Source organism: Callithrix jacchus, chromosome 5 (assembly GCF_049354715.1).
Source record: "Callithrix jacchus isolate 240 chromosome 5, calJac240_pri, whole genome shotgun sequence".
Taxonomy (NCBI): Eukaryota; Metazoa; Chordata; class Mammalia; order Primates; family Cebidae; genus Callithrix; species Callithrix jacchus.
In genome coordinates this window covers 152,305,266-153,458,698 of record NC_133506.1, presented here as the reverse complement: position 1 = coordinate 153,458,698, position 1,153,433 = coordinate 152,305,266, and the positions used below count along the sequence as shown (strand labels likewise).

Genomic DNA, 1,153,433 nt, shown 5'->3' with positions numbered 1-1,153,433 from the left:
AAAGAGTTCCAAATTAAGCAGAACTGGGATTTAAAAAAATACTAAAGAAAAATACATTTAAATAAAATTGAGAAGAGAAATAGAGGTGTTTGAAATACTAGAAGAGCTCTAGACTATGATGTTAAAAAAAGTCCTGAACCAATCAGATTAGGAAAACTGATTTTATATAAAATTAAGTAGCAAAGAAGAATTGAAGTCACACTTCAGACAAAAACTATGAGGAAACTAACTGAAAAATTTAAAATGTCAGAAAAGCACAAAAGATTAAAATTAGAAACTAATACCCAAAAATAAGCTAAAAGATATTAAGAAAATTAAATATAGTATAAAAGAACAAAATAAAAATTCCTTTGAGTGTGGTGGTAAAAATCAGAAAAGAATTAGAAATAAAAGGAAAAAAGCATTTCATAAGTGAAGACTTAACTAACCAGAACATAAAAGCAAATACAAAAGACAATAATTTAAAAATAAAAGAAGAGAAAAAAGATTTTATTTTTGTATTTTTAATTGTATATTTTTATTTGTACATATTTATGGAGCAAATGTAAAATTTTGTTACATGCATAAAATGCAGAATAATCAAGTCAGAATATTGACGGTGTACATCACCCAATCAAAATGCATTTTTGTTAAGTATAGCCTCCGTCCTCTGCCATCAAACATTGAATTCATTCCTTCCATCTAACTATAGGTTTGTATTTTTTAATCTACTTCACTTCATCCTCCTTTCTTCCCTCACTCATTTTTCCCAGTCTCTGTAATCTATCTCCTCACTTTATCTCCATATAATTGAAATTGTTAAGGGCTCCCACAAAAAATTTAAATAAAATACTGAAAAGAATTTGCAAAATCATGGCAAATACAAAAGAAAAGCAAAGAAGATCCAAACACATATAATAGGGTACCACAAATTGTGGTTGGGTGAAATAAAAGTAAGATTACAGAACAAATGCTAAGACTATAACTGAAGAAAATTATTCTGAAATATAAAAACGATTTGAAATTACATACTGAAAGGGGATGCTACACAGTTTACAAAACTGAAACAAAATAAACAACCCCGAGACATTCCTAGAAAAAAAAATTAGCACAATTTAAAGATTTAAAAAACAAAAATCTTTGGCCCACTGTTTATAAGACCAAGTAATTTATAAGAGAAAGAAATTCTTATTGTTACCAGATTTTTTGACAAAAGAAGAATTGAGTAAGGGATAAAGTACTGAAGGAAAGAAAATGTAAGTTAGATACGTTTTATTTAGTAAAACCAACTTTTGAGTGTAAAGGGTGTAGACAAACTGTAATCAGCATGTAAGAACGTAGAATATTATTCTTATTAACCCTTCCCAAAAAAATTTATTATAGAACAAGCTTCAGGCAAAAATAGGTACGGAAGTATAAGGGCTAATAACAGCCATTCAATATGCATTTACTTGTGGAATGAAGACAAATGAGTGGAGAATGTAGTAATGTAGTCTATAAACCCTCTGACAATGAAGATACAATTAAGCTATAAAATAATGAAGAGGGCATATGCAAAAAATGTTTAAACCATATGCAGTCATTAGTATGGGTCCTAGTATTGGTATTGCTATTCTGAAAGTGCTGTATACCAAATGTGGGAAGAATCAGTAAACAATTCTGTGATATTTTTACTTTCTCATCCCCAGTGTCCTTGAGAGCTAGAATGCTTTATGTGAGAAAAGACAATACCGATTTAAGATAAAAGAGGTTGGCCAGGTGTGGTTGCTCACGCCTGTAATCCCAGCACTTTGGGAGGCTGAGGAAGGAGGATGGCTTGAGGTCAGCAGTTTGAGACCAGCCTGGCCAACATGGTGAAACCCCATTTCTACTAAAAATACAAAAATTAGCCAGGTGTGGTGGCACACACCTGTAATCCCGGCTACTTGGGAGGCTGAGGCAGGAGAATCACTTGAACCCAGGAGGTGGAGGCTGCAGTGACCCAAGACTGTGCCACTGCACTCCAGCCTGGGCAACAGAGCAAGACTCTGTTGCAAAAACAAGAGGTTAAGTAAAACCATTGCAGTCTGGAGTATGAATTGGAAGTTTCTTATTCCTCAGTGAGGTGTCCTGAAATGGCTTACAAACAATGGCCAAATACCAATGAATGTGTCTACCACACAGATTCTGTTCCTGAAATGTTATCTCCTAGATAGGAACATAACAAAAGAAAACAATATTTTCTGGAGAAATCAATTATTCCAGATTTGGTGGAAGAAATGTCCAAAATGAGCCTGGAACATGTTCCCATGACATACAACAATGAATGATCAAAAACACTGAGCTGTGCCTAAAAAGCTCAGAAGAAACCTGAAGGGGTTTGTGCTAGTCAAAGATCTGGCAATCTGAGCTTTCAAATGGATCTTAACTGCAGTAGATAGAAACACACCAAATATGTTTCATAGAACTACATCAAGTTATGTTTAATATACAAGTAGTTCCTAAGTCGTTTTAAAATCTACTTATTTTCTTTGCATCATTTCTTTTGTAGCTCATGGAATTTGTGTTCTAGGAGGGAGAAATATTATCTTCATACTTGTTATCTGAGGCTACCAAAAGATGTCTAGAGAGCACGCCTGAAGTTCTTCTGTGAATTTTAGTCTTTCTAGATAGCTCAACTGGAGAAAAATAAATTAATTAACCTAGGGGAGAAGTGAAGCCCTACAAGAACACACATAACTCTGGATAAAAAAGGAAGGGGATGTGGAGCTGCAGATATGTCCTTAAATAATATGATAGGGCAGCCAGGGGTGGAGGCTCATGCCTGTAATACCAGCACTTTGGAAGGATGAAGTGGGCAGATTGCCTGAGCTCAGGAGTTCGAGACCATCCTGGCCAACATGGCGAAACCTCATCTCTACTAGAAATACAAAAACATTAGCCAGGTGTGGCAGTGCAGGCCTGTAGTCCCAGCTACTCAGGAGGTTGAGGCATGAGAATTGTTTGAACCTCGGAGGTGGAGGGTGCAGTCAGCTGAGATTGTGCCACTGCATTCCAGCCTGGGCAACAGAGTGGTACTGGACTCTGAACTTGTGGGTGGGACCTGAAAGAGTATCAAATTTACTCCTCTTTTTGGAACATCATTAAAACTGGATTTTGAAATTTTGAAAATAATGCCTCTAACACTATTCCAAGTGGCTATGGTTCTGTGCTATGGAAGGACTCTTGTTCTGGGGACAGAAATGAGGTCAGAATCCAAGACTGCCCCACTCCTTTTACTCCTTATTCATTTTCCTCTACCTTCTATTTTTGCTTCCCTTCATCTTGATTCCCAAACTGTTTATCCCCCATTCTAAGACAGTTTCATGAAGAACCTCTGGACATACACTGAGGGCTCAATCCTGAGAATGGATAAAATCAAGATAATTAACATACATGATCTTTGGTGCCCTAATGCTTTCTCTGGTCAGTTTCTCTTTGATTCGAATTTTAATGCGGTTTATATCTCTATGAGCATATCTTAATGCATAAATAATTCAGATTCCTAAAATACCAAAATAATGGCATGAAATCAACCAATATGCCAATATTTTATTACTAAAATTAGCAGAAAACAAAAGATATTTAAAAACTTGTATAACAAACACAAGTAAGGAATGAAAACATTATATTTGATCTGCTTTCGTGCAAGGGATCTACCAAATTAGAGATGTTGTTTAGAAAAAAATAGAAATTGTCTGAGGAAAGAACCATTATTTGATGTATGGCTTTGGAAAAAATATTCCTTGAAGCTCAAGAAGAATTTGGAGGAAATAGTGACACAGAAATTAAAGTAAACGAAAAGCATAAGAAGAAATGAAAGTCAACGGAGTTATGCATTCAGAGAGTTGAAGGAGAAGGACTGGAACGAGAACTCTACATTGAATCCATCAAAGATGAAAGTGAAAGATGAATAAGAGATTTCAGTACAGGGTTAGAGAGCTTCCAAATAACAGAATTAAGGGGTGATTGAGTGGTACAAAAATTATAGTAATAACGATGGAACACTGATGATATCTGAGGGTAAAAGTCAAGAGGGAAATTGAATGATGTGTTGGTGAAAATAGTGATGAGATAATGTTTTTGATGTAGAGGAGAGATGAGCCCATCTAGATGAAGCAAGATAATCTTGCAAAGGATGAGAGTTTCAATATTTGAAAGGGATAGAACATTGATGGATCAGGTACCTGGAGAGACAGAAAGCGATGGATGGAAAGCAGAAATGAACAGTTGGTTAGAGATAAATGCTTCTGCTCCTAGCTAGAGTACTCCCTTAAAGATATCCTCTAAAATGTAAAAGTCTTTGATTTCATGTTCTCACTTGGTAGCAAAATAGTGGTAGTCCTGATGTAGTGGTGTCCTAATCAAAGCATATGTGACCCTGCCTTCTAGGTGCTTACAATCTAGATGGCAGAAAGGATAACAGACATAATACAATAATGATGGTGAGAGTTAACATTATTTGAGTGCCTACAATATGCCAGACATTTAAGTTATTAACATACAGTATTTCACTCAATGTGTACCCGACCTTATAAAGTAGTTATTGATCTGAGATACAAAGTTTGATAAATTCATTTAAGATCACAGACCAAATGGTACAAATATCATTCAAATCCAGTTGTGCTTGACTCCAAAGCCAGATGCTGTACTATTCTATACACTATAGAGTATACGGTTAAAGGCTAAGGTTGGTCCTGATATGTTGTATGTGTGCTAAAGGGTTGAGAAAATAAAGTTCATTATGGACAAGATGAACAGGATTTTCAACAAAAACCTGTAAAGCCATTGATTGCTGCTTTCTTATTTGACAGTCTTTGAGGACTAACGTGACAAGGACTGGAGTAGTGCCTTGGCCAAATCGTAACTGTGACCGTGGATATATGACACAAGTTTGCCTGAAGCCGTGCATGAAGTGCATTTATTAGTCAGATTTCCGTAGGTGAGTAACTCTGATTCTGGACAATGCTCTTGCTGAATATATTTCTAGCTTTCCTTCTCAAAAAGAACAATTATAGGTCATACAATCATGGGAACAGCTGGAGGAAAAGGAAAGAATCAAAATCAAGGTACCGAAAAGGATGGATAAAAATAGCTCTTCTCAAGACAACAAAACTGGGAAGACTGACTATGTGGCAGTGTTCCAGTGAGGGTGGACATCTGACTGCCCTGGTGTCATATACCACAGCTCTAAGGTGTCCATTGGCTGGGCCTCTCGGCAGTGACCATCAGAACTTCTTCACTGGTACCAAACATCTTGCCTCTCTGTCATTCTTTAAATGACAGGTATTTCTTCTGCTACCCACCATAACACAGGTCTGTTTTCATTGCCTAAGCATTAAATGTCTTTATTCAAATGGGATAGAGGATGGTTCTCCATCCATATGAGTCTTTACATCTCTTTTGTTAAACTTCACAAAACAAGGCCTGGCATTTCAACTTTTTTACAACTTCCAATTTCTTTTTAGCAGCTGGGAACATGATGTCTCAGAGTCAAAGCAGAGAATGTGAACTGAAGTCTCTTTCCTTTCACTCTTACCTGAAAGTTAACTTTCCTCCCCACTCATAATACTTCTGGAGGGTTGGGATCAGTCATTGTTCTCTCCTTAATTAAGTTTCTTAATCTTAGGAACGAAATTAGCAAGATAGTGGAATTGAAAATGGCGCCCTTCAGCCTCCACAAAAGGCCAGTTTAGCAACAATATATGAACAAAAATATCTTTATGAGTATCCCATAATTTGCAGTCGTCCAGATGGGCACAAAAGGAAGACAGCTCTATTAAAGTCTGTAAAAAGAGCAATTTTATTTCACATCAGCCCCTCCCCCAACCTGACATAGCTCAGTACCAAAAGAGATCACCTCTGCCTGTGAGTTCTCCCTCTAGGAGAAAAAGAGAATGGAACATGGATTTAATGGTCTGGGTTTCCAGAAAGGGCAGGGGCTTGCTGCAGCTGACACAGCTCTGTGAGACTGTGAGAAGGTGAGAACCTCAGGTTTCTTCCACAGGAAGGATGGAAAGGAGTGGAGCACCCGCAACGTCTATAACCTTACAGTGCACCCACTGTTCAGAGATCAGTTTCTACCCTGCCTCACATGAAGCATTGACAGAACTAGCAGACATCAAACAGCTGGGGCTAGTTAAAAACAAGGTAGTGGAGGTGGACATCTTACGGTGGCAAGCACAGCTCTTAGAGATTGATGAAATGCACAGAATCTGAGACTTCTTCCCCCAGAGAGGAGGGAGGAGGGGAGCATGTCTTTAACATCTCTGTCCTCTCCGTGCACTGCCCAAAGGTTGGCCTCTGTCTTACCTCATCCAGTGTGCCAACAGAATTCTCATAATTGGGTGGGGGCAGCTAACAACAAAGGGAAAAGGGGCAAGTGACCTGTAGCACCCACCACAGCTCAACAAGATTGGAAGAAGATACAGACTCAAGGCTTCCCCATAGGGAAGAAGGGAGAGAAATGGGATTATGCCACATCCAAGCCTGTGGTTCAGACACCAGAGGTAACAAGAGATTATAGGCTCTTGGGGAAAAAATGAAACCAGTAACTCCCTTCTAATTAGGAATCTACATGCACATATCCAAAGAAGACACATTCATAACAAATAATTAAAAGACTCCCAAAATCTCAGCTGGTTTGACTTTGAAGGTCATTCCCTGATGAAGCCAGACAGAGCAGAAAAGAAATGTGAAGAATGAGTAAAACCTGATACAATTAAATAAATAAAATAAATTTCCAGTAAACTACACTGAGGAAATAGAGATTTATGACTTGTCTGACAAATAATGCCTAATAATTGTCTTCAAGAATTTAAGTGACTTACAAAAGAAGACAGATAGACAATGATACAAAATCAGGAAAATGATACATGGACAAAATGTGAATATAAATGAAGAGTTAGAAACTAATAAATAAATAAAAACGGAAATTCAGACCTGAAGAAAAAATAAGTGAACTGAAAAAATTACTAGAAGTTTCAAAGCCAGACTTGATTAAGCAGAAGGGATAGTGAATTCAAAGATAGGTGATTTGAATTTCTCAGAGGACAGAAAGAAAAACATGATAAAAAATAAGTCTGGGCCAAAGTGGCTCCCGCCGGAGGTCATGGCGCTTGTGAAGGCGAGGTCATGAGTTCAAGGCTAACCTGAGCAACCTCATAAGCTCAAACTGATTGGCAAAAAATAAAAAAATAAAAAATAATAAGTTTATAAATCTTCAAGAGTGTATGAAAAACCATCAAGCAAACCAATATACAAATTTTGGAATTTGTAAAAGGAAAGAAGAAAGAGAAAGGAGCATAAAAGTCATTTAAAGAAATATGGATGAAAAACTTCACAAACTTAGAAAAAGAAATGGACATTCAGATGAATAAAGCCCAAGAACACCAAATAGGATAAATCCAGTGAAGTCTACATCAAGACACATTACGATGAAGTTGTCAAAAGTCAGAGACAAAGACAGCAGCTATATTGAGTTAACTGATCTTCAACAAGGGTGCTGGAAATACACAAGGGGGAAAGAATAGTATCTTCAACAAATGATGTCAGGGAAACCAGATACTCATGCAGAAGAAAGAAAGTGACCCCTTATCTTACACCATAAGCAAAAATAAGTAAACATGGATTAAAGATTCAAACAAAAGACCTGGATTTATAAAGCTCCTAAAAGAAAATGTAGGAGAAATGTTCAATGATGTTGGTCTAGACGAAGATTTTGTGGATATGACATGCAAGACATAAACAAAGCAAAAAATAAATAAGTGGGACTAACTCAAATGAAAAGGCTAATAATCAGCACAGTGAAAAGACAACCGATGGAATGGTGGAAATTATTTGCAAAGATGGCCAACAGATATATGGAAAGGTGCTCAACATCATTAAATATCAAGAAAAGTGATGATGTAAACCACAATTATACATGAAGAAAGCAAAAGTGTATTTAAAAAACCCCAAAGAATATCAAAAAACCAAGAGATATCTATAAAACAAAAGATAAGAGGTAATTGTGAGAATATCAAGGAACTGAAATCTTTGTACACTGTTGATGAGAATGTAAACTGAAGTTTTCTCAAAATTTTTAAATATAAAGTTACCATATGATACAGCAATCCTAAATCTGGGTTACATGAAAAGAACTGAAATCAGTGTCTCAAAGGGATATTAACACGTCATTGTAATAACCAAGCATTCTTCGCAATAACCAAGATATGGAAGCAACCTAAGTATCCACCAATGTATGAATGGATGTGAAAATATGGTAAATATATACAACGGGATATTATTCAGCCTTCAAGAAGAAGGAAACCCTGTCATATGAGACAACATGGATGAATCAGAGGACATTACACTAAGTGAAATTAGCCAGGCACAGAAAGGCAAACTCTGTATGAGTTCACTTATATAAGGTATCTAAAATAGTCAAACTTAGAAACAAAGAACAGAATGGTGTTATTAGGGACTGGGGAAGGGGAAAAATGAGAGTTGCCATTTCAGATGTAAAAAGTTTTAGTTACACAAGGTGAATTACCTCTAGAGATCTGCTGTAAAATGTGGTGTCTATAGTAAACAATACTACACTTCTACTTAAAAAGTTAAGACTGTAGATCTCATGTTAAATGTTCTTTTTTTTCATTTATTTTGTGTATTTAAAGTGGAGAGCTCTATAAATGTTTATTAAGTTTACTTGTTCCGGATCTGGGTTCAAGTCCTGGATATCTTTTTTAATTTTCTGTCTTATTGATCTATCTAATATTGATGTTGAAGTCTCCCACTATTTTTGCGTGGGAGTCTAGGGAGTCTAAGTCTCTTTATAGGTCTTATGCATCTGGGTGTTAGGATCGTTAACTCTTATTGTTGCATTGATCCATTTACACTATATCTTTGTTGCTTTAAAATCTATTTTATCAGATGTGAGAATTGCAACTCCTGCTTTTTATTTATTTATTTATTTATTTTTGCTCTCCATTTGGTTGGTAAATCTTCCTCCATCCCTTTGTTCTGAGTCTTTGTGTATCCTTGCATGTGAAACAGGTCTGGATGTAACATGCCATTAGGTTTTGGCTGTATCTTTTGATTGGGGGATTTAGTCGATTTAAATTTAGGATTACTGCCATTTGATGTTAACTGGCTGTTTTGTCCATTTTTTGATGTAAATTCTTCTTTATGTTGATGCTCTTTACTTTTTAGTATATTTTTAGAAAGGCTAATACTGGTTGTTCCTTTCTATGTGTAATGCTTCTTTCAGAAGCTCTTGTAAAGCAGGCCTGGTGGTAATAAAATCTCTGAGTACTTGCTTGTTCATAAAAGATTTTATTTTTCCTTCAGTTGTGAAGCTTAGTTTGGCTGGATATGAAATTCTGGGCTGAAAGTTCTGTTCCTGAAGGATGCTGAATATTGGCCCCCACTCTCTTCTGGCTTGTAGGGTTTCTGCTGAGAGATCTGCTGTGAGTCTGATAGGCTTCCCTTTGTGGGTAACCCGACCTTTCTCTCTGGCTGCGCTTAGTATTTTCTCCTTCATTTCAACCCTGGTGAATCTAATGATTATGTGCCTTGGGGTTGCTCTTCTTGAGGAATATCTTTGTGGTATTCTCTGTATTACCTGGGGTTGAATATTGTCCTGCTTTGCTAGGTTGGGAAAATTTTCCTGAATAATATCCTGAAGAGTATTTTCCAGCTTGGATTCATTCTCTTCGTCATATTCAGCTACACCTATCAAACGTAAATTAGGTCTTGTCACATAGTCCCATATTTCTTGGAGACTTTGCTCATTCCTTTTTATCCTTTTTTCTCTATTCTTGTCTTCTCGTTTTATTTCATTAAGTTGGTCTTCGACCTCTGATATCCTTTCTTCTGCTTGATCAATTTGGCTATTAAAACTTGTGCATGTTTTGCTAAGTTCTCATGTTGTGTTTTTCAACTCCATTAATTCATTTATATTCCTCTCTATATCGTCTATTCTTTTTAGCATTTCATCAAACCTTTTTTCAAAGTTCTTAGTTTCTTTACATTGTGTTAGAACAAGTTCTTTTAACTCCCAGAAGTTTCTTATCATTCACCTTCTGAAGCCTACTTCAGATAATGGCACACAGTCCTTTTCCATCAGGGCTTGTTCCGTTGCTGGTAAGGAACTGCAATCCCCTGTAGAGGGAGAGGCGTTCTGATTTTGGGTATTCTCAGCCTTTTTAGGCTGGTTTCTTCCCTTCATTATAAATTTATCCATCTATTGTCTTTACAATTACTGCCTTTCTAATTAGGTTTCTGAGTGGATGTCCAATTTATTGATTCCTAGATCCAGAATCTGAGCAACCCACTGCGCTGGCCAAAACAGCGGCATTAAGACTGATGGTGCTCTTCTGCCTGGGAATCTATGGTCTGGCTTCCCTCCTGAGTCCATAATAGGTGATTCTGCCTTCCCAGAGCTCCAAACATCGGTCAGAAGGGGAACCAGTCCCGTTTACTCTGCACCAAGAGCTGCCGCGCCAAGGCGCCGGCAAAACCGCTGCACTAACCAGAAAAGTCGCTCTGGTGACCCGTGGGGCTCCTCCACTGGGAATCTTCTGGTCTGTGAGTGACAAAAATTCGTCTGAAAGTGTGGTGTCCTCTCATTCTCTGCGCTTTCACTGGGAGCTACAATCTTTAGCTGTTAGCGATCAGCCATCTTGGATCTCTCTCAAAGCAGTCTTGTTATCTCATTTTCTCATTCATTCACTTGTTCTTCATTCATCTAGCAGGTATACCCACTAGATACTCCAAAACACTCTTTATTCAGCTCCTAAGAGCCTCAGCCAACACACACTAAATAAGCCTCCGCTGGAGAGACTGGTGCTTTGTGAAATGGTGGACACATCAGATTGTACGGAAGCACAGTCTTGGTTGCCCCGCTCTACTTTAGGTAAAAGCCCAGCATCAAGGTTTCTCCTGCTCCTGCTCTTTGCCTTGTCTTGGAACTTTAGCTGTTATTGACATAGAATACTGTTACTGCCATCTAGAAAATGCCTTTAATGTTTTCAATGCATTTTTAATCTATGTAATCTAGAAATAGTTAGAACTCTGTACCTCTGTCACTGACTTGCCCTTGGTATCCCTTATTCTGTTGTAAAATAGAACTAAAAATAATATCTGTCTGTTAGACAAAGCATGTAAAAAAACACTAGAGCCTACATTCTTTAAGCAATGCAAGTTGCTACAGGTCTAACTGTTAATAGATTGACCAGGCCCATAGACCCTGAACTGGACTAAATAAATGAAGTCACTGACCATGTCCCTTGTCTCAGCAGAACCTGGAGATAGCGTGTGTGTGTGTGTGTGTGTGTGTGTTTATGTGTGTGTGCGTGTGTGTGTGTGTGTGTGTGTGTGTGTGTCTGTGCAAGGATAATCAAATCAGAGCCTGGTGCAGGAAATGTGGAAAGTGTGCTCGATCGTGCCTCAGCAGGAAGAGCATTACTCATTGTGACAAACCTTCTCCCTGGGAGGTGATAATGCAGCTGTTATTACTTTGTATAATTTAGCCAAGAAGTGCTAACACAGAGACTTTTATTCAAGAATTTAAATAAATTCAAAATAATGAAGCAGTCTAACAGACCAAATTGTACATGCAGCCAGGACAGTCTTACTCAGAGAACTAGCATTATGTTTTTGACATTAGGTTATATATTGGGATAATGAAATTTTTAGTCCTTGGTTTTTCAATTTTAAGAATATTGCTATTATTTTGCATTCGTGGGACTCTGTACTGACTTTGAATCTGTGAGATTCACAAAAGAACTTGATGAATCCTGCTAGGCCCTTGGAGATATGCATTTGTATTTTAACTTCAATTAAAATGGGTAGTGGGGTTGTGGAAAACTTCTTTTCTATGTATATGTTGGGGTACAGGGCATACTTATGTATTTGTTTAAATTTTGTGTTGAAGAAGGAAAGTGGAAAATGCAATAAACAAAGATAGCCATGAGTACAGGTAGCTGGAATCAGGAACTTTTAATTTAGCACCGTCACTCCTAAGAACCAAATGAATGCACAAACACCGACAGCATTTAAATGTTTTTATTTTGGTTTATAATTAAAACCAAAATGTTAAACACTTTAAAAATGGAAATTGACATAATTCTTCTTCAAGAAACTTCAGATGTTATTAACATAAAATACTGGTACTGTGATTTAGAAAATGCCTTTAATGTTTTCAATGCATTTTTAACCTATGTAATCTTATTTTATTTCTATGACTCACAGGCAGATAGGTCAAATTATATTAGCCCACTTTTCCCTTCAGGAGACAGAGATATCTGAGAAGACAGCAAACTGGTACTTATTCAGGTACCACTGCTTTTTACTAGCTATATATTGCATCATTTTTAATTTTCAAAACTGGCCTATAAAGTGGATATTAAAAGAATCTGAGGCCCAGAAATATTAAATTATTTGCCCAATGTCACATAGATGGTAGGTGTTGCAAACAAGAGTTAAAATCCAAGTTGGCTTCAGGCATGGTGTCTTGCACCTGTAATCCCAGCACTTTAGAGGGTTGAGGTGGGAGGATCTCTTGAGCTCAGGAGTTTGAGACCAGCCTGGACAACATAGTGAGACCCAGTCTCTACAAATATTTAAAAATTAATTAGACATGGTGCTGTGTGCCTAAAGTCCCAGCTGCTTGAGGGGCCGAGATGGGAAATTTGCTTGAGCCCAGGAGTTCAAGTCTGCAGTGAGCCATGATCATACCACTGCATTCCAGCCCGGGCGACAGAGTGAGATTCAGCCTTAAAAAACAAAAGCCCATATCAGTGTGATTCCAAAATCTCCTATACCAGATTATTTATATAGAATGTTAAATTACATACCCCCAAAAGAACTAAACTACTTAGTTGAATAGCCTTAAAAGAATTCAGGTTTCCTGAATCTTAACACCATAAAGAGGTAGAGGAAATAAGAGTCTAAAATAATGAAATGCTCTGGCAAAGATTATATGCCTTAGATTTAAAGTATAATAACTGTCAAACAGCTAATAAATTCAGTTGTAATTATAAAAGGTTATGGAGTTTTGAGGAGTTTTATATTTGAGCCTTAAAGAAGGAGTGAGACTGATCAAAAGTTACAAAGCACCATTATAACTTCAATTTTATGTATGTCTAAAACAGTGTTTCCCAAACTTTGGTGCACATCAGAATCATTGAGGAGCTTGTTTAGCTATAAATCAACTTGGAGGAATTTAACCTAAATTAGCATTTCCTGAATTGTAATGTGAGAAGCTAAAATATGATCTGGGAAGGGAGGGCTTCATGGACAAACAGGGATGGGAAATAGTGTTTGTGTAAATCTTACGAGTTGGTTTTATATTCAAATAAGTTTCAAATTTGCGTATTGAACAGGAAGGACTAAGACAAAGGGTCCTAAAGGTAACACAACCCTGAGAGAGAAGGATCCTAGAGATTTAATATCTCTGAGCTGCAGAGAACAGAAACACCTGCAACTAGCAAGCTAAAATAAGATCAGAGGCTGAAAGAATCCGATTTCTGCATGAGACTGAAAGGACTTAGCCAGAGGCAAAAATGAAGCCTAGGTCACGAGATGGCGAGAAGTGAGGAGTGAGGTATAACGTGGCTGAAGCTCGCTGGTTCAGGCTTTTAATCCAGGAGTTGGATGTTTTGTGCATTAATGTGCATGCTTGCTGACTCTCTGTGTGCTGCACAGCCAAGTGGGGTCTGTTGATGTCTACCAGTCCACACACTGTGCTTACTTCAAAGTCAGTCTCAAGATTCTCCTCCTATAGGAGGCTTCCCCTGGATTTCTTCACCTCCCCAGGGACCTTCTGTTTTTCAAGTGTCTTTCCATTTCACTTTTCCAAATTTCCTTCTCTTACTTGATTTCAAAATTTCTGATACTTGTCCACAGAAAGATGACAGCAAAACTTTATAACTCACTGCAGCCTTGAACTCCTTGAGAAAAACTTTATGGTTATCAAGTGCCTTGTAATAAACAAACCCAACACTTAGTGGCTTAAAGCACCAACTGTTTTTGTATTTCTCATGGATCTAGGGGGTGATGGGGTGGTTTTTCTGCTGGGGCTCTGGGACAGTCATAGTATCAAAATGCCCTCATTCATACAGTTGTCATCTTGAAATTCTTGGTAATTTCATCTTTAAGTTTGTATTTGGTTGGTGAATAATGAGGTGATAATGAATCAGATGCTGGTATCTTGAAGCCTCCATTCCCTACTACCCCAAGATAGCTTCCTGGCTGCTCTCTCCTACTCTCTGACTCCTTGGGTCCCACACAGTTTTCCCCTCCCCACACCTGCCCCATGACCACTGCTGCTCTCTGCCCTGTTGCTGAGTCTGTTCCATACTCTGGCTGAGCAATGGATGAACGGAGTATGCAGACACAGGCTTGCCTGTCAGCATGGCTAGGGAACCCCTGCCAGAGTCAACAGCCATAATAAGCTGGTGACACTTGCATTTATTTAGTACAAATTTAATGACAAAGGCCTACAGCAAATACTGTTTGTGGGTAACAGTATTGTTGACCCCCCAAAGTAGAGAGCAGTCCTGCATGCAATGAGCAAAGGTCGGTTTTAGGGCAACATGAGTAAACAAGCTATTTAGATAAATTCCTCTATATTCCCTCATTATCTGCTCTTTGCTATTAGTTCAAGGTAAGAGGATTAGGCCACCTTTAGCCATAACTCTTTCCCAAAGCTTTTGAAAAATCTTCTAGCCTTCCAAGAAGGTTTACCTTTTTCCTATAATTTTTCCCACCACCTTGACCAGTCTCCTAAACCCTGTCACATCAGTAGGTGGAAGGCCAGGATTCTGCTACTGCCCATGGCCCTTGGCAAGAACCTGGGAGCAGATCAAGGTAAGAGGTACACAGCATATTGGAACATTCAGTATCTTGGAGTAGGGTAAGGAGGCTTCAGTCCTACCTGGGCTGGCAACATCATGGCATATTTGATAGATATCTTGTGACCACAGCTAGTCAGGTTCTGAGCCAGCCCAGGCACAGAAGCATTGGACCTAAGGAAAGTGAGGCTGAAACTTTTCTGCCCCCGGTTGGGTTCAAGTTTTTCTTTTGCACTAGACTTTGCAAATTATGTGGCTGGTACTGGGTGCTCAGCTGTGGCTGCTGGCTATAGCAGGGATGGGTAGGAGTGTCTTTGTTATTCTCTATATAGACTTTCTGATGTTATAGCAGCTGAGGTCCAGAAAGACTGTACCAAGAAGCCAAAGCAGATGCTAGAGATTTCTTAAGGATCATACTCAAAAGTTACACAGCATCAATTTTGCCATATTTTATTCATCAAAATAATCACAAGGACAGCTCAGAACTAAGAAGAGAGGAAACATATTCTACCTCTCAAAGGGATTGTGGCAAGAACACAGGTAGAAGAGCATTTAGGACCCTTTCAAGTACTATACAGCCAAAAGCATCCAAAGAGTGTGATGTTTAAGAACATGCCCTTCAGAGTGAGTCAGTCAGACATGGGCTCAGCTCTCTGCTCCACCACCACCTGGGAACTAAACTCTAGTTTCTCTGAGCTTTAGTTTCCTCATTTGTGAAATAAAGGTTGTTGTGATGGCTAAATCAGATATACACAGTGTTTGGCAAATATGCAATGTTCTGTGGGAGCTACTGTTACAGGTAGAGTCACCTGTCATGCTACAGGGGAGAGAAAAGCTTCTACTGTGAAAAACTCTAATAACTATAAATTCATTATTCATTCCTTTGGTTAATGTGTTTAATAGTGCATGAAAGTCAAGTTGGCTGTGGCTAAATATTTACTGAAGGGCGTGTTTGCTCTTGGGTGCCCAAGAAGTGCTCCTACTATTCAAAAATACAAATAATGGTACCCAAGAAATGCTCATACTATTCAAAAATACAAATAACTATGGTAAAAGCAACATTTTAACATGAAGCAATTTTTCAAAACTTGACCAATAGTCAATTTTGAAAGACGGAAAGAGAACATGAAGATGCCACGTATCCATCTCAGAAACCAGGGTCCCACTGAATAAACAAAAGGAAAAACTGGGCACTGAGGACCCATTTCTCTTCCTGAAGAAGGGTGGTGATGAAATAGGCATTGGGCAAGCCATCATTTGCTTAACTCAACATAGTGCAAGAGAAACTTCCTCAGTAAATGTTTTAGTTGATGTTTTATTATCTTCTATGTGCTCTCTGACATTATATGGAATATAAACAGTTGTTGCTAAATCTGAAAATATCTGACTTTCAGCCTCTGCACAACCACAGCTTGCTTAATAGTAAGAATTTATCTGTCCTCAGTGAACAACAAAAATACATTTTCCTCTAAGCATAAAATCAAATTCTGATTCTTACTTTCATTCGAGTAAAAATAGTTATTGCGATGATAACAAAATTAATAAAACATCCCAGGGAATCTGTCATTGTTATAGCTGGAAATGAACCAATGAGGAAAAGGTGAAGAGAGACCCTCCTGGCTAAATTGACTGAAACATTCTGCAACAATGGAGAACAATAAAATACAATTAAGACTGAAAGTGACCTGAGGCTTTAAATCAGAGTATTTAATGGAACATGAAGACCAGATAAAGGTCAGCAACTCAGAAGTGACCTCCTCGTTATAATAGATGGATTGGAAAAGATCCCAAACCTCTTTAAATGTGTGTAACTTATCACTTGTGAAATGTGAATTGTTGCTCAATTTGCATTGAAATAAAATCAAAATTTTCATTTATTAAACTGACAAAGATTTTTACAAGGTAACAGTCAGTACTGGCAAGGGCATAGTGAAGAAGGAAATGGTACTGGTGCGAGTTCACATTTCTGAAAAGCAGCCCAGAATTTATCAAGTAGCACATGAAAATTTCTATCTTCTTATCCAGTGATTATTATCCAGAGATGAGCCTTCTAAAAGATCATCTTTTAAAAAGTTAGAGCTACGAAAAAAGATATGTGCAAAAAATGTTAAAGACACAGGATTCTTTCTATCTTTCTATCAGTGAATGAATCAATGAATGAATAAATGAATGTTGAAAAGACGAGGCTGCTACAACAGTGAGACTTTCAGAGCAACGTAAATAGCCACAACAATAGGAGGATGGTTTGATTACGACACATCCCAGGAACAACATGGGCTGCCACTTAAAACCAGGTTTTAGAAGACCCTTAACAGCACAGGAAAAATTTTTCCCAAAATGATATTTGGTTAAAAAAAGGCAGCCATAAAATTACAGAGCATTACTCTTTTCATGAAGGGCCTTCGACATGAAACAAGTGAGAGGGAAAAATGGAAGTTGGCAAAGAGCATGTAGATCTATCCCGATACCTCCTTCATTCCAAGCACCTCCAGGTAATATAGCTCAGCTCCAATGAGGAAAGGTATAGACAGGACCAAGGCTGACTTCAGGAGAGGCAGTGGGGTACAGAGGCTCTGCCATTGCCGGTTGACTGAGATTGAAAACAAACTGTGGGATTAAGGGTCAGGGTCTTAAATAGCAATGTATCTAGAAGCCATGCTAGAAATCAAGGGAACTTTGTCTGTGCTTCTATAAAAAATACTGGAGACTGGGTAATTTATAACAAAGATAAATTTATATCTCTGAGTTCTGGAGGCTGGAAGTTCAAGACCAAGGTACTGGCAGGTTTGGTGTCTGGTAAGGGCTCTGCTTCTCAGATGGTGCCTTGTGGTGGGATTCTCTAGAGGCAATAAGCACTTTGTCCTCACATGACAGAAGGGATGGAAAAATAAAAAGGAGCCTTGCCAGGTGGAGAAGCTGTGATGCTTGGACATTTTAATCTGAACCAGGGATGTGATTTTTCTGTGTAAGGCGAGAGTCACATGTTTCAGAATTATCTAGCATGTAATAAACATGCTGTTTTCATTCACTGGACATTGGGAACTATGGAAGGATCATAATCTTCTTCATTAAGATTTAATATTCTCCCCCACCCCAGTGATTCTACTCTTGCTCCATTCCGCTCTTCATTCTATTTTCTCGTCTTCCCTTTCTTCAAAGCCACAGTTCTAGAATGTCAGGCTAAGAATCTCTCATTTAAAAAGACCATACCAGATGGTCACCTTCTGTTATGCTGACAAGCTGGTAGGCAGAAGGGAGAGAATATGGTGAGGAGAACATGAATAACAGAGTCCTAGCACTTTGCATATCTGCAGACTCAGCTGGACATGGATGGATCTAAGAGGATGCACAAGACAGAGCCTTTGGAGCCAAACTAGACCCATCTGATGTGTGTGGCACAAACCAAAGAATCAGACTCAACAGTAAGCACTGAAAACGGAATCCAGTCTGGTTCCCAAGAGTGTGATCCAGTCCTTGTTCTGGTTTTAACCTCAGTGCAACCTCAAGTTTAGAGCACCATAAGGCATCACCAGAACGTATGTCATTTCCAATATTCTAGAACCTGCCCTGGAATTCAGCTTCCAGACATCTCATTTACCTCAAACTCAACCACCAAGCGGCTGCACAAAGCTAATCATGTGAAAATTTCAGCTATATGTGAGACCTCTGGGTTCAGAGTCCCTCACACTCACAGTGAAACGCAGCAAGGATATTAAAAAGGAAATCTCTCTAAAATCCCAGTGTGGTGCTTAGGACCACATCAAGGTAGAGTCCAAACTGACTCTAGTTATGTCTTCATCATTTTTATAATCTTTGGTAGTTATTTTAGTTATTTGTTACTCGTGTTTGTCTGTCCTCCTCACTAGGAAGTAACCCAGAGGAAGTCAGGAACCACGTGTATCCTGTTCAGCATCAAATCCCCAGTACTTAGCACTTAACAGACACTCCATAGTTACTGACTATTGAATGAATCTATCATTCCCTCATTAACAGAATTGGGGCAAAAATAAGGACAAAATTGTAGATGTGTGGAAGATCACATGATATTATTTAACTATGGCATTATTCATTTAAGATTTACACCATTACTACATCCAAGAGGTCTTGAGCTCTCTCCTAGAGATGAAAACATAATTCTCATAACACGTTTATTTGCAAGATGTAATATAGCATGTAAAGATGAACATTTTAAGACATTATTTTATGAATATTTAACTAAGCAATGCTCTCATTTTTGCCAAAAATATGTGCAATTTGTATACATGATCCTGTAAGTCATTTTTCAGCCCATTCTGCTCAAGATTGATGCTGTTTATTTGAGTTGAAATGATCTCATCTTTTCAAGATAAAAGCCAGGTGACACGTTTATTAGAGTGTTATAATCTTTGTGGCAAAAATGCTGTATTCCAGAATTTTTATCTCCACGTATAATTCACATGTGGAATTGAGAACTGACAGCACGTTATCTTTTAAATCCAGCGTTTTCTAATCGCATTTGAGAAACATCAGATTTAACATGTTGGTTATAATGATGTTTGGTCTCTTGTGATCAATACTCAACACTTACTGAGTGTTCTGAATGCAGGAGAACAAAAATACACTATCAAGAAATCTAGTATTCTGCAGATAGTACTAACCCATTTGAAATGACAGAGACAGAAACTGGATTGCCAAATTTATATTTAGTTTAAAACCTATCAGTGGCCTTATCAAACAGAACTTCTGATAGAAATAGCTATTAATTATGGCATTCAGGTTTGGCCTTTGTCTGAGTCCCTTTTGTGTTACTATAACAGAATTCCACAGACTGGATAATTTATGAAGAACAGGAGGCTGAGGAGTCCAAGATCCAGGTTTGGTGTCTGGTGAGGGCCCAGCCTCTGCTTGCAAGATGGCATGTTGAAAACTGCATTCTCCAGAGAGACAAATGCTATTTCTCACATCACAGAAGAGTACAAGAGCAACAGGAGAGCAAAAGGTAAACAAATTTCTCCATTTATAATGGCAATAATCCCACCTGTGAAGGTGGAGCCCTCATTGCCTAATCATTTTTTAAAGGTCCCACCATACTGTTACAATGGCAATTAAATTTCAACATGAGTTTTGGAGGAGGCAAACATTCCAATCATGGCAGCCTTCTTTATAGAGTGTGGCACTTCAACCCTCTAGGGGTGGACGACTTGGCAACAATTGTTTCTAGAAGTCTGGTATGGTCTGAATGTTTGTGTCTTATCTAAAAATTATATATTAAAATTTAATAGTCATGTGATAGTATTAGGAAGTGGTGCCTTTAGGAGGTGATTAAGTCCTGAGGGTAGAGCTCTCATGAATGGGATTTGTGACCTTAGGAATAAAACTAGAGGAAACTATCTAGGTCTCTTTTTGTCTTTCTATCCTTTCCTCCATGTGAGGACATTGCATTTTTCCCCTCCAGAAGGTGCAGTAACAATGCACTGTCTTGGAATTAGAGACCAAGCCCTCATCAGACACCAAAACCACCAGCACCATATTTTGAACTTCCCAACTTCAGTACTGTGAGACATACATTTGTGTTCTTTATAAATTATCCAGTCTCAGGCATTTTGTTGTAGCAGCACAACTGGGCTAGGACAGAAATTAGTACAGAGAGTGGGGTGTTGTTATAACAAATACCTAAAACTGTAGAAGTGACTTTGAAACTGGGTAACCAGTAGAGGCTGAACCATAAAGATATGTGTTATTTTGTTATAGCAGCACAAATGGACTAAGACACTCCTGCTTTCATATTCCTTTTCCTTTTCTTGTAAAGCCCCCAACACTTTTTAACATTGACTTCAGTATTAGTACAAAAGTTACTTTCTACAATAACATTTCTGGTCCTTGCTTCCCACCCCCAGATTCCCTCAGATGCACTCTGTAGTGTATTTTTTCCTAACAAAGCACCTATTACACTTATTTTTATTCATATTTAACTGACTGTTTTGCGTTGTTGGACTGTTGGGTCATAAAAGCAGAGATCAAATCAATCCTGCACATTTTTGTCACTCTTACATCAAACATGAGGAAATTTAGACCATCTTTGTCAAATAGATTAAAAAATGATTGATTCAAAAAATTCCTTAATTAATAAAGAGTTTGCCTCCACCTCTAAGAAAAGCATGTAATACACAATGTCCTAGTACCCTTGCATGCTGTGCCGTGCTGTATTACTGATTACTGCAGTCTCTTTCGGGAGTCTACAACCTCTGTTACAAAGCATACGGTACAGGGTAGCAGAAGCCAGCTCTTGTCTTCATCCCTGTTGCTGGGAAATACCTCAGGAAATACTCCAGGCCTCAGAATGAGCCATTCATACATCATCCTCAATCCAACCCAAACACACTTTACCTCAGAGAAATGTCTCCAAGTGTTTTCAAATCACTGATCAGTTTGCTTAGTGACTAATGCTGTGTAACGTTAAGGCTTTCTATATGTTTTTATGGATATATCAAAGCAAAGTTAAAGATGGAACAGAAAATAAGGTGCTCTCTTTGGCCTTAGCTGGTCTGCTTTGAAATAGTCTCTTCCTTACAGGAGGAATAACATGTAATGCAGGAAATTCACCATCTCTCTTGTGAGAGCAATGTCTCTAACAATTGTACTTTTCTGTTTCTGTCTTTCCTTTCTTCTCTTTATAATTAGTTTTTGAATAGATTAATAAAGACTAAAGATTCAATGTGTCCCTCGCCTTTACCTGGGCAAGTCTTTCTGTCCGTTTTTCTCTCTCTCTTGCCTTCGTGTACTCTGTGTACTCTGTCTTTGTGCTGAAGTAATGGTGAGAATTATATGGGTCTCCCTGGCTTTTTGCCTAGAAGAGAACAATTTACAGATTGAATTTACTTGAAAAAAAATCTTATCTGCACAGAAGTTATTGACTATGCTGCCGTACTTCCTATGGTATGATCAAAAGGCTCCAGTGGCTGCAGAGGCCTTGGGCTTTGCGCTTAACCCTTTCATGCCCAGCGCATGTAGATTGTATATACTCCTTAATGCTGACTGTCCTTACACTTCGTTCTGATTAGCATTAAGGAAGGTTTTAAGGTTGTAAACTAAATGCAACTTACTCAAAATTTTTGCTTACTTGAAGTCCTTAATTTGTTTAAAATGTTTTTAGCTAAATAGTATGTGTCAGACCCTGAATCCTAGAATTACAAAAGACCAATAAGAAGGAAATTCCGGGCTAATGCAGAAGATGGAAAAGAACCAATGAAAATGCAAAAAAATTTTAAGGCTTGGGACACTTAACTCAGAATGGACATTTCCCTAAAGTGTATTGATGAGTTTTTTGTTCTTTGCTTTATTTTTTAATTATCTTAACCATTTTTAAGTGTACAGTTGAATGGCTCTCAGTATATTCAAATCAGAGTATTGTTCTGAGAAGAGAACAAGAGAAACTGATCTCGTGTTTGGACACGCTTAGGACACCAGGTTTGGTGGTGTGGGCATATTTGCTTTGAGCGATGTCCGCCTGACTCTTAGGCACTTATTCTTTTTGCCATTTTGTGCTATGAAAAATAACTTTTAAATGTAGTAAAAGAGATTTGTTTACTAATCTCCAAACAAGCTTCACAATTACAATCCCATACCTCTGATCGTACATTTTCCTTTATTCAAAATGCCTTTCCCTTTTTTCCCACACATCCACAGCTGTGTCAACCTTCCCCTCAAGGTGCAAAGCAAGCATCCACTGAAACCTGCTTTTTTATTTATTTATTTATTTATTTATTTATTTTTAATTGCATTTTAGGTTTTGGGGTACATGTGCAGAACATGCAAGATAGTTGCATAGGTACACACGTGGTAGTGTGATTTGCTGTCTTCCTCCCCTTCACCCACGTCTGGTATTTCCCCCCAGGCTATTCCTCCCCAGCTCCCCCCCCCACTGCCCCTCCCCTATTTCCCCCAATAGACCCCAGTGTGTAGTGCTCCCCCCGCCGTGTCCATGTGTTCTCATTGTTCATCACCCGCCTATGAGTGAGAATATGCGGTATTTCATTTTCTGTTCTTGCGTCAGTTTGCTGAGAATGATGTTCTCCATATTAATCCATGTTCCTACAAAGGACACGAACTCATCATTTTGATTGCTGCATAATATTTCATGGTGTTTATGTGCCACATTTTCCCAGTCCAAACCTGCTTTCTTAGATGCACAAACCACCTACTTCCAGAAATGCTTCGCATACCTGACACCCACACCACTTGTTTGGAACTTAGTATATGCTACCTTGGAATGTTATAGAATGGACCCATATAATTTTCACCATTACTTCAGCAAAAAGACAGAGTACACAGATGAGGGCAAGCAGAGAGAGAGAGAGAGAAACAAGCAGAAAGACCCAGGTAAAAGCAAGGGACCCATTATATTAATATTTTAAATATACATATTAATGTTTAATGTGTATATCTTATCTAACCACCTAAGCTACAAATCTCTCAAGGGATGGGATTTGTTTGCTACTAAAGCACATATGCTAAGAGCCTGAAGCGCACATTTAAAATTCATACAGATATACTTTTTCTAATTTTATGACAGAAATACTGAGATTGAAGAGACCAAGTGGTCTGCTAGAGGCAGAGCCAAGACCAGTGCAATCTCCAAGGAGGTGCCGCATGGCATAGTGGAGTGAATATGGGCTTCTACAGATATAGAACTTCCGATTCCAGCTCTGGTAACTGCCATCGGAGTGGTTTGGGCAAGTTATTTAACATCTCAGAGCTTCAGTTGTTTCATCCATGTCATCTGAAGATAATGCCTACTTTGTAGAGTTGTTGGAAAGGCTCCCTGAAATAAGTAGTGCTCAGTGCCTAATAGGGCCTCAATAAATCACAGCCATCACTACTCTTACTCCTCCTCCTCCTCCTACTATACTGCTATACTGATCTCCCTGGCTTCTATGTTTATTACATGTCCCTAGTACCCAACATAAGTAGCTAGCGCATGGTGGTTCTCAGTAATGGATGTTGCTTTTGGTATCTACACACTTACCTATAAGTCGGGCTGATATTCAGGCAGCGTATGTCAGCTATTTCGGCACAATTACTCATTCTTTATAGTTGATGCCTATTCTGACTGGGCCAGTGTCTGTTTTGATTGGTCAGTTCCTGCCATATGTGTTACAAAGTGTTTTGCACACCACCTCTGCCCATAAGTATTGTGGCAGCATTGTGTAAGTATTTTAGCTGGTGTGGGTAACTACCCAAGACCAGTGGCTCTGCCTTTCTCCATCATCCAACACTGGCCAGAGAAAAACCACCCACACAAATAATTATTAGGGTAACATGGTTTCAAAGGCTGTTCACAATCTGTATAATATTACCCATTTAGAGCCAACCTTGGGTTCTCTGCAAATACTATACCAGGAAGCTGGGTATCAAGAAGACAGCTTGAAGTTGGGTTTAATCAACCACCAGCTATGGAATTGATTTCCTTATCACTATGGTTCAGGAATTCCTATTTGGCTACATTTCTGACAGGTCAGACATTTTCTATATGTCATTTAATTTAATTTATGATCCTTTCTCAATTATTGTGATTCCAGGCTAATATATGCTTTGAGAAGAGGTGCAGTGTCACTAGTGGACTGCTCAGTCATCTCAGATGGAGCTGCTCTTCAGGTCTCAGGACATTTTGCATTGTACCCTTGATCTTAACACAACTAGGTAGGTTCTCTGAAGAAATGGGCATAAGCAAAACTCCACTAAACATCTGCAGGCTATGAAAACATAAAACCACTGAGCCAGATAAGACTGCTACCTGCATGATCATTACTCTTTTGAGTAAGGCTCTGTGCACCAGTGGAGCAAGTGTAAATGCATGCGGAGGCTTTTTTCAGTGCCTCTGCCTCTGGTGCCAGGGAACTGCTCCTGGCAGTAGCAGCCCCTTTCACCCTCTTCGTAGCATTCCTCTGACAAAGAAGGTACTGTCAAAATCCAAGCTGAAAGCATGTGCTGCTTGGAGGAGCAGTAACAGTGATTAAGGGGCATAAAACGCAAGCGTGCACTTGTAATGAAATTGCCCTGACTTACCGCCTGGTTAGTGTCTGTGATTGCCATGGTATGCCTCAGATAGAGCTGCTCTATCTGAGCAGCCTCAGCATAATGAAAAATAGCAACAAACCTTAGTTTTTCACATGGTTTATATTAGGTGTAGATAGAAGTGTTTTCAAGGCTAAGGTGGTAATGGAGAGGAATTCGTGATGCAGAGAATAGCAATTGATGCTTATTCATGGATAAAGGAGGGCTTCTCTGGGTGAAAGATATATCAGCTGGAAGACTCCCTACACACAGGTCTTAGTGATTTAATGTCTCTGCTCAAATGTAAAAGGTGTACTGTGTTTGTGACTATCCCATATTTCTGAGAGATTATAACATTTTCTTTGAGAAGTAATATAGCTTTACTGCAGGTGGGAGTCAAGAAAGGTTTAAGTTTTCTGGGATAGAATTAATCTACACACACACACACACACACACACACACACACACACACACACACACACACTGTGAAGTAGGAAGGCCACTTCTTGTTATTTATCCTAAGGAAATACTCACGGATACATGCAAAGGTTTATTGTAAGGCTGTTCATTGCTTACCACAGACCACCCAGATGTCTAACAGTAGGAAATTAGTTTTAAAAATCTTGGTACTTCCATATAATGGAATATCATGTAGCAACAGAAATACTTGTAAAAAAATCATCTTTGGTAAAAAGAAAAATGTTCCTAATATTTTAAAACATATGTATGTGTGTGTATGTGTATATATATATATATATATATATATATATATATATACAGATAAAGCTGGAATAATGTACATAAAACATGAACAATGATTTTGAGCAGTAGATTTGGTTGCTCATTTATTTTTTGTGTTTTTTTGCCTAATTATAAAAGAAAATGCATTATTGTTAAATAAGAAAACTTTCTTGTTCATTTATAGGAAAAAAGGAAATATAATAAGTATAAAAATAGGAGTGTGAATCAGTTGTGAACATACATAATTATACTCTTACAGCTCCATACTTGTCTCTATATATGACTATGATTTTATGTTAATATGTGGTATAGACTTAAAATTCAATTTTATCTGAGGTTTTTTTTTTTTAGGTTGTACACAGAAAAAAATATCAGAGCCATGTAAGAATGCTATTCATTTAGGTCTTTTATTTTTTTTTAGTCATTTGTGCTTCTACCATAATAGATAACTTACCATTTCCCAAACACATTCTGTGTATTCCCATCTTACAAGCTATTTTTTCTCCTTGGAATACCTTTTCTCATATATCCTTGCAAGGCCCAAGTCAAACCTTACTGTGAGGGTCGCTCTAATTCTCCTAACTCAGAAATCACTTTTAATTCTCATCTCTCTAGACTTCGATATTTTGCATCTTAAGTGTTATGTGTAGACCCTCTCTTCTCTAATAGAGTATAAGCTTATGGAAGGAAGTGTAGACCCTCTCTTCTCTAATAGAGTATAAGCTTATGGAAGGAAGTGTGGACCCTCTCTTCTCTAATAGAGTATAAGCTTATGGAAGGAAGTGTGGACCCTCTCTTCTCTAATAGAGTATAAGCTTATGGAAGGAAGGGTGGACCCTCTCTTCTCTAATAGAGTATAAGCTTATGGAAGGAAGGGTGGACCCTCTCTTCTCTAATAGAGTATAAGCTTATGGAAGGAAGGGTGGACCCTCTCTTCTCTAATAGAGTATAAGCTTATGGAAGGAAGGGTGGACCCTCTCTTCTCTAATAGAGTATAAGCTTATGGAAGGAAGGGTGGACCCTCTCTTCTCTAATAGAGTATAAGCTTATGGAAGGAAGGGTGGACCCTCTCTTCTCTAATAGAGTATAAGCTTATGGAAGGAAGGGTGGACCCTCTCTTCTCTAATAGAGTATAAGCTTATGGAAGGAAGGGTGGACCCTCTCTTCTCTAATAGAGTATAAGCTTATGGAAGGAAGGGTGGACCCTCTCTTCTCTAATAGAGTATAAGCTTATGGAAGGAAGGGTGGACCCTCTCTTCTCTAATAGAGTATAAGCTTATGGAAGGAAGGGTGGACCCTCTCTTCTCTAATAGAGTATAAGCTTATGGAAGGAAGGGTCGACCCTCTCTTCTCTAATAGAGTATAAGCTTATGGAAGGAAGGGTAGACCCTCTCTTCTCTAATAGAGTATAAGCTTATGGAAGGAAGTGTAGACCCTCTCTTCTCTAATAGAGTATAAACTTATGGAAGGAAGTGTATACCCTCTCTTCTCTAATAGAGTATAAGCTTATGGAAGGCAGAGCTTTTATGAATCTTTGCATTATCGAAAAGTAGGAGATGCTGACAAAATAGGTACTTTAATAGTTAATGTATAAATAAATTCACCTAATCTTCAGAATATACAGATAGGCACGTCTGACTGTTTGCTTGAAAATCTGACCAATTTTAGGACTGATCTGAATGTGAAACCAAAATGAGATACAAACTTCTATTTTGTGATTTAAAATAATTATTTCCAAGCTTATTTAGTACTCACTTTTTGAAACCAGTGCTGACGTAGTATATAACTCCGTGAGTATTTATGTAAAACAAGTATTGCAAGGGAGGTACTCTGAAGTCCTGTAACAACCACATTTTTACATTCCTTTCCAGGAGAATCTTATTCGTTGGAATTCGCAACAGCAAAGGCCAGGAGAACGGTGGCTGAAAATGGCAGTCTTGACACCTGCTCCTGAACAGCCTCTCCCTTTCCCTACTCCCACAAGGTCCACGCTGAGAACTTCTGAAATGACGTCTTGGGTTGGAAGCACTTTGCAAACCATAAAGGGCAAGGCAAATGTGAGTTATAATTATCACTATTCCGAGAACGCTTCTGCAAAATGCCTGTGGCATGAAATCTTCCAATTTGAGAAGGTGAGTTTGGTATGCCTGAGTTGGTGCGGCCCTCGTTGTTTTCTTTTTGTATTCAAGAACGGACTGCAGGGACCTGCCCTCAGTGGCAAATGACTTGTTTTGTAAATGTCAATGATTCAAAAATGTTTCTAAGAGAGATTCTCACCACATACAAATCAGAGGCTCGGCCAAAATACGACGAAACTTGAGGCCAACACTCAAGTGACTTTTACCGTAGAACTTTCACTCTGACCTAACATTTCAAAGAGGGCTTCCAAATGATGAACCGACACCTTTCCGGAGCTCTCAGCCGCTCCTCAGAATAAAGCAAACTCTCATTAGAGCTTGCAATTGGCAAACATTTTAGTAGCTGTGTTTACGTTTGTTCAAACTATTGTTCCATAGAGCTGATTCACATGTGGTTCTGTTTGCAGACAGTTCTTAAGTCGTTGGTTCTAAATTTAGCTTTAATCCCTTTGGGAATGAGTTCTGTTTATGGTTCACAATGTGACTTCCTAGTTTGAAAGGGGGGGAAGTAAGCAAATCCTCTAAGATTTATAGAAAAGCACTTTCTATCTTGTAAGCTTTCTTAAAAATTCCTAGAGCCTGATTAAGCTGCCTGCTTCTCAGCATGAAGCCATGTAGGGGAAGCCAGAGGTGATAGAATTTGAAAACCCCTCTAGGTATAAACCAAGAGATAGAGAGGGCAAAGAAGGAGATTTATGGCTTCTATAGCTGTCAGAGGCTGCGGAAATAAAGGAGTAGGTCAGTGTGTTTTAACAACAAACAAAATCGGAAGCAAATTCAGTCATTGAGTTACTCATTCAGCTTGTCTAGTTTTGAGAAACTGAATACAGACCACTACAGCCACAGGATGCTCGTCATCCTGTCCTTTTCTGCTCTAACTCCCTGATCAACGCATACTCACAAATATTATTGTGGGCTTTTGCTTTGGAGTATTACGAGAAGACAAAATGTCCAGCGTTTTAGAAAGTGGTGTTGTCCAAGCGTTGGGACCGTCCCCCACTATGAGAAGATCCAGTGACCTGTGGAATCAGAGACTGGCTAAATTCATACCGATGGATAGTTTAGGGTTCATGTTTACGAGACAGCCTAGAAAATAGCTATGGCTGTTCCCGCCTGTGCCTGTTTCAGAACTTACATGGTTGACTTGCTGCCATAGCCTTAATCGCTTCAATGAAAAGTGCTAATTATTAAATTGTTTTGAATGCTTGGCTCTATCTCTACTACATCCATCTTTTTGTTATATATTCTAAGGAGTTTTACGTAAATAATAATGAAATGTCAGTGAATCTCAAATAGGGTGACCATGCATCCTAACTTCCAACCGGGACATTTTTGAGAGAAAAGCACTTGCTATTAATTATTTCTCAAGGAAAACACACCAGCACTGTCCAGGAAATCTCGGTTTTATTTACTTTGTCTCTCTTCCTTTCTTCTTCCCTATGAAAGAAAAAAAAAAATTGTGAAAGGCTTTGAAATGAGACAGAAAGATTCCTGAGTATCTTCAGTGGAAAACCAGGTATTATATAAGCACATCTTTTTGGATTAGCTGATTCTATAGAGTTTCTGCAACTTCATTGTCTTTGAACAATTATATATCTCTGTTGTATATATAGAGATATGTATCTGTACATATACACAGATCTGTTGTGTGTATATATATATATATATATCTGTTGTATATTTCTGTGAAATAACTAATAGCAGTGGAGATGATTCTTGTCTATAGAGATACAAATAAATTGTATCTAGTGGAAATGTAATTGATTTTTTCCTCTCTCCAATAAGCCAATTTTGGGACTGTTTATTAATTCATTTCAGCATTCTTTATAAATTATGTATGTGCACTACTTTGAATTCATCTTTGAACAGGTTGTAACTTCTGACTGCGCCCCCGTTAATAAATGATCTAAAATCTTTGACATGTACTTGGCATGTGTTGACATTTATAGGACTTACCCTGTAAAAAATTTCTTAATATCCAAAATATATTTATAGTCTTCTTTTTTCCTTAGGACATCCAGGGGCCAACACTTTCTCCATTTCTCCATAAGAGAGGTCCTTCTGTGGCTAAAGAGATTGCACCTTCTGAAGTCACTCAAGCACACATTTTATACATACTGCATGATTCCTAGGTCCCAAGTGTTGACATGATACTATATAGGGAAAAGACTGTAAACAAGCAAGAGTGGAAGCAGGGAGACCATTCGGGAGTTCTATTGCCCCAGTGGCAGATGAGGTGGCGTGAACTGGAATTAACATACTCTGACTATAAATAGATGAAACCATGAAGGAAGAGCAGACAGGATTTTACCAGTGGAGTGGGTACTGGGTAAAGGAAAAGCAAGAAGCCAAGCCCCCACTTTAGGGTATGATTAACAGGGTAGTTGGTGGTACCAATTCCTAGAGATTGGAAAGGCGGGTTAAGGATTGATCTGAAACACTCAATCCCCCAGTTGCTGAGCATGGTGACAACTGGTAGCTTGCAGCTGAGTTCTTCCTGATGACTGACCTCAGCTGATGCTCTTCTTTACCTAAGGACTAGGTGATAAGGGGATGAAGTATCACCTCCTTGCCTCAATTTGATACAACTCTGCATGCCGTCCCAGCCCTGGGCAGCTCTCTGGAATAACCTGAAACTTTTGTAGTGATGGTAGCAGCAGCTTCTCCCTCTGCCTAATCCTGCTGCCTGCACCCAGAACAATCACCAATAAACTTCCTACCTGCAAATCCCAATTTCATAGGCTACTTTCTAGGAGCTCAAACTACACCAGGGAGCTGCAGTTAAAGAGTTGGGAGTCTTCCCACACATCTTTCACACTCGGGTGTCTAAAATAGATGCTTGACACCAGATCCTTACTGATGATTCTCCCTCCCACCACATCCCCACCCCACCTACCCCCGCAAAAAAGAAAAAGTAAATTAATGATTCTGTTGTCCATGGCGAGTCTCTATCAAGACATCTTGCATCGAGGCGTCTATATTTTCGGCCTCTTCTTTTACTACCTTACCATAACTTCCACCATAACTTACGTTTTTAATTATAGCGCCTATTCCCTGTTTTATGGAAACTGTACATTTTCATAGCTCTCTCCTTTAATGAAAGTTCCTGATAACTCTCCGTCTACCTAACCTTCTTCTCTTAGCGGTGAAACTACCTATTACCCCAAAGCCTAGTTCAAAACCGTACTCCACAATCTATCAATTTTTTGTGAAATCTTCCCCCAAGTTTTCCAAAAGGACATGCCTCCTGTCTCTGTCCTCATAGCATTCTCTGTTATTTTTTATTTTTATGTGTCTGTTTGCCCAATTATATCGTGAATTTCTTAGAGACGTAGAATGCCTAGCTAGCACAAAGCCAGGCACTTAGTGGGAAAAAGACCTACTTCCTGATCATCAGATGAGCCCTTGTTAAGCTATTCATTCTCTATCCTCATGTTTCTAACAAAAATAGAGTGACTGCCCTGTGTTCTAGATTTGGTCTTCGGCCCTCAGTTGGTTCATTTTTCCCAACTTCTGAACTGGGCAAAAGAATGAAGGAATGAATGTGGAGAATTATCTCCTCCCCTCTTCCCTGAACCTGAAAGCCTAGATAGAGCTAGCTCTGGGAAGCTGCAATAATTTTATTCCTTTTCCTGGTTTCACTCTGGTCTTTTTATTTCTCAAAAACCATACCGACTGCCAAACTTTCCCAGTTGAAATGGAGTTTTAAAGTCTAAATGTGTTGAAGAGACATACTTGAATCTTGACTTGCCCCACTCCTGCCCACCCTGCTACACCCCCAGGAGTATCTACCACTTCCGGTCTTGTAATTGTATGATCCTCTCACTACTAATTTGGTGACTCTTGTAACTAAGAACAGGGTATCATCTTCCTCCATGTGTTTCTTACCTCCTTTTCGCGTATAGAGGATCGTCTCTGCCTTGACCCTTTCGGGGACCTTGAGATACCGTCTTTGTATGTATCTTCCAAAGAAACCCAGAGTAAAAGTAGAAGAGCAAATATGTAGTCAACTCTGGGGTTCAAAAAATGCTTATTAACGGGAGGAAGAGAGAAAAGAAGAGAGGAATGAAGGAAGAAAGGGAGAGAGGGAGGGAGGGTGGGAGGAAAAGAAACGATTCGATCCAGAGTTCCATTCTTGCTGCCTCTCAGGCCTGTAGAAGGTGTAAAAAGCTTCCACTGCACAGAGAATACGCTTGTTAAATAGGGAGCAATTTCAAAACTCTGAGGAAAATGTAAAGTAATGAATATAAGAAGTTGGTCCTTCAGATACTCCTTCATACAGCTGTAATATCAAGCCATATATTTTTTAAATGACTCCAGGAAAAAAATGTATTTTTTTTCTCAGGAAGATTTATTTTCAGATAAGTTTACTTTAGACTTTCTTAAAAACTCTGAATCCATGAAAGGCTGATTTTTGTGGCAGAATTATGTACTTCCTTTGCAAGGATGTGAGCTTTTTGAACATAAGGGTAAATGGAGAATGAGACCTCAGAATTTTCTTGCCCTTTAAAAACACACAATGTTTTCATGCCCTTTTGATGAAAAGTGTCAGTGGCATAAAAATTAAGGGAACAAAATACCTAATACAAGCTCATTCAAATTTAAAATTTACTACTTTGGAACTTATGATAATTTTGACATTGGCTAGTTTGATTTTTTTTTCCATTGCCTATGATAAAGTATTTTGAAGCTATTAAAAAATACAAATAGATATTCCAGGAAAGTAGTTCACTCTTCAAAAGCAGAAACTTCTAGAGTATTTTGTCGGCTCCTCTTTACTGACAAACAGTGTTATCATTATTTTCAAACTCATTCAATGAACCAAGTTTGATGAGAACTTCCACACGGGTGTGTGTGGCTCATTGAGATGCTAAGTGGCCTGAGAGTGGAAAGACCCCTGTAGGTGCTATCTTTGCCTCTTACTTTGGGTACATTAAGTTCTCTGTCTGTTCTCCACGAGTTGCAGAAAAGCTGCTCTCTGAGAAGCTTGCTGTCTCCACCCTCGTGGGTCCCACCAGTTCTGGGAGGGCAGGAACTGGGCTTCTTGATCTTTTATTAGCAGGGTCCACCATACAGTGAGCACTAAACATGAGAGCCACTACTGTGTAATTATACATCATAGACATGCATTTTCTTTTGAAATATCAATTTCTATTTTCTGTTTTTCATTCCTGGGTCCTTCCCCTCTCCCCCAGTGTAGAGCACAGCTCTGTTGGCCAGAGCATGGATCAATTGCTTATTGTGGTCAAACAAACAACTTCATTCCTAGCAGGTGTGTGTCTATAAATAACCTCACGAATAACCTTAAGAAATTTTTTTTTCTCTCTCTCTCCAATGACATTTAAAGAAATGAGGCTTTCTAGACCACAGGCTCCACAGCCACGTGAGCACAGTGTCTACACAGGTGGCTACTGCCCAGCCCTCAGTGGTCTCCTTAGAAACCAGCTTCTCTGCATAGTGAGTCACAGGCGGCAGGAGGAGCTGGGCAGTGAGTCATGTCAGGAAACAGCACGCTCCGTGTGCAAGCAGATGCCGGTTTATTTCACTGATTCATTTCCACCTACTTCCTCCTACCTCTGTCTGCACTCCAAAGCGAACAGAAAGTTCATTCATCTCGCCTCTTGCCTGTGGTACTGCAGGCTCCCTCTATTTCCCCGAATGCTTACCATAGGCCCCACCATAATGCTGCACGCCAGACAGATCAAGCCACCCCTGTTCTCTGCGATGGGACACTCTAAGAAGGAGGTGTCGCCCACATTGTCCTCCTTGGTTTTCAAGTTAATTGCCATGATGGACTTGAGGCTCCGAGTCATTTTCTCACAAGCTCCCACCCTCCTCTGTCCTCTGAGCATTTTGTCAACAGTGGACAACTGCTGTGATTCTTAACACGTTAAAAAAAAAAATGTGATCGCATGTAGTCAAGTTTCCCTGCTTTGGAAGGGAAGGTGATCTGTTTTTCAACTTGAAATTAGAGGATGACCCTGTTAACAGGGAGAGGCTGAAAAGAGAAAAAATGGGGAGTTCAATTCAGCTCTGGATGCTATGGAGAATCAATAAATATCGACAGGCAAGAGAGTAGAAGGAAGGAGAGAGGTTTCGCCAACCTCAGCTGATACCTGTTAATGATACCAAACAGCAATTTGTCATCAGCTGGCCTTCCATCCCCGAGGAATATCCAGGGGCCTCTTCCAGCAGTTCCTGGAGAAAGAGCTTAGGGTTCTGAGTTCCGGGGAGAGGATACGCTGTAGGCAGGATCAGAGTACACGAGATCCTGACAATTAAACCTGCTTACACTTTTCCTAGGTGCAGACGTGGTGTTTGGAAACAGTAACCTCCGGTCATCTTGCTTGGCTCTTTGGGGCTGTGGTCATCCACACGTCTTTCCAAACTTCACAAGTCCGTGCAAGCACGCTGACCTGGCAGATGATCTCAATTCCTGTTCTGGTTTACAAGTCTTTCCAAGACATTTACACCAGAACTGGAAGAAAGAGACAGGATTTGGGAAATTGCTCACAGGTTTGAGAGAGGATTATTAGAACACAAAAGCCCGCAGAGGTCGTCTACTTTTTCTGCTAAATTGCCCAGTGGATCCTTTCACACCTTGAGGAAGAGATTAGAGAAAGATAAATCAGTTATAACCCTGTGCTGAGTCACAGCTCTGAGGTTCTTTCATATTGCTGGAGGGAGCTTTCAAAATCCCATGTTTGCGTGTGGCTAGAATAAGGATTTGTCCCTGAGTCTCAGGACACATAGCCCTTTAACCTATGATTCCAAATCAAATGAAATTTCTCTCCAGATATTGTGGAAAATACTCTCTATATTGTAAAGGTCCCCTCCGACTCTTTTTAAAACATTTCTGTACCTGGTATAACAGCAAGTCAAAGACACAAATATTAATTGTCCTTCTCCTGTTTGTGTGTGAGTCACAGGACTAAGCTCTGTGGGAAAAGAAATAAATTTTCCAAGACGCAGGTCTTACTTCCAGGTAGTTGGTCCCAAGCTAATAATAGGAACCATTTACAGCAGTCTGCTCTGCACCCACCATTTCACATTCATTATCTTATTTAATCATTTAAATAAATAAATCGTGTGTGTGGTTTATGCTATCTTATTGGATTGAAAAATCATATTCAATGCCTCTGGTTCTGTTGAAATATAGTCATGCAGGTAAACATATTTAATCCCATATTTAAAAATTAATGAATTAAAATAAATGCAAATTAAAATGTAAGAATGTGAGTAGCTTGCAATGTAACAGGGCCAGTTTCTTCTTCATTTTATAGCTGTAGAAACTAAAGTTCAGAAAACTTAAGTAAAAATGGCAGAATCCCAATTAGAACTGAGCCTTTGAGTCCAAATCTGAGTGTTTTCTAGTTTTAGATACAACATAAATTCTTGAGAAGTTAAATAAAAATACAAGATTTAATGTTATATCCAGTTAATTCAGGACATGCTACAAGACAGTAGAAAATAAATTGCCGTAAGATGATGCAGTTCCTACTGAGGGGAAGCCTGGCGAGTCTGAACCAGGCCTTGAAGGAAATGTAAGATATGGATACCGTGAATGCAGTGGTGGAGGTCAGTATTTTTCAAGTTTCCCTTTCTTTTTTTTTTTTTTTAATAGTATTTGATATCTTTTATGCAGTGCAAAGTCTCTATGGATGGAATGAGATGTCAGGAGTTTGCTTATACTATTCAAGCAAAAGTAAGTAAATCAGTACAATGGGGGATAGATTAAGCAATATTGGCAAAATGCTATTAGAGGTTTCTGATAACTTCAACTGTGTAAATTATTTGATACATGAGAGTTCAATGCTCTATCTTCTCTTCTTTTGAAAATGATTGAAAAGTTCCATACTCAAACCTTCTCAGAGAAAGTGTAATTGCTGCAGAAGTCTTTGTATAACTGAGGAAGCTCGTCTCTAAGAACCATGATGAGAAACCCACCCTCAGGTAAGTCCGCTTAAAGATGATCACGAACAGCAACGGGAAAAGAGGAATGTCCTCAAGAAATAGTCTAAAATTTAACGACGACATCGTGATTTAAATGAAGATAAATCTAAAAAGGAAGACAGATTTCAGATACCAAAAGCTGATTCCATGACTCAAAAGTATACTTAATAATCTGGAGGCAGAGGAAGGTGATATTGACTGAAACATCGTTCTCAATTACTTCTTGAGTGAGCTGGTTCTTCTCTGTTGCTCTACTCCTGTGCCAAGCAAGTAACTTTTCTTATTACATCACTGCATTTTGACTCTAATCTGAGCAAATAATCCTTATTTCAGTTTTAATAAAGCTATGTTTTTATTTCCATTCATAGCAAAGCATCGCACAGTGTCATAATTACTGTGAATTCCTTGCTGACTTTATTTCTCCTTAATCGGAAATTTCAGAGGATTTAACCTATTGTTCGTGTCTTGGTTATATCCACAGATAATCAAATACATATTTAACCTCTCCTGGAACATAGCTAACAAAGGGACTTGATTCAGAATTGGCCTGTGGAGGGAATTTTTCAATTAGGTCATTATCCCAACATTTTATAAGCAGAATCTGTGAAAATTCACGGGCCAGATTTTATCAGCTCATGTGCGTAATGAGAAAGGCACCAAAATATTTCAATTAATTGATAGATTAACATACACTTGGCTACAAAAAAATGCACCAGGGCATTTAGGATTTCACAATAGCTCATTATTTTGACAGGACACTCTGCGCCTATAAACTGCAAATGGGTTAGGACGATAACTCATTTTGTCTAATTTAGTCTCTGAATTAGGAGGTTTCTTGGGCTTACTTACCTGGAAAAAAAAAAAAAAAAACAGAATCTCTCCCAAGTCACCTTAAAGGACAGGGCTTACATACGGGGCTGTATGTTTTTTGAAAACTAAAATGGTGTCAGAATCTGGGCCTCGCCTTTTCCTCACTGCGTCAAAGTCCTCTCTATGAATCTTTTCCAAGTGCCTCTCTCTACCAAAGGCATTTTTCTAGCCATGTTGTCAGTATCAAGATACAAAACGAATACTGGCTATTTCTTTTTAAGCATATCCTGAATGCCCATCAATAGTCTCAGTATTTTACACAAATTAATTTATTTGATCCTTGCAACAACTGCTGCTTGCATGTAAATTGGTCTCATCTTGATCCAGACTAAACATATAACATAATTTTATCTTTGGTTTCACTAGTAACTCATCCAGCCTCTCCATTTCCACCTTCAAATTATAGAAAGCAACGATCTGATTGTACCAGCTTCTTTCTTGAGCCATGATACACAAAGTCATCCTGAAGTTTAGCTTCCCTTCTACCCGCTACAAAGCACTGCAGCATTCAGCTACGAACTGCAGGCCGTTTGCTTCTTTCAGAACATGGGAGCAAAGCCAGCGATCCCTGTGAGCGGGCTGGAATTCCTGATAAGGACTTGTAGGAGGGATAGGTACTGTTGACATCACTAGGGTCAGGGGAAGAAGCAGGATTTCACACACCTGCAAAATTGACCTATGATCTGGGAAGCCTTCTCCTGGCCATTCACATGTGAATGATGTGTGTTGGGACCTGCTCACATTCGGGCTAAGAAATGCATGAAAATACTTTGGGAGACCGAGGCGGGCGGGTCACAAGGTCAGGAGATCGAGACCATCCTGGCCAACATGGTGAAACCCCGTCTCTACTAAAAATACAAAAATTAGCTGGGCATGGTGGTGCATACCTGTAATCCCAGCTACTCAGGAGACTAAGGCAGGAGAACTGCTTGAACCCAGGAGGCGGAGGTTGCAGTGAGCCAAGATTGCGCCACTGCACTCCAGCCTGGTGCCTGGCAACAAAGTGAGACTCTGTCTCAAAAAAAAAAAAGAAAGAAAGGAAGGAAGGAAGGAAGGAAGGAAGGAAGGAAGGAAGGAAGGAAGGAAGGAGGGAAAAGAAATGCGTGAATATAGTAATGAGCAGCCCTCAGAATCTGTATTAGAGCCTCCTTATGATGTACGGAGATCAAGGACTTACTTACATAGTGGGTTTGAGGGACCTCAAAAGATTCATGTCTTCCCAAATTTGTCTCCCACTGGCTGTAACTATGTCTTACATCTACCATTAAAAGAGTTCCTCTGGGTTAAAGGAGATGATAAGGAGGTTCCCCGCTTGCCTCTGTGCTCACCATTCCACCCTTCATCCTGCTTTGCAGCTGCATCGCATCCTCCTAGCTCCTCCCACGTTCTGTTCCTTTTCATTTGGTCAAAATGGAGAGTGCTCCATTCTTAAAGCCCTCTGATACTTGACTAATTCATACCTGCTCTTGAGGTTTCAGAAGATATTAACTCCAAAATCTGGCTCCGCTAGTCGCATACTCTGGCCAATGTCCCTTATCAAAGCTCTTGTCTATCTACTGTGTACTTCTTGTTTCATGTGTAGCCTTGACTTCAGACTCTCCTCTGAGTCAGAACAATTGAAGATTAACCTGGTTACGGCTACGTAATCAAACCCAGCACGGCGCCTGTTACCTGTTAAGTCCTGATATATATTTGTCAAAATGAATGAAAATAAAACTGTTATTTGTAAGTGGAAATGCATTCATTGTTATTAAGCTGCAGACACAATTTACTTTGTAGATTCCCTAGAAGGGTGGCAGGGCATGGTCCATAAGTCAAATGCATTTGGGTATCACCTAGAAATACTAAAATCAGAGAACATAAGACCTGACGATAAACACTCTGGGTTTGCACGCTGTGGACAAAGGGCATCCCAAAAGGTGAATGTTGCATGTCAAACAATGCTGCCCACATCTAAATTAGTCCCAGCTCACACAGGCTTTATTCTGGACATGGTATGACTACCCCGTTGGCCTGTTGGTTCTGTTGGTGAAAGATCACATAAAGAAGTCTGGATGGGGGCCACAGAACCAGAAATGAGACCTATTCTACCTGCCACGTCTATAAAAGGGGTGAGTAAAAACTCTAAGTAAGTAGACTCCCATTTCCATATTTGAAGTAGGTGATTCGGCTCTAGAAATGGACACTAACTACTTGGGAGTCAGTTAGTTCTTATGAACCTCTTCTCTTTTTCTCTGGTGAGGAAGTTTATATTTATTAACCAAATAAACCAGAAAAGAATATTCTTCAGAGGAATAGCTGGGAATTACCTCAAGGAGATTCAGTTTTTCATAAGACGCAGTAGCTTTTGAAACACAGAGGATTGCTTCATGCTTGATAAGGACTCATTTGTCTTAAACTCAGTTTTACATTCATGTTTACAGGGCTTTTCTGAGTTAAAAGTAGTGGCCTAAATGCTTAAGGTCTGACCCATGTTGATGATTGAGCTTCTTTTCTATTTGTCTCAACAAGAGACTATTTTTGATTCACCCAGTCTTACAATGACATTCTGGAGTCATATTTGAGGGTGTATAATATCATAACACATTCACAGATTTGATGCTATATCTCAGTCCTTTTTTAAATGTTTTTATTAATAATGTTCTTGAAAAATATAATCAGGTGAAAAGAGAAGGGGAATAGATGTGGAAAAGAAACAAGACAGAGGAAAAAATGAAGGCGGGGGAAGAAAAAGCGGAGATAAATCTCTCCGCCTTGCCTCTCTCCTCCTTATAGGCCCTTTCTGGTTTTCAGCAGAGACTTTTACATATCTTGGAGAGAACATCTTCCACCCCGAATCCTACAAATGTAAGATTTGAAGAGTGAAATAAAAAGAATTTATCTAGACTAAAAATATAAATTCCCCAATTTAAAGTTAAAATGGGAAAAAATGTATTTCAAGTACCGCCTCACTAACTGACTTTTAAAATATAATTTTGTCATTTTTTTTAACCTCAGTTTATTGATGGACTAGAGAGGAAAGAACTATAATTTTAGAGAACAGAATTTTTTAAATCACATTTACATTTTAGAATGTTGGAGAAAACATTAGAAAAAAAAATTGTTGAGAGAGGGCCAGGCGTGGTGGCTTATGCCTGTAATCCCAGCACTTTGTAAGGCTGAGGCGAGTGAATTACCTGAGGTCAGGGGTTTGAGACTAGCCTGACCAACATGGAGAAACCTTGTTTCTACAAAATTGGCTGGGTGTGGTGGCACATGCCTGTAATCCCAGCTAGTTGGGAAGCTGAGGCAGGAGAATCTTGAACTCAGAAGGTAGAGGTTGCAGTGAGCTGAGATCACGCCATTGCACTGCAGCATGGGGGCAACAAGAACAAAAATCCATCTCAAAAAAAAAAAAGGCTGAGAGAAAGACAAATCAATAAAGAAAATTATTTAGCTAGGGAAAATGTCTTTATAAATAAAGAAGTTGAAATCCAGTTACTAGGAAATATCTCTACAGGTATTAGAAGATGCTGTCCTTTGAATCTACCTTTTGGCAGGCATGACTAGAGCACCTGAGAATTAGAATGTGTGTGCTGTTGTTCATGCTGTCTCTTGTAAAAGATATGTAGATAAGATGCTATAAGTATTCCCTGAACTTTGTTCACTGGGAAACAAGTAATTCAAGGGACTTACAGCCTTCCACCATCTCTTTAGAACTAACAGGCAGGCTCTGAATAGGAGGGAGGAAAGAGTTTGCCTTCAATAATGGATTCTGAGAATAGCTGAACAGCGTGGGTCTGCTGACAGCTCCCCCACTCCCTGGTAGACTGCCTCTGAAAAGGACAAGGAAAAAAAGAGTCAGAAACCGTTTTATAGGCCACCAAGAGGTGTGGAATTGGATACAGCTCATGAAGAACTGCCTTTCACTCCAAAGTATATTACTATGCAGCCTCTACTCCACTGGAGAAAGAAATTGCATATAAAGATGGATGCTAGTGATCAGACTTCAGGTGCTAAGTCACGCCGTGACTGTTGGATCACCTGGGAAACTAAGACCTGGAGAGGAGACTGGGCAGAGAAAATGAAAGGAAAAGAGTTGTTTCATTTTATCTGGAAGTTATCTTTTATCTACTGCTGTTACGTTTTACCTCCTTTGATGCCATTCTCCCTTTAGAAATTAAGAACATCTTTTATTGGAGTCAGATAAAGTTGGACAACTCTTCCCAATTACAGAGTATGTGACTATGCGTAAGTTACTTAGCCTCTCAGTGACTCGGTTGAAAATGGAAATCCCAATGTTATCTGCTTCTCGGGGCTGTTATAAAGATTAAATGAGATAATGCCCAAGACACGAATAACCTTGGATGTGGCTTTGTTTAAGTCCTGCAGAGACATTGGCACTACCGCTGTGGTGGCTGCTGCTCTGGATCCAAGGGCCCTTCATTTTGTGCTTAAGGATGGGGGAAAAGGAGTTGTCAGCCCCAGAAGCTTACACGTGACTAGGGTGCATCTGCAATAAAAAGAAAAACAAGCAGTGAATTAAATAAAGAAGATTAACATGAACACTGTTTACAAAGGCCATAAAACCAACAGAAATGAACAACAGCAGCAACAACAACAAGAAACTCTAGAAAATATTGATCAGGTTCTGCAAAGGTAATTAAAAACAGTGTCAGTCAGCTAGCCGCCAATTCTAACTGGTCACATCCCCCAGCACAGGACAGAAACAGTTCTGCATATCATTAAAACATAACAGGTCCATTTTGCTGGAAGTTTAATTTGATTACTTCACTAAAGTCTGTTATTAATACTCAGCCTTCTGCTGCTTGTGAGGCACGGCCACCTGTTCATGAATCTGAGAAATAAAAGGATGTATCTGCTCAATATACACCCAGTGGAAAGGGACATAATGTCTCCTACAGCTGGGACGAGAATGGGCCACGGTGGAGGGTGAAGGGGAGAAGGCACCGTGGGCGCTGGCCTGGGACAGAGATGCTAATGACAACGGAGCTGCTTCCCACCTATCTAAGGTGGGGAGTGATCCCCTCGTTTGCATTTCACAGGGTCCAGTCAGAAAACAAAATCTTCTCCAAATCCTTCAACAAACAGAATTGAATAAAAGAAATGGTTTACAAAGGTGATGAGGAGTTGAGATGGCAAACAGGAGACTGTAATAAAACTTGGAATAGCAGCATCCAGTCACCACTGTGAACCTAAGGGTGGGGTGGCAAGAGGATGGGGTAGCCTTCATTCCCAGAGTCCAAGAGCGGGAAACAGAACTGTGGGAGAGGTGGCACGTGGTAGGTGTTAGAACCTTAGAGGGAAGTATCACTGGCCAGTGTTAGAGCCATAAAGATGTAGCTGCTACCAGCTCTGCAGATGCCTCCAAAGCTGAGCAAGATGGACAAACCTCCCCTATTTCCCCCTTTTCCAGCCATCCAGCCTTCTGCCATTGACCAAAATAACTGGAAAGCCCGTCTTCAGGGAGCCTAGGAAAACTGGTTTCCTAGAATACAAGGCAAAACCAGGGAAAGGAACAGAATGGAGTTGATGAGAGCCAACAGGCCAGCACATCATGTTTGATTGAAACACTTGTGTGAAAACTGATGGGTGGACGGAGGTGAGTTAAGCTGAACACCCTTACCCAGGAAGGCCACCAGAGAGTGGAAACAGCCAAGTCACACCCCAGACGCCTCAGTCCAGGCAAGTCATCGAAGTTCGCACTTGTTGAACATAAGGAACTCTGGGTTAAGGAGACTTTCTCTCTCCGCTGACTGTCCTCTGTTGTCTCCTCTCTGAAAACAACCGTGTGTTAATTGATGGTTAGCAGAGTTGAAATAGATAATAACATATTAATACAATGCAATCTAATTTGCTTAAATCAGTGGCCCTCGGTTTCAGATGATCCATTCAAAGCTTTTCCTCATCATCCTGAATAATTGAAAGTTATAACTCATGGTTTTCAGAATAATTAACTTAGATTTCTGACTTTACGAATAATACAGCTTTGTAATAAGAACATGTTAGATTTGTATAGATCTTTACGGCTACGGCACACGGTCACGGGCATTATCCCATTTTGCTTTATATGCTGAGGGTCTGAAGTGAAGGAGAGAAAACTAGCATTTGTTGAATATTGATGATGTGCCAAGCACTGTGTCAAGAACTTTCCGAGGATTAATTAATTAATCCTCATCACAGCACCCCAATGAGACTGATATTATTATTCCCATCTTTACAGATGAGACAACTTACTTGGAGGGAACTATTCTGTTTAAGATCACACAGCCGAGTCTAGGAGCCTATCATAGAAAAAAAGTTAGACCCACACACACCCCTATCACACACACATAACCTGGTTATATATATGATATGTATTATGTTATAAATTATACTTTATACAATTTATATAATTTTATATAAATTATATATTTTGTGTGTATATATTTATATGCAAACTTTACTCCATAAGTTTTGTGATTTTTACAAAAGCCTATCTGTATAATTCAGTTATGTAGAAAACCTTAATATTTAAACCATTTTGTTGATGTTAGATGCACTGCTTAGGTATCAGAGATGAAAACAAAAAGGGCCTCAGGACGATTGAATGGCTCTGGTTTTGTATATACAAAGTTGATTCTCTTCAAGCTTCATTTACCTTCTGTAAAATGAGAATAATATATATTCAGTTGACACATACAGCACTAGTATATATAAAATACATAATGAAAGTGCCTACTCCATAGAAAGTTAGAGGATAAAAGCTGTCATTGTGCTTAGATAAAAGCTGTCAATGCACAATTACAAACAGTGCACCCATTCCTGCACTACGTGAGATTTTGCCTTGCACTTCGTTAGTGACATATGGTGAAGTGTGTGCCTCGGACGTGTGTTTCAGTGCTCAGAAACATCCTGCTCAGTGTTTCCATTTCTGTTTAGCGGAATGCAGTTCAGGAAAAAGTTCTTGTTGGGATCCTTTTCTGATGTCAGAGAGCGGGCACACTGTAACTGTGTAAACCCTGCCTAATTTAAGAGAACGCTGTTATATTTGGATAAAAATAATAATTATATGAGTAATAATAGTGAAAGCACAATAACAAGTCCGTTTGCAGAATACCAGCCCCAGCATTGCAAGGCAGAGCATCGCAGAATGGCCCATCGATAACACCTCCATCACTGGCACACACTGAATTATAATCTTACTTACTGTAAGACTGATAATACAGATTTATATTCTGGGTATATAGCCAAAAGAATCAAAGGCCAGGTCTTAAAGAGAGATTTGCACATTCGTGTTCCTAACAGCATTATTAACAATAGGCAATAGGTGGAAGCAACTCAAGTGGCTATCAGCAGATGAAAGAATAAGCAAAACATGGTTTATGCATGTGGTGAAATATTATTCACCCTTAAAAAACGAAGGAGACTGCGGCACATGCTATAACATAGATGAGCCTTAAGGACATTATGGTAAGTGAAATAAGCAATGCACGAAAGGGCAAATATTGTTTGATTTTATTTATCTGAGGTACCTAGAATAGCCAAATTCATAGAGAAAAAGGGAAAATGGGGGAGTTACTATTTAATAGGTACAGAGTTTCAGTTTTGCAAAATGAAAAACGTTCTGGAGATAGTGATGATGTTAGCACAACAATGTGAATGAACTTAATGCTACTGAAGTTTATACTTGAAAATGGTTAAGATCATCAATTTTACATTATGTATATTTTGCCACAACTTAAATTTTTGAAAAAGAAGACACATACATACAAGATAGTAAGACAATGTATTTTACCCAGCCTGTAATCTTTGGAAGGCCGAGGCGGGTGGATCACCTAAAGTTAGCAGTTCGAGACCAGCCTCACCAATATGGTGAAACCCTGTCTCTACTAAAAATACAAAAATCAGCTGCGTGTGGTGGCGTGCACCTGTAGTCCCAGCTACTCAGGAGGCTGAGACAGGGGAAGCTCTTGAACCCAGGAGGCAGAGGTTGCAGTGAGCAGAGACTGCACCGCTACACTCCAGCCTGGGTGACAGAGCAAGGCTCCATCTCAAAAAAAAAAAAAAAAACAAGTATTATTTTCTATAGTTACAAAATACCATATGAACCTCTGAAGGCATTTACAATCTGGTGATGGAAGGCACTATATAAATAAATGGATTACAAATTATATTATAATAAGCTATGCAATGTTTCATTCTATTTTCTTCCCTACGCTAAATGTTTGTTTTTCAACAGTTTACATATTCTGAGAGGTCAATTTCAAATGCTACCTCCTGCCCTGCTCCGCAGTCAGAAAGCTACTCCCTTCTAAGCCCAATTACAGGCTACGCTCACTTGAGATTTTCAGCATATTTGGCTGTATGTTATGCTTACTATATTTGAAGGCAGAAGGTAAGGTCTACGTTTTATCTCTCTGTGTCTCATGGTACCTAGCACAAGATAAGGACTCAAAAATATTTTTGATAAAAGCTGTGATATCATCAAAATACATAAATCCCAAATTTCAGAATTTGGGGTGCAAAGAGGGTGAAGAACTCTCAGGACCCCCTAGGGCTGAGGGTTTCCTGGGATGTCCAGGGATGCCCTGGGATGCAGGATGTCCACTGCAAAAAGGAGACATACTGGGCAAACCAAGACAAGCAGATATCCTGGGTGTAAATGCAGTATTCTAAAACAAAATGGGCACTTAGGCTTACAACTCCACTATATACCTCTGACAAAATACACTTCTCAAAAACAAAATAGACATGAACACCAGACTAAAATAACAAGAAACAATTATACATAAGTCTTAGTCCCTTTCAATGTAATTTTGAAATGAACAATTCTTTTTCCATTTTGGAGAGAAAGAAATAAATCCATAACAAAGATGCTAATTGAATATTCCTGCATCTCACATTAGAGTCATGGCAGGTATTAAGAGTACTGAATGTTCCAATTAAAACCAGGAAGCATTTGCCAAACAATATCCAGTTCCACTCCCTCGGGCATCAGCACAAAATTAAAACTGGATGCTGGGAGCCTGAGTGCTTTCCTCTAAGAGCATGTGCCATAAGACATCAAAACATGCTCATAACATGCTGATCTCATTTCATCCTCCAGCAAAGGGTTGTCAAGAGATGCTAATGACCACTTTATACTCCTCTTGGATTTACTCTGTGGTAAACTATCTGTGTCATCTCAGAAGACCAGCATGGCCACCACTCCACTGCTCTGTGACACCTAATAAGTCACGAGCAAAAACATCAGGGACTTATTCATCATTCACTCGTTCATTCAAATGCACATGTGTTGGGCACCTAACTAAGGACGTCCATGATTCTGCTAATGGCTGTGAGTCCAAAGAGGAAGAAGACTGTTTCCGAGGGTTTTACAAACCAATGGGGAAATGAAGTGCTGTCAGAGTAAAAGGGGGCAATTACTTTTTCTGGGAAGGTCAAGGGAAACATCACGAAGGAGGTGATGTTTGTGTTGGGTCCCGAGGAATCCAAAAGCGGCAAGTGGAAGAATAGAAATGAAGGAGAGGTGCCTCCTCTAGAAAAGGGTGTAGGATATTCCCTGTGTACAATTTCCTGGACCTGTTGTAACAAAGCACCTCCAGCCAGGAAGCTTGTACAACTCTTCATTGTCTCACAGTTCTGGAGGCTAGAGTCCGAGATCCACGTGTCATCAGGGTTGGCTCCTTCTCAGGGTTATGATTGAGAATCTGTTCCATGCTTCTCTCCTAGCTCTAGGAGTTTGCTGGCAATCTTTGGCATAGGCTTTGTAAAAGGAAAGTATCTTGGAAACTTTCAGGCTGGGAACCGCTCAGGGAAAATCTGGCTCCCATTCTATTCAAGTCATCCCTTGAACTCACAGAGATAGATGCATATTCTGATTGCCTTCTTTGAAAAGACTTATCCAAAATTCAAAAAAATCCAACCATCTGTCTGTCACCTGTATGTGACCTGGAAGTCCTTAGTGAGGCTCCTTGCTTTGAGCTGCCTCCTCCTTTCTGGAATTTTCGGGCTTCACAGATTTTAGATGCATCACTTCTGTATCTGCCTTCACCTCTACACGGCATTCTTCCCACGTGCACATCTATATCCTAATTTCCTCTTTTTCTAAGGACATCAGTCATATCCAATTAAGTACCCATCCTACTGAAATAAGACCTCATCTTAATATAACTGATTACATCTGAAATGACCCTGTTTTCAAATAAGGTCACATTCTGAAGTGCTGTGGAGTAGGACTTGAAACATATGAATTTGGAGGGGGAACATAGTTCAATCCATAAAACCCTGGATAGCAGTCAGACAAATTAGCACATGGGGAAGGGGACATTTTTAAGGCGGCAGCATATAATTTTTTTTAAATGGTAGGAAAGAAAGGTGAAGGCTAGGCTTTGAAGCCATTCTAGAACCATGCTCAGGGGTAAAGAAAGTTGAAATATATGCTCAGATCTTCTGGGAAACATTGGTAATTGGTGATAGGATGAAAAGATTTTTGACCATAAATTAAGGAAAATGCTGCATTAAACACAATTTAATAGGTTTCTTTATAATATACCTTCTCAGAGACTGTAATATGGCAATGTGCTTTATAAATCTAGAAAGGTGAGAGAGCGTATGCAATGCTTATGAAACTTACGTCACTACAGTTACTTCCCACTGAAAACTGATATGGACATAGTCTCTGCATACACTTTCCACCTGGCTTCTTTTACATCTCTGAATTCCAATTCCCTTATTGGTAGAGCTGGATACTCGTAGCTTTTCATAAGGTCAGTTCCTGTGAAGTGAAGAAAATGCATATGGAGGGGATTACTAAAAGGTAAATTACTATGCACACGGGAATCCTTGGATGCCTCTTGAGCAGCTAGTAGGAGTTTGTAAATTTATTTGAAATCAGGTAAGAAAGCAGAGTAATCATTTGGGGAAATAGAGGCCCCAGGGAAGTAGAAATTCATGTTGTCATCCAGTCAGCATCAAAAGCCTGATGGAAGTGTCCCTTGCTTGGTTTACTCATGCCTTTCCTGCCCATTCTCCCTATTGGTACTTCATTTCCTCGTTCAATTCATATTTACTAAGCCATTACTATGTCCTAGGGTCATTGCTCAGCATTTTTCAGGATGTGCTTTCTCCAGGTCCAGGTAGTCTCCATAAATTACTTGATTTCAGGTCGGGCGCAGTGGCTCAAGCCTGTAATCCCAGCACTTTGGGAGGCCAAGGCAGGTGGATCACAAGGTCAAGAGTTCGAGACCATCCTGGTCAACATGGTGAAACCCCGTCTCTACTAAAAATACAAAAAATTAGCTGGGCATGGTGGCGCGTGCCTGTAATCCCAGCTACTCAGGAGGCTGAGGCAGGAGAATTGCCTGAACTCAGGAGGCGGAGGTTGTGGTGAGCCGAGATAGCGGTATTGCACTCCAGCCTGGGTAACAAGAGCGAGACTCTGTCTCAAAAAAAAAAAAAAAAAATTACTTGATTTCAGTCTGTCCTCCCTTTCCTGTTATCAGCTTGGCACATATTGTCTGGATCACATGATTTGACATTTGCGTATGCATCGGCTCAAACCATTATCTCATTGCTTCCATTTGTATTGGATGTCCCTCCTAAATGAGACTAAATCTACCCTAAGCAGTTATTAATAATTCCCCATGGACCTCCAAGTGCACTGTACACAGTGTTAAATATACAGAGGATAGTAAGTATGCAATGCACGGGAGAAAATTTTGCATCTTGGAGAATAGAATCTTTGTAATATACTGACTTATCCTAATGCTACACAGACGACAACAAAACATAGAATGTGACAATATACAAATTACATAGTTTTTACTATTACTCATAATCATAATTGTTATATTATTCCTAAGTGCTCATGTTGGCAGGAAAGCCACTGCGTATAAGTCAAGCTTTGATTCAGAGGAGTTGCGTTTGCCTCTCACCAGCATGGAGCTATCACAGACAATAAGAAATGACAAATAGATAACATGAAATGGGAAGAAAGCATCTGTTTATGATGATTCACACATGGGGGAAATTAAGACCTGATTTATTTAAATAAATGACTCCCACTACATCATTTGGCCACTGGGCCCCTTTGAAAAAATTTTTAAAAATTATTTAAGGAAGTTCAGAAAAAAAGTTTATTTTTGTTTGAACTCTAAATTAAGGTCATTTGCAAATTACAGAATATACTGAATTGCTAAATTAAAAATCACCAAATTTGCTGTGAATATCTAATCAGTGCTTCTAAATCTCCAATTTTGTGCTATTTGATGTGTTTTGTTTATTTGTCAGGTTGATGCCTCAAGGTTGAAAGTCATGCATTTGGGAGAAAATTTTATTTTTATCAGCTTTAAAAAATAACTATAATTTGTTCAGATAATATTTTGTCAAGATTTTAGCTCATAAAATTACTGAATGTTAGCTTGGTGATCTAATAAGTCACTCCACACTTAATGGTTGAGGAAAGATACAATAATAATAAAACCAATATATGGAGCCAATAATAATTTCCTTTAAAAATCTTGCATAGCTACAGATGAATCAAAGGGAAAGAAAACAACCAGACACCAAGCAAGTCCCTGGAGAGTGCCTCGCTGTCTGACAGTCTGCATTTACTCATTCAAAGATGCCCTTCACGTATCCTGACCCTCTTTCCAGCTCTTCCACCACTCAACGCGCAAAGTTATGCTGACTAATGATTCGCTTCCAATCAAATTTAATAGTTGTTTTCAATCTCCCCAGTACAGAGAACTCCATATATCTGTTTCTTTTCAAACATATTTTTAATTCAGGAAATGCAAAAATGTACAAGAAAAATCATAAATCAATGCCTCTTGGGATTCTAGTAGCATCAATATGATAGAAAGAACACTGACCTCAGAACACTCTGGTTTGAAGTCAAGACCTTCTGAGCCTTGGTTTCTTACCCTAAGGATATTAACCTCTCAACATTTCCTAATTCATAAAAGATGTTCCGTTTTTATCTAATGACAGAGTGAATGAATCTCACAAGATTATCTCTCTCTGTCCTATTCCACTTTGTCATCCCTCTTCGCCTTTTCTTATTTAATACCATTCCTTCATACTGCCTCCTACCTCCTTCTTTTTGCACTCCCAGTTACGCAGTGATTTCCTTTGCTGTGACTTTTCACTTGCGGTCACTTCTCTTGGTTTCTTCATTTACTTTTGTTAGAAGTAAAATTTTAATGCTGCAAAAGAAGTAGCACTTGAAGATATGTCCTCTCAGCAAGGCAGCTTACTTCTATAGAAGGATACAGGGCACATAGAGGGAGCAATGATGGCTGTGCACACTTGGAAGGGGAAGGGGTACTTATGCCTGACTGGGGGTCGGCCCTACTGCTGTGTCGTCCCCTATTGGCTAGGGTTAGACTGCACAAGCCAGACTAATCCGGATTGGCTATTTTAAAACAAGAGTAGGGGTCGGAGCTGGAGTGGCAGGGTAGGTGTTTCAGCAGGAAGGACAGTTATTGGGTGTGTCAGAGCAGGTAGATCCAGTAGCCAGGGGTGACCAGGTGACCTGGATGAGTCAGAATGGGTAGTGGGGGAGAGGGAGCAGATGTGAACTACTGATTAGAACCTGTGGAGAGGGTTGTTTACTGGAATTACAAGGAAGATAAACTTTAAGATAGAGAATTAAAGACTAAGAGAGCTGAACTGACTGGCATACTGATTCTCTGAAGAGAAACTTGGGTTCACTGTACCACTTTGTACACACTGTCTCCTCGTCTCTTGTTCTACACCAACCTTATGCTTGGAAGAGCCTCCTGGTTTACATTTCCAAAGTCAACTACTTCCGCTCACACAAAACTTAACAAAAATCATTCCCTTTGCCTATTATATGCTCGCAGCAAATAATACATGATTAAAGTGCTGGTGGTAAACTCATCTGCAAAAAAATATATTCTGAGCGATGGATTTTAGCAAAGGAAAGATAGCGAGTAACTGCAACCCACTTAGAAACAGGTGTGATTTCTCTAACCAACCGTTAACACATTTGTGCTACCATAATTACTGCTCTGGCAAATACCACATTGCCATAGAAACATTGTTTCCCAAATACATATTTATAGATTTTATTGGTGGCATATGATAACCGTGAAGTAGTTTCCACAGTGCTGTTGTGAGCTTTGACAATGAAGAGTGATAAGGATCGTGGTTCGGCTTCCACAGCTGACCCGCTAAGTTGAAGGCTGTAAAATGAGAACTTTTCCCAGACCTTCTATATGTCAAGGTCTCATATAGAGACCTTGAGATACACTTCTTATCATTAGATGGCGATCCCCTGAGATACACTTCTTATCATTAGATTTATTGTCCAAAGGAAGAGAAGTAAATGAACCACCTAGAGGTAAGAAATTCACAAGGGAGTAAATGAAGATAGAACACAGGGAAGATCTCATTTGACCAACTGTGCAATGGAGGGAAGGATATCCTGAGTCTCAGGAAACTAACATCTCAATCTCTTTGGACTTGATTCTAGGAGTGACAGCAATCCTAAAGAAAAAGATAAGAAAGGAAAGGGAAGGAGAGAGGAGGGAAGGGGAAGGGAAGGTAATAAAAGGAAAGGAACAGAAAGAACAAAAGCCCAGAGAGTATAAAGGGGCAACAAAAGCAAAAGAGATCTGTTACCATTTCATATTTCAGAAGCGGCTAGCGGGCTGCGGTAGAGCTGACATGACAGCTAAGGCAGAATAAAGTGGTGGTGTGGCAGAGGGAAGGCGGGAGAGCACTTCTACATCCTCTTAGCACAAATGTGACAGGCCCACATGCCAGGGGCTATGGGGAGGTAGCTGACAGTTGAGGTCCAAACTGTTCCGCCAAAGAGCAACTGAGGCAAGGGGTAAGATGACCTCCTGGCAGAGACTTGGAGCTCACAAGCCTAGGCCGAGACTGGATAGAATATCCCACTAAGATTCCAAAGATCTACATGCCAAAAGAGCCAAGATGAAGCCAACTTTGCTGCAGGCTTGCATGAGAACCATGGGGGGATCCCCATCATATCAAGGGGATGTAAATTGTGAGGCACACAAGCCATGGATACCTCATCAGCAGTGGCAGAGAGGACAAAGCAATGCTCAGAGACATCCACTGTGCCTTAGCCAGAGGTCAGCAAAGAAGGAAAACAGGTAGTAGATTAGTTGCCTCCTACTAACGCTATACAAGCTGTGGAAAGAAAGACCAATGAAATGGTGCTATAGCAAGGGGGTCAGCCACCATCACTTTTGTTTTGGTGACACTCCAAGTCAGGCAGAGGTTTGAGAAAGCTTTGTAGAAAAAAAAGACTTCAGGTGTGCCTTGATTAAAGGCTGCTGGTGTGGGAAAGCTGTAGGCAGGCTAACCAGAGCCAGGCATGCTATGGCATTGATTAGGGGTTCATATCTTTGGCTTTCCCTGGGTTGGTCCTAAATTGGAAGTTGGTAGAAAAATTAGAAAAGCTGTCAGTTGTTAATCAAGTCCTGGTTATCTCTGGCCGATTGTAACAGTAGTTATTGTTAGCTTCTTGGATTGGCACTAAGGATAGTAGTCTGACTCCCTTTAATAGCTTAGATAGCAGGCTGACTACAGAACAGGCTGGCTTCCTGGGCTGTTTATTGTCGATAAGGGAGCTGGTTTCCTGGGCACGTTGCTGCAAATTGTTAGTTGAAGTTCTAATTTTTATATACAATCTGCCCCATGTCAGTTTGTATATTCAGTTTCCCAGAGTGCACAGTATCCCCTGCCACCTGTGTGGCATCTCGGAAAGCAGGATGAGAAGGAACAACTTGAGAGAAGAGGAACAGCTTTTCTGTAGAGTTCAACTTTTGAATTGATTGGATATTTATTTCTAGAAAAACCACTGTGTTAGCTGTCTATAGACTGTGAGGTACGCAAGTCGTGGATGCCTCATAAGCAGAGGCAGAGAGGACAAGCAGAAAGGCACTGCTTGCGGCCTGAAAGTGAAGAATTTACCACTGATGAGCAGTTTCGTTTTTGTTGTTTGTTGTTCTGCTAGGAACAGAACTGGAAGATCCAAAGCAAGATGAAATTGGATTAGGAAAAGAGAGATCTAACATCTACATTTTTTGCACACACAATCTGTAATGTGCAAATTTTGCCCCTGTTACTGGTATTATTACATATAGTTTACAAAGGGGGAATCTGACACTAATAAGTGTTCAAAATGATAACAATAATCAAAACCATATATTTCAAGGGGCCACTGTCTAGGACACTCAGGACTCCTGAACCAGAGAAAGTGGCAGTTATGCCACATGAGAGTCCAAACAATGAACACAGACCCAATAGACTACAGGTTGAGAATGTGGAGAAAACACCTGTTCCTAAGAAAACTGACTCAGAGATTTTCTAGTTTTGAGAAATTTCAGATCTTGCAGGCTATTGTTCTCATAAGCACATACACATGGCAATTCAAGAGTTCTCAAGTTTGACCTGAATAACATGGGCAGAATCAAGAGCAAAACCATAATAACAATTCGGGATCGAATCACCTAAGCAAGCCAGGGGCTCTTCCCTGGGAAGGAATTCTCAGTGAGAACTCAGTAAGAGAATAACATGGGCAGAATCAAGAGCAAAACCATAATAACAATTCGGGATCGAATCACCCAAGCAAGCTAGGGGCTCTTCCCTGGAAAGGAATTCTCAGTGAGAACTCAGTGAGAGGCTTTCCACAACAGCACCTCTGTAAACTAACTTGGTGCACTTGGAAACGCTACAGACAAGGTCAAAGGAGCAGAGGTTATTTAAGAAAGAGAATAAATAGCTCTGGGCTCACTGTGATTAATTACGAAATAAAATGAGATTTGATGAAGCACCTTTGTATTCCTTCCAGAACTCCAAATCACTTCTTACTATGAGTATAGGGTAATGTAAGTTGAATATCATATAATTAATGTTCATTTTGAGCACTCCTTGGAATTCTAATTTTTAAAAGCCTCTCTTCAGATGTCTTCCATCCTGACCGTCAGATTCTCGAATGTTCCAATGCCACCTAAATACATCGTGTTTCATAAATTCCGTATTGATGTTTTAATAAAGTAGCAGAATAATTTTAGGATTTTTTCCATTCGATGATTGCCCTATTGCTTTTGAAAATAATGACTCTCAATTATTCCAGTGCAAGATGCATTCACTTTATTATGTTATCTAAATTTGTCTAGATATTGCAAGGCTTTAGGCAGCTCCTAGTAAAGACATAGAATGTTCCTGATTATTCTTTTTAATATTAATTTCCACATCCACATACAATGGCATTTTCCCTGATTCTCTTATTTACTGCAAAGTCATTAGTGTGTTGCTCTTAAGCATGGTAGTTTGACATTTATATTTACAGCCCCATTTTTTCTTCTTATTCAATCAAGGATAGAGGTAAGTAATCAAATGAATATTTTACCACTTAATTATCTACTGTGGCTTTGCCACTCACTGTGCTGTCTTCATTTTGCAAGAGAAGCTCAGAAAAGTTAAATAACTTGCCTATGAAAACACAGTATTAACTGGTAAACAAGCCAAGTTTGTCTGAATCATTGCCTCTCACTGCCATTCTAGTGAGGGTGAGAGGACCTGGTTCTTCTCATATCACATTAAGTCAGTGCCCTCTCTCTCTCTTCGTTGTGCTGCTCTTTAAGAGTATAGGCAATGAAGCCAGGAGTTCTAGGTTCAAACTCTGCACCGTCTACAGGTATTAGCTATGTGATAGAAAGTGTACTACTCCCAATGCACCAAAATTAATGCTAGTTTGGGTTATAAATTACTCCCTAAATCTCAGGGGATTACCCAGTAAAAATGTATTTCTTGCTGCCATCACAGTACAACACAGGTAGGAAGGATATCCTCCACAGAGTGACTCAGGGATCCAGGATGTTTCCACATTCTTGTTGCAAAGATGTCCTCCCATGACCCAGCTGACAGATGAGCGGGAAAAGAGGGCATATGGATGGAAGGCACTTTGACATGTAACCATTGGCCAGAACTGGTCACTCTTCATCACTCAGCAGGTTTAAACTAAATACAAGGAAGACTGAGGAAATATCAATGAGTCCATGAATATCAGTAACAGTTTCTGCTACATTGGGCTAGTGTTTTTTTAAATTATTTTTTGTTTTCTTGATTTGTCTTGGTCTGTTTCTACTTCTATTAAGTAAAGATAAAACACTTAGCAGTATGCTTGGCACATAATGTGCATTTACTCCATGTTTTTAAGTTTAATACATTATATAAGTGTGTAAATGGGCCCTCAATAAAGACAAAAAACTACCTTCTTTGGATCAATGAGAAGAAAATTGAAAGAAGAAAGTGGATTTGCCAAACTAAACTTCAACGGAGATCCCCAGGTAAGTCGTATTTTAGAATTCTAAACACAAAATTCTCCTAATAACAATACATGTTGGAGAAAAAAAATAAGAATCTCAGTGGGAGAATAAGTTACTACTTTGAAGGAAGGAAAAAGTGCAAAAACTGTAGAGTGGGAGGGTTATGAGGCAGAAGAGAGAATTTGTTTTTGTTGTTGATAATATTTTTCTTCTCAAAATTAGGTCAGGGGATAATAAAGAAGTAGAGGAAAATCCACTAATAACTATGATGTCTCTGAAAATACTAATGAGAATCGTTTCTGTTTCTAGTTTTCTGAATTCCCTTTTACACAGAAACCAGTTGTTCATTTAATGAATTGAGATTTTTGTCCCAACTTTTCAAATCTCCTCACTGATCCATATCTTTCAGCTGCCTGTCTTATGTGTTCCAGTATTTTAGCATCATTTCATTATTATTTAATGCTTTTTTATATCTTAATCCATTTTTCCTCCCAAATCTCCTAAATTATCAAACATATTCTCAGGCTTTCTACCTCTGTAAAATGATCTTTCTGATGATAAGCACGATAGCGACTCTACTTTGATAGAGATGTAGGAAGTTTTCTGTATTCAAAAAATGTAATGCACATTCTTTGTAAGTGCAAGAGGAGCATAAAGTTCAGTGGAAAAAAATTTAGCCCACATTTTAGTGCCTCCTTTTTACCTTATTGCTATTAGACTTTTTGTTTTCTTGTTGTTTTGCTTTTAAGAATAATACCTTTATTATTTTTGTGTAGATATTTATTATAGACATTATTATTCTAAAAATATAAAACAGAAAGCTTTATTACTATAATATGTTTGACAAAATTAATTTAAATGTTTTTCTATTCACAGAGAAAATAGGATAAATTGATAAAAATACACAGATGGAAATAATCAAATTACCTTATTAATCTACTTATCACTTTTCAATTAAAAAGGATGGCTTCTCCCTCAAATCTAAGGCACACTTTTTTCACATTTTCGCATCTCTGACATCTGGACATTCTTATAATGGAAAGCATCATTGTGGCCAGAAAGCGGTCCTGAGGTGATGATCATTGCTTGGACCTGCACAAACTTGATTGCCATTCCTGGTGGACAGACAGACCAAATGCAGCCCTTCAACACTCGGGCAGAAAGGAAGTCTTGCTTGTTGTCTAAAAACCTTTCCTTGACAGCTAGTTTAAAAAAAAGACACACGTGCTTTCGAGTGAATAACACTGATTATCTCCAGATTATAAACACTTTCAATTTCTTCTTTGTATCAGGCATTCCTTTACAGCAACACAAAAACAGACTAATGCAGGACTAATAATACAAATCTATGAAGATTTGTTGGAGGACTCTGAGTTGATAGTAGCCTACCTTTTCACCTCCCAACTACTCTCTGAATTGTGAGAAGGTTTTCTATGAAAAAAGAAAATGGAGATGAGTCTGAGCACAGAGAAAGTGTGGAGTGCACTTTCTTACCCTGCAGTAGAGAGGAAGATGAGCCTCTACTGAAGCTGAGGGTAAAGACTTCTTGCTATGTGGAGGTCCTAGGTCATGAGAACTTATAGATGTCACTGTGAGGAGAAGGGTCTGCTTGCCTTCTAAGAAGTCTGAGAACAAAAACATATTCTTTAATGCCCACAATATAGAGTTAACAATTTTCCAGACTGAGCTTTAATAAATCCTATAGTATGCTGTCCACAAAAGAGGCACAAAAACTAAGGATGCAAGAATTATAAAAATAAAGTAACGAAAACAGATTGATAACTAAATATAAACCAAAAACTAAACTATGAAAAATGTCATGATCAAGTAGAGTTATCAGCTTGGTTAATCTGAGAAATATAAAGATTGTTTAAACTCAGGAAATTAATTGACATTTACCACAATAATGATATAAAAGAGAAAACACATACTATCTCAACAAATTTTGAAAAAGCATTTAATAGAATTTAATCTATTTGTTATTTTTTTAAAATCTCTAAAAGATAATAATAAAATGGAGCTTTCTTAAACTTGACAGGAGAATTTTCTTAAACTTACCAGTAAACATTGTACTTAAGGGAAGCACTTTTAATACATTCTTTTTAAAACTCAAGAGTTAGACAAGAATATGCTGTATCACAGAAACTGCTTATATTATGGTCAATGAAAAAGTCAAAAAGAAGAAATAAGTGTTCTAGTTCCGGTTCTGATGGAGTAGCTGGGATCCCATGTAAACAACCATAAGAGCTGGGTCAAAACTATTGCAACAATTCTTTCTAGACATAATTCTTGAGAGAAGCAGAGAACACACAAAAAAATGGAAGCTGGAAGGCACTAGGATGGCATCTTTATAACACTGAAATTTTTTTTAAAACCCACAAAAACAAAAAGCCTGTCAACCTCAATTCCTATTCTGAGTGAAAGTATCTTTCAAAACGAAAGCTAGAATAAAGATGTTTTTAGGACTACAGACCATCAAAGAACCTGTTGCCAGGAGGTGTGTACATGAGAAATAAAAGATTTTCAGGGTGAAGAAAAATGTTACCATCAGAAGCATACTGCAAGAAAGACTAAAATGCACCTGAAAGAATACACAGGTGAGCAAAAAGAAATAGATATTAACTGTTTAAAACAACAGAAATAATAATATCTTGTGGGCTTTATAACATATATGAAGGTTGAATATAACAAAAATAGCACAAGGGAGGGCAGGAGTAATAGAAGCTAAACTTTCTAGGCTTCTATGATTGTCTGGGAAGTGGTAAAACACTAATCTAACATAGGCTGTGGTGAATCAAACGTATGTATTATAATTTCAAATGCAACCAATAAAATCATAATAAATGATATAACTGAAGAGCTAACAGAGGAGAAAATGAAATAACAGAAAATACTTGTTAAATGAAAAAGCAACCAAGGAAAGAAGAAAGGGTACAAACAGATGAGAAAATAGAAAGCAAATACCAAGATAGTAGATATGAATCCAATTAAATCCATGATTAGAGTAAATGAAAATAGCAGGGAAAATGCAAGATGAGCCTGGCGCATCTTCTAACGCCAGAAAGTAAGGCATTAAAAAAAAAATACGGGCGGGGTGAGGTGGCTCATGCCTGCAATCCCAGCACTTTGGGAGGCCAAGGCAGGTGGATCACAAGGTCAGGAGTTCAAGACCAGACTGACCAACATGGTGAATCCCCATGGCTACTAACAAAAACACAAAAATTAGCATGATGGCTCATACCTGTAATCCCAGCTATTTGGGAGGCTGAGGTAAGAGAATTGCTTGAACTGGACCCACGAGGCAGAGGTTGCAGTGAGCCAAGATCATGCCACTGCACTCCAGCCTGGGATATGGAGCGAGACTCTGTCTCAAAAAAAATAAAATAAAATAAAATACGGGGCCGTGGCTAATTTCCAAATGCCAAAGCTGGAACAACCTGAGCAACGAAATAAAATAGCCATATTTTCTCTTTGTCCTAAAAGCACTCACATTGGCTAGCCATGGTCCTTTGCCTGATAATTGGCCCACACTTTTAATTTTAAAGGATCTGAGCTATTAATAGTCCTGCCTACACTGCATTGCTATAGTTTCCCTCTTGGTAACAGCTTTACTGAGATGTTCTTCACATATCATACACTTCGCCCATTCAAAGTGTAAAATGTACAGCTTTTGAGTAAATTTGCAAGGTTGAGCAACCCTAATCACAATGAGCTTTAGAACATTCTTATCCCTCCCCAATCCCCTGCCAAAAAAACCTGTGACTATTAGTAGTCACTTCACTTACCCCTAAGCCACTCAACTTGAAGTAACCACTAATATAATTTCTATGTCTGTAGATTTGCCTGTTCCAGGCATTTCATGTGGCTTAAGTCAGATGTAGTTAGAGTCATATCAGATGTGGCCTTTGACTGTCTTCACTTAACCCAGTATTTTTAAGGTTTATCCATGCCATACCATGTGTCAGTACCCCATTCTTTTCTTTTATGTCTAAATACTATTTTGTTTAGTATGAGATATATAAAATATACCACATTTTATTCATTCATTCATCAGTTACCGGACATATAGGTAGGTTGTTTCCACATTTTGGCTCCTATGAGTGATGCCGCTATGACCTTTGCCTGCAAACATTTGTGTGGATGCACTGATGCTATTACAGGACCTAGGAGGACTGGCAGGCAGGCCACAGGAGCTCCCGCACTGCAGACACACTCTTCATTATCTCCTTACATTGTATGGTAGCAACCAACCTTCTCCTTCATTAGAATCTATCACTCCAGCTACCACAGTAATTTTTGGCAATTTATTCTGTTTAGCAATTCAGAGCCCCCAATGATTAGGTGGTGGTCTCAGCTTTTAGTGTAATAGATCCATGACTGTATCTTTGTTGGAAGTTTTTCTTGCTTAGGAACTAAAACCTGTAGATCAACAATACCCAAAGTCACAGAGATAGGAAGCAAAAGTTTTTCTAGCCGATCACTAGAGGTAACAGAAAGAGAAGCCACTCCCAATTGCACCCCTTGATTCTCAGACCTGTTAGTCTTAAGCATAGAAGAACTGAACCATGGAATAGAGGATGATTCAAGAACATGTCGTGTGCTGGAAGACCTGCCAGATGTTGAAACCCAGCTACTGCCAAAACTGAATCTTTAGAACGCTATTCCACTTCCTATCAGTTCAGATATTTCAGAGTAATATTAATATGATATGTCAAAATCAGGATATTCCACAAGCATAAGCCCATTGCCATATTGAAAATGAGTTCTTTGGTCAAAAGCAATGTTGTCTGCATAGTGCCCTTGGTAGATGCATTGTGAATAGTGACAGCAGAGTCACTCATTTTTATCCTAGAGAGAAGAAAGTGGTGCCCCTTCTATGATGAAAACAGTTCAGTGTATCAACCTGCAAACACGATCCCCTTGAGGAATAATGCCCTATAAAGGACTTATCACTACTTTCTGCTGTTGGCAGGTGGGACATTCAGCAGCAGTTGAGCCGGATTCACCTTGATGGGTAGAAGCCTACGTTACAGAGTCTATGCACAATTTCTACCTCTGCTGCTATGACCACTTTGTTATGAGACTTTGGGGTAAGTTTAAGGTAAGATAAGAAGAAAAGCTGACTGATATCCTCAAAATATGTGATACTGTCCACCTTATTATTAAATCTTTCTCTGCCCTTGGTGAGCATTCACATGAGACATAAATATCTTCAAATTCTGTACCCACTAGGTGAGGTCAGTCCACATACCTCTGCCCTAGACTTTCCTTTACACCTGCGTTTTAGTTATTCTTCTAAGTCCCTAACCACCAAGCCAAAGCATTAACCACTGCCTATGAAATGACGTAGATCTGTGCCTTTGGCCGTATTTCTTTCCAGAAAACAACCACGTGCACTGCTAAAAGCTCTGCTGGGAGAATTTTTCTTTATCACTGTCCTTCAGGGCCACCTATACGGGGCTACGGTGCTGCAGACATCTACTTTCAGTAGTGACAGCCAATAATGCAGAACCATATGTAATGCAGATCTAAAGGTTTTCTTTACAGTCAAGTAGCCATAGAAAACTTCTCAAAGGCCAGGCACGGTGTCTCATGCCTATATTACTAGCACTTCAGGAAGTTGAGGTAGGAGGATCACTTGAGCTCAGAAGTTCAAAACCAGCCCGGACAACATAGTGACACCACATCTTTAATTTAAAAAGAAAAAAAAAAAAAAGAAGAAAAGAAAACTCCTCATAAGGACATGGATGTGAGTTGAAGGCAGGTGTAGAAGTTTTGGGCAACTGGATGCTTGTTCATTACTTTCAAGACCTTCCTAAACTCAGTATTATATTATGTTTGAGATAATAATAATAGTATATATTATATACTCATATAACTATATATATATAGTTAAAAGCAATCTTGTTAGCGTAGTGGCTTTGGTAGATGCATTGTGTTTAGGGAAAGCAAAGTAACGATTGCATTCTAGCAAGAAGAAAGTGCTGCCTCTTCCATGATGAAAATAGTTCAGTGTAACAACCTACCAGTAAGGGGTGTGTGTGTGTGTGTGTGTGTGTGTGTGTGTGAATGCTAGTAACAAGTCAGAAGCTGTTTCTCAAAAGAGTAGCTATCTGCACAGATTGGCATAACTTTTATCCCAAATCATAGAGATGCGCACTGTCATTCTCCTACTGAGACTTGCCAAAGGCTGCAAACAGCATCTCTACCCGGCACTGATGCTTCAAGCACCGTGAGGTCTGGTAGGTCATACGGAGTGAGAGAGCATTTGCCCAGCAGCAGGACCTGTTACAGAGACTGCTCTTGTCCTGAACCATGCTAAGAATCGGAAGTCTTCTGGATACTGAGTAAATGTATCAGAGTTGCATATTCAAATGAAGTATATACTGCTTTTAAGATATAAAGATGCCCACTAGGGTTAATGCCTCTCTCTTAGTAGCAGGAGAATTCAAATGCGTCAACTTCTTCTTTACCTTGGAAAAATATTTCAACATGTTCCATATGAGAAAACTTTTTCTAAACAGAACCTAATAGTAAATATTTTAGAGTTTTCAGGCCACATACAATTTCTGTTATGTAGTTGTCTTTTTTAAAAAAATACGTCTTTGGGAGGCCAAGGCGGGTGGATCACGAGGTCAAGAGATCAAGACCATCCTGGCCAACATGGTGAAACCCCGTCTCTACTAAAGATACAAAAAATTAGCTGGGCATGGTGGTGCGTGCCTGTAATCCCAGCTACTCAGGAGGCTGAGGCAGGAGAATTGCCTGAACCCAAGAGGCGGAGGTTGCAGTGAGCCGAGATTGTGCCATTGCACTCCAGCCTGGGTAACAAGAGCGAAACTCCGTCTAAAAAAAAAAACGTAAAAAACATTTTAGCCTACAGGCTATATAAAAACTGGGCTCTGACCAGTGCCACAGTTTGGCCTGTGAGTCTTAGAACACCAGAACTCAAATTATTTTTGTCAGGCGGCAAACTTCTGCATTTTTGTGGAATTTATTGTACACCTTCAGGCATGCAAGTATCTTACTTAGGCATCTATCATAGAATACTTGTTACTTTCCCGCTCACCAGGTCTAATCAACACAATCACCCCCACACAGTGGCCCAGTGTGATTTTCTGTGGGATAAGGAGATGATCAAGGCTGCTATAGATCAGGTTATGACAGGGCTAGAGAGTTGTGCACATTTTTAACAACAGCTGCAATTGAATTCATTGCTGGACAAGTTTTACAATAAGCCAGAGTCATTCTTCAATATCCGTTTGTCTTCTACATAAACCAAATAATGAGTTTAGTGGGGATGTGGGGAGAGTCACCACCCCCATATCCTTAAAGTCCATGACAGTGGTACTAATCTCCGCAGCCCCTCTAGGGATGTAGTATTGCTTTTGATTCACTATTTAAGAAGATGAATCGTTCCAGTGGCTTTCACTTTCCTATCATAATAGGCCTCTCTCCTAGAGTCATGGAAACAATGTGGAGACTCCGACTGTTGTTGCACATGTGAATTCTAATTATGCATTCAGAATTGGAGAATATCCATAGAATGTGTTCAGTGGGCCCCCTGTGAGACAAGCCCAGCCAAACTCCATTGATCGCTTGAACTTCAGAATTTCCTACTCTGCCTAGAGGATCAAAGTGACATCAGAATCTCTCAGAATTGGTATCAGTTCAGAGCTAGTCTATAGCAATCCCTAAATAGTCTGGTTATTTTCTTTTCCTCGACAAGTAACCACCCTAGCAAATGGCCACAGTTTCCCTTGGAGAAAACGACAAAATGATAGCATAAACTTTTATCTATGTTGCAGTGTCCCTCCACAGGGGACTTGGTCTCCTCTTCACTTAAGGGACTCTGGACCTCTCATCTGGCTTGATTCTTGTAATTGAGGGATCATGACTATCTTTGGTGATTCAAGTCAGGCTTCTAGAAAAATACATGCAGCTTTTTACTTATACAAATCAAGTAAGACCTTAACAAGCCGACTGTTTTGGATCTAAGGATACCATGAATAATTAGGCAATGCTGACAATCTCTGTGGGTAAAACCAATAAATTTATTGCTTTAGTTCTGCTATTCATTATGGTAAACAGCCCATCTTGTTATGGTGATGAAGTGCTGTGCTGTCCCTTGGTCCCTGCCACAACAGGATCCCATTATTTCTATTGAATTCAAGAATGAAAGTATTTCTTTTACCCTATGGAAATCATAAGCAAAGTTAAAAGGTATACAACAGACTGATAGATATCCAAAATCAACATAGAAGAATAACTTGTTCATACAAAGAACTTCTACAAATCAGCATGATAAAGAGAAGTAATCAAATAAAGACATAGAAAAAGATATTAATAAGCTGAGGAAAAATCGTAGTGACTAAACATGTAGAAATGTTCAATTTCACAACTGAACTCAACCTTTTAATTTGAAAAACAATGCAAATTAAAATAATGAGAGACCACTTTACATCCACGAGATTGGAACAATTTAGAATGTTACATGGTGCCAAGCGTTAGCAAGGGTGTGGGGCAATGGAAATTCTGATGGACTACTGTTAGGAGTGTAAGCAGGTTTCGTCATTCAGAGAACCATCCAGATATGTCCCATATCTCAGTATTTCCATCAGAGAAATTATTGCACAACTCATGAAGAGACATGTATAAGATTTTCAACATAGCATTACTAGCGGAAGTCAGGTGTTGGGAGCAACCTACATATTCATCATTAGAGAAATATGTTAATAAGTTTTGAAAAGTAGAATATGATTGTGAGTGCACAATATGCAACACGATGCAGAAAATCTTGCTGAATTTTCTTGCCAAGATAGTTTTTTCCTGAGCTTTCCATTCTATATCGCTGTTATCTCTTTGGTTCAAGTGAGCTTTATGTCCTGAGGGATGTCTGCAACAGCCCAAATCAGATCCCCATATTCTACTTTTGGAACACACTTAACATGACAGCAAAAATGACCTTAAAATATATGTGTAACATATGTATTGCCAAATAGGAATTATGGGCCATCTTCACATTGATTCCATTTTTGTATTATATTCTTAAATAAGATTTTTATAGTTTTCTTCACTTATTCAATCATAAATTAATCCAATAATAATTTATTGCTCACTTAGCATGTATTCACTCACTGTTCTAGACACAAGGGTACAATAGGGAATGAGATGGAGAAAGGCTTCTACCCTTAAGCAGAGTGCTTTCCAGCATTTTAGATACTAATTATGTAATCAAATACATATAAAACACAATGTTAAGGAGTCATATGTGCTCTGTAGAAATGGAATATTTGGCTACAGAGAATTTGGAGAATAGGTAGGGCAGATGCTATTTACAATTGTCTATTTCGGTTATTTTTACTCCCAGTTAATTTCTATTTGTTCACTATTCTTAATGAAGGAAACAGAGTATAAGGAGTAAAGTAATACTTCAAAAATTATTAGTATTGTTCTCCAAAGCACCGTTTAGGCAAACCCTTAAAATAAATAAACTAAAAAAGGAAAACTCAGAGAACAAAAATAAGCTCCTAGAACATTAAAGATATCATAGCAGAAATATAAAACCCAACACCATACTGGAATATAATTTCTAAGAAACTAGAACACAAAGACAGAGATGAAAAACAGAAGATAAAAATAAAATAGAGAATCAGTACAGTAAGGGTAACATAAAAATAAAAGATTCCTCAGAGAACATATAAGGGAATAATTATCAAATAACTTAATAATAATGGCAGCAACAAACTACTCAAAATGCAGGGTGTGATTTATTTCTGATTGAATGACCACCCCTGCAAGTGCTTAATACAATGGTTGAAAAATATCTCACACTAAGTCACATTAGTGGGAAATTTGAAAACATTGGAGACAAACAGAAATTTCTGGAAGTATCCATGGTGAAATCAGGGATGAGGTGGACACATTTTGCATTGTCTGTAAATGTGCTGAAGGCTTTTTCAACCTTGCAGAGGATTTGGGGATGAGTAAGCAGCAGCCTCACAGAAAACTCAGCAAAAGAAAGAAGAAATACAACAACTACAAAGAAAATGTTTAGATTACTTGAAATAAATATATTATAACATAAAACAGAGAGGAGCAGGTTGGAATCCATCGTAATGTTTTTCTTTTTCATCTTGCTTTCTGCTTTGCCTCCTCCCCACTATCAAAGAATCTGGTTTGAAGGTAAATGGCACGAAGTAACTGCTGCTATCACCCTAATTTTTGTTCCTCTTTCATTTTCTCTGGATTTTGAGAATAAGGAAACTCACTTTGTGTGTTCTGTATCCTCCTCATTCCTTTTGGTTTACCATTACTCTTACAATGGTGCCTCCTCTCTGAAAGGGAAATAAAAGCTTTCTCCAGTTATTTTTCCTGTATTTCTATGTCTGACAATTTCATGAAAAGCGTACACTGTCTCAATTTCTTATCTGCAAAATGGATATTATAATCTCTCTATTTCCAGATAGTTGACAGAAATCTTGGTTATGAGGATGTTAGAACACTGCCTGGCACATAAGAGTTACAGGAGGAGGAGGAGGAGGAGGAGGAGGAGGAGGAGGAGGAGGAGGAGGAGGAGGAGGAGGAGGAGGAGGAGGAGGAGGAGGAGGAGGAGGAGGAGGGGGAGGAGGGGGAGGAGGAGGAGGAGGAGGAGGACGACTAATAGCAGCAGCAGCTGCAAGCAGCAATGGCAGTTGTAGTATAAAGTACTAGTCCTTGTTTCACTTGCCCTGTTGCCAAAACTGAGTCATGTCACTGTGTACATAAAATGTAACTGATGGACAATATGCCTTGGACATCATATGCACTCAGTAAATATTTGTTAAGTGAATAAATCAATACATATGGGAATGAGTGCTAGGTGCTAGAGGCTTTTTTCTATTAAATTGACTGGCCTATTTACAGAGAAGTGATCTTTCTGGTTAGATTTCTCCCCAGAGAATTCTGTTTTTATTTTAATTGAAGAGTAGTTATAAAAGCTAATTGACTATATGCATTCGCAGGAAACTATTCCTACCTCCCACCAACCCCAAACCCCAAGCGGCAATCAATGTTTAGAGGTTCACACCTGTCCCCATGGCTTAAAGGAAGTAAAGCCCAAGATTAATGTATACAGCTTGTCAGATATGTACTTAGACTTTTTTTAATGAATCCAACTCAGGCAAGTCAGTCATTAATGCCATAAAATTCGGCTCAACAGAAACTCAATTGAAAAATGAGAACAGTGTAATAGAGTTTTATTGAAAGAATAGCTGTCCAAGGTTGCTATTTTTAAAAAGTAATTCAAGGCACTTTGTCACTTAAATGAAAGCAAAGATAGAGGCCCTTTGGATTCTATCTAAACATAAAACTACCCCCTCATGTCATTAAAACTGATTCATGTGGATGCATTAGATGCATATAATGGTTAACAAAATGCTAAAAGGTATTTTGAGGGTAAGATATCAAAATAAGATTACAAATGAAGAAAAATGCTTTTATGTATATAAGCATAGCAGAATTCCACATTCAAGGAATTAAATTATTTGACACATTCTAGTCAACCAATTATCCAAAAACATAGTTATCAGGAAAAAATGAGTAAATAATGTGGGAAAAGAACCTTGTACTAATTTCCAATTTGTTATTTTTTTAATGACACATAAATTCACTTATTTTTTCTACACTGAAAGAAAGAACTGGTAAAGGAATAAACAAATAATTGATAATTTAAAATTAGGTAATTCCATAGGCATATTTATTACAATAAATCATTTTTAGCTAAAAGTGTGATGTCAAATAGAATAAAAATATATAGGAGACAGAAATTTCAATCTATGAAGGAGGATTTCTTTAAAAATAATGTTGACAAATTGGTAAGCAAAGAAAATATTAATGTAAGTTGATATGGTTCACATACTAATATTTCAAAAATTAACCTACACTTCAATAGCATTCCACTGTCAGGTACTTGATCATGTGTGACTATCTGTGTACTATGGCATTTCTTTATGGATTGCTGAAATATTTTATAATAAATGGCACTATTTAGGGTATTGAGAATAAAATTTAGAAGTGAATATTGTCATATAAAAAAATCACAACTGGCTATAGTTGGATTGATGTTTATTGTATACAGTATTTTCCGGTACAAAAGGACGATTTGTTACCCTGCCACAGATTATCATTACACCTTCCAAGAAAAGATGATGGTGGACATGGAATGACTAAATGAATACCAAATAAAGCCTCAAACAGCTAAGTGCCTGAGAAGGAAAGAGGTGAAAAGATTAGCTCTGAAGAGGAAGAGAAGCAGCTATTCATTGATTTTTGGAGACAGAAATTAAGTAGACAGTGTACTTCCAAGATGGCAAACATCTGGGTCCTTGTTCTGTGGCTACTCAACAGAGTGTAGGAATGAAACCTTCTTTCTGAAATTGAATCAGATGTCAAGACTGATAATCTCACACACACACACACACACACACACACACACACACAGTGAAAAGGTTTAGTAGTCACACGTTTAGGCTTTTTGCTGAGAGAAGGACAGGGCTTTCTGTTCTTCAAAAAAATGTGGACATCTATCTAGGATGGTGACGTTACAGAATAAGATATGGGTGCAAGCCTGTAATTCTAGCTACTGAGAGGAATGAGAGAGGGAGTTGGATGAGGGAAAAATTGAAATATAGCTGAGCAGTGATCAGGAACTATAGAAATTGTCAAGAAGAAAGAATGGAAGGACAAAAATGAAGAAAAATGAGGGAACTGAAGAACAGAAATACAGAAGAGTGGAAGGAAAAAACAGAAGTCGGTTAGGCGGTTAAAATTAGAGAGTGGATATGGACTTAGCAATTACTACAGTGTAAATAAGGACAAGAAACAGAGCATGGTAACATCATCAGATGAATCAAACAGAATGGATATGCAGGCAAATGGAATTCAGACTCAGGAAAGAACAGAGTTTTTCTGTGACGATAACAGAATCTATGGTAAAGGAAAATATGATATTAATATAAGAAATGTTTTTGGTATTGCTTTGTAATAATAGCAAGTTACTATGTATGATGTGTCTATGATGTGCCAAGTCAGAGGGCTAGAAATATAAACTCAGTTCTTCCATTCTTGTCTTGTCTTTGTCCTAAAGACTTAATAAGTCTTATTGTTTTTTAGTTTTGCAGAGCTAAGTATTTTTTCCTACATCAGACTGTTAAGTAGGGGTAGGAGAGACTGCTGGTTATCCCTTAACATCTATTTTCTCTTTCTTGTATAGCTATAGAGTATTTGGTTTACCTACCCAAATAATGTACCCAGATAAAGAGCACATTTCTCAGTTCCCTGACAGTTGTCTGTGCTTCTAGGTTCTGGCCAATGGAACACAGCAGAAATAATGTGCTCAACTTACTGGACATGCTCTGAAAGAGAAATTGTGTGCACATCCCTTCTCTTCTCCTCTTTTCCGTTTTCTGGAATGTGAATGTGATGGCAGGAGCTGGAGCAGTCATCTTGGGTCATTCAATGTAAACTGCTTGTTGAAAATGGCAAAATTGCAAGATGGAAAACATCTGGGTCCTTGTTCTGTGGCTGCTCAACAGAGTGTAGGAATGAAACCTTCTCTCTAAGATTGAATCAGATGTCAAGACTGATAATCACACACACACAGACACACACACACACACACACACACACACACACAGTGAAAAGGTTTAGTATTCATACGTTGAGGCTTTTTGCTGAGAGCAGGACAGGACCCAAGCAGGTTCAAAATGGCTTGAGGAAAAGGCAGAGTGAGCGGCTTTGGTTTTCATTGTGATGAGGACATGGGGTGAGGTTTCTCAAGCTGGCCAGAGCTTGTGTGGATTGAACTTCCTGCAGATTTCAAAGGAGGGAGCACAGAGGCTTCCTCATTGGCTTGCAAAAGTGTATGGCAACAGGGAAAGAGCGAGGGGTGAGGTCAGCAGTCAGTCCCACATCTGAAATAAAGTCAGAACCTATTACATCCTCAAATCTATTAGGCCTCATGCTGGCTGTGGACCACCTGCTCAGGTATTTATATGACAGAAATGAACTCCAGACTTATTTAAGCCATGCCATTTGGGATTTTCTTTTTGACAGCAATCTAAGCTCTACCCTGCCTAATGCAGCAAGTAATGCTGTGGAAACCGTGAGAGGTAAAGTCCTCAGAATACATGAAACAGAGATGAAATACATGGCTGAGGAGGAGAGAGACAAAAAAGGAGAAGGCTATACATAGCTGCTATTCTCCTCAAAAAGAAAGAAAGAAGGTATTTTAGAAAAATGTGCAGGTCTGACAATAGGAATGAGAGAGAATGCTGAGCCCCCTCCTGCTGGCCTAACTCCTATCTGAGCTGTGGACCACATGGGTAAGGAAGAGGGAGCAGCCCCTGCTCAGGGAGATTGCAAGAAAGATGGGGCTTCAGAGAAAATGGTAGATTTCACTTAAGCAGAATAGTTGAAGGGAGAATTATGGGAAGATGTGTGAGTCGAAATGGTGGGTTTACAACAGAATAGAAAGACTTGTTGCAAAAGGCTGAACCAGGGAGGAAACATCAAGTTGGAAAATGAGGTTACAAGAGTGGATAAACAATTGAAGGCAGTGCATTTTATAGCTGCTGAGAGAAGGGAGCCGGTGGGCTCGGGACTAAATACGAATCACTGATGGAGACTGTGGTGTTAAATAACAATGGAGATTAATCTGTACGTGGTGGGAAAGTCATGGGCCATCTTTGATGAGAGGTCTGATCAAAATTGCATTTCAGAAAATCCATCCTAAGAGCAGAGGTGGGTAGAGGAGTCAGGAGGCAAGACGACGGAGTTTTCCTAGCCTGACGTGTTACATTTTCATAAGACCTATAAATTCAGTGGTGGGAAACGAATCTTTTCTTCCTCTGAGTTTTCAAAGCACTTGTTTCTACACTTAACCAACTCGTCTAAACACTTTTTCTGTTTTCTTGTTTGTTTTCCTCTTTCTGAGCATTGTGATCTTTCCATCATTATATCCCCAGGGTGCAGTCTAGGGATTTGAAGGCATTCAGCGAACTTTGTTCAATGAAGAAATGAATATGAAGCTGTCAGAATATTTAAGACATATGGTGCATAGGCCTCCCATCAAAGGAGTGACAGCAAGAATGGAGGGAAAGATGGATATCAGAGATATTTACAAAAAAATAATCATCAGGAAATGGTGGCTGGATGAAGAAGTGAGAAGACTCAGCAACAATTACAGTATCCAGGCAGAAAGGTCTGATGGCACATTGGTACAACTGAGGACACTAGGAAATGTAGAATGTGTAGGTAGATTCCCCAATCAGGAACCTCCCGCTCCCGCCTTTTTTTTTTTAAACGGAGTTTTGCTCTGCCACCCAGGCTGGCATGCAATGGTGCAATCTCAGCTCATTGCAACTGCTGCCTCCTGGGTTGAAGTGATTCTTCTGCCTCAGCCTCTCAAGTAGCTGGGATTACAGGCACGTGCCACCACGCCTGGCCAATTTTCGTATTTTAGTAGAAATGCAGTTTCACCATGTTGGCCAGGCTCGTCTCGAACTCCTGACCTCAGGTGATCCACCACCTCGGCCTCCTAAAGTGCTGGGATTACAGGCGTGAGCCACCACGTCTGACCTTTCCCACCCCCTCTTATTTCACCAGCTGATAGTTCTTGGTGCCCAGGGGTGGAGTGGAAGATAGGTGCAGTGGATGGGACGGGGAGAGCAAGGTATGATTGTCCTATTCTACAATATAAGAAGAATAATAATGCAAATCCAAAGGTAGCCAGTCAACCACATGCTGATACAGATAAATAATTAAAACTACACTAAGCTATTGATGCTCTGGCAAGACTTTTAAGGATGCTTCTAATTCCAAAGGCCTGTGATCTTTGACATAAAGCCTGTACGATATGCAAGAATTATATTTTCTCAGTATCAATCATCGCATTTAGAAGACCTTCAGAAAGCTTATGTGCAGAGTATCCTATATATAAGTGAATGAGAATTTTGTGAGTAAACTCTTAAGGGAATTAAGACAATACAATCAATTGTTCAAATCTCAAATAAAGCAGAGACAAAGGCAAAGATTATAACTATGGATGAGGTGAACTGAACATCAAAACATTCCAAGGAAACATAGAATTGATAAGATTTATTCAACGACCAATACCAGTATAATAAATATGCTGGCAATAGTAAAACTGATAATAAAGAGGAAAATATATTAAAATTGTATTCCAAGAAGACAAAAATATAAATACAGGAGATATTTTTTGCTAAAGTTATTTTGTTCTTTCAATTACTTTGAAGATCCGGTAAGCAGTTACGAATTGGATAAAATTAGCAAGGGTTACAACAGTGTTAGGCATGAACTAGTGATAATGCTGAGGCCATTTCAACTAGAGGTAGATGAATTTAGTTTTGCTCAGGGCCTGAGATCTATCTACACTATACAGTGACTCAACGGAAAGATGACTAGTCCCATCAGGCACTGACCTCAGTGAGCCATTTCTAAACAGAGGAAGCTCTAATTTCCCCATTTTGCCCAAAAATGCTGCATCCTGGGATGTCAAGCCCAGGTATTTCCAGTGTTCTCACTCCAGCTGTCTACTCAACCACAGCCTGAGCCACCTTTTGCTACCCAAAAACCTCCTCAACCAAGGAATACAGGGATCTAGGACCTTATCCTTTGCATTAGGTTTGGTGTCTAAGGAATGTTGAGACTGCTTAAGAGTAGGAATTTCACTCTTGCAATGGAGTTAAATGTGAAGGTCTGAGAAAGAATGATGCTATCTGCAGGGTGTTTGTTTGTTTGTTTTTTGAGATGGAGTCTCACTCTGTAGCCCAGGCTGGAATGCAGTGACGTGATCTTGGCTCTCTGCAACCTCTGCCTCCAGGATTCCAATTCAAGCAATTCTCTCCTACCCTAGCCTCCCAAGTAGCTGGGATTATAGGCACGGACCACCATGCCCAGGTAATTTTTAAATTTTTTTAGTAGAGATGGAGTTTCACCATGTTGGCCAGTCTGGTCTTGAACTCCTGACCTCATGATCTGCCCACCTCGGCCTCCCAAAGTGCTAGAATTACAGGTGTGAGCCACTGCGCCTGGCCTCTGCAGGCTTTTATGTTGTCCCACGGCTTGGTTCCAGACACCAACTCTTTATCTTTCAATCATCCTCGTGTGACGAATGTCTACCAGATGCGTGACTCTATCTTTATATTAAACCTAAATCTTCTTTAGGTTAACTCGTAGAGAATGGACAGAAATGACATGGGAAGAATAATAACATGGGACAGAAATGACAAGTGAGCATGCATAGAACCCAAAAGACCTGAACATGAAGGCCTTTTTGGAAATAAATCCCTCTTTTTCATTGTGTTGCTATAAACAGTTTCAAGCTTGCTTTCCAACCACTGTGTCACATAAATGCCAACTTATTTTCGTGTGCTTTCTGAAAGAGATAACAGAAACAGCAGAACGACAAATATGATTGTAAAAATGACTTTGAAATAATTAAATGTGTATCCATTTATTTTCCCTGTACCAATTAATGTAAATATGTAGAAAGAAAATTGTGTCATTGTTTATACATCACTTCTGGTAAGAATAGTGAGTCAAAAGTAATTGAGCCTCATTTCAATCATTTACTAGACCATACAGGAATTCATGGGCCTTACCAGCCACAGTTTGTCTATTCTAGTCAGGTTTGCTTCTGAAATTCTGGTTCCCTAAGGAGAGAAGGCCTGCTTAAGGCTGAGCTACTGCTCCCAGAGGGAGCAGCCAAAATGGAAAACTTCACATCAGCAGTCCAAATAGCAATTCAACCTCCCGTGAAGAATAATATTTTGATTTAACTGATTCGATCAAAGCAATAATCCCAAAATTCTTCATGCATTTCTAGGGCTTTTCAATAAAATAGAGGTTATAGTTAGGACATGAATTCAACTATGGAGGAGGAGAAACGACTATTAATTTTGCCTGCCAAAAAAAATCAATAACTAATATTTTAACCTTTGTCTTTCTTTCTCACTCACTCTTTGGCTTAAGAAATGAAGTCTGTGTATATTCTTTTCTCTGATTTATGGGTTGGTTTGAGACATTAGGAAAGTAGGTCAATAGCCCCCTTAGAAAATCTTGGTGGGAAAATTTTGTGATCCAGGAGTCGATCAGAACTCACACCTTCAGCAAGGACTTCTCTTGATTATCTCCAAATCCTATTTTCTGGTGACTGTTACCTACAATTACAAGGAAACTCATTGTAATTGGAAAATAAGTTCTCAAATTTCAAGACATTTACAGTATTCTGTTGGGACATCAGCTTCTCCAACAGAATGTATTTGCTGATGTATATTAAGAAGAGCTCAAGGCTCTATTGAAATGGAAGAGTTCCCGGACCCCCCCTTTCTGGATGTTCCCTAACCCCCCTTTCAGGATGGCTTGTCTGTTCAGCTACTGCTGCTGCTCAAATCCCTTACGGGAAGGGGAGCACACAGATGGGCAGGTGTGGGAACCAGGGCAAGCACTTTTGGCTCCTGCCCCACAGTAGCATCTAGGGGTGAGTGCCTGTGACTCCCAAAGCCCCAGGGCATGCTACAGTGCTTTTATCTCTGCCATCTATAGACAGCTTAAGTGTTAGCTCAGTGCCCTCTTGATACCTGGGTTCTTGTCTGGCATCTGGCATCCAGGAAGAATCAGGTCACACACGGAATTGAAAGATAGTGAATACAGAGGTTTTACTGAGTGATGGAGGTGGCTTTCAGTGGGATGGATGGGAAGCTGGAAATGGGACAGAGAGGGAAGATGACCTTCCCCTGGAGTTCAGCCATCCAGCAGCCGGTTTCCTCTCCAACCACCCCCAGCTGAACTCCTCTTGACATTTAGACTCTCCTTCTCCTCTCTCCATCTGTGTCTTGCTGTTCTGCTTCTCTTCTGCTCTTCTGTTCATCTAGTGATGGAGCCTGGAGTTTGGGGTTTATATGGGTACAGGATAGGGGGTGTGGTAGGCCGAAAGGCAACTTTTGGGTGTGAAAACAGAAATACTTGTTCCCATTTAGGGTCACAGGTTTCCAAGCCTGAGGGTGGGGTCGTTGTCAGGGAACCACCCTCTTCTATCCAGTATTTCCCTGTATCCCATTCGTATCACTATGTTTGTCATTTCTGATGACAGACAATAGGAAAGAACAACAGGAAAAGGCATGGATGGATCCAGAGAATACTTCCCACTGAGACTAGCAACCCTAGAACTGGGGATTGGAGAGTAGCAGCATCACACCCCCATTACCTTCACCTTGACATATTGCAGCAATGTCAACAGTAAGACCCTCCATTTATTTCTTTTCTCTAAAAGTCTTACAAGTGGTAATAAAATTGTTTTTATTTCAGTTAAGATTGGTCAAGTTTTTATTACATTTAGAAAAAGTGCCATCCAGCTGTTTGGGGACCAAAAACATATCAATGGTAATGACAGGCAAAATCAGATGGAGCCAGCTTAGGAGATTAGACCTTCGTATCCAATTCTTGGATGGATGCCAGTTCTATTTTTGTTCTAGAATCTCAATGTCAGAATGTTTTCTGCATCTTAATTTGTTTCTCGTTTAGGCTAAGGTCATAGAAAGCTCCTTCATTTCTATTTCTTCAAGCCAAGCTTCTTCTAAATGAAAAACTTTCCTCCCCCTCTTGCATATGTCTAGGGAGCTCATATGCTTGAGTTTTTGTTTGATCTTCAGTTTTCCTAACCCCACAGTCAGTATTTCTCTTTTAGAGCAGACAGACATGTGCCTCATATTTGCTTAAGAATAATTTGACCCAGCAATCCCATTACTGGTTATATATCCAAAGGATTATAAATTGGTCTACTATAAGGACACATGCATATGAATGTTCATTGCAGCACAGTTTACAATAACAAAGACCTGGAACCAATCCAAATGCTCATCGATGATAGACTGGACAGGGGCAATGTGGCACATATACACCATGGAATATTATGCAGCCATCAAAAATGATGAGTTCGTGTTCTTTGTAGAGACATGGATGAACCTGGAAGCCATCATTCTCGGCAAACTGACACAAGAACAGAAAATCCAACACCACATGTTCTCACTCATAGCGGCTGTTGAACAATGAGAACACATGGACACAGAGAGGGGAGCATCACACACTGGGGTCTGTCAGGGGGAAATAGGGGAGGGACAGCGGGGGGGTGGGGAGTTGGGGAGAGATAGCATGGGGAGAAATGCCAGATATAGGTGATGGGGAGGAAGACAGCAAATCACACTGCCATGTTTGTACCTATGTGACAATCTTGCATGTTCTTCACATGTGCCCCCAAACCTAAAATGCAATAAAAAATAAAATAAAATAAAAAAGAATAATGTGGCTCAAGCTGGATGGAAAATGAGTTTGATGAACTGACAGAAGGAGGCTTCAGAAGGTGGGTAATAACAAACTCCTCTGAGCTAAAGGAACGTGTTTTAACCCAGTGCAAAGAAACTAAGAACCTTGAAAAAAGGGAGCTTGGAGAGGATCCAAGATGGCTGATCACTAACAGCTTAGGATTGTAGCTCCCAGTGAAAGCTCAGAGAACAAGAGGACACCACACTTTCAGACAAATTTTCGTCACTCATGGACCAGCAGATTTCTAGTGGAGGAGCCCCACGGGTCGTCAGCGCGACTCCTGTGGCTGGTGCAGCGGTTTTGCCGGTGCCTTGGCCTGGCAGCTCTTCATGCAGAGTAAACGGGACTGGTTCACTTACTGACCAGTGTTTGGAGCTCCGGGAAGGCAGAGCCACTTGTTGCAGACTCAAGAAGGAAGCCAGACCAGAGATTCCCGGGCAGAAGAGCACCATCAGTCTTATCGCTGCTATTTTGGCCGGCGCAGTGGGTTGCTTGAATCCCAGCACTGGGAATCAATAAATTGGACGTCAACTCAGAAACCTAATTAGAAAGGCAGTAATTGTAAAGATGACAGATGGATAAATTTATAATAAAGGGAAAAAACCAGCCTAAGAAGGCCAAGCATACCCAAAATCAGAACCCCTCTCCCTCTACAGGGGATTGCAGTTCCTCATCAACAATGGAACAAGCCCTGATGGAAAAGGACTGTGTTCCATTATCTGAAGTAGGCTTCAGAAGGTGGATGATAAGAAACTTCTGGGAATTAAAAGAACTTGTTCTAGCCCAATGTAAAGAAACAAAGAACTTTGAAAAAAGGTTTGACGAAACGCTGAAAAGAATAGACAATATAGAGAGGAATATAAATGAACTAAAGGAGTTGAAAAATACAACACAAGAACTTAGTGAAATGTGCACAAGTTTAAATAGCAGAATGGATCAAGCCGAAGAAAGGATATCAGAGGTCGAAGACCAACTTAATGAAATAAAACGACAAGACAAGAACAGAGAAAAAAGCATGAAAAGGAATGAGCAAAGTCTCCAAGAAATATGGGACTATGTGAAAAGACCCAATCTACGTTTGATTGGTGTACCTGAATGTGATGGAGAGAATGAATCCAAGCTGGAAAATACTTTTCAGGATATTATCCAGGAAAATTTTCCCAATCTAGCAAAGCAGGACACTATTCAACTCCAGGTAATACAGAGAACACCACAAAGATATTCCTCAAGAAGAGCAACCCCAAGGCGCATAATCGTTAGATTCACCAGGATCGAAACGAACGAGAAAATACTAAGGGTAGCCAGAGAGAAAGGTCAGGTTACCCACAAAGGCAAGCCTATTAGACGTACAGCAGATCTCTCAGCGGAAACTCTACAAGCCAGAAAAGAGTGGGGGCCAATATTCAACATACTTAAAGAACAGAACTTTCAGCCTAGAATCTCATATCCTGCCAAACTAAGCTTCACAACTGAAGGAAAAATAAAATCCTTTATGAACAAGCGAGTACTCAGAGATTTTTATTACCACCAGGCCTGCTTTACAAGAACTTCTGAAAGAAGCATTATACATAGAAAGGAACAACCAGTGCTCGCTTCGGCAGCACATATACTAAAATTGGAACGATACAGAGAAGATTAGCATGGCCCCTGCGCAAGGATGACACACAAATTCGTGAAGCGTTCTATATTTTTAAAAGAAATAAAGGGTATTCAAATAGGAAAGGTGGAAGCCAAATTGTCTCTATTTGCAGACGACATGATAGTATACCTAGAAGACCCCATTGCCTCAGCCCAAAAACTCCTGAAACTGATAAGCAACTTCAGCAAAGTCTCAGGATATAAAATCAATGTGCAAAAATCACAAGCATTCGTCTACACCAATAACAGACTTAAAGAAAGCCAAATCAAGAACGAACTGCCATTTGCAATTGCTACAAAAAGAATAAAATACCTTGGAATACAACTCACAAGGAACGTAAGGGACCTCTTCAAGGAGAACTACAAACCACTGCTCAATGAAATCAGAAAGGACACAAACAGATGGAGAAACATTCCATGTTCATGGTTAGGAAGAATTAATATCGTGAAAATGGCTATACTGCCCAAAGTAATTTACAGAATCAACGCTATCCCCATCAAGCTACCATTGACTTTCTTCACAGAACTGGAAGAAACCACCTTGAACTTCATATGGAACCAAAAGAGAGCCCGCATAGCCAAGTCAATTCTAAGCAAAAAGAACACAGCGGGGGGAATCACACTACCGGATTTCAAACTATACTACAAGGCTACAGTAATCAAAACAGCATGGTACTGGTACCAAAACAGAGATATAGACCAATGGAACAAAACAGAGGCACCGGAGGCAACACAACTTACATACAACTATACAGTCTTTGATAAACCTGACAAAAACAAGCAATGGGGAAAGGATTCCATGTTTAACAAATGGTGTTGGGAAAATTGGCTAGCCATGTGCAGAAAGCAGAAACTGGACCCCTTCCTGACACCTTACACTAAAATTAACTCCAGATGGATTAAAGACTTAAACATAAGACCTGGCACGATAAAAACCCTAGAAGGAAATCTAGGCAAAACTATCCAGGACATAGGAGTAGGCAAGGACTTCATGAACAAAACACCAAAAGCATTGGCAACAAAAGCCAAAATAGACAAATGGGACCTAATCAAACTCCACAGCTTCTGCACAGCAAAAGAAACAGTCACTAGAGTGGATCGGCAACCAACAGAGTGGGAAAAAATTTTCGCAGTCTACCCATCTGACAAAGGGCTGATATCCAGAATTTACAAAGAACTCAAACAGATTTACAGGAAAAAAACAAACAAGCCCATTCAAAAGTGGGCAAAGGATATGAACAGACACTTTACGAAAGAAGACATATATGAGGCCAACAATCATATGAAAAAATGCTCATCGTCACTGGTCATCAGAGAGATGCAAATCAAAACCACATTGAGATACCATCTCACTCCAGTTAGAATGGCGATCATTAAAAAATCTGGAGACAACAGATGCTGGAGAGGATGTGGAGAAAAAGGAACACTTCTACACTGTTGGTGGGAGTGTAAATTAGTTCAACCATTGTGGAAGACAGTGTGGCGATTCCTCAAGGCCTTAGAAATAGAAATTCCATTTGACCCAGCAATCCCATTACTGGGTATATATCCAAAAGACTATAAATCGTTCTACTATAAGGACACATGTACACGAATGTTCATTGCAGCACTGTTTACAATAGCAAAGACCTGGAATCAACCCAAATGCCCATTGATAATAGACTGGATTGGAAAAATGTGGCACATATACACCATGGAATATTATGCAGCAATCAGAAATGATGAGTTCATGTCATTTGTAGGGACATGGATGAATCTGGAGAACGTCATCCTCAGCAAACTGACACAAGAACAGAAAATGAAACACCGCATATTCTCACTCATAAGTGGGTGATGAAAAATGAGAACACATGGACACAGAAAGGGGAGTACTAAACACTGGGGTCTATTGGGGGGAAAAGGGGAGGGCCCGTGGGAGGGGGAGGTGGGGAGGGATATCCTGGGGAGAAATGCCAAATGTGGGTGAAGGGGAGAAGAAAAGCAAAGCACACTGCCATGTGTGTACCTACGCAACTGTCTTGCATGCTCTGCTCATGTACCCCAAAACCTAAAATGCAATAAAAAATTAAAAAAAAAAAAAGAAAGGAACAACCAGTATGAGCCTTTCTAAAAATAGACAAAAAAGTAAAGAGCATCAACATAAAGAAGAATTTACATCAACGAATGGATAAAATAGCCAGTTAATATCAAATGGCAGTAACCCTAAATTTAAATCGACTAAATCCCCCAATCAAAAGATACAGCCAAAACCTAATGGTATATCCAAAGATACACAAAGACTCAAAACAAAGGGTTGGAGAAAAATTTACCAACCAAATGGAAAGCAAAAATAAATAAATAAACAAAAAGCAGGAGTTGCAATTCTCACATTTTATAAAATAGATTTCAAAGCAACAAAGATACAGTGGTAAAAGGATCAATGCAACAATAAGAGATCTTAATACCCAGATACATAAGACCCATAATGAGATTTAGACTCAACGAGACAGAAAATTAATAAGGATATCCAGGACTTCAACCCAGATCCAGAACAAGTAAACTCAATAAATATTTATAGAGTTCTCCATTTTAAAGACACAAAATATTGATCGGCCATTATTAATACCCATTTTTAGAATGAAGCAATATTCCTGTTCTCTCTCCCTCTTTTTCTTCCTCTTTCTTCCTCTCCTTCTCTCCCTTTTTTACTTTTCAGCATATTAGTTCCTCACCTCTACTCAATACATTCCTCTGAACACCTGATTCCTTGTGATTCTCCCATCCCAATAAAAAAAAAAGAACCTTGAAAAAAGGTTAGACGAAATGCTAACTAGAATAACCAGCTTAGAGAAGAACATAAACGATGTTGATGGAGCTGAAACAATGTTGATGGAGCTGAAAAACACAGCATGAGAACTTAGCAAAGCATATACAAGTTTCAATAGCTGAATCAATCAAGCAGAAGAAAGGAAAACAGAGATCGAAGATCAACTCAATGAAATAAAATGAGAAGGAAAGATTAGAGAAGAAAGAGTGAAAATAAATGAACAAAGCCTCAGGGAAATATGGGATTGTGTGAAAAGGCCTAATCTATGTTTGATCAGTGTACCTGAATGTGATGGGGAAAATGAATCCAAGCTGGAAAACACTCAAGGATATTATCCAGGAGAACTTCCCCAACCTAGCAAGGCAGTCCAACATTCAAATTCAGCAATACAGAGAACACCACAAAGATATTCCTCAAGAAGAGCAACCCCAAGACACATAATCATAAGATTCACCAGGGTTGAAATGAAGGCAAAAATGCTAAGGGAAGCCAGAGAGAAAGGCTGGGTCACCCACATAGGGAAGCCCATCAGACTCACAGAAGATCTCTCAGCAGAAACCCTGCAAGCCAAAAGAGACTGGGGCCTGATATGAAAAATCCTTAAAGAAAAGAACTTTCAACCCAGAATTTCATATCCAGCCAAACGAAGCTTCATAAGTGAAGAAGAAATAAAATCCCTTACGGACAAGCAAGTGCTGAGAGATTTCGTCACCACCAGGCCTGCCTTACAAGAGGTTCTGAAGGAAGCACTGAACATGGAAAGGAAAAACCAGTACCAGTCACTGAAGAAATGTACCAAACAGTAAAGATGGTTGAGACAACGAAGAAACTGCATCAACTAATGGGCAAAACAACCAGCTAGTATAAAAATGGAAGGGTCAGATTCACACATAACAATATTAACCTTAAATGTAAACAGGCTAACCTCCCCAATCAAGACACAGACTGGCAAATTGGATAGAAAATAAAGACCCATCAGTGTGCTGTATTCAGGAGACCTTCTCACATGCAAAGACATAAAGAGACTCAAAATTAAGAGATGGAGGAAGATTTACCAAGCAAATGGAGAGCAAATAAAAAGGAGGGGTTGCAATCCTAGTCTCTGATAAAACAAACTTTAAACCAACAAAGATCAAAAGAGATAAAGAAGGGCATTACATAATGGTAAAGGGGTCAATGCACCAAGAAGAGGTAACTATCCTAAATATATATGCACCCAATGCAGGAGCACCCAGATACATAAAGCAACTTCTTAATGACCTAAAAAAGACTTACACTCCCACACAATAATAGTGGGAGACTTTAATACTCCACTGTAAGTATTAGACAAATCAATGAGACAAAAAATTAACATGGATATCCAGGACTTGAACACAGATCTGGACCAAGTGGACCAATAGTCATCTACAGAACTCTCCACCCCAAATCCACAGAATATGCATTCTTCTCAGCACCACATTGCACCTACTCTAAAATCGACCACATAATTGGAAGTAAATCACTCCTCAGCAAAGGCAAAAGACTGGAAATTATAACAACCGGTCTCTCAGGCCATGATGCAGTCAAATTAGAATGCAGGATTAAGAAACTCACTAAAAACCACACAACTACATGGAAACTGAACTGCTTGCTTCTGATTAATTACTGGATAAATAACGAAATGAAGGCAGAAATAAAGATGTTCTTCAAAACCAATGAGAACGAAGACACAATGTACCAGAATCTCTGGAACACATTTAAAGCAGTGTCTAGAGGGAAATTTATATCACGAAATGCCCATGTGAGAAGAGAGGAAAGATCTAAAATTGACACCTTATCATTGCAGTTAACAAAACTAGAGGAGCAAGATCAAACAAATTCAAAAGGTAGCAGAAGACAAGAAATAACTAAGATCAGAGCACAACTGAAGGAGACAGAGACACAAAATCCCTTCAAAAAAATCAGTGAATTCAGGAACGGGTTATTTGAAAAGATCAACAAAATAGACCACTAGCCAGACTAATAAAAGAGATAAGAATTGAATAGATGCAATAAAAAATGATAAAGGGGATATCACCACCGATTCCACAGAAATACAAACTACCGTCAGAGATTACTACAAACACCTCTATGCACATAAACCAGTAAATCTAGAAGAAATGGATCAATTCCTGGACACTTACACCCACCCAAGACTAAACCAGGAAGAAGCTGAATCCCTGAATAGACCAATTACAAGGTCTGAAGTTGAGGCAGCAATAGCCTATCAACCAAGAAAAGCCCAGGTCCAGATGGGTTCACAGCTGAATTCTACCAAACATACAAGGAGGAGCTGGTACCATTTTTTTCTAAAATTACTCCAAATATTATAAAAAGAGGGAATACACCCTAACTCATTTTATGAGACCAACATCATCCTGATATCAAAACCTGGCAGAGACACAACTAAAAAAGAAAATTTCAGGCCAATATCCAGGATGAACATCGATGCAAAAAATCTTCAATAAAATACTGGCAAATCAAATGCAGCAGCACATCAAAAAGCCTATCCATCATGATCAAGTAGGCTTCACCCCAGGGATGCAAGACTGGTTCAACATATGCAAATCTATAAACATAATCCATCACATACACAGAATCAAAGACAAAAGCCACATGATTATCTCAATAGATGCGGAGAATACCTTTGACAAAATTCAACAGCCCTTTAGGCTAAAAACTCTCAATAAATTAGGTATCCATGGAATGTATCTCAAAATAATAAAAACTATTTATGACAAACCCACAGGCCAATATCATACTGAATTGGCAAAAACTGGAAGCATTCCCTTTGAAAACTGGCACTAGACAAGTGTCCCCTCTCTCACCATTCCCATTCAACATAGTATTGAAAGTTCTGGCCAGAGCAATCAGGAAAGAAAAAGAAATAAAGGGTATTCATTTAGGAAAAGAGGAAGTCAAATTGTCTCTACTAGCAGATGACATGATTGTATATTTAGAAGGCCCCATCGTCTTGGCTCAAAATCTCCTTAAGATGATAAGCAACTTCAGCAAAGTCTCAGGATACAAAATCATTGTGCAAAAATCACAAGCATTCCTATACACCAATAACAGACAAATAGCCAAATCATGAGCAAACTCCCATTCACAATTGCTACAAAGAGAATAAAATACCTAGGAATACAACTAACAATGGATGTGAAGGACCTCTTCAAGGAGAACTACAAACCACTGCTCAAGGAAATAAGAGGGGACACAAACAGATGGAAAAACATTCCATGATGAGGGTTAGGAACAATGAATATTGTGAAAATGGCCACACTGCCCAAAGTAATTTATAGATTCAATGCTATCCTCATCAAGCAACCATTGACCTTCTTCACAGAACTGGAAAAAAACAACTTAAACTTCATATGGAACCAAAGAAGAGCCTGCATAGCCAGGACAACCCTAAGCAAAAAGAACAAAGCTGGAGGCATCAAGCTACCTGACTTCAAACTATACTGCAAGGCTACAGTAATCAAAGCAGCATGGTACTGGTGTCAAAACAAAGATATAGACCAATGGAACAGAACAGAGGACTTGGAAGTAATGCCACACATCTACAACCATCTGATCGTTGACAAGCCTGTCAAAAACAAGAATGGAGAAAGGATTCCCTGTTTAATAAACTGTTGGGAAAACTGGCTAGCCATGTGTAAAATGCTGAAACTGGACCCCTCCTTCCACCTTATACAAAAATTAGCTCAAGATGGATTAAAGATTTAAACATAAGACCTAACAGTATACAAACCCTAGAAGAAAACAGAGGCAAAACCATTCAGGACATTGGCATAGGCAAGAACTTCATAACTAAAACACTGAAAGTGATGTCAACAAAAGCCAATATAGACAAACGGGATCTAATTAAACTTAAGAGCTTCTGCACAGCAAAAGAAACAATCGTTAGAGTGAACCGGCAACCAACAGAATGGAAAAAATATTTTTCAAGCTACCCATCTGACAAAGGGCTAATAATCAGAATCCACAAAGAACTACAACAAATTTACAAGAAAAAAACAAACAACCCCTTCAAAAAGTGGGTGAAGGATATAAAAAGACACTTTTCAAAGGAAAACATTTATGCAGCCAACAAACATATGAATAAATGCTCATCATCACTGGTCATTAGAGAAATGCAAATGAAAACCACATTGAGATACACACCAGTTAGAATGGTGATCATTAAAAAATCTGAAGACAACAGATGCTGGAGAGGATGTGGAGAAATAGGAACACTTTTACACTGTTGGTGGGAGTGTAAATTAGTTCAACCATTGTGAAAGACAGTGTGGCAATTCCTCAAGGATCTACAAATAGAAATACCATTTGACCCAGCAATCCCATTACTGGGTATATACCCAAAGGATTATAAATTGTTCTGTTATAAAGACACATGCACACATATATTCATTGTGGCACTGTTTACAATATCAAAGACCCAGAACCAACCCAAATGCCTATCAATGATAGACTGGATAAAGAAAATGTGGCAAATATGCACCATGGAATACTATGCAACCTTAAAAAAGGATGAGTTAATATCCTTTGCAGGGACATGGATGAATCTGGAAACCATCATTCTCAGCGAACTGACACAAAAACAGAAAACCAAATACCTCATGTTCTCACTCACAGGTGGGTGTTGAACAATGAGAACACGTGGACACAGAGAGGAGAAGATCACATACTGGGATCTGTTGAGGGGTGAGGATAGTAGGAGGTGGGGAGATTGGGGAGGGATAACATTAGGAGAAATACCTAATGTAGACGACACGGGGTGGAGGCAGCAAATCATCTTGGCATGTGTATACCTATGTAACGACCCTGCAAGATCTGCGCATGTACCCCAGAACTTAAAGTATATAATTTAAAAAAGAATAAATTGTCTCCTATCTATATGCTCGAAGTACTAAAGTGATTTTCACTATATAGCACCACAAAGGAAGACATAGATACATGCATCTCTATGCATCTATATGCATAGACCATCTCTAGAAGGATACACAAGAAATGAATCAAAAGGGGTTTTTCTGGGGAGAGTAACTGAGAGGTTCAGGGTAACTGGTTAGGAGAAAGACTTGCTTTACACTGTCTTCTCTTTTGTGATGTTTGAATCTTTTTATAATGTATTATTCAAATTAAAAAATGAATTGAATTGTTTAATGAAAAAGCTAATATAAAGAGAAAATTGCATGGTATAGAACAGTATATTAAGCATGGTTTCATTTGGGTAAACAGAAGGATCTGGGCATATAAATGGAAAATTTCTAGAAAGATACATAAGAGTTAATATTGGTTAACTCTAAGGAATGGGGCATGGATTCTGGAATAGGTAAAAGACACTTCTTATCCATAATATTTTTTAATTACAGAGGAAAATGTAAATATAACATGTGAAATGGGGGTGAACTAAGAAAAAAGGAGGCATGCTGTCTAATTTAATGCTTCTTTTTTTTTTTTTTTTTTTCGAGATGGAATTTGACTTTTGTTGCCCAGGCTGGAGTGCAATGGCACGATCTTGGCTCACCTCCTGAATTTAAGTGATTCTCCTGCCTCAGCCTCCCAAGTAGCTGGGATTATAGGTATGCACCACCACACTCAGCTAATTTTGTATTTTTAGTAAAGATGGGGTTTCTCCATGTTGGTCAGGCTGGTCTGGAACTCCTGACCTCAGGTGATCTGCTGGCCTCGGACTCCCAAAGTGCTAGGATTACAGGCATGAGCCACCGCGCCCAGCCTAATCTCACAATTTCTAAAAGATCACGTGTCCTTGAACTAGGTGAGATACTATCATTTCAATTACCAAAGCTGCCCTTAAACACACACACATGTGAACATACACACAGTCATACACAAAGATCACTGACTTTACTGAAGATGATTTTACATTTTATCCGTAGAAATGAGTTATCCAAGCAGCAAGCTTAGTTTATCACAAAACTAAGTCATTTTTCTAACTCTTGTGTCATTACTGACATGTCAAACACAATCTGTCGCCATTGTCAAGATTGCATGAGAGAAACATAACTGTAGTTTCCAATCCCTGTACTGATAGTTTATGCAACATCTTTCTTTTTAAGACACCCTGAAGTTTGGTTAAAACAGAGACACATCTATCTTCGGGCCTGAATTCAGTGAGTTACCTGGAGAAATTAGGTTTAAAAGAAAAAGAAATATATCCCCACCACTCTGCTCTTTCCTCATGGGAACTTGAGGATAGGAATGACTTTGGGACAGTCCTCTGCTCTGCTGCCCTGTTCCTATATTCTTCACAGCAGAATCACCCATGTCCCCAAGAGCATGCAAGTCTTCAGTAAAGAATGAATTCAGGGATACCAATGTTTGTGTGAGTGTGTATGTGGGAGTTGGGGGGATTCTTCATATCACATTTACTTAGTGTTTTATAAAAAATAACAGTAAGATAGGTAATGTTTATTGTCATGTAGCTATGAGTGACTCACATCAGAATAATCAATTACGTCGTTAAAATGGAGATTTATGCTATACCACCCTGCCCTCAAAACATACTAAGTCACTGCCCCAGAGGGAGAGCCTCGTATGTGTGTTTGAAACAAATTACTTAGGCAATACTCACATGTATAATTATTTGAGATTCGTGGATCTGAGAAGCAAAGGCAATGATAAAATTATGACTGACATTGATTGCATGTTTTCTGTGTCTCAGCGATTGTTACCACCATCCGGCACACAACCCTCATCACTCACCAGGACCATTGCCTCAGTCTGTCACTGGGTGCCCCTTATATTACTTCTATTTCCTCACCACCATCCCCACACCAGTCAGACCCTGTTCAGAGACAAATACACTCTGTGACTCCACTTCTTCAGGTCTTCTAATGACTTCTCACCTCATTCAAAATAAATTAAGAATCTCATCCAAATATTTTCCCATGACCTTCAAGACCTTCATGAATCAGCCTCTCAACTTCTTGAACTTCTTTTACCCTCTGTCTCCCCTTTGCTTCTGCAGCAACTCTGGTTTCCATCCTGACCTTTGGACACATCGAGGACACTCTCACTTCCAATTCTTTGCACTTACTCTTCCATGAGTTATACATAACTCTTACTCTTCCAATTAATGTAATATTCATATAAGAGAGAAATAAGTATCTTCTCTACAGGGAGGCCCTCTGTAGCAAGCAGCCTCTAGGATTGTGTCTACAGAGTCCCACTTCTTGGTATTTGTAATTCCCTCTCCTGTAATAATTTGCTTTTATCCAATAGCAGATAGCAACATTGGGGGATGTCACATAAATGATTAGGTTAAAAAGATTGTTACTTCTGCCTCGGTGGCAGGGTGTCTCTCTTGCAAGCTTTGATGAGACAAACTGCCATGTTGGGGAGGCCCGACTGGCAAGAAGCAGAGTGCAGCCTCCAGCCAACAGTCAGTGCAGGCCTAAGGCCCTAAGTCTAACAGGATTCAAATCTAGTCAAGGACCACATGAGGGAGTTTGTAAGTGGATCTTTCCCCAGTCAGGTCTTCAGATAAGACCTCAGCCCTTGCCAACTCCTTGATTGTCACCTTATGAGATATCCTGAAGCTAAACATTGCCCAGATTTTTGATCCATAGGAACTCTGAGATAATTAATATGGATTGCTTTAACCTTATAATTTTGGAGGTAATTTTTTATTCAGCCATTGATAGCTGACACAGCCTTTTTACCTGCCATTTATAAAATACTGCCTTGCCATTCATCCTGTCTCCTGGTCCTGCCTTATGCTTTTTTTCTCCCTAGTCCATATCACCACCTGACATTATGTATGTGTATACATACACACACACACACACACACACACACACACGCACACAATATTTTGTCTTCATTTCCTGGACATTGACACCTTTTGTTTCTTGTTATATGTCCACGGCCTAGATGCAGTCTTGGCACATTGTAAATTCTCAATAAGTATTTACTAAATTAGTGAATTTGTCATTGAATTTTTCCAACCAATGCATTTACTATCTATTTTTTATGAGGAAACAGAGATGTAGAGATTTTAAGAAAGTGTCAGGCTACAACTAACAAGTGGAAGAGACAGGATTTGAATCCTGTCTGTTTGACTCTTTTTCCATTTATAACAATGTTTCTTAACTTGGGTTTTCTTAAAGTGGAGGTTTAAGTCTCTAAGGATTTCAGGCCAACTCTTAGTAGTTTAAATTTGTTTAATTAAAAAAATTGACTTGTGCTGATAACCTGAAAGTATAAATATATTCTGAGCCACATGGATGTCAATTATTTTATATAATCTTGCCACATCAGTGCAGAGCCTTGTGTATGTGATCAAGTGAGCTCCATTTCAGTCATGGTATCCTTCCTGACTCCCAAGCCTGTAAGCTGCAACCTCCAGCATCTGATGTGAGGGCAACAGCCTCACAGAGACGGTTTAACCAGCTCCACAGTTGCATTAGATCACACCCTAGCAACAAAGCCCTTGATAAAGTGGTTTTCTTCTTCTGATTGATTGAACAATGGATGACACACTAGCTCAGTATGTATCAAAATAGGGTTGTAAAATGGGCAAATAGAACCAGTAAAATTTAGTGATGACTTGCCTAGAATTTCAAACAAACAATACCTTATCAAAGCAGTTCATTGCTAAGCAGTCATCAACATCTTCTCCAGATCTATCTCTTAGCCTCTGCTCTTCCCAGCCCTTGACTCCCTTCCTCCTATGCTCTCTATCCTGGTTTCTTCTATCTCAAGGACCAGAGTGAGTCTGTGAACAGTGTCTTCCCTAAATAGGATGCATGAAGAACTACAAAAGAAGTCAAAGCAGGGAGCTGATGACTAGGCACCCACTGTCTGCAGCATGGAGGAAAACCACAAACCAGCCTTCCTCTGTGTTCTGACCCACCTGGAGTGCAGGCTAGCACTGTGGGTCCTGGACTTACCACCTCTCCAAGTCTTACAAACCTGTCTGAGCACCAGTAAAGCAAAAACAGTGTTACCGTGTATGGAATCACTCTCCAGAAGCCTTGCACCATCATTTCAGAGATGTATAGTCCATAGAAAACGTTTTGGCCTTAACACGAAAGAAAAGCCACACCTATGAATCAGGGTGTTACATCAGGCATGCTCTGGACGCTCCTTTAAATCTCTATCACATCACTTTGAGAAGCAATGGACGGGAATGACCTTTTGAAAGAACAAATTCACATTTTTAAATGTCATCAAGCCAGGACATTCCTTATTCCTTTAGCTTTTTAATACACACCTAAGTAATACGGTATAGCTTTTGGGCAACTGGATCTCTGCTCCCGGACAAGAGCCGACGGGAAACACACACATTCTCTTATGCAGGTAAGATGTCCTGAGCGAGAACAGTTCAATTAATACATTACTTATTTGAAATCCAAAACTATTATTTGGACTATTTATTATCTATGTTATTATTATCTATTAGTATATGAATTGTATTTTAAAAACATATTCTATAATTAAAATGCAAAATTCTTTGCATTTTAACAATATAACCTTGACCCTTCAGGGCCAGGCAGGCTGAACATTTTTCTCCATTCAAATAACCATTTTCTTTGTTATTTTTATTTTTTACAGAGAAATAACAGTGACTACGTATGGAATACCCACTATATGCCTTGCTCCGTGCTAAGGGCTGAGCATCTTATTCTGTTTATCCCCATGTCAGCCTGCTGGAATAGGTATTGCTGTCTCTAACTAGCTCGAGGTCACAGGGCTGGTAAAAACTATGTGAAGCAAGGCCTTAAACTCAAGTTACCTGATTCCAAAGTCTATAACTTTGACCTCTTCTTTGAATCTACTAAAACTAGTTATTTATTTTATGTTGCGGAACTCCGAGGCTTTCATCAATATTTAAACAGAACTAAAATGACTGTACAATATTTGGGTTTGATCCTCCAAATATTCCCTGGTACTATAACCCATTTGGTATGGTCTTCCATGTGGGCAAAAATTCGATTTTGAAGATTTTTAAATTTTAAGATTTTTTTTTAAATAACAAAAATGTCACCTTCGTTTTCGGTTTTTTGTTTGTTTGTTTGTTTTTGGTTTTTTTTTTTTTTTTTTTGAGACAAAGTCTCACTCTGTTGACCAGGCTGGAGCACAGTGGTGTGATATTGGCTCACTGCCACCTCATCCTCCCAGGTTCAAGCAACTCTTGTGCCTCAGCTTCCTGATTAGCTGGAGGTAAAAGAATGCATCACCATGCCCAGCTAATTTTTGTATTTTTAGTAGAGACAGGGTTTTACCATGTTGTCCAGGCTGGTCTCGAACTCCTGACATCAAATGATCCACCCACCTCAGCCTCCCAAAGTGCTGGGGTTACGGTCACCCTTGATTCCTATGTGATTAGAATCTATCTCTTAGCCTCTGCTCTTCCCAGCCCTTGACACCCTTCCTCCTATGCTCTCTATCCTGGTTTCTTCTATCAGCCATAGAAGTTATATGGATCATTTTTCTGCTCAAAAACAGAGAAGAGCTATCTATACTTTAAGTATCACTTATAATTTCCGTCTTCAATTACTGATCATCCACGTCTTGAAAAAAAAACTCCTGAAGAAAATCAAGATTTCTGATGACTTTAGTAATAATGATTTCCCTATTTCTAAGCTCTGTCCTTATAATTAGTCAGAGTATCTAAAAACTTTAGCCTGGATTATATTACTTTGTGTCTCACAGAAATACTTTCCCAGAGGTACAGTTGACTATTAAGTCTTTAAATATGTGAGAAAACATGTTATTTATGTCTGATCATTATTATTGTGATTTATTCATTCACTTATTAATCAATAGCTCTTCTGGACACTACATTTATTATTAAGGATATGAAGACAAAAAGAAAGTAGACATAATTCTTGAGCTCCATGATTTAATAAAGCGACTGGGAATAAAAAGGAATACAATAAAATAATTGTAACAAGAAATTGTGAACTTAAAATTATGTCACAGGAAACAGTTGATCTTTCCTGATAAACTGATAGTCTTCCTTCTGTTAAATAATAAAAGCTTTAACAGGGTCATCCTGAACCCTTTCTGTCTTACCTCTTTGTCTGACAACCAGATTTTGTGCTCAGGTGCATCAACTTCTCTTTACTTGGATATTCTCATACAAGTATTTATGATTTCAACACATCTTTCTCTTTATTTTTATTTTTTCTTGAGATGAAGTCTCGTTCTGTCACCCAGGCTAGAGTGCAGTGGCGCGATACAGGCTGGTTGCAAACTAAGGCTGATTCTCCTGCCTCAGCCTCCCACATAGCTGGGATTACAGGTACCTGCTCATTTTTGCATTTTTAGTAGAGACAGGGTTTCTCCATGTTGGCCAGGCTGGTGTCAAACTCCTGACTTCCGGTGATCCACCAGCCTCGATCCCCAAAGTGCTGGGATTACAGGCGTGAGCCACCATGCCTGGCCACATCTTTCTCTTTAATATCGTGACTCTTGCTTTTTAACCCTTAATTCAAGTTTTCGGTGACTACTTTTTAAACAATTTTTCTCCCTGCCTACCTCCCAATACTCATAGACTTGGCTGAAGCCCCTATGTGTTCAGCCAAAGCTACAAAATGATTTTAGAACTAAGGTGGCCCCAGCACAGGAGCAGATAGAGCAGATCTCAGCCTGTCCTTGGCCACCAGTCTTTGCTGCGGGAACTGAGTGGCTGTGACCCTGTTCATGCATGGCAGGGTCTCACTGGACTTGAGGGGCCAAGTTCTTGCCGCATCACTGTTATTTTTAAAATATGGGGCCTTTCATCACCATTCTAAAGAGACTTACTCTAGAAACACCTGAAAAAGATAATATTACAAGAATAAAATGTTTCCTTGTAGAAATATTCTGCTTTCGAAATGCGCAATATATTTGTACCCAACTCCTCCATAAAACTGCTCCAAAATTGCTCCAATACTCATCAAAAATCCAATTAAAAAGTACTTAGATTTAGTTCCCTAGAGTTCATTCCCCTTCTCCTGGTGGTTTTACTTGTCCCATGGGATCTAAATGTTCAGGTTGTCGCCCTGGGTTTGCCATTACTTCCGCTGCATGAAAGACACATGTGGAGAGAGTTTTCACTTATAAAAGGAAAAACACCCCAGCTGGGTCCGAAATGGAATTTCAGGGTCTTGCTGTTCTCTGATCTTATGAGCTAGATGTCTGTTTTCACTACAGCATTAATTTTGGACTGAGGCAGTAAAGAGAAAGCATTTCTTCCAAGTTGCTTCTTTTTATAGGAAGGAGATGGGCAAGAATTAGAGGAAGATTAAGAGCCCTTTTAATGGAGAACTTTGGAGCCTGGTGCCTGAGGGAATAAGAATAGTTGTCTCAGGGGTCCTGCAGTCTGACTATGCGTCAGGCCAGTCAGGAGTAGAAAAGGCTGTGCTTGGATGAGGATGAGTGGGAGCAGCCCCAAGAACATCCCCTCCTGTAGCGGTGACCATGAGGAGAGACCTTCATCAAGAGGCCTCTGTGTCCTAGTCACAGAAAGCACAGGCTTTGCCACCAGAGAAACTCTACTGGTGAGTCCAGGTTCCGCTCCACTCTACTGCAGTGGAGGGGCTAGTTGCTCAACATCTCCAGACTTTCTGTTCTCCCATATATACACCAAGGACAATATGGCACCTGTGTCATAAGCTCCGTATGAAGATTAACCCCGACGGTGCCTGTCAAGCTTTGATCACAATATCTGGCGCAAAGCAAGTACTTAATAATTATTAACCATGAGAAACGGAAATGCAAAACAGAACACGAAGCACAACAGGAGATGCAGGAAGACTAGACTCTGCACAGCTAGGAGCAGCTTTTAGAGAAAGGGAAACTTCCCGGTGACCGAAGTGCTGAAGTCCCCCGACAGGGGACTTATGAATACTGATATCAACACTATTGTTACTTCACGTGTACTCTCATGGAACTTGTGGATATTTTGGTTGCTTGAGGTCAGTATGAAGAGTTACTTTTCTATGTTTAAAAGAATTTAATATGGCTGATTTTAATTCGATCAAATAATTGGTTGAATCCATTTACATATCCTCTAATTAGTATAAATTTTATGCCTCATCTTGACCATTGAGAGTCTCCTCAGACCTGTTGGTCCATTAACTGACCATTTTCTTATAGTCGCAAATTCCGGGACCCTCTGTACAACTGTCCCGATGCACTCTCATTTAGGAAACATGTATCTACCAGCCTGGATTGTGACTCAGAAGGTTCTCACCTTTCAACTCTCCCTGGAGGTTGCACGACAGCCTTATTTTTTACTTTCAGTATCCCACTGGCTATATCTTTGGGAAAATCAAACAAAATCTAAGAAAACGTTCAACTTTCTTACAGCAACAAGCCTCAGTCTACAGTTCCCAATTTTCTAAAATCTTAATAGCTTCATATTATGTTTATTTCTGAGGATGATTTCTTTTTGAACGTGGTATCCTCTTCAGGTTTCCAGCTTTCTCCATAGGGATCAGCTTACAAGTCAACTCCAATACCTTGTTAATAGATGCTACCGAAAGAAAGGTCCTGATCTGAGGTTTTGATCTGAGTTCAGAAGGAACAGAGTGTGGGGATAAGTGGAGGAACTAAAGTGGGAACACAGGAGTCCGGGATGAGGGCCCAGAGGCCACGTATCTGCTGGGTGCTGCCGTGTGCTACACTGATGGCAAAACCCTTACCTCCAGCCATGCCCCATAATGTAGTCAGAGCAGAGGAAGTAACATCAACCAGCATCAACACAGCTGGCTAGTTCTGTCATTGTTCATATTTCTAGCGAATTTCAATAGAAATACTTCCATCTCACTGGCTTTTAGACTCCTCCCAGAATGGTATTTTTGATGTATTTTCTATAATATAGCCAAATTTGAGTCTTTTAGACTTTCTGAAGTTAACCCACAGTGGTAAGTAACATAATGACTAACTGCATTATGTACCAGCCATGCCCATGATACTTTGTATCAAACATGATTAAAATCTTCTTAAACTCATAAAAACAACTGTACGATAAGAGGTTGTCATGATATATGAGTATTGAGACAAATTGTATGATACAAAAAAAAAAGCCTCTCCTTCTCTATCCTTGAAATTTTCCACACCCTGACCATAGTTTCGAGGTCTTTATGATTCTTCATGGTTGTCACTTGATGGGAAAATTACCTTTTTAAAAATAAATCTTGTCCATGGTATGGCTTTAATCTCTAACTTGATGCAAAATTATGTTACTTGGAGGCTTGAGACTCTCTCCACGTTGCTAGTCAAGAGAATTCCCCAATTCTTAGGGTTTTCAAGAAGTACACTGCTATTTCCAAATGTCAGGGCCTCTAGTTAAGCAAGATGATTGAACACACAGTCTTATCTCCACTGCCTTTTACATCACATTTACTATAAAAGACATAGGAAAGATAACCCAGGAAGATGAGGAGAATAGGAACAGAGACAGAAGATACAAGAGATAAAAACAAAATCTATACACTGGAAGATAGATTGTGAGCAGTAACTGACTTCCAATCTCAGAAGAAACTACAATCTAATTCTAAAATGGAGAAGGCTAACGAGAAGCAAATTGATGTTCACCTTGAAGCCCTCCAAAATGCTCTGGAAATGGCAGAAATAAGTTCTTCTAAAAGGGGAGGGAGAGTGGCTGAAAACAGGGTAAGTTGAAGGACGGGTTAAATTTTTAAAGGGAAAACTGAGTTTCACTGTTGCAATTATCCCTTTCCCAATATAGCTAAAGCCTGGAAGTTCACTCTGGAGAATTTAACCTGAAAGGATCTTAAGTTGCTCACAAGCGGTACAGCTGAGGGCGAAGATGAGGGGATACAGTACCAGTAGGGAAGTGATGTGAACTTTGACCTATGGAACCTTGAGACATTCAGCAATCTTCATCACTCAGCTTCCAGAAAATGAGCAACTGGATTTTTGTCTCTAAGGCAACGAACTAAGAAAACTGATCTGTTCATGGGAAAGGACCTATAGGAACACACAAACGAAGGACTGAAACTAAATGGCTGGGCCACCACCAATTGCCCTATATAGAAGCTCAGCAGTTAACAAGGCATACCCGTAAATATAATATTTTTATGTCTGTTTTAAATGTGATCACTAGAAAAGTCTGACATAAAAGAACAAACTGATTTGAAACAAAGAAAAAGGAGAACACCAAGATAGCAAATAAAGCAGAAAAAAGCCTTTTTAGAACTACAATATTCTCAGAGATATAAGAGAAGAAATGGCATGCAGGAAGGAATGCTATTTTAAAAGGATTATTCAGGCAATAGAAAGTCCTTGGAAGATAAAAATAGAATGCAAAAATTTAAACAACAAAACTCAATAGAAGAGTTGAAAGCCACGATTTAATAAATATTTCAGAGAGAAGAAAAACTCACAGAGATACAAAATACAAGAAAAAAAAGGAAAGTGGCTGGGCAAGGTGGCTCACACCTGTAATCCTAGCACTTTGGGAGGCCGAGGTGGGTGGATCACGAGGTCAAGACATTGAGACCATCCTGGTCAACATGGTGAAACCCCATCTCTACTAAAAATACAAAAAATTAGCTGGGCACAGTGGCGCATGCCTGTAATCCCAGCTACTCAGGAGGCTGAGGCAGGAGAATCGCCTGAACCCAGGAGGCGGAGGTTGCGGTGAGCCAAGATCATGCCATTGCACTCCAGCCTGGGTAACAAGAGCGAATCTCCATCTCAAAAAAAAGAAAAGAAAAAAAGGAAAGCAAAATACAAGGAATAAAGGATCAGGACTTCAAACAGTACACTAATTAAAAGTACCAGAAAGACAGAACAGTGAAAACAGAAGGGAGGGAATGATTAAATCAAAATCTCAAGAAAATCCTTCTGAGTGCAATAACAGAAATTTCCAAATTAAGTGCTCAGAATAATAAAATAAAAGTTCTTATTTTCCTGAAAGAGCATGTCTTCATGGAATTTCACAATATTAAGGCAAAGGAAAAGCAAAACGCTCCCAGAATGAAAAATAATGGGTAACCTATAAAGTCATGAATAAAATTGACTTTAGGAAGTATCCCCAAAACAACAGTAGAAATTAGAAAATAGTGATGGGAGGTCTTCAAAATTATGAGAAAAAAATTATCTCTAACGCACAGATCACTTCAAAGAGGGCTTGTGGAGCTCCAAAACCAAGAGCTCTTAATGTATGACCAAAGATTGAAGTTCTCTGTAGGATGCCATAGCCACTCAGTAGTGCTATATCTTCCTAAGCAGATATAAGACATAGCCACTAATAATCATGGCATACTAATCCATGATTGGTAATGTGGGAAATAAATGTCTCAAAGTTAAAAAAAATTATTTCCAATACGGAATGGTATACCTGGGAAAACTGCAATCGATGGTATGCGTAGGTAAACTTCAAATATCTTCAAACAATACTTCAAAAAGTTTACCTTTTAGGCACCCTAACTCACGGAGTTACTGGAGGATGTACTTAACGGAAATAAGGGAGGAGACCGAGAAAGTGAAAAATTGAGTTTTAGAACACAAGAAGTCTAACACAGCAGAAAGAAGGGTAATCTAGTGATGATGACTTGTAGTAAGCCAAAGAAACAGCCACTAGCAATTGGTACAAATGTACTGAAGGATCCAGGAGTTATATCTCTAAGAAAAAATAAAACAAATGCGCACACATGCACACACACACACACACACACACACACACGTGAAGGCTGCATTACCTGTTACATTGAATCTACTGAGGGGAGAGTTACATTTCTGGTGATGATAATCCCTAGGGCATAAAGAACAGAAGCAAAAATTAAACAGAGGCAATTATCAACTGCAGGGAATTCAAAAGCTTTACCAAGAAAAGGAAATGTAGTCATGGATGTCATGTGGCTGAGGAGTGACTAATGAAATAATTTTGTAGAATTTTTAACATAGCTATATCGGGAAGATAAGAGAATGCAATCATCTGCGAGAGGGGAAGAGAGTATATTTTTAAAAGCTAAATCCTTTCTAACCACATTCAGGACCAGGGTTACTGATATTTCTTTATATTACATTCTATAGTGCATTTGTCTTTAAAATTATGTACATGTATTCATTGGACAGAAATAAAACATATCTTTCAAATTGCTGTACAAGTTATCTTTTGCCATAACTAACCCTAGTAGTGAGCATTTTTACATTTCTAGTTATAATTTTCCTCCAATTTTATTTAAAAGTTCTGCCTGAGACCAATTGCCCATTGTTGAAATTAATTTGAAAACTGAGATAATTATCAAAGGGAAAAGACTGCTTTTTTTCCCCTGAAGCATAATTAAGTGCTCTGATTCTTTTATCCACTTTGCCTTTGCAAAATTCATCATAGAAAAAGTAACACCATATTATGGGGAAAAAAAACTTCTCTTGGGAAATCTTGACTATCGCAGAGCTGAGTTTCAAATTCTCTGGATAGTTGCCTATGTATTCCTCCCTAAGAGAAAGACCTGTCCCTTGACAAAGAACTTGTCACTTGAGTGATGAATAAAAGCCCTCTCTTCATTAAATCCACTCTAATATAGTAACTGAGAAGGTCAAGTAAACAAGACAGCAAGGAAAATAGGACAGACTCCTCTAAAATCATCAAGCAAGGTGGATCTTTTTAAGGATTTGTCCTCTAACTTATTCAGTCATTCTTGGATAAGTGTTTGCCCCAAAGAAGAAGCCAGCTACTAAGTGGGAAAGGAAGGCTGAAAAGTGATTGCAGAGTTATTTTTGTATGGGACATTATAACCTACGCAGGTAATCCATCTTATTCTTTACATTGACCTTGATTTTTGCTTAGCTCAAGAAATTTTTCAATAAAAGAGTTCATACAATGTAAATACTTGTAGAAATGAAAACAAATAAATGCTTGAACTTAATTTGAATATAAATGTGTTTTACTCTGTTTTCAAAATGCTAACCTGAGTCTGAAAATTATATTCTTTCTTTTTTATCTATAATGGTCAAATAATAATTTTCATCATTTTTAGATCAATTTTCAGAGGTCTCATTTCAAAGAGAAGTGTCTGATTTCTCAATTTGTTTTTTCATTAGAAAATCTCTCTAGTTACAAAAGAGTATTTAATACGAATTTCTGGTGGAGAGATGTTATCTTGGTCTTCTCCCAGATTCTCTTAATATTTTTATTTTTTCATACATCTGAAGAACTCATTAATGTAACACCCTATGGGCAATATTGAAGGCATCAAAATAATGCTTAAAGAGTCCCGGAATTTACTGTTTGTTCTGTGAATAGGCAATGCTAGTGATGTGCGCATGCACAATTTGGAAGACCAGTACAAAGGGTTTCTCCCCACACTTTGTCCACATAAAACCAGAGCTTTGATTTATAGCTGCAAACACTATTTGCCAAACCCACGTCTGAGAGTTGGCCACTTAGATTTAACTCAGCCAGAAGCCTTTGTTCAAAGGGAGCTCCTTCATCATCACAGATGCCTTATCCGTTTGCTGCTGCCGTTTCTCAGCAGTTCACAACTGTGCCAGATTGTTTAAAATTGAGCCTCAGAGCTCCCTTAAACTGTTTATTATTTCTTTCCTGATTGAGGTAGCCCCATTTGCTCACACCATCCAGAAGCTGGTGAAGTGTTCTGCTGTCACTCATCCTGTATCACCTCCAGAGGTGCCCAGTCAGGGCAACTGGCCATGTGCCACAACTGGGGCTTTCATTCCGAGTGATGTTGTGAAGCTGCATTGGTAAAATTATACAAGAGACCAGGTCGGCAGGCTTCTTCCAGTCTTTCAAGTAGTTGTTTGATTGTATCACCCCCTTGACCCACAGCCAATTCATAAGTTCAGTACCATGTTGACACCTCATCGTCATTCTTGGTGTGGGGTTTATGCTTTGTTTTTCTGGAAATCAAGGGAGTGTTGGATTTTGTGCTTCAAGAGCTGACTACTTTTAGTTTAGGTTTCCATTAAAAATCCTTACATTGTGGGTCTTCTGTGACCAACACTGCTACGTAATATTGGTCTTTTAAGGTTTATTGTAGATCCATTTGTAACTTAAGATATGAAATAGTACATGATCACACGAGAGGTGTGGCAGACTTAAATGAATTACTCAGGATGGCAGGAAACTTTCATTTGTTCGTGTTCATGGGTACTCCCAGGAAACTCAAGAGTTGTTCTCCTCCAGAATCTCATTCTGGCCCATGGGTGGTTTCTCCATTCTAGATTTTTTTGCATCGAACAATCCTATCTAGTGTGTGTGTGTGTGTGTGTGTGTGTGTGTGTGTTCCCATGTAACAGTTTTTCCTGAAAATAAGCAATTTCTAAGGTAAAAATTTTTGCCTTAATTACGTAAGAGTCTAAATATTTGACTACCAGTGATAAGACACTTTATCACAACTTAATAATGAGTGTATTCAACTAAAACTCACATCCACCATAACCTAAAAATTGCAAACCTCTTCATACATCCATCTTTTGAAAAGATCTATGTCATAATCAATGTACAATAATTTCAAAAAATATAGGTGAGCATCTCAAAGCTATGGCATTTTTAAAACCCGATAGACCAACTTTTACTTATACTGACTTACCTTGCCAGAAAGTATTATAAATCAAAATAAGACAAATAAAATTGTTTTTATAACAGCTTGGTTAAGATAGATACTGTAAAATAGACTCATTTAGGGTATTTTATGGCATCTAAATTATAATAGTATTTAGATGCCATAAAATGTACCCCATGTGAATCCATTTTATGGAATCTAAAATATCTCAATCAAGCTATCATAAAAATGTACTCATTTAGAGTTCATGTGTAAAATTCAATAGTTGTTGATACATTCACAGAACTGTACCATGAATTTTACACATGTACTCTAAATATACTCATGTACATGTGTAAATGAGTAAACTGTGCAGCCATCAACACAATCAATTTGAACATTTTCATCACCACTCCGCCACCAATAAAACCATGTCCCATGAATTGTTCTCCAATTCATCCATCTCTGCTCCCTCCCCTAGCATTACTCTACCACTAGGCAACCACTAATCTATGTTATGTCTCTATGGATTCGCCTTTTCTGAACACTTCATATAAATGGAATCGTATAGTATGTGGTCCTCTATGCCTGGCTTCTTTCACTTAGCATGATGTTGTCAAGATTCATTCATGGTATAGCATGCAACAGAATCTCCTTTCTTTTAATGCCTGAATAACATTCTATTCTATGCATATACCACGTTCACATTTTGTCTATCTGTTTGTCAGTTCATGAACATTTGGGTTGTTTCTACCTCTTGGCTATTAGAAACAATGCTGCTTTGAGCACTTGTGTACAAGTGTTTGTGTAGATATATGTTTTTGTTACTCAGGTATAGAGCTAGGAGTGGAATTGCTGGATCAAATAACAATTTTATGTTTAACTTTCTGACGAAGTGCCAGAATGTTTTCCAAAATAACTGCATCATTTTTCAAATCCCCATCAACAGTTTGTGAAGGTTCTGATTTCTCTATGTCTTGGCCAATATTACTTATTACATCTCTTTTTGATTATAGCCACCCCAAGGGGTATCAAGTGGTATCTCATTGTGGTTTTAATGTGTGTTTTCCTGAAGACAAATGATGTTGAACCTTTTTAATGGCATTATTGGTCATTTCTATATCTTTGAAGAAATGCCATTTGAATCTTTTGCCTATTTTTAAATTTGGTGGTCTTTTTATGAATGAGTTGTAGAAGTTCTTTATATATTCTAGACACAAGTCCCTAATTGGATAAATAACTTTCAAATATTTTATTTCACTCTGTGGGTTGTCTTTTTTTGTTTTGTTTTGTTTTGTTTCGTTTTGCTTTTTTTGGAAATGGAGTTTTGCTAGTGTTACCCAGGCTGGATTGCAATGGCGCGATCTCGGCTCACCACAACCTCCGCCTCCTGGGTTCAGGCAATTCTCCTGCCTCAGCCTCCTGAGTAGCTGGGATTACAGGCACGTGCACCATGCCCAGCTAATTTTTTGTACTTTTTAGTAGAGATGGGGTTTCACCATGTTGACCAGGATGGTCTCGATCTCTTGACCTCGTGATCCACCCGCCTCAGCCTCCCAAAGTGCTGGGATTACAGGCGTGAGCCACCGCACCCGGCTGTGGGTTGTCTTTTAACTTTCCTGATAGTGTCTTTGAAGCAGAAACATTTTTAATTTTGATAAAGATGAATTATGGTGGTTATTTTTATCTGTCAGCTTCAGTGGGATAAGGGATGCCCAGATAGCTGGCATTATTTCTGGGTGTGTCTGTGAGAATGTTTTCATAAAAGATTAACTTGAGTAAATAAGCTTTCCCTCACTAATATAGGTGGAGTCATCCAATCTATTGAGGGCCAGAATAGAACAAGAAGACAAAGGAAAGGAAAATTTGGTCTCCTTTCTTTCCTGCCCTTGAATATCAGTGCACTTAGTTCTCAGGCCTCTGGACTAGGACTGGGACTTACACTATTGACTGCCTGGTTGTCACGTATTTGGGCATGTACTGGAACTGCACCACCAGCTTTCCCAGGATTCCAGCTTATAAATGTCAGATCATGGAACTTTTCAGCCTCCAGCCTCCCTAACTGTGAGTCAATCCTTCATAGTCACTCTCTTTCTGCATGTACATCTATGTCTCCTATTAGTTCTTTTTCTGTAGAGAACTCAAATGCACCAATTTTTCTTTGTTTTATTATTCATTCTTTTACTGATACTGAGGAAACCGTTGACAAATTTAAAGTCATGAAGATTTACCCTTAAGTTTTCTTTTAAAAGTTTTAGCTTTTACATTTAAGTCTTTGTTCCTTTTTGAGTTAATTTTTGCATATAGTGTGAGGTAAGGCCCCAACATCATTCTTTTACATGTGAATATCAATTTTTCATAGCACCTTTTGTTGAAATTAAATAACATTAAAAATAGCATTTAATTTCCCCATAGAAACAATAATATAAAAGATTAAAATCCTGATAAAGATATGGTATTCAAATTCACTGAGTCATTATTAAAACACTGGTTTAATCACCAATTTCATATGTTACACAGACTCTTGCTATAATTAAGTACAGATGCTTCTTGACTTATGATGGGATTAGGTCCCAATAAACCTGTGAAAATACCATGTCAAAAATGCATTTAATATACTTAACCTACCAAACATTATAGTTTAACCTAGCCTACTTTTAACATGGCCCAAACACTTACATTAGCCCTCAGTTGGGAAAAATCATCTAACACAGAGCCTGTTTTATAATAAAGTATTGACTATCTTTTGTAATTTACTGAATATGGTACTAAAAGTGGAAAGCAGATGGTTATGTGGATACTCGAAGTACGGTTTCTATTGAGTGTGTATCATTGTTGCACCACTGATAAATTGTAAGTTGAAACATCCTAAGTCATGGATATCCATATTTTTTCAAGTAAACACTAGGCAACATACTTACAAAGCTCAAATGTCATAAACTTATATTTAACAGATATCATAATGTAGTGTATAAAAATGTCTTATGTCCTCTCTTTGTATTTACTGCAACAAATTGGTTAATTAAAAGATGTTTGTTGTCCAAAGTGTCCAGAACAGTTTGAGTATTAATTGAGGATAAATTTAATAAAAATCAATGTTCAAAATTCTACATGCACCCTCACCAACACTTGGAATGATCAAGCTTTTGAACTTCCATCATTCTCCTGGATGTGCAGTGGTGTCTCTTTCTGGTGCTCATTCGCATTTGTTAATGACTAATGATGTTGAGCATCTTTTAATGTGCTTCTTAATCATTTGCATATCTGTGATATTTCCACTAAAATCTTCCACCCATTTTTGTTGCATTCTTTCCTTCTTATTGAGTTATTAGAACTCTGTATGCATTTGGGATATGTGTCCTTTGTTACATGTGCATATCGTGAATATTTTCTTTCTGTTGGTGGCTTGCCTTTTCGTTTTTTTAATGTTGTCTTTGTCATTCAAACAGCAGATATTTTTAGTAGTGATGAAATAAGATTGAATATATATATATATATATATATATATATATATATATATATATATATATATATATTTGTATGTCAAGAAAACAAATTAAGTCCAGAAATAAACTCACATATTTATGATACCAGATTGTTTAAGTAACATAAGTTCTGCTTTTGCCAACATTTTATACTTTCAAACATGTAAAATGTTATTTCAAAATAAATGATACCACAGTAAAGCTGAATCAATTGGAAGCATTTGAAAATACTTGTAGTTCTAATAATGAGCACTGGAATTTGCCTTGCCCATGGTCAAGATTTTTAGCAATGGTGTCAAAGTAATTCCAAGGAGGAGGGAGAAATAGACTTCCAACAAATGATAATGGAATAAGTTAATATTCATTTGGGGAAAAAATCATGTTTTAATTTCACACCATACATAAAAGTTAATTAAGTACAGATTATAGGCCTCATCATAAAATCTAAAGCCATGAAATTCTGTAAGGAAATAGGAGAAAATCTTCATCACCTTTGGGTAGGCTAAGATTTCTTAGATAGGCAGCAAACAGCATAAAGCAGTACATTTTTAAAATGTTTCAATATTAGTCCAAAGTACGTCCATGAGGAGATGAGACCTTCCATACCTATAACATGTTATGTGTTCAAATGAACATTGCTCATAAGATTAGTCACCCCTTGCTGGCAGGGAAGTGGGGTGTCTACAGCACGAGGGATAGGCACCCACATGCAGAGCGAAAGGAGATCTCTCCTCTGCCTGGTACACCGAGGACTGTTGGGGTCCATGCTGGGATTTCTTCAGTTTTAGTCTGTTTTTGCAACTATGTTTACTTTGCCTCCTTCTTTCTCTAGGGTGAGGGTTTTCTTAGGGTTGGCCCAATTTCCATTAGGTTTTAAGGAAATTCTAATTACATTTCTCAGCTGTATTTACACTGAAATCATTTTCCAGTGTGACTTCTAAGGAATGCTGTTGTTGTGAGAGGAATGTTCTTGCTGAGAGTGAAGCAGTGCAGTACCGGCAAAGAGGTGACTACCAAGAAGATGCTCTACCCACAACTGAAGGTTGCTGTAGGGTTAACATCGTCATCAACGTTTTCTTTCTCTTTTCCCTATGCATTTTTAAAAGCCTTCTATTTTCATTATAAAATGTTGTGAGAATGCAGACGAGTCCTGCGAATAATCTCATAGTGTCTTTCTACCTACATCCTTCATTTACCAGATGTCTTTTAAATTCCAGTTGCTTTCTCCCATTCATGGGCTTTGGTAGCATTTTTCTTATTTGCTGTGCTCACAAGATTTCTTAATTTCCAAAACTGAATACGATTTGTTCTCCCAGCTTTCTTCTTGGGTGTTTTCATCGCTGAGGTCTGTGAACCCATTTCTTTCTGTGCTGAATTTGAATATCTCTTAGTCACTGACACTAAGCTCACCTATCATTTTTACACTTGAAATCAATTTCTCTTAGCAGTAAACAGCAGTCCTAGTATTTTTTTAAGTTGTAAAAAAATAAAAAAAGGTATGCTGAAGGAATCCAGCATGCAATACACAAAACTAGAGAATGAAAGAAAACCTTGGTGCAGCTTGATGCAACTAAAGGGAGCCACAGCATGATCAGTAAAGAACAGACAACAAACAACTTAATTTCCTTGTCTTCCACACCGATTTGTAAAATTGGAAATTAGATTCCACAACCCATTTCCAGAGGAAAGGAAAAAAGCACAACAAAAACTGTTTTGAAAGCTAACCCTAGTACTAGGCTCTGTCTGTTACTTTCATCTCTTTCTCTAAATATGATGCTCTTCACAGAAGCACTTTGTGTGTAAATCAAAGAACCAAAAGGAAAATCTCCCCTCTGAAGCTTCAGTGTGCCTTCTTACATTAGCTCTGTCACTATGCTAGTAGGGAATATGTCAGTTTCTCGCAGTACACATTTTACTCCTGGTGTTGTATCTGGGCAATTTTAGGAAGCATCTGAACTCTTTTAAGCCTAATACTAAAGCCAAGAATATAAGAGAAGATGAAATACCAAAGATAAGAAGTAATGTAAAAGTACAAAAGTAATATTGTCTTTTGAACATATTTTTAATAACTTTGTAATATAGATAAAATCTTTTGATAATAACTTTGGGTTTATCAAATACTTTCGATAAACTGGAATTATGGGATAATGAGTTTTATTTGAAATAAATGAGCTATCATTTGGAAATTAAAATATTTTATAATCCAAAGATACTTTTGAAATATTCTTTGGTCTACATTGAAAGTGTCTATGCCTCACACTCATTATTTGTGCTGTGAAATGATGTGCAAGACTGAGATTTTGTGAAGCAAAGGGAAGCATACTAAAATGTACCAATTATAAACAATACTGAAACTGGAGCTTCTAAGAGCTATGAATGGTTGACCCCATAATGGTTAATAACAAATGAAAAGAAATGATACAAAAACTAAGAAACGAAAATTTGCAAATTTACCAAAGCCAATGAAGACATGTTTAACCTCACTAGTAAGTCCAGAAAACCAAATTAAAGCAAGAGTGAGATGCCATTTTTCAACTATTATATTGAAATATATAGACAAAGGTTTGCGGGGGATGTACAGCAAATTGTTAATACTGGCTACCTCAGATGTATGGAATTAGAAAAGCAATAAGCAAATTAATTATGCATTAGGGATTTCTGATATTCCCTGTTTAAAAAAGCATGTATCAATTATATAACTTGAAAAATAGCAATATTCTAGGAAAGTAATAGGAAACACACATATACACACACATAATTCTCCACATTGGGTTTCTTTAGGCACTGCTGGCTAAACTGCAAATTTCTGGAGTGCAATTTGGTAAATCGAATAACTTAAAAATTCACATATTCTTTGATGCACAAAAATTTACTTTTAAGAATTTATCTGGCCAGGCACAGTGGCTTACCCTGTAATCTCAGCACTTTGGGAAGCTGAGGTGTGTGGATCACGAGGTCAAGAGATCGAGACCATCCTGGCCAACATGGTGAAACCCCATCTCTACTAAATACAAAAAATATTAGCTGGGCATGGTGGCACATGCCTGTAATCCCAGCTACTTCGGAGGCTGAGACAGGAGACTCATTTGAACCCAGGAGGCGGAGGTTGCGGTGAGCTGAGAATGTGCCATTGCACTCCAGCCTGGATAACAAGAGCGAAACTCCGTCTCAAAAAAAAAAAAAAAGAGTTTATCTGACCGAAAACAATTATGATTACAGGCAGAAATAACTGGTAGAGTTTACTACAGAGCTCTCACAATAGCAAAATATTTGAAATAATACAAATGTCCAACAATAGTAAATTAGTTAAATAAATTACATGTTACCTGTATGATACACTACTGTGCAGAAATTACAAATTATGCTAAAAAATTTTAATGGTATTGGAATGTTCATTATATATTATTAAAGTAAGAAGTAAATTGTAATATAGAATTGCAGTGAACCTGTTTTTGTTTAAAATGACACAGTTTCAATATACCATGCATGTGATGGCATTATGAATTTACATTGAAATATTAACAGTGGTGATATCTTATTGTGGGGGGATGTGGAGAGCTTTAACGTATCGATGCAATCTGGACATGACTTAAACAGCAGTTAAGATCTAAGCAAAAAACTGAGTGAGGAAGAAGCAGTTTGACAGATAAAAATATGGAAAATTTTTATGTCACCAATATCTACAGAGAAAAATGAATAGACTTAAAGGAGAAAAAGGAATTATGAGAGGCAGAATTCCAAAATAACCTTCAATGAATCATGTCTTTGTATAATTCCCTTCTCTTAAATGTGGGAAAAACCTGCAACTTGCTTCTAGCAAACAGAATATGGAACAGTCACCCCCATAATTACGTTACTTAATGTGAGATTTCATCTTGGTAGACTAGAGCAATGGCTTCTCTGGTTAGCTTTACAGAATCCAGCTGCCACACTGTAAGAGCTACGAATGGGCCATGTGAAAAATAAATGCAGAAGCCTCTAGAACCTGAGAGGTGGTACCCAGTTGATAGTCAGTGAGAAATTGGGTCTTGAGTCCTACGACCACAAGAAACTGAATTCTGCCGACTATTTAAGCTTGGAAGAGGACCTCAAATTCAGTAGGGAAACACAGCTAGTCTGACATCTTGATTGCAGTTTTGTGACACTCTGAACAGAGAACTGTGTTAAACTGTGCTTGACTTCTGACTCATAGAAACCAAGAGATAATAGATACATGTTTTTTAAAAATCACTAAATTTGTGGTTATTCTTTTCACTGCAAAAAAAAACAACTAATGAAGAAACACAATGTAAAAATTTGTTACAGAATCTTAATTAAACTCAATATTTATCACACTTTAATATTAACAAATATATGCTCAGTGTCTTAAAATGCTATGCTCCATGTTTGGTACTGATTATATAGTATCTACAATCAAGAAGATTATACTTGGAGAGAAAGATGGGCAAAGAATAATCAAACAGTGCATTATAAGTGTAATACACGAGTCATAAACAGAACACATAAATCGTATTATTATGAACTAGAATGGTGGATACAAGCACAGGCTTCAAATTTTGACTCACTTGGACTTGAATTCTAACCCAACAACTTACTAATTTTATGAACTTAGGACAACTGCTTAAATGAAAGACATGCTTTTTCCATAAATAATGGTTACATTAAGACCAACGTTGTAGAGTTATTGTGTAGACTAAATTAATACATAACTGGCTTGGTGTGGTGGCTCAAACCTATAATCCCAGAACTTTGGGAGGCTGAGGTGGACAGATCATGAGGTCAGGAATTCAAGACCAGCCTGACCAACATGGTGAAACCCTGTCTCTATTAAAAATAAATTAGCCGGGCATGGTGGTGCACACCTGTAATTCCACCTACCCAGAAGGCTGAGGCAGGTGAATAGTTTGAACCTGGGAGTCAGAGGTTTAGCTGAGCCAAACTTGCACCACTTCACTCCAGCCTAGGCAACAGAGCAAGACTGTGACTCAAAAAAAAAACAAAAAACACATGGTTGTTCAGAACATAATACATGGTTACTGAATGTGAGCTCTCATAATTATTTTGCTTCAAGGTGATAACACCTGAACTAAACTTTGAAAATGAGGTAATCTAGTAAATGCTAGTGGGGAGTTTGGAAAAGCTAAGAAAAGAAAGGTAAAGGAGTTAAAAGTAAAAAGCTAATTGTATTAGTCCATTTTTACACTGCTATAAAGAACTTCCCAAGACGAGGTGATTTATGAAGGAAAGAGGTTTCATTAACTCACAGTTCCTCATTGCTGGAGAGGCTTCAGCAAACTTATAATCATGGCAGAAGGGGAAGGAAGCAGGCACATCTTACTTGGCAGTGAGAGAGCTTGTGAGAGTACAGGAAAAACTACCATGTAAAAAACCATTCGATCTGGTGATAATTCACTCACTATCACAAGAACGGCATGGGGGAAACCCCTCCATAATCCAGTCACTTCTCTCTCTGATACATGGGGATTACAATTTGAGATGAGATTTGGATGGGGACACAGAGCCAAACCATATCATTTTGCCCTGACTCCTCTCAAACCTCATGTCCTTCATACATTTCAAAATGGATCATGCCTTCCTAACAATCCTCCAAAGTCTTAATTCATTCCAGCATTAACTTAAAAGTCCAGGTCCAAAGTCTCATCTAAGACAAGTCAAGTCCCTTCAGTTTATAAGCCTGTAAAACCAAAAGCAAGTTAGTTACTTCCAAGACACAACAGGGGTACAGGCATTGGGTAAATATTCCCATTGCAAATGGGAGAAATTTGCTAAAACAAAGGTGCTACAGGGCCCATGAAATTCCAAAGTCCAACAGGGAAGTCATTAAATCTTAAAGCTTCAAAAGGATCTCCCTAAACTCCATGTCTCACATCCAGGTCACGCTGATACAAGAGGTGGGCTCCCATGATCTTGGGCAACTCCACCCCTGTGGCTTTGCAGGGTACAGCCCCTCTCCCAGCTGCTTTCACAGGCTGCCGTTGAATGTCTATGGCTTTTCCAGGTGCACAGTGCAAGCTGTTGATTGATCTACACTTCTGGGATTTGGAGAATGCTAGCCTTCTTCTCACAGTTCCACTAGGCAGTGCCCCAGTGGGGACTCTGTGTGGGGACTCCCACCCCACATTTTCCTTCCACACTGCCCTAGCAGAGGTTCTCCATGAGGGCTCTGCCCCTGCAGCAAACTTCTGCCTAGACATTCTAGCATATCCATACATCCTCTGAAATCTAAGCAGAAGTTCCTAAACCTCAAATCTTGACTTCTGTCACCTGCAGGCTCAATGCCATGTGGAAGCCACCAAAGCTTGGGACTTGCATTCTCTGAAGCAATGGCCCAAGCTGTACCTTGACCCCTTTTAACCACAACTGGAGTTGAATGGAGTAGCTGAGATAGACACATCATGTCTCAAGGGTGCACAGAGCAGGGCAGGGCTGGGCCTGGACCATGAAACCATTTTTCCCTCCTAGACCTCCAGGCCTGTGATGGGAGTGGCTAGCACTCAATCTCAGGCATGGCCTGGAGACATTTCCTCCATTGTCTTGGCAATTAACACTTGACTCCTCATGACTTACTCAAATTTGACTTGAATTTCTCCCCAGAAAAGGGGTTTTCTTTTTTTACTACATGGTCAGGCTGCAAATTTTCCAAACGTTTATGCTCTGCTTCCCTTTTAAACATAAGTTCCAATTTCAGATCATCTTTCTCAAGTTCAAAGTTCCACAGATCTCTAGAGCAGGGGTAAAACACTGCCAGTCTCTCCACTAATGCATAGCAAAAGTAACATTTACTCTAGTTTCCAATAAGCTTCTCATCTCCAAGACGACCTGAGCCTGGACTTCGTTGTCCATATCACAATCAGCATTTTGGTCAAACCCATTCAACAAGTCTCTAGGAAGTTCCAAACTTTCCCACATCATCCTGTCTTCTTCTGAGCCCTCCACACTCTTCCAACCTCTGCCCATTACCCACCTGTGTTGGAGCCTTGTCCAGGTCTATAATTAATTTTGAGGGAACAATAAACTTATGCTGTGTTAAGCCACAGAGTTCTCTGTTTGTTTGATTTTTTTGTCTCAGCATAACATTGCCTGTCTGACTGATATGGATGTCATTACCATAAGTTGGGTAATTTCATAACAAAGAAAATTAGTTACATGTATTAGTTGAGGGACTGGATGAAAGTGGTGAGAAAAATGACACTGGAGGTTACAAAACTGGTAACCCATGTTATGCAATAGAGAACAGAAATATCTGGCCAAAATGAGCTTTTTAGTTAGATTACAAACACAATGTACATGTAGCAAGATGGAGAAGAGATTGAAAAACAGTCAATACTATATGTCAGTTGCAATTGTCTGTGCTAGAAATGGTTCTCTGAGAAAAAAATGAGCTCAAAAAAGTAGTGGCTCATTTGTAAGTACATGGAGAGGGCCCAGAATTTCAGAGAATTTGTCATTAAAAAGGCAGCTGCTTCTCAAACTCAAACAGAAGTAAATGAGAAGGATTTTAGGCAAAAATGGCCCATTAAAACTGAATGTTTCATCTAGGACCAAATTAAGAATTTGTCATGAGACCCATTTTTTAAATCTCTGAATAACTTTAGGTACCAAAGGTAAATATCAAATTAAGTTGTAGTGTCCAGTAAGTCTTTTAGGTTGGTTAAGATAGATCAGGGAAAAGAACGTAAAGGTGATTTTTCCACTCATGTCTGATAGGCTCAGGCAACAAAAATTAATTCAAGGAGAGGAAGGGGTGCTACCTCCTAAGAGCAAGAAAGTAAAAAATTATAGCTAATAGGAAAATTAACTCTTGAGTCTTGAGAACTTGAGAACTCAAGACTCAAGACTTTTGGTTATTGGCATATGAAACGGTAATTGAACAGATAAGAATCTCAGTGTTTGAGAGTCATACAGTGAAAGAATTATTAACCTGCACTAAAAGAGATTTTCTGAGTTTTGGGAACTGAAAATGACCCATAGGCCCTCAAACATCAATAGGCAAGAAGTAGACTGAGGAAATGTTACAGCACCTGCTGGAGGCAGATTCTATCAATAAGACCCAAGGAAGATAATGAAAGGAAGAAAACCTCACAGGAGGTGGAGCCAAGAGCTACAGAAAGCAACAGACTAAAGAGCCCTTTCGGGAGAACAGAATCTGAAATCTAATCATATACAGTCATCTCTCCACACCCACAGGTTCTGCATCTCAATTTCAACCAACCTCAGATGGACAATATTTGCGGAGAAAAGCGATAAACATTACGATACCACAAGGAAAAGTACGAACTTGTAAAACAATGCAGTATAACAATTATCTAGGCAGATGTACATAGGTTATATGCAAATACTACACCATTTATATAAGGGACTTAAGCATCCATGGATTTTGGTATTCACAGGGTATCTCAAAACTAATCTCCCACAGATATTGAGGGATGACTGTATAGCATGCCTTGTTCCAAGTGTAGAGAGAGAGCCCTTGCAACATATTTACCCTTGCTGCATACCAGTGATGAATGTATCTTGCATTTTCCTTCATCTGAGTGTCTACTGGGGCCATTCTGACCTTGGCATACTGTTATAAGGGGTGTAGGGAAAGACAACTTAATAGGTAAGTTGTATAGGTATAGGTCTCTGTAATAACAGGGTACATGTCAGGATGAAGGTAACTGAAGGCATCACTCAGAGATCCTGGACTTAAAGTGGGATCCAGGGCGTGAGTTAAACTTTTGGGCTATAAACCCTTAGAAAAGAGTCAAAAGGAACTAAATTAACTATGTGCTGTGTGATAGAACTGGGAAGTCGTTAGTGCTATTCACCAAATATTTCCAGCACTCCTCTAGGTACAGAGAAGGAGAACAATGCTCTGCCCTCTTGAAATCGGATGTGGCCGTAGGACCTGATTTAGCCAATGACACATTTTCAGAAGTGGCACAAGTGATTTCTAGGCAGAAGTTTTAAGAGCCAATATGCCATTCTGTCTTCTATCCTTCTGTCTATTTTGGCAACAGGCAATGTTTCAGATCAAATCTATTTCAGCAGCCTAGATTCCTGAGTGAGGATGGCAAAAAGCAGAAATCCCCAGCTTCCTTGTGGACAGTGTTGGTTGAAGCAACTTCTTACTGTATGAAGCCAATGAGTTTGTGCAGTTTTTTTTATATAGCATAACTATTCTACCAAGATTGATCCCTTAACATGGGTACGAGGTTCCTGTGATTTTATTCCTGTATACCTCCTGAGGCGCACCCCAAATCATTCTCTGATCTACTTGTACTCCAGCAATTCCAGTAAGCTACTTTAAAATAAAAGCACAATGGTGTGCAGAGCATGAATCGGAGGGAGGAAAACCAGAGAATGATATTCAAGTCGGAGGAACAGATGAGCCCAGGTAAATACACAAAGGAGTCCAAATATGAAAGGACAAAGCAAAGATATTTAAAAGCTGAATGGGAAAAGCCATGGAATGCAATGAGGGAGGACGGAGAGAACCTAAACCTATTAGGGAAGTTCTGGGGAAACCAAGGGAGAAACATTTCAAAACCAAAAGGCTCATAGTATCAAACTGGACAAAAATATTAAATAGGATGAGAATTAAGAAGAAATGATTAAATCTGACTATTAACAGGCCTTCGTTGTCTTCAAGAAGAGTTTCAGTGGAAGAAAAGATCAATAAAAGGACTGAAGAGGCCTGGAGATAGAATGAGAGGAGAGGAAGGGGGAGGTCAAGAAGAGCAAGGGAAAACTTGCTTCTGGCAGTCCCTGCCTCATTCTTTTCTACAAAGTAAGTTATCTTCTAAGGCTCCTCCACTTCCAAGTTCCGAGGACCCAACCCAGGAAGTGCGGTCTAGATTGACCCCAGACGTGTGCTGGGTGACCTCCACGCTAAATCTCTGCAAGAATCAATGTGGAGTTGGGATCTAAGCCACTCCAGGCTTGACAAGGGGCAAGTGCAAACTCCTGGATAAGTCTCCGCAAACTGCTGTGTCTCTGAGGGTGGTTTGGTGCTTGGAGAGGAGCCAACATTTGTTACACTTATTATATCAGGCATCTCATTTAATCCCCATTACAACCCTCTGAGGTGTATCTGCATTGGATAGATAAGAAAACCAAAGCTTATGGCCCAGCGTGGCGGCCTACGCCTGTAATTCTAACACTTTCGGAGGCTAAGGTGGGTGGATCACTTGAGCTCAGGAGTTCAAGACCAGCTGGACAACATGACAGAACCCCATTTCTATAAAAAAAAAAAAAAAAAAAAAAACACAAAAATTAGCTGGGCGTATTGGCACATGCCTATAGTTCCAGCTACTTGGTGGGAACGGGGAGCTTGAGCCAGGGAGATCAAAACTACAGTGAACTGAGATTGCACCACTGCACCATGGCACTCCAGCTTGGGTGACAAAGTGAGACACTGTCTCAAAATAAAAGGAAAGAAAAGAAAACCAAAACTCAGAGCGTTTACATTACAAACCCGAGGTCAACTTGTTAGCAAGGCCACTGTATCTTTCAGACTCCAAAGCCCAGGCCTGTGCCATACTTATCAACTGGGGGTATCGATCGCCATTAGGGTACATATGGTCCTATGCCATGACATCTAGTTATGCAACAGAATGTAAAATTTGCATAAAATTTTAAGATTAAATCTGAGACATTCCAAGATGTCCAGGCATCGGTCTGCATGCTCTTTTTCTAAGGTGAGTCCTTCTTTGGAGAAGTTTGAAACATACTGCATGTTTATGCCATCTAGGATGGACCTAGGCTGAAAGACAAATTGCTGAAGCCAGAATCACCTTGACTCTAGTGAGGGAAAGGCTAGAGACAGTACCAGAGCAAATTCCTCCCTGCATCACATCCTTCTTTGATGCCAGGCTCCTATGTGCACGCAAAGCAACTGGTCCCTTGTAAAGATTACCAGTGATGAGATGTGGCCTTCTCATTTTTCGGAATGGGGAAATGTCAAAAAGCAAGCCTTTCTCTGTGTTTCAAATGAAATTTTTAACCCTCTTCTCTCTCATCCCCCCAAAAAGATTTTAACCAATTAAAATATAAACCTTCTTAATACAAATAGGCAAATATCCCTCCCTTCCCACCATGGCCGCTGGAGGCCATCATCACCACCTCTGAGCAGATGATGGCTGTGCCACTCACACATCTGATCTTGTCAGATCTGCCAGGGATCCCCTCACCGCGGTTTTGGACTAGAAGTAAAAAAACTTTATTTAAAAACAAAATCTGGGAATGGATTGGAGCTTACAAGTTCGGGTTTAGCTAACACTGAGACCACCAAAGTGATAGGCAGCCTGGAAACCAAGTATATATGCACTGATTGTGCCCCGGCATTTATGGAGAAATGGAAAACTGACAACACGCGAGGCCCCAAGACTGCCATGGAAGATCAGCTCGCATGTGGACTGAAGCTGACCTTCCATTCATCCTTCTCACCTAACACGGGAAAAAACATGCTAAAATCCAAACAGGGTATGAGCGGGAGCCCATCAGCCTGGGTTGCAACATGGGTTTGGACATGACTGGGCCCTCAATCTAGGGCACTCTGGTGCTGGCTTAGGAAGGTCGGCTGGCTGGTTACCAAATGAATTTTGAGACTGCAAAGTCCTGAGTGACCCAGAGCAACTTTGCAGTTGGCTACAAGACTGATAAATTCCAGCTTCACACATGTGAATGACAGGACAAGGGTTCGGTGGCTCCATTTACTGGAAGGTGAACAAGAAACTGGAGAGCACTGTCAATCTCTCCTGGACAGCAGGAAATAGTAACACTCATTTCTGAATAGCAGCCAGGTATCAGATTGACTCCAAGCCTGCTTCACAGGTAAAGTGAACACATCCAACCTAATAGGTGTAGGATACACTCAGGACCCTAAAGCCTGGTATCCAACTGACACTGTCAGCTGTCCTGGATGGCCACAAGCTCCGTCTAGGACTGGAATTTGAAGCCTAAATGAATACTGTACTATCATCTAACTTTAAAGTATTTGGAACCATAGCTACCTTTAGAATTTAGTGTATCTTTTAGTGTTGCATGTCTGAGATGCAAATATTGCTAAATATCATATCAGACCTCCAGATTTTAAAGACTATTCAGTTTTAAGGTGTTACACTTTCAGAAGTACAGAAGAAACCCATTCCACAAAAGGTCCTTTCAGCTGTAGACTTGGGGGGAACTAGGTGGCCCCTCTGGAGATGACAGGTTTCTTTTTTAATCCAGAAACGACTGCAATTGGAAGCTGATAATATGTAGGCACTTTGTAAATGCATATTGAGTGAATGAATGAAACTGCGACTTCCTGAGAAATGAACTGTGATTTCCTAACACTAATTGATGAGCAGCTCCTTACTAGATGGTGTCTATGAACTCACCTGAAAGGGACTTTTTCTTTTTTTTCTTGAGACGGAGTTTCGCTCGTTACCCAGGCTGGAGTGCAATGGTGTAATCTCGGCTCACCGCAACCTCCACCTCCTGGGTTCAGGCAATTCTCCTGCCTCAGCCTCCCGAGTAGCTGGGATTACAGCACGCGCCACCATGCCCAGCTAATTTTCTGTATTTTTAGTAGAGACGGGGTTTCACCATGTTGACCAGGATGGTCTTGATCTCTTGACCTCGTGATCTACCCGCCTCAGCCTCCCAAAGTGCTGGGATTACAGGCTTGAGCCACTGTGCCTGGTCTGAAAGGGACTTTATAAAACAGATCTTTGCGACCTGTTTCCACTCCAGTTCCTCAACACCTCTTTTACACCAAAAGGTCTGCAGGGCATGGTAACTGTTTCTTCTGTGCCATTTTGAGGTGGAAGAGAGTAGATGGGATGAAGCCAATAAGTCAGGACTTAATTCCATTTTATATTGTGGTTTCTGTTCCTTGCACCAGAGAATGAAATAGCTTCCCGGAGCTCCAGCTATAAGCTTGGAAGAGGCTGTGTGATTGTAATCACATGGTGACAACACTCAGAATCTAAATTAGACTTCTGTTGTATTCTCACCACTCTAGTTTTTAGCACTTTAATGAATACATTTTAGGTTCTTCCATTTTGTGTGGAATTAGAACCTCCCCTTCAAATGCTGTAATTAACATCACTTAAAATTTGAATAGAATACTGAAACCTCATCTCCTATTGTCTTTATTAATTAAATGTAAATCAACAGGGAAAAAACAAATAGGCAAATATCTAACTACTACCTAATTTATTCATTTCGCTTCACATACAGACTTAGAAGAGCGAGTTGATATTAATTTTGCAACATTGACTCACTTTTCTCACAGGTTCTAGGGCCCATGTCTTTCTTACAGTCTAAATTGATTAAGAGATGGTTCTTTTCCATTGCGTGGGTGATGTCAATGAAAATCTCATATCAAGCCACAAGAACCCAAGTTGTGTATTTTGTGTTTTGGAAAATTGTTTTGTCTTATATTTATTTGCAAATTTCTACATTATCATTTACTGTATTCCTCCCAAAAGTAATCTTTGAAACTTTAAGCCTTCCTCACATTCAACATTTGAAATTACATGATCATTACACAGGGGTACAAGTGAAATGTTATAATTTAAATTGTGTTTAAAATGATTTAAACTGTGTTAAATTTTGGTCTTTAAAAACACAATTTTATCAGCTGATCTTAAAATTTTTTCAAAATTAACATTGCTTAAGGTATTTTCAGGCAAGTGCGTCTTTCCCAAATATATCTTTATTACTCAAAATTAAGTGTTAATAATAGAGTCATACCAAGTAATCTCAAAGTCCCTCTTCTCTAAGTGATAATCGTTTAAGGAAAAATGATAAACTCAGCTTATAGTCAGGCATATATGGCAACTATTTTACTGGCGCAAAATTTACCTCTAGAACCCAAGCGTTCAGAATGGATTCATATAGCTATTAACGATTCCAAATTCTGTTATACCTACCCAGCATAATGAAATTGGCCACAGCATAATAGTACGTTTCTCTTCCTCCTGTTTCCATCTTCCTCTCTCTCCTCACTTGCCTATCCTTGATTTATATTCATAATTCAATATAGAGCAATTTATATCACTTGCTGGGCCTACTGCAAGCCCCAAATTAATTATGACTTGGTAGTTTGGGGTCACATCATCACAGCCCTTCTTTAAGGGAGGGGTTCACCTATGAGGGAGAACCTAATTTCATCTGACTAAAAAAAGTAAACTTCGACAAATTCAAACCCTTTGAGCTTATCACTTACAATTTAATAAAAGTACATTCAGGGGGTCTTCATTAAATGCTGACATTCTTTGAGTGATATTTACCTAATAATATTGGCTGACATTCCCAGTGGTGCTGTTTCTCTGCTGTTTCTCTGAGCTCTTTCAATTCCTAATAAAAATGTCCTTCTATGCTGCTCATTTTCACATTCATATTTCCAGCCCTAAATCTCACCCAAGACCCACTCCAACCTGCTCCTTGGAGATGAAATCGAGGTTGTTCTACTATCACCTCAAACTCAACATTCACAATAATTGAATTTATTTTATTACTTATCTGAAGAATTTTCTAAAAGATGGTTTTGTGTCACTTACCCTGGGAAAGAAGGAATGAAACTTACACTTAATACAGGATGTATGGGTCTGTATAAATTAATTGACATAGTGGTCAGAACGTCTTGGCCATAAAATAGTTCACTTCCTTGTATTACTATATTTTGCACCCTCGAGCAAGATTTTATGCTTTGAGCTAATAATAAGTACATGTTTTTCTCTGCCTGGGTTTTGTGTATCAAGTGTGAAGTAAACACCTCCTGCTGCTTCTGCTGTTAATTCTGAGTCAGCACTGCTCTGTTGTATGTGTACATATGTGTGTTTGTGTATATGTGTGTGTCTATTTGTGTGTGTATGTGTGCGTTTGTGTGTGCTTATGTACCTGTGTTTTCATGAGTGTGTATTTATGTGTTTCTATGTGTACATATGTGTTTATATGTTAGCATGTGTGTATGTGCACATGCAAATTTGTGTGCTTGTGTTTGAATGTGTACATGTGTATTTGTATATGTGTGAATGTGTGTACAGTGCACACTACAAGAAGATTCAACCTGGGTCACAAAGTGTAAGGCTTACAGTTGGGCTGTCTCCTCTTTGCCCTTCAGCTGGAGCTCTGCTCTTGTAACTTTCAAGTCATTTTCAGGGAGGGTCATTCACATCATGTCCACCACCAGCCCCTTCAGTCCAGAGTAGGGAATGCCTTGATTGAGACAGTCTTGTCTTCACGTCAAAGGAACATGATAAGGCAAATAGGATGTTGGTTCCAATTTTTGTTTTCTTGCACACCACATCCAATAAAGAGATACCTTTTGTTTTAGTTTTATATAAACATGTCCTTTTTAAGGAGATCAATCTGCTCAAACAATATGGGTTGGAGAAGAGAAGCTGTTTTCATTTCTTCAAACAACTCAGAGACCGGGTACAACATTCTCCTGATAGACCTTCGTACACACACTCACACACACTCACGCACACACTCACATGCTCACAATACATTCAAGTCCACGCACACACATTCACAGTCGCACATTCCCACCCACCCACACACTCACATACACACCCTCATTCACACAATACTCATATTCATATCCACACACATTTACATACATATATACAAGTTCATGCCCATACACACTCACACATACATGCTCACATGCACATACATTCACACACACTCACATACATACACATATTCACACACATCCATGCCCACACACACTCTCACCTAGACACACTTATTTGCACATATACACGCATTCATGCACACACACACCCATTCACACCCACACCCACACGTGCACACTCCACACACAATCATACACACATCTGCACTCATGCACACACCGTGCACACACTCAGAAGCACAGGCACGCACACAGCCCTTTCCCCTTCTCACCAGTCATATTTTCCCTCGTCTCTCAAGGAACAGGGCACAATTACTCTCTCTGGTTCTTTCACAGTGTCTGGCCTGTCAGCTCGTCCTCTCTGTCCCCGCAGCTATCTCTTCATTTCAGTGCATCTCCTGACACCTGAGTGACTCAAGCTTCCTCCTAATGAGTCTTCCTGACCCCAGAATCTTTACTCTAGCCCACCTTGTCTTGGCACCAGGTCCATCTTCTTGATCACACCGTTTTCTTATTCCAGTGGGAGCCTCCTCATGGATGATCAACAAGTCGGGCAAATTTAAACATCATTGAATGGGAAAGGGGAGATTGAAAATGTTTCCGGTTGGCTTGGCTGCCTTTTCGTATGGGGATAGGGGAATTGATGTCTCAGCCTGTCTCTTAGACTCAATAGCCTTGTCAGCAATCTCCAGAAACATAACCATCTTGCACAGGCCCTCATGGTATATTTCTATTTTTGTGTATGTCCTACCTTCCTAAAAATATCATAAGCTTTCTGAGGATAGGGATGGTGCTGAAGCTGTGAGCTCATCCTCCACAGTAGCTGGCAGGTACCTTCCTATGTGAGTGACTCTCAGCACCACGTCCGTGACCGCTGTGATCTTGGGCAAATCATATAAGTTCTGTGAGCCTCACTTCTCTTTTATGTAAAGGAAACCAAGAATACCTGCCTCAAAATGGTTTTGAGAATCCTATTAGCCAATGCAGCTTAAAGGCTCACCACAGTACCTGGCACACAGTAGGTACTGAATGAACCGTAGCAATGGTGATTATTTGCTCAGTGGAATGCAGCTGCATCAGCTAAAACCCTTTGGAGAAATGTCATGCAAGCATTTGCTGCTCTGAAGCTCTGCCTAGGATACAAGGAGGCAGGTGCCACAAACAACCAAGTCTCCAAAACAAATTGCCACAGCCAGAGTTTTATCCAGGACTTGGATTTTGAATGACAACGCTTATAAACAAAGTAGCTGGATTGCAGGAAATCCCCAAACCCTCCCAGAGATCACCAGCACCATCCCTTCCCACAAGAGACAACCAAACAGAAAATGAGCTATGTGTGCCGTTGTGTGTGCCCCTATCTCAAGCACTGAAATCAGCTCATCTTGAAGTGCATCTCAATCTCTCTCAGCTGTCTTCTCTCTGAAAAGAACCCTGGTGTTGAGCTGCTCTCCAGCTCCCAGGGAGAAACCTGAAGCTCTACACCATCATGGTAAACCAAACCCTTCATGTCCCCAGAACGGAATGGATGGTTTCAGTCTCCCCTTTCCCCTCTTTAAAAAGGTCATTTTAAAAGTGATTGCTTCTTTGCTACCACTAGATGGTACTAGCCAGCTGCTTGTCATATTTTTTAATTTTGTGTTTTGTTTACTGCCTCTGAGCATTAATCCAAGAAGGCTGATTACAACAACACTCTTTGCAGAAATGGGGCTTAAAAAGACCCTGGCAGACATCAGAAAGTAACTTAGCTGCCATTTGTCAGCTGTGTTCCTGCTCCCCCTGGAACTTCATTTATATAAAGTCCCTCTTTGCCCCATCCTAGATAAAGGAAATATTTAGTGGCACGCAGATGATTCATATCGTAGTTGTCCATATTTGGGACCTTAGGAAGGCTCTAGAGAGATGTGGAAGGCAATAACTGAATTGGTGGCAGCCAGAATGAACACTGGATTTTCCACTCTCCTCAGGAGTCCTGTGTTGATGCCTCTTTATTGAGGGCACCTCAAATACCTCTGAGGGTATCTCAGTCCTCTTGCCTCAGACTCCCAGCAGACCCCCAATGCCTTAGGTTTTCCATATAGATGTCTGGATCATCTTTCTCTTTTCTAGAAGGGAAAGACAGCAGCGGGTATTAAAAAAAAACTCATGGGACATGCTCAGAGAGACTGGGGAGTATGGCCTGGCACCAGATCTCTTTCTTCACCACACTGGCGAAGGGCAGACCTCTCCTTGACCCCCCAAGCTCTCAAGCAGTTAGATGCCACTAAATCCAGAGTCACCAGAGATGAATGGATTGTCGGGAGTGGGGAAAGAGTACCTGACATTGCAATCTGTAGTCAGGCTGTGAGAATAAATGAGAGAGCAATGTAGCAATACTGTGCTAATCCAAGATTAGTCAAGAGTAGTTATTTGGAGATGATTATCACTGAAAGACTGAGATTCATGCACAATTTTAGTTAAACAGAAGTGATGTTTAGCTATGATCCAGGCCTAATTTTAATTACAATCCAACCTCTAGTTAACTATGGGCAGTTGGAACAATTGCTTAATCTTTCTGAGCCTCAGTTTTCTCATCTGGAAAAAATAATACTTTCTATGAAATTATTGAATGTGTAACTGGGGTGGGGCACAGGGGCTCAGCTCCCTCCCCATGCTTGCCAAAGATGTAACTGGGGACAGGAGCAGAGCTGCGGGGCATCCCAAAGCCGCTTCCAGTTCTCCTATCCGATGTTTTCCCTGATGGGTCCAGGTCCTTGGCCTCTCTTGCCCCAAGAATGGGGGAAGGGGGCCCGGAGGTGCAGTGAGCTTACTGTGGCCCCAAAGAGTTTAGCAGAGAGCGATTTATTATTAGGGGGAGAGGAGAGAGAGAGAGAGAGAGAGAGGAGGGGGGGGGGGGAGAGAGATCCCACGCTGCCATGGGCGGGGATCCAAGGGAGGAATCCGCACAGGTAAGGAGCAGTGGGTTTTTAACCTTGGAGTTATTCCCACCATTCATACTCTCATCCAATGAGAGGAGTTCCTTCAAACTTCCGCTGGAGTGATTGACCTTTGACTTCGATACTGGATTGGCTGCTAGATCTGCAACGGGGGCCTCTCCTCCCAGAGATTTTCAAGGGCTTTTTGAACAAAGGAGCACGCCTGAATTTCCACCTAGCCACACAAAAGTCAAAGAACTCTAGGTTCGCGGATGGGGGAGTGAATGGAGGCTTGGCACTGGGAAGCTCCTGCCCCCTACACCCCTTGTGGACTCCAGAAGAGAAGTTTTCTGTTCCTTAATAGGGTCGCTCAAAAAGACCCAAAACAATGTCTGTCAAGCTCCTAGAATTTAGTAGGAATTTGCCAAATGTTCCTCTCTCCTCCAAGTAGCTACAATGGAAAGTAGCCTCACCCCCACATCACCCGCTGGCATCTTCACCCATACCTTTTCCTAGACTAGAGGCTAAGTTCCCAGGAACTACTCCCCAACCACCGAAATTATTGTGAAATGCAGGAAAATCTGTAATGCCAAATCTTTGATTTTCCATGCCAGTCGCAATGGCTTCCACGCCTTCTATTTACATGCCCCAGTCACATTGAAAAGAGGATTTTTCTGATCCTGGGAGAGGTTACCAGCAGTGAGACAGGTGTATTTTTTCATCCATTATCATAAAGAAAATACCTCATTTCCTCAAATGGAATTTTTCCATTGAAAAGAGAAACAATTTTGCTTCATTGCTATTTTTCCCAAAAGTAGTTCCTAATGCGCAGTGTGACAAATCAAACAGACACTGTGAAATGATGGTGTAATCTTTTCTGCCCACATTGAAAAAAGTACAGTGAAATTACCAGGTAGTGGCATACAAATAATTGCTACAGAAACACAGCATGACATTAAGCTAACATATAGAAAAAGGATATTTCATCTCTAGGTATAGAGAACAACAGATTTAAAAAGCCATAATTTGAGTGAACTATTACACACTCTTAATATATAGGGATTCAGGAAAAGCTATTAAACAGAAACTTTACTACCATCTACCAAGCAAGCAGCTGGAGTGAGTAGATTCTCATGTTGGAGCAAGAAATTTAAAAATCTTCTGCTTATCATTAAAAATTATAGTCATCTCAGTGTTAGTAGCATCTACAGAAACACAAAGGTAAAAGAAAAAAGCTAAAGAGGGAAGTCTGCATGGGCAGGAAGTAGAAGGAATAAAATCTATTGTACTACAGTGTCTGCTTTCTGCTTTAGATGACTCAAACTTTTTGGAGTGTTCTATTTAGAAAATATCCGTTAGAATACAAACTTTGGTGGATTTGGTTATAGTCCTGTATTTTGTTGAAAAGAACTCCAAATCCATTGTGGGGTTCTAAGTCAAAGACAGCCAAAAATCAATTAATAATTTCTTCCATGTGTACTGTAGGCAGAATTGAATAATTTAGAATCTCCCCAGTGTACCTCGAGAACCAAATATATGGAGGAAATTAAAAGGCCACTACACATGCCCAGGAGAAGGTACGGGGTCACAGAAAACCTAGAAAACTGTAAGTGTACACCTGGACCTATCCTCAGTACAGAGACAGTCTATAGCAGTACACACACACACACACACACACACACACACCAAGAACGGTGGAGAAGGAGAATGTAACTTCCAGAATTACCAAACTATTGGATTCAAATGTCTAGTTTTCAACACCTCATGCAAAGAAACAGGAAAGTATGGTCCATGCGGAGAGAAAAACAAATCAACAGAAATTGTCCCTGAAAACAACCTGATAAAAGTTATACTAGTAAAAGAGTTTAAAACAATCATCTTAAAGGTATAGAGAAAGTCAAGAAAATAATGAATGAACAAATTGGAAGTACCAATACAGAGATAGAAAGTCTAAAAAGATAAAATATTCCTGGAGCTGAAAAGCGCAGTAGTGAAAATGAAAAATTTCTAGAGCGATTCCAGGGCAGATTTGAGTGGCCAACAGAAAGAATTGGTAAACTTAATGATAGGACAATGGAAATGATCAACTCTGAGAAATAGAAAAAACACTGAATAAAAATAAACAGAGCTTAAGGAACCCACGGGATACCATCAGCAGTCCAACACATAGATTTTGGAAGTCTCAGAAGAAGAAAGAGAAAAAGGTGGATAAATTGTTTGAAACAAATAATAGTCAAAACCTCAACTCAAGTTTGATGAAAGACATGATTAGAAACACTCAAGATGCTCAGTAAACTCCAAGTAGGATGAAAGCAAAGAAATCCACACTGAAACACATTTTAATCAAACCGTTGACAGCCAAAAACGAATCATCTTGAAAATAGCAAGGAAAGAAGTGATTCATCACATACATGGAATTTTCTGTAATATTATCAGCATATGCTCATCAGAAACTCTGTGGATGGGAGTGGGCTAATGTATTCAAGCAGCAAAGGAAAAAAGAAAACCGGTCAATATTTGGTGAATTATATTTGTCTCACAAGATATGCTAAAGGGAGTCTGGCAGACTAAAATAAAAGGACTCTAGACAGTAATTTAAAGCTATATGAAGACACAAACACCCAGTAAAGGTAAATACATAAAAAATTGTAAAAGCTAGTACTATTGTAACGATAATGTGTAACTCTTTTTGTTTTCTGTTTAATTTAAGATGCTAATAACGTTTTTAAAACCACAATTATTAGTCAAAGACAGTATTTATTGTGGCTTTGGTTTATAGCTTCACATTTTATTTTATATATAATTTAAAAGGCTAATGCATTAACAATTATTCATCTATATTTTGGGGCATGCAGCATGCAAAGATGTAATTTTGTAGCATCAACAACTGAAGAGGTGGGGACAGGGCTGTTGAAGAGCAGAATTTTTGTATGTTATTGAGGTTAAGCTGGTATAGTTCAAATTACAGTGTTATAATGTTTGGTTGTTAATTCCCTTGATAACCACAAAGAAAATGGCTAAAGAATATATACAGAAGGAAATAAGGAAGAAATTTAACTGTTTGACTACAAAAAAAAAGTCAACTACACACAAAATAACACAGCAATGTAGGAAATGAGGGACAAAAATCTATAAATCCCAAGGTAACAGAAGTAAATCCTTTATCAGTAGTTACTTTAATTGTAAATGCATTAAATTTTCCAGTCAAAACGTGGAGATGGGCGGTATGGATTTAAGACGCATAATCCAACTAGCTGCTGTCTAAAGGAGACTCACTTCAGATTCAAAGACAGAAAATCGGTTGAAATTCGAAGGATGAAAAAGAGTCCTCCATGCAAATAGTAACCAAAAAGAGCAAGGATAGATATAGTAATATCAGGAAAAAATACTTTAAATTTTTAAAGTTTACAGCAAGCAAATAAAGACATTATATACTAATAGACTTACTACAACCAGAAGGTATAACAACCGGTGCAGTATTTATCTGGGAGGTGATGCCAGGATACAGGATTGGAGGAAGTGAGACGAGTGGGACAGAGAAGACAAATCCCCCTTAATCTAAACTGCTTCTGTACGTTTGACTCTGCACACGTCTATTTTTATAAGGAATTGTTTCATGTCTTTAAACAGTATTGTATATAGAATGCCTCCCAGCACTGTTCACATAAAGAGAATTAGCATGTCATGTGGGCGTGGGGAAATGTGAAAGGGAATGCAAGAAAACTTTCTTCTCCCATTGGTTCAAAGTTTGTACAGGGCATTCTCTTGGCCCAAGTTTCTATGGCTTCGGAGAAGACACTGGAACAGAATAAGGAAATGTGTCTATAGCTTCAGAGGCAGGCGGCTGGCAGTTTGAGGGGAGTCTGAGCTTGGAGTGTATCTTACAAGTGGGCTGAAGTACTGGTATACTCACTGAATAGCTCAGTCTAATGATACACAGGTAGGTAATTATCAAATGGTGGTAAGTGCACCAATAGAACTTTGCATAAGGGATTAGGGAGTTCAGGGGAGGGCACTTAACTGAGCCTGGGAGTGGGAAGAGCAAGATGTCAGAGAAAGTTGAGATTTAAATAATGTGTAGGATTTGGCTAGAAAAAGAGAAGAAAAAGACATTTCAGCAAAGAAGTATATACAAAAGCAAAGGCATTAAGGCAAGAAATGGGAGGGGCAGGGCATGTGTGTGTGTGTGTGTGTGTGTGTGTGTGTTACAGGTAGCCACAGGCAGTTGCTGATGAAAGAATGTGCAAGCCAGGCAATGACAAAGGACAAGATTGGAGAAGTATGAAAGTGTCGCATGAGCTATGTGTCCCAGGTTAAGGAGCATTGTTCTTTATGCAGAGACAATTGGCAGCTAAAGAAGTATTAGGCAGAGAAGTGACCTGGTTACAGGACAAGAAGGATGATACTGCAGGAGACAGATCAGACTGGCAGGCTCTGCAGTTGTCCAAGCAGGAAATAGTAGAGACCTGAGCCACCTTGTTTTTTTTAGTAAAGTTGACTAATGTGTAATTTGAAATTCAGGTTTATTGAGGTATAATTTACCTTTTAAGTGTAAAGCTTGAAGATATTTGACAAATGTATGCAGCTGTGTAATTACTGCCTCTATCAATAGAGAACATTTCTGTTATAGGTTGAATCGTGTCACCCCAAAATTCATATTCTGAAGTCTGTAGGAGACCAGAATATGCCACTCCAAAATATGCCTTTTTGGCATAAAGATTATTTTGAGCTAATTATTTTGAGAAACAGCAGACACAAGAGAATCTCTAAAGACAGAGCATAAGTTTCCATTTATAAAGGAAATTTACATCTATAAAGGAAATCTCCATTTAAGGGTGTCTCCCTCTTTATACCAGGAAGAGGAAGACTGTTTATCCCAAGATACTCTTATAAATGGAGAAGGGACTGACTTAAGTCTGCATAACATTTAAATCATAACCTTGTTTATCATACTTTTCCTGGTCACCTTCCTATAACTTGCTTTTCTAGCCCCAAACCATCTTTCCTTTGTGTTAGCCCAAGTTGGTAAATCCAAGTTCAATTATCCCTTTAATTATTCATCCCTGTTTCTCCCATATATATAAAATATACATATAAATAAACTTAGGTGGTTATTTTTCTCTTGTTAATTTGTTTTGTTACAGAGTCCCAGCCAGAAACTTAGAAAGGTGAAAGAAAAAGTACATTTCACTCCTCTTCAAGTCCTAACTTCCAGTTCCTCCAAATATGACCTTATTTGGGAAGAGGTTAATTGAAGATGTAATTAGTTAAGATGTGGTCCTGCTAGCATTGGGTTGACCCCTCATCAAATATGCTCAATGTCCTTATAAAAAGGGAAGCATTGAACACACACACACAGAGGGAAAATGCCACATGAAGACAAAGGCTGTGATCAAGTTGGTGCATCATCTGCCATGCGGGGAACCCTAGAGATGGCTAGCAAACCACCGGAGTTAAGAGCAGATCATGGAACGCATTCCCCTCCCAGCTGTCAGAAGAAACCAACCCTATCAATACTTTGACCTTAGACTTCTAGCCTCCACAACTATGAGACAATACATTTCTCTGTGGTACCTTGTTATTGCGGCTCTAGCAAACTAACACAGCATCCAATTCCCAGAAGTCCCTCTGTCCCTTTGCAGTCAATCCCTATCCCATCCTTGGTCCCTGGCAACAAATCAACTGATTTCTGTCCATACAGTTTTTCCATTCCACAGTATCATATAAATAAGATAATAGAGCTTCCGACGTAATGTTAGGGCTTCGATTTTATTGCTGCATGTGTCAGCAGTCTGTTTTTTATTGCTGTGTTCTATTTCTTTGCATGGATATACCACAGATCATTTATTCATTTGCCAGTTGATAGACATTTGAATTGTTTCCATTTGGGGTTTTATGAATAAAGCTGATATTAATATATACATGTAGATCTTTTTGTATGAGCATTTTTGATGTTTTGAATTAATTTTTTTTTCTCTCTGATTATACGGTGTTCCAAGTGGTTGAGCATTAGTGGTCACATCAGCCACTGCGACTAGGAAGTCTCAAGAACTGAGAAGGGCCAGCCGAGTGGTTTTAACTGGATATGTCACTCCAAGGTCTCCCCTTCTGCTTTCACGTTGCATTCAGCTTCATACGCAGTTTTCTCATCTGACTCAACATCTTAATTCCAGGCACTTGTGAGAAATTACATTGATAAATGGCAGGAAGAAAAGATCAAATCTCTTTTGGATTAAAATTTGGAATAAAATGGGACTTTAATTTAGATTCAATAGAAGCGGTTAACAAAGGCATACAGATATTAAAGATGTTGCATTAAAATTACCCAGAATGCTACATTGAATGAATGATTCATGGTTTTGAGCATTTAAACGAGTCATATTCATCCAGTGCCTAAGGTAATTTCTACTGTAAATGAAGTGCTTAGAGAAATTGTGTTTACCAGCTAAGAACCATGTGAATTTTCCCCAGGTTAGGTTCTAACTGCTTCATGAAGACTTCCTTAAGGCTCCTACCTCAATATTTTACTCTCTAAATTCCTCTTGAAAATGACAATACTTTGGGGAGGCCGAGGCGTGTGGCTCACGAGGTCAAGAGATCGAGACCATCGTGGTCAACATGGTGAAACCCCGTCTCTACTAAAAATACAAAAAATTAGTTGGGCATGGTGGCGCGTGCCTGTAATCCCAGCTACTCGGGAGGCTGAGGCAGGAGAATTGCCTGAACCCAGGAGGCGGAGGTTGCGGTGAACTGAGATCGCACCATTGCACTCCAGCCTGGGTAACAAGAGCGAAACTCAGTCTCAAAAAAAAGAAAATGATAATGATAATACTACCCATACTACCCATTGATCTCTCATAACAAAATAACACATACATCTTTATTCAATAGATTTGTGTGTGTGTGTGTGTGTGTGTGTGTGTGTGTGTGTGTGTGTGTAATATATGTTATGAGATTTAATCTCCAAAATGTCAGAAAGCCCTCAAACAGAAAGAGCGAGGTAGAGATTTCTTGGTCTGTTTTGTGTTGCTATGACAGAATACTACAGACTGGCTAATTTAGAAACAAAAGGACGTTGTTTCTCATGGTTCTGGAAGCTGGGAAGCCCAATATCAAGGTGCCAGTGCCTTGCAAAGGCCTTTGTGCTGTGTCATTCCATGGCAGAAGGCAGAAGGGCAAGAGAACATGAGAGAACAAGACAGAATTCACTTTTATTAAAAACAAAAACAAAAGCACTCCTGTGATAACAGTGTTAATCCATGTACAAGGGCAGACCCTTCACGCACCAATAACCTCTTAAATGTCCCACCTCTGAACACTTTTGCACTGGGAATTCAGTTTCCAACACATGAACTTTGAGGGACACCCTCAAATCACAGGAAGAGATAATTTTACTATTCATGATTAAACAACTATAAAACTCCTGCCCTTTTTAAAGTCACTTCTGTGTGCTAGAACTATGCTGACCAATTATGTTTTCTCAATTATATTAATTTAATTTAATTCTTATCACAACCTTACAGCATATTAAGGTGGTAAATGTAGCAGTTAAGAGAGAAAGTTTGGAATCAAAGACAATTGGATTGTCATTTTGGCTCTGTCACTTTCTGACTGTGTGATCTTCGAGAAGCTGCTTGATGTCCTAAAGCGTTTTTGTTTGTTCAATGTTAACACAGGCATCACAATATCTCATGTTACAGAAAGGACAAATGAAGTAATGCATTTAAATAAACACTCAAAAATAAAAATTACACAGGTTAAGCAACCTGATCTGGAAATTCAAGATCTGAAATGCTGCAAGATCTGAAACGCTCCAAAATCTGAACCTTTTGATTACCATTATGACGTCACGAGTTAAAAATTGGTGAGGAATTTTTCTGAACACCTTCCTCTCAAAAGCTGAGGGTCTGCCATATCTTTCGTATGCTGACATTTGCCATTTCTTTCTGTCTCTGCAATTGGCACCTTGATCAAAGTCGCCGGCATCTCTCATCTGGATTACCGCCATAGTCTCATAACTGACCTCCTTGTTTCTACATAACAATTAGTGATCTTTTAAAAGCATAAGCCAAATGAGGTCACCCCCTTGCCTTTAGAATCCAAACTCCCAATTCTAGCCTTCAAATCTTCCTCTTCAGCCCCATTCCATACCATTATAACCCTTCTCATTGTTATCAGATAAAAGGTATTCTGTGCTATAAGCTGTGACCCGAGGTTTTTGAGAAAATAAGAGCTTTATATATTGCAAGTTGACTCACAAGGATATAGGAGTGTGGAGCTCAAATCTGTCTGCCCTACAGGCTTCAAAGCAGCCAGGGGGCAGATTTTGAGATTAGTAGGTGATCGGTGGGAGGAAAGGGGAGGTCTGTAAGGTAACCTTGGGCACAGGTAGTTATCTTGTCATGCTATCTCATGGGTCATATGTGCAAACTCAGGGGGAGTTATTATAAAATATGTGGTGGAAATTCAAGTTGTGACATCAGCAAGCTCATTCTATGTAGATACCAGTTAGCCATGTTGGTTCCAATCAATTTCAACCAGTTCTTTCATCTCATAAGCAGAGGGAGCTTCAGTGTTTCAGCAGGTCGTTTCTTTTTTATCTGCCATCCTCCAAACTGAAGAATTTCTGTTTCGTAATTGGTTTATTAACTGTTTAGTTAAGCACGTCTCACCATCACCTGCCCTGCCCAGCCCCTTGAACTCTTCCTCCTACACACCTAGAGCCTTAAGGTCTCTACATTGGTGGTTTCCTCTGCCAAGAATGCTGTTCCTCTAGATTACATGACTCCCTCCTTCTTGTCAGTCAAGTCCTAAATCTTATGTCACTCCCTCATAGAGGCCACCTAGCCCAGTCACCCTCCCTTTATACCCGGTTTTATTTTCTTCAAAGAACTTCTCTCTAGCTGAAAGAATCACGTCATTAATTTGGGTGATTATTTATTATTGTCTTTACCACTACAATCTATCAGGTAACTGGTTTTTTTATTCACTTTTGTATTCCTTGTACGTAAAACTTAGTGCTTAGTGCATAGAAGGTACTCAACAAATATCTGTTGAGCTGTAGCATAAATGGCCTCTCATCTTCATTTCTGCTGTCAGTGGTCTGTCACCAGCTTTCATCTGGGCTATTGTTCTTTTCTCCTTAGCAATAGATATCAGTTGTTCTATTTATTGTTATCAGTATTTGCTTCCCATACAGTAAGTCTACTTCTCTTACATCCTCTTCGAAGACTTCTACTCACTTTCTGTTGCCTGAAAAAAAATAAAAGAGAAAACTCTTCAGGTAGCATATAAAGGCCTTTGTGATCTGGGCCCTGCCTACATTTTGAGGCCCTCATTCAACCACTGTTCCCCAACATGACGCTGAGGGACCCTATGGTTGAGTGAAACTGAACAACTTTCCAGCCAATTAATAAACTAAAAGTCGTTAATATGCCCCCAAGTAACAGAGATTGCATTTTTCCACTAATATATAATAGCTTCCTAACTCTCTCTTTGGTGCTACTATTCAAGCCTGTCTTCACTCTTCACAAAACCCCAGACCTTCCACTGAACCTCAGCCTTTCTCAGAGTATGCCACTTCTTCCAACAATCTCCTCCCCAGTTTTTATCCTAATCTAGAATTTAAAGCCCTTAATTCAGAGCTTCTTACCATGCTAATCCAATCTGCTTCTTTGCGAGTTAATTTTAATTCAAAATCCAACCCACAAATTCATAAACCTGGTTCCTAATGGCACCGTCTTAGGCTGAAAGAGTCAATGTGACTTGCAAATTGACTACAGGTGAGCAGCCATGAGCTTGTGGTCCTGTTCACATGGACGATAGGCAAGTATTTGTAGCTACAAATAAATGAGTTTCCTGCTAAGTGAGCCATCTGGGATCGCCCCCAGGAAGCTTCTAAAACTCAAGAAAGTCTCTTGATAAAACAGCCTCTGCATCCCTAACAGCAGCTGCCAGGTTCCCGCCAGGTGATCTCCAAGGGCACCCCAAATAATACACACCACAAGCTGTCAAGCTTCAGCGTCAGAACAATCCACTTTCCCTAAAAAAAAAAACCTCCTTTTTCCTTGTCCAACACAGCCTCTAACTTCTTTCTAACACTGATATTTCCATGGCAACAAATCCTTCCTTGTTCCTTAGGTAATGCTTCTCCAAACTTGTTTCTTTAGCTGTGGCCTCTTATCCCTCCTACTCACACCTAAAATACTCAGAAAATGTATTAAGTAACATAACCCAAATACCTGATGATTCTTAATTGTTTCAATCACACCTTCCACCATTTCCTTTAAGATGTGGTTCTTCTGGTATAGTGAAATGAAAACCAAGTTCCTGGAAATTCTGAGAACTTGGTAGAACTGAAATCTTATCTTCTCTGCAGTTTCTACATAATGAATTTGGACCTTAGGTTGATCATCTACATTAAGAAAGACATTTGGATTTTTCTGGATTTCCACATATAGACCAAATTCCCACAATTAAAGGACTATGAAGAATCACTAGATCCATCCAGATAAGTGACACAGAATACTTATCTCATTCCTGAATTTCTCTGTATTTATGGAAACAGAATAATATTCTACTTATGCAATATTCCTTGAGGAAATAACATAACAGAACACTACCTTAGACCAAAACAACAACAATAACTTTTTTTAAGCCTGTACTGTGGGAGAATCCTGAACATTATTGGCAGATGATTCTTTAGTAAGATGCAAAGTATATGCACAGTAATGCTAGATGTTTTAGTTTCTGCAATTTCCACTGAGGAAAGAGATGTTAGCATTTCTCACTGCATCTGGTGGTGAATTTTGTATCAACTTGGCTAGGTTAAGGGATACCCAGATGACTGGTAAAGCATATCTGGGTATGTCTGTGAGGATGTTTCCAGAAGAGAAAAGCACTTGAGTTTGTACATTAAATGAAGAAGATCTCCCTAAAATATGTGGAAAGACATCATTTAATCTGTTGGGTGCCCAGATAAAACAAAAAGATGAAGAAGGGGTAAATTCACTCTCTCTCTCTCTGGAGCTGAACCATTCATCTTCTTCTGCCCTCAGACCTCAGAAATCAAGGTTCTTGGGTCATTGGACTCCGGGACCCACAGCAGAGCTTCTCCCAGGTCTCAGGCCTTTGGCCTTGGACTGAGAATTATATCATCAGTTCCCCTAGTTCCAGCACTTTGGACTCAGACTGAATCACATCAACTTCCGCGGTCCTCCAGTGTGTAGCCAGCATATCAGGGAACTTCCGGCCTCCATAATTATGCAAGCGAATTTCCGGTAGATCCCATTCTATATATTTCTCTTTATCTATATCTATCCTATTGGTTCTCTTCCTCTGGAGAACCCTTACCAATAAACACAGAATCTGATTGGTAGGTTTTGTGAAAATTGCCTATGCTATCAAACATCTTAGCAGAGGATGGTTCATAAAATGTGTCAGAGAAGGCCGGGCGCGATGGCTCAAGCCTGTAATCCCAGCATTTTGGGAGGCCGAGGCGGGTGGATCCCGAGGTCAAGAGATCAAGACCATCCTGGTCAACATGGTGAAACCCCATCTCTACTAAAAATACAAAAAATTAGCTGGGCATTTAGTTTCAGCTACTCAGGAGGCTGAGGCAGGAGAATTGCCTGAACCCAGGAGGCGGAGGCTGCGGTGAGCCGAGATCGCGCCATTGCCCTCCAGCCTGGGTAACAAGAGCGAAACTCCGTCTCAAAAAAAAAAAAAAAAATGTGTCAGAGAAACATTTTATTACAGATATATAGAATTTTAGTTTTGTGAAATTTTGAAGGCTTAATTTTCTAAGACTTCCAGGAATCCAAAATATCCAGCTGCTAAATAAGTCCTATCAAATCACGTATCTGGTATCTCAAAAATCTTTGCGTTTCTCGATACAGGATGTAAAATTTATATGACTTCTCAAATAAATAATGTGTTAAATTCATGGCTTCATGGGAGTTTCCAAATGACTGACAGGCCTTAAGGTTGCAGGCTGGCAGAATCTCACGCTGCTGAGGTTTTTCTTGAAGAGGCGAGGATTCCACAGGAGAATTCTAATCAGCAATCGAGTTTCAGCCCTTGAGCTTCTTAACAAGTGAGCCTAATGATTACAGGAGGTATGAGAATGCCAGCAGATCCATGCCTGACTTGATTCTATGCATCAAATGTCGGTACATTTATCCTTCCTCATTTGCGTGTGTGTGTATGCATGTACATACATGCACACACAAGAATAATGTACTTATATTAGGTAAAGACAGCAGCTGGGGGTGGAAGGGAGGTGTGCATAGTCAGAGAGGACATGTCTCTTCATATTTAAATTCAACGTAATATAATACTTTAAAAGGATAGTACTATATAGCAGCTAGATTAATGTATGCAAAGTGATTTCAACCTTTTAGATCAACTTTTCCCAGCTGAGATTCTGTGGCAGAATCAAGCCACATATGAAATTGAGTTACTGTTTTCTCAACTCTCCTGAGGATGGTACTGTCTAAACAGTATCATTTTAAGTGCACAGGAAAAATAAGTTCTTTACATACAAAGGATGGCATAGGGTATATGTGTATGTGTGTATATATGTGTATGTGTATATTATATATTTATAGATACACATATATTATATATTTATATATAACATACAATTCAACAAAATGTGAAAACAGTATATAATTATATATTTGCTATTTTTTTACATCTCTTCCATGTGAGTCTCACAAACACTTTGTAATCACAGCCCACTTCATAGAGGCAGGAACTGAGTCTTGGTGGCTGTGATAGCTAGTCCCCAAAGAGAGCCCTACTGTGATCCATGGCTCATGGTATTCCAGGCTGGCCCCGGGACTCTCTTTCCACCAATACAATGTGGCAGAAATGAAAGTGCATGTCTTGTAAGGCTCGGTAGTAAGAAGTCTTTCAGCTTCATCCTTGCTCTCTTGGAAACACTCCCTCTCACAGCCTGAGCCCCATGTTAGAAGTCTGACTGCCCTGGGAATGCTCTGCTTATGAGGAAGTCCAACCTACCCAGACACACAGCCCACTAGGTGGAAAGAGAGCAATGTCAGCTCTAAGAAAAAAAAACGTTTCCTCTACCCTCTAAGGTTCTACGTCAGAGTCTGAGAATTTAATTATATTATTTACGTTTATGAATAGTCACATTTGTCATTACATGTGTAAATTTTTATATAATTACATATTACATAAATATATACGTTGACAGAAGATTAATAGTAGAAAAGCATACAAATTGTAATATTTTTATATGCACACGAGATCCTCCATAGGAAATGAATACCTCCGAAAAGCTGTTAGAACTGAGAGCTTATATACCAACTATATCAAATAATAATAAATTTATGGGGAAATGACAAGACAGAGGAAATGGAGTTTAAACTTCTAAGGGCAGTATTGACAGAAAGTGACTCGGAAATAGATTAAGTAAACTAACGGAAGAGAAAGATTATTTTAGAAGGCTTGTTTGTACAGATCCATTTCAGCATCAACTCCCAGTCTCTCTCCCGGATGCAGGGGCAGCACCTTCCTAAGAGGAAGTTGTATGACCTGCTTTTAGATACAAAGAGAGCTAAGTTCCTTCGTGTATCTATTACTTCTGAAGTGCCGTCAGCTCAAAATAAGCAATATGTCGAAGTGGCAGGTTTTGTATCATATATTTTGATCCTTTTCACAGCCAGTCCATTGGTACCAAGTATGTGGGTCAAGCTGTCTCTGACCCCCTAGACCCGAGCAGCCACCAGCCAATACCACCAAGTGACCTCATGTGACTCCATGTGGAAGAGAATATCTCAGCAGTTCCATGCATGAATTTTTAACCCATAAAATTGTGAAATATGATAAAATGGTGCTTTTTTAACCTTTGGGTTTTGGCTAGCTTGGTACATGGCAGTAGATAACTGTGGCGTGGAAGTTAAATGGCTTGTTCTAGAGCCACGGTTTTAAAGTAGCTGTCATGAGTGGTACAAGGTTAGAGATAACCAAGTCCACACATATTTGTATCTTTCTACAATGCCAAGCTTTTATTAATGCTATTTCAATCACAAAAGCTCCAAGCTCCATGGAGTTCCCAACGAGACCATTCTCCTCAGTAGTTATTCACTCGGTAGTCAGGGCCATGGGCACACAGGCTGAAGCCACTCTACAAGTCAATATTCCAAACCATCCGTAATAGTATACTTAATCAATATATTGATATTGTAGGTTACACATTCCACAATAAACAAAGTGACATTTAACATCTAAAGGAAAAAGAGATATGAGAAAAGGTTAATGAACCAGTTCAGGGGGAGTTAAAAAGACAAAAGAAATCCCGGTGTGGGCTCAGTGTCAGTAGGTCTTGCAAGAAAGAACTTGAGGTGGCAGAGCCTTTTTGCATCAGCAGATGCCAAGTTCTTAACATGAGTGACTGCAAGACAATGTCAGTTAAGAAGGCCACTTTGAGCTGCTGAGGCCTAATCTTTTATAGTCATAGGGTCCTCCGGTAAAAACTGATAGTGGAAGAAGCATGCTTATATCCTTGTCTGGTTAGAGGCACTCTTTATTTTTTATTTGTTTATTAAGCACAACATCTTATCCTGGTCAACATGGTGAAACCCCGTCTCTACTAAAAATACAAAAAAAAACTTAGCCGGGCATGGTGGCACGTGCCTGTAATCCCAGCTACTCAGGAGGCTGAGGCAGGAGAATTGCCTGAACCCAGGAGGCGGAGGTTGCGGTGAGCCGAGATTGCGCCATTGCACTCCAGCCTGGGTAACAAGAGCGAAACTCCATCTCTAAATAAATAAATAAAAATAAATAAATAAATGAATGAATGAAAGAAAGCACATCTTATCCTTGTTGGCAAAGTACCCTATGAAATATAAATTTCAGCCTTTTTCTAAGATGGAGTTATTTATGTTAAGGGCACTCTATATAGTTGCCAAGTAAGAGGCAATGTAGGAGTCCTAACCTGCAGTTTCTGAGTGAGCATTACTGTGGAGGCCCAGAAGCTATCCTCACAGTAGGAGCTCAGAGGCAAGAAGTCACCTCTACCCCAGGCTCCTGAACGCCATCCTGTTGACCATTTACATTGTCCTATGTAACATTCTGCTTTCACTAAAGTGAAGATGACTCTGGTGACCATAATCTCTACCTATCTTTTTATTTCTTAGTTTGAATGACTTTACAATTCTTCCATTGGGAGTAAATTTGATAGAGAAGAAAGAAGAAAGTTAATATAATTTGAGGTTAAGGCAGATTTAGCAAATTAAAATAAAGAATGTCAAGTGAAATAATTCTAGATTAAAAAACACAAGCATTTCTGTAGTACAGTAATGCACCATTTAATATTTGGGATATACTAAGAAAAAGAACTTAGGCATTTGATATGGTTTGGATTTGTGTCACCACTCAAACCTCACGCTGAATAGTATTCCTGGTGTTGGAGGAGGGGCCTGGTGGGAGGTGGTTCTATCATGGGACAAACCTTTCCTTTGCTGTTCTCATGATGGTAAGTGAGTTCTCACGATTTCTGGTTGTTTGAAAGCGTGTAGCACCTCCTCCTTCTTTTCCTTCCTCCTGCTTTCGCCATGTGAAGATATGCTTGCTTCCCCTTCACCTTCTGCCCTGACTATAAGTTTCCTAAGGCCTCCCCAGCTATGCCTTCTATACAGCCTGTGGAACTGTGATCCCATTAAACCTCTTTTCTTTGTAAATTACCGAGTCTCAGGTATTTTTTTATAGTAGTGTAAGAATGAACGAATACAGCATTTATATAAATTTCTAATCTGAGAGTCTTATATTTAATCAGGCAATTATTGGTTAGAGGGAGGGTTTTGGAAAGAGGAGACTGGGGGTCTAGAGAAAAATATTTTTACACACCACAGGATTATCCAGGGCCTTCCCAGTCCTTTTTTTTTTTGTAGTCCACACCTTAATTCTAACAACAAGAAGATATGGCTGCATTAATGCTAAAACATTCCTGTGGTTAGAAAAGCACTCACAGCTTCCACTTCTCTGAAAGTAGGTTGGAAGCGTTTATTCCACATACAAAAAACAGTTTATGTCATTAAACATAATTTATTTTAGCAGTTGGAACACAGCTTGAAATTCAAAAATAAACAAAAAAAAGTCACAAAGCCCAAGCACTTGACTTCTAAAGAGACTTCAAAAAATTTCAAAACAACTTAGAACAGTGTGTAAATTAGATGAGCAATTTAAAAATTTGGTAGAAACCAACAATAGCAAAACGGGACAGTTTATCACAAAATTAGGTGACAGCAAAATTATAAAGACAAATATGGCAAGAATTCCAAAGTTAGTGGGAACATCCTCCCTACATCACCACCATCATACTCTATCCCTGCAGCTAAGTACAAACATCAGATGCATCATGGCGACCTTACATCAAGGGGAGATTATACAAATTGGTGTATTCTGTTAAGAATTAAAAGTAGTATATAGTCATTTTGAACAAAAATTTAAAATGTAACATTTCCATTTAAAAAAAGTGTGGGGAGGCAGTGTGGTGGCTCACACCTATAATCCCAGAAATTCAGGAGGCTGAAGTGAGAAGATTGCTTGAGGCCAGAATTTTGAGAACAAGCTGGTATAGCAAAACCCATCTGTACAAAAATAAAATAAAATCTCCAGGTATAGTAGTATGCTCTTGTAGTCCCAGCTGCTCTGGAGGCTAAGGCAAGAGGAGTTTGCTTGAGCCCAGGAGTTTGAAGCTACAATGTGCCATGATTGTGTCAATACACTCAAGCCTGGGCCACAGAGCAAGATCCTGTCTCTTTAAAAAATAAAAAATTAAATAAATAATTTTTTAAAAGAGGGGGCTGATGCTTGAAAGATAAACTTCACATATGTAAATTGCCAATAAATTTCACAGATGGTAACGTTTTAATTTGCTAGCTCTAAAATTATTGTGCGGGACAAAAAACAATCTTCCTTCTGCCCTTCTAAGTTCTCTGCTGGGTTCCATGCAACAGATTAACAGATTAACAAGAAAAAAATGTTTTAATTACAATTTTATTTTTTTTCAAATGAGGTATAGCCCTGTCACCCAGGCTGGAATGCCATGGTGCTATCATAGCTCAGTGCATCCTCACATTTCTTGGTTCAAGTGATCCTCCTACCTCAGCCTCCTGAGTAGCTGGGACTACAACATGCACCACCATACTTGATTATTTTTTAAATTTTTTTGTAGAGACAAGATCTTGCTATGTTTCTCAGGCTAAGCTCAAACTCCTGGCGTCAAGTGATCCTCCTCAGAAAGAGCTAGGATCATAGGCATGAGCCACCATGCCCAGACAAACAAGTTTATTAAGATGCGTAGTATGCACATAACACATGGGAATACCCAGAAATGAGTAATTCAAAGAGGTGGCTTAGAACTCTGGCTTACATAGCATCTTCAACACAGAACAATAAACTTAAAGAGAGATGACAAGATAAAGGAAAGGGACCCAAGTCTCTGGGGACAGTACACTATGGAAAGGCAAGTATAAGGGAAACTCATGGTAGCTAAAGGCTAAATAGTAAAGTTTGTTACGTGGGCTGCATTCTGTTATAGTCTCCAGGGTGATTAATTTTTTCCTTCCTGGTAGAGACAGGAGGGACAGCTTTGTAAATTTAAGTCCTGCTTTGAAGCAAATAAAGGGAGGGCAGGGACCTTTTCTTATATCTTCTCAATTGTCTTCAACTCAAAAAAATCTTTCTGTCACAGTGACATATTTCAGGCAGGGTGTCATATTCTGCCACCCTTCACTGAGTTTTTGAACTACGACACTAACACGCTTCTATGACAGTCTCTCACCAAATTCTCCTGGCATGTTTTCCAGTGGAGACCTTAAAATATGGGAAGAAAGAAAGTAAGGCAGGAGGAAGGGAAGAAAAAGCTCAGGAGAGTATCGGGAATGTCATCAGCAGCCCCAAGTTTGCCATCTAAACATGCCATTTTCAAAATGTCAATTGTATGATGGCCACTTCAGCAGGAGAAATACTGTGAAAATAGGGAGGAAATATTTGTGGATAAATGAGTTCCAGGAAATATTCTTCGGCTTCTTGCACATTACTTAAAGAACTCAGACCTACAAGATAATGATATTAGGAAGAGTTGCCTGGCTGGTTATTCAGGCTACGATTTTGCAGCATGGTGAGCATAGCCTTAGGTGATAATAAATGATAATGAATGAATGTGTGCTCACCAGCAGGCACACAGCGTTGTGCCTTGGCTCACAATGGAAGGATATGCAAGGGACAGTGGTACAAAGCTCGTTTTTACTTTTGGTGATTCATTACAGTACAGCCTACTAACAATGTATGTGCTCCAAAGAAGCTATGGACAGGTGTTAGGAATCTTTGTCTTAGCATATCAGTCAAATTCAATAAGCTACTGGTGACCTCATTGCTAATTTGAGTGCTGTTGGAAAGAAGCTGAATTGCGTATGGCAATTGGACATTTCCTGAAGTGATAAAGCCATGATTCTCAAAGTGTGTTTCCTGGATCATCATCAGGACCACCTGGGAACGTGTTTGAAATGAAAAATGCACGCACACACACATGCACACACACACATACACACACACACCCCTCCTGAACTAGAAACTCTTGGAATAAGTCCCTATGATCTGTGTTTTCTCAGGCCCTCCATACGCTTGCTAAGGTTTGAGAACTACTAATATAAAGAATTAAGAGTAATTTTGGGCATATTAGAAATTCCTCTAGATTTTCAACAATATGAATTATATTTGTGTTTGTTGAGATTCTTTTTACCTTTTTTACCCAAAACATCCTATCCTCTTTTTTTTCTTTAGGTATGTATAAGTATAATTGTTACTTTTTCTGAGAATTACAGCAGAATCCAAGGCACAAGAGTAGTCATATGATTAGCCCGTGTCCCAAGGCCATTTCCTACCATGTTACTTGTGATCAGTTTTTAGAATGCTCAGATTTCTCAACCATAAGAAAGGGAATCACCTCACAGGGCTTCTGTAGTCTCAAATAAAATATTTTTGAAAGCACTTAGTAAACCATGACATAGTAGAAAGTGCATGGGCTTTGGTATCAAGTAAACAACAGAATGAATCTCAGTTCAGAGACTTAGAAGCTGAGCAAGCTGTTTAAAATCTCGGAATGAGTTTCCTCATCTGTAAAGTAGGGATAACATCACCTACCTCCAACGCTGTTATCTGCAGAAATAATGTATAAGAAGTTCCAGGAAGTAACGAGGCACCACAGACAATATGGGCCTTGATATTATGGGTTGAAGTTTTGGAACTTCGGGTAGTATATAACTCAATCTCTTTTCTTGCTCCAGGTTATTAAGTGCCTATGATCTGATTTTAATAAGATTGGGGTCTGATTCTATTCTTTTAAAAGTAATTAAAGCCAGCATAGATTTCTTTTTTGAATTTGCCACTCAGACTGCAGGATCTGATGCCCTCATTAATGATTTCAAGAACTGCTTAGAATTTATTAGAGCAGGGTGACCAGTTTAAATAATTTACAATCTGCTTAGATTACTCTCTTACACCCAGGATGGAAGGTAACCCACATTCTCAGTTCTTGGAAGACTTGAGGCTCAGGGCATTTGATCTGAATAAATTAAACAAGAAAAAAAATCTAATTTGCAATGGAGTAATTTATTTAGTAATATCTGTTATTAATTTCCATGCAACTGGATTAACTATGTAAATATATACACGCCTTGCGGTGTGTTAGGATGACAGCACAGAATAGGGAAATGATTTCCGGTCCCGTCCACCTGTACAGATTTCTTGAGAATAATGGCCTTAACTATCAAGTTAACTACACAAAGCAATTACATTGAGTTACATTGAGTTACCATATTGTACAGACACATATTTAGCCATTAATTGGCTTATCATCCTGCATCCGTTCCTCCTGAGTAAAAGGAATTTTTGAAAAACAGACTAAGAATTTATGTGAGAGGTATATTCTTTCGGTTGAATCTACTATAAAATGCAATCCTACAGAAAATCACACCTGACTTGTGGCTAATGAATATTTTCTTTCTCGGGTTCCAATTTCAGACCGCTTTTACCCATTTTAGTTTCTTTCTTTAATGAGCTGGCTTTCACTCAACTAGGGGGAAAGGACTGAAAACGTAAACACAATGAGTTCTGAATGTTAGAATGTGAGAGAATTAAAAAACAGGCAGCCACACCACCAAACCTCAGTGAAACTCTACGGAGAGCCCCAGAGTACTCGTTAGTCCTTTATGCCGCTATCGGCGGTATATTTCCAAGTAATGCAGATTCCAGTCTCGGCAGTGCGACTATGTGACTTGAGTCACTTATTTTTCCTACTTTGAATTTTAGAGTCTTAATCTAGAAAGTGAGCAAAGTGGAGGATTTGGGGCCCATGTTAGTTTGCCGTTGCTGCCCAACCGAGTACCACTGACAGTGGCTTAAACAATGGAACTATGACTTCTCACCATTGCGGTGGCTACAAATCTGAGAGCAAAGTGTCAGTAGGGTTGGTGTCTCCTGAGGCCTCTCTTCTTAGCTTGCAGGTGGCTGCCTTTTCTTTCTGTCTTCACATGATCTTTTTCCTGTGTGTGTCTGTATTCTAATCTCTTCTTACAATGATGCCAGCCATATTGGACTAGGGCCCACCCATGAGACCTCATTTTATCTTAATTACCACTTGAAAGGCCCTATCTCCAAATACAGTCAAGTTTCTGAGGTACTGGGGGTTCGGATTTCAACATAGGAAAATGTTGCAGACATAATTCGACTCATAACAGGATCTGACTCACCCTTCTCTCCAATATCAACTAATCTTGTATTAGTCGCCTGTTGCTGATGTAAACAGATTACTAACACATCATTTTTACAGTCTTGTGGTCAGAAATCTGACATGGGTCTCAGTGGACAAGATCAAGTGTTGGCAGGACTGTGTTCTCTGTGAAGGCTCTAGGGGAGAATCTATTCCCTTGCCTTTTAGATGTCACATGCATTTGTTAGCTCATGGTCCCTTCTTCCACCTTCAAAGCCAATAACATGGAACTGAGTCCTTTTCACTCCGATTCTTTCTTTTGGTTCCTTCTTCTATTTATGGGGTCCCTTGTCCTTACAGTGGACTGCCTCGAAACTGTATTTGTCTCTAAGAGCAGCCGTAACAAATTACCACAGAGCAGCTTTAAAGCCCAGAAATGTAATCTTTCACTGTTTTAAGGCTAGAAGATTATTTATCTTCTTTTTTGAAGTTTATTTTGTAGAAGGATAGAGGTTTAAAATCAAGGTGTTGGCAGGCCCAGAAGCTCTCTGAACACCCTAGGGGAGGATTCTTCCATGCCTGTTTCCAAGTTCTAGTGGTTGCCAGCCATTTTTGGCATTCTTTGCTTGTAGACGCATCACTCTAATCTAGTCTCCATCTGCACACAGCACTCTCCGTTTGCTTGTGTCTATACATCCAAATTCCCCTCTTCTTATGAGAGTATCAGTCATATTGGATCCAGGACTCAGCCTAGTTCAACATGACCTCGTCTTGACATGTTTACATCTACAAAGGCCCTATTTTTAAATAAGCCCACATGCACAGGTTTCAGGTGGACATAAATCTGGAGGGAGATACAATTCAGCCCAGCACAGCAACCTCAATTCCATCTGCAGCCTTAATTCCCCTTAGTCACGTAATCTAACATATTCATAGGATCCAGGGATTAGGAGATAGGCATCTTGGGAGCTGGGGTGATAGAGGGATTCTCCTGCCACAAACGTGATAAATAGATCGGCACTAGCTGTATCTCCAAGAAACCTGTATATTTTGTCCAGCCTCCTAAAGACATTCCCACTAACTTCTGTTGTGCAGTTTTGAAATTAGAGATATAGCCATAATTAGCACCATGGGGAAATCACTTTTCTTAAGCAGACAATTATGCTACTGTTCTATGTATGAAATTGACTCCCAATCCATGATTCCTTAATGGTCTTTTTCAGTCCACCCAGACTGCTTCTCTCCTGCTGTGCTGTGACACTCTTCGCTCACCACCTCCATTTCCCCAATCTCCCCCTTCCCCCCGACGAGATAGAGTCTTGCTCTGTTGCCCAGGCTGGAGTGCAGTGGTGAAATCTCGGCTCACCACAACCTCCACCTCCCAGGTTCAAACGATTCTCATGCCTTGGCCTCCTGATTAGTTGAGACTACAGGTGCCCACACCAGGACCAGCCAATTTTTTTTTTTTTTCTTTTCTTTTCTTTTCTTTTTTTTTTTTTAATTTTTTATTGGATTATAGGTTTTGGGGTACATGAGCAGAGCATGCAAGACAGTTGCGTAGGTACACACATGGCAGTGTGCTTTGCTTTTCTTCTCCCCTTCACCCACATTTGGCATTTCTCCCCAGGCTATCCCTCCCCACCTCCCCCTCCCACTGGCCCTCCCCTTTTCCCCCCAATAGACCCCAGTGTTTAGTACTCCCCTTTCTGTGTCCATGTGTTCTCATTTTTCGTCACCCGCCTATGAGTGAGAATATTTATACTTTTAGTAGAGACAGGGTTTCACCATGTTGACCAGGCTGGTCTCGAACTCCTGACCTCAAGTGATCCACTCTTCTCGGCCTCCCAGAGTGCCGGGATTATAGGCCTGAGCCACCATGCCTGGCCTCCACCTCCATTTTTGACATGGCGGAAGCTTCACGTTAGTCAGTTCCCTGTGCACAGAATTTCTTGTTATTCCCATGTAAACTATGCTAGTCGATCAAGCAAAAGCCATATGTTTCAACTTTTTCTCCTTTAAACTTGTAGGCCCCTAATTCTGACATACAGTCCATATGTTCATTGTTCATAGTCGCTGTCAGAAAATTGCCGCAACTTGACAGTCTCCCCATTGAGAGGTGGAGTCTATATCCCTTCCCCCTGAATCTGCGTGGGCGTGTGATTGCTTAACAGAGTCATACGGAGGCGATCTGTGTGAGCCTCACAGGGCTCAGTCGTAAAAGGGTATGCCACTTCTGCCTGATTGAGCCAGAATGCTCATTCTCATGATGGTGTCTCTCAAAACATTCCCTCTTGGATCTGAGTTCTGTGCTTTGAGAAGCCCAGGCCACATATAGAGGCCACATGTAGCTGATTAAGAGTCTCAGAGTATCTGCTAAACTCATCTTCAGCCATCCCAGCGCAGGGGCCAGACATGTGAGTGAAAATGTCTTGGAAGTGGATCCTCCAGCCCCCAGTCAGGTGGGTCTTCTCAACTGAGGTTGTAAAGAAGATCTCCTTATTCAATATTTAATTCTTAAAAATGGCTTCCTTGGTCCCCTTTTGAGGAAGTCTCACTAACTTATATAACGATTCATTTCCTTTCTTTGTGGATAAATTTCAACTCATTATGCTGAGTAAGGCAAGCCAAACTCAAAAGGATACATATATACTTCATGCATGATTCCATCGATATGAAATTTTAGAGCTGGCGCATTAATGTATGAGAATAGAAATATGACCAGTGGTTGCTTGGAGAGGTGTTTGTGATTATCTGGGAAGGGTCACAAAGGTGATAAGGAGTTGGAAATAGCCTATAGCTTGATAAGGATGTGTTTTAGTTCATTTTCTGTTGCTTATAATAGGACACCTGAAATTGGATAATTTATAAAGAAAAGGAAATTATTTCTTACAGTTGTGAAAGTCGAGGAATCCAAGGTCAAGGAGCCACATCTAGTAAGAGCCTCCTTAGTAGTGTGGACTCTCTGAACTCTTGAGGTGGTGCAGGGCATGCTAACATCTATCTCAGGTCTCTCTTCTTCTTAGAAAGCCACCAGTCCCACTCCCATAATAACCCATTAATCCATTCATCCATGGATGGCTTAATCTACTCATGAGAGCAGAGCTCTCATAATTCAATCATCTCTTAAAGTCCCCACTTCTCACTACTGCCACATTAGGGGTTAAGTTTCCAACACATGAAATTTGGGGGATATATTCAAACTATAGCAGGCTGTGCATTACATGGGAGGTCTATATTCTTTAAATGGATCAAATTATATTCTTAAAATCAGCATATTTCACTGTAAGTAAATTATCCCTCGATTTTAAACATCAACAAGTATGCAGTAGCCTGAAGTATATAAAATATAAACAATTAGCTTTTATAAAAATACTGTTAGCTCATAAAGAGTTGGAAGTTCACATGGTTCCTTCTATTAGCACTGTGCCTCTTGGATTATCAATGGAAACTATGATTTACTGAGATAATTAATAGCTAAGAAATACAAATATTATCTTTTAAAATTTCAAAAATATATCACTTCGTTTTTCAATCATGAATATAATTCCTGTTCATTGTATACATTTTAAAAAACATAAAACAGCTTAAAAGCAAAAAACACATACGATCTCAGTTACAGCCTTTGGGATAAGCAAATGTCTGTGTTTTATCAATATAATCTGGAAAATTGCAGGTGCAAATATTACTGAAATGATACCATTTCTTGTTATGTGAGTAGGGGGAGTGTATAGACAAAGATGTGTACGTCAGCACATCTCTGCAGCCCTGAGAATGCTGTGTAGTCAGGAAACTAATTTCACTCCACTTCAAGGGCACTGACGTTCATTTTATTATTTGGAATCTAACCCAATGAGCCTTAACTGAACTTCACATTTTCCCAACAATTCCGGGTTGATAGGTTTTCTTGTCCTCAGTTCCTCTTCCACACAAGAAAAATAAAAACATTAGGCTATAATTTTAAGCGTCTGGGGGATGAGAGTAAGGGTGGGGAGTGACCTCATTGTATCTGGATGATTTCTCACACATTTCCTGTGAGTTCACCGCATCAGCTACTCAATGCAACACTACTGTGCCTTAGCTAAGTTAATGTTATGTTGATCTTGATATATATGTCCTAATGGTCATTTATGCAGATCGTTCAGAGAAGAAAAAAAATTAGAGAGCCCAGACACAAATATTTGATTTTCAAAATTTTATAATTTACCTTATTGTAAGCCAGTAGCGACACCCTGATTTAATGCCTGCTTGGTTTCTAAATAGACTCTCTGATATAAAGAACACTGAGTCTACGATGTTAATACAAAGTAGACGTGAATGAAAGGGATGCTGCTGTGAGAACACTAATGATGGAAATGAAAATCACCATTATGATAAGATGTCACCCGTGGTTAACAGGTTAATTTCAAATTGCAAAAAGGCAGAACTTACTTGGATTCTTCCTCAGCATATTAACAAACAGAGAGTGGGAAACAACATGCTGATTTTTCAAATCCTGAGTGTAATTAATTGTTCTGTATGTCTATAGAAAATAAAAACTTTAATAATTGTCCACTGATACTCAGTGGAGGAAAGTAAGACTTTTAAAAATGTTGGGAGAAGATCCAGTAACCATGTGCAATGAAATGTGAAAGAAAAGGAAGTTTGGGAATAGCAGATTCACCCTAAACTGCAGAAGAAGGCACTATCTGTTTCACTGATTGTCCTTTTTATGTGTAGTTCAACTTCCATAAAATCCCTCTAAAATGTACTAGATCTAACTGATCCGTCATCTCTGGTGGAAGGACCAATCATTTAAAGACCATTCAGATTTCTTATTTGTAAAGTGCACTAATAATATCTGCCCCATAGGATTGTGCTTAGAGCACATTAATGAATATAATTTATTCATGAAGTCTTTATTGAGCTCCTCTATACGCTTGTACTGTTCTCAGTCCTGAAGGTGTTGTAGTGAGCAAGGCAGGTAAGATGCCTTCTACATTCCAGAGACGGTGGATCAGTGAGGAATGTGTTTGTTTGTGAGCAAAAGGACCCTCCTCAAATAGTGGCTGCACTGCAGTGCTGGTCTAGAGTGCCTGTAGAGAGACCTGTAGAGGGCTGTTGAGGTGGTGGCTAAGACTGGGGTGATGGCAGTGGAGACGCACAGGGGATAGATCATGAATTAGAGTCAATGGGACTTGCTGATGGACTGGATGCTGGGGATAAAAGGTAAAGAGGATTCACAACTGACTTCTAGATATTTGTCTTGATAATTCATCAAAAAGGAGACAAGAAGAAGAAGGAAAAAGAAAAGAAGCAGAAAGAGAAGGGAAAGGATGGGAACAAGAAGAGGAGGAGGAAGAGAAGGAGAATGATTTTGTATTATTTCATGGTTTTATGATAATTTACCATTTCAAAAGCATTTTTATCCCATAATGACACTCAAAATAATTCTGTAGGCAAATGTAACTGGTATCAAGTTATGTTTGGTACCAGATAAACAGCGTGTCTCCCATGTTGATGTAATGTAGGTCTGTTTACACCAGGTCCCACAAATTGAATATTTGTAAGAAGCATCTAATTTAACTTCTACAACACCCTATGAAATGAAAATTAATAATCACATCATGAAGGTAAATAAACCGAGGCTCAGATAGGTTAATTCACTTGTTCAGACTTACGTAGTGAGTTGGCCACATCAGGGTTCTATTCTCTAGGTCTCCTCAATATTCTGCCTTCTTTCCAAAGACCAGCATGCAAACTCCTAAGAGCTTTATTAAATTCAGTGATGGCGTTACTTCCTTCTCTGAGTTAATAAAACACATCCTTGGAAGGTTACTGGCTGTGGGGGAAGGTTGACTGCTTAAAAAGGAGAGAGCAAGGCACCAAAAGAATGGGACATCATCAAATGGGTCCACCTGGACAGAAGTGTGGAGGGAGAAGGGAAAGGCAAGGACATCTAAGAAACACTGGACCTAAGGCAAATTGAGACAAAATGAAGATGCTGAGAACCTGAGGAAGGGTGGGGCGGGAGCCAAGGAGCTATGGCGTCCCCATAAGAAACCAGAGGAGCGTCAACCACTGCTTTTTCTATCTCAGCTCAGCTCTGTTTCCATATATAACTATACAAAAGACTTGGGGTCAAATATCTGAAATAGAGATTTTTAAAACATTCCTAATATGCTTCTGTTTAAAAAACATCCCCACCTAAACTTTACATTCAGATATACCGAGGACCACATGAAAGAAAGTATTTGTCTTGACTTTTCACTGCTCCTGTTGGGTAATGCTGCTTTGCAGTCTGTCCCTCCTAGGTCATTCTCAACCAAAGAATGCCTCCCTCCTTTGCAGCTCAGGTTAAATTTCTTATTTACTTAAGAAAAAAAAAAAGCAGAATCTTGGGAAATTTTAGCCTATTACAGACATTGAGGAAGAACAATCTATCTGCTTCTTATTTCTGTTAAAACACATAGGAACTGCAGTGTGGGCAGCCAACATTACCCTGGTGATTTCCTTCCCTCTGTTTTCAGCTAAAATTGTGCAAGGCTAATATGAGCACCTGAGTTCTACAAGAGAGGACACAATTTAGGGAGGGAAGCTATTAGAGAGCAGGGGAAGAAATGGGGATTTCCACAGGCTGAATGCTAACCAGATTAAAATGTGTGCAAGGAAATTGTACTTATGCATTTTAATCTAAGGCAACTGAGCTGATGCACATTTTCATAGCTGAAAGGAATGGTGGAAATGAGCTCATCTGAGCAGTGTGGAAACAGTGGCCTCACTCTTGCCTTCCTCACAGTCCCCTTACATTGCACGGTATCCTGCAGAGTGATCATTTTTCTCCATCGTGGAAATAAGGGTTGCTTGAAAGGGCCAGAAGGTACAGCTGATTCCAAGTGAAGCTGACTCAGACTGATGGAGGAAAATGAAAAGTAAATGCAATTTCATTTCAGGTTTCTGAAAGCTATTTACAAATGAGAGCAAAAAAAAAACCATAGAAATCATGAGGAATGCAGTGTGCAGTGTCCCCAAATAGATGATTAAGATGGAATAGAATCACTTAGTAACCACCAACTAAATATTCAGGGACTGTCAGGGAGCCAGCATGGAGGAGCTGAGATGCTGCCAAGCAGAGCAGGCCTGTGTGCCCTGGAAGAGGGGTCTCTCTGCCTCTCCTCTTGAGTAGTTAGTGGTCATGTTGGGGTCCCATATTTGAAGCTTGCTAATTCAGGCTTTGATTTGGAGGCTCTGCACTAACCCCTAAAGGCATGAGCCTCTGTATTCCAGAAATCTCATGTCACCCAGGCACAGTTGTGTAGGGGTTTTTCTCTTGTGGACCTTCTGTGAGCAATCTGGCTGCTATACCTGGAAGGCAGTGGGGCTTTTCTATGCCTGTTTTCTCTGTGATTACGTGAAAGCTCCTAATTCCAAAAGATTTCATCTACTCAGTAACAGTCACCAACTCACTTCCTTCTACTGTTACACTTATTCCTGTGTTGCCTTAACTCTGAGATGCACATTATTTTCCAGTTTAAAACTCTGAAATTGAGGAAGAACTGTCAATTGATATTGCCAACTGATACCTTGCAATCTATGTTGTGGTATTTCTTTCCCACTCTTTTTCTCTAAACAGGGGCGATTGAATAAATACAGTGTTCTGGTCAGGAAAAATGAAACTCTGCTCCAGCTTCTAAAGGCCACAAAGAATCAAAGCTAACAGAGGTGAGTAGCAGAGAGTTCCTAGGGCTGAACCCTGATGGCTGTGGGTCAAGCAGCCAAGGTAAGTGGAGATCAAGGGATGGGGCCCTCAGACCTCTAATGGACGATCCGTGCTGACTCTGCCAATCTGTGACCACCTGGTGATTCTCTTAGAATAAGGGAACCAACCTACATTTGTCCCTGTTCTTTTGTATTGGTTTGTTTTAGTTTTCGCCATCATAGCTATACTAAAAGAAAAAGGGCCTTTTTCTACACAAGAGTGGTGAGAGGAGCACTTTCCCTGTTTGCCTTTTAATGTCACTTTAAAATACATGCCCCCAGATATCTAATATGCACGTTTTTTCCTGCTGCATAAAGTGCCTGAAGCTCTGGGTTTACCACATGTCCCTCCAAAGGAGCCCGACAGCTACGCGCCCCCTCCACCACCCCATGGGCCCAGAAACGTCTGTGTCCTTCCAGGGCTCTGTTAAGTGATTAAGGCCACTGGAAAATACATTTAGGCAAAAAGGTCAATGCATTATGATATCCTCTTTACTTGGGAATTTGTATTTTAAAGGGTTCTTTGAGAAGCACAGTATCTTAATTCAAAATAAGTGACTTTGAATTGAAGGATTTTACATGATGCAAGGCAGGATGTTTAGGGCAAGAAGGACTTCAAGTACTCATTGAATCCCATCATGTGGGCACCCACATACTCTGAGCCCAAAGGGTTTGGGCATCGAGAAATGTAAAAAACTACTTCGTTGCCCTTGGCATTTTCTATACAGCTTTGGGGATCCTGACAAGAGAAGAGGGGGAATAAAACAGCTTTTCATTTGCAAATTGCTTACCAATTAGTTTTTAATGAACACTTTAGTCTTCTTTCATGATGACACAGGCGGAGGGTATTTACTTAATCTAATTTCTCCTCAGTTTAAGGGGAGTATTTGACTAGTCCCTGTAACACACTCATCAAAACAAACATTTGTTCTGCTACCATTTGAGAGACACTCTGCCAGCCACTGGGAGAGATTAAGGAATATATAGACTTGGCCACTGCTCTTCAGGGCCTTGCTATCTAACTGGAGAGAAAAATTCAAATGAGCCAGACAGACAGCTAAATGAGAGACTCAACACAATGACACATAGAAAACACAACGACACATAGACAACACAACGGAAATGAATCAGCAAAGGCAGGGTCGAGTACTTCAGGAGAAACATTTGGCATAAAAAGCCCTTGGATGAGCTGACTCGGAAGGGTGGTATTTGGGAGACCTGTTATCTTTATTCCCCTGGCACCCTCATCTCCTTTGGAGAATTTTCCTCTTTCTGTTCCATCTGGTTGTGCAGGCTCTGAGTCCCACACAGGTGTGATACCTGATTCGGCCTAGAGCAGTCAGGATGCTTCACCCCTCTGATATAAAGAACGGCTCCAGGTAAGCACATGACTCAACCTGGGCCAAGCGGAGCCCTTCTCTGCATTGAGGGATTCACACGCTGGGAGGAGCTGTCCATTTCTCTTGGGATCTCTAAACTGGGGGGGTGTGATGATGTGATTATTAAATGACATTCCTTACTCATGGAGAAAGCCATCCTACACAGTGAATCTAAAATTCAGGAGAAAACAGAAATGAGAGAAGAAACAGGGATGTTCCTGACATCTTTTAAGCACTTACATGTAGGTCCACCTTCTAGTTTTACAGGCCAATAAACCCCCTTCATATCTTATTCTTCAGAGACACTTCTCCCCACCCCACTTCGGGAACTCAATTGTCTTCAAGTTAGTCCACTTGATGTGGTCCCAAAGAATCACTAATGCTCAGTTCTTTTTTTTTTTCCAGACTTTTATCTCTGTGTTTAATTTTGGGTAGTTTCTATTGTTATGCATTCGAATTCACTAATCTTTTCTTTTGCAGTGTTTAATCTGCTATAATCCCATCAATTTTTTTTCAGATATTACTTTTTTGTATTTAGAAGTTCTATCTGAATCTTTAAAAAAGATACATACTCCATTTCTGCTCTCAACATGTTTGTGTTTTTCTCTATACCTTCAATATAGGGAGCATATTTATAATAGCTATTTTTAAATTCTTGTGTGCTAATAATATCATAGCAGGACATGCAGCAGACAAAACCTCTCGGACACCAGGTTTGTGAAGGAAGTGGCTTTTTATTCGGCCAGCAGACTCGCGTCTCAAGGACCGAGCTCTCCAACTAGAAAATCGTGGCCTCTTTTAAAGGCTCACAATCTTAGAGGGTACATGTGAGAGGGTCGTGATCGATGAGGTAAGCGAGGGGTATGTGACTTAGGTGGGGGTCTAATCTTGATTAAGCAAGAACAACGCCTTCTGGGGAAGATTCCTCCATCCCATGCCTGTGATCTATGGAGAGATAAGATAGGAATAGGCTGGGGTGTTTGATCTTCAACCTCCAGGTTCGGCTGGTGGCACCAGTTTTGTCTCCTCCACTGACCTTTTGCCTTCTATTTTCAACTTTTACTTCTGTTCTTGAAATGCAATATAGAAGGCTAAGGGGAATTGGTCTCAGAAGCTTAAGAGGAAGGGGTCTCCTTCCTCAATATAATCTCTGAAATATCCAGGTCTGTTTTTTTTTTGCAATGAACCTTTTCTTCTGATTATAGATCATATTTTCCTACTTCTTCACATTCCTGGTAATTTTTATTAAGTGATAAATATTGTAAATTTAATATTGTTGGACTTTGGCATATAGCTAATTTACTTGGCATCAAGTTTTATTCTTTCAAAACTTGCTTATAAGCCTTGGAAAGGCAGGTCTCGAGTAGCCTTTTATTTAGGGCTAATTTAGCCCAATTATTCAGGCAACATTTTCCTGAGTAGTCTACTGGATGCTCGGTACATTATGAATCCGACGTGAATTCTGGGAATTATTCTGTCTACTGCTTTCTCTCCCAGCTTCACAGAGTCTACCTGTACTTGTACTTTGCATGTCTCCTAAATTCTGAAAACAGAAGTAATAAGTACCATACAAGTACAGGTACAGACCGATAGTCAGCCTGATAAAGGAAAAACAGCCAAATTAAATTTAAAATAGTTTCACTGAGCAAAGAACAATTCATGAGTCAGGAAGCCTCCTGAGCCAGAGCAGGCTCAGAGACTCCAGCGCAGCCATGTGGTGGAAGATTTATGGACAGAAAAAGGAAAATGACATACAGAAAATGGAAGTGAGGGACAAAAACAGCCAGATTGGCTACAGCTACGCATTTGCCTTATTTGAGCACAATTTGAATAGTTAGCTGCATTTAATTGGCCAAAACTTGGTGATTGGCACAAGTGTAGGTTACAGTCTGTTTACACCTCCACTTGTGATAGTTCACGGTGCACAGAGAAACCTTTAGGCCCAATTAAAAATATGTAAGGAGGCAGCTTTAGGCTAAACTTGGTTTAACAAGCCAAAGATTCCTGAGAACTCTGAAGATTCCAGAGCATGTCCTCTCTCTTTCTCTGTGTATATGTGTGTGTGTAGCTTTCCCTGCTCTAGGATTCTGTAAATTCTGACAACTCTAACTGCCTGAATTCTGAAGTCTATCTCCTCTACTCAGTAAGACCACTGGGCTTTGTTTGGGTTCCCACCCTGTGCTATGCATCAAAACTGCCTTCGAAGCTGGGCAATTACAGGACTCAGTTCATTTGCTTCTCTGATCTTGGAGTCACAATCCTGTGCTGTCTCTTGTTCAATGTTTGAAAGTTGTTATGTTCTATATATGTACTTTTTTTTTTTTTTTCTTTTTTTTGAGACGGAGTTTCGCTCTTGTTACCCAGGCCGGAGTGCAATGGCGCGATCTGGGCTCACCGCTACCTCCGCCTCCTGGGTTCAGGCAATTCTCCTGCCTCAGCCTCCTGAGTAGCTGGGATTACAGGCACGCACCACCATGCCCAGCTAATGTTTTTGTATTTTTAGTAGAGACGAGGTTTCACCATGTTGACCAGGATGGTCTTGATCTCTTGACCTCGTGATCCACCGCCTCGGCCTCCCAAAGTGCTGGGATTACAGGCTTGAGCCACCACGCCCGGCCGTACTTAACTTTTTAAGTGCTTTTTATCAAAACGTTTTTCTTCAGAAATAATCTATAATTCTTACTCAGAAGAAAATAAGTATGCCCGAATATAACTGCCTTATGCTTCTCCCACCCAAGTCCTTATTAATATACCAATCTCTTCGCTTTCCTACTTGAACTGATCTCAGGAGCCTCAAGCTATGAAACTTGGTTCATCTGTCAAATGGGGATAATACAAGTCATCAGCTTGTGATAAAGAGCAAATGTGATAAGTTATATAACTATTAGTACTACTGAATGAATCACAGAAAGTGCAAATACTGTTTTAGTTGAGAGAGAAGGCAAGATTAATGGGTCCATTTCCCTGAAAATAAACACAGACAATAACACACAGATTTTCAGCATAGTTTTATTTGGTGACAACGTTCAATCCAACAGGCCTTGTTAACTTCTTTACAAAAGTTCCCCAAGAGTTGAAAAGTTCATTAAAGATGCACACCATTCAATATGTTATGTTCTCTAAAGCAGATATGTTCATAAAAGCATTAAAGCTAAATGTGAGTTACATAATTGTTATTGAAAAATAATGCCATAAAAGCCACCAGTCTGGTCCTCTGAGTCCTAGGGATGTCGGAGTCTCCGAAGAGAGGGCACGGGAGGAAGGAACGGTTAGCTTGGTCTTGAAATTGAATAATAAATAACAAAACTTGCACATCTCCTAAATTCTGAAGACAGGAGTAAGAAAACTTGGTGTCTGTCTTTCATAAATATTAAAATGCATTAATTATCTGTTGAACATTTTGTTCTGGATTTTGATTTTGAGATACCATTGCTCTCATTTTAAAATAGCATTCCCATCAGATATTTGTATTGCTGGATCACAATTACTCTTCTTCAGGAAATGACTGGTCTCTTACATGTTCAGGCCTTTTTTATTTCTTTACAGAGCAAAGATTTACTAAGTATCTGTATACTCCAGGTACTCTGCTCAGTTCCTTCACATACTAGATTATATTTTTTTCTTACAACATAAATAATTATTGCTATTTTATAGTTGAGGAAATTAGGGCCAAGGGAGGTGTCACACTTTACATAAAATCACACAACTATTATGTAAAATTTCTAGAGAAATAGGACTGAACTATATATCTTCAAGGAACCCTTTTCTTTAGCTTTAAAAATATCTCTTAAAAAATGAGGATGAGGGCAGGGCGCGGTGGCTCACGCCTGTAAGCCCAGCACTTTGGGAGGTTGAGGCATGTGGATCACGAGGTCAAAATATCAAGACCATCCTGGTCAACATGGTGAAACCCCGTCTCTACTAAAAATACAAAAACTTAGCTGGGCATGGTGGCGCGTGCCTGTAATCCCAACTACTCAGGAGGCTGAGGCAGGAGAATTGCCTGAACCCAGGAGGCGGAGGTTGCGGTGAGCTGAGATCATGCTATTGCACTCCAGCCTGGGTAACAAGAGTGAAACTCCGTCTCAAAAAAAAAAAAAAAATGAGGATGATGCCTCTGTCTCAAAAAGACCATGAAAACACTGGCTGTTGTGGCAGATGGACGCCTTTACCAACTATAAGAGAAATGAGAATGATGCTGCCAGCCCCCATTGGGCTGACGTCAGTGAATTCACCCAGCATCTGCCCCAGGAAGACGACCTCCAAGGGCACTATGTTGCTTCTTCAAGAAGACTTCTGAAATTTTGCCCAATGGCTAAGGAATTAAAATGTGCTTTTAAAAAAAGGGTACAATGGAATAATTTTATTTCCTATTTTGCTTCTGTCTATTTGCTCATGAGGTCTTCACAGAGGCTTGAACAAAGAATTTACTACAGGGTTTATATATTCATGCACATAACATTATTCCCCTAGAAGACTACACTCTTTGTTCTTCCGGATGCTGAGACACGTCAGTTTTCTCTTGTAGCTGGTTTCAAAGGATTTTGATGCAAATACATGGTGACAAATATTCTGTATTCTTCCCAAGCTCTTCCTTATATACTGAGTGAGGAAAAAAAAAAAAAAAACTGTGCTCCTGAACTTGGGTTCCCTGTTGCTTCCAGCAGGTGTAGGATTTGCCACTGCCTGAGATAAAACAGCTGTGCAGCATGAGTTCCTGCCGGAGAGATATACATTCTGCCTTCGGCCAAAGTGCTTTAAATTCACTGTGTGCTTTATGACCAGCTTTTCTGATTCTACAGTTGTAAATGTGATTTCATCAGCTTTTGTTTTCCCTTTTGATTTAGTTGAGGGGAAAACTCTTCTTTCCCCCTTGATACGGCTTGGCGTCATGGTTTTTGGTACACTGAGGGAGTTTGAAGTAATAACTGAAAAGATTTCAGGTGTCGATGCCATCAGGCTTCCTGAGAGGAACCCGTGTGAGAGCAGGGAGCCTGGAAACACCCCTGCCCTGAAGTCATCCTCCAGGACTGCCCGTTGGTTGCCTGAGCTGTGTTGGAGCATAAGACCCCATTATGTGATTCCAATTTACAGGGACAAGTGGCAGTCCCTGTCTCTGGAGGGACTCTCTGGAGGCAGATCCGTGACCAAAACCACTCAAAGTAAAAACACACAACCTTATGCCTTCTTTCTCTATTTGTCTCGGTCCATTTGTGCTGTTATAACAAAATACCAGAGACTGGGTAATTTATAAAGAACAGAAATTTATTTCTCACAGTTCTGGTGGCTGGGAAATCCAAGATCGAGGGGCCAGCAGGTTTTGTGTCTGGTGAGGGTCCAGTCTCTGCTTCCAAGATGACAGTTGAACACTGTGTCCTCTCCTGATGGAAGGTAAAAGAGCAAAGGCAGGAGAATGCTGTGTCCTCACATGAGGGAACAGCAGGAGAGCAAAGAAGGTCCTACCCCAGCTCCCTCCAGCCTTTTTATAATGCATTAATCCATTCATGAGGGCAGATGCCTCATGGCTTAATCACTTCCCAATTGGTTCGTAATACCACCACAGTGGGGGTTAAGCATGAATTTTGAAGAGGACACCTTCAAGCCACAGCACTATTGTAGGAGGTCAGCAAATACATTTTTATAAAATAAACACACATTTTTCCTTATCCTTTATAAATCCTGATTCTGCCTGTGCCATGATAAATGATGCCACTGATATCCCCATGGACTCATTTAGCCCACAGGCAGACATCCTCTTTTTTTCTTATGGGAGGCTATGGGGGCTGTGCTACATTAAGGAAATGGCTCATTGTTTTTCTCTAAGTAGAGTGCAAGTGCCTTTCCTGGATCACTATTGAATGAACATGAATGTTTCTCTTACCACTCTAGCCATTCCTTTTAAGTCTCCTTTGCTGGTTCAGCCCCATCTCTTTGACCTCTAAATACAGGAGCGGTCTTTGGCCCTGTTTTCTTCTCTGTCTACACTCATTGCATCCTCAAAGCTCTGAGGACCTCTTAAATAGTGACGCTTCACAGATTAGTATATTTAGGAGGAAGCTTTTTCGTGAACATTAGACTGATATATTCAATTACTTACTCACATCTCCACTTGGACATCTAATTAACATCCAAACCCTAACATGTACAAAGCTAAGTTCCTGATATTTTTCCCAACCTTTGCTCCTATAATCCTCTGTGTCTCAGTAAAAGTCACACATGTTCTTCTAGATGCTCAGGTCAAAAGTAGTTAGGACTGATACTATGTTTCTCACACACCCCACATATTATAAGCCTTCAGCAAATCCTGACAACTTGGTCTTCAAAATGTATCCACAGCCTGAACACTTCTTACCAGCTCTACTTCTTCCACCTTAGTCAAGCAACCATTGTCTCTATCTTAAATAAGCACACAGCCTCTTAGTTTATCTCCCTACTTTCATTTTTTCTATGTTGTTTGTTCAAAACACAGCAACCAGGACAATCTTATTAAAATGTCAACTAAATCACACCACTCCTCAGCTCAAGATCTTCTGATGGCTTCTGACCTTGTGCAGAGTAATATCCAAAGCCCTTTCCATGAGCTAGAGGGTCCTAGATGATCTGCATTCTTTTCTCTCCGTTGCACTTCTGACCTTTTCCCCCACTACTCTACTCCTGCTACTCTCTCTCTCTCTCCGCCCTGCTGTTCCAGTCCATTGGCCCATCCAGCTCACTATTTCCACCTCAGAGTTTTGCACTTTTCTTTCTCTCTGCCTGCAATGCTTTTCCCCAGATATCATAATGGCTCCAAATCCTCACCCCAAGACTTTATTCAAATGTCATCTCATGTAGAAATAAAGACCAAATTAGAAGAGGCCACAGCTGTTTATTCAGAGCTTGCTATAGCAATGGAGTCAGCCACCATCACTTGCATTTTGGCAAGAACTCAAAGGTAGGCAAAGGAGTGAAAAAGCTTAGTAGTGGGAAAAAGGGAAGGCTTTCCGCACACCCTTATTGGAAGCTCTTGGTGTGGAGAAGCTGTAGGCAGGCTAACTAGAAGTGGGTTTCCCTTTGGGATTGGTTAGAGGTGCATATTTGGCTTTCTCTGCTTGTTCCTACATGGGAAGGGGTGACAAAAATCAGGAAAACTGTCAGTCATTGTATTTATGTATTTATTTGAAATGGAGCCACACTCTGTCACCCAGGCTGGAGTGCAGTGGCACAATCTCAGCTCACTGCAACCTCCACCTCCTGGATTCCAGTGATTCTCCTGCCTCAGCCTCCCAAGTAGCTGGGACTACAGGCACACACCACTATGCCCAGGTAATTTTTTGTGTTTTTAGTAGAGACAGGGTTTCACCATGTTAGCCAGGATGGTCTTGATCTCCTGACCTCAGGATCTACCCGCCTCGACCTCCCAAAGTCCTGAGATTACAGGCATGAGCCACTGCACCCAGCCAAAACTGTCAGTTATTAATCAAGTCCTAGCTATTTAAAGATGATTATTACAGGTGATTTTGTTCAGCTTCCTGGATTGTTATTTAAGATAGTAGTCTGACTTCTTATAAGTCTGACTCAGAGATTGCAGGCTGGCTTCCTGAGCTGTTTATTGTCGTTGTAGATACTGGGGTTTTGTTTTGGCAGCTTGCTGTAGGTTGTGGCCCTGAGTTCTACTTTTTTATGTGGTCTGACCATTGTCCATCTGTGTATTCAGTCTCTTGCTTCTCAGGAGAGCATTCTTTGACAAGCTCACCTAAAATGCCAACTCTCCCCGACTCCCTTCCTTTGTGTTTCTCCTTCATATGTGTCATTATCAATATACCTCATATTTTTCTTATTTATCTTATTTTTTATGCCTCTCCTACAGGAATGTGAACTACTTGAGAAAGGGTTTGGGGATCTTTTAAAAATAACTATATTCTCTTACCTAGACCAGGTCTATCTGGCCTATTATAGAAAGTCTGAATAAAATAATGAAATATTTATTAAGAATCTGCTGAATAAAATAATGAAACATTTATTAAGAATCTACTATTAAGGAGGAACTACACTAGTTAATAACTTTACCATGGAGAAATCTGACAGTCACCACATTAATTAAGTGCTCAAGATTAATGTCACAAGGAATGAGTCACATTGATATTATGCACTCCCTGATGTTATGTGATGAGATCACCACATCATTTTTGTGGGTTTCTTCCTGAAAACCCACAGCTACAATCTAACTATAAGAAAAACATTAAACAAATCCAAATTGTGGAGCTTTCTATGAAATACCTAGCCAGTCCATCCAGTACTCTTCAGAAGTGTCAAAGTTATGAAAGACAAGGAAAGACAGAGAAAGTATCATATATTGGAGGAGACAGTTAAAGGCAATGTAGTGTCCTGGTTTGGATTTTGTAAAAGAAAAATGATAAAGGTTTTCCATAGAACGCTGATGAAGACCAAACAAAATCTATATGTTGGTTGATATATTGTGCTAATGTTAATATCTTACTGTTGATCACTGCATCGTGGCTATGTAAGATACGAACATCAGGAAAAGCTGAAAGAAGGGTATTTAGAAACTGTACTAATTTTGCAACATTCTGTAAATCTAAAATTATTTCAAAATGAAAGATTTTTTAAATTAAAAATAATGAGAGAAAAAGAAGTTACATTAGAAACTGGTAGGGGTATTTCTACTCCACAAAATCATTCCAAATGCACCGACTAAACATTACAGTGCACTGAGCATTGTTAAAAATGCTGGTGATGAAATGTCAAATAAAATCATATCCCTACACTTACGGGCCTGGCTTATGGTCAGGTAGAGTGATCTACACTCTATGCTGAAGCTGCTATGATTGGCAACTGGGCAAGAAAACGCAGAGGCAGACAGTTTAATTGTATGGAGACAATTGGGTACAAGTAGAGTCAGTATCAGGAAAGGCTTCCAAAAGAAGGTAACACTTGGGCTGATTCATAAGAAATGAGTGTTTACCTCATGGGAGGAGCTTGATTGGATGAAGGGTGGAGAAGAGCATGGAGGACAGTAAAGAAGCCCAGAGGTAGACAAGACAACTTCACCCAGGAAGCATATAAAAGTGAGTGCAGAATATCTCTGACACAATCTCCTCCACCAAGCTACACTGACGTCTCAAGTGATGTTTTCTCTGTTTGTTACACAACTTTAAAATCGATGCTTTAGCCTTTTTTTAATTTTATGAATTAAACCAATATGCTTGGATCTCATCTTTAAAGACAGACATGTGTCTAAAAGAATTCCAGTTACCTACCTTTATTTTTTGAAGTGTTTGTTCATAATTTAAAACTGTATTATGTTCAGATGGTATTTAATTTTTTGAATGACATTACTGAGAGGCTATTTAGGCTTTTCAATGCTGAGTGAAGTGATGTCTTTTCTTGAATGGCATTTTTTAATGTGTGCAGTGATTACAAATTTTGCTGGTTTGTGGTTCCCGGAGCTACTGAAATCTGGTCTGAAGTTTATTGTTCAGTATATATTTTAATAATATAATACTGTGACATCCTGAAAAACCTTTCTGTCTGAGGAGGGACTGCCCCTCTTGGAACTAACCAATTTTTAAAGATAACAAATAACTTAGCCAGGTGTAAGTCTTTGATATACAAACGAATCAGTCTAGAGCCGTACTTCCTCTGTCTGGTTTATCTGCCCAAGAAGGTAATATTCCTCTGACTTGCTCATCCCAGAGCCAGGTGCCAGTTAACCACAGATCACCCCTATAGCTCAAAGCCCACCAGAACCACCCGAATTATTTAAACGAACTTATCCTAAACTGTTTGCCCTGCCACGACTTGCATTTCTTTCAGAAACTAAAAACATGGCCTATATCTTCCCCTTGCTCCTATCTTCTGCATCCTGACCATCCTAGTGCATTTCCCACATGGCTGTGTCTGGTGCATGCTGTGCCTCCTGTTTAGAGGGGAACTGTATTAAAAACCTTCTTTCAATGGCATTGGGCTCATTATGCCATTACTCCGTCACCTTAATACACTAAAACCTGGGCCCAATAAGTAGAGCTCACTTATGAATCTCAATGAGATGAAGACAGCATTTCAACCAACTGAGTTTAATTCTGTTCATTGTTTTTGATTGTTACAGAATGCCAACTGATGCAATGAGAGTAGGCAATTATATCCCTAGTGATGAGAACTGTGAGAGGAATGAACATGGGGGTTGAGCTGACCCCAGCCTGGTTTGAGCCAGGTCAGGTGAGCCATCACCTAACAGGATAGTTAAAGGCTGGCTGCAAGCTATGTAGATCCTTTCTAGACCCGGGTAGGGGCAGTGAGGGGAAGGAGAAACACTTATACCAAGTGTCACAGAAGGCTTTCCTCTCCTGCTGCCTCGGTAATGGGAAATGTTCTGTTGGTTTGTCCACTGCTGATTTGTATACAAGGAGGTCCCCTAATAGTATCAGAACTTCCTGTTTCCTTTGGCTGGAGCATTTGGGGCAATAAAGAAAAATTCTGGTGACAAGAATGAAAGGCCACAGGAATTTCTGTCTATAGCCTGGTGATTTATTTGCTTTTTCTTTCCTTTGTATATATCTGAGTCATCTGATCTCTGAGGATTAAAAAGGGCATGGGGCTGGGCATGGTGGCTCAAACATATAATCCCAGAAATTTGGAAGGCCAAGCTGGGTGGATGCCTTGAGCCTAGCAGTTTGAGACCAGTCTGGGCAACAGAGTGCAACCCCATCTCTATTAAAAATACAAATAATCAGCTAGGTGTGATAGGGCACATCTGTAGTCACAGCTACTTGGGAAGCTGAGATGGGAGAATTAAGTAATTAGTTGCTATTTACCATCTATCAACTGCCATCCCCACTCAAAACAATTCCTCCTGACCCACAGGCACTCCAATGGACAATGTCTTTCTCTTGGACCAGATGAGTTCTGAAATCCAATCTAGTGCAGCCACTAATTCATTTGGTTATAGAAGACAGGATTGAGAAACAGGAGACCCAGTAAGTTAAAATTCGTGATTAGCGGAAAATTGTTTATAAACATATCAGTGCTTTATTTGTTTAACAGTGGCATACTTAGCATTTTTACAGATTTCTTGAAGTATAATCAACATAGAGTAGACTGAACACATTTAAAATATATAATTTGGTAACTTTGATATGTATATACACACACCTGTGAATGGCCAGAGTCAAGATTGTAACATATCCATCACCTCTAATGTTCCCTTATTCTTCTTTGTAATCCCCTTTCCCATCCCTTCCTACCTACTCCTAACCCCAGGCAACCGCTGACCTGTGTTCTGTTACTAGAGTTTAATTTACATTCTCTAGAATTTCATATGCATCAAATATATGCAACATCTGCTCTTTTCTGTTTTTGTTTGTTTGTCTGTTTGTTTGTTTGAGACGGAGTTTCGCTCTTGTTACCCAGGCTGGAATGCAATGGTGCGATCTCGGCTCACCGCAACCTCCGCCTCCTGGGTTCAGGCAATTCTCCTGCCTCAGCCTCCTGAGTAGCTGGGATTACAGGCACGTGCCACCATGCCCAGCTCATTTTTTGTATTTTTAGTAGAGATGGGGTTTCACCTTGTTGACCAGGATGGTCTTGATCTCTTGACCTCGTGATCCACCCGCCTCGGCCTCCCAAAGTGCTGGGATTACAGGCGTGAGCCACCGTGCCCCTCTCATCTGCTCTTTTCTAATGGCTTCTTTTAACATAATTATTTTGAAATTAATCCATATTGTTTTGTGTATCAGTGCTTCATTCCAGCATACAGATATATCACAATTTGTTTCTGTCCTGTTTCTATGGTATTGTTTGATTCATTGCTTTAGAAAAAGTGCCAGAATCGATGTAACTCCAGTTCTGTTTTTTTATTTGCATCTTCATAATCCCTATCCTATTATTATGTAGAACCCATGGTTTAAATGCAGGGACACTAATAAATTCAGGGGTGTACCAAAGAAAGTGTAAAAGATTCAGAGCAGTTATGGGTTAACATGTGTCACTGAGGCTGCAGGACAGAGACTCTCTGTGTAATAGAAGTTCTCCCAATTAACTTCCACATAGAATACAAGGTTTATTGAACACTAAAAAAATAAAATGGGCTAATTTGAAGTGTGTGTGTGTGTGTACACACATATATGTATCCACAAGTAACTATGGCAATTGTTTGGAACTTAAACCAACAACAGCAATTTGAAGGGGGAATATTTTATATCTGACATTATTTAGAATTGCCAACCCATGGTGGTAATAAAAAGGAGGCTGATTTTTAGTCAGTTTGTTTTTTCTTGTTTCTAAATTCTCTACAGAAAACATACCCCCTTATTACCTGCTTCCAAGGTGGACTACTTCCACAAATCTATTCTCAGTAATAAATAATAAATATACTATTTATTATTTGTCAATTATATTTCTTGTTTTTTAATATATATAAATATACTAATATCAGTAAGAATCATTTAAAATTGCCATATTCAACATTTTTTGCATATCAATTGGCAATATCTTGTTTAAGCCTAATCATACCATAATAGTGAATTATAATGGTACATTTTATTACTCTTATTCAGTAGGACTAAGAAAATTCATCTGTATGGGCTTATTATCTAAGCTGTAAATCAGAACACATAATTGCTTTCCTGCATGCCTCAGTGTCCAAGCCAAATGAGAAAAAAAGCCAAAAGAAAAAAGAGAGAGAGAGAGAAAGAGAGAGAGAGAGAACACAAGAATGGGGTAGATATAACATCCCCCATCAATTTGCATTGCTGTCATTACAATGAAAATTTGTTTGCCTTTCATTTATATTTTTGTTGAGTGTCTTATTCAAATGAAAAGACTTTTCAAATATGTGTAAACTGGAGTTTCTCACAAAAGTTGTTAAAATGTAGATTTTAATAGGCATGAAATAAGAAAAGCTTTCTAGCTTTGTTAATAGATGTAACTATAATTGCACATTGCCATTGGATTAACAGGCCAAATTAGCATCATTCTAACAAGACCAAGGAGCTGAAAAACTCCATAGAGAAAGACTATGTGACTTAGCCACAAACCAGACATCTAATTCGGCTAGTCAGTTAGTCTACTGGTGTGTGCTGCCTTGATAAATGTTTCCCATCCCAGTGTCTCTGAAAGCTGGATTAGATGCACTGCTACGTACTCACATACCATCCTCTGTTTCAAAACTCTGCTTACTTGTTTTCCTTCTCCAGTAAATATCAAGAACCATCTTCAGTCATCATTGTATGTCTGATGCAACACCTCACATGTAGCAAAGCTCAAAACATTCTTGTTGAAGAGAAAAATAAGTGTCGAACTGTTCACAAAAACAACCAAGCAGATGGCTTGGTATAACCCTTTTCCATGCAGGAAAGGATTTAAAGCGCTTGACTGACTAATGGTGGCTCAGAAACATCATCTTCAAGTCTAAAATAGCATACATCACCAATCAGGAGAGCTTGAATCACATCCTACCAAACACTGCCACCAATGAGAAATTTTTTTAAGGTCATATCTTTATTGACTATATCCAGTTTGCTGAAGAAAAAAAAAAACAATATCTGAGGAAAAACAGATAGAAGGGAAGCTTTCTTTTTTCTTTTATAATTAACCATGAAGAGAGAAATTTGTTTGCCCAAGCATTCTAAACATTGCCTACACGGTTTTTGGAATATTTTCTTTTTCCTCTGAAATCGTTTTTAAAAAGAAAAGCATTGCTTCTGAGCGTTATGAAATCTCAAGGGCAGATACAAATTCATTTATCACTTTAGTGCAGGAAGATAAACAACCGTATTGAGCAAAGACACTCCATTACGCTACAGCAGAGATATCTTAGCTTTCGCTTTGACTTTACCAGAGGATTCGGTGCTAAGGGAACGTTGATCTGATTTCCAACATTGCTTCCCAGCATTATCCTAAGATGCAAATGCCTCGTCAGCTTTTGTATTTGTCCCTAGGCGTGGAGAACTCAACCTACCCTGCGGTTACGCACAACCATCACAGCCTGTTGGATGCTTTTCTTGACCACCATGCTGATCACACTTCACAGCAGATAGCTGTATACTGATCCTCTAGGATCCCCAGATACCCACTCATAGCCAATCATAGCCCTCCTCAGAATGTGCTGTAACAGTTTGTATGTTTGAATAAGTAGACTGTAAGATCTGTGAGGTTTTCTTCAACTGACATAGAATTTTCATAAATCAGCTCACAAGAAAATGAATTCGAGTCCTAAAAGCAGGAAATAAATCCAATAGCCTAAAATAGTTTCTACGTATTTCTTCTACACTTTCAAAGAGAATTTAAGAGAATTCAATCTACCTCTTTTTCTTATTAGAGTCAATCTAATCTCTTTCGATTGAATTCAAGGTAATTCAACCTAACTCTCTCCATTTACTATTATAATTCTGATAGACAATTTTCCTCACTTATGTGTACTTTTAACAAATTTTACTAAAGTCTTTCTTTAACCCACTTAAAAAAGATACTAATACAAATATACCACAGCCCTATTATCAAGAAGGTTGAAGCACAGGGGAGAGGATATGCACAAAAACTGCAGTACAAACAGTATATACAAGTAGACACTTAGACACAGGGTGTTTCACAAGCCGGGAGGACAAGCACAGAAGTCTTGTAGATTGTGAGTTGGCTAGGCGTGCTAATCAGGGAAATCTTCCAAGAGGAGCTGATGCTTGAGCCACATCTGAAGGCTGAGTAGAGATTTTCTATCTGGGCAAGGTGGTAAGGGGAATACAGACAAAGATTACCACATAGGAGGTCTTGGAGAGCAGCGTGTGCTTTGAGAACAGGTGAAGTATATGTCAAGAAAAGTTTAGAAATGAGTTTGACATGTAACTGGGACAAAAGCACAAAAAGCCTTCTATCCCTGCTGGGTAGTTTTGAACTTGATCTTAAGGGGAATAGATAGTCAATACAATATTTAAGCGCAAATGAGACATACTCAATTTACATCTTAGAATGATCACTTTAACAAAAACATATAGGAATGTTTTGCAAAGAATATTTCTAGGGAACTTTGCATATTAAGAGTCATGACTCAAAATTACTTCTGGTCAAATAAACTTCAGAAAGGATAGGTTAAGCACACTTTATTTTTAAGACTTCTCAAAATGTTTACCTTTCGCATCTTTGCTTTGTTTCTCCAAGAAAAGGAATATGCAACTTTTCCCAAGCCCATTTCATGATGAAAACCTTTGAATTTTCCTCTCACCAAATATCTCATGGGATTAAGGCTCCAAGTAGACACCTTGGAAAATACAGGTGTATAGAATAAATTGGGGAGTTTCAATGAAATCAATGAGCTCATTTACAAGAATATTATGAGTTCTCTCAGGAGATTAACTGTAGCATAAGAGATTAGCTTATATTATGGTATGGGCCATATTATGATATGGGCATGGGAAAGACAAACCAAATGAAGTTCAGTTAGAGGAATGGCAAGAAAGGCCAGAATGGTACCAGTCTTGATCTGGTGAATCACTTTGACACCTGAGGGGTATTAAATTCTTAAAGTATCAGAACTTAACCTGCTGGAACTTTGTTAGAAGGGGCTCGTTTAATCCTAAATTTAACATCTTCCTCCTTTTTAACATAAGGAAATTGAGTTCCCAATAGATAAATGACCCGTCAGGATCAAGAATCATCAGCTCTCCATGCTTTTCATGTTTTCCCTGGAGAAGAGCCAGGATGTGAATATTTGTAAACACTGAACAATCGCCAAACAAGGTATGTTTGTCTTTGGATTATATTTCTTTGCTGTTATTTGAATAGAGTTCCATGTGGCATTTAGGGAATTGATGATGCTCTAACAAAACTAATGAAATCGCACTGTCAAGACTTTCTCTGAAGGAGCTGGAAAGCTGCCTGGCATTTTTATCCTGTCCAGCTGAGTTTCTGCCGACTTCCTGCTCTGCGTTGGGGAGAGAGCAGCACCTTCCAGACACGCCGGCCTGAGTTCCCATTGGGCACAATGCTTTTTCTCAGTTCAGTCTACATGGCACACAACTTCTTTTTGGAGGGGGATCGAGGGGCAGTTATGTATTTTGGCTTTGGTAGATTTGTGCCATAGCTATGCAATTATTCCTTCAAGTAGTCACTTTTAAGACTATTGGGTGCTAAATGATTGCTTATTGTTATAGTTTCCATTGTAAATATGTATATGAAAGGGCATTTAAAATCCAGTATCAAACCACTATTAAACTTCTGTGATTTTGGTTGAAATGATACACAATCTTTCTTTTTGAGCATAGTGGACACAGAACCAATAGTAAAGTTCTGTGATTTTGGTTGAAATGATACACAATCTTTCTTTTTTCGTGCTCTTTTTCCTGCTCCAAAGAGCCTCACGAACAGACCCACATCAGGGATTTTACTCACTGGCCGAATGGGACTTTGGTCTGCCACAGTTCAGATCAAAAGGTTGAGATGCCTTTGAAATGAGTCTGCTGTCATGTATTCCACATTTGAAATGTCTTAATGTCCTATTCTCCTGGCTGTTCTCTCTGTTCTGTGTTTTCTAGTACCTTTCAATTTTCCCTGACAAAAAGATTGTTTTGCGTAGTGTATCCTGGGCAAGATTCACCCTCAGCTAGATGTGCTACTCATTTATCGGTGGCAGTTTCTAAAGGGTGTTAATTGGAATACAAACCACTTTCCTTGGCTACCAAAAATTACTGAAGGTCAAAGGCAATCAACTTACTCCATTCTCATGAATTTTGCATTCTGGTAAAAATGTTTGTGACTTGCTTTTACTCAAGATTAATGAGAAGGCAAGGGAACTTTGATTGAGACACACCTGATTCACTTAGGGAGCCTCATCTTCATACTAAAGGACTTAATTTGGTTTCTCATTAGGAAGGAAGAAAGAGAACAAGGGAGAAAAGAAAGAACTATGTAAATATTGGGAAAGGAAAAATAAGAACTAAGAAGCAAAACTTAGGTTCCTTACATTTTAGCAAACAGCCCTTTTACACTAGGAAAGACATTTCACATTGTTGTTATTCCAGAAACCTTGAGTCAATTATTTTTAGTCACTACATTCTTAAAATGAATATCTTCCCTACTTAGGAAAAAAATGCTTTTTTTAATTAAAAAAAACTATCAATTTTTAATCAAGGAAGGTAGAATCTCTAATTATTTTGAAATGTTTTACTTCATTTTCTGGATGATCATGGTTATGTCTAAAGAAGAAACTGAAGCAAATAGGTGAAGATTTTCAAAATTTAGCTATTACTTACATAGTTACACTTAGGAATGCTTCTCAGCCTCCAAAGATTAAACTTATTCTGGAACCATTGACAAAAAATGTGTGTCTCATGACTGAGCATTATTCAATACTGGGGTCAAATACAGCTAGTCTATAAACATTTTCCAAATTTCTAATCTACATAGGCAAAATTGTGCATGACCTATTTTGAGTTTATAGTCTACCTGAGAGTATCTGTAGATAAATACACAGATAGATATAGAGATAGCATTAATTATACTTATTGCAAAATTGAAATGCATGTCTATATCTATAGGAAACTATCTCTAGATGTTCCGCAATGGCAGGAACGCATCATTCCTACTTTTATCCATTCCTAGTTTCCATGAGTATGGAAACATGTTAATGTTTACCATGTAACAGAGCCTAGTACATGGTAAACATTAAATATGATCGGTCATTTAATGTTTAAACATGTAGTGAGATAAATGATTAGCTATATTTAGTATCCAACTGTAAAGTTATCTTTTATCACCGTTAGCATGGAAAAACTGAATCATCTTTCATCTCCCCAAATACAACACTTACAAATGTCCTGAAGTATTTTGGACACTTAAAATAGATAAAAAAATTTTGAGCACAAAAAATGTTGGTTTATTTTCAAATCCAAGTTTTTAAACTTCAAAAGTGCTGAGCTTCTCTCTCATTTCTTGTTTGAAGTAGATTTTAAGAAGTTTTTGGAACAATTAGAAATATTTTTACAATGTCAAGGTATGATGTGAATTAAAATTGCTATGACAAAGAAGCTCCTGAACTTTTTTTCTCTTGTTTCATACAGAGAAGGTGAGAGTCATTTTCCAAAAGCAAAAGAAAATGATGATATCGGGAAAAGGTGTGAGAGATTAGGATACAGAGAACAGCTAGATGGATACAGTAAACACTTGGGAAAGATGCTATGAACTGTACTAAATAATACAGTAGCACCAGCCTCATGTGACACTGAGCACTTGAGTCATGGTTGTCCAAACAGTTAACAGCAAATATGAAAATACATATTGGATTTTGAAGACATAGTGCAAAACAATGTAAAATATTTTATTACTAATTATGTCACACTGAAACGGTAGTATTTTGGATATATTAGATTAAATGACATATATCCTTTAAAGAACCATAGAAACACTTTTCTAAATTAAAGGAAAGAAGATGTACTTACATTTAAAATATATATTTATTATTGCAATTAATTTTATCTATTTCTTTTTCTTCTTTTTAGTGTGGCAGCCAGAAAATTTAAAGCTACATGTATAGCTCACGCTGTATTTCTTTTAAACAGCACCATTATATAGAATAATTTTTTCTTTTCTAATTTTTATTTAGTTTAAATTGGCCTTTAATTAAATGGGCTTCAGCTTTTAAGCAGGACACAGGCTTAATCTATTTAAAAGCCTTTCTCTTATAATATCCTCTGGACACATTATAAGAAGCACATTTTAAAATGTATTGATGAGTTTGCAAGACAGTATATAAAACACCTACAAGGGAAAAAAAATAATAAGAAAAATGAGCTGAAAACAAACGAGTGAGTAATAACCTCCTAACCCAAATCTGTTTCTGTCCTCAGGGTAAGAGGAGAGCTTGGGAGATGAGCCATTTCAGGAGGGCTGGGATGAAACCAAGCTCTGGCACCATTCAAAATGGAGAAGCTAGAGGTGAGATGTGCACTGGGCTGAGATCCACGAAGCTGACTATGCTGCTGTGAAAATAATAGGCCAGAAAAAAATATCCACCTCCCAGAAAGAAAAACCCTTCAAGGAAATGTTATTCTCCGAATATGGTTCCAGCTGGAAAACAGACATGCAGTAAAGAGGGCTAATACACCAATATATGTATAATATTGACTAATACATGTACTAATGTCTTGACTAATAGATGTGTTAATATATTGACTAATATATCTATTAATATATGTAGTAATATTTTTAATGTAAAAATTATAAATTTATGACAAAAATCATCAAGAGTTGGTATAAAAAAGCCATACTGGGAATATTTTTTAAAAAGGATATAATTGCAGAGGTAGCAGAGATTATAAAATTCAGAAAGAATATTTTGAACAACTATGTGTCATTAAATTTTAAAGCTTGATTAAAAGATCAGAGGCCTAGAAGGAATAACTTACCAAATCAGACTCAAAATGAAGTAAAAAGCCTGAAGAGTCTTATAATAATTAGATAAATTAAGTCAGTAGTTTAAAACCTTCCCACAAGGAAAGTATCAAGCTGTGAGTCCTTCCTACCTTTTAAGGAATGAGGTATTCTAATATTTTACACATTCTTTTAGGGAGTTTTTATGAAAAAGGAATCCTTTGTAAATCATTTTATGAGATTATAGTAACCTTGGTCTCCAAACCTGGCAAAGACACTACGAGAAAGGAAAGTTATGATACAATCTCACTCATTAATCTGCATGTGAAAATTCTAAACAAACTGTTGGCAAATCAAGCAATCAGTTTTTCAAAACAAAATAGTCATCAAGTTAATTCCAAAACTACATATCCTATCATTTCATTTATATGAAACTCCAGGAAAAGGCAAAACTATAGTGACAGAAACAGATTAGAGGTCAGCAGGGGTCAATTATCAGGGAAAAGAATCAGTTGCACGGAACACAGAAACATTAAAGAATGAGAGGACTGTTCTAATCTTGATTGCTGTGATGGGTACCCTGTTTATGGGAGACTTTCCTTGTATACAAATAAATTCCTTAACAAAAAGAGACATAGAGGAAAGATGGAGAGTGCTGCTGCTTGTCGAATCTGGGGAAATATTAATAGTGGCAAATTGCAATCCATTGAATAAAATAAGAACCCATGAGATGATACTGATAATGAATGAATGAGAGAAGGAAAAGCTCTTTTTTGTAGCATAATTTTGACTAAAAAACATTGAAGGTCTTATTAAAGTTGAAACGTCGGTATCTTGCAAACACCATTGTTAAAAGTGATTGAGGCAGGAATCATCAGTGATGGTAAATCCAGGTGGAGAACACAATCTCAAGCATCTCCCCATGAATTACTTATTAATTACAAAAGGAAAATTGGTATGGAGCAATGGGATAGTACCTTAATCAAGAGATCAAAGTGAACATCGCCAATGAGGAGGAAGCACATCCTGTCTTCGGACATGAATCCCAAGATGGACGCAGTATCACTTATGTCACGTTCCAGCAAAAACCAAGAAAAATCATACAAACCCAAATCGAGAGACATTCTGTAAAACTTCTGGCATATAATCTTCTAAAGCATCAATGTCATTAAAAATAAACAAAGGCTGTGATTTTGTTTCAGAATAAAGGAGACTAAAAATACGTCACTAACTAAATGCAATTTTACATCCTAGACTGGATCTTGTATGTTATAAAGTACATTTGGAGACAGTTGCCAAATTGGAGTATTGACTCTAGAATAGATAACAATATGTCAACATTACATTTTCTGAATTTGACAGCTGAACACTGGTTATACAAATAGCTCTTTTCTTAGGAAATATATACTGAAGTATTAAAAGATAAACAGGCATGATCTATGTAACCTCTTCTTGAGTGGCCCAAAAATGATAATATAAATATTTGAGAGACAGAATGCTAAAGCAAATGGGACAAAATATTAAAAATTAGTGAGTTTGCTAGAGATTACAAGGAATTTCTTCACGCTCTTCTTGCAAGGTTCTGTTAAATTTATTTCAATGACACATTTCTCATGTTAATGTTTCTCGCTTTGACAAAACACTTCTTGGTCTTTTAATACTTTGTTAATATTTTATTTTGAATTTTTACCTGCACTTTTATAAATTAGAATGGCATAGAGGTTTCTTTCTTCTGTGGTGCTGAACAACCTAAAATATATGGCTATTGGGTTAAAATCTCCTTCAGATATACATATTTATACTAGTTGATTTCTCAACTATATGCACTTATAAATACAAACAGAGATTCACAGTTTATCAGGTAAACCCCATGGATGCAAACTCAAATCTGTACACGAACCAGGCAAATATACATACATGAAACCAGTTAGTGGGACTATGTACAGTGGAGCAGAGAAGTCCATGAGCCACCTAAAGAGAGCAGCCCCGACTCAGGTCCTGCCGATGACTGCTGGCGGAAATTTGACTATAGTGTTGCCAGATCTACCAGATATTTAATTAATTTCTAAGATTAGACCCAAGTAAAAAAAAAGTAAAGAAAAAGAAAAACCACTCTCTGGGCCTCATTTGTAACTTTTGAATTAGGCAATCAATTTTAGGCTTAACAAAGTCATGCACATAAAAAGAAAGTATCACTTATTTATTTAAACAATCAGAATAATAAGAAAAAAATTACGTCCTGTGAACCTTCCATCAATAAATAGACCAGCAAACATCTTTGAAGCATCCCCAAGAAAGACAGGGTCCTTTAAAAATTAAAGTGCAATTCAAAATATAAGAAAGCAGAGGTGCTTCTGAAAGACAGTAAGATCACTGAAGAGTACTTGTTAATCAGATTTTTATGTACAGTGATAAAAATGAACATCTCAAATTGCCTCCAGGTCTCATAACTATCCAAATAAACCTAGGCAGGACACTGAATCATTATTTTTTGCCTTAGATGAAAACTATAATTTTCTCTAGGTTAAAAGCACAAAGTTAGAAGACAGAAAACTTCAGACATTTTTGTAAAACAGAAGCATATCAGCTAAATAACTCTAGGTTGATATAAAGTTCACATCTTCCAAATCCAAAAAAAAAATTAATTACACATATTCCTTTGAGATCTATCTTCTGCTTTTACAGGATGTAATTAATATGCAACCCTTGCATCCCTCAGGCATGTCTACTTGGGGAAGGCCACCAAAGAGAATTAGTAACAAAGGCAGTGGTAAGAACAGGTAAGGAAAAGACTCTAAGGTTTTGAGTGCCCACATACACACACTGTCACACCGACCCATATACACACGGGGATGTCATTGGCACTAAGGACTCTCAAGTCCCCTTCCTTTTCCCTAGAAGAATCACAGATAGCTCACATATTCATCTGGGCCTCATATTACTTTTCTTGCTGAAGTCTAGAGTGTTGCTCTTCCATCCATTATTAGTAATTTGGCACAGAACCTTCCGCAGAGTCTACGGTCCACTCAGCTTCTGCTCTGGAGTTTTATGGAATGGCATATTGAGAAATGCTATGGCAAAGGTAAGGCCTGTAAAATCACATCAGTATTGTCTGTTCTGTTTCTGCGGATAATGTGCCTCCCAACTGAGAGTCCTATTTTACTCTTATTACTGAGAGTCCTATTCCAATGATCTCTTTGTTTTCAGCTACAAGTTGGATTTATTCTGATCCAATAGATGCACGGTGTAGTAGTTAGAAGACGTCAGGCTGCCGTAACAAATATACCCACACCTGTAATGATGCAAGATTGCAGGTACCTGCCACCACACTCAGCTAATTTTTTTTTTTTTTTTTTTTTTTTTTTGAGACGGAGTTTCGCTCTTGTTACCCAGGCTGGAGTGCAATGGCGCGATCTCGGCTCACCGCAACCTCCGCCTCCTGGGTTCAGGCAATTCTCCTGCCTCAGCCTCCCAAGTAGCTGGGATTACAGGCATGCGCCACCGTGCTAATTTTTTTTTTTTTTAGTAGAGACAGGGTTTCATCATGTTGGCCAGGCTGGTCTCAAACTCCTAACCTCAAGTGATCCACTGGCCTCGACCTCCCAAAGTGCTGGGATTACAGCAGTGAGCCACCACGGTCGGTCAGAACTTCTCATTTAGGTGACAACTCAGAGTACTCCTGGGTGGTCTAGCTCGCCAGGGCTCTCTGTTCCCCTCGGGGCATCAAGCTGGTAATGACGCTGCCTTCTCTGTTGCCTGTCTTCCGCAGCCAACCAAAACGGAAAAAGAGTACGGAAGAACGTGGGTGGAAGAGGTTTATGCCAGGCCTGGATACGACAAACATGACTTCTGCGCACATTCCAACAGCTGTAATTCAGTCACGTGACCACACCAACCTTATAAGAAACCGGGAAATGAGTTCTAGCTGAGAGCTAAGGAGAAGCGGGCAGCAGAAACAGAGGCAGCTGGCAGTCTCGACTACAGATGAGAAGAAACATTATCTAGACCAACAGCTTCTGGGTACCCCATATAGACCCTCTTCCTCTATAGATTTTTTTTTCTCACTTTCTGTTTTTGGTAATACTCATCTCACAGGTTAAAGGACCAAAAATCTGTCTTTGAATACGAGCCAGTATTTTATATATTATAGCATTTGGGCACTAAAAGCCTCTGCCTATCTCCCACCTCCCAAACTTGAGCTCCTTTCCTGCTACATTCAAAGCATGAAGACTACAGAAGAAACTTAATCCATGATCTCTGCCCTTCAGACGTGTGTAATTAAGTTTCCAGAAAAAAAGAGAGTCATTACACTCATAGACATGATAAAAAGTGATCTAAAAATACACTATTAAATCTCCTCTCATGACAGAAGAAGAGAAGCAATGTATTATCACTGGGAAGTTCCTGATTCATTGCCATATGCACAGAATGCATGAGTGGTTTAGGAATCAAGAGAAAGAATCATTGAGGATTGACCACATTTTTATCAGAAACCAATTCATTAATTGTATAACCAGTGATTTTAGATGCAAGAAATATCTCATGCCTAGAAAGCTTGACAGCATGCCATTTTCTTTCTTTCTTTTTTTTTTTTTTGTCCTCTTCTTTTGTGTGTGTGTGTGTGTCCTTGTGGCACACTCAATGAGTGAAGAACTTGTTAAATTGTATTTCACTTTTCTTCTGTCTTCCTTCATAAAATAACGAAATCAAAGTTGAGAATTACCGTGGTTAGAGAAGGGCCTGTGATGAGTGCAGGGAAATGGTTTGCTGTCTAATAACTATTTAATCAAAGTGTTACCAAGATCCATCTGTAGCTTTAAAAGAGATTTTCTTCCAAGTTTTGCTGTATTGAAATGCAGTGCAAAACTCTGCATTAAACCACAAATTCTCCAAATTCAATAAAAGGAAGTGTAAAAAGATATTTTCTTCAAATGCCTCCAGCTGGCCATCTGCCCTAATCACATACAGGCTTCAAAATTGTTTTCTACTGACAATAATAGGCTCCATAAAGAGTATTACTGTGGAGTGATTTCAGAGACTGTGGAGAGTATTGTGACCCCTCGCCTCGGTGGAGCGGCGAGCCTGGATGGGAACACAAAGTTAGAAACGAAGAGAAAGGCTGAGCTTTTGGTGTGTGGCTTCCTCTTTAGCTGCTATGGCAGGTTTCTCAAAGCTCTCCAAGGGGCAAGGGACAGCTGATTAGCTGCTGGTCTTCGCCCTCGGAGGGCAACCCCACACAGCATAGATGGTGGCACAATGATTGCAATAATTCAGCAAAGTGGGAATTTTAGAAATAGCTTACCTTGAGCTGCTGCTCTGAGTCATGGCATTCACTGTGCAGTCCCGTGTGGCCATGCTCAGGGCCGCGTGGGGGGTGAGCACTGTGAATCTGCACAGAGCTAGGGGAAACAGAGGCAGCAAGGAGCTGGAGAACACAGCAGGCCCCCATAGTAGTCAGCTGGTGTTTCTTAACTCCTGCCTTGCTAAAGAAACTGCCCTAGAGCAGCCCAGCCCCTTGCAGAGTCCAGACTGATGGCACAAAGTACCAGGAAACACAAGAGACGCCTGGGAATTGAAAAATCTGGTTTATAACACAGATATGCCTCCTCTTACAAGCTTGCTGCTGCCCCGCAGGGATGCTACATAAATTGCCTCCTTGAGCCCCAGTTCCCTCATCTGTGAAGGAAGAATTACAGCAACATATACCATTCGGGATTGCAGTGTGGAGTGATTGAGATGTCTTTGAAAAGGCTTTGAAAACAGTAAAATACATAAATATGATTGAGTGATATTAAAGAACACAAAAGAAATTCTACACAGAGACCCTAACATCAGGGTCTTGTTTCTTTAGGGAGAAATAGCATCTTCAAGCAATTTGAGATAAATGAGCAAGTAGACAAGAAATGTAAGATCATAGGATAATGATAGGAGTGGCTCTCATTTACCTAGCCACAGAGGCACACCTACATGTGCCTGTTAAGTTTTCAAAGTGCATCCTTTAAATAGATACTGGCAAGAACTATGGGACAGAGCAATCCCCCACACGCCCCACAATTGTGTCCACAGATCACACTGATTGTGCCATGCCCTGCTGCACAAGCCTTTATGTGTTGTGAGGGGCATGGCATTCTTGCAGGGACACAAAGAGGTAAGCACTAGTGTCGTTTTCCCTTTAGAGACACGGAAACTGAGACTCAGAGAGGCTAAGAAACATGTCTGAGGTCATACAGGTGTTTAGTGCTTCAAGGCAAGCTAAAAACCTATAGAAACGGCCTACACTACTGTCTCAGGTGCCAGAGCTAAGGTTCAGAGACCAAAAGGATTTCCAAGTCGACTCAACTCAGAAACAAAGGAATATTCCACAATAATACATGAGTTTTTTAACTGCTGGTCCAGTGATCAGAGACAAAATGTTGGAGTGAAGAAGGTAACAGACTTGCTCTATTTCTTCCTTCAATTATACATTTTTAGGTAAAAAGGATTGATTAGAAGAGTTAAACATTTACAGTGTTATCTGTATTGACTTGGCTAATTTAGGGCCTAAAATTGAAAATCATGGGAAGATCTGATTTGTATTAGAAAACTCAGCTGACTAATATTTATACTGCAGCCACTACCCTTTCTTGAACATTCCTCCTTGTTCTTGATTATTCTCTTGCTCTGGAATCTACTTGTTTTAGGCATTTGGGTCCCTTAGCAAATTTTGTCATGAGCCAAAATCCCTGCAGCTTTTCCCCCTTGGTTGCCTTTCCCCCTGGCTAGCCTGTCTCGTCCTCTTATCAAATTTCCAGACAAATGCACAGCTCAGCTCTTGTTTCACTGGGGATTTAGGAGAACTGTTTCTTTGACAAGAGAAAACTTTTAGCTAATTCCAGAAAAGGCCCTACCCCATCACAAATTAACTCCCCGAGTACTCAGAGTTGTCACATCTTTTTAAGGCAGAGAAGAGTGAACACGAGTGTCCACCTATCTCTCATTCACAGAGGACGAATGATCAACGCCAGCCTCTCTCTTGCCAAAATAAATCAGCCACTCCCCTCCTGAGCGTCGCTGAGTTGCCGTTTCTGCCTCCCATGAGAAAGGCTGCCGCATCAGTACCAGGAAGACTCAACTTGTGAGTTGAAAGACAGTGTGCCCTAGCAGAACAAGCACACAGGCTTGGAAATCTGTCAGTAATGGTGCCCACTCACAGAAGTGCTCAGAACAGAAGATGTGATCTACAGGAAGCCATCTTCACTGTTCTGGTCTCAACAGAAGGAGGCGGGGATTGGCTTGAATTCTGACCCACCATTTAATAACTTTGAGACCTGAGCATGTCACATTTCTCTGATCTTCAGTTTCTTTAGGTTATTCAGTTCAACAGTTAAACATCCACTGAAGCCAGAGTGAATTCAACAAATATTCGTGAAGTTCCTATGATAAGCAAGACCTATGTTTGCTCCCATCAATACAGCAGTGAATTAACTGCACCCTCTGGGCTCCGATGGAGATTATGATCCAGACAGGCATCTACAAAAAGGAGGGGGAAATGCTTGTCCATGGGGTTATTTTGAGAATTTGGTGAGAGAAGAAAAACAGTACATAGGCTCCTGATGTACATTGTCCCTGTGTTGAATCTTTCGACATTTGTATATAGAACAATCAGGTCAATTTCAATAGTTTCGGTAGGGTCTTGCCTGAAAGCTTAGTAAGCTCTCTTTACGAGGACACAGTCATTTAAGAGGATCAAGCACCCTCTTCATTAAATGTATAACATTAAAAACACATCTGTACTTCTGGACTGAGCATATCCAAGTTGATAAATATGGGAACACCTAATTTTCGCACGGTACTCTCCATTTTCTCTTTTGCATATCGAATCCTTTTGAAATTTGACAAGTAACTCTGGCAGTTCAGAGGAAAGAAGCTATCAAAGTTCAAAGCAGTAGTATCCTGGCAGCTGAAACAGGCTGCAGTGACTTCACAATGGCGTTTTAGCAAAGGTCCTGCAGGAGCCATTCAGCAATGGGCTAGCTGGGCTGGACCCTCTCAGCTAAAGGCTAGGCCTAGTCTAGCAAAAAATGAAAAAGGAAATGGAGGCAATTTTCCAAGTAGTTTAGGAGAAAAGCACTTTCATCTCGACTCTCATGGTACAGTAATTGGCACAATCCTTTGGGCCCTGGCAGTGGAGACCTGGCCACTGGAACCAGGGTGGAGTCAGTCACGGAGGAAACACGGAGTGTGGGCTGGGAGATCATGAGGAGGAAGGCACATTTCTCATAAGATCTGGATGGGGCTCCACCCACTGCATGGATTTGCTCCTCTTTCAGTAGCATATGACCAACTCAGTGCTCCAGTTTTGCTGATAGAACGTATGTAGTTATATTAATTCCTACGGCATTTTTTCGGTAGTTACCTTCTTCACTTTAAAGACGGCAATGGAGTTATTTCTGAATCTAGAGAGCAGTGAGCATGCAAAGTCAGAGAGGAGGGCAAACGACTCACAGCAGTCATAATAAAAACTCTACAGGAGAACAGCATCCTCCCTGGGCTGCCAACCAGAATGACATCAAACAATTTTAAAGGAACTGGGAATGTACTGTCATTAGTCTTCCCTCCCTTTGTGTTTCTGGCAGGATGTTTACTTATGGCTCAGCCTGAGTAATTGCACCAATTCATTAAAAATGAATAAATAAAACCCCTACTTGGTGACTGCTTTAACATTCTGAAGCCCAGCCTCCAGGAATAATTGTGCCAAGTTGAGCACTGGCAGAAAAGGGAGGCGCTGATACAGTGCCCACCTCTTGGCTCTGTCTTTTCTGGGATATACACAGTCAATCACTTCGGATAAATCACAACGGATTGTACTTTAACCAATGGGTAGCATGTTGTATGGGAGAAAGTAGGGATTTTGAACACAAAGAGAAGGATGCTAAAAAAATGACTTCAATTACTGTGTGATTCTTGATAAATCTCCCCACCTCTCTGAATTTGAGTTTCTTCACCCAAGCAATGACTGTTAATGAGTATTACTTAGTGAACGTAACGGAAGCACCTATCACAGGGCTAGGGAAAAAAATGGTTCTCAGTAAATGTACCTTCCTTCATATTAGTAAATGTACCTCTCTCGCTTTCCTCTTGTTTTCTAGGGCTTGCTATGTAGACCAGAACTACACCAGCACGCTTTGATGCTGAAGCAGATTTTGGAACAAGGTGGCTGTAAGTCAGATCTCCTGCTAATTGTGTGAAACTATTTACGTGGATTCCTCTAAGTAGCAGACGGAAGAACAAAGACAGAAGCTCCAGAAGCCGTGTTAGGTAGTTTCCCCTTGCTCCTACCCCCGCTTTCCTCCACTTCCATTACCTTAAAGCGTAAATGACACAGCTCTTACATTTTCAGCCTCTCAGTTTTACGACCCCAGTTAGTTTACTATTAAGTCATAAGGTTAACTCTGCAACCTGAGATGACTTATTTGTTTTGATATTTGTTTATTATAAATCAAGTGATGCATATAAAAAAATGAAAACATTACAGAAAAGTAGTGTGAGGGAGAAAGTAAAAGCCTCCTAAAGACCCACTCCCTTCCCCTTCTGCCAAAATGCTGACCACACACACACAGCAGATTTGGAGTCTGACTTCCAGACTGAAGGAGGTGACAGATTGAATTGCTCGAACTCCCCTTCTTTGGAAGCCGATTTCACCATTCAGAACCCTTGGGGCTGTGATGTTTGGTGGGAGATGGTTCTAATGGAAACTGAATTGTAATCTTTATATTGGCTGAGGCTGCCTTGCCGGCCTCGGTAGCTACTTCCGTCACTGTTGCACAAACCCATTCGAAGATGCCTTTTGGGTTCCATTGCAAACACATTTATACTCTGCAGAAATTACCAAAGAATTTTTATTGTCATATATTAACTATGGTTAATAAGATATTTCTAACTTTTAAATCCCTCGTTACTTTTGTTGCAAGTTACCAATGAGGATAATAGCTATGACTTTTTGAATCCACAGGATGTTCCTCAATTCACTGAAACAGTAAGTTAAACAGCCTTCCCGTCCCTTAAGGCTGCTCAGCAAATAACCAAGGAGTTAAAGAAACTGCTTAAATTCTGTATTTATTATTCACAGTTAATGCATATAAAGAAACTCCAGCAGTAGTTTTCCTATGAATTTTTCTTTCTCCCCTTTCCCTCTTGGCCACGCTCATCAACTTCATCCTACTCATGAGATTTCTCCCTAAAGCAAATTCATAAAGATGACAAAAAATTCTACCGAAAAAATCATCATTGATTCTCCACTACTCACAAAAGAAAGTCCAAATGCCTGCCCTCCGGGCCTCTTTAGCCTGGTCCCATATACTTCTCCAGAGTCTTCTTCCCTTAATTGCCTACACGGATGTAGCACAAGTTGGGCTTCTTCCACAACACTCTACAACTATGGTTGTAGGCCTCTGAGTATGGACTCCGATGACTTCCGATGCATATCCACTGAGAATGCTCTTCACTCGTCTGTCTGAGATAACTTATTTATCTGTCTCAGAAATAAAAATGTTTTCAAAAAACAAACTACAAAAGCAAAGATACTGAATCTACTCCTGCTTTGAACGATGGTGCGGGGATGACAAGATGTGAGAGGTAGCATTGGCAACATTCATATTGGAAGAAGAGAGTCCTATCGAAGCATTTGAGCCCAGATTAGGAAAAGACTGTCATTTCAAGGTTTTGTGCTGGTGAGGTATGCAGTCCTAAAACAGAAATCTCTTGGTTTATAGAGTCATAAATCACTTAATGACAAGAATATGTTCTGAGAAATACCTTGTTGGGTGATTTTATCATTGTGCAAATATCATAGTGTATTCTTACTCAGACCTAAAGTGGAGAGCCGACTACTCAGCTAGACTGCATGGCATAGCCCACTGCTCCTAGGCTAACACCTGCACCGCGGGATGTTGTACTGAATACTGTAGGCAACTGTAACACAATGGTAAGTACGGGTGCATCTAAACATAGAAAAGGTACAGTGCACATACAGCATAAAATATAAAAGTGATGAGTCAGCTTAGAATTGAATTTGGGGTAAGGTCTGGAGTGAATTGTTCTGTAAGGCCTGGGAGCCTTTTGTTGTTTTTTAAGAGGCAGCCAAGGTGCAGTGGAGAGGAGAGCTTTGTAAGATCAGCAGGGACTGAAATGGAGAGACTGTCTAGAGAGGCCCATTTGGGAATGTGGCTAAAAGACTGTTCATGACAGAGCTGTCTAATATTTCCCATCGCATTATCTGTAGTGCAGTACGTACAGTCAGCCCTCCACCTTCCCAACATGTTAGTAAATTTTACCCATCTCTCAGCCTACCTGTGTGTGTAACTTCAGAAGAGACAAGGAGGAGGCAGGGGCTGGCCAGCAAGACAACACGGTGTGGCAGGGAGAGCATGTCCTAGCAGAGCTGCTCAAGGGACAGCAAGAATGCAGCAGTGGTTGGGGCCTCCATGAGTCCCCAGAGTCAACAGAAATGATGGTGAGTTCCCTTTACATGTTTAAAGGGCATAAACCAGTTTGAGTTAAATCTTAAAAGGGCATAGTAGTCTCAGAAAACTAAAGGACATGGGTCACATGCAAGAAGGTCATGTGAGGGCAAGATAGCCACTCAAGAAACTCCAACTGAGAGGTCACATTTCCTACAAAGTAAATAAAAATTAAGGAATGATGGAAGGAAATAAGAGGAGCGCATGGAAGGAACTGCACAGCTGCAATGAGAAGAGGTGGCAGCTGACAGACACAGTATTTCATGCGATGACCCCATCAGTGTACTGATGAAGCAGTGGCGCATGGGCAGCAGAAGCTCCCCCCATGATCCCTGCACTAGGCTTCCTTCCCATCACTCCCCTATCTCCACCCATGTCAGAAAATCCCCAGGAGTAGCGGTCCTTGCTGTCAGGGAGAGGTTTTGGGCCTGGCACAGTGGCCCATGCCTTAATCCCAATGTTTTGGGAAGCTGAGGCAGGATAATTGCTTGAGCCCAGGAGTTAGAGACCAGCCTGGGCAACATAGTGAGATCCCACCTCTACAAATAATAAGATAATTAGCTAGGGGTGGTGGTGCCTGCCTGTAGTCCCAGCTACTCAGGAGGCTGAGGTGGGAGGATCATTTGAGCCCGGGAGTTTGAGGCTGCAGTGGGCTATGGTCAAGCCACACTGCACTCTGGGAAGCAGAGTGAGACAATGTCTCTAACATAATAACAATAATAAGGGAGGTTTGGGAAGAAGGGGGGTTCCAGAGCTATAAAAAGCTTCACGTTGAGATTGCACAAATGTATTTTCTCAATGTTCTGCTACTTCAAGTAATGCTCAAAAATTCTACAAATGTTTGCTAAAAGAGGACTTTTGAACTATTGGGCTTCACAATAATGATATTCCATCCATATTTTCCTTCATGCAAAGTTGATATTAAATATGCACTTAGGAATAGGTGACTCCAAAGTCTTAGTTGTGATTGCCCTGTGAAGAGTATAATTGGAATTCCTCCAAACTTTTATGTATAGTTTTTCTTTCTTTCTTTTTTTTTCTTCTTTTTTTAGGGGACAGAGTCTCTCTCTGTCACCAGACTGGAGTACGGTGGCTTGACATTGGCTCCCTGCAACCTCTGCCTCCTGGGTTCAAGAGTTTCTCCAGCCTCAGCCTCCTGAGTAGCTGGGACTACAGGCATGCTCCACCATGCTCAGCCAATTTTTGTAATTTTAGTAGAGACAGGGTTTCACCATGTTGGCCAAGATGGTCTTGATCGCTTGACCTTGTGATTCACCTGCCTCAGCCTCCCAAAATGTTGGGATTATAGGCGTGAGCCACTGTGCCTGGCCAGTATACAGTTTTTCTAAATATTTCTCCATTAAGTTGTTATAGACTATACATTCAATCGGAAATTTTTTGACCATGTCTGTACATTTATTATTTAAAGCAGTATAAGTCTAGAAGCCTAGGTTCATAGAGTTCAAAGGACCCAGAAGGATTACCTGGTCCACAGTTTTCATTTTATATATGAGGAAATTAAGGCCTCAGAGACAGCAAAGTAAATTTTACTCTTCTTATGGTATTATTATCTTTGGATTTAAATGAAAAGTAGCCTCTCAAATAGGACCTATAAATTCAGAACCACTCAGTACTTGATACAGTGGTAATTCATGATCATGACGATGATTTTATTTTTAGCCCCATTCTTCACCCCTCCTTATAGTTATGCCCTTTGACATGTGACTTTTCAGTTCCTCCCAGGAAAAGAATGGAGGATATTTCTCTGCTCCTTCAAGTTTAAGTTTAGCCAAGCGATTTATGTTGTTCAATAAACTGAGATAGAAGAGACAGTGAGGGAACCTTGGAAGGTCTGGGAGTTTCTGTTTGCTCTCTGGGACTATGCCCATCACAATGAGAAGAACATTTCTTGTCTAAATCACTGATCAAGGAAGATGGAAGGCACATGAAGCACAGCCATCCCATGCAGCCCACAAATATGCAGTGAGAAACAGAGCTGACCAGCAACCTGCGCTTAAAGTAAAACCACCCAGCCGAGCCCAGCCACCATGCTGATACATAAACGGTCATAAATGACGGTGCGTTTAAGTCAGTGAATTTAATGATACTTTGTTGTGGGCAATAGCACACCATACAATGATGAAGCATTCACAACCTCCCAATCTATTTTGAAATTATTAACAGCTTTTAATTACAACATGGCTTATTTTCATGGAATTATATGCATTATGGGCTGAATTTTACCCAAAATCAGTTAAAGTGCTGTACTGAGTCATTCCTGTGCTCAAAAACAAATGATTCAGATGCTTCTGAGTGCCTGAAAGACAAGTTTAAGTTCCTTAGTCTTGCTTTGAGCCTTTGCAGATTAGCTCTCACTGTCTCCTACAGGTTTTCTGCCTTCAGCTCGACCCCACTGGTGTGTACATGGATATAAAGTATGGATTTTGGAGTTATGAGTGTGAATTTAAATATTGGGTGTCCTCACTTACTTGTCATTTAATGTTGGGTAAATTCCTTCACTCCAGCTCCTAAGTGGTTCTTTTGCAGTTTCAAGGTAAAGAATCAGAGACTAACGCAGAACCAATTACACCTCATCATTCAGTTACTATGAAGATCCACCTAGGTGGCATATGAAAAAAACCTGCCTTAGAGCTTAGATTTAGGCAGGAATGAGGGTAGGGAGAGAAGAGAGATTGGCTACTCTTCTGTTCCTTTTTCCTGCCTCCACTCTTGGAGGGTAACACCCCACATCCCTGCTCTCTACCTAGGAAAGCATCAATAGTAAAGCTCACAACTTCTCTGATGCTCATACTCCTCACAGAGGAAATGACAGTGGTGAATGTTGTTAGCAATTGTCATCCACTGAACCATTTTATTGGTGGTCATGGTGATGGTGCCGAGAGCCAGAACAGGTGCACGTTTTCTTTTTCACTCTCAGTACTCTGTCACACACGAGCCTGTTATTGAGAGGTAACCTCTTCCTTTCCTGCCCCTAAATGACTATGTAAGGCATTTTGAGGTCCTCCTTCCTCCAGCTGAGTGGGCACGGAAGTTTTGAATCTGTTTTACAGGCCCAGTAAGATTCAGAGTAGAAGGTAAGAAGCTTATTTCAACCTTGACTCTAAGACATGATGTCCAGTTCAACTCCATTCCATTCAACTACTTTCTTTGTGTGTAAGATCCACTGGTGGGCACTCAGAGGAGAAGAGGGGTTCCTTTTCCCTCTTCTTTGCATCTCTCTAAATTCAGCCTGCTCAAAAGCTAGCCTGATTGTGGTCTCTGATTCTTCGCCTTGAAACTACAGTAAGCCTCACCTCTCTGAATAGTTAATGTGGCTTTTGTATAAATAGCTACATTTTCATGTTGACATATTATCTCATGTTGATTCAGTTGATTCTGTTTACCTTTATCAAGGCTAACATAGTGCTTTCCCAAGTACATGTCCAAAAAATATTTAACTTATTTATGAATAATCTATTTTTGCAAATTCATACCTTTTGTCCTATCCAAGAACAGACTATACAGATGACCCTTGCCTTTGGTCAACAATGTTGGATTGTTGTTTTAATTACTATTAGTACTAAAATCGCTCACCTATTGTTCAATGGCCTGTGTTTGCTGCTAGCTGTCTACCTTGCTTGGTTCTCTTCTCCACCCGTTGCCCTGCCTTCCCTACCTCCTACCACCACGATATAGAAAGTACATCTCCAGAACCTGAACTAACATATTCTCTGATGACACCTATTTTTTCCCATCTTTCTTAATCTGCCATGTCTTTAAGGCAATTTCCCTTAATTGTTTATTTATTTAATTTCTTGGGGCTTATGAACTGATTCTTCAAGCTGTTTATTTCTTCTGCTATACCTTCCTTAAGCAGAAAACAAGTAAACCTCTGATTTTTGTTTGTTTACAAAGCAACTAAAATGTTGTTAGCTAGTAAAATTTAGTAGCAACTTTTCAGTAGACAAAACAGTCTATAGATTTTTGTGTATGTCCATAGACAATCTCTGGAGGCTGGCTAAGTGCTGAATGTAATTCTAGGTGAATATTGACCAGTTTGAATTGCACAGGGTTAAAATAAGCAGTGATTCTTTTGCAAAGAAAGACGTGGAAATTGGAACACTAAACTTCAGCAGTTGTCAAATGAAAGGTCTCAGGAATCTCAAATGCCCTCTCCCTGACTCTGTCAAGAGGCTTATACTGATACAAGCATCAAATAATAAAAATTTCTGTCAAATGTGGTGTTTGATCTTGTAGACGAGCTTGTGCTTGACCTGCAGTGGTCAGTGGAGCATGACACCGTAAATGGAGAACAGCGAGAGTGACTGCCCAAAACCTGAAGCAAAGGCTGTGTTTGGAAAATACAGGATGGAAAAAATATATCACCATGGCAACAAATTACTTTTATATTCACATAAAGCAAAAATAGATCTCTCTCTCTCTCGTTCTTCCTCTTTGAGAAGCACATATTTTAAAGTGCATGGAAGATTAAAGGTGACATGCAGAAACAGCTGCATGAATATATTTTCATTTTTCTTCATTTAGTTTATACTAATGTCGGTATAAATCTGAAAGACAATTTTGATCTGAAAGTATCTCAGTTTCAGAGAGCAGGAGCAGCTTAGGGTAGAAATGTATAACTCAGTCAAAAGCTCTATTTTGACTTAATATAATGATGGTAGAATTGAACTTATCAAAACAAAATGTTCCTGGCATCAGTCACCAGGAGAAATAATATTCCTTCATGTATTTTTTTCTTTCTATTTGAAAAGCCCCAAAATGTTTTGCTCCTCCTTTTAGCTAACAAAGAAAAATTCTTCAGTTTAAATTACATGAAAGGTAAATGATATTTTGAGGAGTTATTAGATCAGGTGCTTCTTTTCCTTTAAACTTCCAGGAGTTGCTGCATAGTGTGGTGACTGCTTTGTTTCAGGAGAAATAAGGGTGATAGGATCCAGTTGCCCCAGCAGAGTTCTTGGGTGTCAAGTCCTGATAAATCCCTACTGCCTCCTGGGTCCAAGCTCTCTACTGGCTTAACCGGGTACCACTAACATGTACCAAGAGATCGGGGAGTGAGACCTGTAAGTCAGCTAACATAAGGTAGATGTTTTTGATGATACACTTTGTCACATTTTATTTCTCTTAAAATATTATTTTCAACACTTGACAATTATCCTTATTTCCTTTTTCTATCTAAGGAAGATACCTCATAAGTTTCTTCCCAAAGCCAGCAAACGATGTGATCAACCCTGTGAAACTGTCTTATAAAACAAAAATGGCCCAATATTAGCAATTTCATAAGGTTTTAACTTCGTAGGTATCATATGGACTATAATGGTCATGGGACTCCCCAGATCACTGAGGTTATTGATGAGTCACTTCAAATTTATCACCATCTTCGTTTTGCTTTGATAGATGAGAGGTGAAAAGAGTGATCAGCGTGTTTCCACACATCCGACTAGATACGGCCAAATCTAAACTCATCATCCCCACTCACAACCTAGCAAGCTTGCTTCTCCTGGAACGTCTGTTTCAGCAATTGGCACTCTCACAGAAAAATCTGGGGGCAACCCCCAGTCTCTCTCTCTCTCTCTCTCACTCCCTCAGCTCTCAGCCCCCATAGTCACTGAGTTTCAACAACTGGGACCTTCCTTTCTCAACCTCAACAATACTGATTGCCGCTATAATTCAGGACTTTATCACACCTGCATTAGTGCTCTAGTCACACAAATAGTCTCCATATTTGCATCTCCTCATACACAAATTCGAATCCCACTGCTGTCGGAGTAACTTTGCTAATATTACAAATCTAAATATCCCTCTCCTGGTAAGACACTTCATGTTTCCCAGTTGCCTAAGGATCAACTCTGATTACCTAAATTGTACCCACCTTGCACCACCATGTACTTTTATTGGCTTCATTTGCTTACCCTGGCTACTGTCCCTGGAATAGCTTACCTCACCCTATTTCATCTTGTTCAGCTAAGAGATCCCTAATCATCATTTAGGACCAAACCCAGGGGCCATGGAAACTTTTGGAGGGAGGAGAATGAGCTTATTTCATTTGTTTATAGTTTTATTTCTATTTCTTCTGCCTACTTATAACCTTCATTTATTTTATAATAAGTTTTTTGACACTTTCTCATTTATTTACAACAGCTCATTAGACATGTTTTATGAAGGTGTCTGTTTCTTTTCTTTTTTTTAACATTCACAGAATATATTTGTATACATACTATGGCTTAGGGATCAAACTTTTCTTTTCCCAAATAGTTACTTGTCCTGAAACCATCTTTTCTTTATTGTTCTGATATTTTAAAAAATACAATTTTATAGACATTCTCTGATATTTGTCATTAATTTTCTCGGTCTATGTAAATCAAACCATATCAATTATTAATGCTTTAAAATGTCTTTTAGTATTTGATAAAACAAATTCTTACCATTTGCTTTTAACTATCTGAATTTTCGTGACCATTTTCCTGCATCTTCTCTTCGAAGCAAACTTTAGAATCAGTTTACCAAATTTCGTTTGAGTTTTAATTAGAATTGCTTTCTATGTGTAGATTAATTTGTTGAAAGACAACCAATTATTTCCCCCACTCAATTTTTTTTAGAAAAATTAACACTCCATAAATGTGTCAGTTCATTTCTATAGACTGTTGTCACTCGCCCTTGATAACTGCAGCTTTATACCAAGTCTTGCAATCTAATAGCGTAAGAGCTGCAATTTCATACTTGTTTTTCGAGAACTCTGACTTTTCTAGCTCACTTGCATTTTCATATCAGTTTTAGAATCAGCTTTGCAATCATTTCTAAAAGCCTTATTAAATGTTGGTTGGGATTGTATTGAATTGTTCAACTAATTTGAAGAGAATTAATATTTTAACAAAACTGAGTCTTTCAACCCACAAGTATGTTTCCATTTATTCAGTCTTCTTAAATGATTCTTGGTAATGTCTTGTAGTTTTCAGTGTAGAAATCTTGCAGTTATTAAATTTAGTGATTTTTTTTCTCACAGCCCTAAATTTGTTATGCTGTTATACATACTGCTTTTAAATTTCATTTATATTTTTTTGTGAATTCAATTGAATTTTCATATGATAGAATTTGTCTCCTGTGATCTTGTTGTATTACTAGTCTTAATATTTATTTTGCAGATCTCTCAGGATTTTCTAGCAATACAACCATGTAATCTCTGAATAAAGAGAGTGTGTGTGTATGTATATGTGTGTGTATACTGCATATATATAACATATATACATATATGCTACATAATGAATTTATGCAATGATAAATAATGTAATACTATCATTTATTTTTCTATTTATTTACTCTATTTCTTACTTCATTATCAAGGACCTCAAAGGTAATTTTGAGTAGAATTGATGAGAAAGAAATCCTGTCTCATTTCTGATTTTAGGGTGAAAGTGTTGACTATTTCACCATTATGTATAGTTGTAGCTGTAGGATTTCTGTAGATACACTTTACGAAATCGAGGATCTTTCCGTCTATTACTGAATTGCTGGAAGTTATTTTTTCTTGTGTCATGAATGGGAATTGAATGTTTTTATGCTTTTTTCTATATCTCTTGAGAGAATAATATAAAGTTTTCCTTTATTAGTAGTTCAATGAATTACGCTTATTGGTTCTTGAATGTTAAACATATTCCTGAGAATATTCACTTACAATACTGTATTCCACATATTTAAAACTATGTTATGCATTATATTATTATTAAACATTTTAGATACATTATACATTTTAATACTCAATAGTTAAATACTCTAAATATGATTCAATTTGTTAAATTTAATATGCTGATTATCAAAATTTTAAATCAATTATACATTCAAATAGTATGAAATATTTATTAAACATTCTATTTGTATTTATATTTAAAATACTTTTTTTTTTTTTGAGATGGAGTTTCACTCTTGTTACCCAGGCTGGAGTGCAATGGCGCCATCTCAGCTCACCGCAACCTCTGCCTCCTGGGTTCAGGCAATTCTCCTGCCTCAGCCTCCTGAGTAGCTGGGATTACAGGCATGCGCCACCGTGCCCAGCTAATTTTTTTGTAATTTTTAGTAGAGACAGGGTTTCACCATGTTGACCAGGATGGTCTCGATCTGTTGACCTCATGATCCACTCGCCTCGGCCTCCCAACGTGCTGGGATTACAGGCTTGAGCCACCGCGCCCGGCCTAAAATACTTTTTTAAATATCTTCCTGGATATGATTCTTTATATTTCTTTTTTTGGGGGTGGGGGGAGGGAAGGAAGAAGGGAGGAAGGCAGGAAGGGAGGGAAGGAGGAAGGGAGGGAGGAAGGAAGGGATGAAAGAAGGAAGGGAGGAAGGGGGGGAGGGAGGGAGGGAAGGAGGGAGGAAGGGAGGGAAGGAAGGGAAGGAAGGAATTCAAGCAATGAGAGAGACATTGCCGAACTGGATCTAGAGATTTACAAGTTGATTTCTTTTTTTGAGAGACGGAAAGAAAAAAAAAATGAGTAAAGGAGAGAAAGAAAGAGGAAGAGAGAGAGGGAGGGTGAATGGAATTATTGTTTTATTCTGAAAAAAAAATGGGTATTAATAATGGCCAATCAATGTTTCATTTAAACCTATGAGTACGTGTGATGTGGTATTGACAAGAATGTATATTTTGTGTATTTGAAGTGGGGAGCTCTATAAATATTTATTAAGTTTACTTGTTCCGGATCTGAGTTCGAGTCCTTGATATCCTTATTAATTTTCTGTCTCATTGAGTCTAAGTCTCTATGTATCTGGGTGTGAGGATCATTAGCTCTTGTTGTTGTATTGATTCTTTTACCACTATATCTTTGTTGCTTTAAAATCTATTTTATCCACTATGAGAATTGCAACTCCTGCTTTTTATTTATTTATTTATTTATTTTTGCTCTCCATTTGGTTGGTAAATCTTTCTCTATTCCTTTGTTTTGAGTCTTTGTGTATCCTTGCATGTGAAACAGGTCTGGATGTAACATGCCATTGGGTTTTGGCTGTGTCTTTTGATTGGGGGATTTAGTCGATTTAAATTTAGGATTACTGCCATTTGATGTTAACTGGCTGTTTTATCCATTCATTGATGTAAATTCTCCTTTATATTGGTGCTCTTTACTTTTTGGTATAATTTTAGTAAGGCTTATACTGGTTGTTCCTTTCCGTGTGTAATGCCTCTTTCAGAAGCTCTTGTAAAGCAGGCCTGGTGGTAAGAAAATATCTGAGTACTTGCTTGTTCATAAAAGATTTTATTTTTCCTTCAGTTGTGAAGCTTAGTTTGGCTGGATATGAAATTCTGGGCTGAAGGTTCTGTTCTTTGAGGATGTTGAATATCGGCCCCCACTCTCTTCTGGCTTGTAGAGTTTCTGCTGAGAGATCTGCTGTAAGACTGATAGGCTTGCCTTTGTGGGTAACCTGACCTTTCTCTCTGGCTGCCCTTAGTATTTTCTCCTTCGTTTCAACCCCAGTGAATCTAACGATTATGCGCCTTGAGGTTGCTCTTCTTGAGGAATATCTTTGTGGTGTTCTCTGTATTACCTGGGGTTGAATATTGACCTGCTTTGCTAGTTCAGGAAAATTTTCCTGAATAATTTCCTGAAGGGTATTTTCCAGCTTGGATTCATTCTCTCCGTCGCATTCAGGTACACCTGTCAAACGTAAATTTGGTCTTTTCACATAGTCGCACATTTCTTGGAGACTTTGCTCATTCCTTTTTATCCTTTTATCTCTAATCTTGTCTTCTTGTTTCATTTCATTAAGTTGGACTTTGACCTCTGATATCCTTTCTTCTGCTTGAACAATTCGAGTGTTTAAACCTGTGCATACTTCTCGGAGTTCCTGTATTGTATTCTTCAGTTCCATTAATTCAGTTATATTCCTCTCTAAGTTGCCTATTCTCAATAGGATTTTGTCAAACCTTTTTTCAAAGTTCCTAGTTTCTTTACGTTGGGCTACAACATGTTCTTTTACCTCACAGGAGTTTCTTATTATCCATTCCTTGAAGAGTGATTCTGTCATTGGGATGTGCTCGTTCTCCATCAAGCCTTGTTCCATTGTTGATGTGGAACTGTGATCATCTTTAGAGGGAGAGGCGTTCTGATTTTGAGTATTCTCAGCCTTTTTACACTGGTTTCTTCCCATCATTGTAAATTTATCCTCCTGTCATCTTTGAAATTACCAACTTTCAGATTAGGTCTCTTGAGTGGACGTCCAAGTTGTTAGTTCCCAGGGCCAGAACAGCGGCGTTAAGACTGATGGTGCTTTTCTGCCCGGGATTCTCCTAACTGGCTTCCTTCTTGTGTCTGTAATGGGCGACTCTGCCTTCCCCGGCTCCAAACCTCGGTCAGAAGGGGAACCAGTCTCGTTTACTCTGCGCCGAGAGCTGCCGGCTGAGGTGCCGTCACAGCCGCTGCGCCGGTCTCAGGAGTCATACTGGGGACCCGTGTGGGTCCTCCAAACCTCAGTCAGAAGGGGAGCCGGCCCTGTTTACTCTGCTCCAAGTGCTGACGTGCCGAGGTGCCGGCAAAGCCGCTGCACCGGCCACAAGAGTCGCGCTGGCGGCCCATGTGTGTCCTCCAAGCCTCGGTCAGAAGGGAAGCCAGCCCTGTTTACTCTGCTCCGAGATCCCGGCAAAACCGCTGCGCTGGCCACAAGAGTCGCGCTGGCAACCCGTGAGGTTCCTCCACTGGGGATCTTCTGCTCCGTGAGCAACCAGAATTTGTCTGAAAGTGTGGCGTCCTCTAGTTCTCTGCGCTTTGACTGAGAGCTGCAATCCCGAGCTGTTATCGATCGGCCATCTTGGATCATTCCCCAATTCTTTATATTTCTTTAGAATATCTAAAGAAGATTTTTGCATCTCTATTCATGAGACATAGTGGTCTCTCTTTTAAAAATGTCTTTGGTAGTCTTCCAGACAAGTAAGAAAATGTTGTTCCTGCCTCTTAATTATCAGTAGAGTCTGCATAAGGTTGGCATTGTTTCTTTCTTGAATGTTCCTTAGAATTCACCATTAAAGCCATTCTTTGGAGACAATTTTAATTAAAATTTCAATGTCTTTAACAGATATGGGGATATACAGACTTTTCATTTATTTCTGTATCCATTTTGTGCGAGCTGGTAAATGGTTTTTAAAGAAACTTGTCAGTTTCATTTAAATTGTCTAATTTGTTGTCATAAAGTAGTTTATAATATTTTGTTATTATCATTTTAACATCTAGGGGATCCCTGGTGAAGTCTTCTATTTCATTTCTGATATTAGTCATTGTGTCTTCTCTCTTAGTTTTTTCCTCGATTAATCTTGCTAGGGGTTTATCATTGTTACTAAGGTTTCCAAAACCTATTTTTGTTCTTGTAGATTTTTACTTTCCTTTGATTGTCTTCTCCACTTTTAAAACGTATTAAATTTGGACCAATAGAGAATGATATATTTCTCTATTTATATATTCTTTATCTCAATAATGTTTCATAATTTTCTCTGTAGAGACCTTCTGGCCATTAAATTTATTTCTGAATTACTTTTTGCTACCATATATGGTATCCTGTTTATGATTCAAACTTATTCCTGATGAATCATAGAAATATAAATAATTTGATATTATCAGCATGTATAAAGTGATTTGGGAAACAACATTTACATTCTAATGGTTTATCTGTAGAATTTTTGGGTTTTCTGCTGGCACAATCTTGTGATTTGTGAGTAATAACTTTTATTTCTTTGTTGTCAATCCTTATAAATTTAACATATTTGCTTGCCTTATTGCCTGTATTAGAACTTCTAACACAATTCTGAAATAAATGATGTTAGTAGACATGTTTGTCTCATATCAATCTCAAAGGGAAAGTGTTTACTATTGCACTGTTACCTATGATGTTTACTAAAGGTTTTGAGCAGATACTCATTTTCAAATGGAAGAAATTCCCTTTCCTTTCTAAGTTGTCAGAGGAGTTATTTTTTAATAAAAACTTGAAGAAATTAAAAACTTGAATAAAATTTGAAGAGGGAGAAAAGCTTATGCAAGTGTGGAAAGAAGGTGTCAGTGGAGAGAAAAGAGTCCGTGCAGGCTCTGGGGTGGGAGCATTCCTGAACTGTTTAAGGAAGGGCGAGAAAACCAGGGTTGCTGGAGACAGGTGGAAATCAAGAAAGACCCGGAGGACATGAAGGAAAAAGAATGGGGATTGGGAAGGACAAAATACAACTTTTGTATTAATATGAGCATTGAGATTTCTCTGTTGCTTATAGGAGGAGAGAGGCAGAAAACCTGCTATCATTCAACACCCCTATTTAGGTATTCAGTACTAACAGAGTCAATATTCAGATATGTTAATTAATTGATTAATTAATCAGATATGTCTCCAATATTTAGATATGTCCCCAGATTCATTGTAATGCTAATAAATGTCCCAGCAAGATTTGAGGGTAGAAATATACATGAAATTTGAAAACTAGCCGAAATGATCATGAAGAAGACCATGTGGAAGCACCTCCATTGCCAGAAATCTTTAAAGCTATGGTAATTAAGACAGCACAGTGATGATGCAAGGATGAAAATATGAAACAATAAGCTGGAAGAGAATGCCTAGAAATAGACCCACACATACAGACATTTGGTTTATTACAAGAATGCCCCTGCAGGACTGTAGGAAAACAATGGTCTTTCCAATAAATGGTGCTGAGCCAGTTAAATATCTGTGTAGGAACCTACTTCATACCATTTGCAAAAGCAATTTTTGATGAATTGAAGTCAAATTAAGAAAGACGGCCGAGCGTGGTGGCTCACGCCTGTAATCCCAGCACTTTGGGAGGCCGAGGCAAGCGGATCACTTGAGATAGGGAGTTTGAGACCAGCCTGACCAACATGGAAAAATCCTGTCTCTACTAAAAATACAAAAAATTAGCCAGGTGTGGTAGGTAGTGCATGCTTGTAATCCCAGCTACTCAGGAGGCTGAAGCAGGAGAATCACTTGAACCTGGGAGGCCAAGGTTGCCATGAGCTGAAATCAGGCCATTACACTCCAGCCTGGGCAACAAAAGCAAAACTCTGGAGAGAGAGAGAGAGAGAGAGAGAGGGAGGGAGGGAGGGAGGGAGGGAAGGAGGGAGGGAGGGAGGGAGAGAGAGAGAGAGAGGAAGGGAGGGAGGGAGGAAGGAAGGGAGGGAGGAAGGAAGGAAAGAAAAGGCTTTTGCAAGGCTACATAAGCAAATGACCTTGGGATACACTAAGATTTTTAAAAACAGTACAAAAAGCATTAACTATAAAGGTAGAAATTGCCTTTAAATAAGTCATTAAAATAAGAACTTTTGTTCATCATAAGACAGCCTCAAAGACTGAAGCATATATTTAGATAGAGAGAAAAAAAATGCATATATATATAGCATGTGTATATATCTCCATACAAATCTGTATATATATATATATATATATATATATATATATAATATATACCTCCGTGTGTGTGTGTGTATATATATATATACATACTCTTTAGTCTTTGAAATTTTTATATTACACATAATATATATTTTATATATATACACATAATATATTATATATATACACAATATATATATTATATATATATATACACACACATATATATCCTAGTACCATTTATTCTTCTAAGTGTTTATAACTTAAGTGATTTGTATCTTTTCATGGATTACTTTTCTTCTTCATAGACTATAGTGTTCAAGGTAGCCTTTTATTTATAATAATAATTATAATAAATATGACACTTCTAGTGACATACAAAGCATTCTACTTCATATGCTTTTGGATATATTTTTGGATAAGTATACTAAATATGTTGTTTTTATAGTCCTTCATTTGTCAGTAAATTATTAACAATTATTAATACTAACCTATATTCAACCTCAATTGCTTAAATAGCTTAAAAACCAGTTTTAAGTGGCACCTTCAATTCTTTAAGTTTTCTTTAGCCAGATCACTCCCTCTCATAGTCTTCTTTGCTTCTGTCAATCACAAGCAGCACATAGTCTAGCAGAAAGACCACCGTGGTCTTGTCAGTAAAAAATGACCATTAAAATTAAAGGCTTCTGACTTTTTAAAAAATCATCTCTTTCTCTCTCAGCTTTTGACCTCTTCCTGTCCATCATTACTCCCAAATATCTGCTGCTTATTGGCTTCTTCTGAGAATAGCTTTGACATATGGGACAAAGTCATCTTTTTCTCTTGCCTCCACTTCCACAAGTTGATTCAAATTCAGAATACTGAGCAGGGAATTTTATTAATGACCATCTATCATATACAAGATCAACTTTTCTATTAGTAGCAGGGTGAATTCATTTATTTTTCTCTTTCTTATTATCGCTTGGCTAACTAAATAAAAGCTGTTTGGTTACAGATTGTTCCCTACAGAACAAAAAGAAAATCAGGACTCATTGAAGTAGATAAATTGAGGTGATAAATTGTACAGTGTGTGATGTGCTTCTTTTTAAAAAACAATAATGTGCCTATTTGTGTGATCCAGTCAGGAAAGATTTTTAAATGTTGGCTATGTGTCAGGCAACTGAACTCTGTGTTGGGAATGTAAAATAAATAAGACACCTTCCTGCCCTCAAAAAACTTACAGTCTAATGAAGAGTTAAAATAAGTACATGAGTGGTTAGGTTTTACTTTGGTAAAAGATATGTTAGAGAAAGAATAAATAAATAAATAAACAAGATGGGGCCACTTAGGAAAGGCTACATGACGAAAAAGGAGAGTAGAAAGAGATCTCAGACAGACGGAACATGTTTCAAATATATTATGTATTTTTAAATGGCTAGAAGAGAGGATATTGAATGTTCCCAAAACAAGAAAATAATAAATATTTCAGATGGTGGAGATACTGATTACCCTGGTCTTACACTCTGCATTGAATGTATCAAAACATCATATTACTATATAAATATGTACAATTATTATGTGTTGATTTTAAAATAGAAATAAAAAACTATTTTCTAAAAATGACAGAGGAGTGGTGGAGTCTTGGTACATGCCACATATAGCAATGGGATGATGATTTTATGTCTTAAGAAATGACTATTCTAAAATATCCTACTGCTGGATGTTATTAAGAAATGGCTTATGTTTTAGAAAAATTCCTTTGCTAACGGAGAAAGGTGGATTAAAGCGGAGGTCTGACTGGAAAGAGAGAAACTAATTGAAAGATCCAGGTGATATAAACAATGAAATGAAGGCAGAAATAAAGATGTCCTTCAAAACCAATGAGAATGAAGACACAATGTACCGGAATCTCTAGGACACATTTAAAGCAGTGTCTAGAGGAAAATTTATAGCAATAAATGCCCACATGAGAAGCAAGAAGAGATCTAAAATCAATACCCTATCATTAAAATTGAAAGAGCTAGAGAAGCAAGATCAAAAAATTCAAAAGCTAACAGAAGACAAGAAAGAACTAAGATCAGAGCAAAACTAAAGGAGATAGAGACACAAAAAACCCTTCAAAAAATCAATAACTCCAGGAGCTGGTCTTTTGAAAAGATCAACAAAATAGACAGACCACTAGCCAGATTAATAAAAATGAAAAGAGAGAAGAATCAAATAGACGCAATAAAAAACAGTAAATGGGATATCACCACCAATTCCACAGAAATATAAACTACCATCAGAGATTACTACAAACTCTATGCACATAAACCAGTAAACCTGGAAGAAATGGATAAATTTCTGGACACTTGCACCCTCCCAAGACTAAACCAGGAAGAAGTCAAAACCTTAAATAGACCAATAACAAGGGCTGAACTTGAGGCAGCAACTAACAGCCTACCAACCAAAAAAAGCCCCGATCCAGATGGGTTCACAGCCGAATTCTACCAGACGTGCAAAGAGGAACTGGTTCCACTCCTTCTGAAACTATTCCAAACAATACAAAAAGAGGGAATCCTTTCCAAATCATTTTATGAGACCAACGTCATCCTGATACCAAAACCCAGCAGAGACTCAACAAAAAAAGAAAACTTCAGGCCAATATCCATGATGAACATAGATGCAAAAATTGTCAATAAAATACTGGCAAACCAATTGCAACAGCACATCTAAAACCTTATCCATCACGATCAAGCAGGCTTCATACCAGGGATGCAAGGCTGGTTCAACATACACAAGTCTGTAAATATAATTCACCACATAAACAGAACCAAAGACAAAAACCACGTGATTTTCTCAATAGATACAGAGAAGGCCTCTGATAGAATTCAACAGCACTTTATGCTAAAAGCTCTCAATAAACTAGGTATCAATGGAACCTATCTCAAAATAATAAAAGCTATTTATGACAAACCCACAGCCAGTATCATACTGAATGGGCAAAAACTGGAAGTATTCCCTTTGAAATCTGGCACTAGACAAGGATGCCTTCTCTCACCATTCCTATTCAATATAGTACTGGAAGTTCTAGCCAGAGCAATCAGGCAAGAAAAAAAAAAATAAAGTGTATTCAATTAGGAAAGGAGAAAGTTATATTGTCTCTATGTGCAGATGACATGATTGTATATTTAGAAGACCCCATCATCTCAGCCCAAACTCTCCTGAAACTGATAAGAAACTTTAGCAAAGTCTCAGGATACAAAATCAATGTGCAGAAATCACAAGCATTCCTATACACCAATAACAGACTAACAGAGAGCCAAATCAAGGGCAAACTCCCATTCACAATTTCTACAAAGAGAATAAAATACCTAACTAACCACGGATGTAAAGGACCTCCTCAAGTAGAACTACAAACCATCTCTCAAGGAAATAAGAGAGGATGGAAACAGATGGAAAAACATTCCAGGCTCACGGTTAGGAAGAATCAATATTGTGGTATAGTTTGAAATCTGGTAGTGTGATGCCCCCCACTGTGTTCTTTTTGCTTAGAATTGATTTGGCTATGCGAAACTATACTACAAGGCTACAGTAATCAAAACAGCATGGTACTGGTACCAAAACAGAGATATAGACCAATGGAACAAAACAGAGGCACCGGAGGCAACACAACATATCTATAACTATACAATCTTTGATAAACCTGACAAAAACAAGCAAGGGGGAAAGGATTCCCTGTTTAACAAATGGTGTTGGGAAAGCTGGCTAGCCATGTGCAGAAAGCAGAAACTGGACCCCTTCCTGACACCTTACACTAAAATTAACTCCAGATGGATTAAAGACTTAAACATAAGACCTGGTACGATAAAAACCCTAGAAGGAAATCTAAGCAAAACTATCCAGGACATAGGAGTAGGCAAGGACTTCATGAACAAAACACCAAAAGCATTGGCAACGAAAGCCAAAATAGACAAATGGGACCTAATCAAACTCCACAGCTTCTGCACGGCAAAAGAAACAGTCACTAGAGTGAATCGGCAACCAACAGAATGGGAAAAAATTTTTGCAGTTTACCCATCTGACAAAGGGCTGATATCCAGAATTTACAAAGAACTCAAAACAGATTTACAAGAAAAAAACAAACAAGCCCATTCAAAATTGGGCAAAGGATATGAACCAACACTTTACAAAAGAAGACATATATAAGGCCAACAGTCATATGAAAAAATGCTCATCGTCACTGGTCATCAGAGAGATGCAAATCAAAACCACATTGAGATACCATCTCACGCCAGTTAGAATGGCGATCATTAAAAAATCTGGAGACAACAGATGCTGGAGAGGATGTGGAGAAAAAGGAACACTTTTACACTGTTGGTGGGAGTGTAAATTAGTCCAACCATTGTGGAAGACAGTGTGGCGATTCCTCAAGGCCTTAGAAATAGAAATTCCATTTGACCCAGCAATCCCATTACTGGGTATATACCCAAAGGACTATAAATCATTCTACTATAAGGACACATGCACACGAATGTTCATTGCAGCACTGTTTACAATAGCAAAGACCTGGAATCAACCCAAATGCCCATCGATGATAGACTGGATTGGGAAAATGTGGCACATATACACCATGGAATATTATGCAGCAATCAGAAATGATGAGTTCGTTTCATTTGTAGGGACATGGATGAATCTGGAGAACATCATCCTCAGCAAACTGACACAAGAACAGAAAATGAAACACCGCATATTCTCACTCATAGGTGGGTGATGAAAAATGAGAACACATGGACACAGAGAGGGGAGTACTAAACACTGAGGTCTATTGGGGGGAAAAGGGGGTGGCCAGTGGGAGGGGGAGGTGGGGAGGAATAGCCTGGGGAGAAACGCCAAATGTGGGTGAAGGGGTGAAAGAAAACAGAACACACTGCCATGTGTGTACCTATGCAACTGTATTGCATGCTCTGCACATGTACCCCATAACCTAAAATGCAATAAAAAAAAAGAAAAAAAAAAAAAAGAAGACACACACAAAAAAAAGGAAGAATCAATATTGTGAAGATGTCCATACTGCCCAAAGTAATTTATAGATTCAATGCTATCCCCATCAAGCTACCTATGACCCTCTTCACAGAACTGGAAAAAATCACCTTAAACTTCATATGGAACCAAAAGAGAACCTGCATAGCCAAGACAATTCTAAGCAAAAAGAGGCATCATGCTACCTGACTTCAAACTATACTACAAGGCTACAGTAATCAAAACAGCATGGTACTGGTACCAAAACAGAGATATAGACCAATGGAACAGAACAGAGGCCTTGGAGGCAATGCCACACACCTACTACCATCTGATCTTTGACAAACCTGACAAAAACAAGCAATGGAGAAAGGATTCCCTGTTTAATAAATGGTGTTGGGAAAACTGGCTAGCCATGTGCAGAAAGCAGAAACTGGACCCCTTTCTGACACCTTACACTAAAATTAACTCCAGATGGATTAAAGACTTAAACATAAGGCCTAACACCATAAAAACCCTAGAAGAAAACCTAGGCAAAACCATTCAGGACATAGGCATAGACAAGGACTTCATGACTAAAACACCAAAAGCAATGGCAACAAAAGCCAAAATAGACAAATGGGATCTAAGAGCTTCTGCACAGCAAAAGAAACAATCATTAGAGTGAACCAGCAACCAACAGAATGGGGAAAAATTTTTGCAATCTACCCTTCTTACAAAGGGCTAATATCAAGAATCTACAAAGAACTAAAACAGATTTACAAGAAAAAAACAAACAAACCCATTCACAAGTGGGTGAAGGACATGAACAGAAACTTTTCAATAGAAGACATTTTTGAGGCCAACAAACATATGAAAAAATACTCATCATCACTGGTCATTAGAGAAATGCAAATCAAAACCACATTGAGATACCATCTCATGCCTGTTAGACTGGTGATCATTAAAAATTCTGGAGACAACAGATGCTGGAGAGGATGTGGAGAAATAGGAACACTTTTACACTGTTGGTGGGAGTGTAAATTAGTTCAACCATTGTGGAAGACAGTGTGGCGATTCCTCAAGGACCTAGAAATAGAAATTCCATTTGAGCCAGCAATTCCATTACTGAGTATATATCTAAAGCATTATAGATCATTCTACTATAAAGACATATGCACATGTATGCTTCATTGCAGCACTGTTTACAATAGCAAAGACCTGGAACCAACCCAAATGTCCATCGATGATAGACTGGACAAGGAAAATGTGGCACATACACACCATGGAATATCATGCAGCCATAAAAAACGATGAGTGAGTGTTCTTTGTAGGGACATGGATGAATCTGGAAGCCATCATTCTCAGCAAACTGACGCAAGAACAGAAAAACAAACACCGCATGTTCTCACTCATAGGTGGGTGTTGAACAATGAGAACACATGGACACAGAGAGGGGAGCATCACACACTGGGCTCTGTTGAGGGTGGCTAAGGGAGGAACAGCAGTGGGTAGGGAGGTTGGTGAGGGATAACTTGGGGAGAAATGCCAGATATAGGTGATGGGGGGATGGAGGCAGCAAACCACCTTGCCATGTATGTACCTATGCAATGATCCTGCATGTTTTGCACATGTACCCCAGAACCTAAAGTGCAATAAAATATTTTAAAAAAAGAAAGAAAGATCAATCCAGGTGAGAATAATAAGAGTGTTAAACTATGGGTCTGGAAATGGAGATGCAGGAGCAGCAAAACAGATGTCATAGTAACTTTACACGGGATTGGGCTAATTTATTCTAAAATGCTCCTAGGCTTCAGGTTTGCTAGATGAGGGATATAATAATATGCTGGGAATTGAGTGTGGGTATGATGCGATCAGTTTCAGACATGAAGAATTTGAAATATCTGTGAGACAACTAAGTGGAAGAGTTGAGCAGACTTGAATAAAGACTTGGAATTCACTAGAGAAATCCTGACCAAAAATCTGGGCTTCTGGATTTATCTGCATGCTGCCTAATAGTTGAGCCCCTGGTACTGATTTTGTATGAAAAGTAAGGACAGTGTGAGAAGTAAGAAGAGTAGAAAATCAAAATGGGCCCTAGGGAGCTTCTGCTGTTAAAGCCCGAGTCAGAGAAAGAGGAACCCCAGGGAACAGCAAAGGAACAGTGAGAGATGTGGGAGAATCTAGGAGACAGCTATGCCATGGAGATAGGAGGGGAAATTAATTCTCAGATATTACACGGGCCAAAAATCACGTCTGACTTTCAAACGAAAATATGGACCAATAGAATTGGGGGATGCAACTCATTAGGATTGGGAGCATTCAGGATTGCTGAAAAGAGTAAAGGATGTAGAAAAAATACAATAGATGAGAAAATAGGAAACGGAAGAACTAAAACAACTTGCCAATTAGAATGGCATGAAACAAACACAATTCTTTATGCTTGATCATTAGGTAAACTGGATAAAAGCCAAAAACATTTTTGATCTTAGAACCATAAGAGAGTCTCAGGGCCTTTGGTGTCCCCGCCCTTTCTCTTTTAGGCAGGTCAGGTATTTTCATATCTACATATAGACAACACATTAACTGAGGCTCACAGAGTGGTTCATCTGATATTGTTAGGTATAAAAAACATTCACCAACACGTCACAATAGGCCTTTGCCCGTCCTTTTACCTCTCCTATCAGAAAACATATCCTACAGTAATTGGCTTGGGCGTCTGTGCTATCTTGCTTGTTAAGTTTCCATCTCTTTCTTTTTGTGTGCAAGCTTTAATTCTGAACTTGGAGAATTTTGAATGAAAACACTCATGTGACAACGGTCATAAATGAATTGTTTATTGTATCAATTCCTGACTTCAGTAGAGAATAGGTTTTGTTGTAGTAAAGTAGCTTTTAAGACTTTTATTTTTAAAAAAAAGAAATGTTTCTCATAGTTAAATAATACATAAAACCAGTATATAAATAGCATTACGGGATATTAACAATAATATTTATTAATATAAATGTACTTCATAACGTATTGAAATTATAGAACATATTTTACATTATATTTTTTAAAGTCACTTCATGAAGTTGTTTCAATAAACGCAAACAATTTAAAATTGAGATTATACCAGAAAGTTGATGATAAATGAATCTGCAGCCAATATCTGTCATGGCTTTTGCTTACATAGCTTGAAGAGAATCCATGCGGAGCTGAAAATGGTGACACTTGTTTTTTTTTGAGACGGAGTTTCGCTCTTGTTACCCAGGCTGGAGTGCAATGGCGCCATCTCGGCTCACCGCAACCTCCACCTCCTGGGTTCAGGCAATTCTCCTGCCTCAGCCTCCCGAGTAGCTGGGATTACAGGCATTCGCCACCACGCCCAGCTAATTTTTTGTATTTTTAGTAGAGACAGGGTTTCACCATGTTGACCAGGATGGTCTCGATCTGTTGACCTCGTAATCCACCCGCCTCGGCCTCCCAAAGTGCTGGGATTACAGGCGTGAGCCACCGCGCCCGGCCTGATGACTCTTTTTTAAGCAACTTACCTTGCATTATCACAATACCCTCTGCTTATATAGAGGTGGCTGAGGAAGCACTGCACAAAGACGAACCTATTTGATGGGGACAGGATAACACATTAGTTGATTCTAATTTTGCAATTTGCTATGTAATGCATTTTTAAAAGCACGTTGGTTTTATTTCCGATTTTAAACAGTGAGAATATGTTTAAACATACGTCATAGTAAATTTCTGTCAGACCCCTGGAGTGCATAATCTTTTGTGTAAAAAAGAATGTTATTACAAGGCCCACTAAGCCAGGGTGGAACGGCACTTTTTAAAGTAATAGAAATTGTATAAAACCCTTTTTGTTTTTAAATAAAACTTTTATTTCAGAATGGTTTTTTGATTTATGCTAAAGTTGGAAAGGTAATAGAGAGTTCCCATATATGCCGCATTCAATTTTCCTTATTATTAACATTTTCTATTGCTATGATAGATGGGCCACAATTAATGAACCGAGACTGTGCACTCTTATTAGTTGGTCAATATCTATTCATACATGATGCGTTAGTCACCATGATGCCTTAGGTTCCTCTTGCTTGTGACAGTTTCTCAGACTTTCCTTGTTTTTGGTGACCTTGACAGTTTTGAGGTCAGTACTGGTCAGGTATCTTGCAGAACGTTCCTCACTTGGGATTTGTGATGTTCTTCTCATGATTAGGTTGGTACTGTGAATTTTTGGAAGGAAGCCCACAGAAGTAAAGTGCCATTCTAATCACATCACAATCAACAGGACTCATCACTGTTGCTAACCTTGACCGCCTGGGTGAGGTCGTGTTTGTCAGGTTTCTCCTCTATTAAGTTGCAAGGTTTTTTCTCTTTTTTATACTGAACTCTTTGGAAGGAGGTCACCATGCACAGCCCACACTTAAAAAGTGGAGAGTTATGTTCCATCTTCCTATGGGCAGAATACATACAGTAATTATTTGGATTTAATCTGTATGGGGCATTTATTTCTTTTCCTCTTTTCATTTTTCTAACCTTGTTTTTATTGCTATACAATTGTATGTATTTTGGGGGTACATGTGATATTTTCATGCCTCTATACAATGTGTAATGATCAAATCAGGGTAATTGAAATATCCATCACTTCTAACACTTTGTGATGACAACATTACAAATCTTCTCTTCTAGCTATTTTAAAATACACAATACATTGTTTTTAACTACAATTATCTTACTCTACTAATACTCAAAATTATTTCTTCTATCTAAGTGTATTTTTGTACCTCTGAACCAACTTCTCCTCATCTCTGCTCTCCCCTGCTTCCCTTCCCACCTCTGATAACCCCCATTCTACCCTCTGCTTCCATGAGATCCACTTCCACATATGAATAAGAACACTCCATATTTGTTTTTCTGTCCCTGGCTTGTTTCACTTAACATAATGACTTCCAGTTCCGTTTATGTTGCTACAAATTGCAGGACTTCATTTTAATATTCCATTGTGTATATCTACCACATTTTCTTCATTCACCCATTGATGAATACTTAAGTTGATGCCGTACCCTGGCTACTGTGAATATTGCTGCACTAAACATGGGAGTGCCGATATCTCCTCAATATACTGATTTTGTTTCTTTTGGATGTATACCCGGCAGCGGTAGTTGTATTTTTTTTTTAAAGAGCTTCTATACTCTTTTCCATAATGGCTGTATTAATTTACATTCCAACCAACACTGTGGAAGAGTTTCCTTGTCTCCCCATCCTCACTAGGCTTTGTTCATTTTTTGTGGTTTTGATGATAGCCATTCTCACTGGGGTGAGATATCTCATTGTGGTTTTGATTTACATTTTCCTGATGTCTGGTGGTGTGGAGCATTTTTTCATCTACCTGTTGCTTATTTGTGGGTGTTCTTTTGAGAAATGCCTATTCAGGTCTTTTGCCCATCTTTAATTGAATTATTGTTGGGTTTTTGTTTTTGCCACCGAATTGAGTTCCTTATCTATTCTGGTTATTAACCTGTTACCAGATAGATAGTTTGTATTCCATAACCTTCTATATCAGTGTGACTTTGTGAATTTTTATTTTACATGTTCATAATCCAATACTTCTTTCGCTGGGAGCCATTTCAGATAGCTCCTATGTTCTTTGGTAAACCCCATCATCATGGAGGTTTTTAACTACTTTTTAGCACTTTCTTATTTTCCTGCAGTACAAATTAGTTCAAGTTCATCTTGAATATTTCCTGTCCTCATCCTACAATCGGCCACTTCTCCAAAGATCAGATCATTTTATTAGAGAATACTTATCAGAAACAGAAATCTGGGTGCTATGTAGGCTCACTGCTCCCAGAATATCATTGCTTCTAGGCCCTCTCTGCTGACAGAGCAAGGAAATATATTTGTGAGTTCTACATGCATAATTCATTAATTTAAATTAATTTAGTTTTTGTTCAATTCTAGTATACATGTATAGGGATTCTAGAATTGTTAATCCACATGCCTGCTGCGCAGTGACTTTATCAGCCACAGGGCAGTGCTTCTGTGTGCTTCTTTCAGCCTTTAGTCTCATAGATTCCACTCATTGTCAAAGTTACTTAGGTCAGCACCTTTACTCCTAGCTCCTCAGTGAGCTTGTTTTGTACAATTGTAACACAGTGAGATAATTTTGCCACATTCTATATTCAATCCTGTGATTTCCAGACCTCTTAAGATATGCTTAAATATTTGCATAAATTACTATTTTGCTGTAAAGTTCTATGGATTTTGACAAATACATTGTGGGAAGTATCTACCATTATAGTGTTATATGGCATAGTTTTTTTCCAGTCTAAAAAAATTGTTTATGCTCATGTTCTCAACCCTTTTCCTTTCCCCTATGAACTTCTAGCAACCACTGATTCGTTTACCATCTCCATAGTTCTGCCTCTTCTACTTGGTCATATAACTGGAATCATATAGCATTCATGTATCTCTTAGCAATATTCATTCAAGGTTCATCCATGTCTTGGCAGGTTTGATAGCTCAGTCTTTGCATTCTTGTATGGTTTCCACTATATGGGCATACTACAGATCTCAGTCTCCAGAATCACTATGCTGGAGAGACAATCAGAAGTGCCTTTGAGTCTTCTACTGGCATACAGCCTAAAAGCAAAAAGAGAGGTTGTGGGTCACCCGATTTCAGGAATTCCAGACCAGCCTGGCCAACATGATAAAACCCATCTACTAAAAATACAAAAATTAGCCAGGTGTGGTGGTACACACCTCTAATACCAGCTACTCGGGACGCTGAGGCAGGAGAATCACTTGAATTGGGGAGGCAGAGGTTGCAGTGAACCGAGATTGTGCCACTGCACTCCAGCCTGGGCAACAGAGTGAGACTCCATCACAAAAAAAAATGTTGAAAATGACTTTTATAGTCACCAGGTGTTATGTCCTATGAGATGCAGTCTTCACCTCTCCTTTTAGTATCTCCCACAAAACATGTTTCCAGGTCTCATTTGTATATAGGTATACTTTACTATCTCCCTTTCCAGATACGGCTGCAAAAGTAGAGAAGACTGGGCAATATTCAGCAGTTTCAGTGAAGCCAGAAATACATCACCTCCATGTCATTCTACTGTTTTTATCTGCTGAGTTTTAACCATGTACTATTATATTACCTCTGCCAGGAGCTCTCTCTGGTGAGCTTATCCAAATACTGTCATTCTGGGAAAATCTGACTGAATCTCTCCTCCTTTAAGATGTCTTTCCATAAGGATCTCTAAATTCCTGAAACTCTTATAGATCTTGCAGTTTAACGGTTACTATAGTCTATTACATATCTATACACACACACACACACACTCTCTCTCTCCCTCTCTCTCTCTGCAATGTTTCCTATGTGTTATCTTTGCACTTTTATGAGAAAGCAAGGGGTTTATGGCTTTTGCAGAGCAAAATTATTTGTGCTGTTTTCTATATCATCCCACAAAGCTGAGATGGATTTTACTCACAATAGGTAGTAAATGAACAATGTTAAGTAAATTTATTCTTAGTAGCCAGTCTAGAAAAAACTGTATTTATTCTTATGCCCTTCTGCAAGGTAGATGCCATAAAGCCTCTTGACATTTTTCTATTTCATGCACTCTTTCTGTATACATTTATCAAGTACCTATGATAATGTCATATTATTGTATTATATATGTGATATATTAGCAACTAATACACTGTAATAGATGCTAGAGATAAAATGATATATAATGTATTGTCCCTTCCCTCAAGAAGTTCACAATTTAGGCTTAATGGTCCGTAATGTGGTACTGGGTAGAGCTAAAATTGCCAGCTGCATTTCCAGGGTACCAATTTTATTATGCATCTTGCAGGTACAGAGTTTGGTGTCCCTTTGGAGAAGCACAATGTGAACAGATTGTGACAGGGACTTGCAAATATCTGGTAGACCCAAGCAGAAACGGAAATCTCCGGTTCTTACTCCAAAAGATAAAAATACTTGGTAAAATGCAACAAAAAACATATAGTCAAACGTACAAAGAAGAAAGAGGAATCCTCAGGTGCTAAATGTGAGAAAGGAACTCAAATCTTGGAGAAGTGGAGTTGTCTGTCTTTGAGGACTGAACATGCCCTGAGGACAGTTGGATATCAGCCCCTTCACAGGGCTGGAAGTGGAGGCTGTGGGCCCAGAGGTAAAGGAGGAACTGTCATTGGACTTTGTGAATAAACATAGACCCCAAGAAGGGACTATAATAAAGGTAAACTAAGATTTGAATATTTTATACTATCTTGAGGATTTTGAAAAAAATCTCAAAAACATAATTTATAGAACAAATTGAAAACGTTGGTTACATCTAAACCTAAAATGATTGTATGGTAAAAGACATCATTGCAAGCATACAAGATGAGTGGTAGACTGAAAAAGATACCGTATTTTCAATATATATACCAAGAATTAATATCCAAGATGAACAAAGAACTCTATGTATCAATAGGGAAATGAAAAACAATCTAATAGAAAACATGGGCAAAGCAAATAAACGCATTCACAGAAGGGAATCCAATGGCCAGTAAAAGTGCAGTGGGAGGAAGATCTTCCTCACTAATAATCAGAGAAATGCAAAATAAAATGGTAATACTAAGTCAGCCGTCAGACAGAATAGTACAGTATTAAAAATGAGGAATAAGAAGTTCTGCAAATAGTATGAAGAAACGGGAATTCCATACTTGGTTGGAATGTAAATTGATACAAGGGTAATTTGACAAAATCTGGAAACGTTGAAAATACACATCACCTATGACCTGTAATGCTATTTATTTAAGTAAACACCCAGGGAAATTCTTACATAGCTATTTAGGGAGACATATATAAGAACGTTTATTTGAATCATTATTTACAATTGCAAAATGTTGGAAATTATCTAAATGGCTGAGAAATAGATAAATACAACATGGAATGTTTTTGTGATGAAATCCCACGGGGCAGAACCACAGCCCACTGACTTTTTGTCATTAACCTTATAGCCTATGGCTGCTCTTGTGCCATAATGGCAGAGTTGAGTAGTGTGACAGGGATTATGTCGATCACAAAGTCTGAAATATTTATGATCTGGCCCTTTACAGAAGATGTTTGCTGACTCTTGCTGTAGAACAATTGAAGATAGATGTTTCCACATGAACAGATTTCAAAAATGATATTGAGTGTAAGTTACAAGTATGCAGAATGATGCACACACTTTATTATATGCCCATTAATTTGCAAAACAAACGGGACAGCAGTGTAAGTTAGTTATAGAAACTTTTTTGAGAAAACTTTTGTAAAAATTCAAAGGCAACAATTTTCATCCAATTCATGATAGCAATTTCAATTCTGAAGTGAGAAAACGAGAAGGGACTGGGAGGATCACAAAGGAGAGTTCAGCTGATCATGAAGGGTTTTTCTTTTTTTTTTTTTCCTTAAAATATATTTAAAAGAAACAACAAATATATCAACTTTGTTAATTTTGCATAATTTATATTTGTTGTATTTTCTCTGTTCTATTCTATATTGTATTTTTTAACTAAAAAAAAAGGGGGGGGGGGCGAATATCATCTTAGTAGGTTCCAGAAAGCCTGGATTCTATCTCAGAATGGTCAAGGCTTGGCTCATACCCACCTGGCTGTTGCCATTTAAGTGCATACCAAGCCCCTACCAACTCCCAGGACTGACACCTCTTTGGCTAACAGCTTCCTCTGACTTTGTCTGAACCCCGTCAGTCTCTGCATGTAGTAGGCTAAAGTGTCAAGTATTTACTTCCACTCACCCAGAACACCCTTCTCAATGGCTGAAGAGAGTTGGTGTGTCTGAGCTCAGCAGGACCAACAGTGAGAGAACCCCGGTATGTATCCTGTGCTGCTTCCTAGAGTTCCCACCCAGAGAAAGTCTGTTGCATACAGTGAGAATTTATTTGATATTATGCCCAGTACTGCCTCTTTTCCCTCTCCCCGAGTGGTGTTTCCTGGAATTATTTCCCAAGTGAACTATTGCACTCAAATTCTTGTCTCAGCATCTGTTTCCAGGGGAATTCAAACTAAGACAGTCATTTAGAGTTTATAAATATGATCACATAGTCAGTTCCTCAAAGGTCTAGACACAGAAACACCATTTGATCCAGCAATATTCCCTTGGTACACGCCCAAGGGAATATAAAACATTCTGTTATAAAGATACATGCACGTGTATGTTCACTGCAGCATTAGTGACAATAGCAAAGACATGGAATCAACCCAAATGCCCATCAGTGGTAGACTGGATAAAAAAAAAATATGGTACATATATACCATGAAATACTATGCAGCCATAAAAAGGAATAAGATCATGTCCTTTGCAAGGACATGGATGGAGCTGGAAGGCATTATCCTCAGCAGACTAACCCACGAACAAAACCAAACGCCACATGTTCTCACTTATAAGCGGTAGTGAATGGTGAGAACACATGGACATATGGGGGGAACAACACACACTGGGGCCTGTCAGAGGATGGAAGGCATCAGAAAGAAGAGCTAATGGATGCTGGGCTTAACAGCTAGGTGACGGGTTGATCTGTGCAGCAGACCACAATGGCACATGTTTACCTATGTAATAAACGTGCATATCCTGCACATGTACCCAAGAACTTTAAAGTTGAAGACAAAAAAAAAAAAAAAAAAAACACAACCTGAAAATAAATAGCTGTCAAATATCTTTGGAATAGCTTACATAAAAAGACTGATAATATAAAAAAAATGCTCGTATAATTTCCATAGTTGTTATATCTTTGTGAAGTAGGTCGGATGGGGCATATAATTTTCTATTTTACAGGAAGGGAAACCGAGGGCTGAAGACGTTAATCTTCCACCACCACCACCACCAACAAAAACCAGAACAACTAGAATTTGTTCTAAGATCCAAGTCTTCTGACTTTCAGGTTGAATCTTTCTATTGTGCTGTTCTACTTGAGGACATCATTCTCAGGCCTTCATTTCTACGGTTAAATGTAGGCTGTATTAAGAGACCTTGAATCTATAACAAATGGTGCCACTTTGATTTTATTGTAACTGCCTTGGAAATGGTCACACATATGTCCTAAGGGGGCTTTGTTCTGTATACTTCAGAGGACTCTGGGTTTTCCTGAATGCCAGCTGGTGAAAATGCTTATTTAGACTATTTTTTGGGGAGCAACAAACAAGGTGTAAAAGCTCTGAGGCCCTGTAGGAAAATGACAGGTGAAACAGAATTTCTTCTGGTCCCTTGTCTCTCAGTTTCCAGGGTTCACCTTCAAAGGGTGGCATGTCAAGCTTCGTGAACTAATTGCTTTAGCTTTGAGGTGCTGCAGCTTGTTAAAGCTTCTCATTCCTTATTGATTCCCTGTGGCTTTTCAAAAAGGAAGGACACTTTTAATCCAGCATGTGAAGATCCTGTGTTACGATACCATCAAGAGTCGAAGGCGATCAAAGTCCAGATCTCAAAACCCATCGCTGCAAAATGTTTGCTTGTCAGATCTCGTTTGTTGACAGTGTTCAAACGTGTGTAATTTCTTGCAAGGCAGACTTTTAAAATGTGAGGACATGGCAGTCATGAAGAAAATTTGTACGGTGGGTGAACTGTGAGCTGGAGTGTTTGAGCTTGACCTGGTAAAGTCAACACAATGCCGGCATTAGTATTCAGATGAAATCTCAGCTCCTGTGAACAAGCTGCCATGCAGTCAATTTGTCAAGATAAAACTTCAGAGCCTTGTTCTGTGTCTCTTCTCTCTAATAACCAGAACTTCCAAGACAAAGTAAGAGGCAATTTCAAGGATATTGACGACAATCGTGTTTCCGAAAGGGTTGCACTGAATATAGTGGCAGAGTGCTTAGTCAGGTACTTTGTAGTTTACGAAGTGTCCTCTCTTAATTTTGCTGGTTTGGTCCGCGTGGTCATTCCATGGAGTTGAGAACATTCTTCAACAATGTTGGATACTAATTCATCCATTGATTATTAAGTATAATGCTTGGAAGGCACATAGAAAAACTTTTGATTGTAACTAAAGACAAGGCAACCTAAGCTTTGGGAAAGTCTGGCCATCCTTCATTCTGTGAACCTACTCTATGATCATTTAGTTAAATTACCATCTAATCCTCATATTCTTAGCCACGTTTGTAAAGAGTAAATGCTGGGCTGGGCATGGTGGCACACCTGTAATCCCAGCACTGTGGGAGGACGAGGTGGGTGGATCACTTGAGGTCAGGAATTCGAGACCAGCCTGGTCAACATGGTGAAATCTCATCTCTACTAAAAATATAAAAATTAGTCAGACATGGTGGCATACACCTGTAATCCCAGCTACTCCGGAGACTGAGACAGGAGAAGTTGCTTGAACCCAGGAGGCAGAAATTACAGTGAGCCAAGATCGTGCCACTGCATTCCAGCCTGGGTGACAGAGCCAAACTCCATCTCAAAAAAAAAATGGAATAAATGCCTCTTGTAATAGAGCTGGCTTTATGTAGGCAAGATGTTGACACAAAGTAGTGGTTAAGGGGCACAATCAACTCAGGATAACCCTTCATAGGTGATAATAAAATCATTATACCTTTGTCCTTCTGTAATTTCACATTTTTACCTCAGTTGTCATTACTCTATTAGACAATTTCTCAAAGTGTATTCCAAAGAGCTTTAAGGATATCAATGGACATGACTTGTTTTTTTTAAATAAAATTAAGATATCAATAGGTATAATTAGTTTTTTTTTTTTAAATAAAGTAAGGTTAGTGGTCAAATAAGTTTGAGAACTGTTTGTTTAAACAAGTTTAGGAACTGCTGGTTAAACCAAGCTGAAAATTTCTCAGTGGTAGGATTCTGCAGAGTATTTAATGCACTCATATATATTGTACTTCCAGAAGAGATCATAGATAGTAGTGTTTCTTAAATACATTTGCTCATTAAGCTCCTTTTCCTGGATTATCTCAAGGACTCGCATTGCAGAACACAGAATGAAAAATACCAGTTAATATTCTTCTAATACCCAGTTAGGTATTAGAAGAAAATATAATTTCATTGGCTTCTCTTAATTAGGTCTTTATCCCCATGCAATAAATTTGATAACTTAGTTTATCCCTAATGTTTTCCCCTTTTTATTTTTTATTTTATTTTTTTTTAGACCGAGTTTCGCTCTTGTTACCCAGGCTGGAGTGCAATGGCGCCATCTCAGCTCACCACAACCTCCACCTCCTGGGTTCAGGCAATTCTCCTGCCTCAGCCTCCCGAGTAGCTGGGATTACAGGCACGCGCCACCATGCCCAGCTAATTTTTTGTATTTTTAGTAGAGACGGGGTTTCACCGTGTTGACCAGGATGGTCTCAATCTGTTGACCTCGTGATCCACCCGCCTCGGCCTCCCAAAGTGCTGGGATTACAGGCGTGAGCCACTGTGCCCAGCCCTTTAATTTTTTTTAAAGACAGAGTCTCACTCTCACCCAGCCTACAGTGCAGTGATGTGGTCTCAGCTCACTGCAACCTCCATCTTCTGGGCTCAAGTGATCCTTCCACCCCAGCCTCCTGAGTAGCTGGACCACAAGCTGCACCACCACATCTGGCTAATTTTTTGTATTTTTACTAGAGACAGAATTTAGTCATGTTGCCCAGGCTGGTTTGAACTCCTGAATTCAGGTGATACGCCTGCCTTGACCTCCCAAAGTGCTGGGATTCCAGGTGTGAGCCACTGTACCTGGCCATTTTCTCTTTTTCCCATGAAATTTTCCTGGAAAAAAAATATATAATTTACTTGCATATTGGTTTGTCCAGGAAATTAAGGTTTTGTATCCTTATTGCTATAGCAATTCATGTCACTCTTTAGGCTTACAAAGTATTGACGAGGAAAACTGAGAACCCAAGTGCTCATTTTTGAACGTAGTGTTTTTCATTGAGTCCATTAAATCCCTAGGCTATAATCTGAATTTAATAAAAGTATAATGTACATGTCAGACATTTTACTCCCTGACAAACCAATGTGCATAGAAAATAAAATAGTTGTGAGGAAATAACAGACTAAAGCTAAAGAAGAGAAAATGACAATATTATTTTATTGCAGGGTGGCACAGGCAGTTCCATTTACTAAATGCATGACAAATACATACCAGGAGATGAGCTAGATGCAGAAATACAAATGGAAATAAACTTCCCTGGTCCTCTGAGAAAGACCCAAGTTCAACTGATCATTACAGAGGAGATGAGTGTTTTGAAGGAGAAGCAGAGGGTTTTGTGGATGTGATTAGCAGGTGGACCTAACCAGCACAGTGGGTCAGGGAGGGATTTTCTCAGGAAATGACATTCAGGCTGGAGTCTGAATCTTGAGCTCTGAAGCAGGTGTTGGGACATTCGGAGCAAAGTGGACAGTATTTGCAAAACTACACATGCTAAAAGATAAGAGAGAAGTCCAGTCAGTAGCAAATCGTTCTCTGGAGGGCCTCCCCAGAACATGTCACAGCTTCTTGATTCCTCCTTACATGCCTGTGAGAGGGGTTGACTAAATCAGTTGTTTATCACAAACCTACTATGAACGAGATTCCATTGAAGACACAAAGGGTGTGTAATACACATCAGAGTGACTTAAGACTCAGGAACAAGCTACGAATGAGTGAAGAAAATAAGGCAAAGATAAATAAATATTCAATGTCATTAAAGAACATGTGGAATACAAGAGATGGGGGTGAAACTAGGTTAATCCACTCAATGGGTCCAGTTGTGGCCATATGTCAAGGACACCTGCAAAGCCTTGTCCAGGTGCTTATGGAAAACAGACTCTAGGGTATTTGAAAATGCACTAGGTACACACTAAAACAGAACCACTGTTTAAATGCTGAAGAGATAGTTTCTATCTGATAGGAGGTGATGATCCAATACACCTTTAGAGGACCCTCTTCCCTTATTCAGGCAAACCCCTTTCCTCAGGCTTTTCATTATATAAATGCAATAATAGTAATATATAGACATCTTATTTAAACTCACAATAGCCATATGAGGAACATACAGTCTTGCATTACTTAATGATACTTTCTGAAAAATGCACTGGAAGGTGATTTTGTCCTTGGTGAATATCCTTTTGTGTACTTACACAAAGCTACACAGTATAGCCTACTACACACCTATGCTATTTATTATAGCTCCTAGGCTACAAACCTGTACAGTGCGTCACTGTACTGGACATGGTATTTGTGTATATAGACATACAGTATTATAACGTCATAGGACCACTTTGTCATTGATTGAACAGCTCATGACTGTACCATTATTATCATCTCCACCTTACAGATGCAGCTATAGGGAGGTTTATCGACTTGCCCAAGGTCATATCGAGTTTGGAACTATAACCCTGGTTTGCTAACTCTAGAACCTGCTTCTCCGAGTTTCTTGAAGTAGCTTTGACAAACTATCCTAAACTAGACACCTTAAAACCAGAGAAATTGACTCATCATTCTAGAGACCAGAAGTTCAAATTCAAGGTGGCAGCAGGGCCAGCCTTCCCCCAGAGACTCTAGGGGAGATTGTTTCTTGTCTCTTCCAACTTCTGTGGCATCCCTTGGCTTGTGCCCACATCACTCCAATCTCTGCTCCAGGTTTACACTGCCTCCTCCTGTCTGTCTCTCCTCCCTGGGTCTCTTAAAATAACACGTCATTGGATATAGAGACCACCTGTATAAGCCAGGGTAATCTTATCTGAAAACCTTTAAATTAGTTACTTTTATTTGCAAATATCTTTTATTCCAAATAAAGCGACATTCAGAGTTTCTAGAGAAGTGGATATAGACCTATAGTTTTGGATATCACCATTCAAACCGCTACTATGCCCTTACCCAAAACATCATACTATTCAAATGGTGATGTGGTCCAGGCAGCTAAAACTACTTCAAGGTAAAAATGTAAAAGATTGCCTATGCTGAAGGCAGAGAGCCCAGTTAACATTTTGGGGAAAATGTGTTTCGTCTTGGGAGCAGATGGGGATGGTGGGGAAGATGCTATGATGTTTATTTTCCACTGTGATTTCCATAACCAGAGCTGGTAGGAACATTTTCAAAATCAACCTTGTGAAACTCCGGACAAAAACAGAATGGTTTAAAGATCCAAGGTGCAAGTTTGGGGACTGTGCACTGCTTCTGAATGGAATCCACACCCATCTGGTTCACAGAAGAACCAGTGTTGAGAACTTATTCTTTTCATATAACTTATTATTGATAATTGCTTTTAAAAAGTTTAGGCTTTGGAATACCAATTTTCTGTCTCTTCTGTTTTTCCTCCGTTCTCTAAACATACTGTCGTCTCCTCTGAAAACCATAGTGGTGTTGTCTCCTTTATAAATACCATTGGACTAGTTAATGTTTTGTGATTTGTCACTTTAGGTAAATTGTGAGCAGTACCTAGAGCAATGGCCATAGAGATGGGGATGATGAGCGTCAGAAGAAGAGTTGACTTGTGTGCAGCAAAGCCAGCAGCAGAGCAAACAACCCTAGAGTTACTGAAGCAATTTCATAATTTGAAGGATGACCGTGATGGTCAAGAGCAGCTTGAAGGCGGAGGGCAGGGGACAGAAGCTGGCTCTTTTCATCACCCCACACTTTAACATGTAGTCCATCATAAATAAAGTGGATTACCACATTTGTCACATTTCACAAACAAAATTGCCTTTTATTCTGGGGGAGGGCAGTATTTCCTCGTTGGTGAGGTTTAAGCTGCCGTGGCTTTCGTAGCTTCCCTCCTGCAATCTTAGAGTTAGCGGTGTTAACACATTCACTTTCTCTTCATGAGCTGTCATTCCACAGAGAGACATGAACAAGAATAGAGAGAAATCAGGGAAGCCAGAAGCCCATTCTAGAAACAGAGGATGGAGGAAATATCCACAAACAAAATCAAAATGCCCCTAAGTAGATGCCCACTGCTCTATAAAGCTTTTCAAGTTTTTTTTTTTTTTTTTTTTTTTTTGAGACGGAGTTTCGCTCTTGTTACCCAGGCTGGAGAGCAATGGCGCCATCTCGGCTCACTGCAACCTCCGCCTCCTGGGTTCAGGCAATTCTCCTGCCTCAGCCTCCTGAGTATCTGGGATTACGGGCACGCACCACCGTGCCCAGCTAATTTTTTGTATTTTTAGTAGAGACGGGGTTTCACCATGTTGACCAGGATGGTCCCGATCTGTTGACCTCGTGATCCACCCGCTTCGGCCTCCCAAAGTGCTGGGATTACAGGCTTGAGCCACCGCGCCCGGCCTGCTTTTCAAGTTTTTTAATCAGGTATGTGAGTAGGGAAAGGTGCATCTTGAGTCTCTAAGCATTGCTCTCACTAACGCAGCTTTTCATCAACAGTAATTAACCCGGTGTCCTTGCTGCAGAGCGCGATTCTCGGAAACTACAATATCTTCCCATTGGGGTAGTATTAATTTTTATAAATATAACACAAACACTTCCTACAGACCTGTTTTCTGAACTAAGCTTTTGCTTAAGTAGGCAAGAGCCATCCTGAGCCTTCATGTCTGCCAGGAAATGTTAGGTCACACGGTCTCCTGTTTGACCTGGGCATACTGTTGGCAATATCCCTAGATCTTATGATCTTGTCTCTAGCAGGAGAAGAAAATAAAGACAAAAACAATGAATATCTCAGCTGTTGCAAACTTTATGTCAATTTATTTAATGTATTTTATTTATACTTGTAAAAGTAATATATACTTATTATATGTAACTTAAAAATAAAGTAACATGGAGAATAAATTGAAAAACCTGTAATAACACTACTTAGCGGTAACCTGTGGTAATAATATTTTCATATATTTTTTGTGGTAATGTGTAACTTGTTTTGTTTTTTTGAGATAGAGTCTTGCTCTGTTGCAGGCTAGAGTGCAGTGGCATGATCTCGGCTCACTGCAACCTCTACCTGTTGGGTTCAGGCAATTCTCTTGCCTCAGCCTCCCGAGTAGCTGGGATTACAGGCACGCACCACCACACCCAGCTAATTTTTGTATTTTTAGTTGAGACAGGGTTTCACCATGTTGGCCTTGATCTCCTGACCTCATGATCCACCCATCTCAGCCTCCCAAAGTGCTGGGATTACAGACAGGAGCCACCATGCCCAGCCAATATTTTACATTTATATGTATAATGAATTTATATATATATATATATATATACACACACACACACACACTTTATATATATATATACTTTATATATATACACACACACTTTATATATATACACACACACACACATACACACACATATATACATATATACACATTTTTATATATATTGTAGTCCTGCTGTGAGTAGGACTAAAGTAGGCATTTGACAAAGGATCACTCATTTAAATCCACAAAAACACTCTATTAGACATATTCTGTTCCTCTGATTTTATAATGACATCCTGATGCCCAGTGAATTTTCAGAGAATCTCAACTGAAAAGTAGTAAAAGTGTCACTAAATGTGTCTAACTTCAAGCCTCATCCTTCTAACCTTAATGCTTCATTGTCTCTTGAATGTATATACTAAACATACATACATAGCACTACTGGGAACTTAGAAGTCTTTTATGTTGATTTTCATGATGGCGATCACAAGCCTCTCCCTCTGTTATTAAATATTCCCAGAACATATTATTCTAATGGTTGGATAGTGTTTTATTGCATGAGCAACTCAGATTGTAATATTGTAACGTGCTTCAGTGAACTTAAATATTTGACCTCTGATTGGTTCCTTGGGATAGGCCCTAGAAGTATATTGTAAAAGCTGTGACTATTTGTCAGACTCTCAACATTTATTCTGAAAGTGAAGGACAGTAGCTTATCTATTATTAAACATTCACTAAGCCAAAAACCATTCACATGGGGTATGGGGCTGGGGGTCAGGTTGATAAGAAGCAGCAGGAGAGAAAAGAACAGAAAAATGGGGGAAAGCTTCTGCTGAAGAAGTGAAGGAAACAGGATGAGCTGGGACCCTGAGGCGCTGACTTGTGTTGATGGCCTGTGTTTTTCATCTCCTTTCTTCCTTAGATCCATCAAATCTTCCTTTACATATCGCCCTCCTAGCTCTGGCTAGGAGAGATTAGGATCTGAAGTGGCACAAACAGTATAGTAAAAGGAGAGGGAGTTTGGGAAAAGCGTCTTACAGAGAAAACAGGAAAGTTACCACCTGCCTCTGCAAGCTCTTGCTGCCTGCACCGGCCAGAAGGGTTTGCCTTTGTACAGCCAGAAGAAGGGCGTGCCTGGTCCTCCCAAGCCACTGTTCATGACTCCTCCGGGGACCATTGCTGATGAGATCAGTTTTTTTAAGGCAGGTGTGGCCAGATGGTCCCATTCCTTCTCTTTTGCTAAAATTCTTACAGAGAAAATGATTTCACGAGATAGCCTTTGTTTAGCCAGGTCGTCAATCTTTACTGTCAAATTCACATTATACTAAGACTTATTCTTCCATGGGGTTACCTTGACGCTAGGCTTCCAAAGCACTATTTCCAGTCTCTGGTATCTGTGTTCTCAGTAACTGATACCTGGCCATGGGCTTTCCAACTGTGCTGTCTTGAGTGTTCCTCCTGTATCTGCAGCCTGCATCCTAACGGCAATTACTACTAATTGCCCAGTAAGTATGGCCATCCAGAAATGAGTTAGCAGCTTTGACGTCTGGTATCTTGTTCTCCCTTTCCCTGGAAACCTAGACCTCTGCCCATGTGTTTTTCTCTGTGTGTTTTCAAAAACTAGTCAATGACATCACATTTAATTCATCAACCAAACAATATTGAACAGTTATGATGTGCCAGCCGTTCCGTTATTCTATTTCCGTTTCTAGAAATAGATAGAAGAAGAGACCATGATTCTTGCCCTCAGGAAATGTGTAGTGAGTCAGGGAAAAATACAAATAAAATAATTGCGGTAGATTTGTATAAATAAATTATTAGACATAAGCCCAGGGTACCATAGAGAAGCATCCAAATTAGATTGGGAAGTAATGAAGGCTTTGCAGAGGAAATGGAAGGAGTTCTGAATGGCGCACAGATGCGCACAGGAGGAGGGGGAGAAAAATGTGTCTGTGGAAGAAATGACAGCAGGGGAGCAGGCAGGGGTCTTTGAGACCAAGTGTATAATAGGCGGGTGGCCAGATTTAGCAAACAAAAATCCAGGACACCCAGTAAAATTTGAGTTTCACGTAGACAACAAATAATGTTTTAATGTAAGTATAAATACATCCCATTTGATATTTAGAACATACTCATACTAAACCATTATTTGTGATGTATCTGTGATTCACACTTAATTGGGTGTTCTGGATTTCACTGGACCACCCTAAGTTGATAGAGAATGGCTAGTGATGTATGGACAGCAGTAAGAAGTGATAATGGAGCCGCCAGAGGACAACGGCAGGGATCGAATCACGAAGAGCCATTTAAACGTGGTCCCAAAAGCACTAGAGATCACTGACAGACTTCAGGTAGGCAATAATGATCATATTTGCATGTTCAGAGTCACCTAGGCCTCCATCTGGGGCTTGAGTGCAAGAGACCAGACTGCTGGCATGCCCCAGGTGAGGAGTAAGGTTGTGTGAATTGAGGCGGTGAGGGAAGGGGAGCCTGCACCTCCCAGGGCTGTCTACTTGTCACTCTCCTTCTGTGTACTGATTTTCCAGTGAGGTCCTGACAGTTTACCTATAAGAAGAACTGCTCAGAGCACCTTTCATATTGACCCAACATGGCGAGAAATCTTAGGCTAAGAATGCCCACTCCTTGTAGGTGAAGAATTCATTGACAGTGGAAGGAAGGTAGATTAACACTGGCTGTGTGTGTCGGATGAGACTAACAACGCAAATTTAAAAAGCAATTACAGTGCCTTTTTCTACATATAAGGTCGGGCATGGGCTCAAGTTGCTGCAGAGAAGCTGGACTTGGGCAGGACTCTTCATTCATTCTTTCAGGTGCCAGAGCCCCTGACCTTTGCGGTGTGCCCAAGGCCATATAGATACATGGTTCAGGCTCAGAGACTGGCCTGAAGACCAGATCTTCTGATTGAATGTCCTTTCAGTACTATCACTTGATCTTTGTTTTTGTTTTGTTTTTTTGTTTTGTGATATAAATTATATCACAAGGTGTGTGTGTCCATGGCATCCGGAGCAAGGCGGCTGTCCCATGTGGGCAGGCCTCGCCCGGGGAGTGAGGCCACCAACCAAAGTCAGTTCCTTCCCACCTGTGTTTCTGGTTTTGTTTTGTTTTGTTTGTTTGTTTTTTTCCTATATATATTTTTTGTTGAATTCTATTTTATTTTTAATTATCTCTTCTCCAGACACATGGCACTGCTTATCTCTGAAATGGTGTGATCGTCTCCTCATTGAGCGGCGGATGCCACCGCGCTGTGGGTGGTGTATATTTGGCCCCACCCAAACCTCACGTTGAAATGCAATCCCCAGTATTGGATGTGAGGCCTGGTGGGAGGTAACTGAATCAGAGGGGCGGATTTCTCATGAATGATTTAGAACCATCCCCTCGGTGATGTCCTTACAACAGTGAGTGGACATGAGAGCTCGTTGTTCAAAAGTGTGTGGCACCTCCCCTACCACTCTCTCTTGCTTCTTCTTTCGCTTTGTGACCTGCAAGCTCCCGCTTCACTTTCTGCCGTAAGTAAAACCTTCCTGAGCCTTCCCCAGAAGCTGAGTGATGCCGGTGCTATGCTTCCTGGAAAGCCTGAAGAACCATGAGCCAATGAAACCTCTTTTCTTTATAAATTACCCAGTCTCAGGTATTTCTTTATAGCAGTACAAGAATGGCATGACACAGTTAGTCTGGGCTGACAAAACAACAGCAAATGGGTGCAGTGTATAAATGGACATAGCTAACAATGGGTACAATTGGGCCTGAGATAAGTGTTCTAGATGTGAACAAATTTTCATGGGAGCTGAGGGCAAGTCATTGGGAGTGAGGAGACTGAGAACGATTTCATAGGATGAATGAATATATGCTGTGCTCTGCACGATCAGGAGTCTATGGCAAGGGAATAAGGGGGAAGCCAGGAGCCATGAAGTCTTTGCTATACTCAAAGTAGTGCTTTGTGTCTAGGTCACAGGGGCCTCAAGGAATGACACTGGGAATGACAGGCATTGACGTGTGGAGTGGTAGCCAAAGAGTCTTGGAAACCCTAGTAAGGAATTTGGCCTGCATTCTGCAGGCATGAGAAGTTATCCAGTTTGTAAGCAGGGAAATAACCCAATAATAGTTGTGTTTTAGAAGAAAAGCTGACACCACAGGGTAGAGGCGGCTTACATGGGGGAGAAATTTAACACAAAGAGACATTTCAATAAGGTCACTGAAGCAGATCAGGAGTGTCACCAAAATGTACTCTGTGGATCTCTGGGTCCCTAAGCAGCAACTTGGGGTGAAAGAGGCTCTCAAGCATGTCTGGAGACACAGAATCTAATGTCTTTCTTAAATCTCCAAACTATTTAAATGCAGAGTTTTTAAAAATAAGAGTTCTGTGGAACTAATATAAGTGACATTTAAAATATTTAAATACTACTAGTGAATGAACACCAACTAGTCAGAATGAATGCCAGCACGCCCTTGGAGGCCCTCTGCAATACCAGGCATGTCCCAGATCATGCAAGCAAATGGGAAGTGCCAGGTGAGGATGGGGGTAGGGCAGCCAGGATGCAGAGGGAACGCATGGTATCCATCGCTGCAAGTAAAGTCAAGTTCCTGATGTCAATATTATGGTAGATTCAAAACATACTTGACATTCATCTGCCCAGAAGCCATATCAAGCCTTATCTGAAACCAGACAGCATCCCATACTCTCTCTATATTAAATAAGACTATTTCTTGTTTCTGAAAAATGCCTTCTGTTTTCTGTCTCTATGCTGTTGCACAGAGTATGTTTCCAAAATACGTTCAGGAAAGTTCCAACTCTTGAGGCTAAGACTCATCCAGTTTGATCTAGTACAACCATGTCAGTTGTGAAAATACTGAAACACACCATCCCAGTTTGGAAAGCTCCACTTGCTTATAAGAACAGGAGCAAAGTGAAAATACAGCCAGAAACCCCCACCCACTTGCTTTCCTCATTGCTCCTGAGGCATGGATCTATGACAATTCAAAAGCCATAGCTGTACTCCCTTGAAGAGACCCTGCCATTACACTCCAAACGGCCTGGCCCGTTCCTGCCTCAGGGCCTTTGTACATGATGTTTCTTTTACTTGTGCTGTTCAATCACCCTCTTCCAGCAGAAACTTCTTCGTGCTCTGGCATTTAATCTGAGACCGACTTTGATGTCTTAACTTCAGTCTCACCTCCTCAGAGAGTCCCTCTCTGATCTCCCTATCTATGGAGACACCCCATTTTATCTGTTCTTTCAGGCTGTTAACTTCCTTCTTGGCATCTATAATAATTTGGAGTCTGATATTGTTAGCATGATTTTTTAAAACTCTCATCTCTGCTGGGATATAAGCCTTGTAAAGACAGGTGCAGCATCTGCCTGGTTCACCACTTTCCTACAGCACAACCTGCAGAAGAAATAGAAACAGCCAGGCCAGCTGCCACCTGGCCAGCCTGGGAGACTGGTAACCAGAGAGGGACTCCAGGTCTTGAGGGGTTGCCCTCCTCTCCCCACCATCTGCAGTGTGCAGAAGACCTTCACATTTAACTTCATTGAGTTCTGGGTCAATAGATGAAGTGAGCTTGGGCTTGGGCTAAAGTCCAGCCATCACAGTGACATGTTTCTCTAAGTAAGCTTAGCGCTTTCAGGACTCACAGTTACGTATTTAGCTTTCAAAAGAATTATTCATATGGTCATTGTGGCACTGTTTACAATAGCAAAGTCTTGGAACCAACCCAAATGCCCATCAATGATAGACTGGATAAAGAAAATGTGGAATATATACACCATGGAATACTATGCAGCCATAAAAATGGATGAGTTCATCTCTTTTGCAGAGACATGGATGAAGCTGGAAACCATCATTCTCAGCAAACCGACACGAAAAACCAAACACCACATGTTCTCACTCATAAGTAGGTGTTGAACAATGAGAACACATGGACATGGGGTGGGGAACATCACACATAGGGGCCTGTAGTGGGGTGGGGGAGCAGGGGGAGGGATATCAGGGGGTGGGGGGATTGGGGAGGGATAACATTAGGAGAAATACCCAATGTAGGTGACAGGGGGATAGATGCAGCAAACCACCATGGCATGTGTATGCCTATGTAAAAATCCTGCACGACCTGCACATGTACCCCAGAATTTAAAGTATAATAATAATAAGAAAGAATTACTCATCCTTGAGAGCAACAGAATTGGGCCTCATTCTTCCAGATTACTCCAAAATAAAGGTCGCCCATTTCTGTGCACATTTGTAAAATATTCATTAGTTATAAGTAGCACTGAACAGGGCAAAAGGCACACCAACCGCACTGCTTTACATCCTGGGCAACTTCATCCCCTGTTTTATTTTGCATTGCCATAGGGTACCTGTTATACTATAAAATTAGGTGACATCACAAAATATAGGTCCTAAATAATCCAATTATGTTTTTCTCCTCTCTGGCACAACTAATACTTTATATAATAAAGAAGAAAAGAAATGTAGGCTTGATCATCCAGTGAGGCTCTGGGAAAATTGATGCAAATGATTCTCTTCAGCTTTTCACCATAGTTTTTTGCCATAGTCTTGGGGACGCATCAGAATATTAAGAGAAAGAAATAAATAACCCACCCACACATCTATAGTCATCTTTGAAACTTGTAAAAAGGTCACCAATACAGTTGTATATATATATATATAAGCATAACAAAATGACATATTTAAATATAGATAAGTAGATAAATAGATGATAGTTGATGATGATGGATAGATAGATGATAAATAGATGATAGTAGACAGATAAATGTTAGATGATAAATGATGAGATGATGATGATGAAGATAGATAAAAGACAAATAGATTAGATCTCTGCATAGATCGAAACACATAGACAGAAGGAAAAGAAAAAACAGGGATATACAATGACACTATATCCTATTTGCGACTAACATACATATACAATTTACCAATTCTACATTTTCCCATTTGATTATCAGGACATATGTGTGGATACTTAAAGGTTATTTTTCTATTTTGCAAACAATCAGAAACAGCCTCAGTAGATATCTAGTGCTTTACCCAACTTCACACAGCTAAGAGTTGGAAGAGCCTCCTGGAACTCCACACTCTTCTTTATATGTTCTTGATACAGAAGTTCTAAGAAACAAAGCCCCTGAACTACATAACAGCCATGCATTTAAGGTTTGGGCATCTGGAAATACTTTTTGATATGAGATAATGTATTTTATTGGTGGGTTAGAACATCATCTGTAGCATATGTTTTCAGTTTAGCAGAGCTGAAGGACATTTCTTGGTTTGGGCTTCAGTATTCCTGAGATGGTGTACAATTTGCTGTTCATCTGTATTCACACGCTGCCATCGGGAAATATCTCATTACCAATGTGGGCCCAGAAATCACCGCTGTGATCACTTCTGAGATTAAGCGTAACACTTAGGACTTTAACCTACCCTTTCTAGAAATCCAACCACTAATTTCCAATCCAATGTTCTGATTTTTATGTTTCAATATTTCTGATGTATTTTTAATTAACCTCAGTGCAAGAAAGGAAAATACATTTTGATGTTTTCTCTTTTTTTATGTCCTCTGTGTGTCTTCCCAAGAGAAGGCAAGATGCAGAAGGATTTTTAACACATTGGTGGGAACTGGCAGAGAGGTCTGCATTTATTTAAAGAGTTGAAGGGTAAATATATAGATCAAAAGAAGAGGAGAAACAGTAGATATTTGGTGAATGATACAGTTGTTAAACTTCGTTTTTCTTTTCTATTAAGGAATGTTATCATTGTGGGGGTAAGGGAGGGATAGTGGCAGGGGGAGGGATAACGTGGGGAGCAATGTCAGATATAGGTGATGGGGGGATGGTGGCAGCAAACCACCTTGCCATGAATGTACCTATGCAACAATCTTGCATGATCTGTACATGTACCCCAGAATCTAAAGTACAGTAAAAAAAAAAAAGAAACGTTATTATTTACTTATTTGTTGAGAGATTAATTATTAACCAATACGTTATAGCTTAGGCTACTCATTAAACTTTTTGGAAAGTTGGGGTAGTGATAGAAAGTTTTTTGGGACACACGGCATTCTCCTGCATGTGGCCTGCACATGGGCCTCCTGAAGCCCCTGTGACATCTGGGTGGCGGGTGGGGCAAGTTTCACTGGGTTAGCCCAGCACCCTGAAGTCATCTGGCTGCGAAACCTATTTCTGGGGGAAAACCCCTGTTAGTCACAGAATATACTTAAGGCCACTGCTGGAAGTACATTCATGTTTAAGTTCAGTCACTTTCTTACATTTACATTAGCCAGCTAATTTGATATTTTTAAAACTTACTGGACTCTAATTATGTTGAGCAAAATCAACACTTTTTGGGAGGCAGGGTAAGGACTAGTCAGGAGAGATCGGGATTGAGTTTACCGTCAAGGTGAATAAAAGATTTCTTTCCCTCTCACACGCTTCCTTCAGGTAACCTACCTGTTTATGATGTGGATTCGCTCTTTCTACCTGACAACTAGTGGCATTTTAGCAAAATTCTTTTAGCTTTTTTCATTCTACTCTTTCCCTTGTGGCTTGAACTAGTAGAATAAGGGGAAAAATACCCACAAATATCCTTGTTAAGCAGAGTTAAACCATTTTTACAAGTCCTCTATCATTTATCTCTTGGAACTGCTTCCTTAAACTTGTTTAGTCTGTAGAATTTGACACACTAATCTTCCTTAACTTGCTTCTGAGAAGCCTTCGTTTCTCCCTCTTCTCTCTTGTTCGTGAACCCTGTACTTTTCCTGTCTTGGTAGCTCAGTGATGTAATCATTCCTTCCAACACCATTTCTGGACACCGGAGGGGAAATTAGCACCATAAGATTTATAGTCCCTGCCACACATGGGGCCATGTAGAGCGGTTGCAGGAGAAATCTCCAAACCAAGTTGCTGAGCCCCATTCGATTGATTTGAGTCTCAACTTCAGTAAACGTTCGCTAGAGAGACATCAATATTAAGCTTAGTGCTGAATTCTGAAAACAGATAACAGGAAGCAATGGGCTTTGTTGTGGACTAACGGTTTGTGTTCCCCTAAAATGCATATATTGAAGCCTTTATCCACAGTGTGATGGTATCTGGAGATGAAGTCTTTGGGAAGGAATTACGTTATGAGAGTGGAGCCCTTGTGAGGAGATTAGTGCCTTTATAAGGCGATTCAGAGACCTGAGCTCTCTCTCTAGTCTCTGACTTGTGAGGACACAACCCAAAGATGGATGTCTGCAAACCAGGAGGTGGGTCCTCAGCAGACACCTGATCTGCCAGTACCCTTGATCTTGGACTTCCAGCCTCCAGATTGTGAGAAATAAATGTTTGTTGTTTAAATGACGCAGACTACTGTATTCTGTCATAACTGCCTGAACAAACCAAGACAGGCTTCCTGAAAATGGAAGTAGATTGCGATAAATTGACCCTATCCTCAAATTTTGCACATAGTGGCCTGATTAACCTCAAATCATAGTCCGATTATCATAGTCCAAGCACTGTGAAGGCCTCTGGGTCCTGGAACACAAAGCTGATGGACATTTGATGAAATGACCATCTCTCAGAGGTCTTCTATATTCTTGAAATGACAAAATTTTTTATTTGTGAATTATGATATTTTTCCTTAGTTATACTTATGAAACTCTTACAGTTGTGGCCTCTATTGATGTCATATGAATATAGATATTCCAGTCTTTTCCCCCAAAATCTGTTTACTAAAATGTATATTTTGCTTGAGAAACAAAGTTAATGAGAGGTTATTCTTTTTTACCTTAACTCTTTACAAGGTTTCTATCAATTTTGGGGGTCAATTATTTTCTGGATTGGGAGCCAGGTGAAAGAAATTAAAAATTTTAAACCATTTTCTTAGTAGCACACTTGACATTCCTTTAAGATCATTGTTTTTAGAATATGCCTGAGGTCTTCCCATCATCCCAGATTTTCAGTTATGCAACACATACCTTTTAAATTTAAAAGGGAACAAGTAAAATTCTCCAATCAGTAAAACTCTGCTTAACACTGTATGTATTACCTAATATTCATAATTCTCCAAGTAGAGTTTTAGCCTTATGCTTCTTCAAAATTCCTTCCAAAATTTCAAGTCAAAATTCCATTCAATTTTTAAGCAGAAAGTGAATGAACTAAAGAGAAGTATGAAAAGTTAGGGAACTGGGCAAGCCAAAAATGTCTGGAAGTAGAACTGGTCTGTGGCATTTGTTCTCTGTGATTAGATTTCAGTTTCTTTGATTCCTGGGATTCTAGCTGACTTTGGGAACCATGTCATCATGAAAGCTACAACCTTAGAGGGATAACGTTGTAACATAGCAGTCATTTTTTCCCTCAGGAAATAAGCAAAGAAAACAAGATACTGTTTTCCCAACAGTTTTCTTAAGACTGTACTTATGACGTGTCTAAAATTTAAAAGATTTTTCTAGTCACTGTTGAGAAGATGGCTTGAACTTTTCTCATTATCTAGGAGCCACAATTTCAACCACACCATTGCCATTGAGTCACTATTAAAAGGCTTCCAAAAGAAATGACTGGGTTTTCCTTTTATTCGCTGGGATTATTTTTAAAGAGCAGCACAACACTCCTAAAGCAATTTTTTTCTTTTATTTCTCCAAATCCAGCCTCAAGATCTAGACAGTTAGGAATCCTAATAATTCAGACCAACAAAATATTCACCACCGCTTCCTACAGGTTAATAAGAAACATCCATCCATTCTAAAATAAATACCTTCCAAACAGTCAATTACATATAGGAACTGTAAATTACGAGCTCAAATTGTAGATAAATTGTCCCCCAAAATTATATATCTAATTTCTTCTAAACTATTTCTTCTTTCCAATGTGAGTTAATGACTTCAAGGAAAACTGTATGCATGTTTGTTCCATACAGTCAAAGCAGAGTTCATTTAGCCAATTTTTTATAGCAGCAGATTTATGGCTTCAAATATTTGAATGTCTCCCCACACAGAAGAATGAAATATTTTTTAGGTAGTTTCTGTGAACAGATCTGTGACCAAGGGCCCGAAATTAAAAAGATATTCTGGTGGAAATCACATTGTGATAGGACAAGAAAAGAATTTGCCTGGGAAGATACCTTAGGAGGAGTGAAATCCTGTCCCTCATGATTTTCCAGGAGAGGCCCAAGCAAGAAGGCTGCACGGGTTGTTCTTGACTTTTTATTGGAGGCTGGAGAAAAAGACCATCATCTCCCTTTCAACTAGGACCAAGACATTCATTTTTCATATCCAAGGCTGTGGTTGTTAAGAGGGTGATTTGAAGAGATCACCAGGGAAGGGAGTGGGATTTCTACATAGCACCAACTCTGTATGTGAACAATATACTTTTATTCCTTACTTAATCAGCTCAACATTCCTGTGAGACAGATATTATAGCATCTGCAGATGAAAACCTGAGACTCAGGCCTGGCTAAGATATAGTCTAATAAATTTGAACCTTATTCCACACTCCAAAAATTCCTATTTCAGATTCTAAAGTGTGTGTTCCTTCTATACATCCTATGGTTCTGGTATTCTTTCTCTGCAATTGCTTCCATCATCAATAGTCTTCAAGATCAATTTAGAAAGAGATTTAAAGAGTACTGTTTTCAGATGATTTTTCAATTAAAAAAATTAATCCTTAAGGCACATGTAATTCCCTTCTACTTCTCGGGAGCTAGTTACCACACTTTAATGAGGATTGTGCATTTATGTGTTCAGGTCTATTGACTGCTTGCTGAGAAAAACGTTCTCCAAACATAAACAGTCTAAACCATGAGCTCCTTTCTCATTTCAGAATCTCCTGTGGTACCAAGTACAATGCTTTACATTAGTAGGCACTCAACAAATGAATGTTCAGTTGAATCCAATGTTATTCTTGGGATCGTTTACAACATATGTAAGTGGAATAATTGCATGCCTTAAAGCCAATGACTTTGTGAATCTTGACTACCAATTGATAAGCTGTGACACCTTGGAATAGTTATTTAAGCTCTCCAAATCAAATTCCTCATCTATAAGATAATGATAATAATATCTCCCTTTCATGATAATTGTGGAGAGTAAAGATAATTTATGCAAAGAATCTAAGCTATGGCTTATCATATAGCTGTCACTTAGTAAATAGCAGCTATTATTACCTTTGATTTGTCAGCTCGTTATTATATTAAACATCTGTATGGGTTTGAGACCATAGAGATTTGCTAGTAGTTCTTCTAGATGATTTACTCTAAACCTTTCCTTTGTTCCAGAAGGCTGCCTGTGGATAGCTTTCTAAAGGTAATTTCTCCATTTAGTCAACTAAGAAAGGAATTTTTCTAAAAAATGTGAAAAAAAAAATCCCCTGGGTTAAAAAAATTATTTACGGCTGGGAGCGGTGGCTCACATCTGTAATCCCAGCACTTTGGGAGGACAAGGTGGGCAGATCATGAGGTCAGGAGATTGAGACCATCCTGGCTAACACAGTGAAACCCATCTCTACTAAAAATACAAAAATATCCCAGCACTTTGGGAGGCCGAGGCGGGTTGATCACGAGGTCAAGAGATCAAGACCATCCTGGTCAACATGGTGAAACCCCGTCTCTACTAAAAATACAAAAAATTAGCTGGGTATGGTGGCGCGTGCCTGTAATCCCAGCTACTCAGGAGGCTGAGGCAGGAGCATTGCTTGAACCCAGGAGGCCGAGATTGCGGTAAGCCAAGATCGCGCCATTGCACTCCAGCCTGGGTAACAAGAGCGAAACTCCGTCTCAAAAAAAAAAAAAAAAAATACAAAAAAATTAGCTGGGCATGGTGGTGTGCTCCTGTAGTCCCAGCTATTTGGGAGGCTGAGGCAGGAGAATGGCTTGAACCTGGGAGGTGGAGGTTGCAGTGAGCTGAGATCATGCCACTTCAACCAGCCTGGGCAACAGAGCAAGACTCCATTTAAAAAAGAATTGTTTACTTATAGTATACCCAGTGATATGCAAAGCGCGCTTAAATGTGACCTCTTCCATTAAGAAACTAACATTCTATTTTGAATGACAAGACCAAAACACATTACAAAAAAAAAAAAGAGAGTGATTTACTGCTAAAAACTTTTCTATTGACAGATTTCAATAAAAAAAGGACCATCAGAGTCGGCTGGAGACATCGGGGAGGTCTTCAAGAACTTTGGCAACTGCAAGTAGAAGTTTCATGGCATGGAGAGGAAGAACCGCATGAGGAAGATGTGAAGGAGTCAACATGTGGGTGGAAGCCTTGGAAGAGCTAATGGTGAATACTAACTTAGAGGAGGAAATTGGGTGAATGAGATGGGACCATCTTATGGAAATATTCTGGCTACATGGAAAAGAAACTAACTGTGGATTAGGTTGAGAGAGAGAGAGAAAGGGAGAGAGAGAGAGAATACATCGGTTCTGTTAAGCAGAAAGTCCAGATCTTGCTTCAGGCAGGGCTAAATACAAGACAGAAAAAGATGTTATCTGAGCTATCTCTTCTTCTCTCAGCTGCTTGACCTGTGTTCTGGCCTCATTCTTTCCTAACTGCAGATGGTTTCTTCCATGTTGCCAGGGAACGTGGCCGGGACAAGCCCAAATTATCAAGTTAGAAGTTTAGAAATTTTGATGAAAGGAGTATTTCTTTATTCAACTAGTTTTCTAAATGTGGTTTGCAGACCCCTAGAGAGTCTGAAACCCTTTTAGGGATCCACAGGCCAAAACTATTTTTATAATAATACAAAGGCTTTTTTTCCTTATTCATTATATCGATATTTTTACTGATAGTGCAAAATCAGTGTTAGCTAAAACTGCCAGTGCCTTAGCCAGAGGCACCAAAATTGTACTGTTAGTCATTTTATTCTTTACTACTACACAGTTACAGTAAAAATTTTAAAAACGACTTTTATTTTAGAACATCCCTGATGAAACAGTAAAAGTTATTAATTTTATCAAATCTAAACTCGAAGTACATGAATTTTTAATATTCTATGGAATCAAATGGGAAGTGCACTGTATGGTTTGGTTTCTCTGGAAACCAAATGGGGTGGGGGGGTGTGTGTGTGTGTGTGTGTGTGTGTGTGTGTGTGTGTGTAGAGAAAGAAAGAGAGAAAGAAATTGAGAGAGACAGCTTTATTATAACAAATTGGCTCACACAATTATAGAGGGAGGCAGGCAAGTCCCATAATCTGTAGTCAGAAGCTAGGGACCCAGGAAAGCTCCTGGTTTAGTTCCAATCCCCAGGACAGCAGGCCTGAGACCCAGGATTAGCCAATATTTTGGCTTGAGTTTAAAGGCAGGAAAAAAGGTGATGTCTCAATTCAGAGGCTGTCAGGCAGGAGAAACAATCTCTTACTCCTGGAAAGGTCAGTCTTTTTGTTCTATTCAATCCTTCAACTTATTGGATGAGGCCCACCCCATTAAGAAGGATAGTCTGCTTTACTCAGTCTACCTATTTAAATGTTAATCTCAACCAGAAACACCCTCACAGATACACTCAGAATAATATTTGACCAAATATCTGGCACTCTGTGGCCTAGTCAAGTTGACACATAAAATTAATCATGTGTACCTAAAAACTTCTGCTGCACGCCGCAGTACAACCATGTCATGAGGAAAATCCCTCAGCCAAATGTTTGAGTTGTCAGCTGAACTAACCACATTTGCATGTGATACTATTTTAATTTGAAAGAATAACCAATACATAAACTACAGTTATTCAGACTTGAGTACAGTGCTTAATGCAAATGATAAATTGTTAGCTTTCTAATTGCTGGCTTTGGAAAACATGTGTATTAGTCTGTTCTTAGGCTGCTAAAAAGAACTACCTGAGACTGAGTAATTTACAAAGAAAAGAGGTTTAATTGAGTTCTGCGTAGCTGAGGAGGCCTCAGGAAACTTATTATCATGGCTGATGGCACCTCTTCACAGGGCAGTAGGAAAATGAGTGCAAGCAGGGGAAAATGCCAGATGCTTATAAAACCATCAGATCTCACAAGACTCACTCATTATCATGAGAAGAGCATAGGAGAAATCACCTCCATGATCCAGTTACTTCTACCTGGTCCTATCCTTGACACATTGACATGGGAGGATTACTAGAATTCAAGAGGAGATTTGGGTGGGGACACAGAGCCAAACCGTATCAACATGTATGTTGCATTGTAAGCTTGATGGTATCCCAATTTTCAGATTAGGTCACTGGTGATGTTAATGAATGTGGTGTTCAGACATCATAAAATGAACATATCACTTTGTTTAGCAGATCTGCACATCTCAATGAACTTATACTTTCCAAATAATGCATTTCCAAATGAAATCATGAACATGTAAAAGATCCGTACCAAGTGCCAACAGATTTTCTTATAGCTGAGTACAAAAAGGTCGTTGATATGGGTTCAAATTTCACATTGCAACTAACCTTTAAGAAACTGCCACTTATCAAGTTTTAGTATAGTCTCAAAGAATAATATCCATAATATCTATCAAGACTATTAAAATGATTCTCCCTTTTCTTTCTTTTTTTTTTTTTTTTTTTGAGACAGAGTCTTGCTATGTCGTCAGGTGCCAGGCTGGAGTGCTGTGGCACAATCTCGGCTCACTGCAATCTCCACCTCCTGGGTTCAAGCAATTCTCCTGCCTCAGCCTCCTGAGTAGCTGGGACTACAGGCACGTGTCACCATGCCCAGCTAATTTTTGTATTTTTTAGTAGAGATGGAGTTTCACCATGTGGGCCAGGATGGTCTCTATCTCTTGACCTCATGATCCGCCCACCTCGGCCTCCTGAAGTGCTAGGATTACAGGTGTGAGCCACCGCGCCCAGCTGATTCTCTCTTTTCTAACTACACATCTATGAGGCCAGATTTTCTTCATATACTTCATCCATAGCAGCATATTTAATGAATCGAATGTGCAGTAGGTTTGTTGGGGTCATTATTAGAGATTTACCAAAATGTAAAACAATGTCATTTTTCTCACAAAATATTTTCTTTTTGGAAAAGTTATGTTCTTAAGAGTATGTTATTTTGTCAACATGTAACGGGTTTACTATTTTGTATTTAAATGAAATAATAAATGTATTTATTTTTAATTTATAATATGGGAATCTGTAGATATAAACCACATTAACAAAAGCTCTTTGGAGTCCTCAATACTTTTAAGTGTACAGAGTTTCTGAAAGAAAAAAGTCTGGAAACTACTCTATACCAGCGTTTCTCCAGTAATCCCAGGGCACATTCCAATTAGACTGCGTGAGTCATGTGTCTTGATGACAGCTGAGCCGGTTTGTATCACAGGAACACCTCTTTCACAATGATGGAAGCAAAGATCAGCGCTGTTACAAGTCTCTCCTTAAAATGCGGGTGTTATTAAAAGAGTAATGGGAAAGTGCTACTGGGAAAGCAAACACAGCAATTGCACCCTACAGACAGTGATCCTCCGATTGGCCGTTTTAGAAACATTCCCCAGGCAACATGAGGAAATTATCCAAGTGGAGAGAACCAGAGTCAGAGCCATTTCCTAGGCCATCGGAGCAGCGCTCCGGATGAGATACTGAAGGTTTGAACTCAAGTGATTGCAGTAAGATCAGAAAGCAAAAGGCATATCAAAAAGAAACCGTAAGATTCTCCATCTGGATATTTGGGAGATAAAGAGAAGAGGAAGGAAAGATGACTCCAAGATGTCCCACCTTACAAAGGGATACAAATAGGGACGGGCACGGTGGCTCACGCCTATAATCCCAGCACTTTGGGGGGCCGAGGAGGGTGGATTGCGAGGTCAAGAGATCGAGACCATCCTGGTCATCATGGTGAAACCCTGTCTCTACTAAAAATACAAAAATTAGCTGGGCATGGTGGCGCGCGCCTGTAATTCCAGCTACTCAGGAGGCTGAGGCAGGAGAATTGCTTGAACCCAGGAGGCGGAGGTCGCAGTGAGCCGAGATCGTGCCACTGCAGTCCAGCCTGGGTAACAAGAGCGAAACTCCGTCTCAAAAAAAAAAAAAAGAAAAGAAAGGGATACAAATGTGGTGTTTGCAGGTAGTAGGAAGATGCTGTTTAAAATAATCAAGAATATACTATCTAATTAGGAGTGTTTGCCCTTTCTAAATGCATGTCAGGTTCATCTGAGCATGAACTAGTTGAAACCACACTGGGATTATCAGGCAGCATATATGCCAAGGCGTGTAGTGGTATCATTTGTCAATCTCTCTGCTTCCAAGAGAACAGATGGGGTCCGTGGGTCTGTATTTTAGTAACACTTGAGAAATTAAGAACATCATAATGCCTCAAGGATTCAACTTTAGGGTGAAGAGAGATGCACAGAGCCTTGCCACCCAGGCAGGCCATTTTCAGTTCACTGGAGTTTCCTCGAGCTGTGGGCTCAGGCCAAGGACTCCACTTTGTGCTCCCAGAAGTTAATCCTCTCCTGTCAAGTTTGTTATTACTGTTTTTTTCTCTACATATTTATCTTCCTTAATTCACAAACTGAATCTAAGAATCCCTCCTAGGGATATTGTGAAGTCCCATAAGTTAACATGTATGAAGTGCTAAGTATATATGAATATGGAAAATCATAAGGATAAAACCCTAACCCTAGGGCTCTGTTTTCATATCTTTCTTGCCAATGGTTTTCCCAGTCACACTATAGAATTAGAATATAATGGTCAAGATGGAAATAATATTATAAAAGAATACGAAGCAAAGGCCATAGAGGTGAGCTGGGATCAGAAAGCAGGATGTTAATCAACAAGGCAGAGAAATGGGAGGATCCACAGGGCAAAGCTGAGAAGGCTAACAGGTGAGCTGGGATCTGAGGAGGAAAGCGGTCTCCGAAACTCCAGATAGGAGGAAGAATAACAAGAACAAAATATGTTATGCCTGGGAGCCCTCTGGCTACATGACAATGATTTTGATCTTTCTGAGATGCTGAGTTAAGTCTTCTCGTTGTTTGTAAGAGGTTCATCTGGATTTTTTTGTACCAGTCATGGACTGTTACTGTTGCATTTGCCCCACTGTTTTCTTGAATATCCAAGGCAGTATCTTATCATCTCCTGGCAAAAAAGGAAGGTGTGTGTGGGAATCTCAGGGTTTGTGTACGTGTGTGTACGTGTGTGTACATGTGTGTACGTGTGTGTATGTGTGTGTACATGTGTGTACGTGTGTGTACGTGTGTGTACATGTGGCTGGGGCAATGCAACTCCATTCTCAAGTACCAACTTTAGGGGCACAACTGAAGATTCCTGCGCCTTGAACTTAAACAAAATATATTTAAATGAATTTTTAAATGGCTGATTACTGGTGTTTTTCAATGGTCAGTCTTCGACTTCCCAAAATTCTTGTGCTGAAAGATTTTCATCCCATGTTTAAAACAATCAAAATAGAGGCTGGTGATGGCAAATGAACCTCGTAACCAACCGTTATAACCAGCAGGGCTTAAACATATCTGTGACTAAATGGGTTCCACATCCTTGCATTCCTTCCTTCACCAAAAATTAGGAACTGTTACTTAAATGGCACCACTGCTCACTTTGTTCAATACTACAAATGTAGGGATTTGCAAAGGATGTGTTTTGGATCGAAATAAATTTAGCACTTTCAGTTGCGCAAGAAAAAGGGCATCACTTGTCACAGAAGGTAGAAGAGTAGTTTATATATAAAGAGAGTTCATAACAACCGAATGAATAAGGGACACAAATGCAGAAAATATATGAGCTTGAATGTCTTCAAAGAAATTCCTGTCAATCCTCTCTGAGGCTGCAGCGTATGAGAATGGATAGCCCTGAGAACGTAAGCAGCAGAGGGCTTAGGCTCTAGTGCCAGGAAGCTTGGAATCAAGTCCTACCTCTACCAATACTGACTATAGGCAGGTTGATTAATTTTGGGGGGCTTTGTAAAAGACATACCCTAGATGGAGAGCCAATGATTCATAACCTTGTATATTTCCCTCCCTTGAATGCTTGTTTCTTCCCAATAGAACCTGTGAACTTGCTTCTAACCGATATATGGTAAAAATCAAGGGATCATGCAGATGTAATTAAAGTTCTAATCAGTTGACTTTCAGTTATTCAAAGTAAGAGAATTTCCTGGGTGGCCTCAAAAAGAAGCAAGCCCCCATGAGTTCTAGAGATGCAAGAGAATAAATTCTGCCGACAACCATGTGAACTTGGAAGAGGACTACAAGCCTCAGATGGAACTTCAACCCCAACCAACATCTTTTATATTTGACTGATATGTAATAATTGTACATATTTATAGGTGCATGTGATATTTGGACACATGCACACAATGCATAATGATCAAATCGTGCTAATTAGGATATTCATCCCCTCAAACATTCATCATATCTTTGTACTGGAAACATTCCTAATCTTTGCTTCTAAATAGCCTTGTGAAACCTTGCAAAAACATGTAGGCAGGCCATGCTCAGACTCCTGACCATGTAAATGTGAGATAGAAAATATGTATAATATTTTAAGTCAGTAAGTTTGTGGTAATCTATTAAGCAGCAACTGAAAACTAGTACAGGCTTCTATTTCCTCATCTGTAGGCTAGAAATAAAATTAGTACATACCTTATGCCATTGTTATGAAGTTAAAAGAAGTTAACATATGTAATATGCTTAAAAAAGAGATCCTAGGTCTATTTCTGAGGCAAGATGCCTCAGAAACTTGCAGAATCTGAGGCAGGGCTTATCCCTGCCCATCAATGAAAAATGAATGCTAAATTAAATTGGGAAATGTCATTAATAAACATACTAGCTGGAAGGGTATCTTTTGTTAAAGGCCTTGGCTAAAATCCTGGAATCTACCACATATTGATCCCAACAATCAAAATTATGAAATTCTCCAATAATTACTGCTGGGAGCCACTCCAAAAATGTTTCCTATGCCTCACTCCATTTGTCAAAGCAGAAACAGCTCTGCCTTATTGCACCGTAGCAGTCAAGGTTTCATATCATTGGAACAGGTCAACTGCTAGGGGTGGGCACCAGACTTCTCAAGATTTTCTCCAGGGAATTTAGAACCCTTGTCATTCCCATCCAATCTAGACACTACATCAATTGACTACAAGTATACAGCTAGTATGATCAAAAAACATTAAGACATGAATCACCCTATCATTCAAATAGCAGGGGGATCTATGAATTAGTAGCATGTACCCCAAAACAACAATAATGGTGCTGATATTAAATTCTGTTCCCATAGTGTTATAACCTTATTATGGTATAGAACTGTAAGAGTTTAATCAGATATCACAGAAAGTCAGCAAAAAAGGGTGAAACAATTAAAAAGGGTATGTCAAATATAGATTCAGGTCCACTGCCATTGATGTTGAAACTCTAAGTGCATAATGTACCTTGAAATTATTATATAAAAATTATTGTTATCAAGATCTAAAGTTTTAAGATAACACAATCAGAACATGTTGAAGGAAGAAAAAACCTAAGTGTTTCAATTCATCTCAGACTTAACAGAAATTCCATGAAACATAGTGGGAAATGTGGGAATGCTTCTTTGGAGGTTTTCTGCCAAATAGTAAAAGATGTGAAGCCACCTACCACAGAAGAAGTAGTTACCTTTCCTGAAACAGTAATCATAGCTCAAATAACATCCAGAATACACTATATCAACCTGAAATGCATGACTTAGCAGATATTACTATAAGAAACCCAGTAAATTTGCTGAAGAAACATGTATTAGAGCTAATCATGAACTGTAAGGAGTTTGCCACTGAACAGTTAAATAAATACATGGATTTTGTGTATGTTTCAGTTTATCGTACTGCTAGATTCTTTCAAAACTAAAATAAACGGAGAATTCTGGGTTTTGTAAACCTTTTCACGAAGCATTTACTCTTATAAGATGTATTACAAAAGATGTGCTCGATTATCTTTTTTAAAATAAAGTAATTTTTTAAAACAATAGTTATAAAACTTCCACGTGATAGTATCCACTAGTATATGGCAGCTTTAAATACGTTTTAAATAGGTTATGAATTAAGTTACATATACAGAACCACAAATGGCAATCATTTACTACATCCTCATTTATAAATTATATCAACAAACAAGTTGAAGGCAAAACACAAAATGCTAATGGACACCTCAACATGGCTAACGTCATTTAAAAGACTTCGACCATAACTTCTGGTTATGCCAACGGTAGCTTTCAGTAAAATAATACTCCTTCCAAGTACAACTAGAAAAATTGTGTACAGTTTTAAAAATTCAATTGCAAGTATCATACCAAAAAGCTAGAACTTGAGGTTCAAATGTTCCAGACAAAATGGAAGGGCCAAGAAGTAAAACTAAAACTGTTTTTTGCTTTTTCTCTTTGAGATATTTGCTGATTCATGATCACAGCAAGACTAGAAGCTAAAAAGACCTGAAGAATATGCAGGCCTACAGGCTGAGAAGCTAGGCAGAGCTATCAGCAGTCTCACTGTGTTAGGGAGACAAAAGTTTAATTTCAGAGCTCATCAAGGACATGAAGTCCCAGCAGATACCTTGGCTCTCAGAAACAACCTTTGAAGGACAACATCCTGGGAGTATACTAAGAACAGTCAAGGCCTTTAAAACACTACAGTCCAGTCTAGACTCAGTTCTATCCCTGATTGGATTAAGGTGACTTTCCCCTACTCTGACTGCCTACCATAACCTAAAATTAATTATTTCTATAAACATATTCTTATGGTCATAGAAAATGTGTAGCATTCAATTAAAAAGTATGGAATGTTCCTAACACAAAGAAATGATAAAGGCTTGAGGCAATGGATACCCCAATTAACGCTGATTTGATTATTATACATTGTACGCCTATATCAAAGCATCACATGTACCCCATAAATTTAGACAACCATTATGTACGCATAAGAATTAAAAATACAAATTAATAAAATAATACCTTCAGTCTTCAGGCCATGCAGTCATTATTGTTACTAATAAAATATTAGTTACTAAAAAATAAAAATACAAGGCAAAACAATTACAACACATACCAAGAAGCATTAAGAAAATAAAATAGGATATAGAAACAAGCCAACCATGATCTGGGCATTAGATTTATCAGACACACACTTTAAAACAGCTAATGTACAAAAAAGATAAGAGAATTTTAGAAAAAAGTAGACTATATTTTTAAAATCAATTAGAAATTATATCTAAACATGGTGAAACCCCATCTCTATTAAAAAACACAAAAATTAGCTGGGCATGGTGGCATGTGCCTGTAGTCCCAGCTACTTGGGAGGCTGAGGCAGGAAAATTGCTTGGGCCGAGGAGGCAGAGATTGCAGTGAGCTGAGATTGCGCCACTGCACTCCAGCCTGGCTCCTGGCGACAGAGCAAGATTCTGTCTCAAAAAAAAAAAAGAAATTGTATCTAAAATTGACAACTCAATAGATAAGTTTATTAGATTGGGCTCACCTGAATAAATGATATTACTGAACAGGAAGATAGAAAATACGTAAACTAAAGGATAAAAACATGTTAAAATATATAAAACAACATACGTAATATATGAGAGACATTTAAAAATTCTAAAATACACATGATTAGTGTGCTCAAATGATAATACAAAGAATGAGGGGGAATTGAGATGTTTGCCTAGAATCTTCAAAATTGGATGGAGGCTGTCAACGCACTTATTCAAGAAGGTCCATAAACATCAAGCAGACAAAAAAAAAAAAAAACGCCCCTTAAATCTACACAAACTACTCACATCATAGCAAAACTGTTAAACATCAGAGACAGAAGACTCTTGCAAATCGCCAGAGAAAACAGGCAGCTTCGAAGAAAGAAAGTAAGATTGGGCTGGTTTATCGACAGCAACGATGCAGGTAAAAGACGGTAAAAGTGTATATTTATGGTGCCAAAAACAAAGTGCCGAAGTAGAATAATGCAGCCCTTGAAAATACCCTTCAGAAACAGGTAAAACGAATATGCTGCGGACAAACAAAAATTAAGAAAATTCACCACCAGCAGACTTTCCTAAAATCATTACTAAAAGGGAATGCCTCCAGCTAAAGGAAAACACTTCTAAACAGAAGCACGAAATACAGGAAGGAATAAAGGGTGGCAGTGATGTAGAAAAAACCAGGTTCTTGTCATACGACCAGGAAAGATTAGGTGCGCAGACACATTGAAAGGTGATTAGAGAAATGTATTGAGCGAAAAGGGGGGAAAAAAACTCTCAGGAAATTGAGGTGGAGTCTGCTAACAGGCCCTGCTCCTCACAGACTGATTCCCTGGCCACCTCACAATGCTGAAAAGAACAGGCTCCTCCCCTGCTAAAGGCACGAATTCCCGATGGCTCCACTCACTTCCCTCAGTGTGCAGGTCGGGCTCCAGTCCACAGTGGGTATACCGTGACAAGCCCTGGGCAGGTTTCCTCATCTGTACAGAAGCAACTGATGTAAACACTGGTGGGATGGGTCGGACATTCCCTGGGACCCCTTCCTTTTTATCTGCTCAGGCACTCGGCTGTCTCAGTAGAAAGTTGTAAATATATAGATAAATATAAATTAAAGTTGACTGCACAAAACAATAATGGTAACGTGCTACAGAGTTCGAAATGTAATAAAAATATATGATAGCAATAATGTGAGAGGCAGAATGTAGATGAATTGAGTTAAACTTTCGGAAGATTTCAGCATGATCAGAGAATTGATGAAAGTAATTTTATTAGATTTAATAGGGTAAGCATTAAATAACAGTAAAATAAGATATGACAGACAAGGTAATAGAAATTAAAATAAAAACATAAAAAAATGTTATGACTTCAACAGAAACATTATAGTAAGATAATGGCTATGACAACAGCATGGTGAACACACCTGACACATTTGGCACATATAGAATACTATGCGTATCAGTTGTAGAAGATGCATGCTTTTCACATGCATATGTAACATTTACCAAGATTAGCAACATGCGCTCTTTTCCGGTTAGCGCGGTAGGAGAAGCCACGAGCAGCAAAGTCTCTGGCGACACCCTGTACGAGGCGGTGCGGGAAGTCCTGCACGGGAACCAGCGCGAGCGCCGCAAGTTCCTGGAGACGGTGGCGTTGCAGATCAGTTTGAAGAACTATGACCCCCAGAAGGACAAGCGTTTCTCGGGCACCGTCAGGCTTAAGTCCACTCCTCGCCCCGAGTTCTCCGTGTGTGTCCTGGGGGACCAGCAGCACTGTGACCAGGCCAAGGCCGTGGATATCCCCCACATGGACATCGAGGCGCTGAAAAAACTCAACGTCAAGAAGCTGGCCAAGAAGTATGATGCATTTTTGGCCTCAGAGTCTCTGATCAAGCAGATTCCACGAATCCTCGGCCCAGGCCTAAAAAAGGCAGGAAAGTTCCCCTCCCTGCTCACACACAATGAAAACATGGTGGCCAGAGTGGATGAGGTGAAGTCCACGATCCAGTTCCAAATGAAGAAGGTGTTATGTCTGGCTGTGGCTGTTGGTCACGTGAAGATGACAGACGATGAGCTTGTGTATAACATTCACCTGGCTGTCAATTTCTTGGTGTCATTGCTCAAGAAAAACTGGCAGAATGTCCGGGCCTTATATATCAAGAGCACCATGGGCAAGCCCCAGTGCCTATATTAAGGCACATTTGAATAAATTCTATTACCAATAAAAAAAAAAAAAAAAAGATTAGCAACATGCTTGGCTATAATGCAAATCCAAGCAAACTTTCCAAGAACTGAAATTATCCAGAGAATATGCTCTGATGAAATCATCCTCATGTGTCTGGCAATGAAGCAATATAATCTTAAATTGTTCCATGGATCAAGAATAAATTGTAATGAAAAAACCAATAATTTGTTAACGTTAGTAAATATCAGTTATAATAATATTTGTGGAGTACAGTTAAAGTCATCCTTAGAGAAAAAAATTATAACATTTGATTAACAAATTAGAAAAGAAGAAAGATTGAAAATTAGTTATTTGAAAATTCAATTTAGGAATTTAGATTAAAATTCAACAAATTAACTCTCCCCTGTAATAAAAAGTAAGGCAGGAGGAAGAAAACAATAAATTAGAAATAAAAATTAATGGAATAAAATACAATTATTCAGTACAGAAAATCAACAGTATGAAAGTTTTTTAATCAAAGAATTAATAAAATGGATGAACTTTTAAGAAGACTGATCAGAAAAAAGAGAGAGAACATAAATTGCCAATAACATAAATTTACAAAAGAAGCACCCTCTCAGCTCTTACAAATATTTAAAAGACAAGGAAATCATGATAATTTTGTTCTCTGGGGTGTTTTCTCTGACACCAACAACCTATTCTCTGATTCTCCAGATACCAACCTGGTGTTCAGAAATTCAGTCCAATTCTGACACTACCCAGAGTTAATACAGACTCCATAAAGTAAGGGGCTCAGTAGAACAAGACTGCTCCTACTTCAGACACCAGTTTCAAGCCCTGAGCCACCTGCACTTCTGATTAATCAGCTGTAAAGCAAGTGTTTCCACCACCCCCCTCAGGTTTAATAATTTGCTAAAGCTGCTCACAGAACTCATGTATTTACATTTTTTAACTTACATTTACTGGTTTATAAGGATACAAGGCAGGAAGAGCCAAATGGAAGCAACGCAAAGGGCAAGGTACAGAGCAAGGGGGGTCACTCGGAGAGAGACCTTCCAAGCACCTTCGTGTGTTCACCCACCGGGAAGCTCTCTGAGTCTCCTTGTCAAGAGGTTTTACTGAGCTCAATCTCCAGCTCCCTCCCCTCCACTCTTCTCAGAAGGTAGTGAATGGATCTGAAAGTTACAATTCTCATACTAACTTGGTCTTTCTGCCCTGCGTCACCTCATAGCATAGACTCAGATGTGATGGATAAATTGGACTATATTTAAATTAAGAATATTTGTTTATCAAAATATGTGATTAACCAAGTGAAGAAACAAGCCACAAAATATATAATCATATATTTTAAAACTACAAATTAATGTTACAATGGTAAAATCCCTAGAGAAAAATAGGCAGAACACCTGAGCATGCCCTTCACATTGAGGATCTACAGGATCAATACATATATGAGAAGATGCTTGATTTTATTAATCGTCATTAAAATTAGCATATCAAAATCATAAATGTGATACCATTACACATACACCAGAGTGGTTAAAAAGAAACTAACTGAAAAATCCCAAAAGTTGGCCTAAAGGATTGAAGAGTTTACTACACTGCCAGTTGGAGTGTAAATTTCTACAATCACTTTAGAAAATTGTTTTGTTGTTGCTACTGAAGTTGAACACATGCATCCCCAATGACCCGGCTTTCCACTCTTCAGAAGCACTCACCAAAAATGCATACATCTGTCCTCCAAAGGATATGTATAAGAATGTTTATAGCAGCACTGATTGTAATAGCAAAAAAACCCAAAATGTACTGAATTGTGATGACACAGTGGCATACTATTCAGCAATGTGAATGAAGAAATCACAAATACACAACACAATGTTGAGAAAACCAGATGTGAAATAATATATACTGTATCATTCCTCTTGTGTTAGTTTTCAAAACAGACAAAATAAATGGATGTACAGCGTTAAAAATCACAATGCTGGTTATCCCTGGGAAAGGTGATGTCTAGGAGGGGGCCTCTATGGTGCTAGTGATGTTATGCTTCTTAATCTGTTGCTTTTTCATTATTTTTATTTTGTAAAATATCATCAAGTTGATTATTATGGTTTTTACACTTTTCTGAATGTGTGTTAAACTCCAATACAAAGTTAAAATATATATTTATGATTTTTAAAAATGTGATTGAGCATATTTCCTTGAGGAAGTGAAGAATATGCCAACATATTTAATATGCAAACTTGCAATTACTTTATATTTCATGGCTTGGAAGGCATTTTCATTTGCAACTCTTACCTTTTAAGACATTGTACAAAATACAATCCATTTATTTATCTATTCATTCATTCATTTTGCAGTTGGGCTTTATCTTGAGCTATGGCTGTGAAAATCCCAGATCCTCGCTACTAGAATATTCCTTCGGACATTTGCAAACATCTTTGACTTAGTCGGAGGGATTTGAGGGAGAGGAGAAATACGTCTAAACTAAGTCAGCCAACAGAAACTGCAGCTCAGCCCATGGGTTGTTTCTCTTCCTGATTGATCTTCTGGATAAGCAAGCGCAATGGGGCATTGTCTTGTGACCAGAGGCAGAAAGCAGCCACCCCTCTGACTATACAGAGAGCTGAGACACTAGGAGAGCCAGATACTCCACAGGCACACGTAAATGTTAATGACTAGCGGTTTGGAAAACAATGATAAGGGCTACTTGCCCTGAGCAGCACATTTAGAGGAACAAATTTCACTGCTCTCTGGCAACCACTTAGCATTTTTCAAGTAGCAAAGTTAATCTAAAATGCGATTTCAGTTAGATTAATTTTAGATAAGGAGTAGGGCTACACTTTTTCAAAACTCATTTTCTAAGTTACATGATTATTTTCTTATGTGTATTTCTAATCTGTGTTTCTATGTGCATGCTACGTGGTAATTTTGCGCAAGAGTATAAAGTACAGGAAAAGCACAGACCAAGAGTCAAAAGACAGAGAGGATTTAGTCTCCTCCTTGCCACGTGCTAGTTAGGTGATATCAAGCAATTAATTCATTTGACCTTTCTGGGCCTCAGCTATTCATTGGTAATATAAAAGATCTCAACTACACAATTTTTAAAAAAATTGTACATAGAGTCATGCATCTCTTAATGACAGTGATATATTCTGAGAAATACAATATTAGGCTATTTCATCATTTTACAAACATTGTAGAGTGTACTTACACAAACTTAGATGGTAATACCTGCTATACACCCAGCCCATTGCTCCTCGGCTACAAGCCTGTACAGCATGTCACTGTACTGAATACTATTGGCATATACTCACTGTCTACACCTTTTCCACATGAATATTGACCACAATTAAATATTCTTAATATTACACAGCACATAAGATCATTCACTGGACATGGCACATCCTGTTGGAAAATTGTAACACAATGGTAAGTATTTGTATATCTAAACATATCTAAGCATAGAAAAGGTACAGTGAACATATGGCATTATAATCTTATAGGGCAACTCTCAAATATCTGGTCTGTCACATATCTGAAACATTATATGGTGCATGAGTGTATTTAAGGTGTACAACCTGATGATTTCGTACACATAAACACCATGAAATTAGCACCACAATAAAGATAATTAACACATTCATCACACAGTTTTGCTGCTGCCCTTTTTTTTTGTGGTGAGAACACTTAGGGTCTACCTTCTTAGCACATTTTAAGTATACGGTACAGTAGTGTTTCCTATGCCAACCATACAATTTCTAGGGTTTCTCCTAGTGCTAATATTTTCTGCTAACCAAACCTTCAATCCACCAGCACCTGTATTCATTCTTTATGGTGCCATAACAGTATCAGAAATTGAATGGCTCGCAGCAATAGAAGCTGACTGCCTCACAGTGCTGAGGGAAGTCCAAGAACAAGATGTTGGCAGGGTTCTTCCTTTCGAGGACTCTGAGGGGAAATCTGTTCCAGGGCTCTCTCCTGGCCTCTGGTAATTTGCTAGCAGATTCTTTGGGGGTTGTAGATGCATCACCCCAATCTCTGCTTTTATCCTCAAGTGGTATTTCCCTGTGTGTGCTTCCAACTCTGTGTATAATTTTTCCTCTTTGTTCAGTCATGTTGGATTAGGTCCCATCCTAATAGCCTCACCTTAACTAATTTCATCTTCAAAGACCTTATTTCCAGACACAGTCACATTCACGGATACTTGGGTTTGCAATTCTACGTAGTTTAGAGGGTACAAAATTCAACCCATAACAGCCCCCATGGTCATAAGTAAATAGTAATTTTGTTTAGGTAAATTACTCCATACGCAATCCACCCCTGGCATCTTCTCTAAGTCCAATTTAGAGGTTAATGGCTCTGTCTCCCAGAGTCACTGTGCCCACCTGATAGTCACCCTCACCTGCCACCTGGGTTACCTGTTACTATGATATGCCCATCAATTGCACTTGCCAAATGTCATAATAATGACTACCTGTGGCTTCTATGCTTTGGGTGCAGTGTGCATAAGACCAAGGCTTTCTGCTTCCTCCTGCCCCCTCCACCTGTGGTCACCCCAACCCGTCATCATCCCATACAAGTACACACACTGCACCTGTCATACCATAGCTCTCATAAGGGGAAGATGAGACCAGTTCAGTGGACCCGGAGCCATACATGGCTCCAGTGTGTCATTCAGGGGACCTGCCCATGCCGTTCATGCAGCAGCTTGAACTATGAAACACTTTCGGCCCTGCACGTTTTCTCCTACCAGGTCATTCTAACATCATTATATAGATTCAGCCAAAGATTTAAGTTTTGTCAAGTATTCTTAAGACATTCTTGGTTGGTTGGTTGTTTTATTTTTTGTTTGTTCCTAAGATACCAGGTGAAATGCTAATGCCATGTCCTCTTCCCACAAAGTCACTCAGAACATGCTCATAAGTGACAGGATGAGCAGAGGAACAAAAGTTTCTGAAACAAACCAAACAAGGTTTTATATCACATCTTTATTATGAAAAGGTGAATTCTAATGAAAATTTAAGTTCTCTCTTTCCACCACAACCTTCCAAAAATTAGGATCAATGGAAAAATGCTACTATCAGCAAGGATGTGAACCACTACAGACAGCTACTTGATTGTGAAAGAAAAAAGCCTAATTTTTAATTAGAAAGAAAACCTCAACTGTGTCCAACACTTGCACTCACAAGTCAGACATGAAATGACTTCAGATCAGCATCTGTTAAATTTCATCCAGTCTCTAGCAAGTAGCCTGCGATATTACCTGCAAGTACAATTTTGAGCGTTATGGAATGAGAGAGCCCTAATTTTCTCAAGAACAAAGGTGATATATTTTGGCATCATTTCAGTGTCAAAGAGACTTCTGGGAATAACTGGAAAGTTCATGGCATTTTTACATTTTCCAGTTACATTTCTAAAACCTCTATTGTTTTCTCATAATTATTTCCAGAATCTCAATGTGAAGTTTATTGAAAACATGTGTCCCTGCCCCTTTGACATTTGAAAAAAAAAAAAATCTCAAGGCAGAAAATAATATATTATTATAACATTTCAAAGGAAAGATTGGCATATTTTTGGACCTTGACATGATCCTGTTATCTGGTAACCAAATCAGACCATTCAAGCGAGGAATTCAGCCAAAATATCCATAATGTAGAGTTTCAGGCAGTCTTCATGAGAGGTTCAGCAGGGCGTATCACAATGTGGGCAGAACATCAGGAATGGGGGATTTGGCCATCCAACCCGATGATGGTTCCCATCATGAGAGCACTGGGTATAGGACACGGGGCTTGGGCTGCAGTCAAAGGCTCCCAGGCTCAGAAGAGGTGCTTATAGAAGAAAGGCAACATTTTGTATTTAGAAAGAAAAAAGTAGGAGGGAGATTACCAAAGACAGATGCTTGGCATTGAAAAAAAAAAAAAAGAACAGATAGACCCAGTTACAAGAAATGAAGCACAAAGTCAGGGCTGGGCAAGAGGCAAGACTAATGGCCGCCGAGCCAGGTGGGGTCAGCATCGATCATGAAGACCAAGGTTGTAGCAATAAGCAACCGGGAGTCTACAGCCCCAGCGATAGAAAGAAGGCACTCCCAGGCTGGGCTGCAGTGACTGGGGTAGTAACTGGTTCAGATGTCCAGGGAAACGAGGAAGGAACTCAAGCCAAGATGGTCAGAGCTTGGAAAGCCCTCTGAGCTTTTCTCGTTTCAGTTCCAGCTGCACTTGCTTCCTTCTACCTCTTCCTGCCTCATCATGTGTCTTTGTCACCTTCTTTCTATTATTGCCCTTTGTTTTTGAGACAGGGTCTTACTCTGTCACCAGGCTGGAGTGCAGTGACATGATCTCATCTCACCGCAGCTGCAACCTCCAAGGCTCAAGTCATCCTCCCGCCTCAGACTCCCAAGTAGCTGGCACTATAGGTACTCACCATTGCACTCAGTTAATTTTTATTTTTATTTTTAGTAGAGATGAGGTCTTGCTATGTTGCTCAGGCTGAAATACTCCTGAGCTCAAGCTTAAACTCCTGAGCTCAAGCCATCCTCCTATCTGTTCCTTTCTTTGTCTTGGCTCTATTTTTAAATATTTGATTTCTCTATTCTTTCTTTCATTTCTGTTTTTCACCACCGCCTTCTCGCCTCTCTTCTAGCTCTGTCTGCCTGTCTCTTGCCCTCCCCCATACCATTCATCTCCCTCCCCCAATCCTGGAGCCTCCTGTTACTCTCACATTAAATTACTTATTTCTCTTAATTTAATGTAGGTAGCCAATGAAATTTGAAACCCCCAAATTTTAACTTTAAAAGAACATCTTTAGCTGTTTATATTTCTTTCTCTCTTAATAAAAAGATAAATACGAACAAATTATTTTCCTTTTACATGCACCTGACTTGAGATTTTTTCTTTCCAAGCGTGTCAGTCATCCTTAATAGAAGAGAAAAAGAAAGTTTCTCCCTTCTTATTTTCAAATTTCATAGATCATCATTTGAAAATGCATCACTAACAATGATATACTTTGGACCTTATTAAATTCTATCATCTCATTGATTTATTATCTCTCTGTTACACCAGAGACAGAGAAGATGAGAATCTAATCTACTGTTATAAATGGTAACGATTATATTCACCTAAGCTAGGGTATTTTTAAACATCACAGTTAAAGGAAATGAGCATCTAGCCCAATAATAGCAGCGAGCATAGAAGCCATGATAATAAAAAACAATCCCCAAACCAATAATAAGTTCTTGGGATAAATTTTTTCCAACGCACTGACCAGCAGTTCATTTTTAACACAATAGGAGCTCATTCCCAAACAATGAAGGACAGGTAAAAGGTGATTACCGCACATTCTTTGTTCACCCAGATCTCTATGTGTTTTCCAAACTCTAATACTAAAATTGCAAATGAGGTCTATATTCTGCATCATCAGCTTGGCATTAGCAAGCAGGAAAAGAAAAGAGGAAGATGACCACAGATTTGAAGCATGTATTGTCTGCCATAAGCATTTGCGTCAATGAGGCTGAACGGCTGTCTCAAAGCTCTTATGAGATCACCATCTATAACTCAAAGGGACAAACCAGTATCTCAGATTTTTCAAAGGGTAAAGAGAGTACAGTTGTATTACTTAGGTGTACAAAGGCTTTGATGAGAGAGGCCTGTCAGATGTTATCAGCGCGTGCCAGTTGGCATGCAGATTATGGACATATTGTCCATTTAGGTTGTCAGTCTGCAAGTCTCAACAAATGTTTGCAAACGAGCCCAGCAAAAGCCAGTCATTGTCGTCACAGTGTCAGGAATGTTGCTCAGGGACGGATGTCCTCATTGTTTAAAACTTATACGGCAATGTACTTTGCAGGAGAAACAGACACTTCAAGAAAAATACATAGACTAGCATTTGATGTGGTTTATGCATGTGGACCATTCATTATTTTATGTGACTACCTTGATAATATGAAAATTTCCTCACTGTTTTTGCTTTAGAGTAATTCTTTCTCTGCAATTTCACTTCTCTATTTGATAACCTCAATCCTCATTTCTTCCCTGTGGGATCAGTTCTACAGTTTCTTGAAATTTCTCATGTTGCTGATAAAAAGCATTTCATAAAATTCAGCAGACTAACACATTTTAGTACTTGCATGTTATTTTATAATACAGGGATATGAAAGAAGACCCCAGTAAATAAAGGCAAACCAAAGTGGTTTGGGAGAGAAAAACTGTATAATAAAAGTTATTGATCCTTCCCAAAAATATACTGCAAGACAATTCCAACGAAAGTCACAGTTTTCTTCCCCTCTTTGAATTTTTGAAAAAGTTATTCCAAGGTATATTAAGAAGAATAGACAAAATCACTAAGATTTTTTTAATGGCATTAAGGAGTAATTTCCCTGCAGCAACTTAAAATGTGTTTTCCAGCTACGACAATTAAAACTAATGTGATGCTTGAGCTGGAATAGACAAATGAACAATGAAACAGACTACCGAGATGGTAAATTTCATGCAGCAGAGTCCACGTGTGTTTTATTCATGACCGTTTCATTCATACTGATATCTCTGCAGTGCTTGGAACATAGTAAGCATTTGTGGAATTAATGAGCTAGCACAACAAAGGCAGTATAAATAGTCTCAGAATACAAATAAACACACACAGCGTATGAGAAAAATACCGCAATCAGTGAAGGAAAAACAAATGTGTATTCAAAAAGTTTTGAGAAAATTGTCACTTAGGAAAACAATATGCTGTTTTAATGATCACCTCGCAGAATATATGAACAGAATTGGACTTTACAATGAAAGTATTAAAAAATAATTCATTTTTTTTAAAAAAAAAGGAAACATAGGTGATTATAAATTTGATCTTTGGATTATGGGTAGGAGACTCAGAGGAAAGGGAGGAGGACTTTCCATGTTTAAAAGTAATGTCAGATATCACAAAGAAAAATTTATTTCCACTACCAGACTTCAGGGCCTTTGTGTGGCCATATGCCTTATACACAACTTCTAGGGCAGTCATTCACAAGGGAATGGCACCCCCTGGAGGTAACATTATATCTTTGCTGGACCCCCCACAAATGTGACAATAATTTTGGTCTCCTGTTGGCAAGATTTTAGAATTTACACATTTCATGATATGAGTCTACACCATGGAAAAAGGTAATATCTTGTCTCACATTCAGTCCTCCAATGGCTTAGATCCATGGTCTCAAGGTGTGGTTCCCAGACCAAAAGCATCAGCACCACTGTATCCACACCAGAACTGTACAGAAACAAAAACCCCAGGGTGAGGACCCACTCCTGTGTTTAACCCTCTAGGTGATGCTGCTGTGTGCTAAAGTCTTAGAACCACTGGTTTAGATGAAACGAACTACCATCCACGTTACAGCTAAATCTGCAACTTCTTGATTCAACTCTACTTTCATTGCCATTACGAGCAGCACGCATCATTATCACACCCAGCGGTCATTTTCTCCCACTCAAAGCCCTTCAGCCAATCAGCTCTTGGAAATTCTATTTTGATCTGGATATTCTCACCATGTTGCTTTCCAGGAAATTTTTCACAATTCAATATGTCCAAGACCCTGAATCCAAAAATCAAAGATGATAATGCTGAAAAAACACGCACTTTGAATGAAGAGACCTTCCAGACAGGCTTTGTGTGAGCAACATGGCTGTTTATTCACTTGGGTGCAGGTGGGCTAAGGCCAAAAAGGGCATTAGCAAAGAGCATTGGTTTTATAGGTTTGGGTAGTTTTCTGGGGGCAGGGGTGTTACAGAGTAAGTTTAGTTACAGTGGTGGGGGGTTGGGGCAAGGAGTATACGGGCAGTTACAATGGCAGGGTTGGGTGAGAGGTATTTTCATTATCATAAGAACAGTTAGGATGGAAGGGTTGGGTGAGGGGCTTGTCTGGGGAAGCTCCGCTGGACCATCAGGGACAATGGCGAACGCAGGAAGGAGGTGGGAGACATCAGCTCAGGCAAGGAGGACTTCAGACTTTCAGGCTCCAGGCTTGCATGTGGAGACCTGACAGAGAACATTAATAGCACCTAAGTCCTACATATCTTGTAAAGACACACTGAAACACTCCAACTCTGTTTCAGCCCTGTCTCCTTGCCCCTTTCCTGAGAGAAGTGGTTGGGAATACCAGGTAAGCCCACCATCCTGACCCTGCCTGCATTCAAATACCAGCAGTTGCTTCACTGTGGTGGAAATTGGAGCCAATTATTTTACTTCTCTTGCTTCAGATTCACCCTCTGTCAAATGGGGATGATAATAATAGTCATCCATTTAACAGGGCTGTTTGGAAGACTAAATAACTTAAATAATTTAATAGATGTTAACAGTCCCTTGCACGTGGTAGACGTTATAAGAACATTAGCAGCTGTTCTTACTGCTGAATTAAGTCCAACATATTGATCTTTCCCATATGAAACTCCTCCTTGGTCTTATAGAGCCATCCACTGCTAAGGTGAATCAGAGGACTTTTTTCCAGGCAGGATGACACAAGTCACCCACCCACCAGACCTCTCCAGTTCAATAGGTCACTCCCAGGCCCTTCTGAATCTCACAAGAGTTGCAGCTGTGAAAGTTGTCAGAATCAAAATGGAGTCACGTGTGTTGAACCCTGGCAAAATGGAGCCAGGGCCATGATAGGAGGGCTCTCGCACACAACTGGCCCAGTAACAAAAACTGTTGCAAGAAATTTTTCCAAGCCTTAGATTGCTACATGTGTCCCACGTGGACAACTAACAGCACAAGGACAGTTGGCCTCTTAGACAAAAACATTCACCTGATCCACTGTCTGGCAAGCCCGATCCAAGGAAACAGCCTGCTATGACTTGAGGATGACAAGTTTCACCTAGGCAATGCTACCACTCACCGATCAGATCTCACCAGCTCCTGGAAGACACCACCAGATACAATGACTTTTCTTTCAAAACAACTTGCATAACATCCTCTTCCCCTAACCTTTCCATTTGGTCTCAGCACTTAATAAGAGGCCATCCAGGTCTTGGCATGTACCCCACGTTGCAATTCTATTATTTGTGTATTCCCAAATAAAACCTTTGGCTTAAAGATTAGTTTTTATATTCTTATTTGATGTTGATACAACAATGTCAGACACTCTGCAGTCTCACGTCATTCAGGATTTCAGGAGACACGTGGAGGGGTGGGATTGATTCCATAGTCTCTTTCTTGGCCTAAAATGCCACTTCATCATTTCCTATTCCCACTCTACTGACATACATACATATATATGTATATGTGCATGTATGTATATGTGTGCACATATATATATAGTGAAATGATTACCAAAATTGAGTTAGTTAACACATTTATCACCTTGCCCATGATTAAGTTCGTTATCACATCTATCATCTCACCTAGTTATTTTTTGGCTTTTGGCTTTTGGTGAGAAGATTTAAGATCTAATTTCTTAGAAAATTTCATGTATACAATACAGTATTGTTAACTATAGTCACCACCCTATATACTAGATGTACAAAACTTTAAGTTTGTGCTCTCTGAATGTCTCCCCATTTTCCCCTCAATGCCCAGGCCCTGATAACCATAATTCCACTCTGTTTCTCTTAGTTCAACCTTTTTAGAAGTGAGATTATGTAATATTTTTATTTCTCTGTTTCACTTAGCATAATGCCCTCAAAATTCATCCACATTGTTGCAGATAGCAGGATTTCTTCCTTTTTCTGGCTGAATAATGTTCCATCATCTTTCTCTCACAGGGTATGTGTTATATCCGAGTGAGTTGTTAGAAAACAGCCACTCTGTGAGATCCGATTGTGAGTCCTTTATTGCCGGCGACCAAGAGCCAGCTCATGCTGAAAATCTCTCGGCCCTGATGAAGGGATGTGATTTCCTTTTATATGTTGCTCAGGGTAAGGGGGGCAAAGCAGAATTTTACAGAAGCAGAATAAGCAAGTTAGGGGAGGAGGCTGGTAACTAGGAGGCAGGAGGCTCCCATGATTGTTGATTAACTAAGGAGGGTAGACACAAGCAGTTCCCTTGATTGCTGGTGACCAAGGGGGGTAATTTGATACTTTCCATACAATTAATCAAGGGGGTATTCACATAGCAAGTGGGCTTGTCAAGCAGGATATGGTTACAACGGTTATATGTTTCTATGGTTCTAAGTACAACATGACACAGCACCGTGTGACCCAGGTATGCACTCAAGGCAGAAATGGCAGGAGGGGTGAGGTGGAGGTTAAGATGGAGTCTGTCTGGCTCTCAGCAAGATGGAGTCCGTCAGGCTAACACAGGGTAGGTTAGCACATATATGTGTGTGTATGTGTGTGTATATATATATATATATATATACACTCAATGATGTGTATATACGTTGATATATATATCAATATAACATTAATACATATATAACATTATTGATATATATATCAATAACGTATATACACACATCATTGATATATATACCAATAAATGATGATACGTATATATGTGTGTGTGTGTATATATATAATCATTTCTTTATCTGTTCATCTTGCTGACTACATTTGAAGCAAACTTTTTAGGTAAAGGGCCAAACAGTAAGTGTTGCAGGCCTCGCAAGCGATGTCTATCAAAACGACTCCACTTTGTCATTACAGAGGAGAAACAGCTACAATGGCAGTAAGTAAATGAGCATGGCTGTTTTTCAGTAAAGCTCAATTTACAAACATAGTCAGCAGCTAGGATTTGACCTGCTAGACATAGTTTGCCAATCCCTGATCAAGAACAGAAACTCACTGAGAGTGCAGATTACCTCTGAATCTTCTTACACTTCTATACAGAAAATTCTCCACCTTCCATTCATAGTAAGCCAGTGAGGTTCGTATAAAAATAAATGGAAAAGGCCGGGCGCGGTAGCTCAAGCCTGTAATCCCAGCACGTTGGGAGGCCGAGGCGGGGGGATCACGAGACCAACAGATCGAGACCAACCTGGTCAACATGGTGAAACCCCGTCTCTACTAAAAATACAAAAAATTAGCTGGGCATGGTGGCGTGTGCCTGTAGTCCCAGCTACTCAGGAGGCTGAGGCAGGAGAATTGCCTGAACCCAGGAGGCGGAGGTAGCGGTGAGCCGAGATCGCGCCATTGCACTCCAGCCTGGGTAACAAGAGCGAAACTCCGTCTCAAAAAAAATAAATAAATAAACGGAAAAAAGAATAAGTGAAGGAGTGTGCTTCAACCTAATACGTCTACACTTGTCTTTTCAAATCAATTATCTGGTTTTCAGAGGATGTGACTGCATCTTTTAGAGTTTAGGACTGTAAGCACACTTCCTCCTAGGTTTTCTACAAGTTATATTTAGTCTTTTTTTAATTTGGTTATTGAAACCCAGGTAGGGCTGAACCAGAAGTCTATGAAAGCACTGAGCCCTGGTGCTGGCCCAGACAAAGGAAGCTTCTGGATCTTGGGAAATCAGCCTCTATCAGGCCTTCAGAGATAGTTCCAGCTCTAACCTGAAGGAAAACCAAGGAATCACAAGTGGATACCACAGACACATGGAGCTAAACTTCCTAGGGCAGCCCAGGACACCTTGGGGCTTAAAAAGCTCTCCTTTGTGTAGAAGGGGCCAGGAAAGATGAAAGCACCTTCAGATTTTAAAAGGCTGTGAAGACCAGCTAGGAGTGATACAGCCAGGTGTCTGCAGACCCCAGTTCCTGGCCTCTCGCCATGGTGTCAGCCTGCCTCACCTCCTCCTGTGGTGGTCTTTCCCCATTTACAACCCCCCCACCCCCAATTTGAGTTGTTATTCAAGCCCCTATGTCCAAACTCCCCAAATCACAGGGCATCAGCCCTAGTCAATGTCACCTCTCCATTCAATTCTGCAAGTGACCATGTGACCTGAAGACCCCTGGAAACCAGGCCATTCCACATGTTCTGGATCCACTGGTTTTTGTGTTAATATTCTCACCTCCAGCTATGCACACGTCACGGTAGAGCCAGGGGCAAGGATGACATTCAAACAGCCAGTCACAGTCTCCAGCCTTTTGTGGCTATTCGTGGCATGTTTCGGCCACGCTGCAGGCAGATGACCCCCTCCCTGTGTCAGTAAACCTAAGTAAAGGAAAGGCCTTGGGGTGTCTGTCTAGGAGCCTTTCTCCTATCAAAGTCGGCTGTCTCTATGGTCTCCCTCATCTCCTCTCTTCATAGCTGAAAGAACAAAATCAGATTACAGTGCAATAGCTCTATCTCTATGTCACAGAGAATATACATTAAGATTTATTTTTATTTAGTTCTTTAAAAGTCGTCATTTTCCAGCCGGATGGGGTTTTTTTTTTGATTCCCTACTTAAGATGAAAAAAGAATTCTCTTCCTCTACTTTTCTTAATGTGTTTATAAACTTTAAAAAAATGGTCCCCTTTACCAATTCCCTGAAAGACTACACGCAATAAAATTCCAGCAGTCATTTATTGAACACTTACTATATGCCAGGCCCAATACTAATGGCTTTACATATATCATAAGTTAATTCCTGCAACCCTATGAGACAGGTACTGCTACTACCACCTCTGTTTTACAGATGAAGAGACTGTGGCCCAGAGAGTTAAGGCATTTGGTTTCATATTCCACAGCCTATAACTGGTTGAATTGGGTTTGAACTCTGGCTCCATAATGCCCTCATGCTTAATCCCATGGCCTCTCTACTAAGTCTGCCCTTTTCCAGTGAGTTTTTAGTGTTATAACTGAGCAAGTGAGAAGGAAAGCACCACACTCTGAGTTCCAATTGAGAGTCCTTTATTGCCGGCTACTGAGAGAGCTGGCACTCAAAATCTCTCGGTCCCGAGGGAGGGGCTCGATTTCTTTTTACACCTTGCTTAGGAAAGGAGAGGGGGAGCCTAGCTGAAGTGGAATTTTACAGAAGCAGAACAAGCGAGTCAGGGGAGGAGGCTGTTAACTAGGAGGCAAGTGGCTCCCATGATTGTTGATTAACTAAGATGATACACAAGTGGTTCCCATGATTGCTGGTTACCAAGTGGCGGGGGGGCATTCGGTACTTTCCATACCATCAATTAAGGGGGTATTCACAATGGTAAGTGGGCTTGTCAAGCCGGATAGGGTTACAACGGTGATATGTTGCTATAGCTCTAAGTACAACAAGACCCAGCACAGGAACACGACCCAGATATGCACTCAAAGGAGAAATGACGGGAGGGGTGAGGCAGAGGTTAAAATGGACTCTGTCTGACTCTTAGCAAAATGGAGTCTGTCTGGCTAACACAGGGTAGATGAGCACACTAGTAACATATTCAAGATTATCTGACTAGCTACTTTTCCATAACAACACAAGAAAACATATTTTTTCCCAAAGGTTTGATGACAAGACTTTTAAAACGTATTTGCATAACAATCACCAGTCATCATTAAATGTTGTTTGTACAATAAAGACCATTTAACATTTATTAATAATATCAACAAGTAAATTATCTAAAGTTGTAACATACTTTTGGGAGGCCGAGGCGGGTGGATCACAAGGTTAAGAGATCGAGACCATCCTGGTCAACATGGTGAAACCCCGTCTCTACTAAAGATACAAAAAATTAGCTGGGCATGGTGGCGCGTGCCTGTAATCCCAGCTACTCAGGAGGCTGAGGCAGGAGAATTGCCTGAACCCAGGAGGCGGAGGTTGCGGTGAGCCGAGATCGCGCCATTGCACTCCAGCCTGGGTAACAAGAGCGAAACTCCATCTCCAAAAAAAAAAAAAAAAGAATTAACATCCTTGATGATAATTATCACAATATCATGAGATATGACATAGTAAGTAAATATGATGATTATCTCGGGTCTTAAATTGAATATTTCCTGAGTGTAATTTAGAATTCATAAACACAAAAGAGGAAATCCAAATACTCAGTTTCTAGGATAATGGGAATGTCCTAAAATTAGATTGTGGTGTTGATTGCACAACTCTAAATACACTAAAATTCACTGAGTTCTACATTTAAAATGGATGAATATTATGGTTTGTTAATTATGTTCCAATAAATCTGCTTTAAAAAAACAAAAAATGAAAAACAAAGAAAAATACATCAGTTAAAAAAAAATAAAGCTGAGGCTTCTAAAGATTACTCTCTTTCTTAATGATCACTTACAGATGATGCCAGGCACCACGTTAAACAGGTAATGAGCGTCATTTTCACTCCATCTTCCTGCAGCCCTGTGGGCAGGTGTTCCTATCCCTGCCTAACAGAGGGAAAGAAGAACGTGCCGAAGTTCACTTAGACCTGAGAGCAGAAGTCAGGAGACAAAACCAGATTTCTCTGACCAGACTCCAAACACCATCCTCTCTCCTGTAATTCCCTTAATTTTACATGTCCCTATCGCACCTTATTGAAAATCAAATCCTTGCCTACTTGGCATTTGAATGAGCAACCCCTTGAGAAACCAAAATATGTCTGAAGTCTGGAGGAACAGATAAGCAAACCAAAATCTCACAAAAAAAAACCAGAGGGTGTCTTTGTTCTCTACCAAGGCTCCATTCCAGGATGCACGGGGAGGCTGCTGTGTTGCTGTCAAATCATCTTGAAAGGCTGCACCATAGGGACCATCAGGGGTGTCACCTCAGCCTAAGAAACACAGATCCCAAGCTGCAGATCCCGCAGTTTATGTAAAAAATGCAATCTCCTACCTAAAAATGGCAAATCCATGTCACCAGTGTATGTTTCATGCAGGGGTTGAGACCCTTCCCTAGGAACTTGTAGGCACAGGAACTCAAGAACACTCTGACCTCTGACTGTGTCCATTTACGTTTGTTTTTTTCTCTCCGTTTGGAACACTCTCCCTAACCCTTTAAGTTGTTTATCTTCAGTTCTCTGCTTCAAAGCTGTTGCCTTCAGAAGCCTTGCTTGACTCTTGGGCAGTCCCGAGCTGGTTAGGCAGCCACTGAGTGCTATAGAGCTGGAAATTCACTGCCTGCAGCACTTAGCCGCTGCTCTAGTAGACGCAAGTTTCATAGCCTAATGAGGAAGGAAACATGTCTGCCAAATTCACTCCTGAATTCCCAATAGTTAGTCCAGCACAGGGAAAATAGTAGACGCTCATTAAATAATCACTGAAAGAGTGAAGAGCCTAACTTACTTGATGCTGAAGATTTCAAATTTTAGTTTTGTTTGGTTTCACAGAAAGCAGTCATCTCTAAATTGTTTACTCTATGGGGGATAAATATATGCAAACAATTATAATGCCCTGTGGTAAGTGCTATAACTGAGGCATATACAAGGTACATTGCAAACATACAGTTGCTCTTGATATTCAGTTTAATTAAAATAAATAAGACTCGTAATATGAACCAACTATGTAGTAGGGAAGATTTAGTAAGATAAGGACATGCTACCAATATGGTGACTGCATCTCATGATCCCAAGAAAAAAGATTCTGGACCAATGTAATGAGCTGAGACAGTAGCTCTATTTTTACATTAAAAATGTTTGGTTGGCTGAGTGCAGGCGCTCACACCTGTAATCCCAGCACTTTGGGAGGCCAGGGTGGGAGGATCACTTTGAGGCCAAGCATTTGACATCAGCCTGGGCAACATAGCAACAGCCATCTCAATCTCTACAAAAAACTTTTAAGAATTAGTTGGGTGTGGTGGTATGCCCCTGTGGTCCCAGCTACTTAGGAGGCTGAGGCAGGAGGATCAGTTGAGCCTGAGAGATCAAGGCTGCAGTGAAGCATGGTCCTGCCACTGCACTCCAGCCTGAGAGACAGAGAAAGGACGTTGGAATGGTTTAGTTGTACAGATTCTAAAACTCTCACATGCAAGAGCAAACCACTGACTATTGCTCGTAAAGCGTTCTCTCCCCGCCCCAACTCAATCATCCAGTCAACAGGATATTGTTTGGAAGAATAAACTTCTTGAGACGGTATTTAGTTGGAAGTTATTGTGATGGAACTTTTTTTTTTTTTTTTTTTTTGAGACAGAGTTTTGCTCTTGTTACCCAGGCTGGAGTGCAATGGCGTGATCTCGGCTCACCGCAACCTCCGCCTCCTGGGTTCAGGCAATTCTCCTGCCTCAGCCTCCTGAGTAGCTGGGATTACAGGCACGCACTACCGTGCCCAGCTAATTTTTTTTTGTATTTTTAGTAGAGACGGGGTTTCACCAGGTTGACCAAGATGGTCTCGATCTTTTGACCTCGTGATCCACCCGCCTCGGCCTCCCAAAGTGCTGGGATTACAGGCTTGAGCCACCACACCCGGCCATGATGGAGCTTTTTTAATCCTTGTGGAAGGTTCTGTTTCCAGGTCAGGCTTGTCCCAGGACATTGCTCGTTTCCCATAACATGGGGATGCTGTAAGGTTATTAAAACTTTGCTGAGGTTCTGCTAGCCAAACTTTCTCTCCCTTCAACACAAACACATAGTTCCAGAAACCCGGAGTGAGTCCCTGTGTGTGTGTCGTGGGGGGGTGGGCGGTGGGGGACACGTGCAGAAGGGAAAGTTGATTACGGAGCCTTAGGCAGGAGCAAGAGTAAACTGTCTAGGGCATCTTTTATATGCCTACCACCATATAAGCAGCATGACATGTATAGTTACACTTCATCTTTAAACAACCCGATGAGGTTATGGCTCTCAGTTTATACGTGAAGACTACAATCCAGGTTGAGTACCCACAATTAATAAAAGATGCGTCTAGTATTTTATCTACGACCATTTATACTCTGAGGCTTTTTCCCTCAGCCTATATCCTCCATGTATGTCTGTTTTTACTCTGTGAAATCTGCCAACAAGATTAACAAGAAGCAGACATGACTCTTTAATATAATTTTGACATTTTTCAGAAAAGGTACAGCAAAATGACATTTGAAAAGCATACACACAGACATTAAATAATACCAAAAGTTTAAAGCAAGCAGAGTGTTTTTGAAAATCATCTAGGCATTACATCACTACATTCAGGAAAAAAAAAACAAGCAACTAACTGGTTTATTCACTTTTCTATGTGATCAGTTTACATCTCCAGCATATTGATTCTCATAACCACAGTACAAATATAATTGGTGTAACAGATTTATCGAGCATCTTAACTCAGAGTAAATGTCTTGTGAGCATATGTGTAATTGCTTTCTAGAGGAGGAACTTCAGTATCAGCCAAAGAAATAATCGCTTACAAAGAAAAAAAAAAATAGATTGAGCAATCAGCCTAACTACCTTCAGGGTTTCCATGACAACCACAATTAACACCATTTAAAAAAAATGGATTTGCTGGTGCAGAATAGTAGTCAAATACATGTCTTCTAATTTATTTCTACCAATTAGAAATACAAAAAGATAATTGAAAACAGTGCTTTGACTGCGCTCATGCATGTACTTCAGCATTTCTGAATGGGCGACGCAATCACCTCGTTAAAATAAACAATATTGATTGTCTGGGACGACTCAGATAAATGTCCTCCAGAAATCTCATCTGAACACTTACCATCACCCCAAATCAATTACTCTCTATAGAATAAAGAAGAACTGACATGGTCTTTGTTTCAAAATGACCAAAAGGTAAAAAGGATTCTCTTGATATACCTTCATTTTTGGCGGGGGTGATCACTTCGAATTACAGAGGTTAACTAAAGGCAAATCAATACACTGAAGCTGTCAGCATTTCATGATGAGGCCCGTAAAAACTTTCTGATCGCCGTTTTCTCTTGACTTTGCTTCTGAGAATGTGGAAATAAGGCCACATCAATTCTGAGCATATAAACTTGGCTGTGATTACTGTCTGCCTTTGGCTGAGTCAGCATGAAGTCACAGCTCTGGACTAATGGGATGTGACAGCCTCGGCCTTCCTGTCGGGCTCAGTTTTTGTCGCAATGCCCTCCACTGCTGGCAAGTCTTATATATCAGCCTTCTTCATCTGGCACTATTATTTGAGGTTTCTTGCAAGTCACAAGTTGATTTGTTCTCCCAATTTTTTCGGGTGCGCAGGGGAGGCAGGAACATTTCTGTGTCATTTTGGTAACAATAACAGCTATTATTATTTGGTAATAATAACAGCTGTATTAATTACCCAAGAGTATTTTGCAAGCATTCTCCCATTTACGCCTCACAGCAATGCTATGAGGAATGTATTATGTTATATGGACTCATGTTTCAGCTCAAGAGACCTCACTCCAGAGAAGTGACAATCCTGAATCTCACAGCCAGCCAGGGGCCATGAAAGGGTTTGAATCCTAACAGCCTGGCTCAGGGCTGGTACTGTAGCAAAGGTACTCCAATTGCTGAGGTCAAAAACCCTAGTAATTCTCCAGTCCAAATAACTGTTGTTAATAGAGTGTATTCTATGCAAGCTAAGGCATCTGCAGCATGGCTATCTGAAATGTCTTTTTTTAAGAAATTATTGCCTTGAGAGGCAGAATGATGCAGTACAAAGAACAGAGCCACAAGGACCCAGGTTAAGCACTAGCTCCGCCACTCACCTGCTCAATGACCTTGGGCGAGCTTCTGGACCTTTCTGAATCCAAGTTTCCTCAACTGTAATAGAAACCCTGCAGAGCTGTAGGAAATTCTCGCAATGGCATATGTTACACACTTAACAGAGAATGGGTGCTCTGAAAATAGAGTGGATAATGATTCTGAGGTTCTTAAAACCAGATCCTTCAGATCCATCTCTGACCCCCCTCCACTGGCTGCCCCACAAAAAAACAGGTTTTCTGGTTTTTCTTTTTTTTAACAAAATTCAAATGGATTGTCTGCGTGCTCTGAAAGCTGCTGGTGGAGTGGATGAAAGGGTCTCTTTTCATTTTTAAATGAGAAAAATCTTACACAGACGCCTTTATACAGAGTGTTATCGAGAAAGGTTTCCAATCCCAGAGAGCCTGTCATTTTCTAATGAGGAGATTTTACAGTCATGGAAAGGTCAACTTACATAAAACAAGATGGTTTGAGAAGGAAATTAAATGGTGTCTGAGCCATGACCACCAGGTTGTGCTTGGCCCAGCATGTAAAGGTTTTAGAAAGGGCCTTATGAGGCGGACAGAGGGCAACTACAGGAAACAAAACAGCACTGTTGGCATCATTAGCTTAACTCTAAGGAAACAGGAGGGCTCTTTAGATCCTAATTTATTGAAATAGATCCTGCAGAGGTCCTGGAAACAGCAGTGTGTGCTGCAATATAAAAGGATGCTGGTGAGATTCGGGGTCCTAAAATGAGCACTTCAGACTAACCTTCCTTTCCATGCCTCGGATTTTCTTTCTGATTTATTTAAAAGTCTACTCTGTTTACAATAAAGAGGCCCACAAGAAGCCAAGACACTCCAGACTCGCTCATAGACTTACCTACACAAGGGCTACACTCGCGTTCTGTGAAATGAGGGTGCTGGCAGGGAAACTGCCTTTGCTCGTGATCCTGTCTTAGGACTCAAGGGCTTTGCTGGGGACGTGTGGATCCTGAATGCCTTGCAATTCATTCACATTTAAGGCGCCCGAAAACAAGAGCTTATATCTAAGATCTCACCCTTGTTTTCTGAGTTTTAAAGTTTCAGGAACTTGAAATTTAGCACATTAATATTTCTGAAGTCCCCTGCACTCATTTAGAAATTACATCTTTAATTAAAAAAAAATCAAAATAATAACTCTGACATTTGACATTTGTTGTTTGTTAAATTATGTCGGTAACCTTGGACATGTAGGCAGTTATGTCAACCAAAAATGCATTTGGAGAATATAACTAAAAACATTTAATGCACATACACACACATGCATACATACACACACACACACATACACACACATGCATACATGCACGCTTATATGTACACACATATGTGTACATGCATATAAACATAGAAACATGCTCATGCTTATATATACACGCATGCCTACATCCACACACACAGACATATACGTCTATACATGTGTGCAGTTGCTCCCTATGAGTGGAGTTGGTGAATCATCACTGGTACTATTAGCCAAACATCCAGGATTATGAGACAATATTTGGTATTATCACATTTCATCTAGTTGAAACCCAGATGGTTGTCAATGCAGAATGCTTTCTACCCAGGTGAAGCCTGACTTTGTGTGATCCAGTCCTCTTTGAGACATCTGTTTCTGTCACCGAAGGCCGACAGTGATTTTTGTCTGGAGTGAGGACTGAACAGAATACAAGCAAGAGGACCATTGCTTTCTTTTCATCTTTCTTTCTATCTCTAAAGGGATTTTCAAATGATATTCTTCAAATCCTGAGTCTTAAGGAAAACAGTTTTGGAAATTGCACCGTTCAGTTTGTGGCGGATGGTAGGAAGGGGCTCCAAAGGTCAGATGTGGGCTATACAGCATGCAAATGGGGGGCACCTGCAACCCAAGCATCTTCAACAAGCGAGCATGTTCCTCATGACATCTAACCATAATGAAGCTCTGTCACTTAGAAATATAGTTATTCCCAGCTGGGTGTGGTGGCTCACACTTATAATCCCAGCACTTAGGGAGGCCGAGGCTGGTGGATTATCTGAGGTCAGGAGTTCGAGACTAGCCTGGCCAAAATGGTGAAACCCCCGTCTCTACTTAAAATACGAAATTAGCCGGGAGTGGTGGTGTGCGCCTGTAATCCCAGCTACTCTGGAGGTTGAGGCATGAGAATCACATGAATCCCAGAGGTGGAGGTTGCAATGAGCCTAGATCACACCACTGCACTCCAGCCTGGGTGACATAGTGAGACTGTCTCAAAAAAATAAAAACAGAAATATAGTTATTCCCTCATAATGTTAATATGAATCACTATGAATAATTTTAATCATTGTTTTCTTTATTTAATCACACTAAAATAACAATCACATAAGATTTATAAAGGTAGCCGGCACAGACTTCCATCTTTCCTACCCAGATCTGACTGGGAAACTATTCTGACCTTGGAAATCAGGGTCTAAGATGTTGAAAGAAAAAGAAAACAGAATTCTGGCACGGGCGTGAGGAACATTATGGAAATCTACCCCCAGGGATGGCAGCATTTTCCTTCTTCATTGCTAGTGGATATTCTGATCAGTGAGTGTATTTATTTTCTTCTGTACTAATAATTAGAGCATGCAGAGCATGTTTTCAGACTAGATAAACCTTATGGTCCACACACTGAACAAGGCTGGAGTTTAATAGGACAAATATCTAGAAAGAGATATGCACATATATGCAGTTGGTTATATCCAGAGAAGGGTGGAAGGGTACTGGCATTTCCAAACCTCTTCATTTTAGCTCCTGAATCCTCTGCTGGTGGCATCAGAATTCCTGCAGTAGCAGCTGTGACAAGCCAAACAAAGGATTAAGGCTGTTTGTGCAAAAGCCGCAGCAGTTGAATTCATAAGCAAGAGAAATTCAAGATACTTGTAAATGCCTCTCACAACAGAAAACAAGGGAGACAAAACAGGGAGAAACAGAACTACTCATTTCTCTGTGATTACTTGAATCCTAAAGGTAGGAAAGACTTTTTCCATGCTGTTGGCAAGGTGCCATCTTGGATTTTGACCACATACAGAAGAATTCTTTGTGGTATTCATATTTAATATATCATAAAAGAATATCAAAATAAGTTGTTAAATATTGAAAAAAAGACATTGCACTCTAACACAATTGTCTTCAGTTTTATTTGCTCTCTCTCAGTCGTTTTCATATTTTATATTTATTCTTCACATAGCTATAAACACAGAACCGGTGAATTCTTGAAAACTACCTATTTATGAGATCATTAATTTTGTTCAGATTTCTAGGAAGACTTTGCAAACATTATAAATAGCTGCATAATATTATGTAGAATTAATAAATGGGATTGTCATTCTTAACTATTATTTAGCATTGGACATATAATTTGTTTCCAATTTGTTATTATGAATGATTCTACAGTAAATATCTCCATACAAGCTGCTTTTTTCTTCTGCTGAATTTGTTTCTCCACATAAGTTTCCAAGGAGGTAAGATTTTTGGACCAAATAGCATAGTGTTTTTGTGCTTGATTGACAGAGGCACGCTGTTTTCTTAAAAGGTTGTTTCAATATACCTTGTCATTAGCCATGTGTGTGCACAAGGTGCCCACTTCTACATTTTTCTGGTCATTTGGACATTTTAGGAGCAAAGTGGAAGAAGAAGGTAGAGTGTGGAAGAAGAAGGTAGAGTGTGGAAGAAAGAAGTTTGCATGAAAGGATAATGCTGGATGTTCATTAAATGTTGGTTGGCAGAATGAATGGATAGATAATTACTTTTCAATTGCTCATCTTCCTTGGAAGAAAAAGTAGCCTAGAAGAAAGCATTTGTCTAGCACAATGAGTGGTTCCATTTTTCTTCCAAAGCTTGGCTCAACAATCCAGCAAGCCATGGCTTCCTATTACCTTAAAAGTAGAAATAAGATGCTCTTTTCAATGTGATTTATTTTATTATAATTGACCACGAACCATCTTAATATCGCTACATAAGGACAACACACTTTCATCATCATTTCCAATCTTTAACTAAATCCATTTGTAAAGTAATTAGCTGTCTACTATTGATTGGCCATCTGTTTCCCCAGTAATTACATGAGCAGATCACTTAGCAACGGGATGCACTCTTCTTTCATATTTTCATAAAATTACATGGTTATGGTTTTAAAGCAAGAAAACAATAGGGTCTTCTGTTACTATAAATTTGTGTATAGTCACATGTTCTATACGCATGTATGTGAATAGGTGTGGCTGCCGGCTCCTTTTCTCCCAGCTGCTAGAGTTAACATGAAGAGGATATCTGCCTTCCTTGGATGCCTCATAACAGCAACGGTAACTACCACAGATCGAGGGCTCACTATTGACAAACACTGAAACTTGCCAGAACTTCACATACAATACGTCACTTAATCCGTCAGCAATCCAATAAGCTAGGTATTTTTACACCTAACTAGGTAGTGTCATTTCATTTAAAGATAAAAAAAACTGAGGCTTAGAGACAGTGAGTAATTTCCCTAAGGTCAGATAGAAAGGGACAGAAATAGGATTTTAAACCAGAATTATCTGCTCAAAATCCAGTGTTCTTAGCTTCTGTGTCCTTTGAGCTTATCGCAAAATTAGTTCATTTACTACTCCTGCAACTGGGTGTTTTAGGAACAATTTGACTATTATTCCCATGGCCATGAAGAAGAGATTCTGAAGTGTCTCTGGCTTTCTCTCTGAATTGCGCCCTTACATAAGCAGCCCCATCTAGATTTTTCTCTGCTCCTCCTTCCCCCGTTCCCCCAGTGCCTGGCTACGCATTCTGAGCTCAATGAGAGCCTGTTGGGACTGCTTTGAGTGCTGAGAAACCAGCCAGCTCCTAAGTGGAATCTGATTTTCTTATCTAGGGAGTGTCTTCATAAAATAACTAGTTATTAAGTTAATATACACACACTGATATTTTCACTGGCCAGCTTTATGCTGGACAGACACACCTGGGTGACCCACAAGCATTTCAAACTCAAGTGGTCTAAAGCTAAACTCACTCCTTTGTCTTCTGATTCTATTTCTATCCTTAGACCTGCCCCCGCCCCCGCAGTGTCCCCTGCTTCTGTGAACAGGACTACCAGAGACAGACAGACTCAGTAGCATCTGGTGAGTGCAATTTATCTATAATTTCTCTCTCATCCACCCACACACCCAGTTATTAAGCTAATCGTCACTCCCATCCTTCCTCTTCCCTTCATTTTCGGGCCACTCTTATAAAAGTCCCCAAGCTGATATTCCTGCACACGCTCTTGGTCAGGGCAATCTCTTCTGTGACAGCACTGCAACAGGAAGGACCTTTCTAAAATCCAATGTCTGGTCTTTTTCTCCCCTGCATAAATGCTGTATGACCCCACAGTGTTTCTAGAATGAACTTTCCATTTCTTCCTCAGGTTCACAGGGCCCTTCATATCCGACTTCTATTTATCTCTCCAGCCTCCTTTCTGGAGATGAATGAATCCCCTACATTCCAGCCACACTGCCTCTCTTCTCATTCCTCAATTACAGCCTCTTCCCTCCAGGCCCAGGCCTCCTTTGCCTAACTACCAGCTCTTTCCAGCTCACTAACTTCTGACTTCTATTTATTTCAAAGCTCAATAGTAAAACTACTGCTTCCAGAAAGCCCTTCTTGATGCTCTGGATCAGAATAAATGTCTGTCTTAGGAGACCTCGTAACAGCGTGGACTGCCCCCATTATTACGTTTGTCACACTGTTCTGCAGTCACTTATTTACTTGTCACATTCCTGCCATCACTATGGGGTGAGGCAGTTCGTCTTGGTCATCATGGTATCTCTAGGGTCTAGGACACAGAGTCGATGAAAGCTCCATTTGTTGAATGACTGACTAATTGACTAAATAAATACTAATGATGAGAACTTGGGACATGCAAAACAGTATACCTAGACTTGGACTTTATTTCTTCTTGATTTCAAATCAGTAATTCTTCAGATCCCTTTCTTCATCTTGACCAGATCATACGGCTAGGAATTTGCAAACACTAGGTTGGTACAAAAGTCACTGCAGCTTTTGCCATTACTTTTAATGGCAGAACCGCTATTACTTTTGCACCAACTTGACAGTTCTTAGATCTGCAGTGAGGAGTGGGAGTATACAGTGTGGGTGAGGTCTGAGAAGGAGAAACATTAACATATTTGCTATGGTTTGTTTGTCCCCACCAAAGCTCATGTTGAAATTTAATTCCCAATATAAGGGTATTGTGGGGGTGGGTCCTAGTGGCAGGTATTTGGATCCCAGAGGCAGATCCTTCATGAATGGTTAGTGTTGTTCTCGTGGTAGTGAGTGAGTTACTCTGGCAAGACAGGACTAGTTCTCAAAGGAATGCATTAGTTCCCTCAAGAATAGGTTGTTACAAATCCGAACACACCTCGGGTTCAGGCCCTCTTCAGAGGTGTCTGTTTCCCCTTTGCTCTTCTTCACCATGTTCTGATGCAGCACAAAAGCCCTCCACAAAAGCTGAGCAGACACTGGTGCCATGCTTCTTGAACTTTCCAGCCTGCAGAACTGTGAGATGAATACACCTCTTTCCTTTATAAATTACTCAGCCTCAGGTATTCCGTTATAGCAACACAAAATGGATTAAGATAGGCTTCTAGCAATAATACACCCCAAAATGCTTGCTTTAATAGCCTTAATACATAGCGAGTTAAGAAAGAGAGTATAAGTCATAGAGAGACATAGCTGCTGATGCGAACTTCTCTACACAAACTCTTGCCTCCTGCATGTACACTTACAGCAGGCTCTTCCCCCACACCAGCTCTGCACTGGTGATGGAGGCTATTGTGTAAATGAGTGCTCTCATTCACCAGCTTTTTGACCTTAGTCTATTCAGTTCAATCAAGGCAGCCGGGCCTCAGTATTTTCATCTATAAAACGTGTGATTGAACTGTCCTACCTCAAACTGACCCCTACCGAGTCTGCTTCTGCCATTTAATAAATAAAACCTTTCTGCTTTAGTGCTCTTTTTCAAGCACTGTGATATGGTTTGCTTCTGTGTCCCCACCCAAATCTCATGTCAAATTGTAATCCCAGTGTTGAAGGTGGAGTCTTACGGGCGGTGAGTGGATCGTGGCTGTGGATTTCCCCTTTGGTGCTGTTCTAATGATAGAGTTTTCATGAGATCTGGCTGTTTAAAAGTGTGTGGCACCTCCCTGCCCACCCCCCCGCTTCCTCCTGCTCTGACCATTTAAGACGCTGACCCCTTTTTGCCCTCCACTGTAATTGTAAGTTTTCCTGAGGCCACCCCAGAAGCTGAGCAGATGCCAGCACCATGACTCCTGTACAGCCTGTGGAACCATGAGCCAATTATACCTTTTTTCTTTACAAATTACCCAGTTTCACATATTTCTTTATAGCAGTATGAGAACAGACTAATACACCTGCTTCAAGTTCTTATAGCCTACTGCATTTGTATGTGCTGTTCCCTTTGCCTGGAATATCCTTTTCTAGTCTCTTTGTCAGGTAGCTGCTATTCTGCCTCTGATCTTGACTCAAGGGCCATGTCTTCCAGAAAGACTTTGGTGAACTCTCTAGCTGGGGCAAAGTGCTTCCTTGCACTGACGTTTGCTACACTGTTCTCTATTGGTTTACGTCCATAAATCTCTGAGCCAGCTGTCAGTAATAACAATGACGAACGTCCATGAGTGCTTACTATGTGCCAAGCACTCCTAAAACGCCTTTCATCTTCGCCAGAGTCATATTAATCCCCACTTTACACACGAGCAAACTAGGCCTAGAAAGATAGTCTAAGCGAGCAACAAAAACTGTGCCTCAAACACCATCCATCCAATTCCAGAGTCAAAATTCTTAGTCTTTATGCTATGTTATCTCCTTCTGAGAGAAAACTCTGTCTTATTTACTAATACATGCCCAGAACAGAGTAGAAACTAAGTAAATGTTAGATAGTTGGGTAAGTAGTTGAATGAATAAACAAGTGAATTCATGAATGTAGTCAAAGATGCAATAACAACACAATAAGTGCAATAATAAAAAATGAAATTAATTAATACCAAACATTGAGATAATACAAAACTTGAAAAATTTATCTAGGCACTGTTATTATTTCTAGTCCGTAATTTTTACATCTTTTGCTGAAGAGATGATTAAAAGTTTACTACCTTTTTATAATAGACCTTTCCAGACCTCTCTCTGCCTCTTACCTGAGCTGAAGTGCCTAACATACTACCCAACATACAGGATGTACTAATTAAATGTGAATCTTACTGAGCAAATGCCCTGAACAATCTCTCCTATAAGAGGTAAAGTGTCGTCCAAAGGGGCATGACACATGCAGTTTCCAAGTCCTCAAGTACACTCTTATTTTGATTATGTCTCCGGGAGCATGGCTCAAAAGAGGAGCCATCACAGGGAGATGATGTCTTCACCTTCAAGCTGAAGACAGAACAACCTTCGGAAACCTCTTTACTAAGTTTATCCACACCAAAAGAAAGGAGACAGAGTAGGAAGAGGAGAAAGAGAAAGAAAAGAAAGAAGAAGAGGTAAAGTTGGAGAAAGAGAAGAGGAAGAGGGGAAACAGGAAGAGTAAGACAATGACTGAGAAAAGGAAGAGGAACAATTGGAGGAGGAGTCTGGGGTAGGTGAGGAGAGGAGCAGAATAAAGAGCAGAAGCAGATGAAGGAGAAAACAAGCCTCCCCTCGGGTGATGCCTTCCTTGACTCTGAGAGGGGTTACATGGACTGTAGAAGAAGCTCGTGTCTAAGAACAGAAGGCCAGGAACCGGCATGGCCTCTCATTACCTCAGAGACCCCAAGAGAGTCATCTTTATGAAGATAAAATGAAAGAGTTGTACTCGAAATTTCAAAGATTTCTTCTGGCCAGAAGCGGTGTTGGCTCACACCTGTAATCCCAGCACTTTGGGAGGCCGAGGCAGGTGGATCACGAGGTCAGGAGTTGAAGACCAGCCTGGCCAAGATAGTGAAACTCGTCTCTAGTAAAAATACAAAAATTAGCCGGGCATGGTGGCAGGTACCTGTAATCCCAGCTACTCAGGAGGCTGAGGCAGAGAATTGCTTGAGCCCGGGAGGCAGAGGTTGTAGTGAGCTGAGATTGTGCCACTGCCCTCTAGCCTGGGCAACAGAGTAAGACTATGACTCAAAAAAAAAAAAAAATTCTTCCAAGTCTGAAATATTAATAGTTCCACATAAAGCCCTGCTTTTAATTCTTTTAAATCTTGCCTTTAAAATTATATGTATCACAGGTAGTTTCAGCATCTTTTAGGCAATGTGAGAAAAGCTATCAGATTGCGATTATTAATTTTCTGTGTCAATTTGACTGGACCTATGGTGCCCAGCCATTTGGGAAAACATCATTCTGGATAAGATTAACATTTGAATCAGTAGGCTAAGTAAAGCTGATGGCCTTCCCCACTGTGGGTGGGTGTCAGTTAGTTGAAGACCTGAAGAGAACAAAAAATGCCTGAGGTGAGATATCAATCTTTCTCTGCTTTTAAGCATAGACTAAAACTTGGGCTCTTCTTGGGTCTGGAGCCTCTGGCTTTCAGGTTGGAACCTATGTCATTGGCTCTTCTTGTTCTCAGGCCTTTGGACTTGAACTGGAACTAAACCATTTGTACTTCTGAATAGCCAGCTTGCCCAGACTGTAGATTCTAAGACTTCTTGGCTTCTATATTTCTTGAGATAATTCCTTATAGTACAGTGTGTGTGTGTGTGTGTGTGTGTGTGTGTGTGTAACTGTGTGTGTGTGTGTGCATCTCCTCTGAATTCTGTTTCTCTGGAGAATCCTGACCAATAGACAGATTATTATAGAATACAGATTAGCAAACCCTGACAATTGCCCTCCTTCTCTGCAACCATAAGAATTCTCCAGCTAATTTCGTGGAGCTGATGATCTCCATGAGAACTAGGGTTCAAGCTTTCTAGATCATAGAGCACCCTGTGAGCTGTCTCTGAAATCATAGATAGCCACAGCTCTTTGGGCACTCAAGTTAAAATTTACAAAAATTCCAGGGCTCTACGCCACAAAAACCTACTCCATGGCTCCTCAGTGTGACGCTCTGGAGGGCTTCCAGATGCTGAACCTCCAAGTCTGCATCGCATCTCTCTTCTAATAGGCTGTTCAGAAGACATTACCCTTTCAAAACAACTGCCAGGCTGATTAATTTAACATTGGCTTTTTTTTTCCCAGATGAATGCAGTGAAAATTATTAATCTTCTTAATGGAAATATTTGGAGGTTTCTTTGCGTGGTTTGAAGCTTTAATACCCTTTCTGACTTTCAGCATATCCTTAAAAAGAAAATAAAATTTTATTACCTAGAATTTTTTATTTCAAACACATTGAGGACTTTCTATTACAAAAGCTCTCAGGGAGAAAGTGACATATAACATGTATATGCCAAGAAAAAAAAAGAAAGAATTTTTAAAAAAATATAATGAGCTAATTTTCAAATACTTTTCAAAGCTTTGCAAAAGGCCTCGACTTTAATGCTGAAATGTGGCAGAGGAATTATTTCTGATTACATGCTTTTCTTGCTATTTAACAAGGTTTAAATTGGATCACTGATCTAAAATATTCATTTAGAAAATTATAAAAAATTGAAAGATTAATAGTTGGTGCTTTCAACTGTGGTCTTTAGAGACAGTGAAATGGTATTAAAGCTTGTTCTTCATTGTCTTTTTGTTCTAAATAATATCTATTAGGATGATTAGTACCAATATTTAAATTAACCAAAGAAGCAATTTTAACTCTGTTCTAAAATGAGAAGGAATTAAATCTATAAGAAGTTTTTCATTCTAAAATTTTACATTTAAATTATGTCTTCTTCACTAAAGGAAATTATTCTCAGCTACAGATTTAAGTGTAATTTTTGAAATAAGCTACATTCAAAATTAACTTTTCATTTATTTTATTTGTCTCGGGAAGATTTAATTTTTGATATGTAATAACTTAGGTTAATAAAATATGTTCTAGGATTTATTATTTTTAAGAACAAATGGCAAATGCAGCAATCCAGGATTTCTGGTCCTGGTTTAGATATGTAAAGATTGCAACTCACTTGTTCCACCTCCAAATAGTCTTCCACTTTCACAGTGCAAAAGCCAGAGTTTAGCAATAGAACATAGTACCCGAAGTCCCTACCCTATGAATGATTAGAACTAGAACTCAGCAAGTGGTTAGCACTACGGTGGTATGTGAGCAACAGAAAAGGACAGATCATAGCCCCCGGTAGTGGCTCATGGCTGTAATCCCAGCACTCTGGGATGCTGAGGCAAGAGGATCACTCGAGCCCAGCGAACTCCCTGGCATCATAGTGAGACTCTACCACTACAAAAACAAATTAAAAACTAGCCACACATGGTAGCATGCACTTGTAGGCCCAGCTACTTGGGAGACTGAGGTGGGATAATCACGTGAGCTCAGGAGGTAAAGGGTGCAATGAACTATGATTGCTCCACTGTGCTTCAGTCTGGGCAACAGAGCAAAATTGCTTCTTTAGTTAGTTTAAATATTGGTACTAATCATACTAATAGATATTATTTAGAACAAACAGACAATGAAGAACACACTTTAATACCATTTGGCTCTCACTAAAGACCACAGTTGAAAGCATCAACTATTAATCTTTTAATTTTTTGTGAAGTAATTTTCAAAATGAATATTTTAGATCAGTAATCCAATTTAAACCTTGTTCAACAGCAAGAAAAGCAAGTAATAAAAAACTAAAGATCACAAGCGAACCGAGGAAAAGGAGTAGCCCTTTCATAAAAGGGAAAATGTGCAAATGAAAATAAAAGTCAACAGTAAGACAGACTGCAAGGTGATGGTTGATTCTATTAAAACATAATGCGAGACTTGGGTCTTCACGGAAAGTGATGATCGGAATAGGTAGTGACTATGTGAATCTTACAGGTCCAGAGTTGGTCATATGGAGATTCTGGGCATCTCCTGGAAAGCTGGATCCAGTGTTACTGAACCTACAACTGGTCAAACCAACATTCTTACCTTGATTTTTATGTTAAGAACAGAAGTAATTTGTGAAGACAAAATTCACTACATGGCACACCATATAAAACTCATAAGCACATCTAATCCCAGCACTTTGGGAGGCCGAGGCGGGTGGATCACGAGGTCAAGAGATCGAGACCATCCTGATCAACATGGTGAAACCACGTCTCTACTAAAAATACAAAAAATTAGCTGGGCATGGTGGCGCATGCCTGTAATCCCAGCTACTCAGGAGGCTGAGGCAGGAGAATTGCCTGAACCCAGGAGGCGGAGGTTGCGGTGAGCCGAGGTCGTGCCATTGCACTCCAGCCTGGGTAACAAGAGTGAAACTCCGTCTCAAAAAAAAAAAACTCATAAGCACATCATATAAAAATCATAAGCACAGAGAGAGTTCAGAGAAGAGTAATATCAACACGAGTTTAAGACTTCTGGTAGCTCTTTCCTGTTAGCACATAAATATGGATTGTCTTAGCAAGTCAGACATTTATCAAAGTGGGCTTTCCAATCACCATTCTTGGTTTGTTTATTTTTTCATTGTTTCTACTTTTCGGAAATGACCAGATTTGGTGAAGAATATTAGTAAATCATTTGAGTTCACTATTAATACAGTCACTGGAAATCCAATCAATAGTATTTAGTGTGCACTTACTAGGTGGAAGACACTGAGCTGGATATTGAAGCAATTGTCTGTATCATGAACATTGACTATAACAGTGGAGGAGGTTGTGGGAAAACTGCTTCAGCCCTGAAGACCCTATAGTTACGAAAAAAGAGTGTAGATATTGTTATAAACTCATAGATGAGTTATTTTCTTGCCATTTAGATTTTTATTTTATACTTAACGAAAGAGATCTTTCAGGCTTAGATTGTTGCCTTATGACACTCCTCTGTATGCAAATAAAAAAAGGAGAACACAACTGAAATAAATCAGCGATGACGTTTCTAAGGTAAAGACAACGACAGCACAACTGTCACCTGACTATCGGTGATTGTAGACCTATCCTGATTTCAGAGATGTTAAAATGCAAAAATCAAATAATAATAGCGCACACTCGTGTACCCATTACCTTCCTTAAGATACGGTACAAGGGGTCGGGCGCGGTGGCTCACGCCTGTAATCCCAGCACTTTGGGAGGCCGAAGCGGGTGGATCACAAGGTCAACAAATCTAGACCATCCAGGTCAACATGGTGAAACCCCGTCTCTACTAAAAATACAAAAAATTAGCTGGGCATGGTGGCGCGTGCCTGTAATCCCAGCTACTCAGGAGGCTGAGGCAGGAGAATTGCCTGAACCCAGGAGGCGGAGGTTGCGGTGAGCCGAGATTGCGCCATTGCACTCCAGCCTGGGTAACAAGAGCGAAACTCCATCTCAAAAAAGATACGGAACAATTTCTAATATCATTGGAGCCACTGGTATATCCCTCCCTGATCACACCTCTCTCCTTTCCATCCAAGATAATTACTGCCTTCAATTTTGTATTCATTATTCCATTGTTTTTCTCTAAAGTTTTGCTAACTATGTGCCCCAAACAACATATTGTTGGGTCTTATTTTTCTGCATACTTAGGCTCTGAGAAGTCTCACCAGCTCTGTTTAGGCCAGAATTGCCCTCCAGCTTATTTGGCCATGGGAAATGTGTTCAGTGCAACCTCCATTACTTTCTGAGGAAACAGTGCTCTGAGAAATTCACCTGGGAGACATGGGCAGGTGAATTTCTTCTTAACTGTGGAAGAAATTGCTGTGCAGGAAGGGTGGGCAGGCAGATTGAGGCCAGATTGTGGAAGGGCCTGGGTGGCACGTGAGGGAATCTGGATTCTATCCTGATGCTGTCAGAGTCATCTGGTCTATTTTAAATGATGTGGCATGATCTGGCCTTGCTTCAGGAGGGTTCCTCTGACACCAGGAAGATGGATTAATGTGAAGAAAGACTGGAGGTAGGAAAACTAATTAGAATAGAGTTCACAGTAGCCCAGTCAATGATGATAAGGCTCTGAGATGGGCCAATGGCAGAGTTCGAAAGAATTTACAGGGACCAAGGGAGAACCCATGTTGGGACACTTAACCAAGACCAGTGACAACTGGGGTTGAAAGAAAGATGCTCAGAAGAAAACTCAGGATTTGAGCTTTGGTAACCAAAAGATGAGTGGTACCCTTAGGAAGAAAAAACAGGAAAGTCAGGGAGAACAACTGATTTTTTAGAAACTGTTTAGTTTTGAACATGGAAGAAGATGCAATCATCCATTTATTCAGTATTTTCTAAGTGTTTACCACATGCCAGGAAATGTACTAGGGGCTGGGCATACAATTATGAGAAAGACAAAGTCCCTAAGGTAGGGCAAATAAGTAAGAGTTAAAATCAACCACAAACAATTTTAGTTTGTTTAAATTCAAACAACATTTCAGAAATAAGAATTTTAAACAAAGGGACATAAAACAAGCTGGTACTGAAACAGCCTTGTGGGCGCACACAGGTAAATTCAGGGAAGAACACAATGTTAGTGTAATAAACATAGATGTCTGCAGGACCCCGCAGGGAACAGACACCTGTTTCTTTGCATACTTTTAGACACAGATGCATACTTGGAAGACAAAGTGAGATACTGAGTTTCTGTTTCAGTCTTGGAAGATAACCAATTAGCTTCAGAATTATCACTAAGGAAAGACGATGCAGGAGCCAAAACAGACCCAAACCACTTCCCATGAGAGAAAGGTAACATAATGAAATTAACCTATCTCCTAAGGCTCCAGGGAAAGTAACACTTTTAGCGCCAGAAAGGTCTGGGCTAAAACTCAAGGAACAAAACATACAGACATTTTCTTGGTTACGCATAAATATGTGAATCCAAGGAAAAGTGTTTGAGGACATCCGGGGTACATAGAGTGATTGCTGGAGCCCATTTGTGAAAGCCTATTGTCAAATTTCCAGGAGATTTATGAGCTACTTACTAAACACAGATGTTATTTTAAAATAAGTTATGTAAACTTACAAATAAATACATTTTACTTAAAAAAAGGTAATACATACTCAACACTTATCATTAGTTATGTTACATTTTTACTATGACCTACGCTTCTGAGATTTTTTTTTTTTTTACACCTACTGTTTCTGTATGGTGGAAATATTTATAATGGAGTGTGACTGCACATTTCTAACCAGCTTCACCTTCAGTGGTATCATGTTGCTATCTAGGAGTATTTACACCACAGAAATTGGCAAGTGCTACAAATCAGTGTTTGATTTATCACTCTGATTGCCTAGACCTGAGAAAGTGACAGAATATGAAGCGGGCTGAGCAAGATGGAGAGAGAGTAACCAGGATTTGGGCAAGAGCTTGGTGGGGGTTGGATTGTGTAGAGCCTTTCAGGGTATAGAAAGGAATCTGGATTTTATTCTTAGCGGAAAAGGGAGTTATAGTAAGGTTGCAATCTTGTCCAACCAGTGGCCCACAAGCCACGTGCAGCCCAGGACGGCTTTGAATGCAGCCCAAGACAAATTTGTAAACTTTCTTAAAGCATTTTGGGATTTTTTTGCAATATTTTTTAGCTCATCAGCTATCGATCATGTTAGTGTATTTTATGTGTGGCCCAAGACAATTCTTCTTCCAATGTGGCCCAGGGGAGCCAAAACACTGGACACCTCTGGAGCAAGAGAATGACAGGATCTAATTTACATCTTTTAAAACTCCCTGGTTCTGTGGATAATGGACTGTCATTTCACAAAAGCACATATAGAGGGGCTACTACAGGCTTTCAATGAAAAATAATGTCGGCTTATTATTCTTCATCTGAAAAATACCACTCCTGGCTATTTTTTGTATTTATAGCAGAATCAGGGTTTCCACATGTTGGCCAGGCTGGTCTCAAATTTCTGACCTCGAGTAATGCACCCTTCTTGGCCTCCCAAAGCGCTGGGATTACAGGCATGAGCAATCACACCTGGCCAATTTGCTTATTTTCTTTTGCTGCTTTTAGCAGCTTTTATTTTTCTTTGTCCTTGACCATTGAGAATTTAATTATTATATGTCCTGGCAATAATCTTACTTAGATTTAAACTGTGTGCTGTTCTCTCATGTTCCTATACCTGTGTATTTATTTCAAGATTTGGAAAGTTTTCTTTTTGTTTTAAACTATTTTATACTTTTCTTTTTTATTAGAACAGAAACTTTTGCAATCAATTTTTTAAAATAAAATTACATATTGTGTGTGTGTGTGTGTGTGTGTGTGTGTGTGTGTGTGTGTGTGTATTTCTTTATTTCAATAGCTTTTGGGGTAAAAGTGGTTTTTTTGTTACGCAGTCAAATTGTACAGTGGTGAAGTTAGAGATTGAAGTGAACCTGCTACCTGAGTAGTGTACATTGTACTCAGTAAGTGGTTTTTTATTCCTCTCACTGTCACCCTCCCTGCTTCTGAGTCTCCCACGTCTAGCACTAAGTATGCCTTTGCATACCCATAGGTTAGTTCCAAATTCTAAGTGAGAATATAGGGTATTTGGTTTTCCATTCCTGAGTTACTTCACTTAGCATAATGGCCCCCAGCTTCATCCAAGTTGCTGCAAAAGACATTATTTTGTTCTTTTTTATGGCTCAGTAGTATTCTATGGTGTATGTATGCCACATTTTTATTATCCACTGTTTGGTTGATGGGCACTTAGGTTGGTTCCATGTCTTTGCAATTACGAATTGTGCTAAAATAAACGTGTGCAGGTGTCTTTATGATATAATGACCTATTTTCCCTTGCATAGATATCAAGAAGTGGGTAGTTCCTGGATCAAATGGTAGATCTAATTTTAGAAATAGAGTAATATCCATACCTTTAAGAAACAGCCATACCATTTTCCATAGAGGTTACACTAATTTACATTCCCACTAGCAGTGTATGAGCATTCCCATTTCACCACATCCATGCCAACATCTATTGTTTTCTGACTTTCTAATAATGGCCATTCTAACTGGGGTAAAATGGTATCTCATTTTGGTTTTAATCTGCATATCCCTGATGATTGAGCATTTTTTATATGTTTTTTTGGACATTTTCACATCTTCTTTTGAGAAACGTCTATCATGTACTCTGACCACTTTTTGATGGGATTATTTGTTTTACTGATTTGGCTGAGTTTCATATAGATTTGGATATTAGTCCTTTATCAGATATATACTTTGTAAATGTTTTCTCCCATTCTGTGGTTTGTCTGTTTACTCTGATTATTTATTTTACTGTGCAGAAACTTTTTAGTTTTATTAGGTCCTATTAATTTATTTTTGTTTGTGTTGCATTTGCTTTTATGGTTCTAATCATGAATTATTTGCTTAGGCCAATGTCCAGAAGTGTTTTTCCCAGCTTTTCTTCTAGATGTTTTATGGTTTCAAGTCTTACATTTAAATCGTTTCTCCATCTTGAGTTGATTTTTGTATATGATGAGATAGGTGTCCAGCTTTATTCTTCCGAATTATCCAGTGTTCTCACAATTCATTGAATAGGGTGTCCTTTCCTCAATTTATGTCTTTTCTTAAAATGCTTTATCAAAGATCAGTTGGTTCTAAGTATTTGGCTTTATTTATGGGTTCTCTATTCTATTTCATTGGTCTGTTTCTCATTTTTATAGCAGTAACATGCTGTTTTGATTATTATCACCTTGTAGTATAATTTGAAGTTGTGAATGGAGGGAAATATTTTGTGCACTTGGTGCTGGACAGGAGGGGCATTGCTGATATAGAAGTTCAACTATCTAACCGTCTTCTCAGAGATTTTTCATTTCTCTGTGTCCCCAGGGACTGCCTCCTTTTTGTACTTAAGTTCTGAAATATTGCTGATGATAATCTTGGTGCTGTCCATTTGTTTTTTGTTTTCTCTGGGGAAGTGAGGGCATCTTCCTTCTATGCTGCCACTTTGGAACTGCTTCAGTGTTAAAGTAAAGAAAATACGTTCTTAAGTGACAGTGTGATTGGTGGTAATGGCTGGGAGCTGGGAAACACAAAAACACTAACTCAAGAATTACTGGCCTCAGATGGTTGGATGAGGTGAGGCAACAATCATAGGTAGAATGACTAATGAGGATATCAAAAAGAAAATAGAGATAGAATGAAGTAGGGAAACAGAAATGAGGTGTCACCAATACCCAGTTTGGGATTATGGTTTTACCTGGAGCAGGAAGAATATAGGATGTTCTCAGGCTGGGGCAGCGTTTCTTTAAGTCTTAAGGCTCTCCAGTTTCAGCTGGATGAAACCTTCTACTAACATATAAAATACCCACATCCCTTATTCTGGCTTCTGGAGCTCTGCCTTTCATGTTCTCTCTTCGATCTTTTCTTCAACTTTCCCCTAATTTTTGTCTTAGTTATGCTTAGCTTACCTGCTCCATTCAAGGCAACACTCCCTAAGGGAAAAGCAAATTTCTGTATTTCAGATGTCTCAGCTATTTCTCAAAGCTAAATCAATATATTTATAAGATATCAACTGTTACAATGATGGAGTTACTGGATTTTTAAAACATTCATTTGACTTGCTTGGATAGTTGTCGGAGCAAATTGGTTATTTTGGTATTATGTAGATAAAGTCAAATAATGTTAAGTTATATCTAATCTGCTTTTTTTCAGATTGAATGGTCCTGATATATTTAACTTCTGTGCCTAGAAATTATTTTATCCTGTCTCATTAATTTTCCTTGCATTCCTGTGAAAGTTCTCACAACTATTCTTATTCTTAATATATGGAATGTAGAACTTTAAGCACATTTTTATGATGCAAATATATATATTCTCTGTTTATTTATTGTGTGTGTATGTGATCGTATGTGGTATATGTTTATACATATATTTTGACATTGTAGAAGTAGAGCACCTGGTATTTTCATCCACATGTTTGATATTATATAGTTGCTATAATCTAATTAGCTGTGTGCTCAGGTCACTTCTCTTGTTGTTGTTCATTGATGGGTGTAATATGCAGATAATCAAAAGATTTGTTGCAATCAAGATAAAATACATCTATCATTTCTCCTTAATCTGCCATACTAGATTAGCTTAAAAGGATTTGATTTTAAGTAGGACACATTAGTCATTATCCACTAAGTACATTTTTGTCTTCAAGTTATTTGCAAATTTATTGTATCCGGGTTTCTGATAGTATTTTCTTAAGCAACCAAGTGAAGGTCTACTCTGCTTGTTATATGACTCATGACTTCATTTAGTCCTCTACTGGTGACAGACTTCCCTGTTAACACCTCAAGATAAAATTTTCAGGGAACCTGGCATGTGAATAAAAAGAATGCATTAAATCCAAGGTTGGTAGACTTGCTTCTATTATTAGAATTCCTACTATGATTTTCTGCCAGTATTTTGAATGCATAATGAATGCTTAAAAATACCACTGTCATTCTTAGTTGTGTATTTAACATGAGACTGAGCAAGCAAGATTGCAAAAGATCATTAGTTATTTTTTTACGACCACTAAAGGTGGTGGAGTCTTCAGTTATTTAAAGTGACCATAACCTGGAAGGACTAAAATGATAAAAATTATTGAAAATTATAATATTTTTCATCTTGTATATGAATTAAATTGTATGTAACACAAAGTTTAGGTTATTTCATGAGGTATGTAGTTGATACCCAATAATATTCTGTCTCCTAACTATAACATTCACATTTTTAAAAATTAGGTTAATTTTACATATTGATATATCCAGAAGAAAGCATGGCAGAAAAGGAATAGGAATGGATTAAGGAATCTGAAAAGACCTAGTTTGAATCTCAACTGGCCCACCTACTTCACCTTGAACAAGTAACCTAAGCTCTTAGAGCCAATGTTCATCAGTAAGACAGTGAAGCCATGTCAGTTTCACCAACAATAAGAATACCTATCTGAACAGTTTGTAGTAAGTTCAAAGGGATGATAATATTAAGCTCAGCACAATGCCTGAAACAAACATAGTAAATGATAAATAAACATTAGGGTCCGAAGATCCATCGGTTTTCTGAAGAGAGGTGGCAAACTGTTAACCGTTTTAGGGCAATTGTTTTGCTCATTTCATCACACTGGGTCAATACAAGGGCATCCAAATCACCATTGTGAGGTATCTGGCATATAATCACTTCGAGTCTGATGAAATCAGATTAACATTGCTATTATCAGATAAGGCAGAACTACCCATATAAGGTAGTAATGGCACATACATGAGTTCTGATATTGCTTCTGGGCAAGGATGGAATAGAATTTAGATCATCGGCACAAATGGAAAATTGGTGTAGGCTTTGGCCAAACAACTGAATTCATAAGTTAACATCATTTGCTACACAACAGTTTTATTGAGGTGACACATTACCAAGGGTAATGCAAACCTCAAGTCAAAGCTGGGACCGTACTCACCCCACACAGTTTACATACAGAACCTCAATCCTTCAGGGACTTTAACAAGAGGCCCTGAGGCTCCTCCTGACCATAAAGAGAGCCATTATCTCCATTATCACCAACATATGAATAAATACATACATAAAATATATAGGGTCCATTAAGTCAGAACCCTCAAACCTACTGACCACCAATATATCCCTAGCACTCAGAAAAAGAATCTAATGCATAGCAGGCTATCAAAATGTCTGTTCTCCAGTTTCATCCATGCTGGCACAAATGACAGGATTTTATTCTTTTTTATAGCTGAGTAACATTCTATTGTGTACACATATTGCATTTTAAATAAACCAGGCACAGACAGACAAATACTGCATGGTTTCATTCATATGCGGAATTCGAAAGCTTGCTCTCACAGAAGTAGAAAGTAGAAGAGTGGTTATGGAGGCTGGGGAGAGGAGGGAGCCTGGGATATGAGGAGAGGGTGCTGAATGGTTGCAAAGTTATAGTCAGCAAGGAAGAAAGCTTTCTGGTGCTCTATTACATAGTAGGGCAATTATAGCTAATAAGAATTTGTTGTATATTTTGAGATAGCTAGAAGAGAGGATTTTGAAAGTCACTGGCACAAAGAAGTGATAAAGGTTTGAGGGGGTAAACATGCTGACTGCCCTGATTTGATCATGATACAATATGTACATGCATTTACACACCCCACAACCCTCTAAACATGTACAACCATTATGTGCTAATTATAAAGAAAATGTTAAAAATAAATTTTTAAAAGTGTATTTGTTTACTAAATGAATTTTCAATCAGGAAATTTTTGAATAATCAACCAGCCTGTGGAGTTATTAAGCTAAAAAATCTTGCTAGTTAAAGGTTAAAAAGCAGCCCGGCCCTGTCGGTTCAACTCTTATGATTGCTAAATGTTCCTAAAAATGTCTGTCTGTATATTATTCCTTGCCTTACTAAGCACAGTGTGGTGAATATAACCGCGTTGTTCAATGATGTGTTGGATCATTGAAGCTTTGTGTTATCATGCAAAGTCCAGTCTCGTCTTTCAGCTGCAGATACAGACGCAGGAAGAGTGAGAGTTGGCATGAAGAAAGAATGATCTTGTGACACAAATTTAAGATTTTCTTTTAAATAAATATTTACTATCAATGACTGTTTCATCACCGATCTTTTTTTCTAAATCCACATGGAGAAAAATAGCAGTATTTTCCAGAAATCTGCTATATGAGATCTGATAAATTTTACTATAATAAAATTTTCATTGTCACCAAGTAGTTCTTTTATTTCAGAAACTATTTGTGAGCACCTATTGTATGCAGGAATACCATTTTATCCAGCCACAGAGTCATGTACCATCGTGCTTACTTGGCTTCTGCACCTGAGAAATCGAGTCATAGATATTTAACTGCAATTCAGTATGTTATAAAAGTACTATCTTTCTAATAATATATAATTACAGGAAACTGTGGTTAACTATGAGTGACTACTCTGTTTAGGAGGACTTCCCAGAAAAGGTACCACATGAGGTAAGTCTTAAAAGATGAATAAGAGTTCACCAAGACCAAGTCCACTGTGTTATAAAACCGCAGGGAGCACCATTCACATTACATGTAATGCTGCCCCCTGAACTTGTGTGCCTGTAGAAGAAACTTCCTTTGTATATCAACTAGGATGCTTTCGGAGGCAAGAAAACAAGATACTACAGAAAGTAGCCTAAATCATGATGAGTTTTATGTTCTTAAAATCTAGACAAAAGTGGTTCTAGGGTGGTTCAGGCATGTGGCTATGTCTACCTGGCTTTTTCCATCATTTCACTTCTGTCCTTAGCATGCAGCTTCTATCCTTGGGCTTATCACCCTGTGGTCAAAAGATGGTTTCCAAAGTCTCAGGTTTACCACATTCAAATACAAGAAGAGAGTCAGGCAAATGAGAAGACTCTCTTTCAAAGCCTTCTTTAAGCTTTTTTTTTTTTTTTTTTTGAGAAGGGGTCTTGCTCTGTTGCCAGGTGAAGTGCAGCTGTGCGATCTTGGCTCACTGTAACCTCTGCCTCCAGGGTTTAAGCAGTTCTCCTGCCTCAGCCTCCCAAGTAGTTGGGACTACAGGCCACCATGCCAAGCTAATTTTTGTATTTTTAGTAGAGACAGGGTTTCACCATGTTGGCCAGGATGGTCTCAATCTCTTCACATCGTGATCCACCCACCTTGGCCTTCCAAAGTGCTGGGATCACAGGCGTGAGCCACCACACATGACCAAGCTTTTTTGTTTTTAAGGGAGGAAAAAGTCCTCCATGGCAGTCACCCAGAAAGTCTCATTGGCCTTCAATTATCCTATGACCATCACTAGCTGCAAGGGAGATCGGAAAAGCAAATAAGTATCTTTAATCTCAATTGTGTCACTCAGTCTCTCCTAGGAGGAAAAATATGGGTGGGAGAGCTCTGGGGTAGGCAACTCAGTGGCTCCAGACTATTCAGAGGTTAAAAAGGGATTAAGACTTTTGGTCTCTAGAACCAAATATTCTGACAGATACTAACTAAGGTTATTTTGTCTGTTTCTTCTAAAACTGCACTTGAGTTTTAATGATTTATAGTAAATGATTATTTTTCCTCTTACTTTCTCAACAGTAGTATGCTTTAGCTAAACATCCTGTCTTATTCTATCGAGACACCTCTAAGATCAGTATAATTATACTTAATTTCAATTTGCAGAGGTGGACCAAGAAGAAGTTAAAGCTAAGCAACACAACTAGCAAATAAATAATGAAACCTGGATGGCTGGGAGGGCAGGAGCAGAGTGAGGGCTGAGAAATTACTTCATGTATCACGTCCATTATTCAGGTGACGGTTGCTGTGAAGCCCAGATTGTATGTCTATGTAGTATATGCATGTAACAAAATCACACTTGCATCCCTTAAAATTATACAAGTTATTCTTTTTAAAAGAAAGCCTGGAATTGGTCCATGGTATTCTGACTATTAGATCAAGTTTTTTTTCCTATAATGTCTCAAATTTTTATAGTATGCTGTTATTCTATGATGTGATAACATAATGTTATAATTCCACACACCATGATATAATTTCACACACTAGAAGGCAGTTTGATACTGTAACATAATGTAAGAGTTACACCCTGCCACATTTCAAACAGACTAGTCCAGCCCAAGGTCAACTAATCAACCTCGTAGGCAATTTTTCGTTATAGGCTCAAAGGTAGCTCTGTTCAACAGGGCGCTCTTTGCTCCAGGAGCCCACGGTGCATCTTCCCAGCACGGTGCACTGCCTGAGAGAAATAAAAGAGGCAGCTCTCACACTAAGAGGTTGAGGAGTTCAGGAAATGACCTGGGTATGAGAGTAACGGGCATAGGAAAAGTTGATCTTGAAAAGCAAGAACTGAGCATTCCTTGGACTCCTTTCCCTTTTTCTTTCCTCTGGTCTGCACCTGCCTGCGTGAAATAACAAAATCACCAGCAAGTCAAAAGAACATATTGTGCCAAGAGATAAGATGAGCCTTTGGAAGCCCATAAGAAGCTCAGATATACTTCAGCCCTGGGGAAAGAGACTGCATGGGCCATTTGAAAACTGAGATGGGCTCTGTGCTCAAGATCAATAGATTTAATATTCGATAGAGTGGCCGCGGTCGCCATGGTGAGCAGGCTCTGGATGTAATTACAAGGTTCAGCTGGATGGATTGCTGGGAGAAATGCTTTATGAACAAAACAGGGTTGGTACCCTTACACAGTTCATCTCCAGCATATTTCTGACAGTCAGAGACAATTCAGAAGACAGTGTTTGAAGAAAGGAGAATAACTGGGTCACTTCATTCTGGGGCTTTCAAAGACTGCTCTTTCTAAATCAGGCTAGATTCTAAACACCTCCCAGTATCTATAGCTATAATTCAGTACTGTGGCTGAATGTTTACCTGACCTCATTTCCCAACTTCAAGAATTAGCTATTAGACAAGTGAAAATAGAATTTTTCCAAAGCAAGCACACTTGGATCAGTGCAGAACCCAATCAAGAACTCCGTAGCATGCATCTCAAGAATGGGAGGGGTCGAGAATAGTTTGCCTAAGATGCTACCAAGTATCCTTGAAAAGAGTGGGCTGAACAAAGGGTGGAAGGTCCTATTTCTGAGTTATAGATGGTTCAGTACATTTTGATCATGCAAATTGTTCATTTGTGTAGGTGCTCAATAAATGATGTTTCAGGATAGGGAGTTGAGCTTTTTCACTGTGCCTTATGCACTCTGAATATTCGGAGATTATTCAAAGGCTGCACATTGCTGACAAACGCCAGAAATAAAGCAAATGGTGGATGTGGCTTTTTTTCTTAACTTTTATTTTAAGATCAGGGGTCCAAGTGCAGGTTTGTTACATAGGTAAACTTGCGTCACGTGGATTTGTTGCACAGATTATTTCATCACCCAGATATTAAGCCTAGAACCCATTAGTGTTGTTTTCCTGATCCTCTTCCTCCTCCCACATTCCACGCTCTGAAAGGCCCCAGTATGTATTGTTCCCCCATGTGTCCTTGTGGCTTTTTCAAACATGGCTTTTTATTTTTGAAATAATGATAACTTCTCATTACACTGTTAAAAAACAATACATAGATCCACGTATCCTTTACCTAGTTTCTCCCAGTGGTATTATCTCACATAACTACAGCACAATGTCACAAGGAGGATATTGACAGGGATATGATCATTTAGCCTTGTTCAAATTCCCTCAATTATTTAAGTGTGTGTGCTACATGTCTGTGGAATTTTAGTTATATATAGGTTGATGTAGCTTCTACCACAGTCAAGATACAAAACAGTTCCATCACCTCAAGGATGTGTCATGTTGCCCTTGATGTAGCATTTTAATAACCTGTAAAGGTGAGAAATATTTCATTATTTCAATTAAGTGGGAGAAACAAACTAACAAAATTTATGCGATTTTAAACACTCATGCTCAAATTTCTTTCATTTTCTATGTCCATATTCTCTCCCGATTGGACTGCTACAAAATATAATTAATCTGACTTCGCAGAATTCCAATATTTTTGCATGGTAATTTTCAGGTATATACTTAGTTGTTAATGAGTTATTTCCATTGTAACGCACGTGACCCATCAATTACATGCCCGAGTATTTATTTTAGAGAAAGAAAAGGTTACGTTTGCCCATAAACCTGTGCACAAATATTCACAGCAGCTTTTGATGTAACAAAAGTTAGAAGCAACACACATGTCCACAAGTGCATGAATGTGTAAATAAACTGGAACATCCATGTAATGGAGTACTACTCAGCAACAAAAAGGAATAAAAATTGATACAAACATCAACTTGGATGGATCTCAAGGGCCATGTGGTGAGTGAGAAAAGCCAATCAAAATATATCCTGTATGATCCCACTTATAAACTATTCTCGAAATGACACAATTATAGTGATGAGAGATGAGTGGTCCCTCAAGGTCTGGATCGGGAAGAAGGTGTGAATATAAAAGTTTTATGGAGTTTTTTTGCAGTGATGGAACAGCTGCGGTCTTAGGGCCGCTTTGACAAAAACACAAAAGATTGAGTGGCTTATACCACAAATATTTATTTCTCATGTTTCTGGAGGCTGGGAAGTTCATGATCTAGGAGCCAGCAGGTCCACTATTGGGTGCGGTCCTGCCTCCTGTTTGTATCCTCACAGGGCAGGCAGAGAGACAGAGAGAGAGAAAGCTAAACCTCCTCTGTCTCTTCTTATAAGGGCACTAATCCCACCATGAGGGCTTCACCCTCATGATCTAATCATGTCCCAAAGGCCTCACTTCCAAACACTATCACACTGGAGATTAGGGATTCAACAGATGCATTTGGTGGGGTTGGGGGGACACAAACATTCAGTCCATAACAGTTATGTGCCCTGACAGTGGTGGAAGTTACATGAATCTACATGTGTGATAAAGTATTACAGAACTATACACCCCCCCCCACAACATGTTTGCATATTAAAAAAATAGGTGAAATTAGGTGTATAGTTTAGTTCATAGCATTATATTATATCCACGCCAGTTTTTGATAATGCATTATGTTTATATAAGAGGCTACCATCAGGGGAAGGTGAGAAAAGGATACAAAGAAATTATCTGTTCTACTGTCACAACTGTTTGGAACTCTAAAATTATTTCAAAATAAAAACGGGAAAACAAAACAAAAAATTAGTTCCCCCCAATTTGCAGAGAGGTTAACGAAGATTCAAATAGGTTAAATAATTTACACTTATTTTTAAAAACCGTCAAATTCAAATCTCAGTAAAAGGCCAAACTGAGATTTGAACTCCAAGACTTCTGAGTCCAAATTCAGGGCTCTTTTTACCACAATGCTCCTATTAGCCATGAGTTTAGCTGGAGCAGATAAACATCCAAGTGGCAGTTGAAGGTCATCTAGGTAGATAGAAGAACATGTTCAAGGTCATGAGTAAACAAAAGCAAGAAAAGAAAGTACAAACCATCAAAGGCTGATGATGGGCAGAGGGAAGCAGGGGGCTAAGAGGACTGGAGCCACGATGGGGCCAAGAACAGGGATGGAGGTAACAACAGGGTATAGGTTGTGAACAGGATGCCTGACATGAAGATAAAGTGACCCCTGATGATGACAGATCCTGGAAATAGCCCTGGAGAGGAGATGAATGGCCAGATCCTACTGAAAGTAAAAGTCTGAGTATGAAATGGTCAAGGAATTGCAAGGCCAGAGAATCAAGCGAGTGGTCCACTGGAACATTCGAGTGAGCCAGAATGTTGCAAGAACGTGGTAGACAGGAAGAGGAAACTCTGTCCCTCCTCACAGTATAAGCATCCTGGGGTAGGTACTGTGCTTTACTTATCTTTGCTCATCATGCAGAGCCTACAACAATGCCACGAACTTAGAGTGCCAGTGATGTTTGCTGAACTAACCAATGAATGTTCTCCTGCCCTAGGAACCTGAAACAGTTCATTACTCTTTTTTAGCACCTATTTTCCCTTGAGGGAGTAGCTTCCGTCGATCAGCATGAACTGAAATAACCATTGAATTCCATCTAAAAATATGTTATTATCATTTTTCATAATAAAGATGAAGCATCTTACTGAATTTTGTTTAAACAGTCCTCTTAAGTGTCATATATTATAAATATTAACCCATAGAATTCTGATTATCACTAATATCCTTCTTGTTGTTGTTGAGACAGAGTCTTGCTCTGTCGCCCAGGCTGGAGTGCAGTAATATGATCTCAGCTCACTACAACATCCTCCTCCTGGATTCAAGTGATTCTCCTGCCTCAAGCTTCCAAGTAGCTGAGACTACAGGTGCCTGCCACCACGCCTGGCTAATTTTTGCATTTTTAGTAGAGACATGGTTTCGCCATGTTGCCCAGCCAGTCTCAAACTCCTGACTTTGTGATCCACCCTCCTCGGCCTCCCAAAGTGTTGGGATTACAGGTGTGAGCCACCGCACCCAGCCACTAACATCTTATAATGCATGAACATCTGTATGTGCACACCTATACACATACCTTTCCATTCAGAGAATTAAAATGCAAGGTGGTATCCACAGTTGATCCACGATGGTCTTGATTCTAGAGTTGTGCTGTCCAATACAGAAGCCATGTGGCTGTTGAGATTTAAATTAAATAAAATTAAAAATTCAGTTCCCCGTTTGCACTAGCCACACATCAGAGGCGCGATAACAACGTGGAGCTAATGGTTACCTTATTGGACAGTGCAGATATAGAACACCCCCATCATCTCAGGAAGTTACACGGAATAGCATTGCCTGGAGCAACCCGCGATGACTTACTAATCTGTCTTTTCTGACCCTTCCCTGACTCCCAAACACCACAATGTCACCTAAGTTCAGTACTCCGCTTCTCAGTGGGCACCTTACATCGAAAATGCTGCACTTAACATTTTAGGTTACTTTTCAGCACAATTACATAAAACTTGACTATATTGGAATCCTGTTTTCTTTTATGTAGACGTATCCAATTTTATGACTATTAATATGTCATAATATGTGTTTAGTATAGTAAGAAGTGTGTCAGACAGAATAACAATGCCCCAAAGATGCTATGTCCTAATCCTCAGAACCTGTAAATAGATATATGACAGGATAAAGGGGAATTGAGGCAGCAGAGAGAATCAAGTTTGCTAATCAACTGATCTTAAAGGGAAAGATTGCTCTGGATTATCCAGGCAGTCTCAATATAATCACAAAATTCTTTAAGAGTGGAAGAGAAGGGGAAAAGAAAAGTCAGTGTTAGAGAGATGCAATATGAAAAAGACTCAACCCATTGCTGGCTCTGAAGTTGGAAGGGGCCATGAGCCAAGGAATGCAGGCCATCTCTGGAAGCTGGGAAAGGTAAGAAAACAAATTCTCTCCTGGAGCTTCCAAAAAGGAACAGAACCCCACCAATACCTTGGTTTTAGCTCAAAGTGAGCATGGACATCTACACTCCAGAATTCAAAAAGAATCAATATGTAGATTTAAACCACTAAGTTTGTTGGTAATTTCTTCTAGCAACGATAGGAATCTAATAGAGAAGTTTCCTAAAAGTCAATATAATTGATGTAACTTTTATTTAATTATTATTAATTTTTTTTACCTTGGTAGCTAAATTACATAATTGATGTAACTTTTATTTAGTTATTTAATTTTTTATTTCTTTTTTACTTTGGGAAGTAGATTGTAAAAGTATTAGTGATACTTTTACAATCACAAAATTCCGAGACTTTAAGACTTGGAAGTTTTTGTTTTAGTTTTTGTCTGCTTTTAATTTTTTCCCCTAAGACTTTGAAGCTTCAAAATTGGGCTTGTAAAACTTATGAGAGTGCATGGAATAAAGGCTGGCAGAGAAGAGAGTAAGCCTTGAGCTAAGTATCCAAGCATAGAGTTGCTAAAGTAGTACAGTTGTTTGCCTGAAAATGACTGCATATAAAATTAGCTAGCCTATTTTGCTTCAGGAAATGGATAAGGAAATGATATAATCTTTAAGAACATTAGGAAAGGAAACTTATAATTTATATTAGTGAGTAATTTCATTTATAATAGAAATGAAATTCTATTTCTATTATAATAAAAATGCAATTGTTCTATTGTGTCCAGTCTCAGATTTATGTTATCATGTGAGTTTTTAATCTCCATGTTGTCATTTTTTTTTTTTGTTTAATGTGTTTCTGCAGACAATAAACATAAGAAAATAAAGCACTGAATTCAGCATCAAAGTAGTGAACTAGGTCTAATGCATTTGGGATGGGAAGAAATTTGTAGGGACCTACGCTAAAATACAATCTAGAGTTCTCTTACGTACCAAAAGATTATGGTTTAATGAGTGCTAAGAACTCACTTCTAAACTTTAGGAAAATTTGAACACTCATCCTCTTTTATGTCTGCCTGAAATTTCCACTTTATGTACTGACAGGGCTTTTTTTTTTTTTCTGAAGCTTTAAAGGCCAATGTTAAAATGCAACACGGAATTGAAAAAAGTAGGAAAGGCTAAAGAAAAAAAAAAAGGCAAGTTTCTGATAGATGACAGAAGAAACCAGGCAGCAGATACGCTCATGGAAGCTGGTATGGAAATTATAGACAATTTCTTGGTCAGTGTTTTTCAACAAATCTTTTCTGAATGAACCTGCCAGCAGCTCTGAACAGCCTGTGTCCACTCTCAGAGCCTCTGAGACCCGCTACATTCCATCTCTTCAGACTCATGTGTCCAGCTGCCTACCACACACCTCAAACTCAACATGTCCAAAATTGAACTATTCTAATTCCTTTCTACCCCATACTGCTCCTCGTCACATTTTTCCTGACCCAACCATTCAAGCTGGAAAGCTCAGTGATGCATGAATCGTTCCCTCGTCCACCCTTCACCATGTCCAGCCCATTACCAAATCCTCACCATCCCTCCTTCTCCAGCCTTTTCACACTTCACATCCATTTCCAGAGTTCACTTCCAAAGCTCGTTAATCTCATGGGTTCTGTGAAAACACGAATTGGTTCCTCCTAACTAGTCCTGTCAGTGAAAAGGATTTATAACCACTGGACACTGCTCAAATTCTTTTATTTAAAAATATTTTTGTATGTTTGTTATCTGAAGATCACTGTACAGAGCCACGTCCCTTGATTTCAAAAAGTTCTAGTGGGATCAGGAACAACAATAATATAGAAAAATAATAAAAATAACTGCAGTTACCATTTATTGAGCATCTTCTGTTTTTCTGTATTGTTGCAGATGCATATATTGTCCCTAATAATCAGAACAGCCCTACTAGGCAGTAATTATAGTTACTGTATAGCTATAGATACGGAAAGCTAAGAGTCAGAGAAGTTACTAACTTGACAAGATCTCGCAGTCCTGAGTAGAAACCTGAATTTCTTGAGGGCAGAGGCTATGATAATAGCCTGGATTATACAATAGTGTAATAAACTATATTTGTAAATATATATAATAGAAACTTATCTTACTATAATCCAAATAGTGGAATGTTTATCATTCATTATAACAAAATATTTATATATTATATAAACTATATTATATAATAATATAATAAACCTTTTCATTTTGTGTTTAATCTCAGAATTTAAAAAATTCAAAGTACCATACATTATATATAATCTGTAACTTATTTTATTATAATCTATTATAATGAATGTTTATAATCCATTATAATTCAATGTTTATATATTATATAAACTATTATATAATAACATAATAAAAATTTTTCATTTTTACTAATGCCAGAATTAAAAAAATTCCGACAAAGTCGTGGCTGGCTTTCTAGATCATGACGAAGTCTAAGTCAGAGGAGAGCTCCAGTGTTTAAATGACATTCATATTCCTTAAACAGCTTCCATATCAAAGCCTCGAGTTCTTCCTATTTATGTTTATGAGCTCTCATTCTCCTTAATATACCTTGGTCCTATAATTTCTTACTGCTCTTACCAAAAAAAAAAAAATGCATGAAGTTAATGAGATTTTCTCCATAGGAGCACTGTGAGCATTTAGTGAAAGAATGTCTGTGGATTGCCTACCACAAAGCCTAGACAAAGAGTAGACCTTCTGTAAGAAGCAGTCAATACAGCATAATGGCCAAGAGAGTGGGCTGTGGAATCAGCTTCCCTCTACTCCTTAATGCTGTGTGACTTTGGCTAAGTCACTCAACCTCTCTGAACCTCGGCCTTCTCACAGGTAAAAATATGGCTAGTAATACTACCTATATCATAAAGTTCCTATGAATCCAATTGAATAATGCATGTAAATACTTAGCCTGATTTAGTAAGCACTCAATAAATAGCTTTCAGCTGTTATCTCACCGCCTCCCCCCAAGAAAGCAGAATTGCAATAAAACTGTTATAGTAGAGGCCGGAGGTGGTGGCTCACGCCTATAATCCCAGCAATTTGGGAGGCCAAGGCGGGTGGATCACGAGGTCAAGAGATCGAGACCATCCTGGTCAACATGGTGAAACCCCATTTCTACTAAAAATACAAAAATTAGCTGGGCACGGTGGTGCGCGCCTGTAGTCCCAGCTACTCGGGAGGCTGAGGCAGGAGAATTGCCTGAACCCAGGAGGCAGAGGTTGCAGTGAGCCGAGATCGTGTCATTGCACTCCAGCCTGGGTAACAAGAGCGAAACTCCGTCTCAAAAAAAAAAAAAACTGTTATAGTAGAAAGAGAAATCAGTGTCTGCTTTTCATCCACTGCATTTATATAGACAGCAGGCTTTTTTGCCAAAAGCATACTGGTTCATCATCTGGACAGAAAGAGAGCAAACCATGGGATTTGGGAGCTCAGAGAGAACATTAGCTGAAATCTAGCTCGATCTGGCCAAGTTCAGAGATAAGACAGAGGTTCATAAAAGGAAAATCGAGTTCCCAATGCTGCAAAGCTCATTTAAGGCAAACCCAAGGGTAGATTCCTACTTCTAGGTTTATAATCCCATGCGTGTTCAACTACGAAAAAATGTACACATTTTTAGAGGTCAGTTCAATACCTTCTCATGTGTTAGAAATTCAAAAATAAATCACTAGTCACATTGTTCCCAAATGTCTAACTGATTATATTAATCTAAATAAACTAGGGCTCAGTTTTTAAAAATTCAAGTAAAGGGATTTCTATAATACTAAACACATGTTTCTAAGTTGCTTAAAATGGGTTAAGATAAAAATATGAATACTCTCATTGAGCTAAAGTTTTTAAGATTAAATAAATTTTATAAAACCACTCAATAAATTCAGAAAGCAATGAACATTGATTAAAATAAGGATTGTCAACAAAAACTTGGAAAAATAAAGTAAGGATATGAAAACCGAGCCAGGGGTGCTTTTTGCTCTCGGGGAGATCCCATCTGCCAGTTCCCTACAGGACAGACCACGGAAGCACTTCCCTAGCACAATCTTCAGCTGTATCACCTGGGAGCTAATTGGTGAGCTAATTGTTTAAAGTGTTTGAATATGGTCAAGTATGCTCATTTATTGGGTAACTATTGATCAAAACTTCCTTTACTCTGGGCATAGTGGTTGGACAGGAGCTGAAATAATGAAATAAAATAGGGTCCCTGTCTTCAAGAATCTTGGGGTACAATAGGAGAAGCAGACAAGTGATTAAGAAAACTGCAATCCAGGATAATGGATATCAGTGGTTAAATACCTGGGATAATCAAAATCAATAGCTAATACTTATTAAACACATACTATGTGCCCAGCAATATACTAAACACTCAAATTGTTTCACAAAACCATCTCAGAGGGTTGCTATGATTAGCTTCAGGAAACTGAGCCAAAAAGTAGGACTCAAATCTCTGTATGCTGAGCCCACATCCTGTCTGTGAGTGACAGTTGCTCCATGAGTGATTGACGGGAACATATAATGCGCAATGGCACCCCCAGGAGATGTTCCCAACCCAGGCTTGGTGGATCAGTGCCCATTTCCTAGAGGGCCCCTGAGCATTGAAACCGAGGTGAATTGGGATTGTGCTGGGTGGAGGAGGGAGTAAGAAAGACCTTCAAGTAGATGAGTGCGTGAAAGAGGAATCACCTTCCCACTGTCCTAGGGATTGTATGTGGCCTTCAAGTCCCTCCTTGGTTTGGCCCAGCCTCAACTCTTCACCACTGTCTACCCATAGGCTTCTAAAATGTTATATCAAAGGTTTAACATTTTTCAGCTTCTTTAAAGGACCAAGTTTGCTTTCCCTGCTGGGCCTCTGGGCATGCCACTCCTGCGCCTAGATGACAACACTGCTCCTAGATAATACTTAGTCGTTCTGCAGGTTTCAGCTTACACATTGCTTCCCTTAGGGAACCTTCCATGAGTTCTCTCCAGGCCCTCCCTAGACTGGCTTTAGGGTCCCTATCACGCACTCCTATGGCCCCCTCCATCACAGTAGTAAGTACACTAATAAATCCACTTTCAAACATCTGCCTTCTCTATGAAACTCCGTAACCTCCATTAGCAAGGTTTGTTTTATTCATCACTGTATTCCCAAAGCCTGGCACAATACCAGGCACACAGTAGGTGCTCAATAATTATTTGTAGAATGAATGAAAAGATCTAAGTGTATGGAGTAACATCCCCATCTTGTGGCCTTCTGGAAGACGCCAGGTCAAGTCTTAATCCCCTGCTGCATTTTCAGTACCAAAAGCACTGGTGGACTTTCAAGATCCTTACTCCACGCACTGGATAAAATTAAAACAAAAATGAGATCCAACCTGCAAGTTCAATGTTTCCCATGGTTAGCTGACACAAAGCAGGAGAAGTAGTTGGAAGAGAATCAACCTGAATACATGGCTCTAAACAGAAGCGAGGCACTTAAACCAGATAACCCTGTTGCCTTGTCCACTTCCATTTTGGAGCAAAGGATTTTATTCAGGTTTGCCATCTGGAAGGACACTTTCCAGACATATATTTCCTCATGGACTGAATCATTTTCAGTTGGTTTTACAGCCAACTTTGAACTATAGAGTTCAGATGGAAGGATAAAGCAGATAATCTGGAGAAGAAGCACCCAGCTAGTAGCCAAGCATGGTGGCTAATGCCTTTAATCCCAGAACTTTGGGAAGCCGAGGTTGGCAGATCACCTGAGGTTAGGAGTTCAAGACCAGCCTGGCCAATGTGGCTAAACCCCGTCTCCAATAAAAATGCAAAAAATTAGCTGGGCATGGTGGTGCATGCCTGTAATACCAGCAACTCAGAAGGCTGAGGCAGAAGACTCATTGGAACCTGGAAGGTGGAAATTGCAGTGAGCCAAGATTGCACCACTGTACTCCAGCCTGGATGACAGAATGAGACTTTGTCTAATTTAAAAAAAAAAAAAAAAGGACCCAGCTAGTAAGTGGCATTGCTGGCCCAGTGTCCCCATCACGCTGCCTCTGCTCTCACAGTTGGGCTTGTTCATAATGGAGTGATGATTAGTTAATGTGTGGTAGCACAGAATGATGGCATGTTGTTTTAGCTCATTTTGTTATGAAATAATCATAATTAGCATGCAACTTCTCTCTTTATGTGTGGTCTGGAAAATGATGACGGTACATAAAGTTATTCCCAAAGTGGGATGCTTTGAAAATGTTGCAGAGAAAGAGCAATAACATTACAGTTTTATAGAAAGATTAGAATTTTTATATACAAAAGCATTAAATTTTGACAGACAAGTCTATTCATCCCCAAAATAATAATCTACAACTTTATAATCATAGACTCTTTAAACAGGAAAGACGCTTAAAGGAAGACTAACTCTGATTAAAATGAATAAACATTTTTAAAGGACTTTGACCTCCTCAAAGTAATTATTGCAGGCACTTACCAGAGCACTTCCTGTGAGCCATGAACTGAGCACATCACATAGACTATCCTGTTGATCCTCATCCTCTCCACCTGGTAAGTAGGTGTTTTCATTCCCATCCTAAAGATAAGGAGATGCAGCAAAGGAGGGTGAAGGGCCTTGTTCAAAGTCTCATCGTGAGTGCATGGTGGAGCCGGGATTCAAGGCACCAGCGTCTAGAGTGCCTGCTTTCATGTCCCTTTGCAAAACCAAAAGTTAAGCCAACCCTGCTCTCTGTCAGTTTGCTATCCTAAAACGTTTTGAAGATGTGTCAAAGTTATGACCTCACTTCTCACACACTCCCTGTCCTTTTGCCTAACAGAAATTTCTGGTTTAATAATTAGCCACAGTGGAGTCAAAACAGTAGAGTATTTGGAGTTGAAAAACAGGCGCTCTGGAATACATTGATCTTCCACTTTATCAGGTCACTTAATCTTCCTTGAAGTTTTATGAATCTGTAAAATGGGTGCAATATCTATTTCACACAGTTGTTGAATTTCATGAAATAACATCTTTAAAAAGGCCTAGAACCTGAGAGTTGCTCAAACATTTGTTGGTTCTGACTCAATGATTGTCCTTGGGGTCCACAATCCCCTCTAACATCGGCAACACCCCCCCCCCATCCCATTCCATATAAGAAGCCTGGAGGTGTAGAATTGGTCACTGAGACATTGGATTGATAGGAGAAATTTCTCTGCTACTATTTTAAACATTCTTGAGGGCCCGATTAAGTCCAGAGAAATATTTTCCCTCAGCCGGGCACGGTGGCTCACGCCTGTAATCCCAGCATTTTGGGAGGTTGAGGCAAGCGGATCCTGAGGTCAGGAGTTCAAGACCAGCCTAGCCAACATAGTGAAACCTGTCTCTACTAAAAATACAAAAAATTAGTCAGGTGTGGTGGCGGGTGACTGTAGTCCCAGCTACTAAGGAGGCTGAGGCAGGAGAATCACTCAAACCCAGGAGGCAGAGGTTGCAGTGAGCCAATATCACCACTGCACTCCAGCCTGGGCGACAGTGCAAGACTTCGACTCAAAAAAAAAAAAAAAAAAAAAAAAGAAATGTTTTCCCTCAATTTTATCTCGTAAACAAACCAAATCTAGCTCTTTCTAGTCACAGGCCTAGGTGCTCAGCCCTACAGTCGATTGGATCTGTAGGTCATCATTGAATGCAGAGGAAACATACAAGCCCAAATGAATACATTCTTCATTTATTTCTCAGGTAGAAACAGTCACCAGTGGTTCACTCATTCATTCAACACTCTGCAAATATTTACTGAGTGCCGACTTTGTGTGTTTTTAATAAAACATAATCCCAGGTGTTCAGAATATTTGGATAGTGTTAAGTTCATATAAGTTGTAAATATTTTTACACCCTCTTTCAATCATTTCCCAAGAATGAAATTCCAAGAGTGATGAGTTTACTCTGTCTGCGAATAGCACAGCTATGTCTGAACTCTCCACCGTGACGACCTTCCAGCACTAATAAGGCCTTCTCCCCACCAGGGCCTTTGGTAATGGGCATCTCCCTTTCCAATTCAGCCACTTACATCATATTTAAGATTATGAATAAGTTTCCATTACCACACACTCTGCCCTTTGTCACAGTCCAGGGACATGAAGTCAAACAAACAAGTAGCCACTAGGCAAGTGTTCTCTTATCTCTTGCCACAAAGTTAAAAGAAAAAAATTGAAGAAACAAATGAAATCTCCTATATGAATGTTAACAAAAGAATTAAGAACCAAAGGACTTTGAAATCCTGTTGTAAACACTGACTACTACTAAATTCTACTTGGTACAAGCAGGTATGCTTTAAAAACTCTAACTGAACCACAGTTTCTAACTGAACCAAAATCTTAAATGTTTTGCTTTTACTAATGGTAAAATAGGGGGATGGCGGCCCTCCTGCTGATCCAGAAGTCAGGGGACTGAAAGTGGCCAAAGTGCTGTGCCAGGTGAAGAGAATGGCCCCAACGTTGCAAGAATGCTACTACACGGTTTAGGCTCCAGAAATCTCTTCTGCCTTCTGTATTGTTTGTTTTCAGAGAAATGAAGAGGTGATAACACAGGTAGATGGATGTGGCGAGCTGAATAACGGCCTCCAAAGATGTACACGTCTTGCCGCCTGGAACCTGTGAATATATCACCCTGCACAATGAGAGGAACTGTGCACATGTGATTAAATGAAGCATCTGGAGATGGGAGATTATCCCGGATTAGCTGACTGGGACCAATGCCATCACAAGGGTACTTGGAAGAGGGCCAGAGTCAGGAGGTGGGATGATGAAAGCAAGAAGTTGGAGGGATACGAGGAAGGGATCATGAACCAAGGACTGCAGGAGGCCACGGAAAAGGCCCAGCCATGGATTCCTCCCTGAAGCCTCTGGAAGCAATCACCTCTGCTGACACCTTGACTTTAGCCCAGTGAGAATGACTGCAGACTCTGAGCTCCAGAGCAGCAAGAGGATAAATGTGTGTTGTTCTGAGCCACTTGATTCCTGGTGGTTTGTTATGGCAGCCATGTAAAAGCAATACAAGTACCAAGCTATGTTCTCTAGTTACAAAGAGCAAAGGACAGAGAATCAGAACACTTTGGTTCCAATTTTGTCTCTGACATTACTAGCTGTGTGATCTTAAATGAGTCACATTGCCTCTCTGGACCTTGATTTATCCATATACCAGAGGGCTCCATTAGTTAACTCTTCAGTGCCTTCTATTATGAGGATCTATAGCGGGCACAGTGTGAAGTGCACATAGACACTTAAATCAATATCCTTCTTGCCCTCCTGATATTTTAAATTTTAATTTATATTCTTCTTGCCCTATTATACCTCAAGCAATGATAAAGCCAGATAATAAATTCCAGACATCGGTACTGAAGACATAGGGGCATATAAATGAATTTATAAATCCTAGGATCTTTTTGACTAGTGTACAAGATATTTTTGGAAAAAAAAAAAAGATGGTGCTACATTAGGTAGGTTTATTTTAGAGAAACCCCTTTGTTCTGGCCAGACATATGGGCCGGCTGTGCCACTGCACCCACTGAGTGTTTATCTTCTCCACTCCTGTGCAATAATTTTAATAAAAGCCCTGCAGCAGCCCTCACCCCAGGTGGCGACCCAGCCCCACCTGTCTCTCTTCCTGACAGACTGTTGAACATGGATGACTTCCAGAGACGAAAAGTCATTATTCTGCCTTCTCAACCTTTCTGTTTTTGCTCCAGGTAGCTGTTGCAAAATGTTGTATATTTAGAAACATGATGTCAGCTGTTTCTTATTTTGCCATCATTGAGATGTCATGTGACTTGAATTTTCTAACACATAGATCCCTTTTTCCACTCGTCCCCATTCTGTACAAACAAGAGAACAGTAAATGAATTAAAGGGAGCCCACCAATTTATGTTTAATTTGTTCTGAATAAACAAGCCCACCCAGGCACCTGGCACTGGAAGTGAGCTGAGGACAGCCAGGTGATGCTTTGTTTGCCCTTCACCAGCTTTACGAAGCTGAGCTGTTTACTGATATTTTTTTTTTTTTTTTTTTTTTTTTTTTTTTAATTTTTTATTGGATTATAGGTTTTGGGGTACATGAGCAGAGCATGCAAGACAGTTGCGTAGGTACACACATGGCAGTGTGCTTTGCTTTTCTTCTCCCCTTCACCCACATTTGGCATTTCTCCCCAGGCTATCCCTCCCCACCTCCCCCTCCCACTGGCCCTCCCCTTTTCCCCCCAATAGACCCCAGTGTTTAGTACTCCCCTTTCTGTGTCCATGTGTTCTCATTTTTCATCACCCACCTATGAGTGAGAATATGCGGTGTTTCATTTTCTGTTCCTGTGTCAGTTTGCTGAGGATGATGTTCTCCAGATTCATCCATGTCCCTACAAACGACACGAACTCATCATTTCTGATTGCTGCATAATATTCCATGGTGTATATGTGCCACATTTTTCCAATCCAGTCTATTATCAGTGGGCATTTGGGTTGATTCCAGGTCTTTGCTATTGTAAACAGTGCTGCAATGAACATTCGTGTACATGTGTCCTTATAGTAGAACGATTTATAGTCTTTTGGATATATACCCAGTAATGGGATTGCTGGGTCAAATGGAATTTCTATTTCTAAGGCCTTGAGGAATCGCCACACTGTCTTCCACAATGGTTGAACTAATTTACACTCCCACCAACAGTGTAAAAGTGTTCCTTTTTCTCCACATCCTCTCCAGCATCTGTTGTCTCCAGATTTTTTAATGATCGCCATTCTAACTGGCGTGAGATGGTATCTCAATGTGGTTTTGATTTGCATCTCTCTGATGACCAGTGACGATGAGCATTTTTTCATATGATTGTTGGCCTCATATATGTCTTCTTTCGTAAAGTATCTGTTCATATCCTTTGCCCACTTTTGAATGGGCTTGTTTGTTTTTTTCCTGTAAATCTGCTTGAGTTGTTTGTAAATTCTGGATATCAGCCCTTTGTCAGATGGGTAGACTGCGAAAATTTTTTCCCATTCTGTTGGTTGCCGATCCACTCTAGTGACTGTTTCTTTTGCCGTGCAGAAGCTGTGGAGTTTCATTAGGTCCCATTTGTCTATTTTGGCTTTTGTTGCCAATGCTCTTGGTGTTTTGTTCATGAAGTCCTTGCCTACTCCTATGTCCTGGATAGTTTTGCCTAGATTTCCTTCTAGGGTTTTTATGGTGCCAGGTCTTATGTTTAAGTCTTTAATCCATCTGGAGTTAATTTTAGTGTAAGGTGTCAGGAAGGGGTCCAGTTTCTGCTTTCTGCACATGGCTAGCCAGTTTTCCCAACACCATTTGTTAAACATGGAATCCTTGCCCCATTGCTTATTTTTGTCAGGTTTATCAAAGATTGTATAGTTGTATGTATGTTGTGTTGCCTCCGGTGCCTCTGTTTTGTTCCATTGGTCTATATCTCTGTTTTGGTACCAGTACCATGCTGTTTTGATTACTGTAGCCTTGTAGTATAGTTTGAAATCCGGTAGTGTGATGCCCCCCGCTGTGTTCTTTTTGCTTAGAATTGACTTGGCTATGCGGGCTCTCTTTTGGTTCCATATGAAGTTCATGGTGGTTTTTTCCAGTTCTGTGAAGAAAGTCAATGGTAGCTTGATGGGGATAGCGTTGATTCTGTAAATTACTTTGGGCAGTATAGCCATTTTCACGATATTAATTCTTCCTAACCATGAACATGGAATGTTTCTCCATCTGTTTGTGTCCTCTCTGATTTCGTTGAGCAGTGGTTTGTAGTTCTCCTTGAAGAGGTCCCTTACGTTCCTTGTGAGTTGTATTCCAAGGTATTTTATTCTTTTTGTAGCAATTGCGAATGGCAGTTCGCTCTTGATTTGGCTTTCTTTAAGTCTGTTATTGGTGTATAGGAATGCTTGTGATTTTTGCACATTGATTTTATATCCTGAGACTTTGCTGAAGTTGTTTATCAGTTTCAGGAGTTTTTGGGCTGAGGCGATGGGGTCTTCTAGGTATACTATCATGTCGTCTGCAAATAGAGACAATTTGGCTTCCACCTTTCCTATTTGAATACCCTTTATTTCTTTTTCTTGCCTGATTGCTCTGGCTAGAACTTCCAGTACTATATTGAATAGGAGTGGTGAGAGAGGGCATCCTTGTCTAGTACCAGATTTCAAAGGGAATGCTTCCAGTTTTTGCCCATTCAGTATGATATTGGCTGTTGGTTTGTGATAAATAGCTTTTATTACTTTGAGATACGTTCCATCGATACCGAGTTTATTGAGGGTTTTTAGCATAAAGGGCTGTTGAATTTTGTCAAATGCCTTCTCTGCGTCAATTGAGATAATCATGTGGTTTTTATTTTTGGTTCTGTTTATGTGGTGAATTACGTTGATAGACTTGCGTATGTTGAACCAGCCTTGCATCCCTGGGATGAATCCTACTTGATCATGATGAATAAGTTTTTTGATTTGCTGTTGCAATCGGCTTGCCAATATTTTATTGAAGATTTTTGCATCTATGTTCATCATGGATATTGGCCTGAAGTTTTCTTTTCTCGTTGGGTCTCTGCCGGGTTTTGGTATCAGGATGATGTTGGTCTCATAAACTGATTTGGGAAGGATTCCCTCTTTTTGGATTGTTTGAAATAGTTTTAGAAGGAATGGTACCAGCTCCTCCTTGTGTGTCTGGTAGAATTCGGCTGTGAACCCATCTGGACCTGGGCTTTTTTTGTGAGGTAGGCTCTTAATTGCTGCCTCAACTTCAGACCTTGTTATTGGTCTATTCATAGTTCCAGCTTCCTCCTGGTTTAGGCTTGGAAGGACACAGGAGTCCAGGAATTTATCCATTTCTTCCAGGTTTACTAGTTTATGTGCATAGAGTTGTTTGTAATATTCTCTGATGATGGTTTGAATTTCTGTGGAATCTGTGGTGATTTCCCCTTTATCATTTTTTATTGCATCTATTTGGTTGTTCTCTCTTTTCTTTTTAATCAATCTGGCTAGTGGTCTGTCTATTTTGTTGATCTTTTCAAAAAACCAGCTCTTGGATTTATTGATTTTTTGAAGGGTTTTTCGTGTCTCAATCTCCTTCAGCTCAGCTCTGATCTTAGTAATTTCTTGTCTTCTGCTGGGTTTTGAGTTTTTTTGATCTTGCTCCTCTAGCTCTTTCAATTTTGACGATAGGGTGTCAATTTTGGATCTCTCCATTCTCCTCATATGGGCACTTATTGCTATATACTTTCCTCTAGAGACTGCTTTAAATGTGTCCCAGAGGTTCTGGCACGTTGTGTCTTCATTCTCATTGGTTTCGAAGAACTTCTTTATTTCTGCCTTCATTTCGTTGTTTACCCAGTCAACATTCAAGAGCCAGTTGTTCAGTTTCCATGAAGCTGTGCGGTTCTGGGTCTGTTTCTGAATTCTGAGTTCTAACTTGATTGCACTATGGTCTGAGAGGCTGTTTGTTATGATTTCAGTTGTTTTGCATTTGTTGAGCAGTGCTTTACTTCCAATTATGTGGTCAATTTTAGAGTAGGTGTGATGTGGTGCTGAGAAGAATGTGTATTCTGTGGATTTGGGGTGGAGAGTTCTGTAAATGTCCACCAGGTTTGCTTGCTCCAGGTCTGAGTTCAAGCCCTGGGTATCCTTGTTGATTTTCTGTCTGGTTGATCTGTCTAGTATTGACAGTGGAGTGTTAAAGTCTCCCACTATTATTGTGTGGGAGTCTAAGTCCTTCTGTAAGTCATTAAGAACTTGCCTTATGTATCTGGGTGCTCCTGTGTTGGGTCCATATATGTTTAGGATCGTTAGCTCTTCTTGTTGTATCGATCCTTTTACCATTATGTAATGGCCTTCTTTGTCTCTTTTGATCTTTGTTGCTTTAAAGTCTATTTTATCAGAGATGAGAATTGCAACTCCTGCTTTTTTTTGCTTTCCATTAGCTTGGTAAATCTTCCTCCATCCCTTTATTTTGAGCCTTTGTGTATCCTTGCATGTGAGATGGGTTTCCTGTATACAGCACACTGATGGGTTTTGGATTTTTATCCAATTTGCCAGTCTGTGTCTTTTGATTGGTGCATTTAGTCCATTTACATTTAGGGTTAATATTGTTATGTGTGAATTTGATACTGCCATTTTGATTCTAAGTGGCTGTTTTGCCTGTTAGTTGTTGTAGATTCTTCATTATGTTGAAGCTCTTTAGCATTCAGTGTGATTTTGGAATGGCTGGTACTGATTGATCCTTTCTATGTGTAGTGCCTCTTTTAGGAGCTCTTGTAAAGCAGGCCTGGTGGTGACAAAATCTCTGAGTACTTGCTTGTTCGCAAAGGATTTTATTCTTCCTTCACTTCTGAAGCTCAGTTTGGCTGGATATGAAATTCTGGGTTGAAAGTTCTTTTCTTTAAGAATGTTGAATATTGGCCCCCACTCTCTTCTGGCTTGTAGTGTTTCTGCCGAGAGATCTGCTGTGAGTCTGATGGGCTTCCCTTTGTGGGTGACCAGACCTTTCTCTCTGGCTGCCCTTAGTATTCTCTCCTTTATTTCAACCCTGTTGAATCTGACGATTATGTGCCTTGGGGTTGCTCTTCTTGCGGAATATCTTTGTGGTGTTCTCTGTATTTCCTGCAATTGAGTGTTGGCTTGTCTTGCTAGGTGGGGGAAATTTTCCTGGATGATGTCCTGAAGAGTATTTTCCAGCTGGGATTCATTCTCTTCGTCCCCTTCTGGTACACCTATCAAACGTAGGTTAGGTCTTTTCACATAGTCCCACATTTCTTGGAGACTTTGTTCATTCCTTTTTGCGCTTTTTTCTCTGATCTTGGTTTCTCGTTTTATTTCACTGAGTTGGTCTTCAACTTCAGATATTCTTTCTTCTGCTTGGTCAATTCGGCTATTGAAACTTGCGTTTGCTTCGCGAAGTTCTCGTATTGTGTTTTTCAGCTCCTTTAATTCATTCATATTCCTCTCTAAGGTATCCATTCTTGTTATCATTTCCTCGAATCTTTTTTCAAATCTTTTTTCAAGGTTCTTAGTTTCTTTGCATTGATTTAATACATGATCTTTTAGCTCACAAAAGTTTCTCATTATCCATCTTCTGAAGTCTAATTCCGTCATTTCGTCACAGTCATTCTCCGTCCAGCTTTGTTCCCTTGCTGGTGAGGAGTTTTGGTCCTTTCTAGGAGGCGATGTGTTCTGGTTTCGGGTGTTTTCCTCCTTTTTGCGCTGGTTTCTTCCCATCTTTGTGGATTTGTCCGCTGGTCGTCTGCGTAGTTGCTGACTTTTCGTTTGGGTCTCTGAGTGGACACCCAGAATGTTGATGATGAAGTATTTCTGTTACTTGGTTTTCCTTCTACCAGTCTAGCCCCTTCGCTGTATGACTGTTGAGGTCCGCTCTAGACCCTGCTTGTCTGGGGTGCACCTCTAGTAGCCGTGGCACAGCGAGGGATGCTACCAGTTTCTTTTTCTGCTCTCTTTGTCCCAGGATGATGCCTGCCTAATGACAGTCTTTTGGATATAGAGGGGTCAGGGAGCTGCTTGAGGAGACAGTTTGTACTTTATAGGGGTTTAATTGCTGAGCTGTGCACTCTGTTGTTCATTCAGGGCTGTTAGGCTGCTATGTTTGATTCTGCTGCAACACAGCTCATTAAACAACCCTTTTTTTTTTCTCAAATGCTCTGTGTTGAGGGGTTTGGGCTTTATTTTTGGATGTCCGATCAGGTGTCCTGCCCAGCTCAAAGGCAGACTAGCCACTGTTTGGCTGCCGAGGCTCCGCCCTGCTGTTGTGTGATTCGCGCTGTTCCTGCCGGCTCTGCTGTGGTCTCCGCCACGCCCTGCGGCGGAGTCTCTTTGTTGTAGCGTGTTGCCTCAGCAACGGCAGGCTGCGTCAGCAGTGGGCGTGTATCTCAGGTGGGGTGGGTTGCCTCGGCAACGGCTGGCTGCGTCAGCAGTGGGCGTGTATCTCAGTTGGGGCGGGTTGCCTCGGCAACGGCTGGCTGCGTCAGCAGTGGGCGTGTATCTCAGTTGGGGCGGGTTGCCTCGGCAACGGCTGGCTGCCTCAGCAGTGGGCGTGTATATCAGTTGGGGCAGGTTGCCTCCGTAGTGGTGGACGCCCCTCCCCCACAGAGCGTCTCGGACCGTCTGCCCGGGATAGTTTGAAATCGCGGTTTTGTTCGTCCCACTGGGTATCCCAAGCGATCTGTCCCTGCAATCCCCTGGGCTGGGCTACTGTGGAAGTCTCATTCAGTCTCAAGTCCAGCCCTCTCAAGTCTCAGGTTATCGGTTCAACAAGGCACCCGGACAAGCGCGCCCTGTGGGGATTGCTGGGTAGGGCCGGCCGCCGCCGCCCCAGCTGCCGGCTTCGCCAGGCAGACCTACTGCCTGGCGTCCCGTGTCTTTTTATACTTGGGAGTTTCCCCGTTCTGTGGGCAACAAAGATCAGTCTGGAAATGCAGCACTGACTCACCGTTTGCGAATTCAACGCGGGCTCCAATCCTGGGTTGTTCTCACAGCGCCATCTTGAGTCCCCCTTGAACCTCCTTTATCTGTTTACTGATATTTAATGAATATAAAGCTGAGCCGTTCACTGATATTCCGAGTGCACATTTAAGAACTAGATTCTATGCACTTAGCAACTCTTGACAGTAGCTCGCTCACGGTATTTTGTTGATTTGACCAAGGGTTGCTTGTTCCCTTTGTGGAACCACCACACAAGGATAAGCGAGCTACACTGGTCTACTTTCTCTGAGACTTGTAGAGGGTCAGGTTTTTTACACTTACCATCTTGCTGAATTTGCTCAGCCTCTGAAGGCTTAAGTAATACAATGGAGGCCTTCTAGGATGTAATTTGAAGTTAAGAAGGTGATAGACAGCTGGTGCAGTGGCTCACGCCTGTAATCCCAGCACTTTGGGAGGCCGAGGCGGGCGGATCACAAGGTCAGGAGATCGAGACCATTGTGGCCAACATGGTGAAACCCCTTCTCTACTAAAAATACAACAAATTAGCTGGGCATGGCGGTGCTCGCCTGTAGTCCCAGCTACTCAGGAGGCTGAGGCAGGAAACTAGCTTGAACCAGGGAGTCGGAGGTTGCAGTGAGCAGAGATCGTGCCACTGCACTCCAGTGTGGAGACAAAGCAAGACTCCGTCTCAAATAATAATAATAACAAGGTGATAGACATTATTCTAGCACATTAAGACACCAGAGATAACGCTAGGAAAAGATTAACTCTGGCAATGTGAAAAGGTCTGTATAACGAAATCCTTGTCTCTCTCCCCATTTTCCCTGCAGGATTTGAAGTGTCCACTTCCCCTGTACCTTCCAGGCCAGCCCCAATCGGTAGCAAAACTAGATGAAGAAAAGAAAGGCAAAAAACTCACACTGGAGGTGAGACATAATGGAGGACTTTGGGGACAGATGGCACAAGAGACATTCAACCATATCTTTTTTGCAGGTGAGCATTGCTCTTCCTAAAAGGGTTTTATTTCCTATTGATAGAAGTCATTCCATTTTTGTATTATTTAGTTCGTTCTATGAAAAAAAGCAGTTGAGTAAACAATAATCATGCTCCCCGCCACAAAACAAATCTGCACAGTTTTTTATACATCTCTCAATGTTTTGTGGTTCCTTGTCCCGAGATGAAAATAAAATGTTATTCATGAATCAGTCTTGTAAAGGTCAAGGCTCTTGGTTACAAGTAATGGAGACCAAATATCACTAACTTAATGAAGCAGAAAAGGCATTTGCTGAGAGGATATTGTGTTGCTAACTCAATCAGCAAAAAGGCCAGAGAATCCAGGCTGATAAAATGGGCAGGACCAGACTAGAGTCAGTACAAAGGAACTGGGCACATTTTATCAGGAAGCCACCTCTGGTGATCACCACTGCTGACAGTAAGAACTCAATGTCACCATCACCAGACACCTCCTGTTCTTGCCTCCAGAATTTTAACACTAGTCACTGCCCTTGCTGGAATCCACATTTATTCTCAAACTAGCACCCAGAAGCACTTCTCAGCTGGCTTTGTATCACTAGAACATTTGAATATTTAAGCCTAGGCAATGGACACGTATTCCCATAGCAGGCGGCATGGGAAAGGAGTGTCTGGCCATTCTGTTACCTGTGGATGGTCTTAACTATGAGTCATCCAGGTTCTTGACATTTTGAACAAAAAATCGGACAAAATCCACAAACAAAGCAACAAAACAATGAAGCAATGAAAGCACAGAACTATTGAAATGAAAGTACACTCCACAGCGTGGGACCAGGCTCTAATAAGCCACTCAAGAGCACTGGTTACAGAATTTTCTGGGGCTTAAATGCTCTTTAGAGGTTTCCCACGGGTAACTTGGTTACACCCTATGTAAATGAAGGAGTGGTCCAAGGCCAGTCTGATTAGTTGCGTGAGGTGACCAATCAGAGGCTGAAGTTGCAAAGTTGCAAGTGGAGACTTGCCCCATGACCAGCCTGATTGGTTGTAGGAAGGGACCAATCAAAGGTACTTTCCATTTTTCATCTCTGAGGCCGTGCAAAGTAAGTAGCCTCTTATCCTTTTTGTAACTTAGGTGTGGAGAGGTGGGGTTTTCTTTTTGATTCGGTTCTAGGAAGTCAGGGTGAAACAGCCGTAGGTTCCCTGCCTCCAGACCCTATTCTCCTGCCTCAATTTCAACTTCTGTAATGGGAAGTGAGGCCTCCCTTCCACCAAGACTCACATTTTAAAGGTCTCTGCACAAATGGAAGGGTGTTGGAGCTTGACTTTCCAACAATAGCTGATGTCCTGCACAGGCCCAGTTCTATTCCTACCTGATATCCACATATATTCTTAACTTAAAAACACTTATGCTTCGTATGAAGCAACATTCCTTAAACAATCAAGACATTTTCAAGCTCTCCCAGCAAAGAAAGGCAACTCTGAGCCTTGTCAGTTACTGCTTCCAGCTCAAAGTCTAAGAGCTCTAAGTGATGTTCTTTTCCTCTCTATTTCTGTTGGATTCCACCTTAATATTCTGTAGTCAGTGTGGCCTGAAATGTAAAGTTAACCAACAAAACTTATTTTACATATATAAGTGGCATGGTAGGGAGTAAGGAAATACAATGAAAATTCGTTAAAATATACCAATGTATCCATGACGTGGTAAAGAAGGAAATGCTAGTCATGGGGCTGTAGTTGATCGTTGTGATTTCTCCACACTGCTGTACAATTCATTTTCCTTTCATCGTCAGCCGGCATAGTAACTGGTGTAGGGTCTTTAGCTCATGGGTGACACAAACCTTCCTTCCCATCTGGGAGATCACAGCCCCTGTGGGTCTAGCCTATAGGGGGCAGCTGTGGTTTTTCATTAAGTTTTACCAATTGATAGTAATAATAGGATGCTGCCCAGGGAATCATCTATACTCATCTCTTTTGGGCAGTGAGGCTGTTTCCTCCTGATCGTAGAATCAACCATCCCATGTTTCTTCTTTTCCCCTCTTCTCCCAGAAGCATGAGTGGCTTACAACGATTCAGCTTACTTTCCAATTCATCTGAAAAACTGTGGTTACATCTTCTGGAGGAAGCATTTCTCCTTGAGGTACTAAAATGATTAACAGAATCCAGATTCACAGGGAGAGAAAGCAAGCTTTACAGGTGGGTCATTAGCTTTACTAGGGAGAGGATCAACTCCCACTTCCAATTCATTCTTTCTGCATATGAACATTCTGAGTATGGAAGACAGTACCGTATTTCAGTTGCCAGTTTAGAGTATATTCTGGATTTTGTCAAATAGGATATTGGCACTGCAATTAAGTATTCCACCCAACACTTTGGGAGACCAGGTGGATCAAGAGGTCAGGAGTTCAAGACCAGCCTGACCAAGATATTAAAACCTCATCTCTACTAAAACTACAAAAATTAGCTAGGTACAGTGGCAGGCATCTGTAATCCTAGCTACTTGGGAGGCTGAGGCAGGAGGATCGCTTGAACCTGGGGAACGGAGGTTGCAGTGAGCCTAGATCATGCCACTGCACTCCAGCCTGGGTGACAGAGCAAGACTCTGCCTCAAAAAAAAAAAGTATTCCGTTGTCCATTGCACTATTCTGTAAAGCTAAGCGCTTCTAGTGATGGGATGCAATGAGATCAGAGAACTCCAAGAGTATTAACATTGCCTTATTTCATTACACTTTAACTTCCAGTTGGCCCTTCCTACTGTAACAGTCCTTCCTTAATAGGTCAGGCAACTAACAGAGATATTTGCCCATAACTCAGGAAATCTATTCCAATTGTATAGAATATGCACACTTATGTGTGTGTGTGTATATATATATAGTGCATAATATTTATATGTACACATATATATATTTAAACTTATAAGAACTATTTATACTAAACTGGACCCTAATTATTATCTGGCTTTTTAAACACCTATTCCACCTGGTGGGACTTAGTGGAATTTCAGAAATTAGTCTAGATTAGAGTCATGGGAAAATCTTCCCTTGGAATACTTAGGTATTTCCTTTTACCCAGGGCCTAGTTACCATGGTAAATGGCTACCAAGAAGGGCTTTAAAGAAGAACCAGTAGGAATATAAAGAGTATCCTCTTGCCACTTTCTATCAGGCCTTTTCTGAGGGGGCTCAGACCAGCCTTTACTCAAGGGACCCCACCTTTTTGATGTGGCTCAGGACTGGGAATTGTATGAGGCGCAATGACTCTCCATTACAAAAGCACAAGTCAGGACTCTCTGCAACATCTAGACATGGTTCTATTTCTTTTTTTTTTTTTAATTTTTATTGGATTTTAGGTTTTGGGATACATGAGCAGAGCATGCAAGACAGTTGCATAGGTACACACATGGCAGTGTGCTTTGCTTTTCTTCTCCCCTTCACCCACATTTGGCATTTCTCCCCAGGCTATCCCTCCCCACCTCCCCCTCCCACTGACCCTCCCCTTTTCCCCCCAATAGACCCCAGTGTTTAGTACTCCCCTTTCTGTGTCCATGTGTTCTCATTTTTCATCACCCACCTATGAATGAGAATATGCGGTGTTTCATTTTCTGTTCTTGTGTCAGTTTGCTGAGGATGATGGTCTCCAGATTCATCCATGTCCCTACATTAGGGTTAATATTGTTATGTGTGAATTTGATACTGCCATTTTGATGCTAAGTGGCTGTTTTGCCTGTTAGTTGTTGTAGATTCTTCATTATGTTGATGCTCTTTAGCATTCAGTGTGATTTTGGAATGGCTGGTACTGGTTGATCCTTTCTATGTGTAGTGCATCTTTTAGGAGCTCTTGTAAAGCAGGCCTGGTGGTGACAAAATCTCTGAGTACTTGCTTGTTCGCAAAGGATTTTATTTTTCCTTCACTTCTGAAGCTCAGTTTGGCTGGATATGAAATTCTGGGTTGAAAGTTCTTTTCTTTAAGAATGTTGAATATTGGCCCCCACTCTCTTCTGGCTTGTAGTGTTTCTGCCGAGAGATCTGCTGTGAGTCTGATGGGCTTCCCTTTGTGGGTGACCCGACCTTTCTCTCTGGCTGCCCTTAGTATTCTCTCCTTTATTTCAACCCTGTTGAATCTGACGATTATGTGCCTTGGGGTTGCTTTTCTTGCGGAATATCTTTGTGGTGTTCTCTGTATTTCCTGCAATTGAGTGTTGGCCTGTCTTGCTAGGTGGGGGAAATTTTCCTGGATGATGTCCTGAAGAGTATTTTCCAGCTTGGATTCATTCTCTTCGTCCCCTTCTGGTACACCTATCAAACGTAGGTTAGGTCTTTTCACATAGTCCCACATTTCTTGGAGACTTTGTTCATTCCTTTTTGCGCTTTTTTCTCTAATCATGGTTTCTCGTTTTATTTCATTGAGTTGGTCTTCGACTTCAGATATTCTTTCTTCTGCTTGGTCAATTCGGCTATTGAAACTTGTGTTTGCTTCGTGAAGTTCTCATATTGTGTTTTTCAGCTCCTTTAATTCATTCATATTCCTAAGTTATCCATTCTTGTTATCATTTCCTCGAATCTTTTTTCAAGGTTCTTAGTTTCTTTGCACTGATTTCATACATGATCTTTTAGTTCACAAAAGTTTCTCATTATCCATCTTCTGAAGTCTAATTCTGTCATTTCGTCACAGTCATTCTCCGTCCAGCTTTGTTCCCTTGCTGGTGAGGAGTTTTGGTCCTTTCTAGGAGGCGAGGTGTTCTGGTTTCGGGTGTTTTCCTCCTTTTTGCGCTGGTTTCTTCCCATCTTTGTGGATTTGTCTGCTGGTCGTCTGCGTAGTTGCTGACTTTTTGATTGGGTCTCTGAGTGGACACCCAGAATGTTGATGATGAAGTATTTCTGTTGCTTGGTTTTCCTTCTACCAGTCTAGCCCCTTCGCTGTACGACTGCTGAGGTCCGCTCCAGACCCTGCTTGTCTGGGGTGCACCTCTAGCAGCTGTGGCACAGCGAGGGATGCTACCAGTTTCTTTTTCTGCTATCTTTGTCCCAGGATGATGCCTGCCTAATGTCAGTCTTTTGGATATAGAGGGGTCAGGGAGCTGCTTGAGGAGACAGTTTGTACTTTATAGGGGCTTAATTGCTGAGCTGTGAGCTCTGTTGTTCATTCAGGGCTGTTAGGCTGCTATGTTTGATTCTGCAGCAACAGAGCTCATTAAAAAACCTTTTTTTTTCTCAAATGCTCTGTGTTGAGGGGTTTGGGCTTTATTTTTGGATGTCCGTTGAGGTCCTGCCCAGCTAGGACGCAGACTAGCTGCTGTTTGGCTGCCGAGGCTCCGCCCTACTGTTGTGTGATTAGCCCTGTCCCTGCAGGCTCTGCTGTGGTCTCTGCCAGGCCCTGCAGCGGAGTCTCTCTGTTGTAGCGGGTTGCCTCGGCAACGGCAGGCTGCGTCACAGTGGGCGTGTATCTCAGTAGGGACGGGTTGCCTCGGCAACGGCAGGGTGCGTCAGCAGTGGGCGTGTATCTCAGTAGGGACGGGTTGCCTCGGCAACGGCAGGCTGCGTCAGCAGTGGGCATGTATCTCAGTAGGGACGGGTTGCCTTGGCACCGGCTGGCTGCATCAGCAATGGGCGTGTATCTCAGTTGGGGCGGGTTCCCTCGGTAATGGTGGATGCCCCTCCCCCTCAGAGAGTCTCTGCCCGGGGCTTGTTTGAAATCGCGGTTTTGTTCGTCCCACTGGGCCAACCCTAACGCTCTGTCCCTGCGATCCCCTGGCTGGCCCACTGTCCAAGTCTAGCTCAGTCTCAAGTCCAGCCCTCTCACGTCTCCTGCTGCCGGTTCAACGGGGCACCCGGACAAGCACACCCTGTGGGGACCGCTGGGTAGGGCCGGCCGCCGCCACCCCGGCTGCCGGCTTCGCCAGGCGGAGGTTCTGCCTGGCGTCCCGTGTCTCCTCTTCACTTGGGAATTTCCCCGTTCTGTGGGCAACAAAGATCAGTCTGGAAATGCAGCTCAGACTCACCTTTCCGCGGACACAACGCGAGCTCTAATCCTGGTTTGTTCTCACAGCACCATCTTGAGTCCTCCCCTCTGGTTCTATTTCTTATTTGAATTCATTAAGAAAGCTGTAGTGAGCTTCCAATCAAAGACCCCATGATCAATTATCCACCTCCGACTCTGTATGGATCACATCCTTCCAGCTGACCATCACCTCAGTGGCTCCTGAATGTAACCTCACCACGTTACCTCTCCCAATTATGTGCTATTACTTGCTTGGGTCTCTGGGTGCCTCCCATCAAGTTTATGAGACCATTGCCCTTGTAGCACTTTCCACTGGCATCTCTGCCTGCAAAAAATACCCCTGGACCACATCTCAAAGGTGCTCACCTCACCAACATATTTCTCAAAGTCTCAGTGAAGATGGTTCCTTCTAAGACCTCTTGGAGGATGTAATTATAGGAACCACACTTGATTAGCCAATCAAGCACTATTGTCTCTGGTAGACATAATCTGGTACACCAAGTATTTCCTGACAGATAACATTTATCTACTCTACACCTCTGCAGAACCTAGGTTTCAGGCCAGGTGCGGTGGCTCAAGCCTGTAATCCCAGCACTTTGGGAGGCCGAGGCGGGTGGATCACAAGGTCAAGAGATCAAGACCATCCTGGCCAACATAGTGAAACCCTGTCTCTACTAAAAATACAAAAAAAATTAGATGGGCGTGGTGGCATGCGCCTGTAGTCTCAGCCACCCATGCTGCCTTCCCCAAACACCCTCCCTCCTCCCATAAATGCAACCTAGGCAGGGAGCAGAAGAGTGCCATATGGATAGAGATGAACTGTCTGTTACCTATAATGAGGACCCCAAACAGAAATTAAATCCAGAAACAAAAATAATAAAAACAGTCTTTTCTTAACTGGCCAATTCTGCACATGAGATTCATATCTGTATATGTGCATTGTGTGTGTGTGTGTATATATATATATATATATATATATATGTATTGTTTTCATTATATTATGGATGCAGTTATAACTATTGTGATGAAAAATAGTCTATCAGTTAAAAGCACTTTGTGACTGGAAGTAACATCATTCCACAGACTGTACTCCTAGATACAAAATCATGCTAACCAACTAACTAGCACAACAAACACAAACGTTGTTTGTGGGAAACACCATCCATAAGAAACACCAGAAAATTATTTTCACAGCCTTTCTTAAAAACTCATGTAAGAATTTATTATAAATAATAGAGTCTGACAGCATTGGGAGGCAATTTGTAAATTTCATTCTATGATGAAACAGTGCAACTGGAAACTTGGGAAATGGACTAAATAAGACAGCCTTAGAGGTGACTCCAAAGCAGCAACCCTCATTATACTTTTAGATCCTGATTTTCCTACACCTTGTGTAATTTGGAAACATTTAAGTTGTCAATTGCAGAAAGAGATCAGATAAAAATACCTGAAAGTTTAAGACATAGCTATAGAAGATATGCTTTTAAATATGTACATTAACATACATGAATATATCAAAATATAGAGTCAAAAATATACAAATATGTAATATGTACATATATTTATATGTAGATTTTAACCTATAATGTGTCTTTTTAAAAATGCATGTGAATCAGTGGGAAATATTGATTTACATAAAATCATTGATAAAAGCAGCTTATTAATGCAGAAAACCAGCAGAAAATAGATGAACATATCTAATTATAAAGGATGGAAAGCATTAATGGAAAAAGTTGCATAAAGACATTGAAGCTGAGTCAAGTCACGGGAACTTTCTAACCGTTTTCTTCAAAAATAACTGTTAGAGGTGTTTCATTGCAATTATGCTTCACAACATGTTCATTCTCTCTCCCTATGGGATTCCATTTTGCATTGAATCTAAATAAAGTGTCTGGCAAAAAAAAAAAAAAAAAAAAAAAACTTTGCTGAGACTGGATTTAATTACCAGACCTAATTCTTCAGAATGGCACTCAGCCAAATAACTGGGAGAAAATGCTGACCAGGCTAGAGACCTGAGCAACTAAGCTAAGTGGAAGCAAACACATTTTTGATTAATTGAAAGGACACACACTTTATCTTAAAATGTCTACAAGTGAGATGTGTAGAACTAAATAAATCTATAATGCTGTTCAACAGCACTTTTTTGACAATCCTGTGAATTATTGTATCATCTGAAATTGCAAGAAGCATATTTCCACGCAACTTTCTACACCTGAAGTAAAATTTAATGTTTTTTACAGCTTCCAGAATAGGCATTTCTATTGCTCATAAAAACAATTTCTTACATTTTCAGGGTTAGTTTTACTGCAAAGGGTATTTTGCAGTAAATACCTGTAATTGGCTGCAGTACTTTGGTATGGCACAGTTAGCGTTGGTACAAAATTGTTAAGTGAAAAATTGTTTTGGGAGCTTCTAAGTGGAGGTGTGTGTGTTCTCAGAGTTGAATTACCTCCTTACCATTGAAGTGCAGTGATTATACATCTTATTTCAAACACAAAAATGTGATCATTCCCCCCCCCCTTTTTTTTTTTGAGACAGTTTTGCTCTTGTTGCACACTTTGCTGGAGTGAAGTAGAGTGATTTTAGCTCACTACAAACTCCGCTTCCTGGGTTCAAGCCATTCTCCTACCTCAGCCTCTCAAAAAGCTGGGATTACAGGTGCCCACCACTATGCCTAGCTAATTTGCAACGCCCAGCTAATTTTTGTATTTTTAGTAAAGAAAAAGTTCCACCATGTTAGCCAGGCTGGTCTTGAACTCCTGACCTCAGGTGATTCGCCCACCTCGGCCTTCCAAAGTGCTGGGATTATAGGCATGAACTACCACTCACAATTTCGCTTTTCAAAATCATTCTGAAATCAGCAACAATATGCTTGCAAAAAAGATAACTTTACTGATATTAACTCAATACCATATTAAAATCAAGTTTATCATCGATGCTCTAAGAAATCTTGAAATTGACATGTAGCATCTATTTTTATATTTTAAAAATCTTTTCCCCTTATTATTTTTTAAGGACAATGACACGCAGCTTTCACTAGTATATTTCACTTTTATGCCAATATATTTTAAAATATTATGTGATCTGTTCAATTATGTTTCTTAGCCCGGCATGGTGGCTCTCGTCTGTAGTCTCACCTACGCAGAAGGCTGAGGTGGAAGGATCACTTGAACTCAGAAGTCCAGCCTTCAATGAGCTAGGATTACACCACTGCACTCCAGCCTGGGTAACAGAGCAAGATCCCGTCAAAAATGATATATTTAATATGTTTCTTAAGTAATGAGAGAGGAAGGAAAAGGATTTGGCTACTTTAAGACATCTCTGTGGGACTTGCTGGTTTTATGAAAACAAAGTATCACTAACCAGGAGGAAGTTATTTAAAGGGACATTAATTGGCCGTTGCCGAAGTAACCTCTCCTGATTGGAGGAAAATCATGACAGGGAATCATGCTGCAGACAGAAATATAACATGGCTCATTTTCCTTTCTTCTCTCCTTGCTTTGGCCTGCAGGGAAAGAACAAGGAGTTTCCCTCTCCTCACGGCTGCCTGGGACACATGTGGAGTCCATCATCACATTAAAAAGCCCAGGGATAAGCAAAAACGAATCCAAACCAGGCAGCCAGAAGGAAGAGGAGTCTGGGGTCCAAGTCACAGGATGCACGCTGGAGGCAAGTGGGAATGCCTCCTCTGCAGACAGGACAACTAAGAAGAAATAGAGTCACTGATTCAAACATCTGGAGCACTCAAAGGTCGATGTCTTTAAATGTGTTTGTGCAGTCATGGAGGCCAAATTCTACCATTCCAAGCAAGGGAGGATGGTGGCCAAGAGCCTCTGTCCTCCTCCTTCTCTTGGTTTTCCTGAGTCCCCATTTTGCTACTTCAAGTTTCTCCCCTGGCTTTTTTCTTCTCAAAAAAAAAAAGTGCAGCACACTTTCTTTAGTCTCCACCAGCTGCCAAAATAAAATGCCACAGGCGGAGCTGCTTAAACAACAGAAACATATTTTTCTCATGGTTCTGGAGGCTGCAAGTCCAAGATCCAAGTGACTGCAGGGTTGGCTTCTCCCAAGGCCTGTCTCCTTGGCTTGTAGACAACCACCTTCAAGCTGTGTCCTCACATGGTCTTTCATCTGTGCATGCCTTGGTGTCTCTTCCTTGTCTTTTAAGGACACCAGTCCTATTGGATTAGGGTCACACCCTTATAACATCATTTAAACTTAATTACCTCCTGAAAGGCTCTATCTCCAAATATAGTCACAGTCATATTGGTGGTTAGGGCTTCAACATATGACTTTGGGGGCAAGGGGGACATAATTCAGTCCATAACATGCCCAGACAGAAGTGAGTGATTTTCTACCATTATGTATGGGATGGCAACTTTATTTTTTATTTTAAACTGTAAATATATGCACACACATATATATGTGCATCCTAATAATGCTTCATTATAAAAATAATTCATGTTCCTCAGAGGGAAAATTTAGAAAACAAAAAATAGTTATTATCCATAGTCTGCTACCCAATCACTGCTAAAATTATGCTCCTTTTCCTCATGACTTTTCTGAGTACACTTATAATAGATTGTGATCTCTTTACAGAGTCACTTTTATATACTGTTCTCTTCACGCATTAAAATGTGAATGTTTTGATATTATTTTAAATCCTTCAAAATATTTAATGACTATACTTTTCATTATAATGTTATGTCTAGTCTTCAATTGTCCCTATTATAAGTATGTTGGGTTAGTCTGTTATTATTCAATGCAATTATTTTCCCTCAAAATTCTTGTTTTGCCTCACAGTTCTCTTTTAGGCATTTAGATGTTGCCTCAAGGAAAAGATGATACACAGATTTAGAGTTCATGCTCAGCTTCCGAGTTTTATAACAGAGTTTTAACTCTCACAGCAAACATGAAGCAAAGGTCATTTTTGAGTCTCAAAAGCCTGACTTCTGATATCAAATAAAATCATGGTGTATTTGTGGCATTTCGTTTGTACCAGAAACAATGAATTTGAAAGCATGTGAAAGCAGCCAACACAGTTCATCCAAAGTCCCAGAAGTCAGGGAGACATGGATGACTGAGTGTGCATTCAGCATCTGAGGGTGTATATAGTGTGTGTTGTGAATGGAGTTTCAGATGCAGGGACTGCAGTGCTACAGTTGAAAGAAAAAGAGAGGTCCAAGGAATAGAATTAGAAAAATAATTTGAGGATAAATTCTTTCTCAAATCTTTGATAGCCTACCATGTTCATTTCCATTTAAATAGATAGATAAATATCTCATTTTCCAGGGATACAACAGAGACAGCTAATTGTCTATTTCAATACTTATTCTCCACTTTTTCTCTGATTAAAAAAAATTAATCAATGCAATCACAAGCCCCACTGTTCTCCAACCATAGGTATTACCATGAGATTACATTCTTGCCAGTGAGAAATAAGTAAAAGAGTATCAGATGCCTCTAGAAAATCTTAAACGTTTCCATCCTGAAACACGAATGTGATGTCTGGAGCTTCAGCTGCCAACTCAGAACATGAGGACAAGCTGATGCTCCAGGACTTGTGCAGTGAAGAGTGGGAAGGGGCCTGGTTACCAACAATTTTGCTAAGTTGCCAGACTAGCCCCAGAATTGCTTTTACCTGAGGAGAACACAATTCTGTCATGTTTAATCTACTGTTAGATTCTTTATTATAGGATTTTGTTATATGCAGCCAAACCTAACCCTACCAAATATGGTGTGCTACCTGCCGATTTGGAATAGCTCAGAGTTAAGTATCCTCAAGCTGCAGCAGGGGACCAAGATACAAAACAGGGAATACTGAAGCTAAAAAGAAATGGAGAAGTCATTTGGCCAAGCTACTCCATTTTGTAAACTTGATCAGATCTCTCTGGATTAAGGCTGGTCATTGATAAGATAATGTTCACATCTCACCTTCCAGGATGGTTATGATCTGGTCCCTTCTGCTCCATCCTTATTTCACAATACAGAAATTATCCTCAGGAACTGTCAACTCGTGTTAGTATCTTGATAAATCATGCACATCATTTCCCCATGTGTTTATTACATGACTGACGGTCCTTCTGTTAAAAATATGCTTTCTCTGCTTAGTCATTTTACTCAAAAATTCCCTTTTTGATGAAAGCTGTCTACCTCCAAACTGCCAGACAGACTGATCACTTGCTCTTCATGCTGTCTGTAAGATTTACATATTTTTATATTACTAGACTCAAACATGTAAATAAAGTCGGCATCGAATGCAGTATTATTTATTTATGTATTCCCAGTACCCAGAACAGCAATATATAGTAAGTGCTGAATAACAGTTTGTTGAATTGAATTGCATTTCACATTAGAAAATTAAGGACTCTGAAAAGGTCACCACACTGGGTTTTGACAGAGCAAAGAGAGCCAAGATTTACATCAAAGGTTCAAATAAAAGAGGAAAAAATTAAGCCAAAATATAAATTTCAACGTTAGCCCCAATAAAACTCCCCAGAGTTTCATCCTCTTAATTCATTAGGCTTAAACATGAAGCCTATGATCAGCCAGAGATGCTGACTGCCTTGGGACAACTCTGCTCCCATCTCCATGAGACCACACCCTGCATTAATCTCTGCTGGTTTGTGTTTCCTTGAGGGTCCAAGGGCAGGCAGCTTAAATGTCATCCCCAGAAGAATCTGCAGTGAGTCAGAACCATACATTCAGTATGTCAGCTTTGAGCCCATTCAACAGGAAGAGCTGAAAATGTATCCCCTATTCTATTTTCTGTCTGAAATTATGTCCAAGCATACTGTCTAATGCAGCATATCAGAGATTCTACAATGAGACTGGATGCTATCTTGAAGATATTTCAATAACCAAGTATCTCTAAAGAGATGTCTATTATTTGAACACAATTTCCTTGCTATTATTAAATTCCAAGGAAGAAATTTATATCCAAAGATTAGATTGCTTTACAAGTTGAAGTTCAAAGGCATAAAAATCCAAAAGAACTAAAGTTTGAAATAAGTTTCTCTTGCCTATGTATTAAAGTTCAAGAACAAAGTCCACGTACAAAACGAATGCTCTCCTGCCTCATATCCTTTTTTCCTCAGGCTTAGTTGGCAGGATTGCTGCCGGGATAGAACTGATGTTCTTCTAGTAACCACCTGTCTCTCACTGGAATGGGTCTGGAGCTTCCAAAGCCTCTCAAAACATAGTAATTCAATGCCCAGGCTCTCAGGAGCCTTACTTTTAAAGAATCAAAACAGCTAACAGGACTCACAGAATTACCACAGCCCTTTGTCACATTCACCTAATTTATAAAGCCAATCTCCTGACCATAGATCAATTATTCCAGGCAAAATCGCATTACCAGAACCAGAGCTACCAGGACCCCAATAATCCTGCTGAGAGAAAAGGAAAATCTTTCTGAGTCAATCTCAACATGATGTCTCTCATTCAAGACCAATTGTCTGGATTCCATGACTTGCTTACTCTTGGTCATTAATTGGTGCATATATATCAATGATCACACACACACACACACACACACACACACACACACACACCAGTGGGAAAATATTCTCCCAGGAATTAGTTTATTTTGCATTTAGCATTTACAATTACATTTTCATATCAGTTTTTTAACTTTTATTTTAAGTTCCGGTACACATGTGCAGGTTTGTTACAAAGGTAAACTTGTGTCATGGATGTTTGTGGCACAGATTATTTCATCATCCAGGTACTAAACTTAATATCCATTAGTTATTTTTCTTGATCCTTTTCCTCCTCCCACCCTCCACCTTCTGCTGGGCCCCAGTGTCTGTTGTTTACCTCTCTGTGTCCATCTGTTCTCTTTATTTAGCTCCCACTTATAAATGAAAACATGTGGTATTTGGTTTTCCATTCCTGAATTAGTCTACTAAGGAAAATGGCCTCCTGCTTCATCCGTGTTTCTGCAAAGGACATTGAAACTGTTCCACTTCCTTATACCATATACACAAATCAACTCAAGATGGATTAAAGACTTAAATGTAATACCCAAAGCTGTAAAAACCCTGGAAGACAACCTAGAAAATGCCATCTTGGACATAGAAATGGGCAAATATTTCATGGCAAAGATGCTAAAAGCAATTGCAACAAAGGCAAAAATCAACAAATGGGATCTAACTAAACTAAAGTGCTTCTGCACCGCAAAAGAAACTATCAGCAAACTAAACAGATAACCTAGAGAATGGTAGAACATTTTTGCAAACTATGCTTCTGACAAAGGTCTAATATCCAGCATCTATAAAGAACTTAAACAAATTTACAAGAAAAAACAAACTCATTAAAAATGGACAAAGGACATGAACAGACATTTTTCAAAAGAAGACACACATGAAGCCAACAAACATTTGAAAAAAAGTTTAAGCCGGGTGCAGTGGCTCACGCCTATAATCCCAGCACTTTGGGAGGCTGAGGCGGGTGGATCACGAGGTAAAGAGATCGAGACTATCCTGGTCAACATGGTGAAACCCCGTCTCTACTAAAAGTACAAAAAAAAAGCTGGGCATGGTAGCGCGCACCTGTAATCCCAGCTACTCAGGAGGCTGAGGCAGGAGAATTGCTTGAACCCAGGAGGCAGAGGTTGCGGTGAGCTGAGATCGTGCCACTGCACTCCAGCCTGGGCAACAAGAGAAAAACTCCGTCTCAAAAAAAGAAAGAAAGTTCAGCATCACTGATCATGAGACAAATGCAAATGAAAACCACAGTGAGATACCATCTCATACCACTCAAAATGACTATTGTTAAAAAATAAAAAAATAACCAGTGCTGACAAGGTTGCAGAGAAAAGGGAATGCTTATACACTGCTGGTGGGAGTGTAAGTTAGTTCAACCATTGTGGAAAGCAGTGTGGCAATTCCTCAAAGACTTAAACATAGAACTACCATTCCACCAAGCCATCCCATTACTGGGAATATATCCAAAGGATTATAAATGGTTCATTCATAGAAACACAAACACATACATTCACTGAAGCACTATTCACAGTAGCAAAAAATTAACCCAAATGTCTGTCAATGGTAGACTGCGTAAAGAAAATAGGGCATACAGATACCATTTCTTTACATTTCCATTTTTGTAGAAAAAAATCATCTATGTTTCCTGTGCCCTTGTTCAGAGTGTTAAGAAAAACAAAATCAGGTCAACTTAGAAAAAATGTTAAAAGTTTATTGTGCATACTAAGAACAGTTCTCAAACTGGGAGGCCTCAAGCTGAAACTAGTAAGAAGCCCCCGTATAGCAGCCACAGTGCAGATTATAAAGCACAGAGGAGGAGTCTTTTAACCTTTTTTTCCTTGGCTGTTGTACATTACCATCCCTTTTGAGAAAAGTAAAGTTGTGTAAGCTCATTTGTCTAGAGTCAATTGTTTTAATTTCAACTGAACCATGATCATAAAGCTTATGTTTTGTGTATCAGTCATGATTAGAGCCAGCATTACGGAAAATCAGGATGATTTAAGTTTTGACTACCTGGTCATGGGCAGTTGGCCCTGGAGTATATCTAATCTATGACCTTGGTTCTTCTTTTTCTTTAATAGTATCATTTGAGGCATTTCTTCTGTGGTAGGTAATATTCATTTTGGATTTTTTCCTCATGTTATCTGACTGTTTCTGTGGTTGGTCAGGCTGTGGTCAACATTAATCTATCAATAGTTAAGTTTGGGGGAGTCAAAAGTTATACGTTGATTTTCAACTGTGACGGGTTGGTGCCCCTGACTCCCAACATTGTTCAAGCATCAACTGTATTATAAACTAAGGAATCCAATCCTTGTAAGGCAGGAGATGGGGGTAAGGTAGAGGAAAACTAGATTTTCCCTTGGATGACATGAACAATTCAGAAATCATTTGTACATATCTCTGTGTAACTATAGTAGACACTTGTATTATGAACCTGACTTATCAACAAAGCATTATGCTATCAAGCCCTAAGAATCAATCTAGTTCATGACGTTAATTTCTCATTCTATGAAGGATTCTGGCTTTTCAGAGAAATTCATGCTGAATCAGGCAATCGGTAAATTTAAGTTTTATATCCTTGCAACTGAATTTATTTTGTGAGGAAAAAATCCAAAATGAATATTACCTACCACAGAAGAACTGCCTTAGCCATGCTTTCTAATTCTGGTCAATGTACGCTAAGCTTACTTCTTTCCACAATTAAAAAAAACGTTGTGACACTCATGAGCATCAAGTTTTCAAATTCTTTTTATTAAAATTATCATTTATAAAACTAATTTCAGTGATGTATTTTAAATATCTTTGCTTTGATCATCATTAAAAACAGCATGACAGTTTGTCCTATACATTAACTATATTTTCAAAACAATACTTAGGTTTAGATATACTTTTGCTAATGTTTGTTTTTCTAAGTCAACGTATATCGTGCTCACTCATTTATAAAATTGACATTTGCAAATTGTTTTGTTATTCTGATAATTTTTCATATGGTAAATAATTAATTTTACAGGAACATAATTTACTGTAATCAATTTGAAATCAAAGCCTGATTAAATTTTGATGTTTTGTCAGTGTATCAATTTAAAAAGTCATCTTTCAAACCTAATCATAACCTGTTGTATGATTTGTTTCACAATGATGTATTAGGCTGTATTCCTTCAAAATACATTTTATTGTAAATTTAAAATGTCCTTTACATCTGTGAAGAAATACGCATGCTCAATTTTTCTTGAATCATATATATAACCCTCTCTTACCTCTCACTTTACACCAATTTCGATAAAAGGGTTGGTTATAAGAAAGCTTATTTTTCTCATCTCCAATATTTAAAAACAAAAAACTGCATAGAATAATAGCTAAAGTCAAGTTTGGGAATATAAAAGGAGTGGTGAGAAACGGAAAATGCATACCTGTGTGAAAAAGATAGCCACTCCTCAGTTCAAACTAATTAATAACACAGAGAAAGAGCAAATCTGATTTTTTAAGAAAATCAAGAAATTTATGTTTCTGTAGGATATTTCTATGTTTTTAAATATTGACAATTAATTAAAAACAATGTGTAAGCCAGCATTATGTAAATCAAAAAAAATATAAGACTTGAATTTAGAGCCAAATGTTAACATGTAATTAATATTTGCAACGCAGGAACCAGTGGATTCTGTTAAAACAGAAACCTAATCACATCATAACTCCAATACTTTGTTGTTGTTTTGGAGACAGAGTCTCACTCTGTAGCCCAGGCTGGAGTGCAGTGGCACAATCTTGGCTCACTGCAACCTCCACCTCCCAGTTCAAGAGATTCTCCTTCCTCAGCCTCCCGAGTAGATGGGATGACAGGTACATGCCACCACTTCCAGATAATTTTTTGTATTTTTAGTAGAGATGGGGTTTCACCATGTTGGCCAGGCTGGTCTCAAACTCCTGACCTTCACTTATTCCACCCACCTTGGCCTCTCAAAGTGCTGATTATAGGCATGAGCCACAGTACCCAGCCTACTCTAATACTCTTTAGTGGCATCTTCTCTCACTTAAAAAAAAAAAAAAAAAAAAATCACTGCAATGTCCTACAAGGCTCTATACCAGTGATGCCCTGGAGAAGGTTTATTCCAGCTCACAAGAGCTGACTGTGAAATTTTCAAGAATTTTTGAGATCTCGTTGACCTTATATTATTGGCTTGAAATTGGCCATGGGAGAGTGTTTACACCAGAAAAACTGGCAAATACTACAGATCAGGACCTTTCACTATTGATTTTTTTCCCCAGAGTCAGCTGCTAAACAACCAGAACACCAGTACCCTACATGATCTATCCCGTCTCACTCCACATTAGCTCAATGTTCTCACCTCATCTTTTGCCACCTTCCCGTTTGCCCAACGCACTGCACTGGCATGTTCCTTCTGCCTCAGGTTTTGCATATACTATTTAGTCTGCCTGGGCTATGTAAATTACTGTGTAACACATTCTATGTAAAACAACAAACCAAAATTCTCCACCTCCACAGCACACGTGACATAGTATTTTATCAATCTATCATCTATCTGTCTATCTATCTATCTATCATCCTGCATTCATCTCTTTGAGAAAGAATGTAAACTCCACAAAGAAAACTGATGTCAATTTTGTCCTGCTGTATCCCCAGGACCTTAAAAAAGCCATGGCAAACAGCAGGTGCTAAATAAATATTTTTCTGAACAAATGAATTAACAGAAGTTGCCCTTAGTGGTCTGAATCTAAATCTTTACATTTCTGTCTCTTTCTAATAGCAATTACTTGCCAGATGGAGTATGAAGAATTATAGATTTTTAAATGCATAAATAGCTATATTTTGAATGACTCCCATGCTTTTGGTTTGAATCTGTTATGCTCATCTGAGTATGCCTAACCATGAGTCCATCTAGTCTGCCTGTTATGGCTCATTTGATGGCAAGTACAATGAGAGATGAAAGCAACATCGAGGGATGAGGGATAAAGACCAGAACTTGACAACCGACTGTCAAAATAGAGAGGGGTCAACTTCCGCCAAAAGTTTACGCCCGGTATCTAGAAGAAAAGTAGTGCCCTGACACAAGCAATGAGCTAAGAGAAGTAGCTGGTTTAACAGAGCTGCTGGTGAATTTTAGATACACCAAAAATAAAGTGGCTGAAGATTATATTAGGAAAAGCACCCCATGTCTGGATGTGGCAATCATCAGCACATGTACTCTTTCTGAACTCAAATCGGAGTTGTCTCATGAACAGAAGTAGAAAGAGAGAAGGAGCATAGAAAGGAGAGATATTAAGCTGGTCACTGAATACATAAAATTAGGGAGAACCCCAGATAATCCCCACTGCTGTAGGACATGGAAAAGAATCAGAAAAGATGACACTGAGAAAGAAACAATGGGAAAGGTCTAGTTTGGGCTGGAAGAGACCAAAAGCTCAGTGTGGAACACGTTCAGTTTGAGATGTCTCTGAAGTATATGAACAAACATCAGATAGGTGTCTAGATGTGTAAGTGTGAAATTCAGATAAAGCCTGAGCTCATATGAGTGGAGTTATCAGCTAATAGATGGTATTTGAAGCCTTGGGCATGTATAAGGTCACCCAGGGAGAGAATCTTATGAGCAGCAGAGTGTCAAGATAAAGCCACCTTCCACATCTGATGGCTTGGTAAGAAAAAGCCAGTAAAGTGAGCAGCCAAGGAGGTAGGGGAAAAAATAAAAGAGAGTATTTGTCTCAGGGAAACGACAGGAAAAGGAGACTCAAGAAAGGGCAACACATATTGCTGAGGTCAACTAAAAAATTCATTGGACACAGAGCAAGAATTCACTGGATGGAGACACACATACATCCCTACCTTTTAGACTAAATTGGGTCTTTGAAGTTCTAAGAGGGAAAACCAGATTAAAATGGATTGCAAACTAAGAATATGTAAGCAACGTGAACAGAAAACACTTTTTAAAAAAATGTGTAAAGACAGAGAATACAAGATAAGATGTGAGGTATATGAATATAATTTTTTTGAAGACATACTTGACCATATTTATAAAACAATGAGAATTTCTGCTTCTGGCATGGCTGACAATCCTCCAGCAGGAAACAACTATCAGCTTTGAACAAAGTATAAAAAGGAACTAATGGAGGAGCTGAAGCAAGATGGCCAAATAAAACTCCCTAGAGATAACCCCCTCCCCCACCGCAGGAACACCAAACTACTACCCATACAAAAGCCCCTTCATAAGAACAAGAAATCAGATGAGTGATGACAGCACCTGTTTTTAACATTGTATTAAACAAAAAGACACTGCAGAAGGAAGGAGAGATGGTCTTGAATTGCCTACACCACCCCTCTCTCATCCCCCGTCAGCTGCAGAGAATGGTGCAAAGAGAGAATCTGAAGGCCAGGCACGGTGGCGTACGCCTGTAACCCCAGCACTTTGGGAGGCCAAGGCAGTAATCACCTGAGGTCAGGAGTTCGAGACCAGCCTAGCCAACATGGTAAAACCTGTCTCTACCAAAAATACAAAAATTAGTCAGACATGGTGGCAGGCACCTGTAATCCTAGCTACTCGGGAGGATGAGGCAGGAGAATCGCTTGAACCTGGGAGGCGGAGGTTGCAGTGAGCCAAGATGATGCCGTTGCACTTCAGTGCCTGGGCAACAGAGTGAGACTCCATCAAAAAAAAAAAAAGAGAGCAAGAGAATCCGTGTGCACTGGAACTCAGTGCTTCAGGGCAGAACTCAGTGACACCCATGGTGGGAACATTTATACCAGCCCTAGCCAGAGGGGAATTGTCCATCCCAGTGGTCAGAAATTGAGTTCCAACTAGCACCATCATCATGGGCTAAAGCACTCCGCGGTCCTAAATAAACTTGAATATCAGTCTAGGCCACAAGACTAGAATTCCTGAGCAAGCTCTGGTGGTGTAATGTGCTTGAGGTCAGCAGACTTGGGATACACAAGACCAGTGAGATGCCAGCCAGGGTAGCCAAGGATGTGCTTGCGTCACCCCTCCTGCAATCCCAGGCAGTACAAATTGCAGCTGCAGGAGAGACTCCTTCCCTCCACTTGAGGAGAGGAGAAAGAAGAGTAAAGAGGACTTTGTCTTGCAACTTTGGAAACCAGCTCAGCCATAGGAAGATAGAGAACACTTGGCAGAGTTCTGAGGGCCTCATTCCAGGTCCTAGCTCCTAGATGACCTTTGTAGACACACCCTGGGCCAGAAGAGAACCCGCTCCCTTGAAGGGAAGAACCCACTTCTGGCAGAATTCATCACCTGCTGAATAAAGAGCCCTGGGGCCTCGAAAAACATCAGTTGTAGCCAGACAGTACTTGCCACATGTCTTGGGTGAGACTCAGAGAAGTTCTGGCTTCAGTTCTGACACAGCAGTCCCAGTGGTGGTGGCCAGAGGGGTGCTTGTGTCACCTCTCCCCTAGTTCCAGGCAACTCAGCATGGAGAAAGGCAGAGACTCCCTTTGTTTGAAGAAAAGGGAAGAGAACAAGAGCTTCTGCTTAGTAATCTAGGGAATTCTCTTGTATCTTACCCAAGACCACCAAGGCGGTACCTCTATGAGTCTGTAAGAGTCACAATTAGTAGGGTGCCCTCTAATGCAGATACGGCTGCAGTGACCAGACACTTAGATCATAACACTTAATTCTCTCTGAATACTTGGAATGCCTTCCCAAGAAGGACAGGTACAAACAAGCCCACACTACAATAAATACCTAACTCTTCAATGTCCATACATCTATGAACATCCACAAGCATCCAGGCCATCCAGGAAAACATGACCTCACCAAACAAACTACATAAGATATCAGTGACCAATCCTGGAGTGACAGAGATACGTGACCTTTCAGAGAATTCCAAATGGCTGTTTTGAGGAAGCACAATGAAATTCAAGATAACATAGAGAAGGAAGTCAGAGACCTATTAGATAAATGTAACAAAGACACTGAAATAATTTTTTTTAAATCAAGCAGAAATTCTGGAGCTAAAAAATTCAATTGGCATATTGAAGAATGCATAGGAGTCCTTTAATACCAATTGGTCAAACAGAAGAATTCATGGTCTCGAAGACATTCTATTTGAAAATACAGTCAGAGAAGACAAAAGAAAAAGAATAAAAAAGAATGAAGCATGCCTACAAGATCTAGAAAATAGCTTCAAGAGGGCAAATCTAAGAGTTACTGGCCTTACACAAAAAGGCAGAGAGATGGGGATAGAAAGTTTATTCGATTGGAGAGTAACAGAGAACTTCCCAAGCCTAGAGAAAGATGTCAATATTCAAGAAAATTACAGAACACCGAGATTTAACCCAAGTAAGACTATCTCAGGGCATCTAATAATCAAACTCCCAAAGGTCATAAAGAAAAGATCCTAATAGCAGCTACGGAAAAGAAACACATAACATACAATGGAGCTCCAATATGTCTGGCAGCAGATTTCTCTATTAAAATCTTACAGGCAGGAGACAGCGGTATGGCATATTTAAAGTGAAGAAGGAAAATATATTTTATCCTAGACTAGTAGATCCTGTGAAAATATCCTTCGAACATTTAAGAAGAAATCTTTCTCAGATAAACAAAAGCTGAGGGATTTCATCAACACTAGGCCTATCATACATAATGCTAAAGAGATTTCTTTGATCTGAAATAAAAGAACGTTAATGAGTAACAAGAAATCATCTGAAGGTACAAGACTCACTGGTAATAGTAAGCACATAGACAAACGCAGGTTATTATAACACTGTAACTGTGGTGTGTAAACTATCCAAATCTTGAATAGAAAGACTAAAAGATTTATCTATCAAAAATAACAACTTTTTTAGACAGCATAAGACATAAAGAGAAATAACCAAAATTTGAAAAGCAGAAGGGATGAAGTTAAATTGTAGAAAATCTATTAGTTTTCTCTGTTAGTTTTTGAAATTAGTGTTAAATTGTCATCAGTTTAAAATAATGGGTTGTTATTTGTAAGTGTGATAGTAACCTCAAGTCAAAACATCTACAACAGATGCACAAACAAGAAAAAGCAAGATATTGAAACATACCACTGAGAAAATCAGGCAAGCAGGCAAGCAGGAAGGAGGGAAGGAAAGCAAGCCATCAAACAACCAGAAAATAAATAATAAAATGGCAGTAGAAAAAGCAACTGCTGGAGAGAGAAGAACAGAAACTGGAAGGGAGTCAACAATTGGAAGGCGGGCAGAGCACAAGTGTTTTTCATTTTTTAGGGCATTTAGTCTGAGGGCAGGCCACAGTCATCATTAACATGCATACACATTCTTCTGCACTCTCTAAAGCCCAGATAATTCATAACCACAGGATACTATTCACACCTACTCAACATACAAGGAAGTAGAAAAACATGATTAATTATCAAAAGAAAGACAACCAACATAGAACAATCCCAACAAGATGGGAGGCTTAACAAGTTAGATGGACAGCTTCTCTACCGTATCGAGAGAATATAGGTTGCATATAAATGTAGATGTAATAACATAGGATGCATACAAATGAGGATATGGTAACATCAGATGCATACGGATTTGGTTTTGGTAGCTGACTAACAAGAAATTAAAGTTTTGGAAGAGGCATTGTGGAAACTTGATCAGAGAAACCTATGTCTGCTGGGCAGGGTTGGCAGCCCATTTCTTGGTTGGGAGCTGTGAATTTACTAGAGTGGGACCCATGATCAGCTGGATCCAGTTTCTCATCTGCAAAACAAGATCATAATGTCTAGTTCAAGGATTGTTAGGAGAATTAAATGAGAGAATGCCTGTAAAGAATTTAGCATAGTGCCTCACATAAAGGTACTTAATGTTACTCTGGAAAGGCTGTGTCAAGTTCTTTCCACGCCCACCGCTAGCAATTATTTGGCAGAGCTGCTGTTTAGGAAGTTGCTTGTTTCCGGTGCTGCTATATTAAAAAAAAGGTAACTTCAGTGGGCAATCAACTGGTCACACAGCTGCAAAAGGCGCATAAACTACTAAGCCGCAAAGGAGCCACACAGTGTTTTTAAGTCGGCATTAGCCTGCAATTTAGATAGAAGCTGAGGTTTCTGGAGACAACTATTTTTTGCAAAGCTACAGACAGGAAAGTGATTTATTGTAAGTTTTGTACACTATGACCAAATTGATAAAGAACATCTTGTGATAATGCTCCAAATTTCCATAGAAATTGTAAACAGGAAAAAAGAAACAGGAGCAAATAGCTGGAGAAACCTGTTCATCAATCTGAAAAATATGAAATGATTATGTTTTACTTGGGAACTAGGTACAAAGAAAATTGCTGCCAAGGATTGAGGTTTTTTTTTTTACTTTTTAAAGAATGTGTTTTGTGACTGAGTGCTATAATTTAGAAATAACATTCAATATACTATTACTCAATTCTGATACATCTCAGAGTATAAAACAGCACTTAAAACCACAAGTTTCTGTTATGATGCATATTGCACAACTACAAATCCCATGAACAAAATTTTAATTTATATAATAAAACATAAAATCATCAATTTTTAAAGAACAGTATAAAATAATGATTCACACACGGAAATCAGGGCCTTAGGTTAGAATCCTAACTTCAAGACTTACACTGCCAGTAACTGATGGGGCTTGCCCTCCCACTGTACAACTAGAAAACTGGACGAAAGCAACCAATGAGGTCAACTCTACTATCACTCTGGCTTTCTGCCTGGAAGAAAGTGGCTATGGGGTGGGAAAGAAAAACCTTCCTTCCCACCCTGCATCTGGCTACAGGATGGGAAGGAAAAACTGGTAACACTGAGGTGAGAAAAAAGAGAATTCAGAGACACTGAGATGGCTTCCTATGTTGGGCAGAGATATGGAAAGAAGGGAGTTACACAAAAATTGCTCCTACATAAGAGTTGCCTTGTATCTTTGGCTGATTACTAACGGGCAGGTAGCAGATAGTCTGGATCCACTGGACAAAGAGGGTTCACATCATAGGTGGGATGGTGTAGGGTGGTGGGAGATTAGATTTTATTATATTACTCAGAATGGCATCCAATTTAAAACTTACGAATTATTTCTGAATTTTTGTTTTTCCTGAGACAGGGTCTTGCTCTGTAGCCCAAGCTGGGGTGCAGTGGCATGATCATAGCCCATCACAGCTTCAACTTCCTAGGTTCAAGCAATCCTCCCACCTCAGCCCACTAGCAGCTGGTCCCACAAGCACATGTCACCACACCCAGCTAATTTTCTGTTTTATCATTTGCTGAGACAGGGTCTCAATATGTTGCCCACGTCAGTCTTGAGCTCCTGGGCTCAAGCAATTCTCCTACCTCAGCCTCCCAAAGTGCTGGAGTTACAGGCATGGCCACCACACCTGGCCACATAATATTTTCAAACTGCAGTTGACCACAGGTAGCTGAAACCATGAATAAAATAAAAACTGAGAGCTGAATAATTTCCAGAGGTCCCACAAGGCTAGAAGATATGTGAGTTCTGGTGACCCAGGCTGGTGGCACCTCAGTGATCTCCAGGGCATGCAGTTAAGAGACACCAGAAATATCATGCCCCCATTGTAAAACTAAATTAGAACTACAGACTACTGCAGGCCTACCCCAACAAAGTTTACAAATAAGCATGAAAAAAACAAGCTGATAATCAAATACAGTTGACCCTTGAACAATGCAAGGGTTAAGGGAATAGACCCCTATGTAGTCAAAAACCCCTGTATAACTTCTGACTCCCACAAAATGTAATTACCAATAGCCTATTGTTGCCTGGAAGCCTTACCAATAACATAAAGTCAACTCATTTTGTATATGTCTTATATACTGTATTTTTACAAAAGCTACAGAAAATATCGAATATGGCAGAGAAATGACATTTACAGTACTGTTCAGACACTTCGAAACGAATACACTGTCTGAAATGGAGGGCAACCATAGCTTTAGACCTCAATCTGTAAAGGTACTTTACAAGCAATTCAACTTTTTCTTATGTCATGACTTTCCTCTGCTTCCAGAGCACTTCCAGCACCACCAGTAACCTTTGTATCGGTCTTAGTGTATTATTCAAGGCTTATGTTATTGCACTAAACTTGCTGAAAAATACTTCAGCACCACAGGAGATCACTGTTCTTGCAATATGCAATTTACTGGCAACACAAACTGCTCAGAGATATTGGTACCACACGGTGCCTTAAATGAATGCTCACACTTAAGCTCACCGCAATATCAACAAAGGTGGCTACAAAAGTATCATGGCAGCATAGTATGTACTGCAATTTTATGCAGTTATGATTTAATATTCACTCCCCAACCTTTTTGGCACCAAGGACCAGTTTTGTGGAAGATAATTTTTCCATGGACCCCAGAAGGTAGGGGGATGGTGATGGAGAGGAATGAAACTGTTCCACCTCAGATAATCAGGCATAGAGTTTCATAAGGAGTACACAACCTAGATCCCTCACATGCACAGTTCACAACAGTTTCCACTCCTATGAGAATCTAATGCCACCGAGCTGACGAGGAGGTGGAGCTGAGGTGGTGATAGTGTCTGGTGCTCACTGGTCACTCACCTCCTGCTGTGCGGCCCCTCTCCTAATAGGCCACAGAGAGGGTAAGGAGCCTGGAATTTTGCATTTGTTCACATTTCTCTTGGCAGTGAATAGCACCATGTATGGTCTGAGTTTATGAAAGTTTTGATAAATTTCAACTTTTCACAATAGATTTGTATATATTTTATCATAGACAGACTAGTATCTACACATATTTTATGCATTCATAATGTACCTTTTTAAAATTTTTAAAAATATTCCTAGGTTACGCAGTTTGTCTATGAATATTTTCTAATTAAGTCACTACACGCAGTGTAGACCTGTGTAGTTGAAGAGTCTACTGTAATTGTCTGCCAAGACAAAGTCCAATAGTTTAAAAATCCAGAATTCAGACACTTGATAACATGACAGTGTAGTGTCAAAAGAGCCAGAATCCAATCAAAATTAATGCACATACAAAAAGGCAAGAAATCTGACCCATAACCAGGAAAAATATGAGTCAACAAAAACAGATACAGAAATGACAGATAAAATAAGCAGATAGACTTCAAAGAGTTATTATAAATATGTTTACAAGATTTAAAGAGAAACATAAAAACAATGAGAAACATTAAAAAGCAGCAAATGAAACTGTCAGAGCTGGAAACTTGAAGGAAACAATTCAAACTATAGGACAGCGAGAAAAGGCTGGGAAAAACTGAGACTCTGTGACTTATGCGACACTCCAAATAAAGATGTAGTGTTAGAGGAGGGGGCAGAAAAATATTCAAAGACAATTTTTCAAACTTTAATAAAATACATAAGCCCATAAATCAAGGAGTGCAACAAACCCAAAGTAGTGTAAAGCAAGATAAACACATACACACATACAAACACACGCACAATCACACCAAGACACGTTATTCAAACTGCTGGAAACTCGTCGTAAAGAGAAGTTGGAAATCTTTTTTTAAAAGCATCCATATTAGTAAAATAAAATTAAAAATATGATGACTATGATCCCTCTTCAGAAACAATACAACCCAGAAGACAAAATACAGATGGGGAAGAAAAACTGTCAAACTACAGTATTTCATCTGTATTTTGCATTTTGAAATCAACTCCATTTTTTCCATTGAAAATGCTTTGAAAAAGGAATGCAAGATGAAGATATTTTTAGGCCAAAAAACTCGGAGATAATTCACCAGCAGACCTGCTTTACAAGAAATTATAAACTTTTTTGGGCTTTAAAATAAATAATGCCAGAATGAAATTTGAATCTGCAAAAGCAATGAAGAAATGAATCAGTGGGTGGCTACTTTGACTAATGGAAATAGGAAGATATTGGGTGATTTATCATTGCAGTTAAGTACAGAAGTGAACTAAATTGTCAAGAAAAAAAAAAAATTCAGTACACTGGAAACTGATAAAAGTTGAACAACAAATTGAAAAATGTCTATTATTTAAAAACTGATCAGCTTCAGGTAAAAATGGTAGCATCACTATGACCTTCTATGCCTGATGATGCAACCATGCACCTGTCACTTGGTCAGTACAAATTGTAGTTTTGTAAGTTTAGGGCTGGAGGCATGCAGCCAGAGCAAGTGGACTTGATTCAGGGTTGGGGCAAGTAAAACTCATTGCTTGGCTGCATAAAAATGGCAGACGTGGTTCTAAAAGGATCAGGGAAAACCCATACAATAGCTTTGCAAGCCCAAAGTTGCAGGCCTAGTTCATGGCCATTGACAGACAGAAATCAAACTGAGATCCTAGAAGTGAAAGAACCATAGAGAGGTTAAGTTAAGCTCACACATTTACCTGATTGACTGCTAAAACACAAAAAATTAGCCAGGCATGGTAGTGGGTGCCTGCAATCCCAGCTACTCAGGAGGCTGAGGCAGGAGAATCACCTGAACCAGGAGATGGCCATTGCAGTAAGTCGAGATCGTGCCATTGTACTCCAGCCTGGGCAACAAGAGTGAGATTCTGTCTCAAAAGAAAAAAAAATAACAATAATATATAAAAACTAAGGGGCACTGAGGACTGATTGCAACCTTGAATGCATTCCTCATTCCACATGTAGTTAAGTGGCCTTGTAGTCTCATGATGTCTAAGCATAAACTGTTGAAATCATTGGTTGGTCACTAAACTACACAGATGGAAAGATAAAGCCAGGCTAAAATAAAAGTGACTGAGCAGAAACATCAGTGACTGCACAATGCAATGGAGACAAATTACACAGCTGACATCTAAACAAGCCATGAAACAAAAACAGAAAACCATCAGGAGGAAAAACCATCAGAAAAACAAAAGAAAATCCTAAGCTGCTAAAATATATTATTTAAAACATCAAGTTTTCAACCAAAAATTACCAGACAGGGGAAAAAAAAGGAAAGTGTAACAGTACACAAGAAAAAAAGCAGCCAAAAGAAACTGACTCTGAGTGGGGCCAGATGTTTAACAAATACTTCAAAGCAACTAATATAACTCATAATAATCTGATTCAAAAAAACCCAAGTAGGAAAAATACAAAGAAAACTACATGTAGACAAGACCATACACTACTAAAAGCCAAAGAAAATAAATACTGAAAACAGCAAAAGAAAATTGACTATCATGTAAAACGAATGAAACAACCTCAAGACTACTGGCTAACTTCTCATCAGAAACAATAGAAACCTAAAGGCAGCAGAATGACATATTCAAAGTGCTGGGGGTTTAAAAAACCCAGATAAACAAATAATTCTACAAATGGTAAGATCCATTCCAAACAAGCAAAAACTGAGAAAACTGTCAGCAGATGTTCACTACAAGAAATACCCCTACCATGCAAACACTAATCAAAAGAAAGCTGGGGTGTCTACATAGATATTAGAAAAAGTAGATTTTCACAGCAAGGAATATCACCAGAAATAAAAAAGGGCATTTCATACACATGATCCTAGCCAAATGACTGAGAAGGAACTGGGCACTTCATAATGATAAAGGAGTAAATATATCAAGACAAAACAATCCTAATAATGTACCTAATAATGATCTTCAAACTGCATAAAGTCTAAAAGAACTGAATCAGATAAATGCATAATTATGGAGGGAGATTTCAATATTTCTCTCAGTAAAAGCCTAAAAACTAAGAAAGACAGAGGTGTAAAAATATATTTGGAAAATCCCTAAGTACTTGGAAATTTACCAGCATAGTTCCAAGTAATTCATTGGGTTAAAAAAAAATCACAAGTGAAATGACTAAAGTTTGAACTAAGTAGAAATGAAAACCTAAAATGTCAACATTTGCAGGAGAAAGCTAAAAAGCTTAATCAGTACTCAGGGTGAAATTTATAACTTTAAATGATATTAGCAAAAAATAGTCTAAAATTAATTATTTAAATTTCCAAGTTCATAACCTAGAAAATTAAGTAGAAGAAAAAAGCAGAAGATAAAAAGTTTAATAAAATATAAACGGAGAACAGCGTAGAAGTCAATGAAACCAAAACCACTGGAACAACAGGAACTCGCTTATACTGCCAGTGGAAACGTGAAGTAGTATAACTTTAGGAAAGTTTAGCAACTTCTTAAAAGTTAATGTTACAATATTGTATACCCAGTCATTCCATTCTTAGGCATTTACTCAAGACAAACAAAAACCTGTCCACAAAAAGACTTACACATAAGGATTCGCAGCAACTTTATTCATAATAACCAAACCTGGAAACAAACCAAAGATCCACCAACAAGTGATCTCGTAAGGCTTTAAAAGCACGTACGAAAATACTGAACAATAAAAATGAGTGAAACGTTCAACGATATGGATGAATCTCAGTAATGAGAGAGAATGAAGTATTACACGAGAATGCTTACAATATTTGATTTCGTTAAGTTCTTGAACTGGCAAAACTCATCTATAATGACAAGATCAGTGGTCATCTGGGCCTAGGGTAGGAATGAAGTGACTACAAAGGGATATGGAGAGAACTTTTTGGGGTGATGGCATCTATACCATGGTTGGGATCACAGTTTCACTGGTTGAAAATCAAACTATACCCTTAAAATTGGTACATTTTATTTCATAAATTATACTTCAGAGGAAAGGAATTGTTCAGAGTCTGTCACACAAATTTGTCAAGTAAACCCTTTGGCCCACGAACCGAAGTATTTAATTAAAAAATGATCCAAAGGGCAGAACTAATGACAAACCACTAAACCTTTTCAAAGAGTAATTACTACAATAACATACCATTCTTACATTCTGAATTTTCTTCAAGAGTTTGAAGTACTTAAATTAATGAAAACATGCTTATTTCTTAGTACTGACCTAACACTAATCTGAACCACTGAAATAAACGTTGGAAATCTGCAGCCTCAACAGAAACGGTACTTGTAATTTTGTTCATATCAACAATTATGTTTCAGAGTGAATTCTTACATTTCCTACAAAAATATAATTATTCACTGAGAGAAACTAGAATTAAATATAATGACCTGTCAGACAATCATGTTACCTGTGGCAGAAAATGGTCATCTGGATAAACCAACATAATCTTTGCTTTCTGATGGATAAATCTCCTTTAGGAGGTGAGAGAGTAGACGGAAGAGAATAGGAGGATCAACAATAAAAACCTGAATAAGAAATGTTTAAAGTAAATTAAAATCATTTTCATAGACTCTAAAGTCTCTAAGTTATGTACAAAACTACATAATTCAATAGTATAGGAACAATTATTTAACTTAGAGGATGATTAATAGTTGACAGAGAAGTTATTACCAAAAAAAACACAAATACAACATGATTAAGTACAGTTAATTTACCCTCAACTCTTAATATAAGCCGTATGTAAATAATGATATTGAGAAATCTTTGCAAGAATAACTGATAAAAGTCAGAACATCATGCCTTCCAATCCATCCTCCATGAACTTCTTATAAAGTGCCATGAATTTGGCCACAAACGCTTCCAAGTGATAAATGGCCTTGCTACCCAGCTGCAGACGATGTTCATAATAAGCTGCCATTTGGGCCACTTCCCCTTTCAGTTGTCCATCACAATTATGTAACAGTTCTAAGAGAAGGCCCTGAAGAAAAATAATCAGCAATTTAAAAATCATTAATAAAAATAGCTAAGTATGCCTTATTTCTCTCACTCACAAAGACTAAAGTTAAACATAACATACTCTCTTTCACATACGTGAGATCTTTAATTCTTTCATGTGAATCAACATCCTTCATCCAAAAGCAAAAACTCTGGTACCTTTTCCATGATGTAAAAATGTGGTGAGTTATCAACCACATGCTAAATTCCAAACAGTAACTGCACAGGGTGAAAGGATATTAAAGATGCAGCACTATTTATAACAACAATAATAATTTGTACACTAACTAAAGTTCCACCAATATAGGTCATGTTCAGAAAAACTGTAATACAGTCACACAACAGAAAACCAACCGCTTAACAGTACAAAGTACATCTATGCATATGGCCATGACACAACATCCTTACTAAAATTCTGAAGAGTGCAGAACACTGAGTTTTGTGGAACTTCATATATACACGTACTTGTTTCTATGTGACTAGAAGTCTGTTAAGTGGCTACCTTTGTGGAAATGGAAGGGTGGACCTTCACTTTTTTCTTTGTAGCCCTGCCCTTCATTATTATCACTGCACCTTAGTATTTCCTTTATAGCACTTATAACATTCTGAAATTCTCTTCTTTATTTGTTCTCCTTTTCACACCACTAGAATATAACTTTGATGTAGGAAAGCCCTCCCTTCCTTTCTTCAGCATTCCTCTAATAGTGCCTGGCACACAACAGAGGTTTAGTAAATATGTGCCATTAGTGAGTTGGAGAGAAAGAAGTGTATCTTGGTACTGCAAAAAGCCCTATGATCACACACCCAATGTCCAAATTTTATAGCTGTAAAAAGTTCGAGATCTGAAACTGGGTTACCTTCATTATTATCTCAGGAGGAATACAATGAGTTAGAAGCTCATACAGCCTTCCACGAACTTCAAGGAGCCTATAAAAAACAAAGTGATTGGTATTTTGTGAAGATAATAGGGGTAATTTTTCCAAGTACCCACTGTATTGTTTTACTTCATGAATTAACAAACCTTCAGAAAGCTCAGGCTTCCATCAAGACTCATGTATTTGAGTCAGCATTTGAACTCAGGCCTGACTCAAAAGCCTGTGATTTCTGACATCCCAAAAATAAAACTTGATTATTAAAGCATAAATAATAAATGACAAATGGTATGAAATTACTTTAATATATGCATATAGCTTATTTCTGAAAAGTTGATTCAGGATGTAGTTACCTATACAACTGAATTAACTACACTGTGTGCAGTGCATACCTGTTAAGGTGTATCTTGTGTTAGTCTGAGTTCACTTTTAATATTACTGTTTTTAAAAATTAACATATTCTACATTTACCATGTCTGTATCATTATATCCTAATAGCTTACAAGGGATTAAGAGTGCAAAAGTTTCTGACAGAGAAACACAGGTATTCTAGAACTGTGTCTATTAATAATGGAATATCCCTGAACAAGTTACTTAATCTCCGTAAACGTCAGGGTTGTTTTTTTGTTTTTATCTACAAAGTTATGTTTTTCTCATAGGTCTGTTATATCAATTAAATAAGGAGGTATAAGAGCTGACATAATCATCCATGAAACATTAGCTGCTATTCAAATTAGAAAATTATGACTGTTCTAAGACAGATCAAATGAAAAATCAAGGCCATAAATATTTCAGCAAGATAAAGGAGTCAGAAATCAGACATAATTTGGAACTGTGTGGCCCAATGATCAGAAAGGTATCAGAGTTCCAGGACCCCTGGCCAGCCCCAAGCCTTTTCGGAATTGAGCGAAATTTCTTTTTACGTAGCACAATGGAATCAATTCCCACAACTGTTAGTTTGAACAGGAAACAGGAGCATCTATTCTTTCACAAGTTCACTTTTAAGCTGTCAAAATGTATGAAGAAACCACAAGAAATTGTAACAGCAGCTAGAAGAATTAAGCAAACGAATAATCAAGTCACTTTAAAAATGCATGTGATAATTGTCAGATATTACAACATTGAGTACCTAAATCCCTTAAAAGTAGGTAAGTTCTACTACTACCAAAATTTCTTCTTAAATATCAGAACAAAAACAAGAAAGTCATCTTCAGTGTAGACATACTTTATAAACATAAAAGCACCTAAGACATCCTTTATTTGAACTTTATCTCTTTAAAGCGCAAGATCTCTTTATTGATAATCAACATTTTACCAAAAAAATGGGTACTTTTTCCTAAAGATGAAGTTTTTTTCCTAATGAGACTACTTAAAACATTTGGTACTTCTTGGAGAAAACTATCAATTTCTTCAACTAAAATAATGGAATTACGAGAATTCAAAGCAAACCTTAAATAAAATACTAACCACCCACTATGTATAATTCACTATCCACCTCTATCGATCTATATGGTAACCAGGGAATACATGTTACAATCCCTTTGAATAATTTCTTATAAAAATTTGACTTCATCAGATGTATCATCAGGAGAAACATGGCATATTCCCCTCACTATTATTTTCATTAGACCAGGGAAGACTAAGCTCTATTGGCTGCACGCAGTCTATTCTGCACCCTAAAATGATCAATTACCTTCTGCAAGGCTAAAGATTGTTTCTCAGTTCAGACAGCCAACAAGGATATGAGACTGCTTTAGCAAGTCTGAGAAACCTTCTCCATACACTCCAAAGTTAGTGGGCCTTAACACTGTCATTTTTTATTTGGAGAAAAGTAAACTGTGCTTTTCAATCAAAGCTGCCATAAGTCAAACAACTATCAGCTCAGGTATTTTCAGAATGGTCAAGGTATGAATAATAGACCTACAGAAGTAACGGAAACAATTTCACAGCAAATGTGTCAAAAAATACTTCCCGAGTAAAAATAAAACTAGTATATATACAATGCTATCCTTAGTAGAACTCATGGTCATCTATAACCACAGGGTTTTCTAGTTTTCAAACCATTAATATTTTGCTCTTCAAAACAAAGGCACAAGTACCCTTGGTGGGGCAATCGTATTATCTTCAATATATAAATGAAGATAAAACTCTAAAATGAGGTTACCTGATCAGCTACAAGTTCAGGACAAGAACTAGAAGTCTGATTTATAGTCTGGTGTCTTTCTAGCACATGAGGCATCATCAATTACAAAGTTATACATCGTCTTTTACCAGAAAGCTACAATCATTGTGTCTAGCTTTGTTATGTGTTAATATTAAGTCAGCTGAGATCCTGAAAGGAAAATTAATATTAAAATACATTCCACTTTTACATGATCACATGTAAGCCATAACATTCATGACATTATGGCTTAAGAAAAGGCATAGCATCACACACCAACTATCCTGAACCACTAAATTTCTGAAGTTAAATCCTACATTTTCCTTAAAACGTTAATATCTACATTCAGGATTTAATTATAATTCAAAATGACATGGTATTAGCATAAAATAGTTAATACGTGTCCTGTCGTATCTTGATAATGAAGCCTTTACTGTCATCATTTGATACTGGTACCTTTGTGGAGTTTGCTGACTGACAATGGCATTTGCAGTCTCCCTCAGATACACCTCCCAATCTGTCTCAGGGATTTCTTGATCTACAGTAAAAGGATATCTACACGACAAAAAGAGAACACAAGAAGTTAAACAAAAGTGTGCTTATGTCCAAAAACAGGAGTGCCCAACCACTGACCTGTTAGGAACCGGGCTGTACAGAAGGAGGTGAGCAGTGGATAGGTCAGCATTACTGCCTGAGCTCCACCTCCTATCAGACTAGTGATAGTATTAGCTTCTGATAGGAGCTCAAACTGTATTGCGAACTGCTTTGTGAGGGATCTAGGTTGCACACTAAACATGAAAATCTAATGCCTGATAATCTTGAGGTGGATTAATCTTAATTTCATCCCGAAACCATCCCCCACTTCTGCCCAATAATCTTAATTTCATCCCAAAACCATCTCCCCCTCCTGCCCAATCCATGGAAAAATTGTCTTCCACAAAACTGGTCCCTGGTGCCAAAAAAGTTGGGGGCCAAAGTCCTAGAATGTTTCTTGCAGTAACTACCCCTTCCACTCACTGTTGCACTCTGCAGGCTTCACACATAAGTAGGGCTTTTCTGAGATTTCTGCAGGACTTCTCTGCAAGTCTATGAGCCAGTTGTGGAGGAAGATTCAGACCTTCCTTCTTGCACACAGTAGATAACACATGACAAATCTACAAATAAAATTAACAAAAATGGGCAATCCATTAAAAAGCAGAGTGAGACTAATTTCTGTTGATATCTTCCTAGACTCTTACAACTGTATTACACTCAAAATTCTTATAAGTGAAACTTACACAAAAAGTAACTTACCACTCTGCATCTAACACAATGTTAAATGTTAACCCTATTTTCTATATTTTCCATGAAATCTCCCAAAATCTATTAAGGCAGGAAAGATATTTAATGTAAGGAATCATAATTTTTGCTAATGGCTGTTAAGATGATAGAAAAAAGATATATCTATGTGTGTGTATATATATATATATATTAATATTAATGTTATTTCATACTAACTTTAATTCCCTTCCTAGGGACTAGGTATTCCCACATCATCTCTTTGTAAAATCTACTTCCTCAATATTCTAGCCTCCTCTTAGAGCCAATTAAATCAGCTTGAGGAAGAAGACAGTAAATAACTAGCCCTTACCTAGTTTAATAAAATTCATAATATCTACTTGCTCAAGATAAAAGACGGTTTAAAGAGAAAAACACTTTCCATATATTGGTATCTGGTATTTACAACTATACGCATTGGTTTGTGCATATATTTAATGCTTTGCATCCAGGTCTGTAGATGCTCTTAAATTACCGACGTGTTTCCTTTCTTTTACAAGCATACAGAATTCAGACAATCTGAACTGATTTTTCAGAAAAGCTTACATCTTCAATGCTGGGAGCAGGCACACGAACTGCCAAGCACCTACTTCGAATAGGTGGTATCACTTTAGATGTAGAATTGCAGCACAAGATCAATCTGCAGGTAGACATATATTTTTCCATGGTTCTTCGCAAGGCATGCTGAGCATCTTTGGTGAGTTTGTCAACTTCTGTCAATAATACCACTGAGTCAAAGAGACACAAAACAAACTTTAACTTGAGTTCACTCAAACTTTAACTTGTCTCCTCTTCCTCCTCATTATCCACAGTGAAATACTAAATAAGCCTGATATATTACTCTTCCCTTTGGCAAGGATAAATTAAAGTTATAAGTATGGTAAAATTATTTTATTTTTTAGTTTAAAAAAACTGCATTCATACTCCAGTTTCTCTTCAGATCATACAACTCTTTCATCTTTTACTAAGGATTTCTATGGAAAGGAACAGCTCTGAGTTTTTAATTTTTTGAGACCTTGCATTGGCAGGGCTAGTAAAAAAAAAAAGAATCTATAATCACACAAGACTAAGAAACACGAAGCTAAATGAAGTCAAAAGGTCACTTAGTGGCAGAAATCATTTCAGCCCTTATTATTCATGCACACTAGAATTTACCAAGACAAGGATGTGCTGTGCTGCATTTCCCCAAAATAACTTTTCTCAGCAGCACATTTCTGTGGTACATCTTAATCTAAAATATTAAATTCCAAGAAACAGACTTTGGAAAACAGTGGTACAAGAGATGATGTACACAACAAGGCATAAAGATGTCTGGCCACCATAAAGTAAGATTCCATTTGGCCACAATCACAGATCAGACTTAACAGGGTTCAGGAATAATGTATAGACAGAAACTGAATCCAATATTGTATTTTTCATTATATTAACAAACCACTTCTAGAAGATGCACTGGTGGCATGTCACATTTGGATCTGTCCCATAAATATAAACAGAACAACTAAAGATTCCAAGACCAAGAACCTATGAACATTATATAGAAACCAGGCAACAAGCTTTACCTGAGAATCCCAAACATGAATAAGCAACTAAAACTGGAAAGGCCCACACAGTATCAGCAACGGTGTGCGAGAAAATTCTGACAGCCTTTAGGACAGGAAAAGCTCAAAATCGCCCACAGGCACATACTAGAAACCACCATGGGGCCAATTTGAAAGCAGCAGTTGGTTGGGCAGAGTGGCTCATGCCTATAATCTGCCTATAATCCCAGCATTTTGGGAGGCTGGGAAGGTCAGATCCCTTGAGCTCAAAAATTCAACACTAGCCTGGGCAACACAGCAAAACCCCATGTTTATAAAAATGCAAAAGGTTGCCAGGCATGGTGGTGTGCGCCTGTAGTCCCAGCTACCCAGGAGGCTGAAGTGGGAGGATTGTCTGAGCCCAGGCAGTCAAGGCTGCAGTGAGCTGGGATTGCACCATTGTACTCCAGCCTGTTGCAACACAGTGAAACACTGTCTCAAAGAAAGCAGCAGTCTTACCGAGGTGGGAGACTCAACAGGGCCCAATTTATGGATGAGAGCAAGGGAACCCTGATGCAGTAAGGTTTGATAGAGCAGTAGACGCTGAGAATAACAAAACGAAGCTCTCTTCTAAGACAACGTTCCACATGGCCATGGCTGGTGTGGTGGCTTGTGCCACTGTGGGTGGCCGAGCTAGGAGGATGGCTTGAGGACAGGAGTTTGAGACTAAGACAATGCTCCACGATGAGAAGAAATCCCAGAAACAGAATCCAAATTGAGAACAGATAAAAGAGAAACAAAGGAAAGAATCCCAATAAACGTGACAGAGTCTCGCTCTGTCACCCAAGCTGGAGTTCAGTGGTGCCATCAGAGCTCACTGCAACCTTGAATTCCTGGGCTCAAGCAATCCTCCTGTTTCAGCCTCCCAAAGCACTGGGATTACTAGCCTAAGCTACGGTGCCTAGCAAAAGTTTTAGTATTAGATAAACTGGTAATATATTCTATGATATTAATGAACTAAGAAACATCATAAAAGCACATTCACGGATGAAAAAGAAGCATGAGACAACGTTTAACACACATTCACGTTAAAGACACTCAATAAAATAGGAACTTGAGAATATTTTCATGCCATGATCAAATATCCAGCAACTAACTAATTATGGGGTAACACGAAGGCTTTCCTTCTAGAGTCATGACATGGACATCTGCTATCTCCATTACTATTGAGCACCCTATTGGAGGATTGGCCAACATAATTAGATATGAAAAAGTATTAGGCCAGGTGCGGTGGCTCACACCCATAATCCCAGCACTTTGGGAGGCCGAGGAGGGCGGATCACAAGGTCAGGAGATCGAGACCATCCTGGCCAACATGGTGAAACCCTGTCTCTACTAAAAATACAAAAAAATTAGCTGCATATGGTGGCGCACACCTGTAGTCCCAGATACTCAGGAGGCTGAGGCAGGAGAACTGCTTGAACCCAGGAGGCAGAGATTGCAGTGAGCCAAGATCGCGCCACTGCACTACAGCCTAGGCAACAGTGCAAGACTCTTGTCTCAAAAAAAAGAAAAAAAAATTAAAGAAAAAGTATTTAGAGCCATAAAAATTGGAAAGAAAAAGAAAAAATTATCTCTATTTACAAATTATATGAATATACATCTAAAAATAACCTCAAAGAAAACTATCAAAAGACAATTACAATAACATAGCAAGATATAAAATTAAGATATAAATGAGTAACTGCCACACATATATAAAACATTCAGAAAATAAAGCCATCCATATAGAGTAGCGAAAAATCATAAATGTAATTTTGAAATATGCAGACTGAAGAAATCAGCTGAGAATATGTACAAGGAATTCACAAAACAATAAAAATGAGAAATAAACTAAAGAAAAATGTATCTCACTCACTGAAGAAGAACAAAACACTACCTTCTCCACTCAAACTGACAAAGATTAAAACGAATTATCTTCAGTGTTGAGAAATGGAATGGAGAAATGAGCACTCCCAAACATTGCTATTGGTAGTATAAATCTATACCCTCTTTCAGATAGAGATTTTGGCAAAATATATCAAAAGCATTAAATTATGGCAAATTTATCACAAAATCTCACCAGTAAGAATATATGCACACATACAGAAAAAATGCTTGGAAGGTAAAGTCTAAACCATTAATAGTAGCTGTCTCTGGATGGTGGGAATATAGTTGATACTATTTTCTTTTGTACCTACATACCTGATAATGAACATATGACTCTGGTCATAAGAACAGTTACTTTAAAATCATGTAATTTCTGATTTTAAATCACATATTTTTACTCATCCTTTTCTAAAATATCAAATGGGTGGCACAAATAATCCTCTTTCACATTAAATTCAATTCCATTAGACTATAAACTCCCATGAGCACAGAGATCAGGCTTCTCTCTTGTTCACTTTCATAACTTTAAAAAAAAAAAAAAAAAAAGAGCACTAATGCTTGGCAGCTGCATGAAAAGAAGTCTTTGGATCACATACCTTTAAAATCCCTTTGAGAGTTTGTTTCAAGTTGCTGTGATTGTGCCACTGTTTTCAACATCTCCTGAATTACTACTCGGTCACTATTTCCAGCATCACTACACAAAACAAAAATAATGGTATACAGTATGTCCTTAATAGTGTTATAAGAAAAAAGTTGAAGTTCGTAAGTGGTCAAAAAGAATATCAACTAACTCTAATTAAAAGTAAAAAGTAAAAAGTTTTAGGGTCATTAAAAATACTAAAAGTATTCCAATTGGATTAACATCACTGAAAACAATAAACATGTTCTTACATTAAGTCTACTGTTAACATAAAAAGAGCAACTACTAATAATTAGGGCACAGTTTAGCAAATACTTTGGCGTTTCCGAACCCAGTATTGAAAACTAATACCTAATTACAGCTCATTTCTCAATTATCTACAATTGTTCAAAATACAAAAACAACTTTTAGAAACAGAAATTCAATCCCCATTCCTCTTCTACACCCCCAAAATAGCAAAGGTCTAGGAGATAACAAAGAGAAGTCTGCTCTCAGCACTAGAATGGAATCAATTCAGACTCAGTAAGGCGATGAGACAAGCAAACTGGGTTTAAGACACAAGTCAAAACTCTGTAAACTGGTGACTTACAGGTACTGATCTGTCATTTACACCAACATTATTGCTTTGGCACTTCAGTCAAGGACCTCTCAAACCAACAGAAGTCAATTTAGGCTGCATGAATGTTAATTTCAATCACCCCAAAAGCAACTGGCTTATTCTCCAACTGGTTATCCATGCTTCAGAACTCACAATGAGAAATGAGGTCAAAGCAGACAACTTCATTTTCTCAAACAGCCACTAAGTTTTCCCAAGTCACTACTATTATTACAGATCAATATACCTACAGTGTTGTTCTTACGATCATTTTCCTAGCCAAGAATCCACAACATTCTCCATTTGTTTATGGAATTAACATTTGCTCTGTTTTTATGATCAAACCCATTCCCAACCTTATTTCTCTTAGTTTTCTTTGAGATGCCTAGAGAAAACAATAATACCTATCTGTTAGGGTTGTTTAAAAGATTAAATATAATTATCCAGGTAAAGCTTCTCACACAGTGCCTGCTACTGAAAACGACACACATATTAGCTTGCAACGCGATTCTTCCTGCTGTGTCAGTCTCCTCCCTCTCCCTGAAATGGATGTTCACTCTTGCCTCTGTGCCACTGCCCATTTTGAGTTTGCCTGACAATATCCTCAATTCTGTTCCCTTTAAGAACTCATCCAGCCCCACAGATTACCCAATTTAACTCCCAGAATCATTTCTACACCACTTAACACCTGTTGCATGAGTTTTCCATGCCTCTCCAACAAGTTCCTAATTTTATTATCACATGATAGAAAATAAAGATATTGATTGGTGGACTATTAGAATACCTCTAATCAAGAAACTTAAAAGACAGTAACAAATTAAGATTTGGCAACTCAATTTCTGAAATATTTACTCCAAACATTATAAACTTTTTAAGACACACTGCTCATAAGTAATGAATGAGCCTATATAATTTAACAAAAACTTACTTATACAATGTACTATGTGTACATCAATCAGTTCCCTAGAGCTAGAAAAGGTAAACATATTGTTGAAATTATTTGACAGAGAAAAAGGGCTTTGGGATTCCCATTTCAAGCAGGGCAGCTCCACTTTAACCTGTTTTATAAACTGTGCTTCCACATATATCAATTTATTTCAAAAAAGGCTTTCAATCTGTAAAAAAAAAAAGAAAACCCAAAAACAGTTTTTCTAAAAATGTTTAATTTCTATATAGTAGTAACTTACCTAGGATTAACTTCAAGGTGGTAGTTACTTGCAATGGTGCTGATTTCGATTTTCTTTTTAGATGGAGTCTGTGGACAAAGAAAAAGATATTTTTCACATTTATCTATTGGCTATTTCCCCACTCTTTTGTATTTTCATTGGCTTCCTTTTATTATATAAAGTAAAACTTGAAATAACCACCATTCATGTTTTAATTTTGTTGATCCCATTCTTTTCTCAATGTGCAGATAACACGTTTTTATATAAATTGGGTCAAATTACACATCCCGTTTTATTGTGACTACTGCTTTCCTTTATCCAGAAATCCTCAAACCAACTCTGTATACCATCTGATATACAGATCACTGGAAACAATCTGTTCCTTTCAGCCTTTTCCATGTTAACGCAAAAATAAACATACACAACTATATATTTATGGAGTGTCAATGTTTCCTGTACTAAATAAAAATTAATTTAAAAAAAAGGGAAATCATACACATCTCTGTGTTTTGCTTTTCCTACTTCATATATCTTGGCAATCCCTCTCAGACAACTGGTAGTGTTAGAGTCACACACCAACCAATAGCATGGATGTTCCAAAGCTGATCATACTGATGGACATTTTGTTTTCTGTACTCAACTCCACAATTAATATCTTTGTGTATATGTTGCTATACTGCTTTCATTTCTATGTAAGATTCCCAGTAAAGATTTCCTGAAGGGAATGTGCTTTCTAACTTTAATATAATACATATGTGTGTGTATGTATAGACCAGTCTGCTTCACGAAACAGTCTAACAATTCACTTTCCCACTGGCAACACTCTTCCCCAACATTCCCCATCTAGAGTAGGTTTGATCATGCCTTTCAATTTTTCAGTTTGGTGAGTAACAGACTCACACTGCTTGACTATCACAAAGGTCAAGCATCCTTATATGTGTTTACTGCCACTAATATTTTTCTCCTCTGACTATCTGTTACAGAAGAATCTATTACTCAGTTTCCTACCAGATTGTCTTTTTGTTGCCAATTTGTAAAAATCTTTGATTTATGCATTCCTTTAAAATGTTTTGTGACAATCTTTTTCTATTGATTTTATGTAGTTTCTGTCATAGCAATTTTTCAAATTCATATATATCCAAGAACCTACTTCTTTTCTTCTCTAGTTTCCATACTTTCCAAAAAAAGTTTTCTTGACCCATGAGCAATTCATATAGTCTAAAAAATTTTACTGTAAGATATTTAGTGTTTCATTTTAACATTTAAGTCTTTAATTCATCTGGAATTTGTCTTTATAAATTGTATGTCATAGGGACTCAATTTTGTTCTCTCAGGATAGATACTTAGCTATGATGACACACTCTGCTGACTCATCCTCTTCCACTGATTTGAAATAGAAACCCCACCATATTTCTAAGTTCTCTTTCCAGTTTCACTTGTCTGATTCTCTACTTTCATGCCAATATAATACTGTTTTATATGTACTAGTCATACAGTAAGATTTACTACATGGTACCTAACACAAGCCACACTTCACTAATCTTTTTTCATAATTACTTTAGTCTCAGAAATGTACTGTTCTATATGGATGGACTTTAAGATCATTTCATAGAATTATAACAACCACTTGAATTTTAATTAGAATTACATTGATATTTAGTGTCACCTGAGGCAAAGGTAATTTAAAACGTTAAGCCTCCCATCTGGGAACATGCTGAAACATTCCATTTGATTGGTTATTGTTCCTCTGTAACATATTAGTTTCTTCTGGCAGATCCCACACCATTTTTGTTAAACTTGTCCCTATATATTTTATAAGAATTTCCACCAAAACATACAATCAGCATCTCAAACCCAATGTATCTAAATATATGCTAATCTACATTAGCCTAAAACCCAGTTACCTTCCTGAAGATTGTTAATGGCGCTACCATCCACAGTCAGCATATGTTTTTTTCCAATGACTAATTATTAAAGACATTCTACCAGAGGCTACGGATATGAAAATGAATCCAACATGTTCTCTATATACAGTCAAAACACACACAATCCTGTCAACGTAGACAATGTATAAACTACAACAACCAAAGAAAAACAAAGTACTATTAAAAGTATAAACTAGAAGTTGTAGAAAAGTTAATTCTAATGCGGTAGGAAAAGGAAGGCTACGTGTCAGCTAGATCTTAAACATCATCCATAATGGAAGAGCAGACAACTGTGCTACCATGGTATGAAGCTGGACATCTCGGCAAGGGCAAGATCACAGGAAGCCTCTCAACATCCCAGAGTTTCAGGCCTCCTTTCCCAGTCAATAAGCTGCCACTCTTTACCAAGCCATTTGATACCATGTTTAACATTTTGTCTCAAAATCATTCTCTTTCTTTCCATCCCCACTACTGCTCTCAGAATAAAGTTTGGAAACCTGAGTTCTAATTCCAGCTAAGACACTGTCTTATTAGGTAATCTGAAACTAATCTCACGCTCTACATTTTACCCTAAACCCCTTGTTGCTCTTATTTCCTATCTAACATAAATGGCTTTGCTCTGGTTATAATAGGTCCATAAATCCATAGCTCTCAAATCCTGTGCCCCAAGACTACCTGTGGAATTTTTATTTAAATCATACGTTAGGAAGCATCTGGGTTATGGGGGCATACATGACCAAGACTGAAAGTCCCTACTATGAATTACTTTCAGGGCCTCAAAGTGAAATGCTTACTGTGATGGTCTGATGTTCAATTCTCAATTTTTCCACTCCAACACCATAAAGTTCACGTAGAATACACATAATTCTTGTCTTTTTTCCAGCACCTGATGGTCCATACACTAAGAGATGAGGAAAGTCACCACACTGCACCTGAAAAACAAAGAAGACATTTTTCCCTAGTCAAACTGAACCACTCTAGGTAGAACCAAACTACTTTTTAAGTATCAAATATTTTATGTGTCTACCCATGAAACTCCAAGTTCATGGGTAGATACACCCAAGTTATGTATGTGTAAAACTTGAAGTTTGATGGGTAGATATATAAAATATTGTGCATCTTTTGATATATTCTGAAATGTTTACTATTCACCTGGCACTAATTTTGTATAACTTATATACATGACACAGCACATGCAAGATACAAAACTAAATGCTAAGAAAGCAGGAACTCCCAAACCTGGCTATCAGAATCTCCTAGAAAACTTTTTAAAATAAAGGACTGACTGATGAATAGACCCTATCACCCATGAGATTAGGATTCTGTAACTCTGAGATTCAGGCCTTTCTTAGTTTGGACTATTAAAAACAGCCCTGGATAACAATTCAGTGCATTTGGTTTCTTTGGGAGGTTATTTGTGAAATAAAGGAAAACTTCATAGGAGAGTGGGGTTGCAAAACTGGCAAAGGCCGGCAGCCAGTAAGAGGGCGTTGTCAAGCTGAATACCTCCAGGCATCTTTCTTTGATACTGCTAGGGAAACTCTTAAAGCCAACAGAAACATCCACCACAGTGTTAACCCACCTAGGGGGTGGGGAAGCTGCAGCATAATTATCTCTGATTAGTTCCTTCTTGAAGCCTGCTTAGGAAAGTAGATGGGGGAAAAGAAAGAGCATTAATTCCAGGCATTTCAAATCTGCTTATGAGTGTCAAAAGAGACAAAAGCCCTCAGGTAAAGTACAGATGTACAAAAGTTAGTAGTCAAAAGTCAGTCTGCGTGCACTGAAAAGCAAGAGGACTGGGTATGGCACTAACGGTATCTGCTGATGATGAGTTTTGCAAAAGCTTTTCAGGTGTTTCTGATGATCAGTCTTGGTTTGGGAACCAGTACTATGAAGGCTATAAAGATGACTGGGTGACAGACCTTAGCCTCAGAAACATAAAATCTTGTAAAGCAAAGTTCTGCAAATAACCATTACTGAAAAAGCGGGATACACATCTTAACAGAGGCGCTTATTGCAATGAATTTTAATACTTTGTAAATTCATCCATCTCTGTCACTGAAAAGTCTCAAGGAGAGGAATCCTTCAATCTAATGCAGTGTCTGGAAAACTGCAGCTCTCCCACAGACACTTACTGCCTTTGTTTTTTAAACTTCAATCTAACCAAAAATAAGGGTCATGCTTTCAATGTCACATAGTTTTATTAAACTGCAAGTAAAAGAATAAACAGATGAACATTTTTTAAAAGCAAATTTAACACATAAGACCAGTATATTAATTGGTGTCCGAAAACTACATTCCAAATTCTGTACAACAAAAAGTGGCCAGAGAAAATAAAATGTATTCTATGACTAGGAAAACTGAAGACAAAGCTACTGGTGGAAAATGTAATTTGTCTATAGAAGAAGGATACTGCAGTAATTAATTTATTTTAAATTAGTATAGATGCAGTATTAATAGGGACCAAAAAAAACCTTCAATCTCACAACACTATCAACTATTCTAATGACTTTCATATATACAGTCTTTTCTTATTATTTCTTATTTTTAGGAAGCACTTAACAATTAAACAGTATCTGTACATCTAAGAAAGGCCAGTAAGCAAAAAGCAGGGTATTGGGCAAAAACCTTTCCATCAGCATCATATATTGATTTGGGGTCCTTAAAAGGAGTGGATAAATTGTCTTCCACAGACACTAAGTAACTTATTCTCCTAAAGATACTTCTTTCCTCTCTACTCCCTGAAAGGTTCCATTTCTTCCTTACAAAACATTGCCATTAGACACTTCTATCAACTACAACAGACAAAGAGGCATAAAGACAGAGGGGTGGAAATCTTTCGTAAAGAACTAATCTCAGCCAGACGCAGAGGCTCACACCTGTAATTCCAGCACTTTGGAAGGCCGGCGGACGGATCACCTGAAGTAAGGAGTTCGAGACTAGCCTGGCCAAAGTGATGAAAGCCTCTCTCTACTAAAAATACAAAAATTAGCCGGGTGTGGCGGCAGGCGCCTGCAATCCCAGCCTCTCAGGAGGCTGAGGCAGGAGAATAGCTGGAACCCGGGAGGCAGAGGTTACAGTGAACCGATTTGAGATATTCCATTGCACTCTATCCTAGGCAACAAGAGCGAAACTGTCTCCGAAAAAAAAAAAAAAAGAACTAATCTCAGGAACGTCCTAATACAATTTATTTGAAGATTAGAAATGATCTTTGGAGTAAATACACATTTACAACACTTTCCTTGTAAATGACGACACTGACATCGAGACGTTTTAAGCCAGTTAAAAAGCAAATCACATGGTGTCACCTCTGCTCAAAATGCTCCAATGGCTTCCCATCTCATTCTGAGACTTACTGGGTGTGTACCCCCAACTCCATCCCAACACACACACCCCCCCCATCTCCGATTACCCTTCCTGCTGGTTCACCATTATCGGCTCCACCAGGCTCCTGAGGTTCTTAGAATATGCTGTGCACATCCCTGCCCGAAGATTTTGCACTTGCTGTACCTCTTACCTGTTCCACTCTTTGCTCAGATTTCTGTATTTATGACTTCGCCATTTCCTTCAAGTCTTGGCTCAGATGCCACTTCTCAGTGGAGCTTTTCTGGTTTAAAAGCAAAAGCCCGTCCCCTACACCTTTTCCCCCTTCCCTGTTTTATTTTTCTCCATCTTACTTATCACCTTCCAGTGCGGGAGAGGGAAGCACTGCTCCTCAGGGGCGCGAAACCCCCAGCCTGGGGCTCCCCTCTCCCACGCTCCCGGCCTCCGCGGACTCACCAGGTTGCGCAGCTGGGCCGCCTGCTCCTTGTGATAGTCCAGCCGTCCCAAAGAGCAGGGCCGATACTTATCCACCCAGAGACTCATGGCACCTCCAGTTCCCGGGTTCCTACGCTTGAAAGTCCCGCGCAAGCGCGCGTTCTTCCCCACCGCACAGAGACAAAATTTCCCGCGAGCGCCAAATCTCGTGACGTCACTACCGGTCGCAGCTGCGTAAATGATGCGGGACGGAAAGGCTACGGGGGCCGTTTGCAGACAAAATCAGCCGCCGTGTCTACGCCGTCTAGTTCCGAAGTTCACTGCTGTCTTTATTTTCTCTTTGTCCACATCCTCTATTATATTCTAGAAATTATCAAGCAGAATTGAAAATGACCCTGTTGGCGTCAAACCCAGATACCTCAGAAAAGACACTTTCTCGATGCATTTCATTTATTCATTCTTTTATTCGCTCAATTCATTATACAAAAATTTACTAAATAATCTGCTAGGTTTGGACTCTGTCCTCGGCACTAGAATATATACATCTCCGGGTTTCACTCACTTGGCAGGTGCCGAATAAATCTTCATTGAATAAATTGCTTTAAAATGTCTGATCTTCACTATCCTTCATTACCTCTATTCCTCAATATTCTTATTGAATTAGAAACAAGAACCAAGAGCATGGAAAAAAATACAGAAACGTGGCCTGTAGGAGAGAAGACAAGAGGTTAATATGCTGTTCTAAGACTAGAATATTTTAAAGCCCTGCGATTAAAATGTGGAGAAAAATCTGAACGCCTCAGAAAAATACTCTGCATATGAAGCTTATATGCAACTTTTGAAGTTCTGTTCATATTGTGCCTCTCTAAATGCGATTTACTCGTTATCCATAATATTAATTCCTTATTTAATTTATGCTTTTATTTTATGTATTGTTGAGAACCCTAAATCCTGTCATTTGATTGCAAGGTCTTGCAGGCAGAAAATGATTTCCAAACATACTTAATAATCTTTCACCAAGGTGCCTCTTAATCATTTATTAATCAAGAATTTATCATCCTCTTCTATGAGTCATCATATTATATGAATTACTCCTGAAGGTAAAGTATTATTGAGCACAATCAATAATACCACCAAGTGTAAGATTTAAGAAGAACCTGGTCTCAAGAAACTTTCTAAAATAAGACTGGAAGATTTCTGCCTCAGGGCCTTTGCAATTACTGTTTCCTCTTCCTGGACTGTTTCTCCAGAAGAGTTGGGCCCCTCATCTCCTTCAGGATGCTGGCTCAAGTATTATCTTCTCATGTGGCTTCCCTAACCACCCTATTATTTTCTCTCTCTCTCTTTTTTTTTTTTTTTTTTTTTTTTTTGAGACGGAGTTTCGCTTGTTACCCAGGCTGGAGTGCAATGGCGCGATCTCGGCTCACCGCAATCTCCGCCTCCTGGGTTCAGGCAATTCTCCTGCCTCAGCCTTCTGAGTAGCTAGGATTCCAGACGTGTGTACCACACCTGGCTAATTATTTATTTTTAGTAGAGACGGGGGTTTCTCCATGTTGGTTAGGCTGGTCTCAAACTCCCGACCTCAGGCAATCCACCTGCCTCGGCCTCCCAAAGGGCTGAGATTACAGGCGTGACCCACTGTGCCAGACCACCCTATTTAATATTGCAAAAAATCTTCATCTTCTTTCTGCTTCTTTTTGAATTGAAATGGAGGAAGTGTTCGAAATTAGAAGATAAAGGAAATCAGAAGCAGGGATATTGAATTGTGGTCTATGTAAATAACATAATCATAAGGAATAAGGGAAATAAGTACTGAGAGGAAGAAAGAGAAGAACCAAGTGCTAGCATTATCAATGATTTGGCAGGAGTGACCACAAGCATGACAGACAACTTCCATAAGGAGGGATGGTTAATGGTAGAGTCTGAAAACATGTGCTTCAATGTAATTGGGGGTTCTGAGGAAGGAAAAATAGTGTGGTGGGTCCAGGAAGTACAGTTAAATTTGAATTTCAGATAGCCTTTTCATATGTCTATGGCAAAATTTATTACAAAGATTTTTTTCTTGTATGAATATGTCCCCAGCAATATTTGTAATCGTAATAAATATTGCCGGGGACATACTCATACAAGAAAAAAAAAATCAGTGTTTATCTGAAATTCAAATATAACCAGTGCCCTGTATTTTATCTAGCAATTTCACTCCAGACTCTTGAATATATGCAATATGAGACACTGATACAGAACAAGTAAAGCCCTCAGGGTTGGTAAACTACAGCTGCAATCACTAATGTTTAATGACTCTGGTCCTCAAATATCTTAGCTCTTTTTTTTTTTTTTTTTAGTTGAGATGGAGTCCCACTGTTGTCCAAGCTGGAATTCAGTGATGTGATCTTGGCTCACTGCAACCTCTGCCTCCTGAGTTCAAGGGATTCTCTCACCTCAGCCTCCCAAGTAGCTAGGATTACAGGCATGTGCCACCAGGCCCAGCTAATTTTTTTGTATTTTTAGTAGAGACAGGGTTTCACCATGTTGCCCAGGCTGGTCTTGAATTCCTGAGCTCAGGCAATCCACCTGCCTCAGCCTCTCAAAGTACTGGGATTACGGGAGTGAGCTACCATGCTCGGCAATCATTTAGTAATTCTAAGTTTAATTTTTTCAGTAACTGCCATACTGTTTTTCACAGCAGCTGCATCCACTTTACATTCCCACCAGCAATGCAAAAAGATTCCAATTTCTCCACATCTTCACCGACCAACAACCTTTTTACATTTTAGTCATTCTGGTGGGTTTATAGAAGAATCTGGTTATGATTTTCTTTTTTTTAAGAGAGTGTCACTCTTTCACCAGAACCTCTGCCTCCCAAGTTCAAGCCATTCTCCTGCCTCAGCCTCCCGAGTAGCTGGAACTACAGGCACCCGCCACCACACCCGGCTAAGTTCTGTATTTTTAGTAGAGATGGGATTTCACCATGTTGTCCAGGATGGTCTCGACTTCCTGACCTTGTGATCCGCCAGCCTTGGCCTCCCAAAGTGCTGGGATTATGGGTGTGAGCCACCGTGCCCAGCCTCATGATGATTTTAATTTCCCTAATGATTGATGATGTTGGGCATCTTATATACTAGTTAGCAATTAGAATAATCCTTTGATTGAAAGTGCCTATTCAAATATTTTTGCCTATTTTTATTAGTTGTTTATCTTTGTCTTATTGATTTGTTTCCTTTTCATACATGTATTTTAAATATCTTTTTCCTACATGTGGCTTGGCTTTAATCTCTGTTAATGGTATCTTTTGATAAATAGAAGTTCTTAATTTTAATAAAGTTCGGCTTATACTGTTTTTAAAAATCTTTACCTACTCCAAAATCTTGAAGATGTTCTTCTGTGAGTTTTTCTTTAAGTTTTATTGTTTTGCTCTCACATTTAGATTTTAAATCCACTGGAATTTATTTTTTTTTGTATGCCACCATACCAAAAAAATGTCTAAATGGTCAAGACACATTTTTTTTCCCATGTGGATATCCAGTTACACTAGTATTGTTTATTAAGAAGACCTTTAGTGGGGGCCAAGCGCGGTGGTTCAAGCCTGTAATCCCAGCACTTTGGGAGGCCGAGGCGGGTGGATCACGAGGTCAAGAGATGGAGACCATCCTGGTCAACATGGTGAAACCCCATCTCTACTAAAAATACAAAAAATTAGCTGGGCATGGTGGCGCGTGCCTGTAATCAATCCCAGCTGCTCAGGAGGCTGAGGCAGGAGAATTGCCTGAACCCAGGAGGCGGAGGTTGTGGTGAGCCGAGATCGCGCCATTGCACTCCAGCCTGGGTAACAAGAGCAAAACTCCGTCTCAAAAAAAAAAAAAAAAAGACCTTTATCTACTGCACTCTAGGATCACCTTGTCGTAAATCACGTGACCTTATAGGTGTGACTTTGTTGCTGAACTCCCTGTTTTCTCCATCGGTCTATCTGTGCACAGATAACACCCTGTCTTCAGTACTACAGCCTTATAACAGGGCTTGGTTTCTGGTAGTTTGACTGTTTTTCTTATTCAAGATCATCTTCGCCAGTTTTTGTCCTCTGCATTTTCATGTAAATGTTAGAACCAGCTAGTTAATATTGCAAACATCCTGGCTGAGATTCTGTTTGGGATGGCTAATTACAGAGAGTTAAGTACATATCTGAACTTTGCGGATTTCACCTTGTTAGTCTTCAAAATCATAAAATATAAATCGTTCTACTTGAGCATATTACAAACCATCTATTTTACTTAGACTTTTATATAAGCAACTAAAATTCTAAAAACAGAAAAGCACTCTACTTTCTGTATGATTAAACTCTGCTATATAGTGAACTCATCTTCAATTGCCCTTGCTACCTTCTTAAAAAGTAATATGTTAAAACTGAAAATACTCATTCACAGACATTTAAAAGGAAAATGTATTTTAAGTGAAATGGCAGGAGAGGCCAATTAAAATTTTAAAACACAAAATGTGATTAAATATCCTGTAGGTAAAAACACAGGGCCTTTATTCCTTCGGGGCTTGGTTTCTCTTGTCACTGATGTTTTTATCATCTTGATGTTTGAAATATGACTAATCTATGGCCTGAGAGAGACAAACCTTGAACACAGGAGATCCCACAGTGGAGCAAAGCAAGAGGATGACCCAGGCAATAGAGACAGAACAAACTTGGAAAACCACCAGTACAGGCAGAAGCAGGAGGATGACCGTCCTCAAGAAGATAAAATTGATACCTGATATGCTTGTAAATACTGAGATGAGATTTACTCCTGTAGAAGAGACTTTGGTAATATATTAGCAGTCTGTGTGTTCAATAGTAAGTCAAAGAGGAAACAAGACAATTACTAATAGCAGAGTACATAAAAGGTATGCACAGTTGTGCCTCTGTATTCACGAGCAATTGATTCCAGAACTCCTGCAAATCTCAAAATCCATGGATGCCCAAGTTCCTCATATAAAATGTGTAGTACCTGCACATAGTCTACACACATCTTCTTGTATAATATATATATATATGTTTTTGAGACGGAGCTTTTCGCTCTTGTAACCCAGGCTGGAGTGCAATGGCGCGATCTCGGCTCACCGCAACCTCCGCCTCCTGGGTTCAGGCAATTCTCCTGCCTCAGCCTCCTGAGTAGATGGGATTCCAGGCACGCGCCACCATGCCCAGCTAATTTTTTGTATTTTTAGTAGAGATGGTGTTTCACCATGTTGACCAGGACGGTCTTGATCTCTTGACCTCGTGATCCACCCTCCTCGGCCTCCCAAAGTGCTGGGATTACAGGCGTGAGCCACCGCGCCCGGCTATATTTATATTTTAACTTACAGAATCTCTAATGGATTCAAGTTAGCTTGAGCCCTGTATTTGCTTATGTATGTGATAAAGAAGTCTGGCATTCCAGCATCATTGCTAATGGATTTCCAGAGTAAGAAATCACTGAATCTATAATGAATCTATGATCATTTTCAACAATATTTCTGTGCAGAAGTCTACACACTATACCAAAAGGGATTTTTCTGTTTAAATGGCTGCTACACTCAATGTTACTTATTCATTTTGGTGAAAGTTGCATAACTATGTTACTCTCTCTGGGATTAAAAGAAAAATCTACTTTTCAATTATCTAATGTCATCTTCCTTCAGATGTACACATCGTTCTCTGTCAGCTGTAATATGCCCTTTGTATCAAACTCCCTGCAAAAAAGTCAGAAGCTGGAGCTTTTAAATCCCTTGTGCTATAATTACCTTTTATTCAGAGTTGCTCTCATAATCTTGCTTTTTTTAATGTTTTGCTGTTGTTACTATTTATAAGTGCCTGCTACCTCAATAGTTATAATACTCTCTCAATCACCTTTCTTCTGTAAAAATTCAAAATAATACATATTTAATTAGGAGATTCCCAAATAGTACCTTTTCTCTGAAAACTGTAAAGATTTCATTTTAAAATATATTGCAATAATAAGTAAGAGAAGACGGTAAGGATCAGAGAAAAGAGTGAAATACGGATAAGAATTCTAGTCAGCTGTAGAAAACTTCAGAATGTAATTACGATGTTCTTCTATAGAAGGGCCCCCCTTGAGTACTGTCAATGAGTAAATCAGTTTATGCATATCATGAAGCAGGTTCAAGATGAATTAGACACAGGCTCTGTTCTCAAGGAGCTTATGGAATATGTGCAAATAACTCTCATGAAAGCAGTAAGTGATAAATGCCTTAATGGAGGTTCAAACGTCTTTATAGAGGCTCAAGTTCAATTACAGTTTGACTGACTTGGGAAGGCTTCATGGAGGACCTAGCATTTGAGCTGGGTTTTGAAGGACACATAGGTAGGGTTACAAAAGCCATCTGAAGGGAGGATATTCTTGGTTTAGAGTAATGAGCAAAGACCAAAGGTGTCGAAACACAGAGCAGGGTTTTCTCACGGTAAAAAATATAAGTAACGGAGGGGTGGGAGAGAACACTGGGAAGAACATTTGGAGCAAATGTTGGAAGATGTTTAAATGGCATCTTTTAATGAGTTTGCCTTTATGCATACACAAGAAGCCACGGGAGGAATGATATATTTTCTTGCCTGTAGGAAAAGCTTAGTAAATACTTGCTGAATTCAATGGTGACATCTGGATTTAGGAAGATGAATTGTGTGAATAGACACAAATAAGATATGGGGAGTGAGTTATTAAAAGTAAAGAGACCTGCCAAAGTTTCACAATTAGTAAGAATTGACTGAGATTCCACCCAGAGACTAAGCCCAGAGTCCACCTGCTCTAGCACTATGTACGCACTGCCTGCCCTAGTCACACCTCATGATACTGAATACCACATTCTAAGCACTTCACCTGTGTTCTTTTAGCCTCCTAACAGTCCTATGAGATATTTACACCTCTTACTGAAATAGGCCAGGCACAGTGGCTCACACCTGTAATCCCAGCACTTTGGGAGGCCGAGGCGGGTGGATCACGAGGTCAGGAGATCGAGACCATCCTGGCCAACATGGTGAAACCCCATCTCTACTAAAACACAAAAAATTAGCCAGGTGTGGTGGCGCATGGCTGTGGTCCCAGCTACTGGGGAGGCTGAGGCAGGGGAATCACTTGAACCCAGGAGACAGAGGTTGCAGTGAGCCAAGATCGCGCCTCTGCACTCCAGCCTGGACAAGAGAGAAACTTCATCTCAAAAAAGAAATAAAGAAACCAAGGAATAGAGATTTAAAATGATCTAACAAGTGATGGTGCAAGGATGTTCAACCAAGTCAGTCTCGATTCCACCACCACTGGGCCGACCTTACCACTGCACGTATTCACTCGGGCTGTGCCTCACACCTTGACACATCATGGTTCCTGACTCTTACCCACCAGTAATACTGAGTGACCTGTGGTTTCCAGAAAACTCCAGCTTGCTGATGTTGCCATCTCTTAGTATATGATGTTCCCTTTTCCTTCCCTTCCTTTCTACTCTCCACTCATCCCATACTGTTGTTCCTCCATGATACCTCCCTTGAGGCCTCCAGGCAGGAGCAGATAGTTTTTCTCTAATGCTTTTTACATCTTGTACAGATACCTAATATTGCTATTTCTACATAGATTTGTAGTCAATTATTTTTTCTGTTTAGCTTCTTTAGATATATGTGTCTCTATGCCATGCGTAATAACAAGACACCCTCGAGAGCTTTTTAGAGACAGAGATTCCAGGGCTTGCTCCTGAGGATTCTAATTCAGTATGTCTAGAATGAAGCGTTGGTATCTGCCTTTTTAAAAACACTGAAGCCTTTCTGACTTGTCACACAGTTGGAGGATCACTGCATTATGTTGTCAAGTTCCTTGAGGATCATCTTTATATCCCTAACATCTATCATGGTGCCTAGAACTGACAGGGCTGAATTCATATTGAAAAAACAGATGAATAAATGTGGGGTTTGACTGAGTTTTGGAAATGCTACATTTTTTATTAACAGGAATAGGGCAAACCAGAAGAGAAATTTACTGAGGCATGGAGAAAGTAATGAGACTTGTTGCATGCAAATCTTAGCAGGAAACTGAGAATATGGAAATATTATTTGGGAGATGTAGATTCATATCCATCGACATAGAGGTAACGAGTGAGCCTGGGAATTTGGATACATTTCCCAGTCACTGTAGACAGAAAAGAAATTGAGCTAATAGTTGGAACTGGGGAATCTCCATATTTAGTGAACATGAAGGATAGAAGAAAATAACACAGCACCGAATACTACCACATTGATTGGCAGCAACAATCATGGTGGTACCAGGAAGCATGAGAGTCACTACTTTTATGGAGTACCTCGTCCATGGAAGTCTTGTCAGGAGGGGCTCCATACACATCCACATTAAATCTTCATAACGAGCCAAGGAGCTAGATTATTTTTATTTTCACGTCACAGATGAGAAAATGAAGCTTCAGAAAAGTGGATCAACGTGCACTAAGTCATACAGCTCAACATGGTGGAAAGGCTGAGAAGAAGATGGCAGACTTGATGAACTTCAAACTGAGGGACCAGTTTGAAAGATGTGATCGAGCTGAAACCAGACAACGATGTGTCTTGGTTGAGTGCACTCTAGAATCTCTGGCACTCCCGCCCCATGTATTAATTCAAAGCCATTATATGTGTTGTGCATAGAAAGAAGGCATCATCCCAAGACTTGGACAGAGAAGTAAAAGCATAGGATAAACTGCAGAGAGGAGCATAAACAGATAACTCGTCTCAAAGAAAGCAAGATCCTAGCATGACAACTCACAGCCAGGGGCTGAGAAAGCATTTTCCAAATAACAGCAAAACATGGTGGAGGTCGTGTAACTGAGGAGCCAATTAAGAAACAAAACAGCAAATAGCTGGAAGAAAACATGGAAAGGCCAAGGGTGTGGCTAATTTACCACCTTGGTGATGATCCCTTTCAAAAACAGGAGGGACTCTTCTGATGTGGAATGTTTTTTATTTTTGTTTTTGTTTCTGTTGTTTTTGAGACAGAGTCTCCACTGTTGCCCAGGCTAGAGTGCAGTGCCTCTGTTTCAGCTCACTGCCTCCCAGGGTTAGGCAATATTCCTGCCTCAGCCTCCCAGGTAGCTGGGATTTACAGGCACGCATGTCAGCATCCCCAGCTAATTTTTGTATTTGTAGTAGAGACGGGGTTTCACCATGTTGGCCAGGGTGGTCTCAAACTCCTGACCTCAAGTGATCCGCCTGCCTTGGCGTCTCAAAGGAGGGCTGGGATTACAGGCTGATGTGGAGTTTTTAAGACCACAATAGTCCAAAATTTCCCCACATCAAACCAGCCCTCCTCAGAAACCCAGTCCTGAGTAGTAGGTTCTGACTGGAAATTCAATAATCTATGTCTAGAAAGAACATACCCGCACCTCTCCCTCCACAGCAACTACAACCTGAAATGCCAGCAGGGGCTGAGCAGGCAAGGGCATGATCTAAGCTTTGAGAGAATAAACAAGAAGAGAACACAGGAGGTTTCTCCTCACCAAAAGCAGGTGGGCCCCCAAGCAGGATGCTGGCTCATTGGTAATAGAGCTTCAAGTGTTGTGAGAAAAGCCCCAGTCTGGATTTTTATATCTAATTCCCTGAGAAAATCAATGACACCATGCAGGTCAACAGGACACTTCCACGGTCTGGATTCAGCCTGTACTCCCTGGCTGACTGACTCTCTGACTCTGCTTAAACCTTGTAACATTTCTTTTTTTTTTTTTTTTTTGAGACGGAGTTTCGCTCTTGTTACCTAGGCTGGAGTGCAATGGCACGATCTCGGCTCACCACAACCTCTGTCTCCTGGGTTCAGGCAATTCTCCTGCCTCAGCCTCCTGAGTAGCTGGGATTACAGGCAAGCGCCACCATGCCCAGTTAATTTTTTGTGCTTTTAGTAGAGACGGGGTTTCACCATGTTGACCAGGATGGTCTCGATCTGTTGACCTCGTGATCCACCCACCTCGGCCTCCCAAAGTGCTGGGATTACAGGCTTGAGCCACCACGCCCAGCCTCCTTGTAACATTTCATTCAAATCTTCTCAGAGAAGAAATGGTTTTGACTCAAAATTCAAATCATTTAGTATTATGGCTTATTACTTGCTTGATGCTTGAAGGAAATCTTTGGTGCAGGTAAAAGCTGAAACATTTGACTAACAGGAGGTTGAGGAGGCCATTTTGACTGTCACTAATGCAAAGGTCCCCTGCCTTTTAGTACCCTGGAGTCTCCAACAACTGATAAATGATTATCCAAAAGCCTGTCGCTCTGGATAACAGGTTAATAGGATTTTGCTTGTTTTCGTTTTAGAAAAATGTATAATATAAGAAAATACATTTATTCATATTTTTCACATTTGAAGATTAACCAAGTTTTTTCTATAAACAATACTTTGGCCACAAGAGATACTCAGAGATAAAAAGCAAAGCACGTCTAACCATTTAATAATTTATTTCCACAATCATCTGTTATATGGAAATCAATTCTCTGTTCCATTCCAGGAACGAAAGGGCTCAAAATCCCTTTAGTTTCATCTATTTTAAGAGATGCACAGTATGTTTTACAGCCAGTAGTTGTAATCCTATGAAATATGAAAGGCTTTTATACAAACAATGTGATTATACAAATGAAAGTACAAGAATTAGTGGCGACTTCTAACAGAATCTATTGCCTTTCCTTCTATCCCTTGTACTCTTCTCTTATGTCTCTGATACTTTACGAACGTCCTAATAGCTCTACATCCCTCTTACTTTCCAATTTAGGGATGATTACATCTTTTTTTTTTTTTTTTAGACCTAGTCTGGGTCTGTCTCCCGCCTGGAATGCAGTGGCACAATCTCGGCTTACTGCAACCTCCGCCTCTTGGGTTCAAGAGATTCTTCTGCTTCAGCCTCCCGAGTAGCTGGGGCCACAGGCATGTGCCACCACGCCTGGCTAATTTTCATAGTTTTTGCAGAGACGGGATTTCCCCATGTTGGCCAGGATGGTCTCGATCTCTTGACCTCATGATCTGCCCACCTCGGCCTCCCAAAGTGCTGGGATTACAGGCGTGAGCCACCTCACCCGGCCAGGAATGATTGCGTCTTGTAGGAACCACTTACCTATAGAGGGAATTTTGAATTGTCATGTCCTTTCTTATGATGCTTTTTGAATATTAATCATTAGAAAGTTTCAAAAGGCTGTCTATTAATCAGTCTGAGGAAACCTCTATTTTTAGGTATTTTTAAGAGTAATTAGTATCTTGAAATTTACTCATAATATTGCTATTAATTTTTATAACAAACAAAGTTCCTGCAATTTCTATGTAGCATTTCATTGGTAAAACTAGATGCATTCTAAACAGTGTTTCTTATTCTGAATAAAACAGCAACTATTCAAATCAGAACATGAATTATATTATGGCCTACAATTAGCCTGTTTCATCTAATAAAAGAAAGCTAATTTAACAGTAATTCACATTTATAAACACACAGTTTAATAAATGTTTTATTTAAGAAAATTGAAAACTATAGCCATTAGAACAAGAATAAAGCAATATTGGCGTGCACTGATATGATGACACCCTTCCCCAAATTTACAAATTCTAACTGCTTCAAGCAGCATAGGAATTCTGCTATGAAAATACATATTAGGCCCCTTGTGGTAGCTTATGCCTGTAATCCCCGCGCTATGGGAGACCAAGGTGGGCAAAACACCTGAGGTCAAGAGTTCGAGACCAACCTGGCCAACATGGCGGAACCCCGTCTCTACTAAAAAGACAAAAAAATTAGCCTGGCATGGTGGTGCTTGCATGCCTGTAATTCCAGCTACTAGGGAGGCTGAGGCAGGAGAATCACTTGAACCCAGGAGGCAGAGGTTGCACTGAGCTGAGATTGCGCCACTGCACTCCAGCATGGGCAACAAGAGCAAAACAACATCTCTGAAAGAAAAGCAAACTACACAGGCTGCATGTACAGACATGTGTATATACATGTGCACTAACAATATATATTATGTATTTTTTGGTATAAAAGCAATTCTTTTAAATATTATTTTCTGTCTATGACATCATAATTTCTTTCAGACTTTTCTAAGGGAAGAGTACCTAAATCAGGTGGACCCACGAACAATTTCAGGTAAGGTTTAGATTCCAGACAGTCCTATAAATGAAGCAGCATTTCTCGCAGAATGAAGCCTGAACTGTGAATATTCATTAGGCTATATATTAAATTATAGATTATGTCTCCTACTGGTAGAAGCATCAGGAGATATAACCTAAAGTTATAAAGTTGTGAATATCTGTAAAGCAGTACCATTTGAGTTGGTACTAAGTGATAGACATATATGTAAAACTCTCACAGTAAGACCATAAACATGATGGTAAGAACGAGGATGTCCCGAAGTAAATTGGAGTTCTAAGAATCAGAAAAGCCGAGACGGGTGGATCATGAGGTCAAGAGATTGAGACCATCTGGTCAACATGGTGAAACTCCATCTCTACTGAAAATACAAAAATTAGCTGGGCATGGTGGCGTGCACCTGTAGTCCCAGCTACTCGGGAGACTGAGGCAGGAGACTTGCTTGAACCCAGGAGCGGAGGTTGCGGTGAGCTGAGATCGCGCCATTGCACTCCAGCCTGGGTAACAAGAGGGAAACTCCGTCTCAAAAAAAAAAAAAAAAAAAGAATCAGAAAAAAAGAGAGATGAGATGTTCAGTAGGCAACTGTGAACATCTGCCCAAACAGGCCCAGCATGAGGGTTGGAGGAATTGCTAGAAATGACTGGAAAACTAGGCAGGGGCCAGGACGAAAGATCTCTTGTACCATTGTATTCACATGATGTGATTTGTTCTAGAAAAATTATAACCCAGAAGTCATGTGGATAGAGGATGGATTGGAACAAACAGGTGATAAAGCTGAGAGAGCAGTTAGAATGTCTGGTCATGAGGTGGCATGAGCCTTTTCAAAGACAGTGGAACTAAGAAGAGATATTTAAATAAGAGTTACAAAATTATTACATATGGGGGTCAAAAGGAGTAACTGTCAGGAATGTTTCTAAAATTTTTTGTTCAAATGATTGATTAATAGTAAAGTTATATACTGAGCTCTGAAAGATCAAATGCATTTCAAATAGAATAGCTTCTACATGTTTACCTTGTGCATCATAAATTTAATATATACCCTAAGCCTTTAATGGATAATGAACTATCTGCTAAGATAGATAGAAAATGAACTATCAGCCTCCCTCCTCTTCTTCTTTCACTTTTTTTTTCAAGAGACATTCTTAGTATATTGTCCAGGCTGGTGTTGAACTCTTGGGCTCAAGCAATCCTCCCACACAGCTGAGACTACAGGCACATGCTACTCTGCCCGGCTCTACTTTCTCTTAGTCTATTGGTCATTTAAAGGTTAATTTTCCTATGGTACATTAATATCAAAATATTACAGCACCACTGAACAAAGAACAGCTATGCCAAGCAAATTGCAAAGAAAATTTGCTTTTACTTCCAAAGGAAGTGGTTACTAAATGATAATATTTTCTTCTCTAAGAATATTATGTGTTATTAAATGGGAAAGTAGATTTTCCATGGGCCCTAAGGTAGCTCATGTTTTTTCCTGTTTTGACTTGTCACTGTTCCCCGAAATCAAAGCTTGATTGCAGCAAAGCCTACAGAACCTTTTATTAAGATCATTCAAAGATTATTTTCCAAAGATACAGATTATAGTGCCCCACAGTGGTCTGCAAAGTAACAAGATGTCTTTTTCTGCATAAACTTTTAGATACCCCAAAAGAAAGCCTATTTCTAACAACAGATAACTGTATTTGGACTGCCAAAACAAATTACCACTAACGTGGAGGTGTAAAACCACAGAAAGGTATTCTATCACAGTTTTTCTGGAGGCCAGAAGTGTGAACTCAAGGTGTCTACCGGCTGCTTCTTCTGGAGGCTCGGAGGAAGAATCCATTCAATGCCTCTCTCCTAGCTTCCCGTGCTGGCTGGCAATGCAGCATTCACTGTAGAGACGTCACTGCCATCTCTGCCCCCTTCACACGGTCTTCCTCTCCGTCTTCTCCTCTGTGTCTCTGTATCAAATCTCCCACCCATTTCTCTCATAAGGATGCTAGTCATTGGATTTAGGCCCTACTTAACATCCAGGATCATCTTGTGTCGGAATCCTTAACTTGATTATGTCTGCAAAGGCCCTATTTCCAAATGAGGTCACATTCGCAAGTACCAGGGTTAGGAGGCAGACATAAATTGGGCGGCAGGGCACAATGTAACACTTCTTCTATTTTTTTTTTTTTTTTTTTTTTGAGACAGAGTCTCACTCTGTCGCCAGGCTGGAGCGCAGTGGCCCAATCTCAGCTCACTGCAACCTCCGCCTCCTGGCTTCCTGGGTTCAAGCAATTCTCCTGCCTGAGCCTCCTAAGTAGCTGGGACTACAGGCGCACACCAAAAAAAATGCCCAGCTAATTTTTGGATTTTAGTAGAGACTAGGTTTCACTATGCAGGCCAGGATGGTCTCGAGCTCTTGAACTCGTGATCTGCCCGCCTTGGCCTCTCAAAGTGCTGGGATTACAGGCATAAGCCACCGCACTCAGCCAATGTAACTCTTCTTAACAAGCTTTTCTTGTTATTACTTCCAAAGGAAGTAAAAACTAAGCTTTTGTGCTGCCCAGGAGGCCAGGTACCATGAGACTCCAATTTGAATTGGTTGATCTAACTGTGACCCTAAAGGAATAGCAAAGCTCTATAAGGTGAGTGCTCTCAGGGTATTCTATCCAGAGTTCTTTTTAAAGTCTCTGGAGAGAGACTATATTTTTTCTACATGCTGCATTTTTCTACTTAAAAGTATTTTTTCATTAAATAGTTTAAAATGGATGAAGGTTTTTTGTTTTTTTGTTTTTTTGAGACGGAGTTTTGCTCTTTTTACCCAGGCTGGAGTGCAATGGCGCGATCTCGGCTCACCGCAACCTCCGCCTCCTGGGTTCAGGCAATTCTCCTGCCTCAGCCTCCTGGAAGGTTTATAGAATTGTTGGAGCATCATTACACTTTTCTTTCTCTTACAGCAATAAATCAAAGAAAGACAACGCATTGCCTTTTTGCTTGCCCCCCTTTCCTCTCTTTATTACAACTTTATTCACTAGATGACTTCAGCCTGAAAATTTCCACATTTTCAGTTAACTTTCATTTACGGTTTTGAAAGAAGAATCTCTAAACCATAAAAAGGGCAAAAAATTCCTGAAGTTCTTTATGTCTCCATAAAGCAAACGTGTACAGCTTCCTGATAGCTAAATCGTGTTAAATACATCACTAAGACTAAACTTTAATCTTACATTGAGAATTTTAAAATACAGCTGGGCGCGGGCGGTGGCTTATGCCTGTAATCCCAGCACTTTGGGAGGCCGAGGCAGGCAGATCACCTGAGGTCAGGAATTCAAGACCAGCCTGGCCAATGTGGTGAAACCCCCGTTTCTACTAAAAATACAAAAATTAGCCTGGTGTGGTGGTGGGCATCCATAATCCCAGCTACTTGGGAGGCTGAGGCTGAGGCAGAAGAATTGCTTGAACCCCGGAGGCAGTGGTTGCAGTGAGCCAAGATCATGCCACTGCACTGCAGCCTGGAAAACAAGAGCAAAACTCCATTTTAAAAAATATTAAACAATTATTTTGAAAGGAATTAAGTTTAAAGAAAGCAATTTGCATGTTGGTAACTTTTGTCTATAGATCTCTCATTAGTAGCTTGCAATAATATGAAACACGATTTTATATTGTAAGCAACTATTGCCAGGCACAGTGGCTCATGCCTGTAATCCCAACACTTTGGGAGGCCGAGGTGGACAGACTGCCCAAGCTTAGGAATTTGAGACCAGCCTAGGCAACACAGTGAGACCTTGTCTCTACAAAACATACAAAACTTAATCTGCCACTGTGATATGTGCCTGTGGTCCCAGCTCCTCGGGAAGCTGAGGTGAGAGGATTGCTTGAGCCTGGGAGGCAGAGGTTGCAGTGAACCAAGATTATGCCACTGAACTCTAGCCTGGGTGAAAGAACCAGACCGTTTCTTAGAAAGAAAAAAAAGTATTACTGGTTAAGAATGTGAATAGAGATGTTTGAAAGAATTTAAATGTAGATTCAATCTAACTTTTTTTAAAAAAATTTATTCCTATACTGCATAGTTAAATTCATTCCAAAATAGTCCTTGAGTACCCACTTGAGCTAAGTACTACTTTCAGGATACTATGAACAGACAAGTTCCCCTTTTTTCATGGAGATGTCATTCTAGGAGGACAATACAGACAATAAATATGTACCAGGATAATTTCAGATACTGATGAGTACAATGAAGATGATAATATAAGATACTGTGATTGAGTGTGACATGAGTGTAGGGTAAGAGATGATGCTTTAGCTGAAGTAGTTACAGAAGCCCACCCTAAGAGGCTGATATTTGAACTGAAATTGAAGGATGAAAAAGTACTTTAAATACTGTGAAAATGGCTCATGTTATTAGGGAAGAAAAATTCATCGATTGTCCCACTCAGCATAAGCAGTTAAAGGAAGAAGAAACTATGTCAAGTGGCTTCAGGACAAGATTTGAAGCCAGGAAATGTATTTCTGAGATGATGATTCAGCAGCCACCTGACTTCACCTTATTTTTATGGCCAGAAACCAAATGGGATTATTCCAGACTCCGGCCCCTGTTCCTCTACACAGGTGCAATTTTATCCTATCAATGCTGGCTTCCAGAAAAAGATCTCAGCAGCAAAGAGCTGGAAGTAAAGGCCGAAACTGAAACTCTACAGAACCCTTTCTCCATCCCACTGTTGCTCCCTTTTTCTTACCCACAACCTGTACACAGTTTCACATGCAACCCAGTGTTCTGTGATTCCTGAGGCTTGGAGGGGTTAATCTAGAAAAGCCTGGCAGGAATGAGAAGCTTTAAAACAGAGCCAGATTCTTAGTAGAGAAGCAGAGAGAGGCATTCCAGTTGATTACCTAGTCTCTCCGTGCTGTAAAAAGGTTGCCTGGAGGCCAGACGCGGTGGCTCAAGCCTGTAATCCCAGCACTTTCGGAGGCCGAGGAGGGTGGATCATGAGGTCAAGAGATCGAGACCATCCTGGTCAACATGGTGAAACCCCGTCTCTACTAAAAATACAAAAAATGAGCTGGGCATGGTGGTGCGTACCTGTAATCCCAGCTACTCAGGAGGCTGAGGCAGGAGAATTGCCTGAACCCAGGAGGCGGAGGTTGTGGTGAGCCGAGATCACGCCATTGCACTCCAGCCTGGGTAACGAGCGAAACTCCGTCTCAAAAAAAAAAAGAACAATAAGATAAATCAAGTTGCTGGATTGATTTATCCAGGCAACCTTTATTTTAATTAAAAGAATTTTTTTTTTGAGACGGAGTTTCGCTCTTGTTACCCAGGCTGGAGTGCAATGGCGTGATCTCGGCTCACCACAACCTCCGCCTCCTGGGTTCAGGCAATTCTCCTGCCTCAGCCTCCTGAGTAGCTGGAATTACAGGCATGCACCACCATGCCCAGCTCATTTTTTGTATTTTTAATAGAGACGGGGTTTCACCATGTTGACCAGGATGGTCTCGATCTCTTGACCTAGTGATCCACCGGCCTCGGCCTCCCAACTTGCTGGGATTACAGACTTGAGCCACCACGCCCTGCCGATTTATCTTGTTAATCAGGATACCTACCTTGAAGTTATGGTCAAATTTTTATTTTGTGTTGGAGATTATGTTTCTCTTGAAGTCCAAACCAATGTTCATCATTGCTAGCATTTATTAGTTTTCTTTCCTTCTTTCTTTCTCTTTCTTTCTTTCTTTCTTTCTTTCTTTCTTTCTTTCTTTTCTTTTCTTTTCTTTTCTTTTCTTTCTTTCTCTCCTTCCTTCCTTCCTTCCTTCCTTTCTTCCTTCCTTCCTTCCTTCTCTCTCTCTCTCTTTCTTTCTTTTCTTTCGGAGTCTCCCTCTGTCACCCAGGCTGGAGTGCAGTGGCACGACCTCAGCTTACTGCAACCTCCACCTTCCAGATTTAAGCAATTCTACCACCTCAAACTCCTGAGTATACCTATAAGAAGAGGAAGAGGTGGAATAAGTGACTCACTCCTGTAATCCCAGCACTTTGGGAGGCTGAAGTGGGTGGATCATGAGGTCAGGAGTTCAAGACCAGCCTGGCCAACATAGTGAAACCTCATCTCTACTAAAAATACAAAAATTATCCAGCCATGGTAGCAAGTGCCTGTAATCCCAGCTACTCTGGAGGCTGAAGCAGGAGAATTGTTTGAACCCAGGAGGTGGAGGTTGTAGTGAGCCAAGATTGTACCACTGCACTCCAGCCTGGGTGACAGAGCAAGATTCTTTCTCAATAAATTCTAAATACATCTTCCTCACTTCGTTTTTACATGTATTATCAGGATTAACAGTTGGCTTTCTTTCAGGATCTCTTTTCTTACAAAGGATTAAAGTTGTATCATTTCAAAAGAGTAGAGAACAGGAAACCATAGATGCGGCTGTGCTCAGGAGCGAAGCAATACACTCCCATGCCCTAGACTCAGCCTGTGTGGTATAAATATATGCAAATTTCCAACATATCAACCTTTGAGGTCAAAAATACAATGGTAAATGGTTAATCCATAAAGGCCCTGGATGTGGGGGAATAGTAATTAAAGCTAAGACCTAAATACCAGTTAAACATAGATGATGGGACTATGTTCAAATCATACCCAGAAAGGGATCTTGTAGCAATTTTTGGGTAGTTTTCTAAATTACTTTCATCAAATGATATTGAATTCCTACAAGGCAAATCCACCCTGAACATTACTTGAAAGATACCAACCCTCAATATCATGCGTTAATACTAATTCCAAATAAAAAATTAAAGAAGGGAAAGTAAGCACATTCTAGAAGAAAGTATGTATTATTTAGGAAGTATTTGAATTTATGGAGAAGTTGAAAACACAGCACTTAAAGTGCATTAGAACATAAAAGCAATAATGTCTGCCCCAGTCAGATGTCATCCCAGGAAACGCCCTTTTGGTATGTGTTCTTTATTAGGGACGTTCATCATCATGCCAATCAATGCCACCAGTTGATTTTAAACTCCGTGGTGACAGTATTAACTATTAGGAATATGAAGAGTAGCAATAAAAATAATAATTATAGTAAATGTCTGCTTAGGGGAAATGTTCAGCTCCTTCGGGAGTTTGATTGCTTCTTTGTCTCATGGAGGCAAATTATAATGATTGTTTTGTCAGTTGCTACTGGAGATCTTCTAGCTTCACACCACATCAGCTCATCAGCTCAGAGATCCCAAGTCTAACTATCACTCAGAAAACGTTAATGAACCGTTTGGGGCCCTGCAGGGAGCTACTGCTTTCTGATTCCTTTCATTGAGTTATATAGAATAAGATTCAGTGTTCCCTTGGCACACTACTCCCCTAATCCCACAATGCTCTGGGGTGATTTTAAATCGGATACATTGAAAAGATATTAACTTTTACAATGGCATTGTACAAGTAAAACTACATATGTAAATTCAAGAGATTAGAAGAGTCTACATATACTGAGTTTTTTATTTAACAATAACTGATGATATTATATAATTGAGAATAAATCTTTATCAGATGATGGGACTCCTAGAGAATAATGGGTCAATTATTATGGTAATTTTTAAAATCTCTTCCACCGTATCTTGTAAGTCAATGAATAGCTGTGTAGAAACAAGAAGAAGTAACATGGGTCAAATGACAAAAAATAAAAAATTCTAGAAATTCTTCTCTCATTGGGAGCTCTGTAAGAACCGTCTCTCATGTTTGTCACTACTGTACCTCCTGGCACAGTGTGTGACATACAGGCATGCTATAAATAACTGCTGAATGAAGGAAAGACATAAGACTCTCACAGAAGATCTTTATGCAATCATTCTGACATCATATTACCTTGGTGCTTTTGTTTTCTTCTGCACGTTTTTATTATAATATAAAAATTTTTAATAGGTGAAAAAGGATGAGTAGAACTGTTTTCTCCATTAATTGCACATGGTGCTTTGGAACAACACTGTGCTGGGGTCAGAAACCTGGTGGGATGGTCCCATTCCTGTCATGATGTGACCTTGAACTACTCAATATCTGCAGTCCAGTTGTCGTCCTGTTGACAAAAACGCAGAGAATCACATCTAGCACGATTTTATTACAGATGAAATTAATAGCAAAATACCATCATGAAATATGGACACCGGGATTAATAAGAGAAATATTAAACTATGTTGTGTTTATACAGTACGCTAACTTTTTTTTTTTTTGAGACAGAGTCTCACTCTGTCACCAGGCACTAGGTTGGAGTGCAGTGGCACAATCTCGGCTCACTGCAACCTCCTCCTCCCGGGTTCCGGCAATTCTCCTGCCTCAGCCTTCCGAGTAGCTGGGACTACAGGCACATGCCATGACGCCCAGCTAATTTTTTTTTTTTTTTTTTTTGGTATTTTTAATAGAGAGGGGGTTTCACCATGTTGGCCAGGATGGTCTCGATCTCTTGACCTCATGATCCGCCTGTCTCGACCTCCCAAAGTGCTGGGATTATAGGCTTGAGCCACCGCGCCTGGCCACAGTACGCTAACATTTTAAGAATTCCTCCTAGTTTTATTGAGAGGGAGTTTCATTCTTGTTGCCCAGGCTGGAGGGCAATAACGCGATCTCGGTTCACTGCAACCTCCACCTCCTGGGTTCAAATGATTCTCCTGCCTCAGCATCCTGAGTAGCTGGGATTACAGGTAAGCGCTCTCACACCTGGCTAATTTTATATTTTTAGTAGAGACAGAGTTTCTCCATGTTGGTCAGGCTGGTCTTGAACTCCTGATGTCAGGTAATCTGCCTGCCTTGGCCTCCCAAAATGCTAGGATTACAGATGTGAGCCACCGCACCCAACCAAATTCCTTCATTTTTAATCACCTGATTTGCTGATAACAATACTACCAAAAATATTTAACTTTTCCATCAAATACAAATATGTTGGCCTTGGTCATCGAAAATAAATCATGGGAATTTTCTAAGTTTTATTTAAGTATAATTTACACATCAAACAGTTCACCTATTTGAAGTACAAAGTTCAATTTTTTTTAGTAAATTTTCAGTTACAGAATCACCACAATCCAAATTTAGAACATTTTCTTTGCCCCCAAAAGATCCTTTGTGCCCTCCCCCTTCTACCTCCAGCTCTGAATGAATACTGTTTCAGTATAAGTGTTCCACATGTTGAAAGGCACATACAGTAAAATATTTTCCAACATTTGAAATTCAAATTTAACCAGACATTCTGTATTTTTTCTGGCCATTCTATGGAAACATAGACTCTACAATGTTTTTTTTTTTTTTTTTTTAAGACAGAGTGAGACTCACATGGTGAGACTGGAGTGCGGGCTGGAGTGCACTGGTGTGATCTCGGCTCACTGCAACCTCGTCCGCCCAGGTTCAAACGATTCTCCTGCCTTAGCCTCCCAAGTAGCTGGGATTATAGGCACCTACCACCACACCCAGCTAATTTTTGTATTTTTAGCAGAGACAGGATTTCACTAAGTTGGCCAGGTTAGTCTTGAACTCCTGACCTCGTGATCCTCCCGCCCCGGCCTCCCAAAGTGCTGGGATTACAGGCATGAGTCACGGCACCCGGCCTGAAATGATTTCTTTAAGAATTGCCTTTGGATTTGAACATGCTTATTCACAATCTTTATTGGTAACCAAAAGCATAGTTTTATAAGATGCTGACCAATGACTTATGCTTTTACAGTTTTTGCTACATAAACTACCATTGAGACAACCAAGGAGTTCTACGAAAAAAATGTTTCTAAAGAAATTAACCTTCACATCCTTTCAGATGCAAATGCAGTTACCAGAGGACTTCAGGCAGGCAGCCGGGCTTGGTGTGCTCCGCTGTGATGCAGCACGTGTTGATGATTTTCTCTGCTGTACCCTGAGGCAGTACATTTCCGCTTTTGGCATTCTTTAGGCATTTGTGCATTTTAGAATTAGCTGCAGTACACTGTATATTTGCCCCATCTAGTGAAGGTGTGACCCTTACTCAGTGGGGAATCTATTCAGGGACTAGTACATGTCAAGCCACATGGAAATCACAAAGAAGAGTGCTTACTCTGCTTTATTCATATGCCATGGTATTGGAGACCTGAGTTCTCAGGCTGCAACTGTTCAGTACCCAGAGACGTGTTGTTTATATCAAATAGAAGGTCAGTTGCCACAAAAATGTTGGGTTTGGAAAACTATTCTAGATAAACATGAGGTGAAGAAGAATATTCTATTGTGAGTTCTCTTTAGGTTTCCGTTTCTATCATGTGTTTGTTTGTTTGTTTGTTTGTTTTTGAGACGGATCTCATTCTGTCACCCAGGCTGGAGTGCAGTGGCGCGATTTCAACTCACCGCAACCTCCGCCTCCTAGGTTCAAGCAATTCTCCTACATCATCCTCTGGAGTAGCTGGGACTACAGTCATGCACCACCACGCCTGGCTAATTTTTGTATTTTTAGTAGAGATTGGGTTTCACTATGTTGGCCAAACTCGTCTTGAACTCCGTCTCAGGTGATCAGCCCACCTCAGCCTCCCAAAGTGCTGGGATTACAGGCGTGAGCCACTGCGCAGGGCTACGTGGTTCTTATTTGTTTCTCTGATTCTGCAACCTCAGTCTAGTAATTCGGTCTGTCCGCAAATACGTCTTGAGGATAGGATTTGAGAGTCTACTCTCTACTAGCTGGTAAGGTAGGGGTACAGAGGTTCAAAGATTTTGTGTCTGGCTAGCTCAGTCCTGGTAGAGAGGGCACTCAATTCACATGCCAAACTCATGTAGCAGTGAATGAGACAGAAACAGCTCTTGCTTCAATGAGCTTACAACCCATTCTATTGATGTTCTCCTAAAAGTCTCCAAGCTCAGTGAAGAAATCCAGGCTACAATAATCTCAGCAGTCCTAGCTTTTCCTCTACTATAGTCCCTTGTTTTCACTGTGAATGCTGAAATCTCTTAATTTCCTATGATAGACCCCTGGCTTGAAGTGAGAAGCCAAAATATGAGATGCTTTTTCCTAAGCTTAGAAGTGCAAGATTCTACTTCAGGCTAGAAAAGTCAGTGAAGGTTTCTCTGAAGAGAGGTGAAATGTATGGTTTGCAGAGATGGCACTTGCAAACAAAAACCCAGAGGCAAAAAAAAGCTGAAATTAATAAAAAATATGATTTTGTGCTGACATGAGGCATAAAGTGCTGTTTCAGATCAGTTGAGCATGTCTGTGTGGTTTATTTCTAGGCTCTCTGTTCTGTCTCATGGATTATGCATTTATCCCTCTGCTAATACCATACGGTCTTGATAACTGCTACAGAGTAAATCTTAAAATCAGGTACACCGAATCCTCCAACTTGGTTATTTTATTTTATTTTTTTTCTTAATACCTGGGTAATGAAATCTGTACAACAAAATCCTGTGACACAAGTTTACCTACATAACAAACCTACACAGGGTCAGGAGCCATTGATGTACCCCTAAACCTAAAACCTTTCTTAAAAGTTTTTTTTAAATTATTTTTTGATATGGAGTCTTGCTTTTTTGCCCAGGCTGGAGTGCAGTGGTGCCATCTTGGCTCGCTGTAACCTCTGCTTCTCAGGTTCAAGCGATTCTCCTGTCCCAACTTGATTATTTTTCAAAATCATCTTATCTATTCTAGAACTTGTGCCTTTCCATGTACATTTTTAAGTAAGCTTGTTTTTGTCTACAGAAACCTTGCTGAATTTTGATAGGAATTGAATTAAATTTATGGATTAATCAAGGCCTAAAACGCTTCTATATGTATAAAATCATTTTACCTTGAAATGGGAACATTCAATATGGGAACTTTATCATGGGTTGAGGTAAACTTTATCATGATAAAGTTCCCATATTGAAAATACACACACACATACACTCCACATACAAATTCAATGAGAGCTGAGCATTGTTTCTTCATATAAAGCAAGGAAGGCTGCAGAACCCTTTGCAACAGGAGCGACCCTTTAACACTGGTTCAGATCAGAAATAGAACAAGAAGTAAAGTTCTATAATGAGACATAATGCCACATCTAGGTTGAATGTCAACATAAGGGACCTCTTGACTCAGCAGGAGGTTATAGCTGACAGGGTGGCCTGACTCACTTGGTGGGGCATTATCAGTCAACCTGAACTGTAGAGGCTCACTTCTAATTTTCCTCAGACGGAGGAAATAGTTTAGAAATGGCAATTTTCTTCCCAGGCTTACAATTTTCTTTGCATTACATGGAAATTTGATTTCAATTGGTTTATGACAGAAGAGCGTTCTGACTCTTCAAATCCTTGAATTAAAACAAAACTTGGATGGTGGCACAACAGCACATTACTAAATTTACTGTTACAAACTAACACAAGCTACTGGACGCTCAGCATATGGCTGGCAAACAATCTTATATGATTAGTATTTTATTTTTAAATAATGACTTATTTAATATTTGGCTCATATAATCTGTCAATAAGTGGCAATAGCATTGTGGGAATGTAAAATGGTGCTGCTGCTATGGAAAACACTCTAGAGCTTCCTCTAAAAGTAAAATGTAGTATTATCATATGATCTAGTGAGCTCACTTCTGGGTATATACCCAAGGGAGTTGAAAGCAGGATCCCAAAGAGATATCTGTACACCCGTGTTCACTGCAGCATTAATCACAACAGCCCAGAGGTAGAAGCAACCCAAATGTCCATCCACAGATGAATGGACAAAGATAATGTGGTATATCCATACAATGGAATAGTATGCAGCCTTCACAAAGGATATCCTGTCACACATGACAACATATGAACCTTAAGGATATGATTCTAAATGAAATAAGCCATTCACAAAAAGACAAGTGCTGTATAATTCCACTTATATGGCATCTAAGGTCCTCAAACTTATCAGAACAGAAAGTAGAATGATGGTTGCCAGGAGCTAAAGGTAGAGAGAAATGGAGAGCTGTTGTTCAATGGGTGCAAAGTTTCCTGTTTGCAAGATGAAAAGGTTCTGGGTATCTGTTACACAACAATGGGAATATAGTTATCACAACTTTACTCAAATTTTATGTTATGTGTTTTTTTTTACCATTTTTTTTTAAAAAAGGACAAGAGTAGTTATGCTGTGACCAAATACTTCCTTACTCATAAGAAAAAGAAATGTAGGTTTAGCTTTTAAAGCTTGTTCTCTCCATATAAAATGAGTTTTGTTATAAACTGGACATAGATTATTTCCAAATTTGCATTGGAGATTGACATTAAATATGCATCACTATGTGCAAAGCTTAAAAGGGAGAGTTATTCAAAATAGATTAAATGATGTGGAATAAAACTTCCAAAAGCTGTAATTGAAAGTGTCAGAAACATTAGCTTTGCAACAAGTAACATTTAATCACATAGATTATACAGAAGCATACATTTGTGTAGGTTGATTTCTTCAATCAAATTTACATTTTAATTTGTCAAGACTGTTCATCACTTTTGACTGTCTGGTACCAAGCAGTTTGTCAGAACTTAGAAATGCGAACTGCCTGCATTAGGAATAGGAATTCTCCTTTAAGCACGAGAATAATGAAAGTTTAATTAGAATACTTTAAGATCCCAAGTGTCTGAGTGTAACGAGATTAAAATAAAGGGCATTTTGTCTATCTGTATTTCTTTAGTTACTGAAACTATAATCATTTAAAAATTGTGATCATTATTGATGCTCATAAAATGGTTTAATTAAGTTTCGCTAAAATGTAAAACTTTTCAAAGTTGGATACTTGCAAAAGGAGAGTATGCCAGGCTATACTCTGTTGCTGTCAGAGGAAGCCGTGTGATGCACCTGAATTCTCTTCAAACGGTGGACTGGGAGAGGATACTTAGAGCCACTTTGGTAGATCTGCTAAAATGAGAAGGCTCCCAGAAGAAAGAACCCCCATATAGCTGCAGGCCTCAGCAGCTCCCTCAATGGGGGTATTAAATCCCAACTCCTGTTCGGACATGGTGGCTCACGCCTGTAATCCCAGCACTTTGGGAGGCCGAGGAGGGCGGATTGCCTGAGCTCAGAAGTTTGAGACCAGCCTGGGCAACATGATGAAACCCTGTCTCTAGTAAAATACAAGAAAATTAGCCAGGCATGGTGGTGTGCGCCTGTAGTCTCAGCTACTCAGGAGGCTGAGGTAGGAGAATTGCTTGAACCCAAGAGTTGGAGGTTGCAGTGAGCCGAGATCATGCCACTGCACTCCAGGCTGGGTGATAGAGCAAGCTTCCATCTCCATAAAAAAAAAAAAAATGCCCAACTCCTCTTCATAGTTGTGTAGGGTATGTGTTTTCCCTATGAGCAGCATCTGAAACAACTCTTCATCTTGATTTTCCCAGTATCATAGGCAGCTGCTGTCTCAATAAAGTACAACTGTGTGTGGTTGTTAATATCACAGTAACAAATCGTTGTTTGTAGCCTGTGTATTTATTTATATTCTCTTTTATAATACAATTGCCATCAGGTACTGTAAAAATGTCACAAGAAAGATTAGCTAAGAAATGAGGATGAATTTATGCAAGCACAGAATCTTCCCAGAATATCCATTTTTGGCCAGCATTGACAGTGACCCAGATAAAAATATTAGAGTGATTAAACATTTACCAAACCATGATGATTACACACTTCCCCGAAAACACCTCAATGGGTTTGCATTTGTTTAGAGGGAATGATGGAGCAGAAGACTTGGTGTAAATTGCTCCTGTGGTTTCCAGTGCATTAGAAAGCAATGCCTTGGGAATGGTCAGTGAGGAGACCATAACGTCACCACTGCAGTGTGACAGGTCCCCCATCAGGTTGCTTAAGGGTGTATATCCACTGCTTGAACCATGAAGGCCAGGCAGTGAGCCAAGACCATGGTGCCTAGTCAAGGAGCAGGTGTCCCTGAGAACCCAAATATCCCAGAATGTCAGTGGAAAAACACCAAGGAAAATAGTCTCATTGCAAATACACAGTAGGCAAACAGCCAGAAAGTTAGCTTAAAAGCAGCTGAGAGATGGGTGACAGGGGAGATCCTTGCAGTTATCCTGTTGGCATCCAGGAATGCCCTGCATATAAATCTTAATAAACTCATCTATTCATCAAGCTGGACTCATCCAAGTCATTTCTTGGTCTTTTGGCCCCTTCCCAGTTTGGAGGTGGTGAGAAATTACAATCCTAGGTTTTTCTCAAAACAACCACCAAGCATGCACTATCAAGGTACCACTCATGAGGCATCATGCTATCCAGCAAGGGGCCCAAACATAATGAAAATCATCCCTGTACTCCACACAAATAAATATATACCCAAGGAATTAGATTAAAGGTGTTATGAACATTTGAAGAAAGAATAAATTACTTTCTGTTAGAAATTCTTTCACATAAAGCCCCAGTATTATTTTTACGACTGGGAATCTACACATATGGGGTAAAAAAAAAATATGGTACTATCTGGAAACCATCATTCTCAGCAAACTGATACAAGAAGAAAAAAATATGGTACTTACTTATTTATTTTTTTTCTCTTTGAAGTCACATTGTAGTCTCGCTCTGTCACCCAGGCTGGAGTGCAGTGGCTCGATCTCAGCTCACTCCAACCTCTGCCTCTCGGTTCAAGCAATTCTCTGACCTCAGCTTCCTGAGTGGCTGGGACTACAAGTGCGTGCCACCACGCCCAGCTAATTTTTTTTGTGTGGTGTGTGTATTTTTAGTGGAGATGGGGGTTCACCATGTTAGCCAGGATGGTCTCGATCTCCTGACCTCACCATCCACACGCCTTGGCCTCCCAAAGTGCTGGGATTACAGGTGTGAGCCACCACGCCCAGCCAGTACTTATGTTTTATGTACATAAAAATGGTAATAGCTCCTTGATTTCATGCAAATAATACAGATTGAAAAATCTATTTACTTTAGCATAAGGGCAGGATAAATGTTATTCATAAGTTGATTACTGTGTGGTGATGATAAGGGAGACTAGGAGAGCATAATTAAAAGGTAGAGTTCCTTGTTATTAAACAGTGCTTTCTGGTTCCCTGAAATCACTTCCCTGAAATGATTCCCTACAGCTCGGATAAGAATGAAGAAGTTAATCAGATGGCTTCCACCAGTAAAAATATGGCTCAGTTCTGATAATAGCTGGCTTGCAGGTGAACGTTAGGGTGGTTCAACACCTAAGTGTCAGGTGTCTATGGGCCATCCAAATAGAATTGTAGAGGAAGAGCTTAAATATTACCATCCAGACTTCAAAGTGGAGATCTGGGTAGGAGACACAGACTTTGGCATATTGAGAATAATTAATGTTGCCACAGTGGAAGTAGCTGATGCTAAGAGTTAACAGCTGCCAGAAGAGGTGCTGAATTTAAAGAGCCATAGCTTTTGTTTTTTGAGACAGAGTCTCGCTCCGTTACCCAGGCTCTAGTGCAGTGGTACAATCTCTGCTCACTGCAACCTCTACCTCCCAGGTTCAAGTGATTCTCCTGCCTCAGCATCTTGAGCAGCTGGGACTACAGGCATGTGCCAACATGCCTGGCTAATGGGAGTCATAGTTTTTACATGAGGAAGAAAAACAAAGTGTTCAGGAGTGGCATGGAGGCCGTGCACAGTGATTCATGCCTGTAATCCCAGCACTTTGAGAGGCCAAGGTGGGTGGATCACTTGAGCTCAGGAGTTTGAGATCAGCCTGGGCAACACGGTATAACCCCATCTCTACTAAAAAGACAAAAAATTAGCTGGTCATGGTGGCTGAAGCACGAGAATTGCTTAAACCCGGGAGGAGGAGGTTGCAGTGAACTGAGATCATGACACAGTACTCCAGCCTGGGCAACGGTGTAAGACTCAGTGTCAAGAAAAAAAACAGAGTGGCATGGAAGGTACAAAGCTTACTGAAATTAAATCTCAGCCTGAACCTACTTGAGGCTGGAAGAATCGAACAAATCCATTTAAAAGGGCCAGGTAAGATTCTATATCTTCAAGGGGATTCCAACTTCCGGTTCAGACAAGAGGTGCAAGGGGTTCTCAACAAAGAAGTTAAAGACGTTGATACGTTTGGATGTTTGTCTATACCGGAACCTCACATTGAAATGTCATCCCCAGTGTCGGAGGTGGGGCCTGGTGAGAGGTGTTTAGATCACAGAGACAGTCCCTCATGAACGGCTTGGGCCATCCTCTTGGTGGTAAGTGAGCTCTCAGTCTGAGTTCACACAAGATCTGGTCATTTAAAAGCATGTGGTACCTTTTCCCCCACCCTCTCTCACTTGCACCCACTTTGCCTTCCACCGTGAGTAGAAGCTCCCCGAGGCCTCCCCAGAACCCAAGCAGATGCCAGCACCATACTTCCCGTATATCCTGCAGAAACATGAGCCAATTAAACCTCTGTTCCTTATCAACTACCTAGTCTTAGATATTTATTATGGCAATGGAAGAACAACTTAACACAGATGTCAAAGATTTCACATACCATGTTAAATGTTCCACGGTCTCAAAGGGGAAAGGGGGGAATGAAGTGGAAGGAAAGGAAGAGCAATGAATTAGATAATTTCGATCCAAATGACAGAATTCACACAGTGGCACGTGGTATATGATTATGAGAAAGGAAAGAAGCCTGAAGGGCTTATAATGCTTTAAAAAGAAATGTGAAGCATGGTGGAATTTTCCAACCTCAATATTTACCAGAAGACTTTATCTTTACCAAAGCCTTTGTCCCAGCAGGTCCAGTCTGAAAAAGGCACAGGCTTCTCTAGAAGGAGTGGACCACTTTGCTTGATTGAGGGCGGGCCAAGGGATTTGTATCTCAGGTGAACAACGGTAGGATTAATTTGTTTTCAGGACTCCCACAAGCACTAAGGACAGCAGCAGCCCTAGGTGGATGCGAGGCCTCCATGGAAGCCACCAACAGGTGGCATTCATAAAGGTTTGTCACAATGTCAATGTTCCCTTCTTCTCCTTTATTTTGTTCTATAATAAATATTTATTGAGAGTTTATAATTCCAGGTTGCTGCCCTAGGGCTTGAAGACACAGAGATAAATAAAGCGTGTGCCCTACCCTCCAGATGCTCAGAGCAAAATCATGCTAGTAGTTATATCAATCAAAAAAAATGCTATGAGACACCCGTGAAGATGAACACTTGCAACCTGGAATATATCAGAGCCAGTCAGATATCAGCTCTCGATAAATAAAAACTTTATTGAAAGTTGAGAAATATCCCTTGGCAACATTCTTCATGTATTTCCTATGACTGCTGTTCATTACTGTCAAGCGTGACGTTGCCAAGATAATCACGTAAGGAAAGGATGGTGAAAATGATGTCAGTGATAGATTTTAGAAAACATACCTGCGTAAATATTATTCCGTTTATTGAATCATCAGTGTATATGGGCAGAACTTGCCAGTTCTGTTAGTATCTACTCTCTAGTCCAACCTGTCCTCACCAGGGGAGGAGGGATCTCCTGTCCTCTATAGAAGCCAGGCCCTTCTACCCTTCACAGTTCATGCCTGCTCCATCCTCTGCCTGCTGTGTTCTCGTCAGCTGACAAGTGTCAGTGAAACAGTTCAGTCTAGGAGCTGGTTTTAGGACCCATCACAAAACAGGCCTAGCCTCCCCTGCTCCTCATGATCCACAGTCATCTCTCACCAAAACCAGGTTCTCACCAGCATATATTGCTCTAGCTTAGCAACTTAACAAGAGATTTCAGCCTTAATTACCAGGGCAGACATTGCATTGCTGTAATTTAATCATTACACCTTATTGTGTGCCTGCTAAGCCCTGGGAATACAGTATGGTTAAGACATGCTGCCTTCACTAAAAAAATGAGGAAAGGAAAACAACAAAATACTCTCTGAGCACTAAAGAGATTGCTTAGAGAGTGAGCATGAGGCATGCACAGAATCATTTCACTTCCTTCTTTCCTGGTACAATAAAAGCCTGGAAATAGTTAATAGCTAATGATGTAATATTTTCTCTATCATCCTTGCCAGAGGAGTCTGGTGGCTCTAAATGCAAACTCTCTTTGCATAAATATTTCACATGTATAAACACAGCTTTCATTCATACAGTAATCATACAAACAGGGGCATTCAATTCTGAAACAAGCGCGTAGGTCTCCGTTTCCTGCAGATAAGGGGGGGATCACTGCATTCTCATTGATCCCGCTTTCCTTCCGTTATCATTCTTGTCCTGGTACAGAACCATCTGTAATCATTTCCAAAGTATCTGATTTAAAATTTGGAGGCCATACTGAACACAATATTCTCTAGAGTGAAATATAATAAATGGTTCATCCTGGCCACGGCAAGTATTAAATAAAGACCAGTTCATAGGTTCATGACACAAAAAATTTAATCATTTATTGTCTAAAATGTACCTTAAATTTTAGCCTGTCTTCCATCAGTCCCTGGCATATGGTAGGTATCCAGTTAATGTTCATCAAACAAGTAAGTGAATGAATACATTTCTTAGAACCAAACTAAATGTCAGCAAGTCAGCAACTCTCTACCTTCTGCATTAATCCTCTCTGACAATGAGGCATCCAACTCTTTAAAGCCATTCTAGTTTTCTGTTACCTTTAAAAGCTATACTGGACATCTTACTGTAATGGTGGCCAATTAGAAAACCATGTGTTCTGAGCTTCCATGCTAGTCTTCATGTTAAATAGTCTAACCTCTTGTCAGACTTCAAATTGCAATTTTTGTTTCAGGAACTATGCTCACTGTACATAAATTCTAGCACTGCTTTAGTCAACAGTAAATAACAAGATTCATAAAATGTAATCAAGTTTAGAGCTAAATTTAAACCGGAAGTTTGAGGCTGGCACCCAGGAACATGGATCCAAGTGGCCTGGAATATATCCTTGGATTAGCAGCAGTTACGAGTGATTTTTTTAAGGAAAAAAAAGAAGAGGCAATTTCTAAGTTGTTTACCAAGAATTTACACTAAAATAACATAAGCTGTTTAATGGCTAGTCAGTGTTTTTGGTACTACAAATTTCAGGGATATTAAGATAATACATGAGGCACCTAGTCAGGAACAAAATACCTTTAAACAATTGCACCCAGACATGGGTGCAGGGGCCATGACTGCAATCTCATGCTCGTCTCTCTGGGTCTGCTAAATTTTGCAAAACTTATGCAGCGTAGAGGGTTCTGAGCTTTCCAACGTTTTTTTCATTTTCATACCTAGCCTATGCTTATGACTTTTGCTTTTCCTCCTTTATCATCTTCTAAAGCTTTGGAAGAAAGTCAGGAGAGAAGCTGATTTCATGAGTGAACGGAGCAGATGGCAGGACAAAGAGATTATCCCAAAGCTATCTCGAAAGTTAGTTTTTGCAATAATCCTCTGTAGCACTGAACTCAACCTGGCTGTGAGGGAAATAGGCCAACTCCCTGTGGAGCCTCTGGGTTAGGCCATCTTTTGGAAAAGGGATAAGCCCCAACGTAAGAGTCCAAGAGTCAGCCCAGAACACTGCTCTGTTACTGTATAGTTGCAATAATGAATGCTGTACTCCCAAGTCATGGTCCTTTTTGAGTTCCCCAGTAGGACGATTGCAAATTGATAGCTGCATACCAGGATACCACATGACTTAAGTCTGCGGGCTTTGGCAACTTTTGATTTGGAGATGTAGAGCAAGAGGAATCAAGACATTGCTAATCTGAAGACACTGAACAACACAAAAAGCACCAATTGAATTTTAAAGAAATATTTTTCTGTAGTCACTCTGCCATGTGGTTCAGTTCTGTGTTTTTAAATATCTGTGAATTGCAAATGAGTTTCCACTCATGTCTCTATGTCGATTCAGCAGAAGAAAAACTCTCCCGGGTTCTTCAGGTTCATTCCAAACAGCCTGAGAGTAAAGGTCGCATATCTGAAGTGACAAAAACTAAATTTGCGAGCTGCCTAGGACCTCAAGGTCACACTCTATGGGAACTCATTTTTTTCTTTGACATCAGGACACATTTTATTCCAAAATTATGACTATGGACACAGATTCCAAGAGGTGGCAATACCTGTCCAATGTCACTGAGGTACATAGAATACACAGACCCAACCTAAACACTTGCTGGTCATGTTACCTGTTTGTTCTCTCTCTGTTTTCAAACCCAAACTTATTTCCTATGCTCCTCCTGTCTCTTCAGGTTACAAGGATAAGGGCAAATAAAGAAAAATTACAGGTGAGAATTTCAATTAGACTGAGAATTTCCTCCAATTTAGAAATATCTAGCCTCCTGAATAAAATAAAATAGAATTTAAATTCTGAAACCTTAAATTTTATAAACTTTCTCTTTAAGACAAATCTACACAGTAGGTAGTCAGAGCTTTCTAAACATCAGAGGACTCTGGACAGATCTGTCAAAGTATTATTCCTTTTAAAGCATCTATTTCCTGGTTTGTAGTGCAGTGTTAAAATGATTGATTGAACAAATAAGTTCATAGTGGTTGAGAAAAAGCAACGCTTACCCAGCTGAACCAGCTACGAATCATACATCATTCTGTAGCATTACACCCTTTGCCTGTTGCAAGAAAAGCCGAAATAAATAAAAAATAAAAACCCACACGCCCACAATTCTTAACGACAACACAGAGAGAAATGGGTGGGTGATTTCTGCATCAATCAAATGCCGCTATTTTTCTTAGAAACAATCCTCAACAGGAAGGCCTCTGTAATGGTGAGCTGTGGGCTAGATATCTCATTTCAACTTCCAGCAACATTTGCAGTAGTACAAACACATCTTTCATCCTTAATATAGTTACAACCAAAGATGAAGAAAGCACAGTGCAATGCTATCAAGATCCCCACATCATCTGGCTTGGAAAGCTATTGAAGTAGCTCATGGCTTCAGTCATGTCATATAGAAGAGTTTGCAAGTCGGTTTTGTGCACATTCATTAAGCACCTATATTTTTAGATTGTGCAGCAGAGACACAGAGATGGATAAAACTTAACACAGCCCTTATACATTTTGTTTTACAGTTGTGGAGATATGAGAGCTAGTCAGGAAGAAATGACAACGCATTGTAATAAATGCAAGAACAAGTGTGCACCCAAGAGACAGAAAAGAGGTCCTTGGAGGCTGGATGGTGGTGGTGAGCACCTATTTAGAAAGCTCAGGGGAGGATGCCCAGAGGAGACGACAGCACAACAGGACTTCCAAGAATCAGCGATTCTCATGAGAAAGGATTTGGCTGCAAGCAGTCTGGGCAGAGGGAGCCACATTTACACTGGGGTACAAAGCCAAGAACAGAAGCAGCTGGAGAGCTTGCTGGAATCTAAAGGAAGGATACAGGAGGTCAGCCACAATAAAATGGCAGGAAGACAGGAGGAAGGATTCTTAAAGAGGCGTCAAGTACAGAGACCTTTGTTTATGCACATCTTCCAAAAAGAAGCTAGACTCTTTCCCTCTCCCTTTTGAAAATCCCCTCATATTTATCCATTTGTGCTACACCTACCAGATAGAAAAAGCTACCAAATGTTAGAGGAAGATATTTTCCCCCAGGTGAAATATACACATATATTTTTCTCTAAGAAGTCTGTCTGTCAAACTCAAGGTTAGCGTGGCCTAGCGATTAGAACATTGGCTTGGAGTCAGGCAAGTGAGAGTGCAATGTCTGATTCTTCCATGTGAATTCTGCCAAGTTACTATAAACAAAAAGTGACTGAAGCAGACCTCAGTCTATTAGAGGTTTATTTTGCCAAGGTTGAGGATGCACCCAGAAAAACGAAACACAAGTCACAATAGCATCTATGACCTGTGCTTTGCATAAAGATTTGGGAACTTCAATATTTAAGGAGGAAGGAGCAAGCAGGAGGGCAAGAACAAAAAAGAGGGAGGGCAGGCAGTGAGGGAAGTGATTACATTCTGATAAGGCCCCGATTAGCACTCAGTGAATCTACATTTTACATATAAAAAGGAGGGAGTCAGGGAATGTCAATGACAATTCCTCTTGTGGCTCGGTAAATGTACATTTTCCATAAGATAAAGTAAGCTTGTGAAATTACAGCTATCTGTTTGGGAAGAAAAAGAAGACAGTTTTTGCATGGCTCAGTTTCCAAGTTAATTTTCCCTTTGGCATAGAGAGTTTGGGGTCCTGAGATTCTATTTTACTTCAGCATGACTTAAACCCTAATGTTTCCATTTTTCTACCTGTAGGATGATTGCTATGGGAATTAAATAACACGTAGTTACCTGTGTCTGGAGAGTGGTGTGAAAACACAGTAACCACTGCTGCTGTTGTTATTTTTATTGGCAGCTTCTTAGCATCATAGTCCTTTAGTGTCGATTGAATAAATGAGCCATCTCATTACAAATCCCTCCAACCAAGCCCAGTGACCAGCAGGTTGGATATCAGCAAGCAAGCAGCACCTCTGGCAGTCTTGAGATGGACCAAGAAGAGAAACCGGAGGATCCTGAAAGTTGAGAGTGCCCTCTTCCCAACTTACCCCATCGCCTGCCTCCAGTGGGAACTGGGCAGAGCAGCCTAGGTTAGAGGAGTTTTCACAGAAACTCCTGACAGTGCATATGGAAATGCGGACTCTCCCATTGGGGCACACTTGCCTCGGGAATTGGGAGTCAGGGTTGCTAGGTCATCTTCCTTATGCTGCCCCCTGCAGACGCGTTTGGTAAAGCCTTGAGCCTGGAATCCACAGAGCACAATAATAACAGCTTGATTAGCAAGATCTGAGAATATTTATTCCCTCCAGAAATATATTCTTAAACAACCTGAGCTATTTATTCAATCTTGCGTTTTAGAAACTAATTAGAAGTGCAGGTGAAAGTACCCTGATGAGAGTACCAGAGATGATTTCCCAGGAAAGAAGGATTTCTTCAGAGTAGAGAAGTGGAAGGGCCTTAGGCTCCTGTTCCAAGATGAGAATCATGTGTTTGTGAATGAGAATCTGTATCTACAAAATTGCTCTGGAGTTTTTGTAGTCCTTACTTTCATAATTTCTATTTTGAAAAGCATGCCAGTCTTATTAACTAGAGGATACCTGGATATCTGCCAGAGATGAAAATGCCTTTATCACATCTTGAGTTCATTTTGCGTGGCTAAAATGCGTATCTCAGGCCACCTCTGCCAGTCATTCCTCATTACATTCTGGGGCAAGGTTTTCCACCTGGCCTGACATATACAAGCTAGAAGCATGAGGCCACTGAGGAAAGCCAAGCTCTAACCCCCAACTTCATTAAAGGCAACTGAAGAGTTAAATTTCACTGCTTACCTACCAGGTCTTTATCTCCCTCACCATAAACAAAGGATAAGTATTTTGGGGATGTCTCATTAATGTGCAGATTTATCCCCAGCATTGTACAGAGAGTCAAGAATAAACTATGCTCTTTACAATTAGGAGTATTGTAACATTATCACAAGAGGGAAGGTCATGGAAATTAGCAAGCCAAGTCAAGAGCAAACAATAACATCGAAGTGACGTAGAACAATTGAAATAGGTCGGAATACAAAACAGGGTATCCCACTGTGCAACTTAGTATTTGTGAAATCACAGCTATGAATTTTATTTCACTAAGCTTCAGGTTTCTCATCTCTTAGATAGGGGTTAAGCTCATGGGAAAGTCATAGAATCAAGCACAGCATATGTAGAAAAGTGTTTTGTAAGCTTCAGAGCAACCCCAACAGTTAAATATTATGAGTACCAAATTCTACAGTATCCACTTGATATTCCCCTTTACATTTTTCTAACATGGTGACCACTGAGTTATTTGTGATATCTAGCTTAACAATGTGTCATAACACGACATATAATGGCTGAATAATGCAGTGAAAAATCTATGAAATCTAGAAAATGCATCACTAAATTGGATTTCTCACTGCATTTAATCATATTTTTAATGATTTTGATTTTGAGTTCCTAAGACCCAAAATATTCTTGAGAATTTATGTTAACAACTTTAAATATAATGCATTATTTTTTCAAGCTATTATAAATTAGCTACAAACATCATTGTAAGACAATAGCTTTTGAAGATCCCAACTGGCTGCAGTGGCTCATGCTTGTAATCCCAGCATATGGGAGGCTGAGGCAGGCAGATCGCTTGAGCTCAGGAGTTCGAGACCAGTCTGGGTAACATGGCGAAACCTATCTTTACAAACAATACAAAAACATTAGCCAGGCATGGTGGTGTGTGCCTGCAGAGTCAGTTACTCGAAAAGGCTGAGGCGTGAGGATCGCTTGAACCGGGAAGATCGAAGCTGCAGTAAGTTATGATCACACCACTGCACTCCAGCCTAGATAACAGAGTGAGACTCTGTCTCAAAGAAATAAAACCAAAAATCCCAGAACAAAATCTACGGAGAGTGATCACATTAAAAATATGATCTTGCCCATATGGATTTTACTTTGTTTCAGGACTATTTTAGAAAACCAGGGTTGATTTTTCAAGTACCGTGTAGAGAAATGAAGGATCATGAGCAAGTTTCAAATAAGACCCTAATACTAGTCATGCAGGTTTGCACCTGCATCCATTTGTACTCAAATGACGCTATTTGCAAGCACAAATTGAGTAATTAAGCAGCTAACTATAAATCAGCAAACGTAAATGCTTATTAACCAATCAGCAAATTGGTGCTCATAAAAAATTTCCAATCATAGCTTAGAGTCCAATTTCTTTGGACCTTGCAAATATTGGCAATATTCTTATACTCCCCAAGGTTCCAAGACTCAAAAACCTTTGGGTATTTTTTGTTTTTATTTTTGTTTTTTAACTCTCTGAAGTGCTAATTTCCCATGAAGTTGTTTTCAGAGTTTCAAAGATTTTCGAAAGAGTTTCTAAAATTAGCAAAAATGATTAATTCTCACAAAATCCAATGTTGTACAAACATATGTATGTGTGCATATAGGTATATATGTGTATATTATACATATACAGATACATAAATATATATATACATACATATACACTATGCTAATTGAATTCTATTGCTGAAATAGATCTTACTGTACCAGGAGCGGCCCCGGGAAAGGATCTCTCGGACACCTAATACAGGAGGAAGAAATTGATTTCAGCTGGGAGCAAGGTGGCATAGGTGCCTAACAGCCAAGCTCGTTTAACAAAGGGAGCTTTAGACTTTATATAGACTTATACTTTAGATGTTACACGTGGAAGAATCTTGGGTTCATAGTTTTAGGACTCACATGTGAAAAGGTTTTGGTTTACAGTTTCAGGAATTACATATGAAAGGGTTCCGGTTTACAGTTTTGGGACTCACATGTGAAAAGGTTTCTGGTTTGATCTCGTTTTAAGTAAAAATAGTGCCTTCTGGAGAGTTTCCCCAAGGCCTAGCCTATTGTTTTCAGGAAGGAGATTCAGGAGACGCCAGCTGGCTTGCTCTGTCTTTTATTGAGATGCGCGGTGGATGACAAAGAGGGGGGGACTCCCAAATGCCTGAGTCTTCCTCCTCATTACCACTTTCTCATTTCCTTCTTTTTCAGACTATAAAACCAAGACCCAGAGTAAACAAACGCCTCTCATTAGTTGCACAGCTAACTGGATTGGGTTCGGGTTCTCCTGACTCGTTCATGTTCGCTTCTAACCTCTTAGGGAATAAACTTTCTTTAGAAAAGACAGAATACTCCAATAAGCCAGAAACTTTAAATCAACACATGCAAACAATTTTCCAAAATGATTCAAATCAACTTTTCCTTCTTAATTTAACAAGATAAACAACTCAAAAATCTGACTTAGTGTGATGCTTGGAACAGGTTTGAGCAGTTAGGGAAACTGGGGTTGTCAGACTTTATGAACATCTGGGTCTATAAAAGTTCAAATAATGTGTCTTCGGCCTTTATTTTGCCAAGTAAGGACAGTTAAACAAAACTACTGTAATTCACTAATGTCATAATCTCTAAAAGAAAGAATATTTTTGTACCAAAAAAAACCTGAAAAGATATGATCCCGGAATAAAGGACTATCTCATAAGTGAAATAATTTTAGTTTTATGGAAAACTATGTATGTGAAGTTTACATAAACACCATTTTTTCAATCTGTTTTGGGCAACTTAGAAAGTTCTTCCATATGTTGAGCCAAAACTGACCTTCTGAAAACTTTCTCCCATTCTCATTTGCACGTTCCAGAAGAAATGCTAGTACCAGTGTGGTAACTAACAGTTGTGTACAAACAAGTCCAGTGTCAGACCTCTGGATTCTTAGGCAAGCACAGCATGTTGGCAGAGATAACCAATGATTATAAGAAGAACCCGTATCATCCGGGCACAGTGACCCACACCTGTAATCCCAGCATTTTTGGAGGCCGAGGCGGGAGGATCACGAGGTCAGGAGTTTGAGATTATCCTGGCCAACATGGTGAAACCCTGTCTCTACTAAAAATACAAAAATTAGCTGGGTGTGGTGGCGTGCACCTGTAGTTCCAGCTACTCTGGAGGCTGAAGCAGGAGAATCTCTTGAACCCAGGAGGCAGAGAATGCAGTGAGCCGAGAGCATGCTGTGGCACTCCAGTATGGTGACACATACTGGACTTCTCTTAAAAAAGATTTTAAGAGGACGAAGAGCAGACCAAAAGATCTAAAAGACAGTACTGAGGATTTCGAAAAACTTCTTACAAAATTCCATGTCAAAGACCAAATAATAATGCCAAATAATCATGTCGCTGTGATTTTTAAAGTGATGACAGAAGCAGAACTACTTGAACACTGCGTCACCTACAAAGTAATTTTACACTTATAATTTCATACATTTTTTATTGCATTTTAGGTTTTGGGGTACACGTGAAGAACATGCAAGGTAGATGCGTAGGTACACACGTGTCAGTGTGATTTGCTGCCTTCCTCCCCTTCACCTATATCTGGCATCTCTCCCCATGCCATCCCTCCCCAACTCTCCACCCCCCGCTGTCCCTCCCCAGTGTGTAGTGCTTCCCTCCCTGTGTCCATGTGTTCTCATTGTTCAACACCCGCCTATGAGTGAGAACATGCGGTATTTCATTTTCTGTGCTTGTGTCAGTTTGCTGAGAATGATGGTCTCCGGGTTCATCCATGTCCCTACAATTTCATATATTATTGATTATGTGGGGGACAAAAAGTGTTTTTTCCTTCTGCCCCAAATGAACTTTTTCTTAAGTTCAAAGGCTGGGGCCCTGTAACAAAAGAAAAGTCAACAAGATGAAAGCATATGAATTTATTTATTTGACAAAAGTTTGACACAGGAGACTTGATAGGGAAATTAAGACCCAATGAAGTAGTTGAGCCTGGGGGTTGATTTGCTAGCACTGATGAAAAGCAGAGTCATGAAGAAACCATAGGAGTCATAGGACCAAGGGTGTGAGTGAACTGAAGGGAACTTGGTGAGGCCTCTTGGTTTACATTCTTCTCTGTGCCCCTTCATCTTTGGAGACAGGGATGCTCCTTTCCCACAGGTATAGGGAGAGCACCTGTCACTCAGATGAAGTCTTCTGACCTGACCTGCTTCAGGGGAGGGGGCTGGGGGAAACAGCTCCAAGTCCTTCTTGCACATGCCGTTTCTCACATTTTTTCAGCTTAAAACATTCGCTATGCCAAGTGTCCGACCTACCCTCTGCGGGAGGACTGAGCTCGTTCGGAAAAAACCGGACCACAGGTTAGAAGAAAATCTTTAAGTTCAGGCTTTATTGAGAGGAAAGAGCCTCCGGGCGGACCAGCCGGGAAGGAGAGGAAAATGGCCGCCCTGCTCAGAGGAGCAGGGTTCTTTTTTTTTTTTTTTTTTGAGACGGAGTTTCGCTCTTGTTACCCAGGCTGGAGTGCAATGGTGCGATCTCGGCTCACCGCAATCTCCGCCTCCTGGGATCAGGCAATTCTCCTGCCTCAGCCTCCCGAGTAGCTGGGATTACAGGCACGCGCCACTATGCCCAGCTAATTTTTTGTAATTTTAGTAAAGACGGGGTTTCACCATGTCGACCAGGATGGTCTCGATCTGTTGACCTCGTGATCCACCCGCCTCGGCCTCCCAAGTGCTGGGATTACAGGCTTGAGTCACCGCGCCCGGCCTAGGAGCAGGGTTCTTTTATAGGGGGCTGAAGGGTTGAGGGAGTGGGGAAACTGAGAGAGCCGAAGCAACGGTTGGTCAGTTTCGAACCGCTGGGCGGGGAAGCCGGGGAGTGCTGACGAGGCAGAAGCCGGGCGGGAGGTGGCTGCGGCCGGGCTGGGAAGGCTAGGGCGGTATGGAGAGTGAGAGATAAGGGAGCCTCTTTGTGGGGGAGGGAAAGAGAGCTTTCACGGTAGGGGCAGAGTTTTCCAAACACCAAGGTGTCCTATTTTGAGGTAACGTGTCCTGAGCCGTCATATATGTATGACAATATTAATGCATATTATCTCATATTATTTATGTATACTATCGCACATATTTCATCACTATTTTATGTTTACAGTCAAATCAGAACTATTTTCATAATAAAAAATTACAGGATACAATGGGTAAAGTGTACGCTGATTGAGAAAGGGTGAAGTTCATGTGAGTCCTCAGATGTCACAGATTTTAAATCATGTGTCTTTGCTCTTGCTCCTCTTTCTGCCCTAAATGACCGTTACCTCTTTATACGCACACGAAAGGCCTCATTTCCGGGTCCCGTTCATTGCTGTTTCAAACTCGTCTCACCTGTGCTTTACACAACGGTATTATTGCACCTACTGTTGAGTTTTGTTTATATCTGTTTCTGTGGCATACCAGAAGACTCTCGAGGGAAGAACTGAATCTTACTATTTTATGTATTTTCTATCCCATCTCGAGTTCTCTGTCCCCTTCTTCGGGACATCCTCCTTCCAGCTAGGGTAAATGCTGGTACGCGGTTGGTGTTACCCCAGCACTACATTCATTACATTCACACTTGTCGGTCTCTTCTGTGATTGTCTCATTTTTGCCTGCCTCACCCACTAGAGAACAATACCTGCCGTGGTGAATGGCACACAGTAGAGACTCCTGAAATATTGTGACCAGCAAAGATTTTTTACATAGAATTGTTAATAGAAGTGCAACATTTTATGGATTTCCTGGAATTATTTCTGGAGGCGCAGCTAATTGTAGACTTTTCAACTGTTACCTCAAATCAGATATTGTGAACTGCATAATGCATCATCACCTTCCAAAACAGGTTTCCCATTCAATTCTCCGTGTCTGTGAAGATATGATCCTTCCTCCATACCAAGCATGACTCCTAAAGGGGAGGGCAGGATCCTGCTGCGTGTCCAATGCCAGCACAGAGCTCTGCAAGTAGGAGGCACTTAAGTAATTGTTGAACAAAGAAAATCTTAAAACTTTGGGGTATTACTCAAAGAGTGTCAACTGTAGTGCTAATGTTTAGTTTTATGAATGATGAGTACCTGATGTCGCCGTGTTGCTTTAAACCATTTTTTGTAAATCTGAAATATTTCAGAAATTTGATATTGCGGTAAAAGAGCGTAAAATCTACCATCCTCATTTTTTTTAGTAAAATGCAAAAGATTCATTCCATCGTATATTAACCACTTAAAAGCTTTATTTTCTCTTAGTTTTTTGATATATAAATATATGGGGTACAAGAGTAATTTGGTTACAGGCATAGATTGCATAGTGGCCAAGTCAGGGCTTTTAGGGTATCCATCACCCGACTGACATCCATGGTACCCATGAAGTATCTCCTCATTGCCCACCTCCCTCCTACCACCTCATACTCCTGAGTCTCCACTATCTATCTCTATGTCCAGGTATGCACATTTTTAGCACATTTTTTATCTTAACCATTTTAAGTGTACAGTACAAACGTATTTATTATATGTACTTTCTTGTGCAACTCATCACTGGAGCTCTTTTATCTAGCAAACGGAAACTCCATATACCCAATGAATAAACTCTCAGCCACTGGAAACCACCATCCTCCCTTCCGTATCTGGATTTGATTCCTTTAGATACCTCATGTAAGTGGAAACAGAAAGTATTTGTCTTTTTGTGACTGGCTTATTTCACGTAGCATAATGTCTGCAATCTTCATTCATATCGTAGCATATGATAAGAGTTCCTTCTTTTTCAAGGCTGAATAATATTCTACTGCATGTATATACCACATTTTTATAATCTACTCATTTAACAGTGGACATTTAGGTTGCTTCCACCTCTTGGCTATTTTGAATAGGGCTGAAATAAATAGAGTCAGAATAAAATTGTTAAAAACCAAAGTTCATCTTTGACTCATGTGTCATCATGTTCTAATTATTTTTCTCAACTTTCTTCTGTCTCTGCCTTCTTTTCTTTTCTTTTTTTTTTTTTTTTTTTTTGAGACGGAGTTTTGCTCTTGTTAACCAGGCTGGAGTGCAACGGCACGATCTCGGCTCACTGCAACCTCCTTCTCCTGGGTTCAGGCAATTCTCCTGCCTCAGCCTCCTGAGTAGCTGGGATTACAGGCACGCGCCACCATGCCCAGCTAATTTTTTGTATTTTTAGTAGAGATGGGGTTTCACCATGTCGACCAGGATGGTCTCAATCTCTTGACCTCACGATCCACCCGCCTTGGCCTCCCAAAGTGCTGGGATTATAGGCTTGAGCCACTGCGCCCGGCCCTGCCTTCTTTTCTTATTGACTTTTTTTTCAAGTTGGTTCAGCTACTCACTGCCTCACATCTGGATTACTGAAACGGTGCTCTCATTTTTCTCTTCCTCCTCAGTCTCTTTGTACCTAATCAGTTTTTCACACTGCCCTCCAATAAGCCTTCTTAGAACTGCCATATTAATCACATAATCTCATGTGCACACCCTCAGTGAATCCTCACTCTCTAGAGAAAGCAGGGCCTGAATTATAATCCTCCTTCCCTTTCAATTTTATGAATGATTTCTCCTAATTTTGATTTTTGCCAGTTGCTGGGGTTCCACTAGGCAGGGAGATGGCAGAGAAGTGGCAGAAGGAGGCCCTGCAGAATGGGGCAGGTGAGACCAGGTGTGGTGGCTCATGCCTATAATCCCAGCACTTTGGGAGGCTAAGGCCGGCAGATCACCTGAGGTCAGGAGTTTGAGACCAGCCTGGCCAACATGACGAAAGCCTGTCTCTATGAAAAAAATACAAAAATTAGCCAGGCATGGTGGAGGGTGCCTGAAATCCCAGGTACTAGGGAGGCTGAGGCAGGAGAATCACTTGAACCCAGGAGATGGAGGTTACAGCAAGCCAAGATTGTGCCACTACACTCCAGCCTGGGTGAAAGAGTGAGATTCCATCTCAAAAACAAAAAAAAAGTGGGGGGTTGGGGAGGGCATGTGAGCTGCTCCCTCAAGGAAGACATCAAATAAGTTGTTTAAAAATATCATTTGGGAAGCCATTAGGCTGAAATGGCTCCAGTTCCCTGGCTTCTTACATAAGCAACTCAACGTAAACAGTAAAACAAACTTAAGCTCAACCAATCAGAAACCACCAACTAACCTCTAACTAGGCGGATTCCACTTTAATCAATCAAGTGTGTTCTTTGTCTTGCTCCTCTGCAAGCATCTCATAAAAGTTTTCCCTGCACACCCCTTCTGTGAAGCCCTAAGCACTTGTGGTTTGGTGCCACCCCGTTCATGAATCACTGGTTCCTCAAAGAATCTCTTTAAAATTTCAGCGCACCTAAGTTTGTCTTTCAACAGACTGTAGCCAAGATTTGGGGTTCCTAGAACAAAGCCAATGAAACATTTGGGGTTAAAGTTAAGGCAAAAGAGGAGGAGGGGTGAAAGGAGTCTTACACACTCGCACGAACACAGTGACGAAGTAGAGAGTCACAGGGCTGTGAATTGCGAATGAAGTCACATCCATCTCCAGTCCATCAGTCAGTCAATACTCCCATTACAAAACCAAAGGCGGGAAACTAAGCTGGCTCATCCAGGAGTCAGGGACAGGGAATTCAGGTAACTCAGAGAGGGGAGCAAGGTGTGGCTGGTTCACACCTTGTGGGGGTTGAATAATTTTATGGGCCTTAATACCTTCCACCTACTCTTGTCCATCTGATCTTGACTTGTTTTTAAGTAATTAAACTTAAATTGCTGATGCATTATATTCTTATGTATGTGGTTTTTAAAAAATGACCAAAAAATCTTCAAATAAATACAGATACATATACATGAATAATCTTTCCCATATTATTAAAAATCTATTTCAAACGTAAACTTTAATGCTGCACTATATTCCACCAAATGTATTTAACTGGTCCTCTATTTACTTGTATTTATGTGAATATCTTTGTGCATAATCTGCTTATTTCTAAAGAGGTGGGTACCTAAAAGTAGACCTGTGTGTCAGTAGATACAAACAACTTTAAGATTCTTGATACATATTGTTCAATTTCCCTCATAAAATACCTACCAATGTACAAGACCCTGGCTCTCTCGCCTTCCTAACTGAGCATTGTGAACCACTACTGTATTTACCACCCTAACCTCATACACAAATAAGATCAGGCAAGAGAGTGAATTTGCACAAAAAAGAACAACCAAGTTGATATTTCTTCTTGGTTGTTCTTCTTCCCAAATGATATTTCTAATAAGCAGAACAACTAACTGCAGAGAAAACAGATGTAAATCGGAAGATAGAAGGGAGTTTTCCTGTTGATACCACAGAGAAATATAAGAAGATATTGAAACCATAAAACAAAACCAGAGGCTGCTATCAAAAAGGAGCAACGCTAGAAAAAGATATTCTTTGGTAATTAACAATATTATTGCCAAAATGAAAAATTTAATAGACATACTGAGAAAGATGTGTAAGCCTCTCGTAAGGTGTAGCCTCTCGTAAGGTGTAGCCTCTCGTAAGGTGTAGCCTCTCGTAAGGTGTAGCCTCTTGTAAGGTAGAGCAAGAGAACAAAGGGCAGAAAATCCAGTGATTACCATCTGGTCTGAGCTTTCTGAACACTGAAAATAACAATATAGCATTCAGACACTGAGCTGGGAGAGAAGGGATGGGAAAAGGTGAAACATATGCATCAAGAATGTCCACTTCTTAAATCAATGGGTCGAGAAAGTTGGCAAAGCAGACAGGCTAACACATATTACTTAGAATTAGGAAAAGTGTGAACCAGAAGTATCTGTAGACAGGTCTCAATTTAGAAAGTCTATTTTGTCAAGGTCAAGGATGCACCTGTGGCACAGCCTTAGGAGTTTCTGACAACATGTACGCAAGGTGGTCGGGGTATAGCTTGCTTTTATACATTTTAGGGAGACGTGTAGTCAGTATTTGTAAGATGTAAGTCGGTCTCAAAAGGCAGGACAACTTGAAATGGGGGCTTCCCAGTCATAGGTAGTTCAGAGACAAATGGGTTCATTCTTTTGAGTCTTTGACCAAACTTCCATTGCGTACACAACTTACATGTGAAGTGGGGGTAGAGAAATAGTCATTTATGGCTTGAACTGGCTCAGTGAATCTGCATTCTCACTTAAACAACAGAACAGAAGCAGCAATCAGATATGCGTTTGTCTCAGGTGAGCAGACGGATGACTTTGAGTCTGTCCTTTGTCCTGCACCTGTGAAAATAAGCTATCAACTTACACTGCCAAGGTGAAATTCAACAGAACCGTTTTAGGGTAAAGACCTTGAGGCCCACAAGGAATTTCCTTGTGGGTAAACTGTGAGGGAGGTGTGTAGCTTTTCTCTCTCTGTATTATTTGATTTAGAAATAAAATGGGAAGCAGGTTGGCTTGAAGCAGTTCCCAGCTTGGCTTCACCATTCGACTTAGTGACTTTAGGGTCCTCAGATTTATTTTCTTTTCACAAAGGTGACCATCAGAAGAAACAAAACTACTGATCATCATCAGGACTTGAGGTTGCAAAGTCAGCAAAGGAGAGGAGGAGAGTGTGAGTTAAGTTCTCCTTTTATGTTGTAAGACAAAAGATGCTGCCCATAATTCCTAAGAATGAAAGGGATTTCATGTTATTTGCTGTTATAGAGGTAACCGTCAGAAATGCGACAAACTAAAATTGCTCATTTTAAATTACTATTACTTGATTTGTAATTCTTCAGTATAGAAGACACATTAAAGTCTCCTCATGTGATCACATTATAAACATGAAAACTATATTTTGCAAAGACAAAGTGACATAGCGAGTTTCTCCGACACGCCAATGCACACTTAACATGGTATAGAAGCAATGGGTCGGGTTAGGAGGCATTTAAGTGAAAACAAGTTGAAGGTTAGGCTTGAAAGCCTTTATTCTTCAAGAATTTGCAAGAGACCCCTGAAGGAACCTGGGACAGGATTAAGAGAATGTGACTCTAACCCATGGTGTATTCCATGGGCATAAACAGGTAAGACCTGCAGTCAGGAAGCTTATATTTGGAGAAGGGGACAGAGAATACATTTTCATGGGGTGAGGGGAGCTACGTGGGAGGGAAGGAAGAAGGGAGGAGCAGCTAACAAAGCAGCAGGTTAGGCCAGAAATATTTGGCAGAGAAAATCTTGAAGATGGCAAGAAGGTGAATATTTTTACCACAGGTTCACTTGTCAAAATTCTTGAAGAGAGCCAGAGGCCGAATTCAACAAATGAAATACTCGAAAAGTATTTTCTAGCTTTGTCCCGACACATTCTGTATTTGACATGAACTTCTGGCGATGACTTGACCCCACCTATCAAAAAAGTCTTGTTTCTTCAACGGTATTAAGGCCCATCAAATTATTCAACCCCCACAATATTCAGATATACATACTTATTCTAGGAATTATTCCTCTGCAGGAAGAAAAATCTTTGCCTGAAACAAACATCTGTTGCCTGCCCATACAAAGCTCTTCTCCACTTCGTTCAATTTAGTGAGATCATACATATAGGAATGCGTTTTGTTATGCATTTATTATGGTTATCCATATTACAAGCAACGTCCCAGAGTCTCCCTGTCTAAAGCATTGAGGAGGAAGCTACATTGCGGCTGCCCTTGTATTCTAATTACACATATATTGTGTATACTTTGGAAGAGTATTCTCTTGCCTGTTGGCCAGAGGTCTCTTCTTTGATTTAACCGTCTTATTAAGTGAAATGAATGATTTTAAAAAGCATCTGCTGTCTGCTAAAAAGGGCCTATCCTGGTAAATGGGAAAGTATGTTGCCTTGAAGAGACAGGATTGCAGTAAAAGCGCCTTGCTTTATGCTCCAGGCAGCTTGCAAGTATTGCTCTCACACAGCATCTCCTCTCCCTCCCATACCTGAGGCACAAAGAGAATGAGACAAAGAGGCAGGGCACGGTGGCTCATACCTGTAATCTCAGCACGTGGGGAGGCCAAGGCGGGCAGATCGCCTGAGGTCAGCAGTTTGAGACCAGCCTGGGCTACATGGCAAAACACCGTCTCTACTAAAAGTATAAAAATTAGCCGGGCTTGGTGGTGGGCACCTGTAATCTTAGCTACTCAGAAGGCTGAGGCAGGAGAATCGCATGAATCCAGGAGGCAAGAGGTTGCAGTGAGCTGAGATAGTGCCATGCTGTACTCCAGCCTGGGTGATAGAGCAAGACTCCATCTCAAACAAACAAGCAAATGAAACAAAAGAAAATGAAGTGCTGGGTTCAGTGGCTCATGCCTGTAATCCCAGCACTTTGGGAGACCAACAAGGGCGGATCACAAGGTCAGGAGTTCGAGACCAGCCCTGCCAACATAGAGAAACCCCATCTCTACTAAACTAAAAATACAAAAACTAGCCTGGTGTGGTGGAGGGCACCTGTAATCCCAGCTACTCGGGAGGCTGAGGCAGGAGAATTGCTTGAACCTGGGAGGTAGAGGTTGCAGTGAGCCAAGATCATGCCACTGCATGCCACTGCACTCCAACCTGGGCAACAGAGCAAGACTCTGTCAAAAAAAGAAAGAAAGGAAGGAAGGAGGGAAGGAAGGAAGGAAGGAAGGAAGGAAGGAAGGAAGGAAGGAAGGAAGGAAGGAAGGAAGGAAGGAAGGAAGGAGGGAAGGAAGGAGGGAAGGAAGGAGGGAAATGAGAGAAAGAGAAAAATGTAAGTAATCAGCTCCTCTGCTATTTCAAACGGTTATTTGAAGGTAACCAGAGTTGCTCTAGAAACTATTGGTAGTGAAAGGTTAAGTATTCTTTCATCTCGGAACCTCCAATCCCTACCTTCTCTGTTGCAACTGCTAAGAAATACAAATGTTTTTCAATACAGCATCCCTCCTAAGTTTACTCTGGGCTGAATCAAAACTAACGAACTAAACTTAGAGAATTGTTTTAAAGAAAAAGTTCACATGTAAGCAGTCCAGAGGGTCACAAATGCCAATGAACATGAACCTTTGCTAAGGCATTGGGAAATTCCTTTCTTCTTTGTTTCAAAGACTAGGAGGAGGCTTAGTTCGCAAGTGACACTTGAATAGAATGGCAAAAACTTTTGTTGTCATCCTCCTCCGTGTCATCTGAGTAACTGCAGGGCCATTGTTCCTACCTGGCAGCCAGTGAGAACCAGTTTGTTATATAATCTGGAAGACTTTTGGGTATTTTCGATTAGGTAAAGATAGAGGCGAGTTTTTAAAGTGATATCTTGAGTTTGAGCATCTCAGCTTTTCGAATAGGTCTCTGGACCACAATGGTGCCTACAGCCAGGTACTCCTAGGAATCAATTAAATTTTACTTCCAGAAAAATTTTAATTAAAAGAGAAATATCTGAGAGGAGTGAAATTTGGAATACAGATGTTTCTACCAAAATTGGCACCTACAGCAGTTCAGTTGGTGAATTGCTCTTGGGTTTTTGTTTTGTTTTTTCAACAAGGTCTTACTCTGTTGCCCAGGCTGGGGTGCAGTGGCACGATCTCCGCTCACTGCAACCTCTGTTTCCCAGGTTCAAGTGATTCTCCTCCCTCGGCCTCCCAAGTAGCTGGGATTACAGGCACCCGCCACCACGCCTAGCTAATTTTTTGTATTTTTGGTAGAGACAGGATTTTGCCATGTAGCCCAGAGTAGTCTCAAACTTCTGACCTCAAGTGATCTGCCCACCTCAGCCTCCCAAAGTGCCGGGATCACCATGTGAACCACTGCGCTCAGCCACTTCCAAAGAGGCGGGATTACCGTGTGAGCCCCTGCGCTCAGCCACTTCCAAAGAGGCGGGATTACCGTGTGAGCCCCTGCGCTCAACCACTTTCTTTTGTTTCTTCATCTCCCTTAACCCTTTCTCCAAGATCAATACATTACACCTCTTTTCACTGCTGTGCTCTAGGAATAACTTCACTTACAACATACTTTCCCATTCTACCAGGATAGTCTCTTTTTAGCAGACAGCAGATGCTTTTTTAAAATCATCCATTTCACTTAATAAGATGGTTAAATCAAAGAAGAAACCTCTGGCCAACAGGCAAGAGAATACTCTTCCAAAGCATACAGAATACATGTACAATTAGAATACAATGGCAGGGCTCTGTGAATATTCACCACGAGTTAACAAAATGTCAGCAAACCACCTGATGTCAGTAGACCGAAAAAACAACAACAAAGAATCCCTCCTGAACCCACTGGCTGTGCGGCTTTGAGTCATCGTGAATAATTTTAAGGAAATTGGCCAAATATGTCATAAGAGAAGTATGTTATCAAGATGGCAGCAGTAGTACTCTGGTGTCCGTTTCTGGGAAATTTGATTTGGGTTGTGAAGTTGCATAAGAACGGTGTGGGCATAACTTCGTCAATCTTACCTTTGAAAAGAGCAGGAAAGCAGCAATTCCATCTTTTAAACAAGTTCTAAGAAGCTGTACTGTTAAAGAATGGAGAATTTTATATGCAAATTCTGGAGAATTTATCTCAAATCTGCGAGAAATATTATGCTTTAATTTTTAGGGCAACAGCATTCTCCTCTGATAATTTTGAATTTTTTACTACTGTCACTAAAAGTAATTTGCATAGAGGGCTCTATGCAACTCTTATCACTTACTAATGCCCATGCAGGGCAGGGAAAACAGTTGCATATTTAATCCTTTTCTTGTCTCGCCAAAGAAAGAAAGGAGTGTTTAAGAGAATGGGCTACAGTCGGACTGACCTGGTTAAGACCATGGTTCTGTAGTTTACAAGCTGTGTGACCTTGAGCATGTGACCTAACCTCTTTTAGTCTCCGTTTCCTCATCTTCAAAATGAGGACTGTACTATTACCTATGGTGTAGACCAATTGGGAGCTAAACAATATAATACCTGAAAACTGCTCAGCTGGATTCCTGTTCATACTGTTATCATTTAATTGTTTAAAAACGTTTTCTCTTATCTGTGAGAAGAGGACACTTATTTTGACAAACTTACCATGTTGATGTGAACATAACAGGAGATAAAACACTTACACAAAGCTTGGTACCTAATATGTCCTCGATAAATAGTAGTTATAATGTATTACTCTGACTTTCCAATAAAACAGATGTAATTCCAAATATGGCTCCTTCCCAATGAACTTCAGAAATACTGCCATCTAGCGACACATCTTAAACCTCCGCCAAGCTTCCCTCTATTTTAGAAGCTGGTTCTAGGACCATTGTTTCTGGTTTGCTGAGGAAATAGGCGCTCTCAGTCCTTTGAAGGTGCACTTTGGAAAAGATCCGTCACTGCTGGCCTCTGCTGCCTGCCCCAGGCTCAGGCACCTGGATACAAAAGGAAAGAAAACACATTGAAAACATCAGTTCTGTGTGTTCTTGGGTTCTAACAAGCCATTTGCTTCTCTCTTAACTGTTCATGCTGACTGAGCCGTGAACACCGCATTGCCTTAAGCAAAATCAACCTGAATATTAATGAAAAATCAATACAAAAAGCCACATCACAAAGAATTAGCTAAGGCATTACTTCACAAAGTCATAGTATGGTAAGCTCGTCTTGGAGTGGAGGGTAGTTAAAACAGCTAAGGAGGAGCCCTGGCACCTGTAACTGGAGGCCAGAGGAGGAGGGGTGTCTTGGCTAAACCACAGTGCAGTGGGGTGCCATCGAGACCACAGACTCCCAGTGGCATTTGTGTGTTCATGAACTAGGACAGAAATTGCTCCAAAATGAGCTGGGCGGGCTGGCCCTCATCTAAACAGCAAACACAGAAAGGTGATAAATAGTACCTTAGTACCATTCGCCTGAGTTTCATCCATAATATTTTCATAGTCTTGCTTTTTGCAGGCAAGCAGATTTTGCCAAAGAGTTTCTCCAGCTTTAGATATTTTGGATGTTTTCCAATTTAGTGATAACCTTCGGAATCTTTTGCTTCTATTACCCTGATATTACAAGTAAAATGTCTAACGTAGAGATATAGAAGGAAGTCAGGCCTCAATTGCCTAGATTTCTATTTATACTTACTGCTTGACCTTTCAGTATGAGACCCTGGTCTTAAACTCTTGGCCCCATCCTCACTTCTTCAAGAAGCCTCAGCTGACCTCCTTAATGAGGCCGGATTTTCTAGCGATGTTCTCGTGGAACTAAGCTTCCACTTTCTTAGCACTTACTTACATTCTATTACATGACTTTACCATTATATGGCTGATGTCTTGATTGATGTCTCTTTCATGCACTTGACTCTAAGCTCCATGAGAGCAGGGGTCCTGTCTGCTTCTGCCTAGCATTGCATGACCACACGTAGCATAACCCTGGCCCAGTGCAGATGCTGAATAAATGAAGAAGGGGGAAATCACTTATTGCTGATACTTAATGACCCCCTAAAGCTAAATATGTTGCTGAACAGAAATGGACGTGTGCTAAAGGACCTTAGGACCCATTCACTGTCCATCTGCATGCTGGTTAGAAAGGACTTCCTCATACGTATCAGAGGTCGTTTTAGGGAGAAAAACGAGAACTATAGTACAAGAAGAGGGAAAGCAATACCTCATTCCTCTTTCTTTCTAAAACCAGATTCCACTTAGGGCTTATGTCAGAAGGTAACAACTTAATCTCCTCCAAAAGTAGACTTTGGATTTTATTTAAATGATCAAAATTCAATTTTATATTTGTGGCCTGAAATCAGTTGGGATACAAGTTTTAAAATAAGGATAGAATAGTTGTGCTACTTCCTACTATATTTCTAGTTCTTTACGTGATCATGGTCATTAAAAAATCACCTTACACATGAATTTGAATTGAAATAAAACTTCTTGTCTTGTTTTGGAAAAAAAGCAAGATGTGAGCATGTCTATGTAATTATGTAAAACAACCTCAGAAAATTTAAAGTCAAATAGCTTGACTTTTTTTAGAGTTTTCATATTAAATAGATAAGCTTTGTGAGAGAGGGAAAAATTCACTGAGGAGTCTATTTTCCCCCTTCAAGTTAGTTAAATACTACTTTTTCTTTTTTTGTTTTTGTTTTTTGAGATGGAGTCTTGCTCTGTCACCCAGGCTGGAGTGCAATGGCATGATATTGGCTCACTGCAACCTCCGCCTCCCAGGTTCAAGCAATTCTTCTGCCTCAGCCTTCTGAGCAGCTGGGATTACAGGCACCTGCCACCACGCCCAGCTAATTTTTTTATCTTTAGTAGAGACGTAGTTTCACCATCTCGGCCAGGCTGATCTCGAGTTCCTAACCTCAGGTGATCTGCCTGCTTCAGCTTCCCAAAGTCCTAGGATTACAGCAGTGAGCCACCGCGCCGGGCTAATTAAATACTGTTTTATAGATCCAATACTAAGATAACGGTCCATACAGAACAAATTGCTTTCCGGTCAGTACCCAACACACATGCAAGTCAGTTTTCACTGCATTGATAGAGGGAAATGGGGAAATGAGGTACAAAAGAACATAAAAAGCAATGGAGCATTAAAAAAAAATCCTTGTGTCAAGAAAATATCCATTTGTTTCCAGATTATGCATTACAGAATTTCAGTTTTGGCCTTGTCCTTTCAACTTAAAACAGTAACACTGAGCCTAAGCTATTTTCTGTGTTGCCAAAAATTCATCAAGTATTTTTAAAATGGTAACATAGAGGCCAGGCACGGTGGCTCACGCCTGTAATCCCAGCACTTTGGGAGGCTGAGGGGGGTGGATCACGAGATCAAGAGATCGAGACCATCCTGGCCAAAATGGTGAAACCCCGTCTCTACTGAAAAATACAAAAATTAGCTGGGCGTGGTGGCGTGTGCCTGTAGTCCCAGCTACTCAGGAAGCTGAGGCAGGAGAATTGCTTGAACCTGAGAGGCAGAGGTTGCAGTGAGCCGAGATTGTGCCATGGCACTCCAGCCTGGCCCCTGGCGACAGAGCAAGACTCTGTCTCAAAACAAAACAAAACAAAATGATAACATAGAGTGGAGATACCAAACAAATGGCCCCTTTTCTGAAGGCGATTATATATTTTCATGAGTAGCGTGTTACATTTGTTACTGGAGAAAAGGAAACTGATTTCTTACTCTCCAAAGAAAACCCACTTTATTTTCGGAACATTTTTGTTTGAGAAAATTAATCTTCTCTCATTGGTGGGTGAAGACGGACATGGAAACAAACAAACAAAAATATTTATGTATACATACGTATCTATTTCTTTTCATATTCAGTGTTCTGATACAGTGGCACATTACAGTCTATTCTGGAGGGCTACAGTGGATTATGGAACTTGAAAACCTCTACTTCCTTCTGCCTAATGACATACTTGTAATGGAGTCCGGTAAAATTAAGGGGTGATTAAGCATCGGACAGCAATAGTTTTATAGGTTTTGTTTGATTTAAGGAGTATAACAACAGTCTGGTATCATAATCTAGTTGTTGGAAATTATCTTTAAACACTCTGGCAGCCATATCAAATGAGTAATGTCCAAAACTCTTCTAAATGGGCTCGAGAAGCCATGAGCTAGATAGGCTTAGGAATTTTAGAAATCTCTCTCAGTAAGCAAGGCAGGACCTTGTATTATACTGAGCCCCGTGATATGCTGGTTCCTGAAAGACAAGCTTCATGTAATCACTCATGGTTCCTTCTTTAGTGTGTTATTCTGTGAGTATACATAGAATGAGAGTTCAGTGAATCACAATCTGTTCATGATGGTTCTAGCATTCTATCAGTCTCACATCTTAACATATGCGTTCTAAGATCATTGTGCTATCTCAAAAGTATGCATTTTATTTCTAGTTTTTTACCAGATTAAAAAAATCGTGGCCCGGTGCAGTGGCTTGTGCCTGTAATCCCAGCACTTTGGGAGACCGAGGCAGGTGGATCACCTGAGGTCAGGAGTTCGAGACTAACCTGACCAACATGGTGAAACCCTGTCTCTACTAAAAATACAGAAATTAGCCTGTCATTCCAGATGCTCAGGAGGCTGAGGCAGGAGAATCGCTTGAACCTGGGAGGCAGAGGTTGCAGTGAGCCGAGATCGTGCCACTGCAGTCTAGCCTGGACGACGGAGCCAGACTCCATCTCAAAAAAAAAAAAAAAAAGAAAACATCTTTATAATGTGATGGCTTTTTGGATAGAGCTAGGACTTCTAAGACCCTTATAAACAGCGTTTGCTAAGCTGCATATGTGTCTAATCTGTCCTTTGAAATTAATGGCCCTAATTACATGACTGATGTACTTTACAGATTAAGTGAAATCACCTCAGTCTAATGACCTTAGCTCATTCATACCTGGCATGTTCTGAGTACTGTGGTTACTTTCATTTCTATGTGAGTGTATAGATTACATTATCACCACATCTTAGCCCATCAATCCCTAGTGTGGTCTTAGGGAAATAAAAGGAAATATGGGCAGGTTCAGGGCTGATAAAGGAACTGAAATTAGGGTTTCTACAACTGTAATGGTAGACTGATTCCTGTTTCAGAGTCAGACTGGCAAAATAACTGAGGGAAGAAGATAGAATTAGCATCAAAGAGGTAAAATTACAATATTTTCTTACCCTACACTGGCAACAACAGTTAAATTTGAGTTCTTTCCAATTCCCTAAAGGACCAGGCTTTCTCTTGGTTATAATATGCATGGATGTATTCCTAAGAAACTATATAATCTAAATTTGTACAAGACTAACTGTATCGCAAATACACAAAGGAAGTAGTTCTCTTTCCTAAAAAATAGATAATGTGAACTCCTGTGTCCCTTGTGTCTTGCAATTAGTTCTATAGTATGTCACAAGGAATTTGTTACTACTAACAGCTGAAGTATCAAGGTTTGTGAATTATTTACTTTAAAAAATACTGAGTGTGTGAAAGATTTTCCCTACAATAAAATCACATTTATTAATTTCCGTTTGACTATGCTTCCTTGAGTGGGACAGAAAAGGATGAAATTTCAGCCATTCTATTGGGAATTGTCTTAATCCGCGCCCTAAGTTTGCCAAAGCTCAAGTGGTCGATTGTCGGTGTGCTGTTTATAGTCATGGTGTGATAGTCACGGGACTGTGATGTTTCACTAGCGCCACAAAATTGTTTTCAGTTTTGTCAAGATCTAGGTGTGCTCATGGGGGTGTGGGGCGTGTGCATGTCAGCCCTCATGTGCGTCGAGGTGGAAAAAGAGACGGGAATAAATCCTGTTAAATCATTATGCACTCTTTAACATTTTTAAACTCCAGAGTTCTCTGATACCCTAGAGCTGGCCAACTGACCATGGAAGTAAGTCTGCGCTTACGCCTATCATAGCCTTTGATCATTCTACACCTGTAATTGCTTGTGGACCTGTCTGTACCTCTTGAGTTCCTTAAGGATGACAACAGTGTCTTACACAGAACACACCCAATAAATATTTGTTTGGTTAATTTCGATAGACATTATTATTTTTAAATCTATAAAATGTGAATTTATACAAAAGCCAAACAGGGGAGTCGATTAACTTTACAAATTCCTTGACAGAATGTGTGCTTAAAATTAGCTTAGAAGAGTCAACGCACAAACCGGACTTTTGTTTAAATTAAAAACATTTTTTTTCTTTACTTCTTAAATTTTATTTTATTTTATTATTTTGGAGATGGGGGGGTGTCTCACTGTGTTGATCAGGTGATCTCCAACTCCTAGCCTCAAGCAATCCTCCCATCTTGGCCTCCCAAAGTGCTGGGATTACAGGTGTGAGCCACTGTGCTCAGCTGATTCATTTTTTTGAAGACAAGCATATTTGTACTTATTCTAAAGGAATTTCTAACTCTAAGGAGTTAGAAGGAATTCTACTTACATTAATTTAATTGAATTGAAAAGGAATTTCTACTAGCATTAATTTACTTTAATTGAACCAATGTCGTTGAGTTTCTATTCTGTGCAAGATTTTATGAAAACATGATGAACTAGACATACATCTTATTTTCAAATATTAGATGTGAAAATACATAATCGTAATATAGCATGAGAAGGGTAGTTATATATATGCACATATATTATATATACATGCATGTTTTATATATATACATATGTATATGTAAAACATCTAGTTAGCCTAAAGGAGGGAAGATCAAGCCTACTGAGACAAGTTCTGGAAGTCTTCCTGACAGAAATGATATCTAAGCTGAAGCCTCAGTGATGAATAGTTGGTGATTAACGAACAAATCATGGGGAAGGAGAAGATAATCACCCTGGGCAGATAGCACAGCATCACAAGCACAAGCACAGAGACATGGAACATCATGGATGGAGACAGACGTGCCGGGGGAATGTGCTGAAACGTGGTTAGAGAGGCAGGCAGCAGGTTCCAGATGACATAGGGCCCACGCAGTATGACCTTCTGAGGACCTAGCACTCAATTCCACGGCCAAGCATTCTAAGCCTAATATGAACACAATTATATTTGTGTTTTCAGAGGCCCACCAATGTGGCAGGAGGATGACCAGAGAATGAGAATTGCCCTGGCATTTATTTTACAGATGATAAGGCAGGAACTTTTTTTAAAAAGCCAGACAGTGCCACAAGAAATACAGAGAAAGAGGTAGACTTGAGAAGGTGTCATGAAGCAATCGACAGAACTTGGAGGTGCGTGGTAATGGGGTGGTGAAGAGTATTACGGCAGGCTATTAGCATCTCATTAACATTTCTTAGATCCCCTAGACAAGTACTTCTGCACTTCAGCATCTCAAAATCACCCACGGAGCTGTTTGAAACCCTGAAGCCCAGATGCTTGAAGTCAAAATCTCTGGAAGTGAGAGGCTATGTCATTGTGATTCCAATGTGCAGTCAAGGCTGAGAAGTACTGGTATAGATGAAGACTCTTCCTCTAAGTTATTTGAGGAGAAAATGAGCGCTTAAGTGACGCATCCAAAGTCACAGAGAATGGGAAATAAAATCCAAGCCTCCCATTTCTCAGCCCAGTGATCTGACCATCAGATTGAATTACACCTAAGAACATCAGCAGATCATGAACCAGCACTGATGAACCAGGTCCATGGCATTGATTCATTCATACTCCTGTGTGCCCCACGCTAGCAGAAACTGGAAATAAGTCCACACTCAGAAATAGAAGATACTTTTACTTCTTGAGATGATGACGTTCATGATGATGAAAAATACTTTGAAAAACATAATACTCCTAAATGTAAAGCCAAATAACATACAATGCAAGATACGATTAATGCTAGAAAGAATTCAGAAAAAAAAAAGGAGAGTTAACACTGGAAAAGGTCATTCAAGGAGGAGACGAATCAGAATGTAAACTTGACATTATGAGTATTTCAAAAGACAATGAATGACATTTCATAATCTTTTAGTAGCAATCCAATTAATTCTGACTGGTATGCACATAAGTTAATTAGTATTGCTTTTACTAGGGAAGATTTAGTACATTCAGGGGGAGCTTACTGTCCTTGCACAATTTTTTGTTATAAATAAAAATGTAGAAACAGTATTTTATTCACAGAAAGATTGGGTCAACTGCAGAAAAAAAAATCCAATTAACAGTGAATCGAGATGAGTCATTATTTATAAGCTCATGCAGTTGGGAAGAATGCTTTCAAAGTGTTTCTTCAAACAGAGTAGATAATCTGCTTAACTGACATAGTGATAATATTCACCATGCCTATGTGTAAATATCATGAAAGTACAAATTTAATACTCAAGAGTTTATTTTGAAAATCTGAAAAGACCAATTTTCTATAATACTACAGTAATTCATCACCCCATGACCATCCTTCCTTTATCCTTCTCTCCTTTGTATGTGCATTGAACAAAGCTTTCATCTTTCCTGTGATATTATCCTCATCTTTTGAGTGTTAAATGTCTAGGTACAATCTACTGCCCTGTCCACTCCCACAAATGCCCAGTCCTGTTGGGAGAATCCACGGTGAGTGCCGAATAGCACAGACACTGGCCTCAGACCACCTGGGTTTAAATCCTGGCTCTATCATTTACTAGCCAGATCATTTTGAGTAATTTATTCAAAATTATTCAACCTCTTTGTGTTTCAGCTTCTTCACCCCTAAAATGAGAGTAATAATAGTATCTATCTCAAAAGGTTGTGGTGAAGATATTTCAATCAGTTAAGACTTCCAAAGTGCTTATAACAATTTCTGAATACAGCATGTAACCAATAATTATTGGTTTATTACAGTGTCCTGTGCTAGCAGGAGTTCAATTGATAGTTCATGGAAGGGTTTTGAGAGACAGATGACATAGAGATAAAGTGAAAGGTAGAAGCATAACAACATACACTACAACCAAGAAACCTTGGTCTTGGCCGGGTGTGGCGGCTCACGCCTGTAATCCCAGCACTTCGGTTGGGAGGCTGAGGCGGGTGGATCGCCTGAGGTCAGGAGTTTGACAGCAGCCTGGCCAATATGCTGAAAACCCATCTCTACTAAAAACACAAAAATTAGCTAGGAGCGGTGGTGTGCACCTGTAATCGCAGCTACTCAGGAGGCTGAGGCAGGAAAATTGCTTGAACCCGGGAGGCGAAGGTTTCAGTGAGGTGAGATCGCACCACTGCACTCGAACCTGGGTGACAGAGTGAGACCATCTGAAAAAACAAAAATTCTTAGTCTTTTTCCTGATGAGCTTCGTACTTGGAGTAAATTTCAAGAGAACTTCTGCAACCTCTCTTTCACTTTTATAGCTATAAAATAATGATGTTAGTACTTTCTTTCCCTCTTTAAATTGACATTAGGATTCGTTCTATAATATATAGATTGATGTAAAGAAACAGCAGTTCAAAAGTAACTTACTTTTAATGGCAAAAACTGCAATTATTTCTGCATCAACCTAATATTGTAGAATTAATATTTTTTGAAACATTTGAAGGTTGCATTCAAAACAGGTACAAAATATTATTTTTCTCAGTATCTTAATTTTTGTCCAAAGCTTTCAGAAAGAACAGGGAGCTCCTTCTGATGGAATCCTCAAAGAGCTGACCACCACATTTTTTGTTCGACTTGGCAGATTTGGAGCTTCATGGGTGCTAATTGTCTGATATGAATGTACATAGAGTGAAGACAGATGGAGGCCCTATCAAGAGACTGTGTGAAAGAACAAAGGATTGTGACAGTGCCTTAAGGAAAGTGGCATTGTCCTGACGCACCTTTTAACATGCCCAAATGCAAGCATACGTCTCATGACATTGTTAGCTATGTCTAAACATAAATTGATGCCTCGTTGAATTCAAAGTGCTCCCATCTCTAAGCTCAATGTCTTTAAGAGTGATAAACCCAAGGGCTGTGGAGGATATTTGGTGCACAGCCCTGGAGAATAAAAATGTATGTCAAACACTGATTTATTAAGTAATTTCTGTGAAAGCTGCACCTAAGAGATACATCACTGGGGCTGAGTTACTGGCGGAGGATGTCCCAAGCCACATGGAAGCATCCCAAGCTTCTTGAATTTACAGCTCGCTGAAAGAAAGAGGGGGAAAAGCTGCTGAGAAAAAAACCACTGTTCCATTTAGGTGGCTTGATAAATTGTGATTTGTGGCAAGCACGCGTTTCAAAGCCACTGTGTTTTATGAGTTCTTGCCTTTGCCTGTCACACAGAACCACGTGTTCTTGGAGGAGGGTAAGGGAGGGCTGCAGGAGCTCTGTGTCTGTCTCAGACACAGATGCAGAACAGCCACATGCATTTTCCACGGAGTGGCATCTTCCCCATCAGATCACTGTCACTCTAGGCCCTGAGCTATATCCCAAATCTGTGAAAACAGATATTAAACTGTTCCAAATGACATTTTCCATATGATTTCATTTCAAAGACTTTTAAAGCTAAATGGAACCTTAGAGATCGTGTAGTGACAACCTTCTCATTTTATAGATTGAAAAATGAAGACTCAGAGAAATAATGAGCCTTGGCCAAGACCACAAAGCCAGGCCCTGGTTAAGTGAGGACTGGAGTCCAGTGCCTCAGACCTAGACCAACAGCCTTCCCCTGCTTGAGCCAATGCCTGAATTACTGAAGTTGGATTATACTAATGCTTACTGCCCTTTGCTTGAGGGCCTGATTTATTACCCTAAATGCAGCTTATTAGGAAAACTCAAACACACAAACAAAGAAACAAAAAACAACAAAGGAGTGATGAGCCAGCCATTGTAGATCATAGTAAATGTATGGGCAAAAAGCCTAAAATGCAGGCTACTTTTTTTTTTTTTTTTTTTTTTTTTTTGAGACACAGTCTTGCTCTGTCTCCAGGTGCCAGGCTGGAATGCAGTGGAGCGATCTCAGCTCACTGCAACCTCCACCTCCTGGGTTCAGGCAATTCTCCTGCCTCAGCCTCCCGAGTAGCTGGGATTACAGGCACATGCCATCACACCCAGCTAATTTTTATATTTTTTAGTAGAGACAGGGTTTCAGCATGTTGGCCAAGCTTGTCTCAATCTCATGACCTCGTGATTTGCCAGCCTTGGCCTCCCAAAGTGTTGGGATTACAGGTATGAACCACCGTGCCCCTCCCAGGCTACTTTTAAATAGGAATAGAATAGGCCAGGTTCTGTGGCTCACACCTGTAATCCCAGCACTTGAGATGCTGAGGCAGGCAGACCACTTGAGATCAGGAGGTTGAGACCAGCCTGGCCAACATGGCAAAAATCCAATTCTACTAAAAACACACACACACACACACACACACACACACACACACAAGCTCCTCTGGAGGCTGAAGCAGGAGAATCCCTTGAACTCAGGAGGCAGAGGTTGCAGTGAGCTGAGACAGTGCCAGTGCCACTTTACTCTAACCTGGGCAACAGAGTGAGACTCTGAAAACAAATCAACAACAACAACAAAAATAGGCAGAGAATAATACTATTAAAAGGTTTGATTAAAAAGTGTTAGTTCTCAACCAGGTAACATACAACATTCTAGAATGAGGGGGATCAGTAAACATACTGTTGTGAAGATTTCAAACTCACTGGCCTCATCTAAAATATTTACAGTCTATTTCCAAATCTTGTTTTATTTCACTGACTTTCTCATGATTCCACCAGAAACACAGACCTAGTCAACCCCAAGTATTTCTTTCATGTCTATTACATACTGTGTAATATAATTCTCAGTGAGAAGCCGAAGAATACTTGAAGTATGTTTGAAAAACCAATGCAAAATTAGCTTTAAAAAAGCAACTTTATAATACCCACCTAAGATCAGATGTGTGTTCTAAACAAGATGCTTATTAACATAGAAATTGAGTTTCTGTTCTCACTCCTTTTTCTTTCCCACTTTCTCTCTATGTAAACATGTATGCTCACACACAAACATATCTGTGTAGATACATGTGTATATATAGATATATCTATTGACACCAAATTATATATGTGTGTATATATGCATGTCTACATATACTAGGATGTGTGCATATGTGTATTGCAGTAGTCCCATCAAAGTGGTGGATATATATGTACACGGACTGAGTAGTTTAGTGTTCTGGAGAGATTGACAGTTATATATATGGGTATGTGTGTATCTATGTCTCTACCTATCTATACCATCTTCCTTGACCTTGGCTTTGTTCCTGGAGCATAAAGTAGCCAAGGTACCAAAAAGCAAATTTGTCTTTGATTTTGGAATCTTAACTTGTTAAGGCTTTTAAAAGCTTGGAAATCTTTGAATGGAATCATCTCCCAATGTACAGTGAATGAAAAATCGTAACTGAAATGTCATTGCTGTGTAACAGACAACAAAAGTAAACCTTGAGTCTAATCAACTTTCATTTACCTTCCATCTTTCAGCAGCAAGTTCCAGTTTTCCCAAAGCATTTTCCTTCTGATGCTTAGAGTTATATGAAGCCAGGAGATCAGCTTCATATTCTGCAGGATGGTGCATTGTAGAGAATAAGAACAGGGCTGTTGCAGTAATGGGAGAAGGCAGCACCTACTTGAACTGCTTCACAGACTTCGATGTTTGTCTGGACCAATATTAATATCCGGAAGTCTACTGGCAATAAATTATATGCAGATCCTCTTAAACTAAACAAACAAACAGAAGCTATTTTTCCTCTTTGCATAAGTAATTTTATAGGGAAGAAATGACTGACTTTCTAGTCACTTTCCTAGACTCCATTACTGACTCTGAAATAAACTGACAGATTAACAGGAGAAAAAATATACAAACGTATTAATTTTTAATTTCATGTGCATGGGGACATCACAGGAAAGTAAGGGGAACACCCAAAGAAAATGGTGAGGTTTGGGAGTTTGTATACCATCTTAATAAGGGAAGAGGGGTGGGGAGGGGTAGGCCACGTGGGAGAGAGCAAATGACTTTTAAGAAAGATGAGACAGGCGCACTGCCTCATGCCTGTAATCCCAGCACTTTGGGAGGCTGAGGCAGGTGGATCACGAGGTCAGGAGATCAAGACCAGCCTGACCAAGATATTGAAACCCCATCTCTACTAAAAATACAAAAATTAGCTGGGCGCAGAGGCAGGCATCTGTAATCCCAGCTACTTGGCAGGCTGAGGAAGGAGAATCGCTTGAATCTGGGAGTCAGAGGTTGCAGTGAGCTGAGATTGCACCACTGCACTCCAGTCCGGGCAACAGTGTGACTCTGTCTCAAAAAAAAAAAAAAAGATGAATGGGCATTTAGAAGCATAAATGTGATAATAAGATCACTTGTGACAAAGTTTGCCTGGGTGTGGTATCAATTTCCAGCATCCTCTCGCATTTTTTTTTTGTTTGTTTTTGTTTTTTCTTTTGTTTTGTTTTGATAGAGTCTTGCTCTGTCACCCAGGCTGGAGTGCAGTGGTGCGATCTTGGCTCACTACAACCTCCATCTCCTGGGTTCTAGCAATTCTCCCTGCCTCAGCCTCCTGAGTAGCTGGGATTATAGGTACTTGCCACCATGCCCAGCTAATTTTCTGTATTTTTTGTGGAGAAGGGGTTTTGCCATGTTGGCCGGGCTTATCTTGAACTCCTGACCTCAAGTTTTCTGCCCTGTCCTCTCTTTTAATAAGCTCCAATCTTCTTCTATTGATGAAATTCCCAGGGAGGGGATTAACGACAATGGAGTCAATTTTGAAGGATCTGTCTTTAGGCAGATAGGATAATTCAGAGAAAGCCTCTCTTTGCATTTGCTGCTTTTCAAGTGCCCTCGGCTCAAAATGATCAATATAGTTAGCCCTTGGTTATCCCTGGAGATTGGTTCCAGGATCTTTGTCAATACCAAAATTTACCAATGTTCAAGTCCCTCATATTAATGCCTAGGCATAGTGGCTCATGTCTGTAACTCTGGCACTTTGGGAGTCTGGGGCAGGAGGATCACTTGAGGCCAGAAGTTTGAGATTAGCCTAGGCAACATAGCAAAACCCCTTATGTACAAATAAATTTTAAAAATATCTGGGCCAGGTGCAATGGCTCCAGCCTGTAATCCCAGCACTTTGGGAGGCTGAGGCGAGTGAATCACGAGGTCAGGAGACAGAGACAATCATGGCCAACATGGTAAAACCTGCCTCTACTAAAAATACAAAAATTAGCCTGGTGTGGTGGCACGTGCCGATATTCCTAGCTACTCAGGAGGCTGAGGCAGGAGAATCTCTTGAACCCAGCAGGCAGAGGTTGCAGTGAGCCAAGATCATGCCATTGAACTCCAGCCTGGCAATAGAGTGAGACTCCTTCTAAAAAAAACACACAAAACAAAAAAAAAACATATCTGGACATGACTGCACATGCCTGGAGGCCCAGCTACTCAGGAGGTTGAGTTGGGGGAGCATCACTTGAGCCCAGGAGATCATGGCTGCAGATTGTGCCACTTTACACCAGCCTGGGCAACAGAGCAAGACCTCCATCTATTTTTAAAAAACTAAATATGTGTACAAATATTATATAGATATATACACACACGTAGGATATATGCAAATACTACACCATTTTATTACATTATACATACACATATATACATACACACATATTACTATAAACATGTGTGCATGTGTGTGTGTGCACGTATATATGTGCACGCACACAAACATGTACACACACACACATATATAAAATATGTGGGTCCCTGGTGAGGGCCCCACCCTCGAGCCAAAAAGCCTAATACCTCACCCCAAAGTGAGAACTTACATCCCTGTTTTCCCACTCAAATAGTGCCTTTTCCAAAATCACCCATGGCCCACCCAACAAAAACCCCAAGTTAAGCTGGCAGAGAGGAGCAGAAGTAGTTCAACGTTGGAAACTGCGGTTGGATGTTGGAGAAAAGCAACTTGATTTCAGAGGGACAGCTTGATGGTGTAGCTTCAGAGAGGAGTCTGGCCAGGCATGGCTGGACTCCAGGGGAAGATAACCTTCCCACTTTGTCCCCTTTTCAGCTCCCCTAAGCATTGAGAGCCTCTTCATTGGCAATAAAATCCCCTGGGTTTATCACTTTCAATTCATTTATGCAACCTCATTTCCCCTGGATGCTGGACAAGAACTCGGGTGCCATGAGTGCAGGTGCAAAGGGCTGTCACACTGACCCTCCATTGAGTGGTTAACACTTAAACCACCCACAGGGAGCAAAGCTAAAAGGGCACTGTAACACTCCTGGGGCTACAGGAATCATGGGCACCCGCACCCACAGATGCCACCATGGGACTGGTACAAAGTTTGTGCATGCCAGTGCCCAAAAGCACTGGCCCCAGTTCCTGCACCTGCTCACCTGCCTGCCCCCTGACCCACGAGGGGTGGAGTGCAGTAGGTTGAGTGAGTAGAATTTGCTCTTTCCAGTGCCCATTCACTCCAGTTCCTGCCCATGAAAACGTCAAGGAATATCCTGCTTCATTAGGACCCCAAAATCACTAAACTGAAGGGAAAAGTCAAGCCAGGAACTGCTTAGGATCAACCTGTCTCCCTTTCTATTCAAAGTCGTTCCTATGTTCACTGAGATAAATGCATAGCTAACTGCCTCCTTTGGAAAGGCTGATCAGAAACTCAAAAGAATGCAACCATTTATCTCTCACCTACCTATGACCAGGAAGCTCCCTCCTCATTTCGAGTTGTCCTGCCTTTCCAGATGGAACCAATGTACATTTTACATCGATTGATATCTTGGGTCTCCCTAAAATGTGCTCGGACCACATAACAGGACCTCCTGAGGCTGTGTCATGGGCTTCCATCGTTAACTTTAGCAAAATCAACTTCTTAAATTGGCTGAAACCTGTCTCACATATTTTGAGTTAACGTATGTGTGTGTGTGTGTGTGTGTGTGTGTGTGTGTGTGTATTGTAATAAAATGGTATAGCATTTGCATATAATCTGCATACATCCTTCCATATACTTTATGTCATCTCTAGTTTACTTATAATATCTAATATAATGTAAATGTTGCAAAAAAGAGTTGTTATAGTATATTGAGTTTTTATTTGTATTATTTTTCTTGTTGTTTTGTTGTTGTTTTCTCCTTTTTGAATATGTTTTGATTTGAATTAGCTGAATACTTGGATACAAATCCCATGGATAAAGAGGGCTGACTGCACGCCAAAACAGTATATTTTGGGGTAGCATGTCCTGAACTCCTTGACAGGCATATTTTGGGATGGCATATTCTGGACTCCAATAATACATATTTATTTCAGACTAACATAAGATACTAATAAACAAAAACAGAGAAATAAAAATAACTCATAATCCCACCACCCACAGATAAGTTCCATTCTGTATACAGTTCTCAGGCCTCATCTCTTTTTTTCTAAGAAGGGAATGTGTACCATATTATATGTTTTATAGCTAGCTTTTCTTATTTCTCTGCATATATATAAATATTCTGCTTTTACATCATTTTCGATATCTGTTCCACATTTCCTTGGAAAGATGTGTTTTTATTCTACAAATCGCCTCGTGTTGGGCATTCTGTTTATTCTCGATTTTCTAATAGAATAAGCAATAGTGCATTGAACTTCTTTGTAGGTAAATCTTAGGACAAATTAATGATTTATGCTGTTCCTTAGGATGTTTTAGAATTGCTGGTTTTAAAATATGCTAATTTTAATCTTTTTGATATTATTTCCAACCTGCTTTATTAAAAGGCGATACTAAAGTGAAATCTCAGCAATACAGTCTACATGCCATCACTCCTTTTTAGCCACTTTCTATCTGACAATGAACGCCTACGTTTTCCATAGAGCTACTTTGAACGCTGAATGGGTTCATCTTTCTCTCAATACTGCCAATGCTGGTTATTACCATTTTGTTTAATCTCTGGCAATGCGATAGTAGGAATTGAACAGAGGGCATTGCAATATTATAGGTCCTCTTACTAAATGGAGCGTTTAATGAGTGCTTGCTCCTCAGGATGAGCACCCCTTGTGTCACAATCCTGTGCTACATGGTTGGATATGAAGGTGGGTGTGATGTGGTCTCTGCTTCCAAGAAGCTTTAGCTGAAGTGAAAGGCATTAAGCCCCCAAGGAGGAAGTAGTGGGTGTTTAAGGGGAAGTGTTTTAGAGAGGGTGAGTGCAAAACACGTGGTGAGCCGCAGGACCACGTGTATTCGAATGTATGCCTTGTGCTGCCACTGCTGCGGTTTCATACCACTTGACACCACTGAGCAGGCTGGCAGTGAGGCTGCTTAAATTTGTAATACATTGTTCATTTCTGCATAACGGAGCAATGGAGCCGCAATTTTTTCCTTCCTAATATTCAGTTACCACTGTCCTTTATGTGAAAAGAGAACAAGGGACTCTCTCCCATCTGCATCCTTGAAACGCTCTCCTCCTGTGGAGGCCACTGGCCTGAGGTTGTGCCGCAGAGCAGACATGCTCATTTTCGTCATCAGGTCACCGTGCTCCCTGCAGCGTGTGGCTCATCATAATCCTCTACACTTGCACTTCATGCCTTTTTTTTCAAGATTAAAAATGCACATGTAGCACATATCGTTAATCCCCAATGTCAGTTAACTGAACTGTGTGTGTATTTTTGCAGCTGCTGACTCTTGAGACACTTGCTTGGAAAGAAGACAAAAGTTCTGAATGTACCTTTCTGTAATTCAGTAAACATGCAGAGGTCGAATTGAAAAAACAAATTAAGAGTTTTAAATTCAACAGCCTTGCCAAGGGGGGCAGTGGGCACGAACACACTTGTTCATGAAAAGATCTGTTTCATATGTTCTCCTCGAAGCAAGAACCAGTATCTGGAAGGTAGGCAGCATTTGTTCTTTAAAGAAAATTAAAGTTTTACAGAAATGCAATGCTTTGTACTCATTTCTCTTTTAAATATCATTCCGAGTAGAAAAATCTGGAAAGAATCCATTTTGTAGTGTGTCTTTCCGACTGGAGGGTGTAGGTGGTAGCATCTCCCCTGCCCTGGAGGACTTCCCTACTCCACCCAGCTGCTCTCATCAAGGTACTTCCTGCCTGGAATCCTCCTGAAGCTGCCTTCAGCTTCCACCCCACTTCCTCTTGCTAAGCAGCATAGTAACTATGGTTCACATTATCTCCACTGACAATATTCATCATCCTGGGAAGTAAAAAAATGTGGAGGAAAAGCCCCTATTACAGAAGATGAGGTGCAAAAATATGCCACCCCAAAATGTGGCACTTTGACATACTGAGTGAAGCATGCTGAAGGAAATTGAGAAAACCTCAGAAGCAGGACAGTCTCTCTGACCTTCTGCCACCCTTCTCCCCTACAGAGGGACATAGAAACTAAAATTCCTCTTGTCCTTCTCTCCCCTGAAGTGGGTCATAAAACCAGGAAGGTTACTGTCTAACCTACTCCCACCCTCCTCCCCTGAAGATTCTCATGTGACAGGTATTTTGTCCTATAGCCGGAGAGAGAGAGGGAATGCCACACAGAGAGGCCGAGAGGAAACTGAACAAGCAGGCCTTGCCAAGCACCCCTGCTTATTAACCATTTAATCATATTCTTTTACCTCCCATCATACTTCTGCATGGCTGTCCGTGAAAATACACACTTTTCCCTGGGGCTTCGAGTCTTGGTTACTGAACGTGCCTATGTCACCTAAAACGTACATTAAATAAATGTGTTATGCTTTTCTCTGCTAACCTGTATTTTGTTATATGGGTCTCAGCCACAAACTGTGATGGATAAGGGAAAGATACCACGTTTTCTCTGCTACATAGATGAAGAAGTTGCCACAACTCAGTAAAAATCAGTGACTTTCCAAGGTCCCATCTTTCCTGAAGGATGCTCCAGGCAGCCTGAGTGCACACACAAAGAACTGGGAGGCCGCAACTCATTCTGCTCCTGAACCTGCAGGAAGAAGTTCTAGGAACTTCAGAGGCGAGTTGTAGGACTCTTGGCAGTAACCTCTGCTGCAGAGTGGAAGAAGCTTCTGCCTGGAAGGCCAGGGGAAAGAGGAAGGCCGAGTGAGTTTTACCCTCTCACCACAGCGTCAGTTGTCTCTTTCTGTTTTCACGAAGAGCTTCCAGTTACAGATTAGCTTATTCTCATTTATAAAGTCTGAGATGACAGCAAGACTGTTGATTGTGAAAGATGAGATCCATATCATCAAAACGCATGGCTGTCAGTGTGCAAGAGCAGAACCCTTCATTCACATATCCTCCTTCTTCTCTAAAGCACTTTCTGTTTCACAATAAAGCCCTGAACTTTCTACATGTCTGGTTTGGACCCTACATAGGTTCATCATTTCTTGTTTTATGCACTCAGCAAACATTCATTGAGTCATGACTCTGCTGGAGGCTGAGTTTACTAAGAGTCAAATAAAGCAACGTCTCTATCTCTCCCTTTCCCCCTTCTCTTCCCACGGAGAGCTCACAACATAACAGGTTCTCCAGCTTCTTTCTTCCTGGTCGAGCTGAGCCATTGCAAGTCCCAGGCATCCCAGGGCCTCACCTGGGTCTCTACACACACTGATGAGAGGGTAGAGGCTGAGTTCACTGTCAGTGTGGAGACTACTCTACCTGGGGCTGTAACACCTGCAGGGGAAGGTATGGGGTGTCCTGAGTGAGTTACTGGGCTGAGCCACCTAGGAGAGCTAGAGGCTAGAGAGGAGCCATTTCAGCCTGGGTGGCTGGTGGCTTTTGTGGGTAAAATAATGTGGGTGACCAGCATTATGCAGAACAAATTGCAAAGAAGGGTCAGCCCTGGGATTTCTCATTTGTTAGCCTGCAAAAAGATGGACAGCCACTCTTACCTCTCATATTTTCCCCTGTAAAGTCATTTAACCAGCTGGTTGGCTTCCATACTTGCTCCCTCTCAGTCTCTTTGCTACAGGGCAGTCAACATAGCCTAGAAATGCACCAAGCCCTTCTCAATACTTTGGTGGGCTTCTCACCGCAGTCAGAATAAAATCCAGTTTTAACCTGGACTACAAGGCCCTGGGTTACTTGGCCCTCAGCCTCCATCCCATCTCCTACCATTGCCCTGTCTCCCTCTCAGCCACATTGGGTCCTTGCTGCCTTCAAGCACTCCTATCTCATTTTCTTTGTCCAGTTCCTCTGTGCTCCAGATGTTCCTTGGTTGGATTTAGGGCTCAATTTAGATCTCACCTCTTCAGAGGCTCTTTCTGGCCATCACCGTCTAAGACAATACTCCCTGCCCCCCTTGTTCTCTTCCCCTCCTTTTAAAAATATATTTCGCAGTATTTGTCTCCACCTGACATTCTATTCTATACTCATTTATTGTTTGTCTATCATACCCACTAAAGTGTAAGCTTCATGATGGCAGGGGTCTATCCCTAAACACTGTTCTCTCTTCAATGCCCAGGACAGTGCCTTCACAAAGCAGGGGACTGATAAATATATGTTGAATAATTGTTTGAATTAACTAACCTGGAAATGCTGTCAGGCTATATATTAAACACGTAAGTCCACTGAGAGATTTGGATTTACACATGTGATCAATTACAGAACAATCCAATCAGAACACGTGCTGAGCTAATCCAGCCACTGATTTTACTTTACTTCTAACCAATTTAATGAGACTACTTGTCTTAGTCTGCTTGTGTTGCTATAAAGGAATACCTGCAGCTAGTTAATTTGCAAACTTTGTCTCACAGTTCTGTAGGCTGTACAAGAAGCATGGTGCCAGCATCTGCATTTGGTGGGGACCTCAGGCTGCCTGCACTGATAGTGGAAAGTGAAGGGGAGCTGCAAGGGCAGAGATCACCTGGTGAGAGAGGAAGCAGAAGGAACAAGGCTTTTTTTTTTTTTTTTTTTTTTAATAACAAGCTCTCATGGGAAGTAATAGAGCAGAAACTCACTAATTACCTTGAGGATGGCACCAAGCCATTCATGAGGGATCTGACCTCATGACTCAAAAACTTCCCATTAGGCCTCACCTCCAACATTGAGGATTATTTCAATCTGAGGTTTGAAGAGTCAAATATCCAAACTATAGCATTAACAACAAAAAAAAACTAGTAAACTAATTAAGTTTTTGATAAGTACTAAAAGAGATGGCTTACCACGTGTCATGAAATTAAATAATGGCAACTCAATGTGTTGTGGGATGCCAGAACGGCTTCCTTGAGAAGTGACATCTAAGCCAAGGACAAAAGGATGAGGAGTTATCCAACTTAGGAAGAAGAGATGAGCCTTCCAGGAGCGGGCAGCACATGCAAGGGCCTTGGGGTGGCTTGGAGTTCCATTTATTGGAGAAAGTGAGAGAAGAGCCTGTGTGACTAGGTGCAGAGAAGGAACGAGTGAGACAGGAAATGAAGCTGGCGAAGCTGGGAGGACCCCCACAAGCCTCACAGAAGCGCACTGAGAGAGGTAAGAAAGGTGACATGATCCGATTTGCTTTTTTAAACGTCTGTTTTCATGTAGTGTGGAGGAGAGACTGGAATACGGCAAAAGTAGAAACGGGAAGACCAATTGGGAGGCTGCTGAAGTGATGAAGGCAGGTATCGTTTGGACGACTGAAGTGACGGCACAGAGGGAGAGACAGTAGATTCCAAAAGCGATTCAGAGGTCAAATAGGCTGTGTTGGTGACCAGACCTGGGAGAGCAGGGAAGAAGGAGGTATCAGGACTGATGCCTGTCCACTGTGAGTTGAATTATACGCCCTCTCTGAATTCATGTGTTGCGGTTCTGAGTCACACTGCGATGTGACTTCATTTGGAAACAAGGTTGTTGCAGATGTAATTAGTGAAACTAAGATGAGATAATCCTGGAGTATAGGGGGCCCCTCACCTGGCATGGTAGCTACTTTTATGAAGAGGAAGTCAGAGCACAGACATGCACACAGGGAGAACACCACCTCCCCTCAACATGAAGATGAAAGCAGAGACATGAGTGATCTTTGCAAGCCAAAGAATGCCAGAAGATTGCCAGCAAGCCCTTAGAAACTAGGGGAAAGGCCTGGACTAGATTCTAACAGGCCTCAGAAGAAAGCAATCTGACTAACACCTTGATCTTGGACTTGCAGCCCCCGTAGCTGTGAGACAATACATGTCTGCTGTGTAAGTCAGGCAGTTTGGGGGACTTTTTTACAACATCCCTAGTTCAAACGAAAACACTCTCGTTTTCCAAACCATGACTCTCTACAGGTTCTATGCTAAAGAACAAGGGACAGGCTGCAGATATCTTTCTTCAACTCCTTTACCCCCCCAAAACCTGTCCCTACCGAAGACTTTCAGAAAGATTGAGAAATCAAAGGAAAAGAGTAGAGAAGAACATCTAGTCATCCGTTTGTCTGGAGATATTCATGTAACCACTCTCTCTTTGGGATCTACACTGTTTCAAGTGCTGGATGAAACTTGAACTATTATCCACATATATTAAAAAGGGAGGCCAGGCGCCGTGGCTCACTCCTATAATCGCAGCACTTTGGGAGGCCAAGGCAGGTGGATCATGAGGTCAGGAGTTCAAGACCAGCCTGACTAATATGGTGAAACCCTGCCTCTACTAAAAATACAAAAATTAGCCGGGTGTGGTGGCATGTGCCCATAGTCCCAGCTACTTGGGAGGCTGAGGCAGGAGAATAGCTTGAACTGGGGAGGCAGAGGTTGCAGTGAGCTGAGATGGCGCCACTGCACTCCGGCCTGGGCAAAAGAGCAAGATTCCATCTCAAAAAAAAAAAAAAAGAAAAAGAAAAGAAAAAGGCCCTTGTTTGGGGGTGGTTAGTAAAATCATAGCCAAACTCTTAGATTCGGATGAACAATAAGAAAATTTGGCTGACCTTCAACAAAGCATTCCAAATAGGAAAGGCTATTATCGTGCAAAGAACTTCCCAGAGAATGCGGTCAGAATCCCATGGATTGAATCAGAAGCTATTCTGCTGGACAGGACATTCAATAATACACTTCGGGGAACAATCTTAAACAATAAAGGCAAGTAGGCAGGGCAGGATGACTTCATTGTTTCCATCTTCATTTTCTGTAAAAGCTCCTTGTGGAGACTTCACAACCTGGGTGGCCAAATTACAACCACTGAATCATACGGTGGAAGATGAATCAAAATGTCATGATTGTTCTTTCTACCCCTATTTCTGACTTTGATTTGTCAATGTTATTGTCTGGACTTTTTTATTCTTAGAGTTTGCAGTTAATCTCCATTTTGCAAAGTTTTCTGTTACTGTCTTTGTGCTTAAACTGCAGGAGTGTTAATTAAGATACAGAAGCTACAGACAGTCCAGGTTCACGCGTCTTTTGGTGTCACCATAGAAAGTAGGCTTTCAGGTGCAAGCCAACTGCCAAGAGCCTTTGCCGGATTCCCTTGTGTTTCAGTAAATATCACCTTACATTGTTAGCAGGAAATTAGCAGCAAGATTATCCTCACACATTTTCTTTTGAAACGCCTACCTTTTGTATTTAAGAACTGAGTTGTAGTTTCCTAGCAACTTTTAAATTGCTTCCTAATCTATTTCTGCAGTTTTAAGTGTCTTTCTGGATTGGAGGTCAGAGCCAACCCTAGGGTTACTAATTAGCAGAAAGCAAAGAATGAGAAAGCTTTGAAAACGCTGTCCTCTTTTAGCCAAATTGGCTTTTCATCAAATATTCACTGATGTCTGATCAAGCAAAAACAGCCTGCACTTGGGAGAATGTAGAGACTGATCCCATCAGAGGGGACCAGGTGCTTATAAAGCATGGGAACTCAGATGGGGACTGTCTTTATTTTTCTTAGATCCATCGCAGAGGCACAAGGCTCATAAGACACATGGGCCTGCTGTGGTACCTCCAAAAATGCCACATCCTGTGGCTCTCCAGTACAATGGTTATTTCTGCCTAGAATGTAAATCGTGCTTGGTTTAAAGATTTCAGATTGCATAGCACTGTATACAGAACAGTTGAGGCAAGAAATCATTTCTCATGTAAACTTCTTTTCTGGGAAGACTTTTCACAATCCAGTGATCAAATCCTAGTTCTTTTCTTTCCATCAAATCCTAGTTCTTTTCTTCTTTAAAATCCTGAGCCTATCTGTCAAATTTTCAGCAAAGAAAGCTTTTTTCATCCTTCTCTTGCCCCCGAATACAGAAATGCAGAGATTCATTAGATAGAGGGCATGAGGGAGGCCACAGTCCTCAGCAAGCAAAATGAACAAGAAAGAGGAAGTTTCGAGCACACAAGTTTTTTTGTTCGTTTGTTTTGTTGTTCTTTTGTCTTAAGAACTCAAGAGGCTGCGGTGAGTTGTTTTTAGTTTTTATTTTTATTGATTTTTTAAATTTTGTTTTTTGAGGCAGAGTTTCACTCTGTCACCCAGGCTGGAATGCAGTGGCACCGTCTCAGCTCACTGCAACCTCTGTCTCCCAGTTTCCACCGATTCTCCTGACTCAGTCTCAGAGTAGCTGAGATTACAGCCACCACGCCTAGCTAATTTTTGTATTTTTAGTGGAGACAGGGTTTCGCCATGATGGCCAGGCTGGTCTCGAACTCCTGACCTCAAGTGATCTTCCTGCCTCAAGCCTCCCAAATTGCTGGGGTTACAGACACCGAATCAGTGAGTTATTTTTAAATTGAAGAACTACAGATAAGGTACTGTCATTGCTGCATACAGCTGTGGGTTTCAATGTCTGTTAAACCTTCTATTCCCTTCTTCCCTCCTCCCAAGCACAGCCAGTTATGGGGTTAGAAATCACATTTACTTGTTTGATTTCTTTGCTTAGAGTCACACAAGGACAAAACCAAAGTGTCAGCAAGTTAGGCTTTTAATTGAAAAGCTCTGGGGCTGTTTTCAGGCTCATTCAGGTTGCTGGCAGAACTCAGTCCCACGTGGTTGCAGTAAAGAGGTTTGAATTATCTCTCTGGATATTTGATGCTTCCAATCTCTTTGGCTCTCTCTCTCAACTTCCTGTCTCTTGCTTTTTTTTTAATGTGGCATCTCCTTGACTATTTCACTTTTTTCTTCTGTCTGCCGGGTGAGGGGTCAGAGCCCTGGTACCAGGATGTGGTCGACTCGCAGGTTGGTAAAAGGAATTTACTGACAACGATATAAGTTTGAAAAAGCAAAGTGTATTAGAAAGACTGCTGCAAAAGTGTGCAGTGGGGTGCCTCAGTGAGAGGACTGAGCGCCCCGTGGTGGATTTTTCTTAGGAGCATTTATGGACCTTAAGGCAAGAGCTTAGGGTTGTAAAATGAGTTGGCTGGGCGCCGTGGCTGACACCTGTATTCCTAGTTCTTTGGGAGCCCGAGGTGGTCGAATCAGGAGATCAGGAGTTCGAGACCAACCAGCCTGGACAATATGGTGAAACCCCGTCTCTATTAAAAATACAAAAAATTAGGCAGATGTGGTGGCACGCGCCTAGAGTCCCAGCTACTTGGAAGGCTGAGGCAGAAGAATCGCTTGAACTTAGGAGGCAGAGATTGCAGTGAGCCGAGATCGTGCCACTGCACGCCGGCCTGAGTGACAGAGTGAGGCTCTGTCTCAAAAAAAAAAAAAAAAAATTAGTTTCAGCATGGCATTCCAGAAATGTATAGAAATTGTAATTACTTATCAAAGTTGAAAGAGGCCTGGAATCAGATGCTAACTTTAGATACTAGGAAAGTTTGTTACTTCTAAATTCCCGGATAAGAAATTTTGCCTCCAGATGGCCTGTTTGAGGGTCACCAGGTGGTCTTTGCTCTCTTCTAAATTGCTCAGATAAGAAGTTTTTGTCTCTGGGGCCTGTTCAATGGTCAGCAGGTTTTTGTTTTTTTTTGCGGCAGAGTCTTGCTCTGTCACCCAGGCTGGAGAGCAGTGGCACAATCTTGGCCCTCTGCAACCTCCGCCTCCCAGATTGAAGCAATTTGCCTGCCTCAGCCTCCTAAGTAGCTGGGATTACAGGTGCATGCCATCACACAGGGCTAATTTTTGTATTTTTATTAGAGACAGGTTTTCACCATGTTGGCCAGGCTGGTCTCAAACTCCTGACCTTGTGATCCGCCTGCCTCGGCCTCCTAAAGTTCTGGGATTACAGGCATGAGCCACTGTGCCCGGCTGATTTTTACTCTTCTCACTGCCTTTAAGGGTTTATGTGATTACAATGAGCATACCTGGATAATCCAGGATAATCTCCCTATTTTAAAATTAGTTGATTAGAAACCTTAATTACATCTGCAACATGCCCCTGAAGCAGTACCTAGATTCGTGCTTGATTGAATAACCATGGTCTTTCAGAGATAATTTAGAATTCTGCTACTATTTAGATATAATGGGGGCATGGCCTTGTGCCATCTGTGCATAACAGGTTGTTAAACCAATTCTTCTGCTATCTTCAGAGTATCAACAGAGGCCTCAAAAATGAGAACAAAATAGTAGGTACCAAGTGCCCCAACATGATTTGTTGGAGGCATGTTAGACTGTGACGAGATGGATTTAGTCAGCATTAGTTCATCTCCCATTCCAGGATGATGAGCCATGAATTTGCTGGTAGTGAGGCCTGTTTGAGACGGTGTTGTCAGCATGCTTTGTAGGCTGTTTACCAGCATGCCCAATAATGAACGAAGCGCACTTCCTTCTACCTGAAGCTGAGGGAATGTGGTTTCAAGAAAGCCATTCAGAGAGCTTGATACTCATTCTCTAGAATTTGAGGAAAGCAGAAACAGATATCTGACGCAGGCCTGAAGAGACAAGGATGTGAGGCTTCCCTGGCCTAGTGAAGGGGAAAAGTGCCACAGCTATGGACTAAAGGAACAGTCCACTCCAGAGTTTGGTGAAGCAATGAAAGATGCTCTGGTTTTCCCTAGAGCTGGTGGTGGACCTAAAGGAGAGAACCAGTCTTAGGTCTTTTTAAATGAGTCTGTGCCCCAAATCACCTTCTAAAAGGGATGAGAAGGCCCAGCAGAGGAAGCAGGTGATTGAGGGTAAAAAGTATCAGCAGCCAGCCAGAGGGTGGAATATAGAGAAGACAGTCTCCAGAGAACCCCTAAACAGCCCACAAATAATTAGAATTTGGAAACTGCTACATTCAGAAAGCACCAATACCAGATCACAGCCATATGAGCTAAAGGGGAGAAAAAAATATCTTTCTCTCCCTTCTTAGGTTTGTGGCTGAGGCCCTTATAACAAAAGACAGATTAACAGGAGAAAAACATACAAATTACGTTTTATATGACACCATGGCCTTCATAAGGAAATGAAGACCTAAAGAAACAGGTCATAAAAACTGAGTGTTTTTATGCTAAGTTAGATGAGGAGTGGAGAGTCATGTAGCAATATGATGGGGCAAAAAAGGGTGTGAGGTAAGGGTAATAAATGGGAAACTTAGCAAGGCCTTTGTCTTTAGTTTCTTCCCAGTATCCCTCTGTCTTCAGAGATTAGGATGTTCCTCTCTTCCCAGGTATAGTGAGGACACCTCTCACATGAGGGTCTTATAACTTACTTTAGGGAAAGGTCAGAAAATCCTTCCTGGGTTTTATGACCTGCTTCAGGGAAGAAGGGTGGGGGAAGGTCAGAGTGACTTTCTTATTTTTGTTGTTTTCTCAAATTCCTTCATCTTTAAATATTCAGTATGCCAAGGTGCCACATTTTGGGGCAGTGTGTTCTGAGCCCCATGGCAGCCGAGCGAGATCATTTTATACCTTATCTACCTAATGCTCCCCTGCCTCTGCCAGCCCTGTGGAGGTGGTGAAAGTATAAGGAGAATAAGCACACTATGCCAACAGGAGCTGGAGGATGGGAAAAAGTACATTAGGGGAGAGTCTGCAATGTTGTGATTATGACATGAGGCTGGCCTGGACTAGAAGAACTATGGTAACTCCCTAAGGTTTCATTTAGGGGCAGCAAAAGAGCTCTTCAAGAGCACAATGATGAAGAATAAAAGCACTTTTGCACCCTCTTAAATCTAGCTTGTTTGATAAAATCGTTACATGTTATTTATTATACGTGTCATTATCATCATTTTCATTGTGATAAAATTCTCTCTCAGATTTCTCTTTGCCTATTTAAATAGCATCAGTTCATTTCATTGCATGTTTTAATTGTCTTTGAGCATCTCCTGAAAATCATTTCTCTGTGGTATCAGGCAAGAGCCAAAATAGTTCCACACCCTTGGGCTCTAGTTTTTAAATATGTAGACTAAGAAAAGGAGAACAAAATGACTGCTATGGATATTTCCATCTAAGCCATTAGAAAACGAATTATAGTTTTGTTATTGAGAAAAAGGGGCTCACTGCCCCATGCACTAGAAGCCAATGCTATGACACAGGGTTTTTGAGAAAAGAAAAGCTTTATATTGCAAGTTGACTCACAAGAAGAGTGTCAAGCTCAAATATGTCTCTCCATGCTGGCTTCAAAGCAGTGTTTTCAGTGGAAAGTTTCAGGGAGTGGATTCTGAGACTAATAGGTGATTGGTAGAAGGAAAGGGAGGTCCGGAAGGCCCTTGGACACATGCAGTCATCTCTTCATGCTATCTCATGGGTCGCATGTGCAATTGTGAGGAGAATTAGTATAAAATAAATGGTGGAATTTCAAGTTGCGACATCAGCAAGCTGATTCTGCACAGACTCCAGTCAGCCATATTGGTTCCAATCGATTTCAGCCAGTACTTTCATCTCATAAGCAGAGGGAATTTCGGTGTTTCAGCAAGTTGTTTATTTTTTATCTGCTATCCTGCAAACTCAAGAATTTCTGTTAGTCATTGGTTTCTTTAACTCTTTAGGGAAGGCTTTCCATTTTCTCCAAGGTCTCTTTGCCTTATTGAATAGTTTGGGTTGTCTGTTTAGTTAGGTTTGAAACTGATAAAGCAACGAACAGTTCTCCCTTCACAGGGCACCTGGTTTTGTGTAGATACAACTCAGGGAATTGTCTCCACACTTCATCTGCCATGATTACCTTTGAGCACCTCCTCCTGAAACCCATCTTCACATTACCTTTTACCAGGCTAGCCCTACTTTTCTCCATCTGCTAAGAAGTGTAGCTCTACTACTAAGAAGTGTAGCTCTACTACTGAAGCCATCCACTCCCATCTCACTCTCATCCCCAGTGCTAAAGGGCTCTCTAAGAGAGAATGTCAGCACAGTTTTGACAGAAACACTCTAACACTGCTGGATATTCCAGAAACATCAATTCTGGGCAAAAGAACACTGGCATCAAAGTAAAGCTTGATTTATACACCATAGCAATTTTTGATAGCTATAAACCTGACACGCAAATATAATCTTTTATGGCATAACAGTACGTTTAAATTAAAATGCTTTTTAATAGAATATATAATTTAGAAATATAAAAGTGCTTCTTAGTTGCCGAAAAATGAGATTTTAAAGTACTTAGATGTATCAAGAATATAAAATGCAAGTGTTTAGATGAATTATGATGTGAAAACTAATACTTCATTTAAATGTCAATAATTACATAAAGAATAATGGTAGTGGCCAGGCATGGTGGCTCATGCCTGTAATCCCAGCACTTTGAGAGGCTAAGGCAGGCAGATCATGAGATCAGAAGATTGAGACCATCCTGGCCAACATGGTGAAACCCTGCCTCTACGAAAATACAAAAAATTAGCCAGGCATGGTGGTGCGCACCTGTAGTCTCAGCTACTTGGGAGGCTGAGGCAGCGGAATCATTTGAACCTGGGAAGCAGAGATTGCAGTGAACTGAGATCACACCACTGCACTCCAGCCTGGCAACAGGGCGAGACTCCGTTTCAAAAAACTAAATAAATAACAGTAGTATTAAGACAAAACTCCATATACTGTGCATAAAGCCTGTCCTATGAGTTTAAAGTTATATCTTATATAGGCACATTATCACCTTGTATATTTAATGCTATCATTACACATGGCGTGAGATCATGTAGGTGTGCGTCACAGAGATTTGGGATGGCTGTCACTTCTTCATATACTTCCTCACCCATCATTGTACAAGACATTGCCATGAACAGACCTCTTGATGTGACTCAGCAGAGCATGCTTGTTCTAATTTGTTAATCACCTTACCAGCAACCTGCGTCTGTCTGCCTGTTTCACCTGACTAGATCAGCAGCTTAAGGTTCAAATCTGTGAAGTCTTTCACAGCATCTGTCTCATCAAACTTCCCCACCGCAAACTTTTGAGTCACCATCAAGTTCAGAGTGAGTGAGCCAACAAAATTACAAGACCATGGACCTGTGGTCCATCCGGGCCACTGGACATTAATGATGGCTTTACGTGATACTGTGGAATGATTGCATTCAAATAATGTCAATATCTAATGAAGTCATGTTGTGCTACAAAGCAAGATTGGGACAATAATTTTAATAAATGTCTCAAAAGAGGAGCATAGGGAGCCATGGAAGTGTGTGACACAGAAACTCAACCTAGTTTAGGGGTCTCAACAGCTTCTCTGAGGACAGGCCATGCAATCTCAGACCTAGAGGATGAAGGAGTTACGCAGGTGAAGGAAAAGAACATGTTAAGCTTCTGAAGTAAGAAGAAAAATGGAATGAGGAACTAATAAACTAGTAGGGCTGAAGAGAGGGAGAAAGAGTATTGCTCTAAAGCAAGAGAGGAACAGATGCGGCAGCTGACACCTGGGGAGCAGCAAGAGTAAAAGGAAAGAGAGAGTGTCGAGGCCATTGTAATAATTGGGGCACAAATGATGTTGGCATGAACTAGGATGGTGGCAGGAAAAAAGAGAAGTGGACGTTGAGAAGTACACATAGCACTGTTTGACGATCAACTGCATACGGTAGGTGAGGAAGAGGCGTTCGTTTCCTACATTATTGAGGAAATAATGTATATGGTGGTCCATTTCTAAGACAGAGTGCTTCACATAGGCTTGGGCCTGCAAACTGTGGAAAAACAGGATACACTATGCCCCTGCCCTGGTGCCTGTTTGTCACGGCCCCCTTAGTTACCCTCACAGGAGTTTACTCTAAACCACACGAGTTACCCTAAACCAACGAGTTTCGTCTAGAATGAAAGTGTACTAACCAGCAAAACAGCTCGCTTTATCTGTTCTTATCAGCCTCCCTGACTTCCTGCGTCATAAGTCAAGTACTTGTACAGCCCCAGAGCGGACCACCATTGCAGTGCATTATGGGCTGCAACAAAATGCAGCGAGACAACTCTTAAAAAAAAAAAAAAAAAAAAAAACACCTAAAAGCCCCAGCCCAACAACCAATAGGCGACGTCCGGGATGATTGTAACTCCATAGTACTCAGCCTATGAGGAACCAGGGAAGGGACCTGCGCACTAGGGGATAAATCGCTTGTTGTAACCATACCGGGTGTGCCTGCCCATCAGTCACCTGATCTTGCAAGACTGTCATTAAACATCTCTGCTGTTCTCTATGTCTCTAAGTCCATTCCTTGGGTTTAGATGGGTGAGCGTGCTTCTCACATTTCTAACCTACACGCTTGGGTGGAGGGCAGCACCTTTTACTGCACTAGTGGTCATTAGGAGAAAATAGAGTTGCTGGGGATGGGGGAGGAGATGAGTTTTAGGTTTAGTCGAATTGATGTTCCTGTGAAGTATCCAGGCAGTGATGTTGCGTAAAGCACTGGCTTGGGGCTCAGATGAAAGATCTGGAGTGGGAATGTCAATTTTAAGGTAATGAACTTAAAGATTTTTATGGGAAGCCATCAGGAGAGCTGAGGTTCCCTAGTGAGACCATACAGAAATAAATACTTTTTTAAAAATAAAGGAGGTCTCTGGCCAAGCCTTAAGGGGCTCCGGAGCTTAAAAGTTGAGTAGAGGCCGGGCGCGGTGGCTCACGCCTGTAATCCCAGCACTTTGGGAGGCCGAGGCGGGTGGATCATGAGGTCAACAGATCAAGACCATCCTGGTCAACATGGTGAACCCCGTCTCTACTAAAAATACAAAAAATTAGCTGGGCACGGTGGCGCGTGCCTGTAATCCCAGCTACTCAGGAGGCTGAGGCAGGAGAATTGCCTGAACCCAGGAGGCGGAGGTTGCGGTGAGCCGAGATCGTGCCATTGCACTCCAGCCTGGGTAACAAGAGCGAAACTCCATCTCAAAAAAAAAAAAAAAAAAAAATAAGTTGAGTAGAAGATCGCATGTTAGAAAAACTAAAAATAGTTTTGAAGGATGACTAGTATGGTACTGTATCCCAAAAGCAAAGGAGATGTGGAGTAGCAAACAAAAGGAAGTCATCAGAGTAATCTAATAAGTCAGCCCTGGGCGGTGGCTCACACCAGTAATTCCAGCACTCTGGGAGGCTGAGGTGGGTGGATCATTTGAGCTCAGAAGTTCGAGACCACATAGCAAATCCCTCGTCTCTACTGAAAGTCCAAAAAAACATTAGCCAGGTGGCGCCTGCCTGTAATCCTAGCTACTGAGGAGGCTGAGGCAGGAACATCGCTCGAACCCGGGAGGCGAAGCTTTCAGTGAGCTGAGATCGTGCCATTGCACTCCAGCCTGGGCAACAGAGTGAGACTCAGTCTCAAAAAACAATAATAATAATAACAAAGAAAAAAAATAGTAGAATAAGTCAAATAAAATAATGACTAAAAACTTCTTTGTGATTTAGGGACATGGAGATCCTTGGTGACCTTAGCCAGAGAGAGCATTTAGACAGTAAATGGCGTAAGAGTGCCTGAGGGCTGAGAAGTTCCGAGTGTAGACAACTCTTCTGAGTGGTGTGACTGACTGTCCAGTGTTGCCCGAGACAGTGCTAGTTTGGCACGTTGTCCTGCAGAAACAACTCCCTCTTCCAGTCTGCAGTGCTGGTTCAAAGGATAAATGATGCATCATCTGTATGAAGGGCGAGGAAAGGGAGGCAGCTGGAGGAGAAATTGGAATGGTATAAAAACCCTGAGCACTCTGATACAACAGCGTGGGGGCAGGAAGCTGTGAGTGAACCCACATTTGAAGGCAGAGAGCCCTAAGTACAATTTTTAGTTCTACCATTTATTGGCTGTGGGATGTTGAGCAGGTTTATTTAAGCTCTCTGAGTCTAACAGGACTTAAATGTCAGGGTAGAGTGAGGATTTTGTGTAAAGTGCTGACATATAATGCTCAGCAAATATGAGTTGCCTTCTTTTTGTTCCCTCTGTCTTGTTCTTTGGCCCATGTTGTAACGGTTCTGCATCATCTCCTTCCCCGCCACTCCTCCCCACCACTCCCCTCTTCACCCTAAAGTATCTCACACCCTTTGTGACAGAGGAAGTTCTTATTTCTGTGTTTCTAATGAAGCACTCTGTGTGTGTCAACATGTCTCTCTCTTGAAAAGACTTGGTAACCTTGCCTCTCTGCTCCATTCTCCTAGCTGGGAAAATGTAGTGATGCCCAACTCATTCATGTCAGTACATTTCAGCTAGCGTTGACTGTTGCCTGCACCCCATGCTGGAAATGCTGAGAGATGCCATAGAAGTGTATGATATGATTCTTTTTGTCAAGAGCAGTGTCTTTCAGAAAGACGACATACTCTTCATAACATTCTTCCTGCTACTGTTCCCACTACGTTTGCAGCTCTCCACCACTTATGGAGCACCTTAGATCCCCTGGCCTAGGCCGCTATCATTTGTGACTGAAAAGGTTTTGGCTCGTGCAAGGTATTGTTATAATGATTCCATCTTACAAATGAGGAAAACCGAAGTTCGAAGAGGTTAGGCAACCTGCTCAGAAATGCAGCAGCTCCTACGTGTCTAAACTGGAGTCTGAATCTTGATCCATCTGACACTGGAGTCCTGAACCTTTCCATTTCTCAATGGAACAAAAAACAAATGAAATGTCGTCTCAACACTTTACAATTTAGACAATATGCCATTTATGTAGATTGTTTACAACTGTGAATTAGAAAACAAAACAAAATCAGTTTATCAAAGGGTAGAACTGACTCTGACCCTGGGTCCAGATAAATGGTGCACTGTTAGTAAGGTCGAATGTGCACTCACTGAGCTGACACTGAGGGCTAGGAGTCCTTGCACCGCCTAGCCGGATTCTGGTCAGGACATTTTTTTTTTTTTTTTGAGATGGAGTTTTGCTCTTGTTACCCAGACTGGAGTTCAATGGCACGATCTCAGCTCACCGCAACCTCCACCTCCTGGATTCAGGCAATTCTCCTGCCTCAGCCTCCTGAGTAGCTGGGATTACAGGCACACACCACCATGCCCAGCTAATTTTTTGTGTTTTTAGTAGAGACGGGGTTTCACCATGTTGACCAGAATGGTCTCGATCTCTTGACCTCGTGATCCACCTGCCTCGGCCTCCCAAAGTGCTGGGATTACAGGCTTGAGCCACCACGCCCGGCCGGTCAGGACATTCTATGCAGGTGATTGTCTAAGATAGGCAATATGTTCTACAACTTACTAAACCAGAAATGCTCCCCAAGGAATTGGATTATAGATTTCCAGAGTCTCTTCTCTCCTCAGCATTGTCTGTTTAAAGCAAATTTTCGCTTAAATGCCTTTGAAGTCAAACTGGACAGACTCAGTCCTACTGTATTCTGATAGCTCTGTGCTTCCTCTACATGAACTCAGGTTTATAAGCACAAACAGGTGCTCTGGGATCGAAATGACAAGCTCACCATAGTTGCCCACATTATGCGTTTTTAGTTCCTGTCTCTGGCACTGAAATGGCACAGCCTTTAGCATGATTTAAAGTGCCTGCTTGGAACCTCGCTGAATAATGTCTGACTTTCAACACCGCTGAAAGGATACTTAAAGCATAGACCCGGCAGCTGTGTCATCTTCCGCAAATCAAGGTTGATTAATGACAAGATCGCCTCACCCCAGCATCCTGCCTTTCATCTGAGCAAGACTGAAGCTATTCCTGGAAAAAATCCAGCTTTCTTTTGCTGCAGTGCTGAGGCATGCCGACCCAGCAGGGGCAGGAAGGAAGGTCAAAGTCAGCATTTGCATTTGGGCTGTAGAGAGGGAGGAGACAGGGTTGCAATTGGTCCTTGAAAAACCCAGTGTGAAGGTTCTGTATGGTCAGGGCCCAGGGCTGACTTCAAGGGTGGGGCCACCATCATGCTTTCTCCATCCAGCCAAGCTGGCACCATTTTTATGGGCGAGTCTTCCTTCTGGAAATGGTTGATCTCATTAGTGGGTGTGGTTTCAGGCACTTTTCCCGCCTTTCTTCTGAAAACAAGTAGGCTATTCTTCTACATGAGAGTTCAATCTCTACTCCATGGAAACTTGCCATGGATCTAAGGACTTTTGAAAATGCGGAGTTTAGACTACGGGAATGTTTGTAAAGGAATTATTTTCCTTCACACTTTACATTAAGGGCAAAATATTCTGTCACTACTTTCTCCTTTCACCTCACTGTGTCTTACAGCACTGATGCCTACCTAAGAGTGTGCTAGAAAGTGGTAAAACCCGGCCGGGCGCGGTGGCTCATGCCTGTAATCCCAGCACTTTGGGAGGCCGAGGTGGGTGGATCACGAGGTCAACAGATCAAAACCATCCTGGTCAACATGGTGAAACCCCGTCTCTACTAAAAATACAAAAATTAGCTGGGCATGGTGGTGTGTGCCTGTAATCCCAGCTACTCAGGAGGCTGAGGCAGGAGAATTGCCTGAACCCAGGAGGCGGAGGTTGCGGTGAGCCGAGATCGCGCCATTGCACTCCAGCCTGGGTAACAAGAGCGAAACTCCGTCTCAAAAAAAAAAAAGAAAAAAGAAAGTAGTAAAACCCACGTGAAGAAGATGCTTTGTGTTATACCTGACATATATTGGGCTCACTTGTATTGCAGTGCTTTCAACTAAATGTTTTCCTTCATGGCTCTTATCATATTTCTATACATCTGGCCATTGTGTACTTTTAAATATTTTTCTGCCACACCAATCTGTAAGCTCCTGTGCCAGCAGGGTCTGTACCTGTCAAGGTCACACTGTATAGCTTTAACAGTAATTGTGGTTTCTGGCATGTGGTAGGTACCTGCATTTCATATGTATATATGCAAACTCCATCCTTCAACCCCCAACCCCTCCACACTCTCAAAACTTTACAACTTGGTTAAGATTATGAAAAAATATTTATTTATTTATTTTTACAAGATGAAATTTATTTTAAGTGTCCTTTTTTAATGGTTCTTCTAAATATGTCATGAAATTTAGATTCTGCAAAGTAATAGGTCTTCTCAATTTCAATCCATTCTAGAATATAATATAAACTTATAAAATTAAAACTAAAATCTTGATCGAAAGATTTTTTCCACGTTAACTTATTTCACTACTTGAGTGCTCATTGATTAAATTTTGCTTCTTCCATTGCTTCTATATATTTGAAACCTTTGTTTTTAATAATTACAATTTGCGATACACTTAAAAATAAAAGTTTTTAGTTGTTTCTGTTACTGAACAATGTCGTTAAATATTTTCAACTGATTGGACCAGGATGCAACCAAAGTGAAGAGAACTTTCTTCATTATTATGCTTGACATTTCGGTTGATTAGCCAAGTAATTCTTCACAAAGCTCAAACTTTTTTTTTTTACTTTCAGTTCCAGAATACATGTGCAGAACGTGAAGTTTTGGTACACAGATACGTGTGTGTCGTGGTGGTTTGCTGCACCTGTCAACCCATCACCCAGGTTTTAAGCCCCACATGCATTAGCTATTTGTCCTGATGCTCTCTCTCCCCTCACCTCTCTCACACCCCACAGGCCTCAACCTATGTTGTTCCCCTCCCTGTGTCCATGTGTTCTCATTGTTCAACTCCCACTTATGAATGAGAAGATGAGGTGTTTGGTTTTCTGTTCCTGTGTTAGTTTGCTGAGGATGATGGCTTCCAGCTTCATCCACTTCCTGCAAAGGACATGATCTCATTCCTTTTTATGACTGAATAGTATTCCATGGTATATATGTACCACATTTTCTTTATCCATTCTACCATTGATGGGCATTTGGGTTGGTTCCAAGTCTTGGCTATTGTGACTAGTGCTGTAGTAAACATATGTGTGCATGCATCTTTATAATAGAATGATTTATATTCCTTTAGGTATATACCCAGTAATGGGATTGCCGGGTCAAATGATATTCTGGTTCTAGATCCTTGAGGAATCATCACACTGTCTTCCACAATGGATGAACTAATTTACATTCCCAAAACAACAGTGTAAAAGCATTCCTATTTCTCCCCACATTTGTGAAAAAATATTTAAATCTGAAAAGTTCAATCTTTCAAAAACACTAAAAACTTTTTCAAAAATTGCCTTTAGATGTTGAAATTTAGAAAGTTTAAACACACCTTTGGACCAAGAAAGAGGAGGTTGGCTTTTCTTGAGCTGACTTACCAATGATCTTGTTATAACTGGAAGCGATCTGAGCATTCCAAAGGATGTTGTAGATAACTTTACTATGAGGCAATAGAGAGGTTAAGGCTTGCTACCATCTTCTTGATTTGCACGGGTTTGCTTTCAGAATTTCAGCCAGTGGTTGGACCAGACATCTGTATTTTAGTTAGTTAAATCACCACTTCACCCAAGAGCGGGTGGTATGTTCCTCATCAAAATTAGAAGAAAACACCAAACTCTTTATCAAAATGCACACATGAGCTACTTTACTTAACTATAAATCAGATAGTTTATAGAATTAGAGATTTCAGGCAATGAAAAATCATCTTACTGTAAAACTGAGTAAGACAGAGGGTACCATTATTTCTGTTAGAAGACTGCTATGTTCTAAAGACTTGCAAATGGCAGCCTTACTGGTGTGTCTTCACATAGTCTTTTACATGTATATTCTCATTGACTCTTTAGATCAACTGTTCAAGATGGGGACCTTTTTATTGTACTTTAAGTTATGGGGTGCATGTGCAAATCTTGCAGGATTGTTGCATAAATACACACATGCCATGGTGGTTTGCTGTGATGGGGACTAGTAATCATATTTTTCAAGGGAAGAACCAGGTTTCAGAGAAGTTAAGTAACTTAAACTATGGAGCTAGTGTGTAAAACTAAAATGGAAAAAGCTTAAGAGGGGTGATTATATTATGACTAATTCATCTGTGTCATTTTGTCTTCTTGTTTATCACATATGTAACACTTCAGCATACAAGTAGGAAAAAAAATACCTAGTTCTGAAAATTGCCTCTAAAAGGATAAGGTTGAAGATTTGGGAAAATAAAACATAGTCGTTAATGTAAAATAGGCACTTGGAAGCAGGAGGTTGCAATTCTAACTCTAAAACGTTTTTTCTATGTGACACTGTCAGAGTCAAGTTATGACAGGGCTGTGTTATTACGTCCATTTTGTGGATATTCAGCTTCAGCGATTTTCTTTTTAGAGTCTGCTCTGTCGCCCAGGCTGGAGTGCAGTGGTGCAATCTCGGCTCACTGCAACCTCCGCCTCCCAGGTTTAAGTTATGTTACCATCTATTAGGGACTAAAATTCCATGTGTTGAAGCCCTAACCTAGGACCACTGTATATGGACCAAAGCTTTTCAAAGAAGTAATTAAGGTGAAATGAAATCATAAGGGTGGGGCCCTAATCTGGTAAGACTGGTGCCCTTATAAGAAGAGCAAGAGACACCAGAGTTCTCTGTCTCTCCATGCTCACAGAGAAAAGACCGTGTAAGGACACAGCAAGACGGTTGCTATTTGCAACCAGAAGCCAACCCTGCTGGCACCTGGATCTTGGATTTCTAGCCTCCAGAACCTATAGAAAACTTCTGGGTTTTCTTCCTTTTCTTTTCTTTTTTTGGAGACAGAGTTTCACTCTTATTTCCCAGGCTGGAGTGCAGTGGCGCGATCTCGGTTCACTGAAAGCCATGCCTCCTGAGTTCAAGCAATTCTCCTGCCTCAGTCTCCCAAGTAGCTGGGATTACAGGTGTGAACCACCATGCCTGGCTATTGTTTTTGGTATTATTAGTAGAGATGGGGTTTCACCATGTTGGCCCGGCTGGTCTTAAACTCCTGACCTCAGGTGATCCACCTGCCTCAGCCTCCCAAAGTGCTGAGATTACAGGTGTGACCCACAGTGCCTGGCCTAAACTTCTGTTCTTTAAGCCTCCCAGTCTGGGGTATTTTGCTGTGGCAGCTTAAGCAGACTAATTCACAACCCAATTAGTAAACACTAATACTTTCTAAAATTATTCCACCACTCTAGAAAATTATTGTTTTTAACACTATCCACAGTCATTTCTTTGTCCTGTGCCAAAAAAGCCATGTAGCTAGAAATCCTCTGGCTGGTGATACAGAATTAAGAGCCCCTCAAAATTAAGTCCATACTCTCTCTGGAACTCAAATTCTACCAAAAAATAAAATTAAGTGTAAGTCTAATGGAAGAGAGAAGAGCGTTTGGAGCAAGTGTGAAATCAACATTCTGCTCCAGGTAGGCGCCCTTTGATGGGAATGATCAGGACTGCGGGGCTGGGGAAAGCGGGGGAACCTTCCTTTGTTCACAGAACTGGGACCAGAAAACAGTGATTAGGAAAGGAGTCAAGTGACTGGCAAGTACACAAACGAACAGCCCTTGGGAGTTTTTCATATAATCTTTGTTTGAAGAAGAGCATTTTCTTCATGTTGGTATGACAAATAATGTATCTGTCAGCTGGTATTTACTGGATGCCCACCAAGTTCATGATTCACACTTGAATATTCCACGTCTTTAAAATTGTAGTGCACCCTTCATAACTAAACATTTAATATTTTTATAAACCAGATTATAATTTAACTGGAGCATACAATATTTAAAAAATCCAACAATAGAAATATTGCCTAATCAAATGTGCTGATGGTCTTTTCACAAGAACAGGAGGAACTAAGAAATATATATTTTTTCTTATTTGTAGAGTCTAATTCAAGTTGTTAGCTCAGCACAGTAAATGTACACACTAAAGACTGGGCAAACAATAACAAATAAACTTGGAAGACCAAACCTCTTTTACAACTAAAAGTGACGTTACTGAGCTTTCTGCAGGAGTTTCTGGGTAAGTTTTTCTGCATGGCCAATCCCAGCAAGGATCTGAATGCCAGTTTGCTACTTTCTAATCCTGTAACTTCTCATCCCATAATAATGTACAGCTTGTGAGGCCTCAGCTCAATTTTCCAGATGATTTCAGAGACAAAGAATTGCTGATTTGTTACACTAATTTTGACATTTCAAATTATAACTGAAAACAATCTTCCCTAATTAGTCATGTTCTTTCTGGTGAAAATATCAGACATCTGACATACTTGTTAAGCAAATATTTCGATTTTCTGGTCTTTAAAATTTGATCTTTCAGTCCCATGTTGATATTCACATATTAAATTTTCAGCTTGCCCCATAATGAAGATATAAATATATATGCATATGTATATTTTATATATATACACATATATTGTATGAATCTGCAACCATGCTCAGAAAAAACAAAGTATAATATAAATATTATACATCTTCATATACATATATGTGAATCTACAACTATACTTGGGGAAAACAGATTTTTATCCAGGCTCACCTGGAATGGTTATGAAAAAGTGAAACATTCTTTCCTTTCCTTAATAGGCGCACACGTAGTTTAAAAGCTACCTCCCCAAATATGGGAGGATCTTTAGAGAAAGTGTTAAATCACAATAGCATTATATGTACATTTACTATCAAGTCTTTTGCAATAAAAGTTGACATTAACCTTTTCTTCTATAATATGTACTAAAGCACTGTGTTTGCCCAGGCTTTTATTATTGTTGTTATTATTATTATTGTTATTATTTCTTTGTTTGAGGCGGAGTTTCACTCTTGTCGTCCAGCCTGGAGTGCAACTGTGTGTTCTTGGCTCACTGCAACCTCCACCTTCTGGATTCAAGTGATTCTCCTGCCTCAGCCTCCTGAGTAGCTGGGACTACAGGCGTGTAACACCTCCTGAGTAGCTAATTTTTGTATTTTTAGTAGAGATAGGGTTTCAACATGTTGGCCAGGCTGATCTCAAGCTCCTGACCTCAAACGATCTGCCTGCCTTCGCCTCCCAAAGTGCTAGGATTACAGGTGTGAGCCACCGTGCCTGGCCCCAGGCTTCTATTAATATATGTTTACTTCTGAATTTCCATTTCTTCGCTACATTTTATATTTTAAAAATTACATAATTTATAGAAGAAAACCGTAGGCTGGTAACAAAATGGCTCCTAGAAATGGCTAGCACTTGCTCCCAGTAGTGAAAGTAAAGGGCCTGTTGCGTATCCTGAGCCACCCTTCCTGGCCCAAGTCTTTGTCCTGCTGAAGTGGTAAATTCTCCCAGAAACGCAACACAAGGTGGTGCTGTTGTATTTATGCTAAAGAAGCTGCCAGTGCAGCCACTTAGGCTATCTGTAGGTTTGATCTGAAAGTGGCAGGCGTGTGCCAAAGGCATGGGTTGTACTTACGTAAGTGTTTACAGTGCAGTCCTCCTTTCAGACAGGAAATGCTAAATAGAAGAAGGAGGAAGAGAGTAAGCTTCTCCACACATGAACACTTCTGGAGAAACCATCTTGAAAAGAAAAGTGTGTGACGGTACAATGGGTTCCTTTTGTTGCTAAATTACAGGAGCATGGAAAGTTAGAACTAAAAGCAATAAAATATTATCTAGCCCATTTCCCTCTCTTCCGACAGGATTTCATTTATAAATTATCAGCCGGTTAAACTTTTTCTCTTGGTTTTAAAATTTTCCAGGGAAGGAGATGCCACTTGGTCCCCGAGCAAATCAACAGTCTTTAGTGTTGGGAAACTGTTGTGGACAAATATGTACCTCCTCTTGTTCTGAATTCAGAGGGGATGGAAAAGATTTGATCAGCAGATGTGCCTAGTGAATGAGAAACACAAGAAAATGAATTAGAAGTCAGGGCTCTGAGTTACCCTCCCTCGTTTGCTCAGCTAGAACAAGGTGGGTCTCAGATTTTGCATTTGGAAAGCCAAGAGGTTGGACTAACATCAGTGTTTTCCACAAATGGTTGGATCATAAAACCACCTGGGAAGCTTTTTAAAAAATACAGATGGCCGGGCACGGTGGCTCACACCTGTAATCCCAAAACTTTGGGAGACCAAGGTGGGCAGACCATGAGGTCAAGAGCTGGAGACCATCCTGGCCAACATGGTGAAACATCTCTACTAAAAATACAAAAATTGCTGGATGTGGTGGCACACTCCTGCAATCCCAGCTACTTGGGAGGCTGAGGCAGGAGAATCACTTGAAACTGGGAGATGGAGATTGCAGTGAGCTGAGATCCCACCACTGCACTCCAGCCTGGTGATAGAGTGAGACTCCGCCTCAAAAATAAATAAGTAAGGAAAGGATTCCCTGTTTAATAAATGGTGTTGGGAAAACTGGCTAGCCATGTGCAGAAAGCAGAAACTGGACCCCTTCCTGACACCTTAAGCTAAAATTAACTCCAGATGGATTAAAGATCTAAACATAAGACCTAACACCATAAAAACCCTAGAAGAAAATTTAGGCAAAACCATTCAGGACATAGGAGTAGGCAAGGACTTCATGACCAAAACACCAAAAGCATTGGCAACAAAAGCCAAAATAGACAAATGGGACCTAATCAAACTCCACGGCTTCTGCACGGCAAAAGAAACAGTCATTAGAGTGAATCAGCAACCAAAAGAATGGGAAAAAATTTTTGCAATCTACCCATCTGACAAAGGACTGATATCCAGAATTTACAAAGAACTAAAACAGATTTACAAGAAAAAAGCCCATTCAAAAGTGGGCAAAGGATATGAACAGACACTTTACAAAAGGAGACATGCATGAGGCCAAAAAACATAGACAAAATGCTCAACATCACTGGTCATTAGAGAAATGCAAATCAAAACTACATTGAGATACCATCTCACGCCAGTTAGAATGGCGATCATTAAAAAATCTGGAGACAACAGATACTGGACAGAATGTGGAGAAATAACACTTTTACACTTCTGGTGGGAGTGTAAATTAGTTCAACCATTGTGGAAGTCAGTGTGGCAATTCCTCAAGGACCTAGAAATAGAAATTCCATTTGACCCAGCAATCCCATTACTGGGTATATATTCAAAGGACTATAAATCGTTCTACTATAAGGACACATGCACAGGACTGTTTATTGAAGCACTGTTTACAAAAACAAAGACCTGGAACCAACCGAAATGCCCATCGATGATAGACTGGACAAGGAAAATGTGGCACATATACACCGTGGAATATTATGCAGCAATCAAAAACGATGAGTTCGTGTTCTTTGTAGGGACATGGATGAAACTGGAAACCATCATTCTCAGCAAACTGACACAAGAACAGAAAATCAAACACCACATGTTCTCACTCATAGGTGGATGTTGAACAATGAGAACGCATGGACACAGGGAGGGAAGCATCACACACTGGGGTCTGTTGGGGGAAATAGGGGAGGGACAGCAGGGGGTGGGGAGTTGGGGAGAGACAGCATGGGGAGAAATGCCAGATATAGGTAAAGGGGAGGAAGGCAGCAAATCACGCTGCCATGTATGTACCTATGCAACTATCTTGCATGTTCTTCACATGTACCCCAAAACCTAAAATGCAATAAAAAAAGTCTGTACTAAAATATACACTCTACAGCACTATAAATAAATCACAAGATAATTTTAAAATACCTTAAAGTCACCCACAGATGGTAATAAAAAAATTAAAAATAAATAAAAATAAACAAACAAATAAATGGATTCCAGGGCTTCACCTAGAAATTTGCTCAGTCAGAAAATCTAGGGCAGGCCCAGAAATTGCACTTAAAAAAAATATCCAAAAGGGTGTTTTCCTTGGAAAACATTTTTCTTGTCTGAAGATATGGAAATTAGCTAAAAATGTGTAGGCAGGCAGCCCAGCACAGATCTAATGACTGACAAGTATATTAAAGAACTCTGAAATCTCATCTGATGTTATGATTTTCAGGTATCGTTGAAACAAAAGCCCTTGAAAAATAAAAGTGAATTTTCCCAGATCTAAAGAATTTCCTCTTGATCGTATTCCCAACCCTTTGAGTAATCTATAGTATGGATTTACAGCAAAATATCTTCTAAATTTTTCAAATTTGTGAAACTGGGAAGTCCAGAAATATTACAATAGTAAAGAAAATCTAATAATGTCATTGTTTTCAGCCTGATGCCTACGCGCTATTCTAGTTTCCAGTTCCTGTAACTATGAATTAGTTGGCAGTTATGAAAGTAGTATTTTGACTATTTCAGTTTCATTTTTATTAAACTGGAAAGTTAAAAAACTAGTCAAGTACTTGGCCCATGTATTGATAGGTAAGTCCCATACTGGCAAATTCAGCTGTATCGAACTGGCTTTCTGACTCTGAGACTGTCTAGTTTGTCAATGTGAAATTTAGTAACCATGCAATTCAGATTGTTTATAGCTCAAACGTCTCATCTGAAGGAATCAGATAATTAAAGTATCATTTGTTTATTCTCGTTTATAGTGTCAAGGTAAATAATTCTGCTTTCCATTTCCCCTTGCTAATGTAATGTGACCTTGATGTTACTTTCTAACTAAATCAATTAGGAGATTTGGCCTGTGTATGCAACTCTACAAATGGGTAATTACACCAGCAAGTAGACACTTACACACTCTTTGCAAGTCAGTCTTGAAGTCACTTTCAAATATTTGGTTCTTATTATTTGTATTTCGAGAGCCATTTACAGGTCTAATTAAGTTGTTTCTCAGCAATATAAAGATCAATGTTTCCAACCTCCTGAATTGGATATATAAAAGAATGCATGAGGTACAAATTAGCATTTACTTTATTAAAATAAGTCCATGTTGCAGATAAAATCCATTAAATGCCTTTAGGTAATCCATCCTTTAAACCTTTCCAACTACCTCTCAAAATCTGGCCCAGCTACTGGTATTTATCAGTTACAAATTTCCATATTCTTCTGCTGCTCAGTCACACTGTACCAAATTATCTCTAAGATCACGTCTTGTGGTTCTCATATAGTAATAACATCTACATTTCCTGGATTTCCCATGAGCTGTGTCATCCTTTCAAGATTGTTCAAGAACACATTTGTGTCTTTTATCAGAAGGACAGCAGCACTGCAGAGCTTTTCCTACCAAGACTCCCAAGCCTCAGTGAAGAAAAATAGCCTTGTGTCCTCTGGAATGCTCTGAACCACTTGGGGAAAAAGAATGTCTGTCATCAAATCACTGTCATTTTGTAATGTCCTCTCCAAAAGAAAGCCAAGGGGGGAAAATGCTAGAACTGTTTGTGACCTCATGAAATACAAAAGAAAATTTACTTAGAACAGTAAAGCTTTTCTTTATTGCAGAGTCTTTGAGCCACACCAATTTTTGATACTGAACTTGGTTCTTGTCATGTACGGGCTCTGAGCATGAGGAAATCAGTTGACGTCTCATTAGTTGATACTCTGATATCAACTTGTGCTTAACAAGGTTTATCTGTGTTCACTGTCATTACTACTGCTGTCTCCCAAAGACTTGGGAGGCCTTCTCCCTGGGGACAGAAATCTTCATTCCTTATTTACCCACAACCTTCATTCAGTGTTGTTATTAGACTGTGGGCTATAATGAAAGATTACAATTCTTCATCAGCTTTGTTTTAGTTTGTCCTTAGTCAAGGTACTGAACTTCTCTGAGCTTGAGATGCCTCATCTATAAAATGGAAATTGCATCTACTTCACAGTGTTGCTTGCATGGAATTAATGATTCCAAAAAAAAAAGCAATGTTTACTATGGACTAAATGTTTTTATCCTCCGCCCCCCCCATCTTCCCCACCAAAAAATTCACATGTTGAAATCCTAAGCCCTAAGGTGATGGAATAAGGAGGTGGGGCCTTTGGGAAGTAATTAGGTCATGAGAGTAGAGCTCTCCTAATGGATTAGCACCCTTATAAAAGGGATCCCAGAGAGCTCCCTCATCCTCATTCCACCATATAAATACAGACCAAGAATACAGTGGTCTAAGAAACAAGAAGTGGCACCTTGATCTTGGACTTCCCAGCCTTCAGAACTGTGAGAAATATATATGTTTGTTATTTTCGCTATAGCAATCTAAATGAACTAAGACACTCTGAAAACAGTCTGTAAATTGTACATTGCTATACAGATGTAAGAAGTTCTTGTTAAATACTGGTTATTTAGAGCAGTGACTTCCAACTGGTGGCACCCAACCTGAGAGGGACAAAAGCAATAAAGTAAAGCATAGAAAGAAGATATTAGAATTGTATGTGTAATTGTGTTTAAACAAACAAAAACCCAAAAAAGACATTAAGCCCTACTGAGGTTTAATAAATGAATTAAATCCAATGCCTTTCTACGTGTGCACATGAAATGGTCATGGGATTGGTACCTGAGATATCCTGAGGCCAAAGTACCAGGACCACACAATAGAGTGACAGTGGTATCCTCCCACATCTGTACACATTCTGTACATGCCAACATGCTGCAGTATGTGTATGTACTGTTGGCAAGCAGAATAACGCTTCCCTCACCTCCCCACCCAAAAAATGTCATAACCGTCAGAACCTGTGAATATGTTACCTTACATGGCAAAAGGAATAGTGCAGATGTGATTAAGTAAAGGCTCTTGATATAGGGAGATTATCCAGGTGGCCCAATGTGATTACCAGGGTTTTTTTAAAGAACAAGGGAGGGTGGAAAGTGACAGTCAAACAAAAAGATGTGGCAATTGAAGCAGAGTCAGAGTAATGTGATTCTCGGAGGGGCCTTGGAAGGGGCCCCAAGCCAAGAATGCAGGCAGCCTCTGAAAACTGGAGCAGGCAAGGAAACAGATTCTCCTAGAGCCTCTAGAAAAACACAGCCCTGCTGACACCTTGAGTTATCTCAACCAGTGAGATCCATTTTAGACTTCTGACCTCTAGAATGGTAAGATAATAAATTTGTGTTATCTGAAGCCATTAACTCTGCTATAATTTTTAGAGCGGTGATAGAGAAATGATATTTCCTGTGAAGTAGATTTGTGAATTCTATTATCTAGTTTTAACTAACAGTCCTAAAATTGGGAAGTGTCTTAAAGAGATCCCTACAGGAAAACTGTGGCTGGAAGACAGTTCTAATAATGCAAGCACAAGTGAGCTGCAAGAAGCAGTAGAGATGAACTTTATCTTACACCTCAGCTCATTTTGTGGTCTCAGTGATAAAGATCTGACATATTTAGCTCCATTGTTTAAATGAGGACAATGGTTTTTGTGTCATAAATATATAAATTTAAAATAATAAATATTACTTTAAAATATGTTTTTATATCTACTGTCTTTGCTAAATTAACTTTTTCATTTTGAGATAATTATAGAATCACATCTAGTTCTGAGAAATAATAAACTCTGTGCCCTTAGCCCAGTTTCTCCCAATTATAATGCCATGCATAACTGTAGTGCAATATCACAAATGAGATAGTGACAGTGATGTTGACATTATTCAGATTGTATCCACTTACATGCACCGATGTGTGTATACGCATGTATGTATTGAACTCTGCATTAGCCCATTCTCACACTGCTATAAATAACTTCCTGAGACTCGGTAATTTATAAAGGAAAGAGGTTTAATTGACTCACAGTTCTGCATGACTGGGGAAGCCTCAGGAGACTTACAATCATGATGGAAGGGGAAGCAGGCATGGCTTACATGGTGACAGGCAAGAGAGAGCAAGCAAGAGCAGGGGAAACCACCTTATAAAACCATCAGATCTCGTGAGAACTCACTCACTATCATGAGAACAGCATGGGGGGGATGACCCTCATGATCCAATCACCCCACTCCCTCAACATGTGGGGATTACAGGTCTCTGCCTCAAGAAGTAGGGATTACAATTCGAGATGAGATTTGTGTGGGGACACAGAGACAAACCATATCAAGCTCCATGCAATTTTACCACAAGTATAGATCATGTAGCAATTCTGTCAGCCCAAGGATCCTTCATGCTACCCATTTACAGTCAAATCCACCTTCCCTCTTTTCCTTCCAAATGTTAGCTACCATTAATCTGTTTTCCATCTGTATAATTTTGTTGTTTCAAAAACACTATATAAATGGAACCATTCAGGATGTAACCTTTCGAGACTGGCTTTATTCACTTAGCATATTTCTTTTGGGATCCATCCAAGGTGTTGCACAAATTAGTTTTTTATTGTCATTGTTTCAAATCACTACAAATTTATCTACTTAAAACAACACACATTTATTGTCTCACACATTTCTTGTCTTATTTATTGTTCTCAAAGTCAAAAGTCTGGGAACAGTGTGGCTCAATGGGGCCCTATGCTTAGAATCTCATAAAGCCTAAAACAAGGCCTGTGTTCCCTTCTGGAGACTTGGGATTAATCCATTTCCATGTTCATTCAGGTTGTTGGACAAGTTCGGTGCCTTGCAGCTGTAGAACAGAGGTCCCCATTCCCTTGCTGGCAGTCAGCTGGGAGCTAATCTTTGTTCCTAGAGTTTGTTTATATCCACCCCCTTTTTTTGAGACAGAGTCTCACTCTGTTGCCAGGCTGGAGTGCAGTGGCATAATCTCAGCTCACTGCAATCTCCATCTCCCAGGTTCAAGCGACTCTCCTGCCTCAGCCTCCTGAGTAGCTGGGACTACAGGTGCACACCATCACGCCCAGCTGTTTTTGTATTTTTAGTAGAGACGGGGTTTCACCATGTTGGCCAGGATGGTCTTGATCTCTTGACGTTGTGATCCACCCACCTCAGCCTCCCAAAGTGCTGGGATTCCAGGCATGAGCCACCACCCCCAGCCTCCATCACTTTTTATACTTAATGTGGTGCACCTACAGCAATAGCATATAGGGTGCCTCTCGTGTGGGATCTCTGACTTCTGCTGTGTCTCTCCCCGACTCTAGCCACATGGTGGAAGAGGAAGAAAATTTTTTAAGAGTTTCTGTGACTAGACTGAATCAACCTGAAAATTCCAGAATAATTGGCAAAGACTCTTTTGCTGTGTAATGGGGATAGAGAATATACATCTTTCGGGGGAGGTGGGAGCATTATTCTGTCTACCACATTGCATGTATCCATAGTTTGTTTCTTTTCTGTTGTTCAGTAGTGTGCCATGGTATGGATATAGAACAATTTGTTCATCCATTTAAATCCATTGAAGAACATTTCAGTTTTTTCCAGCTTAGGGCTAGTGTAAATGAAGATGCCATGAATATTCTTGCACATGGTTTTATGTGACCATATATTTCTTTATTTCTCTAGGATATCTATTCAGGAGCACTATTGCTGAGTCATATGACAAGTACATTTTAAGTTCTGTAAGGCGAAACTGACAAACCATTTTCCAGAGTATGTGTCATTTACCATAGCCACCAGCAATGCATGCTTTCACTGTAGACATCTTTCATTTCTTTGGTTATGTTTATTCCCGGGTATTTTATTTTATTTGTAGCTATTGTAAATGGGATTACTTTATTTTTTTTTATTTTTTATTGAATTTTAGGTTTTGGGGTACATGAGCAGAGCATGCAAGACAGTTGCGTAGGTACACACATGGCAGTGTGCTTTGCTTTTCTTCTCCCCTTCACCCACATTTGGCATTTCTCCCCAGGCTATCCCTCCCCACCTCCCCCTCCCACTGGCCCTCCCCTTTTCCCCCCGATAGACCCCAGTGTTTAGTACTCCCATACACCATGGAATATTATGCAGCAATCAGAAATGATGAGTTTGTGTCATTTGTAGGGACATGGATGAATCTGGAGAACATCATCCTCAGCAAACTGACACAAGAACAGAAAATGAAACACCGCATATTCTCACTCATAGGCGGGTGATGAAAAATGAGAACACATGGACACAGAAAGGGGATTACTTTCTTGATTTCCTTTTTAGATTATTCACTGTTGGCATGCAGAAACACTACTGATTTTTAAATGTTGATTTTGTATCTTGCAACTTTACTGAATTTATCAATTCTAATAGCTTTTGGTAGAGTCCTAAGGTTTTTCTAAATGTAAGAGCATATAATCTGCAAACAAGGATAATTTGACTTCTTCCATTCCAATTTGGATGCCCTTTGTTTCTTTTTCTTGTCTGATGGCTCTAGCTAGGACTTCCAGTACTATGTCCAATAGCAGTGGTGTGACACTGGGCATCTTTGTCATGTTCCAGGTCTCAGAGGAAAGGCTTTCAGTTTCTCCCCATTCAGTATGATACTAGCTGTGGATCTGTCATATATGGCTTTTATTGTGTTGAAGTATGTTCCTTCTACACTCAATGTTTTGAGAGTTCTTATCATGAAGGGATGTTGAATTTTATCTAATGTTTTTCAGCATCAGTTGAGATGATCATATGTTTTTTGTCCTTCATTCTGTTGATATGATGTATCACATTTGCATATGTTGAACCATCCTTGCAACCCTGGGATAAATCCCTTTTAGTCATGATGAATAATTATTTTAATACGTTGTTGGATTTCATTTGCTAGTATTTTGTTCAGGATTTTTGCATCACCAGAGATATTGGCTTGTAGTCTTCTCTTTTTCTGATGTGTTTTTGTCTGGTTTTGGTATCAGGGTAACGTCCTCAAATAATAAGTTTAGAAATATTTTCCTCCTCTGTTGTTCGGAATAGTTTGTGTAGGATCAGTATTAGTTATATTTTAAAGTTTGGTAAAATTCAGCACTGAAGCTATTGAGTCCTGGGTATTTTTATTTTTCTGGGAGATTTTTATTATGGCTTCAGTTTTGTTACTTGTTATTGGTCTATTTAAGTTTGGATTTCTCCATGGTACAATGTTGGTAGGTTGTATGCATCTAGAAGATTATGCATTTCCTCTAGGCTTTCCAATTTATTGGCATTATAGTTGCTCATAGTAGTTTCTAATGATCATTTGACTTTCCATAGTATCAGTTGTAATGTTTCTTTTTTCAGCTCTGATTTCATTTATTTGGATCTTCTCTCCTTTTCTTCATAGTCTGGCTAAAGGTTGTTCATTTTATTTATCTCTTCAAGCATCCAACTTTTTGTTTCATTGATCTTTTGTATTTTTTAACTTTAATTTTATTTTACTTTTCCACTCTGATCTTTACTATTTCTTTTCTTCTGCTAATTTTGGGTTTTCTAGCCCTTTAAGATGCATCATTAAATTGTTTATTTGAAGTTCTTCTACTTTTTTGATGTGGGCACTAGTTGCCAAAACTTTCCTCTTAGCAGTGCTTTTGCCATATGCCATAGGTTTTGGTATGTTGTGTCTCCATTCCCATTTGTTTAAAGAATTGAAAACATTTTCTTCTTAATTTTTCCATTGACCCATCAGTCATTCAGGAGCATGTTGTTTAATTTCCACGTGTTTGCATAATTTTCAAAATTCTTCTTGTTATCGGTTTCTAGTTTTATTTCATTGTGGTCAGAGAAGATACAGAAGACTATTTCAAATTTTCTTGAATTTCTTAAAACTTGTTTTATGGCATAACATATGGTCTATACTTGAGAATAAACTATGTGCTGAGGAGAAGAATGTGTTCTGTAGCCACTGGATAACATGTTCTGTAAATAACTTTAGGTCAATTTGTTCTATAGTGCAGATTAAGTCTACTTTTTTCTTGTTGATTTTCTGTAAGATGATCTGTTCAATGCTGAAAATAGGGTGTTGAAGTCTGCAGCTATTATTGTAATAGGGTCTGTTTCTCTCTTTAGCTCTAATAATATTTATATATATGGGTGCTTCAGTGTTGGGTGCATAAATGTTTAAAATTGTTATATCTTGTTGCTGGATTGACCCCTTTATTATTATATAAATGACCTTTTTAGTCTTTAGAATAATTTTTGTCTTGAAATCTATTTTGGATCCAAGATGTCTGATCGCTAACATCTCAGGATTGCAGCTCCCAGTGAAAGCATAGAGAACGAGAGGATGCCCCACTTTCAGACAAATTTTTGTCACTCACGGAGCAGAAGATTCCCAGTGGAGGAGCCCCACGGGTCGTCAGCGCAACTCTTGTGTCCAGTGTAGCGGTTTTGCCAGCACCTCGGCACGGCAGCTCTTGGTGCAGAGTAAACGGGACTGGCTCCCCTTCTGACCAACGTTTGGAGCTCCGGGAAGGCAGAGTCGCCTATTACAGACTCAAGAAGGAAGCCAGACTGGAGATTCCTGGGCAGAAAAGCACCATCAGTCTTAACGCCACTGTTTTGGCCGGCGCAGTGGGTTGCTCATATTTCAGCCCTGGGAATTAACAACTTGGACGTCCACTCAGAGACCTAATTTGAAAGTTGGTAATTACAAAGACAACAGGTGGATAAATTTACAATGATGGGAAGAAACCAATGTAAAAAGGCTGAGAATACTCAAAATCAGAATGTCTCTCCCAATAAAGAGGACAGTTCCTCATCAACAAGGGAACAAGGCTTGATGGAGAACAAGTGCATCCCATTAACAGAATGAGGCTTCAGAAGATGGATAATAAGAAACTTCTGTGAGTTAAAAGAACATGTTGTGGCCCAATGTAAAGAAACTAAAAACTTTGAAAAAAGGTTTGACGAAATCCTAATGAGAATAGACAATTTAGAGAGGAATATAAGTGAATTAATGGAACGGAAGAATACAATACAGGAACTCCGAGAAGTATACACAGGTTTAAACACTCGAATTGTTCAAGCAGAAGAAAGGATAACAGAGGTCAAAGTCCAACTTAATGAAAGAAAACAAGAAGACGATTAGAGATAAAAGGATAAAAAGGAATGAGCAAAGTCTCCAAGAAATGTGCGACTATGTGAAAAGACCAAATTTACGTTTGATAGGTGTACCTGAAAGCAACGGAGAGAATGAATCCAAGCTGGAAAATACCCTTCAGGATATTATTCAGGAAAATTTTCCTGAACTAGCAAAGCAGGTCAATATTCAACCCCAGGTAATACAGAGAACACCACAAAGATATTCCTCAAGAAGAGCAACCCCAAGGCACATAATCGTTAGATTCACCAGGGTTGAAACGAAGGAGAAAATACTAAGGGCAGCCAGAGAGAAAGGTCAGGTTACCCACAAAGGCAAGCCAATCAGACTTACAGCAGATCTCTCAGCAGAAACTCTACAAGCCAGAAGAGAGTGGGGGCCGATATTCAACATCCTCAAAGAACAGAACCTTCAGCCCAGAATTTCCTATCCAGCCAAACTAAGCTTCACAACTGAAGGAAAAATAAAATCTTTTATGAACAAGCAAGTACTCAGAGATTTTATTACCACCAGGCCTGCTTTACAAGAGCTTCTGAAAGAAGCATTACACATAGAAAGAAACAACCAGTATTAGCCTTTCTAAAAATATACCAAAAAGTAAAGAGCATCAACATAAAGAAGAATTTACATCAACGAATGGATAAAACAGCCAGTTAACATCAAATGGCAGTAATCCTAAATTTAAATCGACTAAATCCCCCAATCAAAAGATATCGCCAAAACCCAACTGTATGCTACATCCAGACCCATTTCACATGCAAGGATACACAAAGACTCAAAACAAAGGGATGGAGAAAGATTTACCAACCAAATGGAGAGCAAACATAAATAAATAAATAAATAAAAAGCAGGAGTTGCAATTCTCACATCTGACAAAATAGATTTTAAAGCAACAAAGATATAGTGGTAAAAGGATCAATGCAACAATAAGAGCTAATGATCCTAACACCCAGATACATAGAGACTTAGACTAAATGAGACAGAAAATTAATAAGGATATCCAGGACTCGAACTCAGATCCGGAACAAGTAAACTTAATAAATATTTATAGAGCTCTCCACTTTAAATACACAAAATATACATTCTTGTCAATACCACATCACACCTACTCATAGGTTTAAATGAAATATCAATTGGCCATTATTAATACCCATTTTTTAGAATAAAGCAACATTTCCATTCTCTCTCCCTGTTTTTCTTCCTCTTTTTTCCTCTCCTTCACTCCTTTTTTTCCTTCCTTCTCTAAAAAAAAAAAAAATTAAAAAAAAAATTCAACCTCTGCAATCATAAAAAAAAAATCTATTCTCCAACACTTAAACACCCTAAAAAAAAAAAAAAAAAAGAAGAAAGGAAAAGAAAAAGAAAAAAAAAAAGATAGAACAGTCTGACAAGAACATGCTTTAAATCTGATAAGAAACATTTACATTCTACTCTTTCTGAATCCTGCTACCTGGAGCCTTCATCTGCATAATAAGAATCTTAATCTCCACAACCCTTTATCTCAACCCAGACACTCCCTTCTACTGATGCCAGGTCTTTAGATAAACCCTTTCAACCAATTGCCAATCAGAAAGTTTTTGAATCTACTCATAATCTGGAAGCCCCCACTTGAGTTGTCCGGCCTTTCTGGACTGAACCAACGTACATCCTACATGTATTGACTAATACCTTATTCCTTCCTGAAATGGGTAAAACCAAGCTGTAGCCAGATGACCTTGGGCACATGTTGTCAAGACCTGTGGCTGTGTCACAGGCACGTCCTTAACTGGCAAAATAAACTTCTGAATTGAGACCTGTCTCAGATACTTTTGGTTTACAGATCTGAGAGGAAGTTGTCTATTTAAACTCGTGGAGTTCCATAAGGAAAAACAGATTTCTCCCAAAAAGAAAAAAAAAAAAAAAAGAAAGAAATCTATTTTATATATATATAAATATAGCTACTCCTGCTCTCTTTTGGATTTGCATTCGCATGGAATATTTTTTTCTATTCCTTTATTTTTAATCTATATGGGTCTTCATAGGGGAAGTGTATTTCTTGTAGACAACACAGAATTGGGTCTTACTTTTATATCTATCCATTCAATGATTCTACATCTTTTGATTGGAGAGTTTAGTACATTTACATTCGACGTTGCTGTTGATAAGTAAGGACTGTTAATGCCATTTTGTTATTTGTTTTCTGGTTGTTTCTGGTTCTGTTCTTTTCTTCCTTCTTTCCTGTATTTCCATTTTAGAAAGTGATTTTCTCTCATGATATGCTTTAACTTCTTGCTTTTTATTTTTTGTGTACCTGGGTTTTTGTTGTGACATTACAATGATGCTTGAATATAACATTGTACAAGATATTATTTCAAACTGATGACAACGGTGATTGCAAAGCAAACGAACAGACAAGCAAAGCAATAAGAACTGATCTAGTCAAACTACTTCATTAGCAGATGAAAAACATTAAATCCACAGACTTATCTTTTTTCTCTCTTGATGTACTATGCTTCTGCATATATATGATGTACTATATTCTAAATGCCTGTATTGCAGTTTCATATTTAGGCAAGTATTCACTGCAGAAATTTCATGGTTAAATGGAATCAAGACGATTGGCTGGGCATGGTGACTCACACCTGTAATTCTAGCACTTCGGGAGGCTGAGGTGGGTGGATCACTTGAGGTTGAGAGTTTGAGACCAGCCTGACCAACATGGAGGAACCCCATCTCTACTAAAACTACAAAATTAGCCAGGCACGGTGGTGCATGCCTGTAATCCCAGCTACTTGGGAGGCTGAGTCAGGAGAATCACTTGAACCCAGGAGGCAGGGGTTGCAGTAAGCCAAAATTGCACCATTGCACTACAGCCTAAGCAACAATAGTGAAACTCTGTCTCAAAAAAAGAAAAAGAAGATTGTCTAAATATTGCTATCGTCTTCTTATAAGCATGCTGTTTCTAGATCGATCCCCAAAACCAAGACCCATGTTAGGCCTGCTCCTAAAAAGACTCCCAAAGCGCATACAATTAGTTATTTGTGCATGGAATAAATTGGTTTCCTGAATGATGATAGCAAGTAGCCTAAGATCAGATATATTTATATTTATATTATGGATATCTATAACAACTAAAGATGCTTTTTAAACCTGAACTAAGAGCAACTCAAGGGAGTATGATCAAGGAAGTTCCCTGGAGCTCAGAATTATTCAAAGAACTTAATATAAACTCACATTGAAATTGAGTCGCCAGGCTGCGCACGGTGGCTCATGCCTGTAATCCCAGCACTTTGGGAGGCTGAGGTGGGTGGATCATGAGGTCAGGAGTTTGAGACCAGCCTGACAAACGTGGTGAAAACGTGGTGGTTCTCTACTGAAAATAGAAAAATTAGCCAGGTGTGGTGACGCATGCCTGCAATCCCAGCTACTCAGGAGGCTGAGACAGGAGAATCATTTTAACCAGGGAGGTGGAGGTTGCAGTGAGCCAAGATTGTGCCACTGTACTCTAGCCTAGACAACAGGGAGAGACTCCATCTCAAAAAAAAAAAAAAAGAAAAAGAAAAGAAAAAGAAATAGTTGGCATCTAGGGATCTGCACTTTTACAAACTTCTCCAGGTAATTCTGCTCTTCAGTCAAGTAAGAAATCAAAGTCCAGCTACAAAACAAAATAACTGAGTTTCTCTCAAAACGTCTTGTCCTCAATTTCTGTATTAACAACTGGTCTCTATTTTTACTACCTTAAAATGGGAACAAGAAGAACAAAACCCTGAAGGTCTTCCTAGGTCTCTGATATGATACTAGTTGATGTTATACAAATTCATTAGAAATAATACAATACTTCCTATTTGAAATTTTTTTTCTTGTTGTAATTACACAGCTGTATAAAATTAAAGGCTATGACTTGAAACATTTGACAGCCACAGAGGAGATAATGTCCCATGATCCACCCAAGCCAAGTGTCATTAAAAGGAGTTTTGTAAGCAATCATTCACTAATTCAATAACTCTTTATTTTCTTACATGTTCAATGCACCATTCTACATGTTGTGACCTGATATATATAGTTTTTACCCTAAGGGTGGCGCACCCCAGGGAAGAATTCTGTTCAGTAAGTAAGTAACTGCAAGGTAGTAGAAAGTGTGATGCTCAAGGAAGGACAGAGTGCTATAAACATGTACATCAATGTCTTAGGAATCATTTGGATGCAAGTAACAGAAATCCGCTAACAGCAGCAGAAATTGGCAGTTTAACATATGGTTACAGGTAATTCTCATAAAGCCCAAAGATTAGGAAGTGGAGCTGTCAGGAAGTATGGCGTCTGGTTTTTGTTATTTATCTTCCTGGGGATACATGAGTTTGCACATTTTCTTCATTCTGGGCATTTTTTTTTTCATTCTCTGTAGCCTGGTTTTTAGAATTATAATTATTAATTCTCCATGCTCCACAGTGGCACTCCAACTGAGTTTACCTCCCTTCCAGTTTTTAATACTAACTTCAAATGGATTATTATTTTAGTTTCCAAACCAAATTTTCAGGAGAGAAGCAGGCTGGCCTCCTTCAGGTTTGCAATCATGTGGGCTAAGAGGACACCACAAATTAGGTCTATTTTGAAGGATGCCTTATAATGATTAGGGGATTCGGGGATAGTATCTTAGTGGAAATGGCAACTAACTGAGGCTGGATAGAGATAATTTTATTAAAATCCCGGAGAGGGCACAGCACCTTTGGAGAACTGAAAGCAGTACAGGCTAGCTAGAACTCAGGAATGGTGGGAAGATGGAGGGGACAATAGGTAAGAAGGTGAGGCTGGAAGGGAAAGTAGAGGCCAAATGATAAAGGATCTGGAAAGCCACGCTAAGGGGCTGGGCTTTGGAGAGGTGATCCTCCTTCATGTGAACTTCAGCAGTAAGAATACCCCTACTCCCCAAATCACAACCTTCCTACCAGCTATGCCAGAATGTTTCGGTTTAATTTATGGCCATATGGCTTTCTCTTGTGTCTCTTGCCATAAGTGTCCTTTTTTGGGCCTTTCCTGGATCTTGCTTGACATGTAAGTACATAGAGTCATGTTTTTGTCACATAAATGGAAACATGTTTAATTTCTATGACTTTTCTATTGACATCCAACATCAGCGTTTAACTTCTCTGATGCGCACACACACAATAAAAGTCAAGTCCCTTGACTGAGCCACCTATTTTTATTTCTAGAAAAGGATATAAATAAAATGAAATAAACCAGGCATTAGAATAACTTATCTATTTGAACTTTTCTTTGAGATTTGTCCTCAACCATGACTAGGAAGGTCATAATGTGACAATTTGGAAAATCCCATTTCAATGCTATTTTCCCAAAAATAATAAGGGAAAATAAACACTAAGATAAGGGACACTGACAAAAGAGACATCAGCTCAATGACTTAAAGTTGGCTTTCACAATGCATTTAATACAAGACATTCCTGTATTTTCAAATGTTTTATGATGATCCCCACTCCCATCCCATTTGTTTAACCACACAGGTTTTTCCAGGCTGTTACTTCACATCCATCAACTGTGGCGCCAGAACTGAAAACCTGTAACTGACTTCCTCCCACTAGTTCCCCCTCTTTCATCTGCTTGAATTTCTCCTTTTGGTGTTTCTGATTGTACTTTCTCATTTTCACCATTCAATAAGCCTTGTTTAGAACTAACTGCCTTACTGAATTCCTTTTCCACTAGTTTCCGATCAATTTATTTTTATTTTTTAATTTTTTAATTTTTTTATTGCATTTTAGGTTTTGGGATACATGTGAAGAACATGCAAGATAGTTGCATAGGTACACATGTGGCAGTGTGATTCACTGCCTTCCTCCCCTTCACCTATACTGGCATTTCTCCCCATGCTATCTCTCCCCAACTCCCCACCCCTGTTGTCTCTCCCCTATTCCCCCCAACAAACCCCAGTGTGTAGGGCTCCCCTCCCTGTGTCCATGTGTTCTCATTGTTCAACACCCACCTATGAGTGACAACATGTGGTATTTCATTTTCTGCTCTTGTGTCAGTTTGCTGAGAATGATGTTCTCCAGGTTCATCCATGTACCTACAAAGGACACAAACTCATTGTTTTTGATTGCTGCATAATATTCCATGGTGTATATGTGCCACATTTTCCCAGTCCAGTCTATCATCGATGGGCATTTGGGTTGATTCCAGGTCTTTGCTATTGTAAACAGTGCTGCAATGAACATTCGTGTGCATGTGTCCTTATAGTAGAACAATTTATAATCCTTTGGATATATACCCAGTAATGGGATTGCTGGGTCAAATGGAATTTCTATTTCTAGGTCCTTGAGGAATCGCCACACTGTCTTCCACAATGGTTGAACTAATTTACACTCCCACCAGCAGTGTAGAAGTGTTCCTATTTCTCCACATCCTCTCCAGCATCTGTTGTCTCCAGATTTTTTAATGATCCCATTCTAACTGGCGTGAGATGGTATCTCAATGTGGTTTTGATTTGCATTTCTCTAATGACCAGTGATGATGAGCATTTTTTCATATGTTTGTTGGCCTCATGCATGTCTTCTTTTGTAAAGTGTCTGTTCATATCCTTTGCCCATTTTTTAATGGGCTTGTTTTTTTCTTGTAAATCTGTTTTAGCTCTTTGTAAATTCTGGGTATCAGCCCTTTGTCAGATGGGTAAACTGCAAAAATTTTTTCCCATTCTGTTGGTTGCCGATTCACTCTAATGACTGTTTCTTTTGCCGGGCAGAAGCTGTGGAGTTTGATTAGGTCCCATTTGTCTATTTTGGCTTTTGTTGCCAATGCTTTTGGTGTTTTGGTCATGAAGTCCTTGCCTACTCCTATGTCCTGAATGGTTTTGCCTAGATTTTCTTCTAGAGTTTTTATGGTGCCGGGTCTTATGTTTAAGTCTTTAATCCTTCTGGAGTTAGTTTTAGTGTAAGGTGTCAGGAAGGGGTCCAGTTTCTGCTTTCTGCACATGGCTAGCCAGTTTTCCCAACACCATTTATTAAACAGGGAATCCTTTCCCCATTGCTTGTTTTTGTCAGGTTTATCAAAGATTGTATGGTTATACATATGCTGTGTTGCCTCCAATGCCTCTGTTCTGTTCCATTGGTCTATATCTCTGTTTTGGTACCAGTACCATGCTGTTTTGATTACTGTAGCCTTGTCGTATAGTTTGACATCTGGTAGTGTGATGCCTCCCACTGTGTTCTTTTTACTTAGAATCGACTTGGCAATGTGGGCTCTCTTTTGGTTCCATATGAAGCTTAAGGTGGTTTTCTCCAGTTCTGTGAAGAAGGTCATCAGTAGCTTGATGGGGATAGCGTTGAATCTGTAAATTACTTTGGGCAGTATGGCCATTTTCACAATATTGATTCTTCCTAACCATAAATATGGAATGTTTCTCCATCTGTTTGTGTCCTCTCTTATTTCGTTGAGCAGTGGTTTGTAGTTCTCCTTGAAGAGGTCCTTTACATTCCTTGTTAGTTGTATTCCTAGATATTTTATTTTCTTTATAGCAATTGTGAATGGCAGTTCGTTCTTGATTTGGCTCTCTTTAAGTCTGTTATTGGTGTATAGGAATACTTGTGATTTTTGCACATTGATTTTGTATCCTGAGACTTTGCTGAAGTTACTTATCAGTTTTAGGAGATTTTAGGCTAAGACGATGGGGTCTTCTAGATATACTATCATGTCATCTGCAAATAGAGACAATTTGGCTTCCTCCTTTCCTATTTGAATACCCTTTATTTCTTTTTCTTGCTTGATTGCTCTGGCTAAAACTTCCAGTACTATATTGAATAGGAGTGGTGAGAGAGGGCATCCTTGTCTAGTGCCAGATTTCAAAGGGAACGCTTCCAGTTTTTGCCCATTCAGTATGATATTGGCTGTTGGTTTGTCGTAAATAGCTTTTATTATTTTGAGATACATTTCATCAATACTGAGTTTATTGAGGTTTTTAGCATAAAGGGCTGTTGAATTTTGTCAAAGGCCTTCTCTGCATCAATTGAGATAGTCATGTGGTTTTTGTTTTTGGTTCTGTTGATGTGGTGAATTACGTTTATAGACTTGCGTATGTTGAACCAGCCTTGCATCCCCAGGATGAACCCTACTTGATCATGGTGGATAAGCTTTTTGATGTGCTATTGCAGTCAGCTTGCCAGTAATTTATTGAAGACTTTGGATCTATGTTCATCATGGATATTGGCCTGAAGTTTTCTTTTCTTGTTGAGTCTCTGCTGGGTTTTGGTATCATGATGATGTTGGTCTCATAAAATGAATTGGAAAGGATTCCCTCTTTTTGGATAGTTTGGAATAGTTTCAGGAGGAATGGTAATAGTTCCTCTTTGTGTGTCTGGTAGAATTCGGCTATGAACCCATCTGGACCTGGGCTTTTTGTGTGTGATAGGCTCTTAATTGCTGCCTCGACTTCAGATCTTGTTATTGGTCTATTCATGGTTTTGACTTCTTCCTGGTTTAGGCTTGGGAGGACGCAAGTGTCCAGGAATTTATCCATTTCTTCCAGGTTTACTAATTTATGTGCAAAGAGTTGTTTGTAATATTCTCTGATGATGATTTGAATTTCTGTGGAATCTGTGGAGATTTCCCCTTTATCATTTTTTATTGCATCTATTTGGTTATTCTCTCTTTTCTTTTTAATTAATCTGGCTAGTGGTCTATTTTGTTGATCTTTTCAAAAACCCAGCTCTTGGATTTATTGATTTTTTGAAGGGTTTTTCGTGTCTCTATCTCCTTCAGTTCTGCTCTGATCTTAGTTATTTCTTGTCTTCTGCTAGGTTTTGAGTTGTTTTGATCTTGCTCCTCTAGCTCTTTCAATTTTGACAATAGGGTGTCAATTTTGGATCTCTGCATTCTTCTCATATGGGCACTTATTGCTATATACTTTCCTCTAGAGACTGCTTTAAATGTGTCCCAGAGATTCTGGTATGTTGTGTCTTCATTCTCGTTGGGTTCGAAGAACTTCTTTATTTCTGCCTTCATTTCATTGTTTATCCATTCAACATTCAAGAGCCAGTTGTTCAGTTTCCATGAAGCTGTGTGGTTCTGAGTTAGTTTGTGAATTCTGAGTTCTAACTTGATTGCACTATGGTCTGAGAGACTGTTCGTTATGATTTCCGTTCTTTTGCATTTGCTGAGGAGTGATTTACTTCCAATTATGTGGTCAGTTTTAGGGTAGGTGTGATGTGGTGCTGAGAAGAATGTATATTCTGTGGATTTGGGGTGGCGAGTTCTGTAAATGTCTATTAGGTTTGCTTGTTCCAGGTCTGTGTCCAAGTCCTGGATATTCTTGTCAATTTTCTGTCTGGTTGATCTGCCTAATATTGACAGTGGAGTGTTAAAGTCTCCCACTATTATTGTGTGGGAGTCCAAGTCTCTTTGTAAGTCATTAAGAACTTGCCTTATATATCTGGGTTCTCCTGTATTGGGTCCATATATATTTAGGATCGTTAGCTCTTCTTGTTGTATTGATCGTTTTACCATTATGTAATGGCCTTCTTTGTCTCTTTTGGTCTTTGTTACTTTAAAGCCTATTTTATCAGAGATGAGAATTGCAACTCCTGCTTTTTTTTGCTCTCCATTTGCTTGGTAAATCTTCCTCCATCCCTTTATTTTGAGCCTTTGTGTATGCTTGCATGTGAGATTGGTTTCCTGGATACGGCACACCGATGGGTTTTGGCTTTTTATCCAATATGCCAGTCTGCATCTTTTGATTGGTGCATTTAGCCCATTTACATTTAGGGTTAATATTGTTATGTGTGAATTTGATACTGCCATTTTGATGCTAGCTGGCTGTTTTGCCCATTAGTTGATGCAGATTCTTCATTTTGTTGATGCTGTTTACCATTTGGTATATTTTTGGAGTGGCTGGTACTGGTTGTTCCTTTCTATGTGTATTGCCTCTTTCAGGAGCTCTTGTAAAGCAGGCTTGGTGGTAACAAAATCTCTGAGTACTTGCTTGTTCGCAAAGGATTTTATTTTTCCTTCACTTATGAAGCTCAGTTTGGCTGGATATGAAATTCTGGGTGGAAAGTTCTTTTCTTTAAGGATGTTGAATATTGGCCCCCACTCTCTTCTGGCTTGTAGTGTTTCTGCCGAGAGATCTGCTGTGAGTCTGATGGGCTTCCCTTTGTGGGTAACCCGACCTTTCTCTCTCACTGCCCTTAGCATTTTCTCCTTCATTTCAACCATGGTGAATCTGACCATTATGTGCCTTGGTGTTGCTCTTCTTGAGGAATATCTTTATGGTGTTCTCTGTATTTCCTGGACTTGTATATTGGCCTGCCTTGCCAGGTTGGGGAAGCTTTCCTGGATAATATCCTGAAGAGTATTTTCCAGCTTGGATTCATTCTCTTCATCACATTCAGGTACTCCTATCTAACGTAGATTCGGTCTCTTCACATAGTCCCATATTTCTTGGAGACTTTGTTTATTCCTTTTTGCGCTTTTTTCTCTAATCTTGCCTTCTCGTTTTATTTCATTGAGTTGATCTTTGACCTCTTATATATAACCTTTCTTCTGCTTGGTCAATTCAGTGTTGAAACTTGTGCATGCTTTGCGAAGTTCTTGTGTTGTGTTTTTCAGCTCCATCAATTCACTCATAGTCCTCTCTAAGTTGTCCATTCTTGTTATCATTTCCTCAAATCTTTTTTCAAGGTTCTTAGTTTCTTTGCATTGAGTTAGAACATGTTCTTTTAGCTCACAGAAGTTTCTCATTACCCACCTTCTGAATTCTGATTCTGTCATTTCATCACACTCATTCTCCATCCAGCTTTGTTCCCTTGCTGGTGAGGAGTTGTGATCCCTTGTAGGAGGAGAGGTGTTCTGGTTTCAGGTGTTTTCCTTCTTTTTGCACTGGTTTCTTCCCATCTTTGTGGATTTTTCTACCTGTCATCTGTGTAGTTGCTGATTTTCAGATTGGGTCTCTGAGTGTATGTCCAGATTGTTGATGATGAAGTTATTTGTTTCTTAGTTTTCCTTCTAACAGTCTGGCCCCTCTGCTGTAGGACTGCTGAAGTCCACTCCAGGCCCTGCTTGCCTGGGGATCACCTGCAGCAGCTGCAGAACAGTAAGGGTTGCTACCCGTTTCTTCTTCTGCTATCTTTGTCCCAGAGTGATGCCCGCCAAATGTCAGTCTGATCAGTCTTTTGTGAGGTGACTCTTTGGATATACAGGGTCAGGGAGCTAGCTGCTTGAGGAGACAGTCTGTTCTTTATAGGAGCTCAGGTGCTGATCTGTGAGCTCCGTTGTTCATTCAGAGCTGCTAGGCAGGTATGTTTAAGTGTGCTGTAGCAGAACTCATAAACTGCCATTTTTTTCCCCAGGTGCTCTGTCCCAGGGAGTTTAGGGATTTATTTATGAATATCTGTTGTGCTGCTGTCTTTTTTTATTTCAGGGCTGCCCTGCCCAGCCAGGAGGCAGCCTAGTCACTGTCTGCCTGCAGAGGCTTTGCTGAGCTGTTGTGTTCTCCACCCTGCTGCCCTGTGAACTTCCCTGCAGTCCTGTTTATATAAGTGTGGTTAGAACTGCCTCGGCAATGGTGGCCCGCCTCTGTAATGGCAGACTCTCTCTGTTATGGTGGGTTCCCGCAGCAACAGTGGGTTGCCTCGGCAATGGCAGGCTGCCACAGCAATGGTGGACTACCTCCGTAGGGGTGGAGTACCTCAGTAATGGTGGACACCCCTCCCCCACTGAGCTGCACCATCCTGGGTTCAGCTGTTCTTGCCGCAAAACTCTCAACCCTGAGTGTTTCCCATTGCTGTTTTTTGTTTGTTTGTTTGTTTATGGGAGTGGGACCTGCCGAGCCTGATCACCTGGCTCCCTGCCTCAGAGCCTTTTTTTTTTTTAAGTTGAACAGTTGACTCTCTCCCAGATGTTCCAGTTGCCGGGATCTGTGTGATTTCCCGTGCGGCGCCCCACTGCACCAGCTGAAACACGGCACTGCCCAGGAATCTCCTGGGCTGGCTCTCTGTTTCATACCCATTTAATCAGATGAATGGGCGAATCTGCCTTCCCAGAGCTCCAGTTGCTTGCTTAAAAGGGCAACCAGACCAGTGTATTTTGTGTGGAGAGCCGCCACCCTGGGGCGCCCACAAAACAGCCCTGCCAGCCAAAACAGCCGTGCCAGCCAAAACAGCCGTGCTGGTGACCCATGGGGCTCCTCCGCCTGGGAATCTTCTGCTCTGTGGGCAATAAAGATACGTCTGGAAATGCGGCATCCACTCACCCTCTGTGCTTTCACTGGGAGCTGCAATCCTGAGCTGCTCCTAAAGGGCCATCTTGGATCTTCTCCATTTCCGATCATTTTAATTCTGGACCACTGAAAGGTCCTTTGCTGGAGTCAGACCAGAGATTCAACCTATTTCTAAAAACTGACTTGAAAAAAAACAAACCAGTCATGTGACTTTAAATGGCTGCCCCCTTACTTGGACTCATGCCATTGATGTCCTTTTCTTTCAGAAGCTTGAGACAAAGGCCAAGCTTCTGTAGGAAGCTTGCTACTTTGAGACAAATGAGGGTACACTAGGTGGAGAGGATCTTTAGAGAACAGCATGTGTGGTTGTCACCTCTTTGTTCCCTGAAGCCAAAGGAATACACCCACTGTAACACTGTTTTCTTTTTTTTTTTTTTGATAAAGAGTTTTGCTCTTGTCTCCCAGGCTGGAGTTCACATCCATAGCATGATCTTGGCTTACCACAACCTCTGCCTCCCAGGTTCAAGTGATTCTCCTGCCTCAGCCTCCTGAGTAGCTGGGACTACAGGCATGCACCACCACCCCTGGCTAATTTTGATTTTTTTTAGTAGAGACAGGGTTCTTCAACATTGGTCAGGCTGGTTTCAAACTCCCAACCTCAGGTGATCCTCCCGCTTTGGCCTCCCAAAGTGCTGGGATCACAGGCATGAGCTACCATGCCTAGCCTGTGGCACTGTTTGCTGAGAGTGTGGTTAAATGCACATCTTGGGGCTGAGTGGGTGATTGCTCTCTGATTTTTAACTCCCTGCTTAGGACATGGAAAATAAAAGTTAACTAATTCTCAGGCAAAGTAGTAGTCTTTTTTCTTAGAAGATTTTAAAGGCCACTGTCGTTAACAATTTAAGGTGAATGATCAAGATTAGAATATTATTTGGTTCTCATTGAAATTTTAACTTGCAAACTTTAGGCATTTGAATTCTAGCAGAGACTTATTTTTTAACTGCATGACTAATTTTTAAGGCTCTAGTATATTACAGCTTTCCTTAGCAAATGTTCTGATGCTGGCTCAAATCTATCATTGAGCCGACTTTTACCTAAACTGGCACTTCATGAATAATTCACGCTTATGGAAGTATAGAGCACATAAAAAATTATTATTTTTGCTACTGACTTGAATAGTTGAGACATTTGTCATCTCTCAACATTAATTTCTTATGGCTTATTCCTCAAATAACAAAAAATGAAGCCAAAGAGGGCTGAAAGGACAATAACAACATCTTCTTTTGTAGTTGGAGATATACAACTCCAGTTTTCTCTGACATACAAATTAGCCTCTCAGAGACAATGAACCATGGCACCAAAAGATGACAGATCCCAAAATGGTCAGACTAAAACCAAAATGCAATGAATATTTTGCCATTAAACAAGATAGGTTCTAAACAGATTAGATGTTTATTAGACTAAATTAAAAATTTTAAATAGTCAAAAGATTTACAACTTAATTTCCAGTAATATTTCTCAGAATTTAGAACCAAAAATAAATTCAGGTCCTTATAATTACCTATAAAGAGTATAGTTTGCAAAACAAGCCCACTGATTTTTAGAGGTGGGAGATAGACTTAACAATCTTCCATGTTTTCCAAACACAGTTTTCCATTAATCAATCTTCTGGACCTATGTGAAACTTATTCATTAGAATATTTTTATTTTATTTTATTTTTTTGCTCTTTTTAGGCATCTTGTGATGATATAATATATCTAATATCAGAAGAAATTCTGCTTTGTGTAGTTCACAGCAACTCTTCCCCAGAGAAACTCGGGGGACTTTCCAGACCTAATGTGTATAGCAATCTTTCTGTTACATTGTAAAGTGGAATAATATGTAAGCATCATTAACACCTTCTTCACCCATGCACCCAGCTGCATTTTCATTTCCTTGATTTCTTAGATATAAAGTGTTCACTCTTATGGTCTCCATTGTCTGAAAATAAAAAGACAATATAAAAACACAAAAACCACAATATAGAGTTTTTTTCTGTCCTCTAGTTTGTTTATTTAATCAAACCAGTCCTAAAATGGATCATTTAACTATTAGCAGCCTGTTGAAAGATATAAATAAATACATACTTTTTTTTTCTGTCCTACACTAAATTGTAGATCTTGTCATGCTGTGATATATACTCTTCTCCAGGATGTGATTAAGGAGTTCCTTCATTAAAAAATTAATTTTTTGGCCAGGTGCAGTGGCTCACACTTGTAATCCCAGCACTTTGGGAGGCTGACGTAGGTGGATCACATGGTCAGGAGTTTGAGACCAGCCTGACCAACATGGTGAAACCCAGTCTCTACAAAAAAATAAATACATACATACAAAATACAAAAATTAGCTGTGTGCGTGGGTGCATGCCTGTAATCCCAGCTACTCAGGAAGCTGAGGCAGGAGAATTGCTTGAACCCAGGAGGTGGAGATTGCAATGAGCTGAGATTGCACCATTGCACTCCAGGCTGGGTGACAGAGCAAGAGTTCGACTCAAAAAAAAATTAATTTTTCCAGAGTGACATCACCAAGATGGTAGAATAGAAGGTAACCCATGGGTGGGTGTAGTGTCTCATGCTTGTAATTCCAGCACTTTGGGAGACCAAGGCAGGTGGTGGTCCCAGCTACTTGGGAGGCTGAGTCAGGAGGACCTCCTGAGCCTGAGAGTTCAAGGTTGCAGTGAGCTAAGATTAAGCCACTGCACTCCCTCCTGGGTGAGAGAGTAAAGCCCTGTCTTCAAAACAAAAGTATCAGAGACTAACCCTAAAGTGATGAAGAAAAAAAAATGTGAGATCTCTCAAAGAAATAAAAAATAGCTGTATTAAGGAAGCTCAATAAACTTCAAGAAATCACAAAGACTCGATTCAGAAATTTATCAAAAAAATTAACAGAGAGATAAAATTTCTTTCTGAAAAATTCTGAAGCTGAAAAATACATATTGTTTTGAGTGTTTTCTATATGCAGGTGCCATTCTAAGTGTTTACATGTATTAATCCTCCCCTAAACTTTTTGAGGAAGTTACTATTTTATCCCTGTTTTACAGATGAGAAAACTGAGGCCCAGAGAAACTCTAGTTAATGATATGTCTGCTAAAGTAGTTAGGGAGAAGTGTACTGATGTCTACAACTTACTGTGCAATATGACACAAAAAGAATGGTTTGATGAATGGATAGATGGAGATGTATATTTATATACATATATGATAAAGCAAATATAGTAAAATATTAATGGTAGAATCTAGTGGTGGGTGTATAAGTATTCTCTGTAAAATTGTTTAAATTTTTGTATATATTTGAAACATTTCATAATAAAATGTTGAGAAATCAAAAAAAGAAAAATACAATGAATGAAAATACTGTAAATGCAGTAGTGAATATCGAAGCAGAATTCATCAAACAAAAAAGGGAAGTAGAAGACAGTATTTGAAAATATGCAGTCAGAGGAGAAAAAAATACAGAGGAAAGAGCAAATCTTGCAGGATCTATGGGACAATATCAAAAGGGCAAATATTTGGGTTGTTGGAGTTAAAGAAGGAACTGAAGAAGAAAAGGGGTAGAAAGCTTATTCAAAGAAATAATAACAGAAAACTTTCCAAATCTGAAGAAGGATATCCAGGTATAGGAAGGCCAAACATTACCAATCAAATTCAACCCAAATAAGAATATCCTAAAATATAATTAAACCCACAAAACTTAAAGTCAAAGAGAGGCGAGAGAGAAAGCAGTGAGAGAAAGTAAAGAAATAACATGTAAGGAAGATCTGCTATGACTGGACACAGATTTCTCAGCAGAAATCCTACAGACCAGGAGAGAGTGGAACAATATATTCAGAGTGCTAAAAGATCAGAAAGCAAAAGAAAACAAATTGTCAACCAAAAATACTGTACACAGCAAAGTCAGCCTTTAGAAACAGTAACAGATTTTCCCAGATGAACAAAAGCTGAGGGAATTGATAGCTACCAGGCCTATCCAAGAAGATTTGCTAAAGGGAGCTCTTCAAAATGAAAGAAAAAGATGCTAACGTGATTGTTATGGCAAAACTGTACTCATGGTGTTTACATTGCTTATATCTTTAGTCTAAGAAGATTCAAATACAAAGCTATTAAGTAAAATAACTACAACTTAATTGGGCAGTATAAAAATGTAAATTGTGACTGAAAATTCAAAATGTGTGAGAGAATGGAGTTAATGTGTACAGGTTTGCATTTTGAGGTTTCTTTATTTTTTTCTGGCAATCACAGTTAAGCTGGCATCAGTATTAAATACTTGTTATAACTATAGAATGTTTTTTTGTAAGCCTATGATAACCACAAAGCAAAAACCCATAATAGATAATGTAAAAATAAAAAGCAACAAATTAAAACATATACTAAAAAGGAAAATCAGTTAACCAAAAAGGAAGAGAGGAGTTATAAAACAAAATGAAAACAAGTAAAATAGGCAGTAGTAAGTCCTTATCTGTAGCCCCAGCTACTCGGGAGGCTGAGGCAGGAGAATCACTTGAACTTGGGAGGCAGAGGTTACAGTGAGCCAAGATCACTCCACTGCACTCCAGCCTGGGTGACAAAACAAGACGATGTCTCCAAAAATAAAATAAAATAAATAAATGAATAGTACTGGGAGACTAGATATTCATGTGCAGAATGAAACTAGATCTCCATTCTTCACCATATCTAAAAATCAACTCAAAATCGATTAAAGTCTTAAATGTAAGACTTGAAACTATAAAAATACTAGAAGAAAACATTGGGGAAATGCTCCAGGACATTGATCTGGGCAAAGATATTTTGTGTAAGACCTCAAAAGCACAGGCAACAAAATCAAATTTAGACAAATGGGATTATATCAAGCTTAAAGGCTTCTGCACAGCAAAGGAAACAATCAACAGACAACTCACAGAACGGGAGAAAATATTTTCCAACAAATTCCATTCCAAATAGCAACTCTTTGTTGTCTTGTTGATTGTTTCCTGTTAGACATACAAATGGCTAACAGGTATATTAAAAATGCTCAATATCACTAATCATCAGGCAAATGTAAATCAAACCGTAGTCATATGTCATCTTACATCAGTTAGAATGGCTATTATCAAAAATACAAAACATAACAAATGCTGGTGAGGATACCAAGAAAAGGGAACACTCATATACTGTTGGTAGAAATGTAAAGTAGTACAGCTATCATGGAAAACAGTTTGGAGGCTCCTCAAAAACCTAAAAATTGAACTACCATATGACCCAGCAATCTCACTGCTGGGTATATATCCAAAAGAAAGGAAATAAGTACACCAAAGCATTAACTGCACTTTCATGTTTATTACAGCACAATTCATCATAGCCAATGTATGAAGTCAACCTAAGTGTCCATCAGTGGATGAATGGTTAAAGAAAATGTGGTATTGCACAATGGAAAAGAAAACAAAATGAAATCCTGTCATTCACAGCAAGACAGATGGAAGTGGAGGTCATTATGTTAAGTGAAATAAGCCAGGCACGGAAAGACAAACATTGCATGTTCTCACTCGTATGTGGAAGTCAAAAGAGCAAACCTCACAGAGATAGACAAGTAGAATGGTGGTTACTAGACACAGTGAAAGGAAGGAGGGAGGGGAAGAACAAAGACTGGTTAATGGGCACACAAATACAATTAGATAGAAGGAATAAGTTATAATATTTAATATTACAGTAGGGAGATTTTAGTCAATAGTTATGTATTGTACATTTTGAAATAGCTAGAAGAAAAGATTCCCAATACAAAGAAAAATTAATGTTTGAGTTGATGGATATCCCAATTACCCTGATTTGATTACATATTGTATACATGATTCAAAACATTACATGTACCCCCAAACATGTACAACTATGATATATTAATAAAAATATCAAAAAAAGTATTTTTTCAATCACTATGCTGTAAGAGCATTTCCTCAGGAGTAGAGCAAAGAGGAGCCAAAGCATGGTACAATTATTTGACAATTTGCAGTGTTCCCACAAAAGATTAGATTTTGAGCTGAGTGAGGTGGCTCACACCTGTAATCCCAGCACTTTGGGAGGCCAAGGCGGGCAGATCACAAGGTCAGGAGTTCGAGACCAGTCTGGCCAACATAGTGAAACCCATCTCTACTAAAAATACAAAAAGTTAGCCAGGTGTGGTAATGTGCATCTGTAATCCCAGCTACTCGGGAGGCTGAGGCAAGAGAATTGTGTGAACCTGGGAGGTGGATGTTGCAGGGAGCAGAGATCGTGCCATTGCACTCCAGCCTGGGCAACAGTGCAAGACTGTCTCAAAACAAAAACAAAGATTTTGAGATGATTCTAAATGCTTAGTTCTAAGCAGACTGTTTTGACAGGTAAGATAGAGAAATAATGAACACCCCTCTTTCTAGCATAGTGTTCTCAAAAACTTTCTTTTCTTTTCTTTTTTTTTTTTTCTTGAGACAGAGTTTCACTCTTGTTGCCCAGGCTGGAGTGCAATGATGTAATCTTGAGTTACCACAACCTCCGCCTCCCAGGTTCAAGCGATTCTCCTGCCTCAGCCTCCTGAGTAGTTGGAATAACAGGCATGCACCACCACGCCCAGCTAATTTTTTGTATTTTTAGTAAAGACAGGGTTTCACAATGTTGGTCAGGCTGATCTCGAACTCCTGACCTCATGATCCACCTGCCTTGGCCTCGCAAAGTGCTGGGATTACAGGCATGAGCCACCATGCCCAACCTCAAAAAATTTCAAGCCTATACAAATAAAGATTCCAACAATAGGTTCCAGCCATCTACCATTCTCCACAGAATTATTCTTGTGCTAAAAAATTTAGTGTGTTGTTTATTTATCAGAACATATACCACACAACACTGTGGAGATGCTTCCCTGTTCCAGTGACACTCTGGGCTCTCCACACTTTTACTTTCTAGAGGTTCTGAGGCAAAACTTGCTTACACTTCTCAAACACAGCATTCATCCCTTGAGATGAGGAGGAAATAAGTACTAATATCCTCCTTTTCAACAGGGAAACCGGGTCAGGGAAGAGCAATGTATTAGCTAGATCTCTGCTTGCTGAAGCAAAAGGCAAAAGAAGGAAAAAAAGAAAGAAAGAAAAAGAAAAAGGGGCAATTTTCCAGGTAATTGATTTGAAACCATTCGATGTCTTGAATAATATGGGAATGTATTATGTATGTCAGTATTACGTATTTGCAAGCTACATTTTAGTTTTAGAGACACAAAAGTGTTAGAAGATTGAGCACCATATTTTTATAACTCCACATTTCAATTTCCAGAAATCCTTAAGCTATTATAGGATGAAAATAAAATCAGTGGTGTTGTTTTTAACTGAATATAAATTTACCTATTTCCAAAATCTGGAAGAAAAACAACAGTTAGAATAGTGCTTTGCTTGAAAGAGTGTATTGTGAAAAGAACAAATATTCATTTTGGAGTTTTCGTGTCTAGCTTGCTTCTCTTTATGGAACTGACAGGATAGATGACACTGTAAAAGCGGAAGTAAAGTGACAGTGAATTGAACCACATGGTGTCATTAAACAGGTGTGCCTGACCATCCTAATCAGTAAACTGCAACTCAGATAAGGAAAATTGTGGAAACAATATAGATATTTGCTTTCTGAATAAGTAATATGGATGAACAAGGTACCAGTCATAGACATAAATGTAAGAACTAAAACTATTTAAGAAACTTTTAAAGTTTTAAATTAAAACTTTTGTAAGAAAACCTGGGAGCAAATCTTCCTGACTTTGTGTTAGGCAATGATTTCTTAGCCATGACACCAAAAGAGGCAAAACTCACATAAAAAAATGCGTGACTTTTGCTGTATGTAAATGATACCTTAATACAAATATGGAAAAAAATTCCAGTGTACTTACTCGCTTTTAAAGACAACATTACTTGATTATGTGGTCCTGGAACAACAATGGAAAGTGCTAATTTGTGATCAAACAAAATGCTATTAATAAAAAAAATGTTGTATTTATGAAAACGTATATATATTATATATAATATATAACTACATATTTTAGACACACCCACATATGTACATATAACATCCATAGGTAATTTTCTTTTTTTGAGATGGAGTCTCAGTTGCCCAAGCTGGAGTGCAGTGGTATGATCTTGGCTCACTGCAACCACCATCTCCTGGGTTCAAGTGATTCTCCTGTCTCAGCCTCCCGAGTAGCTGGCATTACAGGCGCCTGCCATCATGCCTGGCTAATTTTTGTATTTTAGTAGAGATGGGGTTTCATCATGTTTCCCAGGCTGGTCATGAACTCCTGACCTCAAGTGATCCACCTGCCTCAGCCTTCCAAAGTGCTAGGATTACAGGTGTGAGCCACCGCGCCTGTCCTTCTGTAGGTATTTCTAAGTAAATCATTTGCACTTGCTTCAGATAGAGAATAATTTTGGTTAAACTAGGACTAAAAATGATTGACTGAGTTTTTCTTTTGGAGAAATATAATCATTGAACTTAATCAGAAAATGTTATTAATACAACTGCTGAGAATGACGTAGCACAAAGATGTTTTTGTTTATTTTTGTCCCTGTTACAAAATTCTGCAAGTTTCTGCAAGCATGTTACCTTTTCAGTTATGTTTCAGGGAAGGAAAGAAAAAAAAAACTAAGGTAGAAATTTTTAGTTCTGAAGTGACATTAGCAAAGATTTCATCAATTTGGGTGACAGATGGCGTATGGTATTTATGAGCCCAGTTCTTCACTGCTTACAGAGTGACTCAGGTTGTTTATCCAAGGGGAGGAAATGGCATTATCTTGTTTAAAATGTTGCCATGTTGCAGAGGGACCACAAATCTCACTCAGCCTTGAGCCTGTCTCCTTTCTTGTTTCATTAGCAATAGGCAAAGTTTCCTTTATTCAAGTTATTTACCACATCTAAGTCTTTTAATGTAGCTTTTATATGCTGGGCCAAATGTTTATTCCAAATGGAAAACAACTGAATTGTGTTTGCAGGAATATGTTTTAACGTATTGTTTGTCATGTGTAAAAGAGTGTCCATATATATGGGTACATTTATTAAAATTGCTTATGTATTGTGTTTGGATTTGAGTAAACCAGACTTCTCATGTTTTGGTTTCCCTTAATCAGAAAATAAATTCTATTAAAGTAGAGGGAAAATAAAGAAGCATTTAATGGTATTCATGGATGTTGTCTAATTGCTAGCAATACATGTGGTGGTGCAGCAGAAAGACTTTTAGCAACTCTTAGTCTTAGCAGTTTGTGATCAAATATTGCATATGTGAGATGATGTGATTCAAATTTCTAACTACAGCTGGTGGCTACTGAAGTTCGCCTGTGGCTTATGAGATATTTTGGAATGGCACCATTACAAGTATTTTAGATGTACTTTTTTTTTCATTTTCATTACTCGTTTTGATTGTTGAGGCCCGTTACAGATTTAAATTGAGTGGATTACAAGCCTGTAAAGGTAAAGAGGGCAGGGAATTGCAGATCTAAAGTTTAATTTTTTTTTGGTTGGTGGGGTGCAGGGGGGAATGTGTTCAGATGAAGAGCAAAGATAGCAAGTTTGATGTTCAAGACTGAACATGGAGCTGAGGTCTTTTGGATGTGGAGTTTTGCCTGTGGCTCAAGATTCCGTGCATTTTATTCAAGGAGACTAGTGGAATCCATGCATGTGCATCTGTCCTCTGGCTGTTCTCGCACTGCTTTGCAGAGATGAGGTATGGTCTATGGAGAAGCTCTTGGAGCCTGCTGTGGGAAAAGCTGCTTTATGGAAAGGAGGTTGTCATTCTTTGATAATAGCAAAGACACCAAGATATTTCTTGTTTAAAAAACTTGAAACAACAGTAAAATTTGGTTATTCGTCTCTACCCTACAATGGTTCAGTTCACTCCAACATCTTCACAGGCGCTCTCTGCCCTGGGCTGGAGTCAGGGAAAAGGACAGTGTTGGTAGAATCTATGTAGCTGAGGCTCAGCTTGGTTTTACCTTCTTTATGGATGCACCCTAGTGTGTGTGAGTAGGGCTGCAAACCAAATGCAAAAAAGCCAACTTGAGAGCCTTATACTAATGTGAAAACATGTATTATGAGTGATTGCTGGCAAATTGTATTTTATTTCTAAGATGTTACTTCCCTATGGTAGAAAACTGCATAAGGGCTCTAGGTCTGAAATCTAAGTTACTACATATTTCTGGGTGAAATATTCTGAATCCCACTCTGTAGAATCTATTCAGACCAAAGTTAAGGACCATATTACTTACCATTTATCACCCAGGCAAGGGAAATCCAGCCTTCTCCCCGGGGGCAGCAGATCATGACTTGATGGTGGACCTGCAGTATTTGCCATCCTACTGACTGGTATGGTTGATCACGTGATCTCACTGAATGGATGGGGGTACCCTTCCTTCCTGAACACTCATGTGGGCCCTGCTCAAAGCTGCCTCATACCTGCTAGACCAAAGAAAGGGATCGAAAACCCATTCCATCCCTGAAAAACAACTAAAGTCAACGTGTGACAGCTTTAGCTATGACATAATGGTAAGATCAGAATTCTTATTCTGCCATAATCTTAGAAAACCAGGTCAATATTTTGATTGCATCATTAGATTCTGGGTTATATCTGGTATATGAAGAAAGAATGGCGTAATTTCAGTGTGCTCAGGAATTGAGTCCTGCCAAAAAGCACCAACTGAAAAAGATGTTCTGCACGACGACTCTTGGGGAAAGAGAACGTTTCTCCCTCACCCAATAAGCGCCGCTTCTCAGGCATGGAGAGAAAACAAACATCATCGTTTCCTGTTCCATGAAATGAAGATAATATAGGATGTGGAGGAGGTTAGACTGGCTGGGCTGATGTTTATAAACCCTTAGCATGGTGTATAGCTAATAGTAAGTGTTCCATAAAGGGTAGCTCTTTCTATTTCATTTTTCATGTTAATGAAATAGAACACAGCAACAACTTATTACAGAAAAAAAGCCTTGGGAATAAGGAAGCAAAGCGTATGTAATTCCTTGTTCTACCTTTTGGCATCTTGTTGACTTCAGGATTAGATGAGTCAATATTAACAGACTCTAGAATTATAAAATTTTAGAGTTAAAAGGCACTTTGTTCATCTGCTTATTGGTTTATTGAGTACCTAATATGTATTAGAAATAGAAATAGAACGATGACTTAGACACTGCCTTACCCTCCAGGAACATACACTCTAAGAGGAATAACTTGCAAACAACATTAAAATGAAGAAATGCAGTGAGACAGACGTGAGAAATGTATTAGGAAGGCACTGGTGGTGAAGATGTAACTCGCTGAAGATGTGAAGGCCCGGTGGTTAGGAAAAGGGACCTGCAGTCTATAAATGATGAAGGTTGGTTCAAGTTTTTATCTACAGCTGGTTAGCAAGGTATGGACTTTTCCAGTGTCATGATAGGATGGGTTCAGGGCTACTGAGAAGGCCTAGTGAGCTGAGGCCAGGAAAGGCCTTACTCAGGAAAGCAAGAAGGAACAAACCCACTTGCAGCTACTGGCGACTGTAAGGCAGAATTGAAGATCAAGACAAAATAAGATCCAAAGGACAGATATTATCTCAGAAAGTATCAATACTAGGAATTTCAATCCAGTACATAAGGCACAGAGATTGGGGAGAAAAAGAATAAATACGATGTAGTAGTTGTGGGATATCAGTGCACTCACGGCAGGGCTCTAGCCAGTGACTGAAGAAATACAACATGAAATTCACCTCCTGGAGAGATGTGAAAAAATTAGAAAGGAAATCCCAGCCCTAGCTAAGAGGGCTGTGGTTTAGCTCATGCCTTAGAAGGTCACCAGGGTAGAAGGCCTTGCATGCAGAGGTTGTGGTGTGGGGAGCAGGTTGGAGCCCCTGCCGGGTCCTGGATCAACAGTTTAAGGATGCAGAGCAAGGAGGGAAAGCAAATACTCTGCAGCTGTTTTTGTGCAAGCTGGTGCTCTGCGTGGACCTAATCCCAGCTCTTGATGGTGGATGGATTAACCGATGGACTGGTTGCTTTCTATCTTCACTTTATTTTCCGTAAGACTTAAGCTGACAATCAGCATGGCTAAAACCCGTAGACCACTCAGATTCTGAATTTATCCAGAGTCGCCATCTGAGTTTAGATTGCATCTCCAGCTTGTATGGAATGGAAACAATTTATGTGGGGGCCTCATGCATGATGGAGAGATATGTGATAGGAAATTGAAGCACCTGACACTTACAGGGGATAATGCCATCCTGTTTTGAGAAATCCCATACGAATATGCCTTTGAATCTGAGTTCTTAGAGGCCAAGTCAAGAATATCCAGAAATTAACAGGCCTTCATCGGAGCCTGCACACAGTGGTAGCACGACTGATTTCTGCTATTCACGAACACTCTACCACTTGCCATGCATGGTATGTCACAGCTACTGTGGGACCAATCTACCTTTCTGCAGTAGACATTCTCCTGTTCCTCAAGGACACAGAAAATCAGAGAATTTGGTTGAGCCACTCATGGCCTGAGGCTCTCACAATCTCACATACAAATATACTTTTATGTACCAAAACTGAATACTTGTTACTGGAATATGCATGCTGCTGATCATGATTATCAATATTAACACAAACTATTATTTTAGTGAGTGCATCTATGGCAGGTGTGATGCTGAGTATTTTATGAATATTATTTCCAATCTTTGTAACAACCCTATGATTTAGGTAGCACTATAAACTATATAGTTAATATTAATATATATTAATTTTTAAATATTAAAATATAGTTAATATAATAATATAGTATTAACTATATTTTTTAGAATAAATAAACCATGGTTCATAGAGGTTAAACAAATTTTCCTAGAACATAGAACTGGGAAGAAACTAATGTTTTATTCAAATCTACTCTATCAGCCAATGCTATCCCCACCACCATCCTGTGTCTATATGCCTTTGTCACAGGGCCTAATGCATTTCCAGGCAATTCCTGTTCTGTACCAAGTTGTCCTTTAATGAATTTATAGACATTCTTCGTTTCTGACATATCTAGCAAAAGGAATCAGAAAAGGTAGGAGGAGGTTAAACAGAAAAAGTCCAGTGGAAACAGCACATAAAAAACTCCTATATGGCCTGTGTAAGATTTATTGCCAAGGTAAAATGAGGAAACTGAGGCAGGTATAAAAAAGTGAGAAGCCAATTTATTCAGCTCCCGGGCAAGCTTTAGTGGCCCAAGTGGTGGCCAGAGAAGTCTCACCCGGCTGTTCAGGGCATGGGGTTTTATGGGGAGTGCAGGCAATTGATTGGTTACTGGGGAAACAAAGAGAAGGCATTTCTATTGGCTGTTGAGGAGTAGGAAGTACATGGAGTTAAAGTAGGAAGTACATGAAACTAGCTGCCATTGGTAGGTGGGTGGGACTTTGGGTAAGTGGGCCTTGATCGACTACTGGGGAAACAAAGAGAAGGCATTTCTATTGGCTGTTGAGGAGTAGGAAGTACATGGAGTTAAAGTAGGAAGTACATGAAACTAGCTGCCATTGGTAGGCGGGCAGGACCTTGGGTACATGGGCCTGCTGGGGGCGTACAGGGCAGGCTATTGCTGGGCAGGGAACGGTGGGGCTTCTTTAAAAAAAATTTCTCTGCAGGGTTTTTTAACAGCGGGCTGGAGGTTGGATGCATAATTTAGTGCTGAGTGTGGGCTTGGGCATGGTATGCAGAGGCGGGTGTGGGGAAGCTTTGTGGGGAAGCCAGATAATGAGCTCGGGTTATTATCAGGCATGGAGAGTGATGAATGTGTTCGTTTGACTCCCGGCAAGGCAACCGGCCTTACAGCCTGGTGCGGTGGTTCACGCCTGTAATCCTATACTTTGGGAGTCCAAGGCCAGCCTGGCCAGCATGGTGAAACCCCATCTCTATTAAAAATAAAAAGATTAGCCAGGCATGGTGGCAGGTACCTGTAAATCCCAGTTACTCGGGAGGCTGAGGCAGGAGAATTGCTTGAACCTGGGAGGTAGAGGTTGCAGTGAGTCAAGATCACACCACTGCACTCTAGCCTGCGTGATACAGCAAGACTGTCTCAAAAAAAAAAAAACAAAAAACAAAGCCCTATATATATTATAAATATATACAGTACCTGTGTGAGTGGAATGTAAACCAGAAATAAAAATTTAAGACCCCCCTAAACCATCTGAATGGACTCCCTCCTCTCAGTCAGGGCACTCCAAAGTTAACCTGAAGAATGGCTCAGGCCATGATGGGAAATTGGGTCAAACATGCCTCATCATGCCTTCTTCTCTTTTGGAATTCAGGAAAAGCCAACCAACATTAATATCAACACAGACCTTAAGTCTGATGAGAAATGTTTACAACCTATTCTTTCTGAAGCCTGTCACCTGGAGGCTTCATCTTCATGGTAAAACTTTGGTCTCCACAAATTTCTTTAACCCAGACATTCCTCTCTATTGATAATCACTGTTTCAACCAATTGCCAATCAGAAATTGTTTAAATCCACCCATGACCCTCACTTCGAGTTGTCCTGTCCTTCCAGATGGAACCAATGTAAATCTTACCTGTATTGATTGACATATCATGTTTGCCTAAAATGTATAAAACCAAGCTGTGCCCCAACACCTTGGGCACATGCCGTCAGGAGCTCCTGAGGCTGTGTCACAGGGACATTCTTAACCTTAGCAAAATACACTTTCTAAATTGATTGAGACGTCTCTCAGATACTTTTGGGTTTACAGCCAATTACATATGCCCATACATATTTTACACATGCACACACAATCAAAAATTATAAAACTTCAAAAGCACTGGACAAGAAAAAGTTGAGGGACCTAATAAAATTCTGCAGTCCTCCGAAAGCAAAGAAAATGTAGTTTTTCACAAGAGTGGTCTCAGAATGGGTCTCCAAGGCAAGGAAGCTTGCTCTACCTTGTTCCTTCAATGCCGCTAAGCTGTTGGTGTAGAAATGCAACCACCAGCCCTTGGACAACTTACTTCACAAAGGATTCTACAATACGGGCACACCCCTATGTAAAACTCAAGTGTCTTCTACTTTTCAGAAGTGCCTATCCTATGCCCAGGAGTGTATTTACTATTTCCATTTTTGAAAATGTTCTGTTTTTGATGAAAAATGTTCAAAGCCAGGACAAAGCATTCTTAATTAAAATAATTCAGGAAAAAATAGTTCCGGGTGGTGGGCGTTGAGAAGATGCTTGAGAAACTGCAGGAAAAAAAATTCCAGAAATGTGATTTTAGTATGTTTTTTCCCTGAACTTTTTTTTTTTTTTTGAGATGGAGTTTCTCTCTTGTTGCCCAAGCTGGAGTGCAATGGCATGATCTTGGCACACTGTAACCTGCACCTTCCAGGTTCAAGAGATTGTCCTGCCTTAGCCCCCACAGTAGCTGGGATTACAGGTGAGCACCAACACATCCGGCTAAGTTTTGTGTTTTTAGTACAGATGGGGTTTCTCCATGTTGGCCACCTTGAACTCCCAAAGTGCTGGGATTACAGGAATCAGCCACCACGTCCGGCCCTTTCCTGCCCTTTCAAAATCTTTGTTGTGTGGCCAAGGCAGCTTTATGGGTTCTTTATGAGAAGTAAGGGGGAAACTTGAATGACTGTTTCCCTGGTAAAAGCTAGAGCTGAGTGTAGATGCTATCTGTTATCACTCACAGAGCTGGGGCAGAACGGAATATTCCATTACATGTCCGCAGCTGTGAGGGATTTAATGGTTTCTGGTGTCAGAGGTGAAGAGCTTCAATTTAACGGAGACTTTTTGCTGCAAGGTTTGCTACAAGTAATTTGTGAACCTTTTGATATGTATGTTTCCAAGTATGTAAGACTCAGAAACAGAAAGGCCCCCACTGGAAAAATTCTCACAGATCATAAACAGCCCAGGAAAGCTAAATGCCTGGAGGGGACTCCTCTCCATCCACCTTTCCCCCACCCCATCCCACCCCCAACACACACACACACACACACACACACACACACACACCCTCAAATACATATATTTGGAGAAGACAGGAAGTGTATGCTCCAAATATAGAGAGAACTTGTGCTTATGGTGGGACCTGATTGGGTGGACTTCTGTGTCCTCTGTCACTCTGTGAAAGATGTCTTCTCACAGAGCTGGGGCAGAACGGAATATTCCATTACATCCTGTTAAAAATTTCTGTTTTCCTGTTCAAAGGTTTTGTTTTCTAGCCTTTCTGAGGAGACAGATTATACCCTTAGCACAGTAAAGAAACACACAGCACCTCCTGAGCCACCCAGGAAATTATTTTTTTCCTAGAGAATAAACAAACCTGAGTGTGTGTGTAATTAGACTTTTTTTCTTCTCCTAGCTGGAAGGTTTAATGTTTAATGAGTGGCTTAAACCCATTTTTATACCCAAATCTACACCTTCACGCCTGTACCTTGAGGCCTCCACGGAAATGGTAATAAGGCAGAAAATACCAGAATCGCAATAATGTATCAGATCAGGGATAGGAGTCTTTCTTTTGCTTGTGATGGAGCCTTGCTCTGGTGCCTAGGCCAGAGTGCAATGGCACAATCTCAGCCCACTGCAGCCTCTGCCTCCTGGGTTCAAGTGATTCTCCTACCTCAGTCTCCCGAGTAGCTGGGATTACAGGTGCCCACCAACGTGCCCCGCTAATTTTTTTTTTTTTTTGAGGAAGGGAGGGATGAAGGAAGGGAGGAAGGGGGGAGGGAGGGAGGGACGGAGGGAAGGAAGGGAAGGAAGGAATTCAAGCAATGAGAGAGACATTGCCGACCTGGATCTAGAGGTTTACAAGTTGATTTCTTTTTTTTTGAGTGAAGGAAAGTAGAAAAAAATGAGTAAAGGAGAGGAAGAAAGAGGAAGAGAAAGAGGGAGAGTGAGTGGAAATATTGCTTTATTCTTAAAAAAAATGGGTATTAATAATGGCCAATGTTTCATTTAAACCTATGAGTACGTGTGATGTGGTATTGACTAGAATGTTTATTTTGTGTATTTGAAGTGGAGAGCTCTATAAATATTTATTAAGTTTACTTGTTCTGGATCTGAGTTCGAGTCCTTGATATCCTTATTAATTTTCTGCCTCATTGTGTCTAAGTCTCTATGTATCTGGGTGTTAGGATCATTAGCTCTTATTGTTGCATTGGTCCTTCTACCACTATATCTTTGTTGCTTTAAAATCTATTTTATCAGATACGAGAATTGCAACTCCTGCTTTTTATTTATTTATTTATTTATTTTTGCTCTCCGTTTGGTTGGTAAATCTTTCTCCATTCCTTTGTTTTGAGTCTTTGTATATCCTTGCATGTGAAACAGGTCTGGATGTAACATGCCATTAGGTTTTGGCTGTGTCTTTTTATTGGGGGATTTAGTTGATTTAAATTTAGGGTTACTGCCATTTGATGTTAACTGGCTGTTTTATCCATTCGTTGGTGTAAATTCTTCTTTATGTTGGTGCTCTTTACTTTTTGGTATATTTTTAGAAGGGCTGATACTGGTTGTTTCTTTCTGTGTGTAATGCTTCTTTCAGAAGCTCTTGTAAAGCAGGCCTGGTGGTAATAAAATCTCTGAGTACTTGCTTGTTCATAAAAGATTTTACTTTTCCTTCAGTTGTGAAGCTTAGTTTGGCTGGATATGAAATTCTGGGCTGAAGGTTCTGTTCTTTGAGGATGTTGAATATTGGCCCCCACTCTCTTCTGGCTTGTAGAGTTTCTGCTGAGAGATCTGCTGTAAGTCTGATAGGCTTGCCTTTGTGGGTAACCTGACCTTTCTCTCTGGCTGCCCTTAGTATTTTCTCCTTCGTTTCAGCCCTAGTGAATCTAACGATTATGTGCCTTGGGGTGGTTCTTCTTGAGGAATATCTTTGTGGTGTTCTCTGTATTACCTGGGGTTGAATATTGACCTGCTTTGCCAGTTTAGGAAAATTTTCCTGAATAATTTCCTGAAGGGTATTTTCCAGCTTGGATTCATTCTCTCCGTCGCATTCAGGTACACCTGTCAAACGTAGATTTGGTCTTTTCACATAGTCCCACATTTCTTGGAGACTTTGCTCATTCCTTTTTATCCTTTTTTCTCTAATCTTTTCTTCGCGTTTTATTTCATTACGTTGGACTTTGACCTCTGATATCCCTTCTTCTGCTTGAACAATTCGAGTGTTTAAACCTGTGCAAACTTCTCGGAGTTCCTGTATTGTATTCTTCAGTTCCATTATTTCACTCATACTCCTCTCTAAGTTGTCTATTCTCAATAGAATTTCATCAAACTTTTTTTCAAAGTTCCTAGTTTCTTTACGTTGGGCTACAACATGTTCTTTTAACTCACCGAAGTTTGTTATTATCCATTCCTTGAAGAGTGATTCTGTCATCAGGATGCACTCGTTCTCCATCAAGCCTTGTTCCATTGTTGATGTGGAACTGTGATCATCTTTAGAGGGAGAGGCGTTCTGACTTTGAGTATTCTCAGCTTTTTTATGCTGGTTTCTTCCCGTTATTGTAAATTTATCCTCCTGTGGTCTTTGAATTTACCAACTTTCAGATTAGGTCTCTGGAGTGGACGTCCAGGTTGTTAGTTCCCAGGGCCAGAGGAGCTGCGTTAAAACTGATGGTGTTTTTCTGCCCAGGATTCTCTTGTCTGGCTTCCTTCTTGTGTCCTTAGTGGGCAACTCTGCCTTCCCGGGGCTCCAAACCTCGGTCAGAAGGGGAACCGGTGCCATTTACTCTGCACCGAGCGCTTCCGCGCCGAGGTACCATCACAGCCGCTGCGCCGGGCTCTGGTGTCGTGCTGGGGGCCCATGCGGGTCCTCCAAACCTGTTTGCTCTGAGAGCTGCCGCACCGAGGCGCCGGCGGAACCGCTGCGCCGGTCACGAAAGTCGCGCTGGCCACCCGTGTGATTCCTCCACTGGGGATCTTCTGCTCCGTGAGCAACCAGAATTTGTCTGACAGTGTGGTGTTGTCTAGTTCTCTGCGCCTTCACTGAGAGCTGCAGTCCCGGGATGTTAGCGATCGGCCATCTTGGATCGGTCTCCCCGGCTAATTTTTATATTTTTAGTAGAGATGGGGTTTCACCATCTTGGCCAGGCTGGTCTTGAACTCCTGGCCTCGTGATCCACCAGCCTGGGTAGGATTCTTTTTCTTATGAAGTCAGGTGAATTTGTTCTCTCTCAAAGGAAGTTCTTCAAAATGTGGGAGGGAAATACGAGGGATTTCAGAAAAAGCTGGTGAATTTTTAATAATCTTTCAAATTCCTCTGAGCAAGGAACAAGGTTGCTTTGCATCCACAGGGACAGCAACTACAATCTTTCCACACCTTAAAATGTTATAGTCAGAACCTTCACGCTGGGCCAGAAGGGCCTCTGCAAAGCTTCCCGAACAAAAATCAAATGTAATTTTAAAAACCTTCAGAGTGAACTATAACATCCACATTAGAACACAGACTGAGTTTCTGATCACGAAAACGACCACTATTCCACTGTTGACTTTATCTTGGAATCATCAGATTAAGTGTTATCTTAACAATAAACAGTTTCAACTAAACCATCTCTTATTCAGATTTTTGAAACAGCCAGTGCAAAAAAGGACACACTGCCTCTACAGATGACAAATATATTTTTGTTAGACTTTAAAAAGAATTTCTTCCAAGTGTTTGCAATTAGATATGGTTCAGAACAATACAAGACATTCTGACAGAGTTCTAGAAATACTGAAAATCAAAATACCAAGAGTGAATCTCTTCGATCTAGGGATTCTATAATTAAATGTTCTTGAACTATAAAGGATTTATGGTCACGGTGGTCAAACATGGCAACAGGTAGAATTTGATCAGAGAAAGCCATACAGATACATCTAGATTTATAAAAGCTAGAATTAAGTCAATAAAGTGATTGCAAATGGCTATTTCTTCCTATGGAGCCTGGATCTCCCAGATCACGGAGGGGGTGACGACACTCTCACCCTCTCTAGGGCATGAGTTGTTAAACACTGAGAGGCACCCTTTGTTTAGTCTGGTCTGAGAAGGAGCCACTGACATAGAGGGGAGCACTCTGTGAGAAGTTAAGAATTAAGTTATGATTTTTTCTTTTTTTTTTTTTTTTGAGACAGAGTTTTACTCTTGTTGCCCAGACTGGAAAATGGCATGATCTTGGTTCACTGCAACCTCTTCCTCCCTGATTCAAGCAATTCTCCTGCCTCAGTCTCCTGAGTAGCTGGGATTATAGGCATGTGCCACCAAGCCTGGCTAATTTTGTACTTTTAGTAGAGACAGGGTTTCACCATGTTGACCAGGCTAGTCTCAAACTCCTGATCTCAGGTGATCCACCCGCCTCCACCTCCCAAAGTGCTGGGATTACAGGCATGAGCCACTGCACCCGGCCTAAGTCATGAAACAGGGACTCTGAGCAAAGCAAGAGTCCTGCTAGCAGGTTTCCCACCTCAGAGAGTGAAGCCCAGGTTACCACCAGAAACAGGAGAGGCCAGGCTCCTCCCCGCTGCAAATGGCATGAACTTCCGAAGGCTTCATGCCAGTGCACGTTCCTCCTGGTGCAGGGCTGGTTTGGGGAGCCCTTTTTACCGGCCTGTCTCAGCAGGACAGATGACTTGCCGTTAGGCACAGGAACATGTGTGGGGAGAAATCATCCTAAACTTTGCTAGGGCACAAACACACATGAGGTTGTATGGCTGGCTCCCCAGTGGATGAGTCACAGGGCTTGAGTGGTTCCAGGTCTGGTTGCTTGTGGGACAGTCGGTTTGATTCTCTTTCCGCAACTTTGATCCAGCTGATGTCTCGCAAATGCTTGCATTTTGTCACCAGGGGATCTTGCTAAACGGATCAGTACAGCTCCAAGCTGATGCTTTCCTTGATGGTGAATGCATGATGCCCTCACATGTGTGGGACGTCTTTTTACGGCAATGAATTATATTATACTCAAAGTTCAGGTCTGAATAAGAAAAATGAATAAAAACAGAGTTGAAAAAAAAAATAAAAGCAAGAGTCCACTCAGCTTTTGCCACTTATTAGCTAAAGATAGTGGGTAATGACTTAATCTCTATGTGCCTCAGTTCCTCATCTGCAAAATAGTGACAGTAATCATATTGCCTCATAAAGTTATTAGGAATAAATGGCTTAGTACTCATAAAGCACCTGAAACTGTGCCTGGCACATGGTAAAGGCCATATTTATTTTGGAACAAATAAACATAACTCTGAATTGTAACCAAGGCACTTTCTTGCTATAGTTACACTTCAGACTAAGATCTCAAAAATGTTTTTTTTTGTTTGTTTTTTTACGCTGTGTTAAATCTCAAGTATACTGAGCTGAATAAGAGAAAGGTAGGTTTTTGTTTTTCTTCTTTAAATTTTAAGTTCAGGGTACATGTGCAGGTTTGTTGCATAGGTAAATTTGTGTCACAGGGGTTGGTTGTACAGATTATTTCATCACCCAGGTATTAAGCCTAATACCTATTAGTTATTTCCCTGATCCTCTTCCTCCTCCCACCCTCCAGCCTCTGACAGGCCCGAACGACACAGTGTCCATGTGTTCTCATCATTTAGCTCCCATTACAAGTGAGATCATGCAGTATTTGGTTTTCTGTTCCTACATTAGTTTGCTGAGGATAATGGCCTCCAGCTCCATCCATGTTCCTGCAAAGGACATGATCTTGTCCTTTTTTATGGCTTCATAGTATTCCATAGTATATATGTACCATATTTTCTTTATTCAGCCTACTATCGATGGGCATTTGGGTTGATTCCATGTCTTTGCTATTGCGAACAGTGGGGCAGTGAACATATGTGTACATGTGTCTTTATGATAGAATGATTTATAATCATGTGGGTATATACCTAGTAATGGAAATGCTGGGTTGAATGGTAGTTCTGTTTTGAGGTATTTGAGGAATCACCACACTGCTTTCCACAATGGTCGAACTAATTTACACTCCTATCAACAGTGCATAAGCATTCCTTTTTCTTTACAACCTCACTAGCATCTGTTATATTTTTACTTTTTTATTTTTGAGACAGAATCTCATTCTGTCACCCAAGCAGGAGTGTACTATCTCAGCTCACTGCAACCTCTGCCTCCCAGCTTCAAGCAATTCTCATGCCTCAACCTCCTGAATAGCTGGGATTACAGGTGTACACCACCACGCCTGGCTAATTTTTTGTATTCTTAGTCAAGACAGGGTTCCACTGTGTTAACCAGGACGGTCAGCATCTCCTGACCTCATGATCTATCTGCCTTGACCACTCAAAGTGCTGGAATTACAGGTGTGCGCCACCGTGCCTGGCCATTTTTTTTCCTTTTTAGTAATAGCCATTCTGACTAGTGTGAAGTGGTATCTCATTGTGGTTTTGATTGTCATTTCTCCAATGATCAGTGATGTTGAGCTCTTTGTTCATACACTTGTGGCCACATGTAAAGACAGGTTTTGGAAGAAGTTAGTCCTATGTGAAAATTAAAAACAAATAAGACCTTTTACAGAAAAATCAATACATCAGAATATATGAGGCTGATTGGATTAGTGACTGGTAAGTTTAGAGAACATGGAATTTACTTAGAGGGCAAATGCTATAGAACATGTGGAATATACAGTGCTTTGTATAAAAATAAATATTTTTAATTGACTCAGATACAATGCTGAATCTGAGGACTAGAATCAAGTATCATAACCCTGAGCGTCAGAAATTGCTAGGTGGGGCTGTGACCATCCCAGTAGAAGAATCTACAGTACCCAGAGTTTTCTAAGTTTCTTATTTCATAACTGTGGGAAATACCCTTTGGATTTCCACACACATGTTCCTAATCACCACTCCCTGTGATAGAAAAAAAACAAGAGTTCTAAAGTCACCTTAGGATGGACCAAGTTGATTAAAGGCCTATAGTGGGGGTTTCATTGTTCTATACAATTGGGAACTTCTATTTTCTCATGTGGGATTCAACTGGATCTGGGCCAACATTAGACAAGGAAAGGGAAATGCAGTCAGCCTGCCTCTTGCTCCTTGGGTCCTGAGGGGCTCGCCATGTGACGAGCACTGTAAAGCCACAGAAAGAGCCCATGGCAGCCTCCTGGGAGGAGCTGGGCCCCTTTAATGAGCCATGGTCCTTCCTTCCTTCCATGAAGGAAGTCTTCCAAATTCGCTTGACTACCTTGGAGTCAGAAATCAGACAGAGATGATAAGAATTGCTTCAACAGCACAGAGACTCTATATCATAGAAATGGAACATCAGTGGTGCACCCTTCAGGCCTAAAGTTGAGGGGACACACTAATTCACAAAAGCTCTCCATCTCCTCTACCCAGAACTGTGCTTAGAGCAGGTCATGGCCAAGATGTCATGAGAAGGGCTGATTGAATCTTCCTTATGAGCTGTTCAAGGAGACAGGAGAGCCTGCGTATTCAAGGCCAATCCCAGGGAAAAGGTCTGAGACCACTGTGATGCCAGGCCATCGACAACTAAGAGCATGTTTACATTGAATGATGGTTCTTCTAGCTTGGTACTATTTTAAAAGAAAAAAAAATGCTATGTGTAGGTTGGACCTATTTTCACTTTAAAATAAGCTTTTTGCTTCAGAATTATATCTTTCTCACATCTAACCTCTGGCACTTCCAAGCTCAGCTTAACCTGGTCAACTCCATCCACTGTGTACTGTTGCAAGTTCCACCCTCCCCTCACCTGGCCAGTATTCTTTGCAGAATTTTAGCTTATTGGTAGCTCTTGTCACTGTTTCAATTCTTTCTCTTTTACAGATGAGAGAATTGAATTGTGGACATACCCCTTAATAACAGACATAAAAACAACATTTTTTTTTTTAAAGTTTTCAATCAAATGCCCTAGTTGGAACAACTATTTCTGGAGGTAATGTGTACTTAAGCAGAAGAGGGTGTTACCGAAACACCAGGGGTTTAGTATAGGTCTTGCTGCTTGCTACATGGAAAGCCAGTGACAGAGATGATGAGGACTGCCAAGGAAGAAGGCTTTAATCAGGTGCTGCAGCCATGGAGATGGGAGCTCAGTCTCAAATCCATCTCCCTGACCGGCTAAAACTAGGGTTTCATAATGCAAAAAATTAGCTGGGCATGGTGGCGCATGCCTGTAGTCACAGCTACTCGGGAGGCTGAGGCAGGAGAATTGCCTGAACCCAGCAGGCGGAGGTTGCGGTGAGCCGAGATCACGCTATTGCACTCCAGCCTGGGTAACAAGAGTGAAACTCCTTCTCAAAACAAAAAAAAACTAGGGGTTTATACAGCCAGGAAAGAATGTAACAATGTATAACAAAGTGGGAATTAGGGAAGGGCAAGGAAGCAATCATGATAAATGAGGGGTCAGACATCAGATGCCTGACCTGGTGAATTTTAGTTCTTCCCCAGTTTTTCTGAGACTTGAAGGTTGTTTCCTGAAGAAGGAACTCAGATAATACAAATATAACTTTCAAGCTTTAAGACCAGAGGGTCAATTTCTATGTATATCAAACAAACAAACAAAAAACTAACCTATCTATGGCAGTGGTCCCCAGCCTTTTTGGTGCGAGGGACTAGCTTCATGAAAAACGATTTTTCCATGGACCAGAGGTGGAGTGGGGTGCGGTTTCGGGGGAAAGGTTTCAGAATGAAACTGTTCTACCTCAGATCCTCAGGCATTAGAGTCTCATAAGGAGCACAGAACCTAGATCCGTCACATGTGCACTTCACAATAGGATTTGTGCTCCTATGAGAATCTAATGCTGCTGATCTGACAGGAGGTAGAGCTCAGGAGATAATGTTTGCTCACCCACAGCTCCCCACCTCCTCTGTGGCCTGGGTCCTAACAGGCCACCAACCCCTGATCTATAGGATTATTGGGTCAATTTCAAGAAGACATTTCAAGTGTTCAACTTCCAGTGCAGCTCATGGCATCTTCAGAGGGAGCTTTTCCAGGGTCATCACTCTGGAGCGATACAGGAGTGAACAAACTGGCTTTTCTATGTCTGGTGTGTCTTGGACTTTAACAGGGAAAATTAAACTTTTCAGAAACAATTATATTTCTCCTAGCTGCCAAGAACCTTGAGGGCTCTCTTGAGAGAAAGGATTTCAGCCATTACTGAGGAGAGATGTTCACTGGAAGTGTCAGCGACGTTTTCATGTTTTAGCTGTAGGTTTAGTTGCAGTAACACTTAGCTCTCTACACCATTAACATCATGGTCAAAGTTCTGAGAGGGAAATATTACTTCTTCCTGCCCTGAAGGCCCCATAAGAAGAAGGTGGACCGGCTTCCAAATTCCTTTCCTATCCTGCGCCCTCCTTGGTCCCCCACTATACGCATCGCTTACCTCTTGGAGCACTCTTGCTTTCTCTTATTAGCACCCACCTTTGCTAGTCAGATGTCCTACGGCCCACACTTGGCAATCTTGTCTTATCTGTGTACCTACTACTTGAGAAAAATGTATCCCATGGCTCTGCAGTTTCGCAGCTCCTCGATTTCCAGCCTCACCCCTTCCCACTCTTCTCAACACAGCAGTGTGGCTAAGTGCAGGCCCCTGCAGCCACACTGTCTGGGTTCAAAACCCCATCCATCAGCTTGCAGGCTGTGTGACTTGTAAAAAAGTGACTTAACCTTTCTGTGGGCCTCAGTGTCCTCATCAGTATAATGGTGAGGCTGATAGTACTTGGGGTTATTTTGAGGAATGTGTAAGTTAAATTCATGGAAAACACTTGGAACAGCACTGGGCATATCAGATGTGCTCAGGAATGTTAGTGGCTGCTGCTGCTACAATTTAAGACATCCACCTGAATGTCTTGCATGCACCTTGAAGCCAATATTTCTTAATGCAATTATGAGCCAGGTAGATCACACATTGTTTCATTTAACCTACACAACTGCTCTCAAAGTACTGTTCCAGTTACCTGACTGTCCACTGCTTCATAACAAACGATTCCAAACTTGGTGGACTTAAACAAAAACCATTTTATTATGCACATGAATTCTGCGAGTCAGGAATTCCAACCAGCACAGGGAGGATGGCTGCTTTTTCATCATGTCTGGGACCTTCAGCTGGGGGTGATGCAAGCAGCTGGCAGTTGAAATCAACCAGAAGTTTCCTGACCTACATATCTGGCACCCATGGGTGACGACTTGAAATTTGGGTTTGGCTGGGACTGTTGAGCAGGTCACCTACACATGGCCTCCCCATGTGACTTGGGCTTCTCAGAGCAGGGAAGCTGGGTTCCAAGAGGTAGCATTCTAATGAGACGTCTGGAGAGTAAGTACTCAAGAGCAGCAGACAAAAGCTCAAAGACCTTTTATGAGCTAGCCTTGAGACCGAACATCGCTGCTCCATCCTCGCTTGGCTAAAGCAATCACAAGCCTGCCTAGGTTCAAGGGTAGGGAACGTAGACTTCATCTTTTTTTTTTGAGACGGAGTTTCGCTCTTGTTACCCAGGCTGGAGTGCAATGGCGCGATCTCGGTTCACCGCAACCTTCGCCTCCTGGGTTCAGGCAATTCTCCTGCCTCAGCCTCCTGAGTAGCTGGGACTACAGGCACGCGCCACCATGCCCAGCTAATTTTTTGTAATTTTAGTAGAGACGGGGTTTCACCATGTTGACCAGGATGGTCTCGATCTGTTGACCTTGTGATCCACCCGCCTCAGCCTCCCAAAGTGCTGGGATTACAGGCTTGAGCCACCACACACGGCCCCTTTTTGTTTGTTTTGAGACAGAGTCTTGCTCTATCACTAGGCTGGAGTGCAGTGGTGCGATCCTGGCTCACTGCAACTTCCATTTTCCAGTTTAAAATAATTCTTCTGCCTCAGCCTCCCAAGTAGTTGGAACTACAGGCATGCACCACCATGCCTGGCTAATTTTCTTGTATTTTTAGTAGAGATGGGGTTTCACCATGTTGGCCAGGAAGGTCTCTATCTCTTGACCTTGTGATTCGCCCACCTCGGCCTCCCAAAGTGCTGGGATTACAGGTATGAGCCACCGCGCCTGGTCTAGACTTCACCTTTTACTGGGAGAAGTGTCAACAAATGTGTGATCCTTTTAAAAAAATTGCTACAGGCAGGTATCATTATGACTCTCTCTTAATAATGAAGAAATAGAAGCTTAAAGGGATTGATACAGTACCTTAAGGAAGGTGACATAGTTAGAAGGTGGAAGAATCCAGATATGAGCTCGAGAACTTCTGTTGGGCATGAGTTTATTCTTATTTATTCTGCTAGGCACTTTACACACTTTCAATATAAGAACAGATGTCTCTGTTCAATTCTTAAAAGTTCTCAGCTGCTTTCCCTTTAAATATTGCTTATCTGCCAATTCTATTCCCTTTTCAACGATTTACTAATTCTCTTTTTACCTAGATCTCAGTCAGACTTAAGACATTTGCTTCTTTTTCATATAAACCTGTTTGTTTCCATTCTGCCTATTTTCGTTTTATAATTTCTAAAAGTTTTAAAAGTGAGTTTTATTCTTTTATCTCTTTTGGAATTCTAAACTCAACTGGAGAACATATCAGAAACTGATTAACTAGAAAGCTCTCTTGTCAAAATGCATCCCCCTCATTTTCCTCTTTCCTGTCTCCCAGACTCAAACAATAGATTTAGCCATTTACAGGTAGAACCCAGGCATGCTTATTTTAGAAATGCTTCTGAGGTAGTACTGACCCACTGCCCATCCATCTCCCCCACCCTCTTTCTGTGGACCCATCTCTGAATGCACACACTCCACCCGTTTGGGAATCATCACTTTAAAACACATCATGCACAGTAGATGTTGATTATGTTTGTCTTTGTTTACTACCAATCCAACCCAATACCAAGTAGCCCCATTTCCAATTATACTGGAAATGTGGATTCTTTGGGGTCTCTATAGAACACTATCTGAAATTTGGGGACACCCAGATACAACCACCACCACCTTCATCCTCTCTAAGTAACTCAGCTATTTCAGAGGAATGGAGGAATTCTGATCAAAAAGGAGAGGTTTCACAGCCCCCAAGCAGGACCAAAATGGGATGGGTGCATGGCAGATACGTTTTGAAGCTTGGAGTTGAGTCAATAGAAAACCCAAATGTGGCCTTGAGTAATCAAAGAATAACTTGAGGCACTGAGGACCATTCCAGGAGAACCGGGGAAGGTTGTGGAAGGGGCAATGATGGCTGAGGGGGAGGAGTACTTCCTTAAAAATTTAACCAATTGGTCCTATTGTTACCAGTGGAGGGTGTCCAGTTCTTGACAACTTGAGCAACGAATTGGACAAAACACATAAACAAAGCAAGGGAAGAATGAGGCAACACAGTAGAGATTTATCAAAAATGAAAGTGTGCCTCATAGGGTGGGAGTGGGCCAAGCACAGGGACTCGGGAACCCTGTTACAGAATTTTCTGGGGTTTAAATACCCTCTAGAGGTTTCCATGAGTTATTTGGTGTGTGCCCTATGGGAATGAAGAGGATGAAGCAAAATTATAAAGTCATTTACTTGGTACGCCCTGTGTAAATGGAGAGAATATTTCCTGTCATAGATGAAGTGTTTCCATTTGATTTAGTTCTAGGAAGTCAGTGTGAATCAGCGTTGTAAGTTCCCTGCCTTCAGATCCCATTATCCTGCCTCAATATTGTTTCTGGGTGGCGGGGTGGGGGAGTCTTACTGCTAACTTATAAGACAATTAGTAGAAAAAAAAAGGCACTGATCAACTTTTAAGGTATACTCTGCATTTTAAAAAAGTTTTTTTTGAAGAAAGCAAAAGTCAGACCTTATATACTTGTCCTGAATAGCATTCTTCAATTGATAGCAAATAACTACTTTTCTGAATTGGACTCAAAATATGAATGGAGGCCGGGTGCAGTGGCTCAAGCCTGTAATCCCAGCGCTTTGGGAGGCCGAGGTGGGTGGATCACGAGGTCAAGAGATCGAGACCATTCTGGTCAACATAATGAAACCCCATCTCTACTAAAAATATTTTAAAAAATTAGCTGGGCATGGTGGCGTGTGCCTGTAATCCCAGCTACTCGGGAGGCTGAGGCAGGAGAATTGCCTGAACCCAGGAGACGGAGGTTGCGGTGAGCCGAGATTGCGCCATTGCACTCCAGCCTGGGTAACAAGAGCGAAACTCCGTCTCAAAAAAAAAAAAAAAATATGAATGGAGATTTTTGCCTTAACTCATGTGTAGCTGTGTGCTTCTTTATAGAAATCTGATCAGTAAAAAAATTCACTGATGAAAGGTCAAGAGGTAATGGTTTTAATCACAAAGAAATTCACCATAAATTTTTTCTAAATAGCAAGTTTCTTTAATAAACTGAAAGTATGATTTGTTTTTTTGTTTGTTTGTTTTGTTTTTAAGATAAGGTCTCACTCTGTCCCCCACGCCGGAGTGGAGTGGCACGATCTTGGCTCACTGCAGCGTCCACCTCCTTGACTCAAGCGATCATCCTGCCTCAGTCCCCCCAAGTAGCTAGGACTACAGGCAGGCACCACAATGCCTGGCTGATTTTTTTTTGAGATGGAATCTTGCTCTGTCGCCAGGCTGGAGTGCAGTGGCGCAATCTCGGCTCACTGCAACCGCCGCCTCCTGGGTTCAAGAGATTCTTCTGCCTCAGCCTCCCGAGTAGCTGGGACCACACGCGTGTGCAACCACGCCCGGCTAATTTTTTTGTATTTTTAGTAGAGACTGGGTTTCACCGTGTTGGCCAGGATGGTCTCCATCTGCTGACCTCATGATCCGCCCACCTCGGCCTTCCAAAGTGCTGGGATTACAGGCGTGAGCCACTGCGCACTCCCCTGATTTGATTTTTTTAAAAGCAAAAGCAATTAATATGAAATCTTTGAAGAAAACAGTTAATTAACAAAGAATGATATTCTAATATTTGCTCTTGAACCTATTGTTTAAAAAAAATTAAGGGAATTTATGTATAGAGTAGTTTTAGGTTGCCAAAAAAGTACAGCAGAAAGCAGGGTTCCCATATGCCCACCTTCCTCACTTCTCCCCGCCCCACCCCAAATTCTCCATTAACGTCTTGCATTGGTGTGGTACATTTGTCACGACTGATGAACCAGTATTGAAACATTACTAACTAAAGTCCGTAGTTTGCAATAAGGTTGTTCTGAACTGTAAACTTCTATAGGTTTTGACAAATGCACAGTGACACGTATGCACTATCACAATATCACGCAGAATAGTTTCACCTCCCTAAAAAGTCTCCTGTGCTCCACCCACTCACCCCTCCCTCTCTCTCACTGAGCCCCTGGCAGCCATTAATATTTTTACTGTATCTATAGTTTTGCGTTTTCTAGAATGTTATATTAGAGGGAATCTTATGTACTTATTGTAGCCTTTTCAGACTTGCTTCTTTCACTCAGCAATATGCATCGAAGCTTCCTCCATGTCTTTTCATAGCTCGATGGCTCATTTCTTCTTATAGTTGAATAATATTCCGTTGCATAGATGGACCACAGTTTATTTATCTATTCACCTACTGACAGACATACTGGTTGCTTCCAAGTTTTGACAATCATGGATAAAGCCACTATAAGCATTTGTGTGCCTAGAAGTTTTCAACTCGTTTGGGTAAATACCAAGAAGAATGATTGCTGGCTCCTATGGTAAGATTGTATTCAGCTTTCTAAGAAACTACCAGATGGCCCATTTTATATATTTTTTTATTTTTATTTTTTTGAGACGGAGTTTCGATCTTGTTACTCAGGCTGGAGTGCAATGGCGCGATCTCAGCTCACCACAACCTCCACCTCCTGGGATCAGGCAATTCTCCTGCCTCAGCCTCCCGAGTAGCTGGGATTACAGACATGCGCCACCATGCCCAGCTAATTTTTTGTATTTTTAGTAGAGATGGGGTTTCACTATGTTGACCAGGATGGTCTCGATCTCTTGACCTCGTGATCCACCCGCCTCGGCCTCCCAAAGTGCTGGAATTACAGGCGTGAGCGACTGCGCCCTGCCTGGCCCATTTTTAAAGCCTGTCTTTTAGACTTTCTAATGTAGGAGGCCTTTTTGGCAATTTCCATCCATATACCAAAAAGAAATCAAAATAGACAACAGAATCAAATAGGTCATCACACATTGCCCATGGGTGAGTAAAAAAGAGTAGCTGCAACATCTGTTCTTTCTCAACAAAGGAGATGGTGAAATGGTCACATTGTGATGATGAGAACACCGTTAGGACAGCTCTTCCCCGGTAATGACCCAATGCCCCACACCTCCCCTACTGAGTAGTCCCCTTCCACCGTGGATCCGGGATAGCCTTGCGACCGCTTTAACTGGCACAAAGTGGCAGAAGTGATGTTGTGACAATTCCAGGCCTAAGCCTCGAGATGATCTGGCACTTTGTTTAGTACTTTGGGGAAACTTGATCTGCCGTGTGACAAGTCTGGCTATTAGGACAGAGAGGACATATGGAGAGGGCGAGGAAGAGAGAAAGGGAGGGGGTGAGGGAGAGACGCTAAGGCCACAGAAAGAAAAGGAGAGGCCTAGTTGTCTCAGTATCCCAGCTGAGCCTGGTTGAATCCGTTTTCCTGCCATCCCTGCCAAGGCAAGGACATGCCAGTGAACCTTCTTGAACATTCCAGCGCATTAGCCCCCAGCTGCCTACAATTTTAGCAGATAGTACGTGGAACAGGAGAATCCTTCACGTGGGCACAGTCAACCTAAAGAACTGCTGAGATAATGAAACAGATGTTTTAAACGACTAAGGTCTGGGTTACTTTGCTATCCACCAATGGATAACAGAAACAATCAGCTGCCCTACTTTTCCTTCTTTATTTCTCTGTATTTGCCAGTTTCTCAAGTAGTTATAAAATTTTGCGGTCAAAATAAGTGTAATTCAGTAGAAGTCTTGCTTATTTTTATTTTTAAATTTTACTTTAAAATTTGTGGTGGTGGGCTGGGCGCAGTGGCTCACGCCTATAATCCCAGCACTTTGGGAGGCCAGGGCGGGCAGATCATGAGGTCAAGAGATCGAGACCATCCTGGCCAACATAGTGAAACCCTGACTCTACTAAAAATACAAAAATTATCTGGGCATGATGGCCCATGCCTGTAGTTCCAGCTACTCAGGAGGCTGAGGCAGGAGAACTGCTTGAACCCAGGAGGTGGAGGTTGCAGTGAGCCAAGATCGCACCATTGCACTCCAGCCTGGTGCCTGGCGACAGCGCGAGACTCTGTCTCAAAAAAAAAAGAAAAAAATTGTGGTGGCGGCTGTCTCTAGTGATTTCTATCCACTCTTGTTTTGGGGCCCCCAAAGCCTTCCCAGCAGTGTGTGTTGTGGTGGTCACGGGTTGCCATGTAACTGTTCAGAGGTAAACAGATTCCCTTCACTTCCTTTGTTGCACTCGGAAGAGCAACATGAGATGTGAAGGTGGCCAATTTATGTTAAGTCTCAGGTGTATGCTAATTATTGACCACCACATCCCCACAGATGGCCGCAGGAAACATAAGTAAGAATGCCCAGACAGCTCAGATTATGGCACGGTCAGTCAATATTGCAATGGGGAAAGTTATAGTGAGCACCATACAAACTAAAAATCCACCGTAACATAAAACTGCAAAAAAAAATTAACTACACGTTTGAGGAAACATAATCCTCAGAGGAGAAAGCATTATATCTAAATCTAATTTTCTTCCAAATGCTAGCCTTATTATGACATTAATTTCACTGCATATAGAATGGACATTGCACCTCTCTCAGTTATTAGCTTTCTGGTTATTTACTAATTTATCCAACCAACATTTCCTAAGTTCTTTACACGTGCCAAGCATAAACTGTGCTAGAAATAAAGAAATGAGAGTGAGAGGATTTCAGAATACCTGAAGCAATTTAGTTTAGTGAGGTAGACAGACGAGTAGATAAGAAATCAAAATGCTGTTGAAATATTGTAGTAAGACACAGCAAAATAAGAAATAAAGGGTACTCTATAAGACAGGCAGTGTGAGAGGTTCCAGGAAATTTCTGAGCATGAAAAGATTCAGATTGAAGCAATGCTGTGAGAGCTCTGAGGCCTGGCCTGCCCCTCTGGGCTTCCGTGCACAGTGTCTGCTGGGTTCACCGGCCAGGGCAAATATTGATTGAGCATTGTTTGCAGGTCTCCGGCCTTGGTTCTCAGTGAGTCAGCACTCTGTTCACTCAGCAAGGGTGAATCCCCCCCTCACAAAACGGGATTTCCCGCCCCAGCCGGAGCTCATGCAGTGGCTCAGGAAGAATCGCACTACTGCTCAGACTGTTCAAACCACCGTTTTTCTAATTTTAGTTTTGCATTTTGATGTAGAAGAGACTCATTGAGTTGCCTTGTTTTGCTTAGCTCTCCAGCCCTGCCTGGACATCTCTTCTGTATTCAGCAAGTAAATAAACGTTTCTTCCCCTCAGTTCCCAAATGCAGCTCCTTATCATAGCCCTGCTGTACCTTTTGCTTTTACTTTCGGTGGTTCAGTCTTGAGATAAGGTAGCAGCACTGAGTAGTTTTCCTATTACTGAAACAGTATTTCCTTTTCTCCCCAGTGGGCCTTTCTCATACCTTTTTGCTGTATCAGATTTTTAGAATGCTCATGATGCCATGGGCTCCACACCATCCCTTCCAAGCAAGGTCAGCCACATGAGGTCATCACCATGAAGAAGAGAAACAAAGGTCCTCAATTTCACTACAAAAGTATTGGGTACAGTTTCTCCTTGAAGTTCTACCTTGGCTGCTTAGCATCCCAAAAGACAGTTTCTTTCTTTCTCTCTTTTTTCTTATTTTAAGACAGAGTCTCACTCTAGCTGGAGTGCAGTGGCACAGTCTCAGCTCACTGCAACCTCTGCCTCTGTGGCTCAAGCAATTCTCATGCCTCAGCCTCCCGAGTAGTGGGATTACAGGTGAACACCACCACACCCAGCTAATTTTTTAAATTTGTAGTAGAGATAGGGTTTCACCATGTTGGCCAGGCTGGTCTCAAACTCCTGGCCTCAAGCGATCTGCCTGCCTCAACCTACCAAAGTTCTTGGATTACAGGCTTGAGACAGTTTCTTTTGGAGACTAATCTCCTAGGAATATTTTCTACCAGGATGAAACTCAAAATAATCTAGTCCAAAAGTCAAAAAATGATAGCCAGCAGGACAAATTTGACAGGCAGATAGAGTTCGTTCGGCATTCACAATGTTTTCACATATTTTGAGTAAGTTACCCACACATAAAATCTAGGAGATTTCACATAAAAATCTGAAATTCTAGCTTCTTTTAAAAGAGCAGAGGACAGGCCATAAGGCAGCCCACATTCCAGCTGGGAATCAGGTATCACAGGGTGACAGCCTCACTTGGACAGGCAAGCACACGTTCTCCATCTCCCCTTAGCACCGCCCACCCAGCTAACTGCACTCTGCACTCTGAGCCCTTGTTGGTAATCAGTTTTCCATCCCTAAACGAGTCCAATTCCGTCACTCGACAGAAAAAGAAACTGAGACCCAGGGCCTGGCTCAGTGGCTCACGCCTATAATCCTAGCACTTTGGAAGGCCAAGGAGGGCAGATTGCCTAAGCTCAGGAGTTTGAGACCAGCCTGGGCAACACAGTGAAACCCCATCTCTACTAAAATACAAAAAAAAGTAGCCGGGTGTAGTGGTGTGCGCCTGTAGTCCCAGGTACTAGGGAGGCCGAGGCAGGAGAATTGCTCGAACTCGGAAGGCGGAGGTTGCAGTGAGCCAAGATCACACCACTGCACTCCAGCCTGGGTGATAGAGCAAGACTCTGTCTCCAAACAACAAAACAAAACAAAAAAATAGAAAAGAAAAGAAACTGAGACCCAGAAATACCCTAAGCTTCCCTAGGCTGAGAGTTTATTGTTTGTACAACCAAAACCAGATCTTGAGCAAACATGGGTCTTTTTGCTGCCCTTTCTACTTCCAGGTGCTGTCTTTCTCCCTTACTCACATTTATGACCAAGTGCTCACCATAATGAACTGCCTCAGGCTCCCGTCCCAGCAAGGAGGGTAGAATGAACAGCATCAAGCTCTATGCAAAGAGTAATCAGGACTTAAGTCTCAACATTTTGGTTTTAAGAGGTTTCATTATTTTGACTTGGTTGCATATTTTTTCCTACCCAATATCTCTTTTCTGTGTCACATTGTAACAGGTGGATAAATACACAGGTGAGAAAGCAACAGGCTGCTGTCTTCCTGGTCATCGTATGTCTGTGTCCTGTAAGAAGGTGTGGACATCCTCCTCATCATGACTTCTAGTTACCTTGTTGGGGAGAGTTCACTTGAAATATTATGTCAATATCACAGATTGACTTTCCAACACAGATGCTGATCTTCATTTTATCCTTGGTCCTGGTGGAACATATTAGCAAACATTGTTTTATGTTGTACACTCATAATTACGAACTTCATTCTAAGAAAACGTCCTGTCAACTCTTATAGAACAGGCACTTTTCTAGGTCATGAGATGAAGCTTTAAAAATTACTCCTTCCTATGAATGAGAATAATCTTGCATGTTCTTCACATGTACCTCAAAACCTAAAATGCAATAATATATATATACATACATATATACACACACATATATATACATATATATATACACACACATATATATACATATATATATACACACACATATATATACATATATATATACACACACATATATATACATATATATATACACACACATATATATACACACACATATATATATACATATATATACACACACATATATATACATATATATACACACATATATATACATATATACACATATATATGTATATATACAAAGTACTCCTTTCCACTAGCCTGAAACAGTAGCAGAATTCCAAAAGATAGCTTTCCCTCTTATCTCAATATGGTGGTGGGCTCTTAATAATCTTACTTGTACCTCAGGAAGCTAATTAACAGAAAATAATTATTATGATTCTCTTTTATTTTAATGAATGGGAGGCACATCTCAGCAAATGCGTGAAAACTTTAGATTGGCTAGAACATTTTCTAACCTTTTTCTTCCCCCAAAAGGTGCCCAGGACCTCACAATGAGGTGCATTGTGAACCTCATGCCAAGGTTAATTTGGCACCTCTGTCACAAAGAGCATGTGCAGACTCTGACAGGCTTTCAGGGAAGCCACTTCCCCCATGTGCTCTTCTGGTTTCCTCATTGGTGTTCGGGAAGAGGAGGCTGGGCTCCTCCCGGGAGTGGGGTGCTATGACAGATGAGCCTTTCATGCAAGAAAATAAATCCTGCAACATTTGATGTACTGCTTTAAACTTAAAGACCTCTTTGGACCTGAATTTGTAAGGTAAGGAGTGCTCAGCCACAATTCTTGAACTTCGAAACCGTAAGTGTAATTTGAGGACTCTCCTGGAAACTCTTTGTTGTTTAATGTGAAACTAACATGCTGCCTAACCTCCTGCCTTTAGGATTAATAACAGCTCACTGTCAAACGTGCACGCACAGCTCTGACTTAAAAGGAAAAAACTCACCACTGTTTAAAAGATACAAAGTCTTCCATAATGAAATGGCCATGTAGATTTGTTGTACTTTATACATGTGTGGAAGTGCCCAGAGCAGACTGGGTTTTCTCTCTGCTCTCTGTAAATCAGTATGCTTTAAAATGGGATCAAATTATCTTTGCCACTTGAAAGTGGGTCTGGGTGCAGGTCCAATCCCATAGGGAGAAAACACCAGTGCAATTGTAACCAAGTGTCAGTTCAGGTCTGCGGGTCTTTATCCTGTATGCTGCTTGTGGCTTGCTTAGGTATGGGAGGGGATTAAACTCTGCTGCTACAATTGTATTGGTACTGCTCTGTAAGATGTGAAAAATCTATCGGGATTAGGTGTTAGTGTGTGCAGGCCAGTTTCCTGTGATTGTGGCAAATTACACTGGAAAGTTGAAAGTAACTATAGTACAGACTAGGAGCCGGGGATTTATCAGACATAAAAGGATGTAGAACAAGTTCAATGATATATAAGGCAATTATTTGTCTAATGTTGTTAACAAAATCCAATCTTCCTGTAGAAACATACAGGACCTTTTAATGTTTTTGTTCAAGCTGGATCTGCCTTCAAAGGTGAAATACTCGATGCTTTTAGCTAGCTCATTGATCCGTTTCTAAGAGGGCATCATGGTATAATAATTATCTCTCACTGGGGAAAATATGATGTTGAGTCTTCTTTTTGTGCCCTAGAGACCTTAAAAGAGAAGATGTAGTCGATAATCTAACTGCAGCTATTTTCTGAAATCTTGGCCCACACGTTCCTACTTTCTTCCTTCGCCTTAATCAGGTATACAGGGTCTGAGTTCCTTCCCCTGAAATCTCCAAACTCTTACTGTGCCCATTGCGCAGAGAGCACCAATCTGCATCCCTGTCTCTCTCCACAAAAAGCAAATCATATTCTTGCTCCACATTCTTTCTCATCCTTCATAGGGCTTATATTTACATGTGAGTCCCCAGGGCATGTTCCCATGACACAGATTCCCTCCTACCTACATACTGAGAATGTGAACCCCAAAGGAATCCTGCCTAAAATCTGCGGGTGCAGCAGTCGTGGGTGGGATCTTAGCCTGACCACTTTCTCCTCCAGACATTTTCCTTTCCGGAACTAAGCTGTCTCACCTGACCTTAGGTATTCTTATGGCTCTATGCTTTGAACCATAGTGCTTGGTTAGTTTGGTGAACCAGACATCTTTATGACTGATTACCTGCGCACAAACAGATTAGGGTAGGTACTCATTCAGTCTAAGGATTAGAGTGTTGAAGCTGCCTTTGTCCTGGAGGCAAGAACATTTCCCCAGCAGGCATGCCGTAAGCATTGTGGGGGTCTCTGGAACCGAGAGTGGCTCTCTGAGGATTTTTCTCCTCCTGTCACTGTTTCTTGCTAGTCTTGGCACACATTTTAAAAACGGCTCTAGCAGAAAGGTGAAGGTTTCTAAGGAAGGGAAGCTGGGACAGTTTACTTCAGGCAACCAGGACTCCCAGGATGTAGGTGTGAGGGACAGCAGTGGGCTTGGATCAGCATTCCAGTGTGTCATTGCCTTACTGAAAGAGTTATTTATAACTTGGCAACATTTCTCCACATCTGCAGTCCAAATACTATGTACGTGAGGATAAATATTTAAACAACATGTTAGTTTCATTAACCAGACATGACATCAGGGTCACTCTCAGCAACTTCTTTTCTCGTTTTAATAAAATGAAAAGGAATAATACGGGCGACACTAAAATATGTTACCAGTGTCATTTTAGAAAATGATCACCAGAAAAATATTCAAGATTTCTCTGATTCTTTTACTAAAGATGACACTTCCTTTATTGAAAGATTCTCTGTTTCTGGTAGTTTTCATCTGGACAATGCGGGGTCTTTCCCTCATGGTTGCATAGGAATGCTTGGGGGACAGTCTCCGAAAGGTAGACAAAGGCACTGGAATTATAAACTAGAGGAATAAGAATTACTCCTCTTCATTGGTCTTACTGCTATTCCTGTTCATTGGTCTATGCTAACTTAGAACGAGATCCTGATGAAACCACGCCATTACGGAGTTCACATTTAAACAATATGTTATGTGCCTGTAGAGCTAATAATTTCCTTTTCCCCTTTATTTTTATTAGTTTTACTTTTCTTTTGTTGAGCTGGAGTTTTGCTCTTTTGCCCAGGCTGGAGTGCAGTGGCGTGATCTCAGCTCACTGCAATCTTTGCCTTCTGGTTTCAAGAAATTCTCCCACCTCAGCCTCCCGAGTAGCTGGGATTACAGGCACCTGCCACCATGTCCAGCTAATTTGTGTATTTTTAGTAGAGATGGGGTTTCACCACATTGACCAGGCTGGTCTCGAACTCCTGACATCGTGATCTGCCAGCCTTGGCCTCCCAAAGTGCTAGGATTACAGGCATGAGCCACTGTGCCCAGCCTACTTTTCATTTTTTATTGAATGAATGAAAGGCTGAAGAAATAGCTGAAATTAATTATTATGATTTCATGTCCCATGTGAAGAATATTTCATTTTAGAAATTTTCACTAAGATTATGTGAGAATGCAGTGCTACATGAACAAACACTAAGAGATGCAATTAGACCATTTTATTTTAACAAACCCTAAGATGGTAAGTAATATGATATTAAAAGTTAATAATTATGGTCTGGTGCTGGCCCACGCCTGTAATCCTAGCACTCTGGGAGGCCGAGGTGGGCAGATCTCCTGAGTTTAAGATCAACCTGGGTAACGTGATGAAACCATGTCTCTACTAAAGATACAAAATTTAGCTGGGCATGGTGGCACATGCCTGTAATCCCAGCTACTCAGGAGGCTGAGGCAGGAGAATTGCTTGAACCCAGAAGGTGGAGGTTGCCAAGAGTTGAGATTGCACCACTGCTCTCCATCCTGGGAGATAGAGCAAGACTCTATCTCAAAAAAAAAAAAAAAAAAGAGTAAATACTTCTGGGCTAGGCACAGTGGCTCACACCTGTAATCCCAGCACTTTGGGAGGCTCAGGCAGGCAGATCACAAGGTCAAGAGATTGAGACCATCCTGGCCAACATGGTGAAACCTCATCTCTACTAAAAATACAAAAATTAGCTGGGCGTGGTGGTGTGCACCTGTAATCCCAGCTACCTGACGAGGGGCTGAGGCAGGAGAATCGCTTGAACCTGGGAGGCAGGGGTTGCAGTAAGCTGAGATTGTGCCACTGCACTCCAGCCTGGTGACACTCCATCACACACACACACACACACACACACACACACACACACACAAAGAGTTAATAATTCTGACTGCATCCATCTATAGACAAGACAAAAGCTAATGTATATATTCTGTCTTATCTAATGTGGTATAGTAGGCAAGATCATGTAAAGTATAACTTACTTACTACCTATATGCTATATGTCTCGTGTCAACACTTAGAGGACTCACAAAGAGTCTATTGGCAATTTCTAGGAATTTTTCGCAACTCTTACGCACCTGCTCTCTCACATGGCCACAAATGTAGGCCATGAGCAGAGCCAAGCAACACTCACAGCTCTGGAGTCACACTGATTTTTAAAATAATAGTAAAATGAGTCAAAGGAAAATAACACTGGAAAACCTATAAGGATGGAGTAAGAAAATAAGAACACCAGAATATTAAACACATGTAACATTCTTGAACTGATTCTGTAGAGATGTCAGAGGATGAAGAAGTCAAGCCATTTCCGTGAGAATCAGTCAGCATGAGACACTTGGAAGGAAATGAATGGATAGCATCCTAGCTTCATTGGTCAGCACCTATTGCCCCACTGGGGTCTTTGAGTCACTCTAAAAGGAACTTATGCATACGCTTACATTTTCTTAAATTGGCAATATTTTAAAACAGATTATTAAAGGAATGGCTTGTAAGACATCCAAAAGAGAGGCCACTGAATCCTAGAATTCAGAACAGATTCATTAAAAAGGAAATAATCGGCTGGTGCGGTGGCTCACGCCTGTAATCCCAGCACTTTGGGAGGCCAAGGCGGGTGGATCATGAGGTCAAGAGACCGAGACCATCCTGGTCAACATGGTGAAACCCCGTCTCTACTAAAAACACAAAAAAATTAGCTGGGCATGGTGGCGCATGCCTGTAATCCCAGCTACTTGGGAGGCTGAGGCAGGAGAATTGCCTGAACCCAGGAGGCGGAGGTTGCGATGAGCAGGAGATTGCGCCATTGCACTCCAGCCTGGGTAACAAGAGCGAAACTCCGTCTCAAAAAAAAAAAAAAAAAAGGAAATAACCAATACAGTCATGTTGTTTTGTTCTTGTGTTTCTAGCCTGTAGATGGATAGCATCTTATTTAGTCAAAACTAATTTTATCAAAGCAAATTGTTCAACACCATAAATTGGCTGCAAATAAATATTTCCCATCATTATCTATTCAAATATGGGTGATTGAACATGGGACAGCTTTATAACACTGTAAGTATCTTTAAATTTTATTTTACGATTTTCAGAACTTTTATTTTTGTCATTATGTATAATGAATTCATCTTCAAGTAATTTGTATTGTGAAAAGTTTGAGCAATCAAGGAATTGCTTAGAGGACAAGCTAAGGATTCTTAAAATTGTATTTATTTATTTTATTTAAGTTCCGGGGTACATGTGCAGAACATGCAGGTTTCTTACATAGGTATACATGTGCCATGGTGGTTTGCTGCACCCATCAACCCGTCATCTAGGTTTTAAGCCCCACATACATTAAGTATTTGTCCTAATGCTCTCCCTCCGTTGCCCCCCACCCCCGGCAGACACCAACCAGTGTGTGATGTTCTCCTCTCTGTGTCCACCTGTCCTCACTCTTCAACTCCCATTTATGAGTAAGAACATGTGGCATTTGGTTTTCTGTTCCTGTGTTAGTTTGCGGAGAATGTTGGTTTCTAGCTGCATCCATGTCCCTGCTATGACATGAACTCATCCTTTTTTATGGCTGGATAGTATTCCATGGTATATATGTGCCACATTTCTTTATCCAGTCTATCATTGATGGGTATTTGGGTTGGTTCCAAGTCTTTTCTATTGTTAGTAGTGCTGCAATAAACATATGTGTGTATGTGTTTTTATAGTAGAATAATTTATAATCCTTTGGGTATATACCCAGTAATGGGATTGCTGGGTCAGATGGTATTTTCTGGTTCTAGATCCTTGAGGAATTGCCACACTGTCTTCCATAATGGCTGTACTACTTTACACTCCCACCAACAGTGTGATAGGGACAAGCTAAGGATTTAATAATAGGAGCAAATTATTTGAAATTGATAAAGTGGTTGAACAACACACTAAAATTGTGACTTGTGTGTTGCTTTAGGCTTTTTATTCATTTCTTAAATTTAATTATATTTATTTATTTAGAGGCAGGGTCTTGCTCTGTTGCCCAGGCTGAAGAGCCGTGGCCCAGTCACAGCCCACTATAACCTGAAATTCCTAGACTCAAGTCATCCTCTTGCCTCTGCCTCCAGAGTAGCTGGAAAGAAAAGTATGCACCACAACACCCAGCTAATTTTTGTATTTTTTGTAGAGAGGGGGTCATGCTATGTTGCCCAGGCTGGTCTTGAACTCCTGACCTCAACTGATACTCTTGCCTCAGCCCCTCAGTGTTGGGATTACAGATATGAGCAATTGCGACCAGCCTATTTTATGCTTTCAGAATAACATATGTATTTTACTGGAGAATAATGAATACAAACCAGAAAATCAATTTTAAACATAATCCTGTTCAAGAAGGGCTAGCCAATGATTGCACATCAGTGCACGGTAGGCTTCTATATGCTTTCCCTATGACTACATATGGTTTTTTAACTACCATTTGGTAATTGGAAACCATCATAATGTCAAAGCAATCCATCGATTGTTGGACATTTGCACTTTAATTGCTGAACAGTTAGATTGTTTCAATTATTCTACATTATAAAGCAATGCCTAATAGGAATAATCAGCTGGAAAAATAATTAGAAATTTAAAAATCAAACTATTGAGGAAAAGCAATATATGCACAAGAATATATAAGGTGCAGAATGGGTAGCAATTCAGACCAACTTGGACAAAATACCTATCAGCATTATTCCCTTTTAACTAGACCATTGTTTTGACAAAATTATCTTTTTAACCAAATTGCTTTTTGTCAAATTGCTTTTAGGCAAATTGTATTTGGGCAAATTAATGGGAAACAACAGTTCAAGGAAGTGCAATAGACAAAATACACCTGAACTTCAGTGGGGCATTTTTGTAAATCCTTCACAGTATCATGGGAGACAAGATGAAGAAATATGGGCCTAGCTAATGTGATTAGGCAGATTAATAACCGTTTGAATGAACATACGTAGAGGGTGCTTATAAGCCACTGGGGGGAGGAAACGTCTGGTGACTTATTAAAAACCCTGTTCTTAGTCCTGTCCTGATAAACAAGCATTTCCATCAGTGTCCTGGATAAATGCATGTTTAGTAAATTTCTGAATATAAAGCCAAACTGAAGAATCAACTCATGTGACACAGCATCAAAATGAAAACAGATCTTAACAGGTTGGAATAATGAGCTGAAGCTCCGTAGACCTAAGTAACAGTGACAAATGTAAGATTATTTATTTTGGATCATAATCATAAGTACAGAAGCGCTCATTGGAAGAACTTGTACTTGTGAAATAAGACTTCAGGATTTTAGTTGATAGGAAATTCCTTATGTTATAGATAAAAAAATGGAATGTGATCTTTGGTGACATTCTCCAATTATGTTTGTTCAATGAGTTACTAACCTACCTAGTTGCAATAGTTCAGCCCATATTCTTTTTTTTTTTTTTTTTTTTTGATATGGAGTCTTGCTCTGTTACCAAGCTGGAGTGCAGTGGCACAATCTCAGATCAGTGCAACCTCTGCTGCCCAGGTTCAAACAATTCCCCCGCCTCAGCCTCTCTAGCAGCTGGGACTACAGCACGTACCACCACACCTGGCTAATAGAGATGGAGTGTCACCATGTTGGCCAGAATGATCTCCTGACCTCGTGATCTGCCCGTCTCGGCCTCCAAAAGTTCTGGGATTACAGGCATGAGCCACTGTACCCAGCCAGCTCAGCCCATATTCTTAATCTTGTCTGCAATAATACCATGAAGGATTTACGAAATGCCCCACTGAAGTTCAATGTGATCTTTGCAGAGGAGGAATACGAGATAGGAAATACTATATGCCAAGCCCTGTGCAAGCCATCGCCTGTATCATAGTCCCATCCCCATGCAACTTTCCTTGCCTGTGAATACATATGTAATCCTCGAGCTACCCTCAGGATCCTGCAGTCCAAATGATCGGCCAATCCAGATGGTGATCCCAACACTTCTCACCCCAAAAGTTCTATTTATTTAAATGTTACTCAGGCGTTTGTGGGTAAATATGGAGAAAGTGGTAGTAGTTGACCTACCAGGGCAGGAACAATCTTCAAATCTGCACAAGTGTAATGAATAATGATTAGATTTTGTAACAGAATATGGTGGGACAGATAGGGCTCTTGAGGGACTTAAAAGAGCATGATAAAAAGAAGTGTGTACCTACGCAACCATCTTACATGTTCTTCACATGTACCCCAAAACCTGAAATGCAATTTAAATTAATTAATTAATTTTTTAAAAAACGATCCTCTTCTTATTATAGCAGTTAGTGAGCATGGGAAGGTTCCAGATGGAGGGAGCAAGTGGTGAAAGTTCAGAAGGACCACTGGCATAAGGAGATGGTGTGCTACACACCAATGAACCCAGGCACGAGAGGCTGGAGAAAGCATGAGCATACTCTAAGAAGGTTTAAAGACTCAGGAGGGAATGGAAGTCAGAGGCGCTGGCCTCATCTGTCTGTCCTGGATAGGACTACGTTTATCTACTTAGCAGAGGTTTCTGCATTCCTTTTTGATTTGTTGCTACGAGGATCATTTCCTGTGTCCGTGTTCCTTTACACCCATCTGCTTCTGCTGATTTTAGTCCTATTCTGCAAGCAATTCTCAGCAGGATGTGATTTCCGTTGCTCTTAACCTGGTACAACAGAAATAAGGCAATGCATGGCTGTGACTTAGAGCACAAATTTAGATTGTGATCCAGGACCTGGCAATTGCCAGTTTTGGGAAATGCATTTAACGTTTTTCTGCCTGTTTTCCCACGGGTAAAAGTAGAGGAAATAATAGTGTTACCTGTTCGAGTTGTTAAGACAATTAAATAAAACAACATGGGAGAAACTACTTAGCGCAGCGGCTGCATCATTCAGTGAAAATTTTAATTGCTATTGTTGCTGCTTTTAGTTAGCCTCTATGCCAGATTTCTTCACCCCCTGAGGCTGAGCAAACACTAATGAAAGTAGCTAGTGATCTTCAGGGCTAGGTGCAATTATGAGGACCAGCCATCCATCCCTGTAACAAAAAGTACAACCCAGTCAACTTCAATAAAATAAGGCCTTCAGGAGGAAGGTGATCGACTAGGAGTGAGCAGCATCTCACTCATCTCCTCACTCACGGTTCCAGGAACCACGTTCTCTTTAGTCTCCCTCTGTAACCTACTGCCTCGGGCATAGAGATTTCCTCTTGGGCACATGGGAGCACAATCCTCTTCCTGTTCTGTCACTACTATACAGACAGAAACTCTTCTTTCCTTGGAATGTTAAGTGAATACTATCAGAATCTCCCATGTGCTTGCAACCCAGCTTGACCAATCAATTGTCAACTCATAGCCACCCTCAGCCATACTCTCCCACAATGCCCACCACCAGATTGCTGGTGAAATGAAACTAAGACATCGTCATTTCATTTATAAATATCGAAGTTTGTATGTTTAATAAAAGACCCAGGACTTGGTTTTAGCAGTTCAATTTTTCCTCAAGGTCCATTTTTTAAAATAGATATTTGAAACAATTAGGTGCAAAGTGTTTCAGTTCGACAACTGATAAAAGAAAAGCTTCAGCAGAATTAAATTTAGAAGAGTTTAATTTAGCAATGAATCAGCCCTGAAATGGGCAGCCTCTTGAGCCAGAGTAGGCTCAGAGACTCCAGCACAGCCACGTGGCGGAAGAAAATCTATAGACAGAAAAAGGAAAGTGATGGAAAGAAAATGGAAGTGAGGGATGGAAACAGCCGGATTGGTTACAGCTCAGTGTTTGCCTTATGTGAACAGGGTTCAAACAGTAGACTACATTTGATTGGCCAAAACCCTGTGACCGGCACACGTGTAGGCTATGATCTGTGTCTGCTTACACTTCCACTTTTTATAGTGCATGATATACAGAGGAAACTTTAGGCTGAACTTAAAATACGTAAGGAGTTAGCTTTAGGCTAACCCTCATTTAACACAACTCTTCAGCATCCATTAAAAAGGGTGTTTTTGTAATAGACGACATGAAGAGCATTGTTACCAATGAAGAGTGTCAGGATCTTTCCACATTTTTTTTTTTTTTGAGACAAAGTTTAACTCTTGTCGCCCAGGCTGGAGTGCAGTAGCACACGTGATCTCGGCTCACTGCAACCTCCGCCTTTTGGTTTCAAGCGATTCTCCTGCCTCAGCTTCCCTCCCTGAAGAGCTGGGATTACAGGTACCCACCAGCACGTCTGGCTAATTTTTGTATTTTTAGTAAAGACGAGGTTTCACCATGTTGGCCAGGCTGGTCTCAAACTCCTGACCTCGTGATCTGCCCGCCTCGGCCTCCCAAAGTGCTGGGACGACAGGTGTAAACCACCACCCCCCGGACCACGTTTTTATATCTCTGAAACTGGGATGCATTTTACAACTGAGAGCAAGTGATAGTTTAATTGATAGTGTTATTTTTCTTTCTTAGTGATACATTATCTAACGGTGCACCTCAGGAGGTTGGTGTCTTAGAAGTGAAGAAATGCAGTAGTTGAGAAGATAAATGAACACATTCACACAGACACACACATGCACCTAAAACTACTTGCTTAATTGCCTACATATGCATCTATATGAACTAGAAAATGAAAGTAAATTTAAAGTAAATTGAGTACATGAGTTCTGAGAGAGCAACGTAGATTTTTTTTTTTAAACATTTTTCTGAAAAGCAGATAAAAACCATATAGGCATTCTACTCCAACAAAGAGATAAAAACGACATAGACATTCCATTCTCTTCCAACAGGTATGGACGGCAGCATCCTACCCTGGAGCGTAGAGCTTAAGTTTCTCAAGATACTGCTGCTTGTCCCTCGATAACATTTTCTTTTGTTCGTTTGTTGTTTTTTTTTTTTTTTTTTTGAGATGGAATCTTGCTCTGTCGCCAGTCTGGAGTGCAGTGGCGCAATCTCGGCTCACTGCAACCTCTGCCTCCTGGGTTGAAGCGATTCTTCCGCCTCAGCTTCTGGAGTAGCTGGGACTACAGGCATGTGCCACCATGACTGGCTAATTTTTGTATTTTTAGTAGAGACAAGGTTTCACCATGTTGGCCAGGATGATCTTGATCTCTTGACCTCGTGATCCACCCGCCTTGGCCTCCGAAAGTGCTGGGATTACAGTTGTGAGCCACCGCGCCCGGCCTCAGTAACATTTTCATAGTCAAGCTCTCCTTTCCATATCATCGCTGTTGACCATACTTATCACCTTATCTTTCAGAAGTTTCTTTTTTTTTTTTTTTTTTTTTTTTTTTTTTTTTTTTTTTTTTTTTTTGAGACGGAGTTTCGCTCTTGTTACCCCGGCTGGAGTGCAATGGCGCGATCTCGGCTCACCGCAACCTCCGCCTCCTGAGTTCAGGCAATTCTCCTGCCTCAGCCTCCTGAGCAGCTGAGATTACAGGCACGCGCCACCATGCCCGGCTAATTTTTTGTATTTTTAGTAGAGATGGGGTTTCACCGTGTTGACCAGGATGGTCTCGATCTCTTGACCTCGTGATCCACCCGCCTCGGCCTCCCAAAGTGCTGGGATTACAGGCTTGAGCCACCGCGCCCGGCCTCAGAAGTTTCTTAAATAGAAGTAACAGAAATGGCACGAATGACCGATGTGGTCAGAGAGGGAAATATATGTGGTTAATACATTTTAAAATGTGCTAAGTTATAAGAGATACATCTATTCAGTCTACATAATGTTTGGTGAACATTCTTGGGTTACTTGTGGTTAATGGAAGTAAATTCTATCTTCGCAGCCTTTGTCCCAGAGTTTGGGACCTAAAATTCATCCATCTATTCATCCATCCACTTTTTAAATATATATGGTTAATAATACATTTTAGGCTGGGTTTGATGGTTCACGCCTGTAATCCTGGCATTTTGGGAGGCCGAGGCAGGTACATCACCTGAGGTCAGGAGTTCGAGACCACCCTGGCCAACATGGCAAAACCCCGTCTCTACTAAAAACTCAAAATATTAGCCGGGCATGGTGGTGGACTCCTGTAATCCCAGCTACTTGGGTGGCTGAGACAGGAGAATCGCATGAACTGGGGAGGTGGAGGTTGCAGTGAGCTGAGATGGTGCCACTGAACTCCAGCCTGGGTGACAGAGCATGACTCTGTCAAAATAGATAAATAAATAAAAATAATAGTAATACATTTTACAACTGTATAGCAAAGATTACATAGCACTTTGTTAAATTCTTTGACAATATGAGCAAACATTATACAGTGCTTAGTCGGATACTCCACATACTTTAAATATATTAATCTTAATCTTCATAACACTGTGCAGTAGGTACTTAATTTTCCCTATTTTGCATAGGAGAACACTGAGCTAAAGAGAGATGGAGTTGATGGGATTGACATTCATTCAAACCCAAGCAATCTGACAGTCTCTGCTCTTAACAATGTTGCATTAATAATACACCATCGAGTCTCCTTTCTATTACAGTGTGGGAAGTCCTAGAGCAAAATGACATCTAAGATCATTTCCAGCCTATGAATGTAATTTTATATAAGTTCTAATCAATAAATTAGTAATATTAAAACATAAATGCAAAATGAATTCAGAGAAATGTTGGCTCTTTCTCCTGAGATCCATAAAGATGATCTAGAAATTTCCCTCTGTTTAGAGATTAGGAAGCACATCGTAGCATTCCCAGAGTCTGTAAGAGGGCTGGGGTTAAAGGAATGTCAACCTTACCACATGGCCTAGTCTCATGTTAGCAGCAGCTTCTCTTTCTTCAGGGACAAGTCAGAGGTCACTTGGTTCGTTCCAGGTCCCTGTGGTCAAGCATGGAGTCTACTGACATGTGCAGCCCAAGAGGTTACACTTAGCCAGCTGAGTGACATTGACTTATGGTCTTCCCCCTTGAGACTCTCATTAACCAAAAGTTGTGGCAGCAAGGAGACCCCGGCAGAGAGTCAAAGCTTGGAGTCCATTTTATTTTTAGCTTAATGGTTCCCTCTTCTCCAATTTAAGATCAGCCTTTTCTGAATGGCTGCCTCTGAAAGCCAGAAAGCTTTCAGTTGGTTAAACAGCATTACTTCACCTCATTATTGGAAGAAAAATAGGAAAGTCAAAATAAAGATGCATGTTCTCCTATAAGAGAAAAAATTATCCTTGGTAGTAATTTCTCCATTGTCTGAAATAATCCTATTAGGCATTGTCTTTCCAGCAAAATTAACCAACACAAGGCAACTGGCAGGAGAAGGGAGCTGGTGGAAGGAAAATATTGCTGTCATTTAGCTGCTGGTCAAGAGAGATAACTTGAATGCTCTTATTTCTTAATTAAAGGTACAAGAGTAGCCATTAATTCTTGACCATAACAAGATTAAATATCTGTGTATTGTTTTTTCTTATGTTCTGTCATCAACGTGATAGCCTCCTGCATGTCTTGTTCCATTTGATCAAACGTCCATTTGGATTTTGAAAATTATATGCTCCTTCAGAATATGAAAAATGCGACAGAGCCACTCCTTTTAAAATGTATTGCATAAGTTGCATAAAACATCAAGGAATTCAGGTTTTCTCCAATTTCAGTCACCACTCCACAAGGGAGCATTAGGTAAAACATGATCAAGAACTTACTTTAATTCAGAAGCAGGACTTTCCCTTTGAGAAATCTGGATTATGTTGTTGGATGCTTCCTTGATAGGCCCCTGACCCTGAAATGTTCGCCACAATCACACGGGGTCCACCTCCTGTGTCCCTCCTTCCTTCTCATCATTGTGACATTTGCAACACAGTTTACAAAACGTTTCTCACACAGGATCTCATTTTATCTTTTCTCTAAGGTAAGTAAGAGAGTCAATAGTTTAAATTTGGTAACTGAAGTTCAAAGCAGACAACTGACTTGTGTCAATTTCAACAAGAACAAGAAATGAAGCCAAGAGTGAAATGGAAATCTGTGAGATTTCTTCAGGGTGAGAAAGAGCATTGCTTTCATCACCTGCAGCAAACTGTGAATGCATTAAAAGAAATTTTCATCCAGTCCAAAGACTTACACAGTTCTGTAAGTTTTCAGAGAGAAAACCCTCAAGTGAATTGATGTGGAACCCCTGCTGCTGACCACGTATTCTGTTTTTCTGTGACACCGAAAACTCAACAACAATTGTAAAAACAGATTGAGTGCGTCTGCTACTAAACCCTGATTTAGCGTAGTGTTGTGTGTGATAGTGTGCCCCAAACAGGAAATGGGAAGAGTGAAAAGAGCCTCCTCGAGCAGGTTATGGTTGGAGTGGAAATATGAAGTTGAGAAATGAGTGTCTCTGCAGCATCCCTACGTTTTCCGCCTCAGATCCTGAATGGCAGCTGGAAAGGATTGGTGGTTACTTGGATCTAGGAAAATCCCGTTTTATCTCTGTTGGGACTAAGACAAAGCAGAAATGAATACCCAGTCCTGTTTATACAACCCAGCTTGATCTCTTCCTCCCTGCAGAAGAAGCATTTGGACGCTTCCCTTCCTGCTGAAAGTTGCCAGCCTCTCTTCAGAGTGGTAAGGGCAGAACTGGCCGTTATGGAAAGTTTCGGAGTAAGGGTGCCACAGCATCATGTTCAGGCAAGTAAGACAGAAGCTGAACTCATAAAGAGGGTTTGGGCTGGGCGCGGTGGCTCATGCCTATAATCCCAGCACTTGGCGGGTGGATCACGAGGTGAAGAGATCGAGACCATCCTGGTCAACATGGTGAAACCCCATCTCTACTAAAAATACAGAAATTAGCTGGGCCTGGTGGTGCAGCCTGTAGTCCCAGCTACTCGGGAGGCTAAGGCAGGAGAATTGCTTGAACCCAGGAGGCGGAGGTTGCGGTGAGAAGAGACAGTGCCATGGTAGAGCGAAACTCCGTCTCAAAACAAAAAATAGGTGTTTGGAACCCAGGGCTTCTTGTTTTCCTGTTGGAGAAGCTCTAAATTCTGAGAGCGTCCAAACCAGATCTGAGAGAGCCTTTCTGCCTCCCTCCCGCCTGCTCTGCTATCCACCTCACCAGTCAGTGCCTATTTTTTTTCTGTCATTGAATACTTGGGCAATATGGAAAACAGTAAAACACCAGTAAAATTCCTTTATAGTCATAGTCTCTTATTAGATAACCTCATATCAATGTTAGATATACATAACACTGTATATGTCTTTGTAATTCTTTTTCTACTATTTTAACATAATTGATCCTAAACTAAATGTAATTTGCACTACTCTTTATCAGCTAAATATATGACAAAGGCATTTCCTCATATTTTAAAAACTAATCATAAACATTGTTTTTATTGATTGCATACTCTCACTATTTCAACTTTTTTTTTTTTTTTGAGACGGAGTTTCGCTCTTGTTACCCAGGCTGGAGTGCAATGGCGCAATGTCGGCTCACCGCAACCTCCGCCTCCTGGGTTCAGGCAATTCTCCTGCCTCAGCCTCCTAGGAGCTGGGATTACAGGCACGCGCCACTATGCCCAGCTAATTTTTTGTATCTTTAGTAGAGACAGGGTCTCACCATGTTGACCAGGATGGTCTCGATCTCTTGACCTCGTGATCCACCCGCCTCAGCCTCCCAAAGTGCTGGGACTACAGGCTTGAGCCACCGCGCCCGGCCTATTTCAACTTTTTCATGTACAAAATTAATAAACTGTACCCTAGCGGCTAAACATTTCACTTTCTTACAGAAATTTTATTTTTCAAAATGCTGTTATTATTTTTTTTTCCATAAGATATCTTAGATCTTTTAAGGTATCTTTAAAACTTAGAATAGCTTTAAGATTTCTATCATTGAAAGAATATCATTGGCCAGGCACTGTGGCTCATGCCTGTAATCCCAGCACTTTCGGAGGCCAAGGTAGGAGGATCTCTTGAGCCCAGGAGGTTGAGGCTGCAATGAGCCATGTTCTCAGCACTGTACACTGCACTCCAGCCTAGATGACAGAATGAGACCCTATCTCCAAAAAACAAAACAAAAAAAAAAAAAGAAAGAAAGAAAAGAAAAAGTAATATCGTTTGATATTAGAAAATTGTTTTCTAGGAAGGTTTATTAGTTCAAACTGCTGTTAGCAGTGAATGGGTATAAATACCTCACTCTCACCAACACTGAATTTGATATGTTCTTAAGACGTTGCTAAGATTATAGAGAAAAAGGTCTCATTTTAACTTGCATTATTGTTTACTGCTATGGAAACAAAATTTTTTTGGGGGAGGGTATTCATTAGCTTTTAATATTTCCTCCTTGGGAAAAGTTTACGTCTCCTTACCCATTTGACCAATGGGGTTAAGGCAGTTTTCAAATTAATGGGTGTCAGCTTTAAAAATTATTTTTAACCTTGTTTGATCTTTCATCTCATGGCAACTAGAGAAGAGGTATAGAGCATGGTGTATTCCGTGTTCCCACAGATTTTTCTTTGTTGTTTGCAGTTTGATAAAAAGGGGAGGCCTTTTTTCAGTAGAACTAGATTGGCTTGCGGCCCTGGCTTGAAAATGGTAGAACATGAAGTTAAAGCGCAGGTGTTTGTTATGTGGAGCGTCACAGAGAAAATCAGATGTAGCTTGCACCTTGACCAGGCGCACACTTCCCCTGGATCTCCAAGGCTGCTCGGGAAAGGAGTGGAAACATATGCATTCCGGTGGTCTTTCCATTACAACATTTCAAAACAAAGCAAATTTTTACTTCATTTTTATACGTGCTGTAAAGTGTCTACATGTAATCAAATATACAAAAGTGTAATGACTCTAAACTGATTGGGAAACCCAGTTAGATAGTTTGGGGGTGGGCAAGAAATACATTACTTTAATGAGGAGATATTTGTGAGCCTCCATGCATATTAGAATATAATCATAGCTTTTTTCTTGCCAGGAGATTATATTCCTATTCCTGCCCTCCTCCCTTGCTCTCCCATATATAGATACACACATATGTACACTCCCCAGTTGATAGGGGTTGGCTCTGTGCCCCCACCCAAATCTCACCTTGAATTGTAACAATCCCCAGGTGTTAAGAACCAGTGAAAGTAATTGATTATGGGGGCGGTTTCCCCCATGCTGTTCTCGCGATAGTTTGTGAGTTCCCATGAGAGCTGATGGTTTTATAAGTGGCTGGCATTTCCCCTGCTCGTATGCATGTTCTCTCTTGCCGCCCTGTGACGAGGTGCCTTCCGCCATGATTGTGAATTTTCTGAGGCCTCCCCAGCCACATGGAACCGTGAGTGAGTTAAATCTCTTTTCTTTATAAATTACGAAATATCGGGCAGTTTTTTTTTAGCAGTCTGAGAACAGACTCAAACACCAGTAGAGTCTCTACACACACTACGGTTTTCAGGACTAACAAAATTTAGTATGTGTCAGATCTGGACTTGCCTTCTTACTTCCTCTTCCCTCGGCTGGTCTCACAAATCTTGCGTTTCAGGTTAACCACCTGGGACTGTAAACTACCAATGTCTGCTTCTGCTTCCAAAGGAGAACCACAGCTGAGAGGCAAGTCCTCATTATCTCTTGTCCCGTATCCCTGACGTTGCAGTTTATCCTTCAATTTAGGTCACTCCATATAACCAAGTTCAGACGCTATCATGATAAGTGGCATTTGTTGATGACATTATGAGATCCTACTTTTTGAGTAACATTCCTGGAAGAAATCTAAGAAATAGTGTTGCCAGATATAATACAAGCTACCCAGTTAAATGTGAATTTCAGATAAATAATCTTTCAGTATAAGTATCTTCCAAATGTCACATGGAATCTATTTATAAAAAGTATTGGTTTATCTGAAATTTAACTTTATCTATATGTCCTATATTTTTCTTTGCTATATTTGGCAACCCTACTAAGAAAGTGAAACTCATTAGGAATCTAACTGCACAGGCCGGGCACAGTGGTTCATTCACACCTGTAATCTCAGTACATTGGGAAGCCAAGGCAGGAGGATCATTTGAGGCTAGGAGTTCAAGACCAGCCTGTGCAACATAGTGAGACTTTGTCTCTACAAAAAATAAAAAATGTACCCAGGCCGGGCATGGTGGCTCATGCCTGTAATCCCAGCACTTTGGGAAGCCGAGGCGGGTGGATCACGAGGTCAGGAGTTCGAGACCTGCCTGACCAACACGGTGAAATGCTGTCTCTATTACAGATATAAAAATTAGCTGGGTGTGGTGGCACACATCTGTAATCCCAGCTATTCAGGAGGTTGAGACAGGAGAATTGCTTGAACCTGGGAGGCAGAGGTTGCAGTGAGCCAAGATCGTACCACTGCACTCCAGCCTGGGTGACTGAGCAAGACTCCATCTCAAAAAAAAAAAAGAAATAGAAAAAAAGGGATGTACCTGACATGGTGGCTCCCACCTCTATTTCCAGCTACTCAGGAAGATGACTTGAGCCCAGGAGTTCAAGTCGGCGATGAGCTATAATCCTATCACTTCACTCCAGCCCAGGCAACAGAGCAAGATCTTGTCTCTTGAAAAACAAACAAACCCACAGTAGAAATCAAATCGTTACTACCTCCCCGACAGTACAGAGAGAACCACCATCAATGTCACTATCAAAGGCATTGGCTGTATTTCACCAGTGGTCTGTGCCTGCCCAGTACCAGCAAGGCCAGGCCAAAGGCAAATGAGTCAGAAAAAAACGTGATTTGGGAACTTTCCTACTGATGTGGAATTATTATAGTTAGAGAGGTTTTAGCAATTGGAGAAATATTAACATTTAGAGAAGTTCTGACCTTTCTAAATAGCAAGAAACTATGTATTTCAGAAAAACAATCTTGTTTACTGTTATTAACATAACAAAACATGAATTGAGCTAAGAAAACCCACACAAGTACAAATCAGTTAACAAGAAAACCATGGCTCTGCTTGGGCTGGATTATTGTTGGGAAGGGCCTGTGAGCAGAGCATAGCTGGTCTGGCCACAGCTGCCTACCTGGCCTCTTCTCCCCTCCGTCAGTGTTCCTCTGAGGACCTCTCAACTTTTCAGACTCTCTGTTCAAACATGGCATTGGCATCTCTGGAATTTAATAAAGATTGTTATCAAAGAATAGCATGTGAAACCATATCAGGTATGATTTAAGCCTGTGAGTAATCAAGACTTAAATCCTTTATTTTGGTTGTAGACATAGTTTCCTAGCTTGTAGCATAAATGGCATAGTTGAGAAGTAAGGGAGAGAGAGTCTGGCTTAGTTAGCTCAGCATGTCATTTTCTTAAGAGAAAAAACAGCTGCAACTGATGCCTGAAAGATAGATTTTAAATAGTGTTCCCCCAACATGTGAGCCTACTGACTTCATTTAGCATGGGTTTTCCCCACGCACCAAGCAAGCCAGCAAGCCAGCAAGCCAGCAAGCCAGCAAGCAGGGAATTCTGTAACAGACACCAGCTGGGTGTCTTTCAATTCAATTCAGTTCTGGTGCTATTCTACCTGGAGACAGTGTTAGGTCCCATAGGTTCAGGGCTCAGTCCCACGACTGCTCCTATGTCCAAGGCAAATCAAAAGCCCCAGGTTGGCTGGGCGTGTTGGCTCGCACCTGTAATCACAGCACTTTGGGAGGCTGAGGCAAGTGGATCACAAGGTGGGGAGATGGAGACCATCCTGGCCATCATAGTGAAACCCTGTCACTACTAAAAATACAAAAATTAGCCGGGCGTGGTGGTGTAGGCCTTTAGTCCTAGTTACTCAGGAGGCTGAGGCAGGAGAATTGCTTGAACCCAGGAGGAGGAGGTTGCAGTGAGCTGAGATCATGCCATTGCACTCCAGCCTGGGTGACAGAGTGAGACTCCATCTCAAAAAACCACCACCACCACCACCACCCAGGTTGGGGCCTGTGCTTTTGACCAGCAGGCTATAAATTGGAGTTCCCATACTGACCTTTTCATGTTACATTAATTGCTGCAGTGGATCACACAACTCAGGGAAACACATTGACCCATTATAAAATGATGCAGATGAACAGATGCATAGGGATATGAGGAAAGAGGCAACGAGCTTTCCACCCTCTAGGAACCGCCATGTGTTTAGCTATCAGGAAACTCTCCAAACCCTGTCCTCTGTGTGTGTGTGTGTGTTGTTTTTTTTTTTTTTGAGATGGAGTTTCGCTCTTGTTACCCAGGCTGGAGTGCAATGGCCCAATCTCGGCTCACCGCAACCTCCACCTCCTGGGTTCAGGCAATTGTCCTGCCTCAGCCTCCTGAGTACCTGGGATTACAGGCACGTGCCACTATGCCCACCTAATTTTTTTTTTTGTATTTTTAGTAGAGATGGGGTTTCATCATGTTGACCAGGATGGTCTCGATCTCTTGACCTCGTGATCCACCTGCCTCAGCCTCCCAAAGTGTTGGGATTACAAGCATGAGCCACCGTGCCCGGCCCCCTCTGTGCATTTTTTTATGGCACCTTCCTTACGTAGGCATGATTGATTAAATCACTGCCCATTGGTAATTGATTTAAACTTTAGCACCTCTCCCCTTCCCAGAGATTGGGGAGTAGAAGTGAAAGTCCCAACCCTGTCTGATCATGCCTTGGTCTTTCTGGTGACCAGCCCCCATCCCGAAACTACTGAGGAGCTGCTAGTGACAGTCTTAGCATACTAAAAGTAGTCTCAGCTACTAGCCTTGGTCTTAGGGTCACTTTGAAGATTCTAAGAATTTTAGGAGTTGTTTCCAGGAAAGGGGGACAAAGACCAAATAATGCATTTTTTCAATATCACAGTCTCTGGTATCTTCAGCTGGTGAAGGATCATTGGGATGAAAAGTGAAAGGTATATTGAGAGAAAGATACTCCAGGCTAAGAGTCAGAAACTGTCCCTAAATTGACAAGTGATTTCACTTTTTAAAATTTGGATTTCTTTTTTACTAGAAGAGGAAAATACTAACTATCTCAGAGGGGTTATGATATTATAGACACAGAAACACTTTGCAAAGTTAGAAGCACCACATAAAACAATCATATTTGTACACACCTATGTTCATGGCAGCATTATTTGCAATAGCAAAAATGTGGAAGCAACTCAAGTGTCTATCGATGGATGAATATGTTATGTACATACAATGGAATGCTCTTCCGCCTTCAAGAGGAAGAAACTTCTGAAAAATGCTACAACATGGATGAACCTCGAGGATGTTATGCTAAATGAAATAAAGCAGACACAATAGGACCAAAAGTGTAGGATTCTTCTTAAGCCAGGTACTAGAGTCATCCAATTCAGAGAGACAGGAAGTAGTATGGTGGTTACCAGGGACTGGAGGAAGGGGAATGGGGAAGTATGACTCAACAGGTACAGTTTGGAATCATGAAAGCGTTTGGTGATGGTTGTTGGTGATGGTAGCACGACGATGCAAATGTACTTAGTACCACTGAAGTGGGCACTTAAAAATGGCTACAAGACTGTTTTTATATAGTGTATATTTCGCCACAGTCAAAAAATACACTGGGCACCATAAAATAGAAAATCTACTTTATAGAAAAATACCCATAATCATCAGAAGTAATAGATTGACTACTGTTAAGTAGTAGTATGAATGGGTAGGTTGAACAAAGCCTTCACATTGATTGGGCTTATGTAGAAGAGTGAGCACAACTACTCACTGACTTATAAAGTGAGGAGGCAAGATGGCCTTTGGACAGTTACACCTAAACATTTCGAAGGATTTTAATGACTCTAAAGGAATTAATGTACCTTTAAATTCCTTTGGGAGGCTGAGGCGGGTGGATCATGAGGTCAGGAGATCGAGACCATCCTGGCCAACATGGTGAAACCCCGTCTCTATTAAAATACAAAAATTAGCTGGGTGTGGTGGTGCATGCCTGTAGTCCCAGCTACTCGGGAGGCTAATGGCTTGAACCCAGGAGGCGGAGGTTGCAGTGAGCCAAGATTGCATCACTGCACTCCAGCCTGGCACCTGGCAACAGAGCAAGACTCTGTCTCAAAAAACAAAAAAAAAAGACGTTCATATCCTTGGGAATATGAATTTCCATAGGAATCCAAATTATTCTGAGGACTTCTGTGTTACACATCCATAACAAGATTATCCTGGCATGTCAGAAAACCCAGGAATGATCCCAACTTCCGTTCCTGGTTTAAGATTCTCTGGCAAGTTAGGTCACTCTGGTCCATGCCACTGGTAAAGCTGCCATTAATGTCTACATGACCAATGAGGAATGAGAGCTAGACCTAGTTTAACCAGACTTGATTGGGAGAAACTCATAATATACATTTTTATGGGAAGTGTCCAGATTTTTAATTTTTAAAAATATTTGTAAGGCAAACAAAATCTGTGAACCAGAAGCTTACCTGAATATATTAAACATTGTAAAACGCTTTCAAGACCTTTAAATATTTCTTAGATTGATCTTCTCTTTCTTTCCTTTCATTCTCCTTTCATTCCCTCTTTGTCCCTCCTGTCTACCCCTTTTCCCTTCCTTCCATCCATAATTATTTCTTGAGCAGTTACTATGTACTACGTACAGTGACTATTTCTAGCACTGGGTATAGAGCAGAGAAAACCAGACTATATCAAGTCGGAGTTTAGATTCTGTTGAGGTAGGAGGGAAGACAGGTAATAATACATTTAAAAAATCATTGGAATACATAGTAATAACTGCTCTGGAGAAGAATTAAGCCAGAAAGTGGGATAAGGAGTGGGGAAGATGTTGCCCACTCAAGTGGAAAGGTGGGGAGGAGAGCAGGTGCAAAGGTGTGAGGCCGATGTGGCCGGAGTGGTTGCATTGTTAACTTGCTTAAATTCTTTGCCGCTGAGAACCTTGGTTTCTAATATGTTTCCCGGGCAAATTTCTCTGGGGTCAGCTGTGGTATTTCCCTGAGGATTTCAAGCCTGCACTACAGCAGCAATTCTGGGGACCAGTTTCAGAACTTCCCTCTGGCTGTTGCTGTCCTGTGCTCATGTAAAAATTTGCCAGCAACTTGTATTGCGAATTCATTCATTATACATCTACTACGTTCCAGTTACTATATAGTATTCTTGGCAGTCAAAGATGGAAACGACACAGCCTCTGTTTTCCAAAGGGCTTACATCTAGTACCAAGGGACAGAAATTATCATAAATAGGTGAAATAAAGTGTCTCCGGTTCAATAAAAATATATACAAATGGAATTAAATGAGGGAGTGATCACTCAGCCCTGGAGAGATTAGGACTGGAATGGGCTGGGAGGGGAGAGACTAAAACTGAGAATGCATTGACAGTATCCCCGTGACTCACAGAGTCACCATTTATTATGGACTCGCCTGTCATTACATTTGCACTGTAGTGTATTGGCCTCCTGGATGGATGTATTGGAGCTGGTCATAGAAAAATACCTTAATTCTTGCCAATAATTGTATTTGTTCTCTGAAGAAATGATTTATTATCTCAGCTCTCATTTCAGTTGCATAATACTTAGCCAGAATTTGAGTCTATGTGATTTAGAAGAAAAGTTTGTTGTTGTTTATGTCCATCCACAAAGAATAACATTTAGATTAGTGTTAACCTCTCACTAATAATTACTTTAGAATTGAGAAAGACATTAGGGATTAGGTCTGCTTGTGCCATTAAAGTCAACTGAAAGACGGATTCTTAGCTTGTATTTCTAAAGTATTCAGATTTGTAAAATGCCATGCAGTTATTTTGTGTACTTAGTTCTTAGCACTCCTCCAGGGGTGAGGGATGGGAGAAGCGGACTCTAAAGACTCAAAAGAGAGAAATGAGTCATGCCCTGAGGTGCGGCTTGTCAAGGGCCACAGGGCCAGGCACTGGAGAGAAAAGACAAGCAGCAGCAAAGTCCAAGGCTGGCATATTATTCTTTCTATCAAAGCCTCCTTCTATTCAGTCCCATATAGAAGACCCGGTAGGGTACAAAAATCAGACAGAAGTATTTCCAGGACTTTCCATGTCTGATTGACTCACCAAGGTAAAATCATGAATTAGCCTAACAGCCTCTGAACCATGGCAGAAGAGTTCACAGAAATGTACCTGTTTTACTTTTCAATAGATTATATTTTAGTATTCTTTATCTTACTTTATTTGAATTTTTGAGATGCGATTCACAGTTTATAAAATTCACTTTTAAAGTATAAAATTTAGTAGTTTCAGGATATTCCCAACACTGCTAAATCACCACCGTTCACAAATTCCAGAGCATTTTCATTATCCCCAAGAAGATGCCAGCCCCAACGGCAATCGGCTCCCATTCTCCTCTTCCCCAGGCCCTGACAACCACGAATCTACTGTCTCTATAGATATGCCTATTTTGCACATTTCATGTATGTGAAATTATACAGTATGTGCCCTTTTGTGTCTGGCTTCTTTACATAGCATATTTTCAAGTTTCATCCATGTAGTAGCATGTATCAGTACTTTATTCTTTTTTTTTTTTGAGATGGAGTTTTGCTCTTGTTGCCCAGGCTGGCGTGCAATGGCGCGATCTCGGTTCACTGCAACCTCCGCCTCCTGGGTTCAAGCGATTCTCCTGCCTCAGCCTGCCAAGTAGCTGGGATTACAGGGGCCTGCCACCAAGCCAGGCTAATTTTGTATTTTTAGTAGAGATGGCGTTTCTCCATGTTGGTTAGGCTGGTGTTGATCCAACCTCAGGTGATCCACCCACCTGGGCCTCCCATAGTGCTGGGATTTACAGGTGTGAGCCCTCACGCCTGGCCGGTACTTATTCTTTTTTATGGTTGAATAATACTCTTGCTCTATTTTCTTTATCAGTTCTTCAGATGATAGACATTCGGGTTGTTTGCTCTTTGGACCATGGTAAACATGCACGTACATGTTTTTGTTTGTCTTGTGTACATGCTTAGGAGTGGAATTGTTGGGTCATATGGTAACTATGTTTAACTTTTTGAAGAAGCCAAACTTTCTCCAAAGTGGCAGAACCATTTTATATTCTGACTAGCAGTGTTAGAGGATTCAGTTTCTCCTCATGCTCACCAATGCTTGCTGTTGTCTGTCTTTTTTGTGATAACCATTCTAATGGCTGTGAAGTGGTATCTCGTTGTGGTTTTGATTTGCATTTCCCTAATGATTAATGCTGCGGGAAATCTTTTCATATGTGGGTTGGCCATTCGTATATGTTATTTAGAGAGATTTCTATTTAAATCATTTGCCCATTTTAAAATTGGTTACTTATCCCTTTATTGTAGAGTTGTAAGAGTTCTTTGTATATTCTGGATGTTAATTCCTTATCACATAAGTGATTTACAAATATTTTCCTCAATTTTGTGGTTTATCTTTTCACTTTCTTGATAGTGTCCTCTATAGCACAAAATTTTTAATATTTATAAATTCCAGTGGATCTATTTTCTGTTTTGCTGTTTGTACTTTTCGTGGCATATCTAAGAAACTAGTACCTAATTGGCCACAAGATTTATTCCTCTATGTTTTGTTTTAAGAGGATTATAATCTTATCTCCTACATTTAGGTGTTTGGTCCATTTCAAGTTAATGTTTGTAATGATATAAAGTAGTTTCCCAGCTTCATTCTTTTTCAAATGGATATTCAGTTGTCTCGGCATATTCTTTCCCCTGTTGAATGGCTTTGGCATCCTTGTCAAAAATCAATTGACCATAGAGGTATGGGTTTATTTTTGGATTCTGATTCCTATTCCATTAATCTATATGTCTATCCTTATGGTCACTGCCACACTGCTTTGATTACTGCAACTTTATAATAAGTTTGGGAATAGGGAAGGTGGCGTCTTGTAACTTTGTTCTTCTTCCTCAAGAGTGTTTGGCTATTCCATATCACTTGAATTTCCCTGTGAGTCTTAGGATCTGCCTCTCAATTTCTGCAAAGCACACATCTTGGAATTTGGTAGAGATTACATTGCATCTCTTTATCAATTTGAGGAGTATTGCCATATTAACAATATTAAGTTGTCTAGTCCAAGAGGCATGAGACATCCCTGCATTTATATACATCTTCATCTCTTTCAGTGATGTTTTAGTTTCTTCACTGTGCAAGTCTTGCACAATTTTTGTTAAATTTGTCTTAAGAAGACATATACCTTATTGTATATTATGGTCATTTTTAATGTATCAAAAATTAAAAATACATGTAGTATCATTAAGAAATAGATACCACTACTTACTAGATACCAGATTTTTGACCATCACCTTGTCTTGTTGAATCTACTCTGCAACTTTTGGAAGTTGCTATTACTGTTCCCAGTCTACAGTTAAAGAAACCAGAGCTCAAAGAAGTTAGGGAATTTGCCCAAGACTTTTTCTCCTAAGTAGTTTCTTGAAATTAGAACCAGTTATAACTGACTCAGTGCATGTCATTAATGAAGATATTTTTGTGCTCCATTAAATTGGCTTTGGAGACAATAATAGCTTGGGAATTCATGTGTTTTTATATCCTATGGAATTACTTAGCTGTTAAGAGTTTTGCTTTTTGTACCCATGTAAGGAATAGATTGTAAATAAAATGTATGGGGAAAAATTATAGAATAAATTTCGATGATTATCGTTTAGAAATCTAGAGACTATGATTTATTAAAGTCTATATGTGACTTTATCACAGGTGCCATCATCAAATTGTGGCTTAAATTCATCTTCACCAAAATTTGAACTTGATACTAAGTCAAACTTGACATTAAGTTAAATTATCAAAATTACTGCCTCTCATTTCTATTTTGAATGAACCTAATTATGCTGAGCTGAAGCTGAGAAGGGAAAATATCTCTACAAACATCATGATCAAATATTCCCAAATTCTGGGGCATTGTGGTCAGTTCAGTTCAAGAAAGATTTATTGAAGCCTGTGGTTCTGGTTTTTGATTGTTCAGAACAAATATTTGATGGATTGAAACCACAAGCATTTATAGATCATAATTTTGTGGGTCAGGAATTCAGGCGGAGATCACCTGGGCAGTTCTTCTGCTCAACGTGGCACTGTTCAACATGACACTGTCATTCATCTAGGTCACCTGTGGATATTCACCAGACAGCTGATCTGGCCTCAAGGGTCCAGGGTGGCTTCATTCACATGCCTGATGCCTCGGTGGGGAGAGAGGAAGGTGAGCTCAGTTAGGCCCATTCTCATTTTCCTCTCTACTTACTGTCACCAGCAGTGTGGAAGTATTTCTTGCAGAGTGACTTCTAGAGAAGGGGTAAAAGGTGGGCTCAAATCCAGCATGATTCCAACATACTCTGTCACGCACAGTAGTCCCAGTCTGGCTGATATTCATAAAGAATAGAACTGGAGTTCACCTCCAGATGAGAGTAGCACCAAGGAATTTATAGCTATTGTTAACCCCATAGAAATCATGTGCCAGACATGATATTAGGCCTTAGGGAAACAGATTAAAAAGACACTTTCTCCTTAATCAAACATCTCAAAGTGTAATGAGCTGTTGTTAGAATGATCAAATCATATAATTTATTGTCCAAACCAGATACTTTTAAGAATGAAAAGGGTGTAAATAATTATTATGCATGGATTAGAGGCATGAAATGGGACTATCCCATGCAACCTGGAATGATGATGATGTTAGTTTTTGAACACATTGAAACTTAATACTTCAAAAGTGGTAAAGAGCTTAGATTATTTTTCTTTGATGTCTTCCAACTCTTGTAGGGTGTAAGTTTCATTTTTCATCAAAGTGTGCTGGGGAGTGATTTGAGACAACTGTGAGATACCTGTGGATATGAAAAGTAGTTCGTTTTTTAAAAATCACAATTTTTTATTAAGAACAGATCTCAGATCTAAAATATTATGTTTCTTGCTACATTCCTAACTTTTTAAAACACAATAAGGAAGTTGATCAGTAAAGCTTTGTGATAAAAGCCGATATTTGTAGACATGAGCAAGCTCAGAAGTACCCTTTATGTTATCTACCTTGTCTTAGTCCATGAGTGTTGCTATAACAAACCACCCAAAACTGAGTAATTTAGAAACAACAGAAATTTATCCTTCACAGTTCTGGAGGCCTGAAATTCCTACATCAAGGTGCTAGCAAGATCAGTGTCTGGTGAGGGCTACTCTCTGCTTTTAAGATGGCCTTCCCCGAGAAGGGATTGACACTGTGTCCTCACATGGTAGAAGGGCAGAGAGGGGGCTCTGGAACTCACACTAAGCTTTTTATAAGGGGACTTACTGCATTCATGAGGGCAGAGCTCTCTCGGCATAATCACCTTCCAGTAGCACCACTTCTCAACATCATGTCTTTGGGAATTAAGTTCCAACATATGAATTTTGGAGGGACACACACGTTCAAATCATAGGGAACACACCTTCGTCTGTGGCATCGCTCCTGTTTTGTCCCTGTAGGACCAATTACTGAATTTGATTTACACAAGTTCTTCTTTAAAGTTTAAGAATTCAACTCTCAGAGCCCTCTAAGTTTAAGGGCCAAAAGTTTGTGACTTTAAGAGGTAATGTTTTAAAAACTGGAGTCAGGTCACATTCAGGAGTGAGACCAAATAAAAAAGTGACTGTCACTCTTCATCCCCAATCAGAAGCAGTTGAGGCTCCAGTTTGTTTTGTGTGAGTGTCTGGATTTGGTGTTCAAGTGGCTGAGAGTAATTCCCATGAGCCAGGAATAAAGGGAATGTGAAATTTCCCTGCCAAATGTTTAGAAAGAATGACAAATACTAAGAATAAAACTTTGGACAAACTATATTTCACAATGACTATTAATTTTTATTTTTTATTAATTGGAGTGGTTTTGGTTTTATTTATTTATTTTTAAATTTTTATTGTGTTTTAGGTTTTGGGGTACATGTGCAGAACATGAAAGATAGTTGCATAGGTACACACATGGCAGTGTGTTTTGCTGCCTTCCACCCCTTCACCCACATTTGGCATCTCTCCCCATGCTATCCCTCTTCAGCTCCCCCCGCCCACTGTCCATCCCCTATTCCCCCCAATAGACCCCGGTGTATAGTACTCCCTTCCCTGTGTCCATGTGTTCTCATTGTTCATTACCCACCTATGAGTGAGAATATGCGGTATTTCATTTTCTGTTCTTGTGTCAGTTTGCTGAGAATGATGTTCTCCAGATTCATCCATGTCCCTACAAAGGACACGAACTCATCAATGTTGACTGCTGCATAATATTCCATGGTATATATGTGCCACATTTTCCCAGTCCAGTCTATCATCGATGGGCATTTGGGTTGGTTCCAGGTCTTTGCTATTGTAAACAGTGCTGCAATGAACATTCGTGTGCATGTGTCCTTACAGTAGAATGATTTATAGTCCTTTGGATATATACCCAGTAATGGGATTGCTGGGTCAAATGGAATTTCTATTTCTAGGTCCTTGAGGAATCGCCACACTGTCTTCCACAATGGTTGAACTAATTTACACTCCCACCAGCAGGGTAAAAGTGTTCCTATTTCTCCACATCCTCTCCAGCATCTGTTGTCTCCCAATTTTTTAATGATCGCTATTCTAACTGGCGTGAGATGGTATCTCAATGTGGTTTTGATTTGCATTTCTCTAATGACCAGTGATGATGAGCATTTTTTCATATGTTTGTTGGCCTCATGTATGTCTTCTTTTGTAAAGTGTCTGTTCATATCCTTTGCCCATTTTTGGATGGGCTTGTTTGTTTTCTTCTTGTAAATCTGTTTGAGTTCTTTGTAAATTCTGGATATCAGCCCTTTGTCAGATGGGTAAACTGCAAAAATTTTTTCCCATTCTGTTGGTTGCCCGTCACTCTAGTGACTGTTTCTTTTGCCGTGCAGAAGCTGTGGAGTTTGATTAGGTCCCATCTTCCAACTGTCTTTAAAGTTAGAGTCACTCATGGCAATGGAATGTACTGGCTTCTATTTGCCTGAGATAAAGATTTCGTTACCTCTTTACCATAACTACCAAGGTCAATTTTGTTTTTTATTCAAAAGTTAAATTACCAAGCCTTCACCTCTATTTTAAAGTGTTTTGACATCAAGTGTTCTGAGGAAAGGTAACGGATGGAGATAGTCATTAAACTAATATTTATTCTGATCCTATTATGTGACAGGCTCTGGCTCAGGGCAGGAGATATTACAATGAAAAAATGCTGACAAGATCCCTTTGTGATGTTCATATTCTGGTGTAGCCAGAGAAATGACAAACAAGTAAATTATAAACACGAAAATGGTATTATATTAAGTGGCTCTAATGAAATACACAAGATGCCATCTTGGAAAGTAACTGGGGAGGGTGGGAGGTGGAAGCTGATTAAGACTACCAGAGAACGCCTCTCAGAGAGATCATATTTGAGCTTAGACCTGAAAGATGAGAAGCAGAAAGCCAAGAAAAGTCAAGAGAGGTGCATTCAGACTGCAGAAACAACTATGAAGGGCCTTTCACCTAGCAGTAAATATGTAATAAGCCTGTGTTAGCTAACCTGGGCCAAACCCCCAAAACAATCAAAGTACAATAACTACAATTTTGTTAATTATCTGGACTATAGAGTATCAGGATTCTAGATAATTTGTTCAGATTAGGTCCAAGTCTCATTTTAAGTGCATCATAAAAACTATTGCTAAGAGAATACAAACTCCTTGCTAACTAGCTATGATTTGGGGCAAGTCACTTCTCTAAGTTTTAATTTTTTTAATTATAAGTTGAGAAGATTGAGCCAGCTGTTCTTTGATGTTTGGAAAGCCGCAGGGACCTCCTTACTACATGAAGAAGGAAACAGGCCTAGGCGAGGAGGAAAATTAAGGAACTAGCATTGACTTAGAAACTACTACATGGGAATCCTTTCCATGTCATGCTACGTTTCATCCTTCCCATATTCTGGACTAAATAGCAGTATTCCAGAATTCCAAACACGAAAAACAGTAACGTAACTTACCCAGTCTGCATAGCTGGTAAGTGGCAGAGCTAAGATTTGCCTCCAGACCTGCTGGAACCACTGTACTAGAATCCAAAGTAGCAGGTAAGAGCTTGGGCTGTAGAGTCTGAGAGACATGGATTCAAAGCCTGCCTTTGCTCATCCAGCTTGTGAGCTGTGGCAAGTCAGTTAATTTCTCTGAGACTCAGTTTCCACACTGGAAAATGGAGATCATATTGTCCACCTCTTACCTTCCTCAGTTACTTTCCATAATTTCATCTTGTGTATGTTGTTAGAGACACTTAATGTAAGATGTATAATATGCCTTTTTAGTGTTTATAATGTACTTGTGTGTTGTATAGGCTTGTTTGTCAAGAGGCTGTGGTGAAGATGAAAATAAAACTCAGCTTATGAGTGTGCTTTTATTTCATTTCTCCAGGGATGCACAGCAGATGGAAACAGATCTTAAGTCTCCTATATCCTAGAACAGAGCACTTATCATGCCCCATAGGAGATGAGACTATATTAAAAATGAGTGTATTCGCTCACTGAATACCTGATTATTTAATTGTATATTATTTGATTGTATATTTATTATATATTTCTATTCCTACACTACAATGTAAATATTGAGGAAGGAAGACAATAAAGAGAAACATTAGCTTATTTTCCACATATGTCAGAAAAGCTTTTAGAGCCTGTTCTGCCAAACACTAAGGTGGAATTCAATGGACCGAAACCTTTGCTAGATCCGTTCCACCTACTGTGTCTTGAATACATAATCATATCATGAACAGGGATTCAACAACCAAGATATGCCAAACTCTTTGCTCAATGTCCTTCAAGATAGTTTCCTACTAATGAGACTTTCACTGTATAGTATTTTTTTTTTTTAAAATAGGGTTTAGGTAAGTATTGAAACAATTTGATCAATTTATGAAGCCAAACTACATGATTCAGTTTAAATATTTTATTTGAGATAGGGACGAGGCATGGGGGGAGGGGCTGCTGAATGACCTCTGTTGACCTGAATTACTAGGCTGTCATCCAGGACAGTGTACAACTGGGGAAAAGGCACAGTGGAAGCTGTTTCTTAACCCTAAATATTAAATATATGCTTTTTCTACAGTGAAGTAAATTATAGAAATTACTAGCGTGATTGAGAGAAATGTTTTGGGAGATAAATTTTTTTGAGTCTCATGAGATGTGGATGTAAAGGAAAACATATTTTGAATTTCTGTGTGATTCCACCTTTCTTCCAAGGAGATCCAGTTCTTTCACATGCCATCACACCCTTCTAAGGCAGCTACAAGCAGGGCCCTTTTAAACTGTAGACATCAAAGTTAAGGAGGAACTCATCCAACATTAGTAAAATGCAAGTACATTTTAAGTTAATTTATGGAACTAGTGGAAAACTTTCTCAAAAAAACTTTATTTTTTTTGAGACAGAGTTTCGCTCGTATTGCCCAGGCTGGAGTACAATGATGTGATCTCAGCTCACTGCAACCTCTGCCTCCCGGGTTCAAGTGATTCTCCTGCCTCAGCCTCCCAAGTAGCTGGGATTATAGGCGTGTGCCACCACACCCAGCTAATTTTGTATTTTTACTAGAGATGGGGTTTCACCATATTGGTCAGGCTGGTCTCGAACTCGTGACCTCAGGTGATCTACCCACTTCAGCTTCCCAAAGTGCTGGCATTACAGGTGTGAGCCACCGTGCCTAGCCAGAGTTTTTTATTTTATATCTTAGGTGGGGTGCATACTTCTCTTTGTAATTGTTAGGTACAAGAGGAGAACACACTGTGTTTGAAGTAATTTCTTTTTATCATTAATTTTTGTACCAATGAATTTTTAAATTTCTCATAAAATATTACTCTTTCAAAAAGACTTTATTTAAAAGCTAACAAATAAAATATTGTATTTATGATACCTTTTGCTTTTTCATAGAACTTGCATGAAACATTTCATTGATTTGAATTTTTGCAAGAATGTAATATCTTAACACTCACCTCCCACCCTTTGGCCAGAATTTCTGAATTGTTACAATTAAACTAAATTTTATTTTTAAAAATTCCAACTTGTGTGTGATTTAAAAGCTGAAAAGTGATGGCTTCGATGTCTGTGTCTCATCCCTATGGCAGAGCAAAATCCTTTCTGTGACATCACAAATTAGCCAGTAAAATTTTATCCCCAGAGACATGATGCCTGACTTTTCCCATTGCTGAGCTCTGCTAGAGCCTAGGTAAGTGCTGAGCAGCCACAGCCATGATGTGTGGGAATGTGCAGAACTTTCTAGAGTCCTTGGATTGCTTTACACTGAACCCACGAGGGCTTAGTGTTCTCCCCCCAACTTTCCTGTGTATATCCTGAGGCAGAATGTTTTTCCCTTTTAGGGGACCACTGATAGAAAGGTACAAACAAACAAAAAGAGCAGCAGGATATTTATTTTATCACGTTGCATTTTAAGATCTTATATGAATACCATGGAGATTATTTTCCTCGGGCAAAAAGGAAAATGAATTGGGTAAGGACTAGCTATAGTCCAGTGTAGTCATTTAATGAAAAAGAACAGGACCTATTTGGCAGAGAAAAGCATGCACCTGGGCCATGCTCTCTGAGTGCACACAGTCATCATAGGTTTTACTCTTGGAATTGGACTTAACCAGATTAACTGATTTTGCATTTGCTTTGATAAGCTTTTTATCCACATTAAAAACATTACCATCTCTGTGACAACAGCCTGTGTCCCTTATTAATCAGATGTGTTTTCTGGGTAATATTCTGCAGCCAAAATGTCACAGAATTCTCAATTAGTTGCAATAGTTGGCAGAAGGGAAAGAAAAGGGAAATTCCCTTGGTGTTGCTGCTGCTTATACATGCAAATAAGATCCATCCTAAGTGACACCCTGGCTTAAGGAAGAGTTGACCCCCACAGACATTCCTGTGGGCAAGGTTTTGCACAAATCAAACAGCCGCAAGGGCAAGTCTGCCACCCCACTCTAAAGCCACTTCTTTTTTGGGGGGGATGGAGTCTTGCTCTGTCGCCAGGCTGAAGTGCAGTGGCGCAATCTCAGCTCAGTGCAACCTCCACCTCCGGGATTCAAGGGATTCTTCCCCCTCAGCCTCCTGTGTAGCTGGGACCACAGGCACGCACCACCAGGCCCAGCTAATTTTTGTATTTTTAGTAGAGAAGGTGTTTCACTATGTTGGCCAGGATGGTCTCCATCTCTTGACCTCGTGATCCACCCACCTCGGCCTCCCAAAGTGCTAGGATTACAGGCGTGAGCCACCACTCCTGGCCACTTCTGTCTTTAAGAGATGGAACTGAATGCCAACCCTTGCTATTCACGTGGCTAAACAATAATTATTTTTAATGATAATAAGTGCCTAACACAATAATTCCCTTAGACTTTGGCTTCCCAAATTCCTCCCCGGGTTTGTTTCGTGAATGTGCTGCCCTCCTTCCTACTCCATAGCTAAAAGAGCACCTGGTTACAATGAGGAAAGTGGTATATCCTTGAGTCCATGATCTGTTTCTGTGTAACAGAACACTCCACACTTTTGTGGCTTGAACACACTATTTACTCACTAACAATTCTGTGGGTGAGCACTTGGGGCTGAGCTCAGCTCGGTGAATCCACCTACAGACACATCATCTGGTAACTTGGCCATCTGTGAACTAAGATGGCCTCACTGCTGATGGCTGGTGCTGGCTGTCAGTGGGGCCTTTCTCTCCCTGTGGTCTCCAGTCCTCAAGAGGCTAAGCAAGGCCTTTGTACATGGAGGTCTCAGGGCCTGCAGGAGGACCAAAATGAACGCTGCAAGACATCTTGGGTAGAGGCTTGTAGATCATCCACCCTCACGTCTGCCACATCCTATCCTGATCAGTCAACCTAAGTCATGATGCCAGCAGAGTCAAGGGGAGGGGAAAGAGACTTCCCCTCTTGATGGGAGGAAAAGTGAGGTCACATTGCAAGGGACTGTTGCATCCATCTTTGCAAGCAATCTACCACAAAGAAGTACTACCACAGTATTGTAACAAAGCCATGGCAAGACTCTGCCCAGAAAGAAAGTTTCCATGCGTTTACTATTTCTGACATGAAGGTTTTATTTTCTAATGATGCGGATGCAAGCCTATCCCCTGCGTATTGTTATATTGGAGCCATCTCAACATTTGAGTGTCATTATTCCTAGAAAAGCCCATGTTTAAGCTGCTGTGCACAGCTTAGAGAATATTGTACATTGTTTGAAATTTTTGGATGCTCAATTCTTCAGGCAGTTTTACAGAGAGCATTGGTATGTGCAAATTCCCTTTAGGTCAGTAAATAACTATTTTTTCTTTCTTTCATTTATTTCTTTTTTGAGATGGAGTTTCACTCTTGTTGCCCAGGCTGAAGTGCAATGGCACAGTCTTGGCTCACTACAACCTCTACTTCCTGGGGTCAAGCGATTCTTCTGCCTCAGTTTCCTGAGTAGCTGAGATTGCAGGTGCATACCTTCACGCCTGCTAATTTTTTTTTAAATTATTAGTAGAGATGGCGTTTCACCATGGTAGCCAAGCTGGTCTCAAGCTCCTGAGCTCAGGTTATCCACTCATCTCGGCCTCCCAAAGTTCTGGGATTACAGGCATGAGCCACTATGCCTGGCCCCTTCTTTATTTCATTTCTATGGAAGATTTTTCTCAAGTTTGACATCAAGAACAGCTCTGGCACCTGGATGGGGAGGTCCCTAGAGTTCTAGCTGCTTCTATAGATGTATGTGTGGCAGAGAATAGCCATCCTCAGATCCGTCCAGAGAGACTCCCGGCGGGGGAGTGGAGCATTTGAGGAGGCTGCTCATTGGTTTAATTATGCTTTAGAGACTCACCTACAAGTAGTTGCTAGTGGGTTTTTTTGTTTTGTTTTCTTTAGTCAACTGTAGGCTTAGAGTGGAAGAACAGCTGGAAGTGGAAAGCTATCTGCTGTCAGCTCTAGGAAATGACTTCTCTCCCTCTTTCATGTCCCCATGACACCTCTTTAACTGTCTCTCATCATATCTCTACTTTGCTCTGCCTCTTCTCTGCCAAGAAGCTCCTCCTGAACATCCGCCATCTCTGTATGTGTATGTGCGTGTTGTGTGTCTCTGTGTGTGCGTGGTGCAAAGTATCCAGCTCCTTCTCCTGGCATTTGGAGATCGGGCACCGTTCACATCCCACCCACAAGGGCCAGGGCTCTTCCTTTTGTAAGTAGCTTTGCTTACTTGGACTAACTTTGTAATAATTACCTGAATGGACTATTATTTTCTCCATTTTACAGATGAAGAAGTTAGGCTGAAAGACATTAATATTGTCTCAAGCTACACACCCAAGAAATGGCCAGACCAGGCCTAAACCCAGTCCTTTGGGCCTCTGGAGCTCACGCTTTTAAACCTCCCCCATTCCCTGCACTGCCTTGTTTTGCACATGGGTGGTCTATTTTTGTCCTTAAAGTTTCCCAGCTGTGCAGGTTTAGCTCCCATCTTTTTGTAAAAGGTTGCCAATTGGGAATTTCCCTGTTGTCTCATAATTTTAGTTAAATCCACAATACTGAAGCTACCAAGCAGGAAGAACCCTCCATTTTTTTTAAAGAAGAACCTGGAGGAGCAGCCAGATGTCTTCTACCTCCAGCCCTTGCTAAGAGGTGTCCAAACTGGAGTTTTGAACCTTCGCCCATCTCCTCATCCAGCCTCTCTCAGCAGATGTCTAGAATCTCCTGGGGGAAGCAGGGAGGACATGGAGAGTTCACAGATACAAGCGAGTAGTCTGAATTAGGAAAGTTGTTGGGGAAGTGTAAGAAAGTGTGCAGCGTGAGCTGCTCTCCAGCACTTATAACAGGTGAGAGAGGTGCCCCGGGGAAGTGAGGATGCCTGCCTCCTGGCAGACTGGCACCCCCTCCCCAGCTGGAAATCTGCTGACCTGTAAAGCCAAACCTAACCAGGTGTGCAGCAGGAGAGTTCCTAAGAACTTTCTCCAAAACTAATTTCCTGTATTGTATCCATGAACAGACTGATCTCAAGTCTATATTTCTCAATTCATATTCCCAAGATAGTCTGGTTGACTCAGCCCTGACTTTATTCTGGGCCACACTGTGAGTCCCCAGCCAGCTGCTGGCTTGGCTGCCAGTGCCACGTGCCCACCCCAAGTCCAGTTGGCTGTGGCCAGGACAGGGTCAAATGGATCCAAGGACAAGGCCTGAAGGTCATTCCTTTTGAAGGTGTGGTGGACAGGAAGCTTCCCTAATGGAGGCAAAACAGGTGAATACGCAGCGTTCTTTCAGGTATCAGGGACTGCTGACGATTTCTGCAGGAGGAACCAGAGAGGACAGTCAAGCTTTTCCTAAAAGTCCTCCTCTATCTCTCTCTGTGTGTGTGTATGTGTGTGCACTATGTAAAGTACCCAACTGATTTCACTGGTATTCAAAAGAATCTCAAGGTACAGCAATACATTTGGTATTATACATGCACACACATTTGTGAGAAAGCTGTAGGGCTCTCCTTTCCTGAGCAGCTGGAAGCAGTGATGTATCTGTTCCAGGCCTTCAGTCAGGGTGATTGCTTAATAAATATTTACTGTGCGGTAACTCTGTCCTGGTGTGTGAGTTCACCCTGACCTCTTGCTTCAGTCCAAATCTGGCCTCCTTCATCTTAGCTTTATTTGTTCTGAAGCAAGTAGGGAGGTTTTCTTTTTTTTTTTTTTTTTACTGTTTGTTTGTTTGTTCCCAGAGATCCTCTGCAGTATCTGGGGATCTCACAGCCCCCACTGTCATCCGGCCTTTGAGGAAACACAGGGTGGTAGACAGAGCAGGAGACGCTGGAGTCAGCCAAATCCCACCTGCTCCACTTACTGGCTATATGACTCTGGGCAAGTTATTTAAGGCCTCTTGGATGTTTGAGATCAGGATACTGAATTCCAGAAAATTGAGCAGCTGGATCTTGTAAGCTTCAGCTGATTAACTTGTAAACAGGGCTCCTGGGAGTCACCTTGTGGAATGTTTGGAAGGCTTCAGGGAGAGACAAGTTTCTGCAGGGGGCCTGGAGCACAGGAAGTGCGTGATCCTTTTGAGCAACCTGACCTGCAGCTGTGCCCTGTTGCTGCCACGGACTCGCTCTCCCTGGCCAGAAATATTCCCCAGGCCCACCGACTTTCGCTCAAATTCTCTCGGTCATGGAACTTCTCGATTATCTTTCTTAAATTGGCTACTGAATGCAGCCTTCTCTCTGCACACCTCCCTCACTTAAGCATTTGATAAATCCAGGTGTTTGTTTTTTGAGCTCTAATTTATTCACATTCCCGACCTCCCAAGCTTTACCTGCTAGACTGTTACCCTTCTCTCCTAGGTGAACGTCAGAAAAGAGTGTCTTGATCACCCTCATCTTCATTAATTTAGTCATTCATCCAACTACCCTCTTGCCAGTACTCTGTATCAATACACAATTTTTCAGTAGGGTGATGGGAAAGAAAAGAAGGGAAGGCACAAAGATGAAGAAGACAAATTACTATTTTCAAAGAGCCTACAGTCTAGAATGAGCACCACCATTGGTAAAGAAAAGTTGTATCTATCATTGTTATGCAATAGTTGTAGCTTAAAATTAACACTCAGAGTCAGTATTTCTTTTTCCTTTTTACATTAGCATGACAAAAATATCACAATCCTGTCCATTTCTGTTCCAGTCGTTTGTCTGGGACAGGGCAGACCAAACGTTTGCTTCCACAGATTACACGATCCAGCTGCTCGATTTTCTGGAATTCAGTTTCCTGATCTCGAGAAAATGAGAATAATAATCAGTATCTCACAGGCTTCTTCTGAAAATTAAATGAGAGAAAACAGGCATCCAGCATGGTTCTAGGAGTATAGTAGACACTCAGTAAAGTATGGGCTTGTTGGGGCTCAGAAAACAATACTCCAAAATGAAGACCCTCAGATGTAGTCTTGGAGGCAAAACTTTTTCTCTGACCTTCTGAAGACCTCCTCTCTCTCAATCCCATTCTTTCCCAAAGCTAGCCATAGAAACTAGATTCACTCTTCCCCAAGGTGGGTCGTAGAAACCAGAACCCTTATTCCCAAAGCTAGCCATATAACTTAAAATATGGCTCTAAAGTTCCTTCTACCTTTCTGTGTAAAAACTGGCCATAAACAAATTATCTGGGCTGTGTGTGGTGGCTCAAATTTATAATCCTAGCACTCTTTGGGAGGCAAAGGTGGGAGGATCATTTGAGCTCAGGAGTTTGAAGGCAGCGTGGGAAACATGGTGAGACACTGTCTTTGTTTAAGAAAAAGAAAAAAAGAAAAGAAAAAAAATTATCAGACTTCCCTTGTTTGACTGTAGGCCATAAGAACCCCATTCTAGAGAGAGCCCTGCCCCATCTTCAGAAGGAAGGAATGCTGCTCATAGAGGCCAAGCAGGCTCTAAACACACAGGACTTGCTGGGTTTCCCCACTCAGTCTATTAGCATTAGACGATACCCTTTGTGTCCAATCCTAATTCTACATGGCTGTGTACACTCTGTTGAACCTAAGTGTAAAAATGAACAATTCCCCCTGGGTCTTTGGGTCTTCGTTCTGGGGGCTTTCATGTATACACATTAAATAAATGTATATGCCTTTTCTCCTATTCATGTGCTTCATTTCAGTTACTTGGAACCTCAGGGAGGCCAAGAGATCTCTCCCTGTTTTCCATATATCATAAAACGAGGAAAAAAGAAAAACAATTCCTATTTTCCATCTACTATCAGTGTTTTTCTCCCCTTCACTCCTGGATCTGAGATTGGGATCAGTCCCAACCAGGAGACTCTCATGTATTCACTTCCTCCTGGTGCCTTAAGAGCTTTCCTCAAATCACATTTCTGAACAGGGACATTTACAAATTCCTTTAGAAGGTCTCCTCTCACCCATTGCCCTAACCAATGTCAAGAGAAAAACCTACTGACAAGTACAATTTAACAGATTTTCATTGGGCAAAGAATGATTCATGAATCAGATAGTCCCCCCACCCCCCAGCTAGAATAGATTCAGAGAGAATCCCTGTGGCCATGTGGTTGGAAAGGATTATGAACAGAAATAGGAAAGTGATAAGCAGAAAATGGAAGTGAGGTACAGAACAGCTGGATTGCTTACAGTTTGGCTTTTGCCTTATTTGAATGCAATTTGAACAGCTGGCCACCCTTGGCCAAAAGTTGGCGATTGGCACAGGAGCAAGTGACAGTCTGTTTACACATCCAGTTAGGTTACAGTTCACTATGTACAGAGAACCCATTAATCTGAACTTAAAATATGTAAGGAGGCAGCTTTGGGCTAAATATAATTTAACACCAGAGAGACTAGACCATTTCCTTCTGAGACATTGATCACCACCTATGGAGGTCTGTCCTGCAGACCTTGACTTAGTGGTGGATGAATAAATACACTTAAACATACAGAGTATGGTGATCAAGTGGGCTAGGGAGGTCATCAGCTGCTCTCGGAGGGCGATTGCAGCTACTTGACCCCTACTCACTGTTCTTTGCATTTATTCAGTATAGATTTAATAAAAGAGGTTTTAAGTCAACAGGCTTGTAGATGATTAACATGGTTAAAAGAGTGGTTTTATGAATGATAAAAGGTTTTGGTTCTGGGGCCTAGAACAAACACCATTAACAGGTCATCTTTTTTCAACCTCCCCCTGAGAGGACCATCTGGCACAAAGTTTACATGAGTAAACAGTTAGAGTTAAGACAAAGGAATGTGAGGTAAACAGACTTAACTGGGGAAGCTTATATTATCTTTCATCTTCACCTTATGACCTAATGCTCTAAGCTTACAATGTTACCTAATATTTCCCTTAATATTTTGCCAACCACCCTGAGTGAATCTCAACACTCTTCTTTCTGCTTCTATGGTGGTAGCTACTAGGAGAATTTTTTTATATTACAATGACTTATTTACAAATCTATTTTCTCAACCAATTAGGACTTCCTTGGAGGCAGGACTTTATTTTCCTGCAGACAATAAACTTCACAAGGGCAAAGACCATGGCTGTTCTTGTGAAACTTTGAATTGCCTGTCTCCCAGACAGCCCTGGCAGATAGCAAATGCTCAAGTCCTGAGACCTGCTTCTCCCTCAGTCCCACATGGCTTTTGTACAAGTACTCCCATGACCGAATTCCACCCTAATTCTTCTTCAGAGAGGCCTCTCAGACCACTTGATCTTAAGCAACCTCCTCTTGTTACTCTCCAACTCTTCATCGTCTCCACCCTTGTTAGGACTTTGCAGCATTGGTCATCATCTGGCATTATCTTATTCATTTGTTTCTTATTTCTTATTTTCCCCTTAGACTACAAACGACTTGAGAGCAGAAAACTTCTTACTTTTATTCACTACATTATCTCCAGCACCTAGAAAAATATCTGGTTCACAAATATCTGCTAAAAGAATTTGTAAATTGAGGTCATTACATGCCAAAAAAAAAAAAGTTAGCTAAAAAAAGTACATAAGCAAATGAATAAATAAAGCATTCCCACAAGTTTGGTTAGAAGTTTAAAATTAACAGCTTTGAACATAAAAATTATAAACCAAAAACAAAATTCTAAAACCCCCAACTGACTGATGGGCCTTCCCCTCAGCTAAGGGCATTCCAAAATTAATCCAAAAAGCTAGTTCAGGGCATAATGGAAGTGGAGGTTAGACACGCCTCATTATATTCCCTTCACTTTGGAATTCAGGCACAGATGACCAGCACTAACATTAAAACAGAGCCCTTAAGACTGATAGAACAGACTTTTTGAGTCTGAAAAGAAACATTTACAATCTATTCTCTCTGAAGCCTGCTATATGGAGGCTCCATCTGTACAAGAACCTTAGTCTCTACAACTCCTAATCTTAACCCAGATACTCTCTTGTATTGATTTCAGGTCTTCAGATAATAACTCTTTTAACCAATTGCCAATAAGAAAATTTTTGAATCTGCCCATGACCTGGAAGGCTCCCCTCTTTCCATTGTCTCACCTTTCCAGAAGGAACTAATGTACACCATACATGTATTTATTGATGTCCTATGTCTCACTGAAATGTGTAAAATCAAGCTATAGCCCAACCACCTCGGGCACATGTTCTCAGGATCTGCTGAGTCATGGTGAGAGAAGGTGCTGAGCTTCCAAATCCCTCCTTTCCAGGAGAGCCAGGGCTGTGTCATGGGCCATTGGTCACTTGTATTTGGCTCAGAATAAGTCTCTTCAACTATTTTACAGAGTTTGACTCTTTTCATCAACAGAATAAAAGACAATATTGGTGCTGTGACTGAAGCAAGTCAAATGACTAAAGAAATCTGGAAAACTGAGTTCAATAGCTGATGTTTCACGAAATATTTTTAACCTACTAGTAAAGTTGGCTCTGCAAAAATTAAAATTCAAAATTCAGACCCATTTATTTTACATTTTGTAAGAATTTTACTTAGCAATGTAATTCAAGTCAATTTAACTCCTGTTTTTAAATTATTTCCTTGAAGCGCATTATCTAGGCTAGCATAAATTGTAACTTCCTTGAATAGCTTTCCATAGAATAAATGTATGTGTTGATGAGAAACTATTTTTCAGTCTTTGACAAGGTAATTATCATAGCCCTTGAATGAGCTGCAGAATAATAAGTGTTAACTGCTAAGAAGCTTGATAGAAAATGACATGTTAGTTTAAAGTTGGGTCACATGTTGGTATACAATGCAGATTGGTGAGCCCTTGAAATGAGTTCCCAAGGAGCACAGAGAGGATTCCAAATACTATTGATATCCAGACCTTTCCAGTTACACAAAGGAAAGAGCAGTCTTCAGAGGACTACGTGTTAAAATATACCCTGTGGCTGTTTACCCTTCTTAAGACAAGTTTTGTTGACATTTACCCCCTTGGCCAGATGGTAGCACTTTGAGGGTGTGGGCCATGGAAATGACTTTCTCAGCTTCTAAGATCAAAATAAATTTTATTTCCTGCAACATGATGGTGGAAATGTGGAGGCCTCTTCTTCTCCTTCAGGCCACCAGACTTTGTTGAATGGCTCAGAGTTAAGAACATGGCCAGAGAAGTCCCACTCTCGCCATTTGAAGCCATGCTTCAGCTTACTAGTCATGAGAGCTTGATTAGTCATTTACCTTCTCTCTGTGTCTCAGTGATCCCTCTTTCCAGATGATGACAGTACCTACTACAGAGGTTTGCTGTGGGGATTACACAGATTTATAGTGTCTGGCACATAAAACCCTCCAAATAAAGATGAGTGAGGGTGCTGTTCATTCCTTCATGGTGCTTTCGGGAGTGGTGTGTTGCTCACAACCTAAACTGAACTCTACTTCCAAAAGGAGGCAAAATCTGAGTTTAGAAAAGGTAACACCACTGACATTGTTACATGATAATACTCCAGGGGATTAAAAACAATCCTAAACCCTTAGACATCTCAGAGGTCCCTGGAACCAGCTCACCGATTGTGTAAGTGGCATAACTTGGACCGAGACTGTGATAATCCAAGCAGGGCAATGGATCCAGCGTCCTGATGATCCAGCCAAAGTTTGACTTAGGAATAGAAAAGTAGCAATAATGCTTTCTTGTTGTGACTCATGTTTTAAAAATAGAGTTTCTGGGTAAAATAGCAAGTATAAGATAAAATAGCAAGTGCAATTATCTCCTATTCTTCTGGAGACACAGGAATAGACTTTTGAGAAAATTAGCACCTTAGCCTCCAGTTGAGCTTCAGACTTTGAAACAGGAATAAGGTTTAGAATTTCAATTTCTTGAATAGTTCTGTAATTAGGATAACCAAACTCCCAGTTTTGCTGGGAGAGTCCCAGTTTATGCCTGTTGCCCCGGTGTTCCATTGCATTCGCACTCCGTTTCACTCTTCAAAGTATCCGGGTTTGGATGATGAATTTTACGTGTTCCCTGCTCAAAATGCAATCACAGCAAGAGTCATGGCGAGCGAACTTGCTGAGCCTCCAAAGTCTTTCCTTTCTAGGAGAGCAAGGACAAATTTTATTTTTTGTGTTCTTTAAAAATAGAGGATTAAAGAGAAAGCAAGTGACAAAAATCATCACAATCAACCTTACCACCATATACTGAGCATGATTTACTATATTTACTGTGAGTGATGATCTCTGCTAAGTTCTGCTCAGTGCTTTTTTTTTTTTTTTTTTTTTTTTGAGACAGTCTTGCTCTGTCACCCAGGCTGGAATGCAGTGGTGCAAACTCAGCTCACTGCAACCTCCACCTCCCAGGTTCAACCAATTCTTGTGCCTCAGACTCTTGAGTAGCTGTGATTACAGGTGCCCACAACCATGCTCAGCTAATTTTTGTACTTTTAGTAGAGACGGGGTTCTGCCACTTTGGGCAGGTTGGTCTTGAACTCCTGACCTCAAGTGATCTGCCCTCCTTAACCTCTGGGAGGAGGTTGCTGGGATTACAGCCTCCCAAAGTGCTGGGATTACAGGTGTGAGCCACTGCACCCAGCCCCGTGCTAAGTGTTTTTGAGATTGAGTCTCACTGTGTTGCCTGTGCCAGAGTGGACTGGTATGATCTTGGCTCACTGTAACCTCTGCCTCCTGGGTTCAAGCAATTCCTCTGCCTCAGTCTCTTGAGTAGCTGGGACTGCAGGTGCCTGCCACCACGCCTGGCTAATTTTTATATATTTTTTTTCAGTAGAGATGGGGATTCACCATATTGGCCAGGCTAGTCTCAAACTCCTGATCTTGTGATCTACCCACTTCAGCCTCCCAATGTGCTAGGATTACAGGCGTGAGCCACCACGCCTGGCTGTTAAGTGTTTTTATACCCATTTTCTCACAACTGTGTGAGGTAGGTATTTAGTTTCCATTTATTAGAGAAGCTAAATCAAGAATATAGAGCAGCACATGGTAGAAACTGGAATTTGAACCCTGAGCAGTCTAGTGCCATGGTCAGTGCCCTGCTCTGCTGTGCTATTCTTTTGTATATCCTGTACATGAAGTGAAGGGTCCACAGAGTGGGCACTTAAAAAGTTTCTCCGAGCCTAGGGAAGAATTTTTTTTAAAGCAAAAGGCAAGAACTGGGTTTACTTTGTAAGCGAGCCATATCTTCCTTGTTTGGTTCTTTAATATGTGATTTAAGAATACCTTTAAAAAGAGCTGAATGAGTCTCAAATGTTCCCCTTTGGTAGTATCTCCAAAGAAGAGCTGTGTATAGCTGCCTCTTGCCAGCCCTTCACTGCTGATCTTCCACTGCCAGGCATCAGCAGGGGTCGTTCTGGGGAAATGACACAAGGCCAGAGCCTTTGTGGCCAACACAGAGCATGCCCTCTGGTTCACCACCTCTATCCACTGTTCATTTGTAGCGACGCCACTTTCCCTGGAGGCCAATGAATGCTGTTTTTCTCTCTGCCGCTGGGGTAATTCAACCAAGCAAGAGAGAAATAGGAGAAGAAAAGAGGTGGGGGGAGGGGTTGGCGGGGGAGGGAGATGTTTACCAAAAAGCAACAGTAACTTAGATCATTCAGTTCCAGTACAACATAGAAGTAGTGTAGCGGCCTCTCAAGGATCCTTTCAGGATTTTAGACGTAAGAAAGAAGAATTTTAATGACAAAAATGGCTTTGAGGTATCTATTCAAATCTAATAACCTGTCCAAAAAGAAGAAAAAAAAAGCTTTGGAATAGAAACTCTTTTAGATGTCTATTTATTTTGTAAATGAAACTTTGAAAACACCGTGTGGCTATGGGTTTAGAAACAGTTTCGAAGTTCTGGGAAACACCCACTGATAACAATGAGAACTATTCCATGCATTTACTGAACAGCTTCTCCCATTAGATCATGAAGGCATACTTTAACTGTGAGGTAACTGAGGTTGGGTAAGTCAATAATTCATGGGGTGATCTGTTCCTTAAAGGAGTTCTGACATGCCTTTGGCAAAAGCTTTCAGATGCTATAGATGGATGCCACTCAGCATTCTTAGCTCAGGTTTATAAATCAGGTTGTAGCATGAATAAGGTACGTAAGAAATCTTTCTAAGAGAAAAATGAGGTTATTTAAACAATCCATGTTTATATGATGGCCATCTTTTAACAAAATTTCTCTTCAATACGTTAAAAATGATCATTGAATCATCAAATGTAGTTTTGTTCTCTGATAGACAAAAGAGTAGTGTTTAGACTGTCTGAAGAATCCATCTGACTGAAAGATACAAACAAATGTGGTCTTGTAGTCATCTCTGCGGCTTTCTAAAAGCCCAGTGTACAGAGGTCAGACAGGGACCCCAAGAGGGTGGTCAGGAAGGAAAATGAGCTCTCTTCTGTGCCTAGTCATTTCATAACACTGCCCTCGGCCTCCAGAGAGGCAAGAATGGGGGTGCTGTTTGCAGATTCACATCACCCTCTCCCTGTGACCTTAGATACCATGCTGCATCTTTCTATTCTGCGATTGCCTTTCACATAAAATTGTTGAATAAAAAAACTTGGAACCAGCCTGAGAGGAAAGTACATAATAACATCTGCCTTTTACTTTTTTAACATTATTCTGAAGATGCAATCAAATACAACCTAGTTGTTATGTGCGGTGATTACATTTTAAGAGTTATGCCAATCATTCATGTACAGCTAAACACAGAAAAGGAAGCTACAGATGCGATCTATGAAGGACATTTAGCAGAAAATGTGCATTTTCTTCCATTTTTTGCCTGCAATTTAATACCCACTAAACTGGATAATGACTAAGTATATATGTATATCTTCAGAGGCCAGCATACATTGTTTCTTTGTGTTAGGTACACCTGGAGTCAATCTTGTGACTAAGGCAGATGGGAGGTGATCTGCGACTCCATTCACAAGAATCTAGTATGAAGCTGTAGTATTCATTTAGAACTTCCATTTATGTGCCATAAAAAAGGGGATATCAAGTGAATAAAGGAAGCCATCAAATCTTTTCTTAGCACTAGGCAGCATTTGGATGACAAGAGGAATTTAGAAAGTGAGGGCTAAGTGCCCAGAAGGGTCAAATGCAGTAAGTGGGATACTGAATACTGCAGCCAGAATTATCAAGCACTTCCTATCATCATTGTTATTTACAACATACACCTCTTAGTAGGAATTAAATAAATTTTTGGAGAATTTCAAGATAGGTCCATTGAGCAAAATGAAAAATAACAGCCTGGTCTAGTGACACTTGTGCCCTTTTGAAGTGATAGCACTGACCTTATCTAGCACTAATTCTATGTTTATTCAAGTCTTGGGTTATCATTTCATTGATCATTATTCAGTTCCATGAATGATCACTGTCCTCTTGAAAGAAATTATGTCTTGCTTATTGCCTCTTAAATAAAAAAAAAAATGTGGACCATCATGACATAGTGATCAGTCTGTAGAAAAACAATGAGACTTTATCCTTATAGGAAAGTAGATAGCTAATCAATTTATTTCCTTCTGAAATACATTTTTCTAGCAGAGTAAAAATTGCAAATAAGAAAGTTAGAAAATAAAATATACACTAGTGAAGAGAAATGGTCAAGAGAAATGGTCAAGCGATAATTTTGTGAATATGTTTTTTCTACAAAAGCACTCAAAGCTTTTGCTTCCACTTTGGTTCCAACGTATTTGCTGGTCTTAAGAGATACTTTGGAGCAAAATCCCTTAAACACACCCAAGTTGATAAAAAGACATATATGTACAATAGAGATATAGTGGAAGGGAAGTTGGCTTATCAATGATTTTGTGAATAAGTCATGGTCACCTTATAATTTATATCAAACTATAATTACATAATTCTGGAAGCATACCATAGACTCACAAGATATAAATAATATAGCCGGTCAAAGTAGGGCTGAATATTGGTGATGAACTGGCCCACTAAGGCTAGAATGTACAGGAACATTTTCCATAGAGAGCAAGCAAAAGGAATGGTCCAGGAAATGTGATTTTATGAGAGCTCAAGAGTTCATGTGTTAGCCTAGCCTCGATTACTCATATGTGTTCTTTGGCTTTAAGCAAATTGCCTACATGTGTTGATTTTATGTATTAACTACAGATGGATGTTATCACTACCAATGGGTATCATTGAGCCCCATTTGTGAAATAAAGCTAGTAAATGCCAAGTAATTAATGATTTCATTAAATGGTAAAAACTGTCTTCCTTCCACAACACTATGATCAGGAATTTTTATTGTGACTATTATCTAATAATAGTTAAATTCTTATGATGGGTGATTTTCTTCTTCTTTCAAATTTAGTAGAAGTGTGTGACCGTGAAGCATTCTTTCTTACCACTATTGTAACCAGAATTTTGAACACAAATTATTTTTGTGTGCTCACCAGATATCTTGAAAACATTTTAACCTGATCTCTGAATATGGTATTTTGAATACTGGAAGCTTTTGTATTTACATAGATATTTAAAGATATAAAGTAAAAAATCGCAGCATATATTAATAGCATCTTGTTCTACTCCAGACATCTAAAATTTCAATTAATCAAATTCAACAAATATAACATAGACATTTGATTAAAATAAACAAACAAACACAAATCTTCGAGGTTCTTTGCTTGTTTCAGCACTTTTGAGCCTAAAGCTCCTAACTGCATTCGCACGTCTTGTACCATGCGATACAAGCATCAGGATTATGACCTGGAATGCTCAGTGCTTCTGCAGTCACCAAGATGATGAAACCATATCTCTCATACATGATTTACTAATGTAAGAATGTGAAGAGGCTATCCTAAGTTCTTTTAGAAAAGGAAATGGAAATCATACTCTGAAATATATCTACCTGATTTTATGAATACTCCAGGCAATTTTGGTTTTAATTCAGCACGATACCTGATTATTTTGAGAACTGGATAAATGGTTTTAGATAGATGAATATCACCTTCCATGTCTTCAGAAGGAAGGAGGGAGACATATTTTAGAAGATCACTAAAAGTACATGTAGTACAAATCCCTAGTGCTTACATTAGTCAAGGATTATTGTGTAAGAGGCTACCAAGTAAGTCTTGCTGTAAGTTCATAAAACAGTGTGATTTATTTAACAGTTTCCAGGGCTGGACAGAGCACTGATTATTTACACCAGTACATAATACACACTGGGCTGACAGCACAACTTGGGATCTAATTTACAAAGACTGTTTTTTTTTTGTTTTTAATACAGGCTCATATCTCAAAGGGATTCATAATGAATGCCAGTGAGTTAATTACTGCTTAAGAAGATCTGAATCTTTCTTTTTTTTTTTTGAGACGGAGTTTTGCTCTTGTTACCCAGGCTGGAGTGCAATGGCGCGATCTCGGCTCACTGCAACCTCCGCCTCCTGGGTTCAGGCAATTCTCCTGCCTCAGCCTCCTGAGTAGCTGGGATTACAGGCACGTGCCACCAGGCCCAGCTAATTGTTTGTATTTTTAGTAGAGACGGGGTTTCACCAGGTTGACCAAGATAGTCTCGATCTTTTGACCTCGTGATCCACCCACCTCAGCCTCCCAAAGTGCTGGGATTACAGGCTTGAGCCACCGCGCCCGACCTCAGATCTGAATCTTTCTACCTCAGTAACTATCCTAGTAAGACTAGGATGGGAAACGTGTTAGAAGAGAAAGAAATGTCTTTCTTGCATCTACCACATAATGGCCAAGGAGGTGATGAGGGAAGGTGAAAAAGGATTAGGATGGCGGGACTCATGGATTTTCAGAACCAAAGGTGTACAAGAAAACTTGTGTTTCAGCAGGTAGCTCTGCTGGCTAGCGCATATACAGCACTATGAAGAGAAGATACAATTCTGCTGACTCGGGTCTTTTTTGTTATTGTTGTTGCTTAGCAGTGTTTTTATTATTTTTTTATTTTTATTGTACTTTAGGTTCTGGGGTACATGTGCAGATAATGCAGGATTGTTGTATAGGTACATACATGGCAATGTGGTTTGCTGCCTCCATCCTCCCGTCACCTATATCTGGCATTTCTCCCCGTGTTATCCCTCCACAATCTCCCCACCCACCACTATCCCTCCCCTGCCCCCCCAACAGACCCCAGTGTGTGATGCTCCCCTCCCTGTGTCCATGCGTTCTCATTGTTCAACACCTGCCTATGAGTGAGAACATGTGGTGTTTGATTTTCTATTCTTGTGTCAGTTTGCTGAGAATGATGGTTTCCAGATTCATCCATGTCCCTACAAAGGACACAAACTTGTCGTTTTTTTATTCTTTCTCTTCGTTTTATTTTTCCCACCCATAACCCTTGGATAAAACTGTATTAGCAAGTCAAAGTGGGTATCGGTCACTAGAGAGTTGGTGGAATGTGGTTCAGAGCCTAACATTGCATCTTGGAGAGTGGCTATGTTGAATCTCTGCACACAAGCTACATAATCGACACCTCTGAAGGCAAAATCAGTATGTGGTGGCGGCAGCAGGCCAGTTTGGAAGAAGTATCGGCAAACTAACTTTTCCCTAGGCTTTAAAGAAAAGCTTTCCTAGGGGCTAGGAAAGTGGCGAAGAGGTAGGAAAGCTGGCCAAAAGAAGATCTCAGGGGCCTCATTAAAATAAGCAGAGGGAAAGGAGTGTGTGAGGATGCAAAAACCTGAAAGGAGCTGGGACCTGCTGGCTAATGAGGGAGGGACACAGGGACCAGGAATTTGCAATCTGGATCAGCAGCTGCTTTGCTGAGTCGCTCTGGGAAATACTTCATTTTTCTATTCCTCTGGCACCTTGCTTTAAAGCAAGCTACTACCCTTATTTCATAGGGCAGCTGTGAGAAACAGATCATAAAAGCAAGCTTGAAGACTTTTATAAATATACAAAAATTATGTAAATGTGAAGGAATAACAAGGACTATCAGACATATTGTGTAAGTTATATAAGATTCAATAAAAGGCTTTCATGTGCCTTTGACTTGCATTTTATTTTTTTATATTCATAAACCAAATGATGCTGAGCTTGTATTACTCATCTAGAAAACTTTGCAAACCTGAGACTGTTGCCACATGAGAATTAAAGATTTACAACCTGAGATATTGTTTCAGATAGAAAGGGGTCAGGGAAAGAGGCAATGAGACATTATTGATTTTTTGCCCAGTAATTCCTTGGCTCTTGACAGTTCAAAAACCGAAGTTGAATTTCAGCAGTGTTTCTTTTTGGTTTGCTTTATATTCTCACACATCTAAAAACATCAGCTTATAGGATGTAAGCTTATAACAAGGAATGCCGTATAGGATCATGCCCAATTCTCATATTTACCACTTACCTAATTTAAAATAGATTTAATCTCTACGCTTAGTGTTTTTTCTAGAACACATGCATATTAGTTTCTAAAGTGAAAACCCAGTAAAAAATCCTTATGAATCATTTGAGTATTTATGTTAAGGCAAACCCACAAATTTGGCTGTATCTAGAAATCTCTAACAAACAAGCTAGAATCTAAAAGACATCTGGCTGGAAGCATTGTATTCACTTCTAAAGAAGACAACACATAAGAGAAGCTCTTGGCAATTTTATTTTTAGTTTAAATGGAGAGACACTTAGAGCCCTTTTCTTGAACATTCTAAGTAACAGTGTCCAGTAATTTCCAGTTAAAGTGTTATTTGTCTATTTACTAATGAGTTGACATTATTGTTGTCTTACCAATGAAGTATAGTTAAAAGTGAAATCAGGACTTCTGAACATAATATCTGCTTTCCTATGGTGTTTGTCCTGTGGAATTGGGGTAGCCTCACGTGGAGGAGGAGTTGAATTGGGGACCTGCCCTGCAACCCAAGGCATATGAGAAGCAGAGCTGTCTACTTACACAGCTAACACCCAGGCCTCTGCCTTCACACACAGTCAAGCTCAGCATCGCTAAGAAGCTGCTGGTGACCCTCTTTTTGAAAAGGTCCCCCAGTAATTGTAATCACATAATTGCTATCTGCTGTTGACCATTGGCACTGAGCAAATATCATCTCAGGTAACCCTCACTATCATTGTAGCTATTTCCATTTCCAGTTGACAGAGAATGAAACTCAGGATTGGAACTCTGGTGAAGAGTGGTGCAACTTTCCCAAGGTCAAAAGCCAGTAGGCGGCTGATCTTCGATTTGAATGCAGGTCTAACTAATTGAAAAGTCTCTGTTCATTCTGTCTGCCATGCCCGGAGGTTCGGGTGCCTATTACAGTGACAGGAAGAGCTAAGCAGGTGTTTCTTCTTAGCTTTCCTACTTCAGTCCTTCAAAGAGATTTTATTTCTCTAAGGTGTCTCTTGTTTACACAGAACAGATTGAATTTTGTCAAATTCATTTCTGATTATGTGAGATTCCTACTGACGGAAACCAAAGTTAGTTACCTGTTAGAATAGGTCCTTACCATACAATTCTGAGAAAAAGAACTCATTCTGACTCGTACCTATACCTCAACTTAAATTGTGATGTTGGTCACAGTTTCTTTCTGATCTGGATGAAAAGTGACTAGGCAGTTATTAATACTAATGAATAATTAGTGCCAGATGCAGAGCAGAAAGAATAGAAATAGGGCATCCCTCGTTCAATTTCCGCGATAAATAAAAGAAAAACATTAGAAGTATGTGTGTCCGTGATGTGTATGTGGGGTGTGTGTGTGTGTGTGTGTTAGAAGAAAGTCTAGGAATGAGAAAAATATACTTATGCAAATGCATTACCTTGTTAAACTGAAAGATGACTGTCTTAGAAATAGCCTAAAATTATGCAAAATAAATGTAGGCGGATTTACACTATAGTGGTGGGACTTTGTCCAGTAGCGTTGATGTTCGTCTCACTACTGTGGCTGCTATACCTCAGAAAAGGTAGGATCCCGACTGTGCAGCCCCAAAGGTTGGGGCATAAATGACACATGTGCATAAATTAAGGGCTAGGCCAATGGGCAGGCTTGGGTGCTGACATTCAGAAGGGACCACTGTGGCCTCTCCACCATTTGGACCATGCCCATGGACATGAAGGACAATCTCAACTTCTCTTTAGGCAGAAAAGAACATGATACATTAAAAAGAATTTTTTTTGAAACAGAGTCTTGCTCTGTTGCCAGGCTAGAGTGCAGTAGCATAATCTCTGCTCACTGCAACCTCCACCTCCTGGGTTCAAGCGATTCTCCGGCCTCAGCCTCCCGAGTAGCAGAGATTACAGGTGTCCACCACTGCACCTGGCTAATTTTTGTTATTTTAGTAGAGACAGGGTTTTACCATCTTGGCCAGGCTGGTCTCGAACTACTGACCTCATGATCCACTTGGCTTGACCTCCCAAAGTGCTGAGATTACAGGCATGAGCCACCGCATCTGGCCAAGAACATAATGCATATGTTACAGCACAGACGTACCTATCTACAAGCGGAGAGATTAACCCTTCCTGGATGTTGAGGACAGTTATCTTACAATACAGCACTATGCTACAGACATAGTAAGTACTTACATAATGTTTGTTAGTGGAAGAATAAATACCCTTTATATCATCCAAAATATCACTAACTCTGCTATTTGAAAAAGTCAATGCCAAGCTAACCCTGCCTAGATTTAAGCAGAAAATATACAATAAAATATTAGCGTTTGTGATTAAAAGCTGATGTCATGATCTGAAAGTGATGAAGGGAACAGTGACCGATGAAGGTTGCAGCAGGTTTGTTCTATTTCACTTTATCGGAACCAATTTTGTAATTAGATTATTCAAAGTTTTATTGATTCTTTTGTTCTGATGGCCACATATATATATATATATCTTTTTATTTATTATTATTCTTATTTTTTTGCTAGAGCAGGACAAATCTTGTCATTTGCACACAGGCAAACATGTAATCAAAATACAGACTTCTCTACAAGGACCCATAGACAGGTGAACCTCCACATTCCAGATTTGTTATTCTCAATTTGGGTTGTATGTTGGATTCATTCATACTCTTTCTTATAGTGATGACAGTGCTCAGCCTGCTGGCACATAGCACCACTTGCAAAGACGAAGAAGGAGAGTAGATGACATGTTTCTTAGGTTGGCTTCCTAAAGTAGGTAAAGATGATATAATCCCTCTCACAGAAAAATGTTTTCCTTCACTTTCTAAAATAAGAGAATCACCTGCAATAATAGCTTTCTCTGGAGATGCACCTAATAACAGCTTTATTTTTCTTATTTTTATTGATTTGGTTTTCATTTTATTCGATGGATTAGAGAGATAGATGAGGTAGGTGAAGATTTCAGCAACTATTTTCTCAGATATTAGAGGTTCAACCCATGCATTGATCATTATGCATTATTATCTTTTGTATAATTCATGTGTAGCTAAAGATAAGGTGGAAATCATAGAATGGTTTGAGAGGTGGGGGTCAAGCTACAAGCTTGACTGAAGGAAGACAAGAGCTGTGTAGCTGAGAGGATGAAAAGATTCGATGGTTTGACTCTGTCCTTAAACGAATCTCCCTTTCCTCCCTTTCCTCCTTTGTCTTTGGAGCGGTCACATCTGTTCCTGAAATAGCTACTGTGTGTATGCACGCATGCAGATATGTGTGTGTGTGTTTCTGATGTAGCTATGTTCTATCCATAGACAATGCCAAGAGTCTCTCACATAAAAGTTTTATATTTACATTCTATGAGAGGCAGAATAAAAGGCCAAATCAGAACAGAATAATTTTAAGTGAGATTTTCTTAGTGACTCTGGGACAAATATACATTTAAGAATTCTTTGCATACCATTAGGTAAATGAAGTTACCTTGTAACCGAGAGAATTAACCTAATGTCTGAATGTGCTCTGAGATACTATTGTCGATTTTCTGTGTTAGGTCAGATGCCCAGGTTTTGCCTACTGCTTAGAGTACTGCCAAGGTCATCCTTGCCATTCAGGACAGGCTGGGCTTCTACCTCTGCCCTTGTCTCTGAGAAGACGAATTCTTATTTCTTTCTCAAGCATGAAGAAGCTAAAATGTCTCTGACCCTATCCCTCCTTTGCCCACTCTTATGCCCAGGCTTGCTCGGACCTGATTCTCAGAAAGGGCTCTGCTCTGCCCCTCAGAAGGGATAGGAAGCAAAAGAACTGCCCCTGCTGCCCTCAGGATGGCGAGTGGGAGGAACTCCACCTCCCACTGCTTCCGAGGTGCCCTAGCCAAACAGGATGACATCCTCCTTGCACAGATTCTGACAGCTTGCACTTGGCCTGCATGGAAGGAAGGACCACTTTTAGCCATACTCCTTGAGCATATCATGATAGGAGGCAGCTGCAGTGAGGTCACCCACATCCCACACCTGATACCTGACCAGCTGGGTGGCCTTGGGCAAGTTGCCCTGGATTAAATTGTTTATAACTAATCCAGACAAACTGCTGGTGAGATAGAAACTTCATCCACCTTTCCAATTACTTACAACCAAATGGTGATTCTCACTTGCTGGTTAACAAACATTGTTAAATAGCTATTGTACTAGCCTTAGGAGGCTCAAAGGAAATAGAAGCTGCATCTGAGTGTCCCTTGTTCTTCCATAAATGTTGGCTGAGTCTGTGCTAGGTCTCCAGTGCTGGGCAGGATGTTGGGGATTTAAAGATGCAGGAAGACCACTGCCAACTTCAAGGAACTCTTGGTCTGGGGAGATGAGAAAAACAAAACAAAACAAAAGCTGACAGAGCTGTTTTCAGCACCGTGGTGGTGATGAGCACAGCGGGGATTCATCCACTGAGCAACACAGAGACAGTGCCTCACTCTGCCCGCAGCAGGGCCCACGTGTCCAAGATCACTCTTGCAGACATTTAGTCAGTATCTTAGCAACACATGCATCAGTAGTTCATGTGTTTCTATTGCTGATTAGTACTGCGTTGTATGAATATACCACAGTTTATCCTCTCGTTGGAGGACATTTGGGTTGTTACTAGTTTGGGTTGCTTAAGTTTTTTCCTGCTCATAACTATTATAAATGAAGTGGCTCTGAATATTCTTGAATACGCCTTTTTGTAGGCATGCACTCTCATTTCTAGGAGCAGATTTGCTGGAAGGTGTAGTATGTATGTTAGTTTCATAAAAACACTGCCAAACTTTGCCAAAATAGCTGTAATTTATTTTACATTCTTCAACATATGACAGCTCCAGTTCTTCTGCAACTCTCTGTTTTATCAGTCTGCTGAATATTCTGCCATCCTAATCCATGTAAAAGGCTATCTTGGTGTCTTTAACAGCATTTCGCTAATAATGAATGGTGTTGGGCATCTTTTCAGGAGTTTATCGGCTCTTGTTACAGCTTCTATTGTGAAGTATCACCTTTTGTTTATTTTTTGTTGATTTGATTGTCTTTTTAGTATATAGACAGGTAGATAATCATATATGCGTGTGTGTGTATGTACACACATACAAAGAAAACAAATATTTTCTTCCAGTCTGTGATTTGCCTTTTCAGAACAGACTTTTTTTTTATTTTAATGAGGTTCAATTTATTGTCGTTTTATATTTAGGGCTCTTTGTGTCTTTTCTAGGCAAATTTCATCCACTTCAAAGTTGCAAAAATATTTTGTATTATTTTCTACAAAATGTATGGTTTTATGTTTTATATTGGGGTCTCAAAATAATGTTTGTAGATGTTGTGATGTTGAAAATGGCATTAAAACATTCTTTTTCTATTTCAATTTCAAGATGTTTCTGCTGCTATATTATTCTTTTAATGTGGTAAATTATCTGATTAATCACACTGATTACATTTCCGAAGTAAACCCCATTTGGTCAATTTATTTTTATTTTATTTTATTTCACTTTTGAGATGCAGTCACCCTCTGTTGCCTATGCTGGAGTGCAGTGACACAGTCTCTGCTCACTGCAACCTCTGCCTCCCAGTTTATAGCAGTTCTGCGTCAGCCTCCCGAGTAGATGGGACTATCGGCGTGTGGCACCATACCCAGCTAATTTTTGTATTTTTAGTGAAGATGAGGTTTCAGCAGGTTGACCAGGCTGGTCTCAAACTCCTGACCTCAAATGATCTGCCCTCCTCTGCCTTCCAAAGTGTGGGATTACAGGCGTGAGCCACTATGCCTCGACCATTTGGTCAATTTATTGTTCTGTTTATATGATATTAGAGTAATTTACTAGATTAAAGATTTAGATTTGATGTCTGTGTTCATGAGGATGGTGGTCTTTATAATGTCTTTGTCAGGTTTTGGTAATAGGGTTATTTTAGCCCCATAAAATGAGTTGATAAGTATTTCCTCTTCCACTATTCTCTAACTTCATTTGGTGGAATTGGTTGATTTTTTTTTTTTTTTTTATTAAATGTTTGATAGAAATTGCAAGTACAGGCTGGGCACAATGGCTCACACCTGTAATCCCAGCACTTTGGGAGGCCGAAGTGGGTGGATCACCTGAGGTCAGGAATTGGAGACCAGCCTGGCCAACATGGTGAAACCCCGTCTCTACTAAAAGTACAAAAATTAGCCTGACGTGGTGGCAGGTGCCTGTAATCCCAGCTACTTGGGAGGCTGAGGTAGGGGAATCGCTTGACCCTGAAATGTGGAGGTTGCAGTGAGCTGAGATCACGCCACTGCACTCCAGCCTGGGCGACAAGAGTGAGACTCAGGCTCAAACAAAAAAAAAGAAAAGGAAAAAAGAAATGGTAAGTGCAGCCACCTGGTCCTGCAGTTTTTCTCTGTGGAAATGTTTTGAATTCTAAATTCAATTATTTTAATCTATACAGACTTCTCAGATTTTTAATGATTTTTTGAGTATTTTATTAAGACGAGTTTTTCAAAGAATTCGTGAATTTTATCTATTATCAAATTTATTAAAAGAAACTTTTATAATATATTTTCGCTATTCTTGGATATGCAGCAATTGCTCTTCTGTTACTGCTGATGCTAGGAATTTGTGTTTTCTCTCTTTCTTCCTACTGCTCATGAATGTTATTATTTTTTTCAAAAAATTGACTTCATTAATTTTCTTTATAGTTTACACATTTTCTACCTCATTTGATTTGCTTTTTTTTTTTTTTTTTTTTTTGGTTGAGACAGAGTCTCGCTTTGTCACCAGGTTAGAGTGCAGTGAGGTGATCTTGGCTCACTGCAACCTCCTCCTCCTGGGCTCAAGTGATTCTCCTGCCTCGGCCTCCTGAGTAGCTGGGACCACAGGTGCACACTACCACGCCCGGCTAATTTTTTGTTTTTTAGTAGAGATGGGGTTTCACCCTGTTGGCCAGGATGGTCTCGAACCCCTGACCTGGTGATCAACCCACCTTGGCCTCCCAAAGTGCTGGATTACAGGCCTGAGCCACCTCACCCAGCCCTATTTGCTCCTTTTTATTTTCACTCTTTTACTTACTTTAAGGTTAGTGTGCTCTTCTTTTTCTACTTCTTAAATGGGACTTAGCTTATTGGTTTTACATCTTTTTTCTAATATAAACATTTAATGTTATAACTTTGCTTTGAAACACTTCTTTAGCTGCATCTCACAAATTTTAGCATACTGTTTGTTTTCATTATTATTTAGTTCAAAATATGGTGTTTTTTTTTTTTTTTGAGACGGAGTTTCGCTCATTACCCAGGCTGGAGTGCAATGGCGCGATCTTGGCTCACTGCAACCTCTACCTCCTGGGTTCAGGCAATTCTCCTGCCTCAGCCTCCTGAGTAGCTGGGATTACAGGCATACGCCACCATGCCCAGCTACTTTTTTGTATTTTTAGTATAGACGGGGTTTCACCATGTTGACCAGGATGGTCTCAATCTCTTGACCTCTTGATCCACCCACCTCGGCCTCCCAAAGTGCTGGGATTACAGGCTTGAGCCACCATGCCTGGCCCAAAATATGTTTTAAGATTTCTAATATTTTCGTTTGGATTTATTTTTTGATCCATAGGTTATATAATGTGTTTCCAAATTTCCAACTATTTGTAGCATTTCTATATATTTTATTTTGTATTATATTTTTGTCTATGCAAATATTTGTATATTCTTTTACATATCATAAGCTGTTATTTTCATATTGTTTCTTTTTATTTCTAGATGTATTATTTATATATTTTATTGTTATTTATTTTGAATTTAATCTTACTCTAAGATTTTAAATGTGTGAAATATGTTAAGACAAGGTTTATCTTGGTTAATGCAGCGTGTACTTGAAAAGAATGCATATTCTGCGTTGTTGGGTAAACTGCTCTTTGAATGTCGATTAGTTCTTGTGGGTTGATAGCATTTTTCAAATTTTCTATATTCCTATTTGTGTTTGTGTCTATTAGTTGTATAAATGACAGAAATAGGGGTGTTAAAATCTCCAATTATGATTATGGAGATCATGGAGAGTGTGTGGAGAACATAACCATACACTCCTTTTTTTTTTTTTGAGATAGAGTTTCACTCTTGTTGCCAAGGCTGGAGTGTAGTGGCACGATCTCAGTTCACTGCAACCACTGCTTCCCTGGTTCAAGAGATTTTCCCACCTCAGCACCAACACGCCCAGCTAATTTTTGTATTTTTAGTAGAGATGAGGTTTCACCATGTTGGCCAGGCTGGTCTCAAACTCCTGAGCTGAAGTGATTGGCCCACCTCAGTCTCCCAAAGTGCTGGGATTACAGACATGAGCCACGGCACCCAGCCTCTAACATATTTACATCTAATATTATTATTGACATGGTCAGGCTCACATCTATCCTCTTATTGATTAGTGTTACATTTGTTCCATCTATTTTGTTTGTTTTTTACTCTTACCCTCTTTCTTACCCTTTTTACACTACCTTTTTTGTAAAATCAAATATTTTTAGTGTTCTTTTAAAATTCTCTATTGGCTTTTTATCTACACCTATACTTTCAGCTCGCTGTCTTTTTACTGGATGTTCTAAGAGTTACAATAATGTAGTCTTAACTTATCAAAAAAAGTACAACTAATTTAAAATTAAATTAATTATTTTCATTAAAAGTAAAATCAATTATTATATTGTTTAAGAAGCTAGGACAAACATGGGGCTCAAATACGTTCCTTATCTCAATTTTCCCTGCTGTTCAGTGATGGAAAAATTCATATTTTCTCTCCAGCTTTATAGTATACTAGAGAACAGAGCCTGTCTAGCTTGCAGTGTCTTTTATTAAAGAGAGTACTCTTTTCTCTGGCAAATAAGTAAACTACTTGGAATCGTCTCTGTTCTGTCAAGCTCAGTTTGGTTCTTTGGTAGGGCTGTTTCAGTATAGTTTTGTCTTTAGTCCTAAGGTGCGGCCCTTATCTGAGGTGTGGTCTTTGTTTACAGGTTGTGGTGCTTTTGGGATCTGAACTAAATGCCCTAGATTCTCAGAGATGCTTGTCATACTGACCGTTCCAGAAATCTGTCTAACTTTACATGGCTCCTAATATTTCATGGTTTGTTTTTTCAGCCCTGAAGCATTCCTTTCTTTAAGGACTCATGGAATTTTTTCCTCTGAATGCATAGTATATCCCTTGGCCAAGAATCTGTAAAACGCACATGCACAGATTCTTAGGGTCCCAGCTCTTATCAGAACTCACCTTTCCAGTACCCTGCCCTGAGAGTTCCAGATGCTTCTGCAGTCTTGAACTCTTAACTTTCTCAGCTCAGCAAAAGCACTGTGCACTGCTTGGGCTCTATCTCCCTGCATTCCAGTTCACAACATGCCCCAGCAAGAAGCTAGGACAAATATGGGGCTCATCTGACATTTCCTTGCCTCAGTTCTTCTGTCGTTCAATGGTGGAAGGATTCAGTATTTTTCTCTCCTGTTTTATTATATGCCAGAGAGCAAATCTGGCAGGAGTAACTATATCATAGATAGAAGAGGAAGTCCCACAATTTATTTAATTTGTATCTTCAATATCTGGCTTATGGTAAGCAAGCCATCAATGTAAGATACATGCTGCATGTATGAACGATGTACATACATTTGGATTAGTGAAGGGATGGGAAGAAGAAATTTATTAAGTCTTTTCTCAACATTATTTTTTCTCGTTAGCCCTTTTCACAGTCTAATATACTTTATATTTTACCCATTTTAAATTTTGTTTTGTGTTTCATTCCCACTTAAATGCAAGTTCCACGAGGACGTGACATTTTATTTGTTTTGTTCGTTGATTTATTCAGTGCCTGGCATATAAAAGTTGCTCAATAACTATTTGTTGTTAGAGTTAATCAATAGATTTTTCAGGGTGATCTAGCATCCTATTACAGAGATATGATAATGAAGCAAAGTCTAACAAGTATGAAAACCATCAATGGATAGTTAATACTTTTATGGGAGAGTCGTTAGAGTATCCTATCATTCTGATTAACAACTAGAATGTTCATTTCAGCAGCACTAATCCTTTTACTGTTCATCATTTACATATGCCAAGCTTTCTCTTGCCTTAGAAACCTTGCTGTTGCATCTTCGCTTTTTGTGAAGATGGTTCTTTATATCATTTAAAACGCAACTCCAATGTCTCCATTTCAGAGAGGTCTTCCCCATCTAAAATAGGACCACCTGTACCAAGTTTCTGTCATAACACCATGCTTTAATTTCTCAAGAAAACATATCCCAGTCTAATTTATTTTATGTTTACATATTCATCATCTTATCTGGCTTCCCAGGTGATAAGCTCTGTGAAAGCTGAAATTTCATGGGGCCTCTTCAAGGTAAAGCCTAGCCCCTACCCCAGTGCTTGGTCCTCAGTGCACACTCAAAAATTTTCTGACCATAGAATTCTAAGATGACCCCATGATCTCAACCACCTGCTGTTACTGCTATAATTATGTTATCCAACATGGCCAATGCTCTTTGAAGATGTAATTAAGGTTACTAATCAGTTGGATTAAAGAAAAACAACGATGATATGGGTTTTGAGCCATTTCAAAGCAGATAATTTTCTCTGGCAGCACAGGAGAACATAAAAAGGATTCAAAACCAAGAAGGATTTATTATAGTACAGTCTAAGTATAATATTCCCTGTATATAACATTCTGTTTCTGTGCCCTTGATAGTAATATAAGGGCTAAGTCAAATGCCTCTTCAACTGTTAAGTAGTCTCTGATAGCACCTCTTTGCTGTGTCATTTACATGCACAAATTGCTTACATACATGAGGAGGGACCCAACCTATGGAGTGCCTATTATACACTGTACAGGGCGTCAGGCACTATTATCTCATTTAGTCATCACGACAGCCTTGTAATATTATTGAGTCCACTGAGGGTCACAACTACGTGACCAAACTATGATTCAGCCCCAGGCAGTTTAAATTATTTTTAAAAAGTAAAACCAAAATAAAACAAAACCCAGGAAAAAGAAGATAAAGTAAGAATAAAAGCATTCAATGCGTATAGTTGCATTTTGAACCATGCTGATGGCACTAATAACATTGGGTGGTGGTCCACCTATTGACAGATGTGCCCTATCTTCACATCTGGCTTCAAAGTTCCTTAGGGACATTTACTTCATACGCAAGTCCCCTTGTGTGGGCCATTTTACTTATCACTCAGGTCTCAAAAGAAACATTATTTCCTCCAGGAAACTTTTCCTGACTTGTCCTTTTTCCCAGACCCATGTCCTCTTGTTATGGATTCTGATTCAATTAAAATAAAGAATATTTTTCTGTTAGATATTTTATGATTTATTAATGCCTGGTAATTAATTACTACAGCATAAACAAACTTAAGGGCAGAGGCTATATATATCGCTGTCTTTTTCAGAAGTGTATCTTCAGAGCCTAACCCTGTATGGCCTGTGGTAGGCACAATATAAATACTTAAAGAGAATGAACAAATACCCAAGTGCCTAAGACGGTGTTTGCCTGGGATAGCACACTTTTCCTGTGCCTTGTCTCCACCATGGCTGAAAATATTTTCTCCTTGGTGACTGAATAAATGGATGGATAAATGGATAGATGGATAATTCTCCCAGTCTAGATTTCTGAAATTCACATTCGAAGAATGGAAAACATGTGGAAGAGCAGAACTTCTTTATTGTCTATTATCCTTTTCTTGCTGACTACTGAAACCACCAGCACAATACTGTCCTTAGAGATCTCACTTTAGGTGAGGCTGCTAGAGAGGGCCTTTCTTTCTTGCCTAATTTTTTCTCTTCTCTTCCCTTTCCTGTTCCCCTTCCCTTCTTCCTTTCTTCCCTTTCTCCTCTCCTTTCCTTCTCCTCCCCTTTTCCTTCTCCCCCTCCCCTTCCCTTCTTTCTTCCTTCTCTCTTTTCTTCTCCTCTTCTCTCTTCTTCTCCTTCTCCATCTCCTTCCTTTCTCTCTCTCTCTTCCTGTCTTCCTGTCTTTCCGTCTTTCTCTTTCTTAAGCAAATCTAATTCTGTCAAGAAATTTGTCTTTAATATGCTTGGCCTAGCTTCCTCGACAAAACTAGCAAATGTTAAATAATGCAACACAACATAAATAATACAAACAATGCAAATAATGATGGCATGGCATTCTCAACATCAAGCTGATTCATTTAAGGACTGGCAACATCAAGCATTATTCCAAAGAAATTAAACACTTGGAGATACTATAGATATACAATTAGTATTAATTGGTCTGAATAGTACTTACAGTGCTTGAGTAATTTATCTTCCCACATAGTTATTTCCATCTGAGGTTAAACGCAAACCATGCTGAAAGGTTTCTTTGGGTGCAGAGCGATGCTGTTGGAAAGGAACCTGGATGTCATGGTGATATCTCTAACACTGGATTTGCACAGCACCATGTTTTGCAGAAGCTTAATTGTGTTGTTATTTTAAGGAGAGATTTGCACCAAAGATCTGGCATGCTGCAGAGGATGCCAGATGGTTAGCCTGGAAAGTTTCTTTTTGGTAACAGGTGGGATGTTTAATCTCACTATCCAGCCCAAGGCACAACCCAGTTCTTTCTTAGCTCTGTGCTATTCTGGGAGCCAGTTCTCAGCAGAGAAGTACTTTTCCAACAATGGAAAATACACTTTTTTTAAATGAGTGGTGCCAAGCACATAGTAAGCACTCAAAGATAATGCTTATGGATTTTTTTTTTTTTTTCGAGATGGAGTTTTGCTCTTGTTACCCAGGCTGGAGTGCAATGGCGCGATCTCAGCTCACTGCAACCTCCGCCTCCTGGGTTCAGGTAATTTTCCTGCCTCAGCCTCCTTAGTAGCTGGGATTACAGGCACGCACACCATGCCCAGCTAATTTTTTGTATTTTTAGTAGAGACGGGGTTTCACCTTGTTGACCAGGATGGTCTCGATCTCTTGATCTCATGATCCACCTGCCTCAGCCTCCCAAAGTGCTGGGATCACAGGCGTGAGCCACCACGCCCTGCCCAATGTTTATGATCTTTAAGTTTAAAACTCCATATGTCCAGCCCAATTTTCCTGAGTATCAGCAACCAGCTGTCCACACTCAGCTTCTCCTCTTGTACTTCTGCTACTTCCGAGCCAAAGCAGAACCATGGCTTCTGCCCACAAGCCTCAACCCTTGCCCTAGGCCAGATCGGCTCCCACCCTCAAGTCCCTCCATCTCTGTAAATGAAACCACCACCCACTAAATTGCTCCAGACAAAGATGCCGGGGTTTCTATGGATTGCTGCGTTCCCCGACATCCCACTTAAATTCATTAGTAAGTTCTGTTGACTCTACCCCCAGAGTATATCTCTAACCCTATTCTCTTATCGATGCAATTGTTGTTCAAGTTAGCATCCTCCCTCTCCTAATTGGCCTGCTTCCTTCTATTCTTGTCCTTTAAAGTCCACTGTGCACCTGGCAGCCTGGGTGAGACCTACCTTGTCAACCGGATCCTTTCATTCCCTTGACAGTTTCCGAAAACATTTAGAATGAAATTTTACTGGTTGGTCCTGTGTGTGTGATTGGTGCCTGCCCAATGAGAACCCTACCTTCCCTCCTTCTTGCACTCACTCACCACTCCTCAGCCCCATGGCCTTGTCTTTGACCCTCCAGCAGACTGAGCAAGCACCAGGCTCAAGGGCTTGGTGCTTGTTGGCCTTGCTGTTTGAAATGTACATCTCATAGATCTACTTGGGATCTTCTCACAGGTCAAACACCACCTCCTCAGATTGTCTGACCTCTTTGGCTCTCAATCATATTACCCTGTTTTATTTTTTTCAGGGCACTTGATTATATCTAAAATTATTATTTGCTCACATGTATGCGTTGCCTGTGCCCCCCACTAATACAGAAGCCTCTTGAGCTCCAAGACCTTGCCAGTCAGTACAGTACCCCTGACATACAGAAGTGTGGACATAGCATCCATGCTGAGTGCACACTTGTTGCCTACTGGCTGGCTGAAAATGCAAGTAGGGTCAACATCAGTCTCCAAGGGACCAGATACTTTTCTAGGTCCTGAGATTTCTGAAATTTTTACATAGCAATATCTGGTTGCAATCAATCAAAGACAGTAGGAAAGAATCGAATTCCAATTTTCCAAGAAACACACACACACACATATACACACAATGGATAATGTATCTGTAGAGATACGGTCCCTTTAGGTAGCCTTTGGTTCTTGCTGGAGCATTGGACCTCTGATTTTCAAGCTGAGACAGTTGCTGAGGGCTCCACCTCTGGAAGCTGGAGCACCAGGCATCCAAGTCTTCAGCCAGAGCAGCTCTGCTTTAATCTGCTTTAATTTTAAAAAATATAATTGGCTTCCACAAAAGAGGATGTCTGAAAGCTAGGATCTCTCCACTGAAAAGGAATACAACTATGTTCATGTGCATTTAGAAGTCCCCACTCTGAACACCCTTAAGCAGAGCTGAGATGTGCTGCTTCTAATTTCATGCTTCTCCCCTGCCTTCTGCTCCCACTGTTGCTGCCTGGGTTGAGATCCCCACACCTGCACTTTTGACCCTAAGAGGACCTGGAAGGTTTTCTGTGTCCTTTCCCATTCCTTCTGATAATCCCTTTCTCACCCTGCTGCTGCTAAATTAACATTTATCCACCATCTCCACTGAAATCACTTTATGCTCAAAGCCTGTCCTGTTGGGACCTTCATTGTCTCACTTCTTCAAGTGCTTGACAGCCTGCAAACCTCGAGACCAGCCCACAAGCTTCCAGAGCAATGGTTCTTGGTTATTCACTCGACATTCACCAAGGCCTGACTTTCTCCTTTCTGGGTGCATCGCTGGGCCAGGCCATTCCTGCTGCCATTCGCCCTTCCTCTGCGATTCACCAGTTTCAACCCTAACTCTTCTCCCTTCCATGTCCCCATTCCTCACCCGACCTTACTGCACTCTCAGGAAGAACTTCTCCCTCTAATTCTGTGCCCACAACTTTGTCTGCACTACTAAAGTGACACTTATCACACGACTTTGCTCTGTGGGCTATACTCATGGGGAAATACAAGATTTAGAGTAGAGTTCAGGTCACAACTCATTACTGTATAAGCTTAGACTCACCCTCTCTGAGCCTCATTCACTTTACTTATAAAATAGATGGAGTAACGTCTCCCTCTCAAAGCTGCGATAGGTGTTGTGATATATATGTGAAAACAATTTGGAAACTACAAATGCAAAGTATTTTTATTCCTCTTGGCTGCTTGAAGGCAGGAACCATCCTATTCATTTTTGACCTAATCCCTATCTCCAGTGCATGCCAGGATCTAGCAGAGCACATTCATTTCAGTATAGTTCTGAGAAAAAGAGAGAGGACCCATTCCAACTCAAACTTAGTACTGCAATTAGAACTTTAAAGTTGCTCAAAAGAGTTCTTTCTGATCTAAAGAGGAAAAAATGACTGGAAGATGAGCCTTTAGGTGACTTCTTAACAATTTTTACTTATAATTATTTGGTTGGGGGGTGGGAGGGTGGGGAGCTAGATGAGCCTTTGATAGGACATCTGTGAAGTTAGAACAGTCCTGGGTCTTTTGTGTACTCTGAGCAGTCCACGTCACAAGAGTTTTCCATTCGCTGATATTTTCTGCAACACATTAAGCAGATGTCTACTCCATTCTAAGTTTGCATGGGGCCCAGGAGCCCTTTGAGAAAGAGCTTCAGTGAGACATTGGGTTGATATGTACAGGTCTGTCTGATGGTCAGGGTGAATGGATATATTCTCAGAAGGCGGACAGACAAGAGAAAAAGAAAACAGCCTCCCTGAAGTGATGCTTCATAGAGAAGTCTTGAAGGATGATGTGGTTTTTGCAACAGGGTCTGGATGAGGCAGGAAGTAGGGGCTTCCCGGAGGCTGTGCCCCTCCCTGGCTTTCTTTCCCATCTTGAGTGTGGATCACCATGTCTGATGATCAGATAGGTCAGGTCATGCCCTAAACAAAGGCATACACATATCGGAAGGCATCATTCACATTGTAGGTTTGTGCACTTTCTTTGCAGTTTTCCGCCAGAGGAAAGTCAAATGTCTTAACGACTTGCCTAATTCTTACAAGGCACTGTTGGAAAGTCACGTGTCTTAAGGAAAGAGTGACTTTACTAATTTTTTTTTTTTTTTTGAAACGGAGTTTCGCTCTTGTTACCCAGGCTGGAGTGCAATGGCGCGATCTCGGCTCACCGCAACCTCTGCCTCCTGGGTTCAGGCAATTCTCCTGCCTCAGCCTTCCAAGTAGCTGGGATTACAGGCACGCGCCACCATGCCCAGCTAATTTTTTGTATCTTTAGTAGAGACGGGCTTTCACCATTTTGACCAGGATGGTCTCGATCTCTTGACCTCGTGATCCACCCGCCTTGGCCTCCCAAAGTGCTGGGATTACAGGCTGTGCCCGGCTGACTTTCCTAATTTTTACTAAGGCACTGTTTAGGGTAGGGGAGGCCCTGGCAGGGACCCTTGGAAGAAGAGGGCTGTCTATAGTGGAAAGAACTATGAAATTAGGAACCTAATAGTTCTACTTTAGTTCTGTATCTTAGTCATTTTAGCCCCTTAGAACCAAAAATAGCACCTGGTACATATTTATTCAATAAATTAGATTAGGTTTTTAAGGAGGCATCATAGATCTCATAATATTCTTCATTCCTTTTCTGTTCTCTTCCCAGACTTGGGATTTTGTCACAAGGAGATAATATTTCCAGCAAAAATATAAAGTTTCCCTCAAGACACAAATTAGAAAACATGGTGGTGGGATCCCCCGTGAGGAAGCCATCCTTCCAGGCCCAGGTTTTCCCACCCTGTCTCCATTTCCAACTTACCATAAGTACTTTTCTGCCCCCTAAAATGCAGGACACTAATCAAGTCAGTTAAGAAGTTTTTATTTCAAGCCTGCTGGGCTTTACAAAGGACTGCATTTGACTCTGGGCATGGATTCAAAGTCCTTTTGAATAAATGACCTGCTTGTCTAGCTGTCAAAATGCGGACCTCAACTGGCACTCTTAACTATAGCCCTGATTCAAGTTTACATGCCAGGAACGGAACTTCTGCCTTTCAAATTCAACAAGGTCTTCAGACCATGGCTGCCTTGCACAATATGGACCTGCTATTAGAGCAACTAAGGGTATTTACGATTTATTCAAATAATGTAGTGCAAAGAATAGGAGGTTTGAAAGTCTGGCGAGGAGTAGAGGAATTGACTTCCATAAATCTAGGGCCCTAAAAATACCTTTTTTGTTCAAGTGTTGGAAAGGATTTAGTCGACCTTTTTGCTTCATTGGCATTTCTTTACGTTTTCCTGGTAACCAGAGACAAGTTGCACAATCGGTGTGGCATTTGGCTCCTGATTCGGGCGAGAGGGAGCGCTGTCTGCTATTTCAGCAGGCCCAGCACAGCGGAGCGCAGAGCGTTCAGCACTGAGGGGACCTGCCAGCAGCAGGCCCTGCCAAACCAAACAGGAATCAGCGTGGACAAAGGCAAGATTATGTGGTGGGAAAAGGATACCCCAAATTAAGGCAGGAAAGCCACGTCAATTATATTTGGAAGCGGTGTCTTTACCCCGGGTTACAAAGCCATCTCTCTAAGAGCTCTGAGGATGCTACCTTTTCACCGAAAGCTCACCCACAAAAGGTCAGTGGGTGGAGTTTAAGCAAAACGCTTTTTCTCTTATGACTTCCTGTGGGTCTTGATTTCTCGCCACAAGTCTTTCTGCCACCACTGTGCCCTTCCATGCACGCTAGTCACAGCAGGAGGAGGACGGGAGTGGGAGCGCGCGCCAGGAGCAGATTTCGGGGGCGTGAGCCGGCGACCCTGGCAGGGGGCTCTCCGTGCAGTGGCCCGCGGTGGGCTGGTAGTGCTGAGCACTGCGTCCCTGCTTCCGTCCTGACCTCAGTGGAAGAAAAATAAAAACGAAACAAACCCAAACCAACAAAACACCTGGTATTTCCCGGCCACCAGCCTCAGTGAGTGCCCGCACGGGATAAGCTCTTACTGACTCCTCCTGGTGGCTTCCGGCTGCACGGTCACTGTTGGGAGTTGAAGGCAAAGCAGCTGGGCTCGCTTCTTGATACCAAGCTGGGCCAAGTCCCCTGGGAACACGCCGGGGAGGGGGGCGCCATGCAGGCGCAGAAGCAGCTCGGGGCTGGGAGAACTGGCAAGGCCGCCTGCGGTGCTGTGCCCAGGGAGTCCATGATTCTTTATTCCTCGTGTCTCCTTTTTCAAAATGCAAAATAAAATGAGGGATTTTAGTTTTAACAATGAAAGTACAACAAATATATAATCACCAAGATATTTAGATGGAAACAGACCTTGTTTTTTTTTCTCTGTAAAAAGTAAGACTTTGAAGATACTGTAAGGCCCCGCCTTCATCCCCCTCCACCCCAGAGTGAACCTGCTTAAATTTGTCTGTATTGTTCCCACACATTTTTTCCTACTTTTTCCTTGCATGGTTTTATTTAAATCGATCTTGCATCGTTTTTAAATTTGTGTAAATCATATCCTTTAAATATCTTTTTACAATTTACATTTTGCACTTAACCTGCCACTTTAGGAATCTGTCATTCTGATAGTAAATCTAGCTTTAAGATTGTTTAATGAACTTTTCAATAAGAATAATTGTTTTTAAAATCCATTCTATTCAATAGGATGCATTTCCCCACAACTCCCCCCACCCACACACACTTTTTTTTTTTCTTTTTTTGAGACGATGTCTTACTCTGTCGCCCAGGCTGGATCTTGACTCACTGCAACCTCTGCCTCCCTGGTTCAAGCCATTATCTTGCCTCAGCCTCCAGAATAGGTGGGACTACAGGCGCGTGCCACCATGCCTGGCTAATTTTTTTTTAATTCTGTTTTTGTTTTTTTGTTTTTTTTGCATTTTTAGTAGAGACTGTGTTTCACCGTGTTAGCCAGGATGGTCTTGATCTACTGACCTCACGATCCGCCTGCCTCGGCCTCCCAAAGTGCGGGGATTACAGGCATGAGCCACCTTGCCTGGCCTTTTTCCCACTTTTTAAATTACATAGAATACAATTAGCATGTTTGTACATTTACACTAGCACACATACCTAGTATATATGGGAGTAGACCCTAAAGAAATTAGAAGTAGAATGTCTGAGCCATAGGTCAGTTTCAACCTTGCCAAATAATAACAAATTGCTCTCCAAGAGGCTGTGCTAATTTTCAAGCTCACCAGCAATGTTTAAGATTTTTTACCAAAACTTGGTACACCACCCCGTTCATCATATTTGCTGATTTGATGGTTTCAAGTGGTACTTGGCTGTTTAAATTTTCAGTTCCCTGAGAACTAGTAAGGTTGAGCATATTTTCTTTTTTTCTTTCTTTTTTTTTTTTTTTTTTTGAGATGGAGTTTCGCTCTTGTTACCCAGGCTGGAGTGCAATGGCGCGATCTTGGCTCACCACAAGCTCTGCCTCCTGGGTTCAGGCAATTCTCCTGCCTCAGCCTCCTGAGTAGCTGGGATTACAGGCATGCGCTACCATGCCCAGCTAATTTTTTATATATATATATAAATATATAATAATTTATATATATATATAAATATATAATAATTTATATATTTATATATATATATATTTTTTTTTTTAGTAGAGACGGGGTTTCACCATGTTGACCAGGATGGTCTCGATTTCTTGACCTCGTGATCCCCCCGCCTTGGCCTCCCAAAGCACTGGGATTACAGGCTTGAGCCACCGTGCCTGGCCAGGTTGAGCATATTTTCTTACGCTGTTGTCCATTTGAGCTTCTTGCTTTTTAAACTGCCTATTTATGTACGTTGCAACATTTCTGTTGTGTTATTGTAGGGTTTTAAAAATCCATTTGAAATTTATATGTGGTTTCTATAAGTTTTCCTTTTCACTTTGTTTATGGTGTCTTTTAAATTTTAATATAGTTATAAAGGGTGTAGCTAAATGTATTAATCTTTCATCCTTTTTTAGTTCTATAAAGATTCCTCCATGCTTTAAGATTTTTTTTTTTTAATTTCAGTCTTTAAGGCTGAATCTGGGAATGTGAGTTTGTGTATCATGAAACAGGGATTAAACTTTTGTCGTGTATGTAATGAACTGTTCTACACCATCTGTTGAAGAGTCTACCTTATCACCACTGATTTATGATACTACTTGTCATATTCTGTTTCCATATTTTGTGGGCTGATTTCTAGGTTTGCTCACTTATTTGTCTATCTCTGAATCAGTTCTATTCTTTCACAATCATAAAATTTTATAAAGTCTTATTATAATAAAGTATGTATTTTCCCTCTTCTTATTTTTCTTTCTTCTAGATTTTCTTGGCACTTACTGGCCATTTACTCTTTCATAATATTTCAGAATCAGCTTGTCCAGATCCTTAAAAATTCCTATTGAGAATATGACTGAAATTATATTAAATTTATAAAGTAGTTTTGGAAGAATTGGCATCTTTATGATATTGAGTCTTTGAATCATGAAAACAATGCATCTCTCTATTAATAAGTTCTTGCATGTCTTTTAAAAATGTTTTTTTGGGCTGGGCACAGTGGCTTGCACCAGTAGTCCCAGTACTTTGGGAGGCCAAGGCAGAAAGATACCTTGAGGCCTGGAGTTCTAGACCAGCCTGAGCAACATAGCCAGCCCCCATCTGTACAAAAAAACATAAAAATAAAGGGTATGGTGGCACACACCTGTAGTCCCGGCTATTCCAAAGGCTGAGGTGGGAGGATCACTTGAGGTCAGGAGTTCGAGGCTGCCAAGGGCTAGGATTGTGCCATTGCACTCCAGCCTGGGTGACAAAGTGAGACTCTATCTCTAAAAACAGTTTTCTTTAGAAGTATTGGACATTTTCATTACTTTTTTTTTTCTGGGCAGCTTTTAGATTTTATTATTAACATAAATTGTATCTTTTAAAATTATATTGTCTGATTATTTGTTGCTTAGTAATGGTAATGAAAAAATAATATATCTTGTATCTAAATACAATCCAACATTTTTTATTTGTTCTAATAGTTTGAATAAATTCCAGGATTAACTGTGTGGACAACAATATCAAGAATGAATGTTTCCTTCTTCCTTTCTAATCAGTATAATTTTTTACCCTCTCCTGCCTCCAGTCTGCACAGTCAGTAAAGAAACAATGGGTTGGGCACCGTGGCTCATGCCTGTAATCCCAGCACTTTGGGAGGTCAAGGCGGGTGGATCAAGACCATCCTAGCTAACACAGTGAAGTCCTGTCTCTACTAAAAATACAAAAAATTAGCTGGGCGTGGTGGTGTGTACCTGTAGTCCCAGCTACTCAGGAGGCTGAGGCAGAAGAATCGCTTGAACCCAGGAGGTGGAGGTTGTGGTGAGCCGAGATCGAGCCACTGAACTCCAGCTTGGGCAACAGAGCAAGAAACAATGATGGCTGACAAACTAACTCATGATTTTAAAGACCATGCTTTTGTTTTGTTTTTGTTATTATCATTATTTTTATTAGTGTATTCTGTAACCTCCGTGCTTTAAAATTAAAAATCAAAATAAACCAAGAATTTTACATATATGGAGACACTTAAAAAAAATGTATAAATCAGTTGTAGTAGGCAAAAAAAAAAATTGGTCCCCAAATATCCACTTTGTAATCCCTGAACCTATGAAATGCTGGGTCACATGACAAAAGGAATTAAGGTAGCAGAATGAATTAAGGCTGCTAATGAGCTGACCTTAAATAAAGAGAGTCACCTGGATTATCCAGGTGCGTCCAGAGTCAACAAAAGAGTCCTAAAAAGTCTGGGAGAAAGGCAGAAGAAGCTGTCTGAAATATGCAGCGTACCAAGGAGTGCAGAGGGCCTAGAGAAGCTTGAAAAGATAAAAAGTGAATTCTCCCCAGAGCCTCCAGAAAGGAGCATAGCTCTGCCACCACCTGGATTTCAGCCCAGTAATGCCTGTGTTAGGCTTTTGATCTGTAGAACTATAAGACATGTGTGTTATTTGAAGCCACTACCTTTGTGGTAATTTTTTACAGCAGCGACAGAAAACTAATACACCAATGGAAATTAAAACTACATGAAATAATAATGTCACATATCAAAGCTTTCGAGATTCTGTTAAGGCAGTAATCATATAAAGTAGACAGTCTTAAAATGCCCATATTGAAAAAGATGAAAGATAATAAAGTATACTACATAAGAAGTTAGATTAGTTCATTTATATTCCTCTCTATATTGTCTATTCTTTTCAGCATTTCATCAAACCTTTTTTCAAAGTTCTTAGTTTCTTTGCATTGGGTTAGAATAAGTTCTTTTAATTCCCAGAAGTTTCTTATCATCCACCTTCTGAAGCCTACTTCAGATAATGGAACACAGTCCTTTTCCATCAGGGCTTGTTCCATTGCTGATGAGGAACTGCAATCCCCTGTAGAGGGAGAGGGGTTCTGATTTTGGGTATGCTTGGCCTTCTTAGGCTGGTTTTTTCCCTTTATTATAAATTTATCCATCTGTCGTCTTTACAATTACCGCTTTTCGAATTAGGTTTCTGAGTCGACGTCCAATTTATTGATTCCCAGTGCTGGGATTCAAGCAACCCTCTGCGCCGGCCAAAATAGCAGCGATAAGACTGATGGTGCTCTTCTGCCCGGGAATCTCTGGTCTCGCTTCCTTCTTGAGTCCGCAACAAGCGGCTCTGCCTTCCTGGAGCTACAAACACCAGTCAGTAAGGGAACCAGTCCTGTTTACTCTGCATGAAGAGCTGCCACACCAAGGCAGCTAACGGAGTTGAAAAATACAACATGAGAACTTAGTGAAATATGCACAAGTTTAAATAGCAGAATGGATCAAGCAGAAGAAAGGATATCAGAGGTCGAAGACCAACTTAATGAAATAAAACGGCAAGACAAGAATAGAGAAAAAAGAATGAAAAGGAATGAGCAAAGTCTCCAAGAAATATGGGACTATGTGAAAAGACCCAATCTACGTTTGATTGGTATACCTGAATGTGATGGAGAGAATGAATCCAAGCTGGAAAATACTTTTCAGGATATCATCAGGAAAATTTTCCCAATCTAGCAAAGCAGGACACTATTCAACCCCAGGTAATACAGAGAACACCACAAAGATATTCCTCAAGAAGAGCAACCCCAAGGCACATAATCGTTAGATTCACCAGGATCGAAACGAAGGAGAAAATACTAAGGGCAGCCAGAGAGAAAGGCCAGGTTACCCATAAAGGTAAGCCTATTAGACTTACAGCAGATCTCTCAGCGGAAACCCTACAAGCCAGAAGAGAGTGGGGGCCAATATTCAACATACTTAAAGAACAGAACTTTCAGCCTAGAATCTCATATCCTGCCAAACTAAGCTTCACAATTGAAGGAAAAATAAAATCTTTTATGAACAAGCAAGTACTCAGAGATTTTATTACCACCAGGCCTGCTTTACAAGAGCTTCTGAAAGAAGCATTACACATAGAAAGGAACAACCAGTATTAGCCTTTCTAAAAATATACCAAAAAGTAAAGAGCATCAACATAAAGAAGAATTTACATCAACAAATGGGTAAAATAGCCAGTTAACATCAAATGGCAGTAACCCTAAATTTAAATCGACTAAATCCCCCAGTCAAAAGATACAGCCAAAACCTAACAGTATATCCAAAGATACACAAAGACTCAAAACAAAGGGTTGGAGAAAAATTTACCAACCAAATGGACAGCAAAAATAAATAAATAAACAAAAAGCAGGAGTTGCAATTCTCACATTTGATAAAATAGATTTCAAAGCAACAAAGATACAGTGGTAAAAGGATCAATGCAACAATAAGAGATCTTAATACTCAGATACATAAGTCCCATAACAAGATTTAGACTCAACGAGACAGAAAATTAATAAGGATATCCAGGACTTCAACTCAGATCTGGAACAAGTAAACTCAATAAATATTTATAGAGTTCTCCATTTTAAACACACAAAATATTGATCGGCCATTATTAATACCCATTTTTAGAATGAAGCAATATTCCTGTTCTCTCTCCCTCTTTTTCTTCCTCTTTCTTCCTCTCCTTCTCTCCTTTTTTTACTTTTCAACATCCTAGTTCCTCACCTCTACTCAATACATTCCTCTGAACACCTGATTCCTTGTGATTCTCTCGTCCCACTGGAAAAAACAAAAAGAAGTTAGATTAATAACAGAGTAAGTACAAAAAAGGAAGGAAATCATAGAAAGAAAAGCAGCAATTAATGCATTAGTGAAAATAAAACTAATATTATTTTTGAGAACTTATTCTGAGAACTATTCTAAATGTTTTACACATATTAACCCATTTCTTTCTTGCAATAACCTTGTATGTAGGTATTATTATTGCCTTTTTTTCAGTTGAGGCATCTGAGGCATGAAGAGATTAAGTAACTTGCTCAGCCTGTAAGTGGAGAAATTGGGGTTCAAACCCACATACCAGACTCTAGAGTCCATGTTCTTAACAACCACATTCATCATCCCACTAAACAAAAATGCAGTAAAGAGAATCGACATCCCAAATTTGCTTCTTTCAAGAGACTAGTGAAATAGAACTATGGCCTGACGTATCCAGAAAAACAGTGGAAATAAACAATATTACAATTGGTAAAACAACATAACCACATCAGTAGCAATGTTTAATATGCAAATATCATCCACAGGACTCTATTAAGAGATTTGAAAACTTTGCCAAGCACGGTGCTTTGAATAGTACTTTTTCTAGAACAGTGCCATTCAAAATGGGATCAGCTGACTGATCTGCAAATTATTTCTTGCCACTCTGCCATGAAGTAAGTACAGAAATTGAGAGTGAGTGCTTAAAACCTGTGAAAGCATTTTTTGTTACCATGCTGCAGCATCCAAGAATATAATTTTGTATTTTACAAAAGTGTTGGTCTTTAATAAAACTGGAAGCTCTGTCTTAGAAAACTATAACTTAAAACTGACTCAAGAAGAAATAGTAAATAAAAAATAAAACAAGGCTGGATGCAGTGACTCATGCGTGTAGTTCTGCTACTTTAGGAGGCTGAAGCAGGAGGATTGCTTGAGCCTGGGAGTTTGAGAGCAGCCTGGGCAACGTACTGTCTGGATAAAATTTCTTTTTTTCTTTTCTTTTTTTTTGAAACAGAATCTGGCTCTGTCACCCAGGCTGGAATGCTGTGGTACTGTCATGGCTCATTGCAGCTTCAAACTCCTGAGCTCAAGCCATCCTTCCACCTCAGGCTCCCAAGTAGTTGAGACTACAGGCTCACACCACCACACCCAGCTAAGTTTTTCATGTTTGGTAGAGATAGGGTCTCGCTGTGTTGCCAGGCTTGTCTCAAAATTCTGTACTCAAACAATCCTCCCTCCATGGCCTCTCAAAGTGCTAGGATTACAGGTGGGAGCCACAGCACCCAGTCAAATTTGGTATGTCTTCGTGCAAAGATCTGTGCGTAGAAATATCTTTATATTTTTGTCTGAACATGTCTATATTTCAACCGTACTCATCGTTATTGTTTAGTTAAATATAGAAGTCTAGCTTTGTAGACACTTTCTTTTAGCATTCTTTTTTTTTTTTCAAAGTCTCTCTATGTACCCCAGGCTGGAGTACAGTGGCACAATCTTGGTTTGCTGCAACTTCTGTCTCCCAGGTTCAAGCAATTCTCCTGCCTCAGCCTCCCACGTAGCTGAGATTACAGGCACACACCATCACGCCCAGCTAATTTTCATGTTTTTAGTAAAGACAGTGTTTTTCTATGTTGGCCAGGCTAGTCTTGAACTCCAGATCTCAGGTGATCTGCCTGCCTTGGCCTCCCACTGGAATTACAGACATGAGCCACTGTATCCGGCCTCTTTTAGCATTTTTTAAGTTATTCTATTCTTTTCTAGCCTCCAGTATTGCTTTGGAGAAGTTTGCTATTGATATAATATTTGTTCTTTTTTCCCCTAAGATCTCCTTGTCTTTGGTGTTCTATAATGTCACTATCATGTATCTAGGTGCAAACTTCTTTTTATTATGCTTGGCATTCATTGTACTACATGAATCTGAAGATTTATAAATTTCAAAAATTTTAGAAATTTCTACTTCTCAGGTCCCTATCATTTCTTTCTGACTTTTCAGCTAGACATGGTATTGCTGATTTTCGTTCTACCCTCCACATTTCCTGACTACTTTGTTTCTTGGCAGTCAGGTCTGCATAACATTCTTGGACCTATTTTGCCATTCACAAATTCCTGCTTCAGTTCTGACTTTGTTAATCTGTCAATTTAATTTTAATTAATATAATAATTCCTTTTTATTTCTCAACATTTTACTTGGCTTTTTAAATCTACATATTTTAATCTACTTAATTGTAAGAGTGCCTTATTATTTCTTTGGGGTTTTTTTGTAACTTAAATCCTTTTAATTTAATAATTATTTTCTAATCTGCCAGAATGTTATATGATCTGGAATTTTAGGAACTCTAAATGTGCTATTGCTTTGTCTTCTAACCTTTTCTACTGGTGGATTTTTTTCTTCCTAAAGTTTTTAAAATTAGGATTGTGAGATCACACAGCACATGTGGGTCTGATTCTAAAATAACTTCTGCGAGATTTTAACTATGGGAATTCAGGGCAAAATTTTTAAACTTTTTTTCAAAAATGTATTTGCTTCTGCTTCTACAATGTACTCTTTTAGATTTATCGCTTGACTTTCATCAATTTTTTTAAATTAATTGGCTAGGTTAGGGGAGAGTTCCTGATATTTAGAAAGCATCGGTTTGTTCTCTAAATCCATAAGGCCCATACTTATGAATTCTCACAGTAGAATTTTCATGCTTCTACATGGAACCTACCCATGAAGAGAGAAATCTCCTTGTTTTCACCCTGTGCTGAGTGTTTCTGGCTTAGCCTTTTGTTGTGTGTTCAGCCCTCATAAGTCCCAACTTTATGTAAATCAGGAGTTAGGAGCATGTTCAATTCCAGCCTTCTGCTACCAAAACACCAGGGGTTTGGTCTGGGTCTGGCTGCTTGCCACACAGAAAGCCAATGACTGAGACAACAAGTATTGCCAAGGAAGAAAGCTTTAATTGTGTGCTACAATGGAAGAAATGACATTGACACCTCAAATCCATCTCCCTCATGGCTAAAACTTGGAGTTTATATAGCAGGGAAGAAATGCAACAATGTGTAAAAAAAAAAAAAAAAACAAAAAACAGGAACTAGGGAAGGGTAAGGAAGCAATCATGATGAATGAGAGGTCCAGTATCTCATTGTCTGGATGTGGCGATATAGTGAATTTTGCCTGTTTGATGCTCTGAGAGGCTCAAGGGATCCTTTCCTGAGGAAGGTACTCATAAAACAAGTGTAAGTTTCAAGCTTTAAGACCAGAGGGGGTCAATTTCTATGTTTATCCAAAAACAACTCTCTGTGGTAGTGTTCCCAACCTTTTTGGCACCAGGGACTGGTTTCGTGGAATACAATTTTTCCACAACCAGGGGTTGCGGGATCACTGGGGATGGTTTCAGGATGAAACTGTTTCGCCTCATCAGGCATTAGTTAGATTCTCATAAGGAGCACACAACCTCGATCCCCAACATGCGCAGTTCACAATTGGGTTCATGCTCCTATCAGAATCTAATAGCACTGCTGCTCTGGCAGGAGGTAGAGCTCAGGCAGCGATGCTTGCTTACCTGCTGCACCACCTGGTCCATGGCCCTGGGTTTGGGGACCACTACTCTATGGGACTGTTGGGTCGGCTTCACCTCCATCTTGAATATGTCTCAACTGCTGTCCTTAAATTCATGTTGACATTTGAATTGGGTTAATAAACTGCCCCCCCACACACACCACCTGAATTGGGTTAATAAACTGCTCCCCCACCACCTTCTTAAAGAAGCAAAATCAGGTCATATCCTTGTGCTCTGACTTTTCCTGCTTTGCTCTTGAACCTTTCTCTTTCAATCTTCTGAGCTCTACTAGGAATTTTAAAATGCTTAAAAACATTTCTAGGTGTTTGTCACAGGAGGTGTTTCAGATTCTATCATCCCCAGTATTGCTGAGCCAAATCCTCCTATTCTCAAGAACAAGTTCCCAAATGTGCACAGTCACAGTAGAAAAAAGTTTTTTCCATCTGACTGCTTAAAGAAATCCATCCTCTCTGAATGGAACTTGGGGAAAGTGCTGTCAGTAGTTAACTAGAGATTGCAGCATCCTCAGGAAAATATCCAACGGCCAACAGTCTTGGGCCCACTGCAACACAGCCGTCCAAGGTCTGCTGTCCTTCACAGCTCTGGGCACAGAGTCGAGCCAGGGAGCTCTGGAACACGATGAAAGGAAGGACCAGGTAGGCATGGTGAGGAATAGCAGCGAATGTGGGGTAATGGAAAGAGGTCTGGAGTCAGAACATTCAAGTTTAATCCCAGTCTTGGTGTTTGTGAACTGGGTAACTTTGGGCAAGTCACTTCGCAGAGATTCAGCTTTCTTTTGTGTTAGATTAGGTCAAGGCTTTTCAAATACTCCCTCCCATGAAGCACTTTCTTCAAAGAAAGCCTAACATTAAAGCAGATCAAAGTAGAATTGCTCTGCTTGAAGTGGGGAGCAGTATTGGCAGTGCCTCCCACCCTCTCCTACCCCAGGAAACCCCTGAGGCACTTCCTCTAAGCCCCCAGGGCTAGCATCATTTCACACTACGAGGTTCATCTTGTAAGGGTTTGATGTGATCGTTCTTCGAGTTGGGACCAAGCAAAACAGCCAATAAAGAGTCAGTGAAAGTGATTGCATTAAAACATGGTTTCTATGAGGACTAAAAAGTGCCTTCTGGGTTTCCTAGCAACAGAAATCAAGGTCTGCTGGCCACAGCAGAAAAAAAACCATTCTATGAAACATGGGGAAAAAATGGTTGAATTTAACCCTTTTTCCTGTATTGTGATGCAACAATAGAAATGATCATAGGGCAGCCACGTTTTAGCCCTTCCATCTCAAACCTTCCACCCTGCGAACTGCACATGTCATCACCAGCCAAAAGACAAGAACAGTAGAATTCCTGTTATTGAAAGATGGAAATAACATTTTCCCCTGTCTGATCCAAGTTTTTCTTGAGAAAGGAAAGGGGTGAGAGGAGAAAAGTAACATGAGCACTATTCCCTTTCATACCACAGTATGTAGGAGGAGATGTGCAAACACAGTTTCAGGATCCTCTTGGTCTCTTTATTCTTCTTTAAAATGAGCATTATCTTCTCGATTTACAGATTAGAAATTTATTCAGAACTTAATAGCTCATCCATGGTCACACACATATGAAATGGCAGAGAAAGGAAAAATGAGACCTTTTTTAAAAAGCTGATTTATAATTTTTATGAGGGTATTGACATACAGTGTTTTTGGTAAAAAGTGTACATCACTTTTCTTATTTTTCCCCTACTTTTTACTTTGAAAAAATTTAAGCCTGCAGAAATATTAACAAATGGAATTGAAATACCATATACCTTTCACCAAGGTTCACAAATAAACATTTCACCCATTTGCTTTCCCTGTATATGTAAGTATTTGTGTTTCTGTGTGTACATACACACGTATCTAAAACAGACAGACATAGGTTTATGCTGGACTGTGTAGTTAAGAGTTAACACTTTCTTCTATATAACCAAAATACCATTAACTATTCATAAGAATTAAATCCACTGATTATCATTTTACACAGGCTGTATTTAATTTTTTTGATTGTCTTCATGCTATCTTTTATAGATTTTTTAAATCTTGGGTCAAATCAAGATTTGCACTTTGCTTTTGTTGTTGTTAGTCTGCTTGATCACTCTATCAGGATTGGTATTCTCCCTGTTCTGTTTCTCATAACGTTCACTTTTTCTGAATCCAGATCAGTGTCTTAAAGAATGTTCTACATTCTTCATAATTTGACGGAGGTTATGGTTTTTAGCAAGAAAACTACGTAGGTGATATTGAGTACTTACTGCATCCCATCAGGGGGCAAATAAAGTCAGATGTGGGTGAGAGCAAGTTTGATCATGTGGTTTTAAGATGGTGCATGCCAGATCTCTTCGGTATAAAGGAGTGTTTTTTATTTGTAATTCGTAAGTAACGTGCATTGAGGAACTTTGTGACTATGTGAACAGTTTCACAACAATGTTTCAGCTAATGGTTGTAATCCATCATTGATCTTAATCTTGCCTGGATCATTTATTCATACTGAGAAGTATAAAATGGGAATTTGATTTAGTTATATCAATTCATTCTACATTTATTAGTTGGCATTATGTTTATAAAGAAGTTTTTTCTCTGTCTCTCCCTCTCACTCTCTCTCATAGAGCTAGTTCAGTAGTCACTGTAAACTCTAAATTTTGCTGCTTTTGACCTAAATTTCTCCTTAAAAAGGACTTCTGGTGGAAAATATTTGCTGTTGGCAGGCACGGTAATTTAGGCTCATTTGTCCAAGGTGCCTTCCAAAAGCTTAATGAGGAGCGGGATACAGGCAGTTCACTTTACCAGAGCTCCTAGGAATGAAGTTTTCTTTTATTAATAAGGAAATTGATAAATAATGTTATTAAGTAACTGATGAAAATAGAAAAGTGTTAATAAAATAAATAAAAGGGTAGAGATTGTTTTTAGGGTGTTATTGAGATCCTCAAACTGCTCATTTGATTTCAGGTTAAGAGTTTCAGATGTTCTTTGGAAGCCTCTAAGTTCCATATAGGAATCTAGTGTCAGTGTTAGAAGTATAATTAGTGCAGAGGGTGTTCATGGAACACTTGAAAAGTCGTAAGGCCGGAATGTAAGGTTTCTTTACTTACTGTTTTCAGATAAACTAATGAGGGCAGAAATAACCTTAGTTTGCATTAGGATGCCTGAAATAAAACCCAGCACAATATGATGTGGTTGGGGCTGTTTCTCAAGGAAGTTTGGAAGAGAAACTAACTGCAGGATATTTTTTTTAATTAAAACTCTCACAATTGAAATTCCCTACTTGTAGATATCACTCCAAAAAGTTTCTTACATCATGGCAAACCATGAATATTTCTTAGTGCCTTATAAAGAATGAAAGCTCTTGATATGCAGATTTCTTTTGAACATAAATTTTTTTAGGAAATATGGAGAGCTTACTGCCTTCTTGGCATGAATTTACAAGTTAGTGATCCAAAGATGAAAAATGCCCAGCTCCTGCCCCATGGCATCTCCAGAATTTCTGTTTAGAAGTTTAGGGATGGTAATTTAGGAGCTAAGGGATTTGTCATGAAGCTGTGTTTGCATTTCAAGTGAAATTATTTTTAAGAAGATTATATGTTACAGATTAATTAAAAAATCAGCAAAGTTTTCTGAAGATGCCTTCGCTCATACTTTGCATAAAACCAAGCAAATATCAGTTGTGTTAAATCAAAATGGTAGTTACTGATGGCAATTATGAAAATACTAAAACTTCTTCTCCCACGTTATATTATACCATACTGTTTCTATACTTGCAAATCTTGGTCTAAATAGGCATGATAGATGCATAAACGAGTAATTGTAATATAGTGTTAATGGGACAGATGAATTTAAAATGAGACCTTTAGCACCCAAATAGGGCTAAAATAATTCATTTGAGTTAGAGCCTAAGAGCACAACCATGAGATTTTTCCCTTCAGAGACAGCTGAGAACAGTTTGATTCAGAATTTGATACTGTTTTTTTTATCCTCAAATGGAATGTTCCTGGAGAACCTTTGCAACCACCAAACCAGACTGATCTTCCTGTGCAGTAGTTCTAGGGAGGACTAAGTTCAAAGGGAGCCATATTAGTCGATTATAGGATTTCAGATCTCTAGGAGTGGAAGTCCAGAAACAGTGGGACTACTGGCTTAGCAAAAAAGGACACTGACGTTAGGGTAAAAGAGACCATGAACCCTTTGATGGCTGTGTCAGGAATGTCCTAGAGGCTGGGGTCAAGTGGCAAAGATGGTATGATTGATAAGCTCTTGAAGAAAATTTGTAGAACAAAAAGCATCATTCAGGCACTCATTTATTTTTCGGTCAGTACAAAATATCATAGTTTAAATCTATCAAACAGTGGTCATCAACATTTATCCAACTTCTGCCTAACTAGATGTTGAGTGTCTTGAAGAGAAAGGTGCAATCTTATTTATCTGTATTTCACCAGCATCCACTGCTCTGCCTACCACCTAGTAGAATAAGGGTTGTATGATGAAATGAGAAAAGTCTTGATAATTCTCTTAACCAATAATGTAGAAACACGTTAAAGTAATGGTCAGTAATAATATAAATGTTGAACGGCAAAAAAAAAAAAACCAATTCTACTTAAAACGGGCAAAGGATCTGAATAGGCATATCTCAAAAGAAAAAGTACAAATGACCAACAAGTATATGAAAAAAAATGTTCAGTGTCACTAATCATCAGAAAAATGCTAATCAAAACCACGAGAAGACAGTATCTCTCCCAATTAGAATGGCTATTGTCAAAAAGACAGGAAATAATAAATGCTGACACGGATGCAGATGAAAGAGTATTCATACACTGTTGGGAATTTAAATTATAATAGTATGGGCATTATGAAAAAAAGCATGGAGTCTTCTGAAAAAACTAAAAATAGAACAGCAGTACAGTGCAGCAGTCCCACCCCTGGGTATTTATTTAAAGGAAAGGAAATCAGTATATCAGCAATTACCTGTACCCGATGGTTACTGCAGCACTATTCACAATAGCCAAGATGTGAAACCAACCTAAGTGTTCATCAGTGGATGAACAGATAAAGAAAACGTGGTATATAGACACAATGGCATACTATTCAGCCACAAAAAAGGAATGCAATTTTGTCATTTGTAGGAACTTGATTGGAACTGGAAGTCATTATGCAAAGTGATATAATCCAGGCAAGGAAGACAAATATTGCACATTCTCACTCATGGGGGAGCTTAAAAAGTTGATCTCGGCCGGGCGCAGTGGCTCATGCCTATAATCGCTACTTTGGGAGGCCGAGGCTGGTGGATCACGAGGTCAAGAGATCGAGACCATCCTGGTCAACAAGGTGAAACCCCGTCTCTACTAAAAATACAAAAATTAGCTGGACATGGTGGTGCGCGCCTGTAGTCCCAGCTACTCGGGAGGCTGAGGCAGGAGAATTGCTTGAACCCAGAAGGTGGCGATTGCGGTGAGCCGAGATCGTGCCATTGCACTCCAGTCTGGGTAACAAGAGCGAAACTCCATCTCAAAAAAAAAAAAAAAAGTTGATCTCATGGAGACAGAGGATAGAATTATGGGTATCAGAGAAAGGGAAGGGTCAGGGGATGAACAGAGGTTGGTTGATGGATAAAACATACAGATAGAAGGAATAATTCTAGAATCTGAAAGCACATAGAGTAACTGTAGTTAACAATAATTTCTTACATGTTTCAAAATTGGCAGAAGATTTGAAATGTTCCCAACACAAAGAAATGATGAATGTTTGAGGTGATAAAGATCCTGAATGTCCTGATTTGATCAGTAAACACTGAATGCATATATCAAAATATCACATGTACCCCATAAATATGTATAATTATTATGAATCACTAAATACGTATGTGTGAGTGTGTGTGTGTGTGTGTGTATTGATGACACTCAACTATGCCATGTATATAGTAGGTTCATGACTTAAACCATGACACAATGGAGTTTGTTAGAATAAATACTTAATACTTTTTGTAAGGATAAATATATAATTTGATGATTTAACTTTTTCACTTGTGCCAGTTTCCCATCATAGAAATGATGAAAACACCAACAATTAGCCTTTGAAACAAAATGAAACAAATATAACTTTTCATTTCTCTATGCTGAATACATGCTATTACCATACACAAGAAATCCTTAATGACAATAGCCACCGACTTAATAAATCACAGCTTAGGACAATCTATGAAATCACATATTGGATAATGATTCACTGATATCTCTTGGACTGTAGTCAGTTGGTTCATATATGGAAAAACATCTGATTTCAAACTCAGGCTACAAACTCCCAAGATCAATACAATCTAAGCGGTAAACAGCACAGAAATACACAGGCTCTTCTCCTAATGGTAAGCATCAGGACAATTAGTAGAAATACAGTTAGAAGCTGTGCTGCTTTGTTTGTTTTAACAGAGCTGTCTTGCAACGATTTTTAAAAGAGTATTTTGGGGTGTGTTAAATCACAAGATTTAAAATCTACCCGTTTCATAATTGCTAAAAACCATGCCATGCTGACACAAGACTTTTCCAAATTGCTGATTTATAAATCTGCAATACGCCATAACTTGGTACTGAATTCCCCTGAGTGAATCCATTCTTTTTTTTTTTTTTTTTGAGACGGAGTTTCGCTCTTGTTACCCAGGCTGGAGTGCAATGGCGCGATCTCGGCTCACTGCAACCTCCGCCTCCTGGGTTCAGGCAATTCTCCTGCCTCAGCCTCCCGAGTAGCTGGGATTACAGTGAATCCATTCTTTAGCATACACAGTAAGTCATTTTTTAACAGTAGATTTCATCTATATGTGCACATCCCAAGTATCTTAGATGGAAGGTTTTCACTATATTTTTACAAAGACTTAGGTATAATTTAAATAAGGGTATCTTTTTATATATTAACAATTTTTATAATCTTATAAACTCTGGTCTCATAATTTACATTTTCTCTTTTAAAAAAGCATTTAAGCCTAGTGATCCATTTAATTCTCTTTTCTTTTTCCTTTTTCTTTCTTTCTTTCTTTCTTTCTTTCTTTCTTTTTTTTTGAGACAGAGTCTCACTCTGTTGCCAGGCCTAAGTGCCCTGGCATGTTCTCAGCTCACTGCAACTTCCGCCTCCTGGGTTCAAGTGGTTCTCCTGTCTCAGCCTCCCTAGAAGCTGGGATTACAGGCACTTGCCACCACACCCAGCTAATTTTTGTATTTTTAGTAGAGACGGGGTTTAACCATGTTGTCCAGTATGGTCTCGATCTCTTGACCCCGTGATCTGTCTGCTTCAACCCCTGCAAAGTGCTAGGATTACAGGCGTGAGCCACCGCGCCCGGCAGATTCATTTAATTTTCAACTTTGACTGTCCTTATGTAAAAAGCATCACATTATGCCAGTGAGACAATGTGAAAACCATTTAGCGGATTGCTCTAGCTGACATGTTCTCTAGATGATCTACATAGTTAGGTCTTAGTAGATAACAGGTATTTGTTTTGTTTTTATTTTCTAATAGGCTCTCACATCCTTTTATTTGCCCAGACTTCAACACACATAAGCTCTCTTTTAAAAATGATAAAATAACTCTCTCCTAACCTCGATAAGCATGCATGCATTCAGAATCATTTTACTGTTACCTCTGAACTGTGTCTATATGAGGAAGTGGGAATGGAAAATGTTATTGTTCAATGTTAGATCTAAAGGGTAATCCTAAAACAGTTCGGAAGTTCCTCAGAAAATTAAAGCTAGAATTACCATATGTCCAATTCCATTCCTGATATTTACCCCAAAGAAACAAAAGCAGGGATACAGATATCTGTGCACCTGTGTTCACAGCAGCATTCTTCACCATAGCCAAAAGGGAGAAGCAACCCAAGTGTCCATAGACAGAGAAATGCATAAAGAAATGCAGTACACACATACAGTGGAATATTATTCAGCCTTAAAAAGGGAGCAATATGCCATAACATGGATGAAATTGAAAGACATTCTGCTCAGTGAACCAGTTACAAAGGACAAGAGCTGCATAATTCTGCTCACATAAGGTACTTAGAGTAGGGAACTTTATAGACAGAAAGTAAATTGGTGGTGGCCAGGGCCGAGGAGAGGCAGGAATGGGGAGTTAGTGTTTAATGGGAAGCATTTCGGTGTGAGAAGATAAAAAGTTCTGGATATGGGTGATGGTGATGGTTGCACGGCAATGTTAATATGTTTAATGCCACTGAACTGTACACTTAAAAATCATTAAAATGGCAAATTTTATTATGTATATTTAGCCACAATTTTTAGAAAATAAATAATTTTAAAGAGTAACCCAAATATTAGAATAAGGTCTAGTGAAAACCAAACTTTAAAGCTGACGGTTTCAGTAGGTAATCCTCCTAAAGCGTCTGTGAGATCCTGTGATCTGACCAGAAAAGAGATGATTCACTGTGGGAGAAAGAACCTTGGCAGGGCTGGCCCTTCTAACAAGACCTCTGGTGGCATTTAGCTGGCAGGTCTGGCTGAATCCAAAGCCTATAATCTTTCATCAAGGCTCGGGTGTACTGTGTATTTTCATGGCTAGATGGAATAACACCATGGGGATTAGAAGTAGGTGCTATTTGAAGAGCTTAGGCGACTGCCACCAGGGGACTATGTTAGCCTGGGTGAGGGAGATGGGGACTGATCCCATCTCTAGAGAGATAAGATGTCCTGTCAGGTGAATCCTGACACAGGAATCCAATCTAGATGTTGGAAACTGTGTAGGAATGCAGCAATTTGGGAGAGATTGATCTCAGGAACAAGGAGAAACTGCTATTGGTATTTAATACTTCAGTCAAAGAATGTGTTTTCTTAGGATTGAGCAGGGCCTCTTAAATCTTCCTTATGAAGGCAAGACTGGCATGGGGCTGAATCTCTGCATGTATGTCCTGTGGGTCTCCATTATTCCAGAGAAAATTTTTGTTTCAAGGTTATGGGTGAAAAAGCTCAGATAAGTCCTGACAGCTTAAAAGTAAACTCGTGACCTCAGGTGATCCGACTGCCTCAGCCTCCCAGAGTGCTAATCCCAGCAGCACTTTGGGAGGCTGAGGCAGTCGGATCACCTGAGGTCAGGAGATCGAGACCAGCCTGGACAGCATGGTGAAACCCCATCTCTACTAAAAATACAAAATTACCCAGGCGCGGTGGCAGGTGCCTGTAGTCCCAGCTACTCAGGAGGCTGAGCCAAGCTAATTGCTTGAACGAGTGTAAATTCTCAGGAGGCAGAGGTTGAACTGAGCTGAGATCACCAACACTGCACTCCAGCCTGGGCGACAGAGCTAGATGCCATATGAATAAAAAATAAAGATACACAAAAGTAAACGTCTTCCACATCTGCCCCATAATCTGGCTGAATTGACATAATTGTCAGTCTTGGCTTATAGAGACACATATATCAGCTCCTCAGCCTGGGCATATTGACCTGTTGCACCATTAAGCATCTCCGGAACTCCTCCCACCCCTCTCCTGGGTGCCCACCTCCATTTCTGCATTTCCATGGTCGTCAGCTTCTCTGGAGCCTCTCTGGTCGTCAGGGGCTCTGGAGGGATTGATACAACCTAGTCCTCCTGCCTTCTTTCTAATCCACTCTAGCCTGTTTCCCAGAACTATTGAGAGGGTTTGGGCTTTAGGCCTGCATTAGCCTCACTTTGTAGAAGGTACTCAATAAGCATTTGCTAAATTACATTGAAAACTTTCACATGGAATTAAAACTATTCCAACTCATTAAGTTACTCAGATTCTCAGCTATGCTGGTGTCAGAAAATTGGCCTGGGAAGGAATCAGGAGTTAGTTCTTAATAAGCCCTATGATCTTAAGCAAGTATTTAACCTCTTTATTGTACTCCTTATAAAAGAAAAGAATTTTTAAAAATATATATTTTATTGCATTTTAGGTTTTGGGGTACATGTGAAGAACATGCAAGATTGTTGCATAGGTACATACATGGCAATGTGGTTTGCTGCCTCCATCCTCCTGTCACCTATATCTGACATTTCTCCCTGTGTTATGCCTCCCCAACTCCCCACTTCCCACTGTCCCTCCCCACAGACTCCAGTGTATGATGCTCCCCTCCCTATGCCCACGTGTTCTCATTGTTCAACACCCACCTATGAGTGAGAACAAGCGGTGTTTGATTTTCTGTTCTTGTGTCAGTTTGCCAAGAATGATGGTTTTCAGGTTTATCCATGTCCCTACAAAGGACACCAACTCATCATTTTTTATGGCTGCATAGTATTCCATGGTGTATATGTGCCACATTTTCCCTGTCCAGTGTATCATTGATGGGCATTTGGGTTGGTTCCAAGTCTTTGCTATTGTAAACAGTGCCGCAATGGACATTCGTGTCCACGTGTCCTTATAATAGAATGATTTATAAAAATCCTCAAAAGAGCATTCTAGTTCCAAAATGTGGGATCCTCTGGGCTCACAACCATATCTTTGATCTCTGGAGTCTCTCATTCTCCTGTAAACAACTGACCCCTGGCGAGGGCATGAGGCCTGGGAATTCTCTCCCATTGCTGAGCACCTGCACGATACAGTGTCTCCTTCTGATCATCTCAGGACTCCAGACTCTCCAGGTCTCAGGTCTGAAATAATCTGTTGGGTCTATTTTTTTTTTTATGACTAAATCAAATAAACATATGATACAATATAGCAGCTTTAAAACTGATACAAACTAAAGAATAATTTTTATTCTTTGAATACCAAAGGGATTTGATTCATATGTATGAAAAGCCAAAAATTTATATTTTAAGGCAGAATTTTAAAATTGATCCACTGGTTCCAAAGCCAATGTAAAGCAACAAACCATTTGGCCTTGTTGCTTTTTAACTAAAATGACATGAACTAATTCTAACAGCGTTTTGGAGAGGAAAAAAAAGCCACCTCAGCATGGATGACAAATCGTATGCCAGATTTCAGCTTCCCATGATTCAAAACCATGTTGCTAAAAAGCAGGCTGCCAACAGATCTTTAATTACTAGCATTCGTGCTGTGGGCACACGAGCCTGTAATAGGTAATCCATAATATGAATATAAAATACACAATTAATACAAAATTCATACCAGAAGAATTTTAATTAATGAGTGAACATCACTATTGCATTAGCTTTGTTGAGTAGGTCAAAGCTTAAAGCTGTCCAAATAATAGGTTTTTATGTTTCTTTTTTTTTCCTTCCATATTTCTCAGGGCAAGAAATTAATTTTATCCTGTTCCAATGTCACCACTAGATCAATGACCGTCGTGTATAAAGCCTAGCTGCAGAGAGCTCCCCAAATGCACAGCCATGTGTGGCTCCTGAAAAATGAACAGAATCCCTTTTCTCCAAGGATATGATTGCACTGGGATATCAGATTATTTTTCTCAGAAAATAAGGAATGTTAAATTTATGGTGATGACAGTGATGAAATGAGACCTAGAAGTAAAATGCCTCTTGCTTCTGTCATGCCTAGCTTCTGAGGCTGTAGATTCCATTTCAATTTAGAAGACTTTCTTGAGTATACTCTGGGGAGTACAATGCTAGAAAAGATAAGAACTTATATTGTGGCAGGAGATATATGGTCCCATCCAGATATGCTGATATATGCATATTACACATGCAAATACACATTTCTTATTGCAAATGAGTTTCCAAACTAGCACTTCATCTTTTTTTTTTTTTTTACATGATAAATAAGGTAAAGTTCCAACAGAGAGAGTTTGCTTTAATAAATGTGATTTCAGATAATCAGTATTAGCTGGACCTTCCTTTCTGGAAGACAGGGTAAATGGATGATGCCTGTGAACACCCTGAGTCCTTGCAAACAACAATTTTGATTGTGCATCTGACTTTGCCTTGCCTTGCAGGGAAACTGCAGCTCTTGCATGGGTAAGGTGAGAATACAGAGGAGAATGTTACTGACAAGACCCAGGCATATCTTAATAATAAAATGAATGCAAAATTCCAGACTTTATTAGAATATAACAGTTGTATATGTTAAATTTTAAGGAACTCTTTTCCATAGTATTGCTGTGTTGTACAAGTACCAGGAGACTTAAAAATTGCAAGCTGGAAAAGAATAGATTTAAATTCTCAAATCATCTCCAATGTTAGGTATGTTTAAAAAAACCACCTTTGAAATTCTTTATATGTTGATACTAATGTATAAATGGTCAGAAAAGTAGAGCAAAGTACGAGATTCAGTTCAGAGATTAGTAAGCAAAGAGGATGGTCTGGAAACTCCCTTTTACTTAAGAAATTGTATGTCTGTCTCTGACACTAGACTAGCTTGTGAGTGCTGAAATCACCAGCACTTGGTTGATTATAGGTGCCCAGAAAGTTGCTTGTTGAAAGAATGAGCCTGTGAGTTAAGTGAGGGGGTGAATAAGTAGTTAGCAAGTGAGTGAGTGAATGAATGAGTGAATAAGGGATGAATGAAGATGTATCAGGAAGTACATTTAACTCTAGGAGGAAGTGACCCTTGAACCTCAAATTGAAGATGAGTAAATGTTTCTTAAACCCTGTTTGACATAATATTTGTGATGTGTACCTTAAATCTAGCCAAGGGCCTTCTCAAGTTCCATGTTTCAATCATGACAATGGCATTGTAAAAGAAACAGTCACCTTCTTTATTTTTAAGCAATTCTCTTTCAATCAGCTTTTAATTATCCTGAAGGAGGAAAGCACTGGTGCAGATAATCCCCAAATCTCTTTTAGGAATGCATTAGATGATGGCTTTTTTACAGTAGTTTGCCTTCATAATTATGTTTTGATTAGGTTTATGTTATAGTTATTGAGAATTCTCTTAGCAGAGAGGACAGCAGGTTAGGCAATCCATAAACACCATGAATAAAGCACTGAACTTGGCTGGAACTGACCCATGCTTTAATCTGGGACCTCCTATTAGAAATGCATTGTGCTAAGCACTGCAAAATTTCAAAAGGGTTCAAATTTTATTCTGTAATGATCACTGAGAATCTATTAGAAGGTAGGTACTTTTTTGGGAGCTGTAGCTACAAGGAGGAATAAAATATAGTCTTACACAATGAGGAATGATATACAAGCCAAGACTTTCAAGAGCTCACTGTATAGCCAGCAAGACGTGCATATGCAACTTTTAACAAAGGCAGTGTGTGCTAAATGATAAATGTATAGAGGAGACTTAAGAGAGTTCTCTAGAGCAGTGATGGTCCATTAGAAATACCATATGAAACATATATATATATCAATTTAAATTTTCTAAACTTTAAAAAGGTGAAGAAAGGAGATGTTGATTTTAATTATACTTTTTATTTAACCCAATATATTCAAAATATTATTTCAACCTGTGATCAATATAAAAACTGTGAGATATTTTATCTACTTCTTTTTAGACTATGTCTTCAAAATCTGGTGTGTCTTTTACACTGAAAGCACATCTCAGTTCGTACTAGTGCATTTCAAGGGTGTGATCACAGTTTGCGGCTGGAGACTACCTTGTTGGGAAGCAGTTCTAGAGCTTTGCTTCTCAAGTTACTATCTGGATTCAGCTACATTGGCAGCATCTGGAAAAATGTTGGAAATGCAGAATCTTATGCTCCATCTCAGACCTTCTGAATCAAGATCTGCATTTTATCAAGCCATTCAGGTGATTCCCGTGCACATTATAGCTTGAGAAGCACTGCTCTTGACAGGGAAAAGCTGTAAATGACCATCTGGAGTTTGGAATGCTGAAGGAATGCTTATGGGCCAGCTGTGATTAGAATGTGTGAGAGGTTAGGACTTAAGGTATATGGATTGTTTATAAGGAGTATGATAAAACTTATTAAATCTGAGTCTCTGTTTCTCAATCTTCAAAATGAGACCAAGCTTGCAGACTGATCTTAGGAGTAGAGACTGAGTGAGGAAAGCTCCATGATGTCTGCTCCTAGACATGGGCTTTACATAATTTCACTACGGATGGGCCATAGTCACATGAAGACACCAATGCTGCAAGATTTTAACTACAAGGGAAGTGCCTAAAACTAAGATAATTGTTTTTTGAGACAGTCTTGTTCTGTCACCCAGGCTGGAGTACAATGGCATGGTCTTGATTCACTGCAACCACCGCCTCCTGGGTTCAGGCGATTCTCCTGCCTCAGCCTCCTGAGTAGCTGAGACTACAGGTGCATGCCACCATGCCCAGCTAATTTTTGTATTTTAGTAGAGATGGAGTTTCACCATGTTGGCCAGGATGGTCTTGATCTCTTGACCTCATGATCCACCCACCTTGGCCTCCCATTTTTTTTTTTTGAGACAGTCCTGCTCTGTTGCCCAGGCTGGAGTACAAAGGCACGATCTGGGCTCACTGCAACCTCCACCTCCTGAATTCAAGTGATTCTCCTGCCTTAGCCTCCTGAGTAGCTGGGATTACAGGTGCCTGCCACCACACCTGGCTAATTTTTGTATTTTTAGGAGTAAGACAGGTTTCACCATGTTGGTCAGGCTGATCTCAAACCCCTGACCTCAGGTGATCCACTAGCCTAGGCCTCCCAAAGTGTGGGGATTACAGGCATGAGCCACCGTGCCCAGCCAACTAAGAGAAAATTGAATAGGGGTACTCATGAGTAGGACTGCTGTCACATATCAGTATTTTGTATGATTGGCAGGAGTCTCCCATGAGAACCAATGTCAGAGCAGGTTCACCTAAGCTAGGATGGGGCAGGGGAATCCAACAGGGATGAATACAGGTGCTAGGATCAGCCTATCAGGGTCATAAACTTGCTGTGATCACCCCTCGTCAAAACATGTTGCAGGACTTCAGTCATCTAGTTTAACAAGAAATTAGCAAGAAAGGAAAAGATCAGATCACTGGTCTTTGTGCTTATTTAATACCTGTCTCTTTCACTACATTGGCATGCTGGGTTAAGACACCGTATTCCGGATGTCAAACTGTGTCAGCCTATCTCAGAATATTATCCAGCCATAAGTAATACAGTATTGAGAATTGGAAATCTGCTAGTATTTTTTTTGGGAGATTAGCAATCCTCCCCTTCTTCTAGAAAGGGCCATGTATCAAAAATGTCAATGATCATCAAAAAACAGGCTGTGGTTATATGGAATCATGCCTGGCGACATGCCAGAACTTTCTGAGAAGACTAGGAATCAAAGTGGCTAAGTGAAAGAAGCAACTTAGCAGGAAAGGGGGATAACCCTGGGATAATGGAAATCCCCTGGTTTTGGAGCCTCAGGGTCATGGGGTTCTAGTTTGAGCTGTGCCATATTAACTAGGTGTGTTTTCTTAACTCAGAAGTTTAAGCTCTTGTGGCATCAGCTTCTGCACACACAAAAATCAAGGAGTGCTGATATGTGAATCTCTTGGTCATTTCCAGTTGTATTTTTATTTGATTTTAAAATTTTTATTATATCCTTATTGCAGCAAAACATACATATGATACAATTTACTATTTTAGTCATTCTTAAGTGACATTAAATCCATTCACAATGTTGTGCATCCTTTACCACCACTGGCTCTAGAATTTTTCACCTGCCTATACTAAAATTTCATACCTGTCAACAGTAACTTTCCATTCCTTCTGCCCCAGTTCCTGGACACTGCCCTGCTCCTTTCTCTGTATGTGAAGTTTCCTACTTTAAGTACTTCATATAAGTGAAATCATACAATATTTTCCTTTTACATCTGGCTATGTAACTTAGCATAATATCTTTAGAGTTCATCCATGATGTAACATGTGTCAGAATTGGAATATCTCTCCTTTCTTTTTTTTTTTTGAGATGGAGTTTCATTCTTGTTACCCAGGCTGGAGTGCAATGGCCCGATCTCGGCTCACTGCAACCTCCGCCTCCTGGGTTCAGGCAATTCTCCTGCCTCGCCCTCCCGAGTAGCTGGGATTACAGGCACACGCCACCATGCCCAGCTAATTTTTCATATTTTTAGTAGAGACGGGGTTTCACCATGTTGACCAGTATGGTCTCGATCTGTTGACCTCGTGATCCACCCACCTCGGCCTCCCAAAGTGCTGGGATTACAGGCTTGAGCCACTGTGCCCGGCTGTCTCTCCTTTTTAAGGCTAAATAATATTTCATTTTGTGTGTGTGTGTGTGTGTATATATATATATACTGTTTTTTCTTTTTTGAGACAGAGTCTGGCTTTGTCATCCAGGTCACAGTGCAGTGGCACAATCTCAACTTACAGTAACCTCCTCCTCCTTGGTTCAAGTGATCCTACCACCTTAGGGTGCTGAGTAGCTGGGACTACAGGCATGTTACCACCATACCTGAATGACTTTTTTATTATTTTTTTAATTATACTTTAAGTTCTGGGGTACATGTGTAGAACATGCAGGTTTGTTACATAGGTACACATGTGCCATGGTGGTTTGCTGCACCCATCCCCCCATCATCTACATTAGGTATTTCTCCTATTGTTAGCCCTCCCCAATCTCCCACCCCCTGCTTTCCCTCCCTTAACCCCCCTCCCACCCCACTGACAGGGCCTGGTGTGTGACGTTTGCCTCCCTGTGTCCATGTGTTCTCATTGTTCAACACCCACTTATGAGTGAAAATATGCAGTGTTTGGTTTTCTGTTCTTGTGTCAGTTTGCTGAGAATGATGGTTTCCAGCTTCATCCATGTCCCCGCAAAGGACATGAACTCATCCTTTTTTATGGCTGCATAGTATTCCATGGTATATATGTGCCAAATTTTCTTTATTCAGTCTATCTTTGATGGGCATTTCGGTTGGTTCCAAGTCTTTGCTATTGTGAACAGTGCTGCAATAAACATACATGTGCATGTGTCTTTATAGTAGAATGATTTACAATCCTTTGGTTATATACCCAGTAATGGGATTGCTGGGTCAAATGGTATTTCTAGTTCCAGATCCTTGAGGAAGCGCGACAATGTCTTCCACAATGGTTGAACTAATTTATACTCCCATCAACAGTGTAAAAGTGTTTCTATTTTTCCACATCCTCTCTAGCATCTGTTGTCTCCTGATTTTTAATGATCACCATTCTAACTGGCGTGAGATGATAATTCAATGTGGTTCTGATTTGCATTTCTCTAATGACAAGTGATGATGAGCTTTTTTTCATGTTTGTTGGCTACATAAATGTCTTCTTTTGAGAAGTGTCTGCTCATATCCTTCACCCACTTTTTAATGGGGTTGTTTGTTTTTTCTTGTAAATTTGAAGTTCTTTGTAGATTCTGGTTATTGGCCCTTTGTCAGATGGGTAGATTGCAAAACTTTTTTCCCATTCTGTTGGTTGCCGGTTCACTCTAATGATGTTTCTTTTGCCGTGCAGAAGCTCTTAAGTTTAATTAGATCCCATTTGTCTATTTTGGCTTTTGTTGCCATTGCTTTTGGTGTTTTAGTCATGAAGTCCTTGCCCATGCCTGTGTCCTGAATAAACATGGTGGAAGGCAAATGAGAAGCCATGGCCAGAGCAGGAGCAAAAAAGAGAGAGGGTGCCACACGCTTTTAAACAGCCAGATCTCATGATGATTCACTCCCTATCATGTGTCTGTAATGTAAGCACTTTGGGAGGCCAAGGCAGGTGGATTGCTTTAGCTCAGGAGCTCAAGTGCAGCCTGGGCAACATGGTGAAACCCAGACTCTACAGAAAATATAAAAATATGTTTATAAGTTTTCTTTTAGGGTTTTTATGGTGTTCGGTCCTATGTTTAAATATTTAATCCATCTGGAGTTAATTTTTGTATAAGGTGCAAGGAAGGGATCTAGTTTCAGCTTTTTGCATATGGCTAGCCAGTTTTCTTAACACCGTTTTTTAAATGTAATCCATCACATGAACAGAACCAAAGACAAAACCCACATGATTATCTCCACAGATGCAGAGAAGGCCTTTGACAAAATTCAACACCCTTTATGCTAATAAACTAGGTGTCAATGGAATGCATCTCAATAAACTAGGTATCAATGGAACGTATGTCACGATAATAAAAGCTATTAATGACAAACCCACAGCCAGCATCATACTGAATAGGCAAAAACTGGAAGCATTCCCTTTGAAAACTGGCATAAGACAAGGATGCCCTCTCTCACCATTCCTATTCCATATAGTATTAGAAGTTCTGGGGCCGGGCGCGGTGGCTCAAGCCTGTAATCCCAGCACTTTGGGAGGCCGAGGCGGGTGGATCACGAGGTCAAGAGATAGAGACCATCCTGGTCAACATGGTGAAACCCCGTCTCTACTAAAAAAATAAAAAAAATTTAGCTGGGCATGGTGGTGTGTGCCTGTAATCCCAGCTACTCAGGAGGCTGAGGCAGGAGAATTGCCTGAACCCAGGAGGCGGAGATTGCAGTGAGCCAAGATCATGCCATTGCACTCCAGCCTGGGTAACAAGAATGAAACTCCGTCTCAAAAAAAAAAACAACAAAAAAAGAAGTTCTGGTCAGGGCAATCAGGCAAGAAAAAGAAATAAAGGATATTCATTTAGGAAAGGAGGAAGTAAAATTGTCTATTTGCAGATGTCATGATTGTATAGTTAGAAGACCCCATCCTCTCGGCCCCAAATCTCCTTAAGCTGATAAGCAACTTCAGCACAGTCTCAGGATACAAAATTAATGTGCAAAAATCACAAGCCTTCCTATACACCAATAACAGACAGAGGCAAATCATGAGTGAACTCTCATTCACAATTGCTACAAAGAGAATAAAATACCTAGGAATACAACTAACAAGGGATGTGAAGGACCTCTTCAAGGAGAAGTACAAACCACTGCTCAAGGAAATGAAAGAGGACAGATAGAAAAACATTCCATGCTCATGGTTAGGAAGAATCAATATCATAAAAATGGCCATACTGTCCAAAGTAATTTATAGATTCAATGCTATCCCCATCAAGCTACCATTGACTTTGTTCACAGAATTAGAAAAAAACACCTTAAACTTCATATGGAACCAAAAGACAGCCCACATAGCCAAGACAATCCTAAGCAAAAAAAGCAAAGCTGGAGGCATCACACTACCTGACTTCTAACTATACTACAAAGCTACAGCAATCAAAACAGCATGGTACTGGTGCTAAAACAGAGATATAGACCAATGAAACAGAACAGAGGCCTCAGAAGTAATGGCACACATCTACAACCATCTGATCTTTGACAAACCTGACAAAAACAAGCAATGGGGAAAGGATTCCCTATTTAATAAATGGTGTTGAGAATTTTCATATTTTTTGTAGAGTCTGGGTTTCACCATGTTGCGCAGGCTGCTCTTGAGCTCCTGAGCTCAAGCAGTCACCTGTCTCGGCCTCCCAAAGTGCTTAAATTTCAGACACATGATAGGGAGTGAATCATCATGAGATCTGGCTGTTTAAAAGTGTGTGGTACCCTCTCTCTTTTTTGCTCCTGCTCTGGCCATGGCTCCTGCTTGCCTTCCACCATGTTTACAAGTTTCCTAAGGCCTCCCCAGAAGCCAAGCAGATGCCAACATCATGCTTCCTGGACAGCCTGCAGACCCATGAGCCAATTAAACCTCTTTTCTTTGGAATTTATCTCAAGTTTTTTTTTATATAGCAATGTTAGAATGGGCTAATACAGAAGGCTACTATAAAAAAAGAAAAGAAGACAAAATAACAAGTGTTGGTAAAGATAAGGAGAAGTGAACCCTTGCACATTGCTTGTGGGAATGTAAAATGGTACAACCACTATGGAAAATAGTATGGCAGGTCCTCAGAAAATTACAGATAGAATTATGATTTGATCTAGCAATTTCACCTCCGGGCATTACCCTAAAAAATTGAAAGCAGGGACACAAACAGCTATCTGTACATCCATGCTCATAACATCATTATTCATAACTGAAAGATGGAAAAAACTCAAATATCTATTGATAAATGAATGAAAATAAAAAGAATTATGGGCCAGGCCTGGTAGCTCATGATGTGTTGAACCAAAGAAAAGTCAAAATATGATATATGTTCCAGAACAACCCGGAAGGAATTATTTTTGTGTGTGTCAAAGTACTTCAAGGCAAAGGTGAAAACAAATATAGAAAATAAATGATCTGATGAAGAGTTATGTTGGATTGCAACAGGGCTTGGCATGTACATATTAACAGGTATTTGTAGATATACTCACTGCAGTATTTTAAGAATTGTTAGCATGCTCTTAATTCTACCTTCTTCTGTTGGGCACAGAGTACATCCCAAAACTAGGAGAAGAGAGGATTTTTTACCCATGTTTGAGGATGTCATGATTTCAAATTTTCAGATCTTAGTACTCATCTCTATTAGTCAACATAGAAGGAATGAAAGTAAGAACAAGGGTCAGAAACATTCCCAGTTTGCATTCCAACTCTGCCACTTAATAGCTGTGTAAACTTGGGCAAGCTACTTAGCCTTTTTCATCTTTAATTGTTTGTGTAATAAGAGTTTGCTGTGCTGTTTCATGACAGTGCGCAGAGTGCCTAGTACATAGTAGATGTTCAGTAAATGTTAGTAACTTTCCTTTATCATTTTATTAAATTAGGAGTATATATTCATCCAGTCTTTCATTCTACAAATACCTGTTGATATGTACATGCGCTGTTGTCATGAAACATAACTCTTCATCAAATCATTGATTTTTGATATTTGTTATCACCTTTGCCTTGAAGTGCTTTGCCACAAAAATAATAATTCCTCCCGAGTTGTTCTAGAACATAAATCAGTTACCTGGTATTTATAATATTTACAATATTCATAGCTTAACATTAAGTATATTCAATCTGTGTAAATAGGATGAAGAGTACATAAATTGAAATACCAGTTTTTATAATGCAACAGAAATAAAATCCCATTTTGAAGTAACAAATTCAAATGAATGTTGCTGGTCAAGTATTATTTTTATAGAATGTAATAGGGTTAGTCTATTATAATAATTAACTACCAAGACAGATTATAGAGTTGATCTTGGGCCCATTGGGAATTCATTCCGCCCTCAAAAAATACATTGATTTGAAACTCTTCAAACATTTTTATTTAGTATTTTACAGATCTACTCTATAAGTATGGGGGAAAAGTATTGAGTGATTGTCTACACAGATCATCTTCTATAACTGTTATATTTTAGGATTAGAGTTTTAATGAAGAATTGATAAATACTAATTACTGAATTGTTCTGACAATCATCCTCTGTTCTCAGAAGCTAAATTATGGATAAAATAAGCATGAGAAAATGGCTGATTTTAAAATTAATTGTCAAAAATTTTCACATTGTGGTTAGGATATATTTAATAAATCCAAATCTCCTTATTTAAACTAGATTAGCAAGTACCGAATTAAACAGAAGAACATAAATATAATGTCTTCAAGACAATTTAAACTAATTTTGTAAGAATATTCTAATTCTTTATGGGTTGGGTTTCTTAAGAAGTAGTCATTTAATTCTTATAGTTTGGATACTTTTTTGTATTCCCCTGGGAGAGATAAACAGGTGTATATGTATGTATGTTTTCTAATTCTGAATAATTACACTATAATAAGTGTATCGTGCTTATAAATAGAGATAAAATACATGCCAACCTGGCCTTGAATCATGCAGACTTTTGAGTAGGCTTTATTATTTAGAGCAGCTTCAAGTTTACAGAAAAAATAAGTGGAAAATACAGAGTTCCTATATACCCTTCTCTTTCTCCTGCTGCCCTCCACAATACTGGTCATTTCTTCTATTACTAACATCTTTCATTCATCTGGTACATTTAATAAAATAGATGAGCCAGTATTGGTATATAATTTATTAACTAAAAGTCCATAGTTCATATTAAGGTTCATGCTGTGTTGTGTGTTCTATGAGTTTTGACAAATATATTGTATACCCACCATTATAGTGTTGTACAGAATAGTTTCATCTTCCTAAAAATGCCCTATCCACTCACTTACTCATCCCTCCTTCCCTTCCCACTAAGCCCATGGCAACCACTGATCTTTTTACCATCTCCATAGTTTTGCCTTTTTCAGAATGGTATTTAGTTGGAATTATACAGTGTGTAGCCTTTCCAGATTGCCTTTTTTCACTCGGCAGCATGTATTTAAGTTTCCTCCACGTTTTTTTGGGGGGGATTGATAATCAGTGAATAATATTCCATTGTATGACTATACCATAGTTTGTTTATTAATTCACCTACTGAAGGACATCTTAGTTGCTTCCAAGTTTTGGTAAATCTGCTATAAATAGTCATATGCAATTTTTTTGTGTGTAAATATAACTTTTCAATTCCTTGGGGTTAATGCCAAGGAGTGCAATTGGTGGATCTTATATTAAGAGTATGTTTAATTACATGAGAAATTGTCAAACTGTATTCCCAAGCAGCTATACCATTTGCATTTTCATCAGCAATGAATGAGAGCACTTGTTACTCTACATCCTTGTCAGATTCAATGTTGTCAGTGTTTGGAATTTTTGTCATTCTAATAGGTGTGTAGTGGTATTTCATTGTTGTTTTAACTTGCACTTCTCTCAAGATATATGATGTTGGCAATTTCTCATATATTTATTGGCCATCTGCATGTCTTCTTTAATGAGGTGTCTGTTCAGATTTTTCCCCATTTTAAATTGAACTTTCTTATCATTGAGCTTTAAGAGTTTTCTTTTGTATATTGTGTATACCAGTCCTTTATCAGATATGTTTATATATAATATGTATAAATTATATATATATATATCTATATATAAAATATTTCAATGGCTTTTTGAGTACAGGTGGTTTTTGGTTATATAGGCAAATTATATAGTGGGGAAATCTGAGATTTTTAGTACACTTGTCACCCTAGTTGTGTACATTGTACTCCATATATAGATTTTTTGTCCATCATCCCTCTTCTGAGTCTCTAATGTCCATTATACCACCCTGTGTGGTTTTGTGTACCTATAGTTTAGCTCCCACTTACACGGGAGAATATACTGTATTTATTTTTACATTCCTGTGTCACTTCACTTAGAATAATGGCCTCCAGCTCCATCCAAGTTACTACAGAAGACATTATTTTGTTCTTTTTTGTGACTGAGTAGTATTCCATGTGTATATATACCACATTTTCTTTATCCACTGATCGACTGATGGGCACTTATGTTGGTTTCACATCTTTGCAATTGTGAACTGTACTGTGATAAATATATGCATGCAGATGTCTTTTTGACATAATGATTTCTTTTCTTTTGAGTAGATACCAAGTAGTGGGATCGCTGGGTCAAATTGATCTACTTTTAGTTCTTTGAGAAATCTTTATGCCATTTTCTGTAGACGTTTTTCTCATTTCCATTCCTACCAGCAGTTTATAAGCGTTCACTGTTTACCACATCTACACCAACATCTACCATTTTTTGACTTTTTATCAATGACCATTTTGGCTGGAGTAAGGTGGTATCTCGTTGTGGTTTTAATCTGCATTTTCCTGATGATTAGTGATGCTCAGCATTTTTTCATATTTTTGTTGGCTATTTATATATTTTCTTTTGAGAATTATCTATTCATGCCATTTGCCCACTTTTGATGACATTATTTGCTTTTTATTGCTGATTTGTCTGAGTTCCTTGTAGATTCTGGATATTAGTCCTTTGTCAGATACATAGTTTGCAAATATTTTCTCTGATTCTAGATTGTCTGTTTACTCTGATGATTATTCCTTTTGCTGTACAGAAGCTTTTTCATTTAATTAGGTCCTATTTACTTATTTTTGTTTTGTTGAATTTGATTTTGGAGTCTTAATCATAAATTATTTACCTAGTCCAATATCCAGAAGAGTTTTTTCTAGGTTTTCTTGTAGAATTTGTATAGTTTCACTTCTTAAATTTAAGTCTTTAATCCATTTACAGTTGATTTTTGTAATATGGTGAGAGAGAGGGATTCAGTTTCATTCTTCTATATGTGGCTATCCAATTTTTTCAGCACCATTTATTGAATAGGGTGTCCTGTCCCTAATTTATATGTTCATATGCTTTGTCAAAGATTAGTTGGGTATATTTGACTTTATTTCAGAATTCTGTATTCCATTGATCTATGTATTTACTTTTCTACCAGTACCATGCTGTTTTGGTTACTGTAGCCTTGTAGTATAATTTGAAGTCTGGTAATGTGATGCCTCCAGATTTGTTCTTTTTGCTTAGGATTGCTTTGGCTATTGGGGCTCTTTTTTTATACCATATGAATTTTAGGATTATTTTCTTCTAATTCTGTGAAAAATGATGTTGGTATTTTGATAGGAATAGTACTGAAGCCATAGATTGCTTTGGGAAGTATGGTCGTTATGATACTGATTCTTCCAATCCATAAGCATAGGATGTTGGGATTACGCACGTGAGCCTGGCCTATTTTCACATAGTTCTAAATACAGTGGGAAAGTTTTTTTTTTAGTCAATCTAATTTGAAAGTACCTATAATCTGATAAACACTAGAAATTGTCTAATTGATGTCTAAATCTCCAAAATCCTCCCCGTGAGATGATCCATACTTTCACTTAGTGTGTTTGCTCATGTGTTAAAAAGTTTGTCGATTTTTATATTTCACATCAATATAACAAACTTTATGGCAGTTTATGAAGAATAACATTTACTACTGAAGATGTACTTGCTTTTTAAGGTGCTTCATACTAATGGATTTCTGCGGCATACGATGAAGCAAGACTCATCCGCATCTCCCCACACTCAGCTCCCTGTACACCTCTCTTCCACTGCTTTCCAAACTTCTGTCATTTTTCAAGGCAAGATTCATGATTTTTGTCACACTCCTGTACTATCTTGACTATTTTTATTTATTTTTTAAAGACAAGCTCCAAGCTTTCTTTTTAACTATATCTTCAACTAATAACTGAAATCTCAATTTTCTGTGCTATTTTTGAATATATTATAAAAATACCTTTAAAAATTTGTTCATGTTCACCAGTGTTGTACATAATATGTTCTGGGAATTAAATGCCTGAAGACACATCACAGGATACTGGTGGTAAGATAAAGGTAAAACCCAGGGAGAGGGTCCCTTAAATCTAGATACTTCTTGAATCCAGTTTCCTCAACTGAACAAAAGAAGGAATAATATATTTTTTAAATAAAATTAACATTATTATGAGATAACTTACAAACTTTCTGCTTATACTCCCTGAATCATTCTCTGTCTGAATACCTATTTACTTTAAAACATGTACCAACAAAACCTTAATATCTGTCACTATAATATAGTCTGATTGTTATCAGAAATGTGCAGTGACTTTTCAGGAAAACCAGGTCTTTTTGTACACCCAAGTACAGCCAGCTTTTTAACCATATAATTTGTGTTCTCCGTCTAGTCCACCAGGATCCCTAGCCTTGTGGAGACTTTAATAATATTGTTACATATTTTATAATAGAATAAATACTTTCATATTTTGCATATATACAGCATCTATGCAATGGTACATGGGCCTCATGCTTCTGTCTAAGATCTTTAAATAGATGGTTGGCATGTATGATATCAGATACTTAACTAGAGCAAATATTTTCCATGAACTTCTAATTTTTACGTGGATCCAAATGGTAACACTTTTTTCTATATAGATATCAATTATGATTTATATTTCTAATGTTTCTAGTTTATGAGCTGAGATGTTTTCTTAGGTAAATGCGCTATCTGGACATCGCAGTAGTTGTCTGGGGCTACGGTAGTCTGGGCTGTTCCTGTAATTAGGGAAGGAACCCGTATCACCATCACCTTTCCTGCAGGGCCCTAAAGGATTACATTTTAACTTTTGAAAAAGATCAGAGGGCACCAAGCCATGATTCCTTAATTGTTAGGATAAGATAGAAATTAGATGTATATCCTAGGTCAACTTGTGCATTAAAATTGTCCCTCAATGTCCATGGGAATTGGTTTCAGGATCCCCTAAGGATACAAAATACTCAAGTCCCTTATATTAAATGGCCTAGTATTTTCATGTAACCCTGTGTGCATCCTTCCACATACTTTAAATCATCTCCAGGTTATTTATAATACCTAATATATACCTTTACATCACTTCATTCTCACGGATTCAACATAATACTTGGTGTGTATCCAGTTCAGTTTTTGCTCTTTGGAACTTTGTGGAACTATTTTTCTGAACATTTTAAATCACTGAATCCATGGAGGTAGAATTCATGGATACAGAGGGCTGACTGCATTTAGAACATAGTATAAAAGATATTTGAAAAAATAGTTTGTAATCAATGCCATTGAAAAAGGAAGCTGCATTTGATAAAAAAAAAAAACCACTTCAGATAAATTTAAAATAGTTTGAGCAATGATCAATTCATAAACTGGGCATCTTCCAAACCAGAGTAGGCTCAAAGACTCCAGTGCAGCCACGTGGTAGAAGAATATTTATGGACAGAAAAAGGAAAGTGACATACGGAAAATGAAGTGAGGTACAGAAACAGATGGATTGGTTACAGCTTGGCATTTGCCTTACTTGAACATGGTTTGAACAGTCAGCTACATTTGATTGGCCAAAACTCAGCGATTGGCACAAGTGTAGGCTATGGTCTGTTTACACCTCCACTTGTTAAAATTCACAATGTATAGAGAAATATCTAGGCTGAACTCAAAATATGTAAGGAGGAAGCTTTAGGCTAAAGTTGATTTAACACATTATAAATAAGAAAATCTGGTACCCAGAAAGGGTGATAGGGACAATTGACAGTTGAAGATTAGGATGCTACTCTGCAGGCAGAAAATAAGAGATCTTGCAGGTGCCTTCTTACTGAAGCAAATATGTAATTCTTTAACTCTGTTTCTGGTGTTCAATTTAATTAATATTTACCAGGCTTTGTTGTTTCCCACGGACTGCTAACCTAAGGTCCTCAGGACACTGGCCTAGCATTCCCTGGTGATTTTCTTTCTTAGTTATCCTTGCAGTTGGGTTTTCTCAGTACATGCTCTGCTCTCAGAAGCCCACACATTCTTAAGTCCCAGAAGAGACATGTTTTCCAGGTCCTCTTAAATATTCTCCCCATCACAACATCCAGCTATACATATAGTCAAACAGCAAGCAGTAATTTCTGTGACTTGCAGGCACTGGTATGGAGCAGGCTACATCTCATCCCTGGACCCTGTATAGCACATTCACCTCCTGTAAGGAGGGATATGATATTGAGCCTGTTCTTTAGCATTCGAAACTGTTGAAGTTTATCTGAACTTGAATATAGAATAACTGCTGGCAGGCAATGATGGCGCAAAGTATGGCCTTGCTGGCTCAGAAGACTAGGAAGTACGGACCAAGTCCCTTCTAATACTCTGACTCTTAGACTTGAGTATGTGAGTTATGTAACTAACATGTAGCATAAGGTAATACAGGCGTTATAAATATCTACTGCATCGAATTTTAAACTATCTACACACTTGATATTTCTTTTGTTCCCAAAAGCAAATAAATAAACTCAAATTAAGTTGAATTGAGATACTAATTTTACAGATTGAAAGAACTTGGTTTACATTATGAGGAGATCCTCACATTGATAATTGTGACAGGCCACAGCATGAATTATAATTGCCAAGCCAACTTAAAATAAAGGGAATTCTAGTCATTCTTGAACAAATAAAATTCATTGTGATGGAATCTAAGTTCTTTGGAGAGCAGATGTCTTTCCCTCAGGAGTCTGACACGTGCCCAGTAAATTCAAAATGTGCAGGAGGAGCTGTCAGACACCAGATTGGGAATTTCTGCCAATCCATGTGGACTGCAGTCTCTACCAAAGGATTTCTCCTCAAGGATACCCAAGGTGCCCTGCAATGCCTCCAACTCTCAGGATACCTGATGGTATAAGCATAGGAGTAGTTGAGGATAATATTTGTATTTCTTCCCTCAAGCCATATCTTTCTGTATATCTTTCAAATCAGAGCTTCAAAGAAAACTCCAAAACAAACCATGAGCAAAAATCCAACACAGTATTTTTTTCCAACCTTGACTAAATGGCCTTTGCTGATGGTAGAGAACTCCATGTGTGATGTGACAGACGCTTCCTTTGATCAGTCTGGAGAAGAGTGGGACAGTGATGGTTTAGCACAGCTGCCCCTTCATGAAACACATCTAACGAAACCTCGGTCAGGAGCTTTCTTCCAAAATGAGCAAACTGTCTGTGGACTAACAAAGAAAAAAGATTTACGTTACCAAGACAGTCTCAGTAAACATGTTGGAAATAAAGCAGAAAAGAGCAAAACTGAACAAATAGCAATCCACCTAGTAGTGGATTAGTTGTAAGCTAATTACAGTAGGAATGATTCTTATAAGTGCTTCAATGATGATTCCAGTCATTTCCAGTTTAAATGTTCTTGCCAAGAAAAGTAAGGGCAAAAAGTTCACTAGTGAGTCTTTGAATGAGGTTCAAATTAGTAACATAAATTATAAAGTTTAAATCATCTATGAGTGTCCTGATATGTCTAAAGTTTTGCTTATTAATATCAAAAGCATAAATGGTATGACTACCCAACTGATAGAAAAACCAAATCTCCAACTAATCTAACTTGCACGTAAGAATGAGTAGCTAGCTTTTAGAGATTCTGACTTCCTCCCCCATGCTCTTTCATAGATGTCTTTATTGATACACAGTGGCACAGGAAGCCTACCTTTAAGTGGGTCAGATGAGACACAAGATTAATTACTTTAAACTGGATGTACTTAGAATACAGCCACATGCTGGTATTTCCCTTTGGATCATAAAAAAATTTTGATTTCAATCGTTTTTGGGGTACAGGTGGTTTTTGGTTACATAGATAATAAGGCCTTTAGTGGTGATTTCTGAGATTTTAGTGCACCTGTCACTCAAGCAGTATACACTGCATCCAATATGTAGTCTTCTATCCCACTAGCCCCTCCCACCCTTCTCCCTAAGTTCCCAAAGTCCATTATATCATTCTCATACCTTTGCTGGTTAATAAATTTTTAACATGAACAAGCATAGTTCTCTTTATTCATGTTATTTTATCTATATCTTAAGCTATTGATCAAAGGGAAAATTAATATTTCTGTCTGAAAGTTTAGTTAATAGTCTACCCTGTTGCCACTTCCTCATAAGTCAAAAAAGTCCATCAATACAATTTAAATTAATAATGAAGTATTAGTGTAATTACCATTTCCTAATTGATATGGGTCTTTTTCTAACCTTTCTTCTGTTTGAGGCGTTACCTCTTTCTGCTTACTTTTACCTCTTTTAATGTCTTTTCACTTTAACTTCAAGCCCTGATTATGATTATTAAAACCTTAAAATTTCTTAAAAATGTCATAGTTGCACATAAAAGCCCTCCTCTAATTACAAATTATTTATTTGGAATAGAGCATTTAGCCCAGGCAAGGGTTAAGGAAGGCTTCCTGCAAGTGAGTTTTTCTTGTTAATTTACATAAGATCTTCAGGTTATAACGGTTACCTATTTTTACTACAACTCATATCCAGTATTGCCAAACTGCACTTCAAAGTATTCAACCAATCTACATTTTTATCAACAAGGTATGAGTGGAGAGTAGCCTTGAAATTTACACTGTCCTTATTACTTTTTCACAAAGAATAACATGGTTATAAAATAATATGCAAGATTATTTGATATCTCTAAACTAGCCATTTAACAGATCATGTATATAAATTAATATCTTCCCCCTTTAATACTTTTCTAGACTTAAGCTTAAATAAACTCTGCTTTAATGCTATTTGCACTCAGATTAGAATGGCCAGTCTACCCACTGAGAAGTTCTCACATGAGTCTTCTCCTGCACTGTCATATTTGCAAAGCCATTTTTTAAAAAGGGTAATGGTTATTGGTAGTTGAAAAAATTACAAGTTTTCTATAGGAAAACTCAATCATCTAGCTTAATACGTCATTAGAATAATTCTGTCCAATATAAAGCTCACATGTATAAGGCTACCTTGAATTTGATGTACATATATAGTTAGTAAATCTTTCTGAAATGTAGGTTAACAAATCTCCTTTGAATAAATACATAGCTAAATGTAAATTCTACACATTATGTGAGGCTTATAGATATACTGAGCTAATGACTTTATACATCTAGTGTGTTCACTGTTTAATCTCCTATTTATAACCTGAAACTTTCCGATACAATCAACAGTCCAAAAAAGAAATTCTTACTTAATTATTTAGTGCCCAGTCGAAGTAGAAGCTCTGTGCGGTCAGGGAACACCATGGTAACAAAACTGGATTAGAGGTCAAATGAAATTAAGTTGATAGCTTACTTGTTATTAAACTATTTTTCTTAAATATTTGATATCCCTGGGACAGATATACTTTTAAAAAGCTTTAGAGCTCTTCCTTCCAGCATTTTGTTAACAAATAATTGCCACAGGAGAGTGCAAAATATCTTACCGAATTTTACAAAAGTCCTTTGACCCAAGTAGGCTAGGTAGTAGTTTATGTGCCATTACTACCACATCAGGGTACCCAAGCATCATGAGCATTTCTGAAGTTGATCCCAGGTCTTCCATACCTGTTTGCTACCTCTCTACAAGTCCAAGCAGACTGATGTCTTTATCTTGACTTAGTGTAAGTACCAAAGCAAGATCAAAGTAGTCCCCGTAGAAATATACGTTGTGACAAAAGGATTTAGGCCAGGTGCAGTGGCTCACACCTGTAATCCTAGCACTTTAAGAAGCCAAAGCAGGCAGATCACCTGAGGTTAGGAGTTTGAGACCAGCCTGACCAACATGGAGAAACCCTATCTCTACTAAATATACAAAAATTAGCTGAGCATGGTGGTGCCTGCCTGTAATCCCAGCTACTAAGGAGACTGAGGCAGGAGAATTGCTTGAACCAGGGAGGCAGCGGTTGCAATGAGCCAAAATAATGCCATGGCACTCCAGCCTGGGCAACAAGAGCAAAACTCCATCTCAAGAAAGAAAGAGAGAAAGGGGGGGGGGAGAAGAAAGAAGAAAGAAAAGAAAGAAAGGAAGGAAGGAAGGAAGGAAAGGAAGGAAGGAAGGAAGGAAGGAAGGAAGGAAGGAAGGAAGGAAGGAAGGAAGGAAGGAAGGAGGGAAGGAAGGAAAGAAAGATTTATGTTGCAGAATAAGATGGAATTACTTCTCAGGGATAATGCCTGTTTGGCAGAGTAAATTTAATTTCTCCATTATTTTCTCCCCAATTCTTTAAAATATATTAACCTTTCATTTAAACAATAGAAAAAAACCATAAATACCATTATCCATAAAAACAATCTCTTCGTTTTCTAAAGAAGAAAAGCATGGTGGCACGTGCCTGTAATCCCAGCACTTTGGGAGGCTGAGGTGGGTGGATCACAAGGTCAAGAGATGGAGACCATCCTGGTCAACATGGTGAAACCCCGTCTCTACTAAAAATACAAAAAATTAGCTGGGCATGGTGGCGCGTGCCTATAATCCCAGCTACTCAGGAGGCTGAGGCAGGAGAATTGCCTGAATCCAGGAGGCGGAGGTTGCGGTGAGCCGAGATTGCGCCATTGCACTCCAGCCTGGGTAACAAGAGTGAAACTCCGTCTCAAAAAAAAAAAAAAAAGAAGAAAAGCAAACCCATAAACACATTGTTATTTTATTAATAGTGACATATGGCCCAGTGAAGTCCCAAATCATTTACATAAAGACTTTTTTTTCTTTGAGACGGAGTCTTGCTCTGTCACCAGGCTGGAGTGCAGTGGCACAATCTTGGCTTTCTGCAACCTCCACCTCCCAGGTTCAAGTGATTCCCCTGCTTCAGCCTCCTGAGTAGCTGGGACTACAGGTATCCATCATCATGCCTGGCTAATTTTTTGTGTTTTAATAGAGAAGGGGTTTCACCATGTTGGCCAGGATGGTCTCGATCTCCTGACCTCGTGAACTGTCCACCTCAGCCTCCCAAAGTACTGGGATTAAAGGTGTGAGCCACCAGGCCCTACATACAGACTTCTAAGGGAAGCATCAGTGGCTATAATGGAGGAACTTCTGGCATGAAATGGGCACACAGCATCTTGATCCAGCTATTTTGACACAGAGATGTTTTGACCTCATACTTAAAATTAGAAGTGTTTCAATAAGTATACGGACATAGATGAGTTTTTGCGGAAAAGATACATTTCAGAGTGAATTTCATTAAATGAATTTAACTACTAGATGAATCGTCTATTCAATGCACTTGAACCATTTGCTTTTTTGTTCACTTTTGTCTGTCTAAAATGCTCTAATGTTATCACTTTTCTGTAAATTGAATAGGGATTTGGTTCATGGAAAACTTTTTGCCCATATCAAGTTTTGTCAATTATAGATAAGAATTATCAACTACAATTCCACCATTATGAATGTGGACTTTGGGCCATTAATGATATGAAACTTCATTTTATGTGATCTAAATAGTGCCAAGCTTTAGTTCTTCTGTCCATTTGTGTTCTGTGACAAATGGCACCTTTTACTGTTTCCGCTGCTGTAAGTTCTAGTTTGTGTTTATTACTTTTATTAAACTGATTTCCCCTGGGCTACTGTTGTTTTCACAGAGATGTCATGATTCTTTACTGTACTCTCCAGGTAAAGTTCAGCCATTGTAGTTTTATTTTGTGTTTTTTGTTTCTATCAGCATATTTGTTATGAATTTTAGACAAAAAAAAGTTGGGCCTTTGTATTTATTTCTTGGAGCAAAGGGTATTTGAGGTGAGTATGAGTACCTAATAGGGTCAAAGCATTCTGCTTCAGCAATGCATATTTAAACCAGTGAAGCGTCAACAAAGTTTTAGAGAAAGGCTGATGAGTGGGGTAAAGCATAAGAATTGCACTATGGGAATATTAGAAGGGCATGCTGTGACTTGTTTAAGGTGTAGAGGAATAAGAAATTACTGAACCATCAAATTAGACGACTGGAAAGAAGTGAAAACTGAAGCCAAAATACAAAATTATTTAGTATGCATGATAGAACACAGTAAGTGACAGCAGGCCTGCTATAAGCTAGATGAAATAAGAAACTGACTGTGGCAGGATGGAATGTAGACACAGCAAGGATCTCCTAGCAAGAGCTTGCACCTGAGTGCAGTGGTCCCCCTACTGCCTAATTCCATAAAAGACCTCTGGCTGGGAATCTGGGTTTCTCTGACATACCAAATTTCCCACTTCTCTCTAACAAATTTCAAGAAGCATGGGAATCTGGCTCTATTCGCTGTGTCCTTGATCATCTGATCTTTTACACTTCTTCTTTGCAGGTGCCACAAAAATGAAAATTAGAAACTTCAAAAGAGGAGAGAATATGTTTATCGTAAGATAAAGTACTATGATTGTAATAAAAGGGAAAAGTCCTTGCTTATACAGGTTCTTCACAAGTGCCAGAAACTGGGCTAAAAGGTAGACTTATACAGAAAACTAGACTTTGAGTCTCAGGCAGTTAGAGTTCATGCAGAGATTTTAAAGTAGTTCCTCCTTATCCATGGGCATACATTCCAAGACCCTCAGTGGATGCCTGAAACCTCAGATAGTACCAACCCCTAAATATACTATGCTTTCTTCCTATATGTACATACCTATGATAAAGTTTAATTTACAAATTAGGCAGAGTAAGAGATAACCAATAGTAACTAATAATAAAACAGAATAATTATAACAATCCTGCATACTAAGTGAATACGAATGTGGTCTCTCCAGATATCTTATTGTACTGTACTCGTCCTTTTTCTTGTGATGATTTGAGAGGATAAAATGCTGATGTAATGAGATAAAGTAAGGTAAATGTCACAGGCATCATAAGATAGCATTTAATACGAATTGTTTATTTCTGGAATTCCTCATTTAATATTTTTGAAGAATGATCACCAGTAACTGAAACTGTGGAAAGTGAAACTATAGATAATGGAAAAGCTACTGGATTAAGTTATTTTACAGATACAGGTAGAAGTGCTTTAAACACATAAAGGATAAAGTAATTAATTAGGCATGGGAAAGCTTCCCAAAGAAGATGACATCGATTTCAACCTTGAAGGATGAATAAATAGGAAGATGTTCATTAGAGTAGGAAGAGAATAGCCAGGATATGTTGGATCAAGTTCCTGGCTATTGGTTGATGTTAAAGCCAGTAACCATGCCCTTCTGTGATACATGTTTCTTACCTGTTTGGAGGCAGAGTCTTGGGCAGGGTAAGTGATCTGTATGAGCCTACAGGTAATTGGTGTTCTTCTCTCAACTTCTGGATTAAAAGGCCCAAATAATTATCCATCAAAATACTATGCAGAGGTCATAAAATTCATGGCAAATTTGCTTTCTTTCAGGTTAACCAGTGTAGCTCTCTATTTAAAGTTGCCAAACATATTACACATTTCATCAAAACACATATTTTTCTTTTTAAATTTATACATATACGTACATATATATGCTTACATATTGAGACGGAGTCTCGCTCTGTCACCAGGCTGGAGTGCAGTAGCATGATCTCAGCTCACTGAAACCTTCACCTCCCAGGTTCAAGCAATTCTCTTGCCTCAGCCTCCTGAGTAGCTGGGACTACAGGTGGCCACCACCACACCTGGCTAATTTTTGTATTTTTAATGGAGATGGGGTTTCACCGTGTTAGCCAGGATGGGCTCCATCTCCTGACCTCATAATCCACCTGCCTTGTCCTCCCAAAGTGCTGGGATTAGAGGATTGAGCCACTCTGCCCAGATGATTTATATTTTATGAACATATAATAGTTGTACATGCTTTTTCAGGATATGTGATAATTTGATACATTCATATAATCAAATTTGGGTAATTGAGATATTTATCACCTTATTTTGTCTTTAGAAACATTCAAATTGTTCTCTCCTAGTTTTGAAATGTATGATTGATTAACTGTAGTCACTGTACTGATATTTGTACCCATTAATCAATCTCTATTTTTCCCCTTCCCTCTACACTTCCTTGCCTCTGGTAAGCCCTAATCCCTCTCTATCTTCATGAAATCCATATTTTTTCAGCTCCCATATATAAGTGAGAACTGTGATAATCATCTTTTTTTTTTTTACTTTACTTACATCTTTTTTTTACTTTACTTAGTAAAATTACTTAGCTAATTTTACTAAACATAGCAACTTCTGGTTCCGGCCATGGTGCTGAAAATGACAATATTTTATTCTTTTTAAGGATGATTAATGTTCCCATTGTAGGCATACATTTTCTTTATCCATTCATTCATTGATGGACACTTAAGTTGATTTCGTATTTTGGCTGTTGTGATTTCATATTTTGCCCTGGAGTAAACATGGAGTTTGGGTATCTCTGATAAGTTGATTTTTCTTTGAGATATATATATATATCCAGTAGTAAAACTACATATGGTAGTTCTATTTTTAGCTTTTGGATAAACCTTCATAGTCCTTTCATAGTGACTCTACTAATTAACATTCCCACCAACAGTACACATGGTTCTGCTTTTTCCACATCCTCACCAGCATCCATTTTTCCCTGTCTTTTTGATAAAGCTATTTAAACTGGGATGACATATCTCATTGTGCTTTTGAACTGCATTTCTCTGATTAGTAATGTTGGACATTTTTAAATATACCTGTTGGCCATTTGTATGTTTTATTTGTTTGATACATGCCTTTTTTTTTTTTCTTTTTTTTGAGACAGAGTCTTGCTCTGTCACCCAGGCTGGAGTGCAATGGCATGATTTTGGCTCCCTACAGCCTCTGCCTCTCAGGATCAAGCGATTCTTCCACCTCAGCCTCTTGAATAGCTGGGATTACAGGCACATGCCACCAAGCCCAGCTAGTTTTTGGTAGAGATGGGGTTTCACCATGTTGGCCAGGCTGGTCTTGAAATCCTGACCTCAGGTGATCCGCCCGCCCTCTGGTCTCCCAAAGTGCTGGGATTACAGGCATGAGCCACTGTGCCTGGCCATGCCCTTTTGAAATCAGGTTTTTTTTTGTATATGTGTGCTTCTAAGTTGTTTGAGCTCCTTATATATTCTGGTTACTTATCCCTTGTTGATGGATAGTTTGAAAATATTTTCTATCATTCTGTTGGTTGTCTCTTTACTTTCTTTCCTTTGCTGTGCAAAAGCTTTTGGGCTGGATGTAATCCCATTTGCCTATTTTTGCTTTTGTTGCCTGTGCTTTTCACGTCTTACACAAAACTGTTTTGCTCAAACCGATGTCCTGAAGCATTTCCCCAAAGTTTTCTTTCTGGAGTTTCATCAGGCTTATAATTGTCTATTTTTATTTGATATCGGTATATGGTGAAAGATGGGGTCTAATTTCATTATTTGGTATATGGTTATCTAGTTTTCCCAGCACAATTTACTGAAGAGACTGTCCTTTCCCCATTGTATGTTTTAGTGCTTTTGTTGAAAATGAGTTGGCTCTAAATGTGTGGATTTATACCTAAGTCCTCTATTCTGTTCCGTTGGTCTATATGTCTGTTTTTATGCCAGTGCTATGCTGATTTGCTTTCTATAGCTTTAGCCTATTTTGAAGTCAAGGCAGTGGGTTGCCTTTAGCATTGTTCTTTTTTGCTCAGAATTGCTTTGGCTATATGGGGTCTTTGGTGGTGCCATATAAATTTTATGATTTTTTTCTGTTTCTGTGAAGAATATCATTGGTATTTTCATAGGGATTATATTGGATCTGTGAACTGCTTGTCATAACAATACTAATTCTTCCAACTCATAAGCATAGAATATCTTTTCATTTTTTTGTGCCCTCTTCAATTTCATTCATCAGCGTTTTATAGTTTTCCCTGTAGAGATCTTTCACATCTTTGATTTAACTGATTCCTAGGTAACTGATATCATTTGTGGCCAAAAGCGACAAATCTGATTTTTTAAAAATCAAACCTCATAAACTTAGCAATATCTTACTACATTCAACCTTAGATCCTCCAACAGCTTATGCTTACAATTTTACCTTCCTGGCAAGGGTTTCTTCGGTTGTTTTCTTCATCCCCTCAACTAATTCTAGGAAGTTCTCTGTAATATATATAATTTTGCTTTTAATTATTGATATTTTATCATTTTACATAGCATATTTGTAAAAAAATTTTTAATCCACCAATTTAGGTAAAGTAATTCCCTTTCCCCAAAATGAACACCATTTTGCTATATATACTTTATTTATTCAACAAACATTGATTGAGGACCTATTTGGTACTCTAGGGCATATGAAGATGAATAAGACAGGACCACTAGACTTTAGAATATTTAGTGTTATGTACATCATTTACTTGTGCCTATTTAGAAAATATGCACAGTTAAAGGTATATGTAAATTACCACATAATTTCAGATGAGAAACAAACTTACTGTTGTTTGTGGGAAATCCAGGAAGGTTTCCTGAAGGAAGTGTCATATGACCTGAGCTTAAGTGTTGGATAGACACTGAACATGTGGAAATGGAAGTTATTCTAGGCAGAGAGAAAAATGTGAGGAAAGTCATATAGGTAAAACGATGCAGGCAGCCAGACTGGAGAGTCAACAGAAATTAAGTCCCTTAAGGACATGGCCACAAAGAAAATTACAGATGATAGAAATAAACTTTTCTAGTTTTTTTTAAGACAGTAAATTGCTAAAATAAATGTGAAGATTTGACTTTGGATCTTGTAAATCTGGATCCCATATCTTCAAATATTACCAAACCAGATACATTCAAGCAATATTTATACTGGATCTATATCTGGTACAAAAAAGGTAGCATTTAAATGATGTTCAGAATTGAGTAACATTCAAAACTATAACTCATTCGCTATCCTCAGCAATGGAGATATTATCTCAGATATGATTATTCGGAAAAACCTGAAGTGAAATAAGCTGCTAAATTTTCAAAAAGATGACATGTTCTCTAAGGCTAAGAAAACTGAAGGCCAAAATGTGTTACTTTTTAACTTGTGGCTGCAGTTTAAGCAGAAAGAAATGACAGCACATTAGTCTTATTATGTAGTACAATAACAGCTCTAGAGTGGGGTCATTATTAAATGATGACATCTTTGGAATTGTCTGACTAATGCTGTAAATCATCTCTGTGCTGTACTAAGTGTTAGAGTATAATATTTTTTATATCTCTGGATTGCAAGGGATTAGCAATAGCTCACAAAGCAACTAATTTAGGAAGATTTAAAATGAGGAGCAGACTGAAGTTATTCATGACTGTTCATGGTTTTAAACTTGACACACTGGCAGAGGCAATAAAGAATTTCAGGCAGGTACCCTGGCACAGATTTTTAAAATCCAATTTGAAACATATATCTAAAGATACTCACAAAGACTTTTTTTTTAAAGACAAGAAATGCAATAGAGGAAATGAAACATTTCTAAGTAACACAGTTAGAAAATAAGAAGACATAATATTTCTAAAAGTGATCACAGGGATCACAGAGTCTGTAAGACAAAAACATCTTCAATTAGGAAGTAAATAGTTGCAGAATGAAAATTATAAAAAAGAATTCAAGCAAATAATTTTTATTAGTTTGGCCAAAATGTCCATGTTTTTTGCAAAGATTTTAAGCCCTAGAATAAATCCTATAGACTTGTGTTTTCTGTTTTTTTAACCAAAATCGACAGTATTCTGGATTTCCTCTTCATGCAAGGCTAACATCTATCTGTTAGAAATCCAGAATAAAAAAGAAAAAATCATTCCAAGTTATTTGGATTAATAATTTTACAAGCTTATGAATTTTTATACCAAACTAAAAAGTAAAAAGGCTAAAGTGGTAACAAAGACAAGATTCTTACACAATTTTACTACAATGCGGGCAACAGTGGCCTGAGAGATATAACACCTTTATAAAATTTAGTAATGCCTACCCTGAAGGCATTTAAAAAATATATGCTATCATCAGTCCAAAGAATTTAAGTCACCTAGCTATTGTCAACAGATTGTAGAATAAAGAGAGATGGAAATAACACAAATCAAACACAAGATTGCATTTAATTATGTGAGGCTTTATTTGAAAGGCTCTGATTGTGTGTGACTGTAAATCGTTTTAGTCTAACCAAAGCATTACAACAAATACCTGAGGCTTACCTGAAAATATTACTGACTTTGAAATATTTTTAAAGATGGGTAATACTGTGTTTAGCAATGTAAAAATGGTCAAGAGCTTGTGTGCTTACAAATGAATTTTTAAGTTATATATTCTGAAAGGTGGTTAATCTATTGCTGCCAAAACCCATTCCAATTCATTTGCAACAATGTTTACGATGCTGTAATGGTTCCTTTATTGTGACCGACGGTATGCAAGACTGATTATGTATACTCTGTCTAGATTTTGAGGTGGCATTTCCCATGTCATTTGCCATCCTAGATTCTGTTGAAAAGGGGAAAAAACAAACATGAGCCTTTCTCATTTTGAATACTAATCCTTTTCCCTTTAAAATAATTTACTTGGTTTTCTTAGGATATTATGCTTTACACCAGTCTCTATAAGGACAGTCCGACTTTTTAAAAAGTTTAAACTTATAACCTATGTATTTAAGTTTTCAGACCAAATTTAAGGTCTGAATTAAAGGTAAGAACTAATCACTTAAAGGTAAGAACTAATTTTGCACTAATATTTAATATCCTGCTTGTAAGTATAAGACAGTAGTGTGGTGTAGCTATGTGGACAGCCAAAGGGAAAAAATACAGACCATCCTTGAAACAATACCAACCATGTCAGCGATACTTTTTTATTTCATATTAAGCTCTTAGAACCTGAAAATCCAAATGTCTTAGCACAGTTGCTATACTTTTTATTTCCTTAACCTACTAATCATCCAACATTCTTATGAATATGTATTTGCTTCTTGTAAATAAAAATTAAGAATTTTTTTAATCTTCATGAAATAACCAGTGCTTTTAAATTTTATTATTCAGTTACCTAATTTAGCTTAGGAAAATTGAAGAATAAAATGCCAGTGCACTGTGAGATATTCTTAAATCTTAAAATCCTTCTAAATTCATTGGTTCCATATTCAACGGAACTTAATGCAAATGCATAAATGACCACAGCAGAACACTGGTCTTACCCTAAAGCTGTCACATCCTAATTCCTTTCCTTTGGCTTATTTTGTCTCAGTTCTCGATGTCTCTCTCAAGGTTACATTACAAAATTATCTCTATATACTTGCTTTTCCATATGTTTTATCTCTTATTCTCAGGGCCCTATGTTTCGTTGTAATTAAAAAAATTATCTTCAAGAAAAATTACCATATTTTTACAAACATTGTATCCTAAATTCCCACATTTGTGAAAAAAGTACAAATATGTAAATACACATATGTAAAATTTTATACAGTAGAAATGTTCATTGGGGAGACACTATTGAAACTGACACAAAGCTTTTCAGAGAAATTTGCTTAAACAAATCAGATTTCATCTAACACAATAGTTATATCTGTGTAATCCAACCATCAAAGCTGACAAACTAAACTCAGTTGTTGAGTAAAGTTAATGACTAATTCTGATCAATACGTGGCCAAAAGAGTAAGAAAACAGTATGTCATAAAAGCCAAAAAACATATGCTGGGAAATGATTATTTTTGTGAATACTTAAAAGACACATCAATGTACTATTTTTTTACTTTTTCTAAAGTATTATAATTGGAAGGGCTCAAATTAGTAAACTTATTTCAAGATTTTATTAAACATTTCAAATATTTTATCCACATCAAGTGTCAGGTGCTTAAAATGTGCTACTCTGAAAAAAGTATCATCTGCATCAATACTCTTCCTTTAAAAGAATTATTGTTATAATTTATCCTATGTGAAATATAAAAATTGTCATTAGAATATGTATTAGGCTTAAATTGATTACAAATAAAAAAATACCAATTTTGTCTGGAATCCCAGCTACTCAGGAGACTGAGACAGGAGAATCATTTGAGCCCGGGAGGTGGAGGTTGCAGTGAGTGGAGATTGTGCCACTGCACTGCAGCCTGGGTGACACAGTGAGACTGTCTCAAAAAAAAATTAATTTGACAACATAATAATAAACTTGGCTCATCACAAAGGAGCATGGTTATTAAAATGAGTTTAGCAGAATAGTCAATTCAAACTTATTTCCAAAGAATAACTTAGTTTAAATGATAGGTAGATTGAGATTTAAAATGTGGCAAACTGAAAGATTAGAAAGTCTGAGAACTCTAACTCAGAAATAGGGCAGTATAAGGGCTACAGAGATTCAAATACCACTGACTGACAAAGAAAAGAAAATTAGTCCAATACTTAGTGAAAATGTGACTATGAGTACTATTAGGCTAAAATTAAAAGTATTAATGTCTATTAATTATAGCAAGTATACTGCTAAAAGCTGTAACAACCAAGACACCTTTAACAGCTGAACCAACTTCTTTCTCATTTCGTCTTAGACAAATGCTTCTTGCCACAAATATTCATTATATATCCATTTACATATTATGTTATTAGAAAATAGAAAAAATCAAAAAAGGGGACTTCTACATAATAATAAAAATTATTTTTGAATAAAAATTTGATGTGGGAATCCTAATTCCTGTATCAAACTCAACCAATTCTTGGTTGAAAGTAAACTACACTATCATTTTATGGAGTGTTTACTGATTAAATTAGCCAGTATAAATTATAATATTAATAGCCATAATAAATAAATGTCATAAAATACTAATTTAGTCCATCAAAATTATTTAACAATTGCCTTAGTCCATTTATTTTTCTATAAAGGAATACCTAACGCTGGGTTATTTATGAAGAAAAGAGGTTTGCTTGGCTCACAGTTCTCCAGGCTGTACAAGAAACATGGTACCAGCAGCTGCTTCTGGTAAGGGCCTCAGGCTGTTTCCATTTGTGGTTGAAGATGAAGGGGAACCAGCATGTGCAGAAATCACATAAGAGAGGAAGCAAGACAGAGAAGCCAGAAAATCAATAGGAGGGAGGTACCAGGCTCTCAACAACCAGCTGTCAGGAACAAATAGAGAACTCACTCATTATCACAAGGAGGGCACCAAGCCATGTGTCAGGTATCCACCCCCATATCTGAAACATCTCCCATTAGGTCCCACCTCCAACACTGGGGATCAAATTTCAACGTGGGATTTGGAGGGGTCCAACAAACCAAATGATAGCGATAATGCTCCCAAAATACAGCAGGTATATGAAATATAGCATTACTATTGAAGTGTGCTTTACATCATATCTCCCTGCTTCATTAGTGAATTTATTACAAGGTAGGTTTAAAATGAGGCAAAGAACATGCACCTTTCCTTCCTTGATTTAAATGATTCATCAATAATTATCCAAACACATAGTACTAGCCTATTAGGGAAATACCATGGTTTTAAGACAGTGGTTGTTCTCAACCTTTTTTTTCTTCTTTTCATGAAGGCTCATTCAGGATAGAGGAGTGGAGTGGGGGCAACTTAAGTCCAGTAAACAAAGTAACAGTGATTTAAATAAAATTGAGAAGTAGAAGACAACAGCCAAATTATAATAGCTAGCAATTATAAAAGGACAAAACAATGTGCAAATGTTAAAATTCACATAATTCTAAAAAGTGGATTAGCAATAATCAAGAATAGTTAACATCTCATTGTAACTTGGTAATAAAGTGTCAGAAAGTTTTCTTTTTGAATAGTATGGGTAGTCCAGATTGCCTGCATGTGTGCACATAGAGCAGAGTTTGCAAAGGTGCCAAGAGTTGGTGGCACCAAACAAACGGAGTACTGAATTAGAATCCTTAGTTATTTGTGGTAATTTTAGTCTATGAATACCAAATTTAGTAAGCCTGAATGACTCACACAGCAGGTTACTACTAAGAAGCCTTTAGTTGTCAGAATAATTGAATCTATGAAATTGGGGTCATTCATATGTAAGTACAGAAAATGAGCCTTGTATATTTCCATAGGGACTCTCAAAGCCCATGACCTTGCTTTAGAGCAAGACTGATTTAGGGAACCCAGTGTCTGAAGCAATCTCAAATAATCTTCTTAAAAGAGATACAATTAAATAATCTAATGGAATAAAGTATCTAAAATATACAGATAAAAACAAGAAAGTGTGAATAACATTTAATTTTATAAAAACATATAAGGTACAGTCTTATTTATCTGATATAATTTGGTGATAAACAACTTACATTTTTATTTTATTTTTTGAAATGGAATCTTGTTCTGTGGTCAGGCTGGGGTGCAGTGGCACGATCTCAGCTCACTACAACCTCCGCATCCTAGGTTCAAGAGATTTGTGTGCCTCAGATTCCTAAGTAGCTGGGATTACAGGAACGCACCACCACATCCAGCTAATTTTTATATTTTTAGTAGAGACGGGGTTTCACCATGTTGGCCAGGATGTTCTCGATCTCCTGACCTCGTGATCCACCCGCTCTGGCCTCCCAAAGTGCTGGGATTACAGGCGTGAGCCACTGCGCCTGGCCAACTTACATTTTTAAACAGCATGGATCCATTCCTCAAAGCTCATAATGAATCCATTCCTTCAATAAGTTCAATAAAGTTACTAAAATTGCTTTTGCTTAATGGAACCTTATTAAATTACTGCAAAAACATCATTTCAGTTGTCCTCATTGATTTTCAGATACATTAATTTGTAGTTCTATCAGTTATTTTTATAATACAGTAGAGCAAACATTCCAAACTTTTTATATTTTAGAAATAATTTTTACAATGAACATAAACTTATCTAACAATATCTGTATTTCTGTTTGTAGCAAGCATAAAAGTTCCACTGTGCAGCACACTTTACTGTATGATTTAATTACTGTGTCAAAGACAGTGGCACAGTCAGAATTTGACAGAATTGAGAAAAGCCCTCCTGAAAAGATGAGACAAGTTCTGAGATGATCATTTTTCACAATAAAGGCATTGTGTACATTTATAAATGGCATGGTAGGGCTGGGAGTAGAGAATTCAGTAAAACAGGGGAACTTGAGGAAATGCAAAAGACTGAAAAAATCTGGCATCTTCCAAAGGGTAAAACTAGTATGTTTGTTTAAACTGTTTTGTCCTCAATTCTAGTCATTTCTAATTTACTTATTTAACCGCTAATGTAAAGAACAGATATTACTCCATAATAATTGAAATATTTAGTATACTTGGTGTTACAGCACCCTCTATCACATGATCATATACTGAATACATTTCTATGAACTAGTTGCTTTAATCTGTGAACATTCATTTATGAAGCTCTTTCCTGGTTCTAGGGTTTAGTTTACTACTACCCATCCACAGAGTCAAAAGGATTACTAACTAACGCAAGCTTAGTATCACCAGTATAATTCAGTACCGTCTCTTCTGCAATAGCAAAAAGCATTACTGACAAAGCAATCTGAACTCTAAATTATACCAGGTGTGGTCCTAGTACCAACAGCATCAGAATCACCTGAGATTTTTTAGAGCTACACTTAACCAGCTCTATCCCCAAATCTTCCCTCTCGGTTATAACCTCTGGGGTTGAGGCCCAGCAATTTGTTTTAACAAGCCCTCTAGAGAATCTGGATGCATGCTCAAGTTTGAGAACCACTACTACAGGAGAAATACAATGGAACAGTGAAGTTAATATGTGCTATCTAAATTCTAAGAGAAATTCGTTTAACTTTCGCAATATGTTTTGATATCCACAGCACCATTACAGTAAAACACTAAAAAGAACACTGTTAGTCCTCCAAGTTTACAGGAAAATCTAGGTTTACAAAAAAGAACTCATTCCTAAAAGACAATGTGATTTTGCTAACTTTGGGGGACTTATTTTTCCTTTCTCTGATTATCTAAAAGAAACATGACAAGCAAACAAATCTACATTGTCTTTTCTGAAACTTCCATAGTCTATTTTAAAGCCAATTATCTTCTACACTCTGCTTCTCTCGATGGGTTCCTAACCCATACACAGCAGGCTTTTACAGCAGCGCTTTAAAAGGTGAAAGCAAACAAAAGCTTTTACAGTAGATGCCAATGTAAGCCACAAAGCTCATGCCATCTTCCCACCAGGCAATTAATACAGGGTCCCAGTCCTCACAGATTAAAGAACTGATGCGGGGAAGACTGGGAATGACCCAGGAACAACGCATAAGGAAGTACAAAAGAAAAGGAAATCGGGTTTTTTTTTGGACTTAAAACTAGAGAAAGAACCCAGTTTCTGCTTTATTTTGGGTTTGTAAAGCTCCTCGTACAGGAAGCTTCCGTTTCAGAGTCGACGCAAAGTCCCTCCCGCGCGGGAACTCGGCGGGGCGGAGACTCGGGTCCCTCCCGTCCAAGGCGGGAGAAAGGCAAGCGGGGGCCGCGGTTTCTCTGGAAGGTTCCGAGAGAAGGGCGCATGCCCCCTTCGCGGATGGCGGGAGAGTGGGCACCAGATGGCGCTGCCGCACCGAGAGCCAGAGCCTGGGCCGCTGGTGAGACGGGAAGGGGCGTCACCAGATTCCTTCCTTTGCGCTCGTCGCCGGAAATGTGTGCCGGGGCCGGGCTCTGGTCCCGGATATTAAGACTTCTAGAGGGTTCCCGCGTGAGGGCGGGGCCAGAACCGGAACCGAACGGCGACCGTCGGACCTCGAAGCGGAAGCCCAGGGCGACTCCTGCGGGCGCTGGTTGCCGGTGCGCGCGCCTCGTCTTGGCGGGAGCGCGAGGGGGCGGGGTCTCGCCCTGCGTCTGCGCACTTTGGGGACGTAGGCGCCGCCTGCGTGTACGTCTTTCTACATCTTTGCGCGTTTACTGGCGGGGCAGCGAGGAAATGGTGGCGTAATGGCTTTTATCTTAGCTCCGGATCACGGGGTTTGGGTTTCTGGCTGTGAGTCAGTTTTCTGGAAGGCTTTGTGGAAAGTTAATGGTTTAAGAGGTAAAACTGGAATTGTACTTTCTTCTTAGTCGTTAGCGATCCACATGCTGACTGGGTGCGGTCCCAGTGCTGAGATGGACCCCGCCCTTCCCCTCTAAATCTTAGTGAACCGGCTTGATTCCCCCCATCTGTTCATCTTTAAGAATTTATTCTGAGAAAGTGGGGATGGCACAAGGAATAAAAAGGTCAGCGAACAAATAGATTCTTCATGGGACCAAAAACATTTTAAAGTTATTTGAGAAACCTTTTTTTTTTTTTTAACTTTTTAGCGAGCGATTCTCTTAAGGAGTTAACCTTGAATATTTTTGTCAAAACAGTTTTATATTCTGTGTTTTGTGGTGTGGCCTTGGTCTTTTACCAAATTTTAACTAAAGGAAAGCCTCTAGATGTGTTCCAAAGGAAAATTTTGTCACTTTTTCACTTTTACCTTCTAGAGGAAAACCAGTTTTAATAGATGGACCATAGTAGTTTCTGAAAGTGCGTTGGTGGTTTTTTTTTGTTTTTTTGCTTTTAGATGCAGCAAGGAAACAACCAAGTGTGCTGCAGAAATGAAATCTGTATGAATTTGCATCTGCCCTGTTTAATTTTAAACTAATTCTAAAAATGTCAGCTGTGCAAAGTGCTCAGTTCTGGAAAATTTCTTCAGCCTCGGTAAACACTTTTATCTTTGGATTTCAGAGTTCTTTGCAGTCTCTGCCCTATATACAAACAATACTTGTAAAAGCCAGAGGTAAGGGAATAAAGGCATTTAAGTAGATATTTTGAAAGAAACAGCAGTGGGCCAGGGGATATGAGAAAGATTGTCCGACGTTGCCAAATAAGGGTATTAAATTGTTTTCTGCTAAAACCTTTTGATAGTCTTGATAGTTGGTATTGGAAAGAACCCTGCTGTGACTTGAGGAGTACCATGGTATCTGTTTATGTAAAAGCCAAAAGGACATTGCAGTGTCATTAAAAAGACTGGTCAGAAATAGGGCAAGAAGGAAGCAAGATATCCAGGGGGAAAGAAAAGGGGAAAATGTTGGAAGATACTAGAAAACATGTAAAAGAGGTTAGAGCTGAAGCTGTAATAGGTCTGGAAAGAGTCAGTTGGGAGATGGCAAAATAGCTTTTATTCCTCAAAATCACATGTGTGGAATAAAGAATCGATTTATCAGTACATCAGCTTTGGCTAGATCCCATTTAATCGTTTAACTTTTTTAGACTTTCCTCTATTTCTCTACATTGTATATAACGAACCTTAAATTGAGGGATCGCTTCATTTTGCTGCCATTATACTACTAAGTTACACTAACATGGCTCGTCAGAGGTTAAAGGATACACGTTTATTCAGAAATAGTGGCATTGAGATCACTCCTCTGCAAATACCCTCAACTGGTATCCCTCACGTTTAGCACTTGCCTGGCAAAACTCAAACCATGGATGAACTCCTGCATGCGTTTGTCTTTTCTGAGCTTGGCCCCAATTGGTTAACTGTTGGGTGGACTAGTGGGATCTTAACACCTAAATTGCCTCTGCATACTGATCAGCTTTCCTACTCCTTTTCTCTAGTGACTCTGCCCTTTCCTTCTGTAATCCAGATATCTCATTCTTTTCCCTCCTCAAATTATCAACTTCCTCCTCAACTAATGACTTTCCTTTATACATTACTGAAGAAAGAAGTGTGAGCGTAAGCCGAGAATTTTCTCATATTCCTACCGGTGAATCTATTTGTGTCTGCACTCATCAAACATCCTTGTATAATAGTTCCCTTTATCCATGGTTTTGCTTTCCATAGTTTCAGTTACCCGATGTCAACTGAGGTCCAAAAATATTTAGTGGAAAATTTTAGAAATTATAAATTTGAAATTGCTAGAAATTCTAAGTAGTGTAATGAAAACTCATGCTGCCATTTTCTGTGAATGGACGTGAATCCTCCCTTTGTTCAGCGTCCACAATCACAGTTATCAACTGTCACCATATCGCTGAACTTGGATTCAAATAACCTTTATTTTACTTAGTAAGGTCTCCAAGGTCCAATAGTAGTGATACTGGCAATTTGGATATGCCAAAAGCAGCCTTCAAGTGCTTCCTTTAAGTGGAAAGGTGGAAGTTCTCAGCTTAAGAAATCACCTAAGGTCATTAGGAACCAAGTGGTTGGTAAGAATCAATCTTCTATCTGTGACATTATGAAGAAAGAAAAAGAAATACGTGCATAATATATTCAGGTTAGGGTACTCTGAAGTTTCAGGCATCCAGTAGGTTCTTGGAACATATCCCCTGAGTCTAAGGGGGAACTAGTATAGTTTAAAGGGGTGACACGTCTTTTTATCAAATGCTCACACTTGCTATTTTTAGTCTTTAGTTTTAGCCGTTAAGTAGGTGTTATGTTCAAAACTTTTGCCCATTTTAAAACTAAGTTGTAATTGAGTTGTAGGAGTTATTTATGTAATATATGTATGCTGTTTTTATCAGAAGTATATGTTGTGAATATTTTTCTCCCAGTCTGTGGCCTGGTTTTTCATTTTTTTTAATAGTATCTTTTAAAGAGCAGTTTTTGTAAGTTGTATTTTTTCTAGGGATTTCAAGACCTGTGAAGCTACAGTAATCAATAGAGTGTGAGACTGCATTAAGAAAAGACATTTATTAATGTAATTGGATAGAATAGAAATACAGTTGTACATATCCAAATATTCATTAGCATAAAGCTATTCATAAAATCTTCTCATTTCTAAGATTCACAATGTATCTTATGTTTAGGATCTACTTAAATTTTTAGTATGGCACAATAACTGTTGATACTCATATTTTTCAAAATAGAATTCTATTTTAGTAGCATTTATTTTATAAAAATTGTCCTTCATTGAATTATCTTGGCACCTTTATAAAAAAAATCTACTGATCTTCTGAATTTCTATTCTATTCAATTCTGTTGATAAATATATCTGTTCTTAATGTAATCCCACATGGTGTTGATTATTGTAACTTTATACTTCTTGAAATCAGATAGTGAAAGCGTTTTTTTTTCTCAAAATCACTTTGGCTATTCAAAGTCTTTTCCATTTTAGTATAAATGTTTAAAATGTCATTTCAATTTCTACAAAAGTCTGCTGGGATTTTTAATGGGATTCTGTTAAATTTATTAATCAGCTTGGAGAGAACTGACATCTTAAAAATACTGAGTTTTCAAATCTAGAACATAGCATATATTTCCCTTTATTTTGACCTTTAATTTTTGTTTGTAATTTTCAGCATGCAGGTATTGCACATACATTGTTCAATTTCTTCCTACATATTTCATAGTTTTTATTCTAAGTGTATTTTTTTTAGTTCAGATTTTCAGTTTGTTGAATCATTTGAGTTCTGGAATTTTCTTATGTATGGATTCTACATCTCTATTAATAAATTCACTAGTTTGTACCCGTTAACTCCAATATTTGGATCATCTTTGGATCTTGTTTCTATTTTATTTGCCTTCGGTTTCCTGGTATGCCCAGAAATTCTTGATGAAATGTTGTCTTTGTTTATGAAAAAAAAAAAAAAAATGGACTCTGAGTGATGTTTTTTACTTCTATAAAGGATTTACTTTTGCTTCTTTTAGGAAACTAGGCTAAGGGCGCACCTTAATTGAATATGGAATTGAGATTATTTCAAACTGCTTTTCAGCCTTTGTTAGATCTGGTCTATTTCAGGTTCATTCTTATTCCTGGGCTGGCTTTTTCTGTGTCCCAGCTAAAAGCCATGGTGTTATGCCTTCCCTCCTTGATGGGCCCTGAACTCTCATTTTTGTTTTTTTAATCAGTGAACTCCTGAAAAGAAGCTCTTCTCAGCTTCTCTGCTTCTTAGTTGCCATTATCTGTGTGATTTCTCAGCCTCTGAAACAACTTCCAAATTGATGAATAAGGTAAGGGGAAGAACAGTCAAATATGGGCAGACTTCTCTGCACCCTTCTTTGGGATCTTGTGCTCTCAAGATGCCATCAAAAAGATCATTTTTGTATTTTACCCAGATTTCCCTAGTTCTTCACAGTTCAGAGGTGGAGTCGGTCTTTTTAAAAAAAATCCTCATAATATGAGAGTCTTGATGTTAATAAAGATAGGCTCTTTTTTTCTGAACCAGTATCACTACTTTTTGTTTCTGAATATCAGAGATAACACAGAAGACATGGGAGTGACTTTTCATCTTGCATTTAGAGGTGTTTGTGTGGCCTCCTGGCAGTGATACCCCCTTGCCACAGATGAATTCCTAGGCAGTACCTGTTAGTTCTCTTTAGAGTTGGCCTGACTTTGTCTTCTGCATGGGGAAGCACCCTCTGTTCCTTTTGCTAAGAGATCAGGGTAGTTGTGTTTGCATGCAAGCCAAAATGACTATGCTGTAGCTGGAAATTCAGTCTGTCACCTTTGGTACTCTTAAAGTACAAGCATATGTTCTAGTCAGGCTTTTCCATTCCTTTTTTTTTTTATGGATGCCAGTAAAGAAATACATACTTTTTGGCCCAGCCCAAGAGTAGATTGAGTTTTTTACTGTAATTTCTAGGAATAATTATATAAAACATTGCCCACAGTCTGTGAGTGTACTGTAGAAAGATTGAATGATCAGGCCTTAATCCAAGACCCCTACTTTCTGCATGGGTGTAATTGAGCAAGTTATTTAACTTTTCTGAGCCTCAGTTTTCCTAAAGTGTCCAATAAGATACCTACTTGCCAGGGTTTGATTTTAAAAAGATTGTTTGTAAAATGTCTGATGCATAATGGTTTCTATTATTGTTTATAAAATTATTTATACAAAAAGACAGTTTTAACTCTGGGGGGAATGTTAGTCATAAGTTGTCCATATAGCAGCAGTATTTTGGAACCCACAATATTTCAAGATTTCTGCTCATTACTTTGTTTTATTCAGTAAACATTGATTGGACTCCTAGTGAATGCTGAATAGGGCACTAGTATGCAAAACTAGTGAAACGGTAATCTCTTTCACAGCCTCGTAAACAACTTGTTCATTTTATTGAAAGCCATGATCAGAAATGTCATGAAAATTTTATCATCTATACTGTTCAGGTGTAATACTTTGTGGTATTTGTTCTCTTGCTGCTATTTAATGAATCCTGAAATTGTTTTTGTAACCTAAAATAAAACTTTTACTGTGATAGAATAACCTGAGAGAAACTCTGATTAAAAAGTTTATTTAATGTGGAATAAATTTTAATATAAAGTAGCTCTAATATGAATAGCAAGGGAATTTTGTTACTAACAAACCAATAGAACAATATAATGAGGCAGTTTCACTAAGACTGTATGACAAAATGGAACCTGAACTCTGCCCCAGTGTTTTAATAATTAGTCTGACTTTTACAGAGGATAGACTGTCATCAGGCATCCCAGGGAAATTCTGTTCACTAAGCTGGCAAAAGTAATTTCTTCTTTCTTTAAAGAGGAAAACTAGGTTGTTTTATAGTTGAGTGTTCATTAAGAGTAATCTGCCAGTTTTTCCCTTTTAATTCTGCTTTTCAGATTTTGCTAGCCCAGAGAGAGTTGTAAACCCCTTGAAGGTAAGATATTGGCTTCAGTTTTTATCAAGTCAACTCTCATATGCATCCCTAATGTTTATCTAATTTTTACCCTATCAAGAGAGCATAATCATTATGCAAAAAATATGGACTGAGTAATATTAGAACATTCTCAGATTTACAAAACTCTTCCATGATAGAAGAATATATTTGAGAATCAAATACTCTTGTTTCCTGAACTTCATTTACTTTATTATTTTTTGATTCATTTTCATTTTCCTAACTTATAGAATAAAGAAATGCAGCTTGGAACAGTTAAAATGAAAAGTTATTGATGATAAAACAGTCAAATGATGTTACACTAAATTTCATAAATTCCTGGTTTTAAAAGTACGCGTGATATAATAGCATGTTAAATAATGGCCAGTACAATTTAGTTGTCTTATTTGCCGTTTCTGCTTTGCTTCACCGTTTTACTATTTTGTTTTCCACCTTTGAGTCTTCAGTTCTCTAACTGTATCACTGAGGTTTGACAGTCATGTATATTTAATTTATTTACATGCACACACAGAAAATGAAATGTCAAATCTAGAATAGCTTTCCCATAACCCTGCTCTATTCATGTCTCAGAAATCACCAATGCCCTTATTCCAGATCATGATGAGGACTAGCTGGGGTGTTAAGTCTGACCTCTGTGTGTTCTGTAAGGGATCGCTCAGTCCTCTTCCATTCCAGTAATTTAAGTATAGATTTTCAGACTGTCATCTTGCCTTTTATAATGTGCTTAGATGGAATTGGTAAAACAAATATGCCTTTTATTTCCCTGAATGGGGTTATTGTAAAGAAACAAGAAGAAGCCATAAATAAGGGTGCAAAGTTCCCTTTATCCCCAAAGCACAAATAGTCACATTTGAGGGCTAGAACATATTTACTTCAGCTTTTGTGTAAAGAGAAAGAATATAAGTTTTTATGTTCTAAATAAAGTTGACCTTGGTGCAAAACAACCAACATGTTCTAAGAACTTTCTCCTCCTTTGGAGCACGACTTTGTTACATCTCTAATTAATACAATTACGTTGTTTTGAAAATCAAAACAGTTAATTGATGTTTTTCTCTTTCATCTCTTCCTGGAAGTTGTATTTTTAAGTTACTAAAATACAATTTTATCTTTAATTGATTGCCTTCGATTATCTGTGGTAAAACTTAAAATACAAAATATCTTTTACTTAATTGTATTGATTTGAAATTGTTATAGTTCAAGAATATTTGTATGTATCTCTTCTAAACTTCTTTGAAATCATCAATATTAAGTTTAAATGAAGACGTGGGGATAAAATTTCCAGTCAGTGCTTTTTACGCTTTTGCTTTTATTTTTGGCTACTTGTATTCAGATTTATGCAATGAAGAAAACTTTTTTTCTTTTTTTTTTTTTCTGGAGACAGAGTTTCGCTCTTGTTGCCCAGGCTGGAGTGCAATGGCATGATCTTGGCTCACTGCAGCCTCTACCTCCCAGGTTCAAGCTATTCTCTAGCCTCAGCCTCCTGAGTAGCTGGGATTACAGGCATGTACTACCACAGCAGGCTAATTTTTTTATTTTTATTTTATTTTATTTATCTTTATTTTGAAACAGAGTTTTGCTCTGTCATCCAGGCTGGAGTACAGTGTCATGATCTTGGCTGACTGCAACCTCCACCTCCTGAGTTCAAGCGATTCTTCGGCTTCAGCCTCCCGAGTAGCTGGGACTATAGGTGTGCGCCACACACCCAGCTAATTTTTGTATTTTTAGTAGAGTTGGGGTTTAACTGTATTGGCCGCACTGGTCTTGAACTCATGACCTTGTGATCTGCCCGCCTCAGTCTCCCAAAGTGCTGGGATTATAAGTGTGAGACTCTGCGCCTAGCCAATTTTTGTATTTTTATTAGAGAGGGGTTTCACTATGTTGGCCAGGCTGGGCTCCAACTCCTGACCTCAGGTGATCCGTCCACCTCAGCCTCCCAAAGTGGTAGGATTACAGGACTGAGCCTCTGCACCCAGCCCAGTTCTCCTTTTATTATGTCCAGAATTTGGACATAGTATCTTCTTTTGTCAAGAAAATGGTACCTTTTAATTTTTTCTACTTTCCATCTTTGGGGTTAATGTTTTATTTGTAATAAATAGTTTGGATGGTAGATACCCATAACTTGAATAATAAGAGGAAAATAAGTTTTTATAAAATAGTGTTAAAATAGGCACAATCCTTAATCTCATAGTGCTTATATTAGACACTTAGATTAAGAAGAAGTCACATATATACAAAGGCCACTGAAAGGTATAGTCATTTTAATAGTATTTTAACAGTGCATTCTATATGTAAAACATACATTAGAAAAAGTTCCTTTCTCCTGCTTAACACTGTACATGATCACAAAATACATTTATGAAAAAAAGCATGTGGTTTCCAATATCTCTAAGACAAGGATTACATGACTAAGTTAAATATTTGATAAGCTAGAGACCTTTTTTAAAATGTTGAATTTCAAAGGCTATCTGTTGCATTACATTTAAAACCAGACAGAAAACACACACCTCTTTCTGTCTTATTTCTTCAGTATTCTTAAACTACTTAGCGTAAACCTGACACAGAGCAGTGCATCATCCAGTTAGGTCATGCTGCTCTCACTGAACTTGAGTATCATTCCAGAGAAGATATTCTAAAACTCTGATAACTCAAAATAATTTGTAAAGACCTAATATTTTATGGTAGGAGACTCTAGGACATAAAATAGACATTCTATTGATGAGAAATCTGAGACTATAGAAAAAGTGAAAAGTACACCCAGCTACTAAAGGGTGATTTCAAGGTTGCTAAGAGACTCCCTTTGCTTGCCCCAGAGCATTCCTATTGTGATATTATCACTTCACTTATCTCTACTTATTGATCAATTGTCAGTTACTTTTGAAAAATTCTAAGCACAAAGTTCTGACCAGTATTCTGATGAACATAAAGTAATTATAAGATATTTCCTTCCTTTCTAGGAACTTTGAGAGTAATTGAAGAAAAGAGACAATTTCATGTAATGGGAAACACCTGAGGATAAAGTGTGCTGGGAAAGCAGAGAAACTCATAATAACATTCAGCATTTGTTAAGGGATGAGCATGTGCCTAGAACTTTATATCCAGTCCTCACAGGCATACTCAGAATGGCTGGGAAAGTTTCCATTGGAAGAGAGTGCTCAGGTGTTTGAAAGTTTTATCGACATCAAATACCATGAAATTGTAAACAAAGGCTTTGGTTTAAATTGCATGTGATCTTACCATGTACTTCCTAGCCTTTTTCAATTTATACAGGCTTAAATCCACTTATTTACCAGGCGCAATACTTTTATTGAATGAAATCAACTTGATAGGGTAAACAAAAAAGCTTTGTTTTTTTCTTACTGTTGTTTCTTCAGATATGTGCAAAGAGTATTTCTTTTCTACTTCGAATGATTTCTCCTTTGGTTACTTTTTGGCACAAGAACAGTTTCATTTAAATATTCAGAATTTTCAGACCACAATCACATAGCTCCGTAATGTTACCAGATTTAAAGCTGCTTCCCATTGCTGAGACCTGCTATGGGCAGGCCTATGGGGTGATTTCTCCTTTGGTTTTCTATCTTGCTCTGTTGCTCCTCATCCAGTCTGCTACCTGCAGTGTCTTATCTTCAGGGACTTAGCACATAGGAAGGACTTCGGGAAAAGACCCAGCTTTGCATAGTTACTACTCTAACAATCTGGAACTGGCATTCTTGGGGCTTTGACTGACACTATAAAAGTACCTCTTTATGTTCCTCTGCCTGGAATCTCCAGTGACAATTCCCAGATTTGCCTTTTTCCCCACTGGCCACTTAGAACTTAAGCCAACATTTAGCCAAGGTTGACTGATACATTCATCCCACCCAGATTCTTGCTGTTGGGATCCCGTTGCCCCAGTCCCTTTGGAGAAATTTCTTGGCTGATTTCTTCATCTGGAAGATGATCTGGTCCACCAGAACCATTTGGACTTCCTTGACCCAGTTGTTTGTGGAAATAGAGTAATCTTACAAGACCACTGCTACACCTTTAGATTCCTTGTGTCTGTATTAGACACCAGATGTGAATCAGATTAATTCGTAATTACGTGAAATACAAATAAACACTTGCTCAGAAGTATAACTTTTTTATTATATCCAAATGACATAAATTTCTCTCTTGTTTTCGTGAAAGGAATTTTACACACATCTATCCCAGGTATATTGATACCATACAAGTAGAAGTCAAAGCATTACAGCTTTGAAAAAAAAAATAAAAATGCTTTTAGACTTCAAGATGGAAACATTTTTTACAAGAACAGCCATAAAAGAAAACTGAATCAAGGGACCAGAAGGAATGCTAAAAATTATAATTCAGGAAAACTTTTCTGAAAAAAGATTAAAAGTTACATATTGAAAGAGTTCACTGTACACCTAAAAATATCGACCCAGAATTCTAACATCAAGATATTCTACCACAATTACTGAGTTTTAATTTTTTAAAATCCTTTGAATATTTAGAGGGGGGGGAAACACATGATTTATAAGAGATTATAATTAGATAAACTTCAATTTTTTTTCAATAGCAATTCATTCTGCTAAAAGAAAATAAAGTAACATAATTGAGATTCTCAAGGGAAAAAAAGTATATGCCAAGCATTTTGTGTCCAGCAAAACTTACTTTTTAGCAAAAGGGCACAAGGACTCATGAGATCTTTCTGAAGAGTCTGCTAGAGAATGAGCTTCAGGTAAAGTGAGCAGCTTGACAGCCTACGGACTGGGCTGAGCTGCAATAGAGACTATAAGAGAACTAGGGCTAAATAAAGGCTATGAGAGAGAAAATAGTTTATAATCACTAAAAAGATGGGACGAGAGAATGGGGACAGCAAATGCAAAGCCTTTTTTAGTATTTTCAGCACTCTCTTGGTGGTAGCATTAGGATTGTTATTTTGAGACTATTATGTGTATAATAGGAGATAAACAAATGAGTAATAATGGAATATTCTATCATTGTCTGTGTCCTTGAGAACCAAGATTCTCAGTTTGAAAGAAAAGAGATACAGATATAATAGATTAGAGACTACAAGTCCTGTAGTCTTAAGTTTACATTGGAAGTATTGGATATGAACTAATGAAGTTTCTCTCTCTCACCACTCTCCTCTTCCTATCTCTTATGTCCATTGAAAACACCTAGAAACAATGACCAACCGAGTGGTAATGACTATCCCTATTGCTTCGATTGTGTTCTTGAGATAGATAACTTCTTATTTAAAGAAACCAGGGCTTCTAGGAGAAACTTGTATTTCTAGGACTAAGAAAGGAAGGAAATTCACAAGATGAATCTAGAACAGCTTGTCATACTATGGCAAGGAAGCTATCAAACACTACCAGGGTCTCAGACAAGGCACCCACTGGCCAAGGGTAGAACAAGTTAAATATAATTCACAGGAATAATTGCAGTGGATTGAAACTTGTTAAATATATTTAAATCCGTGGTTCATAAGGATACTTTTTTAAAAACAGCTGATTGCCTTTAGACCATAATAGTGGTATTAGTCTGTTTTCAACACTGCTGAAAAAGACACACCCAAGACTGAACAGTTTATGAAAGGAAGAGGTTTAATGGGCTCACAGTTCGTGTGGCTGGGGAGGCCTCACAATTATGGTGGAAGGTGAAAGGCATGTCTCACATGGTGGCAGACAAGAGAAGAGAGGTTGTGCAGGGAAACTCCCCTTTATAAAATAATCACTCATGAAACTTATTCACTATTACAGGAAAGACCTGCCCCATGATTCATCTACCTCCTACCCAATCCCTCCCATAACACGTGGAATTGTGGGAGCTACAATTCAAGATGAGATTTGGGTGGGGATACAGCCAAACCATATCAATAGAGAACCAATTCATTGTCTTGAAAACTAATAAATGAAGGAAAGGATGAAGTATTCTGCTTTCCTCTATGACTGTAACACTGCATAGGCAAATAGTAAATGAGGGAAAATATCTCTGTATAAACATATTCCAACTTACTGTGTTGCAGCCCCTAGTGAATGAATACATGTAGGTATTTCATATGACTAGCTGCTGATATGGTTAAAAAGACAGCCAGACATTATATACCTCTTGATGGAAGCACACAACACTACCTATAGTTATGTTAAAGGGGTTAAACCCAGATCTTAATTAGCTCCTGGTTTTCAGAAAAACAGAAGACAAGAAAAGTTGAAATGTGCTATTGAATATGCAATTTGCAAAATTCAGATTAGGAAAACTTGGATTTTTTTCAAAAGATAAACTATAACAAAAATAAGTTACAATTGAAAAGACAAAACACATCAAAAAATGTATAAAAGGGCAGGACTACACTTTAATGACTAAGGTGTACTTGAATACCTAAAGATGCATCTCAGTGATAATAAAAAATGCAAGGAAATAATTACTGTAAGAGCCACAATAATGGTGACATGGTTGGGGGAAAGGAGAATTGCCATTGATATGGGGTGTTTGGAGGGATCTCGGTTGGGGGAGTTCTTGCAAAGTTTCACTTCTTGAAGCGGTAGTAGTTAGAAGATTGTTCACCTGAATTTGTGAAGCTGTACATGTGTTTTGTGTGCTTTTCTGTATTTCTCCTTTATTTCACAATAAAAATAAGGTTTTGAAGAAGCATTCACCAAAAAATCGGGAGCAGAGACAAGGGAGAATTAAGTTCAAATTTCAAATGTTGGGATACCAGCAGTTATTATGCATGTTTTTCTTAACTCTTTGATATTTACATAGACTCCTTATCTTTTTTCACTTTCTCAGTTGTAAAACACATCAATGAAAAAAAATTCATAGGGTTTCCATTACCTACAGCAAAATTTCAAACTCCTTAATATGTAGCTTCTTATCTGGGGTTCCCCATTTACCTTCTACAGATGATTTTCTGCCAGTACCCCCTAGGCACCGTCAGATGGACTTAGATAAAATCCTCACTATTCTTTGAACATGCTGTATTCTTTTTGGGCTTTCATGCCTTTGGGATTCCCTTCCCCTGAAATACTGCTATTCTTCCTGCTAAATTTAGTTTAAAGGTTACCACCTCTATGAACACTTCCTTTTCCCCTAGGCAGAATTATTTGCTTTTTTGTCTTTTTTTCATATCATTTTTTACATACTTTGGCTTAAATCCTTTTGATAGTATCTGTCTATATGACCCTTTCTCCTTAGATTAGAGTTCTTTAGGAAAATAGGTTATATTTATTTTTGTTTCCTCAGTCCTGGGACACTTGGCATATGAATGAATGACTGGCTGGATGAATGAATGAATGAGAAGAGACAGGAATTGAGGGCTCCAAAGATACACTTTGTTGTAACACCATTGGGTTCAGGAACAAGATTCAGATTTCTAAATCAGCTATGTACAAGTGAAAATAAAGGCATAGAACTACAAAATCTGGTTGCATATTTAATTTTTAAGTAGAACTGGACATAATCATGACTTTTCTGTGTTCTCACATCTCATGTTTTATTCTGTTAATTTCTATGCATCTTCAACAGAACACATCATGGGATTTGGAAGAGATATTTGGTTATTCAATCAATATGGCACTAACTTTCTTAGTCTGTTATGTTCGGTCTCTGGTTCTTTTTTTTTTTTTTTTCCAGTACTCAACTCGTCAGAAAGAGCATAATCATGGCTCTTATGAAGTACATAAGACAGGAAGATCTCTGGCTTCCTGAAGTTCTGTCAATATCTTGTATAAAATATGAGCCAAAAAATAAAACAGGAATAAAACCCTATGAGTAAATCCTATTAATATCCCCATAAATTCCAGTGAGATGGCAAAGGCATTGGGAGGTTAAGTAATTGGCTGAAATCACAAGTTACCCTCTTTACATGAAATTTTGGCAAAAATTAGAATGACAATTTTATTACTGGTTTCCTATATAGTTAAGCAGAGGAATCATATGAACTTAGGCAGTAGCCTACTTTCACTACACTAAATATAAGCACTAAAGAGATAGTTACTATGATCAAAAAGAGAAATCTTGTATCCAGCACTAGGAAGTATGAAAAACTGGAAGGCCTCTTATTTCTCAGATGTGGAATCATGTGGTGTCTTTCTTGCTAATATAGCAGGAGAAATAAATTAGTCTCAGTTATAGGAACATCTGAGATTAGAAACATTGTTAAAGATAAATTCAATACAAATTATGTTAGCTCAGGGCCAGGTGTGGGGTGACTCATGCCTGTAATCCCAGGACTTTAGGAGACTGAGACAAGAGATCCCTTGAGGCCAGGTGTTTGAGGTCAGCCTGGGTAACATAGTGAGACCTCATCTCTACAAAAATTTTAAAAAAAAAGTTGCCAGACATGGTGGCATACCTATGGTCTCAGCTACTTGGGAGACTGAAGCTGGAGAATGGCTTGAGCCCAGGAGTTTGAGGTTTCAGTGAGCTATGATTGTGTCACTGCACTCCAGCCTGAGAGAGGAGATCCCATCTCACAAAAAGTGTGTGTGTGTGTGTGTGGAGTATATAGTAGACTATAATGTATACTAGCTTAGCTGGGGCAAACTTTGATACATGTTTAAACGCACCATGCTTTGAATGTTCTCTGGAGGTTCATTGCACAAACTTCTTTTTTGAGATACAGGACAAATCTGCTACCTGAAGAATAAATGGCAAAGACAACTTTCAGTCTATGCTAGGCTCAGACATTCAGCTCATTTCATTTTTATTTGGGACCAAAAAATAACGTTACATTACTTATGGCTATTGGATATTAATGGTCAGTTAATGGATTGTTAATAGTATTCCAAATGTTTTAAAATAAGTATATTTCTTTATGAATGTGCTTTCCTCTAGAAACTTGAGAGCCTTTCATTTCCAAATCATTTGAGTTTCTTCTTTGTAAACCAGGAAATTTTAAAATGACATGCTATAATTTTAAATATCATGTAAAGTTAAAATTTGTATAATTATGTTAGAAACGTCCTAGAATTTTTTTAAATAAGGGGGTTACCTATCTGTATTTTTATGTTTTTTTTTTTTATTCTGAAAAGAACAGAATGAGTAAGGGAATCAACTCTTTATTTCTCCTGGCTTGGACAGTCTACCATTTGATTCTTTGCTGTATTTGCATACATAGAAATATGTTAACTGAGAAATTTTTTCCTCAGTTCTTTTCATATGAAATTTGGGCAAAGATTAGGAAGATAACTTTATTATTGGCATTCTGTAATTCATAATTGATTTTCTTTCATCGCTCAGTTGAATATAGTCAACTATTCAATGTTTATTATTTCAGTAAAGTTGACTATAGTAGACTATTACCTATTCATAGCAACTTTACAAAATGACCATAAGGATAGCATTTTCAAATGTTTTTGTGTGGGGGAAGGAGCCTGGGAAAGGAACAAATGAAGAACTACTGTTTGAGTAATATATGAACTGCAAAGTGTAAGCAATGGCTAAAAACCCAGGAAAAAGAAAATGTTTGTAAAATCAGAGATTATATCCAAGAAGCAACGAAGTTTGATGGAAAATTCTTGTCACTTATTTTGCAGTACAATATTAAATTAAACTCTTAAAACTATGTATTTGAAACAATATAGAAGAGGTTAACACATAAGAGAAAATTTCTACTAAGGAAGAAAACCTAATAAAATATTTTTCTAGCTGTGTCGCTTTTTTGTCAAAGAAGAAAACAGTTCTATTCTTTTAACCAGTGGGGCTCCCCATTTGTAATGGCTCTAAAAACAACACTTCATACCACTGTCATCATTTAAAATTCACATCACATGATCCTCAGGACAGCCCACAGGCACAGCAAGTATTGTCTTCCTGTTCTCTATCTTTACATTTTCATTATTATTTTATCAATTTACCTGTCAGGTACTAACATAATAATAGCTAATATTAACTCATCACTTAGAATTGTGCCAGACACATTTAAAAGAGGTTTACCCTTATAAACTCCTTACACTCCAGAGAGTACAAAGCATCACCACTTCTAGTTTTACAGAGGAGGCAACTTAGAGAAAAAGCAACTAGTCTGTAGTCACACAACTTGTGTCAGAGCCTGGCTGTGAACCTAGAGCTCTAGCTCCACAACTGGCTTTCCTCACTACTCTTTTACTGTCTTGGTGGCTATAAAAATCAACTAAAACATGGCCCTAGGGAATAAACACGAAGAGAAAGCCATGGAAATAAGCAATTAAGTTATCATTTCACAAATACGTGTTGGGTGTTCACCCTGCTTCATTCCAAATAGAACTTATTTGTAAGGATTCAGAGCTTTCATATTTATTTTATTAGACTTATATCCTCTTGCTAGAAAAATTAACAGAGGACAAAAATGAATATGGCTGCAAAAATACCAAAGAAAACACCAGCTAACCAAATTCAATAGAATTGAAAGGAGTTGCTTGTCAAACCCAGACATGGTTGATCTCACGAGCATAAGGATGGTTTAATAATTGTAATAATTATAAATCTATTACTGTAGTTAATTGATAAGTCTATGTAAAGGGCATGTTTATCATGAATATAACATTTAAATATTATTTATTATAACATTTGTTATAAACAATCTTAAAAACTAGAAGGGTACTTTGATAATGTAATTCAGGAATGTATGGTTGGTTTAGCATTATAAGATTAATGAATGTAATTAATAAATTAAGAAATTGAGAAAAACCTGATCATCTTAATAGAAAAAAGCATTTGGTAAAATTCAACATATTTTCTCTTAAAATTTTGATTATAAAATTGAACTATTAATACCTGATTAATCCAGAACCAAAAACCACATTATACTTACACGGAGAAACACGGAAAGTGTTCTCTTTAAAACCAGTAGTTACATCAGGATGTGCTCTTCTGACCACCACTAGTCAGTATTGACTGGAAGTCCTAGCCAGTGTCATAAGGAAAATAAAATAAAGGTACAAGGAATAGAAAGGAAACAAAACTGCCATCAGTTCCAGACATAAGATTACAAAGACAATTCCCAAGGAAAGCATATTTCACTATGTATATACTTAAATAAAATATTTAATACAATTAATAAGAAGGCTTACAAGTATTTATGGGTACAACATCAGTTAAGACAAATCTGTTGTATTTCTATATACCAGCAATAGAGCACAGCAAAGGCAATTTTGAAAAAGAATACTTTTCACTGTAGCATAGTATACACTTACAACAGCAGTGGCTGATGCCTGTAATCCCAGCACTTTGGAATATTCCAGAGGAGTGTGAGGAGGTGAGTGAAAAACCCAAAAAGAAGAAAAAGCAAAAGTCCCAGGAGGTTCCTCAGGAGAATGGAATGCAAGACCTATCTGTCTCTTTCTCCAAACCCAAGAAAAACAATCTTTTTCCAAGGAGTTGATGAGTAGTGATGTTGAAGGGACCGCTGGCAGCCCCAGTTTTCCCAAGAAGAAAAAATCTTTACTCAAGGAGGAAGCAGTTAATGACTCCAAAGAGGTAAGCAACAGAAGTGTCTCCAAGGAAAAGAGGAAATTCTTCAAAGAGGACCTGGTCAGCAGTGGACCTGAAGAGGCTGTTGGCAGCAAAAGCAGCTCCAAGAAGAAGAAAAAATTCCATAAAGCAGCCCAGGAAGATTAGGCAGAACACCTGAAGTCGGGGGTTCAAGACCAGCCTGACCAATATGGAGAAACCCCACAAAAAATACAAAATTAGCTGGGTGTGGTGGTGCATACCTGTAATCCCAGCTACGCGGGAGGCTGAGGCAGGAGAATCGCTTGAACCCAGGAGGCAGAGGTTGTGGTGAACTGAGATTGTGCCATTGCACAAGAGCAAAACTCTGTCTCAGAACATATTTGTATATCTATATCTACATATAGATATATGAAGTCCCTTAACATACATTCAGTTAGTGCTGTGGGGGGTTGTGTCTGCACCACAGGACCTCTAGAATACTGCGGGCCACAGTAGTCAATTCCTTCCTGCAGATGCAGTTTCATTTTCCAGTCTCCACTGGTACCCATCATCTACAGGGTGAACAGGATCCCAAGCCCATTAACCAGCTGAATGAGGGTCTACTATGGAACCAACTCTGACTGGGAGTTAGACAGTATTCTCCCTCATGGAAGTGGCCCTGGGCCAGGATACAAAGAGAAATATGATGGAGTAGAGAAATCATTGGGAAGAATCAAGAGATCTTAGCTCTCACTTGCTATGTGATCCTAGTCAACTGATCCTCGTTAGGAATTCTTTTATAAAATTAGACTATCACAACTCATTTCACAATGTTGCTGGGAAGAAAAAAGTAATATACGTGAAGGTATCATACACGGGATCTTACGTTTAATATCCTGTCATTGAATGTTAGTATTTCCTGAATCAGATATAGTCCCCAACTTCCCAAAGAAAAGGAGAACGATCCCTGAGCTGCTGTATTGTGACAACAGCAACAAGAGCTGTACTTATGGGACTTTCTTGCATTACAGGACAACCTATAGAACTTGGTACCAGTATCACCCCCCTTTTACAAATGAGACCACAGCAAATGTATCTTTAGGCACCTGTCAAACTGTATCTACACCAGCTGGCAGAAATAGGCATTAGTAGTAACTGGAAGAGTGCAGTACTGATTAGGCAATCCAGTGGCCAACTCCAGATCGCCAGCTCATGGCATTTTCTCAAGGGCTGGAGTTTGTATATGTACTCTTTAAGGTCCTTCAGAGTCTTTCCAGATACATTTTTGAGCTAGTAAATTTCTATAAATAAGAACAAATTGGGACATTCTTTCAAAAAGAGGTAAGTATATAAAGTACACAGCAGTACCTATCAGAAAATGTTAACTACTATAATCATCACCATATTATGATCATTATAAGCAACATCATAAGCAAGAGAAATATAATTTTTAAGCAGCACATTTAAAAATTCTCATCAGACTTGGCATGCTCCTGAGTGTTCTCACATTCTGGCAGATGCCAAGGAACTGTTGAGTGAATGTCAAAAAGTATTGTTTTACAGGCCAATTAGGATTTGAGGAAATTTAGAGCAGCAGAGGTCTTCAGGCCTTTTTGGCACTTTTCTTTGACCAGGCAGAGGAAGTGGCTGCTGAGATTACTAGGAAGCTGGAGAAACAGGAGAAGCAACGCTTAAAGAAGGTAAAGAAATGGTGGGCTGCACTTGCCCTCGCATCTTCAGAAAAGAGCTACTACCCCAGAGGAGTGTGAGGAGGCGAGTGAAAAACCACAAAAGAAGAAAAAGCAAAAGCCCCAGGAGGCTCCTCAGGAGAATGGAATGCAAGACCTATCTGTCTCTTTCTCCAAACCCAAGAAAAAGAAATCTTTTTCCAAGGAGTTGATGAGTAGTGATGTTGAAGAGACCTCTGGCAGCCCCTGTCTTCCCAAGAGGAAGAAATCTTTACCCAAGGAGGAAACAGTTAATGACCCCAAAGGGGCAAGCAACGGAAGTGTCTCCAAGGAAAAGAGGAGCCGGTCAGCAGTGGACCTGAAGAGGCTGCTGGCAGCAAGAGCAGCTCCAAGAAGAAGAAAAAGTTCCATAAAGCAGCCCAGGAAGATTAGAATGCAAATGGACATTCTCTGGGAGGCGGGACATACCGCAACCCATGACATTTCCCACCCTGTGTTGTATTCCGCAATAAATTTTTTTTTTTAATTTACAAAAGGATTTGAAGAAATTAAGTTCAGCGTTAGGAAGCTAGTATTGGTTAGTGCCAGATTCATGTACGAGCTGATTTATTCTAGAATCCCCCTCACCAAAAACAACCTCTGATAATCTATGAGCAAAATTAGTACATCTCCAACCTTTCCTGCTTCTGCAGAACTGATACTTTCTGCAGACGGAATATGCCGAGACAGAACACTGCAATAGAGGTGTCTAGATAACATGGACATAGAGAGATGTAGAAGACTTCCAAGCAATGGGAAGAATTAGTAAAGACAAACTTATTTCATGTATTTGATAAAAATTTATCCAACCTTTTACTGTAGTTAGAAACTAGGGTTCTCTTTATGCTAATATATTAATATTTTTAAATAATTTTACTTGCATAGATAACCTTCAAAAATATAGTCTTATAAATTGTTTTCCACTATTACAACATATGGGCTGAAATCATAAGGCTTAAAAGACTATTGTGGTTCTATATGAACATCATTTTATTATTTCAATTTTTCAATATTTATTATTTCAGCCTTTAAAACACATTTGGAGGCAGGCAAGGTGACTTACTCCTATAATTTCAGTGCTTTGGGAGGCCATGGCAGGAGGATCACTTGAGGCCAGGAGTTTAAGACCAGCCTGGTAAACATAGCAAGACCCTGTCTCTACAAAAGCTAAAAAAAATTAGCCGAGTGTAATGGCAAGCACCTGTAATCCCAGCTACTGGGGAGGCTGAAGCAGGAGGATTGCTGGAGCCCAGGAATTTAAGGCTTCAGTGAGCTATGATTATGCCACTGCACTTGAGCCTGGGTGACAGAGTGAGACCCTGTCTTTAAGAAAATAATGATGAAAAAAACTAAAATAAAACACCTTTGGTGATCAAAGGAACAAAATTTTGGTTAGGCAGGAGGAACAAATTCAGGAGGTGCACTGCACAACATGGTGGCTACGATCAATACTAACATATTGCATGCTTGAAAATTGCCAAGAGAGTAGATTTTAAGCGCTCTCGCCACACACACAAAAATAAGTATTTGAGGTCATGCATATGCTAATTAGCTTGGTTTAGCCATTTTACAATGTATACATATTTTAAAACATCACATTGTATACCATAAATATAAAATATATACAATTTTAATTTGTCAATTAAAAAATAAATGATTAAATACACAAACACATCTGGTTTTGCTTTTTAAAGTTTTAGAAAATACTGATATAGTTCTATAAATTATCTTGAGAGTTTACAATAACTTAGTTTATAAAGTTACATTGTCAAGCCCTTAGGCTTTACTGGGGCTGATTTCACTAAACAAAAAATGTCTTTGGAAAAATTATTAGTATTTAAGAATATTCTTACATTTCATGTCAATTTTCAAAATGATTGCAGTTAAAAAAATTTTTTTTATTGATGTAACAGTCATTAATTTTCTTGAACTATTGACCAAGGTTAGTTCTTTATATATGAAAAAAACCTTCTTAAAATTTTTTCTTACAGGATTCTATAAACGTGGAGAGTAATCCTAAGAACAATCATTAGAAGAAAGGAATTTGTAGAACTAAAACTGCAAACATCCAGAATCTTGATGGTGTGCAAGCCAAATGTCAACTGGAGCTCAACCAAAAACGAAAGTAAGTTTTAGTTTTCTTACAGATGCCCCTGGTATGAGTGTCCTCTGTTTCATACGGTGATATTCACCAAGATAAAAACAGCACGATGTTCATAAATTATCTATTTTCTTGTTTGTTTTTTCAAACTTGACATTAGTGTGAACTAGTTTTTTATTACAACATGAGAAAATTTGTCATGAGAACATATATAGTTGTTAATATTTGCAAAATCAGAAAAAAATACTTTTAAGGAAGGTAAAATGCTTAGTCCATTGTAACCATGGCAGTGGATTGTATACACTTCATCTTTTCATTTTTAGTAAAAATTTATGCTGCAAATGCAAATTTCCTTGAACTATGTTTATAAAAGTCTCCCTGTTGGGTTAGTCTGTGTCCCACTGTTCGGAGGTCCTGAAAAGAGGCATAAGAGTGGGAATCACATCTAGAAAACATCAACTACTAACATTCAATCCATTTTGTTTAGAAAATATCCTTTGTTCTATCAAGCTGAAAATAATATACAGATTTTTTGTTGTTGTTGTTGCATTTGGGGGTATACTTTTAATAAGGAAAAATTTGACCAACCTTTTCTATAGACATTTTACAACTTTTTGTTATATTTATAACTTTTTTGAATCTTTTAAATTTTTTTCACTTTTTAAAACTTGAATCTCAAAGTAGGCCTTTATGAATCCTGACCAGTGTTAGATATAGAAGGATTTTAAGAAATAATTTGCAAGATTTTGTATACAGTTGCTTATAGTTCTTGATTTTATGATGCCTTGTCTGCTTTACAATATAAAAAGTAATAATAGTTTTACAAATAAATATGAAAGGCAAACATCATGTATCCTCCTGACAGAAAACAGGAGAAACTTTTAAAATTACCTAGAAAGGGATAATTTAAGAAATTACTCAGCAAGATATGGGCAGTGTTAAGGTAAATCAACAATTCTAAAATGTTGGTGGCTTAGCAAGATATTTGACCTTCACAGAGAAATACAGCCACAACAAAACTACAGCCTGACAGAGAAGAGGCTCAGGGAACAAATACCCAATCTCTTCCTCCTCCCATCTTCTAATCTCCTTCTGGGGCTTCCCACTGGCTGAATCCATGGAGAAGTCAGGAGAAAGGAGCACAGATGATCCATTCTTTAGAAACTGTGCCCCACAGAACAAGGTGGAAAAGAAGAGAATAGTTTCAGATGGTCAGATGGACAATATTCAGCACACATGATAATAAAATAACATTGTTAACTGCCATGATTGAACGGGGAATATGTTCCATGCACAATGCTAAGCTCTTCACCAACATTGCCTATTTCATCTTTACGACACCCCATGAGGCATTGCTACCTTAATTTTCTAGAGAAGAAACCTGATCTTCATAACACAGCAAAGTTATCAGGGAAGCTATACATGTTATGCTGAATTTACAAACGAGAAGACCAAGGCCTAGCAAACGTAAGTGACTGGCCCAAAGGGGCAAAACCAGTACTCAAGTCTGGGTCTCCACACTGTCTGTCACTACCAATACACAAGGGAGCTTTTGTAATGCTTTTATAAAAAGATAATGTATATTACTAAGTGAAATAAGGCAATCTGAAAAGACTGCATACTGTATGACTACAACTATTAATACATGAAAAAGGCAAAATTAAGGAGACAGTTAAAAATCTGTGGGTGGTGGCGTCAGGTGGAAAGAAGGATAAATTGGCAGAACATGGGAAGATTTTCGGGGGAATTAAACTACTGTGTTTGATACTATAAATGGTGGATACATGTCATTCTGTATTTGTCAAAATTCATAGAATACACAACACCACTGTGAACCCTACTGTACACTGTGGGCTTTGTGTAATGATGACGTGTCAATGGAGCTTCATTATTTTGTAACAAATGTACCACTGCAGGGGACAGCAGGGCATGTTGATGGGGGGATTGTGCATATGTGGGGCAGGGGCCATATGGGAAATGTTCATACCTTCTTCTTAACTTTGCTGTGAATCTAAAACTACTCTTTTTTTTTTTTTTTTTTTTAAAGCAACGCTTTCAATCAAAAAAAGAAAAATGCAGCACATCTTAATGATGTTTACTATGATCTACATTTTCTTTCTTTTTGGTAAAGAATGCCTGATAAATAGTATTAAACTTTTACATAAGACTTCCTACTTAGAACATTCCTCAGCCCAAGAAGAAAGTATTTATTAGGTATTGATTGACTTTCTTAAAAATTAACAATGAAAGTGAAAAAGGAGAGATCGGTTATCTTTAGTTTAATGCTATAATTCATTGCCTATTGCCTCTTAAGGGAATGTAATTTATTAAAAGGCATTTGAGACTTGCCTTAGTTGCTTCCCTAATAGTCTTTTTTTTTCATTTTATTTCTTTGTTTTTATAGTAAGCTCTTAATTATGCTTGGGCAGATAATGTTTTTCCAAATTAGCTCTTTCACATTAGGAACAGAACAACTTTATAAATTATTACGTAAAATTTGGGGAATATTTAATTTTCTGGTTCCTTCACAAAATCATAATCTGTCAATTCTTGGTGGCATGGAGACTGAAGAGGAGAAATATATATCCTTAGGTATTAATACTGACATCTACCTATCCTCTCAACATCTTTTTCTGTTATCTGTTTTCACCACCACTGTCTATAACAGGCATTCCTTGCAAGATGGTCACTTGTAAACAGGCAGTGAGCAAGCTGGGACCCACGTGGCAGAGTAACCCATCTGATGCTGTTCTAGCTGTGAATCTTTAGGGAGATGGACAACAGATTCTGTTTCCCTGGCTGTTTTCCTCTTCTAGAGAACAATTTTTAAAGAGTCACCTCACTTCTAATTCTTTCAAATGTCATGAACTCAGAAGCTCCCACAGAGGATACTTGCCATTGTCTGAATTGCTGTCAAGATAGAAAACAACTTCTTCAATCTAGTGTCCCTTCATTCATCTGACACTATTATTTTCTTAATTTCTCAGGCTAGCCTGCATAACCCTATTTCAGCCATTAATTACCTGATGTGTGGAATTCACTGCCCTGTAGAACATGTCTGACGAACACGTGCTCATTTCTGAATCTCGGCCTGACTGCCAAATAAGTGATTCTCTGTTCCTGCCAAATACTGAGGGCATGGACTCTCCCAGCTCGATTCAGTGTTCCCATGGGGCTAGGACTGTGCATTGGTTGAAGATGAGACAGTTAGGCGATGGGTCCTGAGTAATGCTTATCTAGCATTTAGAGGCCACCTGTGCTAGTGAACTTCTTAGAATCTAATTAGAGAAGCTAAGTAAGAATGAAGGAATATCTGGAGGCTTTGTAAGAGTTGAGAGAGCACAGGGGCTAGAGATTTGACAGATGAGTTTCTACTTTAGCTGGAAAAGAGTTACTATGGAAATATGGGAGAAGAGAAGCCCCCCGGTGGTGGGGGCGTGGGGCTTCTTCCTGCCTCATGTTACTTCTTCCTCGCCATTATTTCATGCATGACAATCACATGGATCCCTGCCTGGGATGCACAGTGGGGGAAGTTCCAAGGATTTTTGCATAGACAAAGGGATCAGAAGTGTATGTGAAGCAAATCTCATGGCAGCAGCTGTGGGGAAGGCAGAATGACTTTGACGACCAGGCTGAGGCGGTACTACTCGAGGGGCAATCTGAATGTACACAGTGGTCCAGCAGGTGGAAGATAGACTCCCCATGATTTTTTTTTTTTAGAAGTAACATCTTGGAGAGTAAAACACAATACTTTATATTGTCTTTATGATTAAATCATGATTATTCTAGGCTATTTAGGTCCTTCCATCTCCTTCAGATTTGGAGACTATTTGCCAGAACTAATACCTGCTAAGCCATGTCTGTGTAAAAGAGCATCTGTCTCAAGAACATAGCCCACTTGTGCGGGTGAAAATATGCAATCACAACCACATGTGGCCACTGCATTCTTTAAGCCCTAACTAGATATATCCACCCATGAAATCACCCCGGCTACCAACCAGACATATTTCTCCTCTGAATTATTAAAGAAGTACTTTTAAACATGGCATTTCTGAAAACTTCAAGGCTTTTGTTCTGGTTTATTTTGTAGCCTTTACTGATCACACACATTTCCTCTGTCTTGAAAGGATAGCAGCATCAACTATCGTAAGAAATTCTCCACCCTGCAGACCTGGGCAGCCCACACCTGTGGCAGAAGTTACGCACCAGAGGGCAACCGACAATGATTAGATATCTACGAGAAGAGGATATTTAGAGAAAATACACATTTACAGTTAAAGCAGGATATACATTTGGCTGTGCTCTTAAAAACACATTTGAACACGTCAGCCTGCAAATATTTTTGGAGTACCTTCTCTGTGTAGAACCTGCAAGAGTTGTTTTTGTGTTGAGTTGGCTCTATGTAGGGCTTAGAAATATTACAAATACCTCATCTGTCACAAAAAGATAGGAGAAATAATGATTTCCTAACATTTCAAGGTCTCCCCACTGTTGATTTTCTGTTATGAAGTTGGAACAGAGATTAATGGATTAACCATCAACGATGTTTTCTGTGGTTTTTTTGAGTTGGTCATTGCTAAAAAAATTATTTAATGACACTTGTTAAAGCACTTCAAGATAGGTATAGGAATCACAGAAATGAGATTTTGCTGTGTGGAAGAGATTGGGTTCAACTCTAAATGCAGCACGGGCAAGCTGGAATTCATAGCCAAGGAGCAGGGTGGAGGCTAGTGGATTAAAAAAAATACTGGCTGTGCATGGTGGCTCATACCTGTAATCTCAGCACTTTGGGAGGCCAAGGCTGGTGGATCACTTGAGGTCAGATGTTCAAGACCAGCCTAACCAACATGGTGAAACCCCATCTTAAAAATAAAAAAAAAGAAAGAGAAAAATTACCTAAAGGAAACATAATCAATGGGAGGGGGAATCTGCCTAACCCCATCTAAGAGGATTTTTGCTGAAGACAGGCCAGGGTGATCAGACATCATTACTTGGGAGGCTGGTGATACATGACGAACCTGATCAATTATCGAGGGACATCAGGTATGCAGACTTGTTAAGATTACTTAGCAGGGTTCTTGCTAAAGTGCTCAGATGGGCCTAGAAGAAGATTTAGATGTTTGGTCAAGCAGAGAATGTCATCATGTGCCTTTACCTTATGTGACCCATGGAAGATAAGACCCACTGGAATGGCCCAGCTCATGGGCAGGAGTATCTGACAGGTGGGAGAAATAGATTTGGTTCATACACAAATAGCAGGGTCCTACAGACTTTAAATATCCAGAAAAGCCTCCATCAAGATATGCAAAGTGCAGAAGTGACTGAATTCTGGCCATAAATATAAACAGCTGTGTCTTGAAGAACGGGTTCTTTAGTGATTACACAGCTGTTCCTGGAGAGTGAGTGTGACAGGTGAGTCAGCAAACTGTGCCACTTGCCTCTGCTCAGCACTATCATCCTCCCCACCCTCCCCAATCAGCTGTCACCTCTTGGAAATTTCCTTCTCCATGGTTAAGACCACAGGACCATAAATTGGTGCCCCACCTCACCTCCCACATTTGCATAACAAAAATAAGGTCTCTTGAATCTTTATAGTTTTCAAATCATTTTGCTGGAGGAAACTTGAGAGGCAGTTTGGCATAGCTTTTTGAGCTACTAAAATGTCATCTTGGTAGATTTCAGGAGTAGCCACAGATAGGCGGCTTTCTAACTCTTCATGTAGAAATTAGATTGCTGTCCTTACTGTTGAGGAAGACTAGCAGTGAGTCCAAAGCAGAAGGGCAATCGATGGATAAACTCACTCTTTAACACTCTCAGAAATGTCTGCATTTTTAAAAGATCCTCTCTTAGCCCAAATAAATCTGGAATGGGGGTAATTTTGGCAATGTAACACTGCAGTAAAAGCAGACCACGTAATGCACAAGAATCTGTTTCAGAAATGGGCACAACACAGGCGAACCAGGCCTATCTAGAAGTCTGTGCTCCCGGAAGTTTCTCAGAGCCTTTTCCTGACCCCAACTTCTAGTCTTACTGACTCCCTAAAGGCTTCAATATTGTCGTTTGTTGTTGTTGTTGTTTTTAAATCATGAGTCCCAGAAGCAGATGTAGAGGATAGAGAAAGAAAGGTGGGAGGGAGCAGCCAGGAGGTAGACAGGACACAGAGACAGGGAAGGCAGTTCTCTGTACAGTTTGGTTATTGTGAGTCAGGTGTGTATATAGCATGGATTGACAATGGTTTGTTATAAATATGTCTGTATATGGATTTATTTGTCCGAAAATATCAGAAGTGTAAAAAGAATGGCAAATCACAGTTGAGAAAGTCCAGCTGTTGATGGCAAACGCTTGGAAAATGTCCAGCTCCATTGCTCCCTTGGGCTGGATTGATACTGCCTATGAACCTTCAAGAAAAACACAACCGGTTTGGCCATTCATTTTTATTAATACTCCATTGTCGGAGGAACCTTTATGCACTCCCTTGAATATCAGGACTAAATTTGTTTCACTCCATGTAGAACTCTCTTAGTGGATATAATTTTCCAGAAAGTCGATTTTGCCTTCAGGACAAGTAGGAACATCTGTGAATATTCTGCCCCTCTTCTGCCAACTTTGGTTTAAGTTTTAAGACATCATTTCAGGAGTAAGGAAAACCATTTTTAAAAATTTCTGATGGAATAACTTCAGGACCAGCATTCTTGCTATATGAGTAGCATCAATATCTTACATCTATCATCCAACAAATGAAGGCCGGGGAACTCTTCTTTGGTTGAGGTAGAGGTCATCAAAAGGAACTGGGTCTTGGCTGTTCAATGGTGATGTTAATGTCCATGGAATAAAAAAAAGAGGGCAGGATGAGCTTGAATAGGGTGTGGGGAGTGTTGTGATAAAGACCTAGGATGCAAAGTTGAAAGCTGAGCACTGCCTATCAGTGCAAGCCCCACAGGTAATTTAAAATATTTTAGCAGCCACTTAAAAAAAGTAAAAAGAACAGGTGTAACCAATTAATTGTAATAGTATATTTTATTGAAACCAATATATCCCATGTCTTATCATTTTGATATGTAATCACACAAAAATTACTGACACATTACTTTTTTCTTCTTCTTCCTCCTTTTTTTGAGACAAGGTCTTGTCTGTTGCCCAGGCTGGAGTACAGTGGTGCACTCACGGCTCACTACAACCTCAAACTGCTGGGCTCAGGCGATCCTTGCTCCTTGGCCTCCCAAAGTGCTGGGATTTTAGGCGTGAGACACAATGCCTGGCTTGATACATAACTTTCTTTGCGGAGGGTTCTAAGTCCTCAAAATCTGTTATGTATTTTACTCTTATGACATATCTCAATTTGAACTAGCCACATCCCAAGATCTCAGGAGCCACTTGTGGGCAGTGGACAGAGCAGCTCTAGGCAGTGACCCAAGAGGAAAGACTTTATGATGACGAAAGCCATTTGTTATTTTTTAACCAATAAATAGATAATCTTATAAAACCTAAGTCAGAGAGCATTAAGAAGACTAATAAGAAAAAATTAAGCAAATTAACTTTGGATAGGAATTCCCAAGAAATACCCTGGCAAAGGAAGACTTATTTGACCAGGGTAGAATTCACTGAGTAGGCTTTAGGTGCATGTAAGGGGATATGTTTTTACTTTGAATTAAAAGATGATGGTGGAGGTCATTCAAAAACGTTCTCAGTGTTCTTAAGGTAAGAAAAGCAGCTGAAGCTGATACGCTTAATTATTGCTCGGTGTTTAAGTGATACCCCAACTAAATATGAAATTATATATAATTCATTACATTATGAATTATATATAATGAATATATATTATGGTATATAAAAACAGATACATTCATATATATGAATTACATATACATTATATGTAAATTATATATAGAATATATATTATGGTATATAAAAATAGATACATTCATATATATGAATTACATATACATTACATGTAAATTATATACAGAATATATTTTAGATATTTAAAAATAGACACATTCATATATATGGATTACTTATACATTATACGTAAATTATATATAACATTTCTGAGAACGTTATATACATACAAAGTTTACATGTGTGTGTGTGTCTATATATAAAGTGCTTTGCTAAGAGTGAGAGTCATATGCATACATGGATTATTTTCATGACTAAAGAAAGGCTATACTGTGGAGATGAGGTATCAGATAAAATCCATCATCACAGAGCATCACTAATTGTCGGAAACTTGCTCTCCAGGTGGGCAATAGAGAATTAGCAGAGATGAGGAAGGGCTGCCTTTCTGTCAGGAGCATCTTAGATTTGTTTTATCGAAACATTTACTACCCATATCTACAGCCTTCAGCCCATTACTCTCATTATGTATTTAGTGTGAAGACATGTACTACTCAATAATTAGTTTTCTCTCTCACTGCGGGCTTTCAGTGGCTTCATAAATGTGATAAATGGCTCTTCTTGGACACGCAAAATAAAGATTGGCAGGCAATTGAAAGTTAAGATTTCCCTGTAGAACCATCACTACCAACAAGCTCATACACTGACTCTTCTATATTCTGAGAAATGTTAAAATAAGGCCAAGATTTTTATGGGCCCCACTTTCTAGTACCCCAAAGGCTTTCCTGTCCTTCATTTCTCCTGTGCCGGCTATCTCTGCACTTTCCCTGTTGTGTCTTTTTGGAGGACACAGACAAACGCGGATGCTCCTAAAATCAGTCATTTCAAGTGCCTCTAGGCTTTGCTGAGACAATCGTTTATGTGAGAAAAATTACTTCCTTGGGAAATGGCTTAGGAAGACACAAAAACATTTTTATACCAGAAGACAGGTAAATTATTTGGCAGCATATCTTGTAAATCAGTGCACTCCGAACCTTTTATAAAGAGCCTGCTCTGCAATACTCCGTGTAATTATAATAATAACTCTTTATTAAAGGAGAGGGTTTTCTCCCATATTTGAGCTTTACCACAACCTTGTGAGGGCATTCGAAAGATTCTACTTTTTTGCTACAGGAACTGAAGCCAGAACATTTGACTAATTTGCCCAAGGTCACACAGCTGGTATTTCACACAACCAGCATCTAGTACGCTGGCCTTTACTCTACATCACCTCCTCTTCTACATCTTTGTAAGTGGTGGTTTCCAGGCCCCACAACCTGGAAGCGGTCATTGTAACCAGACACTTTCCAAGGCTCTACTCCCGTTTATTCAAACTCTACCTCCTACAATTTCTGCCACCGGTCCTTGGGCTCTTTTTCTCCTAAGGAATCTTGGAGGGAGTGGAGTGTCAGGGAACAGGTCCACAAGTCTAAACTTGGATTTGTGGGTTGCATCATGGCAGGCTCCTTTTTTGTTTGTTTGTTTGTTATGACTCTGTTTGGAAATCCATGGTATCATCTGTCACTCCCCAGATTGTGGTGCAGCTGAAGCCAGCCCTCCAGAGATCCTGATGCTGCCCCTGTGTTTTAGTCTCTCACTTGCCTGGTGCAGCCAGAGGCTGTTCTAGCATGCAGCTGCAAAGGTAACTGCTGAGTAGGAACTTGCCCTTGGCCCCGCCCTACCCTCCAGCCTCCATTGTGGCACCTACTGTTAAACACTGCCCTCAACAGAGTCTTTAAGGAAACTGCTCTTTTCACTTTTACTCACTTTTGACTGCCACCCTCTCTCCCTGAGCAGTTCACAGAGGCTGAGCCAGATGTAACTGGTAACTAGATAACTAGGTAACAAGCCCAACAATTCCTCCAACAGCACCCCATGGCCATCCTTCCTTTAGATGAGTTATTTCTCTGAGTATCTTTGGATCTCTCAAGCAAACAGACCCGGCAGGGCCTACCCTGCTCCTCCTTCCCACAAGCCAAACAGGACACATCTCTCATTTAGATCATTAAGTTAAGACCCCTACAATTCCTTCCAAACACTGTCTCCATTTTTTTCATACACTTTTTGAACATCTACTGAATCACAGCCAGACTTTTCTGCCTGAACATCAAGGTCCTTTCCCAACTGTTTAATCTTATTATCTTCCATGTCCCCTCCATCTACTGATGTCAGAGAGAATCATGTGTGTAATGGGTATTTTCCATAAATATCAATGGGTTAACTGAGTAAATTACAAGCTACAGGTTATAGATTAGAGGCTGACTTTCTCAGGTATATTTCTAGATATATTTTATTAGTGATTAAAATATTTTTCACTCAGTCTTCAAAGCTGTTATCAGTGTCTTTTTCATCTTGAAAATTCTCTTCCTTGTTATATTACATGAGTAAAGTTGTTAGCAGTGGATTAGTGGGGCCTTCATTATTAATGGGGGAAACATATTAACAGCATGGAAATGTGTAGCTATTAAACAAACCAGACTGCAAGTTGAACAAAAATGTGCTCAGAAGCTCATAATCTAAGAAAGGTTATAGCAACACAAATACTCATAAATACATAATGGCATAGCATGAAAAAAACTAAACTTTGTGACATGAGTGCAAGTATAATCGTTTTATGTGATACAGAATTTAAAAATTAGTCATGAGAATTGCACCTTCAGAGAGTATATGGCCAGGTTAAAAAAGAAGTCAGCACTCACTTCCTTTTTGGAAAACCTTCAAGAGGGAAATGGCATTTTCAACACTTTTATACTATGAGGTGGAAGAAGTTGAGGCCCATGGAAGCTAATGAATCACATATGTCTCTCCTCCCAGATTTGAAATCAATTGAGAAATATGTATAGCTATCAGGAAGAGAGAAAATTAAATACTTTATTGCTGATCAAGCTAAATTAGAGACCATGCCTCAGACCCAAAGTGTCTTCTTATTTTCTTCTACTTTTATCCCAAATAGAACTCAGTGATTCCAGGTGAGTCAGATGGACACTTTCAGCCTGTGTGGAAGAGAGAGGGTCTGAGCAAAGATTATCAGACAGTTCTCAAAGGAGAAATACAGGCAGAGTAAGCCTCATCTGCCTGGTGACCCTTCACCCTATCTCACTCATCAGTATAAGTCAACAGCACATTTTCTGTAAAGGGCCAGAGAGTAAATATTTTAGGCTTTGAGGACATGTGGTTTTGGTTCCAACCACTCAACTCTGCCGCTGTTACATGAGAGCAGCTGTAGACAATATACAAACAAGAGAGTGTAGCTGTTGTATTATTTTACTAGGGCTGCTATAACAAAGTACCACACTGGGTGACTTAAGCAATAGAAATGTATTGCCTCACAGTTCTGGAACTGGAAGTCTGAGATCAAAGTGTATACAGGGTTGGTTTCTTCTGAGGACTGTGAGAGAGAATGTGTTCCAGGACTGTCTGGTAGCTTCCAGTGGTTTGCTGGCAATCTGAGGTTACGATAACCTGGGCTGAAGCTTTGGTTAAAGAGTGAAAACATGGCTGGGCGCAGTGGCTCACACCTGTAATCCCAGCACTCTGGGAGGCCGAGGCGGGCAGATCACCTGAGGTCGGGAATTTGAGACCAGCCTGCCCAACATGGTGAAACCCCGTCTCTACTAAAACTACAAAAATTAGCTGGGCGTGGTGGCACATGCCTGTAATTCCAGCTACTCAGGAGGCTGAGGCAGGAGAATCACTTGAACCTGGAAGGCGGATGGTTGTAGTGAGCCGAGATTGCACCACTGCACTCCAGGGCAACACGAGTGAAACTCCATCTCAAAAAACAAGAGTGAAAAAACACATTAAATTTAAAAAACACTCGTCTTTGCTCTAAGGACTCTAACACTTTTCTAAGACTCTCTTAATCTTGGAAGCTTTTAGTAATGCATTTTAACAGTATTTATTACTCCCCATCTTGTTAGAAAAGCAAGCAAGGCTGATTTGCATTGTAAAATTTTGCTCACATATAATAGGATCTTTAGTGAATGTAGATATCACTTTAATCAGCAATCCTCTTTTGGCACTTAATTTCTTATGATTGATCTTAGTCTTTAGTTTCCAGTGGTTTGCTGTGTATGTAACTTTTATTTACAAGCTTTTATGAGTCAACTGATAATTGGGAAGAGTGTACTTAAAGGACATGCCACCCCCACCACCCTTTCTTCTGGAATACATTCCCCAAAATCTGCTCAGATATCAAGCCACATTACTAAAAACAGCCTGTGTCTGCTTGCTTCCTTATTTCAAAGTCTCCATCCAAATTGTCTTTATGGATTTATAGTTTAACAAGTGAGCTTTAATTAATAGCCCATTTTTTTTTCTGTAAGAGCTGTAAAAAGAACATTTCTGCATCTTTTATGAAGCTTCTGTTAAAGACACTCAATTTTATTACATAGGACTAGTGTATAAAGAGCTAGATAATTAGTTATTTTTAAACTTTAGTGGTGGAAACAAGTAATTCCTCCTGATGAAATATTCCCTTCGATTAAGATAACCATGGTACAGAACTTTCTGAATATCCACTTTGCTGTGCCTTTTCAGAAGCTCAGAGACCAGTTTTGCACTTGACTCTGGTGGGGAGACTCAGCCTAAGATTTGCAATACAACTTCCTCTTACCTCACTTTACTATTTGGATCTTTTAGTTTTTAATTTGTTTAATGGTTTTATTACATAGTGCCTTGTATTGCAAAGAGACACAAAAATTACTTAAACATAAGTAGGATACAAATAATAAATAGTAAATGGTTGACTCTTATCATCACTTTGTCCAGGGAAATTTCCATCTAATACAAACATAACATTTCAGTACAGAAATTGTTGCTTAAAAATCTGTGGGGAGACAAAAAAAAAAAAAGTCATTGTAACCTGGGGTGGCATTAAAAGGTACCTAAGGTCACAAAGATTGGTTCACTGTAACCTCCACCTCCTGGGTTTGAGCAATTCTCAAACCTCCCAAGTAGATCACAAAGATCTGTATTAGGAAGATGATTTCCCTGGACAAAGTGATGATAAGAGTCATCCCGAGTAGCTGGGATTACAGGTGTGTGCCCAGCTAATTTTTCTGTATTTTTAGTAGAGAAGGAGTTTCACCATATTGGCCAAACTAGCCTCCAACTCCTGGCCTCAAGTGATCTGCCCTCCTTGGCCTCCCAAAGTGCTGGGATTACAGGTATGAGTAACTGCGCCCGGCCAACATCAGCTTTTAAACAGAAAGAAATATTTAGGTGTCAGTTCAAATCTCTTTGAAAGAATTAAAATAAAATAGAAATTATTTTACTTAGCTTTTAGAATTATTTGGCTTGAAGATGACAGAAACCCAACTCAGTTTCATTTAATTACAAAAAAATGTGTCTATGGACTCAAATAATTTGAAAAACCAGAGCTTATGAGTCTAGCTTTAGATATGACTAGATTTAGAAATTCAAAATAATTTTTTCTGCTTAAACTCGGTGTTGGCTGCATTATTGGGCAGGCTCTCCCCATAATGTGGCAAAAATGACCAGCAGCAGTTCTGAGTTTATGTTGTACTGGCAGCTGGAATTTCTCGTAAAAATAAAAATAAGTCAATTTTTCAATAGCTGCAACAGTAGACCCAGGGAGAGCTTTCAGCGGCCTAGCTTTGGTCATGTGACCATCCCTGGATGTAATTGCTGTGAATGAAGAAATCTGGTACTTTATTGGCCAGGTTTCCATAATGGCAGTCCTAGAGCCAGGCTGTAGGATCATCCCCACCTAAAGCACTTGGACTCCGAATGGGAAAAACATAATTCCTAAAGAGATTCTGGGCTGAACAAAACAAAGGTTAACTACTCTCTCATTGTGTTTCCATCCCTTGGCTGGCCAGCATCCATATAAACCTTCTTTCCATTTATAAAATTCTCAAAGTGGCCCTTGCCAATGTAATGCAAATATACCTCTACCAGAAAAATTTTCCTACCTCCACTCTAAAGGGAGACTATCCTTAGGCTCATCCAGTTCCTGCTTTCAACTTCAATTCTAGAATCTCTAAGTTACGACATTTTTTTGGTTTCGTCTAAATGTAGCTCATCATGGCTTGGCAACCTCTGGCTAAAGAATAAATTTAGCATTGCCAGTTCACAGTGGTAGAGAGCAAACACCATCACTGCAATAAAACTTCCATTTGGAAAAAGAGAGAAGGGCAACCACTAAAGAGTGATCTCAAGTTCGTCACAATAATCTCATGCAGCTGGGCAAAGAAAGCAAGGACTCTCTGACCTGTCAGTGGAGGGAGTTCTTTGTTCAGGAATCTGGCTGGCCCTTCACTGCTTTCTGGGAGGAAGTCCTTTTTCCACTGTCTTGCACAGGTATTTATCAGATGGACGCTGGGAGGTTTCTGTTCTAACAGCTAGAACATTTCAGTTCCTCCTTCCTGTGGGTGTGGGTTTGGGCACTGAAAATTTGCCCTCTAAGTTAGGCATTCTCGGATCTGTTCAGTGAGCTTTGGAATTTCACTGGCAATACCACAGCCTCTCCTGACAGATCTGTTGGCTGTTGGCTCTATTAATTTCTCGAATACTCCCTGCAATGGTAACAAAGCCAGAGCTTTTGTGGAGTCAGGGCCCATCAGCCTGGTTCCAAATCTCACTGATTCTCCCTCTGAGCAATCAGCCTTTATGCTCTGCTCCTCTCTCTAGCCATTTGGACCTCACACGTGGAGACAATGGGCCGAAATCACACAGATCCTGACCCTCAGTGGTGGAATTCCTGGTATGGCTTTTGGAGCAGAGTTGTACCTGCTCTCTTTGAATATACAGCAGCAAGTCCCTGGTTGACCAGGATCCCAACCTCTTTTTCCATTATGTTTCCTGCTTGTACTAAATTTAGCATGGGGCAGAGATTTACACATCCTAAAGGTCAATGGTTATCTGCTATTGGCCATTTTGGAGGGCCGGGAGCAGGCAAAAAGGCTGACTCTTAGGAAGGACCAAATCCCTTTTCCTTTTTCCTTCTGCAACTGCCAGATTAGACTGAAGAACATTCCTTTCCTGTATGGTCTTACTGAGGCTAAAAGAAGTAGCCAACACCCTCCAAAATTCGGGCATCTTTTCCCTACTCCCATAATACTCTATCCTTGATATTTACAGTCAAGTCGTGTATTGCACAATGATGTTTCAGTCAGCAGCAGACTGCTTCTACGATGGTGGTCCCATAAGATTATATTTTTACAGTACCTTTTCTATGTTAAGATGTGTTTACATACACAAATACTTAAGCATTGTGTTACAGGTACCTACAGTATTCAATACAGTAGCATGCCGTACAGGTTAGTAGCCTAGGAGCAATAGGCTACATCATATAACTGAGGTGTGTTGTAGGCTATTCCGTATAGGTGTGTGTAAGTAAACACTAGGATGTCCCCACAACGACAAAATCGCCTAATGACATGTTACTCAGAACTTGTTCCTGTTGTTAAGCAACACATGACTATATGATTTGAGTTCCGATACACATTAAGCATCTTTTAACTGTCTGCTTTGCTTTCAATGAACAGTATTTGCCTTTTGCCCTGCAATGGGGGAATCCTCCCTCTCACCTCAGCTTATCCAATGTCACATTTTAAGGTCTGTCATTTGCAACACTCCACTTCCAACTATCAAATACAGTATTGATTAGGGCTCACTTCAGTGCAAATAGTATAAATTCAGCTTATAAAAGTTTAAATAGAAGGAATTTCTTGACTTCCCCAACTAGAAAATCCAAGTCTTCAAATATGTTGGTCATAAAGTTCAGTATTATCAGTACACATTTTTTTCCACTTGTCCCTGCTATCTATGTTGGCTACACTGTAATCATTTTTCCACTTGTTAGCAAAGAGCCACCAGCAGCTCCAGGCTGTATTCGCAGGCTGCATTCTCAGAGCTAGCAACACGGCCAAAATTGTAGATACAAACATTCCTTTGTTGGCCTGCCTGGGCCACCCGACCATTTCTTCAGGAATGTAGTACTATACTTAGTACATTCTGCAACACATGCCAACCTCCTCTGGATCCAGAGAGTAGGATCAGCCACTTGCACTGAGAATGGTGAGGAGTAGTTCTTCTGAAGGAGGTGCTAAATCAAAAAGCCTGTATTCCTTACATTAGGCAAGTCACTTTAAAGATGGGAGGCAGATACTAAACACCATTTAGACTTCGTTACATATTGTCATGTACAATTGACCCTTGAACGACACGGGCTTGTACTGCACAGGTCCACTTACGTGTGGATTTTCCTCCTCTTCTGATACCCCTGAGACAGCAAGACCAACCTCTCTTCCTCCCCCTCCTCCTCAGATTCCTCAACAAGAAGACAATGAGGATGAAGATTTTGTGATGATCTGCTTCCACTTAATAATAAATATAGTTTCTCTTCCTTATGATTTTCTTCAAAAGGTTTCCCTTGCTTTATTGTGAGAATACAGTATGTAATACATACAACATACAAAATATGTGCTCGTCAGTTATTTTTATGTTATCAGTAAGGCATGCAGTCAACAGTAGGCTGTGTTAGCATTTTAGTTTTTTTGGGGGACTCAGAGGTTCTACTTGGATTTTTAACAGTGTCAGGGGTCAGCATTCCTAACTTCTGCCTTGTTCAAGAGTCAATTGTAATTATTGAACACACATTCTTTCTGTAGCACAGTGTCTTTCATACACATTGGCCTCAAGAGCCCTTTTAACTCTTAAAATTTATTTAGGACCCCAAAGAGCTATTGATTTTGTGAGTCCTTAATAAATTTTAAGCTATTAATGTTTACTTTATTAAACATTGAATCAGAAGTTTTAAATTAATGTTTCATAATTTTATTTAAAATAATAAACCAAAAAAGTTAATGTAATTAGAATATTTTAGTGAAACATTACTACATTTTCAAAACAAAAAAATTGAGAAGAGTTTTACATTAAAAAACCCCACTTGTTTCATTACTATTTTTTATACTTTTGCAAATTTCTGTAATATCTGACTTAATAGACAGCAACTGAATTTTTATACCTGCTCCTGCTTCAATTCATAACTCTGTTGTTTTGGGTGGAAGAATAGCTGGCATTACAGTTATGTAGTTGGAAAATGGAGATGTATTTTATTTTACTTTATTTTATGAGACCATCTCGCTCTGTTGCCCAGGCTGGAGTGCAGTGACATGATCATGACTTTCTGCAGCCTTGAACTCCCAAGCTCAAGCGATCGTGTCACCTGAACCTCCTAAGTGACTGGGGACTGCAGGCTAATTCGTAGAGACAGGGTCTCACTATGTCACACAGGCACGTCTTGAACTCCTGGGCTTAAGGGATCCTCCCACCTTGGCCTCTTGAACTGCTAGAATTACAGGTAAGAGCCACCAAACCTGGACAAGAAGTATTTTAATAGCCTTTAAAAATAATTGTATGTATTCTTTTATACTACACCAAAACTCAACAGGTGGTAATTTCTACATATGTAGAATCTGAAACCATACCAATGAGCTTTTCACATTCTCTTACATTATAATCCATTGGTCAAATTTGCCCTTTGACTGTATCTTTTATCTATGCATGATATTTTTTTAGCATGCCTTGGTTGTTTGGAAAATATTGGTTCCCTGAGTTATGGAAATCTTCTGGCTGTGACACATTTCATTGTATGACATCAAAAATATCACATCCATTTTCATCAACACTGTTTTCATCAAAGTCTCTAAGTATTTGGAAGCTTTCAAGCTAATAGTGGTGAATAGAAATTTTCTAAGCTTCTAATTTTCTCTTGAAAGCTGGAATTATATTGTTGACAAGAAAAATTGTCAGTGATAGGCTCACTTTATTAATTTTTGAGAAAATGTCTGCCAAACACCCCCATCTGAATAAGCATAGTTTGTTAGTTGTTCATGCAAGTAAGAATGGTCCTTCACAAAAAAAGTACCTGAGTCAGCTTGCAACTCAACCACACATGCTTTTCCCCAACCAGTCTTTCCTTGCAAAAGGCAAAATGCAAGAAAAGTGCTTTAATGCTTCCTTCCTATGTTGTCACACAGAATATTAAAAATATGTACTTAGGCATTGAGAGTTAAGAAAACAACTTTTATTCCTTCATTAATAACATTCTTGGGTGAAACTTGCACTGCATTTTTCCCCCACAAGTGCATGTCACTGAAGAGTACAGTGACTATGGGTACAGTCGGGGACCACTGCTCAGACCTGTGCTATGACATCAACAGTTTTACCCAGCATTGCTTTTACACCACGAATAAATATATCAACATAGTGAAAAAGGCAGATGACATCTCAGTCATATAAAGAAAATAATTTTGACCTCATAAACCCTCAGAAAGCATCAGATATGTCCAGGACTCTGCAGACCACACTATAGCTATATCTTGTAAGAACTGAAATAAATAGACTTGGGGAGGTCCCACCAAAAAAGGACCCATGAGCATGAGGTGCTGTTTTGGCTTGGCCACTGATTTTCATCTGTCATTTTTGTCATTGTAACAATACATGACAAACTAGACTTTGAAATACTTGGTTCTAAATGTTCATGAAAGTTGGGGATAAAAAATTTAACAAAAGATGTAGTTAAATCAGAAGACATTGATCTTGGGCAGACTCGTTTGCCAGACAAATTTGAAAATTGCCTTTTATTTTAAATGATGTTTTGTTGTTTAAGAATTACTAAAAAGGATTATATTAATGTTTTGGTAATATATTTTATATCTGTGCAAAACCATATATAATTTTTCTGGCTCATAATATTTAATGTCCTGCTATACATGAATATTCATTTTTGTGAAATGACTTTTTAAAAAATGTGAGATAATTCTAAATGAATGTTTAATTACTTATTAAATTATATACTAAATTATTATTATTATTATTATTTTGAGATGGAGTTTCGCTCTTGTTACCCAGGCTGGAGTGCAAAGGCGTGATCTCGGCTCACCACAACCTCCACCTCCTGGGTTCAGGCAATTCTCCTGCCTCAGCCTCCTGAGTAGCTGGGATTACAGGCGTGCGCCACCATGCCCAGCTAATTTTTTTGTATTTTTAGTACAGACAGGGTTTCACCATGTGGACCAGGTTGGTCACGATCTCTTGACCTCATGATCCACCCACCTCGGCCTCCCAAAGTGCTGGGATTACAGGTGTGAGCCACCGCGGCCGGCCTTAATTATTTTTTAGTACTAGAGAAACCTGAGGATGGATTCTAGCTATACCAACTAACAAATCTTCAGTTTTTACTGCCTTATCCTCAGTTTCCTTATTTGTAGAACATTTGGGACATGTTTCTAAGGATGGTGTCATGGTATCATAAAGTGAAACTTAATGCTTTGCTGACCACATGGAGGACACTCAATAAATATTTATTTTCTTTCTGCCATCAATTTACTATTCCCAATCTTTGCTTATAAGAGCAACAAATACTAGGTTGTAAACTCACAGAATCAGGAGGAGCAGTGTTGGGCTCCTTTATTCAGTTCTCACTGAATAACCCAAGCTGCTGTGAGTTGTACTTGGGAAACAGGCTTTCTTTCAGGCAGAGTAATATGCAGGCTGTAGCTGAAGGACTTTTTTTGCAGAAGTAAGACCTTTCTAGCAATGTCTCAAATAGAGCAACTATTGCTGCCATCTTCGTGGTGTAATTTATTTTTTATAAGAAGATATGGGGCAGGGTTCAGTGGCTCAGGCATGTCATCTCTGCGCATGGGAGTCCAAGGTGGGTGGTTCTCTTGAAGCCAGGAGTTTGAGACCAGCCTGGCCAACATGGTGAAACTATGTCTCTAAAAAATACAAAAATCCCTTGGATGTGGTGGTGGGTGCCTGTAATCCCACCACAGGCTGAGGCAGGAGAATCACTTGAACCCAGGAGGCAGAGTGACCTGAGATTGTGCCACTGAGCAACAGAGCAAGACTCTGTCTCTCTCAAAAAAAGATGTGGAACAATTAAGGTAGGTAGAGGAAAGAAAGTTGATGTGGCAGGGTTTGTTATTTTTAAGGTTTTATTTTAAACACCAGAAGTATTTTTATGATAATTAATACTGTTTTGCCTTAAAAAGCAAGCATTTTATAATTATTACATGTTTACTGAAGCACTATTTGAGAATCCTTAATACAAGTTGATTATCTTTGTGGTTTAAATTTAAAAACAGAAAGAGAATCAATGTCTCCATAGCATGAGGAGTTAGAAACTGGGGTTATGGTTAGAATTTTCTATCTCACTGCTTTACTTCATTAGTGATGCTGCCCTCATGATAGAATTCCTGCTGTAGTTGGTTCTACTTTAATAATACTTGGCAGCTCTTGATTCTTCTTTGCTGCTAAATATATAAACAAAATGTTAGAAGTCATCACAGTCTGAGGCAGAAAGGATTTCATCAAGCCCTCAATTGATTGTGTCTGAAGAAATAACAAGCCAAAGAGCACCTGAAATGGATTTCTTTAGCAGCAAGAAAATATTTTCATTCAACCTCTCGAATACATCCTGTTCAGGTGCATTAAGGATGATTATTAAAAAGGAACATAGTAAAATGATATGAGTCAGGCACCAGATGGCATAGAAAAAATTTATACGTATAAGATACAGAACTGTAGGATGTTGTTAATCTCATTTTCCTTCTCTGCTGGTTTTCTAATCCTCAGTATTATTTCAACTATGTTTTTAAAAATTACACAATTAATTTTAGAAGTTAAGTAATGTAATGAGAATTAACCGATAATTTGATTTGAAAAGATGGCTGGCCAGGGTTTCAGCAGGCCTAGGTTCTAGTCCTCAGTTTCACTCTGAATTTTTGTCAATCCATTGTTACGGGTTAAGTGTTTGTGTCCCTCCTTCCCAAATTTATATATTGAACCCCTAAACCACAATGCAATAGTATTTGGAAGTGGGGCATTTGGGGGGTAATTAAGGTAGAGTCTTGGGAGTAGGACTGTCATGATAGGATCAGTGTTTTTATTAGAGGAGGAAGAGTGACCAGGCACAGTGACCCAAGCCTGTAATCTGAGCAGTTCGGGAGGCCAAAGTGGGAGGATTGCTTTAGGCCAGGAGTTCAAGAGCAGCCTAGACAGCACAGTGGAAAAAAAAAAATCCCAGGCACACCAGCAGGTGCCTGTAGTGCCAGCTATTGAGAGACTGAGGCAGGAGTATTGCTTCAACCTAGGAGTTTGAGTCTGCAGTGAGCTATGATTGTGCCACTGCACTCTAGCCTGGGGAACAGAGCAAGACTTGATCTCTTAAAAAAAAGAAGAGGAGGAAGAGGCTGGAGCTCCTTTCCTCTCAGCCATGTGAGAATACAGCAACAAAGTGGCTGTCTGCAATGCAGGGAGAGCACTCACCAGAGGCTAACCGCATAGGTACCTTGATGTTGGACTTCTAGCCTCTAGAAACATGAGAAATAAATTTCTGTTATTGAACCAACCAGTCTATGGTATTTTGTCATGGCAGCTTAAGTTAACTAATACATTTGTTCCACCCACTCAACTTCTCTCAACCTCAGTTTTGTCATTCATAAAAATAAGATTATCAGATTGAATCATTTCTGAGGTTCACTCTGTGTTAAAATTTGTTTTTGTTTTTGTTTCTTTGTTTTGTGAGATAGAGTCTCACTCTGTTGCCCAGCCTGGAGTGCAATGGCGTGATCTCGGCTCACTGCCGCTTCTGCCTCCTGGGTTCAAGCAATTCTCCTGCCTCAGCCTCCTGAGTAGTTGGGATGACAGGTACATGCCACCACACCTGTCTAATTTTTGCATTTTTAGTAGAGATGAGGTTTCACCCTGTTGGCCAGGCTAGTCTTGAACCTTTGACCTCAGGTAATCCACTTGCCTCGGACTTCTAAAGTGCTACAGTGTACTCAAAATAAGTTTGTTGTGTTGGGAAGAACTTGGGACTATCAAGATTCCTGTCTCAGTTTTTCTGAAGTACCGCATATGCAAATATGCAATATTGAAAATATGATGAGGTGCAATGAATGCCTTTCTTTACTCATTTATAACTTGGATTATAGCAGAATGTAGTCTTTACTTTGGATTCCTTATTATTTTTCCCTGTACCATTTTAGCATTTTTTATTTAATACAAGAAGTATTTGTATCTCATCTTGCAAAGGTGTTATTTGAAATTGTCTTTTAATATGTATAATTCAGGTACATTTAATAATAGAAAGCATTTAAACTCATTCAATCTCACTGATTATGTTTTCTACCTAAAGCTAATCTTATGTTTCTCTCATTATATTAGTAGAGGTCCTATGACCTTATCTTTTGCCTATTACAAAAAGGCAAATATTTTAAAACGTCAAATTCATGACCCACAGCAATATTCTGAAATAAGGAGGCTCTAACAATCCCTAATGTAAGGTAATTAGAGGAACTTGAATTTTGATCTATTTAACTCTCACTCATATCATTTCCATTAAAACCTTTTTCATCAACATTAAGATAACACTTTGACCCGGTGTACACACTTAGCAGAGGAGAATTCCAAATTCTTATAATCGAAGGTTATCAGTTGTCATGCTGTGCTTGTAACTATCTCATATTGACTTTTAAGACTCAAGGGTAAATGTGTTATTTTTCTCTGTTTGCAATGAACTAAATGCTTTTAAAACTTCGATTTAGACATGAGGAAGTATCAGTAGCTTCTAGTTTGTCTCTTTGAAATCAGTCTTTGGTACCACAGCTCTTTTTTAGTAGCTACTATTCTAATGTCTTATGTTATGCTGGTAAAAATTTGGTTGTTATGGATCCACATGGTGAAGGAACTCACTTCATATTACAGAGTTTTGTATGTCAGTATTCATCAATTCCCATGATACTAAAGTAGCATACTAGAACCATCAAAATAATTGCACATTTTCCAAATTATAATCATTTCAGAGTTCTGAGGGTTGTATATGCCAGGACACTCTCACATGTTTAACTCCACCTTCACCAAACCTGATACTCTCCACAAGGAGTAGGGCTAGCTGGACCTAAAAGATGATACCATGGTACTTGGCACTTGGTGGATGTTGAAACCGCAGTAATTAGTTCAACACAGACAGGGAAAGACTAATAGTGATTTTTAAAGCAGATAGTAGATAAAATAAATAAATCAGTTAATTTGGCCACCAAATGACCTTGACAGGTTTTTATATTGAAAAGGGGAGAGAAATAAATAGATCAGTGTCAAGATAACCAGAATGAGTGACTTAGTGATTTAGCTCTGATTTAGAACTAAAGGCTCATACTACCACCTGTTTACTAAATATTTTTATGATCTTGGAAAACCTTTCTTACTTCTTTATTAAGATAGAGACCTTCCAAGGTTGACATAATCATAGCTTCAACTATGACTGAAGGAAACAAAATTTCAGACTGAGAACAGTCTTGTACATATAGTCCTTTAGATGACTGACATTACTCAGAGAACAAAATTCAGTCTTCATGGAAAGGAAGTAGACTGTATGTTTTTTGGTTACATTTTAATATTAAACACATAACGTCAATAACATACATTTGTGCATGGAGGAGCACACTAGATCAGTTTTTTCAGGATGGTAATTAGATTAATGATTTGGGAAACTTAAAGGTCTCGGAATATGATGGGACTCATTTGAGGTCATGCTAATTAAGCTAAGCCTGTCTTTCATTCTCAAAATTTGGGAGGATACCCAACGTCTATTTTCTTGCCATAAAGAATAACCACAAAGCTATGAAAATAAGCCAAACAGATTTTTCTTACAAAATTATCCATTTGTTAAATACTTGACGTTCAGTTGAGAAAAATGATACTTGTAGGATAATAGCAACAAAACAGGGAGTAGCTTATCACATAGCCTAAATTTATCCTGAAATGAAGCTATGTAAAGATTTTCAAAACTCAAAGATCTAATAGAATTTGAAAATTTATCATTTGATGTTGAGACAAAATGGCATATATTTCTTCTTTGTTAAAAACAGCAACGAGTATGTGTAAATCATATCATCACTATCATAATCATCATCATGAAATGTAAAAGTACTCTTCTGTTCTAGTGTTACATAAAAAGAGTCAAACATGGAAGCCATTTGGGTGCTTGACACTTAAAAACATACTATATGTGCCTATGCATACCGATAATTTAGAGGAATTGATATTACACAACTGACTGACCTAAATAAATATTTATATCATGTATAAGAAGAAGACAAACTGCATAATCAAATGGGATGACGAGTTAGGCAGAGATTCGTGTATTAAAAATGATACCAAGAGGAAGTTTCTACCAGGAGGATATTATGGAAACTGACCAATTATTCTAAATAAATTAACAATTATAATAATAGTAACAATAACAATGAGGCAATGTTAGGTACAATGTATCTGTCATTGTAAATACACTTTATTTTTTGTAAAATAAACAGTTTATTTTTATTTTATAAAATTATAAATTTTATAATGTATATGTAAATTATATAATGCATATGTACATCATAAAATTTATATTATAATTATGTTTATATTTTAAATTATGTAGGTATATTATAAATTATGTTGAAATAATCATAAATTATAAAATCAAATTAAAATAAATATAAAAATAAAATTACTTAAATAATTATATATGGTTAATATTATGATAATTATATAATTAAATTATATGTAATTTGTACATATTTATTATATAATTATTATATAATTGCATGATATTATATAATATGATTATATTATTATAGTTGTGTGAATAAAAAATAAATTATATTAAATGTGGAAAGATTATTAGCTCAAGATGAAAATTGTTTTAAATCATCCATTATAAAAAAGATATAGAAAGCAGAGAGTAATACAAAACAATTTAAAAGCATGTAAAACATCCTCCCCCTCCTTCTTACTAGCTTTATTCAAACATAATATATACCTGGCAAGTATTTCAATCCTGTTTAGAAGATTCAAAATCTGAGACACAAATATTTAAATATTTGACTGAAGACTAATAAGAAATGAGTTCTTTCACATGAAGAAAGTGTTCAAGCTTTCCTAGCCTTTAACTGTAGTTCCTGCTGCCATCCCTTGTACATATCATTTATCTTCAAGGCTTTCTCAAATATGACATGTATAGAGGAGCTCTTATTTGATAAGTGAGCGTTTTCTTAAGAAGTCTCTAATATAAAAGACAAGTCCAAAATTCCACATTTCCACTGAACTGTCCACTTAAAATGGTTAAGACGGTAATTGGTTTGAGTGATGTCCATGGAAACCTAGAGTTCTGAATACTTTTTTAATTGGCAGGTGCAATTACAAGAATGGATGAATTGGGAAGTAAATTGGTTTCTGATATTATTCTCACATGCTGTATATTTTCCGAAGAATGTTTATGGTCTACATGGAGCAGCGAGAAGTATCTGGCATTACTACACTTGACAGCCAAGCTCACAGTGAGGCCCAGAGCTAGCGGAAGTGCAGGCAGGAAATGGAGTCACTGAGTCATGTCATGGGAATGCATGGCTAGTGAGCTTTGATAACATTCAGATAGACCACACTGTTGATTTTGGAAGGCTCGTCGTGGGAACCCTAAGTAGAGACCTTTGGGGGTGCATTTGTTTTTATGTTTTCTACTGTGTTTAAGTGGTTTGGACTAGTTATTTCTTTTTTTGGTGTAGCAGCAAAGAAAACCTTGACATGGTGACCTCTATAGAGTGTATCATATAATCTTTCTGCTTGGCAGTGGTACTAAGTGGCCAACTGGTCATTTTTGTTGTGCTAGCCACAGTGAAAAAAAAAAAAGAAAGTACTGCATTTTTGGTCAAAAAGCTATTTTCCTCAAGCCTCTGGATTATAATCTTAACAGCCAATCCTGTTGACCACTGCTCTGTCTCCAGCAATCTTCTCACTGGCAGTAGACAACCCAATGCAGTGTGTCAAAATAAGCTGGGAAAGCCCATCAGAAGGAGTGGGGGAGGTAGAGCAGGACAGCCTTAAACTCTGATGGTTCTGTTTATAATTCCTTTTCACGCCACTCCATCTTCCAAGTGGTGGTTTATTCATTTGAATCAACAAATATTTATGGGAGACATGCTAAATGCAAGATAGTGCATTAAGGGGCCGAGGTCACAATAATAAAAACAAAATTGCCGCTCTCCTGGAGTTTAGACTAGTCAGGTGAGGAAACAATAAACAAATTAAGTAAAATATGTAGTGTGCTTATTAATGGCAATAAGTGGAAAGATAGTCAGAAAGGTGACACTGGGTGGCCGGAGTGAGGGTTTGCAGTTCTAAAGTGCTCGTTTGGTGAATATTTCACTGGGAAGGTGGCATTTGAATCAAATAGGAAGGAAGCATCTGCTCTGCTTCTACACTAGACCTGGAGTTTAGAAAGAATTGAAGCTCTTGGCTGGCACGGTGGCTCACACAGGAGACCAAGGTGGGAGGACTCGAAGTCAAGCGTTCAAGACCAGCCTGCTGAAACCCCATCCCTAGTAAAAATACAGAATTAGCTGGGTGTGGTGGTACCCATCTGTAATCCCAGCTACTTGGGAAGCTGAGGCAGGAGAATCACTTGAGCATGAGAGGTGGAGAATGCAGTGACCCTTTAAAAAAAAAAAAAAGAACTGAAGCTCTGTCCCAGTTTTAAAGAGACCTTTGAAGTGAGCAGCTAACCCTGGGTGGTAGTCAGATATCTTGATGAACATAGAGTAGTTTTGCCTTTTTGGGTTTACCACCCTGTCTGGTGAGAAACCTGCCACAAGTCATTTAGGATCTCATCAGGAAGATCATTAACCTGGCACCAACCTGTGGATTGTTTTCATAGCTGTTTTCCACTCAGCCCTACCTTTGAATCTGAATGCAGCCAGCCACTGGCCACTTTCTCTGAAAGTACAAGTTTAAGTGTGGGACTGAAGAGTTAGAGGCTCAGTACATTCTAGATTTGAATTTTCTTAACTTTAATATTTGTCCTCTTTTGGATATGCATTGTTTTATGTAGTTGCTCCAGAAAATAGCTAACTTTTAAAAAATTAATAAACTTTAGTTTTTAGAGCAATTTTAAGTTTACAGAAAAATTAAGCAGAAAATACAGCATTCCCAAATACTCCCCACCCCCACATCTCCACCCACAGTTTTCTCTATTATGAACATCTTTCCTTAGAAGTGAATATACTCTATTATTATTTATTACTAATATTCCCTATTATTTAGATGTTAATATGCCCTATTATTTACATTTGCTATGATTGATGAATCAATATGATACATTATTATAAAGTAAAGCCATTTTTTACATTCGTATTCACTGTGTTGCATAATTCTGTGGGTTTTGACAAATGCATAAGCAGTTTTACTGATCATGTGAGATCACCTCTGTGCTCATTCTGGAACTTTGGAGGGGTTGGGATTGTTGAGTGTGATGGGTCAGCCCCAGACAAGATCCTTTAATCTTGAGTAAGGAGTTGTGTCAGTGTCTGAGGGTTGGTTCCATGAGGAGGCTCTGTTATGATAATGGGTTTATGGTTCCTAAAAGTCAGGTGATCATGGCAAACTTTTTAGCTGTTCCACCCCTAAGCACACACAATGCTGATTCCCTCTGGAAAATCTAACCAGCTTGGAAGTACATACATCTCTTAGCCCTACAGAACCTTGCTCGACAGAAGAAGGATACTTTGGAAAATCTATGCAGTAAGAGATGCTGTTCTTTTGTTGGGTCATATTTGAAGCAATTGAGTAGTCAAAAGTGCACTTAGCATTTGAGTGACTTTGGCAGTTTAACCTCTGTGAACCTCAGCTTTCTCATTAGAAAGACGCATAATTGTTACTGGAAAGGGGTCCTGATCCAGACCCCAAGAGAGGGTTCTTGGATCTCACACAAGAAATAATTCAGGGCAAGTCCATAAAGTGAAAGCAAGTTTATTAAGAAAGTAAAGGAATAAAGAATGGCTACTCCATACGCAGAGCAGCAGCATGGGCTGCTGGTTACCCATTTTTATGGGTATTTCTTGATTATATGCTAAACAAGGGGTGGATTATTCATGCTTCCCCTTTTTAGATCATATAGTGTAACCTCCTGATGTTGCTATGGCATCTGTAAACTGTCATGGCCCTGATGGGAGTAGAGCAGTGAGGATGACCAGAGGTCACTCTTGTTGCCATCTTTGTTTTGGTGGGTTTTGGCCAGCTTCTTTACTGCAACCTGTTTTATCAGCAAAGTCTTTATGACCTATATCTTGTGATGACTTCCTGTCTCATCCTGTGACTTAGATTGCCTTAACCATCTGGGAATGCAACCTAGTAGGTTTCAACCTCATTTTATCCAGCTCCTATTTAAGATGGAGTTGCTCTGGTTCACACGGCTCTGACATAATACTTAACTCAGATCAATGAAATAAGCTCTTCGAAGTACCTAGATCTAGTAGACATTCAGTAAATGGTAACTGTATTATTACAGTATCCAATTCTCATCCTTTCCCTACCAGAAGTTCTTGCTTTCAGGTTCCTCAAAAGAATCCTCTGGGACAATGGGTTTCAAAACGTTTTTCTCAGAACTCTACAGCTCCTCATCACACTGTGTGAAGTTTAATGAAGAAACAGAGTAGGCTGGACTCTAGATTTCCATTTTATTATTTATCTCTAAGGTTGTAATGTGCAAATAAATTTTATAAACCATTTTCTGATGAGAAGTGGCTTTAGACAGCAATCCTTGATTGTATTTTTATTAAGTCTACAAAAAAGTGAGGCTAAATTCTTGTACAGGTCATACTTTCTTTTCAACCCCCAAGGGCTCACAGATCACTGATTAAATGTACCATATAGACTCTTTGGAATTTTTACTAAATCCTTTCATTAGATTTTAAAAAGAAAAAAAAGCAAAGAAATGAACAAAACAATAATTCTGAAATTTTCCAGATTAGAACATGTTCTCTTCTAATACATTGTTTGGGAATTTTCCTTAATGGACTCCTCAGATCTTAGACAATCAAATAATCAATATTTTCAAGTTTATGTTAATGTCGCCTAAGCTAACTCAATCCTCTCACTCATTTATTCAAAAATATTTGTTGAGTGTCTACTGTGGCACCAGGTACCAGGAATACCGTAGAGAAATGTTTTCTGTTGTGTATCTGGCATTTTCCAAGTCTGTTACTCTTTCAACAGTTGAGCTCAGCATAGAACTTGCATTTTAATTTTCATTACAAACTGCCTGCCCATCTAGCACTGGCAAATTCTCTAGCATGTCATAAGCATGTCACATGGTCACTTTCCTGATTTCCCTTGCAGCATATGCGACAGGGGTGTGGCTCACCTGTTCTGTCGAGCGCTGCTCAAATCCCTTGAGAGAGGAGGACCATGCAGATGGGCAGGTGCAGAGGCCAGGGTCAGCACTTTGGGCTCTGGCCCCATGGTAGTGTCTAGTGGTGGGTGCCTGCAACCTCAGTGTTACATAGCTTTCAGCTTGGCCACCCGTGGATGACTTGAGTGTTAACCAGCTCAATGGACTCTCTGCCTTTTCACAAGGGCAACGGGCCAGTATAACAGCTTTCTGTATTCCCAGGCTCCTGTCCAGCATCCCGGAAAAGTTGGGTCACACACGGACTGGAAGGGTGAATGCGAGGTTTTATTGAATGGTGGAGGTGGCTTTCAGCGGAATGGATGGGGACCTGGGAGGGCTGTGGGTAGGGGGATCGGAATGGGAAGGTGACTTCCCCTGGAGTTGGGCTGCCCAGTAACAACACTCCTCTTGCAGGGCCCCCAGCCAAATTCCTCTCAGCGTTCAGATGTCCCTACTCTTCTCTTTTTCTCTGCCGCATTGTACCCCTCTCTGTCTACTTGCCTCACCATCTCCTCACCTGCTGGTCTCCTCTGGAGCCTGGGGTTTATATGGGTGCAGCATAGGAGGTGTGGCGGACCAAAAGGCAGCGCGAAAACAGGAATGCTTGTTCTCATTTAGGGCCATGAGTATGCAGGCTTGAGGGTGCGGCTTCTGCCGGGGAACAACCCTCTTCTACCCCGGATTTCCGCCTCCTGTCCGCATCCGTATAGTACACACCTACTAGCACCCTCCAATATACGATTTCAGTTGAATTCCCCAGAGCAAAATAAGCATGTGGAATTCCTTAAAACAAATAAAAGACAAACGTTTGAAATAAGGTTGTAAACTATTGTCATTAATTCCATTTATAATCGTATCAGATAAAATTCGTTTCCTATTTTAAACTTATGTGAAAGTTTAAAAACAATTTACTTAATGAGAAATATTATTACTTTATGTCACAACTATTTCTTCCTTAAGCTCAAGGTTATGCATCTATTTGATTTTTTTCCTTTCAGCAATGTTCCAATTTTGAAAATGATCTCAAAACTGATTTCTACCCGTTTTAGAAGAAGGAATACAATGAGTTGCATTTCTGGTCTGGTAATTCTCTGAGCGTCTTCATGCAAATAATGAGAACTAGCAAAATGGGCAGAGATAAAGAAAAGAAAACTTGATTAGCCTGATGGTGTAGGGCTGTTTCTTGAGCTCTTCAAATGCAAAGGCACCATTGTTCAGATTAATAAAATTAGCACATTTCATTTTGGCCCTAGAAGCTGAATAAGTAAATTACTGCACACTTTGAGCTAAACTCTAAACACTTTAAAAAGAAAGTGTAAAAGGAAGTTTTAATGGGTACATTGTTTTCAGATGTCTGTATCCTGTTTTTTCTTAGCTGACTGGACTTGACCCACATAAAAGTAACATTTAATTTCTTAAGTCACTTTTTGGACATTGGTCAGAGAAAGAAAAAGAATAATAATATGATGGCTTCTTGGCTTTTATTATAACTAAATAGAAAAATATCTGAATACCGAACCACTAAATTAATTTTTAACTTGGTATACTAAGAGATAACCTCTAATAAAACAAAAAGCTTTACTATAGTGAGCTGCCTTATGGAATTTAAAAGAGAAGACAGAAAACTATAAAGGTTAGATGACTACATGTACATTGCACAATTTGATGTTTATTTTCCTGAACTGAGGGTTTATCTTTTTTTATTAGCAATTTTAATCAATTGATTAATCATTGACCAGAAGAAGAAAGCTAACAATAAAACATGCTGGTATGTACTAGTTTATTAATAGTGGGGGGAGAGATGTGAATACTTTAGAAAGACATTAGAAGCTAGAACCAGTTAGGCAGGGCGTGAGATTAGAAAGAGATGGAAGAATGAGGGGTGATTCCCAGCAGAGAGCACACAGTAGGAAGACTAAGTCCAGTCAACAGGGTGCGTTCAACTTGAACGTAATGAATTGGAGGGACTTGAGGGTTAACCCGGTGCAGATGTTTATTGAGGAATTAAATATGAGTCTGAAATTCAGACAAAGAAAATGTGTTAATAAACATGACTTACATGCTTTAAATGTGTTAACACCAAGTCCTATATGATCACAGCATATAGGGGGATGAATTCTGTGAAAATCAAAGAAGGTTACAGAGAGAAGTTGGTATTTGAATTTGAAAGATAGACAGGATTCCTGTAGTTGGAAAGAAGAAAGGATATTCCAGTTCAGGGCAATTTCACGTACCGAGATTCAAAAGCTTGAAAGAGTTTGTATGATCAGGAAATGTCTGGTAGAAGAAAAAGCATAGAATTCCTGAAGATAATGAGGATTCATGCCCAAAAGGAAGATTGTTGCCTAGTAATTTTTTGATCTCATCCTTAAAATTCTCCATTCTATTCTTGAGGGGCAATTGGGATCCATTGAAGATTTCTGAGGAGAAAAGAACCAGATATTGGAAATGTGATGTTTCAGACAGAAGTAATTGTGTCTGATTATTGATTTTATGTGGGATTGGCACATAAATACAAATTAAAGATAATACTGAGGTTTCTAAATCAGAAGGGTAGAGTTAATGAAGGTGCAATTAATTAAGAAATAAAGCACCAAGGAGAAGCTTTGGATGTCTGGATGGGGGAACTCTTGAGCTGAGGCATGGGAGACCTCTAAGGTGGCCATCTGGATCAGCTCTGGATTTGTGCTAGTGGAAATAGAGATTTGGCAGTCTGGGTTTTCAAAATTGAGATAACTATAGTTAGAGGAGGGTGTAATAGAAACAGGAGGACTAAGAACAGAACCTTAGGGAATATATACACTGAAGAGACCAGCAGAGGAAGAGGAACTAGGGAAGAAGGCTCAGTGACCAGAGACACACACAGGAGAAACAGGAGAGGGCAGTGTCTTAGAAGCCAAGGAAGAATGGTATCACCAATGGAAGGAGAGGATTAGCTATTTTGAAGCTGTGCTGGCAGGCCAGCACTGAGAGGACAGACCTTTGGAGCTCACAGATACAAGGACATAGCTGAGCAAGAGGTCACAGAGAGAATATTTTTCATAGAGTGATGGGCCACATGCCAGGTTGCAAAATGTGAAGAAGTCACTGTCAAATGGATCACACACTGCAGCGGAAGTATAAGCTTGGTGAAGTTTGTGGATGGTCACTAAAAGAGAAAGTAAGATTGAGGAACCTGGCTTTGGAGGGCAAGGCAAGCAATTCATTGAGAAAGATCTTGTATGTTAAGGAGAGTAAGGGCATTGCAACACGCCAAGGTTAACACTTTTGAACAAGGAGAGATTATGAAGGTGCCCACATTAAAACAGTCTAATGATGTTAGTGCACAGGCATCTCGTGAAACGTGCTTCCATCCCTAGCCGAGAGTCTTGGAAATGTCTCTCCCCATTTTAGAGCCTTTATCTTACATCCACATTCTGAAACTTTTCCCCTTTTCTTTTCACAGACTATTTAAAATATTCTGATGTCTCTTCATTTATAAGGCATGTAGCCAAAGTAACTTTGTATATTTGTAACTTTTGGATTCTTTTCCTTGTCTATGTGTGAGATGATAATTGTGAAAACTGGACTAACTATAGCCCAGGGACAATGAAAAAAGCACATCTTTTACACATATAGTGATAATAAAATCAACACAACAAATGGTCCTACAGCAACAGCAACAGGAGCTGCTAAGATTTTCCTCACTTTGTGCTAAAACAGTACTAAGAACTTGACATGGATGATTTCATTTGATCTTCATAATCACTCTGTGATGTAGGGCCTATTAATGTCTACGTTTTCTAGATGAAGAAACCAAGGCTTGGGGAGGTTAAGTTGCCTAGGGTCATAGAGCTTGGGAGCGCTCAAACAGTATGACAGAGACTGATAACCATACTTTCTAAAAGGTCATCGTTTTAATGGTTATTCCAGGCTATGGTGAGTTTAGAAAAATGGTTTTGCTTGAGTAACTGGTTCTCCAATAGAAAATGTCATATTTTCAATGATGCAATATGGCAGGCGGCACAATTTATTGTGGAGGAAACTTCTTAAAGGTCAAAGAGGAACTGCTCTCCCTATGTCATAAAAGTCCTAACAGGTCACTGGAGAGGTACTGTTTTGAATGCTCTGCTTTTCTTTCTACAGGCAAAAGGCAGGCAGTGTTGAAGTGCAAGAGCCTGTGTTTTTGGAAGAGGAGTTGGTGAGGGAGAGGAGTGGCCATGATGAGGCAAAGAAGTGTGTCAATGAACAGAATTGTGGAAGACATAAGCCATGCAAACCGCATACTAGAAACAACCGTCAGTAAGGAAAGCTAGAAAGAGGACAGTAGTGCCCACTTCTCTGCGGTTTCCCTCTCCAGGGTTTCAGTTTCCAGTGATACAGTACAGTAAGATATTTCAGAGAGACCACATTCACATCACTTTTATTACAGCACATTGTTATAATTGTTCTGTTTTATCATGAGATATTGTTGTTTATCTCCTACTGTGCCCAGTTTGTAAGTTAACTTTATCTTGGTAGGTACATGTAGGAAAAAGCATAGTTTATATAGATGTTGGTACTATGCACAATTTCGGGCATCCACTGGGATGGCTGAAATGTATCATTATGTAGGAAAGAAAGAATTTGAAGCTTCTAACTCTGCAGCTGCCTTCTTCTGGGTCCCACTTTAGCACCTTCGCTTTTGTTACTTGGTGACTGTATTTACACTGAGAAATTCTTTCACATTCTATTAGTGGCCGTTGAGGGCACTTGAGGAGTCTCTGGGTCCAAATCCCAAGAAATAACTCCAATCTGTTTCTTTCCCTAGGGTTACTTTAGGTCAGGGCTGATGGCAACATGCAGGTGAAATCAGTTAGGAGTACTTTGACCATGATTTATAAGCAGTTCAGTCAAAAGTCTGCAGTGAATGGTTCCCATCTTTAGCACTCTGAATTGCACACTTTGTGCATTCCACATGGTGACTATCTTCAATTCACCAAAGCACACCTGATAGTTAATTCATTTTATTTTAGCCCAGTCTAATTCTCATTTTCTTCTTGCATCTCTGTATGGACCTTCCTTGGCCTTGCAATCATTTGAAATTGAAAGGTTGTATGGTAATTCAACTTCTAGTACTATCAGTGATGGTATCTTATTGGCATTAATACGATGTGAAGGGTTCGCGTATCTATTACCTCATTTAATCTCAATTTCAAGTGATAATGGGGATTCTGTCCCCTTGGAGGATCAGATTCTCAGCTCTTTTTCAGGAAATTAGTAAGACCTAGCCATTTTCACAATATTTTCTTCATATAGCACATTAAAATTTTCAGGGCTGGAAATTACTTTATAATCAACGTTGTTCTTGATTATAACGTTGTTCAACATTAAGGTTTTTTTTTTTCTAATGAGTTTGTGCCAACAGAGCATTTCTTTTTAAGTTTGAGGGCCAAATATTGTTCATATGTTTTACATAGTGACATAATTTTCTAATTTCTTGGAGCAGTTTTTGAAAGTCAGAAATATTTTAAAAACAAATGTTTTCTATTTTAAACTGGTTTCACTTCAAAGACCATGGACTGTTTCACTTTGGTAATTAAAAATGCCTTTGAGTTTCAGAAGAACTAGACAGTAATAAAACTATTAGCTGTCTACTTATTTTTGACATTCATTTAATTTAAGACAATCTGAATGCATTTCCACTAATTGCATTTGCAATTTGCCAAGTAGGAGTGAGAGAAAATATTCCTAGGATTAATTTACAAGTCTGTTGTAATAATTGATTTTAAATAATAGAGATCAGTTTCTCAGTAAGTGAATCTGCCATTTTCTGCTTCCTGTATTGCAGTGGTTTACTTATTCTAGTGTTTCAAATATTAGCTGGTGGTTTTAAAAGGTATGAATGGTTGGATGAAGTGTCTCCTTAAATTGATTTTCTTTTTAAATTTAGGTGAACTAAAACTTTGAAATTGAGCATAAATTTATATCTTTATCATCATCTTATGAAATTATCTTATCTCTATTTCTTTATCTTCCCTAAATACTGCTCCCATACTTGGAAATGACTATGTAATCACCCAAGCAACTGATTCATTTTGCCCACTGGCCAGATAGGGCCAATTTATCAAGACAGGGGAACTACAATAGAGAAAGAGTTTAATACACAAAGAGCCAGCTAAATGGGAAACTGGAATTTTACTGCTACTCAAATCAGCCTCCCCTAAAATTTGGAAGCTAGGGTTTTTTAAAGGTAGTTTAAGAAACAGGTGGGGACTAGGGAATGCGTACTGCTGATTGGTTGGGGAATGCAATCACAGGGTGTGGAAAATGATCCTCCTGCACTGAGTCTGCTTCTGGGTGGGGGCTACAGGACCAGTTGAGTCATGAGTCACATGTCCAGATATAGTCATATGATCTTCAGAAATGCAAAAGTCTGAAAAGACTTCTCAAAAGGCCAATTTTAAGTTCTACAATAGTCATGTAATTCATGGGAGTAATTGGAGAAGTTTACACATCCAGTAACCTCCAGAACAATGGCTGACAATCATTCAACTGTGCCTACCTCTTAGCAGAATTCAGGCTACTTTTATAATTCTAACCTCATGACCATGTGTTGGTTTTATAAAACAGTTTATTTTGGGAAGGAGTATTATCATTTAAAGCATAAACCAAATTTCTCCCAAAGTTGGCTTGGCTCACACCCAGGAATGACCAAGGGCAGTTTGGAGGTCAAAGGCAAGATGGAATTGGTTCGATTGGATCTCTTCCACTGTCTTAATGTTCTCAATGTTATAATTTCTGCAAAGGTGGTTTCAACTGCATCCTAATTTTATGTGAATTATCGAACCTGCCATATTGGAATCTTTTTAACAATGATTTTTACACTTTATATAAGTTTAAAATGCTAATTGACTTTTATTTGGGCAAATGTCTCATTTCATTTTGTTTTTCTAAGGAAAATCATATACTTTTCATATAGCTATGATTTTGTTGTTGAAATGCCAGTGGTTTGGTCCAGATCCCATTGCTTACAGCACAGAAAGCTGATCACTGAGAATATGAGTATTGCCCAGGAAGAAGGCTTTCTATTTGGGTGACATCAGTGGAGGAACATGAGAGATCAATCTCAAATCTGTCTCTCTGACCAACTAAAATTGGGGGCTTTATATAGTGGGGGGGGGGAATGTAACTACGAGTGTGGGAAAACAACAATTAGGGAGCTGTAAGGAAGCAATCATGATGAATAAGGGGTCTGGCGTCTCACTGTCTGAATGCAGTGATCTGGTGAATTTCCGTCCCTTGCCTGAGGGTTGCTTTCTTTAGAAAGAATCTCAGATGAGACAAATGTAAGTTTCAAGTTTTAAGAAGACTGGGAAGGTCAATTTCCACATTTATTCAAAACCTTTAAATATCATTTCTATGTGGAAATTGGGCCAATTTCAATTTTTGGAAATTCTTAAACTTCCTGAGATATGGTAAAAATTGATTATCAATTATTTTCAAGTTAGAATTTTCTTCCATCTTCTTTACTAATTGCTCATTTATTTATTTGGCCCTGGCATTAAATAGACCTGTCACTTTCTAATTTTAGTTGACTTCTGAGGCTACCTACAACTGTAGATTTGGACTGCATGGTCTTAGGAGATCCACTGCTATTCTAGATTTTTATCCCCAGTTAAAATTCATTCCAGATTTTATTATCTTAAAGTTCTCTAGGTGGATTCTTGTTGATTCTGTGCCCTCTGACTCCCAAGGACTTGGCAGTCTTGACTCACTTTAGAATTCTGTGGCTTCCTTGCCAGGTGAAGTTCTGTAAGGAAATGCATACTGGAGGTTTTATTGAATTCAGACCCAGAATCTAATCAGGAGGGTGGTCCAGGGTGTCCCCAAATCAATGCAAACCCTTTAGTCAGTGTTATTATTCTTTTCCCTCCTACCTGATTTTCTGCTTCCATCCTATCTACTTAATTTTTAAGAAAAGATAAATAAAAACTTTAAGATACGAACTAATCTGAGGATTTTTCTTGAAAACTGTCTTTGTTAGATTATGGTTAGACTTCAAACTTCAAATTTTATTCTAATTATATTTTATATATTGATCTAGTGTACCAAACAAAAGAACAGTTAAAAACATGAAGCCTCCCTTAATCAAGTTTCACTAAACTTTCCTTACTTATCACATTATGCATTTAAATAAAATTGTGCTTTTATTTTTGATAATTTATCAATTTTTTCATGCCTATTTTTAAAATTCTAATCAAGTATACATTATCAATAATCAATTACAGTCAATAATTGTGATTATTAAACCCAGAAGAAACACTTAGAACCTCATCACAGCATAAAAACTTTAAAGATTAAAAATCTATCTTTATATACTTACTTTTGTTGTAGAAATATAAATAGGTGATCGGCAAAATGCTTTTTATAGATTTTCATTACATTAGGATAAAATATTGATGGGCAAGGGGAATATATTTTAAGAAAAGACACCTGTTAAAAACTATTGAAACTGTTAAAAACAAGCTTATTAGTGGATGTCTTTTTATCTTGTTATTGTGAGAATAGATGAAAGAGTAGCCATGAACCCTCATATACCCATTATCTTGTTACCACAGTTATTGACTCATGCCAACACTTATCTACACTTCCACCTACATCTCCCTGACCTATATTATTTTGAAGCTAATTCCAGTTATTGTGTCAATTCATCAGTAAAATTGTAGTATGTCTCTAAAAGATAAGGACTTTTAAAAAACATAATCACAATATCATTATGATGTCTAAAATTATCAATAATTTTAAGTATTATCAAATATCAAGTCAATGCTTATATTTCCGACCCAGATTTTTTAAGTGTTTTTAAATCTGAGTTCAACTAAAACCCACACATAAAAATTAGTTATATGGCTCTAAAGTCTTTTTATTTATGGGTTTGACTGTGTTGGAAACAGATGCTTGATGCTGCAAAGAAAACCTAGCACTGAGACAAAGGATTTTTTAGCAATGCAGTTTGTATTTTCTGGACTGCAGGAAGGGTACCTTGCTAGCTATCTTGCCACAAGAGTACAGGGAACAAAGGAAAACAGACATATTTATCCCTTATGCATTTAGGGTTATCCTTACTGCTGTGTCTGATACCCATTGGCTGGAGCCAGACCTCACAATTTAAATTATAACTTTTTACTTCTCATGACTATTTCTCTCTTTTCACCTACCCCTCCTTTCCTCACAGACACACAATCTCAAGTTCTCTCCCTTTTTAAATTATTTTTTCGTATTAAATTATTTGTTGAATAAATTAGATTTTATGTTCTCTAAAATTTCAAGCAGACTAGACTTTGATGATTGCATTTAACATATCCCATTGTCCTCTGTGTTTTCTGTAAATTGGTAGTTGCATCTAAAAGCACAAAAAGATTCAATATCTTTTGGAAAAAATACTTCATAAATGGTGCTGCCTTCTTTCATTAAGAGTCATCTAATATCTGGTTATTTATTTTCTTTTTTGTAATGTTAGCAGCTGGAGTCAGTCAATGCCTAGAACCATTATTACCTTAGGAATTGCAAATGGTGATATATAGAATTAGTGCAGTATATTTGAATTAATCATTAGTATATTCTAAAAAATGATTCTAACTTCTCTCATCTATTATTTGGTTATGTCTTGGTACAATTCATACTAGAAAGGAAGGATTCATGCTTGAGTCTTTTTATTTACCATTTTTCAAAATAAAAACCGTGTCCACTGAGATCCTCTAGTGGTGAGTTATTAGTTGTTACTGCTTTTAGTGTCACTAGAAACTAATGGATTTAAACATATTTGACATCCTTTAACGCATTACTGCTAATATGGTTCTTTTTCTTAAAGTTTCCCATGTTTGGTCAATGGGAGCCTCTGGAAGTTGGATCTTGAGCCTACTAAAAAATTACATGACTCCAGTAATTATTAATAGCTTCCTGGATTTTAAGTATGGCAAGACCTTTCAGGATCATCATAAACATTTTCTATTCCTCAAATCAGTCATTCCTCCAAGGAGTTCTCTTTCCTTTTAGTCAAAATAGAATTTTGAAACCACAGTTGGGATTTTCATTGCTAGTAGACTAGTCATTGTTTCTGAGCCTTTTCAGTGGATAGATACAAGAAATGTATATGTGTGTAAGGATGCATTTTTAAAACAAAATAATCATGAGTTTATATTCATGATTTAAATTTAAATTTAGTACTACAGTGTACTTTTCTCTTTTAATAATGTATCTGTCTTCTCTTTTCCATAGTAACAACCATGGTTCTCAAAAAACACTAGGGATGGTAGAATATCATATAATAGTCATTGTTTCATGCCATAACATATGCACACAGGTTTCACAATGATAAAACCAACCCTGTTACTACCCAACATAAGTACTAGAAACAGTTAATATTCATTTTTGCAAATCACATCAATTTCTTCTTTGTATGGTTGTATCACCAATCACCAACTGGATACATATTTAGCTTCATTTAGTTTACTTCTCTTTTTTATGAATTTTAAAAAAATTTAACATTGCTCCATAATTCTGTATGATATTAGTGGTTCTAACTCAAATACGTAACACAAGAGTCCTAGCTTCTATCTCTTTTCATTCCACTGAATCTCCTTGCTCTTTCAATAAATAGTCACTGAACACAAATTCTAGACTATCCTTCCATTGTTTTAAAATCATATATATGCATATGTGTGTTATATATATACATACACATATGAGTCTTCCTTTCTCCTAAACTATAATATACTATATATTCCTTCTCTCCCTCTTTATCCTTTCATTTAACAATTGTATTAGTTTTTTCTCACATTGCTGTAAAGAAATGCCTGAGACTGGGTCATTTATAAACAAGGGAGATTTAATTGGCTAATGGTTCTACAGACAGCTGTACAGGAAGCATGATTCTGGCATCTGCTTGGCTTCTGAGGAGGCCTCAGGAGACTTACAATCATGGCAGAGGGAGAAGAGGGAGCAGGCATCTCACATAGTTAGAGCAGGAACAACAAGAAGGGAGGTGTTACACACTTCTAAACAACCAGATATCACAAGAACTCACTATCATGAGAATAGTACCAAGAGAATGGTGCTAAATTATCCATAAGAAATCCACCCCTGTGATCCAGTCACTTCCTACCAGATGCCATCTCCAACACTGGCCACTACACTTCATCATCAGATCTTGGTGAGGACACGTATCCAAACTATATCAACAATACATCCGAGTCACCTCCATAGCAGTGCATCATCTTTATTTCTTTGTTCGAACACCTTAGCACTCCATGGCATGGATATGCCATAATTTAATCAATCAGTCCTTTGCTGAGATACATTTGACTTTTTAGGTCTTTTGTTTTTACAAATAGTGCCACAATGTAGCATGCATCTGTCATTTTGCATTTTTGTCTGTGTATTTTTGGGAAAGTGAAATCAATGAGTTTCTGGATCTAGGGATTAAGACCCAGGGAATTTTGCCACATGTTATCAAATTCCCCTTCATAGGGGTTATACCATGTTTGCATTCCCACCAGCCGTGCATGAAGTGCCTCTTTCGGCTTGCTAAAATATAATGCTATTAAAGTTTTGGCATTTTTGCTCATCTAATAGATGAGAAATGAAAACTCTGTGTAGTTTTAATATGCATTTATGTTACCATAAGCAAGACCGATAATCTTTTTATATGTTTCAAAGCCATTTGCATTGTGAATCACTATGTTCATTTCTATAGCCTATTTTTCTATAGAGCTGTTGAATTTTTCCCTACCATTAAAATCTCTTTATATGTTAGGATATTAATTTTTTGAATGTGAAATATTTAACAAATATTCTTTCCCAATTTGTAATTTGAGCTTTTCTTTATTATTATTATTATTATTATTATTTGAGACAGGGTCTTCCTCTCTCACCCAGGCTGGAGTATAGTAGCATAGTTACATCTATCTCACTGCAGCCTTGACCTCCAGAGCTTAATCAATCCTCCCACCTCAGCCTTCTGAATAGCTGGAACCACAGGTGCATGCCACCATACCTGGATAATTTTTCTATATTTTTGTAGAGATCGGGTTTCACCATGCTGCCCAGGCTGGTCTCAAACTTTTGGGCTCAAGTGATCCTCCTGCCTTGACCTTCCAAAGTGCTGGGATTACAGGCATAAGCAACCATGCCCAGCCTGACCTTTTACTTTACTTCACTTTTTAAGTAGGTGATGGTAGAAATCAAGACAGATGAAATTTGGACACATTAAAAAAAAGTTATATCAGTTTTATTATCAAATATCATATTTACAATATACCAGGATTTATATCTTTTCTGACCTTTAAGTTCATATTCAAACATTTTTAATATCAGTGTTAAAAATATAAGTAATGTCAGTTTTATTATAAAATATCATATTTACAATATACCCGGATTTATATCTTTTCTGACATTTAACTTCATATTCAAACTTTTTAATATCAGTGTTAAAAATATGTAAGTTAAAAATATTTTGGGTGATACTTGAGGAAAGAGATTTGAAAAATTTAGGCCCTCAATAGAAATTTTAGTGGTTTGGTACCTACAAAACAGTCTGGGCAGGTATTAGGAAAAACAATATGACTTAGTGGTGTGAAACTATTACTGAAACACCAAGGCTTTGGTCTAGGTCCTGTTGCTCACTGCACAGAAAGCCAATCACTGAACAATCACAGTTGTGATTATTTTGAAGCCAATCACAAACAAGCATTGCCAGGGAAGAAGACTTGATTGGGTGCTGCATTGGATGAGAGATCAGTCTGTAATCCATCTCCCCAACCAACTAGAATTGGGTGTTTATATAGTGGAAAAGGAATGTGGCTACACTCAGGAAAACATGAATTGGAGTGGTAAGGAAGAGGAGTTGGTCAACAAGAACCAGATGGTCAGTTAGGAAAACAGGAATTGGAGAGGGGTAAGGAAGCAGTCATGATGAATGAGGGGTCTGGAGTCTTATTGTCTGAATGCAGTGATCTGGTAAATTTCAGTTTCTTAATACAAATTGGGAATCCTTAAGGTTGGTTTCCTGATAAAGGAACTCAGATAAGACTAATGTAACTTTCTCAATTGTTAAGACTTGGAGGATCGATTTCTACATTTATTCAAAAGAAACTATAAATGTAAGTTCTATTAGATAATTGGGCTGGTTTCAGTACCTTCTCCTCATTTCTCAATCATGAGGAATCTGATCATTGATCTTTCTGGCTGTTTCATGTGGAGGAATGGTGGTGTGGAATAATGGGATGAAGAATGGAAATGTGACACCTGTAATTCAGTTGTTGTGTCTAGACTCCAAAAGGAAGAGGATATAACAAGGCATGTCTGACCTCCCATCCCATCATAACTGGCAATTCAGTTTTAAGTTTTTCTGGGGTCCCCTTGATCATAAGTGGGTTCACTTAGTCCGAATGGGGCTTAGGATCTTATTTTAAGTTGATATTCCTCAGTTCTTTTCCATGATTTGCCAGAGGTGGCATCAATAACTAAATTTTTATTTTGTCCCATATTATTTTTGGGGTAGTGTGGATACCTACCTTGCATCTATCCTGTCCCTCAGGGGGACCCCTGTGGCCAAGGGACTTAGAGTCAAAAGACTATAGCCAAGCAAATATTTTAGACCAGACAGGATGGAGCATGACAGGCACTCATTAACCCTTAAAACCCTTTATGCATTCATTATAAGAGCCCAAAACCAAAAGCTGAAAAGTAAGTTTGTAGAACTGAATCCTGGTCTTAGATGTTGACTTGTAGCAATTAGCCATACAAAACATAAACATTTTGTTAAACTCATTTTAATTAAGGAATTTAGAGAGGTAACATTTCTTAATTTGTCAGCTGTTTGGGCATTGTTTGCCCATCCTTTATTTGGAAGACTTGAACTAATTTTATTTGTCAAAATCGGCTGTTAGAATCTCATGTGCCTACCTCTTTTACAGTAGTCCCTGAAACTAGAGGGATTGAATAGTTTTAATTTCTGGCCCTGTGTCTCACAAAAGCAATTCATTTTGATGTCACTTTCTTCCAGGTCTAAAGACAAGGTGTTAACTGGTGTCAATGTTCAAGATTTAGCAAGAGTCAGTGTCTTTTTCAGACCCATGAGTCAAAGCCCTGTAACTTAATAGCACAAGGATTAATTAATAGGACATTTGTTCAAGATGTTAAAAGGCTCAAAATATTTGATCAAAGTAGCTAATATGTCACAAATTAAAACACTGTTATTTGGTGTCTACTAGTTATTGTCTGCAGCACTTTAAACCATTGTATTAAAGTAGTGAGGTTACTTCTTGCATATGTCTAATAACTATCATTCTAATGCCCAAAAACATAGGTCATATGCCAAACCTATCAAGGCAAGACAATTAATTTTTCTCTCCTTCGTTACAAAAGTGGTAATTGTAAATATCTGTTTTAGAAATTTAGTATGAGGATAATCTCCTTTTACTTAAATAATGTACTACAAAACAGGGACAAAGTAAGAACAAACACACAATAATTTCTTTTTAGCTATTTAAAAGAGTATCATCACACATTGCTAAGACTGATTTTAGATATAGAGCTGACAACTGATTAGGTAACTTTTACCACTAGAATCTTCATGCCAGTAAACACTTGTACATAAATATATATATATTTTTGAGATGGAGTTTCACTACTGTTGCCCAGGCTGGAGTGCAGTGGTGCAATCTTGGCTCACTGCAGCCTCTGCCTCCCAGATTAAAGCGATTCTCCTGTCTCAGCCTCCTCAGTAACTGAGATTACAGGCACGTGCCACCACACCTGGCTAAATTTTTTGTCTTTTTAGTAGAGGTGGGGTTTCACCATGTTGGTCAGGCTGGTCTCCTGACCTCAGATGATCCACCCACCTCAGTTTTCCAAAGTGCTGGGATTACAGGTGTGAGCCACTGCACCTGGCCCATATTTTGTTTCTAAGTATATATGTGAAGGTCCAACAGTGATAAACTGCTTGGGATCAAAAATCACTAAAAGTGTCATTTTTTATTATTACTTAATCCAAATGAATTTTACTGAATTATAATAATGGTAAACACAATTAAAGTAATTTGAGGGAAATTCTAGTCTATATATATATATATATATATATATATATATGTCTATATATATATATATATGTCTATATATATATATATATATGTCTATATATATATATATATATATATATATATATATTTTTTTTTTTTTTTTTAGACGGAGTTTCGCTCTTGTTACCCAGGCTGAAGTGCAATGGCACAATCTCGGCTCACCACAGCCTCCGCCTCCTGGGTTCAAGCAATTCTCCTGCCTCAGCCTCCCGAGTAGCCGGGACTACAGGTGTGCACCACCATGCCCAGCTAATTTTTGTATTTTTAGTAGAGACGGGGTTTCACCTTGTTGAGCAGGATGGTCTTGATCTCTTCACCTCGTGATCCACCGCCTCGGCCTCCCAAAGTGCTGGGATTTCAGGCTTGAGCCACCGCGCCCGGCCGTCAATATAATTTTCTTAAGGACAAGGCCAGTCTTTCCTGAAACTTAAAACTTTGTACCCATATCACAACTTTTTTCATTACCTAGAGGAAAAGAACTGAAACCAATGGAAGTTATTGATCAAAATGAATTACCTTAGGAAAAAACCACTATTTAAACACTTCTACTCTCACCTGTTTTTCTAAATAACAAAATAAATAATGCATTATTTATGTTTTGAACTTGTAAAAATAAGTCTTTATTTTGAGGGAGGAAAACTTTCAAGCTCTTGTAGCTCTCTAGATTATCAGAGGTAAGCAAAATAAGCAAAACCAATCCAGTTTTAAATGGCTGGTATGTTTTATCATTTTTTGGAGGCTTGACAAAGGAAGCTTAGGACTTTTAGATGAATAGAGCAAATGATAAATTGTTGGAAATGCATAGGACACAAAATGAGTATTCATGAAAGCAAATACAAGCCTTCCATGAGAAACTAAGAAAATCAATAGTTTAAATATATATATATATATATGTAGAACTTTTGTCAATAACAATGTATCTTCTTTGGCACATTTTACATACAAAATTATATATTAACTAGAATTCTTATTCTTAGTGACCTTAAGTTTTCGTGAAATCCTGGGAAGCAAGAAATCCTGAACCTATCTATCAAATGTCAGTATTTTACAGTTGAGAATCATTCCACAGTTTTTAGAAAGATGTTTCCCATATCATAACCCTTTCTGAACTGGAAATGAGCCAGATATTCAAGGAGCATCAGAAATAATTTTAGGATATTAAATTATGCACAGTTTACCTATAAGCATGTATCCCATTTATATGTACTCAGTTATTTTAAGTTTGTCTAGATTTCTTCTGAAAACTGAGATATTACACAAACTTGTTATCATTTGAAGTTATTTCCTTGTAAATAATTTTTAATAACCTGTGACTATTAGTTGTTTACCTAAGTAAGAACCTTAAAGTTAAATGTAGGGGGATTTTTACCAATAGTTCAGAAGACCCAGCTATTTTATTAAATCAACAAAAGTGAATTCATCTTATTTATCAAAAAATTCACACAAACTAAGATTATTTTGGTTTTGGCTGGGCTTATACTTTTAGAACCTTTCCTGCCAGACTCTGACGCCTCAAAATATCTAGCAGAGACAAATACGAAACCCAGACAAAAATGTATGCTGTAAATTTGAAAGCATTTTTATTTTAATGTTATCGATAATTTTCAAGCCAGCTGGTATATAAAAGATTTACTTAAGTCACAATAACTTGAAAAACTCTTGGACTTATTGATAGGGAAGAAGGCTTTATTCAGTTGTTGAATCCTGACAATAGTACTCTTTCCTGGCAATATTCATTGTCTCAGTGGTTGGCTTTCTGTGCAGTGAGCAACTGGATATACATGAAATTTCTGGTGTTTCAGTAATACATATATGGCTTCAAATATGACTTCTGACACTTACTAGTTCTGTCAAATGATGTAAATTACTTGACAGCTTTGCATGTTAGTTGCTTCATAGATGATAGTGCTTCTTATTTTCCAGACACCAGATGCATCCATATCAATAGTATCATACTCCTTTTTGTATCTCCTGTGTCTAGCACCATGCCTGGCCCATGGGATGCACCCACTTGATAAATGATGACTCAACAAACTGGCAAGTTCAAGGACAACTCAGAATCTTGCGTATTTCGTGCCTAATTTTTCTTATAACTTATAGTTTTATTTCAGCTAATGTTTATGAGTCATTAGTCCAGGATAGAGTTCTGAGGCCAGGTCAGACCCTTCCAAAGAATACCCAACCTGCCTGATGGGAGGGTAGATTAGTCTTTCCAGATACCTTTGAATCAGGAAGGAGCCAAAGATATTCTAAAATCTAGACATTTTCAGATCCCTCTGGGTCATGGCTGAGACTTAATTGGACCCCAGGCCTACGGAGAACACACAGGATGAATATTAATTTGTCTGCACATATTTTTTTCAATGTTAGACCTGCTTCTAAGCCATTGGATTTTTTCAGTGTATTTTTGCTGCCTGATAAATTGTTGCATGTTTTGGTGTTCAGTTCTGAACGAGAAAACTGCATTGAGCTCCATAACTGACATAAGTATATGTCAGTGATTCTCAATGCAGCACTTTGCCCTCTACCCCCTCGACCCTGCCCTCTAACCCCTATAGGGAACAACTGGCACTGTCTGGAGATATTTTGGCTTGTGACAAGTCACAACTGAGGGTAGGGTACTACTGGAACCTAGCTGGTGGAAATGTGTAATGTTGCTAATTGTCTCACAGTGCATGATGAGACAGCCCCCTCCACCACTATGATAACTGGTTCAGCCCCAAATGTCAATAGTGTTAACACTGAGAAACCCTAGTATACATATTTCTGTTTACAATTGAATTTTGAAAAATAATTATAACACCTACCCTCAAAAATTCAAAATTAAAAAATTAAAAAAAAAATGCACTGCATACCTGTACCAAAACATCTCATGTGCCCATAAATATATAAACTCACTAGGTAACCTCAAAAATTAAAAATAAAAAAATTTGAAAAAGAAAAATAATTATAAACTGCTGACAAAGTTCTCAATAAAAAAGACTTGTTATGAAAAGCAAATTTTTTAAATGGTTAACTTGACACTTGAGCAGATTACACATAGAAAAGAAAGGCACCATCTGTTTGAGAATTTGATGAAAGGCAGGGGGGAGTATACTATATAATTTTACCTGCCAGGCTTTTATTTGATATTAATAAATGAATTTATATACATAGATATTATATCTGTTTCTGAATAATTGGCTTTATGTAAAGTACTTATAAAGAAAGAATATTCTTTCTACATAATTCTCCTAATTTCCTATTTCTGCTATCTAGGAACTAGTAAATTTAGTTTAGAAGTATCTATAATGCAGCTTGGCAATTTAATGCTGCAAATATTTCTGTCCATTTTGAAAGGATCTTACACATTTCTCAGGAAGGCCATTTTGTTCTTCTTTAAAAAATGAGAATATGTTTATCTGCATTGCAGATGGGCATGAAATCAGTTGGTCACGTGGCTTTTCCCCCCAAGGAGCCAAAAAACAGGGAGCCAATATGACTGAATTGTGAATGTATCTACTCTGGTAATCAATTACTTCTGGAACACAGCCATGCAAGTCTTATGTTTTAGAATGGAAAGAGCCCCCTGAGGAAGTATTAGGTATTCCTTCTCCTTCTGGAAGTAAAACTTGCATTGTAAATGTAGCAAATAAAAAAGAATTGGGAGTTTATTTAAATCGGTCTGTGTGCTTAGAAGCTGAGGATTAAACATTGTGAATCAGCCACACTGTAATGCATTTGCAGGGAGCGGCTGCTGCAGCCTACAAGGCTAGTTTTACATCATGCACATATCACAGTAGATCTCCGCTACTCTCTATGAGGCTGTATGGCGAGGGGGATTTCATGCTCTTAGTCTTTTCCTATCAAAAAACCAGTGTTTGGCTGAAAATCTTAAACATATCTTAATATTATTCCAGTAGTAGCTCCTTAAAACCTGCACAGCTCATGTCTCACGAACATTCTCTCCTCTTGTCCCTATCCTTCTTTAAGTTGATTCTTTCAGATGTCTGTGATCAGGTGACTAGGGTCTGTCTTCCGGTCCTGTCATTAGCCTATGCATGAGATTAGATTAATCTTAAACAAAATGTGTCAATTTCCTCTTAATTAAATGGGATAATAATGCCTACTTTCACCATTTCACAGAATCATATGAGCAAATGATACCTTTTTAAATTTTCCTATCCCTCTACTCTAATATTACCTCTTTGCCAGTGTGTCTATTTCACAGTTATGTACCCAGTGTCTATGGGAGTACCTGGTAAATATCATTTCTTAAATATTTGTTGAGTAAAATGTAATTTATTCCAATTTTTAAATTATTTCACCAGTACTCAGAGTGAGGGGATTCCATGTAAACTAGACTTACAGTGACTTAAAAGGCCAAAATGTTGAATACATCTCTCAAGAAATTCTAAGGCCGAGGCAGGTGGATCACGAGGTCAAGAAATCGAGACCATCCTGGTCAACATGATGAAACCCCGTCTCTACAAAAAATACAAAAAGTTAGCTGGGCATGGTGGCGCGTGCCTGTAATCCCAGCTACTCAGGAGGCTGAGGCAGGAGAATTGCCTGAACTCAGGAGGCGGAGGTTGCAGTGAGCCGAGATTGCACCATTGCACTCCAGCCTGGGTAACAAAAGAGAAACTAACTCCGTCTCGGAAAAAAAAAAAAAAAAAAAAAAGATATCCTAAAGGCAGAAAAATCATAGCACCTCAACTTTAATTCTTAAAATTACTGGAATTCATTTATTTTAAAGGAAAGTAGTTATTTAATGTGAGTTACGAGTGGGATATTGGAATCAGGCAATCTTGGGTTGAATGCTGGTTCTGAAACTTACAACATTGTGAAGTTTCCTAAACTATGTAGACTCCAGTTTTGTTTTGTGTAAAAGAGGAATAGTAATAATATCTTCCTTATAGTATTATTCTTAGAGTAAAATGAGAGAATTTATATAAAGTGCTTCGCCCAGTGCTTGATGCATAGTAAGCATGTATATTAAGGTAGGCTAGCTGTGGTAACAATTAGGTCCCCCAAATAATAACACAACTATAATAGTTTGAAGTATATGTTCTTGGTTAGCAGGTAGCTCACTTTTGTGCACTATTTGGCAACATAAGTTCCTTTTTTTAATGATGCTGCCTTCGTCTAGGGCCCTGTTGTCCTATGCATCTGGCCGGTAAAACAGGAAGGAGAAGGAAGAGAAGGCCTTAGCAGGGAAGTTACCATGTCACTTTCTGCTCTCATTCTGTTGATGAGAAATACTCACAGGGAGAAGAAAGAGCAAAAAGTTGCTGTCTTAGTCCATGCTGTGTTTCTAGAAAAGAATACCTGAGACAGAGCCATTTATAATGAATAGAATCTTATTTCTCAAAGTTCTGGATGCTGGAAACTAGACCTGGGCAAGATCAATACATTAGCATCTGGTGATAGTCTTCTTGCTGTGCCATCCCATGGCAGACGGTGGAAGAGCAAAGAGAGGGCGAGAGAGAGGGAGAGTGAGAAAGAGAGAGCGTGCCAAAGAAGGCTGAACTTGTTGTTTTATAAGGAAGCCACTTCTATGATAACAAACCCACTACCGTGATAATGGCATTCATCCATTCATGAGGAAAATGTTCCCATGACCCAGACACCTTCCATTAAGCCTCACCTCCTAACACCTCCACATTTGAGGTAGAGTTTCTGACTGCCACATGAACTTTGGGGGACACACACTCAAACCATAGCAGTTGCTATTACAAGGATTGTCAATAGATTAATTGGATGGAGGGAGCAATAAAAGCTAAAAGCAAAAGATAAAATACTTCATATCAGGGGCCTGTAGAGATATCAGTTTCTTTCATCATAATCAGGCACACAGGAGGACAAGTAGAATGGAAAGAAAAATTTATAAATTCTGATTTAGAATATCGAATTAGATTTTATTAGACTATAGAATTAGATTTTATTATACTAATCTCTATGGTTTTGTTTCTGTTTGAATGTTTCAAGTTTTACTCTTTAATATTTTTAATTACCAGAGAGTTAGAGTCCCATCATAACCATATTGTATGTTAATTATACCTCAGCAAAGTTGATTTAAAATATTCATTTTACATTAAAAAATAAAACCTGTAGCATGTATCTCTGGTAAAATTACAAATGAGAGAAAATTAGGATATTCTGAGCGCTGTTTAGGACTGCTCCGTCCTCAACAATTCTATGTGCTTGTGGTAAGTTTTGTCAGCTAATCCTCATATCCGCTGCATGAAGTAGGCATTCTTAGCACTACATTTAACACATGAGAAAAACCTAGGCTCAGAGAGATAAGGGTTACTCAGTGGGGACTCTGGAATCATGCAGTAAATAATGGGAGGATTAGAGTTTCATCATACCATATGATTATATTTATTTCTATATATCTATATTCTTTTCACTTTTTTAATAATGTCAACTACATTAACGAGATAGCTGATGGTAATCTGGTTATGAAGAAAACACCAGTGCGAGGTTACATGCACTGCTATATTTCCTTAGAAAGATAATCTGTAACAGGACAGGCATGGTAGCTTATGCCTGCAACCCCAGCACTTTGGAAGGCCCAGGTGGGCGGATCACGAGGTCAGGAGTTCAAGACCAGCCTGGCCAATATAGTGAAACTCCGTATCTACTGAAAAGACAAAACATTAGCCTGGTGTGGTGGCATGCACCTGTAGTCCCAGCTACTTGGGAGGCCGAGGCAGGAGAATTGCTTGAACCCAGGAGGCAGAGGTTGCAGTGAGCTGAGATCATACCACTGCACTCCAGCCTGGGCGATAGTGGGAGACTGTCTCAAAAGAAAGAAAGAAAGATAATATATAACATACAGTGTAGTGTATTTGGCAGATGTTTTTTCCTAGCCAATCTGGAATGCTTCTTAGTGTAGTGCATGTCTCTTTTCTAGGCAAGCTAGTCAGTCTTTAGTGGAGCAAATGAGGAGAGTGATACGGAGGATCACAGAGGAAAGATCTTATATATCCCATCCTGAATGCAATGGGAACCTATCAGAGACTTCTAGGCAATAGGGAGGAACATTATCTGATGTATTTTGAAGATGAATGATAGGAATAAAAAGTAGAAGAAAGAAGACCAATTAAGAGGCCTGCTGTAATACAAGCAGCAGATCATGGTAAATGGTAGAAAGGAAACAGCAATGAAAATGGTGGAAATAAAGGCTAAAAGAAGAAAGCTGGAGACTTTAGGGAAACAGAGTTGACAAGACTTGATAATACATTGGCTATATGAACCGAGGGAAAGAGGAATCAAGGATGTTTCCCAAATTTTGGCTTGAGGTTGTGCTTTTACGGAGATGGGAAACCCTAAGGTTTTAATGGCACTTGTAATCTGCCTTTCCTGCCAGAATGGTAGTGTCTTGCAGGCAGGCACTGTACCTCCTCCTGCGGTATCAAGTACATAGCAGGCATTCAACAATTTTTTTTTTTTTTGAGACAGAGTCTAGCTCTGTCACCCCAGGCTGAAGTGCACAATCTCAGCTCACTGAAACCTCTGCTTCCCTGGTTCAAGCGATTCTCCCACCTCAGCCTCAGTAGCTGGGATTACAGGTGCCCACCACCGTGCTCGGCTAATTTTTTTATTTTTAGTAGAGATGAGTTATTGCCATGTTGGCCAGGCCGGTCTTGAGCTCCTGACCTCAAGTGATCTGCGCCCTCCTCAGTCTCCTACCGTGCCCAGCCTCAACACTTTTTTAAACAAATAAAGAAATTCTTAGTAGTATTATACAATAGTAGCATAAGATCAGCGCAGGGTTCCACTGTTTCAGTGGTGGCTTTAAAGGGCAATGCAGCACGGAAACAGATTCCTTCCAAACATGAACCTTTGTGTCATCTATCATCAAATAAGGTTTTGGAGGGACATACATGTTACGGTAATCAAGTTGTATAAATGATAATATTTTGTTCTTCATTGTACATATCTTAATGCTTTAATGAAAAATCTTTTAAAAATACTACTAAAACATTCAGATAAAGACCAAACCATGGAGACTAATAAAATAAAATACCCTGCATCCATCTTCCTCAATAAATATTGACACATGACTAGTTTTGTTTTATCAGTATTCTCTCTCAGCCCCCTACTGGCTTACTTTAAAGTGAAAGTCTCATTTTTCCTCACCCACCTATGAGTGAGAATATGTGGTATTTCATTTTCTGTTCTTGTGTCAGTTTGCTGAGGATGAAAAATGAGAACACATGGACACAGGGAAGGGAGTACTACACATCGGGGTCTATTGGGGGGAATGGGGAGGGATGGGGGGAGCTGGGGAGGGATAGCCTGGGGAGAAATGCCAAATGTGGGTGAAGGGCAGGAATGCAGCAAAACACACTGCCATGTGTGTACCTATGCAAGTATTTTGCACGTTCTGCACATGTACCCCAAAACCTAAAATGCAATTTAAAAAAATAAGAAAAAAAAGAATAAACCATAATTTTTATAATCAAAAAAATAAAATAAAAGTTTCTAATAGATGATTGAGTGTTAAACAAACAAAAATAAAATAAGTTAACCACCTTCAAGAACAAAAAAACAAATAAATAAATAAAAATAAAGTAAAAGTCTCAGCCTTTACATCATTTGAGGGATATATAGTTCAGTAACCATCGACCTAATATTTTAATTCTATGCATATATTTTGACACCAAAAAAGGATAAAGCACTAGTTCCCACCAGGTTACATGAACTGGGGTTAGCACACTCCAAATCTCCAACTATGTTACCCTAGTGAGTTCCATACAGCTGGTCTCTGCTTTTTCTAACATTTCTTGGCACTTCTGAGGTAGGAGGCAGGACTTGACTCTGGAGGCAGGGCTTGGACACTGGACCAAATTGAGAACTAACTAAAGCAGGAACAGGGCAGAAGCAGCTTTCCAGAAGATACGCTCACCAGTGTGCAATGTCCGTTTACCATTACCATGGCAGCCTCTGGGGGTTACTGACTCTTTCCATGGCAATGACTGGGCAACCTGGAAGTTATCACCTTCTTCTAGAAATTTCTGCATAATCTCTTCCTAAATTTGTGTGTAATTAAAAAGTAGGTGTAAATCGGCAGACTACCTCTGAGCTGCTCCTCTGGGCACACTGCCTACAGGGTAGCCCTGCTCCACAAAGAGCAGTATCCCTGTTGTTGCTGTGCTCTGCCACTTCAATAAAAGTCGCTGTCTAACACCACAGGCCCACCCTTGAATTCTTTCCTGGGCAAAGTCAAGAACCTTCCCAAGCTAAGCCCCAGTTCGGAGGCTTGCCCACCCTGCATCACTTCCAGCAATTTGCAGACAATTTACTTATTCAGTTTAGACACCAAATATGTATTGACCATTTAAGTAGAAAGCCTTCAATTAGGCACTTTGAGAGGAGCAGAGGTATATAATGGGACTCTAACCCTCCAACAATCTAAAATATTGTGGTGGTTAATACTGAGTGATGGACTGAATGATGCAAAGTGTTGTTCCTGGTTGTGTCAGTGAGGGTGTTGCCAAAAGAGATTAACATTTCAGTCAGTGGACTAGGAGAGGCAGAACCACCCACTATCTGGGTGGGCACCATCGAATCAGCTGCCAGCATGGCTAGGATAAGGCAGGCAGAAGAAGACAGAAGGAGCTGACTTGCTGAGTCTTCCCACCTTCGTCTTTTCTCCCATGCTGGATGATTCCTGCCCTCACACATCAGACCCCAAGTCCTTTAGCTTTTGGACTTTTGGACTTACACCAGTGGTTTATCAGGGGCTCTTGGGCTTCAGTCTCAGACTTAAAGCTGTGCTGTCAGCTTCCTTACTTTTGAATTTTTGGAACTTGGAATGGCTTCCTTGCCCTTCAGCTTGCAGACAGCCTATCATGGGGCTTGACTTGTGATCATGTGAGTCAATACTCCTTAATAAACTCCCCTGCATATATATGTATGTATATATATATATATATATTCTATTAGTTCTCTCCCTCTAGAGAACCCTGACTAATACGAGTATAAAAGAGTAAAATCAGCATGCAGACTAATAATGTGGTGTATGATCTGTAAAGGGTAAGTGAATGGTACAGAAAGTAAATACTTCAAAGACTGGGGAAAGTGAACTGTTTGTTTTTGGTCAGGAGGAACAAGAAAGACACCATGGTAGGGGGAGGATTAAAACAAATCTTCAGAGAATGTTGGCATTTTAAAGGTGGACTTCTTTCCCAGGAAGACAGAGTAACAAAAGTGCAAGTTCAGAGGCAGATGGCAGAATAAACGAATATACGTAATAGAGAAGTGGTTGATAGAATAGAACAGATGGGGCAGAGTGAGGGTTTGTGTGAGAGAGAGGTGGGAGGGAGGCTGGGAAGTATTAATATGGATAAAAGAAACATTCAAAGTTGTTTCTTCTTCATTGTGGTTGCATGCTTATAATACAAAAAAAAAATGGGGAGAAAATCTTGTAGTTCCATTTTATGGCCAGATGAACTTTGTGGATATTGCTGCTAACCAAATGATTCTGGACTTTTAAGAGCGTATGGGCAAGTTATGGTCTTTTGAAGGTAGATTTTTTTTTCTGGTTCTCCTTGCCATTTCACAAAGTGTATCAATTCCCAGTTTTAAATGTTGCATAAACATGCTGATTATGACAATCAGAAACAAAGAAAAACCAGCATTACAAATTCATATATTTAATCACCATCTTGAATACCCTGTAAAAAGTCACTCCAAGATAAAAAGCCTAAACTATAACCTATCTTCAAGCAAATTCCATAATAAGCAAGGATACTGTCACAAACTTACAAGTATTAATAATACTTAGGATTCCTAGCAGGCAAAAATACCTCAAGGGAAGCCTCTACTACTATGGAAAAGGTACAAATCTGAAATAAGACCTAATACAAACCCCAGAGTCCCCACTGAGGAATCCTTATCTTTCTGAGCCAAGGTTTCCTCCTTTGTTAAATGTAGTGCTGATAATGACCTACTTCATGTGGCTGTTATCAGGATTAGATGACAAAACTTAGCACAAGCACTTAGCGTTGTTTAGGACAGAGAAGATGCTCAGTACATCCTAATTTTCTCCCATTTATGGTTTTATAAGAGATACATGTCACAGGCTTTATTGTTTTAAATGTAAAATGAATTTTTAAATCAACTTTGCTGAGGTGTATAATTAACATACAATAACCTGGACATATTTAAAGTGTACAATTTGGAAAGTTTTAACACATGCCAGCACCCAGGACACCATCACGTAACTAAGATAATGGCCATGTCCAACACAGCAAGTTTCGTCACACTCCTTGGTGATCTCCTTCCTCACCACTGTCATCCCAAGGCAACCAGTGACCAGCTTTCTGTCACAGCACATTAGTTTGCATTTTCTAGAATTTTACAAATATGGAATTAAATAATATATGTGCTCTTTTTGTCTTATTTCACTTAGCCTAATTATTTTGAGACTCGTGTATGTTGTTCCCTATATTAATAATTCATTTCCTTTTATTACTAAATAGTGTCTCATTGTATGAATAGCACACACATTTTTATCTTTAGGCAAGCTTAAAGTTGCCAGAATTTCAAAATGGTAATATAGTTCTATTTTTGTTTTTTGGAGATGAAGTCTCATGCTGTCGCCCAGGCTGGAGGGCAGTGGCATAATCTTGGCTCACTGCAACTTCTACCTCTTGGATTCAAGAGATTCTCCTCCCTCAGCCTCCTGAGTAGCTGGGACTATAGGCATGCACAACCATGCCTAGCTAATTTTTGTATTTTTTAGTAGAGATGGGGTTTCATCATGTTGACCAGGATGTTCTTGATCTCTTGACCTCGTGATCCACCCATCTTGGCCTCCCCAAGTGCTGGGATTACAGGCGTGAGCTACTGCACCTGGCCGATGATATAGTTTTAAAATACAGAACTGGAAATTTTGGCTGAGTGCAAGAAAGATGTTGTTCATTTTTGTCACACTTTTTTTTTTTTTGAGTTGATTCTACATGATTCTTTAGAAATCTAGGAAAAAAATATAGCATATTAATGAGTTTCATTTTTTAAATTGGAATACGAATTTCTGTATTTGAGAAATGAATTGTCAGTTATTTTTTAAAATAAGCGGGAAACATTTTCAATATTTAAAATTTAAGTGATATATACAAGACAAAGGAGGAAGTAAAATATCAGCCCACATTCATGACCCAGAGACAATGTTTCTTTTTGCTGTTGACCTTCATCCCATAATCAGAATCCTCAAAGGAATCAAGAAAGGGAAAAACAGAAAAAAATAGTGGAAGGCATAATGGCCTAAATTTTATAAATTGGGTAAAAACTTTAAACCCACAGAACTAGGAAGTTCAATGAACTCAGAGTGTAAGAAATTTGAAAAATACACTGTTAAATTTGAAAAATTTGAAAAAGGCACATTATAGAGGAATTACTTAATCTGTCTATCAGCAGACAAATTAATAGACAAATTGTACTATCTCTAAATAATAAAGAGATCATCTTAGTTCAGCCAGAGGAAAACAGATATATTACATACAAAGGAATAAAGATAAGATAAGAATGGCATCGCATTTTTCGCAGGCCATTGGAGCAATAATAAGTCTATGTCCTGAAAAAGAAACTGTTGGTCTCGGTGTGGTGGCTCACACCTGTAATCCCAGCACTTTGGGAGGTCAAGGCAGGTGGATCATAAGATGAGGAGATCGAGAGTATCCTGGCCAACATGGTGAAACCCATCTCTACTAAAATACAAAAAATTAGCTGGGCATGGTGGCACACATCTGTAATCCCAGCTACTCAGGAGGCTGAGGCAGGGGAATTGCTTGAACCCAGGAGGCAGAGAGTGCAGTGAGCCGAGATTGCACCACTGCACTTCAGCCTGGTGACGGAGTGAGACTCCATCACAAAAAAAAGAAAAGAAACTGTCAACCTAGAATTCTATATCCAGAAAAAATATATTTCAAATAACAGTGAAATAATGACTAGTTTCCCCATACAAAATAATAAAAAATTTAACAACAGAAGACTTATTCTACAATAAATGTTAAAGGAAGTCCTTTAGGCAGAAGGAACATGGTACAATATGGAAACATAAATCTGCACAACTTGGCAGTTCCTAAAAAGTAAACGCACCTATCATATGATTTCACCTTTCCACTTCTATGAGATAAAGAAGAAAATAATCCAGACAAAGAATTGTACACAAATGTTCATAGCAGCTTTTTTTGTAATTAGGTTGTTTCTAGATTTTTGCTATCATCAGACAAATGAACAGATTGTGCTATCTCTAAATAATAGAACACTACTGAATAATAAAGAAAAACAAACTAATTATACATGAAATAATATGAATGAATGTCAAATACATTATGCTAAATGAAAGAAGCAGGAAAAATAGTATAAATGCTGTATGATTTTATTTACACAAAATTCTAAAGAATGTAGACTGATTTATAGTGAGAGAAGGCACATCCTTAGTCATTTGGGGGCTGGAGGTGGGAGGGAGAGAAAGAATGGGAGAGGTGGAAAAGGGGCATGAGAAAACTTTTGGAGGGAAGAGATATTTACTACCTTGATTGTGGTGATGGTTTCATGGATATAGTAATCAAATTGTACACTATATCTATGCAATTTATCCTATGTCATTTGTACCTCAATAGGCTGTAAAAAGTGAAAAAAAAGCAGCAACATTAAAATAATAATAGGCCTGGTGCAGTGGCTCACGCCTGTAATCTCAGCACTTTGGGAGTCCACGGTGGGCAGATCATGATGTTAGGAGTTCGAGACCAGCCTGACCAACATGGTAAAACCTTGACTCTACTAAAAATACAAAAGTTAGCTAGGCATGGTGGCACATATCTATAACCCCCAGCTACTCAGGAGGCTGAGGAAGGAGAATCGCTTGAACCCAGAAGGTGGAGGTTGCAGTGAGCGGAGATCATGCCACTACACTGCAGCCAGGGCGACACAGCAAGACTGCGTCTAAAAAAAAATACTGCTACTACTAATAATAAATATGTTGTGCAGATTGTTCCTCACTCAGAAGTGCCCATAGGAAGAATGGGGTTGGAAATCCAGACACATTTGTCAGTAACCAGAAGGTGTCCTTTTATAATCCAGCTACCCAGAGAGAAAAAGAGAGAGAGAGAGAGAATGAATATATAATTTGTTTCCCAACAGGAGTTCTGGTTTCTAATTTACATAGAGACCCTCTCTATGTTATCAGCAGCCTTGCTGAATGTACATGTTATCCTCATCATAATGTATTATATTTTAGTTTTATTCGGAGATAAGAAAAAGAATCTAGTGAGACTAAAAGAATTGCTAAACGTAAAAGTTTCTCTACACCGGGGAAACCAGATCATAAAAGATTCCTTGCTGAAAACATGAAAAACGCTAAGCAGTTGGGTTTAGTATGCTTTTATAAACTACCTATTTTAACTTTAATTGATACCTTTCAACTCCCTCTTATAAAAGATAAGGAAATGAGCACATTAACACCTTCTCCAACTTCCCCTTCTTCAAACTTTTTAAGTTTTGTTTCTATGTAGTTATTTTGAGATTATCAGAATAAAAACCTAAATAACTGTGTGAATTATAATTATAGAAACTATAAGCATGTAAGATGATGGAAATGCCATGATTCTATATTTAAATGCTTTTGATGCTCACCACCTGCTCTTGTATGATGGTTTCTCCATGTCTTAGTTACTAAGTTTTCATTCTTTATCTTCCCTCTAGCAGTTTTTGTTATCAAAATCTTCATATTTTAAGGAGTGACTGCTATATACCAAATGTTTATGTCAACTTCAAAACTCAATCCATATCTAACCCCCAATATGATGGTATTAGGAGATGGGGCATTTGGGAGGTGAGTAAGTCATGAGAATGAAATCCTTATGGGATCAATACTCTAGTGAAAGAGGCCCCGAAAAGATCCCTGACTTTTCTGCCTTGTGAGAACATAGTGAAAATATAAACTAGGAAACGGGCATTCCTACTTTATAGGAGCAGACACCAATTCTGCCAGCACCTTGATCCTGGACTTTCCAGGCTCCAGGACTGTGAGAAATAAGTTTGTTTATGAGCCACCCAGTGTATGGTAGTTTAGTGTAGCAGCCTGAATGGACTAAGACAGGTGTATTGGATGTTTCCTGAATTCTTGCAGTCGTAATATTGTCTATCTGTTGTTTTCAGGCTTATAGAATATCTTTTTTTTGTTGCGGGGGGGGGGGATCCAAGCTTGTTTTATTGTCTCTCTTGTTCTATCTTCTTGAAATGGGTGCTTAGTTCCTTTATTTTCATATTTCAATGTCTTCTAATGTGTACTTAAGCCTATACATTGCTTCTGAGTACCTCTTTTTAGAAGATTCCTGGTGCAGTTCAAATTTCTCCATAGTTTGCAATCTCAGGCCGAGGTTCTGCTTTAACCCAAGAATTGTTTTGGAAAATTAAAAAAAAAAAAAATATATATATATATATATATATATATAAAATTGCATTTTAGGTTTTGGGGTACATGTGAAGAACATGCAAGATTGTTGCATAGGTACATTCATGGCAATGTGGTTTGCTGCCTTCCTCCCCATCACCTATATCTGGGATTTCTCTCCATGTTATCTTAAATGGACAGACACTTTTTTATTCCAATTTGATTTCTCCCAAATCTTTGTAAATGAAAGTTCGCTTTTCTGGCTTTGGGGATTTTCATCTGGATGCCTATATGATTCATCCTTTAGAGAGGAATATCAGTAATGCCACTGAAACTTGGCATTGCTTATATTAGATTTTCTAGAGGACAGTGGGACCCGTCAAGCAACAAATTAAGTGATTGTTTATTTCATAAAAGTTCCATTACTGACTGAATTATCTTTGTGTCCTTATTGTTGATTGCTTCTTCAGGAAAGCCAGTTTTCTGTGTGTTGGTTTTCTCTTCTTCCATATCTATCCTCTTTACCACAGTCATTTTTGTATCTTTCTTTGTTCCTTGACTCCTCATTAAATTCTTTAAGCCTCTCTCCTGGCTCCTTTGCTATGTTGTATATCTAACTTATCCTTTTGTCTTGTGGCTTCAAATGTTAATTTTCACACCTGCAACATTATTATGTTTCTCTTTTATTTCCATCTAAGGCCTTGGCAGTCGATGTTTTGTCTTTTAAGTGGTTTCGTAATACATTGTTTATTAACTGTATTTTTTTTTTAGCTTAGAAACTTTTAAAGAGAGATTGTGTTTTCTATAATTTATTTGAAACTACGGAGAACAGTTATTCTGAATTTTTATTGATTTCCTTTCAGTAATTTATGTGTAATATATGTTTGTTGGGTTTTCACCATCCCCCACACCACATACATACACACTTTTTTACACAAATTTTTTTTTCATGTCCCTCAGTGATTCCTTTTTGATAATTACTTGTAATTTGAATACGACATCCTGTTTGCTAAGGAATAACATGAGCCTAAGGCTTGGGTACAAATGCACTGGGGTAATTTGTTTTCTTGTCACGAACACTCTGTACCAAATCTTTTAGTTCTTTTGCCCTGGGGGCAAGTCTTCTCTCACTTTTGGATATCCTTGGCAAAGTTCTTCTGTGGAGAGCCAGAGAATAAATGTTTTAGGCTTTGAGAACCTTACATTTTCTGCCTCAACTACTCAACTCTGCCATTGTAGCCTGTTATAAACTGAATTGTGTCCCTCATCTTAGTCCAGTCTCACAATTCTGGAGGCTAGAAAGTCCAAAATCAAGGTGCCAGCAAATTTGGTGCCCACTTTCTGGTTCATAAATGGTGCCTTGTCGCTGTATTCCCACATAGTGGAAGGGACAAGGCAGCTTTCTGGTATGTCTTTTACAAAGGCCCTGATCCCATTCATAAGGGCTGTGCCATGTGACTGGTATCCTTAGAAAAAGAGAAAGACATCGGAATGAACACTTACAATGAGAAAAGGCCATGTGAGGACACAACAGAAAGGTGGTTATCTGCTGGCCAAAGAAAGAGGCCTCAGGAGAAACCAACACTGCTGATAACTTGGACTTCCCAGCCTCCAGAAATGTAAGAAAATAAATTTCTTGCTGGGTGTGGTGGCTCATGCCTGTAATCCTATCACTTTGGGAGGCCGAGGAGGGCGGATTGCTTGAGGCCAGGAGTTTGAGACCAGCTTGGCCAACATGGTGAAACCCCATCTCTACTAAAGATACAAAAATTAGCTGGGCATTGTGGCTCATACCTGTAATCCCAGCTATTTGGGAGGCTGAGGTAGAAGAATTGCTTGAACCCAGGAGGCAGAGGTTGCAGTGAGCCAAGATTGTGCCGTTGTACTCCAGCCTGGGCAACAGAGTAAGACTCTGTCTCCCAAAAAAAAAAAGAAAGGAAGAAAGAAAGAAAGAAAAGAAACTTCTATTGTTTAAGCCACCCAGTCTGTGATATTTTGTATGGCAGCCCTAGCACACTGATACATATATGGCCTGAAAACAGCCATAGACAATATATAAACAAATGTGCATGGCTGTGTTCCAATAAAACTTTATTTATGGACATTGAAATTTGGATATCATATGACTTTCTTGTCATGAAATATTATTCATTGTTTTTTTATTTTTCTTAACTATTTAAAATGTGAAAATCATTCCCAGCTTGCAACAGAACAAAAATAAGCAATGGGTCAGATTTGGCTGGCAGGTCTAGTTGCAGCTCTTATTCTGGAAGGCAGTTTGATTCATCCTGAAGCCCAGTAAAGCACAAGACTTTGTCTCAAGATCTGAGACTTGATTATTCCCTTCTGTCCTTCAGCCTGGTTTCACTTCTGGGTGTACAAGGTAATATGGGGCATCAGCCTGTCTTAGCCCCACCTCCCCTGACTTCCTTTTGTATTAGAGAACGACACATAAGGGGACTCCCTGCCTTTCCCCAATTCTCTTAGTACTGGTTTTCCCATTCAAACGATCAACTGATAGACTTTCCAGTATTATGACACTTACTTTTGGAGTGGTTACATCCTGTTCTGAGTCTGAGGCTGTCTGCTCTCAGCATCCTCCTGTTGGCAGACCTTTCCACCATAAATGGCTTCTGTGTGTCATGGTCTGTGGTTTAGGCGTATGGCCACATTCTGGTTTTATTGTTGTTGGAGAGTTGGGTATTTTCCTCCTGTTTTCCATCATGTCTGTGGGCTTTAAGCAACTGAGGTGAACTAAAAGTTCCTTTACTTACACATCTTTGAACAAATGCCAGTCAAATCCTTCCAGACAGTTGGGAATGTGTCTTTTGTTCTCTGCCTTCCCAGAGTGTAGGCCAGGGCTTGGTGCAAGGGATATATCCACTGAGTCAGCAGTCTTCTCAGTTTTCCTTATTAAACATTTCCTTGCCTCTTTTACTGTCACACATGCTGCCATCATCTCTTCTCTGAATGTCTGCGGCAGCCTCCACGTTGGTCTCCTCGAATCTGGCCTTGCTCCCCTTCATTCATTGTCTGCTTTGTAGCAACATGATCTGATTATAACACAAATCTGAGCATACCACTCTCTTGCATAGAACCTTTCAGTAGGAGCTCCGTATTCTTAGGATAAGGTCTAGAGCCAACCACATAATAGTCATTCAATAAATATCTGTTAAATGAAAGATTGTATGGAATCATAAGCTTCAGGTCCTAAGAAAGAGCTGAGATAGGTCACTGAGTTATCATATCTCCTTTGGCAATTTATTAAATCTTGTTTTGCCTCAACTTTTCTGTCTATAAATATCTGCTTGTAGCGATAAAGCAAAAACAAAATAGTGGATGAGTATGTTAGTTCATGTCTGCCAAGAGCAGATACCAAGATAGTATTAGATGTGCAAGAGATTTCTTAGGAAAGGTAAAAAGGAAAGTTGGAAGAGCCTCCAGACTGCAATGGAGGCCTGACACCCTTAGAAGGAGAGAGAGAAGGAGGATTCTCAGACCCTAATGCAGTTCCAAGAAAGTTTAGCCTGACCAGTGGAGAGTCCCAGAGCTAAACCCAGGTATAGGAAGTGTCCCACATCTCACTGGAAACAGTCTGCATCAGTCCTCCTGCAAAATTCATTCATTAGGCAGGAACATCCTGCAGGAAGCGTGCTCTTAGCATCAAGAAGGAGATAAACTGACTGGGGCAGAAGCACCCTGCAGCAAAAGATCTGAGCAGTGCATTCTCATAGCCACAAGTAGAAAGCCTTTGAGTTGTTAGGAAATGAGGGGCTAAGTAAACACACACACACAAATCATCTTTCCATTATTCGAGGACTGTTTAGCTGGTAGGTCTCACATCATTAACTATTGGTTTTGCTTTTTAAGTCTCTTCTTTCTGCTATGTACCTTTTATCTTTTCACTACACATCAGCACCTTTGTGCAGAAGTTGCAACAAGAGAGAAGCAACAGCTCAGACTGTTCTTTACAAATGTTGAATTAGCAGGACTCCAAATCCCCCCTGTTACACACTCTTTAAAAAAAATTTCATGTTTGGAGAATGTTTTTATCTTCTTTATAAAATGGTAGCATGCCGCAACATGTTTTGGCTAAAAATGATTTTAAACTATGTTTTGGTCAATAATCGTTTTAAAGTCCTAGACCTCCATTTAATACAGATAAAAGAGTGGTACTATGTTATTATTATTACTCACATACTTCATCTCTTATTGGCATTTCCTTAAACAACTGACTTTTCTGTGGCTTTAAAATTCAAAATAAGGATGCTCAAAAAAAATTTTAAAAAGCCAACATTGCCAGCATTTTCTCTATACTGGAAAGAAAACATGTTCTTAAGAGTCATTTGTATTTCTTAAAGCACTTAGGATTTATTCAGGAAGTTACTTGAGCTGGTGCCAGAGAAAGGAATAGACCATCCAACATCTGACATTATCCAGTGCTGTGTGTCCAGAACTGTGTGACTCTGTTATTCTCTACTGGCCTATATTCAGCTGAACAAGCCAGGGCCCTAGAGGCATGAGGCTTATGAAGCATGTTTTGTTGTTGTTTTTGTTTGTTTTGTTTTTAGCCCAAAACTACTCTTATAAAGAAAACGAAGCATTAAATAAAATATGTCACTATAATCTTGTATCATCTTGAAAGCTGGCAGTATTGAGCTATGAAAACAAGACTACAGGCCAAGGCAAATATGCCTATGAAACACTCAAACCCAGCGGGGTACTGCCCAAGGAGGCCTGCCATATGGCAATAGCCAACCCAAGCTCTTGATTTGGATTTCTTGCTGTGTACACCTGAAAGTGCGGTGGTGGGTGTGATTACTGAAGGAAAAATTGGACTGTAATAGAATGACCCTTTCCCATAGTTTCTTTAATGTTAGGAAATACACTTTAAAGTTAGGGATGAAACTGAATATAATAGTTGAAGAAAAGACATTTTTATGTTGATATACATCAGTGGTCCAGGTTGCTCATTTGTTTATGATGCATAGAGGAAGCATATCAGGTGCCCAGTCTAGGCCTCCATGTCATGGATGAGAGATGGGATACAAGTTTTTAGTTTAATCTTTACATTCTTATGAGGTCTATGTTACTACCTCCATTTTGTATATAAGGAATCTAAGTTTCAGACAATGGAGAAAAGTTGCCTAAGTGCATATACCTAGTAAGAGCTGGATTCAAGACTCAAACCCAATGTATCTAATTCAAAAACCCAAGACTTTCTAATATACGATAATAGAGAGGGAGAAATCTTAATTTCTAGTACTCACATTTGCATGAGGACAGAAGACAAGTTTGTGACATAACTAGGGACTAGTTGGAGTCAGTATGTAAGCTTGAAGTTATGGTCTGCATACTGCAAGAGTGCAGCAGAGGAAAACACTTGTTGCCTCTCAGACAGAAAATAGGTTTCCCCTGACACCCACCCTCACAACCTCCAGCTCTTCCTTATCTGCCCTTTATACCTCAGAGAACATCCTTATCTGCCCGTTATACCACCAGCTCCAGCCCTTCCTTATCTAGCCTTTATGCCTCAGAGAACTGAGAGGTCCTCCTATGTGTGCCCCGCAACTATCAGCTGCCCACCATGGCCAAACTGTCTATCCACAGCCTCCTCATCTTCTTCTCCAGTAGACCCTGTGTCCCTGGGTCCATTGCAGAAATTCTGTTCCCTTGTATTTGCACCTGTGTTCCTGACTGGCTCCTTCTCCTTAGGCCCTGACCATACTGAGATCTCCCGATCTCCTCTAATTTACAAAAGCCTTCCATCAAACGGCCTCCGAAGGCATAAATTATGACTAGGTGAAGCACAGGGCTTGGACTAGAGTATGTATACAGAGTGGATGTCTTGGTTGGCTTTCAGGCTTTGGCATGAGCACCTGGCCATGCCAAAGTAAAGGAAGCCAGCACTTTTGCTTCCTTCAACCTTTCTGATTGAGTTTCTTGAGATTAAATTATTTCCTGTTTATTCCTTAATTTATTCTATTCTAATTTCTATCCTCTGGCTCGTGACAAGGTCCATTCATATTACCAACTTTTAGTGACTTCAGAGTTGTCCATTTTCAGTCCTTTTCTATTAACCTACTGCTGGTGTAAGTCTTCCCTTTTTTGTCATATACCATATAACTTTCTTCTCTGGCTGCTCTTCCTCAATCATTTCTTCAACTTCACAAATACTGTCATGCCAAGATTTTTGCTTTTACCTCTCTTATTCTCGATATAACCACACTTTCCTTAAACAATCTCAGCATCTTTTATGACTGCATCATCACTGCTTTTCCATATTCTTGGGCTCCAGCTTCTCTATATGGACCCAACTGAGTGTCTCAGAGTCACTTCAAACTCAATGTGTATAAAAATAGAACTCCTTTTCTTGTGCTCCAAACCTTGAACACCTCCCCTGTTAGTCACTTTGTCAGCATGAACCGGGTGCTCATGCCAAAACCTGAAAAACTATCCAAGACACCCTCTCTGTATACTACTCGAGTCCAGGCCCTATGTTTCACCTAGTCACGGTTTATGGCAACAGTCCCCTGACTAGTGTCCGATCTCTTCCTCCCCACACCCAGTCCATTCCTCATGTGGCTTCTAGATTCTAAAAGTTACATTTTTAGAATCCTCATCACCACAGAAATTATTCTCAACCCACTAACGTAGTAAAGTATTTTATTATCTAGCCCACTTCTGTCTTTCAAACCCTATCACTTTCCACTCTTTTCTATAACTGATATTTCAGCAAGATCAAAATACTTGAATTTCAGCCAGGCATGGGGGCTCACACCTGTAATTCCAGCACTTTAGGAAGCAGAGGTGGAAGAATTGCTTGAGCCCAGGAGTTCAAGACTGGCCTGGGCAACATAGTGAAACCCCATCTACAAAAAATAAAAAATTATCTAGGCCTGGTGGCACGTGCCCGAGGTCTCAGCTACTCAGGAGGCTGAGGTGGCAGGATTCCTTGAGCACAGGAGGTGTAGGCTGCAGTGAGATGTGATTGTACCACTGCACTCCGACGTGATTGCACAACTGCACTCCAGCCTGGGGGACAGAGCAAGACCCTGTCTCTTTTAAAAAACAAAAACAAAAACCAAATGCCACCTGCATTTCCCCAAACAGCCATGCATTCTTCTGCCCCATTCTTTGTACATGTTTCTTTCTTCTCCCTGGAATTCCCCCCAAACAGCCATGCATTCTTCTGCCCCATTCTTTGTACATGTTTGCTTCTTCTCCCTGGAATTCCCTTCTGCCTGTGTTTTCCCAGTGAGCAGATTCTTCAACAGCCATCCTAAATATTACTCTCTGTAAACCTCCCCTGATTCTCTATGTGATGTCCACTACTCCTGCCTCTTGTGCAACCATTTTGTCTTGTATATCTAAACAAAAAAGTTACGATCCTAGACTGTGATCTCGTTCAGGGTCCAGAGCTAAATTTCAATAACAACAACAAAAACATCTACAGGTTAATATCCCTAATTAACATAGATACAAAAATCTTCAACAAAATATAAGCAAACCGAATTCAGCAGCACATTAAAAATATTCACCATAATCAAGTGGAATTCATTTTAGGGATACAAGCATGGTTCAACACAGTCAAATCAATAAACATGATATATTACATTAACCGAATGAAGGATAAAAATCATATCTCAGTAGAAGTATTTGATAAAATTCAACATCTCTTCATAAATAAATCCTCTCCACAAATTAAGTATAGAAGGAACATGCCTCAACATAATAAAGGCCATACATAAACTCACAACCAACGTCATTCAGAAAGGGGAAAAGCTGAAAGCTTTCTCTCTAAGATCTGAAACAAGACAAAAGTGCCCACTTTCACCACTTTTACTGACTATAGTCCTGGAAGTCCAGGCTAGAGCAATCAGGTAGGAGAAAGAAATAAAGGGCATCCAAATAGGAAGAATAGAAATCAAGCTGTCCCTGTTTGCAGATAGCATGATCTTTATAGATAGAAAACCCTATACTCACGTAAAAAACTATTAGAACTAATAAATAAAGTTGCAAGATATAAAATCAACATACAAAATGCAGTTGTATTTCTATATGCCAATAGTGAAGAATCTGAAAAAGAAATCAAGAAGACACTACCATTTTCCATAGCTACAAAAAAAGTTACCTAAGAATAAATTTAACTATTGAAGCAAAATATATCTACAATTAAAACTACAAAAAATTGAGGAAGACACAAAAAATAGAAAGTTATTTTGTGTTCATGAATTGCAAGATTTAATATTGTTAAAATTCTTGTATGACTCAAAGCAATCTAGAGTTTCAATGCAATTGTTAACAAATTACCAATGACATTCTTCACAAAAATAGAAAAATCAACCCTACAATTTGCATGGAACGACAAAAGATCCTGAATAGCCAAAGAAGTATTGCACAAAAGAATAAAGCTGGTGACATTAGGCTACTTGACTTCAAAATATACTACCAAGTGTTAATAACCAAAACAACATGGCACTGGCATAAAAAGAGACACATAAACTGATGGAACATAATAGAAAATCCAGAAATAAATCCATGCATCTACAGCCAACTGATTTTTGACAAAGATGCCAAAAACACAAAATGGGAAAAAAAATATCGGTTCAATAAATAGTGTCAGGAAAACTGGTTAAACACATGTAGAACAATGAAACTAGACCTTATCTCTTACCATAGACAAACATCAACTCAAGATGAATTAAAGACTTAAATGTAAAACCCTAAACTACAACACTTCTAGAAGAGAAAACACAGGAGAAAATTTCTATGAAAAATATCCTACACAGGGACTTTTTTATGGATAGAAACTTCAAAAGCACAGGCAACGAATGCAAGTATAAACAAATGAGATTACTTCAACCTTTTTTTTTTACACAGCAATTTAGAACAATAGAACAATGAACAAAGCAAAGAGACATACAGAATGAGAGAATATATTTGCAAACTATGCATCTAATGAGGGGAATATCCAAAATATATAAGGAACTGAAACAACTCAGCAACAACAAAAACTCAATTAAAAAATTGGCAAAAGACCTGACTATACATTTCTTAAAAGAAGATGTACAAATGGCCAAGAAATATATGAAAAATGCTCAATATTATTAATCATTGGTGAAATGCAAGTCAAAATATCAGCAGGATATCACTTCACTTTGGTTAGAATGACTATTATCAAAAAGATAAGCAGTAACAAATGTTGGTAAAGAGGTGGAGAAAAGAGAACCCTTACACATTGGTATGGGAAATGTAAATTAGTTCACCCATTATGGAAAACAGTATGGCGGTTCCCCAGAAAAATTAGAAATAGAACTACCCTATCCTCTAGCAATCCCACTACTGGGTATATATCCAAAGAAAACGGTATTAATCTGTCAAAGAGATATTTGCACTCCTGCGTTTGTCACAATAGAATTCACAACAGCCAAGGTAAGTCAAGAACCTAAATTCCCTCAGTGGTTGAATGGACTTAAAAATACGGTGTATATATACACAATAGAATACTATTCAGCCATAAAAAAATAGAATAAAAATTTTGTCACTTGTGGCAACGTGGATGAACCTGTTAAAATATATTGAGTGAAATAAGTCAGGAACGGAAAGATGAATACTGCATGATGTCATTTACATGAAATCTGAAAAAGGTGTTCTCATAGAAGTACAGAGTAGAAGAGTGGTTACCAGAGGATGGGAAGTGTAGTAAGGAGGGAGAAGGGGAGACTTAACAATAATGTATCGTATTTGAAAAAGCTGGAAGAGGAGGTTTTGAATGTACTCAGTACAAAGAAATGATAAACATTTAAGGTGCTGAATATGCTATTATAATCTGTTTTGCTCATTACAGAATGTACACATATCAAAACATCACATATTCCATAACTATGTACAGTTATGTGCCAGTAAAAATTTAATAATAATAATGATAATTTAGTTTAAAAATGAACTCATTTTATTCTAATCTAGTCAGTTTTCAACAGCATACACAACCTCTTTCACTAACTTTATGGTATTCTAAAAATTAATTGTAGTTATTATCTCAATTAATTCTGTATTGTAATAAATTTTGCATTTAATTGCTTTCTAGTTTATATATATTCCTACATCTTATTTCTCTCTTATTTTCAGAATTAAAGAATTCTGAGGATAAAACTTGTTTGATTTTAAGCTAATTAACACTCCCATCTCTCTATTTCTCACAGATTAATCTATTGGCTTTTCAGTCTGAGCTTTTGTGTCATATAGAGCATCTTATAGCATACCATTTCCGTTATTACTGTCTGGTAAATGTAATCATTAATTTTCAATGCTTCTAACAAAATCTAGTGAAAACTTGTATGACATATGTTTTATACTCTTGCACTAATGCTTCCTGATAAGCATGACATTTTCCAGAGGAAAGTGTAAGGAAGCGGTAAGTTGGGGTTAATGAGAGTCAGAGTGCAACTCAAGTCGATGACCAAGTTGGAGCAGGATACTCAGCTAAGAATCTAAAGGGAAGAATACAAATAGTCTGAGCAAGTAGGAAAAGGGAAGCCCATACTTCAGTTTCATGGTTGGAAAAGGGCTGGCCAGAGGCAAGGAGAGTACCTGGAAGCCTTCATCCCTGTCTAGGTGTTGCAGCGGCATCACGCCCAGCTGCTGGCTTGCACACAGGCTCCTGAAAAACCTGTCTTGGATAGAAGGACCGCCCAGTATTTGCCTAGGGCATACAGTTGTACAAGAGATGCAAGTATTTAGGTCCCTGTGGTTTTGTTTCCAGAAAACTTACTTAAAATATTTTTCCAGATGCAAAATTCCTTGGATTCTTGTTTTGGAATGAATCTGTTAACTAAACTGGATTCAGAAAAAGTCTATAACCAATTTTGTTATTAAGAAACTTTACATTAAATTTAATGCATTCCTTTCTTTGTTCATGTGTTAATTTCTGGGACTTGGCCCAAATCCTATATAAAATATATACAGAAAGAGAGAAAACAAGTAGCCTCTTTATGTAAACTAATCAAGAAGGAAATGAAACCACCCAAATGTGGTCTACGCCATCTGTGATCTATGATAAATAGCAAAATTACAGTCATGTTTTTTCCTTAAATGTTAACTGTAAAACATAAAGTCCTTTTTTTAAGCACCAGATGTCAAGAATGCTTAATAAAATGCTATGGTTTATTAAATAACATCATTTTAGACTCAGTGAACTAGTAAAGACTGATGTTTGTGCATTAGATTAAATGTCTAAAATTCTGTATTACTCCTTCTATTTCAAATATATGACACTAATGTACATATACCAAAATTTATATTTAGAAACAGAGAGATTTATACATCATAGGCCAAACTGAAATGTTTTTCAGTCCACAAAAGTGGATTTTCACTTGACTCTATGTATAAAGTTTATTGAGATTTTTTATGTAGCAATGAAAATAAGCATTACATATCTCAGATCTACAGGAAATCAGGAAAGATTAAATAAAAATGAAAAGTATATTCAAAACTATGTAATCTATCCTTTTTAGTGTTTTTTTTTTGTGGCTTTCATCACAGTTATGTGTGAGGAAATTGTGGTCATCCCTGTCTCTTCCCTCCTTCTGGCTAAGAGTTAGTACCCCCATTTCTCAGCCTGAGTCGGGGAAAGAATAGCTTTGATAATTAGACAGAAATCATTATGTAGAATTTTTGTAGAAATAGAAAGTTTTGAGAACTTTTCTGCAAGGTCATGCTTGGACTATTTTGAATTCAAATTTAAAGGGAATAGTGAGAATTTAGTATGGTAAATAAGGAACATTATATTTTCATTTTACTTCTTCATCAACTGATAGTTTGGCTAACCTCTTCTCTAAGCCTGTCTTGTCAGAATGATTCTGCAATTACATGTTACAGTGCTTTGAAATATTTTATTTTCTTTTTTTAAAACCTATACTTTTCTATGTATGATTTGTACATGATCTGCTGGGTACCTAATGTAACAAGGATGATATAGTGTGGATGTTTGATCTCTTAAAACTCATGTTGAAATTTAATCTCAATGTTGGAGATGGGTGCCTAATGGGAGGTGCCTGGGTCATGAAGGCAGATCGATCCATCGTGAATAGATTAAAGCCCTCACTGGGGCCGGTGGGTGAGTAGGTTCTCACTTTATTGGTTCATGTGAAAGCTAGTCATTAAAAAGAGCCTGGCACCTGGCCCCTCTTCTGCTTCCTCTCTCTCCCTGTGATTCTTTATATACAAATTCCCCTTCACCTTCAGCCAGGAGTGGAAAATGCCTGAGGCCTTTGCCCAGTTTTGAACTTTCGAAATACCACAATTGTCAGCCAAATAAATCATTTTGTGTGTGTGTGTGTATATATATATATATATATACGTATATATATATGCCTCCAGCCTCAGGTATTTCTTTATAGCAACACACAAACCAACTAAGACAAGGGTGACTTAGGAAAAGATTATTTACTTAGTCAGTTAGCCATAAATTACTCGGGCCAAACTCAGTGTGTAATACATCCCATACACTTGTCCAAGGAAACTAACCTCCTAGTGGTAATCTAGTGATTAACCTTTTCTACTCATTGCTACTTAGATATTATCCAGTAATATTTAAATCAAGGTTACTACTGAATATAATAAGCTATTGAGTTTGAAGCCAGCAGGTGAGTTCTGAATAAAGTAAAGGGCAGATAATAAAATAGTTTCCATGTTTACATAAGAATTTATTTACTCTGGGATTTTTATCTACTGCTTTTGGTTTTAAAGGTTAACATGAGGGCATTAGGAACAAACGGGCCCTTTGTGTTTCAGGAGCAGCAGGTGTTGAAACTGCTTTCTAGTTTGACTAGTACAATAGTAGTCAATGTGTTCATTGACTTGATTGATCATTACAAGCCTTAAGGGACATAGCCTCCCAACAAAAATTATCTGGATGTTTTATGGTTACCTAGTGCAGTTCTGTATTTAATCTGTCATATTTGGCTATGTGGGCAAAGGATACATTACTGGGTACATTTGTTTCAAAAAGCAATTGCATTTTAAATCCAGCCTTTTCATAAAATAGATACCTAAGATGTTTTTAGACTGTCTTCATGAACATGGATTTATAATTACTATGGCTTTGGAGGTATTACAAAATTAACATTTTCTGGGGAAATCTCAGCAAATGAAGCAAATGACACTTTTTCTTTTTTAACTTTTTACTGTTATATTATTATTATTTTTGGAGAGAGGGTCTCATTCTGCTACCCAGGCTGGAGTGCAGTGGTGGAAACACTGGCTCATTGCAGCCTCAACTTCCTGGGCTCAAGTGATCCTCCTGCTTCAGTCTCTCAAATAGTTGGGATTACAGATATGAGCCATCACACTGGCTATTTTTTTTTTCTATTTTTTTGTAGAGACAGGATCTCTTCATGTTTCCTAGGCTGATCTCAAACTTTCTGCCCCAAGTAATCCTCCTACCTCGGCCTCCCAAAGTACTGGGATTGCAGGCATAAGTCACTGCACCTGGCCTGCAAATTACCTTCAAAGGAATTTACTACTAATCAAGAAGGAAATAAAGCCACCCAAGGGTGGTCTATGCTATCTGTAGTCTGCAATAAATGGCAAAACTACAGTCATGTTTTCTCCATGAGAATTATCGATTAGATAATTCTAATAGTTATCCATGAATTATCCAAGGATAATTCTTACAGTTCTAGAGTTCCCAAATCTCCAATATAGACCACTTACCTGCTCCAAGCCACCTATACAACAGAAAGGGTCAAGCACCTAGCCTAGTGCTACAGTTGTGTGTTTCTATATACTGACTAAGCACTCAACAAATGTTTAGTGAATAAAATACCCAGAGAAAACCCACTGGTGGTCAGAGACAGGTAATGTAGTTTTACTGGCACCAGTGAATAAATAACATCATTTCACATCTGCTCAAAAATGTACCCTTTGTTCATGTTTATAGAGCTAACTATAATCTCAGGATTATTAGGTGAGTATAAATAATTATCTTCCCATCCGTAGCAATTTTCTAAAATTATCTACCCATAGTCACATTTTGGATCTTATAGATATCCTCTTAATGTGTTATATTGCTAAAGTCTAAAGAGTTTCTATTTGGATTTCCAAACAGAGGAGTTTGAAGTAGGAGGCAGCAGGAGGTTCAACAAAAGGGGTTCCAACAGAGTGTGTGCTTTTAGTGGCTTTTTCTGAGGGGGAACCTTTTTTAAATTGTTATAAAATTCATGTAACATTTATAACCTTGACTATTTTTAAGTGTACAGTTGAGTGGTATTAAGAACATTTACATTGTTATGCAACCATCAGCACTGTCCATCTCCAGAACTCTTCATCTTGTAAAACTGAACTATGTACCAACGAATCAATAACTCCCTATTCCTTCTTCCCCCAGCCCCTGGCATCCTGTGATTCTAAATGAAAATTAATATGTTAAAATATTGCTATATAATCCATAAAGAAGAATATGTTCACCATCATGTTTATGAATGTTTTACAATTAATGCATTATGGAAAATGGGTATTATGTATTTATTTTTTGCCTCATCAATTTTCCTGGGAAATGAGGGCCCCTATGCCTCTAATGTTTCTATACAACTAAAATGGTAGATACATTAGGGGCTGATTTTTAAATATCTCTAACATCTTTGAAACTTAGTAATATTTTTCAAATATTTTCCTTTTTTAAGACACTAACTTTTGTTGCTTTAATTTCAGATAATTAGTTTCTCCTTTTTTCTCATTTTTTGAAACAAATTTTTGGTGCCACAAAAGAAAGAGCACTTGAACATAAAATTTCTCATCAAGGCAATTTAATTCTATAGAAGGGTATGTATCTCAACAAAAAAAAAAAAAGAAAACTTTAGGCCAATATCCATGATGAAGATGCAAAAGTCTTCAATAAAATACTGGCAAGCCAAATCCAATAGCACATCAAGAGGTTATCCGTCATGATCAAGTCAACTTAATTTGGGGATGCAAGGCTGGTTCAACATACCCAAGTCTATAAACGTAATGGACCACATAAACAGAACCAAAGACAAACAAAAACATAATGATTTCCATAAATGCAGAGAAGGCCTTCAACAAAATTCAACAGCCCTTTAAGCTAAAAACTCTCAATAAACTAGGTATTGATGGAACGTATCTCAAAATAATAAAAGCTACTTAACACAAACCCACAGCCAGTATCATACTGAATGGCAAAAACTGGAAGCATTGCCTTTGAAATCTGGCACTAGACAAGATGCCCTCTCTCACCACTCCTGTTCAATATAGTATTGGAAGCTCTAGCCAGAGCAATCAGGCAAGAAAAAGAAATAAAACATATTCAATTAGGAAAGGAGGAAGTCGAATTGTCTCTATTTGCAGATGACATGATTATATATTTAGAAGACGCCATTGTCTCAGCCCAAGACTCCTGAAACTGATAAGCAACTTCAGCAAAGTCTCAGGATACAAAATCAATGTGCAGAAATCACAAGCATTCCTATACACCAATAACAGACTTAAAGAGAGCCAAATCAAGAATGAACTACCATTCACAATTGCTACAAAGAGAATAAAATACCTAGGAATACAACTAACAAAGGATGTGAAGGACCTCTTCAAGGAGTACTACAAACCACTGCTCAAGGAAATAAGAGAGGACACAAACAGATGGAAAAACATTCCATGCTCATGGTTAGGAAGAATCAATATTGTGAAAATGGCCATACTGCCCAAAGTAATTTATAGATTCAACACTATCCCCATCAAGCTACTTATGACCATCTCCACAGAAGTGGAAAAAACCACCTTAAATGTCATATGGAACTAAAAGAGAGCCTGCATAACCAAGACAATTCTAAGCAAAAAGAACAAAGCTGGAGGCATCACACTACCTGACTTCAAACTATACTACAAGGCTACAGTAATCAAAACAGTCTGGTACTGGTACCAAAACAGAGATACAGACCAATGGAATGGAACAGAGGCCTCGGAGGCAACACCACACATCTACAACAATCTGATCTTTGACAAATCTGAGAAAAACAAGCATTGGGGGAAAGGATTCTCTGTTTAATAAATGGTGTTGGGAAAACTGGCTAGCCATGTGCAGAAAGCAGAAACTGGTCCCCTTCTGACACCTTACACTAAAATTAACTCCAGATGGATTAAAGACTTAAACATAAGACCTAACACCATAAAAACCCTAGAAGAAAACCTAGACAAAACCATTCAGGACATAGGCACAGGCAAGGACTTCATGACTAAAACACCAAAAGCATTGGCAATGAAAGCCAAAATAGACAAATGGGATCTAATTAAACTCCAGAGCTTCTGTACAGCAAAAGAAATAATCATTAGAGTGAACCAGCAACCAACAGAATGGGAAAAAATTTTTGCAATCTACCCATCTGACAAAGGGCTAATATCCAGAATCTACAAAGAAGTAAAACAGATTTACAAGAAAAAACAAACCCATTCAAAAGTGGGTAAAGGAAATTAGCAGACACTTTTCAAAAGAAGACATATATTAAGCCAACAAACATATGAAAAAATGCTCATCATCACTGATCATTAGAGAGATGCAAATCAAAACCACATTGAGATACCATCTCACGCCAGTTAGAATGGTGATCATTAAAAAAATCTGGAGACAACAGATGCTGGAGAGGATGTGGAGAAATAGGAACACTTTTATACTGTTGGTGGCAGTGTGAATTAGTTCAACCATTGTGGAAGACAGTGTGGCAAATCCTCAAGGACCTAGAAATAGAAATTCCATTTGACCCAGCAATCCCACTACTGGGTATATATCCGAAGGATTATAAATCATTCTCTTATAAAGACACATGCACACGTATGTTCATAGCGGCACTGTTTACAATAGCAAAGACCTGGACTAGACAAGGAAAATGTGGCACATATATACCATGGAGTACTATGCAGCCATAAAAAACGAGTTTGTGTCTTTTGTAGGGACATGGATGAATCTGGAAACCATCATTCTCAGCAAACTGACATAAGAACAGAAAATCAAACACCACATGTTCTCAGGCATAGGCGAGTGTTGATCAATGAGAACTCATGGACACAGGGAGGAGAGCATCACACACTGGGGTCTGTTGGGAGGGAATAGGGGAGGGACAGCAAGGGGTAGGGAGGTTGGGAAGGGATAACATTGGAAGAAATGCCAAATATAGGTGATGGGATGGAGGCAGCAAACCACATTGCCATGTATGTACCTATGCAACAATCCTGCATGTTCTGCACATGTACCCCAGAACCTAAAGTGCAATAAGATATTAAAAGAAAGAAGAAGGGTGTGTCTCATGGATAGAGTAATGGTGAGAGCATACCTGAACAAGGCAAGGGAAGGGGTTCTTATCCCAGATATAGGTAGCCCCTACTGCTGTGGTGTTCCCCTATTGGCTAGGGTTGGACCGTACAGTCTAAGCTAATTCTGATGGCTATTTTAAAGAGAGCAGGGGTATGAGCTAGAGTGGTGGGGTGAGCAGTTTCTGTGAGAAAGACGATTCTGGAACAGGTGACTAAAGGTGACTGAGGTCAGAGCAGGTGACCGGGGTGACTCAGGACAAAGCAGGTGACTAGGATGAGTTAGGACTCTAAATATATGGGTTAGGAGGGGGATGCATGAGGGGGATGTGCGGTGTTGGCAAGAGGAATAGGTGCAGGTAACCAGGGGAACAGATGTGAACTACCGATTAGAGCTGCAGGAAGGTTGTTTACTGAAACTAGGGGCAAGGAGATGAATGGGGAATGTAAACTTTTCAATGGAGAATAAAGAACAAGGAAACTGAATATACTGACATACTGATTCTTTGAAGAGAAATTTAGAACTTACTGTATTTAATATCATGATACCTCAGACTTGAAATATTCATATCTTTATACAGTTATATATTTATCAAATTCCAACCCTGTATACCTTTTGAATATTTTACATTTAGGACAAAATAATACTTGACCATACATTTGTCAAATATTCTCTCTGGAATTCCTATTTCAGTTGGGCTGTATTGATTTATTTTGGAACCAAGTAATCTGACTTTCAGGTCTTGTGCCAAGGATTATTTATTATTATTATTATTAATGTATGAGTAGATCTGTTAGCACTCCATCTCAAGGTGTGGCTGAGGAACCATACTTCTACGTTTTGTTTCCTTTTCAAGCCCTGAGGCTTAAATATTTCTGCAGCAATTGCTCTTCACTCATAAGTGAGAATTTTTAAACAGATGAACTAGAGGAATTCTGCTGGGTTATTTCTAATTTATATGATTGTCACAACATCATTATTGTATTTTTTAAAATGCTTAATATTTTATTATGTTCAAGTCACACAACTTATTTACTTTCTAAGTTTACTCTTATTTCTTATTTCAGTTCAAATAGTCATTACATACATTTGCTTCCAAACCAAGTCAGAACTACTGATGCTAGTTTAAAAATATAGAGGGATCTTCCCCTCTGTGTGTCACAGATGTCTGAAGTTTCACCATTAGAGGTTCATTTATTGGTGTTTATTGTCAAGTGGTGTCCCTTTGGTATGTGAATATCCTTGGGAAAAGTGGATCTTATTGTCACTCATCAACTCTTGTGGATTTGATTTTTCCTGGGGCAAGTATGAGCACAGGCATAGAATAGGCAGAGACACAAACAATGGGCTGGGAAGAAACTGTGACAGTAAGGACAAAGTTTTAACTGCATCATCATTTAACCTCTTTCTTGCCTGACCCTTGTAATGTGTACCTGATAGTTTGAAAAAGTTAATAAACATAGACATCTGTTTTTCAGAATTTCCTTCAAGATAATCAACCAATATTTATTGTATACTTTTTCTCTGCTACACATGGGGCTCAGTACATTCCCTGAATTTTTATACTTACTCCTCACAGCAACCTCATTTTACTGATGAGGAAATGAGGCTTAGAGAAATGTGGTCACTTTTTTAAGGTCATACAGATAGCAACTGTCTTTCCGATTGCTAAATATATGATATTAACCACAATGCTGTATTTATTCTTAGAATAATGGGGAACCATTGAAGAATTTTAAGAAGATTGACGTGATCGCATCATTTTTTGAAGTAATCATGCTGGCTGAGAATAGATTGGAGAGAAATAAGACTAGAATCAGACTAAGAATCAGACTATTGCAATTTTCTAAGTATGACCTGAATGTTGCCTAAGAGGTGGCAGCAGGGATGAAAAGAAACAGATTGATTCAAGCAAGATTTGGAAGTAGGCATCAGCAGGATTTAGTGAGGACAGGAAGGAGTCCTGGGTGATCTTTGAGTTTCTGATTTGAGCAAACAGGTAGATGGAAACACTATTCACCAAGACAGAAGGAACCCAGAAAAGGGATCTGTATGTGTATGTGGACCAGGAGGTGGAGGAGGAGGTGGGAGGGGAGCAGAGGATGTTGACTTTTTGACACGGAATTTGAGGTGTCTGATGCGGAATATCCAAATGCAATGTGCAATCAACAGTGCTCTTGACCAGGTGTGGTGGCTCACACTTGTAATTCCAGCACTTTGGGAGGCTGAGGTGGGCAGATCGTTTGAGGTCAGGAGTTCGAGACCTGGCCAACATGAAGAAACCCCATCTCTACTAAAAATATAAAAATTAGCCAGGGATGGTTGGTGCACACCTGCAGTCCCAGCTACTGGAGAGGCTTAGGCAGGAGAATCACTTGAATCTGGGAGGTGGAGGTTGCAGTGATCTGAGATCACACCACTGTATTCCAGCCCAGGTGACAGAGTGAGACTCCACCTCAAAAAAAAAAAAATTTTTTTTTTTTTTGTCCTGGTGCTCAAGGAAAGAGACCTAAGTTGGAGATCTAAATCTGAAGGTTATTAAAACATGGATGGAAAGTAGTCGAGATCACTCTGGAAGAAGGAGCAAAGGGGAGGGGAAGAAGGGCCAGTACCCATCCCTAGCAAGACAAAATAAAACTGAAGTAAATGGAATCAACATATAAGAAAGACACAGGCAAAAGGAGAGCCCACCAAGAAAATGATAAGGAACAAGCAGAGGGGTAGAAAAGACAGCAGGGACAGCATGGGATTCAGAAGCCCAGAAGGATAGAGTTTCAGAAGGAAGGAGTAGTCAGCTAAGTTAGGGCCTGTGATGTCACTGAGAGACACAGTGAGGCGGGGCCTGGGTTTAGCACTAAAGAGACTGTTGCTGACACCAGGGCAGTGAAGCAGTGAATAGAAACTAGACATTAGTCTTCTTCTTAGTCACTAGGCACATGGTATTATGTAAATCTTTTTCTTTTCCTCGTTCTGTCGCCCAGGCTGGAGTGCAGTGACACAATCACAGTTCACTGCAACCCCTGCCTCCCAGGCTCAAGAGATCCTCTCACCTCAGCCTTCCAAGTAGCAGCACGCACATACCACCATGCTTGGCTATTTTCAAAATTTTTTGTAGAGAAAGGGGTCTTGCTATGTTGCCCAGTCTGGTCTCAAACTCTTCAGCTTAAGCCTGGAACTCCCACCTAGGCCTGCTGAATTGCTGGGATTATAGGCACAAGCCACCATGCCAGGCCTATATTGTATAAATCCTTTTTTTTTTTGAGACAGAGTTTCGCTCTTGTTACCCAGGCTGGAGTGCAATGGCACGATCTCGGCTCACCGCAACTTCCGCCTCCTGGGTTCAGGCAATTCTCCTGCCTCAGCCTCCTGAGTAGCTGGGATTACAGGCACGCGCCACCATGCCCAGCTAAGTTTTTTTTGTATTTTTAGTAGAGACGGGGTTTCACCCTATTGACCAGGATGGTCTCAATCTCTTGACCTCGTGATCCACCCGCCTTGGCCTCCCAAAGTGCTGGGATTACAGGTGTGAGCCACCGCGCCCGGCCTTATTGTATAAATCTTTACTTAAGTCAGAGAAAAATAAATTTAATTCATCTTCCCCATGAATGAGTATTTTAATGACTTTTATGATTCCTGATGATTTGTGTAGTTACTATAATCATTCAATCTTCATGCCTCAGTTAGCAGTTTTTTTTCATTTCTGGAGGCCATTTGGTTCTAATTTTGGAATGTTATTTTTTTGTCTGAAACTCAATATTCTTGACAAAAGTGATATAATTTTGAGATGAGTGATATTGTTTTTTTTTTTAATAGGTGCTTTCTGATAAGCGAAGCAAAGAAAGAGCAAGTAAGTCTCCCTGATAAAATCTTTTTTGTTTATGTATAAAATTTGTTTGGCGAGCTTTGCCTCATCCCTATAAATTTAAACATGCCATAAGTTCATAAGTGTCACTGAATCATTGATGCAAAGTTGATGGATACAGTTGATGTTAAATCAAAATATGACCTGCATTTTGAAAACTGGAAAAGTTCATTGAGTTTTCTGTAGTCCTCATGCAGCTGTGAGTTTATCTCCATTTTGTAAAGTTAGTTTTACACAGAAAGAATTGCTTTGCATAACCAGTCTTTATCTTGAAATGTATCTTATAGGTTAAGTAGGAAATAAATAAAAGATTGCACTTTACTGAAACATCTGCTTAGAAGGTAAGGCCTCTCAAAAATGAGGCATATATGAGGGTAGTGATTTATTTCTATGGCTTTCATATTTGGAAATGTTCTGTATAAATCCAAATAGTTGACAGTTTCATTTGTGGAATTTCTTATTTTAATGACTATATAAACTGACAGCTAACAACTCCTGAATCACCAATTCTTACCAACTCTTCAGCAGCATTGCGCACTCTTTGTTTGAGCAGTCATTATGGACATGACATTCTGAAATCTCCCTATCAGTCCTCACTTCATACGGTCCTTTACATACTTAAACATAGAAAGGAACCCCTTCAAAGCCCTTTGTGTCATTCTACCGTGCGGATTCTTCATGTCTTGTAGACAAGCAGTGTATTGCTAGACTTGAAAGTCAATACTTTTCTCTGAGTTTATATCTAAAGCCTGATTTTGAAATATCTTGTCAAATTATGCCTCTAAAAGCAATAGTCTGATGCTACCTTTATCTGCATTGGTGCCAGCATTAGTTCCATTTTTATATACTCATTTCTCTGTAATTTGTTGAGAACCAGTTTTAGTACATTATTCAGACACTCAAGATCTCTGCTTCACTTGTGCTTAGGATGAGCGTTGGATCTCTGAGACATAGTCATCTGCTCTTCTTCCAACTCCTGAGAAGATTTGCAAGGAGGCCTTTACATTGGGCCTCCAGGCAAAAATGAATGGCTAGAACTTTGTCAGGAAAATGTCTTTAGTGAGTGTGCTAGGCCCATCAGCTGTCCCACGAAACAACCAAACAGAATTTCTTCTTGCCATTCTGAGAAATGCCTGTAGCATCAAATGTGCATTATCTTTGTCTACAACAAAAATTTTATATTTGGGACTTCAACTATATATAACCCTTAACCACCTGGCAGCTTAGTGAGAAATAAGCACAGTCCTCTTTTAAAATCATATGAATGTGTCCAAATAGTAAATTATGACATAAGTAGAACCCTCTGTGCTTCGTCTCTCTTGTTGAAATTCCAACTTGAATTCAAGGAGTTGATACTGCTTTTACATCAGCAAAGAATGTACTTCACTCCAGAAATGACCAAAAAAGGGATCTACACTAATGAGCAGCCTGTGAAGCTTTTAGACAAACAATGTGTTTCCCCTGGAGATTTGATAACTAGAATATGAGGTCTATTTTCTTCATTTCATAAGCATATCCAACTTATTATAGCAAAAGAATATTTTTCACCATATGAAAGCGACAGTCAAGAAAGTAAGAAACAACCATAGTTAACTTCTGGGTAGAAATGACAAGTACTTTTCCAACAAATGAAATCTCTGTGAGGAAGTTCAGCCATGGGGACTCTGGTGTGGTATAGTAATCCTAGATTGGATGTGGAGCTTACCTGTCAGTCTTCAGGGGTCATGCATGAGAATTCAGTCTACTACAGCCTGAATATTTAGCTGCTTAACCGCTCTGTGTTCAGTGTTTCATTTTGGCAGGGGGAAAAAATTGAATAGGCAAGCAGGCCAGAAAATCTAGAAGACAGTCAAATCAATTTTCACATAAATATTTATGGAAAGTATTCTGGGAGTAGGAAATATTGGTGAAGGATGTCTGAGAACAATTTTTCTGAACATATAAATCGAAGAATTATGGAAGGCTAATTCCAATTTCCATGCAGGTATAAAACAGTCCATAAGTTTGGATTTTTCAATTTGAGTCATCTCCCTTTTTTTAACCTCATCTTTCAAATTAAATTATTAATAATTTAAACTTTTGATGCTCATTTCTTCCTGCTATTGTAAACTGTAAAATCAACTGCCCTCGTTCCTAATTTGGCTTTCCATCTTTGTTTCTTGATTGGAGTATCCAAGAGCTTTGCTCCATTTTAGCAGAGACGGAATATGGTAGTCAGACTGAAGGGACCCCTCCATATACACAGATGGAGGGTGGCACATGATGTAGCAGGAGGATGTGGCCCTGACCCCCTGTTGAGCCTTGTGAGGTGATTCCTGGTGATTCTTCATTGTGTTTTAAAACTGCCTGGGTTCACATTTTCCTCTGGTCTCCGTCAATGATAGGGGTTAATGTGAAACCCAAAACAAAAGAGATTCCAGCAGAAAAGTAGAGGCACAGTCAGGTGGACTAAAGGCCATTATTGCTTTCACTACGGGTTAAGAGAGAATGCCACTCTTTTCTAAGAAGTTGAAGCTGTCCGCTGGGACGAGATGTCAGCCTCGTGATGAAAGAAGCGTCTACTTTAGCAACAGTGGAATAATTTCTCCTTATGTCTGTTATGCTGTGGCCTTGGTTAGATAAAAATTCAAAATAGAAATCAATGTTATATATCATAATATAGTTTGCTTAATGGAATGAAAAATTATTTTTGAAGAGTAAATATATACATTGATATATGCGTATTATAAAATTAACCCAAGCCGTGATGGTTGACTTAATTTGTTTTTTCATTCATCTTCTCCTGGTATGTATTATCATTTCTTTACATTTGTAAATAGGAGACTAAAGCCAAATTGCAGTGTTGTTCACTATCAAGGATATTTGAATCTCACAGTGATGTACCATTCTTAGTGTGCAGCATACTGTTCATTTAATATTGTAAACGTTTTTTTCTTTGGTTTAGAAAACAGGCTGAAAACCTAAGGAAAATAAAATCACATCTGAAGAAATCACTTCTTACATTTTTTTTCTCTGAGTAATTTCAGTAGAGCAATAAGGACAACTCCTCTGAGAACAGTTTCAAAAGATGCTTCATGGACCTAGCTGTTCATCCTTCCACAAAGCTATCATTACTTCCTGCCTTCTCACCTTCATTGTGTTACGGCATTTTGTTATGGCACATTATCAAGAATACAAAGGATCTGTCAGGAACAGAATTTCGCAACAGTTAGAAGTATAGAGTATGTAGGAAATCAAAAGTACTAGCCAAATCCAATTACTGTGAAGAAAATCATGTACGATACAGAGCATACCTATCCCTCTGTTTCACTGGAATTTAATTGTAGTGACAAATATCTGAGCCCAAGAGATCTTTGGTACCCTTTATCAATCCCAAAATAAAATTAAAACTTCAATTTAGTTAATTAAGTGTCTGTTGAACATTAATATGTTCCTCGTACTGTGCAAGGCATTAGCAATACAAAGGTAAAGTGAGACAAAATTACCCCTCTTTCAAGAAGCTTGCCTAAATTAAATTCTCTCTCTAGATTTCTCCAGCGAAACCAGAGCCTTTCAAAAAGTAAATTTATAACTATTTAGTGAAATTCACAGTAATTCAGTAAGATTTTTAAATTGTGATTTCTATGGCTATGTATAGAGAGACAATTACCATTCTGTAGCAATACGGCCACATGAGACAAAAAGAAGGCACCAAAGTGTGCCAAGAAGACCTTAGTTTCATTCGATTTTAATTAGTGGGAATATCTATCTCAAAATGCAAGTGCCACATAAAGCTTAAGAGCTTTATAAATCTAGTTAAAATACAATCTTTCCCTCCATATTTGAGATGTATCAGCTTATTCCCTTGGACGTTATTCTGAGTACTTAGTTAAAACCCTTGCAAGCTGCCAACTTAAATACAGATAGGGAAAAGGAGAGTGTTTTCTATCCACCATTCCTACCTCTCACAGTGGAATTCATGGACTTCTTCTGGGCAAAGTTCCCCAAACATCAACTGAAGAGCCTTGAGTAGCAGGGAGTCAAGGCAGCTGAAACTGACAAATATGAAATTTATGTTTGACCTTAAGATTTCAGATGACTTTTGTATTGCTCTCCCTTAACCCAGCTTTCCTGTCTCCTTCTCTTGAAGCCTAAATGCCACCTGTTTTAAAAATCCTTCTCTGCTCACTCTAGCTAAAGAGGTTGACTCCTTCCCCCAACTAGTTTCTATGGCTCCAATCTGTTTCTTCAGAGAACTTGTAGTTACATTCCTTCTCCCTTCCAGCCCTCCCTCCCTCCCTCCCTCCCTTCCCTCTTCCTCCTTCCCTCCCTCCCTCTCTCCCTCTCCTCCCTCTCTCCCCCCTTCCCTCTTCCTTCCTCCCTCCCTCCCTTTCTTCCTTCCTTCCTTCCCCCTCCCTCCCTCCCTTTCTTTCTTCCTCCCTCCGTCCCTCCCTCCCTCCCTTCTTCCCTTCTTCCCTCCCTCCCTCCTTCCTTCCCTCCTTCCTTTCTTCTTCCCTCCCTTCCTTTCCAATAGGCTAAAAGGTCCATGTCTTGCTCACTATTTTATCCCTTGCTGCCAATAAACTGCTGCCATACAACAGGTGCTCAAAAGCATTTGCTGACTAAATGAACCCCTAAACAATAGCTTTTATATTAATAAAGTTAAGTGCTACCAAGGGAAGTATATGCAGCAGGAAGACCTTGTGTTTATCCTGTGGCTTTGTGGCACACTGCCAAATACCCCAGTTTGAAAAGAATAAATCCAAGATATTAATGGAATACAGATGGAAGGGAGAACATGGCATAGCAGGAGGATGTGACCCTGACCCACTGTTGACTCTGGCGAGGTGATTCCTGGTGATTCTTTCTTGTGTTTTAAAACTGCCTGATTTACATTTTCCTCTGGAACCCAGTGTAATAGAGATTGTTGCTGTTGTTGCGTCTAGAGAGTTTTCGAAGGAAGTGAGACCTGAATAAATTCTAACCAAAGACAAAGCAGTTCCTGGTTTCTCCCTTTTGAGGTCTTCCGAGAGATAGGAGTGGTTCTTCTAGAGGATGAGAGACCTTGAAAAGATGAGATTATGACCAGAAAGCAGAAAAGCAGAAAGCAATTACAATACTTGGTAGGAAATGTGTTGGCAACAGAAAAAGAATATTATCTTGTTAAAAGCATCCTTCTTTAGCATAATCAATAATTTCTTCAATCAGAAGCACTGAAGTATCAATTTATTTTGTTGTTCAAAGCCATTTGTTGTAAATAATAGACCTTTGCTGAAAAACATCCTTTTAATCTTCTCATTCGTTCCACGATTTGAAAGGAAAACAATAAAAATTGTCTATTCAGTAACATGATTTTATCTTATTGTCTGAGATTTAAAAATTGTCCATCCAATAACATGATTTTATCTTATTGTCTCTACTCTTATTTATGGCATATTGTTTTATTAAGTAATATAAATTTAATGGTGAAAATAAAGCATTATTTCATTTTTTAGATTCTATAGTATGCCCACATCTTCTAAATCGTTTTGAGATTAATGTTTATTTTTACTGTTCTTGAAATGGCAAGCTCTGTAAAAAGTACATTAAAGAAAATACAAACATTAAAAAGCAGCCATAATTTTTGCTTTTGAAAATGCCTTTTAAAGTATGTTATGTGCAAACATATAATCTTGAAAGTACTATTCGTACCCCATTACCTTCATTGTGATTTTCATATAGATATAGTACCATAGAAAATTTTAAGTCACCTATCATACTGACTGCAGTATTGCTACAGATAACTTTGAAATACATTAATCTCTAGCAACTAATTCAGTCTTTGGAAATGCTGGTAGATTTAAATGACTTCTTGTAGGCTTAGGTTGTTTTGAGAAATTGCACCTTAACCGCCCCCATTTTTCCTTGAGCACATTCTGCTCTTTTGTACCTTAGGGACTTGAAGACAAGGTGTTCCTTGACTTCCCCCAGGCATCCATGCAATTGTCCTTTTGAGAATGTGGACCCTTTCGTGAGGCACTGTTCTAACTTAGAGAGCTGAGAAGATGTTAAAAAAAGTTCACTCCACATAATTTTTCTAGAAATTAATTATTGAACACTATTTTATTAAATCCTGTTAATTTGTATTTCTAACTTTTTCTAACATCTTTTCTCTAAGAAGAAAAGAAAGATTCCAAAATTATTTTATAATATAGGCAATAGAGAAAAAATATTATCTTGTTAAAGAAATCTTTCTTTAGTATAATCAATAATTTCTTTAATCAGAAGCTCTGAAGTTTCCATTTATTTTGATACCAGCCAAAGCTCGTGAGTGACTGGGATTCCTCTCTTCTCCTCCCTCTCCCAGCATCAGAACCTTCCATCCAGAACTGTCCATACTGGAAATAAGGCACCAGCTCTCCTCTTTCACTTCCCAGACCTTAACCACCCCCATTTTTCCTTGAGCACATCCTGCTCTTTTGTACCTTAGGGACTTGAAGACAAGGTGTTCCTTGACTTCTCTACCTGGTTTACTCTGCTTCAGGTTCAGGGAGCCAGATCTGAGGCCAAGTCCTCTGCCGAATTTCCCTTAATCCCTAAGCAGAGTGCCAGTCACAAGATACTTCGTAATGGTTCCATCATTGCCCCTGTAGCATTCTGTCATTTCTATCGTAGCCCCTTGAGGGCAGGTTCAACAACTTATGTTCTTGGTATCCCTGGCTTACCACATGTTAGACCTTTGATATATTTTTTGAATGAATGAAATAATTATTTATATTTATGAAAACCCTGTGAGGTAAGCAGTGTAAATATTATCTTGATTTTACAGAAACTGAGGTTAATAGACTTTAAATGGTGTGTCAAATTTTGCACATCTATTCACTGGTAGACAAAAGCTAAGACCAAAACTTTAATAAAATAAAGTTTCCAGCGCTTTAGTATTGGGTATTGCTTATTGCTTTGCTTTTGTTGTTCAAAAACAATTTTCCCATGTTTTAATTTTAAGCCTGGTTATTTTCAAAGTCATATATTGCACAATAGTGCCATCTAATAGAAATACAATGTGAGCTACAAATGTGAGCCAAATATGTAATTTTAAATTATCCATAAGTTGTATTAATAAAAGAAACAGGTTTTTTTTATTGGTTAAAAAAATTGTAATAACATTTTATTTAGTCCAGTATCTCTAAAATATCATTTCAACATAAAATAAAAATTAAAATTATTGTGATTTTGTATTCTTTTTTATAATAAATATTAAAAATCTGGATTGTATTTTACATTTACAGCACATCTTATTTCAGACTAGCCATATTTTTTATTAAACAGTGTTTTATTGATGCATAATAGATATACACAGTTCCATGTTACATACATGTTATAATTTAATACAGTCATATAATTTGTAAAGAACAAATAAAAATAATTGGAATATCCACGAACTTAATTATTTGTCTTATCTCTATGCTAGCAATATCCAAATTGTTCTCTTCTAGCTATTTTGAAATAGAGAATAGATTATTGTAAACTGTAGCCACCCTACTAATCTAGAAGAGTAGATCTTATTTATTTCTTCTATCGAACTCTATATTTGTACCCATTAATCAACTTCTTTTTATCTTCACCTCCCTTCTATCCTTCGTGGCCTCTGGTAATAACCAATCTACTCTCTGTCTTCACAAGATCCACTTTTTTAGCTCCCACATGAGTGAGAACATGCAAAATTTGTATTTCTGTGCTTGGCTTATTTCACTTAAACTAATGACCTCCAGTTCCACCTAGGTTACTGCAAATGACAGGATTTTATTCTTTCTATGGCTGAATAATATCCCATATATAGGTACCACATTTCTTTATCCATTTATCCATTGATGGGCACGTAAGTTGATTCCATATTTTGGCTATGTGAATAGTGCTGCAAAAGCATGCTAGTAAAGATATCTTGTCAACATATTGATTTCCATTCTTTTGGATATATATCCAGTGGTGGAATTGATGGATCATATGGTAGCTGTATTTTTAGGTTTTTGAGGAACTTCCATGCTGTTCTCTGCAGTGTACTAATCTACGTTCCCACCAACCTTACACAAATTCTACTTTCTCCATGTCCTTGCCAGCATCTGTTACTGTTGCCTGTATTTAAAAAAATGTATTTTAATTTTAAATTTTAATTTTCGTGGGTACATAGTATGTGTCTATATTTATGAGGTACATGAGATATTTTGATACAGATGTGCAATGTGAAAAAAGCACATCATGGAGAATGGGGCATCCATCCCCTCAAGAATTTATCCTTTGAGTTACAGTCAAATTGCTCCTCTTTTAAAAATCTATGATTAAGTTATCATTGACTATAAATGTACAACTAAGTTATTATAGCACACGCTGTTGTGCTATCAAATAATAGGTCTCTTTATTCTTTCTATTTTTTGTATCCATTAATCATCCTCATTTCCTCCTCACTGCCAGCACCCTGCTACCCTTTCCAGCCTCTGATAACAATCCTTCTACTCTCTATGTCCATGAGTTCAATTGTTTTGATTGTTAGATTCCACAAGTAAGTGCGAACATGGAATGTTTGTCTTTCTGTGCCTGGCTTATTTCACTTTAACATAATGATCTCCAGTTCCATCCATGTCGTTGCAAATGGAAGGATCTCATTCCTTTTTATGTTATGGCTGAATAGTCCTCCACTGTGTGTATATACCACATTTTCTTTATCCATCCATCTGTTGATGGACACTCGGGTTGCTCCCAAATTTTAGCTATTGTAAACAGTGCTGCAACAGACATAGGAGTGCATGTATCTCTTTGACATACTGATTTCCTTTCTTGTGGGTTTATACCCAGCAGTGGGATTGCTGTTTCATATGGTAGTTCAATTTTTAGTTTTTTGCGAAACTTCCACATCTTTCTCCTTCATGATTGTGCTCATTTACATTCTGACCAGCAGTACACAAGGGTTCTCTTTTCTCCACATTCACGCCAGCATTCGTTATTGCCTGTGTTTTGGATATAAGCCATTTTAACTAGGGTGAGATGATATCTTATTGTAGTTTTGATTTGCATTTCTCTGATGAGCAATGAGGTTGAGTGCCTTTTCATATGTCTGCTTTGCCATTTGTATGTCTCCTTTTGAGAAATGTATTCAGATCTTTTGCATATTTTTTTGATCAGGTTATTCAATTTTTTCCTATAGAGTTGTTTGGGCTCCTGTAATAAGCTCCTAATAATTATATATTCTCATTAGTAATCCCTTATCTAAGGGACAGTTTGCAAGTATTTTCTCCCATTCTGTGGTTTGTCTCTTCACTTTGTTAATTGTATCCTTTGCTGAGCAGAAACTTTTTAACTGATGTGTTGCCTGTTTTTTTGATAAAAGACATTTTAATTGGAATGAGATGATAACTTCTTGTGTTTTTAAATTTTCGCCTCTCTGATGATTTGCGATGTTGAGCATTTTTTCATGTGTCTATTGGCCATTTGTATGTCTTCTTTTGAGATCACGTCTTTTGTCTGTTTTTTAATTGGGATTTTCACTGATGTTGATTTTTTTGAGTTCCTTTTATATTTTTAATAGTAACGTCTTATTAGATACATAGTTTGCCAATGTATTCTCTCATTCTGTGTGTGGTCTTTTGGCTCTGTTGTTTCCTTTGCTGTGCACAAACTTCTGAATTTGGCGTAATCTCATTTCTATATTTGTTTTGTTGCCCATGCTTTTGAGGTTTAAGCCAAAAAATCCTTGCATATACCGATGTCATGAAGATTTCCTTTATGTTTTCTTCTAGCAGTTCTGTTGTTTTGAGTCTTTTATTTAAGTCTTTCATCCACATTGTCATTTTTTGCATATAATGATAGATAAGGGTCTAGTTTTATTCTTCTGCATGTGTATGTCCAGTTTTCCTAGAACCATTCATTGAAGAGGGTATCTTTCCTCATTGTACGTTCCTAGTGCCTTTGTCAAAGCAGAATTGGCTGTAAATGTATGGATTTATATCTGAGTTCTCTATTCTGTTCCATTAGTCTATGTGCTATTTTTATGTTACAGACTAGCCACATTTCTAATGCTCAATAGTTATATATAACTACTGGCTACCAGTCTGAACAGTACAAGTTGTTGTTTCTTGTGATAAATATTATGGTGTGAATTAATTTTAATTTGAAAAAAGGAGAATATTTTTGTGGCATGGCTCATGAAAACTGGTATGCCACCATGTGGGTTATATTATCTTTCCCTCCTTAAATCCTCTTGACTTAAAATATTTATAGGGATTATTGGTTTCCTTAATTGATTTATTGAAAGCACTCCTACCTCCCTCTGTAATCCAAAATATTATTTTTATGTTTCCTGTTTGTTAATACAAAAGTGACTAACCTTATTCTTTTTGGAGGCAGAAAACATGGGCATTTGGCATAGAGAGGCCTGAGTTTGAGTCTAGGTTCCCGTCACTTGACTAGCCTTGTGATCAAGAGCAAGTCACCAGTCTGTTTAAGCCTCATTTTCCTCATCTACTAATATGGATAACAACATACCTATTTAGCATAATTATTATTAGTGTTAAATGAGATAATAATAAACGGAAACTTAAGTTCGATGCCTGCAGATGATCAATACATAATAGCTATTTCTCACACTGTTATTATTGATCATTAGTTCTATACAGAGCTGTCATAACCATCTCTACCTAACTTATATTTATTGAGTACCCAAATCATGCATGATAAAGCATTTTAATGGTGAATACAGTCTCATAAACTTAGAATAAAAGGAGAAGCCAAGGTGTTCTAACTGTATCTAAAATGGCAAAACCATTCTTTATATGTAATCTTGAGTAAAACACATTCCATTGTCTCAGAAATAAAATGTGAAGAGTGTTTTGTTACAATAACAGGAGTACTGTGACCCCTTAATACAACACATATTTCATAGAATTTTAAAACAAGTAAGTACACTGTTTACTCTCCTGAAAGGAAATTTACAGAGAGCAAATACAAATATTTTCAAAAACCAATGTAATAAATACAAAGAAAAATAATTTATAATTAAATGATAATGTAGTTAGTGTATAATACTCAGCTTGACCACATTAGAAGATATAATGAACTAGCCCATTGCCTATAATGAATACTTTCGGATTTTAAAAAGTAAGAATATGAGCAGCTATTTGGCGGAAGAGTTACAGGTAAGTGGATGAGTGGAGATAAGGGTGGACTTAGAATGAAACCAGGGTTGAGTTGAGTAATAACAGGCCGACTCGTAAGTGCGTGATAGAAGAGAGAATAAAATAACCTTAATTAAAGTCAAGATTAGATGCTAAGGCAAGTTGTCACTGTCAATGTGGAGAAAATGAGAAAGTCTGATATTCTTGCAAATGAGCTGGGCTTTATTTATGTATGATGTCACAATAATTAACTTCATGTGTTATAAAATCAGACAGGGTAGAAACAAAGCATCACCAAAATATATACGCATCCTTGAAATTCCAGCGCATGCCAGTGCCTAAGGTTAGTCTCATATGTAAAGACATTAGAGCTCATTTTCTTCCATAGGCAACAAAAAATTAAGGATAGATTAGGAAACGAAACCTTTACCGAAGGAAGCTCTGGAGAAATTGTGCAATTTATGGAGGTAGTATTGAAAAGCCTAGACAACCCACAAATAAATAAATGGCTTAAACATTGATGATCAGAGTCAACATTTAAAAATAATAGCCAAATGAGAATATATTTATATTTGGACACAGTAAAAACAACAATTATAGTAATTACAAATGCAGGTTGCTTCTTATGTCTTTAACCGGTAGTCCCAATACCATGAATGACGTCATCCTTAGTGACATGTTCTGTGATGGTGAAAAACTCTTCACAAAATCATGAGCAAACTTCACAGTCTTCCCACCATTTCCATGTTAGCGTCATTGCTGGAAAATTGAGTGTGTATTAAAACCACGTAAAAGCTGCTTTCTGTCTGTGTGTAAAATAGAATTAGGGTCTAGTCTCAGAGAAGCTCACGTAATAACTAATGTGGCAGTAGATTTAGCAACCATGTAGAATGCAGACAAAGTCTTCACCGTCTAGTCCTGGTTTTCAGGATTGTCAGAATATTTTCTCACAACTGCCCATGAAGTTATAGTGGAAGATCCCAATCATTACAATAAACAAAAATGTCCCTCCTCATTTTTTCCCCAAATGCACATATTTTAGAAGATGTAGCATCTTTCTTGAGAACCATTGCCTTAAAAAGAGCACCAAGGCCCTTCAGGGCACCAATGTAGCAGCTTGACTTAGGGTTGGGGTCCCTCCTGGGATGGGGCTGAGCACACATTTGCTACCTGTTCCTTCAACTATGTGGTGCCTACCTTGGCATGCCAGGTCTGACAGTTTCTAGGCACTTCAAATGCTTGCTGGACACCATGCTTGTTGGTAGCTTTGAAAGAATCTCTTTCCAAGTAGGAAGCAGAGGCAAGGCATTCATGATGCCTTCTCGACTTGTGAAAGAAGGCACCATGAAATAAACGCATTATACACCATTTAAATGGTTTTCCTTTTCACTGAGCTCTTGCATAAAGTGAGACTACAATTTTTGTTCATCTTCTCAGAGATTTAATTAGATTTAAAACCTTCTAGTATGTATTCTTGGCACCAACATTCACACCAAAATCAGTCTATCATTGGGTAACAATCAGCAGCTCAAATTAAACTTTCAGACACAGAATAAGTTTTAATTAACTTTTTAAAGTCATCTTTTAATTGTGGAAGCAAATCACTTTCTACTGGAAAAATTACCAAAGGCCAGCTTGTCAGACTGTGTCTATTTTCAGTAACATTGCAAGTTTTTCAAAGGTAGAGTTGAGTTGCCTAGTAAGGTACAAGGTGAACTGGACTTCTACATGTAAGCATACATCCATATCACTACTGCTATGTCCTTTTTTTTTTTTTTTGATGAGCAATTCCATGGCTCCTCATCACCCATAGAATGATATCCAGAAAAAATCTGTCTGGCCATTAAAGATTCTAAAAAGCACAATTGCCAGTCACTGCCCCCGGATGCTACCAGAGAAACCTTACCTTGCTTCCTCCACCGGATGCCTGAGCTTCCCTTCTCAAAGGTGTGGCTCAAGCCAGACACAGGAAACTTTGGGCTTGCAATTGAACCCCTACTTGGTCACTTTAAATGATTTCACTTTCAGGATTTCTTTTTTTCATAACTACAAAGCAGAGGGCAATAATGTGCACAGAATGCTTAGCACGGACCCTGGTGCACAATAGTTTTCAAAGTACTAGTTCATTTCTCATTCCTCTTAAGGTCCTCATCTTACAGTCCTGAAAAGCACTGTCCTTGAGACCAGCCGCAATTCCATCTCTGTAAAAATTTCCCTGAAGATCTCAGCTGGAAGTAATCATTCATTTATTAGATGGAGATACTGGCGAGAGAGGGTAAGTAGCTCAGAGCTTCATAATGGGTAATGAAAGAGCACATTTCAACTTAGGTGGTCTGGCTCTGAGTCTGAGGTGTTTGTTTTTTGGTTGTTTTGGTTTAACAGGTTTTTTTAAAACAGCATTATCATAGTTCACATACCATCCAATTCATCCATCTAAAATGTATAAATCAATAATTTTTAGTCTATTCACAGACTTTTGCTGCCATTGCCATAATCAATATTAGAACATTCTCAGCAGGACAAGAAAGCAATCCCTCACCCATTAGCAGTCAATCCCATTTCCCCCTCAATCTTCCCACCCAGTCCCTGAAAACCACGAATCTACTTTGTGTCCCTACGGATTTGCCTATTCTGGACATTTTGTGTAAATCGTATCTTATAGTATGTGGTCTTCACAACTGGCTTCTCTCTCAGCATAACATTTTCAAGGCTCATTCTTGTTGCAGTATGGATCTGTCCTTTTTTCTTTTTATCTGGGAATAATATTCCATTGTGTGGATATACTACATTGAGATTGTCTGTTCATCAGTTTGTGGACATTTGAGTTGTTCCCACTTTTGGCTACTGTGAATAATGCCACTATGAACATTCATTTCCTGGTTTTTGTGTGGATGTGTTTCTGTTTCTTGTGAATATATACTTGGATTGCTGGGCCCTATGATAATTCTGTGTTTAATCTTTTGAAGGGGAAGCCAAACTATTTCCAGAGGGGCTGCACCAGTTTAAATTCCCACCAGCAATGTATGTTTGCTCCAATTTCTCTACATCCTCACCAACACTTGTTATTATTTGTCTTTTTGCTTGTAGCCAACCCCATGGACATGAAATTATTATTTCATTGTGGTTTCTAATGACTAATGATGTCACGCATCTTTTTGTGTGCCTATTAGTTACTTTTGTATCATCCTTGAAAAAATATCTGTTCAATTCCTCTTTTATGGTCACTTTTAAAAGCCCATTTTAAAATTGAGTTATTCGTCTTTTTAAAATGTTAAAGTATAGCAGTTCTTTATATAGTCTTGTATGCAATTCCCTATTAGATATACTATGATTTGCAAATACATTCTTCCATTCTTAGGGTTGTCTTTTAACTTCTTTGATGATGTCTTTTAGAGTACAAATTTTTAAGTTTTTGATAAATTCCAATTTATTTTTCTTTTCTCTTGTTGCTTATATTTTTTAGATCATGTCTAAGAAGGCTTTGCCTAACTAAACTCAAGATCATAGAGATTGATTCCCATGTTTTCTTCTAAGAATCTTGTAGTTTTAGCATTTACATTGAAGTCTGAAGTCCACTTGGAATTAATTTTTGTGTATGGTCTAGAGAAGGAGTCTGACTAATCTTTGCATGTGAATATCTAGTTCCAGAATCACTTGAAAATACTGTCTTCCCCCTACTGAACTGACACTCTTGTTGAAAACTAACTTGTATTTTTAATGTAAAAAGAGCCTGTGTTCTTGTCACTTCTACTCCTTGTTCATCAGAAACTACAGACTACATACTCACCAACTACATTTTCGTCCTCAATCACACTATGCTCTTCTATACTTCCTTTTATTTCTGCACACTTCCAGTTCCTTATCTTATTTTCCTGCCAAACTCCGACTCAATCTTACCACCCTGATGACTAGTTCAAATGGAATCTAGTCTTTGTGGCTTTACCACCAGCACATTATATAGTTTTGAAAATGTTTGACTTTTCTTACTAGATTGTTATGTAGTGATTGATAGCTCCTCTGCTTTTTCTATTCTTTTTAATTTTCCCATTTTCTTTCTTCAAACACCTGGCATAGTATCTAGCATATAGTATACACTATGGATATATATCTGTTGAACTGAATTAATGAAAATGGCCTTGGCTAGGAGTTTCAGGGCCTATAAGAAATTCAGAAAGATCTTAAAGAAATCAAGAATTCGATAAATGTGAAAGGCAATACAAATGAAAACTGCAACTCACAGCAAAAACATGATTATTTTCTTATTCTTCTGATAAATTTCCTGGAGATTTATCATTGCTATAGCACGGTTAAGAGCAGAGAAAGCTAGTGAAAATTTTACAGGCTGATAAAGTGTTATGTGTGCTAATGCACTTTTCTAATGCACCTTACAGATTGCGTTAGTTAGAATATTTTTAAATTAATTTTCCTAATGACTATGTCTTGCTTAGTTTTTATAGCTTATTTAAAGAAGATTAAGGATATTTTAGTTGTAAATCCACAGCCACCTTGAATGTATAAGCTTTTGGCCTTTATTTTTAAAACTGATTTATAAAAGTGTTTATGAAACCAACGTTACCCACAACTGTCTAAAACTGAGGTGTGCAGCAAAGGACAGAAGATAAAAATGCAATCAGAGGAAGACACTTTTTCACAGCCTGAGTTTCATAAAAAATAGGACATTTTTCTTTCCTAGTAAAAGTTTTCTTTAATTGATGTTCTATGAATTATGGACTAATATATACTTGTAGAAACCAGTAAAACAATATAAAGATAAATAAAGTAAAAGTGAATCACTGCCCTCTGACTTCTACTGCCACTGCTCAGCAACCATGCTTGACAGGTATGTTTTCCTTCACAGTCATCTGTCCTATAAACATTGACATACATACAAGTATGTCTCAGATGTCTATTGCAATGTCACACATTACAGCAAAAGAGAGAAGCAGGGCTTACTAGGAACCATCTTCACAAACATCCTACCCCAGTGATTCATAACTGGAGGTTGGTGGCTTTGTTGTTTGCTCTTGATGAAATGGAAGCATGCTGTATATATTACTATAAAAATGTTTTCTAATGGAACAGGATTAATACTGTTGATCCTAATAATTCCAGATCCCTTTAGCCATTTTCTCCCAGTAATAACATTTTGCACATCTACAGTACAGTATCACAACTAAAATATCGACATTGATACAGTCAAGATAGAGAACATTTCCATCACCATAAGGATCCCTCCTGTTCTCTTTTTCTTAGTCTCATCCACTTCCCTCCCTCCCTCACCTGTCCGTAACTTCTGGCAACTACTAATTCTTTTCTTTCTATAATTTTGTCTTTTCAAAAATAATATATAAATGAAACATACAATATGTAACGTTTTAAGATCGGCTTTTTTCCCTCAGCCTAATTCTCTAGAGGTTCATCTGTGTTGTTGCTTGTATCCCTAGCTCGTTTCCTTTTACAGCTCAATAGTATTCTGTGATGTGGATTTGCCACAGTTTGCTCCACCATTCACTCACTGAAGGACAACCAAGTTGTTTTCAGTGGGACCGTTCTCAATAAAGCTGCTATAGATATTCATGTAGAGGTTTTTGTGTAAACATGTTTTTCTGTGGGATCAATGCACAGGAAGATGATTGCTGGGTTGTATGGCAGATGCATGTTTAGTTTTTAAAGAAATTTCTGAAGTGTTTATCAGATTGACTGTACCATTTTACGTTTCTACTAGCAATGTCAGAGGGATCTAGTTTCTCTGCATCTTAGCCAGAACTTAGTTTTTTCACTTTTTTTAAACTTCAGCCCTTTTAATAGGTGTGTTATAATACCTCATTTTGGTTTTAATATGCATTTCCCTAATGGACAATGCTGTTGAGCATCTTCTCATGTTCTTTTTTTTTTTTTTTTTTTTTTTGGAAATGAAGTCTTACTCTGTCCCCCAGGCTGGAGTGCAGTGGTTCAATCTTGGCTCACTATAAAAATATTTTCTTATGAAACATGATTAATACTGTTGATCCTAATAATTCCAGATCCCTTTAGCCATTTTCTTCTAGTGATAACGTTTTGCAAAACTGTAGTACAGTATCACAACTAAATGATTATGCTTTCCGGTTTCAAGCAATTCTCCTGCCTCAGCCTCCCGAGTAGCTGGGATTACAGGCCTGTGCTACTACACTCAGCAAATTATTGTATTTTTAGTAGAGATAGGGGTTTCACCATGTTGGCCAGGCTGGTCTCGAACTCCTGACCTTAGGTGATCTCCCTGCCTCGGCCTCCCAAAGTGCTAGGGTTACAGCTGTGAGCCACTACACCTGGCCTCATGTGCTTATTTCTGTCTGTACATCCTCTTCAGTGAAATGAATGTTCACTTCTTTTGCCTATTTTCTAATTGAATTGTGAGGGTATTTTATTTTTACTTTTGAGTTTGAGTTCTGTTATACTCTAGATACCAGTCCTTTGTTGGCTATGTGGTTGGAAATACGGCCTCCCTCTCGGTAGCTTGTCTTTTCATCCTCTTCACATGAGATTCACAGAGCAAAAGTTTTTAATTTTAATGTTTGTCGGTTTTAAAGAACCAACTTTTGTTTCATTGGTTTTCTTTATTGTTTTTCTATTTTCGGTTCCATCAACTTCTGCTCTCATCTTTATTATTTACTTCTTTCTTCTTGCCTCCAATTTATTTTGCTTTTTTTCCCTAGATCCTTGAGGTAGGATCTTAGATTATTGATTTGAGACTTTTCCTCATTTCTAATGTATGCATTTAGTGTTACAAGTTTCCCTCATGGCTTTAGCCATGTCCCACAAACTTTGATATGTTGTATTTTTTTCTCATTCTACTTAATGTATGTTTTAAAACTTTTCCTGAGACTTCTCCTTGAGCCATAGATTATTTAGAAGTGTGTTGTTTAGTCTCCAAGTGTTTGGAGAATTCTCTGTTGTCTATCTGCTGTTAATTTCTAGTTTAATTCCATTGTGGTCAGATAAGACATTTTGTATTATTTCAGTTGTTTTAAATTTGCCACGGTTTGTTTTACTGCCCAGGATGAGGTCTACTCTGCTGTTGTTGAGTGAGGAGTTCTATCAGTGTTAATTATATGCTGTTAGTGGATGATGCTGTTGAGTTATTCTATATCTGTGTTCCTTTTCTGTCCACTTGTTCCATCAGTTGTTGAGAAAGTGTTTAATTCCAGTTACAGATTTGTCTATTTTTCCTTTTGGTTCTATCGATATTTGCTTCACATATTTTGAAGCTCTGATTTTTGACACATAGACATTTGACATTTCTTTACTGTGTCCTCTTGGTGAATTTACCCTCTTTACATAAGCTGTGTCCCTTTACAGTGTCCCCCTACACCTCTGGTAATTGTTTTTGTACTGTATTCCACTCAGTCTCATATTACTATAGTTTTGTAAAATTTGAATTAATGTTTGTATGGTATATTTTTCATTATTTTACTTGCAACCTGCCTGCATCATTATATTTGAAGTATGTTCATTATAGACAGCATAAAGTAGTTCTTTTTTAAAAAAATCAATTCTGCCAATTTTTGTCAATTAATTAGTATATTTAGATCACTTATGTTCAATGTAATTATTGATATGTTAGAGCTTAATTATGCCATTATAATTTTTGTTTTCCATTTATTCTTTCTGTTTTCTTTTTCCTACATTATTGTATGTTACTTGAAAATATTTTAGAATTCACTTTGCTCTTTCTGTAGTGTTTTTGAGGGTATCTCTTTGCATAGCTATTTTACTGGTTGCTCTAGACATTCCACTATATCTCGATGACATTTCAGTTGACTGGTGTCATTTTGCCAGTGTGTGAAGTATAGAACCCTTCTCTTCCTGTATTTTCCTTTACTCTCCTCAGTTGTTATTATGAAGGTAAAGTCTTTTCTCAGTTTACATTTAGAACTTAAATATTTTCTCAGTTTACATTTAGAACCACATCAGACAGTGGCATAAGTTTTGTTTCAACCATCAATGGAATTTGGAAAACACAGGAGGAGAATGAAAGTCTCATCACATTTTTCCATATTTTTGGTTAGCATGTTTTTCCCGCCTTCCTTCTTTCACTATTCCTGTTTAGAGAATTTCCTTGAGTCATGCTATTGGGATAGGTTTTCTTTTGACCCATTCTTTTATTTTTGATTCATTTGATAATATCTTTATTTCCCATTTATTTCTGAGGGATATTTTTGCTGATATAGGATTCTGGGTTGACAATCTATTCCTTTCAGCACTTGAAAATTGTTATTTTTCCATCAAGCCATGAAAAGACTTAAGGAAACTTAAGTGAGTATTACTAAGTGAAAGAAGCCAATATGAAAAGGCTACAGATTATATGAGTCCACACGTTTGGCAGTCCGGAAAAGGGAAAACTATGGAGACAGTAAAAAGATCAGTACTTCTTTATTTTTTGAAAATTTTCTTTAAAAACAAACCTACCTCTCTATGCTTGCAAAAACCCAGAGCTCTCTTAACTTGTCTCTCAGTGGGAGCCTCTTCCTACCTTCCCTTTGTTTTTTGGGAACATCAACCCCATCATTGCTGAAGTGCTGCCCATGGAGCAGCCGGCCTTGATGCCAGGCATGGTGGCTCATGCCTATAATCCAAGCACTTCGGAGGCCAAGGCAGGCAGATCACCTGAGGTCAGGAGTTCAAGATAACTGGATCTTACAAGGATTGAATGGAAAGACAATAGCAGAAATGCATTTAAGCAGGCTATGCTGTCTCTAGAGAGTGGACAATCAGATGAAATCCCAGTTAAAAATATGGAATCTGAAGCAAATCAGTCCACCTCTGGCAAGTAAGAAAGGAAATGAAAAAAAGTAAAACAGCAAGGGTGGAAACAGCTTCTGCCTGTTATCCGCACTCCTTTCATTTATTTTTTTATTTTTTAATTTATTTATTTTTGGGGTCGGGGAACGAACGGAGTTTCGCTCTTGTTACCCAGGCTGGAGTGCAGTGGCGCGATCTCGGCTCACCGCAACCTCTGCCTCCTGGGTTCAGGCAATTCTCCTGCCTCAGCCTCCTGAGTAGCTGGGATTACAGGCACACGCCACCATGCCCAGCTTTTATTATGGAGAATGGCGCTTATTTCCCCTGACAGGAACTTACTCTGCTAAGGAATTTCCTAAATTTAATTTAAGAGGCTGAAGATGTCATTTAAGTTATATCTAATGAAATAAATGATATAGTAAATCTTACTATATCACAATATTTTGAAGAAGTCAAATATTATGAGTCAGAAATGTTGCCATAAAATAGATGAAACCATAGGCACTGAAATGGTAGGATTAACAAATTAAACTGCTTTTTTTTTTTTTTTGAGACAGAGTCTTGCTTTGTCGTCTGGCGCCAGGCTGGAGTGCAGTGGTGTAATCTAGGCTCACTGCAACCTCCGCCTCCTGGATTCAAGCAATTCTCCTGCCTCGTCCTGCCAAGTAGCTGGGATACAGGCACACGCCACCACGCCCAGCTAATTTTTGTATTTTTTAGTAGAATGGGGTTTCACTATGTTGGCCAGGATGATCTCGATCTTTTGACCTCGTGATCTGCCTCCTCGGCCTCCCAAAGTGCTGGGATTACAGGCGTGAGCCACTGTGCCCGGCCTTAAACAGTTTCTTTTAAAGACTTCTTTAAAGCCTAAAAGTTTGCATGGAAATTTCGAGTAGTTGAAATTGGAAAGCCATGATTAGGAAGAAATGTCAAATTTCTAGAAGTTATGATGAAGTAGACCACATTTTTCCTTTAGGTGATGACCAATTGTCTTGCTGATGCTTGGGTTGAGGCTGGGAGAGGTCAGCTCGTGCACAGCCTGACATTGAGCAGAGACTGCAGAGATGGTCTGCCAGAGGACAGAAACCTTCTGTGTGGTTCCAGAAAAAGATGAGCCTGGGGCAGTTTGTGATTTCATTATGCCCTACTGTGTGAGGAGAGTTTAAAAGAGAAAGATGAAATTATTGTGTTGAAAGAGTCTAGTTCTTTCTTAGTGCAGACAGATGGTTTTAACCATCCCTCACAAGTGGTTTCCTTTTGTAGGAGAAGGCCCTTCTCCAACAGGGAAGGGGCAGGAGGCCAGGCACTCTGGGTGAGGCCTGTGGATGGTGAGACAAATGACAAGTACTTCTTTGTTACCCGAAATGAGAAGATAAAGCCTGATGGCTGAGAACCTGTAAACATTGGCCTCTTGGTTGGAAATGCATTTAGCGTCCTAACTTGAATTCTCTTGGGGTGTTACTGTGCTCAATCTAGATGTCCCCATTCCATACTATTAACCTCTTTGCTCACAATGAGCCTTTGGAAGAGAGGGCGTCTAGTACCTACTTTTTTTCTGCTTCTCCTTCCACTTGTATGTCCATTAGCATCTTCTGTGACACCAGTGAAATGGTGGTGGTAGATTATCCTAAAACATTTTCTATAAATCATCTGACAATGATCTAACCTAGTCATCTATCAGAAGTGTATTCCTACAGAGGAGAGGCACACACAACCACTGATTTTTATTAAGCTTGCATTAAGCACTTAGCAGAAGACAGCAATAAATTAGTAATCACCCCAGTGTTTTCCAAGTTCAGCTGAAGTGGCACATTAGGGGAATTCTGAGATGCAATACCAAATATACAGTACATGGTGCGCAGCACAGACCAGGGAAGGGAGGATAAAGAGAATGCTAAAGAACAGAGACGGGAAAAATTAAACTGGAAGGAGAATGTGCTGGAAAAAGCTGTGACTCTAAAGGTGACATTTGTGTATAACATAAAGGGAAGTTGAAATACCAGTGTCTTCCTTTCTTGGTAAGGTATTCGCACTTCCAGTTAAGACTTAAGAAGAAATCTTATTCCCAGAAGGATGTTAGTATGTCCTGACCTGTCATGTTCTGAAATGAATTTTCCTCTATTTGGTCAGGCAGGTCCTAGACTAACTTCCACTGCCCATAACCAAGCTCTGAACATAGTATCCAAAGTGAAGAGAAATGTACCCTCACATGCCAGGGATTTTTCTCTGCCAATAGAGTAGAAAAGGCAGTAGCAAAAGGAAGCAGAAAAAACCTATTACATTCTCTGCCCTGTCGAATCTCTCATTCATAGCACAAATTTTCACCAAGCAAGAACATTGCGATGCATAATGAGAAGGAGAAAATCAGAACCTCTTCTCTCTCATTTAGTAACTTAAGGGCCATTTTATTTATTCCTTCACTCACGGTACAGTGCTCAAAGCACAGCTGCTAGCACCAAACTGTTTCAGTGTGCACTGTAGCTCCAGCACGCACCAGCTGAGTGACCTTGAGTAAGTTACTTGGCATCTCTATGCCCTCAGTTTTCTTATCTGTAAAATAGGGACAATGATAGTAGCTGGGTCTTAGCATTTTATACAGCTGAAATGAGTTAACATTTGTAAAGCACTGAGAACAATAGCTGGCACATAGTAAGTGATACAGAAATCATGCAAACATGTTTTTGAAGGCCTCTTATTTACCAGACACAGTTCTGGGCGTTAGAGATACATGCAGTGTAAATAGAACAAAGTCTTGTCTTCACAGAGCTTCTTTCTAGTGGGGAAACTGGGTGATAAAAACAAGAAGAGATATAATATGAGTTAGGGTGATGGGTGCCATGGAAATATCAAGCAAAAGAGAGGCAGAGAGAGAATGGGGTGCAAAGTAAGGGCCTGGTTGTTCTTGGTGGAGGCTGGTCTGAGAAGGTCTTTTGGATAAGGTCACATTTGAGCAGAGATGTGAAGGAAGGAGGGAGAAAGCTATCTGGACATCTCAGGAAAGAGAATATTCAAAGCAGAGGGTATTGATATTGATAACATTCAATATCACTAGCAAAGGCCTAGAAGTAAGAGTAAGCCTGGCCTTTTAGATGAGGAGCCAAAACAGCCAGAGAGGTGAAGGAGGTGGGGCAGGAGGAGAGAGAGGAAATAGGTCGGAATCACATCAGCCATGACCAGATCTTTCATGACCAGGAAATGGGCTTAATTCTTTAGTTTAAAGAGAGCATAATAATCAGCTTTTTTTCCAAGGATATACATTGCTGTACCTTTGTGTCACAGGATTTTAGTTACTTTAAAACAAAGGCATTAAGTAGAAGTAACCCAAGCATCCACCCACAGATGAATGGATAAGCAAACTGTGGTGTATAAACAATGGAATATTCAGCCTTAAAAAGAACGAAATTCTGCTACATGCTATATAATGCGAATGAACCTTGAGGACATAATGCTAAATGAAATGAACCGTTTACAAAAAGATGACTACTGTATGATTCCACTCATAGGAGTCATCTGGAAAAATTAGATTCGCGAAAACAGAAAGTAGAATGATGCTTGCCAGGGGCTGGAGGGGAGAGGAAAATGGAGAGTTATTGTTTCATGAATATAGAACCTTGATTTTAGAAAATGAAGCATTTCTGGAGATTGTATTTAACACCACTGAACTGTACACTTGAAATGGTTAAAATGGTCAATTTTATGTTATGTGTTTTTACCACAATTAGAAATTTAAAAAAATAAAGCTGTCGCACAAATTCAGCTCCATACTACTAGTACACAGGAGTAAGGCACAGGCCGTGGGAGAGAATACCTGTTCTGAGGGTGTACCACACAGAAAGAAATCATAAGAAATGACAGCCGAGGACAACTCCCATTCTTGAGGCTGGCTTTCATTTCACATTGAGATTAGTAAATGCAAACTACCAAATCAATTCGTGAAAGGACATTACTACAATTATTCCCAAATCCGACTCTGTGAAAATAGGGGTAAGATAAAGGGGCACTGACTTTACCGTAGCTTTGATGGCTTTCTGACAACAGTTCCCCCTACCACCAACATCCCTGACTTTGCTTTGCAAGCAGAATTGCCACTGCCACCCAAGCAGTTAAGGCAATGTTCTAGCTCCCAGGCCAACCTTTTCTAAGCAGCTCCTGGCTGTGATTTGAGCACACATGGAGAAAATAACAAGATTCATTTAAGCTCAGAAATAGGGATGCTGAAGACTCTCTGAGATATGTGTATAGATTATATGCTTTTAAAAATACCTGCCATAACAAAAAACATAATTTCAATCTAAAATAACACTTTTGAATAATATTTTTTATAATTATTATTAATTAAGCTGTTTCTACCTAGTATTGCTCAGAAAAAAAAAAAGTCACAAAAGGAAGAAATGGCAAAATAAAAAACAAAACCCAAAGTGCAAAAAGCAGGAGCAGTATTGTGCACACACTCCATTTTGGAGGGCATTCTATCTTCGTGGTACCCGAAGCCTTTGCCTCTCTGACTGTAGTTTCATTCAGCCACAAACTGCAAGATAGAACGCCCAGGCCTTCCATGCTGAGGGGACAGTGACTGTGAACAGGGCAGAAAAGGAGCTAGTGACAGCCCTTCACAGCAGACTTGAAGGAGGCCTGCATTTTGGAGACCACCCTGCTGCCCATCAGAGTTAGAATATACAGATTCAGAGACCACATGGCTTTAGTCTTTGTAACCAGAACATAACAGATTATTTTATATGTGTGTTGCTGGACAGTGGGTTATACTGGCTAAACTTTTATGTTGAGAACCCATATTCCGAGCTGCTATCTCAAAGAATGAACTAGTACATCATTATCGCCACTCAGTTTAACTGCCAGATTTCCTTTAAGTGAATTTCTGTGTACAGTCAATCCTCTTCATTCACAGATTCAGTATTTGTGAATCCACCTACTTGCTAAAATTTTTCTGTAACCTTCAAATCAATAGAGTGCTTTTACAGTCATTTGTGGACATGGCCAGAGCAGTGCTGTGCCCGTGCCTGGCTGACATCCCACGAGGCGATGCTCTGCCTTCCTGTTTCAGCTCTCGACTGTCAACAAGGTCCTTTATGGGTCTATTTAAACCACAGTTTTTCATTTTTGTGCTTTTGTTGGTTATTTCACTGTTTAAAATGGCTCCCAACCAGAGGGCTGAAGTGCAGTCTAGTATTTCTGAGTACAAGAAGGCTTGGATGTGCCTTACAGAGAAAAGAGAAGTTTTACAGAGAAATGTAAGTTTTGTTCAGGCATGAGTTATAGTGCTGTTGGCTGTGAGTTCAACATTAAAGAATCAATCATCTAGATTAAACAAGGCATCCTTAAACAGAAACACATAAAAAACAAAGTTATATATTGATCAATTAGTTGACTAGAGGCTTGCAGTCAAGCCTCTTGCAGTCAACCTAACTCTGTATTTCTCCTAAGAGCAAGAGCTCCGTATTATCTTATTCAGTGTCCACAGCAAATTTATAGAACGTAATCATCATAAATAGTAGGAACTGACATATTTTGAAAACTCTGAAAAACATTTATGCTACCTAATTAGTAAAACAACTATAGTGTCTAAAAGAAGAGTTTTTTTCAGCACAATATTTTTCTTCGGCTACACCAATTGTCAAACATGTTTATATGCATTAAATCACATCTTGGAAAACCTTTGTTAGCCTTAGATAGTATTTCAAATTGACCGGGCACGGTGGCTCATGCCTGTAATCCCAGCTACTCAGGAGGCTGAGGCAGGAGAATTGCCTGAACCCAGGAGGCAGAGGTTGCGGTGAGCCGAGATCGCGCCATTGCACTCCAGCCTGGGTAACAAGAGCGAAACTCCGTCTCAAAAAAAAAGAAGATAGTATTTCAAATCTGGTAACAATATAGAGGAGGAGTTAAGAATGTGGGTTTTGTCATTAGGTAGATTCGGGTTCTTTCTTTTGCTAGTTGTGTGAATGTTTTCTTCATGCCCCTTGCTAGATGGACAGATTGTTTAATTTGCCTGAACAGCTCGACTGTTCTCATATGGATAAAAGGGAATAACAGTAGCTCCCATCTTGTAGGACTTGCTGTGAGTCTTACAGAACGTGACACAGAAAAATGAATAACCGTACTTCCTGGCACATAGCAGTGCTCACTACACATTAGCTATTATTATTACTGTTTCCTGAGTCCGATTCAATGTAAGATTTGGAGGAAAACTTGTCTCTGAACTGTTCCATGTTAAGTTTGTGGTTGGGATATTTGAGGAGATGGAGGAAGCGCAATATGATGATGTAGAATGAGAAATTTTGAATCCTTTTCTGTTTATCAACCTTGCTGAGGTGGGCTATACCCATATCTTCGTATGTGTCATTCATTCAACGAATATTTGTTACGCACACAGAACTATGGAATGAAAGACTGCTATATTACTTATTAACGCTTACATGAATTTTCTAAATCCTTTGAGTCAGACCCAGGTCCGTCTATCTGCAAATGCATTACAAGGACCGTATTTAGATAAGTTCCCTGAAGTGGAAACTACAGGCTTCAATGATTCTCACAGCAGAGATCACGTTGCTCTGTCCTTTGATCTCTCCTGGACTTCTCAAACTAGTGTTCTGAGCTGTATGAGTACAAGGAATGGTTCCTGGCTTCCCCTTGCAGGCCCTGTGTGTGTGAGGAGCTGGCAGGGGCTGCACACTCAGCCCCACCCAGCAGAGCCTGAGGCACGCTCAGCAGCACAGTGGGGCATGCAAAGTGTGGAGGAAAATAAACTCACTAACGCAGTGCTTCTCAGATTCTCAGCCTGCTTTCTGTGCCACTCTTCCCAGGGGCTATGATAACCGATGGATTAGTACCAGTGACTCAGATGGGCATTAATTTTTAAGCAGGAGGTAGGGATTGTGTGCAGTGGGGTGGGGACAGGAGTGTCAGAATTTCTTGGAAGCAAATGTAGTTTGAAAGAGTCCCAGAAGGCTGGGTGCAGTGGCTCATGCCTATAATCCCAGTACTTTGGGAGACCAAAGTGGACAGATCACTTGAGGCCAGGAGTTCAAGACCAGCCTGGGCAATATGGCAAAACCCCATCTGTACTAAAAATACAAAAATTAGCTGTATGTGGTGGTGCATGCCTGTAATCCCAGCTGCACTGGAGGCTGAAGCAGGGGAATTACTTGAACCCGCTAGACAAAGGTTGCAGTGAGCTGAAATAGTGCCAATGCACTCCAGCCTGGGTGACAGAGCGAGACTCTAAGTCCCAGAGGTGATTTGGACATTCTCTCCCACCACTCCCGTTGGCAGGGTGTAACAATTTTTTTTTCACATTTCTCTCTGGTGAGGGAGAACTTACATGTTCCTTGTCATTTCACAAAATGTTTGATTCTAATTCAATGCCCACCTGTGGTGTTTTTCTAGCCCAAGATCTTACTTTATTGTTTAGAGTGACTTGTTCTTAGTCATGCCTTTAAGTAGCTTAAGGGACATATCTTAGATTCACTCTCTGGAACACTACCTATTCCAAGTGGCCGTGCATTCTAAACAGCAGAAATACTCCTGTATAAAAACATTCTGCCATTTCTGCCGGGCGCGGTGGCTCACACCTGTAATCCTAGCACTTTGGGAGGCTGAGGTGGGTGGATCCCCTGAGGTCAGGAGTTCAAGACCATCCTGGCCATCATGGTGAAACCCCATCTTTATTTATAAAAAAAATAATGATAATAAAAAAAAGAAAAAAAACCATTCTGCCATTTCTGTTTCAGGCCCTTGATTTCTTCCATTAGTTTCTCTCTCTCTCTCTCTCTCTCTCTCTCTGTCTCTCTTTCTCCCGTAACTTAAATAACAAAAGAGCATTTTACTTTTCTCTTTCTTGTTCGTGGGAAAACACATCCTCTTTGAATTCTTGCCTGTTAAAAAAAGACTTTAAAAGGCAATAATACCATTGAGAAGAGATTTATGCCAGCAGAGATCTAGTTGCTGTTTTGACCTTTTTGAATCTGTTTTTTATCAAGATGTCCTTTGTAATACAGTATAGTTTCTTCATCTGTATTCTAGGAGCCATTGAGATATCTTTCCCACTACCCATGAAAAAACTATCTCATTATTACCTATTTCAGCTACGCAAAACCAGCGATTATCAGCCTCTCTGCATATTACTACTCATCAATAACACTAGCTATTAAACTAATGATGAAAGGTTGCATATGACTCAAGAGGTCTGAAGGGAAACATGTAAGAGAACAGCTCTATTAATAGCACCTAGAGTAATGGAAGAATCCAGAGGAGAAAAAGGAGAAAAGTTTAACCAGAATTTATATAGAAGAGTGAGTTGCTGGAATGCAATTGATTTTTTTAGCCAATATAGCAAGTGAAGGTTCTGGGTGTTTTGGTTGCCATCGTGGAATATTTTCTATGTTCATGGGTTTTAGGAGGGAAAAATTCAAAATAGTATTCTGGTTTCTATAACTTGGCACAAAATGGACTGCAGATTTCGTGAAGGACCTTGACCTTAGACAAGATGACTATTTATACAAGGATAGTGCTTTGTAATGATGTCATGTTGGGATGCATACTTGAAGTCCTGTCTAGGTTTCACCTCTTATTAGTAACAAAGTTTATTGCAAAGTATTTATTTCAGGCCTATTATATTTCTTTTCAAAAAAAATACCATGCTGTCTACAAGTCAATGAAAGATGATTCCTCTGAAGTATCAAAATTATTTGTAATATTAGCATGCCTAGCCATGATATAAAACAGTTTTGGGGATGATTTGTTCACTTGCTTATTTGCCATGCCCTTGGCCTCTGCTCAAGTTAGCCTAAAAACAGTTAGTTTAGAAAACCCATAACTCCCACACAATCATTCCTAATTGTAAACACAAACAAACTCTGTCATTATTGCTACCTCAAGTATTTTGTCTTAAAGTCTCACAGCACACAAAGAAGCAACCCACTGAAACAGGAGAGTTCCCTAATCCCCTTTGCAGGACGTGGGGCAGGGGTGTGGCTTCGCTGTTTGGTCATCATTGTTGCTCAAACCCCTGACGGGAAGGGGGATCACACAGATGGGCAGGTGCAGGAGCCAGCCTGGGAAGTACTCTGGGCTCCGGCCCTGAGGTAGCGTCTAGGGGTGGGTACCTGCTGCCACAGTATTACAGTGCTCTTTTAGCCTTCCCATCCTCAGACACCTTAGGTATTAACCAGCTCAATGGACTCTCTGCCTTTTTACAAGGCATAGGGCCAGTATAACAGCTTTGTGTATCCCGAGCTCTTGCCAAGCATCCCAGAAGAATCAGGTCACACAAAGGCTTGAAGGATCAGTGCAGGGTTTTATTGAGTAGTGGAGGTGGCTCTCGTGGGATGGATGGGGAGCCGGAAGGTGGGATGGAGTGGGAAGGTGATCTTTCCCTGGAGTTTGGTCATCCAGCAGCTGAACTGCCCTGCAGCCACCCCCAACTGAACTCCTCTTGGTGTTCAGAAATTCCTCCTCTTCTCTCTTTCTCCGCTATGTCATTCTGCTGTTCATCTGCTTTTCTCTTTGTCTCCTCATCTGCTGCTCTGCTCATCTCCTCATCTGCCTCTGGAGCCTGGGGTTTGGGATTGATATGGTTACAGAGTAGGAGGGCATGGCAGGCTAAAAGGCCACTTTTGGGATGCAGAAACAGAAATGCCTCTTCCTACTTACGGCCAGAGGTATCCAGGCTTAAGGGTGGGGCCTTTGCTGGGGAACTACCCTCTTCTAGCCATATTTCCATCTTTTGTCCATTCACCACCAAATCCTTATTTAAAAGAATCCACTTACGTTGTTTCCGAAGGTTATTTCATATACTGAGTAGTTCTTGCTGCTCTAAGAGCTGAAATTTTTATGCTCTAATCCTCATTTTATCAAGAACAGAAGAACTAGACAGCTTTTTTCTAAAACTACAAAAGATTACTTCTTTCAAATATTCTTTTCTATATTCTTCTGGTGTCATTGCCAACTTGGCGACTGATTGTAAACAACTTCTGTGTGCAAAACATTATGGGAGATGTACAATATGAATATAAGGGCACTATCCATCTCGCTACATATAATTTAACATTCTCATAATTACCAATATTTATTCACTTTATGAAAGCATATTTCTTTGTACTGTCAGGCTTATTATAGGTCTTGATGGCATTTCCAAAAGGGCCTGTCATTTGGCAGCTACATTTTAATACTTTTTTATTCACAATTTGAAGAAGACATGTAATAACTACTTATCACATTTTGGGTTGTCATAAAGATGGGAAAGACAACACGATCCCCGCTCCACCTGGGTCTGGTGGGGCCTAGTGGACTTTCACATTATCTATGTAATCACACCAGAGGACTTACAGGGATGTTTAGAGCGGAAATTCACAGAATGAGATTGGACTTCTTGTTGATGAACAGGATAGCAGATTAAAGCATTAAGGTTTGGAGAATTCTTTTAATCAGACTCTGTTGCACCAGTTCATTCAAGCACAGAACATGCCAGGGATGTGTTCTCGAGTGCATTCCACTGGCACAGGGGTGCCCGACACAACTTACTGCAATGACAGGCATTCTTCTGCACTGTCCAGTATGACAGCCACAGGCCACATAGGGCCATTGAATATTTTAAGTGTAGCTAATGTGATGGAGGAACTGAATTTTTAAAAAATTTAAAATTTTTATTTTAGTCTGAATATACTATAATAGCTACATATGGCCAGTGGTTACCACACTGAACAGTGCGATTCTGGAATTTTCTTAGGCCTATAGACCAATTCATAGGACTGTTTTCCCAGGGATAGTTGATAGGAAATGAAAAGGAATAATACTAAAAGGAGACAACAGGTCATAGAAATTAATGGACTAACAGAGTAATACGATTGTGAGAATCATTTCTTTTTCTAATCTTTAGGGTTGTTCATATTGTATTTTAAATGCTCTATAGCCCTCTTCACTATGCAAGTTCTGTTGCTCTAAAGCAATAGTCTTTATTTTATATAATAATTTCCTTATATCTTTATATGTGTCCTACATGGAGAGAACATGCATTAAATTATAGTGAGCTAGCGGATGAACTACTCGGTGAAATGCTAGACAAGAAAGATCATTTTAGAGGAATACGTGAAAACAGGTATCATGCCTGAATGAATGGTTAGCATTTGCTGTCATTATAATAAGGAGGGAATTCCGTGTGGAAGTTAAAGCACAATGTGGGCGTCCCACAGACCTTGGTCAAAGTTATTTAATCTAAGTTTTATAACTTCCTATTTTGTCATATAGTATGCACGCCAGTGAGAGAATTTATATGGAGCCTTTAGCTTAGTGTCTGGCCCGAGTAAATATTTAAATGTCATTTGATAGTACTACTCTGACCATGATTATTATACTCTCGTTTTATTAGTATTCTCACTGATAGAGAGTCTTAGCTGACAAAGTGCTTTCAGAACATAATCTCACTAGACCCCCTCAGCAGCCCTCAAAGGCAGGTGGATAATGTCACTTTAGAAAAGAAAACTGAGGTTGTGAGACTTTAAGAAACTTGCCAAGTACCAAAGGACTGAAGTGTCTACAGATGCTATAACCCACACGCAGCCCACTATAGCATGCTGACCTTGCTTTTGATAATCACGTTGCTCCCTTTTTAGATATGCTAGTAAATGCATTTTTTCATCTTCAAATGATTAATCTAATCTGGGTTTTGCAACCATTCCTGCTTCCCAGGAATGCCCTGCCCTAGAGCTGCCTCTCTTCCGTGTCACATTCAGCTATTGTGTTTTTAATTTTTCTTATGTTTTAGGTGAGCAGTGCTTTATAATATGCAGTAGTGGCTTATGTAAGCATTGGCAAATAAATTTTTCAAACTACTCTTATCCATAGCCAAGAGCAAACACTTAAGATTTACCTCTGAAAAGCCAGGCCAGCATTTAAATCTGGAGTTCAACAAATGCGTCTTTGTTTCAGTTGATCTTGACAGCAGTTATAAAAGTTCTTAGGCATCTGCCAAGAGCCTTTGCCGTATTGTACTTTACAAGTAAGAGACAAAGGGCTTTGGAGTAATTAAACAAAGCACTATTCTATATTTTGTTTACTCAAGGCTCTATCTTATATTTTTCATGCCAGCAATATTTAAATGGAAGTTAGTTGAAAGGTGGCCCACATAAGGCTTAGAGAATTAGACTCCCAGTCCACACTCAAGAAAGTGCTTCTGCCAGTGCATATTAGGGGATATTAAGGAGATATTTCTCTTCTTAATTAGGCAGAATACAATGATGTGAAAGAACAAATGCAGAACCTGATGACCAGACTGGGAGCGGGCTCATGTCTGTAATCCCAGCACTTTGGGAGGCTGAGGCAGGCACATCACCTGAGGTAGGAGTTCGAGACTAGCCTGGCCAACATGGTGAAATCCTGTCTCTACTAAAAGTACAAAAATTAGCCAGGCATGGTGACACATGCCTGTAGTCCCAGCTACTTGGGAGACTGAGACAGTAGAATCACTTGAATCCGGGAGACGGTGGTTGCAGTGAGCTGTGATAGCGCCACTGCACTCCAGCCTGGGAGACAGAGTGAGACTCTGTCTCAAAAAAAAAAGAAAGAACTTGATGACTACATTCATTCCACCTGATCAGATCAAATATGACAATATGGCCAAATCAACATGGCATCCTTCACATCCAAAGGCAATTTGAGTGTCTTCATACCATATAATATTTTCCCATCCACACATCCAGCCTGCTGGGCATAGGGTCACTAGGCATGACCACTGAGCAAAGAATGCACACAGTCAAACACAACAGGGTTGCAAGAGAAAAGGGGTAGAGAAGGAACGCATATTATAGGACCCTAGGGGTCCTCTGCATTTTAATTTCTGATTAATAATTGTGAGCTAGATCACCAATCTGTAGGATGTTTATACAATCCTGAGCAACTCAGTTTCTCTCTCTGTTTTACCACCTGCAAAATGAAGAATTGAAGGAAGAATTTACACCACAGAATCAAGTAACAGTGCTGCTAAAGCCCCCTGCAGCAATAATATTCTAGGATATTGTATCACGAAGCTTTTCCAAAAGGCAGTCCTTTCACTCTTCTCTGAGTTCTTTCCAGAAAATCATGAGTATTGCAGATCTTTCTTTGGTATTCCATCAAGAGACCTCTTCCATCTGGCAGGTGGGTGTTTCCTCTGAAGGCAAGGCAAACTCTGAAGGCCACTGGCAGTCCCACTGAGAGATTTCAAGAGATCACAGCCCCATGCAGAAAAGAGTCATCAGTAATGATGTGGTGAGCACATTTTGACCCAAAGCTGACAACATACAACCTCTGCTCCTGGCTGATTTCCTGAGCTGTCCTAAGTGTCTTTACCAAAACACTCCTTGTTCCATCATTTGTGAAGCCCAGCTAAGGGTCATTTATAACTGATTCTGTCACATCCATAATGGGCTGCCTAGATATATTACGATTCTTAAGAAACGTCTCCAAATGATGTGTTAAAGTAGTGTGTGGTGTGATTGCCTTGTGTATCAGCCTTGTGTATACAGGGCACATTTATCTCACTAAAGCAATACTGCTCTTGCAACGTTGATTTACGGAAATGTTCCTACTTGCAAAACAAAACACCTTGAATCTGATTTTAAAACAAATTGCACTCATTTCCATCAGCCACGATTTTGGTAAACGCAGTGAATGTTAAAAGACAAAACACATAACACATGACCTGCTTATTTTGAAGGTTTTCGTCTTGCTGATTATCAATATTGTTTGCCCTGCTTTTCGCTTCCTAGATCACTCAATCACAATGTTAAGCCTGTTCTAAATTGCTTTCCATTTCTTAAAATGCAGTCACTTGTTTTAAACTAAAATGAAGTTGTGTATATTTGGTGAATTTTCCTAACAATAATTTTTTTTATTGCATTTTAGGTTTTGTTGTACATGTGCAGAACATGCAAGATAGTTGCATAGGTACACACATGGCAGTGTGTTTTGCTGCCTTCCTCCCCTTCACCCACATTTGGCATTTCTCCCCAGGCTATCCCTCCCCAGCTCCCCCCGCCGTCCCTCCCCTAATGACGTTTTCTTGTTATATTTTTGCCATAACCCAGACTCTGACGTTTTCTAGTCACTAAGAAGGGAAAATCCTTTCTGTGACATACATGCTTTAAGAAGTAACAAGCTGATTTACTACGAGAATTCAAGTGCTGCCTGATAAAATCAGTATGTCCTGGAAAAGAAATACAGAAGTAGGAACCAGTCCATGAAACTGCACCTGAAAATGTGATATATAAACTCATCTAGAGGAGAAAAGAGACACAGAGATTTTTAATGATGCGTTTGAGTAGTTTTCCTTCTGGCCCAGTGTGCAAAATATAGAGAACTCTTGCATCTTAATGGCAGGTAGGTTTTCTTGTCACCAGTATGATAGTAACCAGAGATGAAGCCTGCATTGTTCTCTGAAGGAGCTAGAATGGGCGCTCCCTCTCTTCCTGGACCAGGAATACCAACACTGTCTTCATATTTGAACACAGCATTCCTGACACAAAGTGTGTGTCCTGAGTTATATTTCCAGTAGTAATGATAGATTTGCATTCATTTATTTTTGCCCCCTTATTTCTTCTTTGTAACAAATGATACAAATTGATGAAGAGGTTGGAGCTCCCGGTGCCGTCTGTCACTCTCAAGTAGAACAAGGCTTGTGCTGCAAAACAAGATAGAGCTGGTCCCCTTTTAACTCCCAGTAACTTGTTCTAACAAAGTCAGGTGTTCCAGGGAGTTGGGAAGCAAAACTCAAGTTCTATTGAGACACAGGGTTGATGGCAAACATATCATAAGGCAATTGACCCATGACACTCTTGGGCAAAGCAACACAAAAGCCAGAGAACATTCTGGTTCAGGTTTCAGAACTGACATTAATCTCAACAATTCTAACTTTTATAAAATTATCAAAGATGAGAATACTACCTTTTTTCTTATATTGGTTAATAGCTTGCATACCTTTGTTTATAAAGTAAGTAGTCAAGACTTTTAATTGAATTTTCTGGGTGTTTTACCCTTTTTAGACCCTAGCGTCTTTTTTTCTAGCCTAGATTCCACAGGCACCAATCATGGGATGACTTTTGCTGCTGAAAGTGGCCTCCATATCTCTGTTTTATCCTTGTACAAAAGAAGGGTGGATCATTCTGATTTTTGTTTCTTCAACTGATATTTTAAAATAAGTTTAGAAAATAAGTGAGACTTAGCAGTGTAGCGTTTAAAAACTCCTTTGAATGACTTCCAGACTTGTGAAGATACTGAGGTCAAAATTACAGGATATTATTGCTTCCTAAGCGTAGTTACAGATTACCTTACACTCCAGCATAATAAATGAAGATAAATAAAATGAAATAATTTCATTTATAGTAAATTCATTTTAATTGCAATTGGCATAATTATTAGATTACATGACCATGTAATATAAATTTAATGGAAGTAAACTTTTAAATTTTATTTGTGCACTTAGAAGTAATTAAATATGAATATACAGTGTGAATATAAGAGAATAATTTCTGAAGTGAATTAATCAAGGGGTTTTTAAAAATGTTCTTTGTATTATGCAATAGAAAAAAGATTGTAAACCCATCTTATTATAGTATAACAGGTAAATAAATCACTGAAAGTGGTGGGTGATGGAGAGGATGCAGTGAGAAGCAATTCGCACCTGGACTTACCCAGCTCACTTCCTGCCTCCTCCACCGGAAGGTTTCTCTGCTTTCCTCCACCACAGTTCCTCCCACCACAACCTCTCAAATGATGGGAGAAAGGACCCCCTTTTCCTGCTCAAACTGTTCAATCAGTGGGTTCATTCTTCATTATATACCAGTTTCATATACCTTATGAATTGGATATTGTCTTAGGAGGATGACTAACCTCAAGGGGCTGGATGCAGTGGCTCACACCTGTGTAATCCCAGCACTTTGGGAGGCCAAGGCAGGCAGATCACCTGAGGTCAGGAGTTCAAGACCAGACTTGCCAACACGGTGAAATCCCATCTCTACTAAGAATACAAAAAAAAAAAAAAAAGAATGCCAGATATGGTGGTGGGCACCTGTAATTCCAGCTACTTGGGAGGCTGAGGCAGGATAATCACTTGAACCCAGGAGGCAGAGGTTGCAGTGAGCCCCAAGATTGTACCATTGCACTCTAGCCTGGGCAACAAGAACAAAACTTCATCTCAAAAAAAAAGACCCCCTAACCTCAAAAATGTAAAGAGTCAGTTAGGTACTGGGAGCTCAGAACACCAAAGTCACAAGGCACCAGCAGCAACACTGACACAATGCTCAATGCCTGCCATATAAGCTATCGAGATTAGGGTTGATCTCAGAGTCTGGGACAGATCTCAGCCTGCCAATCTGAGTAACGTTGGTGCGGCTGCCAGGTTGCAGGGCAGAGAACCAAGGAGGTTATTTCAGGTCCATAGGCTTGTGCAAGTTAGAGGATAGGGTGTGTCTACAAAGGGGAATTAGCAAGGCAGAGCAGCACGTTACTGGCTTCCAAATGGACAACCTTCTAGAAAAGATGTGACTTAGCTGAACTCTGAAGACATTTTCCTCCTTTGTGGATACGTACTCAGCCAACTCTATAGGCTTTGAGCAACAATCCCCAGAGCTAAAGAGCTCCTCCAAATCCACAGAGTTGCTTCTGCAGGGTGCGGCCCTGCGGTTAGATCTGTGTGTGACTGCACTGCCCTGCCCTTTGACTCTGCCTGTCCACTGAGATATTATGCCTCTGCTGGTGGAGAAAGGCAAGCACAAACTGGCCTCTTCTAGACAATCCCTCTTGATCTCTGCCCATTTGCCCTAAGCCTGGTCGTTTTTGCTCAGGTTTCCTTTAGTTCTCAGAGCCTCAGTCTTGTTATCTGTTTTCAGTTCCTGCTGTTCAGCGAGCCATTAGCTTTCTCTGAGGCTTCCTGGACCACAGCTTTCAACTCCTGTTGGCTCTGCTCACCTCCTAATTTTGGCGTTTCTGGTGGTTGGGGAAGAGAAACTATATTGCAGTCCCCACTTTACAGAAAAGCACATTGAACTCTAGCTCCCCCTCATACCCCTCACCCTTGCCCTTTTCCCCTTCCCAGTTTTATAGCCCAGGACACTCCTGTGCTTACAGAGCAAAGATTGCCAGGCAGATGCACCTGAAAGCAATAACCAAGGCATAGCCTGAGAATGACCCAGTGGTCTAAGGAGAGTGTGTGTTCGGTGTCCCAAGCTAAAGAATCTGGCCAGTCTGGAGTTTCACTCCTTTTCCATGAAGGACATCTGGATCCCAGGCCCATCCCTTGAAACAGAGGCTATACAGGGGCTAGTGGCCTTTGGTGCTGGGTTAAATGGAGGTTGCTAGATGGAAAGTGCTAAGTGAAAATGCTGTATCAACATCAGGCTTTTTATGAACAGGAGCAGCTCTCCTGTCCCGCCTGCTGCCACTGCACTGCTCCCGTCTGTAAGTTCCCCGATCAACCTTATGTCTCATTCACTCTCTCCAGGTCTCTTCTTCAACCTCCTGGACATGTGCCATCCCTGTTGGAATCAATAGGGGTACAGCATAAGAACCACAGGGAACACAGAGTGGGAAGTGAAAGGGAATACACCCTCAACTGCGGGCTCCTTGAGACCGGTCACCACGTTTTTTTGTTTTGAATCTCTAGCACTTAGCACACATTGCAGTGGTGCCATCTTGGCTCACTGCATCCTCCACCTCCGGGTCTCAACTGATTCTCCTGCCTCAGCCTCCCAAGTAGCTAGGACTACAGGCATGTGCCACCATGCCCAGCTAATTTTTGTATTTTTAGTAGCACAAAATGGGCACTGACTAGAATGTTTCTGTTCATTGTAACCCCGTCATAAAGCACAACAATTTTAGTCAGTTTCAGCTGCGATAACCTACTGAGATGAAAACATTAAGTACAGCTGGTCTCGGTAGCTTACTCCTGTAATCCCAGCAACTTGGGAAGCTCAAGTGGGAGGATTGCTTGAGGCCAGAGGTTCAGGACCAGCCTGGGCGACACAACGCAATCCAATCTCTAGAAATAAAAATAAATTAGCGAGGCATAGTGATGCATACCCGTAGTCCTAGCTACTGGAGAGGCTGAAGTGGGAGGATCGCTTGAGTGACCTCTGTTGCACTTCAGCCAGGGCAACAGAGACCTCATCTCTAAAGAAAAAAAAGTTAGGTGACATATCCCTCCACCTGTTGACCCAACCAAACCAAGATATTAGCAGGCCTGTACAGAACTGGCACAGAAGTTTGTAAAAATCACTGTCCGTTCTCAGCCCATCGGCGACCTTGAAATTTTGAAAAGGGTTAAATTAAAGTAGAAGAGTGAGGAGGTCATGTCTGTTCTTGGTGGAGCAGTCAATATGTTGAGCTTCCCCTCACTCCAAGTCAGATAAGGGGCCCCCGGGACTCCAGTGCCACAAGAGAACCAGAGAACTTGGCGTATATTTTCTGGACTTCGGAGGGCCCAGGAAAAGGTGCCTAATTCCCTTCTGGGAACATAAAGGCAAAAGGCTCTGCCTTGGTCTACCTGCCGTGTTGAAAGAACAGAAAGAGACACTGGGAGGAAACCCCCGCTGCCAATGGCAGTGGGCACAGATCCATTACGTTAGTTCCAGGCTGCACATGGACGTCCTAGAGAGGTCACCTTGAGAACTGCCTGTTGGGACCAGGATGGGGGAGGCTACCACATACCCAGGGCTGAGAAAGAAATCCAGAAATGTGCCCTCCTGGAAAAGAATCAGCATTGGGAATTTATCATACCTGAAGGGTGTCCATATGGCGCTCATGTGACCCTCTCGGTCAGCATCTAAGACATGTTCTCTTCCTGCAGCCCCTGAGGAAGCCAGGGTGATCTAACAAAAACAGGGTAGGGGAAAAAGGGAAAACTGAAGAACATGAAAACTTTGAATCTTGGATCAAATTTGAACCCTTTTATAATTACAGTGGACTGGATATTTCCATTATGGAAATGAAATTGTGAAAACCAAATGTGACCAGGTTACTTTTAATTAGCTGTGTGATTCAAAGAACCATGGCACTTGGGATTTTATCCAGGGTGAGGAAGAAATGGTTCACAGGGAGGGTTTCAAGGCACAATGTTGAAAAAGAGTGAAACGACTTTCAGTTTGCATACAGTTGAATTCAGCTGTTATCAGTGTAGCTGATGAATAAATAATGAATTGAGCAAATGAATAAATGCAACCACGGAAATTGCACATTTAGTGTTATTACTCTTACTACTCAATTTGACTCAGCATACATTAGGCATAAGTTAAGCTTTTATTTTATTTATTTATATATTTTTTGAGACAGAGTCTTGCTCTGTCGCCCAGGCTGGAATGCAGTGGTGCATTCTCAGCTCGATGCAACATCTGCTTCCTGGGCTCAAGTGATTCTCCTGGCTTAGCCTCCCAAGTAGCTGGGACTATAGGCAGGAACCACCATGCCCAGCTAATTTTTGAATTTTTTAATAGAGACGGGGTTTCGCTATCTTGGCCAGGCTGGTCTCAAATTGCTGACCTCATGTGATCTGCCCTCCTTGGCCTCCCAAATCCCATGCCTGGGATTACAGGCATGAGCCACCACCCCAAAAAGTTAAGCTTTTAAAATCTGGTTTTCTGGTTTACCCTTCTCGTTCCCCTGTATCTCAGCTCTTAAACAGGTAAAAATGCTGGTAAAAACTATTTTATCTTTATCTCAGCTCTTAAACAGGTAAAAACGCTGGTAAAAACTTAAACAGGTAAAAACTATTTTTTGACCATTCTGGTCAAAAGACTCCTTTCCTCAGTTACCAGTTCCTCTGGCTTCTGCTTTCCTGTTTTTCTGAGGAATTTTACTTTTTTCCTGTGCTCATCGTTTAGGACGGCTGTACCAAATAGGCACTTTGCCTTTTTTTTCATTTCCGTGTTTTTATATTCGCTACCTTTCTTCCAAAGTCGAAATCCAGGATTTCCAAGGTGTATTCAGTACTTGGGACCCAGAGGGACTGAAACTATTATCCAGCCAGGTATGGTTCAGGAAAAAGGTTGGGTATTTCTTTGGAGTCTCCTTCTCTTCTCTGTCATCATTTTGGTTCCATGTGCAGGTTACCTGCTCTCTGCTAGTTTACCATCCATGGTCTTCCCTGTGGAGCCCTGGGCACATTTAACTAAGTCCCTCCTTGCTCAGCCTGCCGTCTCCTTTGAGGGTAGAGGTGGGTGGAGTAAAGATTAAGGAGATGGCCAGGATATGAGTACCTCAGTGGATGAAGGGATCAAAGAATTAGAGGACTACATTTCTGTAGAACATGGTGGGTGTAATTAACTAACCATCAGAGGAGTTTTCAATACTCTGTACATTGAGTCCTTATTCTACAATTCAAATCAGGATATTCTATTTTTATGCTAAATCACTACTGTACTACTCCACTTCCAGAGTTATTTATTTTTGTGCTACAGTATATAACTGCCACATTTCAAAGTTCACTGCAGCGTATTCATATTAAATGATATGATTCAAAAGCATTTGCTTTCTTGGGCCAGTTGACACAGAGTACTCTTAAGATGCATTGAAAGATGGATTGGTCCGTGTTTAACAAACCCTACTGAGTGGTTTCTGAGATTTCACAGTCAGCCTCCCCGATTCTTAGCTTGACTGGCAACAAGACAGTGCTTTAACCACTGGTTTTGAAACTACTTTGGCAGTTACCAAGTAGTAAACAGCAAGTGTTAAAGCTAAAGAAGAGGCTACCTAGTTGTTATTATTAGTTGTCAGATTCAAAGCCATCTCACTGTTCCTTTTATCTGAGTGCAGTCTGTGATCAGACCTCATTGTACAAGACACTGTCCTTAAAATTAAGCCTTCATCATCTTTGCTGTAGAGCTGGGCTAGCCAATCAGGTTGCTCTCCCGGGGATAATTTATCTGGCAGGTGACAGATTAAATAGAACCACGCAATCAAAGTTTCAGTTCTAGCCTTGCGTTGCCTTGGTTGGTCAGGCCAAATTAATCATCAAACTTGGTGCCCTTGAACAAGCTCCCTGCTGTATACGTTTAGCTGACCAAACTCCTTCCCTTCCCCCATGGATGAATACTGCTGGTAGAAAAACAAACTCACAAAGGAGAAAAGTTTCAGGTGCATGAGACATAGGGATGACTAGAAAGGGAGTGTGCAGCTTAGTGTTTCTTTTCTTTTTCTTTTTTTTTTTTTTTTTTGACACTAAGTCTCAGCCTGTTACCCAGGCTGGAGTGCAATGGTGCAATCACAGCTCACTGTAACCTCCACCTCCTGGGTTCAAGCAATTCTCCTGCCTCAGCCTCCCAAGCAGCTGGGATTACAGGCACACGCCACCATGCCCAGCTAATTTTTTCTTTTTTTTGGTAGAGATGGGGTTTTGCCCTGTTGGGAGGCTGCTCTCAAACTCCTGACCTCGGGTGATCCACCCACCTTGGCCTCCCAAAGTGCTAGGATTATAGATGTGAGCCACCATGCCTGGTCTCAGCTTTGTGTTTCAAACACTGATTGTGTACCAGTTACACTGGTCCCCACAGAAGCCATTGCCAGATTTTTTTTTTTTTTTTTTGAGGCAGGGTCTCACTCTGTTGCCCAGGGAGGAGTTCACTGCAGCCTCGACCTTCTAGCCTCAAGTGAGTCTCCCGCCTGGGCCTCTCAAAGTGCTGGGATTACAGGTGTAAGGCACTTTGGCTAGCCCCACTGGCAGATTCTTCTCCATGTGTTGTATTCTGTGGTAAACTCAGCCTCAAAGAAAGCATACACTATCCATGTGGCATGTCTGTGACACAAAGAAAGGGAAATAGTGGGAGAAATATGAAATACCTCATGAGGGAATTTAAATAAATTTTGAAAGTTTGATTTCCCATGTTATATTTTTCAATTTATAATGGAAACTCTAACTAGATGTTACCCACCATCCCAGACCAGCTTGGACCCACTGGGTCCTAAGCGGTCAGAACACTGTTTTTGGGGTAAAGACAAACCAAGGCCACTGAGGCATCAAAAAATTGGAAGAAGTCTGGGAAAATCCATGGAAATAATAAAAAATAAATAGGGAGTGATTTGTGGGACCGATTACAGAAACAAACTATATGCAGAAGGGTGAAGTCTAGGTCGAAAATATTTGAAGTATGTAAATGTCAATTCTGTTGCATATGTGAAGTACAGCTTAGAAGCTAGATAGCATGGAATGATACTGAAGGCAGCTAAGTTTACGTTGGTCACTCATTATAATAATAGCTAATATTTATTTAGCTCTCATGGGATAGCTAAATCAAAGGAATACAATTTTTCTATAATGCTTATCAATGGAAGAGCATTTATTTATCAGTGTTACCAATGGAATCACATTTTTCCATAATTTCAAATATAAGGTAGCCTATTTGTTACCAATGGAATCACATTTTCCTGTAATTTCAATGAGGTCTAGGCTATAGCCAATATACGTAGAGTCTCACCGTTTTCACTCTCTCAAATTGTGGCCTCTTAGTATTCTTGAATCCATGTTCATTTGTTTATTTAACATTTGTGTGCTGGATGCTACAATACAATATTGAGCAGAATCAGGGTCCCTGCCTTCGTGGATTTCAGAGTCTACTGAAGGGACCTACAGTCAACAAATAACCACATAAATTAAGTTAAAGTCACAGTTGCTATCAATGCTAAGGAGGAAAAGATACACGGTATCCCAAGAGTTGGTATCAGACACCTGCCCAGTGTGGGGAGTGTCAAGGAGAAGTGGCATTTCAGCTGAGGAGTTACCTCTGGGGAGGAGACAGGGGACAGCAAAAAGCCCTGGATGCCAGGGAGCTGGGGCACAACTTTTATAGCTGGATTGAATTAACCTGAAATGCAGTTTGCTCAGAAGAAGTTAAAATTCAGGGCAGATGACCTGAAGTTACCTGACAGAACACAGAACTTCAGATGATTCCACTAAGAACATTCGATCTCACATGACTTAGTCCTTGCAAGGTATTCCATGCTCTGTTGATGACAGCAGCTTAGCCTGGTCTCTGGTCTATGCATTTGCGGTAGGAGCCAAGAAAATCTTCAGCTTATGGAGTTGATGTGACTGTGCCCATCCTTTGTGGCCATGGACAAGTCATTTCTGCCTCTGTAGGAAACTTAAAGGACAAGCCCTAGAGGGAGCAGCTGTGGGAAATTATTGAATGATATTTTGACTTTGATGTGTCATTACACAAAACCATATCAAGGAATGAATTTCTCATATACCATGAAATAATATTGAAGACACTTGAAAGTAATTTAAGAAGCAGACCCTTAATGTACAATCAAGGAATTTTTTATGTTTTAATTTATTTATAATTTTAATTTTAATTCTTGAGAGGAAGTCTCACTCTGTCACCCAGGCTGGAATGCAGTGACACAGTCTCAGCTCACTGCAACCTCTGCCTGCTGGATTCAAGCAATTCTCCTGCCTCAGGCTCCTGGGTAGCTGAGATTACAGGTGCCTGCCACCATGCCCGCCTAGTTTTTGTATTTTAGGAGAGACAGAGTTTCACCATGTTGGTCAAGCTGATCTGGAACTCCTGATCTCATGGTTTGCCAAACTCAGCCTCCCAAAGTGCTGAGATTACAGGCGTGAGCTACCACATCCAGCCAGGGAATTATAATTTCTAAAATTCTATGAGAGTTTTCTGAATATTTAATATACATGCCTTTCTGTATACAGCCTTTCCTGGGTCACACCCTTATTGCCTTATTAGCATAAGTCCACTGTGAGGTGTTTAACAAGTTTTGTAGGAGTTGGGACGCAAAAAAATTCAATGGTTAAATAAATTTAATGAAGACTAGAGTAAACAAATAGGCTTTTTTACTGCCAAAATGGTCAAAGTGTTTAATACTTTTATATTAGTGTAAATTGTAAAATGCTGATAAGGTAATATAACATTTGGCATCTCTAAATTTATTTTATCAGAGGACATTTTTTTCCTCAAATATACATTCCTCTGAACATAGCATTCCTATATACTCATAGAGATGATCTAAACTTAGAAAAAAGTCAGTGATATTTTTGTCTCTAGAATTTGTTCCTACCTCATTGCCTTTGTAATTATGTCTCCAATTCTGGGCCAGGCCTGTAAGACCATTCACTGTCTGCACTCAATCCAATTGTGTCTGCCATCCTGTGCCACCCTTGCCCCTACACCTTACACTCAGGACACACTGACCTTCTCCTTCTCCTCGCCCTGAACACACCTCCTTTCCCCACCTGAACCTGGCACAGGGTCACTGGTTGGAAAGGCCCAGCCTTCTCTCCACCGCCCTCTACCGCAGCCCTACTTTGGCTTGTCAATTACCTGTTTGTTCTTCAAGGTCTAGTTCAAATAGCTTCTCTGGGAACTTTGTTCTTTCTTCTCTGACAGTACTGTTATTCTCTTGTATCTGTTTACCTGACCATTTCCTGCCTCCCCCTTTGACGAATTTCTTGCTTCAGGGGAGGGCAGAGGCAGTTCTCTCATTTGCATAGAGTCTTACCTAAGAGAGCACACAGAGGAAGTGTAGATGCCAACTGGATGAAGTTGAGGGTGTGTGTGTGTGTGTGTGTGTGTGTGTGTGAGAGAGAGAGAGAGAGAGAGGATAGGGATATTCTCTACATTTGAAGTAAAATCAATAAGTCAAACCATAAGACATCTATCTGATAAGTAACTCTTCCTGGTCTTGCGTGCATTTATTTTATTGCACTTATCAGAGTATTAAAATTATGTGTTTTTATGAGTCATGTCTGAGAACATTGTCCTTGAGTGCAAGGACCTTATCATATCCATTTTCATCTCTAGCACTTAGCATATAGAGCTTGGCATTTAGTAAATGTCCAATAAATGATGCTTGAATTAAATGGAATCAAATCTTGCTCAACTCTTTGCTGCCTTGTCACAGCAAAGTGACTAAGCAAGCATGGGAACCCTGGGATCAGAATGCCAGGTGTGAATCCCTGCTTGTCACCTGCTCTGTGACCTTGGGAAGTTACTGAACTGTTTTGTTCTCTGTTTCCTTATCTGTAAAAGAGGATATGAATACTGTCCACCTCTAGGGCCTGATGTGAAGATTAAACTTATCCATATTTACATCTATTTCTATATCAGTATTATCTGTTTAATTTAATTATACAAAGTGTCTTTCTCGTTCCTTCCCAGTGAGAGAATCGGCAATTAAATGTTGTGATATACAAACAGAAAACCTCCTACCCTTCTAAGTCCTATTAAATGTCAAATCAGAGATGGGGTCATGTCAATAAAGGACTTACCTGAGCAAACACGAAAGTATAATTTACATTATGCATTATAATCCTTCCAGTTAAAACCCCCATTATAAAGGGATCTGATTTTTAAATACTGTTATATAGCTTTTATGAAAAATTCTGCAAATGTCAGAAAAAATGCTATCGGGCATATTTTTAATGTGGATTATTTTACAAGGTCCTTTCAAACATGTGATAGAGTATCTTAGTCAATCTCATAACAGCTCTCTAAGGAAAATCAGATCCAGTTTTATAGTCCGCTTGAGGTGATGGTATAAATAAATGACAGTTGAGATCGAGTACACTACATGTCAAATCATGTTTCTTCTGTTTGTTTGTTTCGAGATAGGGTCTTGCTCTGTTGTCCAGGCTGGAGGGCTGTGGCGTGATCTTGGCTCACAGTTGCTTCAACTGCCCAGGCTCAAGGAATCCTCCCACCTCAGGGTCCCTGGTAGCTGGGACCACAGGCAAGCACCACTGCACCAGGCTAATTTTTATATTTTTGGTAGAGACAGGGCTCCACGACATTGCTCAGGCTGGTTCTGAACTCCTGTGCTCAAGCTATCTGCCTGCCTCAGCCTCCCAAAGTGCATTACAGGTGTGAGCCACTGCCCCCAGCCTATGTTTCTAATAAGTGCAGGTTTTCAGAGAACGGAATTATTTCTGAGATTCATGGCTGATAAAAGTGTAGTACAGGAGGTGGGGCTCCAGCTGGGCCTTGGGAGGTAAGACTGATGAAGGTGGGAAGAGGAGAAAGGACATGAGAACAGGGAGAGCGAAGGTGCAGAGGGTGGAATGCATTCGGTGTGTTTGGGGTGACAGCTTCCTGTGTGGCACGGTGGAGATTCCGCCTGGCCTTGGGAATGGAGTCGGCTGGTCTCAGTAGGGAGTAGGGGTGCTGAAATGCCAAGGCTGTTTGCTTCCCAGTTTTTAGTTTAACCACCCACTTCCCCGAGAACACCACTGGCTAACTTGCTGCATGAATTACAAGTGTGATAACTAAGGAAAGTCTGGAGACCCCCTTTAAAATAAACTTGGGTCAATTGCTTCATTGGACAAATGGTAACTAACACAAGCATTGTCCCAGGGCTGTAAAAGTAGCCACCCAGCCACTAAAAGGTTACCAAACATTCCTACCAGAAGTGTATTGGCTATCATGAATGGCTTTAATAACAGAACCTTGTTCGTTTGGTTTTTAGATAGGTTATTATTGATTTACCCATTCAATCAATTTCCGTTTTCCTCTGCTGGGTGAAAAAACTGCTATCAGCCCCAACCTCTGGGTTCAGGACAAGGAAAAAACAAAAAAAGACTACATTATAACCCAGAAGGTGATCACATACCTCCTGCTCTGAGTGTAGGCTTTTCTGTGGTGACATGGATTATCCAGAAATACTGTATCATCTTCCCTAAAGTATTAAAAATAGGATGCATTCTCATCCTCTGCAAGTGGTGCTTGCATGGTCGTGTGTGTGTGTGTGTGTGTGTGTGTGTGTGTGTGTGTGTGTGATGGGGGAGATTACAGTATAGCATGGGTGAGGAGGGGATAATTTATGCTCTGCCAAGATTTCACTTAGTCCCATGAGTCTATGAGAACATTTTTCTGTCATCAGGCAAAAACCAATAGAATTAATAAGAATAATAACAGTCTTAGTGCTAGCAACTCTGGATAGATAAAAGAGCTTTGACCTTCCAGAGAAAGCCCAGTATTATTTCCATTCAGTATCATTAAGATCACACACATACCTCTTACTCCCTTTAGTCTTTCTCCTAGATGTCCCTTTACAGTCGAAAGAAGACACAAAGTAAAATTAAATGGTTTTTTTTTTGTCAAAACATGGCTCTTTTTTGCTACTTCAGATTTTTGAAGCATACAGGCATTATTTATAACCCATTCTCAGGGTAATCCTGTGAGAAAAATTATGCACTCATTATTGATGGAAAAGGAGATGCTTATAACTTTGCTGAATTTTGTTCCAAGCCTTTAGGAGCAATGACAACAAAATGGTTGTTTTTACTAAAAATAGGAAAAAAAAGCATTAAATACATAAAACTATCTAAGAATAAGTCAGACACCTTAAGAGTCTCGGTAAGATTTTCTTATGTGCTGAAACACCATATAGCATTGTGCCGACCGATCCCCCACTACATGTTGCATTCCTTCCCAAAGCCAGCCCTCCTCTTCCCCACGGTGGGTGGCCACGCATCCCCAGGCCTGTCTCCCAAACTCTCGGCAGCATTTGATATTGTTACCAGGAGGGCCCTGGACCTCCCTGCTTCCTTGGCTATCATAAAGCAGTGTCGTGGTGCTTCTTTCACCTCCCTCACTTCTCCTTCTTAGGCTCACTGGCTCCTCATTCTGTCCCCTAAGCCTAGGCATTGCCCAAGGTCTTTTCTTTCTTTGGTCTCTGTCTCACCCAATCCTAAAGCTTCATCCTTCCATAAAGATCCATTTCTATATCTAAAAATTTTCACCTTCCTCCCTTTCAAATTCTAATTCATTTTTTTTAGGGTTTTGCTATGTTGGTCAGGCTAGAGTGCAATGGGTATTCACAGGTGGAATCACAGCTCACTACAGCCATGAACTTAGGGGCTCAAGTGATCCTCCTGCCTCAGCCTCCTGAATAGCTGGGACTATTAGGTGCCTGTCTAATCCTTCGTTCTTGATTCTGTGCTTGACACTGCCCCAGCTGTACTTCTTGTACCTTCAACCTGCTCCCTTCCCATTTCCTCCTCCACCCAACTTCTAGAATGTGTAAGTACCCACCAAGTCATAAACTCCAGGAGGACAAGGCTTTTTGTTGTCATCTTTATTTAAACATAGGTATCCTCAGCATTTTAGAACAGTATCTGGCATATAATTGACATTTGGAAAATAACAAATGAATGAATGAATGAATAGATGACTATCACTTCATCTCTACCCTCTACAAACCAGCCTAACTCATCTTTATGTCCTGTGCCTAAAGCTCGGTGACCATATTACTTCATCAGCCAAACTGGGGCATATTTTGGTGTGAAAAGGGGCTAATAGGGTTTAGCTGTGTTCCCACCCAAATCTCCTTTTGAATTGTAGTTCCCACAATCCCCACGTGTCATGGGAGAGACCCAGCGGGAGGTATTTGAATCATGGGGGTGGTTATCTCCATGCTAGTCTGATGCTAGTGAGTTCTCATGAGATCTGATAGTTTTATAAGGGGCTTTTCCTGCTCTTTGCTTGGCACTTCTTGCTGCTGCCATGTGAAGAGGACTGTTTACTTCTCCTTCCACCATGATTCTAAGTCTCCAGAGGCCTCCTGAGCCCTGCTGAACTGTGAGTCAATTAAACCTCTTACCATTATAAATGACCCGGTCTCGGGTGTGTTTTTATTAGCAGGGTGAGACTGGACTAATACAGGGGCACTATAAATAATCATGCTGGGACGACAGGCATAAACTTGACCTGATTGTATGCTTACCCTAATCATTGGCATGTTTTACGTTTTCTCCTCATCTATTCGCTTGCATTGTCAGCTGCCAGGACACACATCTGCCTTTGCACTGTCCCCTCACTTAGTCTTCCCTTTGCACTCTCACCCCCATTTTCCTGTTCAGGCTTCGGCACATCTAGACTGGTTTTTATTAACAGCCTCTTCACTGGTCTCCCTGAGCCTAACCAGCCTCCCCAGTGTCTGTCTCTACCCATTCTATTTCCACCTACACATTGCCATGGCTGCTGGATTAAGCTTCCTAAGGGATAGCACCAGTAACATAATTCCTCCACCCAGAAGAGTTTCACTGGTTCTTCATTAATTCTGACATCCATACAGACTTGCGGCTTTTACAGCCTTCAATCTTGGGCCAGTCTAATTTGTAGGTGAGAATACTGAAGACATGAGTACGAAGAGCAGCACTGGCATCACCATTTCTAATAGGGAGCCTGTTAGAAATAAAGCATTTTGGATACTCTGTTAGACCTATAGGATCAGAGTCTACAATTTAGCAAGATTCCCCAGTGATATGTATAAACAGTAAAGTTTGATAAGCACTGCTCTACGCTGTAGCCTAATGAGGAGAAATCACGGCTCTAAAATCACCCCCAAGATTTTACCTTCCATGCTTTGTTTATACAGGTCACTTTTTGTACGATACCTGCCCCATCATCTCTATTTAGTAAAATGCATTAATCTTCCAAAGATGAACTCCAGCAACCAAATGCTCCATGAAAAACCTTCCTGTAACAACTGACTGTTATCTCTGCATTCTCCGAACACCATAGTATTGAATTTCTAGTGACTTGGATTTCTATCTCTTACCTTGAATACAGATATTCTGGTACTGCGTTTATACACACACTCATCGCCTCCTTACATTGTTAGCACAATATGGGTAGAAACTGTTTTTATTGTGACAAAATATATGTAACATAAAAATCACCATTTTAGCCATTTTCAGTATATAGTTATATGGCATTAAGCACATTTGTATTGTTAGGTGACCATCGCCACTATCCATCTCCAGAACTTTTTCATTATCCCAGACTAAAACTAGTACTCATTAAACATCAAATCCCCATTCCCCAGCCCCTGGAAACCACCTTCTGCTTTTTGTCTGCATGAATTTGACAACTCCAAGTACCTCATACAAGTGGAATCATGTATTATTTTCCTTTTATGACTAGCTAAGTTCACTTAGCATAATGTTTTCAAGGTTTATCGATGTTGTAGCATGTACTAGAATTTCCTTTCTTTAAAAGGCTGAATATGTTACTGTAGGTTATACCACATTTTGCTTAATCATTCATCTGATGCTGGACATTTGGGTTTCTTCGACATTTTGGTTCTTCTGCATAATGCAGTCATGGATATGGGTGTAAATGTCTGTTTGAATCCCTAATTTCAATTACACGGGGTATGTATTCAGAAGTGGAATGGCTGGATCATATGGAAATTTTTTTTTCAGGCGGAGTTTCGCTCTTGTTACCCAGGCTGGAGTGCAATGGCATGATCTCGGCTCACCGCAACCTCCGCCTCCTGGGTTCAGGCAATTCTCCTGCCTCAGCCTCCTGAGTAGCTGGGATTACAGGCACGCGCCACCATGCCCATCCAAGTTTTTGTATTTTTAGTAGAGATGGGGTTTCACCATGTTGACCAGGATGGTCTCGATCTCTTGACCTCGTGATCCACCCGCCTCGGCCTCCCAAAGTACTGGGATTATAGGCTTGAGCCACTGCGCCCCGCCGGAAATTCTATTTTTAATTACTTGAGCAATCTTCATACTGTTTTCCATGATGGCTTCACCATTCTACGTTCCCACCAGCAGTGTGAAGATTCCAATGTATCTACATTCTCACTAACACTTATTTACTGTGTTTTTTTTTTCAATAATAGCATTCTAATGCTATAGGCCTGAGATGGTATCTCACTGTAGTTTTGATTCTCATTTTCCTATTTATTGATGATATTGAGCATCTTTCCATGTGCTAATTGGCCATTTGTATGTCTTATAGGGGGAAATATCTGTTCAAATTCTTTGCCCACTTTTTAACTGGGTTGCTTGCTGTTGTTGAGTTTTAGGAATTCTTTATATGTGCTGAATATTAACCCTTATTGATATGTAACTTGCAAATATTTCCTTCCATATTGCCTTTTTTCTCTATCTGCAGTGTCCTTTCTTATAGGAACTGTTCAAAGAACAAAAAACCTAACTATAGTATTTTCAAATGGTGTCTAATCAATATTTATATTTTTAATTTGAGTTGTTAAATGATGCTTAATTAATGATTTATCACGGTGCTTAAATTTATGAAATCTGACTAAATGTAAATTAACTTTGCTTTAACATTATTTTGGTCAAATCCAGTGAGATTGGGGAATGCCAAATATAACTGTGAACATTTTCAGGGGCGAGCACTGTTTGGGGTGTACAAAGGAAGCTTCAAAACATAGACTAACAATGCCCCGTCATTGTCCTTAGCTTTAAAATCTTAACCCTTATACAGGGAGGCTTTGAATATTACTCGCTAGCATATGGCAAGAAAGAGATTAGAAATTGTTGGTAGTCCAATTGGAGGAGAGTTTAACTTCCTGTATTTGGTTAAGGGCTACAGCATAATGAAAGTCAAATGAAAAATAGAGGCTGGGCGCAGTGGCTCACGCCTGTAATCCCAACACTTTGGGAGGCCGAGGCAGGTGGATCACGAGGTCAAGAGATCGAGACCATCCTGGCCAACATGGTGAAACCCCATCTCTACTAAAAAAAATACAAAAAGTAGCTGGGTGTGGTGGTGTGTGCCTGTAGTCCCAGCTACTCGGGAGGCTGAGGCAGGAGAATTGCTTGAACCCAGGAGGCGGAGGTTGCAGTGAGCCGAGATTGTGCCATTGCACTCCAGCCTGGCGCCTGGCGACAAAGTGAGACTGTGTCTCAAAAAAAGAAGAAGAAGAAGAAGAAAAATAGAAAGTAGCTCTGAAAGAAATAAATTTTCAGAGAAGTAAGGATGTGTATAAAAATTCAGAATGTACCTTGATGTATGGCCACTGTTGGTCATCTTAATGTAATCACACTCATCACTGATATGGCAGAAGCAAATGAGAAAAGCTAGTGGACATTAGTGGGATAATAAAAACAAAAGGATAATAATTTATTTTTTCTGAATTTATTATTTGGCTAATTTATAGACTAAGAAAACTACTAATAATAGCCATAACTATCCTGTCTCAGTTTTATTTTCCCACCCTCTGGCCTTTTTGCTCTGTGATTTATTTTTAGCTCAAGAACTTTCTACCACAAACTATCATTAGGCCATAGTCACGTTGGTTGTATGGCTATAACCATGTGCCTTCTATGGAATAGTTTAATGGAAATTCGGTTGGTTCATATTTGAAAGGATTACATAAAACTTCTTTGAATAATTAGCACAGCATCCCAACAAAGGGTTAGTTGATTTTTTTTTTTTTTCACAATAAAAGGTCAGACAAGAGAAAGTCATTGAGAAGACATAGGAGATTGCTTTCTGGGGTCATTTTCATTCTGAATTGTGAAACAACTTCAAAGACATGAGTCAGTCACTTAGTATTTTTGGTACAAAACATTCCTACTGAGTAACTGTAGTTCAATGACAGCATCTTCACTGGATTAACATAAATGAGAGCTAATAATGGTGCATTCATGAACGTATGTAGGTGTCTTCAAAGGGTACGTGTGAGGACATTAGCAAGGGTCATGCTTAGCCCTTCATTATGACTCTCTATTTACTCAACCTCTGACTTGATGATGAATGATCCATTTGGAATGAACTTTTTATGCCCTTTCAGATATACAGAGGTTACATATGTCCCCCTGACTGCTTACATCTAATACTTTAAACTTTTTTTTCTGGCTTTTGTAGACTCATTCACTAACCTCTGTTTTGAAGAGATTTGTCTAACTGCTTACATTAAAAGGGGTTAAACCTGAATGGGAGTTAGAGTGGGACTCCATAGGTGGGAATCCCCCGCACTTCTTTCTGATTGGTTGTGTGGTAAGCCGAAAATGTGGCAGGTGTTTCTGAGATGCAATCAATTCTTACAATTCTTCAAAGTTTCTTTGTCTGAGGTTTAATTGGAATTCAAACAGAAATAAATTTCATGCTGACATTTTCCTAATTTCAGTTCTGAAAGAGAAGAAATATGGTATTGTATAAAAACCCTGAACTGAAAATGAGGCGTGTATGCATTAGGTATAAAACATGTGCCTGTAATTATATAATTTTGGAAAAGAGTCCTCAAAGGGTCTCTTTTATTTCTCACTTTACAAATGAGAAAGCAAATGAGAGCTTGTGAGTTTAAGGGACCAACCGAACATTCTCAGTTCGGTTAGTATCTCATCAATGGCAGAGCAAGGACAAGGAGTCAGGGAGCAGGAGGCACCTCAGTGCATTGTCCCTTTTACTGTTGCATATTGCCTTCCTTCAGTGAGTTCTTTTCAGAAGCAGCATATTAATCGATTCCTTCCTTTTTAATTAGAACAAACTGTGCAATGATGAAATCAAAAGATTGTTTCATTATATGTTGAAATTTTTTTAAACCTTCACCTTGAAAAAACAATGCTTAAAATAGCAAATATTTTTGACAAGGTGACCAAATGCTGTCTTGTGTGAAATCCTTAATGACATCAGTCTAAAATTCATAGTGGTTGACAACTTCATACACGGACCCAAGGAGGGTCCACTTTCTTAGTGCTTTTTCGGGAAGGACATATTGTCTAACAGATGTTTAACCAGGGCAGATATGGAAAGAAAAAAACAAGAGCTGACCTTTTCTATAGCATACTTTCAGATGCTAGTGAGGGTGAGAATAGACAAGACTTGGATAGCATTTTAGAGCATCTCTTTGCTCAGATGGTAGCAGGATTGACATTGAAGAAGGAAAGATAATGAAATCCTTTCTTCTACTGAGGAGGAGCACATGCAAAATTTCTGTGAGTATATTTCATACCAGTTTACTTAGAGGTGAGGTGAATTGATCTTGATTGTGAGACAGATTTTAGATGAAACTAATTATTTCTTTGAAATTATTATTTCTATACTTAAAGAAAATATGTCAAAGGTGGCCAGGAGCAGTGGCTCATGCCTGTAATCTCAGCACTTTGGGAGCCCGAGGCAGGCAGATCACCTGAGGTCAGGAGTTAAAGACCAGTCTGGCTAACATGGTGAAACCCTGTCTCTACTAAAAATACAAAAATTAGCCAGGTGTGGTGGCAGATGCCTGTAATCCCAGCTACTCGGGAGGCTGAGGCATGAGAATCGCTTGAACCTGGGAGGCAGAGGTTGCAGTGAACCAAGATTGTGCCACTGCACTCCAGCCTTGGGGACAGAATCAGACTCTGTAAAAGACAGAAAGAAGGGAGGGAGGGAGGGTGGGAGGAAGGAAGGAAGGAAGGAAAGAAGGAAGGAAGGAAGGAAGGAAGGAAAAGGGGAGGGTGGGAAGTAAGGAAGGGGGGAAAGAAAATATGTCAAAGAAAAACAGAACACAGTTCACAAAATATGAGTTTGTTCTATATAAGAATGCTGCAAAAGTCCAGGATATTTGTTAAATTATAACTAAGCACCAAATAAATCATAGTATATTTTAATATGGTATTAGCAGTGTTGTGTATGTATTTCTTCTTCTGAAATGAATTGTACTGTGAAAACCGTTGTGCCCTATTCTCCAGGCCCTGCTGAGAGAGAGGTGTGTGGGAATTCAGCAGAAGCGGCTCATAAATATTAAAATTAATTCATTCTAGGAATTCATTTGATTCTGGGAGGATCACATCATTTATTTGATTCTAGAAAAATCAAAGTTGGTTAGTATAGCTGTTTACAATAGATTCAGTTAAAAAAGCTGCCAGTTAATGATTACATATGCCATGCCCTATTATAAATATTTTGTAAATACTATCTTATTTAATCTTCGCAATAGTCCTATGAGGCAGGAAGAATTATTGTCCCCATTTTACAGACGAGAAAGCAGAAACACCAGAGAATCTATAACTTGTTTTTTTTGTGTGTGTTTTTTTTTTTTTTTTTTTTTGAGACAGAGTTTCACTCTTGTTACCCAGGCTGGAGTGCAATGGCGCGATCTCGGCTCACTGCAACCTCCGCCTCCTGGGTTCAGGCAATTCTCCTGCCTCAGCCACCCGAGTAGCTGGGATTACAGGCATGTGCCACCATGCCCAGCTAATTTTTTGTATTTTTAGTAGAGACGGGGTTTCACCATGTTGACCAGGATGGTCTCGATCTCTTGACCTCATGATCCACCCGCCTCGGCCTCCCAAAGAGCTGGGATTACAGGCTTGAGCCACCGCTCCCAGCCTGAGAATCTATAACTTGTTCCAGCAAACAGCAGAGCTCGACTGGAAAACATCTAGGATAAAGGCCGTGAACAATGTGCTTATGAACTTTATCACGTAGCTCCCATCTATTTCTAGCATTTTAAGCTATCATGATAATTTATCTTCTGAATATAACACTAGAAACATCTGGAGAAAATAAGGTTAAAAAATTTAAAGTTTATGAATCGATTGATATTTCTTGAATCACTTAACAGATGTTTACTGAGGGACAACTGTGAGCCAAGCCCAGAGATTCTCTGTTCTGTTAATTATAAGTATCTCTCAAAGCAAGGGAAATTTCTTCACATTGCCTTCAAAAAAACTGTATGTAAAAAGTATGTGTAATGCATGTATATATGCGTGTACAAACATATATACACATTTTTTACCAAATAGAAAGTGAGCTTTCAGATCCTTTTATAATCCTAAAACAAGTGACAGCTGACTAGAAGAAAAATACGTTCTCAAGTTGATTTCCATTAGCTTTGAACCACCATGTCTGTTTCCACACCATTAACTTTGCTCAGGACAGACAAATAAGACTCCATTAGAAAACGTTCTTAACTTAGATGTAAGCTTTTTTTGAAGCGGGCATTATTTTTTTGGTAACGAACGTCAAGTGCACTGAAATGGAATAAAAATGGTGATTCTTCAAGGTACTTGAAGGGAGAAAACCTCAGCAAGAGTGGTATGCATTTTCACTGCAAAAGACCAAATTTAATTTGGCAGTGGAGATCAAGGAGCGGGTGAGGTTCCATCTGTGTCAGCAGAAAAAGAAAACAACAGAGGCACCTGCCAAATGTCTCAGTTCTTTCAGAAGCTGACAAGGGTGGGAGGAGCTACTTCTGAATTGGTCCAGGATGCCTGGTGACACTAAACAGAAGTGCAGATGTTACCCCACTTGTAGAGTGGTGGGATAAAATGCAGAACAGTAATACAGACCCCAGTGCGTTTTCTGGGACAAGGGAAAAATTATTTGTTGTTTACTTGGAATTCAAATTGAACTAGGCATCCTGTGTGTCAATTTGCTAAATCTGGTAGCCTCACTCACTTCCCAAGTCTGCAGCTCACCGGGGCTCCAAAGTACTGGTGGCTCCCATGGTCTTGATCAGAGATGCCAGTAGGGGATATGCCATGGTCTTCATCAGAGATGCTGGTAGGGGATATGCCATGGTCTTCATCAGAGATGCCGGTAGGGGATATGCCATGGTCTTGATCAGAGATGCCGATAGGAGTTGTGCTGGAATCTCTCACAGGGAATATGGGGAGGGCCTCCCAGAAGTGTTTCCCGAAGGCTGGAAACTCCTACCTGCCTAACTCCATGGGAGACATCAAATGTTGGGCCGGCTCCTCCGAGTGCTGCTCCTGGGTCTGAGCTGCTCCTGGGTTGGTTGGCTTGCCCCATATCTGCAGCCACCACCTTGTTTCTATCCAGACACTCATTCTCAAAGCTTTCCTGATCTATGCTCTTTTTTAAGACCCTTCACAGCACGGGTCCTTTTGTCCCTATGGTGCTATTTCCAGCGCCAAGCACAGAGCCCAGGATGTATTGGATGTCCAGTAAATGTTTTCTGAACTTCATACTTTGAAAGGTGGTGGTGCTGCTGCTGTTTCCTGCTAAAAACAGCAAGGAGGAAACAGGGATAAATTGTTCCATCCTAGTCACTCATTATTTTTCTTAATTTTTGAAAGCCCATAGTGAAAGACAGAGCTGCACGTATATAATGCCATCATACCGTGTGCCCAACACAGTGCCTGGTATACAGAAGGTACCCAACAAATATTTGTTGAGTGAATGAATGTTAATTATGACATTGGAGTATAAACAGTGCTGGTGTAGATCTATCTACGATTCTCAAGAGTACTATTTCACTGAAACAGCTTTTCTATGTTATAGGCACTGGGCCAGGATTGAGGAGGGAGGCTGGTTAGATGTGACCTCACTAGGGACACATTGAGAAGAGTTGGTGGGGGTTTCAAGGAGGAAGTGGTGGCAGATATGAGTCATGGTGTTTACTCCCCTGAGATAAGAAATGTTTGAAGTAAGGGGGAGAGACTGGGGTACAACGGTACCAAACGGCAGTAATAAGAAAGAGAAAGAGGAAGGAAACCCCAAACCACATTATCAGGAAGCTGGGGAGAGTTCTTACAGCTACCTGACCCTTGAAACACTTTTTCCAAATGGCCACGTATCTGGCTGTGTCAGATCTAAATTAATATGCATTAATCGTGAGAGATTACTAAATTCTTAAAATCACCTAAAACAACACACTTTCTTAAATGTAGTTCATCTTGAACTCCCAACCTCAGGTGATCCTCCCACCTTGGCCTCCAAAGTGCTTGGATTACAGGCGTGAGCCATCATGCTGGCCTTAAATGTAGTTCAATTTGAAATCTTCATCACACTCCACTACAATATCGGATACAGGCAGGAAAAAATAAATATTCTGTGAGAACTGAGTTTTCCCCAAAATTGCCTCTAGTTGATTTACATTATATCACAAGATAAAGGCATGCTAGATAGGCAGCCTGCTGCAATCTTACTTCAGGATGCTTTTCTCAAGAGGATGAAAGCAGAAATAGACCAGCTTAAAGCAAATCTAACAATGGGACACTCGAGAATTAAACAAATGGCAATGAAACCGTAAGGAGCCTTCTGCTGGGGGTGCTAACACCTGAAGTAAGTTGTATGGTTGTTTTTACTGTCTAAACATTTTTTTATCCTTCTTTTTTTTTAGAGCTACTCACCTTTGGGAAGTGATAGTTTTAATCTTTTTTTACCTTACTGCAGTTAACTGGACCACAGATATCCTAGACTGAATTTAATTGAAGCCAGCTTGTATGTGGCATTGATTAACTGTTTAAGGCAGAGAGCCATCTGCAGGTTTCAAAACTCAGCTTGAATTTTTTACCCAAATGTGAGCTTTATTAGAAAGAAATCGAAAGAAGATCTGGAAACAGCTGGAACATTCTTTTTTATGTCTAACATACAATTTGTAAAAGAAAAGTAGTCAAAAATTAAGTCATTTAACTATGATAAAGCTCATCTCTGACCTGATTAAAAATGTGCTTTTCCCTTGTTCTTGATATATCATCTCCATAGCGACAGAAGGATCACGAATGTGCACGCTGTTAATGCTGCCATTAATCACTTGGCTATATACTGATGTTAATGTATTTTTAAGGCAGACTTAGACTACCAGATACTTCGGTGGTATTCTTTCACAGGCCATGGGTAACCTCCTGTCATATGACTCAAAATCTTTCATAGAAAATAAACTTTGAGCTTGAATCCGAAAGGTTAGCTTTCATAATAGTTCATCTTTGAACCTCCAGCAGTAAGCTCCTTTCAATAATGTTGATATAATATCCGGCCTATCAAATGAAATCAGTGTTTGATGTTTATGAAACTCACAGGACTGTACAAATGTGCTGTTTTATAAGGCATTCATCCAGAGGTCCAATAATACGTACAGTGAAGTTTATCTTGACAGGTAAATCAACTCATTGCTAAGTAAAAAGGCTGGACAATACTATCCTTGTTACTGAGCTGCAGGTGTTTAAAGAGCTTAGTGAACTAAGGGGGAAACTTCCCAGCGTCACGTGGCAGGAATGAAGGGTAGGGAAGGAAGCAAAGCTTGGTTAGTTGGTTAGGCAGGTGTTTTGAAAATTTAAAAGGGAAAATAGAAAAATTAAAATCCAAAGAAGATACCTGATTAAGTTTTTATGGTCTTATTAGAAATAATAAGAGAGCTAAGGTTAGAAACAGGAAGATGAAGTTATTTCTAAGTAATCTTTTTTAGAAGAATAAAGTGAAAGTTTTGGAGATAACCTTGCTCTGAAAATTCACAGTGTCCAGATTAGCTATAGGGAACTTCAGTTATCTAAAAACAAACATACTTGCTATCAGCCTCACAAATATTTATTACATCCCTCCAGGGTCTGTGACAGAATTCTATCCTTGCTCCTGTCTTAATCTTAAGCTAAGAGTAATTGAATGGCGAGAAGTATTATTCGCAAGGATTTTTGACAGTAGTAGTCCAGTGATACATACGTATAAGTGATATATTCATTGACGTGCTGAGCAAGTGTAAGCCATTCTGTATCTATGATACTGTACCTAGAAAAAGAATCCTATATAACCCTATGATAATACATATAACCCTATATAATACATCAATGGAGGTATTTTTGGTATGCTAATAATACCTTAATAAAGATATTTAAAAACATGAGGGTGGCACAAAGAAATAAAATAAAAGCATTGAAAAGAAATTAGGAAAAGAACAGAAAGGGATCTGTGAGCTACAGCAATTAATGGCTCAGGTGAAAACTACTATGTTTTCTAATTATACCAAGAAAACCATGCTGAGTAGAGAAAAGACAATCAGAGCAAAATGTTTTACTAGTAGAGCACCTGACCTGGAATGAATTTATAGTTCATGGGGTTACAGTGAGCATGTTTTATTCTTCAAGGTATTAAAAACTGAAGAATTGCATTTAGTATATAACTCTCCCACTATTCATCTACAAAGCTCCTTTGATGAAATTATGGCATTTTATCTGCTATATAATCTTGTATTCAGTCTTGGCTGCTACTACCTAAGGGTCAAAGAGGGAAATCTCAAGTCTTATTACCCACCTTATCTTCCTTGGCAGGGCTCCCTTCTCCAGCCCGACTGTCACCCTCCACCATTCCGAGGTGTTCAGATGCACAGTTTAACCTTATAACTGTGCAGTGAATGCGGGGGTACCAGCTCTGTACTGTTGATGCACATGAGAAGCATAGGTTTATTTTGCCTAGTTCCCTTTGCTTGATTAAAGGCTCTAAAAAAAAAAAAAATCCCATTCTAGCGCCTCCTGTTCCCAATTCCTGTTACTTTCTAGATTTCTCTATTAGGAGCTTCAGGTTGTTTTGTCCACCTCATCTCTTTTGTTTTGTCCACCTCTTCCCACCCTTCCCCACAGACCCCTGCCCCGCCCTTCCCTTCAGCCTCCCTTTCTTCCCTTCAGCCTCCCTTTCTTCCCCTCATCTCCTAGAACCCAGAACCTTTACTGCTTGAGGCTCAGATGGGCCTCAGTCAGTTCATTGTGTGATCATCTTACATCCATGTGGAAGGTGCCCAGCGGATTCAACTCCAGAGTTTTTACCTCTTGCAGTCACCTCTCTCCAGAGTAAATGCCCTCAGGTTCTGCTCCTGCTCCAGCACTTTTATGTGTAGTATTGGAGCCTCTCTCTGTTCCCTCTGGTTTCATGTAACTGCTACCTTTCTTTTCTCATCCATACCCTATAGTTTTCTCTCCTCTTTCTTTTTCTTAATTGTTATTCTATTCTCCTTTAAAAACACACACACTTTGCCCAGAAGGAAGTCATCTATTTCCCCTAGAAGGGACATTTAAGAAAATATATTGTATTCCCATTCAGACACACAACAAACTTGCACATGAAATTCATTGTAAACTCTGAAATATTAAAAGTAGCCCGATTCATTTTATTATCTATTTAAAGTACTGATGACTGTGATTTATCTTTTAACACAGGATGCTCTAAACTCCAGCTCTGGTTTGAGTGACACCAAGGTGTTACGTTATGTTTTTAATTTTTTTTTTTTTTTTTGTAGAGATGGAGTCTCATGATGTTGCTCAGGCTGGTCTCAAACTCTTGGCCTCAAGCAATTCTTCTGGCTTGACCTCTCAAAATGCTAGGATTACAGCCTTGCGTCACTGTGTCTGGCTGAGAGAGGGAGTTAATTTATGAAAGCATTAGTTTTATTAACTATAAAATGTAGGTTTGTTGGGAGGGAACCTTAAGTAATGTTTCAAATTAATCAGCTTGATTAAATATTCCAAAACATTGTTCATCACATTCACCCATAATGTATGGCCATTGTAAAGTTTCCTGTCATTCATGACTATTTTATTAATTGTGACTTAATAGTTACTTGTTTGTATATACATTTTCTAATTTCTATCTTTTTAATGAATTAATGCTAAATATTTCAACATTTGGATGGGTAATTCATAGGTATACCTAGCTTCTCTAGCCCACTGTACAGCCCCAGTTTTCAATTCTTAATGCATTCAGTAAGTGTATATTGAGCATTTACTGTGTTCTGAGCACTGCATTCACTACTAGGGATGCAGACGTTAAAATTCCACTGCCTCAGCCGGACGTGGTAGCTCACTCCTATAATCCCAGTATTTTGGGAGACCGAGGCAGGTGGATCATGAGTTCAGGAGTTCAAGACCAGCCTGACCAACATGGTGAAACCCTGTCTCTACTAAAAATACACAAATTAGCCGGCATGGTGGTGTGCATCTGTAATCCCAGCTACTCAGGTGGCTGAGGCAGGAGAATTGCTTGAACCCAGGAGGCAGAAGTTGCAGTAAGCCCAGATTGCACCATTGCACTCCAGCAACAGAGTGAGACTCTGTTTCAAAAAAAAAAATCCACTTCCTACCCTCAGGAGAGTTATAATCCAACCTCGGAATGAAACCATTACTTTGTGGGGCTTAGGTGCAACTTTAGAAAAAAAAAAGTCAGTGTGCTCCTGGCAAGAGTACGTGCAAAGGCACTGAGGCAAAGAGAGTGCGGTGCATTCAAGGAATTGCCAGTTCTTCTTTTTCCTCTGTGAGTATCTGACAAGTATTGGTGTTGAGGATAAGAGGAACAAAGTGTCCCAGGGCCTTGAGGACAGTGATGGAGGTTTAAGCTGGCCACTGTGACTGTTTTTGGAGAACAGGAACCAAAACCCACTAGAGACATGGAAAAGATTTTGCTGATAATTCTCACCCCATTGACATCATGTTATCGCTCTGTGCAGTTCTGGAACTTCATTGACAGTGTGTGGTGGCCTGCATAGAAGACGGGATAGAGGCGTTTTTCCAGGCAGGCACGGCATAGCTAAGAAATAAAAAAGCTCTATGTGTGCGCATGCGTGTGTATATTAAGAAAGTGATTGAAAGTCTGGTTCGCAGAGCTTAACCCAAGGCTAGGAGGACGTGATGTCAAGGAGAAGGACTGACTAAGTAAAGGAAAAGCAAAAGCAAAGATCACAAGATAAGATGAGGAGTGCTAAAAGGATACAAGGTCTATAGAGAAGCTAAGATAAGGGTGCAAGATTTTGAAAGCACAGTGGTAGTGACTTGGCCAGGGTGTGCCCCTGGGAGTTGATGGGTGAAATGGCGTGGAGACAAAGGTCCTGGAGTTCTGAGTTGAAAGATTTAATCTTTCCAGTATAGACAGACTCTTCTAGCATTGATAATTTCCACTGATGGCACTAGCTTTCTTGGCAAATGACACGTGATTCCTTGAACATCTACTCTGCGTCAAACACTGCTCTAGGGGCTGGGAATCGTGTCTGGAAAGAAAGACAAGGTCCTTGCTCTTATGAAATTTACAATCTAGTGAAGGGACAAGTCAAGCTAGGAATAAAAAATAATCACAAAATATTATGTGGTCATGTGTTCTGGTCAGAGTTTAGTGAAGTTTGGTCATGGAATGGTCAGGAAAGGCCTCCAAAGAGGGGACAGCTATGCTAAGACCTAGAAATTAAGAAAATCAAATTCAACAACCTTCGTTGTGGTGGTAGTTGTCATTGTTGTTGTTGAGATCACCGTGTGCCAAGCATTGTTCCAGGAACAGGGGATGCAAAGAAAGGTAAAACAGAGGCCCAGGTTATACAAATAAAATAGAGCTATCGATAAAAATCCATTAAATCCAAAAGATTTCCCGGGACTCCAAGGATGGATTTGGATTTGTAGTTTCCCCCTAATTGATATGGTTTGGATGCTTGTCCCCTCCAAATCTCAGGTGGAAATGTAATTTCCAGTGTTGGAGGTAGAGCCTGGTGGGAGGTGATTGGATCATGAGGGCAGATCCCTCATGAATAGTTTAGAACCATCCCCTTGGTGATGAGTGAGTTCTCACTCAGTTAGTTCACACAAGAGGGTTTGTTCCCCATGCTTGCTCTTGCTCTTGCAATGTGATCCTCCTGCCCCCTTCCCCTTCTGCCACGATTGTAAGCTTCCTGAGGCCCTCACCAGAAGCCAAGAAGATGCTGGTGCCACGCTTTTACAGCCTGCAGACCGATGAGCCAATTAAATCTATTTTCTTTATAAATTACCCAGCTTCCGGTATTTCTTTATAGTGACACAAAAATGGTCTAACACACTAAGTAGTATCAAGTGTTTTTATTTTAAATGGTACTTGCATAGTAATGTATACAAAATAATTGCAACAAATATAGCAATGAATGCCCACTAGTGAAGTGATGTAGAAAATATAGTATTTCTTACATGGAAGGTAAATGCATTTGACCCCTTGATATGGTTTGGTTCTGTGTCCCCACCAAAATCTCACGTTAAATTGTAATCTCCAGTGTTGCAGGAGACCTGGTGGGGGGTGACTGAATCATGGCGGTGGATTTCCTCCCTACTGTTCTCATGATAGTGAGTGAGTTCTCATGCGATCTGGTTGTTTAAAAGTGTGTAGCACTTCTCCCTTTGCTCTCTTTTTCCTCTCCACTGTGGTAAGATGTGCTTGCTTCTCCTTTGCCTTTTGCCATCATTGTAAAAGAGATTTAATTGACTGTGAGTCAATTAAACCTCTTTTCTTTATAAATAAGCCAGTCTCAGGTAGTTCTTTATAGCAATGTGAGAATGGACTGATACATCCTTGAACAATGCAGGAGTTAGGAGAACCAGGTCCCCCAACTCCACTGACCTACAGTCAGAACTCCAAGTATAACTTGTGACGCTCTAAAAACTTAACCACTAACAGCCTACTGTTAACTGGAAGCCTTGCCAATAATACAAACCATTGGTTAACACATGTTTTGTTATGTTGTAGGTATTATATATTATGTTCTTTCAATAAAGTAAGCTAGAGAAAATATCTTCATATTCATTAAGTGCAAGTGGATCATCACAAAGGTCTTCACCCTCATTGTGTCTATGTTGAGTAAGCTGATGAGAAGGAGGAAGAGAAGAAGGTTGGTCTTACTGTCTTGGAGGTGGCAAAGGTGGAAGAGGTAGAGGAGGTGGAGGGGAGGCAGGCACACTCAGTGTAACTTTTAATGAAAATAAATCCACATGTAAGTGGACTCCTACAGTTCAATCCTACATTGTTCAAGGATCAGTTATATGTCCTTCTGTGTATATTAAAAAATAAAAGCAGTTTCCATTGCCCCAGATACTCTTAAAACTAATAATTCTCCTTTATTCACCATGTTATCATAAGGCACTAACAGGAAAGCACTTAATGTTTAAAACAATCAACTGCCTTTGAACTATTTTTGTTGAAGAAATAGGGAATTACCTCTTGAGGCTCCCCCATTTTAAAACATCATACATTGAAGTTTGTTGAATACATCAACTTTGTTGAATCTCCTAAGAGCTCCGTTACTGACAACCAGGAAGTGTTGCAGGGCGTCGGCGGAACCCAGTCTGTGTCCTCGTAACCCCTTGTTTATCTGAAAGAATCAGAGAGCAGTTACTCTGAAGTAATCATTCCCTCCTTAAAATGGGCTCAGTCTTAGAAATCATTTTAGATAACCAGACTTTTTCCAAGGGCTTAATGACAGATTTAAATACAAGTTAACTCTAGATTATTTTAAAGAATGAAACAGGCCGGGCGCGGTGGCTCAAGCCTGTAATCCCAGCACTTTGGGAGGCCAAGGCGGGTGGATCATGAGGTCAAGAGATTGAGACCATCCTGGTCAACAAGGTGAAACCCCGTCTCTACTAAAAATACAAAAAATTAGCTGGGCATGGTGGTGTGTGCCTGTAATCCCAGCTACTTGGGAGGCTGAGGCAGGAGAATTGCCTGAACCCAGGAGGCGGAGGTTGCAGTGAGCCGAGATCGCGCCATTGCACTCCAGTCTGGGTAACAAGAGTGAAACTCTGTCTCAAAAAAAAAAAAAAAGAATGAAACAGGTTTAATTTCATTGCCGATGGAGAAGACATTTCTTTACTGATTTTCGATTTCTGACGACCTCCAAAATCCTACAAACGAGGGGGGAAATAGCCTATAGAGTTAAAGGGACGACTTTGGCCATTGTACCATGGCCTCGAGGAATGGCAAGGGAGCTGTCTGTGGGGAAAGAGAATGAAACTGGATTTTTTTTTTTTTTTTTGAGACGGAGTCTTGCTTCGTTGCCCAGGCTGGAGTTCAATGGCAGGATCTCAGCTCGCCGCAACCTCTGCCTCCGGAGTTCAAGTGATTCTCCTGCCCCAGCCTCCCGAGTAGCTGGGATTACAGGTGTGTGCCACCACACCCAGTTAATTTTTGTATTTTTAGTAGACACTGAGTTTCACCATGATGGCCAGGTTGGTCTCAAAATCCTAACCTCAAGTGATGGACCCACGTCAGCCTCCCAAAGACTGGATTTAAAGATGGATGGTAAACATTTGGGTCTTGATTCTGCAGCTTATTAGTTGATGATCTTGATTGAATTGTATAACTTTTCTGAGTTTATTTCTTTGCCTGTTTCATTTTGTTTTTCTAAGGAGTAGCTGCTGACCTCATGTGCTTGTTATATTAAATAATGCATACAAGACACATTATCCTGGGTCGTGCTAAACTAGAGCAAAGTCTTATTAATGATGGAATTCCTAAAGAAAATGCCTACCTACTTAGATTAATTAACAGAGTGGAAATTTGTACTGAGATATCTCCAAGTGATTTTCCTCTAGAATGTGGAACACATGCTGCCATGTCTTCAGAGATGCCAAAGGTTTGTTCAGTACATACTTGTGGAATAAATATAATTGGAGTGGAGGGTTACCCCATGGAAGGGGAAAAGGGTTCCAGCCCCTTCCACTTGCCCACATCAAGAAACATACTTAATCAGCTTTGATTCCTGTCAGCAGTTGGAACACAATTAGGACCACCAAGAGAAACCTGTGTCACTCTAGAAATAAGGACCTTTGTTGAATACATATCTTTTTATGCATGCAAGTAGGAAATGTACCTCCTCCATGTGTGGATTTTCCCTAAACTTTCCTATTATTTACAATATCTTTCATGTTGATGACACATTGAATTATAAGACACTCTCATATATAGTTTAAGCATGAGCAGAGTAAGTAGAACAAAGAGCTCTTTGCTGCTTTTGACAGATAAGGAAACCCATGTTTAGGGAGATTAAATAGGTTCTATCTCTCCTATACCTTATCATTCCCAGAACTAAGATTTAAATCCTATTCTCATATCTCCCAAATCCAGGGCTAGTTTCTAATACTCATTAGTGACTTCTTGCTGTTTAACATGATGCTATTCAGAATTTGGCTGGACTGGAATCTCATGAGAATTTCAGAAATGATTTAGGCAAAATAAGAATAACCACAAAAATAGCAATTAAAATTTAATGAATGCTCATTATATGCCAGGCACCATTCTAAATATTTTGCACGTATTATTGCATTTGATCCTTGCCAAAAATGCTGTGAGGGAAGCACTATCAGAATCCCCATTTTTTGTAGATGCTGAGGCCGAGGAACTCAGAAAATGGGTAACTTAGGGAGATTATACAGCGAGCAGGTGCAGAGCCACGGTATGAACCTACTTGGCTACCTCCTCTGTCTGTGCCACCAGCTACTTCTCTCTGCCCATGGGAGCTGGGGGCTGGCTTTCACTACTCTTCAGATGATGTGTTCATTGGCCTTAAGAAGCTCAATAGCAATGGAAGAATGCTTCAGAGTGTATGTTTGACGTCTCAAACTACTCTATGTATACTAAGGCAGTCAAAACAAATTACCTCTATTGATATGCTGATGTGAGATTGTGTGGTAAGCTAAGTTATCTACTCAACCTTTATAAAACAGACAGGCTGAAGGGTGGCACAAGTGATGTCAAGATGATTTCAATCACTGGAAACTTCTTCAATCCAGTGGCCTCTGAGTACCATCAGAAATTTGTAAGACATTTATTCAGGGTCTCCCAAAGTGTACATAAAAATATAGAAATGAATTATGATATTTGTAAAGTTGATGACTATGAGATGACATTAAGCCTGAAGATTCAAAGCATTTACCAGTCTACATCAGGAAACTAGGAAACAGCTAAAGTTATGAATTGGCAGAGCTTACAGCTAGCACTAAATATTTCTTCCAAGGAAGCATGAAGCCTGATGCTTTTTTAATTAACAGAACAAAACCTGCAAAGCAATCAAAATTATTAGCATTCAAACACCGGCAGATTCAGAGCATGGCAGTGGGACACACAGATAGGCTAATTGGAGCAAGCACGGATTGGTGACTGTGATCCAAGGACCCAGCTTGAAAAGTCAGCTTCTCCAGAACCTTCAGCAACATTTTTTAAATGAGTAAATAAACAATATGAGATTGCATTTCAGGACCTCCAACAACAGGATCCTGAAATGGAGCCTGAAGTATATACCAAAGGAAGAGCTGACACACCCCATCTCTCTTGGGAAGGAAATATGCAGGGAAAGAGCTGCAAGAGCTCTTCACCCTTCTATCCTGCAGCAAAGGAAAACGGGTCTCCTCAAGGAAGGCATTTCCCCACAGCAAAGCTACAAGCAACACGAAATAATGCACCACGACTATGGGCTCTTGGCGAAGGATTCCTGGCCTGGTGTAGTTAGAAACTGGGCTTTATTCTCAAGCAAAGGCTTCCAACAAAAAATTACCGCAGCAAGCAGACAGTGGAATGTGCTTCTCCACTCTTCGGTAGGGGGTGATGGCACAGAATCAGAGTTGAACAGAAGAGGGAAATGGAAGAGATAAAAATGAAATGGTGTTGCCGAGTTGCTGCCATTCAGCTGTGTAGGTGGTGGGTGGCAAGTCCTGCCTGTCGCCCTGTTTGTGAGAGACAGTGGTGATGGGTCTTATTACATAGCAGTAGCAGAAGGAGAAAAAAATTTTTTTTTTTTCATTTGTCAAAGTTATTTATCACAGGATTATTTGTAATTTTAGAAATTTGGAGAAAAATGTCCAAAATTGTGAAAGCTTTACAATAAATTATAGTGTGTTTATCCAACAGAATTTTATATATTCATTAAAAACTATATTTTAAAAGAAAATAAACTGGAAAAATGCTCACAACCTACTGCTTAGTAAAATAAAAACTTGGTATAAAAATTCATTCAATTTTTTTTAATATGCAAGGAGAATCAGAAAAGGAAAATTTTCAAATGTTATCAGTTCTCTTTTTGGTAATATTGCAGGTACTTCTAATGTTTTATGATTTTTATGTGTTTAAAAACTAATTATCAGCATGTATTACATCTATTTTTAAAATTAATGAACATTATATAAGAAAAGAGTGATAATTAATGACAATGAAGCAACATCACCATTAGCTTCCTTAAAATGTACACTTGTACTAAGAAGCAGATCCTAGTGGTAACCAGTCATCTAAAACTATAGGAGTAGTCATGCAGCCTGTAAACCATCCTACTCCTACTATGTGTGGTTCACTGAAAAGGCACAAGGGATTGAGAAATAAAAGCCCTGCACTAGTCCTAGCTGGGGAACTCAGGACTACAGGGACAGCTGAGAAGAAACAGCTGGCCTGGTGTAGTTAGAAACTGGTAAGGACACTTAGATTTTGGCTCTTTGATAAGTGCTCCTCTGGCGATAGCCCCAAGGCATGGCAGAAACACAGTGGAAGAGGAACTCATCCAGCCACTGGGATTTGTAGAAGGCTCATGGAGGAGATGACATTTGAGTACTTCCGAGTTGAATCTTGAAGGATGAGTGAAGGAAAAAAAAATTAGGGTAAGGGCATTCAAGCAGAGCTAATATATAAAGACATAGAGTGCAGCGGGAGCAAGAGCTTTCAAATGGGACTCTTTTTATGCTGAAATTCAGGGAAGGGAAAAAGAAGACCTGAACTAAATCAGTTACTCAGGAGATGGAGGGGTTGGGGAAAGATCCAAGCAACATAAGATGTATGCAGGAGTTTCAGATGTCTTCTAGATTTCTCTCTGTCACTAGATGGGTGGTAGCACCAGGTGGCTTGCATAGGAAATAGAGATGAAAAAGCAGATTTGGAAGGAAAGTTTTGGAGGTAAACAATACATGACCCTAAAGCAGAATCATTCATTTATTCCACAAGTATTTACTGATCATGACTGTCCGGGACTGTTTTAGGCACTGAGGCTGCACAAGCAAGTACGACAGGCAGGGCCTCAGCTTTTATGGCGCTCACAACCTGCCTGGGAGACCGACTGCAAACACACACACACAATGTGTGGCAGTGAAACTAGACTGAATGCCACGAGAAGGAGTAATGGGCTATTTAGCTTGGGTTTCAGGGAAGCCTTCTTGAAAGGGCTCATGGGCTATTTAGCTTGGGTTTCAGGGAAGCCTTCTTGAAAGGCTCAGGACAGATTTGGGCTAGGACCATAATGTAATTATAATAGTATTGTTGTTCGGAGCATAGATTAGGTCCTTTCCATGTGCCAAATGGATTATTTCATTTAATCCAGAATGCAGTCGTCTAGGGAGGTACTATTGAGAAACAGACACATACGCAGAATCAAACCGGACCCTGTCTTTAGTCACACTCTTACCACATACACTTTCTATCTATAGCCCGTCAGGCCTTGAGGAGGACCATGTGAGGCCGCCTGTGAAAAGGAGGAACCCAGGGGAGGGTGCCGCCTGATAGCCACGAGACAAGCCTGTGTCAGAGGAAGGAAACGGGCAGCAGCATCCAATGGTCCATGCGCCCTGGAAAGGACAACAGTAACTGGAACATGTCTGTTAGATTTAGCAACCAGATGATTGCTGGTGACCTTGGCAAGATCATGTTCTCTGAGGAAGGGAGGAAGCCCAGACTGCAGTGTTGACAAGGGAAGACTTCTCTTCCCACGGACACAGGGTAGAGGCAGTAGTTTTTAGGATGGCTGCTGTTGTTTTAATTTTGGTTTGTTTAAAAGAAGGGTGAGACTGGAGGGTTGAGCCTATGGAGAGGGAGAGATAGGGTGTCTGTGAGGGAGAGGAAATAACCAATGTAGCAAAATCCGTGTCAGGACAAGAAGGGAAAGAAAGCCCAGCACAGGTGGAGGACAGGGTCTCAGGCAGGAAGAGCAGCACCTCTTCTGCTGCAATGGGAGGGAAGGAAGTAAGCAAGAAGGGAGGTAGGGCTAGGGGGTTACCTGCGTTCTTTTCTCTGAAGTACATGATATTTTCATCTGGTGAAGGCCCCAGAGGGGATTCTACCTAAGGTTCAGCTTTGTAACAGATACTGGGGAGAATGAGAGTGAATGCTGTACAGATGACTCCAAGTAGCCCTGAGGTTCCAGTTGAGGTTAGAACTCTTGGCGTTTGTGGTGGCTCCATCTGCACAGCTGTGTGGTTTCTTCCAATAGGGCCAGCAGCCAGGGCTGGCAGAGAGCTGGGCTATACTGGGTGGCATACACTGCTCAGGCGGCACCTGTTCTGGGCAGATCATTTTCGTCTTTCATCTGGCTTCTCTTGGACAGTTCTCAATTCATGGGCCATCTGACAGCCAGAACTAAACAAATGTGCAATGCCAGAATTTAGTCTTCAAATTGGTCACTTACGGAAAACCCCTAATCGATGGCATCTGAATATAAAATACGTGTTAGAATAGAAAGTAGTAGGGGCCCAGGCTCTTGAAAGCTAAATTATCACTGAAATAGCTTGAATGGTTCTGTTCTGTTCCCACGTATATAATGTTAAAACTGCGGCTTCTGTTTGATTCAATAAGAGGTCCCTTCTAAAAGTCAAATACACAGCTTCCCTGGGAATGTAATTGTTAAACATTCTGTTGTTACACTGTATAGCAGGCACTTTAAGATAACAGGAATCTTGTTCTTAGCAGAGCATTTTGTTACCTCTACATGCATACAAAGCAGAGGATGGAATCAAAAGGGTACTTGGCTTGGGTCCAGAAAGCAATCTGGATTAGTCTATAACTGGCTGCCATAGTTTCAAGTCCATTTCTGATCCATAACCTATTGTTTCATAACTGACTATTTCGAAGGTTTACCAGGATGGTACAAAAAAAGAAGTATCTCATTACTTTGTAGCTCATTCTGACATATGTTTCACTAGTTAACATTTCTAAATATTTAAAGTAACAAAATAAGACTAAAGACTTTTTTTTTTTTTACCATCATCCCTGTTATTCGTGTTTTCTACCAACAAGATAAACTGATGGAGGGAATATTTACTAGAAGTGTAGCAGAAATGTAAAGGGAATATTTTAGGTACCTGTTGGTTTCCATTCCCTAAGTCAGTAGCAATTTATATAAATAGAGGAAAGACTGAAGAAGTTTAATTTTCAAACTTCTGTGGAGCACCTGAAATTAGAATGAATATCAGATTAAATTTTGGTTATTATTTGACAGCCTAGTACAAAGACATTTAAAAAGAAATGGGATTCAAGCAATTTTGCAGATTCAAGAATTCAGAAATTCCTTTTGAAAAAATTTGTTCCCCTCCTCAAACCTGAGGTGTAAGGCATTAATCACAACTCTGACTTAATTAAATGTTGTCACAGTTACTTTCTTGCAAGACCTCAAAGCAATTCAGAAGCAGAACTCTGTGAATTGCAGGAGCCCTGAGGCCCGAGATAGTATTATCTTCTCCTTATGAATGAGTCGAAGCCCAGGAAGTGGACTTGGACTTCAGTGGTGATGTGTTTCTTACAGAGCCAATACATTTCCTTTTGTCCTTCAGGAATCAGAGTTAATTTCTGATTACAAGCCTATTTTATGTTTTTGGCTAAAATACCTGAAAATTCTTGTATTCATATTTCATATTTCACTTCTTCCTAGTACCTACTTTTTTAACAGCATACAGATTGTAATGCTTTCTCAAAGTATATACGTCTATTTTAGGGAGGTTCCTCATGGTTTGACCTTAATATTTAAAAGTTATTTTCCTCCTCATAATGCCTTCGCAATGGAAATAAATATTTTGACACTTCCAACCATATTAACTTGATTGTAGTTTGCAGCCAGATAACTATTTCATTGAAGAAGGCAGGAAGGATTAACACAGTCTTCAGATCACCAATATTGAACATCAAAAGAATGTCAGCCAACCGAGTAGCTGACGTCAAGTGACTTGAATTCAGGGAAACTGGGATGAGTTATTCTCTCACTGTGGCAAATATAAATTTTTGTTGTTGTAGTAATTGTGAAGGTGGCGATTTCTGAAAGTAAAAAATAAAGGAAACTATCAAGAAATAGGAGGAATATGGTCCAGCCCCTGATTTCGGGGTGAAACTGGAAAAGTAGCTGGAAGCTCCTTGAGTGGGGGGCTCTGGGGACCAGGCTGTCAGGTTGAGCGACAGAGGGAGGGGGAAGCACGCTGCTGGACTGAGTGGGGCGCGAGGCAGTCGGGGGAGGGCAGGGGAGGGAGGGGAGTGGAGGAGCGCCCAGTGGAGGGGAGGAGGGGAGGAGAGGGAAAGTGGGAAAGGAGTAGAGGAGTTGGCGAGCGCAGAGGTTAACCTAGCGTGGCGCTCCTGGTGGCCAGGCATCCCGGTCCGGGAGCCTGGTGCAGCCTCCCAGCGAGGGACCGACCCATGTCACACCCGCGTTGGGTCCCGGGACCCCGGCGGGAGTGCCGCGTCCGTCCTCTCCAGTCGCCAGGAGTCTGAGTTGCAGGCCACGCGGGAGTGGCGGTGGCGAGCCAGCCGGTCGTTATGAAGACGGATCTAAAATGACCAGCAAAAGGAAACCTTGCCAAACGCAGCTCAGGAGATCCATCAGTGAGCATTTGCGGGACTCCACGGCCAGAGCCTGGGATCTGCTGTGGAAGAACGTCCGGGAGAGGCGACTGGCAGGTCAGTGCCCCGGAGACGCCGGGACCCAGGGGGCGGAGGCAGATGCCGGCCGCGTAGCCCACCCAGGCCCGCTGCCCTTCTCCACCCTGGAATCCCGGGCATGGGTTTCAGAGCCCAGGGCCGGGGCGAGCGGGCTGCGGGCACCACCCTCCCGGGGCGGCCCTAGCGCTAGCCCGCCGCACCCCCTGGTGGGTGTGGGCTCCCTGCCGAGAGCGCGCTCTGACAGCCCGGCCCGGTGCTCCTTGCGGGCGGGCGCTGGACAGGGGTTATCTGGGCTGCCCCGGGCTGCCTTTTTGCCTAGGCTGCCTCCTGCTCCGCTGCCATCCCATTCCACCTTAAGTAAGTAAGTGCCCAGACCAAGTGGCCCTCCGCTAGGGCTGCCCTTCCCCAACTCCGCCTTCTCCAAGTGGGACACATCCACTGAGTGCCTGGGAGGGAGAGTGGAACGCAAGGCAAGTAGCATGTCCAAAGCGCCCCAGACCAGCCGCTCGGGGGGGGGTGGGGGGGGGGTAGAGGGAAGGATGTGAAGGGAGACAGGTGGACAGTAGCTGCCCGCAGCTCCTGTCCAGCTGTGAGCAGGCTTTCCTCCCTTTGAGGTTACAAGGAAGGGCCTCCCTTTGGGACTTAATTGTCCACAAATCAGAGCAAGAGAGGAAGTGGTTGTTTTGAGTCAGGAGTCCTTAAGAATCCTTGCTTGGATCAGAAGGCCGCCCCCTCCTTAGTACCTCCTCCAGTGTCACACTGCCTCTGGCTGCTTCTTTTCGTGCTCCATAGAGCCCTCTCTCTGTAGGCTAAGATGCAGTGAGCGGTCCAGCCATCTCAGAGCCCTCACTGAAAGCTTTAGGACCCTTTAGACACTGCCTCATGCCTGCCCCAATAAGGGAAGGTGGCCAGGCTCCACAGCACAGTTCCTGGGCTGTGCAGGGTTTAGGGCCCCCTTTCCCCACATGCTTGCTGCTGGAATATTCTTCAGAGTCTGGGAGAAGCACGACTAGAAGGACCCCGAGGGGACACTGAGGCAAGGTCTGAACCGGTTGCCTCTGTGGTCCTCTCCAGGGCTATGTCCTGAGCTAGGCAGTGACGACCACATGTGCAGAAGACAGTTCTAGAAAAGAAGGTCTGTTGCCTAGGCAGAAGGAAAGGACATCACTGGTGAAGTGGGAGATTGAACCTTCTTTGAACTCCTCCCTCTTTTCCTTATTTGAACCATAAAGCAAGAGGTTTGCTAGATGTTCTGCCCTTAATCCAGTGCACCCATATCCCTCATCAGCCTGAAAGCATTCTGGGGAAGATGCCCAGAGTCTATAGCACCTTTAGAGAAGGTTGCTAGCAAGCTAAATTAGAGTTGGAGATTATGGATGACTCCAACACTCAATGTTGTAAGCATACAATGTTCATTCCGTATTTTCTCTCCAACACAGTGGCCACATTTAGTGTGCACCCAAGAAATAAACAGACTTTTTTGGTTTGGACCCAGAAATAAATTGTGGTAACCCAGAAGTTTTGACTGTTGGTGTTTAGAAACCTGTGCATGCACTGTAGACCTCAATTAATAACAATTAATGACTTTCCCTGTTATCATGTGAAATTGTATATTCTACATGATGGATGGTGCTAGAGAAATTTTTGTGGTCTAATAAACTTTTGTTGCTTCATAACTTCAGAATGCTTCCTGCAAATGTCTCTTTCATAGCTTCTGTTATTTACGTTTGTTAAGTTTGTTAAATCAGTGGGTCCTCAGGAAACAAGGAGTCATTCCAGGAGGCCTGCCAAGCTGTGCTGGGTTTTTATAGAACCTGAGACCAAAGATGACTGCAGCTCTTTTTCAAGAAGAGATCTGGGAAGGAAGAAAGTGCCATGTAAAGACTTAAAACTATTAAGACTGTCCAAGAGAGTCATAGTCACATGAATTTTACATTGCAGTTAAGGTGGTGAAGGGAAAAAGTTTTGATCCTGGAAAACAAACTATAGATAGAGATTTGAAGATCGTGAATATATAGAAGTTAAGGCTAAAAGTGGTTTTAGGATCGTAAATATAAGAGTGCTCTCAAGAGTAGGGCAATTATTTTTTAAAATAGCGGTATGAGGTTTGAAAATGTTTAATCAGAATATTAATATCTGCTTACCCATAATCTGCTTACCACTCTGCTCACAGTGGATGCCAGCAGGTTATTCATCTGGGACCAAACAATCCTGTGTGAGGCAGACTTCAACTTCTGCTTCTCTAAGCAAGCTGGGATGCCTGCCACAAAACTAGGCCAACTCCATGAAGGCGCTTTTAGATGCAAATTGATTTTCTTGGGTTTTCTTGCTAAGGTAGCTGAAATATGGAACTTTGGCCATGAGACACTGAAATACTTAAGTTATTAATCTTGGCATCAATTCTAGATGAAAATGTTCTTCATTTGTAAAAGGGCTCTTTACATGGTTCAGTTCACAATGCCAGAATAACCAATCATAGTCATGCGTCACTTAACAATGAGGATATAGTCTAAGAAATGTATTGTTAGGTAATTTCATTGGTTGAGTGAATCAAGTGTAAGTCATAGAATGTATTTACACAAACCTGGATGGTATAGCCTACTACACACCTTGGCTGTATGGTATGGCCTATTTCTCCTAGGCTACAAACCTGTACAGCGTATTACTATGCTAAATGCTGTAGGCAGTTGTAACACAATGGCAAGTATATGTGTATCTAAACACATCTAAAAAGAAAGGGTACAGTAGCCAGGCATGGTGGCTCATGCCTGTAATCTCAGCACTTTGGGAGGCCAAGGAAGGCAGATCACTGGAGGCCAGGAGTTAGAGACCAGCCTGGCCAACATAGTGACACCCCATCTCTACTAAAAAATAAAACAAAACAAAATATTAGCCAGATGTAGTGGTATACATGTATAATCCCAGCTACATGGAAGGCTGAGGCTTGAGAATCATTTGAACCCACGTGGCAGAGGTTGCAGTGAGCCAAGATTGTGCTACTGTACTCTAGCCTGGGTAACAGAGCCAGACTGTCTCAAAAAGAAAAAAGAGGCCAGATGTGGTGGCTCACGCCTATAATCCCAACACTTTGGGAGGCTGAGGTGGGTGGATCACCTGAGGTCAGAAGTTCAAGATCAGCTTGACCAATATATGGTGAAACCCCATCTCTACTAAAAAAAAATTCAAAAATTAGCCGGGAGTGGTGGTGTGTGCTTAGTCCCAGCTACTCAGAAAGCTGAGACAGGGGAATTGCTTGAGCCCAAGCGGCGGAGGTTGCAGTGAGCCAAGATCACACCACTGAACTTTAGCCTGGGCAACAGAGCAAGACTCCATCAAAAAAAAAAAAAAAAAAGAGAAAAGAAAGGGTACAGTAAAAACATGGCATTATAAGCTTATGGGACCACGGTCACATATGCAGTCCAATTCGTCATTGACTGAAATGATGTTGCGTGGTGTAGAACTATGTATGAATACTCCCCAGGAGGGCATCTGTTCTGTCAAGAGATGATATTAGGTTATTGGCTTTTTTTTTTTTTTTGTCTTGCTTTATTTTTTTAAATCAGGTAAGTTTTGTGCTGTAACTTCTTTAACTTGCCTAAAAATTTCTTCTTACTATACTTAGTCAGTGGAACAGTGATCAAAGTACTTTATAACAAATTTGTATTTGCAGCCAGGTGCAGTGGCTCATGCCTATAATCCCAGCACTTTGGGAGGCTGAAGCAGGCAGAGCACCTGAAGTCAGAAGTTCAAGACCAGCCTGGCTAACATAGTGAAACCCTCTCTCTACTAAAAATAAAATAAAATAAAACTTAAAATAGCCTGGCATGGTGCTGTGCACCTGTAAACCTAGCTACTCTGGAGGCTGAGGCAGGAAAACTACTTGAACCCAGGAGGTGGAGGTTGCAGTGAGTTGAGATTGCACCACTGTACTCCAGCCTAGGCAACAGAGTGAGACTCAAAAATAAATGCATAAATACAATAAAAAATAAATAGACTTGTATTTACTATCTAGGGCATTCTGAAGGCATTTGATTCTCCCTTTTGCTCTTTTACATCCCAAGGAAGGAAATCCTTTTTCTAACTCACTATTATTTCTCTTCATGAAAAGCTGTCTTGTCAACTGAACAGAAAAACAAAAAGTAGATTTGTTTAAGCATGTTGAAGCCTATGGGTTTCTGTGCCATGGGACCATATTCAGGAAGGAGGGGAACACATGTATATTCCTTTTTCTTTAAAAAAACGCACAACAAACGATTAGTGTCCTAGAGTTTCTGGGGCCTGAGGATGTCAGCTGGGTGCTTTTGTCTCTGTGTCTCTCATAAGGTGGACTTGAAGCTGTCAGCTGGGTGGCAGTCATCGGAAAGCTTGGTTGAGGTTGGTAGATCTGCTTCCAAGCTCACTCACATAGGTGTGTTGGCAGGCCTTGGTTTCTCTCTGGCTGTTGGCTAGAAGCTTCAATCTCTTGCCTTGTGTACCTGACATACAATATGGCAGAGATCCGAGAGAAAAGAGCATGCACTCAAGACAGAGATTGCAGTCTTTATAACCTGATCTCAGAAGTGACATATCATGTGGGAAGGAACTGACTACACAAGGTATGGCTACCAGGAGGTGGGGACGATTGAGGGCCAGCTTGGAGGCTGGGTACCAGAGGTACAAAAGCTTGTAAGATTGTCCTTAGCAAATGCCAGGTCAAATCTGAAATCCTAACAAGGAAGCCCTAAAGCAAGACCTTTTTTTTGTTTGAACAAATAGCCTGGAAAAAGCATTTCTTAGCTTAGGTCATAGTGACACAAATAATGAAACCAATGTAAGGATAAGTTACGAATAATGTTCGAATATATTCATTTCATTGCAAAAATGTGAAAAGGAGATATTGTTAAAGAAGAACTTATATTGGGAGCTCTTGGGCTTTCCAATTGTGTGGCAGTTGCTAAATTTCCACTAGATTGTGGAATTGTTGTCAATGCATACTTCTTAATTTTCTAAAATTCTACTCTTCCTGGGGCCCAGCAAGTTTTTCTCGCTGTCATCTCAGTATCCATGATTACAGTAATGATGGTAATTGTTTAGTTGTTAGTGTTCAAAGCAGGATTCGAATCCAGGTCATCGGAAGTCAAAAGCCATCTGTGCCTATTTCCTATGGTACCACGTGACCTCTTTCCTGGACTTTGTGACAGAGGTCCTCTGTCACTTGCGGTTCAATTACAAAGGAATAACAAAAAGAATTGGAAAAGTACTCTTTCTTCCCTCCTGGAGTAACAAGGGCAGCCCTGTGCATCTAAAGCAACTCGTCCTCTAATCATCCCACTGGAATCTTTAGTGTATGGGCTTATAGAGATTTGAAACAAACAAACAGCCGTATATCCAGTTTGTCAGGGCCCCTCCTTGGTTCATTCTGCCCACAACCATTGGGAGAGCTACAAGAATGAGATGCTGTTGTAAACCCTACATGCACAGCAGGTTTCTTCAAGGTGGGAGAGTGACAGGTTATTTTGGCTTCCCCCATTCCGTAATCAGCCACTGCTGGTGACAGTTCTGTACTTTTATGACATCGTTAAATTCTTTAGGCAGAAGCATACCCTTTAGCTTTTGGTGTTTGTAAGCAGCTTGAATTACTTTTTAGCTATAAAAGTCTAAGAACATTCAAATGACTTTTCTAAAGCTTTCTGCTCCTCTGCTTTAAAACCCTACTCTATTTTAATGGAAATGTAATCCATATGTTTGATTCCATTATACTCATATAACAATATTTAGGTAGCCTATGAGCTAATTGATGTCTAAGTCTTTTGATCTTTTTTATAGTCTCATTTTAAATCATTTCTTATAGACACAGGAAGTTCTATTGCTGCCAAAAATATTCTGACTTAAAACAGTGAAAAGTTCAAGTTTTGTTAGAAACATTAATTCCACCAAATTTCCGTGAGTTCTTTTCGTGTTAAAACAGGTTCGTTCATTCTCAGAGTCAACAGTAGCATCCTGTGAAGTGATATAAACACAAGACTGAGACTTCAATGCGAAGCAAGATCAAGCATAACATACGAGCCACAAAAAGTTCCTTATTAAAATCTAAATATGTTCCATAATATCAAAAGTACAGGATGATACTAGCCAATCCTTTTCATGTATGAAAAATAGACCATTCTGTGAAAAATAGACCATTTTATCATCACTTTTCTGTGAAAAACAGACCATTCTGTTCTGCCAGGGGTTTTTTGTGTGTGTTTGTTTTTTAAACATCTCTGGAGATGAGACTACATTTAGATGCTATTTATATTAACAGTAGCAAAAAACATCTAAGTCAGGAAAATATACAATTAAAAATAGAGAAGAAGAGCACATCACATGTATCAGAGCTGCCAACCTTAGCCACATAGACTCATTTGGAGCCTTTCAGAAGTACTGAATCATCTCTGGCCTCCTCCCAAAGATTCTGATTCAATTCAGATGGGGTCTGAATATCCGTATTTTTAAATGCCCTGTGGAAGATTTCACTGTGTAGTCCAGGTCGAGAACCACTGACTTACCTTAATTCCCACATAATCACTTGGAGAATTCCGGGGCTAATACAGGGTTATATTCTAAGCCCTAAGGAAAGTTTCGCTTAAATGAGGTCAGAGGAACTTGTCATATCGCAGGGACAGAAAAAAAAGATCAGTGGTGCCTGGGAAATAATGAAATAGGCGGTAGGAGTGGATGTCAGAAGCGTAGACAGAGGATCAGGTTGTAAGATAAGGTTAGGCTTTGTTGCCAGGGCAAGAAGTTTTGATTTGGTTCTACGGGAGATAAGAATAACGGGCTTTAAGCAGAGGAGTGACAAGACCTGAATGAATCCTACTGGTGGTGGTCTAGGTGAAAGATAAACAGTGACATGGACTAGGGTGATATTGATAGAAATGAAGAGAAAGGAACAGATTTGGAGTATGTCTTGAAGTAGAGACAATGCTGACAGGTTGGTTGTTGGAAGCTAGGGAGACTCCTAGATTTTTTTTTAAACAGATTTCATTCTGTTGTGCAGGCTGGAGTGCAGTGGTGGAATCATGGCTCATTGCAGCCTCAACCTTGGAGGCTCAAGCATCCTCCCACATCAGCCTTCCAAGTAGCTGGGACTACAGGCTTGCATGACCACCCCTGGCTAATTTTTGTAGAGATGGGGTTTCTCCATGTTGCCCAGGCCAGGCTGGTCTCAAACTCCTGGGCTCAGTGTTCCCACCTCTGCCTCCCAAGGTGCTGGGATGACAGGTAGGAGCCACCACACCCAGCCAGATTTTTGATCAGAGCAGCCAAGTGGAGTGTAGCAACGTTGGCTGAGATGTGGATAACTGACAGATTTGCGTGGGAGAGAAAAGGACTGAAGGGTTCTCTGTTGGTTCCGTTAGCTTTGGAATGCCTACTAGACATCCAAAAGTAAAAGTCAAAGAATTGGATGCGTAAGTATCGGCTTTGTAGGCAAGTCAGAGCCAGAGCTATAATGTGGGAATTATTGGCATATGACTACGCTATAAAACTTTGGAACTGGGTGGAGCTACTTAGGAAGAGATTCTAGATAAGGGGGAGGGGCCAAGAGCCAAGTCCTGGGGTGCTCTTTGATTAGAGCACAATATTTGGACATAAATATACATATGCACATACTAACTACTCATGAAATGAGAAAGAGAGCAATGTTATTTCTGAATTCAACATTCTTCTATCACAATAGTACTGCTACATTGAATAATCTTTTGTGATAGATTTACAAATTTGGTCCCAGAACTGTTGATGAATAAAAAAAATATTGCTGGGAATGGTGGCTCATGCCTGTACTCCCAGCTACTTCAAGAGGTTGAGGCGGGAAGATAGCTTGTGTCCAGGAATTCGAAGATGTAGTGAGCTATGATCATGCCACTGCCCTCCAGCCTGGGTGACAGAGTGATACCCTGTCTCTTTAAAAGAAAAAAAAGCCTCACTAATCAAAATGCCTTTTTAATTTAAAAATTATATTGCAAAGTAAAAAAATATATATATTTTAAAAAACGCTTCTCAAGTTGCCTGCATATGCACAAAAAAGAAAAACACAGTTTATTGAATAAAAAATGGTTTTAGCATGAACACTTGTCTGGTTACTGTAACTGGCTGGGCCTACTTATATTGGAATAAGAGCTTTACTTTTGGCGGGACTTCGCCAGTGTCCTGATACCTAGGAATAGCCTGATCAAACAAAACTTAGCTTGTAGGAAAGGTTCTGTATATTGATTTTTCCAATATAGGATCCACTTACTGACCTTTAAGGGTTATGCTTTACCCATGACACTGCTGGTTAAGGTAAAACTTTTTAAAGAAAAGTAGATAACCAATGCCTTAAATGTATTTGTGGCCAGGCACAGTGGCTCATGCCTGTAATCACAGCACTTGTGGAAGCTGTGGTGTAAGACCAGCCTGCCCAACATCGCTATTAAAAATACAAAAATTAGCTGGGTGTGGTGGTGCATTCCTTTAATGCCAGCTACTCGGAAGGCTGAGGCAGGGAATCACCTGAACTCAGGAGAAGGAGGTTGCAATGAGCTGAGATCATGCCACTGACCTCCAGCCTGGGTGACAGAGCTTCTGTCTCAAAAAAAAAAAAAGTTTGCATTTGTAAAGAGTGTAACTTAACCTTGGCCTAACCTATTGGCAATATGCTGGTCTACCCTACCGGATAACACAGTGTCCTCCTTGAATTGGAACAAAGAAAGACCATGTTCATTAATTGCTGGTGGCTGCTCTGAGTAAGAGGCACAAGCCCAGCTGGTTCACTGACATTTCTTTTTCTTTTTCTTTTCTTTTCTTTTGAGACAGAGTCTCACTCTGTCACCCAGGCTGGAGTGCAATAGGGCAATCTCGGCTTGCTGCAACCTCCACTCCAGGATTCAAGTGATTCTCCTGCCTCAGCCTCCCGAGTAGCTGGGACTACAGGTGCGTGCCACCACACCCAGCCGATTTTTTGTATTTTTAGTAGAGGTGGGGTTTCATCACATTAGCCAGGGTGGTCTCGATCTCCTGATCTCGTGATCCACCTGCCTCGACCTCCCAAAGTGCTGGGATTACAGGCGTGAGCCACCATGCTCAACCATTCAGAGAAATTTCTTGAGAGGTCCACAGAATACGATTTTTTTGTAAGCCACCAACTTGATCATTGAGACATAGAGCATGTCTAATGAAATTAATATCTGCTTCTCCTTTGTGCTTTTTACATCTTATATTGAACAAAGCAGCTTATAGAGAAAATTTTGCTTTAAAACCTTATAGTTTCCTAGGAGTTTATCCAATAGTATACTTCTGTTCTGTCCTTTGGAAGTTTAGTGAGCTTGCAAAATGAAAATAAAGGTGGTTTTGAAAGTCGTACAACATTCCTGGGCTTTTTTCAGAGTCCTTGAATGTTCAGTCCCAGAACAGTCGAGTTGAAGGACAAACATTTTTGTCACGTCTGTAGTTAGTCAATAAGTATTTACTGAGCCATGAAGTAGCATCCTTGTCAAAGCATGTTGGGACAGTAGCAGGATATGAATTCAGTGCTGTGGTTGTATCTGGGCGAGGCACACAAATTTTATTATGCTGCCCAAATCACTCAACTCATCTCTCTGACCAAAAATGAAGCAAGCTTCCAGAAATTGCACAAGAGCAGTATAGAATGGGCCATGACTACACAATATTTTATTTGCAAATCTGCTGCATCAAGACATCTTCCATTCTCAGGCAGAATCTTTCTTTAGCAACATTTTCATCCAAAATAAAACTTGCAGAATCTTATGTTTCTCTTTTTTTCTTTTGTACAATAGAGGATATATTATCTATTGTGCATCATGGTATACTGTGATTGTTGAATGCTCCTTTCTCCTTCCTCTATAGGAATTTAGTGAACAATTGAGACAATTATGCCACTCATAAAAAATTAATACATTTACTTGCAATGATATTAAATTGGAAAGTCTTATGCTTCTTATTCTCTCTGCACCTCTGCATCTCTGTATAAAGTAGAAACATTTTCTCATTTCTTGAAGGATCTTTGAAAGTGTTTTTCCAGACTGGGCAACATAGGGAGACACGGTCTCTACAAACAATGAAGAAAATTAGCTGAGCACGGTGTCATGTGCCTGTCTTATCTACTCCTACTTGGGAGGCTGAGGAGGGATGATTGCTTGAGCCCTGGAAGTTGAGGATGCAGTGAGCCCTGCACTCCAACCTGGGTGACAGTGTGAGAACCTATCTCAAAAAAAGAGTGTCTCTCCATTGAAAATTAGTATTTGTTATTAGAAGAACATCTAAAAGTATGAGTCTTTGAATATTGGGAAAGCATAACAAGTATAAGTTACGTTAATCTATCCCTTTGTGGGAACATACATATTGTCACCATGACATCACAAAGATGGCAAGTTAGTGCTTTCCTCCCTTACCTGAGGTTGAGTTGTATTCATCACAGAGCTCTTAAAAACCAATTAGAGGGCTGGGCATGGTGGCTCGCGCCTGTAATCCCAGCACTTTGGGAGGCCAAGGCGGGTGGATCACGAGGTCAAGAGATCGAGACCATCCTGGTCAACATAGTGAAACCCCGTCTCTACTAAAAATACAAAAAATTAGCTGGGCATGGTGGCACATGCCTGTAATCCCAGCTACTCAGGAAGCTAAGGCCGGAGAATTGCCTGAACTCAGGAGGCAGAAGTTGCGGTGAGCCGAGATCGCGCCATTGCACTCCAGCCTGGGTAACAAGAGCGAAACTTCGTCTCAAAAAAAAAAAAAAAAAAAAAAAGCAATTAGAAAACAATGATGGATTGCACCTTTCCTGGCCACAAGGTATTATCCTCATAGTCTTGGAAATAAATTGTGTCTTTCTTTTAGTGCAAAGAAAAGATTTCCTAAGCAGTAGATATAAAAGAGGACCAAATGTTAGAATGAACATAAGTCAAAAGAACTTCTGCATTTGTTTTATAGATGATTTTATTCTTTCTAAACAGAAAAAAAAAAGAGAGGCTTTGTGGTCAGTGTTTTTCTAGCTCTTACATCTAAAACAAAGCAACAACAAATGAAAACTATGTGCATAACCCTTTAGAGTAGCACCATAAGGATGGGAAAGGGATGGAAGCTATTTGGGATATCATGTATAAAATCAAAACTGTTTAATGGGTATTAACATCTGTGACATTAGCATCAGTTCAGTCATGGTGACATAAATATTTGCCACAACTATGGCTACAGTGCTAGAAGCATAGATTGTTCCGTGTTTTCAATGAATGCCCTTTAACTTTTGGTTCCTGTAACAGTGTAGTAGAGGGTGGCATTGGTGGTAGTAGGATATGATGGAAGATGACTGGCACAGCGTCACGATCTAGTGCAGCTACTGGAGTCACAGCTACACGAGTTCGAATCCTGCCTCCTCCACTTAAACCAGTGGGCCCTTGGCCGAGATAATTCATCTCAATGTTTCTCAGTTTCTTCAACTTTAAAGAGGAGGATAAGCATAGTACTTACCTTAGAGGACTGTTATGAGGATTAAATGAGTTAATATTTGCAAAAAAACTTAGTGTAGTGCCTGGTCCATAATAAACACTGTATAAGGGAAGAAAACCTACGTGTAAGTAGGGAAAGAGCAGCAGAGACATGTGTTCCTGGTAAAAGAGATCCTTTAACTCACACCCTAAAGCACCCATTTCCTTCACTTCTAGATTCATCTGCTTGGTTCCTGTATCTTATGAACCCATTCTAGATCCCATGTCCAGGGATTTCCAAGTACTAAGACATTCAGCTCACTCTTCTTGCTCTGACTGGTATTTTAAAAAATCAAATGCTGAATATATTGTCAGCATGGTTGGCAGTATCTTGTATAGATCCATTAGTGTTATAGCATGAATCATTCATTATACTAACATTTTGTCTTTGTAAAAGACCGAGAACTGTGATTTGATCATCAAAATCACCATCAGCTGTGGAGCTATGCAAATGAGAATTCATCTGCATGCTTTGGGCCTAAATGCAATTTGATGGAGACCTAATTAAAATGAGAGAAATTGGACTAGATAATCTCTAAGGTCCCATTTAACTTTAAAGATCAGTGAGTCCATAAAACCAGACCGTGAGTCTAAAAGAACCTTAATGTCCTAAGTCTTTTAGTACCTTTTCTGTCTGGATTTAATGGGTTGGTCTGATAGTTGAGAGAAAAGGCAGAAGCCCGTAAGTGTACCCTAGGAAACCTACCAGTGTCATTCCCATGAAGCTTTGGCTGCTTAGGAACTTACACCAGCAATTTATAACTGGTACTTTCTGCTATTAGAACTACATCTACCAGAATTGAAGAAGGGACAAGAGGGGACAAGTCAGGAGTGCAGAGCCTGCAAACACCTCTAAAATCTCAACAGTCTTTGTACCACACACCAGCAGAGCTGACTGCAGGGCCCTGTGACCTGTGCAGTCACACAGGGCTCTCTGCATAGAAGGGCCCCTCATTTGGTTTAACATTCTGCTGTTACCATCTTGAAATTCTTAATAACTGCTGAATGGAGGGCCCGTGTTTTCATTTTGTGCTGGACCTGCCAGTGATGTAGCTGATCCTGCTCTCAGGGGAAGCCAGTTCCTCGCAGAACCAGACTTGCTTTGTGAATTCACCTTCACCGGTGACTTGGTATTATATAGACAACAACCATGTGTAAATCACTGGTGGGACCCTGGAAGCCTGCACTTGAGCATCTACAATCCACAATCCACATCCTCTGTGCCCCTTACTTTTGGGGGAGGTGAACCCCCAAAAAAGAAAGTGTGTTTGTTTTATTTTATTGTTTATTGATTCTGACAACAGCATTATAAAGACAGGCAATAACATGACCCTTGATGTTTGCAGAGTTATTAATATAGTGATTGTATTTCCTTATTACATATAATGATGCAAATATTTAATTAGTTTTTTAAAAGTATTGTGGTGCTGAGGAATAACAGGAAATTGGGACAAGGTACAACTCTTAATATGATAGACTTGTAGATCTTAGTTTTTAAAATTGCTTAATTAAGCTGTTTCTTAATTAAATATTTACAATGCTCATAATTGATTAATTCATTAAACCACTTCTATTAAAACCATTAAAGCCATTTCTTGTGTAGGTTCCCCTAGGGTACTTACTCATAAAAGGAAATTAGGAGAGGTGGTAATAAAGCCTATCATTTATCATCAGGGATTTTATATCTGCCAACATTTTATTTTGTTGTTATTCCCATTTGTGTCTGGGAAGCACTAAAGCTGACTGGGCTAGTCTTACAAAATTGCAGAGGTTAAATCCTCCTTTGCTAATGCAGGATATCTGCAGAACTCCATTTAACAATGTAAAGTATATATACATACACCCACATATATATTTCTTTTGTTTAAAAGTTATTATTTAATATAAAGTATTATCTTGGTGCAATAGTAATTGCGATCTTTGCCATGACTTTCAATGGCAAAAACCACAATTACTTTTGCACCAACCTGATATTTCTGGCCAATTAAAAATAAGAGTGCATACCTGCATTTTCACTTGTTCTTCGGCTACTTCATCCAATAATATATTTGAGTAGTTTTGAACAGGAGCACAAACAAGTAAGGAGATTTTTTTTTTCTTTTCTTTTTCTGAGACAGAGTCTTGCTCTGTCACCCAGGCTGGAGTGCAATGGTGCAATCTTGGTTCACTGCAGCCTTAACTTCCCTGGCTCAAGCTATCCTCCCATCTCAGCCTCCCGAGTAGCTGGGGCTACAGATACATGCCACCATGCCCAGCTATTTTTTTTTTAATGTTTGTAGAATGTTGCCCAGGCTGGCCTCGAACTGTCTGACTCAAGCGGTCCTTCCACCTTGGCCTCCCCAAATGTTTGGATTACAGGAGTGAGCCACCAAACACAGCCAGCAGGCAGATTATAATCAGCCGATTCTAGGCCATGTTGTAAGAAAATGTACCTGTCTTGGACAGCAGAGTCTTGGCACCCAAGTGGGCAAAGGTGGTAACAGTGGCTTGGTTAGCCTGTTTTGTGTGTCTAACCTGAACACAAGGAAGTATGAGATGTGTAAGCAGCTTTGTCGAAGAGTCATAACAAGTTTTACTTTCCAGATGTAAAATGCTGAATTTGTAGAAATAAATTAAATTGGCCGGGCATGGTGGCTCACGCCTGTAATCCCAGCACTTTGGGAGGCTGAGGCAGGTGGATCACGAGGTCAAGAGATCGAGACCATCCGGGTCAACATGGTGAAACCCCATCTCTACTAAAAATACAAAAAATTAGCTGGGCATGGATTCGTGTGCCTGTAATCCCAGCTACTCAGGAGGCTGAGGCAGGAGAATTGCCTGAACCCAGGAGGCGGAGGTTGCGGTGAGCCGAGATCGCGCCATTGCACTCCAGCCTGGGTAACAAGAGCGAAACTCCGTCTCAAAAAAAAAAAAAAAAAAAAAAAGAAAGAAATTAAACCTTAGTAGTACAGTCATCAGTATTCAGAAATTTAAGCTATAGGATCATACTGGAGAAGACCTCCTGTATCCATACTTGAATATAATCATTTACTCGTGTGTCTGTATTTACCCTTAAACTACAAACTCCTCCAGGGAAAGGGTAACATCTTGTTCACTGCAGACATGCCAGCTGCCTAGCATGTAGCAGGTACATAGGAGGTGCACAATGAATGCTTGTTGAGTGAATGAATGAATGGTATTTTAACATTAACAGCTACCCGGTATTGGACTCTCTTGTATGCCTGGCACTGTGCTAAGGACTTCATGCATGTTTTTACTTAATACCCAGGCTTCTCAGCAGGTACTACCAGGGTCATTGTTAGCACAAACAGCACCTTCCTGTGATTTAGAAAATTCACATCAGTCCTCTCTGGGATAATGAGTTAGACAAAGATGACTCCTCTGTGACAATGCAGCCCCATAGTTGCGTGACTTGGTGAATGTACCTGGGGCTTCAGGTACAGTTTCAGCCTCCACACGCCTCGATGGCTGCTTGCTGTATGTACATCACAGCCTACATAATGGTACATAGTGACCATGCTTACTCTTACTAACCTACTCTAGGGGGAAGAAACCAAGGCCGGCAGAGGTGAGGTGGCGTGTGCAAGGCACATACCCACTACTCGTAGCTATGTAGGTTTGAGAAAAGGGCATGACTCTCATGACTTCTGAGATGCCAGTGACTCCAGGACCCCCGCCCTAATCACAGTCTAGCACTTAGGAAGGCATCACAGTCCATGGGTATCAATAGTGACAGCATGGAACTATGGAACATTTTTGGAGTCCTGCCCCACTGTTGCCTCTCACAGGGTGTCACAGAGGGAACTGGCTGTGGCCTTCCAGCATCTGTGAGTCTCCATGATAATGATGGGGATTAACGGTGATCCTGAATTTTTCTCTAGTGCTTTACAGCTAAGTGTTAGTCTATGAATGTAATAGAACAGCGACAGATTGTAACAAAAGTCCGTCACAGGAGACCAAGTGGGTGCCGTGATCTCTATTGCATTAATGAGACAAATGAGGATAGGAAAAACATGTGGCTTCCCAGAGCATCATGGCAGGGGCATGAAAGGGGGCATTGCAGTCTAGCCTCCTACTCAGTGCTGGCCTTTCCCGTCACTTTCCAGCTGCCCGGTGTGAGCTCTGCCCTGTCCAGGTCAGTCAGCTGCTGTTAACTCCACTCAGCCTGTGATACCCAAACCTCATGGAGCATCAGAACTACCAGAAAAGCCTTTTAAAATACAGACTATATTTTAAAATGTGTGAGTGCGGGGTGTGTGTGTGCTGCTGGGGAGTGGGAGATAGAGGAGTGTGTGTATTTATCACATAATAAGCTTTCCAGGTGTTTGTTGACTGCCTGCCGGCGCTGTCCTTCCACCAGTGCTTGGAAATGGTGCTACACTCTCATGGCGATTTCAGGCTCATGTCTTGTGCCATGGAATGTCTTCCAGGTCAGATACCTTTATTTCATTCAGCCTACCTAGATCCTGCCCGTTTTTAAAGAGCTGGATCAAGCCGTTTATTTCCTTGCCACTTCCGTTCTGGTGATACCTACTCCCACTTCTTAAGGGTCTCTCCTTTTATGTCTTGGGGGCAAGAGGGCAGGAGTACCAGCCCTGGCAAGGGTCTACTGTGTGTCAGGCCCCGGTTCAGGGTTTTTCCATATGTCATCCTTCCATGACACTGAGGTCAGGATCATTATTTTAAAAACAAGGTAAGTGAAGGAACTTGGCCAAGTTCAGTGCAGGTCATAAAATGCAGAGTAGGGTCTCATCCAGCTTCCAGTTTCCTGCCTTTCCATCTACTCTGCTGAGTATTTCAGTCTGGTCCTTGTCTCACCCGTAAGATTTCTTTTGTACAAGAAGAGAGAAAGTTTGTCTTACATTAAAAAAAAATCTTTCACTCTCTGCTGTATAATCTACATAGTAAAATAACCTAGTTGTTGAGGAGATACAAGAATGGATGCCTTCTCTTACTTCTCTTGCAAACCAGTGCCTAGCAAACTTAGAAAAGGCGAATTGCTTTTGATAGATAATATATTTATTTCTTCAACCTTTTTAATATTACAAGGGAATTCCAGCCAATATTTTTACCTCTTTTTTCTTTTCAGAGTCATGAAGTGTTAGAGCACATGGATGTCTTATAGATGATCTTGTCCAAGTCATTCATTTAAGAAGAGCTAGTGGAACCTCAGAGAGGTTAAATTCACCTGTTGCAGGTCACCTATCTCCTTAGTGACAAGTTTGAGATTAGAACCCAGCTTCAAGTCACACGGACTCTTGTGATTATAAGTGAAATCTTACTTGGCCATTCATTTCTGAGCAAGATGCCTGTTTCTGAAATTAGTCTACTAGAGTACCAACTTTTCAAGAGAAAAGATGGTGCCTTACTTCAAGAGCAAGGCCTTTCCCATGAGATATGTTTTATAAGTGTTTGTTGGCAGCCTAGCTGACTCAGTGACTGATTAAAGGAAGGCCAGAAGGACATGAAAGGCATTAACTTGCTCCCTCCTGAGTTCCTCCTCAGTTTACCTCTCATGACCCCAAACTCCGCCTGTCCTGCCATGATCCCACCCCCAGATGTTTGGTGCACCTGTCGACTTTGTAGATTTGTGCATGATAAACTCCTCCTACCCTCTAGCCTCCTCCTAAGGTGCAATGGGAAATCTTCATTTTACAGCTAAAGGAAACGAATACTGCTGTTGTTATTGGAGGGAGGAGGGAAATGGAGAAGGCATAGTGGAAATTTATTTTTTATTTTTATTTTTGAGACCAAGTCTCACTCTGTTACCCAACCTGGAGTGCAGTGGCGTGACCTTGGCTCACTATAGCCCCTGCCTCCTGGGTGCAAGTGATTTTCATGCCTCAGCCTCTGAGTAGCTGGGATTACAGGTGCCTGACACCATGCCTAGCTAATTTTTGTATTTTTAGTAGAGACAGCGTTTTGCTATGTTGGCTGGGCTGATCTCAAACTCCTGACCTCAAGTGATCTGCCTGCCTCAGCCTCCCAAAGCGCTGGGATTACAGGTGTGAGCCACTGTGCCTGGCTGGCATAGTTGAAATTTAAACATGTATTTGTCATCTGTTTAAGATGGAAATGTTTCTTTTTGGCCACTTAATATTATTAGTATTACTATAGAGCTTGAGAAAAAAATGAGTTTTTTTGTTGGTGGTGGTATTTTTTTGAGACATAGTTTCGCTCTTGTTACCCAGGCTGGAGTGCAATGGCATGATCCCAGCTTACCGCAACCCCCACCTTCTGGGTTCAGGCAATTCTCCTGCCTCAGCCTCCTGAGTAGCTGGGATTACAGGCACTCGCCACCATGCCCAGCTAATTTTTTGTATTTTTAGTAGAGATGGGGTTTCACCATGTTGACCAGGATGGTCTCAATCTCTTGACCTCATGATCCACCCGCCTCAGCCTCCCAAAGTGCTGGGATTACAGGCGTGAGCCACTGCGCCCGGCAAAAATGAGTTTTTTAAAATATTTTTCCAAATGATATGATTTTATTTTTACCAAGTCTGTAAGTTTCTCATTCACTTAGTTTATTCAACAAATGTTTCTTAAGGATCCACTACGCTAAACACTCACAGCACTGGGGATTCGGTGTTGAACACAGCTGACAAAATCAGCAGCCTTACTGAGCTTCTATTCAAGTGGTGGAGACAATAATAATTATATTAACTGCTGTGATTAACATATTATGAAGAAAAAAAAACAAAAAATGTAGAAAAGCTAGAGAGTGAAAGGGGGCTCTATTTTGGATACAGTGAACAGGAAAGGTGTCTTGGGTAGTGCGGCTGCTCTGACGGAATGTCGTAGACTGGGTGGCTGAAACTGCAGACTTTTATTTCTCATCATTCTGGAGGCTGGAAGTCTGAGATCAGGGTGCCAGCATGGTTGGATTCTAAAAAGCACCATTTTCCACGTTGCAGACTACTGTTTTCTGGTTGTATCCCCACATGGCAGAAGGAGAGTGAGAAATCTCTCTGGGCTCCCTTTTATAAGGGCACCAATCCCATTTATAAGGGCTCTACTCTCATGACCTAATGACCTCCTAAAAGCCCTACCTCCTAATACCATCAAATTGGGGGTTGGGATGTCAACGTATGAATTTTGATGGGACACAGACATTCAGTTCATTGCCAAAGGGCTCTCTGGAGAAGTGGTATTAAAGCAGGGACACTCAGAGATCTGGAGGAAAGAATGTTCTAGGCAGAAGGAAGAGGGCAGAAATGAGTCCTGAAGCAGGAGCCTGTGGAAGTGTCTGTAGATAGGCGGAGAGGTTGGTGGGGTTGGAATGCAGTGAGCCAGCGAGAGAGGGTTAGGGAATGGGTTGACAGGTAGCCAGATCTTCTGCAGCCTTATGACTGGGAGAGTCTGGATATGCTTTGAGGTATGATTTGCTGTTAGCAGTTCACCTGGTCTATGACATAAAAGGTGGAAAGAAATGACAATACAGGCCAAAAGTGGAAGCAGTGAAACCTTTTACAGGCCTCCTTGATTATTCAAATTCAGTTAATGTCTCAATTATACAAAAAATACTTAGTTGCTAATTACATAAAGACTACCACATAATTAAGAGGAGGGAGCGAGCAACCTCTGGTCCTTGTTTTTTTTTATGCAAATGGAAGAAATTAGCTACATTCATTCATCCATGAAAAGCATTTATTGAGTGAACATCATATGTCAGATGCTATGCTCTGCATGGAAAGTAAAAAGATGAAAAAGACCCTATTTCTAACTAACACTCAAGGAACTCAGGACAAGTACAATAGTAGAATGAAAAAGAGGCCAGGTGGCTCACGCCTGTAATCCCAGCACTTTGGGAGGCCAAGGCAGGTGGGTCACCTAAGGTCAGGAGTTCAAGATCAGCCTGACCAACATGGTGAAACCCAGTCTCTACTAAAAAAAAAAAAAAATTAGCCAGGCATGGTGACACAAGCCTGTAATACCGGCTACTCGGGAGGCTGAGGCAAGAGAATCACTTGAACCCAGGAAGTAAGGGTTGCAGTGAGTAGAGATTGTGCCATGGCACTCCAGCCTGGGCAACAAAGAGGGAAACTCTGCCTCAAAAAAAAAAAAGAATGAAGAAGATGTAGGGACAGATCAGAGGGGTGGAAGGTCTCTGAGTTGAGCCTCAAAGGAGAGAAATTACACTAGAAAGAGAAGGAAGTACAGAGCACAGGCAAAGAAGCAGAAATGCACAGAGCAGCATAGAGTTATTTGATGTTGCTGGGACTTGCAGTGCAAGAAAAAGAGCCAGTGAAGAGAAGACTCCTAAGGTGGGCAGAGCCAGATGAGGAGCTCGCAAACGTCATCCTTTCGTGCTCTATCAGATAGTCTGCAAATTCTCTTCTGACTCCAGGATGATAAGAATATGTGAATCTATTTCCTTTTCTCTGTCGTGAGCATCACAAGCCCTGTTTATTTTTATATCCATTCTAAATTACTTTGCTCTACAACTTTATGGCATAATCATAAGAGCCTCTTTTCTTGCATGGATGATACGAAGAGTGTGAGGTCCTCCATGGCTTCTAAAGATGGCCTTTGTTTAGAAATTCTGGGTTTCTAGCCTCTGGGGACTTCGCTCCAAGCCTTGGTGCCCTTATGTGGATTTGCAAGTTTAGAGTTAAAGTAAGTGTCAGAAGTACATGTGGTGATTACGGAGACTTTGTTGCCAATAATTTCCATAGTGGAACTAATATCACTTCTTGAATGATTTTTCAGGGGCTTTTGCACAATGGTTACCTTAGAAGCACCCTCTTGAAAAGAAATCTGAAATGAATGTCAAAGCCTACCTTTATTTGTTCATAGTATTTATTGATGACCTGCTTTATGCAGGATTTCAGTGATAAAAAATCATTACAACTATGAATGATTACTTAAAATTCTTAATATCCAAAGTATATAAGGAACTCATACAAATCAATACCAAAAATACAAATAACTGGATTAAAAAATGGGCAAAGGACCAAAATAGACACTTCTCAGAAAAGGAAATTCAGATGGCCAAAAAGCATATGAAAAGGTGCTTGACATCTGTAATTATCAGATAAATGCAGATCAAAATCATAATGTGATATAACTTCATACCTTTCAGGGTGACCATTACAAAAGAAAGATAAAAGACGACAAGTGTTGGCCAAGATGTGGAGAAAGTAGACCCCTTGTTCCCTGTTGTTAGGAATATAAATTTATACAGCCATTATGAAAAAAGTAGGAAGGTTCTCCAAATTAAAAATAGAACATATGATCAAGCCATCCTACAGGACTGTTAAGAGCTCTCTTCATTCCCATGTCCACTGCAGCATTTTGCACAATAGTGAAAATATGGAAAACAACCTAAGTGTCCTGCAGTGAACACATAAAGAAAATGTGATTTTGGCTTGGTGCAGTGGTGGCTCACACCTGTAATCCCAGCACTTTGGGAGGTGGAGGTGGGTGGATCACCTGAGGCCAGGAGTTCGAGACCAGCCTGGCCAACATGGTGAAACCCCATCTCTACTAAAAATATTAAAATTAGCTGGGTATGGTAGCAGCTGCCTGTAATCCCAGCTCCTCAGGAGGCTGAGGCATGAGTATCACTTGAACCTGGGAGGAAGAGGTTGCAGTGAGCCGAGATTGTATCACTGCACTATAGCCTAGGTGACAGAGCTATAATCACCTATAGCTCTGTCTCAAGAAAAGTAAAAGATTTTATAAACACACACACACACACACACAGTGGAACATCATTCAGGTTTAAAAAAGAAGAAAATCCTGCCATTTGTGACAACATGGATTAAGCCAGAGGAAGTTATGCCAAGCAAAATGGGCCAGACACAGATACGGAAATACTGCATGAGCTCCCCTTTATGTAGAATCTAAAATAGTCAAACTATAGAAATAAAAGGTAGAATAGTAGTTGCCTGGAGCTGGGAAGAGGGGAAATGGAGTGATGTTGGTCAAAGGGTACCAAAGTGGAAATTATATACAGGTAATAGATATGTTAATTAGTTGGAATGTGATAGTTATTTCATAATGCATATGAAAACATCTAGTTGTACACTTTAAATATATACAATTTTTCTATGTCATAAAGATTAAATTGTCACAAAATAAAGAATATAAAAGACGAAAAAATCCTGTAATTCTATGACTTTAGTATATTTACAGCATGATTTTAAGTACATAGTTTAAAAGGTTTCACAACATTTCATTAAAATTTTTGAGTTATTTGCTTATGTGTAACTTCAACCTCTCATGGAAAGCTGAATTTATGTAACATACTGACTAGAGGCAAGAAAATAAGAAGCCAGAAGAAAAGTATGAATTCATGGGGCGGAACTTGAGAATCTACACTGAACAACTGCACTGTAACACTTAGCCTTTTTGTTCACATGGAATTGTTCTCTGGAATCCCCAGATATCTGTAGTTGCCTGAGGGCTCTTCAAATGTCACCAGGGCAACAACAAAGTAACACACATGAAGCAGGCCCTCTGTGGCATTCTTTATGAAAAGCATTGAATTAAATTATTGCATAACAAATCATCTGCATATGAAAGGCAGTGAACTATTAGAGAACCCAGCTGAAAACAATGCTGAATTTGATGTCTACCTCCACTGATAACTCGCTGGCACCCTAGAACCCTTTGTTGTGACCCAAGGGCCCTATTTCGCATGTGGGAAATATTAATACTGTACTTATAAGACCACAAGGGAATTATGAGCTAAGTTAGGGAGATGGTTGTGCTGCTTAGAAAAACTCCCGTGTATCCCATGACCCCATCCCTCTTACCCATTCTTGGTCAATCTTTCAAAAAGAGTAATGTGTTTCCCCACGTTGGTTGAAATCGTCGCTTGCCATCGTGGAGATCCTAGAAAAACCGACAGTAGTTAGCATTGATGGAGTCCTTGCTATGTCTTAGCACAGACACTGTGCTAACCACTTTCCATGCATTATTTCATTTCATTCTAGTGACCCAGAGGGTTGGTACTGTTAACATACCCATTTTATAATGAGGACACTTTGAGTCTCAAATGTTAGGTGATTCTTGGCCTGGGGTCTCAAATCTAAGAGTTACTGTGTACTCTGAAGCAAAGATTAAGAACCACATGATCTGTTTCCAGAGCCCTCAAACCTCTGACCATATTGGTTTAGAAGAGACTACTTCATATCACAGTCTCTATCACCGTTGTACCTGGATTCTGCTTAATCTAGAAGCCATAGACAGAAATCGTTATTGTTGGAGAAACAATTTTCACACTCAGGTATATTAATTAAGAACCCTATGGAGAGATAGTACACAGAAAACAAACAGCATGTTAAGGTATAGGTATGATTAAGCCATACATAGACTGAAATATTTACATCCAGTGATATCAGTGGCCCACCTCCTCATGTCAGCAACGCTTGAAGCTCTTCTTGGGAATTGCCAACTTTTGAACCACACAGGAAAACAAGCCTCCTCTTTGTTCAGGTTTCAATGTTAGATCCCTGAAGATCAATCACCTTCTTTCTATCAAGTTTGACCATGAAAAACTTAACTATTATAAAGAGCAAATCCATTTTCAAAGTGAGTAAATGTAACACTTTTACTGTATATTTGAAAGGACAGATTTCACCCTCCATTTAAATTATATTTATTTACTTACAATGATCAAAAACATGTTGATTATAAAAATAACCAAAGGAACCAGCACAATGGCTCATGCCTATAATCCCAGTGCTGTTGGAGGCTGAGGCTGGAGGATCCCTTGAGGCCAGAAGTTTAGGACCAATCTGGGCAACATGGCAAGACCCCACCTCTGCAAAAAAATTTAAGAAATTAGCCAGATGTGGTGGCCCATGCCTATAGTCCCAGTTACATGAGAAGCTGAGGCAGAAGGATCGCTTGAGCCCAGGAGTTTGAGGCTGCAGTAAGCTATGATTGTGCCACTGCACTCCAGCCTGGGTGACAGTGAGGCCCTGTCTCTAAAAACAAAAAATAAATTTATAAAATGTAAATGTAAATGAAAAATAAAAATTACCAAATATATTCATCACATACATTTAGAGTGTACTCAAAAGAGCATTTGGAAAATATTTCAAGCAGGCTGGCATTTTAAAAATAAATAAATATCATCTCTCAAAAGAATTTATTTAATGGAGACAGAAGATATGCAGGTATTACATGTACATTTTAAATTGTGACGTTGGTTTATAATCACATATCTAGTGTGGTGCTCTAGGACTGACGCACTAATTGTGGATAAATATACAACTGTTTCTTAGGCGCATCATTTTCTTCAAGGAAAATTAACTACAGCTTTTGAGTGCTAACCGTGTGCCAGGCACACTTGTTACTGAAATTAATATATAAAACAGTCCTAGATAGTCAGTATTATGCTAATTTTTCATAGGATACAACCAAAGTTCATGCAGGCTTAGGAGCTTGAACAAAGTCACATGGCTCAGGCACTTGACCACGAAGTGTCCCAGATGGAAGAACAGCATGGTAATTGCTGTTTAAAGGGGAATCAACATCTAAAACCAATTCTAAGAGCACCTGAGTGTGAATGGATTACTAGAACTGAGATGAGATATATTCTTAGCCTGATAAATAAGACAACCTATGTGAAAGCATTTAGAAGCAGTCATTTTACTAATTCCCAAGTTCTAGGACAAAAGAATCACTCTGAGGTGTTTTTCAGTAGACATAATTTGGGGTCCACCTGTCAGAAAATCAGATTGAACAGATGGGGGTCCAGGAACCTGCATTTTTAAGAACCATTGCAGGGAACTGTGAGGCTGTTGATCTGTGAACCCCACTTTGAAAACACCATTATATCACACGGCATATGCTCTGAATGCAGTTTCCTTTTCCCCCTCAATGTCGAGTACAGGAAGAAACCAAAGACAATAGTTTAAAACGGGAACTCAGTGCCTAGGGTATTGTGTTTGGTTTACATTACTTTATTGACATACAGTAAAAGACAATTTCATTTCAAATTTAGCTTCTTACCTTGATGGCCTCTTTGCAAAACTCCAGTGTGGATGTTGAACTAAGTGAAAACGGCTCTTCTGGCTGATAAACCTCTTTCGGGCTTTCCTAGCATAGGGAGTGGGTGAGTAAGGCCAGGTGGGGAAGAGGGGATTTCCTGTTTATTTGTGTTACCTATTTAAAATGATTCTCTACATCCTGTGATTTTTTTACAGTTGTTCTGAAAGGAAGCGCTGGTTTTTAACGCCACTGAAGTGCAGTGCTTGTGTTTCTGGGGGAGGGAGGGAGGGAGACGGGGATACATCGCCTTCGCACGTTTCACCAGTTGATGAATTGTATATTCTTTCAGCTTCACTTTCTTGCTTCTTAGTAACGGAGACGATGTTGGGTGTCAGGACTGAAGATGACTTTCTCAGGTGATGTGGGGACGCAGTGTACACAGTTTTTTACCCTTTAAAAAAATGTTTTCTTCGCTTTTGGACTGTAACATTTGGATAGTTTATTCAACCCGTAATGGGACCAAGGGAAGGGGATAAAAGAATTCTTTAAAGTACCTCAGATAAAAAGGTCTTTTGAAGAAAAGGACTCAAAATCCTAGGTTATACCAAGACTTTTTGTCCATTTTGAATTTTCGTTATTCATTTTCCTTCCCTTCTCTGTACAGAATAATCAGGTCTCAGTGAGCAGCACTGTTGGTAACAGGAAGCAGAGTATCTGAGAAAGGCTCTCATCCTGTTTCCTTTTGGAGCTAATGAGTCCTCATATACCAGCCATTTGAGGGTTTCATGAAGGCTGCAGAAGGGTTAAACTGACCCTTCACCTACTCAGCTGATGCTGAGTAGTGGTAGGAAGTAGTGTTGGCTACCCTGAAAACACCGTTGTGTCAACGAGGCTTGGGGGGCGCAAAATGACAAGCTGCCTGTGATAGGCAAACTGTGACAAACTCTTTGATGTTTAGGTTCTGAAGCTTTTCAGTTTCCTTCTTCAAATGATATGTATATATGCACACACGCACAATATAGCATATATACTTTTGATATACATGAAAGAGAAAAGATGAATGGCAGTAAAATAGAGATTCCAGGGTTTGTAAACACAGGGCAATAGAAATGACATTTCCGGTATAGTCTGGAGGAGCAGGACCCATTTTCAGAAAGAAAGATTGTAGGGATAAACTTGAGGAGGTAGAAGACCAACATATCACAGTCAATCTGCAGGATGTGTTACGGCCTGCCACGAACTCAGAAGACACATGTAGTCTTTTTATAGATGATTAAAGTAGAGTTTTCTTGATTTGAGGTAATCCAAATATTCTAGTCCTTCAATAACATACAAATTCTAAAAGTTGAAGATAACATCTCTTCATTAACATTGAGTGAAAAATAGAAAGCAGTGAAGTCCATGGGGGATATAAAAGACGTGAAACACTGAACACCTCTTACCCTGAATCATTTCCATGAATGTTTTCAAAGTGTTTTTTTTTTTAAATAGAGAACAGTCATAGCTACCTTGACTTTAAAGCTCAAATTCTAATTTGACATCAGCTGTTGGTTTTGTGTTTGATAGAGTTGGGTCGTAAAGATACACATTTTCAAAATCCATTTGGAACTTTTAATTCTGGATAAAATAAATCCGGTTTCTAAGTTCAGCATGAGCCCTCACTCCTGGCATAAGGAGCTTTTGTTATGTAGGACTTGAGGAATGCCCCAGCTGGGGAAATGCCAGTTAATAGATTCAGACAGATGGATTTGGATGAGTCTGCACCGTTCACACCCGTTAGCAAATGTTTTTGAATGTGCTCAAGTAACACACTTAACGCGAAAACAAATATGGATTTGCTTACTTTAGAGTCAATAGTAATTATTATTATGAGCAGTGTATAAAAATATCTGTTCTGGTTTTGCGTGTTAGAGTGCTAAATTCATGCGTCACATTATAACTTTAGACCTTTTTACTGCCTTCTACATGCAGAGAAAACATACTTTGAATTTAAAACCAGGCTTTGGCAGAAAATTATTTCAGCTGTTGCAGAATATTGCACTTTTTCTCTTAACCTCCCCCTGCCCAAAGTCAGAGTGATCATCAGCTGTGGAAATAGCCTTATGAAATCCCCAAGAGGAATGCAAGATCCTGGTGCTGTCTTTTGTTTTTTGTTTCCCTCGGTAGAGACTGTGAAACCAGACCAAAGGGAGTAACACCAGAATAGAAATTAGACTGGCCCCAGGAGCAAGATGGCGTTTCTTACCGGAGCCATTTCGCGGAGGCCAGGGGTCTTTTAAGAGCATGATGCAAATTCCTGGCTATATTTTTTGCCAGAATCCATTTTCTTCTGGCATTAAGGTAATTGAAGGCCAGAGAATCAAGTTTAAAGTGGGAAAGCAGAAGATCAGAGATACCGCTTTGTGTGAGGTAGTAAAATGAGACCGTAAGTACCAAATATGTATCATTACATTGACTGTCTCTGGTCCAAAGTGTCTCTTTGCTGGGTGCTGGGAATTCAGCTGCAAAACAGCTCCCATAAAACTTGCCTGCCGTCTAGGGGGTAGATCGCACTTATGCAACAGATTGCCCATATAATTATTTAATTACAGTTGTGGGAAGGGCTGAGTGGGTGTGAGAAGGGTGCAATCAGAGTATAGCAGGGAGACTCACAGCAGCTGTAGGCCAGAGAATGCTCCCTTGTGGAAGAGCATTTGAGCTGAGTTCTGGAGGATGGTGTAAATTCTGTGGGAGAAAGGGTTAGGAAGGGCGTATAAGGCAGTAGGAACAGAATATGCAAAGGCTCAGAATCAGACAAGCACTTGGGCCAGCAAGAGCAGGGATTGGAGGCAGCCCATATGGCCGGAGCTCAGAGAATTAGTGGGAGCCAGGCTGGCAGGCACTGTTAATACAGCGTGGCGCAACCCTGCTGGCGGCCTTGTCACGTTACGTCCTGTGCTGCCCACATGGTGGCTCTGGTTGGTACTACTCATTTTCTGGAGGGAGGAAAAAATATTGAGACTTCAAATTTCTTCTCTTATTCTGTGACAATTCTCACTTGTGTCTCTATCTCCATGTCTACAGATCTATAAAAATGAAAGGAAAGTTTTAAAAAATTTCTCTTAAGAAAATTATACTACTGCTTGTTCATGATGCTCTGCCAATTTTAATTAGTGTAACATCCACACAGATGTCTTTTAGGTTGTATATTTTTCAAAACCTGGAATATTTGTTCAAATGAGTAGAAAGGTGAACTGGATTGCATGATGGTAGCGAGTATCGATCTAGATTTTTAAACCTAGCAGTGTCTCCTTTTTGACTTCTGGAAGGCTTGGTCTATCGGGAGAAAAATAAATTTTTGCTGATTACCAAAATAGAAGGCTTTCCAGATCCTATTTCTGAATAGCTGAATAATGCGTCTGCAGCTTTTTACGTCACGTCTGCGCGTGCAACAGCTGTTAGGTCACTCCTGCAACTCTAGCATTTGTTCATATGTTCAGATGTTCAACATTTTTGTAAGCAGATGTAAGATTTTAAGTTTCATTTGGAGAAAATATGCCTTTCCTACTTGCAAAATATAATTTCTGGTTCATTTGTTAGGAAATGAAAATATCAGATACATTCTTTAATGTGCTTATGCTGGATTTAACTTCTCAGCTAAACTGTGTGGAGAACGGTACAGACAACAGTGAAAACAGGGCTCCTGGGCCTGTAGGACAAGGTTTACTGGTCGCGTTGTTTGGAACACTCGTGTTACTAGACTGGGCTGTTTATTTGTACGTCGTGTACATGGCTGGAAATCTCAGCCGTTCTTGTTGATTGTCATCCTCAGAGTTGAAAAGTTATATAAGTGAAGTTGTTAGATACAAGGGTGAGTAGTTTCAGTATGTAACATTGGTAAAGGAAGTCGATTTGGAAATGAGCTATAATACTTGTTAGCAATTGTATATATGCGAATCTCAACACTGTGATTAATGAGCGGTGAATTGATAGTATCTGCTGAACACCTGCTTTATTCAGAAAGTTCTTTCACTCACAAGTCCTAGCAGAATTTTGAAAAAATTAGAGGATACAGACTTTTCTTTGTATTAAATAGAAGTTTAACCTGATGCATAAAGTATGCAATCTGGATGACACTGAAAAACTAACAAAAATTTCCAAAAATTGCAGATGAATGCTGTGCAAACCGAGTGTGTAAGTTCTGGAGAACAGAGAAGGAAACAAACCCCTATTAGCGAGAATCACTTATAGAACTCTTCTCAGAAGAGGTGAATTTGGGCTTGCCTGGAGAGAAGAATAAGCAGTGCAGACTGGTGTTCCGTAATGAGATCCAGAGAGCAGGATCGCCCAGTTCTTTGATGCTGCCACCTCCTAGCTGTATGGCTTTAGGCCACCCCAACCTCACTGTCTCCACTCAACCTCAGTTTTCTCATCTATAAAATGGAGCTAATAATCATTTTTGAATTAGTATTAAATAATTTGTGTAAGAGAACAGTGATGGCACAGTCCATGCTTAAAGTGTCAGCTTTTATTATTTATTATCTTTTTTTTTCTGAGACAGTCTCTCTCTGTTGCCCAGGCTGGAGTGCAGTGGCATGATCTCAGCTCACTGCAACCTCCGCCTCCCAGGTTCATGCAATTCTTGTGCCTCAGCCTCTTGAGTAGCTGGGATTACAGGCACCCACCAGCATGTCTAGCTAATTTTTGTATTTTTAGTAGAGATGGGGTTTCACCATGTTGTCTAGGCAGGTCTCAAATTCCTGACCTCAGGTGATTCGCCGGCCTCGGCCTCCTAAAGTACTGGAGTTACCTCAAGTGAGTCGCTGCTCCTGGCCTATTTATTATTATTAATTAGTAGAAATTATAGAAATCGGGGTTATTTGGTGGAGGGAATGTTGTCTACAAAAGAACAAAGGGGGGCGATGAATCTGTCTCAGAAATAGTCAGTCTCAAGCAATAGTAATGTTATTTCTAGCAAATAAAATACAGTCACTGGTGTTTTAAACATACAATATTGAATGACCTCCATAAAGATGACTGTGTGACTTTTAAAAGTCTCTGAAATCTAGAAATTATTTACATACATCCAGAACTCATGGGTAACCTTCAATGATATGTTCATAGTGAAAGAATGAGCTTGTGTTTACTTGCATAAAAGATGGAGAGTGTTGCAACTTCTACAGAAAATATGTCAGTACAGTTTTTCACTTAGAATGGTATCTATGGTAAGTTGATTTTGTTGTTGTTGTTTTCCAGAGATGGGGTCTCCCTGTGTTGCCCGGGCTAGTCTCAGACTCCTGACCCCAAGCAGTCCTCCCTGCTCAGCCTCCAGTGTAGCTGGGAGTACCAATGCAAGACACCATACCTGGCCAATCTTTTTTTATTCATTCAAAACATATCTGTGGGTAGAAATGTGATTCAGAGAAACATACATAATGTATACAATTTTAGTATAGTTAGAAAAATTCCAGGTTCTGAAAAATTCATTGGAATACACTGGAGTGGAGGACTGAAAACACTGGGGTCATCTTCAGAAGAATTTCAAATGCCATTTTCCATTCTAGGCAGCTAGTTAGCTAATTCCTCCACATACTGCATATGACACTGCTCGTCCATCAAATTTCCCTGCCATTTTCTCATGCTAGTTAGCTAATCCCTCTACCTACTACTCCTACAAACCCTGCAATGCCTTGATGTCAGCACAGTCCCCTGGAATCCTAGAGTGTGGTCTTTGGGAAGAAGAAAAAGAACCCTAGAGTTTGAGCTGGACAGCCCTCGGCTCCTAGCTCGTCACTCAATAGTTCCACCTCTGTTTTCTAGGGTAAAATAGCTCTCTTTAGACTTTCTGTAAGGATCAGGAGAAATAACATTTGCAAAAGTGACAGAACACATGCATCTGCATCTGCGATCTAGACATTCAACAGTTTTTCTCTCATTCTAGCAATAGCCAAAGGCTGTGACCCCCTTTGCTTTGTTTCCATCCTTTATGAGAGTAGTCTATAATTAGAGCTTGCAATACACAAACTCGCTTAACATTTACAATAGTAGGCAATCCTATCATCCAATTTCACAGAGGAGGAAGGTGAGGTGGAGTGAGGTGAAATAACTTGTCTAAGAGCAGGCATTTAGCAAGCAGCCAAGCAGGGCTTTGAACTTGGATGGTATGGTTCCTTATCATGCTATAGAGCCTCCTCTATATCCGAAATACAGCAAGGAGTACACAAGTATGCATCTTGCTCCTTTTAGGGTTTTGTCCAAGTATGAAGTTTGTACAGGCTTGTAAATATTGAGCTATGAAACCACAGGTGCCTTAGAGATTATCTGTAAGTCCAGCCCCCTATTTTGCAAGTCCTCACTAAGGACTGGACAAGAAAAATTACTGACCCACACCAAGACAGAGATCGTGGGCAGGTCCCCAGGTCTCCTGATCCAGTGCTTGTCCCGTTCCACTGTGTAACTCCTCTAGCTTTACAGCAGATAATTTAACTAATTGTTAAAATCACATTTATTTTTAAACAATTTTTAGATATAATTCACATAGAATTCACCTTTATAAAATTCACACTTCAGTGGTTTTTGGTATATTCACAAATTTGTGCAACCATCATCTCTAATTCCAGAACATTTTTATCGTCCAAAAAAACCCAACCCATACCTATTAGCAATTACACTGTTTCCCCTCCCTCCAGCCCTTGGCAACTTTCTGTCTCTATTAATTCATCTCTTCTGCACATTTCATATACATAGAATCATAAAATAGGTGCCCTTTGGGTCCAGCTTCTTTCACTTCGCGTAACATTTTCAAGGTCCATCCATATTGTAACATGCATCAGTACTTCAGTCCTTTTTATTACTGAATAATATTCCATTGTGTGAATATGCTACATTTTATTTATCTGTTTATCAGTAGATGGACACATTTTAGTGGGTTTGGGTTGCCTCTGCATTTTAGCTAGGATGAATAATGCTGCTGTGAGCATTACATACGATTTTTCTGTAAACATATGTTTTTAATTTTCTTGGGTATAGATCTATGAGTGGAACTGCTTGGTCATTGGTAACTCTGTGCCTAACTTCCTGAGGAACTGCAAATTGTTTTCCAAAGTGGTTGCTCCATTTTACATTCCTGCCAGCAACAGGTTTCAGATTTCTTTACTCCGAATCAGCGATTGTTACTTTCCAACCTTTGTATTATAATTATCCGAGTGGTTGTGAAATGGTGTCTCATCATGGTTTTGACTCGCATATCCTTAATGACTAATGATATTGAGCATCTTTTCACTTGCATGTGTATATCTTCTTTGGGAAGATATATATTCAAATCTGCTGATCATTCTTAATTTGTTTTGTCTTTTTATCATTGATTTGTAAAAGTTCTTTTTATTTCTGGATACTAGACTCTTATCAGATAGATACATGATTTGCAAGTATTATTTTTTCCCATTCTGTGGGTTGTCTCTTCAGTTTCTTGATAGTGTTCTTTAAAGTTCAAGTTTTCTATTTTAATAAATTCCAATTAATCTATTTTTTCTTTGATTGCTTATTGCTTTAGATGTCATTTCTAAAAAAATGACATCTGATCTGAGGTCATGAATGTCTATACTCATGTTTTCTTCTAAGAGTTTTATAAATTTAACTCTTACACTTAGGTCTTTGATTCATTTTGAGTTAATTTGTGTATATGGTATGAAGTAGGGGTTCAATTTCATTCTTTTGCCTGTGGATATCAAATTGCCCCAACGCCATTTGTTGAAAATACTATTCTTTCTACACTGAATTTTCTTGGTATCCTGTTGACACATTTGTTGTTATATTAAAATAAATACCTATTCTCTATCACTCAGAATGAGTGAGTCAATTGTAAGTTTGTTGTATTGCTTTTAAAACTGAGTGGATCATAACAATGTCTCTGTTGTTTCATCTATAAACTGAGGATGATACTAGTTTTTGGTCGTATAGTTTAAGGTGTAAAATATTTTGCTGAAGGCAGAGGACTAGATCATATTATCTCACAACAGACTGGATATTAGGTGCAATGGTAAACCTCTAATTGACACCAGTGTGGTAGAAAGTCTTTTGAGTCTGACCAACACAGATCCAAATCTTGACTTTATTACTTCCTAGTCATGTGACCTTGACCAAGTTAGTTCTTTACATAAGAATTGGTTTGTTGTGAGGATTGAATAAGATAATGTATAAAACTGTTTAACAAAATTACTCAGATTTATTCATTCATTTATCTATCTATCCATCCATCCATTCATTCATTCTGGAACAATTATTGAGGGCTTATCAAATGCTAAAATAAATTAAATAGACAAAATCCCAGCTTTCATAGAGCTTACTTTGTACTGGGGACACAGATAATAAGCAAATAAATTAATAAATATGTAACATAGTATCAAGTAGAGATAAATATACGAGAAGAAAAATCAAGCAGATTTTACAAAATGGGGAGTGAGTATGGGGTTCTTATAGATAAGATACTGAGGACAACTTCTCAAGGATGGTGATTTTGAGAAGAGATCTAGAAGAAAGGAGGTAATTAGCCCCTTAGATAGGGAGATGAGTGTTCCAGACAAAGGGAATGTGGAGAATTGACAGTAAAGGGAGGGCTGTTGTAGTAGCCAATAGGTGAGAGAATAGTGCTTGAAACAGGAAGTAGTGAGACGTGGTCTGATTGGAGCACATTTGAAGGGAAGACCATCAGGTGTTGGCTGTAGGATGCTTTGTTGTTGGATGACTCTTCAAGATTTTTTAAAAATCTGCATGAACGAAGATGCTGTTCAGTTAGTTGGAGAAGCCTGGGGAAGAGCATGTTGGGTTGAATGGGCACAGAGTTATCTTTGGGACATATTAGAGATTCAGGTGGTGATCACAGGCCACCAAAATACAAATCTGGAGTTCAGATGAAAGAAGGGATTTTTATTTTATTATTATTTTATACTTTAAGTTCTGGGCTACATGTGCAGATCATTCAGGATTGTTACATAGATATACACATGCCATGGTGATTTGCTGCATCCATCCCCCCATCACCTACATTAGGTATTTCTCCTAATGTTATCCCTCCCCTATCCCTCCACTTCCTGCTATGACTCCCCAAGCCCCTCCACCCCACCAATAGGCCCCGGTGCGTGATGTTCCCCTCCCTGTGTCCATGTGTTTTTATTGTTCAACACCCACTTATGAGTGAGAACATGCAGTGTTTGGTTTTCTGTTCTTGTGTCAGTTTGCTGAAAACGATGTTTCCAGCTTCATCCATGTCCCTGCAAAGGACATGAACTCATCCTTTTTTATGGCTACATAGTATTCCATGGAGTATATGTGCCACATTTTCTTTATCCAGTCTATTATTGATGGGCATTTGGGTTGGTTCCAAGTCTTTGCTAATGTAAACAGTGCCACAATGAACATATGTGTGCATGTGTCTTTATAATAGAACAATTTGTAATCCTTTGGGTATATACCCAGTAATGGGATTGCTGGGTCAAATGGAATTTCTATTTCTGGATCCTTGAGGAATTGCCACACTGTCTTTCACAAGTAAAAAACTAATTTGCACTTCCACCAACAGTATAAAAGCATTCCTATTTCTCCATATCTTCTCCAGCATCTGTTGTCTCCAGATTTTTTAATGATTTCCATTCTAACTGATGTGAGATAGTATCTCAATATGGTTTTGATTTGCATTTCTCTAATAACCAGTGATGATAAGCATTTTTCATATGTTTGTTGGCTGCATAGATGTCTTCTTTTGAAAAGTGTCTGTTCATATCCTTTGCCCACTTTTTGATGGGGTTATTTTTTTCTTGTGAATTTGTTTAAGTTCTTTGTAGATCCTGAATATTAGGCCTTTGTGAGATGGGTAGATTACAAAAATATTTTCCCAATCTGTTGGTTGCTAGTTCACTCTAATGATTGTTTCTTTTGCTGTGCAGAAGTCCTTAAGTTTAATTGGATTCCATTTGTCTATTTTGGCTTTTGTTGCCAATGCTTTTGGTGTTTTAGTCATGAGGTCCTTGCCTATGCCTATGTCCTGAATGGTATTGCCTATGTTTTCTTCTGGGGCTTTTATGGTTTTAGTTATTATGTTTAAATCTTTAATCCATCTGGAGTAAATTTTTGTATAAGGTGTAAGGAAGGCATCAAGTTTCAGCTTCCTGCACATGGCTAGCCAGTTTTCCCAACACCATTTATTAAACAGGGAATCCTTTCCCCATTGCTTGTTCTTGTCAGGTTTGTCAAAGATCAGACAGTTGTAGTTTTGTGGCATTACTTCCAAGGCCTATGTTGTGTTCCATTGGTCTATGTCTCTATTTTGGTACCAGTATCATGCTGTTTTGATTACTGTAGCCTTGTAATATAGTTTGAAGTCATGGTGCCTCCTGCTTTGTTGTTTTTTGTTTTTTTTTTTTTTTTTTGCTTAGGATTGTCTTGGCTATGTGGGCTCTTTTTTGTTTCCATATGAAGTTTAAGGTGGTTTTTTCCAGTTCTGTGAAGAAGGTCAATGGTAGCTTGAAGGGGATGGCATTGAATCTGTAAATTGCTTTGGACAGTATGGCCATTTTCACTATATTGATTCTTCCTAACCATGAGCATGAAATCTTTTTCCATCTGTGTCCTCTCTTATTTCCTTGAGCAGTGGTTTGTAGTTCCCCTTGAAGAGGTCCTTCACATCTCGTTAGTTGTATTCCTAGGTATTTTATTCTCTTTGTAGCAATTGTGAATGGCAGTTTGCTCATGATTTGGCTCTCTGTTTGTCTGTTATTGGTATATAGAAATGCTTGTGATTTTTGCACATTGATTTTGTATCCTGAGACTTTGCTGAAGTTGTTTATCATCTTAAGGAGATTTTGGGCTGAGAGAATGGGGTCTTCTAAATATACAATCTTGTCGTCTGTAAATAGAGACAAGTTGACTTTCCTTTTTTCCTAATTGAATACCCTTTATTTCGTTTTCTTGTCTGATTGCTCTGGCTAGAACTTCCTATACTATGTTGAATAGGAATGGTGAGAGAGGGCATCCTTGTCTAGTGCCAGTTTTCAAAGGGAATGCTTCCAGTTTTTGCCCATTCAGTATGATATTGGCTGTGGGTTTGTCATAAATAGCTTTTATTATTTTGAGATAACATTCCATAGATATCTAGTTTATTGAGAGTTTTCAGCATAAAGGGCTGTTGAATTTTGCTGAAGGTCTTCTCTGCATCTATTGAGATAATTGTGTGATTTTTGTCTTTGATTCTGTTTATGTGATGGATTACATTTATAGATGTGTGTATGTTGAACCAGTCTTGCATCCCCAGGATTAAGTTGACTTGATTGTGATGGATAAGCTTTTTGATGTGCTATTGGATCTGGTTTGCCAGTATTTTATTGAAGATTTTTGCATCAATGTTCGTCATGAACATTGGCCTGAAATTTTCTTTTTTAGCTGTGTCTCTGTCAGGTTTTGATATCAGGATGATGTTGGTCCCATAAAATGAGTTAGGGAGGAATCTCCCTTCTTGTATTGTTTGGAATCGTTTCAGAAAGAATGGTACCAGCTCCTCTTTGTATGTTTGGTAGAATTTGGCTGTGAACCCACCTGGACCTGGACTTTTTTTGGTTGGCGCACTATTAATTGCTGCCTCAACTTCAGACCTTGTTATTGGTCTATTCAGGGATTCAACTTCTTCCTGGTTTAGTCTTGGAAGGGTGTAAGTTTCCAGGAATGTATCAATTTCTTCTAGATTTACTGGCTTATGTGCATAGAGGTATTTGTAGTAATCTCTGATGGTAGTTTATATTTCTATGATATCCCCTTTATCATTTTTTATTGCATCTATTCAATTCTTCTCTCTTTTTTGTTTTATTAGTCTGGCTAACAGTCTATCTATTTTGTTGATCTTTTCAAAAAACCAGCTCCTGGATTTGTTGATTTTTTGAAGGGTTTATTGTGTCTCTGTCTCCTTGAATTCTGCTCTGCTCTTAGTTATTTCTTGTCTTCTAGCTTTTGAAATAGTTTGATCTTGCTCCTCTAGTTCTTTTAATTGTGATGATAAGGTGTCAATTTTAGATCTTTCCTCGCTTCTCCTGTGGGCATTTAGTACTATAAATTTTTCTCTAGACACTGCTTTCAATGTGTCCCAGAGATTTTGGTATGTCGTGTCTGTTTTCATTGGTTTCGAAGAACATCTTTATTTCTGCCTTCATTTTATTGTTTATCCAGTAGTCATTCAGGAGCAGGTTGTTCAGTTTCCATGTAGTTTGTACAGTTTTGAGTGAGTTTCTTAATCCTGAGATCTAATTTGATTACACTGTGGTCTGAGAGACTGGTTGTTATGATTTCTGTTCTTTTTTAATTGCCAAGGAGTGATTTACTTCTAATTATGTGATCAATTTTAGAGTAAGTGTGAGGTGGTGCTGAGAAGAACATATATTCTGTGGATTTGGAGTGGAGAATTTTGTAGATGTCTGTTAGGTCTGCTTGGTCCAGATCTGAGTTCAAGTCCTGGATATCCTTGTTAATTTTCTGTCTTGTTGGTCTGTCTAATATTGACACTAGAGTGTTAAAGTCTCACACTATTATTTTATGAGAGTCTAAGTCTCTTTGTAGGTTTGTAAGAACTTGCTTTATGTATCTGGGTGCTTCTGTATTGGGTACATATATATTTAGAACAGTTCTTCTTGTTGCATTGATCTGAGTTCAAGTCCTGGATATCCTTGTTAATTTTCTGTCTTGTTGGTCTGTCTAATATTGACACTAGAGTGTTAAAGTCTCACACTATTATTTTATGAGAGTCTAAGTCTCTTTGTAGGTTTGTAAGAACTTGCTTTATGTATCTGGGTGCTTCTGTATTGGGTACATATATATTTAGAACAGTTCTTCTTGTTGCATTGATCTGAGTTCAAGTCCTGGATATCCTTGTTAATTTTCTGTCTTGTTGGTCTGTCTAATATTGACACTAGAGTGTTAAAGTCTCACACTATTATTTTATGAGAGTCTAAGTCTCTTTGTAGGTTTGTAAGAACTTGCTTTATGTATCTGGGTGCTTCTGTATTGGGTACATATATATTTAGAACAGTTCTTCTTGTTGCATTGATCTGAGTTCAAGTCCTGGATATCCTTGTTAATTTTCTGTCTTGTTGGTCTGTCTAATATTGACACTAGAGTGTTAAAGTCTCACACTATTATTTTATGAGAGTCTAAGTCTCTTTGTAGGTTTGTAAGAACTTGCTTTATGTATCTGGGTGCTTCTGTATTGGGTACATATATATTTAGAACAGTTCTTCTTGTTGCATTGATCCCTCTACCATTATGTAATGCCCTTCTTTGTCTCTTTTGATCTTTGTTGGTTTATTTATTTATTTATTTTTTGAAAGAAAGAAAGATAAAGAGAAAGGGGCAGAGAGAACAGGAGTCTTGCTCTATTGCCCACGCTGGAATGCAATCTAAAAATAGGTATTAAAAACCTATTTTATGCTGATAATTGTGCTTAACAGTGGAGACAGGAAGGAATAAGGGAAGAAAATAACAAACAAACAGCCAATCAATATTTCATTTAACTCTGTGAAATGCTATGCAAGTGCTGAAGAGTGATTTACTTCCAATTATGTGGTCACTTTCAAAATAGGTGTAATGTGATACTGAGAAAAAATGTATGTTCTGTGGATCTGGGGTGAAGAATTCTGTAAATATTCACTGAGTTTACTTGTTCCAGGTCTGAGTTCAAATCATAGATGTCCCTGTCAATTTTCTATCTCATTAATCCGTTGAATATTAACAATGTGGTGTCAAAGTCTCCCACTATTATTGTGTGGGAGTCCAAGTCTCTTTATAAGTCATTAAGAACTTGTCTTATGTATCCGGATGTTCCTATATTGGGTGCATATATATTTATGATCATTGACTCCTGTTGTTGCATTGATCCTTTTACCATTATGTTATGTCCTTCTTTGTTTCTTTCAGTCTTTGTTACTATTAAAGTCTATTTTATTCAGAGACAAAAGTTACAACTCCTGTTTTTTTTTTTTCCCTCTCCATTTGATTGGTAAGTCTTCCACCAACGCTTTGTTTTGGGTCTTTGTATGTCCTTGCTTATGAGATGGATCTGGATACAGCAAACCGATGGGTTTTGACTTTTTATTCAATTTTCCTTTCTGTGTCTTTGATTGGGGCATTTAATCCATTTATATTTAGGATTAATATTGATATTTCTTTGTTGGTTTAAAGTCTGTTTTGTCAGAGACTAGAATTGCAACCCCTGCTTTTTTTTGCTCTTCATTTGTTTGGTAAATCTTCCTCCATCCCTTTATTTTGAGCCCATGTGTGTCTTTGCATGTGAGATGGGTCTCCTGAGTACAACACACTAATGAGTCTTGACTCTTATTCCGTTTGCCAGTCTGTGTCTTTTGATTGTGACATTTAGCCCATTTACAATTAAGTTTAATATTGTTATGTGTGAATTTGATCCTGCCATTGTGATTCTAGCTAGTTGTTTTGTCCATTAGTTGATGCAGTTTCTTCATTGTGTCTATGGTCTTTATCATATGGTATGTTATTGTAGTGGTTGGTACTGGTTGTTCTTTTCCATGTTTAGTGATTCCTTCAGGACCTCTTGTAAGGCAAGCCTGGTGGTGATGAAATCTCTCAGCAACTGCTTGTCAGCAGAGAATTTTATTTCTCCTTCACTTATGAAGCTTAGTTTGGCTGGATGTGAAATTCTGGGTTGAAAGTTCTTTTCTTTAAGGATGTTGAATATTGGCCCCGGTCTCTTCTGGCTTATAAGGTTTCTGCTGAGAGATCTGCTGTGAATCTGATGGGCTTCCTGACCTTTGTGGGTAACTCAACCTTTCTCTCTGGCTGCCCTTAGCAATTTTCCCTTCATTTCAAGCCTAGTATGTTTAAAGTCAGAAATGGATGTGATCACCTAGTAAATGAGTGTATACAGAGAAGAGAGGAGGACAAGGAATGAGCCCTGAGGCACTACCACCTCAGAGGTCAGCAAGGGAAGAATGTCTCAATGGAGACTGAGGTGGCAGGAATATCATGAAAGCATGATGTCCCAGAAGACAACTGAAGACAAAATTTCAGGAAGGAGAGACTGATCACAAGTGTCAAAACCTTCTTAGAGGTCAAGAAAGAAAAGAGACAAGTAATTATCATGAGTTTGTCAAGACACATGTCACTGACATCCTTGATTAATGTGGTTGCATGGCAGTGGTAGGGACAAAAGCCTGATGGAGGGGGTTCAGGATAGATGGGGAGAGGAAGAAATGAATGCAGTGAATAAGTCCTAGCGAGATGCTGTAGTACGTGCTCAGTAAATATCATTAAAACATATCATTGGAGACCTAATTCAGAGGTAAAACAATAGCTTGGAAAGAGCACAAGCTTTGAGTTCAGCTCCCAGCCACATCACCTACTTGTGTGACCATAGGCAAGTCACTTCCTGAGTCTCCGGGCTTTATTTTCCCACATTTGTAAAATAGAGATTATAATACCAATCACATAACCTTGCCATGAAAATTATAGATAATGAATAACCCCACTTGATAGTCACACTACAAAGTAGAAATCTTATATTACTCATTTTATCTACTAATCAGAACCAAGATTGCTTATTTCTACATTGCTTATTATAGACAAATCCATAGGCTTTGTAACCAGATGACTGGGAACACTTCACAAAATAGGAGGAGTAACTTCTGTGTTTTGAAGGCTGAATGGAGGCTTTCTTGGTCAAGAAGAGATGCAGTCATATTTCTGATAGGGGAAGCCACATGTGAGAGAGAGCAGGTGCATCAGAAGGCTACCTGAAGGGAATTGGAGAAGATGAGGTTGGAGAGGAAGGCAGAAGGTCGAATGTGAAGCCCCTTATAAACCATGCCAAAGTAAATGTGACCTTTATATAATCTTTAAAAGATAAGTTGTACATCATGACAGTAATTTCCATTTTATTATCAGGGTTCAATCCTTCCATAGATCTGAGTTTTAAAGCAGCCACACTTACGAGCTAGAAGAACCACAGGGTAAGTAGAATGCACGACAACGCAGTAACCCCTGCGTGCACTTTAAAGGCAAATTTACATTTTGGGAGCATCAACCACTGCTCCCAAAAAGCTGGTTCCAGGATAGCAGTCAGATAAAACTCATGATTACATAGGAAAAAAATGTTGTGTAGGGTTTTCAACTGACATTTTTTTTACTATGAGATTTTGACCTTTTACTTTTTGATGTTTAAAATGTCATTTGTTTTAATGAAATGATGGTGGTGATGTTGAATGCTTTGACCTAGCAAAATTAAAAGGTATTTAAACTCCAGAGTTATACTTAAACTTTCTTGTGAAATTATTCCCATATATAAAATCCTGAAGTCTGGAATCTTCTGTCTTAAGGTACATTAAACCTGACGTCTGTAAACCTTAGTTCACTCAATGAAGAAGGCATCACAAAGAGTTTCTATTGAGCATTTCTGTCAATGGAGCCAACTCTGCCAGTTAAGGGTCTTAAGACCCTTCTCTGGAGGCAGCTATTCAAATGTACCTAAAGAAAGTTTCTATATATGCACAAAAATGTGAGGTCTTGTATATGCACATGAATTCACAGCTGTGCTCTTTAATCTTGAATCCCAACCTCTGCTGAAGAAGTTTGACCAGATGCTCAGATCAGAGCATACTGAATGTTCCTACGAATCTTTCTCTCTTCTGTGGAAGGATTTGATGAATTCTATGAAGTGGAAAAATGAAATTTTGCCAGGAGCTTTCATGTGCTAAATCAAATTTCTATAGTTTTTACTTCACATTTGCGCTACAGAGACAGATATCTGAGGGGAACTGGTTTTTAATGAGAGTAAGCTCATGTTAGTTTACATCAGTGAAGATGAGCATTTGTCTATTCGTTGACAAAATATTTGGAAAGTGTTTACTGTTATTTCTCTTCAAGGATGTTACAGAGAACACACGTCATCCAGATCTTATGTATGTTATAACTTCCAATGAAATAGTGCACTCTTCTAAACTTAAAACAAAGTGTTTGTGTGTCATTTGTTTTGGCTTTGTCTCATTCGATAACCTAAATAATTCTTACTCCACCACATGTACTCTCCATAGATTATATTACCAAGTCCAGGGTTATAAAATACATCACTTCCAGTCTTAAGAACTTGATTACTGGGTATTAAACAGGTGAAATAAAGCACCAGTGCAAGCTAGTACTGGGGAAGGAAACCAGCTTCGGTGTTCTGACAGACGTGAGTTTGAATACTGGCTCTACCACTGAATTGTCTGGTCTTCTCTTTGTCTGTAGCACAGGGTTAACAACACTGATCTCATTAGGTGCTCTGTTGTATTATTGGTTGTTATAAGAATTAAATGAGGCATTGTTTTCATTCACTTATCAAATATTTTTGAAATATCTGCTATATGCATAGGAATACTTAGCAAAGAGCCTAGCATGTGGTATTTAATCTCGGTTGCAATTATTTCAGCGTTTATTCCATGTATTGATTCAGATAACTGGCCTTCTGCTATAATCCCTTATGCCAAAGTCCTTATCTTGGTAACACATCTAAGCATTTCTCCATTGCCCATGACATTCCTACCACGGCTATAGTCCTGCTCCAAATCACTATTGGTGCCCAGGAGTAACTCTTGACTCTTGCCTGCTTTGTCTGTTGCCCTTGAATTAGCCATCATTGAGTTTTGCCCAGTAGGGAGTTTCTCTGATGCCACTGTCTATGCTAGACTTTGAGTACCTATTCAGTTTTTAATCCCTCAGCTTGGGCTTGGCCTGAGATTTACCATAATTAGATTTGCTCTTATCTCATTCCTTAGAGAGGAGTCTCTCTCCAGGTGCTAGACCTTACCAGCATTCCTCCTAATGTCACAGTTAACTATGCCACATATAACTCTAAAGATTTACACACTAATGGCAGGATTGACTTACTGATGGTAGGTATAGATGGCATGTGACCACAGCCACATGTGTGATGAAGACCCATGGAAAAGGATGAAAGTTCCTATCATATCAAAAACAAAATTATAGAAAAGATGGAGATTGGCCCAAAGAAGGTCAGAGTATTTTAAGGGGATGCAACAGAGTATCTGTAAATGCTTGGGAAAAGATGATGATGAGTTGTTTTACTAGGCAAAGGTAAAAGGTTTCAAGCAAAGGTCAGTTAGCCATGAAGTCAGTCAGCTAAGGAGAGTTTAATGATTACCCCAGAGTAAGAAGACTTGGATTAGAATATTGGCTCTGGTACTTATTATCATTATGATCTTGGTCATTTCTAGTCTCTCAACATCAGTTTTATTACTCATACAATAAGGTGAAGGAGTAGAATTGTGCTACATGCAGCTGAAAAACATCAGCTTGGGGTTCTGTGGGAGCAAATTAGAGGAAGGTGGGGTTTGAACAAGTAGATTGTGGAACGCTCTCCAGAAAAGAGGACTCTCAAGAGAATGTTGAAATCTAAGTAGAAATTCACCAGACAATGGAGAGAAGGGAAGATGCTCTGGCAAGGGTCAGCATCATATGCAAACTTTCAGGCATGAAAGCTTAGCAAGTTGGAAAAAAAAGAACTGGGACAATGGATTCCAAATCAGGATATCTGAAGGACATACAAATGGAAATATTCAATAGGACTGGTGGCTGCTGCTTATTGAGTTCCTGTGAATTTTTGATTAATAAAGCAAGCATTTATTCATGCTACATTGTAATAAAACTTCCCCTTGGACAACACATCTTCTTCATTCCAAATACCCTGTTTACTAAAAACAGATATCTACTGCAATGCAGTCATGATAAATTCTTTTAAATTCCCATCAGCAATACTTTAAATCATATTTACTGTTACTGGATGCTTATACAATTTCTATTTATGTATGTCCCCAACAATCTATAGTGTTTTATATCCAATAGCAAAATTGGCCATTTTCTGAAGAAATTAAAAGCAAATTATGAGCGTGGATTCAGAAGTTCAGTTCTACTAACTAGGATCCAAAGGTTTTAGAACTCATCACAGTTGGCTTAGAATTGTTGTTACCTAGGAAGAATATTATGACTTAGGAAAAGACTTCAAGTAGAATTCTGGTAAACCTGGCTCAACAAATGGATCGTGCTTCATGGAATTCTTGTTTATTGTTACAAATTTTGTTGTTCCTTTGATCTGAATAAGATGTTCCAAAATCAAATTTGTCTCTGAGTCCAACAACAGGTCCTGGCATACGCAATCAGCAGGGTTTGCATTTGTTTTGATTTGCAGAGGAAAGCCGTGTTGCCACATGCCTACTCGAATAAATTAATATCACCATCTACACTGACTCATTTAGAAGGAACAAGTCTATGTAGCAAAAATTATAACATGTATTAGGAAGTATTCATGCAAAACACATTTTGAATGAACAGATTCCTCATTTTTCTCCTTGTTTTAATGATACCATCTTTTGACTTTTACTTGCCTCCTGAGTCATACACAAATGTGGAAATGTAGGGTCATGCAAAATGAAAGGATGGGGCGGTGAGGGCAGAAGAGGCAGGAGAAAAGGAAAGGCATGCCTTAGTTTCTCTAGATATGAATTTAGGTGCAAAATGCTCCTGACAAGGAATTTCAACTTGAAAGACTATCTTCCCCAGCTAGGTGGCATCTAGAACCCAGGATTGCCATTCAGAGAAAAGAAAAAAAGGAAAAAAAGAGGAACAGGAACATAACGTTTTGTCCCTAGGGCACAATGACTTGTCTCTCCTTAATAAATGCATGAGTTTAAATATGGAACCTTGTAGTTTATAGTCAAAGCAACGAAACCCTAAGATAAACCGTAAAAATCTTTGTTGATTACATATTATTACAGCTTTTATATACATTGTGTAAAACAAAACACAGATATTTTATGAAATGCTTCAAACACAACTTTCTAAGGTAAACAACCATTTGTTCTGATATGAACTACATGTTCAATAAGAGACATCCTGTAGTGTTATTATTTTTTTCTTTTTTCTTTTTTTTTTTTTTTTTAAAGATGGGGTTTCACCATGTTGGCCAGGCTGGTCTGGAACTCCTGACCTCAGGTGATCCACCCACCTCGGCCTCCCGAAGTGCTAGGATTACAGGCGTGAGCCACCGCGCCCGGCCCAGTATTATTATTTTTTTCTTATAGAAACAGCATTAAGTGTTTTTTCAGGAATTGAAAGAATTACATTTTTTCCCCTCTAACATAGAACTTTACAGGATAATCCACATGCAAGAAAACCATCTCTTGCCTACCAAGGTGCTTCCCACCTATGTTGAGAACAGGATTTGGCCCTGCCCCTGGCCTCTTCTCCTCTCGCAGCTGCCTGCCCACTCTGAACCATGTGCTCTTGAATGTCTCAGCCTTTGCGCTTTCATCTCTGTATCCCAGAGCCTAAAAGGAGCCGACTAAATATTTTTTTGACTCAATGAACAGAGAGATGGATAACTTCAGCCTACAAGTGATGAAACATGTAAATAAGATTACAACTAAAATGTATAGTTTACAAAGCACTTTTAATGATCTGATTTATACTCTAAATTATGGTATAAGGTAAACATCTCCTATCTGCATTTTACAAATAAAGAAACAGAAGCTCAGAGAGATTAAGCAGGCTCCCCAAGAGCTCAGCTGATGAAGTTGGTGAGTTGGGATTTGAACCCAGTTCTTTCCTAAAAATCCAAATCATATGCCATAAAATGATGTTGGTCAACAACCAACCACATACATGACCATGTTTCCGTAAGATTATAATAGAGCTGCCCTACACAGCTGTACTATTTTTTATCTTTTTATTTTTTTGATACAGGGTCTCACTCTGTTGCCCAGGCTGGAATGCAGTGGTGCAATCATGGCTCACAGCAGCCTTGACCTCTCTAGCTCAAGAGATCATTCCGCCTCAACCTCCCGAGTAGCCTGGACTACAGGTGCCTGTCACCACACCCAACTTTTTATTTATTTATTTTTTTTAAGAAATGATGTCTTACTGTGTTACCCAGGCTGGTCTCAAACTTCTGGGCTTAAGTGACCCTCTTGCCTTAACCTTCAAAAGTGCTGGGATCAAAGGGGTGAGCTCCCTCACCCAGCCTACCTTTTATACTGTATTTTCACTGTACATTTTCTATATGTAGATGGGCTTAGACACACAATTACTTACCATTGAGTTACAGTTGCCTACAGTATTCGGTACTGTAACATGCAGTACGGGTTTGTAGCCTGGGAGCAATGGACCGTACCAGACAGCCTGGGTGTGTCGGAGGCTCTACCACCTAGGTTTGTGTGAGGTACACTCTATGATGTTTGCACAATGATGAAATCACTTAAGCACACATTTCTCAGAACATGTCCCCATCATCAAGTGATGCATGACTACTTTCTACTACAGCCTGCTGCCTCTGAGAAGCATTTTACACAATGCGTAGAAGAAGAAAAGATGATATATTAAAATTCAATCTGTATATTGAATTTTATTCAAGGTGAATAAGAAAGCAGTCTATTTTCAAAAAGTTTAGAAATTAATGATATTTCATGAATGCCCACATTCATTTGGTTTGCTATTTTTCTGATAATAAAAGAAGAACCAACAATGTAAGTTTGATATCGCAAGAGAGTTGGCAGTATTTTATTAACCTCCCTGCTTGGTTGCCTTCAATGATATAATTACTGCTATTTATCAGTCTGTGCAGTTTTTCTGAAATACAGCCTAAAATTATGTAACTTTCACTTATAATGAAGGCTGGAGGGTACAGAATATTCTATTGTAATCCCATGAAAATATTTTGTGAAATATGTTTTCCTTTTACAATCCCACAATTATTTCTTTTCCTGCAGTCTTATCTTAACTCATTGATAGCTGGAAGAACCAGCAACACCTTTGCTAGCAAAGGTGGAATTAGGGCCATCCACGCATCGAGGAGGGTGTCCGCAACAGGGCCTCCCAAGAACCAACTAAGCAACAGCTGCCTGCTGCCACCTGACTTGCAGTTGAAGAGAACTCAGTGTGGTCCTGTATTCCTAACTGTCCAAACACTGGGAAGAAAACAGCCTTTGCAAGTCAATGTTCTCTGTATATACATCCACTTCCTCCTCTCAGGAGAGCATAATGTCAATAGACCCTACATAAAGGTTGTAAAAAATGAATCAGAGTTAGATCATTTACAGAAATAGACCTAGAAACGTGACTCCATATGAAGGAAAACACACAGGAACAGGCGGGGTCTGAGTTTAAGAACACCTGTTATCCCCATCCCCAGTTCCCCTCTTGGAGGGAAACCTTTAACTCAGAAGACACTCTTTCTGTCCCATCCATTCCCAGTGGAGAATATCAATATTTCCTGCTGTCTTTTCTGCTATAATATTACATGCAGTCTAAGAAACATTGCCAATTCTACAAAACTGTGGCAAATGTCCTGAGTGGGACTAGGAAATCCTGAACACAGGGCAGTTGTTACAGATTGCCAGTGCTTCATAGGGTTCTCACTCAGCGCACAGTATTTCAATGAAATAGTAGTTGAAAACGGCTGTTCTCTGCTCTCTCCTCTTTGCATACCTTCTGCTTCAGTGGATCATTCTGCGCTTTGAAAGTGTTACCATTGCACCAGCTTCTCTCTCCTGCCTTCTCTTGGTCTTGACCTTCATCCTGAGACAGTGGGTCAAGCGTCTCCTTCCACAGAGCTGAGAGCTAACCCACACTACAGTTTTCATTATCACCCTGATTGTGAAGACTCTGCCTTCCCTACCTCCAGCTCTGCAGCTTTCTCTGGGCCCTGGATATATTGCTTGCATCCACCACTCTTGACTTCACTTCAAACTCATTACGAGTTCAGAGAAGGAAGAGTGAGTGTATCATCCCAGGAGGGCTGATGGAGGAGGCAGGGCTGGAGCTGTCCTGTTAGGTTTTTCTCTGTCAAAACCTGGCTAGAGCTTTTATATTAAGAAAATGTATTGAGTTATTGGAATTCAGTGTCATGCTTAATACACATCCAGTGCTTCTCATTAAATCTGAATTGCTCATCTGAGGTCAGTATTAAGTCCACAGAAAGCTAGCCTTGGTAGAGAGTCACAGAATAACGTAATTTATGAGAGAGTCTGCTAAGAGGCAAAGTGCCCATCAGGTTGATTGGGGCTCTTGCTGACCTCAGAGCTTGGAAGAGGCTCACAGCATGCCCTTACTGTGGGCAGACAACGATCAGGTGTGCTATGGGAGGGAATGGTATTCGCATGAGACAAATCATGTTTTGCCAAGACATTTGACCAGAAATTAGAAAAACTGGCTGGGCATGGTGGCTTACGCCTGTAATCCCAGCACTTTGGGAGGTGGATCACCTGAGGTCAGGAGTTGGAGACCAGCCTGACCAACATGTTGAAACCCCAACTCTACTAAAAATACAAAAGGTAGCGGGGTGTGGTGGCAGGCTCCTTGGGAGGCTGAAGCAGGAGAATCACTTGAACCCGGGAGGCAAAGGTTTCAATGAGCCGAGATCGCACCATTGCTCTCCAGCCTGGGCAATGAGAGTGAAACTCCAACTCAAAAAAAAAAAAGAAATTAGAAAAATAAAATAAGTCATTAGTGGGGTTCAAGTTCAGCTCATGGAGTAAATGCAGATATGCATATTGACAGATGCTTTTCCAACACTTAAATATATATATATATTTAAAAATAAATATATATATACACACACACACAATAAACCCTATACTTGTGTCTATTTCAGTCATGCTGGTCTCAACACAGTCTTCAGTTCTATTTCCTCCATGCACTGTCTGTGTATCACGTATATGTAAAGCAACATTTTAGTTAGAAGAAATAGTAAAAGGAAGAAATAAGCAACAGCTAATAGGGAAACAGACATTCTAAAACCATGATGATGATCGTTTCAAAGGAGATGGCTGTGATTTAATTGTTCGTTTTCCAGAAACTACCAGTGGAGTGTTTTGCCAGGTGTCCTGAAGCAAATGCTACTCCAAAGCTCCACGTGGAGTAGGACTCCTGTCTCTCCAAATATAGCCCCTTTGTGTTGAAGGCCAAGAAATCCAATGATGGAATGAAACAATGGAATTCTGCCCAGGAACTTTTGTAAATAATGATCCCTTTGATAAAAATTGACTAGCAAAGAAACCACACTTGCTCTTTTACTAGTAATTAAGATATTTGATTATAAGTGAACAATACATGGTAGTCTGTGAGCAAGACGATTCTCATTTACTTTTTTAAATTAAATTTAATTTAATTTTAAGTTCTGGGACACATGTATAGAACATGCAGGTTTGTTATATAGGTAAATGTGTGCTGTGGAGGTTTGCTGCACCTATCAGCTCATCACCTAAGTATTAAGCCCCACATGCATTAGCTATTTATCCTGATGCTCTCCCTCCCCCAACCCCCTGACCACCCCCAGAGTGTACTGTTTCCCTCTCTGTGTCCATGTGTTCTCATTGTCCAGTTCCCACTTATAAGTGAGAGCATACTGTGTTTAGTTTTATGTTCCTGCATTAGTTTGCTGAGGATAATGACTTCTAGCTCTATCCATGTCCCTGCAAAGGACATGATCTCATTTCTTTTCATGGCTGCATAGCATTCCATTGTGTATATGTACCACATTTTCTTTATCCAATGTGTCATTAATGGGCATTTGGGTTGACTCCAGGTCTTTGCTATTGTGAACAGTGCTGCAGTGAATATATGCATGCCTGTATCTTCATAACAGAATGAGTTATATTCCTTTTGGTATATAACTGCTAACGGGATTGCTGGGTCAAATGGTATTTCTACTTCTAGGTCTCTGAGGAATCGCCACACTGTCTTCCACAATGGTTAAACTAATTTGCATTCCCACCAACAGTGTAAAGGCAACATCACCAGCATCTGTTGTTTCTTGACTTTTTAATAATTGCCATTCTGAGTGGCATGAGATGGTATTTCATTGTGGTTTTGATTTGCATTTCTCTATTGATCAGTGATGTTGAGCTTTTTTTCATATGTTTGCTGGCAGCATTAATGTCTTCTTTTGAGAAATGTCTGTTCATATCCTTTGCCCACTATTTTTTTCTTTTTTGAGATGGAGTCTCACTCTGTTGCCCAGGCTGGAGTACAGTGGCATGATCTTGGCTCACCGCAACCTCCACCTCCTGGGTTTGAGTGATTCTCCTGCCTCAGCCTCCTGAGTAGCTGGGACTACAGGTGTAGACCACCTGCCCTGCCAATTTTTTTATTTTTAGTAGAGATGGGGTTTCACCATGTTGGCCAGGCTGGTCTCGAACTCCTGACTTCAAGTGATCCGCCCACCTGGGCATTCCAAAGTGCTGTGAGCCACCATACCTGACCCTTTGCCCACTTTTTAATGAGTTGTTTGCTTTTTTCTTCTAAATTTAAGTTCCTTGTAGATTCTGGATATTAGACCTTTGTTAGATGGATAGATCGCAAAAATTTTCTCCCATTCTGTAGGTTGTCTTGTCACTTCAATGATAATTTCCTTTGCTGTGCAGAAGCTCTTTAGTTTTTAATTTGTATTGAGTATTTAATTTGCATTTAGGTAATTTTTGTATAAGCTGTAAAGAAGGGGTTCAGTTTCAGTTTTCTGCAGGTGGCTAGCCGGTTCTCCCAGCACCATCTATTGAATAGGGAATCCTTTCCCCATTGCTTATCTTTGTCAGGTTTGTCAAAGGTCAGATGGTTGTAGATATGCAGTCTTATTTCTGGGATCTCTATTCTATTCCATTGATCTATGTGTCTGTTTTTGTACCAGCAACATGCTGTTTTGGTTACTGTAGCCTTGTAGTATAGTTTGAAGTCAGGTAGCATGATGTCTCCAGCTTTGTTCTTTCTGCTTAGGATTGTCTTCCCTAAACACTCTCTTTTTTGGTTCCATATGACTTTTAAAGTAGTTTTTTCTAATTCTGTGAAGAATGGCAATGGTAGTTTAATGGGAATAGCATTGAATCTATAAATTACGTTGAACAGTATGGCGATTTTCACAATATTGATTAGAAGATTTTCACTTTTATGTGTGCTTCCCAAAGGAAAAAGTGATGGGCATAAAATAAGCACAGAAGGATTAATATGAAATCTGTGTCCTTGACACATATCTCAGACTTTAGTAGACATAGAGTCTACCTCCAAGATGCAGATGGAGAGAATGTGTGCCAACCTTTAAACTGGATCCTAAGCCTCCCCAAATCCCTTACTGCTCATCCTCCACATGGATGGCGAGGCCTGCCTACAGGTTTCCACAGAACCCTATGCTTTCATATGTCTTAAGACTTACGGAGGCTATGATAATTGCCATCATTTCTTGTCTACTCCATGCAGGGAGAGTCTATGCCCTTTGTTTCTTTATGCTCAGTATTTAATATCATTTATGGCACATAGTAGCTACTTGCTAATAATAAACAAATAATAGTGGAAGTAATTGCTAAAATGTGTAATCAGCATGGCTATGTTTTCTCAGTGGGGACATTTATTGCTGATTTGCTATCCATTCTATACGGTAAATTTTGCCTTCTTGATTAAGAAAATATAAGCTTATTCTGTATAAAGTTGTCCTACTAGTTACCGTGGAGGACACGGAGATGTAAAAATATGAGACTCTACCTAAGCCGAGATTTATCTCCAGATTTATATGGAACACTTCTGCTTGACTCACTCTGAATCTTTACTTGTCAATTCTTCATGTGCTTAGTGACTGCATTAATCACAGGGTGCTGCTCAGGAAGATGGAAAGCATCCTTTAGGAAGTGAGTGTTGAGCAGTTTTTATTACGCTACTGCAAGGATAGTTAGTGTTTTAGCCCAGCACGAAGGAAATGCATGTGCAAAGCCTCTGGAAGGGAAAGGCCAATGTTCCTGGAATACAGAGACCAAGAAGGAGGCTGTGAACTTGAGGCTGCAAGAGGAGCAGGAGCAAAATCAACTAGGGACCCATGGGACCTTTTAAAAGGTTGATTTAAAGGATAGTTTCCATAATCAATAAAACGAGGGAGTTACATTTATCACTTTGAAATCATTGAAAACTATGCTAAACAAATAGGTGGCAATTTTGTTATCATCACGTGTTTTGTCTTTCTGAGTTACACTAAGATATTTGTGCCAAGTAGCATTATATAGCTTTAAAATAAGCATTTTACATAAAGTAAGCATTAATTTCAGTCACGGAATCAAAAGAACAAGGTTGGACTATATCCTGCAGTCATAAAATACTCTCCAGAAAAAAAAGCCTAGGCATCCACCCTTTGAGTACATAAAAACCTGGTGATTTCAGAGACTCATAAACTCTTAGTTTGGAAGGGACCTTCCCTGCTAACTTAAAGTTGACCGCATAAAGTTGAAAGCATCTAGCGATGAGGACCTCCTCGCTGTGGAAGGAACCTAGTCTAGTTCTATACTTTGAACCTGCTTCACAGTTCTCATCTGTATTTTGGGTCAAACCCTTTAGGAAGAAGTGACGGGAAGGAAAGCACTAATATTACAACATCTAAATGCTTCACATGCCTAAGCTAATTTAACCCTTAGAAGAACTTTTTGTGGCTTAACTTCAGTTTTATAGATGAAAAAGCTGAGGTGCAGAAAAATGAACTAATTTGATCTGTCCAAGCTTATGTAGTTAACAAATAAATAACAGAGCCTGACTTTGAATAAAAGTTAACTTGACTCCAAAAGCCACATTTCTAGGTGTTCTTGAGCCATACTTTAGAGCCATTTAAAAAATATTTTGAGTGTTCCAGCATCCTTTGATGATAGGATGAAATCTAAAAGCCTTATTTTCTAGAAAAGTGAATATACACCAACATATTGCATGCAGTTCTAGGGTTCCAGTGGCCCATCCATCACAAGTTAATAACTTTCAAGTGACTGTGTTCATTGGTTAAATCTTAAGCTTTATTACGACAGAGATGATATCTGTTTTATGCATTAATGCATTCCAAGCACCAAGAACTTTGCCTGGCACAGAGGAGGCATTCATGAAATCATTGTTAAGTGAAAGCGATTCCAAATGCCTGGGCCTATTCACCTAGTTCCTTAGAACACAAAGCTAAAAGGACAGTGCAGATGGGATGCCACTGTGCAGAGTTCAGCAAAGCTGCAGGATAACTTCCCAATTCTGACCACGCAGGACCTCAAGCGACCTCCCAGGTCCAGGTTTGAGAAATTAAGGGCCAAGTTTTGTTTTGCTTCTTTTTTTTTTTTTTTTTTTTTTTACTTTAAAGTCACTTCCTCTTCCTCCATCCTGAGAAAAGGATGTCTTTAATAGTTCCTTTTAAAATTAGAATTTGAGGTGCATTGGTAGAAATAGCACTTCTGAGCAATTTCTTAGGAAGTATTTGGATAAAAAGTGTCTGGACTGCTTTATGCAAATGGCTCCTAGCGTCGCCACTGTGTTATTTAAATAGACTTTGCTCATTGTCGTGAGGCTAGAGCTTTAATAGGCCTAAGTGTACAGTCATGCATTGCCTAATGAAGGAGACGTGTTCTGAGAAAATGCGTTATTCGGTGACTTTGTTGTCACGTGAACATTATAGAATGCACTCACACAAATCCTACCGCACGCCTAGGCTGTATGGGGTGGTCTATTGCTCCTAGGCTACAAACCTGCACAGCATGTTACTGTACTGAATTCTGTAGGCAATTGTAACACAATGGTAAGCATGTATGCACCTAAACATATCTAAGCATAGAAGAAGTGCAGTAAACATGTGCTGTTACAATCTTACGGGACCACTGTCATTGAGCAAAACATGGTCATGTGGTATAAGGCTGTATTTGTAGAGCTGAAGTAAATACCAGCTCTGAAGAAAACATTGTAAAGTTATTCTACAGAATCTATCTCAGGTTTTAAAACCAGGAATGGCAAGAAGAGAGTTTTCTATGTCTGGAGATTGGATCTGTGCCGTGGACGGCTCTTGCCATGCCCATTGAATCTTTCTCCAAAAGGCAACATGCAAAAAAGGATACAAAATCCTTTTTTCAACTAGTTTGCTTTTTCTTGACTTAGATTCTGATCTAGTTGACTCAAACAATGGAAAAGGAATTGACAGTCATATAGACTGGGTCTGTTTATGTATATTCATATGAGATGTGTGTGTGTGTGTGTGTGTGTGTGTGTGCATATGTACGTGTATATGCACATATACTTATAAAGCTTTTTTTTTAGATATAGAAAGAGAACCCCTAAGAAGCAAAATGACTTACATCGTAAGTGATAAAGGTGGTGCGTTATTCGATGTTCTGTGTCAGGAGGGTGGTATGACAGCAGTTGTCTCCTGAGAGGCTGAATATTCTGTGGCATTAAGTATAGCTGGGGGTTAGGCACAGTGACTCACACCTGTAATCCCAGCACTCGTAGGCCGAGGCAGACAGATCATTTGAGGTCAGAGATTCTAGACCAGCCTGACCAATATGGTGAAGCCCCATCTGTACTAAAAAAAATTAGCCGAGTGTGGTGGCACACACCTGTAGTCCCCACTACTCAGGAGGCTGGGGCAGGAGAATTGCTTGAACCTGGGAGGCAGAGGTTACAGTGAGCTGAGATTGTGCCACCGAACTCCAGGCCGAGCGACAGAGTGAGACTCTGTCTTAAAAAAACAAAAACAAACCAACAAAAAGTGTAGATGGGATGGGGCACACTAGACACAGAAACACCAGTAAAACTGTCTGAGTGCTCCAAGCAGGAGGGCAGTACGTGTGTGCTGGACACACCATGCAGTGGGGAATGCATGTAGGAGGCATTTTGAAACAACAAACTTTGCTTTCTCTTTCTTAGATGAAATTACTTTGAACACTGGAGTTTTGCATAACCGTATTAGACACTGGGGAGTTCAAGCCATGTAAGACCGTATCTATCATTCAGCAGACTTTTCTTGGCTCTTCCATCTGCAATACACAGAGGCAACTGGAAATAAGCTAAGACTGAGGTTCCTTCTCCATCCGCCACCATAAGTCATTGGTTAGGCTTGGTTCCCTAGTCATATGACAGAATATTTAACAAATGGAAATGTAAGATATATCACCCATCATTTCACCATCCTAAAAATGGTCATGATTATCTTTTTAGTGCAGTTTCTTCTAAACTATTTTTTACTACGCTTTTTTCTTATCTTAAAAACATTATAATCACAGTATATAGCACACCATTTCTGTCTTACATTTTCATGTAGAACAATGCACTGGCCAATTAACGGAGTGCTGGGAATGGATTTTCCAAGGCAAGCCATATTAAGCAACAAGCTAAGGCCAAGGACAGCCCTTGAGACTCCCGAAGTCAGGGAATGAAAGAGGCGCTTTTAAGGTCATTGAAGACTGTGAGTAGCTTCTGATATGTTCTGTCTTTCTATGCAGCAAATACATTTTTGGTGCTCAGTAAATATTCTCCTGTGATCAATTAGTGTTGAGTCATCTTGGTGGGGCCTCTAAGGAGAAGGTAACCATGCCTGACTATCTGTGTTATACCTGGTCTGTTTAAACAGGTCTGAACCATAAGACAGTGTGATTTGGGAGATTGGCTAGAGGCTACTGTGTGCTGTAATAAGCATCACGCTCTAAAGATACGTGGTTAAAATACCTCAGGAGTTGGCCGGGCGCAGTGGGTCATGCCTGTATTCTCAGCACTTTGGGAGGCAGAGGTGGATGGATCACAAAGTCGGGAGATCAAGACCATCCTGGCTAACATAGTGAAACCCCGTCTCTACTAAAAACTGCAAAAAAATTTAACCAGGCATGGTGGCATGCGCCTGTAGTCCCAGCTACTTGGGAGGCTAAGGCAGGAGAATCGCTTGAATCTGGGAGGCAGAAGTTGCAGTGAGATTGTGCCATTGCACTCCAGCCTGGCAATAGAGCAAGACTCTGTCTCAAAAACAAACAAACAAAAAAAACACCCAAAAACTCAGGAGTCTCTGAGTCTCTGCATCTTTACACATACACACATATTCTCTTTCAGGAAAGAACTCTTCCAGAAAGTCTTTACAAAACAGGCACAAAAATGGATGAACTTGGAGGACATTATGCTGAGTGAAATAAGCCAGACACAGAAAGACCGAGCCACATGATCTCACTTAGATGTGGAATTTTAAAAAGTTGAACTTGGCTGGATGCAGCGGCTCACACCTGTAATCCCAGAACTTTGGGAGGCCGAGGCAGGCAAATCACCTGAGGTCAGGAGTTTGAGACCAGCCTGGCCAACCTAGTGAAACCTGGTCTCTACTAAAACTTCAAAAATTAGCTGGACTTGGTGGTGGGCTTCTGTAATTCCAGCTACTTGAGAGGCTGAGGCAGGAGAATTGGTTGAACCTGGGAGGCGGAGGTTGCAGTGAGCTGAGATCGTGAAATTGCACTCCAGCCTGGGTGACAAGAGCAAAACTTCATCTCCAAAAAAAAAAAAGGTTAAACTCACAGAAGCAGAGAGAAGAATGGTGGTTGCCACTGTCTCTCTTCTCAACAATGATTTATCATGGCAAAAGAGGAGGACAGTTACAATTACAGGACTGTGTTGCTGGTGCTATGACAGAGGTGTAAAGGGTCCCCGGGGGAGCAGAGGAGAGACGGCTAAGTTAGAACAGAACAGAGGCAGGGACAGGGACAGGGGCTGTGGAATGGGGAGATGCTGGTCAAAGGGTACAAACTTTCCATTATAAGAGAAGTAAGTTCTGGGGATCTAATGTACAGCATGGTGACTACAATTAATAAGACTATTGAATACTTGATGAGGGAATAGATCTCAACTGTCACCACACACACACACACACACACACACACACACACACACACATCACTATGTGAGGTGTTGTATCATGGTGATTTTTAAATTTTAAAATATTTAATTGATAGATAAAGACTGTATATTTTCAAGGTATGCAAGATGATTTGAGATAGGGATACAGTGTGTGATGATTCCGGCAGTGGAATTAACACACCCATCACCATGCATGCTGTCTCTGAGATCCCCTAAGTCATGGTGATTTGTTTTTTTCGAGATGAAGTCTTGTTCCATCACCCTGGCTGGAGTCCAGTGGCGCTGTCACGGCTCACTGCAACCTCCGTCTTTTGGGTTCAAGTGATTCTCGTGCCTCAACCTCCTCAGTAGCTGGGATTACAGGCACATGCCACTATGCCCAACTAATTTTTCTTTTTTTCAGTAGAGACAGGGCCTTGCCATATTGGTCAGGCTGGCCTTGGTCAAACTAAACCTTCCTGACCCCAGGTGATCTACCCACCTCATCCTCCCAAAGTGCTGGAATTTCAGGCATAAGCTACCACTCCCAGCTTGTCATGGTGGTTTGAATACTAATCTCTCTTATTAAGTGAAGCAGGGGTGTCACATAGGAAAGTATTTATGCATTTTTTTCTCTTCATATGCATCTTTTCCCCCATATCTTCTTCCTGGCCTTCTCGCCCAGGTATGCATCCCTCCAGGCTCCTGCACCATCTTTCTGCTGTGCAGAATGCCTCTATTCTGTTCTGACTTAGCCGTCTCTCCACTGCTCCCCCAGGGACCCTCCACACCTCTGTCATAGCACCAGCAATGCAGTCCTGTAATTGTAACTGTCCTCCTCTTTTGCCATGATAAATCATCGTTGAGAAGAGAGACAGTGTCTTATTCTTCTCTGTACCATCAGAGTCTAGCCCTGCGCCTGACATGAAGTATACATTAGAAATACTTGAATAAGAAAGGGTGAAAGAAATGGTAACGTTGAGTTAGTGATTTTGTCTCTGTTGATGATAAACAAGATGCCAGAAAAAAAAATCTCTGTATTACCCCGGGATCACTTTTGGTTAAATTATTTCTCTTAACTGAAAAGAGGAACCTCCCCTTCCTTCCCAGCCATTACCCTAAAATTCATCTTCCAGTCTCTTCAGAACTACATGATGCCTAAATCTAGACCTCTAGAGGGATATTTTGCTACTCTCTCAAATTCATAGTCTCCTCTCCTTGTGGGATTTCTTAAATGCTGCTACTCTTCTCTGTACCAATTTCAAGTACAGATTGATGGTCTTATATTAGAAATATGAAAGAAAAGCATTCTAACAGATTTTTTGGTATGCTGAGATGCATTTATCCAAGAAGGCATAGCTAAGAAATGAAATTGCACTACTCATCCTGTGCCTTTATTCCTCCACTGTGTGTGGGCCACGCTCAATTCCCAACTGCTGCTTGACACCATGAAGAAAGGGATTGTATATAAAAATAGAGACAGAATCCAGGGCAATAGGTTGGACAACAATCCTAATTAAATGGTGTGTCTGTCACTGGGTAATCCCAAATATTTACAAAGTGGACAATTAGAAGGTTTTCCAGAGGATTCATCACAGAATTTCTTCAATGAGCAAGTGTCCATTTGATATTCAAATTATAATTTGAGTCAACATTAAGAACAAACATTCACCATTGTTCAAGATGGGAGGAAGCTATAGAATCTTACCTGAAGTAAATGAAGGTAAGCCTCTAAGTACAGACAAATTCTACCTAAAAGACTGACCATTTTCTTCTAGTAATCTAAGCAATTCACTGAAAACAAATAAGCAATTCTTTTAAAAATAAGTAGGTTAGAGAAAACGCTAGATAGTAAATTTGTTAAAATCTCCAGTAAAATTATTGAATGAATTATTAATGAGATATAGATGAGCATGAAGAATCAGAGATGATTAATAACCCAGATGCAGTTTGGGTCCACGAAGAGCAAATGAAGCCACATGAACACAGTCTCCACTTTGGTAAGGTAGCAAGACTGGCCCATCAGAGGAAGGCGTGGACACAGTCGGTGAGTGATCACCTCAGAAGACTCTGCCATCATATCCCTGTGGAAAAATATAGGCTAGAAAAAAGGGCAGCTTGGAGCACTGCATCTGATTGGATAGCTGTTGCCACAAAACACTAACCAGTGGACTGAAGTCACTCAGAAGAGTTATCTATAGGGTCAGCTGAATGTAGCTGGCTCAACGCTGCTGTACTGTTTAGTTAAAGGCACGGCAAGCATGCCTATGCAATTTGTAACTGACACAAAGATAAGGTAGTATTACTAAAATTTTCTTATGCCCTTTAGCCCCTCTTTGTGGAGCAAGAGGTTTGCTCATCCCTCCAGGCTAATTTTCACAGAGGACCTTAAACTGCCCTCTACTTGATGGTCAAGGCATATACTTTTGTCACTAGCCAACAAGGTGAAATACACGTATTTGTATTAGTCAGGGTTCTCTAGAGGGACTGAATTAATAGGATAGACAGATATAAAGGAAAATTTATTAAAGGTTAATTCACTCGATCACAGAGTCCCACAATTGGCTGTCTGCAAGCTGAGGAGCAAGGAAAGACATTCTGAATCCCACAACTGAAGAACTTGGAGTCTGATATTCCAGGGCGGGAAGCATCCAGCACAGTAGAAAGATGTAGGCTGGGAGGCTAGGCCAGTCTTGCCATTCACGTTTTTCTGCCTGCTTTATATTCTCGCCACACTGGCAGCTGATTAGACGGTGCCCGCCCAGATTAAGGGTGGGTCTGCCTTTCCCAGCCCACTGACTGAAACATGAATCTCCTTTGGCAACTCCCTTGCAGACACACCAGGACCGATACTTTGTAGCCTTCAATCCAATCAAGTTGACACTCAGTATCACAGTATTTAAGGCTCTTCCCAGAGAATAAAACCTAGAATTATCTGCTGTCCAATCCTTATTCAATCCAAGTTGTATCATCAGCAACAAGAAAAATACTTGTTATGACTGCCTAAAAAAAAAATACATCTGTTTCTCTAGACATTTCTAAATTTTGTCTTTGGGGAAATTCATTTCGTTATTTATTCAATTATTTATTCAATCATTTATTCAAGCAATCACTACTACTGTACTGCTCTGTAAGGTAGGCATCAAGTATACAATGTGAATGAAATAGACACAGTCCACCCAAAGCAGTCTTCTGGAAAAATGCACAACACACAGGTCCATGAACAAATACACATGGAATTATAAATTGGGAGAGGGGCTATAGGAACCTCAAAGGGGATACTGTCTTCACTTAGAGGAAGTCAACAAGATGGCTTGCATGAGGGTACATCAGTTAAGCTGACACTTGGAAGCTGAGAAACAGCCAGCCATGGGAAGGCTCCATGCAACATTGCAGCTGGGGAGTAACGTATGCAGAACGGCAACTGAGGCAGCAATGTGGAGGAGGCTAGCTGGGAGCTGGAATTGATGGGGGAGCGGTTGGCAGGGACTGGACTGTGCAGGACCCAGTGGGCCAAGTAAAGAGTTTAATTTTCGTTCTTGGTGCAATGGAAAACTTTAGAGTATTTTAAGCCGGAAAGCGTTGATATGGTCTGAGATATGGTTAAAAGATGACAGACAATGGCATACTTGAACCGTGGTTTTCAAAGACCCTCACAGAAATTACTTTTCCTAAATGATGCTTGTTATATTATTGTTGACATTGAAGGATGTGGTTAAGAAACTGTGAACTAAATTTAGCTGCCATATCCAATATTTTTAAGGGTGCCGCTTTATTTTTGTTTTTTTGAAACAGGGTCTTACATTCCAGGCTGGAATGCAGTGGCACACTCATGGCTTACTGCAGCCCTGACTTCCCAGGCTCCAGTGATCCTTCTACCTTAGCCTTTCGAGTAGAGGGGACTATAGGCTCTCGCAGCCATGCCTGGCTAACTCTTGCAATTTTTTTTTTTTTTTTTTTTTTTTTTTTTTTTTTTTTTTTTTTTTTTTTTGTAGAGAGAGGTTTTTTCATGTTGCTCAGGCTGGTCTTGAACTCCTAAGCTCAAGTGATCCACCCACCTTGGCCTCCCAAAGTGCTGGGATTACAGGCATGCTGATTCCTTATGAGGACCTGGGAAAATCTTCCCTGGGGTCACCATAGCCGGTGATCTGTATTTATCTTGATCACTGTTTTGTTTTTCATCTTACGGATATGTTGAATTTTGTAGTTGGTCTTGTTTCCATTTTTATTTGTCTAAGAGGCATCTTAAGCCACATTCTCACTAACTTCGAGCAAATGTGCAAGACTTCATGCTTGCCTATCTGTGATGGATTTTACCCGTGGCTTTATTATTTTCCTGCCCTTACTTTACCTTTCCCCCAAATTCAGTAACTTGTTTATTTTATCGGGGTGGGGGGTTGTTTGCTACCAGAAATAACAAGGCAAAAATAAATAGCTGGAGGAGAAAGTCAGGAATGGGACATATCTCAACTGCTGCAGTAAGTTTGAAGACCTCTTCTTAAGTTCAAAAGATCATTTGGTAAGGAAAGACTAGAGAATACTCACCTAACAGCAGATTTTATGAAAATACAAAAATAACAGCCAGCGATTTAGGCGCTTAGATATATATGGTCTAATATATGAGCTTCTATATGATCTAAGACATTTAGATCATATATAAAACAGCATGAGGCAATAGAGATAGCTTCTAGCCTCCCACACTTCACTTAACATGGAGTATAGTGGTAAGTTTCTTTTCTGTCTTCCCTGGCAGACAGTCCCTTGAGAGCAGGGACCACATCAACCTCACCTTTGTATCTACTATACTTACTGCACTGCGTTTCAGGCATTCAATGTTAAACGTATGAATGAGTAAATATAGATTATAAAAAATAAAGCCTCCCCTAATCTCAGACTGCATCAGCAAAAGTACAATGCCCTGAATGCAGGAAATACGCACACAATGTACCATAAACTATTGTGCTTGGCCAAGTCTAGAGCTCTAAGCTTAGAGTAGATGCCAGCATATTTTTAAAGGGATACTGACAGAGTGAAGCAGATCCAAAGGAGAGCAGTCGTCTGGCTGAATGGCTGCAAGTCATGTGGTTCGAGGGAAAACAATGTGAGCCTACACAAAAAGATTCTCATAAGGGCGTTTTGACAAACATCTGAAGGACAGTCTTGTGGAAGAAAGCATAGATTTGTCCTGTCTGATTCCAAATGGCAGAATCAGAGATAGTGGATGTAAATTAAAAGGAAGAATGTTCTTCAACATTCTGGGGTCCTCTGTGAGCCAGTAAACTCTGTATACCTAGGTAGAGAATTAACTACTGCAGTTGAGTAGAGATGGGCGAAGTAGTTGAGTGGTTGGATTAGAAAATGTTTAATATGGCTGGGCACGGTGGTTCAAGCCTGTAATCCCAGCATTTTGGGAGGCCGAGGCAAGTGGATCACAAGGTCAAGAGATCGAGACCATCCTGGTCACCATTGTGAAACCCCGTCTCTACTAAAAATACAAAAAATTAGCTGGGCATGGTGGCGCGTGCCTGTAATCCCAGCTACTCAGGAGGCTGAGGCAGGAGAATTGCCTGAACCCAGGAGGTGGAGGTTGCGGTGAGCCGAGATCGCACCATTGCACTCCAGCTTGGGTAACAAGAGTGAAATTCCGTCTCAAAAAAAAAAAAAGAAAGAAAGAAAATGTTTAATATTTCTTCTAAATCCAAGATGTCAAAACTTTATGCCTGCAGTAGTTGCAAGGAACAAATAGATTCCATATGAACACATGACAAGCCAATCTCATTAATGTGCCACGTAACGATGGTTTACAGGTATTGACACGACTGGTAAGGCTAAAGAGCTTTCTGTTAGTCATGAAAGTCTTTCTGGAGGCAATTGGTTTTAACTGAGCCTCATGGGTGGAAGAGGAGGGAATCACACAATTCCAGATCTGTGAAACAATTGAGAAAAGTGAAAGAATTCTGGTTGGGCTGGAGTGGGTGGATGTAATAATGAATGGTCCCAGGACAGGACAGACCAGGTTGCTTTCATATGGGCTGGAACTGATGGTTGTATCTCCAGGGAATGGTATAAGGGGAGAGCACATGCTCCTGGAGGCCCATAGATGGCAATTTACCAGACAGTAGGGAGGGCTGAGAGACAAAGTAAAGGAAATCTATTACCACCCACAAGTGTTTGTGGCAGGCTCTGGACTCCAGATGAGAGCCATGGTCTGGAGCTAGGGAAGCCAATCTGGGCCGTGCCCTTTCATGGAATCCTGGTCATGGCTGCCAGTGTTAGTATCACTGGCTTTTCTGCACTGGGCATGGGACATGGGGTGCGTGCAGATGGGGAAGGCTAACTGACACTGAGTTGGGCACGCACATCACAAATCAGTTGGTGAAGATCTTCAAACACTGGCCTTCAGAGCCCACAGGAAGGCTGTGACATCAGCCCACAACCTTTGGGTTCCCGTAATTTCGAAAGCAGCCTTCCAAATCAGCCCTGCATTTTTCCGCCTGCCACTTGTATCTCAAACACTTTCCCACTTGGCAGAACTACCTTGGCTCCCTCTGAGCAGACTGACGAGGAGGCTGGAATGTGTGTGAAGGAGCAGAAAGGGCAGCAGACAGTGAGCCATTCCTGGCTTCTGTAAAAGCACTCCTTAGCTTTCTGCCCTGTGTATACAAGATTCCATTGAGCGCTAATCTGGGATCATCTATCAAAAGACTTGAAAATTCGAAATACCAAAAGTTTTGCTTAGAGGTCAAATTTCAGAGTTTTGACTGTATTTGGAGTGTTTGCATTGAGAGTGAACACCATGAGAAACTCAAGACATAGACAGCGTTAGCCTTGAGGACAGACAGAGTGCACAGTATAAACAAACTACCCTAGAAAGGGTTGGCAAAGAGGGTCAAGCTGAGCTGCTTGTTTATTTGAGGCTTGGGGGGTGGGGTGAGTCTCTAGTTCTTACCTATGGGTTACTCCTAAGAGGGCGTGTGGCTCCTGTTGTTTGATAAGGGCTCTGGGCTCTATACTTCTTCCTTGAAGACACCAGATCTCAATCACTATGGGATTTTAGCCACCCCCTACCCATATTTCCATGTAGACATCCCAGTATCGCAGGCAGTTAAATAGTATTAGGATGATTTTCAGGCTCTTCTTCCAAAATGCTCTCCCTTTCCAATTTCCGCAGTGCCTTTCCAGTCCCTGTTTTTCCTTCCCTGTCTCTCATCTGTAATAATGGAAAGAGTGAAAACAGCATCCGCTGGGAGATGCACAGAGGCTCTGCACTTGCTATGTAACTTCTGTGAGTCTTAGCCTCCTTTCCATCCAATGAGATACCTCCAGGGATAGCTGTGGAGATTAATGTAAAAATAAAATAAAATAAAATGTGAAGCCATGAAGGCTTCAGGTCCGGCACAGAGTAGGGGTTCAATGCTGTCCCCCTCTCTCCTTTTTCCTGTCCCTTGTCTTTTGCTGTCTTTGGTTCCTGGTAATCATCTGTTTATCTCATTCTGAAATAGTCTGAGTGGCGATCACAATTTAACCAAATGAGGATGAAGAAAAGTAGGTGAAAACTGAACACAAGTGCCATCCGTTTTTCTCATTTTTAAAGGCGCTAGAGAGGGAGAGATATGGTGTCAGTCTTGGAAGATGCTTGCAATTTGGGCACTCTCTTCCTCTTTGATTCCACAGGACCTCATGCACTCACTGGAGAAGAGGATCAACTCTCTCAGTTGCATGTAAAGGACAAGCGGGAGAGAGAACTAGCCACTTATTGATGTGAATACAACAGCACTGTCTACCCCAGTGGTAATTCTTCTAACACTGGAACTAACTGATCACAAAAAAGAATTCATTTAAAAAGTACAGGTTTCATAGCAATAGCAATATATTAGCATAAAACAAGGTACTAATGGCATGCTAATGAGAAAATAATGTTACCTATTTGCTTTAAATATAATACTTCGGAAATACAAAATGACAAAATATGGTGAGCAGGTGCATGAATTTACAGATACTACTTGAACCATGAAATAAAACTTTAGGGGCCCTGTATATGCATACAGAAGACCGAACTCTTGATATGTGATCCTAGATCCCCTTATTAAAACGCTGGCTGATTTTTTTGAAAAACTTAGGCTTTATTCTAAGTTGGCTTTTTTTAAATTAGGGAATAAAAATTCCTTTAAAAAAAAATGTCGGGCCAGGTGCAATGGGTCATGCCTGTAATCCCACCAGTTTGGGAGGCTAAGGCAGGAGGATCACTAGAAACCAGGAGTTGGCCATCGGCCTAGGAAGCAAAGCAAGACCCCGTCTCTACAAATTTTTTTTAAAATTGGCCAGGTGTGATGATGTGCACCTGGAGTCCCAGCCACTTGGGAGACTGAGGAAAGAGAATCACTTGAGCCCAGGAGCTGGAGACTACAGTGAACTATGATTGCATCACTGCAATCCAGCCTGGGTGACAGAGTGAGGCACCGTATTTAAAAAATAATAATAGTAAGTTCAATTATTGCTCTCCATTGCCAAAAATTTTTTATTAACTATTACATATAGTCATAAATACAAACTTACGATCTTGATGTTTTCAGAACAAGACACCCTACAACTTTCAACACATTCATTGCTATGCAAAAAGGAGACAATATAAGTTTAATTGTTATTGTTTTTTCTAGTAACTTGGCCTTGACATACTGCAGTCCTTCTCAGGAACAATCATTCCACTTGCTTTTGTGATAGAATGCAGCCAAGTCAGCAATGAAATGCAAGTTGGTATTGGGAATGGCTGGTCTTTTTTTTTTTTTGAGATGGAGTCTCACTTTGTCGCCCAGGCTGGAGTGCAGTAGCGTGATCTCAGCTCACTGAAACCTCTGCCTCCCAGGTTCAAGCAATTCTCTGTCAGCCTCCTGAGTAGGTGGGATTACAGGTGCCTGCCTCCATGCCTGGCTAATTTTTGTATTTTTAGTAGAGACGAGTTTTCACCATCTTGGCCAGGCTGGTCTTGAACTCCTGACCCTGTGATCCACCCGCCTCAGCTTCCCAAAGTGCTGAGATTCCAGGCGTGAGCTTTAAGTGTTATCCAACCCTATAAAAAGCTACGTATTTTTTCCTACCTTTTCCTCACCTTTACTTGGTTTCCCAGAACATGTTCAATGATCCCAAATCCCACGCTGCACTCTCTTTCTCTCTCCACCCTCCTTCCATTCTCTCCCTAGTAAAAAAAGTGCTAACTACCAAGTGTCTGGCTTGAACAAAAAGTTACAACACGGCTGCTCCCAGTGTTGGACTATCAAGCTGAAAGCATGTGCACAAAGCAGCTGATATAAGCACCTCAGTCACATGGCCACCAGTGGGGACTGAGCTGGGCTCATGAACCTTCCAGGCAGCAACTTTGCAATATGGTTCTCAGCCTTTCTCCGTTCACATCCATGCTTCTGCGGAGCCGTTCGTTAGGTCTCAGATCCCTTTCACCTTCCACAAAGGATGCTATGAAACAGCCTGCTGCTCAAATCCGAAATAAGAATGGAAAGTGCACAATATGACCCAGTAGATCTCCTTTGCCCTTCTGCTATTTAGCCAACCTGCAAACAAAGACATGCTGACTCTTGTATAACCATCCGAAGAGGCTAAGGATGAACAACTACTGTGAGATAGAAGGCAATTGTCACATGCTGTGCCCCAGCGATCTTTCTTAACTTGTTTATTTACATAGTGGGACAGTTACACAAGACGAGCTGCTTCTCAGAATCCAGCTAGCAACCATTCCCTCAGGGAAAGTTTTTAAGGCTGACGGGCCTCGGAGAGCCAGAGTAAGAAGAATCGAAGCCCCAGTTTAAGTCCTGTTAAGCTTTCAATTTGGAAATAATTTTGAAATAATTTCTCATTGTTAGACTATAAATGCCCGGCCAGGCTATGTTTCAGCTGGAGTCAGCCAAAAGTAGAAGCAGCTTGGTCATATACTTTTTTATGTAAGAACCTTATTCATTCAGCCCCAGGCTCCGAATTTGATAACATGTTTTCTATGGACTTCTTCTCTTCATATCTAACAATATTAAAGAAGAAAAACAGGGAAAAAGTATAATGACTCCCATATATATATACTCAGATATAGCCAAATGGAACTGCTAGCAGTTTGCTTAAACACACAGTCTGGTTTGGGGTCTGCATACATGGGCACCTAGAGCCTCTTGCAAAGCCCTCCCTAGCCTCTGCCTATCCGAATTCCCCCCATTTTAAAAAGCCTATCCAAATGTCTCTTTCTCTGGCTTGCAATCATCACCCCAGTCAAAAATAATATTGCTCACCTGGCATTGTGTTCGTGTCCTTTTCGAGACACCTATGTGGCCTCATGTTAGAAGCTTTGGATAATTTCTCAATGGATCCTTAGCAGGTTGGTGACCGTATCTTTGATATCTTTGCAACTTCTGAAATGATTCTTGTCTTTAATGATTCAATGCCTTAAATGTGATAGGCACTTTCTAAGTATTTTGCCTCTAGGTGATTAAAAATTGGAGAAGTAGAGAAATCAAAGAGGAACAGATGCTTAATAAGGACCACGTGTGTGCCTTGTCTTACCTGTAAGAGCCCTCCAATTCCTGACACGTGAGGGTCAGGAGTCTGTGCTGTATTTACTCCTGGTGTTAAAGCCCTTGAAGTTTATAAGTTAGTTTTTCACTGGAAAAGTTTTTATTTGAGTTGTTTCTTGATAACGAAGGCTGATAGTTTACACTCAGCTGTTGATGCTTGTTTGAAGTTTTGTTTTGTTTTGTTTTGTTTTGTTTTTTTAAAGAGATTTATCAGGTCCGTCTTTTACCTGGCTGCCGCCGCTGCCTTATAGAAAGCGAAGGCACTTTCTCTAACTTTGACAGCTGAAAAGTTTCCTGCCCCTGGTCTTGTTTGTCTTCTATGGCCTTTGCCGTTCCTCTCTTTTTCTTTTAACTCTTTTAGTGAGGGCTGCTTTTGGGTGCTTCGTCAGCTCTGAGGCACGTCAAATACGTGTATTCTGCTTTCAGCATTGTGTGGGGGATCCTGGCGGCTGGAACTGCCTCTGGTCGGGGCTTAGGGCTGACTGCGAAAGTTCCTATTTTCCTCTCTTCCTCTCATTGGCTCCCGTGGTCACATGAGGGCGGGGGGTTGGAATTCTGAGTTGTGGCTTTGGCACTCCTTTTTCTTTTTAAAAATCGCTGGGTCTGTTGAGCTGTCCTGGGCTGGGTGCCTTGCTCTTTGACTGAGACTGGAGACAGACGAAAAGAGCCACAGGCAGACTGAGGTGGCAACAGGAAATCTGCCGAGATGTTCAGTCAGGTGCCCAGGACCCCAGCCTCAGGCTGCTACTACCTAAATTCCATGACACCTGAGGGCCAGGAGATGTACTTGCGATTTGATCAGACTACAAGACGCTCTCCTTACAGGATGAGCCGGATTCTAGCACGCCATCAGCTAGTGACTAAAATTCAACAAGGTGAGTGGCCGGCAGTGGAAGGCTGTTGTTGCTCATTCTGATTTCTGTTGGCTCTATTTCATGCTAACCCAGTGTTGTTTTTTTTTTTTTAATTATTGTTTTCACTTTATAACATATGGATTTCTATGCCACACTACCCATAACTTTGGAAAAATAACTTTAGGTTGCAGTTTTCACAAACAGGGACAGCCCTATGCTGCCACATAGCTCAACATAAAGTGCACAGAAAACTTCACGGTGGGAGAGTGAATCATAAATTCCAAAACTTACATGTGTCTACAGAACAGATGAGAATCGTTACTCAGTGTGGATCTTACGAGCTTTTCTGCAATTTCCTCACACTCCCTCACATTTAGAATGTGGACACTTGTTTATTTCCTTAGGGAGGGGGCGGGGGACTAATGTCCACCCTGTCGGGAGTATTTGGAACATCCTTAGTGAAGAGGAGGAAAGTAAGAATTCTGTTCTGAAGGCCAAGCACTAGAATCGCATTCTCTTCCTGTTGGTACGTTTGTGTCAGCAGTTGCCACAGATGTGTTGATATTGCTTTTCTGGTAAAGAATTAAGGTATTTGTTTATCTCAAAACAAATCCTATGACCTGTATACAAAACTTCAGCTTCCTAAGGCAAAGAGAAGAGAATATTGATTATAAGCTGCTTGATTTTCTTTTTATTCTTGGCCCCCCCCAAAATACCAGCCTGGAAGTCTGGACATTACTAAAATTTACCAGTCTCCAAGAAAAAAAAAATTTTAAACATGATCCTTATACGGCATATCAGGAGAAAGTAGAAAGATGAACATTCCTAAGAGGTTCCTAACACACATGTCTATAGTCCATTAATGATCACCCCCGCCTCCGACTAAAATAAAAGAAATTATTATATTGGTGCTATATAACTTACCCAGGAATTTCTACAGCCATTATAAAAATACAGTTTCCATTTAAATAAATGAGTTTAAGATTATATTGAATATTAGAGAGGAAGTTGGGGTTTGTAATCATGAAAATCTTATTGTAATGTTTCCAAAAAGAACAATATGTATTCTAGTGAGCAGCATTTGATGAGATTGTTTCCTTGGAAATTAGGATTTGTTTGTAAAGATTCAGGAACTAGTTATGTGTGAAGGATGCTGGTCCTACATGCCGGTCTGATTTCAGGAAGGATATTATGTCATTCCATAAACTCTGTATGCAGGTCTTGATTGAATAGAAACAAAAGTAATTATTTCCCTGTGGCTTGTTTTAAAAATACTTTAGGCTTAGAATAAAAACCAGCTCCACTTTGGTTTTAGAAATTTCTGGCGATGGTGCTTTTCCAAATGCCATCATCTTTATGAACACTGGGACTTAATAGTGCTCTGTCATCTGCAATATATAAATGTTCCTCAGCTTGCATATCATATTAGAAATATTGCATAGAGGCCAGGCGTGGTGGCTCCCGCCCGCAATCCCAACAATTTGGGAGGCCGATGGGGGCATATCACCTGAGGTCGGGAGTTCGAGACCAGCCTGGCCAACATGGGAAAACTCCGTCTCTACTAAAAATACAAAATTAATCAGGTGTGGTAGCATATGCCTGTAATCCCAGCTACTCAGGAGACTGAGGTAGGAGAATCATCTGAACCCAGGAGGCGGGAGTTGCAGTGAGCCAAGATCACACCACTGCACTCCAGCCTGGATGACAGAGCAAGACTCTGTCTCAAAGAAAAACAAGAAAAGAAAAGAAAGGAATAACAAACAGACACTGGGGCCTACCTGAGGATTGAGGATGGGAGGAGTGAAAGGATGGGTAAAAAAAATAAAAGAAAAAGAAATATTGCATAGAACTAGCTGAAATTGCTTTGCAAACCTCCTTAGATGTATTTACAATAATCAATTTTATTTCAATATTATTTATGTCCTTTTAGAGTGAGGATTATTTTTCCATCCAGGATTTGAAGTTGTGAACACATGCACTATGATCACACCACTGCTCTCCAGCCTGGGTGAGAGCAAGACCCTGTCTCAAAAACAAAAAGAAAACAAAGCTGTTAGTAAAATAACTTGACATCCTGTGTTACTAGTAACTTGAGACACACGGGTGCCCTCAGTTTATGTTTCATTTTTGTCCAATTAGAAAATTTGAGGATTCCCTCCTTTTTATACTGGGCAATGGAGTGTTTGCAGTCAATGAATGCCTAACACTTAAAAATGACTGTTAAGATCACAGGGAAGCAATAAAGATTTTCAACAGTGTAGTGATTCAGAAATCATTATCTGTTAACATTGTACAACTCTTCGTAAGACAATGAGAAAGCAATGCAAAACAATTTTATTGAGTTTACTCAATAGTAGATGATTGGTTTACTGTAATAGCAAAGAATGTGGATTAAACAGTTACAGCATACCAAAATCATTTTAGTTACCTTTTCTTATTATGTCCATTTTACAGATGAGAAAACAGATGCACACAGGGGTCAAGTAACTTGTCCAAGGTCACACAGTAGGACCTGGTCCTTGAACACAGCTTGACAGTCCATGCTCTGCAATACATTAGACTATTTTTTAGTTTTTATAATAAGTGCTAAAGTACTGAACATATGGTTGAGTTTGGGATTATATAATATACTAGAGACTCTTTAGATTTTCTACTCAGGATACAGTATTGCACCATATTATAGGATCAGAATTGGTCACTCATGAAATTTTCTATCAGATTATATATCTCTAGTGGAAGCAAAGTGCTAAACGTTTTATTCTCTTTTAACTGTTGCTATCCAGTAACACAGGATGTCAAGTTATTTTACTAACAGCTTTGTTTTCTTTCTGAGACAGAGTTTTACTCTGTTACCCAGGCTGAAATGCAGTGGTGTGATCATTGTTCACTGCTGCCTTGACCTCCTGGGCTCAAGTGATCCTCCCACCTCAGCCTCCTGAGTAGCTGAGAGTACAGGCGTGTGCTACCTTGCCTGGCTAATTTTTTAATTTTTTTTAAAGACAGGGTCTCACTCTATTGCTCAGGCCAGTCTCAAACTCCTTGGCTCAAGTGATCCTCCCACCTCAGCCTCCCAAAGTGCTGGGATTACAAGTGTGAACCACTGTGCCCTGCCACTAACAGCTTTTAATCATTCCATTAATCATGTGCAAATAAAATTAAAGACAGCATTATTTTCTGTCATTTACAGGTTAGGATCTTGAAGAGACAGCCACATCACTAATATTGTCTGCATTACTCTGCTTTAGATCTTGAGAATTTAGCATTATGGTAATTTGATTTGAGGCATCATTCCTTAAAATTTCTCTTGGTTGTTGGGAACAGTGGAGACACATAGGTTGCTCCCCACTGACCTTCTTATAGTGAGATAATCATTGAATGGAGTGCACATGATTCAATAGCAGATACACTCATGGGGAGGAAAAACAAGGAGGAGAAATAAAGGAATCTTTGATGATGCATAGGATCAGAATTCATTACCCAAACCCAGGATGAATCTAAACTTGCTCATCTCGGGGTACACATCAAAAATTACATGCATCATTTCTGTAGCCTGTTTTTTAGTTCTGGGGTTGCAAATCCAGTTCAAAAGAGAGGAGATGTTTAAAAGAGAGTGTTGTTTTGCAGAGTGAAAGTTTATCGTAAGTCATATTGCCCATAATCCCTACCCCACATTCTTGCTTGAATCAATAGGGAAATTGTTGTAGAGAGAGAGAATGAAAATAATAATGGTCCTTATTTCCCTCACTGACTGGCACTTGGGAGTGGATAGGAGAGAGGATGCTGGGGGTGGAGGAAGACCATGTTAGACCAAGGAAGGGTGGATTGGATTTTTCTCATTCTTTTATTGTGGTAAAATGTCTACTGTATTAATTGTTGCCCTCTTGACCATTTTTAAATGGATAGGTCAGTGGTATTAAATACATTCATAATTCATAATGTGCAAGCATCACCACCATCCATTTCCAGAACTCTTTTCACCTTGCAAAACTGAAACTCCATACCCATTAAACAAGAATTCCTCATTCCTCCCTCCTCTCAGTCTCTGGCAACCACCATTCAACTTTCTGTCTCTATGAGTTTGACTACTTTAAGTACCTCATATAAGTGAAATCGTACAGTGATTTACTTTGTGTGACTGGCTTATTTCACCTTGTACAATGTCTTTGAGGTTCATCCATGTTTTAGCACATGGCAGGATTTCCTCTTTTTTCTTAAGGCTGGATAATATTCCGTTGTATATGGTTAGTAGCCATCTTAATGAGTATGAGGGGAGAATTGGATTTCTATGTTATTATTTGATGGTTATGATTTATTGGGTACAGATGTACCATGTTTAAAGTTTACATGCACAGTCTCACACACACACACACACACACACGTGCTGTTTGGAAACCCCAAATGTAAGCAGATACATAAATGTGATTACTTGCTTTTTGAAAGAATTTATCACACTGTTAAACTTTTTATTTTATTTTAAATGCTTGGAAAACAGCATAATCCAGATTGCAGTCAAGTCTGCTGATACAAGATAAGGAGACAGGGATTGAAGCTCTGTATAGATGCTCCTTGACTCGTTTACAGGGTCAAGTTCCAGAGCTTCACTGGACCTTTGGTTTTCGATGAGAAAATGAAGTAGATGGACTTGATTGCTCAAGTTTATTCTATGTCTCATGTTCTGGAATTCTCTCTGTGGTTAAGTCAGAAACTCTTTGAACAGGAATGTAAAAAGCAGGGGAACGTAAACCTAACATAGTAGAACCTAAAAAGGCAACAGAGTGGTGTTAGTATGTGGAATATATCAGCGGCTTACAATTGTTCTACAGTTTGTCAAGGAAATATAAAGTGGAAATTAGGCTTTTGTTTACCTCTGGCACTAATTTATTGTGTGATCTGAGAGAAATCACAACTTCTCTAGACCTTTTTTCCCTTCTTCCATTAAATAAAGGGTTTGGATTAAAGAATCTCTGGAGTCCTCATCATCTCTAAAATGCTAAGATTCTGCAGTTGCAGGTATTACCTTAAGACAAACGCAGTGCTTCTTTACATTTTTCTTATTACATCATACAGCGTATAGCTAGACATGCTTCCTTGACACCTGGGTAGTGCTTTCATTATCAATGACATAGGAATGTAAGGAAGTTCAGTCTTGTGGACTATTTAAATGTCAGTAGAACTATAATTATACAGAAACTTGTAAACACCTTTCTTTCTCCAAAGTCCAGGCCTATAAAGGGGAGTTGTTTTGACGCCTGACCTATAGCAAGGATGGCAGGGACTGGAGAAAGTTCGTGTAGTATGCGTCTTACCTCACAATGCAACCTCTTTCTTTTCTTGATACAAAATGTAGAATGTAGAAAGTTTCACTACCAGGGCAAGTAGTGAAAGTTAGACTCTTGTTTGGGTTGCCATTCTATCTGAGGCTATTTTTAAGTAGATATGGCACCTGATTTGAATTCAACAACAGTGGAATATACTGCCTTTTAAAATTTCCCCAGGGAATGCAAGCAGGCAGGAGTGATGTATTCCCCCTCATTACTCTGTCAAAAGGCATCTTGGGAATTTGCCCAACCTAAGTGGTGAACATGGCCCATCCCCATGGCCCATACCCCCAGCAACTGGGTAGTGTCAGCCTAATTTAAACAATCATTTGTTCTTTTGGAATTGCCCTTTCTCTATGTTTAGTACTTTCTTGCGCGACTCCTTTCAAACCTGGAGCGTGAATGCGCTGGCAGAAGCAGATGGAACACAGGAAGCAGGCTGAGAGTGCATCAGTCATGTATTGCTCAAGTTCTATTTGTTGTTTTTTAAGAGTGACAACTGTCATAAATTCACATTTCATGAATCAGAGCCTCTTTCTGTTCAGTGCTGGTGACTGGAAGGTCTGTACAGAAAGAATACTGTTTAACAAAAGTTACAGGAAAATCTGCTAAATGAATTAAATTAACTAACTTCAAATAACACTTAAAACATTACTACATAATGAAACTATGAGAAGTCAAGAAATGAGTACTGGGAGGAAATTAACAAAAGGACAATATGCTTGTAAACATATAAAACTGGAGAGTTTAACTTTAACCAAAGTGTAGGTTCAGTAGCTACACCTCATTGCTTTATAGCTCACGCATCCCAGATACAGGCAGGCAGTTGCCAAATTTGGATTCTGCAACTTTAGCTTAAGTGAATAAAGATTCGTTTTTTTTTTTTGTTTTTTTTTAATGTCTTTCCCTCTCCACCCTCCCCGGTCATCACTGTGTTAGTTCTTAGCAAATTTTGGACAGTGGTCAACTGTTATAATGCAAAATTCCTCGTTTCATTAGCAAAGTAATCATGGACACAGATCGCAACAAAAGTTAGAAAAAAACAGTCACCACTAGTGTCTTAGCAGTATCAATTGATGACCCAAAAGACATTTAAAAAGAGAGCAAATGATAAGTGGGTTTTGGCAAAACTCTTCTATAAAGGGGCATAAATAGATGGAGATTTTGGTGGAGACAGGTCATTAACAAGGATACACACTTTCTCTGTGTTTTATTAGCTGTGGTGAGGAAATTTTTATTTTTTTATGAGGGTGGTGAGGAAATCAAGAAGACCCAAGAAGATAGGAGAACCTGACCATGAACTGCACTCCAAATATTTGAATGAAATAGGATCACATAAAAAATATTTTCTGGGCCGGGCACGGTGGCTCAAGCCTGTAATCCCAGCACTTTGGGAGGCCGAGGCGGGTGGATCACGAGGTCAAGAGATCGAGACCATCCTGGTCAACATGGTAAAACCCCGTCTCTACTAAAAATACAAAAAATTAGCTGGGCATGGTGGCGCATGCCTGTAGTCCCAGCTACTCAGGAGACTGAGACAGGAGAATTGCCTGAACCCAGGAGGCGGCAGTTGCGGTGAGCCGAGATCGCGCCATTGCACTCCAGCCTGGGTAACAACAGCAAAACTCCGTCTCAAAAAAAAATTTTCTGTCTCCCTAGGAGCAATTGAAAATGATTTTGGTATGGGGAAAGATACTATATATTAATTTGCATTCCATCTCATTACCTAAAGGATTTGAGGTCGTTTATAGAAGAATATATAACTAAAGATTGCAAAATGACAAATCCAATGAAAAGAGAAATGCTGGCCAATTAATGAGGCAAAACTAAGAAGATATATTACATGGGAAATGTAAAATAATAAAGCCTCGACTAATTATCAAAAATGGGCTGCAAATTTGGCTCTGGCTTCCCTGATCTAAGCAAAGAGGAAAACCCAACCAAGGGAAGATTTTCCCTGTTCATAAAGTAAAAACTTACCAGCCATGCTTTGCCTGGGACTTGCTCTTTGTGAGAATTTTCTCCCAAGAACTTGACATATGAGAGGAATTTCTCACCCAAATCTCATAAAGGGAACACTGCAAGCTACAGTGAATGGTGCCTTCAACCATTCCTACTATGAATTCAGTAGTGAGTCTCATTTCTTTTAACATCCTGCAGTGGAAGTGGGGGCATCACAATAAATTACAGTCCAGTAGAAAATATTTAGGCGTGGGTGGGTGGGTAAAAACAAGAGGTCAGGTATGCAGTCTTCAGATTCTCTGTCTTAATCTAGAAATAGCATGGAGATTATCCACAGGCAATTTCTATAGGTCTGCTTCACAGAATACTAGTCCCATTAGGCAGAGATTCAAGGGAGAAAACATTTCTGTGGTTAAGTCATTTTTGGAAATGCTACATTCCCTTTCACTTGGAAATTCAGGCTTATGAAAGGCTCAGGAAAATCTTGTACAAAGTAGTTTAACTTTGTTTAAACTGGTATATTTCATCTTGAAACCACTTTTCACAGGATACTGGAAAGTCACATATTGCAAAACCAACTTTCCCTAGGGGACACATTTTGGAAATGCCAGCCTAGGAGAGTATGCGGCCTGTGCTTCCTTCAGATAATTCTTTCTGAATATAATTCTTGCACCGATTGGGCAGTCGATATTTTGAAGTTGTGTTTTGGAGAGTGACATTAAGTATTGTATGTTTTCTAAAAAGGCCAGCCCCCAATACTTTAAAAGTCAACTCAGTAAAGGCAAGATGACCATCTTTTTGTGAAAATTAACAATCACACAAAGATTCTAACTTGGGCAGGCAGACCCTGTACATTTGTTGAACAGAAAGCTGAGTCTGTATATGGGCAGAGTTAATCATTATAACAGCAGGAATACAACCAGTCCTCAAAAAGCTCTACAAGATAGGTGCTATTGGGCCAGAAGGAAGAAATTACTGCCTTCTAGCTCTGGCTTTGTTTTACTACAATCGAGTTGAAGTCCTGGGTGAGGTCCAGCTGGGTCTAACATTACTGTAGCTAATTCAAGTTATTCCATTACTGCTGGGAAGTAGAGTCACTGCCTCACAGGAAGGAAGCAGGAAACTCTTCAGGAGTGTCAGATTCTCCTTTGCCATAGGTGACATGGGGTATGGATTCACTGAAGCTCAGGCACCGATGGGTGGCTCCGAGGATTTCTGAATTCATGATCCAAATAGCTTTGGTTATATAAAGGCACTCCTAGAAGGAAGTGAGTGAAGTACAATTGTGTAGATAATTCTAATTAGTAAAATCTGCTTGGTTTAGTTAAAGAGGCAACTTATCCATTTCCAGGAAGTCTACAGATATATTCTTAAAATGTTTTCCCTCTGCTGGCAAAGAGATAGACGTTAGATTTCACATTATGAATGATGCTTCTGGAGAGAAATTCACACAATATCCAACAGCTCCAACAGAATGCATAGGGAATTACCACATTGCCCAGCCCAAACTGCCACACTGTGAAGTCACACAAGACCGCGTGGTGGTCCTTCTGGACTGGTGCAGTCTAGGGCAGGACCAAGTACTATGAAAATTTATATACTACTGTTTGAAAAGACATTTACATTCTTTTTTTTTATTTTAGAAGCTTAGGATCTAAGTGAATCTAAATGAAGAACTTGGAAAATAACTTCAAAATTACAGAAAATGCTAATGCTGGTAGCAAAAGAAAATCAATAGAAATAGATTTACAATGTCTGGCTAGACTGTCAAATGATTTTCCACACACAGCGTAGGAATCCTGAGAATTTTAAAGGTTTGACAGAGGCAGCGCTGACTAAAATACAAATGATTTGTGTTGCTTTGCCTCTCTAACAGTTGGATAAAACACAAGGGTGAAACAGAGTAGAGAGATTGGAAAGGATCTTGGCAGTCACCAAGTACCTAATTTACATGTCAGGATTTCAAGCTGAAGTAGGCATTCTCCCCCTGCATTCCAACTCTCTGCTTCCTGCTTAATTCTGAAAATCATACATATGGATGGCAGGAACCTTCGATTAGTATTCAGTCTCTATGAGTGAACAGTAGCATTTCACATACATTTATATTCACCAAGTGACACACTGGATACAAAACGTATGTATAGTCATAAAATCACATTTTCCTCTCAGAGTTATACTATCTTGAAATCATGTATAATATTTAAAATTACTATAAGAAATAAGAACAATTCAGAAAGCCTGCAGTAATGATATTCCAACCATTCTCACTCAAATAGACTGCAGTTCTTATTTGAGAAAATTAAAGAATCTTCTCCAGATGCTTTGAGGGACACAACGCGTTTCCCCTTAAATGCCTTTCTCAAAATACAGAGTGAAATCCATTGCAAGGCCCTTACTGTCTGGACTTATGTAAACTCATGCATTATGTTTAACAGGTTCTTAGTCATCCAACCACCTTCATTTTTACCATTGGTCTCTTTCAGATAGGAAAGTCTGCTTACCTCCTTCCCTGAAAATTTGGATCCTCATATTAGCATTTCACTCCGCTAGCTGTACTTTTAGATGGAAGTTCTAAGGCAGATAAAGCTTCTGCTATTTTTTTTTTAATCACTGGCTTCCTAGAAGTAGGAAAAAATCTGTCAAGAAGAAGGAAACACAGTCTTGCAGAATATCTTGAAGAAGCCTGCAAAGGAATTCCATTGACTGTGTTCATTATATGTTGGTCCCAATACTGAGTGGAATTCTTATGTGTGATCACTGGGCAGGGTGCTCAGTCCATTGGGGTTGCCTGGAGCAGTTCATGGCACAGTAGCACAGGGTGTAAAGAGATGGGTATTTGCTTTATGCCTTCTTCTGTGCCTATCATCCAGGAGTTATTCAGTTGGCAGAATGTTGAAACTTCTGTTGTTCTTAGGAGCAAATAATTGAAACATGTTGGTTGAATTTCATGACAAGTTGGTTGATTTCTTTTCCTTTATAAATAGCCCTGTGATTACAAATAGACTTGATTTCTGTGGAATCAAGAATGTCTCAGGGGTGCTGTCCATCTACCCAAACTCCAAACTTTATGTAATTTGGAGCCTTTAGAGGGCTTTGGAGTCATGTAAACTTGAATTTGAACTCTAGCTCTACATTGTGCACATAGAGTGACCTTGGATGAATTACTTAATGTTTCTTACCTTTTGTTCCCCTGTGGGGACAATGGCATTAATAAGAGCAACTATCTCAGAGTTATTGCAAGGATTAAACAAGAGACTATAATTAAACACAGATCACAGTGTCTGGCACATACTGAGTGCTCAATTTAAGACAAAAGAATTATTAAACATCCATGTACATATGACCTTTCAAAGCGCTGCATCATCAAACAAAGAGTCAATGATGTTGAGTAAGTCACACACTCCGTAGCATGTTGACTATGGCAGACATACATAAGGCCACATTTTTGGAGTGTCCTCACAAAGGTCTTCCAGAAAATTTGAAACAAAAGAGGGTTTTTTTCTTAAACTGTAATGAAAACCATTGCTTTTCCCAATAGGGATAGCAGTTACTCTCTCTCAGGGTGCCCTGAACTGACCTGAAATGGTGGGTGTCGGCCAGGCTTCAGCTCCTATAGATAAATAGCAAAGTCTGTTGAACTTTACCTTGCAGCCGTGGAAGATACAGTTCTTGGCAGGAAGTGTTCCTAGCTCTTGGAATCACTGGGTGGTCAATGCTAAGCTGAGAGGGCAGGAGTGCTGGAGGAAAGGGGTTGTGCGTCACATTAGACTGAAGAGCTAGGAGGTTCTTGGTGGGGGAACGAAGCCTGAGGCAGGCATCATTAATGGGTAACAGATGCGACATTTGGGTTTCAAACTGTATTCCTTAGAACCCAAATACCCATTTAACAGCTGTCTTTTCAAAGAAATCCAATATCTATTTTTTGATCCTCCAGTGATGGCAGCAGGAAGGTCACCAAACCTAGATTGGGGTGACCTTGCATAAGTTAATGAAGTCTGCCAGATCTACATTTTCTCTTCTGTTACGTGAGGTGTGAACCGATCAATCTGTAGCTGAAGTTCTGGAAAGCCAATTTGCACAAAGGCTAGTGCTACATCCGTCATGGAAAACAACTTTAAAATTATAAAACATGCTAATGCTTTTAATAACTGTCTTCATTTGCCGGGACTGCAGTCACAAAGTACAAGAGATTGGTTGATTTAATCACAGAAATATGTGTCACAGTTCTGGAGGCTGGAAGTCCAGAACAAAGTGCCGGTGGGGCTGGTTCCTTCAGAGGCCTCTCTCCTGGGCTTGCTGACAGCGGCCTTCTTGTTTCCTTCACCTGGTCTTCCCTCTGTGTGTGTCTGTGTCCTAATTTCCTCTTGTAAAGACACCAGTCGTATTGAATTGGGGCCCTTCCCTATGACCTAATTTTATCTTAATGACCTCTTATGGGCCCTATTTTCAAATATACTCACACTCTAAGGTATTGCAGGCAAGGACTTTAACACATGAATTTTAGGAAGCTGCATTTCAGCCCCCATTACATGAATCAAATGTTTATTTCTCAATTTTATTTGTTACATCAAAAAAATATGGGAGACTGATTTTTATGATATACCTCTGCTTACCAGGTATTGTGCTGGTTGCTTCCATGTTTTTGTCTTATTCAATCTCATAGCAGCCCTTGAAGATAGATATTAGTATCTACCTGTTTTCAGCATAGGATACTGAGAAAACATTCATCACAAGCTGAAAGAAAATGAATGAAAGACTAAGAGTATATCTTTAAAAAAAACTTGAATTCCTCTCTCAAATTCTTGTCATTTTTCTAAACTGAGTTAACTTTGAGATTTTTGTTAATTTTGTAAACCTTTCCAGTTTTATGTGTCTCTGTGGAGAGAAACAGAAAAAAAAGTGCCATAAAATGAATATAAATTTTCAAGTTCTAACCACTTGACAACTTAAAAACTAGGCTCTTGTACTAATACACACAAATTATTTAAGAAACTTTAATTGTCCATTTTCTGTAAGGATTTCATTTTTTTGTTTGAGGAATATTCCTCATATTTATTGAATGCTTCAGCTGTGAAAGACTGCCTACAAATCTGATCACTATCAATTTTTTGAAATTTATTCTTAGAGTTGACTGGATTAAAATCTTAACAATTAAAACATTGTGGATTGTTTTGCTTTATTTATTTTATGGAATATGTATACTCTTAAGTTTCCCTCTATTTAGAAATTCCTCCAGAAAGAATAACAACTTCCTTTAGTACAGTCTTGTATAGCATAACTTACATATTCATCTTGAGCCTTGCAAAAACCTTGTTTTAGAGGATGAAATATTGGCTGTCTGCATATGGCATCTTGGAAACCCTGAAAAGCAATTGTCATATTAATTCCTTCGCCAGGGTAGTGAATGATTCTTTATGGAGCAATTCCACACGGGTTGTCATTTCGAAGACATGTGTCCAATGGAACTAAGTTCTTGTATTAGGAAGCTCTGTCCTCTGAAATCTTTCAGAGAACTGAAAAATTCATAGGCAAGTGTTCCTACTTTGACACTCCTATTTCATTTTCCCAAATCATTCCTTTGGAACAGCGTTTTTTTTTTTTTTGTATGGAAAAACACATTTATCTGAGTGGGCACTATCAGTAAGTGGAGACTGACTTGTTATATAATAAGGAATTTGGCGGCAGGCAGCTGCAGTTGGGAAACATAAACTGCTGGAAGAAAGATTGTTTCAGAGTCCAGTTTTTCCTCCTCTCCAACCCCCATTTAGAGTAAAATTACTTCCTCACCTCCCATTTATACTTGCATTTCTGCCAAAGCAATTATATTTCTGTTGGTTTTCCAGGGGTTTCTCCCGCCTCTTGCCTCCTCTATCTTCGGTTACCTTAGCAGAGCTGGCCCTGGACACTGTAGCTTCCATTCTGCGAGGTTTACTGCTTTGTTCGATAATGCCAGAAACGATGTTGAGTTGAGACAAATTCTTTTCAGATCATTAACTGTCAGTCACCTTTCCTTCGGGCTGCTTGAGTCTGTGCAGCTGCACCCAGAGGCCCCGGCGAGCCACGCCTCTGGCTATGGGAGAATATTTCCATTGAGTCACCCGTGAAAAGACTCAGGGTTTGTCATGGGCAGGCAGGTTGTCTGTCAGCAGAGTTTATTAATGTTTAGATGTACTTAGATGAAACATTTGGGTCTGGATTGATCATTTGACTTTTATATTTCTCACCACAATATTGAGCTTTTGAAATATTTACATTTTAAAATGTGGTAATATACTTATGCAGATTGAGTATCTCTAATCAGAAAATTCAAAGTCTGAAAGGCTTCAAAATCTGAAACTTCTTGAGCACCGACATGATACTCCAAGGGAATGCCCACTGGAGTATTTGGATTTTGGATTTGGGGATTAAGGATGCTTAACCGGTGCATGCGAATATTCGAAAATTTTTAGAAATCCCAAATCCAATACATTTCTGGTGCCAAGCATTTCAGACAAGGGCTACTAAACCTGTAGCTACTTTTGTTGAAGACCCACTGTCATGTACCAATAACACCTATTTTCAGCACTGCCTATATTATTATTTTATTTACTTTTCATAAAGACCTGAGAGTTGAGTTTACTCATCTGGAAAACAAATTCTCCAGAAGTTAAATAAACTTTCCCAACGTCACAGCAAGTGGGAGGTGGAACAGGGCTCTGAACTCAAGTCTGGACGATCTGGGAGCCCGTGTTATTCTTGACTGTGCAACCCTGTCATCTTCATAATTATAGGCAGATGTGTTTACTTGGAACCAAGAAGTTTTTTTGTTGTTGTTGTTGTGTGTTTTATGTTTTTTTCCATCATTATAGACCTGGTTGGTTCTCCCTTCCTTCATGTTGTTGGAGGACCTCACTGCGCCCCCAGCAGCAAAGCTGCATGCCCATCCTACGCTAACTACACTCCCATTCCCCTCTTGTGGGCTGGCTGCTCTTTATCAAGAACTCTGCATCCAAAAGTAAGTGTCCAAGGCATCAGGATTCCCAAGGGCAGGATCCAGCATGGTACCTAGCCTACTTAAGGTTTCTAAGTTCCTACCTAAGGAATAGGCATCACAGAAAGTATGGATTCTTCTATCCACAACCTTTTCCCTCTACTCCCAACCCTTCAAAATGCCACACTTCCTCCTAGAAAGTTCTAGAGTGGAATGTCCATTCTCCCCCAAGTTTTCCCAGGGCTCATGGGACCCATAGAGCTCAGGGGCTCTTGTGACTTCATACTGGACCTTTTCTGACACTAGGGGGTATAAGGAGTGAGGTGGGAATTGGGTGAGACCTAGGTTGTTCTCTAGACACAATGGATCTGGAACTCAGCCATCCTCTAGTGCAAGAAAAGGTGCAGTAAAGAAGGGTGAGAAGTCTAGGGTGGAGATTTTTTCTTCCAGATTTTACAATTCTGTCCTCAGTCACAGCTGAGGCCTGTAGACCAGAATAGTTGCAGTTGTACTCTGCACTTGTAGCTAGCAAACAGTAGTCAGTCAGAAAAAAGTATCAATGTTCTGCCAACTTCTGCTATTTGTGAAATTTTGCCAGAAGCAAAACAGGATCAAAAATAATAAACAGACCTCCTCCCTGGCTTCTTGACTGCTATTTACATAAAGAGATTGATGAAGTGCCTGTGCTTGTGAGAGTGTGCAGGGAAGGGAGTTTTTAAGGAGAAAAGGTTAATTTTGGGGTGCTTAGTTGCCTGTAATTTGAGGTTTTCTTCACTAATTGGGTTTCCAGAGACCACCTTTACTATAGATACTGTTGCTTCTCCATCCTAAGCAGCCTAAACTGTGGATAAGACAACTTGACACGTGAATTACATGCAGCTATACAACTTCCACAGGGAAAGCAAATGAATCTTAAAAACAAAGGAACAATGTGAGCCTTAAGCCTTAAGTAGAACATTTATGTTCCCAGTAATCTGTACGGCAAGCTCAGGAAACGGGTACAGGAGGCCTGGGTTCTCGAGCACGTTTGTCCTAACATGGTTACCACTGATGTTTTTATTAACCTCTCATGCCTCAGTTTTTGAACCCATGAAATGGGAATTCATTTTACAGAACCTCCTGCGATTCTGTAATATAGTTGAGGAAAAAGTAATCAATGTGAAATCAATTCAAATGGGAGGTGTGGTTCTCAGTTCTGGAGGGGCTGAGGGATGCTGGCATCTGTTAGGAGCCACTAAACTCACCTGCATACAGGTGCCATGTAAAGCCAGACCCAGCTCCTTGCTGTCCTCAGTTGCACCAAAATATCACCGTATTTGCTTCTCTTCCTTGGATAATAATTCTTATCATTCTTCAAGGATATCAGAATAATGTGCCACTCTGTGGGGTTTTTTGTTTTGTTTTGTTTTGTTTTTGAGACAGAGTTTCACTCTTGTCACCCAGGCTGGAGTACAATGGTGTGATCTCGGCTCATCACAACCTCCACCTCCTGGGTTCAAGCAATTCTCCTGCCTCAGCCTCCCAAGTAGCTGGGACTACAGGCATGTACCACCATGCTCAGCTAATTTTTGTATTTTTAGTAGAGATGGGGTTTCACCATGTTGACAAGGATGGTCTCGATCTCTTGACCTCGTGATCTACCCGCCTCAGCCTCCCAAAGTGCTGGGATTATAGGTGTGAGCCACCACGCCTGGCCTCACTCTGTGGTTTTCTGGTTGTGTTTTGTTTGAGACTGAATCTCACTCTGTCGCCCAGGCTGGAGTGCAATGGTGCAATCTCAGCTCACTGCAACCTCTGCCTCCTGGGTTCGGGCAGTTCTCCTGCCTCAGTCTCCCCAGTAGCTGGGACTATAAGCACCCACCACCATGCCCAGCTAATTTTATTATTTTTAGTAGAGACAGGGTTTCACCAGGTTGGCCAGGCTGGTCTCAAATGCCTGATCTCAGATGATCCACCTGCCTTGGCCTCCCAAAGTGCTGGGATTATAGGCACGAACCACCATGCCCGGCCTTGTTTTGTTTTTATTCAGTTCCCAAATGGGCAACATCTGCTCTACTAATTCTCAGCTTCACTTTAAATCTTCTTTTTATGTATTTGATACACTGCGAGTAAATGTATATAATTAATCAGGGTCATTTCAAACTCTAGTTTTCCCTCTCATTTTTCTTTCCTCTCATTTTTCACCTTCATTTTAAGGTGTCAAGAATTGTATTTTGTATTTTACTCAGCTAATAAATATTGTTTCAACTTTAATAAATAATTTTCCATCAGCAGGAGGAGAATAAAACCTTTCAAAGTGAAAGATACTGTGTCATAGACTGAGGGACTCTGACAAGTCCAAGCGTCATAAGTCATAACTTTCAAAGTTACGGATTTCCAAATGTTAATTGGGCATACTGCCTAAGGCCATGATTTTGTGGGGCTGTCTACTCCTAGGCAGAAGAGCTCGGTGTGACTGTCTAGCTGGAGGCTTCCAAATCCTTATTGTGGTCTCAGCAGGCTGTCTGACTCTGAAGAGACTTAAGGAACCTGATGTCACACCACCCACATTGTCTGATGAGGGATGCTTGGTGCTCGCCTGCCATCCTACCTAGCACAGCCTGAGCTGGAAAGTCTTAGGAAAGTTGGGTGAAAGTTGCCAGAAACACACACTTTATAAACATACTCCTTAATGTGTTTGAGTTTTCTTTGATAGTTTTGATATCAGTATTTTTTTTTTTTTGCTTTAAATATTTGAGTATGGCGATGATGGTAGTTTTAAGGGAAAAGGGCAGTTACTAAGCTGATGCTTATGTGAAAGTCTTCAAAAATTGGTAAACACCCTACCCGTTTGGTCATTATTTGGAAAGTCTGGGTATCCTAAGTGAGTGGAGCTTGAGGGGAATGTGAATGAGGAGAGAAAGGGCTTATGTGGCAGAGTTGTACCCAGCTCATGGAACGGCTTGTCAAAACTCTTTGCTTCAACAAGACTTAGACTCTACATTGAATTCTTCCTTACGCGAGACAGTGAGACTAACTCCTCATGCCTCCAAATTTCCCGGCAGCCTCTGGTTTGGCAGAACACATTTCTTGTTTATAGTTGGCTCTGTTCAGTGAACAACCACTTAAATAAATTACCATGTTTTGTGATTGATGCTAATAATCTGACACGGAGTTATTAAGACTTCAGATCCTTCATTTATTAGAGAAAGAATCTTTATAGACTCTTTTTCCCTTTGACTCTGAGAGGCTGTACATTTTCTGAAACCTGTAGTTGGTAGAGGCCACGTTCATTGCTGTAAAGCATACCTTTGGCGTAAGCTGGACCTACGTTCAAATCTTACTTTCAGCACTGATGTGCTGTGTGATCTTGAGTAAGTTGCATGAACTCTATAAGCTGATTTCTTCATCTAAAATGGGAATAATAACAAGAACATCTTCTGCCTGCCGTTGTTATAAGAATGATGTGTTACCATGTGCAAAGAGCCCGGTGCATACTCAGGGCTCAATGTATGTTACTCTAAAGGGAAAACAAAAAAGAGCATTAATACTCCGCAACACAGCCAGTTCTGCTATGGATGAACTACTTTTGGAGAATATAAAAATACCCCAGCCTGGATAAATACATAAAGTGGAAGCTAAAGAACAGCCACAATCCTAGTGGATCTGAAATTAGAGTGTTTAAAGTATCTTCAGAGGAAGAAAAGAGGGCAGCTGAGAAAATACAATTTTAGCAGGGAGTTTTCTGATCAAATTGTATTTACCTTTGGAAGCAGATAGCTCTTGAACTCTTGCTATAATAGATAATACGTTTTGTCCCTAAATAAATGAGACCAACCCCCAGAAGTCCAGTGTATGAACCTCATCTCCGCCATGAAGTTGACATAAGTATATCTCACCTTTGATAATGCCTACTCTTAATATTTCAAGTCCAGCTTCCCAAAACAAAGCAGAGAATCTTTCAGACATTTGCATTAGCAGTACAGTTAATGGAAACTAATAATACATCGTCCCAATTCCTCTCATAAGGTGTGGAAAGATAAGTCCAGAGGAAGCGTGGAGCAGCACCCTTCATCCCACCCTCTAGTTTGCAGCCTACTCCACAGCTGAGAAGGAAAGAGACAGCACAGCAGCAGGAACAACGTGTCTTCCATGCCCAGACTCCCCTTGGCTTCTTTTCAAAGGCAGCCCAGATCTAACTACGTTTTGCTAGACTCAAAACACTGGATCTTGAATTTGTTGTAAACTCACTGGCTTACAGAAAATGAAGCGTGTTTGTTGCCTTTCTATTTCTGCATAGGGGAACATAGTCATTCACTCACTCACTTGCTCGCTCACAAGATTGTAAAATAGCTACTCTGTGTCAGGTGCTCTTGGGTCCTTGGGATAGAACAACACATTCAAATACAGTCGCACCTGAGTTTGATGGGTGGACCTTAAACAGGCTCCGAGGAACGTCATAGGTGCAGGGGTGGATGTCTGTGGAGGAGTGGTGGCACAATGGAAGGGTTTCAGTTGTAGTGATAATTGTTGGGTTGTTGTTGGTTGTTGTTGTTTTAGGGTTTTTTGTTTCATTGCTTCAGCTTATATCCCTCTTTCAAAAGGTGTTCGTGCCTGTTGTTACTGAGGGGCTGAGGGAGGATTTCTGATTAGCTGTCTGAGGAATTGTGACATTTCAACATCATCAGTTTTTGCCCTTTTAAGTGTCTTCCTTCGAATTTGAATAGGTGGGTGTCAGTCTGGGAACATGGAACCCTCTCTCTTCTGTGAAAGTGAGCTGTCCTTGAAAAACCAGGACCCATCCTCTGCAGAGAGTTTAGCTGTGTGCTACCACTGCCGCACTCGAGTTTGTGTTCCTCCTGGAAGGATTACGATAAGATAGCGGTAAATTTCTCATGAATTCAACTTTAGTAACATAGCAGTAACTTACCACAAATATTTAAGAGAGACTACAGTTTAGAAACAGAGAGCACTTTTTCTGCATCAGCTCTTCTATTGGAAAACCTAGCCTAGTCAATGCCTCAGATACTTGTTCAAAGACGATTGTGTGCAAGGTCTTTTCTGGGATTGCGTATGATGCAAAAATTATATAAAACATGATCACTGCCCTCAAGGAGATTACAATTAAGTGTGGTAAGACACATAAACTGTCATAAATATTGACAATTCAAGGGAGCATATAGCTCAGTGACTAACAGGCTGTCAAAACGTACACGGAAGTATGTGTAGGCAACAGAGTGGTAAGGTAAAGAGGGAAGACCACTGGGCCTGAGCTGTGGGAAGAAGCTGTTTCCACTGGGCAAGAATCTCAGAGGGTTGTCCTAAGCAGGGCAACAGAATGAGTTGAAAAGTATGACTTAAACAATTAAGGCTGTAGTCCGAATTCAGTGACTTGTGAAGGTTATAGGAAATACAGATGGTAAGGTTGGAAAAAAAGTTTGAGGCCAGACCACAGTGAGTTTGAAATTTATTTGATCAGTAATAGGGAGCTCCTGAGGGCTTTCAAGTAGAGAAGTAATAGGATAAAAAGAGCAGCAAAGGAAGATGAATAAATAAACATGGGTTGAAGTGGCCAGACTGAATGTAGAGACGTAGTCATCATGGTTGAACATGTATTTTGTGCAGGCCCTGCCTAAACCTGATCAATAATTACATCATATAATCCTCAGAAAAGGAAATACCATTGATGTTCCCATTTTAAAGAGTAAGAAATGGAAACCCAGAGAGCTTAAAGTCACTTGATCCCGTTATACACAAATAACTAGCAGAGCCAGGAAGTGAACCCGCGGCTGTCCGTTGCTGCCTGTGTTCTTCCACAGCTCCAGGCTTCTCCTTAGAGTGATTGTTGCTTCTGCTGCTGCTGCACTTACAGTGACTGCTCAGAAAAATACCATGAGGAATGAGGATCTTAACTACGGTGATAAATAAATTATAAATGCAGGCAATAGCTCCATAACTTTTCAGGATGGAAAATATTTATATGCCTTATAAAATTTTTATGTTTACAATTCCTAACATATCTCTTCATGTTCTCTCCCCACTCCCATGATAAGAACCCATTACTTTGAATTTATTACTGTACCTTCTGCTTGAGATTTTTATTCTACTTCAAGGCACCTCTTCAGTGGTTTGTGTAATCAGTAATTCTTAGTGAGGACTGGGTCACCTTACAACAGGAATTTCATGGGAACTATATGCATTTTCTTCCTGCTTTTGGCATGACTAAACACGCATGGATAAAGGATAAATACAGTAACTACTAACACTGAGTGAATTGAATATGAGTGGTAAGGAGATTTGAATTTTAAGCTGCTAACATTGTAGTTAGCTTGAACTATTTCATACTTCATAGTTCTTAGAGTAAAATGTGCCCCAATGCAACATAATTTAGTGCCTGATTTTAGAAATGTGAATAAACCAAAACACTAGTTAAATTGGGGCGTGTTGTCTGAAATAGCTGTAAATCCCATGATTTATTTGTAAAGAAACTCAGTAAACGAATGTCCCTAGAGGACACCTGTTCATGTTGTTTACACCAAATTCCTAAGTAGCCAGTCAGCATCTTATCAAGAAGGAGATTTTCAAATGTGAACTCTTCTAGAAGTAAAGATTTTAAATATTTAATGAAGTAGGAAATTGCCTCAGGCAGCTGCCCCACTGATACTGAATAAAAAGTACTCATATATTAGAGGACTTTATATGAGCTATTAATATAGAGTTTAATTTCCCTACCTGAACTGTAGTTCAGATTCTGAATCTAGCTGCAGGTTAAATCCAAATTAAATGAAATGAGTAAGGAAGCTTCCGGGAACAGAGTCTGTGTGCTTCAAGGAGGAAGAAGCCACTGGCTTACTCTGAAAATGCACACGTAATCCTGAAAGATCTCTGCGCTTCTTAGCACCCCTGCACACATCCCACTATTCTCAGCACACTCTAGTCTCTTGACTCCTCTTTGGAAAGCAGTGTTTCACCATTTCCCTCAAATCCAGGCCACTTCTATTTTTCTTCATCAGGATGAGTTGTCTCTATGGGTCAAGATGGGCAGAGGTTATGTTGAGTCAGCAAAGACTCTCTACTTGGCAGGATATGGTCACAGCCATTCCTGTGACTTCTCCCAACATGCAAGAACTAGAGAGGTCACTGCCCGGCCTCTGGGTCAATGTCAGGTTGTTCTTTAGAACGGGCGGCTCCTGACCCAATAACCAGCTCTGGAAGTTTCCAGGCTTCTCAAGGGTGCCTTCTTCTTTGAAGGCTCGCTTTTCTTAAGGGTGCCTTCTTCTTTGAAGGCTCGCTTAGTGTTCTTGTCCCATATTTATATGTAAATGCAGTTCTCTCCTTCCTGCTGATCAAGCTGTTCTGTTCATGGGTGGTATGGAAGAGGTCACAACCTCTGCAATCCCTTCTATGTGTCATGAAAGACCTCTGGACTCCGCTGATAAAATACGTGATCCTAATTGCCTCTCCATGCCAATGGCAGACTCATTTCCTGACTGTTTCTGACATTATCACCAGCCGAGCTAAACCAACAGGACCTGAGTCCCCCAGAAGGCACGTTGTTTGGGCAGTTAGTGGTTGAACTTCATGGAAGTGTGTTCCGTGACTGTTGCTATGAAACAAACAACCCCAAACTTAGTGGCATTAAACAAACATGTTACTATGCTCATGGATTCTGTGGGTCAGGAGTTTGGAAAAGACACAGTGGAGATGGCTTGTCTCTGCTCTGTGATGACTGTGACTGGGCTGGAAAGACCTGCAGGCTGTGCCAGGCTCAGTGACTGGGCTTGGGAGCATCCAAAGCCTTGGGGACTTGCATGACTGGCCGTGGATGCTGCCTCTCAATCAGGACCTCAGTGAGACTGGCAGCTGGGCTGGCGCATCTACATGCGTCCATGTGGTTGCCCAAGCTTCCTTCTTCCCTATATGGAGACTGTATCTCAAGAGTGAGCATGACAAAAGCATGTGACTCTTTATGATCCAGCCTTGGAAGTTTTTGTGTCACTTTTGCTGTATTCTTTTAGTCAACATAGTCATAAAGGTGTGTTCAGGTTCAGGAAGAGCAGACCCATTACTTGATGGGAGGAGAGTCAAAGAGTTTGCAGATATAAGAAAAGATACGTCTGCCAAATTCAGTAGTGCTGGGTTTCTGCCATTTTTTCTGGGATGTGGCTGGCACCTAACTGATTCATTTGACTGAATGCTGCAACCAGAATTATCACGTGACGTTCTTTTGTCCCCCACATGAAGAGAGTGCCCGGGTGACATTCCACATATGCCAGCTGCATTGCACTAATTCTTTGGTTCTGACTGTGTGAATAGTTGCAGGCATCATTCTGTGAAGCTTCAAATGCATTCGCTCATTTAAGCCCCCGCAACCCCGTGAAACAGGAAAGAAGAACATACTCCTACTCCCTTCCCAAGATTAAAACAAAACCCAGAATTTCTGAGCAAAGCCAACTGGTACTCAATTTTATCCCAAACCTGGTTTTCTGCTAAAAGTTCTCTCATTTCACTCGTAGCTGTTTACTTTGCTGCTCCTGAATCCTTGGGGGTAGAATCAAAGTTTCTGGGTGATGTTTTATTAAACGTTTGAAGGAGAGGGGGCTCCTTTACAGCAGAGGCTTGCCAACAGGTGCAGCTTTGCCCTCCAGGGAACATTTGGTAATATCTGGTGATACTTTTGACGATCTCAACTAGGGGGTGAGTGCTGCTGGCATCTAGTGGGCAATAGTCAATGATGCTGCTGAGCTTCCTGTAATGTACAGGATGCCCCCCACCACACCAAAGAATTATCTGACCCAAAATAGTGCCACTGTTGAGAAACGCTACTTTACAGGGCGGTGCGGGGGAGTGGGTTTTAATCCTTCTAAAAAATGAGAAAACTGGGGTTCAGAGAAGCTGAATGACTTGCTTAAGGTTTTACAACTAGTAAATGATGAAGCCAGAATGTAGACTCTCATCTTGGGAGCCTCAGTTTCATGTCTTTATTTCCTATGGTACTTGAGCTGGCCTTGCCACCTGCCTGTAGAGAGAGGACGTAGAGGGGGTAGTGGGTTTTCTTGATTTTCTGGAATTCTGGGCATCCACCACACCCATATAATGAGCAGAAGTCACTGGGATGGACATTGTGCTCCTGCAGTTTTCTTTACTCATTAGGAGCCAGGGGCAGGGCTCATGTGAGCAGAGTGAAGATTTCGCTAAGGCCTGGGTGGGAACTGGACTCTAACCTCTGAGATTGAGACTTGTAAATAACAACTGAAAAGCTAGAGCACAGGGTGTGTGTGTGTGTGTGTGTGTGTGTGTGGTCTGGGTGTGGTGTGGGAGGGAAGTAAGATCTTATCCCACAACAATAAGCGAACAGCTAATTACTTGTAATTTTGGAGATAATTGTTTTCTCGTCCTGCAAACATGCCAAATAGGAAATTAATTTAAACCCCAGAAAGCTTGAATCATATGCAGATTGTCAGGAAAGAAACACTCATTACCCCTTTAGAGCCCCCATCATGTCTAACAGGCAGGCTGAAAGGTACAGCTGCAGCACAGGGCTGCCACCTCTGTGGAAGGTCCCCCCACTCACTGGTGACTGCAGAGTCACGGGACGGAGCTTCTCGCAGAGGCAGGCCCCTGGCAGGCAGACAAGGCCCAGCTTCCCACTGACACCTGATTCATGCCACCTGACGCAGAATATCTCGCTGCAGTCATCCTTTCTGATAGACGTATTCATCACTTTGAATTCCATGTCAGTGCAAGAGCTGGCTTCATCTGGCCTTGGATAAATGAGTCTTCAGGTAATAGACGACAGTTAAAATGTCAGGCAAATGTTATCTCCAGTGAAAGACTTGGCTGTGCCTGCTCAGTCTGTTTTGCTTCCCAGCTTAAGGCAGTCTCTCTTCATTTCTAAGAGGGAGGATGAATGCAATCCAGATTGTTCACTTAGATGAAGCGTCTTCCTCCCCCTAACTTCTCACTGCTCGTGGGCCCGAGTTCAACAGGGAAAGCCTTCTAGGGTTGAGCAACAGAACAAAAGGAACGGGCTGCCCTGCCTTCCGATCCCAAGCAGCCCGCGCGTACAGTGTTTTTACTGTTCTGGAAAGAATGAAGCATTCATAAGCCTTTCCATTTTCAAGAAAAAAATTTCCTGTGACATTTTAATCCCCTTTTGTGCTAGAGAATTTTTAGAGTTTTCTCCTGCCAGTCATCTCAAATGTTTTGTATCTTTCCCTTTTAGCTGAATTGCATATTATGAGCCATGACCCACAATAAAAAATAATGCCACTGTTATTGAATGAAAGTCTCGTTCTTTGGGTTATTCTGGGCTGTGGGTCAGCGTATAAATGCTGACCTCTGAGAGTCCAAAGATGTTATCTAGTTGAGGCTTATGCTGGGAGAACAAAAATGAGCTGTGAGATGAAAATGACCACCTGGGATCTCCAATTTGGTTTATGTTTCCGTGAAATAGTTTCTATAAATGATATGAGTGGGTGCCACAGCGTTTTTTTTTTTTTTCTAAACGGAGAGCTGGCTTATGTCTGAGATCTCTTGACTGCCAGTGGAATTTTTGTACATACTCTCTATCTAAATTGGAGTTTCTCAGTCTCCCCACTATCGACATTTGGGGGCCAGGTGATTCTTTTTCGTGGGGGCTACCCTATGCGTTGTAGGATGCTAAATGGCGTCCATAGTTTTTACCTCTGGATACCAGAAGAGATCCAACCTCCCAAACTGTGAAAACCAAGCATGTCTCCAGATATTGCTGTGTGTTCTCAGGGGAGCAAAAATCCCCCCAGTTGAGAACCATCGATCTAGATAAAAGTAATAATCCCCAGACAGATACAAATGAATTCATTCCTTTGTTCAATCTTTTAACAAAAGTCTCTTAAATGCCTTCCATGTACCACAGTCTTCTTTGGAGATTGTAAATTGAGAGATGAGTAGATCATAGTTATTGCCCTATAGGGACTTGGCGAGAAGACAGGCGTGAATCTGAATAATTACACCAGGAATGCCCTCTAGTGAAGATGGGAAGGACGTGGCTTAGGAGTTCAGAGGAAGAAGTCTTAACTCTTCTTCAAGTTATCAGACTTCCTGAAAAGTCTGATTCTCCATTTATTCAGGAAGCACTTACGCTTTCAAGGGGAAAAGAATCCTGTGTATCAAGGTATTATACTACAGAGTTTCAAAATCAAATTTATGAATTCTTTTATGTAAATATTTTGGTATAGTAAATTTTTGTTTCAAATGTAGATAAAAGAAGTCCTAATATCTGGATATTAGTTGATGTACAAAACATATACGTGAAAGGATCTGAATGAATGGATTGGGTAATAGCGGTTCAAAGGGCTGAGTGAGCCCTGAGCTTGGAGAGTGGCCAGGCTCTGTCTCAGGAAAGTGTCTACCATGCTTTGAAGTCACAGTTTTGAACCTGTGTTCACAATAACAGATAAAAGTGGATGTTTACACTTCCTTGGGCTTTGGATTTGATGGCCTCCCCCATAAAATGTGGAGGGCAGTAAAATGAAACTGAAATAGACCTGCCTCCACTGTGGAAGCAGCATTGGCAATGGCTGCCCGCTGCGAGCTACGGCCAGCACAGCTCCCAGACTACCAGCTGAAATCTGCCCCTTTCTCTTTCATCACAAATGAGTGTGAAATATGCTATGATAAGGGGTGGTTTTGAGTCTATGGCAAATGTATATTTAAAATTATTTTTACATTTTAACTATGTGGGAGGCAGTTTGATGTAACCATGAAGAACACTGGCTGGAAAGTTAGAAAGACCGGCGTTAAAACCCAGGCTCTGCCGGCCTAGAGGTTTGACCATGGACCAGTTATCTAACCCTACAGTGCCTCAGGTTCTTTGTAGAAATTAGACGAATACATCCCACCTCAAAGGATTGTTGTGAGGTAATTATATGAGATATTTAACTGTCTGATTTTTTTAATTTTTATTTCTTGAGATAAAGTCTCACTCTGTCACCCAGGCTGCAGTGCAGTGGCGCAATCTTGGCTTAATGCCACCTCCACCTCCTGGGTTCAAGCAATTCTCCTGCTTTAGCATCCTGAATAGCTGGGATTGCAAGCATGTACTACCATGTCCGGCCAATTTTTGTATTTTTAGTAGAGATGAGGTTTCTCCATATTGGCCAGTCTGGTTTCAAACTCCTGACTGCAAGTGATCTGCCCACCTTGGCTTCCCAACATGCTTGGATTACAGGGGAGAGCCACCATGCCTGGACTAGAACTGCCTAATTTCTAAGTATTTGGTGAACGGGATTGTGGCGGTATTATTAGTAACACATTGCTTACCACACACCTCACATTGGTGTGCCCACGACTTTATGGTTGAAAGCTGTTGTTTTAAAGATAGAAAGGTACAAAGCCAGGAAGGGTTATAGATCCACAGAGTAACTGTGTTTCTTAAAACCAATAATCAAAAAATGTTGACTTTCCTTCTAATGCTAAGAAGCCTTTGCAGACTCTTTAGAATAAAGCCAGTATTAGTGAGGTTGGGGTAGCATTTACTGTGGAATAAAGAGCCAATGCATTTAAGATGAACTTTAAGAGAAGGTGGGACTGGAGAAGGGGATATCTGTGTATTAGTTCGGTCTCGTGCTGCTAATAAAGACATACACAAGACCGGGTAATTTATAAAGGAAAAAGGTTTAATTAACTCACAGTTTCACACAGCTGAGAAGGCCTCATGATCATGGTGGAAGGCGAAGTGGAGGCAAGACATGTCTTACATGGCAGCAGGCAAGAGAGAGCTTGTGCAGGGAAACTCTCATTTACAAAGCCATCAGGTCTTGTTAGACGTATTCACTACCATGAGAACAGAATGGGGGAAGACCCGCCCCACGATTCAATTTCTTCCACCAGGTCCCTCCAAGGACATGTGGGAATTTTAGGAGCTATAGTTCAAGATGAGATTTGGGTGGGGACACAGCCAAACCATATTAATCTGGAAGGTCGTCATTGCCTAGGAAGGGCCTGCAAAACTAGATAGGAATCAAGTTTTAAATTTGTTTTCAGTTCAGGTTAAATTTGGAATATTGGTAATGATTTTTAAATGCAAGCAAGGGTGTTATCACTTTTTGGCAATTTCCTAGGCCCAACTGAGCCATGAACAGAGGATTCCTTTGCCCTTGATCTTCTCAGACCTAATAAGAATGCACAAACCACTTTCAATGCTCTCTTTGCGTGACAGCTGTGTGGATGTGACAGAGTCCAGCAGTGTCAAAAGAAAGGAAGCATCCCCTACCCAGGGTTGAGAGTGCATCGGATTATGGGAACCGACACCAAAGCCAGTGTGAAGTTTAAGAGTGGAGGCTTTGCCGAGAGCCCCATTTTGAAGAAGTCCTTTTTATTCCTGTGAACATTCTTGCCCAGTATCCTACTTATTGACATATGTTTCTCTATTAATTTTTAATTTCTATCAAAATCTCAGAAAAAAAGATACTGTCAGTCCCTATGAAAATAAGGCCATAGAATCTTACCAGTTTGTTTCTCAAAAGATAATTTTTCTCATCCATTCCTGCATTTATTCAACATTTATTCAGCACCTATTAGAAGCTCGGCAAGACAAGACATGGGCCCACCCTCCGGGAGCTTCCATTCTAGTGGAGGCAGGGGAGGAAGGGAAGGAAGTAGAGAGGTAATGGCAGTACAGGACAGAAGTACAAGGGTAGGCACCAGTGCAAGTGCAAGAGGAGCTCCAAAGTCCACCCTTAACTGCTTAGGGAAGGCTTCCAAGATTAGGCAATGTTCCTGCTGACTTCTGAAGGAGACAGTGCAGCAAAGATAAAACAGAGGATGTTGTTTTCTAGCAGTCAACAGTGTGGTGTGACACTCGAAGAACAGAAAGACACTTAGAAGAAAAAGATCTCATGTGCTGAAGTCAAGCAGAGTGAGAGAACATGGTATGTTTCAGAAAGAGCAAATCGAGGGGAAACCTTGCTTTACTGTATGGAAGCAAAGGCCTGGGTAGGTCACTGTGGCTTCGGAACTGACCATGCACCACAGAATTCCCTCGCACTGATCCCTGTCATCCTTCTCCAAATCAGTGTGACCATAAAAGGGTATATGGCTCTGTTTAGTCCTTGTGTAAGAAAAACTACACATAAAGCTTTAATTGAAAATAATTGCAAGAATGGTTCTCAGAAATATTCCACTACTCTGCATTTAGAAATTGCCTGAAATGTTTTGTAATCCATCCACGTGCCTTCCAGCTAGAGAGCATGTAAACAATACACACTGAAAAGGCCATTTTTTCTTCCTTTCTAATCTCCAGCATTGACGATTGCATGGTGTCTTGTGATAATGTGTTTCTCTGGTCTTCATAGCCATTAAACTATTTCTAAGTTTAATCGAAATCCAATTGAAACCTGTTCTTTTTCACTCTCTGTTGAGAACACAGAACAACTGCTCTCTAGCACATCTATTATTTTTTAAGGAAAATGGTTATGGAAGCATTCAATCCAATCACATAATATGGGTGGGCAATTGCTTGCTTTAACTATGCCAGATAAAAGATGACCCCCAATTCTCCATGGCAACCAGAATTATTGACGATTGAGCTGCAGGAAGATGCTTTGTGTAAATTGTGTAGCTAGAAGGAGATTTGCAGATGAAGGGACTCTCACTGGCTTAACCCAAGAAGCTGATAAAAAGAGGAGCTGTCCATTTAAAATGCATTGGAGCCTTATCACATTCATATAAAACAAAATGACTAAATGAAGCAGCTGGAAGATTATAGTGAGTTTTAATTATCTTTTAATAGCCAAAGGGCTCTTGCCAACACATGCTGATAACCTGTCACTTGTTATGTGCCATATAATCTCCATTTATGAGTCTCAGCTGTTACAAATTGGAAAATATATTTACAGTGATGATCTTTTCTTGTTAAATGCAAATTCCCAGAAATGTTCAAACTGCAAGGTAGCCACACAGCTTTGTTTCTGTTACCCTCTTGTGTGGAATTGAAAAGGCTGGTAACACTAAACAAACAATAATAACCAACCTCCTTCTTGTTCATTATTTATGACTCTCATTATGAGTGTAATAATCCCAATTCTTAAAAAGTAAGGACAAAATAATTCCTGAGGCTCGTAGATTATATTTCTGTAAATTGCTTACAAATCCCTTTTTAATGGTAATCCACATTTTTTTTCAAATCTGCCTGCCGCCTTCTCCTCCTCTCCTTAGATATACCCATCTTACGTGTCTTTGGACTTCAGGGCTCCAAGGCAGCTGCTTGTGGTATCATTCCTATTCCCTCTGTGGCCCTGTATTTCCTAGAAAGATGGGTAAAGATACAGGTACAGATATAGATACACCTCTAAATACCATGCTTGGCATTCAATACATGGGAGATCAAATGAGAAAGTCTTTCAGAGTTGCTGACCCCTCCTACTTGTCTTCCTGCCTTGACCTCGCTAGTGTCTCATTTCTCTGCTTCTCTTGACTGTTCTTACTGTCTTTGCTAGCACCTCTTATTCCTCTGCCCAGCTCTGTGTTCCCCAAGGTTTAGTTTCCATTCATGGTCCTGTTACCAAATTTACGTGAATGGTTACCAGATCTTACATCTGCAGGTCAGACTTCGCACCTTTTTCCAGTTCTACATGTCAAATGGCCTTAAATGACCATCTCTAATTATATAGTCATGATCCCTTCCAGTCAGTACTACTGAATATGTTAACTTTATGTCTGGGAACGTTCCCTATTTTGGTCAGGCCTTAATTTGCTCTGCCTATCTTCTTGAAAAGAAACTTAGTGTCAATTTGTAGCTTTTTGTATCTGTATGTAGCGAGGCTCTAAGGACAACCATTTTTTTTCTTCAAAATACCTTTGAGATCTGGCATAAGGATTAAATTATTCTTTATTTCCACTGCAGACATTGTGGTTCAGATACAGAAACTTGTCTATTTAATTTCAACTTTAAAAATTTAATATATAAGCAAATTATGGAAATCTTCATCTGTCCTGCTCATCACCTACACGTGGGGTTAGCAGCAACGGGCCAACATTTTTGTTTGTGCCATTTTGTTTGTTAACATGCTTGTCTCGTTTCAGCTTGACTAGGAAGGGTTCCCGCAGCCATTTTGAACTGATTCCGGTTTGTTAAATGCAAAGGCAGTAACAGTTCAGAATTTAAAAGCAGTTCAAAGTTCTATTAAGAAAAAAAACACCCCTGTGATTACCATGGAAACAAAAGCAGACGTTTCAAAAAAATTTTAGAGAAGAAAATGTGCTGCATTGCAGACTTGGGGTGAATAGTTTGCCGGCTGCTGAACTGTCGATGTGCCGATGGATTCTGAAGGAACAGGAGTAAATTACAGAACAAGTAAAAACCGTGGGGCCTGGGTGCCCGGCGATCATTCGCAAGAGGGGAGGAAGCGAGGCGGACACAATGGCAACACTGCTGACTGTAGGGCTGGAGGAGCAGCCTCTTAGCCACCAGCGCCAGCAGGAGCCCTCCCAGGAAGGCTGAGCCAGTGAGGGTGCAGACAATGAAGTGCACATCATTGACCTGGGATGGTTTCTTAGGTCCCATGCCTGTAAAACTCTGCACACCAGAGTGGTCACAGCCCAGGGCTGGTGACAGGTTCAAGGCATGTTCATTCAGAACTTGGGACTCCATGAAGCCACATTTGAAAATTCATTTTGAAGATGAATCCTTTTTTTTTTTTTTTTTTTGAGATGGAGTTTCGTTCTTGTTACCCAGGCTTGAGTGCAATGGCACGTCTCGGCTCACGGCAACCTCCACCACCTGGGTTCAGGCAATTCTCCTGCCTCAGCCTCCTGAGTGGCTGGGATTACAGGCACGTGCCACCATGCCCAGCTAATTGTTTGTATTTTTAGTAGAGACGGGGTTTCACCATGTTGACCAGGATGGTCTCGCTCTCTTGACCTCGTGATCCACCCACCTCGGCCTCCCAGAGTGCTGGGATTACAGGCTTGAGCCACTGTGCCCGACCAGATGAATCCTCTTTTATTGTTGAGTGTATACTTGGCTTCTTTAGTATTTCAGTAGGCTTCGTTAATGAACGCATTTGGAAAGTGGTCAGATGAAGAGAATCAACTTAGTTTTCTCTTTATACTTGGTATAAAACTGACCTGCATACACGAGCTCTTTCTTTGGTGCTTATGAAGAGTTTTATACTATCTGTAGACCATCATGATGCGTGTCAGTTTGGGGAAACATACGCAGAAGGGCCAGTGATTAGTGTTAGTTCCTCAGCTCACAGTAGGTAGAACTCCTGGAGGTCTCTTCCCTGCACAGTTTCGAGCCAAGCTTGGTGTCTGTTGTGAGCCCTCCCCTCCCTGCCCTGGAGGGGTGTGGCAGAGAGGAAGTTAAGGATGGAGATCTCTTTATGCACAACCCTTGCTTACTGGGGAGGAAGAGGCATTGTTGAGCTTACTCTGGTTCAGTCTGATTTTTTTCGGTCTCTAGCAGCCTCATTAAATGTGGCCTTTGTAATAAGAAGAGTGGACTCATCTCTATGAAAAAACTTACCATCAAGGCTCACTGTACTATGAACACCCTTTCTTCTTATTCACCACCCCATCTACTAGGCTAGGGCAGGGTGGGCAGGGATCTGGTTGATGGCAACAGGGTGTGCAGGCCCTGGAGGATGGAGTTTGGCCCCAGTTGTGGGTGGTTCTCTTTAGAGAGTGGGGAGCTGGATAAATATTTCTCTTAGCTTTGATAATAATAGTGAAAAGTCCTTATCAGCATCCTAAAGGTGAGGATTTATCCATCTCTTACAAGCCAAGAAGAATTGTGACACTGGGGTCCCTCTAAGTAGTATGAATGATACACATCAGCTTACATATCTGTATGAGGCTTTCAACTTTGTTGTATTCACAGTGAAACAGGAGCATTCCCTGGTCCCCCTCACAGGATGTGTGACAAGAGTGTGGCTCACCTGTTCAGTCCCTGCAGCTGATCAAACCTCTGAGGGGAGAGGGAGCACAAAGATGGACAGGTACAGGAGCCCAAGTGGGCATGTGTTACAGTGTGCCCTTTTAGCCCTGCTGTCCGCAGATGGCATGAGTGTTCACCAACTCAGTGGACCCTCTGCCTTTTCACAAGGGCAGAGGGCCAGTGTGACAGCTTTCTGTATCCTGCGCTCCTGTCCAGTGTCCCAGAAGAATCAAGTCACACACAGACTTGAAGGATGAATGCAGGAGTTTTGCTGAGTGGTAGAGGTAGCTCTCAGTGGGATGGATGGGGAGCCAGAAGAGGGGATTCAGTGGGAACATGATCTCGCCCTGGAGCCTGGCCATCCAGCAGCCAAACTCATCTCCCACCACCCCCAGCCAAACTTTTATTGGTGTTCAGATGTCCTCCTCCTTCTCTCTTTCTCTGCCATGTCCTTCCACAGTTCGTTTGCTTGTCTCCTTACCTGCTCATCTGCTTCTGGAGCATGGGGTTCAGGATTTATATGGGTACAGGATAGGGGGCATGGCAGGCCAAAAGGCAACTTTTTGGACGTGAAAACAGAAATGCCTGTTTCCACTTAGGGCTGTAGGTCTTCAGGCTTGAGGGTAGAGCCTTTGCCAGGGAATCACCCCCTTGTACCCAGTGTTTCCCTGTCTCCTGTCTGTTTCAACAGAATACTTTCAAATGCTAGAATACAGGCAGCAGCTGTGAAGCGACTGGGTGACCTAAAACAATACTCAACAAATCAACAATAATGAGAACTCAGCACAGCACCTATGAAGGTGCTCACCTGTGTCATATGCACCTGCTCTCTCTCTAGCACTGTTAAACCTATTGTCCTGACTCCCCCTTCTCATATCCACTCTGCTCAGGTGTCTAGCATGTCAAGTGTACAAATTATCCTCTTTGCACCTGACTTGACCTCATGCTGTGCCTCTGACCTCAGTCTGCTGTGCCACCCCCTTCCCCATCAGCCTAGTGTTCCATCTGCTGGGGACCAACCAGCCCACTTAGTGTGAGATTCAATGGTTTCTAGAGACATTAGACTTTCAGGATTAAAGTGAGGACCATTCCAGGCAAACTGGGATGGCTGGTCACCCTATGTATGGCAGACTGTGCATTCCAGTAGTGCATCTATTCAATTGTGGCACTGATGCATTTTACAATTTGATCACCAACCGACAGCACACCTGGAGAGCGTGTTCCCTCACGGTCTGTGGCAGGCCTGTTGAAAAGGCCTGTTTTGTTTTGTTCATTGCTCATTTATGTTTTGTTCATTGCTCATCCAATTTGTTTCCATTCAAGAGAGGCCTTTATTTTTATCCCGTTCAGTCTAGGCATCATCTCTAGATTCATACTGTTTTGAAAGTTCAATTTCAGGCTTTGATGATATGCTTATGAATCAGAGTTACCCTTGACATAAATCAGTAGAATCAACCGCATACCTTGAAGGGGAGCATCGTTGTCTCAGGGGCCACATGAGGCACACACAGCTGTAGAGCTGTCAGCAGAGTGGCCAAGAAGTCAGCCCTGCCCTGATCCCTGACCGGCAGCCTTGGCCTTCACAAGAAGGTCCCCTTCACCCGGCAGCGCTGCAGCTAGAGCCCAACAACTGGCTTAATCTTACAAATATGTGCTGGGGCCCTTGTTGTGGGTGCAGCCTTCATTTAGTGCCCTACCTAAGTTCTGTATGGATAATTATGTTCTTTGGGATGATTGTGCTTTCCCTGGATGAAATATTTACTGCATATATTCTTTCCAGGCACATTTATCCTGTCCACTGGCTTAGATACTTTTGAAAATGGTCTGTATGTTAACATCTATTCTTAATTGCCAGAATTTGAGCTCAAGGGCAAGAATAGTAAATATCACACCGTAAATCCATGTTTGAAGGAGAAATACAGCACCTGTCTTTCTAGTGAGGTCTAAGAAGTCCTTTAGGAAGTCCAGCTATCCATAGTCATTGCCTTAAGACCACAAAAACTATCCTTTTAGCAGGACTACATGATGGTAGGCAAAGAACACACATGGTGTTCTGGAGGCATAAAGATAGGGCTTTTTTCTGATTCATGGAAATACCACATGATACTAGGATCTGGGTGTTATGGGAAAATTGTTTGGTGATGACTTTTTTATATGTCCCTAAAATAATCAAAAAACAGAAAATTACTAGATCATCTGTGACATGGGCCCAGGGTCAGTAACTTGGGGAAGCTCGCTTGGTGGGTGATGTGCTCAGCATCTTATTTAACCCACCAGCTCTCTAACGTTTTCGAGCAAAGGCAACACATTTTCATCCCTTACAGCTCTCCTCATACCACCTACTGGCGCTAAAAAACTTCTGCAACTTGGATTGAATCCAATTTTATTGGAAAAGTCCTTTCGGATAAAAATCTTGCTAAGTGATTTGATGTGGGAAAAGTTAGAAAAGTGTCTAAACAAACGTTCTCCTGGATGCAGTCTTCAATTGGGTGATTTCGAGCAATTCCCCTGTAATTCAAGTGAAACACACACCTGCTGGGTCAATACTATTGATAGTGACAAAATTGGTTTTCCTCTGACAGCTTCAACATAATGTTGGAAGCCCTGTGTGTGTGGATCTAAAAGATCTCTATTTATAAAGTGAGAACTGTTCAAAGCTGAAACTTGTTGTTTAGTCCATTTGAAAATATGCAGAAGGGAGGGGCCCGAATACAGCCCATAGAGTGAAAATCTTCTCTGTCACTCATTGTGGTTAAATACAAATGACAGAGGACTGTTGTGTAGCTATTTCAGTATTGTAAATGGAATGTCTAGCACTCTGTTATCACTGCTCCCAGGGCAGCCTCTTAAAGCCCTTGGACCATCCCAGCCTCACCAAGTTCTCCTCTCCACATTGTCAAAAATAGGCAAGACGTAGAGTGTAGCAACCAGAGAGGGATTAAAGGCAGGGAGTTCCAAATAAAGGGAGATAGAAAAGCTACTCACAATTTTGGATGCATCATATATATAACCAGAATAAATTGAGTTAGAAGATGATGATGTTTCCTTTCTAGTGACAGAGGGCCATTTATCATGTAGCAAATATTTAATGCAGTAATGATAGGAATATCTTATTTAATATGTGACTTTTTATATCTATTTTTTATCTCTAGCCTTTCAGGATGAATAAAGCTTACCATTTTGATTTTCAGGCTTTCCCAGCAGTGTGAAGAAGTAAGGTTTTGCTAGTTTGTTTTGAAAAGGAAGGGAAATTACTTTGAAATTGTGTTCAGGATTAGATGTTACTCGTTTAATGTAAGGAGCAGCCTTACTTGACAAGCTAAATAGGGTGGTAAATCTGAGGTTTGCAGAGAGCAGACTGTTAAAATTCCCATCTAACATTAAAAATGTATTTCATTATAGCTTACCATCAAGGGAAGGAATAACCCAACGTATAGATATGCCCATGCTTTGCACAAACAGCCAATTAGATATGCATATTTTCTTCTGTTGAAAAAAGAAGCTTTTGGAAATGCAAACATGTGCATCCACTTACTAAGAGTCTACCAGCCTCTTATGCGGGACTGACATGCTGATGTCTTGTGCACTTCCTCTTTTAAAATACAAAAATAAATGACACTGAGACCAAAAGCTCTGCAAATTAGTGGCTATTCAGGCTTGATAACTGTACTGAATGCACATGGTTTTCTGATGACGGCCACAGCTGGGGTGGATGAATCATCCTAACCTGGCAGACTGTTTTAGTAAACCTTTCATTTTAATGAAGTGATCCATTTGGAAAGAGGGGCAATGCAGCGAGCATAAGACCCAGAGACTTCCTTCAGCAGCCTGAAATGGCTCAGAGCCACAGAGTCTGCCACTTGATCATCCTGGCACCCCTGAGAGTGGAGTGAAGGAATCCCAAGTGTCCTGTCAACGTCCGTGGGTCCTACCTCCTGTAGAACAGATGTCTGTTTGTGCAGCATCATCTCCCCTCATGCTCACAACAATCCTCTGAGGTTGATGTTACAATATCTTATAAATGAAAACATGAGGCTCAGAGAAGTTAAATAACTTACAACTCAGGCATCTTAGATTCTACACTGTATGTGTTGCAGTTCCTTGATCTTACCTTGTTCTCTCTTCTTTCTCTATTTATAATGTCTTCCTTCCCTTCCCTTCCTTGTCCTATTCCCACTTCCCCACTCCTATGCTTTCACTGATTCAGAGCATACTGAGCTTCTACACCATGTCATGCCCTGTGCTAAATGCCAGGATCCAGTAGTGAACAAGACAGACAGAAGTCTTGTCCTCATACAGTTTATGGTCTAGCAAACAAGAACAGATATGTGTTCAAATAGAAACTAGGGGGCATGGGAGGAGGGACAGCACATCTGGAAGGGATGTTTTGTAGGACGATAGCAAGTGGTAAGTTAGTAAGGTTGTCAGACTGAGAATGTTTAAAGATTTCAACAGAATTGGTCAATGGACCAAAATCACTAGTTGAAATTACACAGGAATAAATGTAAAACTGCCATTTCATATGATATAAATACAGAACTGGGACCACATGACTTCCTAGGGTTCCAGGTGATGTTTACAGCCTCAGCGATATGAAATAATGCCTTAAAAAGGATGCAGTCTGTCTGTGGCCATACCACCCTGAACGTGCCTCTCAGAAGCTAAGCAGGGTCGGGTTTGGTTAGTACTTGGATGGGAGACTGCCTGGAAATACTGGGTGCTGTAGGCTTAAAAAAAAAAAAAAAAAGGATGCAGTCTTAGGCTATATCTGTACCAGCGTGGGTTCCAAAATGGAGGTGCTTATAATTTCATGTCACATCTGCAACTCTCTGAAGAGCATTTTTGTTTTAAGGGAGACATTGGTTACAAGATAGTGAGTACTATTTTTGAGAAAATAAGATTCTCCAGAATTATATATTTCCCTTGGTAGAAAGTGAGAGACACTTAAGTCTTATTCATTCCTCTTCCCTAATGAGCTTTCCTATAGGGAACTTTTGGCTTGGTAGATATGAGCTAGGAGGAGATAATTGGCCTCCCAAAGTAGCTGACTCTCCTTAACAATACCTGGCAATGTCTAGTGCTCAGAATGTTCAGAGTACTATTCTCCAGATTTTTTTTATTGCTATTGCTATTTTAATCTGATTGAGGAAACAAAATAAGTATGAGTAAAGCTACTGTAAAATAACGTAATTAGTTTATGATAGGGCTGGGCACAGTGGCTCACGCCTGTAATCCCAGCACTTGGGAGGCTGAGACAGGAGGATCACTTGAGCCCAGGAGTTCAAGACCAGCTTGAGCAACGTAGTGAGACCTGATCTCTGTAAAAAATTTAAAAAATTAGGCAAGCTTGGTGGCGAATGCCTGTGGTTCCAGCTACCCTGGAGGCTGACCTGGGACTATTGTTGGAGCCTAGGAGGTAGAGGTTGCAGTGAGCCGAGATGGCGCCACCACACTCTAGCCTGGGTGACAGAGTAAGACCCTGTCTCTAAGAAAGTAAATAAATAAATAAATAAAATAACAGATAATTGTTGTTTGATGGCATTAGGAAGAAATGGAAGGGAGACAGTATGAGGAAGTGGAAAGGACACTCGTTGGAATTAAACATGCAGGTTTAAATACCAACTATACCTGTGTTAATTGATACAGACAAGTTACTTAACATTCTCTGAGGCTTAGTTTCCTTATTTGCAAAATGGTAGACAAATAATCTGCATTGTAAGATTGTTGCAATGAGTAGAAATAATATTGACAAATTCATGACCAAAGAGCCTGGCACATTGTAGGTGACTATGGAAACCCTGAGAAGACAAATCATTGAAGAAAGGAGATGGAGTCAAGACGAATTCTTAGAAGAAATGCCTTTTTAGATTCATACTTAAGAAATCATAGACATAGACTGACTGAACTGTAAGAAACCCATTACAGACAGAAGAACCAAAATCACTAGTTGTGACAGATCAAGGCCCTGTGATGCTGCTGTGCTTTCTTTTTGGTTAACTTAGTCATCATGCATTAGTGTGTTCTCTTGGGATTTGCATTTATCGACAGCTGTTTGTGGCCAGTGATAACCTCTGTATGTCTGTTGATTTCTCTGCTGCGGAATCCTCCTACCATTTAGGAAATGCTGTTATAGTTTTCCCAACTGGTTTTTTTTTCTCATTTTAATTTATAAAGCTAGCAGTCATTTCAATGTTGTGTAGCATGTCAACTATTTTTCATGAAGCACGTTTGCAGTGGCTGTCTTTAAAATATAGTACTCATTTATCTTTCTTCATCAGAAATATCTGGCAAGGGGATAAGAAGTTTTGTTTTCTTTTCTTTGGTAGAAATGATTTCCCAACTTATTAGTGAAAAATAGCTTATTTAAAATTCATTGTTTTATAGAAAACTAGATGATCAACTTGCCATCCTAAAATCTAAGATGAGGGAGCATCAAGCTCATTCAATAAATACAACTAATAATTTAAGATATTGTGTAATCCCAGTATTTTAGGAACACCCAAACACTGAATAAGGGAAAGGATAATGGTGAGTAAGAAATAAAGTGATTGGAGAACTGGAGGAAGAAGAAAAAAATGTGGGACACAAAAGGGGAAAGAAATGGGAGAAACACCAAAAAAAGCAGAAAAATGAAGGAGAAAAGAAAGACAAAAAACAGGAAAGAGGAATAGAGGGATGGGGGGCAGTGTGGAGTAGGGAGTCACTATACCTAAGGCCAGAGGCCCTGCTGCTCCTTCACCACCCACCATTCATGTCCAGACCCCAGGTGGCAGGTAACGCTAAAAGCCAGAGCTCACAAATCTCTCATCATGTGCCCAGGACTGCCACAGACTTCCAGTTTTAAGTAGTGCCCCAGAACTCCTTTGTCATTAAAAGTCTATTAAGTTACATTCCTTTATTCTTCCTTTTTTATCTTCTTTTATTTATTTATTTATTTATTTTGGAGAGAAGTTCTCACTCTGTCGCCCAGGCTGGAGCGCAGTGGCATGATTACAGCTCACCACAGCCAGTTGCCACCACAGCCCGGAGGTCTCACTATGTTGCCCAGGCTAGTCTTGAACTCCTGGACTCAAGCAATCCTCCCACCTTGGCCTCCTAAAGTGCTAGGATTACAGCTGTGAGCCACCATGCCTGGCCTTCTTCTTCTTAATGACAGCCCTGACTCATTCAAAAGTCAAGACCACAATAGGAATGTAAGTTTAAAATGTTATGTGCCCATTTATTCAAAATTCATATTTGTAGCCCCATTGGGTCTTAAAGTGCAGTAATGTAAGGACCCTCAGAAGCTGATGTAAGTCACCTAATGAAAATCCCTTTGTGTCAGTGGTCCCCAACCTTGTTAGCACTGAGAATCACCTGGCCAGTTATGAAAACCTGGGGTGTCTGGGCACCTCAGCTGAGAGTGGTTTCAGTTGAGGTCTCAGCTCTGTTATTCTGTAAGCACCTCAGGTAATGGGAAGTTCAGCCAGTGCTGAGAAAGGTGCCTTTTGGGCGATAGCAGTAGAATGAGTGAATCACGGTTCCGGCACCGACTAGTGAAGGCCATTCATATACATATATAACTGGGATATCCATTGTGTAGCAAATTGAAAAGGTATATATATAGTAAGTATATATTTGATATTATATTTGATGTCTGTTATATATACAGAAAATTATAAAAATATATGATAGAAATATATATTATATCTAATATAATGTATATTAGGCCCCCTGAAAAACGTGATGAAAGACAAGCTCCAAAACATGAGAGGGCACTGGTCATGTTGAGGAGCTGTCCTGGCGACAGTGTGGCCAAGGCCTCACGTTGAATTTGTGTCTGCTTGTCCATCATCTGAGCACAGTACTCATCACATTACCCCATCACCTGCTGAATTGAGTACTAAGTCCCCACTCGGAGCGCCCCTCTATTCTGAGTCTCTACCGCCTGGTATCTTGGCTTCAGACAAACCGAGCAGCACATTCTCTTCTGAGCCTTTTCTTCTGAGCCTTTTTCCAGCCAACCAGCTGTCTGTCTGTCTGCTTGCCCCACCCCCCGCCCCTCTCTCTCTATTTTTCCAAGATGAAGTCTCACCCTGTCACCCAGGCCAAAGTGCAGTGGTGTGATCTTGGCTCACTGCAACCTCTGCCTCCTATCCTGTAGGATAGCCCTTGAACCCTGGGTTCAAGCTATTCTCCTGGCTTAGCCTCCCGAGTAGCTGGGCGCACTCAGCTAATTTTTGTATTTTTAGTAAAGACAGGGTTTCACCATGTTAGCCAGGCTGGTCTTGAACTCCTGACCTCAGATGATCCACCCACCTCCACCTCCCAAAGTGCTGGAATTACAGGCGTGAGGCACCATGCCCAGCCCAGCCATTCCTTTAAACTGGACCAGTCTGTAACTCTCTCCATAACCACACCCTCGCCATTGTCTACTGAAATTTTGTCCTTCAAAGTCCTTCTTTCAAGAAGCAACAGATACAATTCTTTTTGCTTTTGCAATCCCACTGCCTAGCATTTTCTTCTCTCTCTCTCTCAGTTTATCTGTTTTTGTTTTATCATCAATATTTTTATAATTTTATTTGTCTAATAAGCTGAGTAAAGGTTTAGAATATCTTCTATATCTTTGGATCCTCTGTTGGACCTATCTAGCACAGTGTTTTACACACAAACTGCTCAACAAATATTTATTCAATACAATTAATAAAATTTTTTAAAAATATGTTGATGGGGTATAAAATCCATTGAAATATGAAACTTAAATTTAAGCAGCTGTGATTGTTGAAACAAATGGCTAGTTTTAGGAGATGCTTTTCTGTTCTTAGACATACAGACTTTGACAAAGGTACAGCCATGAGAAGCTCAGATAGACTAGAGATGAGTGTGCATGTCTGGGGAACATTAGGTGCATGGAAAGTGAATGAACAGGCAAAGTTCTAGCCAACCCTGACTTAACGACAGTAGCGCTTTCGTCTTTTGTGAAGCAAGACAGCCACTTACTCATCTTAAGTCACTTCTCCTTACTTCCCCCGATGCACATGTCTTAAATTATAACCCTGGGATGTATTCTCTCTTGCTTCAAAAGACAGACAAAGCATTTATGTCTATGAACACAGTGTGATCGCCCTCCTACCCACATACTAAAAAATGAATTTAAAAATTGCCAAGCTGAGCTTATTCATCACAGTGTTTCTCTGGATAACAGGCTTACCCCCTCCCTTCCTGCACCCTCCGAATATCCTTACTTAAACAGTGAATAAAATGTAATTGTTGTCCTTAGGCTGTATCGTCTTTCTGCTCACAGTAACCATGAGCATGCATTTAAAAGTAGAATCTGGCCTCTTGAGTTTACCAGTTAATTTAATCAACTCTCTATAAATCACTTTTTAAAAAAAAGGTCAGGAGGAGGGAAGAATAAAAAAGAAATTTTATTTTAGAAACAAAAATGTATCTGTGCAGCTTCGTCTTCACGTGGAAAACAAAGGATCTTTCCAATAGGACGGAATGACAGTTCCACTTATCTTGGCTGCACGGAAATTAGATCAGTAACATATTTTCTGTTGAAGAAGAAACCTTATCTTAGTGGCTACATTTCAGAATCAATCATCTGCATTTCAGTCCTGCTCCTTCTCACAGGCAGGGAACATTATACGATTTGTATGTTTTAATTAGTTTGCCATAAAAAATGAGTAGCTCAAGGGCAAAAGTTTATTACTGGTATCCAGCCATGTTTTCTTCTGCTAAATGAGTTTCTGAAAGCCTCCATTCTGAGCATAATCACCTTAGGGTACCCATAGACTGTGGCCCCAAATGATTCAATTACAGCTAGAAGTTGTTCTCTTCCCGAAGCACAAGTCTTTTGCATTCACAGGATATTTTTTCTTTAGTAAACATTCCTACAAGGATGTAAGTGCAGATTAAGATTGTGTTCTGTCTTCTCATTGTTGTCTTTTTTTCTGTTTACTCTGCTTTTACAAAATGCAGTGTCATGTCTTAGGACAAATTAACCTCAGTTTACCAGCAGGTTAGCTTATAAATTATTTTATTCAAATAGGAAACATTTTTCCTTAGATCCAATAGTAAAGGATGCTGAGTTTCCTGCTGACACACAATGACTTATTTAACTCATAGTGAAACTCAGTTCTGAAGTTATAATAGTTTCCTTTATTTCTAAGAGAAAAGGAACCTATGTTTCTAATAATTTGACATGTCTGGGACTGTTCCTGACATGTGACAGTTTTTTTCCTCCTTGCCAGTGATAAGGAGATTCTTTCTCTCTCTCTTCAGAGACAACTTAATGTGTTGTATTTGGATGTAGGGATGTTTCAGTTATCTATTGCTACATAAGAAACCAATCCAAACTTAATGGCTGAAAACAGCAGTCATTTATTAGTTCACAGTTCTGTATGTTGGCAGTTTGGGCAGGGCTCAGCTGGTAAGTTCTTCTGCTTATTTCACCTTTCTTGTGCAGTGACGGTTCATTGGCAACTTGATGGACTTTTGTGGCCTAATAGTGCCTCCCTCACATGCCTCGAGGTTGGTTTCAGCTGTCAGCCAGGCTTTTCTCTACATGTGGTCTCTTATGCTCAAGGAGGCTAGCCTGGGCTTCTTGTCTCAGAGTTCCAAGAGGCTGAACGTAAAAACTGAAAGACTTCTTCAGCCCTAGGCTCATCAGCTGCACATCACTTCTGCTTGATTTGTCGGTCAAAACAATTCACATGGCCAAACCCATATTCGAGGACTCTTGTTGATGAGAGGAGCAGCAAGGCTAAAGTTCAAAGAGACACAGAGATGTGAGGAATTATCACAGCAGCAGTCTATGTAAAAAGTCTGCTAGAGGAGTGGTGGGGTGAGTGGTGACAGGTGACAGGTGGTGAAAGGAGTGAGAGGGTGACAACTTTGAGGTTCAGAGGATCTGGATTCCAGTGTCACTTTACTGTTTCCTGGTACTGTGACCTTGGAAAAATTATTTACCTATCCAAGCTTTAGTTTCCTATCTTTTGAGAATAATTCCTCATCCACAGAGAATATACTAACTCTCCTCCTTCACCTCCCCCATCCTGATTTGCAGGTTTCACAGTATTGGCATTCCAGGATTAAAGTACAAATTGAGCATCCCCAATCCAAAACTCCAAAATCTGGAATGCTCCAATGAGCATTTCCTTTGAACATCATGTTGGCACTCAAAATGTTTCAGATTTTGGAGCATTTTGGATGATGCAAATATTCCCCCCCACCCCCCCACCCCCACACACACACACAAATCTGAAATACTTCTGGTCCCAAGCATTTCAGCTAAGGGATACTTAACCTCTATTCTCATCCAAATAAGTGCCCAAGTTAGGGACCTGGGAGCAATACACTCCCTTACTCTCATCTCACTCTTAGCCATTGGTTCCTGCTTTCCACCTTTAAACCAGTGCTTAAATACCTTAGATGTGCCAGGCTTGGGCTTAACAGTTAAGCGAGGCTGACATGGTTCCAGAGAACTCACCCTCCACTGGTAATATGAGAGTCTCCAAGTTCTATGAATGAAACAAGATGTTGTGAGAAATAGTAAGGGCCCTGGGGACCATTTTTGCCTACTCATCTCCATGGCACCCCTCTCAGTCCAGGCCACCGTCATCCCTGGCCGGCCACAAGTGTCTCAGCCATGAGGATTCTGTCCTTTATGGTTCATCCTTCGCACTGTTGGTAGAGGTATCGTTTTGAAGAAAAAAATATTAATTCCATACTTGAAAATCCCTATGACTCATAGGATTAAATCTGAACTCCAGGTGGCATAAGAGGCCCTTCACTCTTGGCTGTGGCGTAGCCCTCCCCGTACCCAGGTACCCTTCATCCTTAGGAGCTACACTCCTCACAGGTCCTAGGATTGGTCATACACTGGCAGAAATCTGTGCCTTCACTTCAGAAAAGTCTTTACTCTGAAATGCCTCTCTTTGATGCCTACCATTCCCCCTTCCACACTCCAACATTTCTATGTACGTTTGTACTTCAGAGCTTTAGAACATGTAAGTGCTCAATAAATGTTGGATGAATGTCTGTGGTATTTAAAGGAGGGATAGCTGAGTGTGGTAGACCAAAGAGTACCATGAGGAAGAAGAGGAGCTACACTGTGCTATGGAGTGGGGGCTAGGGATAGAATGAGGGAGTCGTCCTTGGCAAAACAGCAGTAGAGTGGGAATAGGAATTCCTGCAGCCACATCATCCAGGAAGGAGACGGTATTTTCTGAGGTTGAATACGTGCTTGCAGAAGCCAGCAGTTTGGAAGAGACTGGCTTTGTTTTTGTTGTATGGTGAGCAGTAATGTACATCTGCTAACTTAGAGGAATTACTCGCAAACTGTAAGAAGAGAAAAACAAAGACACACCAGCTAAACCTTGAAATATATCAGACTCAATATGTAGTAAAGAAAAGGTGATTTTAAAATAGTTTTAATCATAAAACTATTAACTCCATACTATTTAATTCTATTTTATTTTCCATTTATATATATGACTGAAATTGCCTAGAAAATACATTTGATTCAGAACGAAAACTGCTTTATCATAGTTTTTGTTGTAGTTTAACATTAATAAAAATGCAATTTTTATTTTTTATGAATAAAAACTGCATTAACAAAAATTTACAGTTTTATTCTATTGTGCTACAGTAATGCTGAAGATCCAAGTTATTTCTTAGCTAAATTGTAAACATTCATTAGGTTCCTTTTACTCATTCCATTGTTTCTATCTTTATTGACCTCCATTAGTGCTAAGAATTAACTTAGATCTACTTTCTATGAATAGAGGTCTGGTTTGACACTTAATTGATTGTAGAAATCAATGGCGCTAAAATAGTTTACAAAACAACTTCATACCCATAAGCTCATGGAATCCTCACAACAGATTCACAAAGATGACAGAACACAGTTTACTCATTTATAATACAGTCTTGATAATTGCACCCTACACAAGACATCCAACTTGGGAAGTGATAAGGGAAAGTATCTCTCTTCGTAGATAACATGATCTTAGATGTAGAAAACCATAAAGATTCCACCAAAAATGGTTAGAACTAATAAGCAAATTCAGCAAAGTTGCATGATACAAAACCAACATGTAAACATTAGTTGCATTGCTATACATAGACAATAAACAATCTGAAAATGAAATTAAGAAAACAATACCACTTATAATACTATCAAAAGGAAATAAGGGTACTTAAGGATAAAATACTTAAGGATACACTTAACCAAAGAGGCAAAAGACTTGTACATTGAAAACTGTAGACACTGCTGAAAGAAATTAAAGATACAAGTAAATGGAAGGACATCTCATACCATGGATTAGAAGACAATATTGTTTAAATGCTTATACTACTCAAAGTGATCTAGAGATTCAGTGCAATACCTATCAAACTCCCAATGGCATTTTTCACTTTGCAGAAGTAGAAAAACATTCTAAAATTGACATGGGATCTCAAAGGACCCTGAATAGCCAAAACAATCTTGAAAAGGAACAAAGTTGGAAGCGTCATATTTTATGTATTACTAAGCTTCAGTAATCAAAACAGTATGATATCGGCATAAAGATAGACAAATGGAACAATGAAACAGAATAGAGAGACAAGAAACAAACCCTCGCGTACACAGTCAAATGATCTTCAACAAGCCCATCAAGACCACATTAAAAAAAAAGGTAATCTCCTCAAGAAATGAGAACACTGGATATTTACATGCCAGTAAATGAAGTTGGATCCTTACCTTATGCCACATATAAAAATAACCAAAATGGATAAAATATCTGAATGTAAGACCTGAAAACTATAAAATTTCTAGATGAAAACAGGAGAAAAGCATAATGACATTTGATTTGGCAAGGATTTCTTGGATATGACGTGAAAACAGGCAGCAAAAGCAAAAATGGACAAATGGGACTACATCTAACTTAAAAACTTCTGCACAGCAAAGGAAACAGTCGAGTGAAAAGGCATCCTCTGGAATGGAAGAAAATATCTGCAAACCATACATCCGATAAACACTTAACATCTAGAATATATAATAACTTCTACAACTTAACAACAACAACACAAACAAATTGCCTGAGTTTTAACAATGTGTAAAAGACTTGAATAGATATTTCCTCAATGAAGATATACAAATGGCCAAGGAGTGTATGAAAAGATGGTTGGGATCACTAATCATCAGGAAAATGCAAATCAAAACCACATTGAGATATCACCTCATACCCACAGGGATGGTCATTATTAAAAACAAACAAACAACAAAATAAGAAGTATTGGTAATGATGTGGCGAAACTGGAACACTTATTACTGTTGATAGGAATATAAAACAGTGCAGCTGCTATGGAAAACAGAACGGAGGTTTCTAAAAGCAGTATATATAGAATTAGGCCAGGCGCGGTGGCTCACGCCTGTAATCCCAGCACTTTGGGAGGCTGAGGTGGGTGGATCACTAGGTCAAGAGATCGAGACCATCCTGGTCAACATGGTGAAACCCTGTCTCTACTAAAAACACACACACAAAAATTAGCTGGGCATGGTGGCACGTGCCTGTAATCCCAGCTACTTGGGAGGCTGAGGCAGGAGAATTGCCTGAACCCAGGAGGCGGAGGTTGCGGTGAGCCGAGATCGCGCCATTGCACTCTAGCCTGGGTAACGAGAGCGAAACTCCGTCTCAAAAAAAAAAAAAAAAAAAAGAAGTATATATAGAATTATCATATGATCCAGCTACTCTACTTCTTAGTATATATCTAAAAGGATTAAAGCCAAGAGCTCAAAGAGATTTGCACCCCAAGTTCATTGTTGTGTTACTCACAGTAGCCAAGAGGTAAAACCAACCTAAATGTCCAGTGATGAGTGAAAGCATGAAGAAAATATGGTATATACATAAGGTGGAATATTATTTAGCCTTAAAAAAGAAGGAAATCTTGTTATGTCCTACAACCTGTATGAACCTTGAAGACATTATGCTTGGTGAAGTAAGCCAATCATGAAAAGATAAATTTGGCATGCTTCCACTTATATGAGGTATCCAAAGAAGTAAAACTCATAGATACAGAAAGTAGAATGATGATTATCAGTAGCTGGGGCGAGGGAGAAATGGGGATGAGGGGTGTTCCTTAACTGGTATAGAATTTCAGTTTAACAAGATGAAAAAGACCTGGATATCCATTTCACAACAATTTACATAGAGAAAACACTAATGTGTTGCCTCTTAACACATTAAGCAGTTATTTTTTATCACTTAAAAATTGTTAAGATGGTAAATTTAGGTTGTGTTTTTTACTACAATAAAAAAAATCAAACTACCTCATGTAGATATCATAGGATTACAGAGATAATGTATATAAAGCACTTGACTCGTAATATACACTTACATGTTAGCTATTATTATTGCTACAAATTAATCAACTCAAGCCTAAAGATGATAAGTGACTTTCTCAAGGTTCCACAACTACAAAATGGCAGCCCTGAACCATCAAGTGAGGTTTTCTTACTCTTAAGCTCATAGATTTTCTACTGTTTCCTAAAACTGAAAACTCTCTTCCATATGGCAAAAATTTACACCCTGGGATCCCCAACCAAAATTTCAAAATCACTAGTCTGCTTCTTACTAAACATACTCATAAAATAGGCGATCTACTTTTAAGGGTATGCTGTTTTTCTAATGTAAACCTTTTTATCACTCACTTTACTTTTTGGGGGGCATACATTCATTTTCCCCAAATCTTTCAGCTTATTTGACCCCATCTTTATTCCAATCTCTTGGGCAGCCCTTCTTAATCCGTTATAGTGCCTTAAAACAAGCAGATCTTTAGTTTTTAACTATTAAATAAATCTTTAGTCTTGACATCTGGCTTTGCCATTGAAACTAGCCAGGGAGTTGGACCAACAAAGAAAAAACCCGAGGGAGTGAGGTTATGTCTGTTGTGTTCAGTGTTGAATTCTCAGGGCTTTATGTGGTGCTGTATTCATGGATGAATAAGTAAAAGAAAGGTAAGTGCTATCTAAAAGAGAGTCTTGGATTATCTGAGCTGGAAAGTAATCCAAGGTCAGCCATAACTACTCAGTGGAAGAGCTAGTCTCAAAATATATTTCTACCTAGTATGACCCCACTCATAAGTGATACTGATCAGTTGCTCTCTATGGTTTACATAAGATGTGTTCTTGAAAGACGTAACCTTGCCTATCTCTTTTTATGAAGACAGCGATGAAACATTTCTTTGAGTCTGGCATACTCTTGGTTTTGATCACCAGGTAAAATGTTTCATTTGATTCTAAGCCATAAAGACTCTTTTCAACCCAATTGGTATAGTTTAAAGGCAAAAATCATTTCAAAGGAAATATGGTGTTTCTCACAGCATCAGTAGAGATTGTGTCAAACTTTTCCTTACAGTTTTTGACAAGTGTAGTCCAATGGGTGTAGGGGACGGTGGTGAGGGGGGAAATGGGAAATTTTCAATTGAGGGATCACACTGATGAGTGGTATGATCCAGAAATGTCTTTTCTAGCACCAGTTAGAATTAACTGGAGAAGCAAGAGGCTGGAAGCAGGAAGACCAGAAAAAGAGTTCATTGCAATAGTTCATGTGGGAGGTGAGGCTACTGCAAAACAGGTCAGTGACAGTAACAAAAAGGAGGAATGAGATGTTATAAATGGAGGCTCATTGACCTGCTTGAAGGCAGGACCCAAGTCTTAGATCCGCAGCACTAACACGATGCCTTCTTGCTGGCGGGTACTCAATCTATAGATGCTTTATCAATTCATGAACCGATTGAAAGTGAGGCCAAGGAAAAACAAGGATTGTAGCATGACTTCATATTTAACTTTTTTTCCTAGTTAGCTAAGAGTGGTGACTCCTTTAAGAAGTTAGAAATCTGGAACTGGGACATTGAAAGAGGACAAGAGTGAAGTTCCAGTAGAAATGCAGAGTGCAGAAAGACATTAGGATATGACTAGGAGAAAGCTGAATTCCTTCACATGGATGAGAGTGTAGAGGGCTGGTATAGGAAGAGAAGAGAAAAGGTTAATGTGCAGATCTTTGGGGAAAGCATATATATTAGAAGAGGAAGAAAGAAGAAAACTGAGCCATGAAAACCAAAAGTAATTCAGTAAGGGTACATATTCAAGGCAAGAAAGAATTTCAGGAAGGAATCAGTGGTCAAAAAGTATCAAACTCTGAAGAGGAGACTGAAATGTTTAAGAGAAGGGAATGAATTTATATCAACCTCAGAAGATAACTATAATTTAATTCCTAAAAGTAATACATTCAACAACATCGAAGAAAGCTATTGAGTAGCTATTTTGTGAGCCAGAGTGTTTGTAATGCACAATCCTCACCATCTTCACCTCAAGGTCTAGCACTGAAACCATTCCAGCATCAGAGGACTCGAGATAATAAAGATTTCTCTTCCCCTGTATCCACAGAGATGCACTTTTCTGACCAGCTTCCTTACGCTCAGCATTAGACCACCATATTGCCAAGGAAACAGGGGGATGCCAAGGAAGATTGTTGCTGAAAGCTTCTGATTTAGTGCTCCAAAGTTTGGAAATCTCTGCATATGTACAAAGGCTTAAGGGGATTAACCAGGATGAAAAACTGAGGTCTGCTGTTCAGCACAGGAGATTTTCCTCAAAATCTCTACCAGTCACACAGCCGTGCATTTTCACTGAGCCCAGGGCCTCCTCGCACCTCGTCCTTCCTCATTCCTCTTCACAGAAACACTAACGAGATGCGTGAGGAGTGTCCTGCTTGCTACCAGGTCAGAAGAGAATGCAGATCTGATTCCTGCCAGAGATCTTGGATCATGGCTTATTGGCCAGCCATAAAATCTGTCTTCTGAAAGAAATGATATGATTCATTCTCAGCAATCTGAAGCATTCAGTACTAGAGTGATTCAATCTTCAAAAATCAAAAGGCACTTTGAGTTCCCCACAATGCCAAAGAGAAAGCACAAATTACTCACAATTTGTAACGAAAACAGTAAGTTTTCAAAATTTTAGGAGACTGGAATGAGCTATAAGGCAGCAAGGCATAGGCATTATGTATTTATGTGAACTGATTCAGCGGGTGTTTTTTTCTTTTTGCCCCCAGTTGGGTCATTTCTGTACTTTCTCATTCAAACTGTGAGATTGGCCTGACGTTAGTTTATCCATGGAACTCCCCCGCCCAAGCACGCCTGCTGCTCTAGTAAATGTGCTAATACAGTGTTTCTCAAACATGCACTCATGTTAGAATCACCTGGAAGCCTGGTCAAAGCACAGATCACTGTGCCCCACACACAGAGTTTCTGATTTAAGAAGTCTGGAGTGGACCCAAGAATTTGCATCTGTAGCAAGTTCTCATGTCAGAGACATGCCTTACTGGCCAGCCATACATTCCGTCTTCTGAAAGAAATGATATGATTCATTCTCAGAGACATGAGAACTCCTTGCCTCACAGTGTCCTCAAGGCCTCAGGAGTTTTTACACAGTGCCCTTTGACAGGGCCACCAGATTTTGCTGGTAGCTCTGTTTCTAGGCCAAAAAAAAAATACGTAACAGCTGCATTTATTAAGTACGTAGACCGAAACACCTGAAGAAGTATTTATGCCCTAACAACTTAGCAGCTATTTTTTAAAACACTTTTACATTGAAAGAAAAGTGTAAAATTTTATTTCATTAACACTCACCACAATTACTTAATAATGCGATGTCTGCACTGGCCGGACACTGCACTGTCTCTCAAACCCGGGAATCAGATGGGCTATTGCCAGCCTTATTTTCTGTTTCACATTGATTTTCATGGAGCACCTGCTTTTTATCACTGCATCTGCCAAAAATCCAACTAGATATGGCTTCATGGAAAGGAATGTTGTTGACAGGATCTCATGTTGAAAGCATGAACTACTTTGGACTAGTAGTTTGCCCAACGTCTGACAGATGTCCAGTGTTGCTTGTGAGCCTCTCAGAAATTTAAAAAAATATCCCAGGCCTCCTGTATGAGTTTGCTCCAGTGTCCCAGAGTGCCCTGGTGCACATTTGGGATCTAGGGGCTCAAGCATTCCTGATGCTTGTTTGAAGATGCCACTTTGAAAACCACTGTACTAATGGATCCACAAGAGCAGAGGAAGGAGTTTTCTGAATGTTTTTTTACATTTTCTGTGGTAATACGAAAGGTCCTTAAAATTTTGAAAAGGAAGAAATGCAGATAAATACATACAAATTCACCACTAATGACTTTTTATTTCTATAGCAGAAGAATCAGATATGGGAGAAATTAGAGAAGGGATAGAAATATCAAAAGGAGTTGTGTGCCATCATTGTTACGAATAATTTACAAAGCAATTTTTATAACCTTTTTAAGTCATAACTAATTAAACCTGGCAATCCCAGTGAGCCAGGTAACAATTATTTTCCTTGCTTTACACACAGGAAACTGATATATTAGATTAGGTGACTCGCCTCAGGCCAAAGGAGGCAGAATGCTGAAATCACAGTATTTTCGCTTTCATCAAAAAAGGTTACAAGAAACTGGACTATCATTTCATATCATCAAAAAAAGTCTCTCAAACTTCATCGTTAATTTTCAGGAAAATCCTGTAAGGTGGGTGAACATCAAGTAACGCCATTTTCCTAATGAGAACTCATGGCCAGTTGTGGCCTTGTGTAAGGGGAATGTCAGTGAAGCATCTGAGAGAGCCCATGAGTGGAAGAGAGAAGATGGCATGATGAGTGTGAAGACACAGACTTACAGAGAGAGGAAGGCTGGTTGTTACCTTTGAAAACAGCTGGGACTCAGTTCCTGTATTCTCAGGAGCATTTTCTCAAAAGAACAAAATTCAAAGCCACTTGAGGTCAAAGGGACAGAAAACTCAGCTTATGACCAGAGAAGTAGGCACCAGTCAGTAGTTCTCCATCTCAAGGGGTAGATGTTCTGCATCTGTTTAATGAAATCATTACTTCAGTAGGGGCTGGAACCAAGAGGTTCAAGAGAGTCTATTCAGACATAGCCAGCCTAGCATGTTTTTCTATTTGTACATATGCATATAAGCCACATGTGTACACAAATATGATCATAGATATCTTTGGCTCATCCACAGTGCCTGGGACAGTGAGGGCCTGGTGTATTTGATGAAGGGTTTTTTTTGCCTCCTTCACTGGACTTGTAGAAGGGCACCCCATCTACTCGGTCTGCCATGCTCAACCCCTTGCAGGAGAGAGCATGTGGACGGGGTGGGCAAGTGCAGGATCCGGCTGGCTGCTCCAGGTACTGACACGGGAGCAACCTCCATCAAGGGCCTATGTCCAGACCAGGCATGTCACCTCAAGGGGAATGCAGCATCACTCAGGTGAGGATGCCGGTAACCCCAAAGCCACAGAGGGGGTGTTACAGTGCTCCTTTAGTCCTGCCATCTGCAGACTTGTGTTAACAGCTCAGTTGCCCCCTTGCCTCCACATGTGGAGTGGCTGCTCTGCCAACAAGGGCAAAGGACTGGTGTGACAGCCTTTCTGGGTACCCATACATGATGGGTCCTGAGCTCTTGTCCAGGATCCAAGACAAATGAGATCACACAGACAGTTGAAGGATGGTGAAGGCAGAGAATTTTATTGAGCAATAAAAGTGGCTCTCAGTGGAGAGGGGAGCTGGATAGGGGATGGGAAGGGCAGGTCATCTTCCCTAAAGTCAGGTTGGCTCTTCCCTGAAGTCAGGCTGTCATATCCTCTAACAACTGAGTCTGGGTTTTTTATAGGCGTGGGATGGAGAGTGAATGCTAATTGGTTTCTGAGTATGCAAAAAATGTTTAAAGTGAAGATACCACTCAGAGGGTAGGCATGACAGTGTAGAAAACTAATTAGGAAAGAGTAGGTATATGTAAAATAGATGAGGGGTGGGAATCCATCAGAGGAAAATGCACCAAACAGGAAGACACGTTCTTGATCTAGTCTGAGGATTTAATTTGTAGCTTGGCTTTCAGGCTTTAAACTCTTTGGTTTGGAGGTGGGGTTTCACCAGGTACCTGCCGCTATCTGCTGAGGCATCTGGCTGCCTCCTGTTGCTATCACATTGAGCAGTGCTGATGTTACTGAAATGTGGGGGTTTGGTCTAGGTCTTGCTGCTCTCAGCACAGAATATCAATCACTAAGATAACAAGTATTGCCAGAGAAGAAAGCTTTAGTCAGGTGCTGCGGCTGAGAAGAATGGGAGATTGAGTCTCAAATTCATCTCAATAATGGATTAAAATTATGGGCTTTATACAGGAAAACAGAGAATTAGGGAGGAACAAGGAAGCAACTGTGATGGATGAGGGGTCTTGTGTCTCATTGTCTGGATGTGGTGATCAAGTGAGTTTCAGTCCCTTGCCTGAGGGTCAATTTCCTGAGGAAGGCACTCAGAACAGATACATTTAAGTTTCTAGTTTTAATTCCGAGGGTCAAATTCTATGTTTATGCAAAAACCTACAAATATAATTTCTATGGGACAATTGGGCCAGTTTCAGATACACATTGTCAAAGTTTCTGGAGCATGATTGCAAGATCCTGGAGGAAAAGAGAAGAGATGAGAGACTATAACTTAAGTGATTGTATTTTGACTTGTCCTGGAATATATAAGATTTAACACATTAACCAGTGATCTAGATGACAAAACAGAGTATAGTAGTACGCCTGCATCTGAGGGTTCTTCCTCACTTGTGACTCAACAAATCCCAGATAAAAATATTTGAAAAAAATTAAAAATAAAAGAGTAACAATATAATAAAAAATATATAAAATTTAAAATACAAGAACTATTTACATAGCATATTTATTTATTTAATTTTGGAGATGGAGTCTTGTTCCATTGCCCAGGCTGGAGTGCAGTGGCGTGATCTTGGCTCACTGCAGCCTCCATCTCCTGAGTTCAAGTGATCCTCCTGCCTTAGCCTCCCAAGTAGCTGATATTACAGGCCACCATGCCCAGCGAATTTTTGTGTTTTTAGTGTAGACAGGGTTTCGCCATATTGACCAGGCTGGTCTCGAATTCCTGACCTCAGGTGATCCACCTGCCTTGGCCTTCCAAAGTGCTGGATGGAGCCATCATACCTGGCCTATTTACATAGCATTTACATTGCAGTGGGTATTATATGTAATCTAAAGATGATTTAAAATATACGGGGGATGTGCTGAGTTACATGCAAATACTACGCCATTTTATATCAGGGACTTGAGCAGCTACAGATTTTAGTATGGGTGAGGGGGGCCTGGAACCAATCCCCTGTGGATACAAAGGAATGACTATATACTAATCATGAAGCTGTTAAAATCTTTAAAGTTTCAAGTAAACCTCAGTCATCTGGAAAAGTTACGGAAATGCCCCAGGCCTTCGGTCAGAAAGAGAGTCTGCCGTTTGCACCCCAGCCTTCTCCCCGCTGGCCACGTGACCAAGGCCATTCTTTAACAGTCAGTTTTCTAAGACGTAGGTCCAAGTAGAGCTCCAAAGTGAGATGGTAAATGTGAACACAGGCCACAAGTTTTTATTATGTTCCCTTCAACTCAAGATGATGTGCACGGCCCAGACCACACCCTCCCCAAACCTGCCCCTCCTCCAGTCCCTCCTTCATAACGTAGGGTTCTCCAGTGCCCTAGCCTGCAGGGCGGTGAGGCTGGCCTGAGTAGGCCCCATGTGTGTTTTAGGAGTCTCAAGAGTGCAAAGCACCAGGGCTCATACCCAGTGTAAAGAGTGCCACCCAGCCACCACCCATGTGCCAGGCCTGAGCCTCATCTCCCTGTTGCCCTGTGCAATGTGTGGCACAGTGAGAGCCTGACCTGCTAACCCAAAAAATCCTCACCCTGTCTTATGCACCAATGGCTGCTGAGTCAGCAGCTTGTGGGCCTAACCAGCCCCTCATCTCCACTCCAAGCCCATTGCCATTGAGACTGTCTTCACTGTGTCTCACCCTTGAGATCAATTCAAAGTTATAGCTGCCCTTTTTCACTAGGCCAGCCAACTGAGGGGTCTCCTGAGACACAGAACTTTAGGTTTTAAAATTGGGATGGCAGATTATCCTATATATCGCCCAACTTAAACTCTCCCTCCTTCTAAACTAGTGTCTCAGTCTCTCTAGTTGGAAGTACTATTTTCTTTCTTCCTTATATGCGCACAACATTCTGACTGTGCCTGCATCTTAGCACTTTGCGGGTATCAGAGTTCTTTCCCAAGTGTTTCTGCTTCCTTCACCAGATTCTCAGCATCTTGCAGTTACGGCTCTTTCATCCTCCTCAGCGCCTCGCTGGCACTTTGGACATCAAGGGTACTTAGAGTACTTTGCATAAACTGAACAAATTAATCATTCAGACGCAAAATGAGTAAAGACTGACCTTAGGCGTCATAATGGACCAAGTAAACAGTGTTTTAGAAGAGATAATGTGATTCTCAGATGAATCAACATGAGGATAACAGGAAATAGACTGAGATTACACAAAAGAGAATTCTTGTGCATCAAAAACAGCCCTTGACCGGAAAGGGTGATGAAAAAAAGTGGCTATAGCTTACAAAAGAAGATTATGAAAGCTCCACTCTCAAAATCATTAAACAGTGTCCCAGCATTCATGGCTGTTTGCTTAAAACGAAGATTTTTCTGAAATAAAGGGCTGGGCAAAGTAATGTTGGAGGCGGTGTTCAGGCAGGCCGCCTCCGGGAAACCCAGGGTGCCAGGATGAGTGTTCTCCATATTTCTACCGGAGCAGCCACACCTATTCTTTCCAACCAAGGTAAGATATGCATGTACTGGCTTTTTCCTGTCCAAGTTGTGACTGTTTAGTTTCAGACGTCAAGAGCGTGACGGTAACGCTAACTAGCTGCAGATGATGATCTTACGTTGTAGCTGAATACTTTTCCAATACAGGATTTATCTGGGGACATTAGACTCAGTGAATTACCATTTGCCGTGGTCTTCACTAGAGAACGATGGCTCCAATCTCCTTCTTCCCCATGTGGACGGTCCATCTGCTCCCAATAATTGCAGATTCCCTTCCAGGCCTCATAAAGTCTCCCTGTGTTCTTGCATGTCTTTGAAATGCCTCAGGCAACTGCTCTTCTCTCCAGTGGAGCGGCCACAACAGCTGTGGGATTCACTGGGGTTTGTCTCTGCTCCATTTCTGGCAGCCGGCAACCACCACTAAGCCACTCTCCAAAAAAGCCTGCAAACTGTAAACCCATTAAGGTTTAACTCCTGGGGGACAACAAAGAGAACTGCCTTTGAATGTGAGCTCTGTGTGCCTCACTGAGGCTTCTGGCACAGGGGCTTGTCTTCAGGGCCAGGGTGATGCGTAGGGAAAGTTACAAGCTTCTGAGGGAATATTTTCACAGGTTTTCCAAACAAAGGGTTCTTTCTTCCAACCCCATACAACTCTCTTTTGATTGCTAATTAACCAAAGCTAGTGAAAAACAGGCCGTTTCTGTAAATAGACGAGAAGTAGCGTGTGCGTGTGGTGTGTGTGCACACGTGTGCTCGCGTGTGCCTGCCTGGCATGGGTGATGTGACTTTGAATACTTTTCGTTTTTGTTTGTGTTTGTTCAAGGAGGCCATGAAATGAGTGAAAGTCCGTTTTGAGTTCAACAAGAGATAAAGGGATGTTGTCCTTCTGGTGCTTTTCCGGGACTCACGCAGCCTTGCAGTTGTCCTGGCAAATCGAATATGTTAAGTGTTTTGCTTTAAGTTGCCCTCTTCCCCCTTAAGTTGAGAGTAACCACAGTCTTCACCGTGGGGTCTGTTTAGGTCTGTGTCTTCTCAGTGTCTCGGCCATATCTCAACTGTCTTCCCCTGTTTGCTTCCCTGGAGTCGCTATTTAGGAAGTCCCTTCTCAGCCCATCTGCCTTAAATCACTGTGCTATTTACTTTTCCACCAAGGAGGCTTCCCTCCATTGGTTGCCTCTTAGATTGAGTTTGCATTTGAAGATCTGGAAGCTCTTGCTTTAGAAACCGGTATAGGCTGCTGCCAATTTTTATTCTGGCTGCTTCAGCACTTGGTGCACCCTTCCACCTAGTCAAAGCCCTTCAGAGTCTGACGGCCTTTTGCAATGGTGGCTGGAGTCTTCAAAACCCTACTTCTTTTCACTTTGCTTTTGTGGTGACATATGAGTAGTCTCGTAAGTTTTAATTTGGAATCTTGGAGTTTTGAAACGACGTTGCATTTCAATTATTTTATTCACACTTATGATACTTCCTATGAGGTTACGTACCCATTAGATCTTTGTCTTACTCGTGTTTAATCAGTATTTCTTATTTAATTCTGGCCTTTTTGCCTGTGAGACTACGTGATGGGGGAAAAAAGCTCTTCACAGGCCTCTAGTGGACATGTAGTGGAACTGCAGAAATCTTGGATTCAAGTGTGACCCATGTCCGAATTAGCAATCACAAACATACTATTCATTTAGTATTTAATTTAAAGATAAATATTATGCTTGGAGGCAAGGAAAATGAGAATGCTAGTGAAATCAAACTCTTGCTTGACTAACCACAGAGTATGACCAGGTTGTCCACTGTGGCCTGTTGTCCTTTGGACTGAGTTTCTTTGACTCAGGAGTCCACATAGTCTGTGTCTTATAACAGGAGCTCTATTTTAACTTGCAAAAAAATCGCAAATGAACTGTACTCTTAATTTATTTTTTATCAATAATTTCATAAAGAATGCCTGATATTTAATAGATTCACAGTTTAAATAAGAAACAATCAGTTTAAATGCTTCTTCTCAAGAGAGTTGAAAATCATATGTCTGTATAAAGGAATACATGGGGGATTAATGTGGTCCAGAGGCAACCGCAGCCTTCGCCAGAGGCTGCAATCCACCAGAATCCATCAGGGTCCCTCCCAGTCTTCGGTGATTTTCCATGAGCACTCCATGTACTCTTCTTGCTTCCGTGACATGCTTTTATGTTGCCTTTGCCTGAAATAACTCCTCCCTTCCACCACATCCCCACCTGGCAAAATTCCTCCTATCCTTACAAATCCAAGTCAAATGCTCTTTTTCATTCGCATCTCCCTTCCCCCACCACACGATAGTTAAAAACTGCTCTGCGTTGTTTTGTTTGACTGTCGCACATTCAATCTATCATTATGTTCGTTTGTAAAGGGCCTGCCTCTGCTGATGGACTTTGAGCTTCTCATATGTTGTTAGGATGGTGTCGTGCTTTGCAATATTCTCATCTTCACCTTATCCTCAGTATCTAAGGTAGCTCCTGGCATCTCGTAAAGACGTTTTCAAAATTAACTGATACTCCTCACGGTGCTTGTCCTAGGAAAAAATGGGAGTGAGGGAAGTATGCCTCATTTTGTCTTTGGACTCTAGGTTTGCATCCAGCATCTTGCCTCCCTGTTGTACCCCCTCCACAGTCATGTCCAAGTTCAAGTGATTCTAAGAGCCTAAATTACCTTCTTCACAGTATTTGGAATGTAAACCTTATCTGAAATTTAAAATGTAATGTTTTGCCCTAGTGTTAAACAAGAACAGGAATTTCAAGCAATTAGGCTGGTGAGAGAGTCGTTTGGGGGAATGGAATGCCTAGTTCTAAATATAGAGTAATGACTGTCTCTTCCCTTAGAATTGGACTGGCTTCACTCTTTGTAGAGGGAGCTTCCATGCCTCCTTTTAGATTTAACTTACAAAATATTTTCAAGTATTGGCATGGAAAGTAGTTCTGGAACCAATTAGCTATCTGTTTAAATCCACATAGGGTTGAACTACCAGGGATTGTATTTTAGCTATCTATGAGGACAATGAGATTCTGACGAGTCTGTCACTGCCAGACAGACCTTGAACTAAGAGAAAAGACTAAAGATGGAAGTTTAAAGGGAATGGCTTTATGGCTAGAGATCTGATGTTACTTTATATTGGGTTGAGCAAAGCTGGCAGGTTGTGGATGAGACCAGTTCAAAGCAACTGGTCACTGAGGCACTTTGTTATGGACATTTAAAGGTTAGGAATGAAGTTTGCTTTGCTGAAAACACTGGTTTTGCTGAATTTTCTTTGGGGCAGAGGTTATTAATCTGGTGACTTCTCTGTAAGACTTCAGAAATTATAAGAACAAATGAATATACATATACCATATGTTTAATGAAGAGAAATGTGTTAAGATCCCTGAAGTTCTTTTAAAAAGTTAAGAAGTACTGTTTTAAGACAAAGATAGGGCATGGTGGCCCATGCCTACAATCTCAGCACTTTGGGAGGTCGAGGTTGGCAGATCACCTGAGGTCAGGAGTTCGAGACCTGCCTGGCCAACACGGTGAAACCCTGTTTCTACTAAAAATACAAAAATTAGCCAGGTGTGGTGGGGTAATCCCAGCTACTTGGGAGGCTGAGGCAGAAGAATCGCTTGAACCTGGGAGGTGGAGGTTGCAGTGAGCCAAGATCATGCCACTGCACTCCAGCCTGGGTGACAGAATGAGATCCATCTCAAAAAATAAAAAAAGTAAATAAAATAACTGAATTTCAAAGCTGTTATTCAAATATCCTAACACTTATGGCAATAGCTAGCAGTAGACTTTTACTAAAGATGTCCTATACTTTTATGAGGCAAAAATGATGACAGAATTGGAATGATTAGTTGGGCCAAAAGAACAACTTGTTTATAAAAGAATGAAAAAGCACAAACAAAGTTTGTCTCTAAGAAGAAGCTGCTTGGAGCTTGCATTGGTTTGCTCAAGCTCCCATAACAAAATGCCATAGACTGACTGGCTTCAATGACAGAAACTTGTTTTCTCACGGTTCTGGAGGAAGGAAGTTCGATATCAGCATGCCAGCGTGGTTGGGTTCTGGAGAGGGCTCTCTCTCCCTGGCTTGCAGACGGCCGCCTTCTTGCTGTGTCCTCACATGGTGGAGGGAGGGCAAGCTCTCTAGTGTCTCTTCTTAGAAGGGCTTAACTAACCCCATCATGAGGACCCTACCTCATCTAACCCTAATTACCTCCAAAAGATCCCATCTTTAAGGTAATTCACATTAGGGATTAAGGCTTTAACAAATGAACTTGTGGGGAGACACACTTCAGTCCATATCAGAGCTTAACCCATTTGGTGCAAGTGTTACTTTAGTTATACAGTTTTCTAAATTTGTAATTAAATGTTACCACTAAAAGAAAATCACATATTAATATGAAGAGCTCTTTTAATTAAGGAAAAGATTTAAAGAACGCAAGGCTGTATTTTATAAAACATAAAAAATATATCAAAGATAATTGTGCCAAGGTAATGAGAAAGCTAGGTGTTTAATCCCTCTACATTTATGATATAGTGATACTTTGCTTATTCGAATTCAGCTATCTGGTAGTATCAGCTATACAGAAAAGACCTAAAAACAAGAAGCATAAATATTATATATCAGAGCTCTTCTGTTTTATTCATAGGACAGTTCCTGGCATCTTTACAACCTCGTTTATTTACTCTTACTTTACACATAGTTCTAACAAGCTTTGTTTCCAGGACTTTAGAGAATTAAAAAGTAAAAGAAGAAAGAGGGGGACTGCAGATGTACAGATGGCAGACAGAAGTGGTGACTGACTTGTTTATAGAGGAGAAGAAAATAACTGTAAAAACCCAATCTGGCTCAAAGACTCTGCACAGCTGCCTGAGGTCAGGAATGACACTATTCCCCGTGTATTTCTCAGTTTCTGGCGTAGCAGTTGGTATATGTTTGTTGAATGAATGCATGTTTTATTTGGTACCAAGAACATCACCGTACAGTCTCTGATATTCATAATGTTGTTCTTTAGTGATTAAGGAAATATTAAGTTATACATGTATATTCTGTTTAAAAAGAAAGAAGTGTATCTATTTTTAGAATATTGTCATCTAAAAGTTATTTTTTTAAGTTCAGATACTCTAATGTTAAACTTATAGGTACACACACAAACACAAAGCCTGTTATCCTGAAATATTCAGGTTTTATTGTCATTTGTTCCCAAAAAGGAATGGAATGATGTAGGCCACTTTGTAACTGCTGAATCAAAGGTCAGGTAAGCCACATATCTACACAGTGGAGAAGACTTGATTATGCTTAGAAAAGCATAGTTTTGAGAGGAAAATGTACAAAGATGGTGATTTTTTTACATCTCATATGTGTTCTAGTCAATGTTGCTGATGTTGTTTTCTGAAGGAACAGAGACCCATTCAAACTGGCTGAAGTATTAATGGTGGATGTAGTAGTCAGTTAGTTATTGACAAAATATTCTAATGTAACTCTTTTTTTGGCATGTGGTGAGATTGTATTTCTTCTTTGATATGAGGCATGGCCATGTGACTTGCTTTGGCTGCTGAAATGTAAGTAGAAGTGACATGAGTCACATCCAGGTAGAAGTTTTAAAAGCCAGTGTGTGACTGCCATGTTCTCTTCCTGTAACTGTGGTGAGACTGCTGAGATGAACAGTCCTCTGTGTTCTTGAGGGAGTAAGATGGGCTGAGCCCCCCTGCCAACCCTTAGTGGTCACAAACAGTGCTAAGTACACTTGTGTTGTGTGAAGCTGCTGAGACTTGGGAGCTATTTGTTACTGAAGCATAACTTTGCCTATACTGACTAATACAGAGTTTATTGTAAAGATACAGAATTATTCCTCAAATCTAAGAATAGGAAAGAAAATACAGCTGGGGCTTGTGGCAACTGAAATAAAACCCTAAAAAGATGAGAGCATTATCTCCATCTTATGGCTACATGGTGTCTCCTACCTCTGTTTCTCTCCAGACGTTGTGAATTACTCTTAACTAGTAAAGCTGCTTCCGCATTCTGCACATTGTCAAGTGGAACTGCTGTCTTTTCTCCCTACCAGAGATTCAAACTGTGTTTTGGGTTAGCCAATTCATTTTTCCTCAGAGTAGGAATCTATTGGCTCAATCAAGCCTATATGAGGACCTCTTGGGTCAGGTGTCCTCCCCTACTGTAATCAGCCATGGCCATCACTCAGCAAACCTGTAATCTAGGGAATTCCTAAAGATAGGGAGAATAATGGTTAATATTTAGTGACCATTTAATATGTACTGGGCACTGTTCTAAGTGCTTACGTGTGTGAACTCATTTGCCCCAGCAGCCACCATATGACATAGGTATTACTATTATTCTCATTTTATAAATGTGTAAACTGGAGCAAAGAGAAACTAAGTAAATAGCTCAGGGTGTACTCAGAGTGGCAGAGGCAGGATTTGAACACAAGGCAGTGTAGCTCCAGAGCCCATACTTTTAACTACTATACATAGAATTATATATATGATTTTATATAAATATATTTTTTGAGATGGAGTTTTGCTCTTGTTGCTGGAGTGCAGTGGCATGATCTTGGCTCACTGCAACCTCCGCCTCCCAGGTTCAAGCGATTCTCCTACCTCAGCCTCCTGAGTAGCTGGGATTCTAGGCACCTGCCACCTTGCCCAGCTAATTTTTGTATTTTTAGTAGAGACAGAGTTTCACTGCATTAACCAGGCTAGTCTCAAACTCCTGACCTCAGGTGATCTGCCCACTTCAACCTCCCAAAGTGCTGGGATTACAGGTGTGAGCCACTGTGCCCAGCCAGTATTAAGTTTTTTAAGCGTATTTCACCTGTACAACCAGAAATGTCTTACATATGAGCTTCTAAACTGTCTCCAGGTTGTTTTCAGTTTTGTTTTATAACAGCAGTATAAAAACATCATTCTTGAAGGACCAAAGTGGGACTTCTCTACAGCCTTGTATTGCGTGAACTGCTGTCCTTGGATAACTCGTTAACATCATTCTCCAGACTCTCAGACCTGCCAGCACAGGCTGGGTAATCTAGGACGAGTTGGATGACTTCCACCAAAGTTGTTCAGCTCACTATCAGATCTTAACTAAATTAATTGGTGGTCTGTTTTCAGAAATGAAATTCTGCAGTGATCTTGAAGTAGCAAATGGGTTCCTAACCCCTCTTTCTCTTTGAAAGTTATTGTATTTACCAATCACTTAATTTATCAGCGCTTCACAAGCCAGTGATCCAACACAAAATTAATCCAGGCTTAAGAAAAGTCAGCCTGGGAACAAATAAGAATTACAGCAGTTAGTCATGGGGACATGTTTCTTCTGGTTGCGGAGGTGCTCTCTCTGTGACATTATTTGTTACAAAAAGGAATTTTGAACGTTAGCTGGTTGCTGAACATTTCAAATGGCTGAGAATCTTTACGACCTTGCCATTGACACCTTATGTGGATAAAACGTATAGCTATCTTATTTCTTCTTCATCTCTAACAGAGAACTGGGAAGAAAAAGAAAAATGAAAACCCAGGAGAAGCAGACATTACGTGTGTTGTAGGAAAAGGCAAACAGAAGGTGCTTTGCGAAGTGTTCTCTAGCTGCTAATATACACTGGATGCTTATAAAGATTGCACAGGTTCTGGAATTCAGAAGACCGCAGAGCGTGGTTTAATGTTCTGCTGTTGCTGTTTTAGAATTATTAATAATTTGTAAAATTGTAGTAAAATGCATATAACATAAAAGTTGCCCTCTCCATCATTTTTAAGTGTACAGAGCAGTAGTGTTAAATCTATTCACATTCTTTTGCAATCAATCTCCAGAACCTTTTTCATCTTGCAAAACTGAAACTCTATGCCCATGAAACAACAGCTCTCCATTCTCCATTCCCCAACCCCTGGCATCCACCATCTGACTTTCTGTTTCAATGAGTTTGACTTTGCTGGATACTCCATGCAGTGTGTGTCTGTTTGTGACTGACTTTTTCACTTAGCCTTAATGTTCTCAAGCTTCACTCATGTTGTAGCATTGGTGGGAATGCCTTTGCTTGTTAAAGCTGAACAATATTTCGTTGTATGTGTGTACCACATTTTGTTTATCCATTCATCTGATGGGTACATGGGTTGCTTCTACCTTTTCGGTATTGTAAATAATGCTGCTATGAATGCGGGTATACAAATATCTCTTTGAGACAGAAGTTACCAGTATTTTAGCAAGAGGCCTGGGTTTTCATTTTGCTCTGGAGCCACAAGTTAGTGCCAGTCCTGCATGGAGGAATGGGATGAGACTGAAATGGAGACCCAAGGAGGAGCTGAGTTGGCTGAGCAGAGGAACAGAAGGAGATGTCCATTCAGATGATCAGCAGGAACCCAACTCAGTGGGAAGTGGGGGGTGCACGTCAAAGAAGGACCGATACCTTTGTGCTACTGTCAGTTTCCAGTTCTCATAAGTTGCAATAGTTTACGATGATATTATTCTGCTTTAAAAAGCAAGGAAATATTTACCGTGCTACAACATGGATGAACCTAGAGGACATTATACTAATGTCAATACATAAGCCAATCGCAATGGACAGACACTTACATGAGGCCCTAGAGAAGCCAAACTTGTAGAGACAGAAAGTCCAGCAGTGGTTGCCAGGGGCTGGGGAATGGGGAAGGGGGAGTTGTTTTTCAGTGAGGAGAGAGTTTCAGTTTTGCAAGATGAAAAGGTTCTGGAGATTGGGTGCATAAGGGTGTGAATATACTTAATGCTACTGAATTGTACACTTAAAAATTGTTAACATGGCAAAATTTTTATTCGGTTTATTCACCACAAGTTTTTTTTTTTTTACTTTTTAAGTTGATGATAAGTGTTCTCATTTCAGGAGTTCATCTGCTCTTAAATACTCTTCCAGGGCTTATCTACGTGGATATGGGGGAAAGTTTACTATTGTAATGAATGTGAAGACTATTGTGAACTCCTCTACCTGCTCCAAAGATATTAAATAAATTTCTCATCGGTTCTTGCAGTTCTCTGTAACTTTATCGCTTCATTCATGTTATAGGAGGCAAACATTTTCTGTTAATATAAAAATGCTATTCTTTTATTGTTCTTCGTTGTAGGAACAATGAATGACATAATGTAATCCATTAGAATCAGAGCCTGGATGACTTTCAGTCATCTGTTTTCTAGAGATATCAAATATGAAATGCAGTCATTTTTATAAGGGATCATTTTCACCCTTATAGTTAATGCTCATTGTCTATAACCAGCTGATTCTCATTCTCTAGAATCTAAAATAATAGATAGACTTTTTTCCATGAATTTCAGATGAATGTATCATGACCCTGAGGACACTCGTTCACTTGTCATTTTGTAAAGTTTGCTAGCCATTCGGTTTGCTGTATCAGCTGGTTTTCGCAAGAGTGTTCTCCAGTTATATGATTCAGGTGATTTACATTTGAATGCCTATTATGTGCCAGCAGTGTTCTAGCCACTGAAATATATCAGTGTCCAAGAAAAACATCCCTGCCTCCTGTTTTAATCCAGGAAAAGACAGGCATTAAAGCCAAAAAGTAAGCAGTCAGTGTGAAGGCGAAGTGTGCTGTGAAGAAAAAGCAGGAACAGGGGTCTAATTGCAACTTTTTGATAAGGGGCTGTGGGAATATCATGAAAAAGCAGTCCCTCTGCCCATCAGTATTTCAGTCTGGAATCTGCGGTTGTCTATTTCTATACCTTTCTTCTCTTTTTTTTCTTTTTCGTTTGTTTTGTTTTTAGAGACAGGATCTTACTTTGTTGCCCATGGTGGAGTATAGTGCCGTGATCATAGCTCACTGCAAACTCGACCTCCTTGTCTCAAGATCCTCCTGCCTCAGCCTTCCAAGTAGCTAGGAAGACAGGCATGCACCACCATGCCCAGGAGTCTTGCCATGTTATCCATGCTGAACTCAGATTCCTGGCCTCACGTGATTCTCCTGCCTCTTCATCCCAAAGTGTTAGGATGAGAGGTGTGAGCCTCTGCACCTGAACTATTCTTATACTTGTTTCATTTTGCACTGGGATCCGCAGATCATATAACCAGTCCTGCATGGGGGTGCAGGATGAAAGGCAGCTGGAGCTCTAAGGAGGAGCTGAGTTGGCCAAGCAGAGGAGCAGGAAGAGGGGTTCCCTCAGGATCCGCAGGAACCCACCTCAAAGGGAAGAAGCAGACACACATCCAAGAAAGATTGGTGTCCTTGCAGAACTTTTCCCTACTCTGCAGTCATGTCCTGGAACTATGGTGCCCTGCATGGTGACCATCTCCCTCACTCCATGGAAAACTATTTTTATTTATTTATTTCGAGATGTATCTACCTGTTAGCATCTTACATAGTACTCTGTAATTGTGTTTCACCATAGATATTGTGAACACAATGGTTATATTTTTAAAATTAGAAAAGGAAATATGTGCTGTAGGTTTCCAGGGCCCTTATGTGAAGAGTCATCCAAGTTCTAGGATTACCTCTAGGTTCTCTTTTAGAAGAAATAATCTTACGAGTATTCTAGGTCTTTTCTTTTAATATATATTTTATTGCATGTTAGGTTTGGGGGTACATGTGAAGAACATGCAAGATACATGCATAGGTACATACATGGCAGTGTGGTTTGCTGCCTTCCTCCCCATCACCTTCTGGTTTTTTCAGTGCCACGTTGGTCAGCATAACCAAGCAAGGAATGATGTGACCTAATTCCCATTTATCACAGTGTCCTTCCCTGTCTTAATATCAAAATCTTAATGCTGAGTCTCATGAATATATCAATTACTCTCTGTTCTTCACAGACAACTGAATTGAAGACATGTTACAATAATGCCGTCTTGAATGTATATAGTACCCCTGCTGCGTTAAGCTCTGGCAGCATTTCTTATGATGTTTGATTTCACAAAGAGGTTAAACAGGTTGCTACGAGTCCGGCAAATGAAGTGAAATGGGCATCGACATGTAGGAATAGTGTGGGCTTTGGAATTATATGCTTTGGCTGAGACCTAGATTTGAATACTGTCGTACCAGACCCTTATTCACTTCAGTAGAGATGGCACCAGGTTCAAAGGGCCGAAGGAGGGACTTAGAGCCACCAAATGAGACATAGGGTTTACTGAGGGGAACCCACATACTGAGCATTCCAGTGTTGGCAGGCTGGACAGGAGAACTGAGACCACCTGCAGAAACCATGCAATTCATGTAGCGTTTTCACTTAACACCCTTCACCTGGAAACCTTCACTTCATCCAAAACAAAGGGCCTCGATCCCCAGGACAGCCCACATTCCATGGGACAGGCCATGGGCTCAGATGTTCCTCAGAGATAAGGAATGGATCTCTGGTTGACCACTCCTGGATTCCTTAGCTTGGAACTCGGAACACACATTCTTCTTAGACCATAGGGTATTGCTCAAGTTAAGCTGTTGCTGTCAGGTATGTCTGCTATACGACAAAAAGTTGACTTCTTCTGTGTAGCTTTTCATACCACTGAATCTACGAGCTTTAGTTTTCTTCTCTGTAAAATGGAATAAACAAGATGTGTGTGAATTTGTGGGGGTGTGTAATACAGTCTTCCCCAAGCTTTGCCATTAATTTCCCTTGTCTTTCTGTTTTGAAATATATCGCTTGCCCGATTTACCTGTCCTGCTGGACTGAGGGCTTCCTGTTGGAAAGACCTGTGCTTTGTTTATCCTTGCCCCAGCAGAGACCCTGGGCTTGTAATTTTTTCAGTAAAGCTGCATTCAAACACATTTTTAGCTTAACTTTTAAAATGTTTTTCATGAAGGGTTTATTTCTGGCTTGGTGCATTCTTCTTGGAAGGGGCATCACTCCCCTCCCTTGCTCTCTTGGAGGTTTTACCTTGAATCTTCTTGTTTGGGAAGGGCCTTCTGATGCCAGCCCAGTGAGTTCATACAGCTCTAAGTGGAGGAGGCTGGGCCGCATGGTCCTCCTTGACCTGAGAGGATCTAAGGCTCCCTTCCCCCATGAGTGTCACTGTGCTTGCCCTACACGTGCAGTCAGACGTCACGGCAGCCACTCTGGCTTCTTGCCCAGAAAATAAATGCTCTCAGCGTGACATCGCTCAGGCTGACAAGAGGCATATTTGACAGGAGCAGGTTGGATGGAGAGGATTTTGAAGAGGCCAAGCAGTGGAGGTGAGAGGCAGGAGGCAGGAGGTGCTCACACCATGGAGTCACAAGTGTGGGACAGCCTCCTCCTCCAAGCCAAGTGGCGTGTCAGTACTTAGTTGGCACATGCCACCAAAAACGATGAGCTGGAAGAGTAGAAATGTTTTTCAAATCTCATGTCCTCTGGCCTATGATAGGTGGCATATGGTGTCATGCCAGACCCCTATTGACTCAGTAGGGTTGGCATCATATTCAAAGGCCGAAGAAGAGACCTGGAGCCAGCCAATGTCCAGTGATCACAGGCCGCACAGGAAGACCACTGCTGTTTATAAAAAGCATGCAGTTTATACCGCTTTTTTTTTTGAGACGGAGTCTCAATTAATAAATAAATAATTTAAAAAATATAAACAAATAATAAATTAATAAATTATTTTGATAATCTATATAGATTATTTTAATTATATATAGATCTATCTAGATGGATAGATAGATATATCTCCACTAGTTGATTGATGGGCATTTGGGTTGGTTCTGCATTTTTGCAATTATGAATCGTGCTGCTATAAACATGCATTGCAAGTATCTGTTTCATATGACTTCTTTTTCTCTGGGAAAAGTAGTGGGATTGCTGGGTCAAATGGCAGTTCTACTTTTGGTTCTTTATGGACTCTCCACACGGTTTTCCATAGTGGTTGTACTAGTTTACATTCCCACCGGCCGCGTAGAAGTGTTCCCTTTTCATGGCATCCACGCCAACATGTTTTTTTTTCCCCCAATTCTTTTATTACAGCCATTCTTGCAAGAGTAAGGTGGAATCACATGGTGGCTTTGATTTGTCTCCCTGATCATTAGTGATGTTGAACTCTTTTTTCACGTTTGTTGGCCATTTGTATACCTCCTTTTGCGAATTGTCTATTCACATCTTTAGCCCACTTTTTAATGGTATTGTTTATTTTTTTCTTGCAAATTTGTTTGCGTTTGTTGTAGATTATGGATATTAGTCCTTTGTCAGATAGGGAAGATTTTCTTCCACTCTGATACCAACGATATTTTTGATCACAAGAAAACTTCCTGTTCTATCTATGGTTTTAAAATGGCCTTCACTCAAATACTTCAGGGAAATGATACTCTGCCTTCCTTTTAAGACAACTAGAAAATGAGATTTCTCTACTTGCTCTAGTCTTCCACTGCAGGACCTCTTAAATCACATTTAACCCAAGAAGCACCCACATCTCCAGATGACAGAAGTGGCCTTTAAAGATAATGAGCATTATTGTGTCCAAGCATCTGGATCTGAACTCTGAACTACATCATAATCAAAAGAATAGAGTAAACAAAGTTTTTCGACAGACATATAAGTCATTTGCTATATTACAAAGTGAAAGAATTCTTACGGGTTAGGAGGGGACGCTATTTGTAGAGTACCTGAGGTTGAAATAGGACACAGATCTTCACTGTTTTTGCTTTGTTTTGTAGAAATAAAGCACTTGTCAGCCTTGTGGGGTTAAGACTGACTGGGCAGAGCAGAGCCCAAGCTGCAAGCATGGGGACTTTGGCACAATTCCAACTGGGCAGAAACATGTCTGCAGATGAAAGGAAGGTTTCATCTTCCTGAGGAAGAATCCTTTAAGAATCTTTTAAGGAAGAATCCTTACATGAAAGCAACATCCCGCCAGTTAGAGACAAGTAAGCTCAGTGAGAGGTGCTCATTTTTTCCCCCAATCCCCATTCTATTCCCGAGTTTTCTGATGCACTTACCTCAAAGCTGGGCAAAGCATTTTCTTGTTCTCTAAATAAATTCTTTTGCAAGGAGCAACAGTCTGTGTGTCTTACGGGAAAAACTACAGTAGAACCTAATGCTTCCAAGGACTTAAACAAGATTCTGTTTCCCTGGAAACCAGGTTCTTTCCTGTGGTTGTACACATTTTTCGTAGGAGCACCTGTGAAAAAAGATCAGTAGCATCTGAATCTCTTGTCAATGATGGCCCCCTTAAAACTCAGAATGTCTGTGGTGTTTTGAAGCACATCCTGGTTGTTTTAAAAACTCATATGCTGCACAGCACTGGGAATATTTGGTTTTAGCTACCATTACAGGGGATGTGTGTGTGTGTGTGTGCACGCACATGTGTGTATAAGGTGGTAGAAAAGAAAATCTGGGATTGATTGAAAGCTCAGGTCTTTAATAAGTTCTGAAGTCACTGAAGGGCTGTGGAGCTGGCAGATGCACTTATCACTCAGTGCTGATGTTCCTGCATTTGGATTACTGGACGCATTATAGTAGAGCAGCTAATCTTTTGTGGCCAGTGCTGCTTGCCTGTGTTGATAAGTGTGATTAACAACTTTAAAAGTCAAATACGTTAGCAAATGCCTTATAGCTGCCAGGAATGCTTGCGGCCACCCACGCTTTGCAGCCAAATGAAAAGCCAATCTCAGAAGCTTGGGATTCCTAGACCTTTTAGATAAGTATGGCTCCAAGTTTGGTTTTTAAGTTTATTTCAACCCAGTCATGTAGAGTTATTGTTAGAAAGCAGTCAGATATAAAACGAGAAAATGAAGAATGTGCTTTGTGTGAGGTTTTAAAAAGATGATGTTCATTACACTTTCAGAATTCTCTTTAAGGCTGCTCTCTCCTTAAATTTCAAAGTGAACTTTAAAAGAGATGCTAGATATTTTAAATATTTCATCGCACAGTCGTTTGTGATGCTAACCCTGAATGAAAGTGAAAACTCTGATGTATAGCTGATTTGGGTGAGGCCAGGAGAGATGAAGTAATCTTCAAAACAGTGGAAGAAATCCAGCTTAGAAAGTGATCAGCCTGGCTTGCCACGTGACCTGGGGCTTTGTTCTTTCCAAACTGCTGCTTCCTTGTTGATGCCCATTAGCATCTTAATTAAAGCAGGCTCTGTGCTAGGTGTTATACCAAGGATTTCTAGATTTCTCTGCCTGGGATTAAAGTTCCCACCACTGAAAATTTGAAGTATAAGGTTTGATATACAGGTCAAGGGTTAGTAGACAGTTGGGGTGAAAGGACAAGATAAGCACAGAATTAGGGTAATCAGTCCTGGAGAACAGCAGTGCCAGTTGTGAGCAGCAAATCCAATCTTGTCGTCTTGCCATGAGCACAATGCATGAAATTGGCTTGCCCCAGCAGGTAGTTCATGCCTTCTGCCTCACTGTTGACTTTCGCTGGTCTGCGGCTGTTGAATGCCAGAACTTTGCATACTTTCTCTACCTCCAGAGAGCCAGGGTACGTTCCATTCCTTGGCAGCAGAAACAAAGAGCAGAGTCTCTGGAACATCGGACTCCTAGGAAAGATGCTGATGTGATGGAGATTTTGTTTATCCCGGTGTCCTTCTGAGCCTCTCCTGTGAACATAGTTAATCTTGTACCAGATGATCTTGTTTTCTCTGTTTTCAATACGCTCCCCCAAAGCACGGTTGATGCTTTGCCGACAAGATTTTTTTCTCCCCCATTTCTCTCCCTCTCCTTTTGGGTAATATAAACCATAGTGTATAACTCTTGGAATTTTACAAATATTGAAATAGAAATCCCATATGTGCACTGAAATATCCACAGAGATAAGGCATTGCCGATATTTTCAAACTGTACCTGATGTGGAATGAAATTCTTAGCATTCAGAATTTTGGGTACCCAGCTGGCATTACTCCTGCGGTTAATTGTCAGAGGCCTCATGTTGCAGACGTGCCGTCTGACTTTTCTTATAGAATCTTTTTGGATAAAGGAAGTTCAAAAAAATCAGGGTCAACAACTCAAGTAGCAAGGACATTACCTTGATTTGCGTCAAGAGAAGAACGTATCAGAGATAAGGGGTAAGTTACCTTGATCTAAAAACGTGATGGTTTGACAGAATTTTGCTTTTTAAACCATACTTGCTAACAAAAAAGTGAAAATGTATCATTTTTTAAGGAAAGGTAACTTTTTCTCAGAAAATGAAAGGCCATTTAGTAATAGCAGAACTTAGATGACAGATCGTTATACTTGTTTAGGAATATAAAATGCTAGAAAGGGGTTTATAGAGGGCTTGTTTTTCAAACACACAATAGGCATGAGTTTATTCGGCTCACCACATTACCGGGAATGCTTGTGAGTGAAATTGAGTTGGAGGCATATGTAGTACCCTGAGAACCTGAGAACCGCAGGTTGCGACTCGAAAATAAGCTCCATGACCCTAGAGACCAGGAAGTCCCAGGGCCCTCCTCATGCACATCTGCACCTGCCTGTAGGACCCCTGAGGATTAATACATGTCACTGCTCACGTAGGCTCTGGGTGCCTGTGCACCCAAGCAACTCAGTGTCCAAATCTTAAAGGTTGACATTTCTGTTACTGTAAATAACAATAATTCAACAGTAGAATGTGGCTTTATTTTCTGCTTAAAACATGGGTGGAAAACAAGGCAGGCGTGCTCTAGATATCTGTGCACATGCTAAAGGAACAGTCAGTCACCCTCAGAAGTAAGAGACTCGAATTCTACTCAATAAATGTTTTCATTTATGAGTTTGTGTGGGTTCACTCACTCTTCCATCTTTTCTACAATACTGCTCGGTTTGTAAAGCTGTTAGAGAGGTTCAGGGGGACAGGTCAGCCGCCCCAAAAGGCATGCTTCTGACGCTATTCTGGAGCGCTGCTGCCTCCTTGGTCTGGTCCCCTGGCACCACACTTTCGACTACAATAGTCACTCGGATTCCAGTGAGCTAATTTAGTATTGGCTTTCTTATTTGTTTACTTGAAAATCTCCTAGACTTATTGTTCAATGAACAAAATAAGTCTGAGAATAATACCTATATTATGATTCTGTTTCAGTGAAAAAGAATTCTTATGGGTGTGTCACATGGGTACATATGTGCAAGTATAGTTAGACATATGTGTATATTTTACATATATAAGATATGCATATGAATATGTGGTGTGCACACACACACACACACACACACAGTCAGCTCTCTGTATCCATGGGTTCCAAATCTGTAGATTCAACCATGAATTGAAAATATCTATTTTAAAATTGTGTCTATATTGAACATATATAGACATTTTTCGTTGTCTTTATTCCCTCAACAATGCACAGTAGAACAACTGTTTCCATAGCATTTACATTGTATTAGGTATTGTAAGTCATTTAATGATGATTTAAGGTATACAGGAGGCTGCATGCAGGTTAAATGCAAATACTATCCCACTTTGTATCAGGGACTTGAGAATCTGTGGTTTTTGATATCTTTGGGGATCCTGGAACCAATACCCCTTGGTGTCTGTGGGGGATTGCTTCCAGGACCCCCACAGATATCCACATATATAACAAGTTTGTTCCATATGCATAACAGGTTTGGAAGGATACACACCAAACTGTTAATACAGACTACTTCCAAGGAAGCAAATGAAATTAGAAGTTGGGAATAAAAGCGGGCTTTTACTTTTTTAGGCTATGCTTCTGCATTGTTTAAATACTTTCAATGAGCATTACATGGTATCATTAAAATATTTTAAAGGAAATATTTTAAATAATATTTTTATTTTAATATCTTTCATGTTTTATGTGATATTTTTATTTTAAAATAATGTATTAAAGATTTTTATTAGCTACTAGAATGTGTTAGATTTTTTATTTCATTTTGTGAAGATAAATATAATTTACTAAAAATAAATGATCCTGTCCTATACAATAACTATTTTTTCATATTTATAATGATATTCATAGCATAGTGCAAATAATGCCTAGTACATTTCCAGTGGGTGTTTGTTTTCTCATTCCTTTATGTCAAGAAATTGGTGAATTTCTCAGTATCCAAGATCTAAACCAAAATATATGACCAAAAGAAACATAGTCAGTCATTCTGGGCAAAGGAAACTTTTGAACTCTTACTGATTTTCTTAAATGTCCTCTGGGTTCCATGCCCCACACTCTTTATTACTGAACTAAAGGATCAAATTAGCCATGCACTACTCTTCATTTCTTTTCGGTAGGTAATGATAGCTAAAGAAAAAGTTTTAAGGCAAAAGATCAGCAAAACCTCACAACAGAATCATATTGATTACCAAATGTAGAACCAAATTCTGTCCAATCTCCAGATGTCGATTAACAAGCAAACACACACATCAGTCCTGTGCACTGGGCGCGCGCTTGTGAGGCAAACACTGAGATTGGAAAAGCAGATTCTGTCGCCCCTGCAGGCAGTACTGGGCAAGCAGAGCCCTCCAGAGCTTGCGGTTGGACATGGGGTCACCTACGACTTAGGCTAGGGCGTTATCCAGAGAAACAGATAAAGGTGTTCCCAGATTTTTACATGGAAATACGTTTAGCCAGTCCATATTTCTCAAATACCTTAATTCCACCATGAACAGTAGTCAAAGGTCGCGATTTCTACCAATCGAAACCCATTTCTGACATTCTGAATGCTAACTGGAGGTTGTTGATGGAGAAATGGTAACAGCAGGGCTTGAAATGGCAGATTCTGAAGTGGAGGTGCCCTCTTTAGAATGCCAGCTAAACTGTTTGTCTCCCAGACTGAATGGTTGATTAGATGCTAGCACCCTAAGTATTGAATAACACACATGCTATCGTGCCCTATTTGCTCAAGTATTTCAAATCGCAGGCATTAATACAAGTAGCAGTTCTTACAGAGAATTCTCAATTTTTTGATTTGCGGTTAATCAAAGTCAATCTTTGAAGTGTAGTCATAATCACCTAGATTTTAAATCACTTCAACTTTATTCCATTCTAACTATGGAATGATGGCATATATTGAATACTTCTGCTAAGCTCTGTGGCAAGCATTTTACATACATTAACCCACCAAATCTGTACAACAACATTAAGATGTGTATCATTATTATCTATTCAGCAAGGAGAGACTGCAAGCAACTTGTTCAAATTCACACAGCTTATACTGTCAGAGCCAAGATTAGAATGCAGGCATCTGGGCATTAAGTGCAGTTTTTTCTTGCATTATAAAGGGAGCATCCATGAAGTCATACCACCCTCACTGGCTGTGAAATACTGTGTTCTTTATTCACCTTGCCGAAATTTGCAAATTGTCTGCAGACTGTTACATTGTAAGGGCTCCTCCCTTGATGTGCAGTAAATATTCTGCTTCCTCAGTATGCTCAGTGTGCTCAGTATGCTCAGTGTGCTCAGTGTGCTCAGTGCTCAGTATGCTCAGTGTGCTCAGTGTGCTCAGTATACTCAGTGTGCTCAGTGTGCTCAGTATACTCAGTGTGCTCAGTGTGCTCAGTATACTCAGTGTGCTCAGTGTGCTCAGTATGCTCAGTGTGCTCAGTGTGCTCAGTGTGCTCAGTATACTCAGTGTACTCAGTGTGCTCAGTATACTCAGTGTGCTCAGTGTGCTCAGTATACTCAGTGTGCTCAGTGTGCTCAGTATGCTCAGTGTGCTCAGTATGCTCAGTATGCTCAGTGTGATCAGTGTGCTCAGTGCTCAGTATACTCAGTGTGCTCAGTGTGCTCAGTGTGCTCAGTGTGCTCAGTGTGATCAGTGTGCTCAGTGCTCAGTATACTCAGTGTGCTCAATGTGCTCAGTATACTCAGTGTGCTCAGTGTGCTCAGTGCTCAGTATGCTCAGTGTGCTCAGTGTGCTCAGTATGCTCAGTATACTCAGTGTGCTCCGTGTGCTCAGTGTGCTCAGTGTGCTCAGTGCTCAGTGTGCTCAGTGTGCTCAGTATGCTCAGTGTGCTCAGTGTGCTCAGTATGCTCAGTGTGCTCAGTGCTCAGTGTGCTCAGTGCTCAGTGTGCTCAGTGTGCTCAGTGTGCTCAGTGCTCAGTGTGCTCAGTGCTCAGTGTGCTCAGTATGCTCAGTGTGCTCAGTGTGCTCAGTGTGCTCAGTGCTCAGTGTGCTCAGTATGCTCAGTGTGCTCAGTGCTCAGTGTGCTCAGTGTGCTCAGTATGCTCAGTGCTCAGTATGCTCAGTGTGCTCAGTGTTCAGTGTGCTCAGTGTGCTCAGTGTGCTCAGTGCTCAGTGTGCTCAGTATGCTCAGTGCTCAGTATGCTCAGTGCTCAGTGTGCTCAGTATGCTCAGTGTGCTCAGTATGCTCAGTGCTCAGTGTGCTCAGTATGCTCAGTGTGCTCAGTGTGCTCAGTGCTCAGTATACTCAATGTGCTCAGTGTGCTCAGTATACTCAGTGTGCTCAGTATACTCAGTGTGCTCAGTGTGCTCATTGCTCAGTGTGCTCAGTGTGCTCAGTGTGCTGTGTGCTCAGTGTGCTCAGTGCTCAGTGTGCTCAGTATGCTCAGTGTGCTCAGTGTGCTCAGTGTGCTCAGTGTGCTCAGTGCTCAGTGTGCTCAGTGTGCTCAGTGCTCAGTGTGCTCAGTATGCTCAGTGTGCTCAGTATGCTCAGTGTGCTCTGTGTGCTCAGTATGCTCAGTGCTCAGTATGCTCAGTGTGCTCAGTGTTCAGTGTGCTCAGTGTGCTCAGTGTGCTCAGTGCTCAGTGTGCTCAGTATGCTCAGTGCTCAGTATGCTCAGTGCTCAGTGTGCTCAGTATGCTCAGTGTGCTCAGTATGCTCAGTGTGCTCAGTATGCTCAGTGTGCTCAGTGCTCAGTATGCTCAGTGCTCAGTGTGCTCAGTGTGCTCAGTGCTCAGTATGCTCAGTGCTCTGTATGCTCAGTGTGCTCAGTGTGCTCAGTATGCTCAGTATGCTCAGTGTGCTCAGTGCTCAGTATGCTCAGTGTGCTCAGTGTGTTCAGTGCTCAGTGTGCTCAGTGTGCTCAGTATGCTCAGTGTGCTCAGTATGCTCAGTGCTCAGTGTGCTCTGTGCTCAGTATGCTCAGTGTGCTCAGTGTGCTCAGTTTGCTCAGTATGCTCAGTGTGCTCAGTGCTCAGTATGCTCAGTGTGCTCAGTGTGCTCAGTACGCTCAGTGCTCAGTGTGCTCAGTATGCTCAGTGTGCTCAGTATGCTCAGTGTGCTCAGTGCTCAGTATGCTCAGTGTGCTCAGTGTGCTCAGTGTGCTCAGTGCTCAGTGTGCTCTGTGCTCAGTATGCTCAGTGTGCTCAGTGTGCTCAGTTTGCTCAGTATGCTCAGTGTGCTCAGTGCTCAGTATGCTCAGTGTGCTCAGTGTGCTCAGTACGCTCAGTGCTCAGTGTGCTCAGTATGCTCAGTGTGCTCAGTGTGCTCAGTATGCTCAGTGTGCTCAGTGCTCAGTATGCTCAGTGTGCTCAGTGTGCTCAGTGTGCTCAGTGCTCAGTGTGCTCCGTATGCTCAGTGTGCTCAGTGCTCAGTATGCTCAGTATGCTCAGTGTGCTCAGTGTGCTCAGTATGCTCAGTGTGCTCAGTGCTCAGTATGCTCAGTGTGCTCAGTGCTCAGTGTGCTCAGTGTGCTCAGTGCACTCAGTGCTCAGTGTGCTCAGTGTGCTCAGTATGCTCAGTGTGCTCAGTGCTCAGTGTGCTCAGTGTGCTCAGTGTGCTCAGTGCTCAGTATGCTCAGTGTGCTCTCCTCTCTGCAGAGCTGATGTTTAATAGTCAGACCTGGCTGTTTGCAAAAAAGAAAATGAAGTCCCCAAGGAGCCATATTCATTGCCTCTAGGATCCTTCCTACCTTACCCCTTCAAAGAATACTGTGGCTGTTGTTGACCCCAGCGTTTGCTGTTGAAGCTGCATATCCACTCTGCGTGAAGCTGGACTCTACTTCTTTTTTTCCCCCTTTTTCTTTTCTTTTCTCTTCTTTCTTTTCTTTTTTCTTTTTCTTTCTTTTTCTTTTCTTTTCTTTTTTTTGAGACAAGATCTTGCTCTGTCACTGGTTGGAGTGCAGTGGCACGATCACAGCTCACAGCAGCTTCTACCTCCCAGGTTCAAGTAATCCTCCCACCTCAGCCTCCCCAATAGCTAAAACTCCAAGTACATGCCAGCCACTACACCTGGTTAATTTTTAAATTTTTTGTAGAGAAAAGTTGTCTTAATATTGCCTTGGCTGGTCTGGAACTCCTGGGCTCAAGTGATCCTCCCACCTCAGCCTCTCAAAGTGCTGGGAGTACAGACGTGAGCCACCACAGCTGGTCTTGGACTCTGCTTCTTGTATACGGTCATTCAAGAGGCCCTGTCATTGAAAAGAAACGGAATGATGACTGAATACCAGTCCCTCACTTGAAGGTGGCAAGACTGAGGACCAGCAGATCTGTCTGTGCTCAGTGTATGAACTTGAGCTGTACTTACACCTAGATATTGCTTGGAATGGTTAATTGGCGTCTTAGGCCCTGGAATTTGGGGACAAAAAAGAGAGAGGTGAGAGAGTAGATTTAGACATCATGCTTTTTGCTTTGCCACCTGGCATAATTCCTAAAGGCATTTTTAGGTCCCCAATATGGGTAGTGTTGCTGTTTGTTCCTTTTCAGTGCTGACTGGCTCAGGCATACAGGTTCCGGGCTTTTGACTGTGAAATTGATCAAGGCTGGATGAGGCGGATTGCTGGCACCTTTGAGTCAGTGGTTGTGGCCAGAGACACCATAGATATTTGAGTAGGCTGGACACTGCACAACTCTAGGTTGTCCTGGTCCTAGGGAACACAAGTGCCAATTCGGGGGTATCACACAGGTCCTGAGGTCCCCACCCATGCTCATTCCACTCCCCAATATTTTTCTTCCTCTGCCATAAATTGAATCCCCGTCTAAAACTTCTCTTCTAGACATACTCCCTGACCACTAGCAATCTGGTGTCTATCACCAACATGCTGCAACAGTTGTCTTGTAGCTGCGTGTGTATTTTAAATGGCTGCAAAAATATTTCACTATGTGGCTGTACCGTATTTTATTTGTAAGTTCCCTATTGGTGAGCACTGAGGTAATTTGCAATCTTTTGCAGTGACAAATGCTGTAATTTAAACTTGAATGTGAGTGTACACCTGTCTGCAGATACCTCCAGGAAAAATTCCTCAAGATGGGATTTCCTAAGACATCTCTCCTCGACTCACATGTCTTTCTAGTTGCCTCTAGCACTCTTCCTGTTTTCAATCCTGTCCTCCTAGTTCAGCCTTCATGACTTCTTACTGAAATCATTGCCATAGCCTCCTGAGTGGCGCCATCTGCCTACGCTTCCCTTTAGAGTCCATCCTCAACACGGTTTCTAGATCTCACTGCTCTGATTGTGTTATGCCTGTGCTCTAAAACCCCCACGGGTTCACAATCACTGCCTGAGCTAGTATGAACTCCCTACACCCTCTCCCAGCATCCAAGGCCATCCCATATATGGTTCTGGCCCATCTTTGGTGACTCATTTGCTTGATTTCCCTCACATATTCCCTGTGCTTCAGCAGTGCCAGAAGTTTCCTGAGTTCCTGAGCCTGTCTTGCCTCCTGCTTCTTTGGGTGCTTTAAAGCTCACTCCCTACTCAGAAGTGTCCTTCTCTGTCCAGGGTCCTCCCTCGTCTCTGCCTGTGCACCCTCACGCCACTACCCCACCATGTTTTCTAGATTCTTCCACTTCCCAACCTAGACCCTGTCCACCTCCCACTGTCCTCATATCCTGCTTTAGATTATCATTTCATTTCATGTATGCTTGCAGACAAACGGCTCCAGAGAGAGTTGGCAGCATGCGTCCTCTGAGGTGGCTAGCACGGAATGTCTTGCACATTTTAGAAGTTTTTTTCTTTTTTTAAGGATTTATTAGATAAGATTTTTGCAGTTGGCAAATTCTCTTACCCAAAATTGGCATAATCCCTTGGCTTGGGGAAAAGAGATCGCACACCTGAAACTATTATGACAGTAGTGAATTTCCCAATATATTTAGTCAAGAGCACAGAAGCTCATTGGCAGTGAGGTGCCAGGCAGGGTAGGAACAGGAGCAGCCCATATGTCATCTGCCTTTCCTGGGTGGGGCAGGGTCACAGATACCTGTCATACAGCCTGCATTGAGCAGGTCCTACTGGATTAGAAAGCTGACCTCTTGCCAGCTACAGCAAGCAAGGACTTGCAACACCACTTGGGAAGAATGTATCCTAACAATCCATGTGCTTTCATTAAAGCTATGTTTACAAACATCCTGGTTCTTGACTCAAGCTGATTGTCATAGAATGACGGAGGAGTACACATGGGATTCCTATGTATACTTCAGAGTACAGCCTCATAGTGAAATGAGAATTCTGGAGTTGCGGGGTGAGTGTAGAAAGCTGGACGAAATCAGGGGTTCCTGAACAAAATCTCTCTTGTTACTTTTCAGTGACTCAGAAAGCCTCTCTCTCTCCAAATCCCTCTAAGATTGAGACGCCCAGGCACTCTCAACCTTCAAGTATCTGATTTTACAACTTCAAACACAGGCTTCTCACAGTACTCCATACTCCCTCTCTTAGAGTGAGTACCTCTCATCTAGTTCAAGGTCTCATTCATTCACTTATTTGACAGACACCAATTGTGTGGTGTTCTTGCCCTTAAGGAGCTCCCTGACTAATGGCAGTTGTCAGTTCTGGTTCTTTGAGTGAGAGTGGAAGGAGAACCGAGGGATCAAACTTTTACTACTCAGTCCCACTCTGTCCTGTCCTTGCCCTGTGTTCTCCCTCACTGTGGAGTTCAAACCTTCAGATAAGTGACTGTTATCCTCGGCATGCACTGGATACTCCGCACCTTATTCCTGGAATCCTTTTATCTTTAGCTCTCCTTATCACAGGCTGTTGTGGTTTGGTATCATCCTCTGCCAGATTAAACATGGATAGTTATTTAATCGTCTCTCTGTTGTGGAAAAGAACAATATGAATGTTGCATAATAACAACAAAGTCCTTTGTCATCTTCATTTGATCTGCCGTCATCTGTGAGGTCTCCAGAGCATACCCTGTGCCTTTCATGTTCAAGGACACTGCTGAGAAATAAAACTGAGACTCGAATCCAGATCCTCTGACTCTGAATCCTAGTACGGCGTTCCAGTCTTTAACCTGAGTTTAGGAATACTCAGTTATGCTATTTGTAGTAAACATGTGGCCTCCACTCACTGATAAGGTGGAATGACTGTTGACCGTGCAGAATACAAAAGTCTACAATGCATTGTTTGTCCTGCCCCCTTGCAGAGCAGACCGATTGTTCCATGGTCACCTGTTTCACCCTACTTGGTAGCAGTTAACGGAGAGAAGCAATCGCCTCTCACCCAGAACCTGAAATGCGTTTCTTGCATTTCCTGATTCACCAAGTTCCTTGCAAGTGTAAATACCACTAAATCCTGTTACCGACTGAGGGTATAATGTGATCCGAATGTGAAGGATGACCTGAGTTTTTTAAGGATACAGAATTATATGTGCGCTACTTTTGTTATGTCCTATTTTGGCGTTTTCTCCTTTTCAGCTTTCTCCCTGGAATTGGTTTGCACAATTTTAACAGATTAAAAATTATTTGGTCATGGGTGTGTGTGTGTGTGTGTGTGTGTGTGTGTGTGTGTGTGTGTTGTAGTCATGGACGTCTTCTTTCGAGTCTTATTAGGCATGGAAAAACCTAAGCTTGGTTTAAAACGCTTCCTCCCTTCCTGTGAAGTTTTAGGCTAACTTAAAATGGGATGTGTTATATAAGGAAGGCACCTGACGCTGGCAGTGGGGGGCCTGGGAGAAGGAGTGCCCCCCTTGGTTTGCGATAGACCGGCAGCGTTTCCTCTGGTATGTGCCAGAGCGGCAGAGCCAGTTTTAAAAAGAGGATTTATAGGAAATCCAGCTGTGAGTTTTCATTTTTTTCTCTTAGAGCTGGAGGCGGGGCCAAAACCAACCTCAAACCAGGCACACCATTGATCAGGCTAGAATGATGTGGACCAGCCTTACAGACACCAGCCAAGCACAGAGGAAATATTAGCTGGCAGAGATAACGAAGAGAAAACACTCGGTGACAGATGCACCATCTGTCAGTTTCTGAGGAGCAGTTTTCAAGAAAGCTGAAAATGAATTGAAGAAGAGAAGGGTTTTGTTTCAAAGGTACAGCACAGCCTAAGGACATTTTTAGACAAAGTAAGTTTGTGTTACACAGAAAAAGAGGTTGTGGTGGTGGGAAAGACAACAGTTACTTCCTGTTTAGACTGTGAGTTTTGTCATTGATATGAAAAGTTTTCTTTGGAGCTGATTGCATATATAGAACATTCTCTTAACAAGCACTTGATTTAAATTTAAAAAGCAGTGACTGTCATTTTGGCTATTCACTCTGGAAACATTTGAAAGTTATAGTTAGATTTATTTTACTTTTATTTAATCTCAGAGAGAATTGTTTTATCTCAGACTACAGATATAGATAAGGCCTTCCTTCCTTCCTTCCTTCTTTCCTTCCTTCCTTGCTTCTCTCTCTATTTATAACAATGGGCAAAATTATTTGTATCTTTCCTCAAAGGCAGTGTATTAAGAAAGTGACCCATCTTTCAGATCAATGAGGTTGGCAGTAAATACTTCATATTAGGATGCTTAATTTTATGCACTATGTTACTTAAATAGCTACGAATATGACCTGGACTTCCTACGAGCCTTCCAAATAATGTTATTGGTGTTGACATTGTTTTTAAAGGAAGCTGCTTCTGGATCTTCTGTAGTTTAGCTTTCTCAGAAAAGTCTGTTACCCTCTTTAGGGACATAAGCCACCATATGAAACAATCCTGCTATTTATGTTTAATACATTTTCCACCGGCTTTGTTTTCAAAGTTGGACGTGGGCTTTTCATAATTGTATGTTACATCTAAGTGGTTTGCGTTTGATGTCATATGTCGCATGTTTTATTAGGCTAGGATTTGTCTGATTCCAAAGGGATCTAAAGCAGTGATTGAGAAAGATAGGATTCTATGAGCGACAGCAGAAAGTTTTCAGGGGGTTCACAGGAGCCCCTTTATTGGAAAAAGTGAATTATCTTACAATTTACACAGGCGGAAAGGGACTTATTTTGCATCTGCGTTAGCAGGCTGTCTAGTCCAAACCAGAAGTGGAAGCTTCTGGCCGTAAACTCGCAAAAGCAGAAACCACTCAGTGTTATGGCCCAATATGGATGTCAGAGCTCTGGAGCATGTGTGGGAAAATGGCCACAGGCCAATGTCTGGGATCATTTATCTTCCGGTAGAACCCAGAGGACAACTGTTTTATGCATTTTGCAGAAATCCTTGCTGATTGATTTCATTTACATAGAGCTGGTGCACAGACCGATGGTGAGGACAACTCTAGATGGGGGAGAAATATTGATCTATTTCTGCTTCTCCTGACATCCTGGTCTCATTAGTGTTCTTAGCACCTTTGAATCCGATTATGCCGTTACTGACAACCATATGTTTTCTACGGGATTCTTTCCACGCATCTTGTAAGAAATGCCACATTTATGTCTTTTCTTATTGGGGAAATCAGAAACCGAAAGTTGAAGATTTTGTCGTACTGTCTTTTCAGTAGCTTAGCCTGCTTCCTACGGTCTAAATGTGAAAAATGAGAGGAAGGAAACATCAGCAGACAGAGGTCTTTGTATACTCAGTGCAACCGATGTAGTCATTTGTGATGTGTGCCTGACACTCATTGTGAAATACGGGAACATACTGTCGTGGATGTGTAGATTCATATCTCCATGTGAAGGAATCATCCATGCCAACCAGTGTGCCCTGCATGAACTAAACTCACATGTGCTGACATGTGCTGACATGTGACAAGGTAGCATCCAGACCTGTTTTTCTAATGTGTAAAAGAATTTTGCCAACTTCTGACAGTACCCATGTCAGACCTTATGGAGACGTTTTTAATTGATTTTAAGGACAAAGGTATCAGTCAGAAGCCTTGGATTTCAGACACTACCCTTATGCTGCCTAATTTTGTGACCTTTAGGAAGATAATTAACCTTTTGATAAATCTGCTTCACTGCTTACAAATATAGCGAATAAGTATAGCCATCTTTGTCTCCCACAGATATGTCAAATGTCAGTAAGATATTTGTAATGCATCTTTTGCTTTTAGCTTTTGATATGTATGCCGTTAATGAAATTGCCTCCACTCTCTTAGACAGAACTTCTGCATTACACTGAAAAAGCTAAAAACTTTACCCTTTTAAAGTTAAAACAAAATTAAAAATAAAATTCTAGAATCTTATGTCATAGTACTTTTGTTTATAGGAGACTACTCTTGAAGCTACTTGCATTTATTTTTTTCTCTTTATGGAATAATTATTTGATTTTCTCAACAAGATTCTCAGTATTATGTAAGACTATTCATTTTCTCAAACATGTTGAAGTTTTAAAAATTGCGTTAAAATTGGTGTGATGTGGCTTTGATTTAGTATGGTTGAATATACATAATTTTTAAACCTCCTAATGTAAAGAAAATGGATGACAGTGCAAACTAAGGTACCTAATATTTTCTCACATTTTATAGATACATAGATATACCATAAAAAATAAATATATGTTAATCTTCATATACACACACACACACACACACACACACTTCATCTTTCAAAATAATCCAATGAAAGTGATAGCATAACAGCATATAAAATATTAAAAGATAGGGTGATTAGTGTGTTTTCATTTTAAATCCTTTTCATTTTATGTGACGAACGTGATCGAGCTTAGTGTAGTGCAAAGGCCATCAGAAACCAGACCTGGCAATCTCAGGTGCCAGTACAGAAATTCTGAGGGCCACCACTCACCCTGTTCTGTGAACACAGCTGCAATGTGGGATAGAAAATGTGTGCCCACACGCAGTGGTTGGGAGGCTCATGTGACAGAATCTGCATGAAAATGCTTTGAAATTTTTCAGGCCATTTAAAGTCACGAATTGAACTTCAACAACCTCTTTGTCCTGGAGTGTTCCTTTCTTCCCTTTCTTAATAAATTCTGCCCATCATTCAAAAGCTTGTCTTAGCTCTTTTTTGATCTCCTCAAAGGTGTGATTTTTTGGAGCTCCCAAAGTCCCTCTCCGAAAGAAGAGAATTTTGCCACCCATGTCCCTCCTACCCCCCCTTCCAGATGACTTCATTATTACACCCCATGTTTTCACACCTCCGCGCTCTGCCCAGTTCTGTCCCTGAGCTCCACTAAATATCTTCTCTACCACTTGCCAACATCCTCCTCTTCCTCCAAAGCTACCTGAAACAGCATCTGTCTTTGAAACCTTCCCCGGCACCATTTCTCCACAGAGCTAGAGTCTTCTCCATTCATGGTTCCCAACTTCTAATCAAGGCTGTATCTTATTCGACTTCATTCTTTTTGTTTTTGTTTTCTGTGTTGTTTTTGTTTTTGTTTTGGGACGGAGTTTCGCTCTTATTACCCAGGCTGGAGTGCAATGGTGCAATCTCGGCTCACCGCAACCTCCGCCTCCTGGGTTCAGGCAATTCTCCTGCCTCAGCCTCCCGAGTAGCTGAGATTACAGGCACGCGCCACTATGCCCAGCTAATTTTTTCGTATTTTTAGTAGAGACGGGGTTTCACCTTGTTGACCAGGATGGCCTCGATCTCTTGACCTCGTGATCCACCCGCCTCGGCCTCCCAAAGTTCGACTTCATTCTTTACTTACACATCCTCCTTCCTCCCTAGGCTCCACAAAGACAGGCCAGGTGCCATGCTGCTTTGACTCCCTGGTGCTTGCTGGAGTTTATCATGTCTGGTTGATGTTCAAGTAATGTTTGTTGAATGAATGAGAAAGTCAGTCTTTCCACACCACTTTGTGGGGTAGTGTCCCTACACACCTTCTGGGACAAAACCCTGGTACCCATTTGTGTCTGGAATAAACTGGCCTTTATGGCATAATAGCATATACACTGTTTTCAGCTGGGAACCCAAGCTTCCAACAATGCAAAATCGTACATCTAGTCACCAGCAGATTAACTATTAACCTATCAGTCCTATCTGAATCCTACTAATTATAGTTCGATAACTAAATGTTAAAATATCATCCAACCGTCTCTATTCCGAGAGAGCCTTGGTGTATCTGTGACTAGCTGTGTTTTAAAAAGAAAATCTGACCATCTTTTTGAAAGGCAGTTTGGCAGCATTTATCAAGATCCAATAATTCTACGAAATTATCCTAATGAAATGGTTTGATAAAAATGTAGACAAAGCTTTCCAAAGATGTTCAGCATATTATTCATAAATAATATAAAAATGGCAAATAAGTGACCAGCATCATTTTCATAATCAAATAAAGTTCTTAAGAATCCAAAGGTTGCCTGATAGATTATGTACTGATTATGTTGATGATAAGGCCTCCATTTTTATGATCTTGTCACAGAACCAAGGATATACTTGGAAAAATCAAGTTGAGCAATTTCTTACCATGCTTCTAATTTTACTACTCTCCCTTCTTTTAAAATTTAGAAAATGTTGAAAATAAAGTAAGCTTTCAGGCCAGAATTTGAAAATTCTTTGATAGAACAATAATTTTAGCAGCAGACGGGGCATAGAAGGCCTCCCTCAATCATCTTCATTCAAAAATTGATGGCATGGAGAGCTGGAGATTCAAACTTGTTTAACTTTTCTCTTGAGCTGAGGTTTAAAACAGTTAAAAAGAAAACTTGAGTCTACGTGTTCAAATACTATGAAGACAATGATATAAAGTGTGGAAGTTTTTTGGCGATCTCTCATTTAATCTCTTTTTACGTGGACTAACTGGCAGAGGTAAAGCCATGTTATCATAATAGCTTCTGCATGTTACATCGGGATAAACCACAGGATTGCCGGAAATTATCACTGACCAAAATAGATTTGTGTAGTCAGTTGAACATGAGATTTCATGGGGCCATGCCACCAAGATGCACCATCTGTCACCCACATCTGTGTTCAATGCAGGCGAGTTTCTGTTTCCAATTCTTGGAATAATACTTGAAGTGCATCCCCACTAATAGTGCCCCCCACTGAAGCTTTCAGTACAGGGGCCAGAGCTAAGGATTGCTAGTGGGCAGGAACATTTCCAGTTCATCCCAAAAGTGCAGAGAAGCGCATTGCTTCTTGAAGCAGGTTTCTAAATGGTCCTGTTAGGATGTGTTCCACGTGCAACAGAGTAAGTGGATGCGAGTCCTCTGCTTCAGAGAGTTCACTGCTTAAAGGGTGAAGGAATGCCAAGTTCCAAAGTGAATAGAAACACAGTAATAAGTGTACGAGTAAGTCCCCAGTAGGGCAACAGCTAAGCACACATGCAGTGTCAGTGCCGGCAGGTTAGTGATGGAAGGAGCAGGGCAAGTCAAGTCCTGAGAAATTCACACCACAGGGAACATCAGTGTTAATGACCAGGAGAGCACCTTCGAGTGGCTTCAAAGCGCTTCATGCTGGTGAAGCTTTGGAAGACTGAAGCAGCCTTCACAGGGCTGGCACGGTGGCTCCTGCCATGCCAATGGCTTCCACATACAGATAATGAATATTTTGATAGAAAATACATGAGAGAAGATGCAGTAGCACCATTTATAGGTCCATTTGCACAGGAACAAATAGGTCATTTACTGGAGCTTGAGCTGAGCCGGCTGGTTAGGGGAGCTAGATGTGAATGAGAGAGCAAGCTGCTGGCTGAAGAAGGCTTTGCTATCCTCCAGCCCCAGGAAACCCTATGGGATGGCAGGGAAGGGCATGAGCTCTGTCAGCAGACCATAGGGCTAGAGGGGGGCATGTGCCGTTACCTTCAGCCTCTGTGGGGCCTCCCCAAAGACCTTTATTCTGTACTCAGCAATTAGGTGTCTGAATTTTTTTGCTCATGGGCCCAGAATTCAAACATGCTCTACTGCCTCAGGAAAGATTATGCCATAAAAGCTTCTGGGAATTATTGGTTCTCTACTCCCCAAAAGAAAACAATGATTTAGAACAGTCTCCTGAGAACTGCTGTTCTTTCCACATGTGCTTATTATCCTGCATGCTGGGCTGTTGGTACTGGGCCTGGCCAATGACTGGCCATATATATGTTATGAGACATGCCTAAGGAGGAGAAACCCAGCGAGCAGATCAGACGCAATTTCTTAAACTAACCATAAATTACTCCATGAAAAGAACCCTTATGTAACACTGAGGCATCCTGATTAGTGTTCTTTGGGCCTTGCAATTACCTGAATAAAACCACAAAATAGTTAAACAATAGTGGGAACTCAGTTTCAATAAAAGGCGTTTATTTTTAGCTCAGGATCAAACCCTCAAATAAGCGACCTCTCTGTGTCAGGCATTCTAGCAGAGCAGAAGAAGTTATCTTTATCTTTCGTTTCTTATGAAGTCTTCTGCTTCACGTCGGCTTCAACTATAGCTTCCGTTTTCTTTCTGTTTCGCTGACATTCTCTCATTAGCTGTTGGCGTATTACTTCTACAAAAGACCTGCATGCTTATCTCATGACAATTCTCTTCCTGCGAAATGCACAGCTAGTGGCATTGTATACTTAATGTCGACAAGTTTTACTGAGCATCTACCATGTATCAGGACCTACGAAAAGGAGACAGGCCTAAAATGTCTTCTAAGGATATTGCAGTTGCATCTTGGGGATAGATATGGACACAATTCAAGGAAGAATGATTTTTGTTGTAATTAGAGGCTAAAGGCAATGTACATATTTAAATCCAGTTCCAAAAATGGAAAAGCTTCATGCGTGCTATGAAACGTGGCCTGGAAACCTGAACAGATTTCAGTAGAAGGTAAAGTAGGATACAGATGCTCAAGATCAAAGGACATATGTTTAAAAACACAAAGACTTTAAAGGGTTTAATGTGTTCAAAAATAAGTGAATGAACCTCAGTGTGACTGTACTTAGGATGTATGGAGAGATCGCTGCATTGGAAAATGTGATGGGAAAGGGAGACGGGGGCTAGAACTTTTTAAGGGTTTTACATACAGTAACTGACACATCATGAGAAAGGTGGCGATTTTCAACTTGTAATTCAAGATGAATATTTTGATAGAAAGTACATGAGAGAAGATGTAGTAGCACCATTTATAGATCCATTGCAATAACCCACCTGTCCATTCATTAAGTGTGTATTCATTAGAGATCTACTGTGTGCTAGGCCCTATTTTAGGCTATGGAGATGCAGGAATGAGCGAAACAGGAAAACAGAGTTTCTCAACTCATAGAGTTTGTGATCTGGTGGGAAAGACAGAGAGCGAACAGCATAAATAAATGAACTATGTTTATTTTTGTGATAATTGATAAAGAGAAGGAATAAAACAGGGGGATGTGGTATGGAGGTGAGGGAGAAGGGTTAATTTGTGTACATTGTGCTATATATACGCAAGGTAACTAAGGAAGACCTCTTAGAGAAGGAATTTGAGGGGAGACCTGAAGGAAGGAGACTTTAGGCAGGGTCTTTAAATGTCTGAGGTAAGCCTGAGTCAGGCAGAGGAGACAGATAGGGCCCAGGCTCTGATGCCGGGTGAGCCTGGGATGCTCATGAGTTGACTGAAGAGGGAAAATGCGAGAGACAAAGCATCCCTTAGGACTGTGGGTTTGGTTAATAAAGAATAAGTCAAAGATAGTTTAGGGTTTTGTCTTGGATGGCTTAGGTTGACATATTTGGTGTTGAAACAGCTTTTGTAAGATTGTCTTGGTGACCTGGTCAAGGAAGAGGGGCATTAGCTCAGAGTCAGCAGTCAGAGATTGGGGCTGAGGATTGGAATTCAGTGGCAAAGTTTTAGATGAGCTCCTGGGAGGAACAGGAAAAGGATCTAACTAGATACGAATGTAAGGCCTGATGAGCAGGTTTGGTGTCTCTACCGCGGCTTGCTGAGCCATCAGGCAAGCATACATTCTCACTGCGTCAGCAGCACTGTGTCGAACGCTGGGGGACTCCAAGTGGAATCTGCTCGCTCAAAGAGAGGAAAGAGTATTATGTAAAGTTTGTTCCTTCATCAGATCTGAGAGAATGCCATAGCATAAATATTTAACTCTGACAGTAAGCCCACTTGTGATACAAACAAGTTTTACTGGGCTGACTCTTAAGAGGTCCATTAAACAAACAAACAAACAAAAAAAAAAACCTCACTTCCTTTGTCTATAGATATAACTCAGCACCGAAGAGCTGTATTCTTCAATAATTAACCCCGCCTAAATCCGTCTGTAGAACTGAGTTTTCAACCAATACGCTTACAGGGCACCTCACATGGGATATGAGTGTGCTCTGAATTAGTAATAGGTATGCTGAAAATATTGACTTTCTCAATCTTGGGCTGGCTAAGGACCTGGGGCGACCAAAAGCTTGGGCTTCCTGCAGCCTAGTGGCTTATCCCGGCAGCCTAGTGGCTTATCCCAGCATGTCGTACAAACAATGTGTGTGCCATGTGTGAAAAAGTTCGGGAAGCATGAAGTGTGGCCACTCTATATTCATTTCCCTGGCACAGTGGCCCCACCCTTTGAATATACACTCGTATCAGTAACAAAATCTTGATCAGTACTCCCAATATATCTATCTTTATGTATTTTATAAGTTATATGCACGTTCTGCTATTACTAACTAATATCTCAAGTCATAAAGGCCAAAGTTCATCAATAAGTATGTAATTCCCTACTTCAGATTGTCTTCCAGACAATTTTCCACTCATTCAGTTAGCTTCTTGTCTGGTCTAAATCTATGTTCATCATTTTTGCCTTGTAGACGTGGCTGTTAACTGGGCCAGTACTAGGAGTAGGGAAATTTCAGCTTTGTCTCTTTCTTATTGGCGACTCGTTGCTGGTAATTAATATTTTCTCTTTGTGGTTTCTCTGCAAGAATCCTTTGAAGTTGCCTCTCCATTTTGTGAGAATTCGTTTGGTTAAAGATAAGCAATGTAGCTCATAGTCTCTCAATCAGGTCCGTGTAGGCTACTGCACATCACGATGTCAGGCACTTACTGAAAGTAAGTGTGGTGGTGAGATTGCTGGGGTCAATCTTCTCTACCGTCCAATCCTGGCCCTCCTTCCCAGAAACCACCAGTAGGCTGGCAGCTCCCGTGAGGGCACCTCCTATCGTATCCTGATAATGTATACTGACGTAACAGTTTATTTCTCTAAAAATATGTGTTTTATTTTTATTTTTTATTTTTTGAGACAGAGCTTTGCTTCATTGCCCAGGCTGGAGTGCGATGGCACCATATCAGCTCACTCTGCCTCCCAGGTTCCAGGGATTCTTGTGCCTCAGACTTCTGAGGAGCTGGGATTACAGGCATGCACCACCATGCCCGACTAATTTTTGTAGTTTTAGTAGAGATGGGGTTTCACCATGTTGGCCAGGCTGGTCTTGAACTCCTGACCTCAAGTGATCCACCCACCTCAGCCTCCCAAAGGGCTGGGATTATAGGCATGAGCCACCGTGCCCAGCATATTTCTTTAGTATGCTAAAGTATTTTTGACTATTCTAATAAAATATTTTAAACACAGATAACATTTCTAATACAGTCATCTGGACCCTGTCTTGGAGGCCAGCGTTCTTGTGTCCTCTACGTGTCTATTACCTCCCTTTTTAACCAAATAGAGAAAGCTTTTAGCTGTTACGTGTGTCCCATCTGCCAACCACAGCACAGATCATCTCACATCATCCCCACGGCCACCCTTTGAGGAAGAATGATTGTCTCCATTTTATAGATGAAAAAACTGAGGTTCAGAGGGCTTATTAACTTGTCCAAATTGGCATTGCTTGTAAGAAACAGAGACAGATTTGAAACATAAGATCTTTCCTATCTTAAACGCCTTCTTTCTGTTAAGGCTTGGGGTAATTTCCGTTCTTGTGTCTAAAGAACTAAGTCCTGGAAAATAATGAATTTTCAGATCTCAAGACCCTCTTTCCAATAATACTGTCATGGGCGCTACGTGTCAGCTTCCTGGATGAAATTGCAGCCTCATTATGGCTGGTTTCTGTCCATGTGGCAAATCTGGTTGCTATGGTATCCTTCACATAGAAAAATATTTGTCAGCTCCAGGTGGCTGGGACATCACACAGGCATACTGATAGTGAGAATACGAGCAATGATTTAGTGAGTTACAGGATCGTCTCCTGAGAGAAAAACGTGGTCCCCGGGTACTTTGATGAAGTAGTCTAGAGATGTTCACTATGTATTTCTCCCCCTTACAAAACTTCAACTTTAGTCAGTTGAGTTACAGAGAGAGTGGCTAAATCTGCAAAGATGTCAGTAACGGGATTACGGAAATAGCGTTCCTTCCTGTGGGGGAACATTTATTGCTTTAAAATAAATGAACGTGTTGACCTAGTAAAATTAAATTGTCATATCCAAAGTAGTGGCAGATTAGGCATTTTAATTTTTGCTCCCTGATTTAAATCATCTCCTGAGTCAGAATGTATTCTCGGTGAACATGATTACATCCAGATAGCGTTTTCTTCCAGTAAGAGAGAAAGAACAAAGGAAAATAAATAAAACACAGCTCACTAGAATCTCATAAAAGTTCTTGCACAAGAAGTGAAGTAGCATGGGAAAATATGAGTTCTTTTACAAAAACAAGTTTTTCCTTGAAGTCACTGCAAGATTGCTGTTCTCATAACATAATGGTATGTGCATATGTTTATCCAAGAGGGGCTGCAGCCCAGAAAGATGTGAATCAAAGTCTCTATGATAGCTGTGGTCATTTAAAAAAATGACTAAGAGCATATATAATCTCCTTTCAAAAAACAATGTGTTGTTCACTTCTGATTTTTTAAAAGCCCATTTGCACTTTCTCCAAAGAAGCCCATATCTGAGGGTTGAGAATCATTTTTCTTTTCAACTTAATTCTTCACTATTTTGAATTTGTTTTATATTCTGCCCAATACAAGCAAAGCATTATAGCATTAAAAAGTTTTCTATTAACAAACATGACAAATTACATCTACTTTATATTCATTTCATTCTGTGCTGAATATCTTAAAATACGATGTTTAGGTATAAAGTTACTTTTAAAGCAGAAAGAAATGCTTGTTAACCTTTTAAAAATATTCTCACCATGAAAGAATCTACATTTACAGATACATAAATCAGGGATTTTTTTTTTTAAGATTCAGTCAAAATATTTTTTTAAATGAAAACGTTAGTCCCCTTAGTAAACTGAATTTCATAGCAGAATGTTTCCAAAATGAAATATTAACCATCCCTCCTTGCTTAATTATTTACCAAAATTCATTTAATACACAATTTTAAAGGTTTTTTTTTTTTACACGAAGTATATTCATGGGTCAGACGTCATCAGATGAAAATGTGGTATTAGACATGGGCTGTGTTTATTGCTCTGTCCTTGTGGCTTTTCTGCTCAGTTTAGTCCAGTGACTCTAAGTCCAGTTTGAGGCAGGAAGAGCTAGAAGGCTGTGCATCTACCTAGCAAATACTTGGTCATTCTTTTTCCCTATATAAGTGACATAAGCTCTAACACTCCTTGAGGTCTCTGGGATCATTCTTGACTAGTTTGTAACATGAAAACCTCAGCTTAAAGGACCTTTTCTGCTTCAGTTCTGAAGGAAAAAAACGCATAATCCTATTACACTTAGTTATCAGCGCCATTTGAAATCCTGACTGCCTTGATAATCACCACGGAGCCTGTAGCCCTTAGCTGCCGGAGAGCTCAATGTAATTCATAGTACAGATGACTGGGTAAACCTCCTCATTTATTTTACTGATCTCTATACTTTCTCTCTCCTGTCCTCCAAGTTAAGATCTTTTTTGTTTTGTTTTGTTTTCCTGCTGCAAATATCATGTCACAGCCAACAAAAGCAATGCAGCAAGACAGCTCTGAGCAAGCATGACTTTGTGGAAAGGTGGGAGGCTTTGGGCTCCCACTGTCTGGGTCTGAATCCTAACACTGTCGCTGGTTTGTCACTGGTTGTGTTGTCAGCTTCCGGTTCCTCATCTCCAAAATGGCAACAGTAGTGTCTACCTGAGTTCATGAGGGTGAAAGATAATACAGTAAAGGGCCTTGAGCTGTGCTCTGTCTGGGTGTTTGTCCAATGACAAACTATTATGTTGGTGTTCTCATTGCTACCGTTTCTCACTTCTTAAAAAGCCCTTAGAGAGCGTTCTGACGGGAAACAGTGTTCCCACCTAGAACCTTCTGCAAGGAGTCAAGATCTTTGATGGTTCAACTTTTCCTTCTCCTTCCTTTATGTTTTGTTTGTTTGTTGTTTGTTTGAGATGGAGTCTCTCTCTGTCACCCAGGCTGGGGAGCAGTGGCACAATACTGGCTCACTGCAACCTCCGCCTCCCAGGTTGAAGCCATTCTTCTGCCTCAGCCTTCGAGTAGCTGGGACTACGGGCACATGCCACTACACCTGGCTAATTTTTTTGTATTTTTAGTAGAGACAGAGTTTCACCATATTGGCCAGGCTGGTATCGAACTCCTGATCTCATGATCCACCTGCCTCGGCCTCCTGAACTGCTGGTATTACAGGCTTGAGCCACCCTGCCCGGCCTTCCTTCTCCCTCTTATCACTAACAACCTTCGTTTTTATTAGAGTTTAAGCTCTGCTGCATAAATGGCCTCCTTTTTCACTCCTCACACTACCTGGTGCCGTGGTGAACATGAACATTTAATGGCTGATTAAAGTATGGACAAATAAATGCAGAAATTATGTGAGGAATTGTTTCCTTTCTTCAGTTGCATTTTGATTTATAATTTATACGCTCCTTCTTGAGAAAAGACGTGGGAAAGATTTGGCGTTTTTCATCCACTTATTCCCATTTAGTTATGAATGAGGGCTGGAGTTGAAGCAGAAGCCATGGTTTCAGTTACCTTGGGCACCTCATCAAACCTCCTTGATCCTTTATTTCTTCCTCTACAAGATGGGGATGGTAATACCTTTTTTTTTTTTTTTTTTTTTTGAGACAGAGTTTTGCTCTTGTTGCCCAGGCTGGAATGCAATGGAGTGATCTTGGCTCACTGCAACCTCCACCTCCCAGGTTCAAGCTATTCTTCTGCCTCAGCCTTCCAAGTAGTTGGGATTACAGGCGTGAGCCACCATGCCCAGCCAATTTTATATTTTTAGTAGAGATGGGGCTTCTCCATGTTGGTCAGGCTGGTCTCAAACTCCCAGCCTCAGGTGATCTTCCCACCTCAGCCTCCGAAAGTGCTGGGATTATAGACATGAGCCACCACACCTGGCTGGGAATGGTAATACCTTTTTAAAAGCTCTTGTGAGGATTAAATAAGCCATTGCACATAAAGCATTTAGCATCATGCCTGACACCTGATATCAACAATAACAGTGCAGATACCTTTAAGCAGAATATTTGACTGGCATATACATATGAGAATTAGAAAAAGAATTGAATGGATTTCATGGGCCGTATACACTTTCCTCATACAATTTATATCAGGGCAAACATTCCTGAATATAAAAAAAAAAAAAACTTGCAACGTTTTCACGAATTCCATACATTCAACGAATTCCAATACCAACTGTGCATGATTATAATTAACTAATTAAGGAATAAGAGAAGGGAAGTTGTCGATGTACTGTTTTAGCTTCTAAGTACATATTTCCTGTTTAGTAAATACTGCAGTTACAGCCAATGTTTATCTTCAAACTACAAAATGCCAAAAAGCTCTAGAAATGTTTTTTGGTTTTTTCAGTAGTAACTATTTTCATGAGCCGCCAACAAGCTTGACCATGCCACCGTGTGCCTAACACTGGGTCAAGTGCCGTGGGAACTGCTGAGAAACGAAGACTGCAGCTCACAGACTGCTGTAACTTGATTTCAGAGAAAGCCATCCAGGGCCATGTGCACCAAGGGCCAGATTGCCCGGCTGATTTGCAGGCTGGCTGCAGTCTGAGGCCATTTATCCAGCCGTTTTAATAACCGTCTTAGAATAACGGACTGCCCTGCAAAATGCAGTTTTCTTTATCTCCCTATATCAGAATCCTGCCTGCCTTCTCATTTTATTAGAACTGGATTACAAAACAGGGAGAAATCAACATGGTACATTTAAGAGTAAAATTGAAAATGAACAACCAGCTGAGGTTGATGTCAGGGACAAAGACATTGCTGAGGCTGTGGAGTCTGGGATATTTAGCTTGCTGTGTCAGAGACCGCAGTATGAAATGTATAAACCATTTGGATTAGAGCGCATCAACCATGCTTTCCTAGCAATGAAGTGTGAGGGCAGTCCTAACTTTCCTGCCACGCTCATGTGGAGTTTCTGGGATTCAGTTAGCATGGGTGTGGCTTTTGTCTGCAGTCACAAGCCAGGACGTTGGTGTGCGGTTGACCTTCTCTGGAGTCTATGACATTGTTCGGAAGAGACATTAGTGTCACTGACTTCAACACAACATTTCATCTTAGAAATCACAGGGCTGTAGAGCATTAACAGACTCTAAAAGAGCCGTCCTTTTACTTATGAGAAGATTAAAATCAGATAGGGTATTTGTGCCCAAGGTCACACAACTAGCTAGCCACTTTGTCCGGTTGATCCATTCGGTAGCCTTTGATTTTCCTCTTGAGCAACGACTTGCTCTGGAAGTCTTTGTCCTCTGCAGACTCTTTCTTCTCTTATTTCTTGAATACGTACATTTCTCCAAAAATAAAATTGAAGGTAAATGTTAATAAACCTTTCGGTACTTTCGTGACCAACAGTAGATGGGGGCTGTGACCAACCAAGTATTAGATCATTTGTTTTAATTAAATAAAAAGCATTCAGAAGTTACTTAACTTACCGTCTAATAATCCATAGTGGGCCAATCATAAAAGCTGCCCAAAGAAAAATAAGAAGCTGAAAACCATGTATATAGTTTTTGACATCCCCTTACTTTAGTAATTGTTTATGTTGTAACTTACTGAAATAAACATACCTTGTAAATTGTTTACAAAATCCCAACATCTTTTTGGAAACAAGTATAATAAGGCATTGCAGTAATATAATTTTTTTTGTTTTTGTGTTTTTGAATGCTGATCTTTTGGCGTTTTTTGAATGCTGATATTTTTAAGATTGTGTAATTTATATTGAGTACTTTAATAAATGGGTGCAGTGGCCAGGCATGGTGTCTCATGCCTGTAATCCCAGCACTTTGGGAGGCCAAAGCATGTGGATCGTAAGGTCGGGAGTTCGAGACCAGCCTGGCCAACATGGTAAAACCCCTCTGTACTATAAATACAATAATTACCTGGGTGTGGTTTTTTGTGCCTATAATCCCAGCTACTCAGGAGACTGAGGCAGGAGAATTGCTTGAACCCTGGACAATAACTGTTTGCCTTGTAGTCAACCTCTGCCTGGAGGCGGAGGTCACTGTGAGCCAAGATTGTGCCACTGCGCTCTAGCCTGGACAATAGATTGAGACTTGATCTCAGAAAAAAAAAAAAAAGAATAAAATAAAAAGAAATGGGTGCAGTATTCCAACAGTATGTCATTTATTTTTCATCTCTCATGGTGGTAGTGCTAAGAACCACACGCTTGAAAACCCTTGGGGTTTTGTTTTCATGCCTGTCTCAGGAAATCCTTAAAATATATTTTATTATTTTTTTGAAGCAAGGTCTCACTCTGTGACCCAGTTGGAGTGCAGTGATGGGATCACAGCTCACTGTAGCCTCTACCCCCCAGGCTCAACAGTCCTCTCACTTCAGCCTCCCACGTAGCGGGCTCCATATCTGGGATACATTTTTTTAAATTTTTCTGTAGGGATAGAGTTTCACCATGTTGCCTAGGCTGGTCTTAAACTCCTGGGCTAAAATAACCCTTCCTCATCGGCCTTTGAAAGTGCTGGGATTATAGGCTTGAGCCCCCACACCCAGCCTATCCTTAAAATATTTTTAGTTAAACCAGATTTCTAGCCCAAATTTGGTCACTAGCTATGATAGAACTTTAGCCAAATATTTCATTATCAATTAATCTGAACTTCCTGGGGGATTGCAGGGTACCTAGTATAATGAGAAGATTGTTTTGTCCCAAAAGGGATGAGAAAGCTAAATTTTAAAATAACAAATCTAGAGTTAAGTTTGGGATCATTTTTACAATAGTATATAAAATGACGTAGGGTGGGTTGCAGTTGAAAGTAAGTTGCTGTTTCAGGTGGTACATTTCAGTCAGTGACTTCAGCTGAACCCCTGCTAGAAACTGGGATCACCCAGGCAAGGACAAACACAGGGAGGACAGGGGGCAGAGGACCATTTTGTAATGGGAGAGTAACAGAGCCAAGCAGAAAACTGTACTTAGATGAAATGGAGAAAGGTGTTAAGTTACTGATTAGAGAAAGAGCTGTGAACTGGGCCCTATCCCACAACAAGGGCACCCATATAGGACAGAAAGGACACACAAGCAGGTTCCTTCTTTGTGGGAGGGAGGGTCATACACAGCAGCAAGATGACCAGATAGAAGTGTCTGGAAGTATTCCTGCTAGTCTATCAAAGTGCCATCAGGAAGACTGGATTTGTTTAGGAACTTTGAAAGGACAACATATCATAGAGTCCCTTCCCTTTCCTCCTGCTTTCCCTCCTTCCTCCTTTCCTTCCTTCCTGCCCTCCTGCCTCTTTTCCTGACTTCCTTTCTGCCATTTTCACTTCCTCCTTTCCTTCTTTCTTATAACTGAAAGTTGGCTATATCTAACCAAATACTAGTTTTAAAAGATACAGCCACTTCGCAGATTCCAACCAAATTGTAAACATGCTTTCTATCACCTCTCTAAAAATACTGATTTTAAAAATCTTGGTTTGTAGCTCTTCCTTATGATTTTATATGAAACATTGAGCTATTCATGATGTTACTTTTAAGCAATTAAAAGAAATAAACAAAAACATTTCTAAATGACAAAGGAAAGCATAAATACAAGGCATGAGAGTCATTGACTTATATACCTGGCAGACACTAAGGGTCTGCCCCAAGAAACAGTAACAATTGTTTTAAAAAGGAAACACCAAATGTCATTTCATAGCTTAAGCCTAGAAAGCAAAGTTAGCCAGAAAATTATTACCAAAGTCTAAGGGATTTGGTGGGTGTTGTTATTGAGGCAATGTGTCTTTTCGTTTGTCATTTTCACCAACTAAACTGACAGATTCTTTATGAAGAAAGCGCAGAGCCAGGAAACGATAACCCCACAGTTAGTACCTGCTCAGAGGATCTGCCATCAAAGTCCAGATCACCCTAAACCACTTCGTAAATGCATCTGACTTTCTAGAAGTGAGGAGCAGTGAAACAAACCTTTTCAGTCAATTGAAATAGTTTTTTTCAGGGAGAAAATTGAATCCCTTTCAAAAGAAGCTGTTTCACAATTTCTCTCAGTGCAGTGAGTATTAAAAGTTGGACAGTTTCCATGAAAACAAAAATGGACATAAAAGACAAAAGATATTTTGAGTAATATTTAGAGTGAAGTTGAAAGAGAGATTGTGTGTGTGTGTGTGTGTGTGTGTAGCAGCAAACATAATCAGAAATTTTTCTCAGAATTAACTCTCTCTGTTCATTTTTATTTTTTGTATGACTCATTCAGTATTCACTATTCCCATAAATATTGGCCATACACCTACTCTTTTCCAGGCATATGTGGCCTTTGGGGGTTGAACAAGGCTGAGGTTCCCATTCCCAAAGTGGTTATCATGGTAACCAACTAAAAGTTTGTTTCCCACTCACACTGGGGGCAGAAGATACTGCTCCACTTCCAGGCCTACTGAAGTTCCGCCACCTCCATATGGAACTTGTAGGTCACCTGGGCACATCTGGTGTGGCCACAGAAGGAGAGCTGGTGGCACGTCATGTGGAAGATTCACCCACCTGCCTTTGGCCGTCCTCTTTATTATGGCCCAACAACCAGGGAGGTTAGAATCAGAGTCCACTCAAGGGTCTATCCCATAGTCAGCTGGTCTTTGCTACAACATTGGTTAAAGACGCTTCATTTAGGTGGCTCATGCCTGTAATCCCAGCACTTTGTGAGGCCGAGGTGGGCAGATCACTTGTGGTCAGGAGTTTGAGACCAGCTTGGCCAACATAGTGAAACCCCGTCTCTACTGAAAAGTACAAAAATTAGCCGGGTGTGGTGGTGCATGCCTGTCATCTCAGCTATTTGAGAGGCTGAGGCCTGAGAATCACTCGAACCTGGGAGGCGGAGGTTGCAGTGAGCTGATATCATGCCACTGCACTCCAGCCTAGGTGACACAGCAAGCCTCTGTTTCACCAAAAAAAAAAAAAAAAAAAGCTTTATTTAAATTTGTTTTACTATACTAAAATATCGTTTTATTAAAAACTTACCTGGAAAGCTAAGACGCATGCACTGCACTTGATTAATTAATGGTTAGTGATGAATAAAGGTGGGAGTCTCCGTACAGTGCTTGCCCATCCGAGCCCTTTCTTTTGAACAGTCTCAGGTTTGCCCAGTTAGACTTTTCATCAGTGTAAGATTGATCAATTTGCTTTTTATTTCTTTTACTCTCCACCCTTTCTGAAGTTGCAAATCAGCAGTAGAAAGTCAGTAAGTAGATTCTGGAAGTAAATCAAGTATTCAGTAATGCACAACTCAGATCACGACTGTGACAACAATTGTCTGGAAAAAATCAAAAGTGTGCCGTTCTCGGCAACTCCTTGTCTGACCTCAGTGGACCGGGGCCCTTCTCTCTCTTTCCCTGCCTTCCCAGCAGCCCTCTCCCTCTGTCATTCACTTCACATCCCCCAGGTCAAGGCTCTCATGGAAAGGGAAGTTAAGCCACAAGGTTAGAGGACAGAAAGTGACTCAGTGATTCCCTGGGGGTCAGGTGTGGGGGTAGTGAGAAAAAGAAGAGATAGAGAATTCCAGATTAGAAAAGTAGCCCAGATGGGAGAGTGATCAGGGCTGGAATTTCAGAAATGACAATGACATCAGCGTCAGTGATACTCCTCCACTCTCCTACACTAGCATCTCCGAGCTTCGCTGTGAACGACTTCCCACCTATTTTCTCGGCATGCCTAGAAACGCGGGGGTTTCCGGCAGATTTAATGGGTAGTTCGGTGATGTCCGGATTGTGCTAGTGGAAACAGCCACTGTACCTAAGAGAATTTAAACACCTAGAATTGGGTAAACTTGGTTTTTTTTTTTTTTTACTCTTTTGAGACTATTAATCTCAAATACTCTAAATTTGCTGATATCATTATTGTGCCAGGACATAAGGGAGATAATGAAGTGGATAATTAACGATATACTCTAGGATGTAAATAAAAACCACACTCTACAGAGAACAGAAGTACTGCAAAAAGAGGTCACGAACCTTGCTACCTGCTTTATACAATGAGGGTTGTTTTTGGACCATGGAAAAGGAAGGAAGTCTCTTAGAAACATCTTTGCTACTTTTATTCAGCAGTGGAATGTTTTAAAACACTATTTGTGATCTTCAAGGGCATGTAAGAAAAGATTTGGAAATTTCAGGCGAAAGAGTAAGCACTGGAATTTTGATCTAAATCACACTGTTTCTTTCTGAGAGGAGAGTTCTGTTGAGAATGTGAATGAGTGGAACATACCCCACCTTACATTTTAGTTCTCTTTAGGGGTTTGAGTCATTAGAAAATGTGTGGTTCTTTCTGTTCCAAACAGAATCCTTTTTTCCTGGGACTTATTTTGAGGCTGTGATGCAAATCCTTGGTGTTCCTTTTTAATGGCAATGAAAACAATGAGGAAAGGAAGTGTGGAGGCTTGGAATCTCAGCTGAGGCTTCGCAGGTCACTGGGGAGTAGTGAGGTTCCTCTCCACTGCTAGCAGCCGGAAGCATGAGAGAGGGCTATCATCTGCTCCTTGCTCTGAATTTCTTTGAACCTCTACGCTGGAAGCCTCCCCAGTTCTCCACACAAACGTTAACCAAGCCCCTTTGGGGTGCTTGGTGCTATGCTGGTGCAGAGAATGCAAAGACACTGCCTGTGGTGGGACACAGAAAAGCAGAGTGAACCAGAAATTCCAGCACTGGGGTAAGTGCTGGATCAGAAGGGCCTGGGGACACAAAGGATAGACCTTTGTGAACTTTTGGCTTGGCCTTGCGTGGCCTCAGTGGCAGTGGTCAGGTGGGCTGGAAGGACATGGCGCAGGAGATAAAACTAGAGCTGGGAATCAGAGAAGCAGAGGGGAAAAGAATTGGCTAGGCACATAAAGCAGAAGAAGAATGTCACTCTAGACAGAGGGGAAAAGAATTGGCTAGGCACATAAAGAGAAGACAGAGGAAAAGATGCCTTTGGGGAACAGAGGATGGGAGTTGGAGGGTCGGTTTTAGGAAACTTCAAGTTGTTTAGCACCATTGCCAACTATCAGGGATGTGGGCAGTTGAGACACAGAAATATATGCCAGGGACCCATGCTGAGCTCAAGAATTTCATGCTGTCCTCAGAAATTTGGATTTTACTTTGGAGAGATTTGAGAACCATGGAGAATTCTACGAAAGGGAGAGAGTTATCAGACTTGGGTTTGTCTTTGAAGTTATCTTTTCATGATGTTGGTAGCACTCCTTAAAAAATGCATAAATTTCCTTCAGAACATAAGATGTCCTGCTATGTTATGGAAATATATTCAAGAAAGTCTTTATTTTCAAGCACCTTATGTTGCTGAGCAGAGATTCTGCCTTCATCCTGTGATCCTGAGCTTAGCCAACATCAGTCACTAGTGTCCTGTGTGTGTCTCAGTTCTTTGAGGGCAAATGCCTGGGTCCACCATCAATGTCTAGAGTGGACTTAGAATTTACCTAAACCCCACATTTTCTAGCATACAGGGAGGCTGTTATTAGAAATAAATAGATTATCTCTTCGAAAATCATATTTCTCTTTTAAATTTACACCTGAGTCTCTTCAACAAGGCAGGATGGCAAGAGTGTTAAGAAGCTACAGGTCAGTACATTTTCCTGGAACATAGATTTTCCTTAAATTTGAAGGAAAGCTTTGTCACATTAAAAGAAGTGTGGGCATGTTATATTCCGACTACGTATAGGAGGAAGGAAATGAATCCATTGGGAGCATCTGTTTATTTTCTTCTCCCATTTGGGTACATCAGTGGAAACTGTGAAAAGTATTCATTTCAGCTAATAATAATAGCTCCAGTTTTTAAGTGTCTGCGCTATGTCAAGTTACATCATTCATGTTGTTTAACAAATGTGAACATAATGTCAAGTTCAAATCCCTGTGCCGGAGACCAGGACTGCAGCAGTAAACTAAACGCTCTTCCTCGTTCCGGAGTTTCTCACATCCTTACGATGACTCTGAAAAGTATACATAATGTTGTGTGTATTTGCAATGAAGAAACTGAGGCTTTGAGATGTAATGAGACTTGCTCAGTGACACATAGAGGAAACCCACACTCAGCCTGCTCCCCGTGGCCATCTTCCTCTCTGAAAGGTTGTTTTTCATTCCAACTTGCTGTCTTTTTCCCCTTAGCTGTTCCTACCTTTACTTTATCCACTAGGGACATCCATTTCTTTCCCCTACATCTGTCCACTTTTCTTTCTCTGAAAATCGGCAATGGCCATCAACCATCAGCAGCAGCAGCAGCAGCCATGCCCATAAAGAAGCTTGTTTGTATCTTCATTCTTTTTTTTTTTTTTTTTTCTGAGACAGAGTCTTGCTCTGTCGCCAGGGGCCAGGCTAGAGTGCAGTGGCGTGATCTTGGCTCACTGCAACCTCCGCCTTCTGGGTTCAAGCAGTTCTCCTGCCTCAGTCTCCTAAGTAGTTGGGACTACAGGCGTGAACCACCATGCCCAGCTAATTTTTGTATTTTTTAGTAGAGACGGGGTTTCACCAAGTTGGCCAGGATGGTTTCGATATCTTGACCTTGTGATCTCCCCACCTTGGCCTCCCAAAGTGCTGAGATTACAGGTGTGAGCCACCGTGCCGGCCTGTATCTTCATTCTTAACAATAGCCACAGCAGCCACGACCACCACAGACCTGTCCCTACTGTTGGCAGATTCACTGAGCTCACACTGTAACTCTAAAAGAGATAGAAGTCACAATTACATCAAACAGGACAAGAATTCAAGATGGCCAGAGAACTTAGAGTAGAGGTGGCTCTAAGTATCAGAAAGGTTCAGGAAAGGCTTCTTGGAGGAGGTGTCCAACAAGCTACACATCTTCAGGAAGAAGTTTAAAATAGAGTAGAAAGAAAAGTCTTAGAGGCAGGCCCAACTAGTTCAGTGCCTCCAAAAACTCATCCCATTACATCATTCATTTTTCCTCTGCTCCTGAGAACTGGCATAGTCATAGCTGAATGTGGTTACATTTCAAGGGAAGGGAGGCATTACTGTACTCTAATTACAAGCATCCCACATCTCCAATTCCCCAGGAATGCCTGGATAATTCCCTTGGAGGTGTCAGTGGGGCAGCCTGGGGGAATTGGGTTTTCTTCAGAGCATATTCAGGGAGGTTTTGGGGTGGTCCTGACAGGACCAGGCCTCAGACCTGCTCTTGAGGTGACCTAATCCTTTGCTCTTCACCCTCCTTCTCCCAAGCTCCTCCAGAATGGAGATGACTCCCCTCACCAAATCTGACTTCCCAGCACTATTCCAAACCCATATTTGGAACACCTCTAAGCTGCATGAGATTTCTTGTTATTGATTAAGGCTGGGGCCTGGCACTCAGCCCAACCTCAGCCCCAGCAGCAGTAGCAGCAGGCTTCTCTAATAGAGTGGAACGGAAAGCTATGAAAACCTGGTGTGCACCCTTCAGCCTCTTGAAATCAGAGCAGGAGAGGGAAAAGAGAGCAGGAGAGCTTTTTCAGGGGACAGAAGTTTCCTTTGCCAAAGATCTTTGACCACCAGCACCGTGGAAGTCCTCTGCAGGGAATAAATAAACGGGCTGCAGTCCACTCTGGCCTGAGATTTATGCAGAACAAGAAAGTCACTCTCAGCTCCTCCTTAATTCAGCATGTCTTGAGCACATGCTGAGCTCTAAGCACTCTGCTCGGCACCAGTGGGTACAAAAACTAATTAAGACAACCTCTGTCCGTGAAGGTCTGTGGTCTAATGGGGGAGAGAGATGCGTAACAAGAACATTTCAGTATAATCCCCTCAAGACCATAATGGATGTGCGAAAGTCCAGAAAAGAGCTGCTAACCCAGGATTCAGGAGATGATGTCTGAGCTAAATCTTCATAGAGATAAATGTGTGCAAGTCAGGAGGAAAAAAGGGAGAGGAATGTGGCAGATGGAGAGGAAACAGTGTAAGCACAAGCGTGGGATATGAAGCAGCAGCCTGGGACTGGGGATCTCCAGGCAGCTTCACGTGATAGCACATGAGTCCCAGAAGCTTGCAGAGGCCAGGCACGGAGGCACTGTGGGCCATGGGGATGGGCTGGTACTTTATTCTGCAGGTGACAGGGAGACACAAAGGAGTTTGAAGGAGAATGAGCATAGTTTCACGTTAGAGATTCAAGGAAGGCAAGAACTGAAGCAAGGGGAGCTATTGGGTTCTGTGGCAGAAGTCCTGGTTTAGACAAAAGGAGGGTCTAAACCAAGCTTGACCAGCCCGCGGCCCATAGGACGCATGCGGCCCCAGACGGCTTTGAATGGGGCTCAACACAAATTTGTAAACTTGCTTAAAACAGTTTGAGGTTTTTTTGCAATTGTTTTAAAGCTCATCAGCTATGGTTACTGTTAGTATATTTTATGTGTGGCCCAAGACAGTTCTTGTTCCGATGTGGTCCAGGGAAGCCAAAATATTGAACACCCTTGGTAAACCAAGGCTGGGAGACACAGTTGGGGAGGGGTAGGAGTTTAAGAAATATATTTAAGAGTCAAATTCAGCAGGTCCTGGAGTTGTGTGGTGAGAATATGGGGACTGGAAGAGAGGATGAATCTAAGAAGACGCTCAAGTGTCAGATTGGAGAACGGTGTTCCATTTTTACATTATTTTACCAGATACATCTGATGTAACTGAGTGTTATCTAGACAGTGTTTTTAAGCTGGGGGATCGTGAAGTCAGTGGATGTGACTAGTAATTCTGCATGGGAAAGCACAGAATAGAAAAATGTCAGATCTCCTTGCAAACATAAAGGGCAGCTATTGTTTTATGAAACTTTGTTTCAGTCTGTGTGTGTGGTATGTGAACATGGGTGGGTGTGTGCATGTTCACAACTATATGAAGTTTATTTCTTACTAAAGATTGTGATCAAAATACTTGAAAGTCCTGTGATATTCTCTCACTCCAGTCATAATGGATTATTCTCAGGTATGACCGTACCTCAGTCAGGTTAAGTGATCTTTTCTCACTACTGTTCTTCCAAGACTAAATCTCCCATTACTCTGTGCACTTGGAACTCCTAAAGAGACCATCCATAGAGAGAGGGAAAGATCGGAGCCAGCAAGAGCAACAATCCCAGTCAGTGCCACGGTAATGTCAAACATCCCGCCCTTCAGAAAACAGCGGCAATATCGAGATACACAGACATTGCTGTCCACGAATGGCCATGTCCCTCAGAGGCAGAATCACAACTAGAAGAATAATGTTACCTTCTATTCCTATGGGGCTTACAGTTTGCAAAGGACTTTCACAATACATTTCCCCATATTTACAACAGCCTTGTGAGTTTGGAGGAACCTGAATATCTGAGAGATGTTTTTGGTGTTTATTGGCCTCCACATCTATAAATGTTTTCCTCTTATTATAGTCATTCATGCATTCAGTCAACATACTAAATGATAGCCATTTGCAAGACTCTAGGCTAAGAACACGAGATGTAAAATGCAATCTGGTTTCCAATCTGGTAATATGTACCTGCAATGTCAAAATTTAAGAGGATGCAAAATCCACATATTTATTTAAGTATGTTTGCAGTTTTACCTATGACATATTTACAGAATGCATGTGCATGAATATACATTTGTGTGTGTGTGTGTGTGTGTGTGTGTGTGCGCGCACATGTGAGAGAGAGGAAGACAGAGAGATAGAGAGAATATTTATGTCTCCAAATTCCAAAATCAAAAATCGATAGCCCACAGGGAACAGAGCAAAGGGTATCCCAGGCCTCTCAATTATGTCCAAAAACCCCAGGTAAAGAGCTCTCAGTTTATGCAATAGTCTGAGCAAGATAGACTTCATCTCAATTTTTTTAAAAAATTATGTGTTGATATTTACTTGTTCCTTATTTTAGAGAAACAAAAGATTTAAGGACAGCTTTCTAAATTTTCCATTTGGCGCTAGGTATAATTCAAGGAGTCATGGAACATTAATTATAACCATCCTACACATAAGAGCAACATCTTCCTATGTTTTTAAATGTAAATAGATTTAAATATTTGAAAGGTATTTGAATTATTTTCCCTGTTACCTCCTCACAAAGCAGATCCCTGAATATACACCTAGGATGCTTTTCATAGTGAGAATGACCTTGGCAGGAAACAGACCTGGGAGACTCACGACCTTTTGATCAATGACCTTGGGTTCCACATTAACCCACAACTTCTCCCAGTGGTTAGTCCACAGGAAGCCCATATCCCTTGCTCACAATTTACTTACTTGTTCAGATTTTTTCTCATAACATGGAAAAATAATCTTCTGAAGGCATTTCCCTTAATGAAGCCCACATGTCTGATACAGATTTCTTTCCCAAGGTCCTTCCGTGTTTGGTTATGTTTTAACACATCTTTGCCCTTGAGATCCCCACATATCAGGCATGTGATTGCTAATATTTTACTTATTAACAGGTAAGCACATTGTAAACCATAATCACAAGACTGTCTTCCCCAGCCTGCTGTTTATATCCTAAAAGTAACAGCCTCTTAGGAGAAGGTTCTTACTGCCATTATCCTCAAGTGTCACATTTCTGAATGTGTCACATATCCAAAGTGTCACATTTCATTTATGACTCCCATTACGTGTTGTTAATGAGCACTGCATTGTGTGAAGCATGGCTTCCTGAGACACGGCTTCATTTAACAGAAGAGTATCATGAAACGTTCTGTGGATTGCATGTTAAATACTTGTCATCAGAAGAATCTCCAGGCAGGTTGATGGGTAGCATGTAGAGGGAGTAGCATGAGAATCTACTTCCAGGAAGGCAGCGAGTTCACAAGAATCTCAGCTTCAAATTCAGCTGGGAACAGAAGATGTGTTGTCAATGCCAGAACCACATGGCTAACCTTCTTCTGCCTTCTTCTGAATCTCACCTCAACTGCAAGTATTTTCCTGGTAACCTTATCCAAAATGCCCCGTCTTGCTCTGAGACCTGGAGGATAATGTCCTGCTCAGCAGGGCTTTTGCTTTCTTTGGTTGTAGTAGTGCCTGGGTCTTTGTCTATCCTTCTTGGCTTAGAGACCTACAGGGTAGGACCCACTGCCCACAGCCTTGTATTCACCTGCGGCACCTACCAGCAGCTTTTCACAACAGCGGCACCCAGCAGTTGTCTGTTGAATGAGTAAGTAAAGACAATGCCTTCCACTTCTGAATGCCGAATGAAGAGAGCTGAGAGAAGAGAATCAGACCATCCATCAGAACCACTATTTTCTAATATGGGAAAGTCACATAAGCACGTCTGCCGTAGTAATAGTAGCAAATACTGAGCTTCAGCTACTTTACAGTAATGTAATCATTTAATCTTTACAGTAAGCCCCTGAGCTAGGTACTCTTGTTTATTCCCATTCTGTACATACTAGAATTAACCTATTCAGGGTCACAGAGGCAATGAGAGGGGAATCTAGAATTTTGGACTCACTTCTAACCTCTTGATGCCATACTTACCTCTCTTGTGCCCATTTAGTTCAATTATGCCCTCAAATAAAGGAGCATTTTCTGAACACACTGACAGGTTCTTTTTTAAAAGTTAATCTGTGAAATTAAGTACATGTAGTCAGCAAGAGCAGAAACTTGAGGTTTATTCAAGAAACAGATATGCCATTGATTAAAAACAAAATGAAATTGGAATGTATCTTGATTTTAAACTCTCTTTAAACCAATAACATTAATCCTGTACTAAAATAGTCTTGTCTTAAAGAGTTACACTTTTGGTAAATGTGCTAGTTTTACAAATTTGTATCTTGTTTTGCTTTTGATTACTTGAGGAATTTTGGGAGTCACATAGACTTCAGATACTCATTTAGTCATTAAAACGAGATGTGGAGATTTTCTTTATTTGGTCTAGTTTTGTTTTGTTTTTTGAGTACAACCTTGAAACTTCAGCAACCAGGAAATACCAAGTTATTACATAAAGTAAAATGTATCTTTGAAATTGTCTAAATACATTTGCAGAAGGTCAAAGACAAGTGAAACAGCTGTTACATAAAATCTCCATTTTCCAGATACCTAAGACACTCAAGAAGGAAGAGATGGGAACATGGTCCAGGACCTTAGCTTTGAATTTCCTGGCTTCTGTGAGCTTAAGGCATCCCTGTAGCATCATTTAAACATAGTTCTGGTGCATGAATAAACTTCCATTTGGAATTTCCTTTTTGAAGTCTGCTGAGAATATAAATCAAAACCATATGAGATGTGTCTTAATCCAGAATGTGAAATAACATGAGAAATGTCAACCCAGAAGTAGTCCCTGAAATACATTCACCAGGATGCACGTTCTGGCAAAATTCTTTATTTAGAATGAAAGCCTCCAGAGAACTGGATTTATTATTTTTAACCCACGATTATGGAAGCCTGAATTGATGAAAGAAGATGCTTTTTAAAGTAATGTCAGTAGAAATGTGATTCCAGCCACCTAGAATGGTTGAGAAGGACATCTGTTGACATAAAAACATGTTCAAAATGCATTGTCGAGTGCAAAAGCAGATTTCAATTTTATTTAAAGATTATGTAAAATAGATAGTATACTTAGCCTAGATACATGAACACATCTTTATAATAAAAGAATGAGAGATGTTATGCCAACAAAATATCGATCAATCTCTAGGTGGTAGAATTATGGCAATATTTTCCTTCTTTCCCTCCCTCCCTCCCTCCCTCCCTCCCTCCCTCCCTCCCTCCCTTCCTCCCCCCTTCCTCCCTCCCTGTCTCCCTCCCTCCCTCCCTTTCTTCCTCCTTCCTTCCACCATTACTTTCTTTTGTTTTCTTTTTGCTTACATTTTTGCTTGGTAACAGAACATTGAAATTATTTATTTGATTTTCAAATAATCAGCATAGTGCCTTCACTTGACCACCTTCTTGCTTATCATATGGCTTGACATGAATGCTGCTAAAACTCAGTGATGTCCCTAGCTCAGCTGGTCCTTGAGTTGACTTTGACAGACTTGCTGGCCTTGCAGTATGTCAGAATTGTGTAACTAGCATCGCCACAATCTTACAGTAGAGCCCATTTGCTGGTACTTCGGTCACGAAAGGATTGGTAGCGTTTTCAAATGGCTGATCTGGTTTGTTTCTTTTTTCCTTCTATTAGTATATTAGCCTTGATTTGAGTGTGTGTATAAGTCTTTCAAATCTTAGGTTTAGATTTTACTACTCTTCAATCAGATTTTATTTAAGTGGGAATTTCAAGCCACTTTTATCTCTTGTTCAAATCTGTCATTAGGGAAAATGATCTTTTTATTTCTGAATTCAGTGAGTATTTGGGCAGACAGGTTAGCCAAGACCATCATACTGACTTCGTTAGTAAAAGTTGTCATATTCCCCAAAGCTAGCCAATGAGTTAAATTCTGTTCATATTAGACAAGTAGCCACCAGGACCTCCATTTAAAAATAGATGTATCTTCTACATAGTATGTACTTCCGCTGCTGCCTACTTTGTTTTTAAACAGAAAATTTGAAGATCCCCAGTTAAGATTTTATGAAGATAATTATAAAAGTCTAAAGTGTTTTTTAAAATGTGAAGTTATCTACTACACAATTTTAAATATCCAGAGTTTTTAAACTTCTAATCTATTAAACTTTTAAAACATTTTTATAGTTTATGTCACTTTTTTAAGCTTTTGGATTACATTTGTGACATGTTTACGGGGTGCCTCGATTAGCTTTAATCTCAGTGTACCGTGTGATTAGACTGTAGCATGACGCAAGTCATTGATGCATCACTGTGTCTGATGGAAAAAATAAGTTGCAGCATAGGAATTAAGTTTCCCAAGTCTTCAGTGGAGAGCTTAATGTCTTCCATCCCATTTTAAAGGAAATTAAAATGAGTTCAGATATTCGAAATAGCTTTACTTGACTTTCAGGTATTTGAAAGTCAAGGGAATGGCCAGGTGCGGTGGCTCAAGCCTGTAATCCCAGCACCTTGGGAGGCCGAGGCGGGTGGATCACAAGGTCAAGAGATCGAGACCATCCTGGTCAACATGGTGAAACCCCGTCTCTATTAAAAATACAAAAAATTAGCTGGGCATGATGGCGTGTGCCTGTAATCCCAGCTACTCAGGAGGCTGAGGCAGGAGAATTGCCTGAACCCAGGAGGCGGAGGTTGCGGTGAGCCGAGATGGCGCCATTGCATTCCAGCCTGGGTAACAAGAGCGAAACTCCGTCTCAAAAAAAAAAAAAAAAGTCAAGGGAAAAATTTGTCATGTAGGTGAAAGAAGGAGCCCAGATTCCTTTAGGGTAAAGTCACTCCAAGACTCCTGCAGGCCCTTTTCAATTCCTTTGCTCCTTCCAGGTATTTGAAAATAAGGTGAAGCTATTTCAAATACCTGAACTCATTTTAAATTTCCTTTTGCAAGGAATATATATTGTTAATATCTATTAACAAACTGCAAATAAAAATCCCAGTACCTTAGAGAGCAAACTTTTAAGCTCAGCATTTGGCCTTGAAGAGCATGGGGAAAAATGAATCAATCGATAGCTGTAAACCTAGTAACAATTCCATTTCTTTTTTTTTTTTTTAAGACGGAGTTTCGCTCTTGTTACCCAGGCTGGAGTGCAATGGCGCAATCTCGGCTCACCGCAACCTCCGCCCCCTGGGTACAGGCACGCACCACGGTGCCCAGCTAATTTTTTGTAATTTTTAGTAGAGACAGGGTTTCACCATGTTGACCAGGATGGTCTCGATCTGTTGACCTCGTGATCTACCCGCCTCGGCCTCCCAAAGTGCTGGGATTACAGGCTTGAGCCACCGCGCCCTGCCAACAATTCCATTTCTTGAATGTAACCCTTATTTCTGGAATGAGTGATGCATGTGTAGAAAATCATTCACACTGCCAATGCCGTTGCCTACGTTCAGCAGACAAGTAGAAAGGGTTCCAGAAAACTGGCAAAGACACGTTGAAAAATTCTCAGTAAATAGTTTATTTACACTCTGAGCCACTGCCAAGGAATTTTTTAAGAAAATACATACAATATCAAGTTTTTGTGTATACTCAGATAATAGAATTATACTTGAGTTGTGGAAATCTCTTCCTGGAATTAAATTAAGCAAAAACTAGTTTTGATTGATCCAGATGGGACAGTTGCTGAGAAGTTGCATGCAGAAAGCCTTGCAAAGGAAGTCAGGAGCTTTGGCCATGCTGTATCGATCTTGCCATGTCAACCCTACAAGGAGCAAAGGACTTGAAAAGGGCCTACAGGAGTCTTGGAGTGACTTTATCCTAAAGGAATCTGTGCTCCTTTTTTCACCTACATGACAAATTTTTTCCCTGGTATCACAAAATCTTCTTGGGTAATTGGAGCACCGAGAGCTATAAAAGAGTTGAGCAAATCAAACAGCAGATAACCTCTTACAAGCATAGACATTCAGAAATGTCTGAAAAAAGGTATAGAAGGAGTTTCTGTCCCTAAAAACATGCATTTTTTAAAAACATTTAAAAAAGAAAACTCTTAAAGCAATGTAGGATGGAAGAGTACCTGTCAAAAGCTAAGAAATCTGACTTCCTAGTGGTGGTGAGATTTGTCCAAAGCAATTACTCTTCTCCAGGCAGGAAAGCATCAGCATGACAGAGAGTGAGCACCCACAGGCCCTTCTGACAGTGGTCATTTGGCCAACTTTGTGGAAATCGGAGCTCTGTTCTAAGAGCCAGTATCAAGCTGGCAACCCAGACTCTTGTTCACCACCTTTCCAACAGAAGCTGGAGAAACTGAATTAGAGAGAGAGAGAATCTGCAGAATCTCATGCACTTGTCCCAAGAAGGGTTCCTGAAGACTCCTCTCGCTTGGTGGGTCGACATGGAGGTGTTTTGGCCAATGCTTGCAAATTATGACGTTCTGTCTAATTGTCTGAGTCAACTCTGTGTTCCCTGCCTTGCATTTCAGTTGCTTAAGTGACTCCATCTTGAAGAATCTCTTGGGATTTAGTGGTAGGCAGTGGCTCCACAACTTCAAAGAGCTGGGGATGTATGCATGCAGCCTCCCTGAGAAATACCACAAGCGCCTGATTGGAACAATCTGTACCAAATGAAAGAGGAGAATAAAGAACTACTCTGCTTCATGGAAAACTCGAGTCAAAACAATCTGGTCAGAAACTATTTGGCTGGGAAAGCATATATTTTCTGCTTTCCTTGAGATTGACTGGGGTTAAGGGATTGTAAACTTTTTTTCTTTTTAAATACCGTTGGGAATACAGGCATGGAAAATATATTTCTGACCAGTTTCCTCATTCACGTGCAACGGAACTTTTGATTTTCTGTGGAGCAAATGTGTATATGAGCACACGTTCACACATGTGGATGCACGTGAGGATTGTTGATGACATTTTTTGGAATTCATATAGATCATGCACTGCAGGCGGAGGAGCAGAATTCAGAGCAGAAATGATTACTGAGACTGAGTGTGTTCATCTCTGCGCCACGCTAACAGACATCCAACAACAGTTTCAGGTTGAGATAAAGGTCCTTAGTGCCTTCCGTATGCCTCATCTATAGAATAAATAGCTGGCAGCTGTGTTACATTAGCTTATGCCAGATTATGCCACTTGAACACATTGCCCCTAAAGTTGCAGTGGCATAAAACAAGTGTATTTATTGCTTATATTACATGTCAGCAGCTGGTCTACTGTGTCTCTGTCCCCAGTGTTGTCATTCCAACACCTGGGCTGAAGAATGACTATCTCGTAGCCTTATGGTAAGGGGAAAAGAGCAGGAAAGCTGGTTGAGCTAGAGGATGGCTCTTGAGGTGTGTTTCTGAAACTAGCATATGTTACATCTGTTCACATTTCATTGGCCAAAGTGGGTCATCTGGCCAAGCATGACGTTAGTGAGGGGGGGAGTGTATGCCTCCTAGCTGGAGGAGCGCTGCACGTCACATGGCAGCTGGAAAGGGCAGGGGACTACTGGGAGCATACAAAGAAAGAAAACGCATTAGTGTGTGTGACTATACAGTATATATACATGTTAATTATACCTTTAAGGGTATTTAAAAATAAACCGTAAATATGTATTGTATATTTGATTTACATATATGACATATGTCATTTGTCATAATATCTATGGTTCCCCCAACCAGGCTGAAAAAAGACTGATTAAAATTAACCCTTGAGTGACTAGGAATAAACCCACTACTGAGGTTCAGAATTTGCTCAATCTTCTTTCACTCTAATAGGAATTATTTTAAGTGACTAGATTTGCCATGAATCCCGCTTTCAGAAGATATTTCAAGGCCTAGGAAACAAGGCTTACATGTAGAATTGGTGAAGAAATTTTATGTCTCAATGTGTCATTGATTCTTATGTTTGGGAAGTCTATGTAAACAGAGCTGAGAGTCTGTCTTGACTCAGTCCAGGTAGGTGTCTCCACTCTGTGGGCCTTCCAGGTTTCCTCTTCCTATCGTTATATGCTCACTGATAGTCAGCTATTTTATTGCACATAAGGAAAAGATTGCCTCAAATTATGGAGCGATAAAGTGGGTGTTTATAAGTGGATCCACTATTTTGAATATTCAGTGATTAATAATCTCAAATTCATCCCCAATAACCTGTATTTTAGTTCCTGTTAGTAACTTAGAAAATCATGAAAAGAAAATGTTATGAATATTAGGAAAAAAATTGTATTTTGTGTTTATTAAGGTCTTTTACATATTGAAATAACTTAATATACAATTTTAAAAGTCTTATTAAGGTCTTTTACATATTGAAATAACTTAATATACAATTTTAAAGGTACAGAAAGATATGTCCTGATGTCATGCCATGGGATGTAAATCAAAGTCTGTTACTCCTAAAAATCTGACATTCCTTCCTGTATCTGTGATTAAGATTAGAAAGCCCTCCTGGCAGGATTATGGGGGTATTGTATGGTTCTCTGCATCATTTGCATCTATATATGGATGGGATGGACACCCCCGGCATTGATTTTAACAAAATTGGCCTAATGTCTGGCCAAAGAAATACACCTTCAATAAACATGGAGAAATTCTGCCTTGAGACAAAGGCATCATTCTCCTGAAGTAGTAAAGTTCCTAAGGAAGGTACCTGAGCCGTGTAAATTATTCTGAGCCAACAACCACAAGCCTGTTGAAATGTTAACACCTTTGATACACTTTAATAGTGATAATTGCAATCCACTGCAGGCATCCTGAGGCAGTTGAGTCATCCTGCTATGCTGGTACCTGTAGTCTTTTAGAAACAGGGCGCCCACCAGATAGGCCAGTTTAAAGGAAAAGACAACACACCCTTCTCAAGCTGATTTTCCTAAATCCCATGACAATCACACTCTTTCTTTTCCCTACTTCTTTTGAGTCCTTTTAATGAACATTTAAGAAAGGAAGACCTTACTTAAATTGGAGTCAGTTTGTCTGTGGAAATTCAAGGAGATTTGTAAAAACAATATAAATACATGTGCTCATATATAATGATTTCATAAACTTTCCACAATAGAAAAGATTCTTTCTAGCCAGCTAAATTTCTGATGATAATAAATTTTAATTTGGCTCTAATTTGAATTTTTGGTCATTTAGAAAGGATACCCAATACCCTTCAGTGAGCTATGGAAAAAGTATTTGCTATGCTGAGAAAAATGTAAAACAAAATGTACGTACTTAAAATGCTTAGCTAAGAGAGCACACTGTTCCCAAGCACGCTAGAAACACGCTAGACACACCAGCTTAAGAATACAATGAGATTGTAAATGTGAGCTGAGGCCTACAAACCTGGGCAGCAGATTTGCTGTGCTCACTACATCTCCTGACTTGACTGAGGCCCTACAGAGCCTCGTCCACAGACTGTCTGTAGCTAAGACACTACATTAAAGAAGCAGCTTGTAAATCTCTTTTAACTCTCATAGACTTCCAGCCTTCTCCCTGATCAGTCTACGGTGGTGAGGTCCTACTGCACTCTTTTCTCTTGGCTACCTTGATGCTATAATCTCCATACAGGGAAGTGCAATTGGCAGTATTCAAAACTCAAATATTTGAAAAATAGGCACCATTCTCGAAACAGATTTCCCATCTTTTACACACTATCATTACATGAGAATATATTTACAGTGTATTCTTATGTGAAAAAAGCAGTCAACCAAAGATATTACCAGAGTTCTGTTTTGACAAATAATGTATGTAAAATTGGGTGTTCATAACAGGGCAAGAGTTGCCTTTTTTCGTTCATCGCAACTTTCTATATTAGTAAGGTTTCAACACTGGACATGTACAATTAAGAAATACAAGATATGTTGTGAAAACTCACATCGGCCATGGTTTCTTTCTACGGTGCCTTTGTTCTCATGCCTTTGGTAGTGGGTGCCTCCTCAGGGGCTAGTGAGAGCTTCCCTCTGCTGGGTCTGTCTGAGGATAGCGGTCACACCATGCTCTAAGCATGTATAAGGCAACTGAGGCAAAGCCAGTGACTTTGCCTTCAGTGGAATCACAGATACATAGCTGAAGAGCATGCATAGCACTATACCATCCACTGAACTTACCAAGTAAACCAGTAAAAAGGTTTAGACCGAGCTACCAATGGAAACACTGGATATCTCCCTTTTCAACCAGTTGATTTCAGCCCCCAAACGACTATTGGTTTAAGGTCCCAAAGCTCCTCAATCTCTTTAGACCAACAGGGATGCGGTGCTCTTAAGAATCAGGACACCCTATGTGGGTGATGGTGACAGGGCTAGGGTGTATGGTTTGAGGCAAGGAGTGTCAACCGTACGTAAATTATATAGAAGAGGCTCCTTGCAGAAAAAGTTTCCGTTATCAGAAATCGTGCGGAGGATGTTGAAGAGGCCAAAATAGATAACTGCTAGAGTAAAATGAAATAATTATTACATAGAATAATTACAAAAATTCCATTGAAATCCTTTCATGACACTAAGCCGATGGATTGGATTTTCCCCAGCAAAGTAACACAGTAACCTCCATAGAGATCGGTGGACCCTTCTGTCCAGGGCCATTCTCTGGTTCCACTCCACACAGGTTTTCCATGAGAGAGTTGCAGTGAGCTGACGCTCTGCCTTGCAGCCCTGGAGCTGCTACAGGGACAGGTAAAGGTAGCAAATGGAGAACAAATAAAACTGTCAAAATGTGATTTTAATAGATCTTAATGCTCTTACATAATATGCTGGCTAGTAAGAGCACAATAATAAAAAAGATTTTCACACTTTTCTCCTCAAATGTCATTTAAATTTCATTAGGTAGAACTTTATGACATGATGGCACTGGCGATAATGATTCCTTCTTCATTCTCCAGTCATTTTGGCTAGTGGAAGGGCCTAGGGAAAAGCATTAGCACTTGGCTGATTGATATTAGTAGGGACCACAGAGAATTAATAAAAATTGTAAGACTTTTTTATCCCCCCACCTCAATTGGATGGGGAAACTCAGATTTGATAGGGGTTAATTATGCCAGATTATTTTGTTTGTTTTGTTACTAGCTGGTAAAAGAGTTGGTTTTCCCCTTAAATTGAGGTTTCAAGATGTTGAAACTGCAGCTAGGGTAAAGGGAATATGAAAAGAGGGCGTTTGTTTGAGAGACATTTGGGCAAATAGAATGACAAGGTGGGTATAGGAAGTGATGCTGCATGAGCCACCTGCCATGGCTGAGATTTGGCTGCTTCAAATTTATGATATTTACTAATTGCTGTTTTGCTGTTATTTGACCCTGAGGTCTAAACGCTTAAGTGCCTACCCATTCTTTTTGTTTTAATCAGCTTATTTAAATGATTGATATATCTGGGTTCTGTGGTTAGGATTTGGTTATTCATGTTTGTATCTGAATCGGATTTCAGTTCATTATCCATGTTGGTGTCATAAAAAAATAAAATGTAGCTGCTATTTGAGGAGCCTTTTAAATAAAATTTCCCTGGCTAACTTCAGCCCCATCCCACTGTCCAACCAGAATTTTAAGGTCCAAAAAAAGTATTGTTTTTAAAATTTTTTAATTTTTAATTTTTGCAGGGGCATAGTAGGGGTACATATTTGTGGGGTACATGAGATATTTTGATACAGATGTGCAATGTAAACTAACTACGTCATGAAGAATGGGGCATTCATTCCCTCAGGATTTATTCTTTGTATTACAAGCAATCCAATTATACACTTTTAGTTATTTTTAAATGTACAATTAGGTTGACTGTTGTGCTATCAAATGGTAGGTCTTATTTATTCTTTCTAATTTTTTTGTACCCATTAACTATCCCCAACTCCCCTCCAATCCCCACTCCCCTTTCCAGCCTCTGGGAACCATCCTTCTACTCTCTTTCTCCATGAGTTCCATCATTTGGATTTTTAGATCCCACAAATTAGTGAAAACATGTGACATTCCCAAGGGAGTTTTCTAGAAGGATTCCTAGCTGCCCACTTCTTCTCCACCATGTTGTCCTTTTCATCTTCAGGATCTGAGTTCACCACATTCTCTGGGCTAGAGGGGTGTGAACTCTTTCATAGATCACTTCCAACTCTCTGCCTTTGAGCTTTCTAGGCTGCAGGGCCCCTGTCTTGTGGGTCTTCCCCATTTGTTCTTCATGACCTGGCTCTCTGGGACTTCCTTGCTGAACACCACATTTTGATTGTAGTAAAGGTAATAATAAAGCAAGAAAAGGTATAAAATTCATGTGGTGCCAAGAGAAAATACAGTATTCTGCGCTTCTCTCCAAGACTTGCTGACTCACAATTAGGTTTAGAGCATGTCTAGAAATTAGGTGTTTTCTCATTACCACTCACTGTATTATATGGAATCGGGAAGCAAATCTGAAGCTTGAAAATCTATTAGGCAGTACTTTATCCATGACTCAGTAGCAACTCACCACATTTTCCGTGCATTACAAATAGAAAGTGCGTTTCCTGTTTCCTCTGAAATACTTGTGTGGTTATCAAAGTAGAAGCCTTCAAATACAGACTCTCAATTGGGTACTAACTAGAACTTTTGAGCAATGCAAGAATTGCCTTTTGTACCTTCCCAGGGGAAAGCCCAAGTTAGCCCACGCAGTTAGCCTATGCACGTGCAAGTTGGCACCATTCAGCGACGCTCTGTTTTGAACAGCAGTTGGAGAGCTCAGAGACTTCCTTTCCTGTAGAAATGCTTTCCAAAGCTTTTGTTTCCAGCTTGGTTCCCTGAATGTTTCTGAGCCATGTGCCCATGGCAGGAATGAGTACATGGTAGGAACATGCTGGTCAAACTTACATGGAAAACCCTCACATCAGAGATCAATCTCAGGCCTTTGAAATCATCAGTCCCTGGAGTAACAGTACCTTAAGGGTTGTCAAAAGAAGCAGGCGCTCCGGGGCAGGAGCTGCCACAAGCTCTGTTTCCCTGGATTTAATGACAGAGTTCAATCTAGATGTAACCAGATCCGTGGGACCAGGCGGTAGGGTTTTGCTACTCCTGGTAATGCCTAAGTAAGATCTGACCTTTGGTCTATTTTCCTAACATATACCAAATAGCTTTGGCACATCAAACATCTGGCTGCACAGACACCAAGCTTTCAATGTTAAGGTACAGTCGCAGACCCAGGGTGATGTTAGTGTAGATCATTTCTGCGCAGCAATCCCAAGAATGCCCTGAACACTCCAGCTTTGGCTATGGGGAACAATGAGCATCATAGTAAATGGACACACAATGACCTCCCTGATGGACACCCATCCTAACAGTGGAGGAAAGGGCCTTGGTAAAGACTTGTGATGATAGGCTGTTTAATTTTGTTTAGAGAAACTGGACTTTTGACAGATGAACTTCTTTTCCCTTGGATTCATATTTGTCTAACAGAGTTGTGGTTGGGAAATGATCCAGGATTCACAGGGTCAAAAAGTGACCTGGTTCACATACTGTAGACTCCTCCCATCTCACTCCGCAGCTTCCCCAGGCAGTGGTCCGGTGGGCTGTCGGTACATCCACACCAAAAATGGTCACCCAAGGGACATATCAACCTCCTGGGCTTGGCCCTCAGACATTCCAGCAGGCCCATCAAACTCAAGTCTCCATTCCAGATAATCAACTTTTCTCTTCTATGCTGCACTCTGAAGCTTGAAACCATTCCAATGTGCTTGATGAATGAGCATCTTGTTATAATGCATGAGGAATTAAGGCCATTAGTGAAATTTTAAAAACAATAATATACTGGATTTTTGTAATATCTTTTTTTCATGAGAAAACCCATTGTCATAGACAATCCAGTTGTAGTCTTTTTTTCACTGTCCAAAGAGTGAAAGAATAAAGGAATGTTGAATAAACATTTTTAGCCTTATCTTTGAAACTTAAAAACCCATTAAAAAAAAAAAAGAAAGAATTGTAAAGAAAAATCTCCTCTTTTCCTCTAGTGCCCTGGTTCCCTGGTGTATTAATAAGACATTTTTCCCTCCCTGAGACTCAGCCTTTGTGGCTGAGTGTATTATCTGTGGTTTTGTTATTATCCACATACTTATGGATCTACATTGAAGATAATCTTGGTAGACACATAACAAAGACCTTTGTATTACCTGCTCATTTTCCAGCCCCTCCTGGGTAGGCCTACTTATGCAGACTTACCTGGAACAATTTTGTTTTGCAATAACTTGCACAAAGCTCACCAGTGTCTCCATGATTAAGAAGGCAGAGTTCTAGGGTGTGGCTATGGGATTCACAATTTTCTCTCTCTTGTGTTTTTCAGAAATTGAGGCGAAAGAAGCATGTGACTGGCTCCGTGCTGCCGGGTTCCCGCAATACGCTCAGTTATATGAGGGTACGTCAGCCTTCCCTTCGCTCTCACACAGAGAATAAATCCAAAATGAACCACACGTATCCTGTGGTGTGTTTTGACTTCCAAATTTTTTTCTCGCCCATTTTACTTTGCTTTCTTTTTCCCTCAGCCTTTGCTATGCCCAGGGTTTATCCTGATACCAATTTAGAAATGAGTATCGCTTCCCAGGCCCACTTTACTCTCTGCTTCCCACTGCTAATTCACATCTCTTTACCACAAACCCCAACTCCCTGTTTTCCTTCCAGTATTTTGCCATCAGCAGCTTTTCTGCACTTTCTTCCTTTTCACCTGTTTTTCCTTTACTACTCTCAGTTTTCTTGAAATCACAATGAATTTACTGTTAATAAACTTCCTAGAAGTCACAAAATTAATTGTCCTGAGATTTCTCTAATTCTATTTACTTTACATGAAAAATGTTAAAATGTAACATGAATCCGACGTTATTCTTCTGAGTTTTAGGTAAGGTATTTTATTGCTAACATTAAACTTCCTTTCATTTAATTATTTTTTTTGAGAGAGAGAGTCTGGCTCTGCCAACCAGGCTGGAGTGCAGTGGTGCAATCTCTGTTCACTACAACCTTCGCCTCCTGGGTTCAAGCAATTCTCCTACCTCAGCTGCTTAAGTAGTTGGGATTACAAGCATGTGCCATCACATCTGGCTAATTTTTGTATTTTTAGTAGAGACAGGGTTTCATCATGTTGGTCAGGCTGGTCTCAAACTCCTGACCTCAAGTGATCTGCCCACCTTAGCCTCCCAAAGTGCTGTAATTACAGGTGTGAGCCACCGCCTGGCCCTTTCATTGATTCTTTGACAGTTAATAGACATACTCATGTTCCTTATAATCTAAAATTATAACCCAATCTTGTAACTTCTTCTTGGATTGTCCTTATATAGTAATGAACTAGTCAGGACCCCAATAGTGAGCAGATGGCAGGCTCAAGGCCATTTGCAGAGTATTTATTTCTAACAGTGCTCATTACAAAGGTTCAGGCAGGACGGGGGGGGGGGCGACAAGGAACAGTGCACAGTGCAAGGGTCCAGGGCTTTTAGTGGCAGAGCTGTCACTACCGTGAGCCCAGAGGGACGGACAGGCCAAGGAAGAGGGTGCCAGAGCCCAGGAGGAGAGAGGAGCCTCAAACCAGACCCTAGGAAGGAGCGCAGCTGGCAAGAGGCAGCCTCCCATAAAAAGAATCACAAGTGTCTCCCTCCCTCCCTCCCTCACTAGCCAAGCAAGACAGCTTCATTCTGGAACCATCACTCACATGACTTTTTTTTACCAGAAGGGAAATTATTTCTGTTTCCAGCTCACACTAAGATTGGCAAGGTGTAGACAGCACAAAATATAATATGAGATAAAGAAAAAAGTGGCAAGACAATGATAGTGACCCAGCGTTGTTACATTTGGCCATGCCCTCTATTCTAATGAGCTGCAGATTCCTACCTCCATCAACAAGGTACCCAGAATTAACACCTTGTTCTAAATATTGCCCATGACCTTCAAAGCTGGCACGAATTGTCTGTTGGAGATAAGTTGTGGCATTCAAATTCTTCTTTTTGGATAGAATCAGTCTGAGTATTTTGCTGATACTCCAGAGTGACTCAAGATTTTGCTACCAAAGGAAAAAAAATTGAGATAATAGAACTTTGGGTATTTTTGGAAATTTCCTTTTTGAAGGGAAAAAAAAATCTGCCAAACAAAGTATTTAAAGAAATCGCCGAGCTAGACTCCAGTGACCTGCGTGTTAGGTGGATGGTGAAAGTGCAAAAGCTCTTCTCCGAGGCCACATCTGCCTATGACTGTGACAAGAATGAGCCAGAAAAATGCAGGCACTTAGTTTCAATCCCATCCAAGGTCAAGCACTTGACTGTCCTCATATTTCGCACTTATATTGTACTCCTGAAAGCATTTATAGTGATAAAAATTGTTTGCTCTCTTAAACATTCCTAACAATGATGACGGGCAGTCACTGCTGTTAAAATCAGTGGCTTTTCCAGACCTTGAAGGTCTGAATATATTGGTGGCCATTCAGATAAAGCAAAGTACCTCAACCTCTTTGTCTCTCTCTCTCTCTCTCAGATTCACAATTTCCCATCAACATTGTGGCTGTCAAGAATGATCATGATTTTCTTGAAAAGGACCTTGTAGAACCTCTTTGCAGGTAAACCACATGAAGTATTTTTGTTTCTTTCCGCTGATCCGTCTGCAACAGGCCTCACTATACTGAAGGGCAAGTTCAACTACTCGGCAAGTATTCATTGAGTGCCTCCCATGTGCCAGACCTGGGTGCAGGTTCTCAATGCACTGCTTTGAATGAGCATGATCAGTTTGGGTTTTCATGGAGCTTATATCCTAGGAGGGGCCTTTGGACAATACATTAGGAAAAAGACAGAGAGAGGAAAGAGAGGGAGAGAGTCAGAGAAAGAAGGAGGGGGAAAGGTTATTTCAGAGAGTGTAAATGCCATGAACAAGCTAAAACAAAATGAGGATGTAGACGGTGATGGGAGGCGTGGATGGGTCAGTGGAGGGAAACAGCATGAGCAGGCTCAGCATGTGTGGTCAGGGAAGGCTCTGAAAAACTACGAGTATGTCAAACTTGGCTGTATTTTTTGCAAAGTCAAGTGATTATCTCCTCAAACTGGTATATGTAAGCTCAAGCAATTGTAGCAGCACACTGGCCTATTTAAGCTATAATATTTTGTGATAGTGTAAGGAGACAAAGATGTATATATGGGAAATTTCTTCCCCTTAAAACAACATATAATCTTGTTGAAGAAGCTCAGTTGAAGAACCGAGGCATGAATACATGAACAAATAACAATTATAATTTGGGTAATAATAAAAGATCCAGAAGAAGCTATATTCCTGAAAAATTAAATGCTGCCTGAGAGGTGGTGTGTCTGTAGGAATTTGAAGTTTTATGACTAAAGCCTGAAGATAGGTAAGAGCTGAAGATAAGGATTAGTTATGAGTCATTTTACCAAGGCCCATACAGCTAGTGTAGGGTTGAGGTGACCTTAAAGCCAGTACTCGTAATGCCAAATCCAATGCTCTTTCTAGTATATTCTGCATTTGATATAGATAAGGTAGCAGTTTAAAGGGAAAGTAATGACTAGCCAAACTTATGAAGTCAGGAGAGATCAACACACATTAAATAGCGTGTAAGTGACCTAATCTTAGGCCTGCCAAATCTTCAGACATATATATTTTTGTGAAACAAACCAGTTACTCTGTGTTTTCTATATGAAGAGAAACAGGTTTGTGTTAAGAAATGATATCTGAATGTTCAAGACTGTAATACTATGGATTCGCTTACATGGGTAAAAGAGCAAAGAACTCTTCAAATCATACATTACAGGAGTAAGCTCTTTGGATGAAAAATAAACAAAATGCCATTTAAGAGCTTACAATGTGAATGGATGATCTGGTTGTGATTCTGTAAAGGTAATGAATTGGAAAAGCAGTGTTTCCTCTTCTGCATGTCTAAGGTACATACCAAACAGGAGCGGATTCTTCCTCATAAGCATTCACTCCACTCAGAGGTATGCAGCCAGTCAGCACTTCATCCTGAGTTTTCTCTCTGTTTTAACCATGTATTACTTTTGCTAGTTGGCTTTTTAAATATGTGAAAAATTATCTATTATTTTTTTCCAATTGAAGTTTTGAAATTTATGTTTACAGTAAGTTGAGGTATAACATTTGTGTGTGTGTGCATGTGTGTATACACACACATATATTTGAAGCAGAACACATATATGAACATACATATATATGAACATACGTGTATAAATATATACACATACATACATATATACATACACACATATATTTGAAGCAGAGTCTGGCTCTGTTGCCCAGGCTGGAATGCAGTGGTGTGATCTCAGTTCACTGAAACCTTTGTCTTCTGGGTTCAAGTGATTCTCCTGCCTTAGTCTCTGGAGTAGCTGGGATTACAAGTGTGCACCACCACACCTGGCTAACTTTTGTATTTTTAGTAGAGACCAAGTTTCACCATGTTGGCCAGGCTGGTCTCAAACTCCTCTTGGCCTAAAGTGATCCGCTCACCTCACCCTCCCAAAGTGCTGGAATTACAAGTGTGAGCCACCAAGCCCAGACAAGGTATAACATATTGATATGGTTTGGCTCTGTGTTCCCACCCAAACCTCATCTTGAATTGTACTCCCATAATTCCCACATGTTGTGGGAAGGACCCAGTGGGAGATAATTTGAATCATGGGGACAGTTTCCTTCATACTGTTCTCATGGTAATGAATAAGTCTCACAAGATTTTATGGTTTTATCAAGGGGTTCCACTTTTGCAGCTTCCTCATTCTCTCTTAATGCTACCATGTAAGAAGGGCCTTTTACCTCCTGCCATGATTCTGAGGCCTCCCCAGCCATGTGGAACTGTAAGTCTAATTACAGCTCTTACAACTGTAAGTCTGGGGTATGTCTTTATCAGCAGTATAAAAACAGACTAATACAGTAAATTGGTACCAGGAGTGGGGTGTTACTGAAAAGATACTTGAAAATGTGGAAGCAACTTTGGAACTGGGTATCTGGCAGAGGTTGGAACAGTTTGGAGAGCTCAGAAGAAGACAGGAAAATGTGGGAAAGTTTAGAACCTCCTGGAAATTCATTGAATGGCTTTGACAAAAATGCTGATAGTGATATGAACACTAAGGTCTAGGCTGAGGTAGTCTCAGATGGAGATGAGGAACTTGTTGGGAACTGGAGCAAAGGTTATATATTTTAGCTTATATATTTTAGCAAAGAGACTGGTGGCATTTTGCCCCTGCCCCAAAGATTTATAGAACTTTGAACTTGAGAGACATAATTTAGGGCAACTGACAGAAGAAATTTTTAAGTAGCAAACAAATCATTCGAGAGGTGAGTTGGATGCTATTAAAGGCATTCCATTTGAAAAGGGAAACAGAGCATAAAAGTTCAGAAAATTTGCAGCCTGATGATTCAGTAGAAAAGAAAACCCCATTTTTTTTTTAGGAGAAATTCAAGTTGGCTGAAGAAATTTGCATAAGTAAGAAGGAGCCAAATGTTAATCCCCAAGACAATGGGGAAAATGTCTCCAGGGCATGTCATAGGTCTTCATGGCAGCCCCTCCCATCATAGACTCAGAAGCCTGGGAGGAAAAAATGGTTTTGTGGGCTGGGCCTAGAATCCTCATGCTGTGTGCACCCTAAGGATTTAGTGCCCTGTGTCTTGGCTGTTCAGCTGTTGCTAAAAGGAAGGGGCCAGCTTGGCTTATGGTTTCAGAGGATGAAAACCCTAAACCTTAGCAGCTTCCACATGGTGTTGAGCCTGTGGGTGCACAGAAGTCAAGAATTGAGGTTTGGAAACCTCCACATAGATTTCAGAAGATGTATGGAAACGCCTGGATGCCCAGGCAAAAGTTTGCTGCAGGGGTGGGGGCCTCCTGGAAAATCTCTGCTAGGGAAATGCAGAAGAGAAATGTGGAATTAGATCCTCCACAGAATCCTTACTGGGCATTGCCTAGTAGAGCTGTGAAAAGTGGGCCACTGTCCTCCAGATCGCAGAATGGTAGATCCACTGACAGCTTGCGCTCTGCACCTGGAAAAGCCACAGACACTCAATGCCAGCCCAAGAGGCAGATATTGCAGTGAGCCTAGATTGTGCCACTGCACTCCAGCCTAGGTAATAGATCAGGACTCTGTATCCAAACAACAAAAACAGATATAAAGTAGTTTCATCACTCCCAAAGTTTCCCCATTCCTCGTCAACAACTTCTACCCCTTCTCCCAAACCTTGGCAACCACTGATTTGTTTTCTGTACCTATAGTTTTGCCAGAATATCATACAAATGAAATCAAGGATCGTGTAGCCATTTTAGTATGGTTTCTTTCACTTGTTGTAAAATAATAAAGATTTATTTATGTTGTTATGTATTTTAATAGTTCATTGCTTTCTCTTTCTAAATAGTCTTCTATTGAATGGATGTTCTGTGTTTGTGTATCCATTTGCCAGTTGAAGAATATTTGTGCTGTTACCAGCTTGGGTGGTTATAAACCCACTCTGAACATTCATATTCAAGTTTTTGTATGCATATTTAAGTTTTCATTTCTTTTATGTAAAATCCTAGGAATGGGATCGTGGGGTCTACATGATAAGTTTATTTTAACTTTACAATAAACCACCAAATTTTGCCAAAGTGAAATAGCATCTTGTACTCCCATTGACGATGTATGAGTCCTTACTGCTCCACATCTTTGTTAGTACTTAATATTGTCGGGTTTCGTTTTGCTTTTAGACATCTTAATAGGTGTCTGGTATTAACTCATTTGTACTTTCTTAATGACTAATAATGCTGAACATATATTCATATGCTTATTTACTATCCATTCGTCTTCTTTTATAAAATATCTATTCAACTCTTTTGATCATTTTCAATTGTATTGTTTCTCTTATTATCGAGTTTTGAGAGTTTTGATATGTCATATATATGAGTCCTTTGTCAGAAATGTGTTTTGTAAATATTTTCTGCCAGGCTGTAGCTTGTATTTTCGATCTCTTAACAGTATCTTTCACAGAATAGAAGTTTTAATTTTGCTGAAGTCCAACTTACCTATTTTTATTTATGCTTTTAATGTCATATCTAAGAAATCTTTGCCTAACATAAGGTCACAACTATTTTACCCTATGTTTTCTTGTGGAAATTTAATATGTTTGTGTTTTATATTTAGGTCTATGATCCATTTTTAGTTCTTTTTTTTTTTTAGAAAGTACAAGGTATGAGTCAAGATTTACTTTGCATATCAATGTCCAATCGTTTTAGATAGATATTGGAAAGACTATACTGTTGTTATTGAATTGCCTTTGACCATATAAGCCTATTTCTGGATGATCTGTTCTGCCCCATTTATCTATATGTCTGTCCTTTCATTAACATGACACTGTCTCGATTACCTAGGTAAGTCTTGGAATGCAGTAGTTTGAGTTCTTTAACTTTGCTCTTTGTCAGGATTGCTTTGGCTATTCTAGTGCCTCTGACTTCCCATAAAAATGTTACAAACAGTTTATCGATATTTATTTTAAAAATCCTAAAGGGGTTTTAGTTTGGATTTGTGGAACCATCTGTGTCAGTTTGTGGAGAATTGATGTCTCAACACTATTTAGTCTTTGTATTCATAAACACAGTATATGTCTCTATTTAGGTCTCCTTTGGTTTTTTCAAGAGTGATTTGTAGTTTTCAGCATATGAGTGGTTCACATTTATAGTATCTAAGAATTTCATGTTTGTGGTGTTATAAATGATACCGTTTTTTATGGTTTGTCTTCAGTTGCCCGTTGCTAGTATATAATTTTTTGTATCTTCGTATCCTTCAATCTTTCTAAAACTCACTCATGAGTTCTAGTAGCTTTGTAGTAGTTTCCTGAAGGTTTTATGTCTAAAATGTTAATGAAAGATTACATTTTAAACCAAGAATAAAAATTCTATTACATATTTTAAAATCAGGCTCACAAGGACAAAGATTGTGTCTCTGATTGTGCAGTTGTTTTTATAGGATGATATAGGTGGCTTAGTGGGCCAGGTTTTGAATCTCAAACATGTGGGTGGTAAATCCTTATCTTCTTGCTGCTGCCTATGATCTGAGATGCCTTGACTACGATATAGGCTTTTCCATCCAAGTCTATGCTTCAACAACAGAAAAATTCTTTGAGACATATCATAGGGATGAGCCAGTACAATTAATATGAAATCATTTAGAGATATAAAGTTCAGAATAATAATATTAGTGTCATCCAGAAAAACCAGGAAGTCTTCTCTTGTAGAGCACATGACCTGCTATGATATCGCCTGTAGCAGGATTCGTACATACATACCCCCAAAGGCTTTACCACATTACTGTGGAATAGGGTTGCAATGCTAGACACCGCAATGCTCCTGATGAGGGCCTGGCTTGTGTAAAAATGGTTAGAGAGGCAGGAGGTTGTTATAACTGGAAGAATTCTTACAGCAGCTATGTCTCCAAAAATATTATGAAGCAAGAAAAACATTTGGCTGGAGGTGTGCGAACTGAGATTCTCAGGGCGTAGGAGCTGTGGGTGGAACAGAGGCCAAGGGAGTAGTCATACCCGGGATGGTTCAAAGGAAGAAGCAGAGGAGGTAGACAGATGGAGGTGGCTTGGCTACAAAGAGGTGTGGAGTTTCTTTCCTTTCCTCTTCAGATCCACCAAATATCAGAAAGCAGGCAGAAGGAAGATCTCCAGTCCGAGGGGAATGACAGCACTTTTAAAATTTGAGATTGATGAGTAGTTAATTAGACACTCAGCCACTCACGTGGTAAGTCATGCTGGATGCCAAGACAGCAGTAAGGGGTTTTGATTTTGTTTTCTTCCTTGTGCACCAAAGACACAGAGATGGAGCTGGTCCCCTGTTTTATTTTTAAAGCTTTGTGGGCTCCACATTTCACGTACATACTTGAAATGCTGAGCGAATGCAGATCTTAAAGTGAGTCACAGCCGGAGGGCAGGCAGCTTCTGCCAGGTAGACAGATGAAGACGGGAGAGCCAACAGCTCCCACAAGTGTTAGCCACGACAAGAATTTCTCTCACCTTTGGTTTTCTGCAAGCATCTCTCCTGTGTAGATAGACAGTGAATGCCCTAGGTCCCAATTCACTCTTGAAGAGTTGTTAAACAGTGTTACGTTTCTTGACTGGCTTGAAAATACTTACTGTACTAAGGATGTGTCTGGCAGGGAGAACCAAGGCCTGGTTCTGAGGTTCTGAATATGTAAATGTGTAGCTCTCTATCTTTCTGTCTCTCTAGCTCTCATTTTAGGCCCCAGACACTAGACAGGTTTGCTTTCTTTGCAAGGGTGTGACCTCCAGAATGACAACCATGTCGTTGCTCCAGCACGGCTACATAGTAAATGTTTGTCCCAGCAAGTCAGGAAAGTGCACTTTTTTTTATTGTAACAATCACAGTTGTCAATGTACTCTCATGCTTTTGTTGAATTCTTAATTGAAAAATATTTTCTCCTGTGAGTCATGAGAAGCTACTTGCAAATCTAAGTACCTGAGTGAGCTCATTGAACCTGTGACTTTGTCAGAATATAGGGATAGCCAAGGTGTTAAAATATTTACAGAGTTTGTAAACTTTAGGATAAATTGCTGCAAACCAAAGCTCCTGAATGAACTATTTTAAAGGAGAAGCAATAGATTAAATTTGCATTTTGGTTTGCAGTATTTGCTCAAGCTACTGACATACAGCCTTGATGCTCAAGATGGTCTCTGAATTTCTTCTAGTGTTTTTCAAGACAGTGTGTTGCTCCATCCCCCAGGCTGGAGTGCAGTGGCGCAATCTCAGCTCACTGCAACCTCCGCCTCCCAGGGTGAAGCAATTCTCCTGCCTCAGCCTCTCAAGTAGCTGGGATTACAGGCGCCCACCAAAACACCCAGCTAATTTTTTGTTTGTTTTTAATGGGGATGGGATTTTACCATGTTGGCCAGGCTGGTTTCAAATTCCCAACCTCAAGTGATCTGCCCGCCTTGTACTCAAAGTGCTAGGATTTACAGACCTGAGCCATTGTGCCTGGCCATCTCTGAATTTCTAATTTAATGTTAGGCCAGTAAGCTATCTGCATAATTTGTGTTTCTAATAAATACTAATTAATTATAGCATGTGCAAAACAAGGACATTCACCTTGTTCAGTAGTGTTTGATAGAGTCAAGGAATTGGTTAGGTTATACAGTATATCTATCACTGCCTTTAGTGTTTAAAAGGCTAATAAATAACAGTGATTTTCACTTGGGGCCAGGGTAGGGATTAGAAGGCAGTGTTGACAAAAATGGTATCTACATTTACATATACACACAAAGGCCCATACTTAATTTGAGTATATTAAATAACATTAATAATATTAAATAAAGTCTTTATGAATACTGATAATATATTTTAAATACTTTTCCTTTGAGAATATTTATCACAGAAAATATACAGTATTACATTTCATATTATTATATCATAATAAATAATATGTGACAATTAACTGAGTCCTTGGGCAAGTCATTGGGAGAAGGAGATGGGGGTTACGTGACCATCACAGTCACTTCCACCTTTAAAAGCTTGAGTCTATAAATGAATACAGATCCCAATAAATCATTTTTTTATTTCTTTAAAACACTTACAAAGTGCTCATTATGTACCAGGCACTCCGGGTAAGCATGTTACAAATATTTACTCATTAAATTCTCATTGTAATGCTATAAGATAGGTTCTTTTTCATTTTAAGCTCTTCAGAGTTCTTGTCTATAAAGATAGACTCTTAACATCATTTGTCCTTTACAGAGGAGGAAACTGAGAAACAGAGGAGTGAAATAATTTGCCTACTAACAGCTAATAAATGGTAGTAGGAATTACCCAGACAAGAACACATGACATTTGGTTGGGCTCATTTGAACTTTTAGTTTTAAAAAAAAAAAAAAAACTAAGGTGTAGGAAAGTCATGTTTCCCCTTCCCCACCCCACACCATGAACCCCACTGCAATCCTAGCGTTGCCAGCGGAGCCATTTCATGTTCTTGTCTTCGCCACACAGAAGAATATGAAGCAAGACAAAAGTGAAAGTGTAGCAGATTTATTACAGAGCAAAAGCAAGAACACACTCAAGAGGAACGGGGACATGCTCAAAAGAAGGAGCCACGCCCAACACGGCCGGGGCTCACCTACTAGATGGATAGGCATAATGAAGGCATGGAATATTCTATGCTAAGGGAATGGGCTTTCCAGGAAATTGATGGGCAGTTCTCAGAATGGGGTGCCACCCTTCTACTGACTAAATACGGTTAGTCCAGAAGTGTTAGGTGCATGACAGGAACGAGAGGCTCTTCCCCATGGAACTTTTATGGTAATGGGGGGTATAATGTAGCCAAGGGTTGGCAGTCATTTATTTGCATCATTTGTGTTTTTAAACATATACTAATTAATTGTAGCATGTAAATCTTGGATTTAACTAGTCGTGGCCAGTTTCTTCTTTGTTACATTCTCATCTGTGCCTGAAGCAGGATGGCTGCAGTCTGTCTTTATTGGTACAGCCTGTTGTGACCATTCCTTTTCACTAGGAGGCAGGTTTTTGTACTAACCTGTTTGGCCCGATCTGTATTGCTTTTAACCTCCAGCAAGTAACCATGTCTTTTCTTTGGCTAGCTGCCTGCCTCACTAGGCTACGGGGTTTAGGGACAGGCTTGAGGTACAGTCAGAAACAGACATTATAAGGTCAAAGATGGGGATTTCTCTAGTTTATATTATTTTGTATAAAAAAAGATTTTATATAGACCGGGCGCGGTGGCTTACGCCTGTAATCCCAGCACTTTGGGAGGCTGAGGCGGGTGGATCACAAGGTCAAGAGATCGAGACCATCCTGGTCAACATGGTGAAACCCCGTCTCTACTAAAAACACAAAAATTAGCTGGGCATGGTGGTGTGTGCCTGTAATCCCAGCTACTCAGGAGGCTGAGGCAGGAGAATTGCCTGAACCCAGGAGGCAGAGGTTGCGGTGAGCCGAGATCACGCCATTGCACTCCAGCCTGGGTAACAAGAGCGAAATTCCATCTCAAAAAAAAAAAAGATTTTATATATATTTTAAATGGCCTCTTTTGTGACCTTTTCAACCAGGTACTCAGGATGACTTTAATATGCATAAGCCTTCAGAAAGAATGTGCAAGAAGCTACAAAATTAGGTGGAGATTGCAGGGAAGAGAGAGACTTTCTATTCTTGTTATTCACTTCTCTATATATATTTTAGGTGTTTGCATTGCATTACTAAAAACAGTAGCAATGTTTTAGAAAAAATGCCTTGCCTTGCCAGATGCTGATGGCGAGTGTTCATTGGGCATGAGGTTGTGTGCTAAGCTCTTTATGTTGATCTCGATTAATTTTCATAACAGCCTATGAATGACAGGTGTTTTGTCGTTGTCGTTGTTGTTGTTCAGAATCAGAGTCCTCCTGGTTTGATCAGCTGGGTGGTAGAGATGCCCTTCCCTGAGGTGGGGAACAACCGTGGAGGAGGGACAAGTCTGGAGGGAAGATGGGGTGGGCTGAGGTGTTGGGTGGGTGAGGTGCCAATGTCCAGTGTGCAGTAGGGTGTCTGCCTAGGGCACCATCATATGAGGAGGAAGGCCCTGAGAATGCATGAGATCACTCAGGGACAGCTGGGACAGTGACGAGAGGACCAAGAGTGGACACCGGGGAATCCTCTCTTCAGGCAGGTGGGGAAGGGGAAGGAAAGAAGTCCCCTCAGTGTCAGCGAGGGGTGGGCTCCTGAGCATCCCGTTCCCGCCTTGCTGCTCCGCTCGGCCCTCGGTGCTTGACCCTCTCTCGGAAATCTCTAGTCGTGACCCTCACTTGAACCTGGACCAGTTCTCACCAGAAAAATTAGCTGGAGCTGACGCAGTCGTTGTAAACAGTTATAATAAAATGCTAAGGACACCCCACTCACTTTTCCAATACAGGCATATATGAATATAAAATTGGTCTGAAATTCCACAAACTAAAGAATTCCAAGAAAGCCTGGACTTTTTTTGTTTCTTAAGTTCTTTCCCCTGGGCCATTTTGGCCATTGTTCTTTATTGAATGGCTGAGAGAGCCTATGCTGTTCCTTGAAGTCCTGATGGTTAAAGCACATAGCTTATTTACATTTAATTCTTGCGCAAGCTCAATGAAATCCACACAGTTCCACATAGATTTCGTGTCCCTGGACAACGTGCATATACTTAATTTTCTCTGTTTAGCTAGAACCCTCAACATTTAACTTCTTTTCTCCTGAACCTCAGCTCATGTCCAGGGGCAGCTGTTTTTGGGTTTATGGGCTGGAACAGACGTCAGTATTCCTGCTGCAGGCCGACCACTCGACAGAACATCAGAGGGGAAAGCTGAGCAGAGGTGTGGCCTTCCCTGGCTGCGTCCTGCCACCGTGACACCACCTGCTGACTTCTGACTGTCCTCTTTCTTTTTGCTCCCTACCCCCGTGTCCGATACCCTCCTTGAAGATGGCCTGTGGTTGTCAAAAGGCCCCACCCTCACAGTTACATACCAGAATTGTCTCTTTGGCATGGTGGCATATCCACCTCTGCTCTCCAAAATCTGCCTTTTCCAAAAGTCCGCAAGCCTGGAGACCTTTCCCATGCCCTGCAGCTCCAGCCCGAGGGGGAGGAGCTGCTCCCTGATTTGCCTTTGATCCCTGGGTTAGGAACACATCCGCAGAGACTTCGGTTCCTGAATGTTTTGGAGGGCCCCACCCGGGACACTCCCGAGCAGGTGGGGCTAGGACATACATAGGAGCCTGGGTGAGAAGTTCAGGCTGCTAGGCCTTAATCGGAACTGTCTGTAAGAGATGAACTCGTCATGCCCCTGGTTGTTATTTCTCTCAAGGCTTTGGCAGGAATCTTAGAAGTATCACCAGAAACTGGTCATTAAATCAGCATAGAGACTTCATGACCGACTGATCTAAAGTCTGGCAGTTTAGATATCAAATAGGACTCTACAGGGAAGGAGAGAGAGCGCTATTGTTTTTCTATATATCAGTAGGTAGAGGGCCGCTGGGTGTCTCCCCAGGCTTCTGTTTCAGCATGAGTCAAAGGCCCCAGCTGGTCTGGCTGGGCACCTCCCAGCCACCCTGCAATACTCAGGGCACACAGGCTGCTCAACGTCCCTCCCGGCATGCAACTGCCCAGCCTTTCTCTGGTCCCTCTGCCCGGTCCCTCCGTTCCTGCACTCCTGGCCATCCTCCCAGGCCCTGGGCATCCCTCTCTGGCTCTTTCTCCTGTGTGCCGGGGCAGCCTGTGCACAGTCCGATTTTCTGCTGACCACCACCTTACTTCCATGAAGGCCTGCTGACCACCACCTTCCTTCCATGAAGGCCTGCTGAGGGTGCAAGGGACTTTCTGCCAGTTTCCAAGTGCTCAGAAGTGGGGACTGCATCTTAATCAGCGGTATATTGTGGGTGCTTGGTGTCACATGTGTCACATGGCCTTGGACGGGGCAGGACTTCAATACACATTTGTTGAATTGAACTGGAACCTGGAAGAAAACAACCTGTCGGTTCCTAAATTACTTAATTGCATCTTCATGTGAGAGGAGACTATGTGGTGATAAATTCCTCACTTTCTCGTCAAAATTACCTAAATCATTCTCCCTCTTAGCTAGAAATGTTAAAAGAATGTCCATGCCTTTCCGAATACTGCCCTCATGAACTGCTAAATCCAAAAGGTGTTTTTAGGCTTTATCACTTACTCTTACTCAGAGATTTGATACAGCTGCCCGATTACTCCCTCCTTTTTTTTTTTTTTTTTTTGAGACAGAGTCTTGCTCTGTCACCCAGCCTGGAGTGCCGTGGTGCCATCTCTGTCCACTACAACCCCTGCCTTCCGGTTCGAGCAATTCTGCCTCAGCGTCCCAAGTAACTGGGACTACAGGCACCTGCCACCATGCCCAGCTAATTTTCTGTATTTTTAGTAGAGATGGGGTTTCACCGTGTTAGCCAAGATGGTCTTGATCTCCTGACCTCGTGATCTGACCACCGTAGACTCCCAAAGTGCTGGGATTACAGGCATGAGCCACTGTACCCTGGGCCTGCCCACCTTTTTTTAATGCTCATTCTGTTACCAGCCACAGGCTCTTTGGCTCCCCAGATAATATGGAAATTAACACAGGGCCAAACAGATTTCCCAGACTAGGGCTTTATTTCAAGGCTTATACTAGAGCACAAAGAAGACAGCAGAAGCCCAAAGATCCTCCAACTAGTTCCCCAAAAAGAGCTGGGAGGTATTTTTTGGGGGGCAGAGTGTGGGAATTGACATTGAAGGAGGTATGTGGGCTGGGCTGGGCAAAGCCCATGATGAGTGGGATGGAGGTCATGATGGGGATGGTGATCTTGAGTAATGGGCCAGCTGGGGGTCTGGCTGGAGGCATCAAGGCTGTACATCAGTTGTTCAGCATTCCTTTCACAGGTGGGACACTGTAACCTTGGTTCAGCGTTTGGATTCCTAAGGCCAGTTCCTGAAATTCTTTAAGTAAAAGGCGTGGTAAAACTTTATAAGAGCACAGAGGAATGGCTATTTTTTTGTATGACCAAAATCTCAGGGTTAGCAGGTATAGTGTCAGCAAGGTAGTAGTGTGGATTTTAAGAAGAGAAGAAGAAAAAAAAAGCAAAAGCAAATGTGAAGAAATATGTGAACCACTCCCATTCCATCCAATTCCAGGTTCCTAGGACACCATCCTCAGCTGGCTGTCGTCAACTCCTACATCTCTCACTGCGCCTTCCCTGAGCCTGGCTCCCTTCCTCGGCCCATGTCTTAACCACTGGAATTCTCCAGAGTTCTGAATTCCCCCTGGATGACTGGCTTTAGTTATTATGTATCTTCTGTGTATATCATCCAGATGCGGACCCCTCCCAAGTGGGTCTGAATGTGACAGGGCCCCTAAAATTTAACGTATCCAAACATGAGCTCACGATCTCCCCCATAGCCTCGCTCCCTGTGGACTTCCCTGTTTCCCTGTTTTCTGTGTTTGATGGCATGTTCAGGAAAGTCTGAAATCTGGAGTCATCTGTTTCTCCCTCTCTGCAGCTTCCACACCAACCACTGGCCGAGTCTCCACCCTCACCCAGACATCCCACTCTCACTCCCTTTCTGTATATCCCTGCCACCTCTTCCCTGGACTATTAGAACCATCTTCTAATGGTTCTTCTCTTTAGTTTGTCCTCCATCCTGCTGCCAGTTATGTTTCTGACATGCAAATCTATGTTACTCTCCTGTCTAAATCCTTCAATAGCTCCCCATTTCACCTGAATTGCTCCTTACATCTTCATTTGGATCCTGTAGCCCCTTCCTCCTTCTCTAGGCTTATCCCTCTATATGGCTTGAATGTCTGTCCCCTCCAGATCTCACATTGAAATACAATTCCCAGTGTTAGAGGTGGGGCCTAGTGGGAGGTGCTGCCTCATGGAGGCAGATCCCTCATGAAAGGTTTACTGTCATCCTCTGGTGTTGAATTCTCCCCCAGTTAGTTCACGTGAGATCTGGCTGTTTAAAGGAGCCTGGAACCTTCTCCTTTTCTGTCTCTCCCTCCTGCTCTCACCATGTGGTATGCCTGCTCCCTCTTCACCTTGTGCTGTGATGGTAAGATTCCTGAGGCCTCACCAGAAGCAGAGGCCAACACCATGCTGCTCGTCCAGCCTGCAGGTCATGATGGAGATAGTGATCTTGAGTAATGGGCCAGCTGGGGGTCTGGCTGGAGGCATCAAGGCTGTACCTCAGTTGTTCAGCATTCCTTTCTGAGGCGGAACAGCCTGTAGAACCATGAGTCAAAGTAAACTTCTTTTCTTTATAAATTAACTCGGTCTCAGGTTTTCCTTCATAGCCATGAAAATAGACTAACACCCCTTCTCATATATAATTTCTAGATTATAACATGTTATTTTGTGCATATATATGTATATACTGCCTGTAATTCTCCTCACTTAGGCAGCAAATTTCTCTTAATCCATCATAGACATGCTCAAATATTCCCTCCTCTGTGAGGTGTTGTGCCATCTTCTCAGAAAGTGAGTAGCTTCTTCTCTTATTAATCATGTTTCTATCCCACCTGGGACCATGAGATTCTCAAGGGCAGTGACCATATCTTTTTAAACACTGTATTCCCAGCACCTATGTTCCTGGCACATAGTGCACTGTCAGATGAACGAATCTTGGCTTCTTCTCTTTTTGTTGACTTTCCCATTAGAACCTCATGTTTCACTCTTAAAATGAGACTACTGACTATTTCCCATTTACTAACATATTAGCCCTTCTCAAGGATTCTGAAAACAGCAGTAAAAATTAACAGGATGTGGCAGCAGTATTATTGTCTTCTGAAAGGGTCAGATTGTTTAGGTTAACACATGAACCCGGTTTGCTCAAAACGTGAAGAGGACACATTTTCTACTTTCTCTTCCTTTGGAAAAAGTAGAGAGGGGATGGAAACAACCATTTATTGAACAGCCTGTGCTAGGGATGAGACATAAGCTCTCATTTCCCAGGCCCTCCTAAAATTTTTCTTGAGTAGACATGAGTAGATAATCACTGGACAGGAAGAAGTTCTAGCTTGGCTACTCCCTAATGTGTGGCTGCCTTGAGCAAATGGTCCCCTCAGAGGCTTTATCTCCTCATCTGAAGATAGAAGTGTCAGTCTCCAGGATCTAATGTTTCCTTAGCAAACATTTGCTGAATGGATCGGCTCTGAGCCAGAGCCCATACTGGGCGTTAAGAATGCAAATAAGATGCGACTCATAGCCTTCATACTCAGTGATGGAGAATAATTCCATTCTGACTGTACAAGGTCTATTGTAACTACTTAAAGTCAATCACTTATTGGAGCTGTATAAACAAAGCATGTTCAGTTAAAAAAGAAAAGCCTACAGAGCCTAACCTGTGTAAAACTTCCTTCTAGGATTTATGGGGATTAGAATAAGAATGAATTATGGTTCCTGCCTCAATCAAGGCTCTAATCCAATGGAGGACACACTATTCATGCTGCAAACACATTTTATAATTGAAATTTTCATCCATGCAGGAAGAGTTTTCCAAAAAACCAGTATTAGACCAACTCAGATTATCCGAAGGATTTTACATTACTTATGATTAAGTTAAAGGGAAGCAGATACTGGGGCTAAATGTTTCTCCTAAATGCAGATTGGCTTCCCTCACACGAGAACTTTGCAGTGGTTTTGATAAAGCGTGATGAATACTTCAGCTGTGATGTGTTCTTTTACTTGAGGCAGCCAGATCTTAAAGAGGCATTTACGTCTGTCAGGGATATGTTTCATCCGATTTGTATTCTCACAGAGTCTAGCCATTGTTTATTTTACCTTGTATACGCTAATTCACAGGCCAATGCTATACCATGCTGGGAATATGTACCTAGCTTCAGACAACCATAGACTATTTTCCCCTTTGGCTTATGGCAAGATTCAGAAGGAAGATTTGGATAATTGTTTGAAATCTACTTATAATGTCTAAGATATCTTCGATGATGATGACTTTGTTAGTAGGATTGGCAACCGATGAGTTAAGTAGACTAAGAACAGAAGACATAGGATAATACATCAGTCATTTCAAAGTCCAAGAAATGAAATTGTTTTAAATGCATTTTTTAAAAAGACTTCATTTTCTAAAATAGACTTTGTTTCCTCGATAAGTTTTAGGTTCACAACAAAACTGAACAAAAACTACAGAGAGTTTTCATATATAGCCTGTTCCCACACAGGCACAGCCCCCCACCCACTCACTATCAACATCCCCCACCAGACTGGTACATTTGTTAGAATCGATGAACCTACATTGACACATCATTATCACCCAAATTCTCCAAAGTGTACATTCGAGTTCATACTTGGTGTTGGATATTCTGTGGGTTTTGGCAAATGCATCCACCTTTATAGTATCGTAGAGAGTAGCTGCATTGCCCCACAAAGCCTCCTTGTTGCACCTTTCCACTCCTCCTCTCCCCTTCCCCTGCCAACCACTGATCTTTTCTCTGTCTCCATAGTTTTGCTTCTCCTAGAATGCCATAGAATTGGAATCAAAGAGTATGTAGCCTTCTTATATTGGCTTCTTTCTCTTAGTAATATGCACTTAAGTTTCTTCCATGTCTTTTCATAGCTTGATAGCTCACCACTTTTTACTGATGAATAAGGTTTTATTGCCTACATGGACCACAGTTTATTTATCCATTCACCTGACATCTTGGTTGCTTTCAAGTTTTGAAAATTATGAATAGAGCTACTATACACTCATGTGGATGTAAGTTTTCCATTCGTTTGAGTAAATGCCTAGAAGCGCAGTTGCTCGAGTATATGATAAAAGTGTGCTTGGCAGTAGGAAACTGCCCACTGTCTTCCAAAGTGGCCATACCATTTTTCGTTCACACCAGCAATGAATGAGAGATTCTGTTGCTCCACATTCCCGCCAGCATTTAGTGTTGTCATTGTTTTAGATTTTTACCATAGCTATGTGGTGGCATCTCATGGATGTTTTCATTTGCAATTCCCTAACGACATGTGATGTCGAGCACTTTTTTAAAGGCTTGTTTGACATACGTGCATCTCCTTTAGTGAGGTGTCTGTTCAGATCTTTTGCCCATTTTTTAATTGGGCTGTTCATTTCCATATTGTTGAGTTTTAAGGGTTCTTTGTATATTTTAGCTAACAATCCTTTATCAGATGTGTCTTTTGCAAATATGTTCTCTTTACGTATAGCTTGGCTTCTCATTCTCTGGAAAGTGTCCTTCTCTGGCCAAAAGTTTTGAATTTTAATGAAGTCTGGTTTATCAATTATTTCTTTCATGGACCATGCCTGTGGTGTTGAATCTAAAAAATCATCACCTTATTCAAAGTCATCTAGATTTTCTCCTGTGTTGTCTTTTTGGAATTGTCTAGTTTTGTGTTTACACTTCAGTCTGTGTTTAGGCTGATTTTTTTTTTTTTTTTTTTGGCATGTGACTATCCTCTTGTTGCAACATCATTTGTTGAAAGATTATCTTTTATCCATTGTATTGCCTTTGCTGCTTTATAAACGTAAGTTGACTCTGTGTGGGTCTGTTTTGGGCTCCTCATCCCGTTCCATTTATCTCTTTGTCTGTTCTTTCACCAGTACCACACTATCGTGATCACTGTGGCTTCACAGTCAGTCTTGAATTTGGAAAGTGTCAGTCCTCCAGTTTTGCTCCTTCATTATTGTGTTGGTTATTCTGTGTCTTTTGCTCCTTCATATAAACTTTAGAATCAATTTGCTGATATCCACTGTTTTGGTATTTTGTTTGTTTGTTCGTTTAAAACTGAACATTTAAAATATGGTATTATTTAAACTCTTGAAATCAGATCTTGTCTTCCCAGAGCTGTTACTGTTGCTGTCTGTTTAATGAATATCCTGAACTAATTCTCTAAAATCTGTATCCCTCGTTGTAGCCACTGAAGTATCTACTCAGTTAATTTAGTAATCAGCAAATGATGGGACAGAGGTTTTCTTAGATACCTTCAGCTGGTCCATCTCCCAGCCTTTGCTGAGGGGCTCTTTGTGCATGTAACATAACAGTATGGCTTCAACGTTCCAGCAGGGAATTGATGACTCTGCTTTAGTCTTGATTTCCTGCTTGTGCAGATCATCGAGGTCAGCTAAAGGTAGAAGATTAGGGCCAGCTCAGGTCTTTCTGGGTGTACACACAGTTCTGCACATGTACTTGGCCTTCCAGATTCATAGGAATACATTGGACTTTTCCAAGGCCCCCCCCACCCCCACCAACCATGGACATCTCATTCCTCCAGATATTCTTTTTAAGCTTTTTGATTAGCATCTTGTTTGGCTCAACTGTTACTACCATTTCAGACAACTGCCATGTTAGCTAATTACTACTGACTGTCTTTGACCCCCTGGGTATAAGCTAGTTTCAGTGATGAGTTGAGTCCAGTTAAATAATGGAGGGCTTCAGGGAGTTTCCAGGCAGCTCAGATAATGACAATTCTTTGGCAATGGAGTTTTGGGGAAGCTCAAACTCTTTCTTCCCTACTCCAATTGTGATGCTGTTGATTTTCTTTTTCTTTTTTTTTTGAGACGGAGTTTCGCTCTTGTTACCCAGGCTGGAGTGCAATGGTGCAATCTCGGCTCACCGCAACCTCCGCCTCCTGGGTTTAGGCAATTCTCCTTCCTCAGCCTCCTGAGTAGCTGGGATTACAGGCACGCGCCGCCATGCCAGCTAATTTTTTGTATTTTTAGTAGAGACGGGGTTTCACCATGTTGACCAGGATGGTCTCGATCTCTTGACCTTGTGATCCACCTGCCTCGGCCTCCCAAAGTGCTGGGATTACAGGCTTGAGCCACCGCGCCCGGCCCAAACTGTTTTCCAGAGACTGTACCCCCTTGAAAGTTTCAATAGTTCTGAATCCTTGCTAATACTTTCGTCAGCATTTTTAACTTTGGCACCCTGTTGTGTAGTGGTGTCTCATGATTTTAATTTCCATTTCTTTCATGACTAATGATGTTGAACATCTTTTCATGTGCATATTTGTCACTTCTATATCTTCTCTTAAAAGTACCTATTCGAATATTCTGCCCATTTGAAAAATCAGGTTGTGGCCGGGCTTGGTGGCTCATGCCTGTAATCCCAGCACTTTGGGAGGCCAAGGCAGGTGGATCACCTGAGGTCTGGAGTTTGAGACCAGCTGACCAACATGGTGAAACCCCATCTCTATTAAAAATACAAAAAATTAGCCAGGCATGGTGGCGCATGCCTTTAATCCCAGCTACTTGGGAGGCAGAGGTAGGAGAATCGCTTGAACCCAGGAGGTATAGGTGGCAGTGAGCTGAGATTGCACCATTGCACTCCAGCCTGGGCAAAAAGAGTTAAACTCCATCTCAAAAAAAATTAAAAATTCAGGTTGTTTGACTTGTCACTGTGTTTAAGAGTTCTTTAGGTATTCTGAATATGAATCCTTGATCAAATTCATGTTCTGCAACTACTTTCTTTCAAGTAGAGAAGCAATTTGTAAGGTACAGACAAACATCTGAGTTGAGGGGCAATAAAAGGACCCAAAGCTACAAAGTCAAATCTACTTAGAGTCTTCGGCTTTAGGAAATAATAAATAAGCTTCCTGCATGCGTCAGAAAGTATAAGGCACATTTGAGTCTGTGGTATATAGAAGATGATTCCTTTGATGTCTTTTGTGTATGTCATAGATCAAAACTTCTTCGCAGAAAAGCAGAACAGAGTGTTTTGTTTGTGCTTCCAAACCATGATGGAAGAACAAGTTCGCTGGATAAGTTCATTTTATAAATAACAATCTTTCCCTAAACAACCCTGTTACAGAGCCGCCACATGTGCAGTATCAACCTTTATTTTTGTTCCCGTCACATACCACTGTTAGGTAGACATACTAACACACATGGAATGGACCAAAGAGACAGGCTGAGAACCTGCCAAAGACAGTCTCCGATGAGATGATCGGCTTCTGACCCAGCATTGCCTGGTGTGTCTGACACTGATGAACGTGTAGTCAGAGGGTACATTGGAGATGGTTGAAAATGAGGAGAGTCACTAAACGTATTTTAGTCAGTGAGTGACGTGAGAAAAAGTTGAGAAATAGAAATGGTTTCACTGCAAAGCTTTAGAAGTGGTAGCCAAAGCAATTAGGAGGCTGTTGCCTGACTCTCGGTAAACGACAAGAGACTGAATTAGGGCCAAAGGAGAGGCAAGCCTTCAAAGACATCATAGAGGTATAAGTGACAGGATTTGGTGATCAATGAACATAGATCGTGAAGGAGTAGAGCCTCAGGATGACATCATTTTCTAGTTTGGGTGGCCCACTGGTGATGCTCTTCAGTCAAGACAGTAAGTAGGGGAAATACATTTTGAAGAGAATGCAAAATGTGACTTGGGCTCAGGTGAGATGCCTGGGCTGAAGACAGAGGACTGGGTGTCGTTAGAGTTTAATTTATGTTAAGTTTCTTCACCGAAGCCATGGAGAATAAAAAAGCATCAACATCAGTCTGAATTCTAACAACAACCACAAAAATAGTTAAGGAGCAAGTTCTGCTTAGTGGCAGGAAGGAGATAGTGTCCAGAGAGATGAGATAATTTATAATCTTGAATGTCAAGGATGAAAAGAATTTCAAGGAATGATAGGTACAAATTAGTGACTATTGCTGTGAATAGGTCTTTGCTTAAAAAAGGCCATTGAATTTGATAGTTAGAAATTTGCTGGTCAAAACTGGAAACAACCTAAATGTCCATCAGAAAGAGAACAGGTAACCCAATTGTGCATCTTCATACCATGGAGCGCTACTCAGCAACTAAGCTGAATGACTATTAGCATATTCAGCACCATGAGTCAATCTCGCAAACATCGCGTTGAATGAAAAAACAGTCATTCAAAAAATACATACTATTTAATTCTACTTACACAATGACCCAGAAAAAGCAAAACTAACCTGTGGATGATCGAAGTCAGAAAGAGGGGCTGGGCGTGGTGGCTCATGCCTGTAATCCCAAGTGCTTTGTGAGACTGAGGCAGGAGGATCACTTGAGGCCAGGAGTTTGAGACCAGCCTGGGCAATACAGCAAGACCCTGTCTCTACAAAAAAATATATAAGAATTAGGAGGGCATGGTAGTAGGCACCCATAGTCCTAGCTACTTTGGAAGCTGAAGCAGGAGTTTCCCTTGAGCTCAGGAGTTCAAGGCTGCAATGAGCTATGATCATGCCACTGTACTCCAACCTGGGCAACAGAGTGAAACCCTCCTCTAAAAAAGAAAGAGAGAGAGAAAATGAGAGAAAGAGAGAGAGGAAAGAAGGAGGGAAGGAAGGAAGGAGAGGGAGGGAGGGAGGGAAAGAGGGTGGAAGGAAGAGGAGGGACGGATGGAGGAAGAGAAAGAAAGAAAGAGAAGGAAGGAAGGGGGAGGGAGGGAGAGAGAGAGGGAAGGGGAAGGGAAGAAGGGAGGGAGAGAAGGAAGGCAGGGAGGCAGGGAGGAAGGGAGGGAGGAAGGAAGCCCCTGTACCCCTGTGAGTAGTAGGAGGGAATGTGGTGGTGGAAAGAAGTGACAGGAAAGGAGCACAGGAAACTTGTTGGTGTGAAGAAGTGGGTTTTATTTGTTGTTGTTGTTGTTATTGTTTCAGTCAGGGATCAAAGATGAGACATTGAGCCCCTGAATTTGCTTGCTTCTAAATTCTCAGTAATTTTCAAAGAGATGTTTCTTTACAAAAGCCAACGTCCATCCAGGGAGAGAGATCACTACCATAACATTTTTCAGGCAGAGAAATGGAAACATGTAGTAGAGGACTTGGTGAGCGCATGCGCGCGTGCGCGCGCGCGCGCACACACACACACACACACACACACATACAGAATCTAAGTGGTCACTGGTTGAAGTCATAAAATAACTCACTTTTCACTCCAGAAATTCTAAAATGCTCAAAAATTGGAGGTGAGGGTGAAAGAGGGCTAAAAATTGAGTCATTTAAAATCCTGTTTTGAAGTAGGTTGAGCCCTGGGTGTACCCCCCCAGTCTGTGTCTCAGCGAACTTCTCTCTCCTGTTATTATCAGGAGACAAGAAGTGGATTTCCTGGAGAAGTAAAAACAGACACACCCTAGACTGGGAGGCATCTGACATAGTTGAAAATGGGGTACTGTATTGAAAATGGGGGCCTCTGTGACAGTCTACCCACTTTCTAAGTGGTGACATTCCCAGGCCCCTTCTGCTACTGAGCTCCAGAACCCTGGAAGTCATCCTCAAAAATCTGAGATTTGAGAACTGTGATTATCACATGATAAAAAAGCAAAACAAGGGCAGCACATCCCAACTACAACAGTTCAGAGGAGTCTAAGAATGTATCCAAGGAAATTGTAACAATAGACTCTCTGATATGATAAGAAACTTAGGGTCAGGAAAGCAGTTGGATTTGAATTGAGAGACGAGCAGGTAGAAAACTAAGGAAACAAATAAGAGGCTTGTTTACTGCAGGAATAACAACACACTGAGAATGAAAGGAAAGATAATCAGCGTATTATATATTCCAAATAGCACTCCATGGTCATAATTAACACTATTGATTTATCCAAAAAACATGAAATTAGGACATAACCACATTTGAAAGAGACAAAGGGTGAGTGTATTGTGTGTATGAATGTGTGGTGTGGGGTCTGTGTTGGGGGCTGTGAGGGTGGGAATAGGTAGTAAAAGAAAATAACCTCTCATCTCTCACAGAACAGCCGATTGATAATAATTTGACTGGAAAGGTCAATAAGTGACAGCACAAACATGTCTTTAAAAGTAAACACCACAATGGCCGGACTCGGTGGCTCACGTCTGTAATCAGAGCACTTTGGGAGGCTGAAGTGGGCGGATCACCTGAGGTCAAGAGTTTGAGACCAGCCTGGCCAACATGGTGAAACTCCGTCTCCACTAAAAATACAAAAATGAGTCCAGCGTGGTGGCGGGTGCCTGTCATCCCAGCTACTCGGGAGGCTGAGGCATGAGAATCTCTGGAACCCAGGAAGCGGAGGCTACAGTGAGCCAAGATTGTACCACTGCACTCCAGCCTGGGAGATAGAGACTCATTCTCAACAACATCAACAAAAAGAATTAAATGCCAAAAGAAACAGAGTTATCTCCACAGGCATTCATAATTGTGATTTTTAAAGGCAATCAAGTAAAGCAAAATAATGAGTATTTGCAAAGAGAATGTCATGAAGATTAGAGTGCAGAGGGTTCAAGAGTGAAGGAAAACTGAGCATGTAATCAACAAATTGAGCTGTGAAAGAAATGGGAATGTCAGCGTAGTTGGTCTAGTTCCTTGGTGAAAAGACGGAAGTGAAGGAGAATTGATAGGTTGCTTGATTATGGTTCTTTGGGTAGCTAACTAACTGGTTAGTCAGTTTGTTTAAGACAGGAGTGGGCTCAAAGAAAAGCAAGCAGTTGAGAGAGATTGCAGATGTCAGAGGGAATAAACAAGGTGACCACGTCCCAGATGAAGTGGTGGGTGTGAAATGAAAACAAGGTTGAGGAGTTGGCTTTGATAAAGAATAGGACTATCTTTTCCTGTGAACCAGAACACTAGTGGGATGAATAAGCTCATAGATACAATTTAGGGTGAAAAAGATTATTAAAAGAATTCTTATCTAATAGCTTATATTTGCTCACTGGCAATGATGGCTATGTCATGTGTTGAGAGACTGAGTCTCTTTGGTGGTCTGAGATTGGGAGCCAACCAGAGGAGAAAAAAACGAAAGAAACGCAGAGTAACATCTTCAAGAGTCTAGCTGAGGGGGAAAATCAAAATGTATTTATTAGCACAGGCTACCTTGAGGAAACCCCGCGACTGAGCGGCTTAAACAACAGAAATTTATTTTCTCACTGTTCTGGGGGCTGTAAAGTTGAAGATCAAGGTGCTGGCAGGGTTTGGCTCCTGGTAAGGGTCCTGTGACCTGTAGGCGTCTGCCTTCTCACTGTGTCCTCACATGCAGAGAGAGAGAGGGAGCTGTCTGGTATCTCTTCTTACAAGGACATGAGTCCTCTGGGATCAGAGCTCCTCCCTGGTGACCTCATTAACCCTTAATCATGTCTTTACTCCAAATCAATCACGTTGGGCATTAGGGCTTCCACGTCTGTATTTTGGAGCAACATAGTTAGTCTATAGCATGTATACTTAAGCACTGTACTGTGAGTTATTTTCCACCTATTCCCAGCCGCCTGAGATCAGTAGAAAAGGCACATGGTTGTGTTGATCCGTGTTTGGGGATTAACAGGATAGACTTGATGCAAGGTCAAGGTGGCCAACAATTTGAGGGGCTGGTGAAAGTGTGGCTGAAATGATTGGCCATGGATTCCAAGAACAGTGGAAAGAGAAGCCAGAAAAGGGCTGGGTTTCGATTAGGGAAGAGGCAGGGATTGGTAGGCTTGGTGGTAGAGTCCTTACAGTCAGAAGGCTGGAGCACAAATGGAAACAATTTTAAAGCTACCTTCTGTGGGTGCAGTGCTGTCTTGGGACATAATTTCTTGTTGCTGCAGTTTCAACTTTACTGGAAACAAAGGAGGATTATCAAACTGAAGAGATTTAAATTCATTAATGAAAGTAATCATCACATTTTTCTTTCGTTTTAGACGACTAAATACGTTGAATAAGTGTGCCTCAATGAAACTTGATGTGAACTTCCAAAGGAAAAAGGTAGGTGCCCACACCTTAATAAGAACGTGGCTATGCCAATGAATGCAGCTTGCATTCATAGATTAAAAACAACATGAAGGCTGGACACAGTGGTTCGCATCTGTAAACCCAGCGCTTTGAGAGGCCAAGGCAGGAGAATCACTTGAGCACAGGCATTTTAGACCAATCTGAGCAACAGAGTGAGACCCTTGTGTCTACAAAAAAATAATAATAATAAATTAGCTGGGCATGGTGGCTTATGCCTGTAGTCTCAGTTATCGAGAAGCTGAGTTGGGGCCATCGCTTGAACCCAGAAGGTTGAGGCTGCAGTGAGCCATGATTGTGCCACGGCACTCCAGCCTGGACAACAGAGTGAGACCATGTCTCCAAAAACAAACAATAAAAAACATGAACCTAAGCAAAATTTTGAAATGCCTGACCATCCATGTGGATTCTCCATATCCCAGTTCATTTTATCATAACCACCGAAATAAGTCTATTGGAAACTCAGGCTGAAATCTGTTTGTTTCACCATTTCATGTTGCTTTCTCTTTTTATTAGAGGGTTTGCATAAAGATGTCAAATATCTCAAGGCTTTATGGTGATCTTTTAGAAGTGTCCATTGTAAATGTCAACTCCTTATTAGACTCAAATGCTTCATGGCAATGAGTAGATTAAAAGTTCAGAAAGGATCTGGGGGTCCATGGCAAGTGTCTTCTGGCTCATTTTTCCGAGTAGTGTTTTATTGAATGCACGTGTCAAGATGCATCCACTATCAGGCAGATTCAGTTGATAATGTATGAAGGAGCCAGGGGACAGTGTGACAAGATCCTGAACCTGGCGCATCTTTCACCATTCTCTCCACTGTGCACTCTTCGCTAGCCACAAGGAATTCGGTTTTGTTTGAAAAGTCACTATGCTCCCTCCCTGTCACAGGACTTGGAATGTGCTGCTTCCTCTTTATGGACAAGACTAGAGATGTCAGTTTTGAAATAAAGCTGGACTTTATTGAATATGTATTGTTTTCTATGAGCTAGGTTATGTACTTACCACACATTATCTCATTTAATCCATTGAAATGGGGCTCCTCTGTTTTCTATGTAAGGAAAGTAAATCCTGATAAGCTAGGTCATTGCCCACAATCTTGCAGCTAGCAGCGGAGCAGGGCGGAGCAGGGTTTCTACCTCAGGGATGTCTGACTCCAAAATTGAGGCTCCTAGTCACCATGCCGTACTGCCCTCTTTCTCACTGGATTGATTCTTTTTAGGAAATTCACAATTAGGATCCTTAACTACTTTTTTCATTTACCATCTCCACTATGTAGCAAATCAAGTCTCCATTTATTTTAAGGATCAGAGAAAACATCTTTGAATCAAAAGAAAGTGTTGTTTATCCTGGTCTACACAGAGAAATCATTAAAGCCGAAGAATTTTAAGTTGCTCCTAAGTAACCTAATCTTTAAAAATAACTTTAACCTGAATTTCTGCTCTAAAATAACACCAAAAAAAAAAAAAAAAATCAAATGAATTTTGGTGGACCTCACCTTAAAAACAATTTGAAAGTTGAGCTGGAAACCAAAGATTTAAGCTAAGGGGGTAAAACAGTGAAAAACAATATCCAGAGAAATATTAAAACATGAGCAGTTTGTCCAGGCCAAAGACAAATTAAAAATGTGGGAATAAACCTCCCAACAGCTGTCCGGCAGAATAGACCCCTTGAGAAACATACATACTATTTGAAGCATGAGGGTCAGATGTTGTTTTGATTGGAACACATGTTTCCTATTAAAGTGAACACAGCCATGCCTGTGTGTCTAAAGTGTGGGTCCTCAAGTGGCCGTCTATCCGGCTGCCTATACCGACCATTAGCTCTACTGCATCACAAAAGAAAATGCCAAAAACTAATGACATGAGTTGTGTTCCACACAGTGGAGTGATTGGATTTTTACCATCATCAGCTTTTCAAAACCCACAGGCGAGATGGGCTTGAATAACATTTGTTCAGCTCTTTGTGCCTTACCTTCACAAAAGCTCCTCTGTAAATCGATCACTTCGGTATTCTGACCTTAATGCTGTCTTTAGATCGGATCTAGTGGCACGCACCCTTAAAGCCCCTACTTAACCATAAGCCTCAGAATGCGTGCGCTTGAATAAAATACTGCTTTTCACATCGTAAACTGGAGAGTCATGGCCTGAATTTTCCAATAAATAATGCTGACATGTGGTCTCCACCTACTTATGAATCTCAATAATGACCAGAGTCCGTGGCCGGATTGAAACAACCACTCAGGAGACGCTGTGTTGTGACACCCACTTGTGTGATCTTCCTTCTACACAAGCTATAGGCTTTATTTACTCCTTTATTTTACTGTGAAAAAGTAGGAAAAAAATGAATAGGAGCTAAGACTAGGCCAAATGATCAAAAATGAGAAAGGAGACTTGAGAGTTGAGCACCCCATGAAAAGCTTCAGCCAACTTTGAAATTTATTTATTTGGAAGAAAAATAAGCAGCATTTCCTCTGGATATGTCCCCATGTTAAGCCATCCAAGAAATAGAAATAGACACCCCATCTCAATCTGCAGAGTCCCAGACTTATTTAATTCTGCAAAAAGTCATCCCCAAACAGCTGAACTCTCTGGGGTCACAATCATTTTCTCTTGGGGCTGTCGGGCCTGTGAAAGGGTTACGGGTGCTGGCTCATCAGTTTGTGAGGTTAGCAAAAGCTGACAACACAAGGCTTCCTCCCTGCCAGGCACTCTTCCTTGTCCTGAACTCCATGTCACAGATGCAGAAACTGAAGGGCTTGGCACTTGCCCAAAGCCGCATAACAGAAATAGCAAAGGCAGGTCTTGAATCCAGGTAATCTGGCACCAGACTGCCCCTCCTCACCTTTCAGATATATTCAGAGAGAAACCGGAGCCTGGGTGAGCCTCTAGCCCTTGGCCTGAAATCTACAAGTCTCATGTTTCCTCAGCAGTACATTCAGCTCACTGTGTATTGTTTTTATGAGGTACGGTTCTTGCCATCTGTATGCAAGTCCACAATTTATTTATTGTCTTCATGGCAATTGTGTTTAATCCTGTAGGTTTTGATGGGCTGACACAAGGAAGGAAGCAAAAAGTCCACAAGTAGGTGGCGATGATGAAGGCCTTTGCATGCCTGGTTAGGCAGACCCCTTTCTGATACATGAAATGCCACTTCCAAAGCACCAGGAGAAATGACATCATCCCTACCCTCCCACAACAGAGTTTCTAACTGTTTTGCACAAGACAAAAGTTATCCTTTAAGGCTTCGAGGTGACCTTCCCTGCCTCTATATAGAGTCAGGTGGAGAAGAGTATTGATCTTAGCTGCACACCTCACTAGAAGACTAACAACCCAGCCAAGAGCATTTCAGGAGACAGGACACCAGTGCTTCTGCTGCCTGTGGCTCTGGCTCTCCACTCCCGTGGCATTCCTAGTGGCCCATTCCTGTTTCCAAACAGGCAGGTCTGGCCACGTAGCTCCAGTTGACATCTAAATTTCTATGTGACTATGGATGAGTTGCCTTTTGCAGCTGTGGATTCGTGTGGGTTCCTGTTTCCAGTGTAAAGATATGGCCAAATTCCATTTTTGTAAAAAAGGCCTTCTTTATGGAATGTCTGGTTGGCATCTGTTTCTGAGGAATATATAATTTCACTGAAGAATGTTCTCATTTTTAGAAAAAAAAAAAAAAGGCCAAACAGTGGAGACTCATCTAAATTAAAAACACCAAGACGCACACAAAGCAGCTTTTCTCAGGAAAATGTTTCTTCCTCGTTATTACCTACAAAATTCGCACTTGCTCTATGATGACATTGAAATCTCCTGATTAAGGTGTTCATGTGATTCAGCTTCTATTCAAAGTAAAAGCCGGAGACTGAAGATTCCAATTAGTCTGTTTATTAAATGAGGAAAGAGAAGGATGTATATCCACATAGGACTCTTACCTTTCCTCTTACCTAAGAATATGTCTCAAGAGAGAAAGAGCAGCTTCCAAAGACGGTTCTGGTTGAAGTTATAGTTTGAATAAGGCTTTCTGAAATCATGACCAAAGGTGGAAAGTTAACACAGAAACCATGACTAATTGCCACCTTGCAGCCAGCACCTCCTGGCCTGGATGCCATCGGCATTTCAGAGGCACTGCAGTGTTGACAAGGGGCCCCGGCCCCCACCCCCACACTCCCCACTGCCTTGCAACCCCTGCATCTCCCACCAAATGAGACACCTCCTGGTCACTCCAAAGAGCAGTCAAATGAGAAAAAAACAACCTTTCAGTCCATCATTCCCTTGGCTAGAGAGTAACAGCCTTGAATTGCGGATAATTACATGTGACTGTCCTAAAACCATAGGGCCTTTGAGTAGAAAGGATCTTCCGTTTTCCAACCTCCCACTCACTCACTGCAGGATTTGCTTCTTAGAGCATCCCTCGCCCTGACAATTTGCTGAGCCACTGTTTATTAGAAGCTTCTCAACATGATGTTTTCACATGACAAGGCATTTTATTTTATTCTACAAACTAGAAAGGCCTTTCATATGATAAGCTAGGAACTGATTCCTTCTACACTGGCCCATCAGATCCTAGCTTTTTTCTCTGGAGAAGCACAGAGTATGGATTTCCCCCATTCACTCAGCATCCCTTTAGCTCTTTCCTTCAGAACTGGAATCAGCAAACTGCTGCTCCTGCTTTCATAAATAAAGTTTTATTGGATCAATAGCTATGCCCATTCATTTCACAACAATGGCAGAGCTCATTAGGTGAGGGAGAGACCTTATGGCTCATACACCTAAAATATTTATGATATGGCCCTATACAGAAAACATTTTCTGACCCTTGCTCAATCTAGAAGAGTTTCCCAACTGTCTGTGGTGAATGACTGGCTTTCTTACTTTATTTCTTTCCAGTCTGCCACAGACCAAGATACTTTTGTAAAATTCAATACAAATGAATTATTAGAAATATGACTTTTAAAAATTACAGAAACAAGCCTTAATGGTTTATTGTTAGGCTCAACTGACACAAACGTGCATAATAAATATAATCAAAACAAATATAACAGGGAATAGTGATGCAGGATTTTTCTCAGCCCCTCTTTGCCAGCCAGAAACTTCTGCCACTGCTTCCTGGCACCATTGAAGGACAGGAGGGCTACAGCTTAAAGCTCCTTTCACCCCCACTATTCAGTGTCTCCCAGGTTCTTGTCCCGCATCAAAGAAGAATGAGGTTATGCTGACAATTAAAGGGTGAAGAGGGTGGAGAAGAATTTTATTGAGTGACAGAACAGCTCTCAGTGGAGACAGGATGCAAGGGTGCTCCCAAAGTCATGTGGTTTTCTCCCCCAGTGTGGCTGGATCTGGGCTTTTATAGCCTCAGAATGGGGGAATGCATGCTGATTGGTTTGTGAGTGTGCAAAAAAGCTAAAACAAAGACACCAATCAAAGTTGGGCATGACAGTGTACAAAAACTAATTAAGGAAATGTAAGTATATATAAATTAGGTGAGTGAGAGGATCAATCAGAGGAAAGCATGCCAAATGGGAAGAGAGGTTCTCAATCCAGTCTGGGGATTTGTAGCTTGGCTTTCAGCCTTCAAACTGCCTTTGGCTTGAAGGTGGGGTTTCACCAGGAACCTGCTCCTATCTGCCTAGGCATTTGACAGTCTCCTGCTGCTATCAATAGAAAAGGAATACAAAAACTGTTCAGATTTTTATTGAAAGTGTGCATATATGTGATTAATACAAAGAATCACAATTGTGCTCATAGCATTTTTGTCGTTCATCTGTCATAACTGAACAAAAAGTTTCCTTTAAAATAGAAATCCCTCAAATTAAATGCCTATATGCACACTTTGAACAAATACTTTGACTAAAGTGTGTAAGATATATATATATTTTTGAGGCGGAGTCTTACTCTGTCACCCAGGCTGGAGTAAAGTGGCACGATACCGGCTCACCGCAATTTCTGCCTCCCAAGTTCAAGCAATTCTCCTGCCTCAGCCTCACAAGTGGCTAGGACTACAGGCATGTGCTACCACACCTAGCAAATTTTTGTATTTTTAGTAGAGATGGGTTTCACCATGTTGGCCAACTGGTCTCAAACTCCTGATCTCAGTTGATCTGCCCACCTGGGCCTCCCAAAATGCTAGGATTACAGGGTGAGCTACTGCACCCAGCCATAAGAGTTTTAATGGGACAGTGAGTTTCTTGTTTGTTATCTAAGTTAGGTAGGATTGATAACAATGCTACTTACGGGGAATAATGTATATCTAAAATTCTTTTGTTTGAATACCAATCATCATAGAGAAACCAGTGAAAATAGAGGGTTTTAAGGCAAGTTAAAAGCTTGGGCTATTCCATTTCACCTACAACTTTAGGGTATTCCATTTCACCTTTTATTCAACATGATGTTAAGTGATGCTATATTTCCAGAATTCATCTTCAGTCCTTCATCTCTAGCCAGTTGTCATAATTACAAAGTTATGAATTTAAATTACCTGCAAGACAATGTATCCTGTACATTATACACTTTGGGTTATGGTAAGCAAACTAACCTTGAATCGGCACATGTTGTAAATCAGACTGACCACACGCCAGCAGCATACAGCTGTCACTCATAGGGCTCACTGTTTAAATCTGACTACACCCAAACTGGTGTCTCTACCTTGTTTAGTGAGACAAATCCACTGATTACGAGCTTGCAGGGCACTGCCTTGTCAAATGGTGACAAATGGTTTTAATGCTTACTCTCAATTTCTGTAGCTATCTCATTAAAGATCAAGTTTGGAGACTGGCATCCCCCTGGGCACACTCTGAGTAGCACTGTCTAGAGTTCCTCATTTCTAAATCAAACTATTAGTTCTTTAATTATCCATCCCAGGAGGTTGTGGTTCTTAGATCCTTGGCCATTCTGATTACTCTTCTCTAGAAATGAACCCCTTAAAATGTGGCCTATAGAAAGAACCCATTGTTCCTGATGTAAGTGACCGGTGCAGAATGCAGTGGGGGCTGATCTTTTGAGTCTTGCGATCTGTGCTCTGGTCATGCATCCTAAGGTTGGTGCCTTTATTCAGTAGCCATATTACAAAGTTAAGTCACATTAAGTTATATCTGCCAGAACTCTCAAGTCTATGAATAAATAGGAAGGGCTGTTGAACTATGTTCATTTTATCCTGCACATCCTATAGTTGATTTTTGAAGTTACAGTCAATATATTTTAAATGATGAAATTTCATCTTATTAACAGGTCATCCTTCGCTTCTGTTAAGCTCTATACACTTCTCAGTATTGCTCTTCTTTAATAACAATAACTACTTTCATCTGTCTGGGGTTTATATGGTATTTTCACACAGGGTCCCATTTGGTTCTGTTGATGAATCGTGCTAGACATGCCTTATTATTGTTTTTATTTTATAACTGAGAAAACTGAGTCTCAAAGAACTGTTAGCAAATAGACTTATACCATCTTTACAGTTTAAAAACACGAGTTCTGACCCATTCAGGTTACTCTTAATATGGTCATAACCTTGAGACATTCTTCCTTCGGTTATTTACAGTCTTAGTCACACGCTTTGGAGAAGTTACTCAACCAGTTACTAACAAAACTCTCTGTAGCAAGTTTGTCCAACCCTCGGCGCATGGGCTTCATGTGGCCCAGGACAGTTTTGGTTGTGCCCCAACCCAAATTCATAAGCTTTCTTAAAATATTATGAGTTTTTTTGTAATTTTTTAAAGCTCATTAGCTATCATTAGTGTTAGTGTATTTTATGTGTGGCCCAAGACAATTCTTCCTCTTCTGATATGGCCCAGGGAAGCCAAAGGATTGGACATCACTGTGTAGCATCTAGCTAGTAAGCCATATTGTCCACAACATGAGAACTTTTTTCAGTTTCCTTGCTGAAATTCGGATGTTCCATGTCCCTGGTATGTCCATGGTCTGCTAAACCACTGAGACAGGAGAATAAAATTAGTTTGATGTGTCCTTTTCTTTATAAGCACATCTACTCCTAGAGATTTCCATTTTGCATTTCTAAATAATCACAAGCTATTCATTGTTAAAATTATCAAACTCAAAATATTATCAAACAGAGGAAACCTGATCATCTCTTTTAAACAATCAGTATACTTCCATATGTACCACTGGAGAGGCTGCCATGTGCCTGATGCTCTGCTGGGTCCCGAGTGTGTACAGAAACCTTAAACTCTACTGCAATGTGTTTTTCATACTGCAGATCATGGCCCCTCAGTAGGCTGTCAAGTGAATTTGGTGGATCACAAACAACATTAAAACAAAACAAACAAACAAAAGCAGACTAAACTAGTCTAAAAAGTATTAGAATACAAGCAAGGACAATTACTTAAGCTTTTTTTTTATTTGGCTTTAGTGTAGTCGGTATACGTGCCCTGAGTTGTGATGGAAAACATATTTTTTGTTATATTTCACTATCAAATAGTTTGAAAGATCCATCATTAGTGGAAGAAACAGACACACTATTTCAATACCCTTTGGGACATACGATGTCATTGTAGGCACAGGGTGCCAAAGAAGAAAGGGCATTGTTTTCTTTGTTGCATTTTGGGTTTTTTTCCCTTTGTTTTTTGTTTGTTTGCTTTGGTTCAAGCAACTTAAATACTGCAAAAATTTCCCTGAGTTGTTTGCCTTTTCTCCCAGGAGTTTGCTGCTTTTTCACATACCTTAGTTGGGCTGTAAATATCTTCTCGTTAGCCAAAGTGAGTATAATACGCTCTTAGAGACCAGCAGACAGGGCCAGGCTTTCCCTTCCCAGGCCACAGTGCCCAGCTTGGCATGTGTTCTCAACCTAAATAAAGGAATCCTTATCCAACTAGTATGTGGTGTGCTGGCATCATAACCAGGTTTGAGAGAGGTAGTTGGGGCCAACACTAAATGTTATAGTTTCTATTTTTAAATATCTGTATTTTCATTAAAGTCATATCCTTTTTTTGCCTTCTCAAAAACTGTTTGCTAAAAGGGCTTTTTCACAGTCCTTATTTAATATCAGCTTCTCACTATCTTCCTAAAATACAATACAAAAATCCAGTAAGTTCAACATTCAGCCTATCGTGGTGCCTTGTGTATAAAGGACCCTCAGATGTCAGTTTTTATTATATCAATCACAGGAAAAGAGGGAGTAGAAAGTACTAGTAATAAAGTATATTTCGAGTCATCATTCTGGAGTCTTGCCCTTTTTATACTTGCACAATTACAACTTCCTAAACTCTTTCACCAGAGCTTTATACAACTTTTTAAAAATCAAAGGTAATTTTCCACTGTGATCTCAATGCTGTAGAATTCTTTTTGTTTCTTTTTCTTTTCTTTTTTTTTTTCTTAAGAGACAGGGTCTCAATATGTTGTCCAGGCTGGACTCAAACTCCTGGGCTCAAGAGACCCTTCCACCTCTGACTCCCAAGTAACTAAGATTATAGATGTGAGCCACTGTGTTAGTCTACTTTTCATGCTGCTGGATAAAGACATACCTGAGACTGGGTAATTTATAAGGAAAAAGAAGTTTAATGGACTGTCAGTTCTATGTAGCCAGGGAGGCCTCACAATCATGGTAAAAGGTGAAAGGCACATCTTAAATGGCAGCAGACAAGAGAGAATGAGAGCCAAGCAATAGGGGTTTCCCCTTATAAAACCATCGGATTTCATGAGACTTATTCACTACCACAAGAAGAATATGGGGAAAACCATCACCATGATTCCGTTATCTCCTACCGGATCCCCCCCCATAACATGTCAACATGTGGGAATTATGGGAGCAATAATTCAAGATTAGATTTTGGTGGGAACACAACCAAACCACATCAGCCACCAGACCTGACTTCCAAGCTATAGAATTCTTATCAGTACATTGGCTTTGTACTTGCTTTCACTTTAAACTTGAATGTTCAAGTTTATTATTTAGTCCAATCTACATAGAAACTAGGTTTTGAAGGAATGACCAAGAATGGGAAGATCCCTACAATGATTAACTGCATCTGGTTACGTTTCCTTAAAAACAATACACCGCAAGGTTAAGGTGGATGCTGGATACATAAAAAGATTGATAAGCAACTGAACAAACATTGAAAGATACAAATAAGCAGATGTGTTTCAGTGAGGGACTGCTGAATGCACTACCTTATTTATTTATTATTATTATTTTTTTTTTTTTTTGAGACGGAGTTTCGCTCTTGTTACCCAGGCTGGAGTGCAATGGCGCGATCTCCGCTCACCGCAACCTCTGCCTCCTGAGTTCAGGCAATTCTCCTGCCTCAGCCTCCTGAGTAGCTGGGATTACAGGCGCGCATCACCATGCCCAGCTAAGTTTTTGTATTTTTAGTAGAGACGGGGTTTCTCCATGGTGACCAGGATGGTCTCGATCCCTTGACCTAGTGATCCACCCGCCTCAGCCTCCCAAAGTGCTGGGATTATAGGCGTGAGCCACTGCACCCAGCTACTACCTTATTTAATCCCTTTAGCAAGCCTATGAGGCAAGACCTGCTTTAATCTCATAAGTGACAGACACTTACTTAAGTGAGGGTAAGTAGCTTGTGGACAGTCACCTAGCTCTGAACTGGTATCACTGACACTTGGAACCAGGTCTTAAAACTGAATACCCAAGTAGAATAAAGTAAATTTAATTCAATTCACAAAAAAATAGCAATTATTATTTCCTTGGCATTGAAGAGGCTAGACATATGAATACATATGTATATATGGATGAAACAAAGAAACACAGGTCCTGCTCTTTTTCTTTGGAGACAGGTTCCCACTTTGTTGCTGAGGCTGGGGTGCAGTGGTGCCATCACAGCTCAGCTCACTGCAGCCAGCCCAGCTCTTGATGACCTTACCTGTAACAGCTGAGAGCGGAGGCTCTCAAGCAGGAGGCTTCTAGGCTATAAAAACAAGAAATCATATGATTCTATTTGGACTACACTGTGGAAAGCTGTTGATGGGGAAGATGCTGGAGACAGGGCTTCTCCCACATTTTCACTATCACAGATCTAGGGAGAGGTGGCAAGGGCCTACGCTAAGGGAATGAGAGTGAAATTACAAATGAGGGAACAGATTGGAAAATCAGTTCAGAATTAGGTCTTAGTGATATGATTGGTGAGGATGAGGCACGATCCGATGATTCAGTTTATGTTGGAAGGAACCCGTATGCTCTAGGTCAAGGCTATGCAAAGCTAAACAAGGCCATCTCCAGCCTCAGGGAATGCAGACACTCCTCTCTCAGGGGCTGCAAATTCAGGCAGAAACAAGACAGCTAGAGGCAATCTGTGAGGCGCTGAGTGTAAGACAGGGCCAAGCTGTGGGGACCCACCGCGGCCACACAGAGGTGTGCGCTCTGCCAGCGGCGTTCGAACTCGCATTCAGCAGAAAAGGGACTGCTCAAGCAGAGCAGCCGCATTGGATGCTTCAAATAGTGGTCTCCAGAATGGCTCTCTCCTTCCTACTTTAAGAAATTCGGTGGGTCATTTTGCTGTTACCTTATCCAGGAAATGCACAGTAAGAATCAAGTGCAGGGGTCTAAAATAGGGAGTGTTAGCCTTGAGATACACCGACGCTGAGTTTCAGAAGAGGCAAACTGGAAATATGGTCCCTGGGGCTCAGTGAAGAGGTTTCTGGAAAGAAGGAAGTGCCTTTTGCGGCAGAGTTGAATTTCTGTGTGAAAAAGAAGACTGCAGGTGCCTTATATTTAGACCGTCTAGTCTGATGTAATTATACCCTCTTTGTAATCAGTCAGGGAAAACTTAGAGAGGAAGGAAGGAAGCATTCAGCACCGCTATAAAAATGGGAAGGAAGGAAGGAAGTTTGGCAAGTTAAGAAGAGTCCTCTGGCCACCGGGAGGATGGGTATGTTCAAGACAGTGAAAATGATGGAAGGACAGCTTAGTAGTGCCCACGCAGCCCACACACCTGTGCCTGGGAGGACAGAGGGAAGGGAGGTGGAGGACCGCACAGGGCTGCACTCAGCATGCCCAGTGTTCCTGCCTCAGCCACGCTGTCTGCTAACGAGCATCTTCCTTGGTGTTCCGCAGGGTGACGACTCCGATGAGGAAGATCTTTGTATCAGCAACAAATGGACTTTCCAGAGAACCAGTCGCAGGTGGTCTCGTGTGGACGACCTCTACACCCTGCTCCCTCGAGGAGACAGAAATGGGTCACCGGGAGGCATGGGGATGAGGAACACGACCAGCAGTGAGAGCGTCCTCACAGACCTGAGCGAGCCTGAGGTCTGCTCCATTCACAGTGAAAGCAGCGGGGGCAGTGACAGCCGCAGCCAGCCGGGCCAGTGCCATACCGACAGCCCGGTCATGCTGGATGCCCCACTGGTCAGCAGCAGTCTCCCGCAGTCCCCCAGAGACGTCCTCAGCCACCCCTTCCACCCCAAGAATGAGAAGCCCACCAGGGCCAGGGCCAAATCATTTTTGAAACGCATGGAAACACTCCGAGGAAAGGGAACCCACGGGAGGCATAAGGGGTCAGGGCGGACAGGTGGCCTGGTGATCAGCGGGCCCGTGTTACAGCAGGAGCCAGAGTCCTTTAAGGCCATGCAGTGCATCCAGATACCAAATGGAGATCTCCAGAATTCACCGCCAGCTGCCTGCAGAAAGGGGCTCCCATGCTCCGGCAAGTCGAGTGGCGAGAGCAGCCCCTCAGAGCACAGCAGCAGTGGGGTGAGCACACCCTGCCTGAAGGAACGCAAGTGCCACAAGGCCAACAAGCGCGGGGGCATGTACTTGGAGGACCTGGATGTGCTGGCGGGGACAGCACTGCAGGATGCAGGGGACCAAAGCCATACGCATGAGTTTCACTCCCAAGAGAACTTGGTGGTGCATATTCCCAAGGATCACAAACCAGGAACATTCCCCAAGGCGCTTTCTATTGAAAGCCTCTCTCCCACAGACAGTAGCAATGGGGTTAACTGGAGGACCGGTAGCATCTCCCTGGGCAGACAGCAGGTTCCTGGTGCCAGGGAGCCCAGGCTCATGGCATCCTGCCACAGAGCCAGCCGAGTCAGTATCTATGACAACGTTCCTGACTCCCATCTGTATGCCAGCACAGGAGATCTTTTGGACTTGGAGAAAGATGACTTCCTCCCTCACTTGGATGACATTCTGCAGCATGTCAATGGGATCCGGGAGGTAGTGGATGACTGGTCCAAAGATGTCTTGCCTGAACTACAAACTCGTGATACGTTGGTTGGGGAACCTGGCCTATCCCCCTTTCCGCCTCCTAATCAGATCACCTTAGATTTTGAAGGTAACTCTGTCTCAGAAGGTCGGACAACACCCAGTGATGTGGAAAGAGATGTAACATCTCTTAATGAATCTGAGGCTCCAGGGGTCAGAGACAGGAGGGATTCTGGTGTAGGGGCCTCTCTGACCAGGCCAAACAGGTAGGTGGCATGCACTTGGGAAATGATTTTTCATCCATTTCCTAGTAATTGTGTTCTGTTTATTTTTTTAACAAACATACAGAGTGTTTACTAAATGCCTGACTCTAAGTGATTATGTGATTAGGAATTATTTGAACAGAAGTATGATTTCTGTGCAGACATCATGGTGATTGAATCCATGTTAACTTATATTCATTTTCTGCCTATCCTTTATTTTGATCTTAGTTTTATCCAAAACAATATTTTGAGCTTCTTACATGCAAAGCATTATACCAGGCACCAAGTGCAGGGAATCCTGGATTACCAAGACCCAGTCCCAGGCATAGCCTCTTCCCCTGACCTTCCTGTGATACATTCATCAAAATGTGTCTTCCCCATATTTTATACTTTTTTTTTTTTTTTGCTCCTAAAAGAAATTTCTGAGGTCTAAGATGTGTCCACTGTGAGTCTGTTTTTGCTTTAAAGGGCCAACTACAAAGTTCATGAAAGCTGACTTACAAAGACCGTTTCAGGAGCACCCTAGAAAAATGACCCTGGGAGGCCCAAACTAGTGGAAACAATACCACTGTTGTGTGCTGCTGGGTTTCTGGTTGAGGCAGGGGTGTGTCTTGGGGCTCAGTGATATGTCACAGTCTGTGCTGCTCATCTTCAGGCTCCATCTCCATACTGAGCAAGAGTGAATGTGTTGAGACATGGAAGACAGTGAGAAAATATTCTATAGCCCCAGACATTTCACAGCTCTCCCTGACTCTCTCTCACTCTCTCTCTCTCTCTTGCTCACTTTCTCTGTGTGTTTCTTGCTCCCTGTCTATATCTCTATTTTTCTCTTTTTCTATATCGTTCTATCTGTCTCTCATCTCTGTCCTTCCTCTCTCTCTCTGTCTCTGCCTCTCTGTCTCTTTCTCTCTCTTTATCTTTCTATCTCTATCTATCCATCCTCTGCCTCTGTCTCTGTCTCTTTCTGTCCCATCTCTCTGTCTCTCCCTCTATATGTCTCTCTCTTTTCTATCTCTCTGTTGGCTTTCTTTGCTTCTGTCTACATCTCCCTGTTTCTCTTTGCTCTTTGTTTCTCTCTCTCTCTCTCTCTCTCTCTCTCTCACACACAAACACACACACACACACACACACACACACACTGTCTCAGCTGCTCTCAACACTTTGGGAACAAATTGGGAATAAGCAAACGTAACCTTTCTTCTATCACTTATTTAAACCTCCTAATAAAATGGATAAGACTTTTTCCAGCTTTATCCGACTTGGAACAATCATGTCCTATGTTTATTCTGCACACTGGTGTCTTCCGTTCCATTCGCTTTGTGGTTTTCTTGGCTCGGACACTATCTTGATTAGCTGTGTATACATTGGTGATGTCCGTGTTTCCTGCCACCAAGTCCGCTTTGTGACTGGCTTCTCTGATGGTCTCTCTGGTAAAGGCGACTCCGATGGAACAGTTTCCAGCTGTCTCACCAGCCCCGGCCAGCCCCAGCATCGCCCCACATCAGCAGCCAGACAGCCGGCCAGCTGAGCCTGCTCCAGCGCTTCTCGCTGCTCCGCCTCACGGCCATCATGGAGAAGCACTCCATGTCCAACAAGCACGGCTGGACATGGTGCGTAGCACGTTCGCCAGGAGGACATTGCAGGCTCTAGAGCTAAGTGTGTGATTGCAGGGCTCCCATGTTTACTTTGTGATTTCTGAAGAACCCATTCATTGCCTTCACTGACAATCTCCTGGATGTAAGGCATGAGCTCGGCTGTAGCCCTGAGGCGCTGGAGCTCACAGGAAACGTTGCTCTATTTGTAGCGCTCACTTGGTTTCCAGGGAAGGCAGTTGGGCTCCGAGAAAGAAAAAAAGGCAAGTAAAGGGTGATTAATTGTGAACAGAGGAAATAAAAATAAACTTGCCATAAAATAATCCTGGCAGTTTGTACAGAAACAGCTGTCACTTGTTCCTTCTGGTCTGATGCAAAGCTCACCACTTGGAGCATTGATTCATTCAAAGAGCATTTAATTCTTCAAGTACATTTCTGCTTTTATTTCATTGGCAAATAGAAACAAGAATATGCAGTAAACCTTGTAATAAGGAATTGACAGAAGCATATGTTAGAGCTCGAATGCAGACCTATTATAGATGATTTGCTGGATTTGAAATCATACAAAATGTGTCAGTAATTGTCCTGTGTTTTATATTTTTAAAAAATCAATGGTGCTTTTATAAAATAGTTTAGAAGGTTATAAACTGCATGGTCAAATCAATATATGCTTGTGTATTAAAATGGCCTTTAAAAACTGCAGCTGGCTCTAGAAAAGTGAGGACAGAGCCAAGAAATGTTCTTCTTCTTTTCTCTCTTCCTTTTCCTCCAACCCCAGCCAGATTTCTTCTTCCTCTTGTAATTTTTAAATTTGTTTTGATTTGTTGGGGACTTTTAAGTGTTCAGCACTTGAGAGACGAGTCTATCAGAATTAGATTGGAAAGTTATCCACTTGACCTGAAAACAGAGCTACAGATACATTCTGCTCACATGACTCATGCTGTTTAGTAGTTAGAGATAGCATGCAGGCAGAGGCCGCACAGAGCACGCGGGTCCTGTGATGAATGCAGACAGAATTCCGAATTCACCCCGCATCTGTTGGGTCTTCCAGCCAAAGCTTGGCTTCCTTCATGCTTGCTTCCAGCGCCTCTCCCCACAGTATGCCCCAGGAGGCTTGCATGACCTGGTTTCTGTAAATTCTAGGTCAGTTCCAAAGTTCATGAAGAGGATGAAAGTTCCCGACTACAAAGACAAGGCTGTCTTTGGCGTTCCTCTCATAGTCCACGTCCAAAGAACGGGACAGCCCCTGCCTCAGAGTATTCAGCAAGCACTGAGATATCTACGCAGCAACTGCCTCGATCAGGTAGGGCTGTAACCCACCCCCCACCATGGGATTGGATTGATGCGATGCCAGACTGAGTCAGATCTGCCCAGTATCAGGCAAGATAGGCCTCACCGAAACTAAAAGCCATTGTGACCTCTATGTGGCGATGTTTAACTTGAACAAGCTACATCCTACTTGAGGATGGTTCCTCATTGGCAACTTACATGCTGACCTGGAGTGACTGCGGAAAGTTGATGTTAACAGTCGTTCCTGCGATGCCTCATTTGCAATCCCTAAAACCTGGAGTTAAGCTGTGTACTGCATTTCCTGTTTAACTATTGTTTCCGTGCCGCCATTGACTTCACAGCGTTCTTTTATCTCTGTTATATTATTTTTGCAAAAGAATTAGGTTTTTTATGCCTCCTTTTATTGGTTCTTTTTTTTTCTTTTGAAGCAGCGTCATGACCAGGAAAACTTAAACCAAAGATAGATTTATTTACATCTTTTAAAAATGTCCAAGCAAAATATGAATGAAAGTATCAGCTAAGTCAAATGTCCCCTCATTTTATAGAGTTGATTCAAAACTCAAGCTACCCAAAATATTCAGAGATCGATTTCTGCCTCCATGATGGTGGGCTGTGATCAAGTCCAGAGTGCAATCCATCCTGTAGTTTATAAAGCAAAGCCTTTGCTCCTCCCAATTAATACCCATTAGCTTCTTAGACATTCTGTCCAAAATAAAAGTTGTGTTAATTAATAAATTGCAGCCCAGAATAGTGGGTATATTTCCAGGCAGCTATTCTGTGACAGTCTCTGTTTATCATAATTTTTTATGTCATGCAGAGAATCTATACCAACCTAAGATTATTTGTACCTTTTATTGATTTACCCAGGACCTTGGGCTTATGGGCAGGAATGAGCTCAGCTACATGAACTCAAAGATCCTGGCTGGTGATGCTTGTAGAGACTCTGATACTGAGACCATGCTTAGAATCAGGCTGGTCTCTTGGTAAATCAGCTATCAATTTTCAGTGCAGAAAAATAGAAGTAACTTTTCCATTTGAAGTCATCTTTGATTGAACTGAATGTGTGAGCACCTTTGTTCCTCCTCACTTTTAATTTAAAGAATCTACACATAACATTTTTCTATATTTGGATGTCATCACGGAGTGGGATGGCTGCTGTCATTGTTGTGATGATGGCCATTTAGTTTTGAGAAATGTACTTAACAGCCTCTTATTCCCCAGAAATCAGGGTGACAGGCTACTTTTCAAGGGTTCTCTCCTTTGGCAGATGCTCCAACATGAATTGACTTGTGAATCACATCCTAGTAGTCAGCCAGTGAATCTGGTTACTTACACATGCATTTTAATTTTCGTAGAGGTTTTACTAAGAATACACATTATTCCAAGATCGTGTTCTAAAGGTGTTTTACTGAGAAAAATGTTTAGAGAGGTAGGCTCTGGTGAATATTTGGGAAAACCCACTCTAGTCTCTACTCCAATTAGAAGTATGGCACCACATCACTTGGCATAGAATTTGTGGCCTCAATTGTACGTTTGTTGTTGGTTTGTGGGTGCAGACCCAAGACTGTGTTTTGTTCAGAGACGTGTTTTTCCCAAGCATCTCAATTCCTGTAAGGTATGTATCAAACCACCTCCTTCTCAGGGCTCTTAGAGACTTGGGCTTTGCCCTGTACCGAGCACAGAGAATATTTCACTCCAAAAGCGTGGCCAGCTAATGCTTGCTTATCAGCAAGAGCTCTATTGAAAACAGTGTTCAGGAATGGCTAAAGGAAGTGCAGCCTATCTGTGTCATTAGTTCAACAAAAATAACCTCACTTGACCACCTGGCATGTTTCAAGAAATTGTACTAAGTGTTTGCATTAATTGCCTCATTTATTCCCATATCCACCCTTGAATGGTATTTTCCCCGGGTCACTGTGGCGGAGCCAACACTTGCTCGCAAATCTAACTCCGGAGTCCAAGTTCCTAACCACTGCACTCTACTGCTGCCCACTATAATTGCTTTTCCCCAGTGGACTTTGGGGTGATGCCATCTCTAGCACTGAGGAGCAGCCCTATACAACTCCCTGATGGATTAATTCACTGTCAGGATTTTGTAGGTGATGTTGGTCATTAAGTCATGTAACGTGCTTTCTGTGAGACGGAAGAAAAAAACTTCCTTCTCTGGCTGAGCACCTGAAAGCATTGTGTTTCTTTTGGACAACTGGTCTGTTTTTTAATACTGTGCACATCAAACTCATTCCTGTGGGTGTCTTTTCTTCACTGTAATGGCTGCTAGAAAGCCCGGAGCCAAATAGGTGTTCTGTCTCTAGTAAATACATGTAATTTTTTGGCATGAATTTTACACATCAACCTTATTCCTAGTTTCATCCACCCTTTTCTGTCTTTGTTTTCCTTTTGCTGTAATTTTCTTATCTTTTATCTTTAATTTAATTGTATCTTATTATATTTTATAGATTACTGTAAATCCCCTTGAATTATTTCTTGAACAAGAGCGGGTATAAATAAATGAATTGTAATTCCACTATTCCATTCAGCACAGAGTATTTAGTGTAGACTATAAACCATTCCTGCCCCCTGCAGCTTCTGAATAATGTGTAGTGCCATTATCACTGCTGTTAGTGGGGCCAGTCTCCCTTTGGAAGCAAAAGTCATATCAAGACAGAGAAAGACGCAGGGCACCAAAACCTCTTCCTCCCCTGTGTCCATCTCAGCTCGGTTTTTTAAATCTGGGAGAATATGGCAAGATGGAAAACAGTGTGCCGGAAAAGCCCTGGAGGCAGAAGACTCATTTCAAGACATAAATACTGATTCTAAATGTAATAAAAATGAATAGAGCCACACGTCTCTTGCATCAGTCACATGGGAGAATCTATAAGACGTCGAAGAGACTTTCACCACAGCCAGTCACCACCTTATAAGACAGTCCTGGCAGGGCTTCCAACCTCAAAACGTCCCTCCCTTTCCTTGTCACATGGTGTGGAAAGCACACAGAGGCCACCCCTCTGGCTCCTGTGAAAAAGGAAGGTGGTAATGGGAAGGAAATGGGGAGAACGAGAGAAACATAAGGAATCAAAACCTGGCTGTTCCAGAGATTTCAGAGCAAGCAAGAGCCGGTAAAAGTGAATCAATAAGAAAAGCAAGGGGGGAAAGAGTGAAAAGGAAGGAGAGCAGCACCTCCTTGGAATTGAAAACATTCCAGTCCACATAAGGCCTTGAACTCTCAGCCTCAAATTTGCAGAAGACCATGACATCCACAAATATCGCACGTCTATGCCCATTTTAATAGGAAGCACCACCTCATACCCTCCCAAGACTTTGCCCTAAGTCTCAAGGAGGAGGCTTCCTGCAGTGCACCAGCCCTTCTCCCATGCTAAGCACTCAGCCCGCACGTAAGCACTCACTGCCGCTGACCCGGGTCCCACAGAGTCTGCAACATCGCCCGCCTTTTGCCTTCCACACTCCGCATGCACAGCGGTTTCTCTGATGCAACAGTGTTCATGTTTGCCCTTGCAGCTGGCTGTGGGTGAGATGAGGAAGCTTAGCCTTCAATTATGAACCATTTGTATTCAGACGTAGCAGTGTGTGAGAGGAGCCTTGCTTTGTTGTCTGAGCTTTTATTTCTGCCCTAAATCAACTGTGCACAGAAGGATAGGTTATACCTGGCTCCTGATGAATATGAAGTCACTGCAGTGAGAGGCTAAACCTGCAATGCTCAAAATAAGAATCTGCCGCATGCTCTTCTGATGAATCTGTCTCTTTCTGAAGAAAACCAACCTTCCTTCATTAGCTGAGCACATTTCTAAAGAAGAGGAAATGGGAGTCCTGATAAACATCATTAAGTCCTGAGAAAGATTAGCATAAACAGGATGCCAAGAGGGAGATTTAATATTATTCAGATGGAATTTGAATTCTAATGCAGCACTCATGCTCAGCCTCTCCTCCTAATAGAGCAGTGAGTTTTAAAAGCCTAATTATGCTGGGAAGACTCTTAGTGCTCAGTACTAGGGTCCCCACCCCACTGCCTGTTTGTCACTTTGCCTGTTGCCTGCCGCAGATAAAGTGAGCAGTGCTCTGGGGCTATCCAGGGAAATTATCCTTGAGTCCTCGCTTTTTTCTTTTCTTTTTTTTTTTTTTTTTGTTTGAGACGTAGTCTTGCTCTGTCACCCAGCTGGAATGCAGTGGCCCCATCTTGGCTTACTGCAAACTTCTCCCGGGTTCAAGTGATTCTCCTGTCTCAGCCTCCCGAGCAGCTGGGATTATGGGTGAGCACCACCACACCCAGATAATTTTTGTATTTTTAGTAGAAATGGGGTTTCACCATGTTGGGTAGCCTGGTCTCGAACTCCTGACCTCAGGTGATCCACCTGTCTCAGCCTCCCTAAGTGCTGGGATTACAGTCCTGAGCCACCATGCCCAGCTGATTCCTCGCTTTTTCATAGCTAGGTTTTTAGGTGAAAGACAAGAGAGAGGTAACAGGAAAACTAGACCAAGGGGACGCTCATCACTCACCCTTTTATCTTCAAAAGGAACAAGAGATCACATACAAGAAAGATGCTTATAAAATGAACTCTGCATTGCTGATGATCATCCTCCCCTTTCTCAACAGGGTGTCTGGGCTGAGCTTTAACAGTAGATGACAGCAGGACCTATTATGTCATTGATGGGACCAGTGGAAAGAGAAAATGTGAGATCCCTTGTTCATAAATCATTGAGAATTTCAAAACCAAGACAGCAGAGCATTAAACCAAGTGTATGAGACCCTGTGTGACTGCCCAGGCTGCCAGCCATGGGTGACAGACACAAAGGCGAAAGAAAAACATTATTCCCTCCTGCGATCTTCCTCATAAGGAAGCTGAGGGAGCTGGGGCTGTTGCCTGTCCATCTGCTGTGATTAGAAGGATGAGCAATGGGGCAGGTGTGGTGGCTCATGCCTGTAATCCCAACACTTTGGGAGGCTGAGGCAGGCAGATCACTTGAGGTCAGGAGTTCAAGATCAGACTGGCCAACATTGGTGAAACCCCATCTCTACTAAAAAAATACAAAAATTAGCTGGGCGTGGTGGAGCGCACCTGTAATCCTAGCTACTCGGGAGGCTGAGGTGGGAGAATCACTTGAACCCAGTAGGTGGAAGATGCAGTGAACTGAGATCATTCCACTGCACTCCAGCCTGGAAGAAAGAAGAAGGGGAAGAAGGATGAACAATGGGTTTCTTCGGTTCTCTATTTTTTTAATGTGGAAAACAATCTCCTGTCAAAAATTCAGATCAATCCTTGCTTTGGAACCTTTTTTTTTTTTTTTGAGATGGGAGTCTGGCTCTGTCGCCCAGGCTCACTGCAACCTCCACCTCCCAGGTTCAAGAGATTCTCCCAACTCGGCCTCACCAGTAGCTGGGATTACAGGTACCCACCACCATGCCCAGCTAATTTTGTATTTTGTATTTTTTTTTTTTTTTTTGAGCTGGAGTTTCGCTCTTGTTACCCAGGCTGGAGTGCAATGGCATGATCTCGGCTCACCGCAACCTCCACCTCCTGGGTTCAGGCAATTCTCCTGCTTCAGCCTCCTGAGTAGCTGGGATTACAGGCACGCGCCACCATGCCCAGCTAATTTTTTGTATTTTTAGTAGAGACGGGGTTTCGCCATGTTGACCAGGATGGTCTCGCTCTCTTGACCTCGTGATCCACCCGCCTCGGCCTCCCAAAGTGCTGGGATTACAGGCGTGAGCCACTGGGCCCGGCCTGTATTTTGTATTTTTTAGTAGAGATGGGGTTTTGCCATGTTGGTCAGGCTAATCTCAAACTCCTGAGATCAGGTGTCCCGCACCCCCGCCGCCCACCTTGGCCTCCCAAAGTGCTGGGATTACAGGTGTGAGCCACTGTGCCCAGGTAAAACTTTCTGAAGGAGAAATGATTATTGGAAACCACTGGTTGCCATCACTGTGTTGTTCTGTGATGATCGAGAGGGGAGCTATCCTCTGGTCTCAAGATTTCTCTGTGCCTTAGAAAGACTATCTTCTACTCACCTCCGGGCTTTTCACAGCAACCACTAGAAGCCCCATCCCACAATGGCTTAAATGACAGGAAATTCATGGTCTCACAAAACACAAACAAAAAGCCAGGAAATAGGCCAGGCATGGTGGCTCACACCTGTAATGCTAGCACTTTGGGAGGCCGAGGTGGGTGGATCACTTAAGATCAGGAGTTCAAGACCAGCCGGGCCAATGTGGTGAAACCCTGTCTCTACTAAAAAATACAGAAATTAACAGGGTGTGGTGGCAAGACCTGTAATCCCACCTACTTAGCAGACTAAGGCAGGAAAATCACTTGACCCTGGAGGCAGAGCTTGTGGTGAGATCGTGCCACTGCACACCAGCCTGGATGACAAGAGTGAGACGCCTTCTCAAAAAAAAAAAAAAAAAAAGAGAAAGGTCAGGAAATAGAATGGTTCCAGGGTTAACTTAATCATCAGTTCATCAAAAGCTTTGAAGATGGGTTGTTTCCATCTTTCCCTTTTGCCATCTTCAGCTACTACATCCAGAATCTGACTTGAGACCACCTTTTCTTTATTAGGTTTATGAAAGAAAATTTTCCTGCTATACTTCCAACAGAAATCCACAGAAAGAAAAATATGTATGTATGTATACATATATATATATATATGTCTGTATTTCCCATGTCCCCTAGAAGACAAGGGCAGGGCAGGAAGGTTATTGTCAGAATTTGAGGCAGCCCAAATAAATCCCTGACAACTCTCTGGAAATCCTGAGATCTCAGTCAGAGCAATCAGCTCAGAGCCTGCAGCTGGAGAGCCCCAGACATGTCTAAAACAATTAAAATAACAGTATTTGCCGAAACAAGAAAGAAGCTTGGAAACCAAACAATATGAAGATAGCATCTCTGGGATGTGTGTGCGCACGCACATGAGTGTGGCCAGAAACAGCCCTCAGGACACGGTGGATGAAAGGAACGTGCTCAACAATTTAAACAGAAACACTGTCTGCTTTCTTCTTTTTGTAGATCCTGGTCAATATTCCTGTGCTGTTAAGAAAAAATAGGAATTCTTCTCAAATGGAATAATACCTAGCCATGTGAGGATAAATATTTGTGAGTCACACCGAAGTAATTACCCTCAGGGCATCCCGATTCTGAGAACTCTCGTGCAGCACAGCCCTGTGGTATGCACCATCCTGGGCCTCCTTCCAGAATCAGAAAAACAGAAGATGTAAACGTGTCCAAGATGGATCTCCCCCCAATAATCACTCCCTTGACATCTTGAAATTTTCTTTTTTTGTTGTTGTTTTGACAGTATATACTTTCTTTCCATGCCATATGATGAAATTTGGAGTCGTTGCCAGTTGAAGGAAGATGAATGTTGTTTAGATTCTTTGTGGCAAGTCATCCAAGTATAACAAAATTGTGCATTTTCCAGACACTCCAAACTTTACAAATAAAAAAGAAAGTAATTCGTATTTTAAGTGACAATATTATCAGCCTGAATATCCTGATGTGTGGGATTAGAGTGATAAGCCTTGGAATGCAAGGAAATATGACTAAGAATTCTGTTTTTATGACCACAAAAAGTAGCAGTGTGTAATTTCCCCTGCGATCCATTCAGTTGACATATACAGAAACCTGAGTATGCTCTAATGGCTTGGAATTCTTCTTTTGCTGTTACTGCAGTTTGGAAGAATGAGAGCTGCTCTCCATTCGTTGCAGCAATCAAGAAAGCCTTTGTCAGATACCCCAACCTGGGTGGAGGTTGGCCTGATACACAGTAAGATGACCTATATCAGGCATTCTTCCAGGTATAGGGAGAAAGAGCAGTGGCTGATGCGAATGGCCACTGTCCACCTGTCCAGCCACTCAGGAAGGTTCTACCTTGCTTTGCAGAAGCGGGCCAACCCGTGAGCTACTGGGGAATGAGAGCTATGGAAATTGAGGATAGAAGAAAATCAACTCCCTATAGGCATTTAAAAATATAGCAGACATATTATTTCACTGTAAGCCAGGGCTCCCAGAAAGGTCGGTCAGTTCCTTTCTGAATAGAGGCTAAGTCCAGCAAAAGGAAGTTCCTCTAGGGGGCCTGCCTGGAGCTTAACGTGCCCAACCATTGCAGGATCTTCATTCTTGAGGGGCTTTGCCCTCCCTCACTCATTCTCCTTAGGGCCACTCTGTTCTTGATGCCTTAATGCTCCTGTTTACTCAACAAGCCGGGGAGGAGTCTAGGCTCCAAGATAAAAAGTCATGATATGGCAGTATCCTGAGGTCCGAGAAAAAAGCCACCCAGGAATCAGTCTCACTTAGAGCCGTAGTTTATAGCATAAAAACAAACAGGTAGAAAAGTAAGTGCCAAGAATTTCAAAGCTGGAAAAGTAAATAAATCCCTTAAATCAAAATATGTACTTACGATATTATTCTGTTTCATGAACATACTGCTCATAAAACTCTTCCCCTGCAGGGGCACTGGATATGGCGGTTTATCTGGGAGCCTTTCATTCATCACCCACATTGTTTCCACCAAACCTCCCATTGACCAAACTTTCTCAAAAACGCCATAGCAATGTAAACCCTAGAGGCTAGGGATTTTTTTTTTTTTTTTTTGAGACGGAGTTTCACTCTTGTTACCCAGGCTGGAGTGCAATGGCGCGATCTCGGCTCACCGCAACCTCCGCCTCCTGGGTTCAGGCAATTCTCCTGCCTCAGCCTCCCGAGTAGCTGGGATTACAGGCACGCGCCACCATGCCCAGCTAATTTTTTGTATTTTTAGTAGAGACGGCGTTTCACCATGTTGACCAGGATGGTCTCGATCTCTTGACCTCGTGATCCACCCGTCTTGCCCTCCCAAAGTACTGGGATTACAGGCTTGAGCCACCGCGCCCGGCCGGAGGGTAGGGAATTTTATCTGCTCTGCTCACTAATGACACCTAGGAACTCCAAGCATGCCTGATACACAGCAGTTACTTGTTGAATAAATGAGTAAAATGGTAACATCTGCAGTGTGATAAGATGTAACAGGTCACAAAGTGCATGCACATCTGTTTCCTCACTTACTCTCCACAGTCATCCTGTGAGGTGAGGTTTTGTTCTTACCTTCATCTCATGGGAGAGGAAGACACTGTTCATCTACTGCCTAAAGTCGCTACATTGGTAGTTCAGCATGTGCTAATTGAGAGGCAATTCCAGCTCATCCAGTTCCCATCCCATGCCTCCTCCTCCTCCTCACACCCAGGCGTGGCCTGGCTGACACCCTATGGCTTGTTTCAGGTGGGTCTTTTTCGCAAGTCGGGAGTGAAGTCTCGAATCCATGCCCTACGCCAAATGAATGAGAACTTCCCTGAGAACGTCAGCTATGAAGACCAGTCTGCTTATGACGTGGCGGATATGGTGAAACAGTTCTTCAGGGACCTCCCTGAGCCTCTTTTCACCAACAAGCTCAGCGAGACCTTCCTCCACATCTATCAGTGTAAGTGGAAATAATGAGCTTGGTGTTTCTCGTGAGGATCCTTCCACTTTACTAAAAACAATTTCCTATAGATTGAGTTTGAATTATATGAATAATATATGAATCCATAAATATGTATATAATACTGCTCTCCTCTCCGGAAGTAACTTTTGCTCAAAGTTTGATTTGGAAATCCGCAGGCCATTTCTTTATGCATTTAAAAATACCTTTTTGACCTCAAAATATTCCTTCTCAATAGAGTTTTGTGTAAGATCTAAAACAAACTTTCAATACATTTACAAAAATTTAAAATGAAAAAGGGACACAATCGAAGTTGTTTGGTATATAGGTATTTATCAAAACTTCTTTAATTTTTTTAAAAGGAAGAATTTCTTTGGGATATGGGAAATTCAAAGTGACATGAATTAAAATGACTAGAAATAAATGGAAATGTATTTTAGCACAATGTATTTTCATGGGTGAAAAGTAAGCAAACCAAATCAAGGCTTAAGCTTAAATAAACTGGTTTATATTTTCACTTGGAATTTTTTTAATGATGTTAAATTCTCAGCAAAACCTGTGTAATTAATCACTGGAAATAACGATTGTTGATTAAGAAGCATATCCTGCTACAGGTGGTCGCAATGGGAATGTTAGAAATAAACACGGGCCTGGCGTGGTAGCTCACGCCTATAATCCCGGCACTTTAGGGGCCAAGACGGTCAGATTGTCTGAGGTCATGAGTTCAAGACTCACTTGGCCAACATGGTAAAACCCCGCCTCTACTAAAAAATACAAAAATTAGCCGGGCATGGTGCTTGAAATCCCAGCTACTCAGGAGGCTGAGACAGGAGAATCACTTGAACCCAAGAGGTGGAGGTTGCAGTGAGCAGAGATCACGCCAGTGCACTCTAGCCTGAGTGACAGCGACTCCATCTCAAAAAAAGGAAATTAAACATGTGACTCTTTGCTAGATATGACAGTGTTAATGTTATGAATTATTTTGATGACCAGATCCCAGTTCATGGAGGAAAGAAAGCCATTTGGCCCAAGGACTCTGAGTTTTGAGTCTTCAGCAAAATATGCCTGAAATGGACCTTGCTATGGACTTGATCCAATTTGAAGAATATCCATGCTATAGAGAATTCTGTACAAATGTGTTAAGGAGTCCATGATACTGCAAACTCAGGAAGGATTGTAATCAGCACCACTTGTGAAAACAGATTAAGGTGGCAACCCACTAAGTAAATATTAGTTTTTCAAAGTGAGCAGGTTAAGTTAAATTAATGATTCAAGTTGCTAGAGCCCAAACAGGGAGTTCTTGATGTTGCTGTGAGAGTTCGAACTGCATTTTCAATTAAGCCTCCCTTATGGTTTGGAAGTATCAGATATGAGTCTTTACATTTAATCAGTTCTTGGGTTAAGTTGGATACTAGTCTCAGGCTAAGACCACATTACTTTCAAGAAATAAATGTCTTTGGCCCTTTCTGAGTCACAAGCAAGAAGCCAGATCAAAGCAGGCTTTGCTTTAGCTGAACAAACATTTATAGAGCGTGGCTTCTGTACCGTGCACCATGCTGAGCATGGCGGAGCATATGTATGGGAGACTCGCTCTCTTAAGGATCTTACAACTAAGGGAGATGAGGCATGAACATAAATAACTCCAACACAACTAAGCTGGAGAAGTTCCATAGAAAGGTTACAAAGAAAAGTTCAAGGAGGGAGAGATGAAGAATGAGGGCTTCATGGAGGAAGTGACAACTGAAGGCTGAGCCGTGAGGAACACATTCTGGGTACTTGCTCTGCAGACAGCATAAGCAGAAGTCGGGAGAGCCCAGAGTATTCATCTGGCTTGCATGTATGGCAAACGTACAGAGTGACACCAAATGACACTGAAAAACAGCGCTGGAGCCATACATTGGAGGGACATTGAGTATTAGGGCAAGCAGCTTATGCTTGATTGATTAAGTATTGGGGAACCCTCAGGTGCTGTTGAGGGACTTGCCAGTTACAATGCCCTCAGCTGTAAAGACAGAACCAAATATCCAATGAACAGTCGTTTATACAATAAGCACATTTTATTATCTCACATAATTCCAGAGTTGGGTATCCCGCAGCTCAGTGATGCCAGGGCTAACGTCAGCTTCTCTTAGCTTTGCCTTTAATGTCACAATATGATTGTCACAACTTATAAGTATCACATCTTCACAAAATCACATTCCAAGGCAAGAAGAGAGTGACAGCGCTTCTCCTTGGCCATGTGTCTGGTTTTATCAGGGACATACATCTTGCAGAAGCTCTTAGCATTTTTGTTGGTCCCCTCAGGCAGAAGTGGTTTACAATTTCCCCCCTAAACCCAATAGTGGAAAGGAGACCTGGATTGCCAGTTTTGGTTTAGGCACACATGGTTCATCCCTGGGTCTGAGGTGGTGACCCATTTCCGTAAGTATAAAGCAGCTCACACCTGAGCAGAACATGTGTTTTCTTAATGAGGAAGAAGGGAAAAATGGGCATTGAGTTGAGTAGGTAGCCAGCCTTGTATCTGCTGCAGGGAGAGAGTCCACAGCACTGTGTCGTGGACCCAGGAATCTGGAAGTGGCACACAAGAGGCACTGGACTGGACGAGCATGGAGGTTCAGGGAGTCAGCACACTAACCAAGGTTCTGGATACCTGCAGGAACTTCCAGCAGGGAGTTGGGAGAAAAGACCTTCCATGCATAGACCCTAGAGTCAAAGTTTCCGAACTGCTACTGTGGCAGAGAGGAAGAGTTCCTCCTCCAGCTATCCAGAGAAGTTCTGTTTTCAGCTATGCCACTTCTTGGGCTTTCATCAAATGATTAAATAAATTGGAGTGTTGGAGGACTAATGAAAATATTTGAATCCTACCCATCCATAGGAAGTAGAAGGATGGAGGGGTCAAAGACAACCATAGGCTTTAAGGCTTGATGATTGAAAGAATGTGGAAATTGGAGGGGAGAAGGGTTCAGAATCCACAGGATTCTGAATTTGAGGTGCCAGTAACCCCCACGTGATTGCAAATTATCCACACTTAGAAATTCTGACCTAGAATCATCCCCTTAGAGCCAAGAAAGGGGCAGGACCTGCAGCAGCATGGCATATAACAGAAAGCTAAAAGAGTAGAGGATCCAAAACGAATGCTGAATTTAGGTATTCATAGTTGACCTTTTCAAGCATTTTTAGTAAATAATAATAATGATGGACAGGAAGTATTTTTGAAGATTGAAAAACAAGTGAATAGAAAGGAAATTGAGACAACATATAGAGATGACAGGTGACCCTCCAAAAATGATGGCTGAGAAAAAGTGTTGGCATGGAAAAGAAGCTTAGTAATCTAAAGTTAAACAGTGTATACACACTGGACACCTTACAGTAGAGCAGCATATTTAAAACAATTCAGCAGCTCAAGCAGAATTTGTAACACCTCTCACAAGCTTGAGATCATTAGTACCATCTGTTTCTGCTCCACCCCAAGCAAGAGTAAGAAAATGGGTTTGCTATAATTTTAACAAAATGGCTCTTCTCTGTGAACCCCAGGTATATCTTGTGCCAGTACACAGTGGACGTGGTGGGAGTGGGGACGGGTTTCAGACTGCTGAAGGCATCCTCAGGTTTTTCCAGGAACTTGGATTTGCTGATCAGGGCCAGAGTGTGGCCAGCCTTGGGGCGTGACGTCATGCCTCCTGCATGAGAATGTGGGTGAATCTAGCATCAGTAGCCCCCAAGACCACAAACCCTGGGGCCAGCCAGGACCCACGCAGAAGGTCACACCTCAGCCCTTCTCGAACAGCCAGCTCCGAGTTTGTTTTTCTCGTGTACTCCTGCCAGTAGCAAATATCTGAATGTGTATTTGTGTTTAGTAATATAAATATACTGGATATACTGCAATGTACTATCACATTATAAAACACACCCACTCAATATTTTTAATGGATGAGAGAAAAGATAAACAAATGTGGGAGTGCTAATGATTTTCTTCGCACACCTCAGGAGACTGTCAGGAACACACCTCCTTGCCCCCTGAGAGTGCAGTGAACCTAGGGTAGAGACCTCCGCTCCAGATCATGGCATTTTAAGAAAGACAATAGTGTTGATGGAAGCAAGCTTCCGACAGTGTCTTTTGCAATGAGAGGACTAAAGTAATCCCTAGATAAACACAGCATGGGTGGGAGCAGCAGAAGGCAGCACTAGCACTCATTCGGTGTGATTTTCCATTGCGTTCAGCTCATCTTGTTAGAACCGATTCCCAGTTAAGCCTACATAACCAGCACCCAGCACCACAGGGACCACCTCAAGGGGAATGGGATTGAGAAGGGCCAGACATTCCCTGTAACCTTAGGCAGCCTGGTTCTTCTTCTGCAAGCGCAACCTCAATTTCCATAAACCCCAAGATTATGGAATAGGTGACGTTGGATCTCCACATGAAGTCCATAGCAGGCTCCTGCAAAGCAAGCCCTGAGGGATTTGCAAGAAAAAGGAAGATATGCCAGGCTTCCCCTCGAGAAGCTGGCGCTCTAGGAATGAGGTCAGAGAGCCCACCAGCTTAAGCCCACCCGGTGAATTGCACGGCACCAGCATTATGGCCTGGCTGCCAGGGGTAGAGAAAGGCAAGGCGAGGCTACTGTTCCCCTAACACAGTGGTTTTCCATCCATGTCCTATGGAGCCCTGGGCATCCTGAGAGGGGCATCCCAAGCTGTCTGGCAGGGAGGATGGGCAAGAGAGGCACCAGGTTGACAGAGCCCTAATCGCCAACTTCACCCAGAAGCCTTCTGAAAGCAGATTTATTGTCAGAATACAAAAAGCCAGGATGGTGGTGCCCCTTTCTAAACCCTGCTTGGCCATCAAGACTGCCGGTCCCAGAGTTTAATTACAAGGGTTGGGACTCAGCTCTGCCTCCCATGCGCTGTGAGCCCTCAGCAATTGCTGACTTCTCTGTGCTTTCCCGGCTGTTCTGGTTGTCGATGACGACTCTGAGTGTGCCTTCACACGAGGAAGGGAGAGCTTATGCAATGCCTCCCAGCTGGCTCTTTCTGTGACTGCTCCTCCAATGACCTGGCATCTACTTTTCCTCAGATGTCCCCAAAGAGCAGCGGCTGCAGGCTGTGCAGGCCACCATCCTGCTACTGGCCGATGAGAACAGGGAGGTTCTGCAGACGCTCTTGTGTTTCCTGAACGATGTCGTCAACTTAGTGGAAGAGAATCAGATGACACCCATGAACCTGGCAGTGTGTCTGGCCCCCTCCCTCTTTCATCTTAATTTATTGAAGAAAGAAAGCTCTCCACGGTGGGTTTCTTTATCCCCAACAGCAGTAATCCCAAAGCAGGCATTCCCCACAGTTCATAAGACTGGATGGTTGGATGGTTGGATGGATGGATATGAATGGATATGTGGATGGACAGGTGATAGGTAGGTAGGTAGGTAGGTAGATAGGTGATAGATTGATAGATGATACGTAGATAATAGATGACATGATAGATAATGAGAGAGATAAATTGATGATTGATAGGTAGATAATAGAGATCGATAATAGATTATAGATAGATAAAATGTGTCTCATGCTACATTGCAACTTCAGGATTTGTCAAACACTCTTCATAATCAGAAAATCTTGTGAGGCACCCTAATTCACAGGGCTCAGATTCACGGGATTATTGAGCTAGCATTGAAGAATGCCAGTTGTGATCCAGAAAGACTGAGTTTTGTTTCGTCTGCATGAGTGAGGAGGAAAACATTCACAGAGTAGTATTTTACGATCTTTAATTTAAAAGGCTATATTTAAGACCAAAGCACAGGAGCTTGCAGTTAAGGGGTTTCAAACTTTGGAAAAACAGATTAATTTCTTCCCCCACCATTCTTCCTGCCCTTTTGGTTTTCCAAGATTTTTGCTTGTGAACTGTCAGACTGTTAGTTGGATTCAGAATATCTAAGATATGTGATCATTGTTTTTATTTGGAAACGCAAAAGCATGAGATCTGGAGAGCATCTGGGTATAAACAGAAAGCCAAAGGGATGAGTTTGGTATTGTGACAAGCTCTTTGGTGTGGGAGCCTCTTAGCACACTCACATTCAATTCCAGAGTCATACAGAAGAAATATGCCACCGGGAAGCCAGATCAAAAGGACCTCAACGAGAATCTGGCAGCAGCGCAGGGGCTTGCGCACATGATCATGGAATGCGACAGACTTTTTGAGGTGAGCAAAAGGCTTGAACCTCCACCTCCCTTGTAGCTCTTGGAACTAGATAAGACACCCGGGATTGTTGCTACATTTACAGTTTCTGTTTGTTCCTGATTTTATCCTGACAATAGTATATGCTATAGCTCTGGTCTTTGCTTCCAGGAAAGGGGAGGAGCTAGCTATACAACTGAGGCTTTGACAAGGACATGCGGGGTTACTGTGCTGATGGTTTTCCTGCAGACAGTTGCACCACCTGCCATTGTCAGGTTCAAGGCCAGCCAGCCAATTATGTTCTGTTTGATTTCTCCTTGGGACTTGATTAGGTTAAACGTCTGTGTGAGTGTGTTTATGATACTGAGCAATCTTTGTTGCTAAGAACTAATGAGAGCTTATGAATACAGCCACAGACATGTAAAAGAAGTAAGTGAACCAGACTTGTGGCATACTTCTGTGATAGAATTGGCCTTTGTCAATGGGAAAAGTGTGCTGAAAAAGTCAAGCTATGCCCAAGTCATGTTTGATGTTTCCCTTCACAAGTCTATCGGTTTTAAGTCTTATTCACAGTGGGTCAAGTCTGAGCCCACATTTTGCCGAACTGGATAAAAAGACATTGAAAGTAAAATAAAAGGGAAATGGAAAGAATGAAGAGGAAGTCATTGCAATGTTTTGAATAATAAATACAGCCTCAGAAACATATGTGTATTTCCTGACTTTAGAAAGGCCCCTCCTGGCCTTGGCAGTGATCTTAGAAAAACATCTCCGGCCCTGGGGCCCTCGGCCTGTGGCTCCAGGCCAGGTTGTGGGTGAAATGGCTTTGCTTTCTCTGAATCTCGGCATTTCTCTGGCTGAGTGTGTTGCCCTTTCGTGCATCCATTGGTCTAGGTTCCACACGAGTTGGTGGCCCAGTCTCGTAACTCGTATGTGGAGGCTGAGATCCACGTGCCAACCCTGAAAGAATTGGGGACACAGCTGGAGGAGAGTGGGGCAACTTTCCACACTTACCTGAACCATCTCATCCAGGGCCTCCAGAAAGAAGCCAAGGAGAAGTTCAAGGGATGGGTCACGTGCTCCAGCACCGACAATACAGACCTTGCTTTCAAAAAGGTAATCTCAGGGCATGGAGAAAGATCACCCCCAGAAAGCCACAGCTAACAATCAGACATTTGTTCTTGCATTGAAAAATGGCTGCAGTGTCTACAGGGCTTGGCACAGTTAAGGCACATGTACCACTCAAAGGCTCAGTCCAGAGACCTGTTGCCTATAATCAGAGGGCAGACTATGGAGCCAGATGGCTGGATCCCAGTCCTGTCTCTAGCCCTGAGTTGTGTAATATTGGGCAAGTCACACATCCCTCTGTGCCTCGGTTTTCCCATCCGCAAAATGGATGTTGTAAGAGTACCTCTGACGGAAGAAGGCTCATTTAAAAACCAGTGACTTAGAACAGTGCCTGGCACATAGTAACGGCCATGCGTGTTGGGGATTAGCATTTTTATCATCATCATTATTTTTTGTTTGTTTTTGAGACTGAGTCTCGCTCTGTCACCAGGCTGGAGTACAATAGCACGATCTCAGCGCACTGCAGTGTCCACCTCCAGGGTTCAACTGATTATCATGCCTCAGCCTCCCGAGTAGATGGGATTACAGGCGTGCGCCACCACACCCAGCTAATTTTTGTATTTTTGGTAGAGACGGGGTTTTACCATGTTGGCCAGAATGGTCTCAATCTCCTGACCTCATGATCTGCCCACCTGAGCCTCCCAAAGTGCTGGGATTATAGGCATGAGCCACCACGCCCGGCCACATTATTATTCTTTTCAGCTTAAGGGCTAAAATGTTGAATCTGAGGTATGTAGCATCACTTTCAATTTACATAATCAGTGATGGTTTTTGAATATCCAGCAAAGTATGGTAGGAAAACCAAAAGCCCAAACAAAAACTGTTGGACCCATATCCCAGACAGCCTCTTCAGCTTCTGATGTTGTCTTTCCCAAGGTGGGCGACGGGAACCCGCTGAAGCTGTGGAAGGCTTCTGTGGAGGTGGAAGCGCCCCCCTCGGTGGTCCTGAACCGTGTGCTGAGAGAGCGGCACCTGTGGGACGAGGACTTTGTGCAGTGGAAGGTTGTGGAGAGTCTAGACCGACAAACAGAAATCTACCAGTACGTGTTGAACAGCATGGCCCCCCATCCTGCCAGAGACTTCGTGGTTCTCAGGTGAGCCTGACTCGAGGGTTTATGATGTTCTGTTCCAAAGGCAGGATGTGAGCTGCAGATGTGAACACCTCCTGGGATCTCCCACCGAAGTCCAGCCTCCACGGGGAACACCAAGCCGGCTCTTGTTTCCCTCAGAGACAGCTGAGTTTCCCATGTTGATGCCGGGCTTCCTGCGTCTTTTCATCCCATCCACAGCTCTGCCAGGGCACCCTGATGGCCCCTCTCCTTGCGGAGGACACAGTTTATTAGGCCATAAATATTATTATTCATTTCCTCAGAACAGATGGCCCAGAAAAAGCTGCTGTTTGTCCAGTAGCACTTTCTGCCAAGTTATGCAGATGGATCTCCCTGGCTTTTCTTCTGATCTTGCTTTTCTCCCCCGTGGGAAAGTGTGTGTAACTGTCAAGACTGGAGTAGGTATGACGTCAGAAGTCAGCTGTATAACTTCAGATGCTTATAGCTGGTTACCACGCTCAGAAACCTTGGCACTGCCCTGGAGATCCAGAAAGAGTTGCTGGTTCTGTGTCTGCCAAGGAAATACTGCTTCTGATTGATGTAAGGGTTGAGTTTCAGACACCTGCTCTTGGGGTTTGGAAGGGAATGCTTGGCCAATGATAGAAAGTTTGTACAGTAGAAGTGCAGTATTACGTCCACAAGAACAGAAATCGAGGGTACTAAAGAACCTGAATAAAAGGTAATTAGATCGATATATCCTTTTTTTATGGAAAAATCTTGGCAAACCCTGTCTCATGTCACAGATCAGCGATGTCAAAGGAACCTATTGTGAAATTCCCAAATGTGTATTTAAAACACTTCCTTTATGAAACCAGTTTTGATGGCAAACTAAAGGTTACTTTTCACATGAGCTCTTTATGACTTTGGAATTGGCCCTTGGAACCTTGACTTTTAAAGGTGAATATTCCCTAAATATATGTATTTATCTCTGCTTCCTTGAGGTCCTGGCGGAGAATACAGACAGTTTATAAGGGTGGCATATTACCACAGTTATTAGGACATTAGTCATCTGGTGGAATTAAACTTCAGGCTTTCGCTCCACAAGTGGCAAGTTGAAGAGTTGTTGCAGGATGGCTGCCAGAGGGATGGGTTCATGCCGTAGCGTGCCTCCTCCCTCCCTCCAGAGGAGGCTGAGGGCCTGAGTCTGTGTGTGGAACCTCCCTCCTTCCATCCATCTGGCACCCACACCAGCCTGCTATGTATTAGTGCTTCATTCCATCACACCCACGTGCCAGGCACTGTAATAGGCTCTGGGTATGACAAGTGAATGCAGCAAACCATTCTCCTGCTCTCTTGGGGTTTGTATTTCACTGGGAAGAGAAAGTTCATAAAAAGTAAGAAAGGGAGATGGGCTTACTTATCCTGGGAGGAATAAGATAGGGAGATAGTAAAGGATGGAATTTTAAATAGAATGGTCAGGGGGTGGTCTCACTGCACTAATTTTGATTCAAGACTTGAAGAAGTGGTGGGGGGACCATAAGGAGAAGAGGTGCAGCCCTCCACGAGTTAGCAATGAACCAGATCTGATTCCTGCCAACAGGAATTCCTTATGCGTCGGATACAAGGAGGTGGAAAGTGACAAGTGTGGTGAGGAGGCACAGGACTGAAATGCATCATGTCTTCAGAGCATCTTCCTGTTTAGGCTAGCACGTATGAGGCTGGTCACCTTTCAGGACTGCCACATTTGTCTCTCATGTCACACCCGTTGCTAGCTCCTTGGAAGCTTCCGTTGAGAGTTGCTGGAGATTTTCCCATTTATCCCTACAAATCGCTACAGCTTTCAGTCTTCACGATTTAGCATGTCATCGTTCATGAAAAGAGTGGTCACAGCATGGAAGTTGCTGAGCATTTGTGTGGGGCTTGCCTATTCCCAAGTTCTTGAGCACATATCTCATTTCTCTTCCTGGTGTAGAAGGACAGGGTGAAGTCATGGAGGAGATGACTTAGTAAAGGAATAGAATTTGTGGAGTAAATAATGGGAATTCTTTTTTTTTATTTTTTGAGACGGAGTCTCACTTTGTTGCCCAGGCTGGAGTGCAATGACACAATCTCAGTTCACTGCAGCCTCCGCCTCCGAGGTTCAAGCAATTCTCCTGCCTCAGCCTCCCAAGTAGCTGGGATTACAGTGCGTGCCACCACACCTAGCTAATTATTTTTGTATTTTTAGTAATGAAGGGGTTTCACCATGTTAGACAGGATGGTCTTGATCTCCTGACCTTGTAATCTGCCCACTTCAGCCTCCCAAAGTGCTGGAATTACCGGCATGAGCCACTGCACGCAGCCAGAAATTCTACTAATACAATTTATTATTATAGATCTCTAGGGTAGAAAGGGAAGTTAGAGGTACACAGACGTTGGCACAGCCCCTGTCCCCCATCCACAACCTGCTTGAATAGCTCCAGGAACAGGGCACTCACTGCCTCACAGGGCAGCCCATTTCTTTTGTGAACAGTGCACATTGTTAGACAATGCTTCTCTCCTGCACAGAGATACGCCTTCCTATCTCTGCCTTGTGGAGTCAAATCGACTATATTCATTTTTCTCCCACTCAAGAGCCACTCACATATTTGAAGACAATAAGCAGGCCCACGTATGTTTCATTTCCTTCAAGCTAAGCGTACCAGTTCACTTCTCCCTGAGCATCCCCTCCTCCAGGAAGCCTTCTCTGTATTCCTCCCGCAGCTCCGCTCCATGTGATCCCAGAGCTCTCCATGCATAACCTTGTCAGTGCACTTGCCCCGGTGCTTTTGGAATTCTGTTTTGAGTTGTCAGTTTTTCCTCCTTGGCTGTGTATAGCTTTATGTCCTTGGTGGCTTCTCAGAGCCTGGCATATCTATGTGCTTAATTGATGTCTGCTGAATGAATCGAATGAGTGAGTTCTAATTCCTAAACTGTAAAACCACCTCTTCGAGAATAGGCAGGAGCCTCTGCAGCTGAGCAGGGCTGGGGGTTCCAAATGCAGATGGGAAAGCTGCAAGACCACGTCTGGCCTCAAAGTATCAGAGCTGAGATCCTTGCTTTGAAATCCTCTGTATAAACTTTACACAAGCTTATGAAAACCATCATCTTAATCCAAGTCCCTAGCATTGGAATCCGAGCCCAGGAAAAATATCAATACAAACCTTAGCTCTGTGTTCAGGTTTTTCTTCCTCCCTCAGTCATGACTCTGATTTGCGGATTGTTTTGCTAAAGGACCTGGAAGACCGATTTGCCAAAAGGAATGTGTACCCTGGTGTCCCTCTCTGTGGAGCACGAGGAAGCGCAGCTCCTGGGTGGCGTGAGAGCGGTGGTGATGGACTCCCAGTACTTGATAGAACCATGTGGCTCTGGCAAGTCAAGACTGACTCACATCTGCAGGATAGACCTGAAGTAAGTGCCAACTCCCCCAGTGGCACATCCAGCAGGGATGTCACCCTGATTTGGTTTCTTGTTTCATTATTTTTTCCCCTCTGTCTTTCCCCCTTTGCTGAAATTCTGACATCTCTCCTCAGCCCTTTGCCGTTTTTTATTTTCTGTTTTTTTGCCCACTTATATTTCTGTTTCTCCCATGAAACACCCACCAGTAACAGAGCCTGACACATAGGAGACGCTCAGTAAATCAGAGTTTTCTTCTCTTATGTTTCTTTTTGAGATAGGGTCTCATTCTGTCGCCCAGGCTGGAGTGTAGTGGTGACATCAGGGCTCACTGCAACCTCCACCTCCTGGGCTCAAGTGATCCTCCCTCCTCACCCTCCCAGTAGCTGAGACTACAGGTTTCCACCATCATACTCAGCTAATGTTTTTATAGAGACAGAGCCTTGCCATGTTGGTCGGGCTGGTCTCAAACTCCTGGCCTCAAATGATCTGTCTGCCTTGGCCTCCCTAAGTGCTGGGACTACAGACATGAGCCACTGCCCCCGACTGTGTGCTTCTTTTATGCCTGTCCCCTTTTGCTGCTCCCTCTGAGAGTTCTTTGAGAAGGAACTAACTTGAATCCAATCCCCTCAAGGCATTCATGATGCTAAACCCAGTACTTGGTCTGGGTAGACATAACGGAATTTTCACAGTAAATTCTGGATTTCATCTGAATCTTTTCACTTTACCCTGAGGTGTTGGTATCATTTTAAAGCACCTGATGAGTACTGAAAAGACGGCATGAATACTTGGCAGCCAGGACGTGTTCAAGGCCCCTGATGACAGAATGAGGTCCTGAGCCCCTGGAGGTGGCAGCCCGAGTTGTCTGCAGATGCACTAGTCATCGGGGCCCAAGGGCAGCCCTGTCCACCATGACTAATTGCTCTGATTTGGAAAAATAACTTTCCCACTCCCTTTCTGATTTCTTTCCCTACAGAGGTCACTCCCCAGAATGGTACAGCAAAGGCTTTGGACATCTGTGTGCAGCAGAAGTTGCCAGGATTAGAAACTCTTTCCAGCCCCTCATTGCTGAGGGCCCAGAAACTAAAATCTGAGTTTTCCCCAGTGTGACATCCAACTCAGGGAAGAGGAAACTAAAGTAACACGTATGGAAGGGAGTGTGCACGTGAGAACGCAGGAGAAAGAGGAACTGACGGATGTGGTTAATGCCTAAAAATGGAAACGTTAAGAAGCTGGAATGCTGGAGGTGCAAGAATTTCCAAGAACTTTCCTAGCCTTCCTGGAGATGGCTACATCCCTACTAATATAATTTTAAAATGAGAACATTTATCTATGTTGCTTAAAATTAAATGGATTATTCCTTGCGCATTGCCTAATTTGCTATTTTAAGGCTTCTAAGAAGCGTATACTTAACTGTAAATAAATGTATGTATAGCATATGTACATATGTGTGTATATCTCCATCTTTACTGTATATATGTAAAATACCAATTTTATATAGAATTGTGTGTTTTGAAAAGGATGGTGTCTGACTCAGTGAGTCCCTTCCTCACATAGTTCTTTCCAAGTGGCACTGGGCCCCATCTCTCTACTGTCCTGTAAGCTGTGCAGAACCTGCTGCTAACACCAAGGTGTGAACATGCCCTGATGCCTAACCAAAGATTAGCTAACCAAAGGAAAATAACATTAAAGGGGACTTATGTGTTGATGCTTTGTTTCTGTTATTCAAAAACTGAGAGTAGAGTTCTGGGATGAAGCAGGGAAAGAATACTCCTCCTCGAAGCAAAGCAGTGGGTGAGAAGTCATTACCAAATGTAAGGCTAGATGAGGAGTTGCCACTCAGCCCAATGAGAAGCAATTTCAGTAAGATGTGGACCACTGGAATCAGTGAGAATGACTGAAACAGAAGCAATACTTCCCACTCCCATGCCCACCACTACAGACCCCAAGTCAAGATGAATACGATAGCTTTTACTTATTCACAGCCAAAGGGAGCTCCTGTGTTGCCTCAAGTTTTTATACATTCATTTCATAATGTTGTGAAGTTGTTGTTCTATTTGACCAGTGGCCTATTTGGTCACAGTTAATTGGTATTTTCTCATTGCACTGAATTCAACTCTGGACACCACAACACGAGGGGAGATGATGGCCGTTCCGTTCAAATCCTAGATCATTACAGCTTCAGGGAATTCGTATTTTGCTATGTGTAGGATGTTCTTAAAATGTAATTCATTAAACTTTTGCAATCTGAAAGACAGGGTTTTTAACTAACATAAGACCAAAACTATGTTCTTTGATTAGTTTTAGAAAGTGTAATAGGGTTTATTAATTCTTCTCTGTTTCTTCACTAGCCAGTCCAAGCTACCTATGCATTTGACCCAACCTTATTTATTATTGTACAGACTAAGAAAATTGACTCCCTTTAGCCGACTGCTAATGGATCTAATGTGCTTCTTATTGTAATTCAGCAGCTCTGGAGAGAAAGATAACTTATTGTGTGTTTGATTTCAGGGAGAGAGGTTTTCTTTGGTCATTTATAATAGAGATTGATATGATTTAGCAACTTGTGTTGGAGGAAAAAAAGGAAAAGCAAATGAGTGTTTTCAGGTTTTTGTATTATATGCATTTATATAATGTTTCTGTTAGCAATGTGCAATTATTTTATTGAGAGGAATAAAAATGTTTTCTACGAGTTTGGTATGGTGCAAGGAAAATCATACAGTTTGAATTACGACCTAGAAATTTTTTATTCCCATATCTACAAGAAAGTAACAGCAAATCCGTAATTTGCCATTTGGGCAATGCTTTGTGAGCAAAACAAAGTCACTTCTGCCATAACATCTTAGATATAACCATGTATGCAAGATTATTTTGTATGCATCAGCAAGATCTCTAGTGAAGTTTAATCTAGCTAAACACTGGTCCTGCTCCAGAGACGGGATCCGATGTGTTTGGAAAATGTGATAGGCACACGAGGATGAGTGGCTTTGGATCACCCGGAGAGGCGCTTGTCCAGCTTTCACATGCACACAAATTGCCTGGGGATCTGGTGAAACTGCAGACTCTGCTCCAGGTAATCCGGGCTGGCCTGAGATTCTGCATTTGTGAGGAGTCTCAGGGATGCCTATCCTGCTGGCCTAAAACCACACTTAGAAACAAGGACCTAGAAGATCCCTAAAACAGAATAAAAACAAATGTGATTGTATTTCTGACTCTCCCCCTCTTCAAATTACCTTTTTTCTTTGTGCACAAAGTAATCACACCACCACTGCCTAACAACACGGTGCATCTTTTTAAAAAAAGAAAAAGGGAAAGAAAGGAGAAAACGCATCAAGCTTGTTTGTCAAATACCATAGTATTTTATTCATTGTTATCTTGCCAATGGAAATAAAGTATGATATTGCATTTAAATATTATATTTATACCTCATGTATATTTTTACCTCAATTGTTGGCATCAATCATCAATTGTAAATAAATAATTGCCAGGGCAAATAAATTTATATATATTAAATATTTCCTATTTTCTATAAAATAGATGTTGATTTTCATGCTTCATCTTTAAATGGAAAACGTACTTCATGAGGAAGATTTCTCTCAAGATAGCTTTCCATGACCTTGACTTCCTGGTACCATCTATAGTCAATTCTGTCTTCAAATACAAGGATGTTGTCAATAGACATTCACTGTCAGGCTGGGTGCCTTACCCTGGGTCTAAGGAATTAAAGTGATGGCTGGGGGTTTTTTCTTAAATTTACTTGTCCTTAAATCTGGAAGTTATAAAAACATTCATATTTTTTATCAGGATTTAGTAAACTCTTTAGCTACATTCCATTTTTGTTAAGTAGACAAGAAATCAAGATTTGATGAAGTGACTTACAGCGGTATTACTAGACCATGAAACGTAGCCATAAACAACTCTAAATCTCTTCCCTTCTACCCTTGAACTCTGGGCTTCACTTCTAAATATCAGCGGAGATAGCCCTTAAGAAAGCAGGGGCTCTCAGACATTCCCAGGCACAGGCTTCCAAAGCCACAGAAGCCCAGAAGACCCTGTGTCCCTACAAAAGTTGTCCCAACTCTGCTCTCTGCTTATCTCATGTACACTTTGCCCTGTTACTTTTTGCTTTCACAGTAGGCAAAGGAGGAATTCAGTGGCGCTTTTTCTCTTCTATAATGAAAGAAAAGAATGTGATGGTCATTCCAGCAACCACAGGCTAGGATGTCCTTAGAGTATGGGTCATATGGATTCAAACATGATTCCTGCCAATTACCTTTATCTCATTACTATTTATGTGTCAAAATATATGATGACTGTGTACCCCACAAATATGTACAATTATTATTTGTCAACTAAAAATAATTTTTAAAAGGAAAAAAATTTTTACATTATTCCAAACACTCTTCATGAAATTCTTAGATATAAAACTGTTCTATCTGTGTCTTTGATATTTAGTCACAGAAAAACTGGCCATACATATCTCAGGAAGATAAATGTAAAGGTATAAAACAGACCCCAACCAAATGGAGTGTCACGTTCTGACGCAAAAGCAAAATCAATGTGTGCTGACTGCACAAGGAGTGAAGAAACAAACACCTGACCTTGCAACATTGGTATGTTACAAAGGCATGCAGTTGGAACAACACATGATGTACCATTTTTGACATTCCATAGGCAGACTATATCCTTCGTAGGTTTTCTTAAAGACAGTGTTTACTTTCATTCTAATAATCCCACCCATCAGCCCCCTAGATGTCACCTAGCTTATATCCTTCTGTTACACAGCTGAGGCTCAAAATTCCCAGTAATACTGTATCTCCCTAGAAAACGTGCTTGCATAAGTAAGACTTTATTCACTTAGCACAAGTTTATTCAACAGTGAATAGGAGTGAGACACTAGTAGGTAGAGGTGTTGATACAAAGAAGACATGATGTGAAGCAGAAACTGATGAACAGTCAATTTTCATTATTTGTGGTAGTTCCTTTCTATAAAGTTGTTGTGAACACTGAATTAGTGAATATGGAACCATTGCTCCTAGGGGAAATACAGGATTAGGTTCCTCTGAGCCTCGGGTCACAACATTTTCATCAACCCATCACTATGTAACCTTGTTTTACTGTGTTTGTTTAAGGCACCTTCTTTAATGTATATTTCTTACAAGTTAGTTATTTGTAGTATTTCTTTATAATAAAACCTTAGCAGAGAAGGATTTAACATTTCCCTGATGCTGGGTAACATAACTGTGAGCTTCTTGGACTTTCAGCCTCTCAACAGTGTTCTCTTCACTACACTTTAAAAATCAGTTGTCATTTTATAAATTCATAAATTTAGCTGCCTTTCTGTCCTTTCCATAGCTTCTTCATGCACTATAAATGTCACTTCAGCACTTTCCAGAACAGCTGCATGTACATATTGGTGAACTTCCTTTTCTGGATGTACTATATTGTTGATTTATTAACATTGAACTCACACCAACAGCCCTGTGACTCAGGCATGGATGAAACTCATCTAACACACATGTTTTCTCCATGAGGTATACATACCCCCAGCCTTCTTGTACTTAGGAACATTAGACAGCACTTTAGTGCAACATCTGGGGGCCATTAGAAAAGTGAAATTACCACCCCAAAGCACAAAAATTTGGGGAAAAAAAAATGGCAACTAATAGACTATTAAAAGGGCACATTTATAGTATGTGAGCCAAAAGAAGAAGGCAGTGAGCACGCTGACCTCAGCTGGGAATGTGCATTCACATCAGCAACTCACATTTGTTGACACTCTGAAAATGTTCAAAAATAACCATGAAATCACTGCAAGTATTGATCTGGGGGTTACAAATAAGTATCAATGAGTAGGTGAATTCACAAATGTAGAATCCACAACTAATGAGGAGGATCTATACATACACCACCCAGTGACAGGTCACTCTGAATTCTGCAGAACCCAGGGGAGTCAGAGGACAGGATGTTCTGTCCTCTGTTGGAAGTCCAAGTTGGAAGGGCTTGGACTTTTATCTGTTGAGCAAACCCAAGAGGCAGAGAAGTGAACTCACACTAGTTTGGCTGAAAGAGATTTAAAATGGACTTGGAGCCCATTAAAACAGACTTGAAGTATTAACAGCAAACAGACTTGGACATAAGATAGACTTGGAACATTGCTAGGCACAGGGGCAGGGTTGTAAAGTTAGACCCATCTTTGCCAATGTTCTTCACCCATTTTGTTTTTATATTAGATGTATTAGAGGTGGCTCACCACCTGTCCTTTCTGAGCGGAAACTAATCCATGAAAACTTGCCTTTCTTTTTACTTTATAACCCACTCCTTTCCCCCAATTAATGTAGAATATTTAGGAAAACTTGGCATTCATCTGATTAACTCAGAGAAGATATTTTTAAAACCAGAATAACACCTTTGATGCCATGCATGACCCAGAGAGAACCAGAGAGAATCAGTGTAGGTGTTACATGATCCTAAGATGCCAAGAGCTGATAAGATGAGATTACTGGTGAGATCCCCAAGGACAAACCCCAAATCAGCAGGAAAGGCAGGGTTGCCAGGTTCATGCCTCCCTCTCTTGTTCTCATGCCCATTGGTTGTCATAGGAGGTAGGCTTACCCCAGTGATGAGTGAGTGCTAAGCCTGAAACATTCCTCCCAGCCCGAGGACGTCTTTAATCTGCATAAGCTGGGCTTGAGCTGTCAGTTTGCCTCTGCTCACAACTCCAGCATGGCCGAGACATGGAACGAAAATCCTTCCCATAGGCCAGACTAGTCTATCCTCTCCTGGCTAGCGCAGGCCCCTGAGGGTGCAAAGGAGATGCTTTGGGTTGGTAACCTGAATGACTAGCGGTTATGTTGAGGATGGACGGGCATGATGAAGGAAGGGCAGAGTGATCTGTGAATCCAATTAAAAGACTGTTGTAACAGTCTAGGTGAAAAATGCTATGGGCAAAGAAGTAGATAGCTTTTAAAACATATTTCAGAGCTATAATAGAACTAATAAGATCTATGTACTAGCTTGTTTTGAAAGGGTGAGGGAAAGGAATTACCTCAAAATGACTCTGGATCTTTTAGCTTGGAAAAACTTTGTGGTAAATTATTTAACTGATATAGGGACAAAGAAGAGGAAAAGCAAATTCAGGGGCAGCAGGGCAGGGAGAGAGCCAGGTTAGAAAAGATGGCCAAATGGGCTCTGATCACACAGTGCTTGTGGTGACTATGAACCATCAGGTGGAGATGCCCAGCAGTATCTGGGCGCATAGGTCTGTGATGGTTAATTTTGTGTCAACTTTAGGAGATTATGGGGTGCCCAGGTTAAACGTGGTTTCTGAGTATATCTGTGAAGGTGTTTCCAGATGAGATTAGCATTTGAGTAGACAGAGTCAGTAAAGGATAGTTAATCCTTGAACAACACAGGTTTGAACTGCGTGGGTTCACTTATATGCGGATTTTCTTCAACAAATATATTTTTTAAACTTTCGAAGATTTGTAACAATTTGAAAAAACTCACAGATAAACCATGTAGCCTAGAAATACTTAAAAAGTTAGGTATTCATGAATGCATAAAATATATGTAAACACTAGTCTATGATATCATTTTCTAACATAAAATATATAAAAATATATTATTAAAGGCTATAATTTATCAAAACATGCACACTAACTTACATGGCGCCATTCCCACTTGACAGAAATGTGAACTTAAATATGCAATATTAAATCACAGCTGCATAAAATTAACTTTAGTATATACTGTACTACTGGAATAAATTCAAAGCCACCTCTTGTTGCTATTTCAGTGAGCTCCAGTGTTGCAAGTAACTGCTTAAAGTGCCAATTGATGTTCCTCATCTACCTGTGAGTAGTTTGTCTCTCTGGTAAATTTCTTATCACAATAAAAAGTAATCTTTTGCAGTTCTTAAGTGTTTTTCACTGTGCAATATTGTAAACCTTGACTAACACCAGGGAACCCATATGAAGTACCACTAGTGATGCTGGAAGTGCTCCCAAGAAGCAGAAAAAAGTCATGACATTACAAGAAAAAGTTTAATATCTTGCAGACCATAAATTACGGTCTACAGCTGTGGTTGACCATCATTTGAAGATAAATAAATCCAAGGAGAGGACCATTGTAAAAACATAAAAAAGCAAAGAATGAGAAAGAAAAGGGAGTTTATGAAGCTGTGGCTGCAGTGATACCAGCAGGCATGAAAACCTTAGCACTTTCAGTGAAATATATTTTAATCATGTATTGAAAGCATAGCTTTTATGTGGGTGCAGGATTGCTACAAGAAAGGTATACCTACAGGGTTTAATACAATTTGAAGAAAAATGAAGTTATTATATGATAACTTAAAACAAAATTAAGGCAAAGGATCTAAACCTGGAGAATTTAATGACAGCAAAGGATGGTTTGATAATTTTAGAAAAAGGTTTGGCTTAAAAAAATGTCATGATAATAAGACAAGCAGCTTCTGCTGACCAAGAGGGAGCAGATGAGCTCCCAGAGGTCATTAAGAAAATAATTGAGAAGAAAGGACATCTGCCTGAACAGGTTTTTAATGCAGATGGAAGTGCTCTACTAAGGAGAAAAATACCACAAAGGACATTTATTAATATTATTAAGAAAGGGAAATAAGTGCCAGAATTTAATGCAGGAAGGGATAGGCTAAGTATTGTTTTGTCAAAGGTACTTGGGTTTATGACCAGGATTTCCCATGTCTATAAAGCTGCTAACTTCAAGCCTTGAAGAGAAATGTTAAACATTAACTGCCAGCATTTTGGTTGTAAATAAGGCCTAGTCAAGAAGAACGCTTTTACTGAATTGGTACCACCAATGCTTTGTCCCTAAATCAGAAGTACCTTACTAGGAAGGGATTGCCATTTAAAGTTATTTCAATATTAGACAATGCCCCTGGCCACCCGGAACCCCGTGAGTTCAACACTGAAGGCATCAAAATTTGTCTACTTGCCCCCAAACACAATGTCTCTAATTCAGCCTCTGGATCAGGGGGTCATACGAACCCTTAAGTCTCCTTAAACATTGTACTCTGCAGAAAGGATCATCAATGCTGTAAGAGAAAACCCCTGTAGAGATCATGACAATCTGGAAGTATTACACCATTGACGATGCCCTTGTTGTTCCAGAAAAAGCCATGAAAGACATCAAGCTCAAAACAGTAAATTCCCGCTGGAGAAAACTGTGTCCAGATGTTGTGCAGGATTTCACAGGATTTATGACGGAGCCCATCAAGGAAATCATGAAAGATATTATTAAAATCGAAAACAAAAAGGTGGAGGATGAAGGGTTTCAGAATCTTGGATTTGTTCGAGAGCTAAGAGACACCACATGAGAGGAATTAACAGACGATGACTTGATGGAAAGGAATTAACAAATGATGACTTGATGGCTTCCAAGCCAGATGGTGAGGAAGAAGACACAGAAGCAGCAACAGAAAACAAATTCATACAGACAATCTGGGAGAGACTTCTGCTGATTTAAGACTGCTTTTGACGTCATTTACAAGATGGACCCTTCTATGAAATGGGCACTAAAACTAAAGCAAATGGTGGAACAAAGGCTGACACCATATAGAAACATTTTTTAGAGAAGTGGAAAAGCAAAAAAAAAAAAAATCAAACAAATTATTATGTATGTTCATAAAGTTACACCGCATGTGCCCGCCTCTCCTACCTCCTCTTCCATCTTCACTTCTTTGCCACCCCAAAGACAGCAAGACCAAGCCCTCCTCCTCCTCAGCCTACTCTATGTGAAGATGGCGAGGATGAAGACCTTTTCGATGATCCATTTCCACTAAATGAATAGTAGATATATTTTCTCTTCCTTATAATTTTCTTAACATTTTCTTTTCTCTAGCTTACTTTAAGAATACAGTATATAATACATATAATACAAAATATGTGTTAATTGTCCATTTATGTTATTGGTCAAGCTTCTAGTCAATGGTAGGCTGTCAGTAGTTCAATTTTGGAGAACTCTATATGCAAATTTTCAACTGTGCAGGGGTGTGGATGCCTCCAATGCCCACATTGTTCAAGGGTCAACTGTAAATTACTCTCCCCAGTGTGGCTGGGCAACATCCAAACCACTGAGGGCCCTAGTAGAACAAAGGCAGAGGAAAGAGAACTTTGCCCTTTTATTCTCACTCACTATTTGAGCCAGGATGTCTCATGCCATCTTCTCCTGCCCTCAGCCTGGGATCTATATCACGGGTTTTCCTCGGGCTTCCACACTCAGACCAAATTACCACCCCACCTTTCGTGGGTCTCCAGCAGGTCATGGGACTTCTCAGTCTCCATAATCATGTCAGCTAATTTCTCAAAATAAATCTCCACATTTATGGCCTATTTGTTCTGTTCATCTAGAGAACCCTAACTAATAGAAGATCTGAAACCCAAGGGAGTGATCAGTGCCCAAGGCTGGGGGTGTATCACTTCACTCACTTAAGCGGTGTCATTCCTGCCTCTCCTGACCACATACTTAATGGTCCAGTGATGCCCAGCTACTCCTTCATGTCCCCAGTGACTACACTGACCCGATAGGCTAACGCTGTCACTAGGCTATAGCCTCTTAAGGGCATGGATCGTGCCTTAATTAACTTTGAAATTCCATCCGTTAGGACACTTTCTGCTGCATCATTCTTTAAGTGTTCGTTAAAATGAACCAGTTTGTTAAACTGGACATAACAAAGATAGAAGTTGCAAATGACAGGATTTCACTCTTTTTGTGCCTGAACCGGATTCCACTGCCTGGATATGCATTTTCTTTAGTCATCCATTGACAGAACACTTGGGTTGGTTCCATATCTTGGATATTGTGAATAGTGCTGCAGCAACCATGGGGGTGCAGATGTCTCCTCAAAATGCTGATTTTATTTCCTTTGGATATATACCCAGAGACTGATAGATCACACGGTAGGGATATTTTTAGTTTTCTGAGGAACCTCCACATTGTTTGCGATGATAACTGGACTAATTTACATCCCCACTAACAGTGTAGGAGCATCCATCTTTCTCAGCATCCTTGACAGCATTTGTTATTTTTTTTTTTGATAATAGCCATTTTCACTGAGATGAGATGATATCTCACTGTGGTTTTGATTTGCATTTCCCCGATGATGGGAAGACAAGTATCGCATGTCCTTAATCATATGTGGGAGCTAAAAGGTGGATCTTATGAAAGTAGAGAGTGGAATGGTGGTTGTCAGAGGCTGGGAAGGATGTGGAGAGAGGGAGAGACAAAGAGAAGTTTGTTAATGAGTCTAAAATACATTTAGATAGAATGAATAAGTTCTGGTGTTCAATAGCACAGCAGGGTTACGAGGCTGTAGTTAACAAGACTTTATAGTGTATTTCAAAATTGCTGGAAGAGAAGATTTAGAATGTCTCCAACACAAAGAAGCGACAAATGTTTGAGGTGATGGATGTGCTGATTACCCTTATTTGATCATTATGCATTGTATAAAGGTTTTAAAATACCACCTATAGGCTGGTCATGGTGGCTCATGCCTGTAATCCCAACACTTTGGGAGGCAAAGGCGGGCAGATCACTTGAACTTAGGAGTTCGAGACCAGCCTGGCCAACATGGTGAAACCCTATCTCTACTAAAAATATAAAACTTAGCCAGGTGTGGCGGTCGGCACCTATAATCCCAGCCACCTGGGAGGGTTAGACAGGAGAATTGCTTGAACCTGGGAGGTGGAGGTGGCAGCGAGCAGAGATCACGCCAGTGTGCTCCAGCTTGAGCGACACAGCAAGACTGTCAAAAAAAAAAAAAAATTACTTATACCCCATAAAGAGGTACATTATTATACACTAATAAAAATTTGTTTTAAAATGTTAGAAGCCGTAGAAAGGAACCATACGCCAGGACAATGTGAAGTATACTCTAAAGCTAACAAAATTACTTGTGTTTTGACTACTTCGACCCTCCCCATTGTACAAAAGATGGAGAAATAGCTTGATATGGTTTGGATATTTGTCCGTCCCCTCCAGATCTCATGTCGAAATGTAATCCCCAGGGTTGGAAGTAGGGCGTGAGGGTAAGTGTTTGGGTCATGGGGCAGCTCCCTCATGAGCGGCTTGGTGCACTCCTCACAGTAATGAGTGGGTTCTCACTCTGACTTCACATGAAATCTGGTTGTTTAAAAGTGTGTGGCACCTCCCCTGTCTCTGTTTTGCTCCCTCTGTCTTGCTTCCATTCTTGCCATGTGATACGACACCCCATGATTGGATGCTTCGTGCGGCCCTCACCACCCTTCTTTTTTTTTTTTTTTTTTTTTTGAGACAGAGTTGCTCTTGTTGCCCAGTCTGGAGTGCTATGGCATGATCTCAGTTCATTGCAACCTCTGCCTCCCGGGTTCAAGTGATTCTCCTGCTTCAGCCTCCTGAGTAGCTGGGATTACAGGCATGCGCCGTCACGCCCAGCTAATTTTGTATTTTTAGTAGAGATGGGGTTCTCCATGTTGGTTGGGCTGGTCTCAAACTCCCGACCTCAGGTGATCCGCCCACCTCAGCCTCCCGGGTGTGAGCCACTGTGCCCCACCAACTTCTTTTCTTTAGAAATTACCCCATCTCAGGTATTTCTTTATGGCAACACAAGAATGGACCAACACATAGCTGGTCTAAAAAGTTAACTGTGACTGTTTCTGAAATTAGCACATGCTGACCACGTGTTTACAACAAATAGGACCATTTGTTTCCTTCATGCTTTCAATAAATATGTATGAAGCACTCATTATGTCCTAGATACTTATCTTCGGCATTCAGTGAATAAAACAGACAAAACTCCCTGTCCTCATGGAGCTATGATCTAGTGGAGAAAGCAGTAAAAAAAAAAAAGTAAATAATTGACCAGGTAAGTTCTATAGGAAAACCAAAACAAAAGGAAAGAGATGGGCATTGGGAGATTTGCCGTTTTGGGTAGGATGGTCAGGAAACACCCTATGGAGATTCCATTCCAAACAACACACTGTCTGGGCTTTCATTTCCTTCCATTCCACTCAAATTGCTAAAACTACACTGGTGCGAATTATCAGTTAATCAATTTGCTGATCACCTATGTCTTGTGAAGAAAAAGAGGTTCAGCAGCTTAGACAACGAGTCCTCTGAGAACCGTCCGTGCTGATGAAGGTTGGCCACATCTTCCCAGGCCACTACAGTTCATTTTTATGCCTAATGATAATGGGGCAAGTCCTTGGTTGTCCTGATTTCCAGAAATTAGCATGTCCCACTGGCCCGCAGATAATTCAGAGAGTTCTCAAGATGAGCCTTTCTCTGTGCCCAGGAGCTGGCCCTGTGGCTCAGCTTTAAGGTCCTCATCACCCACCCCTCACTGACGCCGCTGGCTGCCAATGACCCCGTCAGCTCACCGCCTACTGGACATACCTCCCTTCTGCTCTCTCATCACCAACCAGGCTTTGAGAGGAGACCTGGTTCTCCCCTTGGCATCACTATGGAGCCGGTCCGAGTTTAGGTAGGTATGTTAAATCCTCACTGGTAAGAAGTAGAAGTGGAACATAACTTTAAGCTGCTAATAAAGGTGGCCCCTCTTCAAGCCCATTCATCCAAACTTGGCCTTGGAGGCTCTTACCTACCTATCCAGCCTGCCCTGCCATCCCCTCTATCTGCCCCTCCTCCATGCTGGAAAGAAGTCAACATCTTCATCTCAAAGCAAGGGCCCTAGTGATCCCAAGCCCACCTCACTCTAAGGGAGAGTCCCCCCACATCTTCATAATGTGAGAAACCTAATATGATGGCAGGAAAAATGTACCAATTCACCTTGGGAGAAGAGCTACTTCCATCTACTTATCTATAGGGTGTGGCTGGACCCTCTGATTCCAGCCATAGTCACACAATGGACTTGCGCTGATTCATTTTCCTAAATCCAATTATCTTAAAGGAAACACCACCCTGTGGTTTCCTACGAGCATAGCTGGAAAGTCAGCCCCCAGCAGCCCTGCAAAAGGGGTTATGCACATGGCTTCACTGCCTTCCTTTCTGGGACCTTATCCTCCCAGCAAGGTGAAGCAAGTTTCTCTTTTGTGCCACCCTGTTTCAGAACCCTGTCCCTGGGTGTCTCAGTCATCCCACCTGCTGAAATGCTGAATGATGACATTTTAATATGAATGAGTTTCAGCCAGAACTACTCCACTACATATTTGCATAATTAAGCCTTTTATCTCTTTATTGGGAATCAGAGGCTTTGTCTCTGGTTCCATGGATTTCAAGCATCAGCAGGTAGGTGGGAGCTATTTTTGGAACAAAGAAGAGCCTGGAATTACAGGACCGCATACAAAAGCCTAAACCTGAGAGTTGACCTGACCTTGTCTTCTAAAATGATGGGGCTGGGCAGAAGGGTTTCTGCCTGCGCCTGTCCCTCCTCCTGGGACGGTGGGGGGCTGCACATTTCCAGGACTGTCTGGGGAGGAGAGATTTGTCTTGCATTCAGAAGAGCTCTTCCTGGCAGCCTTGCTGACAACCCTTCCTTCACCTTGTTCCTCATCTCGTATTCCCTTAAAACTATCCAAATCTCACCTTTTCTTCTAGAAAAATCCCTAATCCTTTGTTTTTCAGGTTTCCGAGCCCATCAAGCATTTACTGAAGAAATTCCCAAGATTGCGTTTGGTATCCATTTTGAGAGAATACCGTAATGCATAGTTTTGCCAGAAACTTCCTGCCCAAGGAAGACCCCAGAGGACGTCCACATTACCTGCCCGAGGCGAGAGCCCAGCGAGAAGGGAACACATCTCTAAACAGACACTAGTTGAAGTTGTTGTATGAGGAAGCACCCAACCAGGATACACTGGACAAAACTAAAGGGCAACTGGACTTTTGTGCTATTGCTTGGCTTTCCTTGTGGTCCTCCATTTTCTCTGCTGCCACCTCATCTACAGGCAAAGATAAAAGGAAACAAGCCTAACAATCAATCCTACAATGAGTAGTTAGAAGCCACAGATAAAAAGCCCTGTTTTCCCTGAAGATGGGCAATTCAAAGTTACTTGGGAGAAATACACTACCCAGTCATCTGAAATTAAATATGTTCTCTAAAGAGCAGCCACTAGCGGGATATACCATCATTCCTCACTGGGCCCTGCTGGAGCCTCTTTTCCTCCATGGAAAATTCATTGGTGGAGTGCCATGCCTGCTTGCTGCTGGTGGGATTTTCTTATTGTCCACAGTATGCAAGTATTCCTCAGCCCTGGCTCTCTCGGAAGAGGGGTCTGAACTCCCTAAGTTGGTGAGGCTGAGTTTGGGGTGGTACATGAAAGAAACACAGGCTCCAAAATCATGTTTCTCCTCTAGAACCACATGAAACAGAATGCTCAACTCAAAAGAAACTGGAAGTGGCAAAGGAGGGCACATTTTTATTTAGTTTTCTGCCAGTTTTCAGGGATTGCGTAGTATACTATGGCATGCACACAACACCTAAGACATCAGCCAGCGCAATGCCAACATCAAACCAGCTATGTGGCATTTCACACAAAATGCAGCCATTGTCTGACTGCATTGCTTACTTTTCAGAAGGCTGTGTGGCTGTCCTAATCTTCCCCATAAATCTCAAAGTTCGTATTTTTAAGTTCTTTAGTCCTCATAACTAGAGTACTGTTCAGGGCTCAGATTATTGCAAAGCAGACATCAAGCAGGATACTTTTGCATAAAACGAAGGGATTTTAAACAATAGTACACATAGCAACCGCTGCTGCTTGGTAGAACTGAATGGGAATGGGAGAGGGGCCTTCCTCCTCTGAGAAGATAGAAAAACACTGTAATTTTTATTCAAGGCATTGGGAATAGAAAACAAACAGCTCGTCATGTTCCCACATTCCATAGTCAAGATGTTCTGCAGAGATTGGAACTAAACTGCTCAAAGTGACATCAGGAGCTATGCAAATCAGGAGGAGAGCCTCTCTGGGGCTGTAAATCTCAGGATAGGGTTAAGGTCACAATCCCACAACAAGGGAGTTCAGAACCCTCTTCCGAGAGAGCCAGGGCTGAGGAATACTTGCATGCTGCTGGACAATAAGAAAATCCCACCAGCAGCAAGCAGGCATGGCACTCCACCAATGAATTTTCCAAATGGAAGCCTGTGGCTCAGTGAGGGAGAACCGCGGTAAACCAGAACTTCAGACCTAGTATGTTTGTACAATTAGGGGAATCTGTTGAGGCCCTGAATGTTATCTGCTCTTTGTCTTCCTGCCTTGGATCATTACCTACCTAATCTTTCCCATAAATCTCAAAGTTTGTATTTTTAAGTCCTCTAGTCTTAAAAATTTGGAACAAAATCCCCATTAAGGAAACAGTGAGCAGACAGCAACAATTCCATGCTGATATGGTCTGGCTCTGTGTCCCCACCCAAATCTCATCTTGAATTGTAATCCCCCCGTGTTGGGGGAGAGACCCTGTGGGAGGTGATTGAATCATGGGGGTGATTCCCCTGTGCTGTTCTTGGGATAGCAAGTGAGTTCTCATGAGATCTGATGGTTTTGTGAGGGACTTTTTCCCCTATTTGCTCTGCATTCCTCTTTCTACCCTCGAATGTCCTACATTCTTTGAATGTAGAACAAAACTTAATGGTTAAGAGGATGTGGCATTTTAAAACTATGTCCAAAAGTTATTTGATGATCTTCCTTTCAAGAGGTGGGGCTTAGTTTTCCTTCCCTTAAGTGTGGGCCATATCTAGTGACTTGCCTTAACAATAGAATGTGGCAGAAATAAGTGAGAGTAATTCTCAGGGTGGGTTTTCATTTCTCTTGGTTGGATACCTAGGAGTAGAATGATTGGACCATATGGTACATTTTTGCTTAACTTTTTAAAGAACCACCAAACTATTTTCCAAAGTGGCTGCATTATTTTACACTCCCTCCAGCAATGTGTGAGGATTCCAGTGTCTCCAAATCCGCCCCAACTCGTGTTATTGTCAGTCTTCTGGATTAGAGCCTCTCAGGAGTGTGAAGTGGCTTCTCAACATCATTCACAGTTCCAAACTTTAAGCAAAAATAAAAGTTCCAAGTGATCACATTAAATGGTAGAATTCAGTTAACTCAAGTTCTGGTTCTTCCTCTTCACAGTCACTACGTTGTCCCTGTTTATTTCAAAGTGACAGTTTTAAAAATTACAGGGATTGGAAACTGGAATTGAATTATGCCCCAAAAAATAGAATAATTCCAAACTCTGACTTACTCTGAGTCTTACTTACTCTTGAAACAAACCCGTATAGCTGAATCTGCTTGTGTCACAGACTGACTGTAAGGAGGTGGTTCTCCAAATTGAGCTCCTTGTTGTCTCTTGAAATGTTTATTAATCAATAATATAATATGCTCATTTGAAGTTTGCATGTATTCTATCACAACTCAGCAGTGACTGTGGCAGTTCATTACAACCTAGGCCAATAAAATATTTTACTGGAGAAGAATAATTTATCACTAAATTATTTAGAATTGCCAGCTCATGGTGATAATAAAAGGCAGTTCAAAGTTTAGTTAGAGTTCTCACATTTTTAAATGATCTCAGGTGATGCAATAATGAACCCTTCCTGCTCACGCCCCAGGCAGATGCTTCCACCCTCTTTGTGGTACCCAGCCAAGGACTATCCCCTCACTCCTGGAGGAAGCTGTGAGCATGTGGGAAATCTGTGGCTTTTTACCAACTGGTATATTTTTTAAACCTGGGGAATTGCAGCGGTTTATTAATAGCCTTCATAAATCGCCAGGGGACACTGGCCATTGGCAAGTGGTTTCTTATAAAGCAAGGAGGGGAGACGAAGAGCATCTTCCTGCTCTTGCATCCTAGACCCTCTCCTGAAATCCACTTGGGGCTGGGTTTATGCTTATTTGTGCTCTATCTTATTTTTATAGATTCCCCCTGTGGATGAAGAAGAGAATGTGCTAAATGAACACAACTTCAGTGTGATCTGATCATCAATATACTTAACCACGGGGAACAAAAGAGAGGAAAGTGAGTGGTACTGACCGGGGTAGGGTCGGGGACACTAGGGCACCCCTCATATGTAAGCATGCAAAGGCAGTAAACCTTTGAGAGGCACACATGGGGCTGAGCAAAAAAGTGCAGTTACCTTGAAATGACAGGACAGCTCCCAGTTCAGAATGACGAGAAGTTGGTTCCAGAAAACCACAAAGAATGTTCTGCCACAGGGGCAGCTGTTCAGTCTTGGAACCGCAGGAAAGGACAAGAGGTGAAAGTTGGAAATGCCCAACTGAGACCTGCCAGGAAAGAGAGGACGTGGGTCATGGGCTTCCGGAGCCTGGTTCTCTTGTCCGTGCAGCCCTCTGGAGAGACAGAGGCCACAGACATCTCACCTTTGCTTCATTTAATTCTGTTCTGTGCTCACTGGGCAACCATCTGATTACGATTTTGTTCCCACACTGGGAGGCTCATAGAAAGAAAATGTGCATGCAGGCTCAGACACTGTTTCTGGACCTCAGAGCAGAGCAGCGCAGCAGGCATAGGCGGGGCGGAGAGGCTTGGGAGGTAGAAAGATGAACTAAACAAGGGCCCCCATAGATGGGGCTTCCAGGTCACAGAAAGCCTTCTTCCAGCCCCACCTCCACCCCAGCGCCTCCCTCCGAGTCATCAGGTAATACCTCAGCCAGGTCAAAAGTACTTTTAAAAGCTGCCTCTTCCCAACTATGTTGAACATTTGCATGATTGGACATTCTCGAAAAAAAGAGCTCATAAGGAAGGCAGAGTCCTCAAGAATGGACATCCCAGGGCACACGCCAATGCCCAGCAGAGGGACTCATGAACACGAGTCCTGGTGGAAACCACAACCCTAAAATCCAGCTGTTTGCAAAGAACATGTGCTCAGAGCATCATTGTGCAAATTAAAATTGTGGCGGCCTTTCTTCTTATTGGTGCGTTAACATCTCTGAAATTTAGATGAAGAAGGAGGTCACACAAAGTGGCGAAATTCGCCAGGGAGTCTATTGCTGTTACGGTTTAATGTGGCCATTCTCCCAGAAATTCCTTCCCCAGAATCACCCAGCTCTGCAGGAACAGAACTGTTCTGAGCAGCATGCTAAGCGCAGATTCTGAGAAGCCTGAAACCTCAAAAAGACAGTTTTTATTTTAGGGGACAAACTATGAAAGGTTTCTTCTGAGATGTTTCATCTTGAACCTCCACTCTTCCGCATTAAGTCAAAATCAAAGTGACTCAATGAATCATTTTCTGTTCCCAATACCACAAGGAAGTTCATCTCGATATAAAGGCAGGCAAGGAGGAAGCGTGACAGGCGTTTGGTATGAGAGCATTTGTAGAAGAAAAGACTGCAGCACTCCGTGTGAAGAGAAAGGAACGAGCCTAAGACCTCTCCTGCCCTCTCATTAGCCTGGGGAGCACTGAGTTTGCACTCAAAGGTCTGCATCAAGGGTCATTTAAAAGCTACACTTGCTTTAACGGTTAGTTAGTGTAACAGTGGAGAACCATGGGATCTATCAGTGAGGAGAGATGGTTGGTCTTCAAAGATCCTCAGACTTCTGTTAAGGAATCCAAGCAGAGGATGGCCCAACAGGAGGGAGAAAATTGGGGGAAAACGTTGACTGAAGGTAGAGTAGCCTGGAGAAGCAGCAGCACTCTCTGCAGCCTCGCTTTAGCTCCCAAGCGAGTTAGACAGCCCGTGAAAAGTCTGGAAGATTTGGTTTTAGGTTTTATTGGCCTTCTCAGTATCAAGTGATCACACAAGGCCTTTTACAGGCACAGATCCCTGCTTCCCTTCTTAATGTGCTAAAACTCCAGGAATTAAGGGAAACGTAGCAATTCAGAAGTTCAGTTGTATAGATTGCTCTTGTTTGATTCATTAAAGGACTTTAACATAGTGAAGCTGGTATAATCCTTGGCAGATATATTAAACTGCCTGGCAACATGGCTGTACAGTGGTCTCTTCCTTTCTGTGGTACGAACACAACCTGATAAATGGCATGCTCAAGAAGATGGTGCTCTTGTATTTTTTTTAACAGGCTGGAAAGATGACAAAAATTCTCCCAGCGTGCCCAGTGGAAAATGATTGCTGGCAGGGGATAGTAGCTGCCGGAACAAAAAGGTAGAAAGTCTGATCTGATGAAAAAGTGAGCTGAAAGCTCCCCCAGCGTCAGCCCAGCATTCTTTTAGGTTTCATATTCCACAAAGAGAACACAAAAGGGGACCTTAGCATACACGCTGGCTTTCTCAATAATTCCATTCCCTCCCTCCCTCTTCTTTCGTTTCCCTCCTTCCTACTTTCCTTCCCTTCCTCGTTCCTTTCTTTCTCCTTTCATTCCTTCTCTTCCCACTCTTCCCTTTTCTTCCTTCCTCCCATCTTTCTTTCCCTTCCTTCCTCTCTCCTTCCTTCTAACCACACTAAGTACTCCATTTTAACAACCTAGTGTCATACAAGAACAGAAAATGAAATACCGCATATTCTCACTCATAGGCGGGTGTTGAACAATGAGAACACATGGACACAGGGAGGGGAGCATCACACACTGGGGTCTGTTGGGGGGAATAGAGGAGGGACAGCACGGGGTGGGGAGTTGGGGAGAGGTAGCACGGGGAGAAGTACCAGATATAGGTGAAGGGGAGGAAGGCAGCAACTCATACTGCTACGCGTGTACCTATGCAACTACCTTGCATGTTCTTCACATGTACCCCAAAACCTAAAATACTATAAAAAAAACCTAGTGTTATAGACAAACACATACACTCACCAATATATATATACAAATACCTATGTATATACATAGTTTTGTCATTGTTTATTAATACTATTCACAGAAATGCAATGTTATACATTTCTCTGCAGCTAGATTTTTCTCAGTAGTATATCATGGAAATCCCAACCAACCGGACTGGTTTTGCTGTAATTTATTGTTTTGAGGTCTGCATAATATTTTATGATAAAGATGAAGTTTAAAATCCCACTATTTATGAGGATTCACCTTGTTTCATAATTTTAATTGTATGAATAATGCTATAATAACGTTTCATATATATTCTTATGACATTATATTATTATGTATTTTTATTCTTTAGAATAGCTTCCCAGGAATGAAACTGGTTAACAAAAGTGTCATGAATTTTTATTTTTAAAAATGAAGATATGCCCACACTGCCATTTAAAAATGGCTTTAACAAGTCACATTCCATTTGCAAAGGATGACAACAGCTTTTCCTCTCTGCACTCTTACCTCTAAAGGGAGCAATAGTGCTATCATTCTATCATTTTTTGTTAATTACGTGGTTATAAAGGGACACTTACATTCGCGTTTCCTTGAGGACCAATAATTTTGACATCTATATGTTTACGGCCATTGTACATACTTTGGAGGGAATTATCCATTTAAGTCTATTTTCTATGATTTGTTGCCCCTTAGCAAAAACTCTTGGTATTTGAAGATGTTAACTTTTATCTATCATCTGTGATCCAAATGCGTATTTAAGTCTACAATTTCTCATTTACCTTGTTTCAATCTCCTATAAATTTGGTTTCTTGTCTTGGTTAAGAAGTCTCTACAAACCCTAAATTGTGTGTATAGTCTCCTAGATTTTCTTCTGCAAATTCATTCATTTATCTACTCATTTATTTATTTTTACACTCAAGTCTTCAGTTCCCTGGAATTTATTTGTCTATATTCTGAGAGACAAGTGCCCATTTCTATTTTCTCCTGGATGGAGAGTCAGCACCTTCCTTCTCACTCTGAGTTGAAATAGCAACTTGGTAATATATTAAAGTTGCATATATTTTGGAAGCTATTTGGAAGATTTGCTATTCAATCACTCTAACATGTTTATTTCCAAAACCATAAGTGCTTTATGCATTTGATTATAGTGACTTTGCAGTATGTTTTAATATCTGCACTCACTATTCTTTTCATACATTTTATTCTTGGGCATTTAATTTTCTCCATAACTTTAAGATCACTTAATATTATTTACAAATGGTGTGATTCTAATTGGAATTACAATATATTACCTAAACTATATATTACCTATTACATATTGATGTATGTGATGAATTTAGGGAGATCTAACATTTAAATTATTTTCACTCTACAGATCTAAAAACTAAGTATACCTCTAGAACTTAGTATGCTTGTCCATTTGTTTGAGTCTCGTTCTCAGGACTTTATAGTTTTCTTCAAACAAGATTTCTTTGCATTGTATTGCAGACATGAATTAATTTTTTCCATTTCCATGTTAGATGAGTTTTGCTGTTAATTATTTTGTGTGTATATTTTGTATGTCCCCATTTTATCAAATTCTCTCATCAATACAATTACTTCTTTTTCTTAAGTCCATTGGTTTTTCCAGGAATACAATAATATTATCAACAAAAATAGAGTTTTAATCTTTCTTTTCCAATGTTTATGTAAATCATTATTTTTAAATTTTATTTTAGAGATGGGGGTCTTGCTATGTTGCCCAGTCTGGACTCGAACTTCTCAGCTCACAGGATCCTCCTGTCTCAGCCTTCTAAGTAGCTGAGACTATAGGCATGCATGCTCCCCCACACCCGGCACTGAGAAATTATTTTACTGCGTTTCCCACTGTATTTGCTAAAACCTCTAAGACAATAATAATGGTAAGATCAAGCAATCTTTTCTCATCCCTAACAGTTGAAGTGATTTTAGTGTTTCGTTGTTTAAAATAACCTTTGCTTATTTTTGTAGTCTTTGTCATAGATTTTTGTCACTCTCTGTCACCTTATCTGGAGTGCAGTGGCGATGGGGAGGAAGGCAGCAAATCACACTGCCATGTGTGTACCTATGCAACAATCTTCCATGTTCTACACATGTACCCCAAAACCTAAAATGCAATTTAAAAAAAGAATAGCTGCTGGGTTTTTATCAAAATGGCTTTTCAGCATCCGTTGATGTTTATTTTTCTGCTCTAAGATGTTGATTTAATGGATTACATTGCTGACAACCGTACAGCCTTGCATTTTTGCAATAAGCTCTACTTGGCCATAGCGTATTGGTATGTTAATACATTTTGAGATTGCTCAAGCTAAAATCACATTTAGAGTTTTTTTGCATCTAATAAATGGCATTGACCTTTTTACAGTATCCTCATAGGGTTTTAGTGAAAAATTTGGCTTTATAAATACAATGAGAACTTGTCTAGCTTCTTCTACACATAGTCTTAAATAGTTTAAATCACATCAGAATTGCCCATTAAGGTTAAACAGCGTTCAGCTATGAAATTATCCAATCCTGTTAACTTTTTCACTAACACATTTTAATCACTTTTCTAATCTCTTCTTGAGTATTCAGTCTATTCAAGTTTTCTGCCGCTTTATTCAATTTTAGTAATTTGTATTTTCCTAGGAAACATCAATGTTTTCTACATTTCCAAGTTATCTTGTTGAGATTAAAGTTTTCATATGTGTTCAAGTACATGATCAACTATTTTTGTAAATACTAACATCGACATTTAAAAACTGCATGTTCTGTAGTAGTCACTAAGTGAATAAATTGTATTGAATAAATGTAAACATATTGAATCCACTTTGTACTAGATATTCAGGATGGGCTCCGGATAAATAGGTCAGCTTTCTCCCTGTCTCCCTTGGCTCGTCACCAAACTCTTGTAAATGGTGTCTCCATTGACTGAGTAACCCCTGTCCCTATTGGCTGGGACATAAATAGCATAACTCCTATTTACGCTTAGGTCTCAGTTTCATGTCACTTCCTTCAGGAAATCCTCTTAATACCCTGGACTAGGTTGGGGAACAGTGTCATCATGCACAGATTTCCTTCATGGCACTTGTCTCATTAGTAATGATACAGTTATTTGTCTACATAATAGAGTAATGTCTTTCTTGCCTATTACTTAGTAAACTCCATGAAAGGAATAATGTCAGGTTTATCTTAGCCTGGAAATGTAGTAGAACATGGTAGTGTACTTGGCATACAGTAGACAAGCAAAAATGTTTCTTCCATGAATGAATGAACACATGTCTGTTAATCAGAGGAAATCTAAATTTGGAAACTGTCACTGGCAATTTTTCACCACGTGGTTGGAAAGCCAGCCTACCACATCAGACTGCTGAAACAGACATGCAAGGAACAGCTGAGTTGAGACACGGAAGAAAGCAAAATTTCCTGGTTCACAAAAGTATATCAATGTCCGCTGAAAGCTTAAATCAGAAGTCCAACTCCATCCCATTCCACGGTTTTGTGAGACCTGCTGTAGCCTTATAACTCCACTTTTTGTTAAAGCTAAAAACAGTAGCAGATTTCTTTAGTTTTTGTCTAATGCTTATTTTCTGTTTCAGGATCCCCTCTGGGACACCACATAACATTTAGCTGTCATGTCCCTTGGGCTTTTCTTGGCTCTGACAGTTTCTCAGACTCTCCTCGTTTTTGATGACCTCATCACATTTGTATACTTTATTTTATTCTAATTTTATGTTGACTTTGTGTTCACTTTGGTTTCCTTTGTTGTCTCTTCTTCTTCCTTTTGTTTTTTTAACTCGTTTTCAGAAGTTTCTTTGTATTTTCATCTTCCTTTTGGTAATATTGTTATTCTATATAATTTCCTATTCTATAAATGTCTCCTCCAGAAACTGATAAGAAAGCACATATTCCTGTTTTCTAATTTAACTAAACAAGATGTAACTTATTTCCTTCACCAACGTCATCTATCCCAGTAAGATGAGTCTTTTAGAATATTTTCACTTTTTTATTCTTCTGTACTCTACCTTTATTCAGATCAGAATAAAATCTTGCAAGTGCTTCACTTCATTTCACTTTATTCTTTCTTCACCCCTAACTTCTAGGTTTTTCTAAAGTAGCTTAGTACTTTTCATTGCAGATTACTAGAATTGCCTGGCCAGGCACAGTGACTCATTCCTGTAACCCCAGCACTTTGGGAGGTCGAGGCAGGAGTATTGCTTGAGTCCAGGAATTGAGAAAACACAGCAAGACCCCTATCTCCAAAAAAAAAAAAAATCAAAAAATGAGGCTGGAGGTTCATTTGAGCCCAGGAGGTCGAAGCTGCAATGACCCGTGATTGTACCACTGCACTCTTGCCTGGGTGACAGAGTGAGACCCTGTCTCAAAAAAAAAGAAAAAGAAAAAAAAAGAGAATTGCCTTTTCTAGTTTCAGAATTCTCATTTTGAGTCTATTACTGTCATTGGATTTAATTATATGTGCACTGCTGACAACCGTTTCTTTTCCACCTCATGCACTCCTGTCTTTGCTCATAGAGCTGATGGTACCTCTGCCGGTAGGGCTGGCGGTGCCTCTGCCGGTAGGGCTGGCGGTGCCTCTGCCGGTAGGGCTGGCGGTGCCTCTGCCGGTAGGGCTGGTGGTGCCTCTGCTGGTAGGGCTGGTGGTACCGGGAGGAGGGTGTGGTTATGGTACTGTTCCATTACAGTCTTCTTCTAGCAGTTTCCTCTATCCCAGCTGCATGAGCAACCTGCGCTGAACCTCAGCACACACCTGCCTTCCTCCCCTCCAAAAGGCCAACGGCATCCTGAGTGTGTGTGAGGCTCTCAGGTGGCAGTCCTTTTCTCTCAATAGTGAGGTGCCACTCCCCCATTTCATGTAAGGGGTTGCGCATGAAATGCTGATTGACAGTCTGATTCTCCAAGTCACTGGTTATTTCTGCCTAGGAGTTCATCAATTTTCTCTTTAATCCTGAAATTTAAGAATTTGCCAGGCTACCTTCAGTGATGTTTTTGGTTTTTTTCATCCCCTCTGCTTGGAACTTGGTGAGTAGTTTCAGTGTGTCCTCTTCAGGTTGTGCATAATCTCAGACCATTTCTTCTTTCATGAGGTTGACAATTGCATGTTCTCCGACTGCAGCTGTTGTCTCTGGATCTTCTTTTACTCACATGTTAGTTTGTCCAAGATGTATTCTCCAAAACCCTGTTATTTTCTCACAGGATTGTCTTCTGCTTATACTCTTGCTCTATGTGTTTAAATATTAGCTCCAATTCAACTTCTAGACTTGTCATTGTGAGTCTCAACAGTGACTGCTACTCTCCTTCAATTCATTTACTAGCATTCTTAGCTCAAAACTGGTGCAGAAGAAAGTCTTTTAAAAATATAACTGGCACCCTTATGTGTTGAAGTTTTAATCCACTCATTTAAAGGTTTGCTCGGTGTGTTCTACGTTTTTCCCCTCTGAACCATGGGGCTCAGGTCTTGCTGTAGAAATCCCTCAGATGATGCCATGGAATGTTACTTCTCAAATGTGGTTCGCAGAGCCGTGGAGGTCCCTGGGTCTCTTGCAGGGGGTCTACAAGATCAAAACGACTTTCATACTACTAGCATGTTATTTGCCTTTTTCACAGTGCTGACATTTGCCCTAGTGACACAAAGCAATGGTAGGTAAAACTGCTGGTTCCTTAGCATGAGTCAAAGCAGTGTCACCAAAACATCAGCTGTCTTATACACTTCACAGCCACATCTGGTGAAAGTGAACAATGAAAAGCTTGAGTCGTTTGTAAAGGTCATTGCAACAAAAGGCAACTCTGGGATCACCTCCAACATGGCGGACACCAGGCTGTCTCTCATCCCCCTCTTTCTACTAGACCAGCTCCAATTCTAGAGAAAGACAAGAGGGCGAAAATAAAAACACTCAAAAAACATACCAGTACTTTCTACAAGAGTAAGGACTGAGAAAAGGAAAAAACGAACTGCTCCTCGGCTTTCCTTCATCTTTGGTGCCATCCGACGCCTCATGTGCTGCTTTGGCAACTAAAAAACAAGCTCAGATTGTTTCTAAACCAGGGCGCAGACTGGCCAGACACCAGGAGGCAGCACCTGATCCTTCCGATCCAGGACACGTGCTCAGCCTGACCCTGAGCTGACTGTTTTCTCTGCTGCGTGTCTTCGCTTCATCAGGGTGAAAAGGAAGCCACGAACTCTTTGCTAGAGAACCATGGTCTCCTTTCTTCTAGTAATATAATTTCCTCCTGGGAGCAGGGCTGAATAAATAATTTGCAGGACCCAATTTTTTAAAGATGACCTCTTTTTTAAAAAAGCAGGAAAAAAGTGCTATAAAAAGTAATAAAATATAAGCATTTTTTCTTTAAAAATACCTTGTTCCAGGTGGCTGGAACAAGGTATTTTAAATACGTTGGGCATAGTGGCTCACACCTGTAATCACAGCACTTTGGGAGGCTGAGGCGGGTGGATCACCTGAGGTCAGGAGTTCAAGACCAGCTGGCCAACATGGTGAAACCCTGTCTCTTCTAAAAATACAAAAATTAGCCGCTTGTAGTGGCGCATGCCTGTAATCCTAGCTATTCGAGAAGCTGAGGCAGGAGAATCACTTGAACCTGGGAGGCAGAGGTTGCAGTAAGCTACGACAGTGCCATTGCACCCCACTCTGGGCTACAGAGTGAAACTCTGTCAAAAAAAAAGAAAGAAAAAAATCGTTTCCAAAAAAGTAATAGGAGGAATTGTGATACATGAATAGCAACATAAACATACAGATTTGGAAAATAATATTTTGGTGTTACAATGTTATGCAATCTAATAAGTGACTGTATTCTATTAATGTGGTATCTTGATTGATTGTGAGTTTTTCTAGCTTATTTGTCTAGAAACGTATTAGATTGTCAACATCTATACATTTAGCAACTTTATTTTTAATAGATATGTACAATTAAAAGCAGTACCAGTCAGTTTTGCAAATGCAAGATTACAAACTTTTTTGGATAATTTTTTAATTTTAAGAAGGCTCTTTCTTTTTTTCCTTTTTTTTTTTTTTTTTTTTTTTTTGAGACAGAGTCTCACTGTGTCACCAGGCACCAGGCTGGAGCGCAGTGGCACAATCTCAGCTCACAGCAACCTCCGCCTCCTGGGTTCAGGCAATTCTCCTGCCTCAGCCTCCTGAGTAGCTAGCTGGGACTGCAGGCGTGCGCCACCATGCGCAGCTAATTTTTGTGTTTTTTAGGAGAGACAAGGTTTCACCATGTTGGCCAGAATCTCTTGACCTCGTGATCCACCCGCCTAGGCCTCCCAAAGTGCTGGGATTACAGGCTTGAGCCACCATGCCCAGCCTCTTTCTAGGCTATTAAGAGTATGTTATTAGTTGTGAAAACATTATTGGGATTATTTCAAGATATTATGTTGAGATAAATTTCTGACAAATTATATCAAAATGTAAATTTCATTACATCTAGATTATTGCAGAACGATTTTTCTAAAAGACTTTTCTCTGTACAAATTCAGTTTTATGTAAATCTGAAGTTAAATTTATTTAAATGTGAATTTATACTATGTTATATAATGTTCATTTTGTGTTGTTGTTGTTTTCTGTTTTGTCTTTTTGAACCAGCGTCTCACTCTGTTGCTCAGGCTGGAGTGCAGTGGTGTGATCTCGGCTCACCGCAACCTCTGCCTCCCAGGTTCAAACAATTCTCCTCCCTCAGCCTCTCAAGTAGCTGGGATTACAGGCGTGTGTCACCATGCCAGGTTAATTTTTGTATTTTTAGTAGAGGAAGTTTCACCAAGTTGGCCAGGCTGGTCTTAAAATCCTGGCCTCAAGTGATCTGCCCGCCTCAGCTCCCAAAGTGCTGGGATTATAGGCGTGAGCCACTGCGCCTGGCCAATACAATGTTATGCAATGTTATTTTAATATTGAAATTTCCTATAATTTTCCTATAACTTGTGGAGCTGCCATTGCCACCTCTGCTGTTGGTGCTGTTACAGATGCTGGGCTGGCCACCCCCTCAGACACCCACCGTATATTGGACTTCCCTGAGGCATGCAAATGATACCCGGCCAACCACCTCGTATCACACTGCCCACCTGCCCTGGGCTACGATGACGCACCACACCCATCCATGTGTGCACTGCTGCCTAGCCCATCCCCTCCGCCTATGCACACATTACACTGGCCCACAGACATCAGCACAAAACACAAGTTCAAAAGCGAAATCATGTTAAGAATTTCAAGACAGTCACAAAAGAACATTAAGCCATGCAGTTGCACAGGTGACACAGCCATGAAGCCAGCCCTGCCTGGGAGCTCGGCCATAGAGCAATGGGAATTTATACTTTCCCAGCCACTAGCCACTAGTGGATTGAACTGAAGTGTTTAATGCCAAGCTCATAAGTCATTTGCCTTATAAATCTTCAGTTACAGTATCTTCTCCTAGGAATAGTACAGGCTTTGTACAGATTTCTAAGCCAGCAATTGTCTCTCTTCTCTTTGTAAATCAGTTGGCTGTCTTTCCTAGGAAAGCAATGTGAACATAGCTTTGAATAGTCACTGATGACTTAAATTAGTTTCTGGGTCTTTCTGAGTGCTTAATCTTCTCCAGGAGTTATTAGCTCAGGCATAGAGAAACACCAGACTTCTCTAGCCATTGAAATCATCATGGCCATTAATGAAGTTCATAGCGTAATTCAGAGTGCAAGGTCTGGAGCGTTCCTGCCTCTGCTATTTCTACCTCCCCTTTCCTGCTGTAAGCCTTTGGCATTGGTTTGAATGGATGGCTTCCAAAATTCAGGTGTTGCCAATGTGATAGGATTAAGAGGTGGGGCCTTTAATAGGTGATTAGGCCATGAGCGCTTCTCCCTCATTAATGGGATTAAGGCCTTTATAAACGAAGCTTCACACAGCATTCTGCTAGTTCGCTCCTTTTGCGCTCTACCTTGTACCATGTGAGTATACCATGTATGGCCCTCATCAGATGCCGCCACCTTGATCTTACACTTCCAGCCTCCAGTACTGTGAGAAATAAATTTCTGTTCTTAAGTTACTCAGTCCATGGTCTTCTGCGATAGCAGCACAGACTAAAACAGCGTGTTATTCACCTCTGTATGCCGGTTTTCTTCTCTTTAAAATGAAGATAATAGAATATCTTTAAAGATAAGGCTTGATGAGTGTTTATTACAGTCCAGTTCTAAATAAATGTGGTTCAATCTTTTAGCTTACTGTGGTGTTGTAAGTGGTCTTCCTAAGAAGATAAAAATTCTAGCTTTGACTTGCGTAATTCTTCTCTGGTATATGTAGAGGATGTTGACTACTGCTTTCTGAAGGGGTCTGCAAAACAGCAGAAATGAGAACCCAATTCAGCAAGACCATCAAAAAAGCACAGCTTGGTGAAGGCTGCTGTGAGATCAGCTGAGGGAGGGTGTGTGTGTGTGTGTGTGTGTGGGTGCGCTCGTGTGTAGGTAGGTAGGTGTGCGGGTGAAGAAAAGACTTTGGGTCTGCATGCGATCCACCCTGTGCTTACGCGAAAGAAGGCCTGGGCGTCCATGTATGTATCACCAACAAAGACGTGCAGTTTTCATTTGATTACTGGAATCGCTTCCTCTTGTTTACCTGTCAGCTGTCAGCAGAGCTCTAGTGAGACAACACAGATAACTCAGAACAGAACACCTCCTGTTACCCGTACAAGACAAAGAACAGACGTTTTTCGAGTGTTTTTTTTTTGTTTTTGTTTTAAGTAAGATGAGCCTTTTCAAACCTATTATGTAATGTTTGGTCATGGATTTGAAGTATAAGCCAACAGGAGGGTTCTATAAAAAGGAATTCAGAATTTAAAAAGAAGTTCACATTGAAGTTTCATCAGCTTTGCTAGCACGGACTCAAAGGTTAATTGAGGTTCATTCATCAACCCTATATGCCAATAAACAGGCAGGTTAAAAATGAATTTCTTCCTCGACAGACTTTATAATATATACATGTGACCTATTACTAGGAATTCAAATCGTCAAAAATGATGAAGTTGTACCATGTTAAATTCTCCCATGAGATTTGTGTTATGGACTATCTGCAGGTGTGTCTGCCTCTAAAGGAGTGGCCTCTAGAAATGGTCATGAAGCTTGTGTCCCACCCATTCCCCTGTCTCCACAGGCCTGAGCCAGTTCTGCCCCCAACCCAGGACAAGGCCTGGCTGTCCAAGGTTGTCCCATAGAGTGCTCATCCCACTTTCTGTTGTCTTCTCCACTAGCCATATTAAGATCCAATGAAAAGCTGAAGAAAGGAAAGAGAAACCATGCTGAGATTCGCACCACAGAGGGAATGTTACACACAGAATTGGTCATGGGTGGGTGATGGATTTGCTGAGAAGCCAACCGGGGATGGTAAGGAAATTCTAAGAATAGCAACAGCAGGAAGCTTCTACTTCTTCCTGGCTACAGGAATGCAGAGAACAGAGGATGTGTCACTGGGCTCCCAGGAGTCAGGGTCACCTAATAGGCTGGCAGTCTATGAAACTGCCATGAGACTGGAGCCGTGAAAGGGATGCAGGGCCACATCTCAGACCAGTGAAATTGGAATCCCTACCATCAGTGTTTTCTAAAACTCCCCAAGTGATTCCAAGGCGCAGCCAAGATTGAGAGCCACAGCTTCAAGTGCCTAGGCAGAATCTGCATTGCTAGATTGACTCCACCCCAGGCCGAGCAGACGTGGGGAGAAGAGCAGTGGCCATCCCATCACTCAGGGTCCAGAAGGAGGGACCAAATGTTCCCTCCTTTAATCAAAAGAGATCAGGCAGCCAACCGGTTCTCAGGTATCTTTGAAGAAATAACAAAGAACCAGAGTTGATTTATAGAACTTATCTTCATAAGTGACTTCTTAGTAATTGCTCTATTAAAAAAACAATTTTAAAAAGCCATATTTTTGCTTCATATATATTGAAAAAAGTGATTAAATATAACACTGTATGCCAATTACAGTAAACCAGTATTATCTAGTACAATCAATGAAAAAGTCATTTCGAATATACATAAATTGACTGGAGTAGGATATCCTGCTTAATAACTCTATTAACTTGCACATATTAAATGTGTGCTAATTATTTGTTGAATGAACTAATCACCAAAGGAAGATTAATGTACAGTGTGATATTACTGTGATTTTTATTGTATTTTAATTCCTTGAAAATTGATAATCTGTGATAATACATATAATGAATCTTTTAACGAGAAACAAACATCTTCATAGTTTCTTTTTTTTAAAAATGAGAAGGCATTTTACAGTTTTGTATAGCCCTAGGGTAATCACCGTGAACCCCAATTATCATGAATGTTAACGAGGAGTATGATTGGTAAAACGCCAGATAATAGAGTTCAATTGTGCCCTAGGTAACTGGAAAAATAGTGAACTCCTTTTAAAGAACCACCTGTAGTAAGTTTCTATGCCCTTTTCACTAGGCATTTATTCATACAAGAAATGTTTATTAGGCAGTTAATATGTGTCCTGGGGAGTAACAAGGCAAATAAGATCCTGCCTTAGAGCACTTTATAATGGAATGGAGGGGATTAAACAACCACCTAAGTCCCATAGGAGGTGGTAGGTGCTAATTCTAATGTTTAGTGAAGTTTGAGGATGACCAGGCCAGGGGACATGAGAGAAGGCGACTGAGAACAAACACCAGCAGAGTAGGATGCAAAGATGCTCACGAAAGCCATGGGAGAGGAAAGTGACCTAATCGAAAGGGTGCTTACCATAAGCCTCTCGATTCAGGCACTCTTCCAACATGTTAAAAATCATAAGAAAAAAGCAGACAATTTTGTCATTGATTTTCAAACCAGTTATGGATTATTGGAAAAGTCTATGCAAAGGGTGCAAAGAGGACAACTGCAGCAAGTACCCAGATGAAGGGTGGATGCCGCAAATACCACAGTGGAAAGGATCCACAGAATTTCATGCCTGAATGTCTCCAATGATTGATTGAGGTAAATCAGGGAAACCGAAGGGAAGAGCTAATTAGAAGGGAAAGATAACGAATATTGCCTTTCAGATCTATCTGGTTGAGGGCCGAATCGACATCCAACAAGAGACATCCACCACGAATACACTGAACAGCTCAGTCTACAAAGTAGTTTTACTATGACATGGTGGAACCTGTATCTGGAAATAAAACACTCATATCACTCATATTCCAAAATATTTTGAATAGAAGTATGAATTTCTTGGTTAACACAATATTCTTAAAGGCCTTCAAAAATAACAGCACAAGTCATCTGTATGTGCATCAAACATGTACAATTTCCACTTCACTTTCAAAAAATCACAATGTTGACAGTGATGTCATCCAGGCTTCTAGGTTTATGTTGAAGAAAACTAGGTCCAGCGGCCATCACAGGATGTGAGTGATGAACCTGCCTTGGCACAGTGTAGATTTGTGCTTCACTGTCAAGGGCTGGAGAGACAACAGACAACAGAAATTCTATTCTGCAATTCTGTGGCAATTGGGTTGGTAGGAGCCCCAGTTTGCTTCATAAGCATGACAGCATTTCATTGATTCTTCTTTCTCTATCTCTTTAAAGGCTGCAGAAGTGGATTCAGTGTGAGAGAACCAAGTGATAATAATTTACATCTAGACAATGCTTTTACATTGACAAACTACTTTCTCATATGACATTAACACCCTGGAGCTTTCAAATAGCCCTGGAAGGTGGGTGCATTACAAATGGATGCACCAAACACAGAAAAGACATGGCAATGAAACCCAGGTCTCATGGCGCTTCCAGGTGAGAAAGAGCAGGCCTATGGCAGCCTCAGAAGAGTCTGTTCCAGAACTCAACTTTTTCAGACTTCAACCTGCCCAATGCAGCAACCTCCCTTCAAGACTAGCTTTGTTTTGTCTTCACTCAACAATTTTTTTTTTTTTGAGACGGAGTTTCGCAATTGTTACCCAGGCTGGAGTGCAATGGCGCGATATTGGCTCACTGCAACCTCCGCCTCCTGGGTTCAGGCAATTCTCCCACCTCAGCCTCCTGAGTAGCTGGGATTACAGGCACACGCCACCATGCCCAGCTAATTTTTTGTATTCTTTTAGTACAGATGGGGTTTCACCGTGTTGACCAGGATGGTCTCGATCTCTTGACCTCGTGATCCACCCACCTCGGCCTCCCAAAGTGCTGGGATTACAGGCTTGAGCCACCGCGCCCGGCCAACAAATATTTTAAAATATATTTTTAATGATAAAAAGTTCCAATAAATTGAAAACATTTGTCTCCTAATTCACACCTTGTCTATGTTATCAGTAAGCATGCACATAATATCATGTAAGTATCATACAAATCTGCTATTTTTCATTTTTGTTATCTCTTATTGAATATACATCACCAGAAGACGTTTGAGCATATAGGATGTTTTCAGCACGAGGCTCTTTAGTTACTCTTCTCACATGTTAAAAATAATTTTTAAAAAGCAGATCCTTTTGTCTTTTTTCATGATTTTTCATATTAAAGTTATTTCCAATTTTTAAAAGTATAGTCATTTAGACTTTGAAGTCTGTTTTAAAACTTTTAAATTGTAGCATCTGCACCCAAAAGGTCTGTTTTATGGAAAACCGAACACCACATGTTCTCACTTATAAGTGGGAGATGAATGATATGGACACATGGGGGAAGCAACACACACTGGGTGGGGCGGGGGCAAGGGGAGGGGAGCGTCAGGAAGAATAGCTCATGGAGGCGGGGCTTCATACCTGAGTGATGGGTTGATGGGTGCAGCAAACCACCATGGCACACGTTTACCTATGTAACAAACCTGCACATCCTGCATGTGTACCCCAGAACTTAAAATATTAAATAGACGCCGAAGAAAGAAAAAGATCTGTTTCAAACAATGATTAGGCACTTCAAGCGAGAATTTGTTTGTTGGGACATTGTGACTTAAGGTTTTAATTGTGACGCCTTCACTCGGAACCTGTTTGCCATCCATGGCCCTTGCTGCATTCTGATGCTTTCTGTGATACCATTTCAATAAAACACACTAATAGTTCTTTTCTCTCTGTCTCTTGTTATCCATGTTAGAATAAATGATAGCCCCCAATCAACCACTGAAGGACCTCAGCCCCTTCCTACTCAAACTGTGGTCCACAGAACAGCAGCATCATGGGCACTCTTGGGAGGTCGTTAGAAATGCAAACCCTTGGGCCCATTCTAGACCTGCAGAACCAGAACTGGTATTTGATTAAGACCCCCAGGTGACTCTATGTATGTTAAAGTTGGAGACACACTGATTAGACCACTGGTTCTCAATTTCAGTTTCCCATTGCAGTCACCTGGGAGCTAGATCCATTGCCCGCGGAGAAACTGATGTAATTAGTCTGAGCAACGTTTTTAAATCCCAGGTGATTCTGATGTGTATCCAAAATAGAAAACCACTGGTCCTGATTAACTCCCTCTTTTTATAGACAAGAAAATCATGAGGCCCAGTGGGTTAGGTTATAACTTGCTCCAGGTTATAAAGCAAATTTGCAGGTAGAACTAGAAAATGGAAGATCCCTATCTGGTTTGGGGCTACCTCCACACTGTAAGAGCCTGCCCCTCGCAAAACCTGGACCCCGGGGCCTCTGTTCCTGTGCTTGGAAGCTGTCATGTCCCTGATTTGCTCTTCTCCTCCACTTCCTCATCCTAGGCATGTTCTGACCTTCTGTACACCTGTGAATTCCTTGCCGACAGTTCTCCTCTGTCCTTTGCTTTCCTTCCCCACTCCACTGGGCTCACTCCCACGAGCCCTGAAACCATCCCAGCCTTCTCAGCCTGTTTGTACATGACCTTTGTTCTATCCTAGAGGAACACTCCCTCAGCTTCCCCTCCAGCGGTGGCCTCTCCTTCAGCACAGTCCTCTTGATGCAGACTGGAAATGCTCCACTTCTAAGCGCTTGAATTCCGACATTCCTGTTTCTAGATCAATTGCCTGGGCACGGATCTTTCTCGCCTTCTTAAACTCACTGGATCTGCCCTTGACCGCACCCTTCCACACAGCCCTGTGGTTCTCCGTGAACAGGGTGTTCAGAATCTCTTGGGACTGATCCCTTGCCAAGCCACAGGTGCTGCCACCATCTTCCCCCAAAGGTGCTTTCAAAAGTGTGGGCTGTGAGGGGAAAAGGCCTGGTCATCTGCATTTGGACAGCACACCCCAGAGCATGCAGATTCAGAGGTACTGCTCCACTCAGCGGCTCTCCCCAAGGCTGCAAACCCATCACCTAATATCTGGTCTCCCTCATCTCCCTCCTCTCTGAGTGAACCAATGGGGCCGTGCTGCCAACACTGCTGGTATCTTGCAGCTCATCTTGTCAACCTGATGGTTGTTTTGGTGGGCTGTTAGGCCCATAAAAGGCACAGTTAATATAAGGACATTTAAAATGGTACCAATTTGGAATAAAAGCTGGTTCAATCTCGTCCTGTCTTTTACTAATAGAGTATCTCCCCCTCACCACTCCATCTCCCTCTAATTAGATCTCTGCTGTGTCCTCTCCGGCTTACCACTACTGCCCCCTGTTGACTGAAATGCTGTATTCTGAAGCCTTGGGGCTACTTACCAGACTCACAAAACTCCTAATTTAAAAAGGGAAAATATGGTTATAAAACCTTTGTGTTTTAAGTACAATACCGTGACCTTGAAACACTGTAGAATTTGCCATCTAACCATTTGGATATAAATTAGCCAAAGCTTGGATTCACGTGCAAAAACAATGGAAATACCTCAGGCAAAATTCATGGTCACGACCATAATCAGACAACTGCTGTCATAGTGAAAGGAAATTGAATTTTACAAACTGATCAACTGAGATTTTAAACAGAAAAAAAGGTCAGTCTATTCCAACAGTTTATTAAGGGGTAATGTTTCCATTGAAGATAATGTATAAAAATAAATTAGGGGGCCGGGCGCAGTGGCTCAAGCCTGTAATCCCAGCACTTTGGGAGGACGAGGCGGGTGGATCACGAGGTTAAGAGATCGAGACCATCCTGGTCAACATGGTGAAACCCCGTCTCTACTAAAAATTACAAAAAATTAGCTGGGCATGGTGGCGCGTGCCTGTAATCCCAGCTACTCAGGAGGCTGAGGCAGGAGAATTGCCTGAACCCAGGAGGTGGAGATTGCGGTGAGCCGAGATCGCACCATTGCACTCCAGCCTGGGTAACAAGAGCAAAACTCTGTCTCAAAAAAAAAAAAAAAAATTAGGTCACTTAACATTAATTCATTTTAGCATAAAATAAACGTATTGAAAAATTATAATAAAATCAGAAAGTCTAGCAAAGATTTTTGAATCCCATAAAAATTAATTAATGAGCCTTCAATTATTTACCAACTAAATAGCAAACAGACACATTTTAATGTTTTGTCTGTGTCATTAGATTGTTTCAAAAGAGCAGATGGTACAACATACTGATACAGAAATATCTTCTGCCAAATTATCCTCAGAATTCTATCAATCCAACATTTGCACAATTTGAATCCAAGAAGATAATCTGGAATTATTAAGTAAATGTGGGACTTCATTTTTCTAAATTTAGTTTTACCAAGGGCATTCTATGAAAATGTATATTCGAAGTCACAAAATAACTAGAAGACTTCAGGATCAATCATTTTGACTGTGATAGTCCCTGGTTCTACATTATTGAGCTGTAACTATCTGATTAACAAGAAATCACATGCACATTAAGAGTAAGTTGTATGAGTCTAGGGAAAAAATAATGTCTGAGGGAGATACACCCAGGGTATTGAGTATTTCCTATGTTCAGCACTGTGCTAAGATAGATACTCCCATTCCAAAGATGAGGAAACTGAGGCTCACCAAGGATTGCATTACCTAAAACTACCCAACTTTCAGGTAATTTTGAGCCTGGTTTTGCTCTTTTTTCTCTGCCTTTTTGTCTCAATTAATATGTAGATTGATACTGTTTTCTTCTCTAACCATCTGGGTAAAAAAAAAAGCAGGGGTTGAGGGGGCTTGAGTGACCAAGTCTTTTCTGGTGTGCCAAAATCATGTAAAACAAGATTTTACCATATTGTAGGTGTCCTGTTACCACTTTTTTAAAATAAAATCTTGCTCTGTCACCGGGCTGGAGTGCAGTGGTGCAATCTCGGCTCACCGCAACCTCCGACTCCCTGGTTCAAGTGATTCTCCTGCCTTAGCCTCCCAAGTTACTGGGATTACAGGCATGCGCCACCACGCCCAGTTAATTTTTGCATTTTTAGTAGAGATGGTGCTTCCCCACATTGGCTGGAATGGTCTCCATCTCTTGACCTCATGATCTACCTGCCTCAGCCTCCCAAAGTGCTGGGAATACGAGCATGAGCCACTGCGCCCGGCCCCTGTCATTAGAGGTGGCATTTCCGCCCTTCGCTCAAGGTTCCCTGTGGGTTTTCTTGACCTCTTTCTCCTTGATGTCAGACAATGGGCATTTACCACAAAGATATGAAACAAACACATTCCAGGAAATGTCAACCAACCAAACTCCAACAATAGTTAGTGGTTATAAACACGGAAAAATGCAAAGGGTCTGAGGGGAAAGGCTACACATTCTAGGAAACTAAGTATTTGGAGATGACATAAAGGATTCCTCTACAGTACTGTTTTTGTTTACAGATAAAGAACTCAGCCTGAGACAGAAAGATTACTGACTAGTTAAGAGACCTGTGGATAATGAAGACAAAAAGTTACAAGCTTTCACGTAGTGATTTGTCTGGGGGCAGTAACTTAGGACAGCAGAAAATTTTCGGTAAGACAGGTTACCATTCCTTCCTCTGAATATATAGGATGGAGCTGTGTGGCATCTAACTCATTTCTATTTCTGGCTGACAGCTGATCTCTATGAAACCAGTCTCTGGGCCCAGGTGATGGCAGGGAGCTAATTCTGCTTATCATTTAATCCTACATGTATTCGATTAATCAACATTTGTTGAACAATATTATGTATAAGATACTGAGCTAAACACTGAAAAATATACAAGACATGGCCTCTGCCTTCCCCTCTAGAACTGAGGTCCTCGAGTCCAGGATGGCCAGCATCCTCCAAATTAACATGTTCCCTTCCAGGTGCAAATTTCCAGCAGGATAATCAATATTAAATATTAAACGGAGATGCTACAGAACAATCTAATTACTCAGTACCAAAATTACTTAGTACCAAAAAAGTATGTAAACTATTTCAATAATGTTCACATCAGTTACATTTTGAATTATAATATTTTGGATATACTGGAAAGGAAAATATATTATTAAAATTTATCTCTTCCATGCCTTTGTATTTTTTAATATGTCTACTAGAAAATTTAAAATGAAATACATGACTTGCTTGTATTGTATCCCTGTTGAGCAGCACTGTTATAAATAATGTAAAGTTTAGCTTCCAAGGCTCTAATAGATTCTTCTTGTCATTATTCTAGAGGCAGGACTCATTGCTTGTTGCCCAGGTTGGAGGGCAATGTCATGAACATACCTCACTGCAGCCTTGACCTCCCAGGTTCAAATGACTCTCCCACACCAGCCCCCACCCCTCACCCCTGCTGAGTAGCTGTGATTACAGGTGCACACCACGAGGCACAGCTAATTAAAAAAAATTTTTTTTTGAGACGGGTCTCACTATTTTGCCCAGGCTGGTCTCAAATTTCTGGCCTCAAGTGATCCTCCCATCTTGGCCTCCCAAAGTATGGGGATTACAGGCATGAGCCACAGGACCCAGCTACTGTTCTAATTATTGACTGCGGAAGTCAAAGATAAAATGACGTGTCCCTAATGAAACTGGAAAACCGTCCTTCCAAACCAGCCCAAAATGAACAGGGGACAAAGGTCCACCTGAGATTAAAGGAATGCGCCGGCAATGCAATGTATAGCAAACAGCCCAGAGACCTCGGGGAACCACAGGTCAGCCACTTAGCACCCCTGTAGAATTGGCCCACAACGGAAGAAGAGATGTAGGTATTCTGGAGAATGGTGTCTATATTATCTGTACACCAGAATTAACGAGAGGAAAGCATCAGAGAAGAAGACTAGAGTGGAAAGAACGCGGTTCTCTGAGACGCGGTGGAGGGATGGGTGCGCTTCGCCCCAAGGGACCAGGAAGTCCCCGCCTCCAGCGCCACCGCCTCGCCTGGCGGTCCCAGGGATGATCCTAGAGGCCCTCCCCTCTCTCGTTCACCCCAGCCACCTGCGAAGCTGTACCCGACTCAGAGACAGCACTAGGTGTGCATTAGAGTGTAAATTAGTTCGACCATTGTGGAAGACAGTGTGGCGATTCCTCAAGGACCTAGAAATAGAAATTCCATTTGACCCATCAATCCCATTACTGGGTATATATCCAAAGGACTATAGATCGTTCTACTATAGGACACATACACAGGAATGTTCATTGCAGCACTGTTTACAATAGCAAAGACCTGGAACCAACCCAAATGCCCGTCAATGATAGACTGGACTGGGAAAATGTGGCACATATACACCATGGAATATTATGCAGCCATGAAAAATGATGAGTTCGTGTCCTTTGTAGGGACATGGATGAATCTGGAGAACATCATTCTCAGCAATCTGACACAAGAACAGAAAATGAAATACCGCATATTCTCACTCATAGGCCGGTAATGAGCAATGGGAACACATGGACACAGGGAGGGGTGAAGGGGAGGAAGGCAGCAAATCACACTGCCACGTGTGTACCCCAAAACCTAAAATGTAATTAAAAAAAAAAGAAGAAGAAGAAGGTAGCTGGATGGTTCTCAGAGGTCGCTTCTCTTCGCTGCTTCCACTTGTTTTGTCCTTTTCAGCTCTTGTGTATTTCGCTGTCTCACCTCTGAAATTCTCTCCGCTCCACACGTGGCCTAGACTGGGTCGCCCTCCCGCCCCTACCATCTTCCAGCCACAGGCGTCGGGCCTCTTGCAGACACACCCATTTCTCGACTGCTCCCATCAGATCTTATGTGGTTTAGTCAACTCGAGTTTTTTTAATTAAAAAAATAATTAACTAGCAACCACTCATATGATTATGAAAGAAGGCAAAAAGTTGCAGGCAGGGTTTATTATTAATATGATACTTTATCAAAGAGCAGAATTACTTGTCTTTACATTTAAGGAAATTAAATGTAGCAACAAAATTATTTTTAAACAATATTCGTCAACAGTATAATAAGGAACTAGTCTAACAAACAGGAATGGCTAAATGAGTTGTGATGCGTTCTTATTGTGGAATACTCAACGACTATTAAAAATCGGGCTTTTGATGACTAATAATGACAAAGAAAAGTTTCATAACAAAAATTAATAAAGATACTAACTGTATACAATATGATCTGACTGTAAAATAAACTACACAGGAAATGTTAATAGTGGCTATTATTTCTGGGTTTGAGATTATAGATAATTTTTCTTTTTTCTTTGCATATAGTTTCTATGTTTTAAAAGTTTTTACAATGAACATATATTACTCTTATAATCAGAAAAATATATACATATAATAAACTTGATTCTCTAGCATCAAATTTTAGTAAGTCTAGTTTAAAAGGAATGTCACCAAAAGCTTATCTTTCATGAAAAAATTCATACCACCTCTAAAGATGATATATTATACAGTACAGCATATTATTATACGCTACGACCCTGTGTCAGTGAGGTTAGTAATACCTGCTATAACATTGGCTTATCTTGCCTGATGCAATATTGACTTATCTATAAAACAACTCCAGTGTAATAGAGAGACTTCCCTGTCTGAAAATCAGCAAGACTTATTTAAGGGACATTAAAGGATGAGACCTAATTAGCCCTTTCTAGAAATCACTAGCATGTTTCAGTGTAAAAGTTCAAAGTGAAACTAGTTCAAAGCTACTTCCACAGAAGTAGCAGCAAAACATAAAATGGACCTCAGAGATCCCGAAAACAAATCCAGTGTTATTCAGACCAGATTGCTTTTGAATCTACTAAGAATTTGTAAAGCTATCAGTTCAAAGAAGTTACAGTACATCTAAAGAATAGAAAGCAGCATCACTCTTCATAGAATGAGTGATTATTTCATCCTTATTCTCTAGGGAAAGGTCATGTCATTCATTCCAAGGTCTACTCAAAAATAGTATATAATCAAATTAATCATAATATTGCACATAATAAGTGCTTTTTCCTCCTTTCCTCCACCTAGAGCCACTGCAGTATACTGCATTTCACAATTGCTTTATGCCTCCTGAAGAGCCCAATATCTCAGGATTTCATGTGTATTTTTCTGCAGACATTTATCAAAAGTGGCCTGTGTGCAAGACCCTCAACAAGGTGCCAGTGAGACAAATCTGTCAGGGGCCCAGGGCTTAGAGAGGGCCTCAAAAATCATATAAAATATACATTTCCATAATTTGCTCTCTAAGTATGTAATTAACCAGATCCATAAATTAATACTAGTATTTGACAGAAGCATTGCTTTTGAAAGGAACATTCCAGGCTAGGGCCCACTGTCATCTCTCCTGTATCTGCCATCTTCTTTTTCAGAGGAAACTTGATATGACAAAGGGGAAGCCACTAGGCATTATTACAGAGCTTGAGAAACTGTTACTTGGAACATAACTTTCTATTTGAACTCTTGCAATTTACTTCCAGAAACACATTAAATTTAGAAGTGGGTGCTGATGAAAACATTCCTAATCCTGTCATTCAAATTTCTGTACAAATGTTACATTAGTGTGGTTCCTATTTGTTATGCTTTTGTTAATGTGTTACAGAAATTATAGTGCCTGTCAGGTTTTTATTCACCCAAAAAGAGAACAAGTTCAGGCACTATTCACATTATTCAATATTTTATAATCACCTATATGCCCAGTTCAAAATCTCTGTCATAAGCCATAAAAACGTTTTCTAGAAGTCAGATGTATGAAATGTACTTTTTCACAACACTTAAAGGTGCAAAAACAGCTGATATATCTGCATAATTATTTCAAAAAGAATGAACAGGAAAATGCTCAGAACTATTTGTAACTTCTTCTGCCTTTCTTTGAGTAGTAAAATATAAGGGAGAGAGAAATAATAAAAGCAAAAACCAGAAAAACAATGAAACCCAGTAAGGACTTTCGGGTGTGAAAAGAACCGCAGTCAGTACACACGGTGAATTCTTCCGGACAAAATTTTTCCGGAGTTTCTAGGCCCGGGAAACCATTGCTGTCGATAATTTTCCTGTAATGTTTCATGGATGGTTTGGGCTCAAACTGATCTGCAGCGTAACGATAGAGGCCAAACTTCGGAGCTGTGCGATCGTTAAACGAGTACGCAAAATATCCGCACAGATTGATACCATCCAGTACGTAGGCTGGAAAAACAAAAGGACAGGAGTGTAGTTACTACGTATTTTGCACACGACACATTTTTACCTAGCCTTCCTGCTGGACGTTTCCGATACCGTTTACTACAACTTCAGACTCAATTAGATTTCATCAGAAAAGCCTTCTTTTATGCAAAGCCAAATAGGCAAATGATCAAGACAAATATTGAGCTGCATTTGGCAGGATTGAAACCCAGGGATTACCTGGATCAGGTCTGCCTGTCCTGGTTGCTTCTGGTCACTTGCTTTTTGTGCATTTGTTTTTTTTTTTTTTTTTTTTTTCCTTTTTCTGTGAAGCTGAAGGTTGCCCCACTGTCTCCTGAAACTTAACTTTCACTGGCTACTTCATAGATGATATTTACAGATCACCATGGCAACGGTCACTTCAGTTGTTTCCCAGGAACTTGGGGCAGCTCTTGTCCAGTTCAAACCAGTTAAGACCACTGACCCTTCCAGTGGGCCTGAACAAGTGCCTGAGAGGTGGTCTTTCGACATCGGGGGCCCAGAACTCTATCCTCTGATCACACTAACACCAGCATTTTCTGTGCATGTGTCCAACTTCTGACTTCATTTTTCCCCCTGCCAATCACTCTTCACCATGCCTCAGACCACCCAGTACCTAAACCATACATATTCCTAAGCCTTATCTTCAGAGAAGCGGGCTTGGAAGTTATTCTCCCACCCCCTCGCTTGGTGCCCTTGCAAATATATCTTTTCTCTTTTGCAAACCTGTGTCACAGTAATTAATTTACTGCATAGAGAGAACAAAACTGGACCTCACTGGTAACTGGATGTTTAACATATTTCAACCTACTATGATGTACTTGGGTTAAATCTTATTTATTTTATTTTATTTTTGAGATGGAGTCTTGCTGTCACCCAGGCTAGAATGCAATGGCACTGCAACCTCCACCTCCTGAGTTCAAGGGATTCTACTGCCTCAGCCTCACGAGTAGCTGGGATTACAGGTGTGTGTCACTACACCTGGCTAATTTTTGTCTTTTTAGTGGAGATGGGGTTTCACCATGTTGGCCAGGCTGGTCTCGAACTCTTAACCTCAACTGATTTGCCTGCCTCAGCCTCCCAAAGTGCTGGGATTACAAGCATCAGCCACCATGCCTGACCTTTTTTTTTTTTTTTTGGAAATAGGGTTTTGCTCTGTCACCCAGGCTGGAGTGCAGTGATGTGATCATGGCTCACTGCAGCTGGACCTCCCAAGCTCAAGCAATCCTCCTGCCTCAGCCTTTCGAGTAGCTGGAATTGCAGGCACATGTCACCATACTCAGCTAATTTTTGTGACTTTTAACAGAGCCAAGGTCTCACTGTGTTGCCCAGGCTGTTCTCAAACTCCTAGGCTCAAGCAATCCTCCCACCTTGGCCTCCCAAAATGCTGGGATTTCAGGTGTGACCACGGTGCCTGGTGGGGTTAAATCTTTACATAGTGCTTTATGTACATGAACCAGTTAAGACTGCTGTGGGGCCAGCTGAGACAGAAGACAAGAGAATCATTGCTTGCATAGATCCAGAGTAGGAGATAGGAATTTCTAGTCTTCTACTTTTAGCTACACTCCTCTATCCTTGGGAAAACGCTAGATATCTCTTGGACTGTTTCAGGGAGGCACAACATGGGTAACCCTCCATTCCAACGACGGTGACAGTGTGTGTTGATGTTGGAGATTTAATCAGGTGTCATGCCCTCTGTTGACATAACCTTCAAGAAATTGCCGCGGTTGGAGCTCCTTACCTTTAAGAGCTTCGTTTATGTAATTCTGCATATAATATACCCTCAGCTGGTCGTGCTCAGCGTACAGCCCGTCGTCGATTCCGTTGGATATTATGTACATGGGGATGTCTCCGTACTTCAGCTTCAGCCAGTTCAGCACTTTGCGCAACCCCCAGGGCACTACCGCCACCTGACTGGGGGAGTTGAGCCACGTGGTGTCGGTCATCTCTTGCACTTCTAGGTAATTGTTATATTTTGCTGGATCTTCCTTTTCCGAGTCTACAAGGATGGTGGTGTAATGGCTTAAAGCCAAAAAGTCAAATGTACCCTGGATTAGCTTTTTTTCATCTTCAGTGAAATATGGAAGATGAAAATTGTTTCTTTGGTTCAGCCAGTCCCTCATCACCCATGGATAATCTCCAGAGCCGAAAATGGGCTCGGCCAGCCAGCCAATGTCAAATTCCAAAACTCTCTTGGTCGCTTCTTTGTCCTTTTGGGAGAAAGGGCAGGCAGGTTCTAGCCAATCAGCCTGCAAGGCTATGGATATTTTCCCGTTCTGAGCATGCCTAAACTTTTCATCGTATATATGCCAAGCCAGGGCATGGGCCTTCAGAAGGTTGTGGCCGGCACTGAATGTCATGTCCCTTGTCTGTGGCTCATTCATCGTTATCCAAAGCTTGACGTGCCGGCCAAGCTCTTGAAAGCACAGTCGGGCATACTCCGCAAAGGCCAGGGCAGTGTAGGGGTTCTCCCAGGCACCCTGCCTGGCCAGGGGCCGCGGGAGTCCTTGGTTTGGGGTCGAAGGCTGCCACAGGGCCACCACCGGGGTGATGTTGGCACGGACGAGCTCGCTGACCATGCAGCGATAGTAGTGCAGGATGGTGTGGTTCACCTGTGACTGGTTACCCAGAGGCAGGATCAGGGCCCAGTCCAAGGAGAAGCGAAAATGGGTAACATGCATTTCCTGCAGCAAACCAATCTGGGGCCGGATGGCAGCAAAGTCAACACAATAGGATTTTCTCTTCTTGGTCACAGCCCCGTCCACTTTAATAAGCCTTTTGCTGCGGTGGACATCCCACAGGTACACATTCGGGTCGGTAAACTGAGACAGAGTGGTATCTACCTGTGAAGGGCAGAGTAAACGTTAGCATCACCTGGACGATCTGAGGAAGTAATTCAATGCAATTATTTCTGCAAAACTAGCCAGGAATATGAGCAAAAACAGAATATGAGAATGTAAACTATTTTTCATAAGTTGTCAGCTCCTGGGAAAGACAATATCCCACTTTCTGATATGACACTCACTTTACCTGTAGTTACAAATCTTGAACTATTTCTTTGATGTTACCCCCAAAAGTCTGGATTGGGTCACTTCAGATGATAAATGCTAATGAGTCTTGCACACTGCTAGCCAGTATTATGCAAGCAGAGCATATTTGGGTGTTTTTCTTTTAATGTAAGAAATCACTAATGGTATGAGACTTTCAAATTTAAAAAAAAAAGAAAAAGCTTAAAACGTGAGTGAGTTGTCCAGGTGCAGTGGCTCATGCCTATAATCCCAGCACCTTGAGAGGACCAGGCAGGAGGATCATTTGAGGATAGGAATTCAAGGCCAGATACGGCAACATGTCAAAACCCCATCTTAGCCAGGCGTGGTGGCACAGGCCTGTAGTCCCAGTCGCCCAGGAGGTTCAGGTGGGAGGAGCACCTAAGCCTGGGAGGTCAAGGCTGCAGTGAGTCATAATCACACAACTGGACATCAGCCTCAGTGATGGAGCAAGACCTTGTCTCAAAAATAAATAAATAAATTTTAAAAACTGGGTAAGTTGACTAAAAATGTGAAAAGATATTTATAATTAAATTGTGCTTAAAATTACACCCTAAAGGTAGAGGAGATGATGCTAAATAGACATAACTCTTGCTTTTTGTTGGCTTTGAGGTCAGTGACAGAATTTAACAAATTCAATCTGACTGATGGTAGTAAGTACAAGAGAGAAGCTGGGCACGATGGCTCACACCTGCAATCCCAGCACTTTAGGAGGCCGAGGAGGGCAGATCACGAGGTCAGGAGTTTGAGACCAGTCTGACCAATATGGTGAAACCCCATCTCTACTAAAAATACAAAAAATTAGCTCGGGACGGTGGCTCGTAGCCTGTAATCCCAGCTACTCGGGAGGCTGAGGCAGGAGAATCACTTGAACCCGGGAGGTGGAAGTTGCGGTGAGCCGAGATCACGCCACTGCACTCCAGCCTGGGTAACAAGAGCGAGAGTTTGTCTTTAAAAAAAAAAAAAAAAGGAAGTCCGAGAGATACTTTTTGGAAGGAAAGAACAATATTATCTTCCACCCCTAGAGAAATTTTTTAACAGTTTAAAAAAATTTCTAAATTATTCTTCTGTAACAATGATGACAATTATAGTTCTCAATCATATACTATAAAAAGCCTGCCAAATAAAAATATGTATTTAGGAAAAGTGGACAAGTTATAAAATTAAAATCAAAAAAATCATTCCTTCGCAAGGCAGCTGTGGAAGGAATGCAAACTGAAAAATCCAGCTGGAAGGTCTGCACCCCGAGCCCATGTTTCCCTCTGAAATAATCCTGTTAGAACAGGTTCCGTGGTCTCATGCTCTGTATAAAAGCAGAGGTCAGAAACTGTAGCAGAGATTTTGCTGCATTTTACAGGCCTGTTGCAAATGCACTGCTCTTTCTCTGGAGAGGTAAGTGTGTTTACAAAGAAGTCACTGAAAACAGCATGTCAAAGGGAAATTGCCTTTTCTGGAGAACTGTCCCTTGCAGAACACCCACGCATGCACTTCCTCTAATGCTGTGGGAATACTGTCAGAAGTATTTTTCCACTGTGATGCACCCCACAAATCATGTTTCCTTTGCTTCCAAGAAGAGACTATTTGCACGCTCTTTTGAAGTGTTCAGAGTTTGAAGGAATTTTTTTGATTATTTTTATAGCGCTCTGAGTTGACTAAGTTCATAACTTTTCTACCATGATTGTTCCAAAATAACAGCTTTTATTCAGTCCATCTGAGAACAAATGTGAAAGACAAGGGTATCCTTTCTGGGGAAAAAATATTTTTTGAAAATATAGGACATTTGAGGCAAAAAATTCTACCATATCTCCATTAATTTGTTAACTTAGATTTTACTAAAAAACAAAATAGTGGAGTTGGACCTTTCAGAAGGAATGGATATTAAAGCACATATTTAGAATGTTATGGGAGAAACTTTCTCCTAACACGGACCATGTTAAAGAGACTCTATGTCCTCCACAGTGAGTTCTATATTTATGTTAACTACGAGCATCTGTGGTTATGGGAAAACAAACCTCTCAGCTGAGAAAATGGGTCCAAGTAAAGTGACAATCTATGTGAATGAGCCTCAGGTCAGGCTTCAGACAGTTTGTGTGCTTCTTAGCATATTATTTTTCAAGTTGTTCAGGTGAAATGCATGCCTCAAACGCTAAGAGTTTGAAATACTAGCCAGGAGGAAAAAGATGAAGTTCAGTGGTTTAAAACTCACTTCTCAGGACTTTAATATAATGTCTTAAAGCTGTAGAGTACTGCTTGTAGGTGAAAACACACACACCTCAGAACCAACATACAAAGAACTTCTTTGACTGTGTCAGCTGGGGAGTTAGCTTGAGAAGGGCACTGTCAATATAATGCAAAGCCCGAGATGAAAACCAGAAGAAAATAGCAATTGCAGCCTTTCCCCACCAGAGAGCTTCCAGAGAAGTTCCCATCTGCTGTGGATTTGGGAGTGACTTAATTTTGTGTTTGTTGGGTTCTGCACAGGAGGAGACGCTGCCAGGAGGAGGGGTGTGGTCCCCAAGCGGATGAGGAAAAAAGGACAGTGTGCTCTGACAGAGAGAGACCTCTGGGGCCAATTAGTGGCTGATCTTAGGTCAGATTCTAAAACAATAGCTTCTAGAGTGTTGTAGAAAAAGGAATTCTCTCCCATTTCCACTGCTATGTTTATTGCTTCTGACCAGCATTTGCTCTTCTCCCTCAAGGAAGTAGGATGTGCCCTTAAGACTTTCTCACTACTTACCAATTCCCAAAGCCAGCACAAAGCCCCTGGATGAGGAAGAGAGCAGAAGTAGGACTCCCGCCGAGACCCCCACTCTTGTTCTGCATTGGTTCCCACGGTCTGCACAGCAATGCTGGCTGGGAGACTGTGCCACATACAAAGGACTGAACCTGCAGGCTCAGGCTGCTATCAGAGATCTGTGTGAAGCATCAGCCCTTCAACGACAGGGCACAGTGCTCAGCAGGGAGCAGGCAGAAGGTTAAGAGATAGAACAAGGACCAGGGACCATCAATCTATCCCCGACCCCAGTAAAGAGGAGGAGGAAGGAGGGCTTTGGAGGCCTTCTTCCCTTTCTCCTTCTCCTCTTCTTCCTCATCAGCCACACTTCTCCCACCTCAGATCCTCTCTGAATCCCACAGTGGAATCCACTCTGAGGAGGGAAATTAGGATAAGAAGATTCCAAATAGCAGGAGGCTGTGGGAGAAGGAGAGAGATGGAGCAGGGCAGAAAATCATACACTGAGCAGGAGGGAGCTCAGAAGCCTTTCTCCTGGGCTCACATATCCTAGCATAAAAGATGACATATCCAGTCATCTTTTAAATGGAAGGCGAGGGCTTAGGTCTGAGACTGCCTGTAAAATGAACTGGATGGTCTAAAAAAGAAGAAGAATCCCAGACAGCAAAAAATGTATTAAGGATAGTGTTAATTTATTTCCTTGTAAATAAAAAATTTCAATTTGACATTTGCAAGAAAACAGCAACCCATTTTACATCCTTCCAAGTGTTTCCTTTCAAGCTGTGATTTGCAGAACCAACGAACTGGCTACCATAACCCAACATGCCAAAGCCAACTGCTTGTCTATGGACACTGAACTCTGTCTCTGTCTTGAGGGCCATTTTCACACTTGGGACTCTATCAGCAGCAATCCCCCAGCCCCACCCCGGTTACTTACCACCATGCCGCATTCACTCCATCGCACCATTTGCGCATGCATAGTTTTTCTCATTGGACTCCTTTGCTCCTTTGAAAGCAAAGGTTGCCCTTACACTTCTCAGTGTACCCTCTACTGCACTCCCCTTAACCAAGAGACCCCAGCAACTAACACAAGGCTTTGGACACACTAGATATCCAGTAAGTGCTTACTAGCGCATCCAATCAAATGCCGAAAAACACGTCCCTTCAAAATTTGGGACTTTTATTAAGGGCTTACAACAGGAGTAGATGCTCAATACATATTGGTGGATCATTGTGAAGAAATTTCATACCATTTCAATGACTACTGCTAAAAAAGACATTCTGACGAGCGAATCATCGGATCCAGGGTTTAGTTTTTGGGGGTATTTCTGCACATGTGTGGGGTCTACAGTTGTGCCTCTGCAGGACTCTCCCTAATGTTCCTGCCACAGTTTCAGCAGCACCACTGAAATTCGGAGGCTTTGGAGTTCTGTGTTAGATTCTGTTCATGAAAAAATTCAACTGCTTTAAAAAGGATCAAAAACCACAGTATGAAAAAAGAGTGTTTTATCTTTTTACTGTCTTAGTCGGATCTTAAACATTTGCATGTTTTAAATTGATTTCCCTTTGGATCTAACTTAACAAGATGAAGACTGGAAGATTTTTGGAGAGAAGGGTGCAGCATTCCAAACTGTGCCCCTACTGTGCTCATAAGGAATCGCTTTGGGCTCAAAAAGTGGACAGTGTGTCATGACAATCCGCCTAGGAAGGAAGCACTACTTACTAGAGACAGGGCTTGGTGACACTGCTGATTGGTTTTGTCAGCTGACTTACTTGAATGTAGTTGTCAACAATTCCCCAAGCAAAGTCACAGGGAAATGTCCCTTCTATGGGTCGATTCTCAGGTAAAGGAGGAAAGCCATTTTTCTCTATCAGCTTTTGGTAGAATAAGGCTGAAGACTTTGGCAACGACGTCTTGTTGTGGCTTAGAAAATCGACATAGAAGAGTCCACGCCTGATGCTGTAACCTCTGTGCCACTCAAAACCATCCATGAGTGACCATGCAGTGTACCCGATGACATCCACCCCATCCAGCTTGATGGCTGCAAAGGGAAGAGGGGACAAGAGCAACATGACCCTTTGCTGGGCACTTGCATCGTGATTCAAGAGCATCTGAGCGTTCTCCTTAAATAAATAAAAGGTAAGGCTTCTTGTTTGGTAAATCAGTGATTTTTCTTCTTGACAAAAGACTCTAATTAAACCCATATAACTCTACAAATAAATGCCCTCAAAATAGGTTTATCTCCAATACGTTTTTTGGATTCCTGAGCCCCTTGATGGAATAGTTCCTTATACATAATAGATGTTCTACAACCTAGGAAAGACATCTTGTACCAAGACGTCTATCCTAGACACCCAGTATTGTGCCTGACACCATAAATAAACAAAGGCTTTAAACGCATGCTCCATTTATGCTATTTTGCTATTTTCTTTAGGAAACATGGACATTCCTTCTTCTTTAAAGAGTGTTTTATTCAACCAAAATAACAAGAACTGGAAAACATGCGCAGAGAGCTAGATATCCTGGGATTTATTTTATGTTTGATTTAATCTAAAAATCTAGAGTAGTAACTCTGAAAGTTAAGTAATTACAAATATTATAACCCAATTTCTCATTTATAAGTGGGTGTTTAAAAATTAACTCACGTTCCTCAAGATTCCAAATGAGAAAGGTGGTACATGAATGCATTCCTACTATTGCCAAAATACATGTCTTCATTAGGATTTAAAAATATAAATTCACATGGTTTATATTAGATAATCTTCATAAACGATTAAGATTTTGGCAGGAAATGAGAACTTTACCCACAATCATACCTTTCAAGGTTTCCATGATGAACTTTTTGAGGTAATACATACATTTGGCATCATCTCTCTTGGTGGTCCCTGAGACAAACCAGCCATTTTCCACAATAAATATTTGAGGATGATTATATTCAAGATCAATCCAGGAAAGCAGTTGCCTCAGGCTGGGAGATTCCAATTGGTGGAATTTCATGTGAGGGTCCACAAGTTGATAGCTCAAGGTCGGTCCAAAGGAAAGAGCAAAAAAGTCAGCAGTTCCATTGACGAATTTTTTCTCAGATTCAGTAAAATTAGGCAGAAGAGATGAAAGGTTATTCTTCATGCTCTCGGGATAGTCACCATCGATAAATATGGGTTTGGCAAACCAGCCTAGTACAAAATCCAGAGATTTTTGACATTCTTTGATGTTGTGGTTGGTCATACTTTGAGGAATGATCCAGTGAGAGCTTAGGGCAATGGACACCTGGCCTCCCTGAGTGGGACGGAAAGAAGTATTGTAGAGATGCCAGATTTTGGCATGAGCCTATGAAGGGAAAAATGATGGCAAATTTATCTCTAGTTGTGAGGAGAAATGCAACATAATACTTGAATCCCCAATTCAATTTATATACATTTCTCATCAAGCCTAACTTGATGACTAACAATGTAAGAATCAGCTAGAATCAATAAATTACTTCAAAGGTAGGTCACCCCACAGTAAGCTGCTACCAGGACTAGAGTTACTTCCATTGGTTTTTAGCCATCAGTGGAAAAAACTTAAAATCCCTGGGTTGAGGGTGTAGTTACCCACAGTTTGAAAGACTAACGAAATAAAAGAATTTGTTATAATATCTTACTATTTAACTGACTTTGGATTATGTAATTTTTAATTTACAGGTTTTGTGGAAATGCCACATCAGTGATCACATCAAGAATTTCTAAATAGGATTATATTTTTTATCCTGAGCTTGGGAGTTTTCAAAATGACTCAGGCTATTGGAGTCAATTTAATATTTCATAGTCATCTCTCAGAGCTACAGTTCTAACAAGCAATCTTCATTCTTCCCTAAGAAGAATCAGCACAACAAATTAAATAACCCACTCCAGTATCTAACCTTGGCCTACCCTCCAGAACCCTGGGACGGTGCTGGTTTCCCACAGGCCTAGGGTACAAGGTACAAGCCAAGAGCACAAAACAGCAGAATACAGCTGTGAGGAGATCAGATGTCCATAGTTAGCATGCAGCCAAGAGTTTCGTACAGCAATGAAAAGGGCTTTGCGTCCATAAAACCAACTTTATACTCCTGTAAATTCTTACTAACATCTGATATCTTATTTTCATTTGTTTTCTTTTTACCTACAAAGAAGAGTGAAAATTATAGGGTTTTTTTCTCCCCTACTCGAAGTGAGTTTCTCTTTCCCTTTGAATTCCTTGATTCACTCTCCCTATTTTCCTACAAATACAAGTGTTATTTATCAGCCTTTATTCCCTAACATATCCTCTTTGAAAACTCCATTCTGATTTTCTGTTTGACTCCATATATTCTCCAAAATGATCGTGCCAATTTTATTCCACTCCCTGGTCCTGCAGAAACTCCTTTGTTCATTAAGCCAAATAGCCTCTTCAACATATCCTAAATATTCCTCTTGTGGTTTATTTCAGTACAGGCATCCAAGAATGCCTCATCAACATTCTTATGTGTTCAGCCAAACATTTCAATGGAATAAGATAGTTTATGGCTAACTTTTCTTTTTAGTTTTTTAGTGAACATCTACTGTTTCATTTCACTGAATGTATTTTTTCACGACCTGAAGCAACTATCTATATTCCAAGAAGGAAATGGAGAATCAAATGTTGATCCAAAGAATAGCGGCACTTGCTCACGTGATCTAAGAAACCAGAGACTTAATCATGCCACACTTCTTCTAGTTTTGTGATCATACCTCCCCAGCCCTCACTTCTTTATTGAAAGGAAACCTCAAGATGTTAACAGTTAAACAGAGGCTGGGCACGATGGCTCATGCCTGCAATCCCAGCACTTTGGGAGGCTGAAATCCCAGCACATTGGGAGGATCCCTTGAGACCAGGAGTTCTCAACTAGCCTGCACAAACATACTGAGACCCCATTTCTACCGAAAAATCAAAAACTTAACCAGGCATGGTGGTATGTGCCTGTAGTCCTGGCTACAAGGGAGGCTGAGGCAGGTGAATCACTTGAGCCCAAGAGATCGAGGCTGCAGTGAGCCATGCTCAGGCCACTGAACTCCAGCCCAGGTGACAGAGAAAGATACTGCCTCAGAAAACAAAAACAAATAAATCAACAGTTAAACATAAAATCCATCAAGCGGTCCAGGCACTCAGCAGATAACTCCTTGACACCCAAAACCAGGGGACTTTCCTAATTTGACCCCATTTGAGGCCTATGAACAGTCACGTCCTAAATCTACCAGGCATTTTCTGTAGAATATGTGCTAAACAGGGAGTGCAAGAGTGAAAGAAAACGAAGAATTTATTCATCTCAGTCAGGTTTGCAGGTAGCTGAAGTCATACAATGGAATTTTTTATAATTATAGACTACTCTTCTAACCTTGAGGACTTTAACAAGGCTCAGAGGAAGAGGCTTAGCAAGGACATGATAAATGACCTGGGCCATAAGGAAAGACACACATGGTCTCTGATGGCAGATAAAGTTCCTGCTCCCTCACTCTTTTTTGTTTGTTTGTTTTAAACAAACCTCACTCTGTTACCCTGGCTGGAGTGCAGTTGTGTGATCACAGCTCACTGTAACTTCTACCTCCCAGGCTCAAGCAATCCTCTCACTTCAACCTTCCAGGTCACTGGGACTACAGGTGCATGCCACCATATCTGGTTAATTTTTTAATTTTTTAGTAGAGACAAAATCTTGCTGTGTTGCCCTGGCTGGTCTTGGACTTCTGGGCTCAAGCGATCCTCAGCCTCCAAACTCAGCCTCCCAAAGCATTGAGATTACAGGAATGAGCCACCGCACCTGTCCCAAAGCGCTGAGTTACAGGCATGAGCCACCCCACCAGTCCCGAAGCGCTGAGTTACAGGCATGAGCCACCGCACCTGGCCTTCGTCACTCTTAGTTGGCCACATTTCTTAATCTGGGCAGGTAAACTGAACTTTCTTGTGCCTCACAGGACTGTTGTGAGGATTGACTGAGATAATTTATGTAAAACTTCTAATGCAGAGTTGCACCAGTAGGGTCTCCATGAATGCTTATCCCTTCTTATCCCTTCTCTTTCTAAAGGATGAGCAAACCAAAGGGAAGATCTGTAGGTAGAGGCTGAATTCCTTAGCAGGGGTTTTTTCCTCTACCTACAAATTCTTCCTGATAAAACTTGGGTGTGGAGTAGAAGAGACTTAGGCTTAGATTCCCTACTCTCCTAACTGACAGTGTGAGCCTCACTTACTGCTCTGTACAAGTGGGAATGACATCTCTTGTCCCATAGGAACACTGTGAGGATTGAATGACATAGTGAAAGTGAGAATGTCTTTTAGGTGGTTGATTATTTTACAGAGGGATAAGTTTGCAGCATTAGAAAGCAATTTAGATATCATTTGGATTAACTGCTTGCCTCATGCCAAAACCCTGTTGAATCTTATTGGATTGCTCTTTACAGCATGCCAACTTGGTGGTCAGCCCAGGCATGGCACCTTCTCTAAGAAATCGCTGCAACCCCATGGCCCCCCACACTATGCTGCACGTCCCTCCTCTGGCACAAGAATCTCACACATACTTCTCTCACATCATTTACTGCAGATAATAAGGCACATCCCTCCCTAAACTGAGCTCCCTGTGGAGTTCCCTCCCTCCTTCCCTGGCACACGGAGGCCCCCATTGTCTGTTAAACTGAATTGAACCAGCTTCACCGCCCCTTCATGAGACAGTTCACTCCCTTTGCAGATGGTAGATTTGACAGATTAAATATTATGAGTCAGAGTGTGGGAAAGTCACTGTTTAGGATGTTGCAACAACTAAGGATGATTAATAGGGAGATGGTTACATATGGTCTTGCAATGCTTTCTAATTATTCCAGGTATGTTAATCTTACAGGCTTGCTGTCTTAAGACTGGGATTTAATCAAGTTATTGACAAGTACTCAGTGAAGTCATTAACTGTATGGCCAAGAACGTTTATCTAAATACAATTTTTAATAGTCAAACATTGAAAACAATTGAAATGTCTAATATTCAAATATATTTACAATGTATGAATTTTTTAATACATGATAGTATAACTAAAGAAATACCATTATTCAGGCATTATAAATAATTGAAAAGATATCTACATGTAAAAACGTTCCTAAAATACTAACTGAACAAAAAAGGGTTATAAAACAGCTAGAGTTTATAGATTCCCTACTCTCCTACTAGAGTTTAGTAGCATTTTGATCTGGAGGGATTTATAACTTGTTAAAATAAGTTTTATGGCAGGACTGTGGGTGGTATAATTTGCTTCATTTCACCCATCTATATATTTTTTCATTTCCTGCCATAAACATGTATTGCTCTAGAGTTAAAAAATAAAATAAAATTCAGAAAAGGAAATGGTTCATAGCAGTCGGATGGCAGGCCTGCTTGATGGTTATCAAAAGTCTCTGCTTCATCTAACCCTGCCTACCTGTTCTCTAACTTGCCCTATGGTCTCTGCCTGAAATCCAAGTCCCAGGCACATTGAACCCCACTTCAAGTTCTATGACTCTCTAGACTTCCATGTTTTTGTAGGTGCAGTTCTCCAAGGTATGTTTTACCTATTCCCAGTTCCTTCACCCTCACCCCACTTTAAAACTCAACTGAGATGTCACCACCTCTAGGAAGCCTTCCTTGGCATCTTCACTCTCCCCAGTGTTGATTAAATGTCTGTTCTATGTGTTTCCATGACTGTCCTCTACCCAAGACCTTAACCTCACTTTACTGCATTTATTTAAGTGTCTGGATTGTCGGTGTTTTGAAGGCATTGGTTGAGTCTTTTATCTCTCTATCCTCATATTCAAGCAGAATCTCTTCAACAGAGCCAGTGTTCAATAGACGGATGTGGAGGAATGAAGGCTGGCAGTAAGAACCAGATCAAAGGGTCTAGGACAGAAGCAACATTTTTCTGGGCTGAAGCAGGAAAACTCTCTCATAAGCTACTCTGGTTCTTATTTTGCTTCCAAGAACATGAAAGAGAAATTTTAGGTACATACCATTAAAAAAATAAATTAGAAGGAATTTTATATGGCAGGCCTCCTGAGAATAATACTGTATTATTTCATAATGTGCTAATCATCCACTTTGGGGTATAAATCTCTCTGGTATGTGATACCCTCCTTGCCTCCTTCCTACCTTTCATTTAGATTTTGAAATATGGAGTCTGAAAAAATCTAGAAGAAAAATGGATCTGGAAATCCTTCCTACAAATTAGCTAGTAGCCCCGAATTTTGGAAGTCAAGGAAAATACTCCGAATTCCGCAAAACATATAGACGTTTTCTCTTTGGCTAAATTGTAAGCTCGCTGCCATTTGCCTATTTGGATCCCTCACAGAACCCAACATAAAGTGTCACGCACATAAGCTGCTTTAACATGGTGGGTGGAAAGAAACAGGTAGTGAACCTCAGGTCCACTCCTGCTTTCCACCTTGGGTCATATTCTAGGTATGGTTGAGGAAAATGAAGCCCACCTAATACACAGCAGGATCACTGATCTGAAAAGGCAGAAAGCAAAGATGAGAACCCTGAAATAGGTCAACATACTGGAAAGAAGAAATCTACATAAAAGAAGGGCCCAGAAATCTGCATGAGATTTCCCAAGGATCCTTGGCTGTCCATGCACAGGTCAAGATTTTGTGAGGCTCAGCAAAGAGAAGCAGCCACAGTTCTCGGAGATGAAAATACTGCATTTCAAAATAGCCAGAGTAGAAAAATGCAGCTGAGAACTTCAGGTATTCAGCTGAACCTCAGGAAGGTCATTACCTGAGAAGGAAAAATTAAGCTGGAATAAACCACTCTAACAAAGACTAAATCCATATCAAGTAAATCTGGTAATTTAACTTCTTAGCAGAACTAAATACAATACCCTTTAAAGGGAGACAACATTGACCAGGCTCCCTATAATGTTTCATTCATAGCATACAGAGCATAATAAAAATCTAGATGTGTAAAAAAGCAGGAAAATGAAACCCTTAATTAAGAAAAAAAAAGTATTCAAAATCAATGGAAGCCAAGATATCCCAGATACTGGGATTAGCAGAGGACTTTAACATAGCTATTATAAATATGTTCAAGGATTTCAAAGAAAATATAGATATAATGAACAAATGGAGAATAACAGCAGAGAAACAACAACTGAAGAAAACATGAACATTCATAGAACTGAAAAGTGAAACAAACAAATTTCTGAATAGGATTAACGATATTCATTCTAAATAGATCATACAATAAGATTAAAAAATGTAATCCCTAAAACTCACAGAAAATATTAAAAGTTTTCTCTAAAAGGCCAATAAATTAAGAAAAATGAATTACTAAACATGCAGAAATAAAGAATAAAAAACAAATGGGATGAAAAGAAAACAAATAGCAGGACTATAAACATAAACCAATCATAGTAATAAATATTCAAATAAACATGGACTAAATGCTCCAAGTACAAGACAGATGCTATGAAAGTAGATTTTGGAAAAGTAAGTTCCAGTTACATTCTGTGTGCAAGAAACGTACTATAAATATAAAGTGATGGCATAAAGGAAAGAGAATCAACAGAGACATATCATGCAAATGGCAAGCATTAAAAAGCTGGCATGACTATATTAATAACAAAGTGGAGGCTTTGAACATCACCATAATCTGATTAGAGCTAACAGACATATATACTAATAGAACATGCTACCCATCTAACAAAAGCAGAATACACATTTTCTCAAGTGCACATAATACATGTTCCTGGATAGATCATATATTAGGCCAGAAAATAAGTCAATAAATTTTAAACTACTGAAATCCTAAAAAGTATTTTTTCTTACCACAATGAAATGAAACTAGTAATTAATGAAAATAACAAAAGGAAAGCTAGAAAATTCACAAATATGTGGAAATTAAACAACACACTCAAACAAGCAATGAGCCAAAGGAGAAATCACAAGGTAGATAAGTGAAAACTTAAAGATGTATATTTAAAAACTAGCTGAATATACAACATACCAATACTTATAAATTGCAGCAAAAGTAATGCTCAGAGGAAATTCTACAGCTATAAATGCCCACATCAAAAAAACAAGATGTATCTCAATAACTTAGCTGTCCACCTTAAGAAAATAAAAAAGAAGAGTCAACTAAACTCACAGCTAACAGAATAAATAACTAATAAAACTTAGAATGGATATAAACAAAATACAGAGTAGAAAATTATAGAATCAACAAAGTCCAAAATTGGTTCTTTGAAAAAAATCAACAAAACTGACCACACTTTAGCAAGACTGACTAAGGAAAAAAGGAGAAAAGAAACAAATGAATACAATCGTAAAAGAAAATGGGAACATTTCTACTGACCTTTTCTATATATCTATTTCTGTAATAAAAAGAATTACAAGAGAACATTATGAACATTTGGATGCCAACAAATTAGATAGCAGAGATGAACTGGAAAAACTCCTGGAAGCACACATATTACCAAAAGTGGCTAAGGGAACAATGTAAAATCTAATCTAGGTGTAAAAGAGATTGAATCAGTAATCAAAAACTTTCAAACTGAGAAAAGCCCAGGACGTGTGGCTTGAATAGCGAATTGTGCCAAACATTTAAAGAATTAACACTGACTCTTTTCAAGCTCTTCAAAAAACAGGAGAGGAAAGAACACTCTAACTTAGCCTATGTGGCCAGCATTATCTTGATACCAAAGCCAGTTAAAGCCATCACAAGTAAATAACAGCTATAGACCAATATCCTTTATGAATATAGATGCAAAAGAACACAAAAAAAATTAACAAAACAAACCTGGTAGCATATTCTAAGAATTACATAGCACAGTCAAGTAGAATTTATTCCAGGATGCAAGGATGAGTCAAAATATAAAAATCAATCAGTGTAATGCATCACATCGATAGAGTAGTGGGGGAGAAACCCCATATGGTCATCTCAATTAATGCAGAAAAAGCATGTGACGAAAATCTGAAAGCCTCTCATAATAAAAATACTGGGAGACTAGGACTAGAAAAGAACTTCCTTAACATGATTTTTTAAAATATTTATGAAAAACCCATAGCCAATATTACAGTGAAAGGCTGAGAGCTTCCCCCCTAAGATCAAGAGCGAAAGGAAGATGCTGCTTTCATTGTCTCTCTGTAACGCTGTACTGCAAGTTCTTGCCAGAGCAGTTAGGAGGAAAAAAACCATCCAAGTTAGAACAGAAGTAAAACTATCCCTCTTCACAGATAACGTGATTCTACATACGGAAAATCCAAAGAACCCACAAAAATCTATTGCAGAAAATAAACGATTTCAACAAAATTACAAAGTACAAGAGCAACACACAAAATTGAGTTGTATTTCTGTACAATAGAAACAAACAATCTAAAAAGCAAATTAAGAAAACAATTCCATTTGTAATAAATTCAAAAAGAATAAAATATACATAGGAGTACATTTAACCACTCTCACCATTTCCACTTGCATCGTACTGGAGGTCCTAGCCAGTGGAGCAAGGCAAATAAAAAAAATAAAAGGCATGTTGATTGGAAAGGGAAAAAAAAGCTTTGTTGTTCATTTAAAACATGATTGTCTGTGTAGAAATCCTAGGGGATTTAAAAAACAAAACAAAACAAAAAACCAGAAAAACTATTAAAACTAGCAAGTAAATTTAGCAAGCTGGCAGAATACCATGTTAGTAGAAAAATCAGTTGCATTTGTCCAGGAGCAGTGGCTCACACCTGTAGTTCCAGCTACTTGGGAGGCTGAGGCGAGAGGATCACTTAAGTCCAGGAGTTCAAGGCTGCAGTGAGCTCTGACCGTGCCACTGCACTCCAGCCTGGGTGACAAAGTGAGCCCCTGTCTCAAAAAAAAAAAAAAAAAAAAATCAATTGCATTTATGTATGAACAGAAAATAAATGGAAAATAAATTTCAAATACAATGCCATTTACAGTGGTACCAAAACCATAAAATACTTAAAAATAATTTAACAAAAGATGGGCAAATTGCTACAATTATAACACATTGCTAACAGAAATTAAAGAAGATCTAAATAAACCATTTTTATGGATTGGAAGACTCAATATTGTTATCAAATTTCCCCAGACTGACCTATTGAATCAACATCATCTCATCCAGAATCCCAACAAACATTTTGTAGAAATGGGTAAGTCAATTCTAAAATATATATATAATAAACAAGAATATAGAACAGCTAAAATAACTGGAAAAAGGAAATACACAGTTGAATCATTCACACTACCTGATTTCAAGAATTGTTTTAAAGCTATAATTATTTAATATAGTGTGATATTGGCATAAGTATAGACAAATAAATCAAAGGTGTAAAACAGAAAATTCCAAAATAACCCATGGCCAATTGATTTTTAATGAATACATCAAAGCAATGATGTGACAACAGGAAAGATGTTTCAACAAATGGTCCCTGACGACTGGAAACGTGTATGAAAAAAATTAGACCCAATCTTGCATAAAAACTTGAGACAGATCATAGATCTAAAGCTAAAACTATAAAACTTATAGAGCAAAATGTAAGAGATCAGTCTCTTGATCTTGGAGCAGGAAACTATTTCTTAAAACACAGAAAGCACTATATAAATATACATATGTATAAAACATCTCCCCTCAGTATGTGATTTGCCTTTACATTTTAACATTTGATGAGCAGGTTTTAATTTTGATGTAGTCCAATTTATCAATTTTTTGTTTATGATTAGTATATAGATGACAAAATAATTATATCCAAAGTAAATATATAAGCCTACCTACCTATCAGTAGTAAAAGAGAAATCACTCCCCTTCCCACCATAAGCAAAAGATTTGAACAGATATTTCACAAGAGAATCTTCACCAACGTTCAATAAACACATAGAAATGTCCTCAACATCATCAGGAAAATGCAAATTAAAACCCCAATGAGCAACCACACCCACTAAGATGCCTGCAGTTAAAAACACTAACAACAGTCGGTGTGCAGTGGCTCATGCCTGAAATCCCAGCACTTTGGGAGGCAGAGGAGGGTGGATCACTTGAAGCCAGGAGTTCAAGACCAGCCTGGGCAACATGGTGAAACCCTGTCTCTACTAAAAATACAAAAATTAGCTGGGTGTGGTGTCACACCTCTGTAGACCCAGCTGTACAGGAGGCTGAGGCATGAAAATTGCTTGAACCTGAAAGGCAGAGGTTGCAGTGAGCCAAGACCACACCATTGTACTCCAGCCTGGGCAACAGAGTGAGACACTCCCTCAAAAAAAGAAGAAAAAATTCTACCAACAAATTCTTGCAAGGTGAGAATATAAATAATACCACCACTTTGGAAAACTACTTGACAATTTCTTATAAAATTAAACATAGATTTTCTCTGTAATCTAGCAAGTTCATACCTAGGTAGTTACCAAGAGAAATGATGACATAAGCCTCCGTAAGACTTGTACAATATCAAGATAAAACTTACAAAAAAGATGTGTTCAAAGTTGCTGGCTGGGCATGGTGGCTCATGCCTGTAATCCCAGCACTTTGGGAACCTAAGGCAGGTGGATCATCTGAGGTCAGGAGCTCAAGACCAACCTGACCAACACGGTAAAACACCGTCTCTAATAAAAATACAAAACTTAGCCAGGTGTGGTGGCACATGCCTATAATCCCAGCTATTCAGGAGGCTGAGGCAGGAGAATCACTTGAACCCAGGTGGCAAAAGCTGCAGTGAGCCGAGATCGCGGCCACTGCACTCCAGCCTGGGAGACAAGAGCAAAACTTAAATAGTAGCTTAAATCACAATAGCAGAAAACTGAAAACAACATAAATGTCCATTTATAGGAGAATGTATAAACAGAGTGGCCCGTTTATACAATGGAATACTGCTCATTAATGCAAAGAGTGAACTACTGTTATATGCAGTAATATGAATTAATCTCAAAAAGATAGTTTAGAGTGAGAGGACCCAGACACAGAGTACATTCACAGAGATGTTTGATTCCATTTACATAAAGTCCCAAAATCAGTCTATGGTGATAGGAATCACAGTAGTGGTCTCCTGTGGAGATTGAGAATTAATTAGAAGTCACAAGGAAACTTTCTGGGGTGATGAGAATATTCTATATCTTTACTTGAATATTTGTTACAAGTATCCATACACATACAGATATATGCAGTCATCAAATTCATCAAATTGTTTATAAAATATGTGCATCAGTTTTAAAGATCTATAGATTAATATATACATAGTAGATGAATATCTTAGTCATTGGAGAAGCTATTCAGGTATAGAAATATAATTACCTACAATTTATGTGCTGAGAGAACACTGATTTTCTCTGAAACATAGATTTATCTTTGAAACTACTATAGTAATCTGTTACCTTTTAAAAATCACAATTATTTAGCTTTTAATTACTGGAATCATAGTCATTCAACAAATATTACACTAGGCATTTTTCTAAGGGATTCAAAATATGGTCCTGTTCTCAGGAAGCTTACATTCTCAGGAGGAAGAGAGGTAACAATGAAAATAAAGCAGAAAAGCATAGAAGGTAACAGGGATGGGGACAGCAAGGCAGTTTCAATAGGAAAGTCTTCTTCAAGGAAGCATCATCTGGGGATCTGTAACAGAAAAAGTGAAGAATGCTAAAAAAGACTGGGACCTGGGCTGGGGGTGTGCGGAAGATACAGGGAACCAGGAGGGTGGGATGGGGGTGTTAAAGGATACAGAAAGAGCATTCCAGGCAGAGTTGAGCAAGTGGTTGAGAGCATAGACTCAGCCAGGCTTTTCTAATTCTGCCCCCTTATTAGCTGTGGGACCTTGGACACATTATCTAGAGTCTGTGCCTCTACTTCCTAATCTGTAAGCAACGGCAAAAACATGGCAATTACTTTGGCACCAACCTAATAGCTTTAGTCACAATAGCAAAAAACTGAAAACAGCAATAATGTCCATTTACAGGAGAATGTATGAACAGTGTGGTCTCTTTATACAATGGAATATTACTCCTTGTTTCCTCGTGACTCCTAATCCATTTTCAGCCTCCATAGGAGACCACTGTTGTGATTCCCATCACCATAGACTGATTTTGGGACTTCATGTAAATGGAATCAAACAACTAAACAACTATGTAAATGCACTCTTTGTGTCCGGGTAATGATTGGTGAATTCCTAAAAATCAATGGCTATTATGCGGAGAATAGGATCTAGGAGGGCAAAGGGGCAGCCAGGAGACCAGGTAGACAGTTATTGCAATGGTCCAGGCAAAAGATAATGGTGGTTTGGACCAAAAGAGATAGTAACAAGTGGCTAGATTGAGGCTATCATTGAAGGCAGAATCAGTAGAACTTGCTGATGAATTGGATATAAATGTGGCATGTGACAGAGGGAAGAGGAATCAAGGAACTCAAAGAAAACGACAAATAAGGAGTTAGGGAAGGGAAGGGATCAAGTTCTGTGTAGGTCACAGGTCTGGCTTTCAATGAAGATACCTGATAGGCAGCTGAGTATATGAACCTGAAGTTGGAGAAGACATGGAAGGCATCACCAATCACCCAGATATGCTTCAGGGGTAATACTGAATGGGCCGCTTTTTGATATCTATCATTCCTTAGATTTTTTAAAAAATTGAAATGGAATAATTCTTAAAGGATTAATTTAATCCTACAAATAATCTTAATTAAATGGACTGAGACCAATGGTGGAAGAAATGAAATACAGCCCATAAGTAGAAAATAATTCAAATAGCTCATTTGTGTCTTTACCCACCCAAGAAAAGGGCCCTCCAGATGTTACTTTAGTTCTGAATTAAAGGTTCATGCTTTCGAAAAAATCAAAGGAAAGAAAAAATTTTAGAAAGCACTAGAGATCTTTTTTTCTTTCTTTCTGGCAGCCTATTACCTCAACTTCAAGAAGAGTATTGGGATTACATGTCTGAGGACTTCCTTAAAAGTCACTGCTACTGTGTGGTGTTTACATAAGCATGCCAACTAGCCCGATGTTTGTGTTTGTAGACCAAATGATTCCTCTTATTTCTATTAGCACACCTCCATGGTTTATAAGCTCCAGTTCCTTAAGACAGAATTTCAAACAGCCTGTCACAAAACAACCACCTAATAGAACACATAAATAATCTCCCCAAAATAACTATCTACAACTTTATCCACAAAAATAGCCAATAGTCTCTGTGTGCAGTTCCTTAAAAGTTGCTCAGGATTTAACCAATGCACAAGGACTAACATCTGCCTTCCCTGACACCCAGTTAGATGAATATATGTGAACAGGCAGCCGCTGGGCACCTCTACCTGCTTTGGACTTCTTAGCAAATCAAATTAAGTTGCATTTCTAGCTCTGAGCACCAAGCCCTACAGCCTTCTACAAAGTAACAGGAAGACCAGTAGAGTCTCATATAAATATAACAGCATCACTTCCCAGCCCAGCTGTTTTGCTATAGCCAGGCCAATTTCTGGTTACTCCTCACCCCTGGACTGTACCTACACTGGATGACACCACCAACCCTGAAGTTGCATTCTGCTTTTCCTTATTATCCATATCCCTTTCTGCCTTCTGTTTTGGACTTGCCTCTTTAAAGAAGCAGTTCCCAATGAACCCCACTTACTCTTAGTACTATCTTCCCCAGTTATTACCTGAAATTTTTCCACTTCTTCCAAAGTTGGCTCAATTCCCATCTCCCCTGCAAAGTCTTGTTTGGCTCCCCAGATGCATTTAGGTATTCCTTTCCCAAGCATCCAACCCACATGTGGGAGTAAATCCCATGCTTCTTCACAGTTCTTCCTAAATTGGTGGCTATTCCCCAAGATCATATTATACTCTCCAATCACAATAAAGTTGAATGGAAACAACCTGAACATCCAATCACATGGTATTATTCATTCATTTATCCTTTCAGTCAAATATTCATTTAGTGAAGGAAAAAGAAAGATGGCGCTGTAGGAGCAGCTCAGGATTGCAGCTCCCAGTGAAAGCTCAGAGGGTGAGTGGACGCTGTATTTCCAGACAGATCTTTATTGCCCACAGACCAGGAGATTCCCAGGTAGAGGAGCCCCACAGGTCACCAGCACGGCTGTTTTGGCCGGTGCGGCTGTTTCGGCCAGTGCGGCTGTTTCGGCCGGCACAGCTGTTTCAGCTGGCACCGCAGTGCAGTGGCTCTCCATACAAAATACACTGGTCTGGTTGCCCTGTTAAATTGGCAATTGGGGATCCGGGAAGGCAGATTAGCACATTCATCTTATTAAAGGGGACTGAAACATAAAGCCAGGCCAGGAAATTCCCAGGCAGTGACGTTGTTTCAGCCAGTGCAGTGGGTCGCCACATGGGAAATCACACAGATCCTGGCGCCCTTTCAGCAGGCAACTGGAACACCTGGGAGAGAGTCAATGTTCAACTTAAAAAAAAAAAGGGCTCTGAGGCAGGGAGCCAGGTGATCAGGCTCGGTGGGTCCCCCCACAAAAACAAACAAACAAAAAAAACTGCAATTGGAAACGCTCAGGGTTGAGAGTTTCACAGGAAGCACAGCTGAACCCAGGATGGTGCAGCTCTGTGGGGGAGAGGTGTCTGCCATTACTAAGGCACTCCACCCCTATGTAGGTAGTCTACCATTGCTGACGCAGCCTGCTGTTGCCGAGGCAACCCACCATAACAGAGAGAGTCCGCCATTATAGAGGTGGGTCACCATCTCCACAGCAGTTCTAACCACACCCATACAAACAGGACTGCAGGGAAATATACACAGCAGCAGGGCGGAGCCCATGGCAGCAGGGCGGACCCCAGAGCAGCTCAGCAAAGCTTCTGCAGGCAGGCAGTGACTAGGCTGCCTCCTTGCTGGGCATGACAGTGCAACGGATATTCATAAATAAAGCCCTAACTCCCCAGGACAGAGCACCTGGGGAAAAAAAGGGGTTTTATGAGTTCTGCTGCTGAAGACTTAAACGTACCTGCCTAGCAGCTCTGAATGAACAACGGAGCTCACAGCTCAGCACTTGAGCCCCTATAAAGTACAGACTGTCTCCTCAAGCAGCTCTCTGACCCCCGTATATCCAAAGAGTCACCTCACAAAGGACTGATCAGACTGACATTTGGTGGGCATCATTCTGGGACAAAGATAGCATAAGAAGAAACTGGTAGCAACCCTTACTGTTCTGTAGCTGCTGCAGGTGTTCCCCAGGCAAACAGAGCCTGGAGCAGACCTCAGCAGTCCTATGGCAGAGGGGCCAGACTGTTAGAAGGAAAACTAAGAAAGAGAAATAACTTCATCATCAACAATCTGGACGTCCACCCAGAGACTCAACCTGAAAATCAGCAACTAAACAGACGACAGGTGGATAAATCCACAAAGAGGGGAAGAAACCAGCACAAAAAGGAGGAAAACACCCGAAACCAGAACACCTCGCCTCCCACAAGAAATCACAACTCCTCACTAGCAAGGGAACAAAGCTGGACGGAGAATGAGTGTGATTAAATGACAGAATCAGACTTCAGAAGGTGGGTAATGAGAAACTTCCATGAGCTAAAAGAACATGTTCTAACTCAATGCAAAGAAACTCAATGAAAAAAGATTTGATGAAATGATAACAAGAATGGACAACTTAGAGAGGTATATGAGTGAATTGATGGAGCTGAAAAACACAACATGAGAACTTTGCGAAGCATGCACAAGTTTTAACAAGCGAATTGACCAACCAGAAGAAAGGATATCAGAGGTCGAAGATCAACTCAATGCAATAAAATGAGAAGGCAAGATTAGAGAAAAAAGAGCAAAAAGGAATAAAAAAAGTCTCCAAGAAATGTGGGGCTATGTGAAGAGACCTAATCTACATTTGATAGGTGTACCTGAATGTGAAGAAGAGAATGAAGCCAAGTTGGAAAATACTCTTCAGGATATTATCCAGGAAAACTTCTCCAATCTAGCAAGGCAGGCCAATATTCAAATCCAGGAAATACAGAGAACACCACAAAGATATTCCGCAAGAAGAGCAACCCCAAGGCACATAATCATCAGATTCACCAGGGTTAAAATGAAGGAGAAAATACTAAGGGCAGCCAGAGAGAAAGGTCGAGTCACCCACAAAGGGAAGCCCATCAGACTCACAGCAGATCTCTCGGCAGAAACCCTACAAGCCAGAAGAGAGTGGCGGCCAATATTCAACATCCTTAAAGAAAAGAACTTTCAACCCAGAATTTCATATCCAGCCAAACTGAGCTTCAGAAGTGAAGGAAAAATAAAATCTTTTGCAAACAAGCAAGTACTCAGAGATTTTGTCACCACCAAGCCTGCTTTACAAGAGCTCCTGAAAGAGGCACTACACATAGAAAGGAACAACCAGTACCAGCCACTCCAAAAACATACCAAATGCTAAAGAGTATCAACAAAATGAAGAATCTGCATCAACTAATGGGCAAAATAGCCAGCTGGCATCAAAATGGCAGTATTAAATTCACATGTAACAATATTAACCCTAAATGTAAATGGGCTAAATGCACCAATCAAAAGACACAGACTGCCAAATTGGATGAAAAGCCAAAACCCATCAGTGTGCTGTATCCAGGAAACCCATCTCACATGCAAGGATACACAAAGGCTCAAAATAAAAAGATGGAGGAAGATTTACCAAGCAAATGGACAGCAAAAAAAAGCAGGAGTTGCAATCCTCATCTCTGATAAAATAGACTTTAAAGCAACAAAGATCAAAAGAGACAAAGAAGGTCATTATATAATGGTAAAAGGATCGATACAACAAGAAGAGCTAATGATCCTAAATATATATGGACCCAACACAGGAGCACCCAGATACATAAGGCAAGTTCTTAATGACTTACAAAGAGACTTAGACTCCCACACAATAATAGTGGGAGACTTTAACACTCTACTGTCAATATTAGACAGATCAACCAGACAGAAAATTAACAAGGATATCCAGGACTTGAACTCAGACCTGGAACAAGCAAACCTGATAGACATTTACAGAACTCTCCACCCCAAATCCACAGAATATACATTCTTCTCAGCACCACATCACACCTACTCTAAAATTGATCACATAATTGGAAGTAAAGCACTCCTCAGCAAATGCAAAACAACTGAAATCATAACAAACAGTCTCTCAGACCATAGTGCAATCAAGTTAGAACTCAGAACTCAGAAACTAACCCAGAACCGCACAGCTTCATGGAAACTGAACAACTGGCTCTTGAATGTTGACTGGATAAAGAATGAAATGAAGGCAGAAATAAAGAAGTTCTTTGAAACCAACGAGAATGAAGACACAACATGCCAGAATCTCTGGGACACATTTAAAGCAGTCTCTAGAGGAAAATATATAGCAGTAAGTGCCCATATGAGAAGAGTGGAGAGATCCAAAATTGACACCCTATCATCAAAATTGAAAGAGCTAGAGGAGCAAGATCAAAAAAAACTCAAAACCTAGCAGAAGACAAGAAATAACTAAGATCCGAGCTGAACTGAAGGAGATAGAGACACAAAAACCCTTCAAAAAATCAGTAAATCCAAGAGCTGGTCTTTTGAAAAGATCAACAAAATAGACAGACCACTAGCCAGATTGGTTAAAAATAAAAGAGAGAACAACCAAATAGATGCAATAAAAACGATAAAGGGGAAATCACCACAGATTCCACAGAAATTCAAACCATCATCAGAGAATATTACAAACAACTCTATGCACATAAACTAGTAAACCTGGAAGAAATGGATAAATTCCTGGACACCTGTGTCCTCCCAAGCCTAAACCAGGAGAAAGCTGAAACTATGAATAGACCAATAACAAGGTCTGAAGTTGAGGCAGCAATTAAAAGCCTACCACATAAAAAGGCCCAGGTCCAGATGGGTTCACAGCCGAATTCTACCAGACACACAAAGAGGAACAGTTACCATTCCTTCTGAAACTATTCCACATAATTCAAAAAGAGGGAATCCTTCCCAAATCATTTTATGAGACCAACATCATCCTGATAACAAAACCCGGCAGAGACTCAACAAGAAAAGACAACTTCAGGCCAATATCCATGACGAACATAGACGCAAAAATCTTCAATAAAATACTGGCAAGCCGATTGCAACAGCACATCAAAAAGCTTATCCACCATGATCAAGTAGGATTCATCCCGGGGATGCAAGGCTGGTTCAACATACGCAAGTCTATAAACGTAATTCACCACATAAACAGAACCAAAAACAAAAACCACATGATTATCTCAATTGACGCAGAGAAGGCCTTTGACAAAATTCAACAGCCCTTTATGCTAAAAACCCTCAATAAACTCGGTATTGATGGAACTTATCTCAAAACAATAAAAGCTATTTATGACAAACCAACAGCCAATATCATACTGAATGGGCAAAAACTGGAAGCATTCCCTTTGAAATCTGGCACTGGACAAGGATGCCCTCTCTCACCACTCCTATTCAATATAGTACTGGAAGTTCTAGCCAGAGCAATCAAGCAAGAAAAAGAAATAAAGTGTATTCAAATAGGAAAGGTGGAAGACAAATTGTCTCTATTTGCAGACGACATGATCGTATATCTGGAAGACCCCATTGTCTCAGCCCAAAAACTCCTGAAACTGATAAGCAACTTCAGCAAAGTCTCAGGATACAAAATCAATGTGCAAAAATCACAAGCATTCCTCTACACCAATAACAGACTTAAAGAGAGCCAAATCAAGAACGAACTGCCATTCACAATTGCTACAAAGAGAACAAAATACCTAGGAATACAACTAACAAGGAATGTAAAGGACCTCTTCAAGGAGAACTACAAACCACTGCTCAACGAAGTAAGAGAGGACACAAACAGATGGAGAAACATTCCATGTTCATGGTCAGGAAGAATCAATATCCTGAAAACGGCCATACTGTCCAAAGTAATTTACAGATTCAACGCTATCCCCATCAAGCTACCAATGACCTTCTTCACAGAACTGGAAAAAACTACCTTAAACTTCATGCGGGAACCAAAAGAGAGCCCGCATAGCCAAGTCAATTCTAAGTAAAAAGAACATAGCAGGAGGCATCACACTATCGGACTTCAAACTATACTACAAGGCTACAGTAATCAAAACAGCATAGTACTGGTACCAAAACAGAGATATAGACCAATGGAACAGAATAGAAGCATAGGAAGCAACACAACACATCTGCAACCATACAATCTTGGATAAACCTGACAAAAACAAGCAATGGGGAAAGGATTCCCTGTTTAATAAATGGTGTTGGGAAAACTGGCTAGCCATGTGCAGAAAGCAGAAACTGGACCCCTTACTGACACCTTACACTAAAATTAACTCCAGATGGACTAAAAACTTAAACATAAGACCTAACACCATGAAAACCCTAGAAGAAAATCTAGGCAAAACCATTCAGGACATAGGAGTAGGCAAGGACTTCATGACCAAAACACCAAAAGCCTTGGCAACAAAAGCCAAAATAGACAAATGGAACCTAATCAAACTCCGCAGCTTCTGCACGGCAAAAGAACAGTCATTAGAGTGAACTGGCAACCAACAGAATGGGAAAAAATGTTTGCAGTTTACCCATCTGACAAAGTGCTGATATCCAGAATTTACAAAGAACTCAAACAGATTTACAGGAAAAAAACAAACAAGCCCATTCAAAAATGGGCAAAGGATATGAACAGACACTTTACAAAAGAAGACATACATGAGGCCAACAAACATTTGAAAAAATGCTCATCATCACTGGTCATTAGAGAGATGCAAATCAAAACTACATTGAGATACCATCTCATGTCAGTTAGAATGGTGATCATTAAAAAATCTGGAGACAGCAGATGCTGGAGAGGATGTGGAGAAATAGGAATACTTTTACACTGCTGGTGGGAGTGTAAATTAGTTCAACCATTGTGGAAGACAGTGTGGCAATTTCTGAAGGACCTAGAAATAGAAATTCCATTTGACCCAGCAATCCCATTACTGGATATATATCCAAAAGACTATAAATCATTCTACTATAAGGACACATGCACACGAATGTTCATTGCAGTACTGTTTACAATAGCAAAGACCTGGAATCAACCCAAATGCCCATTGATGATAGACTGGACTGGGAAAATGTGGCACATATACACCATGGAATATTATGCAGCCATGAAAAACAATGAGTTCGTGTCCTTTGTAGGGACATGGATGAACCTGGAAACCATCATTCTCAACAAACTGACACAAGAAAAGAAAATGAAATATCGCATGTTCTCACTCATAGGCGTGTGATGAACAATGAGAACACATGGACACAGGGAGGGCAGCACTACACACTGGGGGTCTACTGGGGGGAACAGGGGAGGGAGAGTGGTAGGGGGAGTTGGGGAGAGATAGCATGGGGAGAAATGCCAGATATGGGTGAAGGGGAGGAAGGCAGCAAATCACACAGCCACGTGTGTACCTATGCAACTGTCTTGCATGTTCTTCACATGTACCCCAAAACCTAAAATGCAATAAAAGAAAAACAACAACAACAAAAAATATTCATTTAGTAACTACTATGACCCAGTTATAATTCTTAAATTAGTTGAAACCACCTAAGCGGCTAACAATATGGATTAGTTAAAATAACTCAGGAATAAGATATTAAATTAAATGAATTATTAGCAACAAATAATCAGTGTTGATAAATAAATTACAGTTGTTAATTTTATGAGCAATAAATGATCACTACTGACAAATATAGCTTATTAAATTATGGATTAATTATAGTTAGCTACAGATAGACCATGTGTAATATTATCTAATGTTAGAGTCATATGTACATATATAAAATAAATATACATAAGACAGGATTTTAAAGGATTTGTACAAGATAGCAGTTATACTTTATTGAGTGGGACTATGGGTATTTATTACATTCTTCTGCTTCTCTGATTTTTGGACTTTTGTGTAACAAAATGTGTATTGCTTTTTGAATAAGAAAACATAAATTTTTTAAACTGGAATTTTCAAGTTTGAAGAATTTTCTAGTTCAAATTATTTCCTATACTGTTTTTCTAAGTTGATGACGTCTGCCCTGCTTGTTTAGCTACGTCTTCCTTTTCCCCCAGGCACAGGATGGATTGCATAGATTGTTCTAACTAGTTCAATCAATCACTGTTCAGTGATTACTTACTCATTTCCTAATCACCTATCGTTATACCTTTCCGTCATTCCAAAATCTCACAAACATGGAAGAACAATTTCTTAGGTTTTAACCATATAATTTCTGAAAACATCTGTTAGAAATGCTTCAAAAATTTCTGACATACCAAAATTATTAATACTGGGAAGTCTAGTAACTGGGATTTATTTCACCAAATGGTCTAGTTGATTAAATTATTCTCCACCAAAATGATTTTGACCAAATTGCATCTCATCAAATCATCTGAACGCTCCCAAGAAACTGTAAAATACAAATAATTAAGCCAAACAATTGGGCTGTCTTTTCTAGCCTGTGCCACACCTAGGGCAGATGGATTGTGGAAAAAGAGCCTTTAAAATATCCCTCCATAGTGGAATCTGGCTCAGGGATGGCAATGGAGCGTCTAAGTATAGAAACTATGATTAAAGCCACATATATAAGAATCTACCCAATGTGTTGTGAAAATGATGATACCAGCCTAATTAGGCTACAATATTAATAGTTGGTGGCTTTTAGAAAACGAAATTATAATAGTGTGGGACCAGAATACGACAAGTTTTGAATGTAAAATTATTTGGATTTGACAGAATAGGTCACAATAGATGAGCATAAATTTCTGAGACAGTGATGACCAGTCATATGCTCAAAATCATCCACTGCAGAATGGATTAAAATGTGAACAGCTGGATGTGGAAAATTGGCGTGATATTGCCAAAATGCAGATACAATTAAGGTTCTGGGCAAAGGTGGTGTCTACTGAAAAGCAAAACAACCAGGCAATCTGAGAGATGTTTGGAAGTGCAGAATAAAAAGAGCCTGGTGCATTAGTTACATATTGCTCACATGCTCATGAACAAGTATTATCTGTGAGCTGGGTTGGGCTCCACTGAACATTTCTTCTGCTCTGGTCTCATCTGGTTGATCTAGGAAGGTGTTAGCTGGGACAAATGGAACAGGTTGATTCTGCCCCACATGTCTCATCCTCTGGTGGACTAGCTTGGGCATTTTCTCATGGAAATTACAGAGAAGCAAGAGACAAAGCAGAAACACATAAACACTTTTTCAGTGTCTGCCAGCATTATGATTGTTGGCTAAAGCAAATCACATGGATAAGCACAGAGTCAAGGGAGAGGCGAAATGGACACCTGGAGGAGAGAACACTGCAAAGTTACATGACAGAGGGCATGGATACAATGAAGAGAGGACAAAATTGAGGACTCTAATTCGATTAGTGTACATCACATTGTAACTGACTAGACCTAGTCATTAAAAAAGAAAGTGTTAAAGTTGACAGCTCACGTATAGTACAGAGCTAAACTAAAAAATGAATCTGGAAAAGTGAAGATATTTGTTGCTTTCTGGATGGATCTACATGTTCAAAAATCTTTGTTGGCTTTTTAAAGGTCAAGGTAGTTTTTAAAAACAATGCTGTAATTTTGGAGTTTTTTTACTTACAATTATTTTCTCCAGATTTTTCCAAAGTAGGTGGCAATAAAGGGCTTATTTATTTGTATTTAAATAAAACTTCCTTCAAATGAAATAAAGATTTCGTAACTCACACTGGGTAAATACATCAATAAATCAGAAATTGAGTTTCTTGCTTTATTAATTTATCTGTACAGAACTAATCAACACCAGTTAAATCATTCTATTTAATACTAAATCCTGCTGCTGTGAAAATCATGTCAAGTCATTGATGCTTTGTGTTAACAGACAAAATATCCAGCATGTGACCAGAATCCATCTAACCCATTAATCACAAGAATTCTTACTGGAGACACAGAGGGGTTCCAATTCCTGGATTTTGTATCTCCGTTTTCCTAATAGCAACAAAATGAGAATCATGAGAGAACAGGTAGGGAAGCATAGTCTAGATGAGAAAAAGAGACAAAAAGATAAGGCACTCAGATAAGTGATGTTTTCCACAAGGTTAGCAAAAGTATCCCATGGTTCATCAGTCAAACAGGATCTTTCCAGTAAACATCTATTAGTATAATTGCCAGTAATTCCACAATACCCTCATGAAACAGCTACTCTCCAGTATCAACAAAACTGAGACAAGTGTTTTTCTTCCATAATGGTCACCTTTACTTTCTAAACATTCTACCTCTGCCTCCTTACCTAATTCTCTTGCTTTAAATTATCAACAGCAGATGCCAATAGACTCTCCTTGAGACTTTAACAGGCTCATTTATAGTTATTAGCTTCTGAAACAACTCAATTCGCTTTGTGGTAGAGAACACTTTTCACCCAAAGAAAAAGTGTCATGTGAGTGTGTAAGGATTTCTACATCATTGAACAGGATACAATTACAGGAAAATGAAATATGCTTTATGGAGTAGTGGATAGCAGAAAGTCATCTGCCTGCTCTTTCCCCCTTCTTTTCCATTTGCTTTTTTGTGGTAGCAGTTCTACATGGTCTTAAGTCAAAGTTTTCCATAATACAGATTCCACTTGTGAAATCAACCTATGAGTAGCCTCAGCAATTTTGAAAATCAAAATCAAAGAGATTAGGAAATATCAGAGTGCACTGCATGTAATAACGTTTTTTTCTGTTAATTTTGTTTCAATTGTGTATATACAACATGTAAAATACCTTTCTATGGGTTAAAGACAAAAAAGTTTGAAAGTCACTGGTCTAAATGGAAGGGTATTTTCATTCCAGAAGTATTTATTGAGCACCTATTGTGTCCCTGCATGATTGTAGCACTTTGGGTATAACGGGGAACAAATCAAAGAAAAACCTCTGCCCTCACGGAGATTCCATTTTACCAGGAGGAGAACCACCAATAGCAAACATAATAAATGTAAATTACAAAGAATGTCCTAAGGCAGTAAGTGCTATGGAAAAAATAGAGATACAGGAGCCTTATCATGATAAAATGCATCATGGAGAAGAGATGCATTTTATTTTATTTTATTTTATTTATTGGGGGGCACTCACAACAGTCTTTATTTTCCTTTCATTAAATGTGTTGTGGTTTTAATCTTTCATTTACATCTCTACAGGACAAAACCTTTTTGTGTCCCTATTATGCAAGAATCCTTCCCATCGCTATCAGTTTTCTACAAGTTAACAACTAACCTTACAGAATTTAAAATGCCCTAATCCATGGTAAGTAGCAAACTGAACAAAGGTGCACTGCCTTCTGCACCCCCAGAGAATCAGGATCGGAGAATGGGATTAACCAAGCAGGCCTGCCAGAGGCCTCAGCTCAGATGGACACCAATAATCCTGCCTCATTTCCAAGTCTAGGAAAATTTTCTGTTACAGTCTCCCTTTGTGATCATAAATAATCTCCAAAGATTATATTTTATCACACAGAAAAACCTGGTTTCCTTGAGCTTTGGCCAGATTCATTTACAAATGTTCGTCAAGGGGTGTTAATTAACACTGTATAAGCCTCTTGGCTCTACAGGGTAGAGCATATTAAACCCAAAGAAACAGCTTCTGTCTGGGGATTTCATAAGGCACCTCAGATTGCCTTTTCAAAAGAAGGCAATCTGAGGGTGTGTGTTTATCTTATTTTTTTAAAATTGCTTTTATACTAGAGGGTTTGTGTTTGTTTATATCTTAAAAAAAAAAAAAAAAAAAAAAAAACGCTCTTATTGGTTCTTCTATTCAGATGCTAAAAATCCAAGCCCAATAAATTCATTATCGCACAGTTTCATGCACAGTACCTGTAATTTGGTGACTTCCTGTCTCCTGGAGGCCCCAGTGTAGTCTTCTCTACTGCTTATAGAAGTGGGTCACAGGAAGTAGAGAAAACCACTTCCGGGAGCCTCCAAGAGACAGGAAGTCGCCAAATGGGGATGGTGAGGGTGTGCCTCGTTTGAGAAAGTAGCTTGTGACCATAGGCTTAAAGAAAGTGAGGGAGCTGGTTCTGTTGCTATGGGCGTAGGGCAGGTTGGGAAGAACCTTCCGGGCAGGAAGAGTAAGAAAAAATAATGCCCCAAGGCACAGATGCAAGATCTTCAGTGTGCCTGGATGGCGTGGGGCCGCGGGGCAGGAGTCAGAATTGAGACGAAATGTATTAAACACCTGTGAGGGTGTTTTCAGAACAAGGAACTGAAGCGGTAACCGCTGCTTGATCCAGTGTGACGAAAGGGAAATTTTTTAAACTGCAAGGCTCGAACGTGAAAGGAGAAGAAAAAAAGCTTTTTAATCAAATTGTAAATGACATGGTTTTTCACTCTCCTGTCTCCCGTATTTCTCACTGAATAGCAATAAACACAGGAAATAGCCACGCATAGGTTACACTGTAACTCCTCATAAGAGATCCTCTGGTTTCTTTCATTTTTCAGAAATGAGAATTGTGAAGGAAGAAAAAAGAGAGATCTGAAGTGAAATGCACTTTTTCAGGACTGCCATCTGAGTTATCATGTAATGATTAAGCAAGTATTTACTCAATAGGCAAGTTATGCTGGGCATGTGTGGGGTCAAATCATAGGTACACAAAATAATTATGGTATAAGTCTGAAAGTTAAAATGCCAGAAGATGGATTTTTTTTTTTCCAATGGCGATTCAGAGGATGGAAAGATTCCTTCTTCCTGAGGGAAATCAAGGAAGTCTTCCCATAGGAAGTAGTTTCTAAACCTTATATTGAAAGATGTAGATCCTGGGGAGACGGAAAAAGGCATTCCAGGCAGATTATTGTGATCTGGAAAGCCAGTGATGCTGTGGCAAAACGTATTTTCTTAAAGAAAACAGCTGGATAGCTCCCCCATGCCCCATGATCTTTTACGATGTAACCTGGCCATTCCTCCTATTGGAGGATCTGTGGCCCCTCCCCTTGAATCTGGGAGCATGTGACTGCTGTGGTAGAAATGAAGCTACATGATATCAAGGATAAGTAAAAAAAAGAAGAAAAAAGTCCATACCACCTCCTCCTCCCAGTTTTCTTGGGATGCTTGCCCGGAGGGAAGCTAGCTTCCATGTGCAGAGGCTGCTAATCTGAGACCACTGTGTAAGTGAGGCCAACAGAGATGCTCTGGTCCACAGCCAGCCTCAACTGCCAATCACATGTTTGAGCCATCTTGCACGCCCCGCCCTGTCCAAATTTCAGACAGTGGGTGAGCCTTTCCCTAATCCTGACCTGTAAGTTTGTAAACAAAATAAAATGGTATTTAAAGCCATTAAGTCTGGGGGTATTACATAGAAACACTAACAGTAATGGTTAGTGTTTTTTTTTAAATTAGTAATGATGATCCTCTCAGATGTTAATGAAGGTTAAAGACGTGAGTGGCAAGTCGGGACTAGCAGACTAACATTCTTCTTCTCCACTTCAGATGCTGATATGTAGACATTTGGTAGCACAACCCCAGATGAAACCTGTGCAGTGCAGGAGGCAGCCTGGAGCCCTGGAATGTACACTGGGAATAGGAGTTCAGAAAACCTGAGTTTTGGTCCCAGCTCTGACCCTTGGTAGCCACAGGAAAGTCAGCGAAACTCTCTGGGCCTTTCAATAAATTTACCTGCCCCCAAATACAAGAAAAGCCCTCTAGAAATTATCAAGCATTATCCAGTGGTATGGGTTTTTTAAATTACTTTAAATTAAATAAATGCATTTATATAGTTTAAAATCAAATAGTACTAAACGTTTATCATGAAAACTGTAAGCATCTTTCCCAGTCCTGTCTCTAACCCCCACTCCTGCTCCCCACTGGCAACCTTTTAGCTCTTTCTTCTTGTAATAACCATCATATTTCTAAATACCATGCTACTGTGAAATTTAATAATTCATTGGGATAATGAGGAGTTAGCTCTTTTACATGCCCCATTTTCTTCCCTTATTTTCCCAAATGTCTGTTCTTATTTAAATCGTTGTTAGTATTTACATTAAGGTTCCTATGGAAATGTTCCTTTCAGAGCCAAATAGGGCACTATAACATTTCCCTTTTCTGGACAGCTTTTAATTTTCCCTTGAATTAATAATGGCCTCATTATTAAGCTTGCATAATTTTCCATATGTGATTTTTTTCAGTGAGTTAGTGATTATCATGTTTTCTACCATAGTATCTATTCCATTGAGTCTACTTTTTCACCTGGAACACTTCCTTCCCTGATACATATAACCTTCCAGCCTCCAAGTCTAGTCCAGACTAGATGCTGTCAAGAGCGGCTCTCATCCTAGGAGTTTTCTTTATTTCTTATGGATTGAAACCATACTTTTTCTATATCCTATTTCTTCCTATTTATTTACTACAATTTTGCTGGTTCATATCTTCCATTAGCTTCTTAGGAAACACGACGTTGAAGGTGAGCTTTCTGATATCCTTACATAGCTGTACATTCATTGAGCCAGGAACTCAGTAGGCTCTTTAAAGTTAAAAGCTCATGTTCTTCAGTTCTGGGGTCTTTTATTATATTATTTCTTTAATAATTTCTTGACCTCGATTTCCTTATTCTCTCTTTCTAGAGCCTCTTATTAGTCTGATGTTGGATCTTTATGAAGAACCTTTAAATCTTTTTCCCTTTTAAAAATATTTTCTATTTCTTTATCACCTTGTACTACTTTAACAGCATTTCTTTTACCTTACTTTTCAAACATTTTACTAAATATTTTATTTCAACAATTGTGTTATTGATGTTCCAGAATTTTTATATGCTCTGATGGTTCCCGTTTTAGTTTGTGTATGTGTTTAATTTCCTGCATAATTTATTTTCTCTGGTTGGCATTTCTGTTTATTTTATTCTGTTTCATGTTGATAGCTTTCCTCAAATGTCTTTCACCAGTAGTTTTGATTGATACCCCTTGCCCTTCTGTTGTACCTGCTCCTTTTAAAACCTGGGTTCCCGATTATTGCAGGAGACAAGACTCCCGATGTCGGGAGTCTGCACGCCATTCCAAATTCATCATCTCCAACTGTGGTCTAGCAAAAGAATTTGCACTTATAATCACGGAACAGCCATCAGTTACTTCAAGAGATTATAGAAAATAAGATGCTTGAAGAATGAAAATTTTCTTAACTTTAAAAGGGAAGACAATGTGAATTTCAGAAATAATAGACCTATGAGCAATTGTAATAGTACTAAGTGAGACCTTTAAGAGGTGATTAGGCCATGAGGTCTCTGCTCTCATCAATGAATTAATGCTGTTATCACAGAAGTGGGTTCTTTATCTCAGGAATGTGTTACTTATAAAAGGATGAGTCAGCCTCCTTTTGTCTCTCTCTTGCCTTCTCACCTTCCATGGGAGAAAGAAGCAAAGAAATACCTCACCAGATTCCAGAGCCTCGCTCTTGGACTTCCCAGCCAACAGAACTGTGAGAAAATAAATTCCTGGGTTTTTAAAATACATTATCTAGTCTCAGCTACTCTTATAGCAGTACAAAATGAACTAAGACATATAACATATCTGGGAATACAGTGGTCATCTCTGTATGTAATAATTTTGACAGTTGCTAAACATTTTTGTGACATTCTTAGGGTCAAGAAGAAAAGTAGAGTGCATATAAGATAATACTGTTGCTACTTGAAAAATACATATTTTAAGAGTTCATTGGTTCAACAAAACTTACTGGTTGCCTTTTAAGTATCAAATACTGGCGAATGTTTGACACATTGATTTATAGGAGAGATTCACTTGGGAGAAGGTGACTAACAAAATATCCCAAAAGGTTTATTCATAAGCCGATTTCTTTTAACGTGTTGTCATCAAAGGGATGAAAACTCACAAAGGCATTAATCTAAAAATTGGGAAATTCTCCAAAACTTGAATCCAAAAGAGCTCCACAGATTGGAACGCTATACATACATGCTATAACTAGCAAAATTAATATTTAAAGTGATGGAAAAAATATTTATGTCTTTTGTAAATTAAAAAAACATAATATATGTTCATAGTTTAAAGTGTCAAAACAATGTACAGGAAAAATCACAGTTCCCTTCCTACACTGTCCTACAATTCCCCCAGTTCTTCTCCCTAGAGGCAACCACTTTTGACTCTTATGACTTTGTATTTGGAATTTACATCCCCACACTTCCACACTTCAGAAAGTATCTACTGACTTCCTATTATACTAGATGAGGGTTTAGCTCTTACACAGTCAATTTAGTAATACAATAGTTTTTGGTTTAACCAACATTCAGTATTGACATTATTCTGCCAACATGAATATCATTCACAGCTGGGCATTATAATGTAGTAAGTAAGACTGTTTTCTTTCATATTTTTGTTTTCTTTGAAGTTTGTAATTGCATTGCTTTTTCATTTGCTCTGTTTTCTTTGGGACTGTGGCTAATTCTTCCCATAATTTCGAATAGCCTCTCAGCAGAAACTTCCCCAGGGAAGTCACATTAGCCTCCAATATTCTGGGGGGACACACTTCTGGATTCTCCCCGTTCTGTGCTGGCTGATCTTAGTCTGCTGCACATCTGACATCACAGGTCTACAGTTCATCATCACTTTCCTGGGTTAGACCTGTTGTTTCATGGATCCCACATCTTCCTCCTCGTCTTCATTATTTTATGTGGCAGTTGTTCTCCAATAACTTCCTGAGAAAGAATTTATGGAAGATTTCTTTTCTGGGACTTTGACTCTCATGAATGATTGATAGTTTAGATAAGTATCAAATTCCAGGCTGGAAATAATGTTCATTCCCTTCACCTGAAGGATGCTCCTCACTAGTCTTTGTGATGGCCAAGAAATACACTGCTCAGTGTTCCTGCTATAAGGAGCACAGTTAACTGAGGGCATCATTTGCTACCCCTTTGGATCCACCATTGCAGCTGATCCTGAGGTCATGCTTCTCATCGGCTACTTCCAGATGACTAAACCTGGCAGGGGAATTAATGCAGGCCCTTTTCAGCAAGATGTGGACTCTTCCAATGGGTAGAGTTGGCTCAAGAAGTCCCCATCAGCCTCTCTGGGTTATTCTGAGACCCACAGTACCAACTGAAACTCTTCCCAGCCCATCCGTCTTCCTGCCCACTCTCCTTCATAGTTGTTGGACACACATCATGATCCAAAGGCTCACTGCCTCCTCTAGCTCCTTCCCCTTTATCCTTCACAATTCTTTCCCCAATAAATTTCTTACAAATCTAATCCTATCTTGACATTGACTTCTTTCAGGACTCAAACTAACACAAGTGGGGTTGGGGAACCAGCTCATTCACTTTCTGGAAGGCAAAGAGAATGCCATTCTGAGTATTATGTAGGGGCAGATAGTCCCCTTGCACAAATGGTGCCCCAATTGCTAAATATTTCAATAGCAGTAACCTGGGGAAATATCCTGGTGGAGAATGCCATTGTAGGTGCAGTGATTAGGCATTCCAGTGCCTACAAGAAGGAATTGAATGCTTTCAAGTGTATTGCATTGAGACTCCACAGAGAGATAATGAGAAACCGAGGACGAATAACAGTTAAAGGCTCAATATATGAGCCAGAGAGGCCTTCTCTCCTGCAGTGAAAGAGTAGAGAAACTTAGCATCAGACCTAGGACCTGATAGAGTTGCAGAGATTTAGGGATGTTTAAATGCTCAGCCATGGCAGGTCAGTTATGCCAAGGTCAAGGCCCTGGTTGGAGAAACCTTGGCATATTTGGAGCTTACAGAGGTGGCTCATTCTTCCCTAATACAAGACAGCACTTCCTTATGCTGAAGAGGCCTCGCCCCTAAAAAGCTGACAGGGCGCTAACTAGGGTTAAACCCCAACATAACCCACCTGGAGACAGCTGGGCCTGATAGAGGAGAAAAGGTCTTACATCCTAACGCTGCTTCAAGATTGAGCATGCACTGCAAAAGCCTGAGGAGTAGCACTGGGTTCCTTGACCAAGGAGCTGGAATTTAAGACAGGACAAGAAAGAATTCATTCACTAGGAAACACTTTCCCCAGAAGTATGTTTTCATGATCCAGCAAGGACCCCAGGCGACACGGTAAAGTTGCTGCTAAGATGGCTCTGAGAAGCCCATAAAAAGGGATGGCCAATTCTCAACAGGTGGAAATGCCTGGCAATGTTGCCCTGACAGCTGACAAAAGAATCAAGAAGCAGAGAGAAGCTGGCATGCGAGAACCAGTATATAATGTGAGGTCAAACAACCCACCAGAGGACAGCATTTCCCAGAAGTCGCAAATAGGGAGACAGAGTGTTCAATACGCCATCAGAAATATGCTCCTGAGGGTGTCAATATCACCGAGACATTCAGGCCAGGGCTGCTGGTAGCAGAGGTATCACAGAGCTGGGCTTGTTGCCGCCCACAGGAATGGAGAGATCTTGAAGTTATAGAGGCCAGACCGTGAGTGGGCTTAACTGCCAGAAGCCAGGGAATTGTAAAGATGGTTCACAGAGCATGGCCGCATAAAAAGTGATGATTCCTTGCACAGTTCCCCCACTTAGCCAATTTTCCAAGCTATAACTCACTGACTGAAGAGGCGCCCAGGTCCCTAGGAGGCAGGACCCTGCAATACCACACAGGTATGAGTCCTCCAGTTCTTCCCATTCAGTATGAAAATGCATTCCCGAAAGTCTTCTGGAATTACTTCATTATTTCCTTTCTTTTTATGTCAGTTACCTATTGCTGCGAAACAGACCATCCCCAGTTTAGGGAATTGAACTAATCAGAATTTATTTTTTTCCTCTTGCTGCTGTGAGTTAGTGGGGTTTGGCTGGGCAAATCTAGTCTTGAGTATGCATGCTGGAGAAGGGATAATGCAAGGGAGAAGGCATTGTGGGGAAGGAAGGACGGAGGGCAGAGAGAGCCCAGTCCAGCCCCTGAAGTGTGCAGTATTCTTTACATACTTATTCATACAGCAGAGACGTGCCATGGGCTGCTTTTTGATAATCATCCATCAACATTTTAATAAGCAGTTAGCATTCCATGGTGTAAGTGTACCAATATTCCTCTAGCTGATTACCTTAATACATTTAGGTGACGCCCAATTTTAAAGAACAAACCACCATCTTTGGTAAACTTCCTTTTATCTTTGCACATTAAAGATGAAATTTAATGATTACAAGTTCAAAAATAAACTACAAAAGGAGATGACAGGGATGTCTGGCTTCACAGCAATTCACAAGGTGGCCGGGGGAAACCTCAGAGGTTGTAGCTGACTGCAATCTAATTTGAGTCCGCAGTGAGGTGACAGCCAAAATTGTTAACACAGTCTTGGAGGGCATGAACAAAATTCAGTGTCTAACAAGAAATGTAATCACTGACGCCTACTCTGAACACCTGGGGCACTGCTTGGTTCTGCACAGCAAGTGTTAAGAGAGGCCTTGAAAAGTCCCAGGCTTTCTTCTCCAGCTTCTCATCCTTTCCCACCTAACACTTTAGCCATTCCAAAGGACCTCATGCTTGATGGGAATGGCCATACTGTCTCATCTGCACTGACTTTGCAAGGGATGTTTCCCAGAAGGGCACCATGCCCTTCTCAATTTGTGTGCCCAGCAAGCCCAGCAGCAGGGCTCACACCTTTATTTATTTATTTATTTTTGTAAATAAAGTTTTATTGAAACACAGTTGTGCCCATTCATTAACACACTGCCTATGGCAGCATTCATGCTGCAACCACTGCATTCATGCTGTGTTCTAGGTGTGACAGACACTGTAGGGTCTGCAAAGCCTAAAATTTAGCCCTCCACAGAAAAAGTTTGTCAGCTTCTGATCTTACAAGCATTGCTCTCCCTGACTGCCCACCTTCTACCTCCCCAAAACTCTAATCTAACTTTTCTTTATTGAAATCAGTATCTGAGCAGGTACTCTTTTCTCTTAAGGCATTTATAAATTTTATTGTAATTATTTGACAACTACCTGTCCCCTACAATCTGTGACATGAGGGCAGGGGTCTTATCTGTCCTCTTTTCGTGGCAACCTAAGTGAGACCTACCACCCAAAACCCCAGCCACTCTCCTAGAGCAAGGGGCAACCCTGCAGAATCAGAGAGAAGCCTTTGTCCTCTGACAGTGCAGACTTGGAAATGGTGGCTCTGGCCAGGAAGAGGTAAAGAGGCCCTTCTATGAGGAGCCCCTCACAGCCCACACCAGGTAGATAGGATGAACCTGAATCTCTCGTGCAGCCCAAACAGTGTACTTTAGGTGAGAAACGTCCATGCTATGAGCTGGGTTTGACTGCAGACAGTTTCAGGGAGAAAGTAGCTTAGCCCAGAGTGAGAGGCCACCACCACTGTCCCCGCGTCTGTGCAGGACTGGCATAAAGCTCTGACGGGGAACAAGGGGATTCAGGTCACTGTGGAAGAACTTGGGACACTGAATAGAGGGAAAGACTGAAGGAAGAGGACCATGTGATGAGAAATCCAAAGAGAAGAGGGGACAGGCGGGGAGGAGAAGCATCCCCAAGAGGCTTTGAAAGGACTCAGAGATAACAGGTTTGCCTCCCGTGACCCCATCCTCCCCGGCCGCTCTGCAGCTATCCTCTGGACCCTCACAAAAAGACCCCTACAAATATGCCTCCCCTCAGGAGCCAGGTCTCTGGACTCTCGACAGGGTCCAGCGCTGGGAGACCTCCAACCCCTTGTCCTCAGTCCTCTACACCCATCAGCAAGACAATGGTGGTGGATGATGAGACAGAGGCAAGTCCCACAGACAACCCTAAACTCTCCCCACTGGGGAGATGTGTCAACTAGTCCCTCTCCTCCCCTCCACCTGATCCTAAATGTCAGAAGACAGGCGTCTGTTCAAAGGTTACATTCCTATGCTTGGAATTCAACACCGCACCGCCTGCCGCAGGATAAGTACTCAAGAAATGTCCTTGACTTTAGGACCAGGCGCAGTGGCTCACGCCTGTAATCCCAGCACTTTGGGAGGCTGAGGCAGGTGGATCAGGAGGTCAGGGGTTCAAGACCAGCCTGGCCAACATGGTGAAACCCCTTCTATACAAAAGATACAAAAAATTAGCTGGGCCTGGTGGCACAAACCTATAATCCCAGCTGCTCAGGAGGCTGAGGCAGGAGAATTTGCTTGAACCCAGGAGGCAGAGGTAGCAGTGATCCAAGATCGCACCATTGCACTGCAGCCTGGGTGACAGGGTGAGACTCTGTCTCAAAAAAAAAAGAAAAGAAATGTCCCTGACTAAATGTTTTCCTGGAGCATTTAGTCCCCTTAGGAGTCGTGTGCTCAGTGGATGATTCTCCATGTCTTCTTGGAGCAGATGTTAGCATGAAGGAGAAAGTACTAGGAAGAACGAAACATATTGGTGTTTCCAAATATGTTAAAGATGTCTTGTCAAAAAGCGACTTGTTTTATTCTTTGAAATTTAGGAAGGCAAAGAGACAGTGAGGAAGGAGTCCTGTGCGCAGCAGGTTCATCATGAAAGAGGAAATCAAGCGGGCATCTTGAGAGGAACTGAGTTCCTCCTGCCTCAAAGGGTCAAGCAAGAGCTAGATGGCCAGGTGCAGTGGCTCATGCCTGTAATCCCAGCACTTTGGGAGGCCAAGGTGGATGGATCAGCTGAGGTCAGGAGTTCGAGACCCTCCTGGCCAACCTGGTGAAACCCCATCATGACTAAAAATACCAAAATTAGCCAGGCATGGTGGCGGGTGCCTGTAATTCCAGGTACTCAGGAGGCTGTGGCAGGAGAATCACCTGAACCCAGGAGGCAGAGGTTGCAGTGAGCAGAGATTGTGCTACTGTACTCCAGCCTGGGTGACAACATGAGACTCTGTCTCAAAAAAACAAACAACAACAAAAAAGCTATCTCACCCCAGGAGAGCCCCTGTAAGGAGTTCATCCTGGGGAGAAGTGTAACCTGGGATTTTCCAAGTTCCTTTTGATTCTAACATTCTAATTATCAAATAAAAGTGCACTTATAGACATGGAAATAACACTAGCTTAACCATTATATTTAAAATTAATGTCCATCAGTGCTTTCAGTTTGAGTATTTTATCAAGATATAATGATACCAGTTCATGGATGATGTGATATCTTTACTTCAAACAAAAAATGTTAATAATAAAAAATCTATTGAAACTGGGGCCACAAAAGCTCACTCAATATTTATCTTTGGTTTAGTCAATATATCAAGTTATGTCAGTCATAAACTTTAATATATATCCTTTAAACACCAAGCTAGATCCAGAAACATACTCAATAATAAGTTTTATGGAAGATAGGTTATTTCAATAATGACTTGATAGTTTTTGGTCAAATGCTATTCAACTAATTTCAACGAAGATGCAAATTAAGAAGTTAAATGAGACTACAATTTGTTTATTCCTTCTAAATAGCTCAAGAGAACCATTTCTCAAGCATTTTGCTATTATTACTATTATTATTACTAATGATAAATTTATAACTCACCTTTCTAGAGCTTTTTGTATTTTTTTCAAAACATGTTGACATATATTAGGTGCTTTTGATTCTTACAATATGCCAGGGAGTTAGGCAATGTGGTAGAGCTTGCTGGTTATCCTAAATGATCTGTTCCCATCTGATTTCAACATAATAGAATCATCCACTGAGCACACAACTCCTCAGGGGACAATTATTTGCAGACTACTTTTGACCATGTGACTGAGTTCTGCCCAAGGGACAGTGATAGGTGCAGCTTCTATGTCAGGCACTTGAGAGGCCACCTCGTCCTTCTTCCTCTTTTTTCCTGTCCACTGGATGAAATTGGGATATTATTTGCTCTGGAAATCAACAAAGGTCACATACATATCTGCCTAGGGTCACATGCATATCTGCCTAGGGTCACATACATATCTGCCTAGGGTCACATGCATATCTGCCTAGGGTCACATACATATCTGCCTAGGGTCACATGCATATCTGCCTAGGGTCACATGCATATCTGCCTAGGGTCACATACATATCTGCCTAGGAAAATCTTCACTGTTCTTCCTCACTCTCTAAAACTCCCTCCCAGATACTGTGTAAGAGCAGACTGCAAGTGCAATATTCAATTTACAAGAAAGAAAATAGACATGTTGAAACCAGAAACATTTATTTTACCTCTCCACTTTTTCCTTTATTAAAAAGTGTACTTCTTTCCTCTGTGCCAAGCACTGAGATAAGCACTGTAAATTTTTAAATAAATATGATAGGTAGGCTGTGCTCTTAGCCACAACTGAGTAAATGACCCATTCTACCTGGGGTATTGCAAAATGAAAATATTTGAGTCAAGTCTCTGAAGGGTAAATAAGAGTTCAGCCCAAGATAAAGAGGGGAAAAAGACATCCTTCAGATTATCTTCGTACTCAGAATATATCAAAATAGGGCATCTAAAGGCACATTCTGCTTATCTGTTTAAATAGAGATTTCAGGTATAACTTTGCATTTCTGGAGAAAATGTGGATCTCAGACAATTCAATAAGGTGTGTGTTTTTACTCACCTATTATTTCTCATCCTCCCAATAAGCATGTATTCTATTCTCCTTCTACACCTAAAATTTCCTTTATGCCTTAAAAAGATAACATTCATCGAAAGAAATACATCTTTTGCACAAATTAATTATAATAAAATTATAGCTTAGAGCAATGATATTTTTGAGAATATAAGATAATTCAGAATGCTTCTATGTGCAAAAGCCATACTGACTGCATATTCAGCTGGCACAACTGAATGTTCATTCATTTTGCATCTAAGAAGTGCACATTGATGTTATTTGAATGCTTAGTAGTTTACAGTTTCCTTCTTTTCTTCAACTCAAAATAACTGGCATTGTTAAAACATTGCTATAATTCTGAAATTATTTAATTAATTCGTTTCCTATTTTAAAATTGTTTTCTTAGAATTGACTGTAACCTTCAAAAATCAATGTATTCAAAAAGGAATGATTCAAGCTGTTTGGGAGATATTTTAACTATTTCTGACTAAATGCACTATTGAATTCAGTAGTATTTTAAAATTTATATTAACTTTCAATCCAGTTGATTATTCTAGTTATGTGCAAAATACATTTTTTTGAGATGAAATTTCACTCTTATTGCCCAGGCTGGAGTGCAGTGACACAATCTTGGCTCACTGCGACCTCCATCTCCTGGGTGCAAGGTATTCTCCTGCCTCAGCCTCCCTAGTAACTAAGATTACAGTGACCACCACTATGCCTGGCTAATTTTTTGTATTTTTAGTAGAGATAGGGTTTCACCATGTTGGCCAGGCTGGTCTTGAACTCCTGACCTCAGGTGATCCACCTGCCTCAGCCTCCCAAAGTGCTGGGATTACAGCCTGGGAATCCCAAGATTCCTAGGTGTGAGCCACTGTGCCCTGCTCCAAATACATTTTAATGAAAAGAAAACTTGTAAAGTGTTTCTCAAAAGTGCATAGTATATGTAATTTGAGCATATATACAGCAGACAAATTGCTCCAACTAATTATTTGGGGAATAAAAATTCAACCAGCTAACAAAGCGCCTTCCAATATATAGTCCTCAAGTTAACTGCGAGACTTCACCACCTGCCATTATTCTGAAAACTTCTTCATAACGCTGCATGGTGCCTACAGATAGTTTTTAACTGGACATTTTCCAGTGAAATCATACATTTGATGATGAACCTTAAATTTTCACTGCAGGTATCAGAGTCTGCCACATTATATTGACCAATTTTTTTATTCGATTAGGATTTGGTATTTGCTCTTCCACTGGAAAGTGGCTAGAAAGACTGACAAGGAGAGAAAATTCTAGTTGCATGAGTTTATAAAGGTGAAATTAAGCTATTCAGTAAACCAGAAGCCACCTACTTAGCACCAAGAGAGGGCAAGATGCCATTTTCAGAGATACAGATGAAGTGAACAGGGTTTCCTCACTTAAGGAACTGCCCAGCTAGTGAAGGGGTGAAAAGGAGACAGATGTTAAATAAAGGGAAGAGTGTGGTAGGAGGAATCTGAGCCAAGCAAAGTCCTGTGCGGGATGCCATAGAAGGAAAAGATGGCATTCAGACCTGGGGGCCCAATGGAGCCTGTGAGCTGGTTCTGGAAGAACAGGCGGGAATTAAACAAGCGAGGACTCTGACTTGTTCACAGGTAGTGTCACCCTGGAGAGCATCCATGGCACACTGCAGGGGGCAAGGCAGAAGCAAACACCCTAGCTGTGAGGCTCTTCCCATTACCTGGGCAAGGCTGGATGGTGACTTGCACCTTCATTGTAGCCATAGATAAGGGGAGAACTGGTTTGACTCTGGACACATTCTGAAGGTAAGTAGAGCTGTAGGATTTGTTAGATTAGAAACAAGATATGAAAAAGGGGAGTCGTTCAGATTTGGGGTCCAACAACTGGAAGAGTAAAGTCACCATCTCTTTGGAAGGGTTTGGTTTGGGATGTGGTCGATGTGGCATGCCCATTAGACATCCACGTGGACGAGGGAGTTGTCTATGTAAGTCTGGTGCTCAGGGAAACCTGGGTGGAAACTCAAAATCTCCAGTCATCAAGATGCAGGGGCATTCAAAGGGATGGCCTGGAGTGAATCTAGACAGAGCCCTGGGCCCTCCACTACTTACAGGCAAGGTGAGGAGGAACAAGCAAAGGAGACTAACAGGGAATCCCCAGGAACTGAGAGGAAAAGCAAGGGAGAGCCAGAGCCTGAAAGCCAATTTGAGGAAGGGTTCAAGAGACAAGTGGTGGCTTCGACAAACGCTGCAGACAGATCAGCTGACGCCTGCACACTAACGCTAACGTTCAACAACGCCCAGATCAATTTCTCCTAGCCCTACTTCCTTATGTGAAAGTTTTCTTTTTCACAGGTCCCTTGCACAAATGTTTGCAAGAATCTCAGGTAGTAAGAGGAGTCGAAGGTGGGGAATGGGAACACGTGTATTTCCAACTTGGTTCTAATCCTCTTAGAACCCATATACAGAACAAAGGCTCAGAGGAACTGCTGGGGCTGAACTCCCCAACTGCAGGCCCTACTGCTGATTTCGGGGGACATCAAAAACTTTCTTTCAAGAGCTGTGAAGGCTGAGCAGTTGGTCTTCAAGTCAGAAAGAAAAGGTGTGTCCTCCCGGATTACACTCAAATGAGCAAAGCAGCCTGAGCTGAAGCTTTCTGTAGGAGACTTTCTCTCTCTCTCTCTCTCTCTCTCTCTCTCTCTCTCTCTCTCTCTCTCTCTCTCTCTCTCTCTCTTTCTCTTTCTCTCTCTCTCTACCTCTTCTCTCTCTCTCTAGTTCTCTCTCTTTCTCTCTCCTCTCTTCCCCATCTCTGTCTCTGTCTCTGTCTCTCTCTCTCCTCTTTCTCTCTCTTCCCCCTCTCTGTCTCTGTCTCTCTCTCCTCTCTTTCTCTCTCTCCTCTCTCTCCTCTTTCTCTCTCTCCTCTCTCTCCTCTTTCTCTCTCTCCTCTCTCTCCTCTCTTTCTCTATCTCTTTCCCTCTCTCTTTCTCTCTCTCCTCTCTTTCTTTCTCTCTCTCCTCTCTTTCTCTCTCTCCTCTCTTTCTCTCCTCTCTCTCTCCTCTTTCTCTCTCCTCTCTCTCTCCTCTCTTTCTCTCTCTCTTCTCTTTCTTTCCCCCTCTCTGTCTCTGTCTCTCTCTCTCTCTCACACACACACATACACACACACACACACCACCACCACCACCACCACCATTTTTGCCAAGGCTCACTCCAGTACAAGGAACCCACAAAAAACACTAAGGCCTCCATTCTGAGCAGGGCCCCGTTATTTCTCCTGCTCCTTGTTTGTTCTGCCTCCTGTCCTCCAGGCCATCAATGATTCTTTACTCTCTAGGGAGCCCAAGCTTCCCATCATCCCAGGGGATCTCCTTAGCCCATTTGTAAATTAATGGAAGCACAGAGGGTGTGAGGGAAGGGTGCTAGCCAGTCTTTATCCTTCACCAACATCAGATCCTGGAACACAATTAGCCCCTAAATCTGTGCAGCAGCAATATCTAAGCCCCAGCTAAAATGCCCTGTTATCGAAATCTGCAGAATATGTTTCATCTCTTTTCAGGTAAGCTCAAACTTTCCTATCCCCCCTTTCTCCCACCCCCATACACACACCAAGAAAGGTCACTGAAAACAGAATGAAAGTATCTCATGCAACCAAATTAATTCAAGATACTTTGATAATAGTCACTTCTAAATAAGATACAAGAATGACTAAACACCAAACTCAAAGAAATTTGAAAGCAAAATTAATATTTCACACAAACTAACTGTTTCTTTGCAGCACCAGCAAAATCGAGCATTCACCTGTAACTAACTTCTTCTAAATACAAAGTCCACTGCATTTCTAGGAAGGACAGTTCGTGTTTGGCAAATTTTTAGTGTCAGCATTGAAAAACATAACTGAAAAGTTAATCAGAGGGCCATGAGTGGCCACAACGATCTAAAGAATGTTGATTATTTAAAATGCCAGAGCTCCAGAGAGCATGCAATTCTTTATCTTATAATAAAATGATCCTATAGTCACTGTAATAACAATTGACTACTTTTGCTGTCACTATTATCAATAACAATTGACTACTTTTGTTTCACGAGTTTATCCTAGGGACTCTAAAAATACAACTTGTAGGATTTAAATCTAAAGTAAAGATTTTAGGGGCATGATCTATTAGATCCTCCAGCTGACCCATTTATCTCTTATTTGCTTCCAGTATGAACTGATAACTTGCATGTTTTCTTCAAACAGTAAGACAGTTCTTCCCATAGTTTTGCTATCACCAACCACAAACTGGTGGTCTTCAGGATTTTTCAATTCCTTAAAAGGATTGAAAACGTGTAAGAATCACTGCTTTAAAGCACCTTTATGAAAAGACATACCTGAGTGTGAAATCACAAAAATCACAAGGTGTTTTCCAAACAAATTCAACATTCTCTTATGACCAGAAGCAGCAAACAGGTTTTGTGGAACCGCCACAAAATCTAATTCAGCCATTATGACCACAGTACCAGCAGCTCAGAGCACTAAGTCACCTTAATAAACCAGTAACGCTCTGCCCATATTATCTATGGCTTTAATTAAACATGTTTAGAAATAATTTTCATACTGACTTTGTTCGGAATCTGTGGCTGAATTCTAAATTTAAAAATAGGTCTTCCAGTAGGCACACAAGTCATCAAAATTGGGTACCAAAAGTTGTACATTTAAACACTTTTATTAAAATGTTTATACATGTACATAAAATGTTTTATTGTGACACAAAACTCTGCACAAAGTGTACTAATGACTGACATGATTATAAATGAATCCCCAAAACAATGGTACCTAAATTTGAACACTAAGGAGAAAAAAGGAGGAAGAAATACTTGAGACAACTTTATCATGACATATCAATATTTCCTGCTGTCAAAATTAATAAAATCTTTCGCAAACGGGTGTTGCAATTAATTTTATCAGGCTAAAAGTGTCATAACTGAGGAACCCTTTCAACTGTGGGAATACAGATGTGGTAGAACATGATTTCTATCACCCTGCCATTGTTTCTGTGTTTCTGTGACTAGCTTTGTTTGAGATTGTATAAAGTGGTCTTCACACCCCTGGTGATTAAGGTTGGGGGATGCAGTTCCCTACCCTACCATAGAAGGGACCTCTAAACACAGTTTCAGTCTGATTCTCAGGGGTGTTGTGGTTTTGACACTTTCACAACAGTGTGAATTTGTACCACAAGCAAGACAGATCTTATTGGATTAACACTGAACTTGTGACATCTCCACAGAGAGTACTGCTATCCATCTGGCTTAAGAAAAAACTGCTCATCCTCCCCCTGTAGTTACCACTAGCAAATCCTCCCTGCCCTCACCTCTAGGAATTCCTCTACACCCAGAGAAATGAGTTTCCTTTCCTCACTGGGGAAACTGATCCCCACTTTCTTTCCACAGATGGACTCCAAGGGGCACTCACTCATTTGCCCCTTGAGGGATTTCTTTCCTAATTCCACGCCTTCCAAGGGAAGCCATAGCTGCTCAGTTTCCCCCTGGTGACCACACACAAGTGTCCAAGTGAAGCCTGGTCTTGGGGAGACTCAGTTCCCCCACTTCCCCTGGCCCCTCCAGAGGCCCTCTGTCTCCCCTGCGTGGCCCTCCGCCTGGGCCCTCGCACTCACCAGGAGGAGGTTGTGCGCCACCAGGTACCCGAGCCGTGGGCTGCCCCGGATGCCGGGGGCCAGGCGCCCGGTGGCATAGCCGTGCCAGGCCACCACGTAGGGGTTGTCGATGGTGATCCAGTACTTGACCTGGCCGCCGAAGTGGCGGAAGCAGAGCTCCGCGTAATCCCTGAAGTGGTCGGTGAGGGCACGGTTGGCCCAGCCGCCGTAGACGTCCTGCAGGTGCTGGGGCAGGTCCCAGTGGTACAGCGTGACTACCGGCTGCACGCCTAGCTCCCGCAGCCGCTCCAGCAGGCGCCGATAGTAGCGCAGCCCCTCGCGGTTGGGGGCGCCCGAGCTGCCATTGGGGAACACCCGCGCCCACGAGATGGAGAAGCGGTAGTGGGTGACCCCGAGCTCGCGCAGCGCCTCTGTGTCGCGGAAGACGTTGTTGTAGCCGTCGCTGGCCACGTCCCCGGTGGCGGGTGGGAGCGGCGGCGGGGTGCCCGACGACAGATTGGCGACCCGGGGTTTTCCCAGGGGCGCCAGCGGGTGGTGGGTGAACGTGTCCCAGATGGACGCACCCTTGCCATGCTGCCGCCAGCCGCCCTCGGTCTGGTAGGCGGCGCTGCCCACGGCCCAGAGGAAGCCGTCGGGGAAGGTGTCCTGGAAGACGCCCGCGGTCTCGGGGGAGGGAGGGCGCGAGAAGCGGACCCAAGTCTGCGCGCCGTCGCCGGGCTCCGCGCGCAGGCGGCAGCCGCCCAGGACCAGCAGCAGCAGCAGCAGCGACAGCGACAGCGGCGGCGGCCGCGGGAGGCGCGGCGGGGCGCTGGCGGGCATGCTGCGCGGGTGCCGGGCGCCTGGGCCCCGCGCCGCGCCCCTTTATGCCAGCGCCCCGCCGCTCCCGCCCGCCCCCCGCCGGCGCGCCCACCCCCGCTCCCCTGCGGGCTCCGCTGGCAATAATTACCTGCGAGCCGGGCCTGCCTCCGCCCTGGCACGGGGGGCGGGGGCAGAGGGCGAGGGGTCCCCGGGAGAGGCGCGGCCGGCGTCGCTGGCGGACGTCGGGGAAAGGCACCTGTTCCTCCCGGCTCCCGGGAGATGCGCAGGACGTTTCGGGGACGCTCAGGTTCACTCTCTTTGCCAGAGCGCACCCTCCGAGAGCAGCCCTGAAGCGGCTTGCTCGGGGAGAAAAGGCGCTGACC

General features: G+C 40.1%; 3 protein-coding genes, 5 long non-coding RNA genes, 3 other non-coding genes and 3 pseudogenes across 34 annotated transcripts; 8 read left to right on the top strand and 6 right to left on the bottom strand.

The window, feature by feature from the left end:
• Positions 1 to 76,846: 76,846 nt before the first annotated feature.
• LOC118154187 (U6 spliceosomal RNA) lies at positions 76,847 to 76,953 on the top strand. The gene has a single exon (XR_004744080.3). It is a non-coding gene; the product is annotated as a U6 spliceosomal RNA (small nuclear RNA).
• Positions 76,954 to 95,821: 18,868 nt separating this feature from the next.
• Positions 95,822 to 95,949, top strand: LOC118154358 (small nucleolar RNA SNORA25). The gene has a single exon (XR_004744225.1). It is a non-coding gene; the product is annotated as a small nucleolar RNA SNORA25 (small nucleolar RNA).
• Positions 95,950 to 114,222: 18,273 nt separating this feature from the next.
• On the top strand, positions 114,223 to 114,668 carry LOC100391951 (non-selective voltage-gated ion channel VDAC1 pseudogene; annotated as a pseudogene).
• Positions 114,669 to 178,459: 63,791 nt separating this feature from the next.
• Positions 178,460 to 217,239, top strand: LOC144582897 (uncharacterized). Its single transcript, XR_013536446.1, has 3 exons — positions 178,460 to 178,807; positions 179,585 to 179,753; positions 216,667 to 217,239. It is a non-coding gene; the product is annotated as an uncharacterized LOC144582897 (long non-coding RNA).
• On the top strand, positions 242,295 to 243,025 carry LOC100391588 (ribosomal protein L10a pseudogene; annotated as a pseudogene).
• RFC3 (replication factor C subunit 3) lies at positions 261,710 to 356,617 on the bottom strand. Of its 4 annotated transcripts, XR_013536444.1 has the most exons (13): positions 356,420 to 356,617; positions 353,434 to 353,571; positions 350,736 to 350,803; positions 348,910 to 349,007; positions 345,414 to 345,595; positions 344,568 to 344,704; positions 344,007 to 344,105; positions 341,375 to 341,444; positions 339,931 to 340,500; positions 298,549 to 298,647; positions 293,652 to 293,730; positions 291,270 to 291,367; positions 261,710 to 276,151 (listed from the first exon to the last, which is right to left on the bottom strand). XR_013536444.1 is itself a non-coding variant. In XM_035302464.3 (10 exons), exons 3-10 carry the CDS (start codon positions 353,500 to 353,502, stop codon positions 340,309 to 340,311), a joined length of 915 nt encoding a protein of 304 aa, XP_035158355.2. In that variant the 5' UTR covers positions 353,503 to 353,571; positions 354,222 to 354,276; positions 356,420 to 356,617; the 3' UTR covers positions 339,100 to 340,308. The 4 variants fall into 4 exon arrangements, 2 of the variants coding, with proteins under 2 accessions (XP_035158355.2, XP_078231708.1); XR_013536445.1 differs by lacking the exons at positions 291,270 to 291,367; positions 293,652 to 293,730; positions 298,549 to 298,647; XM_035302464.3 differs by lacking the exons at positions 261,710 to 276,151; positions 291,270 to 291,367; positions 293,652 to 293,730; positions 298,549 to 298,647 and adding an exon at positions 354,222 to 354,276 and having other exon boundaries at positions 339,100 to 340,500.
• Positions 345,788 to 345,898, top strand: LOC118154184 (U5 spliceosomal RNA). The gene has a single exon (XR_004744078.1). It is a non-coding gene; the product is annotated as a U5 spliceosomal RNA (small nuclear RNA).
• A 43,310-nt stretch (positions 356,618 to 399,927) lies between the features above and the next one.
• Positions 399,928 to 437,951, bottom strand: LOC118153940 (uncharacterized). Of its 2 annotated transcripts, XR_008481813.2 has the most exons (4): positions 437,847 to 437,951; positions 416,045 to 416,164; positions 408,803 to 408,936; positions 399,928 to 407,938 (listed from the first exon to the last, which is right to left on the bottom strand). It is a non-coding gene; the product is annotated as an uncharacterized LOC118153940 (long non-coding RNA). The 2 variants fall into 2 exon arrangements; XR_004743765.3 differs by lacking the exon at positions 416,045 to 416,164.
• Positions 437,952 to 507,746: 69,795 nt separating this feature from the next.
• STARD13 (StAR related lipid transfer domain containing 13) lies at positions 507,747 to 1,061,921 on the top strand. 20 transcript variants are annotated; one of them, XM_078375276.1, is made up of 18 exons: positions 631,483 to 631,643; positions 632,158 to 632,294; positions 637,133 to 637,170; positions 652,304 to 652,437; positions 733,158 to 733,191; positions 994,080 to 994,151; positions 996,248 to 996,329; positions 1,020,832 to 1,020,895; positions 1,032,932 to 1,034,292; positions 1,035,726 to 1,035,899; positions 1,037,025 to 1,037,184; positions 1,046,435 to 1,046,633; positions 1,051,705 to 1,051,915; positions 1,052,709 to 1,052,823; positions 1,053,691 to 1,053,912; positions 1,054,801 to 1,055,018; positions 1,058,226 to 1,058,402; positions 1,059,364 to 1,061,921. In XM_078375276.1, exons 4-18 carry the CDS (start codon positions 652,408 to 652,410, stop codon positions 1,059,479 to 1,059,481), a joined length of 3,237 nt encoding a protein of 1,078 aa, XP_078231402.1. In that variant the 5' UTR covers positions 631,483 to 631,643; positions 632,158 to 632,294; positions 637,133 to 637,170; positions 652,304 to 652,407; the 3' UTR covers positions 1,059,482 to 1,061,921. The 20 variants fall into 20 exon arrangements, with proteins under 20 accessions (XP_008996363.1, XP_078231404.1, XP_078231402.1 ...); XM_078375283.1 differs by adding an exon at positions 653,786 to 653,880 and having other exon boundaries at positions 631,483 to 635,526; XM_078375284.1 differs by lacking the exons at positions 632,158 to 632,294; positions 637,133 to 637,170 and adding an exon at positions 653,786 to 653,880.
• LOC144582895 (uncharacterized) lies at positions 534,793 to 570,717 on the bottom strand. The gene is made up of 3 exons (XR_013536442.1): positions 570,582 to 570,717; positions 536,334 to 536,417; positions 534,793 to 535,041 (listed from the first exon to the last, which is right to left on the bottom strand). It is a non-coding gene; the product is annotated as an uncharacterized LOC144582895 (long non-coding RNA).
• Positions 545,792 to 560,622, bottom strand: LOC144582896 (uncharacterized). Its single transcript, XR_013536443.1, has 2 exons — positions 560,339 to 560,622; positions 545,792 to 545,938 (listed from the first exon to the last, which is right to left on the bottom strand). It is a non-coding gene; the product is annotated as an uncharacterized LOC144582896 (long non-coding RNA).
• LOC100391225 (uncharacterized) lies at positions 649,198 to 651,959 on the top strand (annotated as a pseudogene).
• Positions 1,008,867 to 1,046,494, bottom strand: LOC118153939 (uncharacterized). The gene is made up of 4 exons (XR_004743764.3): positions 1,046,261 to 1,046,494; positions 1,017,163 to 1,017,305; positions 1,010,309 to 1,010,492; positions 1,008,867 to 1,009,209 (listed from the first exon to the last, which is right to left on the bottom strand). It is a non-coding gene; the product is annotated as an uncharacterized LOC118153939 (long non-coding RNA).
• Positions 1,061,922 to 1,099,119: 37,198 nt separating the features above from the next.
• Positions 1,099,120 to 1,153,089, bottom strand: KL (klotho). The gene is made up of 5 exons (XM_035302454.3): positions 1,152,253 to 1,153,089; positions 1,110,007 to 1,110,517; positions 1,108,963 to 1,109,231; positions 1,103,153 to 1,104,254; positions 1,099,120 to 1,101,396 (listed from the first exon to the last, which is right to left on the bottom strand). The coding sequence occupies exons 1-5, from the start codon at positions 1,153,069 to 1,153,071 to the stop codon at positions 1,101,059 to 1,101,061; spliced, it is 3,039 nt and encodes a 1,012-aa protein (XP_035158345.1). The 5' UTR covers positions 1,153,072 to 1,153,089; the 3' UTR covers positions 1,099,120 to 1,101,058.
• Between the last annotated feature and the right edge of the window lie 344 nt (positions 1,153,090 to 1,153,433).

Bases quoted from the DNA above. Each gene is read 5' to 3' on its own strand.
- RFC3 (XM_078375582.1), bottom strand. From the start codon at position 356,506: ATGAGTCTCTGGGTGGATAAGTATCGGCCCTGCTCTTTGGGACGGCTG. The intron at 350,804-353,433 runs GTAAGCATTTCA...CTTTGTCCACAG, and splicing joins TTGAACATCAGACCATCACA to ACTCCATCTAAAAAGAAAAT. The intron at 344,106-344,567 runs GTGAGTGGAAGG...TTTGTCGTGTAG, and splicing joins GAAGCCTGCAGAGTGCAACA to ATATCCTTTTACTGTAGATC.
- STARD13 (XM_002748962.7), top strand. From the start codon at position 873,349: ATGTTCAGTCAGGTGCCCAGGACCCCAGCCTCAGGCTGCTACTACCTA. The intron at 1,051,916-1,052,708 runs GTGGGTTTCTTT...ATTCAATTCCAG, and splicing joins AAGAAAGAAAGCTCTCCACG to AGTCATACAGAAGAAATATG. The intron at 1,055,019-1,058,225 runs GTGAGCCTGACT...GTTTTGCTAAAG, and splicing joins AGAGACTTCGTGGTTCTCAG to GACCTGGAAGACCGATTTGC.
- KL (XM_035302454.3), bottom strand. From the start codon at position 1,153,071: ATGCCCGCCAGCGCCCCGCCGCGCCTCCCGCGGCCGCCGCCGCTGTCG. The intron at 1,110,518-1,152,252 runs GTGAGTGCGAGG...TTCCCTTCATAG, and splicing joins TGGCGCACAACCTCCTCCTG to GCTCATGCCAAAATCTGGCA. The intron at 1,104,255-1,108,962 runs GTAAGTCAGCTG...TGCCCTTCACAG, and splicing joins TTGTTGACAACTACATTCAA to GTAGATACCACTCTGTCTCA.